Source organism: Gopherus flavomarginatus, chromosome 14 (genome assembly GCF_025201925.1).
Source record: "Gopherus flavomarginatus isolate rGopFla2 chromosome 14, rGopFla2.mat.asm, whole genome shotgun sequence".
Classification (NCBI taxonomy): Eukaryota; Metazoa; Chordata; order Testudines; family Testudinidae; genus Gopherus; species Gopherus flavomarginatus.
This window is the reverse complement of record NC_066630.1, coordinates 24,884,726-25,990,393: the sequence shown is the minus strand read 5'-3', so window position 1 is coordinate 25,990,393 and position 1,105,668 is coordinate 24,884,726. Positions and strand designations below refer to the sequence as shown.

Here is a 1,105,668-nt window from a genome sequence, read left to right as displayed (position 1 = left end):
GAGAATGGCCAGTGATAATAAGCTGTGACTTTTTGAAAATTTTCTCAAAGCTTAAATGGTTCTGTTGAAACATTGGCCTTTGGTTAGCTTTTACAATGAGAACTAAATGTTTATATTAACTGCTGATGCAAAATGTTACAAAGTATGTTTAATTGATATGGTTAAAAATCAGTGTCTATGCTTTTTAAGAAAGTTTTAAAGAAAGATATTGTTGATATCAGACTGCATATAGCTCCCTGCTAGTGTTGTGTAGATCTGCTGTGTGTCATCTGGGAGTAGCTTTTCTTCTTCTTGCTACTTAAGCAGTGCCAAAAGTGACTGATATTTCACAATATGCACTATGCACCAAACAAAACAGAATCCCATGCCATGAAGCCACTTCCATTCTAAAGGTATGTCTACACAGGGATAAAAACCTGTGGGTGGCTCAGGTCAGCCATTTCAGGATTGCAGACTCAAAAATTGATGTGTAGATGTTCGGGCTTGGGCTGCAGCCCAAGCTCTGGGACCCCATGAGGGTGAAGGGTCCCAGAGCTCAGGCTCCAGCCCAAGCATCTACACAGCAATTTTTAGCGCTGTGAGCCTTAATCAGCTGATCTGGGCCAGCCGCAGCTGTCCTGTGGGGCTTTTATTCTCATGGAGATGTACCCTAAGGGACTTATGAATAACATACATCACACAGGCGCTGACTTTCCAAAGTGCCAGGGGGTGCTTGATTCTCGGCTCAGACCCAGGCCCAGCCCCCACCCAACCCCGCCTCTTCTCACCCCCACTCCGCCTCTTCCCACCCTCTCCCCCAGTGCTCCACGTCCTCGCTCCTACTCCCTCTCCCCCAGCCTCCTGCATGCTGTGAAACAGCTGTTTGCAGCGCGCGGGGCGGGCAGCCCAGGAAGGGAGGGGGAGGCACTGATCCACAGGGCCCACCAGCAGGCAGGAGGTGCTAAGGAGGTGGAGGGGAGCTGATGATGGGGGGCTGCCCACCATTTTTCCCCCATGGATGCTCCAGCCCCAGAGCACCCATGAGTGGTGCCTACGATACACCAACAAAATAATATGGAGAAATATGGGGTCAGATTGTGATGCTGTAACTTATGATAAATAGAATCTTATACCACAAGTGGTCCCACTGAAGTAAACATGCATATTTGTGAAGTGAGGAATCATTCAGTATGAGTAAGGGCATTATAATCCACAATAAGATGAAATATTGAAGTAATAAAAATTGAAATAATGAAATAATAGTCCACAATAAAATGAAAATATTGGGGTAATCTAATGTTTTTATCCTTCATTTCCTGAAACGTTGATAATTCTAAAAAATAAAAATATCACTCAGATTAGCATCCAAATGCTAAGGTCCAGGCCAATCCTTGGTCCTATCAAGGTGGGGAACACAATATATGTCCTAACTCAGCAAGTCACTTAAGATCATGCCTAACTTTAAGTATGTTAATAGTTCCATCAACTTCAATGGGACTACATGAATGTTTAAAATTAGGCAGAAAGTCTTTGGGACACGGCCTGTATTTTTTGTTCTGTGTTTGTACAGCACCTGGCACAATGGGACCCCGGTCCATGACTAGGGCTGGTAGATGCTACCACTATACAAACAATAATAAGCTTACATACCTCACTGAATTGGGGTCTTACTTTTCTACCCTAGGAAGTGATGAATTCTACTGGGTTTCAGACTCTCCAAAAGATGTCACAGTTTAGCCCTTAATATTTCTTAAACTCCAGTTTAAATCATCCTAAATTGTTCCTACAAGTTCCTTCTTTAAAATTAATCCAGAATTGAAGAGCCATACAGCGCACACAGCTACCTTTTTATTTGTTGTTATAGAAGCATGTGTATGGTTAATGCCTTCTCTTTGTGATCTGCATTGGTTGTAACTAACCAGTGTTCTCAGTATCAGATTTTGGTTACGGTACATATAGCCCTTAATTATCTAGGCCTATGGTATTTTAATACTCGTCCCTTACCTCATACATATAGCCCTTAATTATCTAGGCCTATGGTATTTTAATACTCGTCCCTTACCTCGTTTGTCTTGAAGGAAAACAAGGGGAGGAACAATACCTGAAGTACCTGTAATGCAAATGAGTTTGGATGGCTTTGTCTTTGGAAAGAAGCCTCAGATGGAAATCAATCAGGCCAAGGGAGGGTCTTGTAGGTTTAGGGGTCTTGTCTACGACACTTCCTTTTCAGAGTTCCTCTGTGGCTGTCATCAAAATTAGCTGTAAGGCTTTTCTACTCAGGTCAGTGCATGTTTTGTACATGAATAAGAGCACTAAGAAAACGTGGGAGCAGTAGGGTAAACAGCAGAAGGAAATATTTTATTAAAGTAAGCAGCATGGAACATATGTCTGTATACAAATGTCTCTGGATCTCTGGGCCTGGTCTCCATGGATCCCAGGTACTATGAGTCAGGAGTCTACAACAACTTCACCACCTAACAGAAGATTAATCTGAAGTGCTGAGAAGTGAATCATGTAGAGTTTCCAGGGTCCTCTGTCCTCCCCCCCCCCCCCGATATCCAACAACAGGATATGGCAGCCCACAGAAAGCAAAAAATTAAAATAACCTTAGAATTTCAGCCTAGTAATGGACTGGTACCTAGGTTAATGGCATGTAGAGAGGTGTATGAAAAATAATTGTGAGATGCTGATGGGAGGGAAGCTGCACTGTTGGCTAGCACTGAAATACAGGAATATGGCAGTGATTTCAAAGGTTGGTGGAGACAAGCGACAATAAGGACAACAGAAGAAAAATATTAAAATGAAGGAGCTGACTATAAACACTATGTGTCTATTGCTTTTTAAAGTGTGTGGACACTTGACAGTGATGGTCCCTGAAGTAGATACTTTATGGTCCAAGTACAATGGTCCAAATCTCCAAGTCCTTGACCAGAATAAATGATAGGGCAGTTTATACACAAGCACATGCTAAACTTTTAGCTCTATTTTTCCCCTTCCCTGCTATGTGATAGCAACAATAATTGCAATATAGAAGGAGAGCAAATTCACAGCAAGTTCTGGCAAGGGCTTACCATTTTCAGAAATAATTAATTTAGTGTCCATACTCATGGAGACACATAATCTTGTCAGTAAAATCTTTGCAACAAAGCTGAATTATGGGGTTCTCTGGATGGGACTGTTCTAGCACAGCCATTATTAAAATTTATGACTCATCAGACATAGTACAGTACAAAAACATACAAGAAACGTGAGGACTTGCTTGTGACTTTATTGGAAGTAATTGCATACTGCAGCATGGGAAAAATCTGTGCTATGGTTTAAAAGGGCTTGATCCTACAAGTTAAGTAACCCTCACTTTGTTTGACAGGGTTAGGAAGTAAGACTATGGTAAATAATTCAACAACTGTCCATTACAAGGTTTCTTGTACTTTTTTCTGGAGCATCTGCTATTGGCCACTGTCAAATGCAGTATACTACACTAGATGGACCACTGATCTGATCTGGTGTGATGATTACTTTGTTCCATTTGAATCCAAGTCTTCAGAGATGAAACAGTGAATTAATCTGTTGCCCTAATCTAGATCCCTAACCAATGGATATCTGGTGTTGTTTTATTTTTTGACTTAGGGTAAAGCAAAATGTTTCCACATGCTACACGGATTCCAGAGATTCTGTTTTAGGCATTTTTCACCAATGCACGTACAAATTTGATGGCAATATTTTAGATTTTGTCTCTGAATTTCAAAAAGACCTCAAAGTTGGCCTCAACTTTGCACCGGCATTTTTCTGCCTGCTCTTCTCTGGACCCTCTCCAATTTCTCCACATCTTTCTTGAAATGCGGTGCCCAGAACTGGACACAATACTCCAGTTGAGGCCTAACCAATGCAGAGTAGAGTGGAAGAATGACTTCTCGTGTCTTGTTTACAACACATCTGTTGATGCATCCCAGAATCACGTTTGCTTTTTTTTGCAACAGTATCACACTCTTGACTCATATTTAGCTTGTGGTCCACTATGACCCCTAGATCTCTTTCTGCCATACTCCTTCCTAGACAGTCTCTTCTCATTCTGTATGTGTGAAACTGATTGTTCCTTCCTAAGTGGAGCACTTTGCATTTGTCTTTATTGAACTTCACCCGGTTTACCTCAGACCATTTCTCCAATTTGTCCAGATCATTTTGAATTTTGACCCTGTCCTCCAAAGCAGTTGCAATCCCTCCCAGTTTGGTATCATCTGCAAACTTAATAAGCGAACTTTCTATGCCAACATCTAAGTCGTTGATGAAGATATTGAACAGAGCCGGTCCCAAAACAGACCCCTGCGGAACCCCACTTGTTATACCTTATGTGCTGCTATAGAAGTCTACACCCAATATCAGAGATATTTTCTGAAAGAGAAGGGGTTTAATGTGCAAATGCTCACCCCAAAGAAAAATAAACTATATTAAATAAAATTCTTAAACAATTTTATAAGAGCTTCATGTTGATCATATAATGGCATGTTCTTATACAAAAGCTATTCACGCGGATGTAATGATACAGAAGCACCCAAAGACTACACTGACATTCTGCATCATAATCTTAGTTTGAATATCCCCTAAAGGCAGTATATTTTCACATCTTAATTACTCTGAGCAAAAAAGAAAACAATACCTCTCAGTGACTGCAAACAGTGTTTGCCTTTTGTATGAAAAGAAGAAAAATGAATTTGTTGTTCGGGAACCTATAGACTTAGCCCATATTAATCTTGCAAGGGAATCTGGGGGATATTAAAAGAAAGAAGGCATTAAAAAAAGATAAATCAAGGAAACTTGTCAGTAAAAATTATAAGAGAATCTAAGTCAGACAAAGTTCTCAGTCTGTTTGTTCTGTACTTTAAATTCACTAAATCTTGTCAAACCAGCCTTCTACATACTTCTACACAGCTTTATCTTTTCTGCTGTCTTCTCTAAAATATCACATTTTAAAATGACTTTTTGCCACTGATTCTAGATAAAAAATAAGAAATAGCCTAAATGAAATGGCAAGCTTTAAATAAAAATCAGAGGGACATTTTTACAAATTTGCAGTGTTCATGAAAAGAAGTCCTTTTTACTATCAATCAGCTGATTAACAGAAGTAGTTTATAAAATCTCCCACAAAGCTAAATGGTTATCCTGGATTTATTCTAATATATCTAGGTGTAGCTCTCATAAGAGCTAAATCTTCCCCAGACTCCAATATTTCAGTCAGCACTAAAGAGGTTTTAATTAATTCTGCTCAGTCCAAAAGAGAAACACTCGATTCCTGCAAAAGATTTTAAAAGGTAGGGAAGGCAGCAGCACATTGAGGGATTGACTAAATAGAGGAGGGAGCATATTATTGGATTTCATGGGCAGAGAGAGCTAGGAATCCCAATCGAGGGATTTTTTCTTGAAATGAAACTTTCACTAATCTTAAAATATCTGAAGCCCTCTTGTATTTATCTGTGATAGAAGGTTATTGTCCATACGGATACAGAACTACAAGATAATATTCCACAACAAGTTACATCAAGGAAAATATTTCCCCAAAAAGTAATATCACAGCAATGTCAGATCTCTCTGTTCCACTCTATCTAGGCTCTTATTCTGCACTCATTTCAGTAGTGTCCGAGTACCAACAAGACTTATGTTCCTTTGTGCCAGATCTTCCATCCACTCTTATTTAGGTTCCAAAATAATTTTGGGGTTGCAGCACTTGATGGCAAGAGACAGCTTAATACATGAATCATGCATTTCACCACACTGACATAATTTGTGTAATTCTACTGAAAGGTGCTGTCCACAACAACAAGGTCTGGGTCCAAATAGCAAAGAGTTCCTCTTAAGACTAACACACCTCCACTTCAAGCCCTAACCACAAATTTCTGGTACCACTAAGTACTTTCCCAGGCTGGGCACCCTTAGTAGGTAATACTTCTACACTCACCAGCACAGAGGCTATGTATAAAACAATGAAAGTAAGGCTGTCAATTAATTGCAGTTAATGCAAGAGATAAATGCAAAACAAATTAACTAGATTAAAAAAAAAGTTATGATTAATTGCACTTTTAATTGCACTGTTAAACAATAGAATACCAATTTAAATTCATTATAAATATTTTTTGATGTTTTTCTACATTTTCAAATATTGATTTCAGTTACAACACAAAATACAAAGTTTACAGTGCTCACTTTATATTATTATTGATTACACTGTAAAAAAGATAAAAGAAATAGTATTTTTCAATTCACATCATACAAGTCCACTCACTCCTATTTCTTGTTCAGCCAGCTGCTAAGACGAACACATTTATTTACACTTACGGGAGATAACGCCGCTTGCTTCTTATTTCCAATGTCAGCGGAAAGTCAGAATAGGCATTCGCGTGGCTGTTGTAGCCTGCATTGCAAGATATTTATGTGCCAGATATTCTACACATCCATATGCCCCTTCATCCTTCAACTTATAGGCTCTAAAGTTTTGCATTGTTTTGGTTTTGAGTTCAGTTATGTAAAAAAAAAAAAAAGCCTACATTTGTAAATTGCACTTCCACCATAAACAGATTGCACTACAGAATCTTCAGTGGAATGAAACCAGTAGCATAAAGGACCCTTGAGGAGAATTCTTACCACAGAGGATGCACTGCTTGCTGGGAGATCAGATCCTTGTTCTCATCTCAATTCAGTTCCACCTTCCAACCAATTCCGAGCTTGTGTACAGTTATGGAGGCACACAGTCTTACTGGAAGAGTACTAGGTAGAAAGCTTATGCAGATACTCTCTCTGTAGCCATATTTCCACTTGTTCACCAACAGATGAGAGCAGAGAGCTCGTTACCGAAGGACTTCAGGCTACAGCACTTACATCTAGAGTTTGCATATGTAGTGCCTACCTGCCTTTACCAAGTTGGGACTGGGACTGGACACACACAGTAAAAAACATAAATGACAGCAACTGCCCCAAAGAGCGACATTAATGCCACCTGCCACAAAAATCTGCCAATACCATGCATACTTTGTATAAATCTTTTTGATATTCTTGTAACTCATAATCCATTGTGTCCTAAAAGAGGTTAAAAAATATTTCCATTTGGTGTAAAGTATCACAGGGTTACTGTGTTAGGCTGTATCCACAAAAACAATGAGGAGTCCGGTGGCACCTTAAAGATTAACAGATTTATTTGGGCATAAGCTTTTGCAGGTAAAAAAAACCCAACCACTTCTTCAGATGCATGGAGTGAAAATTACAGACGCAGGCATTATTATACTGACACATGAAGAGAAGGAAGTTACCTCACAAGTGGAGAACCAGTGTTGACGGGGCCAATTCAACCAGGGTGGATGTAATTGATGAGGAGGTGTCAATTCCAGGAGAGGGAAAGTTGCTTTTGTAGTAGCCAGCCACTCCCAGTCCCTATTCAAGCCCAAATTAATGGTGTTAAATTTGCAAATGAATTTTGTAATGACTCCTTGTTATTTTCATTTGGTCATCTCAAATGTCTGAAGCTTCATCACAGATGCCAAATTAATGTTTATATATAATATATTTCACAGTTCATTCACACTGCTATCTTCTACTGAACTTTTGAAGTTTCACAGTGTTAATCTTAAACATACGCATAGTGTTTCCCTCTCAGCAGCATGAATCACGCAGGATCAGAATTATAGGTCAGAAGCTGTCTAAATAAAACAATTGCTTCATTAAACCATATTTCACACTGATTGTTTCAAATCCACTTGACACTTCTTAATAGTAACATTTGCATTGTTTCTTTATAGCAAAAGATACATACAGAAACATACCTTGCCAGCCAGTTCCCTACCAGCTCCACATCAGACAGTAATAATCAGGGTCAGAGTAGAGAGCAAGAAAGATCATAGGAGAGCCTATTTAACTAAAACTGTCTCTGGACTTTCTGATTTATTTACCGTGATTTTGTTCATCCAAACTTACACAAACCAGCAAAGCCTGGATGCAGTTTAATAGTCTGTAATCTCCACATAAACAGAGCAATTATTAGGACTCTTGTTCTGACTTCTTCTCACCCTGGTTTCATCCTCTCACAGCACTAGCCCAGACCCATTTTAAGGTTCTGGCCCAGATTCACAAAGGGACTTAGGTACCCAAAGAGGCAGTAGGTGCCCAACTCAAACATGTAGGTACCGATGGCATCCACAAAACCCCTGTTCAGCTGCTCCCTAAATTTCCACTGTTAAAGCCTCTGAGGTGTCTACATTTTGGTGGCTGGGCATGCAAATAGCCGCCTCTTTCTTGACACTCAGCAGCTCAGCAACACACTCACCCTCAAATCTTGGAGAGATTCTCAAAATAGGCATTACCCCAACTATCTTGTCTTGGGGGCATGTTCAGAGTGCACCTAAATCTACACCACAGATGCCAGAGGAGGTGGCACTGTCCCTCCGCCCCCCTTATAACTTTTAGCCCAGTTGTTGGAGTATTCATTGAAGATATGGGATACCCTTTTCATTGGCTCCTGCCATTGGGTAGCTGAGGCACCTGCCCACTGAGCTTGCTGGCTTTTGTGAAACCCATCCTTAGGCACCTAACTCCCCACAACAATACATTGTCTTGGGTTGTGAATTCCACTAAGGAGTAGGGCACCTGCAGCTGCTTGGTTCAGCTCAGAGAATTTAAAAGTCCTTGCGGCCTTTAATACTGCAGTTCTTCTACCACTGCCCCTGTGCTGCCTGACTTGGCATGGCTTCCTCTTATGGGTCAACTGGGGTTGGGGACAGTAGAACGCTACTCTATATAGCAGCAAGTGACCTGTACATTCTTTTATGCTAGCTATCTAAGATTTGAGATAATTTGAGTGTGTGAAACAGACTTCACTGAAGCAATTCTCAGATGTTAGAAAATGAATGTGGGGAAGGTTTCGCAAAGCGTCCCTTTTTGATAAATTACACTCTTTCTAGGTTCACTATTGGGAATACTATGAGGATGTGGAGGATGCAGATAAACACATCTGAAGGCAGGGCCGCCCGGGGGGGGCAAGTGGGGCAATTTGCCCCAGGCCCCCACGAGAGTTTTTCAGGGCCCCTGGAGCAGGGTTCTTCACTCGCTCCGTGGGCCCCGGAAAACTCTCGCGGGGCCCAGGCCCCCGGAGCTTCTTCTGCTCCCAGTCTTCGCCGGCAGGGGGTCCTTCTGCTCCAAAGCAGGACCTGTCACCGAAGCGCAGCAGGGTCTTCAGCGGTAATTCAGTGACGGGGGGCCCTTCCGTTATGGGACGCGCCCCCGAAGTGCCCCGAGGACCTGCGGCGGGGGCCCCTGGCTGCTGAATTACTGCCAAAGACCCGGCTGCACTTCGGTGGTGGGTCCCGCTTCGGCGGTATTTCGACAGCTGGAGGCCCCTGCCACGGGTCTTCGGAACAGCAGGGCCCTCCGCCCCGGCAGAATTACTGCCGAAGTGGGGCCCCCTGCCGCCAAAGACCCCAGGCCCCCGGAATCCTCTAGGTGGCCCTGTCTGAAGGTCTGGAAAATCCCAAAGGTCACCTTTTATAATCTCTTTACTTTGGCAATGTTGCAGTCCATTTCTTTGACTGTTAATCATTTTAATAAAATCCATTACTCACTTGTCGTAATTAATAAATTATCTCTTTCTAGCCAGAAATAATTCACTTTGCTGACCCATTAACAGCAATGGGTTCTGGGCTGGAAAATTCCAACTCCACAGCAAACAAGAGTTCTACACATTATAGGGCCAAATTATGTCAATACACCAGGTAGTTCAATAAAGGGTGCACACAAATTATGCAAATTTGTTATTGTGTGCACATAATATGGTTGGCCCACCCATGGCCCACTCCTTTGCGCAGATTAGTCCAGTTAAAAACAAAGTATCCGAGAGAGAGAGGCAGAGAGAGAGAGACTATTTGCCATTTATGGCTCTGGTGATGTATACACACATAGATCTGTTTACTAACTTGTAAAATGGTGATTATTAAACTGATTACTCTGCACTGGACAACTGGTAATTATACTTGCTAATGTTCTGCACCAGGCATCTACAATTTGACCAGCAGTACAGTTCTGATCAATTTTACTATTCATCCCTAAAATGCAGTGAAAGACAAGTAGTACAGCAGACTGGACTTCAGATGTGTATTTGGTCCCTTAGTCTCCTGATTCCCAGTGTCTGCAAGCAGGGCCGGCTCTAGCCATTTCGCTGCCCCAAGCACGGCGGCACGCCGCAGGGGGCACTCTGCTGTTTGCCGGTCCCGGGGCTCTGGTGGACCACCCGCAGGCACGCCTGCGAGAGGTCCACCGGAGCCACCTGCCACCCTCCCGGCAACCAGCAGAGCGCCTCCCGTGGTATGCCGCCCCAAGCGCTGGGGGCTGGAGCCGGCCCTGTCTGCAAGGATTATGAAGGAGCAAGCTGAACTTTGAGGAAGGGAGTATCTTGTCTTGCTCAGACACAGTTCCTTTCAGCTTGACCTAGAAGAGGTACAAAAATAACCTGAAGGCAGTTCCGTCTGACAGTCTTCCTCAGCTGGAGGGAGAGAGCAAACTGGATCCTGGCTTTTGAAGGATGATAAACAAAAGAACAAGAATGGAGTATCTCAGAAGACCACTCCTTAACCCTAACATCCCTAAAAGAGAAAATGAAGAATTACTCTTTTACCTCCATTCATTCAAAGGGTTTAGAACATTTGCTTATTATCTGACTCATGTTTTCCCCAAGCTTTTATAGTTGTAGCACTTTACTGCTGTTTAGCATCTTCTTATTTTTGTAATAAATATCTGGGGAAATACACTTTATGTTCTACAATGATGTAATGGGCTGCAAGATATGGGGCTTCTTTTTTCCACAGCAAATTCTTTCATCGTTTAAATACAGACTTTCATTGAGTAACCTCACTTGAGCAGACTAATTGGCATTAAAATTATACATCTCTGTGTTTAGCTCTATTTGAATAAACTTGAACATTTTCAGTGTCAATTAAGTGTGCATCGGGAGTTGCAGTTCCATTACACAAAATGTAAATTTCCCTCAAAAGGAATTCTAAACAACAGGTTACCACTTCACACTGTGCAGAAAGATAATTTGGTAAACCTTTGGAATCAAAAGGCCAGTGTCCTTAACAAATCAAAATTAGGCTGAAGAAGAAATTCACATGGGCACACTCAGTCTTCCCTCATTGTCAGTTTGTTCGACTATGTCTGATTAGCAAATTATTTTCTAATAGGAACCAAGAGCATTGTATGAGAGCTACAAAAAAGAAGCAGATCTGATTTTAATTATTCACTCAAAACAAACAAACAAACTCACTCAGGCCCTGATTTTCAAGTGCTCAGCACCCAAAATTGGAGCCAGATTTTCCAAAGAGCTCAACTTCCATTTAGGTACCTAAATAAAGTCCGGTTTTCAAAGTACTGGGCAGCTCCTATTGTGACAAAGACGGGTTTCAAAAGATGCACTATGTTGCACTGAGCTCTTTTGAAAATCTGGCCCTACATTTCCACCCTGTTGAAATGCTTGAATTTTCAAAAGGTAAACACAAATGGAAAATGTTACCTACAGCAATCCTGATCCTGCAGAGCCCTGACTTGTGTGAGTAACCTCACTGAGTCAGGGTGGCTATCTGCACGTAGAGACAACTCAAGGGAATGAAGCTTTACAGGACCAGGCTCAGTGAATACAAGAGGAACTTGGTAAGGGTGACACTCTGGTTCCTATTCTGCACTTGGATTCAAGAGCCCCAAACGCTACTGGAGTTGGTAGGAGATGCAAACTTGTACCTGAGTGCAGAACTACTCCCAAATAATTAGCATAAGATTTCCTCTTATTGCAAAGAAACAAAATCCCCATTTTAAACAGAAAAGGAATGAGATTCTCTCACCAATAAAATGTAACTGGAGAAGGAATTAATTCTACAACTAGAGCTAAATGTTGCTATGACAAAATGTGCACCCAACTGCCTTCATCAATGGTCCTGGGCAGCGGGTGGCCTTTAAATAATACTTAGTACTGTACTGAATCATTCTTCAGTTCTTTCAGGTTAACACTTTTACACAGAATGGACTAACTGCTGAGGGATATTGAACATCTGCAACTTCTATTGAAAGTGTTCAGCAGATGCTTAGCATCTCTCTGGCTTTGTCCCAATACAGGCTTTGAGTTGAGAGTTCTAAATGACTGCTCTAAGTGTTTGCAATCAAACACATTTCAGATACTTTATTTTCTCTTAAAGTATGTAAATGACCTTGACACTTCCCTCATCCATAGTAATCCTACTGTTAATGCTACTGAATTATTATATGCATGATCAGAAACTAACATACCACACCAAAGATCAAGGGCTCTGATTTCAGGGAGTTTTTAATTTTTCAGCCACTGGGTGCTGCTGTGGTTAGAGAAAAACTGAAAATTCAGAGCTATTAATAAATAAGTAAATAAATAAAATCAGTGATTATTTTATGACATGAATAATTGTGTAGTTCAGTGTTTTTTCCCTACTCCTCCCCCCACCTCCTTTTAACTATACAGTCTCTCTCTTTACAATTTATCCAGCTCTGGAATGGCAGGTGGTTTCCATCAGGCTCTGCTTAGTGCACAATGTGACAGATGTTGTTTGACAGGCTAAGGCTGATGTCACTGAAGCCAGTTCGGCTCTTTAGCTCTAATATTTGCTTGTTTATTCAACTTCCATCACACTGTAAAATGTGTTGAGTATCCTCATCTTTAAACTTATTTTCAGTTTACAAGATAATAGAAATTAGCATGCAATTGACGTTAACTGAGACTGAAAAACAAACAGCATTTTCAAAGACATTGATTTCTTAGTGGGACAAAGAATTAAAGTGAGTGACCTATTGTTATTGCTCATCTCCTGCTAGTTCCAATTTTCACATATATTAAATGAAAGTTCTGTAATATGGCTCCAGCCCTTTCTTTATGCAGTCACGGAATTCTGAATCCCTGATCTGAGAATCTGGTGCATATCTGTGGATACATGCTCTTGCTTAAACAAAGGGGGAATGGCATCTAACTAAAAAAGGGACAAAAATCTAAACATAGGAGAACCCTGCCAAAGAGAATAGGTTACCCATATGTTGCTCTCAAAGGTTAAAACAAATTGGGAAATATTAATATACAATTCTAAGGAGCCAGAGCAAATTCCTCTATGTTTTCCATATAAGTATTGACAAGTCTGAAGAAACACTCTCACTTGAAGCAGAATCTCACATGCTTACCCCTCACACAAACCTGTACAGCCAAACCAGACATCAGACAATTAGACACACATTTTTTCACTAGTGCATGTAAGTTTAAAAATCAAGCCCTAGAAGTTGGCACATGTGAGCAAAAGCACCTACTATTTCTATCAATCCAATTGCAAATGCAGATAAATCTCCATTAGTATAAATACTTTTAATAATAAACCTATGCAAGGAGAGTTTAGCACGGGAATTCAGCTGTGAAGAGCCAAGAAGGCCCAATGATGTTTTATTTGCAGGAAGTTGTCCATGTTCTCTGTTCCCTACCCACCGCATTTGGGAGACTCTTCCAGATGATTTTAGAGCAGCATGTTCTACCATTTTCCTTGTAATTAGAGATTGGCCAGAAGTTTACCCCCAAGTTTGGATCTGGTGTTTGAGAGTATGAAATCTGAACCTAGATATAAATTAGAATTTCACAGCATGTCACTATTTCACTATAATGGACTGCACAAAAACCCCAAATTCAAACACACATAAGATTTGGGGTGTGTGAAATCTGGATTCAGATCTGAACTTGGCAGCTCAGGCTCATCTTTAATCTGAAGTAGTTTTTGGAAATCTTTCTATTTATTACTATTTTGCATATTACAGTAGCACCTAGATCTTGACTGGGGTCCCATTGTGCTAAGGACCACACATATATGTAGTAAAGACAGTCCCTGCCCGCAAAGAGTTTACTGTCTAAACAGGTAAGACAGATAAAAAGTGGGAGAGGAAAGCAGCATGTAGGTGTAAGGTGATCAGTCCAAAGTCACATTGCAGGTCAGCAGCATAGCTAGAAATAGATAAATGCAGGTCTTCTGAGTCCCAGTCCCTATCCACTGGATTACACTGCCTCAACTTGTGTTCCATGTTGTCATCTTTCTCTAAAGACAGACAAGAGAGTAGTGTGACAGGTAAGATCTAAGTCCTCCGTGTCTTCTTGGCACAATCCCTCCTCGCTGCTCCAGATATCTTCCACACCAGGAGTTCTGATTCTTGACATGTGAAATTGTGTTTCATCCTCTTGGCTATAGAAGAGCTTGTGCATGTCACTAGTTTATTTTAGGATTTCATGGTAGGAACATCATCTGCAGACGTCAAAGTGATTGTAACCAGCCAACCACCAGGAAGAAGTAGAGGCAGCAGCAACAGCAGGAATATTAGATGAGAACACAGCTTAATTTTTCTCTGTAGGATCAGTAACCAGGAGCATTCAATCAGCTTTAGTTAATATGATTAATCATGTTTATTACAGTAGTAGGAATGAAGAGATCATGGCTACATGCCATTTTTTGTAGATCACACACCTGCAGCAGCAATTGGGAAAAGAGACCACACTGGACACTATGGAGGCTCCACACTACCTGACACTAGGGAAATTTTCCAATGGCCAACTAAACCATCATTAAAACAACTTTGTACCACATGAGCAACACAAGCCTGGCCTAACACAGGGCAGGATCTACACCACACACACTCCACACTTTTCCCCACCACGGTAATTTATCATTCCATATTTGTCTTTCAATTGTCGCATAAGCTTTATCTTTCCTGAACTCACATGTGAACTCTCCAATAAATTATGCAGCAGGACACATCAACTAATACACTTAATATTTGGTGTAGGACTTTATGCAATTGAGGTAGCAAATGACTTTTCGGATGCAATGTTATTATGTTGTGTTTTTTTTGCTTCAGGCTTCTAGAGCTACTTTATACACAGTAGCATCTGAACAGCAGTCTGATGTGCAGCAGAGATGTAACATGTCCCTCTAACTCAGGTTTGATTGATGTTACAGAGTTTGCAGGAGTAGGAGCCATACGGCTGTGGACAGCTCTATTACTTTATTTTTCCCATTCATTATGCTGAAGTGGCAAGTCCCTCAGCTGGGCTGCAGACTATTTGGGAAGGAAAGCTCTTGGAAAGGTGCTGTTTTTGGGGCTCCCTTGACTCTTCCTCTCCAAGTTTCTACACTTCACTATCCGAAATAGTGCTCAGAAGGGATGTGTTGTGTTCTCATCCCCATTTGACAGCAAGTAAAAAAAAAGGGGGGGGGGGGCATGAAAAGTGCTGCGAAACATCCTCATCGTCCTGGATGTCTCACTGAAAAACTGAAAAAAAGTGTGTTTTGAGTTTCAGCCTTTATAGCATCTCTCAGTCTCCCTTATGCTAGAACAAAAGATCTCTAAAGAATGCTCTTCACATTGTGTGCACTCTCTAGACCTAGTCTTGGGTATTTGGCTAAGTGTAGTTTTATGACATAATCCACCTTCGCCCCCTTTCCCTCCTGTGTCATATATATTTTTGTCACAATCTCTGACAGAACCATTCATCTCATCCCAGGCTCACCTTGCACAAACCAATAAAAAGCACGTTCACACAACAAAGAGATTTCATCCTGAGCAGAACCATCCATTTCAGCATCCTTGTTGCCCTCCCTGGCATGTCCCTGATCATCAAAAATATCTCCATTTTTCCATTAGCTCAATAGTGAGAGCCTCTATATTTATTTATTTTTGGCTTGGTACTCATGGTGAGCTTATGATGAAAAATGTGCTGAAAAAATGAGCCTCCTGAGTAATTCTGGGAAGAGCTTTCAAAAAGCTGATCCAACAAAATAAAAAAACAGTCTTGGGATCCCCAATACAAATTACCCACCATTGTCAGTTACAATCCAAGAGTCTCACCTTCCCGCCTAATTTTTTCCCAATTTTTGCTTTATTGTATATAACAGATACACAATAACTGCATGGAGTAGTGGGAACAGGAGACGGAGAAACAGATGACACCTGCTTTTTATTAACATCTCTGCCACTGATAAAATGACTTGGCTAAGGACACTCATTTGTAAAATGGGAGCAATCTTAATCACATAACTGTGTCAAATGCTTTGAAATCTTCAGATAAAAGGTGCTATGGAAACGCAAAGTCAAATTATTTGATAAAATAAAAAAAATCTTTGAACATTAAAGTTGTGGAATTTCTGAGTTATCCTCTTCATTCTCAACTCTTTTGATCTGATGCTTTCACTCTTAGGCTAGTTGTATAAATTAGACTGGAAAATCCTTGGGACCAGGGCCTTAATGTTAAATACACAAAATGTGATGCCCTTTCTCCCCACTTTCTTTGCCAGTGCTAGATAAATAATAATATAATCCCTGGAAACATGAAAAAGAGGTTTCCAATTAAATTTCCTGCAGGAAAAAAGGGATTGAAGATTAGACGAATGTGTTGTGGTCTATACCTTTATCTTGCAAAGTATGCAAGAGGTATATAAAAAGGACATGAACCATCTCTTATGTTTAAGGCCCTTAGGTGAAATCATATTTATATAAATTCAGATCGTCAACCACAGTTGTACTTTCATTGAGCAGATACAATCTCCACAAGTACTTAATCAATATTGTAGGGCATCAATCGGGAAGCTGTGAACCTTCCACATTAATACAAAATGAATTTATTATGAACAGTCTTATCACAGTGAAGCAAAGTGAATTCCAAATGAATTAATGATGTGATGGGACAACTCAAATAAAATGTACCTGCCAAGACCCTGATGCTGTTTATTTCTGACATGAAGGGCCAGTTCTTATGTACAGAGTATCTCAGATTTTGGTGTTACTTAAATCATAGGCTGCAAAGCAGATCTCATTTACATTTTTTTTTACCTTCTAAATTATATTGACCTCCATCAAGTCAGTGCACATCTCAGGGAGATGCCTAGCTGGAGGTAGTAGAGCCAGTGGATTCTTTGGAAGATCTACATAAAAAGACATGCAATTTACAGAAAGCTACTCCTCCTAATCTCCCTTTTTCTTTTTAAAAATGTAATAAGAAAGAGTCTGAGGATAATTTTAAAATGTGTCCCACACTGCTGTTGCCAAAGGAATTGATAGGAAGGTGTTTTTAATCACACCAAGCAAATTCAAATTCCTTCAGACTTTCCTCATCAAACAGAAATTTCATACTGCTCACTCACATTTTTGTGTGAAATTAAACAAATCCATCATCAGAAACAAAACTATTTATGTACATTTTATTTAAATTTTAAAGGTTCTAATCATATTTTGATGTTTGAATCTAACCTCAGAAAATTTTCTATTATGTACAGACAAGCTACAGTCCAGGGGTCGGCAACCTTTCAGAAGTGTGCCGAGTCTTCATTTATTCACTCTGTTTTAAGGTTTCACGTGCTGGTAATACATTCTAATGTTTTTTAGAAGGTCTCTCTCTATAAGTGTATATATTATATAACTAAACTATTGTTGTATTATAAAATAAACAAGGTTTTCAAAATGTTTAAGAAGCTTCATTTAAAATTAAATTAAAATGTTGATCTTACGCCTCTGGCCCCCTCAGCCCATTGCTGGTCTGGGGTTCTGTTCACCTAGGCCGGCAGCAGGCTGAGTGGGTCCTGCAGCCAGGACCCCGGCTGGCAAGGGTCCAGCAACCAGAACCCCAGACCGGCAGTGGGCTGTGCGAGGCCGGCGGCCAGGACCCTAGATTGGCATTGGGCTGAGCGGTTCAGCCCACTGACAGTCTGGGGTTCCATCTGCCGGCGCCTGCCAGTCAGGATCCCGGCTGCCAGACCCACTCAGCCCGCTGCCAGTCTGGGGTTCTGGCCCTGCCCACACACAGTGGGTACCTACCTTCTCCCTGGTTCTGGCCCATTCTCTTCCTCTCTCTGCATTGAGCTGAGAGTGGGAGTGCACTGAGCACATGGCTGGGGATGAAGGGTCTGGCCAGGAACTAGAATGAGGGAGGGGGCTCAGGGTTGGGGCAAGAGGTTTGGGTGTGCGGCACTTACCTGGGCAGCTCCCATTTGGTGTGAGGGGTGCATGTGGGAATGTGGGAGGTGTGTGCAGGAGCTCCCATTTGGTGCTCAGGATGGAGGTGGGTATGTGGGGGGGGGCTGGGTATGTGGGGGGTGCAAGAGTCAGGGAAGAGGGCTGGGGGGTGCAGGTGCCAGGGTGGGGGGGATTGGGTATGTGTCGGGGTGCCAGAGTCAAGGTTGCGTTCATGGGGGAGGGTGAAGAAGTCAAGCAGAGGGCTGGGTGTGTATGAGGGGGATACAGGGCTCAGGTCAGGGGACTGGGGGGGGTGGGGCACCGGGCTCAGGGCATGGGCCTGGGGGTGGGTGCGGGGCTGCAGGGCTCAGGGCATGGGCCTGGGGTTGGGTGCGGGGCTGCAGGGCTCAAGGCTGGGCTGTGTGTGGGGGGGGTCAGGGAAGGAGACTGGAGGGGATATGTCCCTATTCCACCCCCCCTTCCAAGGCCCCACCCCCGCTTCTTCTCTGCTTCCGTCGGGAGCAGTGAGCACGCTGACTCTGCTACTTCCCGACCACCTCTCTCACAAGGGCAATCAGCTGATCAGACGAGAGGGAGGGACAGAGGCAGAGGAGGGGCAGGAACCCAGCAAGCTACAGGAAGAGGCAGGGGACCTGGCAGGACCAAGATTCTGCCCCCTGCCCCTGGGGGGGTGTGCGCAGAGGGCAGAAAGGAGCAGGCCAGGGACTCCGGCAGGCAGCAGCGTGCCATTAAAAATCGGCTCACGTGCTGTCTTTGGCAAGCGTGCATAGGTTGCCGACCCCTGCTACAGTCCATTGCCCTCTTCATTCTGAGCCTGAGTCTGCCACCCTTACTCAGTTGAGTAATACCTTTCTATGTGAGTGGCTTCATTGCTGCCAGTGAGATTACCTGCATAGTAAGGATATGGGCGCCAGAATACAACTCTTAATAACTAGGCATTATTTAGCTTTTAATCTTTATAAACAATAGTCCTCACCGTATCCCTCTGAGTTAGGTAATTATTATTACAGATTTTACAGATAAGCAGAGCTATTGTCCAAGGCCACAGATGGAACCAGTCTCCAAACAGAGATTTAAATGCTCAGGAACTACTGGCTTCCAGTCCTGACCTTATATCCAGAAGTAAACACTTTTTTCCAGATAATATCTTTAGCAATGGAAAACTTATGAGTATAGAGATACACAAATGCTGTTCCAACTAGCAGAAGCTACAGAGAAGAGGGCTCTTGTAATAAAGGTGCAGAGACAGTAAGAATGACAGGGAGGATGCAAGCACTAGATGAAGAGAGGGAGTGTGGAAAGGCGTATAGAAAGAGACAGGGACAGAATCTGTCACTTAGGTAGACAAGTCCATGGAGAGTTCCAGACACAGGAAGAATTGCTTTGAATGCATCCCCAAATGAATGGGGAACCAGTAGCAATGTCTGAGGATGAGAGTAATATGGTGCAGGCAAGAAATTAGAAAGCACCCTGCATGTGGAGCGGTGAGGAGTCCGAATAACTGCAATTTGGGGATGCCATAATGGACAGTATTGCCATAGTCAAGGTTAGAAGAATGAAAGGCAAAGATAATTTTTAGCAGATGGATGTGTTTTCAAGACAGTGGTTTACAATGTGGGGAGGCGCTGATAGGAAGATATACAGATATAGAACATGGGAGGGACAAAGGAGAGTTCAGGATGAACAGTGACTCCAAGGTTGTGGACAAAGGGAGCAGGCTCAGTGGAGGAGAAACATCTCAAAACACATCCAAACTAGGCACTTTACTACCTTCCCATGTTTAGAATAATTTATACAATATGGTCCCCTATGATTTGGAAAAGTGACATGGCAACAGGACATTGCTAGTGGAAGGGACATGAGGGAGGAGAGTGGAGTGTGGGATCCTTTTAATGTCTGGGATCCTGTGTACCAATTCCTCTGTATATTATCTTGGCATTCACTCAAATGAATCCTCAAAATACCCCAAGGTAGCTAAACAATTGCAAATGAGGAAAGTGAGGAAGGGAGCAGTTAAGTGACTATTCCAAAGCTATAGTGAGTCCATGATACGTAACGTTTGCATCCCTGCCTTCAAGAATTTATTTTTTCCCCCTTAAACATGGTGAAGATAAAAAGAATTCCTCTGGCTATATTCTTAGTTCATTCTATCTAAAGTAATTCCTCACTTAATGTCATCCCAGTTAACATGGTTACATTGCTGATCAATTAGGGAACATGCTTGTTTAAAATTGTGCAATGCTCCCTTATAATGTTGTTTGGCAGCCGCCTGCTTTGCCCACTGCCTGCAGGAAGAGCAGCCCGTTGGAGCTAGCTGGTGGGGGCTTGGAACCAGGGTGGGCCAGCAGCACCCCCATCAGCTCCCCGCTCCCCTAAGTTCCCTGTGCGGCAGCCGCACAGCAGGCTATCAATTTCCGGCAGTTCAGCTGTCCCTTCCTCCACTGCCATGTGCTGCTCCTGCCCTCTGCCTTGGAGCTGCTCTGGGGAGCCTCCTGCTTGCTGTGCAAAACGGAAGAGAGAGAGGGGCTAATGTCAGGGTGTCTCTTGCCCCCTGGTTACCCCTTCTCCATATAGGGCAAAGTGGGGACACGACAGGGCTCAGGATGGAAACAGTTTGCTGGCCGCAGCTGCTGTTTCAACCTCCTGATCTTTTTAAAGGCAATGTACTCAAGAGTGGGGTCAGTGTACTTAAAGGGGCAATGCACATTTCTTTCTCTCTCTCTCTCTCTCCCCGACACACAGGGTGTGTGTCTCTGTCTGCCATGCTGTCTCCCTTCCCTCCATTCGTGCTGCCTTGTAGAGTGTGAAGCTACATTAACAACGTGTTAACCCTTGAGCAGGACTGGCTCTAGCAATTTCGCCCCCCCAAGCACGGTGGCACGCCGCGGGGGGCACTCTGCCGCTCGCCGGTACCACAGCTCCAGTGGACCTCCTGCAGGCTTCCCTGCGGGGGGTCCGGTGGTCCTGCAGCTCCAGTTGACCTCCCACACGCTTCCCTGCGGGGGGATCCGGTGGTCCCACGGCTCCAACGGACCTCTCGCAGGCGTGCCTGCGGATGCTCCACCAGAGCTGCAGGACCAGCGGACCCTTCGCAGGCACACCTGCAGAAGCTCCACCGGAGCAGCCTGCCGCCCTCCCAGCAACCAGCAGAGCGCCCCCCGCAGTGTGCCGCCCCAAGCAGGCGCTTGGCGCGCTGTGGCCTGGAGCCGGCCCTGCCCTTGAGGGCTCAGCCGAATGCTAGTTCATCATTTAGTAGTAAGGCATTCCCTGCGAAATATCCCACCCTCTTCCACCCTCTGACTTCACCACCTCAACCAAGCCTCACAATCATCATTGCTGTGTACAGTATTAAACTGTTTGTTTAAAACTTATAGTGTGTGTGTGTGTGTGTGTGTGTAAATATATAAATAATATAGTATTTTGTCTGGTGAAAAAAGTTTCCCTAAAACCTAACGCCCCCCATTTACATTAATTCTTATGGAGAAATTGGATTCACTTAACATCGTTTCGCTTAAAGTTGCATTTTTCAGGAACATAACTACAAGGTTACGTGAGGCATTACTGTATGTATAAGGCTATGATTTTGTCACACAGGTCATAGAAGTCACAGAATCCATGACTTTCAAAGACCTCTGTGACTTCAGCCCCGGCGGCTGGGAGCTGAAGGGTCCTGCTGCCTCCCGCAGCAGTAGGGAGCTGTGAGGTATGCCCACTGCCTGAGGCAGCAGGCCCCCAAGCTCCAAGCCACCAAGGGAAGTGGGGGATTCCTGCAGCTCTCAGCCACCCCGCAGCTGGCCAGCCTCTTCTCATTTTATCATGGATATTTTTAGTAACAGTCAGGGCCAGGTCAAGGGCTTCCATGAATTTTTCTTTATTGTCTATGACCTGTCCGTAATTTTTACTTAAAATAGCCATGATAAAATCTTAGCTTATCTATGTACAAATGTTGCCTGCCCACTTTCATGCCTGTGCATTTTCAGTGGCTGATATGCAGAATACCAACCAGCATTCCCACTTGTAAATCTTCCTAGGAAATTTGTGGGAGAAAAAACTATACCTATGCCTAAGTAGTACAACAAAATAGAATAGAACACTTACGGTTTAACATGCGGAAAGAATGAAGAAACAGTCTCCTCAAAAGCTAGAAATGATTGACTTTTGAAATGCTGTAAGCTTCTTCAGCTAGAACACATACTGTCAAATTCATTTTTCCACTCTGAAAATTCTGTCAAGTACCCTAAAGCTTTCTGCCTATAAAATACATTTTTCTCAACTGAATCTTCAGTACTGATTATTTTTTCCTCAGAAACATTAGCCTTTTGACCACCAAATATGGACATACATGGAGATTACACAAACATACTGCCACAAAAAAAACATAGACTAAGGTATGTAGAGAGAAAGGGTGAGAAAACCTGTGTGGTACAGGAAAGATTCTATGAGGAATTGTAGTTTATAGAAGGAAATGCCTCCTTTGAATTAAATTATTCACATTTAAATATTCACAGTTAATAGGTGGAAAACAAAGGCTCTCTTTAAATGAACTTCCTGAAAACCTGTGCAGGGTAAAGTGGAAGGCAAGTTTATTTATAAAGCAAATCTGGGATTGGATTGTGTGTCCAACTGCAATGAATTCTTGCTATGTCCCTGCATACTGCTTGAAATTAAATGGATTCTTCAGCTCAGTGTTTACACGAAGGGTAGATATATGCTGGAAACAGATATATTTCCCATGGGAGGAAAAAGAAGGGAGGAGGGGGAAATCACAATCCTGTCAGAAGAAGAAACAAGATCCTACAGTCTGACAATCTTAGGTCCAAATGCAATTCTTTCCTGTATTCTGAAATAGGAGAGCAAAGGAAACAATGGAATAATTTATAGATGTTTTTAAATATCCACTGCAAAGCAGGGACATGACGAAGGTCAATGAAAATGATAATAGAATTTACATTCAAGATGGAAATCTGGGAAATTGTACAACCTTTTTTTTTTTTTTAAATCTTAGCCATGAATAAGGTAATTGGAATAGTATTCTGAGCCATAATAGAGCAGTTCCCAGACAATTACTGTTTCATTAAGATTATGCATTAATTATAAGAGGTAATGGTACAAACAAATCTAAATAATTTTTCAAAGTAACAAAAAGAGGTTAAACAGCTCAGGAGAACATCATTAGGAAGAGACAACAGATCTCAAAACAGTTTACCAACATAACAAGCAGGTAGCGATACAAATCAAAGATCCAAATTATTAGATAGCCATTTTATTTACCGCTAAATTTTTGGAAAAGCCATTAGTAGTCAGACATGGTGGCTTCCTCGGTGTAACTTTTAAGTTTCTGGTTCCAAAACAGCCTGTTGGTGCCGATGACTGAGTGGTAATCAAATTCTGATTGTTCAGTGTCCTGAGGTATGTGAATTAAATTGGTGATTTCCTATTAGCTCTTAGTAGACAACATAACTCATAAGTGTCAGTATTTCAGTAATTACATTTAGCAGGGCTTTGGAGCAGAGCCCGGAGCTAGAGCACGGAGCAGCTCCGGAGCAGTGGAGCTGTAGGTTTTTGCCTGGAGCTGGAGCACAGTTCCAAAGCCCTGACATTTAGAGACTAAGGGACTGATTCCACATTCCACATCTACCCTAGACTCCCACTGACTTTACTGCAAAGCATATAGGCCTGACCCCTTGAACTGGATAAGCCAAAAGGCCATCCTTTGCTCTAACCAGGTTGGGGAACTGTATTGTGTCACCTGGGAAGGCATCACTCCCAAAGGCCATGCTGTGCATATTTTGTTGAGTTCCCACACTGTCACACATGGCATTTTTCAGAAGCTCTGCATTCATTTTAAAAAGTTAAATGTAAATTTAAACAACTGTTATAGAGAAGAAAGAGAGGAGAAACCTGTCTCTTGACACACACAACACCAGGATATCTGAGTGCAAATTGACCTAGGCTTTTAAAAGCTTTTGCTACAATGATTCTCCTAAATGTTGTCATTCTCCATCTGATCAGTCCAAATATGATCAAAAGTTGCTGTGTTGAAAAAAAAACAATAAAAAAATCTGAGTGGAGAAGGGAAATTAATATGCAAAATAATTTGTATTGCCATCTGCTAGATAGAAATAAAGAAAATGGTTTTATCCTGGGAAATCCAAAGAGAACAGACATACATTTGGTCAATTAAAATGGCCATTAAATGGGATTGCTTTTCCACTGAAACTTAAATGTGTATCCATTTCCCTACCTGTGAATGGGGGTAAGGTGGGTGTCTATTATTTTTTAAAAGACTGAAGTATACAAAAAACAGTGTAGACTCACCGTTGGTTTTATAAATACTCACTGTGGGATGCAATGAATGCTCAAAGCAAGCACCTGCATCCTAATCAAAGGCATCATTTGTGTCAGTGTGCCTTTGACCCACCAGTGTGAAATACACACCAATGTTCACGAAATGACTGACTCCCTTAAATACAATCTTGAAGTCTATGTAAAGGAATCCTTACATTTATAAATTAACAGTTTATTGGCTGATTATGGCACTGTTCATTTTCTGGAAGGATGCTGTTATTTTCACTTTACCAGCTGGGATATCAAAAACACTAGAATACAACTAGATCATCATACCGATATTGATTTATGGCTATAATAAATAATTAGATCTGTTTGACGAATGCACAACCTTATAGTTGTATTGTCAGATTTGCAGCTAAATTGTTGTCTTAACTGTTGCACTTATTTAACTTTCTGATAGTACTGTATTAGTAAAATCTATAGTATTTAATTGCAGAAATTGGCACTAACTGAAAATAAGATAAATATGGCTTTCAACTCAGGGAAAAGTCTAAACTACCTACTACAGTCATTTGTCTATCAAATTAAATTAGCTGCCCTGTCATAAACAGATAACTAAGGGTTAATGTCTCTTTCACCTGAAGCACCTGACCAGAGGACCAATCAGGAAACCGGATTTTTTCAACTCTGGGTGGAGGGAAGTTTGTGTCTGGGTCTTTGTTTTCTGTCTGCCTGCTTTCTCTGAGCTTTGGAGAAGTAGTTTCTACTTTCTAGTCTTCTGTTTCTAAGTGTAAGGACAAAGAGATCAGATAGTAAGTTATATGGTTTCTTTTCTTTGGTATTTGCATGAATATAAGTGCTGGAGTGCTTTGATTTGTATTCTTTTTGAATAAGGCTGTTTATTCAATATTCTTTTAAGCAATCGACCCTGTATTTTGTCACCTTAATACAGAGAGACCATTTGTATGTATTTTTCCTTTCTTTTTTATATAAAGCTTTCTTTTAAGACCGGTTGGAGTTTTCTTTTCTGGGAAATTTCAGGGAAATTGAGTCTGTACTCACCAGGGAATTGGTGGGAGGAAGAAATCAGGGGGAAATCTGTGTGTGTTGAATTTGCTAGCCTGATTTTGCATTCCCTCTGGGTGAAGAGGAAAGTGCTTTTTGTTTCCAGGACTGGGAACGGAGAGGGGGAGTCACTCTGTTTGGATTCACAGAGCTTGTGTCTGTGTATCTCTCCAGGAGCACCTGGAGGGGGGAAGGGAAAAAGGATTATTTCCCTTTGTTGTGAGACTCAAGGGATTTGGGTCTTGGGGTCCCCAGGGAAGGTTTTTCAGGGGGACCAGAGTGCCCCAAAACACTCTAATTTTTTGGGTGGTGGCAGCAAGTACCAGGTCCAAGCTGGTAACTAAGCTTGGAGGTTTTCATGCTAACCCCCATATTTTGGACGCTAAGGTCCAAATCTGGGACTAAGGTTATGATAAGCCCTCCTTAAATTAAGACAAATTTCTTCCATCAACTGATGCTGTTGCTGAAGCAAATGCTTGTAGAAAATACAGGACCTAAGCATTACTGACTGGCTGTAAAAGCAGTCATTCTACAAAACTGACATTTCTAATTTTCTCTTAGTAATTCTAGCTAGCAAGGTCAGAATTTGGGAACGTGTTACTTAATACAGAAATCTTCCACCTTACAGAACAGGCTTGATTTAAAATTTAGCCACTACTTTTACTGAGTTGTGTTTTCCTAAAACTTCTGACTGGACAAGAATGGAGAATTTGCCTGACATCCCCTATATTTATTTTATTGAAAAATTTGACATTCAACCTTCTATTGAATGATTTTTGTGAAATGCTAAGCTGCGATACTGCATGTAATGCTGCTCTTGCTCATCTTTCATCCTATTTTTTCTTTCCTTCTCTTGGATTTCTTCATGTTCTTCAGCGTCTATTATTTTCTCTTTCTTCACTCTCCCTTCATCTACCTCATTTTCTTTCCTCCTACTTTGTCTGCTTAGTGTTTTTCCTCCTTGCCCCATATCCTTTTGATCTCTCTACCGTCTCCTCTCAATCACTTTTAGTTTATCTTACATTTCCTCATCCGCAATCTCCTTTCCTTCCTGTCTTCTTCCCCATCCCTGGGGGCAGGACCTGACACATACACCCTCACTGACCCCACCTTTTAAATAGCATTCCACAGCCCCTAGTTTCCTCCTGAACTCACAAATCCCTTCCCACTCCTAAAACTCAGCTTAAGTTTAACCAAAACTTGCCCCAGGGACCTAGACTCATCAAAAGGTTAATAGAACTTGGTGAACGCTGTGGCAAACATGTTCCAAGTTCCAGGTTTGTAACTAAATCGAAGCCAAGAAAACTGTTACAAGAGTTCCTACAGCTGTGTTTACAACTGTTTCTAAAAGTTAGATTCTTCTTTAATTCTTGTAACCAACACTCATCTGACCAATAATAAAGACTCTATGGAGACAATCTTCCCAGTATTAGGGAGATAATCTTTTCATAGTCCATTCTCCATTGAATCAGAATTTCCTTCATCATTTGCCAAGGATCATGCACGTCTTCATGTTGCAACTATTTCCTTGAACCAAACACTTTTATGAATGTACAAAAAGAATTAGAATCCCAGTCTCCATTTCCAGCTGTGTTGCCTTCTGTGATAAAATACAATATGGATTATATCCAGGAACTGCTTCCTCACCTCTATCAATTTAGTTGAATTCACCTTGAAAACTCAATCACCATGAAGTAATAAGCTACAGTGAGTGAAACTCAGCACCAATAAATTCATCTTTTGGGAAACAAAATGGATTTTCCTTACTATGGCATGTGAAAATCCATCATATGTGCCTCTTGATCTATTGTGCAGAAGTGTCCAATGACACGAACAGTAGATGATGTGAAGGCAGAGACTTTTACGCCAGTAGAATTTAGCAGTGTGAGAATCATAACAAGTACAACATTTTCAGTGTAATGAAAAACTGCCTCATTCCTGTGCACTCCCTAGTAAAGGAGTCTATGAGATCAGTTCCATTCTCTCTTACACTAGCGTAACTCTTAAATAATTGAGAGTAGAGGACTTTGGTCCATATTTTTTTTTAAATTGATTACTACTTGAAATGAAGCTACTGTATGATATAAAACAAGACTCCAAAGCCAATGTTTGCAATTTGTGGCTATGTACTGAGGACTTAATTCTGCTCTTAGTTATATGCATGCACATCTGTTAATCACAGTGTTGCAAACAGGGCTTTGGAGCAGAGCCTGGAGCTGAAGCGCGGAGCAGCTCCAGAGCAGCAGAGCTACAGGTTTTTGCCTGGAGCTGGAGCAGAGCCGGAGCACAGCTCCAAAGCCCTTGTTGCAAAGATGTAACCAAGAGCAGAAGTTGGCCCTACAACAGATAAACCTTGGCAAAATACTTTTAAAAAAACCAACAAAACAAAAATAAGCAAACCAACCAAAACCCTAACCAGAATGTATCTGTCTCTGGCACGCATTACTGTAGCGCCTGATCACTTTACCAACATTAGACCAACATTATGCCTCAGGAGATAGGAAAGTGTTATTGTTCCCATTTTATAGATGGGGAAAATGGAGGCACTGAGTGGTGAAGGTATTTGCCCAAGGTCACACAAGAGGTCTGCAGGAAATCGGGGAATAGGATTTAGAGGCATTCTTTATTGCTCTGCATACTGTGAAGTCAGTGAAAAGTGTGTGTGAAATGCTATTGTGACTGGAAGGATTTTACATCCATTTTGCACTTCTCTGTATGATTATACAAAGTGCAGGGCAATGGAGAATCAGGCCCCAGATGTCCCGAGTCTCAGCTCAGTGTCTTAACAAAAGGCCATTCTTCAGGTTTATTTATTTTTGTTGCTTTAGGAGGGAAAACTGAAAATATCATGCATACATGTAAGTATAGCTAGTCAAAATAGAAATCTGTAGGGTTCTTCCTATTTGAAGGTAACAGACAATACTACGTGTTTAGGGATAAATCCTTCCCTCTCATGTTTGCACAACTCCAGTGAAATAAATGAAAGTTACATACATATCTGAAGACAGAGTGTGGTTTTTATTGGGCAATAAAATCCTTTTACTTTTGATTATTAATGGTGTGCAAAACTGCAGTTTTGAGAATTAGGCCATTATCTTTGAAAATGTTTTTGATCTCTTGGGGTTTTTCCATTTACAATCCTAGCTCATATCATCATTAATGGAAGTGACTCTCAGTGCATTTATGTGGAAGAAAATTTATTATAAATTCAAAAGCTCTTGGAACAAATGCTGTATTTTAGCTATAAATTATTTGTTTCCTTATTTCATTATCAATTTTATTCATGGTGCTTATACTAAACATCTGTATTTTTAATTCACTCAGATGGACACTGAAAAATGACATTAAATGAACTTTAACAAAAATTCTTAGCTTACTTTGCATATTTTGTGGGGCGGGGGGGGGGAAGAAATACACAAAGTAAGGCATTTGAGAGTGAAATTCTGTTATAGCTCCAGAAGACGGGTTCAAGCTGGACAGAGCATTTTACTGTATAACCAGTGAATGCATAAAACAGTGAAGACTCAAAAGCTGCACTTTCACATCTAAGAGTAGATGAGATTAAACAGAAGTCTGAACAGCACATAAACTCCTTTGACATAAAACATACTGTTCAAAGAGGAAAAACTGTACACTCCACAAATAACAAAAAAGATGGAAAATTCCAGTAAGTGCTTTATCAGCCACCTGCCATATTCTGAATGCACCCAATAATGAAAATTTATGCAACACCAAGAGTATTTGCATTTTATTTCATTCACTGGAAAATATCATCCTTCAGAATGGATTACTGGTAAATTTCAGGGGTAACATTTTGCACAATACTCTGTGAAGTTTAAAAACACATCGTTAAAGCCACCCTTCGAATAAAAGCCTGGTTCTAAAAGAAACACAAATTTCTGCTGATTTATCAATAACTGTGCTTTTTAAATGCAATGAATGGTGAACAAACCTATTTATGTTTGCTTTAGTATTCAGAGAGCATAGCGTGTTCTGTGTAAATGAAAGTGAAGTTAATGAAATACTAAACGAAGTGAAGGTGACAGCAAAGAAGAAAGTCTTATGTGGTGCATAAAAATGTGTTCTGACACTGCCTCCTCTATATTAGCAAGAAGTTTCAGACTCAAGGAACATTAACAGGAGAAAGATAAGCCCAAAATGAATATCAAAAGGCACATTGTGTAAATTCTGAAAGCAAAACTAATAGCTGTCTATAGCTTCGTAGAGGCTAGCAATTACATTTGGACACAGTTGGAAGAACGTGGCAGAACCCTGCTGCACAGCTCTCCAGTCCTGCACGCTGGTGAGAGCTGAGAAAGGGGAGAGAATAGGAGGCTGCATGTAGCATGGTCATCTGATCTCTGGCTGGTGCAGTGATCCCTATGGGATTGCTGCAGCCACAATAATTTAGGGTGGAGTTTTCAAAAATGCTCAACATTGGCCTAACTGTACTCATACTGAAGTCAATGATGAAACTCCCACTGATTTCAATGAGAGAACAGAGATAAGTCAATGCTAAGCACTACTGAAAACCCCACCTCTTGCTTGTCTATACAGAGTTATTCCTGACTAAATCCTTGTGTGAACACTCTTATTCCAGAAGAAACTAGGCACTCTTATGTTTAGTTTAACCCTGTAAGGGCATAATAGATCACAAATATTTCAAATGTGTAATTGGGAGTAATGGAATGAAGTGAAAAGGCAATTTAAAATGAATACCAGTAAAAGTTTACTAAGGATATCTTTTATACTGTAGCCTGGTCTACACCTAAAATTTAGGAAGAACTAGTTATATCACTCATGAGTGTGAAAATTCAAACTTCTGAGATATATAGTAAAGCCAACTTAAGCCCCATTATGCACACCACTACAACAACAGATGAATTCCTTCACCGACTTAGCTAACACCCACTTGAGGGGGTGGATTTACTACAGCAACAGAAACACCTCTTCTGTCTCTGTATCAAGTGTCAATGCTACAGGCTCTACAGTGGCATAGCTCCAGTGCTGTGGAGCTTCTAAAATAGACATACACGTCATCTAGTCTCTCAAGGATGTGGCAGAAGGCCTATCTGAGATGTTTAAAACTAGATTTGTTTAAATAAAAATAAAGTACATTGAAAAATGAAAATACAGGTTTACACTTGGCACATTTTAAAAGAATGGGGGTAGGGGGCAGAGAGAATGGCCCACCAGCAGGTTAAGATAACTGGGAACAAGCCATTCTTATTCCAGAATGAAAGTGTCTGCTCATGGAGTTAATCAAGAAGAGTTAAACAGCAATAACCCTACAAGTACACAAGGCCTGAGGCTGTTTCAGTCCTAATAATTTTTCACTAAATGTTTTGATTTAGATGAATTGGCAAATTCTGATAAAGTTTTCTTGGAATTTTTCAGACCAGCTCTACTGGAAAAGTACTTATTAGTGCTTCCTTATATAAATAAGGTAGGGTAAAACTTACCCAGGGCTTGTCTATGCAAAGACTTAGTGCTCAGCGAGCCAGGGTGCAAATGTACAGCACTTTAAGTCATCACATGGGCCTTGCTACTGTGCACTAGAAGTTCTGCAGTGCACTTGGACATACACAGCAGTACATCAATGCACACTACAGAACATTTAGTGTGCAGTAGGCAAGGTTCACACAGCCAGTTAGTGTGCAGTAAGCTAGCGCTCTGTAGCTTTACATCTTGGCTTGCTGCTCACAAGGTTTCCATGTTGACAAATCCATAGATAAGTAATAATCTGGTTAGCGCATCAGGACCCCAAACATTGAGACTTGTTATCGTGCACATGAATGGATGCACTTGCTAATTATTTCTACGAATATTCTTATCACTGAGTTGGTCAGATTTTAAGCATAATGCCTATTGGTAAATAGCCTCTGCCAATAACAAAGTTGTTGGAGACTATGTCTACCAATAAATTAATTGATGGGCAAACAGAACAATGTTCTAAAATTTAATCTGACTAGATTAACCATAGCAATTATTCTGTGGCAATTATTTATTCCATCAATTTTCCTGTGACCCTACATGAGGTTAGATACATTCTTTTTAAACTTATTTAAACTTGTATTTATTCTTGAACTTCTCAATTCCAACATTGCAGTTACCAGTCTCCAAAACTAAAAGGAATGGCAAATAGCTTTCTATGAAAATATAGTTAGAAATTCCTTTGTTTTCTTTAAACATTCTCTTTTGAATTCTGCATTTTTTCTTTGGAAACCATAAAAACTAAAGGCAACATTCATCATAATAGCTAACTTTATATTTTTTTCACCCCTACACTTTTGAATAGTTCTTGCAATTGCCCAGAACCTCTAAGGAGGTGCTCAGCACGTTGCATAACCCAGCTCATACTATGGAAAGTGCTTTGAGGATTATTATTACTATATGTATGGAAGTAGTGCTTAGAGGCCAAAACCAATACTGGCTCCCTATTTTGCTAGACATTGTACATATACACAATAAGAGGCAGTCCATGACTCAGTGAGCTTATATTCTAAATAGACAAGACAGACAAAGGTATTACCCCATTTTACAGACAAGTGACTGAACTACTGAGAGATTAAGTGGGGACTCAAGCTGACACAGGAAGCCTATGGGAGGACCCAGACTGTGCTAGTCCAGTGCCTTTATTACAGTATCATCTTCTGTCTCAAAGGGCCTCATCCAGCCCATTGACTTCCATGGGCTTTGAGTCAGGCCCCTAATCATGGTATAAACCCTAAGTATTCTTATTAGAGACACAAGGTGGGTGACATAATATCTTTTATTGGACCTACTTCATTAAAATAAAAAAAATACATAACTGATACAATAAAATATATTACTTCACTCACCACCTCTCTCTAATATCCTGGGACCAACATAGCTACAACACTGCATACAAGTATTCTTATTATAATTTAATAACCAATCTAGTAAAACTAATTTATACATAAAAATAAAGTATGTTTAGAAAACAGTTATACCTTTGAGCTGAATTCCCAAAATTCTTTAAATAAAGGACACAAAAAAATAAGCTGTAGAAAAACAACAATTCTGTTCCCTTTAGAGTTATCAACTACTTTGTGGAGCACTCTGACACAGGGCCCACAGAGAACACACTGCTTGTGGAAAAAGGTAAGAAAGAGAGCAAAGAGTTCTTTGAATCAACTAATTTGCCTACCCTCAGAGATTACGTAGGTCATGTACTTCTACTTCTCTCCCTGAGCCTTTAGACTTCTAGCTGATTTTTTGGTGGGTCCTACCCCAGTTAGGGCCCACAGTCTTGAAAGCAAATCCTCACTGACAGCGGTAAAAAAAGTTTCTGACAGAACAAAAATATTTGTTTTCAAGGAATTCTGAACATTACAAGTAATACCCATGATACTCTGACACCAACTTGTCAATAAACTTTGTCAAACAGGGAAGATTAGACCCAGCACTATAACTGATGAGCTAATGCAAACAGCAGAATTACAGGACAGATCTATTGTGGAGCTATGTCAATTTATACATGCTGAGACACTGGCTCTATTTTTTTACCCTCCTTTGTCACTTGTTTCATCCCTTTCTTTTTGAAGTTTCTTAAGTACAGCAAAACCTAGCTGCAGATTTGATTGACATGGAGATCAGCAGGGCAGAATCATGGACGTTCAGAATGAATAATATCACTTCACAACCACTCCTGCCATACACATAGTCCCAGACCACCTCCGCCCTGAATATCTTAAATGATATTTGCAAAGAACTGTTTCTATTTCTGATGAATACTCTCTACCGCTGCGAGTGCATACAGCACAGTTTCATTGTACCTCAATAAGAGAGTAAGCATTGAAGTCAGACGAAAATCATTCTGGTTGCGCTTCTTTGTGTTTCCTCCAACACTTTTTTTATATGGACTATAGATATGGTCAATATTCCAGATCTGGCCTCACTGGTCTTTGTTGGAGAAAGAATGTTGTCTACAAGAAAGGACTAAGAGTAAGGAATAGAAGATTATATTTCCACTCCATCATGGAATTACTGTGTTACTTTAAGATTCTGTGGCCTGCGTTGTGCAGGAGGTCAGACTAGATGATCATAATGGTCCCTTCTGAACTTGAAGTCTATGATTACAGAAGAAGGCTTAATCACTTTTGGTTAAATTCATCACTGCTGACAGGGCCTGTAAAAGACCTAAATATCGTTTACGTGTTATACAAGACTGTCATGGTATAATTCCCCACTCTGAACCTTAGTGTCCAAAAGATGGGGTACCAGCATGAATTCTTCTAAGCTCTATTACCATCTTAGAACTTGTAGTGCTGCCACCAACCAGGAATTCCAGTGCCTGGTACACTCTGGTCCCCCCCCCCTCCAAAACCTTGCCCAGAGACCCCCAAGACCCAGTCCCTCTGGATCTTAACACAAGGAAAGTAAACGCTTTCCCTCACGGTTGCTCTCCCAGGCTTCCCTTCCCTGGGTTGCCCTGGAAGATCACCGTGATTCAAACTCCTTGAATCTTAAAACAGAGAGGAAAATTCACCGTCCCCGCTCCTTCTCTCTCCCCCTCCCAGACTCTCCCTGAGAGAGAAAGTAATCCTAACACAGAGAAAAAATTAACCTCTCTCTCCCCCTTCCCCCCCACCAATTCCCTGGTGGATCCAGACCCAGTCCCCTGGGGTCTCACCAGAATAAAAAAAACAATCAGGTTCTTAAACAAGAAAAGCTTTTAATTAAAGAGAGAAAAAACAGTAAAAATTATCTTTGTAAATTTAAGATGGAATATGTTACAGGGTCTTTCAGCTGTAGACACTGGGAATACCCTCCCAGCCTAAGTATACAAGTACAAATTAAAATTCTTTCAGCAAAATACAAATTTGAACTCCTCCCAACCAAATACACATTTGCAAATAAAGAAAACAAACATAAGGCTAACTTGCCTTATCTACCTAGTACTCACTATTCTGAACTTATAAGAGCCTGTATTGGAGAGATTGGAGAGAAACTTGGTTGCACGTCTGGTCCCTCTCAGAACCCAGAGAGAACAATAATCAAAATCTAACAGCACACACAAAAATTTCCCTCCCTCAAGATTTGAAAGTATCCTGTCCCCTGTTTGGTCCTCTGGTCAGGTGACAGCCAGGCTCACTGATTTTGTTAACCCTTTCCAGGCAAAAGAGATATGAAGTACTTCTGTTCTATTAACTCTTACTTATCTGTTTATGACAAAGCCTTTTAATGGTGTTTAGATGGGACTTAAGTGATGCACAGACATCTATAAAACTGTACAGTACTTACCTACCTCATAGGAATTTATTAGGCTTAGTTAATTGATGTTTCTGTTGCATTTTAAAATGAGTTGTACAGAAAAGGCTCCCAGATATTATAGTGGCAGATATATTATAAATGCAGGCAATAAATATTAATAAGTGCAATATATAATTACTGTTCATATACTGCTAACGTAACATGCCCTGCCTTATGTAGAGTACCTCCAATTTATATATCCCAGAAGTATTTATATATTTTTAATCGACTCCATAAGATTTTGTCACTATAACCCCCACAGCCATTCTTTTTATGATTAGAGTTGCACTCTGTGAGAGTGCTGAGGAGCTCCTTTCAGGTTGTACCTATGTCCTACTATCATGGCTTCACATTTCTCTACAATGAATGACATGGAACATTTTCTTGCCAATGTGTGCTTTGCCTGGACATTCTTGAATCTGGTGACTTTCCTAACTGCTTTGCTGGATCAGGACTTAACATGGAGTTTTGCTATTATTTTAAAAATTAATTATTTGCATTACTGTAGCACCACGGAGCCCCAATCATGGACCAGGACCCTATTGTACACGGTGCTGTGCAAACACAGGACATTGATTTCAACAGAACTACTTGTGTGTAAAGTAAAGCACGTGCTTAATGCTTTGCTGATCAGGGCCGTAAGTCTGTAATGACTGCCTCTATCCTTGGTTTTGTGGCATTTATAGATTAGACTGCTTTAGCGGCATCTCCTTCACCGTGGCCAAAGGTCCCTGTACAGCAGAATCAGTGGGTTTCCAATGCATGAAGGCAGAAGAGCCACACACACCCCTTTGTGGCACAGAGAACTGGACCATGAAAGCTCCCTGCAAGGCAGCGGTATGTTGGGGGAGACAAGCAGGGATACGAGCCAGTTGGGAGCAAGGCTGTGGAGCTGCCATATGTAGAGTACCTCAGCTAAGGTGACCAGACAGCAAATGTGAAAAATCAGGACAGGGGGTGGGGAGTAATAGGAGCCTATGTAAGAAAAAGATCCAAAAAATCGGGACTGTCCCTAAAAAAATCGGAACATCTGGTCACCCTAACCTCAGCAGTTGGAATGAAATAAAAAAGAAAGAAGAATGTCGGTAGGGATACAGACCCTCCTACTTCAGAATATGAGCCCCAAACTAACTATTGAGAGTAAGAGGCATCTTTCTCTGGGGGTAGTTTAGCTCGTAACTGCCTACTGCAGCATTTTTTTTGTACCTTCCTCTGAAGTATTTGGTATCTGCCACCACTGGTGTCAGGATACTGGATTAGATGGACCACTGGTTTGATCCAGTCTGGCAATTCCTATACAGCCTTGAAGGAGTGGCTTCAGAACTGCCCTTTATCAGTGTATGTGCAGTGTGCTCAGCCATTTGATGGCGTTATCAGCCTGATGGAGAGCCAGCTGCCCACCGTCAAAGTAAGTCAGTGGGCACTCGTCACAAGTATGTGACAGTGTGAAGTTGACCACAGTTGCATTGCAAGTCGTTAGAAAAAACCCATTTAAAGAGATTGGTCGCACAGTTGCCCTGTCCTGTTCAAAACAGGCGTAGAGAGGACCACAGATGCTTTGGCAGATCAAAACCTGGAGGACAAATGGTTTCAGTGATGAGAGGGAGTGATTAACGACGGTTGTCACTGACCACTCATTGCGCCAAGCAGATTCCACTGTCCTGTCCAGTGGTGGCATAAATGACCATAAAGGGCATTTAGAAGACAAGTGATTCAAGAGGTCTGTGTACAATGGTAGCTCGCTATTCTCACGGATCTTGGCCAGCAGCACGACAGAGGCCTTCTCACCGTGGAATATAAGGCAGTGCTATATTACGAGTATTAGTAGCCATGGCAATAGAGTTGCCTGTAAAGTCCCAGTAACAATACATATAGCTTTGTTAAGCTCTACATTGACCAGCCTTGTGTGAGACAAGAGACATCAGACAGGAGCACAGTACTCTGCTGTAGAATAGCAGAGGGAAGGGGCCGATCTTCTAAGTGTTTGGGCACTCACATCCCAGATTGAACTATCCAATTTTCTGAGCAGGTTGTTCCAAGTGCTGACTTTGGTTGCTATCTTCCTCAAGTGATTGCAATATGTTTCATAGATTCATAGACTTTAGGACTGGAAGGAACCTCGAGAGGTCATCGAGTCCAGTCCCCTGCCCTCATGGCAGGACCAAATACTGTCTAGACCATCCCTGATAGACATTTATTTAACCTACTCTTAAATATCTCCAGAGATGGAGATTCCACAACCCCCCTAGGCAATTTATTCCAGTGTTTAACTACCCTGACAGTTAGGAACTTTCTCCTAATGTCCAACCTAAATCTCCCTTGCTGCAGTTTAAGCCCATTGCTTCTTGTTCTATCATTAGAGGCTAAGGTGAACAAGTTTTATCCCTCCTCCTGATGACACCCTTTTAGATACCTGAAAACTGCTATCATGTCCCCCGTCAGTCTTCTCTTTTCCAAACTAAATAAACCCAGTTCTTTCAGCCTTCCTTCATAGGTCATGTTCTCAAGACCTTCAATCATTCTTATTGCTCTTCTCTGGACCCTCTCCAATTTCTCCACATCTTTCTTGAAATGCGGTGCCCAGAACTGGACACAATACTCCAGTTGAGGCCTAACCAGCGCAGAGTAGAGCGGAAGAATGACTTCTCGTGTCTTGTTTACAACACACCTGTTAATGCATCCCAGAACCACGTTTGCTTTTTTTGCAACAGTATCACACTCTTGACTCATATTTAGCTTGTGGTCCACTATGACCCCTAGATCTCTTTCTGCCATACTCCTTCCTAGACAGTCTCTTCTCATTCTGTATGTGTGAAACTGATTGTTCCTTCCTAAGTGGAGCACTTTGCATTTGTCTTTATTGAACTTCATCCGGTTTACCTCAGACCATTTCTCCAATTTGTCCAGATCATTTTGAATTTTGACCCTGTCCTCCAAAGCAGTTATAATCCCTCCCAGTTTGGTATCATCTGCAAACTTAATAGGCGTACTTTCTATGCCAACATGTAAGTCGTTGATGAAGATATTCAACAGAACTGGTCCCAAAACAGACCCCTGCGGAGCCCCACTTGTTATACCTTTCCAGCAGGACTGGGAGCCATTAATAACTACTCTCTGAGTACGGTTATCCAGCCAGTTATGCACCCATGTTATTGACCTATCCAATGTCACATCAAAGTAAACTGAGTTTGGATCACACTGCAGGCGTTGGCCCCAATGTACCACCATCATTCAACTTTTAAGCCATCGGACTGGCGCTTCAAATTCTTCAGCTTAATGTTGAGGGCCTGTCAGCAGCTGAACACAGCATCATTACTGTCCCATGACCTAGAAGTAAGATTCTCCCTCTCTGTCTGTCACCATGCATCTCACCATTGACCAGCCAAGCTACTTGGTCCTTGTGTGGGATCCAGATTTTCTCCACCAAATCTTTTAATATAGACAGTGAACAAAGCTGCTCTTAAATACTTATTTAAGAGGCTCCCCACATTACCTCTTTCCCACTCACAAAGGCCTTAATTCTTAGTCTTCAACTGGCCCCTTCAGCACTCATGCAGCTGAACCTTTCTACCATACTGTTCATTGCATACAGTCATCTTTTGGATACTAAGGTAACAAACTTGCTCAAGGCACATATGAATAAATTCTATATTAGACATGATCTTCTTTCTGTGTATCCATGCTGACAGTGTTGGATAAAACTATATTAAAGGAATTCCTTCTATCCTTTTTTCACCCTATATACTTTATTAATCACTGAATAATACATGTCATACACTAATGCATTCCATAAACTATGAGACTGCAGATTAAATAATTTATGTACAAAGATGAAGAGAAGATTTAAGCACACTTGCGATGCAAGTGCAGAGATACTGAATACATGCTACAGGAATAGACAGAGAAAGGTACTTAATGAGAAGGGTTTATGGAGAACTGAAAGCTCAGAAGGTTGGTAATGAGCTTGGAGTAAAGGAGGACCTGAGGCATAGAGAAGTAATTGCTGAGAAAGAGCCAGGAGTGAACCTGGAGGGTTGTTGGATGTGGGTGGGAGAAGTATGGAACAGGGTTGTTGGTTTTTTTGGTGGTGGGGGGATTGTCAGGGAGTTGGGGACGCTCCCTAATGCATACCCTAGCTGACCCCTAGCCTCTCCCATTCAGTCAGGCATAGCTTCTCCTGTCCTCATGTGGCCCTGCACCCCCACTCCCATTCATCCCCCGCCCCAGTCTATCCTCTCACTAGCCCTTCTGAACTCCAGTCTATGTGACCCCCCAGCAGTCCCATGTGCCCTGCTCTGTCTGTGTCCCTCTTCATATCCTGTGCCATCTCACCTGGCTCCACGGGCAGGGTGCTGCGAGGAATGCAGCCTCTAACCCTTTCCTTTAAACTGCTATGTCTGGCTGCCCTCTATTCTGGAGCCACAGCAGCTCCAGTGGATAAAAGGAGTAACTGCAGCACCTGTCTGGCAGAATATATTTTCTGCAGAGAAAAAAAAATCTGTGGGGGACATGAATTCAGCATGTGTGCAGTGGCACAGCATTTCCTCAGGACTATAAAGATGGGAAAATAAATATTTTGTGCATTTTAATGTGAATTTAAACCGACTCAGTTCCACTGTGTTCTCACTCTTCTGCGTTTGCTATATATTCACATTTGATTGTGTGATTGTACTCACACAAGTAGTCACAGAATGCGAATTTTAAGCTCTCACACATGAACAGCTACAGAAAGCAATTTTGAAACTTGCATGTCAAAATATTCAAACAAGAACCAGGTTATAAAAGTTATGTTCATCCAATCAGGAAACAGAAACAATTAGATGCAATTTATGTAACATATCACAGCTAGTCATCACAGCTTTTATATGGAGTATCAAATACTCACACACAACTCTATTTGACCAATCTCATAGACCAAGAAAAAAATTGCAAGAAAATATGCCAAATAAATTTGATAAAAACACAACACAACCTACTTGCCATTCTTCAAACAGAGAAAAAGGCAACACTTGTCAAGGAAGTTATTCATACTGAACAGGTTGCTCAGTTCTAATCACAATTAGCACCTTATCAACACACAAAAGTTGTAGCACTTTGACTATGCTGGTATAGTTAAAATGGCAACCTACCCCCACGGTTATAACAATATTATTCCCATATAGGCAGAGGAACAAGCTATGCTGGTATAAGTCATTTTCATACCAGCATAACTGTCGCCATATTAACAACTGTAAATATATTGGTTACCAAAAAAAAAAAAAAATCAAATCACCACACCCCTTAAGTGAAATAGTTATACTGGTACAAGAACCGTGTGTAGACAAGGTTTAAGCAATGCCCCTAGAAAATTATTCCTGGAAGTGCTCCCTACAAGTGACTTTTGAAGCAAAATGCAGGGAAGTTTCTACTGTTCCATCCTTTATCTAAGACATGATCTATCTACACTTACAAGTTTTACCAGCACAGCTGTGTTGGTTAGGGATGTGACTTTTTTTTTTTTTTAAACTGACATAGCTATTCTGGGAAAATCCCTAGTGTAGATGCAGTTATACACAGTTAAAAATGCTTATGCTGGTTCCCTGAACTGGCATAAGCTATACTGGTATATGGAGCTAAAAGTGGTTATAATTGCAGCCATATTAGAAGTTTTTGCTGGCTAAACCACTCTGGTATAACTTTACCAGCAAAACCCTGCTAATGCAGATGAGGCCTTAGTAGGATCTCTAGCATCTGCTTTTTGCTGAAATGAGAATTACAGGATCAATTTCCTCACTTTTTACCAGGACCTTAAAGAAGATTATCAGCTTCTCCCCTCTCCTTTAGGTCACCCCATTTCTTAAGAGGTTTCAAATATCTGATAATAAAATCCCCTTAACACCAATTTCAGAATTCTGAGAGACCCTCTGTCTGACCCCAATGCATTAATCTCCACTAGGTCTGGTTTCTGAATCACATGTTCAGATGTGACTCCTAAGTTCCTTCACCAATTCTCTTTCCTATTGTGGAAATCTAATTCATTTTCTAGCATCAGTCCCTCACTCTCCCTGGTGAACACAGAGACAAAGAATTATTTTACATTTGCTGCCATGCCTGCCTTGTCACCAAGTTAGCCCTTCTAAAATTATCTCTTAGAAGCCCAACAGACTTGTTTAATTGTTTTAATTTTACTAATCTCTTATTCTTAATGTATTTCAACATTCTTATTACTTTTTGTGCAATCTTCTTTATATTATCTACTTTAAGCTTGCTTATCACTTTTTACACTGTCTTAGCTTGGTTCTGTACACTTCCCCATTTTTCTTTATGCCTGATGTTCTATACCTAACCTCTCATACGCCATTTTCTTATCTTTGATTACTTTTTCAGGTCCTTGTTCTTTCACACTGGCCTTTTCTGATCTTGCTGGATGTATTGCAGTCTGTTATTCATAACCCTTGGGAATATAATTTCTCACTGAGCAGTTTACATTTCGTTATCTGTTCCCCCTTCAACCCACATTGCTTTATCCCAATATATTTTATCCAGCATTCCTCTTTATATTCAAAAATCTGCTGTATCAAAACAACAGAAGTAGCAAAATAAAATGTAGTTGATATGGCTAAACAACATGTTTACCCTTAATCTCTCTGAATACCATCCAATTCTTCCACATCTGACTTTTGGCTTATCTCACTGGATTATAGCCAACGTTTCTTTAATATTTAAAAAAAATTAAAACAAAAAAATAATAATAGTTTTGCCTACTGAATATGACATTCAACATACGAGTGACTGCAGGGACACCATCTGTTTTTCTCTATATAAAAGCATTATTAGGACGGGTGCCAACAGCATCTGCTACATTTAAGGTTGCAAGACTCTTTTTGGTACAAACCCCTTGTTTTTCCACACATTTATAGGTCCCCAAATAATTTACTTTTATGAATGAAATTCTCCAAACTTGATCTTTTCCCAAAGGTTATTACTTTGGGGAACTGTGAGCAAAGTCCCTTCATCCATTTTTCAGCAATGGAAGAGTGGAGGAGAAGTATTTTTTTCCACTGCAGGAAAAGTTCTAAGTAACTCGTTTTGGATGGGGCTATAGTCCACCCTCCCTCAAAAAAAGCTGAAAAGCTATATGTGGCACGAGCATGAGTTTATGGTTTCTTAAGTAAAAAAAATAGTTTTGATTTAATAAAGTTATGGAAAATTGCATACTAGTAATTCTTTGTAAAAATTCTCATTAAAATATACACATGAATGTTTATGCTTATGAACTTCCCGCTTCCCCTTTTAAAAACATCTAGGAAATTAAATGCAAAATATGAAATAAGTACTTCATCTTAATGTATCATTTAAGTCAGTTACCCACGCAACAGTCACGAATGCCACAGCTAAAGGGCATTCTTCTGTGCTGGTTTAACGCCAGTGAAGACAATGGCATTCTGCAAATTAGGTGGTGAGGCAGAAGATCTCTGAGAAAATGAAAGTTTAAAAAACAGTTTGGAGAGTTATCTCTGCCCTTTCTGAAAATTTTACCTGCTAGGAGTACTCAGAAGTCAGATCTGTGTCAAGGGGCTCATCAGAGCCAACACTTTTTTTATATTCTAGTTCTTTCTTTGACAGAGGATAGTTCTGTTGTAACATTCACAGGAACAAGTGGTGTAACTTTGGATCAACCTTTTACTCCCTCTCACTGTTCAAACACAGTGGCTGTCAAGACGTGACCTCCTACTTCCATGCCAGAGGTCAGAGAAGCACACTGGCAGGGAGACTTGCTCCAATCTTCCTATTTTGATCTTTCTCAACCATTTCTACTGTCAAGGAGGATGAAAGTAGATAAAGAAAACCAAAGATATTACAACCAAGTTACTGTAGAATCATATGCTGGGTTCCTTCTAGTATTAATTTCCTTATTTTATTAGGGAGTAACATCAAGAAGGGGAGAAAATTTCTTCCAACTAGCAGGCCCCCCAAGAACCAATGCTCTTTTAATGGAGACCCCTTCTTTTTTTTTTGCTTTTCTACTTTGAATGAGCTTCATTATTTCTGTGACAAACCACAACTCTACTTGCTGACTCTTGCTCTCTCAATATATCCATTTATATCCTTCTTAAAGGCATCTCAAAACTCTCCTTTACATGTGTCCTGCTACTGTGTCCCATCTATATCTCTGATCACTCTACAAGCAAGCGATTTTAGTCTTCATCCCTGCAGAGGACATTTTTTAATTGCCACATTTTTTAAAAAGGTAGAGGTTCCCCAATGGCCCCCGCTCACCTATCACAGTGTCAGAGAAGCTGACTTATTCCCAAGACTGGGAAAGAAAGGAATTCCTACAAGGAGCCTTATCTGAGACCACTATTTTGCTCTCTCTCCTCCCTCTCCCTCACTCACTCAGTTTTCCAGTTTAGTGTCTGACAGCTGGATTATTTATATCAAAGTGTCATCCAAGGCTGGAGGTTTGTCAGGGGAATGTCAGAAGTAAAACCCTGTAAGTCTAAACTCAGAACGCTAAAGCAAACTCTGACTTGCAGCATCCCCTGATGGTCTATAGTTATGGGTGCCCACCTCTTAAAAAAGGAAAATTCAGCTCTTCCAATGCATCTCAGTCCTGCCTGACAGCAGCACCTGTTATTCACACACCCTCTCTGATTTCCCAGTGTACCATCCTTTCCCTCACAAGAGCCATTGCTTTCCCACGCCCCTATTCTCATCCCCGCAAATTAGCTCTGGCAACGTATCTCAGGAGAGTAGCTACGGAATGGGACTAGGAATCAGGAATCCTGGATTATTCCCATCTTGGTCCCTTACTTGCTGTGTGATATAATTACCTTCTCTCTGCTTTGGTTTCTCCTTCTGTAAAATGCAAATGATAACAGTGTTCTTCCTCACAGCGGTATTGTGTGAATTACTGTTTGTAAAGTGCTTTGAGGCGCTTGAATGAAAGGTGATAATGAAGTGAAGTGCATAACCTGCAACACCCTCACTATTATTCCATTACTCTGTCCCTATTGTACATTGCTTTACCTATGTACCTCAGCCCTGACCTGCAGGCCCAGCAGGGGCAAGGGCACATATACTCTAAAAAGCCCATTATGCACCATAGGATTGATTTTTAAAATATGCACATGCTAAAGTTCACCCCTAGTTTTCATGAACAATTAACAACTGGGCATGCAAAAAATTCTATAATTCTGCACATAAATGATCACTTATGCAGTTACTCACTGAGTGCATATAATTGTAGCAAAAGGAAAATGCAAATTAGGTGTGCAGTTACCCATGCACTTTTTTCATGAGCACTTGCGCACTCATAATTTTAAAAATCAGTCCCTAACTATACAACGCATGTAAAAGACAAAATCTTTTTTTGGAATTGATCAGAATCGCTATCATATTCCTCATAGTTCAATCAAATTTACTTAAACTTCCACCTAAAGGAGAGTCTAATGCTACTTGGAAAGGTCTCTCCAGGGAGTTTGAGCTCACGTAGGTTAGGTCACAGTAGCCTTTCTGTGTCCTCTTCCAGTTGTTGTTGACTTCATCAGTTTCTAGGGGCTGTCTCTATCACTGCTTATGCCACACTCTCCATTTACAGGTGAGAGAAAAGGGGCATGATCGCAGCCCTTTCTCTTACATTCAATCTCCAACCCCTTTATGACCAAATAATTTAAAAAGTTTTAACTGATTAGACACAAATTTACCTTGCTAATCCCACAGACTTAATATGGGCTCCCTGAGGTATCTCCCCACCTTTTATGTCATTCTACAATATAGTGATGTCATAATCTCTTACAATTTCTCAAAGTTACTCGTCTGACTCTCATCCATGAAAGATGCTGGATTCCCAAATCCTGTTAGGCTTCTACCCTCCCATGTCATTCCTTCCTTCCTTTTTATCTTTTTTGCAAGTGATATTTTACAGCAATGTGGTGTTTTGCTTACTGCAGGGGTTTGGGAGCAAGGACCTTTTGTTTCTATTCCCAACTCCGGCACTGATTTGCAGTGTGACATTCAGCAAGTCACCTCACTTTTCTGTGCCTCAATTAACCCACATATAAAGTGGGGCCCTCCCACAAAGAACTATTGTGAGGCTTAATTAATTTGTGAATAGGAGAGAATTTGTATTACCCTGGTGCTTTCTGTTTGCAGACCTCTCTGAAAAGTACGCATATAAAGTCAAAATATTCAGAAATAAATATATAGGGTCCCACAATTTCTATATTCTTAACTAGGCCATTTCTCACCCCATGACAAAGTTAACTTTAAGAATGCTTACTGGCACAGAATTATTTGCATCCCTCTTCCTTACTGGGGCAGATCATCACCTGCTCTAGGCAATATCACCAGGAGCATATGAACCATAAGACAAGACATACATCCAAAAATGCAAAGACACATTCCATGAGAATTAATATGGCCACATCGCTTTCAGAGAGTAACCTGTACAACCCCCTCCAAGATGCCATTACACGCTAATCACCTGCATATTATGGGAGTCAGCTGTTTCAATTACCGCCCTAAAATAGTGCTTCATCCCTGCTAATGAGACACCAGGTCTACATTGTATTCTGTATTCATGCAGAAAAATTAGCTGATACTCTAAGGCAGATTATCAGTAGACCTCCAAATAACACAGAAAGATTAAGGAGAAATGTAAAACCAGAATGAACAGTTGTCAAACACATGCAGAAAATAAGGCAAATCTCTCAAGTGGTCTAAAAATGAGACTCTAGTTCAGAGGAGAACACAGATGCATCAAGACACTAGCACCAGCATTAAACAACTAGAAGTCAGTAGCCAGAGCTTACACAATGAAATCTTTCAGAGTGGTAGACGGGTTAGTCTGTATCAGCAAAAAGAATGAGGAGTACTTGTGGCACCTTAGAGACAAAATTTATTTAAGCATAAGCTTTCGTGGGCCAAAACCCACTTCATTGGATGCATGCAGTGGAAAATACAGTAGGAAGATATATATATATATACATATATACACATATATACACACACACACACACACACAGAGAACATGAAAAAATGGGTGTTGGCATACTATCTATAACGAGAGTATTCAGTTAAGGTGGGCTATTGTCAGCAGGAGAAAAAAACTTTTGTAATGATAATCAGGATGGCCCATTTCCAACAATTGACAAGAAGGTGTGAGGAACAGTAGGGGGAATAGTTATACTTTGCGTAACAATCCATCCACTCCCAGTCTTTATTCAAGCCTAATTTAATGGTGTCTAGTTTTCAAATTAATTCTAATTCAGCAGTTTCTCATTGGAGTCTGTTTTTGAAGTTTTTTTGTTGAAGAATTTCCAGTTTTAGGTCTGTTATTGAATGACCAGAGAGACTGAAGTATTCTCCTACTGATTTCTGAATGTTACGATTCCTGATGTCAGATTTGTGTCCATTTATTCTTTTGTGTAGAGACTGTCCAGTTTGGCCAATGTACATGGCAGAGGGGCATTGCTGGCACATGATGGCATATATCAAATTAGTAGATGTGCAGGTGTACGAGCCTCTGATAAGTGTGGCTGATGTGATTAGGTCCTATAATGGTGTCCCCTGAATCAATATGTGGACAGAGTTAGCAACAGGCTTTGTTGCAAGGATAGGTTCCTGGGTTAGCGTTTTTGTTGTGTGGTTGCTGGCGAATATTTGCTTCAGGTTGGGGGGCTGTCTGTAAGCGAGGACTGGCCTGTCTCCCAAGATCTGTGAGATTGAGGGATCGTCCTTCAGGATAGGTTGTAGATCCTTGATGATGCGCTGGAGAGGTTTTAGTTGGGGGCTGAAGGTGACAGCTAGTGGTGTTCTGTTACGTTCTTTGTTGGGCCTGTCCTGTAGCAGGTGACTTCTGGTTACTCTTCTAGCTCTGTCAGTCTGTTTCTTCACTTCAGCAGGTGGGTATTGTAGTTGTAAGAATGCTTGATAGAGATCTTGTAGGTGTTAGTCTCTGTCTGAGGGGCTGGAGCAAATGCAGTTGTATATTAGAGCTTGGCTGTAGACAATGGATCATGTGGTGTGGTCTGGATGAAAGCTCGAGGTAAGTATAGCGATCAGTAGGTCTCTGGTAGAGGGTGGTGTTTATGTGACCATCGCTTATTAGCACTGTAGTGTCCAGGAAGTGGATCTCTTGTGTGGACTGGTCCAGGCTGAGGTTGATGGTGGGATGGAAATTGTTGAAATCATGGTGGAATTCCTCAAGGGCTTCTTTTCCATGGGTCCAGATGATGAAGATGTCATCAATGTAGTGCAAGTAGAAGAGAGGTGTTCGGGGATGAGAGCTGAGAAAGCATTGTTCTAAGTCAGCCATAAAAATGTTGGCATACCCTGGGGCCATGCGGGTACCCATAGCAGTGCCGCTGACTTGAAGGTATACATTGTCCCCAAATGTGAAGTAGTTGTGGGTGAGAACAAAGTCACAAAAGTTCAGCCACCAGGTTAGCTGTGACATTATCAGGGATGCTGTTCCTGACGGCTTGTAGTCCATCCTTGTGTGGAATGTTGGTGTAGAGGGCTTCTACATCCATAGTGGTCAGGATGGTGTTTTCTGGAAGATCACCGATGGATTGTAGTTTAATAAATTTAATAAATAAATCTGTTAGTCTCTAAGGTGCCACAATGAAATCTGAATTTCCAATTCATATGACGGAAATTACATTTAAAAAGACCCTAAAAAGATTCACTAAAACTGTGCTGATATTCAAAGCTCCATACAAACATTAACCTATTAATCCTCACCCAGCCACACCCCTTGCAAGTTATGTAAGAGCTATTTTCCCCATTTCACAAATAGGAGAGCTAAGACAGTGAGATTAAAGCCAACATTTTCAGCAATGTCCCTTAATTGTGAATATCCCATTGGAGACAGCTAGGACCTTGTTTTCAGAAGCTGTGACCTCTCTCAGCTCTAACCAAAACAGTTACTTAGGCTTTGCCAAAGCTAAACCATGTGTGCCTAGACCAACTTTCAGTACATGTTGGACATCATATTTATTTTTAAAATATTCTTCTTTTTAGCTATCCTTCCATCCAAAGCCTGAATATTTCCCATGGGCACAGCATTATTTAGCATTTCTTTAGAAGAACAATGCTCAACTTATTTAAAAACAGGCAAGCAGCATCACAGTTCATTTGCTCTGATGCAAATCCGAGAAAGTAGTTACAGTCTGTACGCTCAACCAGAGGGAACATTTTGCACAGAAAGACATGGCAGGACCTATGTTTTTAAAAAAAAGCAGGGAATGACAGTCTGGGAGAAAACTATTCATCTGAACTTCAAGAAGTAGATGAATGGCCAAATTCCCCTTTCCTTTCCAGCAGTGCAGCTCCCAGTGGAACTAAAAGGGAGATGTGGCACCGAGTCTGTGATTGTAGGAAGCTTTCCTACAGTCATGGTCAACCCAGTGTATTTCTGTCCTTGTCCAATAGGAGGAGTGCTGTCCTGTAGGAGGATACAGTGAAAAATCCCAGCTCTACAGAGGGAACACAAGCTTAAGACAGTTACCTTGATTTCCTTCGAAAGACACATCCCCTCTTTCTGGCAGTAACACATTTGGGGATGCAAAATTGTAGCTACTCATCAACATCATCATGGCAAATCTCAAAAGGGATGTAACCTCCTTGCAGACTGAGTACCATCCAGATCAATCTCTAACTAGGTTCTTAAGATTGCCAATGACAGACCATCTGTCTGGATGTTCACTGCCACTGAACCTTTTGGTGCCCATATGATCACAGATGACTTTGAGGCATTCCTTGGTGAACACACTGTGCAATTTATTGGTCCCAAAAATACATCTACACCAAGGAAGTCACCAAAACCAAACTAATACTGATGGAGGAGGTTGGTGGGTTTGGCTTCAAATAAGCTTATTGCTGATCTTATCCTGCTACTTACTATGGAGCATCTGACAAAGACAACAAGCATCAAAAATGTCAATCTGAGCTCTTCAGCCTTCCTCAGTGCACGTGTTTCACTGCTGTACAGGAGAGAGTAAGGGTATGGCTACACTTACAGCTGTACAGCGCTGGGAGTTACAGCTGTCTTCCTACAGCTGTGTACGGAAAGCGCTGCAGTGTGGCCACACTGACAGCTACCAGCGCAGCAGTGTGGCCACATTTGCAGCATTTGCAGCGCTGTTGGGAGTGGTGCATTGTGGGCAGCTATCCCAGCGTTCAAGTGGCTGCAAAGTGCTTTTCAAAAGAGGCGGGTGGGGTGGAGTGTGACAGGGAGCATGGGGGAGACAGAGAGAGTGGATTTTTGGAGCTGACACTGAGTCAGCTTCCTGCCTTGCAAGTTCTAAGGACTGGAAGATACACAGCACCTACCTTCAATCATTTTAAAAGTTTCGACCCCTTCCCCCACCCCTCTCTTATTCACTAAATGCAAATAGCCTTCAGACCAGATAAGCAGCTGCTCCAAAATGGACTCCCCTCTCTTCCCCCCGCTGTGTTGCTTCTCTCCTCAAGCAAACTGTGAACATTCCAAATGAATCCCCCTGCCTGCCTCTGCTCGAGCAAACGAGCTGTGTTTGTTCACAACAAAACAGCAGAGTGGCTGAACAGGCATTCTGGGATACCTCCGAATACCTCGGAGGCCAATTACAGCGCTTTTGGTGGCCACACTTGCAGCGCTGCAATCCTTATACCCCAGGCAGAGCAGGAGTACAGCCAGCGCTGCAGCCAGGGAGATGCAGCGCTGTATGTGTCTTGCAAGTGTGGACGGTGAGTAAGTTGCAGCGCTGTAAACCCACCACCAGCGCTGCAACTTTCCAGTGTAGCCAAGCCCTAAGTATAGCTGTAGACCCATAGAGCTGCAGCTTCATAGTAAGCTTGATGTCACAATGATTCCACAGAGGCTACTGAAGGGTCTGTCACATGGCAGTGGCTGCTGCTCTAGGAACATCCACATATTTCAAACATCCTCCAGCACTGTCTATGATGCTTCCTAAGTATTTGACAATAGATGGCTACTAAATATCCATCCAGACAGGTTGATACTAATCAGTTTGTAATCTAGAGTAGGGGCTTCTTGATAGTAATGACCAGGGACTCAGTTTTATTTGGATTAACAACCAGATGAATACATGCTGCTTCTTGTCTGACTAAATTGGCCATCTGCTGCAGCAACTGACCGGACTGAGACAATAAGGCAACAGTATCAGTGTGTTTGAGCTCTCAAAGCAAGATGGTGTTCAGCTTGATGCCACCAACAGCTGCCACTTCAAGCTTATCCGTCAACCAGTCAGTGCCTCTATTGAACAACAATTTTGACAATGCACAGCCTTGCCTAACTCCTGTGGAAACAGGAAACCATGCTGTGTATCTACCATTAGCTAGAAAATAGCATCATCAATAGAAGAGCTGCATAATAGAATGGACAGCTATCTGCTGAGTCACCTTACCAGATCCCACAAACTTGCTCAAAGCATTCTATAAAAGGCTTAACAAAAGTCTATAGAAATTGCTGTGCAGGGCTGATTAAATTCAGCCATCTTCTCCAAAAGCTGTCTCAAGATAAAAGATCTGGTTGACAGTGAAATGAGCAGGTCTAAAGCTGCACTTAGTATCCCAACAATTGTCATGAAGCACATCATTGATTTGAGACATTAACACAGAAGCAAAGACTCTCCCTGGGGCAGACAACAGCATAATACCTCAATAAAATTTGGCTTTATTGTCTTTTTAGAACAATGGCTGAACAACCACCTTCTTCCTAACATCAGGGATTATATTATTAGTGTGCCAGATGGCTTGGAAGAGCCTATGCAGCCATAGTACAACAATATTCTCATCTGTCTTCATCAACTTAGGGTCTTACAATCTCAAATTCAGATCTCTTCTTGGTTGAAGGAAGGTGGCCCTATTGGAACTTTCTGACCCACTTCAAGCGGAAGGGGGACAGTAGGTGGAGGACAATTGAGGAGCACATTGAAATAAATAACCTTACTATCAATATAAGTGATCTTGCAGACTCTGGATGCTACAGCCATATAGATTCTTTACTGGACAAGATGGTGCCACTTTCTACCCCAACACCACAAAGTTGCCCACAAGCTGTGGGGTTTGCTAACTAATATGATAAAACTGAAGCTTTAATGTTTTGATCTAACTCTGTAACTGCATGTTTAATGTTTCTCTGCATCCTTTTCACATCATTCTTTCTCACTGTTCTACCAATGCTGTGTAGAACTGACTTGATACACTATATAAACATACATAAATAAAAGCAGGTAAGACTCAAGAGGGGACCCTCAGACCATAGGCAGTATCTCTACTTCTTGCTCTACTTGATACAAGAGAAGAGCATCTCTATGGTGAGCCAATAGTTTTATTTATTTTTTTTTGCCAGTTCATCAAGTAATTGGGCGGGGGGGGGAGGGCGGGGAGGTAGGTGTTTTAAAATAAACTTCATATCTGATTCACTTCCAATCACTCTTGAATAAATATTTTAGTGATGTTCATGCACCTTCTATGTATACAGCATACAAGAAGGTTGCTTCACTGTTATGCTTTAGAAGTACTAACAACCATTTTGTTACCTGCAAACCTGAAAACTCCAGCCACCTTCTGTGTACAATGGAGTTCTTGCCTTACCACTTCATTGCTTACTTGGAAGGGTGATTCTGTTCCCTGTTGGTTTACAGAACTGTTTCCATTTTGCCAGTCCTGCCTTCAAATGAAACATCAGGGTAATCGACTGGTGTGTAGAAATGAGGGACAGATACTTGCATAGATGATAACACCTATTTTATTACCCACCCTTTTCTGCACTTGTCTCATAACAAATTTATGGGTTAACTTTTTTCCATTTTGGAATTTCTTAAGCCTTAATTTTTCCCTAGGGGTGAAAAGGACAACAAGCCAATCAGAAGTAATTCCTGATTTGTGTTACATTTTACAGGAGAGACAGAATTAGTAACATTATCTGGCATAACAAGCACTAAGGAAAAAAACAATCCTGGTAAAAAAGCGTTTTTATTTAAAGCAGTTACCAACTACTGTAAATGTACAAATAAATACATAAATAAATAAAATAAGAAGCCTGCATTACCCAGTGGGTAGCCCAATGATGCCATTAATTCCATTAATCATGTGGAATCATATTCATCTCAGCCAAGAATGTTAATTTACAGGCTTCTAAAGCATTTAGTTTGAGACTCATTAACACCTGACAATTGGGCGTTCATATTGGAAGGCTGCATCAACCTGACTGAGCAGTGACTCCTGTCACTGGGTAACAGATGTAGCCATATTATGATTTAGTGCTATGAATCACTGTGCAATCCCATTGACCATTCTGACTCTTTTTTTTCCCCTTTTCTTTTCGTGGAAAATTTTCCCCTAAGATTTGTGGACATGAGAAGGACTGTGTACCAGAGGCTGCAGCCTTGAACAATACAGAACTTCTTGTATTATAATTTCCAATCAGCAACAATATTCCATAGCTGTTTGTAATAATTCTCATTATATTTTCAACAAATGTTTTATGGCTAACATTTGAATATATCTATCTATCTATCTATAATGGCCCATAATATTGTTCTGACAGGCATCACCAGGTGACACTTAACAGTCTTCCATATTCTTTGTCTCAACATGCAAGCAGATGTTCAGTCCTGAAAAAACAAGCTATGCTGTTATTTTGGTTATGCAAGAGCGTCGGTGTAGAGGCCATAGTCCCAGAGAGAGGGGAGCTGTGAGGATAAGAGAAGAGTTTGATTGGTATCAATGAGGCTTTGGTTACTGGGCAGTGGTATTGGGCTGAGATTTCTTCAAGAAGAGATCGCTCTGCATGCTGTTTGACCACCATTGTCCCAGGACTGGCATGCATGTGTAAATAAAACAAGGTAAATTTAGAATATATCCAGATACCACGTCACTGATTTCTCCTCCACTCAGAAGTTGACCTTCAAGGCCGTAGACATCTGCTATCACTCAGCAAAGGGATGACACTGGTGCCAGAATGGGACACTGAAGTCAGAAGGAACAACATTATACTATGAATATTGGTAAGAGCAAATTTCACTTCATGTGGATAAAACCAGAATGCTCTAGCTCTATGCCTATAATCTGGAGAGTCTGGGGAGATGAGAGTCACTTTGCAAATCAGTGCCAGAGTGGAGGGCTGCCATTGCAGCTCTCAGTGCAGCTGTTGCCTCAGTCTGTGGGGCTTGGATAGTGACCGAACTCCATGCTGGTTGACTATAGTTCAGGGGCCAATGGACCTGCATAAATGCAGATCTTCATCTCTTCTTCTTGCTTTCCCCTGAACCCGCAGTGACCCATTCCCAAACTGACCTCCCACACCAAACCAACACAGACAGGTGCTGGACAAAGAAGAGCTATGTAGCTGCCTGTATAGGTCTTGAGTGTTGTAGAAAACCTTGCAAACCAGTGTGAATTTCACCCATCATATATAATTATTACACTAAAAACCTACATTAAAAGAACATTATTATGGTTACAAAGTCCGATACTCAAAAGTCAGGAAAAGCCAGATTTAAAGTTCCCTGTGCAACCTCAATTCTGCGCACTTGTTCATATGCAGTATGGTATTATCTTTAATCACATACCATTTTTCTACAGCACCCCTGCCTCATTCAGTGCACAGAATGAATTGTGCTTACTTAATATTTTGTTTCCTGCACATTTATGGCCCCACACTTTAGTCACTGCACACTAGCCAAATCCTGCTACAAAAGGATAGAATTATTAATTTCCTCCTGTGCTCTACTATGGTATTCTTCACTACAGTATTTAAGTTCTTCACAAACATTAATTAATTTTTGCAACACCCCTATGAAGTGAGGGGGGTGGCATTATCCTCACTTTACAGATGGGCAACTGAGGCACTGAGAGGCTAAGGTCAAAAGCATCCACCAGTTTTGAGTGCCCAAACTGAGATGTCTAGGATCTGATTTATCAGAGTACTTAGTATTATATAGACTTAATATAATCAAAGCACAGTTCCCATTGACTTGAGCTGCAGCTGTAAACACTCAGCACTTCTGCAAATCAGATGCCTGGGCCTCAGGGCACACGCCAAGAAAATGAGAAACACATATTGTGAAAAGTTTGGTTTAAGTGACATGCCCAGCATTACATAGGAACTCTGTGGCAGATGCAGGGATAGAATCCAGTTCTTCAGGGCAGTATCCAACTGCCTCATGAGACCCTCCTTCCTGTTCCTGCACTTCCCTGCTTAATTTACTGTACCCCAGGGGTTCTCAAACTGGGGGTCGGGACCCCTCAGGGGGTCACAAGGTTATTACAAGGGGGAGTCACGAGCTGTCAACCTCCACCCCAAAACCCCACTTTGCCTCCAGCATTTACAATGGTGTTAAATATATAAAAAGTGTTTTTAATTTATAAGGGGAGGATCACACTCAGAGGCTTGCTATGTGAAAGGGGTCACCAGTACAAAAGTTTGAGAGCCACTGCTGTACACCTTCCAACTTCTGCAACTAAATAAAAGAGGACATATGGCCTTAATCCACAAATACATTGTCTCTGAGCACAAAGTACAATCTATATGGAAAGATCATGAGATTTACACTATCGGTATGTTTGGAATCAGAAGAAAATAGTTTATAGGATCTTAAAGGGAGACTTTTTACAGGGGATATCTACAAGGGCCAGTCTTACAATACTATAGAGTGATGACTCACCCCGAGTTATCTATGAGCCAGAGCCTCCTTGACGTGGTGAGTCATCAATTACCTGCAGGGTTTAGCCAATCCACAGGCAAGGGTCCCACCCAGGTTATCCCCAGGCAAGTATAAAGGCTCCTAAGGGAAGCAGTTTCTCCAGTCTGTTCAATGTTGCAACCTGGCTAGAAACACTCCCCTTTCCCCTGCTCTCACAGGTGCCCTTTTCCACCCCAGCCAGCCCCTGTTCCATTCTACAGTCGTTCCTGCCTCAGCCAGCCACCCAGCCACTCTGACAAAGCCACATTCTGTAAATCACTGTGTCATGGTATAATTCCCCACTCTGAACCTTAGCTTCCAAAAGATGGGGTACCAGCATGAATTCCTCTAAGCTCAGTTACCAGCTTAGTACTTGTAGCGCTGCCACCAACCAGGAATTCCAGTGCCTGGTACACTCTGGTCGCCCCCCCCCCAAAACCTTGCCCGGGGACCCCCCAGACCCAGTCCCTCTGGATCTTAACACAAGGAAAGTAAGCCCTTTCCCTCACCGTTGCTCTCCCAGGCTTCCCCTCCCTGGCTTACCCTGGAAGATCACCGTGATTCAAACTCCTTGAATCTTAAAACAGAGAGGAAAATTCACCTTCCTCTCTCCTTCTCTCTCCCCCTCCCAGACTCTCCCTGAGAGAGAAAGTAATCCTAACACAGAGAGAAATTAACCTCTCTCTCCCCTTCCCTCCTTTCTCCCCACCAATTCCCTGGTGAATCCAGACCCTGTCCCCTGGGGTCTCACACCAGAATAAAAAAACCAATCAGGTTCTTAAACAATAAAAGCTTTTAATTAAAGAAAGAAAAACAGTAAAAATTATCTTTGTAAATTTAAGATGGAATATGTTACAGGGTCTTTCAGCTATAGACACTGGGAATACCCTCCCAGCCTAAGTATACAAGTACAAATTAAAATCCTTTCAGCAAAATACACATTTGAACTCCTTCCAGCCAAATACACATTTGCAAATGAAGAAAACAAGCATAAGCCTAACTTGCCTTATCTACCTAGTACTCACTATTCTGGACATATAAGAGCCTGTATCAGAGAGATTGGAGAGAAACCTAGTTGCACATCTGGTCGCTGTCAGAACCCAGAGAGAACAACCACCAAATTCTAACAGCACACACAAAAACTTCCCTCCCTCAAGATTTGAAAGTATCCTGTGCCCTGATTGGTCCTCTGGTCAAGTGACAGCCAGGCTCACTGATCTTGTTAACCCTTTACAGGCAAAAGAGACATGAATTACTTCTGTTCTATTAACTCTTAACTATCCGTTTATGACACACTGCTAAGCAAGTAAGGCTTGCAGGATCAGTCACAATCACTAGGGCCTATTCCTGAACACACCCTGAGCTGATTGTGCTCTAACCTTCCATTTTAGTTAAGGTTATGTACTTTGGTGCCACAAGTTAATTTTGGAAGGCCTCCTTCTGAATAGTTTTTCAAGTCTGGTGTTCCCAAACCTCTCCAAAAGTTTTCCCAAGATTTGTAAGATTTTACACCCCCCCTCCCCTCTGTGAGAAAGATTTAAATCCTGACTTTGAGTGGTACTTCCATCACAGCTTGACTAGGGCACAGAATTTTGCACACACCCTATACCTCCCTGCACATGAGCTTTGGGTGCATTAAAACCTGTGCACACTGATGAAAGTTTCCAATGCCAGCACAGCGAGGGGACAGAATTTGTATATACAAAGTTATTTTGTTCAAATAGATTTTGCACATGACAACTCTCTTCACCTGCATGTTAGTGTTGCAAAAATATACACACAGGTGTTTTTATGCTGGTGCGTGGAGAGGCTTGGGTCTGAAAATCAGGCCCTTTGTGTTCTGTGAACCAGCCTCATTTTGTACTCCTTTGCATTTGGTAATACATCAAAGCCCAGCCCTTGAATGTTTATCTTTCGGTGAAACAGCAAAAGCTGCCTTATAGCTGGATTCTAAACTTTTAGTGAAGATCAGGTTAAATTTTGATCATTGCTTTTCTGATCCTATAGAACTGCTTATGGAGTTAGGTCATTTTGAAAGGTGAAAACAACTACAGATTTGCTGGGCTTTTTTCTTCTGAAGAGAAAAAAAATGCTGATAACTAAGACTGTGTCTGAACTACTGTAACAAAGTGTCTCCCTAGAAATCTTAAAATCATGAAGATAGCTGGTTTCAAAGGAGTTGGTAGGACAGTTTTATTGTTTACATGCAGTTCTGGTTTATTGGTAAGAAAGCTAATATACCAAAAAAATGTTCACAGTCAAGAATCTGACATTAAAATTAAAGGCAAAATCCTGTTTCTCACCAATAGAGTCTGCAGTGAGGATTATCCTAGAACTCACCTGTCCGTCCCCCACCTCCCCCCGCCTGCCGAGCACCCATTTAGGGTATGTCAACACTGCAAAGTAAAGGTGTGATTGGGGCACTGGTAGGCATACCAACGTTACCTGTGCCAGCTAGATTAAAGCTAACAATACCAGTGTAGATGTGATATCCCAGGGGAAACCAGAGTACAAAGCCTCCAGGGACCCTGAGTATGTATTCTTGGGCTTCAGTACATGTTAGCAACCAAGCAACATGTTTACACTGCTATTTTACCCATGCTACAATCACACCTTCACCTTGCAATGTGGACATACCCAGAGTCACGTCACAGCTGCTACACTAACCCTTGGACTATTCACAGTGCTGCCTTTATCTTCCCCGAATATAATGGTTTTGGCCAGTACATCTTAATTCTGGTGGATGAACAGGCCAAGGCCATGCCCTTCATTTGGTATGGGTTAATCCAGGGCCTAAGCCCTCTTCACACACACTGGAGCAGAAGAGTTGATGCAGAGTAGTGCTCCTTGGCTCAAAGGCAGGGGTATAGGCACATGTAAACCCTCTCCACAACCTGGACCTATACATGGAGAAACAGTGCCACTTGTACTGCATTTAGTGCCTTTCATGCCTGCTGGGTGGGGAGGGGGTAGCACGTGACCCTGACACTTTTGGTTTGTTTATTATATCTCGTTCTCTTAGGAAATTCTTGTGTTAAGTATGTGTTTGGATGCAGAGAATGGGGAATATGGGCTTTTCTCTGTCATTTGCCAGTCAGTTTTTCACAAATTTTCACATATTCCAAAAACAAAGACTCACTTTCAGAAAGTGAATGTCTCCCCCCTGCCCCCCAAAAAGCTTTTGTTTTCAGTTAAGTGTTTCTTAAAACAGACACATCCGAATTCAATACAATGTTCCATATATAGGGTTAGATTTTCAAAAGAGCTCAGATTTCATCAGCTACACTCAAGACAGTGGGAGCTCTTAGGTGCCGAGATCTATATATTTCGGAGAGGTGCAAGCACATATAGTACTTTCCCAAGCCCTTCTTTTACCCTGCCAACCATTTCAGCTACCTCCTCAGCTTTAGCACCCAGGCAGCTAGTGGGGCATACTGGAACATGAAATATAAGAAGGGAAAAGAGAAGCAGTAGGAGGGAGTAGCAGGGTCTAGAGGTCACTTAGCAAGTAGCATGAGAGTAGAGAGATCTACACAATGCATAAATAATCTTGCAAACCCTACTATTTCGAAGTTCTACTTTAAAAGAAGTCCTGTTCATTACAATAAAAACTTAACAGATGCTCCCCCAAATTTCTCAGTGGCTTTATTTATTAAAAAAATCTGAATCTGCAGCCACTCCAAAAACCTCAGTGAAACCTGCTTTCAAGCTCATGAAAGATATTAACATACTGACTCAAGAGTTAGCTTTTTCAAACTGTTACAAAATATGATAGTTCTCTGACTCTGCAATGAGCATGGCGGTATCTGTCTAAAGGGGGAAATACGTGAAGACATACATGGGCATTGAAAACGGAAGGTAAAAATCCTGCACCAAGTAAAGTTTCAGACCCAGCAACCTTTATGGTGTCCCTCTAAAAGGGAACAAAACTGAATTTAAAGACATTGTGCATATAATTTTAAGAGCATACAGATGTTATAAGAGGATTGAAACAACAATCACATATAACAATGAAAAAGGTAAGGGATCCCAAGAGTCAAACATTACAACGCACAAGACAGTACCTGTGCCTATCATAGGAGCAAATGACTGTGAGCAATGACAACAGCTCTGAATTCATAATGCATTTAGCTCCAGGTGCATACATGGATGAGATATATGGAGGTATAGTTACCCATAGTTTAGAGATATTTAAGAGATAACTATCCAATCAAACACCATAAGAGAAGAAATATTAACAAGGCACTCTAAAATAGCAGGAGGAAGTCTTTCTGGTTCTTTCTTTCCCACTTACATAGTAGAATGAGCAGATTATCTTTTAGTCAGGTTGGGACAAGATTTATATTAAGAGATCCCAATATTCAGGTGCCATTCACATCCCCAGATCCACAGGATCCTCACCCAATTTCCTACTGGGCGCTATAAGTCCACAGAGGATAGGAATCTGTTCCAGCCCCAGCTAAACAGCCTGGACTCTACAGCTCAACCAGTAGAGATTGGTATATTTAATTCTGAAGGCCCCTCTTCAATCCCCAGTGTTTCAGTCAAGATGGTGGGCATCAGAATAGCTCTATTTACCCTCCTCTAGATAGGAGCAGCAACAGAGCTGGAAGCTTCACTATCCTTCCATACAAGGATGGATAACAGGCAGGTGGGTTCTCTCTCTCCCTGAAAGTTTAGGATGAAGGAGAGTTGGACACTGAGGTTGGTTGTCAGTTCTGGAGCTGAATGGTGCTTGCCCTCCTTTGCTAGATCCATTCAGCCAGATGTTTACTGACCAACTCTTAATCTGACGCTTTCTAGGTCAGCAGCATATCCCATCCTCAGACAAAGTTTCTCGTACTAAGTGTGGCCAGAAGTTTGATATCGTGGTAATACTGAGCTTGTTGAAGAGCACCAATGTTTGTGTATTCAGCAGACTTATTATTCAGTTCACTGATCCAGGGGCGGCTCTTTGTTTTTTGCCACCCTAAACACGGCAGGCAGGCGGCTTTTGGCAGCACACCTGAGGATTTGGTGGCTTGCCTGCGGGAGGTCAGCCAGAGCCGCGCTATTGGCGTCCCCGCCACCGAATTGCTGCCGAAGCCGCAGGACCAACGGACCTCCCGCAGGCACATTGCCCAAGGCTGCCTGCCTGCCGCCCTCACAGAGACTGGCAGGACGCCCCTCGCAGCTTGCCACCCCAGGCATGCGCTTGCTGCGCTGGTGCCTGGAGACACCCCTGCACTGATCCCTAATAGACACCCACTCTTTCTAACCAAGACCCTCCCCCCGCTTAAGAGCTCCAGATGAAGTCTTCCTCCCTGACTAGTGCCGCAGCAAGGCTAGCGAGACCCTCTGTAGAAACAGGGCTGAACAACCTGAAGGGTACTAGGCTCAGCCATACTAATAAAGAAATGTCTTTAAGTTACATTCATGAGCAGGCATGGAGCTATCAGCCCTCAGATGCAACACTTGTTTCAGAGTGGTGGGGCAGATGGCAGAAAGCCCTGTCATCCTACGTTCATTGCCAAGTAATTGTAATTTGAAATAATTGGGAAGCTGCAGACCACGTGGACTTAAAATGGGCCTCTCTTATAATTACATACACAATGTACTGACAGTCAAGGCTCAGGCTGTGATGAGACTGAGGTTCATAAAAGGATTTTAAAATCAATCCTTTGTTTTATAGGCAGCAGGCACAGAGATTGGAAAAATATGCCTCTGCTTTCTTGCATGAAATACTACCCTGGCAGTAGATTTTTGCACAAGCTGAATATTAATCATCAAGCTACTTGGTATACGAGTAAGCAGAGCTTTGCAGCAATTTAATCTAGAGGAGATAAAGACATGAATAAGCTTCTCCAAAAGATCTGAAATGAATATATACAACTGAAGAACAGCCACATCTTTCAAGATCTGAGGAAAGGGTTAATTTCCCTTAGAAAAGGTTCCTGCATCCCACTGAAATTCTCCCATACCTGAATATCCTCCCCAACTTTGACCCTGCCTCATGATCCCAATCCTAATGAGTTCCTTAATGCCATTCCTTAGCTGGCAGGAGATAACACTCCTGAGTTAAACAAGGTTTCCACAGCATTCTCCGACTGCAAGGCAGAAGAATCAGACTGGAAAAATCAAACCAGCTTCTCCTCTATGGCAATACAGAAAATGAACGCCATGCTGGCATGATGAGATGTTTTAGCCTCTTCATTGCTAATGTTAGTACTAACCCTGGGTAGCATATTCAGCATTTTCCTTTTAAGAATGGGCTCTCCACGTGGAAATTGCCACTTCAAAGGCAATGTGCCATTTATGGGAGATAGCCATGGAAATGCATTTTATTTCTGGCAACAGATATGTTAAGACTAAGTTCATTAACATTTGTAAAATGCTTTTAGATTCACAGTAATATAGAAGAGTTGATTGATAATTCTTCTACTAATAGCAAATTTGGTGTTATTTATTCATTTGTGTTGCGGTAGGGCCATGGACCAGCCCCATTGTGCTAGGTGCTGTAGAAACAGAACAAAAATACAGTCCCTACCCCAAAGAACTTACAATCCACCTATAACAGAAGAAACAACAGATGGCTGTAACAGATAGAGGAAAGCACATGGCAATGATGAAACAATAATGGTTAGCATAATTGGCTGTGGTTACAGTACACCAACTACATAATCACTGTTGAATGCGTCACAGCTGGTTCCAGTCCCACTCTCTTCATGGACACCAGTATGTTATGACTGGATCCCAACCACTGAATCTTACATATTTCTAAGTCCCCTGGATCTGGGTAGAGACTGGTCACTATTTCTAGCTCTGGGTCTCTCAAGGGAACTCCGAAGTGCTGACCCCATATCTGACATTCTTCCTGGGCAGTGGGACCCTGCAATCCAACTGCCTAGACTTTGGAACAGCCCTCCTGAGGTGTCACAGTTTCTTAGCCATCATTCCCCACATAGTCTACCTGACTTGGTGAAGTCTAGTTCCCTAGTTATACCCTTCATGAAAGCAAAGAACATAGACTTAGTAAAGGAATTTCTTAAACACATACACTTTACTCTTAAAAAGGATAAGACAGTTACAGATCTACAGAAAACAATGAACACCTGAATGCAATCCCCACTATGCCTTCACCAACCCTATGAGACCAGGACGTGGTCAGACTCCTTGAGGCCAGACAACTCATCTAGCCTTCTTAGCCCAACTGTCTGCCTTCTTTTTCCTTGCTTAGAGATCATTCCTCTGCCATCTTTTCTAGCCATGCACTTTCTCTGGGGAATTTCCAGGCTCCACCATCCCCCTTGCCTACATGTTGGCTTCTGGGGACAGAGTTGTTCAAAATCAATGAATCAGCTGGTAACAAACCCATTGTTTTGTTAGGGTAGAGCCATTTCAGCGTCAGTGGCCCTTGATTGCTCTGTCACAGCTTCCTAGATATAATCTCTCCATTGGGTGTCAAGTTCCTGCTACAAAATAAATGCTACAAGACTCATCAAAGGTTACTAATGAATGCTAAAGTCATACAAAATGGATGTTGAAGTATAAAATGGCATTCATAAGACCAAAATGGAATTCCCAAGTTGACACACACACATCCTCCTAATTGTCACAGAGTGCACTGTAGTTTGTCAAACTGAATCACTTGGTTACATGCCCAAAATCACACAGGTGGTCTATGTTATTGCTGGGAACATCAGCCAATCTGATTTCCAGGCCTACGTTTTAACCACAAGACCATATTTCACCCAATTCTAGAACAACATTTCAATTCCAGAACAAAGACCAGCGCTCCAGGCCGTTATTTTTTGGATACCATGTATATCGATCAAAACCCAAAACAAAGGCTCTTGCACTGACCAAGTTTCTGCTATCCCCATTTTTATTGTTTATAACCTATACTGGTGGTCATCCATACTTTGGTAGCAGCCAGCTGACCACTTATTATGGTAATCATAGCATGATTTTGTTTAGCTGACTTACAGACCAATGAATCTATTTCTCACCCATATCAGTGCACAACATTGCAACCAAACATTGCGCCTGTGAATAGCCTGTCTCATAGGCAGTGTAAACTGTAAATATTTAATAGTAATACATCCCGAATGGACTCCTGTGAAACATCCAGCATTAAGTAACCTCACAGAAGAACAAAAAGCTAGTTCTCAAAATAAATTGCTGCTTATCTGACAGATATGGTTTTGAACAATTTAAAGCTGCACCAGACAAGCATGAAGGAGCTCTCAAGTATTTTAAAAGAATATTGGGATTTGAGAGCAGCAGAAGTAATACTAAGTAAAGATGGAGGCAAGAGCAGAGTGTGCAGAAGTGAAAAGTCATTTAAAACCTTAATGAGTGAGATGTTTCCATAGCGGGATGTGACTAAGAACACCACTGAAGTTTACTTTACAATGAATACGGTGATATGACTTGGACTGTGTTTTTCAAATCATCGAACCAGAAACTTAGTCAAAAAAGGAAAGGCAACAATTGTATATGGGCCAAATACTATTATTCATTTGTATTATGGTAGCGCTTCTGGCCTTAACTGAGATTAGGGTCCCACAGTGCTAGATACCAGTGACACTGACAGATCAAGTGTCCGCTCATGCCAAGGTCCCCATGTCTCAAACATACACTGAGAAATACATAGGTGGAATCAGACTGGCTCACCTGTGTGTTAATATTGTTAAAGTAAAGTATAAGAATGTGCTTAGATATTACTGAATGCTTGTGAGCTGCTGCATGCATTAATCTCACTTATAATACCTGTATCCCATATTCTAAGATCATATATGAGTGGTTGTATTGTGAGCCTCTGTAACTGTGAGAATCACCAGACAGGAGAGAGACATTGAGTATGAAGGGCTAATCTTCAACAGTAAGTGTTACACCCTTCCCAAAGGGAAAGGTCCACCAATATCAGACAGACTATTGTGGGACGTTGCAACTGGAATTTCCCTTCATACCATCAACAAGAGGACAAAATACTTCTGTTGTTCTGGCCTCCTTCTTGTAAAGATGAGTCATGCAAGTGGACTCCTTCCATCAGCTGAGCTTGCAACTCAGAGTGCTTGGCAGTAGGGGGATAAAAAACCTAATAATAAGGAAGTCTATGCCCTCAACATAGTCCAAGCGGCAAAGTGATTCTAGGCATTAGCGAGAGATCCCCAGTTGCTTTGCCTGGATTAGCCCTACAGGACATAAAGTGTTTGCTGATTATAGTAACTTTTATTACCTTTTGAAATTTAAGATTGTTGTAACTCATTTGTGCATATATGTTTACCTGCTTTAACCTTGTAAATAATCCTCTAGTTTCCTATTTAATAATTCTTTATATTGTTTATTATAAGATTAGCTGCAAGTGCGGTCTTTGGTGTGTGAGATGTAAGGTGCAACTGATCTGGGATAAGAGAATGGTCCTTTTGGATTGGGAGTAACCTGAATGTTGCTGTGATTCTTGTTGTAAGGAACCATCTATCACAAAGATATGCTCATCTGGGCGGCGAGATAGATCAGCATACCCAAGGAGACTCTCTGTGACTCCATTTTAGGCTGCTACAGTGCCTGAGGAGTTTTCACTTCATAATTGGTTAGTGAAACGTAAGTATAGAACTCACAACCAATTTGGGGTTTGTGCGCTGGTTCGTCACATTTTGCCTTGAGGTTGATACTCATGCTCTAGAGTCACTGCAGGCAGCATTACAGTACCATACAAGCATAGAGTAAGACAGATTCCCTGCTCCAAAGTGCTCACAATCTAAGCAGAGAACAGACACAAGGTTGGAGGGAGAGGATATAATATAAGCAGAAGGAACAGTGTGATGATCTGCAACAGTCATGTTAGTGCCACCATTTTTTGTTTGAATGGCTTGCTGGTTGGTTTTATTTTTTGGGGAGTGGGGTGTTGCTTAGAGGAGGTAGTGAAACAGAAAGACAAAGGAATGGAGAAAAGATTTTGAGGAGGGGGAACCACTAACAGGGGAGCTGAGTATTGGTAGATGGGAAGCGTGGAGGTAGTTGAACAGTCTGCAAGGATGATGTGGGAGGCATCATAGACTGGGGGCAAATAGCCAATCAGCACAGGCATCAGCATCTGAAGGTCCCTACTGCAGCTGCTTGTGTCTGCTTCTGCTGTCTGGGTGTCAACTCCCAGGAGTTTCTTTCTTCCTCAAGCTCACATGGCTCTGGGAGAGGAAGGATGATCCATTGGTTAGGGAACTACTGGTTCCTCAGTCCAAGTCCTTGCTCTGCCACAGATTTCCTGTATGATCTTGTGCAAGTCACTTAGTCTCTCTGTGCTTCTGGTCCCCATCTGTAAAATGTGGATAATAGCAAATGTAGACAATAGCACTGCCCTACCTCATTGCGCATTGTACAGATAAATATTTAAAAGAATATAAGGAGCTTAGATACTATGCCACTGGTAATGGGGGCCACATAAAACTACTTAAGAAATAGAGAGGCCTCACTGAGCCTGAGGTTAGGGGCAGGGAGAAAACTTTCCCCACCAAAGTTCAATATGCAAATATTCTGGTATTGGATTTTGCTACACACACTGGAAAAACTTCAGCACAGGTTCACTGACAGTCTTATGAATCAAAGCTATATATTAGGTTTGTGCCAAAAAAGTCCGTCTATATAGACCAGGTCACATTTGAAGTTTTGGGAACTGTCTGAACACCAAACTCGAAGCAAAATTGAGAGAGTGACAACTCAGATAATCAAGACTACAGAAAGATTCTTATAAACCTTGACAACTGAAAAGAAGAGATGCAACTAGAGAAACAGAAAGCCAAGATCAGAGACTAACCCAGTAAGATTCATCCAACCATCAAAACTATAATCTTCCTTTAAAAAAAAACTGGGATTATTCACAACACAAAATGAAAACTAGGTTCTGATTAAAGCAGATAAAATCAAAATTTCCCAACAGAATCATGCAAAGGAACTTCAAAGTCTGTCTGGATATTCCCATGACAATGCACAGTGTCTCTGCAGAGATTGTAGTGTATTGTCTAATGTCATTCTCTAGAGGCTGGCCCATAAAAGAGGTGGGCTATGCTATGCTGATAACTAATGTAGTTTCTCTATTAACTAAGGTCATATCTTCACTGGCAACATTAAAGTGCTCTCCCAGCGCTCTTCCGCACCTCCATGAGGGGTGTAGGAGCCATGCTGGTAGCCAGTGCTGGTGAACTATCTATACTGGCACATTGCAGCACTGAAACTTGCAACACTCAGGAGATTATTTTTTCACACCACTGAGCAAGAAAGTTGCAGCACTGTAAAGCGCCAGGGTAGACAAGCCTTAACTCAAGTTTTCAGATTGTAAGTTATTTGGAGAGAAATGGACTCATTTTGTGTCCAATTGAGTTCCAAGTACATTATCTGTCCTTAAATAAAAACAAAACAAACAACAACAACAGAGGCCTGTACTATAAGGAGGTATCCCTTTAATGACTGCATGGTCCAGGCTAGGACTCAGGGAGCACAGCCGGCACTAGGCATAAGCAGACTAAGCAATTGCTTAGGGCCCTGAGCAGCTCCAAAGAGCCCCCATTTCCTTTTTATTGTAGGGGGGGAATATTCCTGCTTAGGGTCCCCAGTGGGCTGGCACTGCCTCTGCTAGGGATACACTGTGTGATACCAAGCACCACATGATGGTGTTTAGACAGATAGACAGGAAGAACTGGAGAGCCAAGAAAAGACGGTTAATGATCTTTGTAACTGTTGTTCTTCGAGATGTGTTGCTCATATCCATTCCAGTTAGGTGTGCGCGCCATGCGTGCACGCTCGTGGGAAGATTTTTACCCTAGCAACTCCGGTGGGTCGGCAGGTCGCACCCTGGAGTGGTGCTGCCATGGCGCTGGATATATACCCCTGCCGACCCGTCCGCTCCTCAGTTCCTTCTTGCCGGCTACTCCGACAGTGGGGAAGGAAGGCGGGTGTGGAATGGATATGAGCAACACATCTCGAAGAACAACAGTTACAAAGGTGAGTAACCGTTTTTTCTTCTTCGAGTGATTGCTCATATCCATTCCAGTTAGGTGATTCCCAAACCTTACCTAGGCGATGGGGTCGGAGTGAGATATCGCAGAGTGCAATACGGCAGAGCCGAAGGCTGTGTCATCCCTAGACTGCTGAACCAGGGCATAGTGGGAGGCGAAAGTGTGGACCGAGGACCAGGTCGCTGCATGGCAGATTTCATGAATGGGCACGTGAGCGAAGAAAGCAGCTGATGAAGCTTGCACCCTGGTGGAGTGCGCAGTCACGTGGCCCGATGGGACGTGAGCCAAGTCGTAACAGGCGCGGATGCACGACGTTACCCGGGAGGAAATTCGCTGTGAGGAGACAGGAAGCCCTTTGATCCGCTCAGCCACTGCGACAAAGAGTTAGGGGGTTCTGCGGAATGGCTTAGTTAATTCTATATAAAAAGCAAGCGCTCTATGAACGTCTAGGGCTCTATGAACGTCTCTCTGCGAGACAAATGCGGTTTTGGGAAGAAGATAGGGAGGAAGATCTCCTGTTTAACGTGGAAGGCCGATACCACTTTGGGGAGAAAGGACGGATGCGGTCGCAACTGCACCTTTTCTCTGTGGAACACCATATACGGGGGGTCCACGGTGAGGGCCCGGTTCCGAAACCTGTCTCGCGGATGTGATGGCCACCAGGAAAGCGGTTTTCCAGGAGAGGCAGAGAAGGGAGCAAGTTGCTAACGGTTCAAATGAAGGGGACATGAATCTGGCAAGAACCAGGTTAAGGTCTGATGTTGAGGCAGGGCGGCGTACCTGAGGGTAGAGACGCTCTAGGCCCTTAAGGAACCTTGACACCATCGGATGGGAAAACACCGAGCGGCCATCCTCTCCTGGGTGGAATGTAGAGATGGCCACCAAGTGGACCCTCAGAGATGATACCGCCAAGCCCTGTTGTTTGAGGGACCAGAGGTAATCCAAGATGTTAGATACGGATAGCTCGGCAGGAAGGAAGTTCCGCTCCAAGCACCAGCATGCGAAGCGCTTCCACTTGGCCAAATATGTAGCTCTAGTGGAAGGCTTCCTGCTACCCAGCAGTATCTGCTGCACCGGGCTGGAGCAACGCAGCTCAGAGTGAGTCAGCCACGCAGGAGCCACGCCGTGAGGTGGAGCGACTGAAGGTCCGGGTGACGGTGCTTGCCATGGTCCTGGGTGATCAGGTCCAGGTGAAGAGGCAGGGGAACAGGGTCGGCTATGGATAGGTCTAGCAGCATGGTGTACCAGTGCTGTCAAGGCCAAGCTGGAGCTATTATGATCAAGTGGGCTTTGTCCCTGCGTGCTTTCAGTAGGACCCTGTGGACAAGTGGAAACGGTGGAAAGGCGTAGAGCAGGTGCGTCGTCCACGGCACAAGGAAGGTGTCCGCCACTGAACCCAGTGAGAGGCCTTCAAAGGAGCAGAACATCTGGCATTTCCTGTTCCCGCGGGATGCAAAGAGGTCTATCCAGGGAAACCCCCACTTCCGAAGAGTGAAAGAGCAACGTCCGGGCAAAGCGACCATTCGTGGGAAAGGAAGGATCTGCTGAGGCGATCCACCAGCGTGTTCCGAACTCCTTGGAGAAAGGACGCGACGAGGTGTATAGAATGGGCTATGCAGAAGTCCCATAGTTGTAAAGTTTCCTGGCACAGGGGTGAAGATCTCATGCTGCCCTGTTTGTTTATATAGTGCATGGCTGTTGTGTTGTCGGTGAATACCGATACACAATGTCCCTGCAAGTGTTGTCGGAACATCTGACAAGCGAGGTGGACTGCTCTCAGCTCCCAGATTTTGATGTGGAGGTCCAGCTCGTGAGGTGACCAATGGCCTTGGGTGCTTAGGTGCCCGAGGTGAGCCCCCTAACCAAGGGACGATGCGTCTGTTGTCAGGGACGCCGAAGGCTGGGGCAGGTGGAATGGGAGCCCTGCACACACCATGGAGGAATCCAGCCACCACTGGAAGGAGTCTAGCACGATTGAGGGAATGGTGACGACCATGTCCATAGGATCCCTGGCTGGATGGTATTGCGAGTTGAGCCAGGATTGGAGGGGCAGTAGGCACAGTCTTGCGTAGTTCATTACGAACGTACAGGCCGCCATATGGCCCAAGAGAGCGAGGCAAGTGTGTACCAAAGTTAACGGCGCCGCTTGCAGCCTCCGCTCCATCAGAGCCTGGAACCATGGCAGGCAGGCTTTGGCAAGAGTCGAGTCCAAGGTGGCACCAATAAACTCTATCCTCTGAGTGGGGATTAGAGTCGATTTTTCCACATTAATCATTAGACCTAGATGTAGGAAAAGGTTCTTGACAATGCGGACGTGACTTTGAGGACTCGCGTCTCGGAGGTCCCGTGGATAAGCCAGTCGTCTAGATACGGAAAGACATGTATCTGACTGCGGCGAAGGTGGGCGGCGACTACAGCCATACATTTGGTGAATATCCTTGGGGCTGTAGAGAGGCCGAATGGGAGGACTGTGAACTGAGGGAACCTCCTGTGAGGTGGGAAGATGGCTATGTGAAAGTAGGCATCTTGCATGTCGAGGGCGGCATACCAGTCTCCATGGATGGGATAATGGTCCCCAGGGATACCATACGGAACTTCAACTTTACCATGTATCTGTTGAGTTCCCACAGATCGAGGATTGGTCTGAGACCTCCCTTCGCCTTGGGGATCAGGAAGTAACAGGAATAAAACCCCTTGCCCCGTTCGTGCTCGGTACCTCCTCTATGGCTCCTTTGGCGAGGAGCGCTTGCACCTCCTGTAGGAGGAGTTGCTCATGAGAGGGGTCCCTGAAGAGGGACGAGGGAGGAAGGTGGAAGGGGGGGGTTGAAATAAATTGCAGATGGTATCCAATTTCCAACGTGCGTAGGACCCAACGATCTGATGTTAGCTGGGACCACGCAGGGAGGAAAAAGGAAAGCCGGTTGGAAAAGGGTAGGCATGGATCCTTTAAAGAAACTGGTACAACGCCCTCGGGCGCACCTTCAAAAGGAAGGTTTTGGCCAGGAGGGAGGCTTGGAGGAGCTGTGGTTCTGGCTCCCTTGGTTGCCTGACTGTTTCAGGCGGCCGTTTCTGCCTCGCCGTCTGGCGAAGTCTTGTCTCTGCCGGGGTTGAGGGTAAGGGCAGTGCTGTTGGGGTCGGAAGGGCCTGTGCTGAGTTACAGGCGTGTGCGTCCCTAACGAACGCATAATGACCCTGTTGTCTTTTAGGCTCTGCAGCCTAGGGTCAGTTTTGTCCGAGAACAGCCCTTGACCCTCGAATGGAAGGTCCTGAATTGTGTGCTGGAGCTCCGGGGGGGAGGCCGGAGGCCTGCAGCCATGAGATACGGCGCATAGTCACGCCAGAGGCCAGAGTCCTGGTGGCTGAGTCCGTGGCGTCCAGGGAAGCCTGGAGGGAAGTTCTCGCGACCTTTTTCCCCTCGTCGAGGATCGCCGAGAACTCCTGCCGTGCGTCCTGCAGAAGCAGCTCCTTAAATTTGTCTGCCGCCACCCAGGTGTTGTAGTTATAGCAGCTAAAGGAGGGCTTGCTGGTTGGACACCCGGAGCTGGAGAGCTCCCGCAGAGTAAACTTTACACCCAAGCAAGTCCATGCGTCTTGCGTCCTTCGATTTAGGGGCTGGGGCCTGCAGCCCATGGTGCTCCCTCTCTTTAACCGACTGGACGACGAGGGAGCAAGGAGGAGGATGTACATATAGATATTCATAGCCCTTTGAGGACACCAAGTACTTGCGCTCTATTCCTCGCACAGCAGGCGGAACAGAGGCCGGAGATTGCCATATTGTAGTGGCATTGGCCTGTATGGTTTTGATAAATGGGAGAGCCACTCTAGTGGGGGCATCGGATGACAATATGTCCACCACTGGATCTTGGACCTCTGGGACCTCCTCAGCTTGTAAGTTCATGTTCTGTGCAACACGCCTGAGGAGGTCCTGGTGGGCCCTGAGGTCAATTGGAGGAGGGCTGGCTGACGAGGTTCCAGCTACCACCTCGTCAGGGGAGGACGAAGATGAGAGACCTGGAATGAGCGGGTCTGAAGAGGGCTCCGCCTGAAGCATCGTGTCTGTCTCCCTGGGGAGCTCGGAGTCCTGTGGCTGGGTCACCCTTTCCTCCATAGCAGGAGGGGGAGGGCCGGTAATCGTGGCCTCCGGTGCCCTGTGTTCCGAGGCTGTCGAATGCAGTGGGGTGGCCTTGGGCTTGATGGTACGTCCAGGGCATCCAGAATCCCCACTGCTGCGGACCATGATCCTGAGGCTGGGGCTCGCTGAACAAGGCAGCAGGCTCGTCGGTGTCCAGGACGTATACACTATCCACCTGAGAGGAAAGGGACGGCTGTCAGGACGGCCATGGAGGAGCCGAGCGAGGCTGGTATGAGTCCCTCGCTCCCGTCGTTGGAGACCTCCTTGGTGCTGGGGATCGGTACCGGGAATTGTATCGGTGCCAAGACCAAGACCGGGACCTGCAACCAGCGCTGTGCCGGGAGGTCGACCTGGATCTTGAACGTCTACAATGGGACCAGCTGCGAGAGTCTCGGTGCTGGGAGCGGTGCCTGGAGCCAGAGCGGTACCAAGAGTACCAACCAGGATGAGAGGTGGATCTGCGCCGCGAGTACGACCGGTGCCGCCTGGATGAGCGGTGCTGGGACTGCGAGCGGCGTCGAGATCGGGACTGACCGCAAGACCTGGAGTGCTGCTGAGACCTGGATCGGGATCGGTGCTGGCTCGTCGACTCCAGCGAAGGAGGCCTCATAGTGGCAGGTTTGCCTCTGGAATGGAAAGCCCGCACCGGCGGTGCTGGGGGTTGAGGCAGGGCCAATTAAGTCATCGCAATAAGGTTCCTGGCCAAGGAGAATGTCTCCGGCGTGGAGGGGACCATCAGCTTGACCACGGGTCTCACCGGGGAGCTCTCCTGGACCGGACTCGACGGCCCTCTCAGGACCGGAGTCGACGGTACCACAGTCGTCGGTGCTGCGGCAGGGGTAGGTGCCGGGCGATCCGGGCGAGTCTGCACTGAAGGTGTGGAGGCCTTCGGTCAGGTCCCTGCACTGGAGAAGGCCGGTGCCGAGGTGTCTTGGCGGGGCCGGCGCGGTCCGGTGCCGGAGAAGCACTGTCAGTGCTCAGTGCCGAGGACGGAGGGTTAAGGGCTGCCTCCATAAGGACAGCCTTTAACCAAAAGTCCCTCTCCTTTTTAGTCCGCGGCTTAAAAGCCTTGCAAATGCTGCACTTGTCGGAGATATGCGATTCCCCGAGGCACTTTAAGCAAGAGTCATGGGGATCGCTTGTGGGCATCAGCTTTTTACAGGCTGAGCACGGTTTAAACCCTGGTGAACTGGGCATGGGCCTGGGCACCGAGTGCGGGGAACGGCTAGAGCCCAAACCCCGCTAAACTATGTACAACAACTAACTAAAAACTATAAAATATAAAATTAATTATACTATGAACTAAGTCAACTATTCACAACAAGAGATCAGACGAATGGAGAAGCTAGGGAAGTGGAGGACAGCTAAGCCACGCTCCACTGTTCCAATGACCGACACGGGCGGTAAGAAGGAACTGAGGAGCAGACAGGTCGGCAGGGGTATATATCCAGCGCCATGGCGGCGCCACTCCAGGAGGCAACCTGCCGACCCACCGGAGTTGCTAGGGTAAAAATCTTCCGACGAGCCCGCATGCCTAATTGGAATGGATATGAGCAATCACTCGAAGAAGAACTGTACATGTTCAATAAAGTAATCCATTTGCATTCACTTCAGCCAAGCCCACCTCTCCTTATCCATAAGGCAAGCTACAAGCCTGATGTTTATTAAGCCAAACATCTGAGTTTCTCACCGAATGATATGAGCGTATGCTGGCAATTGTTAGTGCCTATGGGCTTGCTACAATTGTTCTGTGAAATTCTGAAAGGGTTTTAAATTTTTTTGGGGGGGAGGGAAGTCTTTATTGCATTCTGAGTAATTTTCTATCAGTTACCAGTCCTCTTCCAATGCAGCATATGGCTTATGGGATAGGTGGTAACTTGTAGATTAGCACTTCACTTAAAAATAGGGTTGACAGAGACCAAAAAAAAAAAATCTTTCCCAGCTGGCAGCTGTTCATTGGCTCACATTAAATGAGCTTGTGGTCTCACACCTGTCTCTGCTGGACAGGCATACGTATTACAAAACCTACTGTCACAAATGGCCCCATTTCTGGTGTCTCAGCAGAAAGGCCAGAGATTTAATTTGCATGGAACCAGATGCTAAACTATGTTTTCACCCCAGAAGAGTTAAGATGCACTGAACTGGATATTTATAGCAGATGTATTGCCACTGCCTGAACTGTACCTGTTCCAAGAACACATAGAGGAAGATAGGCTCTGGACCTGTCATTCCTGAACTCTTCACAAGCCATTGTAAGAAACACTTTCCTGAAATTTGCTAAACACCCAGAGGTATTTTTCCTTCCTGCAAAACTTCCTAAACATTTTACAAAACACCATAGCATTCCCACATGCCAGGCCCAGTCCTGAAGTCCTTATCTGGGCAAAAATCTCACTGACTGCCATGGGGATTTTGCCTAGCAGAGCCTGCAGGAACAGGCTGCAAGTGCTAGTGAGCCATCCCAATGGCTGACCCTGTGGGCACTTGCACAAAAAGAAAAGACAGATTAATGAGACAAAACTGAAGGTTACCAACAAAAAATTAGCTGCGACTCACTTGGCTTTGACAAACACTCATTTCCTAAAGGCAAAGAATAAAGTAATTTTTTTTCAGATTATTTAGCTGAACTTCTTTTTCCACCAGAAAGTGTTTCTTCTGTTTCAGTGTGGGCACGGTGATGTTATTTTTAGCTCTGTCCCATTGAGACTGAACTGACACAGATGGAGAAAGCCAAGCAATTATGCATTAAGGGAAGTGAACTTTCACTATATTGCTGCACTGCAGAAGGCCAAAATGACATTTCCTCCCTTCCCATCCACTCACATGTTCTGGAATTAAAATGACTAAATTGCTGCTTTTTACCAAATTCACTTACTTGTTTGTTAACTCATCTCTGGAGTCACACTGATTTTCACATAAATTTCAGAACCCAGTCTGCAGGACTAGAGATAGTGGAATAAATTAAGCTGTACAGTATCTTTTAACAAGAAATCTAATTTTGGTAACTGATGTAAAGAATCAGAGTGGCAGACGTGTTAGTCCATATCAGAAAAACAATGAGAAGTCCTTGTGGCACCTTAGAGACTAACAAATTTATTTGGGCATAAGCTTTCATGGGCTAGAACCCACTTTACCCTGAAGCAAATACTCACCAGCAACTACACACCACACAACAAAATCGCCAACCCAGGAACCAAACCCTGCTACAAACCCCAGTGCGAACTCTGTCCACATATCTATTCAAGGGACACCATCATAGGACCTAACCACAACAGCCACATCATCCAGAGCTGGTTCACCTGCACATCTACCAATGTGATATATGCCATCATGTGCCAGCAATGCCCCTTTGCCCTGTACATTGGCCAAACCGGACAGTCTCTACGCAAAAGAATAAATGGACACAAATCTGACATCAGGAAACAACCAAGTAGAACACCCCAATCTCTCTGGTCACTCAATAACAGACCTAAAAGTGGCAATTAGTCAGCAAAAAAACTTCAAAAACAGACTCTAACATGAAGCTGCAGAACTGGAATTAATTTGCAAACTGGATACCATCAGATTAGGCCTGAATAAAGACTGGGAGTGGCTAGGTCATTACAAAACCTAAACTTAATTTCCCCAATACTAATTTCTCCCTACTGTCACTCATATCTTCTTGTCAACTGTCTTTAATGGGCCACTCTCTTACCACTTCAAAAGTTATTTTTCCTTCCTTGGTATCCTGCTGTTAATTAATTCTCATTAGACTGACCTCACACTTAGTAAAGCAACTCCATCCTTTCATGTATTTTTCACTTCATGCATCTGATGAAGTGGGTTCTAGCCCACAAAAGCTTATGCTCAAATAAATGTGTTAGTCTCCAAGGTGCCACAAGGACTCCTCGTTGTTTTCGATGTAAAGAATGAATCTCTAGGTAACAGAATCTAGAGTAAAGCCATTCAGAGTGTAAGAAATCTTACAGATGGCACAAAAACAACTTTGACATGTAATCCAACACAGTATAAAACTAAATGAGATCTGTGGGACTTTGAAATTACAGTTCCATATGGCTGCTGTTACAGGGAATCACCAGAGACTACTATCAACTTTGTCAAACACTATTTATAATAAAAAATTATCTAAAAATGTAGGTTACAATAATCCTTTAGAAAGGCAGACAATCCACGAATGAATCTACCTAAAAATCACTGTAATATGTGATATGCTTTAGAGAATATTATCAACAGGTAATGGGGACTGGAGGGAATCTGATAAAAAGTTGACAGGAGAATACTGCAGACAAAATAAATGTTGCAGACAAACAGCAAAGAAATAAGTTTACCGGGTAAAAGATGGTAGAATTAGCACACTATGAAGTTTGTACTGTTGGGGCACAATGTATCTGTGGAGCACTGTGGTCATTTATTTTCAGATAAAATGAATCTATATGCATGTAGATTATTGTCTCACAATAAAGAAGTTTTTCATTACAAAATCTATCATGAAAGTGTTAACAGTTACATTTTCATTGTACTGCTGTTGTCTCCTCCTCCTCTGTGCCCCCAACGTTTCCCTGATAAGTAAATAGGCAACAAGCTTTAGAACAGCAGCAGCTACTAGAAGATCATGTCCCAGTCTCTGCGCTGTCTGTTTTCTTATAAATCTGATGGAGGAAGGAAGTGAGGTAGCAGACCTCTGTATATATTGTAGGGAAAGGGGATTGCAGGCAATCACTTCCCTCCAAAAGACGTAAGTAGGTCAAAGGATCCTAGGTTTGGGAATTGTGGGCTGGGGGAAATCACTATTTTCATTGAGTTTTAGAGAGTTTGTGTGAACTTGGACCACTAAGGGATCCTCAGGCTGTGTAAAGTTACTGCAAGATAAACCCACCCAATGTATTCTGGGGGTGGGGTTGGGGGAGAATTGAGTCTCTTTCCTCTGAAGCATCAGAGATAGCCACAGCTGGACATGGGAAATTGAACGGGCTGGGCCAGTGCTCTAAATGACACTGTGCATTCTCTCTCTCATGTGCTCAGCTGACTGGCTCTTGCATAGATACTCAGGATCTGATTGCCATATGTGGGACTGGCAAGGAATTTTTTCCCAGGTCAGACTGGCAGTGATCTTGGGGCTTTTTCCATCTTCCTCTGCAGCACAGAATGTGGGTCACTGGTCAGAATTATCTCGGTATATCTCACTTAATTACCAGCCATTTCAGAGGCTTCAGGCACTACCGCATGTTGGTTCTGCCTGCTCTCTGCTTGTGGCACATAATAGTTTAGTCTCTTGTGGGTGGTGATATTTTAGTTTAATTTTAGTTGTTGGGATGTGGGTTCTGGCCGGCCTTAAACTTTATGACTATATACTGTACTTGGGGGGATGTTTAATAGGAACACTTTACAGTAGGCTACTTCTGATGGAATTAGAGAAGTACAATTAGTGAGATTAGATACATCCTTAGTAAACATATAGGGATATTAGCTCACTTTTAATGTTATTTCCCTGGTTTAATTTTTTTCTCCTAAAAAGCAAGACAAAAAAAGTATTGAAAGACCAGCATTAAACTCAGCTGATATCAGAATTTAACTGTCAAAAACAGCACATAAAGTAATGCTGCTTCAGCTGTTTTAATGCTATGGTTGGCAGTTTAGAATGATTGCAATCTTGAGACCCAAACTTGACTGATTCAATTGCTCTTATTTGAATTTTAAAATCATTCCTGTCAAAATAATAAGTCTCTTTCAAAACATTAAATCAAATGAATCACAGATGGAGATCTCAAGTTAGACTGAATTTCTGCAGATTGTCTATCAAAGAAACCTAATAAAAAAGCCAAAGGAATAGGTGTTAACTGAAGTTCAAAATAATTCCCTATAAGGTCCTACACTAACATACATGCTTAGCAAACCGATGAGTTGATGGTTAAAGTTTCTCTTTGGTTTTCCCCTTTTGATTCAGATTCCTGATAATTTTTAAAAAAGGTTTTACACAAAACATACAGGGTGGAATTTTCAAAAAGCATTTGTTCAGCTGCTGCCACTGATATCAATGAGAACAGAGTTAGGTGAACGCTGAGTGCCCTTGAAAAAACTCCAACTCTATGTTGAAAAGTAATTACAAACAAGTTCCAGGTAATATCATTAATACATTTGCATCTCACTCATGTCATTGTCAGTGATGCTCATTGGCTTTTGCAAGCCACTTTCTTCCAAAGCGTTTCAGCCTCATCAATAGGCTGACCCTGCAATCCGATCCATGCGAATGAACCTCACATCCCCTACACAGAGTCTCACTGAAGCATATGGGGCTCTATATCTGAACAGGTGTCCACTCATGGCATCCACCCATGTGGATCCAGTTGCAGAATCAGGTTCTTAATAATAAAAAGTTCAAAAGACAGTTAATTAAGCTGTCTGGAGAAATACTTCAATTAGTATATATCGCTCTTAAAAAAAAAACCTCCATTTTTATTCTCCAGTACAATTTTTGCAATAAATCAAGTGCCTCACTATAGACTTGTTCGATCATAAGAAATCCTGGATTTAAAAAAAAAAAGATCAATTTCAGACTCCAATCTGCAATAATGTCAGTACTGGTTATATATTACAAGTACTGTAGATGTAAGCGACTGACAGTCTGTCCTTGGTAATGACTTAGGCTTTCAGTTTGCTACTTGTTACAGAAATATGCCTTGTACGTCTAGGAATTAACTGGTTTAAAAGATTATTTTGATGTTGCTTGCCTGAACATGGTTTTAAAATTAGAGAAGATGACATACTCCTGAACCTTAATGTGTAGAACACAAGGGTCTTTTTTTCCAGTGTTGATTAACTAAGTGAGCTGTTCTGTACTCTGAAGACACCAAGGGACAATGAAAGAGATTAGAAACAATATACAATAGAAGGTAAACCCTTCTAGAAAAATCCTACTGAATTTAATACCTATAGAATTGTATAACAGAGGTATAATTCTCTATAATTTTATACCCTGACATACATTTTATAAAAAGGATGCCATTTTATGGGTTTTAGAGTGATTTCTATAGATTCAAAATTAATTTCTGTAGAATCCCTTTAATTTAAATTCTGTAGGATTCTTCCATAAGGGAAATCACAACTCTGTTGGATGATTTATACTAGTGGCTCTCAACCTTTGCAGACTACCACACCCCTTTCAGGATTGTGATTTGTCTTGCATACCCCCCAAGTTTCACCTCACTTAAAAACTCCTTGCTTACAAAATCAGACATAAAAATACAAAAGTGTCACAGCACTCTATTACTGAAACATTGCTTACTTTCTCATTTTTACCATATAAATTATAAAATAAAGCAATTGGAATAAAATAATATACTTACATTACAGTGTATAGTATATAGAGTAGTATAAACAAGTAATCGTCTGCATGAAATTTTAATTTGTACTGATGTCGCTAGTGTATTTTACGTTACCTATTGTAAAACCACGAAAATATCTAGATGAATTGATTTACTCCCTGGAAGACTAATTTATAGAATGGAAATCATCATGACGGACTTTGAGGTAAAAAGAGCAATATTATTTAGTGAGCTACCATAATTAGAAGTGAAGTTAGTATCACAAATGATTGGTGGACCCTCAGGCTAGTAAAATTAACAGTAAACAGACATATTGGTTTAGGAATTCCCCACTGGCCTGATCCAGATACTTTCTGGTCTCATTGTGCTCTAGGAGTAGTGCAAATGGACCAGAGCAGGGATGAGAGTGGAGCCCTGTGGTTTTCTGGGGTTTTTTTTCCTGATAATTATATTCAAAAAAGGATTTTTCCAACCCAAAACATCTGTGAAAAGGAAGTGTAGTGGTTGGTACATGAGAACTCAATATTACATGGTGCTTTGAATTACTAGCATTAAAAAAAATTAGGTGAGCAATACCTTCCATAAGGTCAGTAAGTACTTTTCACGGCAATCCCACACATAATATATTTGTTTATATGACTTTTATAGAGTACCATGGCCAACAGCAGCATTTCAGTTTGCTTGCACACTCCTGCTTGATGCCCTTCTGAAGAAAGGTAGTCTGTAAAAATCACACTATTAAGATTACAAGTGACTTGTGTCACTTGGCTTTAAAACTTACATGGGTAAGGCGGAAAAAAACAGTTGTTGCTGCACTCGGCACAAACATTTCCAATGGATAAAGCCATTATTCTTTATAAATTGGGACTTGTAACTATAGGCAGCAAGGACTGAGGAGCGTATTTTAGAAACAACACTTGCATAACTGAAACAAGCCTAAAAACCCAATGAGATTTCAATAGAGATTTCAGCTGGTATATGTAAGCTTGGAACCTATCAGAGGATACAGTGAAACTTTGTTAAGGATAGGGACAGTTTTGACATTTGTGAAATATGAAATTTGGGATGCAAGTGTATCTTGGTGGGCATTCTACAGTTCATTGTATAGAAGAGAACACTCAACAGGGAGCCTAGAACAAGCAGCTCCATAAGGATCAGAAAAAGATATGTGAACCTTCTTCTCATTGTATTAAGGACCCATTATACCCTTTGGCTGTGTAAGGGGACTTAAAGTTGTCATAAGTTAGATCTGCACTCATTGTAAGACCCCTGTACATGGCTAGACCAGTATAAAGAAGCCTTAGTGTTAAGAAGAATCAGGCCAATGTATTTTTTGATGTCTGCAAGTAAACAAAACATGTTGTCAAAGGAAAAAATCACATTGATGAAGAATGGAGATAAGGAGAAATCATTGCAGATGCTCCCAGTAAGAGACAGAGTGAAATCCTGGCCCCACTGACCCTGTTACTTTAAAAAATGAATTGCATAAACTGCTTTAAACTCGAGGCGTCTTTCTCCAAAATTTTACAAAATTCATATGAATCACTGTGACAACTGCAACTTTTTCTAGGAATCTCTTACAATATTAAACAAGTGTCTTTTTTTAAACATTGCCATTTAATATGGTCTGTGCTTAGAAATCATACCCCTGGGCACGTTTAAGATATTTGGATTGGACAGGCAAACGTATTCCTGGGGGGAAGGGCTGAATTTAATTGCCCTACCATTTCAAATCATGGGAGTAGCATTTTGTGACTCATGTCTCATTCAATAGCTATGCTCTGATCTTGCTTTTACTAAAGACTGACATTGTGGCAATATGAATAGGGTAATTTGTACGTGCTCTAAAATATACAGTGGCTTTATATTTGATGACTCACTACGGCATTATCAGCATTATCATTACAACATTATCAGCTAATTCATCTTTGGCTGCTCTTGTATAAAAAATAACTTAAATTCATCTGCATGTAAGGACAGATCCTGGGTAATGGAAACAAACCTCAGTATAAGGACTTTGCTCAGAGTAAAAGTATCTCAGGCCTGAGAGATAAAATCCTTAGCTCCAGCTAGCCAGAAAGTCCATTCAGAAGGGCTGCAGTCACCATTAACTTGTAGTGGGGAAAATAATGGATGTAGCCCAGAAGATCTACAAAGTGAACATGCACATATCCAGTTCACACTCTACACCTCTACCTTGCATCAGGGAGAGCTCACCTGCAGCATCTAGGGACCTTCATAAGATCTCTGTTGCTTTTGCCCACTGAAGAGCCAACATATTGTTTGAGATACTTTTGGGCCTTACATGCCAACAGAACATCCTCTCAGGATTTGCTATTTAATGAATCAATGTCACTTGAGACTGGTGACATGGGAAAATATGTAGGCAAAGATAACACAAAAAGAAGTGTTCAGAGGCAATTCACAGCAGCAGGTAAATATTGTACTGTGTGTCATGCAAAATAAGAAGGGGATGCCTGACAGAATGACAGAAGGTTTTCATTTATAAGGCAATAAATCTGATTTAGTATTACAAATCTACAGATATGCCGATCTCTTCTATTTTCTGTTCTCCCAAACCAATACATATACAACCTAAAAGCAACACAATCCTGCAAAATGCATGTAAGTTATTCTTACTTCTCCAAATAGTGCCACTCAATGCTCTAAGTGTAGCCAAATTGTCCGACATGACTTGTTTTCAATGGTCCTGTAACATCGAATGAATATACTGGTGGCAAGCATCTATCTATTTTAGCAACAAATTTAACTGCTCTCCTAGTTCATTTCTCACTTTTTTTTCCCATTCAGTCTACATAATTGTACAGGACATAGACCCAATACAGCAGCATAGACAACACTGATAATGGAGAAGATAAAGTAGATGGTGTAAATGGAAGAAATCAATTCACAAACTCACCCAAATTTATCTTAATACAATTATATTACATATAATTTATTACATATACAGTAGATACCAAGATTGATTTGATATTAGAGGCAGCATATTACTCTTAATTCAGATAAAAGGGTTAAATGATAAACTGCTTGAGCTGAGAGGCAGTAATATATCAATATGCAGTATCTATCCACCCATAAATTCCACAGCGAAGAATGGGGGAATGAGTACACAATGCTCACTTTTTCATTCATCCTGGCTTTCTGCAAGGCTTTTCCCTCAGTGTTACATCATCTGCCATAAGCAGCTAAGGACTGGGGAGAGGGAACGTAAGGAATCCCCATCCATGCTTCTTATACCAATCTCAGAGGTGGGCAAGATAGGCATCTCTACAGTGAATTTTCACCACAAGAGTATCTCCCTGGAATAGTGTAACCATGTTGTGGCTCCTTAGACCAGCTGGAGAGCCTGATTCTGCTTGTGGCACTAATGTGGAGAGACACCACAAACACTTGAGAATCTGGTCTATTGTTTCTAACAATTAAGCATGTCAGAAGCATTTCAGTGAATTGAAAATTCAGCACCATGGAAAGCACTATGAAAAACAAACTAGCCATGTAACCATCTACAAACATGTACAACAATCCCTATTTATAGCAATAATTCCATTATCCTCACATTCAGCTAAATCCAGCAAGTGTATTTGAAACACCCTTCACAGAATCCCAAGCCCTATGGCCTCAATTTTGGCTGCTCTCCTCAAGGAGTGGCAGGACCTCAGGACATACATCTGGATGTTCTCCTCATGAAATCTCAGATAACCAGAACTCAAGCATAATACTCCCTTAAAGGCTTCCAGACTCTCTGGCCCCAAGTCAGGCTTCTCTCTTAAGTGAACCCTAGACCCACGTACCACAAGAAGCAATAGATTGTGAAATCTAGCTTTTTATAGCTTTACTGCCAGATTCCTTTGTAAACTGTAGTAAGGTACATTTTCCTATTCTTGTCTCAGTAGCTTCTGAAATAACATCAAACAAGCAGCCCTATAATCCACAGTACAAGGGAGAAACTAAAAGCATGAGTCTATGGGGTGACTCAATATGAGCGATTAACATACAACTTAAGCCACACTAGGGACTATTACAGCAACAGAGAGCATGACTGCAGTCAGAAAGCAGGGGACTGTTACCAGAGAAACAAAGAAAAGCAAGAACAGTGTTTCTATAGCAACTGGGAGACATCGACAGAGCCTTCCTAACAACTGTGGTGGTGACAATGAAGTGCAAAGAATGACCTCCTATACATGCCCCCTCTCTGGAGATGTGCAAGACCCTGGGTTTGATTATCTCACACTTAGAACATGACTAATTAGGATGATCTAGGATTTATCAGCAACATTGCATCTTAGATCCTCTGATTCCTAAGGCCCAGATGGTGCCTGGCCCCTGTAACAAAGCTGAAAGTGCACATTCTCCAGAATACAAAGACCGATCCCTCTTTCAGTGCCCCCTGGAGTGCAAGCCACCCCAAAGGGGGATAGGAGACTAACAGAAAAGATGGAAATATTGCCCATTGTGCAGTACTGTGCCTCTCAGGCACAATTTGGCCAGAGCTAATCAGCCAGCTGCACAATGAAAGTTAGTGCAGGATAAAATAAATTGGATTGTAACTCCTGCCAAATTAACCCTTATTTTTAAGCTGTTACATTTTCCAAGATTAATCGTATCTCCCTGGATCCCCATATAATACGGGCTAACATACTTTGAAGGCAGTTACTTTAGACATTTCTTGCTTAATGCCCCTCCTAACCTCCTCCAAACATACTGAGTATATGGAGACTTTTTTTTAAATGAAATTCTCCATGTGATAGGGGAAAACAGATTAAAAGATCAAATTTATCTACACTAGTACTGGGTAATACAAACACATGCAAACCAAAAAGAAAAAATAAACTAGGTTTGAAAGAACAAATAGATATATTTTCATAAGAACTAACTTGTAATCATGCACTAGAACTTTATGATGATGTTGGATTGTAAACAGTAACCTCGTCCCTAACTAAGCTCATAAACTGCGACTGTCTCTCTACCTTGAGGATGGAGATGTTATCCTTTTGCAGCCCCAAACAAACCAACCCACAGTCTCACTTGTTATTCATTCTAGGAGAGAGACTAACATTTTTAACATTTCTGCATTTTTAATCTATACAGAAACTTTTATGTGAAATTGTATAGATGTTAATGGATGAGAAATTCAGCATATTTTCCAAGGGTTCTCAACAATGCTGAGGGGAGTGATAGAGAAGGAGGAGGAGGAGGATCTGATATGTTTTGAGTGCTGATCTTTTGATCTGAAGGTCCTGGCTAGTCCAAGAGTAATTATCTGCAGCTAGAATCAAATTTCAGTCTTGATCCAAAGGTGACAGTACATGTGATGTGAATATCTAATGAGAAGTCCATCTGTTAAAATAACATGTAGCAAAAATCTCCTTGGCTAAGATATTCTGTGAGAAGACCATTTTGTCATTGCATGCATATTATAAATATCAAAGTGCAATCTTCCAAATACTAGTGTTAAGCCACAGAAACTGACAAAGTAATACATTTTTAAAATATATATAAACACACATGTATATTGTGTGTATATGTGTGTGTGTATATGTGTGCGTGTATATATACATACACACACACACAAAACCTCAAAGGCGAGACAATTCAGTTAAGACAAATTCTATCCCAAACTGTCTCCGCAGCATGCCCACATATTGGAAGACAGACACTAGATAATAGCACAAAATGTTCTTTAAAGAAAAGGAAGAAAAGAAAACAAGGGTGGGTGGGTCGGAGGAGCAGCTAACAGTATATGGATTCATTGTTTATGACAGAGTTTGAGAGAAGGAAAGCAGCAGAAGCCAAGGAGAAGGGAATAGCAGAGAGTTCAAAACTTCTGATTAAACACTGTCAGAATGTAACTGCAGCAAAGTCTTTATCAAAGATACATTTTAAGACAATAACACCATTTGCATTGTGTTTGTCAGGTCAACACCTTGGGTGAGATGAGGTGCATTTGTTAAGTTATATTTTCAGCATTTAGCCCGTAATCATCATGTGTTTGAATTGTTATCCTGTGATCTCCCCAGGGCGGACATAAAGGGGCAAATCCCCTGCTGGTGTAAGTGGTCATAGTTTCATTATGGAGCTATGAAAATTCACACCAGCTGAGGATCTGCCCAAACCCTCTCTGCATTTGTAAAGCACTGGCAATGCATAGGACATTTCATAAATGTTAAATTATAATTTTAAACAAGAAATCTGGTTGATGTTCTTTGCTGCTACGATGGCGACATGTCAGTGTCAGAAGATCAGGTCTGGCCTGCCCTGCCCACATCAGCAAGAGTGGATACATGTTGGTACTGGGCTCTAAGGCCTTGTCTACACTTCTAAAAAGGTGTATTTTTTACCTCAGAGTAATGAATGGACATGAGCTATCACAAGATAAAAACACAGTGAAAACTGAGCCGGGAAATAACTATGTCCACACAGGGGTTCTCACCAGTTTAATTAAATTGTTTTAAAAAACAATTTAAGTTAAATTGGTGCAACTCTCTTGTGTAGACAAGGACTTCAGAGTAGAGTCAGGTGACAGTTTTTTGGACAAATAGTTTATTTACTGAAAACTGCAGTTTCAGATCAATTGAAACTATTTGCATATTTGAGTTGAATTTGGCAAACTGTTTCACCTCAAAAAAATTAGAAAAAGTAAAGAAGTTATGGTGACTTTTTTTAAAACAAAAACACGGACATTTCATTTCAAATCTATGTTTCATTTATAAATTTAGCTAGGATTTATGTAAAACACACACCTCAAAAACAAAACAAAAAGGAAAGGAAAATAAAAATACATTTCAGGTTGAATTAAATGTTTTGTTCAACCTGAAACAAAATTTCTTCAGTTTCTTGTGTCAGCAACAAAAACTGACAAAATTTTGTTTTGAGTAAACTCAAAGCCATTTTTTTCATCGAACTTAAAAAAAATAAATTATTCGCTCTTTTCTACAGAAAAGGATATGGATGATAAGCAGAGAGCAGATGAAGTCTGGGCTAAAAACAGTCTTCACACTTCGTTCCCATTCCTACCAGCCCTTACTTGCATCTATTATTCTATGAAAGTCAAATAACCCAATCCTAGTCTTCAATGGGGATGCAGTTCACTCACCTGCACTGTATCTGGCCCAGTGGGTCTATTCATGAGAGTTGCAGGATTGGCACATAAAGTAACAGACTCTGCCAAACATTGCTCCCCAGGCTGTGACAGTTTCAGCTATAAAGAGAAATGAAAAAATTAAACCCCATGAATCAGATATTATAAAGTTTAATCTAATTAATTATTTTAATAGGTTTTTATTAATCCTGTTTTATGGGAGAAAGCTTTATAAAATGACAGAGTTCGTGGTATTCCTCTGAGTCACCCTGAACAGAAGCTTGGATGTGTGTGGGGCAGCGCTCAAGTTTTCTAGGTAAGTGAGGTTCCTTCATCCAGAGATACTAGAAGTACAGCTGTGCTGCTATCTCCTGCGTAAAAGGACTTTCTCACATCAACATATCCTTCATATGACAGTTGATAAACATTTACATAAATTTCCATGTACAGGGCATGGCTTTAACAATATATTTTGTCTTGGGGAAGATAGGGGTGAGAAATTATGATAATGTGGTTTTTCATTCTTGTTCAGCAATCAGCCTGTCATAAACAGATAGTAGGGGTTAACAGAACAGAAGTACTTCATATCTCTTTTGCCTGTAAAGGGTTAAGTTCAGTGAGCCTGGCTGTCACCTGACCAGAGGACCAATCAGGGGACAGGATACTTTCAAATCTCGAAGGAGGGAAGTTTTTGTGTGTGCTGTTAGATTTTGGTTGTTGTTCACTCTGGGGGCTCAGAGGGACCAGACGTGCAACCAGGTTTCTCTCCGATACAGGCTCTTATAAGTTCAGAATAGTGAGAACTAAGTAGATAAAGCGAGTTAGGCTTATGGTTGTTTTCTTTATTTGCAAATGTGTATTTGGTTGGAAGGAGTTCAAATGTGTATTTTGCTGAAAGGATTTTAATTTGTACTTGTATACTTAGGCTAGGAGGGTATTCCCAGTGTCTATAGCTGAAAGATCCTGTACCTATTCCATTTTAAATTTACAAAGATAATTTTTACTGTTTTTTCTTTCTTTAATTAAAAGCTTTTCTTGTTCAAGGACGTGATTGTTATTTTATTCTGGTGTGAGACCCCAGGGGACTGAGTCTGGATCCACCAGGGAATTGGTGGGGAGAAAGGAGGGAAGGGGGAGAGAAAGGTTAAATTCCTCTCTGTGTTAGGATTACTTTCTCTCTCAGGAAGAGTCTGGGAGGGGGAAAGAGAAGGAGGGGGGAAGGTGAATTTTCCTCTCTGTTTTAAGATTCAAGGAGTTTGAATCACAGTGATCTTCCAGGGTAACCCAGGGAGGAGAAGCCTGGGAGAGGCAACGGTGAGGGAAAGGGTTTACTTTCCTTGTGTTAAGATCCAGAGGGTCTGGGTCTTGGGGGTCCCCGGGCAAGGTTTTGGGGGGACCAGAGTGTACCAGACACTGGAATCCCTGGTTGGTGGCAGCGCTACAAGTACTAAGCTGGTAATTGAGCTTAGAGGAATTCATGCTGGTACCCCATCTTTTGGATGCTAAGGTTCAGAGTGGGGGTTTATACCATGACACAGCCCCATTAATAACAGAGTTGCAACTTCTGTAGTAGTATCCTGTTACTAAAGCACTCACAATAAGAACAATGCTTGCTCATACAGGAAACTACCCTAAAAATGCTGCTTTTCTCTAAAAGGGCTTTCATACACTGTGTCAAATACTGTTACAACAGTATCAGAGGGATAGTGGTGTTAGTCTGGATCTGTAAAAGCATCTGATGAAGTGGGTATTCACCCACGAAAGCTCATGTTCCAATATGTCTGTTAGTCTATAAGGTGCCACAGGACTCTCTGCTGCTGTTACAACAGTGTATATCTGGAGAAATTCCACTGGTTTTGTCCTGTCCACCACCTAAGAGATGATAGTAATTTACTAGTTAGTGAAAGGAAGACAACAGAATGATTGGAGAAGAGGGTTTTCTCCTAGAATCACAGAGCAGCTGAGACACAAAGAGAAGAGATATTGAAAGCAATTAAAATAATGAATAGGGCTCCTAAATACAAGGACTGTGCTTAGCATAAATTCTGCACTTTGGTTACAGTCATACAAAGCCAATGGAGTGACTCCATTTTTAAATAAAAGGTATGCCTACACTATAAAATTAGGTCGAATTTATAGAGATTGATTTTTAGAAAATCGATTTTATACAGTCGATTGTATATGTCCCCACTAAGTGCGTTAAGTTGGCGGAGTGTGTCCTCACTACCCACTACCGTGGCTAGCACTGACTCACAGAGTGGTGCACTGTGTGAAGCTATCCCACAGTTCCCACAGGCTCCACTGCCCATTGGAATTCTGGGTAAAGTTCCCAGTGCCTGATGGGGCAAAACATTGTCACAGGTAGTTTGGGGTATATGTCATCAGTCTTCCCCCCACTTTCTCCCTCCGTGAAAGCAACTGCAGACAATTATTTCACGCCTTTTTGCCTGGGTTACCCGTGCAGACACCACAGCACAGCAAGCATGGAGCCCGCTCAGCTTGCTGCTGCTGTTGTGAGCATTGTAAAACACCTTGCGCATTATACTGCAGTATGTGCAGAACCTGCCTAAGAGACAGCAGCACAAGGACGATTGTGAGGAGGACATGGACACAGATGTTCCTGAAAGCACGGGCTGTGGCAATTGGGACTTCATGGCGGCACCGGGGTTGGTTGATACAGTGGAACACCAATTCTAGGCCCCACAAAAAAGCACAGACTGATGGGACCACTCAGTGTTGCAGGTATGGGATGATTCCTAGCGGCTGCGAAATTTTCACATGCATAAGGCCACTTTCCTGGAACTCTGTGAGTTGCTTTCCCCCACCCTGAAGTGCATGAATACCAAGATGAGCACAGCCCTGACAGTTGAGAAGCGATACCCTGTGGAAGCTTGCAAGGCCTGAATGCTACCGGTCAGCTGGGAATCAATTTGGAGTGCAAAAATCTACTGTGGGGACTGCTGTGATTCAAGTAGCCAATGCAATTACTGATGTTCTGCTATCAAGGGTAGTGACTCTGGGAAATGCGCAGGTCATAGTGGATGGCTTTGCTGCAATGGGTTTCCCTAACTATGGTGGGGCAATAGACGGAACGCATATCCCTATGTTGGCACCGGCCCACCTTGCCAACCACTACATAAACTGAAAGGGGTACTTCTCAATAGTGCTGCAAACACTGGTGGATCACAAGGGATGTTTCACAGACATCAGCATGGGATGGCCTGGAAAGGTGCATGACGCTCGCATCTTTAGGAACTCCGGGCTGTTTGAGCAACTGCAAGAAGGGACTTACCTCCCAGACCAGAAAATTACTGTTGGGGATGTTGAAATGCCAATAGTTATCCTTGGAGACCCAGCTTACTCTTTGATCTCACGGCTCATGAAGCCATACGCAGGCAGCCTGGACAGTAGTAAGGAGCAGTTCAACTATAGGCTGATCAAGTGCAGAATGGTGGTAGAATGTGCCCTTGGATGTTTAAAAGCTCGTTGGCACTGTTTGCTGACTAGGTTAGACCTCAGTGCAACCAATATTCGCATTGTTATTACTGCTTGCTGTGTGCTCCATAATATCTGTGAGGGTAAGGAGGAGACGTTTATGGCAGGGTGGGAGGTTGAGGCAAGTCACCTGGCTGACATGCTTTGTGCTGCAATGATTCCAGACTACTTGCTACTGGCTTGGTGTGATAAAGCGTCCTACTGTGCAGGATGAAATAAGGCAGCCCTCCCCATAAACCTTCTGCAAAGGCTTTCAGAGTACCTCCAGGAGAGCTTCATGGAGATGTCCCTGGAGGATTCCCACTCCATCCTCAGACACATTAACAGACTTTTCCAGTAGTTGTATTGGCCTCGAATGCATCCCAAGTCTTCAGGGCAAATCAAACATTAAACACTATTGCTCTTAAACCCTGTACTATAGTTACAAATGTGCACTCACCAGAGGTGCCTTCTCCGTCTTCAGGGGTGGGGATCCCACCTTGGGAGGGTAGTGGCTCCAGGGTGATGAAAAAGTCCTGGGTGCCCAGGAGAACGGATTCAACGCTTGTCTGCTGTGCATTCTCCTCCTCCTCTTTCTCATCCATAAAATCCTCCTCCATGTTGCATAAGACTCCCCACCTTGTGGTGTCTACCAACAGTGGTGGGATAGTGGTAGGGTCACCCTGCCCCTAGAATGCCATGCAGTTGTTCATAGAAGCAGTATGTATGGGGCTCCGAAACAGAGTGACCATTTACCTCCTTTGTCTTTTGGTAGGCTTCCCTGAGCTCCTTGACTTTCATGTGGCACTGCTGTGTGTCCCTGTTATAGCCTCTATCCATCATGCCCTGTGCAATTTTGACATATATATTAGCATTTCTTCTTTTTGATTGGAGTTCTGCCTGCACAGATTCTTCTCCCCATACAGCTATCAGATCCAGTGTCTCCCGTTTGCTCCATTCTGGAGCCTGTTTGCAATTCAGGGGGGACTGCATGGTCACCTGTGCTGCTGAGCTCGCCACGCTGACCAAACAGGAAATGGAATTCAAAAGTTCCCAGGGCTTTTCCTGTGTACCTGGCTAGTGCATTGGATTTGAAAGTGCTGTCCAGAGTGGTAACATTGGAGCACTCTGGAATAGCTCCTAGAGGCCAATAACGTCAATTTGCATCCACACTACCCCAAATTCGACCCAGCAACATCAATTTTAGCACTAATCCCCTCACCAGGGAGGAGTACAGAAGTCGATTTTAAGAGCCCTTTAGGTTGATGGAATAGGGTTGCTTGTGTGGATGCATTCATTATAAAATCAACCTAACGCAGCTAAATTTGACTTAACCCTGTCGTGTAGACCAAGGCAAAGGGAATGATACAGAGACATAGATTCTCCACTTATTTAGACCTGTTTTACACAGGTGTAACTGAAAGCAGAATTTGGCCCATGAAATACAGTGCATGTGTTGCGGGACCTTTCATTATTTTAATTGGTCCACTGAAATTGAAAAAGTATTCTCTGGAAGCTTTTAAGAAAGACTTATTATAATATCTGTCCTGCAAGGTGACTTCTTTTGAAGAATACCACATTACTGTAAAATAAATTTCTGCCTTGACAGGTATACTAGTATTAAAAATTTATACTGTATTTTAAGTATAAAGTTGCTAGGAAGTTTAGACATTTGATCAGGCTAAAATTCAACTGCAGTTAATTTAAAAAATACCATCAGTTACTTATGAATAAATATTTTCAATTTTCAACGTGAATTTTATATATAGTAAATATATGATAGTAAAAACTATAAAAAGGTATGAAACAGTTGTTCTAACCTTGATGCTTTTCCAACCTAGATCAATCTTTCCAAACGGATATAAAATCCACAAAAAGCTTACATCCCCCCCTGTGACTTATATACAGGGAATGAAACACTCTACAGCAGGCCTGCACAACTCGCAAAGCGGCGAGGGCCATATTACTCCAAAGAAAACAGCTAAGGGCCGAAACACCCCATCCCCCGCCAAAAAACACCCCCCCAGACCCCAGCGCCACCCGGCCCCACAGAAACAACTCCCCTCCGCCACAGCACAGCCCACCCCATGGAAACAAACCCTCCTTCCACAGCACCGCCCCACCGAAACAGCAGTATTGAACCTTGGTAATATGTTATAGCAGGACCTTAAGGTAGCATAATTAAGTTTAAATGTCTTTTTGCCAGAAATAGAATATGTATGTTGTACAGGCCTGCTCTACAGTATAATATTAATTGCCTCCCTTTAAAAAGCTTTTCATTTGGCACAGATTTATGTAGATGCTTCTTAATGACAGAGTAGAGGACTTCTCGGCTTTCCTACAAGTTCCTACAAAAATATTTAAATTGCTTTATTGGAGCAGCTACTTTACAGTTTTGCATTTTACAGTTGTGCCCAGGAGGTAGAATGGAGTCAGGCTATTCAGAGAAGAATTTATTTTCCATTTTGTATGAAAACTCCAAGCTCACATACATTTTTAGATACTTTTCCAAGTGAAGCTATCACCTGACTCCTGACTTCAATAGATATTTTACTTATTGAACACTGGGAATGACACTTGGAGCCTTATTCTCCAGTAATTTATACCCATTATTCCACTGACACTGGAGTTAGTCCTAATTAACACATGTGTAAGTGAGAATGGAATCTGATTTTGTATATAAGTCTCCTAACAGCCGTTTTGACTAGCTAAGTAACACCTTTAGTGCGTGATCCCACAGACTTACTCACACACTTAACTTTACAGATTGTGAATAGCCCCACTGACTTCGGGGGAGGGGCTACTCATAGTGTGTAAAGTGAAGCACGTGCAAAGTGTTTACGGGATGCCTTATTGCAAAAGGCCTTTAGGATCAGAAACAACATGTTTAATTACCACTTGTTCATTGCCAGCTGATATAATTCATGCAATCCCCCTTTTTTTGGAGGAGGGGGTCAGTTTATTTCTTACCCATGTTTTGTATGAATAGGAAATAACCTGATTTGATTAATGTGAGAAAAGACCCCAAATATCTTAGCTCATTGTGTATAATGGATATGTTCTCTTTACACTAGGTCTTAAATTCTAAATATAAAAGCTGAAAACTGTTTACGTAAAGGATGGATATTTGGGGTCTGAGTATAAGAGAAGCATGCATAATTGCGCATGAAAAGTGCACTTGCAGTCTCAGTAACTGAATGCACAAGTTAGGTACATATTTGCAAATATATTATTGGTAACCCAATCATTTGAACTCAGTTTGCCTTATCTGATAGATAATGTATTTTTGTTGCTCTGGGAGAGGCAGACTTCTTTCATATCATTTCATACATTTTAATCGTACCTTCCCAACAAATATCAGGCTGGTTTAGTGGAAATTGGCTGTGTTATGTTCCTAACTGAATCCTATTTTCATACATAACCCGGAAATCCCTGTAACAGAAGCACATGCATACTCCATTCAGATAAAACTGTCCACTCTTGTTTTTCTTTTAATTCCTTACGTTTTTATGAGAAGGTACACATCAACTGAGATCTGATACGTAGGAAATACCATCAGACACAGCTGTCGGTGTTTTCTACTACATAATATACAGATATATTTAAAATTGACTGCTTATATATCTGAAAGTCTTATTTCAGTAGTAGCCTGGTGACTAGTCAGTTATAGTCAGATTCTAGGATTTTGGTGCTATTCTGGGAATCATTGAGGACAAGAACTAGGGAATAGCATCTACTCAGTGTGAGTAAGCGGGGCAGACTGAGCCTTTAATTAATAAGGACTAGATTCCATACACCATACTCATCTTGAGTAGCACCTATACTCTAGGCAGCAGAATCTAGTTCTTAATGTTCTCACAGTGCTTTGAAGATACAATGCTACATATTATTTCCTCCATGCTGTACAGAAAAATATTACTATGTATAGTGACAGAATTTAGGCTTGAGCCAAAGCCTTCTGAAGTCAAGGGAAATCTTTCTACTGATATCAGTTGGCTTTGGCTCAGGGCCTCAAAGCACTTCTGTAGGGTGGAAAAAGTAGATGACATCTTGTACAACCCTGAAAAGACGACCACGGCCATCTCCCATCTCTAAAACATCTGTACCTAATTATCACACTGCTAACTGGAATTATCCAGAGAGGCTGAATTTGCAAAGCCTGACTCTTGCACTAAACTTTGCTTTTTGGTTATCAAAAGAGAAAGGATATTAATGATGCAGTTTATATGAATTTGCTTCAGCCACTTCTCCAGCATCTGACATTAGCTTCTGAAGTGACATTTGCCTTCGTCCCTTGCTAAACTTGAATATTTAATGAAAAAGGAATATGATAAAAACAAGCACCCAGTGAACAGTAACATAATTTCTGACAATAATGTGAATTGCAATGAAGACACTCATGATTTCCTAGAAAAAAAATTTCTAGGAAAAAAAATAAAATTTGCAAAGGATAAATACTTCATGCATGATAAGGTTCATTCTATGAGGATTTTATTTAAAATAGTGCCCTTTTTGCTACTTGGAAAGCAATAAAACTTTCCACTTTTATGACAACAAGGAGGCCGGTGGCACCTTAAAGACAGATTTATTTGGGCATAAGCTTTGGTGGGTAAAAAACCACTTCTTCAGATGCATGGAGTGAAAGTTACAGATACAGGCATTATATACAGACACATGAAGAGAAAGGAGTTACCTCACAAGTGGAGAACCAGTGTTGATAGGGCCAATTCAATCAGAGTGGATATAGTCCGCTCCCAATAACTGATGAGGAGGTGTCAATTCCAGAAGAGGCAAAGCTATTTTTGTAATGAGCCAGCCACTCCCAGTCCTTATTCAAGCCCAAGATAATGGTGTTAAATTTTCAAATGAATTTTAGTTCTGCTGTTTCTCTTTGAAGTCTGTTTCTGAAGTTTTTTTGTTGAAATATAGCTTTAAAATCTATTATAGAATGTCCAGGAAGACTGAAGTGTTCTCCTACTGGCTTTTGTATGTTACCATTCCTGATGTCTGATTTGTGTCCATTTATCCTTTTACGTTGGAACTCTCCGGTTTGGCCAATGTACATGGCAGAAAAGCATTGCTGGCACATGATGGCATATATCACATTAGTCAATGTGCAAGTGAATGAGCCCCTGATGGTGTGGCTGAAGTGGTTGAATCCTCTGGGACACGTATATAATATAACTGCAGATTCTCAAGAAGTCAAAGTATATCTTTTATAATTTCTCAAAAATAGTTTCCTGATATATTCCATAATGTAATATGTATAGTATATACTAATTCCATACAAAAACGCCTACTTTAATAGAACTTTACAGTTGCATTCTTAAAACATGCAAAATCAGGAAATACCAATGTAAAGGTTGTTTCCACAAACTTAACTCTACCCCTTTCTGTGTATGTATGATAGTCAATCACCAAAACAAACACTATTTCTCAAATATGGTATATTTTTCTGCTACTTAATGTATGTGTAGCATTTTGTAATTTTTTTCTACTGTTGTATACCTTTATACATTTTGTTGACATGATGACCTAATATTTATTTAGATGGATAGAGATAGATAGATATTTGTTTCCCCTGCAACAACTTTACCTCTATGGCAGTAACAAGGGCTCACTATATGTCTCTTAGTCAGATTCCTTAGTAAAGAGATATTCCAGTACTTGAAGTAATTAAAAACAGTTGGTATAAGCAAGCATAATTCCATTGATGCCACTGCAGCAATGCTGATTTACACCAACTGAAAATCTGGCCCGTCATTTTAGATAATACAAAACAAGATTTCTATTTTATATAAATTTTGTCAGCACCCACATACTAAACATTTGAAATGATTTTTCTCTTCTGCAAACAGATACTGCAATAATAAATTACTGTTTAAAGGTGTATCTCAGAAGCTGTTTCTCGTAGAACTATATATACATACCGACTGAAGTTCATAGTTTTATGATTTCTTCTTTGATTATCTGTTATAGAGAAGTGTAATAGTCTGGTGACACAGCCCTACCATAGTTCCACTGATGCTATGGGAGCTCTGCTGATTTACACCGCCTGGGGGCTTGACTCTGTTTTTAATTCCTAGATGTACAGAAATACCTCCTTACTAACAAGCTCTACAGTAGACAATAGCTTGTGTCATTTTAATTTCAAGATTTTTTTAAAATAAGCACCTGCTATCTATTTTAAATGGCAAGTTGTTTCAAACTGAAAAATATCTCCAATACACATTTATGAGGAATTTCAATTTATTCACATTTCTATACTTTTAGGAATGTCATTCTCCAAGCTTAAAAACCAGGCTTCACTTTGATCATTCTCTTATTCATTTGGCGCAAACTTTGGCTGAATGAACAAAGATCTTGCTTGATTTCTCCATTATTGTCATATTCTGCATTTGTGTTCAGATGCCAAGGCTTTCTCTTTAAATTAAACCTTCATAATTCCCTTCTTCACTTTGAATACTGTATTGGTTTCCAAACACAGAAGCCACACAGCTTCCTTCTGCAAGCTGACTTCTTTTATTCAATGTAATGAAATAAGTCGTTTGAACAGAATAATGTTTAGACATGCCATAAAGGCTAAGACACAGATTCTAAGTGGATGGAAATAAACATAGCTCCACTACTTCCATGCAGAATACATCAATTTATATCTGTTGAGAATCTGCCTCTTAAAGTTTCTTCCCTTGAAAAGATCTAAGATTTGATCACTGCCACCAAGTAACCACCTTCAATAAAAGTGATTTTCTCTAACACTAGTATGCACTTAGAAACAGAGGTATAAGTTGCTATTTGAAAGCAGAGTATGTGACGCTAGTCCAAGCACAGAGGTGAGCACTAAGCAACAGTATTGAAGCACAGTAGCTGGGTTGAGGAATAGGGTTGCCAACTTTCTAATCACAGAAAACCAAACACTCCTGCCCTGCCCCTTCTCTGAGACCCCACCCCCACTCACTCCATCCATCTCCCTCCATTGCTCACTTTTCCCCACCCTCACTCACTTTCACTGGGCTGGGGCAGAGGGTTGGGGTGCGGGAGGAGGTATGGGCTTTGGGCTGGGGGTGCAGGTTCTAGGGTGGGGCCAAGGATGAGGAGTTTGGGGTACAGGAGGGGGTTCTGGGCTGGGGCAGGGTGTTGGGGTGTGGGGAGTGAGGGCTCCGGCTGGGGGTGTGGACTCTGAGGTGGGGCCGGGGATGAGGGGTTTGGGGTGAAGGAGGGGGCTTAGGGCTGGGTGTTGGTGGGGGTGCAGGCTCCTCCACCAACACCCAGGAGGGGAGGGAGTTTAGGTGCAGGAGGGGACTCCAAGCTCAGACAGGGGATTGGGATGCGGGAGGGGATATGGGGTCCCAGTGGCACTTACCACAGCTCCCAGGAAGCAGCCACAAGGTCCTTGCAGTGCAGCCCCTAGACACATGGGCCAGGGAGGCTCCATGTGCTGCCCTCGTGCCCACAGATGCCAGCCCAGCAGCTCCCTTTGGTTATAGTTCCCAGGCAATGGAAGCTGAAGAGCTGGCACTAAGGGCAGGGGCAGCGCACAGAGCCTCTCTGGCCACCCATGTGTCTAGGGGCTGCGTTGCAGGGACCTGGCGGCTGCTTCTGGGAGCCACATGGAGCTAGGGCAGGCAGAGAACCTGCCTTAGCCCTGGTCCCCTGCTGCGCTGCCAACTGGACTTTTAATGCCCTGGTTGGCAGTGCTGACCAGAGCGCCCAGTGTCCCTTTTCGACTGAGAGTTCTGGTTGAAAAACAGATGCCTGGCAACCTTGTTGAGGAATAAAGTGCTGTTCCCACAAATTCCCATTAGTAGCAGATACTGCTTAACACATAGTATCCAAGGGCTTCTCTAAAAGAGAAGTTCATCTAAGGAAAAAAAACAAGGTAGTAAGAAGATTAAAGGAAAGCGTGAGTTACATAATCTTTGTGATCAAATTTTTTTCTGAGATAAATTTGTCAATGTTAATTTTCTCCGAAGCCGTGTGAAAATACAATGGATTAAAACAAACAAAACCCAAAACCAAACCTCCAAAATCCCTCTTCTGTTTTTTAATCAAGTGATGTTTTCAAAACGTAACTTTTCGCAGCTGATGAAGATGGTTCAAGATTGAGTGTTTAAATTAGCCTACAAAAAGATATACTGATGGATTTACTGTGAAATGCTTAAAAGGTTTAACCTTCTGAATGGAGATAAATGAAACAGCTTGGAAAGATCTAAAATTAAGGCGTATGCACAATCCCATGATCTGAACAAATGGCTTGGATTACTTTAAATTTTGATGCACCAAAAAGGCAACGTGATGCCATGTCACTTGTCAAAAAACAACAACAAAAAACCAGGCACATCACATTATATTATGCCATGATTATGCCATGAGGCATGTTAGCTTTCAAATACATCCTTCTTGAAATGATGTGTGTCCCTATCAGTGTGTATAAATGACTGATTGAGAGCATTTTTAAAAGAACTGTTAGTCTAGTGGTTTTCAACCTGCGACCACAGACCTCTGGGGGCCCGCAGACTATGTCTAAGATTTCCAAATGGGTCCACACTTCCATTCAAAGTATTTTAGGGGTCCACAAATGAAAAAAGGTTGAAAACCAGTGTTAGTGAAACAAAAGCTGCTGTAAAGTGGACATTCTCACGCTGTTTATAAAGAGAAGTGTAAGAACATCCTCAATTTTCAGTCTTATACGCAATTATCATCCCATCTTTTCTATCATCATATAAATTTGGACACACAGCCTTTCAGTGTTATGTGAAATGCTTTTAGTCAGCGGTAAAAATGAAACCAGTCTCCAAAAATCCAAAGCTTTTTGCAAACCATCAGTGACAGCAATAGCACCTTTGTTTGTGTATGTGACACTTGGAAGATCTTTCTGTGTTTCAGCATAATCTATGCTTTTTACTAGTCCGTGCCTCTGCCACCTCTCTATAGTGCTCCTCCCTGGGGATGTGCTGGAGAACAATTTTTTCTTTGGTCTCATCCTATGGCAATTTTTATTGTTTCGCTCCCTTCTTCACTGATCTCTGGGGGAATGAAGCAAGGGACCATCCAGAAAGTATCAAATAAAGTCACAGGAGTGAATCCAGAAATTCATTTGAACAAAACCTTTTAAGCATTTTTGTGAAAACAGAATGCTGCTGAAATGTCCATTTTTGATTTGGGAAAAGGTGTCAACACACCTGAGAGAAACAGCGTGCATGTACATGTCTCTCCTAGAAGTTAGGGTACTGGCCTGGAATGTTAGATACCCAAGTTCAAGTCCCAGCTCTCACATACTCAAAGCAGTTTTTCATCCCAGATCACTCGAGCATGGCCCTTCCACAAGCTAGTAACTTAGCCATCAGGCTATTGCAGGTGAAAAAGTCTCTCTGGATCAGACATAATGCTTTTTGAATCCTTAGTCCCACGTTAACATCTTCAACAGGACTACTCCTGGAGGCAAACTCTATGCCCAACAGTTTTTGTGGGATCAGGCCCTTAGACTGTAAATTCTGAGGCAGGGACAGTGAATCAGATCCTCAACTAGTGTAAACCAGTGCAGTGATACTGAAGTCAATGGAATATGCCAATTTAAACTAGCTCAGACTCTGGCCCAATGGTCTTTTCTTTGTAAAGCCCCTCGCACACTGTATAAATAATAAAATCCCAAACCTGCTCCTTATCTAACTAGCATTTATTCAATGTTGTTAGACCTCTACGGTTATTTACCAGAGATCAGATTGCATGCTGTAAAACAAACTCAGACAACTGAATGAATAGGGAGGACTTGGATTACTGACTCCAAACACCTAAATTTAGCATTATATCTAAATATCTCTGGATTAAGAAGGAATGTAATTAAATCACTATTTGCAGCTGTGGCAACATCACCTGTCCTATGCAGCAGCTCTTTACCGGGACCTTACAAATCATATACTGCTGATTTAATAAAAGTGAAATTGAATAACCAGAGCATGTACAATGCAGGAGAAATGCCAATGAAAGCAACAGCTGATCCTGATGTGAGGGTCATTTTTATGAGCAAGAAGGTGATCAAAGAAGCTTCAGAAATATTCACTACTGTAAAAGGTGCTAAATCCTGCCACCTTCTCCATGACAACAAGGGCCCCAGATACAGCACAAGCAGAACAAGCATGATTCCCCTGAATAAGGGCAGATAAGATTTAGTGAGAGGTTCTGGTCCACTTGGGTGTACAGAGCCAAGCTCCAACAGGTCTCGCTGGTTTTTAGAAGGCTAAGACAAAAAGCAGTGAAGGTGGAGCCAGTAGATCATCTGCTCCATGAATCCAGAGGTTATTGGCATTTGTAGAGTGGAGGGGAACGAGTAAAGGAGACTACTGTAACCTTTGACTTTGATGGATTCCCTCCCATTGAGCCTCTTACATTACATCAACTTGTGTTACTTGGCTATATCAAGGGGATGATACGGATAGAGTTTAACTTTAAAAATAAATAAGGAAAAGACAAAACTATAAAATACATGCTTCATAGAAAAGGCTTAATTCTATCCTTAGATTGTAGCTTTTGTACAGCAACTACAGGCTTCAGTGGGAGCTCCAAGTATGCATCTGTATAGGCTCCCATCTGGCTAATCACCCTGTCATACCATTCTGGAAAGCACACCAGCAGGGATGAGAGCTACTGCTTTGCACAGTCAGATAAACCCAACTGCGCACACGTGATTCCTGGACACTGTAAGGCAAGCTAAGCAAAAATGCTAACACTGATGAATGAGGGTGGCCACAAAAAAAGACATTATTACTGTTGCCTAATGACGGCTCTGTGTGAATGGCTCTGTGTGAATAAGTCATTACAGATTTTTTTTTAAATCTATGATGCCAGTTGTCATGTTATGCAAATATTTTTATTGATATTGGAATGTTTCATTGGGGTGTCTGTGTTGACACTGGTCCTGCAGTCCTGAAGTCACTATCTCCCCTTCATAAGATCATAAATCATGCAGTGATGGGAAGTGGTATTTTTGGAAGAACAGACTCCATGCCCAGGAGACAGATGGCCTGAAAGCAGCAGTAATATGAATTTAAAAAACAAAAAAACAAAAAGAAAGAAAAAGAAAGAAAAAGAAAAAAGCAGAAGTGGAGAAAATGAGTGGAAAATGATTAGGAGGAGAAATTATGACAATATTGGTCTTTAGTTAGAAAGTATACTGAATTACCCATAGGGTCATATACTTTGTATAAGTCAACTGTTACCTCAAATATCCATCATAGGCTGATGGAATTGCTACAATGAATTATTATGGGATAAAAGGTGTGTGGCAGCTCCATCCTGGTCTCTGGGTGCATCTGATACATAGTTCACACCCAGACACAGCACAATTATATCTATCAAATGACACCAAACAGATATTAAATCATAAATAGGGCCCTACCAAATTCATGGTCCATTTCATGGTCATAGGATTTTAAAAATTGTGAATTTCATGATTTCAGTTATTTAAATCTGAAATTTCATGGTGGTGTGATTGTAGGGGTCCTGGCCTAAAAGGAGTTGTGCAGGGGGTCTGCAAGGTTATTGTGTGTGGTGGGGGTGGGGGGGGAGGTGCAGTACTACTGCCCTAACTCCTGCGCTGCTGCTGGCAGCAGCACTGCCATAAGACAAAGGCAGATGGATAGGGATGGCTGCAGGCCAGAAGCCCAGCTCTGAAGGCAGAGCCGTCTCCAGCAGCAGTGCAGAAGTAAGGATGGTATGGTATTGCCACCCTTACTGCTGTGCTGCTACCCACAGAGCTGGGCCCTTCTGTCAGCAGCTGCCACTATCTGGCCACCTAGCTCTGAAGACAGCAGCACAGAAGTAAGGGTGGCATGGTACCGTATTGTCACTCTTACTTCTGCACTGACTTCAGAGCTGGGTGGCTGGAGAGCAGTGGCTGTTGGCTGGGCACCCAGCTCTGAAGGCAGCGCCCTGCCAGCAGCAGCACAGAAGTAAGGTTGGAAATACTGCGACCATCCTAAAATAACTGTGTGACCCCCCCCGCAACTCCCTTTTGGGTCAAGATCCCCAGTTTGATAAATGCTGGTCTCCCTCACTAAATCTGTATAGTATAGGGTAAAATCACACAAAATACCAGATTTCACAGAGGGAGACCAGATTTCATGGTCTGTGATGCATTTTTCATGGCTGTGATTTTGGTAGGGCCCTAGTCATGAACATTCCTGAACACTCCGGGGACTCTATACCAGCAATCCTATAGCTGATAGTGAATTCTCACTCTCTAAGCCAGCGGTCCCCAACCTTTTTCGTCTGGCGGGCACCAGATGATGAGCCATGGAGGACTGTAGCGGCGGACGAGCATCTGCCGAAATGCCGCTGACAAGCAGCGTCATCCTGAGGCATCGCTGCCAAAATGTCGCCGACAAGCAGCGTCATCCAGAGGCATCGCTGCCAAAATGTCGCCGACAAGCAGCGTCATCCAGAGGCATCGCTGCCAAAATGTCGCCGACAAGCCGCGTCATCCAGAGGCATCGCCGCTGAAATGCCACTGAAAAACAGTGATATTTCAGCAGCGACGCCTCTGGATGACACTGCTTGTCGGCAGCATTTTGGCAGATGCTCGTCCACCGGCCAGTATGCAGGCACACTTAGACGCGCTGGGGACCAGTACTCTAAGCAGTCAGGCCCAGACTTTTTGGGGAAATGTCCTCTTGGCCTAGAATCCTGGCATAGCCCGATCCCACTGGGACCCATAGTCCTCCCAGATCAAACATTTTCATTTAAAGGTCTATTTCCCTAATGAGACACAGTTGTCAGCCCCTCCCTCGAGGAATGACAGCCCAGACTCTCTTTGGGCATGGCAGATGTTTTTCTTCCCATCCAGAAAAGTTCAAAAACACCTTTCCCCCAGGTGACAGGTAAGCTTGGTGAAAGTCATATTTCCTTATCCCCTCCTTTGATGCCACAACAAAATATAAAGCAAGGCCTCATTCCAGTCTTTAGCTCTTTATGACTGAATGATTGTAACTGAACTAAAATGTCTATGGAAGGAAATGTGAATTTCCCTGAGTCTCATTGAGATTATAGCAGGCAGATCCTGTCCCTAAGGAAGCAAGAGACAATCTTAGACTTCAGTGGGACTTAACAACACTGAATGCAGTGAAAGAAGAATTGGGCCTTCATTTTGGAACAAATAAATAGGGAATTTTACTCATTTGCAAAAATGAAGATTTTTCAGTAACAAATATGCTAAATGCAGCAGGGAAAACTCACGGATCTTAGTGCAGCTCTCTGTTTTTCTCTGCTATTCACACACACACACCTCTGTCAATGCTAAAAAATCCCCACACTAACATTGGGCAGAGGTGCTTTGGATTTTCACTATTAGTGGATAGTAAAGTTTGCCAGTAAAAACTAATTTTTCATTTCACATAAATTAAACTTGCAGGATACAGAAGAGTTGGGGGATGCAAGTCAAGTAATAAGTTTTATGAGCTGCAACATGGTTCTGGCAGCTGAACATTTCCCTGGTGAGCAGCAGTGTTCTCTCAGTAGACAGCAAAGAACCTGGAGAGGGAGGGATGCAGATCTGGGATTGCAAGAAACAGGCGGCACTGGTGTTCGAGTATTGGTACGTGCCTTCTCAATGAGTTTTTCACTGCTTTGGGAAAACCATATATAACTGGATAGATGAGCATTTACCAGTAAAGATCAGAAAGCTTATAATCCTTTAACCAAGTGATTGTCTGTGGCAGATGTTCTCAGGCTCAAATTATTTTATTGATGGATTCCCCATTACTTCTCCCCACCTGGATACAATACATGCCTCTGCTCTGAGAGCTGGATGTTCTACAGAAGTTCCATGTTTACTGTACAACACAAATCCTTACGCTACAGTGCTCTTAAGCTCATGGCTTTTAAAAGGCATTCAGTTTATTTCTACATATAAATTATGGTATCCATCCACAGTACGTCGAATGGCACTAAGATCCTGACACTGTACACGTCTATGTATGTGTTTAATTTAAGTAGCCCCACAGAAATCAGTGAAACTATTCACATATGTAAAGTTAAGCACATGCATAAGCATTTGCCAGACTGGGGTCTAAAGGCTTAATGCAACATACTACACCTGTAGCATGGACTCCAACACAAATCAGGACTTTTATTTCTAGATCAGTATTTCAGAATCAGCATACCACAGGTAGCTCAGGTAATCTCACTGCATTCTAGTTGGGTAACGAGAGGAAGAGTGGTTTATTAGTTAGGGCTTGGGAACTGGGAGACACACATTCTAGTCCTTACTGTACCATACTTCCTGCATGACCTTGTGCAAGTCACTTAGCCTTTCCGGGCCTCCCTTTCCATGCTGTAAAAATGCAACAACAGCACTTCTCTACCTCACAGGGGTATTGTCAGGATAAATACATTAAGGATTATGAAGCACTCCAATATTATGGTAATGCAAGCCAATATAAGTATCCTAGATAAACAGATAAGGATTCATAAGCAAGTATTATATAAGATTGCCTGAACACCCACATTTGTCATATTCTATTGTGTATTGTTATGTATTAAAAGCCAAATGGTTTATACCCCATGCATACAAATATAAGCACCTTTGTCTTCTATAAGACAAATGGTACAGAGTCACAGAAACATTCAACTATGAACTAAATTAGTGTTTTAAAGTAAAAAAGGACACAAGAGACTGAAATTTCAAGTAAGGCTGTCATTTTTCATTAGCATACTAGCAAAAAGGTAACAATCCATTGAACAGAACTCATCTTTGTTCCTTTGTATACATTTCCTCAAGCTTCTCAAACTCCCTTGCTGAATATAATGATATTATGGGCTCTTTATTAAAATCTGAAAGCAACTAAGCATAAAATGAAATCGAACTAGTTTTCAGGCAGTACCGCATAGTTCTTAATAGGAATAGTCAAAAATATAGGTTGCACCATTAGATTGGTGGGTCACATTTTTCTAGTTAACAAGAACGATCTAGGGGGAAAAAAGCATCAACCATAGTTGTATAAATCAAGAAAAAAGAAGAAAAGAAAAGAACTGTCTATAAGTTTTACTTCAGGAGAAGCAGCACATATTATTGAATGAGCCCATCTCTTATTCAATCCTAGAAGTGTAAATGTTTTATACCTGCTAAAAATTTTTTTTAAATAAGCTCTGAACTCCTCTTGGGGTAACTCTTCACCCACTTTCTCTCTCTCTCATTATTACACTGAAGTAATATCTTTCAGTGGACCAACTTCTATTGGTGAGAGACAGACAAAGGGTTCTTTTACGTAAGCTTGAAAGCTTGTCTCTCACCAACAGAAGTTGGTCCACTAAAAGATATTACCTTACCTGCCTTTTTAATATTCTGGGACCAACACAGCTGCAACAGCACTGTGTATTCAATGTAACGTTACACAGCTATACTGTATGATATTTTTATGTATCCACTCACACTCATTCCCCTTTCTGCATGTTACTGTTCTGGTACCTTATCCAACTCTTATGATCTAACAGTCCCCACATTGTAGGATTTGGACAGGAGAAAGGGAACACCTAGATGCCTTACCAACTTCCACATGAATCTTTTTCTTGTCCTCCCTCATACCCGCCCCTCCACATATGAAAAAAATGAGTTAAATTAGAGGAAAATAGGCCATGAAATCTTGCATTTATTACATTCTTACAGTTTGCAAGACATCTCTAAAGGTGCATAAACTTAAACCACTGAAATGCTGTCCAAGCTTACCTTTCCAGAGTAAACTCATCAATATGGAGTATAGCTGTGCCAGAAGAAGAGATCCCTTTAGTTTATTTTTATTTTATGTTTGAACAAAGTTGAACTTTTCTTTGTGTTCCATATTTTTCTATAACAGAGACTAGCAGAGCATGAAGGAGTCAATTAAGCTGTTGCTCAGCAGGAAAACAATACCCATTCCTTTATAATCCAGAAGGATTTAGAAATAAGCACCTATATCTGTCACTTTCTGATTTGTGTAGAAACACTTGTCACAGATTGTGCACTCTCTTTTACAGTGTGATAGTTGACTTTAGTGTCCAAAATAATTTAAAAGTACAATTTTTTGTTTAGAACATTTTTATTTTATTACATCTTTAGCTTCCCATCAATTCCTGATGCTTTACGAAACCACTCAGATTTATTTCACTATTAACTGAATTAGAATTGAATAATTTCAGGCAATCATAGCTTGCCATCTCTTCCTCTTCCCCCTAGCCACAAACATACCTTTTGAAATAATACAGTACTTTGGGCAAAACTTTGCCTTTGAATAAGAGACCCTGAGGGTGGAGTGTGGTTAAGAGGAGAGAGCATCAGTCTGCTTGCCCTACACATTACTCCAAGGAGCCTCCTGTTTTAATCATTTGTTGTCTCTCATGTTTAGCTGATTCTTGATCTGCACCCTCTCCCTTATTTGAGGGGTCAGGCATTTTGTTCTTGTGGGCTCTGCTCACCCTTCCAGGATTTCAAATAGGCTACTTCAAGGAGTCAACTTTTTGGGCCGAGTCAGAACATGTACAGGAGAGAAGGACTACATAGTCAACATGGTCTCTTTTGGAGTTTATAACAGGGTACTCTGGCTTTTTAAGGCAGGCTTACAGTCCAGCACTACCATGTTCCTGATAGGTACAAAAAACTTAAACATCCAGGATGATCCTGAGCCCATAAAACCACGGTGAATTTGATTTAAATCACTAGTCAGGAAGACTCGATCTAATCATGGATTTCTACATAAAAGTGCGTTTTTGTTGGTTGTTATAACCTTAATACATATTCTTCATAACTCAGAAATAGATGTAGGTTTCATTTTTAGAAGGTACACAGTATACGTTTTTAAGTGATTTATTTTGAAAACTTTTCAGATTAGTTTTACAGCTATATCAGAAAATGAATGATTGTTTGGTTATTTCATTTACCAAAGGTAATTGAAGCGGATATTTATGAAGTCATTAGGAGGTGAACCATCTCCAGTTCAACAGGTTAATCCTTAATATTTGGAGGATTTTCTTGCCATGCTGTATTAGGGGGAGAACACCACCAGTCAAACATTTAAATTCTTTTATTTAACTAAAACAACGTTAGGTATTCTGGATTTTTTTCTCCAACAGCAAACATATAATATTTTAACAAAACAAGCATTTGCATTTCTGAATTTAGTAAAACATCCAAGATTTTTAAAATCAAGTTTGTTTTTGTTAAAATTGTTTTTAACTAAAATAAAATATTTAAAAAACAAAACCAAAAATTAACTATGTCAGCAAGGTCAACAGGAGAAACTTAAAATATTGGCTTCTGCAGCTAACTCAGTCGTTTTCACCTTCATTTTCCCGTTTGTTCATAATCTGGAAAAGAAAAACAAGCTTTCCTGGTTTTTCAGGTCCCAAATGATTTCTCAATTTGGAATGAACTAGTCCAAAGGAAGAAAATATTCTTTCTACACCAGCAGAAGAAGCTACTGCTGTTAAAAGTGAGATTATCACTTCAACAGTTTCTGAATCCAAGTGCTTAAGTTCACTGGTGGGACTCTCTTTAAAACATCATCAGCAAACATATATTTCTTGAATGGTTCACCCTTATCTCTGCAGTTTATCATAGCTGGCATTATGGAGGGATTATACCTGGATGTCCATGTCATAGCCAGCTCCTCTTCTGCAGCAGTTAAGGTTTGACCCTGGTACCGAATATTGAGAATATCTGCAAGAAAATGAGCTGGAGATGGTGCTTGTCCCATTCATTTTTTTAACGCTTGTAATTTAATTCTGTCTTTGCATATTTTTCTCTTTTTAAGATCTCACTGAGTTCCTTCCAAATTTCAAGAGCATCAGCAATAAAACAGCTATTTCCCTGCATTTTGTTCAAAACTACAGAAATAGGCTTCAGGATACTCAGCATGTGTTCAACATTTCTCTTGAGCCCAACGTTGAGAACTTTAGCTAAGACAGTGCCATCTATTTTTTCACGATTTTGTTCACAAACTGTCATCAGATTAGGTCAGTTCTTGATATAGTGCTCAAAACAGTCCACTATTGAGTTCCACTGCACGTCTGGTGGGAGAGTTAGCTTGATTCCTCCCACTTTTTTCAGAGCAGCTGCTGCAAAGTGGTTGTCAAGCAAATATTCTGCAATTTCAACATTAGCCTTTATTTCTGGAACACTGAAGTCTTTGGCTAGGAAGTGCATCAAATGAGCACTGCAACCGTATGTTATTAGCTTGAGTCTCTCTTCACGCTCTTCTAAATTTCTTCTCATCTTGGATATATTTGCAGCATTGTCTGTGACCAAGCTGCACACTAGACATTTGAATTTTTTTTCACAGTTTGTTATAGCTTTTACTGCTACTTCTTGTAAGTATTCTGCTATGTGTGCACTTTCTGACGTATTAATTGTTTCTGTAACGAAGACGTTCCCTTCTTCTGTTGTCACACAAGCATTTTATACTGTAATGTATAGCACCAAAGGGCATAGGAGGGACCAGGCTAAGAAATAGCCAGATGCTGGGTAAAGTGCCCTAATGAGACATCTGTCACTAGACAGGGATACAGATATAGACAACTCCTGGTTCCCCAAGAGGAATCTAATGGTTTATAGCAGCACCAAAGGAAGTAGCCGAGGGGGCAGAATAGTGGGGAGAGTTCTCAGACCTCATGCCTACTTTGTTGTCTAGGGCTCAAGACTGAAATATTTGGAACAGGGAAAGCAGAAGTTCTCCTTCTGCTGGGACAGATGCTGCGGGTATTTGGGTGGCGGCGGGGGGGGTGGGGTTTGTCTCTGGTACACCGAGAGTGAGATATTTTGAAGGCCGATGCTGACTCCAGAAGAAAGGGCTGTGGACTTTCATTTAGACTTCTGTTAATCTAGAAAGGGTCAAGTTTCAGTTTAGCTGGAGATAGGAACCAATTAAAATACCAGGACAGGAAACTGACGCAATAGCGGCCTTAACACAGGGAGATGGTAAGGTCTCCATGACAACCCTCAAAGATTTGGATAAGCATCTGAATTCAACTCCAAACCTTTGAGAGATTCCCCCCACATACACAAACTGCAACTAAATGGCAGTCACTTAATGACATCACATAATTGCTCTTTGTCTAATGAAGCAGAATGGTTCTTTTCCTTGCGTATAACATCGACAATAAGCAGTAAGCACTTGAATTTCAGGTTTTTGAAAGAGCTTGTGTATTATCTTCCTGAGAGCTCTACTTAGTTTAGCCACTTTTTTTTTTCAAAGAAGATCAGGGTTGGAAGGGACCTCATCTAGTCCAACTCCCTGCTCAAAGCAGGATAAATCCCTAAACAGTTTTTTTAAACCCCCGTTCCCTAAATGGCCCCCTCAAGGATTGAACTCGCAACCCTGGGTTTAGCAGGCCCATGGTCAAACCACTGAGCTGTCCCGCTCCTCCCTTCATATATCAGTGGGGCTGTTTTGGATGAATCGTGACATAACAAACTCTAAATGACTTTTCATCGCCTGTTTACCACATTGCTCCCTGACACACTTGCAAGTGCACCATAGAGAAGCAGGACACAGAACTATGGGTACTGAGGAGACATGGGGTGATATCTTGGCCCCACTAATCAATGGCAGTACTCCTATTGACTTCAGTGAGTCAGGATTTCACCCCGATGTATAACCAAAGGTGTTTATGCATCCCACACATCTCCTGGTTGTGGTGTTCTGCCCCACCTAGTGGTTCAGACATGAGAGAGAGAGAGAAAGAGAGAATGAATATGAATCTGCTCCACAGCCTTAGCTAACAGTCATATGGCTTTTAGCTCATGCACTAAGCTCTAGAGGTCCCAGAGTTCGATGCCAATGAGTGGGTTCTGTCAGCGTTACAGTAACAGTAAAATACACATAGATATTTGGTCATTTAATTTAAATTAAATTGAATATTTAAAGTGTTCTTACCATGAAAGGGTAATCTGTGCATAATGCCTGAACATTTAATCACCAGAGAATTTAACTGGATATTTTGCAATCACTTAGTCATGCAAAGAATTCCAACATTTTTTTAAAACTAAATTTCTCTGCTACAACAGCAGCATCAATATTGCATTAATTTATGCTGTAATTAGGAAAACATAGTTTAACAGTAAGTCTTTTTCAGCCAAAACCACAAAAAAAGTTTCAAAACTACACCTCTACCCCAATATAACGCAACCCAATATAACACGAATTCGGATATAATGCGGTAAAGCAGCACTCCAGGAGGGCAGGGCTGCACACTCTGGCGGTTCAAAGCAAGTTTGATATAACATGGTTTCACCTACAATGCAGTAAGATTTTTTGGCTGCTGAGAACAGTGTTATATCGGGGTAGAGGTGTAGTTGTTTCCAGACCAAGTTTCTTAATATAACACGTATACCCTCCTGTATTCTAATTCAATGGTTCTCAAACAAGGGTAGCCATACCTCAGGGGGTACATCAACTCATCTAGATATTTGCCTAGTTTTACAAAAGGCTACATAAAAAGCACTAATGAAGTTAGTACAAACTAAAATTTCATACAGACAATAACTTGTTTATACTACTCTATATACTATGCACTGAAAGTTAAGTACAATATTAATATTCCAATTAATTTATTTTATAATTATATGGTAAAAATGAGAAAGTAAGCAATTTTTCAGTAATACTGTGCTGTGACAATTTTGTATTTTTATGTCTGATTTTGTAAGTAAGTAGCTTTTAAGTGAGGCAAAACTTGAGGGTGTGCAGAACAAATCAGACTCTTGAAAGGGTACAATAGTCTGGAAAGATTGAGAGCTACTGTTCTAATTCATGTGCTAGTCTGAGGTCAGGTCTAGCTTCTTCCTCCTTCCATATATTAACACCACATTCAGATAAATCTGATATGCTCCTCACTTCGCCAGCATTTTTTCCTAACTATGATCTCAAGAAACCTAGAGATGCACATGGTAGAAGAGAGAAATATGGAGTAGTTGCAAGTGACCAGATGGCCTCTAAGACATATTTGTCCATAAGTAAATAGGCCATTTGATCACACTTTTCCCCAGAAATGTTGCCACTATCACCATATTGATTTGGTTTCTTAAGTGCATGATATACCTCAATAAAGTGTTGCTAAGCCACTTGATAGTTAAGTTAAAGCCAAAAGAAGGACAGAACTGCAGGCTACAACAGGATTTAAAAAACCAAACAAACATACAATGCATCTCAGTGCCTAGGATCCCAGGCCACTTGCGCTTTCAGCCATTAAATTAGCAAGTAAAACAAAAGGAAACAATTAAAAACATGGCTGAGAAGGGGGTATTTATCTATTTGAGCCAGGGGCCTTTTGCGCTCTCAGATGGATTCTCCCTCTGACTCTCAGAAGGGACATGATGTTCCATTCCAAATGACTAATAGACAATATGGAGCCTCCTTTACTGATAAAATCAAACTTAGTATTGAATTCTAAATGGGAACAACAATTTAAGCTGTGTGAGCAAAATCATTTTTAGATTTTTTTCGGTCTGATGAAATAGCTCTTAATTTAAGGGGAATAATTCTGATATAAGAGATCTCATGCAAACCAGAGTTTTAATGGATGGCATCACTCAGCAATGGTAATCAGTTTAAAGACAATGCATTAGATCTCTCTGTAAAGAACTGAAGTTAGGGAGGCATTTCCTGCCAGAACAGCTCACAAAACTCTGCAAGATCTAATGCTGATATCCTATGCTAGTTTTTCATTAGGAAATTTTGTCTTCTGTCAAGTATCAGAGGGATAGCTGTGTTAGTCTGTATCCACAAAAACAATGAGGAGTCCGGTGGCACCTTAAAGACTAATAGATTTATTTGAGCATAAGCTTTCATGGGTAAAAAAACCCACTTCTTCAGATGCATGGAGTGAAAATTAAAGATAAATATACTGGCACATGAAGAGAAGGGAGTTACCTTACAAGTGGAGAACCAGAGTTGACAAGGCCAGTTTAGTCAGGGTGGATGTAGTCCACTCCCAATAACTGATGAGGAAGGTGTCAATATCAAGAGAAGGAAAATGGCTTTTGAGTGAGGCAACCACTCCCAGTACCTATTCAAGCCCAAATTAATGGTATTAAATTTGGAAATGAATTGTAACTCTGCCGTTTTTCTTTCAAGTCTGTTTTTGAAGGTTTTTTTTTGTTGAAGGATAACTACTTTTAAATCTGCTATCTAATGTCCAGGGAGACTGAAGTGTTCTCCTATGGGCTTTTGTATGTTACTATTCCTGATGTTGGATTTGTGTCCATGTATTCTTTTACATAGAGTTTGTCAGGTTTGGCCTATGTACATAGCAGAGGGGCATTGCTGGCACATATCACATCAGTAGATTGCAGGTGAATGAGCCCCTCATGGTGTGGCTGGGTCCTCTGATGGTGTCGCTAGAGTAGATATGGGGACAGAGTAGGCAACGGGGTCTTGTCTTCTGTATAACACACACACTAAATATATCTTGCAAACCAGGTTAATTTTGTATATAAAAATAATTTCAGTGATCAACTCTGGAGGCATAGCATTATTTAATTCCTTTAAAAAAAGCAATCTCATTAGCATCCATTCACCTGGCACATGGTTTAATTTAAATGAAAGAGAGAGAGAGGGAATTTATATGCCCATTACTCTGAATAGTGCCTTTAAAATGTATGTGACTTTTCCCCTTTTATTTAAAAAATGTAGGAGTTTTACATTTTTCAGGCTTAAGCTTCTGGTAAAAATACCAAGATGTAACTAATTAAAAATATTATAAATGTTGCAGGACTTTTGAGCACAGAGGTTATCAATTATTTCAAGAAAGGGTAGGTATTTGCAAACAGGTAGAGGCTTAAGTATCAAAAGCCAGGAGCTGTCATCTTTTCTGGATTGGATCTTAAAGTATTTCACTTCATTCACAGGGCAATATTCATGGAACACTGCTCCCACTGTAATAGGATTTGGCCACACCTATAAATCCTGAACTCCATGTTTATGTACTTACCCACATATAATAAGGTCACAGAAAATTTCTGTGTATATATTACCATGCAACTATTGTACCGAATAGTTTCCTGATTACCTGCTACCTCAGTATAAATTAAGTTACTTTAACATCCAATATCTTCCTCTTTTCATCCACCAACATAACTTCATAAATACCTACCTTTATTTCCACTGGTATGCATTACTTCATACAAAAGATAAACATTAATATCTGTAATGCTGCTTGCACGGTAAACAAACACGAGTTAATCCTGGGGACTGGGACATATCATGCAAGTGTCTTCTGTAAGTTCTCTCAAATTTTGTGAGTGCATATATGGATGCCCTATGGACATACGGCCCATGACACACAGCACTTTCCAGTTCAAAAGTGTTAGCTGGAGACCTATACAAGTAGTATATATTAGATTTAAGTATAGAAGTAAAGTATTTAGTATATAGACTACAGAAAGTCAAAACCTCATCGTTATCTAACAGACTCACTAATTCTTTCCATGAGTAAAACACAAGTATCATCCAATGATAATTCAATCAAAAAATGATGGAGAAAGTTTTATACCTTATATGGAGTTTGTCATAAACAGATAAGTAAGAGTTAATAAAACAAAAGTGTTTCATATCTCTTTTGCCTGGAAAGGGTTAACAGGAACAGTGAGCCTGGCTGTCACCTGACCAGAGGACCAATCAGAGGACAGGATACTTTCAAATCTTGAGGGAGGGAAGTTTTGTGTGTGCTGTTAGATTTTTGGTTGTTGTTCACTCTGGGGGCTCAGAGGAACCAGACATGCAACCAGGTTTCTCTCCAATCTCTCCCATACAGGCTCTTATAAGTTCAGAATAGTGACTACTTGGTAGATAAAGCGAGTTAGGCTTATGTTTGTTTTCTTTATTTGCAAATGTGTATTTGGTTGGAAGGAGTTCAAATTTGTATTTTGCTGAAAGGATTTTAATTTGTACTTGAATACTTAGGCTGGGAAGGTATTCCCAGTGTCTATAGCTGAAAGACCCTATACCTATTCCACTTTAAATTTACAAAGATATTTTTTACTGTTTTTTTCCCTCTTTAATTAAAAGCTTTTCTTGTTTAAGAACCTGATTGTGAGACCCCAGGGGACGGGGTCTGGAGCCACCAGGGAATTGGTGGGGAGAAAGGAGGGAAGGGGGAGAGAGAGGCTAATTTCTCTGTGTGTTAGGATTACTGTCTCTCTCAGGGAGAATCTGGGAGGGGAAGAGAGAAGGAGGGGGGAAGGTGCATTTTCCTCTCTGTTTTAAGATTCAAAGAGTTTGAATCACAGTGATCTTCCAGGGTAACCCAGGGCGGGGAAGCCTGGGAGAGGCAATGGTGAGGGAAAGGGTTTACTTTACGTGTGTTAAAATCCAGAGGGTCTGGGTCTTGGGGGTCCCCAGGCAAGGTTTTGGGGGGACTAGAGTGTACCAGGCACTGGAATTCCTGGTTGGTGGCAGCGCTACAGGTTCTAAGCTGGTAATTGAGCTTAGAGGAATTCATGCTGGTACTCCATCTTTTGGACGCTAAGGTTCAGAGTGGGGAATTATATCATGACAGAGTTACAATAAGCTATGGCCATTTATGCAAAGTCCATCCTGCTTATTTCTTATACTCCCTGAACTTAGGTAGAGGAAGCATTTGTGTAAACATTTCCCCCATGTTGAGTGGCATGCGCCTGCCTCTCTTCACCCCAAGGAATGTGCAGGAAAGGAAGAGAAAATGTTTCCACATTTCACTTACCACCCTGAGCTGTTAGCAGATCAACTTCTCATAAAAAAATCACTAGGGCAGTTTCCAGTCTCAGCTCTGCACGCTGATGTCATCCTATCAGCACAAAGCTCATCACTATGAAGTCAATGCACAGTACCAGAGAGGAAAATGAAGACTTCAGTGTCTCTGTGGGCCTAGTGAGTTAACAGGAGCAGAGCAGTTGGGTGCACAGCCTCAGAGTGAAAGTGAAGGAGAGAGAGAGAAAAACAGAACTATATATATATATTTTTGAGAAAGATGAGATTTAAGAAGCAATATTGGAAGCTAACAAGAGGAGTTCAGATGGAGCTTCTGAGAGTAGTAAATTCCCTTATCCTGAGTTGGGTGTCTAACTTGGGATGGTCAGTGAAGGGTGAAGATGGGTGGTGGTGTAAGCATGGAACAGGCTCAGGGAGATTCCCAGATCAGCATAACTAATGGGAAGCTTTTCCAATGTTGGCAGGAAATATGGAGACATTAATTCATTTTCCTTTCAAATACTGGCTTATTTCCTTTATTTACAAAATCAAATTTAATTAGAGAAATTCCCTTCTGGAGGAAGTTGGATTTATGCATTGATTTTTTTTTTAAGGGAAAGGAGAGCAGACTGGGAAAATGCTGAGAAGACAATATACAAATTAATTATAAAGAAAATACTACCCATCTACTCTGGTTCCAAGTGAGACAAGAACTCTTGAGGATCATGAAGATTTTGGCAGCAAGGAATTTCACCAGAAACAGTGGGAGTTCTAATATCTCTAGAAGTTTGGCTGGCAGAGGTTGGGGGAGAAGCTCTCCTCCCTATGCATGAAGAACTCCCATTGAAACTCTTAGAAATACTCTGTTTCAATGTTTACCTCACAAAGCTGGTAGGCAAAGCTCCAGGGGGAAGACTGATTCTGACACACTGAAATTACACAATGATTTCTTTGTTGGGTATCGGTAACAGAAGGAGGCTTCTTAACGACGCCAAATACAGTTTTGAAACTAAGCAGCAGAGTTCACTCTCTGGCACCTGTCCAATCTGTACCAACAGGTCAACTGTAAGGAAGAGAGCAGACAATGCATGTCCATCCCCTTATGCAGGATAGACAGCAGTGCCTATTCACTTACAGCAAGCAAATGGAGGTGCCATGCTGTGTACTATAAAGGATCTAGCTCTGATGTCCATGGCAAGTAGGAACGGTACCTCATCTTAAAGCACTGAGCAGAAAAGGAGTGAAAGCGAAGTGATGCAGAAAAACTGTGACAAAAAAAATCATTTAAATGGGAAATAGGTATGTAACCTCAAATGTTTGCCCAGGGGGCTTTGCCTAACAACTCTGTGAAGGATATAGTTCTCCCTCATTTGGCAGTAGTCTTCCACTGACAACTCCTGACACATATGTACAGTACCTCTCACTTCACTGACTCAGTTCAGCCAAGAGTCTAGAATTGCAGCACACAAGTTAACTAGAGAGGAATGGTGACTGGCCAAGTTACCTCTGATGTCATAATGAGACTATTTAAGATGGACCTAAGCTAGTGACTTAACAACTATACTCACAGTCAGGGCAAACTTTGCTTACTTATATCTTTGAATATAGCCTATGCTTGAGTTTTCAATACAATCTAACTACACGTAGAGTCTGAAGGGTCAGTAATATGCCATTTGTTAGGTAGACTGCTATTAAAAAGGCCATACTTCAATTTTAACTAAAATCAGTTAATAGATTATTACTTAAAAATCCTCACTCCCCCCCCTGCAAAAATCTATCTTTACTCTGACTATGAGCTGTAGAAATGGAGAACATATACACTATCCTTCATACAAAATAAAGGGAGTTGAATCTCCAATTTGAGTGAAAACTCGACACTACATTAACTATGGATGGCCAGTGCTTCAACAACAATGCTCTTCAAAAATGTCTTAGTACAGTTAAAAAATTAGAACACATCAGTTTCTATGTAATTGACATAAAAAAAAAAAAAGGATACGAAAGTCCTTGGGGAATGAATGGAAATCCAAATCTAAGAGAGGCAAGGTCTGAAGTTAATACAATACAATGGCAGGACACACAGCGCTTTTAACTAATGAGTTTAACTTCAACGATATCTTAGAATTTTGCCAGCTCTTTCATCCCCTTGCCACCCTCCCACCACGTGTCATGTTTAAATGAATTTTACAATAACTTCTGCAAAATTCTAAGACATATGCCTTGTTGAAAGATATAGTTTTTAAGGGGGTTATCCTAAGGAAAATGTATCAGCAATTTGTTCTTAAAACTCATAAAAAGCCATGTGATAGCTCACTTGTTTGATTTTACACGAGACAATACGAGGGGCAGATTAGTTCGCTTAGAGCAGAATTCTTGTACCTTCCTCTGAAACATCTAGTACTGGCTATTGTGAGACAGGATACTGGAAGACAGACCTCAGCTACATGGGTTTCCTATATTCTGTATAATTCTCAGCCAAGCCACACATTTCCTGAACTGCATATCAATAACTCCTAGACCTATTTAAATATTTCCACTGATCCTCATTTACAGAAGGGTCTCTATCCTTGGAGCCACCATACAAAGGACCCGATACACAAAGATATGCATCTACATGCCTAAGATCTGAATCAGGCCCTTTTCACTCCTAATAAATGAAGATGGATGTGCTAAGCACAAGGCTTTATAAACAGAAGGAAGTTCTTTGGGAAACAAAGTATCATCTCAAGGGTAAATAACTCTAGGATATAGTTATATTTTTGAGGCCTGGAGATATAACTTACTACTATACATCAAAACACTTTTCACAAAGCAATCACTCTATATCTGACCTTTCAGTCCTTGTCCTCAGACAAAACTGCCTAACTCCTTCTTAAGATGACACTGGGAACTTAAATTTATAACTTTGCTGGACACTAAAAACCATGAGCTTAACTGATTTGATAGCTCAGTAAAACTTGTAACACACCATGCTGCCTACTAAACTTTCATTATCCTATGACTGCTGAGATGTTAACTGCCCTCTTCATTTTAAGTGGTCTCCTACAACAGGTGTGTACCCCTTATGCTTAACCATCTGTTCTACCATGTACTAACTTGAACATGCTAGTTTCCTCCTCCACACAAATTCTCAGCTTTCCTTTAGGAGAACATGATGGCTCTGAGAGATGAAGCCACCTGTGAAATACAGCAACATGTTCTAAAGGAAACATCTCATGTGGTGCACAATTTACACCAGCAAAACCAAATGACTCAAATCCAAACCGTTACTCAGATCTTGTTTATATGGGAAAGTTTTACCTGTTATAGTGGTACAATTATGTTGGTACAGTTAAACCCATATAGCTATGCCAATTTAACACTCCATAAAGACACTCATTCTGTTATGTGCAGCTTTTCTCAGTTTAGCTTAAATCCCTTCCAAAGCAAGAAAATCTAAGCCAAAAAAACCCCCAAACACTCGAAAAAAGACTGTCCTCACAGAGGGTTATAATAGTATCACTATATCCTATTACACTCACAACTATTGGTATAATTTTTCTATGTAGACAAGTCCTAAGACTGAAAGATCCTTGTGGCAGTGTCCATTTCTTCCTGCATGCTTGGATGGTGCTCAAAAAACAATAATGCTTATAGGAGAAAAATGAATTTACCACAGGAAAAACAGATGGAAAAAATGCATAACACTGTTATATTTCAGGAAACTGCCTTCTCTGGAAGAAAAGAAATGTGATTTATTAAGCATATATTTCCATCTGCGTTTTCTAAAATAAATTCCATCTGCTTTTTCTAAAATAAATGAATCCTCCCCTCCTCCTCCAGCTCATAATCAGTCCGAATTATGTTTTGTATAATATGACTATTTGAACAACTCACCCTCTCCTATCATGGCAGTTATTCTAAATGTCACATAGTTATAGAGATGGACAGGCTCTTTCCCCCTCATTGCTTGACATCAACTCTCACCACCACACTACTCCTCACCCACATTTCCACCCGTTTTCCTGCTTTCCTTCACTGGTTAGCTCCCTTTTGCCTTCCTACCACTCCCCTCTTGTCCTAGGATTCCTTCTTTCCAGGTCTCCTTGGCTAACTCTCCTCTCAAATCAAGGAGCTCCTCTCACCATTCATAGTTCAGATTTGTCTAATACTAAAATTAAGTAATATTTGGCAAGTACCAAAACAGAACAGTCATTACAACTCTTATTTTTCCACGTTATATGTTTTTGCTCAAATTAAACTTTGCCCTAGGCTGAAATTGAGGCCAAATTCAGCTCTGGGGTAAGCAGGCACAGCTCCAGTGTTGTTAATGAACATCTGACAGTTTATGGCATGGCTGAATTCGGACCCTGTAAATTCTTCCACACATAGTGCCTGCTTTTGTCTCTAAGGTCATAGGCATAGCTGAGCAAGCCACGGAAAAAAGTGTTTTTGTGAACATGTTGACCAATTCCGATGTACAGTTCAATACAGCCATACTAACATCCTCTTGCTTTTCTGTGAATATTCATGCAATTTATTTTGTTCTTATTAACATTTGAGAAGGAGCTTTATCCATGTGAATACGGACATTTGCACACAAGTTAGTAGAGCCATGCATGAGCAAGTTTATTCACACATGATGGAGTATAACTAAGGCTGTGTCTATCTGTCACAGTGGCACGGATTTGTTGACTTTCCGTCACTTCCATGACTTCTACAGCAGCTGGTGCGGCTGGCTCAGGGGCTGCAGCAGTTTGGGTGTGTGGGAGGGGGCTATGGTCTGGGGCAGGGATTGGGGTGCAGAGCAGTGCTTACGTCAAGGAGGTCTCCCTGGCTCCCACCAGCATGTCCCTGTCACTCCTAGATGGAGGAGCCAGGAGGCTCTGTGTGTTGTTCGTGGCCACAGGTGCTGCCCCCACAGGTGCCGCCCCATAGCTCCCATTGGCTGTGGTTCCCAGCCAATGGGAGCTGTGGAGCTGGCGCTTGTGGCGGGAGCAGCGCACGGAGCCCCCTGGCTGCCCCTCCGCCTAGAAGCTCCAGGGACATGCTGGTCAGAACCGAGTAGGGAGCCTGCCAGTCCCGCCATCCTTCTCCATCCAGCACCAGCACCGGGGGGGGGGGGCCCGCATCCCAATCTCTCCCAGAGCACCCCCAGCCCAAGTTTTAGATAGGGTTGTATAGTAAAAGTCATGGACGGGTCACGGGCCAAGAATTTTTATTTACTGCCTGTGACCTGTCCATGACTTACTAAAAATACCAGTGACTAAAACGTAGCCTTAAGTATAATGGATTGTATCAGGAGTGCTTGCCCAGTCACTCACCATACAGACATAATTGTAGCACTTGGTGGGAATGTGACAAGAGAAAACTGAACACAGAGTCATCTGAACAGCTAACAAATATGGCTTCTTGCCACCACCCTCCAGCAAAGAATCCAACTATTTTTAATTCTGGTATTCATGTATGTACCCAAATGTTATGCCTTCAGTGCAGAAAAGTATAGGAAGAAATATGAAGTTTTCTAAAATTTCCAAGGCTCACTTATCGCCTCTGTCTCTCTCACTTTAAAATGATCTCCACACTCACCTCTAATGGCTTCTTTAGATATTGTTGCTACTTATAAAGTTTGGCCATCCATTTACGGAACAGAAAATATATAAAGGTGTCTTAGTCACACAGACCAACTATCAAATAGATCACACCATGTGTAGTTTGCCAAATACACAAAACAAATCTATAGGTCCAAATACGTTCATCAAAACTATTTCTCAAACAATTACAATGACAAATACATACAAGTAATGACTGGTTCACAGACAGTGAACTGAAAAGAGGGTCAAAGCCAATCAATCATTTAGCATTAATACTTCAACCAGCTCTAGTCACAGATGAAGTTTCTCCTGGACTGGAGTGGCAGATTCACAAATCTAGCAGGATTTTTGTATATGATATTTCCTTTTTATTCAAAGTTTGCAGTAGACTCTGATATTTTGTCTCTGATCCTGCGAAGAATGAGTTGCCACAAAGTTAGCTGTATGCTACCTTTGCATTCCCTGATCCCTGGAGCTACTGGGGGTCAAACTACCCTCAACACAACTCAGAGCAGTTTCAAGGCTCCTGTTACTTACACTGGCTGTACCAGTCCCCTGGTGCTGTTCCATCATATTTCATCACTGGCTGCATAAAAGACAATATTTAGTAAAAGATCTGGCTTATTGCCTTTTGGAGATATTTAGGGTTAAAATCCAAAATAATATTCTTCTCACTCCATTCACTTGCTTGTCTGTTTAACATAAAACTCTATTAAATAACATTATTGGACACCTACGTAGAGGTCTCAGATGCAAAGTTCCTTCCTGAAAGATAAAAGTAAGTGCAGCAAGTCCAAAACCACCATCATGCTAACTTGGTTTCCTTTGTATGGTGCTGAACTGCAAGCATTCCAAAAGAGTGACTACAGAAATAGAAGACATGCAAGAAAGAGTGAGTTCAATAGAATCCTGACAGTACAAAAGAAATGCCTCAATAACTTGGGCTAAAAATCCAATCTCAATCATGAAATGACATAGTAAACTAACAGTAGTTAATCTCCACATTCAGTTACCAACAAAAGCATTTCAGAAGTACATAGTTCATGTACTAATGCCTCCAACAGGTATATTATACTCAATTTTTCTGTCAAATAGTCTTATTGTGGAAAATTCCTTCCCAGTTGTTTTCCAATTTTATACCCCTTTGCTAGCAGCCAAACTGTGTTCCAGTTATTCTCCACAAGCTGTAATTTCTCACTGCTACCAGTCTCTCAGACCCTCAAGGTCAAGACTTTTTTCTTAACACGTACTATGTGATGCATCTATCAAAGCCCATCTCACTCCAGGCAGCGATAGCACATCCTGATATTCTGAAGCATGTGAGGACAGTCTGAGACCTAGGTCCCACTCCAACTCTGAATGCCTGCAACACCCATGACCCAGTTCTGATTCTATATTCTTTTCCCAAATGCTGCATTCTACTCCAATGCTAAAAGTATGCTAGCCTACTATTAATACAGACAGCATGACTGTTATTGTTCCAGTGTTCTCTTCATATGGTCTTATACCTGCATGGGTGGCCAGTTTGTAGAAATTTTGGTGGTGCCTAGAACCCGCCTCGCAACTCCGCCCCCACCTGCCTAAGGCTCTGGGAGGGGGCTTGGAGGGGGAGGTCTGGGGTGCAGATCCTGGGCTGGGGAATAGGGTGCAGGAGGGGTGCAGGCTTCGGGATGGAGTTTGGGTGCTAGGTGCCGGCTTCAGGCTGGGACGGGGTGGGTGTGCAGGAGGGGGTGAGGGATGCAGGCTTTGGGACGGAGTTTGGGTGCAGGCTCTGGGCTGGGGCATAGGAAAGGGTGAGAGATGCAGGCTCTGGGAGGGAGTTTGGGGGTGGGAAGGGGTGTGTGGGAAGGGGGAGGGGGTGCACCCTCTGGGAGGGAGTTGGGATAGGAGGGACTGCAGGGGCTGTGGGGCTGAGGATGAGGGGTTCATGATGCAGGCGGGGACTCAGGGCTGGGGCAGAGGGTTAGGGTATGGGCTGTGGGGCTGAGGATGAGGGGTTCATGATGCAGGCGGGGGCTCAGGGCTGGGGCAGAGGGTTAGGGTATGGGCTGTGGGGCTGAGGATGAGGGGTTCATGCTGCGGGGGCAGCTCAGGGCAGAGGACTAGGGTGCAGGGGTGAGGGCTGTGGGGCTGAGGATGAGGGGTTCATGCTGCAGGGGAGGCTCAGGGCTGAGGCTGAGGATTAGGGTGCAGGGGATGAGGGGGTTCATGCTGCAGGGGCAGCTCAGGGCTGAGGCTGAGGATTAGGGTGCAGGGGATGAGGGGGTTCATGCTGCAGGGGCGGCTCAGGGCTGAGGATTAGGGTGCAGGGGATGAGGGGGTTCATGATGCGGGAGCGCTCAGGGCTGCGGCTGAGGATTAGGGTACGGGGGGTGAGGGCTCTGGCTGGGGCTGAGGATTAGGGTGCGGGGGGGATGAGGACTCTGGCTGGGGATGAGGATTAGGGTGCGGGGGGATGAGGGCTCTGGCTGGGGATGAGAGTTTGAGGCATTGGAGAGGCTCAGGGCTAGGGCAGGGTACGGGCAGCCTGCCTTCCCATCTGTGGAGGGCAGGCACTAGGACCCTGGGGCAGCAGACAGCAGTTCTGCCAGGAGCACGAGCAGGCAGGGGAGAGGCGCGCGCGGCTTTTTGTCAGGCAGGCACGCGGCGCGGCGGGGGGGGGGGGGACAAGCAGGGGGAGGGGTGGCAGGCGGGGACTGGGACCTGCTCCAGGCAGGGACCCAGCAGGCGGGGGGGGGAGACCCGCGGGGGCCGGGGCCCGATCCAGGCAGGGACCCGGCGGGGGAGGCCTGCAGGGGCCGGGGCCCGATCCAGGCAGGGCAAAGGGAGAGACTGGCACTTAAACTTGTGCGTGGAGAGTTTTGTGAGATCCTGCAGCAAATCAAAGCAGGGGTTGATGATGGTGGCAGAATGTAAAGGAGTGTTGCAGTAGGAAGGAGACTGCAATAAATGGATCAGTCAGAGGGGATTTACATTAAATTAGGAGATTCTGGGGCTGGTGACAGCTGCTAAGGGGAGCAGACCTGAGGTCTGGGGTTCTGGAAGTTTGGACATTTCCATTTATTGCACAACATCAAAACCCAGACTTAGCAGGGTCGCAATTCTTTTTCTACTTCTGGCCATCTGTACTACTTTCAAAAACAATGCCATACACCCAAACCTATATCACCTTAGACCAGGGGTTCTCAAACTTCATTGCATTGTGACCCTCTTTTGAAAACAAAAGCTACTACATGACTCCAGGAGGGGAGATCAAAACCTCAGCCTGCCTGAGCACTGCCGCCCAGGGTGGGCAGGCCAAAACCCAAGCCCCACCACCCGGGGGGGGGGCAGGGGGGGAGGGGAGGGCAAAGCCGAAGCCCAAGGGGTTCAGCCCCAGGTGGAGGGCCTGCAACCTGAGCCCTACCACCCAGGGCAGAAGCTTGGGCTTTGGCCTCAGGCAGTGGGGCTCATGCTTCAGCAAGTGTAAAGCCAGCCCTGGTGACCCCGTTAAAATGGGACAGCTGAAGCGATTATGCCACTTGACAGGCAGTCTATTTTGCAGCTGGGTGGGAAGGTGATGCAAGCTGCACATCAGCTGTGTGCCAACAAAGAGCTCAGCTACTCTGAGGCAATCCTCAGCTTTCCAGATCTAACTGCTTTCTAGCAATGAAAAGTACATCACAAGAATCTAGTTTCCAGTATTTGGCCAGTTTTAGTCCTTAATTTTAGGCTGTGCTCTTAGCAATGTCTATAGCTAAGATTGAAAACCGGAATTTATCATTAGGCTGTTACATACAACTTTGCCAAACAAACCATTCAGGCTGAAGGTTTTTTTTCCATGCTGTCTGCCTCCGGCTGAACTTTTTTGGAAAGCTTCAGCTGAAGTGGTCCAGCCACATCTTTGCCCATGTTAAAAAAAACTCTTACAGCTGTTTCACTGCAAAGCTTTAGTGCCCCCATGCTTTGGAGCAGGAACTGAAATTTGACAGCAGTATATCCTGATGTCTGAGGCGTGCCTTCTGCAGAAAAAGTGATATGTGATTATGTAATTAAAGACTGTCATAAGTCATACGAACAAGGAAGGTAACCTTAACTTTTGAATTTTCTAATTTTTGAGTGCTTGACTTTGCAATATTAGTATTCTTTTAAAGAAAGATTTTTAAAATGTAATTAAAATAATGTGCCAAATTTAGGCCTGGTGTAATCAGCTTAAACTCCACTGAGGGCCAATGAAGTCTCACTCACATTTTCCAGGTCTGAGTTTTATTCATTATGTTGTCTATCGTATGTCAGGCTCACCAAAAAAACAACAACAAAACACGCACACACACACAACCCGCTCCCCTGCCGAAACTACACTTCTGAAAAACAGCAACTTAAAAAGCTAATCTATGAAAAATGCAAAAAGGTAGGGGGAAGACATTGCACAGCATTACGCTCATTTCTGGGGAAACAATAGTGTTGACTAGGGTAAGTCTCTCTGTTTTTTTGCCCCCGATATGCCACTGTGTGTAGTCATTTTGATATTGACTATCTTGTAGACAGTAGAATCCAATATGCAGATGCCACTATCATCTAAAACCAGAGTGGGCCTTGAAATGCCCACAAAGCCACATTGGCATTCTTAACTTCTGAGGAGATTAAAATAAAAATGGAAAATCCCAATTTTAAATATAAAAAAGGAACATTAGCCCTTTTCCTTGAAAGGATAGCGTGCCGGCTGCCCTATTTTCACTAATTAGGCTGTGTTTTGAAGACTTTTAAAAGCATTCCAATTTTTCTGCAATGTATTTCCTACTCTCTTTCCAAAAGACAAACAAAACACAACCACCAAGTCAGAATATGGGGGTCTCCCTTAAATTATCCACTGGAAACACAGATTATATTGTCACTAAACTCTACATTTATCCAGTTTCCCAAAGTTTGTTAAGGGGGGAGAAGGGAGATCAAACACTAATGTGCATTTCTGAGGATCAACTTCCCCTTTCAAGTATGAATTACATAAAGAATTGTCATTAGATAAACTCCAGAATTTGCAGCACTCCCTTGAGACATCAGTTTTAGGGCTTAAATGGGCTCCTCTGAACACAGACAGGCTCCAATATCCAATCTATTTTGTTCATATTCTGTCAGGACCTTTTAGAAAGTGTCACTGATTGCTTCATGTATCTCTCTAGCATACAACACTGATAACCATTTCAAAGGAGATTACAAATAAGGCAGACAGAGTTAGAGTTAGAGAGACATTTCTTAGAAGCAGCAACTGAGAAGAGGCAGAACAACATAAAAGGTAACTCCTGCCTCAAAATCATCCAAAACTCTGGAGAATTAGTATGTAGTTTCAAGTGTGACAGAGCCCCTGTGAACACTGACTCCTAATTCTCATTCAGTTACACCACTGTAGCTCTACTGGCTTCATTGGAATTACTCTTGATTTACACCAACCTAAGTGAAAGGAATATCGGTACTATAATACACAGTCCTTTCACCAAATTAACAATATTTAACATTTGAATTGGACCTTCATATTAATTTTCATGTATAGCTCCAGTCTTCATAAATTGCCAATACTTCTTCCCAGAAACTCATATTTATGTTACTTGGAGATTTTAGTGCCAACAAAAGAATTTCTAAACTAACCTAATCTCTTTATGTCTATCTAGAGTTAAAATATCGGGCTGAGTTTTAACAACTGTTTAAGGAAGAACAATAGCAACCTGTAAGTCTCCACAGAGAAATGGGACGGTCACACATAGGCAGCTTTCATTAGTAAGGCTTTGTCTACACTTGAAACTTAGGTTGACATAGCTACAGCACTTAGGGGTGCAAAATAAAAAAAATCTACACCTCCTGAGCACTATAGCTATGTCAACCAAAGCCCTGGTGTAGACACAACTAGGTTGACAGAAAAATGCTTCTGTTGACCTGGCTACTGCCGCTCCAGGAGGGGAAATCTATACAGCGATGGAAAAAAAAATCTTTCTGTCACTACAGTCTGGATCTGCACTACAGGGTTACAGCAGCATAGCTACAGCACTGTAGCTATGGTGCTGTGGCGCTGTATCACCCATAGTCTAGACATGGCCTGAGTCTCCGTGTTCCAAATAAAATGAGAAAACTCTGAAATTCAGAGTGCACCAGGCTGTGCTTCCCGGATAGGAAAGACAAACATCTTTCCCATCCCTAATGGAATTTTAGCTTAAAAACATCCTCATAATGCTTACTGATGATAATTAAGAAAATAATCAAAACCCAAATTCAATTGCTTTGCTTCTAGAGGTTGTAGCAACGATAATTGTCCAGTTAATCAATTTTTAATGTCAATCTGGTGACCAGAAAAGATGACTTCATACTGCATTGCAGAGCCCAGACTGTGAAAACAAAAGCACTATTTCTATTCTGCTCTTTAACAATCAGCCGCATTAGCCATTTGCATTACTTACACCACTAACAGCTCTTCTTTTGGGGCAGCATAATACTTGCTCATAAATATTAATAAAGTTACATACAGCAGATTAACTGTACATAGAGAGAAATAACTGAAAATATAGTCAAGGAATCTTTCCCTTGAATCATTCATACTAGTCAAACGCCAACAAAATATTAATTGTCCTTTATAGTGCCACAGATGCAACAGAAACACAGGCTCTCTTCATGCAGTCTTTCTGGTCCTTATTCAGGAGAATGTCTGACACAGCCAGTCCTGGATCGTACCCTGGACAAAGGGCTTTTTTCAGCCCTGTTCCACCCTCACCTTGAGTCAAAGAAAAGTAATCATTTCCTACTCCTTTCTTGGGTCCAACTTTCACAGTTTCTTAGGTAATATCTGCCTTCCTTTCTGGCTGGCTAGGTAGGGAGCTTGTCTCCTTACCAGTATGCTTCTTCCTGCAACCTCTACTTTGGAGAGGGGCTTCCCAAATATGGAGAGTTTCTAGCCAGATAGCTTACTTCTGCAATAGATCCTCTCGCAGTTATGGGAAATATCAACTGCTCTCTCCCCAAATAATTATTACTTCAGCAGCCAGTTATTCCGTTTATACCTAAAAACATCAGATGTTTGGTCATCCAGGAAGATTTTAACAGCATGAAAGGGGCAATGTGAAGATAATGGATCATACTGTAAACTCTGTTTCAGCTGTGTAAACTGCAGTAACCCCACGGAAGTAAATTTACATCACTTTAACTCAGATCTGAATGTAGCTTAGAAAGTCTTTCCACAGGAGCTGAGAGGATAAAATGAAAAATAAATGTAGCACAACTTCTGCTAAGAGCCATGAAAATTAAGTTTTCACCAACAATTTCTATTTGAGAGCCCAATAAACCAGCACTGTCCTTGCCTTCTTTATTAATGTGGCACTGGAGATTGAGAGCATCCAATTGTCAGGTCCACAGTATCTCACTCTCCATTGTGAACGTAAATTTATTTTAGTGAGTGTAACAAAATGTATTTATTGTTAGAACTAAAATCTCCTTCTGAATAAGAAAAGACTATGTATGGCCCAGGATTGCCTGGGCTATTCTACAGACAGCCCAGAGAGCAAAATAATTTTAAATGGCATAAAACCAACACTTGCTATAATATGAGGTTCTGACTGCAAGGACACAAAATACATTTTTTTTAAAACAATACCAAGAGATTTCAGGATTGTCATACCATGGGCCCTAAAAGTATCCTAGCAGATACTGAAAAAAAATACAGGAGTTATGCAACTAGCAAAAACAACTAAAAATGAAAAGGTTGAATTGATATTGAAAATATGTCTTGATATTGCAGCACTAATATGAAACCATCAATAATACAAAGGGGACAGTTATATGAAACCTTTTATATTATTTTGAAATGTTTCTTGTAGTGGTATACTAAAGCGTTGATTTTATAATTACTTCAAGGGGAAGTGAATTAGAAATACAAGGTTTCAATACTGTCTTCTAGATTCAAACATTTATTTATATTGTACCTATCACCATGTGGCTATATTTTACATAAAATTAAAACAAATGACTGTCATCAGCCTGAAATCTTATATGCTATGTTCATGGGTGAAAGTAAGCCAGTATGGGCCAGTACAATGTACCAGTAAAAAGTGGCCACCGGTACGGGCCCACATGCAGCCCACGTTAAAGCATCGCTGACGGGGGTGGGGGCTCAAAAGGGGAAGCAATGTTAAAGCGCTGCCACGGCAAAGGACCCAGCTTAAAGCACTGCCGCTTTAATACCCTTTTGCTCCCCCCCCCAAGGCCACCGATAAGGTGGGGGAAGAAGCAGATGCCCTGGGGCCAGCGATTTAAAAGGGCCCAGGGCTCCAGTTGCTGCTGCTGCTACTATCGCAGCAGCGGCTGGGGCCTCAGGCCCTTTAAATCACCGCTGGAGCCCCGGTCAGCGCGGATGGGCTGGCTGGGGGACGCTGACCCCCCCAGCCCTGCCCCTTCTGTCTGAGGCCCCGCTCCTTTCGTGGGCCAGAGTTGGCCCCCGTACCGCTAAGTGTTCAATGTTACTTTCACCCCTGGCTGTGTTTCACTGCATATTTATTTAGATGGTAAGTTCCTCAGGATAGGGATCTCATCTATTCTGTATATGGGCCAGGTCCTCCAGCCCTGTCTACACTTTCAAAGCTTTCTATAGTCTACCCCCACCCTAGTTTTAACTTCTCTCTCAGTTTCAAAATGTCAGTTCCCACCTCCAGTCAGGCCAATTTCCATTGACCACTTGTTAAATTTTCAAATAAGCACCTTTATGTGTTCTCCCATGCTTCCCAAAGGCTTGGGAGGAGCTCAATTATCCTCCTTCGAGTCCCTCCTTAAAAACTATCCTTTGCTGTGATGCTTATCCAAGAAAAAAAATTGACAATGGTTGGGCCACTGCTGCGCAGAGATGACACTGCGTATTATGCTGACCAAGACTCTTGTACTACCCCATCTGATTTTCCATATGTTTTAGTTACGGGTATTTTAAGTAAAAGTCATGGACAGGTCATGGATTCCGTGAATTTTTGTTTATGGCCTGTGACCTGTCCATGACTTTTACTTAAAATACCCACCATAACCAAAAACTTGGGGGGGGGAGATGGAGGTGCTCTTGGGGGGCAGTCTGGGGGCACCACGGGTGCTGGGGGAGGTGACCTGGGACCCCCGCTGTTACGGGGAGAGGGGCAGTTTGCGGGGCTGGCAGAGGCTTCCTACCCAGCTCCACGTCCCTGCAGTTCCTAGAGCTCCTCCGCTGCTCCTGCCACAAGCGCCGGCTGCCACAGCTCCCATTGGCCTGGAACCCCCCAGCCCAGGTAAGCACTCCCCACACCTTCCAAACCACTGCCCCAGCCCCCTCCCACACGTCCAAACTTGCTACAATATGGGGTGTGGGGAGTGGGCCCGGCAGCAATCACAGAAAGTCACAGAATCTGTGACCTCCATGACAGACTTGCAACCTTATTTATATGTAGACTGTATGCTTTTGGGGACAGGGACCACCTTTTTGTTCTGCTTGTACAGTACCTAATCCAATGGGGTCCCAGCCCATAACTAGGGCTCCCAGACACTCTGGTAATACAAATAAGAATCACTCTACGTTACCCAAGCATTGCAAAGCTGCCCTAGCAGGGTATCTGGAAATTCCTCTGGTGTAGGGAAATCCTTGGATAGTGTGAAGTGAGCATAACCATCTCTGTATCATCTGACCTTGGCCACCCTGAGTACTCTAGGCATGTTGAGGGTAAAGTAGGGATGTAACCAGAGGGCACTGCAATCTGGTGACTCCTAGCAGACAGGCAGGTGGTTTGTATTGGCCTTCAGGGTACTCTAAAATTACTCTGGGAGCTCAATCAGCCACTGAACAGCTCAAAGATTCAGGAAATGAAAAAGTGGCTTGGCATCATCATCTTTCCCTCCATCCCACCAGCCTCCTGCACCAAAGAGAGCTCAGCCAGACCCAGGAACCGAGACCTATATGGGCCAAGTATCATGGATACGATAGTGCTATATAAATATTAATGTTCTACAATCACATTACAACTAATCCTTAAAAATGGAGGGCTTGTCATGGAATTTCTGACATAGCATGCCACTGTTGTCAAGGTTATAATCCTTAAGGGACACTGCTTTCTGGTAACTAGGTTTGTGAGGCATCTTCTTTTTCTCCTTAATTGGTCTTTGTACCTCCTTCACAAGATTAACAATGCTGTAATTATAGTAAATTTGTAGGACAAAGATATACTTAAGGGAAAAGTGTATTAAGAAGAGTTTAATCGGCCAAGTTCCCACCTGGTGTAAGGCCACTGAAGTCAAGGGAGTCGTACCAAGACTGAATTTGGCTCAAATATGAGTAGACTAATGTATTGTTCATATAATTTGATTTTCTAATCTTATTTTTCCAGATTTCCACTCTCTTGTGCTATCTGACATTAATATAACCCACTGGCTATAGTGGAAAAGACTGAAGATTTTCATACAGAGAAACCCTGACAATGATGAGCCACTGACACATGCCATTGTTGGAACAATTGCTCTGAGAACTGACTTTTCAGGGACAAGCAAATTCTCTGTAAGTGGGAGAAGGGAACAACCAAATTGCTTATCAAACAGATACCAAAACTAAGAAAATGATCTTTAAATCATTCCATGCTGAGCCACTGGATTGACCATCATTGGTTTTAAACTGTACAGGTAAAAAATGTAAAAATAAAAAATAAAAAAATAAAAACACAACAACTTTCCTTAATCTAATGTCTCTACCTTCATCTAAAGCTTAGTGTAATATATTGGGCAAAACAAATTAAAAAGACATGAATACTTTTTCTGCAACAATTCTCATCAGCAGTACAGTAATACGACCTCTGGTGTGTAAAGAGAAATAATTTATGTAAAGGAAAAAGCTAACAATTCCAGACATTGCTTGTTTAGAGGTTAATCCATCAACCACAGAGCACAAACATTTTTCTGCTCATTAAATGCACAAAGAACCTCCTATCTGAAATAATAATAATCATCAGAATTAACAGACAATTCTATTAAATATTACCTTCATACTGAGTTTTATTTCCTGCCTTTTCCCTTGGAACAGCATGCAGGAAAACAAAATATCTTAGTGGCTTCTAATGCTTATGTACCATTTATGTATAATTTTACAAAGCAGGATACAAGTAAATTCTTTTGTATAAGACTCCTTTAAATGAGTAAGCATGTGTATTTTTTTTAACTGCGCATGTATTATTACAGAGCTCACTTTTTTGTCTAACCCTGTTTTGTATGCAGCATGTGAGAGAAAATACAGATTCTAATTTGCAGACACTTACTTCCAATTTCATTCAGAGGCATTCTTTTCCTCCATCAGCATTTCTGGATGCATTAGAATATCTAATGGAATGGAAAACAAAAGATGATGACTATTAAAACTACAAAAAGCCTACGTAACCTCTTTTAGGGAACTATGTATATGATATTTTGCAAATGAGCTTTACAAAATCATTTTTATGTTAAGACTTCATACTAATTTTATTAAAAAGTGTAAACTTCATTAATATGGAGTTATCAGCATATTTGTAGAAGAACCGTTTAATTCCCAACAAGCACACATACATGATTTGTGGTTAATAATTTAATTGTTACTGAGTAACTTTTGAATGAAGAGTATTTATTGGAAATTTTCATGGACCAGATCCTCAGGGCAAGCCCTTCTGTGCCCAGCACACCTCAGAAGGGTTGTTTGTCTAAAGAGGGCTTTATGCTTTATTTCTACCCTGCGCTAATTATGCCGCAACTGGAATACTGTGTCCAGTTCTGGGTGCCACGTTTCAGGAAAGATGTGAACAAATTGGAGAAAGTCCAGAGAAAAGCAATAAAAATTATTAAAGGTCTAGAAAACATGACCTATGAGGGAAGATTGAAATAACTGGATTTGTTTAGTCTGGAGAAGAGAAGATGACCAAGGAGGGATATGATAGTTTTCAAGTACATAAGATTGTTACAAGGAGCTGAGAGAAAAAATGCTCTCTCTAACCTCTGAGGATAAGACAAGAAGCAATGGGCTTAAATTGCAACCAGGGCAGTTTAGATCGGACATTAGGAAATACTTCTTGTCAGGATTGTTAAGCACTGGAATAAACTGCCTAGGGAGATTGTGGAATCTCCATCACTGGAAATGTTTAACAGCATGTTAGGCAAACACCTGTCAGGGATGGTCTAGATAATATTTAGTCCTGCCTTGAGTGGAGGGGACTCATCTAGATCTCTTCCAGTCCTGTAATTCTATGCTCTCCTTAGCCTGGGAACCAATCCTGAGACACAATATAGAGAAAACTCAGGGCTTCTTTGAGTTGTGCCAAATGCCCATAACCCCAAGGGGCTGTTTGAGCAGCCAAGGATTGCTGGAGAGTTCCTGTCCCCCACTACCCCATATTGTTGCCTATTAACTTACACGTTTCAAATTCTAAACTTGTCCATCTGTTTTATAACAGTACAATTTTATTGGCTCCAGACATACTCTATTCTTCCATATCACTGCTGCCATCTCATTGTTATAACATTTTCTAGTTTTCCTATTCCTCGTTGTTTTACATTTCTACTAAAGAAAGCATACAAGTAAAAACTCAAGGCAGAATGATTACCACTATAGGCTTGATTCTCTTTTCACACTGGTTTATACACCAGGGTAATTGCACTGATGTCAATGGAGTTATACCCGATTTTTTAACACCAGTGGGAAATCAGAACCAGACCTAAGGACCCAATCCTGGTCCCTTTTGTGACCCTTCCACCACCTATTTCCACTGTGCCAGGTGGGGTGAAAGTAACATAATGGAGTTACTGGTACGCAGGGCTGCCGGGGTCCTGGGCAAGATGGGGGAGCGGGGCAGGGCTCCAGCTGCTGGTGCGGTAGCTGTGAGCTCTGGGCCCTTTTAAATTGCCAGGCCTGGGGCAGCTGCCCCTTTTGCCCCTCCCTGCCCTCCCCAATCAGCAACCCTGCCAGTAGAGTCAGCTATGTACCAGCTTTCTTACCAGTACGCTGTACCGGACCAGACCAGCTTACTTTCACCTCCAGTGCCTGGACATCATCTCAGTTCTTCTGCTTTGAGGGCCTGCAATGCTCCTAAAATTTAGACATGGGGCCAGGATATCCTAGGTATGGAAATGCTGCCAGTATTTATAATTCCAAGCCCTATTTTTACCAAAGTAGTTGGAAACCCAATAACGTCTACGATATATATAGTTCTGTGCTACAAACCTTCAAACACAGACTGAATGTTTTCCAAAAGTGCAAGTGCATTAGCATCACTGAATTTTAGTGGCAGAAGTGTTAACACTGTAATCCTTTATCTGTAGCTTTGGGTGAGGTTGTATTTAATTGAGGATTTGTATTGCAGTCTTTCCTTGGGCTGCCGCTACCTTGACGTGGTGGAGAAACTTGTGTATACTTAAGACCCTAAGAGCGATGCCATCGCGAGTCCTGTACTCCTGGGTAGGGTCACTCCTGGCAGTAAGATGGAAGGCGAGGTACCAGACAAAGTGCAGCCAAACACAACCCAGTGTAAGACCTCAATGGCAGAACTGGCAGATGAAGCAGGATCACCTCTCAATGGCTGCAAAGGCGGACGAACACTACAATGAAGGAGAAACCCACAGTCATCTTCGACCTCCTTGCCATCGGTCACAAGTGCCTCTTCTGCCAAGATGGCTGCTGGTGCACAACAGCTCCCCCACATTATACTAGTCACACGCAGGCTTCTTTCACAGGAACTAACAAGCTTTATTTGCTGCTCCTCAAAATCTGGCACACCGAAGAAATCCCTGCTGACTTATGTAATGCTAACATCCTCACCATTTTCAAAAAGGGAGACAGAGACGACTGTGGCAACTATCGAGGCATTTCCCTCCTCTCCATCGCTGGGAAGATTGTTGCTAGAATCTTACTGAATCACCTGCTCCCTGTTGCAGAGGAAGTACTTCCAGAGTCCCAGTGTGGCTGCAGACCATCGCGAGGCACCACCACATGATTTTAACAGCCAGGCAGATCCAGGAAAAATGTCAAGAACAAGACCTGGAGCTGTATATGGCCTTTATCAATCTGACCAAAGCCTTCGACTCCGTCAACCGTGAGGCTCTGTGGACAATCATATCAATGTTTGACTGCCCAAGTAAATTTATCACCATTTTAAGACTCCTCCATGACCAGATGACTGCCTCCATCCTGTGCAGTGGCTCTACCTCTGAGCCCTTTGTCATCCGAACTGGTGTAAAACAAGGCTGTGTACTGGCATCCACCTTTTTCTCCATTTTCTTAGCATCTATGAAAACATTAACCCAAGGCCATCTACCACAGGGCATTGGCATCCAATATCAGACTGATAGCAACCTCTTCAACCTTTCTCATCTCCATGTCCGAACTAAAGTAATATCGGCAACAATTAATGAATTCCAGTATGCAGCTGATTGTGCTGTAGTCGCACTCTCAAAGGAAGATCTACAAACAGCCCTTAATTGCTTCTCTGAAGCTTACAAAAGCCTAGAGCTAACTCTGAACATCAGCAAAACAAAAGTTCTCCACCAGCCAGTCTCTGGTCAATTGTCGGACTCATCTAGGAAGATCTAAATTGACAAAGAAGAACTGGAAAATGTAGAAGACTTTGCCTATCTTGGCAGCCATCTCCCACAGAGAGCAGACATACATGTCAAGATTCAACACAGAATCTGCTGCGCCAGCCTTGCCTTTGGCAGACTGTCTCACCAGATGTTCAACAATCATAACATTAAAACACACAATAGACTTTTAGTTTATAAAGCGGTGGTAATCCCAACTCTCTGCAGCTGTGAGACTTGGGTGACCTACAGAAAACACCTGAAAAACCTGGAACACCAGCACTTTCTTCAGAAGATCCTCAACATAAAGTAAGAGAATCGTTGCAATAATGTCAGTATCCCCACAGAGGCCAACATCTTCAGTATTGATGCCCTGATTATCCAGCACCAGCTGAGATGGAGAAAACACAGTGTGCACATGCTTGATATATGCTTAGCAAAATAACTGCTGTACGCCCATCTCACCAGAGGAGAAAAGAAACTGGGAGGCCAAAAGAAACACTTTAAAGACACCCTCAAGATAAACATCAAGAGATGTGGCATTGACACCACACACTTCGGGAGAGCAGCCCAAGATAGGAATAACTGGCAAAGACTTGTCAGAGAGGGCATGTCCACTCTGGAGGAAAATCACCTTGCCCTGGTCACAGAAAAACACCAGAAAAGAAAGGGACAACAACTGTCATGCAGCAATCGTGGCCCAACCCTGTCTTCCAACACTACCCGCAATGTCTGCCAACAAGACTGCGGCTCAAGGATCGGACTTCTCAGTCACCAAAGAACCCATGAAAAATAAAACGTGTGAAAGAGATCATCCTCGACCTTGAGGAATCGCTGATGATGACTGCTGAGTTCTATTTCTTCAATGACTTTTGTACAATGCTCTTTGAATACTTGGTGTCTCTCTCTGCCATGACAATCAGAAATTTTATGTTCAGGGTGTACAACAAATTTTCAGGAATCACATTAGACTTCCCTGATACAAATGTGTGCTTCAGGCTATGGAATGTTCTTAAGGTCTAATCCCTTTAGGCTTCAGAATGCTCGTGTCCTTGCCTTCCTGTTACTACAGTCAAAGACTGGCCAGGTCTACACTTGGTATAAAATAACTATGCTGGCAAAACTTTCTAACAAAGCACTCTTAGAGTGGACGGAACTTATACTGGCAAAACTCTAGTTTTGTTGGTGTACCTTATATTCCTCTCTCCAAGTGAAATAAACTACCCAAGAAAAAAGGGGAAAAAAAACTCAGTTTTTTTCTGGTTTAACTGTGTCTACACTAGAGGCTTTTTCTGACCAAAAGCTACGTTGGTCACAAATCACACCTCAGCCTATCCTTGACTCACTTAGCTATGCTGGCAGGAGTTTGTAATGTAGACCTCGCCAAACCCTCCAGCTTAGTAACAATCATTTTGGCAGAACCCTGACTTTAGAGCCTCATCTATGATATAGCTCAGTCTTCAGACTCATTGCCATGCACTGAATATGTTCATCTCTTAGCATCCTATACAAATCCTCCAACATTAAATCATACATGGAAAGAAAATTGCAAAATAGTGATTAAAAGGGTCTTTACTTACATAAACTGTATTATAAGTATTTTATTCCCACAGGACAATGTGCTCCATATGGGAAAGTAATAAGAACGCCTTTCTTTGTAGATCAGAGAAATAGCTCAATATAATTGAAGTATACAGTTATTGACAAAAATAGCTCCTAGTGCATCATTTTCAGCTACAGGTTCCATATAATATATACTAACAACAAACTCAGTTAATTGTAATCAACATGCATGCTCCATCAATTCAGCACAGATGTATTCTTTGTCCATTCAGCTTTCTAGCTGTTTTGACAAATGTCTTCAAACAAAGAGCCTGAATGAGATAATTAGAAATTATGCTAAATGCTATTTTCCTCAATACTTATGCCTCTTTACATCTGTAATAACAATTGTACACACTAGCTAAAGTAACAATTGATCACGTTAGGCCACAAAAAATATGGGCACAAAGAGAAGAAAATTCAAAATTAAGACCGAAACTTTCAGTTCACTCCATCATGCCTAGACATGACAATACACGGAATGTGTCTAGTTACCCACTGTCTAGAAATCCAAGTTGCACCACAGTGTTCAGTAGGGACGGAAAGGGGTTTCAGTTTTGGAGCCATATTCTAACCTCAGTCTCTATGCTGTACTTGAGTTTATATCAATGGAAGCTGTGTGCAAGCTATTACCAGTCTCTCTCTCCATTAAGCTATTTTTCTGCAGAATGACATTCCATAAATATATCCATATGTAGTAACCGGAACTCTCATATAGATGTGACAGTTTGAACATCTGATATTATGAATTCACAGTTCAAGTTGTGCATTGAAAGCAAGGATTCAACCTCTGTTTTGTATGAACAGTAAAATTTATCTTACCAAGATTTGAAACACTTACTCTGAGTACCATATGAATTTTCTGGTTAAATATGTTAACCAGTTTGAGTTAAACGGTCCTTTAAGAAATTTGACTATTAGTCTTTTCTGTGTCCCAAATGACCTTAAATTTGGCACAGACACTTCATATTTTCCATATAGTTAAAAATAATTTAAATCCTGCATAGCCTATATTTGAAGACATTAGAGTCATTACACTAAGTTATTACTAATTATTGTATGTAATTGCTGTGTCCAAGCAAAGTGAGACCTAAGAATCAACTCAATGGCATTTCTGTTTAAAAGTTGTTTTACAAATAGATAAAGTTGCATTTGTACAATTCAAAAATTTCAGGGAATGTTCTAGGAATCAATAAGAAAACCCCTATTGATATGCTGACAATTAGAAAACTGGAAAAGCCTGATTTCCTCACAGTGCCCATTTGGTACTGCAGGCAGAGAACCATTGCAACATCGGTGGTAATTCATCCAGTCATCACTCATTCTTGTGTGATTCAATCCCATTGGTTGAAATGAGTCAGCAAATGAGTTGTGGATCAGGACTGAAGAAGCACTTTGACAGAGTTGGGGTTCAGGAATAGAATAATGAGCGCCATTTCAGATCAGGAGCTATATTGGCCGAGTAGGAGCAAGGCTAGGAATTTGCATCATGTGTCCTTCCTGGCTACTCCTCATTCAGGCAAGATCATTGCCCAGCAAAATCTGTTTTAGTTACTGTAAACAACACTAATTTGGAGCTGCAGCAGAGAGATCCCTCCACCTAGAGAACCAAACGGGTACTGTCAAGGGGAGAGATAACAGGAGCACAGAGTTACAGTTTAAAGTGAAGGTTAGTGTTACTGGGGGAGTGATGGATGATTGGTTGAGATACTTCATATGTCACAATGCTCCATCTCCTCTGTCTGCAGCACCAAACAGGCGCTGTCAAGGAGAAGTTAATATGAAATTGATAAAAAAACAAAGAGAAGAAGAGAAGTGGCATAGATGACATAAAATTTAATTTAGTAGCAATATCTTATACAACTGCTACAAATTCAGGGACTGAGACTGTGTTCCTGCCCCTCCTACTACCTGCCAGCGTCACTTTAGTGTCGACTGCAGACATGTTCAGGTCTACCTCCCAGGTAATTCACAACTGGGGTCATTGTTTAGTCCAAAGCTGATTGCTAGGAATTACCAAGGAATCTCACAAAACTGGCTGACGAAATTCAAAGTAATGCACATTGGAAAACACAATTACAACTATACATACTAAATGATGGGATCTAAATTAGCTGTTACCACACAACTAAGATCTTGAAGTCACTGTGGACAGTTCTCTGAAAACATCTGCTCAAATGTGCAGCAGCAATCAAAAAAGTTAACAACATTAGGAACCATTAGGAAAGGGATAGATAAGACAAATATCATAATGCCACTATATAAATCCATGGTACACTCACACCTTGAATACTGCATGCAGTTCTGGTCACGCCATCTCAAAAAAGATATATTTGAATTTGAAAAGGTACAGAGAAGGGCAACAAAAGTGATTAGGGGTATGGAACATCTTCCATATGTGGAGAGATTAAAAAGACTGGAACTTTACAGCTTGGAAAAGAGACGACTGGCTGGGGGGGGGAGGAAATATGATACAGGTATATAAAGTTGTGCATGGTGTGGAGAAAGTGAATAACAAAGTGTTACTTATTCCTTCACATAACACAGGAACCAAGGGTTACCGAATTAAATTAATAGGCAGCAGGTTTAAAACAAACATAAGGAAGTACTTCACACAACACACAGTCAACCTATGGAACTAATTGCCAGGGATGTTGTGAAGGCCAAAACTGTAACTGGGTTCAAAAATGAATTAGGTAAATTCATGGAAGAGAGGTTCATCAATGACTACTAGCCAAGATGTTAGGAGTGGACAACAGAGGATGAATCACTCAATGACTGCCCTGCTCTGTTCATTCCCTCTGACCAACATGGCACTGGTCACCATTGGAACAGGATACTGGACTAGATGGACTGTTGGTGTGATCCAGTATAGTCATTCTTATGACATCAGAAGCAGCCAATCTGCATGCAACAATTCTGTTGGTTGTAATGACTTAGTGATAAGGAGACTAGAAATGTGTGTCAAGTGTTTTCACTGGTAGATTATATGACCCTACCGTCAATATCCTTTACAGATTCTGTGGGTGCATACTAGCTGAGGCATCAGTCAGTGCTTGAAAGGCTCCATATGTCGCTTCTTCCTCAGCTCCACGGAGCACTGAGGCAGTACTGCTACAGGGAATCAGGCAGAAGTGCAGAGGGAGCCCTTAAAGCAGAGAGGCCTTGGGACTCATCATATTGATCCCATGAGGGAGGATAATATGAAAAAAAAATCCTAAAAATACCTTATAATGGTATGGTTATTGCTACGGGGCAGAATTAAGGTTGTTTGGCTGCCTTAAATTGTGCATTTCTCAACACGTTTGGATTTCTTTGAACTGTAATCTCAACTCTGAATTTCCTGGTTTACAGCATTTGAGTTTTGGATTAATTACAACATCCCTGTAAACTTTCTTGCCTTTAAATTATACATAATCTCAACCTGAATTCCATTTTAGTGTGGGATATTTTGGGGAGAAGCGGGGGGGGGAGGGTGGGAAATCAAACATCTGCTTGTCTGGTGGAAAGGCTGAAATTACTGGGATTTCCAATGATAAGCAGCAGTACCTATTTCCAGCCCTGATGTGTCACAAGATCATGGACATGTAGGGCTGGGAGGAACCTCCAGATGTCATCTAGTCCATCCCCTACCCCTCAGGCTGAGGCAGGACCAAGTATACCTAAGACCAGTTGTCTCCAACCTTTTTACGCAGAAGAGGACTTTTTGAATTTCAGATCAACCCAGGATCCACCCTGCCCCTTCCCCAAGGCCCTGCCTTGCTCACTCCATTCCCCACTCCCTCCGTTGCTCGCTCTCCCCCACCCTCACTCACTTTCATGGGGTGGGGCAGGGAGTTGGCGTGCAGGGGGGGGTGCAGGCTCTGGGCTGGGGCCGAGGAGTTCGGAGTGTGGGACAGGGCTCTGGGATGAGCCTGGGGCAGGGGGTTGGGGTGCGGGAGTGAGAGGTGCAAGCTCTGGGAGGGAGTTTGGGTGCAGGGATCGTATGGTCACACTGTACCTAATATCATAGAATTCACTGGACATTTCATTAATTTTACTTTTTATTAGTGTCATTTGTGGTTTACAGATCCAAAATCTTTCAGGGATTGTCACAAATCAATGTAACATTCTAAACTGTGGGGTGTGCGTTGGTTGAGCCTGGAACATGAGGTTGCAGTGCAGGAGTGAGGGTGCAAGCTCTGGGGGGAGAGTTTGGGTGCAGGAGAGGGCTGGGGTAGAAGGTTAGGGTGCAGGAGGGGGTGCGAGGTGCAAGCTCTGGCCAGAAAGCACTTACCACTGGCAGCTCCCCGCTAGCAGCACAGCGGGGCTCAGGCGGCCCCATGCCACTCACAGAAGTGGCTGACTGCTGGCTGGAGAAGGGGGCAGCGGGTCTCCGTGTGCTGCCCACACCACAAGCGCTGCCCCCGCAGCTCCCATTGTCCTGAGCCCTGCTGTGCCACTGGACTTTTAGCAGCCCGGAGATCGCGATCGACTGGCATAGGCTCCAGGATCAACCTGTTGATTGCGATCAGCGGGTTGGTGACCACTGCCCTAGACCATCCCTGATAAGTGTTTCTCTAACCTGTTCTTAGAAAGATTCCATATATGGGGATTCCACAATCTGCCTTGGAAGCAAATTGCAGTACTTACATGTACTTACAGCCAGAACATATCATCTAACCTAGATTTCACTTGCTGCAGATTAAGACAATTATTTCTTGTCCTACCTTTCGTGGATAGGGCAAACAACTGATCACCATCCTCATCCTTAACATATTTGAAGATTTACCAAGTCCCATCCACCCCTTGCTCTTTTCCCTCCAGCTTTCTTTTTCCAAGACTAAATATGCACACTATTAAAAAGAAACAACCACCTTTCCTCATAGGTCAATTTTGTCAACATTTTATAATTTTTTTGTTCTCCTCTGGACTCTCTCCAATTTGTCCACATCTTTCTTAAAGTGTGGCTCTGAGAACAGGACACAGCGCTCCAGGTGTGGCCACAACAGTGCTGAGTACAGTGGAACAGTTACTTCCCATGTCTTGCATACAACACATCTGTTAATGTACTCCGAAATATCAGCCTTTTTCACAACTGCATCACATTGTAGGCTCATATTCAATATTGTGACTCAATTTGGATTCATAACTCCCAATCCTTTTCTTGCAGTGCCATTGCATAGCCAGCTATTCTCCATTTTGAATTTGTGCATCTGATTTTCTTTCCTCAATGTTGTACTTTACACTTGATTTAATTTCATCTTGTTGATTTCAAACAATTCTCCAGTTTGTCAAGTGTGTTTTGTATTCTAATTTCATCCTCAAAAGTGCTGGCAATCCCCTCCCACATGGCATCATCAACATTTTATAAGCATATTCTCTAAGCCAGGGGTGGCCAACCTGTGGCTCTGGAGCCACATGTGGCTCTTCAGAAGTTAATATGCGGTTCCTTGTATAGGCACAGACGTCAACTGAAGCTGAAGCTACAGATATCAACTTTCCAATGTGCCGGGGGGTGATCACTGCTCAGCCCCTGGCTCTGCCACAGGCCCTGCCCCCATCCACCCATTCTCACCCCCTCCCCTGAGCCTGCCGTGCCCTCGCTCCTCCCCTACAGAGCCTCCTGCATGCCATTAAACAGCTGATCATGAGGTGTGGTGAGGGAGAGAGAGGTGCTGACTGGCAGGGCTGCCGGTGGGTGGGAGGTGCTGGGAGTGGGAGCTGATGGGGGGCTGCTGGCATATTACTGTGACTCTTTGGCAATGTACATTGGTAAATTCTGGCTCCTTCTCAGGCTCAGGTTGGCCACCCCTGACCTAGGCCATTATCCAAATCACTACTGAATATATTGAATAGTACCAGACCCAGGAAAAGTCCCTGCAGGCTCCCATCAGATATGAACTCCCAGTTGGACAGCAAGCCATTGACAACCTCCTCTCAGTATGTTTTTTCCAACCGGCTGTGCACCCACCATATAGTAATTTCATCCACACCACATTTCCTCAGTTTGCTTTTTGCTTATGAGAATGTCACAAGGCACTGTGTCAAAAGCCTCATTAAAATCAAGGTATATCACATCTACTGCTTTCCTCCAGCCCACTAGATTAGTAACCCTGTCAAAAAAAGAAAATGAGGTTGGTTTTGTCCGATTTGTTCTTAACAACTACATGTTGGCTATCGTATCACCTTATTCTTCTTCGAGTGATTGCTCACATCCATTCCAGTTAGGTGTGCGCGCCGCGCGTGCACGTTCGTCGGAAACTTTTTACCCTAGCAACTCCAGTGGGCCGGCAGGTCGCCCCCTGGAGTGGCGCCGCCATGGCGCTCAATATATATCCCTGCCGGCCCACCCGCTCCTCAGTTCCTTCTTACCGCCGTGTCGGTCGTTGGAACTGTGGAGCGCGGCATAGCTGTCCTCCACGTCCCTAGCTCTCCTTGTTATCTCTCGTTATCTCTCGTATTGTTATAGTTGTTAGTTAGATTGTTAAGTATAGATAGTAGTAATTAAGTGTAAATAGGTTGTAAATAGTTGTTCGCCGGGGGCTTTAGCCCTTCCCGGCACCCGGCACCGGGCTCATGCCTGGTTCGCCGGGCTTCAAGCAGTGTGCGGCCTGCAAGCAGCCTGTGCCTACCAGCGACCCCCACGACGCGTGCCTGAAGTGCCTGGGGGAATCGCACAGATCGGACAAGTGCCGCATCTGCAAGGCTTTTAAGCCAAGGACAAAAAAGGAGAGAGATCAAAGACTCCGGACTCTCCTTATGGAGGCGGCACTTGACCCGGCGGCTTCGCAGGCCGTGCTCTCGGCGCCGGCACCGGATCGCACCGGCACCGAAAAGACTCCCCGGCACCGACCTTCTCCGGCACCGGGGGCAGAACCAAGACCGTCAAAGTCTGCTACTCCGGCAAGGCAGACCCGACTGGAGCGCCCGGCCTCAACATCGGCCGCGGCGCCGCCAGCACCGTCGACTCCGGGCCCGGCGGGTCCATCGAGTCCGGTGCCGCCAAGCTCCCCCATGAGATCTGGGGTTGAGATATTGGTCCCATCCACGCCGGAGACCTTCGCCTCGGCACGGGACCTCATTGCCTTGACTGAGCCTACTCAGCTGCCACCCCCGGTACCTCCAGTGCGGGTCGCGTCTAGAGGCAAGCCCATGATGTCGGCACCGTTTCGGGACTCGCGCTCGCGGTCCAGGTCCCGACGTCACGGCAGGTCGAGGTCTCATCGCCGCTCGCAGTCCCAGCACCGCTCTCCTCGGCGGTACCGGTCGCACTCGCGGCACCGGTCGACCTCAAGGCGGTCGCGGTCGGACTCCAGCCGCCGATACCGGCACCGTGACTCAAGGAGCCAGTCTCGCCGTCACTCGCCGCACCGGTCGACCTCCCGGCACCGAGCTGGTGGCAGGTCCCGGTCCCGGTCGACCTCCCGGCACCGAGCTGGTGGCAGGTCCCGGTCCCGATCCCGGCACCGAAGCGGCGGCCGGTACCGGTCCAGATCCCGGCACCGAGACAGAACCCGGTCCCGGTCCCGATCCCGGCACCATTATGACTCTCGGCACCGATCCCCGGCACCGAGAAGATCTTCGGTGCCGACCCGCGCAGACCCGTACCAGCCAGGGTCGGCCCCGCCGTGGCCTTCTAGACAGCCGTCGGTATCCTCACAAATGGACAGTGGGTATGCGCTGGGCACCGACCGGCAGGCGGCGCTCTTTCACGACCTGCCACAACACGACCAAGGCCCGCAGCAGTGGGGGTTTTGGACACCCTGGGCATACCATCAAGCCCAGGGGCCCCAACAGCTTCCTGCTAGGCCTGCGACAGCGGAGCACAGGGTGCCGGAAGCCTCGTTGTCTTGCCCCCCTCCCTCCCCGGATGGGGAGGAAGGGTCCAAGCAGCAAGACTCCACTCTGGCTCCTGAGACAGAGGCGAGGGCCGAGGGAGACCCCCCATTAGACACTCTCTTGCCGGGGGTCTCCTCATCCTCCTCCCCTGATGAAGCGGTGGCTGGTACCTCCTCCACTAGCCTCCCCCCCGCTGGATCTCAGGGCGCACCAAGACCTCCTCAGGCGAGTAGCTCAGAATCTGAGCCTACAAGCCGAGGAGGTCTCGGAAATAGAGGATCCGATTGTTACCATCCTCTCATCGGATGCTCCCACCAGGGTCGCCCTACCCTTCATAAGGACCATCCAGGCCAACGCCAATACCATCTGGCAGTCACCGGCCTCCATCCCCCCTACAGCGAGGGGCGTCGAGAGGAAGTACATGGCCCCTTCTAAAGGCTATGAGTACCTCCATATACACCCGACACCGTGTTCCCTGGTGGTACAATCGGTGAATGACAGAGAGTGTCATGGGCAGGAAGCTCCAGCCCCCAAATCCAGGGAGGCCAGACGAATGGACCTCCTCGGACGTAAAGTATACTCGGCTGGGACGCTGCAGCTCAGGGTTTCGAACCAGCAAGCCCTGCTCAGCAGGTACGCTTTCAACTCCTGGGTGGCAGCAGACAAATTTAAAGAGCTGCTGCCGCAAGACGCCCGCCAGGAATTTGCAGCCATCTTAGATGAGGGCAAGAAGGTTGCACGCACATCTTTGCAGGCTTCTTTGGACGCCGCAGACTCGGCTGCCCGCACCCTCGCGTCGGGGGTAACGATGCGCCGCATCTCCTGGCTGCAGGTCTCTGGCCTTCCTCCGGAGCTCCAACATACCATCCAGGACCTCCCATTCGAAGGCCAGGGCCTGTTTTCCGAAAAGACAGACCCCAGACTTAAGAGTCTGAAGGACAATCGGGTCATTATGCGCTCCCTCGGGATGCACACACTGGGAACGCAATGCAGACCCTTCCAGCCACAGCAACAACAGCAGCGCAGGCCATATTCCCAGTTCCGCCAACGGCAGGACCTTAATAGGCGCCGTGGCAGGAATGGAAGGCGCAGGCATTCGGGGAACCAAGGGGGGCAGAACCAAGGCTCCTCTAAGCCCCCGCCTGGACCCAAGCCTTCATTTTGAAGGTGCGCCCGAGGGCGCAGTAACAGTTTCCCCCACGGATCCTTCCCCCCCGTTTTCCAACCGCCTTTCGTTTTTCCTCCCGGCGTGGACCCAAATAACATCGGACCGCTGGGTCTTACGCACGGTGCAGACGGGATACCGCCTGCAGTTTGTATCATTTCCTCCTTCCCGCCCCCCTTCCTCGTCCCTCTTCAGGGACCCCTCTCACGAGCTATTCCTTTGGCAGGAGGTACAGACGCTCCTCAGCAAAGGAGCTATAGAGGCGGTTCCGGAAAACGAGAAAGGCAAGGGGTTTTATTCCCGTTACTTTCTGATCCCCAAGGCCAAGGGAGGCCTCAGGCCTATCCTCGACTTGCGAGAGCTCAACAAGTACCTGGTGAAGTTGAAGTTCCGCATGGTATCCCTGGGGACCATTATCCCATCCCTGGATCCGGGAGACTGGTACGCCGCCCTCGACATGCAGGACGCGTATTTTCACATTACCATTTGGCCACACCACAGACGTTTCCTTCGTTTCGTGGTGGGCCCCCTTCATTACCAGTTTGCAGTCCTCCCATTTGGCCTTTCTACGGCCCCGAGGGTATTTACGAAATGCATGGCAGCTGTTGTGGCACATCTTCGACGCAGTCGTATCCACGTGTTCCCTTACCTAGACGATTGGTTAATTCGGGGCACGTCGGAACGGCAAGTTTGCAGCCATGTCCGCGTGATCACCGGCCTGTTTGCTACTCTGGGCCTCTTGATAAACATGGACAAGTCCACCCTGATCCCCACGCAGAGGGTGGAGTTCATCGGGGCCGTCCTGGACGCCACTGTGGCCAGGGCTCTGCTGCCGTTACAGAGGTTCCAGGCATTGTCGGCGATCGTTCAACGACTGCGGGCAGCCCCCTTGACATCAGTGCGGACATGTCTAGCCCTGTTAGGCCACATGGCGGCTTGCACCTTTGTGACCGGTTACGCTCGGCTCCGCATGAGGCCCCTCCAGTTGTGGCTCATCGATCATTACAGGCCGGCAAGACAGCCGCTAGACATGCTGGTCACGATCCCCCAAGGGGTGTTAGATTCCCTCGACTGGTGGCTAGACCAGTCCGTGCTATGTGCGGGGCTCCCTTTCCACCCACCTCAGCCCTCGGTGTCCCTGACAACGGATGCCTCAGATTTAGGCTAGGGGGCCCACCTGGGAACCCTGAGAACGCAGGGCCTGTGGTCCCCGAAGGAGGTGGGGTTGCACATCAACATGCGGGAGTTGAGAGCGGTCCGCCTTGCTTGTCAAACGTTCTGCCATCAGCTTCAAGGTCGTTGTGTCGCGGTGTTTACCGACAACACGACGACCATGTACTATATCAACAAGCAAGGCGGCACCAGATCCTCTCCCCTGTGTCACGAGGCGATGCGACTCTGGGACTTTTGTGTAGCCCACTCCATTCACCTCACGGCTTCCTTCCTCCCCGGAGTACGGAACACGCTGGCGGATCGCTTGAGCAGATCCTTCCTGTCGCACGAGTGGTCCCTTCGCCCGGACGTCGCCCTCTCCATCTTCCGGAGGTGGGGTTATCCCCGTGTGGACCTCTTCGCGTCCGGGGGGAACAAGAAGTGCCAGGCGTTCTGCTCCTTTCAGGGCAGGGAGCCCGGGTCAATAGCGGATGCCTTCCTTATTCCGTGGTCGACCCACTTGTACTACGCATTTCCCCCGTTCCCTCTGGTCCACAAGGTCCTTCTGAAGGTGCGCAGGGACAGGGCTCGCGTGATCATGGTAGCCCCGGCGTGGCCCAGGCAACATTGGTACCCCATGCTGCTGGACCTGGCCATAGCCGACCCAGTTCCCCTGCCCCTTCACCCGGACCTGATTACCCAGGAGCACGGGACCCTCTGTCACCCGGACCTGCAGTCGCTGCACCTAGCGGCGTGGTTCCTGCGTGGCTGACCGGCTCTGAGCTGCGCTGCTCCACACCGGTGAGGGAGGTACTTTTGGGCAGCAGGAAGCCTTCCACGAGAGCGACATATTCGGCCAAGTGGAAGCGTTTCTCCTGTTGGTGCGTGGAGAGAAATCTCCGCCCTATGGAAGTTTCGGTGGCCAATATCTTAGACTACGTTTGGTCCCTCAAACAACAGGGTCTGGCGATATCATCGCTGCGAGTCCACCTGGCAGCTATCTCCACCTTTCACCCGGGTGCGGATGGTCGCTCTGTTTTTTCTCACCCGACGGTGTCTAGATTCCTTAAGGGACTGGAACGTTTATACCCTAACGTCCGACTCCCTGCTCCAACCTGGGATCTTAACTTGGTGTTGTCTCGGCTCATGGGACCCCCCTTTGAGCCGTTAGCTACTTGCTCCCTGCTTTACCTCTCTTGGAAGACTGCCTTTTTAGTAGCTATCACCTCAGCTAGGCGGGTGTCGGAACTCCGGGCTCTTGTGGTAGACCCCCCGTATACAGTCTTCCACAAAGATAAGGTGCAGCTGAGGCCACACCCTGCCTTTCTCCCCAAGGTAGTCTCGTCCTTCCACATCAGCCAAGAGATATTCCTTCCGGTTTTTTTCCGGAAACCTCACTCCTCAGGCAGGGAGCAGCAGCTCCACTCGCTTGATGTCCGTAGGGCTCTCGCGTTCTACATGGAGAGGACCAAGCCCTTCCGCAAATCCCCCCAGCTTTTCGTGGCGGTAGCGGACCGCATGAAGGGGCTTCCTATCTCCTCCCAAAGGCTATCCTCTTGGGTAACGTCCTGTATCAGGACCTGCTATGACTTGGCCCACGTCCCTACGGGCCGTGTGACTGCGCATTCTACCAGGGCGCAGGCGTCGTCGCTGGCTTTCCTCGCCCGTGTGCCCATCCAGAAAATCTGTCGGGCAGCGACCTGGTCATCGGTCCACACCTTTGCTTCCCACTACGCCCTGGTCCAGCAGTCAAGAGAGGATGCGGCCTTCGGATCTGCAGTGCTCCATGCCGCGACTTCTCACTCCGGCCCCACCGCCTAGGTATGGCTTGGGATTCACCTAACTGGAATGGATGTGAGCAATCACTCGAAGAAGAAAAGACGGTTACTCACCTTTGTAACTGTTGTTCTTCGAGATGTGTTGCTCACATCCATTCCACACCCGCCCTCCTTCCCCACTGTCGGAGTAGCCGGCAAGAAGGAACTGAGGAGCGGGTGGGCCGGCAGGGATATATATTGAGCGCCATGGCGGCGCCACTCCAGGGGGCGACCTGCCGGCCCACTGGAGTTGCTAGGGTAAAAAGTTTCCGACGAACGTGCACGCGCGGCGCGCACACCTAACTGGAATGGATGTGAGCAACACATCTCGAAGAACAACAGTTACAAAGGTGAGTAACCGTCTTTTATCCTCTAGTTTCTTATGAGCATATTATGTAATAACTTGTTCCAGCATCTTTCCAGGTATTGAAGTTAGGCTGACTGGTCTGTAATTGCCTGGGTCCTCTTTGTTCTCCTTTTTAAAGTTATGTACTATGCGTGCCCTTCTCCAGTCCTCTGGGATATCAAACAGTAAAATTGCAGTACCCTGGTTCTCAGAATATTTAAATAAATAAAATAATGAGATTTTACAAATGTATAAGGAATTTTTTTTCCTTTCACTGTGATGATTTCACATGTGGCTCAGTCCGGGCAGTGTGTACACTTTCAACTCCCACTGACATCTAACATGAATTGCCAGCGCTTATCATCTTGCAGGAATTGAACCCACGGTAACAAAACCAGTGTGGTTTTACAGATGGAAGCATATAGGAAAAAAAAAGTGTTAAAATGATAAGCACCTTCTAAAAACATTTCTCCCCCATCCCAATATATGATGGTTTGTAGTGCTGGATAAGAAAGGTTTTTATTAGCAATTGTATTGGATAATCCGCATAACATTAAGAATCTCCAACTATTTCATGAGGAGTTGAGGACCACACAAGATCAGGGCCTAACTGAGTAATGTAGCCATCCCATGCTTGTGCCAATAAAACTGTTACAGATGCGCACCCCCCGCCCCGACTTACACAATCGTTCCATTCCAGAAAGACTTGCGTAACTTGAATTTTGCGTAAGTTGGAAATGTATACCCATACGTTATGCAAAAATTTCCGTAACTCAAAAATCCTATTTCTGGCTTATGGAACTTTTTCCGTAAATCCAAATTTGCATAAGTTGGGTCTTGCATAACCCGGGGAGCGTCTGTACATACCATCATCTCTCACTATTAAGAGAGATAATAGCAAGCTATATATTTTTATATAAGCAGACGTTCCTGTTATCCACATGTAATTGGATCCTTTGGGAACTATATCCATTAAAATGTATCTGAATTTGAAATAATTAACAGATATTCATGACAATGTATATCATAAAGGTTATGTACTGTGAATGGATCTACTCAATAATGCATTTAGGTCATGAATCCATGATGTAACACAGAATGCACTGCTTTCATTTAATGTGCACTCACATTGCATATAGAAGGAAGCAAAGAATGCAAGATAAAAATTACACCAACAATTTGCTATAGATGGAGCTCAGCTACATAGCAGGGGGAGTCAATTATTTTTTGTCAAGGTTCAAATTTCTTGGTGAAGGTATATTCAAGGTCCAGTCTCCAGAGAAGAAAATAATAAAAACAACAATGAATAAATAAAATGATTTGGGGGTCTGTTCAAAAGCATCTGGCAGTCTGGATTGGGCCTGTGTTCCCCCTATTGACTATCCCCACTATATAGGACAAGATGCAGTGTTACACAAAAGTTTACTGTCCTTTGGCATAACAAAATTGGACACTGATCAGTTTGCTTCTAAGGAATTTTCATAAAATAATTGACAAAGTAGTAATTTTTACGTCACTTTCAAAGAATTATAGAAAAATTAAGTCCCACAAGAATCCAAGCTGTGTAAGAGCTGCTCTCTTCTGGACATAAGTGATATAGGAGAGGGTGGAATCAAGGCCAATAGAATTACCTATTTCAGGATACGAAATTCAGATAGCACTTAATTAAATAAGTTATTCTTCGTCTCTAAAGAATTTGAAGTAAGACAGATTCATTTCCAAAACTTTGTCTCTTGGATAGCGGACTAGTGCAGGTTGTCTGCATCACAGGCTAGGATGCTTGCTACAAATATAAATCACAACAGAAATGTCTTCTTCACAGTTCAGATCCTCACTCTTTTGGACCTCTAACAAGCCTCCTCCCTAATACCAATTCCCCTAAAGGCATCTCTCCTTATCTAGGGAATGGCCTATATATTCGTCTGACTTGGAACAATCAAAAAGGTAAGTTAAAATTGTTCCCACTCAGGAGAAAATTCAGGCCATTTACAAGACAGGTCACTAGGCTTTCAGTATGCTAAGCACCTTGAGTCAGTTTACCCTAATAATGTCATTGCCTCTAGAGTACTTGAACTAAAACAACGAGATCCTCAGAGAAAACTCACAGGGCAGACATTTAAGACATGGAATAAGGGAAATTAATGAAATAGCCCTGACAACTAATCTAAGGTTAGTTCTATTCTGTGCAGTTTGGCTCCATGGCCTCAGGGATGGCATGCACTCCCTAACTTGACAGGTTTGCTAGTATAACTGCAATAGTGACCTTAGACACCTTGTAGTCTAGGCAAAAGCAAATCAGAACAGATGGTGAAAGTCAGATGGTGTAAGCTTGGAGGTGAGATGTTACATACATAGATTTATACCAAATTTAGATAGACCATGTATATAGATGAGAGCATACTGGGCAAGAATGTATCAGAGACAGCTACAAAAAATCTGGATCTGAGCTGAACTGTTTAATTAAAATCAGATTTTGTCCCTCATCTGTGGGATGAAGAAAAAGGCAAAACATTTACTGAAATGGTAATAAGAAAAAAAAAACAGAGGCAGGTCAAGCATCTGAGTTGTACTAAACAAAAGCCAACACCCCACATCTAAGGCCAGTTAGGAAAAATCCTAAATAAAGTCAAAAGGCCTGATATCAGATATGTTGCTGATGAAGACATGGGGGCGGGGATGTCGTTACATATGTACAAATGACAAATAAGATACTGACTGTACTGAATTAAATTATAAAAGATAGCCTGCTCAAGACAGTCTGAACATAGATGTTGAAATATTCTGTTCTTTGCAAGACCTTGTTTAGGAATATTGATGAAGCTTCTGTCAAGTAGATAGAGATGAGAGGATTAGGATGAACAACTTATTTATGTCCATGCAATGATTACTGGATAATTAGTCCAAATCTGCAACCACATTAAAAAGAACAACCTTCAATATACCAGTATAAGAAGAAACTTGCATTTCTCGCCTGTGCTCGGTGTCTTTGATTTGTTCTTCGGCCTCCATTTTTGTCTTGTTAGGCATGGTTCCTGTTTTCTTGTGTTGGGGTGCCCTCCGGTGTTTATTTTCTGAACTGCAGGCTCTGTTGCCTCCTGGGGTCTGCCTAGCAACAGTGCCTTTTTCCCTTTCTTCCTAGCTAATTTTTTCAATGTAAAGTAAACCAGAAAAACCACTTTATTTGCATGTATATAGTGCTGGTATTTGCCTCCTAATGGGAGTGCTATTGTGTGACAAAAGACCCTTAACAGTCTCTTAATGGTTGCTTGCTTAATATGCAAGCCACAACTGCCAGAGAGAGCAGAAAAAAAATTCTCTCTGGTTCCCTTTTAAAACCTAACTGTTTCTCTCTGCTAAAAAGCCCCTAGCAGAGAAAAGAAGAATATAATATTCCTACTGGCTTCTGGATTCTATCTTTCCCACAAACGCTGCCACCATGTCAATAACCTAGTCCCAGATTTGGACCTTAGCGTCCAAAATATGGGGGTTAGCATGAAAACCTCCAAGCTTAGTTACCAGCTTGGACCTGGTACTGCTGCCACCACCCAAAAAATTAGAGTGTTTTGGGGCACTCTGGTCCCCACAAAAACCTTCCCTGGGGACCCCAAGACCCAAATCCCTTGAGTCTCACAACAAAGGGAAATAAACCTTTCCCTTCCCCCCTCCAGGTGCTCCTGGAGAGATACACAGAAGCAACCTCCGTGAATCTAAGCAGAGGGAGTCCACCCTCTCTAATTCCAGTCCTGGAAACAAAAGCACTTCCCTCTTCACCCAGAGGGAATGCAAAGTCATGCTAGTAAATCTAACACACACAGATCTCCCCCTGACTTCTTCCTCCCACCAATTCCCTGGTGAGCTGCAGACTCAATTCCCTGGAGTTCCTCACTAAAGAAAAACTCCAACAGGTCTTAAAAGAAAGCTTTATATAAAAAAGAAAGAAAAATACATACAAATGGTCTCTCTGTATTAAGGTGACAAATACAGGGTCAATTGCTTAAAAGAAATATGAATAAACAGCCTTATTCAAAAAGAATACAATTTAAAGCACTCCAGCAACTATAGACATGTAAATACAAAAGAACATATAAATCCCTATCTGATCTTTGGTACTTACAACTGGGAAACAGAAGATTAGAAAGCAGGAAATAGAAATCCCCTCATAGCTGAGAGAGCATACAGGCAGACAGAAGACAAAGAACTCAGACACAAACTTCCCTCCACCCAGAGTTGAAAAAATCCTGTTTCCTGATTGGTCCTCTGGTCAGGTGCTTCAGGTTACCTTTTTTTTCAGGTGAAAGAGACATTAACCCTTAGCTATCTGTTTATGACAATGTCCATGCAATGATTGCTGGATAATTAGTCCAAATCTGCAATCACATTAAAAAGAACAACCTTCAATATACCAATATAAGAAGAAACTTGGTGTAAGAATTAAATATGAGAGACATATTTCCTCTGTGGCTTCTATTCATCACCATTTGTCTTAATTATACCTGACATGTCATGGATAGCAGAGAACAGACCTTTCTTTCTTAGAAACTTCTCATCTAATTTGTATCATCATGAAGAACACCACACCAGAACTGGAAAATTGATAGCTGAAGGGAATATTTAGGAAGCCAAGACATTCAGAATTAAGGTTGCTGTGACCTTAAGAACGCCTCAATGCCAACTGCAAGGGGTTCAGTGTTCTTTAATAGCAACTCCTATTGAGTTGGACAAACTCGCCCTACTTAACAAATTGCTGTCGTAATATTTATCTCTAAAGAATGTCCTATAAAGGTATCAAATTAAAGCTCTATTACTGATCATAAGCATTGCGTGATATACATAAGTTCGCGTGTAAGGAGTTATCTGCACCTACTGAAAGCCAGACAGAGTTGACTAACTGTGTGTTCCTTAGACAGGAGACCTCTCTCTGCCACATGTAAATTAAGCCAACACAGGAAAAACAGGTTGACGGGGGTGTGAACCAACATGGGGGAGCACAACAAAGAACAAGCAATGGGGCAGAAGAGTTATCTAGGGCTACATGTCAGAAGAGGCACTTGAAAAACTCATTGAGATTCAAGAGGAAGGAAATAGTACCCCTGAGAAGAACAAAGGACAGTGTTTTTTGCATTCATGAATGTTGGATCCTGGACATGAAGGATTAGTGATGCTGGAAGGTTGCTTTAGGTGAGAAACTGTTTTGGACAAGGATTTTAGCCTGCTAACATTAAGTTTAGATCTAAAGAATCATGTTATCCCTTTTGTTTTTCATGTAACCTGGTATTATCCTTACTCAGTATCTGTTAAATCTTAATCTTTGCAAATAAAGTTATATTTGTTTTCACTATAAGTAGATTCTAGTGCTATGTTGTAAGTGACCTGATCCTGAGTTATGCCAGTTAAGCTTCGCATACACTCTCTCTTCAGAGAGAGCTTACTTGGTTACTTCTGTAACAGTCCAGAGACAGGGGCTGGATACTACACAGGGGGATGCTGACAGAATGGCTCTTGAGTTAGTGTGTGTGTGTCACTAGCATGCATGAGAGAGGGCGAGGTCTATGGAGACCTGGAAGTCAGGGTTCATCACTAAGGGCAGGTGGTGGTGAGGTTTCTCAAAACCATGAGTATGCCTGGGAAGTGTCACAACTGCATTTTCACAAAAAGCTACGCACACCCTCAGATAACCACCAGAACATTAACTCTGCATCAGCAGAGACAACAAAAGCCAAAATTCACAGCTGTAGGGAGACACAGCATGCTATTACGAACAGTCATCAGCAAGTGCAAATAAAGTGGTTATAACCATATATTAGAAATTGGGTTCCCTGAAGAGTAACTATAATAAACATACTTTAAGATGTACTCCATAAACAATTCACTTTCTGTATACATCCAAATACCATGTTACATTCTGTCAAGGTGCACACAGGGAAAAACCACTTTAAAATGAAAAGCAGAAATGTGCTCTGGTCCTCTTTTTAAAAGTTTAAATGGAGAAACATTGCATGAATTCTTAATTAAAATTACATATTTTCTTAAATAGTATGAACTAATTTTAAAAACAAGGTTTCCATGAATAAATGCATGACTGAGTCATACAACAAAACAGAAATAATTTACAATACGATTTCTCCAATCTCCATGGGCTAGCAGTTACAGATGTCTAAAGTCATCGTCAGTGGGCCTTATTATACTGGTATTCACCCACAGAAAACAACTGCAATTAACCTTCCAGGCCAGATATTAATGAACAAGAATCAGACAACTGGTACATAAATATTTTCAACAGCACTTCTTTAATGGACTTCTCTTGCTTAAAGATACCCAGCTGAACACAAAATCTTCCTGAATATATTTAAATCTGAGAATACCACACTGTCTTAACTCTGCTAGGATAATTAAGGATATGGTAGTTATCCAAGTGCAGTTTTGTGGTTTGTTGTGAAAGGGTATGTGTCTGCAACCTTAACTTCACTGTAATGTAACTGTTTGTGTTAGAATACATGCCAAGGGTTATTACTGCTTTGATGTGACAGCAGACCTGCATACACCAGTGTAATTTGCCTAGACTGGTCACAACTTTATTATTATTATTTAGCACTCGTATAATGCTACACTTATATTAAATAAATATGAATGACACCAGAGGTTCATTAACTGAGTTAAAAATTAATTATTGGAAACAGGACCTGCTCTAAACTTTCCAACTAACCACGGTGGAAATATCCTGTGGCCCTGCCCTGGTATAGCATGCCAACTCTATGGAAGGCATTATATCTCCAAAGGAAGTCATGTGCCCTGCAGATGATGTGATGCTACTCCCAGAAGCGTATCTTTGGAGAGTTATTCTTCTGGGAATGACAACAAACAAGAGAGAGATGCCTTTAGTTCAAAGACAGGATGAAAAGGCAAAATACTTGATACTCTATACTAGCCTGTGGAACCTCTTCCATTCTGGAGCTGTTCCATCGGGCTCTGGAGGAAATCCTCTGCATTTGCAATCACATTTAAGAACGAACGAATATCATTCTAAAGAGGCCTTGTAACTTTTTACGTGTAATTTTCTCATTAATTCACATAAAAAGAATGGTGAGGTAAGTAGTCATTAATATTGAAATAACACCACAGCACCTGTTGTGCAATAGCATAAGCCAAGAAAACAAAACTAGTGAACAAAAGATTTTCATTTTTTCTGGGATGTGCTAAATCCATTACTTTCTCTTCCTAAAATAATAATTTTATATTTATTTTTGAACATCTGCACAGACTTCCCCAAATGTCTGCAACAATTCTCAGTAAATTAACATTTTCATATTTAGCAGTTTTTAGCAAAATATTTCATAAGACAATCAGCTTCAAAAATAAAAAATAATATTTTTAGCTCAGTATCCAGGATAGAGAAATATTGAAGAAGAAAAACAAAAACCCAAAAGTAAGATTCCCACTGGAAGACTAATGAGCTACTTTTCAGATATGAGTAAGGGAATACTGGTGTGCCATTTCAAACTCATAGTTTTCTACAATAGATGTCTATGGTCTTATTTACTATAGACGTAATAGTCACTGTAGTTTCCTACTTAATTATTGCAATGATATAGTCATAGCTGTTAATTTTAAATTAACAATAGTAAATTAGCTATTCTTTAAGGCTACAGAGAGTCTGCCTGCATTCGTTTTGCACAGAGTGATGGAATACTTATGAAAGCAGGGCTATCTTTATAGCAAGTTTTGGGTTTCTATATTTCATGTAAAATAATAAAACAGCTGATAGGCACTTGGTTTTTCGCTGTGGAGAGATTGTGTGAGTGTCCTTTCCACTAGCAACCTCTTTTTTTTTCTTTTTATCACTAATTTTTTTAATACAATCCACTCTGTTAAGCTGACAAGTTCTTTTTCCAGTGAATTGATGGGCAATCTTTTGTTTGCTCACACTGTTTTGTTTGTAAGAGAGAAAATACCTACTTTGCATCATGTTCTATGGTGCATGACTAATGAGAACATAACATTTGAGCTGTACCTTCTATTCTTAGAAGACTCAAATTAGTACCATTTTAATAATATTCTTATTTGCATAATTTGCTTTTGAACGATAACATGCTCAAGCAAGTTAAATTATAGGCTTGTATATGCTATTAAAACCATTAGGGAGATAGAGATAGGCTACTCTTGGTGCAAATGACACCATATTATAGTCACCTTTAATATGGTGTGAATGTTGTTGGTTTTTTCCTTTTGTTTGATTATGACCATGGATGATATTGACATATGTCCTCTCAGTTTGCTATCCTTGTTTGCTTTGCAGATTGTGATATCTAAATTACTCAGTTATATTTGCTACAGTAACGAATGTGTTATATATGGAATATTTGAGCTGAGATTAAAGAGAGCCATTTAGCAAGTCTAGATTTTGGCTCAGAAAAACTTGCTATAAGCATTTCATTAAAAAAAATTGACAGAATAATCCTAGTGACAAGTTGTACGAAATTCAACTTGTGATAATTGTCAAGCAAATGAGTCATTAAAGCTTCAGTTCTGCAAAGCACTAAAACCCATGTTTAACTTTAAGAAGATAAACAGGACTGTTTATTTCAATAAAATACTCAAGTGCTTAACTATAAACATATGCTTAAGTGCTTTGCTGGACTAGGGTCTGAAAAGGTATAGGCAGGGATTAATTTGCTGTGACAGCGGGGAAGGGAAGAGCAGGCAGCTATCTGTGAGACTATGGCAGCTCAGAAAACATCCATAATAATTCACTATTAGTGCAAACACTGCAAGTTGAAAAGTTAAAACAGCAGTAGATTCTAAAACAAGTTATAAATGTGTGAAAGATTCATTCATAATCAGTTGAGCCTGAATTCAAGGCTTGCTCTGTTTTGTGAACCTGGAAGAAAAAAATTCAAGTAACTGACAAACTGGCTAACCCTGTTTGAACCTTTAGCATTTTCAAACCCAACCAAACAGGCGCTTTCTTTAATCTCAACAACTGCCTGATCTCCAAAAACAAGACTTGCCATCTTTTGTATTTTTCACTTTTCTGTCCATTTTCACTAAATTCTAAAGATTCTTTTACTGAATAGTAACTTAGAGAAAATCAGGAGGTGGGTGGGGGACGATAGGATAGATGCCCAGGGCATGAAAAAAGTGTGCTCTTCACACAACTGACAAGGTATTTTTGTTGCTGTGCTTTAGGAAAGGACAAAGCCTGCAAAGGTCCACTCCAGAATAGTGGAAAGCGATTGGAAACAGGAGACTTTTTAGTTTTAAAGACAAAAGCATCAGGCTGTTTGGGGCAGGTAAGGGAGACATAATTTGTCCTTTGTCCTGACACGTGGCTGATTATTGACAGTAGGGGAGGGACCCCTTCTACATTCTCTTGGATGTGGGAGGAGGAGGCGCTATCTCCTGATAGAGCTGATATGGGATCAAGAGAGTCAGCTATGGACATGGTTCTGTAGGAAACACATAGCATCCTTTACCTAGCCTCAGTTAAACCTGCAAACCTATGTGATATCTATCTACCACAAAATGATATAACAACAAAAAAAACTTCTAGGACATTCACTAATGCAGAACTACAGCTGCCCAGTGGTGCCATATGCACTTCCAGAACAGTGAGTTCAGATGAACACAAACTTCTGAAAAGCAGAAAATATAGAGTGAAGGTACAGGCCACCCCCTCATGCCTACACACCAATAGCACACGTACTAGCACAGATGCTACAGAACACATAAGCACTGTAGCACAAAGTCTGAGGCCTGCCTACATTTAAAATTTAGCTTCACCTAGCTACCTTACTCAGGTGTGCAAAAATTTCAGAAAAATTCACAAGCTTGAGCAACTTAGTTAAACAGCCTAATCCCCCACTGTAGATGCAGGTGAACAATGGAAGAATTCTTCCGATCAGCCTAGTTACCACCTCTTGGAAAAGTGAATTAACTACTGTGATGATAAGTTCCTTCTAAGATATCAGCCGCACAGCAGGCTATCAAGGGCCATGCAGGCAGCGAGAGGCACCTCTCCCCCCGCCCTGGGTGGCTGCAGCAAGAGAGGGCTGGGGGTAGTCCTCTCCCCCTGCCGCAGCCCAGGGACAGCCTGCTTCCCAAACCCCTCAACCCAGCTCCTCCCATGAGCCTGCACCCCCAGCCAGAGCCTTCACCCCCTACATCCCAACCTTCTGTCCCAGCCCTGAGCCCCCTCCCACACCCTGAACCCCTCATCCCAGCCCCACCCCAGAGCCTGCACCCCAACCCTCTGCCCCAGGGCCGGTGCAACCATTTAGGCGGACTAGGCGGTTGCCTAGGGCACCAAGATTTGAGGGCGCCAAAAAGCGCCCCCCAATTTTTTTTAAATGGTTGAGCAGCCACTGCTGCTGGGACAGAGAGGGAGTCTGAGCTGCCGGTGGTAGCCGGCAGCCCAGGGTGTCCCCCGGGTCAGGGCGTCGCCGCGGCAGCCGGCAGCCCAGGGTGTCCCCCGGGTCAGGGCGCCGCCGCGGCAGCTGGCAGCCCAGGGGCAGGGGCAGGGGTCCTGACCCTGGGTCAGGGCGCCGCTGCGGCAGCCAGCAGTCCAGGGTGTCCGGAGGGCGCGGCAGGCAGCTCCCGTGGAGCTGCTGCAGTCGTGCCTGTGGATGGTCGGTTGCTCGCACGGCTCCAGTGGACCTCCCGCAGACACGACTGCGGCAGCTCCACCGGAGCCGCAGGACCAGCGCGCGGGGCGGCGAAATTGCCTTCCGCCTAGGGCGCTCAAAACTCTAGCGCCGGTCCTGCTCTGCCCTGGCCCTGAGCCCCATCCCACACCTCAAGCTCCTCATCCCCAGCTCCACTCCAAAACCCACACCCCCAGCCAGAGCCCTCATCCCCCTCCGTCCCAGACCTGAGCCCCCTCCCACACTCCAAACCCCTCAACCCCACCCCACACATCACCTCCATATTGGCGCACATAGCAAAATTCATTCCACATGTGGATATAAAAAATGAGAGGGAACATTGTAGCGATGGAAAAAACCCTTCTGTTGCTGTGGGAAGCACAGGCTACGGCACTACTTCAGCACAGATGCAGCCCCATAGCTGTAGTGTAGACATAGCTACAATCCTATTTACTATGGCAAATTTGGAGTTAGGTCAGGTGACAGGAATTGGCCGATACTCAAACACAGAACTCACTACACAGATTTTGAATGTCTGTACACCCCACTCACCCTTGCCCTGAGAATTCCTTCTGAGACATTGCGTTCATTTACCCTTCACTAAGCCCTGCAGACCACTACCATGTATACCACCAGACTACTGACAATCCCTATAGCAAAGAGCCACCATTGTGTGCATCTACTGAAAAAAGCATACAGAAATCAGCACTGAAATAAGAGAATATTTGACTTTATATGGTACAGATGACTCATCATTCTCAGTAACATCTCTGCCAACACGCTCCAACTAATCTATTATTCAATACAGCTGCACTCAACATAGTGAATAAGAGCAGAAGTGTATAAGGATAAATGCTGCAATACGTATCTGTGGAACACAAGCCAAATACCATACATTGTCCTACCAATTCTTTATGTCTACTTACAGTGGCACCCCTCCTTCCTGAACCATACCGAGTAGCTAGTGCTAAAGGAAGCCTTAAAGAAGTGGGGGGGGGTCTTGTCACTTTCTACAGAAATGAAAGCAATATAATACCTGTTCTGCCCCTCCACCTCCCTCAATTCAGCCCCCACATCAGTTCTGCCCCTCCCAATTCTATCCCATATTAGTTCTTCATTCTATCTCACCTTTGCTCCTTCTGCAGTTCCTGGGGCTCTTCACCCCCTACTCACTGGTCAGGGAGAGAGGGTGCTGGCCAGGGCCATTCTCAGGATTTATGGGGCTCTATCCAGTATTATTAAACTGCTGTCCCTATGTCTGACTTGGCACACAACCCCCACCCCCATCCACAGACCCCCAGAAAAATTCCCTCCCCCTTGCTGACACACATCAAGCTTCATTCACAGCCCGGGGGGAAGGAGGGGTAGGGATGAAGCAGCAAAGGATACTGAGCTGCCTGGCCCACCTCACTGCAGTGGAGAGTCACAGTTCCTCATAGAGATCTCCATACCCTCTCCCTCATGAAGCATGTACTGCACCAGCATGTTCAGCTTTGTGAATACATCCCCAGCCTAAGGAGACTGCAGCACATGCTGGGTGTGCGAGAGCCAATGCACTCTTACCTGCTGTTCCAGTGGTGCCCCAAATTTTCCGGTGCACTACACAGTTGCAGCTGCTTCGCATGCCTAAGGATGGCCCTAGTGCTGGGATAAAGAGAAGGGGAGAGACACAAAAACCGTCCTCTTCTCACAGTAGCAGAGGAAGGGGAAGAGCAAAGCAGCCCCAAGCCAATGAAACTCTTTCTACTCCTTCCTGACTTCTGTACAAATGGTGCCTCCTGTCCTGAGGGGCAGGGGTAAAGAATATTCTCTACACTCAGGAAAACACTGAGCCTGCAGTTTTTACTAATCTGTGGGCAGAGACATCAGACAGGGAAGTAAAGCTCTTTGCACTGTTCTCCACTCGTGCATACTCATGCAATAAACAGTAGCAATCAGTGCCCCTTCCTCTGCTCCTACAGCAGCCCTGATTGGTTGCTTTCTCTTGGCTGCCAATCAGAGGAGGTTTCCCCAAGACAGAGAGGAAACCTGCACTTCTCAGCCACTTAGGTGGAATTGTGGACATTTCATTTGTGGGATCTGTGACCACCTTTGACCAGGGGCACAGGAGGTGCACTGTAGCCATCTCTAGGGGGCAGAAATAACATTGTGTTGCCAGGGAGGGGGACATGTCCACTAACATATATTCTGCTTTTCAGAGATTTAGGCTTGTATCACCTTAACTCTTCATTTCCTAGTTTTGAGTTTGAGTTCAGATGAATTCTGTGTACTCAAAGGGCAGGTTGCACCACTGGGGAAACATAAACTGTGTCAATTAAGATTTGTTTGTCAATGAACAACATACCAATAAACACCTGCTGTTACCAACAGCCAGCTGCCATCCATTCTGTTCTCCAGAACCCAGCCTTCCAAAATGGAGGATATTGTTTTGTCTTTATAGCCCTGTACCACAACTTTACCTAACAATGGCTACTGCACACAGACCTTGGTAACTTTTTCTTCCTGTGGAGGGTGTTGTTGGTGGAAGGAAGTTATTTTATTACCTTAAAAGCATTGCATTACTTCTTTATGATGGTGATATCTTTCCCTTTTTTCTGTTGCTTCTAGCTGGAAGGAGTAGAGAACTGGAATCGCAGAACCTTCTATGCCTGTCTATAGAAGCTAGATTTTCCAGTTTGTTGGGTGGGCGTGGCACACCTTTTTCCTGGTGCTGTTGGTATTAGAAGGAAAAAATGAGTATTGAGTTTGCTAAGAAATTAATGAGCTGAGGATTCTGTAAACTGTGTATGTGTAAAAATGATACCCAGTGGTATGTCTAATTTGCCTGTGTAATTATCACAAGTGTATATGCCAAACAAGTAATTGTATGTGGAAAGGACAAATTATGCATCTAACAGGCAAATAGCTCATGCAAATAGCCAAAGTTGCAGGTGCAGATTAAGGCATTTGACTGTGCACACGCGCACACAGAACTTCAGACACTCGGGAGTTGAGACCCGATGTAGCAGACAAATGAATTTGAGTCTCTGGAAGCCATTTTGTCTGGGCTGCTAAACATCACTCATCTCACAGCCGGCCTGATGCTCTGCTGGGAGGTCTCCAGCATTGGGCTAAGCTGCAGGCGGGGCTGGGCTGAGTTGTGCGTTGGCCTTCTGGCCGCTTGAAGGCGCTGTGGCTCCTGCGGAGCAAGTAGCTGGGCGCCCGCCGCCTCCGCTACTGCCGCTCCCTGGGCGGAGGCCTGCAGCGGCCGGAGAATGGTGGTGTGGTGATAGCAGCTGCCTCAGGTAGGGGGCGTAGCGGTGCCAGGCTTCTCCACCTACCCACACTGCCCTGGCTTCTCCCAAGCCCGCCAACACAGGGCAGTCGCTCCCCTACCCACACTACGCTCCCTGCACGCTAACTGCCAGTGCCCCCCAACTGCAGTGCACCTACCCACGCAGCCCCGCTGTCCCTCAGCAGCCACCAGCCTCAGGCAATTGTCACCTAGTGACTCCCCCTGACAGCCCAATGCCCACCTCGGGCAGCCACCAGCTTGCCCCAGCCAGCCTGCCCATAACTCGCCATGCTTTGTGCAGTTCCATCATGCCCCCTTCTCCCCACCCCCAGGGCCGCGTGGGGTGTGTCTGTGGCAAGTGGGGCAGTTTGCCCCAGGCCCCGTGAGCCCTGGCTGAGAATCCCTTCCCTGGCTTGAGGCACCTTTTTAATATTTAGTCATCCAACAGCGGTCTGGGTCTTCGGGGGGCGGGCCCTTCACTCGCCCCGGGTCTTCAGCACTTCAGGGGCGGGCCCTTCACTCGCCCCGGGTCTTCGGCAGTGGGTCCTTCAGTACTGCCGAAGACACAGAGCGAGTGAAAGACCTGCTGACCGCTAAGACTTGAGCACCACCCAGTGAGTACAAGCACCGCAGTGGGTGGCGCCTTTTTTTATGTCCGTTCCTCCGCTTTGCCCCAGGCCCCCTGAATCCTCTGGGTGGCTCTGTTCCCCCCGCACCATGTTTGGGGCATGGTATGTTGACCATAAGCTGAATGATTGTAAGTGCAAGTTTATAAATTAGCTCAAGTCACTTACATGAAATGCTCTCCGAGCTGCCTCAGCCTGTCAACCAGCGTTTGGTCATGCTAAAGGGAACAGTATTCCTGCTGTGTAGTCACAGGCCAACCAAACTATTTAAAAACAAACAAGCGAAGAGGTTCACCTGCTTAGGAAATTCTGTTGTTGTCAGTCATTCTGTGAGCTAAATGTTTCTGATAATAAATGTGTCCGCAGTCAAGCCACAAGTTCTTGACTGACAAAGGCACAGATGGAAGCAAAAGCATGGCACTAAATTCTTTTTATATTCAACGTTATTAGTACATTATTTAAGATTAAAACAGTGAATGTTTTTCTGACTGTTGTGCAGAAAAGACTGAGTCACCTCAGGATGCTCTAGAAATACTAACCAATGGAACAAACTTGAAAAACGTCCTCTTTCCCTCCCCCATCCTCTACTCCCCCAGGCATTGAAAAATGAATATTTGTTTAAAAAAACAAACAGAACCCCTCTCTCATTTCCAAAATGGTTCCTTCCATATGGTCTTCATGCCCAGAGACCATAGATCAGTCTTTAAGAAATATATATATATGACTCTGTCAGGGTCGCTCTCACCATTTGGAATATGCCCCTCTCAGGATTATATAATGTCAGAGAGACTCTCTTGACTATTCAAGGCTTTAGGAGCTCTATGGCTGAATAACTTTTATGAGTTCATTATTCATTCTTTTACCTGTAACCATAGAATATCAGGGTTGGAAGGGACCTCAGGAGGTCATCTAGTCCAACTACCTGCTCAAAGCAGGACCAATCCTCAACTAAATCATCCCAGCCAGGGCTTTGTCAAGTCTGACCTCAAAAACCTCTAAGGAAGGAGATTCCAGCACCTCCCTAGGTAACCCATTCCAGTGCTTCACCACCCTCCTAGTGAAAGTTTTTCCTAATATCCAACCTAAATCTCCCCCACTGCAACTTGAGACCATTACTCCTTGTTCTGTCATCTGCTACCACACAGAACAGTCTAGATCCATCCTCTTTGGAGCCCCCTTTCAGGTAGTAAAAGCAGCTATCAAATCCCCCCTTCATTCTTCTCTTCTGCAGACTAAACAATCCCAGTTCCCTCAGCCTCTCCTCGTAGGTCATGTGCTCCAGCCCCCTCATCATTTTTGTTGCCCTCTGCTGGACTCCTTCCAATTTTTCCACATCCTTCTTGCAGTGTAGGGCCCAAAACTGGACACAGTACTCTAGATGAGGCCTCGCCAATGTCAAATAGAGGGGAATGATCACATCCCTCAATCTGCTGGCAGTGCCTCTACTCAGGGCCGGCGCTACCATTTAGGCGACCTAGGCAATGGCCTAGGGCGCCAGAATTTGGGGGGGGGCGCTATTTTGCTGAGGGGGCCACACACGGGTCCGGTGGCCCTACCGCAGACATGCCGGCGGATGGTCCGCTGCTGGAAAGGCTCCAGTGGAGCTGCCGCAGTCATTTTGGCAGACGGTGCGCTGGTTTAAAGGCTCTGGCGGACCTACCACAGTCATGCCTGCGGCAGGTCCACTGGAGCCTTTCCAGCAGCGGACCGTCAGCCGGCATGACTGCGGTAGGTCCACCGGACCCGTGTGGGGTGGTGAAATGGCCGTCCACCTAGGACGTCAGAAACCCTGGCGCCGCTCCTGTCCCTACTTATACAGTCCAAAATGCCATTAGCCTTCTTGAAAGCAAGGACACACTGTTGACTGATATCCATGCACAGTAGTTTATGAAGTAAAGGTATATTTGGTGTAGATTCATGTCCAGAGGAGAGTGTGACTGTTCACACACAACCTCTAAGCTGCTCCCAGCTACTTGAGTGAGCACTTTTGGCCAGCCGCTGCTTGGATTGTGCAACCGAATGACACTAGCCAATATCTCTGGTCCCAGAAGCAACCCTAGGAACCTTGGTCTTGCAGTGTCCAGTAATACCCGCTGGATGCTGCAAGCTTACATGAGTTTGTCAGTTTAACAAAGAAATTGATATGTACCAGGCTTGTTATCCAAGGGGAGTCTTTGAAACGCTTCAGACCAAACATACTACTTCAGGTAGAATAAACAAATACATTTATGGACTACAAAAGATAGATTTTAAGTGATTATAAGTCAAAGCACAACAAGTCAGATTTGGTCAAATGAAATAAAAGCAAAATGCATTCTAAGCTGACTTTAACACTTTCAGTGCCCTTACAGACTTAGATGCTTCTCACCACAGGGTGGCTGGTTGCCCTTCAGCCAGGCTCTCTCCTTTGATCAGCGCTTCAGTTGCTTGGTGGTGGTGTCTGTAGATGGAGAGAGAGAGAGAGAGAGCGAGCATGGCAAGCATCTCTTTCTTTTATCATGTCCTTTCTTCCCTCTTGGATTTGCCTCCTCTCTTCAGAGTCAGGTGAGCATTACCTCATCATAGTCCCAAACTGTCCAAGGGAAGGGGGGTGACTCACTCAAGAGTCCAACTGATCCTTTGTTGCTGCCTAGCCAGTGTCCTTTGTTCCTGCGAGTTGGGCTGGGTTTGTCCCATACATGCCCTGATGAGATGTGAACTGCCCCTCTGCTCCTGGAGAGTTTTGCCTGGGCTTGTTTTAAGCCATGAGGACACATTTTCAGCCACATAATTCTATGCATGAAATTACAACTTATAACATTACTGTAACAACAATGATCAGTGCATCATGAGCCTTCCGAAGACACCCAACATGACAAACTCTGCACTGGATACCACACAATCATAAGGATAAACATGGGGGTGTAGGGTGTTCTCCTGAGGTACAGAGCGTCACAGAGAGAGCTATTATTGTGTTAGTAGGGTTCTGCTTTGTAATTTTTTGGGAATATATGAGTGCTCCAAAAATTTTTGAACAATATTCGGATTAACTATTTTTTGTTTTTGAATGTGAATCAAACATTAGGAAAATTCAGCAAAAAACAATGCTGGGCTCAAATTGGCAGAGAAACCATGCTAGACAACCTAATTGTAGAGGAGCTCTGTGATGCTTTTTCAGCAGCATCAGCAAACTCACCTGTTTGATTTGCCAGACAAACAATTGCTTAAAGTTATAGCTCACAAAGGTTACCTTAAGCCCCACTACTGCAAACACTTATGTATGTCCTTAACTTTGAGTAAAGGTTAGAGATTACAGGATGGAGGCCTTAGTTCATAGTTCTTGGTTTGTGAGTTTTGACAGTACAGCAGCCATAGCCATGTGACTGCAGGCCTGGTGATTTAGAAATATGTTGAAATACAGATGCTGCTTAACAACATCTTCCCTGAAGAAAGGGGGAGGAAAACCACAAAATCTTAAAAACGCCTAGTTTTTAGTAAGATTATTTTCCATTTTGAGCATAATTCACCTTTAGGCATTCAAAAAACAATGTCCCCCAAATCTGAAATAAATAGCCTCTATGCACAGTCTGTAGCTATTACTACTTCTGAAAATACTTTTATCTTGTATTTAGGTGTGTAAAGATAAGTGGTAGCTGTGCATAAACATTTCAAACAACTCCTCCTCACAACTTTTGAATTCCTTGAGAATCAAGACTAAGAATCCTCTAGCTTAGAGTATTTGATATATTTAAGGACAATTATCTGGGGTTATGTGTGTGCCATTTCCTTTTTTCCTTACACAAAGTAAAGCTAGCAAGCTTTACCAGAAATGAAGGATAGGTTTGATTAATTTAAAAGCATATTCACAACTTTTTGCTGTGTTATATTTGATATCATTTCTATTTGTAAATAAAATGGAACGTTCACGCATTTTTTATTTAATACACTTCCACTCCGACATAACGCTGTCCTCAGGAGCCAAAAAATCTTACCGTGTTATAAGTGAAACCGCGTTATATCAAACTTGCTTTGATCCGCCGGAGTGCGCAGCCCCCCCCCCGAGCACTGCTTTACCACGTTATATCCGAATTCGTGTTATATCAGGTTGCGTTATATCGGGGTAGAGGTGTATTTATATTATGATAGTGTCTAGAGGCCCCAGTCATGATTGAGTCCAGTAGGAATAGGTACTGTAAAATACAAATGAGGATGTGATCATTTGAACTATCTAATCTGTTGATTTCCTCAAACAGTGTAGGGAAAGATTCTGGTACCCCTACTCATATGAGTAGCACTTACTCCATGAGTAGTCCTATTTGATTCAGTAGCAGTAATAGTGGTGCATGGTGCTATTGAATGTGAGAAAGGATATCAGAATCTGGCTTGTGGACATTGATTTAAATCAGTTTACACATAAGCAAATCAGCTTTGTTAATCACTGATAAAATGCAAACCTTCCAAAGTAAATAAATAGTTTTCCTGCTGCAGAGTTAACCTTTTGTTTCACTGTCCCTCATGAAAATTGCTAAATTTTCTCTCTGCCGCCTCCCCACTTGGTCTTAGCTTTTACCCACAGCTTGACTCATTCTTATCTAGTTTGCCATTCTTATCTCTCCTTATTTTCCACAGTACTTTTGTGTGACATCCTGGATTTTAAACAGACAGTGAAGCCTTTTCTTGATAATTCTTGAATGAACAATGTTACACAGAAACTAACTGTATGGTTTCCAAATAGTGAGCTGTACATTTTTGTGAGTGCTCTCAGGAATGGAAATTTCCACTGGCCTTTCAGGTTGGAAAGTGCCAAAATAGATGGGATGATAATGAAAAATGCTTATTCTGAATCAGCTTAACTCTGAATCTCCAATCCATGTTTAGGAGCCTTCATTACTTTTTTCCCAGGGAGATACAAGTCATCTTGTGATAGAGTATGCCAGCTGTGCCTTAAATTACTATAGAGGAAGTCTTCAATTGGAGATACAGGTTTTAATTTCAAGATCTTCCCACACATAGCCTGTGATGCATCTCTCAGTTTAAGATAATGAAACCTATGTATTCCAGTCAAATTAAATGTAAATAATTAGTTTAAGAGAGTTATTTCAGGCCATAGATTTCATAAATACTCATGTAAAATATTTGTGAACAATTTGTCCTTTGTCCAACTTGTCCTCGTCTAGTCCTCCACGAATGCAAGTCAACACCACACCATTTTGTTGAGAGCATATTAATTCAATTTCTGGCCAAAGAGTTTTGTCATGGGATGGGCCCAGTGTGTTTTCAGTCTGCCCAATGGTCGCTTGTTGTCTCTGCTCAGCTTCTGACCCAGGTAAATATATTTGTCAACCTCCTTGATTTTTTTTCCCATTTACAGTGATGATTCCTTCTGCACAATGCTCATTCCGCATCCACTTCATCTTTGATGTAAAATTGTTAACAATTAATTAAAGGCAAGAAACAAGTTACCACTATTTAAGTTACCATTCTGAAACCTATCACTATTTAAGAGTGATGGCAAAAGAGCCCAGGGAGAAATCCTTATTTTCCATCTTAATAAGCTTTTGACATGATTTATTGAAGAGATATAAAGTTTGAGATCCTTTAACAAAAGGAGAGCTGTTATACCTAGTGGTCAGCTGACAGTGCATGAATTTTTCACATGACTGTTTGCAACTGAATCTATCCTAAGGAGAAATGGGGGCATTCTCTTGAAAATAAAATGGGCATATGGGGCAATCATCTTGCTAAACAATACTTATGCAAAACAAGGATCAACAAACCTTCTGCAAGTCAACTAAAGAATGAGTTTATTTTGCTTACATCTAAGCAATTTATTTTTCCACTTGAACTACCTTAATAGAGTAACTGATTTAGCCTTAGGAAATTTTTTTTTATTACAAGTGGAACTCAGTGTGGAATGTAATGACATTCATTTCCATAATATGAATTCAACCATAAACAAATCACAGGAGATACTAAAGCCCTATAGGATTTCATTTAATATGGATGTTTGAGTAGCTCCCCCTACAGGAAGCATTGCATTTTTAGTAGCTTATGTTTTTTTAAAAATAAAACTGAACTGTTGACACAGTACAAGCTGTTTAAATAACCACATGAATAATAACAGTGGTGTCAGATACAAGATAAGGAAACAATACTGCAACACACAAAACATTTACCTCTGAAGTATCATATATATTTGTAGCCAAGCAAATCAATAGACAGATGGAACAATGGAAAAAATGCCATTCATATTTATCCTCCTCCTGAACTTCTCACCCATATCTGTTGAAGTATAAAGTCATTTGTGACAGTCAGAAACTGACTCTTTTTTTAATGCTCCTCGCACATTGGATTCTTCGTCCATGACCAAGACTGCTACAATAAAAATTATAATAATGTTGCAGGAGTTATAGTGGTGGAACAGACTTTACATCACCTTGGCAGGTATATGGTTTCGTGTCCACTCTTCTCAGGTGAATAGGAAGAGGCCCATGCTTGAACAGGTACCATAAAGTTCTGGGCCTCTGGCATCTTCTGTACTGTAGGACAAATGTAGTATTCCAAGCAAGCAAACAAACTTCCTAAGCTTCTGTGGCTTGTATAATATATTCTTTTATAAACAACCAGTTCCGTACATCTAAAAATACATTATTGCCTTTCCTGAGGATTTAAAAGATGTATCAGTTTAAAGAGGATAAACTGAGTTTATTTGGATTAAAGCTGTATGTCTTTTGAAATTCTCATTTTTATTTTTATTTTTTTAGACTAGCTCTTCTGATTAGGACAAATGCAGTTTTCAACATCAGTGGATCCGAACTGACAATTACATTAAAGCAAATAGAATTGAGTGAAACCAAGGATGAAAACTTATTTTATTTCTTTAATGTGAAAACAGAAAAACAAATCCAGTGTCCCCATCCTCAGAAATATTATACGTTTTCTCCCACAACTAACATTGGATTGATTAGCTGTGTCAGTCTTCAGCAGCCTACATGCTTAGTAGTCCATCTCCTAGTCATTTAAAAACTTTATATTCTCATTGAAGTTCTCAAGGTCAGTGAGTGTCACCAGGCCCCTAGGATAGCTTGTACTCTATAATAACTAGCTTACTGATTAGAACTGCAACACTCTTTTTTAACCACTCACTATGCCTAGGTGAATAATGTCTTGAAAGGTCACAGGATTGCTGATGTTTACATCTTCAACTTGAGACTGAAGAGACATTTAACAAAGACTAGGGGGAAAAAGGTTAATATTCCAGGCATAGATCCAGCTTTACCTTTACATTTTTGAAAGCATCAGAGCCAACAGTGCTACTGAAATGAAAGGTTATGTTCAGAGCAGGTTCACTTTATCGAGCTTTGTTTTCAGATGAGGAGTGGGAGGAAAGTCGTGCAACATAAAAGGAGCAGTGTCTTCATCAGAAAGGGTACTAGTAGTAGTACTGGTGGTGACAATTGCATTTGTCCTTATCAGTGGAGACAAGACGACATGTTTAGGATGCTTATTTAAAAAAAAACACATCTAGGACTCTTTGTCAGTGAAAAATTAACTACTTTTTAGAAGCCTAAGTTGGACAGGAATGTGGTGAAGAATTATAAGTAATACCAGTGAGAAATGGCCAGAGAGACAGAGAGACTAGAGCTGCTCCTGCCCTTTTATCATATGCATGTTGCCTTTGTCATGGGCCCCCAGATCATATGTGTCTGGTAATCATAGTCCCCCATCAGGTCATCTGTTACTTGGTTATCAGCCTTCCTGGCAAAAGGAGTTTTCTTGGCTTGACCATCTTCTTCAGCATAAGAATTGTATTATCCACATCATAGGGTCCACTCACTGCATAGTCTCACTCTCTGTGACCTTGCTGCTCCTTCTTCATGACTTGGCCCTATGACCAGGTCATTATGCGTGTTTCCCCTTCCTGGGAATCAAGGTCTTTCTTCAGATGTCTTCCCATTCACTGCCCTATGGTGCCACTTCCTCGGTGGCTGGCAGGGGAACCCGGGCACACCCTCTCCTCTGGGTTCCAGCCCAAGGACCCTCTAGTCAGCCACCAAGATCTATTCCCTCCTGAACCTTGCTGCCTTCCCCCGAGCGTCATCTGTAGCTTCTGGCTCTCCCTACTCCTCTGGGTTTGCCAAAACAAACTCCCTCCTCCCAGGGAGTAACTGTAGGCTACTGCCTCTGTAGCCCCAACCACACCTCTCTTCTTCCAGGAAGTGACTGCAACCTATTTCTCTGCAGCCTCAAACACACCTCCCTACTCACAGCAAGTGACCTGCATCCCCTTTCATTTGCCAGCTCCTTGGCTTTATAAACCTGGCCCAGCTCCTCCCCTAGCTGCACTTCATCAGCCAGTTAGGCCTTAGTGCTCCCTGTCTTTCCTCCAGGTACAGCCTGTAGGTTAACTGGCCTAATTTACCCCTTCTGGTCTTGTGTGAGGTGGACTCCCCATCACGCCCAGATAGACATATTTAGATGTCAGAGTCTTGATAATCCAGTCACCCTGCCCACACATGTCTAAAGCTACATGTGTGCTATAAGCTAGGGGTGTGATTCCCCTGCTTGCGTACACATAATTAAACTAGCTGTCATCAAGCTACCATGAGTATAAATAGCAGCATAGCTGCAGTAGCACTGGTAGTGGCAGTGGAGATACAGCTTAACTGTGCCGAATATGTACTCTCCTGAAACTGGTGAATATGTACTCAGCATGGGTAAGCTGTACCTCTGCTGTCATTACCCATGATTCTGTGGCTATGCTGCTATTTATGCTCATGCCAGCTTGATGGAAACTTGTGCAAGTATGTGTATGTGAGAAGAGGAATCACGCCCCGAGTTCGTAGCATAGACATAGCCTAAGTGACACACATACACCAGTTCATTAATTGCCGATTCCAAGGATGGCCAAACTTACTGACCCTCTGAGCTGCATACGACAATCTTCAGAAGTCTGAGAGCCAGGGCGCATCTGCTAGGGTTCAGGGCTTCAGCCCTGCAGGAGGCACCTGCCGAGGCTCTCAGGGCTTCAGCTCCACTCCTGCTGAAGCCCCAAGTCCTGGAAGTTGTGTCCTGCAGGGCTGAAGCTCTGAGACCCCCTCTTGCTTCAGTCTGGGCAGAAGCCCCTATCCCTCTATCCCGCTGTAAGGCAGAGGTCCAGAGCTCCCCCCCAGTCTGGTAGATGGAGAATGAGGGCAGGACATGGGAGGCTTCTCCGCGAACTGCACTTCAATGCTAAAAGAGCCACAGTTTGGTCATCACTGGCCTATTCCCTGCTCCCAAGGAGTGTCTCTGGAAAGAAATTAATCCCCTGACGTCAGATAGTAGCACAAGATTAAACAGATAAACTGAGAAACAGAATTTTTCATAAAAATAATGCAGAAATCTCCCATGTTCTCCACACTAGTCCATATCAGTACTGTTTGAAAGTGGTAATCCACTGCTTATATTATATTAGAGTTTCCCTGAGTGTGGCATGTGCCCCTCTAGGGAGGAAACAGTGGAATAGCTGGAAGTGGTTCACAGAAGATATATAAATGAAGATGGGAGGTCTTTAAGAATACATGGTAGAGTTAAAGATGGATGTGATTGGCTTCATTTTACCCAAGGGTGGGGACAGGGTTCAGTCAAGGTATGCAAAATAGTGGCCTATATGAAATGAATTTGGTGGTCTGTCCAGTTCTATGATGTGGAACTAGAAAGACCTTCCTCCATATCTGGCACTGGCAACCATGTTTGTACTCTCAGTAGAGATGCCACTGACTGATAGGGTAGTTAGTTCAACCACGTGTGTCTCTTACCCTTAGAGGAGGTGCCTCTAGATTACAAAAGGTTGCCCTCCTTCCATACTGATGTATCTACATTTTGGAGTTTTCCCTCATGCAAGAATACAAATACTTCTCTGCCTTATTATATTTTGCAATAATTACTTTTGAGAGTTCTGCTTAAGAAGTAATTTCTAAACTTGAAAGTTCCATGGCTATTTAGTACAAGTCCAGAACTGTGATGAGCTCAGAAGCAAACACTAATAATGAAATACCTTTAATACATATCACATGTAAAATTAATGGAACCCATTGTTTTGCCAAAGGCATTCGACCCCAAATATTCTACTTGATGTTTTCAAAACTTGCCTTGGGTTTCAAACCCTACATGCTCATATTTCATGCAACATCTTTTCTTGAGGGGTTGGTATAATAAAAATAGTAAGATGTGGAGCACTGATAATTATTAGAGTTTAAAGAATTAAGAAATATGCACTGTCTTCTTAGTAACAATGTTGTTTTCATAATACTTTATTTTGAAAGATTCAAACGTTTTTTAAGGGAACAAGCCTGTAAAAATCCTTTCAGAGATCCAAACTGTAGCCTATTAATATTAAAGATAGGTACCTTTCCCCTCAAATGCATTTTGAAGAGATTTGTATGCTAGCTCTGGGGGACTCTGCTGTTCACTTAATTCTTTTGAGGGTTAGAAATAAAATCCATAGCTTCTGTGTTGTGCAGAAAATGTCCAATTTTCCTTTGTACACATATGTACACAGAGAATTGCTCTAGGCTCAGAGAAAAAAAAATTCTTAACAGCAAGCTATTACGTGGTAATAAATATCCTGATTTAGGAACCTTGCAAAGTGAAGGATGAGAGTGATGCAGTAAAATAAATTTCAAATTAATCTTAAAAAATTATTTTCTTACAGACTAAAACGTTATTTTGATTGTGAGCTTTGGTATTTTCATTTATGTAGCAGAGTGCTGAAATGAGCAGCTCAGAAAACTGAGCTGCAAAAATGAGAGAAGAAATATAGCTGTAATATTTAAAAAAAAACAAGCTATGATGCAGTCAAATATTTAAAGTGAATCAAATTATAGTTAACACCTCCATTCAAGCTTCCATACACCCAGTGCATTCCCAATAAATAATGGGCCTGATGCAAAATCTACTGAAGTCAGTCTCTCCATTGACTTCAGTGGCTACTGGATGACGCCCAGTATGCATAAAGCATCTTTCAAAAGTCATACCAGTCAAATGCTGGTAAATTCTGATTGCTACCAATATAAAAATCATCGAGTGGCTGAAGTCTTCCAGTATTAGTATGATATTACTAAGTTATGTCCATGTTCTCAATATGCTTTTATTGCTTTGTTGTAAAAAATCCCTTATTACTATAGAAATCTATCCTTTTAAACCCAAATTTGCTTCTTTACGACACAAAACAGATATAGGGCCTGTGCTTTTAAATTATTTATATTAAGAATGAAAAAATATTTGAGTGAAAGTAAGGAATGATGAATCAGTCTAGAGAGAGTATTATTCATGCTTAAGGAATTAATCCCACATCATTTAAACATTTCTGCAGCATAGTGTTTCTTGTGACCCTTTTTTCTTTAAGTTTCTTTGCTCTCACATATATTTATAATCTGTCATCACAATATCATGATGCTATGTTGTCCCATATTAGATCTTCTCTGGGTGCACTATGTTAGAGAGGGACTGAGTACTAAGTAAACTGATAGGAGAAGACAGGATGAAAGGGAGAGAGCATTACCCAGAAAGAATGCTTTGAACAGTAGGTACTATTTTCTTCTTAAAGTCAAGACAGAGATAGAGGTGGGAATGGAGGAGACAGTGAGCCCGACAGCAGCACTTTTTGGCACAGGTAAGTGCTACTTATTTCAAATTTCAGCATTTGAATCAGAGGCTATCTTTGGATATTTTGCCTATTGCATCTACCCCTACACTAAGGGTACATCTACAGTACAAAATTAATTCAAACTTATTCTATTCGAATTTTCAGAAGTGATTTTATACGTTCAGTGTTGTGTGTCTCCACTAAAGTGTGTGAATTCGGCGGAGTGCATCCACAGTACCGAGGCTAGCATTGAATGTCGGAGCGGTGCACTGTAGGAAGCTATCCCACAGTTCCCGCAGTCCCTGCCACCCATTGGAATTGTGGGTTAAGCTCCCAGTGCATGATTTCTGGTGTGTGCCGTCACTCGCTGCTCCCTCTGCAAAAGCTACGGCAGATGCCATACTGCCAGCAGACAGTGCAGTACGGTGCACCGCCTGTCTCCTGGTACTATGAATCCACCTCGCATGTCCTCTCGTCTTTCTATCTACTCTTTTTTATCGAACCCGAGCAGCATAGCCTCCACCACAAACTCTGTTCTCCCGCTCTTGCATCGCTAGCTAATTTTTCCATGTTGTCTGTCCTGGGCTCCCGTGGAAGCTACAGAAGGCAACAATCCTCAGCCATTATTTGGCCACCGTAAACTGAGCCTCACAGCTTCCACCAATTTTTCCATGTTGTCGGTCCTGGGCTCCCGTGGAAACTACAGATAGCAATGATTCCCTGCCGTTTTTCGGCCATCGTGAACTGAGCCACACAGCCTCCGCCGCGAACTCTGCTCACGCTTCTGCCACAAACTCTGCTGTCCCACTCTTGCAGCTCTAGTGAGCTTCCTGACTCCATGAAAGCTACAGGAAACAACCATTTACCACCTTTTATCGGCCATCTTGAACCGAACAAGCCTCCTATATTTCGCACCCTTTTTCCAGGATTACCTGTGCAGGCACCATAGCGCCGCAATCATGGAGCCCGCTCAGATCTCCGCTGCAGTTTTGACCATTGTAAATACCTTGCACATTATCCAGCAGTGTGTGCAGTACCTGATTTTATTCAATGCAAACATTTGGATTGTGGTATATTTGTTAGCAACTGGAGGGAACACCTCATATTTCTTATTCTAATGTCCCATGGCTGCCATATGGTACAGAGATCACAGGAGTCATCAGTGAGTGAAACAGATAATTTCAGCATCAAAAGCCCTGTGACTGGGGCCACTCAGCTCTTGTGAATGCTTCCTGTCAGTCAGGTGTGTACCTGCACTCTACTCCTGGCACCCCCTGTCAGCTTTTAACCTTATCAGGTGGGTCTTCAGTGGCTTAGTTCTTCAGCTAAGTCATGCATAGCCTAACACATGAATGAACATGGACCAGGGTAAAAGGTCCAACGGGACCTATCCCTGTGCTCTTGTTGGTGTCTGCAGCCCTGTCTCTGGGCTCAATTCTTAGCCCCTTCTAGGCTCACTTTAAGTCTCTGCCATGGTATAGAGCGTTGCCCCCAGAGCTTTCTCCCTGTAGACTTAAGTCCTGCCCCTCACTTGCTCTCTAAACAAGCCGGATCCCTTTCTCAGGGTTTATGCCACTTCTCCAGTTTTGGGTGGCACCAGCACAGCAAACAGGTGCTTGGGGCGGCCAATGGAAAGGGGTGGCACCTCAGGCTGTTTAGCGGCAATTTGGCAGCGGGTCCCTCAGTTCCTCTCGGAGGGAAGGACCTGCCACCGAATTGCCGCCAAATAATGAAGCGGCAGTGGTAGAGCTGAAGTGCTGTCGAGCGTGACTTTTTTTTTTCCCCTCCCCGCCGCTTGGGGTGGCAAAAATGCTGGAGCCAGCCGTGGTTGCTGCTATTCCGTGTGCCACTTCCTACATAGCCCCTTACTTTTCACCCTTACCTCAGGGTTCTCCATCTGTCCCGTGCTTGATCAGGGTCTCTCCCAGGCCTCCTGACCTGGAGAGTCTAACAGCCTTCCAGTCCTTCCTTACTCTTCTGGTCCCAGCCAGCAACTGGTCTGCTCAGCCCCTACAGCTCCTTTTAACTGAGCCTGCTGCACTCTGATTGGCTGCTTCCCTGCAGACTCTGTAAGCAGACTTGGAGGACCCACCTTTACTGCTCCTTTTCTGGGGTGAGGTGTAGTAGAAATGCAAAGTCTCCAGCAGGAGGCCGCAAAGGGCCTGGTACAGCCTGTCACAAGCCCCCATCATATAAGTTAAAGGAATCACTGTTATCTACCACTAAATAATAGTTTTGTATCCTGACTGGAATCTGCCAATAGCAAGAAACATGCTCACGTGGACTGAGTCGATGTATTTAATTACATTCCCTACCTTGTCAATGGCTCTCTTCCATAGGTAGCAGAGCATTTGAAATTCATGGCAAAAATTAATCTTTGCCTTAGTTTGCCAGTCACATTAGTATTAGCTACCTCTTCTCAGGAGCCGTATCAGACCCTGCCAGGAATCCATTCCTCCCTTTGCTTCTCAGCAGTGAGAACCCCAGCTTAGTACACAAAGGCTATTTTAGCTTCCTTCTGTCTCAGTGAAGAAGGAAAATTTAATAGACTCTGGGTAAAACTTTCAGAAGCATGTATATTACTTAGAAGTTTATGTGTCATTGAAACTCATAAGAACTTTGATATGTTGGGGGATTACAAGGGGCAGCAACTAGGGAGCTTTCCACAGAGTAGAAAGGCTGCATCTGGGATGTCTGGTAATACTCTGTAATATCTGAGTGTGTTGCCTGAGCAAACCCAGGATGCCCTGGTGCACTTCCCACTTCACTTTTCAGTCCATTTCCCTCTCCTACAGCAATTGCTCTCTCCAAACTTGGTCCTCTGTGGTCACAGACGTGGCCCCTACAAGCCGTGTATTCTCAATCAGCAGCTAGAGAGGGCTGGTGGGTCTCACTGAACATATTCTTCCTGGTTCACTTCTTTCTCCACTTGATCAGGGTCAGATGTTTGGTAGGTGTGGTGGGGGCACCTCTCAAGGGCACTATGCCTGACACAACTGATTGAAACACACAGCTATACCATTAGATTTATAGTAACAATGGAAAGGGAAAGATAAGTCTCAAAATTCCCTTACGTTATTCATACAAATACCTTTAATAAGAAATGCTAATTTCACTTTAGCTTTGGAGCACATTGCTATAGTACCTCTCTGCAGCTCAAGCCAGCGGGTGGATGGGAAGTGGCAATTGGCAAGGTTTAGATGGTGGTCTCCCTGGGTAAAAGTATAAGGAATTTGCAGTGAATATTGCTAATATTTTCACAGGTAGTGGTGATTTTGGCTGATATATCACTCCTGACAGACTGCAGAGAACCAACTGCTAAAAGCATCCTGAAGTTGTCTGGGCCTGTGTGCTGCCAACCTGTCTATTGCACTGGCGCCAGTGGAACTCATCACAGAGTGGCATCGGAAAGTCTTCTCTTGCAGAGGAAGAAACAAGGCTCCCATCTCTATAAATGTTCAGCAGAGGATCTCCATGAAAGTTTTACAGAAATCTCTCAAGAGGATAGAAAGGACATCCCTATTCAGGTAAACAAAGTACTCCATGTGGTCCTCCATGTTTAGCTAAACAAGCTGAAGAATGGAAAAGTGGATGTGCCTCAAACTTTTTTTTTCCTACCTAGCATAGGACACTGATTTGACATGAAATGTCTAATTCATACTGCCATTCTAAATGTTTTTGAATTTATTTTCTAACATTTTAAATGAAAAGCAAGGAATCAAAAATTATTGCCTTTTCTCTAAATGCGCAGATGGGATGGGCTCTATTTTTAAATAGGAAAGAAGAGCAGAGGGAGGGAGGCAATGAAAATGTAAAAAATGAAGAAATAATGCTGTGACATTCTGCATGGGGGTACCCAGAATTGTGAGCCCCTGTGTTCTCTCTCTAGAACAGAGATTCAATGTGATACTAAGGAGTATGAATAGAAGACAAACAAAACAAAATACACTTTCTAGTCACTAAAACTTAATTTCAGCAAGTTACAATCTTTGTGTAAGCAGGTTTCTCAATTACATTAAGTCTCCAGCAACTCTTGCCTTCCAGGCCAAGAAGATTCAGCTTTTATAGGCTAAAAGGGCTCTGTATGCTTTCATCCCCTAAGTGAAGGATAACTGAAATGTCTCTTTGCCCCCCTTATATTACCCAAAGTCTATTGTCTCTATTTCAGAAATACAGATTCTATCCCCTAGTGTGATCATTAAGCAGTCTTCTCCCCTGCTTGATAGCTTGATGGCTTTGTTCACCTTATGTGTAAATGCATTTTCATTGTCCTCTGCTGGTGATCACGCTGGTCAGACAAGTAAATGCACATTCCTTTATGTAGGGCAATGGGGCTTATGTGCTTCCTCCCAAACACAGTTCAAGAACATATTTCCAGCACACTCCTATAACTCTTTGTACACATCTACACATCCATCATGCAATGATTTTTGGGACCAGTGTGTCACCAGTTTACATTTGATTCTTTACATCAGAGGTTCTTCTTCAAGCGGTGTCCCTGTGAGTGCTCCACTTTAGATGTCGTCGTGTCCCTGCGCTCGTAGCCAGAGATTTATGGTAGCAGTGCCCCAGTAGGGCAGCAGATGTGCAGTCCCCGTCTCAGCCACTTCAGGCCGTTAACTGGCGCTGTGCGACCAACCTGTCCTGCCCAGTTCTTTCTCTGCCACCATTGGCTCGGCTCGGAGCATTCAGCATCGCCTTGCAGCTAGAAATAATCTCTTTCCCTTTAGCCAGCAGTGCAAGCAGTCCAGTACATTCTGGTTCACCGTACCAACAAGCTATTTATAGCCGGTCCGGTGTACCGGAAAAACACAGCAGCAGCCCGGCTGGAGGAGAGGGCTGAGGGTTCGGCTCCTTTCCCCAGCTGGGAGGGGCAGCAGCAGGGAAAGGAGCAGAACACCTGCAGCTCCTCCGACAGCCTCGCCCCCACCAGCCCTGTCTCCGGTGCAACAGGAGGAGGACAGAGCCCAGCCCCGGCCTGAGGTAACATGCAACAGATGTGGGGAGGGGATTGGGAGAGTATGGGTGACTGGGCTGGGGGCGGGGTGGTGAGGAGTCACATGGAGGGTCACGGGCGGAGGTCACATGCCCCCCTTACCGATAAGACATGGATTTTACATGCACCACTGCCTTTAGCAGTAGTTAGTTAGAATACAACAGACTTACAAAGAACATTTCCCTTCCTACCTTATCCTCATCCTTTAAAAACAATTTTTTTTCCTTTATAGAACCATAAGTTTCTGTTCTCCCTGTTCGCAGCAGCACTATAGTCTTCTACCTCTCCACATCACTAAGAGAATATGCTCCCTCAGGAGCATGCCTGACTCCCCAGGCTTCAAACATTGCACTACCTGTCTGCTTTCAATACCCATCTCAGACGGACACTCTGTGTGTCAGTGAGGGACACATATCACAAAAGTGCAGGCACTGTCACAACTGGAAAGCCTGCATGAGAAAGGCCAGAGATTTACAGCTAAAGCTTTTCCTCATGGAGAAATCTCTTTTCCTGGCATCCGAGCCTGAGGTATGAACCCCTCCCTGCCAGAAATCACTGACTGCCGCCTCAGAAAAAGGCCCATCTTTCAGGGAAAAAGATCCTGAACAACCTGCCAAGAAGGCAGCAAAGAAACGGGGCACTACTTCCCCCATTCTGGAGTCGGCCAAGAAAAGGCGCTCCAATAGCAGCCAAACGCTTCCACTACCAACTGCCCCGGCCTAATGAACAGCCGACAGACCAGGTCCCTCCAATACCAAAGGTACTAAGAAACCCAGAGCTCCTAAGCGGTCAAACTGTGCCACAGGCATTAAGGGGAAAGTGAAACCCCATGCCACGGCACCAGCAACAGCAAGCAAGCCATCGATACCGAGTATCCCAGCACTAATGCTGCCACTCCAGCACATGGTACCAACCGCCACCATCCCACTGGTACTGAGACCAGTTATGTCACAGCAGTTCCTGTGTTACACAGAATTATCTCTCTCATTGATACTGCAGTCTCCCTCTCCTCGACAACGATGATACACATGGTACTTAGCCAACCCAGCTCTCCACAGATTTCAACGCAATTCTCTAACGGGGGGGACGATGGAGAGGACGACACAGGACACTCACCACAGCTTTCTTCTCCTGTGGCTACTCCTGCCACACAGGCCCCACTATGCATGGTCTTCCCTGCAGACTTTACAAACCAACCCTGGTGTGGCCAACCCTGGATGCTCACAATGCCCTTCCAACCATAATGGCCATTCTGGCAGCCATGGGCTCCATATCCACAACAACAGAATACCCACCACTCTGCCCACACCTGGTGCACCTCAACCACCCATATTGCCATCAAAAGCACCTTCTGCCAGTTCCAAACAAGAGGCTGAAGAACAGGAGCAATTCTCAGATCCAGACGAACCAGCTGACATTAATTTTTCATTTTCCTCACCGGATGACATAATTATGCCTCCACCTCCCACTACAGTAGATGATTTCAGGCAGTTTTGGGATCTCTACAAGAGAGTGGCCACTTCCCTAGACATCTCTCTGGAAGAGGTCCAGGAATCTCACCACATGCTAGTGGACATACTACACATGACCACTTCATCCAAAATTGCCTCCCATGAATGATGTGATTATGAATCCCATGAAGTTGCTTTGGAAAACCCCAGCAATGATTCCACCTACCTGTAAAAGGTCTGATAAGTATTACATGCCAGCCAAGGGCACTGAATTCCTTTTCTCACATCTAACGCTGAATTCACTGGTTGTCAATGCAGTGAACAAACGGGGTAAGCAATACTACTATAGAAATGCCCCATATGATAAAGACTGGAAATGGCTCGACATATTCGGCCGCATAGCATACTCAGCTGCGACCTTACAATTGAGAATTACCAACTAAGAGGCCCTACTGGAAAAGTATGATTATAATAATTACTCAAGTCTCTCGGAAATTTATAAACTATATTCCAGACGACAAAAAGGATGAGTACAAAGCACTCATCACAGAGGGCCAGCTTATCACCAGAACAGCACTACAAACTGCCCTTGACTCCACTGATTCCGCAGTGAGATCCATAGCAACAGCAATTGTTATCCAGTTTCCCAAAGCCAGTGCAGTCCACTGTAGAAGACTCACTGTTCAAAGGCGCCAAACTCTTCATAGGCAAAACGGATGAGTCATTGTATACCCTGAAGGACTCAAGGGCCACCTTGCAGTCTCTGGGCATCCACGCACCTATGAACAAGAGACGTCAGACCAATTACCCAACTCAACAGTTCCGTCCCTCTCAGAATACTCAACGAAATAGGTATTACGACCAACGGGGCGGAAACAGAAAACATTGAGGAGAAGGCAATCCACTTTCTCGACTACTACCTCTCTGCCATCAACCTCTAGACAACAGATCTGAAGCCTTGGTCAAGGGCTCAAGAATCCTCTCTATCTCAATGCTGGCACCATCTGCCACTGGCAAAATTTTTGGAGATTGCTTACTTCCATTCTACCCCATCTGGCAGTCCATCACCACGGACACATGGATATTAGAAATCATCAAAACTGGTTACTCCATCCCCCTACTCACCGCCCCTCCCCATCCCTTGTCAGGGACCCCTCTCACAAACATCTACTGTGGGAAGAGGTGAATCATCTCATATCTCTGGGAATAGTACAGCCCATACCAATTGAGTACAGAGGGAAGGCGTTCTATTCCCACTACTTTCTCACCAGAAAAAAACAGAGGCTGGAGACCTATTCTTGATCTACAGCAACTCGACAAGCTTGTAAAAACACAAAGATTCAAAATGGTCACGCTAGGCACCATAATCTCAGCATTAGAGAGGGGGGACTGGTTCTCAGCCCTCGACCTACAGGACACATATTTTCATATCTCTTCATTGTCCAACATGCAAGGCTACACATGTGGTGCTTTCAAGTCTGGATATGGACAAATTATGCTCCCCAGAGGCACAGCATAAATAAACTCCTCACCATGCCCAGTGCAGTCAAGGATTCCCTGCTTTGGTGGACCAATTCAGACAATGTCTGCAGGGGCATGCTATTTCTGCAGAATCCACCAGAGCTCACCAGCACCACGGACACATTCCTCCTAGGCTGGGGTGGAGGGCACATCTGCAGGCATATTTCATATAGGCCCACTGGTCTTCAGCGGAGTCCGAGCTTCATATCAATCTGCTGGAACTACGAGCTATTAGAAATGCCTGTTCTCATTTCCTACCACTAATCCAAAACAAAATGGTACAAATCCTCATGGACAATGTAGCCACTATGTTCTACATGTACAGGCAAAGGGGAGTGTGGTCACACTCCCTATGTGTGGAAGCCATGTGTCTTTGGCAATGGTGCATCAAACACAATATCCATGTTATAGCTTCATACCTACCAGGCTGCCAGAACAATACAGCAGATGCCCTGAGCAGGAAGTTTTATCAATGGGATAAATGGGAGATGAACACACGGGTCATCTGAGATATTTTCCAGATGTGGGGATTCCCAACGATAGTCCTCTTTGCAACCACAAAAAACCTCCAAATGCCCCCTGTTCTGCTCCAGAGCAGGATTCGGTCAACACTCTCTGGGCAATGCCTTCCTCCTCAAGTGGAGCTCCCTGTTCTGTAGGCCTTTCCCCCCCACCTCCCTTTTTTGCCCAGGTACTCCACAAGATAAAACAAGATGGATCCAGAGTGATCCTAATAGCCCCCACGTGGATGCAACAAACATATATATATATAAGATGACTGAAAGGGATATAGTAATCTGCAAAGGTTGAGAACAGCTGCCTTACATGACACTTTTCGGGTCAGTGAGTCTTTCAGTCCTCATGTGAGTTATAATATGGTGAGCCATCTGCCATTTGGAACTAAAGGGCTCCCAGGGTCACAAATATATGCCTGCACTTATACAAACCCACTCCCCCTTCATCAGTGGGTTTATCTGCGCTCACCTGGTAGGCCTGGCTAGACTTCGCCAGAGTTTCAGACAGCTCCTGGCTCACCAGATGGTTTGCATCCCTTTCCTATCACCCCTCCCCTCCCTCTTCCTCACTATGGGCTGTAGGGGTCTTCATGTCAGGCTGATGTGGACAGTTGTAGACAGAAGGCTCTTGGGATTCACACCAAGCAGTTTCTTGTAGAAGTAGCAGGTCTTTAGGGCGGTCCCAGATTTAGCCTCCCTCGCCCTCTTGTATGCCTGCCAAAGTTTCTTTGCTTTCACCTAGCACTGCTGCTCATCCCTGTCGTGTCCCAGTTTCAGCATCCTGTGTGCAGTCTGAATGTAAATGTTTACGTTTCTTTAGCTGTTCCTTAGCTGTGTTTGTGCAGTCTCTTTGAACAAGCTGAAGAGATCCATCACTTCTTTCGTGCTTCAGGCAGCAGCACATCTAGTAGCTCTCTCTGTGTAGAAGTAGCATGGTCAGATACTCAAAAATGTGCTTGTCAAGATTGACAATCAGGAAAAGACAATTCAGAAACACTCTGGGAGCCTTAAAGTGGGTCTCAGGCCTCTGGTTTGCGTGACCCTTGGTAGTGGAGTTCAGCATCATAACTGGAGTAATCATTGTTGTGAGGACGGGGATTCTGGGAAAACTGCTGAAGGACTGTTAAGGTCTTGGGAAGCAGGTGAACCATGGTCTTGGGAAGGCTAGCCCCTGTTCAGCCTGTCCCTTCTGCCCAGGGCCCCACCCCCCTCCCCTGCCAGAGCCCAGAGGCTTCTCCCCAGCCCCAGAGCACCAGACAGGCAGGCAGCTGAGTGTGGCCCCCAGTGCGGTGGGCAGGCAGGCAGTGTGACTCGACCCCGGAGTGATGGTGAGCAGGCAGCCCCAGAGCTCCGGGTGGGTTGGTGGCATGAGAACGGGCTCCAGCCACCCAGAGTTCCTGGTTGCAGTCAGGCTCCCACTAGCCCCAACCTGGGGCAAGGGCACTGGAACTCTCCCAAAAGTGTGGAGGGGGGGGCCCTCACCTGAGGTGGAGGCAAAGGCAGCCCCCTGCCCAGGGCAGGTGGAGGGACCCAGGCTCCCCACAGCTGCCCCCACAGGTCTCCCTGACCCAGCTCTGGGTTGGGGGAGGGGCTGGGGGAAAGATGAGAGGAAGGGGGCAGGGTCCATCCCACCAAAAAGTGGAAGGGTTATGGTCCCCTGGCCCACCCCCCGCTTCCAACGCCACTGGCCCAGGGCTCAGCCACATGGGAAAGAGGAGCTGTGGTGGGGAGAAGGAGGGGGCCTGGAGGTGGAGTGTGGGTGGGGCCACACAGGCAGTTAAGGGTAGGCTGAGCCCTTCCCCTGCCTTTGATACCGCCGTCCATGGTTAGGGTTGACACAGCTAATGCAGTATCTGCACTCGCGCTGCATTAACATGACCAGGTCAGTCATGCCTTTGTGTTATTTGGGGAGGTGGATTTATTGTGTCACTCTAATAAGGTCTTTAGGTCAACAGGAGACATACTTAGATGTAGATACATGCGCAACTAGGTTGAAACAAGTTGACTTATGTCATCCTAACTTTGTAGCATAGATCAGGCCCTAGAGAGTGTGCTGTGCTGATAGTTTTCAGTTGCTAAACAGCACACATGGAAGCTACAGGCCCAGAAGAGCCAAACCATGGGGAGAAAGAGCAAGATCAGGGGTTGGCAGCCTTTCAGAAGTGCTGTGCCAAGTCTTCACTTATTCACTCTAATTTAAGGTTTCGCGTGCCAGTAATACATTTTAACATTTTTAGAAGGTCTCTTTCTATAAGTCTGTAATCTATAATTAAACTATTGTTGTATGTAAAGTAAATAAGGTTTTTTAAATGTTTAAGAAGCTTCATTTAAAATTAAATGAAAAAGCAGAGTCCCTCGGACCAGTGGCCAGGACCCAGGCAGTGTGAGTGCCACTGAAAATCAGCTCATGCATGCCATAGATTGCCTACCCCTGAGCTAGATGCAGCTTACCTTCATGTAACTCACACCCTGCTAATGGATTTCTGGAGCACTGGATCTTCTGGGTTGATATCACAACAGTGCCTCTGTAAAATCCAAAATTGCAATGTTCAGGTTCATGTTTGGTTCAGCAGATTTGAATATTTATAGAACAGTTTGCCCAGACCTGCTAAGTAGAACTGTATCTGTGTGTTATACCAAAATGAGCCATTAAAAATTGGGCCCGTAATAAGTGTTCAAGCAGCTTTCAGAGAACATTGCCCCACAAAAAGTATGTTTATGTCAAGCATATCAGCATCAATGGAAGCTTGTGTGAATTAGACCAAAGATTATTTTTGACGCAATGATATTAAGAGTTAGACAGGTTTTTACTGTTCAAGTTAAGAATAAGAAAAACATGAAAGGACAGCTAATCTCTGTAGACTATTGTGAATGAAACACATTGAGACACATCAGTGAGCCATACTGCACAAGAGTGTCGACAACAGGATCAGAAAATTGTAATTATGTACATAAAGTTGAAAGTATTAAAAAATATTAACACTTTAAAGTACTTTCTCATTACAACTCCAAAAATGCACTAAATTTGCATGTCTTCTAATTGCCAATATTGTAAACTGCAATTTTGCATTCAAATACAATCCCAAAACCTTTTGGCTACTCTTTGAATAACACAGGTTTCCTTTTGTGTGGATAATATACTGCTGGAGAAGGATTAGCCCATACATGTCCTTATGGGTAGTTTGATCAGATTTGGAAGGGAATCTAAACATTGTAGGAAACAGCTATTTCTATAAATGATACAATAAAATCTCAAGTTGTAGAGATTTTTGAGGTGATATATCTGAGAGTGATGTAGAAAATGGCATGCCCACCAGAAAGTTTTTGTAAAAAACAAAACATGATCTTATTATTGTTTCATCCTAATAACTAGAGGCCACTATCTCTTACTTTAATTTTTTGTGTGTTATTGCTTATTTCCATTTTAACTCTTGCTGGTTTTCTGTGGATTTTTCCTCATCTATTTTTAACTCTTTGCTCTTAATTTTTGTTTGTTTTGTGCCCATGGGCACCTATGTTCTGAGTGGGATGAATTTCTTGTGTGACTATTACATATTCTAATTTACTTTCACATTATTACTTCCCCACCACCACAGGTACAGTCACACAGAAGCCTCATTGGATGTGTAAAGAATGAATCAGAAAACAAATATTTTAATCTCCCCATATTGTCAAAGAAACCTTTTTCATATTGAGTCACTTTGAGCATGTATATAGCAGTGGTTCTAAACCTATTTACCATTGTGGGTCACATCCAATACTACCTGTGTGACCCTAATGATGTCACATGGGCCGCAGCTGTGGCCTGATTGGGCTGCAAAGTGAGAACCACTGGTATATAGACTTACCTGCATGTGCAAATACATGCATACTACAATTTCATGTGAAATGAGTATTTCTATGTCTTCATACCAGTTCCAGGCCTATAATCCCCTAGAATTCCACATATTAATCTAGACGTGCAGGCCTTGGGTCTCCTACTCCTCCCCGCAAAAAATTTGGCCCTAGGGTCCTTATAGAGAATCCTTACACTTTGGTAAAATTGCTGAAGTTAATAGAGTTACAACAATGTAACACAAATGTAAATTAGCTCATAATCAAGCCTTAAATCTTTGATGAAAGTGGACACTATTGTCATTCTGCTGTATTCATACATATTTTGCCTTTAAATATGATTAAAAATACATGTAAAACAAAAATATGCCAACTAGTTTGAGAGGAAGGAATTATACAAGACTTCTGATATAGGAGTTGCTCTGTTTACATAACCGAGGTGTCAATTTGTTTGTTATGTATGTGATAGCTTTTCTTTGCTTTTCAAAACAGCCTCTTTTTTTCCCCCTTAAAAACAATGTTTCATGTCACTGCAGTTTTGAGAAAACCATTCTTTCAAATTTCACAGCTGACTGGTCATGTTGGATCATGTCAGTCCCATTACATTATATAATAGGATATGACTGATGCATTTGGACATGATGCGTCAACTGCAAAAAAAAATTTTAAGTTTCAACATTTTCTCAAACCGAGAAAAGAATGAACAGCAATTTTCACAGAACTGGCAAAATACTGGTTAAAAACCCAGTTACACCAGTGTAAAAATGCATTATACTGGCATGGCCCATTCCACTTCCTGAACTGGAATAAGCTATACCAGTATAACTTCATCCACAATACCCAGGCCCGAGGAAGAGCTCTGTACAGATCAGAAACTTGTCTCCTCACCAACAGAAGTTGGTCCAATAAAATATATCACCTCACCCCACTTGTCTCTCTGCATATATGCTAATCCTCCTCCCTCCCAACCCCTTTAAACTATACTGGTAAAGCAACAAAACTTTCTAGCATGGATAAGCCCTAAATCTTCCCCCTACTTCTCCATCCAGTCTCTTTCTGGTATTGGAGTCATTCTTATCTAAGATTCATAAAAGCATAAGGAATATTAGGTCAGCAAAAGGCAAAGCCCAGAGTGCTAGCCCATTTTTAGTGTATCTGCAGAAATCCTAGTTTACTGCTTTTTCACCTTTCCAGTGAAGAAATCTAGTTGTCTTTTGTATTCTTTTTAATCATCTTCCCTAGCAATTTATTCCATGTTTATTGTTCTGCCAGAAATTCCATTTAATACTAATATATCAATTTTTAGATTATGTTCTCTAGTTACTGTTCATTACGCTGTCTCCTAGTTTTGAAACATTGTGGGGAAACTGGTACTTCTATAAATGATGCTGCTGAGCTGAGTGGTCAAACTGACATAACGTATCTCCCAGTAGTACAGATATTGGGTGTAGTATATCTGAGAATAACATAGAAGATGGCTTGTCTACCAGCAAGTCACTTTTTCTAAACTTGATTTCATGCTGAACTTTCCCCTTTTTATTATTGCTTGATCCTTCAAGTCTCCTCTTTTTAGTGAGAATAAAAAACTCCAAAAACCTATCCTTAGAACTTAGATTCTCCAGTCCTGGTACTATTTTTATTTCTGTGAATGGCATCTTTGCTAAATCAGTAACACTATTTCTATGAGATTGTGACCAGCATAGCACACTGAATTCTAAACTCGGTCTAACAAGTATAGTCTGTACACTAGGTTGATAGTTTTAATGATTTTCTATTTCTGTAGTAACCCGCAAATACCTTTTGTGATCAGTGTGTTGGATGAGTGTCCCAAACAGCACATATTTTGTAGCTTGGTTCCTTCCTCCCATATTATTTCTTGTTTACATTTATCTTAAATGAGCTGCATTTGCAACTTACTGGCCACTTAGGTGCATCTGAATCTTTTTGAATCCTGTTGAATTATAACTCCTTTGGGGGAATCTACAATTTCATTATCTGTAAATGTAGATGCCTTGCTTTCAATCTGCTCTTCCGTCATCACTATACACCATATGTAGACAGCAGAGACACTGAAGTTTAAATTATTGGAGGTGCTACTGGGATCTATTATTTTATCTATTTGCCACATTTAATTGTTACCAGTTGTAGGTTATCTACTGTTATCTGAGATACTAAAATAACCCCTTGCCACCCTCGGGGCGGCTCCAGGCACCAACACAGCAAGCGCATGCCTGGAGCAGCAAGCCGCGGGGGGCGGGAGGGTGGCCTGCCTGTCGTTGTGAAGGTGGCAGGCAGGTGGCTTTCGGTGGCATGCCTGCGGGAGGTCCACCGGTCCAGCGGCTTCGGTGGCAATTTGGCGGTGATGGCGCGGCACCGGTGGACCTCCCGCAGGCATGCCACTGAATCTGTGTGACCAGCGGACCTCCCGCAGGTGCTGCCGAATCCACGTGACTGCTGTGCTTGGGGCAGCAAAAAACATAGAGCTGCCCCTGGCCACCCTGAGCAGTTTTTATCCATAGCCCTTAGTTATATCTTGCTCTTAGCCAGTTTTCTAACCTGCACACAGACCTCTCAGACTGCATTGTGCAGCACATCCTCCATTGGAGTGGTTCAGCCTCCCATCTTGCAGGACTGCATTCTCAGGAGGGTTCGACAGGACAGGGGCTACCAGGCTGCAGCTCTGCCCCCTGTTCCCTTCCCGCCCCTCCAAGCAGCAGAGAGACCTGGCGGGGGGAGCTGCCCAGGAGCCAACAAGAAATTTCAGAAGAGGAATGAAAAGGAAGAGAACTAAATGGAACAGATGCCTTTTTCATCATAGGGATTGGCAAAGGAATGAACAGAAAGATCCAGCTCTGCTCATTCCTCCCTTTCCCCCGCATTTTTTTTTAATCAGTCCCTTTCCTTCTTACCCCTCCCCTACCTGAAATCATCTGCTGGGTCCAGGACAGCTGTCCTTCCAGGCCTGACTCTGCACCTTGGAAGGAAGAGCAGGCTGGGGACCCAAAGCTGAAACATCCAGAACAAGTGGGAGTTTCTGGACCCCAGCACAGCTGCAGAGGTGCATCAGGGAAGGATTAACTGCATGAGGAAGGAGAAAGGTGATGTTTATGGTGGACATTGTATAATTGTAGGATATAGGCTTTGCATTAATTGTGGCAGGTGGACAGTGATGTATATGTGTTGAGCAGCTTTAACACAGTCCCCTCCATCCCTCCACTTAAGTGTCAAAATATTCTGGTTTTGGGGGGCCAGGTTTTGTTGTGGGTTGTACCACAATTTATATGTATTGTTATTTTTAAGTATAAACCCTGTGCAAATCAAAATAGCCTGATTTATAATCTGTACCAGGTTGATTGCTTGGAAAGGGATATAGCCTTTTAAAGATCGGATAATTGGCTGAGTTTTGCACAGTGAGAGAAAATCCTTAGAAACAGGTTTTATACTTAAAAACCACTATAATCTGACAATTGTGTTTCAACATGGAACAAAACAGGTGCTACAGATTTGAGCTATTTCTCATACATCAATGACTTGCATTACACATGGACATGTTTGGAGGCTAACAGGACCGCTTGGAAATAGTGACCATAATATAATATTTAACATTCCTGTGGTGGGAAGAACACATTGACAGCCCAACCCTGTGGCATTTAATTTCAGAAAGGGGAACTATGGAAAAATGAGGAGGTTAGTTAAACGGAAATTAAAAGGTACAGTGACTAGAGTGAAATCTCTGCAAGCTGCATGGACACTTTTCAAAGACACCATAATAGAGGCCTAACTTAAATGTATACCCTAAATTTAAAAAAACACAGTAAAAGAACAAGAAAAAAGCCACAGTGGCTTAACATCCATGTAAAAGAAGCAGCGAGAGATAAAAAGGCATCTTTTAAAAAGTGGAAGTCAAATCCTAATGAGGTAAATAGAAAGGAGCATAAGCACGGCCAAATTAAGTGTAAAAATATAATAAGAAAAGCCAAAAAGGAGTTTGAAGAACAGCTAGCCAAAACCCTCAAAAGGTAATTAAAAAAATGTTTTTTTAAGTACATCAGAAGCAGGAAGCCTGCTAAACAGCCAGTGGGGCCCTTGGACAATCAAGATACAAAAGGAGCACTTAAAGATGATAAAGTAATTACAGAGAAACTAAATGAATTCTTTGCTTCAGTCTTCACAGCTGAGGATGTTATGGAGATTCTCTAACCTGAGCCATCCTTTGTAGGTGACAAATCTGAGGAAGTGTCACTAGAGGAGGTTTTGGAATTAATTGATAAACTTAACAGTAACAAGTCACCGGAACCATATGGCATTCACCCAAGAGTTCTGAAAGAACTCAAATGTGAAATTGCGGAACTATTAACTATGGTTTGTAACCTGTCCTTTAAATTGGCTTCTGTACCCAATGACTGGAAGATAGCTAAATGTAACACCAATATTTGAAAAGGGCTTTAGAGGGGATCTGGCAATTACAGACCAGTAAGTCTAATGTCAGTACCAACAAAATTAGTTGAAACAATAGTAAAGAATAAAATTGTCAGACACATAGAAGAACATAAATTGTTGGGCAAAATTCAACATGGTTTCTGTAAAGGGAAATCATGTCTTACTAATCTATTAGAGTTCTTTGAAGGGGTCAACAAACATGTGAACAAGGGGGAATCCAGTGGACATAGTATACTTAGATTTCCAGAAAGCCTTTGACAAGGTCCATCACGAAAGGCTGTTATGTAAATTAAGTTGTCATGGGATAAGAGGGAAGATCCTTTCATGGATTGAGAACTGGTTAAAAAAGGCAGAGGACAAAGGGTAGGAATAAATGGTAAAATTTCAGAATGGAGAGGGGTAACTAGTGGTGTTCCCCAAGGGTCAGTCCTAGGACCAATCCTATTCAACTTATTCATAAATGATCTGGAGTAAGGGGTAAACAGTAAGGTGGCAAAGTTTGCAGACAATACTAAACTGCTCAAGATAGTTAAGACCAAAGCAGACTGTGAAGAACTTCAAAAAGATCTCTCAAAACTAACTGATTGGGCAACAAAATGGCAAATGAAATTTCATGTGGATAAATGTAAAGTAATGCACATTGGAAAAAATAACCCCAACTATACATAAATATGATGGGGACTAATTTAGGTACAACTAATCAGGCAAGAGATCTTGGCGTCATCATGGATAATTCTCTGAAGAAGTCCACGCAGTGTGCAGCGGAAGTCAAAAAAGCAAACAGGATGTTAGGAATCATTCAAAAAGCAATAGAGAATAAGACTGAGAATATCTTATTGCCCTTATATAAATCCATGGTACACCCACATCTTGAATACTGCATACAGATGTGGTCTCCTCATCTCAAAAAATATATACTGGCATTAGAAAAGGTTCTGAGAAGGGCAACTAAAATGATTAGGGGTTTGGAACGGGTCCCATAAGAGGAGAGATTAAAGAAGCTAGGATTTTCAGCTTGGAAAATAGGAGATTAAGTGGGGATGTGATAGAGGTATATAAAATCATGAGTGGTGAGGAGAAAATGAATAAGGAAAAGTTATTTACTTGTTCCCATAATATAAGAACTAGGGGCCACCAAATGAAATTAATGGGCAGCAGGTTTAAAACAAATAAAAGGATGTTCTTCACACAGCGCACAGTCAACCTGTGGAACTCCTTGCTTGAGGAGGTTATAAAGGCTAGGACTATAAAAAGGGTTTAAAAGATAATTAGATAAATTCATGGAGTTTGTCTATTAATGGCTATTAGCCAGGATGGGTAAGGAATGGTGTCCCTAGCCTCTGTTTGTCAGAGGGTGGAGATGGATGGCAGGAGAGAGATCACTTGATTATTACCTGTTACTTTCACTTCCTCTGGGACACCTGGCATTGGTCACTGTTGGAAGACAGGATACTGGGCTGGATGGACCTTTGGTCTGACCCAGTATGGCCTTTCTTATGGTATGTTCTTAGGTATGCTTCAGTGAATTGCAGCATGTTAATTAAGCATGACGTCCACTGTGGGTGAGAGACAAGCTTTCAAGCTTACACTGAGCTCTTCTTCACGTCTTAGAAATGTAAGCTTGAAAGCTTGTCTCTCTCAGCAACAGATGTTGGTCCAATAAAAGATATTACCTCACCCACCTTGCTTCTTTAATATCTGAGGGCCAACATGTCTATAACACTGCATAAAATAAAGTGAAGTAATTATTTCATAGCAAATAGTAGAGGAAAACAAAAAGGAAAAGAGCTAGGGGCCTATTAAAAGGTGATGGCTAGCTGAAAATGCTTTATTGCAGGCCTGCACAACATACGGCCCACGGATCCTCACTATGTAGCCCATGGGGGGATTCTAAATCCCCCGCACACGGCGCTCTGCGGGCAGCCCAGAGCCCTTTGAATCCTGGCCACGGCTGGGATTCAAAGGGCTCTGGGCTGCCCACAGCGGCGAGGAGCCCAGAGCCCTTTGAAAGCTCTGGGTTCCCCCAGCCACCAGAGCCTTGGGCCCTTTAATTTGCCCCTGAGGGCTCCCAGCTACCTCTTCAGCTGGGAGCCTCTGGCTGATTTAAAATCAAGTATCATCTCCCCACCCCCAACCTTCCTTTTTGGCCCACAGCTGTTTTGGTGGGGCGGCGCTGGGGAAGGAGAGTTTGTTTCTGCAGGGCTGGGTGGTGCTGGAGCGGGGTGTTTTCATGGGGCCAGGAGGTGGTGGAGGGGGTGTTTCCGCTGGGCTGGGGGGTTTTGGTCCTCAGCTGTTTTCTTTGGAGTAATGTGGCCCTCGCTGCTTTATGAGTTGTGCAGGCCTGCTTTATTGCATGCTTTGAGGAGAAAAGCATGACTATTAAAGAGAAGAGGATTTGGGGAGCCTGTTGGAAGATGATAGAGATACTCCTGAGGGAATTCTGCGCCACTGCATGTGTGCAGAATTTATATCCCCTGCAAATTTCTTTGCTTCCCTGCAGAAAAATGACTTTCTGATGGGGAAGCAAAAGGAAGCAAAAGCTGTCATGTGACCCTCCCCAGCAGTATGTTTTCAGTGCCCTGGGCAGCTGGCAGAGAGGTAAATCACTGTGGAGCAAGGGATGGTACTGTGGAAGACTCGGCTGGTGGCTCCTACTCAGCTCAGCTGCTAGTCCCGACTGGGCTGGTGAGGACGGGACTTCCTCTTCCCCTACAAGGCATCTGGAGCCCTGTCAGACCCACTCCCAGATTTCTCCCCTGGCTATAGAAGCTCTGCAAACTTCCCCTTATGCTTCTTGCACCCATTGCTCCTCAGCTGCAGCAGGAGGGATCACTGTCCAAGGAGCTGCTCCCCTATCTGCCCTACTCCAGTGCATCCAGACCCTCTCATACCCAGACCATCCCACCAAGCCTCACCCCTACACACACACCCAGAATCCCCCCTGCGCTTGGACTACCCCAACGAGCCACCCTTACCCAGATCCCCACCCTACCAAGCTCCAACCAGCTCCACCTGGATCCCCGCCCCACTGAGCCCCACCCTCACAGCATCTTGACCCCCCCGCTGAGTCCCCCACACCCAGACACCCTCTGCCTAGCTCTGTCCCCCCACACCCAGTCACCCCTGTGCTGAGCCCCAACCACCTTCACCTCCTGAGTCAGTGTCCTTGGGGGGATCTGCACGGTGATCTCCTACCTCTGTGCAGCCAGTGGCCTGTGCTCCCCAGTGCCATGCTGGAGCCTCCACATTTATTTGACAAATACAATTTGCAGAATTTTAAAATAGTGTGTGTGGAATTTTTAATTTTTTTTGTGCAGAATGCCCTCAGGAATATAGAGAATGTTGAGGATCTGAGTAGGACAATGTAAAGAGAAGAGTGCTGAGGCACTCTAGAATGTTATTCCCATATATCCTTCCTTCCCTGTATCTTGGAAAGCTGACTGAAGAAAAGGAGGAAATAAATTGTGGTTCAATAATTGAGTCAGGGAAATGAAAAGTTTCTGATGTAACTTTTTTCCCCCTGAAACTGAAAAATGGTTTGGTTGAGTGCATGAGTGCAGTTTTGGTTTGATTTCTTTTTTCTGATTTAGTTTGTCCCACCTTAGCAACAACTGGTGTATTACTGAGTTATCACTGTTTTCTTTTCTGAGTGAATAAGACTATTTCAAGTGTTCCGTGCCTCCAGATTTTGCAATAATGTCAACTTGATTTTCAATAATTGGGCAGCCCCCGATGCAAACTTGCAAATTTTAGATATCAGCTCTTTTAATTTCCTTAATATTTAAAATGCCTGGCACTTTCAAGAAAACAGGTAGATAAATCAACAGCTCAGCAAGCAACTTATTCAAGCAAACATAAGAATATCCACTGTGCACTGACTTTGCTTAGTAAATTAATTAATTAATTAATTAAATGGTTCCATATAGGGTCTTAGTCAATGGTAAAAATGAAAAAAGAAATGAGTCCATTCATATAAGTTACCTGGCAACATTCTGGATCCCTCTCATTAATCTTATTGGTGGAATCACTTAAAATCCAGAAAGATTATTTTGAAAATGTGTAGTCATTGCAAGTGTGAATTGGAACCCATTATTAACTTTATATGTCTCATCTAAGAACCACAGAGATTGTAGTGTAAACATTAATATGAAAACATTTGGTCATCTATAGGGTTGGCAGCCATCTCCACCTTTAAGCACACCTCATCACCTAGAAGAGAAGTAGAAAATCATTATTCATTGGAGTTTGTCTCTTTTACGTGTATCTTGAAACAGTCTCACTTTTCCTTCTTATCTGCTCTTAAACAGCTCAGAGCCATGTGGCAGCATGAAATCCCCAGGCTATGAAAGTCCATCAAGTATCTTTACTGCCACAATATTATTTTCTTTAACTGGACTATTCTTCTAAACAACTTTAATTGTAAAGAGCATTTATGTGTGTAACAGGACGGGGACTCACCCCTGCAGCACCTCCTGTCAGTCATCCTGGGAATTAGCTCTTCGACCCAGGAGCACCCTCTGCAGGCCGGGGTCCTCCTTTCTGCTGTGTCCCGAGTCCCTCTTGGACCGCAGTGCCGCTTTCAGACCAGAATGCTGCCCCCTGCAGTACCCCGCACCTGTGTTGTACGATTCTTAAGTGTATGTGATTATTCTTGGAGAGGATCCTGTGCCAACGTTTTAAAAGCTAGCTCAGGAGTGCAGTCTTTATCAGTTCACTTAGATTACAGCTCAAAGGCTATGTCTGTCAATTATCCACTACCATCTTAGGCTATGTCTATACTACCGTGGTAAGTCAACCTACGCTACACAATTCCATCTACGTGAATAACATAGCTGGAGTCTATGTACCTTAGGCTGAGTTACCACGGGGTCTACACCACGATGGGTCGACAGTAGAAAATCTCCCGTCGACTTTCCTTACTTTTCTCGTAGGGGATAGAGTTCAGGGGTCCACTGGAGAGCGATCTGCAGTTGAATTGGCGTGTCTTTACTAGACCCACTAAATTGACTGCCGGTGGATCAATCTCAGAGCGTCGATTCCTGTAGCTTCCTTAGCTCTCGTTCCCTAACGCCCCTACTCTACTTGCGCTACATTGATGACATCATCATCTGGACTCATGAAAAGAAGCCCTCGAGGAATTCCACCGTGATTTTAACAATTTCCATCCCACCATCAACCTCAGCCTAGATCAATCCACACAAGCGGTCCATTTCCTAGACACTACTGTGCTAATAAGCGATGGTCACATGAACACCACCCTATACCGGAAACCCACTGACCACTATACTTACCTACATGCCTCCAGCTTCCATCCAGGACACATCACACGATTCATTGTCTACAGCCAAGCTCTAAGATACAACCATATTTGCTCCAATCCCTCAGACAGAGATAAACACCTACAAGATCTCTATCAAGCATTCTTAAAACTACAATATCCACCTGCTGAAGTAAAAAAACAGATTGACAGAGCAAGAAGAGTACCCAGAAGCTACCTACTACAGGACAGGCCCAACAAAGAAAATAACAGAACGCCACTAGCCATCACCTACAGCCCCCAACTAAAACTCTCCAGCGCATCATCAGAGATCTACAACCTATCCTTAAAGATGATCCCTCACTCTCACAGATCCTGGGAGACAGGCCAGTCCTCGCTTATAGACAGCCTCCCAGCCTGAAACAAATACTCATCAGCAGCCGCACACCATACAACATAAACACTAACCCAGGAACCTATCCTTGCAACAAAGCCTGATGCCAGCTCTGTCCACATATCGATTCAAGTGACACCATCATAGGACCTAATCACATCAGCCACGCCATCAGGGGTTCGTTCACCTGCACGTCTACCAACATGATATATGCCATCATGTGCCAGCAGTGCCCCTCTGCCATGTACATTGGCCAAACCGGACAATCTCTTCCCAAAAGAATAAATGGACACAAATCTGACATCATGAATCCTAACATTCAAAAATCAGTGGGAGAACACTTCAACCTCTCTACCCACTCAGTGACAGACTTGAAGGTGGCAGTTTTGCAACAAAAAAACTTCAGAAACAGACTCCAAAGAGAGACTGCTGAACTCAAATTAATATGCAAATTAGACACAATTAACTCAGGCCTTAACAGAGACTGGGAATGGCTGGGTCATTACACTAATTGAATCTATTTACCTATGTTAAGTTCTCCTCACACCTTCTATGGGTCATCTTAATTATCACTTCAAAAGTTTTTTTCCCCTGTTGATGATAGCTCATCTCAATTGATTAGACTCTTCCTGTCGGTATGCATACTTCCATGTTTTCATGTTCTCTGTATGTATAAATATCTCCTGTCTGTGTATTCCATTCTGTGAATCTGAAGAAGTGAGCTGTAGCTCACGAAAGCTCATGCTGAAATAAATTTGTTAGCCTTTAAGGTGCCACAAGTACTCTTGTTCTTTTTGTGGATTCCTGTAGGGTAGATCTGCCCTAAGAGAGACTAAATGTATTTCAGTACAATAACAGTGACTGTCAAAAAAAATTTTTTTTAGCCACATTTAATATTAAATATAAGCTGTAAAACCAGAATAGTATTGTCTTATAACCATTCATATTTGCCATATACAATTTGATCCGGTAGCCACTTTGATAATTTTTATGTGGTTTAAAAGTACTTTTAATGTTGTTTTTGGCAAGTCAGTTTCAGTGCCTGATCCTACACAGTCCCTACCTGGAATTTAGGGAACTTCCTCTAAGACAATTTTGCCATTTCTTTCAATTCAGAGCTGATGAGGTCACCAGCTGTAGTCTCAAACTTTTTTTCTAATTGTGCATCCAAGTCATTCCTTGCCTATATATTCATAATTGTATTGGAAAAGGAATCCAAGTTATCTGCTCAATGGCCATCTGTTCATTTTCATCCTCATTACAGATTTGCCTTGAGAATATACAGAAAACTTATTTCCAATTGTTTTGACTGTGAAAACAGCCATTTTGCAGAAGTTTCACAAAGCAAAATTTGGATGGGTGGGAAATTCTGCTTCCATTACACAAAATAAACATTGTCACATAAAATTCCATTAAACACAAATTTTGAATTTCATATAACTGTATTTTGGTGACAGTACTGACTTCTATCATCTCTGATTCAGAATAAAATATCATAACATAACAGAATGTGACAATGGCAATTTTCACTGTAAGTACAAAAAGGGATCAACTGAATGGATTTGCAGAGAGCTTCAGTTTTGATTATACTTGCCCTGGTTGGAAGATAAATCCATTTTATGCATTATGTGTTTACTGGGCATTGAAATTATTTATTTAGGCAAGCAAGCAATAACCCGTGCACCCCATGATATCAGTTGTTTAATATTTTATTCTTCTAGGCCTGTGACTTTGCCAATCTGCCATCTAAATTGATTTGTACTTGTGGAGCATCTTAAGATAATGTTCTTGAATGTATAGTGTATTTGAAAATGATACTATATAAAAGTGATTTTTTTAGAACACCATTTTGACAAAAGGCCAAATCCAAAGCCCACTGAAGTTAATGGTCATGAAGCAGGCTGCAAGTTTGTTATTCTAAAGTGCTTGGACTTCCATACGTGACTTGGACCAGAAAAGTATAATAGTGAGGAACAGTATTCAAATAGCCTAACTCCCTGTCATGTGATGCAACCAAAAGACTAAGGGAGCTATAAATAGAAAAACACCATATGAACGAACAGTTCAGCACAAGTGGTATGTGATGTAAATTATAATCAAAAGGACTACATAGGTAATGGTCATCCAGCTTTTCAGAGAGTATTACAGCATATGGAGCACCACACAAAGTGATTAACTAAAGTCTCAGGCATAGGGTGCCTACAATATGCTTCAGAGATTTGCCAATGAAAATACCAACATTTAATGCTTTAGGCATATCCCTGTCTCTGCACATACTGAGATTATTTCCCAAAGTGTGGTTTGGTTTTGACACTTCTAGTTCCAACCAGAATCAGATGTTGTAGAAGCAATGTGAAAGTGTTCATATTTAAAGTTCAAGTTACATTTTTAAACTTCATCATCCATGATAATTCTTGGTCTCTGACATCAGAGTGGGTTGTTCTTGATAGCACATAAACACTTGACAGCATATACTGTAGCTTCACTCTTTTTTACACTGAACATAATACTGACTATACACACACACATTTTTACACTGGATATGATTTTATCTTCACACTGTATACTAAATTCAACAGGATTTTTTTTGTCTCATATAGTTTATAATTTTTATTGTGATCCAAAATAAGTAGCACTATATGTAGAATCAACACTGGAAATAATACTGTATTGAATAGGTCTTATACGATGTATTAAACTGATTCTTGCTCTTTGGGTATTACTATCCAGGTACTGTAACAGAGTAAATGCAATACATTCCATAAATTTCATTTTAGATGGTAGTGGAAACCCACCATGCTTGGCTTACATCAGGGGTGGGCAACCTTTCAGAAGTGGTGTGCCGAGTCTTCATTTATTCACTCTAATTCAAGGTTTCACATGCCAGTAATACATTTTAACGTTATTAGAAGGTCTTTTTCTAGAAGTCTAGAATACATAACTAAACTATTGTTGTATGTAAAATAAATAAGGTTTTTAAAATTTTAAAGAAGCTTCATTTAAAATTAAATTAAAATGCAGAGCCGCCTGGACAGGTGTCCAGGACCCGGGCATTGTGAGTGCCACTGAAAATCAGTAAAAGCAGCAAAGAATCCTGTGGCACCTTATAGACTAACAGACGTTTTGGAGCATGAGCTTTCGTGGGTGAATACCCACTTCCTCAGATGCTACCCCTCTGATACTTGACACTGAAAATCAGCTCGCATGCCGCCTTTGGCACGTGTGCTATAGGTTGCTTACCCCTGGCTTACATGTCACTGACAATCACTATTACTACATTAATAAGAAACACATTTTGTAGGAAGGTATCACCTCCTGATTGGCTTTTATTTTTCCTCTCATAGCTTTTTATATTATGCAACTCAAAAACTCCTGTATGGAGGATGGTGAATCCCTTAATCAATATAGCACTTGGTATTTACAAATCTAGGATTCAGTTTTAGATAAATGACTTTCATGTGCTTCTTGGTATCCCCTGGCTATCTGTAACAACAGTTCTATAATGCTGAGCAACTGGTAATGTATCACTGATTCCCTTCCACATTAATATCTTATTCCATTTTAAACTCTACCAACGCATTTTTAATCAGTTGACTTATATAATAGATCATAGAGAAGAAGAGAGACATGATATGTGTACTATAAAAATAACTCTGAGCTACAAGCAAGGCCTGGGAATTTAGGAGCTCTTTACTGGGCCAGTTTCTGTAGCACATCCTGTAGATTCTTCACTTTCCTATTTCTTTTACCCCTCCTCCTCTTTACTCATCTTTTCTTTTTATTTTCCTTTACATGCTCCTGGTTAAATTCAGCTGGTGTTAATTGTCATAAATACATAGACTACATTTGAGCTATGATAATTTATACCAGCTAAGCATCTGCTTCTATTTCTCTTGCCTTTCCCTCTCCATCTCCCATAGCTATTTATTACATCCTCTCTTTTCTCTGATTTCCTTTCCTTGTGAGGATGCTCACTAATTCGCTTTTACATGGGTTAACTGGCACTAGTGAAGGATAAGGCCCGCCAGTTTCAGGTGGTGTGGTAAAGACCCAGCCTGAGCAGTCCTTACCTCTAGAACTGAACCACGTCTGAAAGGTTTTATTTTCAGGTTTGGATCCAGTGAAAGAGTGATCCCACATTCTCTCCCCAGTTCCACTTCTGTTTCTTCTCGCTATTAACCTCCTACAAGACTACTGATTTGCCCTTGACTCCTTTCCTCCAACTTCTCACAGGCCACTATCTCTCTTTCCCTCCCATTGACAATTCAATATAATTAAGCAGAGTTATGCATATGTGTCAATGAGACATTATACCCTTAACAAATAATCTTCAAAAAAAATTGCTACTGTGTAGATAGTTATTTTGATGTTGTGTACTATGCACATGCCTTGTGATAAATTTGTATAGTTTGTTAGGTGATTTTAAACATTCATCAGACAACTGAAAGGGAAAGGAAACAAGAACAACAATGTACTTCTAAACAGATAGGAGGATATCTATCCTCTTGTGGGGAGAAAATATCTGGCAATATTCAGCTAAGTCTGTTTTTTCCAGTATTCTGTTCAAACACAGTGTGAAATCTTTACTAACAGAAAGTAGCTTTTCAGTAAAGAGATTTGTCGTGAGAAGTTCACAGAGTGAACCTTAGGCTTTGTACCCAAACTTTTATACATGAAAAACCAGGTTGTAAACCAGCTCCTACATAGTCAAACTCCATATAAGCCCTGGTGACAGGGAACCATCAAAGTTCATATTTGAATGCTTATCCAACTCTATGGAGGCTCCGCACAGCCCTCCCTTCACAACTAACTTGTTATTTTCTTGCAAAGGACCATTGATCTGTTGCCTTTCACTCCCACACATCTTTTGTGGATGGACCACTTGGTGTCTTCAGGGGACGACTGGGCAGGGGTATTGTTCTTTTGAAACCCTCAGTAGTCTTCATAGTGGGCAAAAAATAGCTCTCCCTACTGCAGCAGAAATTAACATATAATGCTACTCTGTGATGCTGCTATTCCCTCTGAGAAAATGAGTCAAAATTACTTCTGCTGAGCATTCTGGCCTTATGGGCCAGGCTTATCCAATCAGCAAACCAGATTCAATGTCATATGACTTATGACCACTGTCAGCTAAGCAACCACATTTGAAACACAGGCCTTGATCCTGCAAAGGGTCTTGTGAGTAACTTTACTTATGTAAGTAGAGTCATAGAAGTCAATTGGAAAACTTGCATGAGTAAAGTTAAGTGCATGCATAAATGTTGTCAGCATGGTCTGTGGCCTGGGCTATGTTTTCCAACACCCTATCCCTTTTAGGGTTGGAACTTTACTGAAGAGGTCAGAGGGACGCAGCTCTAGTGAGCAGCTGTCAGTCACTAGAGTTTGGTCTTTCTAGGAGTGGGGCTTATGTAAACTGTGTTTGGTCCTGACAAAAGTTTTAATGAAGCACTCCAGTTTAACACAGTACCTTAATCTTATAGTGTAACATCAGGAACATAAAAATAGTGAACATATTTTCAAAACATCTTTTTATGGTTGTCCTAATAGCTAAAAATCTTCTATGAATTTTTCACTGAAAAATATCTAATTAAAAAAAAATGAGTTCAAAAAAAAAATCAGTCCCAGAAACAATCATTTTTGCTAAAAATACTTTACCAACATTTTGTCTTCCCTCAAATGAGTTGTCATTAGCCTTAAGAAGAAAAATGTTTAATTCAGAATTAATGTATTGTAAAGTTTAGCATCTTTGTGTCTGTAGGTGCTGTTCCTGCAGCTACAGCTGAAATTTAAAAGAGTTCTAAAAATTCTGCTACTGGCCACCATTTCCATGAAAAAGGGCGATTTAAAATAATCACTGTTTTAAAACTTTCAATTACCTTTTTTTGGCTGAGCCAATGTCTGTTTCTATGGAAACTGGAGTGGTAATAGTACACAGCTGCAGAGCTGTTAGAATTCTCTCTTGTACATTTTATTTGTGGCTATCTGCAAAGAGCTTCAAGGACCATTTCCCAGACAACGTATCTACAGGTTTTAGTATATAATAATGTGTAAGGTTTATTTAGGAAAAAATGTAAATCTTTTAAATAATTTTTGTGAAGATTTACATCTAACGAGCATGTGTGTATACCAGATGCCCTGGAATGTATTGTGATACTCACTTTAGAGACGGGTACAGGAAAATGCAGAGAGAGTGAGTTACCCAAGGCCACACAGCAAGTCAGTTGCAGCCCCAGAAAACAAAGTTAAGCTAGCACCTATACATATACCCAAGCAGAAAATTACACCTCTAGTTGCAGTGTAGATATACCGAAGAATGGGATTTTCAGACGGGTTCAGCATTGGTCTAACTCTATTCCTGTTGAGGTCAATGGAAGTTTTACCATTGACTTCAATGGGAACTAGAGCAAGGCTAATGGTGAACACATTTAAAAATCCAGTACAAAGTTTTCTAGATCCCAGTGCTCTGTTGTAAGTAATGAACCAAAATTCATTATGTGCTACTATTAACATAACATGAATATATTGGTGGTAATTATGTACTTTTTACCTCAGCCATAAAGGGCTCGGTACCAAACACTGCTGTTACCAAGGGGGCAACTTCAATGGAATCCATGAACCCCTCAGTATTGATACCAGTGTCTTGGAAAACGGCATTGGAAACATCGTGGGTGCTTGGACCAGTTCTTTTGCGCTGCTGGTACCTCAGGAGTTCTCATATATCTATATAACACTTGGGATGACCAATGCATACCTCCCCCTTATGATCCTCCTTAGTGGCCTTATTGGGATCCATGAAAATGTACTGCCAGTTATTTTTAAAGACTACGATTGAGTCCCATAAGGAACAAAGGAGGCCTCATTCCCTGGTACCCTCCATCCCTCTCCTCTGATCTCAGTCAGCAGAGGAGACCTTTGAGGAGCAAGAGGCAATAATAGACAGGGAGGTTTCCCTTCTTACAAATATGTCTTGGTCATCACCTGGCGAGGCAATAATCCCACCACTACCATTAGCTGATAACTTTTGGCAATTCCAGGACCTGTTGAAGCAGGTTGCAAACACCTTGCAAATTCCCTTGGAAGAAATCCAGGATTCCCATTGCAAGCTCCTGGACATACTGCACACTTCTGCTTCATCACTGGTGGCACTGACAATTAATGAAGCCTTCCTTGAGCCAGCCAAGACCATCTGGTAAACTCCAGTAGTGGCTTCTCACACATGCAAGTGGACTGATAAAAAAATACTATGTCCCGTCCAGGGATTCTGAATTTTTGTTTTCTTGAGCAGCGTCAAATTCTCTGGTCATGGATGCAGTCAATGAAAGCGACAGGCAACATTCCTAAAAAGCCAACCTATATAATAAGGACTAGAAACATCTGGACCTTTTTGGTCATAAAAGCTATTCCTCAGCAACATTACAGTTTAGGATAGCTAATCACCAGGCACCGATGTCAAAATATGACAGCTTGAACTATGAGAAGTTTAATGCTTTTATTGACCATTTGCCACAGGAACACCTAAAACAATTTAATAATAAAGGAAGGAAAGCTCTTGGGAAAGACATTCCTGCAGGTGTCACTTTATGCAGCAGACACTTCAGCCAGGTCTATCTCCACCACAGTAGTAATGAGACAAGCTTCCTGGAGTCAGTTGTCTTGATATTTCCTCATTCAACCACAATTACATTCCTGAAAGACCTTATGAATCTTCTTCTGCTGATTAGAGCCCCTACACCACTTTGGGATCTCAACCTTGTTCTTAACCAGCTCATGAAACAGCCCTTTGAGCCACAAGCTATGAGCTCGTTGCTACATCTGTCTAGGAAGATGACCATTGCTTCTGCTCACAGGTTTGCGGAGAGGAGGGCTCTAATGGCAGGACCTCCATTTACTGGGTTCTCCAAGGAGAAGGTGTCATCATGAGCCCATTCAAAATTTTTACCTAAAGTTTCTTCTGAGCTTCATATTAACCAAACGATTTACCTTTCAGTTTTCTTTCATAAGCAGCATCTGTTTACACATGACTCTGCCTTCCGTATGCTTGATGTTAAGAGGGCATTAGCCTTTTACTTGGACAGAGCTAGGCCATTCAGGAAGATCCTTAGTCTCTTTGTTTTTATTGCAGGTAGGTCTAAGGGAGCCTCTGTCTTCACCTTTTTAAATGGATCTCTGGATATATTATTTCCTGTTATGGTTCCACTGAGGTTCCACCTTCCGCTATGAGTGACTGCATATTCTTCTACATCACTAAGGCCTGGTCTACACTGGAGGGAGGGGAATCTATCTAAATTATGCAACTTCAGCTACGTGAATAACGTAGCTGAAGTCGACGTATTTAGATCAACTCACCATGATGTCTTCACTACGGTGAGTCAACCGCTGCCCTTCGATGGCACATTACCAGAGTCTAAGTGACAATTTATTTCTCAACTTTATTGCCAGTTGATACTATAGCTAGTAGAGTTTCTGTTAGTTAAATTAATACTATCCCCTTTCCCTTTCTTTTTTTTCCTTAAAAAAAAATATGGAAGAGGCAGTGTTCAAAAACAGTTATCTCCTTGTCCTTAGTTGATTTTCATCATCTCTTTCCCTTTGGGAAGCAAAACCCAAAAAGGAGCATGCCTAGCTCCCCTGGATTTAAATGCCGTCTTTCCTGCAGAGAAGTTGTTCCAGTCAGCGACAGCCATCATGCTGCATTCACTGTCTCGGAGGGTCTCAGATACTAAAGAAGTGTACTTCCTGCCTGAAATTAAAATCAAGAGCAAGAAAAAACTGTGAGTTGAAGCTCAGACTCCTCATGAAGCTCAGTGGTTTGAGCATTGGCCTGCTAAACCCAGGGTTGTGAGTTCAATCCTTGAAGGGGCCATTTAGGGAACTGGGGTAAAAATCTGTCTGGGGATTGGTCCTTCTTTGAGCAAGGGGTTGGACTAGATGACCTCCTAAGGTCCCTTCCAACCCTGATATTCTATGATGGAAAGTTCACTTAGACCAGACTCCAACTTGGGACCCCTCTGGAACAACAGTCTGTGACACAACCATCAAAATCCTCGGGACATGACACTCAGGTGGCTTCAAAGAGGTGAAATCTCTCAGAAAAGAAGGCTACAAGTTCCCAGACTAAATAATTGACCAGGAAAAAGAGATCCCCAGCACAATTATTCAACTCGGTACTGAATGAACTGCAACTGGGTCCCCATTAAACTATAGGCCTCTCAGATACTGGTACCATCAGTAAGCCTAAAGACCTGAAGGGCACAGGTTCAGGGAGGTCGGTACTGTCAGAGGAAAGGAGCAGTAGAGAGTGCAGTAGCTCCTCTAAAATGGCACCGCCAGAGACAAGAAGAGTCTTGGTACTGAGCCTCTCCACTACACAAAAGACTAGAGCACCATCTTCTGGCCACTCATTGGACCACAGAAGACTACAGGTATCGTTGATTCCCTTGACACTTCAGATCTCCCTAGAAGAAATGAAGGAGTTGCAACACAAGCTGCTTGATATCCTACATATGTCCTCCTCAGCTCATATTGCATTCGCTGTCAATGAGGCCATACTAGACATAGCCAAAACCACCTGGCAAACACCAGCCACAATACTGTCCACGTGCAAAAGAGCAGATGAAAAATATTATGTGCCCTCTAAAGACGAGGACTTTCTATTTTCCCATCCATCCCCCAGTTCCTTTGTGGTAGACACTGTAAATTAAGATGGCAGACAGCACCACAATAAATCAATACCCTATGGCAAGGACTGGAGAAGACTGGACTTATTTGGTAGGAAATCATACTCATTAGCAACCCTGCACTTTAGGATTGTTAATTATCAGGCCCTTATGTTGAAGTACAATAACATCAATTATTTGAAACTCAGCGCCTTTATTGAACAGCTCCCAAATGACCAGAGAAAGCAGTATCAAGCCATCATTGCAGAGGGCCAGCTTCTGGTGAAGACATCATTACAGACCATGTTAGATACTGCTGATACAGTTGCATGCTCCATATCAACAGAGATGGTAATGCGGAAAGTTTCGTGGCTTTAGCTTTCTGCCTTCCCAAGAGAAGTCCAAATGACTGTGAAAAGAAGAGACTTTAAGAGACACAAGAGCCATGTTTTGTTTTCTGGGGATCTACTCGTCTGCACAGAAAAAGAATTACAGTAAATCTCAGACATCACAAAGATTCTGGCCTGCTCAGTTCCCTCCACCATAGAGAAACTATAAAATCCAGCAGAAGAGACCAGGGGTACAAAACCGAAGACTGATAATGCCCCAAACTTCAGAACCATAAATGTCGAAACATCAGTTTTGATGCATTGGTCAAGGCTCCAAGCTACCACTCCTGCCATTAATTGCTGCAAAACTTGAATCATCTACAGCCTTTCAGACATGGCCTTATTCTTTTTTGACAAAACTGGGAAAAGATAACATCAGACAGTCATCTCCAATGGTTATTCAATCCACTTTACCTCTCTTCCTCTGCATTCCTCTTCAGAAAGCCTTCTCACAAGCACCTAGTACATCAGGAAATAAACAGTCTCCTAAACTTTGGTGCTACAGAACCAGTTCCCAATCAGCACTGAGGGAAGAAGTTTTTACTCCAAATATTTCCTGATGCCAAAAAGAACAGAGTTCACTCAACAGATATGTAAAGGCACAAGGGTTCAAGATGGTTATATTAGCAGAAATAATTCCATCTTTGGACCAGGAAGACTGGTTCTCGGCCCTCAACCAACAAGATGCTTATTTTCATATCATGATCCAACTAGCCACAGGAGATTTATGAAATTCACCCTGAGTCAAGACCATTTTCAACAGAAGATACTTTCATTCAGCCTATCATCTGCACCCAGAGTGTTCTCAAAAATCCTATCTGTAGTATGAACACATCTTCACAAACTAGGAATTATGATACATCCGTATCTAGACAACTGCCAGCTCAAGGCACTATCCTTCAACAATGCCCTGTTTGCCACACAAAAGGTTATAGACGTATTCATGCAGCTGGGACTACAACTTGAAAACCAGTGACTTCAGCCTGTCACTGAGGTCTTAATTCAGTGCTCAGTTATGTTAGTGGAACAGACCCCAAAGCTGGCAGTATTGCCTTAGAGAGCCTATGTTATGAAGAAAGTGTAACTCATTTTGCAACAATAAGTTGTATTTTGAAAAAATGAAATGATTATAGTTTAGTGCCTTAGCCAACACTACCAAAATAACAATAAAGTCAACATGATAAAAGGGATCAATCTGGGCTAGTTGTGTCTGCGTAGCAGGAGAGTTTCAGAAATATGTTCAAAGAGGAATGAAAACTAAAATACTGTGAGATGTTTTTATTTTCCAATATCTCTTGTTAACAAGATACATTTACTAAATGTAACAGCACATATTTTAGTCTCTCCAAAAAATTTTTGCTAAAGGTCTCACAATAGCCATTTATTTCAACATTTTTAAAGAAAATAGCTCTCTACAAGCTGTGCAATTATGTAGTATATAATATCTAATTACCCTCAACAGTGACATGGTTATATGCGGCACGGAAGTGACCAAAATAATATGTTGTTCAGACAAACTAAGAGGGAGTGCTGCTCTGCTATATCATGCTTCTTAAACATGTCTCCTTGTCCATTTACATGAGTTTCTCTGCACTGCAATCCCAAAATGCAAGTGGATGTGGTGGGTTGAAGGGCTGCTCCATGTTTGCTGTAAGATATATGAGCTGGAAAAAGAGAGATAATCAGTTAAAGTTTAAAAATGAAAATGCATTCTTTAGTGATGGCTCTGATCCCCATCAGTCACTTCTTTTTGTAGATAGAAGAAACGTACTAACTAGGGCTGTCAAACGATTAAAGAAATTAATGGCGATTAATCACACTGTTAAACAATAATAGAATACCATTTATTTAAATGTTATGTAACAAGAAAAAATCTAAATTTGTAAGTTGCACTTTCATGATAAAGAGTACAGTACTTGAATTAGGTGAATTGTACTTTCACAATAAAGAGTACAGTACTTGTATGAGGTGAACTGGAATACTGTTTATTTTGTTTATCATTTTTACAGTGCAAATATTTGTAATAAAAAATATAAAGTGAGCACTGTACACTGTATTCTGTGTTGTAATTGAAATCAATATATTTGAAAATATAGATAAACATCCAAAATATTTAATAAATTTCAATTGGTATTCTGTTGTTTAACAGTGCGATTAAAACTGTGATTAATCGACAGCCCTAGTACTAACCATCTGTCCAGGTTTTCTCTAGGCTAAGATCCAAACTGTATAGAAGAAAAAGCTCACTGACTTACCCATAGAAAGGTTGCTTATTTTGCTATCATATATGTAATTTGCTGATATAATGCCATGTCCCTTGTTATGCTGTAATGTTATTCTTATAAGTGTTAGATCTAGGTGCAAGCATGGTTAAGTGTTGTCCGGGGTTTTTCAGAACCCAAAGTAATGGTAACTTACTGTTTCCCTCGAGATGGTGTCAGGGAACACAGTGCTTCTGTCTGATAAATGATTGATGCAAGTAAGCACACTATACTTACCTACAGTCCAAGATGGTTTCAAATGATCGCCAGTTGGGCTTCAAGGGATATTTTCCATCCAGCTGATGGGGAGTTTAGATGTCAGCTCCTTGTCCTAGGAAAAGCTCTTTCGGATTACTCCAAGGTATTTTCTAAAAAGAACAGGAGTACTTGTGGCACCTTAGAGACTAACAAATTTATTTGAGCATAAGCTTTCATGGGCTACAGCCCACTTCATCGGATGCAAGGTATTTACTGTTACCTAATCTTTTATAGCTAACTCAAAGGATATATCTACACTATGAAATTAGTTCTAATTTATAGAAGTCAATTTTTTAGGAAGCAATTTTATACAGTCGACTGTGTGTGTCCCCACTAAGCACATTAAGTCAGCGGAGTATGTCCACAGTATCTGGGCTAGCGTCGACTTTTGGAACATTGCAGTGTGAGTAGCTATCCCACAGTTCCCACAGTCTCTGCTGCCCATTGGAATTCTGGGTTGAGCTCCCAATGCCTGATGGGCTAAAAACATTGTCGCGGGTGGTTTTGGGTACATGTCATCAGTTGCCCCTCCCTCCGTGAAAGCAATGGCAGACAATTGTTTCATGCCTTTTTTCTGTGCAGGCGCCATACTGCTTTCAGCAGATGGTGCAGTAGGACTGCTAACTGTCGTCATCAAACCACCGCTTCTGCTGCCACTCTGCTCGCCTGCTCTGGCCATAGATGGTGCAATAGATCCACATAACCACAAACCACATAACCTATTGTGACTTGTAGTGGATCAGCATAACCACCTCTGCTGGGTCACCAATTCTCCTAATTTCAGCAAACTACCTATTATCTCAAATCATTTCCAGTATTTCTAGCCAAAACAACAATATATTAGGGGCACCTAAAACCCAGGTCGCTGTTCAGTCACTCTCTTACATAATTTTCTGTCCCATCCATCTATTCTGATTAACAAACTGCAAGTATGCAGCTGTCTGACCTTGTCTCACAAAGACCTAAGATTAAGTGATATTTGGCTTTTACCTGGCAAAGGCTGAACATACAAAATGGCTGACTGCAGTACTGTCAAGTTCTGGGGTACATGCAGGAATATCAAATTCCAAGGTAACATAAAGGCCTAAATGCAGTGATTTATTGACAGTACAGCCCTGGGTAAAATAAAATCAGGCATGTGTCATAAACAGATAGCTAAGGGTTAATGTCTCTTTCACCTGAAGCACCTGACCAGAGGACCAATCAAGAAACCGGATTTTTTTCAACTCTGGGTGGAGGGAAGTTTGTGTCTGGGTCTTTGTTGTCTGTCTGCCTGCTTTCTCTGAGCTTTGGAGAAGTAGTTTCTGCTTTCTAATCTTCTGTTTCTAAGTGTAAGGACAAAGAGATCAGATAGTAAGTTATATGGTTTCTTTTCTTTGGTATTTGCATGAATATAAGTGCTGGAGTGCTTTGATTTGTATTCTTTTTGAATAAGGCTGTTTATTCAATATTCTTTTAAGCAATTGACCCTGTATTTTGTCACCTTAATACAGAGAGACCATTTGTATGTATTTTTCTTTCTTTTTATATAAAGCTTTCTTTTAAGACCTGTTGGAGTTTTCTTTTCTGGGAAATTTCAGGGAAATTGAGTCTGTACTCACCAGGGAATTGGTGGGAGGAAGAAATCAGGGGGAGATCTGTGTGTGTTGGATTTGCTAGCCTGATTTTGTATTCCCTCTGAGTGAAGAGGAAAGTGCTTTTGTTTCCAGGACTGGGAACGGAGAGGGGGAGTCACTCTGTTTGGATTCACAGAGCTTGTGTCTGTGTATCTCTCTAGGAGCACCTGGAGGGGGGAAGGGAAAAAGGATTATTTCCCTTTGTTGTGAGACTCAAGGGATTTGGGTCTTGGGGTCCCCAGGGAAGGTTTTTCAGGGGGACCAGAGTGCCCCAAAACACTCTAATTTTTTGGGTGGTGACAGCAAGTACCAGGTCCAAGTTGGTAACTAAGCTTGGAGGTTTTCATGCTAACCCCCATATTTTGGACGCTAAGGGCCAAATCTGGGACTAGAGTTATGACAGCGTGGACATAGGGCCACACAGGACACTGTTTAATGGTAGAGCCATGGGCATCGGGTTACATACTGGGGGAGGCTCTGCCTTCCCAAACAGCCAGGCATGACCCCGCCCCCTACCATGACTGCTTCCTGCATGTGGCTCCAGTCCTCCAGCTCCAGCCCCCCAGTGCTCCGGCTGGGGTTGGAGCCATGCGCTGCCTGCCTTCCCAACACTCTAGGGGTTGGGGGCCAGGAGTTGGGGCCACGTACCTCCCATGCTCCGGTGCTGGGGCCACCCACTACCCGTCTACCCAGTGCTCTGGGGCTGGGCAGGCTGGGGCCACTTCCCGCCTTCCTGGCGCTCCTTTCAGACTGGGAGGCTAGCTGCGAGACTGGGACAGTGGCCACTATAGGGGGAGGCCTCTGGGCTCCAGCAGAGGGCGGGGGCAGGGCTCTGGGCTCCAGTGGGGGGATGTGTAGAAGGGGAGACTCTGGGCTCTGGCAGGGCCAAAGGGGTGGGGCTGGAGCTAGCTTCCCTCAGCTGGCGATTCACATGCTGCCCATGGGTAGAGCCCCAGCTATTGGCTTCATATGCAGGAAAAACTTACAAAATACTCACTGGTTCTATCAGATGTGCTAAGGCTCTCAGCCTATAGCCATTTGGTGGCATATTAGAGATACATCATTACCCTGATGAGAAAAATTTTTTTGAAATAAAACAGGCACATACTGTATGTAGATAACAGCACAGTTCTATATTTATGAAGTAGCAGCTTCCTATAATTATAGACAGGTATAATTATCACTACCACTATTCATTAACCTCAGGAATTAGACATTTGATGAGTGGGAATGCTATTTATTCATTAAAATTTTACAAAAAAATCAATTCCTCTGTTTGATGAGCCTGGCCTCAGCAATACAGGTGACAGCTGTAAGAAACTTCTCTAATAACAAATGCCTTCAAAGAGCCAGCAATCTGAGAGAGGAAAAGCTTATTCTAAAAATGAGCTATATTACAATAAAGATTTATTCCTACCCACCCCCAAAAAATGGATTGGGATTCTTTACCAGATATATTTGATATAGAGGTTTATGGGTAATTTAAAAGCAAGAGGTGGAAGAAACTTAAATTTCAAAGTGTAGAACTTAAACTAGATGCAAATGGGTCCACCTGTGCACCAGTGAGAGAATGTAGATGTTCAGAGACCATTCATAGCTGTCTACCTGCCAATGGCTTAGCAAGTCTGGTTTTGTGTACACTGTCTCATTTATGTGGATCACCCAGATGGAAGCCAAATGATCAGTATTTCTATCCAGTATAGACTTGAGTTTTTGTTCTCCTGTGTCTGCTTATATATGCTACTGTTGTATTCTCTGATTGTATTTGGACATGCTCTTTCTTTGGGCATTCCAGGATATCCTCAAGAGCCAGCTTTCAAATGGTGTGATGTTTCTTAGCCTCTCTCAGGGTTGGGAGTATATGAGAAAGCAATATGAAGGAGTCTACAGAAAACAACCATGCTGTGCTATCTCTAGTACCAAATCCCAGCAGTCAATTGACTACAAATACTTCAAAAGAGTCTACCACCAATGCCTATTTTTGGTCTTTGAAGACAGGAATGATGAGGATTTGGACTGGAAGGAGGGATTAGTCCTATTACAAGGTATGGGCTTCCCTATGTATAGAATCCAGGGTTGCCTTTGAGATAAGATGACTATCTCCTCTGGTACTTTTTGTTGCAGATAAGAATGGAAGGAGCATCTACATTTAAAAGAGGTACTGCTAGCAAGGATACTGAACATGCTGGCTCCTCTGTATTGTTAGCCACCATCTGATATAGGTTTTCTCCTGAACAAACTTCCTGTGAGAAGCTGAGGCATGGTGAACTTGGTTTAAATAATTAGCATCTCTCCAGGGTTTAAGCCAGTGTTGGTGCCTGACCATTGAGTTTGCTGAGATCGTTATAGGTCCCAATTGAATGGAATCCATGCACTCTTAATGGTAAATGCTGTTGCTGGGGGTTTTTGGACTTGATCTCCATTCATTGTGGTTTGGGGAAATTATGTTTTTTTAAGTAATTGCACCAGAATATAGTGGCTCCAGATAAGCATATGGTTGCCAGAGAAGCTCTGATGGCCAATGAAATTTTTTTTGAAGTTCCTTCCAAGGGTTGCTATTTTCCAGTCTTGGAACTTGGAAGGAAAAATCACCTTTAGGAGACATCACCATATCTTTGCCACTGATGGATACCATAACCTCAGTGACCTTCAGGAAGAAGTTAGGGAGTCCTTGGGCTCTGGGATTATATTGCATTTCAGGGCTAATTGTAAAGGCATTTATGTGTAATGCAGCCAACCCAAATATGTCACAGATAAGTCTCCACTCCGTAATGTACAATTACATTATTATATATTGTTTATTTTGTGGTAGCACTTAGAGATCAAACAGAGCATGGTCACATTGTCCTACGCACTGTACAAACATATAGAAAATGACAGTGCCTGCCCCAAAGAGCTCACTGTCTAAAAGACAACGTAAAGAAATAAGTAAGTGGGGGGGTGGAAGGAGGGCAAGCAAGAAAGGGCAACAAAAATGTCTAAGAATTGCACACATCCTATTAATCAGCCGCAGTGATCACAACTAGCCACCTGTTTGCCTGTTGTCAGGTTATAATTTATTGTTTGCTTTATGGAAGAGGTGAGTTCTGAGCAGGGCCGGCTCCAGAGACCAGCTAAAAAAGCAGGTGCTTGGGGCAGCCAATACCAAGGGGCGATACATCCGGGTCTTCAGCGACGGGTCCCTCAGTCCCTCTCGGAGTGAAGGACCTGCCGCCGAATTGCTGCTGAAGAGTGGAGCGGCGCGATCGCGCTGCCGTGGCTTTTTTTTTTTTTTTGGCCGCTTGGGGTGGCAGAAAACCTGGAGCCAGCCCTGGTTTTGAGGATAAGGTAGTAGCTTTATGTTTTTTTGACTAGGAGCTTTTTTCACTCATAAGGGGCAGCATAAAACAAAGCATAAAAGTACTTGCCAGAGAAACGGAGAATTGGTAAATCAAGACTCCCATCACTGGAAGAGCATTGCCCATGGTATAAGATAAAAGCTTGGCTAGGGAGGGTGAGACTAAATTGTGGAGGGCTTTGAAAGTAAGGACAAGAAGTTTGTGCTTGATGTGGTGGGAGGGGGAACCACTGGAGAGACTTACAGAAGGGAGTGACACAGTAAAAGCAAAGAGACAAGAAGTAAGTTTTAGCAACAGAATTTTGAATAGAATGGAATGGGATGGGGTTGCAGGCATCAAAGACAGAGAGGAGATTACTTTAGTCAAGGCACAAGATAATCAGGGCTTGGACAAGATTTTGGCAGCATGCACACCAGTGAAAGGTCAGATCTGGGAAATGTTGTCCAGGAAGAACCAGCAAGATTGTTAGGGTCAGCTTTGTCAGGAGAGAGGCATAGAATTTCTTACTAACGGCATGCAATGCATGTGAGTTCATCTCATTCTGACTTTGCTCAGGCTTCTGGAAATATGGTTTATATCGGGCATGCTCAGATTTTTAATACTGACATTAGCATAGTCACTCCTTACTGTTACTACATTGTGGTTTTCACATAGTTGCTCTCATGGAAGTTACTTGATGCCTATCCTTATAGTCTGATCATGCATTCTCTTTCGAAATAATCATTATCTACATATATAGTTGCATACTGTTTTAATCCATTTAGCAGGTGGCTTTTTGGTGATTCATTAATCTTTCTTGTTCAATTAGCTTATTTAATTTTTAAAAATAACTACAAATGCTCCAAGTTGTATATTCAGCTAACATGCATCTTTGTCTTCCCCCTTAGCCATCTGTCATATCTTGGTGGTTTTGAGGCCCCACTTCAGTAAAACATTCTTTTTCAGGAAAGATGCTTGAGCAGATGCATGTCCTTAAATCTCATTGAAGTCAGGAGGATTTAACCACATGTTTAAGTGCTTTTCAGAATCTAGATTCTAGTTTGTAACCTCTTTGGAGCAGGGACTGTCATCTTTTGTATGTTTGTAAAGCATCCAGCACAATTAGACTCAGATCCTGATTAGGGTTTCCTGTGGGCTATGATATATAATTACAATTTACACACAACTGAACAGTATTATTGTACTATGTATGGCAATGCTTTGCCATTAAGGTTGCAGCACTTTGTGACAGAGCATTCTTGTCAGTGACCTTAAAGCCTATTTCCAGCAAGCTTTTTGGCTATGGCATGCCTCATTCATCTAACCAGAATGAGATATGCCTTAGGCTCCATTCAAATGTGTGCCATACACCAAAATGATGCAGTCCCCACTCAGATCTCATAAGCAATTTCTGTTAAATTGGATCATCTCATATAAAGTCTCATATACGGGTGCCAGCCCCATGGCATTTTAGACATAGCTAGAGAGATCTGTGAGGAAGAACCCAATATGGGGAGAAACATAATTGAGCATGTGCTACAGATGTGAGACCAAATAGCCCAAGTCACCTCCATTGTACGGGAGCACTTGGAGACGGCACAGGAGGCCCAACAAACCCACTATAACCGCTAGGCAAAGGTTAGACGGTTCCAACCTGGAGACCAAGTGATGGTTTTAGTACCCATAGCAGGGAGAAAGCTCTTGGCCCAGTGGCAGGAGCACTACAAAGTAGTCGAACCCCTGGAGGAGATAAACTACAAGGTGCGGCAGCCAGGACGCTGGAAACAGGAGCAGGTCTACCACATCAACCTCCTAAAGCCTTGGCACACCCAAGAGGTATGCATAGTCACCCAAGAGGCCCTGCCTCAGGAAAGCAACCAGCACGAGCAGGTGAGATTATCTCCCAACTTGATGCTGGACCAAAAGATTGAGGTGTCCGAGATGATCAACCAGAACCAGGAGGTGTTCTTGACGAAACTGGGCCAGACGACTGAGGCATATCACCATACCCTCACAAACCACGGAACCAAGGTGATGTTAAGGTCCTACTGGGTCCCAGCAGCCAAAAGGGAGGAAATCAAAGTCAAAGTGAAGAGAGTGTTGGAGTTAGGAGTCATCGAGGAATCCCACAGTCAGTGGTCCAGCCCGATTGTACTGGTGCCTAAACTTGATGGCACTACAAGATTCTGCAATGACTTTCACTGGCTGAATGAGGTATCCCAATTCAATGCATATCCTATACCCCACATAGATGAATTAGTTGACCGACTGGGCAACCCCTGGTTTCTGACCACCCTGGGCTTGACAAAGGGGTATTGGCAGATTCCCCTAGCCAAAGAAGCAAAAGAAAAGACTGTGTTTTCCACACAAGAGGGACTATTTCAAGTACACTGTTCTCCCCTTCTGGCTACATGGGGCCCCAGCCACATTCCAGCGCCTCATGGACAAGCTGTTGTGCCCCCATGCCAGTTACGCAGCCACTTACCTGGACGATATGATCATCCGTACCCCAGACTGGGAGACCCACCTGGAGAAAGTGGAAGCGGAGCTGAAAACCCTAAGGCGGGCCAGTCTCACAGCCAATCCCTCCAAGTGTGCCATAAGGCTAGTGGAGGCTTGGGGACATTGTAGGGAGAGGCGTAGTGAAGCCCCAACTCAATAAGATAAAGGCAATCCAAAACTGGCCCCAGCCAAACCGGAAAAAACAGGTCCAAGTGTTCCTAGGCATAGTGGAGTACTATCAGCAATTTATCCCACACTTTGCCACCAGGGCAAGTCCCCTGATGGACCTGATAAAGGCTCAGGGTCCTGACATGGTGAGGTGGACTGACACAGCATAGAGAGCATTCACAGATTTACGGACAGCCCTCTGCAGTAACCCTGTGCTCATAGCCCCAGACTTTACCAGAGAATTCATTTTGCAGATGGACGCATCTGAAGTGGGGTTGAGTGTTCTGTTACAGATGGTTGGAGAGGACAAACACCCAATCCTTTATCTTAGCAGAAAACTTCTTCCAAAGGAACAGAAGTATGCAGTGGTGGAGAGGGAATGCCTTGCAGTCAAATGGGCCATGGAAACTCTGCATGATTACTTACTAGGCCAGCGATTTGTCCTCATGACCGACCCTGCACCCTTCCAGTGGATGCAGCGGAACAAAGAGAAGAACGCAAGCGTGACAAGACAGTTCTTGCCCTCCAACTGTTCCAATTTAGCATACAACACAGGGCTGGAAGTTGTCACAGCAGCGCAGATGGCCTGTCATGGGTACATTGCCTGATGACCCAAGTTGTCCAACTCCATGATGTTGAGCAAGGAGAAGGATATATGACAGGGTCAGGCGAGATGGCGATAGGAGAGTGGTAGAAGGCAGGTATATTAGTCCCAGGATAACCAGGCCCCTTTTCCCCAGGTAATTGAACAGGAGTTTCTCCAGGTTAATTAGGACACCTGAGGCCAATCAAGGGCCTGCCAGAACCTGTTAAAAGCCTCCCCTCCAGTCAGATAGGCGCACACACTAGGAGCTGTGAGGAGCAGGCATGCTACTGGAGAGCTGAACGGTGCAGATGTTGACAAACTCCAGTAGGGAGACCTCACAGGTACAGAGGTGAAGAGCAGGGGAAACCCTAAAGAACAGGGCGTACAGCCCTTCTGGGCCCCAGAGGGGATAGAACCTGCCAGAGGAGAGAGACTGAACTGGGTATCTGGCCTGCCGACACTATGCCTGGAGGAGCTACCAGAGCCTAAGAGGCTTCCCTCCCCTGCCAGAGAGGCCTGGAGGAACCCCTGCTCTGACAAGGTGGGGACAGTAAACCCAGGGGAATGGGGAAATTTCCAGGGAGAGAGGAATCCCCCCAGCCGCTAAGAGGAAGCGTGGAACCCACGGAGGCAGAGAAGGAGCTCTTCCACACTACATACAGTATAGAGTGTTGGACATTTGTAGCAATTATTCATGAACAATCATTCACTAAAGTTTGTGTCGGATTCTAAGGTCCTTAGTCTGTTTTTACTCATTCCTTATGCTGACTCCAAGTGAAGTCATGAGACTTCTGTCTAAGCAAAGATCGAGTTGCCTAGCAAATGACTGATTAAAATCTAAATTAAGATCTCAGGATTTGGCTATTTGTAGTTTAATTTTTAAATCCAGACTTGCTGATCATTTTATTTTAAACTAAAAGTATCAGTAATAATTATTTTCAGTTTTGTGCATTTATACATATTTCATATAATGAAAGGGTTACTGCTTATATGGCATGCTTTCATAAAATGGATTTTTAATACATCCTTTTATTCTAGTTATGGCTGCAGTTTTTAAGAACACTTCTTTTTTAAAATTAATTAACAAGGTACGTTGAAATTCACATCTGATTCTTAAGGGAATATGGCAAGGCAGCAGCAACATCACAGTGTAAATTGTTTACAACTGATGTTAATAGCTACTCATTTGATTTAATGTGTAGAGTGCTATTCAGTTTCTCCAGGGGGCTTTCTTCTAATAGTCAATCTTGTCCATAATTGCAATGGCTCTGCCTTTGTCTGCCTGCAGAATGTAGAATGAATGTATAAATGTAAAATGCCTATAAATTGTGAAACTGTTCAGCAGAAATCTTGCTGCAAAGTGAACACAGATACAAGAGAAAGTGTACGAACATCCAAAGTAGCTTCTGCAAAATAATGTTGACTGCTCTGTTGCTAGTGTTAACTACTGCCAACCAAAGACATAAAATCTTAACACACATGCACTCTGTAGAGTCTGCGTAAAAGATCATACAATTCTTCATAAAACTGTTATCAGAAGTGTTGCAGGAAATCATATACAGGATACATCAAGGAACCTGAGAGCTAGCAATGTTTTGCCATGTGGAGAACTACACATGCTATGTAATGCTTTCCTTCCCACTCTGCGGCATCACCAAGGGAGTAAAAATAATTACTCATTCACAATTAGTTTTTATTTTTTGTTAACACTCAATTCATAAGCTATTTGCTAAATTTTTAACAACTCTGAAACCATCATTTCACTATCTCTGATACAGAACTGCTGAGGACATGTACTGCGTTGGAGCCATAGAATACAAGGAGGAGTAAATAAATCACCTGTGTTGACACTGCCAGTTTAGGGAATATTAAAGATAGGATAAATCCAAACCAAATTTGATGCAGATCTAGTCTAGTGAATATTATCAAATCCAAAGAATTTCAAAACCAGAATGTATTAGACTGGCTGTACAATCCATAATAATAATACCTATCTGTATAATGTGTTTGGTGATCTACAGATTAACAATCACTATGTAAGCCACTACATCACAGAGGTGGTGAGTGACTTGGCCTGGGAGAAGTCTAGGCATGTGGATAGATATTATTCATGTCTTCCACATCCATACCAACTATAAGCAGTAATGTAACCCTTCTTCTACGTGTCAGTAACTAAGTCTGGATTCACTACTGCGTCTGGGGGCTGAGGGTGGAGATTCTTTCTAAAATAAATTAAATATATTGCTCGAGCCTCTACTGAAAATCTTATCCTTTGCCAAGTTTCAGGAATTTAAAAATCTGAATCGCTGGTCAGTTTCCAAGTGTTTCTTCCACACTTGCAAGCATACAGTAGTCCTGGGGAATACAAAACCATGAATATCTTATTTGGAAAAAACATAGTGACCATATATTTACATAGATATACCCTCTCAGACAGCTTCCCATATCTTTGTGAATTTGAACTACACATCCAACCTGTCAGCTCAGGGCGACCACTTTCTCCACACTATACCTTTCACAGTTTTGCTCCATTTTCATAAATATATTTACATGTATCATATAATTTCCAAAACCAGAACACAATCAAGCTCCAAACAATACAGGAAAACACTGTACAGAAATGCATTAAGGCAGAACTATATGTAAAGTCAGCCTGTCAGAGCTAGCTTCTTTTCCGTTCTCCTACAATAGTAGAAGAATGGTCCTTTACCTTTAATGCCTTCAACTCCAGGGCTTTCAGTAAGAAGAAATTGTAGCTGTAAATTTCAGGTCATTGGCAGATTGTGTATATAGATTTTCACCAGCTGCAGTGCTTGTATGCAGTTGATCAACATAGGGCACTGTATCCCAGAGAAACAAGGTTTCTACATCTGTTGGGCTAAGTGACAAGTGCTTTAATTAAACACATTTCTGTTTGAATTTTAAACAGTCATATAGTGATTGTCAGATTTGGTTAATTGTGCTAACATCCCAGTACTCAGATTCCTTCTGAGCTTTCAGTTCATGTGAACTCAGTCTCATGAAACTTGAGTGAATTTTGTATGTTTTACCAGATTGATTTTGAAAATAGAAAGTTTCTGTATAAAAGTAACAGATTCATTAGTTTTATTAGACCCTAGTGGTGAAAAATCACTGGTTTTGACAAATCCCCAGTGTTCTGTGTCTCTGAAATCCAAACATTGCAAATAGTTTCCATAATTAACAGATGTTTTTTTCCATTGGGCACATATACTAGATATCTGGTTTGAGGCTTTGTTACTAAAGTTTTATCAGGCCTGACAAAAAAATTAACACCTTTCTTAGTTGTGGACTTTGAAATTTGTTAGAACAAATTTTTGTGACTCTGGATCCTGCTCCCATTGACATCAACAGGAGCTGTGGTATTGACAGCAAAGGGAACAGGATTAAATGTTCTATCAAATAAAAATAAAAATCTCCTTAAGTTTGAAGAGAAGGGGAATGTCGAGACAGAAGACTATTGGGTCACAGACAAACTAGTCATTTGTCATACTGACAGTAAGATGAAGGACAAGTCTCTGTTATCTTTCAGACTCCAACACAAGAGCATTTATATTGTGTTTGAAATGTTGTTGTTACCCTTAATCCTTGTCTACACTAGACTTTTTTCAGAGATCACTCACTGATTTAATGTTTAGCACAGTGGGGTCCTGGTCTATGATTAAGGCTTCTAAGCACTATGTAATACAAATAAGGCTACAAGTCTACTCAGTCCTACTTCTTGTTCAGCCAATCGCTAGGACAAACAAGTTTGTTTACATTTACTGGACATAACTCTGCCTGCTTCTTATTTACAATATCACCTGAAAATGAGAACAGGCGTTTGTGTGGCACTTTTGTAGCCGGCATTGCAAGGTATTTACATGCCAGATATGCTAAACATTCATATGACCCTTTATGCTTTGGCCACCATTCCAGAGGACATGCTTCCATGCCGATGACACTCGTTAAAAAAATGCATTAATTAAATTTGTGACTGACATCCTTGGGGGAGAATTGTATGGCTCCTGCTCTGTTTTACCCTCATTCTGCCATATATTTCATGTTATAGCAGTCTCGGATGATGACTCAGCACATGTTGTTTGTTTTAAGAACACTTTCACTGCAGATTTGACAAAACGCAAAGAAGGTACCTGTAGCGAGGCAGTGGGATACCCACAGCCCCGCTGAGGGACAAACCTCCCCTAACACCAGTGTGGGCGGAGTCACTGGGTCCTGCGCCCACTCATAGACTCATAGACTCATAGGTCAGAAGGGACCAATCTGATCATCTAGTCTGACCTCCTGCACAAGGCAGGCCACAGAACCCCACCCATCCAATTTTATAACAACCCCTATCCCAGGACCGAGTTATTGAAATCCTCAAAAAAGGTTTGAAGACCTCAAGCTGCAGAGAAACCACCAGCAAGCGACCCTGCCCCACGCTGCAGGGGAAGGCGAAAAACCTCCAGGGCACCTGCCAATCCGCCCTGGAGGAAAATTCCTTCCCGACCCCAAATATGGCGATCAGCTAAACCCTGAGCATGTGGGCAAGAGTCACCAGCCAGAACCCAAGAAGGAATTCTCTGCAGCAACTCAGTACCCATCCCATCCAACATCTCCCTGCAGACCACTGAGCAGACCTGTCTGGTGGTAATTCAAGATCAATTGCCCAAATTAACGATCCTATCATAACATCCCCTCCATATACTTATCAAGCTTTGTCTTAAAGCCAGGAAAGTCTTTTGCCCCTACTACTTCCCTCGGAAGGCTGTTCCAGAACCTCACTCCCCTAATGGTCAGAAACCTTCGTCTAATTTCAAGTCTAAACTTCCTAATATCCAGTTTATACCCATTCGTCCTCGTGCCTACATTAGTACTAAACTGAAATAATTCCTCTCCCTCCCTAACGTTAACCCCCTTGATATATTTAAATAGAGCGAGCATATCCCCCCTCAGCCTTCTTTTGGCCAGGCTAAACAAGCCAAGCTCTTTGAGTCTCCTTTCATAAGGCAGTCTTTCCATTCCTCGGATCATCCTTGTAGCCCGTCTCTGAACCTGTTCCAGTTTGAATTCATCCTTCTTGAACATGGGACACCAGAACTGCACACAGTATTCCAGATGGGGTCTCACCAACGCCTTATATAACGGTACTAACACCTCCTTATCCTTGCAGGAAATACCCCGCCTGATGCATCCCAAAATCGCATTTGCTTTTTTAACAGCTGTATCACATTGGCGACTCATAGTCATCCTGCTATCAACCAGTACCCCAAGGTCCTTCTCCTCCTCCGTCGCTTCCAACTGATGGGCCCCCAACGTATATCCAAAATTCTTATTATTAATTCCTAAATGCATGACCTTGCACTTTTCACTATTGTATTTCATCCTATTTCTATTACTCCAGTTTACAAGGTGGTTCAGATCTTCCTGAATAGTATCCCTGTCCTTCTCCAGGCTAGCAATACCCCCCAGCTTCGTGTCATCCGCAAACTTTATTAGCACATTCCCGCTCTTTGTGCCAAGGTCAGTAATAAAAAGGTTAAATAAGATCGGTCCCAAAACCGATCCTTGAGGGACTCCACTAGTGACCTCCTTCCAGCCTGACAGTTCACCTTTCAATACGACCCTCTGGAGTCTCCCCTTTAACCAGTTCCTTATCCACCTTACAACTTTCATATTCATTCCCATCTTTTCCAATTTAACTAACAGCTCCCCGTGCGGAACCGTGTCGAACGCCTTACTGAAATCTAGGTAAATTATATCTACCGCATTTCCTTTATCTAAGTAATCCGTCACCTTCTCAAAGAAGGAGATCAGATTGGTTTGACACGATCTACCTTTAGTAAATCCGTGTTGCAATTCGTCCCAATTACCATTGACCTCTATGTCCTTAACTACTTTCTCCCTTAAAATTTTTTCCAAGACCTTACATACTACAGACGTCAAGCTAACAGGCCTATAATTACCCGGATCACTCTTATTCCCTTTCTTAAAAATAGGAACTACATTAGCAATCCTCCAGTCATACGGCACAACCCCCGAGTTCGTCGATTGCTTAAAAATTCTCGCTAACGGGCTCGCAATTTCACGCGCCAGTTCCTTTAATATCCTCGGATGGAGGTTGTCTGGGCCCTCCGACTTTGTCTCATCGAGCTGTTCAAGTACGGCCTCTACCTCAGTTGCGGTAATATCCACTTCCATATCCACATTCCCGTTTATCATCCCTCCATTATCGCAAGGTTCCTCACTAGTCTTATTAAAAACTGAGGCAAAGTACTTGTTTAGATGTTGGGCCATGCCTAGGTTATCCTTAACCTCCATTCCATCCTCAGTGTATAGCGGCCCCACTTCTTCTTTCTTTGTTTTCTTCTTATTTATGTGGCTGTAGAACCTTTTACTATTGGTTTTGATTCCCTTTGCAAGTTCCAGTTCAATGCGGCTCAGAGGTCATGGTGCAGACCCGGAAGTATAAAAGCTCACTGGTCGAGCTCAGTTGGGAACAAGCCGGAGAGGCCAGACATCTGCGACCAAGCTCCCTCTGGGGAGACAGCAGAAGGCCGCGGCCGGCCTGACATCAAACCTGGCCGGTCGAACCTACCCCTCGCTCGTTACCCCGGGGAGGACTAGCCGAGACTGCCCCTCTCCAGCTACCCCGAGGAGGAGCCGAGCCTGCTTCTTGCCCGCTACCCCGAGGAGCAGCTGAGCCTACCATCTGCTACTTACCCAGAGGAACCGATGGTGTTTGAGACCACTGGCAATGCTACGATGACTCAGGTACCCTATGAGGGGGAGTGTGGAAGTAGCCTGGGGGCAGCCAACCCCAGTCTGGCTGCAACACTGCCAGAGCCTATGTCAGTGTGTTGCGGCCAGGATCCTCACTGACAGCAGCGAGTTTCTGTCACTGCTAGGGCCCTGAGCTGGGACGCAGTGGAGTGGGAGGGCCTGTGTCCCCCCTGCCACCCACTCCTTGGGTGGCAGACTCCCCCTTTTCCCTGGTCTGGAGAGGCTAGGACCTCCTGATATTGGAACTATTGACTCAGTCCCTGTGTAAAGGCCTGAGTCCTTGACCATTTGCCTGCTGCCCCGCCCTGATCTAGGGCCTGGGCAGCCATCTGAACTATTGGCTCAGCCCCCCTGCTTAAAGGTCTGAGCCCCTGACTGTGTGCTGGCCGTCCCACACTACCACAGAGTACAGACTGCCGGCAGACTAGAGTGAGGCGGTGGGATACCCCACAGCCCTGCTGAGGGACGCACCACGGCAAAGCCACACCACAGTACCAATGTGAGATTTCTAAAGATAATTACATCACTTGGCCCAAGGTTTAAGACTCTGAAGTGCCTTCCAAAATCTGAGAGGGATGAGGTATGGAGCATGCTTTCAGAAGTCTTAAAAGAGCAACATTCTGATGTGGAAACTACAGAACCAAACCAACCCATCAAAAAGAAAATCAGTCTTTTGCTGGTGGCATCTGAATCAGATGATGAAAATGAATATGCATCAGCCCACACGGCCTTGGATCATAATCAAGTAGAACACATCATCAGCATGGAAGCATGTCCCTGATTGAAGCATGAAGGGACACATGAATCTTTAACACATCTGGCACAAAAATATATTATGATGCCAGCTACAACAGTGCCATGCAAACACTTGTTGTCACTTCCAGGTGACACTGTAAACAAGAAGTGGGCAGCATTATCTGCTGCAAATGTAAACAAACTTGTTTGTCTGAGTGATTGGCTGAACAAGAAGTAGGACTGAGTGGACTTTTAGTCTCTAAAGTTTTACGGTATTTTATTTTTGAATGCAGTTTTTTTGTACATAATTCTACATTTGTAAGTTGCACTTTCAGGATAAAGAGATTGCACTACTGTATTTGTATTAGGTGAATTGAAAAACTCTATTTCTTTTGTTTTTTACAGTGAAAATATTTGTAATAATAATATAAAATGAGCACTGTGAGCCTTTGTATTCTGTGCAGTAATTGAAATCAATATATTTGAAAATGTAGAAAACATCCAAAAATATTTAAATAAATTGTATTCTGTTATTCTTTAACAGTGCACTTAATCGCGATTAATTTTTTTAATCGCTTGACAGCCCTAATTAACATCTGTTTCAACACTACTAACAGACAGGTGAACCAAACTGGTTTCCAGCTATACATCTGTCAGTGTTCAGTAAGGCCTAGGGCCTTGGCCTGGGCTGGCCCCGAATTGCCAGCATCACAACACATTTCTTTGTTCAGGATACTTCTGCCTGGGAAGGGCTGTGTGGTTTTGAACATGTACACCTCTACACCAATATAACGCTGTCCTTGGGAGCCAAATCTTAGCACGTTATAGGTGAAACCACGTTATATCGAACTCACTTTGATCCATTGGAGTAAGCAGCACTGCCCCCCCCCGGAGCTCTGCTTTACCGCATTATATCCTAATTCGTGTTATATCGGGTTGTGTTATATGGGGTAGAGGTGTACTAAGAAAATAAGACAGGGATTTCATAACTTTACATATAACGTTATTACATATATTTTACCATAATATTATTGACCAGCTAGTTACTGGATTCCAAATGATGCATCACAAAGCATATTTTGTACAAAGATTATTACAGTAGTGCATAGGGCATGAATAGATGGTTGATTTTGGTCACAGAAAGGACTTAAACACACGCTTAAGTGCCTTGTTGAATTGGGCTCTTGATTAAAAAGGTGATGCAATTGCCGGTTCTTCTCCCATTTCTTCCCTGCCTCTGAATTGTAACAATGATTGATACCTCTTTGCTTGTACACGGTGGCCATAATATGTCCGACCAAAAGTTGCTTCTCTGTGATTGAAACTCCCACATTTTGCATTCCTTTTAAGGCTGTTTTTCAAGTATCTCCCTTTTGGAAATAAGTATTTTGGCATGAGATTCAATGAGACACTTAAAATTGCCCCAGTTAAAATCACCCCAGCTTAAAATCACCTTAAATGCCTGTTAAGGGGATATTTAAATATGTCATAATGAGATCAAACTCACTGATAATAAAAAGTGGTGAGAGGGAAAGAAAGAAAGAGATCCAACACACATCCAGTTATATCTGCTTGAATGCTTGTTCCGTTTGGTGTGGCTTAATTACAAAAAAAAAGAAAAAAAAAGAAGGAAAGTGAAAACACATTTTCTAGTTTATAACAGACAACCTGCTGTTACGTTACCTAACATCATTACATCTATTTGCAGGTACATTGAACATAGCAAAGAAAATCATTCCAACCTTTTAATGGCTCCTACTAGTTGGTAAAAGAATAGTCTAACCAGATGATTATTGTGGAATGGTGTCTATGGTGAGGCTGCAAAAACATTCCTATTAGGGTTGTGAAGTGATTTCAAAAAATTAATCACAATCATGCGATTAAAAAAATTATGCGATTAATCACACTGTTAAACAATAATAGAATACCATTTATTTAAATATTTTTGGCTGTTCTTTACATTTTCAAACATATCAATTTCAATTGCAGCACACAATACAAAGTGTACGGTGCTCACTTTATATTTATTTTTACTACAAATATTCAAACTGTAAAAACAAAGAAATAGTATTTTTCAGTTCACCTAATACAAGTACTGTAGTGCAATTTCTTTATCATGAAAATTGAATTTATAAATGTAGAATTATGTACAAAAAAAAACCCCTGCATTTAAAAATAAAACAATGTAAAACTTTAGAGCCTACAAGTCCACTCAGTTCTACTTTTTGTTTAGCCAATCGCTCAGACAAAGAAGTTTGGTTACTATTTGCAGGAGATAATGGTGCCTGCTTCTTGTTTACAATGTCACCTGAAAGTGAGAACAGGCATTGACATGGTTCTCTTGTAGCCAGTTTCGCAAGATATTTACGTGCCAGATGCACTAAAGATTCATATGTCCCTTCATGCTTCAACCACCATTCCAGAAGACATGCGTCCATGCTGATGACCAGTACCGGATTTATAGTGGTGCCATGGCATCGGGCCCATGCACAGCAGGGGCCCCCTCGGCTGGTGCTCCACTTCTGCTGCAGCCCAGCGGCTGAAGTGCTGGCTCTCCTCTCCAGCCCCTTCCCCTAGGACCCAGACCCTGGGTTTCTCCTCTCCCCTCCCCACCCTCTCTCCTCTTCTCAGCTGTCCAGCTGAGGGCTCCTTTCATCTCCACCCGCTACCCTCCGTAACTGGCAAACAGTCTGCGGGGCGGTGGTGGTGGTGAAGAGGAGCCCTCAGCCATTGCCTTGCTGCTCCTGCAGGCTGCTGGTGACAGATGATCTGCTGCTTCAGGCTCTCCTGAGGTCAGGAAGCCTGAAGCCGGGGATTATCAACCAGCCGCCCAGAGTGGAGTGGAGCGGAGGGGACTGAGTCCCTGTCTGCCACTTAGCTAGCTCAGCTGCTATGCAGTAGAGGAAGGCGGGGTGTAGGGGACTAGGATCAGGGAGAAGGTAGGTACCTGCTCTATGTGGGTAGGGGTGGGGAATCCTGTTTACCCCCTCCCTAGCCCTGCCATGCTTGCAGTTAACCCTTGACACCTCCCTCACCCCAGGGACCTTTCCTATGTCCCACCCTGCTGTGCTTTTGCCCCCGGCCCCTGTCTTGCTCCAGTCAGCAGGGACTAATCCTCCCTCCATGCTCCACTGTGGTGGTCTTGCTCTGGTCCCTGCCTTGCTCCAGCTGGGGTCCAGGCCTCCCCCCCCCGCCCTACTATGCTCTTGCCCCTGGCCCCTGCCTCGCTGCAGGTGGGAGCCAATCCTCCCCACCATACCCTGCTGTGCTCTTGCTCCTGGCCCCTTCATTCCCCAGGGGGGACCACAAAAAGTTAATCTGGCCCTGTCATAAACAGATAGTTAAGGGTTAATAGAACAGGAGTACTTCATGTCTCTTTTGACTGTAAAGGGTTAACAAGTTCAGTGAGCCTGGCTGTCACCTGACCAGAGGACCAATCAGGGGACAGGATACTTTCAAATCTTGAGGGAGGGAAGTTTTTGTGTGCTCTGTTAGTTTTTGGTTGTTGTTCGCTTTGGGGGCTCAGAGGGACCAGACGCGCAACCAGGTTTCTCTCCAATCTCTTTGATACAGTCTCTTATATGTCCAGAATAGTGAGTACTAGGTAGATAAGGCGAGTTAGGCTTATGTTTGTTTTCTTTATTTGCAAATGTGTATTTGGCTGGAAGGAGTTCAAATTTGTATTTTGCTGAAAGGATTTTAATTTGTACTTGTATACTTAGGCTGGGAGGGTGTTCCCAGTGTCTATAGCCGAAGGACCCTGTAACATATTCCATCTTAAATTTACAAAGATAATTTTTACTGTTTTTTTCTTTCTTTAATTAAAAGCTTTTCTTGTTTAAGAACCTGATTGTTTTTTTATTCTGGTGAGACCTCAGGGGACTGGGTCTGGATTCATCAGGGAATTGGGGGAGAGAAAGGTTAAATTTCTCTCTGTGTTAGGATTACTTTCTCTCACAGGAAGAGTCTGGGAGGGGGAGAGAGAAGGAGGGGGGAAGGTGAATTTTCCTCTCTGTTTTAAGATTCAAGGAGTTTGAATCACAGTAATCTTCCAGGGTAACCCAGGGAGGGGAAGCCTGGGAGAGGCAACAGTGAGGGAAAGGGTTTACTTTCTTTGTGTTAAGATCCAGAGGGACTGGGTCTTGGGGGTCCCTGGCAAGGTTTTGGGAGGACCAGAGTGTACCATGCACTGGAATTCCTGGTTGGTGGCAGCGCTACAAGTACTAAGCTGGTAACTGAGCTTAGAGGAATTCATGCTGGTACCCCATCTTTTGGACGCTAAGGTTCAGAGTGGGGAATTATACTATGACAGGCCCTGCTGATGACAGGTTCTGCTCAATAATGATCCAAAGCAGAGTGCACCGACGCGAGTTCATTTTCATCATCTGAGTCAAATGCCACCAGCAGAAGGTTGATTTTCTTTTTGGGGGTTCGGTTTCTGTTGTTTCCGCATCAAAGTGTTGCTCTTTTACAACCTCCACACCTCATCACTGTCAGATTGTGGAAGGCACTTCAGATTTCTTAAACCTTGGATTGAGTGCGGTAGCTATTTTTAGAAATCTCACATTGGTACCTTCTTTGTGTTTTGTCAAATCTGCTGTGAAAGTGTTCTTAAAACAAACATGTGCTGGGTCATCATCTGAGACTGCTATAACATGAAATGCACATAAAACAGAACAGGAGGCATATAGTTCTCCCACAAGGAGTTCAGTCACAAATTTAATTAACACATTATTTTTTTAATGAGCATAGAAATATGTCCTCTGGAATGGTGGCAGAAGTGCGAAGGGGCATACAAATGTTTAGCACGTAAATACCTTGGAACATCGGCTACAAAAGTGCCATGCGAATGCCTGTTCTCACTTTCAGGTTTCATTGTAAATAAGAAGCAGGCAGCACTATCTCTCATAAATGTAAACCAACTTGTTTGTCTTAGTGATTGGCTGAACAAGAAGTAGGACTGAGTGGACTTGTAGGCTCTCAAGTTTTACGTTGTTTTGTTTTTTAGTGCAGTTATGTAACAAAAAAAAATCTACGTCTGTAAATTACTCTTTTATGATAAAGAGATTGCACTACAGTGAACTGAAAAATACTATCTTTTTTATCGTTTTTATAGTGCAAATATTTGTAATTAAAAATAATATAAAGTGAGCACTGTACACTTTGTATTCTGTGTTTTAATTGAAATCAATATATTTTAAAATGTAGAAAAGCATCCAAAATATTTAATACATTTCAATTTGTATTCCATTGTTTAACAGTGCGATTAATTTTTTAATCATGATTATTTTTGACTTGAAGAATGTATACTTCCACACTGCCATCCAGCTGGTTCACAGGAGGAAGTACCACGATCATTGGCAATGTGTGTGGAGGAGAGGGGCACGTGGAGTCACATAGCCCCCCACAGATTTCTGCCTTGGTGGGAATTGGGCTGAAGTATGACTGAAGGGATGTGCCTAGGAAAGGCATCAGCAGTGAGCACTCCTGCTGAGCCCAACTAGGTGCTACCCAGAGCAGGGAAGCAAGAATGGCTGGCAGCACAGCTCTCTGCCAGAAGGGGTGTGGGGAAGCCTGCTGAGTCACATCCTTCCTTGCTGGCCAGCAGCCACAGTTATCTGCTCAAGTATGTATCTGTACTAGCCTGTGTGGAGCTCGGGAAGTTGGTGCAATGGGAGGGAGGCAGGAGGGCCCAGTGGAGCTGGGGTTGGGGTGGGGAGTCCAGGGAGGCAGCAGGGGTCAGGGGCAATGAGTGGGAGGGCCAATGCCAATTGGGGGATGGGTGAGGGACCAGGGGAAGCAGCAGGAGCCAGGGGCAATGTGGAGGGGACGAGGATTTGGGAGCCAAAATACAAGTTCGCCCTAAGAGCCATTTTCTCTAAGTCTGACTCTAGCCGAGCCAGCCTTTAGGGTAGATGACATGGGTGACAATCCATGATGCTATGGTCAGGGAGGCACTATGGTCCACAGGTTGTTTCTGGAGGGTGCCTGGTAGTACAATAGCATTGTGTAGAATCAGTTGATTTAACTGTGGTTGTTTTGGTTCAAACCTTCTGTTTTCTCTTTGGAGTGTCTGGACGCTGATTATCACAGTAAGTAACTGTTCTCTTTTGCGGCTGTTTGTATTGATAATCTAAATGTACTGCATAGACCAGTTATTTGTGTAACAGTCTTTCATAAACAGAGACAAAGGTGTCATCATAAATTTGAATATTTAAATTGTGTGTGTGCATTTGAAGACAGTCAGGTCAAGATCAGTGTTTCTCCATTAGAGCATATCAGCCTCACTGTTGTTGAGATTAATCTTCTGGACTGAAACTACTTCTGGGTAAGCCAAATGACTTCTCCATTATTTTCCCACATTGGGGAAGGCACATACAATTTTAGACCTATGTTACTAAAGAAATGTAAAGCAACATGACTTATTTTCCCATGACTATTAGCAGTGTACAAGTATTTTTTGTCATATGTTTGGACATGGGGTCTCTAGGTGCCTTTTCTCTCCATCACTTCAGTGTATATTCACTAATGGGAAAGATGAGTTACAAGCAATTTTGTCAAACTTTACAATTTTTCCCATGTTTGGGTCACTTCTTTTTCTCTGTCTGTCTGGCTCCATTGTTATCACTGAAAATGTTCACCAGTGGCCTGCATCATATGGCTGGCCAGGCTTCACACTGTCATACCTTGTCTGTTGTCTTTAGGAAACAGGTTCATGTGAGGTTGCTCCTTATTGGCTGGAGCTGGGAGGGAGTATACTGTGCTATATGTACCAAATACCTTCTCTTCAGCCTTAATGTATCTATATTTTGTGAACACCAACAATATTTTTATAACCCACTTTAAGTAATTCTTTCAGATTAAGACAAAATTATTCTATTTTGTTTAATGAGAAATGTTTGTAGACTGTGCAAAGAAAGAATCCCTGGTAAACCCTTTAGGAGCTCATTCTTACTTCATGGGGAAGACATTTCACCCACTACAAATGATTTTTTCCACATCTTGTATTTCTATATCTATTCTCCAATTATATTTAATATCCAAAAACAAGAAGAAGCGTGGCTGGAAATCCCCAGTTAGTGCTTTATTGCTTCTGCCATTCAAATCATGTTGCCTAGAAAGGTTAAAGGTATAGAAAAAGTGGGCTGGAACATGCAACAGCCCCTTTCAATTCCTTACTCTCAACCATCGGTTAAAGTAAAGGGGAGTGAATGGGAGGGCAACTCCTCCGCCTCTGCTAACAGCACAAGGGAACTCTCCTTCCTTTCCCTGGGTTAGATAATTGCACTCCTCCTTGGCTGATCCACAGGGAGCTCCATTTCCCATTGCAGCAACTAAGCAAGAAGAGATTATAGGGGAAAGTAGTTTACCCACACCAGGTTAAGGAGAAGGAGTTCCTCTGTGCTTTCAGCAACATCTTGGAACATCCCACTTTTCACAATCTGTGCTCTGCCACTGTGGTGCACCTTTCTGCTCCCTTCATTTTCTTTTCCCATGCTACTAGTTTTAGGTTCATCAAAGGAACTTAAGACCATCTCACTTTTAGGAAAAGTGAAATAAATTTAATGAGGAGTCTGCAGATCATGACTGTATAAAAACCCACTCAAAGCATCATTTTCTTGATTGATTTTGGATCATTTGCTCAGACATGACTGTATAAAATACTGAGGTGCATAATTTACTTAATTATGTTGCAGGTATCTGCTGCATCTCACCTACCCCTTTTTAAATACCATTTTTTCTATTGTAGACTATCAGTTAAAAACTCTTCCAGGTAAATGCTCTGAATGTATTGATTTATACGCTACTGGACTTATTAAAGTATTTTTCCTAATAATATACTAAAGTACTGTAATGTCTATGCCTATTTATCATTAAAGTACGACAGATGTGCTATAATTTTTCACCACATTTACTAATGGTAGGTTATTTAACTTTATTACTTTTATGTTATAACTTCTTAGCATATTCATTTATAATGGAAAATTATACCTGTAGGCTTCACTGGTTAAGATACATTTTATTCTTTTAGAATAATTTTGTAGATAAATGTTTCCAGTGAGGGTCTCTGAGCTCTTTAGAGGAAGAAAGGGAAAAAAATCACTCTTTTTAATTCTACTTTCCTTTCAGGTTATTTGACTTAACAATAGTTAGCTTTTCAGTTAAAAGGTGCACACATCAACGGCAGAATATATTATGTCAAAGGTCAGGTGTAAATTCATTTTGTAGATCTATAAAATACATCTTTACATTCATGCACAGTTTTGAATTAAAAATATAGTATAAACATATTGGCCCAGGTTCTCAGCTGGTATAAATTGGCATAGATCCATTAAAGTCAATGGAGCTGTGCCCATTTACACCGGCAGAGAATTTGGGCCATATACTTCAGCTCATCGATCTTATGCATCCATCAAAATCACACAGTACTGTATTCCCATCACAGACATGTTTTTCTGATTCCTGGTGGCAGGGATTGAGGTCTATATTATTTTTATGTTGTATTAGTGCTCGGAGGTTCCAGTCAGAATATGGGTCCCATTTTGTTAGCTGTAATATAAACACAAAGTGCGCTGTCTGGCCAGTCCCTCTCCAGGGATTCGCCACTGGATGTGTAGATAGTGCAGCCAGCAATGCAATGGCAAATGACAGGTGCCAGTTAGTTAATAAACTTGTCTCCCCTAGGGAAGTTCCAATGGCTTTGGGTGGAGGAGCACCTAAAGGTGGGGTAGTGGAACCCCTGGGTGAAAGAAATATCCCCAGAAAACCAGATGAGCCAGAATTTTGTTGGCCAATGGCACCCACATATTAGGACCATGCCCATCTAGAAAAAGTGCAGTTTCAGACGTGATAGGGTGCTTTCTTCAACTCAGAGTGGTATTTCAGTTAGAAGCAGCAGCATGCATATAACAATCGTCTTGACCTTTGTTTTGCTATTGGAGTTCTACAGTTTCTGGTGAGAGAGAAGGTGGAGGGCCCTTGGCAACCCTTTCCTTCTTTGTTTTGCCTAGGCATATGTGTTGAGCATCTGTGCTCGATGGTCACTTGTTCTGATGGGGAAGGACCCAGATATTCAGTAGTGGCTCAGATGTCCAAGCAGCCCTATTTAGTAGTGGCCTGCTTGCCCCAATCTGGGGAAGGCCCTAGAAAAGGTGGGCTAAAAAAGCTTCCTTCCACCTTCTTTCCTTGCTCTAAACTAATCATTGCCTGTTGGAACGATCACACTATGTTAACTGGACTTGAACTGGAAGACTATGAATTTCAGAAAAATACATAATTGATGGAGAACTACATCAATTGAGAATTGATATTGCAGCCCTCAGTGAGATGAGGTTTTTGGAAATTGGATCATTAGATGAAGTAAATTACCACTTCTACTGGTCTGGGAAACCTGACAATGAACCGAGGATAAATGGTGTTGGGATTTGCTGTCAAAAAGTCTGTTCTCAGTGCATGTACCCCTCCAGTACCTATCAATGAGAGGATCATGCTGCTGGATGTAAACATGAACTTGGAACCCTGACTCTTCTCTCCATCTATGGACCAATGCTTGATTATTTCAAAACAGCAAAAAGATTAGTTTTATTCTCAAGTGGAACAAATCATTAAGAATGTCCCAGCAAAAAACAGACTTACTGTTCTTGGTGATTTCAGTGCCTGTGTGAATAAGAATTGGGGACACATCATTAGTCAACACGGTACAGGTAGCCTCAGCGAAAATGGCAGTGTGTCCTGGAGCTTTGTGCCTCTTGTGTGCTGATAGACTTGAATGCCTGTTTTGCTGGCAACAACCACAGTAAGGTCATATGGAAGCATCCTTGCATGCCACTGCCATCAGCTTGAAACTCATCCATCACAGAAATGTTCATGATGTATTGAATGCTTGATCAATGTATAGTGCTGTTTGTGACACTGATCTTGCTCTTGTTAGGACTAAGCTCCAATTACATCTTCAAAAGATCTGTTATGCAAAGCCAAATCTCACCTCAACATCACTAACATGAAGGACTCTGACACGGGTGCAAAATTTCAGTGTGTGCTTGAGTGTGTTTTTGAAAATGATCAACCTGATTCCCTTGATTCTGACACCTTGTGGGAAAATTTTAGGAACAAGACACTGGTTACTGCCAAGGATGACTGGAACAACAAAGAAAAAACATCTTGACTGGTTCACAGCATCTGAACATCTGCTGCTCTCACTTATAGAAAAGAATAAGCAAGCTTGCCTAATTCTACTTCAACAACCAACAAAGCTCAGAACTCTCAAGTTTAAGGAGGCTAAGGTTGTGTTTCAGAATGCCACCAGAGAATGTGCTTAGAAATATTATCAAGACCTGTGCAAAAAGTTTCAGATCAGCTTTGAAAGAGGGGATATTTGTGGTACCTATAATGGAATTAAAGAGGCACTTGGTCTACCTTGTAAAAAGACTGCAAACCTGAAAATGAAAGCTGGTACCATATTGACTGAGTATTACAAACAATTCTATTCAAAGGATGCCATTTTCTGTGATACTGCCTTAGTGACCATTCCCAGCTTCCAACAATGCAGGAGCTGGACCAAACATCAACTTCTGAAGATGTAGAAAAAGTTATCAAAGAGATTGTGCCTGGGAAAGCAGCAGGCAACAATCAGATACCTCTGGAGCTCCTAAAGGTGTGTGTGTGTGGGGGGGGAAGCTTGTGAGTGACATCTATGCACTTCTCTGCACCTATTGACAAGAAAGCCACATATCTTTGAATCTTTCAGATCCTGGGGTAATTAATCTGTATAAAAATAAAGGGTTCACAGCTGGATACTCCAGTACTGACATGTCCTTCAAATTGCATTTGTTCCAAGTAAAAAGCTGTGAATAACAGGCACTCACTATCTAGCATTCATTCACCTACAAATGCCCTTCAACACGGTTAGCAGGAGTGGCATTTCTTCTTTGAGTGGCGTCCCTGTGGGTGCTCCACTCTAGGTGTCAGTGCATCCCTGTGCTGGAGATTTCTCACAGCAGTACTTGGTCGGGGAAAGGGTGCGCACATGAGTCATCTCGTGCAGCTGTTGGCACCTACTGTAGTGCGCGCTCCCACGACTGTCCCCTCAGTTCCTTCTCAACCGTCCTCGGCTGCAGACAGAGCTCCACGGCAGTGCTCTCTTTCATGCTTTGGAGGGGGAGGGGTTTACAAGTTACATAAGAACTTCCTTTTAGTCTATACTTAGTTTAATTGTTTAGTTAGTCTTAGTCTATACATAGTTACATAGTTTCGTTAGTTCCTCTTAGGGGTTTTCTTTAAAAAAAAAAAGCGGGGGGAGGGGGAGAAAGAAGACAACTTTTTCTCTCCTTAACTCCTCCCATTTGGGAACAGTTTCTACAGTTTACCATTACAATTAATTCCCACCCTTATCTCTCAAGAGGCGGGAGAGGCTTAACTGCAGTCATGCCAGGCAAGACACAACAGGAATCTCCACTTGAAAATGCTTCTGCAGGAGAAATCCCTCCAACCTCTGCAAGAGACGTCCTCTGGCAAGTCTCATAAACTGAGATTCCTGAGCTCTGATAAGGCTCTGACTTCCAAAACTGTCAGGAAGCGAGCCTCGGCCTCTCCAGCAAGGGTCTCTCAGAAAAAAAGAGCTTCCCCAGTGAGGTCTTTACCCTCAGTGCTCCGCTCATCCAAAACGCAGCACCGGAGTTGAGACATCAAGTCTCCTCCATGGCACCAACTACCTCAGTGCAGAGTGTGGCACAGGCAGCGGCACCGTGATCAATGCTGCCACCACTGGCACTGACCCAAGACTTGCTGCAGCCTAACAAGTCGAATCCAGCACTGGTCAGCACTTCAACAGTCAACCGCAACCCCAAGGCAGGACCAGCACAACTCTTGCATCCTGCTGACATTGCAGTTTCTTTGACACCACAGCCACCACTGGAGAAAGGAGATGTGCAGGACAACTGCTTCTCTCAATGTTCATCCCCATCACAGATGAGATCTACATGGAATGCTGTGAAGCCTAAGCCTCATCCCTCCAAGCATTCACAGCCCTGGTATGCACAGCACTGGCCTTACCCATTACCACCTTACCCCATGCAATGGCCACAATGGGGTCCTATTCTGGTCCCCCTTCCCCAGCCACAAGAGGTTCCAGAGTACACCCATCATTACCACATCATTACCACACAGAGAAACCTCTCAGCATACATCATTCTTATTGTCCCCACCTGGCCAAGACAGCCTTGGTTTCTATACCTCTCATGTCTAGCAGTCTGTGCCCCACAACCACTGCCTTTCTGGATGGACCTTCTGTTCCAGAACAAGGGCCTGACACTCTGTCCAGACCCAGTGAAATTCCATCTCAAAGCGTGGCTCCTCTCTGGTTCCAACATGGGGAATTGAACTGTTCAGCGAAAGTGAAACAGGTATTACTAAATAGCCGTCACCTCACCACGAGAAATACTTACTGCCACAAGTGGAGAAGATTCTGCCTTTGGTGTCAGTAAAAACAGCTGGACGTAACCAAGGCGCCTCTATCTATGATCCTAGACTACCTACTAGAACTGAAGGAAACAGGGTTAGCCATAAGCTCTATTAAAGTACACCTCGCTGCCATTATGGCCCTCCACAAACAGATAGAAGGGGCTTCAATATTCACTCATCCAATTACACTGCACTTTTTAGCAGGTATACAGAACATGTACCCAGAAGTACGCCAACCTGCACCATGCTAGGATCCCAATCCTGTGCACAAATGTCTCACAAGACCACCCTTCAAACCTCTAGAAACCTGCTCACTCCTTCATATGTCAATGAAGGTTGCATTCCTAGTGGCAATCACGTCTGCGAGCCGTGTCAGCAAAATAGGAGCATTAATGGCTGAACCACCATACACTGTATTTATCAAAGACAAAATCATGTTACGTCCTCTCTCAAAATTCTTGCCCAAAGTGGCTACAAATTTTCATATTAACCAAATCATATACTTACCTGCCTTCTATCCCAAGCCACATAATGACTCTCAAGAAGCAACGTTGCTCATGCTAGATGTCAAGTGGGCTGTAGCCTTCTACTTGGACAGAACTAAACCATTTCGTAAGTCACCAAGACTATTTGTCTCTACAACAGAGCGCTCCAAGAGCTCTAGAATATCGACCCAGAGACTCTCTAAATGGGTCTTTACCTGTATTCAAACTTGCTACCACCTGCATCACAAAGAACCCCCTATGGGCGTCAGATCCCACTCAACGCAAGCCATGGCAACAGCGATTGCATTCTTGAACAATGTCCCCTTAATAGATATTTGTAGAGCTGCAACCTGGACATTGGAGCACACTTTTGCAAAGCATTATGCTATCACTCAAGGCCTTGTATCAGACTCTATCATTGGCCTTACAGTGCTCTCATCACACACTTATACATAACTCCAAAACCCTACCACCCCTGGTGGGGTACTGCTCTACAAGCACCTAGATTGGAGCACCCACAGGATACCACTCAAAGAAGTAGTAGTAGTTACTCAGCTTGTTCAGTAACAATGGTTCTTCAAGATGTGGGTCCCTGTGGGTACTCCACTACCCACCCTCCTCCCCTCTACTTCAGAGTTCACACAGCTGAGCTCTGCGGTAGATAAGGAACGGAGGGGACGGTCAGGGGAGCGCTCGCTACAGGAGGTGCCAATGGCTGCACAAGACGGCTCCTGTGTGCACCCTTCCCCTGACTGAGTACTTCTGCGAAAAATCTCCAGTGCAGGAATGCACCAACACCTAGAGTGGAGCACCCACAGAGACACACATCTCAAAGAACCATGGTTACTGCACAAAGTGAGTAACTTCTTATAAGATCCTGTCGAAAATTGGTTGCCCATAAAAGGTGCTGTCTCTATTCAAGGAGTCTGATGAGGGAATAAAGGCAACAACCCTGTATAAAAATGAAACATCATCCAAGTTTAGTATTGATACTGGTAAGAAGCAAGACTGTGTTTTAGCATCCACTAGCTTTGGCATCTTCTCTGTTTTTCTTTGGAAGTGATCAATCTGGCATACTAATTTAATTGAGGATGGATGGCAGGTTGTTTAACATCAGGCAATTATAGAGCAGAAGGCATGCCACCCAGCTTACCAATCAGGATCTGCTTTTTGCAAATTTGTCTTGAATTCACCTGATGAATTGCTGATCATGATGAAGATGTTCTCTGAGGCATGCCCCAGGTTTGGTATGATGATCAGTATCAAGAAAACAGTTGTCATGTCACAAGGTACCAACATTCCATTTAAAATCTTTGTCAGTAATGAAGCTCTGAATAATGTCAATCACTTCTGCTATCTTGGCTCAATTCTTATCAGCTCATTTAACCTTGATAGGGGAGCTTGATGCTAGAATCAGCAAAGCTTCTGTTACATTTGGCAAACTTACCTCACGTGTTTGGAACAACAAGTTGCTAACCCTCAACACAAAGGTGTTTGGTTATCAGGCTTGTGTCCTTAGTACCCTCCTTTATGGTAGTGAAAGATGGGTTACCTACACCAAGCAGGAGCTGCGATTGAACGTTTTTCACCTCCGCTGTCTTAGAAAAATCCTTGGAGTTACTTGGGACCAATGGATCACCAATAATGAGTTCCTTGAGAGAACTGGCTTACAGTCTATGTGGACTATGGTGGAGATTTGCAGGCTTTGTTGTTTGGGATATGTGGAGCACATGCCTCAAGATTACCTGCTGAAGGCTGTGCTCTATGGCCAGCTTAAGAACCACCTGTGAGGCAGAGGAATGCCAAAGGTCTGATACAGTGACACGGTCAAGCAAGGTCTCAAGAAGTTCAGCATTCCCACTGACAACTGGGAGAATCCTGCCCAGTTTGGACAAGCCGGGCTAAGGCAGGTGCAGTCACCTCAGAGAATCATCAGAGAGCCCAGGCTGAGCTTGCAGGCTAGTTAGGAAGCAGAGTATACTTCGACCTCCATCTGGTGAGTGGATCTGTAGCCACTGTGGGAATGTTTGCCACTTGCACATCAGGCTCTTTTCCCATACCATTTCTAGGCACCACTTATGGACCAACTTTGTTGTGTCTCCTTTCATCCGTCAAGATGTTGAACGACCAGAGAAACACAAAGTAAAAGATAGTTCCTGACCCAAAGGGCTTAATTGTGTATAAGGGCTCAGTCCCCTGCCCATTGAAATTAATGGGCGTCTTTCCATTGTTTGCAGTGAGCTTTAGATTGTGCCCTCCCTGAGAAAATTTTTCACTCCCTCATGTTCAAAATCCCATAAGAGTAGCTACTGTGGGTAGCAAGACAAAAAGATCGCATACAACACTTAGGAGGTTTTAAGGCACAGACCTAGTTCAGCAAATTTACTGTGTGTATTACAATCTTAGCAGATGTTCCGAATACAGGGGGGACATAATTAAGGATTGCCTGCATAGCGTTATTCATGAGGCATTTATCAATTTAAAGACTCCAGCTATGGAACATAAACAACCACTGTCTCCCTTTCACAACCTGGTATCCATTAACAGCTGCAATACATTGTATTCATATGCATTGTTGCCAAGATTTAACAGAATAATCCTAAATAAAACATGATTCCATGCTGCCGAAACTCTTACAAGAGCAGCCTGCATGTACCAGTCTAGGGGAGGAGAATGAGATCTGCAATGACCTAATGTGTGTCCTTCAGTTTCACTGTTACCAGAGTTGTTTTCTTTCATTGATGAAGCAATAACACTACCTCAATTCTTTCTCAAGAAGTAGACCCCTCGCCACGAGAACACGTGAACACAATGCTGAAAACACTGTGTTCATTGATTGGAGTGATATGAAAAATTCAGAATGTTAGAAAACTACACAAAGATACCGTGATCTAAATCTTGCTGATTCTAGCAATGACAACTTTTAACATTAGTAATCGTGCCACAAAGGCCATCCTAGTGTCAGATTGTATAAGTCTGTTTGTATAAATAGTTGCTACCCTATGTCCACATTAAGACCCAGATCTTACAGTGTGAAAATTTTGATTTTTGTCAAAAAATTTTGATTGCTGCAACAGAAAATTGACATAAAACATTTGGTTTTCCTGACCAGGCTACATCTCCCCTGATGCACCATGCAGTTGCCCCTCTGAATGACCGGCATAGTGCATTGTGGAAGTCATGTAACTATAGTCATCATATAAGATGTAGTTTGGGCAGGGATCCCAGCTATAGGAGATAATGAGGCATGACGTATCCAGAATTACAACTTCCACGAGCCAGTGTGGCACAATATGGAATACACAATTTAATATGGAACTGGCTCAAAATGAAACATTTCAGTTCAGTCAACAAATTAAAATAAAATTTCATTTTGGGAATGTTGAAATGTTGTGCTGATTGAAAACGTCAGAACAAAACATTTCTGAATCAAAAGTTTTTGGAACTTTGTTTCTTGGAAAATTTTGATATTTGGAATGAAAAAAACTCAAAATATCAGAATTTCCGATGAGACAGAAATTCTGATTTTCAGTCTGCTTTACTGATGATGCAAAGTCAGGTCTGGATCCTTAAAACACTTATGAGTGTCCTTAAGTTTACTACCATGAGTCATTCCATTGAGATAAATGGAGTAAAGTTAAGCATATATGTAAGGAAGATTGGTTTTCTGCAGTTAAAAAGTTGGCAAACACCCTTGCAGCTCCCCTACTCTACCCCTTCACTGAGGCTCACCCCTTCTCCAAGGCCCTGCCCCCTGCTCATTCCATCCTTCCTCGCTCCATCACTTGTTCTCCCCCACCATCACACTCATTCATTTTCACTAGGCAGGGGATTGGGGGTGAGAGGGAGTGAGGACTCTGGCTGGGGGTGCAGGCTCTGAGGTGGGGCCAGGGATAAGGGGTTTGGAGTGAGGAAGGGGATCAAGTTGGAGTGTGGGAGGGGATGAGAGCTCCAGCTGAGGGTGCGGGTTCTGGTGTGGGGCTGGGAATGGGGGGTTTGGGGTGCAGGGGGGGCTCCTGGCTGGGGCCAAGGGGGTTGGATTGTCTGTAGGGGGGTGGGCTTTGGGAGGGAGTTTGAGTGCAGAAGGGGGCTTAGGGATGGGGCAGAGAGTCCATACATTGGCCCCAGACCAGAAACATTATAAGTTGCAGCCTATGAGTAATTTTTACCAGACTCACCAGAAGCAAGCCTTTGAGCGGAGGAGAAATAGGGGTTTCAGGAAAAGACAGGCACCTCACTTCTCTGCAGCCTCAACATCTGTGGCCACGAAACAACTGTCGGGCAATAAGCAAAACTTTTGAGGGTGTGCCCAAGGGTGTGCAGCAGCCAAGAACCTGGATCTTACCCCTATGTTTGTGGACTATTTGTCCTACTTTTACTGGCCGTGTGCCAACATCCGACCAACCGGTGCTCTGCACAGTAGAAGTGAGATACACCATGCAGTTTATTTCCTCCCCTCCTTCCCACCTTTCCCTGTCCCTCTTCAGGGACCCGTCTCATGAAAATCTGGCTCAGGAGATGCAGTCACTCCTAAGGGCAGGGGCAGTGGAGAAGGTTCCCATGGAGCTAAGAGGCAAGGGGTTTTACTCCCGCTACTTCTTGATCCCAAAGTCCAATGCGAATCTCAGGCCTATCCTAGACCTCAGAAACCTCAAGTTCTTAAAGATGTTGAAGTTTCATATGGTCTTCCTCGTCTCAATTATTCTTTCCCTAGATCCAGGAGATTGGTATGCCACCCTTGACCTAAAAGACACATACTTTCATCTAGCTATCTTCTAAGGCCACAGAAGATAACTTCGGTTTGTGGTAAACCAGAACCACTATCAGTTCAATGGTGGCCTTCCTCAGGAGGAGAGAGGTGCAAGTCTATCCTTACCAGCCAGTCGTCCAAGTAAGAGTTGGTCCAAGGTACCAGTGCAACAACACGTGGTCTTCATACTTTCACTTTCAAGAGCCTGGGACTCCTGATCAGTGAACAGAAGTCCACCTTCATGCCTGCCCAGAGGATAGAATTCATAGGAGTGGCTCTTGATGCGAATTGAGCAAGGGCCTCCCTACCAGAGAGCAACTTCAGGGGCATCTCAGCTCTTATACAAAGCCTGAAAGCACGCCCCACCACTACAACAAGGAACTGCCTAAAGCTCCTGGGGCATATGGCCTCTTGCCCTTACATTGTGCAGCATGCATGTCTCAGACTCCATGCTCTCAAACTGTGGTTGGCATTGGTATACATACCAGGTCATCACCCGCTGGACAGAGTGGTTACTCTTCCTCCAATGACTCTCAAAGCCCTTCAGTGGTGGCTGGATCAAGGCATAGTGTGTACCGGCGTTCCCTTTGCAAGACCCGCACCTTTTGTAGAACTTGTCACCAGATGCCTCAGATATGGGGTAGGAAGACCACCTGGGGCCTCTCAGGATGCAGGGTCTCTGGACACTTGAGGAGTTACACCTGTATATCAATGTCAGGGAACTGAGGGCAGTGTGCCTTGCCTGCCAAGCATTCCGCCTCAAGCTCTGAGGCAGATGTGTGTCAGTTCACACTGACAAGACCATGGCAATGTTCTATATAAACAAGCAAGGGGAGCCCAATCCTCTCCCATATGCCATGAAGCGTTGAAGTTCTAGGACTACTGCTTAGCCCACTCCATTCACCTGGAGGCCACTTATCTTCTGGGCTCACAGAGATTCAGGCCCTCATATCTAAACCACTCTACATGATCATCTTCTGGGACAAAGTTTGGCTTTGTCCACACGTCCTTCCTTCTGAAAGTGGTCTCCCATTTCCACAATAGTCATAATATCTCTCTCTCAGTCTTCTTTCCTAAGTCCCATGCAAAAAAAATGGAACAGAGGCTTCATACTCTAGTCTTTATACGTGCTCTGGCCTTTTATATAGAGAGGACCAAACCATTTTGAAAGTCCACCCAGCTAGCTGTTGCCATTGCAGAAAAGATAAAGGGCAGCCCGATCTTGGTGCATAAGATCTCTTCCTGGATAACGTCCTGCATCCGCATGTGCTATGACCTGGCGAAGGTGCCTCCCACATACTTAACAGCATGCTTCATGAGATTGCAGGCCTCATCAGCTGCATTCATGGCTTATGTTCTAGTTGTAGGTATCTGCAACACAGTGACCTGGTCTTCCATCCACAAGCATTACGCCCTTATTCAACAGGTGAGAAGTGATGCAGCCTTTGGTGCAGCGGTCCTTCAATCCATGTCTCACAGAAACTCCCATCTCACCACTTGACTGGTTGCCTGGAAATCACCTATATTGGAATGGGCATGAGCAAGCACTCGAAGAAGAAAAGATAGTTACTAACCTTTCTGTAACTGTTCTTTGAGATGTGTTGCTCATGTCCATTCCACAACCCGCCCACCTACCCCTCAGTTGGAGTTGCCGGCAAGAAGGAACTGAAGAGGCGGTGCGTCGCCAGGTGCCTATATACTGCCCTATGGATGTGCCACCCCAGGGGCACCAAAGTCAACCCGAGGGATACCACTAAGGGAAGAAGTCTTCCGGCAATGGTGCATGTGGCATGCACACACCTATATTGGAATGGATCTGAGTAACACATCTTGAAGAACAACAGTTACAGAAAGGTTAGTAACCGTCTTTTATTCAGTCTTCAGTGGCCCATATGGATATATTGTGAAATTGTATTGATTCTTCCATTTTAGGCAACTACATCCCCTCGTGATTTATCTTCTTCCTCCTCCCCATGAATCAGAATTTGTTCTATTCTGCAACCAGATCAGGCCCAATTATGTGAGGTGCTAAGCATCCTCAACTCCCCACAAAGACAATGGCATCAGAGGATACTCAGTACCAAAGGCCCCCTAAGCCATAAGGTTACTCAGCAATGCTTCTGCATGTAACAGATTGCCTGCTGCACAAGGGAATTGCTTTCTGGTTAAAATGGGCAGGAATGGGAGTATAGGGAAATGGAAAATGGCTTCCAAGGCTCCAACTTCCCCTGTCTCCAGGGCAAAAGTTAGGAAGGGGTTTGGGAATGGTGAGAAGAATAGTGGGTGGGATATAGAGGGAGAGAGATGATGAAATTGATGTACAGAATGAATGAGGTGGGAGAGTAAGTTTTTTCAGAGGGAATGAAAGAATAAAGGGGCAGAGGAAGGAGTGAGGGAAGGGCATGGAAGAAACTTATTTTAAACTTGGGTTCAGGCAATCATGTCTTCCATACACAAAAAAGAAAATGAGAAGTGACATAGCACAGTACCTGGCAGGAGGCACCTACCACTTCGCTGGACTGGGCACATAGACTGTAAAGCCGATTCCTAGGCCTGTTTTTCACATTTCTGCTTTCTGTCTATCCATGGGGTGAGACCAAGTGCCTCTTCTATACCCTACCTGGAGAACTTTTAAAAGAAAGAAGTAATGGAGTTTGCTAAAGAGGCAGGTTTCCATGAGCTTGTACAGATCTACTTTTGAGGTTCTCTTATCCAAACAAAATAATCTACCACTTGTAAAAAGTAGAGAGGCAGAGGGGTGAGGTAATATCTTTTATTGGACCAACTTTTGTTGGTGAGAGAAACAAGCTTTCGAGCTACACAGAGCCCTTCTTCAGATCTGGGAAACATACTAAAAGTGTCACAGCTAAATACAAGAACAAACAGATCGTTTAGCATAAGTAGCTGGCACATATTCTAAGGGATTATTCAAGGTGAAGTGACCTGTTAAAACCCCTGTAGGCATAGGACAAAAAGGGGGATTAGTGGGTTACAGATTGTTTTAATAAAACACAAATCCAGTGTTTTTATTAAGATATCGATTTTTAGTGTCTAACCAATTTATGCATTGAAGCTCCTAGCGCTCATCTTTTGCAGGATTCCTTTGAGGAGGAGGACTGATAGGTCATATATAAAATTGCTTTGTGAACAGTGCCCACCCACAGGTGATATGGTGTTTTTGTCTTGTATCATTTTCCTGTGAGAGTTCATTTGAGAGCATAGTCAGGGCTTAAATTCAGCTGGAGTTGTCTGGAGCAGAGCTCCTGTAAATATTTTCAAACCCGCAGGAGCACCGGAGCCTCTCAGGGGGCTGAATCCCTGAGGACTGGGAGCTGTGCCCCACAAGTCTAAAGCTCCAAGCCTCAGCACCCTTCCCTCATAGGCCTAAAGCGCCATGACCTCCACCCCGCAGCTGAAACCCAGAGTCCCAAATGAGGGGGCGTTTGGGGCTCCGTGAAATAATCTCTGCAAATTTAAGCTCTGAGTGTAGTGATTGTTTGATTTCACTTACATGCTTGTTATTGGGGCATTTAGTGCACTTGATGAAGTACACCATGTTGCGATAGGCATGTGTAGGACCATCAATCTTGGAAGGTGTGTTGTGGGGGGTGTTGATCATTGTAGCAGTGAAGATATATCTGCAGGTTTTCTCTCTGTTGTTCTGGCAGGGTTGTGTCCTGCTTTGTGTTCTGGTCTGTGGGGAGCTTGCTTCCGATGATGAGCTTGGGGGGTTGTTTGATGGCCAGAGGAGGGGTTCAGGGGAGATTTCTTTCAGGATAGGGTCTCCATCAAGTATGGGGTGTAGTTTGATGGTAACCCGGTATGGGTTCCAATGTGTGGTGGTAGATGATAACTAAGGGTGTGCAGTTGGAGGGAGGTTTTATTTCTGTATTGGAGCAGGTTCTCTCAGGGTATTTGGGTGGCCCATTCCATAATGTGATATACTTTTCTGGTGGCGTGTCCTTGGTTTGGTGAAGGTGGTTTTGTGTGTGTTATATATCCCTTAACAAGTCCACCACCCTAAAGGAATATATACTTAAGGAAAAAGAAATAGGGAGAGGAACATAAAAGTAGCCTTTCATATCTACTCAGCCTAATTCTGATGCTTCTACTACTTCTCAAATTCTAGCAATTGAAAGAAAGAGCTTTTAAATAACATAACATACACACACAGCCTAGAAGATTTTAAGCCAGTGAACGAGAGAAATATAGAGGCCTGGGATAGGAGACTCAAAAGTAGCAGAGAATGATGGGTTTAAACTAGAAGAAAAATAGAAACATTCCATTATTAATAAATGTCTATTCAAGCTTTGTCCCATCTCAAGAAAAACTGAAACTGATCTTACCTTGTGGTCTAGGGACTGGGTTTCAGGTTGTAATGAATTATAGCCTGGGCAAATTCCATGTAGGTTCCAAATGGTGGACAAGCTGCCCCGTGGGGCTTTTTTGATAATCTAAAAATGCCTGCAAGCAGGGCCAACCAGTGTGCTTTTGGGCCACTTAATTTCAGATTTTAAAGCCTCAGGGTTGTTTTTTAAATGTAAAGTGTTGGATTTGAAATGTATCACCCAAAAATCCCCAAGCAAATCTGTACTTTGATTTCTCTAAGCATTTGCTAAGAAAACCATCCAGGCCTGATTTCTGGTGAGGAGGGTTCTTAAAGTCGTTTTTTTACCTTAATGTGCCAGTTATGCTGTGATATTTACTGATCAGTGAACTTCAGCTTAAGAAAGAAAACAGACAATGCAATTGTAGAAAAGGCAGCTGAGTTCAATAGACACAATTTGGATTTAAAACAAACGAATGTGAATAAACTACTTACATGGATCTAAATAAGTAACAGGACAATCTCTCTGAGCTGCTAGCCACCAGGAAGCCCACTTAAAATAATGTATACATCACAGATACAAGCACTTTGAGGAGGCACATTTTGTTAGGTGTTTGTACTGTGCCTACCACAGGGGCTGATCGGGGTTCAAAATATATTTGAATTGTGCTTGGGAATAAGACTTGCAGATACAGTACTATTTCTCCCCTCCTTACTACTATATTGTCTTTTATGATCACATGAAACTACAGCAGAGTGTGAAAGATAGATTTTTGTATTTTAATAGTTTGCTCACCCCTTACTGTATATTCTGTACTGTATGACTCAGTTGTTTAATACATATTGCTATAGACCATCAATAACTACAGTGTGTTTGAATTGGCTGAGTTACTGTCATGTATACTATTCACTTTAGATTTCAATTAACCATGCTGGTGATATTTTCAGGAAAGAAGGCAGGTGAAGAAGTTGGTTCATTTGTTTGGCAGGTTGAGATGAGGGGAAGAATCGAGATGAGTTCATCTCTCTGGTGACATGCAAATTTAAAGACAAACTATTTTAAGAAATCCTTCTCTCCCCTCTTGTAACAAGAATTTAGAAACAGAACTCTTGTCTGGTAGGCTTTAAATAATTTATGTTTGGAGATTTCAAGGCTTATCTGATAGATATTGCATTCCAGTTCATTTCTTTGTGGAGAAAATAACATTTCTAAATGTGCTGTCTTTCCAAACATAATATTTTCAGGTCTGTGACTGTAAAATAAAATAAATCAAATGATGAGTCTGTTAAATGAAAAAAGTAAAACTAAACTGAGAGCAGGAAAGGCCAGTAAAATTTCTACTTGGAAAAATGAGGTAGCAGCTGTAACTCCAGGTCCAATAACCTATATGATAGCCACAAACCATTTAACATCTTTAACATACAAGACACACCTGGTTGCATTGGGAATAACAGAAGAGGAGACTGTCTAGCATCATAAGACTAAACTATGCAAGAGTTGGATCAGAAAGGCGTCAGATCTTGAAGTATAGGTAAAGAATGATAAATGAGGGATGGTGAGTTTGAGAGGGAATACTCCCTGTATAGGGCCTTGTCTTTCAACCATAAATAAACTCTGTCATGAAAATTTGCTGTAAGAGCCAGGACCATATTTAGACCAGAACAAGTAGCAGGGTGAATTGGACTGCAACAGCCACACTAGCTCCTCTTATCATAATTCTGATCTGGCCCAAACCAGCTTAACTTGTGAAATCTGACAGGATCATAGCATTATGTAGCATGGCTCTCTAGCAATGGATATTAAGTATGTACCTATATATCCAGATCTGCTTTAGAAAAAGGAGAAAAACACTTAATATGTTTCAACTTGTTTTATTTAGTGCAGAGGTTACCAAACATTTCTTCTTCACCCATCTTTGGAGATTCATGTCCCATGCATACCCTGTCTTCCCCCCTCCCCTCCAGCCCCTTGCTCTTACTCTCCTAGCCTGCTGTTCCCTCCTGCTGCACCAGCCAGCCCCTCTCTCCCAATGGCCAGGATGCGATCCCTGTCAGACTGCACCTGCTAACTCCACTCATTGGCTCCAGCTTCTTTCTCCAGCCTGTCACTGCCTGCCATAGGTGCTGGAACTAGGGGTGCTGCCATACCCCCTGGCTTGAAGTGGTTTCCATCATATATACAGGGTTTACAGTCAATGGCTCCCAAAACCCCCAATATACAGATTGTTCTAGCACCCCTGCTCCCACCTGCCCAGTATCCAGGGCACATGGCGGGGGGTAGTAACAGGCACTGTACGGACAGGCTTGTTCTCCAACCTCTCTTTCTGGGGACCTCCCCTTCTGCACCATCTGCTGCCACTGCTCCTGCCTATGGTGAAGTGCTGCTCCTGCTGCTGAGTAAATAACAAGAATGAAGGAATGTTTTACTTCACATCAGGTCCTCATCACAGTTGCCAACTTTCATGCTGTAAATAAGCACCCCAACTTTCACAATGAGCCAAAAATCAAGCTAATCCCGTTTCAACAAGCAAATCCCTAAGAATCCCAACACTCTATGTGACTAGATCCCCCTGGCATGCAGTCTGGGACTGTGGTGGGCCTGCTGTGCACCCTCTCTCCCCTGCTTGCCCGGCCCTTGCTGCTGCTTGCTGATCAAAAAAAAAAGCAGCAACAAACTACAAGCCAAATAAGGACCAATCTACAAGCCAAAAACTAGCCAACAAGCAACTCACAAACCAATTAAGCTAAAAACAAGCCCAATTTCTGTGCTTTTTTCATGGGTTTTGCATGTCTGGTCTTCATGCTCTCCTGGTAACCTCATCCACTACAGTTTGAAAACCTATGATTTAATGTATTATTTTCAAATAAAATAATTCCTATGATACAGATTAAATGATTTCATGGAAGCTAAATAATATGTGGATTCACCTGTTATTGAGTTCCATGTTAAATTGCACATTTCTAGTAAAAAGGCTGCTGAATATATATTAATTTTATATTTGTGTTTTAAATATCTATAAAAGCTGGATTTTAGTTTTCAATTTAAAAAACTTCATTTCATCTGAGACTTGGTCTAGAATTTGCATTTATTTACACTATCCATTCTCTGATCTGTCTAAAAATGTGTAGGTGAAACCATACCTGATATCTGAGCACCATCCACAACCAGTGATGTTACAAACGGACATCTTGTGTCCAAACTGTCTTGTAATTTGGTAGTTTAGATAAAATGGAACCCAGAGTTGAATGACCCTGTTCCTGATTCTGAAAAACCAAGACAGTTTCCTCGACCCTTCTGTTAGCCAGGCTGCTTCGTGAGTTCTGCAGAACCTTGCAACTGAAAACAGCAACAATAAAAATAAGCTGTTTAGCCAAGATGTTGGGCCCCCGAAGTTATACTTTATTTATTGTATGATCATAACTACTAGATCTTTCAAATTGCTGCTACAGCCTGACCTTGAAAAGATTCTTTGCTCAAGCTACCACCACTCCTATTGTTCACAAAATGACAGGAAGAAGAAATAAGCAATCATAAAAAAGATACAATAAAATCAGGTGTATGATCTCAGTTTGGAATCTAAAATGAAATGGTGTATCAATTAAGGACTGCATTTTTCTTTCCTAAAAGCACAAAGACAATTCTATTCAAATAACCTTAATAAAGATACATGTAGATGTCTCTCTTTAATGCTGAGGTGTCCAAGTAAAGAAGGAAAGGATGTAGTTTCTGGATTATTGGTCAAAGATAAAGCAGAGCATTTTGTTGGAATACCCGAGAAAGGGCAGAGTGTTTGCGGTCATGTTTCATGACCAGGCATAATATGAGCTTGCAGCAAGTGACTCCTACAATGTCAACAGAATGATCATGAAAGGCTGACCTGAAACATGTACTCATAGGCTGTATATTCAGTGCTTATTGCATTTCATGCATTTCAAAAAAGCAAGTTTTTTGTGATAAAAAGTTGTGATAAATCCATTCTTACAAGCATAGAGAAATGGCCCAGTGACTCTTAAATGTATTGGTTAGCACAATCAGCCACTTGCTAATTGTTTAAAAGTTTATTTTAGTGCTTGCAAAATGCTAGACTGTAAGCCATGAAGACTGAAGCTTCTATATCCACAGAACGAGCACAGCAAAGGGAGTGACGCTGCAAGTTTCTCCTCATTGCTGTGTCAATATTGCTCAGCCCAGTCTTGGAGTGACTTACTCTATTGGTAAGTGGGTATTCAGTCTCAATGCCTATTCATTGCTTTGGCTCTCTGTTGAGGCTGCTAATAAATGAGCAGACTATGTCGGTGTGCTCTGTAGCCACTTGGCCACTGGGAACTGGTTTTATTTCACGTAGGCCATTGAAAAGCCAAATAGTATCAATTTGTTATCATTGCTGACATGGTTTGGCTTCTAATGTACATCCTAAGGGCAAAACGTCCACATTTTGTTAGCCCTCTCCAATTAATCTAATCCGTAATTAGCTATTTTGATTGGATCAAAGAACGCTCATCTATATACTCATGTTCTGAGAGAGGCAAGAGGATGGTGATCTTTTTGAATAAAGACTATTAAAGAAGCTCCATGGAACTGAAGGGAAATAATAGACTTAAACTGTCAGACAGTCATGGTGCCAAATAAAAGTGAGGCAGTAGTGGTGAGAAATAGGCCATAAGTTTATCCCTGCTGCTGGTCCCACTGTCAGAAGATTGGGAGGAATCAGGGGTTCTGGCATAGTGGTTAGTTCCACTGCAGAAGAGGAAGATTAGGCCTGGTACACCCTATCAATCACCCTTTGGAGACAGGATGAAGGGGTGTTCTGGCCCCAAGGTTGAGTTTAAATGACTGCCTGTACTCTCAGGGATGTATGCTTCGATGTGTGGGGGTCGACAAGGTGTCCTGGCTATGCCGTGCTGGGCAGCTTAATAGCCAGAGTCAATGTGGCTGCCCTTCCAGCCAGGGCTATGTGGCCTAATGGCCAGTGTCCATATAGCTGCCCTCTCAGTCAGGGCAGTGTGGCTTAAGGGCCAAAATCAGTATAGCTGCCCTCTGTGTCAGGGTCATGTGGCATAAACCCCAGCATCCATATAGCTTCCCTCTTGGTCAGGGCTATGAGGCGTAATGGACAGCGTCAGGGCTGTGTGGCCTAAGGCCCAGCATACATAGAGCTGCCCTCTTGGTCAGGGCTGTGTGACCCGGAGTCAATATAGCTGCCCTCAGGGTAGTGTGGCCTAAGGGCCAGAGTCAATAGGGTTGTTCTCTTTGTCAGGGCTGTGTGGCCTAGCAGCCAGAGTAGTTGGAGGGGGGGAGGCACTGCCTCAGGGTGGGGGATTGCCAAGGTAGGGGGACCTGAGCCCTCCCTACTCCTCCAGTTCCCAACCCAGGATGGATGATCTGATTTCCTTGATTTCCCATGTCTAGCTGTGATGTGGATTTGAATGACAATGAATTGGCTGAGACTCACTCTGTCTATGAAGGGGGTGCAGGATAATTTGTCTGCATTGTTTCTGTTCTGTCTATGAGTATAGTTTGTTCTCTCTGTGCCAGGGAACTTTTTGTAAGTTCAGCATACTTATGGACCTCCCTCCCCCACAAATAGTAGAGGAGGCTTTTGCCATTTTTAAAAAAAATTGTCTTAGTGGAGTTTTCCATGCTGTTGCATACTTCAATTATATACCTCTCTCCACACCTGGATTCCTGAAATGGGCATTATGTGAGATTGCCCTTGAAGATTGTGGTGTGCCTGGCTTGCTCAATGAAATGGACTGATATGATTACAGTCATATACACACTAGCATTTGTGTAACATAGCTAAGATACTACGGGATATGGTAGTTGTTGGTAAATGGTGAGTTTTTAATGGCCTGCACACTGTGAACTTCTTACCATTTATGTCTAGGTACGATTCAAGTTATATGTAGCATAATAAGGGTCTGGAACTGGCTATTTTAGGAGTTACATCTTTCATTGTACACTTGATCCCATGACACAGTTAGGTTGACAGGCCCATATGGGTGCAGGAAATAGGACATTTTCAGTGGCAGTTAGAACAGAGCTTGAGTTCGACCTTCAGAAAACAATGTTATCTTGTCTTTTTGGTTAAACGTCCAGTTGAACCAAATGTTGGCTCTTAATGATGGTGGTGGGGTTCCTTATATTGCATTTGTTCCAGAAAGGGTATGAGCAGCATTTGTGCTGTACTTTGTAGGTAGTTTAATTATGCAATTAATGTATGTCATGCATCTAAATGTCACAGTGGTAGGTGCATTAAACAATACAAACCATTTAAACATAAGCATGTTATTCTGGTCTTAACTCAGTCTGCGTGGGGGGGTGGGAATGCACAGTAGAATGAGTTAAGAAGTGAAAGTCATTTTTTTTTTTTGCTTTTGCTTGGTTTCTGACACAATCTGTCATCAATAGTTTTTTGTATTGAATGGCTTTTCTTGCTTCAGTAATTTTCAAAGAGGGCTATTTGTTGTATGCTATGTACAGTTTAATGGAGAAGAATCTAAAATCAGGACAATAGAGTAGGAAAAGAATACTTGCTTTCACATGGAGGGACAGAATAAGCAGATCAAGGTCGAAAATATCTTGAAGAAAATGAAGACGTCAAGGCCCCAGTCCTGCCATGACTTATGTTCATGCTTAAGTTTACTCATTGTGAGTAGTCTCACTGGTCAATGGGATTATTCTCAGAGCATTAGGTTAAGCAAGTGCTAAAGTCATTGTAGGATCATGGTGAGATGGAAGGCGAGATCACTATAAAAATAGGAAGTGATGGAATAGGGTAGGCTTGCAGTGGAATGGAGGAGACTAATAATATATGGAGATATACCTATCTCATAGAACTGGAAGGGACCCCGAAAGGTTATTGAGTCCAGCCCCCAGCCTTCACTAGCAGGACCAAATACTGATTTTGCCCTAGATCCCTAAGTGGCCTCCTCAAGTGGATAATAAGGATTTATACAAAGAAAAAGGAGAGAGAAATTTACAAGTCTTTCCAGGGTCTGTGGATACTTAATAGCAACCCACTCTGGGAAAATAAAGCCAGGATGAAAATGGTACCTACAAAGCTTAGATATCTGCCCTGAAAGTGTGTGTGTGTAATATGAAAGTCTGAGTGCATTTTCCCACCTCACCTATCCTCCACATAATAAGGTGTCATACCAAACAAACTACTTACAGTATCTGGAAAGATATTAGCTCTATTAAAAAAACTCCACAGCAGACAGCCCTTCAAAAGAAAACATTGCAGCTTTTTATATTAGATTCATGGTAAGGATTATTTTATTTATGTATTAACAAACAGTAAATTATTTATTTGAAAATGAATGCAGCGGAGAACTCTACAGCTATTAATCTCCTCACTTGCAAAAACATGAGGTAGAGTTTTATTGTGAACACCTAGGCCTGTAAGTACTTGCACATGACTTACCTCTGTAGTTCTGCCCTTACCCCAGGCCATGATCCCTTTCTTTCTGTCAGCCTCAAAAACCCCAACCTCCTCTAAAAATAAAAATGAATAAACTTACTCCCATCTCTGATGACTGAGTAACTTTGTTAAATGTCTGAAACCCTTAACCTAAATCCTCTCTTCCCTCTCCACTCTTCTGGTCAGTTTCCTGTAGTTGTCCTCTGCTTCAGTGACTCAACCTTTCCAGCTTAATTTTAAGGTAGTCTCTCTCCCTTTCCAATCCATGTGCTGCAGAAAAGGTAGGCAGTTACATTCTGCATACTTCACACTGCATACACCTTCTCTTTCACACACACACAGATAATACATTACAATCTCTTTCCTTTTATGAGATTTTCTGTCCCCTTGTCCCATGTAGGCCCATTGGGAAAGATCCCTTCCTCTGTTAGAGGAGTGAATAAGAGAAAGGAAATTTCTAAAGTACTGAAGCCTTGGGAAAAAAAAAACTTTGTAAGGTCAGATACTGAAAATGTGACAAACCATCAAATGCTGTGGCTGGAAAACCTATTAGAGAATATGCTCGGAGACAATTACTACGGTATAAGAATAAAATATACAGAATGAGTGCTGTCTCCAGTATGCTGTTTGCTAGGAGAGTTGAGAGGTGGAATACTGTCTCTCAGGGTATGGCTACACTTACAGCTGTACAGCGCTGGGAGTTACAGCTGTCTTCGTACAGCTGTGCAGGGAAAGCGCTGCAGTGTGGCCACACTGACAACTACCAGCACTGCAGTGTGGCCACATTTGCAGCGGTGTTGGGAGTGGTGCATTGTGGGCAGCTATCCCAGCGTTCAAGTGGCTGCAACGTGCTTTTCAAAAGAGGGGGTGAGGGAGAACGTGGGAGAGAGAGAGTGGATTTTTGGATCTGTCAGCTCCCTGCCTTGCAAGTTCTAATGACTGGAACATACACATCACCAACCTGCAATCAATTTAAAAGTTTCGAGCCCTTCCCCCACCCCTCTCTTATTCACTAAATGCAAATTATGCACTCCTAAATAGCCTTCAGACCACATAAGCAGCTGCTCAACACGGACTCTCCCCTCCCCCTCTGCCATGTGACTTCTCTCTTCAAGCAAACAGCTGTGAACCTTCCAAAGCAATTCCCCTGCCTGCCTCTGTTCGCTCGCTCCAGCAAACAGGAGCTGTGTTTTTTTTTTTAGATAAGCAGCTCGGGGGAGCTTGGAGGTCAGCCATTCTTCCGGTTTGTTGTGAGCAGGCATTCTGGGATACCTCCTAATACCCTGGAGGCCAATAACAGCACTTTTGGTGGCCACACTTGATGAGCAGCACTGCATCACCAGCGCTGCAATCGTTACACCCCAAGCAGACCAGGTGTAGAGCCAGCGCTGCAGCCAGGGAGTTGCAGCGCTGGATGTGCCTTGCAGGTGTGGATAGTTACTAAGTTGCAGTGCTGTAAACCCACCACCTGCACTGCAACTCTCCAGTGTAGCCAAGCCCTTAGGCAAAAGTGCAACAAATGCCAACAAGCATGTTATTCTTTATCTGGCAAAAAAACTCTTCAGATCAGCTGCAAACTGTTCCACAGGGATACTGTTTATAACTTGCACAAACAAATCATGAGAGGTCTCAACTCGAAACTTCTTAAGGGACGGTTAACGCACTCTGTGCACAATAGTGAGGGTGATTAACCATTGAAATAAGCTACCAAGGGAAGTGGTGAATTCTCCATCTCTTGTTGTCTTCAAATCAAGACTGGATGCTTTCCGGAGGATACGCTTTACTCAAATACAAGTTACTAGGCTCAATACAGAGATAACTGGGTGAAATTTAGTGGTCTGTGACATACAAGTGGTCAGACTAGATGATCTGATTGTCCCTTCTGGCCTTAAACTCCATGACCAGAGTTGAGGAAAAAATCTGTAATGGATGTTGCTTAGAGACACAATCATTTTAGAAAATTTGCAGGGGAAAAAAAAAGCAGGTGCAGGATAATTTGTCATTTTTCACAGAGAATTTGTAGGAGATACACTCAATTGTTCCTAGTCATCCATTTTAAAAGAAGACCTGAAACACAATTCCTACCCTACTGATTGAAAGAAGTGATCAATAGACTATTTCAAAAGCTAAGAAGTAAACAAACTTGACTTAAACAGTTTTTTTCCTCACACTTGTTAGCTGAGGTTAAGCTAGGAAAATGAAAAGTTTTAAAGGGGTTAGGATAGTCAGCAGCCAAATCTTTCCCATTGCTGCATTCCTTGAAAATTATCAACTGGGAACAGAGGCTGATTTTTACAGCGTGTAGGATGCATGGTCAGACTGAATGGTGTAACCTTTATGTTAAAATGTTCCCCATTAATATTAAGTTGTTAAAGATAAGGGTGCAGTAAAACCCAACTTAGCTTTCAGGTTTGAGCCTCTAGGTTGTTACAGAACATTTTTTTAGTAGAGGACCACTAAGCAACAATTTAAATGATGCATCCAAATGTTATTAAAAGGAAAAATATGATTAGTTAAGCAAACAGACATGTAATTACTATTTACACAAATGTTAGTATTATACTCACGTTCAGAGGTGAAAGGATACATCAATGGGTGATCAGTGCACTGACAGTGAAGTACAGCTTTATAATCCTGAAATCTAACAGCACCCTTTTTAATATTAATTGGCGCTCTTCCACAGTTTAGCACCACTATTCCTTTTATACTCCATTATAATACTGATTAACATTAAACTGCCCTTTACCATAATTATATTTCCACCACCTTCTAATTGGCTCTTTACAATATACATTATTGGAATTAACGACTGCACCAGTGTCCTTCCCATACTATCAGAACAAATAGCATTTTAATAGAAAATTCACAATACTCTAAAAAAATATTTAGTTGGAGATTGGTCCTGCTTTGAGCAGGGGGTTGGACTAGATGACCTTCTGAGGTCCCTTCCAACCCTACTATTCTATGAAAAACACATTAAAAAGCAGTTACAATAAAAATATAATTGTAATATAATCAGGATCATGTCCTGAGAACTCTTGCTTTACCATAACAGTATCTCCAACTTATCTTTAACTTTTCTCACACTAGCAACTTCAGTTTCTTCAAGTGATTGCACATGTACATTCCACTCCAGAGGTGTGTGCACCCTGAGCATAGTTGCTGGAAATTTTCCCCTCAGTGATACCTGTCAAAGGACTCAAGCGCCCTTTTGCTCTGTGGGTTCATAGCACTGGTATAAAGGGCCCAGCTGACTCCATGCCCCCTCAGTTCCTTCTTACCACCCATGATGGTCGCTGGAACTGCTATCCTTGCTTTTCCCTGTACATATCTCTACATAGCTCGTTGTAAATAGTTTTAGTCAGTTTACTCCGTTGTAGTGAAAGTTTTAAATTACGAGAGTTCATCTGTTATCAGGTGCCAAGGCATGCCTCGGTTACTGCGCTTCAAGGCCTCTGCCTCCTGAAATCAGTCTCCGGTACGGTATCTCCGGTGGTACAGAAGTTGGTGGCATCAGTGCTGTTGGGCAGGATGGAGTCTGTTGCTTCAGACCATCATTCGGCATTAGGCCTTTTGGTACCATCGAAAGAAAAACTAGCTATGGTGGCCTCAGTGCAGGCATCTTTGCCATGGCACCGGTCTCCAGTACCAGTGGGAACAACATCTCTGTGGTCACCAGACAGAGCCTCAGCATCCTCTGAGTAAGAGAGAGAGAGTCTTTCTCCTCTTGTCTGAGGAGTCGTTCCTACCACTTCCCAAGGCACTCCTACTCTTGCATGGACCCAGGAATAGGGGTACCATCGAGTGTGAAGTCAGGTCACCACTGGGGATCTATGCCTATTCCATGGCCCTATTGGAACTTGGAAGGGTTTCCACCAGTTTCAGGAGCTTACTCTAGGCTCGCCTATTCGGTGGCCTCAGAACAAAGGGCACCAAGGCCCTATTGGGCTGCAGCCAATCCAAACTCGGTTCTATGCCCCATCTGTCCATCAGGATCTAAAAAGAAAAAGAAAAAGACGGTTACTCACCTTTGTAACTGTTGTTCTTCGAGATGTGTTGCTCACATCCATTCCAGTTAGGTGTGCGCGCCGCGCGTGCACGTTCGTCGGAAACTTTTTACCCTAGCAACTCCAGTGGGCCGGCAGGTCGCCCCCTGGAGTGGCGCCGCCATGGCACTCGATATATACCCCTGCCGGCCCACCCGCTCCTCAGTTCCTTCTTGCCGGCTACTCCGACAGTGGGGAAGGAGGGCGGGTGTGGAATGGATGTGAGCAACACATCTCGAAGAACAACAGTTACAAAGGTGAGTAACCGTCTTTTCTTCTTCGAGTGATTGCTCACATCCATTCCAGTTAGGTGAATCCCAAGCCATACCTAGGCGGTGGGGTCAGAGTGAGAAGTAGCGGCATGGAGCACTGCAGATCCGAAGGCCGCATCCTCTCTTGACTGCTGGACCAGGGCGTAGTGGGAAGCAAAGGTGTGGACCGATGACCAGGTCGCTGCCCGACAGATTTCCTGGATGGGCACACGGGCGAGGAAAGCCAGCGACGACGCCTGCGCCCTGGTAGAATGCGCAGTCACACGGCCTGTAGGGACGTGGGCCAAGTCATAGCAGGTCCTGATACAGGACGTTACCCACGAGGATAACCTCTGCGAAGAAATGGGAAGCCCCTTCATGCGGTCCGCTACTGCCACGAAAAGCTGGGGGGATTTGCGGAACGGTCTGGTCCTCTCCACATAGAACGCGAGAGCCCTACGGACATCAAGCGAGTGGAGCTGTTGCTCCCTGCCTGAAGAGTGAGGTTTCGGGAAAAAAACCGGGAGGAATATCTCTTGGTTGATGTGGAAGGCTGAGACCACCTTGGGGAGAAAGGCAGGGTGTGGCCTCAGCTGCACCTTATCTTTATGGAAGACTGTATACAGGGGGTCTACCACGAGAGCCCGGAGTTCCGACACCCGTCTAGCTGAGGTGATAGCTACTAGAAAGGCAGTCTTCCAAGAGAGATAGAGTAGGGAGCAAGTAGCTAACGGCTCAAAGGGGGGCCCCATGAGCCGAGACAACACCAGGTTAAGATCCCAGGTTGGAGCAGGGAGTCGGACGTTAGGGTACAAACGTTCCAGCCCCTTCAGGAATCTAGTCACCGTCGGGTGAGAAAAAACGGAGCGGCCATCCCCACCCGGGTGAAAGGTGGAGATAGCTGCCAGGTGGACCCGCAAGGACGATATCGCCAGGCCCTGTTGTTTGAGGGACCAAATATAGTCTAAAATATTGGCCACCGAAACTTCCATAGGGCGGAGACCTTTCTCCACGCACCAACAGGAGAAACGCTTCCACTTGGCCGAGTATGTCGCTCTAGTGGAAGGTTTCCTGCTGCCCAAGAGTACCTCCCGTACCGGGGTGGAGCAGCGCAGTTCAGAACTGGTCAGCCACGCAGGAACCACGCCGCTAGGTGCAGCGACTGCAGGTCCGGGTGACAGAGAGTCCCGTGTTCCTGGGTGATCAGGTCCGGGTGAAGGGGCAGGGGAACTGGGTCGGCTATGGCCAGGTCCAGCAACATGGGGTACCAATGTTGCCTGGGCCACGCCGGGGCTACCATGATCACGCGAGCCCTGTCCCTGCGCACCTTCAGAAGGACCCTGTGGACCAGCGGGAACGGGGGAAATGCGTAGTACAAGTGGGTCGTCCACGGAATAAGGAAGGCATCCGCTATAGACCCGGGTTCCCTGCCCTGAAAAGAGCAGAACGCCTGGCATTTCCTGTTCCCCCCGGACGCAAAGAGGTCCACACGGGGACAACCCCACCTCTGGAAGATCAAGAGGGCGACGTCCGGGCGAAGGGACCACTCGTGTGAGAGGAAGGATCTGCTCAGGCGGTCCGCCAGCGTGTTCCGTACTCCGGGGAGGAAGGAAGCCGTGAGGGGAATGGAGTGGGCTACACAAAAGTCCCAGAGTTGCATCGCCTCGTGACATAGGGGAGAGGATCTGGTGCCGCCCTGCTTGTTGATATAGTACATGTTCGTCATGTTGTCGGTAAACACCGCAACACAACGACCCCGAAGCTGGTGACAGAACGTTTGACAAGCAAGGCGGACCGCTCTCAACTCCCGCATGTTGATGTGCAGCTTCACCTCCTGCAGGGACCACAGGCCCTGTGTTCTCTGGGATCCCAGGTGGGCCCCCCAGCCGAGATCTGAGGCATCCGTCGTTAGGGACACCGAGGGCTGGGGTGGGTGGAATGGGAGCCCCGCACACACTACGTACTGGTCTAGCCACCAGCTGAGAGAATCCAACACCCCCTGGGGGATTGTGATCAGCATGTCTAGTGGTTGCCTTGCCGGCCGGTAATGTGCGATGAGCCACAACTGGAGGGGCCTCATGCGGAGCCGAGCGTAACCGGTCACAAATGTGCATGCTGCCATGTGGCCTAACGGGTTAGACATGTCCGTATTGATGTTAAGGGGGCTGCCCGCAATCGTTGAACGATCGCCGACAACGCCTGGAACCTTGGCAACGGCAGAAGGGCCCTGGCCACGGTGGAGTCCAGGACGGCCCCAATGAACTCCACCCTCTGCGCGGGGAGCAGGGTGGACTTGTCCACGTTGATCATGAGGCCCAAAGTAGCAAACAGGCCGGTGATCCTGCGGACGTGGCTGCAAACCTGTAGCTCCGACGTGCCCCGAATTAACCAATCGTCTAGGTAAGGGAACACGTGGATATGACTGCGCCGAAGATATGCCACAACGACGGCCGTGCATTTTGTGAATACCCTCGGAGCCGTAGAAAGGCCAAATGGGAGGACTGCAAATTGGTAGTGAAGGCGGCCCACCACGAATCGAAGGAAACGTCTGTGGTGTGGCCAAATGGCAATGTGAAAATAAGCGTCCTGCATGTCGAGGGCGGCGTACCAGTCTCCCGGATCCAGGGATGGGATAATGGTCCCCAGGGATACCATGCGGAACTTCAACTTCACTAGGTATTTGTTGAGCTCTCGCAGGTCGAGGATAGGCCTGAGGCCTCCCTTGGCCTTGGGGATCAGAAAGTAGCGGGAATAAAACCCCTTGCCTTTCTCATTTTCCGGAACCGCCTCTATAGCTCCTTTGTTGAGGAGCGTCTGTACCTCCTGCCGAAGGAATTGCTCGTGAGAGGGGTCCCTGAAGAGGGACGAGGAAGGGGGGCGGGAAGGAGGAAATGATATAAACTGCAGGCGGTATCCCGTCTGCACCGTGCGTAAGACCCAGCGGTCCGATGTTATTTGGGTCCACGCCAGGAGGAAAAACGAAAGGCGGTTGGAAAACGGGGGGAAAGGATCCGTGGGGAAAACTGTTACTGCGCCCTCGGGCGCACCTTCAAAACGAAGGCTTGGGCCCAGGCGGGGGCTTAGAGGAGCTTTGATTCTGCCCCCCTTGGTTCCCCGAATGTCTACGCCTTCCATTCCTGCCGCGGTGCCTATTAAGGTCCTGCCGTTGGCGGAACTGGGGGTATGGCCTACGCTGCTGTTGCTGCTGTGGCCGGAAGGGTCTGCACTGCGTTCCTGGCGTGTGCATCCCGAGGGAGCGCATAATGACTCGATTGTCTTTAAGACTTGAGTCTGGGGTCTGTCTTTTCTGAAAACAAGCCCTGGCCTTCGAATGGGAGGTCCTGGATGGTGTATTGGAGCTCCGGTGGAAGGCCAGAGACCTGAAGCCAGGAGATGCGGCGCATCGTTACCCCCGAGGCGAGGGTGCGGGCAGCCGAGTCTGCAGCGTCCAAAGAGGCCTGCAACGAGGTTCGTGCAACCTTCTTGCCCTCGTCCAGAATGGCCGCAAATTCTTGTCGGGCCTCCTGTGGCTGCAGCTCTTTGAATTTGTCCGCTGCCACCCATGAGTTAAAAGCATATCTGCTAAGAAGGGCTTGCTGATTTGAAACCCTGAGCTGAAGGGCCCCAGCCGAATAGACCTTGCGGCCGAGGAGGTCCATATGCCTGGCCTCCTTGGATTTGGGGGCTGGGGCTTCCTGTCTGTGGCGCTCCCTCTCGTTCACCGACTGCACCACCAGGGAACACGGTGTCGGGTGAACGTGGAGGTACTCGTAGCCCTTGGAGGGGGCCATGTACTTCCTCTCGACGTCCCTCGCCGTAGGGGGGATGGAGGCCGGTGACTGCCAGATTGTATTGGCGTTGGCCTGGATCGTCCTAATGAAGGGTAGGGCGACCCTGGTGGGAGCATCGGATGAGAGGATGGTGACGATGGGGTCCTCGATCTCAGAGACCTCCTCGGCTTGCAGGCTCAGATTCTGTGCTACTCGCCTAAGGAGGTCTTGGTGTGCCCTGAGATCTAGCGGAGGAGGGCTACTGGAGGAAGTGCCAGCCACCGCTTCGTCGGGGGAGGAGGATGAGGAGACCCCTGGCAAGAAAGTGTCCAGTGGGGGGTCCCCCTCAGCCCTCGCCTCTGTCTCAGGAGCAAGACCAGGGTCTTGCTGCTTCGATCCTTCCTCTCCATCAGGGGAGGGAGGGGGGCGAGACAACGAAGCCTCTGGTACCCTGTGCTCCGCCGTTGCAGGCCTAGCAGGAAGCTGTTGGGGGCCCTGGGCTTGATGGTACGCCCAGGGTGTCCAAAACCCCCACTGCTGCGGACCCTGGTCCTGTTGCGGAGGGTCCTGGAATAATGCCGCCTGTCTGTCGGTGCCCAGCGCATACACGCTGTCCGCTTGGGATGACACCGACGGCTGTCTAGAAGGCCATGGCGGGGCCGACCGCGGCTGATAAGAGTCTGCGCGGTTCGGCACCGAAGATCTTCTCGGTGCCGGGGATCGGTACCGGGAGTCATACCGGCGCCGGGATCGGGACCGGGCTCTGTCTCGGTGCTGGGATCTGGACCGGTACCGGCCGCTGCTTCGGTGCCGGGATCGGGACCGGGACCTGCCACCGACGTGGTGCCAGGAGGTCGACCGGGACCGGGACCTGCCACCAGCTCGGTGCCGGGAGGTCGACCGGCGCGGTGAATGATGGCGAGACTGGCTCCTAGAGTCACGGTGCCGGTATCGATGGCTGGAGTCAGACCGCGACCGTCTGGAGGTTGATCGGTGCCGCGAGTGCGACCGGTACCGCCGAGGGGAGCGGTGCCGGGACTGCGAGCGGCGGCGGGATCTCGAGTGACCGTGGCGTCGGGACCTCGATCGCGAGCGCGAGTCCCGAGACGGTGCCGTCATCATGGGCTTGCCCCTAGATGCTACCCGCACCGGAGGTACCGGGGGTGGTGGCTGAGTAGACTCAGTCAGGGCGATAAGGTCCCGTGCCGAGGCGAAGGTCTCCGGCGTGGATGGGACCAATAGCTCAACCCCAGATCTTATGGGGGAGCTTGGCGGTACCGGACTCGACGGACCCACCGGGCCCGGAGTCGACGGTGCCGGTAGCGCCGCGGCCGATGTCGATGCCGGGCGCTCCATTCGAGTCTGCCTGGCTGGAGTAGCAGACGTTGATGGTCTCGCTTCTGCACCCGGTGCCGGGGAAGGTCGGTGCCGGGGAGTCTTTCCGGTGCCGGTGCGATCCGGTGCCGGCGTCGAGATCACGGCCTGCGAAGCTGCTGGGTCAAGTGCCGCTTCCATTAGGAGAGTCCTGAGTCTCTGGTCTCTCTCCTTCTTTGTTCTGGGCTTAAAAGCCTTACAAATGCGGCACTTGTCCGACCTGTGCGATTCCCCCAGGCACTTTAGACACGCGTCGTGAGGGTCGCTGGTTGGCATAGGCTTTTTACAGGCCGCACACTGCTTAAAGCCCGGCGAACCAGGCATGAGCCCGGTGCCGGGTGCCGGGAAGGGCTACAGCCCAGACCGGCAAACAACTATATACAAATACTATTTACACTACAATTAATTAACTAACTATACTTAACGACTAACTAACAACTGTAGTAATAACGGTAGTAACAAGGAGAGCTAGGGACGTGGAGGACAGCAATGCCGCGCTCCACAGTTCCAACGACCGACACGGCGGTAAGAAGAAACTGAGGAGCGGGTGGGCCGGCAGGGGTATATATCGAGCGCCATGGCGGCGCCACTCCAGGGGGCGACCTGCCGGCCCACTGGAGTTGCTAGGGTAAAAAGTTTCCGACGAACGTGCACGCACGGCGCGCACACCTAACTGGAATGGATGTGAGCAATCACTCGAAGAAGAACAAAGGGTTTAGGCGCAGACCACCATCCCCTTACACTTCAGCATCAATGCTTGCCTCACTAAGACAGCCAGGGGGCTCCACGCAGACCTTTTGACAAGCCATTCAAAGACACCATACCAGTTCCCATGATGCCAGACCTTATTTCCACCTTGTTTTCAAACTACCTCTCCCACTTCCTCCATGCATGGTCCTGTATCACCATGGACTGTTGGGTGTTGAGCACGGTGGAAATGGGATATACCCTCTAGTTTATCTCTGTTCCTTCTTCCCACCCCCGCTTCCCTGACCCTCTTCAGGGACACCTCTCACAAAAAGTTTCTGGCCCAGGAGCTTCAATCTCTCCTGCAGGTGGGAGCTGTGGAAGACGTTCCACAGAATTTAAGAGGGAAGGGGTTCTAATCCCATTATTTCCTAATCCCAAAAGAAGGTCTCAGACTGATTCTAGACCTGCATCACCTCAAAAGCTATCTCAATAAAATAAAGTTCTGCATGGTCACCTTGGTATCCATTATCCTGTCCCTGGATCCTGGTATGCTGCCCTTGATTTAAGAGAGACACCTATTTCCACATATCAATATACCATCACAGAAAGTTCCTCAGATTTATGGTGAAGCATGCACACTACTATTTTGTGATACTCCCGTTCGGCCTGTCCGCAGCCCTGGGGGTGTATACAAAATATATAGTGGTAGTGACAGCTTTCCTGAGAAGACTAGTGGTGCAGGCCTACTTTTATTTAGATGACTGGCTACTCAAGGGACAGTCCAGGGCTCAGGTAACATCCAACATTCAGCTCTTCCAGTTGACATTCACAGTCCTACACCTTCTAATAAATGTACTCTCACTCCAATTCAGAGGATAGAGTTTATTGGAGTGGTGTTCAGCTCCACTCAAGCCAGAGCCTATCTCCCAGAGTTCGGTTTCAGACAGTCATGTCCCTAATAACACATCTCAAGGGCCATCCAATAACAACAGTCAGAACTTGTCTGAGGCTTTTAGGGCACATAGTCTTGTGCACATATTTAGTGAAGCATGCAAGGCTGTGCCACAGGCCTATTCAGACATGGCTGGCTTTAGTCTATTCACCAAATCGCCACCATCTGTACTCTGTACTCACAGTGCCTCCTCTGGTCCTTGTCTCCCTCATTTGGTGGGTGTACTCACTCAATACTTGTGCAGGGGTTCCTTCATATGGCCTCAACCATCAATGACTCTGGTCTCAGATGCATCATTGCTAGGTTGATGAGCTCACCTGGGCCGCTCAAAACTCAGAGGAACTTTCTCTCTACATCAGTGTCAGAAAACTCAGAGCAACTTGCCTGGTTTGTTAGGCTTTCCTGCTGCATGTTACAGGCAGACATTTAATTGTTCTTACAGATAACACTGTTGCCATGTTTTATCTCAACAGGCAGGGAGTAGCTCACTCTTCCTCCCTTTGTCAAGAAGAGATTCAACTGTGGGAATTTTGCATAGCCCGCTTGAGACCTTGTACCTTCCGGGAGTGCAAAATGAGCTGGCAGATCACCTCAGAAAGATCTTTCTCCAGTCACCATGAGTGGTCCCTCTGCCCAGCTGTGGCAAAGGATGTTTTCCAGCAGTGGGAGAACTTCCCAGATAAACCTATTTGCAACCTGACCCAACAGAATGTGTGCTCCCTACACAGCCATTGACTAGAGAAGTTATACCTGCAAGTAAGAGAGCCCATTCCTCCTTGGGACCTGAATTTGGTTTTGTCAAAGCTCATGGGACTGCCATTCGAACCACTGGCAACGTGCTCCTCATTTTACTTCTCCTAGAAAGTGGTTTTGTTAGTGACCATCGCTTCCCCCAGGAGGGTCTCAGAGCTCAGGCTCTCACATCAGCACCTCCTTACACAGTCTTCTTTAAAGACAAGGTGCAGTTATATCCTCACCCCAGTTTCCTACCAAAGGTGGTATCCAGTTTAATAACCATCAGGCAATCTACCTTCCTGTTTTTACCCAAAGCCACATGCAAATAGGGAGGAGCAATAAGTTCACTTATTGAACATTAGGTGAGCCCTAGCTTTCCACATACAATGAACTAAACCATTCCAAAAGTCCACACAACTGTTCCTTGTGATCGTGGACAGGATGAAGGCTCTCTTGGTCTTTTTGCAGACAATCTTATCCCGGAATAGATCATGCACTTGGTTTTGTTACAATCAAGTGGAGGTTCTGCCTCTGGCTGTCCTGATGGCTCATTCCACAAGGTCACAAGCATCCTCAGCAGCATTTGTATGACAGATCCCTATTCAAGACATTCGTAAAGCAGCAACCTGCTCATCGACGCACACATTCTCTTCTCATTACGTCATCACTCAACAGTTGAGATATGATACCAGATTTGTTCATACTGTCCTGCAGTCCATGAACTCCAATCTCTCCATCTATACAACTGCTTGGGAGTCTCCTGGTGTGGAATGCACATGTGCAATTACTCAAAGAAAAAAGTTACTAACCTTGCATAACTGTTCTTTGAGATGTGTTGCACATGTCCATTCCACGACCTGCCTTCCTACCCCTCTGCAATGGAGTCTTTCAGAAAGAAGGAAGTGAGGGGGCACGGGGTTGGCTGGGCCCTTTATACCGGCGCTGAGCATTAGAGGGCACTCGAGCCACCCCAAGAGGTACCTCTGAGGGAAAGATTTCCGGTGACTGTGCTCGGGGCATGCTCACATGTGGAGTGGAATGGACATGTGCAAAACATCTTGAAGAACAACAGTTACGGAAGGTTAGTTACCATTTTCCTCCATGCTCCTCTGCACTTAGGTTTTGTGCCTATGTGAGCCTAACATCTATTTATTTCTTAAGCCAAGCCATCCTATAGGGTACAGTGGGTAGGGACCAATGGCCACTCTGTAGTTGGTCACCAGATTAAATGGTCAGCAGTTTAAATAAAAACACCTTTCCTCCTCCAGAACCCTAGTTAGTGGTATGTAGCTGATTCAGATGCTTGGGCTGTAGATGAACCTTTGTAACTTTCTTTGATTGCTGCTGCCTTACTGAAAAGACAGATTCAACCTGAAAAATCTTTGGCAGCATAAGATGCTCTGAATCACAGAGATGCATTTTATTGTGATTTCTTACAAGATGAAACTATGCCCTGTAATTAGAGATGAGGGGCATAATCATGCCCTCAATCTGTGCCCACAACTTTCATTGATATTAATGGAAGTTGCATGCATGAAAAAAGGGCAAGAGACTGCTTTAAGATTTTACAGGACTTTTAAGAAGGAACTAGTTTCTCAAGAGTTGGAAAATGGATGTTGAGCCTTTCATCTCTAACTTATGGTTTCTAATCTGACCCAATGAGTTAGTGATCAAGAAATTTATTACTATGACTAGCAAAGCAATTTGGAAAAATAAGAACCAACTTGAACCTTCAGCTCAAGTTTGAAATGATCCAAACCTTTGAAGCTCTAAAAAAAACAAAACAAAAAAAAAACAACTTTGGTAAAGTTATTTTATATGTCTTTGTCTGGAAAGGGAAGTGGAAACACAAAAAGAACATGAGAAGAATCTGTTCTTGGGGTGTTTCCAACTCATCTGAAATTAGAAGAACTTGGAAATCTCACAAGAGAGCTGAATTTTCACACCAAAGTAGTTCAAGAAAGGATAGAGGGACTAATCTGTATTTTTGTAGGCTTGTCTAAATTGACCTAAACTACCAAACCTTTTGAGGTTAGCCTGTCATTAGTTATTAATTAACAGCTGTTCACTGGTCTGTATAAGGAGTAACAGATTCTCAAACTGGTTCCTGCTGGTTAGTGCCCACATCCCAAATTACACCATCACAACTGGCAGCCTTGTTGGTATTTTCAGCAGAGGTGGGGAGGACTGACAATGGTGATAGATCTAGTATCTCATCACTGGAGGTAGTCATCATGTCAAGGTTGAGATACATTGACACCATCATGTCAGAAACTTTGAACTAGCAGATCATTGCTTTATCTGGTTTGTGGGTAAATAGAGGATTTAAGTCTTTGGGGCTTTCAGTCCAGTTCATTTTATAAAGTACTAAAACATTTCTGTTGAAAAGATCTACTAGAGGAGAAGGTTTTTCACCATTTAGTTGCTTCTCCAGTTGCCTGTGGTGCAATTTCTAAAACCACAATTCAATTGCCACAGTACTTAGAAGTCTATCTATAGTACGGTGAAGCACTCCAAAACAAGAAGCCATTTATGGCAGACTGCTTTTCTGTTGCTATTTCAGAAGGATTACAGAAGATAAATGGCACTGTTCTTCCAGTATGTGAGAGAGCTTCTTAAATGAGTGCTGACTCTGCTGGTTTTTGGTATTTGCCTTTTATAGTCTAGTTACTTATACTTACTTTGTAGAAGATGAAAAATCACTGATTACAATTTCATAAAATGCGTGAACTGTGTTGGTTTGAAGGTTATGAGGGAAAACAGAACCCTTTTTTCACAGAATGCATCTAAAGAGTTTGCACGAGGAAAAACATTTTTTGCCATCTGCAAAAACATCACTTGAATTGAAAGATTCTGATTAAAATTGGCAAGCTTGAAACTCATCATAGCTGGCAATATTGTGTTGAAGGAGTGGATCATGAGTGAAGCAGTCAAAATGAGGGCCAATGGGTCAAACAAGCTGCAGAAATGGCATCTCTGCAGTGTAACAAGCAAAAGAAAAATGGCTATTTAAAGCTTAATATTTGATTTAAATTCTAAACTCAAACTGCAAACTGGAAATGGGTAAGTGATTCCTGACATTAGGCCTCCACACAAGTTGGCGTCACTAACTATGCCACTGTTCAGCAGTGTCCTGGTGGCTCAGAAACAACCTTTTAAATCAGAAACTGGCTTTCAGTAGGATTCACAGTTTGCACATAATAGAAGAAATCTTCTTCTTCTTCTTAGAGTTATGGTCCCAATTTGTATTCCACATGTGCACCATGCACCTGAGTTTGGAAGGCTTTCCAAGCAGTGTCCATTGACCCGCACATGCATAGTGCATCTCCTCGTGCTCTTGACCGAGGGTATAAGGGGCAATGCAGGTCAACACCACTCCAGTTGCCTCTTACCACTGTATGGCCTGATTCAGAAAGCCTGTTCCTTCTTTGCCCTTAGCTAGCTAAGAGTTGCTCTTCATGTTTGTAGATAGTTTGTAGTTTATCGTAGTTTACAGAGTTAGTTAACTTATCTTGAATAGCATAGATTAGTGTAGCATTCCCTGGTCGCGGGACTCAACCCCTCAGCACCTGGGGACTATTGTCCAGCATTCTGGGCTTCAAGATCTATGTCTCCTGTCCTTTTCCTTTCTCCATCAGCAATGAGCATTAACAGTGCCTCTATTCTCTGGGTGAGGCTCACATCTCGGGCAAAGTGCACTATTTAACTCCTTCCTGCCCAGAATCAGAGAGGTCTGTGAGCTTTGCCTACCCTGATGGAAGAGGTAATGAGGCCCCAAGTGCACTTGGATCCTGGCCAGGGGAACCCCCCTGTGCAGAAGCTGCTGCTCACCTTGAGTGCCCCTTCAAGCACCCCACATGGTGTGGAGCCACCACAACTGAGGACAAACCCCATCATGAGAGCAAGAGACACTCTCACAGACACAAGAGCAGTTCCCCACAGCACACTGCTCATAAGCACAGTGTTCCCTCCCTGAGCAGCGCCTGCTCAGGTGAGATGTTGCATGCACATCCTGTGGGACCAGCAACAAAGGGTAAAGGCTGGAGGGTAAAGCCAAAAAGAAGTGGGATCCATTGGTACCGCTGGTGATCCTGATACGGAGACAGTCAGATCGCCCAGCTGCGAGCATGACCCCAACTTCTCCAACGGTGCCATCTCACCACCAGGCAGATCGGCGAACTCCAACTACTTCACCGAGTCCCTCCAGAGTGACTATGGGTACTCCACAGACTGCTGGATGCACAGAGACCTTCCTTACAACAGAGGAGGTGATTCTGCCATACCTGCAATCTCCACTTCTCTCAGGCCTAACCCTGCTTCATGGCATTCCCATACCAGAGGATGAACCCCTGCTGCTGCTGCAGGAGATGCCCCTCTCTTCTATGCCACATTGCAGCCCTCTGGGTACCCACAGTACCACTTCCTCTAACGGAACTGCCATCCGACTCTGAGGAGTCTTTGGACACAGCACTGCCAGCATCACTGCCACCACTCAAGAGCCTGGACACATGGCCCAGGCACCCTTACCTTCCTGCCCTGAATCCACTCAGGGAAGTCTGGTACTGCTTCTCATGGGGCCCACCGACAGGTGGACCCCTCATTCTGGGACCCATAACAGAGCTATCTGGAGCTGTTACAAGAGTCACTGTGCTTCCTCCACACACCATTCTGCACCATCGATGTACGAAGAGGAAGACATCAGATTTGTACCTCCACCACTGACAATCCCAACCGGAGCTTCCTCATCATCAGAGAGGCAATCATCCCTCTCCCACTCTTTCCCCCAGATGATCACTGTCAGTGTCAGGAACTGCTATAGAAGGTGGCTGCAGATCTGAAGATTTCCTTGGAAGAAATCCAGAACCGACATCATCATCTCCAGGACATTCTCCAGTCACAAGGCCTTTCCAGGGTGGCTCTCACAATAAACAAGGCCATCCTGGAACTGGCCTGAACCATGTGGCACATGCTAGCCACATTACCTCCACTCCAAAGAGAGTCTGAGAGATGCTACTCCATGCTGGCTAAAGGGGCTGATTTTTTTATTCATGCACCAGGTCCCCAACTCACTGGTTGTCCAGGTGGCCACAGAATGGGCTTGGCAACAACCGATGTCCACCTCACCTGACAAGTCCTCGAAGTGATGGACCTTCTGGGCAGCAAAGCCTTTTCTTCAGCAGGCCAAGAGATCTGCATCATGGACTATCAGGATCTACTAGCCACATAAGATTTTAACATGTACAACAGACTCGCAGAGTTCAACGATGAGCTTCCTACAGATGACCATGCCCAGTTTCGGGCTTTCATAGATGAAGAGTGCTTAGTGGCAAAGGTGGCCCTCTAGGCTGCAGTGCACACAGCTGACATTGCTTGCTCTCGCAAGCCATTGGCCTCATGATGAATAGGGACTCATGGCTGAAACCCTCTGATTGCCCCAGGGAGGTCCAAAATACCATCAAGGATCTCCATTTCAATTAGTCCAACCTCTTCTGTAAGAGACTCCCTGTACTTTTTGAAAGACTTGTGGTCTACCCTGCGATCCCTGGGAATCCCAGCTTCCAGGTGCAAACCCGAGGTAGACCTTTTGGCCATGGCCGCACACGACCTACCCATCCTACTCCATCATCTATTAGAGATCCATGGAAGTGCCAGAGACCCCAATTCCCTGCCACTGCAAGCTCCTTGACCCTCTCCCAGCTGCAGGCCAAAGGTCTCTTTTGACATGCAATTTGAGACCTACGAACCACCTCCAGTGCCAACCACCTCACCCACTCATCATCTTCAGCTGCTGAATTGCCCGATTCACCCCACAATCAGGGCCAGATCACCCCGGAGGGTTGGGTACTGGAGATCATCCACCATGGATACTCCATGGAGTTTCTCTCCTTCCCGCCTCATTGTCCTCCCACCTGAATGCCTCTGGAGGATCCCTCCCATCAACTGATTCTTCCACTGGAGGCCGAAGCCCTGTACCTCCCGGGTGTAATAGAGGGCCTCCATCCCCAATACCAAGGGAAAGGCATCTACTCACCATACTTTCTCATCCTGAAAAAGGGCGATGGGTGGAGACCTATCTTAGTCCTTCATCTACTAATTACATTTATCAGGAATTTAAAGTTCAGAATGATAACATTGGCATCAATCATACCCTCCCTCCAACGGGAGCTTGGTTTGCAGCTCTTGACATGAAAGATACATACTTCAATGTAGACATCCACCCATCTCATAGAAAGTTCCTCCACTTCATGGTGGGATACCAACATTACTAGTTCCATGTCCTCCCATTCAGCATCGCAATGACACAAGCATTCACAAAGGTATTCATGGTGGTAGCGGCCTACATGAGACACCAAGGACACACAGTCATCCCATACCTGGCTGACTGGCTCCTGGTGACACAGTCGCAGCAAGAAGTTGTCTCTGCAATCCAATCTCTTAAAAACCTCCTGGCAGGATACTACTCAATGTGCTGAGAGTTCACTGTGATATTCAACTGACAGCATTTCATCATTTTTAAACACATTAGAAACTTGGTTTTTGAAAAAATTATGAGTCATTGTGAAATCATAAGCTTTAAATCAGATTTAAGTCTTGCAATGTTCTGATAAATGGGTTAATATTTTTACTTAACTTCTCTTGCAGGTGTTTATAAATATTTTGAAACTAAAGGGTCAATGGCACCTATTTTTAACTCTTACTATTAGCCTCAAAACAAGAAGTTTTCCAATTTGTTTTTAATTCTGTCGACCACTTAGAAAGAGATCCTTTCTCTACTTAGCAACCAATTGCCTCATTGTGTGGTTCCAGAAGTATTTAATTGTGATCACCAAGAAAAACTCTGTAGATTACTGTAGGCCCAGGACTATCATCAGAGAACACCAGCTCTAAATTCATTTCTGGGTAGGTACTTAAACTGCACCGATCTTCACTCCATCGTTTTCATATTATATTCACCATATATCTGTGGCTCAATTTCACTATGTATTTAATATAGATTTAAAAGAAATCAATTTATTGTAAAACATTCCTGTGGTGGACCACCATTTATTAGATTACCAACGCTATAAACAAATCTCAGTCAGTTGAATATATTTTATTCCGTCACAATGTCTGTTTTGATGATATATGCTCAAAAGGGCCTCATCCAATAGCCATAAGAGCCAATGAGAGTCCTTCCCATGAGATTAGGATCAGACTCAAAGGGGATCAACAGAAAAAGCAAGCTTTTATAAAGGAATGTGGAAACTACCTTCTTCAAAATAATTCAAGCTTTGTTATTTTAGGCTCTGTAGATTCTGTATTAATCTTCAAGCATAGGAGACAAATAATTGATCAATACAGGAAAGAACTTGTCAAATGCTTATATTTAATGAACGTCTCTCTTCAGTCATCTTCCCAACATTAATTTCAATTAAATACATTTTTAAAAATTTTCATCTCATATTAACTGTTTCCAGTTTTAATTTATAAATCTCATACAAACTTTTGAACATGTGGCTAGCTGCAATGACATTTATTTAAAATATAAAAAGCAATTCTACATATTTTATATTCATTTTCTGGCAGTCTGCAATCTGTGTAATCAGGTTATAACTAAGCCATTAAAACCCTAAACAATTCTCATACATTTATAACCAATTAAATTGAATTGTAAAGAAAATATTTTGTGCAGAATATTGTTTTTCTTTTACCTACACTTTGACTAAGGTGACCAAATAACGTGAAAGCTAGAGTGGTTTTGTAAGTGTCAATCTATTTTGTGTGCTAACCATTAGTTCAAATGCATTCTCTGTTTTTTAAAAATTCTGGCTGTATTTTACTCAGCATTTACAGTAAACATTTTGTAATAATTACAGTACAAATGGAAGAAAGAGGTAATAAATCTTGCATAAACTGTTAGTTCAAAATTACACAAATAACTAAGTGTATCATTTGTTTTTAAACAGTTGCACAAGCAAAAATACAGGCCCAGCCAACTTTATTGAAATATCATTGGGTTCATTTAATATGAACTGTATGTCATGTTTCATGCATAATTTTCAGTCAGCACACTATTTTGACATTTAGGTGAAGATTGCTGATTGCAGTTGAGATTTTTTTCTTGATTAAATACATTTATTTTTACTGCCAAATAATCAGTTGTGGCATTTACTACCCTAAGCAATTCTGCTTATCACAGTGAAGGATGGTACAGATTTATAGTACTGCCCATGACTACTCTTCAAAATAGGAATTAAACATCACATGCAAAACTACACTAAAACCTAAATAAGCAATGGTTCCTATATTTCTTTCTGAACTTTAGCTAATGGTACAGGGATCATCACTGCATGGCTTCACTTCCCCTTCCAACAATAAATTCATCACAGCTTTAGTCAAGTAGCTGCATGTTCCTCTTTTTCCCATTGGGGGAGTGTTGTAAAATGAAGTCATGTCATCCTATAAAAACAAAAACAAAAAAGTGTATTTTTCTATCAAAGTGTTGATTGATAAGAATCAAGATTAACCATTGGTACAGAGTAAATCAATTGAAACCATTTTATAGGTGAAAAGTGCAATTCTCATTATTGACATTGTCAGTCTTTTTGTATGACACTCACTGTTCAATGATCAGAGGGGTAGCCGGGTTAGTCTGGATCTGTAAAAGCAGCAAAGAGTCCTGTGGCACCTTACAGACTAACAGACGTATTGGAGCATGAGCTTTCGTGGGTCAATACATGCATCTGACAAAGTGGGTGTTCACCCATGAAAGCTTATGCTCCAATACGTCTGTTAGTCTATAAGGTGCCACAGGACCCATTGTTCAACGAGTTGTCAAACAGGAATTTTAAAATCTAAGATTTTTCTAAAGGTACTATATATGTGTTCAATTGCTTATAGACTTTCTTAGAAATCTTAGAGTGCGCCTACTGTATTTGGGCATAGTTTTGTGAAAGAACATATTACATATTCTGGTCAGATAATTTCCTCTTAATTTCCTAATGACAGGTCAGTTTTTTCACAATGTTTGCAAAACATATTAGTTAGGTAATCTCTCTTCAAACATTATGGTGGGGCTGGTTTCAACTCCATGACTAAAGTTGTGTTTAAAAATGCAGCTAAAGTATGGGACTTATTCCATTAACCTTATAAGAAAAAACAAATATTTTCTTCCTAGACTCATATCACATAAAAGAGTCCAGGTATTTTAAAAGCTCAGTTATGGATGAAATGAAAATTTGGACTTCTTACTTATACTTAAGACCATGTTTACACTACAGAGACTATAGCAGCATAGCTACAGTGCAGAAGCTACACCTGCATCGTCCTTTAGTGTAGACGCAGTCTTCAGTGGGTCTTTCCATCATTCTAGGAACACTAGCACCCCGAGTGATGGCAGCTAGGTTGACAGAAGCCTTCTTCTGGAGGCTAAATCAGTGTAATAGCACTCAAGGGTATGGATTTTTACCTCTGATCTTTCTTGCTACATCAACTTCAATTTTAAATGTAAGCCAGGCCTTATTTGTGAGGATATTGTCTAATATACATGAAAGACGAAGTGATTTTTAAAGGTCTTGATTTAGTAAGGTAGTTAGAAATATGATAATTACCTTGCTGAATCAGGGCCAGAGTTTGTGAAAAAACCTGAACTAAGGATTTCTTGTATTTTTAGTTTATGTTTGGGGAATGAATGCAAGTCACCTTAACTCCATGTGAAGCTTTCTGTGCTGGAATAATTATTAATAGGGAAGTATTAACAGGAAAGTACTAAGACGCAGAGCTGGTCAGGAATTTTTTGACAGAAGGATTTCTCATTGGGAAATGCTGATTCATCTACACTGGAACTTTTTTACTGAAACATATTTCTGGTCTGAGAGAGACACCTACCCAAGCCTAGCTAGCAGCCTCGTGGCTAGGGCCCTCACTCAGGCTGTGGGAGGTGCACAGACTTGAACCTGGATCTCCCACATCCTGGGTGAATGCCCTAGCTACTGGGCTATCAGCTAGGCTGGAGTGGGTGTCCCTGTTATGCTTTTTTCATGAAAGTTTTCAAAAGATCTTAGGTTGGTCCTGCTGTGGAACATGAACATTTTTGAAATGTTGAAAATTTTCATGGGTGAAGAAACCATCTGGGTCTAAGTAATGCATTCTGGCTTCAAACCACTATTTTATTTTATGTTACTGACAATTCTTACTCCTAAAACTAAGAAGCTAATTTAATACATTTTCTAAATCTAGGATCTCTCTTTGTAAACAATCATATAAAGTTCCATTCATGAGTATTTAAGGAAAATGTGTTACTTACTAATAACTACTGTTCTTTGAGAGTTGCCTGCGTGCATTCACAATTTAGGCATTTGGCTTCTCAAGTCTTGAGCTGTGGAACTGTATAACAAAGCATTTCCCACTGTGGTGTACATCATTGTCTTAATCTGTGTAAGGAGGAACCCACTCCTCACCCTGACCACCTCAGTTCCTTCTCCCTAGCCTGCAGATTCCTAAGGCAGAGGACAAGGTGGTAGGCAGCATGTGCAGAGGTAGCTCTTGAAGAACAACTGCTATTAGTAAGTAACCCTTATTACTTCCTTAAAGGTCTCTGTGCATTCCTCTGTATGGGAGATTAGCACAGTGCCCCCCTCTCACCATAGACAATGAAGGGCCAGGAGTTCTAGGAAAAATAAACCGTAGCACCAGGGCCACCCGGGGGGGGGGGGGAAGGTTGAGGGGGGAAATTGGGGCAATTTGCCCCAGGCCCCGCAGGGACCCCCATGAGAATATAGTACTCTATAGTATTGCAACTTTTTTTTTATGGACAGGGCCCCCAAAATTGCTTTGCCCCAGGCCCCCTAAATCCTCTGGGCTGCCCTGTTTAGCACCACCTTACCAAACAAAGCACTGGATCGCTGTGCCACATCCAATTAGTAGTGCTTAGTGAATGTATGAACAAAACTCCTTATTCTTGCTTTGCAAATCCCTACAATTGGGATCTGTCTCAGGCAAGCAACATAGGCAGCTACATAGTGCATCTTTGGCTGGAGAACTGGTACCTCTGGGTTTAATGTATAACAATGCTCAGTACACTTTTTAATTCAACAAGAAAGACTGTTTACTAATAGGCTTTTCCTTACACTTTTCCTAGTGGCAATACATAATGTTAGATTTTCTGAAGGGCTTTGTAAGTGTGAATGGGGGGCAATTTTTATGAACTTACTGAGATGCCAATTAGATTTTAAAGGTAGTGTCCCTAGCCCTCTGCTTGCCAGAAACTGGGAATAGGCAACAGGCAATGGATTACTTGATGATTACCTATTCTGTTCATTACCTCTGAAGCACCTGGCATTGGCCACTGTCAGAAGACAGGATACTGGGCTAGATGGACCTTTGGTCTGACCCAATATGGCTATTCCTATGTTGAAATCTAACCAACTTGGTTTGCCAATTGGATAACTGTTATAGCCAATATAGAATGGTATCTAATAAGATGATTCCTTTTTACTGAGTGAGGGGAGCATTAGTTTTTTGGTTTTAAAACTGCGTTCTTTTCAGGTCAACTTTTAAATTGAAGAGTATTTCCCAAATCAGGACATTTGCTTATTCTTAACCAACTAACAATTTATTAATTCGCCCAGAACCAAATTAGTATATAGTCAATGGTTCACCACTCAAGTGTAGACACAACCAGTGTTCTAGATCTGTTACACATCCAGTAGTCTTGCAAGCAGTTATTACATACTAGAATTGAGGCTCAGCGGTTATATCAAGGAACAACACAAATCACCAAGATTTCTTATTACATTTACTTACTATCATAAATTCTCAATTCCTAATATTTATCACACTTCCAATGATGCACTTGTCTTTAAAGCACTTTTAAGAGTATGATCACTACTCTTTGACTTGATTGATCCAAAAGGGACACGTTTAGAATAGTAAAAGCATTTACTTAAAGCAGGGGTAGGCAACCTATGGCACGCATGCCGAACGCAGCACGCAAGCTGATTTTCAGTGGCACTCACACTGCCCGGGTCCTGGCCACCGGTCCGGGGGGGCTCTGCATTTTAATTTAATTTTAAATGAAGCTTATTAAACATTTAAAAAAGCTTATTTTCATTACATATAACAATAGTTAGTTATGTATTATAGACTTATAGAAAGAGACCTTCTAAAAACATTAAAATGTATTACTGGCACATGAAACCTTAAATTAGAGTGAATAAATGAAGAGTCGGCACACCACTTCTGAAAGATTGCTGACCTCTGACTTAAAGTTATGATTTTCAGTCATATGCCAGTTTGTTTGGACTTCCAAAGGAGTTAAAATCTAAAATATGGTTACATGAGGTCTCACTAGAGAGTGCAGACTACAGTTATTTATGTTAAAGAATAAAAGGGTAAATATAAACTTTGAAATGAAATCTAAACACTTGTTATCCTTCTTAACCCTGAGATGGAGGAAGAGTCCTTTCCACACAGCTGGTCCAAGTGTCAGTTGGACTCAAGATTCTGCAGCTACTTGATGGGTTCAGTCAACTTTCTTGAGCACATAGTGACTTCAGCTTTATATACCTTAGTTTTAGGGCTTGATGGATGGGGCCATCCTCTGATTTCTATTGGACGTGTGCCTGGTAAATGCTCAGATTTCAGCTTTTCCAGTTTCTCTGTTGCTTCCATCGGTATCCAGTAAATAACAAGTTGATAGATTTCATTTCAAAGACTGTATTTCCCCTTTTATTCTTTAACATAAATAACTGTAGTTTGTATTCTCTAGTGAGACCTCAAGTAACCATATTTTAGATTTTAACTCCTTTGGAAGTCCAAGCAAACTGATAAGAGACATTCACGTATAGAAGGATATTGATCTGATTCATAAGGCAATCAAATGTGCAACTTTTAATCTGGAGTGAGAATACTCATGGTATATTTGGTTTACAAGGGAAACATACAGTTTAACATGTAGTTTGGATTTCTTGGGTTAACAGGCAGTTTGCCTAATTTTACCTTCATTCTTACAGCCAGTCATTTCTATTTCTCTTAACTTGCTGCTTCCCCACCCACCTCTTGATCCACTCCCAATGTGCAATAGTCACTTTGTATAAGAAAGCAGGGTATGACTCTTGCTTGATAACTTAGGGTATGTCTGTACAGCAACTAGACACCCACGACTGGCCCATGCCAGCTGACTCGGGCTTGTAGGGATCTGACTGTAAGGCTGTTTTATTGCTGTGTAGACTTCTGGGTTTGGGCTCCAGTCAGTCAGAATGTCCACACTGTAATTTTATAGCCTTGTGAGCCTGAGTCAGCTGACCCAGTCTCTGAGGCAAGCAGTCGCAACAACTAATTAACTGTACTATAAGGAACTAACCAAGAACTAACTATAAGAAGATAAGCTAATTAACTCATGTGCATGAGAGGTAGTTCAGTTTAGCTCTCTGCAGCGGTAGTGAAGGAATTGAGATGGTCAGAGGTACTCTTCCTTGTGTAGATGGAGCCAATCATGTCATCCTAGCATAAGCACGCTACTGCCCTTCTCCAGTAGATAGACCTTTGGTATACAATTGTGTAGTTCACCACTAGAGGCATCAAATTCTGTAAGTGGGAACATACGGAGGCCATTGCAGAAGGAAGACTTTTATATCATTTTGGAATATTTTCTTTAGAACTATTTAGTGACCGGTGGTTAATTAGAAACCAGTGCTGTTTCCTAAACTACTGAAGAAGAAACAGCTCAGTAGGTTATGGCCACCTCCTCTAGAATCAGTAATCAATGGGTAAACACTTTAGATGCAAAACTGAGTTTGTGTTACCACCAAAATGTTCTTGTTGAGGTCAGCTGAAGTTTCTGGGTACTCAGCACTTCTGAATATCTGGGCACTTATTTAGGTGCCTCAGAATGGATTTAGGATCCTAACTTCAGGCTGGTTTTAAATATCATATCCTGCATCTATTTAGATACCACCACCGCTTACCTTCTTGCTCCTCTATCAAAGAGGAAACATTTCATTTTAACACACTAACTTTTTCCTGAACAATCATTCTAACATTCAGTGAGGTAGGACACACTTTATTTCAAGCACCTTTGTGGGCTGGTTGTCTAGCCCTCAAGGACTTTGAGTTCAAAGAGATTTACGATGGCTGTCTCTGTTGCTATGAAGACACTTTTACAGGCACTACAAGATCCATCCATAAACCTGTCATATTACATAGTACTTAAATAGAATTAAATTTCATGGATTCCATTTGGGAGTTCTGTATGTCTGTTTTATTTTCAACCTCACACATTTACAATTTGTTACCCAATTTTGCCTTTGATTGAGAAGAACGGTAAATTTTACACGAAGTGAATATTTTACTCACTTGTTTTTCAACTCCCTTTAGCCTGGTCTCATCTTTCTGGAAATAATTAAATGCTTCTTTCACCAGTTTGTCCAAATCCACTTTATCCTGAAACTCTAACTCAGGGTTTCTTTCCAAAATAACAGATACAACCATTAACAACTAGAATAGGAAACAAACAAACAAAAAACCCTTGAATTTTAGGCCAGTTTAAGATCAGGTTATGTAAAAGATGACGTTGTAAACACAAGCTCATGCTTGATACAAGCCATATAGCGATTCCTGAAGAAATATCTTCATTAAGGCAATGTAAACAGGTAATATTTGAATTTGTATATATTGAAACAGCAGAATTTTATATAAAATATAAGTTTGAAATTGATGAAGTAGGTAGAACAGCCAAAAGATCATTACAGTAATCTGAGGAAATAACCAACACTAGGGAATAGACAAAGGCTTAGCTGTAGGCAAGGGCAAGCATTTGTAAATATGAGACACATTAAACAACTAAAATCTAGATGTACTACCAATGGAATCTATATAAGCAACAAACAACAAATTTAAGTCCAAGGATACTGAATTCCTTGCAGCTGGAACAGTTTTAAAATGGGAATAACTGACTTGCCTGACTGACCTGCAGGCCTTAAGAGTGTGACTAGCAATTGGTGGTGGATTGTATATTGATCACTTGTGTCCTTGGGGACTCTAGGCCAAGGTTTCTCAAACTGGGGGTCAGGACCCCTCAGGGGGTTGGCAAGGTCATTACATAGGGGGTCATGAGCTATCAACCTCCACCCCAAACCCTGCTTGCCTTCAGCATTTATAATGGTGTTAAATATATTAAACAGTATGTTTAACTTATTGGGGGGGGGGGAGGTCGCACTCAAAGGCTTGCGATGTGAAAGGGGTCACCAGTAAAAAAGTTTGAGACCCACTGCTCCAGGCCATATCTTTCAGCTGCAGGTTGAGATGTTGTATCAGTAGTTGTTGAGCATGATCAAAATAGTTTTGAACTCCTAAGTGCCAGGGAATATCCAAGGACAGATTCATAGTCGCAGGCAAGAAATACTAGGCAGCTACTGAAGGGAAAACTGCCCCCTGGTTTGTTCAGACAGCATGCCCAGGGCCTGGCTCTAGGGGGAAAGGTACCTAACAGGATGGCAGGACTCTATTGCCTCACTTTGTTAGCAGGTGTTGTAACACTGGAGGGAGCTACTGGTTAAATACTGTTGATTCATTGGGGCAAGTGTGGCTCTTTGGATTGCCCAAGAGAGAGGGGAGGGAGGAGTTGTCATCTGGCAGGTGGAACTGGTGTTTAGAACAGTTGAGCTTTGAAGAAAGGATCCCGTGGCTTAAGCTGGGGGAGGCATACAGTGCTATTTTGGAATTATCATTTTATTTGAAAGTCTGCTGCTCCCCTGGCCCAGTATTATTAACTCTATGGCTACTGTTTGCTTTGTTTGGTGCAGTGTGGGGACCCCAACATCCTGAAATGCGTTATCCAAATACATTAATGTGAACCTGCTTAATATAAAACACAAAAATCTATGGAGACAGCATCCTACAAACTGCCATAGTAGTTTGGATCTGTAAGTGCTTATCTGTGATTTTAAACCACTCTTGTTAATTCAATTCTCTATGGGGTTCAGTTACTCTCTCTCAAAATTGTTACCTAGTCATGTATATAAAACTTCTCTTAATCATATGGTACTGACCTCTACAATAATTTGTCTGTATTCAGGCTGGTCAATATTTTGCAACATGTCTTCAACCAGAAGGGAAAAATTCATCTCATACATAGTCATATCAGATAGTGTTGGCTGCTGAAAAAGACATAATACAAATAATAAAATGCTGCATGTATTTTAACCATTTGATTTCAATAAAAATTTCTAATAGAACTGGTCGGATTATTTGTTGTGGATTATTTATCCAACATTAACAATCTGGGTTCCGTTGGATCAAAGGAGAAGCAAATTTCTAGTCAATGATAACAGCATTCTGTTAGGAGTCTTGTCTGAGATTTTTTTCCTCTTCAGAATATTAAAATATTTTCACTGCAGTTACAAGCAAATAGTAAACTCAAAGCTTCTTCCAGCACCATATGTCCAATATGTTATTTTACACCTGGAATCCTTTGTTATCTGTAGCACATATTCCATGAAAAGAGAAGAAAAATACAATGGCAATGCATTCAGTAGTTTAAAAACCAATGTGTAACTCTCTGAAGATTTTCTTTTTACCTGTGGTAAATATTTTTCTGCTACTATTACACCATTGGGGGTTCTCTCCAAGATTTGCCACACCCTGTCATAGAAGCCATGGGGAGTTCGATTCAGAGAACCATCTATTTGACGTCTGTTAAGCCAACATCTGTGGACAAAACAAAATGACTGAAGGGCTTGAAAAACCAATCTGTTTCAGATTCAAAACAAAGCTTTCTTTGTGACTTAATTAAGCCATTAGGGTAAGCAATAACAGTAAATATCCATCAATGATGCACACACAGTATGTGTTGCATTTCCTGATAAATATTTCATATGGAAATAAAAATAGAACCTAAAAAGAACAAAAGCAAGATGATTTAGAAGCTGGTGTGTGTTATGCTTAAATGTGGGATGGTGTCTTATTATTATTATTATAAGTTATTATTAACTTATTAACTGGTCTAAAAAATTTAACACCTAAATTGATTTAACCTAGAACACAGGACAGGACAGGACATAGGCCAAATTAAACTCTGCTGTAACGACACCAAAGTCAATGGAGTTACCAGGTACTAGGGAAGAATTTGACAGAACATCTATAATACGTAAGAAAACATATATATGTTTAGGGAAAGCAAATTTGCCATTTAATTTACCTGAGATATAATTTGTCAGGCACATGTGTATGGCACCAAAATGTTTACACATTGCATAAAGAAGAAACCATGATCCATGCTAGAATTACTACAGTATACATATTTCCTTTATTATCCCCTCTACTGTATGTAATACAATTTACAGTGCTAGTACAGCTTTCATATTAAATCCTGCAATTCCAAATAAGAGTGCAAAAAATGTACTAAGTTGAAGACACATTTTTATACCAATAAAATAAAAAAAAAATTGAAGCTGGTAAACTGAAATTTTGTTGGTGCTTCATCCCAAATGTTCAGTGCTTTACAGCATTTGTAATTTTAAAGAAATTAAGAAACCTTCATTTATGAAGTTGATTCTACTGTTAATTTAATAAAAAGGGTTTAGTAGACTAATGTAGTACAGTATTGCCAACCACGAGCATTGAAAAATCATGAGTCAGATCCCCGAAAATTATAAGATCAGCTTAATGGTGAGATTTTAAAGGACAATAAATGTTGGATTTTGTTTATTTGTCATCCAGTTTTTGAGCGTTTAGTGGATCATATCTTCAAACTTTTCTTTGCAATTATAAAGGACTACAAACTTACATTTTTTAAAAAGAAAGGTGAGATTCTTACAAAGAAACATGACTCCCAGAGCTGGGGCTTTAAGAACGACAAATATTGCAAGACTAGAAACAAAACTGTGAGAACTGGTAATAATGGTAATGGTTGTAATGAGTAAATTCAGTCTACAAAACTACAGTCTATGGTAGCAATATTTCATAGTTAGTTTATAATACCTTTATTTAACTGAAAAAAAAATCTTTCCTAGCAGCTGTATAGTCCTCAGAGGTCTTCTCCTTGAAGGAGAAAATCTTTTCCCATGCAGCAGGAGTTTGTACAAGCTCTCTGTGCTGAACTGAAAAAACTTTCCTGAGAAACCAAACTAAGTTCTTAGGGTAAGGGCTGTTTTCCTCAGTTATTTTAATATTACTAAAAAAGAGTGCAGAAAAAAAAAAAGGAATTGTGGACCAGATGCCTCATTTCATACTTCATCTCTCAGCTCAAAGATACAGCTGTTTTATTAAAAATTAACAAGTCTTATTTAGGAGAGCACAACGTCTAACCTGTATGCATGTGCCAGACACTGGTGGCAGAGAAGTCAGAAAACTAAATATTATGAATTATTTACCATGCCAATTTGTGTAGGTAACCTACATTTTAATTAGTGCTGTGCTGAATAGTTTTATATAATTGAATGAGCTGGTCCCATTAGGCTGTTAGAAAATTTATTATGACCTTAAACTCCTCATTTAAGATACACTCCCACCTTATAACATTTTGAGTGTTTGAACAGAGTAACAGAATAACCACCAGTTTCGGTTACCTTTACTCTCTGTGAAGAATGAAAGAGATATCTCTATTATTATTATGAATATTACATATACTGTTTATTAGATTACTAATCTAATTACTAATCTGTTTATTAGATTACTATGATGCTGTTAGCTATCTGGGATCTAAGAGTTTATTTAATTCTTGGTAGTTATATGTATCTGCAGGAAGGCAGGCAATGGCTTTAGAGATAATCCTAGTCACGAGAATTTAAGGGAACAAGCCCTGTGAAGTCTTCCTCCAGCCATGCTGGAGCTTCAGGCGGAAGTTAGGAACAAAGGACTTTTTGAACTGTTAAAATGCCTCAGCTCTGAGTTAAGAGTGCCAGATGGTTAGGTCTGTCATACTCCCAAAAGGGAGATTCTGGCAGGTGCCAAATACAGATAGGCCTGCTAAGAAAATATGGTTAGTGTGACAAAATGGGAAATTTTCTGCAATATTTTTATGAATCCTGTGTGCTTCAGTTCCTCTCTATACTTTGAAGTACTCCCCAGTGGGGGAGGAGGGAGAAAGAGTTAAGTCTGCTGTTGGGGCAGCACAGGTGACATCAGGTGGGGTGTCGCCTTGCTGTCTGGGCTACAATGAATGAGTCACTAAGGAACTGGCTGAAACTGACCCAGATCAACAGAGGTTCTAGAAGCACAATGGAAGCTCCTGTGACTGAATGATCAATGGTTTGGGTAGGTGGGGTGGTGAACTCAGCACATCCCTGTCTGAAGACAAAAGACAGAGTGATGACTGTCAGGGGATAAAGAATGGGCTTCTGGCAGAGGCTGCCTGCTCTCACATGGGACTGTCAAAGGGGTCAGAAAGAGACAAACTGAGTCCATTACAGCTTGGCTGGTGGATTACTCTGGCTTGGCCAGTGGATTGCTCTGGCTTGGCCAGTTGGACTAGGTAGATGGATTATGTATTATTCGTTGTGATGATATTTGCCTCCTCTCCAGCCAACCTACAAAACTGGATTGGACCAGGGCAGGAAAAGGCCCATGAACAAAGAAGAACAAAGGGACTGTGAGTAGGATTAAAAGAGTCCTTCTTTCAAGGGAAGCATGGTAGCTGTTTGGGGGAACCAGAATAACACACAACACTTTGCTGGGATGTCTGAAGAAGTCAGGTCTGCCGAGGTTACCATCAGGGAATGGTATGACAGGTATGCATGCAGACTGTTTGTTGTTTTAAGTTCTTTTTAACTACTGCTAAAATAAATAATACTTTTGTTTTTGGAAGGCTGTCTGAATCACTGTACACAGTGACACAGACAACCTTCTCGATCATCGTATACACCACTCATCACAGACTCCCAAAGAGAGAACATGCAGGATAAGAATGGTAGATACACAGGATACTAGACCAGGCCCCGGGCTATAAGAGTGGCAGAACTGTGAAACTCTGGCAAGAGATCAGGCCTGGTACCTGAGGGGGTGCACTCAGGGGGGCACAGATATGGCTAATTCTGTGACATATTGGTGGCGGTGTGTGTGGGATCATGCCAATAGTGAATCTCCAGTAAGTAACAGCAGCACTAAGAACAAGTATTGTAGAGGAAAAACCAAGAGAAAAATTGTCCTATATTTTAGGGGGAAGTGGGGGGAGACGAGAAACAAAAAATGAATTGTGAATTGCTCAGGAAAGATGAGCTAGAAGAGTTGTGCAGCAAAAGAAAGCTAAATTCTAAAGAGCTGAAAAAGACACAGCTGGTTGGCCTGCTGTACACAGATGACCAGAAAAGGAATTGTGGCTCAGAACTGGATGAGGACTTGAGGAGAACACTCAGTTCACTGGCAGTCCAGCAGAGGCCAAGGGAGACAAAGGCCAGAATTGACCAGCAGGACTGGGATCCCAGAGGGAGGTATAGAGGATGATGTACATGGTGACTGAAGAAACAACCAGATGCCATCAAGAGTTCCCTGAATCAGCAGAGTCTAGAGAAGGAAAAACTGCATCTGGAAGAAAATAAACTGGAGCTGGTGCAGTGCCAGCATGAGTAGAAACAGAACCACTATGAGCAGGATGTGAGAGAGAAGATATGAATTGGACCTGGCACTACTGCACAGTCAGTATATATCAATTTGGTAAGTGAGGACAGACACTGAACACCAGCCTTAGGAGGCAGCATAGATTTAAAAGGGTTACCTTGCTACAGGTATGGAAATGACATGGATGTATTTTATATGCTTTGGAGGTGAGCTGTGAATTGAATGTATGGTATTTATCTCCTTTATTGACAGGGAAGACTGTCACCCATATAGCCCGGAAGGACTATAGAAATTATGAGCCATGTAAGCAAGTCTTACTGCAAAAAATTAAACTGTAAGCGGAAATTTCTGACCTCAGTCTCCCACATCAATTTGTGATCAGCATGGAGATAATGCCCTCAGCCTCTATCCTGCTCATTTGTGATGCACCCAGCGGCGGCTCCAGGCACCAGCGCTCCAAGTGCATGCCTGGGGCAGCAAGCCGTGGGGGGCACCCTGCCAGTCGCTGTAAGGATGGCAGTCAGGCTGCCTTTGGTGGCTTGCTTGCAGGAGGTCCACTGGTCCCGCAGATTTGGCAGTGATTCGGTGGCGGGTACGCCGAAGCCACGGGACCAGCGGACCTCCCACAGGAAAGCCGCCGAATCTGCAGGACTGGGGACCTCCTGCAGGCGCACCGCCAAAGGCAGCCTGCCTGCTGTGCTTGGGGCGGCAAAAAAGCTAGAGCCGCCCCTGGATGCACCAATTAAAAATGCTCTCTCTGGCTGCTAATAAAAACCAGGCTACAGCCTTGAAGGAGATCGTACATGTCAGACAATGTGGCTGGGCTTGAGGATGCTGAGGAGACGGGATTTAAACAAGGAATAATTACAGCTCAGAAGGAGGTGGTCAACGAGCAGCAGATAAACCCTGCTTTGACTGGTGAAAACTCCTTAAGTAACTAGTCTTGGGATGTTGTTTGGTTTTTAGTGTCAGGCTAGGTTAGGAAAATCCTACATATCAGATGTCTACAGTATTAAATATTACTTTATTGTAAAGTTTCAGACAAGGATTATGGGGCAGTAGAGCAGGTTTTTAGACATGTACAAGAAAATCAGAAAAATCACAGACAGCTTAAAGAACAAAACAAATCAATGTGTGTCTTCACTACCTCTATATGCATAATGAAGGCTATGTTTTAGTCACAGGTATTTTTAGTAAAAGACATGGATGTGTCCCTGACTTGTACGATATATCCCTGACTGAACCTTGGGAACAGATTTGTGCTGGGGGGGAGCAGCCCAGGACCCCTGCTGGTGTTGAGAGGGATGAGGGGGGGGATGGCGGGCAATGGTGTGTGGCCCTGGACCACTGCTGGTGCTTGGAAGGGCTGGCAGGCTCCCTACCCGGCTCCCTGGAAGCGGCAACATGTCCCTCCCTCAGCTCCTAGCTTCACGTGCTGCCCCCACCCCAAGTGCCAGCTCTGCAGCTCCCATTGGGTGGGAACCGCAACCAATGAGAGATGTGGAGCAGTGCCTTTGGGCAGAGGCAGTGCACAGAGCTAGGAGCTGATGGAGATATATGTTGCCGCTTCTGGGGAGCCCCCCAAGGTAAGTGCCTCCCAGAGCCCTCACCCCCTCCCAAACACATCCAAACTCCTGCTGCTGCTCCTGGAGAATGGGGGGTGGTGGTCCAAGACTGCCCCAGCAGCAGCTGGTGCGGCTGGCCCAGGAGCTGCCCGAGCTGCTCACGTGGCCCCTGGGCCAGCCGCACTGCCCGCTGCAGAAGTCACGGAGGTCCCAGAAAGTCATGGAATCCCTGAATTCCATGACCTCTGTGACAAACTCACAGCATTATACATAATGTATGACAAACATAATTAATTGCAGACACTTGTGATTTAAGATGCATACAAATTATTTCAGAAACACAAAGATTATGCAATTGATCTATTATGAATAGCAGCATGAGATACAAACTCAAATTTCATTACCTCCCTTGCTGCTGCGGCTGAAGAATATCCAACAGAAGCTGCTTCACTTCACTAGGTGACAGCTGGTATAAATCCCTGGGTGGCATATCCCCGGCACGGATTTTTAGTTCATACTTCATAGCATGGATAATCCATCTGAAATATAAGAAGGAAAATATTTATTTATAGGACATTACATATACACATACCCTTTAAAATGTATGAAACAGAACTTTTTAATAACATAGTTCTCCTCTATGTAGACAGCAGCTGGAGAAAAAAAATCATGTGGCTCCTTTTGAGTATTACTATATATGTTTATATACGGTTCTGGATTACAGAATGTATGCTTTTTACTAGAAGACAAGAAAAGTGCAATTTCCTAAAACAAAACGGTCTGATGCAATACCCCTACAGAACTCAGAAAGATCCTTTATATGTAACTTGGGCTGCCAGGAGATGCATCAATAACTTGATCAACAAGATGCTATTATACCAATTTTGTGATGGAGTTTGTTCATTTTCCCACAGTGCATTTTACAAGTCTGATGCAAACTGAAAGTAGTACTGTATAAACAGTTTTAGGAGATGGGTTGTAAAATAATATTGATGTATATGTGCCATTTACATGGAAGATATGTTTGCCCCTTGAATTTCCACTTATATCACTGACCTTCACCGAAAAAAATCATTATCTGTCCGCTGATATTAAAAAAGTCAATTATATTTAAAATTATTTGCTGTTGTGATTTAATTAAAATAATTATGGAATCAATAATATTTTTCTGTTCAACATTCAGTCTTAGGGACGCAGAACTTGCAAACCATTAGAAAGGAGATGGAAAATGGTTTCTTTTACATCTTAGAGAAGCAATTAAGTCCTACAGTCTTTAACTGAATAATGAATATGAAAAGAGACTGTATTGCTAGGTCAATTTGGGAAGCAGGATTACTCAGCTACCCTGTTTTCTTACAAAGTATAGCTCCTTCAGAACACAAGGGTATTTGCTGTCAGAAGTTAAAAGAAATTTGACTAGGTCTGGCCCTCTAGGGTGGGCATCCCATAACATTATACTCAATAAAAGTGGCTGTAGGGCTTAGAGTCTCTGTTCAGTTACCATAGTGAAGGAATGAAGAGAGGATGAAATTCACAAGTCTATTTATAGAAAGTATTTCTTAGAGATTCACTTTTCACCATTGTATTAAACTTTCATGCATATTACTTTGTTGAGAATACAACATATCCTCAAAACGGTACCCAATATATTTATATAAACACATTCACAAGTCTTAAAACTTCGTAATTTCACAGGTAAGAGTATCTAGTATTTCTGTGATGCCAGCAAGACTCCTACACCTGGACATATATTCTACATTGCTTTGCAGAGTAGAGCCTGATTAGGAATCAAGAAATGGTGCAGAACAGGGAGAATAAAAATAAATCAACAGGCAATGTAGGAATAACAGTGGTAAAGGAGAACAAATTCACAAGAGATTAAAAAGTTGTATCTGGAAACTCAGAACTAGCCCACTTTGTTCAGATATAACCAGATTATAATCTCCTGACTCTCACTGATCAGCAGTTAATCACACAGGTGGTCCCACTGGTTTCAACTATGATTACTCATATCTATTTATATAAAGGAAAAACAGGGTAGCACATGATATTTGGTACTGAACACACTATTTAAGGTGTGCCTGTTATCCCTATTATTTTGAATATTTTCCTCCTCCATAAAAAAAGGGAAGGTTGGTATTCATAGTCTCGAAAAAGGGAAAATGGAAGAGTTGGTGTTTAAAATGTACTGTATTTATGGGTATAGCTGAAAAAAGTGACAGTTTTACCACACAATCATTTCTATCAATATTAGCTGCCTTTTAGAAGAACTTGTATGCATTGTTGGTCTCAGCAGATTAGAGAGACAAGATGGTTGAGGTAATATCTTTTACTGGACCAACTTCTGCTGGTGAGACAGACAAGCTTACACTGAGCTCTTCCTCAGGTCTGGGCAAGACCTCTGCGTAAGCTCGAGAAAGCATGTCTCTCTCTCACTAGCAGAAGTTGATCCAGTAAAAGATGTTGCCTTGCCCAGCTTGTCTCTCTTTTAGAAGAACTGTCATAAAAAGCATAAAATGTTAAAAGCAAATTATATTTGGATTGTTTAATGGAATATTGAAACTACTTATAAAAACTGGCCTGTTTCCATTACAAGACAGCATCATTTAGAATGAAATTATCTGCTCACTGGAATGCATATGGACTGAGTCATCTGACTTCAGTTTTACAGACTGAACAAAAAATAAAAGCCTGTATTCAAGTATGTCACTAATTAGTAAAATGGCACTTTTACACCATCAGTAGAGCATCACGATGTATTTTGATACATCACTGTTTATTGTTAAAGCCTTTTTGAAATTAACTTATTTTTTAAAAAATCATTATATAATGTGGTACTCAGATTTTATTAAATTTGGATGACTAACACTTTTTCTTTCTCTATAGGAAACTTAATGTCAAGACTACATTGAAACTTTGAAGCTATGTTTGGGTCGGCACAAATGAAATGCCTGACATTCCTGTGTCATACATATGCCATTTTAATTTAAAAGTGTTTTTTATGAAAGGTTAAAAACTTGAGCAATGCCCTTCAGAATACAATATACAGGCCTTACAGATAAAGTAACAAAAGAGCAACCTCCTTCAAACCAGTTCTGATATCCATACCTACGTACATAAACAGGACAATATATAAAACAAGTATCCAAGATTTAGCACTTTAGTGGAATGTCTCTCAAAAAAATAAATACAAAAAAAAGGTTTTTTTTTCCTACTAGGTGCAAGATTTCATTACAGAGAAATTTAAGTTATAGGTACTAAAAACATAAAAGACAGATACAAGATTTATAACCTAACAATTAAGTCTGATTTTTCGTATTCTTATAAATTCAGTCAGGCTGAGATTATGTTGTTTATTTGAGCCAATAATCGAACGTGAAGCAACAAGACATACTTTTAATGGTAACCACCTTTTGATATGTAGCTCTGATGCTCCATTTGTGTATGTCTTTGTATTGTTTTATTTAGGAGGAATGCTAATAATAATTCAAAGAGAAATATTGTTTAGTTCTCTCAGAGTTTCCATATATTGTAGCAGGGAATTGGGAAGGAAACTGCTTATAATTTCCCAATTCTCTGGCTGGTTCTGTGCCAGCAATAAGCTGCTGTACACTCTACCATCTGACAGTTATTCCCAAGGGATCGCTTGCTAACTTGTGACTATAAATGGGCAGGGCATCCTGACCAGGCCCATTCCCCACACCAGTCATAAGCTTTGTGCTGGGCCTGAAAGACAGCTTTACACTCTTAGAATCATGCAAAAGCAGCAGAACAAGACTGAGAATCTGTACATAATGCCTACTCATACATTGGGCAAAGATGGATCATAGTACATGAGCCGTGTGTTACCACCTTCAACAAATGATTAGCAGATGGATATACTGGACTTTAAAAAAAGAGAAAACAAGGAAAAAAAACTTGCAGTCTCAAGCCAGCCCTCCCACCCCCCAAAGTAGTCAAAATTACAAGTTATTAATTCAAATAAACTCAAGACAAATAAACTCATGTTTGCCTGTTTTAACAGTGATTTCACAGTGCAAATTGAAAAGCTTTGTAGTCTCCATTTAAAACTCTAAATTATTCACACAGTTCCTGTGTATGCATGTAGACTGAATCACTGTTTATGAAACTTTTGAATGCTGAGACGCCACTTTAAGAAAATGAAACCATTACACGCCCCAACCCTGCAACTCCACCCCTTGCTGAAAGTCGAGACGTCCTAGTGTATACATCTTCCTTGCCCACTACCCACAAATAGTTCTTATTGCCCCTCATCCCCCTGCCCCACGTTTGGGAAATGCTGATGTAGATAGATCTTCAAAATAGGATACATCATCTTTTTTCTTACATGCTTTGATGAACCATGATATAGTTAATGTTGACATTTAAAATTTCATCACTGGCACCTAAGTTAAAGCCCATTCCAATGACAATACAAGCCTCAAAGCTATTGTTTCAGACTCTACAAACTCATGCAGATGTCACTGCATTGCATCAGTTCCATTCATTTCATGTTCAGAAAGTTCTCTCTGCAAACATAACTAGAGAGACTTTTTAAAACAATTGAGAGATATGTTCATGCCTCCACACCGAGGGTAGTCCTTTGGGCATGCCTCATCTTATGGGAAACGCTGACTTTAATAATACAAGTGCACTTTCAGATATTTTGTTCAGAATATAAAGTCATTCCTCCTTCACTTTCCTGCCAAGTCCTGAGTAGCACCCTGAAACCATAGATGTCAGTAAGACTTAAGTCAGAGCCAGGAACATTTTCCTGCTTCCCTTTTTTGCTAGTTATGTCATCAAGTGCGGTAAGGGACTCAAAGTCAGGACGTATGGCAGGATAAGTGATTTTCAACTATAAAAAATATATTGACTTTTAAATGACTAACAAATACATGTCTGTTCAACATCCTAAATCATCAACAAAGTTTTTGAATAAAGATTTGAAGCTTATCTTTAAAAATCACCATGCAACGAAGGGTTTGATATTTTGAGTTAATGAGAGAGATATGCCCAATTTCTCAGTGTGTGGTGAAAGACAGAAACAGGTGTCACCCACATGAAAGGGAGCAGTGTTCTACAAGAGATGTATTATCAATGAAAACATGGTAATTTGAAGGTTTGTGTACTGCACTTGGATAATAATGATTCAGACAGCCATATGATTTGACGATTAATGGATAGGTAAGGTAGATTTAGCCATGTAGATAGCGATCATTATCCCAACTCTCATATCAAAAGTCAGAAGCAAACCTGTAGAAATTACTTTTAGTGGATTATGGGTTCAGAGCATCAAATTACATTTATTTTCTTTGCCTGGACAAAGCAATGTCATTGTCCTGTTAGTAAAATACAGAATTACCTTTGGAATCGGTTAACTGATACAAAGATGCAGTTTAGGCATCAATAGGAGTTCATTCACTGACAAGGTATTTTCTGTTCATAATTGCTTATGTGAGGTGTTTTGACAGTATAAAACGTGGAGATGAAAAATGTTTTATCAAATAAACCTTTAGAAGTATCTCCTACTAAAACCTGAGTGACAGAGCTTGGGTAGAAAACAGGTGATTGGAGATCTTTACAGTAATGGGTCTTTCAGGAACTTCATCTTTTTCAACATGAAAGCCAGACTACAAATCAATAATGAGACACCAAATCAAATCATTATCAGACTGGAATACTATTTCTGTGAGAAATTTAATTTTACTTATTGAAGTGGGTGATAATAGAAAATAAAATTGAATCTAAACGATGAAACCTTGGAACAGGGAGGAACACTGACACACTGAGATTGGTTTAAAGATGATTCTGGGGAGAGTCATGTGAATAAGCAGACACTGCAGAAAGTATGTTTTACAATGGAAAAAAAAACCTGTTGCACTTATGAGCGACTCTACCAAATATGAATGGTTAATAAAACAAATATTTTAGTATGACTAAAGACAAGTTGACTTGAAAACACTGCTACTGCCCATGGGTACCTTGCAAATTACACGTATACTTGCAGTTACAGTCCTTCTGGCATGTCTGCTAAAGAACAGTTATCTACCCTACAATAAATGTGGTCTTCAAGATGTGTTGTTGGCATGTATTCCGCTTCTGGTATGCATGTGCTCCGTGCACACAAAATCATAACCTTTTCAGTAGCAGTGTCCATTAGGGCCGTACCTGTGCCCTGCACACCCTGTGGCTGAGGTTGTAGAGGGCAGGGTATCTGCAACTGTTCTCCAGTTCCTTTGCTAAAAGAGGATCTAGATTGCTAGGAACTCCATTGTAGTATGGAAGGAGGCTGGGTTGTAGAACACACATGGAAAAACATCTCAAAGAACCACAGTTATTGTACGGTAACCAACCATTCTTTCTTCTCTGAGTGACTGTCTACATATCTTCCACTTTGGGTGATTCACAAGCAATAACTCATCATGGAAGTGGGTACTCAGAGTCTACTGAAGCAGTGAGTGCAGGACAGCTGTACTAAAGTGGGCATCGTATCTAGAGCTTTATACCAAGCAATAATACTGAGTGAAGGTGTGAACTGAACTCCAGGTAGTTGCTTTGCAAATCCAAAATAAGGACACCTTGCAATGAGGTGGCCTGAGCTCTGGTGGATTAGGTCCTAAATGGTCCAGATAGGTCTAAGTGGGCCATAATGTAGCATGTCTTAATATAATCTAAGACCCATTTTGACAGTCTTTGTCAGGTCTGCATCTTGTCTGATCTTCCCAAGGATTCCTGGTATCAAAGGAATTGGTGGGTAGGAATACATGCATCCCAGTGATCATGGAATCAGAAAGATGTCTGACAGAAAACCAAGACTGGCTCCTGTTCTGGAGAAGAAACTTCATCATTTGTTTTTCTGGTCAGATGCAAACAGGTCTAAGCTTGAGTACTCCCATCTGCACAAAAATGGAGTTCCTGTGTGACCATTCATAGTTGTTTCAGTATTAATGACCGTGATGGTCCAATAGGGTATTCTGGGGAAGATGTAGAGCCACTGGCATGATGTGGTGTCTGAGGTACCATTCCCCTAAAGGTGGATTAGGTCATGGTACAGCAGCAACAAGTGAGCTCTTCCCTGCTTGTTGATATAGGGCATTCCTGTGGTGTTTGTGAGCACCTGTGCTGTGACAACTCAGAAGTGCTGGGAGGAAAGCTGTGCATGCCAGTTGAATAGCTCTCAACTCCAGGATGTATATAGGAAGGATCACCACGTGGAGGGACCAGAGGCCCTGGATTCAAAGGTGGCCCAGATGAGCTCCCCATTCTATTATGGATGTGTCTATCACCCTTGTCATACTGGAGAGAAAGGAGGAGGATGACACTCCACTGCAGGTGTGTGGTGAGTCCTTCCACCAGTCTAACTAGGAGAGGACTTCCTGTGAAATTTTGACCAATGTAGCATGTATATAGTGTCTGCTACGTAGATTCACTGATCTTTGCAACTTTTGCATAGAGCAAGGTGAAGTCTGTTAAAATGCATCACATAGGTACAGTTTCAGGCAGGCTTGGGCCAATATTCTTGGATGAGACTGAACCTGGTTGATGAGATTTAGAATGGTGAGAAATCTGACATGCAGCAGATACTGCCACTATGAACTCTATGCTCTGAGTAGGGGTAAGAATGGATTTTGCTCTGAGGCTCAGTGCAGTGAAGAGAATGAGGATTACTCAAATTGAGTCGTTCACTTGCTGAGATGACCAACCTCAGACCAGCCAGTTCACGTACGGGCAGATTTGAATTCCTTGCCTTTTCAGATGTGCAGCCACAATTGCTAGACAATTGGTGATGACCTTCTGGGCTGTGGATAGGCTAAAGGGAAGAACTCTGTACTGGTAATGAGATTCCCACAAGAAATCGGTGGTATTTCCTGTGGGCCAAGTTAATTACAATACGAAAGAATGCATCCTATCTTGAGGACCCAGAGTTGGAATTATGGACACCAACATCATCATCCTGAACTTTAATCGAGAAATGAATTTGCTGAGTTGTCGAAGATATAGCATGGAGCACCATCCCCCTTTCTTCTTTAGGGCCAGGAAGTAACGGGATTAAAACCACCAGCCCTGGAATTTCAATGGCACATATTCCACTGCTCCAAGTTGCAGGAGGAAGTCTACTTGTTTCCTGAATAATATCTTGAGGGGGTCCCCAACAGGGAAAGGAGAGGGGGTGAACTGTAGGAATGGATTTACACTGGAGTACCCCTTGTGCACAATCTCCAACACCTACTGGTTTGAGGCAGTCCCATTCCAAAACAAACAAAATTAAACAGTTCACAATGGGACTGGAGGGAAAATAGGATTTACTGGTTCTGCACGGCTGGAGACTACACTGTCAAACCTATGTTCATGAGGTAGATGGAAGATGGGTGTGCAATGGAGGCAGGGGCAGAGGGTCTCCTCCCCTGGGACCTCTGCCCCTCAAAGGCTCAGACAATCTCTGCTGGCTATTATGGTACACGGACAGTTGCTTTTACCCCAATAGGGGTTAGGCTTGTACTATCTCCTTCTGGGAGCTAGGGTTTATACACCAAGGAAGCATAAGGTTGCCCTTGAGTCTTCTCGTCACTGTTCTTATTAAAGCAGTGGCAGACTCAACACCCTCTTTTTAGGGCCCTTGAAAGAGACTTCGGGAGGGCAGGTGTTAAAATGGTAGACAGGGTAAACTAAAAGGAGTGAGCTTTACTATCATGGCTTCCAGTCCCACTATCTCCTGGGACCACATGATTTACCATGACACCCTTGAGAGCCTCCCTTGTCCTGATCCTGAGAGATGACCTGACCAGACTGAGCCAAACAAAGCAACCCAGATGACATAACCACTTCTCTTCTGGAGCCAGCAGTCCTGAACACCATCTGGAATATGAGACTTGGGTTCCTGATATCATCCCTTCCTTTATATGCCATTTTCCTTTCCCTACTTTATTTCTTCTCTTTCCTGTCACTTTGTCTTTTTGACTTCTCTAGAAAATACAATTGTATATTTTGCAACAGTGCTGTAGGGCCCTAACCAGCCCAATGCTAGTACAAGTTTGCCAAGTCTCAAAGTGGCACACAAGACAATGTATTGGGTCCATGTTTCTTCAGCACATAGGTTGCAAGTGAGAGTCAGCAGCAGAGACATAAGTAGCATTTTCTATATTTTGTATTTTTTTTTTGGAGTCCTTTTGTGTGTGTGTCTGTCTTGTTTTGTCTGAAAAGAAGCAGGAACAAATTTTAACAGCAGCAGCTCATTTCAACTTACATTTTCACACACACACACACACACACACACACACACACACACACACACACACACACACACACACACACACACACAAAAACTCTTTACAGCTAAAAGGAATACATGATGTTATCTTTACTAACCTTGGCAGAATTATAAAATATTTTTGCATAGAAAATTACTCTTGAACAGTGTCTCCAATATACAGGCATAAATATGACTTCGCTCAATATTATGAGTACATTTGTGCCATATAATATTGCTAAAAAATCTGTAATGGCACAAAGCATCTGAAATGTCCATAGTAGGTTACATTGCAACAGAGCAACCTATATTCTGACTCCTGTGTGTTTACTGAGGATATTACTGTGTTGATAAATACTGTGAAAAGTGTTACATCCTAAACGGGTTCAAAATACAGTAAAAGCTGTTTTATCCGGCACTTCACCAACCGGAAAGCTCTAAAACCCAGCATTTCTGATCTTCCTTGAAAGTCCGGTTTATAGTTCACACTGTCCCTGCTGGCCCTGCACCAACTGCAGAGCCACCTACTGCACCTCCGCCTAGGAGCAGCCAGGACAGGTCACTACTTGCAGGAAGCCACCTGAGGTGAGCACATCCCTAATCCAGCACCCCACACCTCCTCTCATGCCCCAAGCCTCCTCCCATACCCAAACTCCCTCCCAGAGTCAGCACCCCGCTCCCCATCCTGCACCCCAACTCCTATCCCCACATCCAAACTCCCTCCCTCTTAGTTAACTAGCATTTTTCAATAATCGGCACCCCCCATTCCTCCAACATGCCAGATAAAACACCTTTTACTGTAATTTTTTTATTGATTAAACGTATATCTGAAAAGCAGAGTGCATATTCCATCAAGATGCATTGAAAGCATGCAAAGAAAAAACACATAGTATAGGACGACGGGCATAAATGTTTACTCCTTGAGTGAAAAAATAATGCAACACAATTCTAAAATACATTTTAGAAAAAAGTTACTAACCTGTTCTGTAACTGTTCTTCGAGATGTAGATGTTCATTCCACACTTGGTGTCAGTTCGTCCAGTGCAGTGCCATTGGAAACCTTTTCCCTCAGCAGTACTTGTTGCACTGCTTGAGGTACCCCTGCTGCCATGAACCACTGCGTGATAGTATAAATGGCAGACCTGTCCCTAGCCCCCATCAGTTCCTTGTTGCTGTAATTCTGATGAAGAGGGGTAGGAAGATGGGTTATGGAATAGACATGTGCAACACATCTTGAAGAACAACAGTTACAGAACAGGTTAGTTTTGCTTCTTTGTATGATTGTATACCTGCATTCTACTCTGATTCATAAGCTGTAAGACAGGGGGCAGGATCAGAGTTTACTTCAATAAAGATTGGAGAATGACTCATCACACTCTAGCATCGTATCTGGAATCTTCATCTGCAGCATAGTGGGAGGCAAACATCTGGACTGAGGACCAGGTTGCTGCTCTACAAATGTCTGCAATTGGAACTTGTGCCAGAAAAGCCACTGAGACTGATTTTGACCTCGATGAACAAGCTGTGACTGTGTCAGGCAGAGTGACATTAGCCAAGTCATAGCACATGATTATGCAGAATGTAATCCAAAAAGATTATCTGGGTAGAGATTGATTGACCTCTTATTGTGCCTGTTGGAGGTTTTCTGAAAGTGACTGGTTCTCTCCAGGTAAAATGCCAAGAGTCTTCTGACGTCCAGGGTATGAAAAAAACCTCTTCCTCGTTGGTCGGATGTGACTGGTGATGTGTTGGTTGGAAAGAACCTTTCGGATGAAGTTCAGATGAGCATGCAAGTAAACCTTGTCCTTTAAAAACATTGTATATAGAGGACCCAACATTAATGTTCCCAACTCTCCTACTCTTCTGGCCAAAGTAATGGCCACCAACAATGTCACTTTCACTGACAGATGCAGCAGCAATCAGATAGCCAATGGTTCAAATGGGGACCCATAAGTCTTGACAGAATCTTGGCACTACATGGACATGTTATTGGAGAAAACAGAAAAAATGTCCACTTGAGGATGGACGCCGAAATAGCAGCCAGATGTACTTTGATGGAGTTAACTGCCAAACCTGTTTCAGATATAATAAGTAGTCCAGAATATGTTGAACTGAAGAACTGGTTGGTGATACCCCATAATATTGAGACCAGATGGAGACATTTCTCCATTTAGCAAAGTACGGAGCTGTTGCAGAAGGCTTTCTACTATTTAGCAGGACCTCTTGAATGTCTTTTGAGCAAGCCTGCTCTCTATTGTCTAGCCATGGACCATCCATGCAATTAAGCAAAGGGATTATAGGCTCAGGTGGAATAGACAACCACGATTCTGGGAGATTAGGGCCGAATCTAGTGGAAGTGAAATTGTAGGCTTTACTGAAAGCACCAGAAGAGTGGAGAACCAGTGCTGATGGACTCATGCTGCAGCTATAGTTATGACTCTGGCCTGGTCCTGTCTTATCTTTAGCAATACCCCCTGAATGAGTGGGACTGGCAGAAAAACATAAAGGAGCCTGTATGATCATGTCAGTAAAAAGAATCTGTTATGGAACTTGTGCTGTGACCCTGTAGGAAGCAGAATTGCTGACACATTCTGTTGGACTTTGTCAAATAGGTCCACTTGGAGAAACCTCCACAGCTGGAAGATGTACCTGGCTGTTTCTGAGTGAAGAGACCATTCATGATGACTTGTAAATGATCCACTCAGTTGATCTGCAAAGTTATTCTGTACACCCTGAAGGTAAGATACTTGTAGAGCCATTGAGTTGGCAATATAGATCTCCCAGAGTAGAGTTGCTTCTTGCCAGAGTGGAGAAGAGCAGCCCTGTTGAAGTAAAACATTGCTGCCATGTTGTCTGTAAGGACTAACAAGCTGCTTTCCCTGATCTGCAATAGAAATGCTTGACATGGCAGTCGGACAGCTTTCAGTTATGTGATACTCCTGTGTAAAGCGAAGTCCTCTGAGGACCATACATGCAGTGTTTGTAGAGAACCCAAATGGGCTTCCCAGCCCAGAGCCAAACCATCTGTCACTAGCATGAGAGTTGGCTGTGGGTGGGCAAAGGAAATATCTACACATACATTGGCTGGATCTGTCCACCAATCTAGGGAGATTAGGACAAGGGAGGGCACTGACTGCTGAGAGTAAATGATGGCAGCTTGGTGAATAGACTGATGACAGCCAGCTCGCAGAATTCTGAGTTGCAGTCTGGCATGTTGAACCCATAGGTACAAGACGCCATGTCACTCAGAAGCCTCAAATAGTTTTATGCAATAGTGACCAGCCGAGTCTAAATCCATAACAAATCCGTAACAATTGATTGAATTGCCTGGAACCCTTGAGTGTGGAAGAAAGGCCCTGGCTTGAGATGAGGCCATTACATCCCCTATAAACACTATCCTCTGTACCAGGGAGAAGAAAATTTTCTCTTTGTTGTTTAACAGTCTTAGAGCATTAAAATGTTGACTGAATCTAGGCAACACTGTTCTGCACTTCTCGTTTGGACTAGCCATTGTCAAGCCAGTTGTCTAAGTAGGGGGTAACGCTGCACTCCCAGTCTTCAGAGGAATGCAGCTAATACTACCATGACTTATGTAAAGACCCCGGGAGCTGCTGACAGACTGAAAGGTAGTAGAGTGAAATGGTAATGATTTCAACTTACCAGAAATTGGAGGTACTTCCTGTGAACTTGATTGATTGCCACATGAAAATAGGCATCCTTTAAGTCGAGGGCAGCATACCAGTCCTTGAGATCCAAGAAAGAGATAATAGAAGCTAGAGTGACCATATGGAACGTTATCCTTTTTAAGAACTTGTTGAGAAAATGCAGGTCTAAAATTGGTCTGAGACACCCCTTGCCCCTCCTTCACTCACACTGTGATTAGGAAATATTGGGAATAAAACTGTTTCCCTCTGAGACCACATGGAACCTCCTATATGGCTCCCAAGTGAAAGAGTGATTAATTTCCTGCATAAGGAGTTTCTTGTGAAAGTGGTCTCTGGAAGAGGGACGGAGAGGAAGGGGTAGAAGCAAACTGAAGAGTATATCCCACTTCCACAGAGCTCAAGACCCACTGGTCCAAAATAATTTGGGACCAAGCACAGTGGAAGTGGGATATGTGGTTTTGCAAAGGTAAGGGAGGTTCAGAGATGGAGACCTCACAGTCAAACTGCCTGCTCTGTGGGTGCCCTGAGGGGCCTGGAGCTGGAGCCAAAGTAGCTGGAGGGAGAGGCCTATGCTTATAACTCCTGAACCATTTTTTTTTGATAGGTCTTGCCACGGAAGAAGAGTGGAATATTGGTGTGTCTACTGTGGCCAATAGTGCTTCCTGACAGAGGCAGCTGTGTACAGACTAAGTCCATGGAGCTTGCTGTCCATCTTGTCCGAGAACAGAGAATGGCAAGTCCTGGATAGTACTCAGGACTTCATAGGAAAGATCAGAAGACTGCAGTCAGGATGCGCTACTCATGGCCTCTATGGGCCATGGTTCTAGCTGCTGAGTCTGCTGCATTCAGCCTTGCCTGAAGTGAAGTTCTTATGACCAGTCTTCCCTCATTGACCAGGAAAGAGAACTCCTCACTTGGATTCTCCAGGAGCAGCTCCTTGAACTTTTCCATGGAACCCCACAAACTAAAATTCTATCATCCCAACAGGGCCTGTTCATTAGCAACATGCAGCGGAAAATCTCCTGTCAAATAAGTCTAGCCTCTTAGCATCTTTTGATTGGGGGGTGGAAGCTTGTTGCCCATGTCATTTTCTCTTGTTAGCTGCTGCGATGACTAATGAGTCCAAATGTGGATGAGTATAAAGGCACTCAAACTTCGGAGGCAAAGAGCATGATGAAGTCTGCCATAAGGCCCTTATCAGCTCTAGTACGGCCTCATTAATTAGCAGAGCTACCTTGGAGGGACCCACCAATGATAAAGTGTCAACCAGGCAAAGTGAAGACTCCCTGAACTCTTCAACTAATATACCCAAGTCTGCAGCCACTCTCTATAACAACTCCTCCTGATAAACATTAAAGTCATCAGAAGGAAATGAAGTTGTTCTGGACGAAACTGCCTGGTCTGGAGAGGATGAAGAGGAAACAAAGAATGGAGGGGGTAGAACTTCTACTCCTGACTACTGCTCTGGTGCTGGAACCTCCTCTTGATCCTCAATACCGGGCTTGGTGCTGGACTCTGGGGACGGAGCTGCTGAGTGCATATACTCAGCCCTTCTAGATGAGAGAACAGAGTACATGTGATCTGGAAGCTGGTGGGAAACCTCAAGGGTTCCAAAATGGCCACTGATATGGATCAGGACCCCACTGTCCTGGCCACATTCCCATGGAAGTTCTCATTGAAGGGTCACAGTAATAGGCAGGAAAAGAGGATCTGTGCAGAGACTGGCAGGTCCTGCTTTGGGATTGTGATATGTAAGATCCCACCACCAAGTCTGACTATCAGAATTCCCCTTTTTCTGACCATGGTCGGGCTGATCCAGTTAGTGCTGGGAACTGGTGCCAAGAACTTGGTGACAGATGGAGTGACTCCATCATAGCCGGCTTTCCTTTGGACAGTACCAAGGGTCTGCCTGTGTGTGAAGCACACAGGCAACTGTGGTACCAGAGGTTGAATCACTGGCAGAAGTGGCAGCAATGCTGAGGGACTGGACTCCTATAGGGAAGGAGACACTTGAACCAAGAGGCAGAGCAAGTTTCCTGCCACTGCAAATAACTCCAGGGTAGTTGTCACTGAGATAGTCTCTTGTTGCGGTGCCGAAGAAGTTGACAGTACCACTTCTAGAACTTGGCTCAACTGTGCCCCTTGCAGAGCTGGAGCTGACTGTGGCACCAATTTGGAGGAAGAGTGCTTAGGTTTCAGATGCACTCTACTTGACTCCTTCTCGACCTCTTCCCAGACTTAGAGAGTGGAAACTTTTCCTTGACTGTTTCCTCTCTGGAAGATTTGTATTTCTTTCTTGGTACAGGCAAGGGAGAACAGTGCTGGGATTTGCAATATCTGCAGGTGTGTTTCTCACTTAAGCTGCAGCATATGACACTGAGTAAGACTAGGACGGCTCTGACAGTAGCCTGAGAGCTGCCTCCATTAGCAGGAGTTTCAGCTTAGCCTCCCTTTCCTTCTTCATGCTAGGCTTGAACTCCCTGCAAATCTAGCACCAGTCCTTCATGTGTGCTTTCTCCAAGCACTTCAGGGAGCTATTGTGCAGGTTGCTCACTGGCAGAGGCCTGGAGCAAGAAGCACATGACTTGAAACCTGGTGACTGACGTTTACCTCGATACCAGGAATAGGAAAAAAAAAAAAAAAAAGAACGTGAAAAACAAATCTTTTTTTTTAACACAACTATAACACACACACACACACACACACACACACACACACACACACACACACACACACACACACACACACACACACACACACACTCTCTCTCTGATATCTACATCTATATAACCTTTTTCCCAAAAGAGACCACATGGAACCTCCTATATGGCACCCAAGTGAAGCAGTGATTAATTTAAAACTGTTCTGGTATAAAAGAAAGTTCCAATGACCATTTCAGGTGGGAAGAAAGAACTGAGCAGGTTTAGGGGCGGCTCTGCCCTTAATACCTTCACGCAGTGGCATGTGGCAGCAGAATAAGCTCAAGTCGCACAACACGTACCACTGAGACAAACGGTTTCCAACAGTCATGTGCTGGATGCACCAACATTCAGAGTGGAATGTACATGTGCAATCACTTGAAGAACTAAGAAAGTTGAAGCTTTCCACTAAGATTTTTCTTCATGATGATGCTCCTCTACTGTACATAAGTATAATTTTACAGGATATTAGAATTAAATTTTTATCTTTACTGACATAGCATTTAAATAAAACAAGTAATATTTCTCATCCAAAGTATACGGTGAATATAGAACAGCAGAAATAAAATAGCAAGGGACCTATTTTTAGAATAAATTAAAAAAATAGTTCACATGAAATCTAAGAAGCTTCAGGACAAAATTAATAATTCACAAGATGAGGATGTTATCCAACAGAAATAAAATAAATTAAATCTGAAAAAGGTAAATTGGCAATCACGCAGAAACTACTTGAGAAAGAAAAGATAGCATCATGGAAACAGCCTGCACTTTAAAACTTCGTTTAGGTTTAAATGAAGTGACTCTACCATGTAACACTGCATAAAAGTAATACTCCTAATACTGCACACTGTATACAGCTTGGCAGAGTAACGTGAATCTTACTACAACTTGAGTGATAAAAATGTTTTAATAGAGCTACTACAGCAGAACTACATTCTGCTGAATGATCGGAAGTTTAGGTTGGAAAGACAAGAATATTCTCTGAATAAGAATGTGTATGTGATATTTACCTGAACTAGTCATTCTAATTTAGCTGGAAATATTACTATAGCAGAATACATGTTATGTTAAACTAAGTGCAAAATAAACTAAGACTTAGTGCAAAATATAATAAATAAATAAAAGCTTCAGTGTATTTGCTTAAATAAATCACTAACACACCAGGGCCCTGATTTTAGCTGGGGCATCTCATTACTACCATAATACAAATTAAAAAAAAAAAAATCAGAAACAAAAGACATGTTACTGACCCAACTCGTATTTTTAACATGCCACTAAATAGTTCAGGTGAGTTTGAGATGATCCAGCCAATATGAATGACAAGTTCTTGTTGAATTACAGCTTCCCTCTCATCTTGTAAATTACACTTGTTGTAGATGATGTTCTTAATCACTCCTGGAGATAAGGGATTAGAAATAACTTCTTCTTCGTGGCCAAAAGCTCCAAGAGTAACCTACGAACATATTAGCAACAATGTAGGGGAAAAAACAGGAACAACACATGACAATTACAAGTTAGACTTCACATTCTAACTTTTCCCTGGTAGTATTAAAACTGCATTTGGGGCAAAATATAGTTTGGTGTCAACTGATTGGTAAAAGTAACTGGCCCAACAGAAGGTGACCTTACTAGGCCATCACTTTTTTGGAACAGTTTGGATAACATGTATCTTTGACTGTTCGACTTTTCTAGATGGTATTTTCATTTCCCATGTCATAACTTTCTAGCAAGCCTTCCTTAAAATTAAGAATCAAGATTCTTGTTACTGTTTTCTTAATATATTTTTTTTAATTGTGTTCTAGGTTTAAAAATTATAATGCAATCAAGATATTGGACTAATTAGCCAAAAGAAAAACATGCTTAAAAATGTAACATTTTAAAATTTCTCATCTACTGTAAGTGAAACAGAGAAACACACACTCTTCCTGACATTTAAAAAAAATCTACATTAAAAATGTTTTGACCAGGACAGGTTAATCAAAAAAGGTGAAAGTAAGCAACTACAAACCACTCTACATGCACATTGAATTTCCTACCTAGCACCAGAAGCATGCTACCAGCCCTTCATGTTTGGAATGATTTGATGATGAAACTGCCCAATATGTATTTTTTTCTAATTGAAAGATATTTTTAATGATCATATTATAATTACTTTAAACTTTTTGGGCCAGAAGGGCAAACAATAGTGCAATTTAGGGTCTAGGGCTAGGGCAGAGGTGTAAAGATAGAAAAATGTGAACGGTGAAAGGTTCCCCACTGAAGGGCTACCCATAGTACAAGATTTATTAATATCCCTTTTAGCTTATTAGGTTCTATATATTAACTTTTTCTTTAAATAATGTTTTGCTACTTGTTTCAATGTCCTTTTATATACTAATTCCTCCTTAACATTTCTCACATACGTTCCCCCTTAACTTTAATCGCAGCATCTCTCTCTCCCCTTTCCCATCTAGTTCTGGTCTGCTCAACTATCTACTCTATGTTGCTCTCAACTTCACTAGATATGCAAATATTTCTTAGAACAAGTATGTGCAGAACATTAGATTTACTAATTTTTATTTTACTCAGTTCTTTTATTTAAAAAATGAGCTTTTTGAGTCTTGTACTTCTTAAAGTATCTGAGACCTACAAAATGAAAGCACCTATACAGATTTTCTTCTCTTGATTATCATTGCTGAATGCAATTCTGAAAAATGTAGACTTACCTGTTTGCCCTGAACTAAAACATTAGTAATAGATGGTGCAAGGCTGTCCACTAGTTTACCTAAAAGGCTTGCTGCGAAGCGCACAACAGACCTGAGGGCAGAAAACAGAGCAATCCCACTAGATATCAAATGCTAGTTTAATGAATTCAAATACGTGTTTGAATTCTGTCACCACATTTGATAAGTCCCAAAAGGCTAACCATGAAAATACATATAATATTTGTTTTTGAAATGTCACTTCACAGTTTTTCTTTTTGGGATAAATCCTGGATTTTTATTACTCACTAGAGCAAGTATAGAATAATGGCTGTGTTGGGAACAGTTAGAACTCATTAAACTATGGACTGCAAATACTAAGCTGGCTTTCTTTTCTCTCACATGTTAAGAAAACAGAATGTTATAATTATTTCTTCTGTCAAAGAATGTCTGTTTTTGTTTGCCACCAATGTTTTTGTTTGCCATCAATTTGCAATTAGTGAAAAATTTCTCTTCGGTAGATGTTTTGGTTTGTTTTGGAAAGATTTAGAAATTTTCAAGCAAACTATTATTCAATCTTTGCAAAGGAAATAAAGCATTTAACTTCTCAGAAAGTTATGCTGAAAGATTAGGCAAACATTTTTGTTGTAAGAGTAAGTACTGCACGTGCAATGCATATTTAAATGACATTTTTGACAATTTTTGCCTCCAGGCAATATTTTATATCTAAGCGATGAAAAGAAGGGAATCATGTAAAGTGCTAGGTTTAAAACTGGCTGCAAATTTCAAGAATAACTAGAGTTACACGGTATTATTACTATTAGAAAGTAATATTTAACTTTATAAATCATAATTTCATGACAAAATGGAAACTGAAGTTTAAGCTAAGTTTAAGCTTTTTTACATGGGGTTTGTAGCTGCAAAGAATCATTTATCAAGAGAGTTAATGAACAAGTTACAATATTCAATAAAGTTAGTACAAAATCCATCAACCAAACTGATACTGACTTCCGTGAAAAAATGTTGTGCACTCTTTGAAAATCAAGAGCAAAGCATTTCAAAACTGCACTAGCTGATCCATCAAAATGCAAGTAAGCCAACAAATCTCAAGCAGCACTATTTAAGACCTCTGTGCACTTTACCTGTTTCCCATGTACCAGCAAAGTAGTAATATGTGGGGCTATAGAGGAAGCAAATTTCTGTGTAAATGCAGCACTGTAGCGTACCATCAACCTAGGTATGCCATATGACAGTCATAAAAGAGAAATGAAAAATAAAACTTTACATATTTTAGTTTTACAACATGCTTCGGTTTTCTAAGTATTAAAAATACCAACGATGAAAACATTTGGTTTATAAGTGGATACAGGTCCATTTCATTCTATTAACAGACTAAAACTAAAACTGAGATAAATTCTTATATTTATATGGTTAATATCTTTTCAAAAAAATACCTTCTTGATTAACAGTATTTACAACGTGAGAGTGGGCTTCATCTTGGGCTCAAATCTTATTTTCTATACTAAATAATGAGATTTCTATTCAACTTTCAGTCCGAATAGAGCAATTACTCAAACTACATGTAAATACTATACTTTACTTCCCAACCCTTTAAACATTATTTCAGGAAAGCCATCATCAACTCAAATTCCTTCAGGAACAATAAGCAGTAAACTACATAAATGTATCTACTTTTGTTATTAATTTAATGTTTGTGACCATCAACCTTGCTACTGAAAGCCATTATTTTATACTGTTGTAACATTCTCCCCGAAAGACGACCATGTCAATTACCCTACTAATTCTAATTCTTTTTATTTGACTAGTACTGTATGTTTATCATGCAATTTGTTAAACGGACATATTTTAACACAATTCTGTAAAAAAGTAACACCAGTCACCCCGATTTCAGGGACAATGTCAACAATCACAGTTTATATTAATGGGTCCTCAGATGGCTACAGACCAATTTGTGAAGAATAACATTTACTGGTCTGATCACTGAGCCATTTGCTTTGTGATATACTTGTGACAGGAACAGCTACTCACATATAAATGTATTTCCATTTGTTTCTTTATTTAAGAGATATAGGCTAGATCTTCAGCTGGTGTAAACTGATGTTGCTGAACTGAAGTCAGCAGAACTGTGCTTCTTTACATTACCTAACGATCTGGCCTTATGTTTTGTAAACAGGCTGAAAAACAATATTTATCTATTAAACAAAAATGAACACACAAAGATATTATATACAAACCAGAGCTTTTTGCTGCCAGCTCGTCTATAGATTCTTTCAATGTGGTCAGAAATAGTACCTACACACATGAGGAAAAAAAAAAAAAAAAAAAAAAAAAAAAAGGCTGTAGTGGCTTTTTTTCAGCAACAAAATAAGTTTGATAGAGACGTTAGTTCATTTTGGACCAGATTCAGTAAAGCACTTAAATACATGTTTAACTTTAAAGTTTAAATTTAACCTGCTACCTAGTTATCACCAGTGTCCTGTGACACCGTTCAAGTAACTGACTAATTTTAGTCAAACCTGTTGGGAGACCATAAGAAAACTCAATAAATCAAATGTTCTACAACAGTTTATAATTTTCGCATAAGCAGCCAGTTAAAATAAACGTAACATAAGAAAATAAAGTTGGTTTCTTTTCTGTTGCCAGGTATATAATAACTTTTCCTAATTGTGAGTTATTGGCTTATTCTGCAACAATTTTCTTTTTGATGATTACCTTGAAAGATCTCTGAAGATTTAAATAGACCAAACATGAGCATTGGAAAGAATGTCCACAAAACGAAGTCTGACAGCTTCATTACAAATAGACTGGTAATGCAGCAGCAGTTATAATAGCTAAGTATGCATTACTATACAATATTGCACTGCTCAGAACTAGTTTTCTACATCACCGTCCCTCAACTCCACAGGCCCTGGTGCACTAAGTTATGGCAAAGGATTGAGAACCTAGAGTTGCACAGGGGACCACTGCGTGAGACAGAGTGGGTGCTGATAACCATTCAATTCCTTAGGCTTGAAATATCCATCAGATTAAAAATTCATAGGTGGGATGCACTTATTTGTATCCCCCAAGTGTAGCAGCAATCTCCCTTCAAAAGGCAATTAGGGTACATGGAAGAGTTGAACTGCAAGATCATAGCTTGTGGATACGTAGATCTGAAGACCCTGGGCATGTCAGCTGGAAGGACTTAGGTCCTTCAAACCATTATTGGTAGGAAGTGGAGAACAGGCAGGAAGAGAATATTTTATTTATTTATTGTGTACAACACATATTCAGTGTTTAATGTCAGTCTCACTGCTCGTGTGGGATAGCATAAGAAATTGGCTGGCAGCGACTCTAGTCAATGATTTGTATTGTTTAATGCAAGATCAGTAGTTAATAAGGTTATCACCATCCACTACTTCATCTTGGATGAGGCCTCTGATTGCACATATTAGTACTATCTGACCAGAAGGCAATGCAGGAATTTTATTAAGCCCAGAGGTCTCCAGATGGGTACTTGGTTCATTATGAGCTGAGGATGAGGGAGATGAGGTGATTGTATTGGTTGCAACTAATCTTGAATATGGGAGGTTTCCTATGAACATTTTCCATTAGAGCAAGAAACTATATATTCAAAGTAATGACCACAGAAAGCTATTGATGTGTCTAAGTCCACAACAAAGTACTTTCCAGACAATTTGGGGTGGTGGGAGGATGCACACCTCCCTGATGTTCAGAAGTAGACCATGTGTCTCGATACAGTGGCCTAAATTCACAAAATCTTAATATTACATTGAAAAACGTTTTTACAGTACAATGAATCAACCTTTCATACATCCTTTAAACCTGTCAAAAATGCACGTGTTCTGAAACACCCTATTCAGGGCACTCTCAAAAACTTTTAAGAGTTGCTATCTTTGCTGATCCAAGCTTGTGTATTTTAGGGGTTCTGAATGAGTTGGTATTACCAGTTAACATTAAGAAATTGACTGCAGTAACTATTTTAGTGACCAAAAGAGTTATTTTGAGAAAATGGAAATCTGCAATTCCTCCCTCATACACCGACTAGCTTAGTGAGCTCTCTACTACTCCATTAATGGACAAATGATTCTGTCTAATGGAAACACTTGGAAGAAATATGAGGGTGTCTTGTCACACATGAAACTACTGCATACTTTTGCAGTTTGGTATATATTAATCCCTGATGCTCAGAAGATATATTCTCACTTATTTATCTATTTAGTCACTTTAGTAATTGATGCCCTGCATGATCTCTATGGATTAAGGGTTTTTTGTTTGTTTGCTTGTTTTTTGTTTTGTTTTTCCAGGTTTTATAAATAAAGAACATTGAATTTTGTTATTCATATATCTCCATCTGGTGCATATAGTCATATATGTTTTGTTCTGTGTTTATATTGTATATAAAAACAATAAAAATAAAGTCAAAAAATAAAACACAATGAAGCATGTTGTATTTTTTAGTACTTTCCAGGATGTGTTTTATACAGCGATACTGCATGTAAAGTATATTTATACTAGAAGTGCCAAGTCTCCATCACGCGTACTAACATACAATTAGACCATCCTCAGGTAAAGCCCTGTGAAATGAAGTGGTGGGTAAACTATAATACCCTAAGATTATCCAAGGGAGAAAATGTGAAACAGAGTCCTAATTCCACCTCTGATTGCCTCTTTCTCTGGGATGTGTGTGTAGGCTGAGGGGTGGGGAACAGTTTACAGCAGCCCTTGAAAGGGTACAGCATAGCTCCACCCACTCACCAACCCTTATTTTCTCCTTCCCATCCACTTGCTTCCTGAGGGCAGTAGAGCTGGTCCAAATCTAGCATTATCTAGGTTAGCATTACTGGGTTATTATTAGCTTATGTTTTGTAATGTCTTATGTGTATTTAACTCCTGCATTTTAATACAAAACTCTGATATAAAGCTGAAGCAGAATAACCTCTATAGATAATATTCTGAAATAAAATCTGATTTCACAAAATAAGGAAAATAAAGCAAAACCATCAATATAAGATTGCTGATACATTTCAGACTAAGAGGCATAGGCATACACAACCTGTCTTCAGCTTCACTTTATTATACAAAATCAAACCTTTTCTGACAAAAATTGCTTGCTCAGACTTATGAATAGACAACAACATGCTGCATGCAAACAATTTAAAAGAGTTAATAGATTTAACAGCTCATTCCACTCTACAGTATATTGATGTGCATTTTCCATTAAAGCAAAAACTACTTTAATAGAGAAGAAAATAGCTACACAACTTTTTCTAACCATGTCTATTATTCATGTTCATTAGAACTACACAGAAAACTGCCTCCTCTAATATTTAGAATAGTCACATGAAAGGATATCTGACCTTCCTTGGTGATGAAATTCGGTCCTTCCCTTTTGAGCAAAATACTCAACAGCATTGCTTGACTTGCTAGGCAATTGCAGTCCTAAAAAAGAACAACTTTCAGATTTAAATGACTAGCAAAAGACATCACAGTTATTACAAATTCCACACGAACCAGAAGACAATTGTTTTAGCAGTACTATACAACACACATTTCAAGGAGAAACTCTCCGCTTCCCATAAATTCTTAATCTTCATTTGGTCCCCCCTATAATAGTAACCAAATAGCCAATTTTAGGTTTTCAGTGGGACTTGAGGGCTCTCGGCACCTTACCAGATCAGGACCTTATTGATATACCCCAGTTATATACTCATCTCTATCTTCATTTTCTATCTCCTCTGAAGGAACGAGTGGCACAGCAACACCGGTACAGTGTTTGGTAACTCTCTTCTCACTGCTGCTTTAGAACGGCTTTTTTTGGGACATATATTAAGGTTCAATAAAGTTGCACCGCTGGGCTCAAAAAGATCATTTGTGTCTTGGTGCCCTGGGCCTCTACCATTTGCAAAACAAATGCTTGTGATCAGATGACTAATTGACATGATAGTTTTCCAAGGTTTAAGAAGGATGAATTCAAACTGGAACAGGTTCAGAGACGGGCTACTAGGATGATCCGAGGAATGGAAAGCCTGTCATATGAAAGGAGACTCAAAGAGCTTGGCTTGTTTAGTCTAGCCAAAAGACGGCTGAGGGGGGATATGCTTGCTCTTTATAAATATATCAGAGGGATTAATATTAGGGAGGGAGAGGAATTATTTAAGCTTAGTACTAATGTAGATACAAGAACGAATGGGTATAAACTGGACACTAGGAAGTTTAGACTTGAAATTAGATGAAGGGTTTCTGACAATTAGAGGAGTGAAGTTCTGGAACAGCCTTCCAAGGGGAGTAGTGGGGGCAAAAGACATATCTGGCTTTAAGATTAAGCTTGATAAGTTTATGGAAGGGATGGTATGATGGGAGAGCCTAATTTTGGCAACTGATCTTTGCTTATCGCCAGATAAGTATGCCCAGTGGTTGGTGATGGGATATGGGATGGGATCTGAGTTACTGTAGAGAATTCTTTTTGAGTGCTGGCTGGTGAGTCTTGCCTACATGCTCAGGGTTTAGCTGATCGCCATATTTGGGGTCGGGAGGGAATTTTTCTCCAGGGCAGATTGGCAGAGGCCCTGGAGGTTTTTCGCCTTCCCCTGCAGCGTGGGGCATGGGTCACTTGCTGGTGGATTCTCTGCAGCTTGAGGTCTTCAAACCACAATTTGAAGACTTCAATAACTCAGGCATAGGTTAGGGGTTTGTTATAGAACTGGATGGGTAGAGTTCTGTGGCCTGCTTTGTGCAGGGGGTCAGACTAGATGATCACATTGGTCCCTTCTGACCCTAGAATCTATGAATCTGTGAATCTAAGTTCCGACTAAGACAGAATATTGAAATGTGAAATATTCATTGTTGGTTTCTAGGTACAGGAAAAATACCCAATTAAAACTTATAGTTGATCTTACAGTCAAAAGTCACTAAAAGGTCGTCAGTCTGTCTTAGTATCAGAGGGGTAGCTGTGTTAGTCTGGATCTGTAAAAGCAGCAGAGTTCTGTGGCACCTTATAGACTAACGAACATATTGAAACATGAGCAGCTCATGCTCCAATATGTTTGTTAGCCTATCAGGTGCCACAGAACTCTTTGCTGCTTTTACAGTCTGTCTTAGTGGATTTCAACCATTCAGGGGTTTTTTGTTTGTTTTTGGAGCTGCAGTCTAGGTATGAGGTATTTATTCATACAAGACACAACCATCTCTCTCCCTTTAGAACATTTCAGGTGTTACCAGAAAAAATTGATAAGGATTCTATTAAAAGGAGTATGGAAAACTGTTAATCGGAATGCGGCAGCTCAGAGGGTTCTGAGGCATCTGGGGAGAGAGCTACAATGAGGAAAGACTCTAGAAGCAAAAATCAGTACAGTAGAGTTCTATTTAAAAGCTTCAGAGAACAATTATATGAATTCAAAGAATTATTGATTGTTTCCAGATGCATTAGATAAAAAATGTTGATGGATGCTCAAAGAATGCCAGACCTCCACTCCACCTAAGCCCTTCTCTGTTTCCCTTCGCCTTAGTCCATTCCTTCCTCCTCTCCCTATTTATGTATGTCGTCTCCTGTTTTATTACCTCCACTTTTAACATGTTATCCCTACATAGTATTGTATGGTCTTGCAGCTTTGACAAGGGCTGTACGATTGCATTATTGTATAATTCTATTAAAGATCCTGTGAAGCATGTGGTATTTGGAAATATATACTAGCTAGAAGTCATTTATCTTTTTGTACTTTTCATTATCTGTTTCTTTATGAAAAAAATCAACAAATATTTAATAAAAAAGAGATCCTGGCCAAGAAAGCTGCTGGGAGTGGCTGCTGGAGTGACAATGTTAACCACGTTCATCTGAAGAACGTGCTGTTAACTACCAGAATTAAAACAAACAAAATATAGGGCTGGTCTACACTACGGGGGAAAATCGATCTCAGATACGCAACTTCAGCTACGTGAAGTCGAAGTATCTAACATCGAATTACTCACCGTCCTCACGGCGCGGGATCGATGTCCCCGGCTCCCCATGTCGACTCGGCAACTCCGTTGGGGTTGGTGGAGTTCCGGAATCGATATAAGCGCGTTCGGGGATCGATATATCGCGTCTAGATGAGACGCGATATATCGATCCCCGAGAAATCGATTGCTACCCGCCGATACGGCGGGTAGCGAAGACATAGCCACAGTCTGATGGAAACTAGAACTAAACTATAGAACAATTTCTCCAATTTTCTTACATGCAGTTTCTGAAGAATCTCATAAGTCGACCTGATTTTCCAGTCATTAATATTTACTTCTGGTTGTTGTTCAAGTTCAGAAACATTGGGAGTACTAGTTTGTCTCTTGACTTTTGAATGTTTTGGAAGTTCCAGCTCCTCAAAACTCTTAAATTCGGGAGGCCTGAAAAAATAATTATTTAATTGTCCACAGTTCGGAAGACATTTTAATTGTGAAAAACACTGTAATTAGATCTCCCTCATATCCTTACTCTTCTGTTTCACTGATTCGTAGAAAGTCAAGTTGTTCAACAACTGCTCCAGATATTAATGTCTGGGGAGGAAAAAAAGAAGCACTCATCAAGACAGTATCAGTATGTACACTGCACATACCAATTCTGAGATCAGCAACATAACAAATTCCCCCTTACTAAACAGGAACATTTGAGTTAGACTTATAAGAAACTGCTATATTTTAAAATACCAATTTCTCTTTAGTTTCATGCACCTTTTCCTGTTCATAAGTAGCAAGTATAGTATGTTATCACCACAAACCAAAATAGCTTAGGAAGGCCTTGTTTCTACAATTGCAGAAAAACTGGTTACAAACCCTACAGCAATTGTGGTTCTTTGAGATGTAGTCAGTGTGGCTCCCATTGTGGGTGTCCAGGTACCTCACGTTGCTCAGGAATCCAAAAAGCAGGGATAGAGAGCAGGTTATGGGAACATACTGACATTATCATCCTGAAGAACCAGTTATTGTAAAGTAGCCATTCTCTCCTCTTATAGTATGCGTTAGTGTGCAGAGGTGCACCAAGAGGGGACAGGGCAGGGGACCCAGGCCCACCTTTGGTCACACACAGCAGAGGCAGGACGTGGAGATGGTGACTCCTCAGCACATCTGAGCCCAGCAGCATGCAGGGAGTAGGCTTAGCTGTCGGTATGCATGGCAGAGTGTCCCCTGGGGTACCAAGCCCAGCTGCAGCCATTGTGTGGCCAGCCAGCCCACACCCAGACAGCCAGGGTCCAAGCCTCCCAGCTCCAGAAATCATAACTCTGGGGCTTCCTCTCCCCAGGAGCTCCACAGCTGCCTGGGGTTGGGGAGCAGGTCTTGTCCCCAGTCAACCTCCCGCAAGGAGGGGAATCCCTAGGGCCATTATTCCTGGCTCTGGGTTATTTAATTGCTTTTTACATTTATCTTGAATGAAGAGCACCTGTTATGCCCACAACCTTCAATAAGGTTTCACCCAACTCCCACCATAGCATATCTATTGGGATTCCTTATTCTTAGTCATTCTTTAGTCTAGAAGTACTTCTCTCTTGTCACCATACATATATACATATGTACACACACACACTTCTGAAGACAAATATTTGCGTGTTCTCTCTCTCCCGGTCTCTCTCTTTCATAACAATGTTAAGCTTCTGTCATTAATATTTTAGTATGCTTATTGATTACAATTAATTCATTTAATATTCATATGAATTTCATATGTTTGTACTTCTAAAGGAAATCTGTTCTAATAAAGCAGTTTTTAAAAGGACTTTCTTAAAAAACATTGTGTGTTGGATGCATGTCCTGTGAACTTTTAAACTCAGTTTCCATTCTGCAATTTACAGTAAAGTTGATTATGAAAATAAAAAGCTGCTTGTTTTTTTTGTTTTTGTTTTTTTGTATTGCTGATTTCCCCTGTCATCTTTCTGACATACATAATCCTTCAGAACACAGCTGATGATGGAAGCAGTTACAGACAATGAAAGTAAAAAATATTAAGAACAGTCCTGGAAACCATACAAATTATTTGTAGGCTTGGAAGGACTAGGTTTTTAATAAGTAATTGTCAATTTTACTAGACACATACAAACAGACAAAAAGTATTTCCATCGATAATTGAAATTTACAGTTAGGCAAAGAAAAATGCTGCTTGAGAACTATTAGAGTTTGATTTAAGAATATTTACTTTGTATATTTTGACATGTGGACAATTTAAGTTTTAATAGTTATAAAGTTTAAACTTTTTGAATCTCAATATTTACTGTCATTAAATAGATATTGTCTGTTAAAATTATAAAAAAAAATAAAAATTGAATTCTGCCAAGCCTAATTATATGCTGCCTGAAAGGATGAATACATTTTAACGTACGTCACAAGCAAAGATTGTACACCCCTTTTTGTGAATTAAGTTTTTAAAGCCTATCTGTATATGTTCAGACACGTGCATACAAATGTACACACACAATATAAATTATGAAAAAGCAGTATACAGTATATTGTTTAAATAGATAATGCGTTACCACCTTTTTGCAATCTCAGCCACTTTTTCAGGACTTTTTCCTCTTTAACGAAATGCACAGTTTCCAAAATATGACACTATATTCAGGAAATTAAATGACTGAGCTTTTGCACTTCATGTAGTGGAAATTCTTGCATTTTCTGCACATTTGGCATAATATATCAGCTGACCAAACTGCATGATAAGTTTGTAAGACAATTCTTAGACTAAAGGAACATATTCACTATTTTCTATCTAATAAATAATTCTCAGTTGATCAGCAGTGCCTACAAATTTTGGGTGAGAAGGGGGAAAGGGGATAACAAGACTTCCTAAAACTCTACAAAACCTCAAATAAATATTTAGAATTGAGAGGAATCAAAGATTCAAGATGATCCTTATTTCACCCAAATTGGTTTCCCCATCCTTAGTTTAAAAGTATAGTAAGAAGTAAACAGTCACTGTATCATAGTTAATATACTATAAACCTAACCTAGTCAGTATATATTATACTGAATCCTGGGGAAATGATTACTTACCCTCAGAGCTACTTTAACAATATATTCCTGGAAAAATCTCAGTAGGTTTTCAAAGAAATATATCATGAAGAGATACTCAGGGGTGTGGGACAGAGTATGTAACCTTATTTACTAGTGTTGCATTAGTCAACAATGCTCATCTCTAATTTTTGGTGCCCATGATTGGAATTGGATGGTGAAAACCCAGAGCACATAGAAAACCAAGACACACAGCACAACACAACCTTGATGAAAACCATCCTAGAACCAAGCCAGTTAAAAAGGTTACTGAAATGTTTTTGCACCCTTCATGAATAAGAAAGACAACATAAAACAGCAGTGATTGTCAAATAGATACAACAATTCTAAAAGGCTTATTAATTATGTAAAGAATCTTCAAGGAAGGGAATTGAATGTGGAGTGGAACAATGGTTTGCTGAGGACTTTGAAATAGTACACTGTGTAAAATAAGGTAAGAGCACACTGTGCAGATAATGTTTGAGAAATGTTTCTTGTGACAATATATCAGTTTAATAAAATACAAAGTAATAAAAAGGAGGCATTCCAGATAAACATCAAAAGCCCCCTAGAGCCTGCAGGCAGCACTCTGCATGGATTGCAATGACATTTACATCAGGAACTCTAACTTACCATAGCCAGAGATTTTATGAACTAGGTGTGATTGCTGTAATTCACAATTTTTCATTTAAATAGTCATTGAAAGCATTTGTTAGAGCTAGGAATGTTCTCTTTGTAACTTTAACATGTTAGCTGGCTGCAGTAAACCCTAGTCTCCCCCTTAAAATTTATCTTCAACAGCTAATGTATTAAAACTGACTAGAATTTTAATGTTAGTTAACATGTGAAACACACACTTTTCCCTGCTGTTGATATAACCCAGAATAGAGTCCTTAACCCTTGATATCAAGGACTTGCCCTTTTGTGATAAATTCCACAAGACAGATGGCTGGAAGTAAAAAAATAAAATAGATTCCCTGCCACATTAAAAGGACCTTTACAGAAAATATCAAAGCCCTGTGCTCCTGCTTAGAGAAAGCATGATTTATAGTATGCAGAAACTGAACAAAGGGCTTTAAAGAAAAAGCAGAACCCTTGACTTTAGCCCATCTTTAATTTCATAACACTCAGTGAGGTATTAAAAAGTCACAGGAGAAACCAAAGAATTTTGATGGAATAAAAATGTCTATAGAAATAATTCACAGTTCATGGACTAACACAGACTAACGCCAGAGTATGAATGGAACATTTAGAAGAAAAGTAGGAAAAAAAAGAAAACCAATACCTGCACTCTATCAGCATGAACCTTCACTCCTCCAACAATTCCCTTTTTAAAGGCTGCCAGCATATCTAATATTGGATTGAATCTGCTTCCCCTATAATTTTAAAAACAAACACATTAATATTAAAAATGTGAAAAAATCACATTACAAATAATGACCTTCACATGTATTCCATACCTTATGTTATCTTCACGGATAAGCACGAGGAACAGGGGACGACCATGCATTTTCCAATATTGCTTAATGAACTGTAATGCATTCTAGGTAAACATAAAAATGTATGTGATTCATGCCAGGAAACATACAGTACAATATATTATAACTTTAACAAACAACCTAAAATAAAGGGTACTGCTATAAACCCAACAGATTTCAAATCCCAAACAATCAATTTTTTCAGTTATTTATTTATTTTTTTCTGAAGAATGTAAGCCATTTGCAGAGACTACATAGCCACAGCTTTATAACAACACTGCTCCCACTATAGGTGAGACACAAACCAACCAAGTCACCAGGCTGAGCAGAATGAAATATTGGATTACATCTATTGATCTGTATAAATAGGATTCTGATGTGAATAGTTAATGAAAGCACAGGGGAGATAATTGGCAGCTTTTATACACCAGAAGTAGCTGCTGCAGTCCAGGTCATTTCACTGTGAGGATGGGGGAATAGGACAGGTGATGTTAGCACTAGAACCAGGTGACATTTTTTCAAATAGAATATTTGCCAAAAAATGCAGTTTCAGGTCAATTGAAACTATTCACCTATTTGACATGAATTCACTGGTTAGTTTCATCAAAAAAAAAAAAGTCAGGATAGATTCATAAGGGGCCTTAGGTGCCATTTTCGAAACTGAAGAGGGTCTGATACTTGACAGCCCCATGGTTAGAACACTTACCTGGGAAGTGGAAGACCCAGATTCACATCCCCACTCTGTCTGATTTGAACTTGCAGATGAATGCCCTGCCCCTAGGACTAATAGGTATTCTATGGTGGGTCTCTCTCAATTTCTCCTGTTGATGCTGTCCCACTTTGCATAAATAATTAAATATTCAACTGACCTGAGAGAGAGGAATGACCCTACAGCCTGGTAGCTAGGGAATTGATTTGGGATGGGGCACAGCCAGGTTCCAGTCCTTGCAGCAAACTGAACAACCAGTTATTCACATAGCTCTAATCTGCACCGCTGCCCTTAACTGTGTTTCACCCAAGGAAGGCAAGTTTTAATTTGTGGCCAGGACTCCAGAAAAGCCCCATCAGGTGAGGCTTTCAATCAAAGCATCCCTTAAGTGAACTGGTCATGGCCCTTGCCCCAGCCAAAAGTATCTGCCTTTGGGGCTTGTGCTTGCCAGTATCCCTGGAAAACAGGGGTTTGCGCATGTTGTGCCACTGCATTCTCACCCCCTACTGAAGTTAGCTTTCTGCCACCACAGAACATCCACTAGGGTCTGCACTAGTCTAACAGTATATTAATGCTAATATTTTCATTGTTCTTCTCACCATAACTTTGCTTGTCCACTTTACATAGTAAGGTATACAGACTATATATTTTCTCATCTTCCCTTTTCAATCCCACATTTCATCAAACCTTTAGAACTGCACAATTTGTTCTTAATATAGGACTTATTTCATCAGGTTGCATAAGATAAACAACAGATAAATACCTTAATGTCATCAATCAACAGCATAACATCCTGAGACATGTAGAAGTCACTTAGATCAAAAATGATTGGGTAGCAAACAACAGTCTTTCCTAGTATTCGATAAATCTGTAGGGAGAAAAAGCTAACATTACCCATTTCTTTAAAATATATGAAACTAACATTATTACAGTTTAAAAAGTGAAAACACAGATGTAGTCTTGCAGAACTGTCAGAGTAATAAGGATCTGTAAAAAGGATAACTGAAAAATCTAATCTGAAGAATCCTTGTTCTTACATAGTGTGCAAATCCACATTCTTTTTCTAATCACAGCAGTTCACCCCGTCATGATCAAGCTTGTCTTGGGTGAGTAAATATTGCTGTAATTAGGTGCTTAGATAAAGCGTGAAATAATTGAATTGTGAGATAGCTTATGCTTTGTCCTTAATGGGTTTACAAACTATATTAAAAACATTTTGTATTAAACAATAAGATTTACATGTAGAAAAGAAGATTACATTTAGTAAATTTAACAACTTAAATAGTATTCTGTCTTCACAGAATAATCCAGAATTTATCTGGAGTATATGCTAATTATCAAATGAATCACTTCTTGCAATGACCTTTGAAGTTCCAAGGCATCCAATAGGCCTGTCGGGTCTTCCAGATAATCCCAGTTTGTCATTAATCCCCAAATGAAAGTAAGCCTGAAAGAAATAATAATTGTGACACTGTAAGACCATCCAGTTACACAGACAAAATTCAGGTCCTTCTTGATTTTGACCCCAGCATTAACACCACCAGAAACATGAATTCAGCTCTTTTTAGAGGAAGGCATAAATATAAAACCATTACAATTCTTCTTCCTATTGGTTTTTTGAACATACATCTGTATCACAGTAAAAGAACTGAGAAAAACAGATAAAACTTGACTAAAAGTGAAGCCCAAGGACTGAATTTGGCCCAGTATTTTGATAAATAAGGAAGCAAAAAGTGAAGTACTTATTAAATTCATATAGGAAATATATTGATTACTTACATTTTAACTAATACTCTCTTCACTGACTAACCATGTTCAATATAATGAAAGCCACATCACCTCTGGTAGATTACCAGCACTGACCTTCATTAAACCTCTGCTGTGTACCTCTGGTCTATATCGTCCTCCAACCCTCCTTTTAAAATAACGTATTGCTTATAAAAGGAGAGGGATGGATAACAGTTGCTAATATCAGCATGGTGTGAAGTAGGAGCTATGTAAGCATCTCAAAGATGCTCTTTACTAGCATGAGAACATAAGAACGGCCATACTGGGTCAGACCAAAGGTCCATCTAGCCCAGTATCCTATCTTCCGACAGCGGCCAATTGCAGAAGCCCCAGAGGGAATGAACAGAACAAGTAATCGCCCATTCCCAGCTTCTGGAAAACCGATGCTAGGGACACCATCCCTGTCCATCCTGGTTAATAGCCACTGATGGACCTATCCTCCATGAATTTTAGTTCTTTTTTGAACCCTGTTATAGTCTTGGCCTTCACAACATCCTCTGGCAAAGAATTCCACAAGTTGACTGTGCACTGTGTGAAGAAATACTTCTTTTTCTTTGATTGAGAGCTAGCGAACAGGAGTAGCTAACAGGGGAGTTTCATGAGGGAATTCTCCAGGTGAAGGAGGAGCGATTACGTGACCCTTGGGGTAAGTTTGTTGTCTGCAGTGTGCGTGTATGTTATGTGCATGCTGCTTGACTGAAATATACTGTGTGGTCTGTTTGTTTGGGGGACCACGTGCTGGTCACGTGTGTACTGAGCCTAGCAGCCTGCTAAGCAAGGCTGAGAGCTGCTTAACGAGGCTTTGATCCCTAAGCCTTTCACCACTCATCAATCCTTAATGAGGGGGCGGGCCTACTCAGGGAGGACAGGGCTTTAAAAAGCCCACTCCTAAGCGACCAGATGAGCTAGCGAACAGGAGCAGCTAAACGTTGTATTGTTAGCAGCTCAATCATGACCCTGAACATCACAGCAATTATAGTCCTGGGTCTCTTCAGCAGAAGCTACCACACAGAACTGAATTAGGGTCTGATCCTTGAGCTTTGGGTGCACTCCAGGACCTGTGCACTGCACCACTGACTCCTGCCTACGTGCAGCAAGTTTCGGAATTGGGCCTTACGTTGTAATGGGAATTCATGTTCTATTGACTAGGTTGATTCATTCCAAATTCCTATTCAGAAATCTCAAAACTTCCCCAACTTAATCAAACTATCGACCCTAGACCAATCATTAAAGCAAATGTTGATGTTAGCTGACTTAGGCATTAATTTTTGGCTTAAACCGTTTTACCAACAGAATATTTTTAGCTTAAATATCTTGTTTTCCTGTGTGGCAATGTATTCATTAATATGTGAGGTTTACAACACTGTGCTGTATCAGATCAGTCAATATATAATAGAAATATGTCACAACTATTGAGCTGTGGGTAAACGAGAGTACACATACAAATTAAATCTTGGGAAAAAAATATCTGCAACTCCCATTCTGTTTGGGTGATTTTAGATGACAAGCTCACCATTATTAAAATGGAACTAAATTTCCTAGAATTTTATAAGTGACATCAGGAAGATTTCTCTGGCCACATTCTCTCTGAATGCAGGCAGAAAGATCTCTCAGGGATAAATGAAGATGAAGTTTTAGACAAAGATGACTACGTACTTATGATCTCTTAGGGTAGGTCTTCACCACAGAATTAGCCTGGGTTCTTACTTGGATGTTACTCTTAACCTTCCTCAAGTCCATACACAAAAACCTTACACTGGCATTATGTGGTGCTTTCAAACTGCATGTGGCTGGGGCTGTGGGCTAGAACCTGGATTCCCCTTTCACTTGGGCTGGTAAACCATCTACTTTGCATTGTGGACGCTGACAGTCCTCCTACATCTGTGACGTTGCACTCTATATGTTTATGGAAATATGCTTATGAGCATGAATATAATATAACTGGAATATGCTTTATGCAAAAGGTCTCTTGTAAGGCACCATTACAAAGCTACTACTGAGTGTGTTCATCCTATTTGTATGTATGTATCATTCTTGTATCTAAAATTAGGAATATGAAATATAACTGAGGTCCTATTGTAGTTATGCAAAATGTGGGCCATTAATGGCTCCCATTAACCAGGATAATTGGTTGTAAATGGCTCTGTTTACTTGTAAGCCTTCTTGTGTACCCCAGTGCCAGCAAGTAGGTAATGAAGTCTCACAGGACATGTGACCATGTCACATGATACTAGAATCCATCTTAAACCTGGAGCTTTTCCATTTAGAAGGAGGGGTGGGAACCCAGGGAGAGACAAAGGATTCCTGCCTTGTGCCAAAGCTATAAAAAGGGGGTAGAACAGAACAAAGGGGCTGCCAATCATGGAGAAATCCCTTAGTTCCCATCTGAGCTGGAACAAACAAGGATTGTACCAGGGGAGAGGATTGGGGCCAGACTAGGAAGGTGTCTAGTCTGTGAAAGAAGCTTATTGGAACACCTCTAAGGGTGAGATTTACTTGTATTCGGTTTCTTAACATATTAGGCTTAGACTTGCGTGTTTTGTTTTATTTTGCTTGGTAACTTACTTAGTTCGGTCAGTTATTACTTGAAACCACTTAAATCTTACTTTTTATATTTAATAAAATCACTTTTATTACTTAACCCAGAGTAAGTGATTAATACCTGGGGGAGCAAACAGCTGTGCATCTCTCTCTATCAGTGTTATAGAGAGCAGACAATTTATGAGTTTACCCTGTATAAGCTTTATACAGAGTAAAACGGATTTATTTGGGGTTTGGATCCCACTGGGAACTGGGTGTCTGGGTGCAGGAGTTGGGTGACTTGCTGAGCAGTTTTTGGTTAAAGTCTGCGGCTTTGGGGGCATGGTTCAGACCCTGGGTCTGTGTTGCAGCCAGCTGGCATGTCTGTCTCATGGTAATTCCAGCATGTCAGGTGACAGTACCAAGGGAATCTCTGTGACTGAACCCATCAGTGGCGTACTCGGACACAGGATAAATCATGCGACTGCTGACAGTCCTCCTATGACTTCCCACAATTTCCCCCCACCTCAGTGTCCCCAGAAAGACAAATATTTTCCCACAATTGGCTGGGAAAGAAAGAGAGTGGCTCATCTTATTGCAGCATAAAGATCCATGGGATATGCCCCCAGAAATCCTAAAGACATGTGGAGGAGTACAGCATATGTGAGAACACAGTAGCTTGGGTAGAGTTTTGCAGTGCGGCTGATCACATCTGGGCTAGGTTAACCCATGTGCCAATCACGCAGTGGTGAGAAGTGATAAGCCAACAGCAACTGTAAATTAATTGTAATAGCAGGAAATCTCACTATTTAGAATATTTGAAAACAACAAAGTCTCATTGAACACATCAACTCTAGCCAGCCCAAATCATCTGCTGTTTTTTTGAGCCTCATATACTGCAGAAAACTGTGGTTACTGGTTCTACAGCAGGATGATCTTCCAGAAGAAAAGTCAACTTGCTGCAAAAAGTAACAAAATAAAGTTGTATCCAATGAAGCACTATAGAACTACCAAGGGAGAAAGGAGAGTTAATGCAAAACAGAGAAAGAAAGTCATGGAATAGAACCTGTTTTGAGGGCTACTCTACCTCTAGTGAACTGAAGCTGATGGGAGAGCAGCTAACAGGCATGGGACTCTAGCTGTCTATCAAACTGAAGGCAGGGAGTTTTTCCTCCTTATTTTGGAAAAAAAAATCCCACTTCGCTGACCTATGTGTCCATGTTCTGCAGACTAGGTACAATGTAAATTGGCCTTGGAGTCAGCTTGCTTGGCTTTAGCATTTAAAAAAAATTGCATATGTAGCACAAAGGCTATTTTCATTCATTGCAAAGCTGTAAACAGAGATATAGAATTGTCAATCACACTGCTACAATGCAATGAACAAAATGTCCCCTATCACAATTATCCAATCTGAATAACTATATTCAAGTGGGAAAAGACTAGTGAGTCCATTCAATGTCAAAAATATTAATACATTTAATATGGTGTCTATACATAACATAAATTAAAAACTGCCATTCACGTTAAACTGATTATTCTTACATAGTACAGAGACCATATGAATGACAAGTAATAAGCACACTATAACGTAACACTAGATGGAGCTCTACTTCCCTAGAACAGTCTATAATATTTTACATATACAAGAATTATCTCTATTAATAAAAATGGAATTCTAATAATCCTATAATACCATATTTTTCTTTGGAAATTCTACTATGCTCTACAATCTACTCTGCATCTTCCAATAATAGATCTCCTCACCTATTACAGTTAAAAAAAAAAATCCACAAACTGCATCATTCAGATTCAGCCTCATTTCTTTATTTTTGGAAATGTGCCTTTAAGCTAACCAATGTTTTAGTTACCAACTACACCTCTAGTTCAAAATGCCAGAACACTAGTTCATCTCCAAAAATATCTCAAGTACTGTACAATTCACTAATGGAAGTTTTTCAAGTTAACCTTCTCTATCCAGTTGGTTCAATGCAGTGCAGCAAGCATTGAGGGCTGGAGGTTTCTATAAAAGTCTGGAGTGATAATGGGTATCCAGATTCTAGAGTCCTTTACAAAAAGTCAAGGGGACTCCTCTGCCATCTGTTTTTCTATTCTTTGATTTTGCTACCACTTAGTCTATTCTCCACTTCTACTGCTCTCTTGTACCATGTTTTCTTATTCTACTTACTTGAATTTCCCCATCCTCAGCATTCCTCCTGTCTACCTCATCTTCCTCTTCTTTGTTAACTGTTGGTTATCTTTCTGCCATTCCTTACACTCTTTTTTCTCTTCTTATATTTCTACTTTCATATCTCCTCTTCAGCTCTTCCTTTCATATATACTATTTCTTTGGACAGAGCCCCACATTTTAGAGTTTTAGTTTTAAAATGCTATCACTGGTGGCTAAGCTAGTTTGCAATTTTGTAATTGAGTATTTTGATCTGCAGTAACTGCTCACTTAAGTTGTAGTTATGTTCCTGAAAAATGCAACTTTAAGTGAAACAATGTTAAATAAATCCAAGGACATTTTTTGGGAGGCAGACAAAAGGCATTATATACTGCAGTGTACCGTGGTTGGGAAGTGCTCCTGGCTTACCCCACACAGACACAGCCCACTACAGACAAGGACGCTAGGAAGCACCTTTACAGCAACAGTGGCAGCTTCCCTGGAGAAGAACAGGCACCGACTGTGCTGGGGGATGCTCCCGGCCCACCTCTTTCCATCCCCACTCCACTTCCTCTCCAGACCATGCCACGTCCCACTGATCCCCAAAAAGTGTTTGGCAGCTTAGGACTTTTTTGGGTGGGGTAGGGCGGGAGAGGAGTGGAGACATGGCGCTTCCCTGCTCCTCCCCCTCTATCCCAGCGCTTTGCACTTAAGACTTTCTGAGAAGGAGGAGAAGGAGAGCAGAAGCGGCACTTCCCTGCTCTTCTTCCTCCCTCCCAGCGCTTCCCTGCCACCAAACAGCTGTTTGGTGGCACTTAGGACTTTCTGGGGGGAGGGGAGGAGTGGAGATGCAGCAGTGGGAGGGAGGGGGAGGAGAGGGAGAAGAGAAACTTGTGCAATGCTCCCTTGTAAAGTCACTGCGCTTCCACAGAATCTTACAAGCAGTGGACAGAGCAGCAGCCAAACGATGTTATAAGGGAGCATTGCACAACTTTAAAAGAGCATGTTCCCTAATTGAGCAGCGACGTAACTTTGAAACAACATAAAGTGGGAGGACGTTAAGTGAGGAGTTACTGTATATTAAACATCAAACTGACTTATCTGAAAAATAAAGACAGCTATAGTAGGATTAGGAAAATGACTTTAAATTACCATTTGTGATTGTTTTTAGCAGAATATGTTTAAAACAACAACAAAAAGTCCTTCATTATATAAAATGCATTAATTTAAAATACATTTGAAAGTGTTATATAATTTATACATTATAATATAAGTAAATACAGCAAATATGATGAAAGGAGGAAGAAGCAGGAAAAGGAAATGAAACAAGAAGGGAGAAAGATGAAAAAGCAAAATAGGAGAAGAGACACTACTAGAAAAGAAAAAGAGACAAAATCCTGCAGCTCTGATTGTTGCAGGGGGTGTGGGAAGGAAATACCCCCTCACATACCCCTGCATCAACAAGACGGGTTATTGACTGGACTGGTAAGTGCCTGGAAGGGAGGGAGGAAGCAAGAGCAAGGGCATATGCTTGATGAGGCAGAAATGTACCCCTCCTCCTGCTCAGATCCTTCCAGTGTCTGGGCCGATGGGCGCTTGTGCTGCTCCCCCAGTCCCCTCTCCTAATCTAGTTAAACTTTCTGGGCTTTTCAAAAGCCTTTTGCCCATGAGCTGCTGTCAGATAACTTCATCCAGTGTGGGCAGTGCTGAAGAATTCAGGTGGGAACCTAGCCTCCCTGCTCCTGGGAGAGACAGGGGACAAGAGGCAATGTGTGGATAACTAGCAATCAGAAGGGTAGGGATCATTTCAGTACTGCTGGACAGTCTGGAACTGCCCCACCTTTTCCCCACCCTATGGGGCTACCTTACCATGATCAGGAGTGCTGGCCCTCTGCTCACTCACAGGGGCTCAGCCACGGAAGTCTGTGACTCCTGCCTCCAGCACTCAAGGAGCGGGCCATGTTACTGCAGCTGATTCTGTGACTGCTTTGTCCCATGCTTGAGGGGGCCAGATAGCTGAGTCTCGGACTGCCCCCCAGGGGAGAAAAGGGAGCTAGGTGACAGCAGTAGTGGGCTACAGAAGCCATGCGGCCAGGGGTAGCATCAGCAGTTGGGTGCTGGGAGGGCACAGTGGCTGCAGCAACCACAGCAACAGGAATTAGAATGGTTCCTTCCACGTAAGTGGGCTACAGGGGGTCTGGGCAGCCAGGTGCAGCCAGTAACAGGGTCAGTACTGCCAAGCCGGGAGAACCCATCATTTCCTCCTGTGAGCTGTGGCTGAAGTCATTTCTTTGCTGAGCTTTGTGAAGCAATCACTGGCTTTAGACACCCCTCGACCCTAAGAAGGAACAGAATTTGTGTACCTACACGCTAGAGGAAGGGGGCAGTGACCCCTCCCCTGGAGTAAGGAGTGCTGGTTGTGCACAGGTGTGGGGAAACCTTCTGAGGCCTGGGAAGGATCAAGAAGTGGAAGCAAGAAACAACCATCACAGCCCGGGGAGAAGAGCTCTGCTGATGGACAGAGGCTGCCAGAACCAGGATTCTGGCAGCAGGTGGTGAGTCAGAGCCCCTCATTCAGCAGGTTTCAAAAGGGAGGAATTAATTCCTCCAGCCATTGTAGTGTGCAAGTGAATACTCCACTCTGAACCACAAAAAGAGTGGGAGGAGGGGCAGAACACAAGGTGCTTATACCAGGAAACAATGGGACTCAGGCATGGAGGCTGAGGTGGGGAAAAGTCGCAACCAAAGGGTAATTGGGTTACAGCCTCCCTGCAGGAGTATGCAAACAGACAGCTGGGACTCCTAAGCTACAGGGTTGGAAGTGCATGGGAGATGAACAGCAGCACTGCTTCTGGCTTCATGCCACAGGCAGCTGCAGATATACCCAGGTGTAGGGCAGCTGAGAAGCAGCCCTGTGAGGGGCTGGTAGTATTAGTGGACTCACTGGCTCCTCTCCTGCGTGAAAGGCAAGGTCTGTGAGCAAGAGATCACCGATATCAATGCCTATAGACCTGATGGAATGCTGCATTATGAAATCCATTGCCCGACACAGGAGTGCAGGGGTCAGAACGCAACCCTGCCTAACACCAGATACTGGTTTAAAAGGCGCTGACATCCGGTTCCCCAGACAAACACGGGCAGTGGTTCCATTATGCAGCTCCCTAATCAAGTCCAGCAGAGTGGTAGGGACACCTACGCCCTTTAAGACTTCCATAACGCGACACAGTCTACTGAATCAAATATAGCCTTAAGATCAACATACGCTACATGCAGGGGCTTCCTGAACTTGCGATGTATCTCTGACAACAAGCGAAGGGCCAAAATGGCATCTAATGTGGACCTGTTCCACGTAAAGCCTGACTGCTGGGGATGACACATCTGATGTAGCAAAGACTCCAAGTGTGCCAGCAAAACATGTGTAAACACGTTCCCTGGAATGGAGAGCAAGGTGATCAGCCTGTAGCTCTTACATTCATTGTGCCGTCTCTTGCCCTTACAGAGTGAGATCACAATACCGTCCTTCCAGGCAGTTAGCAAGGTTCCAGTTTGCCACACCAGATGAAAGATGGCCAGAAGTGATTCTGCTACAGGATTAATAGCATATTTTAGCAGCTCTGATGGGATGCCATCAGCACCGGTTGCACATTCGTTTTTCAGTGTAGAGATGGCACACTTCACTTCACCCAGTGGTGGTGCATCAGTACAAACGTCTGGATCCTGAACCGCAGTGACTGCCAGATCATCCAGCTCTGAACAGTGGAGGATGGTTCAGGAACTGTGATAATGTTCCACCCGGCGTGAGGGAATGGCATCCTCTGATTTACATGGATGGCCTTGGCTGTCATTTAGGATCGTTTGTAGTGACTACCTCTCAACCGCTGAGGTTGCGAATGGCACGGAAAGCTGGCTTTACGTTGCCCGTGGCTACGCCAAATTCAACATCATCTGCCACTTGGTTATAATGCACCTTGTGATTGTGGAGTGCCATGCTTCAATTTTTCACTTCAACTGATCACGAGTGCACTTATCATGCTGGCAGGCTGCAGCCTTCAATTTAATTATCTGGAAGGCCTCCTCCAATAGCCTTGGTCGGCATGCTAGATGCCTGTATCTGATTGTTTGCTCAGCAGATAGATTGAGGGCAGAAGTGAACAGGGACCAGGCAACCTCCATGTCATTTGGCAGATAAGCAAGAGCCGAGAATCTCTTGCTGACATCAACACAAAACCTGTTGGCTAAACCTTGCACATGGAGTGCGTCAATGTCAAACTTCTTCATCATCGCAGAGGGCTTACCTGCTCATTGGAGCATCAACACCATACGGGTGATCACTAGATGACAATCTGTGTTCGTCACGCATTCTGCACTATGATATACTCGACGGAAGGCGAAGAGATGCCTATCATGTGTAATGATGTGGTCCAGCTCCTTCTGAGTGAAGCCATCACGAGAGATCCATGACATGTGGTGTATGCGTCACCACTTGAACCATGACCCAAGAACAGAAAGATTCTGGGAGGCACAGAGTGTTAGTAAGCGGCGAGAGTTACCATTGGGTGTGCCTGAACCTTAATGACCAAGGACCTGTTCAAGCCCAGTTCACAGGGAGCCAGTAACTGCATTTTGGTCACCCAGGATCATGAGATTATCATGTGGAGGGACTGTGCATACTAGATGTTCCAATTGATCATAGAAATGATCTTTAACTGAGTTAGCAGATTCCTCTATCAGCGCATAGACTATGACAGTGAGGTAACCATGCTGATGCTTAAGACGGGCAGTAAGTAAACGAGGAGACATGGGCATCCAGGTTGACAGAGAGGACTTGGCCTCACCTTGCAGTAGTAGTGCTACCCCATATAGATGGTTGGGGCCACCAGAATACAGAAGAAAAGAATCCTCCACCTCGTGATGTCCGTGATCTATTAGCCTTTCTTCTGCTAGTCCTACAATCAATATACCAAGACGGTCCATGTACCTCTTTGTGGTGGAGGGGGTGTAACATCTGAAGTAGGGGATTGCTCGCTGGAGCTATGCCATCAGTGACGAAGGTTTGTCTGAAATATCACCTTGGGCATTATGCGAGGTGGAGAGCTCGAATGTGAACTCTGAAAATGATGGCTAACATGAAGATGCAGGGCAGAAGCTGCATCTAGCTACCTGAAGCGAAGGAAGTTGCTGAGAAAGACTCAATGGCTCGGGTCGCACAGCGTGAAGCCCATACTGGCAGACGAGGAAATGGGTCACATTACTGCACCTCCATCTCATCCGAATGGGACGAGGTATTTCCCAGGATAAGCGTTCACTCCTTTTTTTTTTTTTTTTTTTTAACCATGAATAACCTAGTACTCAGCACCATGGTTAAAGCCCCTGCCTTACTTTCAGCTTGTTGGTCAGATGTCTTGTTGGTGCCATTTCCCCTCAGTGCCTCTGGGGACGTGCGTCCTCTGATGTCGGCAGGCATGTCTGCAATACATTTTGACAATGCATCCAATTGTATCTGGGATCTCCAACAGTCCACCAAAATTGCAACTTGGAATATGGCAACTCTACGCAGACATGGTCATCAGGTCGCTGTCTCACACAAAATGGAACACCAAGGGTTAGGTCAGTGTAACTGTGTTGCTCAGGAGTGTGGATATTTCACACCCCAAGCGACGTAGTTATACAGATGTAAGTTTATAGTGTAGACCTGTCCTGAGTAAAGTTGAAAGACTGAATCAGTATATCACAAGGTGAAGAAAGACACTCTGTATCCATTCACTGAGAAGTCATCTTGTTGAGCAAGGGTATTTCACGGAAGTGCGCATCCTTGTTCCTGGGAAGCCAACCAGCTCAGCAACAGACTACACTTTGGGGGGGCGTGGGGAGCGGATAGGGTTAGGGAACCTACTTTAGTAGTTGTTACCTATCCTATCTAATAAGTGTATGCCCTAGTTTGTGTTTTATGATTTTGTTTTATATTGTAAGCAGGTTCGCTTCACTCTCTCTTGTTTCTAGTGGCATCTCTATTCTTTCTTAAATAAACTTTCTTTCGTTTTATTGAAAGAGCTCACAGGTGCTGTGCATTATACAGAAGCAGCGATTTAAGGTAAAACTGGTAAATTGCTGTACACTGCTCCTTTGGCAGCAAAGAAACTGGGATTTCTGTAAGTAGCCAGTGTCAAGCACTGAATATCACAAGGGAACTTTGGATCTGGGGTGCACCTCTTGTTAATCTGCAAGGCAAACACAGGACTAACATAGCCCAGAGAAGAGTCACTGAGTAGCTGAAAGGCTGGTGATGGTAGGGAGCTACCACAAGCAAGACTCCATCTCACTAGAGTCAGGGAGTAACAAGGTGACTCTCACTCCTGGATACATCGAGAACCACCGCAGAGGGTGCAAGATTATCCACCATTTATTGTACCCTCAATTATCAAATCAGCAGTCAGCAAAGTTCTCATGGAAAATGAGGCCTTAGAGGACATTTGCTTTGCACTGCCTGTTATTTAACATTCTTATCTGTGCAGTATATGTTCATGACATAGGTAAGAGCATTGCTGACATTCTTTTGATTTCAAGAGGACATTTTCCAGGAAATTGCCCAATTCACCAGCTAAGGCCCTCAGGTGATGCCTCATCAGTTGTCAAGACATGGCTCCTGACAGCTTTAGAACTGGCAAACAAACAGCATTGCTCCCTCTACCACCACTCTCCACCACCCTCTGCCCCGTCAGATTGCACAAGGCCAGTTTGGTGGAATCTGTATAATTCTGAGTTAGGGAAGGACTCCAGTGGATCTGCTCCATCCCTGAACATCAGGTGGTAAGAAATGTAGCTTCTTTAATGCACCGTGGATTGGCTTCATCCATAATACTGGGTCACCTTGCTGGCCTCAGGTTTTGCTGGAGGCTAGCAGGACTTACGGACTCAAGTAGGGGATTTTTATTAAGGAAGCTTTTGGAAGGATGTTCCAGAGAAGATGATTGCAGGGAGGAAGACAGGCTCCCCATAACCATACTGATTGGAATCTTTACCCAGAGTATGCAGTTGTAGGGTGGAAGCAGTTCTATTGAAAATAGCATTTGTCATTACCTTTTTTTGGTGCTTTTACTAAACTAGTGCCGCAGACAACGGGAGATAGCTTCAGGTGTGCATTAGAACTACTGGATGTGCAATTTATGCAGGAGCAATTTCACTGAAATTGAAGTATTCAAAAACTGATCAGGCAGGAAAGAGGGCCACAGTAGAGATCCAGGAATATGCAGATCAACAGGTAAACCCATGAATGCTATCAAAGTCTTTTAAAACATACAGGACTAGGAACCAGATGCTCTATTCATATCCGGGGATGGTAGCTATCCGAGCAGGTATCAGTTGGCTGTGGACACGAAGAAGGCATTAGCCTACTTATATCTCAGTCCTGCAAATTCTGGCATGAGTTCCCTTAGGTTTGGGGCAACAAAATCAACAGGATCAGAGGATTTCAACTTCCAGAAGGTCCAGGCAACCAAACCCTGGAAATCAGATTGTTATAGGATATATGTTCACCCTACCAATAGGCATATCCCAGGTCTGAACTAACTTTGTTGTTTGTGATTGCAAGAGACAGTGGGAGGAGGATTGATGTCTGGATCTGCAGCACTCAGTTGTGAATGGGGCCCACAAGCAGGCAATAAGGTCAGCAGGTGGATCACAACTGAGCTTCAAGGCTGAAACTGTCTGCCTTGAGTGATATAGCAGAACACCTATGTTGCGGAGTCAGCTGATGGCTCTGCTGCACTCACTGATGGCCGAGGTATTCAACTTGGTAAAAATGATCTTGAGGCTTGCACCAGACTAAATTTGAGAATTAGTTTTCAGAGGGATGTGGAACTGATTAAGTGGTAATGACCACGCACAAAATTGGTTTGGTCAGAGATGCTCGCTAAGCAAGTTTGGCAGGGAGGTGTCAAGCCAGCCTGTGTTGACAGAGCCCATCAGAATCCAAACCACAAGACTACCAGGATAATTTTGGGGGCAGGGGGCTCAATGATCACACATAAGTACATCCAATATATGAATGCTGGGCCTGCTCTGACCTGTGAACTTATATGTTGCTATGCAGAATAGCTGTGCAAGAAACCTCCGCTGATTCTTAGAACAGCGGTTGAAATACGCTATGGCTGAACAGGATGCGCTTAACCGCAAAACAAAATGTAATTTGCATAAGAAGCGCTGTTGACGTGTTTGCCTGTATTTCTAAATCGCATAAAAGACGCTCGGGGACACACAGTCAGGGCGAGCCACATTGGGGTACCTGATCCTCGGTGAAGGACGTGCCAATCGTGGTCTCTGCCCGGTCTACGGACCGTAAGGAAATCGCAGTCAACTGGTAGCCGTGAGAATCTCGAAATCCTTGGAGATGAGGCCTAAGCTCAGACAGACACATCCCCACCATGGGAGATCTGCCTTGAGTGGCGGCCAAGAGCCCAAGTGAGCGGGATTGGAAAGGGTCTCGAGACACATCCCCACCAAGGGAGATCTCGTATTGATCCCGGACCACCCTAGAGAGTATCCGGTTCCACCAGAGGCGTCAGACGATTGGGAATACAGGCAAAACAGGGGCAACAGTGGACTCAGCTTTGCTGTGTTTAAGCAATTCAAAGAGCAAAAGCCTGTTGCGATAATGGGACATATATAAGCGCTTATTCTAACAAGGTGAGGTTATTATTAAAATGCACGGCCTGATCAGCTGTAACAATAGATATTCTAAAGATAGATACAATTAATTGAATTAATGCTAGGAGATTGTTAAGTATTACAATACTAGTTATCAGTTAAATATTATTGGAAGAATAAATAATAAAAAATTGTTTTTATCATAATTACGCCTCTCGAAGTGTCAATCCTAAGAAAGAACTTGTGTGGAAGCAGCCAGCCGCTTAAGGGCTAACCCTCATTGGATATAAGAGGAGGCTCATGGCTGGGCCACAACTAAAAGTGGTGTCTCCACAGGAAAAATAGCGGTGCACAATACACTGGGCATAAGCTATAAGGATGATGGACACCATTAGACAGATGCAGGGGCTGGCAATGTCTTCATGACTTTAAGGGCTGGATACAGATGCCAGACAGTGTGGATGGCCATGACCATTCTAATTGCTAGTACCACCATTAGCCAGTTTCCAGTGCAGATAATGGCTAAAATGGCCAGTTCCCTGAGGTAAATGAGACCCAGGATTTCACTGTTGGACCCTGTGTCTATAGGAGAAGGGGAGACTTTAAGACTTTGCAGACTGAGCTCCTCCCTTAGCACCTTTTATCCTCCCACAAACATGGAGGGCAAAAGGATTCAGAAGTGAACTGTCCTAAGGCATTGGACAAGGAGTATCTTCCCTGAGATATTTGTTATATTCTGGGAGCCCTCTAACTCCACACTCCACCCAAGCAAATACCTGTTGTGTGACAGCGTGGGGTGGGAATACAGCACACCTATCCAGTGTTAAATTAATAAAGTCATGGTCTGTTGCTTAAAGCCATCTCTATATCTGTCTCTGATTCACTGTGTGTCTAGATCAACCTTGACTTAGTCCACTGATCCACTGTATTTTTTTTTAATTCTTTGAAAGGTGATTAGATACTACCTAGATCAAATAACAGATCATCACAAATTACATTTTGGGTTATGGTCAAAGATGTACTTTAAGTGCAAATGCAGAACACAGCCTTCAATTATTTGCTAAATGCTTCAAACAGGCATGCATTATAAACCAATAATGCCCACTTTGAAGTATCTTACAGTTTAATTAAAATGAAACAAAAAGCTAGATAATTCATTGCAACATAAGTAGCATGAGTCTGGTTGTCAGCAAATAAGGAAATGCATTTAAAAAAAAAAAGAACGAACCAACACCACATAGATAAGTTATTACTGCAAAATCTCTTACTTTGACAAGTTCCTGTTGAGCCCATATCTGAATAGGTTCCACCTGCTGAGGAGTCTGAGTCTGGATTCCATATGTGTTCAGAAAAACTTGCAGGCTATAAAACAAAATAAATGCAGGGATTTAATCATAGCATAACTACAGTCTGATTTTGTAATGGTCTTGGTAGCAATTACTGAAGAAGCAAAAACACGAATATCATGTCAATTTAAATCTGAGTTAATATTCCCATTTATGCTTCTTTGAAAACTTGTGCCAGACTGTAGATCTAGTCACATTAAATTCTTCCTTAAAATAGAAATTCTTAATAAAACTAGATGTCTTACCGTTGACTTTCTGCTATCAGGGCCACATGGACCACCAAATCATTTTCTAGAGGCCCCTAAAATCAATAAGAGCAAACAAATACTTTTATTAACATAGTTAACCAAGAACAGTTTGTTATCTCAACAAGAAACAAGGACAACATTAACAGTATTAAAACATGCATCCGACGAAGTGGGTATTCACCCATGAAAGCTTATGCTCCAATACATATGTTAGTCTATAAGGTGCCACAGGACTCTTTGCAGACTAACACGGCTGCCCCTCTAACACTTGAGTATTTAAACAGTTCATAGATATGATCGGCATCAACTCACTGCATTGCTGCTTCTCTCTGCTCTCAACTGCCTGCTAATCAGTTTGAATGTGTACACAGGGTAATGGAACACTATAGACCTAAAAGCCATAAATCTCACAACTTCGTGAGTGGCTGCACTGTCAATGGTATTTTGAATGATGCAAGTTGGGGAGATAGGGACCAATTCTTTTGCCATCATTTACATTTTTGTAATGGAAAAAATACAACCATATATGAGATTTATTTAAAAAAATTGTTACATATGGTAAAAATCCTTCAGTATGTATCCCAGAAAAATTGCAAGGTTATACTATTGATGTTTTTGGTATTTTCCCCTTATATGTACTGTATCATAGTATTATTTTGATATACTGCATAGACCTTGTAAAGAAGTAATCGTATAACCGACTGTATAACTGACAGTTTTCATAAAAAAAGAAATGCGCACAGACACGACATGCATGCTGATAGCTTTAATATATTTGTAATCTAAAATATTTTTGACTGGACAGTTGCTAACTGTATTGTTCTATGAAAGATATAATGTACATTTCTAAAGGGTGACAATATTTCTAATGTTATGATTAACTAGATTGTTAAGAACAAAATAAATGACAGTATTTTGGTAAGTGAAAAGACACGCAAACAGTATTGAATTTAACAGTTTGGGTACAATTCTGAACTCACAACATGCTTCACTGGCTAAGATGTAAGATGTCAGCATTACTCTCATTCATTTCCTTGACAGTATTCAATGTACTCTATATACATACTCTCTGTTTTTTGGGAGGAAGGGGAGAAGGAGGAGGGAAGGGGAAGTGCTATGGTGCATCTAACAGAAGCAAATACAGTGTTATTTCCAAGATGGTTCTCTCTTACAGCTCAGTTTTAGCTGTAAAAACTCCTCACTTGGAATTTTAAGTTTAACAATGTAAAGGAAAACTGCAGAATTTGCATAGCAAAAATTAAGTTAAAATTATATTCAATTTTTAAAAATTTCTACATCCAAAATGTACCATAATTTCTTTCCACTGTAAGTCTTTAAAGTAAAAAGACCAGTTCAGGCATTTAGGACTCCTCCAAATCAAGTCATATTTGCTGTAATCACAAAGGCAAATCTTGAGGTATTTGTCCTAAAAAATACACGAATAATTACTTATACTAAAGGTTGCAGAAGCACTATACCCTATGGTTTTTAAGCACACAAACCAGTTTTTTTCCCCCAATATAAGTATTACAATATACAATATGGGACCCAGGATAACCTGTTGGAAATTCAAGTGACGTAACACTTCGACAACAAAATAGAGTCAACAACAACAACGGGGAGTTCCTATTGACTAAACACTGTTTGTAAAGGTATTAAAAACAGATAAAATAACTTTCTGTCAAGATAGTGTAATAGACCACTGTAAACTTTACCTCAGAATTAGAATTAGGAAGTTTCTTTGCTGCTCTATTTCTATGAATATCACGTAAGAGATTGAGGTTGTTTGACTACTAGGATTGAAACTATTTGAAATGAAAGCCTGGAGAAAGATCTTTGGATAAACGTTCTATGCCAAGTTACTATGTTTAGATTTGTATACAGCAGACAGAAGGGAAAAAACAGGTTCTAACTAGAATTCCCTATTTCCAACTGACAGAGTATCTAAGTTGGTTGAGTAATTAGATTCTTGACACACAAAGAAACAGGTAAAATAATTTTTAGCTATAAAATTTTAATACAGAACTCTAGAAAATAATGTCTGGGTCAAAAAAGGGAGTTTATTAAAAAATAAACTGCAGATCCCTCATTTCTCATGTCAATCTATTTACTGGTATGCAGGATTTCATGGATTACTGCACCTGATGAAGTACTTTATCAAAAGGTAGATGCTGCAATCTTTTTCTAAGTGACTTGCTGCTTCAGACATTTTTATTTTAGAGGACCTGGCTTTGCGAAACTTAAAACTTTCAAAAAATACTGTGAGAAACTCAATATAGTGCATTTAACTAGCATACTGTGATATATTAAGCAGAAAGCAAATGTCTTTGCCTTTCAGTGTGTCAAGGTCTGGAAGAAAATACAAAGTTATAGATCTAGAATGTGCCACTTCATACTGTAAACACTGTCAGAATATTCAGTTAGAAGATTAATGAAATAAAGCCACTTACCAGTCTCTCAAAATTATAGTGTGCTCTTTCTCTATACAGCATTAACTACTCATATTCAATCAAAGCTGAATACAGTGGATTTCAGCGTGACCCTATATTCATACCATACAGACCATTGTAACAATTTTTGCAAAAAATATACCTTGTAAGGTATCGTTTGAAAACTAATAACTTGCTGGTCAGTAATATCATGGTGAAACATATGTAGCAACTATGTAAACTTATAAACATCTGCTGAAATTAGGTCAGAAATGTGTTTACCAGATCAGTAAACTAGTTTCTCAAAGACAAAGGACAAGCTGACGCCTCTAGACAGGTGTCATCAAAGTTGATGGACAATCGCCTATCATGAGGCCATTCTTTGGCAAGAAAGGGGGGCAGAATAAACAAATCTGCATCTTAGCAAACAAAAACATGGAACCTCTTTCACCACCATGCTCCTCGTCTCTGTCCTCACAGCAGGAATGAATTTTATCTAGGGATAACCCTCACGAAAAGGTGTCATTAGAGGAGGTTTTGGAACAAATTGATAAACTAAACAGTAATAAGTCACCAAGACCAGATGGTATTTACTCGAGTTCTGAAGGAATAAAAATGTAAAATTGCAGAACTACTAACTAGTCTGTAACCTATCATTTAAATCAGCTTCTGTACAAAATGACTGGAGGATAGCTCATGTGACACCAACTTTTAAAAAGGGATTCAGAGCTGATCCCGGCAAGCCTGACTTCAGTACTGGGAAAACTGTTTGAAACTATAATAAAGAACAAAATCGTCAGACATATAGAGAAACTTAATTTGTTGGGGAAGAGTCAACATGGTTTTTATAAAGGGAAATCATGCCTCACTAATCTACTAGAATTCTTTGAGGGGAGACAACAAGCATGTGGAAAAGGGGGAGCCAGTGGATACAGATTTTCAGAAAGCCTTTGACAGGGTTCATCACCGAAGGCTCTTAAGCAAAGTAAGCTGTCATGGAATAAGAGGGAAGGTCCTCTCATGAATTGGTAACTGATTAAAAGATAGGAAACAAAGGGCTGGAATAAATGGCCAGTTTTCAGAAATGGAGAGAGGTAAATAGTGGTGTCCCCTGGGGGTCCTATTCAACATATTCATATATAATCTGGAAAAAGGGATAAACAGTGAGGTGGCAAAATTTGCAGATGATACAAAACTATTCAAGATAGTTAAGTCCAAGGCAGACTGCGAAGCGCTCCAAAAGGATCTCTCAAAACTCAGTGACTGGGCAACAAAATGGGTAGATGAAATTCAATGTTGATAAATGAAAAGTAATGCATATTGCAAAAAATAATCCCAACTATACATATAAAATGATGGGGTCTAAATTCGCTGTTACCACTCAAGAAAGAGAACTTGGAGTCACTGGGGACAGTTCTCTGAAAACAATCCCTCAATGTGCAGCGGTAGTCAAAAAAGCTAAGAGAATGCTGGGAATCATTCAGGAAGAGATATATAAGACAGAAAATATCATATTGCCTCTATATAAATCCATGGTATGCCCACATCTTGAATACTGTGTGGCGATGTGGTCGCCCCACCTCAAAAAAGATATATTGGAATTGGAAAAGATTCAGAAAAGGGCAACAAAAATGACTATGGGTATGAAACGGCTTCTGCATGAGGAGAGAATAATAAGACTGGGATTTTTCAGTTTGGAAAAGAGACAAATAAGGGGGGATATGGTTGAGGTTTATAAAATCATGATTGAAAGGGCAAAACCACACCAAGTTATCTCTACCTAACCATCTGTCTCTCCTTCATCTAAGACGACAAAAGAAACAGCCCTTGGACTTTGGGAGCAGATTATGGCGTGAGAATGTTGTCAACAGTTACTGGAAACATGGTAAGGAATTTCACCCTGAACCAAGTATAGTTTGTTAAGTTTGACTACGAGGAAGAACAGAGAACATTAAATAATGACCAGATGTCACTACAAAGCAAAATATGGGGCATACATTAAAATAATAGCACAAACCAGAACGGCTTAGATTGTGGTGTCATTCTTGTTTCTACTTTGGAACATAAAGTAAAGTCCTCGTTTGTGTAGTGGACTAATTGTATATTGATGATTTCACATTACGTTATACAAACAGACATTTTGCTGCAACACAAAAAAACAAAATGTTTAGGGATTAATTAGGAGAGCAAACTACTACTGGTTTGCTATGTACACAAAATGAAGTATTTTATTATGTTTTTGTACTGAAGTACTTTTAACACAGTCTTTACCATATTGCTCATTACGCTCCACAAGCATTCTATAACATACAAGACTGTTGTTTTGTTTTTACAGGTTTTGTAGGATTTAAGATGAGTGATCTAGCTTTAGCTATAATGACAACTAATGCCTTCCATCTAGAACAGATAATATTCCATTTACAAAGCAATCCTTTATAAATCACTTAACCAGATCATATTTTTACATACTATGTAACATATTGTAGGTCTTAAACAACAAAGCATCTTCAGAGACTAAATTTTCATGCCACAACTTAAAAGTGATCCTAAAATAGAGTTTATCTGCAATACAGTGCTAATTCTTGGGACCTAAGGGAAAAGTGTGTTTTGAGGATTAAATAAAATTTTGCTTTCAGTTCCTCAAATAAGAGTAATTTGTGCTCATTAGGCTTCACTTGTACATCCTGCTAGCTAACGGATAGCCAACGTTTTTCGCTACATTAGTGCTCCTTTAAAAAGAGCGTCACATGTAATGTAAGCTACTATGCAGGTATTATGATGTAGTTTAAACAAATTTTAAAATTTTTCAGCAAAAGAAACCAGAAAAGAAGTCCATGAATTTTGACTCAAAATGTGAAACACATAGTATAGAGCACTGAACTACATACCAACTTTGTTACACTAGCAAACTGGAAGGAAGAGCTCCTTCAGTACACTAACCACACATTTCTTTATCATTATTCACCAAGCAAAGGCTAAATGTGGCTCAAACACATAGGTAGTAGATGTGGGCTAAATACAAATACCTCCAAAATATAAGGCATCTATTGAAGTGTAAGATGTGAAAAAAACTGAATATTTATGTCTTATTTATTTCTTTGTGATTTTAGTCATTTTATTACTGAAGGGAAAAAATAAACCAATAAATAAGTATTTTAAGACATGCTATAAGAAATGAATCTTAATTATCCAGTAAACTCTTCTGCTTTCACTGGGTTTTTTCTTTGAATTTCTTTATTTGGAGTTGGAGCAATAACAGACATATGTTTTTGTGCCATGATGGATTTTAATACTGATGGTGAGAAGTCCAGGATGTTAAGAGAGATCAGATGCTGGTAGATTATGGATGTTGTCACATTTCAAATGATTCTGCCTAAGGACAGAAGACTGGAAACATGATGGCAATTTTTAAGACAGTTGGCATCCAGTGTCTCTTTCCTGAGAACTAGCCAGACTGTCACAATATGGCAACGCTCCAACAAGTAAAAACTAATCTGATCACTTCAGAAAAGCTACGGAGTCCCAGTGATGGCAGGTATGCTGGATTTGGTGCAGTGAAGATCAAACCCTTTGTTTTTGAAAATGGAAACATTTACTTTTGCTAGAAGAATCATATTTGAGTATGAAGAGTGGTGGACAGATAAATTACCATGGTGAAATTAAGGAACATTAAATGGACACTGTTCCAGGGGATTATAACAGTTAACTAATCTCTTGAAGTGGGGATCTGTAGAGGCAATTATTGGAGAAAAGAAAATTAATCACCTGTAATTGTAGTTCTCACAGTATATTTCCCCTTTGCAGTTCCATGGTCATCCTAGCCTCCCTTCCCCAATTCTTCAGGGTCCTTCACTGGTATTTAAAATAAAAAAAAAAATTGGGTCTGCAGCCTGTCATATAGCCTTTCATTGAAAGTTTGTATCCATCAGAGGATATGAGCATGAACCACATGGTCACTGTTTTCTAGGCGGTTCCAGAGCTGCAGCATAGAGAGTCACCATTTTCAAGAGGGAGCCTCTGCAGAAGCATTATATAGTGATCATCACTGAAACATAAATATTTACCCACAAGTACCACAAAATTGTACCTGAGACAATTCACTAGTTCCCTGCATTTATATGGTTGCACTCCAACTGCACTTATAAAGTAGCCTCTCTCTTGATAGACGTGTTCCCAAGATACTATACACAAAGAAAGTTCATATAGATAGCAATTACACTTGTCTCTTCTATCTAAATGTTTGTGGAACAAGACTGAGGTCTGATTAAGTTGCTTTATTGCAAATGGAATAATAATAAAATTGCTCTATTTTTTAAACTGAATTTGGGTTGATTGACTTTGTTTCAGTAACTCTAAGTTGCCAAATGCTCTGAAATAACTTAAAAAAAAAAGAGAATGAAATAATTTAATGCATTTTCTTTAATTGTGGAGAAAAGGAACAAGGCAATATGAGGAAAGAAGCTGCTTTTGGTTTTTGAAGACATAATTAAGTTAAATGTGTTGTACTTTAGTTTCACATTCCATTTTTACTTGCATACTGATTTTGACATAAATTGAGCTAAATTAGACAAAAATGGCATAATCAAATATTAAGATTAACTGTTGGAGTGGATGTGAAATACAGAACAGAAAACCCAACAAGAAAAATATTGAGCAGAAAAAGAAAAAAGAAGGGGAACCAACAATCAAAGGTGACGCATGGGGGGGGGGAATGCAGAGTTAACTCCCCCCGCCCCACAATTTCTGAGTGCAGAGATTTGTCCTTCTCCTGCTGTGCCTGTCCCTCCTTGTCTCTCTCTGCCCCCAGCTCTTTCAGCTCTGCTGGGCCCAAGTGGGAAGCTGAAGGGACAGTACAGAGCTTCTAATGCTGGCTGACTCTGTTCAGGGATGCTGTCTGTAACAAACACAGCGCTGGGGAGGCGGTGGCAGCCCAAGACTGGCTGACAAGTTCAGGGGTTGAGAGCAAGCCAGAAATGTGCAGAGCGTTGAGGGGCTCTGGCTCACTTAGTCAGCCCCTGTCCCTAGCAGCTGGGACAAGGGGGAGCAGACTGCTGCTGCCTCCCCAGCTGGGCTCTCTCACAGACAGCTGCTGCTTTACACAGAGGCAGTTACTCTGAATGGCTACCCTCACCCAGCAAGAGAAGTGGCTCCATCCTGTCCCCTCCACTCCCTGTCTTGGCCAGGATGCTGGGGACAGGGGCCGAGCAAGCCTGAAACACGCTGGTGGGGAGGTGCCATGGGAGAAGGACTGACACCCCTGCCCCCCATAACTCTGGCGGGAAGAGTGTGTTAGCCCCAGGCCAGGAACAGGGTGGGGGTTGCTGGAGAAGGTGTCAGGAGCAGGGTCCCTCTGCTCAGTTGGAGGTAGAGGCACTGCCCACGCTGCTCCCCCTGCTGAAGTGTCCGCAACGGCACAGGAGCTCTAGGAAGACACTGGTGCTGCGAGTCTCCCCGGGGCTGTGGACAGCCCCGGTCTAGACCAGAGGCACATGCTCCCCACTCCTGTGGCCCCAGCCCCCCAGGAGCCAACAAGATTAGCTTCTCTGACCCAGGAATGTGAGACTGGAAGGTTCCTCCCAGAGGCAACACATGGGGCACTCGCATGGCCCCCCTTTACAATGTACACTCCACGCTATTAGCAGGGATGAGTCATCTCTGCCAACACTATATGGGAAAATATGAGTGGTATTAATTTGGAAGGTCAGAAACACAAAGATTATAGAACAAGCAAAAGGGACTATTACTTATACTAGATGGAAGAAATAAAATGGAAATGGCTAGAATGTATTGCAGCAGGAAACAATCAAATGGACCACAAAATGAAAATCTTGAGATAGAAAGTGAAACTGAGATAATCAGACAAAGCTATGAAGTGCATCCAGTAACAGTGAAAAGTAGTTAGTAAGAATTCTCATGAATTCAAAAGTGGAGAGCTATCACCTGAAATTTGTATAGTGGGACACTATCATCATGAAACTAAAACAGTGCCTATTTTGGGTGTGTGTGGATGAGACACAAGTCCATTCGTAATTCATATTTTATCACAATGGAAAATGACTTGGGCAATAATTAATACTTCATGGTAGGAGAAATTAATCAAGGATTTTTAAGAGGGTCCCACTGTGACCCTCTGCACCCCGGTATTAGCACCCCATGCACTGTTGTGATAATCTCTGTACAAAACATACCTTGAAAGGTCTCATTTGAAAACTAATAACTCATTGATCATTAATATTCTTTTTTGTCATGTATGTAGACAGTGCGTATTCAGAGTTATGGCTGTATACTAGAATTACTACTAAATCGCGTTTAAACAAAGAACGTCGGGCAAGTTGGCAAACAGGTCTGCCCTAGACAAAGGAATGTGTATTTGCTTCTCTTACCAGCCCAGTTACTCGGCAGAGACAGTGAAGGTCCATTTTTGCATAACAGTGAACAAAGGTATCAAGCAAACAAGTGCAGTAGGAGACAGCATGAAGAACGCACCCAACAGGAGAGAGAAGCCTTGTCTGGGTTTTACTTTTCCAAGAATGCATTGCAAAGGTTTACTGCTATATAAAGACAGGGGGTCTGAACCTCAAGGGGCAAGCAATTGAATCAACTGATTGTATACAATATTACTGCATTATAAAAGTGCATAGTGAGTTTTTTTCTGAAAACTGATGGCACGGTGGTGATTTATAGTGTGAAATGTATGTATTAACACTATATGAGGAAATATGGATACTTAATATTCTCTAAGCTGAGAATGCCTTTTCTAGATAAAAACCTTTATGTGCAAGTTTTACATTCAGAATCACACACAAAAAAATTACATCAAAACAACATTATTAAGCCTGCAAAGTCAAGCACTCAAAACGTATTCATTCTGACATTTCTTGCCTGTACGCAACCCATTTCTGCCCTGTTCACTCCAACCTGACTCCTGTTCGCAGTTCCATTCTCCTCAACCAGCCAGAACTTCTTGCGGCAAAGTTATACCGACCAAGTGTCAGTGTAGACACTGCGCTTGGTTATGTCACTGTAAATGGTCTCCAGGAGGTGTCCCACAATGCCAAATCTGACTGCTCTGGTCAGCAGTTTGAACTCTGCTGCCCTGCACTCAGGTACACAGGCATTCACCCCTCACCCTTTACAGGCCCAGGAACTCTTGAAATTCCACTTGCTGTTAGCTCAATGTGGACAGCTCACATCACATCTTCCCAGCTGACCATGACGGCTCCACACAGCAAATGCTTCCCACTTGGAGCCCACCTGAGTTGCTGGATCTGCTGACACTGTGGGGAGAGGAGGCTGTGCAGTCCCAACTCCACTCCAGCTGCAGGAACTTTGATACCTATGCTCAGATAAGGGCTATGAACAGGACACGCAGCAGTGCTGTGCAAAGATAAAGGAGCTGAGGGAGGCATACCAGAAGGCAAGATAGGCAAACTGTTGCTCTACTGCTGTGCCAAAGACCTGCCATTTCTATAAGGAGTTGGACACCATCCTCGATGGCGACCCTAACTCCACCACCAAGAGCCTCATGGATACTTCAGAAGGGCTGGAGACAGCGGACAGTAGACTCAACTCCAAGGACAAAGTCGTGGATGAGTCAGTTGAGTTGGAAGACGATGTGGAGCACACGGCAGGGTCATCCAGTGGTGTGGTGAGTCAGGACCTTTTTTCGACTCTGGAGGGGATCTAGCCAGACTCAGAGTCCGTCTCTGGCACGCATGATGCGGGAGAGGAGAGCTCTGGTAAGTGATCTTTTTGAGCTGATGCTGCTCGGTTATATGAGGTAGAACTGTCCTTTGCTTTGTATATTCTAGAACTGGGTGAAAGATAGAAATGTACCAGACGAGCTGTGTTTGTGTGTGCTTCATATTCCCCCGTGCAGCTAAGCAGTGCAGTGGAACAGTGTATTAACGTACACTGCGATTTCACAGGAATCTTCCAGAGAGATTTCTAGGAAACCTTCCTGGAGGTAATCCTCTGCCGAAGGTTCCTTGGCAGAGTTGCTTTGTTCCTTCCCTCGTTGTAGGAAACATTCCTGCTTCAATCGGCAATCACTTAGGGAGGAACCAAAGCAACACAGAGGTGAGCAGCATAGGGACTTGGTTTGATGCCGCACAGATACAAGAGATGCACCCTTGCATCCTCGGCTACCCTTGGGAGTGAGATATTGGTTTCAATGACCCCCACCTGTGGAAAATGGTGGCAGAATTTACAATATTGTCCCTAGTCGCCTGCAGTAATCCCCTTAAAAAACCACCAACATCCTTTGCCCCATCTTGAGCCCCCCTAACCACTCTCCCCAGCTGAACTCAGCATGTTTAGAGGGTTCCCTGAGCTGGACAGTGAGAAACTGATTCATATTTAAAAAGCAGTGTATTTTACTCTAATGATTCGATGTGATGCGTGAACTAACAATCATGTTTCTGTTGATTGTTTCTTGTGCTTCTGCAGCTGCGGCCTTCCGGGCCTACAGCTCCTATATACTGGCGGAGAGCCTCTATCAGATAAGGAAGCGACCAAGGAGGACATGTTTCAAGAGATGCTCCAGTCCTCAGAGGGTGAAAAGAAGAATGCAGGGAGTGAAGAGACACTTTAAAGGAAACATTTAAAATAGACAGGCAGGCCAAAAAGGAGAGCCAGGATTGAATTGTAATGGGGCACATGTGGATGAAAAACGTGATGGGAGGAGCACGCAGAGATGCTGAAGTCCCTAATCTCATTGCAGGCAAAACACACGAGTGCTTGACCCCCTGCAGCCAATATAGAACTGTTTCCTATGTTCTCCCCAAACTCTTCCCACACACCCCTTGCAACTTACCAGCCCATCTCGGTACCCCATTCACTCCACTCCTTTGGACAGCTTCCAAAATGATAGCTGAACTTACACACAGCTATGACAATCTACACTGCCCTTCACTGTTATCTCCCTTCCCACCAAGCCTTTTGCGTGTGTGTGTTGTTAATTGGTATTTAATAAAAATATACTCTCTGAAAAATAACCAATCTTTATTTTTCTCCAAAATGTGGTAGTTGCTGCTGGAATTAATATACAGTGGCAATTTCATCATTTGCTGACTACAAATCCTGGTCAGGAATCATTAAAATTTTCATGCAAGGCAGCAAGTTAACAAAGCAAGGCAGAATGCTGTATAGAAAGAGACATTACTGGAGCTCATTGTCAAAATGTTGCCTCAAAGCCTTCAGGATTCAAGTAGCCTCCGCTGTGCTCCTATAACGGCCCTTGTACCTGGCTGCTCAAAATCAGCTGCCCAGGCAATCCACTTCTGCACTCCATCCTAAGGGAAACTTCTCACCCTTAGCCTCACAAATATTATGGAGCGCACAGCAGGATGCTATGACCATGGGAATATTTTCCTCTTTTAGGTCTAACCTGCCATAAATGCAGTGTCAGTGAGTGTTTAATCCTCCAAAGGCACATTCTGCAGTTGTTCTGCACCTGCTCAGCCTATTGTTGAAGCACTCCTTGCTGCTGTTCAGGTTTCCTGTGTAAGGTTTCATGAGCCATTGGTGTAAGGCGTATGCTGGGTCTCCCAGGATCACGATGGGCATTTCAACATCCCCCAATGGAATCTTCGGGTCTGGAAAGGAAGTCTCTGTTTGCAGTTTTCTGTACAGGCCAGTGTTCCTGAACATGCATGCATCATGCACCTTCCTGGACCACCCGGTGTTAATGCCAGTGAAATGCCCACTGTGTTCCACAAGCCCTGCAATACCATAGAGAAGTACCCCTTTCTATTGATGTACTCCATCACAAGATGATCTAGGGTCAAAATTAGGATATGCGTGCCAACTATTGCCTTGCCACAGTTAGGGAATCCCAATGCCACAAAGTCTTCCACTATTTCATGCACACTGCTGAGAGTTACCATCCTTTGTAGCAGGATGTGATTAATGGCCCTACACAATGGCGTTAACACAGCCCCACTCCAAACAGATTTGCAACCAACTGGTAGCAGTCTGGAGTCACCTGCTTCCACACACCGATGGCCACGTGCTTCTCCAGAGAGGGCAGCTCTCATTTTGGTGTCCTTGAGCCACAGTGCTGGGGCGAGCTCTGCACACAGTTCTAGAGAGGTGGCTTTCCACATCTGAAAGTTCTGCAGCCAGTGCTCATCATCCTAGATCTGCATAACAATGTAATCCTACTACTCAATGCTTGTTTCCTGAGCCCAAAAGTGACAGTTCACGATATGCAGCTGCTCCATGAATGCTAAAAATAGTCTGGTGGTGTTTCGTTGCATGGCACACAGCAGGTCAGGCACATGTGATTCCTCTTCAAATTGGGAGTTCATGATATATTACATGATCAGCTGAGATACACTCATAACAGTGATCACAACAAAAGAGAGCAGTGCGTGATCCATCCTTTCAGATAGAAATGGTGGGTGCACAGTAAACAGGGATTTGTTGAAAAAATACTACGAAACGCAGTCGGAAGCCCATAGAATGATGCGACAGAAAAAGTGCATTGTGTGATGTTGAGCCCACACCCGATTTCCCAGAACTCCTAGCTGCAGAAGGTGGTGAGTAGCACAGTGGAATAGCTACCCACAGTGTGCTGTTCTCATTGTCGACGCTAGAGCACTAACTGTGGATGCGCGCTGCCGACAGAAGGAACATTGTGTGAACAAGTGATATAATTATACTGGTTTTTGATCGTTGGTGTAACTTGTGTCAACAAAACTGTGTAGTGTAGACAAGGTCCAAGAATACACCACTGCTCCTCAGATGATCTGTCTCTCTCCCACCCCCTCCCCCAACCCTAGTCCACATTCTCTATCTCCATTGGCTCCTATTTCCCATCTTCCTTCCCAAATTCATCCTTCAATGTCCGTGTCTGTCCCACCCCCAGCTCCTTGTCTCAGTCTCTGACAAGCTAGTGCCAGTTCTCCCCACACTCTGCCTCTGTCAGATGCATCTTCCCTCACCTCCTTCTGTCTGCCCCATGGGTTTTTTGTCCTAGTGTCCTTGTCCAGTCAGCCTCAGTTTCCCCCTGATCCTCATCTAGTCTCAGTCTCTCCCCCTACAACCTACCAATCTCAGTCTCCCCTCTTTCCCATCCTCTTCCCCGGCTCCCAGTCTCCTTGTCCAGCCAGTTGCTATCTGTCTCCTCCAGCTCCCAGGCCCAATCTCCCTCCCACCCCAACTCCCAGTCCAACTTTCCCTTACCTCTAGCCTCCAGTCACAGCTCAGGGAATTCAGCTAGTAAGAAGTGTCTACTGAGCATGTGAAAACTGCAAATTTCAAAGGCTTATAACTTGGTCAAATTTAAGCAGTTTATCACAGGGACAGCAAAAGGTACATCCGTGACACCAAGGCCACCCCATGCAAAATTTCATGTCTCTGCTCCAAAGAATAGAGGTGTTGGAATTATTCAAATAAAAGGTTATCTGAATTTTGAACACAGGCAAACTAATGCATTTTCCCTAGTCTTGTTCTCAGAAACAACTGAACTATTTTTGATGAGATTTTCTAAAAAAATTCATGCCATGGTAGACACCTGGAATGAAAAATTTCAGCCCAAATAGTTAAAGTTTGCCACAGTTATAAACAACTGCAAATAGTATTATTATGGGAAACATCAGGCAACCATAACAAACGGTGGTGCTACCAGCCTCCTGTAATAGGCACAATGTCATTTACAGTACTGCTAATATGAGTAAATCTTGAGGATTGAATGGGAACACAAGAATTACCATACTGGATCAGAACAATAGACCACCTAGTTTGGTATCTCATCTCTAACTGTGTACAATACCAGATGCTTCAGAGGAGGAATAAGAAACTCTGTAATGGAATAACTCGGCCAATGGGGAAGTTTCTTACTAACCCAGTCAGTGGTTGCATTTATGCCTTGATGCATAACAGTTTATATCCTCTGTTCTTTTTTATCATACCTAATGTAACTGTGGATGCTCTTATTATTTATACAATTACCTAATGTTTCAATATTACTGGCTCTTGAACTAAATCTCTCTTATGGTACTGAGTTCCACAAGCTAATTATAAAATTCCTGTTATCAGTTTTAAAATTCTGTTTTTCATTTTCATTGGTGTTTCCTTGTTCTCGTATTTCACCTCTCAAACTACAAGTGCCGAATTTATCTTCTCTGTATCATTCATTATGGTACATCCCATCATGAAATTAAAATCATACAGGATTTTAGCAGAGAAAAAGAAACACATACTATATAGCATCTCTGATAATAGAAGTCCTCAGGGCAGAATCTGCTTCTCCCTACACATCTGAAAATTTAACACAGATTTCCTGCTGAGTCATACAATATGTTCCACTGGTTTGTAGAACAAATCCTTTCTAGATTTTCAATATCATTGATCTATGATCACCAGAAGATATTGGTCTCAAGAACCAAGTTGTTTACAAGGAAGATGAAAAGAAGAAGTACTATAAAAGAGGGTACAAGGGAAGATCAAGGTAGTGGAGAATTTATGCAAATTGAGAATGGCTGTAAAGCAAGAGTCAATTCTTGTGCTAATTAACTGAACCCAACTTTAGTGCTGCACAACTGACTGTGCAATGTAACTTCTTCTGGTAGCACCCTTAGGTGCTGGGTAAAATGCACAAGCAAATTCCATACATACTGTCAGCAGTTCAGTTTTTGCAGCAGTAAGAACCCCATCAAGTATGAACAAACAGCTGAAGCTGGGAATAAATGAAGTCTTTGAGTTTCCATTATCTCACATTAACATAGCGTAAGTGCTGCAGTGTGAACAATGGAAGTCTCATTCACGGATAATCAGCTAGCACCCAGGCACTGGAATCGCCTAGGCAACAGGAAATACTAAGATACTGGGTGGTTGTAAGAAGTATTTGGATAAATCAAGAAAAAAGGAATGCTTTGGAAGCAGGATACTCATTCGTTTGCATAAGACACAGTAGCTTTTGTTCCCACAGAATAGTTTACGTCAATATCTGATAAACATTTCACAATTTCTTTTGCAACACTACACAGTAAGAAAACACGTTACTCTGGATGAAGGAAAAGTCTCTCTGCAAGAATGCAAAAGGTTTAGAATGTGCTTTTAATAACCTGCTTCACACTTTTTACATGCATGTGGCTCCTGCCTCCATTATAAAAGGCTCATCTACACACAAATTGCAGAGATAGAATTGGTCAGAAAAATTTGGAAAAAACCATTTTGCATTAGAATTTTCCAATTTATCAAAATTAATTTTTTTTGAAAAATCCGTTTACTTTTGACAAATTACTGCTGGAAACCTGCCTATCTTCCTGCCAGGTCATGCCAAAGGCCTTGCGACTTGACAGCCAGTACTCGGAGAGGTTCGAATCTCCCTGTCAGTCCACCAGGTTAGCTGCCATGGAGCTGCAGACTGAAATTGACATAATTCCTAATTCATAATTATTGTCAGTCTTCTGCCCGCTACTGAAGAGCAGTCATGAAACTAACATAAATTATGCCAATTTCAGACCACAGCTGCTACGGCTTCCAGGGTCTCTGGCTCAGTTACAGCCCAGCCAGTAGGCAGCTGAGGATTCTGGTGAGCATATTTTGTTTTGGAAACACATGTCAGTGTTTCAGAAAAAAAAGAAAAAAAGAAAAAAAAAGTGAGTTTTTAAGTCCTGTGAAAATTTTTGAGTTATTGTTTTTTCGTCCTGAATCTGTATGAAAAATGTTTCTGAAAACTTAAACAAATGCAGAACTAAAAAATGTGGTTTCTCAGCCATCTCTGTGTAACTTAAATTAATTTAAACAATGAAACTTTTCTTTATACAGTCTCATATCTGATTATATCAGTTTAGCATGTCCTTGTAGCAATATACTGTAGCAGACTTACATTACAACATTTCAATGATGACATTAATTCTTATATTCTATTATCCAGGCTCTATTTTTATATATTTTTAACTTAAACTAGTCTACAAAGACTTGCCTACATAATTGAAGTTGAGCAATAGTAATTTTTGTATACATTCGCAAATAAATATACACTATTTGTAGGGTTTGTCTAAATGAGAAAGTTGCACTGGCGTAACCTAAAATGTGAATTTAAACTGATATTGTTTAACCAGTACAATCCCCTGTGGGGAGCTCATTTTGATTTAAGAGTGCCTTTAACTTACACCTATTGCTATTCTACTTCAGCTATAAACAAACACATGAATCTTAAACCAAAATAAGGCACATTTACAGTAGAAACTTTTGCTGGCATTAGAATGTTGATTGGGGTGGGGGGTTGTGACGTTTCAAGGCTGGCAAAAGCCCTAGCGTAGAAATGACTATTTGGCACAAAAAATGCATATTTTATATAGCTTATTTTGCTTGCTGAACCAGTGTAAACTATACAATCAAAAACACATTTTTGCTGGAATAAGCGGTGTCTGAACATTAGGAGGATTTTGCTGGTATAGCTATACTTGTAAACTTTTAAGTGTAGATTAGTCTTAAAAGTATCCACACTGGCTATTTCTTCACTAGGAACAAAGGTGTGTTCTTAAATTGAGTTAACTAATTTAAGATTGTCATAAACAGATGGTTAAGGGTTAATGTCTCTTTTACCTATAAAGGGTTAAGAAGCTCAGTAAACCTGGCTGACACCTGACCAGAGGACCAATAGGGGGACAAGATACTTTAAAATGTTGGTGGAGGGAAGTCTTTGTTTGTGCTTTTTGTTTTGTTCGTTGTTCACTCTTGGGACTAAGAGGGACCAGACATACACCGAGGCTCTCCAAATCTTTCTGAATCAGTCTTTCATGTTTCAAACTTGTAAGTAATAGCCAGGCAAGGCGGATTAGTCTTATGTTTGTTTTCTCAACTTGTGAATGTTTCTTTTTGCTGGAAGGATTTTTACCTCTGTTTGCTGTAACTTTGAATCTAAGACTGGTGGGGGGGTCCTTCTGGTCTATATGAATCTGAGTACCCTGTAAAGCATTTTCCATCCTGATTTTACAGAGATAATTTTTACTTTTTCTTTCTTTAATTAAAAGCTTTCTTTTTAAGAATCTGATTGATTTTCCTTGTTTTAAGATCCAAGGGGATTGGGTCTGAACTCACCAGGGATTGGTGGGCGGAAAAGAGGAGGGATGGTTAATTCCTCCTTGTTTTAAGATCCAAGGTGTTTGGATCTGTGCTCTCCAGGGAAGGTTTTGGGGGAACAGAAAGTGTGCCAGACACTAAATTCTGGCTGGTGGCAGCGTACCAGATCTAAGCTAGTAATTAAGCTTAGAAGTGTTCATGCAGATCCCCACTTTTTGTACTCTAAAGTTCAAAGTGGGGAAAAAACCTTGACGAAGGTAAAATCCTAGAAGACGACAAGATAATCTGTAGTTTTCATATGAGCTAGCAACCTGCTAACTTGTGTGATAACTACAAACTGATTTGACATCACTAAGATTTTACCCTCAGTTAACAACTTAAGAACCTGCCTTTTCCCATAGTGATGACAAGGCCACAGGAGTGTGCACTGGTTTAAAACCCATTTAATTTAAACCAATAGAACTTCTGCATGCGGACAAATTCCTAATTTAAAAAATGCTGATGTTTTACAATCTGCATTTACATTACAAGAAATTAGAAAGGAAATTAATTTTGCTCTCCTAGGTTCTGTTCTACTTATACACAGTTGCAGCGATCTACAGCTAGAAGGATGGGATTAAACTGATCAACTCATATTTATATTGCTGTGAAATCAAGAAATATTTGCTTGTGTGCAAAGGTACAAATATTAAAGTTGTGTGCACTTGTTTTTGAGTAAAAATAGTAAATTTATATTCAAATTATATTCGACTTTCTGACTTCTGTCAAGCTGAAAGGATGAAATTTAGACTTGCAACACTTAGGCACCCCATTTTAAAAACCATAAACACATATATTTTATAGTATAGTACAGACATAAATTTTTCCTTGGACCAATTCAGATGGTACAGGTGTTTTGTTCCATTTATTTAGCATTTCATAACTATGACTAACTCAATCAAAAGAAAAAATATTTTAAAAAATGTTCACAGCATTCTGTCTAGAAAAACTAGTGCTCAAAAATACTAAGAAACTCATGTGAAAATTATAAACTGCCTTTGAGGAAAGAAACACATTTACACAAATCTCAATCCTACATTATTCATCAAATGTGACAAATATTGTCCAAACTAGCAAAAATAATATTTCAAGTTATTAAATAAGTCCGTTGCCTCAAAATTCTAATAAAGTATCTGTTGGATCGACATGTTATCGACATTCACAGATTTTAAGGTCAAAAGAGAACACTGTGATCATCCAGTCTAACCTTCTACATAGCACAGGCCATAGAACTTCCCTGAATTAATTCCTGCTTGAACTAGCTCCTTGTCTACATTACACAATTAAGTCAATCTATGTTAGCTTGACATATAACCCTCACAGTAATTACTGTGGTTTTTCGTGTCCATACTATGCTCCTTCTGTCAGTTGTGTGCGTCCTCACGGGGAGCATTTGCACCAACTTCAGAGGAGCACTGACAGGTGATGTAAGTAACACACTGTCTACAAAGACGCTGTGTCGCCCTAACTACACTGACCTAAGCGCTATGCCTCTCGTGGAGGTGAAGTTATTAGGTCGGTATAGTGGGGGATTTACATCGATGGGAGCAATGCTGTAGTGTAGACACTTATAGAGTTAGGTTGACGTAAGCTGCCTTACATCAAGCTAACTCTGTAGCGTAGACCTGGCCTAGAATGTATCTTTGACAGAGCTATCTTCCTTTTTTTAATCCGAGAACCAGGGAAAATTTTGTATCAACATAGTAAAAAGTAAACAATGTGTTTAATTAACCTAAAGTTGACATGAAACAAAAAAGAAGAAGAAAAACAAAGAGCAGTAAGACTACATTAAGCAGGAGCATTTTATACTTCTAGAATGAGTAATTTTTAAAGTATCTGGAAATGTGTGTGCGTGCATATATATTATAATTTGTTACACCTATTATTCTTACTTCTTTCTGAGAAACCATAACACCTACTCTCTATCATGAAAGGATATAAATGTTACAATTATCATAGCAGCTGAACAAGGATTAAATACTGAACCTTTGTTATTAGGTACTCTAATTTTTTTCATATCTGGACCAAACCTTTGGAAAACAAGTAAAGAAACCAAACCAAACCAAACAAAAAAAAGGCAAAACCAACAAAGCAAAAAATTAGCTGGCTCCTCCTTCCCTGTCAGATACCAAATGTTGAATATTTTACAGTTTGCCACACTGAGTGCTCCAGAAACTAGCAGCCTTGCTCCTAAGGTCCTCCAGAGTAAGATTACCTTTTGTAGTTCTAAAGAGGTCCATGTGCCTAGCAGAAGAATGGGTATATAGCAGATACAGGAGGATGCACGCATCAAAGAGAGCCCAACTCCTGCATGTCTTAGGAACTCATTGTAGAAAATCCTTTATACACTTACAACCACAATTCATCTGGAGGTAGAGAGAAGAGCAGGTCTCTCCCGGACTCCCTGTGCACCTCTTACAGTGTGCAAGACTATGGACATCTTTGATTGCCACATAATTTAGGTCTAATGTGATTCCTAAGTCATGGGCATCTTGCTTGTATCATAACCTGTATCCAAAAACAGCTACGGCATGTGACATAATCATAACAGTTCCTGTCCACATTACCAAAGTTGTTATACTACTATACGTAAGAGTTCATGTAGAATGTACTTCTCACCCAAAGTAAGATTTCCACAGGTTTACATTTTCATATTACTACATTGTATCAGTTTCTGTCAAATAGCACACATACAAATCTGAAAGAAAACCAATAATCCATCACTCAGAAGGATCCATTTATTCTTACTGGAAATTGATTTTAAAATAAATAAAAAAGCATAATACGTGCATTTAATTTTGAAAATATTTCTGAATTCTGACATAGTATTGATGCTGTTTTGAATTAAAATATTTTAAATTATTTTTTGTTCACACATCAGATAACAGATTAAATTAAGCATATACTTACCTGATTTGAGTATCTCATGCTAACATTCCGCTGATCTTGTGGTGGTATGTAACGCCCTACTGGGTCAATGTCTTTGGGATTTACTAATCCATCAACTGAAAGTAAACCACAATTGAAACATTATTAAAAAGTCAGGGCACTTTCAAGGTAACATGTATTCTATTACCAATATTATGTAACCCATTAGTATTACTTTCATTAATGCAGACACATAGCATAGAAATAATAGCTTCAGGTCCGATTTTGAAAGGACCACTACAATCTCTAAAGACAGGCAATCAACTCCCAAAGTCTTTCCTCATGCAAACTGATCAAATGTTGCCTTAAATCCCTTCTCAATAACAAAATCTCTTTCCATGTCTTAATTTCCCCAAAGCATCCTACAGCTGCATTTGTTCCTGGATCGGTGCTCAGATTTGAGATAAGGGACAAGACATAATGTGCCAATACTGTCAGGAGCTCCTAGTACAATTAAAGTTGTGACCAAAACAGCAAACATCCACCAAAGTGGGTATAAAAGCCCAACAGCCATACATAGCTTGTTCAGCCATCATAGCATACCCATTGTAACAAGGAAATTATCAGGTGCTAATGGATGCTGCAAGAGAAGGTGAATTTCCCCTATAAACACTCAACTCTGCCAGCTTGGCACTGAAAGAAAAATCCACTTCTGATCCCAAAACTGACTGTCACCCATAGCCCTCAGCATGATGGAAAGCCTGCAAAAACAACCCCACACAACCTCCCCCCGCCCGCCAACTGTGCTAACTAAATAACAATGTTTAGCAATATAGGTGTATACAACTGATACCAAACATCAACCTGAATGTCAATAAAAAGGAAAGGAGGGAGAGAGTGCAGGGTCATTTTATTAATGGTGAGTAGGGATTATGCTCTCTCTCTTTGGAGCTGAACCTTTTATTATGTCATGGGGAAGGGAGGAAATTAACAAGTCATTGGGATTCAAAACTATGAGTAGAATAGTTGAAGAAATGGAATAAGTTTTCAGGTAAGAGTATTTGTACAGAAAAATATTTGCATTCATACAATATCATGTTACTCATCTGACCAATCAAACAGTGATGATTCATACTGAACACTTGCATAATTGTTAGTGATCAACTGATGGAGTTAAAATAGTTTTGAAAACTATTGTGTCAAATCATATTTTAACAACATATACAATTGAGGAAATATCTCCACGGATATCCTGTGAACAGAATAAAGTTTAAATAATCAAATTACTACTTAAAATTGTTTGCTCAGCTATAGTTACTGTACCAGTCTCTGCCTGTTCCTAATGCCAACCCCAAACCAGTCTCTCTCACCTTTAATACACTCCGAGCCAATCAACCACATAGCACTGAATCTGAATGCTATTCATATCTACTCATGGCACCAGTTAAAGGAGAGATGCCTGATGAAATGGAGATCTGGATTCCTTAAGAACAAGAATGAACTCCTAGGCAAGCACTGCTGTCCTTCAATGACATGACTTGAACCTGCAATTAGTTCTGTTAGCATGGACCCTTGCACCTAAGCAGTTCCTCACTGAAGACAACTGGGCTCTATCAGGCACAGGTATCTGACCTAGTACATCCTATTCAGGGTAGAAGCAACAGTTCTCAGAAAGTTGAAGAAAAGTTTGATCTTCAGATCTGTGCCTCAAAACATAATCAGAACATTGTGATTTTATGACAATATTCTAGGGGATGTTTCCACAGGAGTTAATGTAAAGTAAATGATAAAATGGAGAAAGCTTTATAGAAGAAAACAGCAACTTTGATAGTGCCTCTCTCTCCCATCTCCAGCTCAGTGAAGGGGATGTTTGATTGAACAGGCAGAGGAAAGAGAGAAACTAACTGTGAAGAGCCACCATAAAAGAGGAAGAGTACAAGGACAGAAATTCAATGCAATACTAATAGTGATGGTCAGCCTTCAAAGGCTTTTATGTCTGCTTAAGCTTTGAGCTTACACAAATGTCTCAAGGTCTTCCTTTCCCACGCTCTCATCCCACCCCAGATCATTCTCCCTTTTGAGGAAAGCTTCAGCATATTTTAAAAATATGATATTCTAAGCATGCAGTTTTGGACTGGAAAATAATAAAACATTAATTTTCATTATAATTAAATATAAAATGCTGAAAATACAGTTTAACACTAAAATGAAAAAATGTAACATACATTGTCACTGATTTTATACTTTAAAGAATGGGACAACACGAACTAATTTGTGACAACTTTATATTTGGTTAAATTAAAATAAATAAAATACACAAACTGAGTAATCAGAACATGATCCACACTTCAGGTGGATTTTTTCTCAAGTAGGTAAGGGAAAATATGAACTAACTGAAAATATATACATAACTATAACAACAACTGAGGATACTTCCAACCAAAGGTGGGTAGAATGTCAAGTACTTTTGATCATATGAGCACACACACAAGGTAGGTAGAATGTCAAGTTCTTTTGATCACAGGAGCATCAATCTCAACAAGTAAATTCTCTGCCCAGTTAACTAAATGTCTATCACAACTTCCGAGGTTGCAAAACATGCTACTTTATTTATTTTTACTAGAAATAGGACATTTAAAAGCTATACATATTCTGAAATGCTGTGCCCTCCCAAATGAAGAAGAAAGAAAAATTATTTGCAATTTTGAATGCAATTCTGGGTTCTTTTCCTCATTTGCTCAATGTGATGTAAGGGGAATTGTGTTGATTGGCTATGTAAGTAGGTAAGTCTTGCATAGGTTTCAACACAATCAAGAGCTGAACCACTACATTTCCTTTTATCTTGTTTATTTTGATTATATACAACTTGGAAGAAATGCAAGAGAAGTGAATGGGAGAAATACTAAGAACAGATAACTTACAGGAAATAGTCTTGTCATCAGAAATAGTCATGAGAGCTTGTTTGCTTCTAGTATTGGTTTGGTTTTTATAGTAATATATTCCCAGAATCACCAGCTATTATAGTTATATATATGTTTTCAACTAGTTGTTCATATTTTTCTTTACCTACTTGAAAAGAAGTGACATGGAAATGTATTATATCACGCTACAGAAGTATGGATCATGTTATGATTACTCAATACCCATTAAAAAAACCAACCTCCCAAGATTGGTTGACTTGTGAGAATAGCAATGGGATAGTGAAATAATGTGTCTTTCATCTCTAGTTCATTGGTTTGAATCCAGCCTACACTGGTATTTGTTGCTATCTAGGAATTCTGCTACAGTCTTTGTGAACGTGTCAAACGTGCCCATTTCCTAGTAAATAATTATTTATTACAGATATCACTATAATCAGGACTCATACTGGCCATGTCACAAGGAGTAGTTAAAGACTGAATAAGCAGAGAGAAATGTGATGCTACTGACCAAAGAAATGTGATGCTACTATATCATGGTTATGACATACTGACAAATAGGTTTGAAAAGCTTACACTGTTTCACTTCTGTGGCTCAGCTAAAAGATTGTTGTCTTAGGGCTCTTGGATGGTACTTTCCTCCAGTCCTAATTTGCGCGCTCTCTCTCTCTAGTGCAGGTGTCGGTAACCTATGGCAAGCGTGCCAAAGATGGCACACGAGCCAATTTTTAATGGCATGCTGCTGCTTGCCAAGGTCCCGGCCGCCGGCCCCACTCAGCTCACTGCTGAACCCAGGCCAGCAGTGGGCTGAGCGGGGTCAGAGGCCGGGACCCTGGCAGGCAGCAGCATGCCATTAAAATACCTGCCCGGCCTGGCCCAATCGTCTCCACCCCTCCTGCCGGCATTTGCACATGCTTTCCTGACCTCCGTCCCTTCCGGTGGGAGGTTGTTTCCAGGTTAGCGTGTCCATACTGCCACCTGGTGTCAACGGAGTCTGAGTGGCTCCAGAAGCGGCCCCGCTAGTGGAGGCAGGAAGAGGGCCCCACCAGCGGGGCCAGGAAGAGGGACCCAGCCCCACAGGAGTTGCAGCGCCCGCAAAGCCTGTAAGGAGGGGAAGGGTCCTGGGTCCCACCTGCAATGTGTGCCCGCCCACCCTGAGCACAGTCGGCCCTGCTTCCTGGACTCAGGCAGGCTGCCCTGCGGTTGGATCCCCGGCGTTGGGATGAGCTTGGCTCTGTACTGGGGCAGGCCACGTCCCACAGCCTGAACCCGAGCCCGGAGGCTTAATCTCGCTGCCTGCTGGACCCTGGGAACAGCTGGGTTGCAGCTCTTTCCCCATCCCAGGTCACTGGACCCCGTTCCCCTCTGGCATTGAGGGTAGAACCCAGGAGTCCGGAGCCCTAGTCTCCATCTGCCCCCAGCCCCCTCGAACAACTAGAGCCCAGCTGGAAATCTAGGAATTCAGAGTCCTTGCCCCACGCACTCCTCCCCCGAGCGTCAGACACTAGACCCTTCCTGCAGCTCAGAAGTCTCAACTCTCACCCCGCTCCCTGCCCTACACCCCCACCCCCAAGCCCTGATCCCTGCACCCCTGCTCGCACACACCCAACCCTCTGCCCTGACCCCTGCACCCCCCACTCCAGCACCCCCACACATACCCAGCCCCCCAACACCCCATGCCCTGACTCCTGCACCCCCTCACATGCCCTCTGCCCTGACTCCTGCATTTCCCCACATACCTGCCCCAACCCTGAGACCCCTCCCTCATTCTAGCTCCTGGCTGACCCTACATCCCAACACTCAGCCTGCTCCTTCATCCCCAGCCCTTTGCTCAGTGCACTCCCACCCTCAGCTCAGTGCAGAGAGAGAGAGAGGAAGAGAATGGTCTTGAACCAGGGAGAAGGTAGGTACCCACTCTATATGGGCAGGGCCAGGACCCCAGACTGGCAGCGGGCTGAGCTGTTCAGCCCACTGCCCATCTGGGGTCTCAGCCACTGGCCCTGCTCAGCCCGCTGCTGGTCTGGGGTTCTTGCTGCCGGCCCCTTGCTAGTCAGGGTCCCAGCCGCTGGTCCCATTCAATCGGCTGCCAGCCTAGGTGAATGGAATCCCAAGCTGGCAGAAGACTGAGCTGGCCGGTGACATAAGATAAGCATTTTAATTTAACTTTAAATGAAGCTTCTTAAACATTTTGAAAACCTTGTTTACTTTACATTTGTCTATATTATGTAACTAAACTATTGTCAGAGAGAGACCTTTTAAAAAACGTTAAAATGTATTACTGGCATGCGAAACCTTAAATTAGAGTGAGTAAACGAAAACTCGGCACACCACTTCTGACAGGTTGCCAACCCCTGCTCTAGTGTGTGCACTTGTGTGTCTTTTTCTCAGTAACTTTTGTTTGTGGGAGATATCTGTTCTACTCCTCCTCACCAGCACTTCCAACAGCCAATTTGCTCTTTAGCTTTCCTTAGTAAAAGTGGAAGGAGCCAAATGTTCTGGTGGAGGAGAGCAGTACACAACTTTTTCTAAAGCAAGGATGAACAGAGCATGAACTCCCTTTCCATTTTCCCCCCGATCAGGGACCGATAACTTCTGCTATGCTCCCAAGCCTCTGCTCAACTGAGATACAAGGGGAAGAGTCTGTCCTAAACTTGGATTTTGGATTTGTTTAGCTGTTTCTAAGACTCATTAATCTAACTTCACAAACTATGCACTAACCAATTGATGTTATTACACTGCTGATCACTACTGAGTATGAAGTCATGAACAAAGATTTCAAAAGCTAAAAGTGAACAATAACCAGTTGAGCTTCTGGACAGTGCAGTGAATGGGAAATGGAAATTAGTGCTCACCTCATTAGCTGGGGTGTGTTTATGAGGGATCCGGGAGCAATGGACCACCAGGGAGATCTCACCCAGGAGCCACTGGGGCAGTACTATACATGCCCTCCCGCCATATCCTCTTCTCCCTTTCTGATGGTCACACTGCGTGCATCTGGGAGAGGGGGAGGGTCCTGCTTCTATCTCATTTCCACCTCCCCACCTTTTCCTGTGCTATAGGATGCCCTCTCATATGGCATCTGGGAGCCTGCCTCATCTGCTGCTGCTGCCATTGGACAGAGGGGATCATGATGAGCTGCCTGATCAGTTCTCATCTACGGGGGGGATGAAAGTTGCTGCTCCTGCTTGCTCTTGCTACTGCAAAAAGCCATTTCAAACTCTGCTCCCTTGTCTAGGGGGCCAGACCTCTTGTGATACCAGAAACAGGACTAGTGATCAAATTTTGTTTGGGTCTGGAAGGGATTCCCCTTGTGTGGCAAAACTGGTAAACTGCTATGTGGCTTTTTCCACCTTCCATCTGGCAGCCTGAAGGTCCAGTTTGGGGGGGTTTAAATTACACTTGAGACAACTTTGGTGAGTTCCACTGAGATTGTTAGGTTAAAGAAACCCATCTAAGGTCCTTATAGGCCAATGGGCTGCCTGGGCATGGGCTCTGAGTATGATATTGCATAGTACCACCACACATCATGCACTGCACGGCTCCCATCATCTCATCTCTCCTTCTTCCTGTGTTGGAGGAGAAGAAAGGGTTGGGATTCTGGTTTCTAGCCATGGTCGCTGGGCAGGCCTGAAGGTGTAGAGGGGACACAGCCCTCATACCTGCCCTCAAGTCTGTAGATCCTGGGGCCATTGGTGACCAACTGAAATCTGCACTGGAACAGCCTTACCCAGGTAGTTTGGGGAATGGTTGCCTGTTGGTTAATAAAGTTGCAGCCTCCCTATTTAACTATATTATGGTGTATGCGTCTCATTGTTGATATGTACGCAATAATGTGTTTAGTGAAACACTGATTCTCTTTGACCATTGTGAAAGGATTTGTGTGTGCGTGCAAGCGTGTGTGTTTGTTTTAACCAGTCACTTTGACTATATAACTGAGAATACTTGTCTCACATTAAATGATCTAGGAACTGAAAAGAAAATAATACTCAAAATGTAAAAATAAAAATGACCTTAATACCAGTCAGAACTAAGCATCAAATCCATCATATCTAATTAATACACAGTTGCATTTACAGTCACACTTAAATCAAATAAACCCATTTTTTCCAAGGAAGCTTGCAAAAAGAACATATTTAAGACACAGACACCAGTGAATGTAAAGCACACAGATAAATTATGGAATAGTTTTGAGCTCCTGTCTAGAGTTCTATCATTTAATACCACCATAGATTTAGTTTTAGCTTTGAAGCAGAGCAATGAGCAGCTATCAAAGTGATCCCGTGTCTGGGGTTCTAAAAGGACAAAATTATAACTAAATACTGTTAAACCTCCTTTGTGACATGGCAGCTCCAGAAGATGCCATTCACAATCATCATACCCTCTGCATATATTATTTTCCATTATAGAGTCTTTTTTATAGGAAGAAACATGCATTTATTCTACAGAAACAAAATGGAGTACTCTAATTAGTTAAAGTAGATAGTTAAGGATATTGTAGCACCTGTTCAGCTAAGCTGTAAGAAGCATTTATAATTTCATTTTAAATGTGAAGCTGTCTACACTATGAAATAAATCTTCTTTAGGTATATGCTATAGACGGGTCATACTGTACACTCAAGTTATTCATGAACGAGCCAATAATTTGTACAGGATCTTGAAAAGCACTATGCAGTTTGACTACCAGGAAATTAACTAGCGGTCAAAAAGAGCAAACAGATCTGCTGGCTACATCAGCTAACACCAAAAACTTCAGCAGAAGTTTAAGAAATAGAAAATGACACTGATTTTGAAATGAAAATGCTCCTGAATACAGAAATCTAAAATGGGTTAAGATATGTATAAACAATCCAAGTACTAATAAAACAAACTGATTTATTAATGCATAGGATAAGTGAATATGTGGGCTCCGCTACATGTACATTCATAACTGTAATGCTGAATACAGTCACTTACAGCCATGCTCAAGCCATAAACTAAACTATTCTTGAATCAATGACCTTTTTGCTTGATGTTTTTGGAAAGCAAGAACCATACTAAAAGTGTTGCTCTAGGATACTTTCAATTTAGCTTACATTTGTATTTAAACCAACCTGTGACTGAAAGCACTTTTTAGACCTACATAAAGCCAAAATCATTTCTACATGAAGTCACTTATACATGAATGCACAATTGATAGACTTGAGGTAGAAGGACTTATTCCAATATCCAATAATCATCATTAGATTTAAAACATCCACCTCAGTATACATTCACCACCACAAATGCATGTTTTGGGTCCACTGGGCTCCAAAGCAAAACCTCCTTTGCTGGTAACATTATTTCTATTAACAAAAGCGGATTTTCCAAGCCTTATTAAATCCATCTGGCTCTTTACTTCATAGGCTGAAGTTCTCAACCTGTGGCCTAAGGACCATTGGTGACCCACAAAGAAGGATACAAGCATCATGTGGAGAGGCACAGAACAGACGAGAGAGAGAGAATTGAAAAAAGAATAGACGATATTTTCCCAAAAAAGGACAACAGTTGTAGTACTAAAACCAGATAAATGCATTGTATCTACTATTCTAAGTTATCGATCACAATTGAAAGCAGGGCTTGAAAAATCTACTTACCTAATTGAGTAAACAATTTTTCCCAGCAAGTGACATCACCTTGTGCAAAATTTACATTCCCCCCACCCCCCAAGACCTTTTAGTTGGAAAGACAACCCTCCAAATGTGAGCCTAGCTTAAACACAAGATGAGTTCCTAAGGCTACAGAAAGACAGCTCCTGTGCCTCTACTGATCAAAGCTTCCTTAAGATGCAACAGAGCAAAATAAGAACAGAATTTTGTTAGTATTTACTGCTCTTTTTCAGATCTCTGTGGGCAGCAGTCAAACCTGCAAAATCCGGCAAGTTTCATTCTGCTGCAAAGATGTAGGACAAGGCTAAGAAAATATATTAGTAGCAGTAATAGTGAATACAACATGGGAAAAAGTTAAATAAGAAGATAAGAGGAAAGACACCAATGATAACTTAGGAAATGATTCAACATGATTAATTTTAGGACAGAAAAAGGAAAGTAACAACAGGAAGGGAAAGAAGGTAAAACAGAAGGAAGGGGATGTAGCAAGTAGAGCTGGTCAAACAGCACTTGGCAAATATTTCGTTTGATATATTTTACCAGTATTCATCAGCTACAGAGCCAATCAAATACTATTTAGCAAACCTATTAGATCAATACCATTAGAATTAATCAAATATATTCAATATCTACTTCTTCCAGCTATCTGACCAATCTTAGTAGGAAATGGCATCTAAAACATTAAGTACAAAATTGACTGCTAATATTACAATTAAATATTACTACACAATAAACAGTACACAACTCCTTTATTCACTTAATTTGCAGCAAACATGGCCTGGTGGGTAGAAAGGGGGTGTGTGTGATACAAGTATAGTCTCCCCCTGGCTAGCAGGCTTATTGCTTCACTAGGAGGAGTCACATACACTCTTCAGCTCTGGTCAGAAGGATGCTGCATACAGGATCATAACTGGCAAGTTATGAAGAAATGTGTCCACAAGACCAACCCTCTATGAAGAGGTCTACTTTGTGAAAAAGTGCCATCTCTACTAATGCACAGGCCAATATTGAAAAGTGTTTGAAAGTTGATAGAACTTAATTCTTATGAATATCCCCCACTCTTTTTTCTTTATTCCCAAACTTTATTCTCTCATGGGATCCTTGACTTTGTATTTCAGGTGATTTACCAGCAATGAACATTTTCTCAATGAAAATAACTAATTAGTTTAATCATTATGGAGTTCTAAGTGGTGACCTAACCTTCTCAGCAGTTTGGAGGTTAGGGCAGTCATTGGCACAATAAACCTTAAATCTGGCATTTCCTGTTTTGAGTGCTTAATTGTACAACCTTCAGGTTTTATTCATCATAAAATATCAAGGTTGGAAGGGACCTCAAGAGGTCATGTAGTCCAACCCCCTGCTCAAAGCAGGACCAATCCCCAGACAGATTTTTGCCCCAGATCCCTAAATGGCCCCCTTAAGAACTGAACTCACAACCCTGGGTTTAGCAGGCCAATGCTCAAACCACTAAGATACCCCTCCCCCCCACTGAGCTACTGGTACAGAATATAATTTTAATGTATTAGAGTGGAGTATGATATGTTATAACGCTGGCAGGGGTGTGAAAGCAAAGGTTATTGGCTGAAAGACAGAAAAGTGCATTTGGGGACGGGGGGGAATCAGAGGAAAGTTTGAAACTTTAAAAGCTGACAGGGTGTTTCACACATGAAGTAACATGGGAAAACACAGGCATTCACTGCCATTGTAGGCAGTCCCATCTTACCATACCCTCCATAAACTTATCAAGCTCAGTCTTGAAGCCAGTTAGATTTTTTGTCCCCACTACTGCCCTTGGAAGGTTGTTATAGAACTTAACTCCACATATTTATCAAAGCAGAGGTAGTGACTGATTTTTACATATATACATACACATATACACCCCCCCAGAAATAACTATCCCGAGTCCATTCAAAACTTAAATCTGGATATGTGTATTGGTTTAAAAAAATGTTGACAAGAAAAAATATTTTATTACTAGCAGTCAGATGTGTGATTAACATGGTTTGAATCTAGTTTTATCCATTTCATCTTACCCAAGAGTTTTGCAATGATGTACAGAGCCTGTCCCCACAAGAAAAACTTTCCATCGCGTCCACTGTTGCTTGGAAATCGTTTCTGACTACCAGGATTTTTCTTTTCTAATTCAACAAAGTCAGCTGGCACATAATAATACTTGGGTACAACAGGATAGCCTGTGGAATTTTAAAATAAATACATTAAGTAAATAAATAAATCTATTTCTGTTATAAAACTGAAGTGAATTTAAAATGGAAAAAAATATACACTGATTATCTGTTTGAACTGAAAGGTTGCCAGCAGTGTGTTATCCTTCCAAGGCACTGCAAACTGAGGGCTGTATTAAACAGTACTTTATTTATGCCTGAACATACTTTTTACATTATTTCTTTACTGGACAAATGTACTGTCTCTTAATATTCTATTCAGGGCAAAGTATAATGTCTATTTATTTATAGATAACAAAAAATGTATGCTGTCTAGAAATGAGCAAAATACTCACAGATAATAAAAATTACTTGAAAATGGAGTATTCTGACATTGGGAATATTAGTAACTAAACTTTCCAAATGTCATCATCGTAATCTTTGTAAATAATGAAACAGCCAAAAAAAAAAGAAAAAAAAGAAGAGAGGTTTCTGAGTAAACCTTGAATTTAAACATCAATTCTTTTCCCAGATAATGAACTCGTTTTCTGATTAGATGTGTTTTTACAGAAAAAATAAATTAGGTTTTATATTATAAATTATAAGAAAATTATAATACAGGTATTTTATATTATATATTATATTAAGTGCTGTGAAGCATTACTCTCATGACAATATATTCTCTCCACATTACTTGGATCTTCTGTTGCTACAGTATTTGCAATAAAATTTAGAAAAAAACTTAAGTATACTCTTTAAACATTCCGATAACTCAAAGGAACCTACAATTAATTGAAACTACTATCGCATAGTACCTTCAGATGAGTGTTGAAGCAAATGATCCAGAAGCTCCTGATATTCCTTTACTTGTTGTGGATTTCCTCTAAAAATTCCTACAAATAACCAAGTAAAATTTCAATTAAATAAAGGACTTTTTTTTCTAACATGTGAATTTAGCGATCATGAAAAGGTCTACACTAACACCCTTGATGATTGGACCCTAATGAGTTATCCACAGAATGGATATAGCACAGGCAGTGACAAAGCAAGTGTCCCCATGATCCTCTGCTAATATGTCTCAATCCTGACCTGGAGGGAACACTCTAAGGTCTTGTCTATGCAGGAAAGTTTTTTGGGGTATAACCTAAACTGTGAATTTAAACCAACATAGTATAACCCCCACATGCTGGCACCCATTTCAGTATGAGTGTCTTTTTTCAATTTAGTTTATACCAGCTGAGAAGAAGTTTAAGCTAAAATAAAGGCACTCTTATACCAGAATAACAATGTCTATATGGGGGACTGAGATGGAGGAAGACTTATATCAATGTAACAGTATCTGCTAAATCCCTCACGGTGGAGGGTTAAGGGCAAGATGGTAGTAAAGTCTCTATAGCCATATTCCTTGACCTTTGCTGAGACTGTCAAGAAGGAAGCTGGATGTACCAGTTGTGATTTTTTTTTAAATGATGCAATATGTGTCCTCTAAAAAGTGGAATGAGGCAATCAGACTCATTACACATAGGTTTCTTAACAGCCACCCAATAGTAAAGCTAGAGAACTAGTATTCTCAAAGTAAACTTTATATCCCAATGTACATGCTCTGAGCGATCCAGTCTTTCCTGGACAAGTTCTAGGTCTTTAGGATGCACTTTTCAGATACCTGAAAATTAGTTGCCAACTCCCATTAAATTTCAAAAGAATTCAAGTGCCTAAATCCTATAACATTCTTTGGAAATCCCTAAATACATTTTATGAAGGCACAGTATCTTTAATACCAAGAGCAAAGTTGGGAGGAATCAACTACCCTTGACCTGGAAGGGGTAAAATTGTGACTTGAAGGGGCTTGGGGATGGTTACCAGCCAGGAAAGATGGAGGGAATTTGGGATGTGCTAATCTCCTTTAATATACACCTGTCCTACTCTGGAGCTCTAAAGCTGATTCTTTTTTGACGAATAGTAACAGGCAATTTTCAAACTGTCATAACATATTACACATGCTCCTCCATTTTGGCATCAGGTTCCCCTCATACCCTTATCGTGAAGGATTTCTGTAGTTTCCAAAAATCACAGAGAACAACAGAAAACAGGCATGGTACTTCCCAATAATAAAACTGGCTGTCTAGTCCAATCCCCTTCTATACTCTATGATTCATCCACAAAAGATTAAAATTGCTAAATAATTTTATCCTGAGAAAGGCCTCACAAGGAAAGTACCCTGTACTGAGTCTTGAAAAAGTATATCTGTGTGTGACAGTGGGAGTCCTGAAAACATTGTCCACCAAAAAACAGGTGAACTGAAAAAAAAATCATAAGATGCTTAGAAAAAATTAAATAAATACATTTTTATTAAACATATAAAGTTTTTAATCTACATTTTCCTAAAAACTCTAAAATTTCTTCTCATAATCTGTTTTACGCACACCAGTGTGCAACAAATTGGCTACTCTAATTAGACCAGGGCTTTGAAATGAAGACAGAACTCAACCTTCGTAACAGAATGTTGATGAGAGGTTCTCTGAACACACCATTTAGAAGGTTTTTTCCTCTTCACCCAGTTTTGTAATACTAAAGGGCAAGAAAATATCTTAGCAAATATATTTCCAGATACTTTGAAATATTGCTAAGTATACAGCATATATAAGAAGAACTAAGGAGAAATAAATGCAACGGAAAACAAAACTGCGAATCTTGGAAGGTGAAGGTTTGTGCAAGGAAAAAGGGTATGTTAAAAAACATATTGAGACTATATAGCAGTGACCTCTCATCAACATACTTTTGAGCACTGAGTTGACATGACAAAGAAATGGAATACTTTGACAGCATTTATTTGCAAATTATTTCTATTACCAGATGTTAGTAAAAAAAAAAAAATCCTCACAAGCTGAAGTGAAAATCCAGTTGTCAATTATACTAAACAACATCTGGAAAAGGGTAAATAATAAGTGTGACGTATGGGAAATTAAAGAGACAGCTCCTATTAGTGTTAATAGAAAATGCAAAACTAATTCCAGAATACATAATTTTCAGAATCTCACCTACTCCTCCCAATTTCAAACATTAGAAAGCTGCGATTTGACAGACAACAGAAAAGCTGACATGTATAGCAATAAAATATTGGAAAAACTTACCTCACAGTATAACAGAACAAAATGCTTTAAGCAAAAAAATAATTATTGTAGATGTGTATATTTGCTGGGAAATGTGTCATTCTTATTTTAGAAGGGCAGAGAGGAATTTCACCACTGTGATGACGGTTTTATTTTTTTTAAATGATCAGTGACTGACTGCAAAAATCTCTGTTACCACTGAATATATTTTGTTATTCCACTCAAGCCACAAAGCCCAGAGTACCTTTGCTGAAATCATTTCCCCTGTAGATAAGTGGGGACAGGAGGTGTTATGTGATGACAACCCACATCCAACAGAGTGAGCATTCATGATAGGGGTAATTCACTCCTTCTTCTGAAATTTAATTTTCCCTTTCCAGTTTTATTAGTCTCTCTCTACATATTGCAAATTTTGTATTAACTTTAGGTGCAGGGATTTGGAGATTCAGAGATTTTTTTTCTCCCATACTGAGAAACGTATACTTTCTTTCATGGCGGTGGTTATTCTGATCAATGTTTTATCCCACTATGGCTTCTACCATTAAATCGGGATATAACGTAATAAGATTTGATTCAAAATCTGAAACACTTGTGTACTTCATGTCTTTCAGCTCATTGCCTCCTTTGATCATTGATTTTCTTCATTTGTTTATTTTACAACCAGTGGACAAGGAACAATATATATTTTCCTGGGTGGCAGTTGGATGAAGGTTTCTCTGGCCTGCCATGGATATTCTGTTTTCATTATTAACTCTCAGTTGTTTTCATCACTACATGAGTTTAATATTACAGACCAATGAGCAATTTGGAATAGCAATTTTTCCACATGCAAATAGAGAACTTATTTTTAGAGTGGCATTATGGTGAAGACACCAAGCAGTCCAACTGCATTTTGTAGCAGAGGTTTTTGAAGCCTAATCTTGATGACAAACATATCACAAAAAAGAAAGCAGCAGATATTAGTACTCTGAATGCACACATGCACAGAGGCAGCTGAATTCACATTTATTTTGTTTAAGGAGATGAAGATATCAGAATCATAGAATATTAGGGTTGGAAGAGACCTCAGGAGGTCATCTAGTCCAATCCCCTGCTCAAAGCAGGACTAACACCAACTAAATCATCCCAGCCAGGGGTTTGTCAAGCTCAGCCTTAAAAACCTCTAAGAATGGAGATTCCACCATCTCCTTAGGTAACCCATTTCAGTGCTTCATCACCCTCCTAGTGAAATGGTGTTTCTTAAAATCCAACCTAGACCTCCCCCACTGCAACTTGAGACCATTGCTCCTTGTTCTGTTATCTGCCACCACTGAGAACAGCTGAGTTCCATCCTCTTTGGAACCCCCCTTTAGGTAGTTGAAGTCTGCTATCAAATCCCCCCTCACTTTTCTCTTCTGTAGACTAAATAAGCCCAGTTCCTTCAGCCTCTTCTCATAAGTCATGTGCCCCAGCCCCCTAATCATTTTCGTTGCCTTCCACTAGACTCTCTCCAATTTGTCCACACCCCTTCTGTAATGGGGGGACCAAAACTGGACACAGTACTCCAGGTGAGGCCTCCCCAGTGCTGGATAGAGAGGAATAATCACTTCCCTTGATCTGCTGGCAATGATCCTACTAATACAGCCCAATATGCCGTTGGCCTTCTTGGCAACAAGGGCACACTGCTGACTCATATCCAGCTTCTTGTCCACTTAATCCCCAGGTCCTTTTCTGCAGAACTGCTGCTTAGCCAGTCGGTCCCCAGCCTGTAGCAGTGCATGGGATTCTTCCTTCCTAAGTGCAGGACTCTGCACTTGTCCTTGTTGAACCCCATCAGATTTCTTTTGGGAAAGGCTATAACTGTTTTTTAAAGCTATGAAATTCGTAGTTTTTCCTTCAGCTTACAGAAGTGACAGAGACAACATTCCCTTAACCATTCCCATTCATAGTTAGTAGAACAGTAAACATTTTCTGCTTTTCTAAAGCTCCATGTGAGGGGAACCTATCAGAGCCTTCTTTGCAGCATATCTGGCAGGCTTCCTTGTGAAAACTGCAAATGTCCTGTTCCTAAAGGAAATGTTCATTTGTGTACTGGCATCCTTGTCACTCCTCACACCGTAGTCTACCTAACCAAAATAGAAAATCTTATCTACTGCTCAGATAATAAAGGGCATTTCTCAGAAACAAGGCATTTTAGTCCAAGTCTAGAATGACAGAAAAGGCAGGAGCTGTATATGAATTGCACTCTTTCTTTTGCAAGCAGTGTAATTACAAACTTCAAAATATTCAAGACTAAGGATGGGAAAGTGGACATTGTGAAATCTTGCCAGAACTACATCCTTGTACCAAAACTGAACTAAAATACTTTAGAAGGTTCTGATCTACTCTATTGAAATCACCTCTACTCAACCCTCTTTTCCAAAACTTCCTTGGCTAACTCCATGAGAGCTTCTGCTTCCCTCCTTTACTTCATGTTTCTCCTTCACACCTTCAACAATTCCAATAACCTCTCTGACATGTCTCCTAAACTTACATGACTCTTATAAAGAAATTAAACTTTAGTATTCTCCTGCCACCAAGAGATCTCTGAGTTGCTTATTTCTCCTCTCCCGCATTGTTTCATTTACCATAGCACACCCATTCTTTAAAAGATTTGCTGCAAAATCCAGCTTGCCTGTATACTGCTCTTTAGAAGCCCCACTTTCACCTCTTTCACACACTGGAGTTTGGTGCACCTCAGGTCCACTGAGAGAGAAAATGGGAGGTACCAGTTCTAGTAAACACACATCCAGGCACTGCAGTGAATCAAAAGTGATGGTGGAGTCCCTGATAACCTAAGGAGATCAAGAATGATGGATGACAAGGGTAAGGAAGAAGATTAACGGTAGGCATCTTAGGGCCCATGGATTAAGGGAGGTGACTGTTGGGGAAGGAAAGGCTAAACAGCTCCCACAGGTTTAATTAAAGACTGAAGCAGGATCTGAACTTTTAGAATTGTGTACTGTGTCTCTGAATCATTATGCATCATTAACTCAAATGATTGCTATTTGTATCTGTGATTTTATAAAAAGAAACAGTTCACTCTAAATATCTGAAATAATTCATTGTATTTGACTCAAGAGGCAGACTTATCAATGAGACATTTGTATTACTGAATTACAGTTGACTCTTGCAGGGAAGGAAAATAATTTCATTTTTGTACTTTAAGAACCAGTCTCTAATGTTTTTACCAAACACTAGTATCAAGCCATACTTACCATCAATCATCATGAAAATAAAAAACAGAGGAAATTCACACTCAATCCCATCAAACAGCTAAAAAGAAAAGAAAAAAAAAGACATTTGACATTTTAGTTTAAAAGAAATGCATTCAAATATACTTTTTAAACCAGAGGATAAAAATGAATACAAATTATTCTTTTTAGTACATTAGCGCTTCATTTTAAAATACAGATCATTTTTCTTGTTTCATGGAGAGTTACTGTGCTTTTAACATGTTATAACATATTCAAGCAATAAACTTACATAATCTAAATTATATTCTCAGCAGAAGATTTATTTATTTAAGGTACATCTGAAAGTATTTGAAGGAAAAATGGAAACTTAATTCAGACAACCTTTATTGATAGACATTAATACTCAAAACACATAGTGAAATTATTTTTAATATACTCAGACTGTAGCCAACTGTGAAATTAAATTAAGTGATAAATAACTTGCCTATTTGTTATGTGAAACCAGCTGTTCATTGAATTTAAATGTAAGTACATTTATCATCAGACAAATCAATGATTAAACTGCTGACTTAACATTCTCTCAGAACAGCACATGAAAAGATACAACACATCTTCTATAAAATGGACTGCACAGTGCTGCCTAATCTAATAACTCAGACGTTTTCCATTTCCTGCTAAAGAAAAGTACTGAAACATTCTCAATCTTGGAAGCGCACATTTTCACTGCAATCATGTGAGAAGGATATGATCTAGAACAAATAATATAATGTTTTGACTCCACATCAAATAAATCTTAAGTGTAAAAGTTTAAGTAAAGCCAGCATTAGACCACAAAGGCAGAGCCACAGGCTCTCTCAGAGGTTCAGAGAGGCCCAGGCCACTTCCAGCTTTTGAGGCTCCTAGCCATAATAAAAATAAATAATGACACGTGGTCTAATCTTGTGCCATCAGAACCGATATATTTTTATTAATATTTATGAACATTTAAAACTCTTTAATATGACAAAATCTATATCAATTAACAAAAACACTATGTCTTTTACCAAATCACATCTTTTATTTGCTTAAATTTGAATCTCCAAGCTGAGAGAGTGTGTCACATTTTGGTCCGACAGGGATGCGCATAAAAACAAGTTGTGAACCTTATCAAATGCCAAAAAAACAACAAGAAGTGTCTCAATTTGAGGCCCCATTTAAGCTTGCAGTTCAGGCCAAATGGCCCTCCTGGCCCTCCCTCTGAGGTAGAGGCAGAGGTAATTCCAAGGTAAGACCCTCAGTGTCAGTACAAGCATTTCCACTCATTGTTTTGCTTCTGTTTTTCAAGACATCTTGAGTACTAACAGACCTTGTTTAAATGTGTCCTTTCCAGCTTCTTATAAAAAACAGCTGTATTTAAGCATTTTGATTATATTATTTCTAGAGAGATTATATAAATCTTTAACAGTCTTAAGTATAGCACAATTATGTTGCTTCCATATTATATAAAATGAGAGAATCCCTCCCCGCCCCCCTCTATTGGGGTAAGGGTTACAGGGCGAAAATAAAATTTTTCAATTTTTTGGCTTGGTAATATGGTCTCTCTAGACTCTTGCTGGAAGTCTAATTTTGTGTCCTATTACACAGGCCTGATTTTCGAGCACTAAGGGATATCACTGGAAAAAAACAGACATGATAAAGCTATTAACTCGCTGATAGTGGGAAGTTCCCTAGAAGAATCCATCATAGATGGAGAGCAACAAGCAGGCCAAATGTAGCTGTGTCAATAAGAATAGGTCTACTTTTGGAAGACCAGTCCGACCCATAAAAATAATTGCCAAACTAACATTTAAGAATCTGATTTAAAAAGAAAATACACCAAAATCAGATTAGGTATGACCAGTGTCAACCTGAAAGACACTCTTATAAAGCTAGATAAAATCCTTGAAAAGAGAAAACTATACAAGAAGAGCTGACATAAATATAACTATAATGAACACACTATTTTAATGCACATAATTAGAATGGACGCAGCTATTTTTCAATAAAAATTCTGCTGTTGACAAAACTCACAGGATACCTGGAGGAGTCAGCAGTGAGCAGAACTCTGCATTAACTGAAAATCATAACAAGCAGCAGCAAACATCAGCAAAAACATGTCAAATTCTGTTCTGAATATAAATACTTAAAACTCCAAATCTCTGTTCAGGTCAAAGAGCAGAATTTCTCCCTAAGCATGTTGCGTGTTCCATTAACATATTCCATTACCTTAATTTCTGCTGGTTTATAGTAACGCCGATTTCTGTCCTCCAGTGATGTTCTGTAACCATCTCTCAAAAATCGTTTGAACCCATATTTTCCTTTTAGTTTTCTAACAATTTTATCAAGTGTTTGACTGTACAAAGCATCATCATCCACAGCAAATGCAGGATAACTAATGCAGGGTAGAAGTGCTGCATCAGTGTTCTAGAGAAAAAACAAATAATTCCTCTTCATTTCTTATAAATTATTTCATGCATAATCAAAGAGAGCTTAACCCATTCAAAGAAATATGAAATCAGAATACAAGCAGAAAGACTATTGACAGGAAAAGCTGTTTTATCCAGCATCTGGGGAAATGGGGGTGCCAGTAAATGAAAAATGGTGGTTAACTAAGAGGGAGGGAGTTTGGGTGCAGGAGGAGGTACGGGGCTGGGGGTTTGGGTCACGGAAAGGAGCTTGGGGCAGTGGATTGGGGTGCAGGAGCAATGACCCGTCCTGGCTGCTCCTAGACGGAGGACAGCTCTGTGCACTGCTTCCACCCACAGGTGCCACCCCCACAGCTCCCATTAGCAGTGGTTTCCAGCCAATGGGAACTGCGGGGGTGGCGCCTGTGGGCGGGGAAGTGTGAGGAACCGCCTGTCATGCCTCTGCCTAGGAGTACCCGCGACAGGTTGCCGCTTGTGGGGAGCCGCCCAAGCTGAGTGTCCCTTGGATCCGGCACCTCGCACCTCCTCCCATACCCTGACTCTCTGTTCTGAGTCCCCTCCTGAACCCAAACTCTCTCCTAGAGCCTGTACTCTGCACCCCCTCCTAGCCCTGAGCCAACCGGATTATAAACCGGTGTTTCGATGAAGATCAGAAATGCTAGTTTATAGAGCTTTCTGGTTGGTGAAGTGCAGATAAAACAGCTTTTCTGTACTTAGATTATAGTATTGGAGTACTCATTTAACTACCCTGGAAAATAATACAAGAAGATTTAAAAATCCCAACAATAAAAAGGCATAAGGTTAGAGAAGAAATTGTGTATTTAGTTAATTAGCTAAAATATTTGTTGAGAAATAGGTGCTGAAAAGTAGGATATACAGATAACTTGTTTGGCCCAAAATGTGACCTACTTTTAAGCTGATAACCTGCACTGCGTATATACTGAATATATTCTAGATCTCTATTTTGGTGTTGGTGTTGGTGGTGGTGGTGGCGGTGGAATACCCTTTAAGCTACCCAGTGAACATACAGTAATTTGGGGATCCAATTTCAAGACCAACCATGAACCTTTATTACCTAGGCTGGCAAGATTAAGGAACAAATACGGTTAACCAGAATTTCCTAAAAGCTTTGTATGGAATCTGTCTTCTTCAGCTAGAATAAAAATGAACTTGCCTTAAAGTGGGAGGAAAGGAGGAAATAACTGCATGAGCTGCACCTGGAGGGGAGCGAGGGATCAATAACACTTTATTAAGGATGAAGCTCACCTGGGCATGAACAGGCAGGGCTTCTATAAAGCTAAAAAGCTGAGTACACAATGGGGGAGTAGCCTGGAGTCAACCCTTGACAGGAGAGAGGTGTGTTGGAGATAATAGGATTTGGCAAGAAGCAAAAGAAGCCACGGGGAGCAGAGGAAACTTAGACAAATGGTAAACCCAGAGATGCCAAAAAATAGAAGGAGGGAGTAGGACAGAACCCAAGGAAGTAACAAACAGGTCTGGGAGTGAGTAGACCATAGCTGAAGAGCACAGGGTCCCTGGGCTGGAACCTGAAGTAGACAGTGGGCTCAGGTTCCCCTTTCAGCCACTAGAGAAGCGGCACAGCCTTTGATGTAGAACAAAGCACTGCCCAGAACAGCAGAGAAACAATTTGTCCAGAGATTCTTTAACAGACCCTGGAAAAGTCACAGAGAGGGAGCAGCTGAGTCCTAAAGAAGAAGACAACCCAGAGTCCTGGGAGTTGACTTCAGAACTAGCTGGGAGCCCAGGTCTGAAGGCACAGCCACCGCCAGCAGCAGCAGCAAAGTAGTAAGGATGGCATGGTATGGTATTGCCACCCTTACTTCTGTGCTGCTGCCTGCAGAGCTGGGCCCTCAGTCAGCCGCCACCTCTCCAGACGCCCAGCTCTGAAGGCAGCAGTGCAGAACTAAGTGTGGCATGGTATGGGATTACCACCTTTACTTCTGCGCTGCTGTTGGCAGGGTACTGCCTTCAGAGCTGGGCACCTAGCCAACAGCTGCCACTCTCCAGCTGCCCAGTTCTGAAGGCAGCGCATAAGTAAGAGTGGCAATACTGTGATTCCCCCGCCCACAACTCCCTTTTGGGTCAGGCCCTCCAACTTGAGAAATGCTGGTCTCCCGCATGAAATCTGTATATTATAGGGTAAAAGCACACAAAAGACCAGATTTCAAGGGGGGAGACCAGATTTCACGGTTCGTGACGCATTTTTCATGGCCATGAATTAGGTAGGGCCCTACTCATATACCTTATTACAGACGAAATCCAAAATTAAAATAGTTAGAAGTTTAGTACCTTAGGCTTTGGGTTTATTATGAAACAAAAAAAAACCTTATAAAACTGCAGATACTTCAGCCACTATACAGTAAGCAAGGTGAATGAAAACAAGCACACCATCCCATAAAACATCAAAGCCCTTTAAACAACTCTTGGCCTCGTTTATTCATAGACCAATCGGTCTTTCTGTTTTAAATTATTTAAGCCACTGTTTTCACCTTGCCCTAATTATTCTTAAATTAAAGAGAGGTTGGCCGTGATAATTCTACTGCAGAGATGGCTCCTATTCTGCTGTAATATTTAAAACAGCAGAACCTAATTTCTTCCCAACCAACAAGTTCATATTCTTTATTAAATAAGATATTAAAATGGTAATAAAGCTAAGAACTATGCTTCTACCAATTTATTTTTTCTATATTCTGTTAACCTGAATTCCATCAAACTACTTACATGAGACCTTGATTCTCGGGGTAGCAATGAGGAAAGAGTTTGTCTGTTTCGATTATGGGCATCAAGATCCACGAATATGATGGACCAAGAGCAGCCCTATAAATAGAATATGAAAGTTAAGTTGAGGTGCAGGGGAAAGGTAACATATAAAAATTTCTGGAGCAGCAAATACTGGAAAAGCTATCAGCCCTCTTGTTTTACATAGGCAATTTAAGGTAACTAGGAATCAGAAGCCAATAATTTTCACCAGATCAGGAATAAAATTTAATTTTTTAAATAAATATAATGAACATATTATTAATAAAGGAATTAAATGCAGTTGGCAGAAATTAAACAGCGAGAACAGTATCTGATATTACAAAAACATTAGCTCTCCATTCCAAGTAACTACTGTTTGGACTATTCAATTAAGACAGCATAGATGTAACATTAATTACATTTCCCATAACTTCTTAAACCAAAGCAATTCGATAAAAGAGACCGGTGAAAGCAGAAGTTTTAACGGTTAAGTTGAAGAGACCATATGGTTCCCTTATGAGACAAGCAAACAGAGAAGATCTTTCCAACACATTACATCTCAATCAGAGTTATAAAAACAAAACAAATATTCTTGTCTTTCAGTTATCACACTGAACTTCATTTTATTAAGGCAGAGGCTCTCAAATAAAACTCAACACTTAGCAAAAATTAGGGAGAATAACCCACTTTGACATAACAGAATCTCTTTTACTTGAAATAAAGCCCTTAAAGCAAAACATTCCTTCAACTTGTCCCAATTATTCCAATACATGAATGTAATGGTCACATTTGGATCTTTTGAATTTTAAGTTGTAAAATACAATATTTACATTAGAAATGTAAGTTTACCAACTTTCAATTTTTGACAAACAAATGTATGAAAGCAGTTTATTGCCAAACAATGTGTGTCACTTAGGGCTGGGCTTGAGTACAAAGGTCCACCAGCCTGGATCTGACGGTAGGTCTGGGTCCTTAGGGTAAAATCCCTAGCCCCAGTGAAGTCAATGGCAGAACTCCCCTTGAATTCAATGAGGTCAGGATTCACTCTTCATGCTCATATTGTCACATTTCATTATCTGAGATGCTATAATTAAAACTCAAAAACCTCCATTCAAACAAATACTTCTTGAAGTGCTAAAAGGACCTGAGTCAAATGATGTTGTCCAAGATTTAAAAAAAAACAACAAACCATAAAAACACCAGTTTATCTACCACTTGGATGCACAGCTGGTTTAGGCCTTGGAAGACTTTTCTGCTATTTTCAGTAAATGAAGGGCTACAGGACTGCCTCACTTAGCACACATGCTGTCAATGCTAAAGATTCACATATTCTAAAATTCTGCAACTGTTAATTACAAATGTGTATTGCACAAACAAGATATTTCAGCAGATACTACCAACAGTCTAAGGAGAGATTTTTAGAAGCTACTTATCATCTGTTGTAAATTTTAAAACATTTTTGGGTTCCAGCACTGTTAGCAATTTCATGGTCATCCTTCTGCAGAGGGCTGCCAAAACAATGTTAGAATATGCAGCAGTTCTCTGCAAAAGAGGATGCTTTTGAATATGCAGTGTCCTCTTTTCTTTACATTGCTTTCTAGCCATGGTTCAAAAATATTCTTCCTTTCATAAGGGAAAGGAAAGACAATTGATTTATGTTGTTATACAAAACTATTCAACTAGTATAGTGTTACTACAACTATCATTGTACTAGCTAAGTATTCTGATACAAACTGACAGTTTAACCTTGTCAAATAACTTTTTCACATGGTCTGCTACATATTATCATCTCAGTGAAACACTGTTGTTGTCTATCTTGGATAAAGGAAGTAAAAGCCATAACATGCTTTACATGAATACCAGACACATAATCGCTAGGATCATTTTCATAAGGGAGATGAAAAAACTTCTTGGTACGAATATTTTGAGAATATTAAACAGAAAATATCCAGTTTTTAACCCTCATATTTACTTTCAAAATGTTTGTCTCCTCTCCTCTCCTTCCCCTCAAATCAAAAAACAAACAAGAAAAGCAATACCCCCCCCAACAATGTAGATAATTGGTTCGAGAAACACTCCTATCAGTGTTTGCATCTTAAACACCAATGGGATACAAACTTGTAAATGTGACTCACACAAGGGTGTCCCTGCTCCATGACTATCTAATGTGATCAATAACAAAGGATGGTTGATGGAAGGAGGCACCACTGTTGATCCTCTCCCCATGCAGGAGAAAAGGATGGGCTGTTAAGGTCAACCTTTTCTTGACAAAAGAAAATGCTGTTGCATCCTATTGGGGGAAATGGAAAGGGTGGGGGCGGGATCCTGTCACACTTCTTTTGGTGAAAACAGGCTTGCTGCAGGTTTATTCATGCTATCTTTTGATGACCAGTGGTCAGAAAGGTGCAACCTTAATAAACACTTGTGTAAACCATAATTAAAACAATACAGAACACATTTGCCTCATGGTCCAGATTCTAAACTGGTGTAAATCAGTGTAGCTCCATTGACTTCAATGGGTACACATGAATTTATATCCATGTAGATAGCCAGTTGGAGCTCTGGCCTATGATCTCAGAATACACACTGTAGCAGCTGATCTTCTCTATGAAATGGCATTTGGAATTGCAGCACAAGAGAACCATGATGGCAACAACTTTGCTATCTACCCGAAGAGCTCTGTTAGCAGGAAACTGAACATAAACTCAAATTGCAAAATTGGAAGAAAAATTCAATGTATTGATAACTAAGTCAAAAAAGAATCTAAAAATACAATTGTGATTTTTTTAACCTAACTGTCCCTTTAATAACTACATGCAGCCCAAGCTGAACAGAACTGAATCGAGAGCTGTATTCGCAAAACTAGTCATTTAGCTGAAAGAGAAATCAGTCTCAAGCATCCATTTTATTTTTAGAAACTAAAAGCTATGATGGACTATCTAAAATGGAGAAAATCCTTCATATACTTGCATAATAGACAAGATAATGCTCTTTAGAACACCAGTGTCTTGGTTTTATATTTCAGAGTAGCAGCCATGTTAGTCTGTATCCACAAAAAGAACACGAGTACTTGTGGCACCTTAGAGACTAACAAATTTATATATAATTTTTTAATCTGGGAAATAACCAACATCTTTGCAGATATTTCTTAAATCAAGTCAAGCACAAGAAGAGACAGCTTCTATATTTCATTTCCAACTGTGTTCTGAGTCACTTTGAGAAGGCCTGCTGAGCATCTTGAGAGGAACTATACTAACACCACCAGACTGAAGGATGCCTGGAAACATGAAGCCACACAGCCCTTCCAGAAAGATCCTGCACTTAAGCTGTGAATGGTGCGAAAGGCTTCAGGAAATAAAAATAAATATCATAATTAAAAAAAAATCAATGTGTGGGGAAATTTTCATGTACACGCACATGTGCATGGAGAGAAGATTTATATAAAAGGTATAGTTATCAATTATTGGGTATGACATTACATGATGAAGTTTAAAGATTAAAACAAATCTTGTGAGAGTATGAAAAGCCTCTGTAACAGAAAGATGTGTTTATCTATACAGTAAAAAACAAAAAGACACCCGCCCACTCTCCAAGTATTTCTAACACATCCATCACCATTGTGTCTAGGCACTAACCACAACAATTAAGAAATGGCATTATGTCTGATAAGAAATTCTTTGCTCTTTACTGCTTCTAGATTTAGCAGTAAGAAAGAGGACACTGCATATTCAAAAACACCCTCTTTTGCAGAGAACTGCTGTTTTTATTTGAAGGGTTTTTGTTTGAACATTCATTATTTGACCTTCACTATTCAAATGAGATTCAACTGTGTAAATGCACAAACTCATTCAAAACTAACACTGGAAAAAACCTCTGTTTTTAGCAAAGAAAAAAATAATTTGATTTCTTCTTCCCTTAGAAGACAATTATTCCATTTAAGCCCTACAACATTCTGTAGTGGACAAAGACCCACTCCTGCTTTTTAGGCTGACAATCTATAACTGATTTTAGCTATTTACACTTGTCAGGTGACTATTCATTGCATTTTGGCTTTTGGGGGATGAACAGAGGCTTGTGGGTGTGTCTCAAAGTCTCCTTGTGCAGGGCTACAGCTTAAGGGGACCCCATCTGCCTCCTCTTGTGAAGCCATAATAAGGGCCTATCAGCCTCTTCCCAAACCCACAATCCTTAGGAAATTACTTGGACTCCCAACCTATCTTCTCCATGCAAATATTAAGCTCATTCCCCATGAGCCTAAGGCCTCTGGGAGATGAGTTGGCATCCCTGACAAGCCTTCCAAGACTTGCATGATTTGTGTGCATGCCTACAACAAATGTGCTAAGAGACTCCTAAGGTTTACCTATGGGCGATGGGCATAAGCCCCCTAAGATTCATTGTACAGAAGGCTACGGGCATCAGTGAACCTCTGAAATCTTGCAGAGAATGAGGGAAACAGGCTTATTATAACGTTTTTTGGCTGTTAATGTACTTATACAGACAAAGCCATACTTCTGAAGATTGTAATTCCAAAATTCTGCCCGAAAGGAGTTCCCTTCCTGTAGATCTTAGAGGGATCTTAGGTACAAACCTCACATTCAGGAGTCATTTTAAAAACTAAGGAAATTGCAGACAAAAACTTCTTTGGAGCAAAATTAAGGTTGACAGTACGTACCAACAGCCTAAGAATGCTGTAGTTGGGGAAAATACAATCCTTAAAAGACCAGAAAATTCAGAGTTAAACTTACAAGAAACCCAAACATTTGAAAGGACAAACGTTTATTTATGATACTCAAACTACCTCAACTTTGCTCCTATATTCAGAGTAATTCAGTATGCAAATCAGAAAATGGAGGTTTCTTACCTTTAATTGGAGGTTTTTTTACATGTGTGGTCTCTATCTGTATTCTACATGTAAGCATGGATGCTCCTCAGGCACATGAGTTCAGAGATTTTTAGAAAGTAGTGTCCGTTAGTCCACATATGCATAGTTGTTCTCCTCCTGCTCTAAACCAAAGGTATAAGGGGCAGTGCAGACTAATAATGCCTTTCCAGCTCCTCTTCTTACTGCAAATCAGATAAGATCTGAAGCAGAGGGGAAGGAAGGCATCCAGGGGAAACAGATGAGGACCACACATCTCAAAGACCCTCCACTTACAGGTAACTAACCTTAATGTTATTCCATGCGTAGGTGATTAACAGGGGGTACAATGATGCAGTTGGTATAGATATTTGTAGTAACCTCTACCTGGATATAATGCTGTCCTCGGGAGCCAAAAAATCTTACAGGTGAAACCGCACGCATATTAGGTGAAACTGCACTATATGAAACTTGCTTTGATCCACTAGGGTGCACAGCCCTCCCAGTAGTGCTGCTTTACTGCATTATATCCAAATTCATGTTATATCAGGTAGCGTTATATTGAGGTAAAGGTGTACCGCAGTTCTAACAGTTGCATTTGCTAACAAAGCTTGGTAGTTGGCAATACACAACTGAAGACTTGTAGAAAAAAAATGTCTTCCCCTCCCCAAAAGATCAAGTTGTTTTGAGTCCTCATCTGCCAGTGTAGCCTTAGAATGTTGTAATCTAGAACTTTCAGTGGCTGCTTGTGCCACCAGGAAGTTGGTTCCTGTGTGCGTAAAGAGGAACTCAGCCCCTTTGGCTGGTACAAATGCCCTTTTGGAGCCGGGGTGCAGGAGATTGGAGCGCGATACACCATCTTAGCTGGTTCCATGATGGCATCATTTACAAGGAGGACTACCCTACTGGAGGGACCAAAAGATCGTAAAATGTCAAGGAGCTGATATAGGGTATCCTGGACCTCCTCTAGTGGAATCTGGAGGTCATTCACCATTCTCTGCAGAGGCTTCTGATATTGCCTGGGGTTGCCAGGTACAGATGGTGAAGATGGGACAACTGTCTACTCTTGGGAGGAAGACAAAACACATGTAGGTACATGTGGATCCAGATCAATCCCCTCTTCCTCATGCTCTGATGGAGCTGGTAGGTGTCGGACAGAAGAAGTACAGTGGATTAATCCGGGATGTCTACTGTATGGATTCCATGGAACCTAATAGGGCCAAGTAGGAAGGATCAATCAGTTGAGGGGGACCTCATTGTATTGAGTACCACTGTTTCCTTAGGTAGTCACATCTGGGTGAAGGATAGACCCCAGATCTTTGCGAGCCTCTGCCTGGACTTACCTCATTATGTGGGGGTGATAGATCACCTGGAGCCTCCAAACAGAATGTCAGTTCCTGCTCCACTGGTACAGCCATCAGTACCAATAACTGAAAGCTCCTGCCTAAGGGCTAAGGAGGGGATCATTTATGTCTCCTGGAAGTAATTTCCTTCCTCTGGTGTGCCACTGTCTCACAGGAAGGTCAGATTGGAAGGAAAAAAGAGACTGAGGCTAAGAAAGGGTGAAGCTATCCTCTGACAAGGTGTAAGTTTTGGTCTGTCCCAGAGTCTGGTGCGTTCCAGTAGTTGGGACCTATGGATCCAGTGCATCCACAGTCATCATGGATGGTAGTTCTTTACAGGGAAGGGCCAGTATTGTCAAAGAGTCTACAAGTGAACTCTTAGATGTTGTTGTCAAGTGCCAATCCTTCAGCTTAGAAATCAGACACAACAATAGTACTGGCGGATCCTCTTTCCTTTGCACCTTCCCCTCATGGCCAAAGGATTTAAGTGAGCCTAATTCCTTAGAATCCACCTGTGAGGATTCACTTGATTTGGAGAGAGCCAGGGAGTGATCTCTTCTGGAAGCAGATCTGGAAGGACATATGGCCTTATGTTTGTCATGAGAAGCCCTGGATGATGACTCCATGAGTTAGCAGCTCTGACTTTTGTTCCTGAGCATGTGCTTGGAGGGGTACTCATCAGCTGAAACTGACATACAAGGGGGTCAGGAAGGTCAGATCGGAAGGAAAAAAGAGACTGAGGCTAAGGAAGGCTGAAGATATCCTCTGACAAGGTGTAAGTTTTGGTCTGTCCCAGAGTCTGGGGCGTTCCAGTAGTTGGGACCGATGGATCCAGTGCATCCATATCAAAACTGAGGTCTCATAGCCTTCTCCATCATATGTTTTTCCAGCCAGTGCTCACGAGCTTCATGGGTCTGAGGGAGAAACAAGCACCAAATTCTGAGCTTAATTGAGATAAGTGCCTCTCCCAGAAAACAGAGGCAGCACTGGTGCTTGTTGCTCGTGGAGGAGGAGTGAAGGCAGGAAATGCAGTTCTTAAACTGTGGGACTCTGGGAGTAGTCTTTGTCTTGGAGAGAGACTCCCAGAGGCAGAGAGAAAACTAAGTTATACTAACTATGCTAAAATTATTTACAATACATTTACAGATTTGTTAAGAGAAAGGAAGCATGGAGAAATCTGTGGACACAGAGGATTATAACTCAGGCCATGCAGGAGTAAGAAGGATCTGCAATGCCCCTTACATCCTTGGTTTGGAGCATGAGGAGAACAACTGCATATTGCAGACAATGGATACTATTTTCTAGAAATCTCAGAACTCAGGTGCGTGGTGCACATGTGTACCCACATAAGGAATACACATAGAGATCAGCACTTGAAGAACAACATAAGATACCTTTGTTCACTCAAAAAGTTTTTCATATTATTAGTCAATAAAAAAACAGAAATATTTATTTAGTCACAAAGTGGTTGCGCCAACTCTGGCGTTCACACACTGCCGGGAATGTGTGTGTGTGGCGGGGGGTGGCAAGACTACTTTAGACAATCTTGTTTAGATAAAAGGCACACTTATAGCAATCATTCACTTTTCCTCACTAGGCTCCAATGATGCAAGTTGTTGAGATTGATAGGCTCCAATGAAGCAAGATTGGGCCCTACGATTGCACTTGCTAACCACTGATTGAAGTATGTATGTGATACAGAGCTAGCATATTTACAGGGGAGATATTATACCATTTACAAAGCAATATTCTGCAGTGAACATTTCTGCATCCCCCCTGCCACCACATCCTTGGGCTGCAGTACTCTCCCTCCTCAGGCCGGCAGTACTCCCCCTCCTTAGGCCAGGCGGCCTGTTCTCCTCGGGCACCCCTACCGGAGCCCCATAGACTGTGCTTGGTGCTCACCACTCCTGCTGGAATCCTGCTTAAAGGCGAGGTGACGAGACTGCTACTGCTCTTTCTGGTTGCAAGCCAGAGCCCAGATTGTTTATGGCCTCACCCTGCTTGAAGGCTAATTCTCTTCTTTTCTCTTTGCTTGGAAAAGACTCTAGCAGACCAAACTGGGAAGAGGTATGGTCTCCCTCAGAGGCAGAAGCGGAAGAATGGCAATGCTAGTGCCATACTAACATTAGATCTGTGCTATAACTCCAGCCAGTAGGAAGAGGAACAGCCAAAACAGAGACAGGCGGGTAGAAAGTGGGGCCCAACCGGGGCTACCCCTCCAGACTCAGAACTGTGCAGGCAAGACCCACACACACTCTGGGAACACTACAGAATGTTCTGCCTTTCTCTGCCCTGTGCCATTTGGCTATTTGCTCCAACTCTCCCCCTCCCTCCTCAGGCCCTTCAGCTCAGCTTTATTCCACACCTGCCACTCCTACCCTGCTCTGTCCTCTTCCCTTTTCTTTCCTCCTAACTAACCCCATCCCTCCAATAGCCCACAAAATTATGGAACTGCAGTAAAAGCTCTTTAATCTGGCATGTTGGGGGAATGGGAGGTGCCGATAATTGAAAAATTCTGGTTAACTAAGAGGGAGTAAGTTTGGGTGTGGTGGGGTTGGGTGTGCCGGACGGGGGGCACTCACCTCTGGTTGCTGTTTGCGGAGACCTGCCAGTCTTTGCAGCCCCTAGGGTGGCTCTGCGCATGCTGCTCCTGTCCACAGATGTCATCCCCATAGCTCCTATTGGCCACAGTTCCAGGCCAAAGGGACAGGGGGGGGGGCAGGGTGCGCAGAGCTGCATAGCTGCGCTTCTGCCTAGGGGCTGCAAGGACTGCTTGTGAGGGGCCGCCTGAGATGAGCGCCCCCTGGATCCAGCACCCCCCCACACCCCTCAACCTCCAGCCCCGCATACCCCCTACACCCAAACTCCTTCCCAGAGCAAGCGCCCTGCACCCCCAGTGCCCCAATCCTGCACAAAAACGCCCCCCCAGAGCAAGTGCCCTGTACCCCACTCCCTTGTCCCCCAACCCCGCACCCTCCTGGCACCCAGACTCCCTCTCAGAGCTCAAGGCCTGCACCCCCCATACCCCAATCCTGCCTCCAAACTCCCTTCCAGAGCCCAGGCCCTGCACTCCCCCGCATCGCAGACTCACACACATCCCCCCTCATCCCACACTCCAAATCCCTCAAGGCCGTTCCTCTACCTAGGAGCAGCGGAGACATGTAGGGAGCCTGCTGGCCCCGCACCAACTGGACTATAAACCAGACTTTATATGAAGATTAGAAATGCTGGTTTATAGAGCTTACTGGCTGGTACACAGCCAGATAACACAGCTTTTACTGTGATATGTTTGCTATCACATGGTTCACTTGGCTTCTGTGTTATATCCCTTCTCCCTGTCTGTCTTGTCTATGTAGACAATATTGTCATTGTTTTCATGTACTCCCATCTGTCTGTGTCCTCCTGTTCTCTCTTCTCTTATACTTAGATTGTAAATGGTTTGGGGTAGGCAATGTCTTTTTCTTCTGTGTACAGCACCTAGCAATGGGATCCTACTCTGTGACTTGGGCTCCCAGGCACTACAGTAATACTAATAAGAAAAAAGTAGTAATAATGAACAAATAGCCACTAGCTCACTTAGAAAGCACTATGTCAGTAAATTGACTCAGCATTGGGTTTGCCAGTCTAAATAAAGGTGACTTACAAAAAAAATGTTCAAGTCTCCCTCATCTCCAGTTAAGACAATATTAAGAAATAAAGACCAAAGCTTTTCTTTGGTAACTGTATAAATTTCCTCCCCAACCCCTACATTGGATTCACCATGAGAATCAAATTTTGCTGTATAAAGCAGGATTTTAAGCTCTGAAATAGGCAAGAATTGCCACTCTGCAAGTCAGCTGTGTCTCTGACTTTTGAGGTAACAGAAAAGTACCAGCAGAAACAACAAGGAATACTTGTGGTAGTTGTTTTTGCTGATACAGACTAACACGGCTACCACTCTGAGAAAAGTACCAGTACTTTAAAAAAAAAAAAAAAAAAAAAAAAAAGTGCCCACCCTTTTAAACCATCAAGAATAATGTTTTTGAATAAGATTCCAAGGGCTTAGTCAGTCCTTAAGTTTTTGATGTTTTCATTCAGTATACAGCTGGGACAATCCTCTCAGCATATTTGGATATATTTCCCCAGCCTTTGACTTTTAATTAGATCAGTGCTACTTCACGTACATATGGGTCACATTATAAAATAATTTAACCCTTCAAGGATCATAGACTTTCAATGCACTACTGTTTAACAGTAGCAGTTTTAATTTAGTGGCAGAAGGAGGAAAAAATTAATGGTTTCAAAATCAAGTTTCGGATGATTTTCAACACTAAAAGGGAATTTGCAAAACTAAAACATTACATCTATTAACATTCTCTTTTCAGACATGAAGGCATATGGGTATTCTAGAAAGACAAATACTGCCTGAGAATTGAAAGAATGAATACTTGGAAAAAAAAAATGCAACGCGGGAGCAAGTTTAAAACATTAAAACATTTTAAACTCACAGCTCTGCTGCTGCACTCACTTTTTTTGCCAGAAGTCACTTAAGGACAATCCTCTGCTACAGTGCTTTGCCCTTGTAATTTGGTTATCTCTGCATGTATGGCACCATCCACCTCTCCTTTATTTTTGTGAACCCACAACTCCCTTTTCCCCCATTGACTGACAATATTTAATGGCTCAGTGACAAATTTCCTCCATTACTCACCTTTTCAGGGTCATAAGTTTGGGAAGAATACTTTTTGAGTCTAGACCTTTGTGGGTATAATACAGTAAGAGACCTATATCCAATATTTTTGAGAATGTAAAAATGGGAATGTCTGGCAGAGGTAAACTATGATGAAAGGCTTATATTGAACTCCATTAAAAAACATATCTGGAAGGGGGGGGAGAAACCCAAACCAAATTAAAAAAAAACAACCCCCCCAAAATAAATAGACCATGTTCAAGGTTAATAACAGGGAAGATTCAAATGATGGTGCAAACTACTTGAGATTTAAAACACAAATGACAGTAGTTAGATCACAAACAAGATGAGTTGTTTAAAATCTTGATCAAAGGTGACAGGGAAGTAGAAAAGTTATAGACATTTCAATTTTAACCAGAGTTAAAAAAAATATTAAAAAACCATACACAACTGGAAAGAGAAATAAAATTTGCTATATATAAGGACAAATCTGATTTTATTCAGTTATCATTCTGTACCTGAAAAAGTAACAAATAAATTTACCGGTTTTGTTTTATATGAATTCTACACATCCCTTGATCAGGGGTGAAAACAATTTTTTAAAAAACAACCTGTTAATTTTTACAAATATAGACTGAACAAACAAATGTTTTTACTACCTGATTGCCAAAGAGGTTGAATCCATTAATTGCTTCTAGGGCTGCTTTTGCTAACCCAACAGAGCTGAGGGGGAGAAAAGAAAGACATTTGTTATGCTTACAAACCTGGAATTTAACAAATCAATACCTGATGTTTCTTTCAGAAGTAGGATCTCTTCTTGATTAGTATTTTGTGTTTAAACCCTAAACTAATTAACAATGGTGCAATAGGTTGTGTTTATTTTCCAGAATTTTTCTTTTTGGTTTTTAATTTGTCTTTAAAAGTCAGTGACCATCTGGAAAAAATGCATCTAGTTTCATTTTGCTGTTGGATATCTAGCATTCTCTGCTTCAAGGCTTTGCTAGTGGGAGAGAGGGGGGAGAAGCAGAGCTGCAGCGCACTCATGGGAGGAGGTGGAACGCAGGTGAGCTGGGGTGGGGCTGCCCTGGGAGGGCCACAGCAAGTAATGGGGGGCACAGAGGAACCGCTCCCTGCTCCAGCTCATCTCTGCCTTCTCCTCTGAGCATGCTGCTGCCGCTCTGCTTCTCCCCTATTCCCCCTTCCAGGCTTGCTGGGCCAAACAGCTGATTGGTGCACCAAGACTGGAAGGGAGGGAGACAGGGAGAAGCGGAGCAGCGGTGGTGCACTCAGGGCGGAGGCGGAGGCACAGTGCAGGTGAGCTGGGGCGGGGAGCGGTTCCTCTCCCTACCTGATATAATGCGGCCTCATCTAAAACACGGTGAGATTTTTTGGCTCCCGAGAACCGCATTATATCGGGGTAGAGGTGTACATAAAAGGTTGTTACAAGGAGGAGGGAGAAGAATTGTTCTTAACCTCTGAGGACAGAACAAGAAGCAAGGGGCTTAAATTGCAGCAAAGGACATTTAGGCTGGACATCAGGAAAAACTTCCTAACTGTCAGGGTGGTTTAAGCATTGGAATAAATTGCCTAGGGAGTTTGTGGAATCTCTATAACTGGAGATTTTTAAGAGCAGGTTAGACAAACACCTATCAGGAATGGTCTAGATAATTAGCCCTGCTACGAGTGCAGGGGACTGGACTAGACGACCTCTTGAGGTCCGTTCTAGTCCTATGATATGTATAGACTTTGTGTGAGTGTTTGTTTTTTTAACACACTAGTTTTCAAGGTTCACTTTTTTGATGTTTTCATGGCTATATATATAGATGATTGTTCACATATAACAATTAGTACAGAGCTTGTTGCCCAGGTTCCATCTTTGACTGTTTATGCTTCCCACTACGCAGTAAAAATAGTATCACAAAATGTTATGCGTTCTCTCTTGCCTCTGTGGAAATAGCATGCAGAACAGAAAATGGGAAACTAGGATTATTCCTTCTAGGAGTCAAACAGCCAGGTAATAGTTCACTACAACATTACTTTTCATTTACATTTTTTAGTAACTAGTTAAGGCCCACATATAAATATTGCAAATTGCTAATCAACTTGAGACATTTTTACAACATAGTATGTAAACAAATGTTTTATTTTTGAAGAAATAAAAAGGAACCATCTATTTACAAAATTCTACAATTTTCTAAATACAAATTGCAAACCAAATTAAAATTTATAAACCTTTCTAAATGAGCAAAACTTTGATTTTAAAGTATATAAAGCATTCACAAAGCATCCATTGTAAAGTCAAATGGTTTGTAGTTCGTGATTTCTTTCATTTTAATAATGTATAATCTTATACTTACAGGGGTCACCAACACTTTGTCAATATAGAAGCAGCAGCAATATTTTCTTCTAGCTAATACATTTTTTGGCCTTAGACATATTTTTTTAAAAAGAGTTTAAGGAGGGCTAATCTACAGACAGTTGACAGATTTATCTGAAAATAGATTATTAAAAAAAGCAAAATCACCATCATAAAGAGAAAAAGGACCTCTTTACTCTTAGGGTATCATGAACGTGATTTTTTTTTCAAAATTTACTGAGTAGGTTCATTTTCATTATCACACTTTCTACCTTAATACTCTCTAATAATTTACATTTATTATGGAAGTCTTAAAGCAAAAAACCAACAATCATCCACTACTACAAATGTGGTGAGTCAGAGATGTCATCTTAACCAGAGGAATGACAAAAAAGGCACCATCACTGAAATATTGTTTTAAATGATACACAACTAAACTACATATACCAGAACTTCAACTGTGTCAACTATATTGAAATAAAAATGAGCTAAAACAATAATATATATGAAAAATGATTTTGCATTAGTACAATGGGGGGAGGGATAGCTCAGTAGTTTGAGCATTGGTCTGCTAAACCCAGGGTTGTGAGTTCAATCCTTGAGGGGGCCATTTAGGGATCTGGGGCAAAAATCTGTCTGGGGAGTGGTCCTGCTTTGAGCAGGGGGTTGGACTAGATGACCTCCTGAGGTCCCTTCCAAACCTATGATTCTATGGAAAAAAAACCAAAGGTCAGTTTTCAAAACTCACAGAGCTTCTAAAAAGTAAAATATGAAGATAGCAGATTATAGTCTGTAATAAAACTGTCATTAAACAGACACTACAAAAACTAGGAAGATCTCTTTAGACAGACTGCTTACAAATCACATCTTATTTTCTTCAATGAGTGACTGCTTGTATGTTTAAAATGGTAATCAAAATGACAGTGTGATCCTTTCATCACTATCCTTGATCTTTAACTTGATCATAGTGTTATCTCTCACCTTTTCCCTTTATCTACTTCATAATCAATCTAACATGCTGCCAAGATCATTTGCTGACATAATCCTGCTGATATTCTAATCATATCCTCGCCTTGAATGTCTTCACTGGTTTCCTCTTGCCTTCTCTAGCATCTAATTCCCACCGCTTGTTTTCACTTTCAAGGCTCCACTCAACTCTACATCATAATCATTTATTTGTTTGTTTGTTTATGTATTTACACGTCATAAGCACGCATAGTGTTTCAGTGTTAATTACAAAAATGACAGTACCTTCTTTTTAAGCATATCATCTCATTAATATTAAAAAAACGGAAGATGAACAAGGAATAGGAGAGATGATATAAGGGATGAGAATTACAAGAGAGATTGTGATTACATATGCATCCTGTTGGTTTGTTTTAAAAAGTTGCTTAAATTGAAGAAATGGGAAGAGGAGGTCAGTGATGAGAAGCAAACTGAAATAAATGAGTTTTAAGGCGGGATTTGGTTGTGCACAGAAGTCAGGCAGGATGCACCAGATATAAAGGCTGGCATGTGTAAAGTTGCAAGCATGCCTGTGAGAAGCAAAACAAAAAAAAGGTTATCAAGGGAAGCGGAAAGTGATGAGATACAAGGCATAAATGGGGAGCAGGGTCCAAGAATGTTCCAGAATAGAAAGTCTCCAAGGAGGTGACACCAGGAGAGAGAAATAGTAAAAGCCTCACCATCCTATAAAACTGGTGGATCATAATTGGCTCACACTCTTCCCCATAGTTTCCTAAAGTTGCATCCAGGGAAAGGAGAGACAGAAAAATCTCTTAACACAGGAACTCATTGCTACTGCTGAGAATCTCAGCATCAACCCTCACCCAGACTAAAGTCTGCCCTCCATGTGAAGCTTCTGTCACCACCATTATGCAAGAGACATTGTTTGAAGACAGGAGCTCCTACTAAGGATAATGAGTTATACCAGTGCTCTCCAAACTTGGGATGCCACTTGCACAGGGAAAGCCCCTGGTGGGTCGGCTGCTTTGTTTACCTGCTGCTTCCACAGGTCCGGCTGATCGCGGCTCCCACTGGACCTGTGGATGCGTTAGGTAAACAAAGTGGCCCAGCCCACCAGAGGCTTTCCCTACATAAGCGGTGTCCCAAGTTTGGGAAACACTGAGTTATACTGTTAAGATTAAGATGGTGGGAAAATGCCTTAAGCGATGTAATATACTAATATTGGGAAAGTCTGAAGGATCTGGAAAGTATTAATTGGTGTAATATTGTAATTTCTTTATTGGTAGCAATACTTGTGTAAATACTGGTCAATTACTTCAAATTACTAAATTATTTAATTTTCTCTACAAAAATGCAACTTCATCTATATGGAAAGACTTTTTTGTCATATTCTGTTTGGGATATGGATTATGTAATTAAGGCAATATAAAGAAATTAGGATACTAGATTATATCAGATCCCCCTGCTCTCCACTCCCACCCCCAACAGAAATACCACGAGAGTGACCTTGACTCAAAGAAATTCATGACTTTGAGGAACAAATTTGTCTCTAGAGGTATTTTGGCATCAGTCCCTTCTGTAGAGAAACTGCAATTAATCACTGCTAGGAATTTATATTTTATAATTTTGACATTAGATTTTTTTATTAGAGCAATGTAAAAGGGACTATTTGGCTAAGGGGAAAAATACTAGTTCATATGAGTCAACGATAAGCCCAATTTTTTCTGACTTTGAACTGATGTTATTTAAAAATGGTTACATTACCTATAGCTAACAAATTATATGATTATGTGCAATTTTTCAAAAAAGATACAAGAATGGATAAGCTATATGTTGAACCTTGCTTGTACAGTGTCAAAAGCATTTTGTCAGAGAAGATTTGGCTGGGAATTTATACAGACAAGTTTTTCCTTGTAAATATACCACCACATATTTATGGATATTCAATATAAAAATGTTTTAAAATTAAAGTCAGACCCTAGTCAGGAGAGCATCTTATAACTATGCAGAAGATATTTTCAACAGAATGGAAGGGGAAACATATCTAGTTGCAGAATTGCATGTATTATATTTAGCACACATTATTTCTGTTTGTTTTCATTATCAGCAATGCTATAAAAAAAAGCTGATTTCAAGCTGTATCATTTTTTTTAAACCATCACCAATAGGTTTATAAAACCTCAGTTTTCCTTTCAGAAACACTGCCAGAAATAGTGCTTGTGGGAAAGGGAAAGCTGATTATGTTAGCTAAACAATTCTGCTTGGAGCAGCTGCCAGCAAAGACTGGTAAATTCCCTTGGTTTTTAAACCTTCGGATGATTAGAAAGTTATTGTTACCCAAATAATGCAATGAAGTAGTAAGATGAACTCACTGGTGTAATGGATACTAACCATTTCCTTAGTGTCAAGTCTCTCAAAATAAATTTTAACTTTATTCTAGTAGTTTTATCTAGTACAGTTATGAAAGAGCAACTGGTTTAACTGAAATCGGCATAGCAACTTAGGGTACGTCTTCACTACTGGCCGTATCGGTGGGTAGAAATCGATTTCTCAGGGATCAATATATCGATTTCTCGGGGATCGATATATCGCGTCTCATCAAGACGCGATATATCGATTCCCGAATGCGCTCCTGTCGACTCTGGAACTCCACCAACGCGAACAGCGGTAGCGGAGTCGACAGGGGGAGCTGCGGACTTCGATCACGTGCTGTGAGGACAGTAGGTAACTTGAACTAAGATACTTCGACTTCAGCTATGCTATTCACATAGCTGAAGTTGCGTATCTTAGATCGATCCCCTCCCCTAGTGTAGACCAGCCCTTAGTTAAATCATGTTTCTTGGGTGTTATAGCTATATTCTAAAAAAAATGGATACGCTCTATGAGCACAAGATAAATCCATTGCTTTGATAACTGGATTACACATTAATGGAGAAGTCCCTATTTCTTCTTCCAGAGGAACACCTTCAATACACATGAGCAGACATTTTTGGACAGTGAGGGCAAGAAGAACTGACTGGCAAGAACTAACAGAGGAAATAGTTGACTGCAAAGGAAAGAGCAACGACATTAAGGCAGAATAAGTTATCTTATTTGTCTAGGTAAGGGGCGGGGGCCCACAGAGAGTATAAAAAAAATACGGATTCCTCCATAGTGAACCACTTTAACTTGTATTACTTTTACCTGCTCACTCAATATTCCTAGGTAAACAATCAGTATTAATTGTAGCTCACCAGTATTCTTCTACCTTTGCTTATTCAATACTTTGGAGATTTCACTACTTGCAAATAAAAATACTAGTATTTTAAAATTAAAAGGCTGTTTTCATTTCCCCATCATATAATAAATATTCCTTCATGTTAATAGTCTATCAGACCCTTCCCCTATTGTATGCTAGTGACTGCTATAAGTGCTATATTTTGCAGATGACAAATACATAAGGAAGATCCTGCAATACTACAGTAAGGAGGAAAAGTGCTAATATATTTTAACAACTGAAATAGCAAATATGTCTTAAGATAATGAAAAGCTATTCAAAACAGTAAGCAGTATAAGATTATGCGCATTATGAATGCTATTAAATTTCAGACAGTTGACAATTTAATCATTAATTACTTCTTGTTGGTGGAGTCAAGAAAAAAAACAATAGAATTTCTGCTATTAGGCATGTTTTGTTCATTTCTCTTGGGTCATTTGTACATTACATACACTATGAATTAATATTGTAAGAAATATGTTCTTTTAAAATATACAGCTCTGGTCATAACTCCTAAAGAACTTTTCCTTCTTTTCCCCTTTAGGATGGACAACAGCACAATATGAACATGTTGTAGGAACCAAGTATATGCTATACTCTTTGTGAACAAAGTTCTAGCTCTAGATGGCCTCAAAACAAAACCTGATCCAACCATTCTTGAGATTTGGGGTAGTCATGACCTGCATCTATTTTTTTTTTTTTTTTTTAAATCCATGTCTTTATTAAATTTAACTAACATTTATACTCCCTAATGCTACTGGCATGACAAGGAAGTTAACTGAGTTACTAAAATGTCATTAATTACAGCTTTAAATTGCTACATCTGTCCCATAACCTTAATGAAAGACAGAAAGCAGGCACTAAAATTTGTACATTATTGCTAATTACTAATCAAAATCTTAGATAACAAAAAGTTCAAGGACCCTTGCTCGGATTGTTTCCCTCTAAACATAATAGCAAGAGACAATGTATTTTAGCATATATTTAGCCTAATGCACATTACTTATTTTGAAAGAAACAATACTTAAACAGTTGTTTCCCATTAAATTTAGTAACAGGTCCTCAATTAGCATTTGTCTGAATCCTTTGATAAACCCAAGAATATCAGGATTCTCATCTGGAATATGGAGATGCTGTGTTCTAGAAACATCCTATCAACAGTACATATGGTAGATGTCACAGAAACTTTTTTTTGTGGAGGTACTCAGCAGATGCTTGGAGAACATCTTGATAAAATGGCTGCAGGACATATTAATTTTTCAGAAGCTCAAAACACATGGGTAAGGAAACATACTATTCTAAAAGGTGTTACAACGCTTGCCTTTGAACCAGCGAAATACAGCAGACCTGAGTTTCCCCTATTGAGATATCCAAGAGTAAAAGAATAGAGATGATACAGATATTGCAAGCACATTGGGTATTTTTGAGGACCATACTGTATTAAGTTTATGAATGGTTTATGTATCATTCTGGAATTATACGCACCTCCATGGAGGAGAAGACTATCACAGCTTCTTCAGGAACTAAAAAGTGTGTGTGGTCGGGACAGTGAGTAAGGCAAGTTGCTGAGACCGTAAACAAACTCTGGAAAGGTACCACCCTCTGGGGTGATCTGCATAGATTGGTTTAAATCAAAACAGGTTTTCCAAAGACCAAGAGTCAAAGAACAAACTTGGAATATATCAAAGCTGAGTATAAACAGACTCAAGGGTCTTTCTTCTAATTCAGATATAGGAATAATTTTGGCCTACCAGAGCTCCACAGGACTGATGGGCAACTTCTGGTAAATTTAGTAAACATATAGGCACTTTTATTTTATTTTTAATGTTTTCTCTGTGATGTTTTTATCCTACGAATAAATGTACTTTGCTGAGAAAGATGTGTGGCGTAACCTGTAGCTCAGTGGTTCTCAGTCTTCTACCACTGTGGGCCACATATGCAGCTGTCTATGTGCTCTGTGGACCACATCCACACAATATATATATACTACCTGTATGGACCTGAGGATGTCACACAGGCCACAGCTCTGTGCTGATTGGGCCACAAATGGCCTGTGGGTTTAAAACCAATGTGGTAACTACTGGCATTGACCTTGGAGAGAAAGCAAAGCATAGGTGAGGGCCACTAGGCAGACTGCCTTGCTGGGCATATCATAGTACAGGGATCGGAGACCTATGGCACGCGGTCCACCAGGGTAAGCCCCTGGCGGGCCAGGCCAATTTGTTTACCTGCAGCTTCAGCCAATTGCAGCTCCCACTGGATGTGGTTTGCCGCTCCAGGCCACTGGGGGCGGTGGGAAGCAGCACAGGCCGAGGGATGTGCTAGCTGCTCTTCCTGCAGCCCCTATTGACCTGGGACAGCGAACCGTGGCCAGTGGGAGCTGCAATCGGCCGAACCTGCGGATGCAGCAGGTAAACAAACCGACTCGGCCTGCCACGGGCTTTCCCTGATGGGCTGCGTGCCAAAGGTTGCTGATCCCTGTCATAGTATATGGCATAGGGTTGTGCAGCCTTAAAATCTGTCGATGGAAGGAAGTAGGACATGGGTCCATGCTCAGATACAGGTGACAGCTGGAGACCTAACTGGTCATTCCTGAAGTGGAACACAGAGAGAGTACACAGGTGCAGTTATTCTGAAACTGTGCATGGAGGAACTCTATCTTTTCCAGGGTTACATAAAAGTATTTTATAAAGTTCTACATCTTTTTCATAATGATTTCTGACTTCTGTGCTAACTTCAAAACCTTTTAGTTAGAAATGGAGACTTCAGTCCCCAGCATGTGCAAATCAACACAGCATCAACAAAGCTGACTTCAGCGTAGCAGCATCTTTATAACTGTGAGGATCTGGTCCAAAGAGTTTTTCACCATTCAGTGGCAATTAGAAACTAATTATCACCAACTTGAAAGTAATCTAAAAGAGAACTCTACCCTTTCGTAAATATTTTAAAGATATTTGCATCTTCTGCATCACAGGCTGGGTTTTTTGGTTATCACTCAAATTACTTTATATCAGACAGCATCCTTTATGAAAGAGGCCTACATCCAGTAAAGATGACAAGAAATAACTTCCAATTCTGAAAGAAAGCATAAATTATGAGCAGGAATAATCACTCAGATATTAAGTGACAAGAATTCAATGTCAAAAGTGTACTGAGGCTTAAGAGCCTGCTTCATAGTCCATAGCCATTAGAGAGGCATGGACAAACAATTCATCTACAGCCTTGGGTAGCATTATATACATTTCCTGAATGATTTCTGATATTCTCCTATGCCACTCTACCAGAGCAGTGGTACACTGAGGCAGCGCATGGAGTATTCTGGAGTAGCCTAGTCTCTTTTTTTCATCCACACTGATCCCTCAGTGCACATTTCTCACCCACTTTTCCTGAAATTGGACCTCAGCTCTTTCCCATGAAGAATTAAAGGAAAAAAACCTCCAAGAAATATTAGAGAGAGTAAGGATATCTGTGCACAGGCAGCATCTTACACACTGTCTGCGATGGATTAACCAAAAGTCAAAGCTCTATTTCTCAGCTTAGAAAAACAAGCTACAAATGTCATCATCATTTTGGGAACAACAATGCACTCAGTCCCACATGGCACAACAAAGATGTTCTGGTCCTTGGCTCGAGGAGCCTGCAGCCTAACTACACAGAGAGCACAAAAGAGACACTGAAAACACTGGGAGAGACAAAGGAAGGATATAACTTGGAGCACTGATTTTTCAATGGAGGCTTTTTAAATTTATTTTTCATGACGGTGAATGACAGTGGGGTAAGCACTGGTGTGGACTGGCATTTTTAGACTTCATACACCACAAAAAAAAAAAAAGGAACTACTGCAACACTGTGTAATCTTGTAGATTTTTGTTTGCTTGTTTTTTGTATGTTTTGTAATTTATGTAAACAAGACTTCACCAAAGCATAGGAAGGACATACCTATATTTAGCAGTTTTTAATGCAATGAGATTCACAACACATGGAGTTCCACATCATGCAACTGAATTAAGTAAAATTAATGCACACTAAAATAAGTGCACTGATCCATGATGACAAATCCTACATACTATGGATGTCATTTGTTTCAGACTATCATTCGCAATTTTCTTTTAATCTACCTTTGCAAGCCCATTTTCTCTAGAAAATTATTACAATTGTCATCTAAAAAGCCACAACTCTATTGACTTTATAGCTAATAGAGCACAAATAGTGCTTGCATCTGATTTCAGAGTTTTCTTTCAAGAGGTCATGGATAACAAAAAGATCACAGCTAATAAGTATACGGACATTCTCATCATAAAGCAGTTAGACCAGGTCTACATTATCCAGTAGTCTATGATGTGCCCACACAAAACTTAAGATATCCCTGGCAGTATAATCCTTGAAATGCTCTCGGAATTAAAGAGCTCAACCTGACATTGAAGTACACATTTGAAGTGAGGTAGGTCAACAATCCACCATTTAACATATCACTACTCTAGAAACCAAAATGACTTCTGAAGCCTCAAATCAGTCTAGAGGTAGATGAGAAGTACCCAAAGTGTTTCTTTTTCGTTTCTAGACATGATGATCACGGTAAATGTAACAGGAGGGATGTGGAAAATTACTATTCTGAATTTATGGGCAGTGGAAACACAACGATTTCCTTTAGATTTTCATGATACCTTCAGCCTGTGCTTTAGGACATTATAGCCTATATTTTCTGATACATGATCTCAGAGAGGGCAGTGGATGGGTGAGAGTCCATATGTATAAATGCTGTGTGCATCCGAGCTGACAAATATTAAAAAAAAAAAAAAAAAAAAAAATCAAGACAACTTATAAAAATCAATACTGCAATGTTTTAAGAATTTAGGTAATAAATAAGAACAGAAGAAGCTTCAGATCTGAATTTACATAACTTATACAAGAAATAAAAGTTTTCATTTGTCTTTCAGCACAAACATTGTTTCTTCCACTAGAAGGCGTAGATAGCAGGAAGATGTGAGAACAGACCGTGCACTAGTGGTAGCTAAACTGAGAATAAAAACAACAAGTAAGAGATCTGAACAATAAAGATGCACATGTGCATATTTTTACTGGTAGTGGACACAGAACAACCAAGTGTCATACAAATGGACTTTCACACAGAAGTTAGAGGACCTTGACTTTGCGGATGACAACTTGCTATCCCTCACCATATAGATATATACGAGCCAAAACAAATGATCTTCAGGCCTATGTACAATTAGTAAGGTTGAAAATCAACACAAAAAAACCTAAAACCATGAGAATCAGCACTCCACAAGAAATACAAACCGGTTCTCGAACTGACATATAAGACCATCCAATATTTCACACATCTTGGCAGCACTGTAAGTATTACAGGTGGAACACACATAGACATCAAAATCAGAATAGCAAAAGCCAGACATGCCTTTGTAACTCTACAGGTAATCTGGAGAACCAGAAATCTTGCCGCCCAAACTAACCTTTGAATATTTAACACCATTGTAAAATTGATCTTCACAAATCTGCAAATTACAGCACCATACAGTAAGCCCTTAATATCAAAACTCAAAGTTTTAACAAACAGCTGCCTTAGAGAAATCCTCAATTTCAGATGGCCAGAAAAAAAAGTCGCAAATGAAGAACTCTGGAGGAGGAAAAAACAGAAAACTGTTCTAGTGCCAGTGGCCCCCCTCTTTTACATAGGATCTGGTGCTCCTGCAGTGGCCCCCAAATTGGCCTGTATTTAGTCTGCCATTGCAATGGGCACTAAACTACCTCTCAGTGAGCTGGTCTTCCATATATGGGTGGTATGGTAATGGGAAGTTTAGAGTGCTATAGCATGTGCTATAACTGCTCCATACAAGAGCAGGAGGCTTCAGGTAAATTTTAGTAAAAATGCATATACAGCTGCAATTACAGCAATTTAAGTGCACAGACAGCTACTTACATGTGTATCTGGTTATCTGCACATGGAATGTAGGTACAGAACTGTGCTCATATTTCTCATGAGGTACAGACTTCAGTCTCTAGAAGGCCACAGTCTGGCATATTTCATGAGGACTAATTTCACAAGCAGCGTCCCAACTTTGGGAAACACTGCTCTAGACAATACGTTTTCAGAAGAAGTTGGAATACTACTTTAAATATTTCTATTTTGAAACATTTCCTGAATTCTTTGCATTCACATTACATGCATTTATACAAGCCAAAAGAACTGAGAGTTTTGCCAGTTACCTTGAATGCAGTTCTGTGCTGCCATTGTTGTATTTACTTCCTCTTTCCCAGACACCAAAGTCAGGTACGCGGTATGCTCTTTCCACACAAAACACCAGGTTTTGAATGAAGGACACCTATGAGGAAAAGAAAAAAAAAAATCAAGGGAAACTGAAATATGCCAAAATTTCTTATTTGTATTTTTAAAAAGAAAATGGCATGGTTTTCAGACTGCACAATTGTATTTGTCACCCAATTATGTTTTATTTTCTTGTGGAGTATGGTGTTCCCAACTTAAAGGGACCTCTTTGTAAAACCAATTTTCATTAAATATGTTAAAAAAAACACTCCTGAAAACACTGGTAACTTAATTTACACAAAGCCCTAATGAAGCTAGGAATGCAAATAATTGGGTATTAAAGTAACGTGCTAGAACATGAGCGCCAAAACAAACAAACAAAATCTAACATCTTGACTTTTAAAAATAACTGTTAAGGAGCAGAAGAAATTAAGCCCTACAAGTAACACTTAAAATAAAATTTGGGGCATGGAAACTCTGGCATTGTTACTAACTGCTCATTTTAACACACCTCTGACATGTAAAACAAGTTCTGTCACGTTAGCTCAATATAAATGACACCATTTATTCACTTACAATCTGGTCTTAGATTATGAAAATCTACTAGAAAATAGGAAATTATTCATAGATATAGATGACAATATGTCATGATCATGAGTTGTCTTTATTTAGGTTTTAACTGTACCTGAACCACTGTGGTATCTGAGTACCCTATGAAATTAACTGAAGCTGAAAAGGTAAACAAACATTCTCTCTTCTCCATATCCAGAGAATAGGGTTTTTTGATCCTAGGAAAGCTAGGGTGAAGAGATGAGTCTTACATTTCATCCCAAAGATACTATAGTAAACATTGTGCTCATGCTTAACTCTTCCTGAACAGTTCCATGGTTTCAGACATGAAAATGGCCCTGCTATTCTCCACTATCTAACTTCCATCTCCAGCAATCTAACTTTGCAGTTGTAAGCTCCACTGGATAGGAAAAGGAAGAGCAGTTACCAGCTTTGTTGGCTTCTTGTCTCAGAAGTATATGGGAATGTATATATTTTCTGGTAGCTGACTTGTCCTTTTCCCTTCCTCCACCAGGAGATCAGCTGATAGGGAGCCTCTTTCATTGCTTCATGGTGTCAGAGAGGAAGAGGAGGAAGAATAGGATTGTAACATAGCACCCATATTCTTCACAGCGATATTATTATTATATGATGATAACAATCATAATGTATTTTATGCAAGATAAGTTATGTGAAGTGTCATTGGAAAGGTTATGATTTACTGAATATGATTATCCTATTTGTATGCTATTACTCTTTTGAGACTTTGGCTAGCTGTTCAAATTCTTTTTTGGCCTTCCTAATTATATTTTTTACACTTCATTTGCCAGAGTTTCTGATCATTTCTATTTTCCTCACTAGGATTTAACTTCTACATTTTAAAGGATGTCTTTTTGCCTCTCACTGCTTCTTTTACTTTGTTGCAGTGGCACTTTTTTGGTTCTCTGTTTTTTAATTTGGGGTATACATTCATGTTGAGTCTATATTATGGTGTCTTTAAAAAATTTCCATGCAGCTTGCAGGGATTTCACTTTTTGCGCTGTAACTTTTAGTTTCTGTTTAACTAACTTCCTTCATTTTTCTGTAATCCTCCTTTCTGAAATTAAATGCTACAGTGCTGGGCTGCTGTGGTTTTTCCCCACCACAGGGATGTTAAATTTAATTACATTATGGTCACTATTACCAAGTGGTCCAGCAATAGTAACCTCTTTGACTAGATTCTGTGCTCCATTTAGGACTAAATCAAGAATTGCCTCTCCTCTTGTGGGTTCCAGGACTAGCTGCTCCAAGAAGCAGTCATTTAAGGTGTCAAGAAACTTTATCTCTGCTTCCCGTTCTGAAGTGACATGTACGCAGTCAAGATGGAGACATTTGAAATCTCCCATTATTATTATTATTATTATTAAGTTTTTTATTTTGATAGCCTCTCTAATCTCCCTGAGCATTTCACAGTCACTATCACCATCCTGGTTAGGTGGTCGGCAATATATCCCTACTGCTATATTTTATTATTATTAGAACATGGAGTTACTATCCATAGAGATTTTATGGTGCAGTTTGGTTCATTTAAGATTTTTACTTAATTTGATTCTATGCTTTCTTCCACATATAGTTCCACTCCCCCACCAATATGATCTGTTTTGTCCTACCAACATATTTTGTACCCTGGTATTACTGTGTTCCATTGATTATCCTCCACCAAGTGTTGCCTATTATATCAATATCCTCATTTAACACGAGGCACTCTAGTTCACCCATCTTATTATTTAGACTTCTAGCATTGGTATACAATCACTTTAAAAATGTGTCAATTTTCAGCTGTCTGCCATTACATGATGTAATTGAATGGGACTTTTTTTCATTTGACTTGTTTCTCATCAGATCCTATCTGTATTCTATCATCTTCCATCTTTTCCTCCTTACTAGGGCACAGAGACTCTCCATTAATAGATCCTTCTCTAAGGGATGTCTCTGTCCGAACCATGTGCTTCTCTGTGCTTGTCGGCTTTCCCCCATCCCTTAGTTTAAAAACTACTCAACGACCTTTTTAATTTTAAGTGTCAGCAATGTAGTTCCATTTTGGTTTAGGTGGAGCCCATGCAGAAGTCAAACATTATCCAAAATGTATTTTGCAATCAAATTTTGGCAGTGTACATCTCTTTTGGCTTGATGTGTTAGCAAGCAAACAATATCAGACTTGAGCTGTTTGAAACTATCTAAAAGGGAGAACACACTTTTGTTAGGGACTGAATCACTAGGGGACTAGTCACATCTTTACACCTTTTGCACAATGTTAGTATACTCAGTTTATAAGGCAATATTGCAACAACACTTATGTTACCTGTTTGTCCTACAGTATTCTTACATAGCTATAATCTGCCTAATAAAGTATATTGTAACAGGGTGTCGTATTCTGAGATCGTGCATGGAAAAGCAAAGCTCTTCTGCTCACATACTGATATCAAGTACTAGCACTCTCTAGATCAGAGGTTGGCAACCTTTTAGAAGTGGTGTGCCGAGCCTTCTTTCAATCACTCTGATTTAAGGTTTCGCGTGCCGGTAATACATTTTAACGTTCTTAGAAGGTCTCTTTCTACAAGTCTATAATATATAGCTAAACTATTGTTGTATGTAAAGTAAATAAGGTTTTTAAAATGTTTAAGAAGCTTCATTTAAAATTAAAATAAAATGCAGAGCCCCCCCGGACCAGCGGCCAGGACCCAGGCACTGTGAGTGCCACTGAAAATCAGCTCGTTTGCCGCCTTTGGCACCCGTGCCATAGGTTGCCTACCCGTGCTCTAGATTAATGCAGTCACTACCCATAACAGCCTGAGATCAGATCAGATGGATCCTACTATACCAGGAGCATGAAACAATTTGTCTTCCTCCCACCCCCAGCTCAGAGGGAAACAGGAGCAGGGACAGGAGTTTGGCAGAAAATGAAACTCATCAGAACAGCCAAGCTCAGAAAAAAGTTTGGGATGAGGTTTATGTTGTATTATTTAACTTAGCAATAAAGATAACCCATGGAAAGGAGTTAAATTTAGCCCACTATCCAGTATATTGTGTTAGGAACACTTACCTACATATGTTTAAACATATATAGACATATTAAAGTTAATCAGACGTAAGTACAGCAAATGCATGGCTATAAAACCTCAAGACTCTTTCTTAAGTGCTGTACATGTTTAAATAAAATGTACTTTTAGAAGGTTTGACTAACATATATAACACAGTAGTTCCCTAGTTCTTTAGACAGACTAGAAAGTTTTGCAGGAAAATGTTAAGATCTTGGACTCCAAAATACTTTGGATTCACAGTAATTACAAATCAATATGTTTCACTTTGATAGTGGTTGTTACATTGTAATATAAAGACTAACTCTCTAAATGATACTAATGCTAGCTTTTAAAATTAAGACAAAATGTTTTATAAAAGAAAGAACATTAGTAACACTGGAATAATGCAATGAACAAAACTTGTCCAACAAAAAAAAAACCATAAGCATAATGGGCACCAAAGGGTAATTATTCTACAACACTGTTATACAATTGAGTGTAAAACACAGATTATTTCTCAAACTACAACACTTTATTCCTACATAAACTAGCCATTTTGCTCTTCTTTCCTGAAATACTTCTTTCCTGAACATGAAAAATCATTACGATGAGGCCTGAACCAAAGGCTGTGAATCAAAGTCAGGCCATGTATTAAAGTAAATGCTTAGAAGTTCACTGTTCTGGTACATGAACTTGGCAAAGTTGTTGCTAGGCATTAGCTATTTACATAAACACATTTTAGAAGGCTAGTGCAAATACACCCCAATCTAGAACAAGATCAAATGGTTTAAAAGAACAATGAATAGGAAAGTAACAAGAGGAGGTAAACAAATGTCATGAAACATGTAAATTGTTTAATCCCAGTTATTTGTTTAAGTCTATAAATGTCAGGGTGCCTTGCTGTAACCCTTTGGGTGGTCGAGGGGATAGCAAAGACTCCCACTGCTGAGTCGCTCCCTGCCACAGAGCACTCATATGGTAATGTACTTGTGCAACTTGTCCAAGTCAATAGGACTGTGCTTTGAAGGGAACAAACCTGGCCAAATGCCTTTGTCACCAAATCATGCCTGTGGTCTTTCTCTATGAGTAACATTGAAGTCTGCTAAATTAGCAGGCTGCACTCTCTGATAGTGCTGATAACACCAAAGCTCCAAAAACAAAAGCACTGAGAAGCTGTAACATCTCAGCAGCCTTGACAGCATTCCAACTTCCTACAATCTGAAGCACCGTAGTCTGGAATTCTAACTTCTTATTTTATATGAGAAGAGGGTCAAGATTATTTTCCTAAATCTGACACCCAAAATGAAAACCTGACATTCTGACCCTGTGAGTAAGTACTAATCAACAAATGTTATGCAATATTGTCAAGTGACAGAGCCAGGGGTCCCTCAAGTGCGGATTTTTTACACTGCTGAGAACTTAGCTATGTTGACATAAGTTCCCAGTGTAAACCAGCTCTGAGTCAGTTCACTGTTATGTATTAAATGCAGTTCCAGCTTCAGGGTTTTTGCTGCCCCAAGTGGCAAAAAAACAACAACAAACACCCAACAGGATTGGCGGCTGCTCCATCGCGCCATTTTCTTCTTCGGTGGCAATTCAGCAGCCGGTCCTTCCCTCTGAGTGGGACCCACCATCGAATTGCCGCCGAAAACCTGGACATGCCGCCCCTTCCTCTTGGCTGCCCCAAGCACCTGCTTGCTGGACTGGTGCCTGGAGCCAGCCCTGATTACTTGGCATGTCATATTTTCATACAAGCTCTGAATAATATTCACAAATTTCTGAGGCATTCGTAAGTGGCACAGCAGACTCCATAAGACTGTTCTATCCACTGTATCAAAGACTTTTTGGAAATCTATGAAACTCATGCAAAGCGGTGACAGCCATATAATTAACAGTTCTATGATGATGATTGCTATTCTATTGCTATGTGATCTATGCATGACTTCTCCTGTCAGAACCCTGCTTGTTCATATCGTAGCCTTAAATTTACTGTTTTCTTTAGTTTGTCTAGGGCAGCGGTTCTCAAACTATGGGTCGGGACCCCAGAGTGGGTTGCAACCCAATTTTAATGGGGTTGCCAGCCAGGTCTGAAGCCGAAGTCCAAGCCCCACCACCCAGGGCTGAAGCCCTCAAGCTTTGGCACCCCCCAGCACGGGGGGGGGGGGAGGGAGAGGGAGAGGGCTGCAGTACCCTTTTGGGGTCTTTTAGTATTTTTTGTTGTCAGAAGGGGGCCGCAATGCAATGAAGTTTGAGAAACACTGGTCTAGCGTAACGTGTAATTATTTCACTTGAGACAAACAGCGATTGAATGCCCCCTCCAGCTTTTGCACTGACTTACGTCTCTCTTTCTTTGGCAGTCTCAACATATGACCACTTTTCCACTTGTTTATACTTTTCCTTCTTCCCATATCACTGTAAGAGGCCTAACAAAATGTCTAAAGTGTTCGAGTTTGCATTAAGGACTTCCATTGGGATGTTGTCCAGACCCAGTGCCTTTCCACTTTTTAACCAATTGACTGCCCTCTCCACTTCCACTCTAGTGATAGGTCCTAATTCCATATCCAGATCTTCTCCTTCCGCTAAATTGGGGTGTTGATCACTGGTTCACCATCCAGTAGTTGACTAAAATGCTGCCTCCATATATTTAATTTATACAAAATTATTTCTCTCTTTTATGTTCCATACACTGTAACTGGGCTGATTTTCCTGCCTCTAGCTAGCACAGCAGTGGCAGAAAAATCAGTGAACCCTATTGCATTGAATATGAACATGATGGAGAGAAATAATTGTTTAAAAGCTTTTATATTACACTAATCATTATCATCTAAGCACTTACAAACAATGGATTTCTCTTCATAATAACATTGTGAATTCAGGACATACAGATAGGTAAGGCCTTTTTTTCGTAGTTCTGTTTGTTTTAATTTCCTTGGAATTTATCATTTTATAATAAAAAAAACTTTAATGGGAGAAAATTGGTAAGAATTAAAAACAAAAGGGAGGCAGACGGGGGGAATGTTGCCCACTATTCATAGGGGATGAGGAGAGAGGGGTGCCCAGAACTCATGGACCGGGGAGGAGGAGGTATTAAACAGGTGGTAGCTGAGAAAGCTTTCTGCTCCCTGCAACAGTTGGGCAGTCTCAGCTGCCAGGATCCAGCTTCCTGTCCATCTTGCTCCCCTCCCGCAGAGAGGAACCAGACATGCGCTAAAGGGTCAGGAGGGGTATAGAAGGCTGCGCCCCAGGAGTATTGGCACCTTCCCGACCGAAGCCCCCTGCTGACTTCCACATGGCCCTATCTGCTTCCCCTGCTGTGCTCTGGAAGGGGAAGTGGACAGGCCTCTGCGCTTTGGGGCTATGCTGAAGGGCCAGGATCAGAAGGGGGCTCTGTCTGGCAATGGGTCAAGACTGCTAGGGTGCAGAGACACTTCTGCTACTGCTTGCAAAAGTGCAAAGGAGGGTAACGGCTGGTTGGTGGTTACTGCAACCCAGGGCCCGCTTTAGGCCGGTTACCCCAAATCGGGTTCCGCGCCTAAGAGGGTCCAGCACCCTAAAGAAGAGCACCTAACTTTTTAATTTTTACTCACCTAGCGGCGGTCCAGGTCTTTGGTAGCGGGTCCTTCACTCGCTCCAGGTCATCGGTGGTAGGTCCTTCAGTGCCACGGAAGACCCGGAGTGAGTGAAGGACCCACTGCTGAAGTGCTGCCAAAGACCCGGACCGCCACCAGGTATTGAAATCGGGCCCCGCAGTTCCTAAAGCTGGCCCTGCTGCAACCATACAGTGGAGAGCAAGGCGGCCAGGGAGTCTGGTCCCACAACTGAAACTGGAGCTCTCGCCAGACTCTGGACCTTCAGCTCAGCCCTGTCTGCTCCCACATCGAAATGCTGGTTTTAACACAGTGTTCTCCTTTTGCGAGGAGCGCCACTCCCTGGAGTGGTCAGGCAGTCTTGGCTGCTGTGACCTGGCTCCCTGCCCATCTTGCTCCCCCACAGACAGGGCAGTACTGAAGGAACAGGGTCAGGAAGGGAGTAGAAAGCTGCACCCCATGAGTACAGGCCCACTTGCTGGAAAGAGCTCCTGCTAACCCCTCTGGTCCTTCAGCGTGGCCCCATCCACTGCTATGGTGAAAATTCCGGGGTCCCAAAAAAGTCAACATTCGGAGAAAACTGGTAAAAACACGAATACTGGCTTTTTTTAAAACATAGGAATTTTTTTGGGACAATTGGTAAACACCAATAAGAAAGGGCCTTATCGATGGGGAACTGAAATGTAGATTTGACCAAAGTCACTCAGTAAATCAGTCGTAGAGCCAGGAACAATCCTGCATCTTCCAATTCCTATTCTTAGCATTTAAAGCCTGAAGAGATCATATTATCTAGTCTGATCTCTTATATACTACAGGCAATTATATTTCACCCAGTTACCCTGTATTGAGCTAAATAACTTGTGTTTGCCTGACGCATATCTTTCAGAAAGACATCCAGCCTTGATATATGAGAAATGACCTCATCACCACTGATGTTTTCTTCATTTTTAGTACTGGGAGGAAATCAAATTAGTAGCAGGAATGAGGAGGGCTTGGATTGTTACAGCTAGAGCAGTAGGATAGTTTTGAGGAAAGAGTTGCAGCACCTTGAAAAGGAAGAAGGCAGAGATGGGTTACAGGAGAAACTGCAGAAGTTGGAGGGAGGAGAAACTGGAGAGCTGGGCGGTCTCAGAGTTTGTACAACTAAAGTGTTGCAGCAAAACTGGAGCACTCCACTTTATTGATAACACAGCTCTTGATAATTCAAGGTGAAAGGATTAGCGGTTTTTGCAGAGAATATTCATTTATATTAGACCTAGTTTCTAGCAGTGGTTTAATACCCTTCATGAGCATTAACTTATAGTAGCAGCTGTGGATGTATTTACAATGCAAAAATTAGATCTAAAGAACAGCTCTGCCACCACCATTCATCTCCAAGTGGACTATTGCAAAATACAAAGTTCACTATAATATGACTCATAGTAACCATTCCACATGCATGATCAGAGAGTAGTAGGCATCCTTCAGTTTTGAGAGACCATGGGTATGCACCCCTGAAAGGTAAAGAATTTACTCAGTTGGTTTTATGGCAGCCGCGAACATGGCTGAAGAGACCCAATCGAGAGAGACAATCTCTGCCGCATGTCACATTTAAAAGGTGATATTTTGATCTTTTGGGCTTTGCTTTCTGCAAGCTTTTTTCTCCTCTGCTGAATGGGACTGCTACATCTTTTAACTCCGGAGACCTTTGTTAAGCTTGTTTCCAAAGGCCGAGGTCTTGAGTGTGAGCTTCCCATTTGTCCACATCCATGTCCATTTCTTTGAGGTCTTGTTTGCACACATTCTTGAAACACAATTTTGGGCAACTTTTGCGTCTTTTTCCAGATGCCAATTTACCGTAAAGGGGGTCCTTTGAGTTGCGCCCATCATTCATTTGGCACACATGCCCAAGCCAGTGGAGGCGTCTCTGTTTGAGGCATGTTTGTATACTGGCTCGTTTGAGCACCTCGGTGCTGGTGACTCTGTCCCTCCAAAAAACTCCAAAAATTCAACGAAGGCAGCACATATAAAAGCTCTTGAGCCTCTTTTCCTGATGAGAGTATAAGGTCCATATCTCCCTCCCATACAAAAGTGTGCTGATAACACATTCAAGAACACACAAAATCTATGTGTATCAGTCAGTCTGTTGTTTTGCCATACCCTCTTGTTCAGTCTAGACATTGTTGTGGTGGCTTTTCCAATGCGGATGCCGAGTTCTGTTTCAAGTGAAAGGCTGACTGTGATAGTGGACTCCAGGTGTGTGAACTCATTCACTGCTTCTAGTTTATAGCTGTTCATCTTGATGGAGGGTGCTTTTTCAAACTCCTGGGAACATTATGTTAGCTCTTTTAGGCTTATTTTTTAGGACAGTTTTTCTGTCCAATAGGCTTTGAAGATGAGCTTCTTTCTGGGTTGTCAAAGCTGCATCATCAGCAAAGAGGCGGTGTTGGATAAGGGCCTCCTGAGTCTTGAAAGACTGAACAGCTTTCCATCAGCTCCTTCGTGCAAGTAGATTTCCTCAGTTAAGGAACCAAAAGCTTGTTTCAGTAGCAGGGAGAAGATGATCCCAAACACATCTGGGGCAAGAATACAACCTTGCTTAACTCTGCTACGAATCCGGAAAGCCTCAGACATTGAGCCGTTGTATTGGACTGTGCCATACAAGTTTTCCTGGAAGGATCGAATCACGCTTAAGAGCCTGGGGGGCATCCAGTCTTTTCTAGAAGCTCGAATAGTTCACTTCTATTGACAAAGTCAAAAGCCCTTCTGAGATCAATGAAGGCTATGTAGAGGGGCTTTTTTGTTCTCTGCATTTCTCTTGTAGTTGTCTCAGTGAGATGATCATGCTAGTAGTAGACCTTTCAGATCTGAAGCCACACTTTGATTAAGGATAGATTCTGTCTGCAAGCATCTGAGAAGGATTAGTGGTGCCATAAAAATATCAGAATAGTCCTGGCAGACTAATAATTTCAGCTTAATTTTAAAGTAAAATGCTCTTTTCATTTTAACAGTAACATGTAGATTACTCAGGCTGAAAGTCTTCCCTCCCCCAGCTATGGAAGTCTACAATGTGGTGACATAGATACACTCATTAGGAAGCATCTTCCATGAAACAGCACTGCACCTTGTCAGCACTGAATAACCATACAAGGTCATTAATCACACTTAATATGCCCCTGGCCATTATGGTTATGAAAGAAGGGTGAAAGTTGTAAATGTTACAAGAGTCTATGGAACATTTTGCATCCTTGTGTTTAGAATACTAAGGAAAAGCAAGCAGCCAAACAGAAAAAAAGTATTGCTGTCAATCCACATGTTCATGAAGCAATTACTCATCTCACAGATGTGTTGACCTAATGATGTTAGTGCCAAAAGGCTCATACAAAAATTAGGAACTGTTTGTGGTAACCTTACATGTTCAAAAGTCAATCAGGTATAGAACAAGCAATTGTAAAGGATATGCATGTAGCTGGGATGAGCGAAAAATAACACCACTGTTATTTCAACTTTTTATGTAGCTACTGTGATCAAGTTCATTCATTTGCATGAAAACTTGCTACCAAACAATTACATACTGCTTTCTTTGCTATGGATTTCAAGACAGAAGAACTAATAATTATTTTTGCAATTGGCATTGCTCAAACAGATGTAATCTGGGGATAACTCGGTGTCATTTTTAGCTGCTACTGACAATAAGCCATCTTCTGAACAATTATTTTCTCCTTGCAGAGAGACTTGTGTACAACAAACATCTCCTAAGATGATAGCTTGGTGAATATCAGGCATCTGTCAGCACCTTTAACCATAGCAGCCCTGTTTCAGTACCATCCTCCAAGAAATGAAAGATGACAGCAAAACCCGTAGCATGCAGTCCTCAGCAAGAACAAGCAGAGAGAACACTTTGGCCTCATTTTTCAGTTGTTTATCCAAATAATTCGTTTGATCAGAATATTGCAACATGAACCATTAGGTTTTTTAGATTTTTTTTGCTGGCTTGCTTTACATGCTTACTTGGAACTTCAAATATTTTGGAAGTTACTGTGTTCTACTATATGTTTTGTAATAAAAATGCAACAAATAGAAAATGATGACAACTTCTATTTTAAGTGAATTTGACTAAACTTATTATTAATCACAAGGAAACAAAACCCATTAAACTTATATCTAAAATTGTTAAACTTTTCAGCCCTTCCATCTACTAACAGATCTAATTCATTGATCTCTGAGGAGGAAAAAAAAGTAGTGATAAACTACTTCACTGCACTCAATGTACAGTACACATCCTACACTAATTAACTTTCTACATGAGAAATAAATGAAACATTAAAAAATGGCCTAAAAGAAGGCTTGACTTTCAGAAAAATGTGTCCTGTATTGTGACAAAGGCTCTCTTGGCTTTAGGTGAAAGAAAACTATAAGATATTTAATAGCAGAGTAATATTTAAACAAAAACTATTTTTTCTGTAGTTATTTTGGTTGAGCTATAAATATAAGAAGAAAACAATAACCTAACATTTCACAAGTGAATAAAGGATTAAGGTTTTTTCCCCCCTTTAAAAATTCAGTATCCTACAAAATACACGATCTAATAGGGGAAACTGTTAAGCTGCATTTAAGTTAATTAGGGAAAGGAATTTAAAACTGCATTTTATACACCTGCTTGTAAGGGAATAATTTTGTATGTTACCACTAAACTCATCTTCTCACAGCATAAAAATATCCACCAATCTGGAATAATTTCTGTCAGGTCATGTAGTAATGTTAGAGACAGCTCTTTTGCACTACCACCAGCAAGGTAGGAGATAAAAGTACAATCAAGAAAATGACCCCAGACTCTTAGGATATCAACTGCAATGTCATCATTGACCACTCACATTACTATTAAGAGTTGGATCCTCCACTCTGCAGGATTATGTATTCTATTTGAAAGTTAATTTACAGGTTAAAAAAAAAGATGCACTTTAATACATTACCCCATTCACCAATGCGAGCTATTGAGAATTAGTTAGTAGTAACAGTAGAAGACAAAGGAAAAATGAGAACAAAGAGAAAAAAAATGAAGAAGAAAGGAAAGGTAAACTACAAATGGCAGCATAGAGGTCTTCAACAATGCACTATTTGCGAATATATGCATATCAGTCATATAGAACTTGGTAATGGAATTAAGGGTCATGTCACAACTCTGCAGATTGTCTCCATCCATGACACTGCCCTGGATCCAATTAAGAGGATGGGATACAGAAAAGTCTCTCTCAGATATTAATAGCATTCTGTAATTGCCATCCAAATGCCCTTCTGAAATTCAAATAATAGTGCCAAACCACTGTAAAATAGCAAAAAGATGGAAATTAATCTGATTGAGGTGGAGGGATAACCATATGTTCAGGCTGAATTGTAGCAAAGTCCTGATAAGTACTTTATCATGGAAAAATGCAGCACTGTGACTGACAAAGCACCCAACTTCATCATCCTGGGTGTAGAGATTCACAAGCAGGAAGGCTACTTCAGTAGTGACAAGGAACCATTCCTCATTCCATGGTAGCTGCAGAGGGGGATAACGGTGTTTATAATATCATACAGACCCCAGCCAGATAAGCCAATCTTAGTCTGGCTATGGATGAGTCTCGTGAATCTAGAGATTCATGGCTAAAACGTCAGGCTCTGTTCCTACAACATATTCATAGGACACTGAATACTGCTGGAAGCCTCAAAGAGTTGAGACGTAGGTCTTTGAGTGAAACTGAAGACTCTGACATCTTGACATGAAAAAGATGTGTGAGGTTGCCACCAGTGCTGTGGGGAAGCTTGAAGAATTAGCCATTGTAGAAGATCAGTAGCACAGTGGACACACAGCAAGCCCAGGATGACACCATTTAGCAATCCCTGTCTAATGCTGCTGTCTTTTCCTTCCAATGTCAAGCAATATCTTGCTGAAGCAGCCATCTCAACTATCAGGCATGGCCAGGCTGCCTGCAGAACAGAGTGTGCTTAAACTGATTCTACTGAGCTGAAAGTTAGTGGAACACCAAAATGGCTTGTAGTGCTTGGTGTGGAGACAGGTTCAGCTGATAAAGCCTGACACAATCACAGATTCATAGAGAAAAAGGAAGAAGGAAAAAGCAGGGAGTTAGACAGAATGTTCTCTCTCAGTGGAGACCCTCCATTCTGCTAAACTTCAGGCTCTAAGACAGAGAAGATGACTTTGAGATGCCATCTTTCTCTATCCCCAATAGATTTTTTTTCCAGGAAGGGATTTCCATTTTTCAGCCAGCTCTAGACTCAATGCATAGTACAGTATAAGTATTGCTGTCTTAAAGAAACTGAGGGAAGTCAATTTTTTCTCTCCTATTATGCTGATGAGAGTTCTCTTTGCTCAATTTTCTGAAGTTTTATACAAAGCTACTAAGAAACCTGACCACTTTGGTTAGAGTTACAGTGACTAACAGTGGTAGCATAGCACTGGAAACTTATATGCATTATTTGGCTTCAGTGAATCCCTCTTAAGAAACCTTGACATAAATTTGCATACTAGAAGAAGCATGATCTCCATAAATCCTGCAAATATGGTTTGGTAAGGTGAGCCATCCAAAACAAACATGTTTGCAATTGTAATAGACACACTAACATAATTTCATCATTTGACATGGTTTCCCATTAACATTTTGGCTTCTTTTACATCTTTTAAAACTTGTCTCATTTCGGATTATCACATCACTTTTGGGTCATCAGTTGTTTTGTTTTTTTAATATGCCCTGATGAAGATAAGCACATGGATATAGTTTAAAAAAAAACCAAACCAGATATAGTCTCTCCCTCATCATTATTAATTAAATACCAACCGCCCCCTCAAAAAAAACCCCAAAACCAACAACAAACCCCACAAAACCACCCTATGTTAAAAGGAGGCTATTTAGGTTAAAAAGGAAAGCACTCAAAAGATAAGAGAATATTGGAATTTAGGGTGTCCAAGTAATCTTAATTTGAGCCACATATGCATAATGATATAGCCTTTAATCACATGATTATGCACTGTTTTTCCCCAGGACTGCTGACTCTCCTGCTCAGAGAAGGTGGGCGTTTTCAATATTTCTTTTCATCTTCATCATTCAATATATGGCCTCTACTTTATTTACTGAACATAATCCAAACCCTGCACTGAATATGGAATTATGTTCTCATGCCAGGAATTTCCTGAGGAACACAAGTGAGAGACGGGAAATTGCAGTTTAACAATTTACATTTCATCCAAACCGAAACAAATTTCATGGGCCAAGCAAAAAGCACATCTCTAGCCTCAAGGCTCTGACCTTGCAATTTTAAAGGTTTGCTGCAAACAGCAGAACAGTTAGTGCTTCTCAATAAAGGTCATAATAATCTTTTATAGTGGAAAGTATTAAGTAACATGAAGAATAAAGGTTTCTACCAGCTCTATCTAAATACATTGTACTTAAATAATAAGTGGACATTTACAAAAACATTTTCTTCTAGTGTATAACATGGTACTGCAGAGCTATTATGTACCAAAACATTTAGAAGTAAAATTTCCAAGTGAGTTATTTAACTATGAGATGGCCTCACGAGCATCCCATTATATTCCACCCTGTTACGTACCCAATTTGTTTTTAAATACTTCTACATTTATTGTTCTCTCTGTTGCCTTGGGGAGAGTTCAGTGTCCTTTGAAGACCCTTCATTTATTGAAGGTTCCTCCTCTTTATTGAAGAAAACTGGCATCATAAGAAAGAATAATGGTAACAGCAGAAATATATTCTACAATTTAAATATGGCGCCAACAAATATTTCTAACATGAAAGGAGCAGGGTAGCATCTAATAAAGGTGCATAACATCTGAGAACAGGATGAGTGAAGACTTTGTTTTCCCTGAACAAGGGAGAAAAACAAATTCCATGCTTAATGTGCCATCAAGCTCTTTATGTCTTAAGAGACGGGTTTGGCATCTAGATAACTAATTTCTGGTGTTTCAAATTCATTCACTGTCTAGTTATTTGTTTGTTTTCCAAACAGACGGAGAATTCCTTTGTATGAATGGTCTGTTTGAATGAATGATGAAAGTGTCATGGTATAAATCCCTCTCTGAACCTTAGCATCCAAAAGATGGGGTACCAGCATGAATCCCCCTAAGCTTAATTACCAGCTTAGATCTTGTAGTGCTGCTACCAACCAGGACTTGCAGTGCCTGGTACACTCTGGTCCCCCAAAACCTTCTCAGAGGACCTCAAGACCTAGACCCCCTGGATCTTACACAAGGAAAGTAAACCCTTTCCCCCACCGTTGCCTCTCCCAAGCTTTCCCTCCCTGAGTTACCCTGGAAGATCACTGTGATTCAAACTCCTTGAATCTTAAAACAGAGAGGAGTGCACCTTCTCCCCTCCTCTTTCCCCCTCCCCAAGAGGTAATACAGATTCAAGCTCCGTGAATCTAAAACAACGGGATTCCACCTTCCCCCCTCCCTTCTTTCTCCCTGTCTCCCACCAATTCCCTGGTGAGTACAGACTCAATTCCCTTGAGCCTCAACAAGGGGAAAAAATCAATTAGGTCTTAAAAAGAAAAACTTTTAATAAAAGAAAAAAAAGTAAAAGTTGTCTCTGTAATTTAGATGGTAAATATTACAGGGTCTTTCAGCTTATAGACACTAGAGAGGAGCCTTCCCCCCAGCACAAATACACATTAAAATCATTCCATTAAAATACACATTTGCAAATAAAGAAAACAATCAAAAAGACTAAACCGTCTTTGTACTTGTACTCACTATTTGAACAGAAAATTAGAGAGCCTGTAGGTACGTCTGGTTACTCTCAGAACCCAGAGAGAACAACAGACAAAGAAAACACACAAAGACTTCCCTGCACCGAGATTTTAAAGTATCTTGTCTCCTGATTGGTCCTCTGGTCAGGTGTTCCAGGTTCACTGTTTGTAACCCTTTACAGGTAAAAGAGACATTAACCCTTAACTATCTGTTTATGACACGCCCCCCAAATCGCAGACAATGGGGAACCTCACTGGCGGTGATTTCTTCCTAGAACTTTAGAATAAACAGATTAATACAACACATGCACCTTTACATATACTACTAAGAATGTAAACTACAAGACTTTTTATATTTTAAGGACAATTTTTAACCAGTGGATTCTGGGAAACTTTCACGAGAGAGTGCATCACCTTAACTATCTGTTTATGACAGAAGGCGAGGTTGTTAATTTTTTGTGTAGCAATTACATTTTTTCCTCTCTTTATTTTATTTTCTTTTGTTATTTTGCCCTTCTCCTAAGTAGCTAAAATGATTAACCAAACGACTGCTAAGATTTGTTTGTTTACAGGGCCTGAGAAGAAACACACCTGTGGTTTGTTTTAAGCTTGTCCCAAAATAAATGCTGAATAACCATCACCTGCCAGCTGTGAAAGATCAATGTAGTTTATTCAATGCAAGTGCACGTAAAAGGTTTTTTTACAAATTAAATGATGATGAGAAGAGAAACTCTAATAATGGAAAGTGGTTCAGAAGTTTAAGGAAACAAGAGGTTTTCAGAGAGAGCGAGTATATGGCTGCATTGCTATTACATCATAACAGACATTTCTGTAAGGCATACTGTTAAAGTCTGTAACCTTCTGTTCTTATCCTAAATGCAAAGATACATAGGCCGGGTCTACCCTGCAGACCTATACTGGTATAACTACATCGCTCAGGGGTGTGAAAAATACACACACTTGAGCAACATAGTTATACTGATCTAAGCCCTCATGCAGACGGTATGTCGATGGCAAAGCTTTTCCAGTCAACGTAACTATTGCCTCTCAGGGAGGTGAATTAACTGTGACAACGGGAGAAGGTTTCCTTTCAACATACCAGAGTCTTTGCTAAAGTGCTACAGTGGCACAGCTGAGCCGCTGTAGTTTTGTATATAAATACAACCTCATAAACATGAGTTTACTACTAATCTATCACATTAATGAAAAAAACTACTGTTTAGTTCAGCAGCGTGTGAAGGACACGTGGGACTAATCTGAATACATCCTTACATTGCTTGACTACTTGATTGGTAGTAACGTAACAGCCAACCTATTCTAATTATGGATGTCTAGACATAAATCTTACATAAATCAAATAAGATTGATTGCTTTCTAGTCCATTAGAACGTTCTATATCCGCTTTTCATATCAACAACAAATCCTATGATTTCACCTACCACTTGACAGTGCCAGAGAATAAGGAGAATATATCACCCTCAAGTGCTAGATAGTAATAAGTATTTTAAAAGTCTAAGTGTCTCAAACTCTAAACTGAGAGCACCAGCATAAATTACAGTGGAAAAAATGTACGGGCCACATCCCTGACTGGTGTAAATTAGCTTTTTGACATATGGGTAAAAAACAAGATATTAACATAACAATGCATGATAATGTATGCTACTTTAGTAATCAAGCAACTCAACTGCATATATGATTTTAGCATTTAAATGTAGTCTGCAGCACAAAGAACCTAATTTTTGTGCCAAGGAGACCTGATTTCCATAGTACACTTACGTTAAATCATGAAGCAAATTAGAAATTCGCAAAAAAGTGTTAACCAATTATAAAATGATACCAGAAGATATAAAAGTAAATCTAAAAATGCAACAAACAAATACTGTCAAACACTTGCTCGATGGAGGTATCATATACAGATGTTGTTCCAGATCGTTCTAATTTGGGTTGCAGAGAGGAAAAGCTACCCAGAACGTAAGTGCTGTGGAAAAACAAAAAAAACAATGAACCCATTTAACATGGACACCTTCCATTTCAGGTATCTGACCTACTCATTCCTGGAATATGAGATGACAGTGGCAGATTTTTAGCAGCCCATACACCAGCCATAAGCAAAGCAAAGTTTTTTTTAAAAAACCCACTGTTTACCATCATGGGAAAAAAGTACACAATTAACAAGTGGTAACCAGTAAAGAGAAGCAAACAATCTTGGAAAATATTTAGAAAAATACACTTTTTGTTTTTGTAAGGTTGAAGAAATGTAATATAAAGCAGCTGAAAAACACACATTTATAATCAGAAATTAAAGGGTGAAAAAGCCCTGTTTTGGGCACTACAAAATAGATAAGAAAATTAACGTTTTTCCCCCTCACTCCCTACTCTAAGGAGGAAAGAAAAAGGCCTTTCAACTGTATTTTCTCACAAAACAGACCAGGAGTGCTCAATTGATATTCACTAAGCAAATGCTGATTAATAGACTCAGACAACAGAGGACTCCACATTCCAACCTTAAGAATGGGAATGTCTCACATGCAGGGAACCAATCTCTTCTACACTATCACTTGTCCTTGAGATTGTATAAATAAAGGCAAACCTTTATCAGGTGATAACACAAGCAAAGCAATGTAATATGTCAGGCTAAGTAAATACACAGTTTCAGACAAAATTTTGTCTTCCCATGTAAACACATAAGCTGTTCAATAAATACTACTTATAACCATTTCACTAGTATCTGGTTAAATAGTGGTGAGCACAAAGAAGGAGAAGTGGGATTCCTAGATGATGGTGTACATACTCCCCCATGCCATTCCCCCCAAAATACCAAGGTTATCGGGGGTCAACTTTCTAATACACCAGAAGAAGTTTAACAGTAAAATATTTAGATTTTAAATTACACATCTTGATTGTGAAAGTTTGGCAAATAACTTCTAACTAAAAAACAACATCATGGCCAACAGGCCAAACAACGATTAACTGCCTGAAATTTTAAATACATGAAGATGGTTTACTGCTTCAAGTTTGTTTTAGGGTGATGTGTACAACTAGCAGTAAATTCTGGTTCATGTTAATAAGAGTACAACTCACTCAACACCTAAAGTTTTAAGTTGGGTCTTCTGTGTTTGATTAAATACATTATATAATTGTATGATGCACATACTAACACATCCATTTGAAGGAAGCCAGAAACACCTCTAAGCTGATTTATATCAGGAATTCTGGAAAGAACGTGCTGTAACTCAAGAGAAGTGACTGATTAAAGATTTAATTTGAGACCAGTGTGAAATAAGTGAGAGTGATGAAATAAAACCTGAGCTCTGAGGAAGATCACTTTGTGCTCAGATTAAAACTATTAACAGCTCATGATCTATTTGTGTCCCTTTCAAGATCAAAAATGAATATACTTGTCTGATGTAACTACGTTACTTTTATTTAAATAAAATGGCTTAAAACGTCTACTAAAAATACTGAATATAGTTCATTCACATGTATATTACCATTGACTCCAAATAAGTTCCATCTTCATGTATCAGAGTGAGTGATTCCCACTTTTTCCTACTCAACCTCTGTTAACAGTCAACTGAAATTCACTGGTGGGTGATGTCATCGCAGACTAGGGTTGCCAAGCCTCCATGATTGCCCTGGAGTCCCCGGAATGAAAGATTATGCCATGCAATGAAACCTCCAGGAATACGTCCAACTAAAATTGACAATCTTATCCCTGACATGTTCCTATCAAAGCTTATTGAACATTTTTACCTCTTCTTTACAGGCTCCACTCAGCCATTTCATACTGTGCAAAATCTCCCAATTTACAAGCAAGGAAGGCCATGTTGCCTTACTAAGATATCCTTTTTTCTTTAAACATACTACAAAACTTCTCTACATTTCCTGGTTTTTGAATTTTTTATTTTGATTTTTTTTTTTATTTTTGGTGCATTAGAGCTGCTGTTTCTAACATTCTTATTTAACTCATATCCAAAGTAGGAAAAATGTCACTATAATAACTGATGTTTCACTTGTGGTTCACAATAGTTTGATTTTTTTTATGCATGGAACTTGAAGATCTATTAGGGAATGGGGCAAAAAGTCATGGAAAAAAGAGAATGTGAATGTATTAACTTGTTTTCAAGCCACTGAAAAGAGAGACAGAACAGGATAAAGTAACTATCACAGAAGAAACTGGTAGATCTCTCATTCTCATGGTTCCCATACAGTTCTAAAAGTTGTAAAGTTTATGTCAGATCATGTTAAAATGCACTTGTTTAGCTGAGCCATTTTACCACCTATTTGTTATACATTCAGTTTATCTTTAATATGGCAATCATTAAAAAAATAAGTGGCTTTTTGATGCATCTCTAGATGACCAATTACCTAAATGCAGGAAGAAACTCATTCAGTTTTATAGTTAATAAACTAAGTGAAAGGCAAGAGAAATCTTCAACATGCACAACTGATTAATATCAGAATTCAATTAATACCTCATCTGTATTGTAGATAATCTGCAGTCCTGAGGATATCATCTCAACCAGGTAGAGGAGGAACAGTGATACAGCATTTATCTGAAGTGAAGAAAAGGATAAAACAAGTATATTTTACTTTTATGGGGTCATAGCAGACCGGTTGAGTTTCAAAACAAAAATGTGATAGTAGATAGAGAAAAGGGAGCTTTTGTGCTATGACGTGGTTATGTTCTTAAGAAATTTCATCCATTGTAGTATTACACACGTAATGTAAGTGTACAGATGTGGAACACTTGATCAAGAGAAATGCAGCAAGCAGTGTTGTAAACAACTGCTTTTACATTTGTTTTTAAAGCTTTCCTTGAAAATTATGATATTAAAACACTTGTGCTTGGGAATACTGTTTTGAGTCATAGGCAATTATTTCACAATCACCTGTGACAAGCCATCGCAAATGTATGAAAATGACAGTTATTGGAAAGTGAGGTACTAGAAGAAGCAAGTAGTAGCTTAAACCAGAGGTTCTCAAACTGGGGGTCAGGACCCCTCAGGGAATCACGAGGTTATTACATGGGGGGGGTCGCGAACTGTCAGCCTCCACCCTAAAGCCTGCTTTGCCTCCAGCATTTATAATGGTGTTACATATACAAAAAAGTGTTTTTAATTTATAAGGGGGGATTGCACTCAGAGGCTTGCTATGTGAAAAGGATCACCAGTACAAAAGTTTGAGAACCACAGGCTTAAACAGTAGTCCGCATATCTGAAAAACAGACCATTTAAGTCCTAACAAACAAAGCATTAATGAAACCACCTGGAGAGAAATATTAATTTTAATCAACTGTTCAGCATATGATTAAATTACATTGATGAAAAAATGAGTTGTTTTCTTCCGTTACCAATCCCTAATAGACCATTAGGTTATTAACTGCCTTAGCATTCACACGAGTACCATTACACTAGAATATCAGAAGAAACATCAATGAAGCAAAAACAATGATATTATAACATTCTTGTATAATATAGGATTCATATAATTATGGTGATTCAGATACTAAATTAGTGACATATAAAGTGTTCATATTAATCAGTAAGTTGCTTAAGAAATTAATACAAGTTTAACTTCAGTGTGTGGGATTTAAAGAAGTAGTCTGGACTCAAACTATGACCTTCCTTGAATTTTTTTTAAACATGCTGAAGAATACTCTCCAAATTCTAAACCTTCTATGATTCTTTTATTTTCAGGCCACTTACTAGGGTGACAGAACTAGATAACAGAACTAGAGTGTAACTATTTCAGAAAAAGACTGGCAGATCTCTCTCTCTTACACTTCCCAGATATTTCCAAAAGTTATGAAGATTTACATCAGATCATATTAACTACACTCTTTGTAGCTGTAATATTTTATCAATTTTATTTTAGGTATTACATTTTAAGATTCTATCAGAATCTATTGCTCCCATGTTGTAACATAACTTAAAGGGAACCAAACACAAACATAATGGACTGGGAAAGAAGATGAGGACCAAGAGGCCATAGTGATTTTGCAATATGCCCCTTCCCATCTTTCTACCCCTCAATCTTACAGATGCCCCTGCACTTCCACTCCATGATGCTGATGTGCCACACTGTGGAAGAGCCTTGCTGGCAGTAGGAGGGAGGGCTGCTCTCTTTCTAAGGCATTGTTCCTCTAGCAAATTCACAGGCGTTTTGTCACAAAACATTACACTGACCTTAGTCAGGATTATATCTCACATTTCCATTTTGTTGTGCATGTGGTTTTCATGGCAGTCACCAGCTACAGCAACTGCATTAGCTCAAGTCCAGAAGGAGTAGCATTGCTGTGAGGAAGAGATGCTTAAAATATCAGGCAATTTCCCCAGTCTTATTCAGATTTACCAAGAGCCTTGTAATTCCTCTCACAATCTACAGACATGTGCATGTTCAGCAGGTTTGATTCAGCAGCAGATTGGGTCATAACACTCCATCCATGAAATGATGTGCAGGAAACTGTCTTTAACAGAGCTTTCTGACTCCAAAATGGGTACATTTTATGAAGGGAAGATTTGGCTATATTGGCACCAAGAAATTAAATAATTCCCAGTATAACAACCACACTTGATTAACTACACAATATTTTGTGCTTTGGTTCTAGTTCTGCTGTTTTGGGAGCAACATCACTGTTCTCAGAGCTGTGCCAGCATGTTCTGTTATAAACAAGGATACTAATGAACACAAATGAAATTAATTTGGTGTCAGTTACATAAGAAACATCACGGTTACACAGTGGAGGGCAAATCAATATCTGGCAAATGGAAAAGGACAAAAAAAAGGATAGAATTTATATTTTCCAATCTTAGAAGAGAGCATCACAGACAATAGAGAATAACAAATTAAAAACAAACAAAACAGCAGTTTGCAGTGTCTTTTAAATCTTTTAAAAGTTAATTAAACCTTCTCCGCTTTCTGGAAAATGTGGCTGGGAACATTAATAAAAATATAGTATCCAATATAAGATTATTGCAATCCTTCAATTTACTGATAATACAGTATGTACAGAAACTATTTTTATGCTGGGTTATTTATTGAAAAAATTACTTTCTTTCTCAAAAGAAAACTAATTTTTTTTAAACACAGTTACACTGATATCTTCTGCACAAGATAAACAGTTTGATCCTTTCAATACAAGTTACAGCAGACATCTCAATTTATAAAATTCTGTAAAGCTTGTCAGACTATAAAGAAACATCCATCATGAAACAGTATTAGATTCAGTAGTAATATTATATAAAGGCACCCAATTCTGCAATCCCATTTAAGAGTTTTGTTTTGTTTTGTTTTTTACCTGAAGATGGCCATATTCATCATGGGAGAAGACTTCATCTCCACTATGTGCACTGAAAACAGAATGAAGGCATTTGGATGGTCTGGGGTCTTGCTTAAACTGCTGAACCTAAAGGCAAATTTTCATAAAATGAAATAAATGGATTATAAATACACCCCTCCCCAAACAAGTTCACCATCTATGATAGGTATTTTAAGGTGTCATGCAAGTGTCAATATATTAGTGAATTAACACTGAATAAAGTTTTATGTGAATTAGCACCAAATCACAAAGTAGTATTTGACTCCAGTTTATATTATTTTTTTTCTTCAAATGATAGAATTGTTCAGTTTAATAATGGCTTCTTTATACATATAATTTCATTCCATACTCGTTTCATAATCAAGGAGTTTTTCTACAGTGAACACAAGTAGATTGCTCCATAGAGATTCAGTAATTTCCATCTCCTTTCTAGTGCTACTTGCTAAGCATTCACACAATATTGACTATGAGGTCAACATTTCAGACCAGGCCTGGCAAACATGCAGCCCCTGCGTCGCATGGGCTCACTGTGCAGCCCGTGGGCAAGCGGTGGGGTGGGGCTGCTGGGTTCGCCCCCTGCCAGGGAGAAGGCACCTCACAGCCCCGTGCGCACACACCTCGCTCCAACTGCCCTAACGGCCAGAACTGCAGGTGGCTCGGTCTCTCGCTCCCCCGACCTGGCGTACAGCGGGTGTGTCACTTCCGGGGTCCACTGAGGCGGGAAGCGCTGGTAAGTGCCAAGCGAGGGGAGGGGCGCCCAGCCTGGGCTCGAACACAGCTCGGAGAGGTGGGGAGACTGGGCTGAGATCCCCCCCAAGCATCCCTCTTCAGTTGGGGGCAGGGCAGCTACTGTGATGGTTGGTCCCAGGGCAGCCTCCATAGGGATCGGGGTGCAGGTGGGGGATTGAACTGTCTGTGGGCAGCCAGGAAATCCCCCGGAGAGATGTGTGTGTCTCTGTGTGTGTGTTGCACCTGCCTTACCCCTACTGCTGCCTCCTTCCCTGGTCCAGGGACCTTCCCCCTTCCTGGCCCCTATCACACTGTCCCCCCGGGCTCCCTGCGGCCCCTGTGTTTGTGTGTTGGACAGTCATATCCAATCTCTTCACACTGTCCCCCTTTCTCCTCCCCTTAGTTCACAGCCCCAGAAAATCCCTTAAAACTACCCCCCCTTTCCCCTCCTCTTATTTCATGGGGGGATGATGAGCTGAGCGGGCAGTGGCAGCGAGGTTTTATACTTAGGGGGGTGAGGAGGTGAGCAACGAGTCGATGGCTGGAGGGCAACATCCATTTTAAGTATTTAAATTTTTGGTACTGCTGTGTGCAGTAATATAGTGAGCCCTGGGAGGTTGAAGAGGGGTGTGATGGTGGGGCTGGTCCTATTTTACTGCTGTGATCTGGTCACCCTATGTGCGCCGTTTCTTTCCCCCCCACCCCCAGCTTTTCTGCCCACAGTTGTTTTGGCAGGGCGGCGCTAGAGAAAGAGGGTTTGTTTATGTGGGGTGGGGGGTTGTGTCCACGGGGCCGTGTGGCGCTGGGGGCAGGGGCTGTGCAGCACTGGGGGTGGTGTTTCCACGGGGCCGGGGGGGGGGGAGGGGGTTGGCCATCAGCTCTTTTCTTTGGAGTAATATGGCCATCGCCTCTTTACAAGTTGTGCAGGCCTGCTTCAGACAATGGTTTCTGCTACATTCCATTTGTTCGGTTATACTGCAGACTGAAAAAGGTTTTCTTTACGCACATTTTCCCCTCTGGGTGAAAGATCTTATTCCATGCTTTCACTGCATGGTTTTATTGCATCCATATTACTTGTGTTTCATATTTTTTTTTTTAAACACAAGCTTGCCCTTCCTTGCAATATACCTAGGATTTTCTTAATTTATTTCTTTAAAAAGTTAATTACATAAAGATTTAATTAGTGATGTGGTTTTTTTGGCTGGGAGCATTACCTTCTGCATTTTTAACAGGAAGAATGAAAAAGAGTAATTATGTCACCTGAAAGAATCAGTCTTTACTAGCCAAGATACACTAGTGCATTACCACCAGAAGAGGCTTAAAATAGATAATTGAGAAAAAAAAACAACAACTTGCAAAAAGCAAGTCAGTGAAAAACATACAAGCACACAAATTCTTAGAGTTCTTTACTTGCACAGCAGCATGAAACTTACTGCTTTTTTTACACTTAAAGTCTTACACATACTTTTTTGGTTGCTTCAGACTAAGGTGCCTGGATTATATCAAAATGTATCTTCTTCATCCAACACTGATCAAAAGTGTGCAGATCTCACCTAGTTAGCTAAATAACAGCTTCAACTGATCTTTTGGTGCTGTGTCATTTGCATTTTTCTTCTGTACATACAGGAACACAACATGAGAATTTAAATATAATCACTATGCAAAGGGAATAGCAAGTACTAAATGATTCAAGATACTCAAAGGAAATTGCATAACTGTGTTTTGAGGCCTGAAACTTTAAAAAGACTAACTTCAGATGTAAGCAAAAAACAAGCTCTATAAACTTTAGAGATTAGTGGGGCATGGTGTCTGGGAACAAAATGCAACACCATGGAAATAGCAAAGAACAAGAGAAAACACCCAGCATTTCTTATCCTGATTGGGAATGACAAAAACGAAGATCTGTGTAATTACTTCTCTAGTCTAAATTACATACAGAATACTAAGCATCTGGTTTATCCTTACTTAGATTCTACTTGATATTTTTTAAAAAGTACATCATAACAGCTATTGGCTAAATAAACTGAAGGGCTAAAGAGCTCATTTTATTGCAATCAAATTGTAGTGAGCTATGGGAAAATATACTGCCGCTCATCACACTCATTCTGAATTCATGGGTTTGAAATGTACTTACAAAATCAAATTTCATTTCATGGCTCCTTTTTCTGCAACAGCACTGTGATAATCAGGGCTCAGATACCCAAAGAGGAGAACAGGGGGTCTGAATCCCGAAGAATAAGCAAATGAATCAACTGATGTTATACAATGCTATTGTGTATAAAAATAAGTCAAACAAGTTCTTTTATGGAAGCTTTTAAAGTGCTGAACTTGACAGTCATATATATATGACTGTATGTGTGTGTATATATTATACACACACACACACACACACACACACACACACACACACACAGATTATGATTATCAATGTATACATGTAGAAAACTATCAGAGGGGTAGCTGTTTGAATCTGGATCTGTAAAAGCAGCAAAGAGTCCTGTGGCACCTTGTAGGCTAACAGATGTATGTAAATGTAGCTATGCAATTACAGCATCACCTCACAACAGGGTGAGGAAGCAATCACACATGGAGGGTACCTCCCAAGGCAGTTGTTTACACAAACCCAGCTTCAAGTACCCATCCAATGACCAAACCAGGAAAAGACAATGAACCACCATTAAAGTTAATGGAAAGACACTGAGGCAACAGAGAATTCCCCCTCACTCTGTAAAATCGTGAGTCACCAAGCTTTTTATCCGGAAACTGAGGGGCAGCCTCCAAATGGAAGCTATCCATGAAACACTGGATCCCTCTTTATGACACTAGGTGCACTGCAAAACTGTTCAGAGGCAATAGGTAACTCATATTTAGAAAAGGGAATTAATCTAATACAGAAATGTGAAGCCCGAGGTTGGATCTTTATGTTTATTTTCTGTGTAGCCCGTATATGTTTGTTTCTCCTTACTATTTCCTCTTTAAAAGAGGCAAAAAGTTCTGTGGCACCTTATAGACTAACAAACGTATTGGAGCATGAGCTTTCGTGGGTGAATACCCACTTCGTCGGATGCATGAAACTTAATGGTTTTTTTACATCTAAGATCTTACACATATTTTTTTGGTTGCTTCAGACTAAGGTGCCTGGATTATATCTAAATGTATTTTCTTCATCCAACACTGATCAAAAGTGTGCAGATCTCACCTAGTTAACTAAATAACAGCTTCAACTGATCTTTTGGTGCTGTGTCATTTGCACTTTTCTTCAGTACATACAGGAACACAACATGAGAATCTAAATGCATCCGATGAAGTGGGTATTCACCCACAAAAGTTCATACTCCAATACGTTTGTTAGTCTACTAGGTGCCACACAACTCTTTGCTGCTTTTACAGATCCAGACTAACATGGCTACCCCTCTGATATTTCATCTTTGAATCTGTGATTTTTATATCAAATACAGTTTTTTGCTTATTTTTATCCCAACTAGAGCTCTGGTCTGCAAACTGTGTGGAGTATGTCCCCCAAAGTGAACTGATAACTGGGGGCTGTTTTCGCACCTTCGGGGTGATGAACTGGAGGGGAAAAGTTTGAGTATCTGGCAATTTAATACTCAATGTAGGTGGATTTGCAGAGACTCAGGACTAGAAGAACTGTTGGGATCACCCTGCAAAGAGTAACTAGGATGGTAGAAGGCAGGATGAGACCTTCAAGCTTATGGGCTGGCTCCTAGTGTCAGGATTCTGAGCCATAGAGTATAACATTAAGACACCCAAAGTTATAAGACAGGAGGTGACAGAACCCTTTATTGGTCTGGGTGATCTCCAAAACATAGAATCATAGGAAGGGACCTCAACAGGTCATCTAGTCCAGTCCCCTGCACTCATGGCAGAACTAAGTATTATCTAGACCAGTGGTCACAATAGATCACAATCAACTGGTCGATCCTGGGGACTCTCCTCATCTATCACGACCTCCAGCCGTGGCAGAGCCCGGAAGCGGCCAGCACGCCCCAATGGCTCTGTGTGTGCGTGCGCATTTCTCTTTGCAGTGCTCCTGCCTGCAAGCACCACCCCCACAGCTCTCATGGGCCAGGAAGGGGGAACAGAGGCCAAAGGGAAGTTGGGGGCAGTGCTTGCAGAGAGGGGCAGTACAGAGAGCCACATGCCCCCAGCTTCTCCCCAGGGGCCACAGGGGTGCGTTGGCTCCTTCCAGGAGCAGCATGGGGCCAGGGCACGAGCCTGCCTTAGCCTTGCTGCGCTGCCGACAGGGAGATGCCTGAGGTAAGTGCTGCCTGGCGAGAGGCTGCATCCAACCCCCAGCCCTGAGAGCACCCTCCAGGAGCCAGCACCACATACCCCCTCCTGCACCCCAAGCCCCTGCCCCAGCCTTGAGCTCCCTCCCAGAGCCAGTACCCCAGATCCCCTCCTGCACCCTGAATCCCCTCCTGCACCCCAACCCCTGCCCAAGCGCTACCCACCTCTCAGAGCCAGCACCACTCGCCCCCTCCTGCACCCCAACCCCATACCCCAGGCTCAGCCCAGAGCCCCTTCCCGAACTCTGAACCCCTCAGCCTCAACCCAGAGCCTGCACTCCTTCCCAAAACCCTGCCCCAGCCTGATGAAAGTGAGTGAGGGTGGGGGAGAGTGAGCAATGGAGGTGGGGGATGGAAGGAGCGGGGCCTCAGGGAAAGGGCAGGGTAGATCCTGGGTTGCCCTTAAATTCAAAAAGTGATCTTGGGTGTAAAAAAGGTTGGAGACTACTGATCTAGACCATTCCTGACAGGCGTTTGTCTAACCTTCTCTAAAAAAGCTCCAGTGATGGAGCATCACAAGCATCAATGCTTCTTATATATATATCTTTGGAAACAAATCAGAAAATGCCTTATCTTGTGCTCCCAATACCACTTACCTAGTTTATTTTCCCAACGTAAAGAAGCAAAATATTTTCAAGTAGTTATAATGTGGTTAAGATGACGTGGAGTGAATGGGATGTGCGTTTGTAAAAAGCTATAAGACTGGAGAAGAAAGAAAGGAACCAAAAGATAGAATGGAAAGTGAAAGAAAGAAGGGACTAAAGAGATGGCAAAAAAAGACAAGATTCCTTTCATTAGTGTTGTCAAACTAACACAGAAAAGATTTTAAAAAACATTACATGAGTGCATGGGTATAAACTTTGGGCCAGAAGCTTGGCTACTGTCATTTGGCTTCAGTGTAGCTATGTGTATCTTCATTAGAACCTGGGTACTACTCCTGATCTGATCTACATTAAGAATCAAGAGAAGAAACAGAACGAAAACCAGATGGAAGTAACGAGCAGAGCAGACAACAGGGCTTGAAAACAAAAGTCTAGATTGAAGCTGTGAAGGGAAAATGAGAATGACAGAAGGAGAAGAAATTTATATGATGGCTTTGAAAATCTCAGTTTAAGGGATTTAGGCACCCAAGTCCCATTAAAATTCGATGAGAGTTAGGCATCTAAGCCACTTAGGCGCTTTGGAAAATCCCAGCCAGAGAGAAAGATTTGTTAAGTGCAACAGGAGGACAGCAGACAAGTAAGAAAGAACCATGGTGGTGCCGCATAACTTCCTTTTGCTTCCCTTTTCATTGTGACATACACATTCCATTATTTCACAAAACTACAAATCTAATTTGGACTGTCAAGTAACTGCAAGGAAGACGGAGAATCCCAGGAAAATAAAAATAAAAAACAAACTCTCAGGGAAGGACAAGTGAGGAGCCTTCCCATGTCCAAAGCAGAATGTCCAATAGACGATCTCATTCCATAATTCTTCAAGCAGTACAGCAATACAGTACAATAAGTAGTTGGTGCCATAACCACAATTATTGCCTCTACAAGGTCTACCTTCCACAGCATCACAACGCTATTCTTACACTTCTTGTTCTATCAACAAGCCATATTTATCACAGTACATATTCCAGATGCAACACTGCCTGAATGAGGAATGGAATTCATATACTGGATGACAGCATAATACAGTTTACTTAATATTTATTTGTATGTGTGTAGACAACACTGAGTATATCAGTATATTACAGAGGTTCTTCAGGTTATAGTTTGTCTTCTACTGCGATCAGAAAGGCAATCAGCGTAATTAGTGTGCCACAAGCAATATTATATACTAATTTCAAGCGCAGTTATTTTTGGCATACATACTCATGCTTTTGCTAGTATAAATCTCTCCACCATAAAAGTACAGTTTATGTTATGTAGATAATTCCAATTGGAATTATGCGTCTAATGGCATCTCATATTGCTTCTGCTACTCCATTGCTTGAATAGAGCCCCCCCTACAGCAACCAAGGTAACAAATGACAGCCAGTATATACATAACATTAAATCAATGCTTATTTACTGTTTATTATTCATATCCCCCTCTGATTCTTTCTCCACAACAAACCCTTGTATGTTAAGAAGAGAAATACACAGCATTTAAAAACAAACATAAAGCAGCAGATTTAAAAGTAGGCACAGAAAAACCCATCACTATTCCATTTTTATCCCCACACCTTCTCCTATATGGCCAAACATAGCTCTTTAGAAATTAACACAAAATAGAAGTTACATGAAATAAAAGGGATACACAAATTCCTCATTTTTAAAAAAGACGCCATTCATAAAGTTCAAATCTCAATCTCTTGGGGATACCTGCTCATAAGTAATTCTAGATGAATTCTCTCTGTCTTACAACAGTTTCATATCACGTTGTGAAATCAACCCACACAGAAAGGATGGGTACTTTATTTTAACCTGACAATGTTAATAAGAATTTGACATTGAACAATTTAAAAATAAACTAAAATATTTCAGACAGAACATCTTTTAAATAGCATGCCTTACATTTATTTCTCAAAGTTACATTTTAAAAAATGCTTTATAAGGGTCTGTTCAAGTAAGAGACAGTGGACAGGTCCAAGCAGATCCTGATCAAACATGTTCATGATTACCACTGTCCCAATTTCCCCTTGGTCAGACTCCTGTTTATTACTTTACCTTCAAAAAAAAAAAAAAAAAAAAAAAAAGCATGGAAGCCTCCCAACTGCTTCACTCCTTTCTGGAACTTGTAAAGTATGTTGTGCCTTTCATTGCTCAATGGCCCCATATTGGGAAATGAAGGGCTCCCATCCCCCAGCCCTATCTATACAGAGAACTGAAAAGGTGGGGGGGGGGGAAAGGGTCTCCCTGTCCCCAGGTTTCATTTTCTACCTGGGGTCTCGGTAGAGGTCCAGGGAGTGAAAGTGTCTCATCACGGTCAGGCTCCTATTGCTCCCTCAGCATTGTACAGAGAGAGTCTAGAGAGCTACATCTCAGTTCCTGCTGCTTCCCACTCCATGCAGGGGCTAGGAAAAGAGATCATCCCTTTGACCCAGGACATAGAAAAAGCAACAACCCGGCTGTCGGATTACTGATGAATTCCTTCCTGCAGATCTCAGGAAACAGAGTGTATGTAAGGTCCCACAAAGCAGAACATGAGAATGATGTCATTATATGCTAGAGTACAAAACACTAAGCACAACAGGCAATCAAACAAAACAGTGAAATTGACTATGTACTAAGTAATGTCAAATGCCCAAAGTAAGCAAAATGGAAAAGAAAGTGATTTTTTTCTCTATTCTTTTTCAGTTATACTCTTTTTACAGGTTACTTGGAACAACAATATATACAAGTTTTCAGACAGAGTCCCTTTAACTCATCCACTGTCCTTGGCTACCTTACCCCCTACATCATACACATGCACACAGACACACACACAAACAAAATCCCACCACTAACAGTGTATTATGTGAGAGAACGTAATTACACAAAATTCTGAAATTTCAAGATATTCCCTAGGAACTTTAACTATGGATGGGGGAAAAAACCACAGTTATAATCCCAGAATATTCAGGGTCTGCTAACAGGGAGATCATGGGATGAGTATGTTGATAGTGCTCTGCTAGTACCTGCTTATTACAATGTAAAACTAAGCCACAAAGATAGAGAAGTGATGACCAGTATACTCAATGGCCTGGTCAGTTGACCAAGAAAGTTCCAGCATCACTTCAACAGCAGGGTACCTTGCTCTTAACATCTGAAATTCAGTGGCAAGGAAGTACCACCTAGTGTTGAAAGCTCCTTTTCTCTAGGTTTCTGAGGTCAGGAAAGGAAGGAGCTCCCGACAATCCCACATCCTTCCATAGAAAACCACTAAGTCAATGGCCTGATTTTGAAACGTTCTGAGCACTCTCATTTCCCACTGATTTCTATGGGAATTGCTGGTATTCAGCTGTTCTGAATATCAGGTTATAAATGCTGAAAACATTACTCATTGTTATGATTGATAGGACCACTATACTGATTATATCACAAACTATCAACATTTTAATTAGATGGCTGCCAGTCATAGGTTCAAATTTGAATAGTAATTTGAAAAATGTAATTTTGAAATATATTCCATCATTTATACACATGGTGAAGTTTTTCTTACCTTTCGCATTTTCACGTGGCTAGGCCCAGAAAATCAGAGCAGTCTTTTCTTAGCTGGACTGCACTGTAGTATTATGTTGCCTTTTTAATTGTATCTGTATTTGGAAGATGTTACTGCTTACAGTTAAATTAATCCTTGAGAATTAAGTGACCGCTTGTGTCCACACTGCAGTGTTTTTACCTTATCAGCCTGGCGCATACAGCAGTAGAGAATTCCTCGCATACATTTTATGGCAGAATGTTCCAGCTCATGTGTCCTTCCCTTGTCATCATCAATGCGCCTGAGTGAGAGAAATAACCCATGAAACAAACTGCAAATGCATTAGGAAAAAAGTTAAAGGTAGTAATGCTCTTGATAATTACGTATTTAATTACATAGTTAAACACTATATTATAGCAACACCCATTAACGTTAATACATTTAGAGTCCTGTCATTTTTTCCATGATACAATCCACATTTTTCAGTTTATGCTGTGCCTTAGCAAAAAGAATTGTGGACTACAAATTTGCCTGTATAACATAGTAAGTGGGCGAGTGAAGAGTGCTATTAAAGCTCTTAACTCAAGTTCCTGGATTATTTATTTTTACTCCAATTTTCTTTCTTATTTTTCCCAAAATGTTCTAAATAAATATAAGTCAACAACATTGTGAAGAACCAAGGACAGTAACATCAATGCAAGAACTGTGCCATCTTCCCCACACTGCAACTGAGTTCTGGCTTATAGCACCTATTTTGATTAAGTCCTGGGCCTCTTGAGAGCAAAGAATGCCCAATCACACTAAACTGGTCATGCAATTAAAGGACTGGAAGGAACTCTGTTCTCACAGAAGAAGCGTAATTGCACTACGGGAACACAATTTACCACTTGAAGGCCCTTGAAGAATTCCATCTGGATTTCAGCAATTTCCATCCCACCATCAACCTCAGCATGGACGAGTTCATACAAGAGACACACTTCCTGGACACTACAGTGCAATAAGTGATGGTCACATAAACACCACCTTATATCGGAAACCTACTAACCACTATACTTACCTACATGCCTCCAGCTTCCATCCAGGATACATCACACGATTCGTTGTCTACAGCCAAGCCTTAAGATACAACCTCATTTGCTCCAATCCCTCAGATAAACACCTACAAGATCTCTGTCAAGCATTCTTAAAACTACAATACCCACTTGGGGAAGTGAGGAAACAGACCGACAGAGCGAGATGGGTATCCAGAAATCACCTACTACAGGACAGGCCCAACAAGGAAAACAACAGAACATCACTGACCATCACATACAGCCCCCAGCTAAAACCTTTCCAGTGCACCATCAACGAGCTACGATCTATCCAGGAAAACGACCCCTAACTCTCACAAGCCTTGGGAGGCAGGCCAATCCTCACTTACAGACAGCCTGCGAAGCTGAAACAAATACTCACAGCAACTACACACCGCTCCACAGAAACACTAACCCAGGAACCAATCCCTATAACGAACCCCATTGCTGCCTCTGTCCCCATATCCACTCTAGCGACACCATCAAAGGACCCAACCACACCAGCAGAGGCTCATTCCCTTTCACATCTGCTATTGTGATATATGCCATCAGGTGCCACCAATGCCCTTCTTCTATGAACATTGGCCAAACTGGACAGTCTCTATGTAAAAGGATAAATGGACACAAATCCGACATCAAGAATGGTAACATACAAAAGCCAATAGGAGAACACTTCAGTCTCCCTGGACACACAATAAGAGATTTAAAAGTATCCATCCTTCAACAACAACAAAAAATTCAAAAACAGACTTCAAAGAGAAACTGCTGAGCTAAAATTCATTTGCAAACTTACCACCAACAATTTGGGCTTGAATAGGGACTGAGAGTAGCTACAAAAGCAATTTTCCCTCTCCTGGTATTGACACCTCCTCATCAATTATTGGGAGTGGACTACATCCACCCTGACTAAATTGGCCTTCAACATTGGTTCTCCACTTTTAAGGTAACTCCCTTCTCTTCAGATGCCAATATATATTTATGCTTGTATCTGTAATTTTCACTCCATGCATCTGAAGAAGGGTTTTTTTTTTACCCACGAACGCTTATGCCCAAATAAATCTGTTAGTCTTTAAGGTGCCACCGAACCCCTTGTTGTTTTTGTGGATACAGACTAATACGGCTACCCCTCTGATACATAATACAAAATAAATCCCATATATCATGCTGTATGTCTCCAGATATCAGGATGCAAAGACTTTACATCATGCCTGCAAGATCTGCATCACTCCTTTTCTCACCAGCCTTAGTTTGTCTGTCAGCTACTGTAAACATGAGGTATTCAGCACTCCCCTATCAATCCTTCCTTTCCAACATCTCTGTTTCTTCCATTCTTCCAAACAGTTCTGCTTCAACCACAAAGGGGAGGGATTAAATGAAAAGGAAGATGCAAGGAATTCCTTCAATACAAATGGATAATAGGGGCAACAACCATGCTTTTCAAATCATGGCTCCCTTTCAAAATTTTAATGCTCTCAATTACTACATTTATTGCTAGCCTTTCATAATATGTTTCAAGCATAAGAGTGAAATTAAACATAAAACATTTTAAGGGCAACCATTTCAGCTGCCAATTAAAATAAAATCCTAAGGTAATGCTACGCTGGTCAAGAAAATTTTATCTTCTTTTGCAGCCACCATGACTAATTGGGGATTAGTCATAAAAAAATAAGGCTGTGCAAATGTATGTCTGTAACATGAACTGTTATGAAAGCAAAAAAGAAGTTTTGAGTAGTCAAACAATTTTAAATCCATCTTTCAAGTAAAACCACAGAGATAGAGATATACAATTTTCACCAGTAAATAATATAGATTAAGGAAGGGTAAAATCTAACTCACATTTTTATCTATATAATAGATCATCTGCACTTGAACAAAAATTCTCGCTATTATAATGAATTATAATTAGCTCTTCAACTAAAAATATAATTGAATTGTGCTGACAAAAATGATTATCTTCTTACGGTGTGATGCTGGGCTGTCAGTAGGGACTAAATTTTTCATTATTCTCAACTCATTCTTCCCTTCTCATAAATATAGTGCAGTTGAACTAACACCATCTTGCTTAGCATTGTCTGTTCGAAAAAGAATGTGGAATACTAAACACGTAGAGGTAATGTTTTAAGAAAGAGTACCACATTAGCATGAACTGCAGGGAGTTTACCCATAAATAATGATGGGAGCAATATAGCTCCCAGTATTCTTCAAATCATACTATAAATTAACTCCAGTGAAAAGTGCAGCTCGCTTTCCTAGGCTACTGTTCAAACAAGTTGGGGCTGGGAAGGAAGGGTATAAGGAACAGAAGACCTAAGATTTGGGTAAAATTTGGAAAGGAGTTCATTCAGGCAATGATTATAGCTAGGGTCCTACCAATTTAACAGCTCTGAAAAATGCAAGGTGGACTGTGAAATAAGCCCTTCTGTGTGAAATCCAATGTCCCCTTGTTCGGAGAAGCGCTCCAGCAAAGGGTTACATAGCAAAAAATATAGTGAAAAAAAGTTACAGCAATCAATGTGTTGAGATGACCATTTATATAGGTTAGTGAAACAGGGAGCTCACAAGATACTCTTGATGTTCTTGGTAAGTGAAATTTTAAGAGCTGTTTACATAATATTATGGGAACGAAAAAAAGTGTTAAAATTTTTTATTATGATTGTCACAGGTTTTGGGGCTATACTCCAAACAGAAATTTAGAAAAGAAGCTATACTTATAAAAGTTAGGGAACTGGAATTTTATAAAGCTATTCAGCCCGAAACCTCATTTCAAAAAGTCAGGTAAAAGGAGTGACAATAAAAAGATACATCAAAAGTAGACTTTTTTATAGCTTATTTATTTTTGACTGAGTCTGCATGAACTGATAGGTTGAAACAGATCAAAATCCATCCACCAGGAGACTTGTTGAGACCTCCGGAACTCATATAATTTAGGTTTCATCAGCTACATCCAGTGCTGTTTCTAGCACCAGTCTGGCAATTAACTGAGAATGGTCTCTAAGGGTATGTCTACACTACGAGATTATTCCGATTTTACAGAAACCGATTTTTGGAAACATTGTATAAAGTCGAGTGCACAAGGCCACACTAAGCACATTAATTTGGCAGTGTGCGTCCATGAACCGAGGCTAGTGTCGATTTCCGGAGTTTTGCACTGTGGGTAGCTATCCCATAGCTATTCCACAGTTCCCACAGTCTCCCCCGCCCATTGGACTTCTGGGTTGAGATCCCAAAGCATGATGGGGCAAAAACAGTGTCGCAGATGATTCCGGGTAAATGTCGTCGGTCAATCCTCCCTCCGTGAAAGCAACAGAAGACAATCATTTTGCGCCCTTTTCCCTGGATTGCCCAGGCAGACACCGTAGCACGACAACCGTGGAGCCCATTCAGCTTTTTTTCACTGTCACCGTATGTCTACTGGATGCTGCTGACAGACGCAGTACTGCAGTGCTACACAGAAGCATCCCTTTGCCTTTTGCAAGTTAAGAAAGACGGTTACCAGCTCTACTGTTGTCATAACATATTTCCAGATTTGGACCTTAGCGTCCAGAATATGGGTGTTAGCATGAAAACCTCCAAGCTTAGTTACCAGCTTGGACCTGATAAAGCTGCCACTACCCAAAAAATTAGAGTGTTTTGGGGCACCCTGGTCCTCCCCAACAACCTTCCCTGGGGACCCCAAGACCCAAATTTCTTGAGTCTTACAACAAAAGGGAATAAACCATTCCCCCCCACCCTTCCAGGTGTTCCCTCCCTGGGTTCCTGGAGAGATACACAGAAGCAAGCTCCGTGAATCTAAACAGAGGGACTCCACCCTCCCCGTTTCCAGTCCTGGAAAACAGAAGTACCGAGAGCTAATCTCTCTTCCCCCCTCACCCAGAGGGAATGCAAAGTCAGGCTAGTACATCTAACACACAGAGATTTTCCCTGATTTCTTCCTCCCACCAATTCCCTGGTGAGCTACAGGCTCAATTCCCTGGAATTCCCACTAAAGAAAACTCCAACAGGTCTTAAAAAGAAAGCTTTATATAAAAAAGAAAGAAAAAATACATAAAAATGGTCTCTCTGTATTAAGGTGACAAATACAGGGTCAATTGCTTAAAAGAAATATGAATAAACAGCCTTATTCAAAAGAACACAATTCAAAACACTCCAGCAACTACACACATGTAAATACAAAAGAAAAAAAAAACAATAACCCCTATTGTTTTATGATCTTTGTACTCACAACTTGGAAACAGAAGATTAGAAAGCAGGAGACAGAAAAATCCTTCCCATTGCCGAGAGGGACAGACACAAGACAAGAACAAAGAACTCACACACAAACTTCCCTCCACCCAGATTTGAAAAAGTCTTGTTTCCTGATTGGTCCTCTGGTCAGGTGTTTCAGATTACTCCTTTTCAGGTAAAAGAACATTAACCCTTAGCTATCTGTTTATGACAACTGTACCATCTGTTGCTTTGCAAGTTGACAATGACGGTTACCAGTCATATTGTACCGTCTGCTGCTGTCATGGGTGCTCCTGGCCGGCCTCGGTGAGGTCGGTTGGGGGCGCCTGGACAAAAATGGGAATGACTCCCCAGGTCATTCTCTTCTTTAAGTTTTGTCTAATGGAGATTCAGTCCTGCCTAAAATATCAGGCAAGCCTACTAAAGAACCAGAGAGCCAAACGGCTGCTCTGGGTCAGAGCCCCAGGCATTCTGCAGAAATGATGAGCTGCATGCCATTCTAGGGGGTGCCCCTGCAAAAACCCCACCCGTTGCTTCCCTCCTCTCCCACCCCTCCTGGGCTACCGTGGCAGTTATCCCCCCATTTGTGTGATGAAGTAGTAAAAAAGGCATGAATAAGAAACAACACTAACTTTATTGCCACTGCAAGCAGTGATCAAAGGAGGGAGGGGAGGGCAGCCTCCAGCTGCCATGATATTCCAGGCAGGAGTGAGTCTCTATTAGACAAAGCTTAAAGAAGAGAATGACCTGGAGTCATTCCCATTTTTGCCCAGGCACCCCCAGCCGACCTCACCGAGGCCAGCCAGGAGCACTCACAGGACAACGATGACAGATACCAGTCCTACTGTACCGTCTGCCGTCCACAAGGCAAGCGAAGGGAAGAGAACGCTGCTGTGTAGTGCTGCAGCACCACGTCTGCCAGCAGCATCCAGTAGACATACGATGACATTGAAAAAAGGCGAGAAACGATTTTTTCCCCTTTGCTTTCACGGGGGAGGGGCTGACAACATATACCCTGAACCACCCGTGACAATGTTTTTGACCCTTCAGGCTTTGGGAGCCTAGCCAAGAATTCAAATGGTTTTCGGAGAGTGCAGGAACTGTGGGATCGCTACAGTTGTCAGTTGCCTCTCCCTCCGCGAGCGTCCATTTGATTCTTTGGCTTTCTGGTACGCTTGTCTCAGCTCCTTAAGTTTCACGCAGCACTGTGTCGAGTCCCTGTTGTGGTCTCTGTCCATCATGGCCTTGGAGATTTTTTCAAATGTTTTGGCATTTCGTCTTTTGGAACGGAGTTCTGATAGAACAGATTCATCTCCCCATACAGAGATCAGATTCAGTATCTCCTGTATGGTCCATGCTGGAATTCTTTTTTGATTCTGGGACTGCACAGTCACCTGTGCTGATCAGCACTCCATGCTGGGCAAACAGGAAATGAAATGCAAAAATTCATGGGGCTTTTCCTGTCTACTTGGCCAGTGCATCAGAGTTCAGACTGCTTTCCAGAGCAGTCACAATGGCGCACTGTGGGATAGCTCCCGGAGGCCAATACCATCAAATTGCAGCCACACTAACCTTAATTCAAAATGGCAATACCGATTTCAGCGCTACTCCCCTCGTCGGGGTGGAGTACAGATATCGATATTAAGAGCCCTTTATATCAAAATAAAGGGCTTCATTGTGTGGACGGGTGCAGGGTTAATTTGGTTTAATGCTGCTAAATTCGAGATAAACTTGTAGTGTAGACCAGGCCTAAGAATGATCTGAAACTGGTTTTTTTGTGTCTCCAGTAAATGTTCTAGAAATGCACTGAGTTTCCCATACTTAATAAAATTGTATTTGGCCATGACAGTTTGGTAATTTGTGACTCTGAATGGTAATGTCGACGACAAATATGCCATCCTGTCAAGCCCAACCGTATGGGGTTGACTTGGCATTATGCTGCTTGCTTCGTGCATTAACCACATTCACTATGACGGACTTGGGTTGCGGATGTTATTTTTGGCTCTGCTGCTGGTGGTGTGATGGAGGCTGGTGTCTGCCAGATTACTTTGGTAGGATCTAGAATTGCCTTATTAATTGGGAGGGCAATTCTGGATGAGGTGTGCAGAATATTCACCAACTTGTGATGTGTATCTGCCATTTCCTGTCGGGGAATCTGCAGCTCATATGCCATCCTCTTGGTAAGATCCAGAAAATTCTTAAAATCATCACCTTTTCTTTTTTTAAACTGAAAAAAACTTTAAGTCTACTAAACGCCTGGGGGGATGGCAGGGGGGTATGCCCCCAGATAGGACAGGAAACTAAAGTTCTTTTACCTTTTTATTTATTTTTTTATTTTTTTAACTCCTTTGGGATTAAAAAAGAAAGTAAGGAAACACTAACTATTAAGGAGAACAAATAAAAAAAACTACTACTACTTATGCGAATGACACAGATAAAGAAGGGATGACTGCTCACTCTGTTCCAGGCCAAAGACTGTTGAGAAGGAAGTGAGCAGGGTTCGCTAGCCCAGTTTTAAAATAGCCTTGAGGCAGACCATGAGGGAGAGAGCACATGTACAGGCTCAACGGACACTGCTACCAAAAATCTCCGATTAGAGGTGCAGGGGTGCACATACACCTACAGTGGAGACCCCACAGGGACACTACTTGAAGAACAAGGTTTTTATTCTCTCATTCATAATTAAAACTACGTTCCAATTATTGGGTCACATTCTGCCTCTAGTTACAAACATACAACAGGTACACAGTAGACGTGCACCGGTGTAACTGAAGGCAAAAATTTGGCCTGCAAAACGTATCAGTGTTTATGTCTGAGAAGGAAAGAACCCAGTTTATCTTCCAGGTAACCAGGTTGAATTAACAGGACTTATAGAAAAAAAAATCAAGTTAAATTGATAAAGTCTAATCTGGAGTCAAGACAAAAGTGGAGCCCTACTACCTAATTTCCTAAACTCACTTTTCAGATTAGAACTGCATTTTAATTTTATCTTCAAAAATAGTAGGGGAAAAGATTCATACTGCAAAAAAACTCATGTTTTGCTTCAATGCCGTTATCACTTTCAACATATCAACGTTTTCTCTTAAAGGTTCTCTCTGCCGTGTAACCTAATGCCTGTCTACATTTTAACAAGTTTTGAAATTTTAGCAGTACTGTTATAGTTCAGGTGGCAAAAACTCATTAATGTGACACATTTATACAGGTATATAAAAAGTACTTCTACTGGTAGAGCTCCTTCTGTTTTATGAACCAAAATAAGCTATGCCAGTAAAGGCAAATTTATATTGATATTACTGAGCCTATACTAGAGTTTCAGCAAAACTATGATGGCAAAAATCACACTACTTACTGACATAGTTATGCTAGTAAAAACTGTAGAATAGTCCTAGAAAATAATTTCTTAAACTATGAAAATAGGGCTGCAATAAAAAGACATCCTTTTTCACCTACGCAGATTTACCCTTTACGTAAGTGTACATTAGAGTTTCGTATCTCAGGATAATAGACTGCCAATTACACTAAACCTATAACCAATAACTTCTGTAACCCAAAACATATTCAGGGTGTGTCTAGTTTAGACCCTATAATGGTGCTGGCAATTACTTGAGTTAAGAAACTAGTATAAACACGCCCGAATTTGAGAGGTGGAAAACGAATTTACCCTTTAACAAAATTGGTGCTTTATGGCCAGATTACTAAAATACTCTTTGGCTTCTTTCCTATCAAGAATCATTCCTGTTATTTCTCAAATCTCAGTTTATCTTCTAGGACTCAATCTAATTGCTTCCAGCTGCCACCATTCTCAAGCCTCTTGCTATCTTTATTTATCATCACACGTTCCACTCACTCAGGAAGTAGTACTTCTTTGAATATTCTTCGCTACCATAAGAATTTTTGACAACATACCTTAATCATACTGCCTCAAAACACCAGTGACAGTGAAAATTTAGAAGAGGTGCTTACGTGAAGACAAAACATCTCAAAAGGTTATGCTCAATAAAATCAATCAGTTTTCCAACTTACGAAAGTCAAGTGACAGTTATAAAACTGGCAATATGCACATTTATACCATGCTTCTTATACCTTTTGCATTTCCATAGGTTTACAAAACTATTTCTGATAAAGGATGTCTCTCGGTTAAATGCTTCTATCGTATTCAACACCATAAAATCAAAACATGGGATAATTATTAACAGTCTTTACAATCAGAAGAAAAACAATTTACCTATATGCAAGTGCTAATGCCCAAGCACATGCAGCACAGTAAAGACTGTCTTGCACCTTTGCCTTCTGATTGTCACCAAACGTTTTTGTGGGAAAGAGACCAGTTGTTGGACTTTGATAAAGCAACACCGTTGACTTGACTGCAAAAGAAAAAAAAATCTTTAAGATTTCAATTTCCTCCAAGCCTAAATTAAGCTTAAGGGGGAAAAAAAAGTTAGGAATAAAGTGCTGAAAACCTTTAAGAGAACTACACAATGGAAATAAAAACAAGAGAAAAAACAACAAACCAACCAGAGATCCAAAAACAAGGTAATTTCCCATTCTCTCTCTTCCCCCCATATATGCCATGACTTTTATCTTTCTCTCCTACGCTAATATTTCTTCAAAATCAGTATTCAAAGCAAGTTCTGATTAAAAATAAGTTTATAGTTATATCACAGCCTATTTACATTAGAAGCATCTCAATGCAAGCCACTCCAATAGTCTGAATTTGCTTGCATGGGCACTGCATTTTTTAAAATGTAATTTAAATGAAAGTTTACAGTATTTTGATTTGTCCCCAAAAGTTTCAAGGACAGAGGTAAAAAAATCGTCTTTGCCCAATGGAAACAATTTTGAGTTATTCAGGCATTTTTCTTGTATACACACTGATCACTGTGCACTAACTCTATGTCTACACTTGCCATTTAAAGCGCAAAATGTCCCTTTTTTGCACTAAAACCGTGGGAGCGTCTACACTGGTTAATGACTTTTTGCGGTGAAACTCAGAAAACGACATTCATGAGAGGCATTCTACCTGTGTAAACACCTTTTGGCCTCTGGAGGATAACCCACAATTTCAAAAATGACCACTCTGGCCAGCATCTCCACAGCCCTGAGCCCATCCCACAGCCAAACTCCCTCCCAGAGCCTACACTCCGCATCCCCACACCCCAGTGCTGAGCTCCCTCCATCACCCAATCTCCCTCCTAGAGTTTGAACCCAGCACCCCCCTGCACCCTGCCCCAAGCTCAGCCCAGAGCCCTCTCCCACACTCCCAACCCCGCACTCACTCTCCGAACCGCAAACCTCTGCCCCAGCCCGGTGAAAGTGAGTGAAGGTGGGGGAAAGCAAGAGATGAAGGGGTAGGGAAGGGGGAGAGGCAAGGGTGTTTGTGTGATTAGATAGTTGGCAACCCAAACTACAGTTCTTGTATGAGGTGAATTGAAAAATACTATTTATCATTTTTACAGTACAAATATTTGTAATAAAAAATAATAAAGTGAGCACTGTATACTTTGTATTCCGTGTTGTAATGCAAATCAATATATTTGAAAAGGTATAAAAACATCCAAAAATTTAATAAATTTCAATTGGTATTCTATTGTTTAACAGTGCGATTAAAACTGCAATTAATCATGATTAATTTTTTTTAATTGCAATTACTTTTGTTTTTAGTTAATTGTGTGAGTTAATTGTTTCATTTATATCCATAAAATTAAAGAATGTCTGCAACTACTAAACTCATCCTAACATTTCTGAGTATTGCAGCACATACAAAGTATGTAATTGTTATTTTCAAGCTTCAACAAGGGATTTAGAAAAAAAAGGAAAAGTAATATTTAGTGTGTTTTAATGTTTAATCCCACTGAATTGTGAAGATTCAAAAATCTTGTGAATAATTAAAAGACTCATGATTTGGTTTAATTTCTTTGATCATGGCACTTATAAAATAACCTACTCCTTAACAAAAACACAACACAAAGGTACTTTTTTGAATGTGCCACCATGTTTCTCAATGTAGACCAACCTCTATACATTGCTATGTCAGAAATTAACCAAATTTTAGATTTATTTTAATTTTAGGTTTAAAAATTAGTATCACACTGTATAATATCCTTCAGTCACTGAGTATTATTTGACAAATCATTTTGCTAGTAGCTCATTCTAGAATTGATTAAATTCAATAATACATTTTCAGCTGAAACAGAAGACTGGCTGCAGTACAAGTAGAGCCTGAAGTAGATGAATGGTAAACAGCAGCACAGATTTGCCATTGCCAACTGTTGAAAGTAAATTGAACGGTCATCCACTCCACAGGGAAGACAAAAGCAATGAATCTACAAAACAACAACATATAGACTGATCACACATGAACCAGAAATTTTGTTTCAAGGTGTTACACATGCTTTAATAGAGTATCATCCCTCCTTTTCAAGCTGACGTATCTTTTTTGTTTACTGTGCACTACCAATGAATGATTAAATTTTAAATTTCAGCAGTGAATTGCACAATCATGACTTGATTTGAAAAAACAACAGGCATTTTTATAGCTATTTCCTGATAGCATACACCTTTAAATACACAGTGTGTCTATGATTACGGTTGATCACATATTTAATTAGAAGTGATAAATAATTAAATTTATAAGACAGTTCAGGATGGATACCTAAAAGTATTTGAATGTTTAAATAAAATCAATGTCACTTATGTTATGAAAATACACTAAGACCATTCATTCTAGGAACTATTGGCATCATTATATCCAGTAGTACAGCAAAACAACTAGAGTTACAGTTAGGGTGACCAGACAGCAAGTGTGAATAATTGGGACAGAGGGTGGGGAGATAATAGGAGCCTATATATGAAAAAGACCCCAAAATCAGGACTGTCCCTATAAAAACAGGGACATCTGATCACCCTAGTTATGGTATGGCTACATGTCGAGGTGGAAGTGTGATTCCTAAATCAAGGGGACATACTCTCAGTAGCTCTCAGTGAACTAGCTCCCTTAAACTGGAATACAGCCACGGCTCAGCGAGCAGCAAATTGGACTAGCCACCCTGAATATGTGGCTAGGGTCTCATACTTGTATTAAAATAGCAGATTTAAGAAAGTATTTTAAGTTCTTAGAACAGATTTGTATTCAAAAGTAACTCAACAATTAACAAAAAGCTATAACATTGCTGATTTCACAAGCACAAGTTCAGCACTATGATGTGTAGAGTGGATTGATTGATTTAAATCACCAGTTTAAATCCTGATTTAAATCAGCAACCAGGAAACCCTGATATAAGTAATCAATTTTAATCTTGTTTTGCATTTGTACTTCTGATTATTTTCCTAAAGAAAGGCTGATTTCTCACTGGTTGACAACCATTAAAACATGTTGATTTCTAACTTAACATCACCTTTATGTTTCATTTTGCTACTTGGGAGGATAAGCTATATCTATACACATTTATGCAACTATAAAGCTTAACTTATATTTATTCAGAATTTTAATTTTTACTTTTTTATTATGGTGAGTGAGTCATTTCTCATTTACTAGATGAGGATTAATATTTTTACTTGTGATTTGTGTCAAGCTCTATTTGGATGAAAATTCAAATTAAACTAAAAATGTACAAACTGATAAAAATATTAAATGCTTTTAAGTAAAACTACCTTAAGTGTGCTGGATACATAAATATCAAGAAGTTCATCAAAACATGTTGTACTTTTAAAACTGATTTACTGAACAAAGGAACTATTATCTGTAGTTAGTGAGTTGAAGTGATTGTTTTAGATGAACATGTCCTTCAAAATTTTACAATTAGTGTATCTCATTTTCATTCATAGATTGAAGAAGAAACCAAGCTTTCCTGTTTTTTGAACTCCAAACTGGTTTCTCAACTCTGAATAAACTAGTTGGTGAACAGAACTAGTTCAATAAACTGAAAGGAATACATTTTTCTCTGCATGAGCAGAAGTGGTTACTTTTGTCAAAAACTGGTTTAGCACTTCAACAACCTCTAGTTCCAGGTACTTAGTCACAGTTTCTTTAGTTCAGCCAAATAACTTTCTTTAAAACTTTGGCAGAACACATGTATTGTTTAATATTATTTTATTTTAATAGATTATAGTAAAATTAGGCCTCAACCTACATTATTAAATAGGAAATTGACAATCAGTTTAGTTTTAAAAATAAACTTGTATTTAAATAATTTAAATTAGAAAATTAATTAATTAGAAATTAATTTTTGCCCATTGTGGTGATATTGTGTACAATTCCTTTTGTATCCTACACCATGCTGCCCTGAGGAGAGGGCCCCAAAAAAACAGAGTAGTGTGAATGTAGGTTCAACCTCAGAAGGGGTTTCAGATTGGAATTTCAGAGTTTGTGGGAGTACCTCCCTGAGCTGAGGAAAAGCGTAGGAAGTACTAATAATTTTAGTGGCATCTTAGTGGCAGCTACCCTGTTTACATAGTTTGCTTTAGTGTTTTAGGTCTTGAGTTGCACTAAGGGAAATGGCTAGGGACTTTGGCCATTTTATTTTGGCCATAGAAAATCTATTAAAAAAACCCCTGAATCCTCAAGAGGGTTTCCTATGCATAACTTTAAACTCTTATTGAGTTTCTGTTAAGCTTTATGCAAGGTCCTTAAATGTTGCTTGACAGCTTTTTCTTTCTTTCAAATTTTTCCACCCCCTATTTAAAGACTATAACCTTTCATAATGGCCCATCATTTTCACCATCACTTACTACATAGTTTGAACTTTCATTCAGTCCAAAAGAACACTAATTACTACCAAATAAAATTAACAGAAGTGATATGATGCTATATTGAGAGGTGTCTCAAGTGTTCCTCTCTTATGGGCTGATTCAATTTAAAATAAAAATAATAAACATAGCTTTTAAAAATAAAGTAGCAAACACTTTAGAGGCAACTAATAAGAAGTAATGACCTATGCTAATCTAGATGGTTTAAAATTTTATATTGACCAGGACTATGGCTCTGACTTCTGCTAGTAAGTACTAATTTCACCCCCCAAAAATTAAGGAGTTATTTTTAATGAAATCTTAAGGTATTTGCAAGTTTTGCTGCCAATTTTTACACTGTTGGCTCAGAGCAAGAGAATAAAATGACACAAAAATATATAGTCAGAATGCATGAGTGATCTAGTTTTATTTATTGTTTATTTTAACATAACTTCAACACAAACTTTGAAACTCCTATAGTAGAAATATTTGTTCTTTTTATAGAATATTGGACAGCATTTGAGACATATGATGTGTTTTATGGTATTTACATATTTCTGTGACAGTCTGTATCCCAATATTCATCATTTTTAGAAGACTATGATAAATGTTGTGTAAAGTATGCCTTGTGAAGTATCATTTGAAAACTCAATTTGCTGATCATTATTGTCCTGGTAAAATATGTGTGTCAACATTGTACATAGCTATAAAATTCTACTGTAAGACATTGCTGAGACATGTTCCAAGTTTAGAAAAGCAGGCACAAATCAGTTCCTCAGAGACAAAAGACAGTGAGAAATCTACATTTTGGTAAAGAAACAACTGGAGGTTCCCATTCTCCACAGATGTGCTGTCTCCTGAACCTCAACTGGAGATGATTTTCAAAGACAAAAAGAGGACTATAAGGAAAGGGAACAAATGCCCCCAAAAGATCTCTCCCTTCATCTCTGTGCACGGCATCGCAAGGAGAAAGGAATCATCACTGGATTGGGGAGCAATCCTGGCAGAAAGGAATTCAGCCAATAAGACTGCTAAAATATGCGGCGAGAGATACTTTTGCTTTGAAATCACTTAGCTTGTTAAATTAGGGGTTAATTGCATTTCATCTTTTATTTCTTTGTAACCAATTCTGACTTTTATGACTCATTAATTGTAATCACTTAAAATCTTTCTGTAGTTAATAAATTTGTTTTATTTAAACCAGTGAGCTCAGACTGAAGTGTTTGGGAAACTTCAATTTTGAAATAACAGGATTTGTGCCTATCACTTTCTATTTATAAATAATGGACTTTATATGAGCTTGTATTGTCCAGGAGAGGGCTGGGCAATACCAGAATGCACATTTCTGGGGGAAAGTCTGGGACTGGGAATTCGATGGTGTTGCTTTGCAATGTAATTCAAGGGTGGCTGGCCAAAGCACTCATACAGTAAAGCTGGGAGTAATATACATGCTGAAGGCTGTGTGAGAGCAGGCCCTGAGGGTATGGCTACATTTGGAATTTCAAAGCGCTGCCCCGGCAGCAGTGCAGGAGCGCTGCCGCGGCAGTGCTTTGAAGTGCGAGTGTAGTCAGAGCGGCAGCGCTGGGAGAGAGCTCTCCCAGCACTGCATGTAAACCGCACCCTTTACGGGTGTAGCGTGCAGTGCTGGGAGCCCCACTCCCAGCGCTGCTGCCCTGATTACACTGACGCTTTACAGCGCTGTATCTTGCAGCGCTCAGGGGGGTGTTTTTTCACACCCCTGAGTGCGAAAGTTGCAGCGCTGTGAAGTGTGAGTGTAGCCATGGCCTGAGTGATTGCTCTCCTAGCAAAGTAGTATAAAAGGCACCCAGGTTGGAGAACTGAGAAGACAGCTGTTTAACAGTCCAGATTATACCCTAGGTAATGTCACAATTTTTATGTAGTGACTCATTACATAGGTAACAGGGTCTGCACTGACAGAAGTTACAGATATACATTGGCCCCTTTATTAGGCTAAAAGACTAACCTGTGAGCTATATCAACTCAGTGAGATGATTCTTAACTTAATATGTATAACAACAGAATCTAGCTGTCTCTCTCATAGTTGCAATGGTTCTGTAAGACTAATATGAGTAAATAAGAAACATTTATTTCTCCCTCTCCATGTTCAAATAGACACACCTATGAAGCCATTCTGCTGAATAAGAAGTTGCTCTATTTATGTAGTTATTTTTTAGAGTAGAGCCAATAAAAATCAGCATGACCTATTGAATATGGCAACTGATCAGCAGCAGGCTGCTTTGAAAACAGTTAGAGAAAGATCATGAGTTTTCAAATAGTATACAGGACATTCAAACTAATTCACTATACAATTTTTTTCAAGTGTCATTCAAACAGATGAGAATTTTTTGGCAGTTGAGGAATTTTAACAAGTTACAGTGCAAATATTTTTTGACTACTACAAAGAGTTCCCCTTACTTTACTTACCAATTCTGTAATAATGATCCAATTTATCCCACAGACTTTCTCCCTCTGGCCTTGGAAGGTTAATGCTTTTCAGTGGTTCATAAACAGAGCCTAAAGGAAGAAATCACAAAAACTTATTTAAAAATGCAGAAATCAACATCAAAATTATTTCCATAAATTATTATAGGAATTCTTTAAAAATACTCTTAAATATTTATGCAAGAGAAAGCATGTTAAGACACAAACATAACACTTTGTTCAGTTTCAATTCACTTACAAAATGTCATTTTACTTCTTCTGTAAACCAGTTGATTTTATATGATTGTTCAATACTAAAATCCCCTAGTGTCAGGCTCACAGGCTGTAACCACAGTCAAGCTCTCGCACCAGTTCTTAGCCAACAACAACCACTTTCTAAATGCCTCCAGGGTAAGAGCAACCATTCAATTACCAAAAATCTGAACTTGTTACTACATGAACTATACAGTTCCATTCAGAAAAAGCCCTGATTTCTATTTCTTTGGGTCCTACAGAATGTAAATCCAGGCATTTAGAAGCAGAGGAGAAAGGCCAAGAGTCCTATATATTATTACAGGTATTCTTCAGAACTAGTTTACTTATACATTTAAGACAAGCCTCAGCATTAAATGAAAACCATTTAAAAAAGAAATTGCACACCAATGTAACTTTACACATTTACATCACAATTAAACTACTTCAGGAGTGACCACTTCATAAGGTCAGTAAAAGCAGCAAAGAATCCTGTGGCACCTTATAGACTTAACAGACTTTTTGAAGCATGAACTTTCGTGGGTGAATATCCACTTCATCAGATGCATGCACCCACGAAAGCTCATGCTCCAAAACGTCTGTTAGTCTATAAGGTGCCACAGGATTCTTTGCTGCTTTTACAGATCCAGACTAACACGGCTACCCCTCTGATACTTGACTTCATAAGGTGAGAGGCACTGAGGTGCCTTCCTTCAAAAGAGAGAGCTAGAATTAATGCATTCTTGTTACAGTAAGGAACATTACATGCTTAAGAAACCAGAAGACCATGAACAGCCAAATGATTATTTAATCTCCTTAAGCTTCAGTTTATTTTTAAAGTTAAGATTTCTTCAGTGAAGCTTCTGTGTATCCATGACATTTTTAACCTCATAACCAGTAAGAACTATAAGTGGCATGTTTTGCATCTAGTAAAGAATTCAGGACTTATTAAGGTTAAAAACTATAAACTTATGAAACTGGGGACATGGATCAGCTTTGGAGAAAATGCAGTATCCTCTACTCAGACATCCAAAAAAGACACACTGATACCACCACCTGGAGGTGTTGTGTCAGAAAATAAATTCCCCTCATCCTGACTGGAGCCTCTAGGAACCACCATATTTTAATCTATATCCATTTGACAGGCATGAGGTTGACCTAATTTTGTATGCCATTAGGGAGTATTTCTTTTCCTTCCTCCTCAAAAAGCATTCAATTTTTCCTTCTTACAATCAGCATTCTAGGTTTCATTATCTTTCTCTTTAAAATTATGGGAAAGACTTGACAGTTGTTACTACAGAAATGTATGCTTTCCTTATCTCCCATCTCCAAAAGACAACAGGATCTGCATTTTGTAAAAGTAGTGTTCAATTTTCCTATGACAGGACTCTGAGACACTTTTCGGTACATGGATGTCTGACAGAGAATACACTACCACTGATGAGTGTTTAATCTGATAATATCTAGAGCTATTATGTTAAGTGATTGTATTGTTAAAGTTTTAATCAGAAGCACAGTATACTTCAGCGACAAATTTAGAAACAAAATGAGGACAAAGTAACAAACCTAATTTAGATTCTTCAGTCTTTACAGCCCACATAGATAAACTATGGCTATATTAGTCAAATAAAAGATTATTTTTAATATATAAACTAGTCAATTCTGTTTCTTAGTCAGGTTTTTAATCAATAATTTAGATAATTCTCTTTCTTAATTAGTCTCAGAACTTTAATCAGTAATTTGCAAAACAAACACAGTTGCAGGAAAAAAATAAGTATTTTGGTCCCTGAAATGAATAGGGCAAAAGAGGCATTTAGAAGTGCAGTCTTGCATATTATACAAGTCACTCAGTAGGAATCATAAGGAGGAGGGAGAAACCTTGTTCAACTTAGCCTCTAAGGAAAGAACAAGAAGCAACGAGCTTAAACTGCAACAAGGGAGGTTTAGGTTGGATATTAGGAAAAAGTTCCTAACTGTCAGGGTGGTTAAACACTGGAATAAACTGCCTAGGGAGGTTGTGGAATCTCCATCTCTGGAGACATTTAAGAGTAAGTTAGATAAATGTCTATCAGGGATGGTCTAGACATTATCTGGTCCTGCCATGAGGCTACTGCACTCGATGACCTAGCGAGGTCCCTTTCAGTCCTAGAATCTATCAATCTGTGATAGAGAAAGAAGAGTAGCCATAAAGACTGCCAAATTAATCATGTGGCTGGAACAAATGCACCTGCTGCTAGGATACAACTGAAAACAATTCTGTAATATTTTAAACAAATCTAAAAGAAAATGTGATATAAAAATGAATCATTCACAATAGCTGAACTCATTTTTCCATTGCTACAAGTCTTAGGGCATGTCTACACTGGCAAATTTTTGTCACCAAAAAACTGGCTTTTGGCGACACACAGCAATAGTGTACACACTGCAACGTGACTTGTTTAGGGGAAAAACGCCTAGTTTTGGTGACAAAAAACTTCCACCCCTGTGAGAGACCTTTGTCTTTCCCCCACTTTCAAAGAGAAATCCTTTTGCCAGAAGCACCACTCTCTTCTTTTTTGTGCATCATGCACATGCTTAAACAGTTCTATTGTAATGATGAATAGGAAAAAACCTGCTTTGTGAAACCAGGCAGCTATTTGTGACAAATTATGCAAATATCAGTCTTTTCTTCACTCTTTGTCCATGTAAGTCCTAGATCAGATGTCTGTGACAATCACATACTTCAGCAATGCTCTAATAAATTAGTCTGTAAAAGTAAAACCTTCTGTCTGTACTTCCACTGGAATATTTACCCAAGCAAATTAAAACTACTGGATTTCCACTGCTCTGTGTGGTTTCTTTGCTACAACAAATGTAGATATAGTTGATGTCCCCACAACACTTTCTTTATATTTATTAGGGCTGTAGATTAATCAGTTAAATCACGCGATTAACTAAAAAAGTTAATTGTGATTAAAAAAACTAATTGTGATTAATTGCAGTTTCAGTCACACTGTTAATACCAACTGAAATTTATTAAAATATTGTGGATATTTTCTATATTTTCAAATATATTGATTTCAATCACAATAAAGAATACAAAGTATACACTGCTCACTTTATATGATTTTTATTACAAATATTTGCACTGTAAAAATAAAACAAAACAAACAGTACTTTTCACTTCACCTTACATAAATACTGTAGTGCAATGTTTTTATTGTGAAAGTGCAACTTACAAATGTAGATATATTTTATTACATAACTGCACTCAAACACTAAACAATGTAAAACTTTAGAAACTACAAGTCCACTCAGTCCTACTTTTTTTTCTAGACAATTGCTAAGACAAACAAGTTTGTTTACATTTACAGGGGATAATGCTGCCTGCTTCTTATTTATAAAGTCACCTGTAAGTGAGGACAGGAGTTCACATGGCACTTTTGTAGCTGGCATTGCAAGGTATTTGTGTGTCAGGTATGGTAAACATTCATATGCTACTTCGTGCTTCGGCCACCATGCAAGAGGAGGTGCTTCCAGACTGATGGCATTTGTTTAAAAAAAAAAAAATGCGTTAACTAAATTTGTGACTGAACTCCTTGGAGGAGAACTGTATGTCTCCTGCTCTATTTTACCCACGCTCTGCCATATATTTCATGTTATAGAAGTCTCGGATGATGACCCAGCATATGTTCATTTTAAGAACACTTCCACTGCAGATTTCACAAATGCAAAGAAAGTACCAATGTGAGATTTCTAAAGAACTCTTGACCCAAGATTTAAGAATCTGAAGTGCCTTCAAACAACTGAGAGGGAGGAGGTGTGGAGCATGCATTCAGGAGTCTTCAAAGAGCAACACTCCAATGCAGAAACTACAGGACCCAAACCACCAAAAATCAACCTTCTGCTGGTGGCATCTGACTCAGATGAAAATGAATATGTTGATCTGCACTGCTTTGGATCGCTATTGAACAGAAGCCATCATCATCTGCATGGACACGTCCTCTGGAATGGTGGTTGAAGCATGAAAGGTTGTATGAATCTTCAGCGCATCTGGTATGTAAATATCTTGCAACACCGGCTACAAAAGTGCCATGTGAACGCCTGTTCTTACTTTCAGGTGACTTTATAAATAAGAAGCGGGCAGCATTATCTCCTGCACATATAAACAAACTTGATTGGCTGAACAAGAAGTAGAACTGAGTGGACTTGTAGGCTCTAAAGTTTTACATTGTTTTATTTTTGAATGCAGTTATTTTCTGTGCATAATTCTACATCAGTAAGTTCAACTTTCATGATAAAGAGACTGCATTACAGTACTTGTACTAAGTGAATTTAAAAATACTATTTCTTTTATTTTTTACAGTCCAAAAATGTATAATAAAAAATAAATATAAGCTGAGCACTGTAGACTTTGTATTCTGTGTTGAAACTGAAATCAATATATTTGAAAATGTGGAAAACATCCATAAAAATGTAAATAAATGGTATTATTGTTTAACAGTGTGATTAATCATGTGATTAATTTGATTTTTTGATTAATTTTTTAATTGCGTATTTAATCATAATTAATTGTTTTAATCACTTAACTGCCCTAATATTTATTCATTCACATTTCTTAAGTATGGCGCATACAAATTCTCTAGGTACATGTAGAAAAATTGAAAGCGATTAAGGAAATCAGTGTCCCAAAGCCAACAAAATATTTTTTTTCTCCAACAATCATATTAACATCTAAATTCTCAAGTTCATGCTCAACACACTTCCCTACTTAGCATTTCCCACCCACAAAAAATACACACAGAAAAAGGTGAGCCTCCTGAATGTCCTCAAGCTAAAAACCACATCAGGGTAATCTGATTCACTGTTACTATACTCACAGACTTTCAGGCTAAGAGGGGACCATCATAATCACCTAGTCTGACCTAGTGCACACAACAGACTACAGAACCTCACCTATACACTCTTGCTACAGGCCCATAACCACTGGCTGAGTTACTGAAGTCCTCAAATCTTCATGTAAAGACTTCAAGTTACAGAGAATCCACCATTTACTCTAGTTGAAAGCAGCAACTGACTCATATCCCATGCTGCAGAGGAAAGCAAAAAACTCCCAGTGTCTCTGCCAATAGGGCCTGGAAGAAAATTCCTTCTCATTACAAATATGGTGACAAGTTAGACCCTGAGCATCTGGGCGAGACCCACCAGTCAGACATCTGGGAAAGAATTATCTGTAGGGGAAAAAATTACATAAACCCCTTTCAAATTGCTCTTGATTTAGGGTGCTCTACTAATGTGAATGTGGGGGGCACCCAAAAACATGATCTAAGATTAGGTTAATTCTGGGAAATTTTATACTAGCCTCACTGCTATGATTTAAAATTAAATCTTATAAATCAATTATTTGTTTTGTCTATAACTATTGTAGCGTCATCCCATGTTTCTGATTCTATCACTCACAACTTCTTTGCAAAGCTAGAAATCATGAGACTTATCCTTCATCTTGACCTCCTCTCCTTCCTCTCTTTAAAACCTCTTGCATCAGAGTCTGTTTATCACCTGCTCAAGGACAGAACTGAATCATTTCTTTATTCTTGTCACTTCCATCATCATTTATTGCAATTCCCACTTTTAATTATTTAATTGTGTTCTTCAATCACCTCCCTACATGTGGATTGGAGGTGATCCAGAATGCTGCAAATCTAGTCTCTCACTTCAGGTAGAAGAGATGCACCACTCCCACCCGCCTATGTTGACTTACTTCCCATTTCAACCACTTCTTTGAACCTCACTTTTAAACCTCGCTTATTTTGATTTAGTAAAACATTTGCATAGACCCATAGAAATGTGGGGTTAAAAGGGAAGTCATCAAGTCCAGCCCCCTGTGCTGTGCAGGACTAAGCAAATCTAGGTCTTCCCTGACAGGTGTTTGGGCCAACCTGTTCTTTAAAACCTCCAGTGATGGGGATGCCACAATTTTCCTTGAAAGCCAGAGCTTAACTATCTTTACAGTTAGAAAGCTTTTCCTAATATCTTACGTACATCTCCCATGCTGCAGATTAAGCCCATTAATTCTTGACCTATCTTCAGTGGACATGGAGAACAACTGATCAACATCCTGTTTGTAACAGCTCTGAACATATTTGAAGATCATCAGGTCCCGCCCAGATTTCTTTTCTCATGACTAAACTGGCACAGGTTCCACCCCCCATCCCCCAACCTTTCCTCATAGCTCAGGTTTCTAAATCTTTTATCTTTTTTTGTTGCTCACCTCTGGACTCTCTTCAATTTGTCCACATTTTTCCTAAGTGTCATGCCCGCAACTGGACACAGCACTCCAGGTGAGGCCTCACCAGTGCAGAGCAGAGTGCGACAATTAGCTAATTAGCTCCCATGTTTTACATACAACACTCCTGTTAATACATCCCAAAATGATATTAACCTTTTTCAAAACTCCATCACATTGTACACTCATATTCAATTTGTGACCTGCTATAATCCCCAGCTCCTATTCAGCAATATTAACATCTAGCCAGTTATTCCCCATTTTAGTTATGCATTTGACTTTTCCGTCCTAAATGAAGTACTTAGCAGTTGTCTTAAGTGAATATCATCTTGCTGATTTCCGGCCAAATCTCCAATTTGTAGATTTGAATCCTGATCTTTCCTCCAAAGTGCTTGCAGTGTCTCCCAACTTGGTGTCATCTGCAAATTTTATAAGCATACTCTCCACTCCATTATCCAAGTCACTGATGAAAATATTGAGTAATACCAAACCCAGGGGTAATTATTAGGATAATATTTTGGATAAAAAAAAGTTTTAAGCACCTATTTGACCAGGTTACCTATGGCCTCAAATGCGTGCAATTTTAACACGACAATGAACGAAAAAGAGATGTCAAACGCAGAGCTGGTAATTGTTCTTCATAGCTTTGGATAACAATTACGGTAGCAAAACTCTTTAAAACTACCAGCCTAGACACCATATATAGTTGTAGCCCTTTGCCATGATGATCAATAATGAAAAACTACTGATATTTTCTTGCCCAACAAAAAGACAGAATAGAACTTTGCAACAGCATACCATGGAAACTAATTCTTAAGTGACTGGAAATCTTACAAACATATTCATAACTAACCAATAGAAGTCACAGTATAAGTTTTAAAAGAGTATTTTGGTGTGGAAGCAATCATATCCACTCAGCGAAAATTCCTATTCAAATACAAACATAATTTTGAGCTGGGTCTAAAACCTGAAGCTACTGTTGGTCTATCTAAAAGACTTATCAGTACAAACTTCATTTATTTCATTTGAGATGAACATACAGGGCTTGGTAACTTAGACAAACACACACACACACACACACACACACACACACACACACACACACACACACAAAACCAATTTTGAATCTCAGACCCAGTTACTAGAAGGCAAACATCAAAGAACACAAGGATGGAGGACACATTGAGGGGAACAATCCTGGAAAGGTCTACATGACCCAATAAGTCCTTATGTCTATGGAATGTTACAAGGCCCTAACTCAGCAAGGTTCTTACATATATGCTCATCTTTAAGCAAGAGAATACTCCCATTAAGTTCAATGGGCTACTTATGTGCTTAAAGTTGGGCACATGGCCAAATACCATGCTGAACTGGATTCCGGAGATTAACTACATTGTTATCCCAAGCCATATATCTCAGATCCAGTCTCCCACTGATTAAATAATTCACTACTTAAGTGCAAATACTCTGGTCTCATGCTGGCTACATTCTGACCTTTAATTAATGCTGCCCCTTCTCCCTCACCTTAAATCACTTAACACCCTTCAAGGAGTCAATGAATTCTATGTCATCCCAATAATAAGTTAAAAATGAGACACTCTCCACTGCTCAGCAAATTAATATATGCTGGTGTCATAAACAGATAGCTAAGGGTTAATGTCTCTTTCACCTGAAGCACCTGACCAGAGGACCAATCAGGAAACCGGATTTTTTCAACTTTGGGTGGAGGGAATTGTGTGTCTGAGTCTTTTGTCTGTCTGCCTGTTTTCTCTGAGCTTTGGAGAAGCAGTTTCTACTTTCTAGTCTTCTGTTTCTAAGTGTAAGGACAAAGAGATCAGATAGTAAGTTCTATGGTTTCTTTTCTTTGGTATTTGCATGAATACAAGTGCTGAAGTGCTTTGATTTGTATTCTTTTTGAATAAGGCTGTTTATTCAATATTCTTTTAAGCAATCGACCCTGTATTGTATCATCTTAATACAGAGAGCCCATTTGTATATATTTTTCTTTCTTTTTATATAAAGCTTTCTTTTAAGACCGGTTGAAGTTTTTCTTTACTTCAGGGAAATTGAGTCTGTACTCACCAGGGAATTGGTGGGAGGAAGAAATCGGGGAGATCTGTGTGTTGGATTTGCTAGCCTGATTTTGCATTCCCTCTGGGGGAATAGGAAAGCACTATTTGTTTCCAGGATTGGAAACAGAGAGGGGGAGTCCCTCTGTGTAGTTTCACAGAGCTTGTGTCTGTGTATCTCTCCAGGAGCACCTGGAGGGGGGAAGGGAAAAAGGATTATTTCCCTTTGTTGTGAGACTCAAGGGATTTGGGTCTTGGGGTCCCCAGGGAAGGTTTTTCAGGGGGACCAGAGTGCCCCAAAACACTCTAATTTTTTGGGTGGTGGCAGCAAGTACCAGGTCCAAGCTGGTAACTAAGCTTGGAGGTTTTCATGCTAACCCCCATATTTTGGACGCTAAGGTCCAAATCTGGGACTAAGGTTATGATAGCTGGCCTCATACATTCTTCTTGAATGGCAAGAAGGAGGGCTGTAGTTTTTTTCCTCCTCGTGGACTGAATCCTAATCTGCTGGCTGACTAGGCATACATGGGAGTCATCTGACGGGGCACAGAACAGTTCTAAATATGGCCAATGTGCTAACTTCAGAAATCTGTGAACATGTATTAACCATTACTAAACTGAACACTTCTAGTAAATTATTTTACGTGGTGAGAGGCCTATTATCTTTAATGCACCAACATAATCCTTGTTAAAGGACAGGAATAATAGACCCCATGTATAGCACAACTGTCATAAATTTTCCTGTATTCTGATCAAAGGTAAATGATCAAAAACCTAGTAATGTTTACTGGGTATTGATTTAAGGGGAAAGTGAAAACACACTAGTTTTTAAATTAGTGTCTTAAAATTCAAGTAAGGTATTGTCCTACCACTGGTCTTCAGGCTGGCTGGGGCCTCCCTGCATCCTCAAATTAATTTGTTTTCTGCAAGCTTCTTACCACTTGTAGTTTTTGTTGTGAAGAATCAATTATTATAAACCCTGCTTGCATATTATAGAGAAAACTCCCATGCAGGTCTAATTGCCTGTCTGGTATTAAACTGGTATTTTGTAGTAAGATAAGCTGTATGTTAGAATACCAATAAACATTAAAGGGAGGGGGGGGAACCAACACCACAATTCTCCCATCATCCTACTGCTTTTCCTCTCAGATGCACATGGACACTTTTTGTACACATGAAAATATTAAGGAAGCCAGAATCTTATAGAATTGTAAGATTATAGAAACTTAACTACAAACACAAAACCTGGCAAAAACAAAACAGTGTATGTTCTTCTCCATAAATATGGGACCTCGTCCCATTCACAACCCCACTGAATCCATTACTACCTTCATCCTGCGTATCAGGAAGTCTAGTGAGATTTAAAATTAAAAAACGTATTTGCATTGTTCGTAAAAATTTCTAAACTTTTTTAAAAAAACCTGTTATTTGGTTTTTTGCTCAGTTCTTCACTTTTTTCTTTCCTTCTAAGTCTCCTCCTTTTCCCTCTGTGAGTAACTTCCCTGTACTACTCTCCTTCCATGGGTTGTTGGCCAATCTTTTTAAAATCCTTCCTTCTGTTGGCTTTCTAGGCCTCTCCTTCACACCTCTGAGCAACGTTGTTATACCAAAATAACAAGTATGTGGTGTAGACCAAGCCTCAGATTGTGTAACAATCTTCTTCCATGGACAATTAAGTTACATTAGCCTTAAGCCACTTTACTCCTGAGTGAGAGCATCTACAAGTGCATTGACTTAATCTTAACTTTTCTGGGCGTCCCCATTTACACAAGCCCTCAGAGTGAGAGAATGATGGATTCCACCCTGAGACAGGCCCTGCACCTCAGGGCCCATTGCTTGAAAACATGGACTCAGAACAGAGGCACCAGAAGAGAGGAAGCCAAGGGGCCATGGCCCTCCCACTTTTTGAAAGTTGATACGCCTTGCCCATCCTTTTTTTGCCACAGGCCCGGCACTCTGCCCCTCCTGTTCCCACCGAGGGCCCCCCTCTGGCCAGGCCAGAAGCTGAAGCCTGGGCTGAGTAAGAGTGACCCGGGCAGCCGCAGACCCTCCACCTGCCCCAGGATGGGGGGGGGAAGTGAGGGGGAGAGAAGGCTGAGATCAGCCCCCAGCCCATGTCCCTGCCCCTAGCAAATGGAGGGTCTACGGCTGCCCACAGCTGCGCCGACAGCTCTTACCATGGCCCAGTTGCGGCTCTTTGGCCAGGCCTCGCCTCCAGGCCAGGCCTTAAGCCAGAGCCGGGTCAGGGTAAGAGCCACATGAGCAGCTGTGGAGAGCCATGGACCTTCCATCTGCCCTGGGTGGTGACATGGGCCAGGGATTACTCTCCGCTCTCTCCTCCCCCAGGCAGGTGGAGGGGCCTGGGCTCCCCGGCCCGGCTCCAGCTTGTTGCTTGGCTGGGGGTGGGACCATGGAGAGCAAGGTGCTTCATGCCGGCACATACTTTTAGGAAGAATCTATCGCCCTTGACTCAGAGAGAGATCAAAGGTGCAGCCAGGCCGAACCATAAAAATACCCAAACCAGACACCAACTATTTTTTAGAGTGAATGTTAGCTAATGTATAATGTCACAATAATTTGCATCTTCTGAACAATATACAGCACATGCTGGAAAATGGTTCCAGCCAAGATAGATTCCTGGATAAAACCTGTGGTTAGAATAGCCTGAAACAAAACAAATCCGTATTGATAGACCTGAACATCTTCATTTACATCATCTTTGCTTACTCCACACTAGATATCACAAAGAATAAATGGAAGTTTAATGGCTAAACACTGTTAATTATACCCACCCAACTAACAGATACATGCACATCAGTTTTTTTCTATACTACCAAATATATGTTATCCACACAGAAAATAATGAGCTGTTCAAACACTGTGGCTATTACATAGGATTACCACCTCTCTGGTATTTGACCAGCCTGATGGTTTTTTTCAAATGGATTTGCCAGTTGCCAGAAAAATACTTCATTCTGCCCTCCTTTTTTTTTTTTTAAACCTGGGTCTAAAGATTTGCATTATCATCACAATATACTGGGATATCCAATGTTAAAAATTTCTATGTTCAGCTAAAGATGCTGCAGTGTTCCCACTTCTGCAGTTTAAGAAATAACAGATGAAAACTGTTGAAAATACAGAAGCTGTCAGTCCACCAACACGCAAGCGTATTGCATGTGTGTGTGAGAGAGAGGGTTTGAGTCACGCGAGAGTGAGGGTACATCTAGACTACCCGCCGTATTGGCAGGTAGCGATCGATTTCTCGGGGACAGATATATCGCGTCTCATCTAGACGCGATATTTCGATCCCCGAACACGCTCCCGTCAACACCGGAACTCCAGCAGCATGAACAGCGGTAGCGGAGTTGACAGGGGGAGCCACGGACGCCGATCCTGCGCCGTGAGGACGAGAGGTAAACCGATCTAAGATACTTCGACTTCAGCTACGCTATTCACGTAGCTGAAGCTGCGTATCTTAGATCGATCCCTCTCAGTGTAGACCAGCCCTGAGAGGCATATTAAATAATGGAAGATCAGGGCGATGACACAAGTGATCCTCCTACACCCTGGAAAAAAAAGGGCTTGCATCAGAAATTACACATTCAATGACGAGTGGCTTAACAAAACAGACTAAAAAGACTGGCTGGCAAAATGTGCTGACGAAACAAAGACCCATTTGTTATCAATGATGTTATCAATCTTAACTATAAGTGTTCCCTATCTAGACACAACAAGTGGCTGCGCAAGGGGGAGTTTGTGGAGTTGCCTTGTGGTTAGGGTACCAACAGGCTTGCCTTGTTAGGGGGCGCGGGGACAGGTTTTTGCATTTCAAAGGTGATAACCTTACTATTGCATAGATATAAATTTTAAGATATAAATAAAACTCTTGTATTTCAATATCATAGAAACCATGAGTTTACCCATGTGTGCTATCATTACAGGCCAAATTTGGCTTCCACTGAAAAGGCAAAATTCCAATAACTTTAAATTAGAGTAGAATCAAGCCTTGGTTTTCTCCATCTTTTCTCCCCGCTGCCCGAGCTTTTCATCTGTCTTCCCATATCTCAGCTATCTCCTATTCCTGTTCACACACAAAATGGTCCCTGAAAGATCACCTGACATTAAATAAAGGCTAAAAAACTGGAGTGGTAGTTAGGTTGTCTATCAGGAACTAACATGTATTAATTTAATGAATTTGCAAGGACAGCTGTGCGCAACTCTTGCATGACTGTCAACTAAAACACAATTAAGGGCTGCAAATTGAAACAGCATGGTTTTGTTACAATGTGGAAATAAAACAGTATTATTTAATAATATTACTTATATAATACTACTACTAAATACAAAGTGGTGTGTGTACACATACACACACACGTTATTTGTATTTTTTTAAAGTTTGAAGTAAGATGATTAATCCAATGGTTTCTTTCAGATAGTATATTCAGTTCTGAAAGAAGACTCTCGCTATATATACACATACGAATGTGCAATGTAACTTAGCTGTTCATGTATCTTTTCACATGCTGACCATTGGAATATCCTATTATAAATCATATGTCAAATAATTTAATTGGTACAGGATTTATTTTAAAACCCATTTAAGAAGCTTTACCTAACACAGCATATATATTGCAGGGATTTTCAAATTCCAAAAGATCAGACTGCGTTCTAACAGTTATACTCACCGGACAATCTGTGACCCTCTGTGGCCGGCAAAGAAACAAAACAAAGTTACCGTCCACAAAGTAATTTATTTCATTTTTATTTTAAGAATGGAACATATACAAAGTTCATGCACAAAAAGGACTAAATGGAACAGAAAAGAATGAAAGTGTCAGAGTCCTACAGGCAATGAATAGTGTTAAATTTAAAGTGTTGGACATTTTAGCAACAGAATTTAATTAAAACTAGTCAACTTTTTGATAATACACAACAGAAATCTGCCACCTCTGTGCAGCCAGTAGCCTATGCTCCCCAATGACATGCTGGAGCCTCCACATTTATTTGACAAATTATAATTTGCAGAATTTTAAAACATTGTGCACAGAATTTTTATTTTTTGGCACAGAATGCCCTCAAGGGTAAAGTTTTATGCAGATTTTGCTCGCTGTTAAAGGTATCTGAATGTACTATATGTTTTGCCTGAACAGCTAGAGCTCTTTGCTGAGAAATCCTGAAGTAAAACTATGCTTAATCACTATCAATTCCCTAGCAACAAACTGATATAATAAAACATCAGATAATGACCTCACTGCAAAATCAAGCAAGAGGAGAAGCTAAGTTGTGAAAGATATACATAAATATTTTTATTATACACAAGGGAATACAGATGATAACAGCAAATAAGTGCTTTTTGCTTTAAAAACACTCCCTCTCTTTCCCACACCAGTTTTGCTAAGTAGTGAAAACCAATTTTTAAATACATTGCTAAATAAGGCTATTTCTAATTAGACAACATAAAATATGCCTTAAAAATCAAAATGCACAAAACAAGGCCCTGACAGAATGCTGCACATATTTTCTAGTTTAATAAAAAGAAAGCTAGCCAGAATGGATCACAGCATTTTAGAACCATCATGATTAGTTTTGTCATATTCTAGCAAGATCATTTACATTAGAGGCATTTAGTTATTGACAAGGAAAAAATATACACTTCACATTGTAACTACTATTGCATTATATAATGCTATTTTCAATGTTCAGCTTCTATGCAGCCAATAGCCTTTCTATAACGTAATAGTGCTCAGCTGTCATTAAGATACATAAGTGACAACTGAAGAAAAGTCCTAGAAGGGTATTGCATGTGTTCTGGATCTTCTTCAGCATAAGAATGATGAACTGACAAAAACCAACATCTAGTTAAACTGCAGAAAAAAGATGGCACTCAAACTCACTGCCAGTTTTGAAACTCCTAAGAAATATCTAGTTAATTAGTTAAAATATCCAAGAAAAGTATGTTAACATAGTGTTAGAATGAAGTATTGTAAAGCACTACAATCTGATAGTTCAAACTCTACTGTTTCATAAGATTTCTTTCTAGTCTTTGTACATGACATGGCCTCTGGCTCCCTAGATGAAATGTCTGGAACTGCCATCATGCAACAGAAAGTATGGTGTAATGCACAATATTGCCTTAAGAAACCATGATGCAAAGAGATTTATAATATAGCCTAGAAGTTCGGACAATGCAACATTATCCTATTAAAAAAAATAGAAAACGGTTGCTTGAAGTGTCACTGACGAAGATAAAGTATCAGACTGTAGTTTGGAATCTGGTTTCTTAACAAATGAACAAACCCGTTGGATATAAGCCAGTGTCAGTGCTGCACAGGCCTAGCTGAACTATTCCCAGCTAGTGCAAGACTGCAGTCCAGATCTGAAAAGGATTATGAAGTTGCGATTCTTTGGTTCAGAAGTCACAACCAGAGCTTGTTAAAGTTGCAGCTTTGGTGCAGTCAGTTCAAGTACCATACTACAAAACAACCACCACTCCTCTCTGCACCTCCCAAACTGAGTGGCCCCACATCCCCATGTGTCAGGTCACACCACCACTAACTCCAATTTGGCCAGCCACCCTTCTGCCATGAGGAAGTGACAGTTGGGCTAAATATTAGCGTGACAGGAAGGCTCAGCAGGTGGGGGATAAGCTTCTCCTAAGGCCTATTCTTTTCACTAATGGCCCATTACCGTGAATGGGCCCTTCACAACCAGCTATTTAGACTGTAAACATCTTGCATAATGGGTGTCACCTAGGTGTGACTACATGTGAAATACAGATACATCGTCAATACTCATAACTTCAGATACAAAAATGACACATGCATATAAACAGGATCATCATATTCAGCAAATCATAACTTTTCCACAGACACCTGACAAGACACATAATGTACAAAATGCATCATAATTATGCCATAAGCGTATCATAATATCATCACTATGAATATGGGGCTCAGTGTCACACTGAGTTAGTAGCCTTGTGACCCGGTGCATAGGGGTGCAAACCACTCAAATTTGCAGCAACTACATGGTGTGTATGTTGAAAGCTGTAGTTTCCGACACAAAATTTCATAACACTGCAGGGTGCTGAAATCGGGATAGAAGAAGGGACCTGATTCCTTAGAAACCATATGGTTTTCTACAGCGCATTTGTGCCAACTATTATTTTGGGGGACCCCCTCATACCTACTCCTAATTTGGCACATGAAACTGCACCCTGACATCAATGATGCTGGAAAGAAGGAATTCAATTACAAACTAAGTAGCTGTGGAATGGTCACTGAGTGCATGTCTGACAAACTGAAATCTCTTTGGCACTGCCTACGCATCCATCTGGATGCCAAAATGGCCAACATCATTCATATAATCGTCACAGGTTGCTCACTGAGTGCGATGAGGACAAGTCTGGTTTACAAACTCTGTACATTCAGCTAGATCCCACCCATATACACACTGGGCCTGGTTCTCAGTAGACAAGGGAAATCAGGGCTGCCACATGTGCACGCATCTTCAAACAGCCAGGATGTACAGGATGACATCTGCTTGTGCAGATGGATGCAGTCACACCCTGTGCAGCTGCTGGAAAAGCACATGACAGAACACATACTTGTGAGTTTACATAACTTTGTGATGGCTTTGTTTCCCTGTAGCCAAAGGTCGTTAGCTGTTTATTCCTGTGACAATTCACACATTAGGGCTTGTCTACATCACAAAGTTGCAGCGCTGGTGAGGGAGTTACAGTGCTGCAACTTAGGAGGTGTACACATCTGCAGGGCATCACCAGCGCTGCAACTCCCTGTTTGCAGCGCTGGCCGTACTCCCGTTTTGTCTCGGGTGTAGAGGATCCAGCGCTGGTGATCCAGCGCTGGTAATCAAGTGTAGACACTTACCAGCGCTTTTCTTGACCTCCGTGGAATAAGCAGGTATCCCAGCATACCTGAGGAAGCCTCTGGTAATCAAGCTGGTCTCCTTCCCCGGTTTGCTCTCGTGTTCCCCGAACCCCAAGCAAGCAGGTCTCCTTCCCTGCGGTTTGCAGGGTGGTTCCGGGAACGCGATAGCAAACCGCGGCGAAGCTGGTCTCCTTCCCCGGTTTGCTCTCGCGTTCCCCGAACAAGCAGGTCTCCTTCCCTGCGGTTTGCTGGGTGGTTCCGGGAACGCGATAGCAAACCGCGGCGAAGCTGGTCTCCTTCCCCGGTTTGCTCTCGCGTTCCCCGAATCCCCGAGCAAGCAGGTCTCCTTCCCTGCGGTTTGCAGGGTGGTTCGGGGAACGCGAGAGCAAACCGTGGCGAAGGTGGTCTCCTTCCCCGGTTTGCTCTCGCGTTCCCCGAACCCCCGTGCAAGCAGGTCTCCTTCCCTGCGGTTTGCAGGGGGGTTCGGGGAACGCGAGAGCAAACCGCGGCGAAGCTGGTCTCCTTCCCCGGTTTGCTCTCGCGTTCCCCGAACCCCCCTTGAAGCCGCCCAACAGCGCTGCAGTGTGGCCACATCTAACACCACTTGCAGCGCTGGTTCCTGTAAGTGTGGCCACTCTGCAGCGCTGGCCCTATACAGCTGTACTAATACAGCTGTAACAACCAGCGCTGCAAAATTGTAGATGTAGACATACCCTTTGATAATTATAACAGGGCATCTCCACGGGGTTACCACCTTAGAGTAGGGTTTGTGTTGTGAAGTGAAAAGTGGTCATTGGGCAATGCTTTTGTCTCAACTGTTCACACTTGTTTACAAACTTCTGTTATGGAGAGCACTCAATCTGCCTTATCAACATTTGCTTTGGAGAGTGTGTGCGCAACCATTCTTTTTTCAACCTTTTTCAACCATGCTATCAGCAGTGCTAACTCATGCACTTAGCAGCTATTATAGAGTGCTAATCATAAGGTTGAAGCAGGTCATGGTTGGAGTGTGTGGGAAGAAGGAAAGGCCGTTGAATCAGTGAGCAGTGGCAGATGCCTGTACTGCTACCTGAACTGTGTTTCGTTTTTCTGCACGTGAACCTACCCATAAAAATATTTATCTACCCATTTTCTGTATTGCAGGTTTTGCTGCTTTTAGAACTAGCAGTGGTTTCTAAATGCTCATAACACTAACTGCACTTTCCGCATCCCTCCCATGTATCCTTGTGACTTCAGGTATTTCTTAACCTGTGTGGGAAGAAGGTTTTAAGTATGGATGAGTCCAGGAGGCAGACTGTGACTCTGCTACTGCAGGAGGAAAAGTGAAGGGAGACATACTTTGTGTCAGCCGTACAACAGGTGCAAGGAACATCACCTGGTGGGTTGGCTCTGCCCTACACATTCTGGGGCAGAGCCACTTGCCTCTCTCTACACAAATATACCCTTTCTGCCTGTGCAGGAATGAATTCAGCTGCTTGGGGTGAGGCCACTTCCTTCTCATCTCTCACCTCCAAACCCAAAAAGGAGGTAGCAAACAAAGGAGAATAAGGAGATGCACTACACCACACCTTACTTTCCTGCATGGGCAGGCAAGACAGGCCATAATCTGCCCCTTAAAAACTGGAAAAGCTAGAAAAATTAGGAACCTTCACCACTATGTTTGTATAAATGGAATCCAAAGCAAAATAACTCATTCTTCCTATACAAGCCACAAGTGCTTCAAAAATGGTAACAAACAATAGTAGTAAACATTAGCAAGTGTATGATTACATATGAGTGACAAAAAAGTCAGTTAAGACTAAAATTTTACATTATAGACAGAAAGCTTGATTTACTTCTACAATAATTGGTAAACAAAGTAGAATACCAAATTACAGTAAAATACAAAAAGAAAAATTAAAGGACCATCCCACTATTTTCAATTTGCTGTTAATTAAGGGCTCAGTCCTGCACCCACTGTAGTTAATGGACATTTTGCTATCAATTTAAGCCCCAGCCGTGCAAAATCTTATGCATATATTTAACATTGAAATCAATAGGATTGCTCATAGCAGCGAAGTTAAACACATACATAAAGGTTTTCAAGATCCGGGCCTTACACAGGAACAGGATATAGCCCCCAAAGAAGTAAGTGATACAATGGTGATAAGAGAGGACAGCAAATATGCTAGGAAACTACTATAAAAGAACCAGTTAATAAACACTTTGTCAACCATTTACAGGGTCATAAGTGTTTATCACGGGTTTCATAATATTCTTTTGTTAAATGCTCCAGCTTCTGCAGACATGCTATCATGTATCAGAGGGGTAGCCGTGTTAGTCTGGATCTGTAAAAAGTGACAAAGAGTCCTGTGCCACCTTATAGACTAACAGACGTATTGGAGCATAAGCTTTCGCGGGTGCATCTCATGAAGTGGATATTCACCCACAGAAGCTTATGCTCCAATACGTCTGTTAGTCTATAACAGGGGTTGACAACCTTTTAGAATCGGTGTGCCTAGTCTTCATTTATTCACTCTAATTTACGGTTTCACGTGCCAGTCATACATTTTAACGTTTTTAGACTGTCTCTTTCTATAAGTCTATAATATATAACTATTGTTCTATGTAAAGTAAATAAGGTTTTTAAAATGTTTAAGAAGCTTCATTTAAAATTAAATTAAAATACAGAGCCCCTGGATCGGTGGCCAGGACCCAGGCAGTGTGAGTGCCACTGAAAGTCAGCTCGCATGCTGCCTTCGGCACATGTACCATAGGTTGCCTACCCCTGGTCTATAAGGTGCCACAGGACTCTTTGTCGTTATCATGTAATAATCTCCACTTTCATTTAAAAAAGAAAAAGGAAGTTTCCAGCCCTTGTGGTTGTGGAAGAAAGCTTGAAAATATGAACACTGAAAAACTAGAAAGTAAATAAAAGAGCCTACAAATTTAAAAAAGAAAAATCATTATTTTTAAGCCAATCACATGATTTTTGGGGGTCCTGACTCATTATTTACGAACACTTAGGATTGACAATAACCAACAGTGGGTGGCTAGTGAACTTTGGGGCAGGTGCGCTAGAGCAGAAAAAAACCTCACGTGTATACAAATTCGGCATCTGCAATCAGGCACTTATGCATTATTTACCTATTTGGAAAGTAACAGGGTCTCGCTCTCTGTCTCCAGGCTGGTACAGCAGCTGAGATAATACCAGAAGTGGCAGCTGCAGCAGCAAAAAGTGCCTACTGGACATTGCAGGAGAGTCAAGCCCCCATTTGGTCTGTGTTGTTGTTCAGTGATTTCCCGCAACTTCTCATCCAGCCTGCCTGCAGCACTGCAGATGGAAAGTCTCTGCAGGACTCAATTGCTGAAGCTTGCTCTTATTCCTGAGCTTGGTTCCTCTGCTCATGGGGCAAAACCAGGGGCAGCTCCAGCATGCCAAGCGCGTGCTTGGGGCGGCAAGCTGCGGGAGGCACTCTGCCGGCGCCACGAGGGCGGCAGGCAGGCTGCCCTAGGCGGCTTGCCTGCGGAGGGTCCGCTGGTCCCCCGGGACCAGCAGACCCTCCGCAGGCAAACCGCCAAAGGCGGCCTGCCTGCCATGTTTGGGGCAGCAAAAACCCTAGAGCCGCCCCTGGGCAAGACACAGGCTATGGTGACTGTAGGGCTCTCTAGTGCGTCAGCGGAGTTTTAAAATTCAAAGTGTACTGTGAAGCAAGATCAAAAATTGTTTTTGCCTTTTGTGTTTTGCTCCTTTTTAATGTAAAACATGACCTCAAACACCGCCCTTCTTCCTGTACGTATTTTATGTCTGAAATATCAAACATCAGGAACACACTCACCTCCTTCTTTACTAGGAGACTAAAGGAGGGGTCTCACATCTCTCCATCCCCTAAACTGGGGAGAAGAGGGAGTGTAGGGAAGGGAGGGAACATTTACTATTAGACAATCTAATGGTCCCCTCCAAACTGATTTAAGGGGAAGAGACATCTACCAAACTACAGCTTTGCATCATCAACAAGTTCTCTGAAGATTTCACCAAGGTTTCACAACAAAGTAAAACAAAACGAACACATGTGAAAAGACTTGAAAGCTCTCTCTATACATCAAAAAGTGCAAACATTTGGTTTGCATGTTTTGTAGTTCACACTTTGTAATTGTATACGCATTCGATACCTATTTTATGTTCACTACCCCTTGAAGACTGAACTTTAATGTAAAAGGATACTGAACAACAATGTACATTAGCATCCAACACAAAAACTGGAACTAGTACATGGATGCATTAATCTAAGTTCCCTTCCAAAAAAACTGTGAAGTAATATCTATAGAACTAAATTCTAACTTACATCAGAAATGGACTTCTGAAAGTCAGTAACTAGCAGGATTTCAAGTGGCTTAAAACAGGGCATAAAAACATAGCATGTTGTTATTTTGATCTTGGAAATCTCTCATGAGAAGACATTCTCAAGATCTTTATTCCAACTTCCATGAAATTCTCAATTATTTTGGATATTACAATATATACAACCATATTTTGAGTAAAATATTAAGAAACTGACCCCCTACACTTTCAGATAATGTCTCATCTATACTTAAAAGTTGCAGCATTTGAAATGCATTATTCCTGAAGTCCAAAGATCCCTAAAAATAGTGACAGTTTCCCACAGAAATTGGCAAGAGGTATAAAGCAGCACAGTACTGGTGAAATAGATATCGCTAACAATGGTAATTTATTAATATGGAAATACAGTAGCATTCAGAGTTGAGAAATTATGGCTGTTAGCTATGATACTTTGATAGAGTACAAACATTTAAAAAAATAAGATTAACATGCAGGTGAAATCCACACATTCAGCAACGACAGAGAATGTCAACATGTTCATTGTGCCTTATAAACAATTTTTGATACTGAGAGAAACCACAAAATGGGTATTAAAGCCCTTCTAAAGAGAAGTTAGAGAAATATAAATTTCTGTGTTTCTCGCCATTGCAGATTGAGAAAATTCATGTCATTCTGATACCACATTGCTTTCTCCTCAACTCATTTCAGTTCTAACATTATAGCAGACATTCTCTTCACAGCAAATAGAGATACAAGACATTTGAATACTGAGGCTACCAGCTTTTTGACAGCCTAAGGTCAAAATTTCCATAGCTAGCTTCTGAATCCATATTTTCAGAAGCAATAATCACCCACAAATTCCCCCTGAAGTTAACGGTAGTTGCAGGGGGTTTTTTTTGTTTTTTTTTAAAAAGACTATGAATTTTGGAGCCCAACTCTATGGATCCATATTTGAAAATGTTGGGAAAAATCATTAATCTCTCATTCTAGCTGTGATTAAAATAATATCAAACTGACATTGGGAGTAAAGGGAAGCAAAATGATCATCAGAATGATGTGATTTTAAGTTCACTATCTCACAAACTTATAAAAACAAATGCTATACACAACTGAAAAACTGAGAACTAGATTACTTTCTCGATTTGATGATTCATAGGATATCAGATCTTAAATCTGTCACAGTTCCTTACATCTAGCACTCCTCTCTGGAACTAATAAAAGATTTAATATAGAAAGCCCTGCACTTCAGACCAGTATAATTTTAATTTCCCAAAACTAGAACAAAGGCTAATGACTGTTCATGTTCTACAGTAACAATGTCTGTATTTCCTAGGTTATTTTTTCTAAAATCTTTTTTCATATTTTAGAAATGGTAACCACATCTCTAACAAGTTATTGTCACTGTCTAACCTCAACCCTGAGCTTTTCCATTATGAGAATGTCTGGCAATGCTTTAAGATTCATAATAAGTAATAAAAATTGAAAAGTTCTGTGTCCTAATTGACTTCTCATATTGCAGGAAGGATGGAGTAGAGACTAGGGAATGGGACTGGGACTTCAATTCTTGGCTCAGGCACAGACTTCTTATGTGATCTTAGGCAAATCACTTAAGCTACACTGTGCCTCAGTTCTCTGTACATAAAATACAGAATACCTAATTACATCAAACTAACGTTGTGATGATAAAAAGCCATGGGGACATTCAGCCACTATGGTGATGAGAGATATACAAGTACTTAGATCAAAGCATTTACAAACATGCCACTCAGTGGTTAATACATAAACTATGTTCTTATACAGAGGGCCAAATTTCAACTTCAAATTTCTCAAAAGTAAAGTTAAATGTTTGCAGCTTTTGTTTTTCTCAAGGGAGAGTAAGGTTTGACAACAGCAGGGTTGTTTTTTTTTTAAATTAAAACGCTTACAGTATTTCATTACCAGCATCTGAAACAGGCAATTGACTGAGTGAACATTACAAGGTCAATTGGCAGGAAAAAATTACACTTCTCAGATGCATACCTAATCTGGTTATAAATGTTTTATGTTTACTTTAGCAAACCAAATTTTCAAATCTAATATCTAGCACTCATGCACATAATGTAGATTAGCAACATGTCCTGTAAGACTGTAAATCCAGAATTCAGTTAATGAATTATACTAATTCATAAATGTGGTTCTTATCTGTGGAAGACACTCAGATACTACAAAGACGGGAGGCAGCATAAAGACCTAAAATAGACAGATATAACATCCTAGAATGCCTTACTTGCTGTGATAGCTAGCTGAAGCTTGAGAGCAAAGTTTAGGAAAAGCAGCCCACTTTTCGCAGCAATTTTAAATATATGTTTCATCTATAAAGGTAATACAGAGATAGTACTACAAAGAATTCTTGTTTGTAAAGCTATTTGAATTAGCTTTTCACCATTCTCAAAATAAATATTTCAGTAATGAGAAGCAGCAAATTATCATACAAAACTGCAAAAATACTTCATCTGCTAACCTAAGAGAATGTAAACTGCAATTACTAACTCATAATTATCTTTTACCAGGAAAAAAAAACTGAGTTATTTAAATTATTTTCACAGTTTAATTAGAGGAACCAATTAAAAAAAACAAACTACAAATTTTGTTTAAAAGGGACCAAACTTTTAAATGGCCTTTTGTAACAAAGAATTTTGTATGTATGTATGCATATGTCTTTGTAATTCCATGGCAAGGAGGAAAACATGGAATATATTTTACCAGTCTATTCCTTAAAGTATGCCATTAAAAACTAAACATCACCCAAGTAAAAATAAGAGAAGCAGAATTTCCCTTGGAAACAATTAAGGTTTGGGGAGTTTGCAAGACTTACAATATACAATATTGTATAAATATAAATTTCCATTGTACTATTTCAAGAAATTAAGCTAACTTCTGCCAGTGACCCCTTGTTTCATTGGTATAAAACCTTTTAGAATCTTTATTAATCCCCTTTACAAGACAGAGAAACCAACTCCAAACATATTTCTTTTGCTACATCTTATTAAGTCTCTTCATCTTCTGAAATAAAAGAAACAGTTTATGTAATCCACTGTACTTGGACTTTATGATCTAAATGATCTGGAGAAAGGGGTAAACAATGAGGTGGCAAAGTTTGCAGATGATACTAAACTGCTCAAAATAGTTAAGACCAAAGCAGACTGTGAAGAACTTCAAAAAGATCTCTCAAAACTAACTGATTGGGCAACAAAATGGCAAATGAAATTTCATGTGGATAAATGTAAAGTAATGCACATTGGAAAAAATAACCCCAACTATACATACAATATGATGGGGGCTAATTTAGGTACAACGAGTCAGGAAAAAGATCTTGGAGTCATCGTGGATACTTCTCTGAAGATGTCCACGCAGTGTGCAGAGGCGGTCAAAAAAGCAAACAGGATGTTAGGAATCGTTAAAAAGGGGATAGAGAATAAGACTGAGAAGATATTATTGCCCTTATATAAATCCATGGTACGCGCACATCTTGAATACTGCATATAGATGTGGTCTCCTCATCTCAAAAAAGATATACTGGCACTAGAAAAGGTTCAGAAAAGGGCAACTAAAATGATTAGGGGTCCCATATGAGGAAAGATTAAAGAGGCTAGAACACTTCAGCTTGGAAAAGAGGAGACTGGGGGCGGATATGACAGAGGTATACAAAATCATGAACGATGTGGAGAAAGTGGATAAGGAAAAGTTATTTACTTATTCCCATAATACAAGAACTAGGGGTCATCAAATAAAATTAATAGCGGCAGGTTTAAAACAAATAAAAGGAAGTTCTTCTTTACGCAGCGCACAGTCAACTTGTGGAACTCCTTACATGACGAGGTTGTGAAGGCTAGGACTATAAAAGCATTTAAAAGAGAACCGGATAAATTCATGGTGATTAAGTCCATAAATGGCTATTAGCCAGGATGGTTAAGGAATGGTGTCCCTAGCCTCTGTTTGTCAGTGGATGGAGATGGATGGCAGGAGAGAGATCACTTGATCATTGCCTGTTAGGTTCCCTCCCTCTGGGGCACCTGGCATTGGCCACTGTCAGTAGACAGGATACTGGGCAAGATGGACCTTTGGTCTGACCTGGTACGGCCGTTCTTATGTTCTTATGTTTATCACTGGATTTCAGAATTTGTTGTAACTAATGACATGTAACACAGTAGAAGCGCAGAACAGTAAAGTATAAATTCAGGAGTTTATTTTCAAAACCCATTAATATAAACATAGGCATTTGCCAAACAAACCTTGAAATTGCTACAAACCAAACAGGAAACTATCTTGGATATTCAAATGTCAGTATTTTGTGCTGCCTTTGCCCAACCTGAGACTTTAGGACAACATCAGCTTTTAACTGCTACAAATCTGTTTAGTTACCAGTAGGAAATGTTAACTAGCTACACAAATTAAAAAAGTAGAAAGACTCTGGGTTTGTCTTCACTATCGGGGTAAGTTGATCTAAGTTATGCTACTTCAGCTATGTGAATAATGTAGCTGGAGTCGACATAGCTAAGGTTGATTTACCCCATGTCTTCGAAGGGAGATGCTCTCTGTTCGACTCACCTTACTCTTCTCGGGGAGCTGGAGTACCGGAGTCGAATGGAGAGCACTCTGCTGTTGATTTAGCAGGTGTTCATTAGACCCGCTAAATCGACACCTGCATCGATCTCCCTGCTAATGAAGACAAGCCCAGATTCTCAGCACAGGCAAGAATTCAAGCAGCTCCTTTAACACAGAAGGGAGTGAGAAAGAAAAGTACAATAGAAACTTAAGTGGCTCCTCTGTTGGGATCCTTGCAGTGGACAGCTGAAAGCCTTTCAGATGCAATCTGACTGAGACACACCACTGAACATTTGTCTTACTAGTAGATTAAGCTAAACTGGAAAAAGGCACTCTTATTCTGGAATAAGAGTATCCACACATGGAGTTGCAAATGAATAGATACTGTGCTTTAAATTCACACTGTACCTTAATCCAAAATTTATTTTCGAGTGTAGACAAGCCTTAAGACTGTAACCAGCTACATGAGACATGCTTGGGGGGAAGAAGAGCTATTTGTGGTTTAATACTTAAAAAAAAAGAAGCTAAACAATGCTCTAACAGCACCTTTGACTTAACTGTCATTACAAAGGAAAGTTCATAACTAAGACTGTCACCGTAAAAGAACTGATAAATAATAAACAACAAAAGCACACATAAAAACCCCAACACAATTAAGGATTTTTTTTTCCTTCTGAAAAATAAGAGATTTCAAATTTAGAAGGCTTTCCACACAAGAAACTCAAACCCTGGGCCTAAATTTTGCTTTAAAAAATTATAAATAAAAGAACTGCATGTACAAATTAAATACTAAATATATATGCATTTTTATGTTAACATTGCAAGAAAGCAGCAAGAAGCAATCACACTTTTCAAAGTGGAAGATACAAAAACATAAAAAAGGAAAGACCATACACTTACCAAACCTTGAGAAAGTGTGTGCAGAGCTGGCTCTGTCATCGTCCGTATTGGCCATTTCAAACTGATGCAGCTAATCACAAACGTCTCAGGCTAAACTACAGCAATTTTCAAAACTGTCCAGTGAAGGTTAGAAGCAATCAGCATTAAATTAGTGAAAGCAGTGTTAGCAGAATTATTAACATGATGCACTGGACAATCAAGGGAATAATTAAGGTTATTTATGTTTTCCTTTTTATACCCTAAAAATTGGTTTTCTTGTGCCTTAATTCTAATAACAACATCTAACCAAGTACCAGGACCTAGATTTACATAATCTTCCCATATTGAATATTTATATAAAAGTAATATTACTTTATCTTGCAGTACAATTCCTGGTTACTTTATAACAATGCTTTGACTATTTACCCTTTATATGACCTGATCCTGCATCACCTAAGTCAATGGGAGTTTTGCCACTGATATCAACATGTGCAGAATAAAGCTCATAGATATTCTTCTCCAGGATTAAATAAATCCTTGATTCATGGGCAGAACTGAACTACCAGCTTGGGGAGGCTAGCCCCCTGCACATGCCTTCTGCCCAAAACCCCACCTGCCTGCCTCCCCGCCAGAGTCCCCCCACGGCCACCAGCCCCTGCACTCTCCCTCAGCACTGAGCAACATGAGCACTGGCTCCAGTTGCCTGGAGCCATGTGCCGTCCCCCCACATCTAGCCCCAGCCCCAGCTTGGGGCCTGGCCATAGAGGAAGAGCCACAGAGCACCATCAGGAAACAGGAAAGGGCCTGGGGCAGAGCATGGACAGTGCAACACAGGGCTGTTTGGGGAGGCTCAGCCTTCCTTGGCCTGTGATACACGCCACCCATGCCTTGATCCAAAAGAAAAGCATTTCTTCTTCCATTAATAGTAAAGATGCAATATTTGTGCTAAAATAAAGCAAGTAATACACTGTTAAACAGCTATTGCAACCCAGTAATCTTTAGGCTACAAATAAACTACAGGTTGGTTTCCTTCTGCAGTATTATACCATGATTAAATGCTGCGAATAGTAATTATTTGAATTGGTGTCTTTTATTTTGGTGAGTAAACACACAAAAACAAGCTATTGTTTTCATAACTGATGTTGAAAACTATGCCCTGATCCTGCACACAAATCTGTGCAGGCAACCCTCTTATACATGTATGATATCCTGTTGGGGTCAGTGAGGCTCTGTACAGGTTGGATTGGAGCACTGGCCTACTACTGTATTATTTGCAGTACACTCCTACTAATACAGCTGTAATCAGCTATTTAATTCATCAGTACATATAAGTTTTTGTTGGCAAAAATTCACTTTCATACTTTTAACATGTAATTGGAGTATGCACAGATGTCTGCAGGACTGGGGCCTAAATGATATTTTATTTTCTAGGGGATACTGTAAAATGTGAGTCTCACACTTGTGACTGTAAACTTGAGTCACACTAAGTTCTGCACTGAACATTCCATTTAAAAACGTAATTTGTGTAAACAATTTTTAATTTCCTTTTAAATAAGCAAAAGCAGTTACATTTATTTCACAGTCAAGTATATGGTTAAATATGCAATTTCCATTTAGATAGGAACATTGACTGTAAAATTATGCTAAGTTAAAAATTGTCTTGCACATTTTGTAAGTTTAATTAAGTAGTACTGTGTGGTCAGCATTAAAAGTTGAATTCTTCTAATAACTATTCAAATGATAATACAAATATAGAGCTACAAACAAGCTTTTACAAAACCTAACTCTGTGGGTCACAGTGCGGTGACAGCTTCCCTTTAAGTCCCTACAAACTATTTTGTGTTTATGGCAGTGGTTCATGTACCATTGTGGGCTGCATTCAATACTACCTGTACGGCTCTGAGGATGTTACATGGGCTGCAGCCCTGTGCTGACTGAGCTGCAAGTGGCCAGCAGACCACAGGTTGAGAACCACTGGTTTATGCCAATAAGATGTTAAGTAAACCAAGGATTTTCATCTCAGGGAAGTGGAATTCAAGTCTAATCTGTGGTTCTCAGCAAAATTAGACAAAAGATCATAATTTTGATGTAAGAATATATTAGTGGTTTCAGAATACATTACTGTTCAACAGCTTGTTAAACACAATGATGTGTGAAACAAAACAGTTTCGTTTACAACATGTGCTGAGCTGAACTTTATTGACATTTAAATGTCTCATTAAACTCATGAGTTTAAAGTGTCCCAGGAAAGTTATGCATCAGCAGAGTAGCAGATTTTTCAAATGACCTTAAAATTAATCCATAAGAATTTATTTCCAAACGAATGAGATCTGGTACAGTTTTTGTTTTTTACTGTGCAAAGAGGATGAAAAAACAAAAAGCTTAAGGCTTTAGAAAGAGATCTAAATTTGAGCCACAGGTAGGGGTCCTACGTCTGTCAGTTATTGCGAAAGCAAGGACAGATGTAGTTTAATGGGGAAGTGCACCACGGGGCGAGAGAATGCGAGTTACCATAGCCCTGAACAAACCTCCAATTTTCTCTCAGACTTTATCAGCGTCAGGTAAGAAGATGAGAAGAAAACCGTGCAACAGCAGCGGCACTTGTAACTTCAAGTCCACCTCGGAGCTGCCCTTTGAGTGACCTGCGAAGCTGCCGGAGGGCCAAGCAAGCCAGAAATAGTGACAGCCGCAGCTGAGATGCGAGGGGAGAGTGGGGCTCGTCTGAGAGGTTAAAAGAACATGGCGAGCCCCACTCTCGCAGCGTGGGCGCAAGCAAACAGATCCCCGCAGCCCCCTCCCCGTCCAGGCAAAGGGGTCAGACCTGAGCGCTTAGATCGGGCTCGCAGCTCCAACATCCTCCAGCTCACGTCTGCCAAATGCGACGCCATGGCGCGGAACAACCAGCACTACTACTCCCCTCCCCGCGCGCCTGTTCCACCGGGGAGAGACCGAGCCTCTGTCCGCTGCTGTTACCCTGGCCGGCCGTAAACACGCCCACGACACTGTCGCAAATGTGTCCGTTCAATCAGTCCGGAAGTGAAGGGGGGATTGTGACGGCCCCTCCCCCTCCGCTGCCGTAAGTGATGCTGGCGGCGGCCGCGGCAGGCTGCGGGTGGGTTGGAGGTGCGAGAGGATGGGGGGCTGCTCCTTGTTTGGTCTGTGCCTGCTCCTGGGGCTGCTCAGGGCTGGCCGGGGGCTGCAGAACGTCACCGCCCAACTCTTCGGGGCCGAGGCTTTCGGGACCCTGGCGGCCTTCGGGGACTTTAACTCGGATAAGCAGACGGACCTGTTCGTGCTGAGGGGCGGTAAGTGCGGGAGGGGCTGGGCCCCTGGGGGACTGGAGCGCGGGTGGGAGGACGTCCCCCACCACCCCAGACTCCAGGGCAGTGGGGTGGGGCTGCCCCCTTAGCAGCGGAGATGGGGCACAGTCCACTGGTTATTGAAACGGCTCGAATGCCATGGATCGTCTCTTCTCATACCGCACCTACCTCTGGTCTCTGAGCCCCTTAGCTGAGGAGGGGTGCATCCCATGGGCAGGCCCATCAATTCTGTTTATTTAACGTAATAAGGGAGTAAGTAGTGGGTGTAACTCTTAAATATTAATGGTCTTGATAGTTACACAAGTTAATTCCTAATTGTATCTTTGATCACATAATAGGGTGTGAGTGTTAACAAGTCCACTGGCCCAGGGCTTTTCATTTCTGTGAAACAATACTGACATTTTTGTCAGGGGGAGACTTTTGGACAATATTGTGTTATCAGTGGCTTATATTCTAAAGCAAATAATTTAATAGTCATAGCCTTACCCCCCAATCAGCATTATACTGAAGATGCATGTAACAAAAATTGAAGTAATGTTATGTCTTCTAGGGGAATTACCTCAAATGGTAGAGTGCTTGTTTAGCATGCGAGAGGCTGCAGGATCGATACCATTCTTCTGTGGGCAAATATAGTGCCCATCTATAAAAAGAGAAATAAGGGCAAAACAGGGAATTACAGATCAGTCAGTTTAACTTCAGTACCCAGAAAGATAATGGAGCAAATAATTAAGCAGTTTGCCAATATCTAGAAGATAGAAAGGTGATAAGTAACCGTCAGTATGGATTTGTCAAGAACAAATCATGTCAAGCCAATCTAATAGCTTTCTTTGACAGGGTAACAAGCCTTGTAGATGCGGGGAAGCGGTAGATGTGATATATCTTGACTTTAATAAGGCTTTTAATACTGTTTCGCATGACCTTCTCAGAAACAAACTAGGGTAATACAATCTAGATAGAGCTACAGGGGGTGCATAACTGGTTGCAAAACCATTCACAGAGAGTAGTTACCAGGGGTTCACAGTCAAGCTTGAAGGGAGTATTGAGTGGGGGTCCTGCAGGGATCAGTTCTGTTCAATATCTTCATCAAGGATTTAGATAATGGTATAGAGAGTATACTTATAAAGTTTGTGGCTGATAGCATGCTGTGTAGGGTTTCAAGTGCTTTGAAGGGTAGGATTAAAATTCAAAATGATCTGGACAAACTAGAGAAGTGGTCTGAAGTAACTGGGATGAAATTCAATAGGGACAGATGCAGAGTTCTCCACTTAGCATGGAACAATCAATTACACACATACAAAATGGGAAATGACTGCCTAAAAAGGAGTACTGCAGAAAGGGATCTGGGGGGTCATAGTGGATCGCAAGCTAAATATAAGTCAACAGTGTAACACTGTTGCAAAAAAAAGCAAATATTATTCTGGGATGTATTAGCAGGAGTGTTGCAAGCAAGACGCAAAAAGTAATTCTTCCGCTCTACTCTGCACTGATTAGCCCTCAACTGGAGTATTGTGTCCAGTTCTGGTGCCACGTTTCAGGAAAGATGTGGACGAATTGGAGAAAGTCCAGAGAAGAGCAACAAAAATGATGAAAGGTCTAGAAAACATGACCTGTGAAGGAAGATTGAAAAATAATTGTGTTTGTTTAGTCTGGAGAAGAGAAGGATGAGGGAGGACATAACAGTTTTCAAGTACATAAAAGGTCATTACAAGGAGTAGGGAGAAAAATTGTTCTCTTTAACCTCTAAGGGTAGGACAAGAAGCAATAGGCTTAAATTGCAGCAAGGGAGGTTTAGGTTGGACAGCAGGAAAAACTTCCTAACCGTTAGAGGGGGTTAAGCACTGGAATAAATTACCTAGAGAGGTTGTGGAATCTCCATCATTGGAGATTTTTTAAGCAGGGCTTTGAAGCGGAGCCTGGAGTGCGGGCCAGCTCTGGAGCAGTAGAGCTGCAGGTTTTTAGCTGGAGCGGAGCCGGAGCACAGCTTCAAAGCCCTGTTTTTAAGAGCAGGTTAGACAAACACCTGTCGATAGTGGTCTGTATCAGGGGACTGGACTAGATGACTTCTCAGGGTCCGTTTCAGTCCTACAATTCTGTGACTTTACTAAGGTGTAGGAGAAATATCAAGCTGTGGTCATTTTTGTCTTACTCCTCTGAGGCTTGAAACCAATTATAGTATCTTTCTTGAAAGAACTCTTTAAACACACATGCTTAAGAATTTTAAAATATTATTAAATATTGTAAGATCATTTTAATTTATTTTTAAATAAACTTACTGATTGTGAAATGAACTAAATATCTAACTGTGAAGACAGAAAATATGCAACATCGGTTGTGGCAGTGCAAGCTTACTTATTGGTCTTGCTAATATATCACCCTATTGTGGGAAGAAGCATCTGTGAGGATTGTAGGGTAAATCACTTTCCATTCAGATTTGGCCTTTTCAGACTTCCCTGGGATTCTAGTCTAAGCGAACTCTTGGTGTCAAATTGTATAATAACTTATGATAGGAAAGTTCATCTGCTGAGGTTAAATTTCATTTAGGCCACATAACAGCTGCCAAATTGTAACAATATCCAATCACTACTGCATATTTACATCAGAATCAAACCACTGAAGTTGAGATGAAAGACTTGTTTTCATGCTAAAAAAGGAAATTGGGAAATCATGGATACATAGAAGTGGCAAAATAAATAGTTTTCTAATCAAATTTCAGTGCTTTCTGCAGATGCCAAACTGCCATGTTAAAATGGAAGTTTTTGTCCTTCACAGCTATAAGATATTTACCCTGCAAATGACTGGAGTCGTGTTCTGCTCATTCAACTTTTCAGAAAATTGTTCCCAAATATACAATAGCAGCTGCAAAGGTGTGAATTAATTTCGAAGTTTAGTTGGAGTGTTTAAATGTTAGCAGTCCTAAACATGGCTGTATGGAAGTACTCAGCTGGAATATGCAGTGAACAAGTTTTATTTTAGAGTTAAAAGGAATACAGATAATTGTGTGATTATATTAGAAGATATTTGATGTTTGGCTCATTATTTTTCAGATATATGTATGTAGACATTAAGGTTTTACATAAGATGACTAACTTACAGTTGCTTTTGCAAAGCAGGATTGCATATACATGTTCCTCTTTTCTGGTTTGGCATTATCTGAAAAAGTCCATCTAAAATAAATAAGTATTGCTATTTCCAATTGGATTATTTAAAATATCTGAACTTCAGATTTCATTGACACAAAGGTTGCAAAATATTAAAATAACACAGCTCTTTTTGACTAATAGTTATCTGAAGACCAGTACAAAGAGGGGTTGGTGGCCAGGCTGCTACACATTGGAGGTACTGTAATATTAGAGCTCCAGGAGCAGTGCCAGCTCTAATAATTCTCAGGGTACTTTCGGCAGCCAAGTGTTGCTTCTAGAATACTGTCTTTGGATTGAGTGTCCATTTTCTAGATTAGTTTCAGACTAGAGTGACTACATGATACCTTGATTCCCACTCCCCAAGATATCTGGAAGGAGAAAGAACTTTCTCTTACATCAGAGCTAAACATAAAAGCTGGCGAAACATGTATCTTACTGGTGGGGGTGTTTTTTTGTTTTAACTCTGGCTTTCAAGTTCTATCATCAGAATAGAGAAGAAGTCTAGCTGCTCCTACTGCATCAAGAATATCTAGATTGCTAAGTAAACTGGTGCAACGCACTGCAAAAAACAAAATTAGCACTTCTATCTAGCCAATTTTCAGACCCAACATCTCTAATTCTATGCAGAAATAGAGTAGAAATCTAGCTGCTTCAGGTATGTCAAATACATCCAGACCCTGGTGGAGCAGTACCACAAAAACCCAGAACAGTCACCTGGATCCTTCTGAATCTAGGCAGTTTTTGCCCCTGTAGTTCCACTGACTAAATAGAAAACCCAGGATAGCTGCTCTGAGTCTGCTACAAAAACCTGGATCAAGCATCTGGATGTGACTGGAGCAAGAATGTGAGGATTTTCAGCGTTAAGTTCACTTCAATTTGAAATGCAGGTCACAGTGCCCTGGTGAAAAAAAAATTCCCCTACTACCTCTCTTTTGAAGCAGAAGGAAATTAGACTTGGTCACCTTTGAATATTTCTTCGTTAGCTGGGAAGAGCAATTATGTTTGGAGGTGCAAACAATCTCAATCATACCTTGTAAATTTTATGTTCGTTCTCATAAAATCAATGTCTAATAGGGTTTATTCATTAATTTAATGCTATATATATGTTCCTTTTCAGGCAATGAATTACTTATCTTTCTGGCAGACCAAAAGGAGCCGTATTTTAAACCCAAAGTCAAGTTGTCAGTGTAAGTATTGATACGTAATATCTTAATGATAATGTAATGGAAACATTCATTTTAGTTAAGACTGACTAAATTGGAAGCAAGATTCAGTGGGAGCATAATTAGGATTCTTTCTGGGTTGGTTTTTTGTCTGTTTAATTGCATGATTCAGTTTGTGCATAGAATTCAAGCTTAAACTTGAAAGATGAGCTTGCTGAATCATGTCATGAAAGGCCATTTGGTATTTTTTGTACTTGCCTCGATTTTATGCATCCTCTGAGAGAAAGTGGGGAAATAAGTACTTTGTAATCTATAGGATTTATGTTCTGTTAGATACATTTCCTTTTTTTGCTTTTCCTCCTAAAATGGATGAAACAGTCTCAGCTTCACTTACTTAATGCAGAATATGGGCCTAATTTTCAGTTCCTGTGCAAATGCCCACCTACTGTGCGCACAGAAAACTGAATATCCTTATTTACATCTTTCATACGTACATGTATGTGTGTAACTGTATATGAGTTTGAATGAACTGAGTACTCATGCACAGAATAGGCACACATTTGCACATGCCAGCACATGAGTACAGGTGCACCGACATTCAAATTTCTCACTTAGAAACAAAGCCCAGATACTCCATGAACAATGTGTGTGTGGACCAAAAGAACGACAGCAGAAAACAAAAGATAATATGGAAGAAGGAGTAAGACAGCAAAGGAGATAAGATGGGGCTTTCTGAAGCCCCAATCTACACTTCCGGCCCCTACAGCTCGGACATCATGTTTTATGACCTAGCTACTGGGATCAAACTAGGTTTCCTTGTGTCTAAAATAGAGCTTTTAAGGGCCTGCAGTGATAAGTTGCTATGGTATGGAATTAGTAAGGTTTTGTAAGTACGGGAGAGTGCAAGAAGACAGGGTTGGAGAATGTCTGCCAAGACTTAGGGCTAAAACTTTTGTCCTACAAAATTTCATGTAATATTGCCCATTACAAAAAGAAAATAAATTATTAGTCTATGGATGTTCAATATTTTAGGGGCCCACAGATTTTAATCACACACCCATTTGCACATTTAAATGTTTAATTTTATAATTGTAGAAATCAGGGTGTCATAACCAGTGTAGTTCCTGGAGATTATGATGGTGATTCACAAATGGACGTCCTTCTGACAACAAAACCACAAAATCATGTCACTGATGAACTATCGGTTATTATTTTCTGGGGACGCAATCAAACATTAGGTAAGTTGCTGTTACTGTTAAATAATAAAAAAATACTTAAGTTATAACTTACTGGACAACATAACTATTATTTGTGTTTATAAGAGAAATACTGATCAAGCATGTACAGCAGATCTTCAGTTTCACATCTGCATAAAACTTTGGAATAGAACTACAGTGGGTAGTAGGATAAAAACATCAGTCTCTTTTTATAATGGAGTAGCAATAACCAATTCACAGTTGAAGTTGGAACTATATATTTTTTTAATATAAACCAGATTTCCTCCCACAATCCCCCGCTGCCTCTACCCTCTCCCAACTTTCCCACATCCTTAACAATGATTATTTTTATCCTATTTTATCCTAGGCTAAAGTTTCTCTGGGGAAAATGCGTAAGAAATAGGATACAGTATTATGAAAATTTACGTCTCCTTCATTTGTCAACATTATCCTAGCATTTTTGGGCTCATGACATTTAATAAAATGGTTTGGTTGAGAAATTTGGAGTTTATTCAATTTTTGTTGACCTTGCTGAGAAGCAGCATTTAGGGGGAAGGTTTAGGGAGGGACAAGAAGGCTAAAGAGTCTTTGAGTGTCTTAAAAGCCATGTTTAAACAGTCAATATTTGTGAAGTATAAATCGAGCTACTATTGACTTCAGGTACTGTTGCTGCCGGGCTGAGTCAGAAGTAGGGGGAATGGATTGTGAAGTAGCAAACTAGGGAAGTGGTTTGGAGCATGTCCAGGAGAGGACATGAGATGATCAAAGGATTTGGGAGGAATATGAAGGGTTGATATGGAGTGAGGCACAAACAGGAAGATGCAGGCCTCCTTGCCAGTTGGCTGAGAGGGGATTCAGGGGACCTTGAGAACTTGGAGCATAGAGGCATAGAATGGTGTTAGTGGAAATGTTATATACCTACACGAGATAGGTGTAGAAGATGGAAGAGTGGGGTACTAGTGCATGACCCAGGAAGTGGGGGACAGAAGATGGGAGCAAATGGAAGTGCGGGGTGAAAGGGAACAATATAACTGACTGCTCTGAGCAGGGATGAACAGAGGTATGCCAGGGACAGCTGGCTGTGGGATTTGAGAGGTCTGTAGCGGGAGCAGTGCAGGACACCCAGCCAGTTTACACTTCCACATGGTCTTCTCATTGATAATTACTCCTTCCAATTTATGTTGTGCTACAGTCTTAAATAACACAGTGAATCAAGAATACTTTTCAGGTACTTTTTGTGCAAATGTTATATCTGGACACGCTTTTGTCCCAGCAGGTCCAGATTATCCTTATTAAAAGCATTTTCACCTGTTTCAATCTACATTTTAGTATTAATTTATAAGATTACTAATCTAGGTAGAAACTGACTTTTGTTGTAAGGGTTATTTTTTGTAATTTTGTTGAGCCACCACATAGCTATGGATAGGTAAGTTCCAGAGTTGGGTCTGTGAATTGCCTTTCTTCTTTGTGCTGGCAGTTAGAATTTACATGGAGATCAAAGCAGTCAGTTATATTGTTTGTGCTGAAGGCTGGCAGTGTTTTTGACAATGGCCAACAAACAAAATCACTGGCCAAAAAACAAAATTACTAAATGCCTTTGGAAGACCTAAAATTAATAAAGAATATATTAAAGATGGCTGGGTGTCTTAATGTCACAGAATGTGTGCAATTTAATCAAGTGAATGCTTTTTCTGTTTTCAGATTCTAATCGTAAGACTGTGTTAAATAAAACTTTTCATGATGAGCCTCTAATTATGGAGTAAGTATGTATGACATCTTACCTTGAACAAAACTTGCAGAAATAAATTGGAACATAAATGTTAAATATTTAATGTTTAAGTGTTTAGGTTGTTAAACAATGTCAAATTAAAACACCAAATATCTTACATCTGAAATGTGCCCGATACTAAAAACACAACACAAAATAATCCAGGCTGCAGGCTGTCGCATTTCCTTGAGGTGAAGTCTCATGACTCGCAGCCTCTAGACCAGGCATTTAGGCTGCAATTTTCTGTGATCACCTCAATAGAACTGTCTAATTCTGTATCTGCAGTCCTGGTCTCTCAGGGACAAGGACAGGGTTAACAAGTGACCAGCCAGTGTTCATAAAACCAAGTATTTATTCTGAACGAAAGCATTACAAAGAAAACAATAAACAGCTTACATGCATGCTTACGAGATAATACTTGTCTGCAACATAGGCTCCTAGTAGGTTCCATAGTACTCCAGGTCCTCTCATGAGGTTTCTATCTCTTGCCATAGTCTCATGTCAGTTCTTGGATGCAGTGAGAGTGATCTCTCTTCATGTAGTCAGATAGTCACTTTATACTGTTCTCAGCAGGGCCTGCTCCAGCTGTTTTGCCGCCCCAAGCAGCGGAAAAAACCCATAAAGCCGATCGGCCACACTTTGGCAGTAGCTCAACCACGCCGCTTCATCCTTCATTCCCAATCTTCCTCTTCAGTGGCACTTCAACGGCAACTCAGAGGAAGAGAGGGACTGAGGGATTTGCTACCGAAGACCTGGACGTGCCGCCCCTTTTCATTGGCCACCCCATGCACCTGCTTCCTTTGCTGGTCTCTGGAGCTGGCCCTGGTTCTCAGTTCTCTGTTTGACCAGGTGTCTTCAATCAGATCAGTTTATGCAGTTTTCCCCAGAATGGAGGTTTCTCTAGACTTTTTACAAGCCTCCTGATTTGCATTAATTATCCCTGTCCCTGCCAAGTGATCTTAGTTCCTGCAGGAAACTCCTGTACCTCCCCCAGTGGAGCTGGAATATAATCCCTAGACCAAACAGATACATATAACATTTATAAAGTAGATACTATTGTCTTTGAATATTCCATGCATCTATCATACTACCTACCCTATATACTCATTCATAAGCTGAATTTTTTTAGTAAAAAAGGGAAGCATAAGGTTGGCTTATGAACGGGTATAGAGGGGGAGAGGAGGGACACAGCCTCTCCCCCACCCCCAGCAAAGGGAGCAAGGAGAGGTAGCAGAGCCAAAAGAAAAGAGGCAGGGCCAGAGTCTCCGCTTCTGGACCCACTGCTGCCCCCCTGCAGCCCGCCAAACCTCCGACGCAGTTGCAGCTCCGGGGCTGGGAGACTGCGGCCGTGCCACCCAGCCTGCTGGAGCAGCTCTGGCCTGGCCAGAGACATCCTCACCTGGCCCACCCCAGCTAAGGTGGGAAGCAATGGGATAGGGAGAGTGGTCGAGCCCCAGGCTAGGGTGGGGTCATGTGGGGGGTGGTCACAGGGGTTACTCCCCTGAATCCCAGCTTCTCCCTCCCCCCTCCAAAAAAAAATGTCCCCACCAGTTGCTGTTCCGACCCATCAGGGTAAGCCGCTGGCAGGCTGGGACGCTTTGTTTACTTAGGTTTACCTCCGTACCTGCAGATGCTCAAGGTAAACAAACCGTCTCGGCCCGCCAGCAGCTTATCCTGATGGCCCGGGAGCCAAAGTTTGCCGACCTCTGAATTATAGGGTCGACTTATGAATGGGTCATAAAAAAATTTCCATTTTTACTTATCCATCGTGGGGGGGTTGGCTTATAAACAAACCGGCTTATGATCGAGTATGTATGGTATGTCATCTTTGCAACCTCAAATAAGCAGCCCTTCTGCACAGCCACAGTGATTACTGAACTCAAATTTCACGTTTGCTGAGGCTGTTTACTTCAGTATGTGTTGTAGGCAAGCTTAGAAGTCATCATTGACCTAGGAGAAGTAGGGTAGGTACCACAACTGATCGGACCTGTGTGGTGATGGTTAAGGTAGGAGGGTTGAGGAGAAAGGTGGAGAGATCTGCTAGAAGGATGGTGGCTGGGAGATAGTTAATAAATCATTTTAATAGGTCTGGTTAGGATAGGGATTGTGGGTGTATAGATTTAAAGTTTCCCTTTATTTTTTTAGTAATTTACATTTAACACAGTATTGCACATATTTGTTCCACCCTCCCTGCTTTTGCTGCCTAATTGCATACTTCTGGTTCCAAATGAGGTGTGTGGTTGACTGGTCAGTTTGTAACTGTTCATAACTCTGATGTTCTACTGTAGTGCAGAGTAGAACAGAATCTTCATAGAAGAATGCACAGAATGAAGTTCTTCAATTCTTAAGAGTCCCAAATACAAAGGGATGATTTATAATAGTCAGACTGAAAATTGTTAATAAAGGATAAGATGACACAGCTTGTTTTTACATTTTCAGCTTCAATGGTGATTTAATTCCTGATGTCTTTGGTGTTACAAACGAATCAGATAGGCCTCAGATACTGATAGGCAGGTAAGCTAAAATGTTTACTTACTTACTAGCATGTAACGTGAATTTTTATATCAATTGTTGGCACACCCGATTCTACTGTCAGTGTAAGTGCATAAAATCTCCATGTTGAGTGGGTGGTGTACAGACATGGAGCTCTTGTTTTGACCCTCTTTCTCTTGATATCTTAGGAGCAATGTTCTGTGTACTCCGTGGCACATAGGATCTAATTTCTGTGCACTTCTGTGTAATAAACTAGAAATTCAGTGGCGGTTTCAAGAACCTAAAACTTGAGTAATGGTGGCTGATATGAGAAAGTACATGGTGGTTTCTTGCAGTTGTTATGGTGTGCAATGGTAATGAATTCAATTTCATTTATTTTTATTGTGGTAGAACATAGATGCCAGCTTTTGATTGGAACTGTACAAATATGTAAAAAAAACCTGTCATCTATGTACACACTGAAGCCTATAACTTATATTTGGTCTGATACACCACAAGATTCCATTCATGTAAATGCAAAAGTATGTCAGCAGATACCAGTGGGCTGTTCACTATTGATTAGGGAACAGACGTGAAAAATATGTGCAATATTTTTCATGTGCTCAGGTTGAGGCATAAAGTGTGTATATTTTTGACCTATACTGAAGTACACTTGGCTGGTTCAGAGATTAATGGTAAAATATTGCCTAAAGATGAAATTTGTTCCCGATACTTTGTTGCCTGAAACCTTTGGAACAAATTTTAACTGAGTGAATGCTGTTGGTTTTTGTTTATAGCAATTACCGTTGGACTAAGTCTATAATTGTCTTGTTTTCTTTTCCCTCTCTTCCACTTACTTGTTGGTTCCTTGTGGGAGTAGTCTCCTGTATTAAAATAAGCTGGGGCTCTCTTCTGCACCTTCCGCCTACACTATAGCTAAAAAATCAAATGCATGACATGAAAATATTAAGTTCTTCCATTTTTTTTAATTTATTTTATTTGCTTTTAAGTATTCAGTACAAATTCCCATGCAGTAATACCTTGTAGAATTTTAGCTTTTGAAATTGCCTTATTTAAGCAAGAGGCAATTTACAAGAGAACATTTACTTCCAAATTTGTGGAGGGGGTTGTTTTGTTTTAAAAGCTTTATTTGACTCATTTTTAAATACTGTTTTATGTATGTGTCAGAATTAACAGTTCCATATTTATTCAGATACAGTTTATATCTTTCTTTTCCTAATCTTATATATTTGCAGGGAAAACAGCTTGACTTAATTATCCTAAGACTGTTCTCTAACTATTTTATTTTATTTTATTTTATTAGGGGTTTCTATAGCACCTATCATTATAGTATCTAATGCTCACCAAGTAAAATATATCTGTACAGAGAAACTATTATGTCTAAGAGGGTATATGTCTAGGGTCTTGAATGGTAGATATATGGGGTGAGTAGCCTCTTTCCCTCTCTCCTCCTCCCATGTTACCCAGGATACACTCTCTATATTTAGTGTGCTAGTTCTATAAGAGCTATTACAATTATGTCGTCTCAGCCTGGGAATGATACCCCCAAATACTTCAAGCTTCAAGAAAACTAATAGTAAAGAACTGAATTCTTTTTCTTTGGGAATTTAGATTAAAAAACCCAAGCTTCAAGTGCTAGATTTCTGTTCTTTTAGGACAGGCCTGCAAGGAAGAGAGATGCATTCTTCCTCAGAATTAGAGCAGCAGTGAAAAAATAAAAGCCCTTTCCTGTATCTGTATAACTGCAAACCTATAGTTGTGTGTGTCTTGTGTTTTAGCATTTCAGGAGCACTGGAACAGAATATGAATCTCTTCAATAAAAAGCTGGTTTCACTACAAGACTTGCTAGTGAATACCGGAATAAAAAATTGAACTTTATCTGGGATTTCTGGTTATACCCTGAGCAAAGGACTTTCTTTGGTGATTAGAATATGTTGTAGACATGGATAATTACAGTAAAAGCAGGATAAAAGAACATGCATCCCCATCAAATAGTAGAGACAGTTTAAAAAAAAAATATAATGCCTATAGGGAAAGTGAGAATGAGAAGTTAGCTAAGAAAACCAATAGTAAAGAAATGGTATTCTTTTTCTTTAAGAATTTAGATCAAAAACCTATTTGGCACAGTATGCTGTCAGATACTTAAAACATGGTCCTGGTTCTGAGCTTCAGAAATTGGAGGAGCAGCTCACAGACTGTTCACCCTCTAAAGAGCTAGTTTATGTATCCTACTTGGTGAAGAAAAGGATCACTTGAGCTAGTAATACCTACTGTGACTGGGACTTAACCAGGCACATAAATTGGAGTCTGAATTACTAGCATGACCCTTCCATGAACAACTGTTAAGTAGAGTATGTAGGGCCTACACTTCATATTCTTTACCAAATTATATGTGGAAGGTGTTCTGGTTTCTAGATAGAGGAACCTCATTGAAGATAAAAAGTATGAAGTCTGTATAGAATAGGGATCTCTATATTAGGCAATTAGGCTCAAACTCAGAATTTACACTTTTACCTTTTACAAGAGTATGGTACAAATTGGAAACATAGCAGGAATAGATTTTAAGGGGAGAATTGAAGGAGGAAAGAGAAGGTACATGGCCTATTTGATCAGGAAATTTATTCTGGGTTTAGGGGACCGCATGCATAGGGTCCAAGGTGATTATTGGAGGTGAGCATGAAGGAACTGTAAAGATTAAAAGCAGCTGCGTGTAGGTCATGACTAGGAAAACTGGGAGATGATCAAAGATATAGGTAGAGGCAAAATTGTATAAAGCTTAGAAGGTAGAATCAAGTTTTTGAATTTGAAGCAGAAAGAGAGAAGATAATGAAAGGAGGGGTTAGAGTTGGCTGAACCATGTGACTTTTGGTTGTGACTGGAGAAGTGCTAGGGAAGAGATGCAGCACAGAGAAGGCTTGAATAATGTAACTTGTTTCATATTTACATCAGATTCATTTTGCACATTACTTTACTCATTCATATTCAGATCAGATTCATTTTGTACTTATTCTGTTTTTAAAATCCATAATTACTTAGTTTATAACTTAGAACAAGGTATTAAACATGGAGTTCTCAAACTGGGGGTTGGGACCCCTCAGGAGGTTGCAAGGTTATTATGTGGGGGGTCACGAGCTGTCAGCCTCCACCCTAAACCCTGCTTTGCCTCCATCATTTATAATAGTGTTTAAATAGAGGCTTGCTATGTGAAAGGATTCATCCAGTACAAAAGTTTGAGAACCACTGGTATAAAACCAACAACTTTTGGGTAATTAACTTCACAAATTTAAAAATAATTAACGATAAATGCATTAAAATTCTCTAGACAGTCCTGCACTTAACTTCAATGAGTTGAGTTCATCAAAGTTTTATGCACACAAAAGTTGAAGTACTGAAGCATTAAACTGGTTGGTGATATAAGCTAATGTTCTTCTTGAATGGTCCATACTGCACCTTGTAACTTGCAAAACTCTTAACCAGAGTTCCAGGATTACCCAAATTAGCTCTGATTCTCACTTCTACTTCTCTTCTGCAGGATTCCCGAGCTCTGCAGAAGGTCGAGGAGTATCAAAAGTTATGCAGCAGAAAAGCAGCAGAGACAGCCCACTGTTGTGTGCAGCTCCGGATTTTCTCAGGAGAGGGCTATATATGCTGCTTTTCTTCTGTGAACTTTAGCCCATCACAGTTTTCTTTGTGAACTCTTTTGAGCTCAGCACATGAAGCTTTCTGTGTGAATTGCTAGTAGCCTGGTACATGAAAAAACCCCAACCCATTGTGTATTTTCGTTTTTCTCTGATTTTTTTTTTTGAAGTTGTGGGCTTTCTTAACTTACAGAGAATATTACAGTAACAAAACAGCCCTATGTGTTTAAAAATGTGGAAATGACCAGCTAAAGTAATTTGTATAAACATTCAAGTACATTTTCAATATGCAATATTTAGTTTGTACCCAACAATTTAAATTAAAGTTTTAATTTTCTAAAGAGAATTTGACTGACTGTGCAATTGATGCTGCATGATTATGTATAAAGTTTATTTAGTTTGGGTGTACTTACTTTAACTCAGTAAAATGGAATTTTAACACTTTGCCTGCACAAAGGTTGAGGGGAATACCTGTCGAACAAGTCTTAACCTGTTTAGAAAATCAAGCTGTGTTCTCTGCCTATTATATTGTTACCCTGCACAGATTACATATATTACCTAACTCATTACCAGTGGAAGAAAAGAAATAACTGCGAAACCAGATTCTAGAATCAGAACATAGATAGCAACTTGGTTCCTGAAAGTAGAAATGAACACATCTCACTCTTTCACACCCAAGCAAAAAAATTCTAACTTGGTTGCCTCCACTAATAGTAATGTGAGTACTTTTCTTTAGGCACCTGTGTACTAATATGTGCATCTTCAAGTCTGATCCTCTCAAGTGCTGAGTTCTTCCAATTCCTGTCAATTTCCTTAGGCGTTTAGGACACACAGGCTCTTAGATGAATTGTGCATTACTGTTAGATCATTTCACTAGTGCAGCCCCCTCTTCTGTTCACACCTCTGTTTTTTAGTAATGTCTGCTTCAATTAAATCATAAGTAATGAATAGCAGTTTTGAGTCTCAGAACGCGCTGTTTTTGCAACTTTTAGGTAATACTACAAAGTTCCAGTTAATATTTGGTTATCTATTTCGTAGTTTGTATTAATACGAAAACGTACAATGACATTTGCTGCATAGTAAATTAGAAATGTAGTTAGTCTCTGACAGCTGTTGGGGGAGGGGGGTTGTGTGTATAATCAACACTGATGCTCATCACTTTAATAGAAATGGTTTGTTGTGAAGTGTTTTGAATTTCCCTGGGGAATTTTTTAGCTGTTATGTCAAGAGAAGTCCATTAGAACTAGAAAAGTCAATCAGATTATACCTGTTTCCATAGAAACAGTACATCAGCTTTTCTAACTTTCATCTTCCTGGACCTTAAGCAGTGTATAATTAAATAATTTTTTAAATCTTGATATTAGTCTGATATGTTGTTGTCAAAGATAGACAGTGAGAGGTTTCAGAAAATCTGTAACTCATTTACTTAAAATGTAATCGTTGCTAGTAGCATCATTTTAATATCATTCTCAATAAGAGCATTTCCCTTTACTAGAGGGTTAGTTGAAGATTTATAGATCTTTTTCGATAAACAAAGAATTCCAATATAGGACTGGAAACAATATTTTGATTGTTTTTAAATCCTTCAAAGGTGTAATTGGAAGTTCTTATGCCCTTCTAAGAGAGATGTTTTTGACGATTAATCGCTGCTTGAATTTTATCAAGATGGCTTTTATTTAAATCTGATTTATGGAACAAGGCCTGCAAATTCCCCCCAAGGGTGTTCGTGACAGTAAATGTAACCTTGCACCGATTATATCGGAAGATTTTTATCAGCTTTCTAAGAGAACAGCACAGTTAATATTTTGTGAAGAAATATTTATAACACCGTGTTGGTACTAAGAAATATATTAATAGTTAAAAAGAAGGTTGAATGTTATAGGTCGGACTATAATCTATGTTTGGAGAGTGTAGCTTTATTTTTTTGCCTTACAAAACCAATGTTTAGTTTTTAATGGACAATGTTTAGGCTTGTAATGGAGATTTCAACAGTTCTCCATTTTCTTAATTGTTGTATAGTTCTCTAGAAATAAATGTTCTGGAATATAATTTAAATTTTTTTTAATTGAACAGGATGATTTTGTTTCAAAGTTTCTAGTTAAATCTTAAATCTGTGGAAGATAGACTTTGGATACTGATATTTGCTGATCTGAACCCTTACGATTACAAAACTATATTGGGTTTTGGGGAAAACTTAATTAGAGCAATGTTTGAAATAACTGAATCACTACTAACACCCATCATGTAGGATCTGATTAACATTGAGTTGGATTTTTACCAAACGTAATCGTTAAGACTTCTGTATATGAAAAATAACTTCTTATTCAAACACCATCCTTTCAAAGGCTTGCCATGCTGGAACCCGAAAGCTTGGAAATATTTCTGGATATTTGTTTGTTTGAAAAACATGAACCAGGATGGTGATGTGGACATTTTAATAAGTGCTTGGAAATAAGCCCACCTAATTAAACAAACTGCAGCATGAAAGAGTAGAAATGTAGCAAAAAGCAGCTATTCACGGTGAATTAAGGCAGCTGTTTTCTGTGATCACCTACAATGCAATCTTCAGACATTTCCATATTAAATACAATTTATATAATCACAGGTGTGTTTTTTTTCTAGTTCTGTTAAATAATTTCTTTGTAGTTTCCACTTGAAAGTATGATCCATGAGTAGAAAGTTTAGTTTTCAGAAGATTGACACGAACAATATGTTTTAATCAAAAACTTCTATATACAAGGCTTGGTTTTTCTCCCTTTTTGTTACACTGATCTGAGCTCAAAGGAGAGCAGGTCATCTTTGCTCTGAATTGTAACTGTTACCACCAGAATAACTTTACAAATATGAAGTCTTTCTAGATTGAAGAAGATAGGTGGATCTCTGAAATGATTTAGAAACCCACTTGAGTGAAACAGTGGTTCTGTGTCTCTCATTCAAAGATAGACTCGTTTAGATAACAAAAAATAGTCATGCCTGTGGAAAGTAACAATAAAGAAGGCATTGGAGGAAGAGCTTTAAAAGCTAAAACTGCCAATGTTGAGTATTCACTTCAAATATGGTCATTGCATTATCTGAGTTAGGTGTACACTGCTTCTTGCAACTCAGTTCTCATTGCTAGATTGTGTCCAGACTTATTTAGAAGTGTAATATTTATTCACTGAAGAGAAAAAAGAACAAGACATACGATGAATGTGACCTAACTAGGCTGCAACTTCACTAACTTAACATCTGGGAAATTATCAAGCAATGACTCTGGTGCATACCTTCCTCCTGTAATCTGCACCATCTGAGGGCTTTTCTACACAATTTACAGCGCTGCAACTTTCTCACTAAGGGATATGAAAAAACACAGTTTCAGTGCTGTAAAGCACCATTGTTAACTGCACTAGCATTGGGAGCCATGCCTCTCAGGAGGGTGGGTTTTTTAGAGTCCTGGGAGAGCTCTCTCCCAGCACTCTGCTATAATTACGCAAGCCACGTTAAAGCACTGCCGCGGCTGCACTTTAGCGTTGCCAGTGAGGACTAGCCCTTAGTCAGGACTACTACCATTCCTGTAGTCTCTAGACCTTTAACCTGGTTCAAGCAACACTGTTGTGATTCCACCACCCTCCTCAAACAAAGGTTGAGGATATGCTGTGGGTGGGAATGGCTGGCTCCTTGCTGTACCAACCATTAGGAGCCCTTATCTATTCTTCTGCCACCATCTTCAGAAAATGTCCTCCCCTAATCCTTATTTCAATTCCAGTTCATCCATGAAGTAAATCACATATGCACTGGACATATGTTGAGCTGCAAAAACATGACCACCTGACTACCTAAGCTACCTGCCGGATCTCTGGCTTGCTGACAGGAAGGTTAAAAAATCCACATCTCTCAGGCCAATCTGATAGTTCTTCTCAGCCCCAAAAATGTGGTCAGCAAGGTCCAGAAATATGCTTCTACTCTAATTTGAAGGGAAGAACTGGGAAGGCTGTTACTGCCAGACACAGGATTACATTCTGGGAAGTGGAAAGGGTTTATGCGCTCTCCCTTTAGATGTGCATGAACAAGTAGACTTCTGCAACACCCTTCTCTCCAGCCAATCAGCTGAGCAACCCCTATCAACACCTTCTGCCCTCCCACCCATTGTGATCAGCTGTTTTGTGGCGTTTGTAGGCTGTAGGAGGGAGGAGCGAGGATGTGGCACACTCAAGGGAGGGGGCGAAACAGGGTAGGAAGAGGCAGGATGGGGGTGGGAAAAGGTAGGTGGGGCTTTGAGGGAAAGGAGTGAAGTGGGGCTGGGGCGTAGAGCAGAGCTGGGGATTGAGAACCCCCCAGTACATTGGAAAGTCGGTGCCTGTGGTGCAGCTTACAGGCCCAATGTGGCATCATGCAGCAGTATCTTATACAAGTAACACTGACTATTCCCTGGATGTGGCTGCTATAGAAAACTATTAAATGACCTTTATATAGACAAACACATTTTTCTTAAAGTTTATTTTTGTTTAACACATTGTCAGTTGTCAAAATCTTAATTGTTTATAAAATATATAATACATTTCAAAATCAGTGTTTTGACTCAGTGAAATGTGTGTAGCTTTTTGAACTCCCTTATGATTAACTTTACCCAACATCTGGTAGAAATTAATAAAGTTTGAGGGCTGGAAAATACCAACAAAATACCCTCTTACTTTCACAGCTGGGGCACTGGTGAGGCTGCCAGGTGATGTTCCAGCGTATATGTGCAGAGTAGTCACTGGAAGTCAGATGGGCTCTTTGCCCAAATTTAGTCTTATGCTCAGGAACTCAACAAAGCTGTCTCAGGTCGCAGGCTTTCATCCTGAGGGTTGCCGTAAACTTTTGTGGTCACATTCCCAAAAGTATAGCAGCATGAGACAGAAGAGATTGGTTTTAATGAGTGCACCAACTTAGATGTTGAGTCCATGCAGCAAGCTCCTTGAGATGAGGGGACTCCATTCAGAGCACAGTTCTCCCTCCTCTGCACCAAGGAGACAAGTAGGAACCAAGTCATAAGGCAATACCTGGCTTGGTACTGTTGCTTGGTACTGTTACTTGGTACTGTGTTAGTTGCTGTGGTTTCTTTGGAAGATATCTCTGGTGTCTGGGGCAGGCTACATTGGATTCCTGTTCCCTGGTTTCATGTTTCTCTGTATTGGTGCTTGAGCATTAGTTCCCCTGACACTCAATGCTGTGGGATTTGGTATTGAGTGCTTCTTTTGTTGATATGGGCAAAACAATATAAAACTGTAAAATCAACCTGAAGACGTAACTATTCAAATATGCTGCTAATCTGAACCAACGGTATAGGACAAGAGCTAATCCAGTTGTTCTTGAGGAAGTCATCCCATGATGGATGAAAGGAATCAATGCTAATTTCATACTAAAAGTAAGGAATAGTAAACAAAGAGGTGGCCACAAAACAGGCAACATCAAGCCTGCCAAATACCTGATATTTGTATTGTGTCCTGAAAGTAGCCAATAAAGAACTCCAAATGGCTGTTCTAGGAAGGGCTGAATTTAGGGGCAGGGGCTGCCTGGGGTGCTGGGTTTAAGGTCTCTTTTTGTTGTACAGATCCTAGTGTGCAAATAATTTCACAACAGATGGACCTTACCAAAGAAAGCCATTATTGCCCACTTCTGACTGAACCTACGGAGTACAAGCAGACTCCTTCTGACTAATAGTAACTGTATTACAATCTGTTTGTAACTTGTAAGATTTCAAAGTTGTTGTGGTTCTTCCCCTTTGAGCTATTGTATCAAATGAAGGAGATATTTTTCCATTGTCTGAGAAATATTCTGATACTGTACCTTGTTTTGACTTGATATAATTTATGGTTCATACATTGGGTAATTTATGAACGCCTATCTGCACAGCTTGAATTTCAGACTGGACTGTTGTGACGGATTATTTTATGCATTCCCATTAATTCTCATTAATTTTAGTTTATGCGCTGTGTTGCAGCCTGAGTGTTTCTTTACTTACTTTCATAACACATTACTTAGGTAACTAGAGTAGCTCCTGCCCATTCATTTTTCTATAACTTAAAATACCGTGTTTCAGAATTCTGGAACAACTTAACAAGTAGTCCTTTATTCCAAGCAGATATATTGGGCCAAGGTCATCCCTGTGTTGTGTTGTTTTTTTTTTGTTTGGTTGGTTTTTTTTTGAATGTAGGATCTCAAATCATCCTCTTCAAAAGGATTGCAAGGGTAAACCTAGGCATCTGAGAGAGAAAGGGATGAAAATGGAACAAAGGAGGGGAATAATATTGCCTGAGTCTATTTGAATAATAGTTCTAAGTATTAAACTTAAAATGTGATTAAAATTAGTTGAAAGCCAGTCAAGTAAAGTAACGCTTGTTCCTGAAACCTCTTAATCCACTGTAACATAACCCTACAAAAATTCATTAAAAGAATGTTAAAGTTGCCAAGTCAGGCACTCAAAATTAGGAAGTAACAGAATTAAGCTTGTTCATTTATCTGTTGTTAACATTAACTCCATTATTTGGCAGCAGTAGTAGCATTATGTAACTTCACCAGTGGGTTAACTGTGCGGAGGTGGCCCCATTTTACAGACTGCATAACCAAGCATCTGGATGTGGCAGATTCTGTCTAGTATGGCTAGGTGAATGAGACTTGAGTTCCCCATTGGAGAACCAGGTTATCTTCACAGTTTCTGCAAGAAGTAACCTTGTGCAACTTATATTTCGCCTGTAAAATGGTGTAGAGTTAGGAGAGACCTAATACTTGCTTTCCTCAGAGGGCAGTGATATGGGGACTTGCTCAATAAGGAGTGTGTCTTGTGTAGTGTACAGAATTATTATAACCAGTTGGTGGAAGAGAAGACTTTCAACTCATGGTGCACCTTTCACTGAGGATCAGGGAAGGAGTATCAGTTTTGCTTGTGTACCATTGTGTGGCCACTGCAGAGCAAGGGCGGATGCACAGTGCAGTTGGAGGGTTCAATAAATGAAGTGTGCAAGCTACTAACAAGTGCTGCTGTGCAAGTAGTGGTTTTCTTCAACTTATACTACTTATTTTCCAGTAGCCTTGTTCTCAAACAGTTCTCTAAAATTTTGCTAAAATTTTAAAATTAAAAATCTGAGGCAGAGATTGAACATGGGAAAACTTCAGCCCAAACAGTTAAAGAATGTCAGTTATAAGCAATTATAAAACAATTCATAATGAATGGATATTATTCACTATTCTGTCTGACTGTCAATTAAACTACTATTAAATACAGCTTCTTAATTACATTACACTTTGGTTTTTTTGTCTAACTGTGGTAGACTAGGTGAGAGGCTTTCTATTTTATTGTAAAAAAAATAGATATTTTTTCAATGGCACATGGAATAGATTTCAAATAAGAGCACCATATTCTGGTAATGTTTTGAGGCATAATTAAACTTTCACAGCCCCATTTCACATGAGACTCTTAAGACAGTTGATAAAGTTAAGTTATTTAAACCTCTCAACACTGCTGGCAGGTAGCTAGTTAAGTATTATCCCTATTTTATAAATGAAACTGCAGAACACAGAGGTGACCTGACCAAGATCACCAAGGAAATCAGACCGATCTTGGACCAAAACACAGATCTCCTTATTTGCTGTATTTTCATCATTCATAGTTGTAAAATACTATTTTATGAAATGTTGCATTAGTGTGATTGTATGATGGTCATAATTCAATATGAGAATGTTTAAAATAAATGAATGTTGTAATTTTCAAATCTGCTTATTTTGAAATCAGTGACTCTTCAGTTATACTGAAAACTTCCTGGTAGTGATGCAGTGAACTCCATTCCATTTCTTGTTATGGATTCTCATGCAGGGTACTCTTACCAGCCTCAGAATATTTTTTATATTTCAGTACACAGATACTGTAGAACCTGCCTGGTGTATTGTTTATATTACTTATATTGTGGAAACTCAGTTCTTTAGCAAAACAAATTTGCTTAAACATAAAAGGCACAAACTGCTTTTGATAGGAGGTTTATTTCTGGTTTTGTTGATCTTTAGTAATGCCACCAAGGTAAAGACTTCACAAAATAATGTGATTAAAACAAGTTATGAAAGCAAAACAAGTTTTATTTTTTTTCTTAATTTTTTTTTTTTAAATATGGTAAGACTTCTGAAACTATGCTCCATTTCCTTTGGGTGTTTGTAATTTTGTTTAGTTTGAATCAAGTTAGTTTAAATAGCCAGGTATTACAAGAAACAAGGTTAAAAGTACCCAAGGGTAAGCCATTGTATTGACAGCATTTTATGTAAATATTGTCAAGAATTTCTCAGTATATTATGAAACCTATAGTAAAACTGAATAATAGTGAAATTTTACTACAAAAAGCTAGAACTGTGTGTTTCACAATGTTTTAAAGAGGAGTATCGAGATTGATAAGTCCTAAATTGTAAACACATAAGAAAAGCTTTGTTTTCTTTCTCTCAGGAATTTATCATGGCATCCTGCATTGGACACTAAGAGTAAAATGTACATACCGCACTCTCATGCATTTATAGATTTGAACAGAGACTTCACTGCAGGTGAGTCACAAATATTGTAATGTTTTATTTAATTGCTATAAAGATACTAACGTTGCTTTTAAGAAACAGGTCCATTGCATTCAATAATAATAAACAATAGATTTTTGAGCTGTCAGACAGGAAAGAAAAATTACATGATAAAAGGAATGTAATAGACTACAGTGTATTTAACTTAATGGATGGCTTATTAGTATTAGTTGATCTTTTTAAATTAATTCGTTACATGTAATTTACTTTTAATTTTATTTATAACTATTATATTATTGATAGCAAGTTTAAATACACTGCTGGGTTTGTTTGGTCTTTTTTAAAGACATTCCAGAAAGTGTTGTTCATTCAAAGAAGTGTTTTACAAAACTTGATAGGTTTTTGAATATAAGGCGCTGATTTCTGTAAATTAAATGGCTCTGTTTCTTTCAAAATGACTGCGAAATTGAATAAGGGTAGTAAAAGCTTCTAGAAAAGATGTCTCCCAGCCAGCATACCTTTCATCTTCTTTTTCGTTCTTTAGTCCATCCGTCCTCTTTAAAAAAATGTTGCAACTACAGCTAACTCTAGATAAATTTAGTGGCCACTGTTAAAACCACATTTCTTATTCTCCAGTGGTACTGTAGGTGCTGCTTGTGACAGTGAATACTTGGCTAAAGGTGCCCACTGTAATGGGAAGTTGAAGAGAAACAGTGTCTCTAGTTCAGGGGTAGGCAACCTATGGCACGGGTGCCAAAGGTTGCACGCGAGCTGATTTTCAGTGGCACTGTCACTGCCTGGGTCCTGGCCACTGGTTCAGGGGGCTCTGCATTTTAATTTCATTTTTAAATGAAGCTTCTTAAACATTTAAAAAACCTTATTTAATCTACATACAATAGTAATTTAGTTATATATTATAGATGTATAGAAAGAGACCTTCTAAAAACATTAAAAGGTATTACCAGCACGCAAAACCTTTAATTAGAGTGAATAAATAAAGACTTGGCACACCACTTCTGAAAGGTTGCTGACCCCTGCTCTAGTTTGTTTTCTGCAGATAGCTGAAATGTTCATTCTCCTTACTACCACCTTCATTGTCACCATCTTTGACAAAACTAATATTTTTTTTGCATTTTTAAAAAAGGGAAACTTTAATGTAATCACACTTCTCATGACATTAGAACCCCTTTACCCACATTAATTTTTAATATAGACTAATAAGATCTGTGATTTGTGAATATGATGGTACAAGTGTGTTGTAAAGTACTGTGTAAAATCTTGTGTAGTTAATTGCCTCTGTTGTGGGCTTTCCCTTATCTTGATACTTGAAACATTGCTGCTTTAATTATAAATGCTTATTTTCATTGCTTAGGGTACCGGATTTATATGTTACTTGGTGCACAAGGATTCCATTAACATCTCTATCCATTCCATTTTATAATCTCTATATTGGAGTGTGTTCTGCCACTGATGCATGGGAAATTACATGTGAAACTCTCATTTACATTATCTTCTGCATAATTCCTCCATTTCTGAATAGAGAATCTTATAATCAACTTAAATTTTAGTGTTTTATAAATGCACATATTATACATAACTTGTTTTAGCTTTACAGATTGTATACAGTGTGTTGTATGAGTTTAAACATATAATTTAGCTTTAGAGACCATAATGGGTACATTGTCTAGTACACTTATACCTGTTCAAACGTATTCCCTCATTCACAGTTAGTTTTGCCTTGGTTCCCTGCATATCAAATGAGTATTGTAATTGCTGGATCCTCTTTGTAGATACCTGTATTCTGTTCATAAAGTAACTTTCATAAACGCATGAAATACACTTTTGGGAAAAAAATAAGAAATGAAAGTGTGGTGGTCTATTTCAATTAATAATCTAAGTGTGAAGGGAAAGGAAAGAGAGTCCACAAGTCAATTTAAACAATTACATTCTGAGTCTTAGGCACTAAGTTTTGTGCTCTAGCTCACAGTCAAACCTTCGTTTGCAGTTTTGAGACACTGTTGGACCAGGTCTTTGTGTGAGACTGAAACTGGAAGAATTAAATACATTAAGTTAGTATGGTGAGTGTGCATTATATTGCAGCAATGACCATTTTTGTTAAACGTATTCTGTAAATCTTATGCAATGAATGTTTTATTAGTGGCAGCTAATTTGTAAGGTGATTATTTTTTAGGAAGGTATATTAAAATCTACATACAGTATATGGTTTAATTTTTTGGCTTCTCTCTGTTGTTTGTGCATATCAGTGCAGAGGCTAGCCTAGAATAGTTAAATGGCAGGATTAGTTCTTGGCAACACTCAAAATCATATACAGAGGGGAGGTAGCTAATGTGCTTGGTGGTGGTATATAGAAGATGTAAATTCCTCTACTAGCTGTAGTAGTTTAGGCAGTGTTAGAAACACTATCTATTATTAAGGTTGCCTGATGCTTCCATTCTATACTTCCTGTTTTCAGTTATTCATAACTTTTTTTTTTGAAAACTTCAGCCAGAATAGTTTTGCCTCATTCTCAGAAATAGCTAGAGGGATATGTTTTACCCATACTTCTAAAAAAAAAAAAAAAAAGAAAAAACAAAAAAAAGTGTCTACCTTTTCTCCGAAAAGCTTTGGTACCTCTTATGCTTTGGAGTAGGGACTTGAAATTTCAAGAGGGGATTGGACTCTGCTATTCCTATGAAAATCCACCAATAGCAGACCAAATTATACACTTGTGAAAAATAGCCTTTCACACATGTTCCGTAAGGAGTTAGATCAAGCCTTCACAACATGTGGCCTGCGGGGGCTCACTGTGCGGCCCATGAGCAAGCAATGGGTTGGGACTGCTGGGTTCGCCCCCATCCAACAGATGAGGGGCGCAGAAAGTGGCGGAGGAAAAAAAAAAAAAGCCGCTGGCACAGAGATATTTATAACCCAAGTGATCGCCTCCCCCAAGTGTCCCCCAGCCCCGACTTGATCCCCTCCCACCTTCCTGGCCCCAGAGAGTCCCTGTCTTTCCTCTGTAGCTCCATGTGCCCCCTATCTCGACTGCCAGAGCAGACTGACTCTGAGCCTGCCCTTCCCCCTCAGACCATTTCATTTTCCTATGGGACCCTCCACCAGCACAGGGGCCCCCCCTCGCCCACAGTCACCGCTCCTACCCCATGCTGGGCAATGAGGCAGCCCCATCCCTCACCCCCAGTGAGGCTACAGTCAGGGGCAACAGCAGGGGAGGAGGCACATCTGCTCCCACTGGCACCCATCATGGGGGAGGTGAGGGATATTCCTGGACCTGAGAGGAGCCCTAGGAGCGCATGCAGTGACAGTGGTGGGGGTGAATGTACTGCTGGGGATGGGGGCAGGAAAGAGGGGCTCCTCCCCCAGAGCTTGCTGCTGCTGGCAGAGAAGGGGCTGGGGAGAGTCCTCCTCTCTGGCCCCTGTCCCGGAGCAGCCTGCCTGTACCCCAAACTCATCCCCAGCCCTGCCTCACCCCAGAGCCCACACCCCCAGCCACACCTTTCACCCCCCCACCGCACCCTCTACCCTAGCCCTGAGCCTTTCCAACACCCCAAACACCTTATCTCCAGTACCAGCCAGAGTCCTCACCCTCCACACTCCTACTCTCGTCCTGAGCCCCTCCCACACCCCAAACCTTCCTTTTTGGCCCACTGCTGTTTCAGCAGGGCGGTGTTGGGGAAGGAGGGTTTGTTTCCGTGGGGTGGGCGGCACTAGGGGTGTGTGTTGTTTAGGGGGGATGTTTTGGCGGCACTAGGGGGGAGGGGTTCGGCCCTCAGCTGTTTTCTTTCGAGTAATATGGCCCTCGCTGCTTTACGAGTTGTGCTGGCCTGTCCTAGAATATTCAATACTTCCTTTCACAGCACAAGTAGCCAAAACAGTGAAGTCAGCTAAACTGTTTTTGACAGCTTTATTATTGTAAACAGCTTAACAGATTTAAAGTATGTTAAAGAGAGCCTCTCTAGGCTGGAAACCTTTGTGCCAAGTTTCTGCATAATCAGTTTTCAAACTACCAATATATTAAACCCTCAAACTAGGAATTTATGATGGAATACATCTACATTGGCTATACTGAAGCTGTTAAGTCATTATAATTTATTATATAAGTACATGGTCCTAAAGATGTGTTTTATCCCTAACAGCACTTCATAAAAGGCTAACTGTATAAGGATTTTATAAATCCAGAAAATATGAACATAACCCAGAACAAAGATTAGTGTTATCTTTCTCAGGGAGATAGTATCTGAAACAACCCTACTTATAATGCTGGTACATTTTAATAATTTCATCTAATGTAATCATCTCAGTATATCAGCATTACTCATTGCCTTTGAACTCTTTATTATCTGACTGAACAAGCTTGAATTCAGTAGAAATTTATTTTACATTTTAAAATTTGCATTTATGTTTAGAAATTCTCTAGGTGCTAAGTACGTATTGGGAATGAGTTTGAAGAAAATGCAAATTTTCAAAGAAATTACAACAATATACTTGTAAATAAATACCACTGCCCACATCTCTGCAATGCTTCATATCCTTAAGGGTGACTCAGGACCATTCCTAGGTGAAATTTTAAGTAATGTATTTGAAACAATGCAAAGACTAATCTTAACTTTTTGTGCTGATGATGAAAATTCTGGAGAAACACTGGGTACAAATATATCCTGAACAAATTGCGCTGTTATCCAGTATTTTAAGTAGTTCTGTGTACACGTTTACTTTTAGTGAGAGTATCTTGCATTGTAATAGTTAGTATATGTTAATTGATAATATTTTGCAGTGACAGTGGTTGCTGCACAAAGTCACCGTAAGGTAGAAGGTACTCCAGGGAGGCTGGGCCCTTCAAATCTGGGCTTGTTAGGTATCCTCAACACAAAGTGGACTGATGCTGGCTCTTTGCTTAACACTTTTGAGGAGGGGTTCTGCCTAGGTGTTGTGCTCCAAACACTGCAGACTCAGGAGACTCTTGAAGGGTTTTTCTTTGTTATGCAAATCAAGTTGGTGAATGAACAGGCATGATATTCTGCTTCTGAGGTTGTAAAAATGTTTTGTGAGTCTGAAAGTGTGTCATTTGTGATGACAGTGTATTAAGTGGCTTTGTGCCGGATCATGTTGAGAGTTGCTCTGTGAAGAAAGACCATGTTTCTGTTGATTGTTCATGAAGTTCATCTTCAGACAATGAGGAGCTCATTCTCAGCCCTGATATAAGACTGGAAGAAACATTCTTCCCCAGTAATCAGCTTGCTAAAGATCATCTCAATGAAAATTTAATCTGTTTTGGAACAGTCTGATCAAACAAGCCAGATATACCCGGTGAGATGCATCCACATTACAGCAGAGAGAAATTGTAAGCAGTGTTTGGGTTTTCTGGGCCATTCACCCTACTTTCCTATGTTCCAAAGAAGGCAAGTTGGTAATAATGTAACAATAACACATCATGACAAGGTTGTAGAAGGAGACAAAAAAAAACACCACAACTATAATGACACTAAAAGAGGTGTTGATATTATGGACCATCTAGAAAGAATGCAGGCACAAAATAAATGGGTGGCAATGGGTCTTTCATTGTTTGAGTCAGCAACAATCCTGCTTGGCACCATACTCGAACCAAGACAAAGATGGCACTTGTTCCCTGTCAATCTAGGAGAACAGCTCCTAGGTATATGTATAAAGAGAAAAATATTTGATACTCATCATCTCACCAAGTCCGTCAAAGCAGCACTCTCATCCCTAGGCTATCATCAAGCCACCGTGGGAGCACATAGCAAACTAGGCAGTAGATGCTACCACACTTGCCCAAGGCCAGCTGACCAGAAGAGCCGCACACAGTGTGGCACATACAGTTTATTTGTACACATTGACCATTCTGCATTAATACTGGTGTGTGAAATTTGATTATAGGCTTACGCTGAATGAAACTCCTGCTAATTTTCAGTTTGCTACTTAGTTTTTTCACCTAAAGTGTTAAATAATTGTTTTTAGTTTTTCAGTGCACTTGGAGGGACAAAAGTGCCCACAACACAGTTAATGTAACTTTTCTTATGACTCTGGATTTTAAATAATATTTTGTCCTAAAACATTAAATGTTTGTTGTTGGTTTCTGAATGTGTTTGGAAGACAAACTTCCCCCATAACTCTGTTATTGTTTTACTGATTTTTTTTCTCAACACTAGATGAGGATTAATAGCTATCTGCATTTATGTATCCAAGGAAATAATAGTATAAGAGTATAGAACAGGAACATCATTGCTGACCGCAAATGTCCAAAATGATTTTTTTGTAAAAATCAACATTGGTTTTCTCTGCATGTTTCTTTCAGGTTAACTTTTTTTTTTTCCTCCAAATTCTCTTCACAACCATGACAGCTGGAAACTTCTTTTTTAAAGTGAAAACTGAGTAATTTCATGATCTTATGAGCTGGGGCTTTAAGAACACCAGATATTATGAGACTCAAGACAAAATTGCAAGCATTGGCATCATTGTAGGGAACCACTGGTTTATTATACTTATTTTTGCTAACTTAGTTTGAGTCTCCTTTTCTCACATGATGATAATCCTGCGCACAGCTTCTCCTGTTTCTTCCTTGGGGAGACTTCCTATAATTGTGTTTTGCGTGACATCTTTAACTATAACTTTTCATCACTAATTTTTTTTATTCATAATATGCTTTAAACTTTAAGGAAGGGAAAGCCTCTGATTACTGAATAGTTTCGGTATACACACAATGCAGTTCTGTTTTACTGTTTGTTTAGTACAGTCTCTATACAGTTGAAAGTACCTATTGTGCATGCAGGTACTGCAGTATTCAAATATTTACTTAACAAGTAACTTGAACTATTTTTAAGAGCGCTGACTACCGAAACAAGAAGAGGAAAATATTATGGTACTTGGTTTACTAGGACACAAACTGGTGTTCAAGATTACTGAGGCTTGTTATGTAATCTGATTTGGTGTAATGCAATATGCCTCGTTATATTGAAAAGATTTTTATGTTCATTAAGGATTATTTCACATTTACTAGAAACAAAACCATAAATGCACCACTGAACATTAGACATAGTGAGGTATCTGTTTCTTTTGCAAGCTATATTTGAATTATTGCTGAGTTATGTGAAGTGATCCTTTAGAATTTTCATTCTTTTCTTTCATGCTGGGAAGTTAGAAGAGTGGAATATAATTTAGTTTGAAAAAGATACAGAACTCGTGCATCAGAATTTCAGCCTTGATGCTTACTTTTCAATAAAAGTTATAACACTGTGGTTAACAACTTTGCTCCTCTGGCATCATGGAACTTTGAAAATAAAAGTAACATTTGTTGTGTTAGACACACAACCTTTTCCAGGGTGGTTTGAGACTGTGGAATAAATTTCCACAGGAACTAAGTACCACTGCAAACCTCACCACCCTTCAGGGAGTTGTAAGCTGTCAGCCTGTACTCCAAACCCTGCTTTGCATCTAGCATTTATAATGGTGTTAAATATATAAAAGTGTTTTTAATTTGTAAGAGGGGTTGCACTCAGAGGCTTGCTATTTGAAAGGGGTCACCAGTACAAAAGTTTTAGAACCACTGCTCTAAGAGCAAGGCACATTTCTTTTACCTTTCCTTCTCTTTTATAAAGATGTAGCAACAGGTCTGTGTATTTAACAAATAAAAAAAGCTTACCAAAACAAGACACTCCACTGCACGTGCTTCTCCCAGTGGGTACAGGATGAAAGAACAAACCACTTAACAGATATATAGTCACTTTGCTTTATGAACTACTAGAAGGCAATCAGATATTAAGGTGATGAGTGCACCATAAAGATCCATATAGAGTAGACCCAGTCATTGCCTTCAGAGGAGCACTATGAGCCAAACTTCAGTTAAAATTTTAAAAAGTGCATTTATTCAGCTTCAGTGTGTGTATATAGTTGGAAGAACATAAACACAGGTTTGTTGTTTTATTTAAATGGGTGTATATGGAGCTCCACATCTTGGTTTAAAGGATTGGGATTTTGAACTAAATGGACATCCCTATGCATGAGCTGTATTTTCTTTAACTTTACTGTTCATGTAACTTCATTATTTCTAATCAAAATGTCTTTAAAAAATATTAAATGCTCTTACCTTTATTTAGGACTAAGCCCATTGCAAGGGTAATTTGAATTGTTTTCCAAGCCGGAAAAGTATTTGAACATCAAAAAGTCAAAAATTTTGACTTTTAGTTTAGTAGAAGAGCCATTGTTACATATACAAAGCTGCACAGTACAAAATTTTGGTTTTAATACATATTTCAGACTGTCTTTTAATACAATCTTCCAAAAAATTTAGGCTGTGATCCTGGATACATCCAGGATCGAGATTAACTTCATGCATGGCAAGTAGTTCCACGGAGATAGACTACTTTAAATTGTAAATTCTTCTTGAGATCCCCTTGCATTTTCTGTTTTGTCAAACATCTAATATGTTTTTGAGCAAGATAGAAATAATTAAGTAGTCCTTTTCTTATTTGGTTTTGGGGGGCTAAAGTGATATGAAATAATGCTTAATTCTGCTTCAGCACTAGCATATTAGGTGTAAATATTACCAGAACTGCTTACAAAACCCAACACAAATCTAGATTAAAACTCAGGAAAACTAAAATGAAGAAACGATTAGGAACAGTTTACTATAAACTGTTAACCACGCTTCTCCTGCTAAAGGATATCTGCTAGCTAATTTTTTTCACTCATATTTTGCATGAGGCATTTAGAAGACCTAGTATCCTGGAAAATACACTGTGCATGCATATATTTATTTTAGTTTACTATCCTAATTTTAACAGAGTACAGAAAAAAGATTATTACCCCTGTGCTAGAAAACTGACATCAGTCAGTTCTTCTCTGTAGCCTAAATGTGGAAGCTGAGGACTGGGTCTTGGTCTTGATCTTTTTGAAACCATGATTTGCATTCCTTGAAGACTTATTTTTACATCAGTGTAGGTAGTTTCAGAGCTTTTGTAGTACTGGCACTTGAAGGAACCTGATATCATCTTTCCACATATTTATGTTGTTTTTAAGGTTATGATACACGACAAATGTAGTGAAATCCTGTTAAAATTACTAGGTTCATTAACTTTTTACCAGCAGATGCTCCTGTATCCTTTGTTTGTTAATCACATCTGATCCTTTTTAAAAAGTCAGTTCAGTCTTTGTTCAACAGCCGAATTGTTCTCTCTCATTTTCCATGTTTCTTTTTAAACCTGGAGTAAGCTAGTCAAATCAAGTATTCAGTAGTGATATTAACTACCCTCATTCATTGTAGTAGACATTATTTTAAATTGCTTTTCTCCACAAAAGATCACATTTTTGTAAGTTTTCTGTTTCTGGACATAATTTTAATTGTCATCTGTTTACGGATCAGTTAACAGAGCTCATCTTTTATCACAAATAGAGAGGAAAGCAGTGCATTGTGGAAGATAGGCAGACTAGATTTGAAAAAATTCAATCTAGAGCTTATTTTCTATTTAATTTTGCTACTTACCATATTGCTCAGCTGTCTGAATGCAAATTATGTGTTGAAGATTATCTTCCCGTATCCAGGTTCTCCAAAGCCCAGTACCGATGGTCCACCATAGCAAGCTGATCCATGAATGCCAGAAGCAATCTTGAATTATTGGTTTCCATGGCAGAGAGCAGGGCAGGTATCACTGTTTTGCAGCTCATGAAATACTTCAGGACCAGCTGTGTTGTATTCAAATGCTCGTCACCAGAATGGTCAGCAGCTCAGGAACCAGGCTGTCAGGCAGCGATGGCAAGCATAGAGTTTAAAGGGCTGTTGGAAAAATGGCACAAAACAAAGTAGGTAGCCCAGAGAATGATGGGACAAAAAGAACTGCATCATGGGATGGCAAGCAGATCCCCATGATGCACAATGATCCATCCCCAGAGCTCCTAGTGGCTGAGTGTGACCGAGGTTGGAGAGTTGCACAGTGGGATAACTACCCACAATGCAATTCTTTCTCTTCCAATGCAAGAGCAACAACTGTGAACGCACTCAGCTGACACAAGGAGCATTTGCGTGGATGTTGTCCATCAGTGTTGTTAAAGCAACTTACAATAGTCGACAAAACTTAACTTGACTTAAGTCTGTCGTGTACACATGGAGTTACTAAACTTTCTAACTCAGACCTTGAGTTTGAGAATGAACTTGAGAAATTTCACTCCTATTACAGTGGAACCTCAGAGTTACAGTTACCTCAGGAATGGAGGTTGTCCATGACTCTGAAATGTTCGTAACTGAACATAGCACAGTTCGGGCTCCAGACTTGGAAACTGACACTACAGGCCAGGTTTCAGCAGCAGCTGAGCTCCCTACTCCTCACTGGCATGGGTTTGAGCTTGTCCCCCTCCTGGCTGTGTGTGTATGTTTGAGAGAGAAAAAACCGCGCTACCCCCCTCCTGCCCTGCTATGGGGGTAAAAAACAGCATCCTTCCCTCTCAGCTCTGTGTGTGTGTGTGTGTGTAAGTAAAAAAACAGCATGGCGCCCTCCTGGCGGGTGGAAGGGGTGAAAGTGGCACAGACCCCACTGCTGCTCCTGCTGTGCTGGCTCCACTGCTTTGAGCTGACCGTGGCTGCCACACACCAGGGGCGGGGGTGTATTGGGGACAGAGTGCCCAGATGTGCCTACCTGTAAGATGCAGTAGAGGCACAGTACAGTTTCCCCCGCCACCCCCCCCCCCCCGGCCTGCTGCCTGATTGGTTACTTCTGGTTTCACAAAGTCTGGTTGACGGATCAGTCTGTAATTCTGGTGTTCGTATATTTGAGGTTCCACTGCAGTACTTAATTTTGGAAGTTATAAGCACCTGCAAAAGTCTCCTATGAGTCCTCTTCTCAACCATACCAATAACTTCTGAACCCCTACTGCAGCATTTATAGAGTAATATAAATGTTATGTTGTTTATTTGTATTTAATGTATAGAGTGAATTTACTCATCCATAGTTGAGTTTTTGAGGCAGTTAACCCTAGACATTTGGGTTTCTTAGGACAGAAAGCACACTGACTGTTGAAATTTGTTTTTTTGGCTGAGCAAAGTTTACTTTAACTTCTGACTTCTGAGATGCCATACTGTCTTCACAGGCAAGTGTCTACAATCCATGTTCATACATATTTGGTAATTTAACATCTATTAATTTCCACATAGTTACTGGGATTCCAGTGCACAGGTACTAGTCTGAAGGTGCAACAGGTGCATATACAAACTTTGGGGGCTAGTTAGCCTTGTTTCTTTGAAAACCTGGCCCCATGTTTGGGAAAGTAAGATCGCTTTTGCTGAAACAAATATAGGCAATCAGTATAGGATTAGAGTAAAATGCTTGTATGAAGAAATACTATTTCAGCAGCAGCTGCATAGGTAAATACATTTTACTTTTTTTATAAAGCTACTTTACCATTAGAATTGCAAAAATTGATACGGTGATATACTGCTGCTGAAAATTCAAGAGGCTTTGGATGCTGTTGCCTATGAGATGTATTTTCATTCTGAGAGGTTTAAGAAAAGGAGACTGCAGTCTCTGTATGTCTCTACCCAATATTTGCATACATAACTAATTGTAATGTCTTATTTTATTGCTATCTTTACCATTTCAGTTACTCTCTCTAGCAATAAATTGACTAGCTAACCAATAGTTCACCTATATATTCTGTGATCTATTCAACACAAAACTTCTAAAAATCTTGAATTTGAATGTGTTATCTTAATAATCTTGCAGTCAGAGTCTAAACATAAAACAAAAAGCATTCTGGGTCAGATGATCATTTTCCCCAAAACAAGAGGATATATGCACTAGGAATGTTCAAAACTGCCATAATGATGCAAAATCAATGCTGAATGGAGTGAGACAAATAAGATCTTAAAACAGCTGCAGAAAGAACAAATCAAGATCCCTGCATCATTAGTAGTGATTGTCTGGTTGTAGAAAGCAATATGTTAGTTCAGTGAAGAAAAGGCTTGATGACAAAGTCTTTAACTCACTGCCATATCCTGATTACAAATAGAATTGATCTACAAAATTTCATTTTTGACAATATTCCAATATACCATTGTAGCTAATTCTTAATGGAGAAATAGCTTCTTCCATGAGCAACTTGAGTCATGCAAAGGAACACTGAATAGCTCTGATGCCAAATGGAGCAAGGAAATAAGTGTACTATGTGTCTCAGGATGAAAGGTCTTTAGGAGAGCATCACAATGTTTGTGGATAACGCTGGAGCACTTGAGGCAAAGGAAGTTAAGTCTAGCCAAAGTCTTCTGTCAAATAGTTGCACCCTTATGCACTTCCAGCCTTTTCAATGAATGGTCTGATATAGCATAATGGGTAAGAAATTAGACAATGTTGTGTGGTTTTATATAGCTGAACACTTGTTTTTGATCATGAATATAATCAACCTGATATCAAGGCATGAAAATACAGTGTATTAGGGGGACCCTAGATAATAATTGCTTTGTTATTCATAAAGCTTGGCAAGACTGATATGCATTTATGGCACATGTGTTAGGTGTTGTCATATAATTATCTTCAAATTCTGTTCATGGAGGGGCCCAAATCATTTCTTTCCCTTTATACAGTTGCCTGTGAAACTTGAAGCTCAGAGACTGTATAAATGCATACCAACTATAGCTCTGTAGCCATGCAGTGTGGGTTTCTGGAGGCACAACTGTTGGAAAACAAGACTTACTGTTTTGGTAGGAAATCTTTTTTTAATTATATAAATATGCCTTGATTCTGTAAGTTTGGACTCATAGGAGAACTCACGAAAAACAGTCACACTTGGTCTCTCTTTCAACCTGAATCTGAAATTCTTTGGCTCTTACATAATGTGTAAGAAGAATGTAGTTTATCTGGAAGCACCTAAAGATTGCTAAGGCTACATCTACATTGCACACCACTGGCAGAGGTGCATAGGGTATGATAGCTACATGTTCAGCCCAGGGAGGTAGGGGAAAGAACTGCTGCTGAAAGGGTTCCTGAAGGAAGTAGCTGGGGAAGCTGCCAGAGGAGCTGCTTTGAGCCTAGAAGTACAGGCCCCAAGAAGGAGAATTATGCCTCCCCCTGAACCTGGGGACAGAGACTGGAGGCCAGAGAAACTTTATTTGAAGCCTCTGTTCAAGAGACTTCATTTGGACTTAATAAAGTAGAGCCCCAGCATGGGAATTTCATCTTAAATGTTTGAATGGTGTGAAGTTATCAAGTGGGAAAGAGAGAAGGGTAAACTGACACAGTGTTGCAGATTCACTCTTGAACGACAGGCGGTGCTATGGGCAGGCCTGCCCTTTTTTTACACGTTTGTTAATTCTGGGCTGCATAATAATCATAGATTGCTGTTTTCTAGAGCATGTGTGGATCTGAGAAGGTGACAAACATGAATGTGTATGTATAGTTTTACATTATAGTTCCTGGTTTTGAATTGTTCTTTAGCAACTTTAGGTGGTTTTGACAAACTTGTTTGAATATAGAACCAGAAAAGCATAGTGGTCATTTAGTCCAGGCTGCAGAACACTCTTAGATTCCTTGTTTAGCATGGGTACTCTTTCAGATCAATGCTTTTGAGCAAATTAGAACTTGAGTCTTACTTACATAAAGTAAATGAATTTTTTTTTTATTAAAGACTGAAATCAAGGAACTTCATCTTATTAGACAGAGACTAACTACTTTTGTAAAAAAAAATTTTTTGTTTTTTCTTATGGGGGGATCAAGTATACGGTTAAATCTAATCTTCCCTTTCTCTGGTGCTCGGAGACATACATATGTTGTAGATTTAGCACATAGGGCAGCTTGGGAAAGGTAGAAAGGCAACCTTCAACTTTTATTTTAAGAGTTAATTTTCTCTCCTTGAAAAATTTGGGACTGACCTTACGGGGGTCTATATAAAGCCAGATTTTTGTTTGTACTGCTGATATAGAGTGGGTCTTCTTCCATTGCTCATTGCAATATTGCTAGCTTTAGTCCAAGAATCAGTGGAGTTTCCAGTGTGAGGATTGACGTGATTTTGTTAAAATCCCAGAGGATGAGTCCCCATTGTTTTACATAATCAGAAAGATAATATATCTGTAGAGAACTGATTTTAAAATGTAAATGTTTAGTTGATATTTGAGGGTTAATATGCATTTGTTTTGCTGCATTAATTCTTAAAAATGTAAAGGAATTAAATACTTGTTTTATAATTATTTGAGCCTTTACTTTAATACAGGGCAGTGATGCAACTCTCGAGCCTCAGTCTGAGTAAGTGGCTCTTTAATGTGTCTTCTGCAGTTCTTTGCAGCACATGATATTAAAACACTGTGATTTTATTATTAACCAATCAGGATGCTTTTACAATGTTACTAATCAATGGTAGTTGATAAAATAATACTTCATCAGTCATTTTGCTGTGAGATTTTTCTATATATAGATATATAGATACACTAAATGTTTCCCTTCATGCTGTTTAAATATGAATATTTAGTACTATAGTAAATGAAACTATGAATTCACACTACTGTGGCTCGTCTGGGTAATGTTGATTGCTAATTTGGCTGCTGAACCCCTGAGGTCTGAGTATCGTTGATATAGGCTTTACACTTGTGGTAATGTCATTGTTAAATTTTTAAGCCTTTGAAATGTTCGTGTATTCTGAAATCATCCTCTGAGGCTCTAGAGCTAGGTGAATACATCATATAAAAAAATCTGCAAATATTTATTGAAGAATTTTCTTGGCCCCTGTCTATCCCTTTTGCTTTCCAAGAATACTTGAGCAAATGAGTTTCTAGAAGAAACACTTGATCAAACATCTAATTTTAAATAAATATTGCAAAATATTAATCGAAAATAAATTGCAAATTTATAAGTGTATATGCCATTGAATCTGAATTATAAAAGTTATATTAATCTGTTTAGGCCATAAAAACATGCCAAGTGACCTGTTACTATCTGAATATCAAGTGCTTGCAACAAACGTCTCACAAAGGAGTTACAGGCCAAAAGTTACATTCCGAAATTATTCAGCACATTAGAGTGGATTAAAAATTAATTTTAAAAAATCAGATTCTTAATTTAAATTAAATATATTTTTAGAAGTCTATTTGAAGTGACATTTGAAATTATGACAAGGTATGCTAAGGCCTGAACTTTCTATAATACTGTCAAGGTTCCTTCGCCACTCTGAACTTCAGGGTACAATTGTGGGGACCTGCATGGACACTTCTAAGCTTAATTACTAGCTTAGATCTGGTAACTCTGCCACCATCCAGAAATTTCAGTGTCTGGATCACTTCTTGTCCCACCCTCAAAACCTTCCCCTTCCTGGGCAGCCTTGAGAGGCTTCACTAATTCCCTGGTGAACACAGATCCAACCCCCTTGGATCTTAAAACAAGGAGAAATTAACCATCCCCCCTCCTTTCCCTCCTCTAGTCCCTGGTGAGTCCAGATCCAATCCCCTTGGATCTTAAAACAAGGAAAAAATCAATCAGGTTCTTAAAGAAAGGTTTTAATTAAAGAAAGAAAAGTAAAAAAATCATCTCTGTTAAATCAGGATGGAAAATACTTTACAGGGTAATCAGATTCATAAAGCCCAGAGGAACCGCTTCTAGCCTTAGGTTCAAAGTTACAGCAAGCAGAGGTAAAATCCTCTCAGCAAAAAGAGACATTTACAAGTTGAGAAAACAAAAATAAAACTACTCCGCCTTGCCTGGCTGTTACTTACAATTTTGAAACATGAGAAACTGATTCAGAAAGATTTGGAGAGCCTGGATTGACGTCTGTTCCCTCTTAGTCTCAAGAGCAAACAACCCCCAAAACAAAGAGCACAAACAAAGACTTCCCTCCACCAAGATTTTGAAAGTATCTTTTCCCCTTATTGGTCCTCTGGTCAGGTATCAGCCAGGTTTACTGAGTTTCTTAACCCTTTACAGGTAGAAGAGGCATTAACCCTTAACTATCTGTTTATGACAAATATATTTATCATTTAAATTAAATAAAAATACTAATATTTAAGCAGTATACATTTGCTGCTGAAGTTTTAAGGAAAGTCAAACCCTTGTATTAGTGGAAGTCACTGGCTAAGCACCTGGAACCAGACTTTATTGAAAAGATAAACCAGCTTTTGACAACAATAACCTCGTCTGCATCTGCAGAGAATATTTCCTTCATTTCAGTTTATTCAATTAGTTAGTTCAGTAACTAGTTCTTTTAAAGTTCAGAAAATAATTGGGAGTTTAAAAAACAGAAAAGCTTGTTTTCCAATCTATGAATAAAAATGAGATGTGAGAGAATAAGATCTAATAGTTCTAAAGTCTTGAAGGAAATGTTGATGAAAAAATCCATTAAATTCACTTATTATAAGTAATACTTCCTTTGCTTAATGAATCAGTTTACTTTTTTCATATGTATCCAGTTTTTAAGATATTATTATTAGTTAACTAAAACTAATTTTAAAATGCTGCTCATGTACCTTTTAATTGAATTCCAATTTCAATCCAAATGTAGCTTGACATAAATAATGATTTTTAAAAAAGCTTTAACTATTTTCCAAACAATAAAATATTGTAAAAATTAAGAAGGTAAATTAATGTATTTTAAGCTATATGATTGAATAAATGTTTATAGGTGTAGAACATCAGCAAAATACCAAATTTAATGTAAAGGTTATATTGACTTGTAAATCAACATGTTTTAATGGTTGCCAATTAATGAGAATGAATCTTTCCGTAGAAAAATAACTAACAAGTGAAAAATGCAAAACAAGATTTAAATCAAGGTTACCTGCTTGCTGGTGTTAGATCATGATTTAACTTGATGATTTAAATCAATCCACCATACAGAATATAGGTCTGAATAGCAAATAAAAGAGAGCCAAAATTTTCCAGACAAATTTGTTCCAAAATATTCACCCCAGCTGCTGTTGTCACTATCCTACAATGCTGAAGAGTTACATAGCCAATTTTAATATTTTGCTAACTCAAATAATTGTTAATGTAAAATAAGGCTTGTGCAAAGAATGACTTCTGTGTCATGGTTCATGTTTTCGTGGAGCAGAAAGTGTGTTCCTAAATCTAACCACTCTCCTGGCTTCTCTAATATAGCCAACTTTAGTGGGAGTTTTAATCAGGAAATAATTTTGCTATCTAGTTTTCATACATTATAACATTTGTTATGAGTTTTACAGTTTGGGGGAGGCTATACAAGTGCACTTAATAGTTTCAAATGTATTGCTTGAGTGTTGGGTGCATGAATTATGTGCATATGTTTGTGTGTTCTTAATATGCATTCATAAACTTGGAGTACATAAACACATAGCCAGTTAGATGCCATGTATAATGAAATATGCACAGAATACCTGATTTTTGCACATAAATTAAGAAATTGTGTGTGTATTTTGGGCAAATGTATGTACTCAGTGGCATGAGCTTAATCTTGAAAGGGACACTGAGCAAGATGTTAATTCTGCTGTATTTTGGGACAGTCTTAGAGGAGTCAAACCTTCTAGCTTTTAAATCAGCAAAATCTCTTTAAGGATCTCTCAGACAATTTAAATTTAAAAACCTAACATTGAACAAATCATTGCTTATTTGGTACCCTGGACACAGTTTAAAAAAAAAAAAAAAGTAAAGGTCCTGAAATACTGAAGTTTTCAGTTCTCATATAAAGCCCTTTGACATTAAAGAGAAAGGTCAAGTCTATCATTAGTGAAATGAACACTCAGCTTAACCTATAAATAGCATTCTACTTTTATAACATGCAAAGAAGAATGACTGGAAAAAATAACAAGGATAATTAGAAGCTAACTGAAAGTAACAAGTAAATTTTGTCTTTTGTTTTTCCCTGCCTGTCTTTTCTGTTAGAAAATAATACTGTAGCTGGGACTGGTCACCGTGCCTATTACTGAGATTGCCTGACATTTCCCATTGTAAAGTCCTTTTTTCAGCTGTATATAGCTAAGGCTACGATTTAATCACTGGTATTTTTAGTAGAAGTCATGGAGAAGTCATGGGCAAGAAACAAAAAATCCTGGCCTGTGACCTGTCTATGACTTCTACCATAAATACTCCTGACTGAATCTGGGGGGTGAGGAGGCATTGCCGAAGGCGGGGGAACCCGCGGCACCAGCTGCAGTTCCCAGAAGGGGCACTTGCGAGAGGTAGGGGCCATGCCATTACACTGTCTAAGTAAACATCTGGCCAAATTAGATTCCTTTTAAAAATAGCAGGTTGCACATGCTTAGTAGAGACTTCGTAGATTTTTGCAGCTAAATTCCCAGAAAATTTCATCCACACTGAGCATGCTCCAGCAGGATTTCTCTGTAAGTGCAGCCCTGTACTGTTGTGAGCATGCTCTGTTTGGGCACCTGAACTGAGAGCAGGGAGACTCTTATCTTCTTTCCTCTCAAACCACCCCATCCACCTGTTGCTGGGCTCAGCAGTGATGCAGGAGGCAGCTGCCTGATTTGAATGTACAGAGGGCAAGAGCTCAGCAGGTGGGGGAAATAGATTGGGAAAAGAAGCAAGGGTTTGGGGGGGAATGGGACTGGAGGTTGCTGAGGGAAGAGAGGGAAATTGGAACTTTGAGGGGAGACTGAAATTGTCTGCACATGGAGTCAGTAGATGGAAGTTGGGGAGGGACTGACTGGATGTGAAGCCAGAGAGTGGGAGAGACCAAGCCTGAGAACCAGTGAGGTGGTCGTAAGGAGAGAAAGGTAAGATGAGGAGCTAAGGTATGGGGGAAGAGCTGGAACAGGCTGAGCAAAGAGATTATACAGGAGTGGATAATGACACTGTACAAGTTCATAGGTGAGGGAACTAGGGGTGTGGAAAGTGCTGCAGCATCCCCAGTTTTTGTGCAGGGTCTTGCCTTCTATGCCATGCTCAGGGTCCCGGCGTTCTGCTCCTGGCCCTGCATTTGGGCCCTGGCTTCAGGACCTGCCCCCGGGCTTTGTTCCTGCCCCGCACACAGGGTCCCAGCTGCTTCTGGACCCACAGTTGGACCCGCGCCCGGGAGCTCAGCTCCTGGCTGCCGCCGGCCCTGCACCAGGGGCTTTGCTCTGGCCCCGCACATGGGGTACCAGCCTTGGACCCTTATCCCTGCCCACATCTCTCCTCTTCCCTCGCCCGGCCATGGCCCTGCTTCTGGCCCCAACTCTGGGGGTTGGGGGGAGCATGGACAGGAGTAAGGGGGAGTGTGGTAAAAAATTTTGGGGTGGGGACCGCTGGCTTTCAGCACCTCTCCCACCCCCCCCGCCACTGTAAAAAATGTTCCAGCGCCACTGCTCAAGTAGTCTGGGGAGGGAGATTGGGACAGGAAGCCAGTGGGGAACAGGGAGAGTGGATCAAGAGGTGAACAACTTAAAGCCAGGAATAGGCAGAGAGAGAAATTGTATTAGGAGCCAGGAGGCGGAACTGGAAATGGCTAGGCATTGACACTGCTGGGAGAGGGGGTAGACTGAGATTGGGATAGGGTGTTCAGCTGTGAGAACAGGAGTTGCTGGGCAAGGAGACGGTTATCCCATTTTACAAATGTGAAGTAAGAGACAGAGATTAATGTCAGAAGTAACCACTAATTTTGGGTCCCCAATTTGAGACAGCAAGCACCTTCAACTTTATATAGTGCTGTATATGGTCACAGCATAGACTCTATTGTGCTTATCACTTTTGCAAATGGTACCGCAGTGCTTCAGATTGGACATGGAGAAAACAAGGAAAACAGTTTACATGAATTGCCTTGCCTAATGTAATAACTCTGTGGCAGAAACAGGGTTAAATCTAATTCTCTAGAGCAGCCTTAGTCTGCCTTAACCAGTCCTCTGCCTCATTCACTACACACCTTACAATTTGTGCAACAAATGAAACAAGAGTCCTACAGAAGTAGTCTCCATTACACAACCCTGATTCATCCCCAGGTCAGATTCATTCTGGACACTGAATGACTCCAATGTCCTATGAAAAAGTTAGTATGTGGTCATATAATTAAAGACTCTATCATAATACATTTGTCTCCTGGGGCTGAATTAAGGTTGCACAGACAGCCATTTGGCATTTCTGAACTTTTGAGTGCTAGACTTTGAAATCTTACTTAGTAACATTTTTAACATAGTACTGTGAATGCAATTCTAAGATAAGTATAATCAAAAGGGAAAATACCTGAATAAACAGGAATTTTGATGGTAGTTGACATTCTAGCTCCACTGTACCTGTTGGCTCTAGAACATTAAGTCATTGATACCCGCATCCATTTTGTCTGATCACAGGCTTCAGCCCTTATCAGTTTTATTCCTACAGACACATTTTTTGTAAAACTAAAACTATCCTTCAAATATCCTAAAACTATCCTGTGCAATGATGTCTACAAAACATTTGACAACAGGTAGGCAATTATTGTGCTGAGCCTACTGGTTATTACATTAATCATGATAGCTTCACAGTTACATTGTCTTCTTCCCCTCTCCACTTCACTATATTTGTTTTTTATCCACCTATTGTGTCTCATCAAACATTAAAGTTGGAAGTTTTTTGGGGCAGGGACTGTCTTTATTACTTGTGTGTAAAGTGCCAACCACAGTGGGCCGCAGATCCTAGATACAGGTGTTGATATACTTCCATAGCATGAATAGTAAATGATTAAATAGCCCATTGAAACCAACAAATTAACCTACTTATATATCTGTATTCAGGTAATGTCTAAATTAAATGAATCAAATTTGCACATTTACAAGCCATGCAGAAAGACCTCTGCAAAATACATGTATACATCATTCAGAAGAAAACAAATGTACTTGAAATAAATAATGCTCATTCTAAAACACATCTAATCAGTCCAAACCCTAATTTAAAAATCTATTTCAGGCTATGAAATTGCACTTTTTTTGCCATTTATAACAGTTTTGAGGATTGAAAGGCAAATAGTGTTCTAAACTAAGACGTATGCTGCAGATACAATGGAAGGAAGACATGTATGTACCCATTTAAGAGAAAAGTTCTCCCCTAGTTCCCTCACTCTATGCAGATAAAAGATTGCTATTTGAGGAATTGCACAGGGAAGCTGGAAAAGGATTTACTTCCTCTCTACAGAGCACTTAATTACTGGCCATGACAAATCCTGCTGCCTTTTACAGGTAGTGGGAATTGTCCAACGGGAAGCACCCTTCCAAGTGTCAGTGTACATTGTCTGAAAGTGACATTGGATCTTACATTAGTATGTTGTAAGTGAGACAGTTGAAAGGAGTAATAAGATCTGATGGGAAGCATGTGGGATTCTGAACAATCTTTAGTTGTGTTAAACTTTGCATAATTCTAGTATTCCAGCAGATGAAAGTATGTTAATTTATACTATATGTGTAGTAAATTCAAAAGATTATGCATGCATTGAATATGTGCATGTACATGCAAATTGAAATTTCCAGTAATATTACATTTGTTACTCTTAACTTGCTACAAGTATACTAGTAACATGTTCCCCTCTTGCTGTACTATAGATTGTATGTGATTAAAATTATGAACCCTTTCTGTCTTCATTTTCAGGGCATTTAACTACCTAGTCATTCATGTGTTGCTAACAACCAATTATTTGGGATTTATTCCTCTAGTGTAAGAGTTTCACACTTACAATCACAAGTAGATCTAATTTTTTGCTTATTAGAATGATGTATCAGTAAATGTGAACCAGACTGAGAATGTATGTGCCCGTAAATAAAAATCCAATTTAGGTCTTCACTTTTAATGAAGAAATATATTAAATTATTACCATATGACCCAGAAGTTTGAACTTTTGGTGATTTTAATTTACCTCTAATTATGGACCCTACACAACACTCAGACAAACAGTTGAAAAGAGCACCACAAGTACACAATTTAACAAAAACTCTGCGCAGGTCACTCTGAGAGACCCTCAGAGCCTTTACAAGAGAAACATATTTAATTTTTAAGATTTCTGCTGCCATGAAGTTAAAACCCACTCACAAACATGACAGAGCTGTGTTCTAGAGTCTGTTTCAATTTCGAACAATACAAAATAACCTTTCTAGCTCTTATCGCTGGGGCAAAACCTCCTAAATGTGAACTAAATATAATTCATTGCAATACTGTCTTCATCCACCTTCAGTTGGGCAGCTTGAAATGGTATTTTGGAGAAGTATGAACTGTTCCCGTTATTTCATTGAGGATGTTAACTCTGAAGCTTAATTATCATATTTAAATGTCAGCTGTTCCCGTTATCTCATTGAGGGTGTTAACTCTGAAGCTTAATTATCATATTTAAATGTCAACCTTTAACTCTTTCATGGCTGATCATTTTAGAAGACATTTCTAGCTAAAATATGCGTAGCCACTGTTTGAGGGAGTGGGAGCTGTTCTGGAAGAGGGTAGTTGGGCGTATCTGTGAATTGACTGCTGCTGTTAAAGACTGGCTGATTTTTAAATGAAGCTGCCACAAGAGTACAACAGAAAAAAGACATCTTGCCAGGGAATTTAGGTACAGCTTGACGCAGAAGGTTTGTCTATACTACTCTACAATGTGGACTATGGGGATGTGAATTTTAGAGTACATCCAAGTGTTCACTCTTAACTGCTCTGCGTGGGTGCTTCTGGTTCCAATTAAAAGGTACCAAGTTCACATTAACATAGTCCTCGTGAACTAGGTAACTTTTAGCTGATGCTAGCAGTGTCCACAGAGCAGTTAGAGCACAACACTTTGGTGTGCTCTGCAGTTCACACCCACATAGTCCGCCCTGCAGCTCAGTAGACATAGCCAGAGTATCAGGGGCCTTGACCATATTATAGGTTGTAAGTGGTAGCTTTCAAAGTAGTTTTAACATCTTGAAAGCCAGCAAATTCAAATATCTTTTAATGCTATTTATTGAAGTTTTATTCAGTTGATTATTGTGCTTTAATACAACATTTAATGTAAACCAGGCAGTTACTGTACTCAGGTGTTTTAATTTACTTAAGTAATTGACTTGTGAAGATTAGTGAAAATTGTGGTGATCTTTGTGCAACTTGTATCTATTAACTTGAAGCTAATATTAAAATGCTCAGCCATTTTTAACATTAAATTTAAGTGACTAGTTTATAAAAATTCCCATGCTGCTTCCTACAAGATTATGGATGTTAACTTCAGTGTTCTGGCAGAACTCGTTGGCTGCATTTAGACTGAAGATTTTTGGAAATTCTCACACCATTGTTACCAGTGGTGAGAGAGAAAATAATGGCAGCTAGCCTATTGGCTGGCTGCCAGTATTTTCACCACTGTGCCATCTAACCCTACTTAAATTGAAAAACCGGGCCTTCTTTTTGTAAAAGTGAGGCTGCTGAGTAAAAACACTCAAGACCACATTCTTCTGTTGGCAGTGACTACTACAACCTTATTCTGTAAAAATATGTTGATTGGTTTGTTTAAAATGCCAGTGTTCAATCCTATACTTGTTACCTTTTTGTTCACGTTTTGTTCCCAACCTTTTGAATTTAATTTAATTTTTTCCATCAGTTTTGTGGCTATCTATTGATTACTGCTTATTAAACCAATAATATAAAAGTAAAACATAGGCTTCACCATTTACCACCTCCTTTACATGTGTTTGAGTGGTAAGCCTCCTTTTCAGAGTGTAATGCTTTCCTTAATTCCAGCCATTAGATTAGGATGTGGAAAACATATATTACAGCAAATGCGCCTGCATCTGGCTTGAGATTTTTTTCAGAGTATCAAGGATTTCATTTCTATGTTGTATACTAGTTGAATGTCATTTCTGTACAATTCAGACAGTTAATATACATGAGCTTTCATTTGTTGATTATCCAATCTTAGACTATAAATATCCCCACCATGCCTACTGCCATCAAACCCATCAGCATTTGAGTAGAGTATCTTAACCAGTGCCAAATACTTAATTTTCTGTGCTTTTCAGAATAAAAGACACACATTCAAATGCTAGTGTTTTAGCAAAACTGCCAACATAAGATACAGTGAGGCACCCTTAAAAGCATGTCAGCTGATAGTGAATTAGTGTTTTGGATTTGTAGTATGGTAGGTATTTCAGAATAGGTGTGAAGTTTAGTTGACACTGCAAATAATTTTAAACATGACCTCTACAGTTTAAATCTAAGGATGCATGTACAAGTCTGAATAACATATACTAATATTAGTAGCTCTTCAAAATTCAAATATTAGCTGTTCATTGTGATGTGTCTGTCCACTCCTCTTTCCCTCCAGCAGGCATCATCAACACTATTAGAGAACTTAATGGTTCCTGAAAATTTTATTAAATCATACATGTCTTAGGCTTCCCCTTCAGTCATAAGTTTCTGTACCTAAAGAAGAACCAGAAGCATGCAAGATTTCAGTGCAATAATCAGAGTCCTGGAGGGAGAGAACCTTCTGGCCCTGCTACTACTTTTAAGGGCATGTCTACATGTACAGCTGCTGAAGCGCATTTGGTGAAGACACTCTCTGCCTACAGGAAAGAGCTCTCCTACCGGCATAATAAACTACCCTATAAGCGTCAGAAGCTGTCCTGCCGACATAGCGCTGTCCACACTGGCACTTATATGTATAACTTGTGTTGCTCAGGGGGGTGGTTTATTCAAACATCTGAGCGAAGCGAATTCTGCCGACCTAAACTCTGGTGTAGCCCAGGGCTGCCCAGAGGATTCTGGGGGCCTGAGTTCTTCCGCAGCGAGGGGCCCCCGCTTCAGCGGTAATTCTGCGATGAGGGGCCCTTCTGTTCTGGGACCTGCTGCCGAAGTGCCCCGAAGACCTGCGGCAGGGACTCCCGACGCCCAAGTACAGCTGGATCTTCAGCGGTAATTCGGTGGCGGGGGGGCCCCCCACCACAGGTCTTTGGCGGCGGGTCCCGGAACAGAAGGGCCCCCCGCTACTGAATTACCGCCGAAGACCCGGCTGCACTTCGACGGGTCCCGCTTCGGCGGTAATTCTCCGGCAGAGGGTCCTTCCACCCCGGAGCGGAAGGACCCCCCACAGGTGAAGACTGGGAGCGGAAGAAGCTCTGGGGGCCCGGGCCCTGCAAGAGTTTTCTGGGCCCCCCAGAGTGAGTGAAGGACCCCGCTCCAGGGGCGCGAAAAACTCTCTTGTGGGCCCCTGTGGGACCTGGGGCAAATTGCCCCTCTTGCCCCTCCCTCTGGGCAGCCTTGGTGTAGCCATGGCCTTAAAATACCGGGGTCAGAGAGAGAGGAAATGGATGAAAGCTGTGTAGCCAGTTGGGATTGTTGATGCTGTACTGAATGGAAAGCCTTTGTCAGCATCTCCCAGTCCAGGTCACATCTGGAGCATCCTCACTACAGGTGGTCTAAAGATGACTATTTGAACTGATGGCATCGTTTTGCTTAGCAGGCTCTTTTTGTTTTATCTGAAAACAGAGAAACAGCTGCAACTCTGAGCACATTAAAATTGGTTTATCTAAATTAGCATTCTAAGTGATCATCTTCTGTTGAATTCTCATGTTTCAGACAATGAAATTTCATTGTTGGGGTTTGCACGGACAGCGTAAGGGAGATTAATTGCTTTTCACTGCTGTAGTTCCTTTTCATTTGCTTTAGACCTTCAGGTTGTGTTTTAGTTCTTTGAGAGTGCACAAAAATCAGCAGAATTGCATTCCCTAGCGTTGTAAAACACTGGTCTGTGGACTGAATCCAACTCATTTGATGCATTTGTGTGGGGCTAAGGTGGTAAATTTGGGATTTTAAGAAAAATTGTAGCCATCATGTTTGCAGAGAGGACTTTCCACAAGTAAACTGTGTGTAAACCAATGCCATGTTTGCATACAGCCTAAAACAATGATTCAGGTTTGAAATTCTTGGTCTTGGATGTGCTGAGAAAACTTTGCTTTGAATTTAACGTAGTTTAAGTTAGGAACCAGTTGCATTTTATCTTTATTTTTCTTGTAACCATTTCTGACTTTTATGCATCATTTCTTGTACTCACTAAAAAAATCTCTTTTTGTAGTTAATAAATTTGTTGTATTATTTTATCTAATCCAGTGTGTTTAAACTGAAGTGTCGGGGAAACTCCATTTGGGGCAATAAGATGTACTCATTATTTCTGTTGATGAAATGGGGGGCTTTATTTAAACTTGTACTGTCTCGGAGAGGGATGGGCAGTAAAGGACATACATTTCTGGGGGAAAACCTAAAACTGGGAGTGACTTGGGCTCACACTGCAGTATAATGAAGGATGATAGGAGCCAAGGTGTGGCTGGTAGCAGCACAGACAGAGACATACCCCTCTACTCCGATTATAACGCTGTCCTTGGGAGCCAAAAAATCTTACCGTGTTATAGATGAAACCACATTCTGTCGAACTTGCTTTGATCTGCTGGAGTGCGCAGCCCTGCCCCCCTGGAACGCTGCTTTACCGCATTATATCCAAATTCATGTTATATCGGGCCGTGTTATATCGGGGTAGCAGTGTAGCTGGAGTGACTTGCATGCTGTACCCTGTTTTTGAGCAGTCCAGACTGGAGGCTACAGCAGCAAGCCATTTTAAAGAGCACCCTAGATTAGAGGGCTGGGTGACAGAGCTACCTCTTAGTCTGGGTTGTACCCTGGCATGTCACACACTTTCATTGCTCATTTTATCAGTAAAAGGGCTTGAGTGGGAAACTGAAAGTTACTATATGCAGGGAAATGCAGAGATAATGAAGTCTCAAAGACCAAGAAGAAGGAGAAAATAAGGAAAGGAGGGTGTGGCAGAAAAGGTAGAAGGAATGCTGGCCCTAAGGGCAAGGGTGTTTTTTTGTTTTTTTTGCTGAATGATACTGAATTGATTAGTAAGGTGCTGAATAAATCAAAGTTATTTAGGTACTACACAGGCCATATGCTATTCATGATCTCTGTGCAAACCATATAGGCATGCATGACTTGCATTTGTAATTTAGGCTGTCACCTTTGAAAACTTGGCCAAAAGTTTTTTGAAACTTCCAAAATGGAAGACCAGCCTTCCCAGTATACTGCAGTAGCTGAAAAAATACTTTATAATATACTCACCTCCACACTTTCATTTAACATACAATTCAGACATTTTAAACGATTATCTTTGCATTAGCTTTTTGTAGTTTGTCTCAAATTTAATCCCCAATTTATTTCTCCCACACACCAGATAGCTTAATAATAAAAACAAAACACACATTTCAGCTAACTGACATCCTAGCCATTGTATTCTCTTTCTATTTTTTTCAGTAGTTAATTCATTTTAGAGGTATTTTTTATGCTGGCCCTATCATCATGAATTTTATATGAAATACTTCTTTATTTTTAATTTGCCACCTAGTGTTACAGTAGTGCCCAGTAGCAGTAATATATATCTCTGTTCCCATTATGAAATTATAATTCAAGTAGTGTATAACATGACTAATTTAATCTGCATCAGGATGAAAGTTTTTTTAAGTCTTTATTGAATTTATATTAGAAAAAACCACTTCACATATTTCCACTCACTACAAGCAATTAGAAAATATTAAAGTACAAGACATGCACTCTAAATTACAAATATTAGAGAAAATAATACAAACTAACATGGGAGTAAACTGATGTTCAAACCCAATCTAATGCAAAATAATCGTAAAAACGAGGATGAGCCATGTGTGACGTTAGCTGGTGCATGTATTGTGAAACTCATACCAGTAGTGAGACAAGCTATAGTATTATATAGCAATTCTCAAGGCAGACAGAAAGGATTGATCCCATACTGAAGTAGGCAGGCCTTCCATTAGCTTCACTGGATGAGAGACTCCGCAGGATGAAAAGAACCATGCCTAAAAATATTGATTTAATTGGTTTAATGTATTTTCTAATGTAGAGGAAAAAAATAACTTGGTATATGGTGCAACTCCAAAACAAGAAGTTATTTTTAACAAAAGAGAATTACATTCAGTTAGTCCTTTAAGTATTATTTAATGGCTAGGGCTTTTAACTTTCTTATAGTAGATAATATGCCTACACTTCCTTTGCAGGTTTTACCGGCAGACTTGCATCATATATATTAATGTATAGCTTCAATCCTGTAAACCTCATTTCACCAAGACTACTATAGGCAAGAGTCATCCCTTTTTTGATGGATTACATTATAAAATATTTTAATTATTCCAGCAATCTGAAGACAAAGCTTTAGCCAGGACAATTCATTACATTTTAAATGATGGTATTTATGTGAAAAAGAGGGCTTACAGGTATTGACAGGGACCAAAATTAGTGGCAAGCAGCTGCATGGGGAAATTTGCTTCACCATTTTCTCCATATACCTCATGACTGGCATTTTGCTTTTCCAGACTTTATCCTCACCTTATCGAAAACCTAGTCATTCCAAATTGCATGTTATGCTTTTAATAAGATTAGCATGAGGCCTCCAAAATATTTTTTTGCAAATTTCCAGAAATAAAATCTAATGTATTGATGCACTCTGCCACTATAGGTGCTGGAACTAGTACAGTAGCACCTCCCACTTTGAAGTGGTTTCCATCATTTATAGGGTTTGCAGTTTGGTTCAAAGGCTCTCCACACCCCCACTGTACAAATTGTTCCAGCATCCCTGCCTGCCACCCATCTTTGTTTGGTTTGTCTTGGGTTAACGGCATGAAAATATAGAAATGGAGGGGAAGACTGTTTTTGTTCAAAAAATTATTTCTTAATAGGATGATTTGAGCTGGGTGGTGCGTAGTCCAATTTTAACCCCCATTCATGGGAGTTAACGAAGAATAGACTATATTATGGACTGTCTTTTAAAATAGCTGTCATCAGGATTGCAACAGTTATTAATTCATAACTTGAAAATATGTCCTGTTTATGAACTCATAACTGCATATAGTGGAATGGTTTATTTGAAAAAAGGACTGTTATTAAAAAAAGGCATACACAGATACTTATTCAAAAAGCTTCGAAGAGAAGAGATTAAATTAGCTATTTGCAGTATACGTTAATTCTTAGTAGCTTTAATTTCTTGGAATTTTGGTAAACACACTGCATCCATATTAACTTAGTCGACTTTAGGGAGAAAGAGAGAAACTATTTGGCTTATGCCGCTGTACAGCAGCATATTCTCATATTAGAGGGGAGGAATCCCAAGAAGTTAAATCATGAGGTTACCAAAGGCATCTGATTTTGATTTGTGCTTAAAAATTGCAAAACTATTTCATTTCCTATGTAAAAGAGCTCTATAATTATGTTAAAATTTTGTCAGTCTATTATGATAAAAACAAGCCTTAGTCCAAGAACTTCCAGAACTAAGAACTTCGTAACAGATTCAGAATAATTCACTATGCGTAGCCTTTGAATCTGGCTTTTCTACACTTAAAACACAACAGTGTTTTGTAAATGGATTGACACAATCACCTGACCCATTTACAGCAAAATGAAAGTTCAGCCTCATAACAGTCTGTGAGCCATGTGAGTGCATTGGCAGTTATCCCATTTTGGCTAAGTAGGGCATAGTTTATGGAAAACAGGCACATGCAATGCATCACCAGCAGTAATGGGATAACATTGTCAAAGATTCCCTGCTGCACTGAGAGCTGGTGGGAAGGAGGACTGGTTAATCAGTTACACTTAAGAAGTCTTGTATGCACTATGCAAAATCGTACCAAACAGGTTATGTGAAAACTGATATAGTGCCAGTGTGACTGGAGGCCAGCTGTGGTCACTCAGTTAGGGTGAACTGCAAAGAATGGGGCAGCCAAACCCCAAAAAGCTGACGGATATTCCAATACTTAGATTTACCAACCCAGCATAAAACAGCTTCTTTATTACTTTACTGGTTACTGAGAAGTCCAAACAACACAGTTCCCTTAAGGTGATCCAGCCTCAGGCCTACATCCAGGTACCCATGTCAAATATGATGAAAATTTCTGTCAATCAAGTTTCATCATATAAAGAAAAAGTTCTACCAATCCGAAAGGATTAGACACATTACCTCCCACATTATTGAATATTTCAGATCTTACCCAAATACACACTACAGCCAATTCTTTTTAACTAAACTAAAATTTATTAAAACAAAAGAGAGAATATGGTTAAAAGATCAATATACATACAGACATGAGTTCAGTCCATTGAGGTTCAGTTCATAGGTCATAATCCAATGTCCAAATATCATATTCAGGACATACCAGCATAACTGGGACCTCAGTCGTGTGACTCAAACTTCCCCTGATGAAGCCTAAGCAGATCTGAGATGACAGAAGCAGGACCGAAGGGTCTTTTTATACAGTGTCCTAGTATCCACTTGACCACACAGTTCTGGTTAAACAATAGGCTTTTGATACAACCTTTTGCTTTCTAACACCACCAATAATTAGTTACACAAATTAACATAGGGTAATTTATCCATTAGGCAGTCTATTACAAACTTCAAAGAGACATATAGATGACATTATTTTACCCAAGATTCATCCAAATGTTAATATTCCCTTTTGATCTCTGAATCAATAGTTACAGTGACAGACAGGAACTCTCTGTTAACTGGTAGCATCTAAGATACACACAATTAGTATTACTTCTAACAATATAGGTTTGCATTTCAAAGTACTAGCCTAATTAGGGCCATTCATGCTAAATATCATTCGCATACCTTTCTAACATGACTTTAAAGATGAGCTTTGGGTCATTCAGCCTGCAAGCTGTTTAACCCTTTCTAGCCATGCGTCACAGCCAGCCAAGGTCTCTGCTAAAGAAGAAACTGTTGTTAGCTGCCATTGTTACTCACCAGGTATTCTACATGTGGTATGGAGACACACAGAATGTTCAGAGCAAGGGTTCTCAAACTAGGGGTCGGGACCTCTCAGGGGGTCACGAGGGCATTACATGGGGGGTCATGAGCTGTCACCCTCCACCCCAAATCCCGCTTGCCTGCAGCATTTATAATGGTGTTAAATATATTAAACAGTGTGTTTAACTTATTGGGGGGGGGGTCGCACTCAGAGGCTTGTGATGTGAAAGGGGTCGCCAGTAAAAAAAAGTTTGAGCTCTACTGGTTTAGAGCCAACCATGACAACTACTGTTTGCAAATGTGCTTAAACATTTTATTGTGGAGAACGTTTTGTGTGTTTTGAATGTTAAAATTGCTCTTACTTTTGAGAATCCCTAAGTCTTTCATTGACTTTTCAGTGGGAGTTTGATTGGGCCCCATATGTATGGCCCTAACAAATTCACAGTCCATTTTGGTCAATTTAATGGTCACCAGTTTTTAAAAATTGTAAATTTCATTATTTCAGATCTTTAGATCTGAAATTTCACAGTGTTGTAATTGTAGGAGTCCTGACCCAAAAAAGAGTTGTGAAGGGATTGCAGTGTTATTGTAGCGGGGTTGCAATATAGCTATCCTTAACTTCTGCGCTGTTGCTGGTGACAGTGCTGCTGCCAGCAGAGCTGGGCAGCCAGAGAGCAGCAGCTGCGGAGCCCAGCTCTGAAGGTAGAGCCTCTGCCAGCAGCAGCACAGAAGTAAGGATGGCAATACCATGACCTCCCTAAAATAACCTTGTAAACCCCCCCCACACACACACCCTCTTTTGTGTTAGGACACCCAGTTTGTGAAATGCTGGTCTCCCCTGTGAAATCTGTGCAGCGTAGGGTGAAAGCACACAAATGACTAGATTTCATGAGGGAAGACCAAATTTCACGGTCCATGACTCATTTTTCATGGCCATGAATTTCATGGCCCTACCCATATGCAATGCAACTGCCAGGTTCAGCAGAAGTGAAGAAAAAATGTTTTTGTTTTTTGTTTTTGTTTTTTTTTAACTAATCACTAGATTATTCGCATGGCTATAATAAGTGATCATCCTTGCCTTTGTGGCTAGGTTTTTTATTTTTTAAGATATTTATCAAATCCTGTTCAGTGACTACATATAAATCCATGATTTTCCACAGACAAAAAGTTAAACGTTGCCAAGTTGAAATTCTGTTTTCCAAATTATAGTAAGTAAATTTAAAAAAAGAGAAAGAGTCCTTGTGACACATCATATTTTTATGCATCAGTCTTGATTATTTCAATTTAAAATGCATATGGATTAATACAGCTTTAAAATTCAAATAAGGCAAATTACCATTTTAAGGCCTTCCATTTATATGCACTGAGTAAAATTGTCGCCATGGTATCATTATACTAACTAACATAATAAATGAAGTCACTAGAATGGCTTAGGGGCTAGAGTGCATCTTGGTTTAACTGGGATGTTTAATTAGGTTGTCATCTTTGCTGGTATTTTTAAATATTTTTAAAGCTCTAATTGTAAAGAACCATTGATTATTAAAAGTTAACCATAGACTATCTTTTTGTGAGTCACATTTTCAGAAGGTCGTCCATTCATAAGTCTTAAATGCTTGATAGACATTTTTAAGGGTCTAGAAAGATAGAGTAAAATGTTGTAGTTTTCAGGGTTTTTTTTAAAAAAGGGATTCTTTAATAGAAAAGGACACTTATCCTTAATGTGGCTTTTAAATTTTCATATAACATATTCCATCTGCTTCTTCAGGATGATATCAGGGAAAGGCATTAATTTAACACTTTGAGGGTTCTTACTATTTACAAAGGAACAACTCTATTCTACCCTGAATAGTGACAACACTTGAGCACAGTCATGGAGCTCCTTTACATAAGTAGTGAAATAGTTTTGCCATTTTAAATTTAAAATAGTAAATGGAAGAAGGAAAAACTAACAAAATGGGCCCTCAGATTGCTGAAAGGTGATTGTGTTTAAAAAGGTTGTCGTCATTCTTTCCCCCACTTTCCTTCCCCCTTCCGTCCTCCCATTTTCTTTCTCTGGAAATCTTCCCAAAATTCTTCCAATCAAAAATATAGATTCTTCTGTAAGCAGTAATGTTCTGATGAAATTTTTTTTGACTAATCACTGGAGAGCTAAATTTGATGCCAGAGAAGCTAGAAAAACATTATGATGTTTAGCAAATCATAAAGATTCTGTGTGATGTTTTCTTCAGTTTTCAGACTTGTTTAGCTCTTTTCCCTAACTAATCTCTTGTAATAGCTAGCTCTCTTTAACTCGTCACTTATATGCACGTGGTTTTCTAGCGCTTATATGTGTACATCTTTTTTATTTTTATGTTTTTGTTTAGGTATGTGTATACATGCACAGGCATTAGTATACCAAAAGTATGTATTTTCACACAATTGTACTTGTACAAGTAGAGGCCCAGGGCTGAAAACAAGCTCTTTTTTTTTTTTCATAGTTTTGATCCGTTTGTTTATGCATTCGAAAACCACTGGACTACTAAATAAACTAATTTACATCTATTATATGTAGGGTTAAAAGCATGTGTATAATCAAATATTAAGTTTTCTAATTGTATTATGTTTGTCTTTTCAGATCTGTTCCTTACTACATTATCAAGTTCCCAAAAAATTCAGTTTGAAACATGGGTAAATAAGGTAAGGAATAAAATACAGCAAACATCTTATGCTAAAATGTATAGCTTTAAGAAATATAAAACAAGGAGGTAGCTGATACTGATTTCAAGAATAAACAGAGCTGACATTAAGAGATCATAGCTGCACTATTGTATTCCAAATGCTGAATATTGCTGGAGGAGATGATGATGCAACTCAGCATCAGTTCCTCTGCAGGATTTTAGCATGACTGCCAATTAAACCAATCAGTCTGCCCTAATGCACATCTTAACAGGGCTCCTGTGGTTATGTCAGCTGTCGTAAGAGGTTACTGTCATTTAATCTGTCAGCATGATGGTTTATGAAGAAAAAGATTTTCAAAGGAGTAATTTTTCCTTGTTGCCTCCAGTCTTAGATATTTTTAGTTTGATTTAAATGTGGCTAAAAAGATTTCAGGGCTTTTGTGCGTGAAATATTTAGATAACACACTTTTTCCTGTGGAACTTGTCTCTAATTATAGATAGGAAACTCCCAAGTAGATATCACAGCACAACTCTGAGTATTATGAAAAAAGGAAAAACAAACAAAAGACATTAATCTTTTTCAGCAGGAAGTCCATTTTTTGATTATCTGCTTTCAAGATGTTTCTATATAATTAAAAGCTATGATTCAATTCAAATTGGCTTGTAACAGTTAATAAAAAGCCATTAGGTAGTATGAGATAAAAATGAAAGGTTTGAATAGGCAGTCTTTAAGTAAAATATAATTGGATAATGTCATTACCATTGCTTTGTGCACAAAATGGCATGGAGATCTTGTGGAGATACTACTCACTTCAGGCGTTTTCCTGGGTGTGGAGGGAGTGGAACATTTAGAAAAAATCAGTTGAGAATCGATTTGGTAAAGACAGACACTTCTAGAATGATGTGACAATATCTAACATAGAAATATTGGAGTGTGAGGTTTTTGGGTGTGGACAGCAGGGTTAAGGATATGATGATGCTATAGTACAGCTTTGAGGCATGGAGGTGTCTTAAGTTGTTTTGGTAGCTTTAAATTTTATGCCTTTCATTCATGTTTAAATAATAAAATAGCTGCAGTACAGTGCCCTCCAGCCTTGACTCAGGCTCTGACCCTACAGTTAAGACTTGGAATAGTGCCACCATAGACCTCTTATGCCAGGAAGGCCCCTTGTACAGAGTACTCTTGGGGGCTGTTTCTAGCTCCTTTACTCTGTCAGAATATCATTAAAGGGTATTAGTATAAATGATGATCTAGATTCAGGATTATTATTGAGTTAAGACTAAAATCTTATCTTCCCATACAACAACATGTGCTGCAGCCATGCTATCAAATCAAGCAGAGATCACCTTTTATAGTTTATACTGTAAATTAAGGCTGTAATAGAAGCTGAGTAAGAAATCTATTAAAATCTTAAGTACAATATATATTACACTGAACTTCCTTACAATGCCTTTTTTATAGATGCCTTGCTTAACATGTGCATTAGTGTGGGTGGGGAGATTAATTCACTATCACTTAAATTTATTGTGTAGTAAATTTTTAGTGCAGCTTAGCATCAAAATTATGAGAATAAAGACACGCACCTTTTTCATCTAACCATAATTACCTTTACTTTATGTTGAAGAGCGGTAAAATGGAGAGACTTGCAATGGTCAATCAAGACTGTATATTTAACATTACTTAATAGTACTTGCAATTAGTTTTTCCTAAAATACCAGTAATATAAAGAAACAATATGTGCCCCTGTAAGTCTTTAATGAAAAGTATAAAAGTATCGTTTTATGCATTTCAAGCATATTTGAATGCAGCTTTTGGTATAGAATGCATGTATTCTGTGTACACTGTTAGCTGATGAGTGAACCTCCTTATCTGCAGAAAAGACACAGTTGACACATGAAAGGGCACACGGGATCACATGCCCCCTCAGGTTTATACATTCCATTTAGCAACAGCTTTGAGAGGTTTTTAAATTGTGGGGCCACCGTCTCAGGGGAGTACGGATGAACAGTTGGAGGTAGGAATGGTGATACCAGATGGCTCAGGGCAGCCCAGCAGGGCTTGGGAAGGAAACGCCACCTCCACTTCTGACTCACTTCAGCAAGCCACTCAGCCTGTCTGGGTTGGAGAAGGGGGTGCAATCAAAGATTGTAGCTCAAAGCAGGGGCTCAGCTCAAAAAGTTTGAAATTGGCCCCCCCCCCCCCCCCCCCCCCCCCCGAATGAACATTCCTCCATGCCCCACAATTTGAAAACATCTATACTAAATAAAATGTGTTGTCCGCCATTACAGGATTTTTCCTCGCGTACCCCCTGATAAGAGCTTGCATACCCCCAGTTTGAAAACCACTTTGATAAAATATTGATGCCAGAGCTGTATCAGGGATATTGTTTCCCACCCCCACTGCAAATTCCTATCACTATAGCATTAGGAAAATGTCCTGAAATTAAACACAGGTACTGTGACATTTTGGAGAAAACCCAGACTGGTAAAGAGTTCTGTTACTACTTGCCCTATAACTTTATGGTCTGTAGTGCTGTGCAGCTGTGATTGAAATCCCTGACACAGCCTAGTTCCTGTTTTCAAGGTGACACCAATAACCCTTCCAGTCCCGAGTCTCTCCAAATCAGTCTTCCTGAGTTCTCAAGCTATTCCTCTCTGGTGGGGCACCCCCCCCAAAGGTGTGAAACCAGTCCCACTGTTGTCAGTTTGCTTTGGCATACACACTCCACACAATTTACACATCAGATCTGCTAAAAAGTTTAATAGAAAAACCACAGATTTAAAGATGAAAGTGTAAGGGAAAGGAAACATATGCAAGTTACACAGAAAATAAGCATAGACACAATTTCAGGCTTTACACTTCCATGTATTAGAAAAGGGATTTTATCTTCTAAGTTATCTGTTTTCTGGCTGGACAATTGATGGGCGCTTGAAGTTGGTTTGGAAGGTGTCCCTCCTTGACTGACTGCTCCCCACCCTTCCTTGCTATGAACGTTGAGCACAGTTTCTGTATACATAAATTCATAACCATGATGTGTATACATCTCTCATAATGACTATCAAGTTCAGAACATTACAAGCTTTCAGAAAATATTTTACTAAATAGATTTGTGTAGTACAATGACATTGTGTACTATCAGTTGCTTTTAACTGTATATTTTGGGGGTTTAAGCCTTCTGTTCCCCTTCCAGGGTGTCTGGACTTCTTTGTGCCTTCAACCAGTAAATATTTGCCATTGTGGGTGGAAAAACAAATGTCAGCTATAGAAATCTGGCAGACAAGAATAAAAGAATTAAGAAAAATACAATGATTCACTGCATGTATTAAATTAGCTGCACTATTTCAGGAAAGATGGATGAAGTACAATTAATTAAGGCTTTGTCTACACTGCCACTTTACAGCGCTGAAGCTTTCTCACTCAAGGGTGTGAAAAAACACCGCTCTGAGCAATGCAAGTGTCAGTGCTGTAAAGTGGCAGTGTAAACAGTGTACCAATTCCGAGCGCTGGTAGCTACTCCTCTCATGGGGTGTGGCTTTTTACAGCGCTGGGAGAGCTTGCTGCCGCGACTGCATAGCCATGTTAAAGTGCTGCTGCGGCAGTGCTTTAATGTTGGTAGTGAAGACATACCCTAATTAAAAAAGTAAAATAAAAAAATCACTGTAACTTATAATACGTAGATTTACTGTAGCCTATAACTTGTGCAGACATATCTGCTTTATTCCTTTATTTTATGTCTGGTACCTGTTTTAATATTTTGATAGTGATTTTTTTCAACAAACCCGATCATCGTTAATAAAAATCTTAAATTCAAAGTATATCAAAACAAATAGGTTGGTGCAAATTGCTTTCCAAATTAGTGAGCTAAGCTGTATAACAATACTGTAAGGTAGGTATTAGCTCTGTTTTATAAGAGGGACAAATAGAAGCAGAGATCAGTTATAACTTGACCATGATATCAGAGTAGTGGGATAATGTGCTCTACAGGAGTGTGATTTTTAAAGCACAGTAATGTGTTGCACATTAATTGGTCTGTGTAGAGTCTGGTGGTGTGGTTTATTGTAGTGCTGCTTGAAACAGTACTATGTTAAAGTACACTAAGGAAGCTTTGTATGGACCAGCAGGCTCTACACTCGCCAATTAATGTGCAAAGATTATTGCACTTTAGAAATCACATCCCCAAAGAGTGAACTACCCCATTGTGTAGACAAGCCATTTTGAGAGCTATAATTCCATATCAGTGTTCTGGTGACGATACAAACCATTTGAGCTTTGCCCTCATGTTTTATAGTGTCACCAGACTTCTGAGGTGGCTTTATATACTCATAATTCAGTTTGCTAACTCTACATACAAAGCTATGTAACATAATTAATATTTTTATAAGCAAACTTCCATACTTTAATGGAATTGTCCAGTCCAGTAAAAGATTGGTTCTGACTTATTTGCATTGTGGACCAGTTCTGTTTTAGTTATGGATTTTAGAATGCTACAGACTACAAAGTTTTAGACAAGAAAAATGTTATTTACATGTTACCTACAGAAAAAGGAACCACCTTCCCCCCCCCCCGCCCCCCCCGGCACCTGAAAACCAGCATCCACTGTTGAATTGCTAGTGGAATAAAATCCATAATATCTTCTTTTAAATACTACAGTCTTTAGTTGGAATAAACAATTGCATGGCATTGATATGGTTCAAAAGTGAGAATATTTTACATGTAATTAAAACTCCAGTAAATAAATATTTGTAGTTAAATTATTATCACATATATTGATTGGCTTCTGTTCTAGATGTTGGGAAGAATTGGGGATAATGATTTATAATTATAAGAAAAATATAAATAATTTAAAATATGTTTTCATTAGTGCAGTCCATGCATATGTATGTAGACATTTCTTTCAAAACTTTACTGGATAAAATATAACTTTTGGCTTACTGAAAACCTAGATTCAATAACTGAAATCTGCATCTTTGAGCAGAATTAGAGTAATCGAGAAACATAAATTTTACTGTTTCAGAACTAAGTATTTTCTTCCTTTTAATCTGAAATACATTTCTGTCTCTGTCATCAAGGGATCAAAGGTGACATAAGAATTCAGTGTGTGGAAGCCCTTATTTCATGTTCTCAGTGCAAATGGCTGCAATCGAACTACCACATAAATAAAAACCACATGCAGCATTTACAGAGGTCTCAAATGTAAAATCTAAATTTACTCAAATCAGTCAAGAAGAATAATTTGGATATTAGATCCTTCAGAGACTTTAAGACATAATACATCTTTCTGAATAAAGATAACAATTGTTCAGAATCGAAACTTTCTCTTCTTTTGATCTACCACAAAATGCTTTAGAGGTATTGGCCTCTGTTCTTCTTTTCTGGTCACTTGACGTAGGGCTTAGTCCTCTTTACTGCAATGAGATAACTAGCATCTGTAGGGATTACAGAGTCAGCTCTGCTGTCAGATAATTCTACTGGAGCTGTTCATGGAAAACAATATGAGCTTAACAGTTCTGGGGAAATCACTCTGTTTTTGCATCCATATTGATTAATTTGTCCTCTGAGCCATTATCAGTTACAGATTATACTCCAAGAAAAAAATTAGCTATAATCAGATGTCAAGGGAAAACTATCCCAAAGAAACCTCATCTAGGGAGCTAAGTCTCTAAATCTAAACAGAGTATGAGTAAGAAAAATATGGACAATCTTCAAAATACAAATAATCGGAGAAGTAACGAGAGATCTGACTCAGTTTTAATCCCTCCTGTAAAACTAGTTCTATGGATATACCTTTCAAACAGATAACCTGTTATTAAAAGGGAGATCAGTCAGATAAATTGTCTGAGTGTAATAAAAATCAACCTGAAATGGTAAGTGGTAGGGCTTTTTATATGCTTCTTAAAATACCATAAAAATATTTTAAATCTCACAGAAGTCCACATGCCATCAATCAGGGACAGAGGAATTGATGCCTTGAGATAGATCGGTCAGTCAGCAGCAGCTTGTGTGTAGCGAATGGGTCCAGGAGGTACCAAGGACCTGACATCAGCTCCAGGGGAAAGAGTGGAAGTGTGTTCTTGGGTGACAACAGGAGATTTGAGGGGCTGATTGGACGAGGTTGGAGGGAGGAAGAAGAGGACAAAAAACTTTGGAGTGTGTCTTACGATAGCTCTCCAACAGATGTTTGGATGAAGTGCTTGAATTACAGGAGATGTATGAACATTACCATATTAATTTGATTCAGTGCCAGCCACCGCAATGGAGGGGTACACTAGTGAAGAAAATGTAGGATAGTGGCTAGTACCTATACCACTATAGTGTTATTTTTCAATATGAATTCATAAGATGCATCTATTTACATATTCTGAGGTCTCATTTCAGTTTTGTTAGTTTCCATCATAAATTTATGTAAATATTTTTAGAGTTTACAGTTTAACATAAATGAGTTCTGCAGTGAAACTGCATATATAGCACCAGGGCCAGCGCTACCATTTTTGCCGCCCCAAGCACAAAAAAAAAAGAAAAAGAAAGCCACTTGGAGTGCCGCCCAAACTGCTGAAGCGCAAAAAAAAAAAAAAAAGGCTGCTCAGACTGTGCTGCCCCAAGAATGGACGCAATGCCGCCCCTTAGCCTGTGCTGCCCCAGACACGTGCTTTCTCTGCTGATGTAGCAGGTGCTTTTGTTGTTATATAACACTGAAGAAATTGTAACATGAGAGTAATGTATAAAGTGTGGGTTAAGTATGAAACACTCCCTTGGGTTTTTTAGTAGTACCTTTTTTAAATTTATTTATTAATAGAACAAAAATACACAGGAGGATAAAACACAAAACTGGTCCAATTTGAACATAAATTACAACTGAGAAAACTCTGAATCAATAGGAGGAACTCTTAATTTTATTATTCCTAGATTTCCAAAATATATATGTCAGATTTGATCAAATGTTAAATATTTCATGATGTTTTTGCAGTTGTTTTCTGAGATGTCACACCTGTTACATTTTGACTCAAGATATTAATTAATATACTGCATTTTACAGGTTTCAGGTACTCAAGTGAGCATGACTCCCAGTAAAGTGATTGGAGCACTGGGCCTCAGATCTTTTTTTATTTAATTAAAAATGTACCATTTTTTGTTCAACAGCTGGGGCCTGACCCTGCACTACACCTAGTGTCCTCCACTCCTGTTATTTCAGCGGGACTGGAAAGAGGCTCTGCACTTGGCAGTATCAGGTTTTAATTCATAATATTGCATGTTGTTGAAACAAGCCCTGCTCAGCACTAGTATAATCAGAATAATCTGGAAGGTAATTTCTATATTAATAGAGTAATTTCATAAATTGTAAATCTTACTTTATTACATTGCTTTAAATATTTAGACATCTTTATCCTATGATTATGCCAATGAACTAACTAAATCTTTTCCTACAAACATATTCAAATGTGCATACTCTTACTCATTCATGGAGTCTTGTTGACTTCTGTGAGATTCTGTTCAGGACTAAGGGTCTGCACATCAGATTTGTTTGGCAGCTTAGGCTCCAGTATTCCAAACAGTGCAAGTTTTCCCAGTTAAAAGACAGTTTTTCACTTATTAATCCTTTTTTTAAAAGCTATTTTTAGTCTTTAGTTTACACTTCAAATTTTCGTTGGTTTGTTTGCAGTTCATTAGTGTAATTTTGTATGGTGTATGTTTATTGTATTTGATAGGATGGAAATTTCTCCAATGCCACAGATACAAAGCAAAAACCTGAAGACACGATGGTTGTTGGACAATCAGTGTTTGCAGATTTTGGTGAGATTCCTCTTTTTTTCCTCCTCTCTAAGCTATCTGACACTTGCATATTTATTTTTTTTATTAATTAGTTATATTTTTCTAGATTTTTTTTTTAATGTTTTTTAATGTTAAGTTTTTGTCCAGCAGATTTCAGTGGTTCCTCTACAGGCATCATAGTCATGTAAATACATACTACATCAGTGGTTCCAAAATTTTAATAACCTGTGACCCCTTTCACAAAATGTCATCAGTTTTTTATCAGTGATTCAGGTAATGCACATATTAAATAGGTTAAACACACAATTTATTCTCCGGAACTAGATGATTTCTTTAGATAGTCCTTTGTCCCACAGCAGTAACTAGTAGTTTTATGGGCCTGATTCTGCTAACATTACTGCACATTAGTGGATCTACTTGTGATGGTTAGCTTTACCCTCATTAATGAGTATTCGCAGGATTGAGCCCTTATTTAGATGTCATGACATGGTTCCTCTAATGTGTGGTACAGCAATTTTTGCCTTAAATATAGTGATGCTCTTGAGGGATTAAGAAGAGAGCCAGTATTAGAGGTAGACGATTCGTCTTGTTTTATGCTGATACTTAAAAAATGCTCAAGATTTTTAGCACAGTTTAGTTTGACCTTTAAAGATCACCTCTCCTGGGTGACTGAATTTTGCTGGTCTGTGGTATAGCTGCTGAATACAGGTTTCATGTGTAGTATAACAGAGTAAAGTAGAAGTTCAATGATATGTAGAGGTTATGCTAAGAAATTTTATTTAATGTATTGTGCAAAAGTCATTAAAAATTTAAGTTTTAATTAAAATTTAGGCCATCTACAAACATTTGCCTATTGTGTGCCGTTTGAAAGAGAGAACAGAACCTCAAAATATTCCAAAATGCTTTTTATCCATGTTTTCACGGTTTTGTATTGCCCTGATGGACATGGCTGTTAATCATTCCAAAAAGCAGATGGTTTTGACTGATGCTCTGTATATTAATATTCACAAAGTATATGTCAGCTTTCTTTTGAAAGATGTAAATCCTAAGGAGCAATCTGCAATAGGATTTCTTCTTACCATGTGTTGTAGCAAACAGAAGTATCTTAATATGGCCAAAGGATGTATCATAATTTTAGAAACTTTGTCGTATTTGATGGACATTTAAATTAACTTAGATCCCAGGATATCTGGGATCTTGAACATTCTTAAATTATTCTGATTTTGTGAGCATATTTTATAGGAAATATAATAAATATGTTTACCTAACTTGTTGAGTGAAGAATCAAAATTTAGATGTTAGATATTAAACCGCAGTGTAAATGCAGAATTTGGTTCTAATTACTATCAAAAAGCTTTGTAGATTTTCATATTCCTTTTGTTGTAGAGACAAACTGAAAAGTTACTTTTCACATACTGGAGTCCCAGAGAAGGCTCAGGGATAGCTTCAGCTTCTGATAATTTGAACATGATTATGAAACAACACAATATGTTGTATTGTTTTAGGCTCTTTTGATATAGCTAGATTGAGAGGATAAAAAGTGAGAAGTTTCTTGCTTGGTTTTATAAAAGAAATAAAATAGTTTCAATCCTTTTTGATCTGAGAGAGACAGCTAAAGGTTCCTTAGACATTTTTTTTTTTCTGAAAAGATTATACCAGTGAAGTTGCAGTGTAGAGCGTCTGAAAGCAAACTGACTTTCAGAAGTGTGTGTTCTGTTGCTTTTCCTCTGGAAACTAAAACAGAACTCTTAAAAGCATAATTATTTTTTCTTCTCTTTGATCTTTCTGTGGCTAATCTAAATCAATATCTTAGTAAATTAAAAGTTGAGTAGATAAAGTGACTGAAAGATAACAAAGTAGAAAAACCTGACCAGAAGGATCTGATTTACAACAGTCCTTTAACCACTTTAACCACTGGAGAGACATTCCAAGATATGTGAAAACGGAGCATCTCAAACTATTGATTCAAAGAGACAGTGGTTTTGCTATATGGTATTTAATCAAATACAGAAGTATGGCATTAAATAAACGTTGCTTGTAGATGAACTAACCAAAGTAAGGAAATATAAAGGCTAAAGTGAACAGAAAACTGTTTAATACAAAATAGTAGTTGATCAGGATATGCAGGTGAATGAGACACAAACTCGGGGATGGATATTAAAGCAGAGACCACAACTTATTAATTAATTTTAATTGGAATATCAATGGGAGTGAGTGCAGCCTCCTTGTCTCCCCTCCCATCAATACCAGACACCTTAATGGAGTCCAGCATGGGTTTAAATGGCCTTTTTCCATATAACCAATAAATCAGGGTTGACATCCTTCAACCTAACTCACTGGACTCAGACCACCTCTGAATTCTCTTGTCCCACAGTGGAGAATGAGGGTACATCAATCTGCAAAGACTTAAGGTCTACCCTTCTCCTTACCAGCCGTTAGGAACACCAGCCATATCCTATGTCTTCATTCATGTTTACTCCAGGAGTTGGCCTTTTCAGACTTATATCCTCATTGGACGTTGGCTGCAAGATGAGATGATTTAAGACATTCCCATTTTAATTCCCAACATTACATTTCTATTCTATTTCTTAAATCTAAACGTGGGCTACTAGGGTGTCAGAGAAAGCTCTCCTTCCTCCCCCGAAATGCATTCTAAGGCAGGAAGAGAAATTCAGTGAGGGAAAGGCTGCAGTGTGATTGAATATAAATACTCCCCACCATCCCCCCATCAGGGCCCCAAGTGAGGACCATTCTCCTACTGATCTGGTCAAACTTCCTCACGCCCCCATTGAGATGGTGGGCAGAGGGGCATTGTTCCCCCTCCATATGTTGGGAATTTTCTTTGCACTTTACATTGCTAGAATTCATGTATTCTCCAAAAAGCTGCATATACAGTACGCACAGAGCTTTCTGAACTCATATCTTTGCCAGCTGGAAACAAAAAATTCTTTTTTTTAAAAGTATGTATTAACCTGTAAGTTTAAGGCCTCTCAGTCAGTTAATGATTTTAGACATTTAAACACTTTTTTCTAAAATTTGTTTAGAAAAGCACTTGAGGCTAAAACTCCAACCTTAACCTTTATCTTTGTGCAAGAGATTTCCATATTCTAGCAAACTTTACACTGCCAATACGTTGGCACAGTCTTTGAAGGGAAGGCTATAACTATAAACTTAATTCTAAACTTCTCATGTTTTTGTTTGGGATTAAGTGCTTTCTTTGTCTAACATTTATTTTTGTTTCAATTTGTCTAAAACTATGTACAAAAATGTAAATAGCATGGGAAGCTGAAAAAGTTCAAGTCTAGTGTAACAGGTAAATAATTGTGAAATACATTCACCTGATTAAATGTAACAGAGCTTTTGGGGAATTAATATCTGTAGTGCAAGTACAAATTTAGATACTTTAATGTTATACATGTATCTTATCAGTATTACCTGCAATAGGGAGACTTATTGAAGCTGTGCAGTAAAAATCCTTATTAGAAATAGTTATTGTACATACACACTAGCTCTCTTTTAAAGTAAAATATCCTAAGTTTTCAGTTTTTTTCTGCTTAGAATTTCATGTTGCTTAATTGAAGAAATTCTGCAGATATTAATGTTCAAGACTGTCTTAAACCTCTAAGCTATTTGTTCGATGTGGATGGGATAAAGTTGCAAATAAAACCAAAATGGTGGTTTGAGGTGTTTAAAGGAGTGAGGGTTGAGTTATGTTTGTAAAACATATGCAATTTCTGTGCAACTATGGAAAAAGTAGAGCTTTAGCCTAGAGTACATTTTTTCCAAGCAACTGACATGTAAAAAAGATGAAGGGTATGTGTTTGCACATCAGGAAGAGGTCACACCATTGTAAAGCTCTGTTCTGGAGTGTACCATTGTTTTGCTTATTTAATACAGGGTTGAAATTTGAGAAGCGTTCCCTAGTGCACACTATCATTTGAATCTTTTAGAAGTATGGTGGAGTAGTATACGCTGTCCAGATCAAAACTGAGCACTAAAAGACAGTCTTTCTTCTGTCTTAATCATCAAATAGCAAAGATGGCAACTTGTTACCACTAACACTTATAATTTGTTTTGCTGAAATGGAAGTCTGTAACATGGATTACTTGATTTTGGGGTACAATACTATCTGTAAAACAGAATAAAGCTACACCTATCTGATTTGTGAAATACACTAGTTAGTGTAGTGGTACTGTTCACAAGAAAAAACTTATATAATCAGGCTTTATCCCCATAGTAAATTAAAACTAACTTCATCTTGAATATAAAAATGTCTGGGGGGATGACTTTCTGCATCCAAAGCTCAATTGTGTTTTTAAACAAATAAAAAAATAATGGGCATTAAAAAAGAAAACATAGAGCTTTTCTGCAGTCTAGAGTCAAACAAGGAAACAGTATAGGGAGCCCACTGCTTTGGCCTTCATAAAGCTCCTGACCTCCCTTCCTGCTTCTTTTAAATACCCCACTATTTGGAGAGTTAGACATTATTGCCAAGTAGACTTGTTAACATTCCTTCATGGTGCTCCTGCTGATTTACCAACCCTTTTAAATGGATTGTGGGGTTTTATGGCTCTTGAACATGGGGTTCAACTATCACTGCCATATACTAAGTTGGATCCACCCATACAAGTTTTCCTGAAATCATACATTAACAACTTAAGAATCATTGGTACACCTGAATGCATAGAATCTGGAGCATTGTTACTGTTCATGGCAAATGACATTTTTGTACTCCCCAAGTGAACCTGTATATTTATTTAGCAAGGTGACCCGCTTCCCAGAATGATTAACTCCCTAGATCTGTACTTGTAGTATGATGGAACTTGAGAATAAGTCATGGAATGTTGATTTCTGAGATTTAGAATTGAATAGCTATCATATTGGAATTTTGCTGGTGGTTGTACTTATTTGTTGTTAACTAACTTTTATGTACATTAATTCCAATTTTAATTTTTCTTTTCTGAGATCATAGTGCTGGGACTACACATAAGAACATAGATCATTAGTGTGCAGTCTTGAAATATTAAATAGGGAGTTGGTGGCTTATCAAGGGTCTTAAGTATCTTGGGCTTTTATTGTCCTCTTGTCTGATTCAGTAAAGTGGTTTACCTTGGTGATATCAGCTTTTTAGTTTTAACTAATGTTGCTCTTCTAGTGATTGCATTCTACTCTAGGTGTATGTTACTCAGGGAATTCTGAGTATCAGTGAATGCACAGAATTCCTCTGTCACGCAGAATTTTGTGTTTTCCCAGCATAAAATACATTTTGCCCAAGCGTTCTGGTGCCACAGCAGCCTCTTGTGGGCAAAAGATGGAACCACGGCACTTCTGGGACATGATGTATTTTCCATGGGGAAAGAAAATTCTGTGCCCACTGTTGCAGAATTCCACCAGGAGTAGAAGTTCATCACAGCACCCTGCCTACAGAGCCAGATTAGGACAGATTAGGGAGTTCTAGGCAGCTGTTTTGATGGGACACTCGAGGATGCCATACCAGTTTCTGTGATTCCTGTTTCTCCTTCATTTGCAAATTGTATGTCCTACTTCCTCAGTGCTTGGTCACATATGACCACAGCCCATTGGGTGTTGAGCACGGTGGAAGTGGGATATACCCTCCAGTTTATTTCTACCCCTCCTTCCCACTTTCCCTCCCCATCTCTTCTCAGGGACCCCCCTCATGAAGAGGTTCCACAGAATTTAAGAGGGAAGGGGTTCTACTCCCATTATTTCCAAATCTCAGAAGCCAAGGGAGGTCTCAAACTGATTTTAGACCTGCTTCAGCTCAACAATTATCTCAAGAAAATAAAGTTCCGCTTGGTCATTATCCCATTGCTGGATCCCGGAGATTGGTACACAGCCTCAGTTTGAGAGATGCCTATTTTCATGTATTGACATATCAAGGACACAAAAGGTGCCACAGATTATTAGTGAATCACTCACATTGCCAATTCACGGTCCTCCCATTTGGCCTTTCTGCAGAAAAGTGGGTGTTCACAAAATGTATGGTGGTAATGGTGGCTTTCCTGAGAAGGTTAGGGGTGCCAGTCTACCTTATCTAGAGGCCTGGTTAGTCAAGGGCTAGTCCAGGCTCATATAGTATCCAATGTTTGACTCATCCAGTCGATATTCAAGGCCCAAGGCTTTCTGATAAATGCAGAAAAGTCTACCCTCGCTCTGATGCAAGGATAGAGTTCATTGGCGCCAGGGCCTACCTCCAAGAGGTACAATTCCATTCAGTCAGTTCCCTGATAACACATCTCAAAGGTCATCCACTCACAACAGCCTGAAATTGTATGTGGCTCTTAGATCACATGGCTTCATGCACATATGTTGTACAATACACAAGGATGCATCTCAGCCCTCTTCAGATGTGGCTGGCCACATAGTATTCCCAAATTGCCACCATCTGGACATAGGTTCTTGCCTCTCTAAATTGGTTGTTGGATCCACTTACAGTTTATGCGGGCTTTCCCTTTATGCGCCCTCAACCGTCAATGACCCTGGTCTCAGATGTGCCAGTGCTATGGTGGGGAGCTGAAGTGGGGCCCCTCAGAACTCCAGGCCTTTGGTCTCTGGTGGAATATTCACTCCACATCAACATCAGAGAACCGAGTGGTTTGCCTTTCCTGTTAATCCTTTCTGCTCCACGTTATTGGCAGAAGCTTGTTTTTTCTCACAGATAACACTGCAGCCATGTTTTATCTCAATGAGCGAGGATGCCCTCACTCTTCCCTCCTTTTCAAAGAGCAGTGCAGCTGTGGGAGTTTTCCATAGCCCACTCAATCAACCTTGAGGCCTCTTACTTTCTGGGAGCGCAAAATGAACTGGAAGATCACCTCAGCGGGTCTTTCTCCAGTCACTGTGAGTGGTCCCTTTGCCTGGATATAATGAAAGACATTTTCCAGCAGTGGCGGACTCCCCGGATAGATCTATTAGCAAACCGGTACAACAGAAAGTGTCACCAGTTCCGCTCCCTACAATGCCGCATTCTGGGTTCTATTATGGATGCCTTTCTACTACCTTGGATGGAACATCTTTGCTATCCTTATCCTGCTTATACACAGAGAGCTGCTAAATATCAAGTGCGACCAGGGCTGGGTTATTCTGATAGCACCAGCATGACTTGGTCAACACTGGTTCTTCTTCGAGTGATTGCTCATATCCATTCCAGTTAGGTGTACGCGCCGCGCGTGCACATTCGTCGGAAAACTTTTACCCTAGCAACTCAGTGGGCCGGCAGGTCGCCCCCTAGAGTGGCGCCACCATGGCGCTCGATATATACCTCTGCCGGCCCACCCGCTCCTCAGTTCCTTCTTACCGCCCGTGTTGGTCGTTGGAACAGTGGAGCGCGGCTTAGCTGACCTCCACTTCCCTAGCTGCTCGTATTTCTCGTATATAGTTACGCAGTTATAACCCTTTTATTTATATATTTGTATAGTTATACGTTTTCCTTGCTAACATGGTTAGTTTAGTTAGCGGGGTTCGGGAAGTAGCCCCTTCCATGAACCCGGTCCCGGAGCCCATGCGGGGCTCACCGGTTTTTCGAATGGGCCGGCGTGCCAGAAGCCGCGGCCGAAGGGAGATCCACACGACTCCTGTTTCAAGTGCCTCAGGGAATCACACTTGACAGCTAAGTGCCCCATTTGCAAGGCTTTTAAGCCGAGAACAAAACGGTGTGGGATTTTCACTTACCCCTCCACCTGGGGCGCCGAGCGATGATCAAGCGGCGGGCAGTAGCGCCTCCTTGGCACCGGACCCCGCCGATACTACCAAGGCCTTTCGGCACCGGCCGTCGCCGGCACCGATATCGGCTCGGCACCGCTCCCTTCTTCCGAGGTCGAGAGAGCCTACGATTCCTGCTGGTGCCTGATGGCTCCCCGGCACGCGCCGTGGTTGAGACCCCCTGCTCCTGCTGCTTCCGTGCCATCTGCATCGCAGCCAGGGAGCTCGTCTAAGTTGGATTACCTGGCACCGACACCTGCAGAGGCACCGATGACGTCGACACCGTCGTTTCCAGTCCCCCAGGGCCACGGAATCCGGTGCCTGGCAGCTCCCCGGCACACGCCGTGGTAGAGCTTACTGCTCCTGCTGCTTCCGTGCCAACGGCACCGCAGCCAGAGAGCTCATCTAAGACGGATCACCCGGCACCGATGACGTCGGCACCGTCGATCCCGGTCCCACGAGGGCCGTGGAATCCGGTGCCTGACGGCTCCCCGGCATGCGCCGTGGTTGAGCTCCTGCTCCTGCTGCTTCCGTGCCAGCGGCACTGCAGCCAGTGAGCCCGTCTAGGTCGGATCGCCCGGCACCAACACCTGCTGAGGCATCGACGACGTCGGCACCGTCGATCCCGGTCCCGTAAGGGCCGTAGAATCCGGTGCCTGACGGCTCCCCGGCACGCGCCGTGGTTGAGCTACTGCTCCTGCTGCTTCCGTGCCAGCGGCACTGCAGCCAGTGAGCCCGTCTAGGTCGGATCGCCCGGCACCGACGCCTGCTGCGGCACCGATGACGTCGGCACCGCCGATTCCGGTCCTACGAGGGCCGTTAGGATCCGGTGCCTGACGGCTCCCCGGCACGCGCCGTGGTTGAGTTACTGCTCATGCTGCTTCCGTGCCAACGGCACCGCAGCCAGAGGGCTCCTCTGAGTCGGATCGCCCGGCACCGACGTCTGCTGCGGCACCGATGACGTCGGCACCGCCGATCCCGGTCCTACGAGGGCCGTTAGGATCCGGTGCCTGACGGCTCCCCGGCACGCGCCGTGGTTGAGTTACTGCTCATGCTGCTTCCGTGCAACCTGCATCGCAGCCAGAGGGCTAGTCTCGGTCGGATTGCCCAGCACCGACGCCTCTGAGGCACCGACAATGTCGGCACCGTCGATTCCGGTCCCACAAGGGCTATCGAATCCGGTGCCTGACGGCTCCCCGGCACGCGCCGTGGTTGAGCTTATTGCTCCTGCTGCTTCCGTGCCGACGGCACCGCAGCCAGCCAGCTTATCTAGCTCGGATCGCCCGGCACCGAACCTCGGTACCGTCAACCCCGGTCCCACAAGGGCCGTCGAATCCGATGCCTGACAGCTCCCCACTATGCGCTGTGGTTGAGCCTGCTGTTCCCTCCACGCCGGAGACGTTACCGACGGCGAGGAATTTCATTGCCATGACAGAGTCGATGCTGCCTGATACAGTCTCTTCAGGTGACCGTCCTCTGTCAGCACAGCAGAGCGGCACCGTTCATGATTACGGTCCCGCAGGCACTCCAGGTTCTGTCGACACGCCCGGCACCATCGGCAGTCCCGATGCTGTTTCCTCATCGGTACTGGTCACACTCGCTGCACCGCCCGGTATTCCGTTCGCCGACCCGCTGTCGGCACCGTTCCGACTCCCGGCGCCGCGGCGGATACCTTGACTCCTGTAGTCTCTCCCCGAGCCTCGAGATCTCGGTTGACCTCCCGGCACCGTTCTGGTTGCGGGTCTGGATCTCGTTCCAGGTACCGGTACGCCTCCCGGTGCCGGTCCCCGGTGCCGAGTTGGGCAAGGTCCGAGTAAGTCAGAGACTCTGCCTGTGCCTTCTTTAGTACCTCCGTGGCAGTCCGCACACGCATCTGTGTCATTCCATATGCGCAGGTTCTATGCTCAGGACCATGATCCTGACATGATGGCCAGCGGGCGCCCGCCCCAATGCCGAAAGAGGCTTGGCGCATGGGCTTGCTTGGCCGCCAGGGTACTCTGCAGAGGCCCTACAGTTCTAGGTAGCAAAGCAACAAGCCTTGCTTAGCTGCAATACTTATAGCACCGGGATGAAGGAGTTTTTCCTTCAGACCTCCCGCCAGGAGTCCGCTGCCGTCTCGGAGGACAGAGGAAAGGAGGTTCCCGGAGCGTCCCTCCAGGCCTCGTTGGACGCAGCAGACACCGCGGCCAGGACTCTGGCCTTGGGCGTTGCCATGAGGTGCATGGCTTCAGGTTTCAAACCTCCGACGGGAGCTGCAGTTTGCCATTCAGGATTTACCCTTTGTTGGTAAAGGCCTCGTCGTGGCAGGGACAGCCCCAGGCTGCGAAACCTGGTGGTCAATGGGCTCCTAATGCGCTCTCTAAGCATGCATACGCCGGCGATTAAACGCAGGCCTTTCTGGCCCCAGCCGCCATACTCTGTGCCTAGCCAGAGGCAGAACTTTGGCTAACGGCAAGGCCAAGGTGGTCGCGGACGAACGTCAGGCCCCCTAAAGAGCCAAGGTCAAGGTCCCTCGTAATTACCACTGGGACCGGAGACGAACCTTCCAAGGTGTACCTGGGGACAGTGTATCACCTTTAATTTGCTCCAGCCCTGTCCCCCTTCGGCGGGCGAAAGGGGCGAGGGGTTTTGCTCCCGTTATGCCCTAGTCCCCCACGCGGGCACAGGTCAGACCTTCCTGGTCCTGCACGGACTCAACCGGTTTAGAATGAGGTTGAAGTTCTGCATGGTATCCCTGGGAACCATTATTCCATCCTTACCTCCTGGGGGCTACTATGCCGCCCTGGATATGAGGGACGCGTACTTTCGTGACGCCATCTTCCCTCCGCACAGGAGGTACCTCCGCTTTATAGCCAACGGTCACTCTCCTGGCTTACGGCCATAGTCGCCGCCTACCATCGATTCGCTTATCCGAGGAGACTCTGAGACACAAACCGCTCAGTGCGTGGACATCGTCACGGTCTTATTCACAGGCCAAGGCCTGATGGTTCCTATAGAGCAATCCACTCTGGTTCCCACGCAGAGGTTGGGCTTCCAAGGGGCTATCCTGGTCTCCTACCCAGCTGGAGCCTGCTTATCACACCTGCGGTTTTAGGCGATGGCAACAATCATAGGAGGTCGAAGGGCTTTCCCAACGACCTCGACTTGTTCTTGTCTCAGTCTCCTGGGTCCATGGTTGCCCGCAAGTTTGTATCCAAACATGCCACGTTCCGCCTCCGTCCTCGCCAAGTCCGGCCCACCTCGGCGTACCGCCCGGACAGGGAGCCAATGGTCATGGTGGTCACCGTTCCCTCGAACACCATAGACTCCCTAGAGTGGTGGCTACCTCCCTCCCTAATGTAGGCAGGGATGCGGTTTCATCCGCCCCAGCCCTCACTGCCCGGACGACGGACGCGTCATCTCTCTGCTCGAGTGCTCATGGTCACCCCCGGGCTTAAGGCCTTTGGTCTTCTTGGGAGCTGGCATTCCACATCAATGCCCCAAAAATGAGAGTAGTCCGCCTGGCGTGCCAGGGGTTCCGGCGGCAGCTGCGAGGCCGTTGTATCTCGGTGTTTACGGCCAACACAACGGCCATGTGCTTCATGAGTATCCGGGGAGGGACATTGCCCCCCCCCCCTTTTTTGTCAGGAGGCCATCCATTTCCGGGTCTTTTGCATGGCCCATTCGATGGAGCTGGCGACATCCTTTCTCCCAGGCGTTCGGAACGTCTTAACGCTTTGCCTCAGCAAGTCTTTCTGCTCTTACGAGCGATCACTCTGCCCCATGTGAGGCGTTCGGCTTTCCGGAAGTTGAGATGTTTCCTCACACAGACCTGTTCGCTCACTGCGAGAGCAGGAAATGTCAGATGTTCTGCTCCTTCCGAGGTCTCTCCGCAGGATCGATCTTGGACGCATTCCTGATGCCGTGGAGAGGCCAATTGCATTATGCCTTCCCACTGTTCCCACTGGTCCGCTAGGTCCTGCTCAAACTCCGCAGGGGCAGAGCGTGCATCGTCATGATCACTCCAGAGTGGTCCAGGCAGCACTGATTTACCATGTTGCTCGGCCTGTCAGTAACAGACCTAATTACCCTTCCACCCCACCCAGACCTCATCACTCAGGGCGACAACGGGCTTTGTCGCTCGGTCCTGCAGCTGGTTTACCTCACGGTGTGGCTGCTGCGTACCTGAGTCGGGGTGACGGGCAGCCTTCCACCTGGTCAACGGTCAGGGCCAGGTGGAAGTGTTTCTTCTACGGCTGCAATACGCTCGATCTTGCTCCTGCTGAGGTCTCGATCCCCTCTATTTGGCCTGCCTCTGGCCTTCAGCGGCAGGGCCTGACGGTATCATTGCTGAGGATACACTTAGCAGCCTCTCTACCTCCCAGCAGGCTAAGGTGGCCGTTCCCTGTTCTCACGATCTATGGGTTCGAGGTCCCTCAAGGGCTTGGAGCGCTCGCACCCTCGGGTGCACCGCCCAGCCCCGACCTGGGAGCTCAGCCTCGTTTTAACCAGACTTATGTCTCCCTCAGTCGAGCCGTTCACGACTGGCCCTCTGCTATGCCTGTCCTGCACGACAACTTTCCTCGTAGCTGTTACGTCTCCTCCCTAAGGGGTTTCGGCCTTTCATGTTACCCACAGCTCAACGCAATGGGCATAACCATTGCACTCCTTGGGCATCTGTGGAGGGCTCGCATTTATATTGTGCTGACAGACCCATCTCCTAAGGTGCCCCGGCTCTGTCGCGGTAGCGGGCCAAAGGAAGGGCTTGCTTGTTTTCCTCTCAGAGGATCTCATCTTGGGTGATGGCGGACATCCCCACTTGTTATGATTTGGCTCATATTTCACCAAGCCACATCACCATACATTCTACCAGGGCTCAGGCTTCGTCTGCCGCCTTGCTGGCTCGTGTACCTACCCACGAGATCTGTCGCGAAGCTCCATTGGTCCTCGGTCCATACCTTTGCTTCGCAGTATGCCCTGGTTCAACAGTCAAGAGAGGCTGTGGCCTCTGACTCGGCAGTTTTCATTTTGCCGCATTTCACTCCGACCCCACCGCCTACGTAAGGCTTGGGATTCACCTAACTGGAATGGATATGAGCAATCACTCGAAGAAGAAAAGACGGTTACTCACCTTTGTAACTGTTGTTCTTCGAGATGTGTTGCTCATATCCATTCCACACCCGCCCTCCTTCCCCACTGTCGGAGTAGCCGGCAAGAAGGAACTGAGGAGCGGGTGGGCCGGCAGAGGTATATATCGAGCGCCATGGTGGCGCCACTCTAGGGGGCGACCTGCCGGCCCACTGAGTTGCTAGGGTAAAAGTTTTCCGACGAATGTGCACGCGCGGCGCGTACACCTAACTGGAATGGATATGAGCAACACATCTCGAAGAACAACAGTTACAAAGGTGAGTAACCGTCTTTTCTTCACTCTGCTAGACCTCTCAGTGGCTACTCCAATCCCACTTCTGTTGCATCCAGACCCGATATCCCAGGACCACATTTGGCTGCTCCAGCTGAACCTAAGCTCCCTTCATCTAATGGCCTGGAAGCTCCAGGGCTAAATCCCAGAGAGCAGGCTTGCCCAGGACAAGTTTGTCAGATCATATTAGGTAGTAGAAAGCGCTCCACCAGGGCTACCTACCTCTCAAAGTGGAAGTGGTTCTGTGTTTGGGAATCCCAGTGTAGAATCTCACCCATGCTTGAATGTTTGTCGCACCGGAAACAGCAAGGCTTATCAATCTTCTCTATCAAGGTTCACCTTGCAACAATATCAGATTTCCACCCTCCTGTAGATAGCCAGTCCATTTTTTCAAATAATTTATCTGTCTGATTCCTCAAAGGCCTAGAAAGGTTATACCCTTGAGTACGGGCTTGCCTACATTACCCGAAGGATCAACGGGTAGTGATTGATCCAGCAGGGGTAGATTTATTGCATATAGTATAGATGTGATAAATCGACCACGGAGCGCTCTCCCATTGATTCCAGTACTCCACTAGAGGCGAAGTCGATGGGGGAGTGTCAGCCGTTGACTTACCACAGTGAAGACATTGCAGTGAGTAGATTTAAGTACATCATATTCACGTAGCTGAAGTTGCGTAACTTAGATCGATTTCTCCCCCCACCCCACTCCTCTAGTGTAGACCAGCTTGAGAAATCTCTTTCCTACCTGGGACCTGAACTTAGAATTATAGAACTGGAAGGGACCTCGACAGGTCATCTAGTCCAGTCCCCTGCACTCAAGGCAGGACTAAGTATTATCTAGACCATCCATGACACAGGTTTGTCCAACTGCTCTTAAAAATCCCCAATGATGGAGATTCCACAACCTCCCCAGGCAATTTATTCCAGTGCTTAACCACTCTGACAGTTAGGAAATTTTTCCTAATGTGCAAGCTAAACCGCCCTTGCAGCCCATTGCTTCTTGTCCTATCCTCAGAGGTTAAGAGAAACAGTTTTTTCCCTCCTCCTTGCAACAACCTTTTATGTACTCGAAAACTGTTTTCATGTCCTCTCTGTCTTTTCTTCTCCAGATGAAACAAACCCAGTTTTTTCAATCTGCTCTTCTAGGTCATGTTTTCTAGACCTTTCATCATTTTTGTTGCTCTTCTCTGGACTTTCTCCAATTTGCCATGTCTTTCCTGAAATGTGGCGCCCACAACTGGACAAAATACTCCAGTTGAGGTCTAATCAGCACGGAGTAGAGCAGAAGAATTACTTCTTGTGTCTTGCTTACAATACTCCTGCTAATACATCCCAGAATAATGTTTGCTTTTTTTGCAACAGTGTTACACTGTTGACTCTCATTTAGCTTGTGATCCACTATGACCTCCAGATCCCTTTCTGCAGAACTCCTTCCTAGGCAGTCATTTCCCATTTTGTATGTGTGAAACTGATTGTTCCTTCCTAAGTGGAGTACTTTGCATTTGTCCTTATTGAATTTTGTTCTATTTACTTCAGACCATTTCTCCAGTTTGTCCAGGTCATTTTGAATTTTAATCCTATCCTCCAAAGCACTTGCAACCCCTCCCAGCTTGGCATCATCTGCAAACTTTATAAGTGTATTCTTTATGCCATTATCTAAGTCATTGATGAAGATATATGACAGAACTGGACCCAGAATTGATCCCTGGGGGACCCCACTCATTATGCCCTTCCAGCATGATTGTGAACCATTGATAACTACTCTCTGGGAACAATTTTCTAACCAGTTGTGCACCTACCTTATAGTAGCTTCATCCCTAGTATATCCCTAGTTTGTTTATGAGAAGGTCATGTGAGACAGCATCAAAAGCCTTACTGAAGTCAAGATACAACACATCTACCGCTTCCCCCCATCCACAAGGCTTGTTACCTTGTCAAAGAATGCTATCAAGTTGGTTTGACACGATTTGTTCTTGACAAATCCATGCTGACTGTTACTTATCACCTCATTATCTTCTAGGTGTTTGCAAATTGATTGCTTAATTTGCTCCATTACCTTTCTGGGTACAGAAGGTAAGCTAGCTGGTCTGTAATTCTCATGGTTGTCTTTATTTCCCTTTTAATAGTTGGGCACTATATTTGCCCTTTTCCAGTCTTCTAGAATGTCTCCCATCTTCCATGACTTTCCAAGATAATTGCTAATGGCTCAGATATCTCCTCAATCAGCTCCTTGAGTATTCTAGGATGTATTTCATCAGGCCCTGGTGACTTAAAGACATCTAAGTAGTCAAGGTAATTTTTGACTTGTTCTTCTCCTATTTTAGATTCTGAGCCTATCTCATTTTCACTGGCATTCACTGTGTTAGATGTCCAATTGCTACCAACCTTCTTGGTGAAAACTTAGTCTTAGCAAAGCTTGTGAGACCACCGTTTGAATCTTTGGCAGTGTGCTTATATCTGTCCAGGAAAGTGGTTTTCTTAGTGGCCATCATTTTAGCCAGAAGGGTCTTGAAATTGTGCCGTTACATCAGACCGTCCATACACAGTCTTCTTTAAAGATAAGGTATATTTACGTCCTCACCCCAGTTTCCCCTGAAACTGGTTTAGCAGTTTTATAACAATCAGGCTATCTGTCTTCTTCCCGAAACCTCATGCAAATAGGAATGAACAACATATTCACTCATTGGATGTTAGACGAGCCCTAGGTTTCTGCAGAGAACAAACCATTCTGAAGGTCTACCAAACTGTTTATAACTATAGCTGACAGGATGAAGGGTCTCCCAGTCTTTTCACAGACAATTTTGTCCTGGACTATTTCATGTATTTGCACTTGTTGTGATTAGGGAAGTGTTTTGCCACTATTTAACCTGACTGCTCATTCCACAAGATCTCATCCATCCTCTGCAGCATTCTTAGCACAGATCCCTATTCAGGACATTTGTATAACAGCAATTTGTTCATTGCTGCACATGTTTTCCTCCAACTATGCCATTATTCAGCATTCCAAAGATGATACAAAATTTGGTTGAAATGTTCTGCAGTCTGTATGTCCATGAACTCCAATCTCTTCACCTATTCTACTATTTAGGAGTCACCTAGAATGCCCATGTGCAATCACTCAGAGAAGAAAAAACTTAATAACCTTCTGTAACTGTTGTTTTTTTAAATGTGTTACACATGTCCATTCCACGACCTGCCCTCCTGCCCCTCAGATCGGAGTTTCCAGAAAGAAGGAACTGAAGGAGTATGGGGTCGGCTGGGCGCTTTATACAGGTGTTATAGGCATGGGCTGGCAGAGAGTACTTGATCTGCCATGACGGGTACTGTGGAAGGAAAAATTTCAGGCGACTGTGCTCTGGGCATGCACATATTGGAATGAACATGTGCAACACATCTCGAAGAACAACAGAAGGTTAGTAACCATTTTTTATTTCCTATCTCCAAATATGTATGGACATTCAGCATAATTTCTTTAAATGACCCCTGCCCATCACATAGATGTCCTTAACTATTGTAAAAAAGAAAAATCTTTAAAGGGGCTTTTGTTGGGTTATTACACAGGCAGTTTGTGTTGGATAAGTTCCCCATGCTTAAACTGAGCTATTGAGACAAAGGGTGCTAAGTAGAAATTATTTTAATGTAAGTGGGTATTGAGAACAGAGACACTCCTGTGTTTAATAAAAAACTTTGTACCATGCATCCATAATACGGTTCTGTCACAGATATTAACATATAATCTTAATAACAGAGTCCCTAGACTGTTCTATTAGTATTTCTGAGGTAAAATTCCTAAAATATCTCAATCAGATAATAAATATTATTGATATTCATGCAAAACAGACATGCAAATACATGCTCAGAAATGTACTAGACCTTGGGGCTTCAACTTGATGAAAACCAGACTCTCTAAAATATATTGCTCTTTGGTCTGGTACATGATGGTGATGGTTTATACTGGGGTAGGCAACCTATGGCACGTGTGCCAAAGACAGCACGCAAGCTGATTTTCAGTGGCACTCACACTGCCTGGGTCCTGGCCACCGGTCCGAGGGGCTCTGCATTTTAATTTAATTTTAAATGAAGCTTCTTATACATTTTAAAAACCTTATTTACTTTACGTACAACAATAGTTTAGTTATATATTATAGACTTATAAAAAAGAGACCTTCTAAAAATGTTAAAATATATTACTGGCACGTGAAGCCTTAAATCAGAGTGAATAAACGAAGACTTGGCACACCACTTCTGAAAGGTTGCTGACCCCTGGTTTATACGTTAACTTGACCAAAAGGACAGAGAAACAATTGATAAAATTGTATTGCCTTTCTAAAAAAATAAAAACCAGAAAAAGCTTTGAGACATAAATTTACTATAAATGTCGTCTGAAGTGATTAAGGTGAGAAGAGCTGTGCACTGGAGAATTCTACTCTTCTTTGGAGCACTTTGTCAGCCAAATAAGTAAGAGCTCTTCATTATTATTTTTTCTATTCTCCCCATGTCACTATGGTAATTGCAATGCAGTGGTTGCTATAGCAAAAATGATTAATTCTTCAGTTGTTGCTGTCTGTTATGTTAGCAGAGGCTTTCATGAGATACCCATATTCTCTTTATTATGAATCATAGATGTCAGATATGAATCTTTTATAATTTGTTGTTAAAAAGTGGTTTTGGGATTTCACATTTTGGGAGCATCTCTGAAAAATCAAGCAATTTCTATTTAAATGCCTCAGTGTAGATTTTGGAGCCCAACCGTAGGCAACCAGGTTTGGCAACTTTTGGCTCTTTTGTTTAATAGGACATATTTTTTTCATCTCTTTATACTATACAAATGTAGCAAAATTATGAGAAATGTACATAATTCACCAGAGTACAAAAGATAGAAGTTATTAGGTGATTGTTCAGGGATAAATTCAATTAAGTTGCAATATATGAGTATAAAGGTGATTCCTAAATAAAGGTGATTGACCGTTTGAAATGACCTCTGTGGATTTGATAATCTTCACAATTTACCATTAGGTTTTCTAGTTTGTATTGGGTCTGTCCTCTTCATATATGTAAACAAGGCAATTAGGTGCTTATATACCTGGGGGAAGTATAGCTCAATGGTTTGAGCATTGGCCTGTTAAATCCAGGGTTGTGAGTTCAGTCCTTGAGTGAGCCATTTAGAGAACTGGGGCAAAATCAGTACTTAAATGACTGCTTCATGGAGCAGCTTGTACGGGAACCCACAAAGGGAGGAGCAACTCTAGATTTAATCCTGAGTGGAGCACAGGAGCTGGTCCAAGAAGTAACTATAGCAGGTAACTATAACTATATACCGCTTGGAAATAGTGACCATAATACAATAGCATTCAACATACCTGTGGTGGGAAGAACATCTCAACAGCCCGACACTGTGGCATTAAATTTCAAAAGGGGGAACTATGCAAAAATGAGGGAGTTAGTTAAACAGAAGTTAAAAGGTACAGTGACCAAAGTGAAATCCCTGCAAGCTGCATGGGCGCTTATTAAAGACACCATAATAGAAACCTAACTTCAATGTATACCCCAAATTAAGAAACATATTAAAAGAATTAAAAAAGAGCCACTGTGGCTTAACAACCATGTAAAAGAAGCAGTGAGAGATAAAAAGACGTCCTTTAAAAAGTAGAAGTCAAATCCTAGTGAGACAAATAGAAAGGAGCACAAACACTGCCAAATTAAGTGCAAGAGTATAAGAAGAAAAGCCAAAGAGGAGTTTGAAGAACAGCTAGCCAAAAACTCCAAAGAAAATAACAAAATGTTTTTTAAGTACATCAGAAGCAGGAAGCCTGCTGAACAACGAGTGGGGCCCCTTAATGATCGAGATACAAAAGGAGCACTTAAAGATGATAAAGTGATTACAGAGAAACTAAATGGATTATTTGCTTCAGTCTTCACGGCTGAGGATGTTAGGAAGATTCCCAAAACTGAGCTGGCTTTTGTAGGTGACAGATCTGAGGAACTGTCATAGATTAAAGTGTCACTAGAGGAGGTTTTGGAATTAATTGATAAACTCACCATTAACAAGTCACCGAGACCAGATGGCATTCACCCAAGACTTCTGAAAGAACTCACATGTGAAGTTGCAGAACTATTAACTAAGATTTGTAACCCGTCCTTTAAATCAGCTTCAGTACCCAGTGACTGGAAGTTAGCTAATCTAATGCCAATATTTGAAAAGGGCTCTAGAGGTGATCTCGGAAATTACAGACCGGTAAGTCTAACATCAGTACCGGGCAAATTAGTTGAAACAATAGTTAAGAATAAAATTGTCAGACACGTAGAAAAACATAAACTGTTGAGCAATAGTCAACATGGTTTCTGTAAAGGGAAATCATGTTTTACTAATCTGTTAGAGTTCTTTGAAGGCATCAATAAACGTGGATAAGGGGGGTCCAGTGGACATAGTGTACTTAGATTTCCAGAAAGCCTTTGACATGGTCCCTCACCAAAGATGTTACATAAATTAAGCTGTCATGGGATAAAAGAGAAGGTCCTTTCATGGATTGAGAACTGGTTAAAAAAAGACAGGGAACAAAGGTTGGGAATTAATGGTAAATTTTCAGAATGGAGAGGGGTAACAAATGGTGTTTCCCAAGGGTCAGTCCTAGGACCAATCCTATTCAATTTATTCATAAATGATCTGGAGAAAGGGGTAAACAGTGAGGTGGCAAAGTTTGCAGATGATACTAAACTGCTCAAGATAGTTAAGACCAAAGCAGACTGTGAAGAACTTCAACAAGATCTCACAAAGCTAAGTGATTGGGCAACAAAATGACAAATGAAATTTCATGTGGATAAATGTAAAGTAATGCACACTGGAAAAAATAACCCCAACTATACATACAATATGATGGGGGCTAATTTAGCTACGAGTTAGGAAAAAGATCTTGGAGTCATCGTGGACAGTTCTCTGAAGATGTCCACGCAGTGTGCAGAGGCAGTCAAAAAAGCAAACAGGATGTTAGGAATCATTAAAAAGGGGATAGAGAATAAGACTGAGAAGATATTATTGCCCTTATATAAATCCATGATACGCCCACATCTCGAACACTGCGTACAGATGTGGTCTCCTCACCTCAAAAAAGATATACTGGCACTAGAAAAGGTTCAGAAAAGGGCAACTAAAATGATTAGTGGTTTGGAGAGGGTCCCATATGAGGAAAGATTAAAGAGGCTAGGACTCTTCAGCTTGGAAAAGAGGAGACTAAGGAGGGATATGATAGAGGTATATAAAATCATGAGTGATGTGAAAAAAATAATAAGGAAAAATTATTTACTTATTCCCATAATACAAGAACTAGGGGTCACCAAATGAAATTAATAGGCAGCAGGTTTAAAACAAATAAAAGGAAGTTCTTTTTCACACAGCACACAGTCAACTTGTGGAACTCCTTACCTGAGGAGGTTGTGAAGGCTAGGACTATAACAGCGTTTAAAAGAGAACTGGATAAATTCATGGTGATTAAGTCCATAAATGGCTATTAACCAGGATGGTTAAGGGAATGGTGTCCCTAGCCTCTGTTTGTCAGAGGATGGAGATGGATGGCAGGAGAGAAATCACTTGATCATTGCCTGTTAGGTTCACTCCCTCTGGGGCACCTGACATTGGCTGCTGCCAGTAGACAGATACTGGGCTAAATGGACCTTTGGTCTGACCCATTAGGGAGTAGTTGATTGAGTGGATAGGGCACAGAACTGGGAGTTAAGGCATTCTTTTCCCAGCTCTGCTACTGACTTACTGTATGTCTTTAGGCAAGTTGTTTCACATCACTGTGGCCTAGTTTCTGCATCTCTCAGATCAGGACAATGATGCTTACCTTGCTTTTGTAAAGTGCTTTACAGTTCTTTGGCTAAAAAGCATTGTATAATTGTGTGATGGTATTAGAAAGCTGGCTTTGGCTCCATTGTGGAAAAGTTTATGAAAATAATGGTCACGTAGACTCTGTATAATTGGGCTTTGTTGATGGTCAGTGAGTTTAGATTAACCAAGTGTGTCTGTGAAATGAAGTGACTGAAAACTGATTTGCATGGATTAATGAGTATTTTGCTATTCATTTAGATCTATTCACTTCAGTAGAGCTTTAAAAATTTGTTTCATCATGGACATTTGATTAATTAGTTTAAATGTTTGAGCTCACATAAATCAGTAATTCTGCTTTGTTTAGGCTGTAAGAGCTACTGTTTGTATTGCTGACTCAGTGTTAAGTAGTCCCCCAAATGAAAGTAGCTTGCGCTGTGTTATCATAGTCTGTTCTGTAGACAAACATGACAAGATTCTGATGATTTTCTGAGAGCAGCATATACCAACCTCCTCCGTGGTTCTTTCCATTCCTCCTCCATCATTATTTTCATTTGTTGTTTTCTTTGCTTCTGCCAGGGCTGCTTGGTATACTACTAACTGGTATAGGCTCATGTTCATGATAACTCTGAAAAGTTTTCCTCATTGACAAAACCCAAGCTGGGGACATTGTTGTATTCAAGTTGCTTAGGTGTACTTTTAAAGAAAAATGAGAGTGGTTAGATTCCTCTGATGCTAAAATCAGTTTTCCAGCAGCAATATTATGATTCTCAGGCAATCCCCCTCCTTTCCTGCCCCCACAATAATTAATGTGAAATGAAGGTTATGTAAGTTATTTAAAGAAAGAATCACCTAAGAGAATGTTTTTGGGGAAATTATAAAAACAAGAAACACTAGTGTGGATGTTCAAAGTTAATTATACTTAAATGTAAACAAATTATAAAGTATGGAAATGCACATTTGAGATTACCCAAATAACCTTAACTCTGCCCTTAACCCAACATACCTGTTGCACATTGCATGAAAGGTAAATGTAATTTGATTACGGATTTTTAAATAAAATGTGTTCTGATAAGCCTATAACTGTGAAAATCTGAAATCCACTATATTTGTTTAATCTGCCTAAAGCAGTGGTCCCCAAACTTTTTACTTCACATTCCCCCATCCTCGTCCGTGCCATCCCCCTCAGAGCTTGGGGTGGTGCTGCAGCTCCAGGAGTAGGGGACACAGACGAAGGGGCTGAGGCTGGGGCTACAGCTGGGGGTGGGGACCAGGGCCAGGAGCAGAGCTGGGTGGCACTCCTTCCCCACCCTTTTGTCTCACTTTCCTCTGGAGTGCCCACCTCCCAATCTCATGTTGCTCTCTCTCTTCTGCATGCCTTAAATTCTCTTAAAACTTTCATTTCCTTAAAACCATCCTTCCTCCTGCAAGAGCCACAGAAACCTCTCTCCTTTTGAAATAGCAGCCAACTCTTTCCAGTCCTAAAGCACCGGCAGGAGATGTATTACTATAGACAAACTCTTCAGCCACTTTCACTAGAAGCCAACGCTCCCTCATAGGGAGCAGCTCAGCACAAGGCAGGAATAACAACAGAACAATTCTGCCTGGATCACAATTAACTTGTTGGCTAATCTTCTGGAAGGGGAAGATGCCACATAAAGCAGCTTGCTGCTACCCACCTCTCCACATGTCCTGATCCCTGTGGAGGTGCTACTTTGATAGAAAGGGAAGGCAGCATCCATGGCAAAAACGGCAGCCATTTCCTTCCATCCTCCCTTTCACACCTCTCAGCAGGGATCCCTTATGTTTTTGTCCACTCCACCAGCATAGGCAGAGAAGAAAATAGGAGTCCTAATTTGTTTTTTCCTCAAACTCATTTGAAATAGTTTTTTAGTTGACTACAGAAAGGGTATGATTTTTGCCCATGTGTTTTGAGTTTTAGTTTCAGATCAGTGGCTGTTCCTGGAAAATTTTCTGTTTTCCCCTTCTTTGTCAATTTGGTGTAAGTTGCTGGCACGGTGCAAATATCTTCAAAAAAAAATTGGTATTACTTATTTTTTCCACAGTGCTAGGTATGTTGGCACAATTGTGAATTATTTTGCTTTCTTGCAAGCAGTAAACTCATGGTGACACAGTGCATGACCCTTGTCTGTTTTTCCTTGTTAAACAGTCTGATCTCATAACATTGAAAATACCATTGACAATATTACTTGCTTAACAATAACAAAACATCCCTTATCCAAAATTCAGTAGCACAGCAGTCAGCATTTTGCTTTTCCTCATGTTTTTATTACTAGCAAAGACAATAATGGTACACTTTGTCACAACAGTCAGCTCCCTGTAGAACATTGGATGGTTTTATGGTATGCAACCAGGCCTTGTTCCATCTGTTTCAACAGTGGTCAGGCTATCTGTTTCAGCATAAACTTTAGCATAAACTTTCAGCATAAACTTTAGCAGAAATTTGTGTCTGACATGGGTCTCTTTGTGCATGCTTCTCTTTTCTTTTTAAGTTCCAGTTAACTCTCTGTTCTTTTAAAATCTCACCATTTCAACTATGGCATGACCTTAGATGTTAGGCCCTGTCCTTACTGCCCGGAGAACTATTGTTTGCAGATCTCAGTTGAGCAATGGTTAAATGCTGTTCTTGTTATCAAGATGCTAGTACAGTTTCCTTGGAAAGGTGTAGTCAGGGACTTGAAAGGAGGAGAATTGATTTGCTTCTAAAAACAAGAAAGCTGTGGAGTTCTGTAATGCCTGGGGATCCTTGACTCAGCTATAAAAGCTCTTTACATCTGCTTGAGATGTTGTGATTCACATCTCGTATACTTCTTTAGGAGAAAGATTTAAGATAATCAACAGCTACTTTAAGTTAACCTTTATTTTGTCTGAATGTAAAAGTACTGTGGGTTGTCTTTCTGACTGCCCATAGGCCAATATTTTTGGTGTTTAGAGCGCTGTCGAACATGATTGTTATCTCCCTATTTTATTACTGTTCTTAGACTTTTAAAAGGCAGGATCAAGGTGAAGGAGGATGAAACTAGTGTACAAAGTGACAGGGATTAGAAAAACAAGAAAGAACCTTATACAGAGTAAAACAAATCTGAACTAATATATATATGAAAATTCATTAAAAATAACCTCTGTTAAATGGAAATAATAACTGGTCTATGCCTATGACTTTCAGAACCAAATGTCTCTTGCATAGTCTTTCTTTCACCCAGGACAAAAACAAGCAGCTTCCCTTCCAGTAGTTAAGAGAATTTTTCTTCTCTCACTTCTCTGTAAAGAACTTACAGAAAGGTATGTTAGAGTCCTTTGTTATTTGTGGTATGAGCGAGACAGCACACAGCAGAGGCTTTTTTAGCATCTATATCCACAAGGACAAAGAGAACAGAAGATGCTCGGGGCCAGACTGTTTTGCAGTATCTAAGATTCCAGCTACAGTTATGTTGCACTCAGATTAAAGCCTAGCTGCTTACACTTCTCTTAGTGTTTTAGCCTATGTTAATTTAGTGCATGGTTTTTGTTTTTTTTAATTTTTCACCATATGCCAAAACCGTTGCCTTCACCTAACATATTTGGAGTAGGTTGTGAGTAGTAATCACTGTCAGGTATTTCAGAAAGGAGTAAATTGAATTCTGACATCAAGGGAGGAAAAAGTAGAATTGAGGTGTAACTGGTCTGAGTAGCCAGTTAAAGTAAAAGTAATGTGATCACAACTCCAAAAGTTCCTATGGAAGACCTGACTATGCTTCTCTTAACCTCTACTCCTACCCATTGTGTCTTTGCTTTATGATATAGGCTTCAATTACATGATCATGTACTGATTTCGACAAGTCTCCAGCTTTATGCGGGTAAAGGTTGGAAAGCATGTAAGATACCTTTACAGAGAGGAAGGGTTTCTGTGGAACCATGCATCAGGTTGGACCAAATTCTCTTTTCATTTACCATTGTGTAAATCCATTGAAATCAAAGGGCTTACAAATCCTACACTATAAATTTAGAGTATCTTCAGTGCACAGCTTGGATAAGGTGCAGTGAATGATGTGGGAATCAACATCTTTATCAATGAAGATAAAAGTAAATATTACATAAATGTTTGATTCACTATGATCAGCCATCCTATGCACTGAAATTAGACAGGATCCTGCAGAAATTCTAGTGACTGTAATTAAGGATAGTATTAAATGCATGCACATAATAATTTCAAATCAGAGACATGTTAGTGGTATATCATTTTAACATTAGTTTTTATACTATAATCAGTAAAATACAGTCAGTGAGAATATGCTCTTTTGAAATGCCAACACATGCCAATGTTAAGTTTGGAATCGGTTAAGAATAAAAGACAGTAGATAGCTTTGTAGTTTTTTGAGTATTTTACACAGCCTGCTGCACAAACTCCTATCTAGATTATAAATAATTGTTTACATAAAATTGTATTATAACGTATACGGGGTAGATCATCATGTTCAGGAGGAATGGGAGCTGTTACCAGATGAAGCTGACAGGGTCCCAGTTTTTTGAGAAAGGGTTTATGTCAATGCTGGATGATTATCATTTGTTACAGCTTTGAGGGCGAAAGAAATTAACAAATCTGCTGCAGCAGTTTCTTTGCTGTTAGAGCTGAAACCACACAGATCCTAGTGTCACCATTATAATTCAGCTGACAGGACTATACCTAGATGAAGATGTGTAATTTACTGAGATGCTAAATGCCAGCAGAGCAGTGAACCTCATAAAGTGACTGGGAAGTCTCTTTGGAAAATCACTTGCTATGTGATTTTGTTTTAGAGTATGATATGTTTAGGCTACAGTAATATTGTATTTTGTTTTTTATAGTAGATTATAACTTTCCTTTAGTAACTGTAATGTTTATAATCTAACTTCAAACATGATTGTTTTCCCCTCAAGTCTAATTTGAGGGTAAATTGAAAAGATTTGAGCCATGTAAGTGGCAAGTGTTTATATTTATAATTAATTAGAAAACATCATCTGCAAGTAATTTTTTTCATTGAACTACTGTCATTAAGTGTTTAAAGCTGTGTTCCCAATAATTATTTTCTAGAGAGTGCACGCTTTGAGTCACAGTGCTTAGAGATCAGATTGATAAGATGATTTAATAAATGTGCCTGCTATTTGCAGAGTTGGGCAGGTTATTATAAAAGTCTCTTTCATTCATGAAGTTTGTTTTTGGGATGCATAAAAGCTAGTGATTATTTCTGAATTTTTCTCATATTATTCCTGGGTTTCATAAGGTCTGCCTAATATATTTTTATAAAAGTTGAGATAAGTATGCATTTACAACTCATGTGTGTGTTCCCACACTTTTCTGTAAAACTTGATCTGTATTGATGATTTGAATCTCAACACTAAGGGTCACAATTGTATCGTGGGTTGGGCGATGATACTGTGAAAGGCTAAGACTGGTCTTTCAGATGCGTGTTAAAATGTCAACCATGTTATAAGAGGACATGGGCCAGAGTGTAGTGCATTTCAAATCCAGAAAATGTTTAGGTTAAGGTTTGGACTCCAAACTGAATTAAGGCTCCAACTCTGATTAATATGAGGTTTCCTCAGTTTTGGATTGAAATCTCATTGGATGAAATTTTCACCATATGCAAACTGGAACCACTTTCAAAATTTAATCTTACACACAACCAAAATGTATCAGCGGATGGTTCCCAGTCCGCCAAAACATAAAAACTAAAAGGGATTAAGAACTGGGGTTCTAGTTTTGGCTAGTGTCTAGCAATAATTAAAAATTCATGTTCTGACAGTTAAAAACAAGCATTTTTTCTGGTTTCCTTTTATTCATTAGTTTATTTTAATTCAAAGAACATGTAGAACACAGTGTTGGTTCAATTTACACAGACATGAATCTATATGAAAGCAAACTGTGGTTTACATTGAGTGGCCTATAGATTATTGTACATATATTTAATCTTGTCCATGTGAGAACACCTTTTATTTGATTGGGGGGGAAGTGGGAGAGTTGGATTTATTTTGTTTTGGGATGGACTTTCTGTATGTGTACATTTTGTGTTTTAGTGAAGTATTAGGTTTTTGGGTTGTTACTTTTTGTGTTTTTTCCCCCCATACATAAGTGTCATTTGGAGAAAATTGATCCAAATTAACATTGTGGAATGTTTTTGTTCTGTTTTGCTTTCTCCTAGAATGGTATACTATGCAGAGCTTCATTTACTTATTTGAAAATATAAATGTAAACCTTTCGTGCATGATTAAAATGTGGCACTGGTAAGGTTTAAATGTAAATAAATCAACCCCAAACTGCCATTCTGTTATCAAATGTTTCCTTAATAAAATAAAGTAATTTTCCTGCTAAAAATCTTAATTGCATAATGGAAAGGCTACAGCATTGTCTACCATTTGTATCGATGCATCTTTAAGATGTAAAGGCAAACTAAAAGACATGTAGTTAAATTATTGGAATTGTTATTTTCATGCCTGTTAAATTAGATCTGCAGTAATACTGATTTATGGTCAGTGAAATAGCTAAATTCTGTTCTAAAGTTTTAGTATTGTGAGATTTATCAGGCTTCAGTTTGTAGATAATTTTTTAGTTATTTCAGAGGTATTTTACTATGTGCTTTAAGTTTTTATTTGGATAGGGCTAGGACATCTGGAAGTCAGTATAGACTCATAGGTCAGAAGGGACCAATATGATCATCTAGTCTGACCTCCTGCACAAGGCAGGCCACAGAACCCTACCCATCCACTTTTATAACAACCCCTAACCCAGGACTGAGTTATTGAAATCCTCAAAATTGGTTTGAAGACCTCAAGCTGCAGAGAATCCACCAGCAAGCGACCCATGCCCCACGCTGCAGGGGAAGGCGAAAAACCTCCAGGGCCCCTGCCAATCCGCCCTGGAGGAAAATTCCTTCCCGATCCCAAATATGGTGATCAGCTAAACCCTGAGCATGTGGGCAAGACTCACCAGCCAGCACCCAAGAAGGAATTCTCTGCAGTAACTCAGTTCCCATCCCATCCAACATCTCCCCGCAGACCATTGAGCAGACTTATCTGGTGATAATCCAAGATCAATTGCCCAAATTAAACTATCCTATCATAACATCCTCTCCATATACTTATCATCTTTTGAAGATCAGCAGAAAGCATTTGTCTACGTGAGTTAGGTTGTGCATTGAGATGTGTTCTGTTTGTTGGATATTCATGCTTTATGGTCTTACAGCTCATTCTGCCAGGTCTAAGGAAGGTTCAGTGGTATCCCTCTATAATGTTTCTATCTTGTAAGGATATGCCTACACTACGAAATTAAGTCAATTTTATAGAAGTCCATTTTGCACAGTCGATTATGTATATCCCCACTAAGCGCATTAAGTCGGCAAGGTCGATTTTAGCACTACCCCCATCGCCAGGGAGGAGTACAGAAGTCAATTTTAAGAGCCCTTCAGGTCAATGGAACGAGGTTGCTTGTGTCGACTCATTCATTATAAAATCGACCTAACGTGGCTAAATTCAACTTAACTCTGTAGTGTAGACCAGGGCTAAGTCTGCAAGATTGCTATCTGGAGGTCTGTACACACGTTTACATGCTCAGCTATTCACTCAATTTAGCCTAGGTCTCAGGGTAACTTTCATAAGGTTAAATATGTAAAATGGGGATGATTTTACTTTTGAGTGCTAGGAAATGTATGGAACAAATGTGCGAAAAGTGACATTCTTGAAGATTTGTGAACTATGTGAATTCAGACTTACCTTGTGCAAGAAGCCAAGAGCAGCTATCTGTTGTAACGATGTAACTTGAGCACTGTTTTATTTCTTTACCCGACATGTAGGTGTCTATATACACAAACTTTTGCATGTCTGTCTATCCAGTGCATCATTCACAGCAGAAATCACTTCAAAAATGAAATGCATTCTTTGTAAAGATGGACTGCTGTAAAAACTAGCCATTCTCAAAGGCAAACTATGAGGACAATGTCAATAACTCTCTTTTTTCATTCTGTTGAAATGTGTTTTTACATTTAAGATTTGAAACTGGAACTTTTCTGCATAATGGATCAAAATTAAATTTCTTTAACAAAGAGAAATGCAGTTGCAGGTTCAAACAAAAGTCAAACAAAAGACATGTTGACAAGATTAAGTATTTCAAAAATTCTAATTTTTCTTGACACTTGTCTAATTTTTATGTTTTATCAAGATTTATACAGGCTATTATATACGCACAGTTCATTTTATTTTCTGCTAGAAGAACATTTGATTTTGCAAATGTTAATGAGCTGATAAGTTGTTTTTTTCTCTTTTTTGGCAGATGGGGATGGGCAAACTGAGCATTTACTGCCAGCCTGTGCTGATGTAACTTGTCAAAAAAGTGTCATCTACTTATCTAAACCAGGACTGAATCAGGTATGCTGAGCTTCCATTTGCAGAGACAAAATTGAATACCATATTTAATGTAGGGAATAAGAAACACAACTCAGAAGAAATCCAAAACAAATTTCCTGCATTATTAGCTTGTAATGAAGGGAAGAAATTTTTTTCTGTAATAATTGGTTAGAAGTTGTGTTCTTGATAGAATACAATCTATAGATCTTTAAAGGGGGAAGGAAAGGAAAACTGTTTACCATGGACATCTTTTTTTCTTAGTGAAAAGAAAAAATACTTGAAAAAAATACAATTGATACCTTTGATAAAATGGCCTTCTGCATGTACTTCTCCATGGGTAGATGGAGCAATTAACAAAGCTTTTGTCTTATAATGGCCCACTTAATTTATGCTAATTCTCCTGGATGGGCTGTGGGGGGGAGACAATTCCTGTGCCTGGATTCACTACATCAGAAAAAACATTTTCAAAGTTATAAAGCAAAAGACATGTATTTCTGTATAGCATGGAATACAGACATTACAAGTGAGATTAATGCGTGCAGCAACTTACAAAATTTCAGTCTAAACGCTAAATACATTCTTATAAGACTAATGCCTATTTTGTACAAAACTAACATACAGGGGAGCTGGTTTGGTTTCCAGCTATAAGTCTGTCAGTTCTTAGCTAATGTCTACAGCCTTGGCCAGAGGTGACACTTGGTTACCAGTGTCATACCACCCAGTCAAAATGGTGCCTGAACTGAGCAATGTAGTAGCATTGGTGCTTTTTAAAGACCAGTTTTTGGTTGAAAAATTGGAAAATTCAGGCTGAATTAATCAAAAGAGTATTTAATCTCTTATGCCCATTAAATAAATGAGTTGTTTTAATGTAAAATATTCATTAGCATAGACTATACGGAAAAGAATGAAATATTTGAGGTATCCTGTTTAAATAATCAGTTTTTAAAGGATATGTCAGTTTTTACATTCATCACAAAGTAGCAAAATATTTGGGGCTAAATTTTTATGTTTTGCACCATTTACACATCTGAACAATGGCTTTTAATCATAGATGTGCATTTTTACACTGCACCCCCTGCAATTCTGCAATAACATTTTTGAGATGTGGTGACCAATTCTGTACCTAAGTCCCATTATCAAAAGAGATTTGGGCTCTTAGGAGCCAAAGCCTTATTGAAAATCAAGGAGATTTAGGATCCTGTGTCACTTTTGGAAATGGGATTTAGGTGCCAAAGTAGAGCTGTTGGAAAATGCACGTTTGTTGAACCTGAAATTTCTTACAAAAGCCAGTCAGGTTCAACAAACTTTCCTGGTTCCCTGGCAGCTCAACAGGGGAGTCTGGCCATGTGAACTGCCCTGGAGACATGGACCCAGGCATCCAGGGTCTGCAGTTCTGGGCTAGCCCCACCCCCCACCCCATGCTAGGGCTTCTGTTCAGGCCGGATCCTGATAATTCCAGAAACCCTAGGAAACCTGGCTCTCGGAACCTAGATGGCTGTCTCTATGGTGCCTGGAAGTAGGGTGTCTAGAAACCTGGGGGACACTCAAGAGCTTTCAGGATTATTACCATGGAGCTGAAAGCCTGGAGGTCCGGAGGTTCCAGGGCCAGAGACCCCAAAGCTTCAAGTCTCCTGGGCCAGCTGGCTCCCTGTGTTGTTTGCCTAGGTAACTAATAGCAGTGGTGAAACTGACAAGAATGTCAGTTTTGGTCAGCCGCTCCTAGCCCAGGCAGGGCCAGCTCCAGGCACCAGCACAGCAAGCAGGTGCTTGGGGCCAACTGAAAGGAGCGGCATGTCCAGCTCTTCGGCGGCAATTTGGCAGTGGGTCCCTCAGCCTCTCTCGGAGGGAAGGACCTGCTGCCGAATTGCCGCCGAAGAATGAAGCGGTGGGGTAGAACTGCCATCAAAGTGCCGCCAATCGCGGCTCTTTCTCCGCCCCCCCCTCCCCCCACCGCTTGAGGCAGCAAAAATGCTGGAGCCAGCCCTGAGCCCAGGAAACATATTTTGGTCCAGAAACAATGTGTTTCCAAAATGAATTTTTCAAGGGATTCCAGGTCATGAAAATTTTGAAATATTTTGTTGAGTTCCAGAACAGAACAACCAAACAAAAAACTCAGATTTCTCACAAAACTGAAATCCTGTGTTTCAGTAGCGCTTCTCTTAAGTTACAAAGTCACAGAGACACCTTTTGAAATTGTACCCTAGGTATTATTTTTTAATTATGTAAGGTGCTCATGAAAACAGGGATGACAAAAAAAATGTGGTTGGAATTTTTATTATTTTCAAATCTTTCTGTTTTGGCATCTAGCATAGATATTTTGCCATTAATAGTTGCTCATGAACAGGAAAACACAGAGCATTCCTTATAAGTAAATCCATTTTCCTTCTTAGAATAAACCACTGTCCTGTTAAGTATCAGGCGGTAGCTGTGTTAGTCTGTATCCACAAAAACAACAAGGAGTCCGTTGACACCTCAAAGACTAACAGATTTATTTGGGCATGAGCTTTTGTGGGTAAAAAAAACACTTCTTCAGATGCACAGAGTTTGAGAAATGGGTTTTTTACCCACAAACGCTTAAGCCCAAATAAATCTGCTAGTCTGTAAGGTGCCACCAGACTCCTCACTGTCCTGTTTACTCCTTTAAAATATATAATAGACACACTTAGAGTTTGAGAGTTAAATTTTATGAATTGCCTAGAATAAATTAAACTAAAGCATGTAAAATGTAAATACCTCGTATAAAATACAGGACTGAAAATGTTTGAATGTAAAATTGTTTTAGGACAGTATGGTGCCAGTGATGCCATATGGTGGAAATTAACAAAGGAATTGAAGAAATAAGTCTCTTTTATTATCTCATAATATTTTGCATTTTATTTTGTTTTTAAGGGATATGCATTCCTTTTTTGAGGCCTTCTATTATTTTCCTACATTGTAAACAGAAATCATAGAATCGGAAGATTTTCAGTAGCATTGTAATGTCCTCATTACATCAGTCAATCTGCACGTCAGTCTTACAGTAATAAAATAATCAACCAAAAACCCTTAGACCATTTTCTGCTAAAATGGTAAATAACAATAATAATCTGCTGTGTCTTTCGCCAATCTGAACCTTAGAGTCCAAAAGTTGGGGTACCAGCATGAATTCCTCTAAGCTTAATTACCTGCTTAGATCTGATAAGCTGCCACCAACCAGGAACTCCAGTGCCTGATACACTCTGGTCCCCCCAGAACCTTCCCTGGGGACCCCCAAGACCCAGACCCCCTGGATCTTAACACAAGGAAAGTAAACCCCTTCCCTCACCGTTGCATCTCCCAGACCTCCCCTCCCTGGGTTACCCTGGAAGATTACTGTGATTCAAACTCCTTGAATCTTAAAACAGGGAGCAATGTCCCTTCCCCCACTCCTTTCTCACTCACCCAGAGGCAATACAGATTCAAGCTCCGTGAATCTAAAACAAAGGGATTCCCCCTTCCCCCTCCCTTCCCCTTCCCTGTTAAGTACAGACTCAATTCCCTTGAGCCTCAACAAGGGGAAAAAATCAAACAAGTCTTAAAAACAAAACTTTTAATTAAAAAAAGAAAGAAAAAGGTAAAAGTTATCTCTGTAATTTAGATGGTAAAAGTTACAGGGTCTGTCAGCTTATAGAATCTGGGGAAAAACCTCCTCCAGCAGAAATACAATTTAAAATACTTTCAGCCAAATACACATTAAAACTCTACCAGCCAGATATACATTTGCAAATAAAGAAAACCAATTCAAAAGACTATAACCGCCTGTTCCTTAATACTCACTATTCTGAATATATAGGAGACTGTAGCAGAGAGATTGGCAAGAAACCTGGTTGCACGTCTAGTCCCTTCCAGGACCCAGAGAGAACAAAGCCAAACCCCAAAAACACAAACAGGCTTCCCTCTACCGAGATTTGAAAGTATCTTGTTTCCTGATTGGTCCTCTGATCAGGTGTCCGGTTCACTGTTTGTTAACCCTTTACAGGTAAAAGAGACATTAACCCTTAAGTATCTGTTTATGACAGAGGCCTTCTAATATTTTCCTACATTGTAAACAGAAATCATAGAATCGGAAGATTTTCAGTAGCATTGTAATGTCCTCATTACATCAGTCAATCTGCACATCAGTCTTACAGTAATAAAATAATCAACCAAAAACCCTTAGACCATTTTCTGCTAAAATGGTAAATGATGATAATAATAATCTGCTGTGTCATCACTGGCAGAAGAAAACAATAGGCTAATTTTATTGACTTGTATAAAAGTACTTTATGTTTTTGTGCTCTGTAATTTAGAATATATGCACCCACTGGAAACAGAGCCTGCAGTTTATAAGGCTACTGTTTATGAAGTAATATTCCTGTGGGGGTGAAAACAGAATAATAATTCATATTTCCTCCTAGCAGTTTCTTTTCAGTGAGGTGCTGTAATGAGTATAAATGGCTTAGTTTCTCTAAAATCGCATCAAGTATGAGAAAATGTATATGATAGGTCTTCTACAGCTATAGAAACTTGGTTTTTTGCCATAAAGGTTATATGAGTGAATGATGACATGTGACATAAAAATTGTATTATTCTTTATTGTTCTGACTTGAACAGTGGTTTTTTAAGATACTCTTTTGCACCATAGTACCTGGATATTTTATGTCTGACAAATTAATGTTAGGGAATCTGTTATTCCTTTGATGTACACATGTAATTCCCTTAAGAGAATTACACTTTCTATTAATGCCATCTATTTCTCATTTTCAGATACATTGTCCTAGACTTTTCAAAAGTCTAGCTATTTACAATAACTAAAAAAATAATTATCAGAACAAATTAGTATATGGATGCCAACAATTTTTAAAAAACACAACAGGAATCTACTTATTGATTTCCATTTTGGTGTGGTTTTTTTTTCCACCCTTTTATTTAGGCAATCATAAATAGTTTTGTATATCTTCATGATACCACCAGTTTGGTAAATAGCATGTGCAAACATTTTCTATTCAGACAATAACAAAACAACAAAACAGTATTTCAGACCATAGGTCTAATCCTTGGGTCTTCTTGAGTTGTGCTGGTGGCAAGACAAAAACATCTGTCCCTTTTATGCTTCCTCCCAGTCTTAGAACTCCGTTGGCTCCAGTGCAAATTTGAATAACTTTAGGATTGCTGAAATTTGTGTCTGTCTGATTTCAGCTCAAGGAATCATTCCAGCATCAAGGGATAACTGGCATGCAACAGAACTCCTATTACACTTCCTTCTCTCAGCCACACTTTGAACACAATCTCTCCAGCAGTGTTCACCAACCTGTCGATCCTGGAGCCTCTACCAGTTGATTGCAATCTCTGGGCTGCTAAAAGTCCAGTGGTGCAGCAGGACTCAGGCAGACTGCCTACCTGCCCCGGCCCCACACTGCTTCCCTTACTGCCCCAACACCATCCCCGTAGCTCCCATTGGACAGGAACCGGCCAATGGGAGCTGCAGGGGCGACGCTTGTGGATGTCGGCAGGGCACAGAGCCCCGTTGCCCCTCTTTCCCCCAGGAGCCGCAGAGACATGCCAGCAACCAGCCGCTTCCAGGATCAGCATGGGGTCAGGGCAGGCAGGCAAAGTCTGCACTTCGCAGCCCCTCCTACACCCCTGCCCCAGGCAGAACAGTCGTAGATGTGAAATGATGATCTGTTTAGTTGCGTCAGATACTTTTAGCAAATAAAACGTATACCTCTAACTCCAGTTATTTGTTACTTTTTCAGTGGATACCAGTGTTACAGGACTTCAGAAATAAGGACACGCTCTGGGGTTTTGTGCCATATAAAAACAATCAATCCTCAATTCCCATTACTCTTCACATTGGAGATTACAATATGGATGGCTACCCAGATGCTCTTGCCATACTAAGGAATACTTCTGGAAGGTATAGTATATATGACGTAAACAAGTAAAAACACTGTTGAAACATATATCGAAATATCAGTTCATGCAATTTTAAGAATTACACCATTTATTAGAATAATGTGTATGAAATTGGTTTAGTGTTAGATTATCTCTTCTTTATAAAATGAATAGTTAATTTTATATTTACTAAGCATTTGCCTTTTTAAAAGGTTTAAATTTTGCATGAAAATTGTAAAATCCATAACAGCATATGGCCAGATTGTGGCTCAACATGCAGAAGTGCACAGGGAAGTTAAGAGGGGAAAAAGGGACTTCTTGCTTCAGTGTTCTAGATCACCAGGAGATCTTTTACCTTTGGAGAAGCAATTGATTTAGAGGCATCTGTTATATTGACAATAGTCGTGTATGTTCCAAGCTTAATTAACGTTAATAGTGGGGTTCTCAAATGCAATACAATTATTTTTTATTTAACAGGAAAAATAATTCGGTGTAGGGGTAGACCTGGGGACTGGGAAACTCTGGGAGGGTGAAATTATTTAATTGTGAATATCTGCAAGTTTTTCTTGAACTTGTACCGCTTCAGTCTGATGAATTGCTCACATTGGAATCTCCTTCACCTGCCTGATCCTCAGTTCTCAGTGAGCACCTGAACAGTGATTTAAATAGGAGTTCACTCTCCATTATGACTTGTGGAAAGCTCAGCTCATTTTCCAGTCTCCAAAGTTCAGCAGTCTGGTTTCTTTCTTCCATTTGTTTCTGTCAGTGCTGAGGTTTGATGTCTTTGTCCTTGTTCTGAATATTGAATCCATCTCACAACCCAGTAATTTCCCTTTCTTTCATCTTTCTTTTTCTTTCCAAGACACTTACAGTTAGTGAAGATTCACCTTATCTAAATCTATCTTATTTTCCCCATCTTCCCTTTATTTTCATCTTTTCTTTTACTCCTTTCTCTGTTCCTCAACCACTTTGTCATTTTTCTCTTTGTTTTCTTTCTCCTTTCAATCTCTGCCCCATTTGTTCTTTATCCCAAATATGGTTTCTTTCCTCTTTCCTTTCCCCCCAACTCCGTTTATTCTTTCCCCAAGGAGTGCTGCAGGCACCATGATGAAGAAGTTAATTTTTCTGATGTCAGCACATAGCTCTTAGCCCCCATACTGGGGGAATAGAGGAGAGTGTCCCACACAAATTTCCTTTCCCTTTACCCAGCCCTACCTGTGTTGGCTGTAGGGAGTCTAGTGCTGTAACAAAATATCTTTCCACATTCTTAAGACTCCATTACTTGTATCAGCAAGTTGCTCATATTTATTTCTTCATTTGGATATTTCCTCCATATTCTGGTCAAGGGGAAACTATAGCACTATTCAATACTGTTAAATTTCAGTGCAGATCTATGAAAGCCTCTCTGAAGGCCTTTGAGCCAACTTCACTGATTGCTTCCTCAAACAACCAGCAGTTCCCTTTCATATGCTTGGAATTTTGGGAGATGAACTGACCTTTGGCTGGAAAATATTCCTTCTGGTTCTCCTTAGATTTGTATTTTGAGTCTTCTCTTTTTCTTTTTTGACATTGATAATAGCAAATTGACAAAGCCCTTCTCCATTCAGGTAGTCGGTGTACGCCTCGCCCGTAGCAGCTACTTCACACTCAAGCAGTTGTTGACCCATTTAATTTTAATGCAAAAAACTGTAAATACATTTTATTGTGGCTGTCACACGTTTCTCTGCTCAGTATCTCCAGTTCTTTGTCACAGTAATGCTGTCCCAATATGACCCACACAGCTATAGCAGCATGCAGAGTAATAGTATTTAGACTAGCCCATTTCTCTGGATTTTAATAGTCTGCACCAGCTGAAGAAACCAGAGCTGGCACACAGTACTCCAGAAGACATTATGCCCAGTCACTTACGTTCTAATGTAAATGTTGTACTTCATACATATGTACTTCTTGCATTTATGTGCTTTAGGATTTAATAATAAGTTGTAATTCATAAAACACATAATTTTACCTAATTACTGTGTGTTATCACACAACAAAAAGGCTAGAGAGAAACAGGAAGCAAGAATCAATTCCACATATTCAGTAGCTCTTTACAGCGTAAAGTAGGTATACAGCCAGAAAGAGACCCCCAAATGCTCCATTTACACAGACAACTGTGTTAGCTTCCGTTATCCTCCTACAGTCCATCTCTTCAAGACCTTCAAACAGGTGATACAAAAATCCTTCCTTCCCAAACTGCTTTCCCAATACATCTATTGTCATCACTTTCTAAAATGTGTCTGTAATATCACACACACTCTGTTGCTTAGTCCTCTGTGCTATCATAGTACCAGAAAAGAAAAAAGCATCTCAAGAGTCCCTGTAATACTTTCAAAAATCCCTACAATCCACATTTTAAAAGCTCCATAAACTCAGATTACTGAGATAGTCATGAAATCTAATCCACAGTAAAAGGAATTTTTAAAATGCATGTCATTAAAGGTGTATTTTGTAAAGCTATATTTAGTATCCTGTCAGTCTGCTGTAAGTACCACTAGGATACTAGTATTTGCAAGTTGTGCAAATTTTAAAAATCTTCTCATTTTATTGATAAGTGTATGGAGGGGATGGTATGATGAGACTTCCTACAATATGATCTGCAACTGCTAGCAGCAGATATCTCAAGTGCCTGGTGGTGGGACACCAGATGGGGAGCACTCAGAGATACTACAGAGAATTGTTTCCCAGGTCTCTGGCTAGTGGGTCTTGCTCACTTGCTCAGGGTCTAACTGATTGGTATATTTGGGGTTGGGAAGGAATTTCCCCCCCCAGGTCAGATTGAGGGAGACCCTATGGGGGTTTTGCCTTCTTCTGCAGCATGGGGCATGTGTCACTTGCAGGTTTAAACTAGAGTAAATGGTGGATTCTCTGTAGTCTTTAAATTATGAAGTCTTTAAATTATGATTTTGAGGATGTCAGTAACTCAGCTAGAGGTGAGGGGTCTATTACAGGAGTGGGTGGGTGAGGATTTGTGATCTGCAAAGTGCGGGAAGTCAGACTAGATGATCATGATGGTCCCTTCTGACCGTAAAGTCTATGAATATATTAACCTTTGGCCCTGAGACCTAGACCGTATTGGGCACTCAGCCCTGTAAGGGCTTGAAGAGTTGGTACACCTGCCCAGCAGTCATACTATAGACCAATGCCCACATGTAGTACCTCTGACCTCAGGGCAAGACCCACTCAGTAACCCTGTGTACAGTTTGCTGAACCTGCATTCCTCATACTAGAAAGGAGAGAAACTTCAGGCTCACCTGGCTTCTCAGTGCCAATAGCCTGATACTCCATGCTTGTCAGGAGTACTAAGACCAGCCTCTATGCCAAGAGCTTCTAACACAGGACTCAAGACACACAGCTCCGTGCTGTGTTTTAGCATGGGCCTTACACCAGCATCTGCTTAGCCCACTACTGGGAGCAAATCCCTCATTTAACAGAGCCTAACACAGTTATATTAAAAGCAGTCCTAAAGATCAAACCAGCACTGTCTATTAAAGCCGCCTCTGTAGCCTTTGTGATAACCTCAGGAAGCACCGCCTTGGTGCCTACTCCTCATTTGGCACTGTTGTCATTGCTGTACCAATACCTCTCTGGTTGTATCAATTTTAGGGGCAGATACCCTTCATATCTCCCAACAAGATAGACCCAAGCTGAAGAAGAGGAGAAAGTGCTGCCTCTCTCATCCTTCACTAAGTTCCTTGTGGTTTCTGCACTCCTCAGATGCCAAGGAATCTTTGTCTAGCCCTATCTTGTTGAGTGGCTCTTAAGCACCATCTCTCAGCAGGATCTCACCTCGGTGATCCAGTGCATGTGGAACCTCTTCTAGTATTTGGGACTGGTAATCAATTGGCAGAAACCCTCCCTTCATCCCACACAAAGAATCACCTTCACTGGAGCAGCCCTAGATTCAGGCCAGAGCTTTTTCATCCAAAAGAGAATTTTTGTTTTTTTTCCTCCCCCCAGAATAAGAAATTTTCCAATAACTTTCAGGAAACAATTGGTATAAACAACACAGTTTTTCTTAAGACTAGTAAACCTGGTGGCCTCATCAACCTATGTCACACCCTTTGCTCATCTGAACATGAGACCTTTGAAGCATGAGGTTACAGGTCACTCCCTACACACTGGATAGTCATACCCCTTTGCCAAAATTTCTAAGTACACAGCCTATAGAACACCTAGGAATCCAATCTCCATGTCAACATGCTTGGTCTAAAGGCAGTGTGGGGACTCACTGTCTTTCATCTATCTCTGCAGCATCGTTTAGTACAGGTGCTTACAGATGATACTATGACCATGAAATATATCATCAAGCAGGGAGAAGCTCTTATCTCGGGAGGCAAGAGAACTTTGCATGCGATGCATCCAAAATCAGATCCACCCATTAACTTTTCATCTTGCAAGGGAGGAAAACATGAAAGTAGAATTGCTCAGCTGTGGTCTCAGGAGCAACATAAATGGTCCCTGAAACCAGCGGTAGCCAGTGCACTATTTTACAGTTGGGGCCAACCTCTTAATATCAGAACAAAACACCAAATACCAAGTGTGCTGCACAAGAAGACCCAATGATCTTTCTTAGGTGCATTTCTGCTGGACCAGAGCTAATATCTTGTATATACCTTCCCATTCCCTCATACTCAGGGTCATAAGGAAGATGACGTTGGATGGAGCAAACACTTTACTAATAGCCCCAATATAGCGGTATCAGCACAGTATCCAGATCTCTAGTAGCTGATGAGTGAATCAGTGTGTTTGCTGCCTTTGTCTCCAGGCTTCATCTCAGTGGAAAGGAAGGATTCTGCGTCCCAACCCAAAGGCTCTCCACATTGCAGCATAAAGGATGATTTGCTCACTTATATAGACAATTTCTGCTCTGGAACGTTTAAGCCTTCCTCTTACAAATCAGGAAGAGGTCCTCCCTAATATATGTAAACAAAAATATTAACTATTTGTTATCTAAGCAAGTGGTAAAGGACCCACTCTGTCTTGAGTTGTGGTCTCTACAATCCTAGAGTACCTTGTACACCGTAAGTCTCAGGACTTAGCCTTTATAAAGGTTTGAATGTCAAAAATATTTGCTCATCACAATTATGTTAAGGGCAAACCTATCTTCTCTCGCGTTGATGATACATTAGGGCCAGAGAGCAGCAGGAGAGTGGTAGAAAGGAGGTATATAAACCCTAGGATTATCAAGGCCTTATTCTCTGTGGACTAGGGCAAGTTTACTACAGGGTAATTGGAACACCTGGAGCCAGTTAAGGCCCTAAGACCTAATAAAAAACTTTTTGCCTGGAAAAGACTCAAGCTCTTTAGAAAAAGTAATCAATCGTTTTTTAGTATATGAGGAGAGGTGCGAGAGAACACATTACCAGAAACTTTCATACTCTGCTAAAAGAATGTTTAGAACATTGCTACATCTTAGCTAAGAAACCAGTATCTCATGGCTTGAAGACCCACTCCACAAGAGCCATCACAGCATCAGTGGCATGCCTTATGCCGGTTCCCATATCAGAGAGAGATAAAGCAGCAACTTGGAGCTCAGTGAACACTTTTACCAGATATTACTCCTTGGATTTAGCATTGTGCTACAACACCTTGTTTGGGAGAGTGGTGTTGTGTACCTGGGGGAGCATTAACCTGTTTTTACACATATTAACTAATAAAATTAGTTTTCTGTAGTACACATTGTATGAGGGAGTGATGCACATTTTTTTTAGTAAAATGCCAGTTTCCCTTGAATAGTTGAGAGAGAAAGTCTTTCAGAGATCAAAAATAATCTTTACCACCATTCATTGTTCTATGAAAATCTTTACACCTGCCTAAATGTAAATGAGTAACTTTTAATCCATGTTTCTTCTTCGAGTGCTTGCTCATATCCATTCCAGTTAGGTGTGCGCGCGCTGCGTGCGCGTTCGTCGGAGATTTTTACCCTAGCAACACTCGGTGGGCCGGCAGGGTGCCCCCTGAAGTGGCACCACTATGGTGCCGGATATATACTCCTGCCAGCCCCTCCGCTCCTCAGTTCCTTCTTACCGCCTGTGTCGGTCGTTGGAACAGTGGAGTGCAGCTTAGCTGACCTCCACCTCCCTAGTGATTCGCTCGTTTCTATTGTATTGTGTATATATTTCGATTTCATACAAGTATAGTTAGTGTTTAGTTATTAGTTCTGTAGTAGTTATTGTATATAGTTAAGAGGGATCGGGGGTTAGCCCCTTCCCCTCACCTGGTACCGGGGCCCATGCCCGGTTCACCGGGCTTCAAACCGTACTCGGCCTGTCATAGGCCGATGCCCACAGGAGACCCTCACGACTCCTGTCTCAAGTGTTTGGGTGAATCCCATCTCACGGACAAGTGCCGCATCTGTAAGGCTTTCAAGCCCCGGACTAAAAAAGAGTGGGACATTCGCCTGAAGCAACTCTTGATGGAGGCAGTGCTGACTCCTCCGTCTTCGGCACCGCCTGCGGCACTGGGAACAAGTGCCTCTTCTGCACCAGAGCGCATGCCAACAATGAGAGCTCCTCGACATCAGCCATCACCGGCCCAAGCTCCTGCCCGGCACCGCGCTCTCTCACCAAGGAGCAAGAAGCACAAGCCTCCTGCGGCTACTGTATCTACGCCGCAGTCTGAGCGCTTAGCTAAGTCGGACCGCCCAGCATTGACAACTGCCGTGGCACCGACATCCTCCGCACCGTTGATTCCGGCCTCGCAAGAGCCGTCGAGTCCGGTGCCTACCAGCTCCCCGGCACGCGCCGTGGCTGAGCTTATCGTGCCCTCCACTCCAGAGACGTTCTCCACGGCACAGGACTTGATGGCCTTGACAGACCCTAAGCTGTCTCAATCCCCGCCACAGTCAATAGGCAAGCCGGCCCTCATGAGACCATCTTCGCCCAGTACCACTGAACGTCGCCGGTCCTGATCCAGGTCCCACAGGCACTCTCGGTCCCGTCATCGATGCCGGTCCCGGCGCCGCTCGCAGTCCCGGTACCGCTCCCCATCGAGGTACTGGTCGTACTCGCGGCACCATTCGAGGTCCTGGTCACCGACCAGATACTCTTGGCACCACTCTAGGTCCAGACACCACTCGCGGCACTGTACTCTCGCAGCCGATCTCGGCACGGCAATTCAAGGCACCGGTCGACCTCCCAGCACTGCGCCGGTCACAGGTCCCAGTCTCATTCCTGGCACCGATACAACTCCCGGTACCATTCTCCAGCACCGCGGGGGGACAGATGGAGTGGACACAGGGACCTGCATCAAACGGTCTCCGCCCCTCTGTGGCCTTCTCGTCATCCGTCTACCTCCTCCAATGCAGACAGTGCATCCTATGGGGATTCGGATACTCACAACACGTTCACCCAAGGAACCCTTGGCCCGGACCAGGGACCTCATCAGTGGTCCTTTTGGACACCTTGGGCTTATCACCAAGCCCAGGGTGAACCCCCTATACCATCGCGCTCCGGCCCTTCCGAACACCGAGCGCCAGAGGCCACCGTTAGCAGACCTCCCCTGGCTGGTACGGAGGAATCTCCTGCCCACGTACCAGACCCACAAGATCTACCGGCTCCAGACATTCCTCAGGATCAGGAGTCAGTCCAGGACCCGCTTGTCCCCGGGGTTTCATCCTCCTCCTCCCCGGATGAAGCGGTGGTGGGGACGTCAACATCGGGATCACCTCCAATCGACCTCAGGTCACATCAGGACCTTCTGTGGCGTGTCGCCCTTAAAATCAGCTTACCCGTAGAGGAAGTTCCTGAGGTGGAGGACCCGGTAATCAGTATACTGTCGGTGGAGGCGCCAGCTAGGGTGGCCCTCCCCTTCATTCGTTCGATCCAGGCTAGAGCGGATACCATCTGGCAATCCCCGGCATCCATACTGCCCACAGCCAGAGGGGTCGAACTGAAATACATGGTGCCTTCCAAAGGGTATGAGTACCTTTTATGTACACGCCCCTCCCTGTTCATTGGTTGTACGGTCCGTCAATGAACGGGAACGCCATGGCCAGCAAGCCCCTGCACCTAAATCAAGGGAGGCCAGGCGAATGGATCTATTAGGAAGAAAAATCTATTCCGCGGCAGGCCTCCAACTCAGGGTGGCAAACCAACAAGCCCTCCTGAGTAGGTACAGCTATAACACCCGGGAGGCGGTAGGGAAGTTTACGGAGTTGGTCCCACAGGACTCCCACCAGGAATTCACAGCACTCCTGGAGGAAGGGAAGAAAGTTGCGCGGACCTCCCTCCAGACCTCGCTGGATGCCGCCGATTCGGCAGCTAGAACGGTCGCCTCTGGAATCGCCATGCGACATATATCATGGCTGCAAGTTCAGGCCTGCCACCTAAACTTCAGCAGACTATACAAGACTTACATGTTGATGGCCAGGGCCTGTTCTCGCAGAAGACGGACCCTAGGCTACAGAGTCTAAAAGACAATCGCGTAATTATGCATTCGCTGGGAATGCATACGCCACAAACTCAAAGACGGTCTTTCCAGCCGCAACCTCAGCGCCCCTGCCTCGGCCAAGGCAAGACTTCACCAGAAGGCGAGGTCGTACCAATCGCAGATGTCAGTCTGAGCCTCAAGGGGGTAGCAGTTCCGGTCCCACCAAGCCACCAGCGGGACCGAAACCAAACTTTTGAGGGTGCGCCCGAGAGCAGTGTACCAATGGCCTCCCAGGATCCTTTTCAGTTCTACAACCGCCTTGCCCCATTTCTCCCTGCGTGGTCCCAACTAACCTCGGACCGTTGGGTCCTACGCACGGCGGAGTTTGGATACCGTCTTCAGTTTATTTCAAACTCTCCCCCCCCCCCAACTCCCCTCCTCGTCCCTCTTCAGGGACCCCTCTCACGAGCAACTCCTTTTGCAGGAGGTTTGGAGGCTCCTTGCAATGGGAGCTATAGGGGAGGTTCCGGAGGAGTTAAGAGGCAAGGAGTTCTATTCCAGATATTTCCTAATTCCCAGGGCAAAAGGGGGCCTCCGGCCTATCCTGGACCTGCGAGGACTAAACAAATTAATGAAAAAGTTCAAGTTCCGCATGGTATCCCTGGGAACCATCATCCCGTCCCAGGATCCCGGAGATTGGTACGCCGCTCTCGACATGAAGGACGCATATTTCCACATCGCTATTTACCCCCTGCACAGATGGTATCTACGCTTTCTGGTGGATCGTCAACATTTCCAGTTTACGGTCCTTCCCTTTGGCCTCTCCTCGGCCCCTCGGGTATTCATGAAGTGTATAGCAGTAGTCGCCGCCTCCCTCCACTGTCGTCGAATACATGTCTTTCCGTACCTCGACGACTGGCTTATTCGAGGGACCTCTGAGGCACAGGTCACCGCTCACGTGAGCGTCATCAAGGACCTATTCACCCGTCTAGGCCTGATAATCAATTTGGAAAAATCCACTTTGGTGCCTACGCAGAGAGTAGAATTCATAGCGGCCACGCTGGACTCCAATCTTGCAACGGCCAGCTTGCCTCCACTTCGGTTTCAGGCTATAGTCTCCCTTGTACAAAGACTACAAAGCTTCCCGACAACCTCTGCCCGCACTTGCCTTGGCCTCCTCGGTCACATGGCTGTGTGCACTTTTGTCACAAAGCACGCCAGACTGCACATGTGTCCTCTTCAGACTAGGCTCGCCTCAATGTATCGTCCACGCAGGAACGCCATAGACGTGATACTCATAGTTCCATCGAGCATTCTGGGCTCCCTCGACTGGTGGCTGACGGCATCCCTGGTGTGTACGGGTCGACCGTTCCATCCACCGCAGCCCTCCGCGTCCCTAACAACGGACACCTCATCTCTCGGCTGGGGTGCTCACCTAGGGCACCTTCGCACTCAAGGCCTTTGGTCCTCTCGGGAATTGGCGCTTCACATCAATGTCCGCGAACTGAGAGCAGTCCAACTGGTGTGCCAAACCTTCCAGCGTCATCTACAGGGCCGTTGTGTTGCAGTGTTCACAGACAACACAACGGCCATATATTACATAAACAAGCAGGGAGGGACGCGATCTTCCCCCCTTTGTCAAGAGGCGATGCAACTGTGGGACTTCTGCATAGCCCACTCAATAGACCTGGTAGCCTCCTTTCTCCCGGGAGACCAGAACTCTCTCGCGGATCACCTGAGCAGGTCCTTCCTGTCCCACGAGTGGTCCATCCATCTAGACATTGTCCATTCTGTATTCTGGAAGTGGGGCTTTCCCCAGATAGATCTCTTTGCCTCCCGAGAGAACAGGAAATGCCAGGTGTTCTGCTCCCTGCAGGGTCACTCCCCAGGCTCCCTCTCGGATGCGTTCCTAATTCCTTGGAAAGGTCACCTATTTTATCCCTTCCCACCTTTTCCCCTCGTCCACAGAGTTCTACTCAAACTCCGCAGGGACAGAGCCCAGCTAATACCAATCGCTCCGCATGGCCCAGACAGCACTGGTACACCCTGCTGCTCGACCTTCTCTGGCAGACCCGATACCTCTGCCACTCTGCCTGGACCTCATAACGCAGGACTTCGGCAGGCTTCACCACCCGGACATGCAGTCCCTCCATCTAACGGCATGGCTGCTGTCTGATTGAACCAATCTGAATTGCGTTGTTCCACCTCTGTGCAACAGGTGCTACTGGAAAGCAGAAAGCCTTCCACACGGGCAACATATCTCACCAAGTGGAAGCGCTTCTCCCACTGGTGCGCCCAGCATGACTTTATTCCTGAAGGTGTATCAGTCCCCATTATCTTGGACTACTTATAGTCCCTCAAGGAGCAGGGCCTGGCGATCTCTTCTATAAAGGTGCATCTTGCAGCTATTTCCACCTGCCATCCTGGGGAAACTGGCAGTTCGATCTTCCCTCAGCCCGTAGTTTCCAGATTCCTCAAGGGCTTTGAGCGACTCTAGCCTCAGGTCAAGCACCCATCCCCTACCTGGGATCTCAACCTCGTATTAGCTAGGCTCATGGGCCCCCCCTTTGAGCCTTTAGCCACATGCTCACTGCTGTACCTGTCCTGGAAGACAGCCTTCCTCGTTGCTATCACCTCGGCTAGACGAGTATTGGAACTTCGCGCTGTGATGGTGGATCTTCCATGTATAGTATTCCACAAGGACAAGGTACAGCTGCGTCCGCACCCGGTATTCCTCCCTAAGATGGTCTCTGCCTTCCACGTTAATCAAGACATCTTTCTACCAGTCTTTTTCCCAAAGCCGCACTCATTGTGCCGGGAACAACAGCTGCATACCCTGAATGTCCACCGGGCCCTTGCCATTTACATCCAGAGGACCAAACCTTTCAGACGTTCGCCTCAGCTATTTGTAGCTGTCACAGAGCGCATGAAGGGCATGCCAATCTCTTCCCAACGGATCTCATCTTGGGTGACGTCCTGTATCCGGACATGCTACGACTTGGCCCACATTCCGACTGGCTATCTCACTGCCCACTCTACTCGAGCTCAAGCCTCATCTGCCACTTTCCTGGCCCATGTTCCCATCCAGGAAATATGTCGTGCGGCTACCTGGTCTTACATCCACACCTTTGCATCACACTATGCATTGGTCCAGCAGTCCAGAGACGATGCCGTCTTTGGCTCAGCGGTCTTACATTCCGCAATGTCTCGCTCCGACCCCACCGCCTAGGTAAGGCTTGAGAATCACCTAACTGGAATGGATATGAGCAAGCACTCGAAGAAGAAAAGACGGTTACTCACCTTTGTAACTGTTGTTCTTCGAGATGTGTTGCTCATATCCATTCCAAACCTTCCCCACTGTCGGTGTAGCCGGCAAGAAGGAACTGAGGAGCGGAGGGGCCGGCAGGGGTATATATCCGGCACCAAAGCGGCACCACTCCAGGGGGCGCCCTGCCGGCCCACCGAGTGTTGCTAGGGTAAAAATCTCTGACGAACGTGCACGCGGTGCGCGCACACCTAACTGGAATGGATATGAGCAACACATCTCGAAGAACAACAGTTACAAAGGTGAGTAACCGTCTTTTTCTGTGTGAATCGGTGAAATCCTGCATATTTAACTTATTAGCATATAAAATGCTCCTTTAATGGACAGAGGCGCTTAGCAACCAAACCAATTTATATTTGCAATTTACTGAAGTCTGTTCAGTCTTTAATCAATCTCCTGAGGCAATTACTTTTTTCTTTGAAGTTGCTCCCGGAATGGAATTTTGCCATCCAGTTGTTTCCCCTGAAAAATGGTTATTGAATCAGTCTGTAATACACAATTTATAATTAAATATAATAAAATCATTATTGCCTACTAAGCATTTTACTTTTCAGCTCTAACATGAATTAAGAATAAATATATTAGTTATAAATGAACTGTTCCTTGAAAAATGGTTTGTAAGATACTAGGGTTTTATTGTTTTAAATATCTTACTTCATTATGTTATTGCTTGTATACACATAGTTCATCCTTCTTAGCTTTAAAGATGTATTTTGCATATAAAGAGAAATATTAATTAATCTAATGAGTTTCCTGCAGTGAGAGTCAGTAGTAAATCATTGTACAATGCCAACATTTCAGTATCACAGTGGCATACACAGGGGCCAAAACCTCTTTTAAAAGAGCAATCTTATATTCCCTATAGTAGCATTCTGACACTTCCTCTCCTTTTGAGCTCCAAGTAATATCCCATGCCATCTGTCAGAGGGGCCTCAGCCCACAACTGTGTGTGTAGTGAAGTGGACTACATGCTCTAATCAGGATTTAATATCAAGTTGCTGCTGTTTTTAAAGGCTCAGTTGTATAATATGGCAGAGTTGCTCACAGAATCGTCAAATGCTCCATTTTAATGTACAGCACTGACGAATCTCCCTTTGAAACGAATGGGAAACTCACAGGCTCCCACTCCCATCTTGCCAATCAGTGCTACTTTTCTGTTACCCACATTGTACCACACAAGAAGGAGGCCTTTTTCTTTCAAGTGTCATTTGGTGAATGAAACAAAATTGTAAAATATGGAAGAATTATTAAACGTAAAGTATTTTTTAATTTTTTATATTTATCCAGTCCTGCAGTAATGAAGAGAAATGTTTTACTTCCCATAGCTCAGAAAAGTTAGGATGTAAAGGAAGAACACCTATGAATTAGACCCCTACATACATGTAATAGAAAGAATTCCAATTAAATTATCTTTTGGTGTCGCAGTTACCTAATTTGTCATTGTCTTGTACTGCTTGTTTTTCATAGAGTACCTTTTAAAAAGTCAGTGGTTGTAATGGAAAATGCAACATTGATTCTTTTAAACATTTGTTTAATTTTTCTGAACATATTTCCAAAATGTCAGTGCCATGTTTTTGAAATTTCATTGCAGCTATTTTAAGATTTTGAGTCAATACAAAATCATCCTGTTTGGGAGTTCTATTCAAGTGTTGTATCTGCTACAGATTCATAAATCCAGTGTCTGAGCCTATATTATGCTTAGGCATCAACAGGTGGAGGCTGAAACATGGGTAATGGTGTGCCATGCCAGCAATAGACCTTGTAGCAGGCCGTCAAGAATAGACCTCCTCCCTAAGAGGAAATGGTGCTTTAAATTTAAAATCTTGCTTCCTCTTTCTCCCATAGTTCCCATTGTGTAACACTCAGGGTCTAGCTCTGCATTAGGTCTCAGTGATGCTGTACTGTCTCTTCTACTCTCTTCACATAGGCTTTCAATGTAGAAAGACAAGATATGAGTAAAGGGAAAACATTTCAATAAAAACATATTGTGTTCCAGGCAGACTTTTCTGCATATGAGCTTTTTGCCTTCCAAAGCTTAAATAAAATGTTAAGCAAATTACATTTTTTAAAACTTAATCTCACAAACTTTACCAATTTTGTGTAGTATAAATGTGGCTTAATTGTTATCCAACCATTCTAGAGATAAAGGGCCTGTAACTCCTGACGCTGCATCTGTATTGCTTCTAAACAAAAGACTGGTAGTTCAGAATACGTAGCACAACATGGATTGAGTTTACTCTTCTTAGCATATCACTTCATGGATTATATAGGTCTCAATAAGCCATAACAAATTCTGGATAGCCACTAGCACCTGAATGAGACTCCAAGTGCAAGTGGTGGGTCACTTGGGAACTCTGCTTACGTAGTTTACAACTTCTTCCCTCAGGATAGAGTAAAAATATTACAGTGTGTAAGTCTGGATGTTGGTCTTTTCAGACAAATAATTCATTCTGTTAAGTAACATTACTTAGGAACTGTTGTTACAACAATATATCTACTACCACTTTCAGTATAACTGAGGGGAGAGCAGCGTTAATCAAATATTTTTTATAAAATGATGCTTAAAAAGGTAGATATTTTGATAAATGTGTAGCATTTGATTATTTTAAAACATTAATTTGATTAAAATTTAGTCATCCCAGGAATTGCTGAAAATATTTTAATTTGCTTCTGATAGCCTAAAAATCCAAAGCATGTTTAAAGGGAAGGTTTGTTTGTTTGTTCCCTGCTTACCTGGGTCCATACACTTAGGTCACTGGTTGGTTATCTCACCTGTAATTTATTTCAACAGACTTTCTTTTTCTCAAGGGAGAGGGCAGCAGCACCACCTCCTGGGGACCAGCCACACCGGCCATAGCTTGGGCGGTCCCCAGGGCTAGCCGCACTGGACCAGCAGCTGGTGAGGCTGGCTGCAGGGCCGCCCAAGCAGCTGGCTGTGGAGCCGCTCCAGCAGCGGCTGCTGTGGCTGTCTCTGGGGCTACCGGAGCAGCTGACCCTGGGGTCAGCCACACTGGTTACTGCAGAGGTCATGGAGGTCGCAGAAAGTCACAGAATCTGACTTCCGTGACCTCCATGATGGACTCGGAGCCCTAGCTATAGGGTACATTAATAGGGAACTGATCAAGTTCCCAATCACTTCTATATTTATAATGTTATTAGAGAGTTCCTGTTAAATTAATCTGTCCCCACTGTGTAAAAATAAATTTACCAATAAAAATGTCTGTTGTTGTACATAGAATCATAGAATCATTAAGGTTGGAAGGGACCTCGTGTGCCTCCACAAAGCCAGAGGACTTGCAGTTAGAAATTAAGGAGTAAGAATGTAAATAATATAGCCTGTGAGGAAGAGAGATTATTCTGTACTCAAAATTCTTAATTTAAAGATGCAGATAAGATTGCTTTTTTAATCCTTCTGGCAACTTGGTGTCACATCTTGAGACAAAATTCATCCCTGATTAAAAAAAATTAACATCCATAGATATTGGTGGGAATTTACCCAGCAGTTCATCTTCTGGATTTGTAGATAAAGGGGAGGGGTAGAGTGGTTTCAGAGGAAGATGACAAAAATTACTAGGGATATGGGAAAACTTCTGTATCAAGAGAGAGTGGGGGAAAAAGATTGTTTTATGTTAAAATGGAGTTCAATAAGAGGAACATAATAAAAGTATTAAAAATGGAAGGATATTAAGAAAATAGATCACGAGCTTCTGATCTCCCTAACTCTCAACATAAGAAGAAGGGATCAGTCAATGAAATTGCTTGGTAGCAAAATCAAAACTGATAAAGGAAGCATTACTTTCAAATTGTATAATTCAGCTGTCAAAATCATTGGGATGTCATTGGGCCAAGAATTAGGCTGGATTCAAATTGGGATTGGACAATTATATGGATAACAAGACTATCCAGAGCCATTATAGTTAATGCTTATACATTTTTGGGGGGACGGATATAAAACCTCATGCTTCAGGACTTAAACCAATCTTGGACTTAGAATGAAACTTCCGTTGGCAGCTGATTACTCCACATCTGTGTACTGGAAGGGCTTCCTGTATCCTTCTCTGAAGCTTGGAGATGGGATGCTGGACTAGATTGACCAGTATGGCTATTCTTGTATTTCTGTGAATGAAAAAATAAGTGTACCAGCAAAAGAAACTTCCTTCTTCTGAGAGGCAGAAAGTGTCTTATGCTGTTACAAACAATTCAATACTGAAGCAGTCATTAAAGGTAGACTTTGCTGGATCTTTTAATAGAGATGTACTTCATATCAGAGAGAATGTAAGAACAAAGATACAGGGCAAGTATAAGTAGGATCAAAAATTAGTTTTGTAACATTTGAATTTCAGTGTAGAAGTAACCTTCTTGCCTAGTACTGAAAATCTTTAACAGTAACTCTGTCCCAGAATCCTCCCCTCCCTCAACCATCAGGTATCTGTTGCAGAGGGAGCGGAGTGGTTCTTATACATGTTACTTCCCTACATTTATTCCCCAAAACTTTCATGATCTGCAAGGGACGACAAGTAGCCCACTGCCTACACCACCATTTTACTATGTCTTTTTTAGAGTGCTTCCTCTTTCAGTTGCTCTTGCTCAAGCCCAAAATTGAGTCTAGTGTTTTAAGGAAAGAAGGTGTAATTTGTCTTAGTTTGCCTTTAAGAGTTTCACAAGATCCTGGAAATCTCAAGGAACTGGAATCTATGCAAATCAAACCCATTAAACAGAAGTCTTGTAGAGTTCTAGTCTGTAATTTATTTCACTGTTACGATTATGATGAAACAAATGGACAAAGGAAACAAAAATTACACTATTTTAAAGGAATGAAGAGTGCATAGTTAACGTCTTTAATTTAATTTAATTTTTCAGATAAAAATTTTAAAAAAGTGGTGCAGAGATCCCATCCTCTGCCTTCTGCTTCCCACCTGCTCTGCCCTCACCTAATTTACATTAGAATTATTTTTAGACAATGTGAAGTGGGCATAATTTGTGAAAAGTTATTTGTAGCAGAGCCTCTCTGCTTTTGTTTTTGTTGTGCTATTCTATTCAAGTAGTTAAATGAAAAGTGATTGATTGAAGAAAAGGAAGAACTAAAAGTTAGGAAGATGGAAGAGCAGTAAGGCCTTCTTAACACTAGGAAGATTTTCCTGGTATGTATAGTTACATTAGTATACCAGCAAAACCTCTAGTGTGAACACAGTTATATTAGTATGAATGTTCCCCACCCTCTCGTAAGTTTGTATCTGTACATCTACACAAATGCATCGACAGTAAGGTTTTTACCAGCATAGCAATGTCAATAAAAAATCACATCCCTACCTGACTTAGCTATGCTAGTAAAACTTTCAAGTGTAGACCCGGGCTAAGAAAATTAACCATATTGCTTTCGCATTTTTAAATTGCTCTTTGGCTGATGTGGCCCGAGCCTGAACGGTACTTCTAGGCTTCTTCTATATATACCTGCCCTGCCAATGAACCATAAGTCTCTACTGCAGTATCCCAGTTAGCAAGTCTTGTGCTTCTCCTGATTACAGATTACTTGTGGTGTCAAATGATGTTGATTCTGTGATACAGATAAAATGTTGTCTTGGAACTCTATTAGGTCACTAACCCTTTTTCATATGTACCCTAATTTAGGTTAAAAACATATCAATTAATGCACTATGTTCAGAACATAGCAAAGATAGGTTATGTGAGCAAATGAAGACTTTCTACATTAATTACCATACAGTGCATGATGTAGGATAGAACAGTGCCTAGCCCACCTCCCTCAGAATATTTTCTTTCTCTCGTGCCCCACTTTACACAAAACTAAATTTGTTCTTTTTTTATTACTATAAACTGCATGGTAAAATAATAAGTTCTTATATTTAGTAATTCATCTTAGTCAGACATAATACTGAATGTCGATATTAATAAGAAACAATATGAATGTTAGATGAGAGGAGATAAACAATCAGAAGTCAGCATGTAATGCAGTTTTGTTTGCTATTACAAGATGTCTAGACATGATTTTATGACGTGTTCGGGTTTTGTAACTAAGACAAATAAGTAGGCTTCCCTGCATTCTGCATTATTGCCTTTGCAAACCAGTTCTTCAGAATACTTAAGAAACTGGCTGAAGAGATCTGAGTCATTAGCATTTTTGAGAATTCGTGGATGACAGGAGAGAATCACAGAGGACTTGAAAAAGAGCTAATATAGTACTTATTTGCCTTTTTCTATAGATAAGGACAATCCAGGGAATTATAGACCAATCATCAATTTGTAAACATCCAAAGATAATAAAGTGATAAGTAACAGTCAACAGGGATTTGTCAAGAAAAAATCATGTTAAGCCAATCTAATACCCTTCTTTGACAATGTAATGAGCCTTCTGGATAGGGGAGAAGCAATAAATATATCTTGACTTTAGTAATGCTTTTGATACTGTCTCACGTGACTTTATCATAAGCAAACTAGAGAAATGTAGCCTAGGTGAACCTAGTGTAAGTTAGGTACACAACTGGTTGGAAAAGCATACTCCGCAGTTATCAATTGTTCAGTCAACCTGGAAGGGCACACTGAATGCAATCCTACTGGAATCTGTCCTGGGTCCAGTTCTGTTCAATATCTTCATAAATTATATGTATAATGGCATAGAGAGTACACTTATAAAGTTTGTGAATGATACCAAGCTGGGAGGGATTGCAAGCACTTTGGAAGACGGGATTAAGACTCAAAATTATCTTGACAAACTGAAAGAATGGTCTGAAATAAATAGGATAAATGAGGATAAATACAAAATACTGTACTTGGGAAGAAATAGTCCACTGCATGAATACAAAGTAGGAAATGACTGCCTAGGACCGAGCACTGCAGAAAAAGGATCTGAGGGTTATAGTGGATCACAAAATAAATATGAGTCATCAATATAATACTGTTGCAAAAAAGAAAGAGCATCATTCTGGGATGTATTACCCAGGAGTATTATAAACAAGACCCAAGAAGTAATTCTTCCACTCTACTCTTCTAAAGAAGGAATAATCAAAATTTGGTTTATGTGTATGATATAATGTATTTGCTCTCTGATGCATAACAAATATTGAAGACAATAGAAGCATTTTTTTAAAACGTTCTGCTAATTTTAGTACATACGTTCAGAATGTAGGAAGTTCAAAATTGCTGTTGTATCTTTAGAAGCGTGCCTTTCACTATTCTCATTGTTAGCTTATCATTTGTGATTTAGTTACCAATCTGAGATAACCCATTTTGTGTAGAATCAAATCTTTAGGGGATGTCAATTTTTCTTTCTAGTATACTCACTTTGTAAGATTCTAAATTATCATATGTGATACTAGGAGTAATAGATCAACACTAATCAACTCTAATTATCTGAATTAATTTCTGCAGAACCCTGACTTTTAAATTGCTAGGCTTGCTAGATTAAAAAGTGTGTTGCATTGTTTTCTCATACTATTTGAAGAAATATGATCTCATAATTAAAAAGTCCAAGACTGAGAGTCAAGAGATCTGTTCCTGTGTCTGTCATATTTTCATGAGATATTTGTTCCAGTTGTAGCCATTATTTTAAAATACAGTATTGAAAAAAATTAGGGAGATGAAAATCTGTGGACATGTTTTGAATAAATGCTCCCCTCAGTATTTTTAGTTCCAACTGTTTGGGGTTTTCAGATGCAGATGGATAGAACAATTGATGTTATGGGAATATCTGTCATTGTTTTCAGTGAAGCTGATGTGTATTTACTCTGTGGTTGTCATAAAGTACTGTGTAGCATTTTATGATGACTTACTAAATCATTTTGCCAGCAAGTTGTGATTGCAAAGATACTATTATGAATGTTTGGGGAGGAAATGGAATAGCCATGAACTGAGAATTTTCTTAAATTTTACTCTCCCAAAGACAGTCTGGACCTCAAATTGGGTTGGTCTATTTTTTTTATTAATGTAGGATGTTTGTGTGGGTGAGCTGTCACTTCCCCAAGGACAAACTGCTGATCTCATTTGTACTCAGATATACTGGTTGCATTCAGTAAATGGTGTCTTCAGCCAGTGGCCAAAAATGAAAACTTGACCTCTCACCTTATAAATAACAATTGTGGTTCGCAATTACTTTAGAGAGAATACATACATAATTAACTATGCTTATTTTTTCCAAAATGGCATAAATATATCACCAGTGCTAGTGAGGGAATTTAGCAAAGGAACTGGCTAAGTGACCAACTCACTTTCTTTTCCTATTCGGTAATGTTTACAAAGAAATTGAGGCAGAGTGCCAGTTTTCATTTGCATTTCCAGTTTGATACAATACTTGACTGATGCATCCAAATTTAGAAGTGCAAAACAATAAAATCAACAGTTGGCATTGTCTATATTCATGAATTTAATTTTACTTGTCTAGGCTGTAGTTTTGACTATTCCAGGTTGCTGGAGAATAGGGTTTTCTTAATGCGAATAGGATTGGTGAAAATGCTTGCTTGCCCTAGAAGCATCTTAAACCAGGATAACTTCCATGGCAAACAGTGACTGGGATGACAGAATTATATAGACTGGCAAATGTTATCAATTATGGAGATATTGTGGATAAGCCACAAGGCTGGGAGTTAAGAAAGCTGGATTCTGTTGCCAAATCTACCACAGACTGACTCTGAATTCAGTTCTCAATTTCCCCATTTGTCAGATGTATATGTATTACCTGCCTCCTAGGCTCAGATATGTGAGGCAAGTCAGTTTTACATAGTCTGATTGTCAGGATAAAGTTTTTTAAAGCTTTCTGATATCCTTATATAATAGGCACTGTACTGTAGAAGTACACACCTTGCTGGTTGCCTAACCACAGTATCAAGCACAGCAAGCTACATAAGAAATATACCTCAATAGAGCTCTTCTTTTGTCCTCTTTAAAGTGCATGCAAGAATGTGTGTGCACATGTGCACCCACACAGACGCACACGCAGTCTTCTACATAATACAGTTTTGGGGAAAAAAGATGCTTTTGATGTTGCTTGACATATTTATCTTTTACATCCAACCTGTTTTTATGAGCAACTGGTTGTTTCAAGAAATAAAAATTTGAAAACACTGTTTTGCTGCAGACAAAATCAAAGTTGATATTTATATATCAGGTTAAAATTCCTACACACTGCATCTTTGATCACCTGAGTCTTTGTAGGAGGAATGCATAAAATGTTTTTGTTTATTTTTTAAGAGTGTTATCATGTTGGGTGCAGTAACTGCTTCTGTAAATGTTGTAGTTCTGCAAATAAAAGAACACCTATAATACATACAAATGGAATCTTTTCTTGTTAATGTCCAGTGTGTCTCTTTACCCTATTATTTTAGTGCTGCAGTGTATATATAAACTATTAGTGTCTGTGTCAGCTCACAGTAAAATAATACACATAGTGTTGTTCGATGCCTTTCATCCATTTGTAGTGGAAGATTGTTTTACTGCAGTTTCTACGGAACCCGTCTAAGATCATACCTCTGTTGTTCCAGGTACTGTATGCAATCATAATAAAACAGCTCCATTCCCTGAGAATTTCTAATTTATACAGTAGGTTTGTCCCACTTTCTCGATTTATCCCATATCAATATGACCTGCCAGTTTGTCCCACTGCTTTGTTTTTAAGTTTCCTATCCTAGCAGGGTATTGCAAGTCTTTTGCTATGTGCAATCATGATCTGATGAAGCTACATCAGAACAACTGGTTCTGACCTTTTAAAATTGTTTATTTTTTTTTCCTATTTATAGTTTAGAAGTCCAAGTATTAGATTTGAAATACGTCCACTTCCTGGTCCTGATTCAGCAAAGTCTATCTTTATTAACCAAATAAGTGCTTGGCTAAATCAGGGCTTCTGGAACCACTCTCTGAAAGAATCAATTGAGCCCTTTTATCTGTCTGATGTAAATACATTAAATTCTATATAGTGCACATAGGTGGTTGGTTCTTCTTAAAAGGCTGGGTGCTGTCAGGCTTTACATGAATATTAGGGACACCACCGAACTATTTCCAACACTATCAGTTAGCTTTGGTAACCTCCCATCCTATCTCTGTTCTCTGAAGTGCTCTATGTTTTTGTTTCCAGCTTGGTATTGTTAGAGGTGGCTGTGTTTCAGTGGTGTTCTATAAAGCATTTAGGTCAGAAAGATACTAGATAAATATAAAGTACTATTTTATGTATCCACGCAACCGAAGTATATTCAGTTTGATAGGAAAAATAGTAAATCAAAGAGTCTAATAGATTTTTAAATGTTGGATTATAGTTTGCTTTTCAAGAAGTGAGTAAACACTGATACTGACAGGGAAAAGAAGTTCTGTAAATATGTTGGGTAAAATCCTGGCCTCATTAAAGTCAATGGCAAAAATCCCATTGACATATGTCGGGTCAAGAGTTTACCCTTGATGTTAAAGGAGATGAAGGAGTATATTAAGTTGTGTACACATCCCTTTAACATGAATTTGAGTTAACATGTAAATCACAAGGGCGGGAGGTAGCTCAGTGGTTTGATCATTGGCCTTCTAAACCAAGGGTTCTGAGTTCAATCCTTTAGCAGGCCATTTAGGGATCTGGGGCAAAAATCTGTCTGGGGACTGGTCCTGCTTTGAGCAGGGGGTTGTACTAGATGACCTCCTGAGGTCTCTTCCAACTCTAATATTCTGTGATTCTATAATATATTGTGTAGATCTTTTCCCAGGAATATTTTGATAGGAAAAGGCTCAATGAAATTTCCAACTACTATGATGGGTTTAATAGTGCTTTTTAAAAATTATTCGATGTATAAATTGTGGGGAATTTCTGTTGCTAAAGAAGGCTTCGATTAGTGGGTTTACCTCTTGGACACATTCATCCTGAATGTGTTGATCTATGCTCTTTGGTTCTTTGGATCTATGCTCTAAGTTCTTAATGTATAAGATGGCTCTGACAGCTATGGTTGCGGAGAGTATGCCCTGGTAGGTCCAACCATGCTACAAAAGTGTCGGACTATTCAATGCAGGCAGGGAGAGGAGGGGGATTGCTCTCTCAGAAAGAGCACATCTCCTTCTCCTTAAGGGTTGAAGGCTAGCTAAGCTTGAGGAGGTACACATGCCTGCCCACCTAGCCAGTGGGATGGCTTGAAGTTAGCGGCTAAAACAACATGAGTAAATGGGTCTTAGTTCCCTGCGTATCATCGAACCATTTTACGGTGGCGGAGCGGAAAATGGGCGACGAGAGGCTGCTAAAAATGTCAGGTGCTGGGCCAACATGGGAAAGGACAACCCTCACTGTGTGTACTTACAATTGTAGATTTCTGGCGAGGGAGGAAACGTTAACGCATCTGATAGAGGAGAAGAAAAGGATAAGATGCGAAACCTGGCGAAAGAAGCAGTTGGAAGTCAACTGGAAGGATGGAAGCGCTATGAGGCTCGGAAAGGGAGATGGTACTAGAAAAGTTGGAGGAGTCCAATTTATCATCAGTAAAATTGGTCTTTGGAAGTCACATTATGCCAGCTAATATCACATATTGGTGTGTTGCATCTTCAGATGGAGTCAAAACCTACCCTCAAGGTCATCCAGGCCTACACTCCCACAAGTGCAAGTGAGGATGAAGAAGTGGAAGAATTCTACTGAGAGCTCGAAAGAGCCCTTGCGCAAAAGTCCACTTACACTGTCATGATGGGAGATTTTAACGCCAAAGTCAGGCAAGGGAAAGCTGGTGAAAAGTTCATAGGGAGATACGGCAGTGGCGAAAGGAATGAAAGAGGAGAAAGGCTAGTAGCGATGGCAGAAATGAAAGAACTGTACGTGGCAAACACCTGGTACAAAAAGAAGACCACAAAAAGGTGGACGTGGATTATGCCAAACGTGAAGAGCAAGGATGAAATCAACTATATTTTAGTCAATAAAAGGCACATCATTCAAGACGTCTCTGTGGTCCAGCCTTTCAACACCAGCAGTGACTATCACCTGCTTAGAGCAAAGTTGGTTTCAATGAAGTGGTGGAAAAAGAAGGCATTACAGATGGCAAATAAGAAATAGCGGCCGAAGACATTGGATGAAGCAAAGCTGAAGAAATGATTCTGGATTTGACTAGAGCCAGATGGAAAAGTGTGATGAAAACTATAGCATCTTTGCTAACAAGCTGAGACGTTGCATAAAAGCAGCTGAAATTGAAAAGCTGAAGAAGACAAAGGGAAGAATCTCGAATGAAATGAAAAGCTTGTTGGAGAAGCGGAGAAATATGAAAAGGAGCTCGAATAACAACCTCGAGTACTCCATTTCGTGCAGGCTTATACTGCGAAAACTGAAGGATGACTTTGAGAACTTCCAGAAAGAAAAGTTCCTCAAAACAGCTGAATTATGCAAGAGCCTCAAGACATGCAAGCGGGAATTGACGCAGTATAAATTGAGCATAACAGCATTGAAGAACAAGGATGAAGAGACAGTAATCTATAGAGCAGGGCTGGAGGAGGTCTGCAAGGACTTCTATACAGACCTGTTCAAATCAAGAATCAACGTCCCTCTCCCAATGCTCCAAGAGTCAGAAGAACGCGTCCCCCCAGTAATAGTCAGTGAAGTTTGAAGCGCACTAGACCAGATGAAGGGAAAATCTCCAGGCAAAGATGGAATAACATCAGAAATGATCTCTGCAGGGGATGAAAAACTTTGGAAGGCCTCGCTTTAAGATTCAGTTGATATCTTGAAGAAGGAAAAATACCATCAAGCTGGAAGGAGTTGAACACCATCTTGTTGCACAAGAAGGGCAGTCAAGAAAATCTTAAGAACTACTGCCCTATATGCCTACTTTCACATCTGCAGGCTCTTTACAAAGGTGATAACTAACCGACTCTTGCAGAGTCTGGATGAACAACAGCTGAGAGAGCAGGCAGGATTTCGAAGAAATTTTAGCATGATCGACCATATATTTACCCTTAGCTGGCTTCTAGAAAGACCGAAGAAATGCAAACTCCCACTGTGTATTGCTTTCGTCAACTATGAAAAGGCCTTTGATAGCAATATTAACGGAGCAGAGTATTAACGCACAGCACATCAGTTTGTTGAAGGAAGTGAATACTGGATGTACAACAGACATGACTCTCCTCGAAACTCCCCTCCGCATCCCAATCGAGAAAGTCATAAAGCAAGGAGATATGATTTCACCAAAACTGTTCACGGCCTGCGTCAAAATGGTTATGAACAAGATGAATTGGAGGAGTGGTGACAACATAAATGGAGAACGATTATCTCATCTCAGATTCGCGGACGACATCCTACTAATTGCCGAAAGCAACAACCAACTGCAGAGCATGCTACAAAGACTTGACAAGAAAAGCAGTCAGGTCGGCCTGAAGATGAACCTCTGCAAAACAGAATGCATGTGATTAGACGTCTTATGAAAAGCCCGAATAATGATAACAGGAGAAGAAATCAAAGAAGTGGAACAGTACATATATTTGGGCCAAGAAGTTAATATGCACCAAGACCTAAATGGAGAACTCTTGTGAAGGATTCGGGCAGGAGGATGTGCATTTAATTCCATCAAGGACGTCCTCCAAGGAAAAATTGACAAGACCACACATACAAATATCTTGAATTCAGCCGTGCTGCCAGCCATGCTGTATGGCAGTGAAATGTGGGCACTGATGAAGGGAGAAGAGCAGCGGCTGTTGGTAGCTGAAAGGGCAATAGAATGAGCTATGTTGGGAATTTCCCTTCTGGATCACATCCCAAATGAAATGATCAGAGAATGCAGTGGTGTGAAAGATATTGTTGTGGAAAGCAGATATAACAAGATGTGATGGGCGGGCCACACAGCATGGCTCACAGATAATAGGTGGACCACAATGATTGCTGAGTGGTACCCGTGAGAACAGAAAAGACCACCAGGTCGGCCTCCAAGAAGATGGGAAGATTATATTGTTAAATGTTTCGGACGAACATGAGAAGAAAGGCAAGAGTACGAGAAGAATGGCAGGTGTGTTGTGATCGGCACAGTTTTAACGACAGCAGAAGACCAATCGAGGTGATAAGTATCATTATTATTTCAAATATAGTGTGTGCTTTTTGATGCTGTAATTGCCTCATCAGAACAGCTCTTAAGAAAACAAATGAAGGACAAGGTCATGAAACGCCATAATCAAAAAAGACCCTGAAATAAAGGAAAACATTAACTGCTGGAACCAAGAGAAACTACTAGTATTATTCTTATTTGTATGGGGTATTACGGTTGTGCTAAGACAGTTTTAGTCCTTTTGTCAATTCAGACCATATTTTCAGTGCTAACTGAACATTTTAAGAAAGTACGGTAAGTTACTTTTCAGGGAAACAAATTGTTCTGACTTTTAAGACATAATTGTACACAGCTGCTTAATTAAAGATAATTTCAGAGTTGTCAACCTATTTAAAATGCAGGAAGTGAAGAAAAAAGATTCAGGAAGGCAATAATAGCTAGAGTGCAGATGTGGTCTATGCTTCAAACAAAAATCAATTTAAAAAACAGGATGAAATAACCAAACCAGTAATTATTCTTTGAGTATTGCCTGTAAGCTCTAACTTCTATATATGCCTACTCATGCCACATCTTTACCAAAACTTTCTTGAAAGCTTAGATTATTTGAGCTGCACACGTGCCCTCTCATGATACCAAATGTTCAAACAGCAGGTATTCTAAGTCGTCATGGGCCTACCACTCAGTTCCTACAATTGGCTGTTATTTTTCTTGTATAAACTATTTTATTGTTTTGCCATAGTTAGATTAGTTATATGGACCTTTTGTGCCCCTCACAACCAAAAATATTGATAGTGAACCTTTAAAATCTGGTGACAAGGATTGGAAGACGGTACTTGGGAATATATAAACTTTAGAGTGAATATCCCTGTGTTTGGTAATTGGTGAACTGACTGTTTTGTATTTGCTTAGAAGTTGGATAACTCATTGCCAGGTCAGATGAACAAGTTTAATTAAAATAAAGTTTAACCATTTTTAAAAAGGTCAGCTTTCTAAAGAACTGTGACATACAAAATATTATGGTGAGAAATGTTCAAAGATGGAAGAAAAAGGATATAAAGAGGTCTCTGATGATAACGTCCTAAAATGTCCCATCACTTTTATAGATGTCTAAATATTTCACTGCCAAGCCACCGATTAACATTTTTCCTTTTTTGACCATTACTTTGGTGTACATGGCAATTAGTACAAAGGATAGTTGTTGTGTATACAACAATTCACTTGAAGTCCAAAGCTAGGGAATAACAGCAAATGGTTTTTGTGCCTTTTTTAAAAACAAAAAGAAGCATAACAAATAAATGTGAGTTGAATGCAGTGCAATAATTTGTTCTTTAATTGATCGGTTTATGTATCTGAATATAATCAAAATCTAACTTTAGCACGAGAGAGAAAAAACATCTCAGTGGGGCATTATCATTTACTAGTCTGTCATCCACAGAACAGCAAAATTTATTGCAGCAAATATGGTGTTAGCTTGTTTTTAATAACATTCCAGTCTATTTAAACAAGTGAATTTAACAAATAATTCATTACAGACAATTGTGGTTGCAAGTCTTTTACTTCTTGTAGACTGAATATCAAATGTGAGGATCAAACAAATGTAGTGAGGTTAACAATTACTATACTTAGTGAGATTAAATCTCATCTTCATTGTTGTTTCCCAACAGTCCAAACTGTTTTTCTTGTTCTTTTGTTTCCTCAGCATTATTTGTGGTCTCAAAAGTAGTCACTTTTCTTAATATGGGTGATTCTGAGCTTGGCAGCAAAACACCATTGAAGTCTCTGCTCCCTTATCTACAGAGGATACTTTTAATATTATTTTGTTCTTCCTAACTAAGATAGCCAGACTGGGAGAAAAACAAAAGTTTATTTCATTCAGAGATAGTGGCTGTAATTCTGTAGGTTGAGCTCAGCATTTTGTCACAGGCCCAGAGAGCCAGGATTTTTTCAAACTGTGACTCTGAACTGTTTCCATTGCTATTGTTTTTCTCTTTCAAGAAGCCAGTATACACATGCTACCCTGCCTAAAAAAGGGAATCCCCTGTTTAGAAACTAACATTTTTGCCATATGTTATTACATGGAAAGTTCCTTGCCTTTATGGAACATCCAGCACCCAAAGATTTCCACATGAAATTTGGATTTCCACATGCTTGTCCGATGTCAGCTATATGTTTAATTGGTATTAGAGCATCATCTACACAACAACCTTTCATTCCACAACTTTCACTATTGCTTCCAAATTTTTATTCAGCATCACATTGGCCAGATTTCTGATGCATAGTTAGTTTATATATTTAAGGACATTAGATTAGAAAGCAGTGTGTCCAGTAGACAGTAGTAAGCATTAATCCCAGAATTGAGTGAATTGGGCCATTATCTATGAATTATGGTAGCTGAGGTAATAGTCTTAAGTTGCTTGTAAAGATGGCAGGGTCTTTGTAGGTGATGCTCCTGATTTCAAGAAAGCAATTTGGCTTTTGCAGACTTCGTATTTCCTGAAGTATATGATATACTCCTTCTGATGCTTTGTATCAGCCTGCAAGGATCCTTTGTTTTCCCAACATACAGGAAAAAGGGTAGCATTGTACGCTTTTTGGTGAGCATCACCAAAAAGCATCCCTATAATGCTGCTAAGCCTTACCAGTGTTGGAGTCATAGACTTCTCTTTCTTCTTTAGCCTGTTTTATTGTCCTTTGCTTACTGCTTCTTTATAATGACTAGATTTTTGAACTGAGAAACCAAGATTGGTGCCCGTTGGCTTGCTGGGCTCAGAGAAAGTTTTATTTGATGGTGATAGTATGCACAACTGTTTGGGGGGAGGGGAGAAGGAAAAGGGCCCTCCCTTTCTTGTCACATTACTCTACTATGCAACGCCTTCTTCATTCCCTCTTCCTCTTATCAACCTCTCTCCACATTTCTGCTCTCAGCAATATGTTCACATCTGCTGCAGAGATGGGGAAGAAATGAGACCACTTGTACAGATCTGGACAGTAGCCACTTGCATGTGGTGGTGTTGTGGATGCATTGCCTGTAATGCCACAATTTCAGTCATTGCTTAGAGACTAAGTTTTCAACTTAATGGAAATGTGCTTTTACGTGCCAGGGTGGGCTGGCTCAAGTCTATCCGTTCCACACATCAGGAGGTTGGGGTAGGGCAACATAAGAGCTAGTCTTAGGACAGCATGGTCCCTGAAGTACATATGTACTTAGCTGGTGTACTCTCAATTTCATCTGCTTAGTGGACTGGTAGATTCTTCACGGGATGAGTCAGCAGAGACTTATGAAATCAGGGAAGTCAATTTTCAGGGACACACAGTAACCCTATGTTTGTAAAATCTTTTCTTTTTAGTTTTCTTATTCTTGTGCTTTCCCATCTCTTTTTTTCTTTTTCCAGGTTCTACTGTACTCTTGGGTAAAAGTGTGTGAGAACTCACTGTCCCCCACCTTTCTTTTCTTAATTTTTCTTTTACATAAAACTTCTGAAGAAAAGTAAATGAAAAATCAGTTCTAAGTTTATTTTCAATATATGTTTAAGATGACTCTTGTTTTGTACAATAATTCAAACGCAGTGGAACCGTGTTCCTTGAATGTAAAAATTTTTTTTCCTCAGACAGTGATGATAGATATTTTAGATTTCCCTTTGAAATTCTTAGGATGCTTCCTGAGCTTTGCAATAGCTATAGAATATACAATAATATCTACATGCTTTGGATGGTTTAAAAATATTTCAGAATAAAAGAATGGAAGTGACTTACATTTCATTGCATGAATTACTGGTGGAACACATTAATTTTAATTCCTATTTATCTCCTATATATTATTTTTACATCCAGCATCACAAATATCAGATATTAATATTGGTTTTATCATACAAAAGTTATTTGCAGGCTTGAATCCTTCAAAGCCATGTAGCGCACAGTCTGACCTAGGGAACTAAAATTGCAGATGGGGTGGGGGTGACATGCTGAGAGGAAAGATCAGAAGAACTCAGGGAGCTGGGGAGTTCTGTCAGACTTCTCAGGAAAAAATGAGAGGCTGGAAGAGCAAAGAGATTTAGCAGGGACAGCACAGATGTGAAATTAAGAGCTGAAAAATACAATACTAGAAAAAATGCAGCATATTTAACTGTATGCATAAGAATCACAGAAGCAGCTTACTAATATTTTCCAATAGAATAAGCCTTGATAAAATTACATTTTTATTTTATTTTGCAGGCCCAGTATCATTGTCACATTTTACTTTTAGCAGTGTTAATTCATAGTTTTAGACAGATTTAAACAAATGCATTATTGGCTCAAAGGTCTCGTGGAATTCACATAGACCATAAGAATTAAATTTTAAAACTCTACTTGAAATAAAACAAAAATGGAAACCTCAGCTAGTTTCTGAAGAACCGTCTATTTGGATCAAGCTATTTAATTATTTTTCCTACAACTTCAATACTACTACTACACATCTAATTTCAGTGATTGATTACTATGATTAAGTGATAAGAGCTTTTTTCTAAACCTTTGACTTGAATCTGTGGTAGAGTCCAGGAAGCCTAGTTTTTAATTGCTATGATATTGTAACTTAGTGGAATTAAAGGGGGCATTCAGCATTTTATTCATCTGAGACCATGCTGATCTACAACAATGGCTTTCTGACATGGAAGAATAAAGATAAAATTGATTCTATGCATTTAGCATCCTTCTGAAAAATTGATTCAAAGTGGGTTTTTGCAATTCTCTACAAAACATTGGAGTAGAGATAATATGTTTTGAGATGATCAGGGATGGCTTTGGTTCACTCTCCTTCCAAGTAAATAAGAAGAAAAATGATGGATAGCCTCAAGTGTTTTCATATCTGAAATAAGACCATGCTGTTTCATTTCCTGCCACATCCTATTGATTTTGAATAATAGCCTTGTAACATTGACAGCATGAATATATTTAAATAAATAAATTCATTTTTTTTTTGCTCCCAAATGTCCCTTTGAACCCCAAAAGTCCTTGTACTTGAAGAGGTTTAATGCAGAGTGGGCTGCTATATGTTTTTCTGCCTTTGAAGGATGATTTACTTAAATACTTGAATCAGAATCTGCAGATTAGAATTCCAATCTATGTGCATTTGTATTGCCTATATATAAATCTATAGGCAATACAAATGCATGCATCTTCTCTCTTTTGAATAGGATTGTATTTAAAATCTTGGAATTTCCAATATTCAAATTATAATAAATAAGTAAGAGGATTTAAATCCGGTAACTATACAACAGTTAATCTCTTCAGTGTTGTTCTAATATATTCATTTCTTTGTACTCTGTCTTTAGAGAGAGTAATAATATTCAAAACTTTTTTTTTAAATACTGCTATGCTTCTCTATATTATTTGCTACATTCAGCCTCCTAATTAGGAGTTCTCTAAGCTATAATAAAATTAATGGTAACCAGTTACTTTTAACACAGCTTTTCATTTAACATCCCAAAAGCATGGAACATGGGTATTAAACTATAAACATAAAACCTAACAAATTATTTTCCAAGGATACACTTTTTTTGTTCAAATGTAGTAACCTAGGCAGTTTTACTGGCTAATAGTATATTATCATGTTATTGTACATGAGATATATATATCATGAGTAGCAGTTTAAGAACAGTGAACCATATAGTTCATAACTAGGAAATTGAACACAACTACCCATATTTGAAGTAAACAACCACTAAGTAGATAAAATATAAAACTGCATATTTGTAAGCAGCTTCTCTTCATGGTATTCTCTTGGTAGAACAAAATAATACATTTTCAACACCCTGTATGATCCTTTGCATCAGCATTACTTGAAAACATATTTAATCAAATGTTTCTTAGTAGGTCATTATTGGCTACAGGCTGTCAGATACAGTGTAAAACAAGGGATATCCCTTAATATACAGGCTGGACAGGCAGCCTAGAACTGAGTAAATCTAAAAGTTAGAGGCCAATATATATGATCATGAATGTCTGGAGCTAGATATTAGTCATTCAGATTTCCTTTAGGTAACAGACAGTCATTGTAAAGTACGCAGAATAAAGTTCATAGAATGACCCAAAGTCAGGTGCGCATGAGAAACTGAGCAGTGGATATTTACTACTATTTCCCACAAAGTATGTTAAAATAACCGTAAGGTGGACACAAACAAAACCATGAAAGAAAGGTATTCTGATTTAAGCCATGCCACCCGTAACCTGACCCTAGTAAGTCTAGCTTTGCAACAATATACAGCCTTTTATTGGAAGGTCACACTAGACATTACATTCCCTTGACTATACTTCATAAATTGTTTGGAATAATGTTATGCAGGTGGTAAATAAATTAGTTATACCAATCTGTATACTCAGCACTGGCTGGAGAACTAAATATTTTGTTAATATTGTGTGTAGCATGCTACGGGTGATGTGGCAGTCCTAAATCAGAGTTCGTGGGCTTATATTGCTCTGCTGCATATGAGTACTTCAACTTAATTGCTATATTTTCTTTTTTCAACATTAGCATAACTTGCATTGACTTGACATTTTATCATTATATTATGGTCTGCTCATTTTCTACCCCCATTTCTCCCCATCCCTTTTTTTTTTGTTCTTGAATTATAGACTCTCAGGGATATTATTTTGCCATTTAAGGACTCTCTTCCTTTGTCAGACTCAAGAGGTTTGTTTTGAGATAGTAAAGCCACCAAGTGTCATTAAAATAATAGGAAATTGACCTTGTCACAAACTTGCTATAAGAATTTACATATGTTTAGATGGCCATAATAGACAGTGTTGTTCTTACTACATTTTTTTACCCCTTACTTAAATAACTGGGTGGAGATTTCTAATCACGGTAGAGGTTTTTTCACAATTGTTCGTATTTTGTTATACTACTTTCATTATTACTACTTTGGGGGCAGGGTTGTTGGTTTTTGCATATTCAGAATCAAGGGACTCTGTTCATCCTTTAATTTTGTGTACTATTTTTTTTTTTAAATCAGGATAAAAAAAAAACAACCTCTAAGTATTTACAGACAAAACCTAGATTTGTGCCTATAAACAACCACTGTTCCTGGTCTCTGCTCATCCCTGAGAGAGACTCAGCATCTCTGAATTTGTGGTTTTTGTCCTCTGTCTACTGGACATTTTTCTATTTGTGTGCTTCTCAGCTTTCAACATATATTTAAGTTTTTCCTTACATCATCTGCTTATTTGCTATGTTGGCTGCCTTCCAGTTTTTCTTGCCTTTCTCAATGCCATTTCATTATTAATATGTTTTCCTAGTGTTTCTTTTTTTGCAATGTAACTTCCATTATTGCTTGTCCATACTATGAGCTTCAGATATATTCTTTTGACATGGGACCATATTTCTTGACTACATGCTTCAACAGAAAAGCATTCAGACAACCAAGGAAGGAAAATGTAGGATACAGTAGTAAATAAGTTTCCTATGGTTTCCATCATATATGCCATGGGGTAAATAGTCAGTCTTGAACATATCATGCAATTCAAATCTGAAAAACCATCTGTCGTAAAAATTAGTATCTAATCATTTAGATTAAATGATAAAACAGAATATTGTGGTTGGAAACTAAACTGGGAGAAAGGCTCGTCGTAAAAGTTCTTGCAAAGTAACTAACATCCATTTACAAATGAATGTATCAAAAGACCATGAAAAAGGTAAATTGAAACAATATGTTATACTCGAGCTGTGTCACCATATCATATACTAGCCTTACCTGATAAGGTACTAATATAATACATAAAGAAATTACAATATGCTACCATTTTTATGATAATAAGCTGTGGTATTAGGTTTAGACAGTACAATGTCAGAAAAATTGCAGAGGTAATAAAATGGTGATGATTCATACTAGATACAAATGCAAAAATTTTCTTGACAATATTTTTAAAGAACGAAATTGTTAAAGGAGGCTCATAGTTTTATAAAAGTTTCTTTAAAATGTGGAGTGTAGTAATAAACAAAGGATTGAGTCATTTGTTTTGTATAGGAAGTATTAATACATCAGGGAAGAAGGGGATTCATATAACCAATAGCGCACCTCAAATTATCAGCTAAGAGAATGGTTATTTAAAAAAACAAACAAACAAACTATTTCTGGATTTCAGCCTCTCCCTCAATCTTAGACATTTTGTTGTATATTTCTTCCAGAAGATGCTTGGTGGTTTCAGACTAGTCCAGGAAGTTGTAGGTCTTAGCCACATCCCTTTGGCAGTTTTTTTGTTTGTTTGTTTTTTACCAGATTCTTTGCTGGTGGTGTTGCAAGCAGAGCAGCAATTCAGTAGTTCCATCTTATCCATTGCAATTGTAGCATTTAAATCTGTTTTGGGGGCAGCAACTAGCAAAATCTTTCCCCAAAAATCATTCTTCTTTCCCCCAAAAGGGATCAGAGTTTCACTGGCATTCCTCCCCAGGTGGGCTTCTTTGTATTTGCTCTCTCAACTTTCTTTTGGTGGAGCAGGTTAAGTGAGGCAAGCAGAAAGCCAAGAAGTGTTTGTTCATTAAGGAGACACTTGCAGGGAATCTTTGTGACTTGCCTTTTCTTCCCAGGAGGAAGATCTGGGCTCTCTCAGGGTTGTGTTATGCCCTCTTCCAATTGTTCTCTTTTCATCCTCCATAAAGGTGATGCAGCAGTGGCATCCATGGCAAAGGGCATGGTATTCCTACCGGGGAATTGATCCCAAAATACACTGTACACAGAAAGAGGAACTTTTACACTTCTTCAGCAGCCTTTAGAGCCCTCACTGGCAAGTGCATTCTTTTCTAGGCCATAATGTCCAGTTGCGGCAACCTAAAAAGCCTTCTCTCTCTCTCTCACATTCATACTCATATACACACAGAAGCACAACAAATTTAAGTCCATGAGAGAGAAAATATCCCTAGTTAATGCCTTGTGGTAGTCATCCGTGGATTCCATGATGCTGCCAGTGAGAGCCATAGCAATTGAGTGGCTAGGCTCCAAGTTTCGCTTGAAACCCTGGAAAATAGTGACTTTTTTCAAAGAAAATCCTCAGTCCACGCCCCAAAATACCGACTGTGGATGGTAGTCCTTGAGATTGGGGAAACACTCTTAGGTCACTGCAATACACTATGCTGTTTGTTGCTCTGTAAAATGGAGATACAAAACTTCTGTGAGGTAAATAGTAAGTATTAGCTAATGTTCATGAAGTGCATCACAGATTGTCAAGCACCTTATAGCATCCCAGCTGGCTAGTGTGGCTTTGCTGAGCCGTTAATTCAGGTTCTACTAAAAAAGTCCACACAGGCTATATATTCAAAACATTCCTTTTTGGTGTCCAGTCTATTAAGTCCTGCACAAAGTCTTTCCAAACAATCTTAAACTTACGAAGTCTTCATCTCTGTTTCAGCTTGGCCCAGCCCCTCCTCCCTGAGGGTCTGTCCTCTCTTTAAAAGTTATTTTCTTTCACCCCTGTCCCAAGCTGGGGACAGCTTCTCCTCCCCGGGGCGGGGGGGAGGGGGCAGGGGCGGGCGGGGTCCTGTCTTCCTGCTTTCTTAGCAGCACCTTTTGCCTGGAGTTTGGCCTTCTCCACGGGCTCTCTTTCCCTTGCTGGCTCTGGGCCCTGCAGGAACCTTCTTACTCCCTGAAATGTCTGTGGGCATTTAACAACAACCTGCAGCTGTCTCCTCTTTTATAAAGCCCAGGTGCCTTCTCCTGAGCCCTGTTGGGCAGCAGGTAATTAATCTATGTGCACACACACTCTTACAGGAGCCAGTCACCCTGTGAAAGACATGAATAATGCAATGTAAACACCAGTATTGTCATCTATCAATCTTTGACTAACAGCCCTGGCAAATAGTCCTCTCTATTAGTATAGTTGTCTACCCATTGTCTTTTTCCCTCCACCGCATATCATATCCAAATATAGCAAATAACCTGGTACACTGGCAAACTTGTAAGATCTTGTGAGCATGAAGTGAGCTGTGCCCCCACTCCCAATTCACAAATTTGTCTGGATATTGTTTTAACATTTTTTTAACTACAAACATCGGCCTTTTAGATTTTGTAGAAAGCTGCTGCTTTCTCCCAAATTTCAGGAGAAAACTTAGCGTAAACGGGCAGGGGAGAACTTTATAAGGCAGAGGTCTCTGCATTTGTTAAGTCTGTAGACTGATGATATTGATGAGTTTAGTACCCAGGTTTTGATCTCCTTGTCTTATCACAACCTCACTGTATCATGTGTCTTTTTGGAGGATAGCAAATGTCTAATTCAGTTTATTTCTATATCTTATTATTATTGTACCATTGGTTTATAGAAGTTATTGTTTTAGAACAGTAATGAAAAATGTAGTGATTAGGAAATTAGTGTAACCTTAAATTACACTGAAATTAACCTTAAATTTGAACAAAAAGTTCCTAAACCTTAAGAGAATCATTTGATTCATAAAGTTATTAATATATTGATGCAAGGGTGGAGATTGCTGCTTTTACATAAATGAAGAAAATTAAAGAGTCCCGTGGCACCTTATAGACTAACAGACGTATTGGAGCATGAGCTTTTGTGGGTGAATAGCCACTTCATCGGATGCATGCATCCAACAAAGTGGGTATTCACTCACGAAAGCTCATGTTCCAATACGTCTGTTAGTCTATAAGGTGCCACAGGACTCTTTGCTGCTTTTGCAAATCCAGACTAACATGACTACCCCTCTGATACTTCATTTATGTAGTATTTCAGTTACATTTTTTATTCAAGGAAATACTTCAAGTTGGGCTGGACATTATCGAGCGTTACAATATTTTTATTGATTGGCTTGGAAAATATCAACAATACTTTCTACTCCAGGACCAGGCTTCTTCACTCTCCCTTTAATCCTTAAATCACTTTAGTACAAATGACCTCTGCTCCAGGGATAAAGCGAAACAAGTTGTGTTTTCGGGAGGTGGTTAGTAGTAGGTAGATATAAAGTATCCACCAATTGTTAGCTTCTTTTTATTATAGTCATTTTTCAAGAGGTATGACGTTATAAATATTTAAGTAGGAGAGATTACAGATGAAATATGATATACAGACTTTCTTTATATGGGATAAACTGTTAATGGCTTTTTATTTTACAGCAATCAGCAGGCATTTTTATTAGAGAATGTCCCATGCAACAATGCAAGCTGCAGAAGCGTACATCGTATGTTTAAAGTCTACTGGGAACTCTCTGATCTAAATCAAATCAAAGATGCTGTGGTGGCAACCTTCTTTGACATTTATGAAGATGTGAGTTCAGAACCCTTCACTGTATTTCTGCTTTTAATAGCTATCTGCTCATTCCTATTTGAGCTTTCATTCTAAAGTACTACTACTTACTATTTGACTAGGAAATCTAAAAACCTAATGAAAGCTAATGAGTTAATTAAAACAAGTCCGTTAAAGCTGAAGGGTAAGCAATAGAATTTGTGAAAGAACTGCCTGATTGATACACTACGTGATACAAATACCTTGAATAGATTCATGTTTGTTAACTTTTTGGCGTAATTTTTTTACATTTATACTAAACGGGGGTTCAGCAGCCCTTTGATATTTTTATCACTAGAGTGAAAAAAAGCTGCTCATTCTATGACTAATTAACCAAAATACCCAAAGATTTACAACTTCGTTGATTGAAAAATAATTTATTGCTGCATTAAGAGAATTTGGCAATTAATATTAAATCTTAGACCAAGTAAACTCATTGCAGCATTGTACCCCAACTACAACCACCAGAATTACTCTGTCCAACCCCTAGTGACTGTTTGTTTTAATCCTTCTGTGTGCATTTCGAGAAGTATTCAGACCCCTATCTAGCAGGGACTCCTTTCCTCCCATTGACTATTACCTTTGACAAGCTCCAAATCCAGTCACCCGAACCATCATATTAAACTACTCCCTACATAAAACATATAGTGATATAAAACACATGATCCCCATCTCAATGCCAGGCCTTCCCTAAATTCTACTTCCTGTCAGACTTCTAAACCTTCAGTTATCTCCATGCCCTGATTAACTCTTGAGACCCAAAACTAACCACAGGCTATCTTTTGGTATATTCTCCATCTAGCCCGTAAATAACTGCCCATTCCATCTTTCCTAGACTACAGACTTTCTTGGAAGTAAGATAGGATTCCAAGGGCTATAGGTGATTGTCAGTTTTTGCTGTCCTCTAAGTTTTGGAAAATACTTTTATTTTACCTAGTAATTTAGATTGAAATAAGTACTTTAAAATATCTTTGAGTGTAAAGCTGGTAACTACTTAGCACAGCCATGTTTTATGTTAAGAATTAATAAAAGTGATATAATTCCCATTAAACATAACAAAGGATTCAATGGCATTGCATAGTACATGGCACTTGGTACATAATATTGTCTGCTGACTAAAGCAGTGCAAAATTAGATAAGAAAATCCAAAAGCTAACACAAATTTAAGTCAAACCTGAAACTTTAGCTCAGTTTGCAAACTTAGCAAGTATTGACCTGAGCTTAATTTCAGGTAATTAGGAGGCTTATTTGATTTTGATTGCAAAGCAATGAAAATCCAGCTGTTTCACATACAAATTTTGGTATTAAACTCCTAATGTTCAGTGTCACTTGTAATAAAAGATCTGATTTTTAAAAAGGTATGTCCCTAATTACTTGGGGAATGGCCTGTTAGGTGCATAACTGGCCATTAGTGCATGGAGTACATGATTTGCATATGCAGTCAAAGTACACATTTTTGTGCTTTGAGAGAACTCATTTTTGAAAATCTAGGTTTCTGATATAAACTTTACAATCTGCCCTAAACAAAGTAATTTGTAATTTACACTTATTTGGTGGACAGAGTAGTAAGAGGGAGTAAAACCCTTGTCCCTGTGTGGATCTATTAGGTCTCCTTACATCATGGCTCAGTCATAGGAGGAAAAGATGGGGCTCTATGTTTGATCTCCCCAGGGAGTAGGCAGAGTGTAGATCTCTCTCTCACCTCCATCCGCTTGTCAGCGGTGCAATAAGTTTCAGAGCTTTAGTAAGTTATTTCCCCCTTTCCCTGTCCCTGACCTCCCAAGGTAAAGCTTATGCACAGGGAACAGGGAAGTAACTGTAAAATTCCTTATCTGGTTTTCTCCTGGGGTGATGCGCTTTACATAGGGTTGAGCCTTAGACACAGTCAAGCCCTAGAAAACAAATCTGTTTCAATCAGAGACAGATGTGTGTAAATTGTTGTCTGTAATTGATTAAAAAATATTTTAAGTGACACTTCCATTGTTACTGTACCTAAAAATAGAGTACTTAAAAACTGACTTGTAAGTCTTGAATTCATGATTTCATAGGACACCATTTTTTAAATTAGATTTTTCTTAAAAAGCTATGTTCATAAATAACTCTTGACAAGTTCTGAATAAGTCCACATAATTGGAGGGCATTTTATCTCCTCAAGGCAGTTATGTCTGATTCCCAACTGTTACTCTTTGCTGTGTCCAGAACATAGATGAAAATGGTTTTTGTAACTTTATCTTCCTTTTCTTTTTAAGTAACTCGCTTGGGGATATTTAGTTACTGTAATATATACAAAAACAAAACAACAAATTATGCAAGAAAATCATGGAAGGAAACCAAAGCAGAGGGAGTCAACCTTGCTACCTTTGAAAGCCATTCTTTCAAAGCTATTTGGATATCTGGTAATTTGGCTCCACAGCAGTCACTGAGCCAATACACCTTTCAGACAAGATCTGCTGGGGTAAAACTATATGTTATGGTTTTGAGTCATTCTGATCTCCCATTTCACTCTTGAGAGAGCTTTGAGCTGAAGGCAGATATCACCATCCCTTGTTCAAGTCACGCGTCAGCTGCTGGTAATTTACCCAGCCAGCCTCTCAACTCAAAAGTAAAATTGTTCTCTGTAGAGTTGACATGGTGACATAGTGTTTGATGCTTATAGACAGAGCAGTTTCATGAGTATCTGACCAGCACTTGTGCTTTGAAAGTTGCATAGGTAGTAAACCAGTTAAATGAATTCCCCACACAAAATTGGGTGTTTTTATTTTTTCTTTAATTTTTTGATGTGTCCTTGCAAAGATTAGTTTAACAAAAACATTACTAGAATCAGGTATTCTTCAGGTAGATATGTTTTCAAGCTAAACTGGTTGTGTCAGCTGTAAAAAAATAAATACAATCTTTGATTACATGTTGGTTTATATATAGCAGATATTTAAAAACTCAACATTTGCCAACTGATACTATAGTTATTCCAAGTATTTCAGATATTTTTTAATAGTAACCACTTTATATGCAAATAGTTAAAACACCTCAACTTAAGTTAAGAACAGAGTGTGCTCAAACGCAAACAGAATTTGGAAGAAGGTCCCTTTGTTGTTCTACAACCATTGGGCTCCAGAGGGAGTCATTTTCAGCTGTCCAAGGTGCACATGGCTTTGAGGAATGGGTATGTCAAGGGGGAAAGTTGTTCAGAACTGGAAAAGAGGTTTTATGGTCTAATTTGCCCCTCTCCTCTGACTTGGGATTAGAGGTTGGAGAAGAAAACTGATTCTATTATGTTACATGTAATTATTTAATCTAGATGATTTAGAATCTTAATATGAAATAAAAGTTGTTTGGTGTCTTATAAATCTCACAAAGCACATAAATTGAGAAATAGTTTCTCTCTTCATGAGGATTTATGTTTACTGTATTTAGATGTTATTTAGCTTGCTAGTTTATTCTAATCTTTTGATCTTTTCCTCCCAGGGAATCTTGGATATCATTGTACTAAGCAAAGGCTATTTCAACAGTGAATTTGCCATCCACACATTAAAGAATAACTTTGAAGCAGATGCTTATTTTGTTAAAGTTATTGGTAAGTGATCACCATAAAATCATATAAAAATGGAAGTATTCATGAAAGCAGTATGAATACTTTAACTATTATACTAAGTGTGATAATGCAAGAAAAGAAAAGCATAGTTGTATTAGTATATCAAAAGTACTGTATATATTCGTTCATAAGCTGAATTTTTTTAGTAAAAAAGGTAAGTACCAAAGAAGGGGGGTCAGCTTATGAACGAGTATAGAGAGGGAGAGGTGGAACACAGCCCCTCCCCGCAACAGAGGGAGCAAGGAGAGGCTGCACAGCCAGCAGAGTCAGAAGGAAGAGGCAGGGCCAGAGTCTCTGTGCTTCTGGCCACGCTGCTGTCCCCAGAGCCTCTGAAGCAGCTGCAATTCCGGGGCTGGCGCCTCTCGTCCTGCTGGAACACGCTGCGGCCGTGCCACCTGGCCCAGCCTGCTGGAACATGCTGTTGCCTCACCGCCCAGTCTGACCCAGAGGAGCAGGCTGCGGCCGCACTGCCCAGCCTGGCGGAGCAGCTCCAGCCAGGCCAGAGACATTCTCCGCTGGCCTTCCCCAGATAAGGTGGGAAGGGATGGGATGTGGAGAGTGTGGGGGTCTCGGGCTAGGAGTGGGGTCACGTGGGGGGTGGTCACAGGGGTTACTCCCCTGACCCCCAGCTTCTCCCTCCCCCCCACCCGAAAAAAAATTTCCCCTGGCGTGCCGGGACACTCGAGGTAAACAAACCATCTCGGCCCACCAGCAGCTTATCCTGATGGCCCGGGAGCCAAAGTTTGCTGACCCCTGAATTATAGAGAGTCGGCTTATGAACGGGTCATACAAATGTTCTATTTTTACTTATCCATCTTGTGGGGGTCGGCTTATAAATGAACCGGCTTATGATCGAGTATATACGGTAAGTCTTAAAAATGGAGGGGGCTATTGCAGATGAAGAATTCTAAATATTATACAGAACTCTGACAGGTTATTTATCCTTTTTATCTTGTTTTTCTATTTTAATTAATTCTATTATCTGCATTTAAAAGGACACTATCAAGTATTTTAAACACAAATTTTGACCAACTGTATCTTAAAATAATATATGCAATACACTCCAAGTCAGACAGTCTTCACAGTAGGGCATGCCCCATGTCCATGGCATATCAAATCTTCACTCTGAGCCTGTGCTTAGGCTTGCCCCTTAGAAGGTACTCTCCCGAATTCTCTTGCTCCAAGTGGCACAAGCAGCAGAATCCATCTTTTCCTTTATAGCAGAATTTTCACAGAACTTTTAAGATTCTTAATTACGTTTTTCTGCTTCTTCATTAGCTTCAAAAGTTTTTTCAGAAATGCTAAACTCAAAAACTTTTGAATTTCTAAGGAGAATTTGAAGGACAGCATTGCTTGTTTCTTCCTTTTCCCCACTCAAAAATTGCAGACCGAGACAGCAGACTGCAGGAACTCAACTCCCAGCTGGCTTGTGGGCAAGGTCCATACCAGGACAATTGAGCAAGCTGATGTTAAACTTGACTCCCACCAGCACGTGAGCAAGGTCCGTGCAGAGACATTTGAGCAGGCTGCAGCAAAATTGGGCCCCCAGCTGGCCTGTGGGTATGGTCCACACTGAGACAGCTGAAGAGGCTGTAGAGAAACTGGTTCCCAATGATCATAAAGATGAAGTCCGTGCTGAGACAGTTGAGCAGGCACTTGGAAGCTTCCCTCACTGACACCAGGCCAAAATCAGTGACTTGTGAAACCCAAAACAGATTTGAAAATATTCTTCTCTTATATGCAAAAACATAAATTAGACTTATATGTTTCCCCTAGTGTAGTTAATTTCCTTAACATCTAAAACAGTGTAAAGAGTAGCAAAAACCCCTGCACTTGGATATTGGATGTGGAATAGTTCTACCTTTAACAGGTAATGATGGATTTCAGAGACTGTAGAGTAATCCAAAAATAATTTGATCAAGATGGCATACATTCTTGGTGTTGGTCCTAAGAAATCAATTTTCTTTTGTGTCAGTTTTTAAAACAAATTTGGAATGTTAGTCTGTAGTGTAGAGAGAGGCCTTGCTATTTTTTTTTTTTTTTTTTTTTTTTTTTTTTTTTGGTGAGGTAATCATTCATAGGCAACTGTGTAATATCTTACCCTATTCAGTATATTATGTGAGGTAGTAGGTGAGGCCAGTGCCATCAGTATACAGATGACATATAGGTTTATGGCTGTCATTCAGCTTAGATATGCAAAAGCAGCAAAGAATCCTGTGGCACCTTATAGACTAACAGACGTTTTGGAGCATGAGCTTTCGTGGGTCAATACCCACTTCTTCAGATGCATTTGGTGGAAATTTCCAGGGGCAGTATATATATGCTAGCAAGCAAGCTAGAGATAACGAGGTCAGTTCAATCAGGGAGGATGAGGCCCTGTTCTAGCAGTTGAGGTGTGAAAACCAAGAGAGGAGAAACTGGTTCTGTAGTTGGCAAGCCATTCACAGTCTTTGTTCAATCCTGAGCTGATGGTGTCAAATTTGCAGATGAACTGAAGCTCAGCAGTTTCTCTTTGAAGTCTGGTCCTGAAGTTTTTTTGCTGCAGGATGGCCACCTTAAGGTCTGCAATAGTGTGGCCAGGGAGGTTGAAGTGCTCCCCTACAGGTTTTTGTATATTGCCATTCCTAATGTCTGATTTGTGTCCATTTATCCTTTTCCGTAGAGGGGCATTGCTGGCATATGATGGCGTATATTACATTGGTGGATGTGCAGGTGAATGAACCAGTGATGGTGTGGCTGATCTGGTTAGGTCCTGTGATGGTGTCGCTGGTGTAGATATGTGGACAGAGTTGGCATCGAGGTTTGTTGCATGGATTGGTTCCTGAGCTAGAGTTATTATGGTGCGGTGTGCAGTTACTGGTGAGAATATGTTTCAGGTTGGCAGGTTGTCTGTGGGCAAGGACTGGCCTGCCACCCAAGGCCTGTGAAAGTGTGGGATCATTGTCCAGGATGGGTTGTAGATCCTTGATGATGCGTTGGAGGGGTTTTAGCTGGGGGCTGTATGTGATGGCCAGTGGAGTCCTGTTGGTTTCTTTCTTGGGTTTGTCTTGCAGTAGGAGGCTTCTGGGTACACGTCTGGCTCTGTTGATCTGTTTCCTTATTTCCTCGTGCGGGTATTGTAGTTTTGAGAATGCTTGGTGGAGATTTTGTAGGTGTTGGTCTCTGTCTGAGGGGTTAGAGCAGATGCGGTTGTACCTCAGTGCTTGGCTGTAGACAATGGATCGTGTGATGTGTCCGGGATGGAAGCTGGAGGCATGAAGGTAGGCATAGCGGTCGGTAGGTTTTCGATATAGGGTGGTGTTAATGTAACCATCACTTATTTGCACCGTGGTGTCAAGAAAGTGGACCTCCCGTGTAGATTGGTCCAGGCTGAGGTTGATGGTAGGGTGGAAGCTGTTGAAATCGTGGTGGAATTTTTCCAGAGTCTCCTTCCCATGGGTCCAGATGATGAAGATGTCATCAATGTAGAGTAGGTAGAGAAGGGGCGTGAGTGGACGAGAGCTGAGGAAGCGTTGTTCCAGGTCGGCCATAAAGATATTGGCATATTGTGGGGCCATGCGGGTGCCCATAGCAGTGCCACTGATCTGGAGATATATATTGTCATCAAATTTGAAATAGTTGTGTGTAAGTATAAAGGCACAGAGCTCAGCAGCCAGTTGTGCTGTGGCATCGTCAGGGATAGTGTTCCTGACAGCTTGTATTCCATCTGTGTGTGGGATGTTTATTTAGAGAGCCTCTACGTCCATGGTGGCTAGGATGGTGTTTTCTCGGAGGCGACCAATGCATTGTAGTTTCCTCAGGAAATCAGTGGTGTCACGGAGAGAGCTGGGAGTGCTGGTGGCATAGGGTCTGAGTAGAGAGTCCATATATCCAGACAGTCCTTCAGTGAGAGTGCCAATGCCCGAGATGATGGGGCGTCCAGGATTTCCGGGTTTGTGGAATCCTTTGGCACCTTATAGACTAACAGATGTTTTGCAGCGTGAGCTTTCGTGGGTGAATACCCACTTCGTCAGATGCATGTCTTGACAGCTTAGATATGTCTTTTTTAGTGCCTGGCAATGCCTAGGACTGGGAAGAAGGTTAGCTGGTTGATCACAGTTTAGAGAAGAATATGGTTATGTTTGTTGGCTGAGGAAAAGAACAAGAAGAAATGAGATATTAATTTGCACTCTGCTGATGAAAGTCTTGACTTTTTCATGGTCAGCAAGATATTTCCTCAATCATGTGTCTCCCCAAGCTGTTACTAAGAAAGATATAATATTGACTTCACAGCACTGTTTAAAGGGGCAACTTAAAAATTACACTTCTGTTCAAGTAATACTGAATGCTACTATAAATTAAAGAGATTAGGATGGCAATTTTTTTTATTAAGTTTATTTACTATGCATATCTTGATAGCACTTTGAATAGTCAGTTTCACTCTTTCGCCTGAGTGTTCAGTCAGTTCCTCATTTGTCTAGGTCTTTCACTCAGCAACAGGAAAGAGAGAAATATCTTGAAGGAAAACATTACTGTAAAACCACAAAAATTGGCAGGATGTCCAAAGTAGGTTTATTTTCAAACTCCTGTTCACTTTGGTTTTTTTAACGGAGTTCATTTCAAGTTGGCAAACTTAGAAAAAAGTTTCAAAGTTACTGAGAGTAATCTGACAACATTATCTGGCACTAATGTGAGGCAAAGACCTGTGATTTTGAACACCATATTTCAAAAACTAACAGTTTGTCTTAAAATGAGGTGGGGGAAAGGAAATGCAAAGTTAAGGCAGAAACTGTAGTCTGCAGTGTTGTGCTGAAAGATTGTAGTGCCCATGGTATGATGATTAATTTTGTTGAAATTTGGACAGTATTTAAAAGAAAGTGGAGGCGAGATACAAGACTAGCTTAGAGTATAAGGTCCAGGAGATAAATATATTCCACTGCTCTGAATATACATTCATAGTAGTAAATATTTTATATTAGGGATGCATAGTACTATAAAAATATAAAGGGAAGATAGTAGGAAAAAAATTTTTATTGAGCTCTGCATTAGCTAAGTTTAATGGAATGATAACTTTTTAAAACCCCACAGGTGCTCTGTGCTTTACCTCTGCATTAGTCTTTACACTGGGAGTTCCAGTTTGGGAAGGATTCTTCCAGCAGCACAAACTGAAGAAGACAGTCATAAGGCTGCATTCCAAGGACCCTTTCACAAGCACTGGTGAAGGGAGCATCCTGGTTGTGGGGCTGGGAACAGGAAAGGCAGTCAGGGACTAAGGGTATGTCTACACTACAAAATTAGGTCAATTTATAGAAGTCGGTTTTTTAGAAATCGTTTTTATACAGTCGATTGTGCGTGTCCCCACACAAAATGCTCTAAGTGCATTAAGTCGGTGGACTGCATCCACAGTACCGAGGCTAGCATCGACTTCCAGAATGTTGAACTGTGGGTAGCTATCTCACAGTTCCTGCAGTCTCTGCTGCCCATTGGAATCCTGGGTTGAGATCCCAATGCCTGATGGGGGCAAAAACAGTGTCGCCGGTGGTTCTGGGTACATGTCGTCAGGCCCCCCTCTCCCTCCCTCCCTTCATGAAAGCAATGGCAGACAATGGTTTCGTGCCTTTTTTCCTGGGTTACCTGAGCAGACACCATACCATGGCAAGCATGGAACCCGCTCAGTTCACTGTCACCGCACATCTCCTGGGTGCTGGCAGACATGGGACTGCATTGCTACACAGCAGCTGCTTATTCCCTTTTGGCAGCAGACAGTGCATTACAATTGGTAGCCATCATCATCATACTCCTGGGTTCTCTTTTAGCCGATCTTGGTGAAGTCGGTATGGGGCACCTGGGCAGACATGAGAGTGACTCAGCCAGGTCGTTCCCATTTTCTGCCGAGTACCCAGGAGATGACGATGGCTAGCAATCATACTGCACCGTCTTCTGACGAGCAGCCAGGAGATGATGATCGCTAGCAGTCAAAATGCAGCATCTTCTGCCAAGCACCCAGGAGATGACGATAGCTCGCAGTTGTACTTCACTGTCTGCTGCCAGCCTAAGATGTAAAAGATAGATGGAGTGGATCAAAACAAGAAATTGACCTGATTTGTTTTGTGAAATCAACGGCCTACTAAACCTGGGGTTTTGAGTTCAATCCTTGAGAGGGCCATTCTGTGTGACAGTTGTTTGTGTTTCCCCTTGATGCAAAGCCACCCCTTTTGTTGATTTTAATTCCCTGTAAGACATGTCATCAGTCGCCCCTCCCTCCGTCAGGGGCAACAGCAGGCAATTGTTTTGCACCTTTTTTCAGCGCAGAACCATAAGCTGCAAAAGCAAAACCAGGCTAGGAGGCAACGGCAGCGTGGTGACAGGAGTGATGAAGACATAGACATGGACCTAGACATCTCACAAAGTACAGACCGGGCAATGTGCACATCATGTTGATGAGCTCTGCATGAGCTCTACATGTTCACCTGTGCTGATCAGCTCGCCACACTGGCCAAACAGGAAATGAAATTCAAAAGTCTGCGAGCCTTTTCCTGTCTACCTGGCCAGTGCATCTGAGTTGAGAGCACTGTCCAGAGCGGTCGCAATGGAGCACTCTGGGATAACTCCTGGAGGCCAATACCGTCAAATTGCATCTGCACTACCCCAAATTCGACCGAGCAAGGTCAATTTCATTGCTAATCCCCTCGTTGGAGGTGGAGTAAAGAAATAGATTTTAAAGAGCCCTTTAAGTCTAACAAAAGGACTTCGTCATGTGGACAGGTCCAGGGTTAAATCAAGGTAACGCTGCTAATTTCGACCTAAAATCATAGTGTAGACCAGGCCTAAGCCTCACCATATGCAGCACTGCTGTAATGTAGGCCACCCAAGGACTGATTAAATTACTCTGTGGGCCAGAAGTAGTCCAGAATTGGGAGAGTAAAAAGGTGTTTAGGCCTGATCTGCATTGGAATGCATTTCTGATATAACCTATATTGTGAATTTAAACCAATATTTATACTCTCAAATCCTCCATATGGACACTTTCATTCTAGTATCAGAATGCCTTTTTTCAGGTTTACTGCATGTTGGTTGGGAAGCTTAACCAAATAACTCCACTCTTTTACTGGAAAAAAGTACCCACATGGACCTTGCATCTGTATAACTATATTAGTTTAACTGGTAAAACTTTAGAATATAGACAAGCTTTCAAAATGCAAACAGGCCCCAGCATTACTAATTGGTAATTGTTTAAGAAGAAGTTCAAGATAAATTACATGTTTTTATTGTGTTAACCCTATATAATAAAAATATGTTCATAATACACATTGACAATCCCATACTACTTTCTTAAGGTAGATTACAGTTGTATGTCCTATAGAAAATACTAACTGTAAATTTGAGATATTCTTGTATTATTCAGACACTGATTTTATATCCCAGTATATTTAGAGAACTAGGCTATGATATATTACATTGTTCAATAACATGAGCACAGCTAATTTACCCAAACCATTCTTTCAATGAGCTAGCCAGATGAACCTCCATAACAATAATTAATGTCGGAATTATAAGTTGATTACCAGTTAAACAAGAGCTTGTCATCGTATTAGGCTGATTGAAAGTTCAGAAAACAATGTTCTGTTGTCTCTGGTCTACAGCTGGACTAATTGATAGCTATGACTCAGGAAAAACTTAGATTTCTGTGTTGCATACATTTTGTAACAGTTTAGAACCCACCATAAAACAATCACTGAATTGAGTTTTTATAGATGGGACTGAGTATTGTGTAAGCAAATTTCTCTTAGTAAAGCAAATTAAGATTAGTGACTAAACATAAGCATTTTAGTGGTGTGATCCTGTTGCATATTTGAGCAAAGTTCAAATATTTTGACATCATGGATCAGATCAGTGCTCAAAATCAAGCATAAGTGAATTTGGAGGTTGTTACTGTTGGGGGTTTTTCAAATCTGTGTGCGGCTAAATGAAATGATCAGCAGTACTTCCTGCCATTCATTTAAAATTTTTTAGTTATTTCTAAGTCAATGCTTGCTGTTCCAAATTTCAGCTAAACACTGGCAGAGACTTTAAACAGCATCACCTAGGTTCAGTGGCATAGATGCTCTGATCTGTCAATTATCTGTAAGTTGTAAGTGGGTGTTCTCGTTGGAGGGTCCTCAGTTCTGGAACTTGCACTTCGTCTTTCCCCCCAATTCACAGACCTACCTTGGAATGGCAGAGCCCAAATCTGCAGCCTTTTGAAATCTGAGGGGTAGACTTTCACTTATGTTACAGGAAGCCACAAGGAAGTTACATTTTAATGCATTAGCAGGCACTTGAGTAAAAGCTGGATGTACTTTGTGCAGACTCTCAATATTGAAGAACCATTATATGACTAGATCAATTGGACAGATAACATCCCTTATTCAAAGAGCTAACCAGAAATGACAGGACAAAGGAGGAGGAGATATCTTGGTCTTCTCCAATCAGAACGATCCATTGTGTGCTTTTTTTTTTATTTGCACTAGGTGATGTGACAGAATACATCTGATTATGCATCAGACAGCTTTCATGTCCTCCCTTTAGTTAATTATAACTAAACATTTAAGTGACAAAAACTTACTTAATCTAGTAAGATTTAAACATAATCAGAACTGTCACATACATTATGCATTACGTGCAACTATATACATTTGTCAATAACAGTAATTTCTAACTGATGGGATAAATGATTGTTAGCAATTTGTTTGATATATTATAATTTTTCACAAATATAAACAGTTTTATTACTACCTTGAAGTTGACTGATTCCTTTTTTTAATCTGATTTTTAGAAAAGTAAGTAAATTGTAGGAGTAGTCATACACTTGAAATGAAGGATAATGAGCAAAACATACAATGCAACTATTTTTAGCATACATTTTAATTTGTTTGCATTTTTCTTAAGTGGCAAATCTATCTTCGGTTAGTGTAAGAAGTGTGATAGAGCAGTGATTAGCTCATTACCTTCTGCAAAGTGGCATAATTTAAATGGATCAATAGTCTTTTTAAATGTTAATGTAAGTTATACAACAGCAGTTTATTCTCTTCATTAACTATTTTTACAAGAGAGGCAAGCTAAGTATACCTATATAGAGGGGCCTGAATTGATGCTGTACACTAATATATTCAGAGAGAGGTAATGCTTACTGTAAAATTGTTTGACAATATAATAACTATAAACCCCACTTCTGTTTTTCCACAGTTCTTAGTGGCCTCTGTTCTAACGATTGTCCTAGTAAAATAACAGTAAGTATAATTATTTACATTGTTAATGAAATTAATATCTAGAGGGCCCAGTCTAAAGGTGGCCCCTTTGTCCTGATTGCAGTACAAACATACAAGAAACAGCCACAGCCTGGAAGAATTTACAGTCTAACTTAAGATATGGAGCAACAAGTGGATGTAACTGACTGAGGGAATGAGAGCGGAAGAGTAGGAGTAACATTAACAAGTACATCTGGTTCCCAAGACTGATTACATCCAAAATCTGCAGACTTTTTACAAAAGACAATATCCTATCAGTAATCGCTAATAGCCACCCACCTAGCTCTTATTAGTTGGCAGTTTTCCATATTCACAGTACAAGTGGGTCTGGAAGAGGAGCTTGAAGAAAGTAAAATTAAGGTTTTTTTAAAAAATAATTCAGGTTTATATAATGTATAAGAATTTCATTTTGACAAGACATTGATTATACTGGTGTATTTAGTAGTCAAGAAATTGCTTTATATGGAACCAACTTTCCACTCAGATCCATTTACTTATTTAGGAGACATTTTGTGATATGAAATAACAAACCATTCTCACAATATTAAAAAGTCAGCTGAAGGAATAAAAAAGGAGATCATATCAGAAATGAACATTAATAAACAGATGTTGGGGAAAGGTGATTACTCACTGCCACTGTTACAGGGACTGCTATACTCACAGCTCAGTGGTATCCTCCTTGTGGTTCATCCAGGGAATTAGCTCTTTCACCTGGTCGGCACCCCTTCCTGTGGTTATGCAGTCTGTCATTTCCCTCAGCTACTCCATGGCCTCTCATGTGCGAGGAGCGGCAGCACTGTCCTCTTCATAGCTTAGCCCTCTGGCTAAGTCACATTAAAGTTATTCCCCCTTCTGGGGGATCACAAATCCTTTGAACTAAACTGTCCCAGGCAGTCTGCTGTCCACTGGATGGTCTGTGCCACTCCTCCAGTGGCTGGTAGGGGAACCTGGCCCATCCTCTACACCAGATTCTAATTCAGGGACTTTCAGCCAAGCAGCTCTGGGCTTTTACTCTCCCAGACCTTACTGCTCCCTTCCTGGACTGTTTGCCACTCTGTTCTTGCAGCTTCATGCTCTTCCCCCATGTATCAGGGAGTGTCACTGCAGGTTTCTTCCCCCAGCCTGCCAACTTCCTCTCTTTTAGATCCTGCCCAGCTCCTCTACCCCCCCCCCCCCCCCCCCGCCCAGCTGGACTTCATCTGCAGTTAGGCCCTACCACTTCCTAGGTTTCTTCCAGCTGCAGCCTAAAGTTAATGGGCCTAATTTACCCCTACAGAGCTTGTGTGGGGTAGATGCCCCATTGCAGCCACTTAAATAACACTGAATGTAAATATAATTCCCCTACAAAAAAGTATTAGGAGCTGTTTGTTATAAGTAACCTTTTATGACAATATCAACATGAAACTTACCTTATACTTTCAGCTCTCATATCTGCGTCAAGGTTTTCCTTAATGTGTCTACTTCTCTTCACACTCATACTGTTCATAAGTGTTCCTCTGGTGTTGGTCACCTCCTTCTTCTTCTATGCCTTATTCTCATGACTTCAGCTACTGTCTCTGGGCTTGTCTACACTGCCGCTTATGTCGATGTAACTTATGTCCAAATTCACGGCCATGAAAAATGTGTCACAGACCATGAAATCTGGTCTCCCCCCATGAAGTCTGGTCTTTTTTTTTGTGCTTTTACCCTATACTATACAGATTTCACAGGGGAGACCAGTGTTTTTCAAATTGGGGTCCTGACCCAGAAGGGAGTTGTAGGGAGGTCACAAGGTTATTTTAGAGGCATCGAGGTATTACCATCCTTACTTCTGCTCTGCCTTCAGAGCTGGGTGACCGGAGAATGGCAGCTGTTGGCCAGGTGTCCACCTCTGAAGGCAGCACTACCAGCAGAAGTGTAGAAGTAAGGGTGGCAATACATATGTGGCAATACTTACATAACTTGCCACCCTTACTCCTGCACTGCTGCTTTCAGAGCTGGGCGGCTGGAGAGTGGCAGCTGCTGACTGCAGAGCTGGGCCCTCAGGCAGCAGCGCAGAAGTAAGAGTGGCAATACCATACGATGCCATCCTTACTTCTGTGCTGCTGCTGGTGGCAGCGACTCTGCCTTCAGAGCTGGGCTCCTGGCCAGCAGCTGCCACTCTCCAGCTGCCCAGTTCTGAAGGCAGCAGAGCCGCCAGCAGCAGTGCAGAAGTAAGAGTAGAAGTACCGCAACACCCCCTACAATAACTTTGTGAGCCCACTCCCCACAACTCCTTTTTGAGTCAGGACCTCTACAATTAAACAGTGTGAAATTTCAGATTTAAATAGCAGAAATCATGAAATTTTTAAGTTCCCATGGCCATGAAATTGACCAAAATGGACCATGAATTTGGTAAGGCCTTACTTATGTCGCTCAGGGGTCTGAAAAAACCACTCCCTGAGTGACATAAGTTGCATAGACTTAAAGCCATGTCTACACCACATTATGTCGGTGGGAGAGCTTCCACCTCTGACTGAGGAGTAATTAAGTCTATGGGAGAGCTCTCTCCCGTCAACATAGCACATCTTCATCAGATGCACTGCAGAGGTGCCACTGCATTGATGCAGTGGCGCCAATGTAGCGCAGTAGTAAAGACAAGCCGTAAGTATAGATCACTGCCAAATTTCCCTCTGTCTTCTCCCTTTCTGTTCAGTCATACATCTGCAGATTTCTTTCTGAGAGATCTCTTGCTGAATGTTAGTGCATCAGCTTAAACTCAACATAGTTACAACCAAACATCTGCCTTTCCTAAACACCATTTCTCCAATTCCTTTCCTGTGTACACAAAATGATGGATAATTCAACAGTTTTTCCCATTGCTCCTCCAAACTCACTTGTTAATATTCATCGCACAATGACCCACAAATCCCTTTCAGTTTTCTATAATTACTTCATCATTATTTAACACCTTCTTTTCTCCTTCAGAAGAGAACATTAAGCATCAAATTTTAAAATTTTACACATTGGCATTTGACAATAAACTTTATCAAGTAGCATTTTATTGAGTAAATAAAACAATAGTAATGAATAAATGCTCATGATTTTTAAGCTACTGTTTGCACGTACAGTTTCAGACAAAGCTTTGACATTAGAGAAATCTGAGAAAGCATTTGTCATAAACAGATAGCTAAGGGTTAATGTCTCTTTCACCTGAAGCACCTGACCAGAGGACCAATCAGGAAACCGGATTTTTTCAACTTTGGGTGGAGGGAATTGAGTGTTTTAGTCTTTGTTGCTGGCTGCCTGCCTTCTCTGAGCTTTGGAGAAGTAGCTCTACTTTCTAGTCTTCTGTTTCTAAGTGTAAGGACAAAGAGATCAGATAGTAAGTTCTATGGTTTTCTTTTCTTTGGTATTTGCATGAATATAAGTGCTGGAGTGCTTTGATTTGTATTCTTTTTGAATAAGGCTGTTTATTCAATATTCTTTTAAGAAATTGCCCTGTATTGTGTCATCTTAATACAGAGGGACTATTTGTATTTTTTCTTTCTTTTTTATATAAAGCTTTCTTTTAAGACCTGTTGGAGTTTTTCTTTACTGCAGGGAAATTGAGTCTGTACTCACCAGGGAATTGGTGGGAGGAAGAAATCAGGGGAGATCTGTGTGTGTTGAAGTGGCTAGCCTGATTTTGCATTCCCTCTGGGTGAAGAGGAAAGTACTTTTTGTTCCAGGATTGGGAACAGAGAGGGAGATTCACTCTGTTTGAATTCACAGAGCTTGTGTCTGTGTATCTCTCCAGGAGCACCTGGAGGGGGGAAGGGAAAAAGGATTATTTCCCTTTGTTGTGAGACTCAAGGGATTTGGGTCTTGGGGTCCCCAGGGAAGGTTTTTCAGAGGGACCAGAGTGCCCCAAAACACTCTAATTTTTTGGGTGGTGGCAGCAGGTACCAGGTCCAAGCTGGTAACTAAGCTTGGAGGTTTTCATGCTAACCCCCATATGTTGGACGCTAAGGTCCAAATCTGGGACTAAGGTTATTACAGCATTAAACACTGGCTGTGAATTTTCAGAAGGAAGTAATTTTCAACTCCTTTGAATTCCTAGTCTGTTACTTGATTGCACTTGTAATGTTTCAGGAAATTAATTATTCACCCTAAGAGAGTGTAATGTCTTTTTGGTTATTAACAACAATAATTTTCATGCTGTCAAAATGGGAGGTAAATCCCCTTTGTCTGAAAAACTGAACTAAACTGTGTATCTGCTACTAATGCTATCGTATTAATGCATGAAATAGTTACATAAATGTACCCACTGCAACCTTTATATAATTGGGTCTTTGTCCAGCTAGCTGGAAGAAAAGGGGCATTGCCCCTTTAAAGGCTCCCTTACAGCAGGTGGGGAGAAGGGGAAAGTTAACAGGGATGGACAAGGGCAGGAAGCAGTTGAGGTGACATTAGCACAAGATCTCTGCATTACCTTTCCTGCTGACTAGAAAATGGGGGTGGTATTTATACCCCTGGCAGCCTTGTAGTGGCGCTCTTTACCAGGATTGGGTTGACAGCACCCAGATACCTGTGTACATGAAAGAAGGCCTTGGTTCCCATTTTTACCTGCTGTGGCTATTACGCTTGTTGCCCCTCTTCCTTGGGGGACTGGGAAGGAATTTTGCATTTACTGCCAAATTGGTCCGGGTGGGGTGAGTTTTTTTTCCTTCCCCACAGCTAGTCTGGGACCCAGTGGAGTGGAATAAGGGGGTTAGGTTATAACATAGCAACTTACCGCACAAAACTTGTGGCAGATGTCCAGTGCAGGTACTCAGTATGGAAGGAATATGGTTATTAGATAAAATGGATTGGAAAAGAATTTGAAGGAAAGCATCTCTTAAGGGAGCTTGAGTAATGGAGGGGTTCAAGCCGTTGGGGGAGGGTTTGAGGCTCCTACATATTGTCAGCATGAAGCCAACCCACCTCCATTTCCTAATCCATTTTCAGGAGGCTGAGGAAGGGAGATTGGGGATCCTGCATCTTTGAACAGCAAGGCGTCAACTACCTCCTTCCTGCAGTGTACAATTTGTTGCTAGGTACTCCCAGATAGTATGTCGGGGTGGCCATCCTGTGGCTCCGGAGCCACATGCGGCTCTTCAGAAGTTAATAGGCGGCTCCTTGTATAGGCACCGATTCCGGGGCTAGAGCTACAGGCACCAACTTTCCAACGTGCTGGGGGGTGCTCACTGCTCAATCCCTGGCTCTGCCACAGTCCCTGCCCCCACTCCACCCTTTCCCACCCCCTCCCCTCAGCCTGCAGTGCCCTCACTCCTCCCCCTCCTCCCCGAGCTTCTGCATGCCACAAAACAGCTGATTGGGACGTGCAGGGACGGAGGGGGAAGTGCTGATTTGGTGGGGCTGCCGGTGGGCAAGAGGTGCTGGCGGGGGTGCAGGACCGGCGCTTGGATTTAGGCGGCCTAGGCAATGGCCTAGCGCGCCAGGATTATTGGTGGGCAGCGTTTTGCCGGAGGGGGCGGCAGGTGGCTCCAGTGGACCTACCGCAGTCGTGCCTGCGGAGGGTCCGTGGCTCTGTTGGAGCTGCCGCAGTGGTGCCTGCGGACAGTCGGCTGCTCACGCGGCACTGGTGGACCTCCCACAGCCACGACTGCGGCAGCTCCACCAGAGCCGCGGAGCAGGCGACCGTCCGCAGCCACGACTGCGGCAGCTCCACCAGAGCCACGGAGCAGGCAACCGTCCGCAGCCACGACTGCGGCTGCTCCACCGGAGCTGTGGAACCAGCGCACGGGGCGGCGAAATTTCCATGTGCCTACAGCGCTAAAACCCCTAGCGCCAGTCCTGCGGGGGTGGCTGACGAGCAGCTGCTGACACTTTGCTGTGGCTCTTAAGCAATGTACATTGGTAAATTCTGGCTCCTTCTCAGGCGCAGGCTGGCCACCCCTGGTGAATAAAGTTGTGGCCTCGTTAAACCACATCAATGGCCTCATGTCTTTCTTCCCATGTGGACAGACATTGAAGAAGACTCAGTTCAGCTGGGACAGTTTAAGGAAGAAGCAAAGAACCCTGTGGCACCTTATAGACTAACAGAGGTTTTGGAGCATGAGCTTTCGTAGGTGAATACCTACTTCGTCAGATGCATCTGACAAAGTAGGTATTCACCTACGAAAGCTCATGCTCCAAAACCTCTGTTAGTTTATAAGATGCCACAGGATTCTTTGCTGCTTTTACAGATCCAGACTTACACGGCTACCCCTCTGAGTTTAAGGAAGTTTACTGAACTCCCCCAGCCCATTTGCAAAAATAAGTTTTATTGTGGGGTACAGCTTCTAAATAAACCTGAACTTACTTTTTAAGAAATCAATTTGAAAATCATATCAGGTCCAGTTTATGAAACTGCTTTTAAATAATGTGCCTGACTGATCCTAAAGCTCTATTGCAGTTGAAACATTTGCCTCCAATTTATCCCTTTTTGACTTTCTTTGAGGTTCACGTGATTTGAATGGCTATTTGTATTCTTTACCTTCTCCTCCCGAAACTTAGGAGATAACACAACTACACTGACAGCTGAAAAAGATATAAAAAGTGTACTTTGCCATTACTTCTCCTTCTGACTTATAATAATTTTAAAAGTAAATGTAAGTCCCTAGAAATGTTTGTCATATTGATTTTTACTTCAGATTATTTTCCTTATAGTAGAAAGTGTCTGTGCCTTTGCCTAGTATCACAGATAGTTCCAAAAAACAATTTCAGTACCTATATGCATATATTTTAAGCAGCTGTTCTTCAAGTAAGATCATATGTATTTAATACTTTAGGAAAATTGACTTAATATTGTGGCGTTCTGAGCTAAAACATTTCTTTATAATTAATTCCTCTGTTTTTTTTATTTTTTTATTGTAAAAACAAACTTAATTTAAAAAAAAATGTTACAGTCCACTTTCAGATAAGGGGTAAGGGCTCCTGGCCCAGTACTTACTGCCACTGATGCGTTTGCCGTATTCCCAATGGCTTCCTTGGAACCTTTGGGATGATCCTTACTCTGCAAGGTCCTGCTCTATGTCCTAGACCAGAGCGAGATCACCAGTCCTGGTTGTAGTTTCTATTCCTGAGCCATCTCCATTGGAGGCACAGTCTGATGCCATCCCTCCTTAGCCAGTTCATCCTGATCTCCTTGCACAGGAAGAAGTGCCTCCACTGGCACTGCATCCTCTTCCTCAACAGACAACTCCACTGTACCGGACCCGTCTTCACCTGTGCCTGATGATTTCAAGTTGTACCAGGTCCTTCTCAGACATTCAGGTTGAGTTTGTGCAATAGAACACACATACATTGTTGGTCATCAGCTCAGGGAGGACGACCTTCCTAATAAATGAAGCTCTCTTAGAGTCTGCAATACCCCAGCTTCATTGCCTACTACAGCAAAGAGTTCTGAGAAAAGATATTATACAGGGCTTCGAGAGTTTTTATTCCCATCCAGCTTCAACTCCCTCTTGGTAACAATGGTGAATGACAGATCACAACAGGGAAGATATAAGTCTACCCCCAAGGACAAAGTCTAAGAGGCTGGACTTGATGTGGAGACATGTAAGGTTCTGTATGGTCACCCTATCACCCGTCCTTCCTATGTTAAATCAAAATGACAGGTTTGCTGCTCTGGATCTTCAGGATGCCAACTCTGTCCACATATCCATTCAAGTGACACCATCATAGGACCTAATCACATCAGCCACACCATCAGGGGCTCATTCACCTGCACATCTACCAATGTGATATATGCCATCATGTGCCAGCAGTGCCAAACCAGACAGTCTCTACGCAAAAGAAGAAATGGACACAAATCTGACATCAGGAATCATAACATTCAAAAACCAGTAGGAGAACACTTCAACCTCTCTGGCCATTCAGTAACAGATTTAAAGGTGGCAGTTTTGCAACAGAAAAGCTTCAAAAACAGACTCCAATGAGAAACTGCTGAACTTTAATTGAAATGCAAACTAGTTACTGTCAACTTAGGCTTAAATAGAGACTGGGAATGGCTGAGTCATTACACACATTGAATCTATTTCCCCCATGTTAAGTATCTTGTCAAACTGTCTTAAATGGGCTATCTTGATTATCACTACAAAAGTTCTTTTTCTCCTGCTGACAACAGTTCATCTTAATTAATTATCCTCTTAGAGTTGGTTGGGCAACTCCCACCTTTTCATGTTCTCTGTATGTATATATATCGCCTCACTATATGTTCCATTCTGTTCGTCCGATGAAGTGGACTGTAGCCCACGAAAGTGTATGCTCAAATAAATTTGTTAGTCTCTAAAGTGCCACAAGTACTCCTGTTCTATTTCCATGTGATGATTCTCCCAAACCACAGAAAGTTTCTGAGGTTTGTCATGGGAGGTCACTGCTATCAGTGCGCTTTACTTCCCTTTGGCCTTCTAACGTTTTACCAAATGCATGGTTGTGGTGACAGCTCACCTCAGAATGGAATTAATATCTTCCCATAGTTGGACAATTGGTTAGTGAGAGGCTAGTCCTGGGAGCAAATCCTCTCATGTCCAGTTCACATTACGTCTCTTTGATCGTCTGGGTCTCATCTTGAACAGAGGGAAGTTGACGTTAATACCAACTCAAAAAATGGAGTTCTTTGGGACCCTACTAGATGCCACAAGTTTGAGAGCATTTCTGCTGAATGAACAGTTTCTAACAATTCCTCAATTGCAGTCTCAACCCTCAACTACACTCTGTCTTCCTAAGTGTATTAGGCCATATGGTGGCTTGTAAAGACTGTGCCCTCATCCTCTTCAGGCTTGATTAAGGTTGTTTGTCACCTCACTTGTCAGTAATTAGACAGGTACAACAGAGTGCCTTAGTCAATCCTGCATTCTCTATAGTGGTGAACAGTTCAGGGCATTGTATGCCAAGGTGTTCCGTTTATTCGTCTTTCTCCAACCAGGACTACAGCTGTCTGTGCCTCCTTAATAGGTTGGGAAGTGTATTTGAGGACAATGAAGATTCAGGTTTTGTGATTGGAACTAGAAGTTTCCATCAATATCAACATGGCATGCTCTCTGCCAGCTGTGTCAAGAGGCAATGGATTTCTGGATGTTCTGTATCAAGGAGAGCATAATTCCTACAGCCGCTCATTTACCAGCGATCCAAAAACAATTGGCAGATTACCTCAACAGAGATTTCTCCTAGGATCACTGGTGGTCTCAGAAATCCATTGTGCCGAGTTCAATCTTTGCAGAGTGGGGCATTCTGATTATCAGCCTCTTTGCAATGAGAGACAAGAAGTGCCATCAATTTTGCTGTCAAGCAAGTCTCAGCCCAGGCTCCCTAACCAATGCCTTCCAACTCAGTTGAGGATAGACTCTGAGATATGCCTTCCTCTTGATTCCAGTCATCCCACAGGTCATTCTTAAGCTGAAGTTGGATCATGCCAAACTGATTCTAATTGCTCCAGTTTGGCCGAGGCATTGTTGGTTCTCTGACCTACTGTCTATTGATTCATCCTCTCAGATTTCTTCCTCTTCATCCCGACCTACTGACTCAGCACCACTGTTGAGTTTTGCATCAAGCACTGAACACTGTACAGTTCATGGTGTGGATGCTGCATGGCTATTTGGGGAGAAGGAACAATGTTTGGAAGCTGTTCAACAGTTGTGGTTTAGCAGCTGAAGCCATTTACTAGGATGACTTTTTTGTCCAAGTGGAAGCAGTTTTCAGTTCGGTCGCTTGCTCAGAGGATTCAGCTGATGCTGGTCTGCATTCAGAACATTTGGAGTACTTAGTACACCTTCAGTCATCCAGTCTCTCAATCAATTCATTGAGGGTTCACCTAGCAGTGATCTCAGCCTTTCATCTACCTATCCAAGGGAGGGCAGCTTTCTCAAATCCTGTGGTAATGAGATGTCTTATGAGAATCATCAGTCTCCATTTGCCTGAGAAAGAACTGGTTCCCTTGTGGGACCTTAATACTGTCCTGATAGCCCTTGTAAGACCTCAGTTCAAGCCCCTGGCAACCTGTTCTCTGTCACTCCTGTGCCAGAAGATGCCCTTTCTTGTGGCCATAATACATGCAAGGAGCATATGCAAGCTACAAGTCTTAATGCCAGAGTCCCTGTAGAGCCAGTTTTTCAAGGACAAAGTGACCCTACTGCTGTATCCAAAATTATTGTTAAAAAGTGGTTTCACAATTTCATCTTAACCAATTGATTTATTTACTTGTGTTCTTTCCTAAACCACACCACACTGCAGTGCAGATGAACATTGATTTCGCATGTTGGATTCAAGAAGATGTTTGGCATTTTACCTACACAGAACTAAGCCTTTTTGGGCATCACCTCTTCTGTTTGTCTCTTATGCAGGCTCATTCGATGAGAGCCCAACCTACATATATAGCATTCCTCAGTGATTTTTCAGTGGACAATTTCAGGGCTCCTACCTGGTTTTCTGCACATACTTTTATCAGACACTATGTGATTACCATTGCATTTAGATCAGATGTAAACTTTAGGAAAGCAGTCCTGCAAGCATTCTTTAAGTAGACTCTGAACTACACCTCCTGTGAGTGCTGTTTATGGATCACCAGAGTGGAATACACGTCTACAACCACTTGAAGAAGAAAAAATTGTTACGTACCTGTGTTGTAACTTATTCTTTGAGATGTGCATGCTAACGTGTATTCTATGACCTTCCATCCTCTCCACATCAGTCTCTATTCCTGACATTCAGAATGAAAGAATTCAGGAAGATCAGGGTGGCACTGCCCTTAAATAGTGTGGGGAGAGACTAGAGTCAAATGTGTGAGCACCACCTGTATGGGTACTGCTAGGCAAAGTCTTCTGGTTTCAGCGCACTAAGCATGCGCACACCTGAGTGGAATTACAGGTCTGCATCCAGATTTCGGAGAGCAATGGTTACAGTATAAGTAACTGTCTTTTTCCAGCAGTCATCAGACCTATTTTTAGCTTCTCTGAGCCAATGTGCCATTCTGATATTACCATTTAAAATCTTAGAGTTTAATCAAACTAATCGTGAGTCCTTTGCTCAGGAGTTCAACCAGAGATCTACAGTAAATTAAGTTTTATTCCTTTTTTTCCCTACAAAATGGCAGAAAAAATGGAATTTTTGAACTCTGGTAAATACGTCAGTTATTGGGATGCCATAATTCAGTAATACCTTCTTGAATTTACTTCCAACTTGGAAAAAAAAATTAAACCTCAACCCCAGATGTGGCCTATCAATTTTGAAGCCTGTATTCCTTTGGATCTTTAGGGGGTCAGGGTTACACAAAATCAGATTACAATAGAATTCAGTTGCAGCCTTACTTATGGATTGGCTATTACCGCTCCATAATATATCTCACCGAGAGGGTATTCAAATTATCAAATAATTTGAATAATTTATAAGATTTTGTTATATATATGTATGATTTTATTCCCGATGAGTTGTTGCTGTCAAGGCAACCATACTTAACACTGAAACTGTGAAAAGACCTTATACAGTGATTGCTAGCATGTTATTTTGGCTAATGACCAAATAGCTCAAAATTACGTCCTTCACAAGAAAAAGGTCAAATTGTTTGGTTTCATTTTGGGGAAAGAATTTAAGATAGATTCTAATAAGATTGTTTGTACAGTCTGTGACTTTAAACCCTAGATGATCAGCTCATTTAAGTTCTTCTGTCACTGGCTTCTACAGTTCCATCAAACTGTCAGGTTGCAGTCAATCCTTCCCTTTACATTTGCAGTAGTTGATGAAACAGCATCAGTACTGGCAACACAGTTTTCTGCATCATTGACTAGAAACATCTGAAAATGATGCAGAATGTTCCAAACTTGGCTTTAACATGAAACTGACTAGATTCATTGTTTAATTTGACTGCATTTAGTCAAATCAACCACAATCAAAGGTGCTGTGATGGAGTGAGCACTTGAGAGAGTGAACACTTTTATACATTATCATTTTTGATCGTGTATAATAAAAGTATTTTTACAATAAAACTTTTAGAAAAGTGTGTTTAGAAATTAACTGAAAGGAGTATCATTACCTATAGCAAAGTGTTTATCATATTTTAAAAATGAATTCTACTCTGATATAGTAAAAATAAGTAAAGAGTTGTCCACATCTAAGGTGTGATCTTAACAATGAAGCCACAGAAATTCGCCTTTAGTTTAATTTCATTTTAGCTGTGCTAATTCCTAAACTTGAAAAAAATTGAATCAAAGTTTGGATGTTGAATTTCATCTTTGTATTGCAGCCCTTCGGTGTGAATCAGCCTGGACCTTACATCATGTACACAACCGTAGATGCAAATGGGTATCTGAAAAATGGTTCAGGTAGGACCAGTATTTATTTCTTAATACATGTAATTATGATCTTTCTGCACATAATCATCAGCAACATATAAAGGGTTACAAAAAATCTACTAAAAAATTAAATGAGTCCGTTTGTTCCTGAACAGCTCTTCCAGTATACAAGGCAAAAATACAGTATGTTTTCCATTCAGTTTTCATCTTACATATTTATTGAGACCATTGTCATTACTTCCTTTCATTTGTCCTATGCAAACAGAGTTTGGATAGCTTCCACTTTCTGTCAGAGTCTGAGCATGGGACAGCATCATGAAAAGTTCATTAGGTGCAATTTCAGTCTTTCATGAACTGAAACTGTAAATGATCAGGTTTCCTACTCATTATGTTACAGTTACATTTATCAGGACGTAGCAGTGGGTTTGAAACTTTCAGTCAGAATCTTTATTTTTGTGAAATACCATGCACATGCTACTCACTAAATAAAATCATATTGATTAGCTTCTACATGTATGATAATTCATTTAACAAACACAGTGTAGATTTTTTTCTGGTATTGTTCAATGCATGTTGTAGTATCGTTGAGTTTTTTTAGTACTGGTGATTCACGTACTGTCTGCTAAGGTAAAATTTGCAAAATTGAATGCCTAAAGTTAACCATGTAAATCCATATCTAACCACCTAAATAAGGGCCTGATTTTTCTGAGGGGCCATGTACTTGTATCTCTCATTTAAGTCAATTTAAGTCACATTACCAGGTTCCAAATTAACAGTAACCAATCAGAAAAAGACATCAGTGTCATTATGGAAAAACTGCGTAGCAGCTGAAATTAAACAAAATATTGGGACATATAAAGAATGGTTATAATACAACAAGTATTATTATGCCATTATACAAATAAGTGGTATGCCCTCACCTGGAATACTGGGTTCCATTTTGTTTACCCTAATTCAGAAAAGATATAAGAGAAATAGAAAGGGTCCAGAGATGAGTGTCAAAAACATCTGCATGAAAAAAGATTGGTAAAATAGGGACTGTTTAGAGGAGAGGATGTGATATGAGTATAACCAAATGATGGGAAGTTATAAAGGAGGTAAATTTGGTACTTCTATTTACCCTTTAATTGAGTATAAGAGAACGGAGACATATAAAACTAAGATGACAAATTTAAAGCTGATAAAAATTAAATACTTCCTTACACTTATAAAGTTTGTGGACAATACCAAGCTGGGAGGGGTTCCAGGTGCTTTGGAAGATAGGATTAAAATTCAAAATGATCTGGACAAACTGGAGAGATGGTCTGAGGTAAATAGAATGAAATTCAATTCGGACAAATGAAAAGTACTCAATTTAGGAAGGAACAATTAGTTGCACACATACAAAATGGGAAATGGCTATCTAGGAAGAAGCACTGGAGAAAGGGACCTCGGAGTCATAGTGGACCGCAAGCTAAATATGAGTCAACAGTGCCACAGTGTTGCAAAAAAAGCAAACATCATTCTGGGAGGTATTAGCAGGAGTGTTGTAAGCAAGACACAAGAAGTAATTCTTCTGCTCTACTCTGTGCTGATTAGGCCTCAACTGGAGTATTGTGTCCAGTTTTGGGTGCCACACTTCAGGAAAGATGTGGACAAATTGGAGAAAATCCAGAGAAGAGCAACAAAAATGATGAAAGGTCTAGAAAATATGACCTAGAAGGGAAGATTGAAAAAATTGGGTTTGTTTAGTCTGGAAAAGAGAAGATAGAGGGACATGATAACAGTTTTCAAGTATATAAAAGATTGTTACAAGGAGCAGGGAGAAAAATTGTTGTTCTTAACCTCTAAGGATAGGACAAGAAGCAGTGTGAGGTTTAGGTTGGACATTAGGAAAAACTTCCTAACTGTCAGGGTGGTTAAGCACTGGAATAAATTGCCTAGGGAGGTTGTGGAATCTCCATCATTGGAGATTTTTAAGACCAGGTTAGACACCTCTCAGGAATGGTCTAGATCAGAGGTTCTCAAACTGTGGTCCGTGGATGTTTCCCTCTAAGGTGTGTGCCTGGGTGGCTGCACATGAGAGAATGAAAGGCCACCCAACTAATTAGCATAGCTGTGCAGGCGTGGCTCCACTAATTAGGTGCCTGGATCCTGGAGAAAACGCACATGTAAGGTGAGGTGGTGGCCTTGGGGAGAATAGTGGGCAGGTGGGAGGGGGCAGTGGAGTGAGAAGAAGGGGTAGGGGGAATTTGGGACGTGCAGAGCTGTGGTGGCCAAAGAGGTGACTTTCCCCAGCTCCAGGGCTGCAGCTGCCATAGAGAGATGGTCCTCCTTCCCAAGTTCAGCTCTGTGGCTGCTATGGCAAGGGAGAGACCCCCCCTCCTTTCCAGCCCCAGCTCGGGGGCTGCTGCGGCAGGGGTGGAAGGGCACATCCATCTCATTAGAAAGGTAAGACTACTGATATTAAAATATGAGTTGTGTGCTTTTATTTGTAGAACAAAAAAAGTTAATTATTATTAAGGGGTTTTTTTTATATAGCGCTTTTATCCAAAGCACTTTACAATAGTTAGCTAATGGTACAAACAACATTTGGAAAGCTCATTAAAGGGTCCGCTGAGACCCTCAGCAATTTTCAAGTGGTCCGTGGGGGGGGGCGGGGAGTTTGAGAACCACTGGTCTAGAAAATACTTACTCTTGCCATGAGTGCAGGGGACTGGACTAGATGACCTCTTGAGGTCCCTTCCAGTCCTATGATTCTATGATAATACATAATTAACCTGTGGAACTCATTGCCTCAAAAGGATAGCTCAGTGGTTTGAGCATTTGCCTGCTAAACCCAGGGTTGTGAGTTCAATCCTTGAGGGAGCCATTTAAGGATCTGGGGCAAAAATCTGCCTGGGGATTAGTCCTTCTTTGAGCAGGGGGTTGGACTAGATGTCCTCATGAGGTCCCTTCCAAACCTGATATTCTATGATTCTATTGTGATGAAGAGCTTAGTAAAATTTTTAAAAGGACATAGACACTAGTATGGTCACCTGCCGTGAGTGCAGAGGACTGGACTCGATGACCTCTCGAGATCCCTTCCAGTCCTACGTTTCTATGAGAATACATAATTAACCTGTGGAACTCATTGCCTCATTGTGACAAAGAGCTTAGTAAAATTTTAAAAAGGACATAGACACTAGTATGGTCAAGACAACATCCAGCGTTTCAATCGGTAAAATTTAAAAATAGTTTTTTATGATCTGTATAAATCTTCATGCTAAAAGGTACAAGTCAACCACTAATCTATAGAGGAGGAAACTTCTTCTATGGGCAGGATATTCCACAGTAGCCCACTGTGGGATTTCTTGCACCTTCCTCTGAAACACTGTCTTAGACAGGACCCTGGACTAGATAGACCGCTGGTCTGATACAGTATGGCAGTTTCTGTTTTCCTGTATGCTTAAATATTTATTTAGGTGCCTAACTTTAGACAAATTAAATTTGAAAATGTTAGTGTACATTTTTAATGAGATGAAGTAATATTTCATGCTAATTCAAAATTCCTTCCTAATACATAGTAGGAATTCATGTTAACTAGTAAATCATTCTGCCAGTGTTTTTCATTTCCCATCTTCATCACTGCAAAGCAAGCTTCATGACCTGAACTGAAAAAAGAGCTCTTATATTCTGCTATAAGCATTCAGAACTCCATGATGAGTTCAGACACCTTTTCATTTAATTTTACACTAACATACTGTATTAAAATTAGACCGTGCCCTAAGGGGATAATTTCTAATTGACTAGCAACTTACATCTCTAATTGTTGTCCTCTGTCAAGTTTCAAACTTGAGAGGCTTGTCAAAGCTCTCTGAGTTGTAGTCCACCTCATATCAGTCACACTTGAAAACATTGGTAAATCTTAAATATAGAGTTCCCTTACTCTTCTTTAAAGCCATTTTGGCTCAGCATAAGTGTTTTTTTTAAGGAGGTTGAATGCTGCATTGTCTGTTACTTTATTTCACACTGGAATGCCTTATTCTTCCCATCTTATCTAGTTGGTGTCTGGATGTCTTGTCTTTTGTGTTTGCATTACTCAGAAGCAAGTATTGGACTTGGAAGTTAGAGATATTAAGATATACATTGTTAAGAGATATTGTTAATGTTTGGAGTTTTCATTGTGTTTTGTTGCCAATGAACATTTTTGGTCTTGTGTGCTTAAAATCTGAGTGTTGTCTTTGGCAAAAAAAAAATCTATTTTTTCCATCTTTTCTAAAAACAGTTTGGAAGGTAATTACATCTGGCCATATGTTTTACTCATCTTTTTGTTGTGTGGGTATCTCTATGTGTTACACAGAAACATGGAAGTAAAAATGAAGGACTGGAGTCTACTGATAGGCACTTCCTCTAGTTGTTAATAGAATACTTTTTGTTGTCCAGTATATCTGTTGTGCTGTGTGAGACTAGCCTTCTAGTTTCCAGAAATGTGGACCTATTTATAACACTTCCTTTTGAGAATTAATTTCTAACTGAAGTCTTTGAAAATATTATCCTTAAATTACATCATTAAAGTTAGGCCATTGTATTGGTTAGGTCAGGACCCAAGTCGAAAAGAAACTAACAGTTATGCAGTGAAGTGTAGTATACTTGCTTCCTGATGTGCATTGAGGCAAATAGTCTTCATTGAGCTATGAATCAACTTCTTCATTAAGTGCCAGAGGACATGTGACCAAGGAATATATAACCATACTACTTGTATTTTCAGAGACCTAAGACTGCAGATAAGTAACTCTCCTTTCTTTAGCAAACAGTTGTGTATTTCGTGAGGGGGGAAAAAAGATTAGGAAAAACCACCAACCTGAGCAGCTTTATCTCCTTTGGGGGTGAGATGTGCTATAAATCAAATACACCACAACATAATATTTCTTTAGATTTAACTATACTCATTTGGGTCAATTGTTTATCCAGTCATGGCTCTTTCTCACTCTGTTGCTTGTGAATAATAATACAGTCAGCACAAACTCAGGTTAACAAATCTAACATTGCAAGTTAGTTAATACTATAAATGTATATATTACTGTGGAACAGCTGGCAGAGTATATATATTTAAACAGCATTATAATAAATGTCCCATTTTTAGGGTATAATATTTAACTATTTAAAATTGAAGCTGACTCAAACTTGTCGTCCAGATTGTCAGCCAGAATGTTTTTTTTTTTTACCTATGTTGGTTTAATAAATTAAAACTTTTTTCATTAAAGGATGGCAAAAACATTCCTAGTTCTTCTTCAAGTATTGTCCCTATGGGTGTTCCATTTCAGGCACCTTTAATCAGAGATTTTTGGTATTAGTGCCCATTCAGTCTGGCCATGTGCCCTGCTCTTCCTTGTGCCCTGCTCCAGGCTATATAAGGCTGCTCAGCTGAACTGCCCTCAGATTCTCCTTAGCCACTTCAGCCTGAAAAGGAGCATTAGTGTCCCTTACTTTTTGAAGTTACTTAGCCTAGTTACCCTTCTTTAGTTTGTTTTTTCTTTAGTTATTTTATTTACTTTTATTTAAGGGGACTTTCTCTCAATCTCTTTCCCCTTTCAGGAGGGGAACTTTATCCTGTTAGATTCTATTTCCCCTGGTATGCCAGGCTCTTCAGGCTCCAAATGGCGTGTCTCTTGCCAGGAGACCATCCCCAACAACAAAAGGCATTCCTGATGTATCCGCTGCTTGAGAGAGTCTCATATCCCACAAAAGTGCTACATCTGCTCTGCTATTAAGGGCAGGGCAAGAAAAAAATGGGTGCTAAAACTGTGACTCTTAATGATGCAGCATTCACTCTAAGTGGCCTCAGATTCAGGCCACAAGACACTTCCGGATGTTGATCGCTGAGTGAACACTGTGCCCTGTCAGCTTCAGCACTTTCTCCTAGGTTTACCCAAAAGAAATCCACATACAAAGCCCCTAGCAAAGGGAGTCATTCTCCACAGAAAGAGTCCACCTCAAAAAGACTGGTCCCCGTGGAACAAGACTGCAGCAGAAACCTCACATCCCACAGTGAGTATATCTGAGATTCCAGACACTCTCATTACCGATCCTGTGCCTGGGCTCCATGCTCAACATCATATAGTCCCACTCATAAATTTATCAAACTCAGTCTTAAAATGAATTAGGTTATTTCCCCCCACAGTTCCCATTGGGAAGCTATTCCAGAACCACTAGTCTGATGATTGGAAACCTAATTTCCAGCCCAATATCATGGTCAGTTTATGCCCATTTGTTCTTGTGCCAACATTCTTCTCTAGCTTAAGTAGCTCTTCACTCTCCCTGATATATTTGTAGAGGGTAATCATATCCCCTCTCAGCCTTAGTTTTGCTTGACTAAACAAGCTAAGTTGTTTTAGTCTCCTCATAAGATAAGCTCTCCATTCCCTTGATCAACCCAGTAGCTCTTCTCTGGACCTGTTTCAATTTGAATTAATCAGTCTTGAACATGGGTGACTAGAATTGTACACAGTCCAAATAAGGTCATACCAGTGCCTTATACAGTGACATCAGTACTTCCCTGTGTCTACTGATACTGCTGTATTGCAGAAGACACAAACCGTCACTAGATGGAGAAACTTTACCCAATCATGATAAATCCTCTTCTAGGTGGTAGCGTTAAGGAACAACAGAACTGAATTAAAAGTGCATGATGGCCGATATGGTGACCCCATATGGTAATTCAAAATATCGTTTTTGATAAGTTTCTGCAACTTTAATAGATTTTTGAGGCTATATAGTTCCTGTGTGTACATCCCACAGCCTTGTTTTCTGATGCTATTATGTATCCATAAAACTATAACTAAATTTTGTTCTAAAATATTTTCAGGAATTATCTGTCTGACTTGTACAATACAGCAGATGGTCCTCTGAACAGAGTTACTGATCTGCAGATTCTTATTGTCTTCGAAGACATAGTCAATTGGAATCTTAAAGCGAATCAAAAAGCAACTCAAGCAATAAAGTAGTATTTGTGAGCACTAGTTGATGATACTAAACTATCAAGTAGAATGATACGAAAGGATGGATATTGCTTTCAAGGAGCTGTGTGAAGAATTTTAAATTACCTATCCATTTAGCAAGTACATAGTCTATTAAATGGATTCAAAATACTAAAATATTTTGGATGAATCTTTGTTTTTAAAAATAGTGAAGAAAATGGAGACTATAAACAAACTGATAAACATTTCCTTCATGATAAGTTACTTATAGAATGGATTCTAGTGCAGTATCTATTTCATATTGTGATTTTTCATATCTGAGAAAAGAACAACCAGCTTGCAGAATACATTGTTGCTTTCTATCAGTATAGTCCTTGATAAAAGATACTTTATGATCCACAGAATAGCATACTTAAAAGCAGAAATTGTGACTAGTATATTCTGTAAAGAGAATTGGCTGAGATTGCATTTGTTGTGTAAAAGCCATGTCATATGAGGTTTGCCATTTTCTTTTGACACTGCTTTGCTCTCATTTTAGGATTAAGCTTACAAGAAGAGGATTTGTTTTAAGTGAATGTTTTTGCTTTAAAAAATTAAGAATTTTAGAATCCCATTTGAAACAAATTGGTTGGACAATAATAAAGTGAAAAGATATTTGTGCATGCTTAATAGGCGTTTGCTAAAAATCTTACTATTTGACCTCACAATGCACATTCTTTCTTTCAGGAATGACAGGCACAGGGACTGCTCCTTGGTTAATTTGGAAGCGAGTCTGTACATTAACATCATAAATAAAAATATATTAAGACATATAAGATGATCTGATATTCCCTTCTGGCCTTAAACTCTAGCATATTTAACAAGAAAAACAGGAATACAAATTCTAAACAAGTGCAATGTAGCTGAAGAGACGTTCTTGTAGGAATCTTAATGCTTGCATTTCCCAAGTTTTTTTTTTATTTTATTTTAATTGATTTGTTTTGTTTTTATTTTATGGCAAGAGTTTGGTTCCAAACTGTTGTTCACATTGGTGGATGTATGATGTGCTGCATGATGTATGAAGCACATTCTCCCAGAAACATTGTGTCCTAGACAAGCTTAGAAACTCTGAGAACACTTGGGGAGTATGGATCTGAGCAGTCGCAGTATACCCTTTAACATGGTGCAACAAAGATTCCTGCTGTGCTAGCCTAGTTCTGCTGTATTGAGTATGATGGGAGGGATGATTATCTTCTCCCTGCTTTGAGTCTGGTGCCACTGTATTTCTTAGACTCCCTCAGCTGTTGCTTAGCAGGGCACAAAGATCTAAATTTTGCATGGCCCACACTCATGCAAGTGAGGGAGTCTCCTTGTGTCTTCAAATATATATGCACCTGTGCAGAGGTAGGCACAATTTAATCCATAAAACTATTTGTAAGTCATGTGGGTTTAAAATACAATGCAAGAAGTATTTTTACTTTGTTTTTTTTAAGGTTCTATCTCCTTCTCTTAGCATGCAAAATTTTGACTATTTTCCTTAGCAACTACAATTTCAAAAAGGCCAGTAGGAATGCTGGGTAATACCTTGCTGTGTTTGTTACCATTCTTTATTCTGGAGTGAGCTGATAGGAGATGTGTCTATATAGACAAGAGGCAAGTTACTTTTCTCGTCAGAAATAACTGCCTAACTGCTTGGCTAGCAAAGGTCAAAATATATTATCTCTTGAGTCTGGCAGATTGTAGACACTTCCTGTTATATTGCACTTAGATGAAGAGAGTACATGCTCAGAAATGTTCTTTATTTTAAGCCTGTAGTCACAATCAGTCAGGGAGGACAGAGTAGGTGTAGTGGTATGAACCTGGCAAGAACACTTTCCAAGAAACAAATGCTTTCACTTTACAATGTGTGCATATATATATATTGGGCTCGAATTTTGGGGGGAAAGTTATTCTAAACTTAAATGATATATATTTTGGGTGTGGGGGGAGAACATAGTTGTATAAGCTTATCTTAAAAACTACTTAAATTATCCCCAGAAGAAATATACTGTTCATATGCTTGTACAATTTTTCAGTGTTATCCTTGCTTAATATAGTAGAGAAGGTCAAATGTAGAGCCATTCCTTAATTGGAAAAGAATCTGAAATACTTTTTATCAAACACAATGCAGTAACAAATTATATATTTCACTATCACCCACAATCAGTGGGTGAATAAATATCGTTTATTCATTAAAAGAGAGAAACTATGGTTTCAGTCAACAATGGGCTGATTATTATTTAAGTGTTTTGTGTCCTTTCTAGGTCAGGAATGGCTCTGTATGTGAACTTCTCAATTAAATGCATAGTAAATATTGTTGCTGAAAACATTTAAGCTGAAACTTTGATGTTCAATTGCTACTAACCTTTTTGATTAAAACTGAAACAAAAAAAGTCATTTAGCATGGAAATATATATATATACACACACACCTAAGAAAAGCTTGGCTACATTGGTAACTCCAAGTAGTACAATGTGTACAATGCTAATCAATTAATAATTCTAGTTTAGCATAGAATATCCAATTGAAAGTAACACCCAGTCTGAGAGTGGCACTGCACATTACGTGAATGTCAGTGTACACTACAGTGATTTGAATATCTGAAATAAATATTATGTTCCATGTATAGCAGCTCTTTGCAGATTATGAGTTATAGCAATGTGAAGTACAAAGACAACTGCAAATGTATGGCGGGATAAACAGGGCCCCCTAGTCTCAGTGGGCATAGGTCACACCAGCATGGGGGTGACCAACCTGCTGGGTCCTATAGGAAGGAAGAGCCCACATGCTTAGTCTCACTTCAACATTTCTTCTCTTCCTGACTCAGAATACACATAAGGAATTGCTGGTGGCAGATGAGAAAATTGGCTTTCCAACCACTCATCTCCAGTCTCCTTTGTATTTAAAGCCTTCGTGCATGTCCAGCAGCTATCTTAATGCTATTGTTACTATGCTCTTCCTGTCCTATATTTGAGGTATTGCCAGGGTCCAATTTCAGGACGCTATGGGTCTGAACAGATCACTTGTTTAAGGATCAGGAAGGAATTTTTGCTTCTAGGCCAAATGGACAGGATGTCTAGGGAAGGATTTTGCTTTCCTCACCACATCCTGGAGGCCCAATTTTTAGATTAAAAGAAATAGATAGAAATTTAATATTAGGGAGTAAAATCATAGAACTGTAGTACTGGAAGGGACCTTGAGAGGACTTCTAGTCCAGTCCCCTGCACTCATGGAAAGACTAAGTATTATCTAGGCCATGACAAGTGTTTGGTAACCTGTTCTTAAAAATCTCCAATGATGGAGATTCCACAACCTCCCTAGGCAATTTATTCCATCTTAATCACCCTGACAGGAAGTTTTTTCTCATGTCCAACCTAAACCGCCCTTGCTGCAATTTAAGCAAGTTGCTTCTTGTCCTATCCTCAGAGGTTAAGGAGAACAATTTTCCCTCTGCTCCTTGTAACAATATTTTATGTACTTGAAAACTGTTATCATGTCCCTCTGTCTTCTTTTCCAGACTAAACAAACACAATATTTTTCAGTCTTCCCTCATAGGTCATGTTTTCTAGACCTTTAATCATTTTTGTTGCTCTTCTCTGGGCTTCCTTCAATTTGTCTACATCTTTCCTGAAATATGGTGCCTAGAACTGCACACAATACTCCAGTTAAGACCTAATCAGCATGGAGTAGAATGGAAGAATTACTTCTGGTGTCTTGCTTACAATACTCCTGCTAATACATTACAGAATATTTACCTTTTTTGCAAAACTGTTACACTGTTGACTGTCATTTAGCTTGTGATCCACTATGACTCCCAGATCCCTTTCTGCAGTATTCCTTCCTATGCAGTCATTTGCCATTTTATATGTGTGCAACTGACTTTTACATCCTAAGTGGAGCACGTTGCATTTGTCCTTATTGAATTTGATCCTATTTACTTCAGACCATTTCTCCAGTTTGTCCAGATCATTTTGAATGTTAATCTTATTCTCCAAAGCACTTGAAATCCCTCCCAGCGTACTCTTATACTAAAGTCAAGATATACCACATCTACCACTTCTCCCCATCCACAAGACTTGTTGTTCTATCAAAGAAAGTTATTAGGTTGCTTTGACATGATTTGTTCTTGACAAATTATTGCTGACTGTTACTTATCACCTTGTTATCTTATTATCTTCTAGGTGTCTAAAAATTGATTGCTTAATTATTTGCTCCATTATCTTTCCAGGTACTGAAGTTAAGCTCACTGGTCTGTATTTCCCTGGATTATCCGTATTCCCCTTCTTATAGATTGGCACTATATTTGCCCTTTTCCAGTCCTCTGGAATCTCTCTTGTCTTCCATGACTTTTCAGAGATAATCACTAATGTCTCAGATATCTCCTCAGTCAGCTCTTTGAGTATTCTAGGATGTATTTCATCAGGCCCTGGTGACCTGAAGACATCTAACTTGTCTAAGTAATTTTTAACGTGTTCTTTCCTTATTTTAGCATCTGATCCTACCTCACATTCACTGACATTCATTAAGTTAGATGTCCAGTTGCTACTAAACTTTTAATGAAAACTGAAACAAAAAGTAATTTACCATGAAATGTTTAATTCATCTCGGCTTGTGGCCAGTGTGGATAGAAGTTTAAAAGGCCCAGCTCTCAGGGTAAACATGAATGGAGACCCGCAATATGGCAGGTGTTCATATTACCTTGTAGGGGGAAGGGGAGACCTTAGGTTTCACAGGTTGAGGTCCCTCATTCCCCATTGTGGGGGAAGGGGCAAAAAGATTCAGAAGTGGCTGAGTTTAAAGGGTTAGTCTGAAGGGTGCCAATCTGGATTAAAAGGCATGGGGCCATTTAATTCTGCATTGGACCCAATAAAATGCCTGTATTTTGAAGGGGGATATGGATAGCCTCCCTCACTCCCTTGTTAAAGTTAATGAAGTGGGGCCTGCTGTTTTAAATCCATCCCTGTTGCTCTTTGGGCTTCATCTCCTGATCAGTAATGACATGAAGCCACAAATCTGTTTAACCAAAATTGAAGTCCTGAGATATAAGTATTGATGAATTGGAAATACTAGTGTTAAAAGTATGATTAAAGGTCTGTTTGAAGGCAATACCATAGGGAGGCTGTGGGTGTCATAAGAATTAGTCTAATCATGTTTCTTTAATAAAAAAACAATTCCAGGAATTTATAAAATTAGCGTCATCTTGCTCTAGATGAAACTTTAAAGTGTTAAAGAAGAGCTGTATCACTGTTACTTGTTTTGTATAGTTAGATGGTGAGTAAATCTAGTAGCTCCTATCTAAAAATGATTCATTATCTAAGTAGACTCTAAAAAGACCTCATACAAGTCATCAGGAGCAAATAACTCCCTTGTTCGTTTTCCAATTGAAACATGGTAGGATTGGATAGGATTTTCTTGGATAGGATAACGAGTCTTGTGAATAAGAGAGAAGCGGTGGATGTGGTATACCTAGACTTTAGTAAGGCATTTGATTCAGTCTTGCGTGATATTCTTATCAATAAACTAGGCAAATACAATTTAGATGGAGCTACTATAAGGTGAGTGCATAACTGGCTGGGTAACCATACTCAGAGAGTAGTTATTAATGGGTCCCGATCCTGCTGGAAAGGTATAACAAGTGCGGTTCTGCAGGGGTCTGTTTTGGGACCGGCTCTGTTCAATATCTTCATCAAAGACTTAGATATTGGCATAGGAAGTACGCTTATTAAGTTTGCAGATGACAGCAAACTGGGAAGGATTGCAACTCCTTTGGAGGACAGGGTCATAATTCAAAATGATCTGGATAAATTGGAGAAATGGTCTTGAGGTAAACAGGATGAAGTTTAACAAAAACAAATGCAAAGTGCTCCCCTTAGGAAAGAACAATCAGTTTCACACATACAAAATGGGAAGAGACTGTCTAGGAAGGAGTATGGCAGAAAGGGATCTAGGGGTTATAGTGGACTACAAGCTAAATATGAGTCAACAGTGTGATGCTGTTGCAAAAAAAGCAAACATGATTCTGGGATGCATTAACAGGTGTGTTGTGAGCAAGACACGAGAAGTCATTCTTCTGCTCTACTCTGCGCTGGTTAGGCCTCAACTGGAGTATTGTGTCTAGATCTGGGCACCGCATTTCATGAAAGATGTGGAGAAATTGGAGAGGGTCCAGAGAAGAGCAACAAGAATGATTGAAGGTCTTGAGAACATGACCTATGAAGGAAGGCTGAAAGAATTAGGTTTGTTTAGTTTGGAAAAGAGAAGACTGAGACGGGACGTGGTATCAGTTTTCAGGTATCTAAAAGAGTGTCATCAGGAGGAGGGAGAAAACTTGTTCACCTTAGCCTCTAATGATAGAACAAGAAGCAATGGGCTTAAACTGCAGCAAGGGAGGTTTAGGTTGGACATTAGGAAAAAGTTCCTAACTGTCAGGGTGGTTAAACACTGGAATAAATTGCCTAGGGAGGTTGTGGAATCTCCATCTCTGGAGATATTTAAGAGTAGGTTAGATAAATGTCTATCAGGGATGGTCTAGACAGTATTTGGTCCTGCCAGGAGGGTTGGGGACTGGACTCGATGACCTCTCGAGGTCCCTTCCAGTCCTAGAATCTGTGAATCTATGACCTCCTCATACACACACACACAAAATGGCACCCTGAATGGTAGCCTTAGTAGAGAGGCTGAGGATTGAGTGGTTCATGGCAACTAAATTACCCTTTCATCCTATCGTGATCCCTCCAGCTCAGGGTTGAGGCAAATCATCACGGTGTTTGAAGAAACTGTCATTATTACAGCCTATGCTATGCCTCTTCTGGAGGTCTCCAGGAATGTTAATTTGGCACCTCTTATATAGGCTACATTCATAGAAAAAGAAAAATAATATAAATACCTCCCTTATTCTATACACACCCTATCTATTAAATAGCATAAGATGTTGAAATTCCATTCTAAACTTTTCTTAGATATGAGGTGTCAGACTACTGGAAACATATGTAACTAATTTTAGAGGGGTAGCTGTGATAGTCTGTATCAGCAAAAACAACGAGGAGTCCTTGTGGCACCTTAGAGACTAACACATTTATTTGGGCATAAGCTTTCGTGGGCTATAACCCACTTCATCAGATGCATGGAGTGCTAATGAGGCCAATTCAATCAGGGTGGATGTGGCCCATTCGCAACAGTTGACAAGAAGGTGTGAGTGTCAACAGAGGGAAAATTACTTTCTGTAGTGACCCAGCCACTCCCAGTCTTTATTCAGGCCTAATTGGATGGTGTCGAGTTTGCAAATTAATTCCAGTTCTGCAGTTTCTCGTTGAAGTCTGTTTTTGAAGTTTTTTGTTGAAGAATGGCCACTTATCAGTCTGTTATTGAGTGTCCAGGGAGATTGAAGTGCTCTCCTACTGGTTTTTGAATGTTACAATTCTTCATGTCTGATTTGTGTCCATTTATTCTTTTGCGTAGAGACTGTCCGATTTGGCCAATGTACATGGCAGAGGGGCATTGCTGACACATGATAGCATATATCACATTGGTAGATGTGAAGGTAAATGAACCCCTGATGGTGTGGCTGTTGTGGTTAGGTCCTATGATGGTGTTCCTTGAATAGATATGCAGACAGAGTTGGCAACGGGGTTTGTTGCAGGGATTGGTTCCTGGGTTAGTGTTTCTGTTGTGTGGTGTGTAGTTGCTGGTGAGTATTTGCTTCAGGTTGGGGGGCTGTCTGTAAGTGAGGACTGGCCTGTCTCCCAAGATGTGTGAGAGTGAGGGGTTGTCCTTCAGATAGATTGTAGATCCTTGATGCGCTGGAGAGGTTTTAGTTGTGGACTGTAGGTGATGACTAATGACGTTCTTTCTAAAACACATGGTACCCCTTTTTGACCTGAGCAGCAAGTCAAAGTTTGAGGCCCTGGGTACATTCCAGTTGGAAGCAGAAATTGATGAAGTCTTGTATTTATTTTTTATGCAGTCTTGTTTATTTACAAGGAATGTACAAAGTCAGTTTCTTAGTCTACAGCACCATTCCTCTTTAGCCAACACCAGACCCAAAGGTGTTCTCTCTAGTTTTTTCCAGTCACAGTGTGCTCTGTATACTGCTTGGCCATCTTACTTTTTACGCGCACACACACACACACACACACACACCCCGGTTCTTGTCTGTTTTCTCACACACCTACACATGGTCACAATACCCAGTGGAACTCCCAACCCACATGGTGCTTGTTTCTGGGTAGATTTTAATAGGCCTAGTTTTAGGTGTGGCCCTTTAGCCGTATTTTACAACTATATTAAATGAAGGGTGTGTTCTCACATCAATTTTAATGAGTTTTCAACTCCAACCCATAACAAGATTTCGCCCAGCTCATTTCAATACTATATTTTTTATGAATAATGTAAAAACTGAGAGTAATAATAACTAGCACTTGCATGGAATTTTCGTTTTTACACTCTTTACTAACATTATCATATTCTCATAATTCCCCTGTAACATTGGTAAATTGTAGTAGCCTCTGTTTAATTACAAATGGGGGGAAAGTGATTGGCCTAAGGCTACTGGGGGGGCTAGTAGTTGTCAGAGTGGCCATTAAAAATGATCTGGTTCTTAGTCTTGGTCCTGTGCCTAGACCATTGCAACCATATCTCTTCGAGAGAAATACAGTTGCAGCAAAACTGTTACAATTAGAGGCCACAGTTCTCCAGTGCTTTCACTCAGTTTTGTACCATTTCATCCTGGCAGAAAACAGATTTAAACACAGTGGATCTGAGGATTCACCTTGGTTGGCACAGAAAACGGCAGCACCAACTACTATAACACCTTCCCTCCTCACACCCCAGCAATTTGCTGTTGCCAGTGCAACCTCTGGCACAGCACAATTTACAGCATTCTTTAAGCTGCTCTAAGCTGCGCATATGGACCAGTCTGGGGCTCACTAGTTCCGTATTGGGGAAGCACAAAATGACTTAAAATTTTCGCTCCAGTCCTGAGATTTGCCTTGTGCCCAATATCTGCCCAGAATCCAGCTTAAATTTGAAAAAATGAGACTTCAGCCAGACATTTTGAACTATTTCCAGAAATGAATGAATTATCTTTTTTTAATATTTTAGACTGACTACATACAGTAGGTTAAGGATTAATGTTACCTTGGATTTCTAGCCTTAACTGTGAATTCCATGCTGTTATGGATTTATAACAAATGCTTAGCATTATTTTAACAGTGTTTTGCAGCTGAAGAATAGAATTCTAAGCAACAGTACAAGCCGTCAGTCAGTGTATTGTAGCTGAAGCTAAGCACAAAGTAAATTGAGACTGTCCTGAAAAAAAGAAGATGCATTCAGTAAAGCTAACCAGCTATAGAAAGATGAGGATTTTTTTAGTATTCGTTTTCTATAATGAGTGATTTTGCTTGCTGTAATGAGGATATTAGCTTCCAGTCTTCTACAGTCTAGCAGTAAAAAGCATGTAACGCTTTTGGATGTAGTCTAAAAGAACTCCTACATGCAATCATTTTATAGGTTAAACCTAAGCAACAGATTCAGATGTTCAGCACACACTCACATCTTTTCAGCAGTTAACATGTTAAGTATAAAAGATCAAAGAATTTTGTTTTATTTCTGCTTTACTCATAGATGGAATGTGGCATATGATAACATTGATTAGCCTTTTAAATTTAATGCATTCATTCAATAAATTGTCAGGCACTGAAATTAAAATTGCTGTAAATTCAGTAATAATCTCTCTTTTTATATCCCAAAGTTAATTAATTGAGTGGATTCAGAATTATTTGACACATTAACACTTTTAAACCCTATTCTTTAAAAATGCTATTATATAGTAAAAATCACATTTTAATTACATGGCAGGAAATTTAGTATGTTTTATTAGAGAATTACAAAGAAAACTAGTTTGATAATTGCCTGGATACAAGAATTTTTGAGGGGGTGTGGATGTAAGTGTTTTGGGTTTTTTTAAGCAGTTGGTTTTCTGTACAACAAGGTAAGTAATGGTTATTCTTTTCAGTCATTGGAGCCAGAGTGAATCATTTGGAGCAATAGCAGCATAATCATTCAGAACATTAAACTTCAAGGTGAAAAGCTCACCTCACTCAACAAATATCTTGTTTTCCCCACAGTAAGCAGTGTTTCTGAAATGTTCCTCCAAAAAAATGTGCTATCAATTTTTGGAGGGCTTGGGTTGGATCACAGATGCATGTTTCCACTGTTAGCCATATTAGAATTAATAGCAATAATAGGTTTCTAAAAATAAAAACCAAATGCTACACCATTAGTGACATTTGTCTTATTGATAATTGCCATAGTTCTAATGTGTAGGCATTCTTCTTTATACATTTGTTTTCACAGTGTTCTACAGAGTAATTCAAATAAGACTATTGCCCCAAGGAGCACACAGTCTGGTTCAGTTGATACATGACATGCAAAAACTAGTTAATATGACATACAACCTCTACTAACATTTTATTTCTGAGGGGGAAATGGAAGTTTCTTTTTTTAGTTTTTATATTGCTGGGGGGGCGGGGCAGGCACTCGTTTAAACTGTCAGGATTATTTAACAAGCTGCCCTCTAGCTGAGAAGTTTATTGTCAACTCTTTGGTGTTTCAGAAAATTTTTATTTTTATTTTTAAATACATGTTTGCTCAGTGATTTAATTAGACAAAGCAGATAAGGTGATAGAACCAGTACTGCTAAAAAATACTCCTGTACTCTAATACTTTTGCATATGTGTCATCAGCATATTTAACAGTTCTGCTGATTAAAATGTTGGCATGTCATTAATGCAAGCTGTAAAAAGCAGAAACCCCAATATTCATCCTTTTGGCCTTCTTTTCAGGGATATATGGTTCTTTAAAGCATTTGATTTCATAATCAGTGAGTTATTTAAAATTATTTTCTCCAAAACAGATGTTCATGTGTTTCTAAAACATCGTAAATAAAGTCAGGTCCTTTTTAAGTTAAGAATCAGCATTGCTTGAAGTATTTTCCCCCTCCCAAGCCTTTTGAAACATAACCTAAACTGGAATCCTGTAGTTCAGGATATTAGAATTAAAAAGCTCTGTTTAAGAGATTAGACCATTATTTGAGTAATAGAATTAGTCCAGTTAGGGTTGCCAACCCTCCAGGATTGTCCTGGGGTTTCCAGGAATTAAAGATGAATTTTTACTCAAAGATTCTCATGAGATGAAATGTCCAGGAATATGTCCAACCAAAATTGGCAACCCTAGCCCCAGTATTGCCCATGCTTGCTGTTTAATGGTGAGCATAATGATGTTTGCAAAGTTGTGTAGATCTTTACCCAACATGGCCACCATCTCCCAATATTGTCAATGGGACTGAAGCAACAGGCTGCCCTCAAAGAAAATGGTGCCCTTTTAGTTCTCATGTGAGAGCCAGACTGGGAACAGTGACCATGGAGGTGCTACAGGGAAAAGAGTGTGTTAGGAAACTAGACAGGATACTGAGGAATCAGAGGACTATGGGGAGCATGAGGCAGATTGAGATGGGTTTTGGGGGAACAGGAGAGAGACTGGGGGGGATGCTGGGAAATATGATATGGCAGAGCAGGAGAATGTGATGGGTATGAGACTGAGGAGAAAGAGGGGAACGAAAGAAGGTAGGTGAGGAACAGTACATTTGGGGTGGAGCAGGCTAGGTGCATATGAGTGAGGCACTTCAGTAGATAGAAGAGGTTAAGTGAAACAGAGTGAGCAGGGAGTCCTACTTTTTTGTCTCCATCTGACAAAGTGGTATTCACCCACGAAACCTTATGCTCCAATACGTCTGTTAGTCTGTAAGGTGCCACAGGACTCTTTGTTGCTTTTTACAGATCCAGCCTAACATGGCTACCTCTCTGATGCTATTTTTTTGTGTGTGCATTTACGGATTAATTAAGAACCAGAGATTATCACACACAAATTGAGGTTTGGCAGCTTCCCCCTCTAGGTAAAAAAAAATAAATAAAAAAGCAGATAAAAGTAAAAACAAAAAACTTAATCACAATCTCATGTCTTAAGGTGGTCTTTTGATTTTGGGGGGGCCTAACTCAAGATTGCTGAATGCTTGAGGTTGTTGATACTATTAGTTTAAAGAAGTAATTGGCCCCTCAAAACAGATAACAAGGGAGAAGATGATATATCAACAATACATGATGCTCACACTTAGTACTGGAGATGATTTACAAAATGTTTTTTACAAATGATATTGTATAACCATAACAGAAGATTTTTATTACTACTTGTATACTCTGCCCTCTTACTATTCTTTGCTTGTCTATGAACCTGTGTCACTTTTATTGGTGGCCTGTAACTTTAGAGTAATTTAATTGCACTAGTGGTTCTTCTTGCCCAAGGATCTGCAGACTGAGTAACCTTTTCAAGCTACTTTCTATAACATTGTAAAGTTAAAATGAGTATTTTGTATTATTTGTTTATTTTACTATCTGCAAGTAAGTTAGTGGTTTTTGTATCTGAAACTTCATCTTTAATCAAAAGAGGAAATTTTCACTATTTTGGAAATGTAATAAGTCAACTAGAAATTTCACCCTACTGCTTTCATAATCACAGTAGTTCTAATTTACATAATAAAGAATAGCCATCTTGGTATCTTTGGCAGAAGTGCTAGTGATCTAGGTAATGAAGCTGAACAAAAACTCAAAAGTATGTTGAAGTCACTGTAAGGTACTGGAGACAGGAGTGGCATTTTCTACATATTGCTTGCTTGTTCATAAAGCAGCAGTAGTGTCTATCTCAAAAGAAATGGCTAGCCCCAACGTCCTGCCTGAAGGATGAGTGGCATGTTCATAACCTTTTGGAATGGTGAATGGCCTAGGTTTAGGATAGGGCAAATGGAACTAGAGGAATGCATATAAAGATACTGTGGGAGTATTGCCATACTTAAAAAAAAAAAAACAAAAAAACACCTTTTAGATCTAATTCAAACCTTGCATATTTTAATTGGACAAGCAACACATACTAGGAATGACTCAGAACTGCAAAAAGCTATAACAGCTTACTAGAATAGTTCTTTCAATAATTTCCCTTTATTTATTTACTTTTTAATCTTTGATCCAAGTTCTTGCATCCATATCACTCAGCCACACATTTGTAATTTCAAACAGTTTGCAATTCTAAGCACAAAAAATGAGAATATGCAAATAAAATGTAACAAGTGACTACCAAATCCTTTATGACTCTAATATATACATCCAACAGAGGATTTAAATGCAACACATCAAATATTTGAAACCTGCAAACTTGTATAAGATACTTTTTATTTTAAGTAATTTTTTTAAATCAGGAGAGTTGTCAGCAACTTAAAAAGATAAGGACAAGCTAAGCTGTATCAGACCATTAATCCATTAAGTCCTGTATCCTAGTTCCAATATTGGCTAATGTCTGATGCTCTTAGAGGAAAGCAACTTAAATTGTAAGGCACCTACACACTTCCTCAATATTGTGCAGAGGAAAACATTCCTTCCTGATCTTTGCAAATGATCAGTTTACATCCTGAAGCAAAAAAATTGATTACTCTAATTTTGGCATGCATAAAGACAAATGTTGTTAGCCATAAAATTATCCAGCATTTTTAAAAACCCAGATATAGTATCTGATTCTCTAATCACCTTAACGCTGACTATACATTATGTGTAGTATTTCCTTTTATTAATTTTAACAGACATTAATTTCATTTTTGTATGATGGAACAGAGTAAAAAAGGAGGGCTTGCTCAGTTCCAGTTTCCTCATAATCCTAAATATCTCAATCAAATCCCTCTTTAACAGTTCTCCTTTAAATGCTAAATATCCTAGTATTACAGAAGTATCCCTTCTGAAAACTCCTGTAGAATTTTATACTGATGAAACTAAATAGGGTTTTAAAGAAAATACTGTGAAACCCTATAGAATGATTAGTTGTATCAATGAAAACCCTTTTATGGATTTACCTTTAATCAATTTAGCCTGCATTGGTTTTTGTTATTAATTAAGCTAAATTGATTTTAGGTACTTATATGGAACCAATTACCATTGTATCTGAGTGCCTTATCTTTAATGTATTCATCCTCCCTACATGCCTGTGAGTAGAGAATTAATCCTGTTCTAGATGGGAAACTGAAGCACAGAGAGACTAAGTAACTGCCCCAGATCAAACAGAATCCAGATTGTCATATCATAGAATATCAGGGTTGGAAGGGACCTCAGGAGGTCATCTAGTCCAACCCCCTGCTCAGAGCAGGACCAATCTCAGACAGATTTTGCCCCAGATCCCTGAATGCCCCACTCAAGGACTGAACTCACAAACCTGAGTTTAGCAGGCCAAAGCTCAAACCACTGAGACAGGAAACCTGTGGCAAAGAAGGGACTTGAACTGAGCTCTCCCCAGTGAGATAGTAGCACCCTAACCACTGGACCATCCTTCCTCCCTGAGGTGAAAGATGCTCAGTCTTCTCAGCTAACACCTCCTAGATCAGGGATTCTGAAACTGGGGGTCAGGACCACTCAGGGGGCTGTGAGGTTATTACATAGGGGGTCGTGAGCTGTCAACCTCCACCCGAAACCCCGCTTTGCCTCCAGCATTTATAATGGTGTTAAATATATAAAAAAGAGTTTTAATTTATAAAGGGAGGTCGCACTCAGAGGCTTGTTATGTGAAAGGTGTCACCGGTCCAAAAGTTTGAGAACCACTGTCTTAGCTATCGAGAAGATGACGCTGAACTGAGTGTTAGATTCCCCAAATCCTCAGAGTTCAAGAACGTAGGAATACATTTAACATAAATTAATATAGGGCCCTCTTATCTGAACTAATAGTATCAGCACAAGGGGTCTCCAATGATAACTAAATCATTGTGTACCAGTTTAACTAAATCTGTTTAGAAACTATGTGTAGACCAGTCCAGTGTATCTCACTGCACAGTGACTTAAATGTGTACTGAAAGCAGGTTGGGGCCACCCTGCATTTTCACAGCTATATTGCACTGTAGAAAATTCTATCTAGAGAGGTTGACAATTCCCATAACAGTTCGGGTTAGCTTTTAGAGAAGTGCATAGTGCAAGCCTGGCACCAACCCTCATTTAAATAAAAGAAAGGGGAGGAGAATTCTAGAGATTGAATAGGAGTATGAACCAAAAAAGAAAAAAAAAACAGGAGAGAAGAGTTCGAAGGGGGAGAGAGATTGTGTGTAAAACATGGAGATGGAACTGAGGAAAAGAGCGAGAGAATACATAGTGAGTAAAAGACAAGCAGAGGAGCAAGAAAATAAAGTAACAAGAACAGAAGGAAAGGGATGGAGCTGGAGAGCTGGAGAGTAAGAAAAAGGGCAGATAATTTTGAAAAGAAAGCAGCAAAAGACTGTGGTGTTATCCTTAGAACGCTTACTGTGAGCACAGATATTCTTATGCACCCATACGTACAGTCTTTGTGGAGGACCATCAATGTTTTTGCTTGTTCTATAGTTTCTTTAATTGAAAGCAATGGATTACAAGTATAAAAATACTGAGGGAAAACCAGTCTTTGAAAATATGGAGTTAGCCAGCCTTGTGTTTTGGAAAAATGTCCACTTCCCAGATTTGTGAACACAACTATGCTCTCAGTAAGAAAGATCTATGATTATTTTTGATTGGTTTGTCACTGCATTCCCTTATGTTCTCACATCCTTCGATCTGAGTCAGACATAGTTGAGATCAGAATGTAATGGCAAGTCTGACACTTGTATTGCATTTTATGCAGATTCCCTGACATTTTTTCATTACTGCTGCTATTATGTATTCCAGTAATAAAATCTTCACTGTGTAATGCACTTTTGTAATTCATTTGCTTCTTTATGCTGTGACTTTCCAGTTGGTTGATAAATACAATACTAACCAAATTACCTCAGTTTATATCATGGGATCTTTTATCCAAAGAGGAAGTTTTCTTTTTTAAAAGACTAATTGTCGGCCCACACCACACTTACTTGTGGGAAAGTCTGTAATTTTTCAGTCCTGTCTGACAAGCTAAGACTGAAAAGAAATTAAATCCTTTTACCAAAAATCTATTTATTTAAAATAATCATTTTTTTTCTCAGTCTGTGTATTCATTTGTCATATTAAAGATGTCATATGTGGTTACTTTATTTATTTAGGAAGAAAAACATTTTTAATATTGTTTCTATTTAGTGTTGTGGTATCCTTGATAAATATTATAATTCATTCATCCTTATTACAGTAGAATTAATTGCAATTTTTGCCTGACTGATATTTGGGATTCCCAACCAAGAATACAAAAATGCAGTTTAATTATAATAAGATAATTTTTAAACTCACCATTTGCACATTTAAACCATGTAATATGAAATGATAACCATGAACACACAGCTGCCTAAGAAAAGATCATAACACCCTAGCATCTTACATCTGTGGCAATCATCACCTGGCTTAATCAGTTCTACCTCCTTGTACAATGTAATATAAGCCTTACAAGCAGAAGAGCTCTAAGACAAGCTGGCAATTCAAGCCAATAGTCACTGGGCCTATGGTACTCTCCCTAGGGGGAAAAAAATTAAACTTCAAGTTAAAATATACATCATGCAAGGCACTGGATATATGGAGGTGTTTGGTTTTCAGCCTTGCAAAGGGAGCCAGGGATGTCCTGGCCAAAATAGTAGAAATTCCGTATCTGCAGGGAAACTGGGGGTCCATCCTGTGAGTCTCAGAACAACACACTTCTCTGACCCCTCTCCGTCATGCAGCAGAGGTCAGTTAGGTACCATGCTGTTGTTGAATTCTACCTTCCGTACGAAGATAGCTAGAAAACAGAAACTCAGAAGCGACTGTCAGAGTCATTGCTGCCGTAAGCAGCAGTAAATCCAGCAGATATGTCATCTTGGCGCTATGTGGAGCACAGTGTAAAGAGTGGCTGCTCCTCAGCTGAGTCACCCAAAAATCTGGTTTCCCCAAATGCAAAAAGTGTGGTGTGGGTATCTTAAATCGGCTTCCCACTTCTTTGGGCTCGTATACAAATTATGTTGTGTTTCAGCATCTTGATTTGGGCTGAACTTACCTTCAGCCTTTAAGTGGAGCAGTTCCAATGCTGCTGACAGCTCCTGTGAAATTTCCACACCTTGGATTGAAACCAAGCTCATTTAAATCAATCACATTCTGATCCAGTTCCCCCCTCCATCCCCACGAACTGAGCTGTACTTTGAGCTAAAATCTGAAACAAAACTAGTTGGTTATTTGAAAACATGCTTTTCAAAGGTAGTCTGGTTCCTTTCTAAGCCCTCATTTCCACAAAAATGTATCCATGTGTTTAAGCTTTAGAATTATGATTTTCTTCTGTATTAAAGTTGAGTTCAACAGTACAAGATCAGGGCTTAAGGCATTGCCCCATCAGAAGATAAGCAATGAAGGCTTTGTCCACTCTAGTAAAATTACATATTGCTGACAACTCATGTCAACAAGGAATGCAGCTAAACCAGTGCTAAACAGAGTGACAGGCCAATACAAACTGAAAATAAAATGAAAGTGCTCAATGGCTTTAAACACTCCAGGGTCATAAAGTCAATAGTGTTTCAGAATCCATAAAATTAAAATAGAAAACATGTCAGAATATCTTGATATCTTTGCTCTTGAGTTCTACCCTCCTGCCAATTATTACTTCCCTTGGTGGTGGAGTATATTATTTTTATCTAAGAAAGGACTGCAGGGATTGAATTATGTTATAATAATTCATGCCTAGTTGCATAGACGGAACTCAGCCTGCAGCCTCCTACTCTAACATACAAGATGTGAATTACTACACCCAAAATTCACATCCTGTCTTGTTTTATTGCTTAATTTGAGATTCTTGATTTAAAATATAACCTATTAGAGCATATCAAAGCAGTGCAAGAATTTGAAACTCAAATTCTTGTTTAAAAAAAACATTGTTAAACAACTACTACTCACCTTTTTGAAAACTTACCTCATGTTGTCACCAGCCAGTCTCCTCCTCCAGGTTGAAATTATTTCTGTTATCCTGGTGAAGGGCTGAAGTGGTTTTAATGTTTATCTTGTTCCTGTTATGACAACAAGAAACAAATCCTTTTATAAGGGGCTTTTTAGAAAACAAAGGATCCACACTGGATTCAAGTTAATATATTCTGTATAAGTGTTTGTAGAAGATAAAGATTGTAAGAGATTTTGCTAAAATGCAGTAAGTAATATATCTGGAGATCATATGTTGTTAATGTATCTGAAGCTAGTTAAGAAAAATGTGCATCCTTTTCCTGCTTTCACTTAATAGAAAACGTCTGTTTGTTTTCAGTTGTTTATAATTATCTGTTGTCAGTGGAGCCAATTTCTGCCCTTGCTTGCAATTAATATAACTCAGGTTTAAATCAGAGGAAAATTTGGTCTACAGTGTGCTTGTTACCTAGTTCTGAAATTGTTAGTGGAATAAATTCATTCTTCTTGTTGAATGTCCACAGATTATTTGGAAATGCAGGATCTGTCACTTAAGAACAGATAATTGTATTGTTTACTTATAATTTTAAAACATTATTATTGCTGCTGACAAAACATGTTTTTGTGATGTAAGTCTTAAGAAGTAGATTCACTGCAGCTTCTTTTTTAAATTAAATTCTAGCTGGACAACTTAGCCAGTCAGCTCATTTCGCTCTCCAGTTGCCTTACAATGTGCTAGGTTTGGGACGCAGTGCTAATTTCCTTGATCACTTATATGTTGGCATTCCTCGTCCTTTAGGAGAAAAGGTAAGTTGAGATTTACCATGGGTAAACTATTTTTTCAGGTATTTTCCTTGCCCAATGAAGCTTTGAGGGGTGTTGTTCTTAGGAGTGCTCTCTTTCAGAAGTCAGAATTATAAAGAAACATTTTTCGTGGGTGTTGAAAACGGTTTGCTGAAGACTACTGTGTGTTCATTTTCTCCATCATATAGTATCACTCATTAGCCTCCGAAGTAAACAATAAAACAAAAATATCACTCATGAGAAAAACAAAGAAGTATGCATTTGTGTGCTATTTGCATAGAAATACAGAGCTGGTTTATATTAATAACATTTCAGTTTGCTCTAAGAGTCCAGTTATTATGCCAGCAACCACACTCATTTATACTGTAATCCCATCAGATCTCCCCAGGTGGATGAGGCCCACCTGGCTCAGTACTTGGCTGGGAAACACCAAAGAATTCCAAAGTAGGGCAGGAAAACAATGTCTGTCACCTATTAAATCACCTACTTCCCTCTGAGTTGGTATTGTACTCCTACCAGCATGGTACAAGGGGAATGGTTCTGCTGGAGGAACCTTCCTTCAGAGGAAATGTAAAACCATGATCCTGACAATTTGTGGTGGTGATAGATCTCACAATGCTATTTTTAAAAATAGATTGTTTACTCCAGTGTCCTGACTACATTTGGATAATTAAATTCTGCCTATATAAAACTACCCTACTGAATCAGTTGGATATAGTATTCTTCACTTCCTGCTTTAAACTGCAGTACTAATGTGCACTTTTTAAACACTACCATGTTTTACCTCAGAGACTGTGGTATTTCAGTGGTGGATGAAGTTATCCTTATATATCATTTTTATTCAGTTTGTAAATTGCTTTGGGATCTTTCAGTATAAAAAAAATCTTTATATTAATGTTAGAGAATTATCACTATTCTTTCCTGTCTCCTGGAAAATTAATGCTTTGAGCTTTTTTTTTTTTTATTGTATAACATTAATCAGAAAAGTTCAGTATATTTAAAATTTGTATTAATTTGTAAGATGTGGACATACCTTCATTTCTTTTTTCAGTCCATAAGGAAACAGGAATGGACAGCTATCATCCCGAACTCCCAACTTATAGTCATTCCATATCCACACAACGTTCCTCGAAGGTAATATCATTGTTTGAAGTAGATTTTGCAAATGATACTATGGATGCAGAACTGTAATTCTGTGTCATGGAATATGAATGAATGATGTGGAATGATTATAGAATAATTAATTGATAAAAATGCTAACAGAAAAGGTCTTTTCTTTTCATGTGTAGCTAGTTACATTTGATTATCTGAAGAGCAGAGTAGCATATTCAGAACTTGGTGTGTCTGCTCAGGGCAATTGCAGCTGTGTTCCCCCTCTATTGTCCATCAAGGGCAGATACTTTAGTTTCCAGACACTCCAGTTGTCATCTGTCTTGGGTGGAGGCATGTTTCTCTCTCCCTTTTGACCATGGCATTTCCAGGCTGCACAATTCCATACCTTCACTGTGTCATTCCCAGCAGAGACAGGCTGCCCAGGTATGCCTGTCTGCTTTCTCTGCAGAGACTGATAGGTATAATTGTTACAGTTATAAGGCACCACACAACACTTCCTATGCAAGCCTACTTTATTCTTAAGGCAAAAAGCATTCCACACTGAAAACAGTAAAAGAACCTATATGTGTGCTAATAAGCTTACCAGAGTTCACCCCAATCCTAACATGGATTCTGGCAGGAACAGTCCTTCAGACCCCACATAAGGGGGATTCCTTGTGGTTACAAGTTAATCACAGCTTCAGCTTAGAATAAGCACTGTCTTAATGAGGCCTCAGGAGGCACTGTCCTTCCAACCCTCCTGAAAGGATTGAAGCCCTCCATGGACCAGGGATCCTGTCCATTTGCTGTATCAGGTAGAAGACCCTAAGCCAATTTAAAACCAGGCTATTTGTCCAAAAAACCTTACTTTGTCTGGTCCCTGGAGATTCCGGTTTGAACTAGTATGTGCAGATTTCTCCAGGTGAGTGGCTTCAAAGGGTTGGTAATGGAGGAAGTACATTAGCATCCTCCTTTCCCTACTAAAGAAGGTAAATACACTGCCCCAATAACACACACTTGCATTTTTTATACTGTGTACCCCAAAGTACTGACCCTAGTTCAGTCAGGTTTAACTTAATTCAATAAACTTTATCTTAATTCCGTAAAGTTTGTTCAGGGTTCAGTGTGTCATACTTCGTATATTATAGATGTGTTCATTTGTGACCATTGCTAAATTGTGGGGGAGGAAGCAGATGGAGAGAGAATATGTATATGTATACATGTTTATGTGGAATATATTTACATATTCCCTCATCTGTATGAGAGAATCTTGTAAATAAGCACGCAACTTTATTTCTTTCTGCAGCTCAAGACAGTCATATTTAAAATATATTGCGCATTTCACACTATGGTAATATTGGTATTTTCTCTTTAAATTATTGAACATACAGGTATTTGCATAAACATTTTATATATTTACAGTGAGCGTCTATTAAGTATATTCCTATAAATGAAAACATACCTGCCAACTTTCTTTTTGACCAAGTAGAAAGCATGGTCATGGGAAAAATAGACTTTTTTGGTTTCATCAGATGTATTTTCAGTGTGTCCAGTTAGATACAAAGGTTTCTATTCAGCCCTTCAACACATGGTGTGTGTTGCCATGGAAATATGTATTTTCCTGTAGCTAGGGGGTCAGAGGGTTCATACTGAAATCAATTGAGAATAAAAACATTTATACCAAAAATATGGACTTGGCCAGCACTTTCCTGTGCTACTTTTGCTGTTATTGAATATATCTGTCATAATTAAGTGTCTACTTAAATCGTGGAGAAATCACACATTTTTTCGCAGATTGGTCATGGCATAAATAGCACATTTCGCAGATGTGTAACCCATCCGCGAAATTTGCTATTTATACCGTGACCAACCTATGAAAAATGTCTGATTTCTCCACAGCGTTTCTCAGACTGGGGCCCTAACCCAAAAAGAGGTCACAAGCCTATTAGGGGGTTGCAATATTGGCATCCTTGCTTCTCCGCTGCTGCTGCTGACTGTGGCGCTGCCTGACGCTTAGCGGTGGGAAACCTGCTGCTGCTGCCCGAGCACCCAGCTCTGCAAGCAGCAATGCCGCCATTAGCAGCAGCAGTATTGAAGGGCGGAGAGCAGTAGCTGCTGGTGGCCATATCATGCCACCTTTACTTCTCCACTGCTGCTGGCCACAGCGCTGCCTTCAGAGCTGGGCACCAGGCCAGCAACAGCTGTTCTCCACTCTGCCTTCAGAGCTGGGCAGCCAGGGACCAGATTTTACGTTCTGTGATGTGATTTTCATAGCTGCGAATTTGGTAGACCCTTAGTCATAATAAAGACTTTATTAGTCACATTCTTGCTTTCTCTTCTGCTTGATCTTTCAGTGAAGTCAATTTTATATATAATGAAATTATTCTTATATCACAATTTCAGCATTACAACTTTACTGTAGAATCAAATATGAGAAGAGATGAGACGTGACATCACTTTTATAGAAACTATGTTGCATTAGTAATTAAGCACAAGAATAACATCAGCCTTAAGATTTAATGTTCTAGCCTTAAGTATTTTAGAAGTACCCCTATACAGAAATCTCTCTAAATCCTCTTGTTTTCAAATTATTGGGTTTAGTTTTCTCATAGAGGAAACACATGCAGATATGGACACTCTAGAATGACAGTAGGCGGAACCCAAAATTGAAGATTACGTGAAAACAGGAGAAATATACATATTGAAAACTTTTACTACACAAAGACATTTCCTAAGATTATGTCTAGATTGCATTTAAAGGGCATGATTGCAGCTCAGGTTGACATACCTGAGCTAGATTTAATCTAGCTATCTGACGTCCCAGAGCACTGAAGCTGCACCAGCATGTGCTTTAGTGCAGACTAGCCCTACGAGTAATTAACCAAGATTCTGTGTTGACTTAACTGCTCCGGGATCCGAGATAGCTAGAGTAAAGACAGCGTGGGAATGTCTTCTCGAGCTCCAGTCACACCCCATGACTGCAGGTTTTGATGATGAGAAAAATGAGTGAAATGATGTCATGTGTCAAGAGAGGAGAAGAGGCGATTAGTCAGGCTGTTTAAAACTTTCTTATATAACTTCAGTGACTGACATTTCAGAGAAAAGAAGTGTTTATTACAGATTTAAACATACAGATTCAAGCACATCCCTCTGTACTTTTGCTTTCAGTTAAGGTGGGAGTGCACACAATGCAGCTGCTCTGACACATCAAGGAATAAGGGAAGACTAGACTTTACACACCTGATATTCCTAAATGGGAAAGAAACCCCTTTTAAAAAAATCAATTCTTCTTTCTACATCCTAGAGAAGAATACGGGTGCAATCCCAATTTGTATTTAAGTCCTTTTCAGATTCCTTAAATCCTCAAGCAGGTACTTCCACATTTTCTCAAAAGGCCCAGTAAATCTTTGTTCTCTGTGAATAGCCTGTTCCAATGATAAACAGGCATTAAGGATATTAATCCATTCTTCTATTGACAGAATTGATTCTTTCCTCCAGTAACATAATAAAATAGGAAGAACTTGCCTAAGAAATGAATCCTCTATTCTCTTCAGATATACAAATTATCAGGACAAAATGGTCTGTTCTCTCAAGTCTGCAGCCAGTCAAACTGAACAGTACCACTTTAGAGAGAACTGCTTAATTCATCTCAATGGGGTTTTAACTTTGAATCCTAATGAAGATTTATGTGTTTAAACTTTACTATTTCACGGATGATCAATTTAGCTGAAACATCCAGCTATTCTGCAATTGTGAGTGGAGCTTAACATCCCCTTTTTCTGCCAAATTTGACCCATGTCATCAGACTCTTCTCCATAATCCTTCTCCATAATAAAAGCTCCCTTCCCTGTCTCTTAACGACAAAACATTTTTAAGGGCCAAGGGCCAAAATTTCAGAGCTAAGCATAATGAATTGAGAACAGACTGGTCAAATCCCGGAGGGAAAAGTTGCTACTCAGTCACCCTCACTTCCAGAGTAGTTGCATTAATCAGCAGTGAAATATAGAACAGTGCTGACCGATAGGTAATCATCCTCATAAGGCTTCAGAGTTAAATCTGTGCACTTGCAAAACCCCACGTGTGCACCACAAACAGGGCCACTGCAGGTGCAGGAACTGAGAGTCTAGCTACTCTATTACCACATTTGTTTGTTTACACCCACAGCTGTACTTTTTTTTTTTAAGCCACAGTGGGTGTGTGCATGTCTTGGGTAGGTCAACCAGTTGTACCCTCTTTTTGAAATTTGGCCTTACATGTGCTCCATTCCTAGCATTAAAAATATGTTGAAGTCCCCTCACCCCAAGAGTTCAAATCTGAGATAGGCATAAGCCATATGTTCAGCTCTGGATCTGAACCTCCCCTTAGTTCTGGGTGTTTGGATGGGATGAGTGGCATTAGGCCTATGTGTCCTTCAAGTATTAAAAGATCCATTTTTCTTTCTATCTATACTTCTATGCAATAGATTATCATCTGTAGGATACCAAATATTCATTGTATATTAGCAGATTTGACTGACTTAAATTTTTAATTGAGTGGTCGGAGAACCCAATCTATTTTAAAAAAAAATGTGTACGTGGACCATGGGGTTTCCTCAAGGATAATCCTATGACCTATTTGGCTCTCTCTTTAATTTTATAAACTGCTTTAGAAGCTATTTTAAAATTGGTTGATTCTTACTGGCTAGCCTACAAATGGTGCCAGAATAAGAAGTCAGGTAAATTACTTGCTTCTTGACTCAATTCAATGGGACCTAATAGATCACTGGACTGGGACTCAGAAGAGCTGAGTTTCATTACCAGCTCCGGCATTGTCCTGCTGGTGACTCTGGGCAACTCAATTAATCTCTCTATGTGGACTTACATAGGTGCTCATTTTAATACTCCAAATGGGAGAATATTGAGTAATTTATGCAAATAGACGTCAGTTCAGCAAGATACGTAAGCACTTGTCTAAGTTTAAGCATGTGAGAAGGTCTGGAAGGATTCATAGATTTTTAAAGCCAGAAGGGGCCATTACCGCCTGTATAACACAGGTGGTAGAACTTCCCCAGTGATTTCTGCATAAAGCCCCTAACTTCTCAGTGGGACAGACCATTACTCTTTAGAAAGACAGACTGCCTTACAGTACACTTAAATATTTTTCTAAAAGATTTAAAAGTTTATTAGAAAATGTTTAAAAATAGATGGTACAGAGAGTTTAAAACATCAGTTATTGGTCATCGGGGGTAACATACAGAGTATAGGGGGATGCTAGTATTTTGGTATTGGACAGCACATAACATATACAGTCTGCAATGTCCCCAATGCGGGGTACACTCTAGTGCAAACAGAAATTGATGCAGGAATTACTGGGTGAAATTCTTTGGACTATGTTACGCATGAAGTCAGATTAGAAGATGATGATGATCATGATATAATCTTTTCCCGCCTTAAAATGTTTTAATCTATTGACATGCTTAAAATTTGACACATTCTTAAGTACTTTGCTGAAATGGGGCTGTGGCCAGCACTTAGTCACCCATGCCAAAAATACAGCACGCATCTCCAAATACAAAAATTGTAAACATATTAGGAATCCTGTTTCAAAATAAAAATCTCATTGACAAAGTGTACTTTGCAAGTACTACAAGTGTACTGTTCTTCAAATTAGCAATAATTGATTTTCTGTGATTTTCATTGGTATTTTTATAGAGTCTATTGTACCACTTTCAGCTACAACCAACCTCTTAGGCACTTTTATTTCTCTCCTTGTGTTTCTGAAGGAATGCTTACTCCAAATTTATTTATAAATTGATTTCATTTTTCAGTCTATTTCAAGATTTATTGACTACAGAGATTGACCTCATTAGTCAATAAATTTTGATTTAATCTAAATGTAATTGCTGCTTGTTAGAAGAATCTTAACTTTAAACTTTTAAATGAAAACACAACAGTTCTCTAAACATGAGAGAGAGAAAGTTGCCTTTGATTCTTAATTTGTTACATAGAGACTGTATGTCTAGGTTAAAGCAGGGGATAAGGAGTCAAGACTCCTGGATTATAATCCCAGTTTTGGCACTGACTGACTATATGCCGTTGAGCAAGTCACTTAAAAAAATAAGATATGCTCAGAACTATTGCATGCAACAATCATGTAGTATTTGAAATAAACAAAAATGCTGTATTTTTAAACATATGTCATAAGAGGTAAGCAGTAATACGTACGTTACAAGATTTTGCCACTGAAGTTTGAAGCAGGGACTGGAAGGTGAGGCCTGAATGGCAGAGTTATTTGGTCACAAGGTTTGAGCTGAATGTTTAAAATGATGTGAGCTTTAAAGGTGAATTATTCCTATTTGAAAAGATGACAAACTTGTGATGGGCTTGAATTTATCTTTCTTCAAAATAAGTTAAATATTTTTAAAAGATCCAAGTATTAGCTAAAGTTACAAAAACTTAACAAATCTGTGCCTCAGTTTGTAGGTAAAAAAGGCATGAGGCTAAAGAAATGGCTGTAAAGTGCCTTGAGATTTTTGGATTCAAGGAGCTGTACTCGGAGGGGTTTGTGTCAATATTTGGACATGCAGGAAATGAACTACTTAAGCTAAGCATACTGCAGACATGGACTTTACATTGCAAGCCCAGATCACCCCTCTCATAGACACTGTCAGAAGAAGGCATCAGGGAGGCTGATAAATTGTCCCCTAAGGGGAAGGTGCTGGAGAGCTGCTGGATAGGAAGGGATGCAGTTCCTTGTGAATCCATCTGTTTTTACAGAAATTCTGTTGATTGTGCCTAATGTGTCAGTTCTCTAAAATGCTAACATTTTTATGTTTGCAGGTTGAAAACATTATATCTCATCAGCACAAATGAGGCAGTTGCAGCTAATTTTGCTGAAATACTTAAGTAAAATCAATATCAAACAATTCGTACTTCAAGGAAAGAATGAGGTGACATTTGATTGGCTATAGTTGTCTTACAGCCTTATGTGACTGTATTGACATCTTGTTTATTAACTCCCTATGATCAATAGGGCTGGTCTTCATAAAACACCATATCACACCAGCACATCTGATGTATATGAACCAAAAAAACTATATTTTCGAACATAGTCTTTAATGGCTCAGGAGTAAACTTTCTGGGTCCTAAACTCTTTTATTATCAATGGTAAAAATTATTCTGATATGAAAAATCTTTCCAGTTTCGTAGTCTGTAGTGTACTGTGCATAAGGTACCTACTACATGTTTTAAAATCAATTGTTATGAATACCCAAGCACAAAAAAGTGGAATAAAACAGATTAGAGAGACTAAGCCACTTTGTCTCTTAATACACTGTAATAGTATGGGATGTGCAAAGACGTTTGTCACAAATACTGAAATTGTTGCTATCTCTATATCTCATAGAAATGCCCTGTTATAACCTGATTTAACGCCACATTATTTCCTGATGGAGTAAAACCAAGACCACTTAAGAAACTCCACAGAGTTTGTCAGGCAGACTTCTTTATAAATTTTCCCTCCAAATGCAGGGGTTTTGTGGAGGAGACAGGAAGCAAGGCATCCGTACCCCATGGAATCCCCATTTCTCTATCTACAAGGAAATGAAGCACTACTCTACAGTGTGATGACCCTCCACGATGCTGCCTGGCCTCTCTTTTTCCCTGGAAGTACAGCTGTCATTGGCTGCCCTTGCCATGCCTGCACAGTGGGTTCTGAGGCTTATGCAGGCACAGACAGGAACCTAATGCAGCATTATTTCTGAACAGTGTAGATATGCAGATGACTGATGGAAATGTACAATGACTGGTCCCCATGTCCCCTGTAGTGCTGTGTTGCAGCAAAGGGGCTTTCTTGGCAAAAGAGGCAGCATGCCAGGTGGACTGTTTCTCTGCTCTTTTCCCTTCACCTAAGTCTCAGGCATGGTTTTTTGGAGGCTTATCCTGTGCATTTTATTTTGCTCCTTCCCACTGCAAAAGGAGTGCCACATTAAGGAGTGCCTTAATGAAAAAGTCGGTCCCTGAGGCTACCCAGGGCACTTTTGTGAGTAGTTCAATAGAAACTAAGCTTAGAGATGGCAGTACTTGGAAATGCTAATTATATTAAACCCTATATTTGTAGGTAAACATTATTAGGGTAGGTCTTTCAGTAAAGCCCTTGGCTTTTGAAGACCAAGTCATGGGTCACCTTACTACCTATATATTTTTGCAAACATAATCTCTATTGAATCTACTCTTTTTCCTAATCAAGAGTTACTGAGGTTTCCTTTGCTTTTCCTCTTCGCTGTAGCTGGAGTGCCAAGCTGTACCTGACCCCAAGTAACATTGTGCTGCTCACAGCTATAGCCCTAATTGGTGTCTGCGTTTTTATCTTAGCAATAATTGGCATATTGCACTGGCAAGAAAAGGTAAGCTTAATTAAGTGGAAATGATTTTACAGATGTATCTTTACAATACTTTAAACTTCCTAATATTTTAATATATGCACTATGCTGTGTTGTTTTGAATAGTGTGTTTCAGTTTAAAAGTTTTGAGGGGTTTTCACTAAATTAATCTGTAATAATCCTCTCATGCCTGAAAGGTATCAGACTATTATTAGCCACAAAATTAGGATAATTTAGGATTTGTTGAAACCTTAGAAACAAATATTTAGTATTTAGTTTTAATTCTGAGCCATAAAAATGGAAATTTGGCAATAACTGGTAAGTGGTCAGGGAAAACCATAATTCATAACTAAATGGAAAATGTTCAATTCATATTAGGGTGACCAGACAGCAAGTGTGAAAAATCCAGGATGAATATCTTGGACATCTTGCACTCTCAGCCTTTGATCAGAGTTTAAAAGAATAATATGAGTCTGGAAATCTAAATATAAACACCCAGCTTACCTTTCTTCAGTTCCGCTGGTAGTTCAAACAGAAGGAAAACATTCCTTGTCATTTTGTATCCTCACTGACTAACATTAACATTTAAGACTGTGTGTGATTTTATCATGGACATACTGGCTCTTTTGTTGAATATAGCTGAAAAACACTACAGTGTATAGAAATTCATTGATTTGAAGAAGCATTTTGAGAGGGTTCTTTCTTGTCACAAAAGAAAAGTGTTCCCATTTTCCTTAACCACTCTCAGTTCACAATAATATTCAACTGTCAGGAAGGCCAATAAGTGCTACTACCTAGCATACCATAATTACAGCTGTCAAATAAAATTACTGCATTTTTGACTTGATATGCCTGGCAGTGTTTGTGAACGAAAAGGCCAGTTAAACATTCAGATAGATGTCAGATGAGCAAGGATCCTGGAACTCCTGAGTTCTAATCCTCCTTTTGCCCTGCTGTGTGACTTTTGAGCAAATCACTCAGATGCTCTGATTTGGTTTCCCCATCTGTATAGTGATCATGATACCACATAGGAATAATGTGATGGTTAATCAGTTTACATGGACAGCACTTTAAAAGTTAACTATTAGTATTATTATTGTCAATTCAGAAATCGTCTTTAACACTTTCAGAATGCCTGAAAGCGAGTACACAACTGAATGGAAATTGTTTTTAAAGTTGGGGGCTTTAACTACACTGAGAACTGTAAGTCCATCACAGAAGACTAAAACAGCAAAATCCAGTAGAACACAACCCAACAGGGTGCCCCATTGTAAACTTGTGTGGTCTCTAACAAGGAAATCTTTGGAATGGAACCAAAGCAGGTGGTATCATGCTAAATACACAACCTAGCTTTCATTATAGAAATGTGGTAATTATCACATAGATACCTAGTAAAATTGTTGTGAAAGGTTACCAGCTCAGGCACATGCCTATGTCATGATGGTGACAAACAATAACAATATTTTACTCACTCTTTAAAAAAAAAAAAAAGTGTTAGCCACAAGTAGCGAGCAAGCAAGAATTGTGCAAGTCAGATAAATTGACAGAGCGATTCATTGCTTGCTCATATATATGTTAGAAATGCTGTTAGGACTCTGTAGCTGCAGACAAACAGTTTATTTCTCACATAAGGCTAATCTCAGTTCCCAATAAAGTTCATCCAACATTAGTAAACTCTGGACAGAAGTGCATAGGCAAGATATTCTGCACTGGAGAGAGGAAATAAAATAGATGGAAAATTACTACTTGTAACTAGAGACCATACAGATACAGGTACAAGCTGAATATTCTCCTTATTTATCCAAACACACATATGTCAGTAACACTGCTGTTTTTACAGTTCTGCATGTATAGCATCCAAATAAGGAAAGAAATGTATATATCTTCCCAGTTGTTCTCTGTTTATACACATGCATGTGCCCACAAAGTGGAGCCCCAATTTTTCATCTGCAGTTCTTACTGCTAGTATTGGTTGAATTGCTACAATCTTACTGTCCCTTTTGCCAAATTTTCCAATTTTGGTTCTGTTAACAGTAATTTTAAAAAAACCTAGTTCTTAAATTACAACAGAGCTGGGACCATGTATAGTTACTTCAGAGCCAATTCACCATTCATCATATTTATATTCTTTTACAATGCAGATGACATAAAAGCGTAGTAAGAAGCATTTTTCATTTAACTACTTAAGCAATAATCCTTGAAAAAAAATTAATTAAAATAACCCAAAGCATTAGGTGATTAATACTAAAACATCTTGTCATTAAGGGCAGCAGCCAATTTTGAGATTATTTCTATTATAAACTGACACCTCTAAGTGTTACACCTCTACCCCGATATAACGCCACCCGATATAACACAAATTCAAGACATAACGCAGTAAAGCAGTGCTCCGGGGGGGTGGGGGGGAGGCTGCACGCTGCAGCAGATCAAATCATGTTCAATATAATGCGGTTTCACCTATAAAGCGGTGAGACTTTTTGGCTCCCAAGGACAGCATTATATTGAGGGAGAGGTGTAATTGTTGAGGCACTTAGCTTTTTGTCTTCTGTGGAGTGACCGAGTTGAAAAAACAGCCGTTCTGTGGCATTTGATCACTAATTTTCTATTAGAATACAAGATATGTGCTATACTGTCTCTTGTATTCTGTAAAGTGTTATTGTTTATTTTTCAGAAAGCAGATGACAGAGAGAAACGACAAGAAGCCCATCGGTTCCATTTTGATGCTATGTAACATGCCTTAAGATCTATGAAGAAGCTGCTATTCATTTGCTTAATCAAAATACGAAATTCCAATTTGTAAAGGAGATCCGGGGAGGTGGGGTATTGATAGTGTGTTATTTGTAAATGTTGCATTCTTTGGTATTTATTTGAAAAGCACTAAAATCAGACCTGAATGTCTCAATATGAGCTTTCAGTAAACAGTTTGTATATACTGGCAGTTATTGGCCTTTATTTAACAACGCTGTCAATTTATTTTTCTTAGTAAGGGATCATACTGCATGTGTTTCAATGTTTACATACTGCCACTTCTTCTAGTACAACATTTGATGGGAAAGAAGTCACATGTAAATAAAGTTAGTATTTCAGTGAGAAGAATCCTTTAGTGCCAGTTGAATTGGTCTTGTCATTTATATATTTCTGCAATATAAATTATATTTCTGTAAATGAACCTAATGCAGATTATCAGATGAGACATTTTACATCAATTACTATAATTGTGCTCTCGGGGTGTTTGATCTAAAGTGTCTAGATCTTTTTTTTCTTTTTAGTCCTTACATGCAATAGTTAGATGAGAATTTATTTACTGAATGACTAAAATAAATCTACAAAGCTAATAGCCAAATAACCAATCATCGGACATCTGTACTGTTGATGTATATTAGTTCTAGGCATGAACCATTCAAGTTTAAAAAAAAATCTAAGTTTATACTGAAATTAATCATTATAATCCAAACTATGTAAAAAGTATGCCTTCCAAGAATGGATGGGATCAGAGGAATTTTGCCTGAGTATTGATGCATATCAATGTGACTATACTTAAATTTAACTATGAAAACAAATGGCCAGCAAAATTATGAATGGAATTTGATTTTCTTGGGGAGAAGCTTAAAGAAAAACCTGTAAGGGAGACTGGGGTTGAGTCCTACGTTTGACCTGCCTGTTTCCATCTCAAATGCCATTCATGATTAAGGGCTGAGGTATTCTATGGTTCATATAAAGTCCTTGATATAAACTTCTTACGTGAGAGCATGTTATGCTACTGACCCCACATTCTGTAGGAAGAGAGTGATGATCATGTCTGAAGAGAAGCTCAGTTCTGTATATTCAAAATGGTCAATAGTTTTCCATCATCCGGATTACACTGCAGCAATGGTAATACATAGTCCCTGAGAACCATCATGCTTTTGTTTTATGTAATACACTTTTCCTTTGTTCTTAAAATGATTTGCATTTACATGATTCACTGTGTATTTAAATCTCTTAATGTGCATTCATAATAAATGTTTATTAAATCAAGCATGTTTGTTGCTTAAGTGCAAACAAATATTATTGTTGGTGCTATCTTTATATTATAGCCTTGTTGGTCTGTTTCACTGTGCGAGAGATCACTGCCTCATAACCTGTTGTCACTCATTAATCTCTGATACTATAGTCACCTGTCAACATTGAGCTGTTACTAGAGGACCAGAAGAGGAAAACAGGGCTGGTAAGTTAAACTGATTATGTCCACCGTAAATCATAGTTAGAATAATTTAACTCTGTCACTGTCATAAGACTTAAAAATGAGCTCTAATATAAGAGGAGAAGAACCGTCCATGATACACTTCTACCAATCTGTGAAGCTTTCACTAGTACTAGCTACTTGTGTATGTGTAAATATAAAGTAATTGGACATCTCCCACATGTACTGGTCAGTTTCTTAGTGAACATCTCAATGAGTTGAATGACTCAGTTTTATGCCTCTCTTAACTTTTGTTTCAGGATATTTTGCACATTCAATAATCCAACATTGCATCAGTTTATACTCAGATTATGTTTTTAAAATTTTATTTATAAACAGACTAGAAGCTTTTCTAATAAAAGCTTTATTATGCAACAGATCCTAGTTGCAACACACAGCTTCCCTATAATTTTAATGAACAATACATTGTAAGTATTACATATCATAAGCATTAAATACTGCTTTATTGTTAAACATTAAGTTACAATAAGATGTTTATTACCTTACTTAGGCTTTCCATACTGCAGGTGTCAAAAACAAAAATTTTCAGCAAGATTGCCATCACTAACAGTAAGATCAAAGCTGCAACTGTAATTAGACCATGTATTTCCAAGTGCTCTTCACAGTAATTGAGTGGTGAGAACTTGTTCTAACTTGTTCTAAAGTTTATAAACTTTCAGAACACATCCACGGTACACAACCATGGTAAACAATACTAGTTGGAGGCTTCTTCAATGTAAAATCTCACCAATGCAGAAACAGTCAACTAGCCAGCTGACAAATGGTTGCTGAAATAAATATCAGTCTTCATTGCTCTCATCTCCCAGAATGCAACTGCACAGTTAATTTCTCTCCAACAACTAATTGTGCCTGCTGCCCCATTTTCCCTTTAGGTGGTGGTATTTTTGGATAAAGACTTCTTTTATAATGGTGTAAAGAGATCTACAGCTGCAAGACATCTTAAATTGGGAAAAGCCACTATATGGTTCACTGACTATACCACTGCCGTCCTCCTTTCTTCTCCACATCATGTTTTTCTCATTTTCTCAAATTTAGAGAAGATGCTGGACTAATACAATTTTCATGTATCACTTTAAAAATATTAGCCACAATTATTAGTTTTATACATGGATTTATAAATACCTGTAGATCTCTCTAAACCATTATTAAAAAAGTATGATGCCAAGTATACATGATGCCATACACTAACCTTTGTTTCTACACTATTGCCCAAATTTCATGAGCTGGGCGGAGGAGGAGCTGGGCTCATTCTGTGCCTAAGGCACATGTGTAATCAGTGACACATGAAATTCAACTGAGGAGAGGGGAATGATTGCCTTCAGACCAGGAAAAGTATGTATCTTTCTGTGGACGACATTTAACCATAAAGAAGGATGGACTCGGCTCAACCAATGTAAAATAGAAAGGGATTCTTGGTCACTAATGAGATCAACCTGTCCTGAAGTCTCAATGTTTTTGTTCTCAGGCACAGTTCTGGCTATGTGTATGCAAGCAAGGAGCAATGATCCTGTAAAGCTTTATGTGACAGAGTATGCATGTGCGGGCACTGCAGCTCAGCCAGCTGCCTGGCAAACTTTTTAAGGATTGCCGGAGTCCTCTGAGACACTTAGGAAGTTGGTTAAATTGTGATGTTCCTAACTCTGCACTGAATAACTTTTTCAACATGACATTAAATATGTTTACATTATGATAGCAGATTGGGGCCCTTGTGTTTTCCAACATCTCATATTTGGGGGCTGTATCTCACTAAGAACTTTCAAACAAGCCACTTATAGTCTAGTTCTGTATCACTAAACAAGTTCCCAACTCCTCTCCAACTCTCTGCTTAACACCTATTTTTGTATTTGCCTAGCATAAAAAACAGAATATCCTAAGCACTTCAAATGTGGTCAAAAATTGTTCACTGGCTATAGGATATTGGTGATTTATAACATAAACAGGCACCAGTCTGCTACTCAGCATGCCTCTGACATTGTTTCAAACACTAGGTTTGGCTACTTAAAGCCTGGGATTTTTGTTGTGTTTCTTCTCATCACTAGCTATTGCAGGACAGCTGACAAATAAATAGATGTTTTCCTAAGTGCAAACTCAAACTGAGATTAAGAATCAAGAGTGTTTCTTTACCTCTTGTGTATCATCACCAGTAATAAAGATGCTGCAAGCCAAATTTTGCTTTCAGTTATATCTGTGCAACCTAGGGTGACCAGATTGCAAGTGTAAAAAATTGGGACAGACTGTGGGGGCCAATAGGTCCCTATATAAGAAAAAGCCTCCAAAATTGGGACATCTGGTCACCCTAGTGCAACCCATTGCTGAAGTTACATCAGTACAATCCCAGAAAATTCTGGCTCACTTAAACCTGTTCAATGGGATAGTCAGATTTTAGACCTGTGGTTGTAAATTGCATAAAAATATTGTTAATACACAAACAGTAATAGAATCCATATTCTCTTGTAGCTGTGTGAATTCTGCAACGTTAACATGGTAGATACTTTTTGTCACTAAAGTCAGCAGACATGCAGAGAGCGCATCTGCTGAATAAGGGGCCAGTTTTACAGTGACTTTGCACGGTAGAACTTAGTCTCACGCTACTACTATAAAATATGAGCATAAGATGGATATGTAGGAATCAATTCACCCACTGCTGAAATGCAACAGCTATTAACTAATGAATAGAAAAAACTGCACACCAATTTTGACCAGTGGTGCCAGTTCAGATATTTGTTGCCCCTGCTTTAAATTGGTTGGGCTAACTATGGCCCCTTTGGCTCTGCTTTGAGCAAGTGTGAAAAATTTGCAGGGGGAGCATTCCCCCCCCAACCCATCCTATTGGTACCACTGTTTATCCTGTACTGCAATTAATGTATTGCTTTGAAATTGCAAGGAAATTTTGAGTAAGCAAAGTATCAGTATGTGATTTGAAATTTGGTCAGTGCACCAAATTTAACAACCCTATTCATGTAACATTGCTATGGAATCTTTAATGACCAGAAACGATCAGGGTTATAGTTTTAAGTTTCATCAGATGGCCTCTCCAGTAATATAGTGACCCTCACCTTTGTGCTGGACACAGGAGCAATACTGATCAGAGGGAAGAGTGCCATCTACTGCACTACCCACCACTTTGTAAGCATTTCTGTATTATTCCTGACTCTTCTACCACTCATTTACTGTTCCAGCTCTTCCTGTTTAACTAGCTATAACTGACAGTATCAGGTTTACTAAAACATATTGAAACATTTATCTGATAAGCTTAAAGGAAGGCTCTCATCTCTTATAAGGGGCTGCTGACCTTCTAATAAAATATTAAATCAACTGAAACATCAGGAAAAAAAACATTGTAAGATTTAAATCTATTATGTTTGTGTCTCTAGTGAATATGTACAAATATATGTAAAATACAATAATTGTAAGTATCCATCTAATTTACAAGCAGTTTGCTAGATTTATTAGCTCTGAAGTCAGTTCCAAATTGCTGCATAAAGTACTGGAACACTGACAGGTGAAATGCAGGAAGGGATCAATGATAGGGTACTATTGACTACTTTGAAGTTTAGAATTGCAACACTATACACTACTGCAGGGGCTGTTACTGGAAAAAAAGATGCAAATAAACAGTCTGTAGGAATTTAAAATGCTATTTTTGTTTTGGCCAAACGTCACCAGATGCTAATCTTAAACATGATAGACATACCACCTTTAGTCTGATATGGCACAAAATACAGCAGCAAATTTTCAGTGACAAGTAGCAATAGCGGGAAACCTCCGAGGTGAGACTCTAACAGTCATGCTGGTGGAACGGGAGGGTATGTTATGTTCATAAAAACAAAAGAAAAATTGCCGTAACTAGCAACTCTTCTGAGGCAAGGTTCTCCACATATCTGTGACCTGACAGAGTCCTGTTATTCCATTACTTGGGGAGCCTGACCAAATGGTTATCAAGCACACCAAACAGTGGGGTATTTTTGGAACGAAGACAAACGTCCACTATGAACTAGGCGGAGAAATCCCAATTCATTTCACTTGTGACATCTGAACAAGAAAAAAAAAAAGACTAAATGTATTTACATGTGCCGCCTAGCTGCTCACTTGAGAAAGCACTTGCGCGCGCATGAAGGGTCCTTACAGCCTGTTACTAATCTAACTCTTCACAGCTGTGCCCATCCTCCGAGCTGTGTGTGTGGCTGGAGTAGAAACGCTACGTGCCCTTTCATGTCTCCATTTGTTTAAAAGTGCTCCGCACTCCAAGCCTGAAATAGACAAACGCGTCCACTGCGATCACTAAACAAAGCGGAGTTTCTGGCCAGGATTTGGTTCTACGAGCCGCTCAGCTGAGAGCCATAATCACTTCCCTTCCTTTCCCTGCTTCGATACAAGTGCTTTCCTAGGCACTGCATCCCCTGTCGCCTGAGGAGATTCCTCCCCCTTTCCCTTCCCGAGCCCGCTGGGATGGATCACCCGGGAGCCCGGGCCAGGCAGCCCGCTAAGTGTGAAGTAAAAGCTCCATTGTAGCTGTCCCCCACCCCCGGCAGCAGCGTGCGCTGGGCTCCTCTCGGCCCCGACGCTGCAGGCAGCACAATGGAGCGGGGCGAGCAGCCGAGCCCGCCACACGCTGCCTCCCCTCACAGCTGACGCGGCTTTTCTACAGCCACCTGGCCTCGGGGAGCGGCTCCTGCTCCAGCCTGAACCGACACCGCACTTCGCTTCGCGGGGACCCAGCCAGCCGGCTCCCGCCTCACCCCGGGCTCCTGCCCCTGACCCAGCGGCACAGCACAGTCTCCCCTTCCCGTGTGTTTCGGGCACGGCCGCCGCCGGGCTCCCACGCCCTCCTCAGGGAAGGGGAAATCCCTGAGCCCGGGACGGGCCCACAGGGAGTCTCCTCTCGCTTGCCCTGTGTGGGGCGCCCCCTGCCCGGGCGGGCTCCGAAGGGAGCGGCCCCGCTGGCGAGGCTGCGGGGGGGTGGGCACATGCGTACAAGCGGCTTATTCCGGCAAACTCCCCCCCCGTACATCTTAAATGAGCTTCAGTGAGCGGCAGCGGCGTCAGCCGAGCTAGGAGCCGCCGAGCTGCTGCGGGTGGGCTGCCAGGCGGCCGGCCCCGGGGGAGCAGCGCGTTCCGGCCGGCGCCCTGTGCCACGGGCGCGGCACGCCCCCCGCTAGATGGGACTGAGCGCGGCGGCAGCAGCGAAGGCTCCAGGGGCGGAGGGGTTTGGCTGAGCTCGCTCCGGGCGGGGCGGCTCCCCTGAGCCCGGGGCACCGGGCATGGCCCGGGAGGAGACCTGAACCCGCCCAGCCGCACGAGCAGCTCCCCAACGGGCGCGGGGGGGCGGCGCTCGGGCGCCCCCGGCTCTGCGCGGACGTGGCTGTGGCTATGCCTCGCCTCTGACTCGCTGCCGCCCCGGCGCTCGGTCCTGGGCCGGGAGCCGCCGCGCCGCTCCGTTACCGCTCCGCGCGGGAGAGAAGATGGCCCTGGACAAACTCTGCTCGGTGCTGGAAGGTGAGAGCCCCGCGAAGGGAAGCGCGTGGGGACGGGCGGCGGCACCTGCGCCAACTCCCGGGGCTGCCGCGCCTTCTCCCCGGGCCCGGGGGCTGTGCACGCTCCAGCGCTCCTCGCCCCTTCGGGAGGAGGGTCGGGTCTGCCGGCTGGCGCCCTGGCGTTTGGTTTTCCCCTGTCCAGCTTCTGCTCGCCGAGTGGGGGAACTAGCTGGGCTGAGGCTTCGTCTTGAGCCCAGGTGGGCGGAGGGCTGAGCGCTCAGGGCGCACCCAGCCCGGTGGCTGTTGCTGCTGGTGGGTGCCTGGCCTGGGGCCAGAGGGCAGCACCAGAGCTTGACTTTTCAGGGTGCTGAGTGCCTGCAGTTCCGGCTGAAACGGGGGGCAGTTAAGGGTGCTTGGCAGCTCTGAAAGGAGTGACCACTTCTGAATATGTGGCTATATGGGAACAGGATGGGCAATGGGAGGCAAGGGACCATCTCTGGACACATCCAGAAGCCCTGCCAGATGTCTGCTGGCTGCCTGTGTTCTGGTGGGTGTGGGGGTGACCAGAGGGAGGGTTATGGTAACAGTGACTACTGAAATGCACAGTATGGCTCTGAGGAAAATCAAGAACTCCATATTCCTCCTTTTCTCACTAAACTACTCTTGCTGCTCTGCTAACACTCCAACACACTGCATGGCTCTGGTCAGGTATTTATCATTCTTAGGCAGAGCAAGATCTGGTTCTAGCAAAATAACACACAATCAATAGAGTGTCTCAAACTACCCAGTCCTGTCTGCCTCCTGATCCACCTTTGTTTTGGCTTTCTCTTCAGTTTTACTTCTCCATGTTCAGAGGTAAAGGTTTAGGATTAGGCTCCTTATCTGAGCATCTCATTGTCTGTGTGGTAGCATGACTTCTATACCTCAACAGTGGGGAGGAAGGTTTATTTTATATGAAGCCAGACCTGACAGTTAACTTTGTCTCTGAGATCATTTGCAGCATTCTGTATCTTTTGTAGCAGTAGCTGATTTAAACCATCAGGGAGCCTTTGATTCTTTGTTTAAATGATAGAACATTCTGTTAGGAAATACTGTTTAGGAATGTTTGCTTGCTTGAAACAGGATAAAACAGAAAGGCAGATACTGCTTTCCACCTGCAGTATCTCTTGTGTAGTGATGATCTATGATATGAAAGTTGCAAAGAAGTCTATTTAAAACCCAAAATGAGTCCATATCACATGCAGTCCATTTTCTTACACTACAGAGTTGCTTTGGCAAATTAAATTTAAATTATTTCTCACTTGCTTCCCTCTACATCTAGGTAAATATTTATTGCAAATATCATGTTTTGTCCTTTAATGTAATGTATTTTCTTTAATGATTACATTAACATTCTTCTGCTATTGCTAGACAGCAAAGGCAGGTAAGGTGTGTTCAGTCTAAAATCTTTGACTTTTTTTTTTAATTCTCTCTGAAAGACAGCTATGTTCATAAAATACAGTTGGCATAAACACTTATTGAATTATACTCCCCAAGTGCAATTAATCCTGCATGTGTACAGTAGGTGCGCTTACTCTGTATGTGTGGGTGTAAACTGTATCCGAAGAAATGTCTTTGTCTGCGATCTTCTTAACACAATCTACTGGAGACTCTGTAGTGTTTATAGATTTTCTTAAGACCTTTTTCAGGTTTTTTGGGGAGTTTTTATTTGGTGTCTGTGACTTGAATATGCTCAGTTAAAATATATAAACTGTATGAAGAGTTGAAATGTTAGTGAGCTCTTAATTCTAAATACACCATTCACCCCTGACTCTAGAAATAGCCTCTGATTACTTGACATCATGTGCTATCTTCTGTCCTATCCAGAAGAAATCTTTCTATAGCCAGATGATTATATCTAAAAATGAGATTTCTATAAACAGGCATATAGTTCACTTTTAAAATTAAAACTATTATGAGCACTTTTCAAATTAATCTTTAATATTTTAAGTTGCATGTTGTAAGGGATTTTAGAAGCTTGCAAGATATTTACTTGAATTGGTGAGAGTACTGGGCTATCCTGCCATCTTTTTTGTTTGTTTCAAGAGAACTTCCTGTTGAAACTGAGGGAGAGTCCTGCTTTGAACATATATTAATTACTAGTATCTTCCATCAGATCTTAGTGTATTGCTGTGGCAAATCATTCTCTCTAACATTTCAGAACATTTTTCTCTTCTGTTCTTGGCATTGTGAAATGCATAAGCGTTTTGCTGTCAGCCATCAGAAATGTATTTTGGGTTGCAAATGTGAGGGGAGAATCAGGGCCATCATTCAGTTTGTAGTTTTTATCTTCTTCTGATTGCTCAGAGCTACTGTATGGACTTCCTTCACTATCAGTAATGCAGACTGTGAGTTAAATCCACTCCCAAATCTGATTTTAATGCACAATACTTGCGCACAATACTGAGTAAAAGATTTGAAGATTATTCTTGTGTATATTGGGGTAGCTGGTTTTAATTTGCTCCCATCTTGCTCCACCAAGTGATAGCCAATATTTATTGAAAGAAATGGAGTAGGACATTATTAAGGTTTTGACCACTGCAGGCTTTGCTGAAGTGGAGCCCAGCCAATGCTGACCTGTTTTCTTAGTGATGCACATTACTTCTGTGTGAGCAACCAGACTCCAATTCCCAATGGGATTTTTATCTGAGAACCTATATACTTCACTAGCCTGAGAAAGTGACATGCTTTCCCCTTTCCATATCTCAATGAGATCTTCAAATGCGCTCCTCTATCCATTTTGATTGACATGCGGTACGTGGAACATAGCTGGTCAAGTGCAGGAAACTCTGAAATAGCATATTACAGCTCTTTTTGAATTTCTCAGGAGGGAGACATAGGCCTCTTTATAATTAAGGTCATGATTCCTTCATCTTCTAGAAGCTGTAACTAAATATATCTATCTTTAGTTCTAGTGCATCATCTTATTTTCCTTGAAATGTAGCAGATAAAGGGTGGTTTTGTTCCCTTGTCCAGCCCATGCATCTCTCCCCACCACACATACACACACTCCCTGCAAACAAAACCCTCAAATAAACCTCCCCCAAAACATAAATGCTGACATAAAATTATACTTGCTAAATTTAAATCCTGGATAGTGTGGAAAAAACAGTGCTAGCCAGAGGGATCAGTGGGATTTTTCTGGTCTGGTATTTCTCAAACAGCTGAACTAGAAGTAAACATCTGTGCCCCTTGAAAGTCAGCATTCCCAGTTTTCCAGAGATGCACAGTATTTAACTTCCATCTCTGGCAGGTTGCAGGAGTATGGACTTTGAAATAAGGTTGCCATTCTCCCCAACCCATCATTTGGATTATGGCATAATTTTAGTACCTAATTATTCATAACCAGAGATTAACACTTTATTCCACTTTAAGGCTGGTAATCCCACCTTGCTGTTTTCAGATTCAAAAGGTGCTACAATGAGCCAATAACGTTGAAGTTAAGTAGAGAAAATATTTTAAAAATAGAGAGGCTGTTATTTGTCCAGTTATAAACCAAAGTAAGAACTACAAGGGCTCAATGAAGTTAAATGAAGGAAATTTCAGAATGAGGGCAGTTAAGCAGCTACAAAAACTTTATTTTTAACTTAAAAAATGGGAACTACATATGATCTCAGCAGCAATGCTTAAAAATGCTGAGGACCAAGCAACTCCCTTTGAGTTCAGCAGGAGGTTTCACATGTGAATGAATTACAGGATTGGGCTACAAAAGCAGCTTTTTTTGTACCTTTATGTGCTTGGTGGTAATCGTTTTGCACTCTTGCTATTAATGAATTTACAAGCTTAAAAGCATATGAAGGGTACTGCTCGCTCTCAAAGTAGTTTAACTTAATCAAAGGTTTGTTTGATTTACTGATTTCCCTAAGACTGCACAGGCACTTTTTAAAAATCTTATAGCAAAACTGTTGAGAACATTTCTCGGTTCCACACTTGTAGTCTTCTTAGCATACGCACAACGTGCCTCAGGTGGCACGTGACCAGGATTCATAACTGAATTTGGTCCACTGTTGGGATTATTAGCTTCCAACCTGGCCCAGGTGGGAACTGACTGGGAGTGCGATGTGAACGCTGATCCATGCCCCCACAGTTGTAGTGAGAACAGAGAATGATCTAGTATTGATGCTAAGGGAGATTTGGAAATATGTAATCAAATTTATCATTTAACTAAAGAAAATCATGGCTTTTTCAATTTCTCTTTTCCCCAATTTATTTTATGGAGAGAGACTTTACAGAAGGATTTAAAAATGCAGCTTCTCATTCCATCTGTCTGATATTCACCTATCTCAATTGCATGGCTCAGTGCAGTGGAAGATAGCCCTTTTCAGGGAGTAGTTACTACTGAAAACTGTATAATTGTTCCTGAAATTGCAAAATCTTATTTACAGAATAATCTAATTTAAGGAAATAACAATACCCTGAATTGCATGTGTCATCTTAGGACAAAATATGCTCCTTTTTATGTATGGTGCCCTAAATACTATGGGGATAGGAGTCTTATAGCTAAGCTTCCTGCTGCTCTGCATAGAGGAGTGTAACTTCCCACCAATTTGCTCTTCTCTAAGCATCTGCAGAATTGGATAGAATATCATGTAAGTGGCCTGTCTCAATGTATTACCAGCAATTATTCATATCCTAAGATCTGAAGACTAATTGGAACTGGTAAATAAATAAAATTAAATGAAAATTTAAACAAAAAAGCAACTATATTTTTTGGTAAGGTTTTTCCCCATTTATTTGAGTTATATGCTCCACTCCATTTCCTGATTCTTACAGGACAGACCCTGTATTAAGTGTCCCTGCTCTGATATGTGGCAGAGAGGGGTTACCAATGTTTTAATAAGTGTCCATCACAAAAATTCCCTCCTTTGTCTATGATAAAACCAAGGAACCAGGACCAGTGTCTGCTCATGGAGAGCAGGAGTTAGGGACAGGGAAAAATAATTCGTTTTTCCATTTAGACACACTCGAGTTCTCAAACAAGATGTGGGGCAACAGCACTTGCCAAACAAATGTATTCATGTGGACTTAGCTGGAAGTGTGTTGGGAGTATTTCCCCTCCTGAAAAATATACTGACTAAATTGATAGTAAAGAAGAAGTCTGAGGATATAAATAGGAGGGAACAGAAAGATGTCTTCCTCCAAGTCACTGTTAGTTGTTAAATACCTGTCATTTGGTTCAATCTGCTCTATTCCTGCTTTATACTGTAAATCAAACACATGCTCTTCAGAAGTATTTTTAGGAATCCCAGGAATAAATCCTTTCTAGCAGTAGCCAGAGAGCAGGTAAACTCTGTCAACAGCAAGGAAACCACCCCAACATCCCTTTAATTTGATGACAGACTTTTAACAAGTAATTTTCTGGGGACGCCTTGCCAGCACATTATGTACATGCAGCCTTCCCAGCAGCCCACTGCCACAGGCAGCTTGAAGAAACAATGAACAAAAATGCATTCTCAAAGGAAAGCACATTTTGGAAGCTGAATGTTTTTCTCCTTCCAATGGAGGATATACTTGTAGATATAAACAGGACCTGGACTGACTGAAATAACAAGGCACCCTACAGTTGCTTGTGAATTTTTGGGGGAGGAGGGGGTAAGAAATTTTGCTGGCCCTCTTCAGGAAAACTGAAGGTGGCCATTAGAAATGTGGATTAGCCTATCCGTTCAGGCACAGCTTGATCTGCCACTGGTTTTGAGTAAAGGAGGTTGGGAGAACTGTATTACTACCTGAAACTAGTTAACTTGCTTTCAGTGAGCTCCCACTTGCCTCTATAGCAGTCTTCAGAGGAATTGTCCTGGAAACAGCTGGAGTGACATGTAACTGCAGCATGAGTGTACAAAACTCTGGGTGCATTCAAACATCTCACTGGCACACCTTATTTTTTCCAAGCTGATGAAGCTCACTTTTGATATACAGCTTTTGTAGTGCAAAATAACATTTAAAAAAAATTTTTTTGACAACTTGATTAGCATGCTCTAGGCCGGGGTGGGCAATAGCTTTCACGGGGGGGGCACTCCATGAATTTTGGTAAGTCGTCATGGGTCACATTGCTGCTATATTAATGGAGGGATGCGGCATCTGGAAGGGAGTTTGGTGCAGGAGGGGGCTCCAGGCAGGGGATTGGGGTGCAGAAAGGGGTGCGAGGTTCAAGCTCTGGCCTGGAGGCTCTTATCACAGGCGGTTCCTGGCCAGCAATACAACAGGGCTCAAGCAGGCTGCCTGCATGCTGTGGCCCCATGCCACTCCCGGAAGCGGCTGCTGCTGGCATGTCTCTGCATGCCCTTGGGGGCAGGGGAGAGGGGCAATGGGTCTCTCTGCACTTCCAGCCCCTGCAAGCACCACCCCTGCAGCTTCCATTGGCCAGTTTCCGGCCAATGGGAGCTGTGAGGAGGGTCCTGGGGGTGGGGGCAGTGTGCAGAGCCTCCCCCACCACCACCACCAGGGGCACACAGAGACATGCCAGCAGCAGCCAGCCACTTCTAGGAGCGGCGTGGAGCCACGCCAGGCAGGCAGCCTGCGTGAGCACCCTGCTGCGCCGTGGGACTTTTAGCGGCATGGAGATCGCAAGGGGGCAGCTGAAGAGCTTGGTGGGCCAGACAGAAATGTTCGATGGGCCGGATCCAGCCTGCGGGCCATACTTTGCCCACCCCTGCTCTAGGCAGAGGTGACTGACAAAACAGCAAAGACTTACCTTCCCCTGGTTCACACCTGCTCAATTACTACCATATTCTGTCATTCCTCTGCCACGTAGAGCTGTGCACCAAAGAGAACCAATATAAACCACTAGAGCTACTTACTCGTGGGGTAAACTCTAGCCACCAGCTCTTGATGCTTACTCATTCAACAGCTTGCAATACTCTGTGAGACCACAAGAAATCAGGGAAACTGCATTATGTAAACCACAAGAATCAATGTAATCATGAGGTGGTAGAACTGATAACTAGTAGATTTGAGAGCCTGATTAAACAACAGTGGTGGTTCAACATTCCTTTGATGCATTAATAAGTATTGCTGAATGCCAATAATAGACAGCAATGGAGTGGGAATTCTTACTGACCCAGATGTTACCACTTATCCATTTCATGAGCTAGACACAACCTGAGGCATGCCATTTGTGTGCAGACCAACTTTCTGAAAGGAAAAGAGATGACCCCCCTTTTTAGGATATCTGTTCATCAAACTCCACAGTGTGTCTGTTTGCCTTCCCCTGGACTCTTGTCTATTTAGACTTATGCTCTCCAGGGTAAGGACTGTTTTACTGGGTATCCGTGTAGTGCATAGCACCATGGGATGGATGGTGGTTAGGGCTTCTAGAAGCTACTATGAGAAGGAGAGAGAGAGTACAGAAAATGTCCCCACTACATTAATAGCTAAAATTAATGTTAGACGTAGATAGACAAATCAATGGATGTGTGCGCTATGGTAGCCCTCTTAGCAGTTACAGCATGCTAGGATTAATGTTAGTTTCACAGAACAAATTAGCTAGATTTATGTATATGCAAAAGAAATTGCTCCCAAAGGGGGAGAAGTGGTTTCCATTAGGATCAAGCATGTGCTATTTTTTTTATTTTTATTTTTTCTGTATCTGTCAGAGAGTAGCAGATCTCCTGGCAAGGCTCTCTGTAACATCTATGACCTGTGTGTCACCAGTTATTATGTCTGGGCTATATGAATATCTGGTACTTCCTGGCACAGAAGGTCTAGCATGGAGATAAAACAGTGAACCCTTAAGTAGGCAGTGTCTGCATCACTCTTCTCCCTAGGATCCTGACTACCATTATATATGTATAATGTTCTTTAAGTGACCAAGTGTTTCTTTTAAAAATAGAATTTTTCCATGCTGTTTCTCAGGTCTGCATGGCTGCTCTCAAGATTGATATTCAGATTTCTCTGCATGTGCAGCTCCCCTATTGACATCATTGATGTAAGATTCTGTTCTTGGAGCCACATGGCAGATTATCATCTCTGCTTTTTGCTAGCTCTGTATGTGCAGATCCCCAGAGCACACAGAAAGAGGAGAGGTGAGAGATGCCATGCAGCAGATGGGAGTGCGGAACTGTGCCTGTAGAATCAGGAGGATGTTTCTCGACAGATAGGTACAGGCATATGTCAAATCAAGTGCCCAATGCACTCGTATCTCTTTAAGCACAGTACTTGGGTACTCAGTTTGTTCTTGTAAGTAACTCAGTTTTGCTCTAAAATAGATTGCAAGCATCTGGCCTCTTTGTATAGTAAAAATAAAAATGTGACTTGAACTCTCTGTACTTCAATAAAGAAATGAGTATTTTATTTTTCATCTTATACATTCTCTAAAATGATTCAACAAAGAAACCATTTCCCCCTCACCCCCCAACAAAGCATTTGTTAAATTGTTTCAGATGAGTATTTTGATAATACAACACAGGCCTCTTTAAAAAAAAAATTGAGTAGTAATATTGAATAAAAATGTATATCAGAATGCCTTCTCTGCTGAAGAATCCCAAAGCTATGGTGGCTAAATTATTCTATGCAAAGTCAGGGCGGAGAGAAAAAAGAATAAGTAGTGATGCTAGGAAAACAGAACAAAAGCTCCAACTTTTTTGTGTGTGTGTGTGCAATCTGTTACTTTGGTAATGGTGTGACTCCCGCTGTAGAATGAGCGGGCAGTATGGCCTTTCACAACCAGGGAACTGAGATTTGCAGCAAATGCCAGATCCATGCACAATGGAAGTGTCATTGCAGTCATCTCTTCCCCACTGGAAGTGTGGCTGTCTCAGCAGCGATACTGCCATTGGTTCCCTAGTAGCCTCGTTTGGGTATTACACGTCATGGAACAGAACTGATGCTGTTTCAAAGTAGCATTAACTTTCCTGATTTTAACCCTACAAATCTTTAGTCAGTAATCAGGGGAGCATGCCCTAAAGCAGCTACCTCCCATCCCTCCATTTCTTCTAATAGGTCTCCCACAACCAGCCTTCACCCTCTTTTTTTAAAATCCTTGATCTGTACGATGTGGTCTTGAATTGGTGTAGTGCAAGACTAATCATATGCACTAGCCCCATACACCCAGTATTGGTAGACAGTTACTCCCTTGCACAGTGCGCATCAGTTTGGAATTATATGCTATAACAAATGCATTTTGCACTCCCACTTGTCAAAGTTAGAATCAGGACTCACAATTTGTCAGACCACTCTGTTTTATTAGCACAGCGCTCTGCCAATAGCATTCAGAATATGTGAGCACCATGCAAGGCACAAACTATCTTATTTATACAGATAAAAGAGCGGGAATTAGACAAAGGGACAAAGAAAGCAAAACTGTAAAATTCACCTGGGGCACAGCATGCATATCCTACTTCCTTACTAACTCTTATGGATTTGAGGCTAATACTTCACCAATTGCCCTTAAATGGTGCAATTGTTCTATGTGAATGTCTGTATTCCTGTCACCTGGATTGCAGCATTCCAACAGTTTTGCTTAAAGGTACAGACAGCATTTCTTTAATCCTTTCTATTTTCACAATATAATTCATTCTACTTTCACACACTGAAATGCAGCTCTTTCTGGTGCACAGCAATTCTACGTAATAGGTTAAAAAAGGACACAAAGAATAATACTATGTCGTATTATAAATGCAGGGCACTTTAGTCAGATACAGCATAATGACTTAATCCCATTATCTTTGATAAATTGGCATTTAACTCCCTTGTTTTTGGAAGATGTCATGGGACCTTTAATGCAAGTAGTCAGGACCTCTTTAGATCTTCTCCAAATGGTGGCTCGGTCTGAGCCTTAAATGCCATACTGGGAGACTAGTTCAGCACTGCCTACCTCACCAGTGCCCCTTCCAGCAGCATTTTGGATTGTCTCTAGTGGAACCCCCTCCACCCCCCCACCCCCATCCATGTACTGATTGGCACAGTCTTGATTAGCATTTGAGGTCTAACAAGACTGTCAGAAGGTGGTGAGGCTTTGGAACATATGATTTCTATGTTATCAGAAAAACACAACAGTACACAAAATATGGCTTCCTGGAGGTGACATTGCAAACCATGGAGGGTTGAAATAGGTCCTGGATGATTTTGTTCTTTCAAGTCTTGTGCACTCATTGACTCAGCCCACTTCTAGCCAGACAGCTACTCTTCATAGCTTCTCCACCTCTGTGGTAGCCCTACCATAAAACAGGTTCTCAATGTTTTTGGTTTTTGTTTTTTGAAGCCCCTCCAACATGCTATTAAAAACTCCAGGGCACAGTGAGGGGGGGGGGGACTTGGGGCTTCTGTCCTACAGGTTGGGGGGGTGGGCACGTGCTAGTGGCTTCTGCCATGGGCCCCAGCCAGTCTAACACTGACCCTGCTTCACAGACTCCCTGAAACCAGCTTGCGGATCCCCAGTTGAGAACTGGGTCTTCACAGCTGCTGATATGGTCCCATCTCTGAGGCTTTCTCTCCCTTATATTTATTACCAGAGGTAGGAGGAACAGCGAAAGGATGCCTTATAAATGTCTGCAGGGACTGAGAGTCCGATAGCAAGAGATGAAAGGAATAGGGGTAAAGAGGAGGAAAGGAAAGAAAAGAAAGGAAGAGAGAGGGAGGGATAAGGAATGAATGGAATGGTTTCAGGGAGAGGCACGGGACACAACCAAAAATTGTAACTCAGAGAGGGCTTGGCTCAAAAAGTTTGAAAACTGCTGGGCTAACCCACTTTTCTGCTGTAATTGCCTACTTATCTGCTACTTATTCATGCTGTTCTGCAGGATGTGTGCCCTGTTCTCTTACACACACATGCACACAGAGCTGTCACCTATTTATAGAATCAGCATGAGCTCTAGTGAAAACCAATCAGATTTTTTAAATCCTCCAGGAGGTTTGTTTCTGTAACAGCACCCTTTAAAGAAGGGAAATCACTGGATAGGGGTACTGAAATACAGAGCCTGGTTTTGTCTTCATTCAGAATGCAAGTGAGGCACTGAGCAAGTACCACTGAAATAAACATTGACACCCACTGATTCTTTTTTAAAGGCTGGGGGAAAGGCATATAATAAAAGTGACAGCCATAGTAGATATCTGTACCTAAAAAGAGGGAAACAGGCTGTCTGAAATACTGGATTAGATTATGAAAAGTCTATATTTTTCTGATTGTGATTCATTCTGTTTGAAAAAAACTGTCCAATTTTTGCATTGTAGGAAGCAGTACAAAGCTATAAAAACGGAGGCAAATTGATTTCTCTGAGATTGCTGAATCCTTACCCAGCAGAAGCACAGACATGCTGCATCTTTTAGAGAAGACCATAAATTCAGTAGTACAACATGGATACATTATTAACATGAAATTGTGGAACTACGCTTAATACAGAGATACAGGCCAAGTTCAGTTTAGCATTCCTGTCCCTAAAGATGATATAGGAGAGAACATATCAAAATCAAGATAATTTTATAGCAGCTATCAAGCTGCTTTGTGGAGAAAAATTGTAACAGATGAGAGTTCAGATATATGTCTGGAACAAACATCTGCATTATCATTAGTCTCTCTGTAGAGCATTTACATGTCCTTGAGTTTCACAATTTAAAAAGATACTATCAAAAAAAGACCCAAGCAATATGAAAATAGAATGGAGTTTGTCCTGTACAAGAGATAGTAAATATCATCATTAAATCGACAACTTAGACTCTGAAAACTAAGATGTCAAAAATATAGCTCTTTTTGTGTGAGAGTTTAATATTTTTTAAATAATTAACTACTGGAAAAACTTGGCTCTGGGGACCAGTAATGGGTTCTAGACTTTCTTCCCTATAATGCCTCTTCCAAGTCCAAGGCAGATGTGTTGTGATCAAGGGCTGTTACCATCTGTAACAGATGAGATACAGTCTGGGAAATTATGTTTGTTATAGATTAGTATTAATGAAAATATGGTATAACTGTACACATGGGGATTTGAAGGCTATGGACAAGTCTGTCCTATTGTCTGAACTAATCCAGGGGAGGCAGAGATGCCTCTAGGAATGTTACCCTCATTTGAAAGATTCATAAATCAATTGGGACACACAAGGCTACACAGTAATGATCTAGCCCAGCAGGGGAGAAAACTGTTGTCTGTGAGGAAAGGCAGATACCTGTATATGTAAGTTATTATGGGAAGTGAAAGGAGATGAAGAGCAGAGATGCATGTAACCCTGAATAAAGTCAGAACCTATAATCAGGCTTGGGGACAGATTACATGTCTAAGAGCTCAAAGCTTATTTGAGCATTTTCTACATGGCTGCCAATGTGGGGGGTATCGCAAAGGGGGAAAAGGCTGATTCAGTGGGAGCCACTGAGCTGCTGGTATGCTGATAGGAAGGGGGTGGGGAGAGCCTCATGAAAGCTGACAGACTTCAGAGTAAATGCAATTCACTGTTCTGAAATGGTGAGATTATGCCTTGGCTGGCTGAGCTACTACTCAGGGTTAGGACTGAGGCCTGCTCTGTGCTGCAAAGGTAGTTGGACGTAAGCTGCTTTGTGTTGACCTAGCTGTGCGTGTCTGTGCTTAAATTTGTCTCCCACTGATGTAAGTTCCCCATTACAGCGACACAGTAACACCACCTCTTCAGGTGGCATTGAGCCGTGGTTGATGTGTTGCATCAACCTCAGTATAAGAGTAGACTCTGCGTTGACCCTAACAGTCCTCCGGCAGCTGTCCGTCAGTGCTTGACTCTGACTGCTCTGGTCACAATTGTGAACTCTACTGCCGAGTGGTCACGGATACTGGAAGCCCTCCACTCCCCCTTTTAAAACCCTGCGAATTTTTGAAATGCTTTTTCTGGATTGCCAAGCTTGGAAAGCACATTTTAGAAGCCCTCCACTGTTGTGCAGAACTGCCTGGCTGACCATGCCAGTTACATGCCCCAGATGTGCTCTGGTCTGAAGTAATATTAGATCTCCTGGGCCTGTGGGGAAAAGAGGCTGTGCCAGCATAGCTACGGGCCAGCCACAGAAATGTGGACATCTACGAGCAAATTGCATAGGGGATACAAGGGAAGGATGTAACGCATGGAAGTGAAGGAACTGTGGCAGGCATATCAGAAGGCCAGGGACACCAAGTAGGTATGGTGCCAAGCTGCGAATTTGCCACTTTTTACAAAGATCTACATGCCACGTTCAGCGTGTGGATACCGCTGAGGAGCCTGAGTCACAAGCCTCTGCTGTGAACAGTGAGCACTGTGAACAGTGGGGGGTGTGAAACGGGGGTCCAAGTATGCTGCAAGCCAGGAGCTGTTTGAGAATCCACCGAAGTCCAGTCAGTCCCAGCAGTTGAGCTGTGGGTCAGCCTGATGCAGGTAAGTATGTAAATGTATTTCCCGTTACAATGATGCTGGACACAGCTATTGCCTTTTCATTAATTTACTCATACTAGAAGAGGTAGCAGCACAACAAAGAGAGAGAGGTTTTTATCTGCTTCTCAATCTCCTGTACTTCTCAATCCCCTGTACAGTTAGAGGGGAGAGCTGTGCAGAGCTGTTTATGTACACAGGGATGTCTCTTGAATCCTCCTGAGAGATCTCGATGAAACTTTCATGGAGGTACTCTGCAATCCTCTCCTGTAGGCTTCTAAGGATGGCTACCATATTCTCTCTCTGCAGTGGCATGCTTTCCCATACCATTTGGTGATAAGTTTGGCGGGCAACATTGCAGTAAACAGGCTAGCAAAGTATGGACCCAAGTGCCTTCTGGAAGCCAGTAGCAGCTGTGCTTTGTGCCTTTGTCACCCTCGAGTAAGATATAAGCTAAAATCTCTATTGCCTGTGGAAAATGGTGCCAATATTCAGTACCGTTGCCCTACAGTCGTAGAATTGTCAAGAAGCATGTCTTATTTAAAGCTTTAGGGAGCACAGGAATGAAGTTCTAAATCTTAACTTTTACTTTTTGTTGTGACTATACTGACTTCACATACCACAACCATGGCTCTCACAGATCTGTGTGTGCGTATCTAAAATGGACATGAATGTTCCCTCACCTTCTTTAGCTCTGTTCCATACATCTAAGTTTTTTAATGTATTTTCTTTTAACTTGCACAGAATATTTTTGCAGTGTTTTTGTTACTCAATAAAATTCTATTGTTTGGAAAATAATTTAATCTTTATTCATTCCCAACATATGCTGCAGAACGCCTAGCAGTACTGAAAGCACTCTCTGACTAATTATTGTAGAGTGTGACACAACTCGTACGATCAGTAACAAATACAATCATAAATGTACACCATAAAAATTAATAGGTTCCTTGATACTGCTATATTCATAGATACGCACCACGAATCACACAATTCCTAACAAGTCATCAAACCGCAGGGACAGGTAGAGCACAATACACCACAATGAATTATTGTAACTCACAGTTAAAGGGCTCTTTCAAAGCCTCCCCCAACCAAATATAGCTCTGCTAGTAGCCCTTGTATCTGGCTGCTCAAACTCAGCAGCCACCCAGTCCACCTCCACCCAGGTGGCACTTTTCCCCTTTGCTTCACAGATATTATGCAAGACACGGCAGGCAGCTAGAACCATTGGGATTTTTTTCACTGAGATTCAGTCGTAAACAACGCAAGCATTTCTTCAGTCCTCTGAAAGTGCATTCAACTGTCATTCTGCACTTGCTGAGCCAGTAGTTAAATCTGTACTTGGTGCTCTCAGGGTGGCTAGTGTACTGCTTCGTGAGCCAGGGCATGAAGGGATAGGCTGCCTCTCGCAGGTTTGCTATTAACATTTCAACATTGCCAATGGTAATCTACTGGTTGGGAAAGCGAGTCCCTGCTTGGTAGCTTTCTGAACAGTCCTGTGCTCTTAAACATGGGAGCATCCTGCACCATCCCATACCGACCAATATTGATGCTGGTGAAGCATCCCTGGTGATCCACCAACACTTCCATAACCACGGAAAAGTAGCCCTTCCTGTTGATGGTACTCTGTGGCAAGATGGTGTGGTGCCAAAATAAGGATATGAGTGCCATCTATTGCCCTATTGCAATTCAGGACCTCCACTGCTGCAAAGCCATCCACACTGTCCTGCACGTTGCTGAGAATCTCAATCCTGTGTATCAGGAGACAAATTCTGACCCTGCACACTTGCATGACACTGACCCCCATGTGGATTTTCCAACTCCAAAACGATTTCCCACTGACTGGCACCAGTCGGGTGTTGCGAGTTTCAACAGTGGGATTTTCAGTTGCTTCTCCACTGTCAGTACCGCTCTCATTCTGGTGTCCTTGCGCAGGAGAGCTGGAGTGAGCTTGGCACATGCATTCAGGAGTGTGGCTTTACACATCAGAAATTTCTGTAACCACTGCTCATTGTCCAAAGTCTGTATTATGATGCAATCCCACCAGTCAATGCTTGCTTCTTGGGCCCAGAAGCAGCACTCTACTACCTGCTGTTGCTCTGGAAACACCAACAACTTTGAATTGGTTCTCCCTATGTTCCACAGCCATCTGTCTTCCATGAAATTGTATGTCCCCCCCCCCCCAAATTCTGTTGTTCTTGCAGCTCTGCAAATACTACAGGATCATGCATCTTGTGCTTGCAGTGCTTGTGACATTAATGCAGAGCTGTGCAGGATCTACACTTCCATCATAGATGGGGGACAGCAAGAATGGTGTCCCAGGTGTTTGGGATTTTTAATAAAGGGGAAAAAATCATGGGATATAGATGACATTTTGGGATGGTGAAAGTTGCATGCTGGGAAACTGACCCCTTGCTCCCAGTCACCCACGTGACTCGTTTCTGCCCCACCAGGCATTGCCAAAACTTACCAAAAGATAGTGTGGTGAATGGTGCTGAATTGCATGCTTAGATACGTATCCATGCACTGCACTGTTCATTGACACAAGCACTCCTGGTGAGCGTGCACAGCGCTGACACAAGGAGTTTAGTATCTCTTGTACATTAAAACATATACTGTTCCCATTTTCAAAAAGAAGTTGGCAGAGCACTTCTCCAGAGGTGATTGCTGCTCCCATAAAGACCTGTTCAAGGACCTGTGCTATTAGTACCAGCAATGCAGGAGTACTGCAGTGACTAGAGAGAGAAATGTATGTGGGCATATTAAACAGGTTTATGTGTATCTCAGGCACTGCTGCGAGTTACAATAATTCCTTGTAAAAGTACAGTTCTGTAACGCAATCAGGATGTATGATTTGACAGGCTTTGTCCAATTCCTAAAGGACTCGTCAGTTCTGCCACTGTGATAACCTTAGTCCCAGATTTGGACCTTAGCGTCCAAAATATGGGGGTTAGCATGAAAACCTCCAAGCTTAGTTACCAGCTTGGACCTGGTACCTGCTGCCACCACCCAAAAAATTAGAGTGTTTTGGGGCACTCTGGTCCCCCTGAAAAAACCTTCCCTGGGACCCCAAGACCCAAATCCCTTGAGTCTCACAACAAAGGGAAATAATCCTTTTTCCCTTCCCCCCTCCAGGTGCTCCTGGAGAGGTACACAGACACAAGCTCTGTGAATCCAAACAGAGTGAATCTCCCTCTCTGTTCCCAATCCTGGAAACAAAAAGTACTTTCCTATTCCCCCAGAGGGAATGCAAAATCAGGCTAGCAATTCAACACACAGATCTCCCCTTGATTTCTTCCTCCCACCAATTCCCTGGTGAGTACAGACTCAATTTCCCTGAAGTAAAGAAAAACTCCAACAGGTCTTAAAAGAAAGCTTTATATAAAAAGAAAGAAAAATACATACAAATGTTCTCTCTGTATTAAGATGATACAACACAGGGTCAATTGCTTAAAAGAATATTGAATAAACAGCCTTATTCAAAAAGAATACAAATCAAAGCACTCCAGCACTTATATTCATGCAAATACCAAAGAAAAGAAACCATAGAACTTACTATCTGATCTCTTTGTCCTTACACTTAGAAACAGAAGACTAGAAAGTAGAAACTACTTCTCCAAAGCTCAGAGAAAGCAGGCAGGCAGACAAAAGACTCAGAGACTCAATTCCCTCCACCCAAAGTTGAAAAAATCCGGTTTCCTGATTGGTCCTCTGGTCAGGTGCTTCAGGTGAAAGAGACATTAACCCTTAGCTATCTGTTTATGACACGCCCCCCAAATTGCAGACAGTGGGGAAGCTCACTGGCGGCGATTTCCTTCTAGAACTTGAAAATAAACAGATTAATACAACACATACACCTTTACATATACTCCTAAGTATATAACTAACAGACTTCTACATTTTAAGAACACTTTTTAACTACTGAATTCTGGGAAACTCTCACGGGAGAGTGCATCAGCTACTTTGTTAGAAGCTCCTGTGATGTGTTGAATTTCAAAATCAAAATCTTGGAGAGCTAAACTCCAACGAAGAAGTTTCTTGTTGTTCCCCTTGGCAGTATGAAGCCACTTTAGTGCAGCATGGTCAGTTTGTAGTTGGAACCGCCGTCCCCAAACATATGGGCGTAGCTTTTCCAGGGCGTACACAATGGCATAGCATTCCTTTTCACTGACTGACCAGTGACTTTCCCTCTCAGACAGTTTCTTGCTGAGAAACACGACAGGATGGAAGTTGTGATCTGTTGCTTCCTGCATGAGCACCGCTCCTATACCACGCTCAGATGCATCTGTGGTTACTAGGAATGGCTTGTCAAAATCCGGGGCCCTGAGCACAGGGTCAGACATGAGCGTCGCCTTAAGCTGGGTAAAGGCCTTTTGACACTCATCAGTCCACTTAACGGCATTTGGCTGGGTCTTTTTGGTCAGGTCGGTCAGTGGGGCAGCGATTTGGCTGTAGTGTGGTACAAATCGCCTGTAGTATCCGGCCAAGCCTAAGAAGGATTGGACCTGCTTCTTTGACTTTGGGACAGGCCACTTTTGGATAGCATCCACCTTGGCCTGTAGGGGGTTTATGGTTCCTCGACCCACCTGGTGCCCCAGGTAAGTCACTCTGTTTTGGCCTATTTGACACTTTTTGGCCTTAACAGTTAGTCCTGCCTGCCTGATGCGCTCAAAGACCTTTTGCAGGTGTAGTAGGTGTTTGGGCCAGGAGTCTGAAAAAATGGCCACATCATCGAGGTAGGCAACTGCAAATTCTCCCAGTCCAGCTAGTAGACCATCTACCAGCCTCTGGAAGGTGGCGGGTGCATTTCGAAGGCCGAAAGGAAGGACATTGAATTCATACACCCCCGCATGGGTGACGAATGCTGACCTCTCCTTGGCAGGTTCATCTAGCGGTACTTGCCAGTACCCCTTGGTTACATCTATTGTAGAGATGAACTGGGCACGTCCCAACTTCTCCAATAGCTCATCAGTACGTGGCATTGGATAGTTGTTCGGACGAGTTACAGCATTTAGCTTACGGTAGTCCACGCAAAAGCGTATTTCCCCATCTGGTTTGGGTACCAGAACCACTGGAGATGCCCATGCACTGGTAGATGAGCGGATTATACCCATCTGTAGCATGTTCTGGATCTCCCGTTCTATAGCAGCTTGGGCATGAGGAGACACCCGGTAAGGTGGGGTTCTGATTGGGTGAGCATTACCTGTATCAATGGAGTGGTATGCCCGTTCAGTCCGTCCTGGGGTGGCTGAGAACAATGGGGCGAAGCTAGTGCACAGCTCCTTGATTTGTCGCCGCTGCAGACGTTCCAGGGTGGTTGAGAGGTTCACCTCTTCCACGCCACCGTCTTTTTTCCCGTCGTAGTAGACACCGTCAGGCCACTCAGCATCATCTCCCTGGACTGTAAACTGACAAACCTGTAAGTCTCTGGAATAGAAAGGCTTGAGAGAATTAACATGGTACACTTTAGGCTTTAGTGAGGAATTGGGAAATGCTATGAGGTAGTTTACAGCTCCCAGGCGCTCTTGGACCGTGAAGGGCCCTTCCCATGATGCTTCCATCTTATGGGCCTGTTGCGCCTTCAAGACCATAACCTGGTCTCCTACCTTGAAGGAACGTTCTCTGGCATGTCTGTCATACAAGACCTTTTGCTCTTCCTGAGCATCCTTTAGATTCTCTCTTGCAAGGGCTAAAGAGTGTCGGAGGGTGCTTTGTAGGTTGCTTACAAAGTCCAGAATGTTAGTTCCTGGAGAAGGCGTAAACCCCTCCCATTGCTGCTTCACCAACTGTAAGGGCCCCTTAACCTCGTGACCATACACAAGTTCAAATGGTGAAAACCCTAAACTGGGATGTGGTACAGCCCTGTAGGCAAACAGCAACTGCTGCAACACTAGGTCCCAATTATTGGAGAATTCGTTGATGAATTTTCGTATCATGGCCCCCAAAGTTCCATTGAACCTTTCCACCAGGCCATTGGTTTGATGGTGGTATGGGGTGGCAACCAAGTGATTCACCCCATGAGTTTCCCACAGTTTTTCCATGGTCCCTGCCAGGAAATTAGACCCTGAATCTGTAAGGATGTCAGAGGGCCAACCTACCCTGGCAAAGATGTCTGTTAGGGCCAGGCACACAGTGTTAGCCCTGGTGTTGCCTAGAGCTACTGCTTCTGGCCATCGGGTAGCAAAGTCCACTAAAGTCAGTACGTACTGCTTTCTTCTGGGCGTCTATTTTGGGAAAGGGCCCAGAATATCCACAGCTACTCGCTGAAATGGGACCTCAATTATGGGGAGTGGCTGGAGAGGGGCCTTGACCTGGTCTTGAGGCTTTCCCACTCTTTGGCATACCTCACAAGACCGGACATACTTGGCAACGTCCTTGCCTATCCCCTCCCAGTGGAAGGACTTCCCCAACCTGTCTCTGGTTCTGTTCACCCCAGCATGGCCACTGGGATGATCATGGGCTAAGCTTAAGAGCTTCCCCCGGTACTTAGTTGGAACCACCAACTGTTTTTGCGGCTGCCATTCTTCCCGGTGTCCACCAGAAAGAATTTCCTTGTATAAAAGTCCTTGGTCTATAATAAACCGGGATCGATTAGAAGAGCTGAGAGGCGGTGGGGTGCTCCGTGCCGCCGCCCAAGCTTTCTGAAGGCTGTCATCCGCTTCCTGCTCAGTCTGGCTCGCTGGCGCCCTCTGGCGTTGAGTTTGAAGATGTGGTTGCACTTGCTGGTGCTGGTTGCTGTTCCAGTTCCGGGCCTGGGACTGGAGGTGCTGTGGCTGTTTCAGTGGTTGGCATGGAATCCGGGTCCACTACCTCTGTCTGGGTCTCTGGTAACACAGACGGGGCCTCTGTGGACGGCTCAGGAACAGGAATGGGTCTGGAAGCTTGCCTGGTTTGGCTACGTGTAACCATTCCCACTCTCTTGGCCCGCCTCACCTGGTTGGCCAAGTCTTCCCCCAGTAGCATGGGGATAGGATAATTGTCATAGACTGCAAAAGTCCACATTCCTGACCAGCCTTTATACTGGACAGGCAGTTGAGCTGTAGGCAAGTCTACAGCTTGTGACATGAAGGGGTAAATTGTAACTTTGGCCTTTGGGTTGATGAATTTGGGGTCAACGAAGGATTGGTGGATAGCTGACACTTGTGCCCCCGTGTCTCTCCACGCAGTAACCTTCTTTCCGCCCACTCTCAAATTTTCCCTTCGCTCCAAGAGTATTTGAGAGGCATCCGGGCCTGGGGATCTTTGAGGTGATGGTGCTGTAATGAATTGCACTCGCATGGTGTTCTTGGGACAGTTGGCCTTGATATGTCCCAGTTCATTACACTTAAAGCATCTTCCATCTGATGGGTCACTGGGCCGAGGTGAGTTACTGGAGACTGGTGAGGTTGAAGGGTAGGGTATCTGTGGCTTTACTTGGGTGGTATGTGGGGTCTTTGGCTGTCCTCGGTTGTAGGGTTTATGGTCTGTGTGCCCCCTGAGGTAATTGTTCCCCTTGCCAGTAGCTTTCTTGCTTTCTGCCAGTTCCATCCATTTGGCTCCAATCTCCCCCGCCTCAGCGATATCTTTGGGATTTCCATCTTGTATGTACCGTGTGATGTTTTCAGGAACACCATCCAAGAACTGCTCCATTTGTATGAGGAGGTGCAGTTCTTCCAAGGTTTGAATGTTGTTTCCTGTTATCCAGGCCTCATAGTTTTTTGCAATGTAGTAGGCGTGTTTGGGAAATGACACCTCTGGTTTCCACTTTTGGGTTCTGAAGCGCCGACGGGCATGATCTGGGGTTATCCCCATTCTGTATCTGGCCTTGGTTTGAAAAAGTTTATAGTCATTCATTTGCTGCTTAGGCATTTCAGCTGCCACCTCTGCTAAAGGTCCACTGAGCTGTGACCTTAATTCTACCATGTACTGGTCTTCGGGAATGCTGTACCCAAGACAGGCTCTTTCAAAATTTTCCAAGGCCTCGGTGTCATCCCCTGCCTTGTAGGTGGGAAATTTCCTGTGCTGTGGAGCAATAATGGGCGCCGGGTTGTTAGGGTTGGCTGGCACATGCAGCCCAGCTTTGGCCAACTCCAGTTCATGTTTTCTCTGTTTTTCCTTCTCTTCATTCTCTTTTTGGTGTTTTTCCATTTCTTTTTGGTGTTTTTCCATGTCTCGGCGGTGGGCCGCCTCTTCTTCTGCTTGTTTCCTTCGGTAGGCCAACTCATCTTCTTCTAGTTTTCTTTTGTGTGCTGCCTCTTGGGCTGCCTGTTCTCTTTGGAAGGCTGCCAGTTTGATGCTTTCTTCCTTTTCTTTCATCTCCATCTGTCGCCTGTGTTCAGCTTCTTTGTATTGCTCTTGGGCCTCAATTTTTGCCTTAGAAGTCATGGTTCCTGTTTTCTTGTGTTGGGGTGCCCTCCGGTGTTTATCTTCTGAACTGCAGGTTCTCTGTTGCCTCCTGAAGTCTGCCTAGCAACAGTGCCTTTAGCTAATTTTCAATGTTAAGTAAACCTGAAAAACCACTTTATTTGCATTCATATAGTGCTGGTAATGACTCTCAATGGGAGTGCTATTGTGTGACAAAAGACCCTCAACAGTCTCTTAATGGCTTCTCGCTTAACATGCAAGCCACAAACTGCCAGAGAGAGCAGAAAAAAAAATTCTCTCTGGTTCCCTTTTAAAACCAACTGTTTCTCTCTGCTAAAAAGCCCTTAGCAGAGAAAAGAAAAATATAATATTCCTACTGGCTTCTGGATTCTGTCTATATCCCACCACTGCTACACCATATCATAACCTTAGTCCCAGATTTGGACCTTAGCGTCCAAAATATGGGGGTTAGCATGAAAACCTCCAAGCTTAGTTACCAGCTTGGACCTGGTACCTGCTGCCACCACCCAAAAAATTAGAGTGTTTTGGGGCACTCTGGTCCCCCTGAAAAACCTTCCCTGGGACCCCAAGACCCAAATCCCTTGAGTCTCACAACAAAGGGAAATAATCCTTTTTCCCTTCCCCCCTCCAGGTGCTCCTGGAGAGGTACACAGACACAAGCTCTGTGAATCCAAACAGAGTGAATCTCCCTCTCTGTTCCCAATCCTGGAAACAAAAAGTACTTTCCTATTCCCCCAGAGGGAATGCAAAATCAGGCTAGCAATTCAACACACAGATCTCCCCTTGATTTCTTCCTCCCACCAATTCCCTGGTGAGTACAGACTCAATTTCCCTGAAGTAAAGAAAAACTCCAACAGGTCTTAAAAGAAAGCTTTATATAAAAAGAAAGAAAGAAAAATACATACAGATGTTCTCTCTGTATTAAGATGATACAACACAGGGTCAATTGCTTAAAAGAATATTGAATAAACAGCCTTATTCAAAAAGAATACAAATCAAAGCACTCCAGCACTTATATTCATGCAAATACCAAAGAAAAGAAACCATAGAACTTACTATCTGATCTCTTTGTCCTTACACTTAGAAACAGAAGACTAGAAAGTAGAAACTACTTCTCCAAAGCTCAGAGAAAGCAGGCAGGCAGACAAAAGACTCAGAGACTCAATTCCCTCCACCCAAAGTTGAAAAAATCCGGTTTCCTGATTGGTCCTCTGGTCAGGTGCTTCAGGTGAAAGAGACATTAACCCTTAGCTATCTGTTTATGACAGCCACCACAACTGATACCCATATTGGAAGTCTCAGTAAGAAGTGAGGTTTGAATGAACATAGAACTAAGCTACCCTTTCGCTCCTAAAGGTGGCTCTCTAGCTTCGTAATGAGAGACATTGGCAAAGCCACATGGAGAAGCCTAAACTACTGTTATGAGCTGGGTAAAACCCTGTCAAACTGTGAATGAGCAAATGAGCACTTAATGTAAGATAATTTAAGACAGGTAGGGGGCCACACCTGAAAAAAGACCTGTTAGGCTATGTGTACATGTCGAAGAAAAACTGGGGCACTGAATCTTGGAGCCAGGGTCAATTGACTTGGTCTTATGAGCTGCAGGGCTAAAAATACAATGTAGACATTCCTATTTGGGCTGAAGCCTGGGCTCTGAAATTCACTGAGGGTCGGGGTGTCTGAGCGCAGGTGCCAACCTGAGTGGGAACATGTACATGGCTGTGGGGATAAAAACAACAAAGCCCAAGTCAATTGTGCTGGGCTCTGAGTGTTTGCTACAGGTTTTTCTTTACAATGTAGACATGCCCTTAGAGTCTGCCCAGAAACTCACCCATAGCCATGGGGCATTGTGAATAGCTGGGGTGTGGAAGGGGAGGATTTGAGAGAACACACGAACTGAGAACAGACCAGAACAGAGAGGCAGGAAGGCCAAGCAGCACAGTGATCCTGGGAAAGCTAGACATCACTTTGGATCTTAAGTTGGCAACAGAGACTTGGGGTTTGTGAGCTAAGAAACTGCTTCTTTTGTTCTTGATTCCTCCTGCATTTGGAGGAGCAGAATTTTTTTACATTCCTTGTAAATAAGATTTTGTCAAAGAAAATACCAGATGTTTCACTTTCTACTTCTATCTGGAACATACCTAGAGCCCTGAATGTTGAGTAGCTTCTTTGGGTCAAAAAGTAGATTAAAGTCCTCTATCTTCAGAACTGTAAATCCAGCACTTTTCACAAGCACAAAGTTTTTCCTAGGAATTACAATAACTGATTTGCTTTTAATATACTGGTATGTGTATTTTGACTGGTGATTTGGATTCCTTTGGGTGTTGCCTGAGTAAGGGCTGCAGAAAAAGCCTTCTGAGTTCTGTTTCCATTATTGACGTCTTACCTGTTCTGTTTTTCTCTCCAGTGTTGTTAATAACAATACTTGTAGTGGAAGGGATTGCTGTGGCACAGAAGACACAAGGTACAGTATTGACAAGATTTTCTTTACGAAAAAAACCCCTTAAATTTCTTTTAATTTTAAATAAAGTAAGCTGGGTAGATACAGGAAATCAGAAATGCTTTCTTGTTAAGATATTTCACTTGCACTAATAGTACTTTGTAAGATTTACTTCTGTTTTTATATTTTTTTCTTCATTGCATTTCGTTTTGCCAAATGAATACAATTCTTATTGCAAATAAAAAATAGTTAACTGCAAATAACCAACTATCTTTTTCATATCCAGATCAGTTCAGTCCTTTATAGGTAGAACAAAACAGTAGAGAGCCCTCCATTTTCTGTGTATGTCAGCAAGCCTTTCCAATTTTTTAATAGGTCTCCATTTCCCCCAGAATGTTAGGAGACAGTCCCCATTTGGGGATGGGGAAGAGGCAAATGGCTTTACAAGCCAGTTTCTCCCTTGAGTTGGAATAACCTGCATAGGAGAGAGAGAATTCCTTGAGTTGACACTTGCAGAATTTCTTTTGATTTCTTCTGCAGAAAAGACTGAGTCACAACCCTCAGGCTCCAGAATTCTCCCAAGATTCTTGTGTATTTTGGAGGGACCCACTAGAGCAGGGCTCGACAACCTTTCAGAAGTACTGTGCTGAGTCTTCATTTAGTCACTCTAATTTAAGGTTTTGCGTCCCAGTAATACATTTTAATGTTTTTAGAAGGTCTCTTTCTCTAAGTCTATAATATATAACTAAACTGTTGTATGTAAATAAGGTTTTTAAAATGTTTAAGAAGCTTCATTTAAAATTAAAATGCGGAGTCCCGTCCTCCACAACCGGTGACCAGGACCCGGGTAGTGTGAGTGCCACTGAAAATCAGCTTGCATGCTGCCTTTGGCACGTGTGCCATAGGTTGCCTACCCCTGCACTAGAGGCTGCTAGAAACTCCTTTCACCATGGAATCCTTCTCAAAAGCCCAGTTCTCCAGTGTATAAGGAAAAGTTGCATATGTACATTATGGTTGCTTCCCTTGTGAGAAAGGGAGAATCTAGCAGAAACCCAGTTGTCCTGCCCTACCCTTTCAAAGCCTGCAGATCTTAAACTCCACCAAGGAATATCCTAGTGGTAAGATGGTAGAAAGGTGGCAGGGAAATCTGTACCTGGAGGGCATAGCTCCAGGGAGGTATCTGGTATGGTATCTTAATTTATCAAACCAATTAACCTCAGGGCAGGGATCACAGTTTTCTGTGTCTGTACAGATCCCAGTTCCAGATTAGGGCCTCTCAAACTAGTGCAATATTTCTTGTTTAGTATTAACACTGCCATGTTTAGCAATAACTATTTTAAACATTGTAAGTATTGTAATGAACCACATGCTATAGATGAAGGTCTTTAATTCAAGAACATGTGATTGAGTGCATTCCTGAATCAGGCCAACAGCAGTAATGTGAACAGAGAAATCAAGTGTCCAGTCCTGCTAAGCCTTGCCCTTGAACTTCAGTGGGTCAGACTTGCATATGAATGGGGAAGAAAATGAGTGGTAATGTTGAGTGGTTTTTGTTTTTTTTTTCTGTACCAGTTTAGTGCATTGTAAAGGAGTACAGCAGTATTGCATGCCACAGTGACTTCACTGAAAAGAAGAATGTACTCAAGATTCTAACTCACATCACAGGTTCCCTGCCACTCCTCAGTAATAACTATGCAGATTTGAATTTCCAAAATAGTGGGTAGGATATGTCATGCTGCTAAACTATAATGTGCTTTTTACAGAAATAAAATCCCTTTGCTAAATAGGGACAGCTGGCTAGTATGATAAGAGGATCTGCAGGTAGCACCAGCTGTCTCTTCCCTCTGACAGTGCCGCACCCTAAGAGATACTGTTCCCAGTGGATTATTTTTGGTAAATTCTCTCGTCGTAGTATAGAAGTGTGACTTTTCTTTTTAAAGGTGGGCAGAATATTGCCGTGAACCACATACCATCTACCCAGTGTGACAGCTGGGTTCGGACAAGCAATGGAGGCCATTTTGCTTCACCAAACTATCCTAATTTGTACCCACCAAACCAGGAGTGTATCTACATTTTAGAAGGTACTAACATCCTCTTTCTCCTTTGGTGTATTGTATTCTTACTGTTGACAGTGTAGGAAGTGGAACTGTTCGGCTATTCTGTTCATATTAAGTAAAGTCACTTGGGCAATATTGGTAGTATATTGATTCGCTTCTGCAGATGTTAAGCTGAATAAGGAGGGGACACATTGGGGCTGCAAAACAGTAACTACAAATTCCTGGAATATTTAAACATTTATGAATTAATACAAAAAAAACCCTTATTTAGTGACAGGGATGTATCAGGTCCCACCCAAATCCTTGAAAGCATAGAAACAACAAGTTTAAGAAGTTTTCAGCTTTCCCCACCATTGTCACATCATCTACGGTACTAATGCACTCCAAAAGGGACACTCCGTCATCTCCACCACTTCAGAAAGATCTGTCCCCATCTTCGTCCAACTCCGTGTCATGCAGAACCTCAGAGCTTCATGCTCGCGTGTATCCAGGGCTGGCTCTAGCAATTTCACCGCCCCAAGCACGGTGGCATGCCGCGGGGGGCGCTCTGCCACTCGCCGGTCCGCGGCTCCAGTGGACCTACCGCAGGCATTTATGTGGAGGGTCCGATGGTCCTGCGGCTCCAGTGGAGCTGCCGCAGGCGTGTCTGTGGGAGGTCCACTGGAGCTGCGGGACCAGCGGACTGTCCACAGCCATGCCTGCGGCAGCTCCACTGGAACTGCCTGCCGCCCTTCTAGCAACTGGCAGAGCGCCCCCTGCAGCGTGCCGCCCCAAGCACGTGCTTGGCGCGCTGTGGCCCGGAGCCAGCCCTGCCTGTATCAGCAGGTAGACATGCATCTGACTGTCATGTAGCCTGTTCATTTGCAAATGTAGGGTGCTCCAGTGTGGCTGAGCTCACTCTTAAGGTTGTGTGAGATGGGGGGGGGGGAAATCCCATTAACTCAAAACAAAAATTACTGCAGTGAGAGCTTGCGGAGTAAGGACTACAGGACTTGAGCTACACTGAACAGATTCCTCTCATAGGGATTAACATAAAACCAGTTACGTCCATAGAAAGACCCCCACACTGACTTCAGTGGGATTGTCCTCAAGCCTCTAGTGATGAAACTAAGTATTCAGGTGTCACTGCAAGTCTCCTTTACAATATCCTGTAGTGAGTTTTCAGTTTCAGTGGTGTCTTATCCGTGTATGCTTGCTATATAGTGTTTGGGTTTTCTCTTGTATGCGTTTATGGTCCTTTGTGTCTTATTTATGACTGAATATACTTAGAGGCAGATATTCTGCCATGCTCTGATCCCTTTGCCCTGCGCAGGCCACGTGGAATGTGCTGAGATTGGCCACAGACTCCTACCTGGAAATTTCCCCGGCATGAGGGAGTTCCTAACAGGCAGAGAACTGGTTCCTCTGCCTCCCTCCCTACAACCCCCAGTGCAAGGATGTGGAAGGGGCATGGGCAAGTACAATGCCCTCCAGCAATTTCCAGATGGTATATAGTCCCTTAGGTGTCACTGCAAGCTAGTAGATGTTAGAGCAGCTCCATGCTTCTCTATTGCACAAATCAAAGTCGAAAAGATTAATTTGATACAGTATATACCTGGTGTGACTTGAGGTGCCCAGGGTAGCTCACAATTAAAATGCCCAGTGCAGGCTTCAAAAAGGAGAGCAGATTGTCCCAAAAGTGGTGGTTAACATTGTAGTTAGATTCACACACTGTGCTCCTCATCCATCACGCTGGTTATCAAGAAGCTTTTTTTTTTTAAAGGGAAATCACACAGCCCCTTTTAATGCATTGCAGTCTCTTGCACCCAACGAGCAAATAGGTCCAATAAAGTGAGAAGTTATTTAAAACTCTACTCACTATACAGAGTGTTCTTCAGATCTCCAAAGGGCCAGCCACATTGCCAGGTCACTACTAGTTGAGATCTAACCCAAAATACCACACTGCCAGCCAGTCCTTTATCATCTAAAACTAAAGGTTTATTATAAAAGAAAGGAAAGAGGAGAGTTGTTAAATGATGATGAAAGCAATCAGATACATATGATTTCAGAGTCCATATGTAAGGTTTTTAACAGCATTGGTGAGTTGGCTGGCTTGTGAATTCCCTCTGGAACGTGTCCAAAGCTTGGATGGGTCATTCAGTCCTTTATTCAAAGTTCCAGTTTGTAGAGAAGTTACTCCAGAGATGAGAAGCAGGATTGAAGTAAAAAAGGCAGCTGCATCTTCTCCATTTTTATATTCTTTGCCATGTGGCTTGTACATCCTTTGTCCCAAACACAAGCTCACAGCACATGGGTATGGAAAAGAACTGGGAGTCCCCTGTCCACAGGCATGTTCTTGCATGTCCTACTGACTCCTGGGGTAGCCCCGGCATAGGTGCCAACTTCTGGCATCAGTAGGTGCCCCGAACTCTGCCCCCTGCTCTGCACCGCCCACATTCCAACTCCTGCCCCTATTGGACGACTTCCCCAAATCCCCACCCCAGCCCCACCTCCTCTCCTGAGCATGCTGCATTCCTGCTGCCCCCCCGCCCCAGCTTATACTGCAAAACAGCTGTTTCCTAGCAGCAAGCACTGGGAGGAAAAGTGGGGATGCAGCGCACTCAGGGGAGGAGGCAGAGGTAGTTGGGGTGGGGTGGGGAGCTTGGCTGCCAGTCAGTGTAGAACACACACCAATTTTTTTCCCTGGGGGTGCTCCAGCCCCAGAGCACCCACGGCCCCTGGCTTCTTTCAATGGGCTTATTGCACAGTCGATTGCCCTCGATGAGCCATGAAGCAGGCTGGATACTGCCGATTCCAATCTAACTGGAGGTGTCACCCAGAAACACAGCACAAGTTTGAGATTCAAATATATCACATATTAAGTTATAACTTGTGATACAAAGATGATACATACATATAAACAAGATTATCATATTTAGCAAATAATAACTTTTCCACTGATACCTTACATGGCATAGTTAAGATTCATTGGAACTTTGTAATATTGGCATCAGTTTTATAAATGGTCACCCAATTCCATACAGCATTGTTGCTAGAACAAAGAATTTTCAAACTATACACAGAGTAGGTGGGTACCACAAAAAAGAACCATTGGGTATTTGCACTTCATGCCTGATGAAGGGCCTGATTGAAAGTCCACTGAAGTCAGAGACTCCCATTGACTCCAGTGGGGTTTAGATCAAGTTCCTGGGTGTCAAACTTTAGACACCCATGTTTGAATAATGAATGTGTATATGCATCCTGGTGTATATTGTAGGTGCTATTTAAACTCTCAGTTAAGATTGTTATGAAAAGCCTGTTCAGTTACCTTCTACTCATGTAGTTGAAGAGTTTGAAAAATAGTAACTTTGAAGAAATCTGGGCTTCATTTTTAGAAACATTTGACTATTGAACACCAAGAATTCAGCCATAAGTCAAGACCTCCTTTTCCCCTTTCCCTCCCTGCCTTCTCTGTGTTATCTCCCAATTAATTGTAAAGTACTGACTGACTTGATTTTTGTAGTTTAATATTAAGGCTGTTACATATGCAAAAACTTTTTGTTAGAGGTGGTAATTTTAAGCTTTTTTTGGGGGGTAGAGGTCTTTGTGATGTTTGTATTAAAATAAATGAATAAAAACCTTACAGCCTACTGAAAAATGCAAAGGTTACCTGATTATGCAGAAGGCATTTTAATTATACAGGGTGTCTGTTACTGCAGTAAGCTTACTAGACTTTTTGAGAACTGTCACATGCCTCTGATTTTTACACTTTTCGGGTTTTGTTGCTTCATTATTTCACTGCCTAGTGTCAGTGTTTTACACATCTATTAATTTGTACTGTGTTGAAACTTTTATTGTGTTTGTAGCTGCTCCACGCCAAAGAATTGAGTTGACCTTTGATGAACCTTATTACATAGAACCCTCATTCGAATGTCGATTTGATCACCTTGAAGTTCGAGATGGGCCTTTTGGTTTTTCCCCTCTCATTGATCGTTACTGTGGCCTGAAAAGTCCTGCACTAATTAGATCAACAGGGAGGTTTATGTGGATAAAGTTTACTTCGGATGAGGAGCTAGAAGGAGAGGGATTTCAAGCAAAATACTCATTTATACCAGGTAAAGATGCCTTATTAAATAGCTTCTTACATTGTCTAGTTGTTGTTTTGCTCATACAGAGTTTCAAACTAATATAAAGGTACAAATTCAAGATTTTAAATTTCATTTTGCAAACAGTTAGGGCTCAGTCCTGTGAGAGGCACAGTTCCCTCCACTCCCATGAACTCAGTAGCTGTGTCTATACTGGCAATTTGGAGCTGTATTTCATGATTGGTATAGCTGTGAGCAGGGTTAGATAACATGGTGGCTAAAAACATCTGAGCACTGTCAACTCTACACCTTCCTCTGTTGATAAAGCTGGGGAAGCTAAACTGGTTTTTATTCTCAGAATAAAGAGGTCAATGCTGAAGATTTTAGGGAATTCTCCCACAGTTGTTCTACAACCCGCACAGTGATATGGGTGCTGTAGTAGGAATGTTAGTGTAAACTAGCCACTCGCAATTTCCCCAACATATTCTCTGTTAGCGTGACATAATGTCAAAAACATTAGCAGCCAGTCTACACCACCATTCCAACCTTTGTAGCACTGGTGCTAGAATAGCACTGAAGAATCCTTAGCATAGCCAGTCTGGGGGGGGGGGGGGGGGGGGGGGGGCAGGGTGCTCAGCACCTCATAATAGTTGCACAGCACCTGACAGATTTAGTCCTTTAGGCTGTGGTGTGGACTACACCTGTCTTATGTCTTCTTTTTTAAAGAGATCCTAAGTTGACTGAACTACTAGTGTTTGAAAACTGGTTACTGAAAATATGTGGTAACTCATTAAACATTAAAATTGGCATCCATCAAATCACTTATTTGATTATTTCAGAGCTTCATAATAAGGACTGACACATTTTCATATTGACTTGAGTTCTTAATATTTGGTCAAAAATCCGCATTTATAAGGATGCCTAAGTCGGTCCATTTGTGGTCCTTTCCAGAGCCGCCTTAATCTGTGAAGAACAACATAGCTGTATAATAGTGTAAATATGTATTTTTTTTCCAAAGAGGGCAACATGCCTGAGGAAGGCATTAGTCTGCAGCCCTGTCTACACAAGCAATTGTAAACCATGGTAAGAACTGTGGAAACAGAGCATAATTGCTGATTCACAGCTTGTATAGGGCGCATACTAACAACTCTAAGAATGGTAAGAGTTTTATTTACCACACAATCACTTTCCATACTAGCACTAAGCTAACCCAGTCTTGAGAACAGCCTCACATAATTTAAGAAACTGAACACAATAAAGAAATTTAGGGTGGCTTAAAAGAGGATAGCAAGGCTTGCATTTAAACTGTGTTGCTTTCTCCAGTATGCATCGTACTAGTCAAAAGCTAGGGCCATGTTGTGGCTTCTAAGCCAACATTTACATGGGGCAGAAATAGCAGGGAGGATATAGCATGGAAGGGCTGCTTCAGCAGCTGTAATGAAGCAGACTGACTGTCTCTGAAGGTGCTAGAAGCATGTTCCTACTTGTTGCCTCCTTAAATGTAGAGCGCATATTCGCTCTGCAGGCCTCAGACCAGTAGCTCAGTCTGTGTGCATTGGGCCATAGTCCCCTCCCCTTCCCTACTTATGTAAAGTGATAGGATTAGTGCAGCTTACATTCAAGGAGCTCAAGAATATGGATTCTGCCGTCTCCTTGTGCCAATGCATCTTCCTTACACCCTCTTTGATCCTGAGCTGTGTGCCCCTGACTAGAGGCAAACAGAATCTGGTTCTAAATGTATCAACTAGGGTATAATCTCAAGCATGCAAAGCTGGAGGAAATGGCCTAGTGGGCTAAGCATCAGCTTTTGAAATACCTAGATTCTCTGGAACCATGGTTTCAGATCCTAAGAGTGTTGACTCAGCTCTTTGTTCTGCTGAGGCAGATTGAACAGTGAGCAGGTTATAGGGTGGGGGAGGAATATTTTTAAGGTCATTTTTAAAAACTAACTGAGGTTATGTCTGCTCTGTGTGGTTATTAAAGTTCCTATGGCACTCTTGGTGAGAGAGGATTTGATCCAATGTCCTTGTGCAGAATGCTCTGCTCCAGGTGGCTGTATTTTAGATAGTGTACATATACAGTTATAAGCACTTCAGGATTGTTTTGGGACAAAAAGTAATATATAAATGTCAGCTATTATTACAGATGTTGTATACACGGGTATAACTGCTTTATGTTCCCTCTTTCCCAGACATGCCCTTCATTTGCAGAATCATAGGAAAATATTCTACATTAGTACAAATGTTTTAACAGAACTGTTTTCACTCTGCTATGGATTTAGTTTCTCATGCTGTTCCGATTTTGCATGGGTCACTAACCCTTTGGGAACCATGTGGGATGTGTTAAAATGTTCCTACAGGGGTTGTATGGATGTGTGTGGCAACCTATGTTCCAAAGCAATTTAACCAATATGTCATTCTCAAAACCAAGTTAGTTTAGTGCTAGCAAGGTTTGGGCTTGTATTCTAAATCTGCCACACATTTATTTTTGTGGTGGACTGTAATGAATGTGAAAGAACCATTATATTTTTGTTCTCATTCTTTTACATTTTCACAAGATGTTTAAATATTTTAAGTACTGGTGACAATGAACAAAAATCAGAAAAAGAAATTAAGCCTCATAGAACACTTAAGTGACACTAAGTACTTGACTTAAATTCAGAAAGGAGGTTGAAACTCTGACTTACAGAGGTTTCCGTACAGTGAACATGTATGCCAGACTATATAGCTCAATGAGAGTGGGCTATATTTAACCATTTTAGTGAGGTACAATCGCTTATCATGGAATCAAGCATCCGGTAAGAAGAGGATCACCTCTCTCCTATTGATCCAGTATCTGTTCTAGCACTTTGTATTTTGTGGTGTGTTAGGAAATAGATTCTCTAGATTGTGTTAAACCCTGAAGTGACTCAACTGCCAGCCCCAATGATTTGTGATTTCTTCTGTTGCAGATCCAGACTTCACTTACCTAGGAGGTATTTTAAATCCCATCCCAGGTCTAGTATTACAATACCAATTTATTTGTATATGAAATTTTTAATCAATCTTATCTTGCATTTGACAGCAAGTTATATGTTCTTTCTAGACTGCCAATTTGAGCTTTCAGGCGCTGATGGAATAGTACGTTCCAGTCAAGTAGAACAAGAAGAGAAAACAAAACCTGGACAAGCAATTGACTGCATATGGACAGTTAAGGCTACTCCAAATGCTAAGGCAAGTCCATTTGTATCATTCAATATATAATGGGCTTCTTGCCCATTAGTAATAGGGAATGGTCATTAGTAATTATTTACAATGTCTCACTTGTATTTAAATTAGCTATTGGCAGTTGAAGAAATTAAGATAGATACTTGTTTCTAAAATAAATGTAACTGCAGGTCCTTGGTGATGTTATTTTTCCCTGATCTGAAATTTATAATGTTTAGGCACTTAAATACTTTTATGGGCCACATGTTTTTAAATGGCCTGCAACTTGGCCTCAAGTTTAATGAGTACAGTTAGCTGCAGACAAGGGGTAGTCTTAGGTTATGTCTGTTGTTACCTGATATGTGAGCAAAATATAGATTACTACATATGAGTGTGTCACTGAAGTTTTACCATCTTATGCATTGACCAGGTAACTGTGTTTCTGAGATTCTTCCTGGAGTATGTGTCAGTATAGATGTACTTGTGCCTAATGCACGCAAGACTGGATTCTTTCAATAGCCTTGGCAGTCAGGGTCGAGCACATCTCCAGTGCCTCCTTGCCCTCCCATAAGAGGGCATAAAGGGTGGAGTGGCTGTGACCCTCCCTCAGCTCTCGAAGTCAATGTGGCAGCAAGACAGAACCCAGTGAATGTCCAAGCTGCAGTTCTCTAGAGAAGAAATCTTACCTTCACGCTCTCAAAACATGGAAGGAGATTTATAAAAATAAAAATGCTAATCCTCCTGTGCAGTGGGACAAAGTGCATTGCACCATGATGGACTTCAAACCCTGGCTCCTACAACTGACTGATCTCAGTCAAGGTCGATGTCTCTCTTGCATACAAGTGATCCACCTTTCCTTCCATGGCTTATAAATGCAGGTATGCTTGGCTCAAGCTGCAGCTGCTAGATCAGTCCACGAGGGTCATTTTGCGCTTACAGAATGCTCCTTGCGTCACCTCACTCAGAAAACTGTCTTTCTCGTGGCTATTGCTTCAGCCAGCAGAATAAGTGAGCTTCAGGCACTTATGGCTAGACACCCGCAGAAATATTTCAGAGAGAGTGAGTGCTACTAATTCATTCAAACCAAATCAACCAGCCTACCTCTCTTCCCAAAACCACACTCCACACACTAGATGTATCCAGGACTTTGGTTTATTCCTGTCAATGTAATGAAGCAGTTGGACTGTTGTCCTATCTTTCTGGCTATAGCCAAGGTAATCTCATCAAAATGACTTGCATTGAATTAATTATTTTGAATCTCACTGTTACACAGTTAGTGTACCTCACCCACTGAACATCAAGGCTAATTCCTCCTGCTTCAGAAATGTATCTGTATCAGAAATATATCTGCAAAGCAGTGATGTGGCGTAAACCACTGACCTTTGTGAAATGTTAGAGCTGGGATTTAGCTGCGAGGTCAGATGCCAAGTTCAGGAGAGTAGTACACAATTTAATGTTCGGTGGATGCAACAGGAACCCCATCCTTAGGGGAATGGGGATACTGCTTACTCGTCACCTACAGTGCGGTCTAAGCTCTCATATACTCTAAGAAGAAAGAAGAGTTACTTGCCCTACAGTAACTGTAGTTCTTCGAGATAATGTAGGCATCGTCCATCCCATGACTCTCCCTCCATCCTTACTTTTAAAGAATCTCCTCTCAAGCACACCTAGAGTGGGATCCACACTGACTACATCTTGAAGAACTACAGTTCCCATAGAGTAAGTAGCTGTTTATGCTGCATGTCTACGTATGATAGGAATAAAAAATAGCGTGATGCAAGGAAAAAAGTAGGGAAAGGAAGTAAATATTCTTCAGTAGAGCTGATCAGAAAATGGGTAGTGTCCTCCCCCCCCCCCCCCCCATTGACTTGGTATTTCAACAAACTTTTTTTGGCTGAAACCTTTAGCAAAAACTCAATTTTCCACAGAAAGCAGACACTTGCGTTCGTTTAGACAGAAAACTTTCCAACTAAATTGATTTTTCAACAACTCTGGTTCTCCAGCTTCCCAAATAGTACCAAAAATAACTACCTAAACCATAAGAATAACAGGGAATAAAATAACTTTATTGCTTGTTTTGAGGAAGTGACTCATAACTTCCAAGAGCTCTATCCTAGAGTGAGTTACAGAAATTGTCCTTCCAGAAATGATTTTGCAAAAATCATTTCTGTGTTTTCTATTTGGAATACCCCATGCCTAAATTATTTTAATAAATATTATTGAATGTTGCTTAAAGCAAGTTTCTGTAGTTGAATGGCTCTTGAGATTAGATTATCTTCCTAAATGATTTGAACTTTACACTTACTTTTAAACTGTCATGCTAAAGTTGATCCTCCTGAGTTCTGGTTTTGACAGGACTACGACATTGAACAATTGTATGGAGCAGCCTCAGGTGTTTTGTCCTTTTATATGAGAGGAAAATTTTTAAATTTTCCAAACTTAATTTTTTTGTAATAAAAATAAATCTGAAAATTGACAGTTATTGAAGACTTAAAAAGCCTATGCATCATTGAAATTCTGAAAATAACCTTCAGGGATTCAGAAAAGTTCTATGACATATTAATCAATATTCTAATGAGGAAGCCTCTGATACTGTTACTGTCTCTGTGGACAGCAAAAATCCTAAATTCTTTTCAGTTAAGCACTAGTTATGAGAATTATATATTTTAAGCTAAATGCTGAGCACCTGCAGCTCTCTTCGACTTCAGGGGGATATGAAGTCAACAAAAGCTACCACTGCTGTAATAATGGGGGACAGTGAGGAGAGACACACACTCACCTAAATGGTACTTTACAATTTGCAATACTGAGCACAGACTGAAGCAGGTTATAGTGAAAAAGTTTCAGATATAAATTACTAGAGGAAGTATTTTTTCAGATGAAGGGGAAAAATAATATGGGACAGACTGGCTTTCTAACATGGTGCATAAGGGGCATAGTACCAGCATCTTGCCTGGGGAGAAAATTGGGAGGTGTAATGGCTTGGGGGTACTAAGGGGAATATGGACCACCCATTAAGTTGCCTGTGGGCCTTGCTACTGTGTAGACATTCCCTAGTGCACTGCAATAAGACATCTGCAGCTGGCCTGTGTCAGCTGACTCAGGTTGTAGGGCTATAAAATTGCATCGTAGACAGCAGAGACCAGGCTCCAGCCCAAGCCTGGACATCTGCATTGCAATTTTATAGCTCCAAACCAAGTCAGCAGACACAGGCCAGCGGCTGGTGGTCTATTGTAGTTTAGACATACTCTAAAAGTTTCGTAGTGCACTTTTGTTTGACACAGCAGTATGTCAAAGCATGCTACAGAACTATTAGTGCCCAGTGGCACACTCTACAACCATTTAGTGCATGGCAAGCTTGTGTCCTGTACATTCATACCCTGGTTTGCTGCGCACTAGGTCTCTGTGCAGATAAGTGCTTAGTATGGTATAAGGATGAAATTTTTAAAAGCTCTAAAAAATTAAGGAGCACAAATCCCACTGACTTTTTACTGGTCCCTTTAAGTTCCTTTGAAAATTTCCCCCCCCCCCCCCCGTATTGTAATTCTGATGTAGGCAGTTCTGGAATAGCTTGCCCATATGAGCAGCTTATTTCTAACCTTGCATCAAGTAGAAGTTAGCACCTGCCCAGAAATCTCCTTAGTTGTTCCCTTTATTCCTTGCAAGTACAGCAAATCTGAGTCTCACAGGTTTCAGCTGCAGATGCATCTGAAGGCAAATAGTTTAAATTTTGTCTATTTGCACTTCAAATTCCACTTAGTCTTCCTAAATTCCTTATTATGTATGGTCTGCTGTAATATATGGTCCTCACTCTTGTCTTTGTTTGGGCAGGATTTCCAGCCTCTGAGGGATACCAGTTTGACACTCATAACCTCTTGAATCTTACCCTTTAACTCTAATTGTTCAGTTTTTGCGTCTTCTGTGACTGGCTTATTTAATAGCCTCTATGCAGAGTTAAAGGACTTTTTGTTTCCTTATTTTTGACTTTAGTACTCAAATAGATTTTCTCTGGTTGTTTTTTTGAAATCCGTTTTTCTAAAGTTCGGAAACGCTCTACGGGGAAAAAGCTTTTCCCAAAATCCTGAAAAATAAATCCTTGCATTCTTCCTGTATATTCCTTACATCTGTTCTAGAAGGTGCTTGAGAGCAGCTCTCTTCAGCCTGCACCATTTTGTATTACGAGCTTTTCTTTTCTTGTAAGCTTATGCAGAGAAAACAAGTTCATCATCAATTTTCATTGGAAAGTTCTTGTCGTTTATTGATACTTAGGATAAAAGTAATTGCAAATAATAATCCATAATGTCATTTTTTGAGGGAATCACTAGTTATGAAACTGTAAGCATACAACACAAGAGTTTGTGAACAGAGTTCCGTGCCTATATAAGGACAGAATACTGTAATCAGGGTCCACTAGGAGGTGAAGAGAAAAACTCCGTCCTGTTTTATTAACGGCATTCTGTTTTACTTTTCTTAGAGGTTTTGGGGTTTTGTTTTAAACAGATTTATTTGAGATTCCTGGACTACCAAATGGAGCACTCAAATGAATGCAAGAGAAACTTTGTAGCTGTGTATGATGGAAGCAGTTCCATTGAAAACCTGAAGGCAAAGTTTTGCAGCACAGTAGCAAATGATGTGATGCTGCAGACTGGAACAGGAGTGGTACGGATGTGGGCAGATGAGGGTAGCAGACTCAGCAGATTCAGAATGCTGTTCACTTCATTTGTCGATCGTAAGTACATCCTCAATTACATTCTTAGTAGCCAAGCGCTGAATGTATTTAAGAAAAAGCATCAGCTTTGTGTTATATGAGCACCAGGCATAACAAAAAATGTTGATTATTGATTCACACACCCCTATTCAGAGGGAAACAAAGTACTCGCTTTATTATTGTTCATGGGCACTGTTCCTGGGGGAAGATTCTCTCATAAAGGGCTGCCTTACATTTGAACCAAGTAAATATGCTAAGCTTTTTCTTGCAAGGTGTTCCATAGCCAGGGTCCTGCTCTTCCCCAGCATCTGATAATTAAATCTAGATTCCCCCTGCTGTGTTGCCTGTGGAGCAAAGTTCTCTTGGATGAGGAGGCAGCTTTTGAGTGAGTTAGGTCCCAATCTGTTAAGGACACAATAGGTTAAGACCAGGACTGTGAATGCTGTTCTGACATTCTGTATGGATTGCATATAAAAGGTTTAATAATGATGCTCACAAAGCTTATGATTTAAAGTGTTCTAAAAAGATATTTTAGGTGGGACTACATTTAGAAGTAGGTTAATATACTACCCCTAATCTGGCTGAGTTTCATAGCCTCAGTCTGTTCCCATGTGCACGCACATCCTATCACACCAGATAATCTGAAACAGTTGGCAGGTTCACTACAAGAGAGGCCAGAACTTGGAAGTGGAGAGCAGGCATGAGGTATGTTGGAAGAGCAGTAGAGGAAATCTAGCACCGAGTTTGCTTATTGCATACCTGCTATCTGACTCTATTACAATCATTCTTGCACTTTTCTTAATGTTAAGTTTCCAATGAATGTGACCTGAATAATAGATACTGTACAGGTTTGGTTGTAAAAACTCATTGGCAGTTTCTTTGTCTTATCCTGGAAGTGATACTGCTCAACATCTCACAGGGTTGAACTTTTTTTTTAAAGTCCAAATTATCTGTTTGATAGTGTATTTTGTTGTTTCATAAAACATTAGAGTTCAAGATATACACTCAGATAAAAATGTACTTGCCATGAAATAATCCTTTTGTTGTGATGGTGATTTTTAAGAGGAATATGATATTGCTACTTTATGGATATGACATTAAGAAACAAGTGCAAATATTGCAGAAACTTGTCTAGGGTTTTAATACAGTTTTCACACTTCAACATTCCTTTTCTGTAACTACCATGTTTAGGTACTGGTTGCTAACCAAAATTACAAAAACTGTTGTGCTTGTTTCAGTTCACTTCTTCCTCAGCTACAATGATGAATAATAATGGTTGTTCTGGTGAGGCTAGGCTCTAGCTTCGAATTTAAAAGATGCGTTTTGACAGGTCAAACGATCAGTTCATATTATAAATATTGATTTAATATATATTTTTCCCATTCTTGTTTCTCCAACAAGCTGAAGTGATGAACAGGTATTCTTTAAACAAGCTGATAACTAATCAAACAATCATTGCCAAAAGCAAGTCTGTGAAGATATGTATAGTTTTTGCCTCTCTCTCAGCTTCAGGTTTGATACCTAAGGAAAAGGAGAAAGATAATGAACTGATTTTAAAAAAAAGGCCAATGAAACAGTATTTCATGTATATTAAAATATCCTTGTTATAAGCAAACTTCAGTGCTCAGAATAGTGAAATTATGTGCTTATTCTTTTTTCAGATCATTGAGCACTTTTTTCCCTTCTACCTTGCTACTGATTTGTAATTGTATGAATCCATCCCTGAAAACAATCCATATTTCTGAAGAGGTTTACATAAATGAACTAATTCTGCATGACATTCAGTTCATGCCTACTCAGTGCAGATGTGACTGAAATAGTGTAACTCAGCTAAAGGGGAAAAGATAAGATAAAATAGCATGTTTTTGGTTTTTCTGCTGATACAATATATGAACAACTACCTATATTAAAAGAACCTTATTAAGTTTGCAAAGTCAAAAATGCCAGAATTAAGGCTGCATGTAAAACCTTAATTTAGCCTTGTTGTGCATATAGGTTAAGTGATCACATGCTAATTTTTTTCCACAGGTGCCCTAACTTATTCAGTGCATTCAATGGATGGTGCTCACTTAATGATAGTATTTCAATATTGTGTTCTCCTCAATGTGTGGCCCTAAGCCTTATTACTGTTGTTTATTTCCTCATGGACTCTTCCATGGTGCTCACTACTCAGACACTAACCACCTCTGAAGTGAAGGTATAACATTGTCAAGGTTCCTTCCCCACTCTGAACTTTAGGGTACAAATGTGGGGACCTGCATGGACACTTCTAAGCTTAATTAGCAGCTTAGATCTGGTAATTCTGCCACCATTCAGAAATTTCAGTGTCTGGAGCACTTCTTGTCTCTCCCCCCTCTCCCCGCCCCCAAAACCTTCCCCTCCCTGTGCAGCCTTGAGAGGCTTCACCAATTCCCTGGTGAACACAGATCCAAACCCCTTGGATCTTAAAACAAGGAGAAATTAACCATCCCCCCTCCTTTTCCCCACCAGTCCCTGGTGAGTTCAGATCCAACCCCCTTGATCTTTAAAACAAGGAAAAATCAATCAGGTTCTTAAAAAGAGAGGTAAAAATCAGGATGGAAAAAATACTTTACAGGCTAATCAAATTTGTATAGCCCAGAGGAACTCTCTCTCTAGCCTTAGGTTCAGAGTTAAAGGTAAAATCCTCTTAGCAAAAAAAGGACATTTACAAGTTGAGAAAACAAAAATAAAAACTAATCCGCCTTGCCTGGCTGTTACTTAAAATTTTGAAACATGAGAGACTGGTTTAGAAAGATTTGGAGAGCCTGGATTGATGTCTGTTCCCTCTTAGTCCCAACAGCGAACAACCCCCAAAACAAAGAACACAAACAAAGACTTCCCTCCACCAAGATTTGAAAGCATCTTGTCCCCTTATTGGTCCTCTGGTCAGGTGTTAGCCAGGTTTACTGAGCTTCTTAACCCTTTACAGGTACAAGAGGCATTAACCCTTAACTATCTGTTTATGACAAACATGATTCACATTTTACAGATTGGGTGCTGAGGTACTAAGAAATTAAGGTCAAAAGTATCCACTAAGTCTGGGTGCCTAATGTGAAATGCCTAGGACCAGAGTACTAAGCACTTTGTGTTCAACCACAGCTCCCATTGACTTCAGCTGCAGTTGTAAATGAGCCCCACTTGTGTAAATCAGGCCCCAGGGTCCCAAGTGGGGCATCCAGAAAATGAGGAATTCTTAATCACCCCACACACGTGCACAGTTCTAGCTTACATGACATGCACAGCATCACACAGGAACTTTGTGACAGGGATCAAATCACAGTCCACCAGAGTGGCATTCAGTTGCCTTAACCATAACACCCTCCTTTTCCAGCAATTCCCTCTCATTCACTATGTACTCTCCAACTTCTTGAACAACTGAGAAAGAGGGTCCTACAGAAAAAAAGCTTTAACTCAGCCCCAGAGCAGGGGTCCTGTGGGAGAAAAAAAAAGAGTAGGTGATTGGAGATATCCTATCTCCTAGAACTTGAAGGGACCTTGAAAGGTTGTTGAGTCCAGATCCTTAAGTGGCCCCCTCAAGGATTGAGCTCACAACCCTGGGTTTAGCAGGCCAATGCTCAAACCACTGAGCTATCCCTCCCCCTAATGAAAGACTGTATTGTGTGCAGGAAACCTTAAATCTGGCATTTCCTACCTTTTTAGTGTTTGCTTTTTGCAACCTGAATAACATTCTTCACTGTAGTTTCATGTAGGAGTATTCTTATGGCTCTCTGCTCTCAGTTCCAGTGCCTGGATCAGTGATTACCAGAAAAGTCCAGTTTTACCCCTGTAGCCTTGGACTGAAGCATCTTCAGTCATTCTTGTGAGGATGGTGCGTATGCAGTCCAAATCAGCCACTAGGAACTGGGAGCATGCTCAATAGGGACAGAACAGTTAGAAACTTCAGCTGCTAACAATTTAAGTCTCTGAGCATGTAAGAACTGGGTTTGTTGTTTTTGTTTTTCAAAGACTTATCAGTTGGCCAGATTTGAGCAGATTTTAACAGGGATTGCAAAAGTCACATCCCTGATACAAGGCCACCACCAAAAAACTTCAGGACCCTGTTCCAAAGCATTTGACTGCTGGAGAATTTCAAAGAAAAAAAATTTTAACAAATTATATTTTTTACTTAGTTGTCGTCTTGGAAACAGCTGAACCATTTTGGCTGACATTTCAAAAAATTCAGCTTGAGGCAGACACCCAGCATGGAAAATTTCAGCTCAGATGGTTGGGTTTTGCACAGTTACATGCTGCTGAAAACAGAGCCCTATAATGGGAAATGCTGAGCAACCTGAATAGGTGGCACTAGCAGTATCCCATAATACTTGGCTATTAGAAGCACGAATATATTGATGGGGCCAGTTGGTCCTTGCCCCTTGTGCAGCAAAGAGAAGTTGCAAGGAGCCTTCTAATCCCTGCCCCCTTCCTTGCCATTCTTATCAAGTTTCCAAATATAAGTGATGGGGGTGGGAGGAGTACAGCCCATGTGTTCCATCCAGACAGATGTGAGATTAGACCTTCTCTGTTGCCTCTTCCATTCCAAAAGGAGAGGTCAAACCCTTGCTCCTTCTCCATACCAGTCCACAAAGCTGGGTGGGTGCAGAAAAACTCCCCTGAACATCAGGTAGCTAAGGGAGAGACTGTGCTTTCTGGGGCATAATTCTTTTAGTTCCCCAAGAAGTGGGATGGCTATATACCACCCCAGTCACTAAACAGCACCATCTGGGCGAAAGTTTGTGAAAGGAACAGAAGGCATTTTTCAGTAGAATATTCAGCACACAAGCAACTATACAGAGACACATCATCCTCTTTTAGTAAAGCACAGTTAAACTATCTGAAGATAGATGAACACTGAAGAGCATTTAGCTATGTGTTCGTTATCTACGATTGATTCTTGTGTCAGAATGTTGTCTATGTACCATTGGACCAAGTATTAACACTCCGTGTACATGGAGATGATACTAACCTCCTTCGTAAAGCCCTTTAAGATCTTCAGATAATAAATGCTCTGTAAAAGCCAGGTGTTCTGATGATGATGGTGTATTATAGCTAGACCATCGGTTCTCAAACTGAGTCATGACCCCTCAGGGGTTGTGAAGTTAGTAAGTGGGAGGTTGCTGAAACGGGGCTGTCAGACTTCACCCCAAGTCCAGCTTCACCTCCAGCATTTATAATGGTGGTAAATATTTAAATATGTTTTTAATTTATTGGGGGGCAGGGTTTGCAGTCAGTGGCTTGCTGTGTGAAAGGGGTCACCGATACACAAGTTTGAGAACCACTGAGCTAGACCTAGGGCTCCTAGTTGATTCATAGCTACTTGAAAACTGAACATGTCATGAAAAATCAAATTCACTTACAGGATGTCCAGGAGTTGGGGGATAAACCAGACTCTTAGTTGCCCAATATTATTAGCAGAGTCTCCAGAAATTTTGGCTAAGTATATTAGGGCCAATCGCTACTGTTGAGGAAAAATGCCAAGGTCTTCAATATCAACCTCAGTTTTTAAATTCTCATTCAAAAGACTCTTCCCCTTTCTCCATTTGCGGTAAACTGCATGGTACTCAACTGATCTTCCTTGGAAGAATAAAGAGATTAGTGTCTTTTGCCAGGACTCAAACTCTCAGTTCTAGGTATGTACATATTTCAAAACCAAAATGCTTTTAAAAAAATTAGGGACAGAAAAAGGAAAGAGAATGTATGTTTGTTTAAAATTCATCATCCAGGTATATTTTAGACCTTACAGTGAACCTCAAAATGACATGGCTGAGAGAAAGTATTACAGAAGTTCAGTTTTCATCAAAATCTGGTCTGATGCTATGTCCCATAGTTATTCTTCCCTCAAAAAGCATTCAGTTCTATCCAACAACTACTGTTTCTTTGGTGTTCCAGAAATTACATCTTGCAGGAGTACGCGATAAATTATATCTCTTCTAAATTTAAAACAAATCTAGTCAGTTCTTCCGTCCACATGTGCTCTGTCCAAGAAGCTTAATAGTGTTAGCTTTGATCTGGATCTCCAACATTTCCACTCTAATTGGCAGATTTTTTTCTCTTTATATATGCTACTTGAACTGCTGGATACCTACCCATTTTTTTTCACTCTGAATCACTTAAGGTCTTTTTCTGTTTGCGCTATTCAGTGCTTGGTGCTATCCAGTCTAACCTCCGTGTTTCCAACCAGAAAAGTAGCTGATCCAGTTTCAAATTCATAAGTACTATAGTTGCATGAGTTTTATTTTCTTTATCATTCCAGATGAAGGGCATGTAAGGTTGTGACTTGTACACCAGCATGAGAACAGGGTCTCTTTCCAATGAAGGAGCAACTAGTTAAGTACAGTAGAACCTCAGAGTTAAACACCTTGGGAATGTTCTTTCAAAAGTTTACATTGACTTAATACAGCTGAAAATTGACTTAAGACAGCTTTGAAACTTAAAAGCAGCATTTTTGTCCTGAAAAGTTGACTTAATTTAAATGAAACAAGCATGGAAACAGTTTCCTTACCTTGTCAAACTTTTTTTTTTTAATTTCCCTTTATTTTTTTAGTAGCTTACATTTAAACACTGTACTGGCTTTTCTGGGCGGGGAAAGGGGGTCTCTGCTGCTGCCTGATTGCATACTTCCAGTTCCATATGAGGTGTGTGATTGACTAGTCAGTTCGTAACTGGTTTTCATAAGTCTGAGGTTCTACTGTAGTTAAGCAGCCAGAGTTTGAGGAGGCAAAAACCTTGGGACCTTATTCTTCACTATTGGCACTTGAAAATCTGGCCCTTCATTTATTTTAAAAGAGCTCAGGATCCAGCATCTCCCACTGAGAACAAACTGGCCCTTATTTATGCACTTAAATGGGAGCAAGCTTTCTGGAAAATTCAGCCACTTATTTGGATGCTTAACTGTTGGGTGCTCAGCTCTTTTGCATATTAGCTCAAAATTGCTACACATTCAAACTTAATAGTAAGAAGAAATTAAATGGATAAGTGTAAGTTGCTTTGAAAAGGCAATGGCTCTAATATTCCCTTCCTCCTCTACTGCCTTAAGCCTCTCCTCCACAACTTCCTATGAATTAATAATACTACAAAGCATTGTTCTTCAAAGGATCTCAAAGAACTTTCCAAGTATATCAATTTTTGCAACACCCACTAAAGGTGTAAAACAACTGATATTTAGAAATTACTAAGGTAAAAATTGGGTAACATGCATCTTCTGAGAAGTTGCTAAATTATGTATGACAAAAGGTTTATGATTCAAAGAGTTGAGACTACAAACAGGATCCTCTGTGGATCTATTTCTTTCCAATATAGAGGAACCGATTGATAACATGAAAATAAAGCTCAAGCCCTGTGCATGAGCCTGTGGAATTCAGCACAGTAAGAAATGGGGTCGCATGAAGCAGCAGTACAAAGACAGTTTTAAGGAAGGCACATTTAGAGAGGTAAGAAATATAGGCTTAAAACCTCCATTAATTCTGCAGGCAAAACTCCAACTGAAGCAATTAGGGCCCAGGGGTTTAACTGAGGGGAAGACATGGTAGAACTCTTTTTTTCTACTTGCCATCCTCTCCATCACTCACCCCTTGGATTCACCTCTACATTTGTGAACCCCAGATGCTCAAGCATGAGTTATCATCTGGGAAATATGTAATAAATGGGCAAGACAGGCCACTACCTCCTGGACAGAATTAGAACTACTGAGCTGTATACCACTGTCCTTACATTAAAATCAATGGTGATATGTAACTGACTTCGAGCAATACAGAAATCTCTAGTGTGTAAATATTACATTATTGATGTAGAAAAATGGAACACACACACACTGTATATTGGGTAGAATATCAAAAGCAATGTCCTAAAGCAGAAAGAATGCTATATATACTGAAAATGGATGCTTTGACACTGTTCTAATGTCAAGGGCATGAAATATTTTAGAAATTTAAAATCCTCTTTAGAGACCATCTGTAGTTTTATTATTTCTTCAAATTTCTTATAAACACCTGCCAGCTAAAGGCTGGTCTCCCTTGGATCCTCTCTTATCTCTAATGGGCCTGCTCATGAGCAGGAGTTCATCTCTTTCATCGTGAAGGTCCAGATGACCACTATACAGTATAGCAATAACCATCAAGTCACAGGTGGCAGGTTTGTTAGCGTTTACACTATTAGTGCCTACCTGACAGGCAGTTCTAAATGTTTATAAAGCACTTTGAGATCAGAGGGAAGGCACTATAGAAGTGCTGAAAGCTAATATTTATTATTACCACCGGTGGATCTCTTTAGCTATATAATTTTTTTTTTTTGTACTAGCTTCCCAGTTGCTTTTGGATTCTATTCATTTAATCTACAAAGCCCTACAGGGCTTGAGGCCAAGCGACATCTCGCTTCATATGGACTGTCTCAATGGCTGGTAGCAGCAGGGATGTTCTGTTTGAAAATGCCAAAATTTGAATTCCTGAGGCAAGAGAATAGAGTTCTTAGGAAAGGGACCTCGAGTGGGGAACTCATTCCGTCCTAGTCTGCAGGAACTGGAATTTGACCTTCACGTAATAGCCTAGGTTCGGGAAGTGCTGGAAGAAGGGTAGGAACTTCAGCTGCCTCAGACCTACACAGCATCTCCCCTTGATTTTTCATGTTTCAGAGCAGGAATTTGTCATGTCTCATTCATCTGTAAAGCATGATGCACCTATGGTATTCTGTACAGGTAGGAAGTATAGTCTTCAGGGAATAGGGTGACCAGATGTCTGGATTTTATAGGGACAGTCCTGATTTTTGGGTCTCTTATGTAAGCTCCTATTACCCTCCACCCTGTCAGGATTTTTCACACTTGCTGTCTGGTTACCCTATCAGGGAAAAAACTGAGTTCTTGTGAGTTTGGAAAGCATATGGCCCATTTGGGGCACTACTGCAATCTAAATAAATCAACAAGCAATTCAGAGTGCAATATAATGCTATAAAGACAGGCATTTAGATGATAGACGCTTTTTCCATCATGTGCATTGAGTGGCCACCCAGTGTATGGCTCATTGCTAACCAGTTTGATCAGTGCTGTTTTGTTCATAGTCTGTGCATCCAGAAGCAACCCCAAATGGGCGTATACTAAGCTATTTAATAAGGGATATGTGGGGAAAACTCATTTAATGTGAAATCTTAGATCAGTCAGTGAAAGAATGAATATGCATACTGAGAAATAAGGTTTTTTCCCCAGACTTTGTGCACTTCGAGCTCTTTAACTTGTTTTTTCTTCTCTCCTGCAGCTCCATGTTCAGGCAGCACTTACTTTTGCCACAGCAACATGTGTATCAATAATTCTTTGGTCTGCAATGGCATTCAAAACTGTGCATACCCTTGGGATGAAAATCATTGCAAAGGTGAATATAGTGCAAAGCATAACCTTAGTGATCCAGGATTGTCAGTTAACCTTTCATTTAAGAAAGTCATAAAACATCTTCTCCTGCAAATGTGCTGAAGATGGCAGTTCTTCTAAACTCAGGGAGATGTTCCAAATTTTTAATTTAAAACCAAGAGGCCTATGAACAGGGTTGAAGAATGTACCTGCCCTATAACTAAACATCTCATGCCCTTCACGAAGTATATTTTAAACTTTACAGAGAACATTGGGCTTACTGAGTATATGCTCCTGTATTTGCCTGATTTATACCACTACCATCTATTCCTAAACCTTGATGCTTTTGTGGGGAAAAATCCTTGATTTTTGAAGGAGGCCCCTTTTATGTTAGTGTGAAAATAATATAAATGTAGTTACTAAGCTAAAATGTATCATGTCACAGCATCTTTGTTTTATTTATTACGGTTAACAAAACTGATCAGTGGCTCCCAAGTTTCTATAATAAAAATCAAGTTTGCTGCACCTGAAGCTCTGCCTGTGCAAGTATTATACACATGCCTAATTAGAAATGGTTTTCTGAGATGTTTGTCTTGACTACACGTGCTTTTCTGAAATATACATCTTTCCTAGAATGCTTAAAGCAATATTATCTTGCCCCGCATTTTTAATTACTGTGTGCTGTACTAAAATTACCCACAATATTTTAGCTTTAGCTGTGAACAGAATCCTTAATACGTAGCATCACAGAGGGGAAAAAAACAAGCCAGAAAGCAGTAAATATTTTTACGGTTTTCTAATGAATATTCTGTTGTATTCATACACGTTTCAGTCATCCAGGACAAATACTTTTTCCAGAGCAAAAAATTGCTAGAAATTTGTCTCCAAGAGTGGGAAACCTGCTGTAATCAAATACTGCCATCTTGTGTACTTTCATAGGAAGTGCTATCAAGTAACTTTTTTTTTTTTTAACTCATCTTATGATGTGGACTGTTAAATAACTTGCAACGCAATACGTAGGTACAGTTTAGTTCAGTCATGAAGCCATCCAGTGAAGTCAAGATAAATAGTACAGTTGGATTTTTTTATATTGTTTGTTTTTAAAGGACAAGAACATTTTGGGGACTGCTTTTCCTCCATTCAAATCAATAAGATTTGCCATGGGCACCAATGGGAGCAGGATTGGGCCCTTTGTGTATGAGCATTTGTAGCTCTGCAAGCTAAAGTAATTATATGCTGTTTAATCAAATTTTAGTTTTCAGAATATAAACTGGTTACCACAGGGGTCAGGAAGGAAACCACACCCCAGCTAAATAGGTTTGTTGGATTAGGGGAGGGTTCCACCAGCCTCTGAAGTATCAGGTGTTTGGACTGAATTTTATTCAGTGTGGCAAATCCCCCAAATCTATAAGTTCATTACATTTCTAAGGTAACTTCTTTCCCCAAAAACTATGGGCCATATTCTGCTCTTGAATATTTATTTGAACCTCAGGGAAAATAGCACCACTTACAAGAGCAGTGCATGCTCCTCAGCATAGAAAACTTGCCTGAAATTGCATGCTGTTCAGTGGGCTCAGTCCTGCAGTCCTTGCTCATCCAGTATGAGACAAAACTCCATTGTAACCAGTGAGTTTTGTCTGAGTCAGGACTAATGCTTAAAACATACAGAGCCAAATTCTGCTCTCGCTCACAGGAATGCAGTGCCCATTACTGGAGTCAGTGCTTAATTAATAGACATTTGTACCCACATGAATGACCTCAGCATATGACCTGCTCTGTCATTTTCACTTTTCATTTTCTTTATACAAAGATTTAAGTCCAACCTCAAATTTTACTGAATTATTTCTGATCAGAAATGTTAGACTCAAAAGCCAACCATTTCTCTTTTTTGTAGAGAAGAAAAAAACTGGACTGTTTGAACAAATCACCAAAACTCATGGAACCATCATTGGCATTACTTCAGGGATAGTTTTGGTTCTTCTCATAATTTCAATTCTGGTGCAAGTAAAGCAGCCTCGCAAAAAGGTTATGGCTTGCAAAACTGCTTTTAATAAAACCGGCTTCCAAGAAGTATTTGATCCGCCACATTATGAACTGTTCTCATTAAGGGATAAAGAGATTTCTACAGACTTGGCTGACTTATCAGAAGAACTTGAGAACTATCAGAAAATGAGACGCTCCTCTACTGCTTCGAGATGTATTCATGACCATCACTGTGGCTCTCAAGCTTCCAGTATAAAACAAAGCAGGACCAACCTCAGTTCCATGGAACTTCCTTTCCGCAATGATTTTGCGCAACCTCAGCCAATGAAAACATTTAATAGCACCTTCAAGAAAAGTAGTTACACATTTAAACAGGCCCATGACTGCCCTGAGCAGGTCATAGAAGACAGAGTGATGGAGGAGATTCCTTGTGAAATTTATGTGAGAGGACGAGAGGATGCTGCACAAGGCTCATTATCTATTGACTTTTAATCTCCTGCTAAAGGTGAAATTGGTATGTGTGGCTGTGTACCTGACATGCACACCCTATATATAAATATACTATTGTAGTGTGTATAGGTATACACACTTTTTAGCTTACTGTATCCAATTCTTTTTTTAAAAGAAAAGATCTTCGTAACCAATAATTGTTACAGTGGTGGACTTTGCCCTCATCCCCCCACAAGCTGCCACTTCGGTTGAGCAACAGAAGAAGGTTTTGCATGGGAACTATTAAGAATATTTTTAACTAAATCTGACAATTACTAGATTTTTTCTGTCCTCCCTTTGATATTATTTCTTTTCCTTGGTTAAATAGTTGGTTTTCAGGCCAACAGTTTTAACTAGCTTAAGTAAATAAGTGGTTAAAGGCACCACCTATTTTGACACGTCTTATCATAATTTATTGAATTGCAGCTAGAGTTACCGTGGTAAGTGCCCATTAAGACCAGTTATGTTACATCCACCTGTTGCATCTTGACTAGTTTTTATATTGCTGCCTTTAATTATTGGCTCCTTAGTCTCTGTGTTCTGTGAGAAATGTGAAATGGTCTGTTGCCTTTTAACAGTATTATCTTTGCGATATTCATTTTAGTATCTTTGGGAATATATGGTCTTTGCAGTTTGCGGATAAGATTTAACCCAATTGTCAAGTGTGTCTTTTTAGACACAGACTTTGCACAATGGCATCTTTCAGGAAGATGTAGATTTTCAAAAGCATAGGATGGGCCAATTTCTGCTATGTGTTACAGCCATGCAACTCTGGCTCTGTCTTTTTTCCTATTACATGCATAAAGAAACTCCATTGACTGTTCTATATATTTGTCTCCTGTAGTGATCCTAATGCTATATTCCTTATGCAGCGCGCACGCACATACCCCCACCTCCATTGAAATCTAGGCCTAATACTCAATTGGTGTCTTAATTGCACAAAAAGTACAGGATGAAGCCTGGTACATGTTACACTGAGATCTATGTGATAACTAAGGTGTATGAAATTGTTGAGGACAGAGAAATCTGGAAGTAGCTGAATGAACCTGTTAGCACTTAAGACTATCACATTTTTCTAGCACTTGTGTCCATGGCGCAAAAATGCACATTTCATACTTTTTTTTTAAATGGCAGGTTAGACCTTGTTTTTTTACAGCACAAGACAATTTGTAAAATAACAATTCTCATGGACTTTTTTAGACTTGATATAATTTGATACTAATACATACTGTTTATTAAATCAAGATTTAACACATGTACAGTAAGCCTCTTTCAGTGTCCCCATTAGCAAGTCAGTGCTTGGTGTGTACAGTGTAACCTGTAAAGAATACTTAATGACATACAATAGCCTTTCTACTCCCTGATTTGTTTGGATTTATTTTTTGTTTGTTTACACAGGAACTGTTACTTTTTCACTAAATGTGACCTTACAGTTCTCAGTTACTGGACATATGATGATTTTGTCTTAATACAGGATAAGTTTTTTGTTGTGCTGACTGCAATGAAATTTAATTCAGTTACTGGAGGTTTCTGCACTGCAAGGACATATCAATTGCTGGGAATGTGTGTAAAACAGACTTTCCTTTTTAAGATTAAAACAAATGAGACTTAATTGCTGGTTTCCTGACAAGGTATGATGTGATGGTGGCAAACAAAACTATTATTTCTGTTCCTTTTATAGCAATGGTGTTTAGTTAAAGTTAGGAACACTCATTCTCTGTTTTGCTTTATTACAAGCACGATGAAGTTGATACTGAATCCAAGAATCAGAACATCTGTTAGACTGCGCATACCATTTCTATCAAAGCAATGAAATCAGGCTTAGTTTGCCTAATAGAGATGGACAGTAAATGAAAGAGTGCAGACATTCATTGAAATGTTATCCATAAGATTTTCAGCTGTCTTAAGAAAATAACAGTAATTTATCTCAGCCTGAATTCCATTTCCCATGAAACAAAACACTGGCCCCAAAGAGAAATGCTAAGTGGGTATCCATCAGAATGCTGAGAACAGCGATTTGAAAAAAGAGAATCCAGTATCTTGGGTTAGGATTTTAGACCAGATAGGGTTAGTGATAAGTGAAGTCTTTTTTGGCTTTAATAAAAAAAAAACGCAGCCTTTCAGGTGCTTACAACTTAAAGGATCACACAGCCCTGTTCCCACCCTCTTTCCTGTCCACTCATTTCTGCAATATTTTGATTTGTTCTCAGTACATGTTTCATGTATGTAGGCAGCATCAGAATTTGGCCAGATATGATTTTCCCCAGATAGTGAGCAGTCATCACTAAAAAGCCAACATTTACTGAGCAGTAGTACCTGTCATACTGCCATCTATTCCATGGGTGGCCAAACTTACTGACCCCCCAAGCTGCACCCAACAATCTTCAGAAGTTCGAGAACCAGGGCACACCTGCCAGAGCTTGGGCCTTCTGCCCCACAGGAGGCACCTGCTGAAGCCCCAAAGCTGCCCTCCCTGCTGGGCAAAAGCCCCATCCTGCTGCAAGGCAGAGGTCCTAAATCTGGTAAGTGGAAAATGGAGCCCATGGGGAAGGGGGCTCTATGAGCCACACTAAAAGAGCTGTAGGTGGCTCATGAGCCACAATTTTGGGCACCCCAATCTATACCTTGTTACTGAGATAGCTTAAACATCACACTGCTACTGTCTGTTGCATGATTTACTGCTTGTTTACTGGCCCTACAATTTTTTACCCTTTAATACATATATAAGAGGAACAATCCAGGACTCTTGTCAGAGGTACAGGGCGGTATCTAGAGTTGTATATAGCTATGATTCATCATGATACTAAAGTGCCACAGGGTCAACTCAAATTTGACACAGAGACCAACTCTGAACTGTTGCAGCATTTCAAGGATCACAGGAATCTTTAATTTATACAAGAAAAATGACATTTTCTTGCTTCAGAAGAACATGGTCTTCATCCTGTGTACTAAGGACAAAGGAGCAGTATACATTCAACACCCAATTAAAGTGAGAGAAGAGCTATGATTTGCATAAAAAACTCTTTATAAGAACATCTGTGCTAAAATTCACATTTTTATGTACTGAAAAGCCTACCTTATCCATTTGTTAGTGACTTTCCTAACTGTGCAAAGACTTATGTATCAACAGTGATATAGGGAAAAGACACTTCTAGTCTTAATAAATCATACATCAGTGCATGGGTGGATTACTCAACTTTCCTATTTAGCTAAAGTGCTGCAAATATCTCATGCTCTACTGCCTATATGCTCCACCAACACTGTTCAAGTACTACTTGTCACTGGTGACTGAAAAGCCAAAATGAAGTTGAGACTAGAGGAGTGTGAAATTGAGAAACTTCAATACAGAAGGGCTCATGCAAATGTTTTATTCAACTGTGATCTTCCCTTATTTTCAACTCTGCTTTTCAGATGCAAATATACTCATGCCAAAATTCAGACAAAGCCACTTACTCTCACCTGCTTTCAACACAAATCCATGTATCACCTCAAAGCTTGCTGATTTCACCCAATGAAAGGTTCCAATCACTAACAAAGCCAAACGTACACAAGTTAAGACTGCTCTAACTGTAACCCACTGGAGCAGTTAAATGTATGTAGTATTAACAGATGTAAATTACTTATCTATAAAAAAATCTACTTAGTCATCTGTCTGTTCCTGCTTTGAATGTGATTTTGTTTTATCAGTTCATGAGCCAGCTGTGTGCTACAAACTGATATCAGCAAGGCTTTTGCTTTTGTGATGATCTTTTCTCTCCTCTTAACTGCCCCTGTAGAGGATAAATGCTGATAAAAATGGAGTCCAGTACACTATGTATTTTGTCTCCAATATGAGATTAGTGTAGCCATCAAAGTGAAAGGCTATTTTCATTGTTTCTTTTGCTACACTCCATTTTGCAGAATCGGCTTAACTAAATCTGTTTTCTATCTGCTTTATAGATCAGCACTAACAATCATTTTTGAATTCTCAACTTGTTCTCCTTTATCCAGCCATTGATGATAATCCAAAATACAGCAGATAAAACAACTTAATTTCTATATGCCTGGTTGATCCTATAAAATCAAGCCTGGAGACAAATAAAGTGAAGACCTCCTGTCTTTGCATGTCTTTTTATTATCAAGGTGTCATTTTTACTGGGGTGGGGGTTAATCAAAGAAATGCATGTTGTTTATGGATCAGATCTGACCAGGGAGAGAAAAGTGCTGTGATAAAACAAACAGGTACATAGCCCATACACATTGCAAGATAAATGTTAAAAGTCACTGGGTCTTGGCTGGCAGCTGCACCACACACAGTCACCTACTGCTCCTGGCTCCTCTTCCATAACTGTAAGGGTGGTTGTCTCTAGGAGTGGGTATAGTAGGTACATAAATGCATGCGGCCAAATTCTCTTTTCTGTTCCAACCTCTTTGCACAGCACTTCTGGTGCAAAGGGAGAAGGGGGTAGCAAGCGTTGCCCCCCATCCCCTAAGAACACCCACTCAGAGGGGCTGGAGACGTGCACCAATTTGAAGAGATTAGATTGTAGACACATGGAATTTCCCTCTACCACCTCTACTTTTACAGCCCAAGTTACTTGACCTCAGTTCCTCAAATCTCACAGTCTGGCCCAAAAGGTTTGTTTCTGAAAACTACTTCAACTGGGTCACATTGTAGAAGCAATCCTCTCTGATTTTACCAGAACTTTAGAATTGCTGTGTCCTAGCTGGGGCAGCTGTCACAAGAAAACAGCCTCACACTCTATCCCACAACAAGCCAGAAAGATGCAGAGGAGAACACAGGGGGCAAAGAGGAATGTCAGGGGTAGTATACTGGAAAAGGAGGAAAAACATGACCACTGAATACAGAGGATGGACTCGGGACAAGACACTGGGGGGGGGGACATAGAAGAAGAATTAAGTGTAGCAGAAGAGTAGGTGGGAAAGAGAGAGAGACATGACCATGACACAGGAGGAGGAAAGAGATAGAATGACAGCTTTTCCCCCCTCCAGGGCTAGGAGAGATTTAGTGTATTCCCCCATGTAGCAGTTACCAAAAAGGCCCCTATGCCCATCTCCATCTACTCATTAATCTAAGTTGGAAGGATGGGGTAGGGGTTGAAGACAGATCAAGATATACATGCTAAAAAGTCATGGACTGCACTCAGGGACCCTCAAGCTCATCCTGGTACACTCTTCCCACATAGGTATTTGGGGAGGGAGACTGGAGGTACAACAGTTGAACCATGTGATTGGCATCACAGTTTTTCAGATGTTTGTCAGTGTTTAAAAGCACTGTGCTAAAATTCTGGTTTCAGAACATAAAATCACCTTTCCACCCCACAGGGCCAGCTCTAGCCATTTCGCCGCCCCAATCACAGTGGCTCTGCCGCTCGGCGTCCCTGCGGAGGGTCCGCTGGTCCTGCGGCTCTGGTGGACCTCCCGCAGGCGTGCCTGAGCCACGGGACCAGCGGACCCTCTGCAGGCACGCCTGCGGAAGGTCCACCGGAGCCACCCCAAGGTGTCAGATAAAAGAGCAGGTGAGCCCCACAGATGTCAGAGCTCCCAGGGTTACTTCCTCTTAAAATGTTTTGCTATCTTAAAGAAAGGAAAGCTGAGACACAAGAGTGTCTCTCCCCTTAATCTAACATGAATATAGTAAGATTAGAATAAATGAATCAATTATTTGGCAGTTAATGTCTGGAATTGTATTATGGAGAAATTGTTTTATCACTAAATATGCAAGTGGTTTTTTATTTTAGGCACATACTATGTCCATGGTCTGCTACCAGGCTCATCTGAACAAGTCAAAAAGAAAGAGCAGACAATTTCACATAACCACTTGTATTCAATTTCTACAGCACTAACCTGTGGAAACTACAACAATCCAAAGCATGAACCTTCTTTCAGGTCTATTGGCAAAGCCAGTCACCAGTCTGAACCTCTAAGAAGGTTAAATCCAAATGAGATGTGAAACTAGATTATGCTTCATTCTAAATGCAAACTAGTTGACAAATCAACCACTGGATATTGTCCTTTCTGAGGTGATGGCCAATTCTCCCTTGAATCTAATGACACTACTTTGAAGGTGGTAAAGCATGCAATTCTATTTAATCAATGTTAGATTCCCTCACTTCATTAAACATCCTCAATACATCCCATAATGTTGAGGCTGCCAACAGTTTACTGGAGAGCAATCTCAGTTACCGCTGGATTACTACCTGAAAAGATGGTTCAAAGACTGATTTGTGGGGAGAAGAAAGATTCATGAAAACATTTAGCAGGGTAAAAGAGATTCTTAGAAATCAAATGAAAAATAGATGAAGGCCAGGTCTCTTAAACGTGGTAGTGAAACTTGTAGTTAGAGTGACGAGAGGGGACATATCCAATAGCACTTGCTGTTTGAGTCTGCTATATGTTTAATAAACCAATGGAGTAGGTCAGGGCCTGAGGGTGATGCCAGATCATTTTTATTTTGCCTGTTGTGACGGAAAATAAAATAATCTGGTAGAGCAAAAACATTGCTTGTTTTGCCCTTACCAGAGGGAGCAGAACCTGTGCAAGCTTTTTATTAATCTTCTCTAGTTCTTAACATTTACTGTTGATTGTGAATGGAACTCCACAAGCTACAATGACAATACAGGAGGTCTATGTAAAAATCAAATGCATCATAAATTAATTTAAAAAGCTGAAGCTTCAGTGTAGGTACAACTGCTGCTAATGAGAGGGATTCTTCCATCCACCTAAGTACTCCACCTCCTTGAGAGGCGGTAGCTAGCTAAAGGAAGAGTTCTTCCATTGACCTAGTGCTGTCCACATGGAGACTTAGGTCAGCTTAACTACCCCACTCAAGGGATTTTCCACACCCTTGACCAGTGTAGTTAAACCAACCAAATTTTCTTATGTAGACCAGGCCCATAGACTTGGAGCCAAGATTCCTCACAGACCCTTTGGGCCTCACACAATTAGAATTCCACACTCCCTGTGCCCCTTTGTGTGGCCAGCAAACCCATCTAGGATGGAAGAGTACATCAGAATGCCACACAAAACTGGTATTAGTTTTTCTTCCTTTCTTCTCCCTAATTTCCTTTTTTTTTCCAGCAGCGTGGTGTGTTAGGGCTGCTTTATGGGATGCATAATATGTTTATGCACCTTGGGATCTTTGAATGGAAAGACTTACACCAATGTCAGCTCTTACTTTGTTTTTATTTGATCAGAGAGGAGCTCAATCCTCAACATTTCTGAAGCAGAGCCACATTTCAAGTACTCACAAACCTGAAGGGTGGAAGGGGTATATAAATTTATTTATTATTATTTCCTCTTACTTATGATTTGTTAAAGTCTGACTATCTGCTGATCGTTTGAGAAGCATTTACCAAAATACTTAAGTGGATCCAGTTACTTAGAAGATTTTATAGGGATGTCTGACACCACAACACAACAGACACAGAAAGGCAATGCCTAATCCTGTGAGGTGTATGTTGTTTCCAGTGAGATACAGGTCAAGATCAAGCCCCTAGTCCAGGGGTGGCCAGCTTGAGCAGGAGCCAGAATTTGTCAAGGAGCCATAGTAATACGTCAGCAGCCCCCCAATCAGCTCCCCCATCCCGCTCCAGCACCTCCCACCCACTGGCAGCCCTGCCAATCAGCACCTCCCCTTCCCTCCCCACATCTCCCAATCAGCTGTTTCATGGCATGCAGGAGGCTCGGGGCGGGGAGGAGGAGGAGCGAGGGCACATCAGGGGAAGGGGTGGAGTGGGGGCAGGGCCTGTGGCAGAGCCAGGGGTTGAGCAGTGAGCATCCCCCCAGCACATTGGAAAGTTAGTGCCTGTAGCTCCAGCCCCGGAGTCGGTGCCTGTACAAGGAGCCGCATATTAACTTCTGAAGAGCCACATGTGGCTCCAGAGCCACAGGTTGGCCACCCCTGGTCTAGTCAAATGGTTCTCAACCTGTGGCCCAATTAGCACAGAGCAGAGGCCCATGTGACATCCTCAGGGCCATACAGGTAGTATTGGCTGCGGCCCACAATGGTAAATAGACTCAGAACCACTGCCCTAGTCTGTGAACTGAACAGGTTTTAAAAGAGCTGTCACTGGCAGAGGCAGCTCAGAAAAAAGAAGCATTTGGTGAAAAGTGTTAGCTGCTAACGTGCTCCTTTTAAACAATAAGTTGTGGCTCAAAACAGGACTTGGAAATAGTAGGACAACAGCCTTCACTAAACTGTGGCTATGGACACTTTTTACATTTAATATGAACCAACCATTTTTCTTTTTTTGGATGGTCTTGGGGGCTTAACTGAGCCAGAACACGATGGGTATGTCTTCACTACCAACGTTAAAGTGCTGCCACAGCAGTGCTTTAACATGGCTGTGTAATTGTGGCACCAGCGCTGGGAAAGAGCTCTCCCAGCACTATAACGAAAACCACTCCCACAAGGGGCGTGGCTCCCAGCACTGGCACACTGTCTACACTGCCACGTTACAGCACTGAAACTTGCATCGCTCAGGGAAGTATTTTTTAACACCCTGGAGCGAGAACGTTTCAGCACTATAAAGTGGCAGTGTAGACAAGGCCTACAATACCACAGGCATTGTTCCCAGCTATGTACTTTGACATCTTGTTAAATAAGTTGTTTTAATCACAACGATTTAGATAAAAAAAATACCAGACATTAAAAAATCGCATCTATCATATTACCATAACAATTACCCACCAGGATACAAATGTAAAAGGAAAAGCTTCATGTCATTAAAGGTGCAGTACTTAAGTATGGAACAAGATAATTAAAAGACACTCCCCAACAAGAGCTCTGTTCTGACTTTTGTCCTTTGCACCTGTACTATTTTGCCTCACGCCTCTTCTGCATAGCACGAATGGATGGTTTGTTGCAACATGCAGCAAAGGTATGTCCAACAGAGAACTGCACACTGCAAGCCAGACACAGCTACATTATTTCAGAAAGGAGTTCAGACCTGTGCTAAAGGAATCCCTCTTTCACCATAGACAAGAATAAACCTAACCTGAATGCCAGTCAAGGATGGAGAATTCATCAATAGTTTATATCAGCATGTCATTCACAAGAATGATGGACAGATTACAGCGGCTAGTTTGATCTTTTGAGGTCATGCATGAATAATCTGTCTTGGGCATGTAAATCCTGTTCAGTTATTACTCAGGCATTCACTTGGGTCAGCAGAATGAGGTGTACTTACTACCTAAGACCTTGTAACAGTTTACTTCAGGGAAGATTTTCCTACACAGTCTAAATGTGGCACAGTAGAAACACCTAGGACTAAATTCTGCACTCAGTTACATTCTCTGAAACCTTTCTAACACATTGTAAGTTTACCAGTAACCATTCCTGAAGGTCTTTGAGGAGGATTTGGCCCTTCCTTTCCCCATTACAACACGGGATGAGCTTAAGACGACTCTACTCAGACCGGTAACATTAATTTTATATTTTTGTCTCTGCAGATACAGTGTCCTTTGAACCATTTCAACTGACCTGGCAATACTTCTATCCAGAGGAGAGTAACTAATGCACAATTAAAAAACAAAATTATCTGATATTAACTTTCTTATACTTCCCAACTGCATCATACCACAGAGGGGAGAGAGGAGAGTCCTTAGCCATTGCTGCTTTCTATAATTTTGTTGGCACTGGATAATGAAGAGCTCATTAGAAAGGACAGATTAAATATGGCAGTTAAAATATTAAATATTAAGGAGACTTTCTTGCTGAAGGGACAGGAGTAAGTGCCACTGACGTCAGAGGGACCTGCTGGGTAGTGACACACTTTGAAAATCCATCCCTTGCTTCTGACTTAGAAGCCTAACTTTAGGCACCCATTTTGGAAAATCCTGGCCTAGAGCTTTAGAGCCAAAAATTATATGCGATTAGCAAGTATCAGGGAAAGGTGACCCAAGTTAGACCTCCTTAAAGCCGGGGATTGATTCAGACTATAATAAACCTGGATCTACCAAAAACCTGACTCTCTAGGCATCTTGGCTGACTCAGCACCTCCCTTTCTCTTGGTCATATCATGACACAATTGGAGAGAATGAAAAAGATGCCATGGCTCTAGTGTGTTCTGCCTCCTCTCCGGGACCTATGGTGGCAGCCAACAGTGTGGGACCTGTTGCTTCCTGCTGCTGACTCACTCTCCAGTCGGGTCCTGAGCACAAGAATACAATCATAATATTTGCCTGGCTGATAAAGAACTAACCTCAGGAAAGGAACTGTGGTTTTGTTCTGTGTTTGTATAGCACCTAGCACAATGAGTCCTGGTCCATGACTGAGGCTCCCATGTGCTACTACAAAACAATCATCATCAAGCAAGTCTTTTTTTTAAACTCAGTGCACAACAATTGGGACTCACAGGCAAATGGCACAATCATTTCGTTTCCAGGTCCGCACACCAATTGCAGAGTGGAGAAATATGACAAAGAACCATGAGGAAATACGGTGTGTATATGTGTGTGTGTGTGTATATATATAATTTTTAAACAGAGAAATATAACCCATTTCTTTTCAGAAGTGCAAGATATCACTTCACCACACACACCATGTGCTGCTGAAATATTTTAACACTTTTTTTTTTGTTTTTTGGGGTTTTTTTAAGTGGAACAGTTACTGCAACATACACAATTATGTTCACAGCATGTCTACCAAAATGACACTACATGCTTGCAGAAAATGAATTAAAAAAAATAGATAAAATTACTAAAAAAAAAAAAAATTAGCGAAGAGCCACAAACCATTTATTTTACAGCTACTGGGATAAATATAGTATGGACCAGGCCAGTCGACACTAATAAAAGCTCTCATCCCAAGATATTGGAAACTATTCAAATGTTTAAATGGCCATATAGTGCCATCAAATCTTCTCTGACAAATACGGTCACATGCAAAATCCTCCTGGTTGCTATTGTTAATCAAGACTATAATTCATTAGTATCAAACCAACAAATATGAAGTGCTGTTAAAAAATGCCAGCAATAGTCCAGACCTGAACTAAGACACTATTTACTGAAAAACCTCAGCTTCTTCTTCATTATGATTTCCCCTATTATCTGAACCAAGCTATCCACATTATTTGTGAGGGATTTTTCCTTTTTAATAACCAACAGTGTAACCTGATATATAATAAGACCAGTGCTTAGCATTTGCATGGTGTTTTTCATCCACAGCTCCCAGAATGCTTTAATAAAGAAGGGTAAGCATCATTACATTTATTTTACTGCTGGGAAAGCTGAAGCTCAGAGAGTTGAAGTGACTTACCCAAAGTCATACTGCATGCTAATAGCAAAGTTGGGATTAGAACTCCTGGGCCAGATTCTTTTTCCTGCTACGGCCCCTTTGCAATGTTCTGTCATCACAAAGGGACCATATAAAGCCTGCTTACCAAGCACCCAGAAGAGAGCCTAAAATGGCATCCATGGACATGTCACATCATTTCATAAAACAGAGAGGTTTGAATCACACATCAAGGTGATGTAACAGTTGGAAAAAACATCTTTGAAAGTCACAACCATGTAGTTTCCAAGAGGCATGAGGGCAAAGAGATCAGAGATAAGGACATGGTGAGGAAAATGTGTGTAGGAGGACAGGAAGAGAGACCCCAAAAAAACCAACAACAAACAATCCGAAAAATGTGTCCCTTTCCATTTCACTTAATTCAAAGTGGATTTCAAAATCTCTACACTATTTTATTACTGCCTATAAAGTAAAGTCACTTAGTTGGCATTTGCTTTTATTTTCAGTGGCCAAACCCTGAGGTCCTTAACTCAGTTTTCATTCAGTTCTTGTTCAGGATAACTCCCCCCAGACTCCCAAGGTTTGTCTCACTACAACTCAGCAGACACTTCTGAGGGAATCTTACTCTCCCCCAGATTCATGAGGGACATATATTCATCCCCAATTAAACATTGCTCTAGTTACTGAGGGACAATCACTTTATCACCATCTCCTTTGATTGTTTGTCAGCTTTAAGGTTCTCCAGTCTCTTCTTCACCCGCACCAATCCTTGCCCTAGAGCTTCACCTTATTAAAGAAACCAAACTCCACAAACACTTTCCTCAAAATCAATAAAGACAAAAAAACTATGGTTTTCTTGGCCAAGAGCAGCTTGTAGGCCATTTTTATTCCACCGATACATCAGTCATCTATTCTCTCGTTCCTTTTTCTCCTCTCCTCTAACAGTCTCTCTCTCTCTACCAATGAGAGAGAGGCAGGAAAGATCACAGGTCTGAGCGGTCAAACCCAAACTCTCCCACTGACACACTGTGCGGGCTTGGGCAGCTCTCTGTATCAATTTCCCCATCCTCAAAATGTGGATAACAACCCCTTACACCTGTTAAGGGTGGGGTGAGGCTTTATTAGTTAAAATGTCTGTACTATACTTTGAAGATATAAATTGCTATACATTCTAAGTATTTCTATATACATGTTAAACAGGTGTCCAGATCCTGCAGGGTTCGTCACAGGACTGTAACAAACAGCTTTTTCACTCCTCAGAAGGCTAATCTGTCAACAAAAAGAGTATGTCTACACTACAGTAACATAGCAATGGCACTGCAGCTGTGCCATGCAGCACTGTAGTGTAGATGGTTGCTATGCTGGCAGAAGAGATTTCTCCATCAATATAGTTAATCCACCTCTCCAAGAGGCGGTAGCTAAGTTGACAGAAGAATTTTATAGGTGGGGGTTTACAGTGGGGGATAAGTTCACCTAACTATGTCCCAAAGGGCATGACATTTTTCAGAGCCCTGAGTGCTGTAGCTTGGTTGATCTAATTCTTAGGTGCAGACCAAGCCAAAATGAAGTTTTAAAACATTCAGTACAGTAAACATCACAATTATCAGTTAAAGTTCTAGCAGTCTTTACAAATTCTCCCCCCAAAAAGTGTTACCTTTTTACCCCATGGGATAGAAAAAGAAAACCTCAAGAGATACTATTTTTACCATAAAAAAATAGTATTCCCTGAAAAGTAGGTGAATTTTCTTTAAAGCTAAACTTTTTGAAAATGTGAAGACAAGATGCTTTTAAAAGGCCAAATTTTATTCTCAGGTAGACTGGTGTAAAGGATTTAATTTTGGATTTACTGGTACATCTGAAAGCAGAAACTGACCCATTATTTTTATGCAGTTCCTATTTTATATAAAAAGTTTCAGAAATTTCTCTAAGGAATAATCTAGTGAATGTGAAATCCTAGATCAAAGTTCAGAAGGAAGGCAAAGAGGTGTAAATGGGTCCATACCGTGGGAGGAAGGATACCCTGATGTGCAGCTAACATAAGGCATGCCCAAAATGGCAGCCTTTGTGCTAAGGTTTCCATAAGGACTGCTACCAACTTGCTCCCCAGATGAGCAACTCACCAGAAATGGAGCAAGGAGCAGGTGGCATAGAACCCTGACTCAGTTTCCTTCCTTCCTTCCTCACAAGAATCCAGCTAGTGGAACTGGCCAGCCACACAGGGAGGAGTATTCTGTACTCTTTAAAAGCACTGTACCAAATCACTCTCCCCATAATGAAGCCGGGGAGCTCCAGGATGCATTTTCCCTCTATGAGGCAGATTGCTTCCCAGTGCTCCCTGTGGGAGGGTCTGCGCTGCTGTTTACAATGGCCCATGGTTGAAAGGCATGATCTTATCCTGTACGTCCTTTTCAAACATTCTTTCTCCCACACACAACGTAGCCTTCAAAAAGGTTACAATACCTTATTTCTAAATATTAAAAACGCAATACTCCTGTAAGCTGGGGAAGTATCATCACCATTTTACAGCTATGCAAAATGAAACAAACAAAAAGGTTGCCAGATGTGTCGAAGATCTCACAGTAAGTCAACAGCTAAGCCCAGAATAAAACCTCTGAAGGTCCTGATTTCTTGCCTCTTCTCCAATTGATCGAGAATGGTACTCTCTTGTATATTGTAAAATATATTATTTTACACTTACACAGTGCTTTCCAGAGGATCAAGTACATACCGAACAAAACAAAACAAACATCAGTCAAGCCCACCACTTCTGTAAGAGACTAGATGTTTTCCATCTGAAACAACTTTACATCTATTCAGGTGTAATGAAGTAAAAGAAGATCAAGAAGGCCTGGAAGGAAGGCTCTCTCCACTACAGAGAGATGGAAACCAAAACTTTTTAAAAGAAAAAGGAGCATTTACTAAGTAGAACTGTTCCTATATCACTGACAGAACACAGATATTTCCTACATTTTATTTGAGGACTGTAACAGCATAAGTTCCATATTTGGGGATGCCTTCTGCCTTCTTGAAATGGCTTATGTCTACACTATTCTGTGATCGTGAACTGAATGTTGTTCACACTTTTACATGAACAGATGGAGAATCAAGCAGATGATGTGCCCAGTAAATGGAGGGCCATGCAGAACAGAATAGTTGCAGTGTTAATTCATATTCAGTACATTCTTTTCATCATGGTAAAGTTACTTGGCTGATGCAAAAAGGACTGGGTGTCTGTAAGTGAGTCATACAATCTTTCAAATTTTGAAGCATCCTCCAATTAAGACAAATAGCTGGCAATTGGACCTGTACATGGCAGTTGGACAGGTTGGTTAATAATATATAAATAAATACAGTGGGAAAAGAGTAATGGAGGGGCAGAAAAAGGAAAGGTGGTACCAAGACAGGAATGAGGGGCAGAGACCTAATCATTTTGCATCATTTGCTTGAGTGATGCGAGTCTATGCCACAGTTACATAATTTATACAGATATTCTATTCTGTCCTTTAAATAATGGCATATACCCGGGAGACCTTGGCACACAGCAGACATACATCCAGAAACGCCCTCACTTGACTGCCAAAAATCTGTAAGTTCCAATATAAGTATCTGGGAGGAAGAGTGGTCTTGTGGTGAAGAACACAAGACCAGGAGTCAGGAGATTTGAAGTGTTAGTGCTCTCTGACACTTCTCGTATGCCCTTGTGCAAGTCACTTAACCACTATGGTAGGGATATTCTCATTGATTTTCAATGATACTTTGGTTCCTAACTCCCTTAGGCCCCATGAAAATCCCAGCCTCTGTATCTCTGTTTCTCCAGGTATAAAATAAAGGGGAAGGGAGCAGTACATCCCCAACCTTGGTGATCCCAGGCAACTGGAAAGACCCCCACGGGGGTGTGAGTAGCTAACATTTATTAGAGAAGCTCTGAGCCTGCTCTAACTTGTACCATGCCATGGACCAGCACAGACTGGTCTCAGGATTTAGAGGTCACAAAAGTGACTTAAGATTGTTTTAACCTCCTCCTAGAGCTTTCTGCATCTCAGTCAGACAAAAGGATCTGGCACTATATTTTGCAGGAAAAGGAGCAGAAATTAAATGTTAAAAAAAAAATATGAGATTGAAAGTAAGCTAAATAAGCTAAATAAAATGGCCCTTTTGTCATTCTTTCTAACAGCTATTGAAATTGAACTATTTGAATTGCAACGATTTGTTATTTTATTTTATGTATTCATAAATCAATGATTAAGGAAACAGCATTTTTTTTTACACTTCTTTAGATTTCAGTAACCAGAACACAGACTACTTTTGCTACGCAGCGTCCTAGAATGAACTCTGCATCATCGTAATTGCTGTCATTTAAGCAATATGGACACAACAGACTGTGTGCGTCATACTGGGATCATGCGATAATGCAAGTGAATTATATCACAAAAGGCAAAGCTAACTATCTTTGGTGGCTTAAGGAATGACACTTTCCCAGGACAGCAAATGCCCTGTTGAGCATAAGAGCTTTTAGAAGCTATCACTATCCCAGCTAATTTACATCATTGGCATTTCCAAGAGAATAAAGCCTATATGTGTGGCATTTTGGTAATAGCTTCAGGCAGCAACACTGTGGAAATTAAAAGCATTAGAACCCTGACTGACAAGCAAAGTGTGAGGAGATGGAAAGTAAGCAATACAGAGGATTTATACATTGTATACATCTGTACATTTTTAGCAAAGGAGGACAAATAAGTAGTAATAAAGAAGACAGACTTTCCATAAAGAATATTAATGATTGTGGCGGACTAGTAAGAAAAAGCAGATCCACAGAGAACTCTGTTTTTCTAGTGGAGGTAAAGATAATGAGCCTGACTTTGACCTCATTCACACCAATGTTAGTCTGAGCTAAGCCCAGATTTAAACCCGGAGAGAGAAGAAATTGGCTCTATTAGTCCAGTGCTGTTGTACACAACTGATGCTCTTTAGTGGATCCATGTAATTGACAGAGGAAGTTTTTGTGAATGGAGAGTGTTATTACAGAGAAGAGTGTACAATATGTTGCCTTTCAACTGGAAGGAAAGTACAAATCTGGCTTGATTTGGTAAACAAGATGCCATCAGTTTTTCAATGCATTTTGAGTGCCATTGTAATATTACAAAATGCTGATGGTAAAAGAACATTAGTGGGGAAGAGCTTGCCTGGAAGCTAAATGGGAGGGTGGTGCAAACATGAACAAGAAACTGCAAAAGAGTGTGACAGTTCTGAGTTTCAGTCATTTACCCCAAGATGCATTTGGGTATTTGTATGTGGGTATTTTTCCTCCCTACTATTTTTTTAGACATTTAAACAGATATATTCACAAAGGGGGCAAGTTTTAAAGAGGCTACTGTGTGACATAGCAAGGATAACAGCACAGTCACCACTACTGAAGGAAGCAAACAAACAGTGTACAAAATAATAAATGGCTGCACTAGGCATTTTCTAAAAGTTCAGGATGAACTGATCTCTGCATCTTTCATTCTGGCTTTGTCCTCTCTCTTTTCCTCTAATTCTAAAATGGTGGTTTTCTTTTTATGGTAATTTTATTTAGTATTCACGGTAGTATATATTACACCCATAACAACAGTACATGGTTCCTGTTCCTATTGAAATCACTGTCAGAACTCCTATTGACTTTAAGAGAAGAATTGGGCCCTTTGTGAGTACTAGGGTCAGAGAATAGCTACACAGAGCATAACAAAAAATACTCTCCAACAGGAATCCACACCCACGCTCAGAGATTTCCAGACAAGTTTGGCCATCTGCAGTGCTGTCTTGAACAGTAATATAATAGGTAAGTGACTGTATTGATTACCAAGCAGACCCGATTATTAAGGTTAGATGTGTTTATTGATTTCTTAAAGGAAGACCTTGTCCCAGTATTAATAGCTAACATCTAGCACTGCAGCATTCTTCACTGAAGGGCCATTTAGCAAACCAAATTAAACAAGGTTCTCTTTTTCCCAGCAGCCACAAGAAGGCTATATGAGAAAAAATGCCACTTTTAATCTTGTGGTTTATTTCTACTGTGTAGAACCCTTTCAGACTGAGCGTAGCTGGACAGGAATACAGAAGGTTAAATTACAAAATTATCAGATATACAATGACAGGGGTGAAAAATTCAATTGTAGTTCTAACCCAAGGCAATACTCATAAGTCTTACTAGCATCAATATAAAGATGAAAATTGGAAATAACAGGCTATAGCTATAGCTCAGATAACTTCAGTGTCATTGAAACACTGCAATGTTTTACAGCAATGTTTGCCACATTTGTTACCAGTAGAGTTTATCACCCATCTAATGATCTAATTTTCTTATACTGATGCCACTGAAAGGTTTTATTCTGTGACACCAAACTGGAGAATTGATATCACTTGGGATTCTGATGTTATTTAGAAGAGATGAAGGGATGACAGGCCAGGATCACTTTTATTTTGAAAAGTATTTTCCTTGCAGTCAGACAAGTCTGCTTCTTCTGTAGATATATTCTTTCCTTTGACTTTCTGTTGTTTAATAAAGATTTAAATAAATAAACAAGTCCCTGTGAACAGGAAGGACGCTGTCTCCAATAAAGTCTACACCTGATGTATACGATGAAACTTTTCTCTGCATGGAGTTTGACTTTACAGGTAACTAAAATAACAGAACAAATTTCAGATTCTATCCAAGCCTGGTTGCTCTTAGGGTCCTGCTGTCTCTGGGAGCACGTCTGATGTCTTTGCTACCTCTAACAGGATTTTCCTGTCTCTGCACCTTGTTTTATCTGACCAGAGGCTAACACACTCACTTGTCCTGTATTTGGTGTAAGTAACAAGCCCATATAGCTGGAGGGAAGGATCAGGCCATTACCTGCTTCCCACTCCAGTCCCATCCCCAGGGGAGGAGATAGGGCCATTTTGCAGATCCCACACAGCTGCTAGCTTTTCTTCTACTAAAGCCTGGTCCTGCCCACCAACAGAAGGGGGTAATTATTAGGATGAAACTTCATAACTTTGAGGGCTATGTTTTAAAGAAAAGCAAAAGACGGTTACTCACCTTTGTTATTGTGGTTCTTCGAGATGTGTAGCTCATATCCATTCCAGTTAGGTGTGCGCGTGCCACGTGTACGTTCGTCAGAAGACTTTTACCCTAGCAACACTCGGTGGGCCGGCAGGACGCCCCCTGGAATGGCACCGTTATGGCACTTGATATATACCCCTGCCGGCCCATCCGCCCCTCAGTTCCTTCTTGCCGGCTACTCCAACAGTGGGGAAGGAGGGCGGGTTTGGAATGGATATGAGCAACACATCTCGAAGAACAACAGTTACAAAGGTGAGTAACCGTCTTTTCTTCTTCGAGTGCTTGCTCATATCCATTCCAGTTAGGTGATTCCCAAGCCTTACCTAGGTGGAGGGGTCGGAGCGAGACGTTGCAGAATGTAAGACTGCTGAGCCGAAGGCGGCATCGTCTCTGGATTGCTGGACCAATGCGTAGTGTGATGCAAAGGTGTGGATGGAAGACCAGGTAGCCGCGCGACATATTTTCTGGATGGGAACATGTGCCAAGAACGCGGCAGATGAGGCTTGAGCCCAGGTAGAGTGGGCGGTGAGATGGCCGGTCGGAACGTGAGCCAAGTCATAGCATGCCCGAATACAGGATGTCGCCCAAGATGAAATTCGTTGGGAAGAGAATGACATGCCCTTCATGCACTCTGCCAGAGCTACAAATAGCTGAGGTGAACGTCGGAAGGGTTTGGTCCTCTCGATGTAAAAGGCGAGAGCCCTGTGGACATCCAGAGTATGCAGCTGTTGTTCACGGCACGATGAATGCTGCTTCGGAAAAAAGACTGGCAGAAAGATGTCCTGATTAACGTGGAAGGCAGAGACCACCTTAGGGAGGAATACTGGGTGCGGTCGCAGCTGTACCTTGTCCTTGTGGAACACCGTATAAGGGGGATCCACAGTCAATGCTCGAAGTTCCAAGACTCGCCTAGCAGACGTGATAGCGACGAGGAATGCTGTCTTCCAGGACAGGTACAGCAGCGAGCATGTGGCTAAAGGCTCAAAGGGGGGACCCATGAGCCTAGTTAATACGAGGTTTAGATTCCAGGTAGGGCTTGGGCATCTGACCTGAGGGTAGAGTTGCTCCAAGCCTTTGAGCAATCTGGAAACCATGGGGTGAGAAAAAATGGAACTGCCAGTTTCCCCAGGATAGAAGGTGGAAATAGCTGCAAGATGCACTTGTATAGAAGAGATCGCCAGGCCCTGCTCTTTGAGGGACCATAAATAGTCCAAGACAGTGGGGACCGATACAGTTTGTGGAGTAAGGTCATGCTGGGTGCACCAGTGAGAGAAGCGCTTCCATTTAGCGAGGTATGTTCTTCGCGTGGAAGGCTTTCTGCTTCCCAGCAGCACCTGCTGCATGGAGATGGAACAACGCAACTCCGATTGGCTCAGCCAGACAGCAGCCATGCTGTCAGATGAAGGGACTGCAGGTCCAGGTGGTGAAGCCTGCCGAAGTCCTGCGTGATGAGATCCAGACAGAGTGGCAGGGGAATCGGATCTGTCAGAGAAAGGTCGAGCAGCGGTGTGTACCAGTGCTGTCTCGGCCAAGCCAGAGCGATTAGAATTAGGCAGGCTTTGTCCCTGCGGAGCTTGAGTAAAACTCGGTGGACGAGAGGGAATGGTGGGAAGGCATAAAAAAGGTGACCTTTCCATGGAATTAGGAACATGTCCGAGAGGGAGCCTGGGGAGCGACCTTGTAGGGAGCAGAACAACTGGCATTTCCTGTTCACTTTGGAGGCAAAAAGGTCTACGTGGGGAAAGCCCCACCTCCGGAAAACCGAATGGAGAATGTCCGGACGGATGGACCACTTGTGTGACAGGAAGGATCTGCTCAGTTGATCTGCGAGAGTGTTCCGGACTCCTGGGAGAAAGGAGGCTACTAGATCTATGGACTGGGCTATGCAGAAGTCCCACAGTTGGATCGCCTCCTGACACAGGGGGGAGGACCGTGTCCCTCCCTGCTTGTTTATGTAATACATGGCCATTGCGTTGTCCGTGAAAACTGCAACACAATGGCCCTGCAGGTGGCGTTGGAACGCTCGGCACGCAGCTGGACCGCTCTCAGCTCTCGGACATTGATGTGTAACGTCAACTCCCGGGACGACCAAAGGCCTTGAGTGCGAAGGTCCCCTAGGTGAGCACCCCAGCCCAGGGATGACGCGTCCATTGTTAGGGATGTGGAGGGCTGGGGTGGATGGAACGGCAGACCTGCACACACCAGGGATGACGTTCGCCACCAGTTAAGGGAGCCCAGGACACTCAGCGGAACTGTGAGTATAATGTCTATGGCGTCTCTGCCCGGACGATAGGCTGAGGTGAGCCAGATTTGCAGAGGACGCATTCGCAGTCTGGCGTGCTTTGTGACGAATGTGCATGCAGCCATGTGACCGAGGAGGCCAAGGCAAGTGCGAGCAGAGGTTGTTGGGAAGCTCTGAAGTCTTTGTACAAGAGAGACTATAGCCTGAAAACGATGTGGGGGTAAACTGGCCGTCGCAAGGCTGGAGTCCAGCATGGCCCCGATAAACTCTATCCTCTGCGTAGGCACCAGAGTGGACTTTTCCAAATTGATTATCAGCCCTAGACGCATGAAGAGGTCCTTGATGATGGTCACATGGCTGATGACTTGTGCCTCGGAGGCCCCTAGAATAAGCCAGTCGTCGAGGTATGGGAAGACGTGTATTCGACGACGATGGAAGGAAGCTGCGACGACTGCCATACACTTCGTGAAGACCCGAGGGGCCAAGGAGAGGCCAAAGGGAAGGACCGTAAACTGATAGTGTTGATGATTCACCACAAAGCACAGATGCCATCTGTGCGGGGGGTAAACTGCAATGTGGAAATATGTGTCCTTCATGTCAAGAGCGGCGTACCAATCTCCGGGATTCAGGGAAGGGATGATGGTTCCCAAGGATACCATGCGGAACTTGAACTTTTTGATGAATTTGTTCGGTCCTCGCAAATCTAGGATAGGCCGGAGGCCCCCTTTTGCCTTGGGGATTAGGAAATATCGGGAATAAAACCCCTTGCCCCTTAATTCCTCTGGTACCTCCTCTATAGCTCCGATTGAAATGAGCCTCCGGACCTCCTGGAGAAGGAGTTGCCTGTGAGAGAGGTCCCTGAAGAGGGACGAGGAGGGGGGGGTGAGAGAGAGGGGGTGAAACAAACTGAAGATGGTATCCAAGCTCCACCGTGCGTAGGACCCAATGAGCTGAAGTTAATTAGGACCACGCAGGGAGGAACGGAGAAAGGCGGTTGTAGAACTGAAAGGGATCCTGGGAGGCAATTGGTACTCTGCTCTCGGATGCACCCTCAAAAGTTTGATTTGGGTCCCGCTGTTGGTTTGGTAGGATTGGAATTGTTACCCCCTTGAAGTCCAGACTGATGTCTGCGGTTGGTACAACCTCATCTTCTGGCAAAGTCTTGCCTTGGCCTAGGTGGGGGGTAAGGGCGCTGAGGTTGGAAGCAGAATGACCGTCTTTGAGTCTGAGGCGTATGCAGTCCCAGCGAACGCATAATTACGCGGTTGTCCTTGAGACTATGCAGTCTGGGGTCCGTCTTTTGTGAGAACAAGCCCTGTCCATCAAATGGCAAGTCTTGTAGGGTATGTTGAAGTTCAGGTGGCAAGCCGGACACTTGCAACCATGATATACATTGCATGGCTATTCCAGAGGCGACCATTCTAGCCACCGAGTCAGCAGCATCTAGCGAGGCCTGTAGGGAGGTCCGCACAACTCTCTTCCCCTCCTCCAGGAGTGCTGTAAATTCCTGGCGGGAGTCCTGCAGGACCAACTCTGTAAACTTCCCTACCTCCTCCCAGGTGTTGTAGTTGTACCTATTCAGGAGGGCTTGTTGGTTCGCAACCCTGAGTTGGAGGCCTCCCGCAGAATAGATTTTCCATCCCAACAAATCCATTCGTCTAGCTTCCCTAGATTTAGGCGCAGGAGCTTGTTGGCTGTGGCACTCCCGTTCATTGATGGACTGTACAACCCATGAACAGGGAGGGGGGTGCACATAGAGGTACTCATACCCCTTGGAGGGCACCATGTACTTCCGTTCGACCCCTCTGGCTCTGGGTGGAATGGATGCTGGGGATTGCCAGATAGTGTCTGCTCTAGCCTGGATCGAACGGATGAAGGGGAGAGTCACTCTGGTTGGTGTCTCCGCAGACAAAATGCTTATCACCAGGTCCTCCACCTCTGGAACTTCCTCTACCACTAAGTTAATATTCTGGGCAACACGCCGCAGAAGGTCCTGGTGTGACCTGAGGTCAATCGGAGGTGGGCCCGACGATGATGTCTCCGCTACTGACTCATCCGGAGAAGAGGAGGATGACAACCCAGGGACGAGTGGGTCCTGCACTGACTCCTGATCCTGGGGGACCTCCAGAGCCGTAAGATCGTGCGGTTCCGGTGTGTGGGTACTGGTTTCCTCTGTACCAGCCACAGGAGGTCTGCTTAAAGTGGCCTCTGGCACGCAGTGCTCTGAGTGACCAGAGCGTGATGGGCCAGCCGGTTCACCTTGGGCTTGATGATAAGCCCAAGGTGTCCAAAAGGACCACTGATGAGGTCTGTGGTCTGGGCCATGGGTATGCGTGTCCGAATCCCCATAAGAAGCACTGTCCGCATGGGATGAGGCGGATGGGTGACGAGAAGGCCACGGGGGAGCCGAGGCCGATTGGATCAGGTCTCTGCGTCCAGTCGATCCTTCTCTACGCAGTACCAGAGAACAGGACCGGGATTTGTATCGGTGCCGAGAGTGGGATCGGGACCTGCGACCAGCGTGGTGCCGGGAGGTCAACCGGTGCCTTGAATCTCCGTGCTGAGATCGGCTGCGAGAGGTACAGCGGTGCCGGGATCTGGACCAGTGCCGAGAGTACCAAGACGGCGACCGAGATCTCGAGCGGTGCCGCGAGTATGACTGGTACCGAGATGGAGAGCAGTACCGCAACTGCGAGCGGCATCGGGATCGATGGTGGGACCGATGGTGGGACCGAGAGTGCCTGCAGGACCTGGATTGTGACCGGCGACATTTGATGGTACCAGGTGAAGATGGCCTCATCATGGCAGGCTTGCCCAATGATTGAACAACCCGCACCAGCGGTGCCAGGGGGTGAGGCAGCTCTGGCTCCATCAAAGTAATCAGTTCTCGTGCTGTGGAGAAAGTCTCCGGCGTAGAGGGCATGACAAGCTCAACCACAGCATGTGCCAGGGAACTGATAGGCACCGGACTCGACGGCTCTTGTGAGACCTGAATCAACGGTACAGAGGTCTGCGGTGCCATGGCAGTTGGCGGTGCCGGGCGGTCCGACTTGGTAGTATACTCCGACTGCGGCGTAGATACAGGGGCCGCAGGATTCTTATGCCTCTTGCTCCTTGGGGAAGAGGGAGCGGTGCCGGGCAGAAGCTTGGGCCGGTGAAGGCTGGTGCCGAGGATCCTTTACTGTAGCCGTGCGTTCCAGTACGGAGGAGGCACTTGTCCCTGGTGCCGCAGACAGTGCAGAAGATGGAGGAGTTAGAGCTGCCTCCATCAAAAGTTGCTTCAGGCTAATGTCCCGTTCCCTTTTTGTCCGGGGCTTGTGTGGTGTGAGTGTGAAAGCCTTGCAAATTCGGCACTTGTCTGTGAGGTGGGATTCGCCCAAGCACTTTAAACAGGAGTCATGTGGGTCTCCTGTGGGCATCGGCCTATGACAGGCCGCTCAGGGTTTGAAGCCCGATGAACCGGGCATGGGCCCCGGTACTGGGTGAGGAGAAGGGGCTAAGCCCCGATCCTCTTTAACTATATACAAAAACTACTACAATAACTATTAAAACAAAGTTAACTAGAACTATAGAAAATCTAACTATATACACAATAACTATATAAACGAGCGAATAGCTAGGGAGGGGGAGATCAGCTAAGCCGCGCTCCACTGTTTCAATGACCGACACGGGCGGTAAGAAGGAACTGAGAGACAGATGGGCCAGCAGGGGTATATATCAAGCGCCATATCGGCGCCACTCCAGGGGGTGCCCTGCTGGCCCACCGAGTGTTGCTAGGATAAAAGTCTTCCGACGAACGTGCACGCGGCGTGCGCACACCTAACTGGAATGGATATGAGCAAGCACTCGAAGAAAAACTATGTGGTGCCTACAAAAAATGTGCATTATGACCTTTAATGGATGGAGGAAGAGAAAGATTCTCTCTTTAGCTAACTGGAAGGAAATGTAACCTGGAAGGACTCAAAAATAGCAGCAGATCATTGTTTCCATTTGTTCTTGCAAAGCGTGGAAGAATTGCAAGTTTAAAACTGACCAAGCCTACATTAAATTTTCAAAAGATGTTTTTTGAAATTCTGCATGCAAAACCTGGATTTGTGCAACAAATTAGGACACACAACCTGGTAAGAGTGTGCCCATAGACCTCTTGAGAAATTTGCACATGCAACTAAGGAGGGCTACTTTCAAAAATGTAGCCCTTTGGGTGTCTGTTCTATCATCTGATTTTTTTTGAAGACATTCCCACAGTATTTACAATCCTATTATGTGCTTTCAGAATTATTTAATTCCTATATACAGTATTAAAGCTTTTCACTCACCTTTAAATGTATTTTCTAACAGAAATGAAAGTAGGTTCCAAATCCCTGAAGTGCCTAAAATCCATGGTCACAAGCTATTGCTTGGGGAAGTCAGAAAAAGCATGTTTTCATAACAGTGAGAAATCTGCCAAAGGAGATACAGCTGTCCTCCTGAAGGAAGTGACAATGTTTTGCAAAACATTTATTGTCTATTGTCTGAATTAAAGACTTGCATATCTGGATATCCAGGAAATTAATAACCCAACAGGTCAGTTTGGATAACCCATCATTTCAAGCATATGGGGAAATGTCCAAATCTGATTAGGTTTACATTATGACTACACGTTCAGGTTTTAATGTTTCATTTGTAGTTAATTAATTTCAAAGGGTTAGGAATACTGATAAAAATAGTTATGTTTTACTAATTTTACACATCACACAAGTCAACTGACTTTAAAATTAATCTTTGGAAAGGAGTAGCCTTGTACAAATAGACATATATTGCATCTAACTATGCAAACCAGAAAAATTCTTTATGGTGGGGAAGTGGCATGTGCATAATGGGAGAGTGGACACAACAGACCCTTCCAAGCACTGACCTGTCCTAGATCCTTACATAAGTAAGAGATAAGGAAGGTCATGCCTCAAAATAAACATGTCCTTCCAGAACTGCAGACCTTTGGAGAGATGTGTGGCAAGTCTAATCAATTCCCACATCCTCTGATTTCTTATGACTTGGTGAGAGGTGCAAAGCAGAAAATAGTCATGGTCTTGGAGAAAGGCACATTGTGTTCACTCTCCAGCTATGCTATTTCCCACCTAAAAAGGTGAAAATTCTGTATATTTACTGCACATAATGTATTCCTGCTGCAAACTGGAGTGAGGCAGTACAGAGCAAGAGGGCCTTCTGTGCCTGGTTCTGACCTTACTTACAGAAGTTGTATGTTTATATACCTCCACTGACTTCACTAGACTTGTTCCTAATTTACACTGGTGTAAGTGAGCAAAATCAAATTCTCCTTTTCTACTCCCTAGTTGGCATGCTGGTGGAGATGGGAGGTGTATCAAGAATTCCCCGCTCAGCTCCTGAAAAGCCCTAATTGGCACTGTGACCCAGGAACCCTGCTGCCAACTGGTAGAAGGCACAGGGGATACAAAGAGTTTTACAGGGATCCCTGGATCAGACATATGCATAATAATTCATAAAAGGGGGCATGTGAGTTCTCTACCAAGAGGCAGTAGCCCACTAGTCAGCATAATCATTGCTACGTGTATGTACAGATAATATTTAAGGAGTTGTGTCCATACTAAAAATTATGTTCTTAAGGCAAATAACCAGGATGTGACATGTCTAAGACAGGTTCCTTTCACACAGAGGGTAGCAGATGCTTATCCCCCTGTCTAGTCATTGTGTCTTGTAAGCCTCACAACCTAAGCCTATTTACATTCTGAGCCAGAGGGTGATTCAGAGATTTGGGAATCTACAAGAAAAGAATAAACTGGAAAAAACACAATCTGCAAGGGGGCATCCTGTTTATGAATAGGACAATGGATTGTTCTGATATAATCTGAGAGAGCAGATAGACACCCAAACATTTAGGGGAGCAAGACGACACAGACTTGTCTCTTGAATGGAAAATCACAGCCAAACCTGGCTGTACGATGCTGGAAGGACTTTGGGTGAGCTTTGCTCTAGAAGACATGGAAGTATCTAGTTGAGTAAGTCTAAGTTCTAGAATGCATCTTATGATTTTATTTCATATGTAACTCTTTGTTTCTAAGACTTCTACTTGCTATCACTTGTATCTTTGAATACTGCGAGTGTTAAGGAGAACCAGGGGCTGGACACTCCTGGGAGATACTGGGAGGATTCAGGGACTGAAGTGTGCCCTACTGCTAACCGGTAGAGAGTGAGCACAGTTTGTGCAGGCCTGGAGGAGTGCTTGTGTTCCCCATGGCTGGTGGATTTGGGGAGCTGACCCACAGCAGACACCGACAAGGCTTCCTCACACTGTTGGCAGGTGGAACTACCCTGGGTTCCCCTGAGAAGCTTCACAGGCACCAGGAGAGGCAATAAAAGCAGGGGACAAACAGGGACTGATAACATTGTGCAGCATTGTGAAGCTCAGGGAATTTCTGGCACCTATCCACAGCACCAAGTAAGTGAATGGGCAGTGAGGATGACCCACCAGGGATTTTGTAACATCAATGAATTCCAGAAATCCACCTCTAGAGGCCCAACATGTGGGTGCATTTTTTAAACAGAGGGCTCAAAAGTTTCAAATTCAGCTCTGTGTGCACAACTGAATTGGTCTATAAAAGCTGTACTGCAAACAAGTCACAATATAGCTCTGATTGAACAGAGCTGGATAAAGGCAGCCAAGACCCACTAGATTAGGGCACCAGACCTGGTGTCCAGAGATCTGGGTTTTACTGCCCATTCTGCCACTGACTCATTTGTGACCTTGGGCTAGTAATAATAGTATTTACCGTTCATCTTTGTAAAAGCACTTTGCAATCTACTGGGCTAACTATTATCATTTTTCTAGATGAAACAGCAAATGATCTCATCTGTTTCTGTGCATTAGTTTCTTCATACTAATTAACTGCAATATAAATATCAGACACATTGCTCAGCTTAGATTTCATTGTTATTTTCATTTTGTGCATGTGTAACAACACACTTTATAAATAGCATCAGTAAACAACTCAGTGCCATGAAGCATTTGGTTGCAAAATTTTCATGCAAAGAGAATGTTTTAAAGCCATTTTCTTTACAGCTTTGGTTCATATTTAATACCTTAACTCAGAGTGCTAGATTTATTGTTGTGCTGACATTTAAAGCAGATGTTTAGTTCCATAAGAAAAGTCATAATTATGTTTTCAAGATGCAGCGTTAAAATGTTAACTGTCACTGTGTACATACCTTGTACTTTACAAATAGTCTGACAGTACTTAACATTTCCTGAGCAATGCAGTCGTACTTTCACACATTACATTAGACACTGAAAAGATTCTGCTTGTTCTCTCCAGTTTTCGTATGTCTCACGCTCCCGGAAAAGAGCATTCACATCGTTTAAAGAAAAGAAAAGAAAACTTTTGCCCATAAAATTCTCCTCTGAAACATACTGATCTTGACTAGCCAGCACTATTTCCGTAGCAAAGAAAAACATAAGGGGTGAAACAGTGAATTCAGGAGCACATTCAAAATAACTGTCCCTGCTTTAATGATACTAAAGGAAAAGTGGGACAAGAGTATGATTCCCCACGTACATAAGAACAGATCTTTTTCTAGTAACATACCCTCTTCCAACTGTTGAGCACTTGTTTTTGTCACTGGGACATGTGCTGTCGCTACCTCACTCCTTTCTACTATGTAGCGAAAGTGGGGGTGGTGAAAATGGAAAAGTGCCTTTACTACACACCATCTCTGCTGATACTGTGATGGGAGCCTGCAACATGCCTCTATCTTAGATGGCAAAGTTACAACTGAAGGACTCAAGCAAAGGGCAGAAAAATGTAGTATTCAACCAGAAGCTCTTCTATGCATTAGATTGAAGAGGTCCAGCGAAAGAACCAAATGGTCAGAAGGATGATGGGATTTCTTTACATCCAAGGCTGGAAAAGAAAATTATAGAGGGATCCTGAAAGGTCTTCTGCCCTATCTAAGCTGATCCTCCTTCATTCCCCACCTCCCATAATATGAAAAGTAAGGGGATATTTGATTAAATGGCCGTAAATTTAGTACCAATAATACAGGGAATGATACATGCACAGGCAAAAAGCCTGCCCAGGGGGAAGTTTCAGTGGCACTCAGTTCACAGCCCACAAAGTGCCCCATGGGTGGACAGCGCAGCCTCAAAGATTGGAGGTGCAAACACAGGCTTGTGTTCCGAATGGCCTGATGGAGGATGTGCTGATTCAGCATGTCCATCAGCAGCTTCTGCAAATGGGTCTCTTATGGAGTTCAAAGGATAAGTTTAAGTGCCCTTTTGTCAGAAAAAGAGCAATTGTGAACTCCTCACACTGATAGGTGTGACTGAGCATGCCCCTATTGAAAATACTGCTTGTGTGGTGACAGAAAATAGCAGATGAAATTGTCGCACACAGAAAGGAGGATGAGAGGGAAATGTGCCCTAGAATGGAGCAGTAGTTTATTAAAAGGTAAATGAATTTCCTTTGTTTTCTAAAGAGAAGGAAGCATAGGCACACAGGCTCCAGAGAGAGAAGGGCTGAGAGTTCTGCAGGAAGCAGGAATTGTTGAAAGATAAAGTAAAATAAAAGAGGAAGGCAAACAAGACACCTTTAAAGCATCAGCATGGCTTTGTATCAATTGTGAATTTTATCTAAGCTGATACAAACACAGAAATGGAAAAAAAAAAAAAAAAAGGCTGATACCAGTCAAGAGACTGAAGATGCTGGGGACTGATAGTAAATTCTGGTAAACCTGTACATTATTTTTATACAGTTATTTTGTGCTTCTTAGCTTGTTTTCAACTTAGAGTGAAATCTGCTTCTGCTGCATAGATCATTGGAATTTTAGGGCAATAACGGAAGTCTGATGACATGTGCAGCAATACTGAGGAAACGTGTGTGACCATAAACCTGCTTTAATATTTATCACGGATGGATCCAAGCTGGAAAGTTCTGATCTGGATCAGAATTTCCCCAGGACTGGGGATGTTTGAGTCTAAGATTTTGGTTCAGGACAATCTCTGTTTACTGTATATTAGGACAGTGGTTCAAACCTTTCCAGGCAACAGCCCTAGCTCATAAGGGTAAGACTTCAAGCATTAACAGCTGGTGCCCAACCTCCATTTAATTAGGCAAGCTTTATCCCATGATGGAGGTTGAGCTATTCTAACCTCAGTCTTGTGATCTCAAGTCTGATTGTGAAATTGGAATTTGGAGCAAGTTTTATAATGAAAAGAGGCAGTGCCCAGTTGAACGGAAGGTAGGGTCTCTAAAGAAAGCCCCAGATAAGGAAGTGGAGCTTAGAGCAACTGTCACAAAAGCATGAGGTGCCCATCACTGCTACAGGTACTGTACCAGTGACTGTGAATTATGTATTATGAACCTAAAATCTGTTGTCTGTATATGACCAGTGACTCATCTACAGGGTGGAAAGTGAAAAGAACATTGCCAGGGAGAAGGCAGTTTGCAAGCCCAGAGTTACTGAGCTATACAAGATAAATGCATGGTCCATTTCTTGATGAAAACAACATATGACATTTTCTTAGAAAAAACAGCACCAAAATAATGGCTTGTTTAAAGCCTTTAGGAGATGTCCGCTTTGATGAAAACTAGGCAGAAAATTAGAGAAAATGGAAACATTTATACCTAGTGGATACAGAAGCAGGTAAAAAGAGAGGAGATCAAAGGCGGCAAGCTCCATTTTTGATCATTCTGAGCCACGACAGAATGGAAAGCTCAAAAGGTTATACCTGCATTTTTACTTTAAATGTGAGAAAGAGAGAGACTATAAGTTCTAAAATATAACTTCTCTCCCAATCCTTTCAACAAGGGCTTAACAACAGACATATTTTAATAGGTATCAAGAGGACAGATGAACAGGTTAGTATAAAAATGATTTCTAACTGTCTCCCATACCATGTACATTTGAGGAACTAGGTAGTAAAAGAAGAAAGCAGTTCATATAGCATTATACCACATGTATTGCAAGATGATCCCTTAATAATTCTCCAACCCCTCTGCTGCATTCATTGCTAGTAATGGAAGAACTAAAAACAAAAGACAACTGCAATGTTGAAATGTAGGGTACATCGTCATAATAATACATACTTCTATAGCACCTTCCAGTTGAAGATCTCAACATGTTTCACAAATGTGACTCTTACACTATTGAGCAGTTACGCACATGAGTAGACCCCCATTGCTTTCAGTGAGACTGCACAAGTAACTGATTAAGCTTCACAATCCACCCTTAAGGTATGGCTAGTATTATCATCACCTCCATTTTACAGATGGGGAAACTGAGGCACTGACTTTTCAAAGGTCACACAGCAAGTCCATGTCCGTGCTGGAGTCAGAACTCAGATTTCATTGCCTTTCCATAATATCACACTGCTGCCCTAATACGTATAAAGAAAACAGCAACTGAAAAGGCTATGAGTTTCACCAATGTGCAACCAAGTCCCAGTGCAATCAATGGAAGGATGGTCCAGTGGACAGAACACTAGACTGGGATTTGAGAGACCCAGATTCAATTCCCTGCTCCACCACAGACTTCCTGTGTGACCTTGGGTCACTTACCCTCTCTGTGCGTTGGTGCGCCATGTAAAATGGGAACAATCCCCAACTTCATAGACATACATATAGGGAGAATAAATATGTTAAAGACTGTGATGCTCTCAGATGCTACAGGAATTGTAGAAACATCATGTAAGTCCCTTAGATAGATAGGTCCAAATTCTGCCTTCAGATATGTGTACAACTCCTAAGGGAGTTAGGCAAAAATGTCCTGCATATTTAATTAAATTCAACATCCACATTTCAGCTTTTTATTTTAGCAGCAAAAAACAAAATCCAATAAATTCTAGGTGATCTTTTGTATTGAATTTACCTAAAACATAAAATTCTCCAATTCCAAGAATTGCTCTCATAGCAAACCATGGGAAATGCAGCACGATAGCTCAAAAGATTGAGCTCTGAATTCATCTTACCATTCAGCTAAATTCAGAGATACAACAGGTCAAAGGAGAACGGTGTTGAAATAAAATAAAAACAAACAAACAAACAGAAACCAGTATGGATTAGCACTTCTTTTGGATTACAGTGACCAGATTCTGTCAACAGAATAAAAAACAAGGGTTGAGGATTAAATAAAGAACAAATTTGCAGTAAAGAAGAAACTTCCCTGAAAGTTAGTTATTAAGGTATTATTCTTCCTACTCAAGGGCTTGATCCCAGTAGGTGTTGAACACACTCAGCTTCCACTTAAGTCAATGGAAGCTGACATTGCTTACTGCCTCTTAAGTGGCACTCAACATCCTGCACAACACAGTCCTCTGTTTTTCCTAGGTTTGTGAAGGGGCTGTGATTCAGGGAAGCTTGTCCTTCCTATTCTCAATTATCCCAATAAAGGGATCACTTAGTTTAATATAGCTGCACCTGCACAAAGGAAAACAGCTCAAGCACTGTATGTACAAAAAATAAGCAATATGAACAAGATCACCCTGAAAAAAATGTCTGTAGATGGAGTTGCAGAAGGATGAATAGCTTTTCAGATGTGGTCTTCTGTCAGGAAAGTAAAAAGGGCTCAGTCATTACACCACAGAAATAACTGTCTGAACACTGTTTGAAATCCTTTCTGAAGATAATTCTGCTGTCTATGGTATCCAAACTCACAGATATAAACAAAGACCATATCAGGAACACAGTCAAGTTGTGTGTAAAACTCAATTATCTGATCACTAAGATAGCCTAAATTAGACCACAATAATGGACAACACATTTTCAGGAATCAAAGCATCTCTGCAAGTCTCCACAAAACAGCCACATGAAAGGGTGAATGGACTTCAAATCAATTAACAGCAGTGGAACAAAGACAGGAGTAATGCCTGAAGTATGCATATCATTGAGGGTGGACTGATTTTAAATCACCCTTTTTAATCATGATTCAAATTAGCAAATACATAACCTTTATTTTAATCATCAATTTTAATCTTATTTTGCATTTGTCCATTTTATATTCCTAGAGGAAAGCTCATTCCCATTGGTGTAACCATCAAAACATGTTGATTTGCAATTATCTGTCATCTTTACACTACATTTGGTACTTTGGCTAACCAGGAGGATGTCGTATATCTATACATACACTTATTTATGCAATTAGCTCAACATACATTTATTCAGATTCTTGATTTTTGCTTTTTTATTATTCGCCTACTTGGCCTGAAAGGGTAACCAATACCATGGGCCTTGTGTTGGGTTTCCATTAGAGGAGAAATTGATAATGTATTGATGTAATCCTGTGTGTACATTCTTTGTAATAAAAAGTCATGTTTCCCTGAACACAGTGGGACTCAAAACAACAGGAAGCACTTTGCTGGCTAGAAAGAGGCATAGAATTGTGTGCAAGAACTCTGCTCAGAAATCTCTCTTAAGGTCACACTACAGAAGCTTCTCTTGTTGTTTCCCTGGCTTTCTGCTTCCTGGTTGTTTCCAGTTCACACAGAAATAGACACACAGCTGCAATCAAATCAATACACAGCCTCCCTGCAGGCCCAAGTGCTAATTCGAACTCCTTGGACCACATGGCTCATCCACTTCTCAACTCTTGCACATAGTCTAGTCTGTGGGAGATCATTAAGTGATAGCTGAAGCCAGGGCCGGCTCCAGGCACCAGCCAACCAAGCACGTGCTTGGGTCGGCACCTTGGGCGGGGCGGCGCTCGGGTTTGGGTTTTTTTGGTTCATCAGGGCAGCGCTGGAGGGGTTTGTTTTTTTTGTTTCCGCGGTGCGGTGCTCGGAGGAGCGGGGCTTGGGGCGGCGTGGTGCTCAGGGGGCAGGGCTTGGGGCGGCATGGCGCAGTGCTTAGAGGGAGCAGGGCTTGGAGCAGCGCGGCGCTTGGGGGCTGGGTTTCGGCGGCGCTGCTCTTTTTTGCTTGGGGCGGCAAAAAAGTTAGAGCCGCCCCTGGCTGAAACTAAGGGGCATTTAATTTTTCCCTCATTCAGCCTGAACGGAAGGTGGCTCTCAAGTTCAACAACTTTAGTGAGATGGTGTGACTGCCCATAGATCAAAGACATGCTTGTGGAGAGCAACCCAACTCCCTCCCTTTTAAAAAACAGTCAGTGACACAGTTCTGATTTACCAATTATCTTTTTTCCTCCTCATTTTGTGTCAAGCTGCATTTGGATGGAAACTGGAATTAATTCAATTAAAAATGCATAAAAATAGAATTTTAAATGTTTTTTATTCTGTAAATAAAACTACCTTAAATATGCTGGATACATAAGAAAAAATAATCAAAACATGACATTTAAAAACTAATTTCTTAGACTAAGGTAGTATTAACTGTAGTTAGTGAAATGACATTGTTTTTGATCACTATGAGACAGATCTGCAAAGATATTTAGGTTCTTAAAGATACAAGTAGGTGCCTAATGGGATTTTCAGAAGTGCCTAAACAAGTTAGGTATCCAATTTCCTTTCAAGCTAACCTGCTTAGGCACTTGTGAAAATCTCACTAGATGCCTATCTGCATCTTCAGGTGCCTAAATAATTTTGGATATCTGACCCCATATCCTTCAAGTTTTTAGAATTAGTAGGTCTCACACTCTTCCAACTGACTTTTATTCATAGATTGGAGAGGGGGAAAAGCTTTTCTGATTTTACAACTACCAATCAGCGTATCAAATTTTGAATGAACTAGTCCAGATGAAGAAGATACTGTCTCTGCACATGCTAACTAAACTTTACCCAAAATAATTAAGGCAAAAACTTTTCTGCACAAAATAGATTGAAAGCACTTACATTTGGAAAAAATGTAAATACCAGTATTGGCTCTGTTGTAAAGAGTTAATGCAGTATATGACAGTGTGACATACTTATAAAGCTTGAGTTGACATCAAAAGATAAACGACAGTTCTTATACTTTAAGAAGCAGTAACCTTTAGCTCATTAAAATTTGGAGAACTCGATGCTAAAAAAATTTTATTTATTTAAATTATTTCAATAAAGCATAGTAAGTTTGGGCCTTAACTTGGGTTTTCAATTTCAAATTTAATTTAAAAAAATTATTTAATTTAAATATTTTTCAAAAATCAGATATTTTAAATCATGGATTTTTATCCATTCTGACATCATTTTATTCAACTGGACTAAATCTGCCTGTGCTTTTAATTATCTTACATCTAGTTCTTCAAAGATAGTTAAGAGTAAGAAATGCTGTATGTGCCCGAGTCAATTTGATAAAACTTAGTATGCTTCCCTATGTGTTGTTCTTCCTACAAGTCTTCTCAGTACTTGTCTTTTTTTTTTAAATACCAAATAGGCAGAAGAACTAGACAGGCTATTCGGCAATTTTATATAGCACAGAAAGAGACCGAGCATCAGCTTACTGAGGTTCCAGAAATAAAAACAAAAGGCTGTATTAGCCACTCCAGCCAGAAATTCTATAAATTGGGCAACTGCAATTTGTTATGTTTGGAAATGGCAACATTTTATAGACACTCAAAACCACAGTACCACAGGGGAAAGGTGAGAAGGAGCATACTGTATATATTGATCTCTTTTTATTCTTTCCTAACTCATTTGTTGTGAAGACACTTTGCTCCCTCAGGAGATCACATAATAGTCTATTAAAGGCCTACTCTGCAAATATGAAACAATGGGCAATTGAGAACATCGGCATAGTGCCAGAATACGCACTGACTACACAGACTAACAGATTTTCACATACTATTGGAAGATACTGGCTTTAAGAAAGAGGATGACAAACATCTGCTGATCTTTGGGGACTTTTTCCCAGTGCAAATATTTACTGATATTAAAGCAGCTCAGAATTAAATTGTAATCCACCATCTCTGGATTCCTATTTGTACCTACATATCAGACACTTCCTGGACACAGTCTCAAAAAAGAAACTAAACAACTAGGACAGGACCAATTAGTAGAAACTTGACAGTGGTCTAACCCAAGAAAGCTCCTATCTCTCTTGTACAACTTCTTTAAACACTCCCACATGTATACTTAAGGTTTTGACACTTTAGATCTATCTTAAAGATAATCAATGGCACAAAGCATTCAAATATCCTTCTGAAGCTTCTATTTGCAGCAATTACAGATGGAGTATTTGGTGCTACACAGACGGCACAATTTTCCTTTAATTTTGACCTAAATGAATCCAGATCTACACTGAAGATGCTCTAAATGTGATTATCAATCATCCTCCCTTGTACAATGTTTATGGAGCGGCCATTACAAACAGTGTTTCACCAGTTCATATGTTCCAAGCTGGCAACTGACTTAGTTTTTAATCCTATATTATATATTTGACCCACAGAACTAACTCTCTGGTACCGACCTAGGAGCACAGAAATCTATTGGGTAGATCCTCAGTTGTGGGACCATCGGTGGCTTTTGGCTACACCACCTAGTGCTTGGGTCAGCATGGCCTCTAGCACATCTAGCGATTGCTCCAGTAACCTAGGAGAGCATACTTCTATCTTGTCTCCTCTACCACCAAGCTTGCTCCCAGAAAACCACTTACATTTTGGAACGCTAGGAACACGTAGCATAGAGTTGAGAAGTAGTGAGATTTTGTACCCATGAAAGCTTATGCCCAAATAAATCTGTTAGTCTTTAAGGTGCCACCGGACTCCTTGTTGTTTTTGTGGATACAGACTAACACGGCTACCCTCTGATATTTGACAGAGTTAACTAGGCCATCTGGAAAATCCCCTATGCACGATGAATCCCTAGCTGCCCCCATTAGGGCAGCTTTCCAGCTGCTTTGCATTACCTATACAATGTAAAGCAGCAGGAGAGAGTGGGCTGAGTATCTCACCCAGTGACTATATTGGACAAAAAACAACAACTTATTCTTCTTAATCTACTGATTTTACTATCAATGCCCACATAGTTGGCATTGTGAAATCTAAACCTATCCTAACCTACACAACAACAAAGGGAATCAACACATCTAAAGGATGCTTCTATAAACTACAAGAAGCATATATAAATATCCTAGGACTTCAGTAAGTTATAAACTAATTGACTGCAACTCTAGAATCTAGATATACTTGACTCATGTCCATGGTAATCAGTCTAATGCCCAAAATGTTATTATTTGATCTTTACATTCTTAATGAAGATTAGACGGATGTGCAGTAAAATTTATTATTTAAATTTTAATTATGTTAAATGTTAAGTCATAAAAAAAAGACAACTAATATTTATCAGTACTGAGTATTAGATGAGGTAATACAGTTTTCCTATTTAGTGCTCGCAGATTCCTACAGAGCTGCTCCTCTTTTCCTTTATTTTGAGTGCAGTCAAAATAAAATTTGGGAGAGGAAAAAAAGTCAACTTAAGAAAAGCAAATGTGACTATGTTTCTGGCACCAGACCACACTCCCATTTCTACAGGGCTTTTCATGTGAAAAATTGGAAGCACTTTGGACAGAGTAAAACCAAATAATATTTTTAAGCATATATAACATCAATGAGGCTAAATCCAGAGGTCTTGATTCAATTTTCACTCAGCAAAACTCCCATTGGCTTTACTTGAAATTGCCTAAAAAATGAATAAAAACTGAGCAAGCACATCAACATTTGGCACATGGGCTTTCAGACTGGATGTAAAAATTAACAAGCCAGTCAAGTAGGATAAATTCTATCTTCACTTACACCTTTGTGACCACACTGACATTACTGGTATCACATGGGATATAAATCGGAGCAGAATTTGGCCCACTGATCTGAAGCTTCATAGGAAGCATACATCAAAAGGTGAGGTGCTAAAGAAGCAAATCATAATGGGTCGTGTACACCTCAGTGTAACTTCACTGGTTTCACTAGAGTTACAGAAGGGATGAATTTTACTAATTTCACCCTAAATACTACTCTCAGCTGAGAGGTCATTTGTGTCTTTAAGGCATTGGCCTACAGAGGAGACAGTGCAGAGCTGCACCACTAGGAGCTCCAGGAGGCATTAGGCCTCCCTGAAGCCTGGTCCACACAAATGAGGCTGCAGAGGCTTAAGCAAAGAAAGTTCCTGTGGACTTTCTCCCCTACCTTGTTCACTTCCCTAAGCACCATCCACAACCTTACCCTGAATAGACAGTGGAAAAGTCCTTCGAGTCAAGGACACACCCTGAAGAGTTTCAGAATGAGCCTGCTCAGCTTCTTGTGCTGTATGAACAACACAAGACAAGGAATACAAATCATGCTGCTGCAGCGGAAGACGCCTCTGGAGTTCTCTCAACATAGAGTAATGTGCTCACTGATCCTGGCTCCAGGAAGCATTCCAGCAGGGGACTTCTCCACAAACAGCAAATGCCTATGAAGAGGTATTACAGCAATCTGACTAGCATAGGGTGAAGGCACATAAAAAGGTCCGATTGTTCCAAATGGAAAACAAATAATAGGTTGTAAGCAGAAGTCCCTGAGAGGGAGAACCACAGCTTTACAACTCAGTAAATAAAACAGCTCAGAAACGATTGCAAAGAAGAATACTACCATAATCAAAGGAAACAGCCCAGAAATATACCGGTCCTCAGAGAGAAATGTTTCAGCCTTCAACTTAAGAAAAATAATAGAAAGACTGTGATGTTGACTAGGCAAGGAGTCATAGAAAACAAGGGGGGCTGTTACAGAGTTTGCAGGAACTAAGATTTACCTTGGCACCATCTGCATGTGGATAGCAGAGACAGCATATAAACGCAAATTAAAAAAAAGTTCCAGCAGAACCCGGATGTTGAGAAAAATAAGAATTAATTAATATAAATGCAGCTCCAAATAAACCTACACAGATTCTCAATTGCTGCCATAAAAATGTATGGCTGTCAGCGTTGCATGAAACATCCAAAAAACAATAATGAAGTAATACAAACCAGAGTAATGGAGCATATGTATGACACCATGAACTTGCGCAAAAGTAGCTTCCATTTTATGAGCCTAACAGCCACAAGCCTGGAATCTCTCAAGTAGATCATTACACAGAAGCAGCCCTCGAAACTATAGTATATCTCTTTGAAAATCTTAAAGAATCCCACTACATTGATTGGTAACTAGATTTTAAACAAACACCTTCGGGTGTGTTTTTTGAATTATTACCACCACCACCTCTTTCAATCACAATTAAAGAAGCCTGTCTTGAGAAAGGAAGGCATCACACTATGTGAATTGTAGGTGTTTGCAAAAGGTTTCACACAACATTATCCATCTCCACATTGGAATCAGAGATGGAAGAATTGTGACACATCAACACTAAAGGTAATTTACTAACCTAGCTCTTTAGGTATAATTCATACTATCTACAATAAAAACACTGCACTTAATAGCCCTGTCCATTGATGATCTTAAACAATGTACAGTATTAACATTAATACATAAAGCTTGTGACAGTCAGTGAAACAGGCACACATGCACAGATAGGGAAATGGAATACAGACAAGTTAAGTGACCTGTGTAAGATCACACAGCCAGTCAGTGGTAACGTTAGGATTAGATCCAGATATCCTGATTCTCAGTCCTCTTATTACAAAAGAGCCCTCACAAATACAGTATGTCAGCAGCCAGGAATATCCAGGGTATACCAACACCTCAGCCACACACTCTTCTCCCAACATGCCTCTTGCACCAACATGGTGTTATCAGATAACTACACTGATCCTGTGCCTGCCAGACACTCCCCATATTCAGGCCTTTCGGTAGCTTTACAGCCAATTTATGCCAGGACAGTCAGTGTAAAGTAGCTGCGGGACAAGGATGAATCAGGGCCATAGTGGCCGTCGCATTCCTGAAAAGTAGTTCTGTAGCAGAACCATATGTTTTTTGTGTTACTGTGATGGGCTGGACCTCTAGGAGTGTCACCTCGTGTGCTAGGATGCCACTGAGTCAGACTATTCTGCCAGCCTCAGCCCCCTTTTCGCTGGTCTTGCTGGGCTAGGCTCCCCAGCCTTTTCCAGTCAAGCACACAGGCAGGACCACACCCAGCTGCACAGAGAGACAGAGATCCATTCTGGAAAGGCTCAGGTTAAGGGGCTTGCCACAACACCCAGATGTCCACCTGCCCCTTGGAGCACAAGCCCAAAATTATATGAAATTTGCCTCTTCCCTCAATGTGGAGGAGGGTATGCACAACTTCTCGCTCTCCCCTCCTCTCCCTGTTAGAAATCACATAAACTGGGTTATATTATAAACCAGAAATAAATTTATTAACTGTAACAGGTGCATTTTAAGTAATTAAGGAGGTAGCAGACAGAACAAGGCAGATGACTAAGAAAATAAAACAGAGCACACAAACGAAGCTTAATACACTAAAAAAACTGGTTACATGCGAGTTCTCACCCTAAATGTGGTTCTAATAATCTTCTTCACAGGCCAAACGGCCTTCCAGCCTGGGCCCAGTTCTTTTCCCCACTTCAGTCTTAGTTGTTTCCACCAGTCATCTTGGGTAGGGTAGCAGGGGAGAGCAGACGACCAGGATTAGCTCACTCCCCACCCTTAAATATGATTTGCATAACGCAGTAGTCCTTAGCTTCCTAGTTTCCCTCCCCTCCCCCAGCTTCTCATGGAAAAGTACAGAATTTAAGATGGGTTCCAGTATTAGGTGACATGGTTACATGCCTCTGAAGGGCCCCTGCAGCCATTCTTCACAGGATGACCCACACCTTCATAGGAAGACTAAGCTCTTTTACAGTCCATTGTCTTTTGCCGATGGGTCATCAGCACTGACCAGCTTTTTCATTGCTGTATCTTAAGTGTTAGCAGGGGGCGTCACCCGAAGTAGCATAGTTGAAATACAGATATATAGTCAATATTCCCAACTTCAGATACAGAAATGATACAGGCATACAAGTAAATTATAACCTTTCCAATGATACCTTACAAGATCCATCCTGCATGAAGTACATCTCAATTATGTCATAGTCATATCATAAGCATATTTTCATAAAGAAGATGGAGTGAAGTGTTACAGTTACCATTTTTTTTTGTTTCTATTGTACATACATCTAAATAAAAAAATATCAGAACACCTAAGGCAAGAGCTTTAAAGATCTGCCTTATCCTCTTAAGAAGGGTACACTGGTGGATTTAAAAAACAACCATCAAGTTGAAGAAGGATGCGTTATAATCTTAGTGCTACAAGAAGCGAGAGAACAGAAAGAACAATAAACCACAGGAAGTGATCAGGGAAAAATGAGTTGTAGGCTTAAAATTTGCAGAACTAGAAGCAAAAAGAATAAAATATTGCAAAGATTAGGAAATTTAATTTAGAGAAGAGAAAAAAGAAGAAAAGTCAAGATAGAAACATACAAAATAATGAATGACAGACAATGGACTTCAGCTCTACTGGTTGCTCGCTCTAGTAATACAAAAACAAGGGGAACCTGAATGAAATTAAAAGGCAACAAATTTAAAATTGATACAAAAAAATTTAACACAACCTGTAGAAGTCATTGCCATATGAACGGTAAAATCTTGGTAGGATTTAAAAAAAGATATTTTATACAGATAATGAAAACATCCACAGCTACAATAGACATTACTGAACTTTGAACATCGACCATATTAACAAAAGAAAGAAGGCATCCAATAAAAATTATAAACTATTCAACCAGTTTTTCCTCTGGAAAAAAAAAATTGAAAAACCAGCTTCCTGGTGCAACTGAAAATATTGAAAGGGGACACTTTCTAGTTTTTTGAAATCCTAAAAATCCAGTCTCCCAAAGGATCCAGTTATTGAGATACAAAATCTTAACATAGACATATTAAACATATATGCTACTTTACCTCTGTAAACCACAATATGATTACAAAAACATTAATGAAAAGGAAAATAGCTCTGTGTAATTTAAAATAACTTTCTTGCAGAGAACTCATTTGGAAGCAGACAAGGCTGCTAAATTGAAGCTATGTTCATAGAAGGCTACAGTTTCAATTTGTATGCATAAATGTGAACAATCACAGTAGGAGACTACAGCCCATTTTTGTAATTAACAGAGGGATTTCTCATTAAGTAAGTATTAATTAAGAAAGAAAATTACACAGATTTTTCTAGCAGGATAAAGATTTAGACCACAGGAGTTGTGTCTAGGAAATGTTAATTTTCAAGTCATGGGACTCGTACATTAATTGCTAATAAATGCAAATATACACTGTGAAATGTAGAGATGGATTGCTCTATATATTGCAATCTTCGCTTCTGAGCGTCTTAAAAATAAAACACTTTAAAATAAAATTTTGTATTTCCTTTAGAAATATTTTAAATATATAACTAGCAAAAGTACGAGAGCTTCCAATTTGGCAGCAAATCCCGCTGTCTCTATTCAATGTTTACACAGTTCTGATTTCCTTGGGCTATCTTCCCTTTCAGTAATACAGCACAATCAAACTAAATGTTGGTTTTTGGAAGACCCTTTTGGAAGAAGAGAATGAGATTGCAGAGGCATGCGGCTGGAATTCTGCTTCAAGTCTTGATAAAAACTCCGTGTGGGAGTAGGATAAGGATATATTGGCAAAGTAGAAATGTGATCTTAAACTCCAATCTGCTAATCATTAATTTGCCCTTTTAACTCTGCCAATCATGTTATGATTTAAGATCAAAATATGTCCACTTCTTCCAATATTGATTAAAACTGTAGAGCTTCTTATCCACAGCTCAGCTATCAGACAAATTGCTCATGACAACAACAACTTTGAATGAGCCTTCAAGGATTTCCATCATTTCCTGCATTAATCTGAACTATTTTAAATATACAAAACCTTATTTTTATTATACAAATATATACAATATTTTACTTTGAGAAACCTTTGTTATTTAAAAAAATAACTACATATTTGGGATTGTCTTAAGGGTGAAGAAAAATAGTGGCACTGCACCAATAATAGTAATATGGAAATTTTGAGAATGAATATCTAGTGTAAAAAAGGCTTTAGCATCACCTGTGGTGGTGCATTTGTGATGTGGACGTGTGTCCACTAGGAGCCACAATGAATGAACCCCTGTGATGAAGTGGTAATTTTCTGTAATATTTTTATGAAGCCTGAGTGTGCCTCAGTTTCCCCTTTATGTTGAATTGTTACAAGTTGGACAGCTTGCTCTTAGGGCAGGCTAAGAGACACAGGTATGAATGTCACATAGCTATCTGAAGCTTGAATGGGCCATTTAAAAAAGGACTGGAGAGGCATGAGGTGGGCGATAAGACTTAGCTGTTGGAAGGAGTTGGGGCTCTCACCTGGAGTCTGGCCAAGGAGGTAAGACTGTGAGATTGATAGAGCTTGAACAATGGGATTCACTACAGCTTGGTTGGGCTCTGGGCTAACCAGAATGGTCTATGCTTTGATCTTCGGGTCTCTATCCGAACCTGAGAACTTTCTATGCTGTGTTCCACTTGACTACTAAACCCTACTGTTTTGACAATGCTGTGAGTGTCACTGCAAATGCTTGCTGAGGAGCATTAATCCCTGAAGAGGGTACAAATCTCTAGTAGGAGTCTACTTCAGTTGTACTCGCTGAACAGAGCTCACTACTTGAAGCAGGGGTACTGAAGACCCAGATGTCCACTCCAAGGAGGCAGTGAAGTCAGTTGGCTCATCTTGGAGGAAAAATGATACTCCATGGGGCCTGGCAACTGAAGGGTTTTCTCCTAGAAACTGTTCCACATCTGACGGCATAGCACTGATCCTATGGATCCATGGCAAACCCCAACTCATCTCGCATACATAAATGAACACTCATCAGATGGTAAAACTTCCACTGACTTGAGCTGGATTTGAATTGGCTACCTTAAAAGGTGGAAGGGTTACAAACAAAAGTTAAAGCATTACCAAAATCCACAATCTGGAGGAGCTCTTCAAAATGGAATAAAGAGATTTATTTAGCTGTTTTTGTTTGAAAGTATAGCATTGTTTGCCAGCAACCACAAGAGCCAAAAGAATGCTGGGGAAGAGCAATAAAGGAGGAAAGGAATATGGGGAACACCAGGGAGCTGTGTTAACTATGTTACTAGGACCCCTTGATGTGTATATTATCTTGTAATACTCTTGCCTTACAGAAGTACTCTCTATATATTTGCATATCAAACATTTCAGACCCACACAAAGCAAAAATATAGATTTCTTTCTGACTGCCAACGTGCCAGACCCCACATTAAATATCTCACCTGTGGAGTGAGACTACACTTGCAACTTATACAAGCTTCTTGAAATCTGACAGCAATATGCAACTTCCACATACTGAACAAGGTAAAAGAATATTACATGTTGTAGTACAAGCCTAATGCTCAAGGAGTGGACACTGGACAACAAACAGCCTTTTCATGCCATCCTGCAAACATACTGATGTTACCTTGTTTCCTTAGCTATAGTTGGGATTGCAGAAGTAAAAGAAACACGAAATATATTTCTTTTTCACATTTAGGTCCCACACAGTGTATAGGTATGATCAGCAGTGAGCCCATAATACAAATTTGGATCTGGGTTCAGGTCTGGATTTTGAATATGCCCTCACCAAATTCAGAAGTGTTTAAAATTGGGGATTGTGGTTCAGACCATCATACAACTTAGTCCTAATCATGACATTTGGATCTAGTGTTGACTCCGTAATTTGAACTACCTGAAGTTCCGATATGATCCCAAACTAAGGACCCCATCTCTGTGTGACAGAGTTTATGGACCAAATTATCTTCTCCATAGAAGTGAAGAAACTCAATTAACCCCAATGGAGTTGCAGCAGCATAGCAGTCCATTACTTTTGTTAGCTCCATTTTAGGATTTTATCCTATGCTTATATTCTTCAACTTTGGCAAGCAATTTTTACTTCCCAATCTAATTTTGTTTTTCTCCTTCAGCTTTGACTTACCACAATACATAAAAAACCTAAACATTTTTATGTATGTAGTATCAAGCCTGATATATATAATTATATTGCTTTACCCATCTCTTATACCTTCTTGGATTTCACATATTTATTGTCTGTATAACCTGAAAACCCAATAAAAGAGTCACTGTGGATGGAAATAAGACCCACTAAATTTAACAGTATTGTTTGTATTGTAGGGAGAAAGGCAAAGTGACAGGAGGTTCTTGTCTATATAATGATCATTATGTAGCTAGTGAGCTGTCCTTAAGTGCTTCTCAAGCCAAATTCACTAAAAGTGAGAGAGGAGTTCAGAGTAAATTGCAGTGTCATAGACCTTATTTTAATTAGGTAATTGGTAAATAGCTGAACTGAACTTCTATTGTTTCTTGGTAATCAAAGTCTTCATCAGCCATGTTATTTATAAACTTCCATAAGCTAATAGGCTACATTTGTGGGAATCTTGCCAAAAGAAGCTTATTTCCTAAGTAAACAGCTTCAAAAACATCTTAAAACAAACAAAAAAAACCCCAACCATCTCTCTCTATTCAGATAAGAGGGTTTTTTCCTCTGTTGAAAACTGGATAGATTCCAGCTCCTTCTCTAATTCAGTACTTATTTTTAAATTATTAGGTCAGAAATTCAGCTTGTTGTGCTTCTTGCAATCTGTTCTCTTCACAGACTGGCTTAATTGGCTTACCGATATTTCACTTGATGCACAGAACACAAAATTCAATCCCAGTATCATTTCACTGTTCATAATCAAAACCTTACTAGTATCTGTTAAGAAATCTGTCAATCAAATGGGGCAAATGCCTACATACCTTTTTAAGTAAGGAGAGCAGGAGTTATTTATGCAGAGAGACAGCATTTATCATACACAATAGTTGAATCTTCAATTACAATACTTGACAGAAAGCAAAGTCATGAATAGTTTTTGGACAGGAAACTTTTTTTTTTTCCAAAGTACTTACTTTTTCAAATATGCTACAGCAACGCATAAATGTACAGAAATCCCATCTTTGTAGGAAGCAAATTCATTTAATTAGCCAAATTCATCCCTGACGGAACCCCCAAGGCAAGCGGAAAAGAGGCCGTCCAAGAAACACCTGGCGATGTGACCTTCAAGCTGATAGCAAAAAAATGGGCTATACCTGGAACTAGTTAGAATGAATGGCCCAGGATAGAAGACTCTGGAGATCTGTTGTTGGCGGCCCATACCCCGATTGGGGTGACGGGCATGAGTGAGTGAGTGAGAGTGATAACCTCAGGGGAGTTACACTAAAGATCATGCACATATAAGCTACATTTCCATCACTGAAATAGAGAACTTCCATCTTACTGGGCATGAACAGCCATTTATTCTGTAATTTCAAGATCATCTGTGACAAATTCCTTTAGCAATTCCCAATTTTCTCCCAGGGAGCTACAGGCTACCAAGCATTCTTCTTGATCCCTGCATGATCTCACCATTTTCCCTTGCTTTATTTAGATATTCTTTCCCAAAGATCCTGCCCCACAGTAACCAAGAATCCAGCCATTAGGACTTACATGGAGTTCCCTTTCCCAGTGCTGCTTCTTAATTAGCCAAAAGTCAGTGCTAAATGAGGCAAAACAGGCTCTCCTGCATGCTCACACCCTGTCTCTGGGGCTAAGTGGACTGCCTCTGCAGTACTCCCAGATTCTGCTGTGCCAGCCCAGAGTTCAAAAGATCAGGACCAGTGGTTTCCCATTTTAATCACTGCAGAGAAGGAGGGAGCTATGTTTTATATAAATATCATGTGCTCCTGCGTGATATTAGCTGGCTTGACTGCCAGCAGTCAAATCAAAATAGGCTGTTAAGCTCGAAGCAAACAGGAAACAAAACAAGGAGCTTTATCTTTGCTGGTAAGGGAGCCATGACAGTTGGGGAAGTTATTAATTGGGGAACACCCCTCCTTGGCTTCCACCAGACTACAGGGTCGTCCTTAGCCATAGGCAGAACAGGCAGCCGCCTAGGGCACCACTAGGTCTGGGGGCATCACTCTGCCGGGAGCCCAGACAGATGGGAAGCAGTGGAGAATGTAAGAGCAGGGCTGCTGAGTCCTAGAGAGCGCCGAATGCAGCACAGTCTGAGGGAGGGGATTAGCTGCTGGGGTCTCTGGGAAGGGGTGGGAGAAGGAACTCACTGTGAGTGTGACTTTTTCCCCCGGCCTGAGGTGAGGCAGGCTTGGTGGCTCTGGCAGTATCCTTTCTTCTCCCCCCTGCCCCACGAAGCACCCCCCCATCCCTTCCCCCCACGGAGCACCCCTTTCTCCCCCCCTCTCCTCTGTCAGAGCTGGGTTGGGTGAGGTGCTGGGGGAGGAGGGGAGGCTGGCTGCCTGCTGAGGAATGAAAGTGAAAGTAACTCACTTCCTCCATAGGCAACAGGGGCGGCTCTAGGGATTTTGACGCCCCAAGCACAGCAGGCAGGTTGCCTTTGGCGGCGTGCCGGTGGAGGGTCCGCTGGTCCCGCGTCTTCGGCGGACCTCCCGCAGGTATACCTGCAGGAGGTCCACCGAAGCTGTGGGACCAGCAGACCCTCCACAGGCAAGCCACCGAAGGCAACCTCCCTGCCGCCCTCATGGCGACCGGCAAAGCACCCCACGCGGCTTGCCGCCCCAAGCACGCGCTTGGCGTGCTGGGGCCTGGAGCCGCTCCTGATAGGCAATCAGAATTGGAATGGTCACACAAGTCTGGGCTGGGGATAACCAGATAGCATGTGCGAAAAATCAGGACAGGGGGTTGGGGTAGGGTGAGCAGATGTCCTGCTTTTATAGGGACAGTCCCAATTTTGGGGTCTTTTTCTTATATAGGATCCTATTCCCCCTCACCTCCAGTCCTGATTTTTCACACTTGCTGTCTGGTCACCTTAGGTGGGGGTAATTGGTGCCTATATAAGACAAAGCCCCAAATATCGGGACTGGCCCTATAAAATCAGGACATCTGGATCTGGTCACTCTAGCTGGGGAACACGTCTCTCTCCCGGATGGAGCTGAACAGGGCAGGATGAGCTGCTGTGGCTCCATGGGTGCCCCGTTCCTGAGATCAGATGCTGTGCTAACTTCACCATGGTCCGCTGGGCTGGCGGCAGTGCCCATTGGCGTGTGATTGGACCTGAGGGTTTGCTGCTGCTGTTGCCGCTCTGCACCCCAAGAGGTGGATTTTGGGGTCCTGCAGCTTTCCACCTATCTCTTTCTCTACTGCAGCTGTTGGACCAACAGGCTGGGGGGTGAGCCAAGCATGAAAGCAGTACTGTGTTGCCATTTAGATTGTCATTTAACAAATTTGTTCGCCAAAAATGCTTGCTAACAATCCTGAATTCAATTTCAATATTTTTTTTAAAAATCAATATCTTAGCCAAAAACAGAAAATTAAGTTGTTGACGATTATTTGTCACAAGTTTGGTATGGGGAAGGGGGTTGGCCAGTTTTCATCAGAGAAACAAAAAATGTTGACTGACTTTCCTATAGCCCTGTTACTGCTAAATAGAGCCCTCCAACAACTGTAATATGCTCATCTTCTTACTAGTGTATAGAGCAGGGGTCGGCAACCTACGGCACATGTGCCAAAGGTGGCACGCAAGCTGATTTTTGATGGCACACAGCGGCGGGCTGAGCGGCTCAGCTCGCCGCTGCTCTGGGGTTCTGGCTGCTGCCCCATTGCCACCTGAGGTTCCAGCTGCCGGTCCCCCTCAGCACCCACTGCTGGCCTGTGGTCCCCCAAGGAACCCCAAGCTGGCAGTGGGCTGAGCAGGCCGGCAGTTGATACCCTGGCTGAGCCACTCAACCTGCTGTCAGCCTGGGGTTCCATTCACTCAGCTAGTAGCGGGCTGAGCGGGACTAAATTCAACGAAATAAGAAAACAAGAGCAACTAAAGACAAAGTGCAAGAACCTAGAGCAGTGATCCCCAACCTTTTTCGTCTGGTGGGCCAGTACGCAGGTGCACTGAGAGGCCCCTGTGGGTGCCATGGCACCCGCAGGCACCGTGTTGGGGACCCCTGACCTAGAGAGCCTCCTGAAGCACGGCGATAGTTTTGATTTAAATGGACTTGAACTGTACGAAGAATTGAGTACACTGTCATCAGTGTTGCCACATGCAAAATCAGTGATGGACATTGTACAGTTTACTCATACCAGCAAACTTGTTGACATATATCCTAATGTGTACGTTGCCACTCGTATTCTACTGACAATTCCTGTAACAGTAGCATCAGGAGAACGGAGTTTCTCAAAATTAAAGCTCATTAAAAACTATCTTCGCTCTACAAGGAGTCAGCAACACTTGACTGGTCTTGCTATTCTTGCAATCAAACAAGACATCACTTTGTCTTTGTCATACGATGACATTCTTACTGGCCAAAAAAGTCAAAGATTGCTTTTAATTAAAAACTAATCCTCGTTTCAATACCTCTTCATAGAAATTTCCAATACTATGTCGACAAATTAAAAAAATTATATTATTTGCATCATTCTGTCAAATCAGAATTTTTTCTATAGTGCTTACTCTTTAGTGCTAGTCCATCAGCATTACAGTGTGCTTAACTACGCTAAACTGGTTTTAATAAAATGCATGTGGCAAGTTTTCCAATAGTGTCAACTTATGTTTGTGTTGCTAAGAGCAAGACAGGCACAGGGGCACCAGTTTAATAATCCTGCCTAGGGCACCATAAATCCTAAGGACAGCCCTGCCAAACTAGCCTGGTTTACTGTTCCTAAGCCTAAGAGCCAAGGCACAAAGGGAATCCTAAACCTTAAAGATACTGGCCTCGGGAAGGAGGGGTTATGAGTGGGCAGACTGAGGCAGACACACAGGCTGACAGACACACAGTCAAAGAACAGGCTGTAAGTAGGACAGTGCACTTCCCCTCAGCCCAGCTAACTCTCATCTCTGGCTGTGAGAACTTACAAATGACTGTAAGGAAAGATTAAGATGTCGGTAGGGGAAAATGTGTACAGAACTCTGCTGTTTCACCTTCTGCTCTGTATCTTTGGGGGAAAGAATAAATAGTGCTTTATTTTGAATCACTTTGCTCCTCTGCTGTTTTTTGAGCCACATTACCAGTTGGGCCTGTCACATTCACACAGTTGGATAAGAGGGGTGCTGATACCCAGAAATCCTGTCCCAGAATGGTTCAACTGCAGGGTTCTGCCCGGAGAAGAGTCAAGATCGTGAGGCCTGTCCTCATAGGGGTGCACTCTAGAGTCTAGAGGAACCAGAAGTGTTCTGAAACACAATCGTATTAGTCACAAATATTGCAGGTAAGAAATAGTGGAGGAACTGCTGCATCCTGGATAGAGTAAGGGACTGGGAATCAGGAACCCTAGGTTCTACCCACAGTTGCAGACTTGGGAGTATGTCAAGGCTAAAATTAAAGTGTTGGTTTACAAAATAAATAAGTTAGCTAACGTGTTTTAAAAACTTGACACTGTTGATATGCAAGCTGTATTGTAGCACCTGTTAGCTGGTTGAGGCAATCAATCCGGTCTTCACCAGGTTTTAAAAAAAAAAAAATACTTTTTTTCCTAGACTAAACATACCCTAGTTCATGGCATAGCCTTGGACAAAGCTCTTAATTTACCCATCTGTAAAATGGGGATAATACTACCACCTCAAAAGACAAAGCTTAATTCAATTTTTGTAAAATTCGGCGCAAGGGGCTACAGAAGAAAAAGTGATTACTATAAAAATGGATATGCAAACATGAAGGAGGAGACTCCAGAATTCATCCAAGGATTCAGTTGATATCATATATCCCAAGAGCAGAGATTAAGGGTAAAAGCTTCAAAAGTGTCTAGATAATACAGGAGCCTAAGTCCCATTTTCAAAAGGTGACTGAGGCACTCAGGAGTCTAAATCTCATGAAAATGCGATCTGGGCATTTTTTTAAACTGTTGCCATTAAGCTCCTAAGTCACTTGAGCACTTTTGAACATTTTCCCCGGTGCTTTGTTGTTAGAAGCTCCAAGTGGAAATGTCCTCATATACATTCTTGCATGTATATAATACTAGAATAATTGGTATTTAACTGAAGCATTGTGTGTTCACAATCATTATTAATCTTCAGTCATTACATTCCTTTTGTCCAGTTCATAGTATCTCTTTGGGTCCTAGCCTGAGGTCCTTTGGCAGACAACACTCCCATTCACTCCAGTGCGAGCATGCACTACAGTGCCTTGTGCTTGGGCCCATCCTTATTGATATTATCCCCAAGACTCCTCTTTTTCCATAAGGAGATTGCGGGAAGGGTGGGGAGGGGTGGAATTCAGCAGAGAGCAGTGGCATACCTGGGAAAGAGGCTGTTCCACATCTCCACCTGCTCCTGTGTGTGGCATCAACTTCCCACTAGCCTACCCTGGAGAGTGTACACAGAGGGGCTTCAGCAGTCTCTGAAAACAGAGGGGAAAATAGTGTGGAACCACAGTTTCTTCTCCCAGCCATTTTAGGGCATTTTTGCCCCCCATTACTGTTTTGTTTTCTTCTGTGCCTCCCAGTGCAGGGGAGTGCCAATGTTCTCACTATTTGAATTGTGCCATGTTGAGACTTCACTGATATGACTATTTTGTTGGCTGCTCCTCCACGGGGGTTTATAGAACCCAGCAATTATAACAACGTGAGAACACTTGGGATAAATGTGACAAAATGGTAACTGCTAATGGCATTATCAACAACTGAGGATTCCGGGTAATCTTGTAATTACAATGTCTGCTTAATGGCTATCCAAGAAACCATTATAAAGCAACGAGAACAGCAGGTGGCAACTACCCACGGCAGGTGTCTGGATTGATTTTTTTTTTTTTAAAGGAGGAGCTTGTGAAGCAGAGAATTATCTTCTTAACTTTTTGGTTTTCCTTCAGGGTCAGAGTTCCTTCTGTTATCTTAGTATTTATTGTGCTACGACAGGGCTGTAATTTTATGTATTGTTATAAAACCAAAAGCTGAATTTAGAACAGAATTGCAATGTACGTTCCTGACAACCTGTGACTCAGGAACCTACTTAAGAATTACTGTCAATGGGCACTGCGCGCCAGGATACTAGAGTTGGACTCTATGCTTCTCAATACATTGTGGGCTTGAGCCTCAGCTCCAGACACGCTCCTCTAAGTCATTCAGCCGAGAGGAGAAAGCGGACTTCATGGCATCTTTATATCCTCTGATACTGGGGAGCAAGTTACGGCAGCCACTCATGTCAGCCATTATGTGAATTGAGGATTACTGGAATGCAGTAGTACAGCCCCAAAACATTTCCTATGTTTGAGACTGTGAGGGAGGTGGTAAGAGTCAGCACAGAAAGCTCTACATAGCCCCAGGATTCCCACACGCTGGATGGAGTTGATCCTCCACCAGTTGGTTAAGCCAGAGCCGCCCAGAGGATTCAGAGGGTCTGGGGTCTTCAGCGGTGGGGGGCCCCCACCACCAAATTGCTGCCAAAGACCCGGCACTTTGGCAGCGGGTCCTGGGGCGAAAGGTCCCCCCGCCACGGGTCTTTGGGGCACTTTGGTGGTAGGTCCCAGAGCAGAAGGACCCCCTGCTGCCGAATTGCTGCCAAAGACCCGGAGCGGAAGAAGCTCCAGGGGCCGGGGCCCCACGAGAGTTTTCTGGGGCCCCCAGAGCGAGTGAAGGACCCTGCTCCAGGGGCCCCGAAAAACTCTTGTGGGGGCCCCTGCAGGGCCCAGGGCAATTTGTCTCACTTGCCCCCCCGCCCGGGCAGCCTGGGTTAAGCAGCTCGACAAAGGGGCCATGGTGAGGCCCAGGATCTTGGCCTGTGTGTTCAGAATTGAAATCACAGGTTAAAGACAAATCCAGGAAGCCTGAATTTAACCAGCCCTTTAGCAGGAGGAGATCTCAGGGTCTCATCAACCCTGGCACCATTTCAAGGACTGTACTGCCAAAAAGAATTAACTGCTGATTTACACCATTTCCAAAATGTTTGATACAAATACCCACCCCCAACATCATGAGCTCTGACACATCGTTCACTTAGAATTCCATTGAACTCGATGAAGTTACCATGGCATAAAACCAGAATAAGTGAAAGGAAAATCAGGCTTCATGTGTCTTTTCTTTTCACATAGTTTCTCCCAGTCACTTACTAGGCTAGATTCTGATCTAGGTATGATGTAAATCCAATTCAATTACTCCAGAATACATTGGTGTAAATTAGAACAGAATCTGGTCCATTGTGGTCAATTTCAAGCCAACCTCAGTAACAGTATCCTACCACAGGAATGTAGTTAGTGTTATTTTGGAACAGACATGAAACAGCTAGTGGCATTTGATTCTCATTTCAAACAACAGATCCAGGTTTAGGAATTGGTGGAGGAGAATTATCCTTATCTTGGAATAGCACGCTTGCCACATCTTTCAAGACTGTGCATTGTGGCACCAGGTATCATAATCAGTAGTATAAGCAGCTTCACAGTTATTATTAACACAGCAGCAAAAGCATAATATGGTACATTGCAGACAAAAACAGACCTTGTCCCAAAAAGGCTGCTGTCTAAATAGATAATGAAGAGATAAGAGATGGGAAATGGAATGAACCCAAAGCATAAGGTGTGCAGCAAGCTGCTTATTAATGATGAGTTTTTGGTTTTCATATTTTTTTTCCATTTATTCTTTTTTTAAAAAGAGGCAGTGTCTAGAGTTTTATGCTTCCTTGTAAGACATTTGTTTTAAAGAGGGACTTGAAGGAAAAGGCAGGACATATGACAGACAGATTCAGGGAGAACAAGCCACTTATCACAATCCACATAGAAACAGAAAGATACAAAGATCATCCTCCTTTGGGAAACTCAGTTGGTCCAAATCAAAGTACAGAGTGAGAAGCGATGAAATAGTGAGGTAGACTCATAAAACAATGTTCTGCCTCATGTTTCTCAGGAAACCTAGCAGCTCCCGTGCATCCTCTACTGATCGCAGGAACCATGTAAAATGTGCATTGCATATTCTGGCCTGTGCTGTTTCTTTCTATAGACTGTATATTAAATATGCCTGAAGTAAACTACAGCAACGTACTCCCTCAGAGCCACTTCTGACTCGGTCTTGGTTTCCAGTACAATTCTGTTTGATCTTTATTTAAACAAAAGCCTCTCCCCATGCAATCACATTTTGCTGGTTTCCTAGAGTAGTCACTTCAAACAGAGTTAATAGTAACCCTATCCATAGTTCAGTGCATCACTATTTATATATTGTATATTGAATACTGTACTGTCAAATCACTGGTCCTGACACACAGAGTCTGGTGATGGGAAAACAAATCTAATACCGAATTTGTAAATCTGTATGTAAAGTGTTTGGATACTTTTTGTTTATATTCTGAAACTATACCTATACCCAGAGCATGATTTCTTACAAAGCTAGCTGCATTATCCTGCACTGAACTGCGGACTCAAAAAGACACAAAGCACAAATAAAACAAAGGTTACTCTGTATTTTTTTAAAAAACAGAGAAGATGAACTTCTCCTTTATCATCTTTTAACTCAATCTTTTTATTTTGTTTTATAATATTTGAGGGAGAACATAGTGCTGTTACTCATAAGCACTATCTAAAGAGACAAGGTGGGTGAAGTAATATATTTTACTGGACCAACTTCAGTTGGTGAAAGAGACAAGCTTCTTGAAGAACTCTGTGTAGCTCAAAAGCTTCTCTTTCACGCATGGAAATTGGTCCAATAAAAGATATTACCTCACCCATCTTGTCTCTTTAATATGCTGGGACCAACAACAATACTGTAAACACATTATCTAAAGCCAGGCAAAAGGCAGACAGGTGCTGAATAAGCTTCCCCTGCAAGCTGTGCTCATGCATCTCAATCTTAATCTGCAACATCCATGTTATTTCAGATCCTGGAGCTCTGACAAGCAGAGCTGCCAACTGTACAAGCAGAGCTGCCAACTGTACAAGACTGTTCCAAATAACCAAATGATTTTGTGATGTGAGCAAATATTTTTCTCCCCTAGGAACAAGGATTTATAAGACAGCTGAACACACTTCCTTTTGTGACATAAATTTGAACCCGTATTTCCAGAGCAAAAATCCAATGCACTGAGACACTGAACTATCATAAAAAATGTGTTTATGTGCAAGACAGAATGAAGCACTGTTGCCCTGGAAATTCCAAAGGGATAACACTGGAGGGTTGCTAAGGTAAACACAGTATGCAGATTTTGCATCTTTGAGCTGGTTTTCAAGTGACACTGAGCTGCATTGGGGTCCATGTGCCACCAATACAGTTGAGAGAGAGGGCAAAGGGAAGAAAGAGGCTTAGAAAACCAAAGGAATCCATTAAAAGGAGGAAGAGAGGCCTGTTAGCCATCAGTTCTTCGGGAGCCCTAAAGAAAGGGGCAGTCTCTTGGATCTGAGACAAGGGGTGAAGGTCAGACAGGAAGGTACTCAGACTACCCAGAGAAATATATGATGTGGGAAAAGATGACAAGTCAGTTACTTTTGCCTGCAGTTACTATTTTAGGCAATGTTAAGAACCAGCTGGTGCAGCCTTACATATAATATTACTTTAATAGAACCCTGCTTTTCAGTATGGCTTTGAGGATTTAATTTTCAAATAGTTATGCAAATTCACAAAAAACTGTGTATGCATTTGCTCAATCTTACCTGTATAATTACTGCCATTGTACAGTGTTTGGTCTCATAATGACCAGTTAGGGGCATTTGCGCATGTAAGCTAGGGTGACCAGATGTCCCAATTTTATAGAGACAGTGCCGATTTTTGGGTCTTTTTCTTAGATAGGCTCCTATTACCCCTGACCTCCGTCCTGATTTTTCATACTTGCTGTCTGGTCACCCTAATGTAAGCACACATGCAAATAAGGCGTGCAGACATATATGCATGCCTAAAGTTTTGAAAATCAGGGTTCTATTTTGTTTCCTTCCTGGATGTTATACACAATACTTTATATTTGTTCTACTTTTAAAAATATTTATTAGGCATGGCATAGACTAGTAGGCTCTCTCACCAGCCCTGGAGTAAATCACTGTCATGTCATTGCCTTAGGACACAATTTATTGGTTAAACAGAGCACTCATGAGTAACACCAAACCTAAGCAATTGCCCTGCCCTGCCTGGCTGCTGTCCACAAAGACTTTTCCCTGACCCGTGCCTGTCTTCACTGGTGGAAGGACAATACATTGTTCCCTTAAGTCCCCTGCTGCTGGGTCATGTAAGAGGTATGCAATTATTAATCCTTTCCTGGTTGTCTTAGATAGTCACACATGCTTGCACTTTTTAGAATATATTTATACTGCATATTTCCCTTGTATTCATCATGCCTTTTCGCAATAAAAGGTTGCCTTTAGTTTTAAGGGAACCTTTAAAGAAAATGATTCAGCTAATTGTGATTTCCACTCCATATCACAGAATCATAGAAGATTAGGGTTGGAAGAGGCCTCAGGAGGTCATCTAGTCCAACCCCCTGCTCAAAGCAGGACCAACACCAACTAAATCATCCCAGCCAGGGCTTTGTCAAGCTCAGCCTTAAAAGCCTCTAAGGATGGAGATTCCACCACCTTCCTAGGTAACCTGTTCCAGTGCTTCACCACCCTCCTAGTGAAATAGTGTTTCCTTATATCCAACCTAGACCTAACCCACTGCAACTTGAGACCATTGCTCCTTGTTCTGTCATCTGCCACCACTGAGAACAGCTGAGCTCCATCTTCTTTGGAACCCCCCTTCAGGTAGTTGAAGGCTGCTATCAAATCCTCACTCACTCTTCTCTTCTGCAGACTAAACAAGCCCAGTTCCCTCACCTGCTTGTAAGTCATGTTCCCAGTCCCCAGATTATTTTCGTTGCCCTCCGCTGGACTCTTTCCAATTTGTTCACATCCTTTCTGCAAGGCGGAGCCCAAACCTGGACACAATACTCTTGATGTAGCCTCACTGGTGCCGAATAGAGGGAAATAATCACATTCCTCGATCCTGCTGGCAATGCTCCTACTAATGCAACCCAATATGCCGTTAGCCTTCTTGGCAACAAGGGCATACTGCTGACTCATATCCAGCTTCTCATCCACTGTAATCCCCAGGTCCTTTTCTGCAGAACTGCTGCTTAGCCAGTCGGTTCCCAGCCTGCAGCGGTGCATGGGATTCTTCCATCCTAAGTACATGACTCTGCACTTGTCCTTGTTGAACCTCATCAGATTTCTTTTGGCCCAATCCTCCAATTTGTCTAGGACAGGTCACTCTGTACCCTATTCCTACCCTCCAGCATATCTACCTCTCCCCCTAGCTTAGTGTCATCCATGAATTTGCTGAGGGTGCAATCAGGGCCAGCGCCAGTGTTTTTGCCACTCTAAGCAGCGGAAAAAAAAAAAGCAAGCCGCGATTGGCGGCACTTCTGCAGCAGCTCTACTGCTGCCGCTTTATTCTTCTGCGGCAATTCGGTGGTGGGTCCCTCACCAAAGAGACGGATGTGTTGCCCCAAACACCTGCTTGGAGCGCTGGTGCCTGGAGCCGACCTGGGTGCAATCTATCCCATTGTCCAGATCATTAATAATAATTGTAAGAGTGATCTAAGAAAGATCAGGGAAATTTTCTTTACTGAATAACTAATATAACCTCAATGAGAGAGTGGTGGCAGGAAAATATTTTATTAATATTTCTCTTCAAAACTAGCTTTGTTACAGACAGCATCTGTTAGTGAGCAAATGTCTAGACAAAATGATAATGCAGACCAAAATTTCAAAACGTGAGTATTATTTGTTGGCACACAATTTTGTATACATATGCAATATTCTTTGCTCTCACCTGCATGCAAGTGATAGAAGCATAAACTTAATCTGCAGACAAAGGGAGCGGAATATGCAAATGATATTTGCTCATATAAATTATTCCGCTGTCACGCACAAAGTGACGGCATTTACAAAAACTGCATGCCATAAACAGAGATCGTATTTAAACTTTTGACCCTAAGATCTTTCAGGCATAGTTTGCTCTTTTATCTTATCTACGTGCTTTCTTATTTCCCTTTCAGTTTTCTCAAGTCTTTTTTGAAAATTGCAAATTAAGGAAGAATAATTGAGTGATAAATACATTCCTAACACCAGAGAAGATACAGGATTCTTCTTCAGTGAAGATTTATGGTCCCCACCTTGTTCCTCTGTCACTTCACACTCAGCTTGATGTCATTATAAACCAGAATAGAGGGATATATAAATTCATAAGCAATCCTCTTTATATACAGAGTGTTGGTGTCACTAGGCATAACCCTAGGTAACTCGGGTGGGTGGAAGGCGACGACTGTCGATGAAGCCCTCCTGTTCTAGGCCAAAGTGAACCAAAGCCCCTCCATGTTGAACTCTACTCGACCTAGAAAGCTATCCGTTGCTGCACAGTTCATACCAGTCTAAAGCAGTAGTGATAAGGCCTCCGTGTTGAAGGACAAGATAACTAGCAGAAGGAAAACTTACTAATGAGCTGCTGCGGCCAAGATTACTTAATGCACCTGCGCTTACGTAATTCCTACAGGGAAAGGAGGGGGGAAAGGAAAGAGAATTTAAAAAGGGAAAAGCTGCTTGTGTGTGTGTGTGTGTGTGTGCAGGATTTGAGATTGTATTCTCCCTTGCAACTTATTTGAGCTCAAATAAACTTGTGTTTTGCTTCTCCACCATGATGTGTTTATTCGAGCCGAGCGCACCGGGCCACGAACCACTGTTGCTTGGCCTCGGGCACTATCTGTGCCGGCAACAAGAGGATGACGTTTACCCTGTGCAGAGGACCTACACACCCCATGTATCCCTTAACATCTAGCTCTTCTTTCACACGTTTCATGCATACACCTCAAAGGAGATGGCTCTCCTATCTCAAGCATCCCCTCGTGGCAGGCCTTGTCACAACCATTATATCTGCCTCCATTTCCCCTTCATTTCCCCTTCATAAAAAGGAATACAGCCTCTTTTGGTGTTCATTCAAAGTCCCACTTTAGGCATAAATTATTCATGTACCTGTGATATAATCTGCAGAATCATGGTAATAAAACCACACTTCCCAAAATCCCGGGATACAACAGAATCACAGTAGTTTTCCACGCCTCTTACAGAGACATTTCCAGCATGGGAGGCAAGTTTGTAGAAATTTTGATGGTGCCCAGAACTGCCCCCCCAACTCTGCCCCCTCAAACTCCGCCTCCACCTGCCTAAGGCTCTGGGCAGGGTTTCAGGGGGGAGGTCTAGGGTGCAGGTCCTGGGCTGGGGATTAGGGTGCAGGAGGGGTGCAGGTTTTGGGAAGGAGTTTGGGTGCAGGTCCGGGCTGGGGCAGGGGGTGGGTGTGCAGGAGGGGGTGAGGGCTGCAGGCTTTGGGACGGAGTTTGGGTGCAGGCTCTGGGCTGGTGGTGGGGGTGTAGGAAGGGGTGAGGGGTGCAGGCTCTGGGAGGGAGTTTGGGTGCAGGCTCTGAGCTGGGGCAGAGGATGGGTGTGCAGGAGGGAGTGAGGGGTGCAGGCTCGGCTGGGGTTGGGGGTGTAAGAAGGGGGAGGTGGTGCACGCTGGGGCAGAGGATCAGGCTTCAGGGGAATGAGGGTTGGGGCTGAGGATGAGGGGTGCGTGCTGCGGGGGGGGGGGCTCAGGGCTGGGGCAGAGGATTAGGGTGCAGGGGGATGAGGGCTCTGGTTGGGGATGAGGATTAGGGTGCAGGGAGATGAGGGCTCTGGCTGGGGATGAGGGATTTGGGGCGTTGGAGAGGCTCAGAGCTAGGGCAGAAGGGCAGGGTAAGGCCAGCCTGCCTTGCCATTAGTGGATGGCAGGTGCTAGGACTCTGGGGCAGCAGACAGCAGTTCTGCCAGGAGCCGTTCTCTAACAGCACGAGCAGGCAGGGATGTGGCGGAGGGGGGACGCAAGGGGAGGGGTGGAAGGCGGAGGCTGGGACCCGCTCCAGGCAGAGACGCGGCGGGGCGGTGGGGGGAGACCCGCGGGGGCCGGGGCCCAATCCAGGCAGGGCCAGGGGAGAGACCCAGCTCCAAATATTGCTGGAGCAGGGCACCTGGCCCTGAATATTCCTGGAGCCCGAGCACCACAAACATATATAACCTGCCGCCTATGATTTCCAGTTCATCTTCCCAAGTTCTGTTTCCAGTCTGTTCCCAGTCTCTGTGCCCCTGTCCTATGACCCAACTCTCCAGGCCATCTACTTGAGAGTTCTCAGACTCACTTCTTTCCCATGATTCTTCCCCAGTTGACCCAACTCAGATGTCCTGTGAGAGGAGGGCTCCCCACAGCAATCCACTCCACAGACCTCCTTGTCCCTGGATCCTATCCCTGCTCAGAAAACCTCCCTACAAGACCAACCCCTTGCCCTGGGCTTGCCTTCCCGCAGCCTTTCAGAACTCAAAACACTGCCATGCTCCATTAAAAGTAAAAAATTTAAAACCAAGTTTTTTTTTCCTTTCTTTACATGTTTTAACATTTAAGAGACACTGTCAAGTAGATTTAAACTCAAAATTAGAGCTGGTTGAGTACTATTCAAATTATACATTGACAACAAATGGCAAAATTGACCAAACAACATATTTAGCAAATGTTTTCTGCTATTGGACCAATTCTACTCAAAATTCACTTGTTTGGTTGTTTTGCTTTTTAAATCATATTTACGAACCCTAATATGAATAAGGTGCAGCTTTTTGCAAATGTTTTCAGATTTTTTTTTAAAGAGATGTTAATGAAAAGAGACTATTTTTTCCCTGCAGTGTTGGAAAGTTAATGCCATAGTGCTAGTGCACTGGACACAGAAAATAAAGATGTCTATAAAACAAAAGTGAAATTGATCTTTCAACTGAAGCAGAACCGAAGTTAAGGAAGGATCACTCTGTCACTTGGAGACCTTGAAGTGAAAGAATCTGCAGTAGAGAAGAGCTTTAGCTAAGTTACTTAAGCAATAACACAGGCTGTTCCTGGCACAAATTTTGGCTGTGTGCACAGCAAAATAACCATTACAAAACAAAAACCAGAGCAAAAAAAAAAAAAAAAAAAAAACCTCGCTCAATTTCATCCCTGCACACACACACACACAAAAATCACAAATCTAGGTTCTCCAGAAAAAATTTAGCTCCTGCATATAGCCTCCTGTGCTCACAGCAAGAATAACGGATGCACATTAGCACAGCTTTTACACTATGCAGATGATCTGATTTGAGGGTGTCGTTATGCACTTGCCGCAATTTGGTCCAAATATTGTAAATCTGCCAGAAATTATGCAGAAAATACCTCCTGCTCTGGGTCAAATCCTGTATTCTTAGACCTGTGTGTGGAGGACCGCTGATCTTAACTCCTGCATGCGGAAGGGGACATAAACACTCAGCACCAAGGGAAATCGATAGCATCCCCCTCCAATCCCAAGGGAAGTTACAAAGACAAGTTAATACAGCAGTAGGCTGTATTAATATTTTTGGAAATCTCCCCTGACCTTCAGGGTATCCAAGGGAAACTACAACCAAAGCAGGTTCCTGGTATTGTGATTCCAGTGAAGCCATGCTGCCAAGGAAACAGTAGGACCACCTGGGACCAGTGCTGCTGCATTGGCACAGGACCTCCTGCAGATCCTAAGGGATGTGCCAGGTTTGGGGTGGCTTTTCAGTGGAGAGTCAAATCTTAGCACCCAACATGGCATACATCCTCATGGAGACTTCTTTTTAGAAAGTTCTCATCCTATGCCTTTTCCAATAGGAGGAGACGATCAAGCCATCTGCTATCAAAACCAATTTGGAAGTATAATCAATCAGAATTGGGTCAAGCCAATGTCCAGTCCTGTTTTCTTAACCCTTACATTTTAATTCCCTTGTTTTCTTATGCATCCAAAATTGCAGTGCACTCACCACACTGTCATCTTCCCCTAGCCAGCTCCGATGTTCCTCCCTATAACCAGTCTCTTCACTCCAAACCTCTCCATCTTTCTGCTATTCCACTAAACAGACATACAGCTGTAGCTCCTCTCCTATGCAAACTGGCATTGCTGCAATTACGTGACCTGTGCTGGGTGGCCAGCTGCTCTTTAGGTCATCCTGCGTCTCTGGTTCCTCTTGTCGCAGTCTACCCATCTCTCCTAAACAGCATGCTCAAAATAGCTACCCCCCTAGGACTAGGCTTTTGGGGCCTGTTCATTAATACAACCTTGAATTGGTTTAAAACAAACAACAACAACATCACATTCACATTCTCCCTGACCTCATCAGCAAGAAAGCACCAGCAGAGATAACTTGCTTTTACCAAGATCAAAGATGAGTATGTTGTTGTTTTCAGCCAGTCAAGCTTTGAAGAAGATTGCAACAGAAAATAATCTTCATCACCACACTGCAGAAGGTCAACAAATGGCAGACAAACCTTTGCATAAATGTAACTGCAAAAACATGACCAATTTTCCTTTGTTCTAGGTGGTGGGGATTTTTTGTTTGTTTGTTTTCATGGGTTTTTTGGGAGGGGTGGGAGGAATAATTGCTTGCTTTTCAGTAAAGCCAGTAAAAACCAGCAGTAAGCATATATGAATTATGTCAAAACTATAAAGTGTGTGGGTCAGAGCAAGACCTTCTTAAAGATATCCATAAATAAACAAACATATCAAAAAAATGAAGTGTTGCACTGAATCAAGAGGCAGGGATATAACCGAGAAAAAGCAAATGATTCATTTAAACTCTTGGGGCCAATCCTGGAGCCCTGATGCTTGTAAAATGCCCATAAGAGTTTTATTTGCATTAGGACTGGAGGATTGGGCCCTACATGGTTGTCTATTAATGTTCTTTCATTTATTAATTTTCAATACTGATAGATTCTACAACTTATTGTCATGGAATACTGTTGAGACCAATAATTTAGTGAGAATCAAAGAGGAACTGGACTACTATATGGATAACAAGAATACCCTAAGTTATATTAGTCAGTGTTAAAAAAAAAATAAGTGCAGAAGAACAGACATAACATCTCATGTTTCACATTGTACGCCAATTTCTAATGATTAGAGATTATAATGAGACTTTTCATTATAAGAATTATCTCACATCTGCCTGCTGTGGGGTTTCTTGCATCTACCTGCCTATCTCTATAGTATTTGGTGCTGTTCACTGTCAGAGATGAGAAACTGGGCTAGACAGACCATAGGTCTAATCTAGTATGGTAATTCCTATGTAAGTCTGTTTGTTAGCCTAGGACATAAGGAAGATTTTAGCCTCTTGGTCGGGCATAGACAGGATAAATTATTTTTAAAAAGTTCATTAGCTATAAAAAAAGTTTATGGATATCTGAGATAGAAAAATAGTTACAACTAATATCTGTGCATGATATCTACCTGGCTTGATATGGTCTGTTACTGTTTTATTTAAGTGTGGGTTACAAGCTGATTAGTGACTGGGCTATGAACATATTTGTGCAGGGGATAATTGACATATGTAGGTATCATTTGGTTGTATGCTGTATGTTACTAAAAATCTTAACACAGATTTAATAGGAAATAATCTAAAGCCTCATTCTGCCACCTTTATTCAGATAAAGTAGTATCTTACATCACAAGGAGCTCACGGACTTCAAATTAAGGTTGGCAGAATCAGGTCCTTAAGGTGAAATTCACCTCTTTGCAGTCTGCCAAATTAAGGCCCATGAAACATACAGGTCTTAAAACTGGATTTAAGTGGTGCATAAATTTTGGGGTGACTTTCTAAATTTCACACTTAGTAGAAGCACTCGTAAGAATGAATGATTATTCAGGGATGGAATCCCTAGCTTCTGAGTGCCAGAAGCTGGGAATGGGCGACAGGGGATGGAACACTTGATCATTACCTGTTCTGTTCATTCCCTCTGGGACACCTGGCAATGGCCACTGTTGGAAGACAGGATACTGGGCTGGCTGGACCTTTGGTCTGACCCGGTATGGCCGTTCTTATGTTCCATAATATTTGAAGACCAAATGTGGCATTCAGGGAAAACTGAATCTGATTATAGTCTCTTCATCTTCACTTTTTAAAATATTTTAAACTAATAATTAGTATTATGACTGGCTCTTCACATGCAAACATCAAATTTGCAGGTGCAATTGCAGAAATAATATATGTAAATTAGGCACACAGCTACACAAACATTTTTGAATATGCAATTGAACATTTTTAGGCCCTAAATATCTTGCTGCTGGAGGGGGACTGTTTCTTCTGTCCCCTCTGACAGAGCTAATCTTGATATATAAGGGTTTTTAAAAACAGAAAAGCAAAGCAGTTTACAATCATTCATAACACTGAATCAGCGTCGAAATTGTTCAGGTCTGGGAGAGTTCAATTCCCCTCTTAATTGTCCATTTTATACAGACAGAACAAAAAGTTTGATTCAATAATTATTCTATTTCCCTTAGTACATGAGCAGGAAGAACAGAATACACAATGTAGTGCAGGCCATGTGTCCCCTCCCCCACTCCCCTAAAGAACCTATTTTTATTGACAAAAGAAAAAAAAACCAAGCCCAATTGTCTTCTAAGATTCTCTTTTTATGAGAGGAGAGCAGAATCCGCAAATGCAAGTAGCAGCCAGAAGCTGCGTACAAACCTTTTCTGCTATTTACCTATAGGGTCAATATAACAGTGTATGTGAGAGACTCAATTTGCTAATGCCCCATTTTAAATAACATAAAATCTGATCTGTTAATGAATTTTCTCCATGGCTTTGCTATCTAGATGGTGATTAGATTCTAAGTTATTTCTGTGAACAGATGATAAAGCATCATGGCTTAGGTTTTTTGGTTTTCAGAGTGCCTTAATTTTTGCAGGTTAATACAACAATTATAAGTCACTAAGCCTCCTGAAATGTAGTTTGCTTTGTTTGGAAGATTTTACAGAAAGTGAGTATACCATAATATACTGAAATATGTAAAGATTTTTAGATGTCCAAAACTGTTTTGTACTTAAATAAAAGATGAATTACTTATGCACAAATCTGACAGTGTTTATTTATAAGTAAAAAAAGCAGCATGGTGAAAAACCATGTATGGGAAAAAACAGAGAAGTAGTTATATCACTTTTCACAATCTGGACCTATAATTAAGTCTGCCTTTTTTATTAGAGGAAAGCAGACTCTATAACTAAGACTATTAACAAGCCTTAAAGTGGTATATATTGTACATACAGACCCCTTTGCCATGAATACTGAATATATAGAATAATTAATTAGAGAAAAAAACAACTTATTGCTGTGGGGGGACATAGCATTTTAATTTTAGAGGTTCCTGTGGCAGTGTGGATGAAAAGCCTTCATTTATTTAATGTGAATTTACATTGCTTCACAATTTTAATTTTAGTTAATGTTCAGTATTATTAGAGTTCATGCATATTCCTGGCGTTTCCCATTAATGGGATTCTTGACTGGAGTCCCAGAGCAAGCTGAGGTGTAAAAGTATACATCCATGTAATATGAAAATGGCTAATGCAAGATGGCTGGTACATTTTAGAGCCATCTGTTATTGATTCGTTTTAATTCAAATTTTTTTTTTGGCTATTTTTATTTTGTTTTTGTGGAGTTTGTGTACTGAATTTTAACTGGTGATTTAAGCATGTATTTAAGCCACAGTAGCCATAAAAGGTGCTTTGGATACCTAAAAAAGGGAGCTTTTATGCCCAGAATGGATGCAGACTGTACATCAGACTGGTACTCTATTCACTGCTCTTCTTTAAAAGGAATAGCTCTGGACAAGCCAGAGGATTTAGGACTTAAGAGTTTATCCTTATTGTCATCTTACTGGTTTTTGGATTTAGTGTATGGGTGCTGAGTGATATTACTAGCCTGTGATATACAAAGGATTGCCAACTTTCTAATCACACAAAACTGAACACCCCTCCCTCCAGACCCCACCCCCACCCCCTCTCTGAGGCCCCGCTCCCACTCACTTCATCCCCTCCTCCCTCCATTGCTCACTCTCCCCCACCCTCACTCACTTTCACTAGACTGGGGCAGAGGGTTGCGGTGTGCACTTTGGGATGGGGCCAGAAATTAGGGGTTCAGAGTGTGGAAGGGGGCTCGGCCAGTGCAGGGAATTGGGGTGGGGGCTCTGGCAGGGGGTGTGGGCTCATGAGTGGGGCTGTGGCCAAGGGATTTGGCGTGCAGGCTGGGGTCGAGGGGTTTGGCATGTGGGAAGGGGTTCCAAGCTATGGCTGGGTGTGTGGGCTCTGGGGTGGGCCAGGGATGAGGTGTTTGGGGTGAAGGAGGGGGCTCAGGGCTGGGGAAGGGATGTGGAGTGCAGGCTCTGGGAGAGAGTTAGGGTACAGGAGGGGGTTCTGACCTGGGGCAGGGGGTTGTGGTGTGGGAGGGGGTTCAGTGTGTGGTCCAGGCAGTGCTTATCTCAGGTGGCTCCTGGTTAGCAGACAGCAGGGCTAAGGCAGGCTCCCTGCCTGCCCTAGCTCTGCATGGCTCCCAGAAGTGACCAGCATGTCCGACTCCTAGGCGCAGGGGCCAAGGGACTCTGCGCACTGCCTGTGCCCATAGGTGCCACCCTTGCAGCTCCCATTGGCCATGGTTCCTGACCAATGGGAGCTGCAGGGCTGGCACTGCGACAGTGTGCAGAGGTTACCTGATTGCCCCTCTGCCTAGGAGACGCAGGGACATGCCGGCCGCTTCTGGGAGCCATGCGAAGCCAGGGCAGGGAGCCTGCATTAGCCCCACTGCACACCAGACTTTTAACAGCCTGGTCAGAGCCGCCAGGGACCCCTATGACTATTACACTGACAGTAATTTCTCATCCCATTGCTCTAATCAGGGTAGAGATGGGATTTAAATTACTGGTTTTAATCATGATTTCAAACAGCAAGCTTTGATTTAAATCATGTTTTGCATTTGTACTTTATTTTCCTAAAGAAAAGTGGATTCTCATTGCTTGGTAACCGCTAAAATATGTTGATTTGCAGCTAAATACAGCCTTTACACTAAATTTGGTGCTTTTTTTTTTGCTCACTGGGAGGATACACAATGCTTAAATAAATGTGTATAGGTAACTGTATAACTTACATGTATTTAGAGTCTTGATTTTTACATTTTTATTATGTTACAAAATGATGAATGATACATTTCTTTTTATTAGATGACTTTTAAAAAATGTGATTTGCTTGAATGGAAATTCAAACTTAAAAATGCACAAAACCAACATTAAGTATTTTATCAAATTAAACATGCTTGATACATAAGAAAAAAGTTAATGAGTTTATTAAAAGCATGTTTTACATTAAAATTGATTAATAAAAAACAAACAAATTTAGAGTGGCCAATTTTTATTGGACGTATTCCTGGAGGTTTCATCACATGACAAATCTGTAATTCCTGGAGACTCCAGGAGAATCCTGGAGGACTGTCAGCCTTAAATGAATTAACTGTAGCTATTGAATTTAACTGATTGTTTCTAGTCATCATGTCCTTCAAAATTTTTAGAATTAGTAGATCTTATCCTCTTGCATCTAGTTTTCTCTCATTTTATTCTTGGAAGAGTAGAAACAAATTTCCTGCTTTTTCAACTCTCAATTGATTTCTTAACTTTGAATGAACTACGGTAGTCATTGAACTGAACTAGTTGAGTAAACTAAAATGAAGAAAATATTCTGTCTGCCAAGGTTACTTGCTGTCAAAAGCTGCTTTAGCACTTCAACAAACTTTGGTGCCAGGTGCTCAGTCAGTGATTTCCACCAGTCCAATGGTTTGACTTTCTTTGAAGCTTGGTAGCAAACATGTACTACTTGGTATTATTTTTTGTGTTTAATTTAAATGGTTTTAAATATATTATATACTAAATTTAGGGCTTAACACAGGTTGTAAAATTCCAATTTAAAAGAGGCACATTTAAAAAAACAAACAAACCTGTATTTAATTTGGATTTTAAAAATCATTTTATTTTTAAGAATTATCAATTTTTATTCATTTTAGCTCTAACAAGCACTGAGTTTAGAATCCTCCCTTGAAATTGCACAGATAGAACAGTCTCCCTATGCTCTTTCCTTTCTAGTACACCCAACGATCTGGTGGGTAGGTGTTTGTTCACACTTTAGAAAGCCTCAAGTCTTACTTCTAAATTACTTCAAAATTCAGTGTAATGAGTACTCTTGGAACAGTTAGCTAATGCATTAGTATATTAACTCTGAAGATGTAAGGTAACCTAGACTGGACCCCATAACTGAAATCCGGTCTCCATCTATTTGCCAGTGGATGCTTGTCCACATCTCCGAATCACCATAAGTTGGCTACATAGTTGCCCTTGCTTAGTAGAAGCACAGAACTAGGAAAGCAAAGGCATTGCAAGCGAGCAAAATAGTATTGGCAAGTATATGTGTGTGGAAGCTCGGAACAGCACCTCCTCCATTTTGCCAGGCTAGTACTACTAACCCTTCACTTATAATGAACATAGAAAGCGAGCAAATATTTACCAGAAAAATATCCTCTTTGATTTGTATGAAATCATTTTTATTTTAACCTGGTTTCTCTGAACTTACACATTTCCTTGCCAAAGCAATATTAAAACATTTCATCACCGACAGCTCCTCCTTCCACTCATCTCCCCTAGTCACATCACACTTCTTTTGGTCACAGACTCTGCCAGCAAGGGATGAAATTATTTGATTTTGCTCACTTTGATGCTGCATCACAGCTAGGCGCTTTGCCCTCTCTGTCAGCTTGACACTAGCAATGGAACTCCCCTGAGGGTTATGGCAGTGGCTGTCTATAACCCTTCTGTGTCACACATTAATAGTTTAGATGCTTCCTTTCAGGAGCATTTAGCTAATACTGTCCATAGGTTTCCACAGTTGACAAAGAAACTCAGGGCTGAAGGTAGAGCATTTGCAGGCTTCAGCAGTGCTGGAGGGCATCTGGGCTCATTACTCATTTCACCATCTGGAAGCAGCATATTTATTGTTATGAGGCTTTACCTCTGCCAGGGCATCTTATTTGAGAGATTATCAATACAGTCATTGTAGGCCAGCTGCTCTGTTAATTGACTATGTGCCAAATCCATGTACTGTAATTGCATTGACTGAGCAAAATCAGCTTGTTGATTAAACGTGATTGTTTTTGGTTTTAACTAATAGAACTGAATGAATTAGAGGCCATTGGCATTCTGTTTTTCCTGTTGCGTTAGCAGCCAATCTCTATTAAAGTTTAATAAGGTAATAAATTAATAGCAATACACATAAAAAGTAATCATCTACAGGCTAAACAGGGTTCTTCCTCACAGTTCTGTAAGCACAGCTAAGCTGTGATCTGTAACCTGTCTGCTACACCACTTGCAGACTTTTCCTGCATAGAGTTTAAAACATCTGACAAAGTTGTGTGGTTCGGGATATTAAAAAGGGCCATCAAACACTAAAAAGTTTTATCACAAAATTCACTTTAGTAGTTTGTCAGCTAAAACCTGCCTGAAGATGAAAGACTCGTCCTTGAGGACCCTCATCTTGTAGCAGTCCCAGAGAGAATTATAAAATGCCGAGAGCTTTTTCAGGTTGTTGGCTCAACTAAGATAACTGTCTCCTTAACTGACTGAACACAACACGTGAATCCCTTGCAATTATTATGCACATAGTGTGACCATGCTAACCTGTTTATGTGCGAACCAGAATTGGCTCACAAAATTTGTCATCCTGTAAGGACACTCCAAAATGCAAATTCTAGAGGGCAAATTCACCACTGACCTAAGTGGTCACAACTATAATGATTTAAATGGAGTTACCTGGAGTAAACTTGGCTTTAGAAATATGCAAACAACTAATGTATCCCCCATATCTTGGCTTAATTCCCTCCAGATATCCAACATGTACCATTTTATTAAGGGAGATAAAGTATTTAGTGCATGTACTGACACTGGAATAAAGTCCACAGAAAGATACAGGTTCACTGTCAAGAGAACATACGGTGACAGAATCCCTCAAGAAGTTGGACTCTTTTGGAAGGTCCAATCTTACGCAAAATAAAATATCCAGGGCTCCTCTCCTCTCCATCCAGGACTTCCCAACTCCCTGGACTGTCTACTAACTGCCTAAGCTACGGCTCTTCCAGCCTTACTTTGGGAGTCTTCTCAAATTCTGACAACCTCCTCTCTCCAGGGACCAATAACAGAGCACAAGAGCAGCTTCCTAAACAGGAAGGGAATTTAGGATACCCAATTCTGCAACTGATGGTGGGATCAGATGAATTAAAGGACTGGTTTACTATGTGGGTTTGTGTATAGGCATGGTGGGTTTGTGTATAGGCATGGTGGGTTTGTGTATAGCAGAACCCAATATGGTCCTTTACGTAGAAAAAGGCCTAAAGCCCTCCTCTAAGAGGCCTTCCTTGTCCCCTAGATGTTAGTCTTCTCCACTCCTGTGTCAGTGACTGAAGTCTTCCTCCCGCTCCCTAAGTGACTGAATTGGAATTGAAGGGGAATCAAATTTGGGTGTATAACATTAGGGTCTAACTAAGGTATCTGGGGATGGGATGTTACATGCCCTGGCTACACTCACGAGCTATGAAACATCATTCCTGCTTTCATTTTACACTAAACAAAACAAAAACAAAAAACTAAAAATCAGCAGCAATAGCTTGCCCAGCTAATGATACCCAAAGCGTGGGCAACCGTGTACTGTATGCTACTGCACTTGTACATTTCTAAATTTATGTTTTATTGCAAAATATATGCCCAAAGATCAGTCAGTTGATCTCAGATCCACAATTCCAATCTTTTGATGTTCATCAAGGAAATTTTCTCCTTCCACATCTCACCCATAGGGCTCTAGCTTGTATTCTTTAGATTTCTTTGAAGTTCTGATCTTATTCTTCTTGCTACTATTTTCCATGCCAGCTCAAAAGTGAGAGTGATGGATTGCATCCAAACACAGATTTTCTGCACAGTACAATGTCGTGTACTGCCAGAGCTACTTGGCCAGCTAGCATGGGCCAGATTTTGATCTCACTTTAATAAATGAAGAGAAAATCACACCAATTTCAGTGGAACTACTCCAGAGTTAATTTGATGTAGCAGAGATTTTGTTCTTAGGTGTATGTGGGATGGGAGGGGGTTTAAAATTGCTGCAGAGACAATTTATCAGCTACGACAAAAATACCAGAATGCTGAATTTCAACAGATGGATAATTGCTGAGCTTTCCTTCTTTTTTGACATGAAAGAGTGTGTGTGTATATATATATATATATATATATATATATATATATATGCGCACATGTAAAATTATTTAGCAAACAAAAGCTCCATCTGGTGGCAAGATCAACGGAAGGTTGACAACGACTATTTAAATGAAAAATCAAAGAGCAAGAGTACACAATATTTTCTGATTCAATTTCCACCCCCCAAGTCAGTTTCAAGACTACAGACAGACAAAATGTCACCCCTTTAGTGACAAGAGAAGAGGAAAGATAGGGAGAAAAGAGAAACATGATAGCAAAGGAAAGATAAGAGCCCATCACCATGAGGCAACAGAATTCAAATAGTTTTAATGAAGTCAGTATGAGGAAGTCTTCCAAATCACTATCTCACAGATATGGCTTACATTAATCAATCACTTTAAACAGGGTCACATCACCCGTTGAAGAAATCCAAGGAAAAAAAGACCATCCTCACCCCCTTTGTGGAGCATTTTCTAATTAGAGTGACAGTGGGCAGCTTTTCCTCAAGCTGAGTCCTCTGGCTCAGACTCAGAAAAGCGAGGGATACACCGCCCACTGTTTAGGAGGGATAATATTTTGGCCCTTATTTTACCTTGTCTTTTGGGATCTCTTTTCTTGTCCTGATGGAACTAATGGCTGGGAGCTTAGGGGGTTGTCTGTGGATATCCCAGGGGATGAATTACAGCTTTTCCTTAGGATGCCTGCCCCACAACACTCTTTTCTGTTGGCTTGAGAACCTAAACAGGGGAATCCAGAGGATGTTCTAACCAAAAGCAGGTAGTAGCTCTGCTGAACATGGTCTACCAAGTTTAGAGGGTGCAAGCAGGGCCAGGAGGTTGGTGGGAGTGGTCATGTCTGAAGGTTCTCTGGTCTGAATGATTATCCCTTGACCTGGGAGGCAAATGTCAGAGGCAAGGTCTGTAATTAGGAACACTGGCTTCCAAAATGGCCGTGGGCAGCTTTCAGCCTTGTGAAGCCAGGGGAAAAGGAAGCTTCTTTGCATGTCCAAGGGAGACTTATCTGAAACAATCCCAGACTAGCTTGAGACCCTATTAATGTGCCTGGCTGCAGGCTGACTATGAGGCAGAAATCTTCTTTGATGCTTGCTAGCAAGAGGAGGAAACCTTTGCCCTCCTCTTCTTTTGGGGCTCATCTGCTATTCCTACATACCTTGTGGTGTGGCACAGGCTGCAGCCACTACAATACTGTAATGAAAAGGAGCATAATTTTTAGTGTTTTAAATTAACAATTCCAGCGTCCAGCAAAAGGCAGTGATTGGGGAAAATTCTCTGGAGAACCACCTGCCATCTAGAAATGTCACAGACCACAGACCATAACAACCTTAGAAAAGGAGTCTTCTAAATTCGTAGCTGGTAGCATTCATGTCTGTGAATGAAACCAGCCTTCTGTAGATAGAGAGCAAATCATCTTCTGAATCCCTGACCTTCTGAAAGAACCATCTCATTGCATCCTCTCAGTCATCCTTTGCCATCCATTGAAATGAAGAATGCAACCAACTGTGGAGCTGAAAACCAAGCTGTGCTACTATCTGAAAAGAGAGCTGCCTGACCTTATTAAAGTTGATAGTGTTTTGTGCTGATGGGAAAAAGGATTTTATTTTATGTCTGCTGCAGGCCTTTTTCCCTCTGGAACTGCAGAGAAGGTCATTAAGGTAGAAAACAGACTTTATGTGTTGGCTTTTTTATACACTATAGGTCAAAAATGACTTTCATTAGTCAAGGAAACGTGTGAGGATATATACACGAGTTAACACCGTTATTTGTAATGTTTTCTCAGAAAACACAAAGGGAAGAGATGTGTGAACTAGTAGTCCATTTTTTAAAATGATAAAGAATATCTGCAGACTTATTTTGTTTTACTTGGAGGGTTAATAGTAAAGATTTTTAAAATAAGTTATGTATTGCTCACAAAGGCTATGAGGTTTGGTGGCAGTTAAGAGCAAGGGGGTAAATCTAATGCTTTAGATACATGGCCCATACTAGAAAATAAACTGCAGATAAAATTTATTCTCATTCTAATATTAGTTATTAAAAAGTATTTCAGAAATTCTGCAAACCCAGGAGAGACATGTTAAAGTGCCAGCTCCTGCTCCTGTTGAGATTAGTACCAGAATTGTCATGGGATATATTCTTGCTCCTGCTGAAGTCCAAGTCACAGTGTAACCTTTAGAGCTAAAACAAATAATACTAATGGGGCGTGGTTTAATACGCTCATAAAGAATTCATATATGAGCCTCAACTTGCCCTTTAGGGTACAGCTATGAAACACCACTTCTTAACTGGTTAGAGAAATGCTGCCCCTGGCTTAGAGTTTTCCAGAGTGGAACCATCTTACAGCATGACTATACACTATATTAAGGTATCAGTACATGGAGCTCTGTATCCAACACAGGACTTTTATTGGATCATCTTACCAGAAAATTAAACTCTAGAAGTCAAAATTGTTGCTTTGTGACTGAAGGAAGACAGCAAAAAGGCTCTCTGCTCATTTTTGTAAACCAGTAAAGTAATATTTTCTGACAATAGTCTGGAACTGACAGAATTCACTCACTGAATTAAATAATTTTAAGTAAACTGTTTTGGCCCTAGATAAATTATTGCTAGACGATGCCTAAGTCTCTAGTGGTTTTGACAGACAGTACTCCTCAGAGAGCTTTCATGACAAAAGATTTGAATGCTTCATAGTTGCTAACTGACGTCCTTCAACTTCTAATAAACTGGTTACTAATTTCTCATACCCTATCAGTAAAATTATGAGAATTGTTCTAGCGGCAGAATTGTGCAGGTGAAAGTGAGAAGTCAGGGTTTCTCAAAATCATGAAATATTGTATTTGCCGGGAATTTTACAGGAAACTGGAACGCTTTCCCCTCTTCCCTCCAGCAATGAGAAATTCCTTTCTGATTGGATAAAAGCAATGCAAACTGAGCCTAGGAAGCCTTGTAGACCTAGTACAAAAGAAATATTTTAAAGAGCACCTCTGATGTGTTTAATCACAATACTCCATTATCACCAAGGGGCATCTACCCAGTTCCCTGCTTATTGTTTTAGTCTACCAGCCTGAACCCATTGGGGCACTAAGGGGTAACTTAGTTTTTAGTTAACTAGAAAATTTCATTGCTACTGCATTAGATACAGCACGAGGGTGGATGGAGATGCTGTAAGTGGTGCAGTTTTTCGATATCACGTAATGTTTAAACATTATTAGGCATACAATCAAAAAAAATCATTAAAAAAAAATCACAAAAAGGACTATAATTCATAGAAACACGCCCTGCCCCCCAATTATAAAACATATATTTTTGATGTATCTGCTTGGCTGGAGAATAAGTCTAAAGCACGCATAGTTCAACTGTAATTATCATCTTACTATTACTTATATAACAGTAATGACTCTTGGAAAAACAGGGTTGTAGAATGTCATTTGACCATGCTGTATGAATAAAATATAACTGTGAACTCTTCTGTAACCCCCACATAAAACTATGAACTACTGATTGTCTAACACAACACCCCTTCAAGCTATATTTACTCACAGAAATAGTCACAGTAATTCACAGATAGTTGAAACATTTTTACTTCCCCTCAGAATGTGCATGTGTTGTGTTTAGTTGCTACACTCATCACTGTCCCAACTGCATGCATCGGCGCTTACCAAATCTTCCCTGCGGCATTGGCGTCTACTTGTTGCATGGGTTCTTTCAGAGCCACACTGCACAAAAGGTGAGGATGGCTTCTGGAGCAAATGGCAGCACTATCATGTTAGGAACAAGATGTTCCATGCTTTCTATCTTTGAGGATGAGGACAGAGGTCAAACATGGAGTGATCATTTTGTAAAAAGTACTCACACGGGGCGATATGGTGTATTTGTCTTTTATCATCTTTCTGGGTGAATTCATCTGAGACTGTAGTAATTGTCTCTTTTTTTTTTTTACCTACATAGAGGTTGCTGAGACATTTAGTGCACTGGATAAGGTACAACATATGTTGTTATAGACATGTGTAGGACCATGCAGGTTTCCAGCCTGCACAACATTTTCAAAAGATGAACCTAGGAACTTAAATTCATAACTCTGCTAGATACCAAAAAAATCATGGATTGAATAAAGATACTGGATTTATGACTCATTACAACAATCTGTAACATATGAACCCTCTTTTATCCTACAACTGTAAAGGAGTTAACTGCCAACTTCACCTTGAATAGTTTCTTGCAGCATGTACTATCCCTTTATCTGTTCTACCCTTGTACTTAGTTGTGACACTTTGGGCTTGTCTAATCTTGAAACTCTACAGTGGCACAGCTGCAGCACTTAGTCAGTATAGCTAATCCACCTTTCCAAGGGGTGGATTAGCTACACTGACTAAGTGTTGCAGCTGTGCCACTGTAGAGTTTCAAGATTAGACAAGCCCAAAGTGTCACAACTAAGTACAAGAGTAGCAAGATCAATGGAAAAATTCTTCTGGCAACATAGCACTGTCTACACAGGGGTTAGGGCAGCTTAACTAAATTGCTCAGGGGTATGAATTTTTCACATTCATGAGCAATACAGCTGGGACAACCTAACTTTTTAGGTTAGACCAGGCCTATGAGTACCTTTCCCAGACCTGAAAAAGAGCTGTGTGTAAGCTTGAAAGTGTCTCTCTTTCAAACAATTTTTGATCTAATAAAAGCTATTACCTCACCCACCTTGTTTCTCTAATATACTGGGATCAACACAGCTACAACACTGCACACCTTAATGTATGTACAGTTTACAGAGCATTATATAGTTATGAAATAATTTGCGAAGAATGGGGCTAGATCAGTGGTTCTTAAGATGTGGGTCGGGATCCCAAAGTGGGTCGCAACCCCATTTTAATGGGGTAGCCAGGGCTGGCTTAGACTTGCTAGGGTTGAGGGCCAAACAAGCCCAAGTCCCACCAAGCAGGGCAGAAGCCCAAGACTCCGGACTTTAGCCCTGGGCAGCGGGACTCAGGTTATAGGCCCCTGCCTGGGGCTGAAGCCCTTGGTCTTCAGCTTTGGCACCCCCAGGACAACAAAGTTCGAGTCGGCTCAGGCTTCTGTCCCCCCTCTTGGGGTCATGTAGTAATTTTTGTTGCCAAAAGTGGTCAGGGTGCAATGAAGTTTGAGAACCCCTGGGCTAGATACATTTGAAAATTTATTATTGCTGATACTCCCTTGTATCACTGGAAAATATCCTTTCTATGCTTCTCTGGAACACAGGAAATTGTTTGTTCAGAATACACATTCAGCTAGATTAAATAATAGACTAAATAAACCTCAGAAGAAATAAACAATAGGAATATTTCCCTTCATAGTTTAACCAGTTTGTATGGTCTGCAGAATACAGTATCTAATGAGACAGATTTTCAAAAAAGTGTACATTAAAAAGAAAAACTAACAAACAAAAAAACAAACCGCATTTGTATGTATCCCTGACTTCTGAGCATACAAATTCTAATGTTTGTGCAATCTCTGACATTTGCACACATGAAAATGAGGAGGTGTATACGTGCACTGAATTTCTACTTTTACACACACACACACACTTCAATACTGAGCACCTTATCACAATCTGAAATTATTCTTCTAGGAATGCAAACAGTGGTACCCCTAATTAGAATTAAAAGGAAAGAATTGTAACAGCATCTGTGGGACATTAGGTTAAAATAAGGTGTTCCAAGGGTGCAGACAAGTGTAATCACAAAATTTTGAAAAATATTAAAAGACTGGGTACTTACAGTTCAAATGTTTATGTAGTGTGGGAATGCTAGAGGATTTCCTTAACAAAAGAAACACTGTTGCTGCAAACTCTGAAAAGAGAAGAGAATAAAGTTTATACAGAAAACTGAATAGAACAACCAACTTAAACTGCTAAAGGTGATAATTACAAAAAATTACAAAATTTGGCAATACTGCTTCACACCAGTAGCATGGATAATTTCGAGCCCTGTGTCAGATCTATTATTAGCATTTTCAACTGTTTCATACTGTAAATCTTAATAAACTAAAATGTTACTTATTTCCCACTATAACCTTATTTAAGACTTGTTTTCTAGTATAATCCCCACTGGTAATGCAAGCTATGTGAAGGAAATCTTGGTCCATAGGCATGAGAGCCTCACAATAAGTCATACTGTTATTTTTCCTCTACTTGAGATTATCTAGTCCTTAAAAATCAGAGTTCCCTTTCTAAGTGCAAGGTACGCACAAGTATTCATAATTGTTTGAGGAATCTAATCTGTGAATAATAGAAAGAGCTTTCACAAAATGGGCAGGAGAGCCTTTCCAGGACAAGCATTCACTGAATATTTATTCAAAATAATATTCACACCACCTTGTTTTCTGTAATTATTTGTATTATGTGGCAAGAACTTCAACCAGGGATCAGGACCCTTTTGTGCTAGGCACTGTACAAACATGTAATAATATGTTTTTTAAAGCTGCTGCCTTCAAAAGCATAAAATTTTAGCGTGATAAGATACCCCATCCCCGTGCGGAAATTTGCATAGACTTGTTTAAACTGGGTTTCCAGAGACTAGGAAAGCAAAGAACGAGCTTTTATCTTAAAAAGGCTGCATTGAAACTGACTTGGGTCCTTTTTTCTAATCCAGCCAATGGATTTGTGAAAAGGTTGGAAAGACTTTGGCCTACTTGGGCCACATATGATGGATAGGTTTTATTGTTTAAGTTTTCTCTGTAATGTTTTTACCTTAAGAATAAATGTGCTGGCTTAGAAAGGGCTGTGTGTTAACTTGTAACTGCCAGCAATACACCGTTGATAGCCCTGGGAGAAAAAGGCATTGGCACAAGCTCATGCAGGGAGATGCACAACCTTAAAACCCTGGTCAGGAGGGAGAGAAATGCAGGGCTCCGCCAAGTGGGGTTACAGCTCTGAAACTGACACTTAGTACATGAGGAGAGACAACAGGTGGAGAGAACAAACAAACAAACAGGAATGAAAAGGACAAAATAACAGGGAAAAGAGGGAGGCTATTTGCAAGAATATCTGCAAATACTTTTTTGCTCTGTTCAGCAAGCTCTCAATACAAGATACTGAATGTTCACTGTAGACCTTCTACCTTCTTCCCCCCCATGAGAATAACCCATATATGGGCCTGGAAATACTATGAGAATTGAGTATCATCCTAAGTCTTCTGGCACGTGAGAGAAAACCAAAGATTTCCCCCTCACCCCCCCTTCTCTCCATGTTGCCATCTCTTGAACGTACAGCTCATGTAATGTGCTCTCCTGGCCACTGCTGATCCCACAGTTCCCACCTCATCCACCGCCCCCACATCTGAGGAGGCTGAACAAGTTAAAAGTAAACTCCACCTACAGTAACTTGAAAGACTTTGGTGTGCCTTTGCAGAGAAAATATGGCCAAGCTTCACAGGCCCTCACAGCCCTAGATCATTCCTCTTCCCAAGGTGGAACTCTACAAAACCTCTCTCATAGCTGAGGGCATGTCTCCATGGAGACCCTAGACTAGATCTATACTACAGCAGCCTAGTCACAGCCCTGCAGCTGTGGCACTATAGCATAGACACTTCCTGCATTGACAGAAGGAGTTTTTCAGCCTATCTGGGTCTACAGTGGGGGTTTAGTGAACCTAACCAAGTCACACAGGGCGTGACATTTTTCACAGTCATAAATGACTCAACTAGATTGATCTAATATTTAGGTGTAGACCAGGCCTATATGCATGGGAAACAGGGACATAAAATCTCCAGCACATTAGCTTGTCACACACTAGCTGATCATGTGGACTCTGCTATAGTGTACTAAACATTGTGTAGTGCACCTAACATGCTGCTTTTTTCTTTACCTCAGAGTATACTACAGAACTTTTAGTGCACAGTAGCAGGGTCCACATGACAACTTAATGCACAGCAAGCTCCTGCACTGTACCTTTATACCCCAGCTTTATGCCCACTAAAGACAAGTCCTGAGTGAGAAGGAGGAAGCCCCTGGACTCTCTTTCCCTCTTTAGCCCATCCAAGAAATACAGCCAGAATCTCCTTACTTTTCACTATTTGCTGATGTTCCCTTATCTTCTTTTTCTAATGAATAAAATACATAATTACCTTTAGGTGTGTTGTGATGCTTAAAAGGAGTTAGAATTATTATTCTGATAGACTTTTGAACAATTCTTTGGGTTTTGCTATCCTGTTAATTGCTTCCTGAATATTATAAAGAATTCAAAAAGTAACTTGTCTTTTATCTATGTATTCAGTTTCTTTTGCCCATTAATCTATCAGTTATTTTGGTTCGTGGACATCTGCCTCTCAAAATTAGACCTGATCTACACTTATAAATTAGCACTGCATTGCTATGGCACTCAGGGGTGTGAAAAATTCATACTCTGAGCACTGTAACTATGTCGACCAATAGCTGGTGTAGCTGTGGCTAGGTTGATGGGAAAATACTTCCATTGACTTAGCTACCACCACTTGGGAAGGTGAATTCTTACAGAGATGGAAAAACCTCATTCGTTATTGTAGGAAGCATTTATACTATGGTGCTATAGTTACAGCACCCACAGAGTAGACATGGCCTTAGTATTTGTAATATCATTGCAGGAATGAAGAGAAACTTATTTCTTCCATTGCGCGGTTTATTGATAGGTATAAGATTTAGAACCAAATGCACCTTGTGCCATTATTTACACCAATGCAAAGTAATTACGAAGTGGCCGTAAAATGCTAACATTCTAATTTGGCAGTATTTTACAGCCACTTTGCACTGGTATAATGTTTACACTAGAGGCAGGGCAAAGGCCAATCTGGGCCTTAGGGTACTGCATCAGCTCTCATTTTTGAGGGAGAGAAAGGAAGGAAGGAGCACTATTATGTGTTAGTAGTAGCATTGTAGACTCTTAACATTAAAAGATTTTTTAAATATTTTGACAATTTTTGCAGTCTATTTTATGAACTTTGCATTTTTTTGCCAGTGAAACAAGACTGATCAGTTTCACTTTCTGATTCTCTAACACAATACTGTCATGTCTGGGTTTCCAGTACCAAAGTGGAATGCTTAAAAAGGAAATAAATCTTGCTCTCATACAAACATTTCTTAAAAATTCATAAAACTATTCTTAGTCCTAGTAGATTTTTTGCTAAATCACTTGACATTTTTTTTTAGAAGGTATGAAACCTCAAGTCTTTTCAAACTAAATGCTCTCAAGTCAAATGGGAGCTTGGTGTTTACAAAGAATGCAAATAGACTCACCTCTTCTATAATCTTGCCTGTACTGTTACTTCCCATGAGAATTCTAGCTACATTTTCTTTGACTGAAATTGGGGATTATAGTCCCCACTTGCAAACGCTTGAAATCAGTTGCTTAAAGTTAAGTGTGTAATTACTCACATGCTTAAAAGATCAGCACACACAAGTATTTGAAGGAACAAGATCTATACTTGAAACTTTAAATATTTTAAAAAATTGTCTTTCACCTTTATTTGTTAGGCCCTTATCATGCTGCCACTTAGGGATCTTTCAAGATACAATACTGGGTGCCTCCTGCAAAAGTGCTATCTGTTGTGAACCCTGGCTACAGCGAGCTTCTTAAACCATGGCACCGAGACTGAGCAGTGCAATATATAATTGCAGATGTTAATTCTTATTGATCATCAAGTCTACAGCGCTCGAGCCTTCACATCATACTCTCTAAACCAGGGGTAGGCAAACTTTGGCACACGTACCAAAGGCAGCACGCAAGCTGATTTTCAGTGGCACTCACACTGCCCGGTCCTGGCGGCCACCGGTCCAGGGGGGCTCTGCATTTTAATATAATTTTAAATGAAGCTTCTTAAACATTTTAAAAACCTTATTTACTTTACATACACCAATAGTTTAGTTATATATTATAGACTTATAGAAAGAGACCTTCTAAAAACAATAAAATGTATTACTGGCACACGAAACCTTAAATTAGAGTGAAAAAATGAAGACTCGCCACAGGTCTGAAAGGTTGCTGACCTCTGCTCTAAACTCACAAAGTTCTGTCCTAGCTTGTAATGGGCTCAGTGTAAAATCTGGACAGGATCATCTGGGTACAGACCAGGGTCAGATTAAGTCATAAGCAGCTTCTGGAGTCACATGATGAAATTGGAAACTCAGCTTTAATTAAAAAAAATGTTTCTACCTAAGTCTGCAGACAGCCTGAAACAACAGCTTGAAGAGATATGAATTCTACCATTCACTTTAACTGAGTCCTGTTGTACACAACCTATTTGGTAGTGGTAAAGACTGTATCATTTCTATACTAAGAAAATTCCTCAGCTATTTGATGTAGCAGCTACTTGATGTAGCAGCTACTATGTTTTTAATGCATTTCTCTTTCAGTGCATTATTATATTTGTTTACTATCAATTTGTTGGGGGGGGGGTGAAGGAGAAGATGGAAGGGATGACAGAAAGAATGGGTAGACAGAACCAAAACAAAGGTAACAATACCTGGAGTATATTTTCATTTAGCACGTCTTATATTTCACTTAGATACTTGATGCACATATGCTGGCAATGATACCAGCAGAAGGAAATCCTTCTTTGCTATTCCTTAATATTCGGCCTTTGCTTATTTTATTTCAGTTTGGTAAAACTGTACTCATCTCGCCTGTTATTCTTTACTCCATTTCAAAGTAGGCTCAAAACACTTACATAGAGTAAGAAAATAACTTTGAGAGATGAATTTGCTGTTGGATTATGTGATAGTTTGACATTTACTTATGCACAGGAGGGAGACAACAAGGGCCTCCCAGGAAAGGCAACACATGCCTCAAATAGTCTACAGTGTGGTGGGCTGGCATCAGGTGGGGAAGGGGAAATATCTCTAGGGAGAGGCATATCTCTTTCAAATGTGCAGAGACATGCCTCTCTGTACTTGCTGTCCTGTCCCCCCCAGCTACCATTTACCCCACTTGCAAAGGTGCTGGCTCATGTAAAAAGCACCATATTAAACAATTTATGACAGCATTTAGGCCTACAAGCAGGATCCATTACCGAAGAGCCAGAAATTCCCTCCCCCTCCTTCTAAGTTAGGGGGAGGCAGCATGAAGCTTCTTCCACCACATCCCTATCAGGTCATTGTGTGGAGGTGGAACAGGACAGACAGTTGCATCAATTCAAATCCACTTCCCTCACAGGAGCCACACACCAGCACAAGAAATCAAGTCAAAGTACCTCTATGGTCTTCTCTTCAAGGCCATGTTGCACAGAACATCCTGCTTTTCAGCTCTCCACCTCCTGTATACCCTTCTGGAGGCTCAGCCTTTTCACATTTCCTTCCTAGGAGTAGGGGAGGTACCAATAGGAACATCTTCACTTCAGGCTTCGCACACTGGGGGAACTCAACATTTGAACCAACTCCATCCCCCCAAAACTTGAGCAAGAGGAGGTCTACTAGATAATTCTTCATCCCTCTTTACAAGGCTATACTCTGCACATATGCAGGCAGACAGCGGCCTCAAGTGCCTTCCTTTCCTGGAGCTACTAGCCCCTACACTGCATTCCAGGGCACTCTAATGAGGCAAATACATCTGAAGAGATTCACCTGGGTAGATGGTTGAGCAGCTGGTCTTCATGCAAGATTTAAAGGGAGAAGTCACTCATTAAATGCAGTCAGGATTCCTTCCCTTCCTTTTTTGGGGTAGGGTACACTTCTCTGGCTGAAGCTTCATGGGAGCTTACTCTGTGCTCCTGTGGGCCAGTGCAACACCATCATAACAGCTAATGTTTGCACAAGATGCCAAAATAATTTTATTATCACTACTAAAATATTAGGAAGATGTTTCTGAAGCAGTAAGTACAAGCCTAGAGCCAAAAAATGAAATATACTGGAATAAATAATAATCCAGTATAATCACCTATAATATGTATCTAGTGATGCATATGAACTGCTTGTATTTTGAAGAATTTGGACTACATCTAGACTCAAACTTTGCAGCACGGACTGATTCATCTTTGTAAAATGCATGTGTAGCAACATCCTATCCAAACTCTCTTTACCCTGGCAAACCTCAGATAGTTTTCAAATCTCATGGTTAAACCCTATTCTAAATTATGCTTTATGTGCCAGAATAAGATAACCCAGAAACTTCCCTAAAATAGAAAGCCTTGTTTACCACTTATTCACACCTATCACAGGAACTATAGCTTTCAACTTACAACCCTAACATGTGACCCCTTCCTTTTAAATGCATGACAAAGACACAAAATGTGGGAACACAACCTAAATAATATGGAAGATAAAAAAAATGCAGAAGTGATATTGGATTCATTTTTAACATTGCCTCAAGTTTTCTAGAACCTCTGTTCCATGACTGAGCGTTTTTCCTGTTTATTTACTGGGAGATAACAGCCAGCCTATGTGGGGTAGAGGTAAATCTAAACAAATCTCAGGGGAAACTCCAATAACGCTTGTGAAATGTGGAAGGAAGCAACCACGGAACATTTCACACTGAAAAGGAAAAGCCTGAGAAACGCATTTATAACTCAAACCGCCCGTTTGTAATGGACGCTGCTGAGTGTAACTCTGGGCGTAGCATGGCAGTTTCTTACAGGTGTGGTGAGTAAGAGCACAGTCCTCTCCAGGTTTTGCTCTCAGCCTAGGGCTGCCTGAAGGCTGGGGCAGGCAGTCTGCTTCGCCTGGAGAAGGCCCCATGGCGCTGCCTGTCCCACCCCCGATGCCCCTGCCTTGCTCTGGCGCACAGAATTGACCCACAAGCCAAGCCGGGGGAGGGGGCGTAGCCTTGAGGTGCAGGCGCTGCTCTCCGGTAGGGGGCGTGTGCGCGAGGGACAGGCAGGGGCGGGGCTCTATAGCAGGGGGAGGATAGTGGCGTTACGCGGCGTGGTGACGTCGTGGCGTGCGTGGGTGACGTCGTGGCGGCCTCTCTCATTCTGGTCCCGGTCTCGTCCTCGCTGCCGGCCCTGCTGCCTCTCGGCCTGTCCTGCCTGCGCCGCCCACCCGCCCCGTCCCCGCGCGATGGCGAACGTGGCCGACACCAAGCTCTATGACATCCTGGGGGTGCCGCCCGGGGCCTCCGACAACGAGCTTAAGAAGGTACCGGGCCGGGCGGGGGAGGCTCCGGGCCGGGAAGGCCCCATTTGGGCAGCCGGGAGGTCACGATGAAGCGGGGAGGCACCGGGCCGGGCAGCCGCGGGGCTCGGCCGGAATCAGAGCGGGCGGAAGGCCAGCCAGGGTCCAGGCCTCTAGGCTAGGCCGCGCCGTGAAGCCGGTTGGGGCCTGACCGCCCGGCCGGCGCAGGGGGAGTGACTAGGCCGCAGGGAGGCCAAGGCATCCTGCCGGAGGGAGCTGGGGCGCAGGTGGCCGGTGTACCTGCGGGGATCGCCAGGGTTCCCTGCCCTAGAGCAGCCTGCTCTTGTCTCCTTACTTGGTGCCCACTGTGGGGAGATGACCAGACTGGTAACTGAGCACCAGGTGGAGACACCCCCCCCCCCCAGTCTCCTATTCCTCTGTAAGGCAGGATCTCTGTGGTGCTTTGTTGACCGATGCCATCACAATTAAAGGTTTCAGCTGTAAAACCCGCTGAAGTGCAGTACGTTCCAGCCAGTACCATTGTCTGACCTACTTCAGCAACAGCACAGGCTCCGTTAGGGTCTTCCTGTCCCATCCCTATAGAGCTGATCTTTCCCAGGCTGAAAGCACCTAGGGAAAATAAACAGAGAAGTTGAGCAAGAGAGCCTAGAACATTGTAATCTTCATTACCCTGTACTCAGCGCTGACATCTAAACATTTATTGGTTACATTTAATATTGTTGTATACAAGCCACTCCTCCCGCCCCTCTCTTCTCCCCTCCCCCCAAACGGCACCACCCGTCACTTAAAAACTACACCAGAGCCTTAGTGAGAGAGCTACTATTCACAGCCTGTGATGGCTTGCAATGATGGGTGGTACTGCTACTGTGAACTATGCATCTCCATGTGATAGACAAATTTGTTTGGAGTGGGTATTGATCATTATGAAACAACAAAGTGGAGGTGTCTTGATGAAAGGAAGCTATGAGCTGATCACAGCCAAATATGATCAGACAGTCTACAGAAAGAAATCTGTTTAGGGTATCCTGTTCATTACGTGAATGGAAAACCTAGGAATACAACTGTTTAATACATATAAAAAGCACTTGTTATGTAGCCCAAAGTATAGATTCAACACTGCTTAAAATGTACTTTAGCAGTTAATGGTAAGGTTGCCAACTGTCTCTACCAGTGTCAAGCGTATCATCTCTCATTAATTAGTTTAGATTTAACTGAGTGTCCAAATACTGTAAAAGCAGCAAAGAGTCCTGCGGCACCTTGTAGACTAACGGATGTTTTGGAGCATGAGCTTTCATGGGTGAAAACCCACTTCGTCGGATGCATGTCCAAATACTGAGAACATACTAGCTACCCTAATACAACTGAGACAATGTATGTAGGTACTCTTTTAATCTGGTGTCAAGCCCTTATGCCAAAGCAGAAAAGAAAAGTGAAAGCAAAGCAATATAGCTTTATCATTATGCTGATGAGATGGCAAAATTATCTTCAGTGCTGATTAATTTGTACTAAGTACTATCTTTTATCTTCTAGGGCTGCAGTAGAATGCTAGGGTAGGCCTAGATCCTGAAAATACTTCTCTGATTAATTATGCACTTGAGTAATTCCTTTCAGCTGAATGGCTCAAACTAGCATGCTAAAAATAGCACTGTGGCTGTGATGGCTCCAGCAGAGACTCAGACTAGCCACCTGAGCTCAGACCCAGAAGCTTGGGTGTGCTCAAGAGCCCAAGTAGCTATGTCCACACTAGGTTAGGAGGCTTGCTCCTAGCTGCAGTGTAGACATACCCATAGTGATCTACTAAAGGTTTGTCTAAACAGGGATGTTATACGAGTATGAGCTAAGGTATGATTTTATTTTTAAAGAGAATTCTTTCCTGGGTGCTGGCTGGTGAGTCTTGCCCACATGCTCAGGGTTTAGGTGATCACCGTATTTGGGGTTGGGAAGGAATTTTCCTCCCGGGGCAGACTGGCAGAAGCTCTGGGTGTGTTTTGCCTTCTTCTGCAGCATGGGGCACAGGACACTTGCTGGAAGATTCTCTGCACCTTGAAGTCTTATAAACCATGATTGAGGACTTCAGTGGCTCAAACACAGGCTTGATGCAGGAGTGGGTGGGTGAGATTCTGTGGCCTGCATTGTGCAGGAGGTCAGACTAGATGATCATAATGGTCCCTTCTGACCTTAAAGTCTATGATTCTATAACCCCTTACGTGGACGTTCTTCTGTGCCAGTATAAAAGTGACTTTTTGGTTTTGCTTATGTGACATATACCAGAATAAAAGTGTCCACACTGTGAGTTATACTGGCATACTCCATGTTGACAAGGCCTGGGGATTTTGCCGTTGACTTTTTCAGTGTATTCTAGAATATTTTGGTTATAATCAAGGCTCTGTTTTGTTACACTGGCTAAGTTTTACAGTAAGCATTCATATCCCCTCTTTACATTCATGAATGCAGAATATTTCATAATTACCCAGTGAAAAGATGGGTCTATAGTTATAAAGCAGTATCTACTCCTGGGGGATTCTGTGTGACTGCACACTGGTGCAACCATGGGTGCAGTTGAGGGGATTGTCCCCCCTACAAACAGAGATGAGGCGTGGGAGGGGGGACATGAAGTTACATGCCACTGTGCCTCCCCTTCCCCCCCTCCCCCCCCGATTTCTGCAAGCACGTTGCTGCCCAGCCGAAGGAGGCTATGTATGGGCTCCGCTGACTCTGCAGCTGAACTCTGGGTCCTACTGCTCAGCTAAATGTCACCTCTTAGATCCTAGTGCCAGTTTGTGCTCCCCTTCTGTGTGCTGGGATCCTTCCTGGTTTTTGTACAACAGTGAGTGCTGGTATTACAGCTGGATAAAGGGGGGTGGGAGAAAGAGGCAATGGGGAATGAAGGGGGGGGGTTGAATAGGGCAGAGGGAGGGGAATGTGGGAGTGGGGTGGTGAAGAAAAGGGATAGGAGAATTGTAGGGGGAAGCAAGAGCCCAGCATGCGGCATCCCATTGGCAGTAGCTGGGGCTCCTCCATTAAGCAGGCCCATTGAACCCTCACCCTGACAAACCCTCCACCTGGATCCCTCCAAGCCCCACAGATCCCCATTCCCCCAGCACCTGGACCCCCCTACAACTCACTCCCCCCCCAAGCCTCATCTCTCCACACGCAGACCCCCTGCTGAGCCTCAGCCGTCTTCACCTGGATCCCCTGCAGAGTCCCATTGTCTCTGCATCTGGAAACCCTCCTCCTCCCCTAAATGAGCCCCTATGCATCCAGGTCTCCCACTGAACCACCCATACCCAGATTGCCCCATGCAGAAACCTGTCACCCCATACTTGGATCCTGCTGGTCTGAGCCTATCCACCCACAGCTGGTGCACCTGGCACAGTGGGGCAGGGCCTCAGAGTGTTTCTATGTCAGACCCAGCCCTTGCACTGCGTCAGGATCAGGTGCAGCCTCACTGCCGAGTTCTTGTACCGGGGGAGGTTGGATCTTCAAGGTGATCTTCCACCTCATTGCAGCCAGTGGCCTGTGCTCTCCACTGCCAGGCTGGGGCCATATTTATTTATTGACAAATAAAATTTGCAGAATTTTAAAATATTGTGCACATAATTTGTAGGTGCAGAATTTTAAATTTTTTGACACAGAATTCCCTCAGAAATATCATTCTGGTCATCCTTGCACAAAAGAGGAAGATGTGTTCTCTACCCCAAGAGCTTTTAGTTTAAATTAAAATAATACGAATATAGTTCAAATGCAGCATTCTCAATAAATAGGTCAGTGAAAATGATGTGGAGATTTTATGTAATACTATACTATAGAAAGGAAAAACCATGTGTAAACCCTTCTCAGCACCCTGCTTTTTCTTGTTCTTGAGAAGTTTAGGTCTCTACTCTCTGAGCAGTTACCTTTTTTAAAACTTCTATTTTTAAAAATAGAACCCCGTTGCCAGCTCTGTCCGCATATCTATTCAAGGGACGCCATGATAGGACCTTAACACATCAGCCACACCATCAGAGGCTCATTCACCTGCACATCTACCAATGTGATATATGCCATCATGTGCCAGCAATGCCCCGTGCCATGTACATTGGCCAAACTGGACAGTCTCTACGCACCATACATCTGATAAAGTGGGTTTTAGCCCACGAAAGCTTATGCCCATATAAATGTGTTAGTCTCTAAGGTGCCACAAGTACTTCTCATTGTTTATATTAGTAAAGTTTCTTTCCTCTAAATCACAAGTAACTGTTATGACTCATTTGAGACAGTGTAGTGAAAACTTCCCCAACTAAATTCAGCTCCATAACTCTGAAGTGGTAGCAGGAAAATAGGTTATGCTAAGCTGTGTACAAAACATTGTTACTCAGGTACAGCCTTCTTAGAGAACCTACTTTACTTCCTTGTGCTACTGTTTCAGAACAATAGAGTTAAAATATTAGAGTCCACATACTTTTGTCCATGTACTTAATTCAAAGTGGTGCTAAATCTTCCTTGAGAAGTATGTAGGGAAGAGAATGAAGAAACTATCAATGTGGATTGATTGGTTGGGTTGGGTGAGAACCTGAGGCAGCCATTTTGTTGATGGACTCCTGAGGGGTATGACAAATCAGGACAGGATTTACATCCAACATGATGGTTTAATAACTGTGGTATGGAAATCCATACCCTCTAGCTAATGGTAATCCTCACCTCTTGTTCAAATTTAGAAATTACATTTTTATATCAGTAATGAATGCTGTATAAAGAATTGGTTGAGTTGAGTTTCAGTGTAACTCCTAAACCAGAATACAGAAAATCAACAGTTAAATGCTAGTTTTTGTAGTATTTCAGTTACTCTATGCACTGCATTAATGTGCCAAATCCATAAATGGGTAATTAATACTGAATCTGTAAAATAAAATACCAGGTACTTTCTGTTTTATTGTAGAGGACTCAACTCATTTGTTTGTTCTAATGGGCATTTGCTTTATGGCCAGATTCTGACCTTGTAATATTTTTACCCGATTATTGACTTAAGTAGGTGCTGGTTGCACACTTACAGGAGACATTTGTATCTTTCTCTGAAGAGTACAGGTTCAGTTAATCAACTTGATTTATTCTGAAACCTGAAATCCATCACAGACTTAATGATTTGTGTTATTTTTTTGTCAATTAGGCATACAGAAAGCTGGCCAAGGAATACCACCCTGATAAGAATCCAAATGCAGGAGACAAAGTAAGATTTTTTTTTTTAATATTGAAATGTATTTATTTGTATTGCCATTGTATTTAGGGGCATCAAACAAGAGATTCAGGGCCCTGCTATGTTAGGACTTATTCATATATACAGTAACAAAAAGACAGTGACACAAAGAAATAATAATTTAGGTTGTGGCCAAGGACAAAGTAACATAAAAATGAGTTGTTGTATAGTAAGCAAAAGCCTCAATTCACCACCTGCCTAGCTGGGGTCAGCTGGCAGTGCTTTGAGGCATTGTTGGATAGGTGAATGTTTAGGAGGTATCTGAAGAGTAAGGCAGCAGTTTTGCAGAGCTTTCTTGGAAGTGTTTTCCACTCATAAGAGATGGAAGTGGAGGTGTTTGAAAGAGATGCAAACAATGAATTCAGGGTCACCTTCAAGGTAAAATAGATTAGATGTGCAGGGCTCAGTTAAGTAACCTGTCTTGAGAGATGAAAAAAAGATGTTTCAGTGATGTCTCAAATGAGTTGGGTTAACATGACAGAAAAGTCGTCTTAACACTTAAGAAGACTAACACATCTGGAGCTATGTTAATTGACTGTGTAGACTACAACAGGTTATTGTTGTTTTAACAACTCTTGAGGGTACTTCAGTTGTTAAGCTAACATGATTAAAATACCCATTTTGTACATCAAGACAGGACCTTAGACCTTGTCTAGATGACAACTTTAAGAGTAACATTAATACTGTTAGCTAATGTGGTAATCACACATACTTAAATCTCAGTCTTGACAAGGCCTTGGGGGTAAAGTTAAGAAGCTTGTACTTGAGCATTGAAGGAGAAATCAGTAGAGATGTCAAGAGGATGATGCATTTATCCTTCATGGTAAAACGGAAGAAAAGAGTTTGGATTCATACAAGCACAGCCAAATCTACCTGTTGTAAAGGTCAAAATTTAGACTGCAATGGAACTTCTGATGTGGAAGAGTATTTAAGGTTTTACACTCCCTCATGCATAAAAGCATAAAGTGGGACTATAAATCAGATGCTAGCATTTCCTTTGTGACAATCTTCCAAGTAAATCTGTTTTTATGAACGTAAAAGTAACTCTCAGGCTTTTTTTCCTGACTTATTTTTCAGTTCAAAGAAATAAGCTTTGCCTATGAAGTTCTGTCAAATCCTGAGAAACGCGAGTTATATGATCGATACGGAGAACAGGGCCTTCGAGAAGGTAGTGGTGGAAGTGGTGGAATGGACGATATTTTCTCGCACATTTTTGGTGGTGGATTGTTCAGTTTCATGGGTAATCAGAGTAGAAGTCGCAATGGTAGAAGAAGAGGAGAAGATATGATGCATCCACTTAAGTGAGTATCTTGATACTGTGATTCTTCTAACTTAAGTTTCCAAAAAGAAATGGTGAAGGTGAACCTGGTTTGATGATCATTGATGCTCTAGTGGGCATCAGTTCATTCAAAAGGTCTCTACTGTTTCCAACTCAAATTAATTGAAAGCGTTACTTCTAGATTTCAGCAAAAAAGAAACTGATCTTCCGGCATTACAAGTTTGCCTTTGGTAAGAGTGTTTTAAAAGAATAATATATGTGGCTGGAATTTCAAGTCTTACGGTCCATATCTTATTAGTCAGTGTATAAACTCTGCTTCTTTTTATAAACATTTAAATCTTGCCTGTTCTTGACTGATTTGCACAAATGACTGTCTAAATTATTTGATCCTAAAGTTGTTTAGTGGGACATGTTAGCCTTCCAGCTTCCTAGTAACGTGGTGATATGTGTTCACTATCTAACCCAGGGGTCTCAAACGGCCCATGGAGTTATTTGCTGAGGGCTGCCAAGCTCCCCGTGCCCCTCTCTCCCCCGCATCCGCCCTCCCAGAGTTATTTCCTGCAGCTGCCAAGCTTCCCCCCCACCGGCCCCCCCACACTGCATCCCCACTCCTTTGCCTACTTCCAGGTGCTTTCCAGGAGGGAGGGGGGAGGAATGAGGAGCTGCGTGCTCAGGGGAGGAAGCAGGGCAGGGGCGTGGATTTTTAATATCCCCGCTCATCTTCATAAGCCTACACCTTATTTTCACTGCTGTTTTCTGCAGGCTGAGCAGCTTCTTTCTGACCCCCACCGATGCTGTACTGTGGGCTAAGCCACTCCTCACATTAAGTGCTTAGTGTAATATCTGTTTTGCATGCCAGCTACTTCGTCTAGCAACTAGTACAGTACAAACAAACTATAAATTAGCTTTTGTATTCTCATAACTCTTTTTTAGTTGTTTCTTTCTAAACATTGACACCAGAAGCAGTATTTTGCAGTTTATTACTGAATGATTTCTGAAGTCTCTGGAAATACGCAAAATTCTGAACTAAATGTTAGACAACTACTTTTAAGTGGCTTGACTGTACTGATAAGAGAATCAAATGGTTTTAATTTTTTTTCTAGTGCTTTAGATACCTTGTAATCCAACATTAGCAAATCTGACTGCTAAAGTGGTCATGGGAACAAACCAACAATATATCAACACAAACACTTTTTTCCAATGGAAATGAATAAGACAAAATTGAACTCCTAGTGTGAATTCTTAAGGAAAATATTAAACTATAACTAACTATTATCCAGAACTGCTAGGAATTGTCTTGCTTGTGTTAACCCATCTGAGACTTGTTTTAGATCTCCTCCTTTAAATCCTTCTTAATTCTTCAGGCGACTAGGCTAATTTGTTTCCTGTTGGCCTCTACTAGAGAGCTAACCTCAGCTCTGACTTCTGACTATTCTAAAGCTTTTCCTTGCAGTATGTACATTTACAGTGGCATAGTTTCTAATGGGATTTCACCAGATGTGAAACTGTTCTGCAAAGTCTGGCTTAAAATCCTAAAAGATAGGGGTCTGTGTTTTTAATGACTGCTTATCTTAATGTAGTCTTTGTTACAGTGTCAGTGTACAGAGTTTTACTTGCTCAAAAACTTACTGTTTAATGTCTCCTCTACATATGGCTGGGTTTTTGGCTTTTTTTTCAGAAGTATTTCTAGACAAGGCTGAAGGTCGCTGTGATCTTAGTTTTACCATAAATTGTCTTAGACAGTAGCTTGTACCTAAGCTTGACTATTAAAATGACTTTTTCCCGAAGTGATTAGAATGCTAATACTGGACAACTTTATTTTCTAGAGTGTCTTTAGAAGATCTATATAATGGAAAGACAACCAAACTACAGCTTAGCAAGAATGTCCTTTGTAGTTCATGTAATGGGTAAGTTTTATATTTTTCATTAACAGTGCTAGAACCTCTTGGCTGATTTTACTCTTAAATGTGTTAAACTGTTAATTCAAATTGGTATATAGCATGAAGTATAGTAGTTCTTCATGTGTAAGCTAGGAACAGGTTCAAGTATTGAAGCATGGAGATACCAAAATCTAACCTATAATGCAATTAATAGTTCTCTTTGTAAAATCTTGAAAAGACATCCTCTGTATCTTAGTGATAGATTAGCCTAATTGCAACTGACATTGCTGCATCAGTGCAATTGGCGGTGTAAAACTTAAGTTTGGTATTTATTTTCCATATATTCTCAGTTATAATCTAACTAACACTTTCCAATTTAGTCAGGGTGGGAAGTCTGGAGCTGTTCAGAAGTGTAGTGCTTGCCGAGGTAGAGGTGTACGTATTATGATCAGACAGCTGGCTCCTGGGATGGTTCAGCAGATGCAGTCTGTGTGCTCTGATTGCAATGGAGAAGGTAGGCCAACTGTTTCCTGTGCTTTTAAAAATGTTTAATGTGGTTAGATTCTAGATTCAATTGTAAATTGTCATATCTCATCTGGAGAATTGCTGATTTACATGCATTACATGCATCTGACGAAGTGGGTATTCACCCACGAAAGCTCATGCTCCAATATGTCTGTTAGTCTATAAGGTGCCACAGGACTCTTTGCTGCTTTTACTGAATTAGATTGTAATTAGTGAAGTTTGATTTTTAGTCTGTAAAAGATATTTCTTCATGTATTGGAACAGGAACACAATTTGGCAAAGTTTGTAGTCTGTTTAGGGGAGGATTGGAACCTGAATAGCAGGTGCTACTCCTTGGAAATATTTGGACATGCTTGCCCCAGTATCTTGCTGTCTGGTGCTAGCACTATAAAAACCATTTGCTCTTATGGGATAAATTTAACTTAGCATCAGGATAGATTGAATTAAATCAAAATATTTTAGAGCAATGTTTTGCATTTGTTCATTTGAGTTATTTTCCTAAAGAAAGGGTGATTGTCATTTATTTGTAACCATTGAAATACGTTGATTAGCAACTTATATATATCCTTCCCACTAAATTGGGTGCTGCTTCTTGTTAACCAGGGGATGCGCTATATCTATACACTGAAGCAATTAGGAAGCTTAACTTGAATTCAAATTTCTAATTTTTATGTTAGAAAATGGTGAATGATTCATTTCTTATTTACTAGACTAGTTTTTTCTTTACATTTTCAGTCACTCTCTGGATGGAAATTTGAATTCAATTAAATGCACTAAATGGCGTTATTAAATAAAACTACCTTCAGTGTGCTGGAAATATAACAAATAAGTTAATGGAAGCAGTTTTGCATTTACATTTACTAAACAAAGGAAGTATTATTATCTGTAGTTAATAATTGAATTGATTATTTCCGGGGTCATGTCCTTCAATATTTTAGAGCTAGTAGACCTCATCCTCTTTCACCTAGTTTTATTCAAAGTCTGAAAGAGAGGGGAAAAGAAAGCTTTCCTTCAAACTAGGCACCAAACATGCTGCTTGATATTTTTTATTTTAAATTATAATGATTTTAGTAAATTTCATCTCAAATTTAGTTTTAAATAGATTGTTAAAAAATAAACCCGTATTTAATTTAAAGTTCTGTAAATATCATTGATTTTTTTGTATCCACTCTTCTCAGTGTTCCAAAATATTATCAATTTATTTCTCCTTCAGAAACAAATGTTAAAATTGACATACAACTTAGTGTTCTTAACTTTCTGAAAGATGGAAATAATAGTGTTACATTCTATATTACTTTTGCTGATTTGGGCACGTATGTGGTAGTGAATTAAACATCCTCTTCCAGGCATATATTTCCTGGATCTTTCTTAATTTACGCAACACCACTAATTTGTCTGAAATCATGTGCTTGTACTACTTATGATGTAATAGCTGAAAATGCTGAGCTGAAATAAAAATTTAGTTTTTAGTCTATTTTTATTCTATAACCAATCAAACTTTTTACTAAATAATTGAAAGACTCTGTGATTTCCTGTTTTTAGCTATTTTGTTACTTTGCCTGATTTAATGTAAATGCATAGTTCCAGTAGGACTGGACACATCTGGTGCATAGTAATGTTCTGTACACTTGTTTCACATAGGAGTATGGCTTTAATTTTCTGATTAGCTAAATATCTGAACATAACAATTGCTTCTGCTTGCAGTACTTAAATAGAAGAAGCAATAAGCACTGTACCAGCAACTGAAGTGATGATGGGATTGTACAGGATATTTTTCTTAGAATGTTCTGGTTATTGTGGTCTACTATAATAAGGCAGTTCCATATTAAAAATCTGCCCTTTAAAAGTATATCCAAATAGGCTACAAAACAAAAAAGCTCGTAAGAAGTATTGGATATTTTTTGGATAACCACCGTGCAGTCTTCTAGAAGGCAATTCTCCTGCTAAAGGTGAAAGGCAAAGCACAACTGTTTGTTCTTTACTGATGGTCAAGATGTAAAAAATGCTTTAAAAGTGAACATATACACTAAGAATGTCAGGTCCTCTTTGCAGGAGAACCTGAATGGTGGTGTCACACTAAGCTATAGCCTGACCTGCTGCTTTTTGTCTCTCCTCTCCCTCGTGTCCCCGTCTGCCCCCACTCCCCCTGGTTACGTCTACACCTACAGTGATGTCTCACCACCTGTACAGGTATAAATAGCAGTGCAGATGGTGAGAGACAGCTTAGGTGAGTGGAGTGCCCTACGTACCTGAGCTGCCAGAGGTCAATACCCTACACTGCTCTCTACACACTCAAGCAGTGCCTCCCACTTTTACACTGCTATTTTTAGCTGTGGAGTTTCCTCCCGCCACAGTCTGAAACTCAGCCTCCACACCCCAGAAAGGAGAACTGCACCTTAGTTTCAGTTTTGTCCCATTACCATTAGGTTTCTTAAAGATTTTTCATAGGTTCCCCAAGCAAAATGAGGAAAGGAGGAACCTGACTCCTTATAACTTACTTTTTGTTTAGAGGTGGAGGGGTCCGTTTTTATACATGAAGAGCAATAAAAGCCACAGACAAAGCTTATTTTGCCTTGCAGTTTTCCCTTAAATGCTCATGCTGTTTGGAATTGGAAGTCATGGTTCTTGTTCCATCAGGCTTACAATCTGAGTTCTAACTCCTCTTCCATCCCACAAAATGATTTTGAAGATCCCATGCCTCTTAGTGCCTTTTGGGTCTCTTGCTTCTCATTAGGAAAGCATTAGATTAGTTTTCCCCTTGTGGGGCACACTAACACTGAAAGAAAAATTTTTCCAAGGTGATTTGAGATTGGGGAATGTGCCCAAGAGAACCAATGTACGGTAAAATAAGCGGTACTGTATCCTCAAATAAGGAAGAAAAATATTCTTAGATTTTTTCAATCCTTCTTTCTCTAGGTGAAGTTATTAATGAAAAAGACCGTTGTAAAAAATGCGAAGGGAAGAAGGTGATCAAAGAAGTAAAGATTCTTGAAGTCCATGTAGATAAAGGCATGAAACATGGGCAGAGGATTACATTTACTGGAGAAGCAGATCAGGCCCCAGGAGTGGAACCAGGAGATATTGTCCTCCTGCTCCAAGAAAAGGAGAATGAGGTAACTTGTGACTTAATAGGTGAAGTAAAGTTGGTGGGTTTTTTATATTCCTTAGCAATATTTAACTGTAGGATTGAGTACAGACACTTACAGTTACCTAGATTATGTTAAACAAACAATTGAGGGAGAGAAACTGAACGTACACATACATGGCTCATTCCTAGTGGTAACTGCTATAATTCTGAGCTAGAAGGTTCTGTCTATAGATATGCAGAGGAGCATACCAAGCATCCGGTTCTCTCAATATGGTCATAAAAAGTTACTTTCCTAACTGAAGCAGGGTTTCCCTTGGAAGACGTACCACTATGAATGTCCTGTCCTTGTTGTTGTGCACCTGCTTCAACCCTGGCATGCAGTAAGTAAAGCTGAGTATAAAGCCAGCTGTTTGTTTTTTTTTTTCAAAGGCTGTCAGATGAAAATGGGGAATCTCCCTCAATCTTCACTTGCTGTAAACTGCTCTCTGCTTCTGTTAACCTAGGAAGTGTGACAAAATTTGGAAATATTAACTCAGATCAGTAGCATGGTCATGCTGATATTGCAGTCATCATAGGACCCCACCTCTTTTCTACCCAAACTATAGACCTGCATTTGGCTAATTGCATTTTTATTCTGTCTTGGCACATCTATATTTCTACACAGTATATACTTTGGAGAATATTTTCATACATTTGAACTAAGTACTGTAAAACTTATTCTGACACAGTACACTATGCTAAATTACTGGAATATGTTATTTAAGGAAAGTTGCAGTATACAGTAAAGTCCAGAAGAATGTTTCCATGCTTTAATATGGTAACTATTTTTGGCAAAGTTCAGCGCATTAGGTAAAGTAACATAAATGATGGTTCAGTATTATGAAAACAGCATATAAAACTATTGTGTGAAATTGTGGGGTGCAGGCTGTTCATTTTCCAGTGTTCCATAAACAAAATAAATAATTGTGAATTAAAGTTCATACATATTGCATTGATCAAATTCTAGTCATTGTCCGTCAGGAAAGCTTTGAATTAAAAACTGAAGTAATACAAGTATCTGAAAAATCTTTAAAATGATTCATGCTTGAGTAGCACTCCAACACCAAAGCACTTGACCCAGCCTCTCCTACAGCTGTCTGTCTGGTTTCCCCTTGTGCTTAGTTGCAACTTTGTGCTCCTCCCTACCTCTTGGCTGTGATTGGGTGAAGGGAAAGGAAAGCTACTAGGATAAGCAATGTGACTTCAAGTGTCAGGTACTAGTAGCACTAATGACAGGTCAGATATTCCAGGATTTGAAGCAGAGGCCTTCTGAGTCTTGGTCTTCTGATCCAGCTATGTCTGCTGCTGTACTGTCTTGTACACTAAAACATATTGTGGCTTTCTCCTTTTTGCGATGACCATGTTTACTAGTAATGCTTAGGTCAGTCCTCAGTTGCTTTTTAATAAGCATGTTGCAGTTCATGAATATGTGGACAAAAGATTGCTAGCATGGTGGTGAAATGGTGATATTGTAAGGTGTTTGTTTATATGAGCTTGAGAGGAACCTAAAGCAGCAGTTCTCAAACTTTTTAACAACCCAAGGACCTCCATTTTGATTTTAAAATTTTTCGCACACCTGCAGATACCCTGGTCAGCCCAAGGCCCCACTCCTGCCTTACCTCCACCCCATCCCTGTTTCTTCCCCTTCCTCCCAGCGCCTGCTGCATGCCGCTGAACAGCTGTTCCCCAGCATGTAGGAGTCACTAGGAGAGAGAAGGAGTTGATCAGTGGGGCCAGTGGCCCTGGACATGATTCTGCCCCTTCCCCTGAGTGTGCTCTGTCCTCACTCACTCCCAGTGCCTCCTGCACACTGGGGAACAGGTGTGCTGGGGGTGGGTGGGGGAGGAGTTGATCAGTAGGACTGTTGGCCCTGGACATGATTCAACCCCCTCCCCCGAGTGAACCCTGTCCCCGGTTCTCCCCCTCCTTCCCAGAACCTCCTGCATGTCAGGAGAAGTTGATCAGTGGAGCCCACAGCCCTAGACTTGATTCCGCCTGCTCCTCCCCCTCTCTCCTAGTGCCTCCTGCAGGCTTCTGAACAGCTGTTCCCGGGCATGCAGGAGGAGCTGGGAGGAAATGAGGGACTGAGATGGGGGAATTGATCAGCAGAGCCCATGGACGGCCTGGAGTACCCTCGCAGACCCCAGTTTGAGAAATGCTGACTAAAGTATTAAATCATTTTGGTACCATAGTTTCAGTGTACTGAAAAGCTTCAGCAAAGGTGAATCTTGAGGCCTGAATAGCTCAACTGTGTGGTATTGAAAAATGCTTCTCAGTCACTTGGGTGACTTCTTCCAAGATGGGAGAAACTAAGACATTGGCAGGTTCTTAAATTTGGGTTTAAAAGCTGAGAAAATGACTTTTACCTGAATGTGTTTGAGTTTGTAGGTAACATGAAATTACTAAAATTGTCATGGTTGATATGCCAGCTGAGACTAATATATCTCCTGGTTCCAAAAACTACTTGCTCTGGGGAGAAACTCTGCTGTCTTTTCACAGACATCAGCATAAAACTGTTGCAGTATTTTATTTTCAAGGACAGATATTAATGCTGAAGAAAAACTTTCCAGCAAGTCTTTTCTTGCTGTGCAAGAAAGGATAACTTTGAGGATGAAGTCATGAACCAAGTTTTATATACTGTTACACTAAATATCTGTATGTTGTGAGCAAGCAAGTAGTGAACAACTTCAGGTATCTCTAATAGAGTTGTGAAGGGGAAAAGGAGCAACCTTTCTGGATTCATGCCAATGGGCTAACAATCCTTCATTCACTTCACACCTCTGTAAATGCCTCATTACAGATCAGTTAAAGCAGCTGTGATCTTGATTGACTACATAGATGACCATTAAAACAACTATACACAACTGGTTTGGGCTTAGTCCTGAGGACTTGGAACTACACTCCTATTTCATGTATACCACATGACTAAGACACTTCCAGTTTGTCTGTTGCACTGAAGATACTTCTGAAAGACTTCATGCTAAAGTTAACTGAATGCTTATAAGGGCTGCAGCACTTTAGCAGTGAGTCTGAAGTACTACTCTAGTAAAATAGCTTAAAGCCTTTAATTGTATGTGGACTGTCTTTGTGCTCCTCCCCCCTTTTTTTTAAATCTGAAAATAATGGCATGATCAATAGCTAGCTTTTTTATGAACATTCTGAGGCTAAGTGAAATAGTCTTTAAATATATAATTTTGTTACCTAGTCTCCATTGTGTTGTGATTTTTGTCTTTAGATAGGAAGATCTTTGGGTCAGGGAAAGACTCAGTCTGTTGTATAGTCACTCAGCATTTTACAACTCTAATTTGTTTCTAATGAATATGGAACCAGAGTCACAGAAATATATACTATTGCATATTGCACAACATGCAACTCTTAGGACCTGCTTAATTGTGGAAAGCTATAACTGGTGTAGATCTGGAGTTTGATCCTTAAGTGAGTGCTAACTTTCGAAGGCAGCAATTTTATAATGTATGGATTTTATTACTGCAGGATTATATTAAGAGACACTTCATTGTTCCCAAGGACTTCTGTAAGTAGAACTAAATAAAGAGTATCTTTGCCTTTTGGAGGATATAACGAGTGAATTGTTGGGGAAACCAGGGTGTGTGGACTGGTGGAGATCTGGCAGTAATAAGTATTAGAATGCAGATGATGATGATTAATGTCTCATTCTTAGGTGTTCCAGAGAGAAGGAAATGACTTGCATATGACACACAAGATCGGACTTGTTGAAGCATTGTGTGGATTTCAGTTCACATTCAAACACCTGGATGGACGTCAGATTGTGGTGAAATATCCTCCTGGAAAAGTAATTGAACCAGGTAAACCTTGATTTGATATAAGAATTTATCTAGATACACATGTGGTTGTACTATTTGAAATGTTGTATCAAATTATTCTCATGCTCTTGCAACTTGTAGCCGTTGTCATAGAAATGCAGAGACGTTACTTCTGTCAGACAGAAAGCTGGTACAGTTTCCTTTAAACTGATTAATCTTTTTCTGCCTTTAATTATAGGTTGTGTTCGTGTAGTTCGAGGTGAAGGAATGCCACAATATCGCAATCCCTTTGAAAAAGGAGATCTTTACATAAAGTTTGATGTGCAGTTTCCTGAAAATAACTGGATTAGCCCAGAAAAGCTCTCAGTAAGTATTCTGTCAGTTTGATCAAAAATGTGTTTTTTGAGATGTGGTGTCTTAAGGGCTCATTGTATGGTGCCCCATGCACTTTCTGTCCAGTAGTTATATTTGGATTTGAGTACAGCCAAATTGTTCTTTCAATGTAGTTTATAATGCACAGGTGATTAAAAAACCTTCCATTGAAGTTGGTTAGTTTACATGAAAAACCACAGGAGGATTGGTGTTCTGGGGTGCGAGTGTAATATAAAAGCATTTGAAAACTCAATATAGTAGCTGTTACTAGACCAGAGGACAAATGAAAGAAGGTGGCTGCTGTTTTGATTTGACTCATCAGTTTTTGATGACTATGGCTTTGTGTACATGAGACAGTTGTAACAGTTAAAAGGACTGATTTTAACCAATGCAAATTGGTTCAAACACCTGCTGAATTTTAAGATTGCTAATCCATGTATGATAGGTTAAGTATGTCTTACATAATTAACATGAAGGTCCCCACAGGGGCTTGCACTTGTTTTTTTTTTTTAAAAGCCTTTTAGTTAAACTGGTGCAACTTAATCATGTAGAGATGGCCTAAGAATGAAGGGGAGATGTGTGCCAAATATTGACACCTCTGCTTTCTAATACACCAGTAACTATACTCCTTTTATTGGCAGGAACTTGAAGATCTTCTGCCATCTAGACCAGAAGTTCCCACTGTAATTGGTGATACAGAAGAGGTAGATCTCCAGGAATTTGATAACACTCGTGGATCAGGTGGTGGTCAGAGACGTGAAGCCTACAATGATAGTTCTGATGAAGAAAGCGCTCATCATGGACCTGGGGTACAGTGTGCCCATCAGTAAACATTTGTCTAAAATGTTGCACAAGGATTTTCTTTCAAGTTTTGCCTGACTTGTTTTCAGCAATCCAGTTGGATTGTATAAACAATCCAGATGAACTGATGGACATCTATTGCTGTATGTGTAACCTTTAAATTTAAATTGGTCTATAGTATCTACAGAGTGTATAATTTAAACTAACCACAAAGCTTACATCTTCATTTTGACTGTTCTGTAGCAGAATAAAGCACTTGAAAGGAAGACGAGACTCCTTTTCACATGGGTTTTAAGTTTGTCCTCGTATCTGTGCTTGATTTTTACCAGTTGTGTAGATTTTAAGTTTCATATTTTAAATTCAAATTCTACATTGTAAAGTTTGTGTACAACTTGTCCTGAGGCTGGGGATTTGGCTGCACCTGCGTAAGCTGCTACAAATAGAATAATGAATTTCATAGCCTGTATCTATCATTTTAGATGCATGGTACATAAATGGGCTTTACACATAATGGGTTTAGAGCTGACTGGGAACAAGGAAGACTAAATTAGAAGTGGCTGTAAAAGTTTTTACCATCTTGTGAGGTTTCTGAAAGTAAATAAAAGCAGTTGGTGTATAATATACTCCCTTCCCCTTGTCACACTTTTATTTATCTACAAGGATACACTAAACTTGATTCTAATTGGTTAGTTCCTTTGTATTTGTTTTACTATACTGCCTCGGAGTCCTAGTACAATGGCATCCTTGTACTTGACTGTGTCCTGTACAACCTTCGTCCCTGCTCCACAGAATTCACAATGAAGTGAAAAACCATTTCAGTGTTGAAGTACCTCTACCTGCATGCAGATTTCCTTATTAATCCAAGTATTTTTAATTTATTAACATAAGAACTGGTTGGCCTGCACAGATAGTTTCAATCTTTCACTAGAATTCCTTGTCTTCTAAATTTTTTAAACATGCATGAAAAGATGTCACCTCTCAATATGGAACTAGAAAAATAGCTCTGACATCCAAAAACAAATGCTGTGTCTTCTCAAAGTTTTAGAATTTTGTTCCTTGTTTAACAGCTCTTGGCTTTTAGTGCCCCTTTGCTATTAGGTAAGTCTTGGGCTATTTATTTGATACTGTCCTTAGATTAGCAACAAGGCTTTTTTGACATCCTTCCAGAATTGAAGATGGGTAACTTCAAGAATTTCAGACTTCAAGACACAGACTGTATATGGTCACCTAGCCTAACTCTTGGCATAAACAGACCCTTGCGGTATGTCTACGCTATGAAATTAGGTCGATTTATAAAGTCAAATTTTAGAAATCAGTTTTATACAGTCGATTGTGTATGTCCCCATTAAGTTGGTGAGTGTGTCCTCACTACTGTGGCTAGCATCGACTCAAGGGAGCGGTGCACTGTGAGAAGCTATCCTGCAGTCTCTGCTGCCCATTGGAATTCTGGGTTAAGCTCCCAATCCTTGATGGGGCAAAAACATTGTTGTGGGTGGTTTTGGGTACATGTCAGTCTCCCCTCCCTCCTTCTGTGAAAGCAACCGCAGACAATTATTTTGTGCCTTTTTTTCCTGGTTACCTGTGCAGATGCCATAGCATGCAAGCTTGGAGCCTGCTCAGCTCACCGCTGCTGTTGTGAGCATTGTAAACATCTTGCACATTATACTGCAGTATGTGCGTACCTGGTTAAGAGACTGCAGCACAAGGACGATTGGGAGGAGGACATGGACACAGATGTTCCTGAAAGCATGGGATGAGACAATTGGTACATCATGGTGGCAGTGGGGCTGGTTGAAACAGTGGAATGCTGATTCTGGGCCTGGCAAACAAGCAGAGACTGATGGGACTGCATAATGTTGCAGGTATAGGATGATTCCCAATGGCTGCGAAACTTTCGCATGCATACGGCCACTTTTCTGGAACACTGTGAGTTGCTTTCCTCTGCCCTGCAGTTGAGAAGCAAGTGCTGATAGCCCTGTGGAAGCTTGCAATGCCTGACTGCTCCTGGTCAGTCAAGAAGCAATTTGGAGTGGGCAAATCTACTGTGGTGACTGCTGTGATTCCAGTAGCCAATGCAATCACTGATGTTCTGCTATGAAGGGTAGGGACTCTGGGAAATGTGCAGTTCATAGGGAAACCCATTGCAGCAAAGCCATCCACTAACTGGTGGGGCGATAGAACGCATATCCCTATTTTGGCACTGGCCCACCTCGCCAACCACTACATAAACTGCAAGGGGTACTTCTCAACAGTGCTGCAAACACTGTTGGATCATAAGGGATGTTTCACTGACATCGATGTGCATGGGAAAAGTGCATGATGATTGCATCTTTAGGAACTCCAGGCTGTTTGAGCAGCTGCAAGAAGGGACTTACTTCCCGGACCAAAAAATTACTGTTGGGGATGTTGAAATGCTATCCTTGGAGACCCAGCCTACCCCTTGCTCCCATGGCTCATGAAGCCATACACAGGCAGCCTGCACACTCATAAGGAACAGTTCAACTATAGGCTGAGCAAGTGCAGAACGGTGGTGGAATGTGCCTTTAGACATTAAAAAGCTTGTTGGTGCTGTTTGCTGACTAAGTCAGACCTCAGTGCAACCAATATTCCCATTGTTATTAAATAAATAATAATAGGAGATATACCCATCTCCTAAAACTGGAAGGGACCTTGAAAGGTCATTGAGTCCAGCCCCCTGCCTTCACTAGCAGGACCAAGTACTGATTTTTGCCCCAGATCCCTAAGTGGGCCCCGTCAAGGATTGAACTCACAACCCTGGGTTTAGCAGGCCAATGCTCAAACCACTGAGCTATTCCTCCATTGCTGCTTGCTCTATAATATCTGTGAGAGTCAGGGGCAGATGTTGATGGTGGGGTGGGAGGTTGAGGCAAAGGGAGAAGAGAAGGGATAAATAGCAGCAGCAAGGTGTAGAAATGCCTCCCCCAAGACCATTAGAGGAAGGATGAAGAGGAACCCTCAAAGTACATACTGAAGGAGTGATTAGAGAACTAGGACAGGACAAACTGAATTCTTGTATATCCATCAAGATATTTATAATGAGTTGTAATACTCATCTCCCTGATTCTAAAAATGTAGATCAGTGGTTCTCACTGTCGGTCATGACCCTATTTTAATAGGGTCACCAGAGCCAGCATTAGACTTGCTAGGACCCAGGGCTGAAGCTGCAGCCCAAGCTTCACCCTGACCTGGGGCAATGGGGCTTAGGTTGCAACCTCACCCAGGGGGGCAGGACTTGGCCTGTGGCCCCTTCTCCTTCCACCCAGGACAGCGGGACTCTAGATGGGGTCCCTCTTCTCTCCCACCCAGGGCTCAAGCTCCACGAAGGGGGGTTGGGGTGCAATGAAGTTTGAGGACCCCGATGTAGATGCTTTTGCTGCTTGATTCAAGATAGTGATGTTATGCTTACTCAGCAGAACCATGATAATGCAGCATATTTACAAGTACTCAGCATAGGGAAATAAACACAATTGTTATTTAAGAGCCTAGATTCCCACCCATGCACTGAAAATGGTATTGATCAGCTCTGGTTGCTGAGGTAGGCAGAAATAATAGTACTTATATTTAAATGAGCAGTCTATTTTTTTTAGAGTGAACTGACCTGCACATGACTCTCTCCCTGTACAGAGTCTCTCAGATCAATGTTTAAGCTCAAAATACTTGCTTAGGCTTGTTTGAGTACATCAAGTTTAAACATGTAAACATATACTTCCCTAGCAACAGCTGTACAGCATTTTGGTTATAGGGTTTTAGGTAATGACTTGCAAAAGAAACAGGTTGAAAACAAGCACTAAGTGTTGTAGGATAAATTATCCTAACAAGCTTGATAATGTCACTTCACAACAATTTAGTTCTTCTGAATTACTTATTTGGGTCCACTACAATTAAACAGCATAGACTGTGTGTTAACTTTGAGTGCCTACTCACCCTTCATGCCAAGTTATTCATCTTTATCTTCCCACAAACACCCTCAGGAAGCCTAGACGACAAGTGTATGTCTACACTTAAAAATGCTGCAGCTGCACTTTAATGTCTACACTGAAGGGCTATCAACCCAAGGGCTTCTCCCATAAAGATAGGTAATCCACCTCCCCACAAGACAGTATTTATGCCAACAGAAGAATTCTGCTGCCCTAGTGTCTGCATTAGGAAGTTAACAGCAGTATAGTGTGTGTCTCAGTCCTGTGACTTTTTCACTCTCCTGAGAGAAAACTGTACTGATGTAAGTTCCTAGTGCAGACTAGGGTTTAGTGTGTTGCTACCACCTACAGAGGGATTAAAAGCTTCTTTCAACCCTAAAAAAAACCTTTTCAGGAATATTGTGGGAAAGGTGGTCTAGTTATTTTACTTTACTCATGTACACTGTATGTTACTGCAGGTATTTGAGCATCTAGGAGGTTACTAAGGCTGATCAAAATTGAGCTGTTTAGCTCCTCTCTGTAACTCCTTTCCCATCCCTCTGTGAGCATAAGGATTTTTTCTAATCCATCTTCCTCTTCCCCCTACCACGACCACATAATATAGCTGCAATTGCTGGAATAGATAACTTAAGAAAAAGGAGGTCTTGTATTTCTGAAAGTAATGGCAAGATGTGGGGTAATATCTTCAGAACTTCCACAGCTGTACAACAGCTACAGAGAAAGCTGCAACCCAATTTCATACAATCATCTCTGGACAGTTATGCGCTTCTTGTTGAGGTGGTGGAGATGGCATTATTGACATGGCTTGGATTATCCTGTGGAGGGTCTTGCAAACCAGGAAATGGACAGTTGGTTTGTACTAGTATTGAATGGGGCAGGCAATAGCTGTAGGATTGTTTTGACAGATCACAAGTACCAAATTCTGACTTCCCCCACTTTTACCTTGGGTCTTGTCTGCACCTGGACTTGTTCCTCATTTATTCCCAGACTAACAGAGTGTCCATCTACAGGGTTAATCAGGAAAATCTCCCTATGTAGAAAAGCCCTCAGAGTGGAAATACAAAAGGTGTGAGAAAACTACCCCTTAAAGGGTGAAATAATAAACACAGTCTGTCAACACTAACTCTAGGAACTATATGGCCAAGGTTGAAGCTCTTGCAAATTTTACTGAGACTCAGTAGGAGAACATAAACCCTGATAATAAATTAACCAATTCTTCCTCCTAATGCCATGGTAATCACACCCAACCTAACAGAGAGAACACAAATTTTTATATTCATTAACTTCCTCACCTAACATTCTCTTTTGTTAATGTTTGAGAGGCTGCATTGCTATTTTCTGCAGTGTAAGATTATCTAGTTTTGTTAACTAGAACACATAACTAGAAGGGAAAGCTGTTATGTACATAGTTTTATGACTAGGGTAACTAGATGTCCCATTTTTATAGAGACAGTTCTGATTTTTAGGTCTTATAGAGGCTCCTATTACCCCCCACCTGCTGTCCCAATTTTTCACATTTGCTGTCTGGTCACCCTATTTATGACAGACAAGGAAGATGCCTCTTAAAGATTCTAGTGGGAAAGGGTCACTAGTGATGCAGAAGTGTCAAAAGCTGCAGTAAGAGGTAAGGTGACAAAATGTCCTATGCTCTTAACAGAGATAAAGGATCATAAGAAGGGGTACTGAAGTTACAGAGAAGTTAGCTCAGCCTTTCCACTCCTAATCCTCTACTACTAAAGGACAGAGATTGCCATGAGCAGCACTAGATCTGTACAGAGGCAAAGTACTAGGAAAGTCCCCTAGTTTTAAAAAGTTACTCCAGCAGCACAGCTTTGCCTTTCACCATACTAAAACCTATGCCTATTTCCAGTGAAGGAATTATTCTAGGAAACATACAGAATAATAAATGTACATTTAAGGGAAACCAGAGTCAAATGCCCTTATAGGACCCTTGCTAAAAGCAAAGGGAAGTGTAAGTGAGCTACTAGACTTCTCATTAGACTGTAAAGGCTGCAGTTCCTCTGTTATTACAACACAGGGGTTTGTGTTGAGACCCAGTTCATCTTTGCACCCAAGCTCAGCTGAGCAGCTTAGGTTGTTGTGAGAAGCAATACAAAAGTTTAGCTAGTAGAACATGCTTCTGTGAGTTATGCTCTAAACGTGAATGGGAGGGACCATCTACTATGCAAAAAAAATTTGGCTGAAAGTCAACTGAAGTGGAAGGTTTTAACAAATATAAATTGTCAAAGTAACTGTTCAGAAGATTAGCAGTTCAAGAGTAAAAAAAATAGTAAACTATCCAGTGCTAGTTTTACACTATCGCCCTCCTCGTTATCCAATAGCTTGATGTCAGAAAAATCATTAAGAAACAACCCTGTGAACCTGAAGAGCTTCCTCCAACATGGAGGCTTCTTGTAATCAAGATGGCTAGGGACAACTATTCTTTGGATAAAGAGGGAAACCTGAAGTGGTTGATGACATCTTGTTGATTGTAATCTAATTCTTGATTCATTCACCCCATAACTGTTACAAGATAAAGTACTGGCAGCTTGTGTCAACATAGTACACAGCTGCAAAAATTAATTTAGGGATGCCTAGTGAGAAACTGATCTGATACATTTGAGCCTGAATGCCTTTCATTTAACTTACGGTTTTACTCTGAGTGTAGCCTGGTCTTAGTCATGTGAGTATGGGCTAGACTAGAGAAATACCAAGACAGCCTAACAAGAGAGTTTGGAGTGACTTCTACCCTTCTTTAATTTACATTACATCCTCCACATCCATCCCAGTATACAAGTTACAAATGAGACTTTCACATAGATTGGTCTAAGCAGCTCTAAAAGAATGAGTTTATATCACCTTGCATCATCCTGAATTGGTGCTTAGCACTAATGCTGCACAACTTCAGAAGGATGGGAAATACATCTGTTACATCAGAAGCTATTTTACTGTGTATTCCAATGTATAATTTACTAAGCACACGTGATCAAAAATAGAGATGAGCAATCTGGAAAGGATACAGAGTTGTCCCTTCATTAAACTAACATGAATAGGAAGCAGTCTTATCTTTCAGTTAAGGAAGCAACTGGTAACGTGGCTTTGAGCTTGTAAAGACACATACATTTTACAGCAATATGATCATTAAGTCTTTCTATACATAGAAAGTTAAATATGCAGTATAAAACTTTATTTAAAAAGATATTAAGTTCTATGTAAACATTTAAAACAGACAAGTAGTAATTGCACAGAATATTTATATAATACACAACTGAGAAAACACAACATATGCACGTAGACTCCATTAACTTGGTTTAACTGTTGCTTTTCCACATAAAACAGTCAACTGGCTCTAGGGGGGAAAGAAAGCCATTTTAGACCAACTTTATTGGCATTAAAACTAGAGTTGTTTAAACTCTGCAAGACAGCTAAATTGAGGAGCAAGTCTTCAGCAGTAGAGTAGTAGGATAACGTACAGATTAGCAGAGAGGGCAGAACAATCTAGCTGCTGCCCGCTATTTAGCTTTAGAGACACCTCCCCACCCTGTGCTTGCAATAGAGACAGAGGAATGCCATACTGTAGCTGTCAAATCTTCAGTCTGTTATAATTCATATACCTTAAAGTCCCACCACCTATAAGGGTGGATCACTTTTCCACACGATACTCATTACCCACTTATAACTATGGATATTTCAACTGTATTTCTAATATTACATATTAGCAAGGTCTTAACAGTCCCCATTACAATAACCTCTTGAAGGAGGGCCACTAGCTGGCATAAAATTAGTAGTGATGTTTAGCAGCAGAGTACAATCTCTCTCCTGGAGACAGGTATATAAGCACACCTTTATAATGTAGGGGGAGGAGTTATTGCCCAAGCTTACTACAAATTTGATGGGACCCCTATAGTTCTTATTCAGAGAGTGAGGTACAATCCCCTCCATCAATATACATTATGTGAAACTTCACTGTCTGTTTTGATTTGCAGATTGAGACACTGATATTAGTGAGAAAAGCAGTGTTTCCTCACATGGCTGGCAGACAGGAGGAGAAGGAAGACTTCTACCCTTTCTTTAGAAGCAATACCAGTGACAGGACTCAATAAAATAGACCTATACAAAGGCTGTCTCTTCCTAGTAAAGGAAAAATGTTGCTTCAAGTAAGTCAAAGTTGAAGCAACATTTCTTCCTTACTAGAAATAGTTTGCTCCTTGCATAGATGACTTGAAGATTAAGTGCCAGGACTTCTGTGCAATCTCAAGACTATTTACAAATTACTGGTTCTGTAAACTTACCACTAGATTATGAATATGCTGAACTGTGTCATCATTAAGCAACTCGACATTGATGTTATGGAGGTCTTCACCAGCAGAACAGAGAGTCTGAGCATAATCACAAAGTGATTAATTGAGATATTCAGCATGTTTCATGTGACTCACCATATCAGTTTTTCTTACAACCATGCACTGAAGTTGAGTTGAGGCATATGTTTAACAGCTTTATTGGCTCACAAAACATTCTGCCCAAAAAGTGCTAGTCTGCACAGGTCTCCTTCTAATTTATCACTGGCTCTAGTTATGACTGACATTCTGAACACAAGATAATGGCCCATTAAACTAGGGTTGCTGCTGATCAAGGAGCCAAATCTAAGTGGAAATAATTCAAGAAATAAGAGTTCTCGGCACACCCAGGGCACGGTGAGGTGTGAGTCTTGTTAGCTAACCAAGATCCAGCAACTTTCACAGCCAGAATCCCATCTTTCAAAGCCAGCAGTAGTGCAGACTGAAACAAGTTATTCACAGACTTTCTTTAGCCCAAGTGTTCTGTTATTTTAGACTGTACGGCCTAGTGAGAGCATAGGAGAAATACAGTAACTCCTCACTTAAAGTCATCCCGGTTAACACTGTTTCGTTGTTATGTTGCTGATCAATTAGGGAACGTGCTTGTTTAAAGTTGTGCAATGCTCCCTCCTAACATCATTTGGCTGCCACCTGCTTTGTCCACTGCTTGCAGAAAGAGCAGCCCATTGCAGCGAGCTGGTGGGGGCTTGAAACCAGGGTGGACAGGCAGCACCCCCCCCCCCATCAGCTCCTCGCTCCCCATAGTTCCCTGTGCAGCAGCTCCCAGCAGGCTAGCAATTGCAGCTATCCCTCCCCACACTGCCATGTGCTGCTCCTGCCCTCTGCCTTGGAGCTGCTCCTCAAGACTCCTGCTTGCTTGCTGTGCCGGGGAGAGGAGGAGGGGGGGGTAATGTCAGTGTGTCCTCCTCTCCCCTGCTCCTGCATCCCACTTACCCCATCTTCCATAGAGCAGGGGGAACACATGACAGGACTCAGGACAGAGGGAGCTTGCTGGCAGCAGCAGCTGCAGTCTCAGCAAGCTGATCTAATTAACAAGGCAGTGTACTTAAAGGGGAAATGCACATCCCTTTCCCCCGCCCCACACAGAGGGTGTGTCTGTCTGCAATGCTCTCTCCTCTCCCTCCATTCTTGCTGCCTTGTAGCCTGTGAGAGTTAACCCTTGAAGGCTAAGCAAATTGCTAGTTCATCATTTAGCAGGAAGGTGTTCCCTGGAAAATATCCCACCCTCTGACTCCTCCACCTCAACCAAGCTGCACAATCATCATCATCACTGTGTACCACTAATAAATTGTTTAAAACGTGTGTGTGTGTAAAAATTCCCTGAAACCTAACCCCTTCATTTAAATTAATTCTTATGGGGAAACTGGATTCACTTAAGATTGTTTTGCTTTAAGTCGCATTTTTCAGGAACATAACTATAACGTTAAGTGAGGAGTTACTGTACATCAAATTCTTATTTCACCTCACTAGGCCTGGTCAGTATAGTCATTGGTATGATACCTAGAAACCTTCATCATATGTCCAAGTGTTCGGACAAGATTTTAAGTCATTTACTAAACTGATACTAATACAATATTTAGCTGTTACCACTCAAGAAAGATATTAGAGTCATTGTGGATAATTCTCTGAAAACATACACTCAATGTGCAGCAGCAGTCAAAAAAGCAAACACAATTTGGGGAATCATTAAGAAACATATCTAATAAGACAGAAAATATATTGCCTTTCTATAAATCCATGCAACGCCTATATCTTGAATACTGCATGCGGATGTGGTCATCTCATCTCAAAAAAGATGAATTGGAAAATGTTCAGAGAAGGGCAACAAAAATGATTAGGGGTATGGAACTGCTGCCATATGAGGAGTGATTAATAAGATTGGGACTTTTCAGCTTGGATTAAAAAAAAGATGTCTAAGGGGGAGTATGATAGAGGTCTAGAGGTCTATAAAATCATGACTGGTATGGAGAAAGTAAATAAGGAGGTGCTATTTACGCCTTCTCCTAATACAAGAACTAGGGGTCACCAAATTAAATTAATAGCAGCAGGTTTAAAAACAAAACAAAAGGAAATATTTCTTCACACAGTGCACAGTCAACCTATGGAACTCTTTGCCAGAGGATGTTGTGAAGGCCAAGACTATAACGGAGTTAAAAAAAAGAACTAGATAAATTCATGGAGGATAGGTCCATCAACGTCTATTAGCCAGGATGGGAAGGGGTGGTGTCCCTAACCTATGTTTGCCAGAAGCTGGGAACAGGCGACAGTGGATGGATCACTTGATGATTACCTATTCCATTCTTTCCCTCTGGGGCACCTGGCATTGGCCACTGGCAGAAGACAGGATATTGGGCTAGATGGACCTTTGGTCAGAACCAGTATGGCCATTTTTATGTTGTTATAATATGGAAAGTTAATAGAAATGTTCACTTCAGAAAGTGGCCATTTTGTTTACAAGCTGCTCACTTAACTGTAGCAACTGCTACTGCTGGCAAAGACAGGAAAAAACCATTTTCCAGATACCCCTTTTTCATATATTTGCCAGGACAGATTCATATAAAGCAAGTGAAACTGAAAAGTTAACGTTTACTACCTTTCCATCAGCCAGAGGTATATTAACAAATGGAACAGCTTTTTCCCGAGGCACCGAGTTACTTCTTAGTGACATGGCTTGGACTTTCTCTCTCATAGGTACAGTTCTTGAGACAGCCATTTGTGGTAGTCTAGAAGTGGAACAGAAGAACAGAGTTTCACTTCTAATAAATTGCATTTTCATGTCCTACAGAGAGCCATTAGAGCCAATGTGATTCAGTAACAGCCAGCTTCGTAATGGGTGCACTTAATGGGTCCTCATTTTCTACTTAGTTCTAAATGGCTTGTAGAACAAACACTAAAGAAAACCCAAACATCTTAAAGGTAGTAGTGTTTATTGGCACCACCAGGTAATATTTTGCCAGTCTGGCAGGGTGCAATACAACTGAGAAATTCTAAGCCAATGATCAATCTTCAGTTGGGATTGGACATTTACATGGAGAAGAACCGTCTCCAGTTATCACAGTGAACACTAACACTCACCCTAAAGCATCAGTTTTTAAGCAAGTCTAATTATTAGGGAGTAGGAAAAGACTCATTAGCAACAGATTATCCAGGACTGGAGTACTGCAGGGTTTCTTGCACCTTCCTCTGAAGCATCTGATGTTGGCTACCTTCAGAGGCAGGAAACTGGAGAAGGTGGATGACAGGCCTGACATGGAATTCCTATATTTCCCTTGTATTTAACATTATTTTGTATTGTAGTCAAAGGCAGGCTCCAATATTTGAGAGCAAGTATAATGTTTAACCTGAAAGAGACAGACGCTTGACACAATGGCATAATAGCAGGCCAGGGTAATGCTGTGAACCACTTTGTGGCATTAGGGCTGATTTTGGCTGTTTTACTGTAAAGCATTTCACTTCATTCAGCACGTTGTTTCTGCCAGAAGTAAGTTCAGAATTACCAGTTTTAAGAACCTTTCCAGCTACAATGTATAGTTTAACTGATTAGAAGTATTTGTATGAATTTATACTAAATGTTGCAAGTACTTTCAACCAAGAGTGAATTATTTCAGCTAAATTAGAGGTGCTGAAAACTTGTTTCTGAACTGTTATGTTTCTGTAAACTGTAGTCAACATGTGAGAAAGCTAGTAGTTTGTGCCCCATTAAGCCAGCTTCAGAAGGTAACTTTAATGATGAAAACATAGCCAGTACCTCCAGAATTTCAGCACAAGTACAAATTGTATTCACTTCAGTCTCTTCCCCCACCCTCGTCCACAAATAGGAACTCTTTTAGAGGTAGAAGCCACCTTCCTTTCCTAAAATCCTACAGTGGCAGACACTGTATTTACAAAGATCTTCACCTTGTCTTGTTCAAAGGAGCATTCCTTATTTGGTAGGCAGATATGTATGGTAGTAAGAATTTAAAAAGAAATGAGATCAGTTGTGCTATGACCTGAAAGGCCTACCTTCTAGAAACACGTGGAGCAGATTTATAGTTTGCAGCTGTGCGATCAGATGTAAGAGCCTTAAAATGCCTCACATTTGGAGTAGAGCATGCAGATCTGCCAGAAAAACAGAATTTGCTTTTACACAGTACAGTACTTTTAGTCTAGAGAATTCCAGTTATGAAGCAGATATTTTAAATTCCCTAAGCAGAAGACTGGTAAGTTAGACAATGTTACAGTACTCTGTAGTTATCTAGTTAGTGTTGCTTTAAAAAAAAGAGGTGGGTTGGGGAGGCACAGCAAAGGTGAAGTCCTTTACACAGCAAGATATCACCCATCAGAATCTAGTCTATGCAAGTAGAGGGGGCTGAAGCAATATAGGATTATTTGTATTAGAAACTGGCTGAGAGAGCACAGTGATCTGGACACAGTTAAGCAAAGGTTCCTATTCAGTCTCCTGGCAGTTTTAATCAAAAGTGGAGGGAGTTTTCCTAGGATCAGTTCTCACAAGAATTCTTGAGAGGCCACATCTGAACCAGAGCCAGAGAACAGCCACTTCCAGTTTTGGATCCTAACAGGCCCATAAAGATTGTTTTAGATGTAGGGATTGAAGCCCTCTCCACACACAGAATTGAGAGAGAGTTAGCTTCAGGACCTGGTGTGAGCAAAATGCTACTCAACATTAGGGAAATGCCATGCACCAGAGACTGATCAACAGCTTTTGCCTACTCGAGGAGCTGACTGTTTTGTGGATTTGAAGATGATCTGTAATCCTACGTTAGGAGTCTGAATAACTAAACCTACTTAAGCAGCAAAGAATCCTGTGGCACCTTATAGACTAACAGACGTTTTGGAGCATGAGCTTTCGTGGGTGAATACAGGGGCAGGGGCAGGTATATATATGCTAGCAAGCAAGCTAGAGATAATGTTATATATATATATACCTGCCCCTGGAAATTTCCACTACATGCATCTGAGGAAGTGGGTATTCACCCACGAAAGCTCATGCTCCAAAACGTCTGTTAGTCTATAAGGTGCCACAGGATTCTTTGCTGCTTTTACAGATCCAGACTAACACAGCTACCTCTCTGATACTTTAAACCTACTTAAGGCTTTCTAGTTTTCTTCTCATGTACAGTATGAGTTGATTCAACATTTAGAGTACACTTTAAAAAGAGGATAGAAGTTTTATGTTGAACTAGTAGATATGTTCAGATTCTTAAAAAGTGAACAGGTGCAATACATAATTGCACAGATTTATATGCCTATTTGACTGGAGACATCAGATCCTCTGACTCGCAAAACAAAGAAGAGTAGACTTCGGATCATCTTTGCTATAAGTAACTCAAATAGATATTCCACTACGGATATTCATGCAAATCCCTTTCAGATGTTAAAATTAGCAGAAGTATTACAATATAGTTTGTTATTCTTGTTAACGGAAGCATGTTAGGTTACCTAAAGGCTACTTTCCTCCATTAAACATTGTCTGCAATTAAAGATTAACTAGATTTTTATATTACACACACAATTGGATGGACAAGGGTATACATTCAAATATATACATTCAAATGGATTGCACTATATCCCTTTAGCAGCCACCCCAGGAGGGGCGGGGTGACAAAAGTCATCTGATTAAAATTAACTTCAGTACAGTAAATCACATAAAATATGATCCAGCTTCTGTAATGTTAATTAAATGCTTTCTTCGTAGCAGAATTAAAAATCAAGGCAATTTCTTTGAAAAGCCACTCAGTCCAAATAAATTACAAAAATTACTCTAGATCATGGTCTTACCTCGAAAGAGAATGGTTTTCTTTGAGATGTGTGCCAGAAGCTAAAGAAACCAGTGATTTTGTTTTAGACACCTTAAAATAAAATAAATAAATAAAATAAAGCATTGTTAGAATAAATGACATTAAATGTAATAGGACTGAGACTTTCAGATGAAGACTTAAATCTCCTAAAACCCTTGTTGAATAGGGAAATATACCCACTTTACAGATGAGTAAACTGAGGCATGTGACATTCCTATGCTATGGCTTCATCATATAGAACTGTTCACGGTCTTACTTGTTCTGACAGGTCAGTACTCTACATAACACTTTTTTTGAAAGAGCCATTTTGGCACATCTACACACATGCTTGTACCACTAGATCAAGTCTTTTTGCTGGATGTGGGGGAGAAGACCCATGTCATAATGCCCAGTTGAAACTTGCAAGTCATTGAGTAAAGTCAAGTCACTGAGTTGTAAGACAGAGTTAAGACTGGATAAGTTGATGCAGATGCAATGCTTTTTATCACTGTTGGTCTCTGAAAACAACCCATACAAATATGGGGAGCTATCTACTGAACACAAGATGGGATTCAAAACAAACAGAAAAATCAAGTTAGGGACTTTAAAGTCCCACCCTATCCTCTAATGATTCAGCAGGATGGACCCTTACCACAGAGTTACTCAATTTCAGGAGGAGACTTAAAAATAGTGCTGAATTTACAGCAAATGATTGTTGTACATTTAATTCATTCATTATCTGTTGACTACAAAACTAATTCACAATAGGATTTTATATTAAAATTAATTCACTAAAATAAGCATATTGGAGCACAGCTAATTCTGAATTAAGAATAGTTCATACTTTTTTTTAAAATAAATAGTTTAGTTTACGATAACAAGCAGGTAACTGACCAGGGACCAACTGAGGTAGCCTCAGGTTTCAGGACAGATCTAGTCCTGGTTATTTTCCTTGAACACATACCTTTTGAGATGCTTTCCTGGCAGGCACAGTCTCGTCGTCTTTATATTCAACAATTGTAGTTACTTTAACTACAAAAAAATAAAAAAAATTCAAAGTGGATTAGAAATACATGGAATATTAAAAGCTCCAGTGACGGGCACAACAATGAGTCCATTTACTTCTACATTGACTGTTAGTAGACAAATAGCAATTGATTCCACCATTTGATGGCCATTTGGCACTCAGTTCAATGCTTAGGTGGATTGCAAGTGTGCCAACATCAAAACTACTATATATGGATCTCCACCCTCACTGACATATCTGGGATGCCAAGGATACCAAGCCACTCTCTCACCCTTAGAAGTGACCCCCTCCAGAGTAGGTTCAGACCACTGTGACAGAGGTGCACTGTTTCCACTGCACCTGTTCTGAGATTAAAGAAATGAGGTGGACCAACTTCGGTTGGTGAGACAAGGTTTCAAGCTACACAGAGCTCAGGTCTGAGAAAGGTACTAAGAGTGCGTCACAGCTAAATACAAAGTCAGACAGACAGACAGTTTAGCATAAGTAGTTAGTACATATTCTAAGGGACCATTCAAAGTGAAGTGGTGCATTAACACCCTTACAGTCAGAGGACAAAAGGGGGTTATTGGGATATAGATTGTTGTAATAAGCCATAAATCCAGTGTCTTTGCTAGACACTAAAAATCATGGTCTTAATAAGGTTATGAATGTAAACTCTCAAACTCATCTTTTAAGTGTGTAGGTTTCCTTTGAGGATGAGGACTGATAGGTTAGATACAGAGTGATCACTTATTCTTTTACAGACAGAGTGGTCCATCCATAGGCACCGGCTTCTGCTGGCACTGGTGGGTGCTCGACCCGGCCCTGCCCAGACTCCGTCCCTGCCCCACCCCCGTTCCAACCCCTTCCCCAAAGTCCCCACCTCAACTCCACCCACTCCCTAAATCCCAGCCCCACCTCTTCCTGAACACATTGTGTTCCCGCTCCTTCCCCCTCCCTCCCAGAGCTTCTTACACCACAAAACAGCAAGTGCTGGGAGGAGAAGCGGGGAAGCGGTGCGCTCAGGGTAGGAGGCGGCAGCAATGTGAATGGGGGCGGGAAGCTTGGCTGCCAGTGGGTGCAAAGCACCCACCAATTTTTCCCCCATGGGTGCTCCAGGGCTGGAGCACCCACGTAGTCAGCACCTATGGATCCATTAGATAGGTGACTGGAATGGGACTCCCCAGGAGACTTGCATTCTGCTCTCAGCTCTGCTACTGACTTTTGGGACCTTGGGAAACTCACTTCACCTCTGTGTTCCCTTCCACCCTTCATTCAGATATATAGAGTGCCCAACACAATACTGCACCACTCTGCCTCCTGCTTCCTGCACTCCCAAATATCTGTTGGGACTTTTAATAAGACTGGAACTTTTCAGCCTGGAAAAGAGATGACTAAGGGAGAGAGGGGGAAAAATATGATAGAGGTCTATAAAATCATGACTGGTGTGGAAAAAGTAAATAAGGGAGGGTTATTTACTCCTCAAACACAAGAACTAGGGGTCATCAAATGAAATTAATGGGCAGCAGGTTTAAAAACAAACAGAAGTATTTCCTCACACAACGCACAACCTGTGGAACTCTTTGCCAGAGGATGTTGTTAAAGCCAAGGCTAACAGGGTTCAAAAAAGAACTAGATAAATTCATGGAGGATAGGTCCATCAATGACTATTAGCCAGGATGGGCACGGATGGTGTCCTCAGCCTCTGTATGCCAAAAGCTGGGAATGGGCAACAGGGGGTGTATCACTTCATGACTACCTGTTCTGTTCATTCCCTCTGAAGCCCCTGGCTTTGGTCATTGTCGAAAGAAAGGATACTGGGCTAGATGGACTTTTGGTCTGACCTAGTATGGCTGTTATTATGTAGGCTTTACTGTAATAAATTATATACTCAGAGTACCAAAGGGAGTCTTAACAACAACACTTATTTTACAGTCACTAAATTCATACCATTAATAATAATAGTAATAGATCAGATACTGGAAGTCCATGCCATGAAATCATTCACCTCTTTTGCTGCAATTCCTCACCAGCCTGGTATTTGGAATGTCCTCTACAGAGCAGTCATTCTACAAGATATATTTAAAGAACCAAGTGAGATCTGTACAATCAGTAATTTTCTCCAAGACACATTTATGTTAGCCTAAGGGAGAGGGTGACTAAGTTCATAAGGTAAAGTGATACAAGGTGTTTTCAGAGACAGTTTCCAGCATGAAGTAAAGATGATGATTAGCAAATCCATTTTCAGTCACATGCACAAGACAGGATGGGAGTGAATAACTAAACTTGAAGTTGTGGCAACAATATCTGTAAGTTACCCTAAGAGGGTCAGAGACAATGTGCAGTAGTTTCACATTATTATAGGCGATTGTCTCCTGCCACATATTTTTGTTTGGCATTTTTTTTCTTAAGTTAAGCTAATAGTAAAAAATGTTCTTTTTAAAGTTCCTTTATGCTGTCAGATTTTCCATATTTAAAGTTCTGCTACAATTTACAAAGACTTACTGCTACAACAGCGGCAGCTACAACAGCAGCTTCCTCTCCTCCTTGCAGGTCTGTTACACAAGAGAGAAAAAAAACAAACACATATCCTGTTTACAGTCTCTACTATTTGCTTAACTGTGGTCCATGTGCTTCTAGATCAGAGATGGGCAAACTTTTTGGCCTGAGGGCCACATCTGGATATGGAAGTTGTATGGCAACCCATGAATGCTCACAAAATTGGGGGTTGGGGGTGCAGGCTCTGGTGTGGGGCCAAAAATGAGGAGTTCAGTGTGAGAAGGGGCTCTGGGATGGGGCAGGAGGTTGTGGTGGGGGAGGGGAAGGAGGGCTCCAGCTGGGGTGCGGGCTCTGGGATGGAGCTGAAGGGTTGGGGTGCAGGAGGTTGCTCCAGCCTGGGACAGAGGGGTTTGGAGAATCGGAGGGGGGATCAGGGCTGGGGGAGGCAGTTGGGGCACGAGATGGGGTTAGGGGTGCAGGCTCTTGTCAGCACATACCTCAGGCAGCTCCCAGTGCCCCCTCCGCTTCCTACACAGAGGCGTGGGCCAGGTGACTCTGCACGCTGCCCTGTCCACAGGCATTGCCCCCGCAGCTCCCATTGGCTGCAGTCCCTGGCCAATGGGAGCTGTGGGACCAGCGCTTGGGGCAGGGGCACATGTGGAGACCTCTGGCTGTCCCTGTGTGTAGGAGTCAGAGGGGGGACATGCTGTTGCTTCCGGGAGCTGCACTGAGTGGGGCAAGCGCCCGTCCGCACTCCCCGGCTGGAGTGCCAGAGTGGGGCAAGCCCTGGATCCCGCTGGCCAGTGGGAGCTCAAGGGCCGGATTTAATCCTCTGGAGGGCCGGATGCGGCCCCCGGGTTGTAGTTTGCCCACCCTTGTTCTAGATGAAGGAGAGAGCCTGGAAGAGAACAAGTTATGCAGCTGGGAAGAAAGTTGTGGTGCACAGCTGATACAAGAAATTGACCTTGACTGGAGTGGTATGTAACTTGTACAATTTCAAGCCCTATAAGAGAGTTTTACAGCTTGAAAACCACACACTTACTAAGCAAGTCTTTTCTTTTCATTTTTCTGACAGCAACTGGCATCTTCAGTAACTCCACTCTAAATGTTTTCTCAGCTGTTTGCAAAAGTGAATCAATTTCTTTCTTCATTTCTTGAAGATTCTCTTTGGCTTCAAATAAAACAAAACCAAACTGTTGCTAAGTGTACAATACATTTCCAAGTTCATTAATAGTTTGCCTGTTGGATAGTGCCTTTGTTCCAGTCAAATAATTAAGATCATGTATTTACAGGGGTCAATCAGTTTGACTAGAAGTTCAGCTTAATTCAAAGTAGATTTTAAGTTATCGAATGCCACATGTTCCTAGAATCTGGCTGTTTTCAACTGGTAAACAAGTCAACATTTTAAAACGAGCATTATCCTTATTTAGGTACTTATGTGCCCTCATCACCTTAATAGTCAAGCATCTCATCATTATTAATTAAGCGTCAGGACACCCCTGGAAAATACAGAAATACCATCCCATTTTACAGATAGATGAGATTATCCAGCTTGTCCATGGTTACAAAGACAAACTGAAGCCAGATCTTCTAAATCCCAGTCCAGTGCTTTACACACACACACTCCCAGAGAGAAAAATTAGCCATTAAGTGGAAGGAAGGAAAGAGACTGCATAAAGTTAAGTTTAACAGGTAAATAAAGTGTATTTCTTTATTTAAAGAGGGATGATAAAGCTATCATTGCCTGCATATGAGTTAGCAAACCAACTTGTAGTGTCATACCTAGGAGAAGAAGTCCAAGGGTTGATTTTTCAAAGGTGCTGAACAAATCTATGGGCTGTTCAGCAACTTAAACTAATGGTTTGGCCTCTTTTGAAGACTAATGGTGGTTAGTCCTTTGGTGCCTTGACAGTTTACAATATCAGAAATTAACGTTTAGTAAGTTGTGCATTTGCCAAAGCTGTATTTCTTTATTGTTGTATTGCAAGCTGCTTGAATTGCCAGACTGATCTGATCAAATGTACACTTCAGTAGCCATTTCCCATTGGTTTCAGTGCAGATGGTCAGTAAATATTACAAGGCCTCTGTTGATTTTTAATGTAATAGTTCCAAGAAGTCTAGCTCAACTAATTTCATTAGAAATCCTTAGACGATAATAAGTCAGCTTGTTGCCTCTGACAATGTCAATAGGAAGCTTACATATCAGGACTGATGTCACATGCAGTTTTTTTTTTTTAAAAAGACATGATTATGTAGTTAGAAATCAAATGTAAATACATGTATTTATTAGTTCTGCAGACAATAATCATCCCAACAGGAGTTGTACAGGGTAGTTCTGTGCCCCAATGCTTAAGTTGAAAGTGCAGATGGAAAGTTTCCACATTCCTAAGAACATGAACTGACCCATGAATTCTGTGAAGATGCTAACCCCATTATCTACAACCAGACTTTATCTACTAGTGCCACATTTGTTCATTTCCATTTGTCACTTAGTCTCTCTTTCAAGTGTTTCTCCATTTCCCCTTCTAAGGCACCACCCTTAATGAACTACATCTAGGAAGGGATTGTAAAGAAAACCCAGCCAAACATTTAAGAAGTATTTTCTCACTGGAAGTTGTGCTGTTTTTTTTCCAGCTACAGCAGCTCCCTTTTCAGTTGAGGACAGGAAGTGGGCCACTCTGTGCTAACACCACAGGGAGCATCCCAGCCCAAGGGCAAGGATGCACTTGGTACGTGTGATAAATATCCCTCTTCCTCCTTCACGCTACCAATCAACTGGCATCAGCCTCAGTAACCGTGATTGTGCCTCACAGCGCCCACCTCGCTATGCGGAGCGGGCCATCCTGGCGCCCCCGCGAGTAACTCTGCTGAGGGGAGGCCACTTGCTCCGGTTTGGCCCTGCGGCGGGGGGGGGCGGGGAACACCAGATTTGACCAAATACCCAGGAAGCCGAATAACCTGGTGAGCTGCTTTAGTCCCAGACCCTGGGCCAGACCGTCGGTGGCGGGAGAGCAGCCGCCCCGGAGCCCCTCGGGGGGGAGCCCCCTCCGCACGGAGACTCACCTGCCGGCCGACCGCCCCCGGCTGAGCCCCCCCAGGGCACCGGGAGATGCGCGGGCCTGGGACGGAGAAGGCCCAGCGGCCATTGCCCCCCCCCGCAGCTGGCCAGCCTCGCCCCCCCCATTGCCTCGCTGGGGGGGGGACAGCCCCCCAAGCTGCCCGTTCGCTGCTCAGCCCCGAGCCGCGGGGCGGGGCCGGGCCGGCGCCTCACCCTGCTGGTTGAAGCCCCTGAGGAAGAGGCTGATCCGCTGGTCCTTCTGCTCCTGGGTCAGCGCGCCCCGCTCTGTCTCCACACCGGAGTCGGCGCTGCGCTTCTTGCCCGCGGGAAGGTACTTCTTCGGCGGCATGGCTGCAGGAGTGAGAGCCGCCCCTGCGCGCCCGCCCGCCCCGCAAGGCTTATAGCCGCGGGACACACCCACGCAGGGACCACAGGGCTCCACACTGCGCTCGTCCCCTGCCTGGGCCTAAAGGAGGGGTCAGCAGGGGTCACCCTGGGAATCAACCCACCTCCCCAGGGCTAGGAGGGATAAATTCTCACCTTTATTTTTTAATCTGTAATAATGTAAAGAAGAGTGTGTGACTGGACACTTGATCATTTAATATTATGAGTTTGGGGTACAGGCAATGGTCCCATTAATACATTTGTTTACCTAGTTCTTTTGCTAGACTTTTTCCTCCTACTCTCTTTGACTTAATATCAGCTTACAAACGTAGACTTCAAAACGCAGAAATAAAGGCAGCTTCCTCTTTACTCAGCAAAGAATAATAATAAAGGAAGATAAGTAATTGTTTTATTTTAGCAGGCTGGAGTATACCATGTTATTAACAGCTTGATTCTAAGCTCTTTGGAGCAGGGATTTAGAAAGGAATCCATATAAAGGGCCCAGATGGATTTCCTTCTCATGCACAGGGTCTATTATTTATACTGCATGATCAAGGCAGAGAACTTTTTCTGTCTTTTACAGCATTAACACTTAACTACATATAGTTAATTTGTAAGTGGTACTAGGATGCCCTATCTCTTTAATTGATGTGGTTTACATTGCTTATTCAGTAAATCATTCATTAGGAGCAGGATGGTATTATGCTAACCCCACTACAAACAGATGATAAGCATAATTCCTGCTCCAAAAGCCGTTGCCACATTTCCCTGAAGAACTTCTATAGAGGATGATAGGCAAGGATTTTATAGCTTGCTGGCTTACATGTAGGTATTTAGGGGAAAAAGGGCTGGCTTTTTGCTTAAGAAAGACTCCTCTACTGACTTGCAAGGATCTAGCCTGTTTTTCTTCTCTGGCTCCAAGAACAGCTCTGGAGATGACTTACTGCTCTCACTTGCATATGTAGTACAATGCAGTCTAGGTCTTGTATTTCAAAAACGTATTTAAGGTTTTTTTTTAATTTATTATTGTATAGATTTTTCTATCAATGGGCCTAATTTTGCATGCTGCCAATTGACTTCAGTACCATTTTCTGACATCAGCTCCCTTCAATTTTGAATTAATTCTTAATTAACACCATCTACAGGAGTGCAATTCTGCTCTATGTGCATGAGAAAGAGGGAACTCTGCTAACTGAAGTTTATGACAAGTGCACTGAATGATGTATCTGAGGAAGTATGAAATCAACCATACATGATGTTGATGAAATGATTTATTATAGTGAGAGACCATGGAGTTAATAAATATTTCACCATACAAACTGGACATTTGGTGTCAAATGACCCAGTAGATTAAATACTACCACATCTCTGACATCTATTTTATTGTTCTGAAGTCTTGGATACATCTAAGTTAATCTAAATACAGTATTAAGAAGCACCTATAGGTAAACAAAACCTAGAAACATGCATTAAAAAGTAGAGACTGTCTATTAAACATTGAAGACAATGAAAATGTAAGCCTTTGTTTCTTAGATTTTCAGTTTTGTCCCACAAAAATGTACCTGTATACTGTAGCTTGCCACAGTACATACTAATATTGTGGATGAACAGTAGAAACCCCCCACCCTTCTCTAGGAGATGCATCAGAAAAAAACATATGTTCTCCCTTACAATGTCAGAAACATAAAAGGCACCATCATAGAATGTTTAGAAAACTAAAATTAGGTCACTATCCTATCCTTGATTTAAAAGTTACCTATAAGGACTGCTGCTCTGACGGGGGGAAAAAAGCAGCTTTCAACACCCATATAGAATGTCTCTAGTATGTTGTAAACCTTGGATTGTTTTCAGGAATATCAGGTGTAAACACAAGGTAAATATAAAATCTATTGGTTTGTTAGACTACAAACACTACCCCAGGAAAAAAGCTGCTGTTACAAAAGTGTAAAAAAATATACTAACTTCCATTATTAGATTGTAGAATTTTCAGACATGTTGGTTATGGCAGCCACTTCCAAGCAGTGAGCCCCACACTAGATTTGACTTCGGGGCTAATTTCAACAGCAAGAAAAAATTAATTTCTTGGATAATTTTTATTTTTTCTTTAAATATGAATGTTTTGACCTCTTATTACATGTTTTTACTTTTACATTTCTGTATAGTGTTATATTAGTGCTTATGAAAGATGCCAGAGAGCTAGCAAATGAAGCTTTCTTTTGATCCATGAGTAGCAGCAACACAAGCTTTCCCAGCCTTCCCAGAGATACAACTGATGTGATGAGACCCATGTCTCCAAAGTTAAAAGTTTAGTTCAGTCTCCATGCCTCTGTAACACTGCTCCGCAGTGTACCATTTTCAATTGAAGTTACATTTTGGATATCTGTCCACTAGGAGTTGAAAGGATGCCACTGATTCATTCCATATAGGGCATGCTTCTGATATTTTCATCGTTTCTAAGTGCAGTCTGTTCCAGTACTATTCCATAGGCCAGCTGATGCTATTGTAAGAGATATGGCCAATAATCATCTTTATCCTTAACACACTAGACTGATGCATCCTTTTATCCAATGTGTTAATTCACTTGTCCCTGTACTTGATTCAACTCCCAAGATTTTAACTTCTTTATTAGCACCACATGCTGAGCCAGGTATTACTAACAAAATGATGTTAGTAAACAAGATTTCTAATTTACTCCTAAAGAATAAGATCTAAATTAATGATGTGAATAAATGAGATGCTGTCTCTAAACAGTGATCTGCACAAACTACTTAGACAAAACTTGATGAAGTTACTTAGTACCTCTGTGTTTGTACTGGCAAAAGATGCCAAACTAACATTTTTTTTTTTTTTTGTTCCTTCACAAAATAAGAATGACACAGGTGGTACAAGCATGTACATAATGTTGTGCCACCATATCTCATCCTGCTCTGAAAGAACACTCTTGAGTTCAGAGTGCCCAACCCTCCATGTCCATTCAGTCTTTACCCTCCCTGCTGAGGATGCCATACATAGTAGCTTGTGTGACCCAGACACTTTGACTAGGAACAAGACTGAAATCACCAATTAATTTCCTTTAAGCTACATACAAACATTTGTCTGTCAGAAGCATCTTTCAGTCTTTACAGAGTTGGGCTAGATTCAACCAGTAACCAAAAAGCAAAGGACTCTTTCTCCCATAATTAATCTCCTAATCATCGAGTTCCAAAGAATCATTCTCAGAGGATCAAGAGGTGCTGCAGTTTTAACAGTTTTTGTGTTGGACCTTATTATTAAGGCTTAACAGTGTTCACATTTGCTTTGAAGTTGGTTGCTTGTAATAGTCAATATACACAAATGGCATGTGTGAACAAGAGACTCCTCAGCTTTTTTATTTTTTTAACAAAGTGGTTATGATATGAAAAGCTCAATGCTATTGTACTCATACTTGTCTACTCCATCTTGAGCTGTGTGTGGATAAACTAGTTTATGGTCATAATTCATTGAATTTCAATTTCTTAAACTAAGACTCAAAACACAGTATATCATATGCACTATCTCCGCCCTCAGAACTGCCTGTGGTCCACTCAGATTTTATTTAGAAATAATGTAAAGTTCAGATGCAATAGAACTTAGTCACACAAAATGATCTACCAAAGATTTTTATGAATATTCTAACAACTGCCGGTTTGATCAGATGTGGGTAACACTTTATACTCAAAAACAATAACAACCCAACCACACCTAGAATGTAGATTTTAGGATTTTTTGGGGTAAAATCTCAAACAGGAAATGGATGTTTCTGAGCAAATATGTTGGACTTCTGCTTTGTAGAAGGCAATATCATCAATAGTTTTCATAAGTGACTTTCCTCCACAACCAACTGGCCAGAAGTGTAAGTCAAGAATATAACTTCCAGTCAAGGCACAAAATAGTCTGCTAGACTCTCTCTTCACCTTCCCTCTTCATGTTCCTCCTCCCACCCACCTCTATAGCAGTATCTCCCACACCAGACATTAGGTTTAATTGTTCAGGAAGAAGTGTAACTTTTGCCCACATATGGGCTCTATCTATTGTAAATGCAGTTAACAAGATGAACAGCCCATTCTCAGCACATATTGTTCATTTTCTGCATTTGCTTGGAGGGCGGGGAGAGGAAGAGTCTGCATCTCTTTCATGCATATTCTTCAAGAAACTGTATGTGGAAGTCTTTCATTTTCTCCAGCACAATCTTCAGCTTCTCTACTGGAGGGAGAATGGTCATTCTGGAAAAGAGAAGAAACATTGTATTGCAAAACATTTGATAAGATACATTGTAATAAACATTAAAGAAATGGAAACCTGAAAGACACCCCACCCAACGCCCCCAGAGATATATTTCCCAAACAGCGCAGAGAAAGTAGAACTTTTAACTTCCTGCAATCTGCTTTTTAAAAGATTCCCTTATTTTCTGAATTTATGTTATAGCTACAGTTACTGTACATAGAGCACCTGGTTTTGACTGACCTGTGTACTAAAATTCCAGGGCTTGTCATCTTGGTTTTTTAAATAGAGCAAAACCTCATTAAGTGCCCCCTGTAATAGACAGTCTACTGTGGGCTACTATGTTTATTATTTTAATGTTTCTGTATCAAGCTTGTTCAGTTTACATGTAAAATGTGTTTTTTCTAACAGCCAGCCCTGCAAACTTAGCTATCTGCAAGTGGAGTTCATTCCTTCCAGCTCTTGTACTTTCACCAGTAAAAAAATTCTACACAACAAATTGTGCTCTCAGTTACACAGGTACAACTGTGTCACTTGCCAGGTTTGTGAGGCACCCCTGACACCTGCCCTTAGAATGAGGAAACTTTGTCTGTACCTCCCAGGGCTGACTGTCTGAGCCATAGGCAATGCAAGTACTCCCCGCTCAGTCCACCTGGGTTCTGTCCCTCATCCAGGCTAGGAATAGCCAAACTCTATCTAACCCCTGACTCCACAGAACGTCCCTGCATAGTGTCCCGCCCCTTATCTGCTGAACACGCATAGAATGAACAGATCCTCTGTTGCCACAGAAACAGTACATCACAGCTTACTAGTTACATCTCAGATCACAGCTCCGCTTAACTAACAACACTTCGATTTGTTTATAGAGAATGCAAGTTAATGTATTTAACACAGAGATTCATAGGAAAGTAAAACAAAAATATTAGAAACAAAGTTACATATAAAGTAAATCATAACACAAATTCTAAAGCTTAAACTCAACTAATAAGCTGTCCTCCTGTCTAATAAGGTACTGCTTACCCCACCTCCTTCTCACAGTGTTTTTCAACCAGCATAGCTCTCCATTCATGAAATCAAGCCTGCTGGCAACTTGTCTCCCCCAGCATATCTTTCTGCACCCCTATATATACTAGCCCAGTCCTTTGTTCTTCACCTCTAAAACAGGGTCCCCTCATCCCCCACTGTTTACCTCTTCCTGTTAATTTGCCTTCTGAAGTCCCAACAATCTTTTCATTAGCATTTGACTCCGTATGCAAATAGACTTCTATTGTAAGTCACACAATACACAATGATCAGCTAAGGAGATAAGTATAGTTATCTTTTGGGGACTACTTCGGGAATATGGTGCTGCTGAATGCAAGTGTTGTAGAATCCAGACCTTTGTTAGCATTGCACAATCAATATAACGGGGAAAATGAGCTGGCTTGTATTTTGACTTGTCTGGCTCCAACAAAACTGTTCACTGAATTCCAGTTGCAGGGCCAAATTTTGCCCTTCATTATACCTGTGGAAGTGCATGAAAACAATAGGGTTGCCATGACCCAAAGATCTCTTGATGTCAAATACAGGGCACAGGAGTGCATAAGGATTACAGGGATCCCCTAGGTCTGGTATTTACATTCTAGTTTGCCAAAGAGTGTCATGTAAGATTTCTACTGAAAGCCTGTGTCACGCTGGTGCTCAAAATCTTAGTGAAATGTATGTGTGGCTATATTTTGGAAACTATATTTGTAAAGCCTTTTAGGCTTGGCTACACTTGCAAGTTAGAGTGCATTAAAGCAGCCCCAGGTACCCTAACTCATGACCCTTCCACACTGGCAAGGCACTTGGAGCGCCTGGACTCTGTAGCTGGAGCACTCCTGGTAATCCACCTCCATGAGAAGCATAACGCTTGCCACGCCTCGGCTGAAACGCCCCAGCGTCTGTGTGAACGAGGTGTTCCATTACTGTGCTTTGATCAGCCTCTGGAAATGTCCCATAATCCCCTTAAGTCAAGTGACCACTCTTGTCATTGTTTTGAACTCGGCTGTAGGAATACAGATATGCCCTTTCAAAGTTCAATTTCTGCCAGCCGGCTGCTTAGCTGCTCCGGGACAAAGAAAGCCATTAATGTGGAATGCTGCTGTTGAGTGGGGGGGGGGGGAGAGAAGAAGGGGGAGTCTGCTGTTGTCTGACATGCTGACATGCTCTCAGCCCCCCAAAAACCCACTGTCTCTCCCGCCACATACACACAACACACTTCCTGTCACACTCCACCACCACCCCATTTGAAAAGCACATTGCAGCCATCTGCATGCTGGGATAGCTACCACAATACTCTGCTCTTTGTGGCATTGCAAGAGCAGCTAATGTGTCTGTGCCAGTGTTCTTGAATCAGACAGTGTGAACACACTGCAGCGCTTTCCCTATTGTGCGCTCCGAGGGCTGGTTTAACTCACAGCGCTCTACATCTGCAAGTGTAGCCATGCCCTTAGTTAAAGGCAGGTCACCCAGAGGTGTAGCATGTTTTGAGACAGATTCCACCAAACAGGAGGTGGGAGACAGTTCTTGCAGAGTAAAGTACTGCTTAGTGCAAGTAAGGGCGGCAGTCAGGCCCAAAAAGAGCTAAAAAAACCCCCACATCTTATTTAGTAAAGTGAGCAAACATTACTCAAGGTACACAGGAACTGCAACTGTTGAGTGAGGTGGTGCAATTTTCACAATCACTTTTCAGTATAGAGCCATACCGTAAAATAATCATTTTAAAAGTAGACCACAGTTTCAGCAGAATTAAAGATCACTTCTTCTAAGAACCAGTATCTTCTGATCCCTTGAGTGTTCACTTAGATACTTCACTGTGATCTGTTCTGTATATTTGGAACTGATGTCAGCAAATTGGGGAAATACTGTATGAAGCCGAATGACACAGCAAAAACTAGTCCTACTGCTCTAGATATAATTATTAGCTATACAGAGTATGGCCCAAGGGAAAAAAAAGGCTGGTATCACAAACAATGTGAATTAGTCCAAGTCTGTTTTTCATACAGGACATGCTGTAAGAACCTTAACAGTTTTATTTATTTAGTAAAGAAAGATTGTAACAACTGGATTCTTACAATACACTGTAATTTGCTATTAAACAGATACTGCACCTGAAGTGGTAACTTCCTTCTCTTTGGCCAAATCCACTGCCAGGTACAACACATATTCCAGTTTCTTCCAAAAGTTTCATACAGTAGAATAAATCAGGGGCCATTTCATGAGCCTGAGAAAAAAAGAGACTGAATTTTATGAGTAATTTTTCATCTCCAGATCATAACATGAAACCATAATGCACAAAATACAGGTTTATGGTCATTTTTCTTTTCAAACATTTCTCTTGCACTTTCATTTTCTTCACTACAGGGATGGACAGTAACTCCCGTTGGTGGTGAAATGGATCCACTCCACACTGCAGGCTCTCAATCAGTCCAGCTCAACAGAACAGAATTAGCCACTCACGCTGTCTTTATGTAACTACTCCCCTCTTTGATTGACTGAGACCTAGAAACTTCTAGCAATGGAGTTCTTTGGTGTTCTAAATCTAATTTCACTGAAGTGTCTAACAGATTAAAGGTATTAAAAATATTTGATGAATTAACTCCTACATGCCTATCCTTACAATATTGCCTAGAGCACAAATAATTAGACATTCCCATTGGATTTTTCCAAAACATCTGCTGAGTAGTAAATCACCTGAATAATAATTCAGAGGAAGTTCTTACATTTTAAGTTAGTCAAATCAACACGCCCAGGCTATATACGTGATTCAGAGGCATTATTTCAGCTCAGAAAGTTCACAAAGGACCCCACTTTTGGTCTCAGTAACACAGATATAACTGAGCCCCAATCAAAAAGAATTAGAAAATGAAAGGCCTGCCTGCCCACTTGTTTATTTGTGATATAATCTCCTAGCAATAGCCAGTCTTTGTAGCTGGAAAGCACTTGTTCTACTCCGGGGCTTAAAATTCCCTCGTGGATAACAACCAGTAACAATGTGGCAAGGTTAGACGGACAATGGCTAACTGACCTTTGCTGTCTCAATGGCTTTGGAAGGGATAAATATCCTTGGGAAGGCATACATAGCTCCTTGAAGTGGATTGCAGTGAATTCCTGGCACTTTATTAAACATGTCTTCTGTTAGCTTGGCTTTTTGGGCAAGATTGTTCAAAACAGACTCCTTTTCCTGTTTAAAAGAAAAGGAGGGGAGGGAGAATAGAAAAAAAGAGTTGAATTGCTCCTTAGATGATGAATTGTAGGTTGGTTCAATAGTTTTGCAGTTGGTAAAACAAAATGTTTCCTTAAACTCACTCCTTACTAGGTAAGAGGTAAGTAAAATATATAAAAGATTAGCAATAACAAACACCCAAGACAAATTGCAATGGACCAAAAGTGACGTCAATCATAATTCAGCGGTCACACACTAGTCAAGTCTAATGTCTTCCATCTTAAATACCTGCTGCTGGAAGATGACAAAAAGTATACATTTCCTATAACTCTGGTGCAACCCTGGATGCAAACCCAAAGGTTTAACATTGTTCTGGTCTGGGCAAGTTTTGTGACTTGCAATTTTTTTCCCTACTGAATACAATCATTGTAATTTCAGTGCCTTTTCGGCAGATATGTGCTATACAATCAAACTGTCCCAAACTCCTGGAACGGAGCTTCTGGGGTTCTGTGGCCAAGAGGGAGTTCTGCATGCGTAGCAAAGCAGATGCCAAGTCACCTCTGCAGACACTACCCTTGAAAGACCCAGAATTCAAGTGGGAGCCCTAGTCCACAGGCTGTGTGTAGAGGGGAGATGGTATCCTTTTTAAGGAAGTACGTTTCTGAATTTAGCATTTGTGAAAGGTTCTGGAACAATGGTTCTGGAACAACATTCCTGGAGTTCTCTATTTATCCACAGAATAGGTACAGCAGGTCAGCCTTCTCAAATTGTATTTTCAATATGCCTCAAGATTGACCTGGCAGGACCAATTTCCAGGGATGAGAGAGCAGTTCAGTCTTCATACTAATTCAGTTTGTAGCATTTCTGACGACACTATCTACAAGGTTACAAATTGGTGCTTTTGTGAGGGGAACACTTGTCCATTTGGAAGAGTACTGAGAAATTCCTTTCAAAAGGTCACTGACTAGCATTCTTCAGATGATGACGACTTTCGGTCACCATCAATCTGAGCTGGTGATACTAACGCAAATCAGTGATGTCTAATTAACAATATCTCACAGGCTCTAGTTACGAGATAAAAAGAGCTGTCTTTAAAAAGAAAGACACACACATACCAAAACACACAACTAAAAGCAGTTCTGTTTGACAGTTCTGTTTGACAGATCTCTGCTACATCGCCTACAATAGGATTGATCTTCTATGGAATGTGAAAACTCTTCTTTTTAAAATAATGGGCCACATTTATCCATTTTTAACTCCATTTATACACTAGAGCTGAATTTGGTAGAGCATCTGTACAAATGAGAAGCTACTATTCTTTGTTCAAGTAAGCATTCAATATATAAGAGTACAATATAGTTTCACTTACAAAGTCACCCTCATTTAGTAGCTTCATTTTTCCTGTGCAGTTTTTCATAGGAGCCAGCTTTGTTGAGTAGCTGCCCTCATTTACCATGGAAGCCACGAGGGAAAGAAATTATATTTAAAAGCAAATGAACTCAATGAAAAGCCACAAACATGTGATGGAAGTGTTATGACTCCACCAAGATGCTGAAGCTACTAGTACAAAGAGAATTTGAAATTACTCCGTAGTCCTGTTGGCCAGTGTTATTACAGGGCTCTACCATAAGGAAGGCTGAGATGGGATCTTTCTGTATAATTTTCATCACACCCTGGTGATATATGGGATAAGGTTAAGAAATAAACAAACAATATTAGAGCTGACCTTAATAAACTGTGCATAAGATTCTTCCCCAGGTACTGGAGGATTCACTACGATATCCATAGCTGCCTGTCCAGAGACTGGAGGACAGAGGCGAACAGAGAGAAGTTTAACAAGCTGTCCTTTTATGTCTGGATGCAAGTTAATGACCTCCATATAACCCCCTCGGTAACCGCACCTGAGAATGTGGGGGTGGGGAAGAGAGAGACAGAGAAAAAATGAATATAATCTGGAATTTTAATTACTGAAAACAACCCCAAGAGAGGAAAAAGAGAAAGCATCCAGCTGAACTTTATATTAATCATGAGCATCTTGCTTTTAGCACCGATACATGTAACCTACATTTTTAGGCATCTTCTTTCGTATTGGGTAAGGTATAATGGTAGCTAATTACCATCAAAGAAAGTATTGGGTGTGACATTTAGACATTAACATATACAGCTTCAATATGAGCTTAGTCTAGCTATTAACATGGATGTTTATTCCTCAGAGTAGAAGTGTACAGCAGAAGCAGAATCCATTTGATCAGGAAGTTGGCATTTCCCTCCCCTGATCCCCCAGAAAAGAAACACACACACATCCACCCCTCTATAAAATCAGGCTGATCCAGGGACTCTTGAATTAGTCAATAGTCCAGAGGTCCATTGTGCCATCCCCGGAAGGCTGCACTCACAACTATTTTAGGAACCTAGTAATGTAGGACTGGGGTGTTGGGATGGGAGGCAGGTCTGTGATAGGTGCTCTTTTTTTTAAAAAACTACTCTATTAAATAAAAAGTTTGCAAAACCACTGGGCTACCCCATAAGTTATACAATGTTCCATATATAAACTCAAGCATTTTCCTTGTTTACTAGTTGTTAGGTAACAGTAACAGAAGATACAAGATGACACTCAGCTCACTATGTGAAAAAATCATCCTGCTTGACAAGAGGTAAGAGGAAGCTATTCTACTAAATACTGTGCAAGAGGTTATACAATAAAGAAATGAAGATGGACATACTCGCCCATGTATCCCTTGGAGGTGGAATGGAAGGATGCTAGCTCCACATTGCTGTAGTACTCTGGTCCCATCTCATACAGAACCTTTTTGAAGGAATGAAACTGACATTCTTCTGAGTAAATGTTATCTTGATAAACCTACACAATCAGAGGAAACATTATGTACTCTGCCCAAATGTGAATAAATGATGGCATATTACACAGAATGTAAGTTGCTGAAGAAAGTTTGGGATGTACTAATGCTTGAAAGCATTTACAAGAGAGAAGTTACAGTTTCTTCAAGCATAACAAATGTACAGCTTATGCTATACTTAATTGAGTAGCCCTTGCAAGAAGAGTATTGAACTTTGATTTTGTATATTATTTCTGAACTTTTATGGTTTTTCCATCTGTGTACTCAATTCCCAATCCCTACCCCGCCCCAGCTCCAGTTTCCTTCCCTTTAATTATCTAAACCAATGGCTAATGTCACCCCATTTTTTGCCGGTCAAAACTAAGATGTTGTTCCAGTTTCTTTCTAGAATTACATCCTTACTGGAGCCACTACCCTTTTCACCTAAATCAAGTCCAGCACACTCATTTTTCAAATTAACTCTTCAGGACTGAGAAGCTGGCTTTTTTGTTCACAACTTTTAGCATGCTCAATGTTAGAAATCAACAATCACACTTGTTGAGCACAAAGGAAGAGAACCGAGCACCTAGTGCTTCTCCTGCACTGCAGGTGTGTTCACCACAGAAAGGTATGTAGTCTTAATGCTCTACTACCTCATCAGCCAGAAGAAAGAGTTGCTCCTCCCAAGCAAAATGTATAACATCTTCAATGCACTTTCTACTTTGAACCTGACCTATAATTTAAAGTGAGAGAAGAAAAGTTGCAATTCAGGTTAATTAGTAGAGAACATATATACAGTCTTTTAGTCTAGAACCAGGAAGCCTGCTACCTCTTCAATAAGTTGTCCCTCTTAGCTCTTATTTATTTATTTATTTATTTCATTTTTTTAAGATATGGAAGCTGGGACATAAAACTCATTACAATCACTTATACGCTATATATACTCTATACAATATGTTTGGGATGGTGGGTGGGGAGTCTCCAATCACAACTGCTTGAGATATATTGTCTAAATTATAGGAGACAGCGAATTTGTGAGACATTCATTTTTAGACCCCTGTCAACAAGTCAGCTGAGGATAAGACTAATCTTCTTTGGATATGTTCTTCATTGCAGTTTACACATGCTCTTACATGGGTAAGCCCAAAACTCTTCAGCATGCACACACAAAATACTTAAACTTGGGTTTATATGTTCTTGCACTCAGGCTTGATTGCTTAGCTGGTAAATTATCTCAGTAAATTAAAACATGCTTAACTAAGTTTCAGGGTGACAAATTGGTTATATGGTAGGAATCTCTGATTTTATCATTAGAGTCCAGCTATACATGTGCAATGATAAGTCACAAGCAGTTCTAAGCATGTATAGCAAAAAGAAAAAAAAGGGGTGAACAAAATAAATTTTGAAACACTTAAATGAAAACCAGTACAAACCAGTGGGATTTCCTGGGTTGATGATGCACAGAACCTTTGGATTACAGTATGCTTTGGCTTCATTCAAGGAACGACGAAGTTCATTCACATCTAGTGCCCAGCAATTCTCTTCATCAAGGTAATAGTTCACCTGGATGGCATCTAGTTCAGATATGGCTGCTGAATACAGGGGGTATTGTGGGATTGGGATCATCACTCCAGTTCGGGATTTCCCTCCTCCTGAGACCAGGATCTTTAGAACAGTCTGGAAAAATGTAGGAATTTAAAGAAGAAAAAAAAACAAACCAGATGACAGATGACAGCACAATTCACAGTATATTCTGGAACAACTTGCTGTGTGACTTTCTCCCGCTCTATGGGACTCAAAGCCTTAGACAAATTTCAGTTACAGAGGCACAAAGTCACCAGCCTTCATGACAGTGACACTGCTAGTTCTGAATACTGAAGGACATTTATCTTTTAAGTCAAGTAACATTTCACACCAACCGTTAGATAGAGAAGGCAAGGTGTTTTATAACAAAAATTAGGTAGCATATAACAATGGCCGAACACATCACATAGACTCCTTTAAAAACAACCAACAGCTGCCCTCTTGCTGTAACTGCCAGCTGAAGTTGAAGGCTTATCACTGGAAAATTCAAACAAGCAACAAGGGTAGTAGCGGTATAATCAAATATGGTTATATGCATTTATAGCTGATAAAGTTTTATGGAAAAACATGTAATGCTCACACTCCTGTCACACTGCCAAATTGCACAGTCTGGGAAATGGATTACGCTGGATGAATCAATGAAGCTGCTGTAAATCAGAGTACTGTAATACCAAACTGTGCCACAAAATGTCATTTAAAAAAAGTTTTGCAAACTAGCTAAAAAAATAGAAATATGCACTACAGCAAAGCAAATCCACAGAAATCTATCTTCAGCAACCATGCAAAGGATCAACATATACTAGTTACCTAGTAGAGATGGTCTTCATCTAAAGAACAAAAACTGCCATGGAAACTTTGGGAATACTTTAAAGTGAATTGCTTAATGTAGGAAGGCTGGCTATTGAAGGTGGCCCTTAGTGTGGGTTCCACTGAATCTACGCAACACATGGTTTCCTTAAAGCTCTCCAAGAATTCTCAGTCTGTGGGCTCTGGTTTCTCCAGTGAATAACATCCTCTTCTAAGCTTTAGCGTCTACACATTTTAGGCCTAGTCTACAATGGAAAATTAAACTGGCTTAACTACATTGCTCAGGAGTGTGAAAAATCCATACCCCTGAGTGGCACAGCTAAGCTAACCTAGCACCCAGTGTATACAGCTACTAGCTACTGTCTCTCATGGAGGTGAGTTATGTACACTGACGGGAAACCCCTCCCTTCAGCAGGAGTAGTGTTTTCACTGAAGCACTACAGCAACACATTTCAAGTACAGCCAAGCCCTTAGTCGTGTGCAGCAAAATCTTCTAGCCAAGATGGCTAATGCTAGTCTCCTAAATCAATATTTAGTCACGTAAAATGCTTTAGACGGCCATATAAAGATTTAAGTATCCATGGGCCTGTTTCAGAACTCCAGTCTTTTGCTCACACATAATTGACTTAAATGTAAATCACATCAGAATCAATGGCATGGTGTATGTGAGAGATCAGACATACAATTGTGCAAAGAAGATGAGAATCACGCTCTACAGTCTATATTTCTTAAGGGATATGTCTAATGTACCGCACAGTTTGTATATATTCTGTGCATAAACATGTACACACAAACTTTTAACACCTACAGCAATTCCATCACTAGCCCCTGTGGTAAGGTATATATTATCTGGATCTGCAGGAACTCCTCCATCTCGTCTTTCAATGTACGCTGCAACATCTTCACGGATGCAATTTACACCTTGACTGGCACTGTAAGACCCTGTGAGAAATGGAGAATATGAGCAGATATTCAAATGTACACAATCTCCAAACCTTAAATGCCCATCTTTGGGCCGTAACATTCCAAAGTTAAGAATCATAGAATATCAGGGTTGGAATGGACCTCATGAGGTCATCCAGTCCAACCCCCTGCTCAAAGCAGGACCAATCCCCAAACAGATTTTTGCCCCAAATCCCTAAATGGCACCCTCAAGGATTGAACTCAGAACCCGGAGTTTAGCAGACCAGTGCTCAAACCACTGAGCTATCCCTCCCCAAAGTTAGTAGTATATGAGGTAGTTTGGCTGTACAAGAGCTTTATTATTTCCCCAGTACAGCAGTTTTCTATAGTAGAAAATGAGGTGATACATTCACAGTGCTGCAAGAGGAACACAGTCATGGCTGTAAACCTGAAATAAGCATCTCTGAAAGACAAAATAAATATGAAGATATTGGATTGCCATAGAAATTATCTAACGTTTGCCTTGCCATATGGACAGAAACCCAATTCTTCCCTCTGACAATCGCCCAGCCATTTTATTGAAAGTCACCTAAAAGGTCAACCAACTTAATTTTTAAAATGGCCTGCTGTTCAAACAACAAGAGGAAGGAATAGAGGGAACCTGTGTGAATGGAATAATAAAATATATATATTTTTAAAAACATGCTGAAACTTCAAAGACTTTTAATTTCAGATTACCATGAGACACCACAGAACCATTCTGCCTTCCCATCTAAATTGCTTTTCAGTTATCTGCAGGGGAAGCAGCTAGGTTAACCAAAAGTACAGTGTAAGGTTATGGTACACAAGCTTCTGATGAAGTTTGTAATCACAGCTGTAACTCTCTTAAATAAAGGCAGTTTATTGGGTCCTAAATACACCACGGCTAAGTATGTGCAAAAAATAAACCTGCAGCAGACTGAAAGATGAATTCAAAGTATAAGGCCCAGGGCTGATGGAGGCTGAAGTGGTAAGTGCACAGCTAATTTAGCACAATGACATGAAGCTGCAAGACCTTCTTTGCTTTAAGCAGATTGCTGGATGGAGTGGGGTAATTGGACTCGGCTCACCTGAAGGCGTGGTGCAGGTTTCCTTTGAGGATGAGGACTGAAAGGTCACATATGGAATGATCATTTTGTGAAAAGCTTCCCCCAGGAGTAATATGGTGGTTTGGGGTTTGTTTTTTTATAATTTTTCTGTGAGAGTTCATTCAAGAGTATAATGATTATCTGGTTTTACCCACAACACTGCAAACAACATTTTTAACTACCATGTCATTTACACCTGCTCTGAGCAGGGTAAGTCAACAACTGTTAAAATACCAGCTGCCCTAAAGTTTCCCCTCAATGGTGGCAACTGTGGAAAGTGTTAGTTAGAATGGTTGGCCCAGAGAAAGCTGATTTTGAAATACAGTTTGGCCACTTCCATGTTGGACTGCCAAACCTGTTCAAGCAGCCAGTTTTATTGTAGCTGTAATTTGAGCACAGTTCCTCAGACCATAAAGGTATGTGTGAAAGGGCCATGTTTACAAAAAATAACAGGAAGAAGCAGCAAAAAAGGAAAACATTGAACCCTCAGCACTATGGCAGGGGCAGCTCCCAGTCAGAAAAATTAAAAAACCTCATTTTAGACAAGCATTTACGTGGGCTAATCAGCTAAGTGAGATTGGTGACTGACGCACTATTCTGAAAACCTACAAATGAATATCAGACTTTGTCTATCTGTGCTGCAGGTTTTTAAATATTTATTGCTATAGTTAATCAGATGGGCAGTTGCTCTTCAACGCACATGATACTATAGAATCACCTTCCAGTCACGAACATACAGAATGTCTGTTTATCCATTGACATTTGTGTAAGTTTTGCAAGCTTAGTCATTTATATAATTTTAAAATGTTAATGTTCTAAATGATCATTTTGTCTGAAGATTAAGATTGCTGAAAGCAAGAAAGCAATCAGAACACTGCTTACACTGACCAACTGCAAGTACTTTGAAAATACACTTATTCTGGGAAAAGATTCCGACACAGAGTCTATAAATTTTTCAAAGATCATCCATACTCTGTGAAACAAAAAGAATTTCACATTCAGGTTGCACAGGCTAATAGACCTAACATGGGACTGACATCAGGAGACAAATAAATTCTAATCCTGGTACTACCACTGATGTGATTTTGGCCAAGATTTTGTCATGGATATTTTTGGTAAAAGTCACGGGCAGGTCACAGGCAATAAAGAAAAATTCATGGAAACTGTGACCTGTCCGTGACTTTTACTAAAAATATCTGTGACCTAATGGAGATCTGCAGGTCTCCACGCCGCCTGCAGCAGGGCAGCTACGCAGAGTCTGGGAGCTCTGGGGGCTCTCACTATGGGTTGGGTGTCGGAGCCCCAAAGTCCTCACTGCCCACAACTGGGAGCTGCGGGGGCCCCACCACCTACAGCAGCTGGGAGCCGTGGGATACCCCTGCTGCTTGCAGCTCCCAGGGTCCCTCCTGCTGCCTGCAGTGGCCAGGAGCTGTGGGGTACCCCCACCGCCTGCAGCAGCCGGGAGCTGCGGGGTACCCCCACCGCCTGCAGCTCTGGGTGCCCACAGTGGCCCAGAACTTGGGACTTTCCCTGCAGCCCATGGTGGCCGGGAGCTGCTGGGTTCCCCCGCCACTCGTGGCAGCTGGGAATTTGTGGGGTGCCCCTGCCACCGCCTCCCTGCTCCCACGGGCAGTGGGGTACCCTGCAGCTCCTGACCACGGCAGACTGAAGTCACGGAGGTCTCTAGAAATCACGGATTCTGTGACTTCCACTGACCTCCATGACTAAACATCTATGAGCCACAGAACAAAACATTTCCCCAGCTTGTAGTTTAGGCATAGGCATGTTGTACAAAAAGTTCAGTTTAATCCACGGACAGAATCATATTATTTTTCATAGCATGGCTCACTATTTAACAGAGATCACAAGAGACCCCTAATAGGAAAGAACTCAAGTATTTTTATTTTTTAATGCAATGTAGCAGCTGGAAGTGAAGAGAGCCGGCACCATGTGTCCAAACTCTTCTCCATGAACCACCAGGAACTGCTCAACAGACCAGGGTGGGAGTCCCTGGTTTAGTAAATGGGATTATAACAAATTCCATAAAACATAAAAACAGTAAGCAAAAAAATCTGCTAAATTGAACTAGGAGAGGAGTTCAGAAGACCACATAAAAACCAACACAAAAAAAGATGAAAGTATGAACTACAGGTAAACAAGAAGACAAAAATGAAAGCTGAATTGACACTGGATGAACAGTTTGACATTCTTTGAATGTGCCTGACTGCTAACCAAACCACTAATTATATTCTATTTTATTATTTTATAGCACCTACTACAATAGCAATGAGGCACTGCAATCACAAATATTAAGAGACAGATCAGTTATTCTAATATGTACTTTGAAATGACACCCTTAGTCTCTTTTCAGGTCTGTCAGATTCTTCAGATTCTGTGCAACACCCCCTGGCTAGAGCACTATATTTAGAATAGTAACTCAAAAATGACTTCCCAGATACAAGCAGCGGGCTGAGCTGCTGGATGGCCAAAAATGAACTGGCCCACTGAGTAGGTAAAGGTTGGTTTTAGGGCTGTCAAGCGATTAAAAAATTAATTGTGATTAATTGTGCAATTAATCACACTGTTAAACAATAATAGAATACCATTTATTTAAATATTTTGGGTGTTTTCTACATTTTCAAATATATTGATATAAATTACAAACACAGAATACAAAGTGTACAGGGCTCACTTCATTTTTTATTACAAATATTTGCATTGTAAAAAAAAGAAATAGTATTTTTCAATTCACCTAATACCAGTACTGTAGTGCAATCTCTTTACCATGAAAGTTGAACTGTACAAATGTAGAATTATGTACAGAAAAAAAACTGCATTCAAAAATAATGCAGTGTAAAACTTTAGAGCCTACCAATCCACTCAGTTCTACTTCAGCTAGTTGCTCAGACAAACAAGTTCGGTTACAATTTGCAAGAGATAATGCTTTCTGCTTCTTGTTTACAGTATCACCTGAAAGTAAGAATAGGCATTCGCATGGCATGGTGGTAGCTGGCATTGCAAGATATTTACGTGCCAGATGTGCTAAACATTGATATGTCCCTTCATGCTTCAACCACCATTCCAGAGGACATGCGTCCATGCCGATGATGGGTTCTTCTTGACAACAATCCAAACCAGAGAAGACCAATGCATGTTCATTTTTATCACCTGAGTCAGATGCCACCAGCAGAAGGTTGATTTTCTTTTTTGGTGATTTGGGTTCTGTAGTTTCCGCACTGGAGTCTTGCTCTTTTCAGATTTCTGAAACCATGCTCCACATGTCATCTCTCTGAGATTTTGGATGGCACTTCAGATTCTTAAGCCTTGGGTCAAGTGCTGTAGCTATTTTTAAAAATCCCACATCGGTACCTTTGCATTTTGTCAAATCTACTGTGAAAGTGTTCTTAAAATGAACAACGTGCTGGGTCATCATCTGAGACTGCTATAACATGAAACGTATGGCAGAATGCAGGTAAAACAGAACAGGAGACATACTCATAGACTCAGACTCTAGGACTGGAAGGGACCTCGAGAGGTCATCGAGTCCAGTCCCCTGCCTTCATGGCAGGACCAAATACTGTCTAGACCATCTCTGATAGACATTTATCTAACCTACTCTTATATATCTCCAGAGATGGAGATTCCACAACTTCCCTAGGCAATCTATTCCAGAGTTTAACTACCCTGACAGTTAGGAACTTTTTCCTAATGTCCAACCTAAATCTCCCTTGCTGCAGTTTAAGCCCATTGCTTCTTGTTCTATCATTGGAGGCTAAGGTGAACAAGTTTTCTCCCTCCTCCTGATGACACACTTTTAGATACCTGAAAACTGCTATCATGTCCCCTCTCAGTCTTCTCTTTTCCAAACTAAACAAACCCAATTCCTTCAGCCTTCCTTCATAGGTCATGTTCTCAAGACCTTTAATCATTCTTGTTGCTCTTCTCAGGACCCTCTCCAATTTCTCCACATCTTTCTTGAAATGCGGTGCCTAGAACTGGACACAATACTCCAGTTGAGGCCTAACCAGCGCAGAGTAAAACGGAAGAATGACTTCTCGTGTCTTGTTTACAACACACCTGTTAATGCATCCCAGAATCACGTTTGCTTTTTTTGCAACAGGATCACATTGTTGACTCATATTAAGCTTGTGGTCCACTATGACCCCTAGATTTCTTTCTGCCATACTCCTTCCTAGACAGTCTCTTCCCATTCTGTATGTGTGAAACTGATTGTTCCTTCCTAAGTGGAGCACTTTGCATTTATCTTTAGTGAACTTCATTCTGTTTACCTCAGACCATTTCTCCAATTTATCCAGATCATTTTGAATTTTGACCCTGTCCTCCAAAAGCAGTTTCAATCCCTCCCAGTTTGGTATCGTCCGCAAACTTAATAAGCGTACTTTCTATGCCAACATCTAAATCGCTGATGAAGATATTGAACAGAGCCAGTCCCAAAACAGACCCCTGCGGAACCCCACTTGTTATACCTTTCCAGCAGGATTGGGAGCTATTAATAACTACTCTCTGAGTACGGTTATCCAGCCAGTTATGCACCCACCTTATAGTAGCCCCATCTAAATTGTACTTTCCTAGTTTATCTATAAGAATATCATGCGAGACCGTATCAAATGCCTTACTAAAGTCTAGGTATATCACATCCACCACTTCTCCCTTATCCACAAGGCTCGTTATCCTATCAAAGAATGCTATCAGATTAGTTTGACACGATTTGTTCTTTACAAATCCATGCTGGCTATTCCCTATCACCTTACCACCTTCCATACAATTCTCCCCCAAGGAGTTCAGTCACAAATTTAATTAACACTTTCTTTTTTTTAAACGAGCATCATCAGCATGGAAGCATGTCCTCTGGAATGTTGGCCAAACCATGAAAGGGCATACGAACCTTTAGCATATTTGGCATGTAAATACTTTGCAACGCTGGCTACAAAAGTGCCATGCAAACAACTATTCTCACTTTCAGGTGACATTGTAAATAAGCAGGCAGCAGTATCTCCTGTAAATGTAAAGAAACTTGTTTGTCTCAGCGATTGGCTGAAGTAGGACTTAGTGGACTTGTAGGGGCTAAAGTTTTACATTGTTTTGTTTTTGAGTGAAGTTATGTAAACAAAAAATTCTACATTTGTAAGTTACACTTTCATGACAGATTGCACTATAGTACTTGTATGAGGTGAATTGAAAAATACTATTTCTTTTATCATTTTTACAGTGCAAATATTTGTAATAAAAAATATTAAGTGAGCACTATACACTTTGTATTCTGTGTTGTAACAGAAATCAATATACTTGAAAAATGTAGAAAAACATCCAAAAGTTATTTAATAAATTTCAATTGGTATTCTATCGTTTAACAGTGCGATTAATTTTTTTGAGATAATCGTGGGAGTTAACTGTGATTAATCGACAGCCCAAGTTGTTTTTATTTATTTCTATATTGTATATATGCACATGAGCCTTTGGGAGGGACACGAGGCTCAAGATAACTGTTTTGGAGCCTCAACATGTTCTTTTAGGGCACTTTGTCTTGTAAACATGGTAGATTTCAGCTGTCACAAGAATGACTATAAGGACAATGGTAGAATACATTTTACAACCAGGTGTATGTGCAATTTATATACCTTAGACCAAGGGCTCTCAAACTTTTTTCCAACAGGCATTGTGCCACACTATTAACAGCTCTTAAGGAAAATTATTAATTTTAATTATTACATATAAACTATCACACAGTAAATAAATAACGTACGTTTTCTTTTCATTTTAATATAAACAATCATAATTCTAGAAATCCCTAGCAATATGCACTCAAAGAAATGCTTCAAGATCTTTGAAACCAAACAATTTGGCTGGAGAATGCAGTTGCACTGGTGGCCCACCTTGGGCCACAGCCCACAGTTTGGGAACCTCTGCCTTAGACAAATGAACAGAATATGGGTCATTTTTCTGAGTGCCCATATACAATGATAATGGGCTATCCAGAAATGTGTATATAATAGCCATCTTGCAGAGAAGTTTGCTTACTGCTTGTCCTCTCAACAGCATGCACCAGTGGTTGCCTACCATCTTCTGCGTCAACCCCATCTTGTTAGTAGAGAATCTTGTAAACACTCCGTGTTCACAATTCCATGGACCACTTCCCTCCCCACCCAAGTACATCTAATGACATCCTTTCTAAAAGGCCCATCACTACACAAGTTTAAGATATTAAAACAGAAAATATCAGACCTATAATTAAAAACAATTGATGCTAGATAAAAATCTTACCTAAGCTATTTCCTCCACACCCCTGCAAGATCCGTCTGGCTCTCTTCTTAGAGTCTTCTGGGAAGCTTGGGCTGTCCAACAGGTTTGGGTATGTACAAAGTGCAACCACCTACAGTACCAAGAAAAACTTCGTAAACTGACTATTGCTATCAGTTGCTCCATGCCACTGATTGGTTATTTTTAAGTTGTTAATATGAAAGTTAGCTCCTTTGAGATGGAGGATATCAATAGATCAGGTCTCAAACTATTTAAAAAAAAATATTCCCCCCTCCCTCCCAAAAAACATAAAAAGCGTAAATATTTGTCATCAGAGTTTGGAACCTAATTACTAATGCTGAGAGCAGCAAATGCCTTTTTCTTATTTGTATTACAGTTGATTGAGATTGGGGCCCCACTGGGCTAAGCACTGTACAACCATATAGCAAGAGATCATTCCTGCCCTGAATAACGTACATTCTCAACAGAAAAAGGGCTAAATAATTTGTTATTTCTAGCACCATTTTACAGATGAGGATAAGACGACTTGCCCAAGGTCACTCAGGAAATCTGTGGAAAAAATGGGAAATGAACCCCGATCTCCCGAGTCCCAGCCCTAGTCATACTTCTCTGAAATAACCTTTGCAGTTTTTATTTTACTAATTTGAATTGCTAAAAGGTATTTAAATAAGAAATGAAGGGAGAGCAGAGGGTAGAAGTGGAACTATGCTCTAAAGGAAATAAACTATGATGAAGATATTTAAGCCACAGTGAGGGAAATCAAGAGGTCCCTACTGAGAGCAGCTTTAATTTGTCTTAATTTCTATCCTCGTTTTCCATGCATTCACCAGGATGACATGGATGGGCCATAGTAGCCTTCCTGGTCAGCGATGGTAGCAGAATTAATGCATGTATGTATATCACAGGGAGAAGAGATCCCTGAATTCAGAGCTAAGTTATTTGATGTTTTAGTTGATCAGAGTAAATTTGTTATAATGAGTTGTGGTCCTTTATTATCTTTATGAAAGATAATGGAGTTTGCTAAATGACTTAAAAAATATATACATTTAGAAAATGGTGAGCTGCACTGTATTTATCATTTGTGTTTGTACAAAGTGTAGTACAATGTGGCCCCAATCCTGATTGGGACCTTTGAGTGATGCCATAATATTAATAAATAAAATGCAATTTGAGGATTTTACACATGTAAGTGCATAAAATGTTAATTGAGAACGTACTTGTAGCTACAAGTCTTTAATTGTTCTTGCTTTGGTATAGTTTCTACAATAGAAATCATGCCTGGATGCTAAACACATTCTTCAAAACTAACCTAGAGCTGTTACGATATTAAGGTCCTTAAAAGATGCATGCAACCCAATTTACGCATGCAAATACCCTTGTGCACACTTAGATTAACTATTTGTGAACAGAGGTCTGCTATGCATTTAACTCCCCACGTGCATATACAAATACTTGAGCCGCAGGCTCAGAAGTGGTATTTGAACACACAAATCAGGCACATGCAATTGAGTGTGTACAACTGTTTGTACACACCTTTGAAAAGTCAGGCCCTAAAAGGACACTGTTGGATTAAAAACAGTCTATTTTCTCCTTACCCATATTATCAATAACTAGTTTTCTGGCAGAGGATGTGAGCAAAGGGCCAGGAGAGGGCATGCCAGGAGGTGAACATTTCAGGGGTGTAAAAGAGGGAGAATACTGTAGGCAAACTATTGGAGTTTTGATGGTAGAGGCACTACTGGAAAAGCTGAACTGGCAGCTCCATGTATCACATCCCATGTATGAATGGAAGCAACTTCCATTCACACAAGCAAACAAGTAACTAAGCATGAAACATGCATAGGCTATAAAGCACAACGGGTAACATAGTGAAAAAACAATTGAATAGTTTTGTTTTAGTCATATTGGGGAATCAAGTGTTTAGCTACAACAAATTTCTCTAGCAAACCATGTCTGAAATTTTGTGATATTCTATAGAGGAAACAAAATTAGAAACAATATTATTTTATAAAATTATTACCTGACGAAGGAAAGTGATGGGCTGCTGTCCCATTGCATGTGCATCACCAATGTTGGCCTTAATGACCTCAGTAAAAGGCTTTTTGATTCCCTGAAGTGAGACAATGCACTGTTAGTTCTAAAGTACACCAAGTTTTTCTATATACCATTTATTTTACCCTTAACTGTATCTATTTAAAAACAGCTATAATTAAAGCAGTACAACCCCAGAGTGTTGACACAGTTATACTGGTGTAAAGGTGATTATATTGGTATAGCTTATGTATATCTTATTTATTATAATGCAATAACAATAATTAGTAATATATAACTTTTCCACTGCATTTTTCATCAACAGATCTCACAGCACTTTACAAAAGAAATACACGACACATTTTCAAAGCATGGCCTCTGGTTTTATCCACCACACATTTGCAATACAAAAGATGGATTTGAATGTATGTGTGTGTGTAGTTCTGGGCACAGACTCAAAGAAAAAAAGATGGACTTTGAGGTCCTTGGAAAAATGTTCCCGCTTTCCCCGCTAATAATAAAGTATTATTATTATTATTAATATTATTATTATTTATTATTATTTAGCTAGAACAGAGGTTGTGCTTAAAGAAAGATGTCCCTAACCTGCTTTGACCCTAGGAGTCCTTCAATACCAGCTGGCAGAGGGTACACCACACCATAACTCCCATTAGGCTGGACACATGCATTGAACCAACACCTTATTGTCATAAAAGGTGTTATGTAAGGTATCATATGAAAACCAGGAACATGCAGGTCATTAGTATTATTGCATAATGTATGTACAGGTGATGTATAAAGAATTATAAACGTGTGCTGAAAATTTGTTAAAAGAGACTCTGCAAACAATGCATAAACCCAGCCTGTCCTAGACAAAGGAATGTTATTTTGCCTCTTTTCCTGTGGCTACAATGTAAATTGAGCCAGGAAATATCTCAGAGGATAATGAAAGATACATCTGCATAGAAGGAAAACAAAGTCAGAGATAAATGAGCAGGAAAAACCATTTTAATAATCACGATGGAAGATGGAGCCTGCACCCCTAGGAAAACTTCCTGGCTCTTGAAATGGAGCCAGTAGACTTTGGGAAATATAAACAAACGCAAAGAGCCATGTTAGCATCTATCGTCTATGGCAGTGTTTCCCAAACTTTAACAAACTGTGAACCCCTTTCACTAAAATGTCAATCTCGCGATCCCCCTCCTAAAAATGAATATTTCCAAAGACCTTCTCCTTTATCTGAGTATAAATTATAAAACCAATGATCTTGGAAATATACAATTTGTTTTTATGCATGCTTATTACATACTATTTATTATTATTTATCATTACAGTATTTTTATTATATTATGAAAATGGCAACACTCTTCCAAGGTCTCACTTTCATAGCTTGTATCACTTTGAATAAGCCTGTTATAAGACAAGGCTCCTATGTTTCATCAAGGAGTATCAGATGTGAAACAGCATGAAGGTATTTAAGAAGGCAACTCAAAGAGTTCCTCCTACGCAAGCATTCAGTTCTTGAGCAGTCCAGGCAAACGACGCACATTACAACAAAGCTTAAACTTGTTCATAATAATTTTAAAAACAATACTAGCTGCCTATTTAATTTTAAAAATAGCAAAAAATATCCACCTCCCTTTCTATGTCTTATAAGGAGTCTTGAAGTTTAAATCTCCTCAGTGTGATAGATATGCTTGCTTTGATCTGCTTAGCTCTTGGAAGTCCAGGGGCTCCAGGCTGCTGGCCCCGTGCTGCCCAGGGTTCCTAGAGACAGCTCTGTCTGCCATTAGGGAATTCCCCCCCTCCCCAAGAACCCCCATAACATTTTGTGAACCTCCTGGGGTTCCTGAACACCAGTTTGGGAACCACTGGTCTAGGGGACAAAGAGGAAGTGGTGCCCATTGAGCTAATGAAAAGTGGATCCTCTTGGCCTGAAAACCAAGAGTAGCTGGAACAGAGAAACCTGTTTAGACAAAGATTGCAACGTGCTGAAGTTAAGTTTTAGTCACTAAAAAGCATGTTTTGTTTTGTTTTACTTTAAACCATATCCGTGTCTTTTAGTCTTACTTACCACCAGGGGTACTAGAAATCCGTTTGCGACAGAAAAACAAGGAATGTGTGTTTTTATAGAGAATCTTTAGTTTTTATATGTTGTGAAAAAATAAAAACATATATTAACTATTAACTAAATTTTACTAAAAGTTCCAGTGTTACTTATACAATGTCTGTAATCTCTCCCTCTTGTGGCTGATTTTTGATTGCGCTTTAATTTAGATAGCTAGACATACTCCAATAAACTGCTTCTGGCATACAGAGGTTATTTAATGGCGTACAGGGATTCATGTTTTCATGCAACTCATTTTTCACTTCAGCCTCCAGACGTGGGTAATTAAAGTTATGAAAAGATGCTGAAAATGTTTTTAAAAAATGACCCCATAAGACAATGTCACTGAGTTTGGCAAGGACATATTTCATATTGATGGTAGGCTTCTAACCTGCTTAAAAATTTTAAATATATCAATCAAACATTTTATTCTACTGATCTCTCTATATATTGTGACTAGGGAAACTAAAGTTCAGCTTTTTATTTCAACTGCAGAAAAACAGATTTTTATGTTTTTTTATTCGAGAATTTTGGAGTTTTTTTATCACAGAAAACTAGGATCCCTGCTTACCATATAAATATCTGTTTTTTGTTAATAAACATATTCTTGTTTTATTACAAAACTATCTCAGTTCTGTGTATCAAACTGAAGGGCAAAGTCCTCAGCTAAATTAACAGAATATGTGATCTGTCTCTGTGGAGGCAATAAACTTAACTTCTCCTGAGGGTCCAGTAAGAGAGACTGGACATTGCAGAGGAGATAGTTTTGGGGAGACTCAGGACTGGAAAGGCTGTTGGTCTCAACCTAAGGAATAACCAGGCTGGTGGAAGCCAGGATGAGGCCACTGTACTCTGAGCATGGTATCAGGGCTCTGAGCCAATATGGCAAGTACACAAGCACCTGGGGTCACATGGCAGAAGGTGACACAACCTCTTACTGCTTTGGGTGACCCCCCCCATAGTGTTACACTTGCATAAAGAGTAACAAACTCTAGAAAAAAAATGTTTCAGCACATATTTGAAGTCATTACATACCAGTTTAGGAAGAGTTTAGAAACATTTTACAAGTAATTTTAGGCCTGGTCTACACAGGTGTTGACCCGAGTTTAAAGAAGCATGCTGCCAACAATGCCTAGAAATTAAAGAGAACCTTTCCTGCCCTATGAAACAGAATTTAGCAATAGTTGCTAGATTCTATTATGGCCCAACCGAGTTTTAGATAAAGTTTGATCTAGCTTCTGTTGACAGGGCTAAACCATGGTGAAATCAAGTTTAAATGGTGGCCTTGGTAGACACCAAGGCTACAATACACTTTTAAAATGGATTTCATGTCCATCTGGCCCCTGTCCACACTAGCCAGCTCAGTCATGAGCCCATCACACACTTCTTACTCGAAAAGTTTTGTCTGAGTAAGCAGTGAAGCATAAGGTCATAATCAGAACCCCTTTCAGCCACAGCCAGCTTTAAACAGGTCTCATAAAGCAGTGTTGTAACTCAGCTGAAAGCCCCACTGTAGACTGAGCCTTTGGGTTCAGAGAGTTTTCATTCTATGACAGCTTTGTTTGCAGTGGCATACTGCAAATGGCCAGAGACAAGCGGTCCAGTACACCAGAACACAGTTCTGTGGTAAGGTAATGAAAATCTTAAATTGCACATAATCACATGCATTATTCACCCTGCCCCAAAGCAACAAAAGTCTTACACCCCTGCCCCATAATATTATCTCAGGTAAAAGAATAGTTATAGATCCTGCTGGCGGGCCATGGGGAAAGAGAAGCCAGTCAGGAAACGTCAGCAGATGATGCAATAAAGACCATAATGCCCCTATCTACCTAGAGATCCTCCATAACAAGGCCCTTATACATTTCTGGCCATTCTGTAACTTATTTCCCACCCCCTCTTCCTCTCCAGACTGGACCTGAAACTCCATCTGTGAGGTGGGCAGTATGAAAGGAGAGTATTTGGGGTCAGCAGTTGTGGAGCAGATTGGTTGGGGTAACTGAACAGGAGAGAGGGAAGGGAGGGGAAGCAGGATGACAAGCAAAATAAAAAACAGGAAATAAATGTAAACAAGTTTAGTTCTTTTGATTGTTTGTTTGTTTATGCACTGTCTGCCTAATTAATGTTTGTGTCTTGTCTAGTTAGACTGCAAGCTCTATGGCTAGAAAATGTGTCATACATTACGTGTTTGCACAGATAGTAGGACAGTGCGGCCATGTCGGGATTTTAGATGTTAACTAGTGTAAATGTTAATAGTAAAAACACTAGCATTTAAAATGTTTGATCTGTGAAATCTAAACAACTGGCTGTTTTTTGTAGCCATACTTCTCCTATGACAGTGGTTCTCAAACTTGTGTACTGGTGACCCCTTTCACATAGCAAGCCTTTAAGTGCAACCCCCCTTATAAATTAAAAACACTTTTTTATATATTTAACACCATTATAAATGCTGGAGGCAAAGTAGGGTTTAGGGTGGAGACTGACAGCTTGCAACCCTCCCATGTAATAACCTTGTGACCCCTGTGGGGATCCCAACCCCAGTTTGAGAACCCCATCCTATGAGGAATTCAATCTATTATGAGAATAGAGGGAAAGCACTTGAACCTTAACTTGTAAATCAGAGTTAGAGCTCTCTTTAAAAGGAAAAAAAAGAATAGAGGAAAAAAAGCTTTACGTGCACTGGTTTGTAGGACCAGGCAATGCAACTGTCTTCTTTTGTCTGCATCAAGTGTTATGAACAGGACTTACGTTACTGTTACATTTCTTTATCAAGAAGTCAGTGGGCATTAACAGAGACTGGATGTGGTGAAGGTAACAAGGGTCACCATGGGACTAAGATCTTAGTAAATTTCTGTTACTGCAGTTAATGCCATTCAGAGACAGGCAAATGATAACATTCAAGCTTCCTTTGAAATGGAGCAGGTAGAGAAGCAAGAGGCAGCTGAAGGTCTTACCTTACCCTGACTCGATAGACTCAAAGGCCATGTCTACACTTACAGTTTTGCAGCGCTGGTAGTTACAGCTGTGTTCGTACAGCTGTGTAGGGCCAGCGCTGCAGTGTGACCACACTGACAGCTACCAGAGCTGCAGTGTGGCCACATTTGCAGCACTTGCAGTGCTGTTGGGAGTGGTGCATTGTGGGCAGCTATCCCAGCATTCAAGTGGCTGCAACGTGCTTTTCAAAAGAGGAGGGTGGGGTGGAATGTGACAGGGAGCGTGGAGGAGACAGACAGAATGGATTTTTGGAGTTGACACTGTTCTCAGCTCCCTGCCTTGCAAGTTCTAAGGACTGGAAGACACACAGTGCCTACCTTCAATCATTTTAAAAGTTCTAACTCCCTTCCCCCACTCCTCTCTCATTCACTAAATGCAAATTATGTACTTATAAATACCCATCAGACCAGATAAGCAACTGCTCAACACGGACTTCCCCCTCCCCCTCTGCCGTGTGAGAGTGCTGTTTCTCTCTTCAAGCAAACAGCTGTGAACATTCCAAAGTAATTCCCCTGCCTGCCTCCGCTCGCTCAGCAAACAGGAGCTGTGTTTGTTTTTTAAATAAGCAGTTTGGCTGAACTCCGAGCTCTCCCTTTCTTCCGGTTTGCTGTGGACAGGAATTCTGGGATACTTCCTTATACCCCGGAGGTCAATAAAAGCGCTGGTGGGCGTCCACACTTGCTGACCAGCGCTGGATCACCAGCGCTGGAATCCCTACACCCGAGGCTCGACCGGGTGTACAGCCAGCGCTGCAACCAGGGAGTTGCAGCGCTGGCCGTGCTTTGCAAGTATGGCCACATCCTAAGTTGCAGCGCTGTAACCCCCTCACCAGCGCTGTGACTCTCTAGTGTAGCCATGGCCAAAGAATGTGTACTTCAAAATTTTAAGCCAACACAGTTTAAAAGACACACCCCTTTTGCTTGTCAAGACGGAGCCTTCTGGATTTACACAAGAGAAGTGATTGGAATGAATTACAGATCCTTCATAATTCAAAATCTGATTTTTAGGGTTCAATAATTTTACTGGACCTGAATTACATCCTTTCCTGCTCCCCAGCATCAAGTATCATTTCTGACTAATAAAATAATGGATTGGGAATATGTTGCTTTCTTCAAATAAGCTGGAGAGCCACAGAGAACAAAGGCCATTTTCATTTGATTTTAAGTTTAAAATTACAAACATAAAGGCACAAAGAAGTGGCCAAAATCAGCTCTGGAGAATGTAGCCAAAACTCCTATTGACAGTAACGGCAGTTGCTCTTGCTTACAACAAGGCTGGATTTGGTTCACCGTGTAAGAGTTGGAATTTTGCCTTAGAGTAAGACACTATATTATGCTTGTTTTGAGATGTAAAACACAGTTCAAAGGGACCACATAACAGTTCCCCAGCCATATATTAACAAAACTGGAACAGAAACATCTTGACAAACAAGACAAATGACCAACACAAACAAGTCATGCAGCTTGTCACTTTTCATCCATAAATGCTACAGCATTCTTTGGTTTAAAAAAAAAAAAAAAAAAAAAAAAAGGAGGTATACAGAAGCCACTTCTTCATTCTTCAGTGAAATGCAAGAGACAAGCCTTTCTGCACGTAAAGCAGGGCTCCCAGGTTAGACTGTAAAGGGAGGGAGGAAGGGAGGGATTAGTTTAATGGGGTCTAGCCAACCTCATAGCATTTAAGAGCCTGAATTGCAGAAAAGTAAATCTATTACCTGCTTCTTAAATCTAGGCTATGACTTCCCTGCCAAAAAGTGTATGGGGGAGTTGGTTTGGGTTTTTTTAAAAGCACAAAAATTATCTCACTGTAAAATCCCAGTAGAGACAAGGTACCTGTAGTTTTTACCGTGCAGTAGCTAGACAAGGTCAACACTATACCCTCCCCTGCTCATGACTGACCTCGCCCAACTTACTTCATGGTAAAACTACAATGCCTTGTCTCCACTGGGATTTTACAGCTGGATGGCTAATGCACATTAGTCATCCCACAGTAGAAACCTACCTTTCTTTAGCAGTAAAGATAGAGCCCTAGTTAGTTAACCAACAAGAGGCATCAATTCCTTGGAACCCTGTCTGCCACATATGCCCTCACCTTTCCTCACTCTGGAGTTAACATAGCTGTGGAAACCTGTCAGAGGAATGTAGGAAAGAGGAATAAATTTATGCATAACACAACTGCAATCTTTTCCATTTCTCCTTCAAGGTGTCCTCCCCCCAACTTTTTTTTTTTTTTTAATGAAGAAAGTGCCAGAAGTTGTGCAAGTCTAGGTCTGGAAATAGATGTTGCATTGACAGCTCTGTATACTGAAAAAGTGTTTTGTGGGAGGGGGAAAAGAGGCGGGTGCAAGGGGAGATTAAGAACCAGTGAACACAATAAGCTGTTGTGCAAGTCTCCAAGTGCATCACCTCAAATCTGGGGATGAAAGACTCGCTTTTTAACCCGTCTGCTGAGATTGTCAACAAGAGGGATAATTGCAGGGATGGTGGGTTTTGACTGGAACTGGACTGAAGTTATGATAGGTAATAACTTTCAGCTGCTACCTTCCTGGGCTGGGTTTCAACTGGCAAACTAGAAAGAAAAGGTTCCATCATCCCAATTAACACTCTCTTTCCCCAGTCTGCATGTCATCTCCTTTGGAATAAGTTCAGTTTGCCTCTTCTACCCCTGCAGCTCTCCTCCTTTCATTGAAATCCCCACTATCCCTTTAAGAAACCAGATCAGCAAATGCTTCTTATTTTCAGTCTTTGCCCATTATCGTCTGTCTCTTCTTTTTTCACCTTCATCACTATCTCTTTCTCTCTCCTCTCACAGGTCTCAGCTCTCTAGCTGTGCCCACATTAGAGAACCATTTCCTTTTTTAATTCCTTACATAAACCAGGCCTGTCTGTGTTGTGGATTGTACAAATAAGAGGTTACATAATTAATGGGAAGAGAAGACAAAAACATTTAACCACAATTGAACTGTGTACCCTAGAGGCCAAGTACTTTAAAAAAAGTGACCTAAAAAGCACCACCCTTGGGCACCTAACTAATAGGAACTTCAAGGCCTGAATTAGCATTCTAATCTTCTGTTATTAAACCAGCTCTCAGGAGCAAAAAAACCTGACCTGCTTACCACAGAGCATGGCTTTGAGTTTGTGTTATGCATGTATAATTCAAGCTGACATGAACTGTAATTGATGGGGAAGCAAAATGAGGAGTCTGGATTCGGACTTGAAATAGCAGTGATGAACCTTAATGTCCCCTGGACTAGGAGAGGTAACTGGTGGTACTAAGAGTGGCTAGACTACAAGCAACAGGAGTATGTTGCAAAAGATGATTATTTTTATTTAAATGTATCAGCAAGATTCCAGTCAGAGGAATGTCCATGAAAATAAAATTTAAAAAATGTAAGATTTAATTTTAACATTTTTAAATAAAGGAATTATATAATATTCAGTACATGTGATTAGGCCTCCCAGTAAAGAAACTCCTAAATTATAGTGGAATAACTTGGAAAAGATTTGCCATTATATTTAATGAGAAGACTGAATTATTGTGTCTTGTGGATTGCATTCTGCTGAACATATATGGCAGTCAAGTATCAGAGGGGTAGGTGTGTTAGTCTGGATCTGTAAAAAGCAACCAAGAGTCCTATATGGCAGTGTTTATCAGGGCACGTTGCAATTACCCTTGAAAAATAAATTAGAAGTTTTGGAGATTTTAAAAAAAAGTTGCATCTGCTTCTGAAGAATGTTTTTCCACTTAACTATCAAAGCAGAGGAAATAAGTTCTCTGTGCAAATTTTAAAACTAACTACACACCACATAACATTCTCTTTACTCGTGATTTTACGCAGAAAAACATCAAAAAAGTAATGTTTGCCAAAATCATAAAACAATTCAATTTTCTCATCCTAATCTGCATCAGTTTTCACCAGATTACAGAAAGCAAGATTTCACTACTCCAGTGGTCACCAACCCATCCATCTTGATCGACTGGTCAATCCTGGGGACTCTCCCAATCAGTCGCAATCTCCGGCCACCAAAGAACAGTGGGGCTGCCTGCCGCTAAGGCAGGCTCCCTGCCTGCCACAGCTCCACAACACTCTCAGAAGTGGATAGCACGCCCCTGCACACACATACCCCGGGGGCGGGGCTGTGGCAGCAAGAGTCTCCACGCACTGCTTCTGCCTGCAAGCATCACCCCCACAGGCCGGGAATGAGGAACTGTGGCCAATGGAAGCTTTCGGGGTGGTGCCTGCAGAGAGGGGCAGCGCGCAGAGCCATGTTCTCCCTGCCCCATCCAGGGGCTGGAGGGATGTTGGTTCCTTCTGGGAGTGGCATGGGGCCAGGGCACGCAGGGAGCCTGCCTTAGCCTCGCTGCACCTCCAACCAAGGTAACTGCTTCCCAGTGGGAGGCTGCATCCCATTGCCCAGCCCTGAGCCCTCTCCCAGAGTCAGTACTCCATACGCCCTCCTGCACCCGACCCCCTCTCAGAGCCAGGACCTCATATCTGCTCATGCACCCTAACCCCTTGCCCCCAGCCCTGACCTCCCTCCTAGAGCCAGCACCCTACACCCCGTCCTGCCTCCCAACGCTTTGCCCCAGCCTAGAGCCCCTTCCTGCACCCAAACACCCTCCCAGTGCTTGCACTCCTCACCCCCGTCCTCTACCCCAAGCTCCTGCCCCAACCCTGAGCCCCCTCCTAGAGGCAGCACCCCAAACCCCCTCTTGCACCCTAATCCGCTGCCCCAGCCTGGTGAAAGTGACAGTGGGGGAGAGCGAGCAACAGAGAGAGGGAGGGGTGGAGTGAGCGAAGTAGATCCTTGGTTGCCCTTAAATTCAAAAAATGATCTTGGGTGTAAAAAGGCTGGAGACCACTGCACTACTGTGTTTTCCTATTACATAACATGAGCAGGCAAATGAGGAAGAACAGTTCTGACTGTCTTAATGAGGTCAACAGCTATCTCCTGGGAGATGTTTTTCTACCACTTTCTCCCCCTGCTCAGGACATATTAGGCTAAACATCAATTTTCATATTAAATTAGCCATCCTGTGTTTGAGTGTGATCAATAAATCATGTCATTGTTGGTTTTTCCTGAATGTCAAATCATATTTCTACATGTCAGCGTCTAAACTGTTTGGTTTTGTACTTTTCCCTAGCTCCAGGACACTGTCAACTCACATTTAGCCTTAAATTAAGCTAGTAAGTCAGAAGAGATGTTTCCATGCAATTTTAAAACCTCAAAAAGGAAAAAAGAAAAAAAAAAAAAAGAATTACCAGTCACACCAGTATTTTTAACCCAAACATTACAGCACATGAAACCTGAAATTAGGACTGTTAAAGTGAAAATTATTTCATTACTGCCATTGTCCAAACAGAGATAAGTGCAGAAACTAAACCAATGGCTTAAATAGTGAAGAGTAAAATGAACATAAAATTTTCCACTTGAACCAAAATAAGTTGTTACTGACAACATGAAAAAAGAAAATCATTTGTATACAACCTGTGACTTAATTTGACAGTTTCACTTTAGAAGATACTATTGTCAGATTGTATTTTTCAATTCTGACCTGCAGATCCCTCAAACATATTTCAATCTCCAGGCCCATTCAGTTCTTTGCCTACCATAGGGGTGGGGAACTCATCTTCTATCAGGGGCCATTGACCCACAGAAAAAAAACCAGTTGGGAGCCACACAGCCTCGTGGGGGGGTGGGGAGAGGGCAGAGGCTTGGTGCTTCCTCCCCGCAGCTGGGCAAGCAGGTGCTTCCAGCTCCAGCCCCACGGGGAGGGCGGGGGGGAAGGAGGCGTGGAGGTTCATGGATTCCCTTAGGCTCTGGGACAGGGCAATGGGAGCTGCGGAGCCGGCGGTGGGGGCAGCACGCAGAGTTTCCCTGATCACCCCTCCACCTAGGGACTGCAGAGACACACTGGCAAGCCGGCGCTCCAGCCTGGCGGGGTGACGGGGGGGGGGGGCGAGGCTTGGGGCTTTCAGTCCATGGCGCAGAGACTTGCCGCGGGCCGGACAAAATGAAGCTGCAGGGCAGATGCAGACTGCGGGCCAGAGTTTCTCCACCCCTGGCCTACAGTCACTGCCAACCCAAACCAGCAGCCCACAGGTGAAAAGCTTTAGGACCCATTACCAATCTCTTGAGCCATGTGGTCCCCATCCCAAACTTTGTTGTTAATCAAGCACGATTTGGGAACAGGAGCAGGGAAGAAGAAAGGTTGCAAGTGATGCCTATTCAGTCATTAAAAAGAGGATATTTTTTTCTTCAGCCCCTTTGATACATTACCATTAAGGTACAATACAGATGAAACCTGGAGTTTTTTCATGATCGCTCTTCAAAATTATAAATCAAAGGGAACATATTCTGTGGACTCTTAAGAGATTATGACATAAAATGTTTTTAATTCATCAGACACTAAAACAAGAATCGACAACCTTTGGCATGAGGCTCGCCAGGGTAAGCACCCTGGTGGGCTGGGCTGGTTTGTTTACTTGCTGCGTCTGCAGGTTCGGCCGATTGCGGCTCCCACTGGCCACAGTTCGCCGCTCCAGGCCAATAGTGGCAGCGGGAAGCGGCACGGGGAGAGGGATGTACCGGTTGCCACTTCTCGCCGCCCCCATTGGCCTGGATCAGCGAACCATGGCCAGTGGGAGCCGCGATCGGCCAAACCTGTGGACACAGCAGGTAAACAAACCGGCCCAGCCCACCAGGATGCTTACCTTGATGGACCGCGTGCCAAATTTTGCCGATCCCTGCACTAAAATGTTACTGCTTTTGCACAATTCACAGAATAGCAGTGATGTTGGGTTAATGGTAGAAATCCCATTCTGAAAACCAATGTATATAGGCTTAGGTACGATAACTTACTTTTCAGTAGCTAGAATAAGAGAGAAGTTGGGGTTTAAACAAATAACAAGATGGTGAGTTCATGAGAAAGAATCAATGGATGACATAAGCAGAGGAGGGAAATTGGTACTTAATTCCTGAACTGAATAATATTTTTAATGACTATTCAAAGTTTACAAAGGGGCACTGAAACGTTGTCTAAACTAGGGGGAATGTATTTGAGGCTGGGGGACGCACACTGGCAATTGCTGGGAGGTGACAATAAAACAGCATTAAAATAGAGTTCACTGCATTGGGTGCTTCAAATAAGATGGGACACTGCTGTCTCCTTAAAGGTGAGTGACTGCAGACCCTACTGTGGAGTTCAATGGGATAAACTTTAGTCACCCTGGTCTGAAAATGCTTCCTACATATATTGCAAATAAGAGTTCTGGGGTGGTGGCAGTGATGAAACTATCTCAGCACTGGGAGTATTTTGAGCGCAATCCCTCAGAATACAATGGTGATTTGTATTAAATTAACTTTTGTAACAATAGAGCAAAGAAAATTCCATTCCAAGAATGTGTTGATCTGAAAAGTAGGAGAGGTCAACAATGAGCATGCATTTCTACAGCAAATATTTTGCTCTTCAATATATTGTTTAATTTAAAAATATGATCCTCATCCATCTTATTTAAAAAAATTAATTTCCAAACCAGCACTAAAAAGGGTCAACAAAAAAGAATCCCCCTACCCTGCCTCTTCCAATCACTATACCACCACCATGTGCTGCTTAGTCTTCTCTTTGGCAAAAGCCAAAGTGAACTCTGTACCATGCCTCAAAAGTCAGCAATTTCTAGAAGCTGGGAGACGCAAATTGTAGATGTTGAAGGCCCTTCCCCTGAAAGCACACTACCTCCAGCTGTTCTGAAATTCAAACCTACCACATCAACTACTACCACAAGGAGCACAGTTACTCTCAGCTAGGGAAAAAAGGGTCTACATTGTAGCCAAGACCCAAAGCATGGAAATTTTATCTTCCAGTTGGTCAGAAAGTTAAGTTTTTCCCTGAGGAAAATTTTGGTCAAAATCTGAAAAATTTCTATTTGAAAATGCCACTGCAATGTCTCATGAGAGCTACATTTCATGTGCCTCATGGCCCACTTCTTTTCTATGGACGAGTCCTCCTGTCTGGACCACATTTCCCATGATGCAACACAGTCTTCTCCAGCTTGCTAAGCCACCATGGTGCATCACAGGGAGACACAGCCCAGCTGGGGAGCCCAGACCATAGAAAACTGAGGCATAAGTCACCCAGACTACAACACCCACGAGACACTGTGATGGCATCTCTAAATAAAAATTCAGATTTTAGGCAAAGTTTTTGGGGTGTTTGGTTTTTAAACAAAAGTAAAAATCTTTTGTAGAAAGCTGACACTTCTTGCAACAAGAAAATTCATTTAGTCAGAAAACAAATTAACATTTCAGCCAGACCATTTTCTATAGATTAAAAACTTGATTTTTTTACATTGGCGTAAGCTGGAATCCAGGGAAATGCATGGAGTTCACATAGAATGTGCTCCACCTGCACAACTAAGCAAGCAATCTTATTCTTTTCTAGCTGGAGTTTCAAAGTGGTCTGCCGGATTAGACCCACATCATTACATTGCAAGAGAAACTTAAAAAAATAAGACCACTCCAATGTCTAAAATAGGAGTTCAAGAAAAATCATTTCCTTAAATTATCAAAAATAATAAAAACCTCTTCAGTCAAGAAGTGAGGAAGAAAAACGGTGTGTAACCCTGAAATGAAAGAATGATACTGCAAAATGGCTACCATGTCAGAAAAATACAATAAAATGACAAAGACACCAGGATAAATCTCCCAAACCACAGTGGACACCTATCCCGGACACACTGCCTGTGGGAGAGGCTTTTTATTTTAAATTTGGTAAAGTGTTCAGCTTGACATGCCAATTTGAAATGTAATTGTACTGAAAAAAATTAATGAGACTATTGGTCACTTCTTAATAACTATGGCACAGTTTATATTAGACAGAGAGAGTTTCAACCTCTTATGCAAAAGAAGATGGGGGAAAAAGGCAACTCTGAACACATCCACTTCCTAAGAATGAGGAGCACTCATGAATATGGAGGTGCCTGTGGGTTATGAACCTCATGGACAAGGGGTTGGCATCCCTTCTCAACAGAGAGAGAAGGGGAAGACACTTCATCTGCCACATCTCCAAGCTTCTTCTCCCCACCCATCAGCATCACTTCTGTCTGCTGTGGGAATCAGCCACGCTCTTTCTCAGCCATGTCTCTAAACCTGCAAAAGGCCAGAGCACGCACTGTGGTTTTTGTGGAAAGGAAACAGAACTGAGAGTGACCCAATCACATACTGATGACAAAGCAGCCAAATACAGACTTAGAATAGGCATCTGATGACATAAGATATTTCAACTATAAATTATGTTACTCGGATTTTATCATTCTGCTCACAAAAAGCCACCCACTGCTTGTATAGAACAGCATTCTACTAGCTGGGGTTTTGTTTAAGGAACAGATGTTCAAAATGCATAATTGTGCCTGTCAGAATGCTGTTAAGGATTCAAGGCAAGAAGGAGTGAACAACTTGAGCACAACAGCAATAGAGGAAAGTGTTGACTGCAGCTGCTTTTGCATATTTAGGTGGATCACAAAGTTCTTTGCAGATACACTTACTCAGCTTTCTCACAGCTCCTCCTCCTCCCCCTTCCTATTAGGCACTAGTTGTCTCAGTAAACTATGTTTGCTTTATCTGTCTTCAGCCTGTGCACAGTCATGTGGACTTAAATATAGATGGCCATTGATAATATTTCATTGTGCTGTTTTGAGAAAGAAAAACTTGTTTTTCACATGGAAAAATCTGCCACATAAGCAGAAGCCAAACAGCTGAAAATTGCATTTAGCAGTGACTTTTTCTTATGTTAACAAGGGGCTCTTGAAAGGTTACCCCTTTAGCCAGTGAGGTAGCTTGTGCATCATGCATGCATATGTTTACAGAGAGAAGGATGGGAAGAACTGGGAAAATATATTCATTTGTTTTCCAGGTTACATAAAAAGGCTTTTTCCAACCATAATCAAGGTAGGGGATGACATTAGTTAGCAAAACAAACATATAGTCACTGAATATGCTGGAACTGTTTATATTTTATTCCTAAAACCATAGATAGCACAGAGTTCCATTGTATGACAGAGTGACGGTGACAATCCTGCAAGTGAGTTTTAGAGGCCAATCCCCAAGAAATGTTTTGAAATGTAATGCATGAGAGAGATAGCACAGAGGGAGCAAACTCCATAAGAGGCAGAGAAATCATCCCTTAAATTTAGGTGTGAAATTAAAAAAACAAACAAATAAATAAATAAAACCATAGTTTTAGGACCTCCCCTAGAGCTCTCTCCAGGACATGACTGAAAGACGGAGTTTACATTTAAAGGGGCTTTTTAAAAGTTTCTTTTTAGCATTACTGAATTACACTCAAAAAATAATTTATGCAAAGCTCAACCTCTCTGAATCCAAATCATCCATCATCTGAATAACGACACAAGAGAAACAAATAACGTGGAAAGGCAAAACCTGTGGTCATTTGTTGCATTTAGCCCACCTATAGTGTTCTTCTATACACATTTGCCAGTCAGTCTTCACATGGCCCCTCACTAAGATCCTCCACAAACCAAAACCAGAGGTAATATCTTTTATTAGACCAACTTCTACTCAAGGAAAGGACAAGCTTTTGAGCTACTCATAACTTTTCCTCAGGTTTGGAATTATATACGTTATAGATTATAAAAGTCTGTCCACGTTAATCAGAAAAGTTGTGGTGTGAACACTGATAGTAACAATGCCTAAATCATTAAAATGTTTTTTTAACATTAGTAAGGACTCTACAGATGAGGAATCTGAGGCCAAGGTGTTAAGGCCAAAATTTTCAAAAGCAATGACTGATTTTAGTACCTAACTTGGAACACTCTGGGCCCAGTCTTCAGACATGCTAAAGATCCACAACTCCCAAATGTAGGTGCTCAATATTGCAAAAAACAGGCCCAAGGTCTCATGTTGGACACATTTAAAATAAATGAATAAATAAAATACATAAATATGGAGTCACACAACCTCAGTGACCATTTTAGAAAATGTGAGTCTAAGGCTATGACTACACTAGAGAGCTTACCTTGGTGAAGCTGCGCCGCTGTAAGCTCTCTAATGTCGTCGCTCTAAGCCCACGGGAGAGAGCTCCCCGGTTGGCTTAACTACTTAAACTCCTGTGAGCAGCGGTAGGTGAAGCTCTCCCACCGACACAGCACTGTCCACACTAGCACTTATGTCAGTGTAACTTATGTTGCTCACAGGGTTGGTTTACTCCGGGGTCAGCAACCTTTGAGAAGTGATGTGCCAAGTCTTCACTAAATTTAAGGTTTCAGGGACCCCCAGACTGGCACCGCAGGTAGCAGACGGAACCCCAGACCCACAGACTGAGCCACTCAGACTGAGCCGCTCAGCCCGCTGACAGTCTGGGGTTCCATCCGCCTGCTCCTGCCAGCCGGGGTACTGGCCGCCAGCCCTGCTCAGTCCACTGCTGGCAGGGTCAGCGGCTGGGAGCCCGGCTGGCAGGGGCCAGCGGACGGAGCCCCAGACCAGCAGTGTGGGTGGCAGACAGAACCCCAGACCGGCAGCAGGCTGAGCCGCTCAGCCCGCTGCTAGTCTGGGGTCCCAGCTGCCGGCCCCGCTCAATCTGGTGCCAGCCTGGGGTTCCATTCATCCAGGCAGGCAGTGGGCTGAGCAGGCCAGCGGTCTGGACCCCAGCTGGCAGCAGAGTCCCACTAAAAATCAGCTTTGTGATGCCTTTGGCACGCATGCCACAGATTGCAGACCCCTGGTTTACTCAGACCTCTGAGCGACAAATTAGTCTGACATAAACTGTAGCGTAGACACAGTCTTAATGCCTTCAGCTTGAAAAAAAATAAGGGAGTAACACGGACCTGAAGTATTCAAAACCATGATAGGTATAGTGGATATGGTTAAGACCTTTTCAGTTCTAGAGATAATACATGTTTCAGAAATAGTCCCGATATTTAAAATTGGGAACACCACTTAAACACATAGAAGCTTTCATGGGCTATGCTCAAATAAATTTGTTAGTCTCTAAGGTACAAGTACTCTTGTTCTTTTTGCAGATACAGACTAATATGGCTGCTACTCTGAAACTTAAAACATATAGTAGCTCTAAATCAGAGTGAATATTTTAAATGCACTCACTGTATAGGGAAAACTGATCACTCCCCTTTTTAGCCCACAAAAGCTTCTGCCCTAATAAGTTTGTTAGTCTCTAAGGTGCTACAATTACTCCTCATTTTTTTTCACCTTTTTGCATAAACACAAAGAGGCACTGGATTACACCGAAGAGTGTTAGAGGGCCAAGGCAGAAAAAGAAAAGTAAATACTGCTTTCGCAGTGTATATTTCAGTTGACCTGTGCAATGAGGCAGGAGACAGTAACATGGTATTGGAGAGAGCATTTATTTATTGTCTTTTTCCTCTTCCACCTCCAAAGAGGCCTGACTAGCTTTATAACTATTAACAACATTTCTTGTACACACAGTGCTATACTACATCAGATCAAGATTTTAAAAGGACAAGGACAGTTAACTGAGTTGGGGGGGAGGGGAGTATTGATATCATTTATTTCTACTGTGCTAGCATCCCTGTCAGCAGTCAGGATGAGGTCTATATTACTCTAGATATGTGAAGTTGCATAAAATGACAAGACATTTCCCACAAAATCCATTAACAAAAACGGGTGATGACAATACATGGTTTCATTCAGCACCCTGACTCAACTGCAAAAATAATAATGATAAAAAAAGTGGTAAGGGGAGAAAACTAGTTGAGTTTTATTGTAAGAGTCTAACAAAGGTAATAAAATTGTTTTAAGTGTTAATTTTTAACCTGTCCATTTAAATAGAACTTCACAGCACCCCAATTTCACCATGTCAAAGCCTTATCTAGAAGTGGTTACATTTCCTGAAACTTTAGGGGAAATAAACGTCGGGGAAGTGAGGGGCTTGAGAAAGCGCAGGCTGTGTCTGATATTACCATGTTTTCTTTTGCTAATTCTGCCACTGATCATCAACGTGCAGGAGGGGACAGGCAGGAACGTGCCTTCCCTCCTGGGTTTCCTCAGCCCCAATCAGGAGCCGCTGCAGCGGAGGAGTGGCCAGGGGCTGGTCCAGCATGGCCCCGGCAGACAGAGAGCAACAGCTGACCAAGTGGCTGGAAGAACAAAAGGGGTCGCCCATCTCCCTCTGGCCGGCACCCAGGACTGTAGGGAAGTGGTCTGGGAATCAGCCCGAGCGCTCACCCTCGCCTCACCTTCCGCAGCTCCTTCTCGATCTCGCCAGCTTTCAGGACAATGGGGCCCCTGACGGCGTATTCCACCGCTTTCACCTGCGGGTTCATGGACTCCAGCGTCAGGATTTTCTCCCTGCTCGTCTTCTCGTTGATTTTCACTGCAGAGGCCTCAGCAGCGCTGTTCCAACGCACGAGTCCTTCTCTCCGCGGGCGAGTACGCTGGGAAAAGCGCTGCTGGTGCTGTTTCCCCTCCACCAGCGAGGCAATGCATCGCAAAGCCACGTCTCTCCTTCCATTCCTGCAGGACCCTGGCCCTTTACAGCCCGGGCTTGCCGCAGTTTGCTTGGCAAGCACTGCAAACCGATGCATGTTCCTGGCGGATAGCCGCTTTCAAATAATAATAAATTATTTTTACAAATTGGAAATATTAAAAATCTACACAAATAAAAGGTGCAACCAGAAGCGATTCCGGTGGACAGGCACACTTACAAGTGCATGCTCAGTTCTCTGCCGTCTCCCCCACATCCAGATTCTTGAAACTTAACTGCAATAAACACACAACTGATCTTGCAATGCCACCACGGTATCATTAAATCCCACCATTGCAATAGCTTAGCGTTGGGGGAAAAATTAAAAGCAAAAGGGATCTCTGCATTAATACATTGTCCCAGGAAAAGCCATTTAGCTCAGACCTGCAAACCAACACACGCTCAACCCTCTGCTACTAGTAGCCCGCTTTCCAAGCATGCAAAAGTAACAGAGCTTGCACCAGCCAGACCACTAGTCGCGCTGCTTGGTGGGATTTGTAGTTCTTACATACTCTCCACAGCGCCTGCCCACAGCATCAGGTGATGAGGCAACAAACTACCAAACCCAGAGTCTCCTCAAAGCACTGCGGGGTACGTCATGTAGCCTCGTTGTGCCGGCTGAAAAGGAGTCGGGGGGTGGAGGGAACCAATGCACGTTAAAGATGCCGTAGGGTATTAAATAAAGGTGGCGACTGCCGAATAAATAATAGAGCGATTTCCCTCCTCCTACCTCTCGTTAGAGGGGAAAAAAACAGCATAGATATCTGGTATCCTTTATGAGAGCTGGCACTAGCAGCAGGTTTGGAGGCTGGTGTGAGCCTTTGCTGCATCATCCTGGAACTAGGACCGAGTAAGGCAGCAGTTTAAAAGGACCCTTACATTTTAGAAACTCTGTTACTTTGCATTTGTCATCTGAAAGTCTCTAAGCCTCTTACAGATGTTCGTTAAACTACACAGACATTTGGGGTAAGTAATAGTGTTATTCCAGTTCACGGATATGGAAACTGAGATACAGAGGGAAGTTAAAATGCTTTCCCTAGGATTACAAAGCAAGTCTGGCTCCCAAAACCCCACTTAAAGTATTAGATTATACTCCCTTTTGTTTCAGGTTTTTTTTTGTGTGGGGGTATTCTGATTTAGCCTATTAGCAACATTTCGATATATTTTCTCTGCTGATTTGTGTCCCTGTCCGTTTGGCAAAAACATATCTTCTCTCCTGCCTTTGCTTCCTGTCTCCTTGGCATTTCAATTTTAACTTGACTTTCTAGTTTATTTCTTGTTTCATCTATATATCACCCCATCTGTCGGGTTCTGATGATGATTAGCCAGTTCATAGGTTGAACGGACGTTAAATTACAATAGGTGCTCAAGGAAACAGTAGCAATTTCTGGCACTCATTTTACCATTCCAGCATATTCTCCTAGACTAGCAGCTCCCCCTCTCTCAGAAAATGAAAGAGTCTCTCTCTTTCTCCTTATTCTTATTAGCTGATGGGAAGGGGAAGGCCCTTTTCTTCTCTTGGGGAGGTCCATTCCTATTTTCATTAAAATCGGCTGGATCTTGGCCACTTACTTCCGGGGGACTAGGAGCAGGAGCAAGAAAGAGAGCTTTGAAGAGAGAGGTGGACAGGTGCATGTGGTCTCTTTGGTCCCTCTCCAGGCTATGATAGGGGAGGAGGCCCTTTCTCATTTGTCCTGGCTCAGAGGTAGGGATTGCTTTCTCCTTTCCAAGCTGATGCATAGAAGGAAAACTGCTGGGGAAGAGAGGGCAGTTTCTGTTTTAGCTGCACTTGCTCTCCCTGTCCCATAGGATAAAGATGCTTGTTGGTTCATTCTTTCTTTGTCCACATCACCAAGGCTATTAGTCTTCTGTGCAGTATAATATTGTAAGCTCTAAATTTCTTTTGGTTCCTTCTTTATGTGCTGCAAAGACTCTCCTGGTATTTTTACTCTCTTCCTTGAGATGCTTATTACATCCCTACAATAAACTCACTCCTCCAACCTTCTTTAGCAGTGTTCTTTTGTAAATGTGTTATCTTTGGTTGTTGTTGTATACTTTCTGTGTTGTTAGGGTTAACAAGCATAGTCCTCCCTCCCCCCCACAAAAACCAAAATCAACAACAAGAGACCCAGGGGAGCACCACGTGTTAGGAATTCAGGTTCCTGGGAAGAAGGATTTGTTTGGTTGCAGTTCAAACAAACATTCATTTTTTAAGATATTTGCAGCCTGTCTTGTATAGGCTGATGACCTCTTCCATACTGGAGAATGGATTTTAAGACTATGATAATGCTACTTTTTTATTGTTTGAAAGGGGAGAGATCACATTTGGGGCCTGTCAACTTTGACAACATTCCTTTAAAGCAATGACTCACTAACATATCCAAAAATGAACATTTACTGAAGCCTGCTTTTGACTACTAATGAAAAAGATCAAAGTATTAATAGTTTGCTGCTGGATCAATATAACAGTCTAAAATAAAAGGTTTCAAATTGAATTAGAGGGACACAAAGGTCAAATTTGCTGCACAAAAATAAAAGTGATTTAAAATAAGCTTTTCTCAAACAAATAGAAATGTTTCAATTGTTTAAAATTCCAGTAGATGCTTTTAAGAATAAATACTATCCTCTGTGTTTATAACACATGCACTATAGCATTGTAATAGGGCTTGTTAACATGAAATTGAAAATGAATTGAAAATGAATTGTAATTAAAAGCATATGACATGAAAATGAATAGCTTCATTTTATTCTCAAAGCTGAGAAATGCAAAAAGTAAATGATAAAAAATGAAAGGAATAATGAAAGGATATTAAAATTCTTTTAGGTGTAATTATATATATTTTTATAGTACAGGTAAAAAAGTGCTGGTTTTATAATTATTATTATAAATATACTTTAGTGTACCTTTGGGTGACCAGACAGCAAGTATGAAAAATCAGGATGGGGTTGGGGGTTATAGGAGCCTATATAAGAAAAAGACCCAAAAATCGGGACTGTCCCTATAAAATCAGGACATCTGGTCACCCTAGTCTACCTATAGTACATCCCTCTTAATGTACTTTTAACTATAAATCTTTTATCTGAGGGAAGGTGGTGGTGTCTATCAGATAATATGGTGGAGTTGGAGTCCTGGGTTGAAATCCTGGCCCTGCTGATGTTAATGACAAAACTCCATTGACATTAGTTGAGTCAGGTGTTCACCCCAAAAGTAAACACTGACTTGCTTTGTGATCTTGGGCAAGTCACTCAGACTCAGTGTATGCATCTGTAAGATGAGGCTAATGATCATCTCCCCAACAAAGATTATTGTGATGTTCAGTTAATAAATATTTGTAAAATGTTTTGTGATCCCCTACAGCAGGGCAAAATATCTTTATGTAGCTGGTCCTCCATAAAAAGCTCTTTGTCATACAGAACTGAACTACCCATGGCGTACATTCATTACAAGCTCATTATGTATAGATGTCAATTGTGACTGCTTTTTGCAAACTGCTCAACATGTGATCAGATGGCATGACCAACCAGTGGTCTGTGTACTCTGTGCAAATCATATGAACACAAATTTCCATGATAGAGCACATAGGTGAGGAAGTGGTGTTTAGCAAAGGGAAGTTCTACATTGATTCCCTTATTCCATGTCCTCACTATAGTAGTAAGAGAGAGAATTTGGTTTTCTTGCAGTTACAAGAAGCTAAAGAATAACAGCTTTTAAACTGGTGCTGAGATGGAAAGATCAAACAGCAGCAACACATAAATGACTGTATGAGACTGGACAGTGAATTCCAAAGAAAAGCCTTGATGTGCAGAATGGCCAGTTACATCTAGCACATACTCTGAAATGATTGACCTCCACCAAATTATTATGAATAGCTGTATAGTTCAAATCACATGCTTATAATAATGGTATATGGATAGTTTAGCATTTATGTATGTCATGGGGGCAGAGAAGAGCTGGTGGGGCCTGAAGCCTCAAGTGGAGTGGGCCAGGTGCCATGGTGCCATTGTAAATGCACTATTGTACAGAAAGATAGACTTTAAGAGATTAGAAGTAATGGGGCATAAATGTCAGAACTGGTTACAAAGAAACAAAAGGTAAAACACAAACCAATATCTATTTTAAGAAGCTAAGTGAATTTAAAGCAAAAGGTTTCTCTCACCATATGCTTAGAGCAGTCTGGCTGAATTCTTTCAGCCAGGACTACTCCCTCAGTTCAATGAGCATTCCTTAGTCTTTCAAATGTTTGTTGATGTCCTGAGCAGAAATGAGGGGAGAGGAAATTTAGGGCCTCCTTTCTTCATTTTTATATCTTTTCCTCCTTGTTGAGAATCATCTCCAGCTGGGGTTCAGGTGACAGCAAATCTGTCTGAGAAGATGTAAATTTCTTACTCACACCTTTCTTTCTGCCAAAGAATAGCCGCTTAACTAGGTGATAGTCCATTTGATTTTGTTGACACCTAGCTGTTTGCCTTTTGTCCCTCTCCCCCCTACCCCCAGTATTTATAAACACACATCATGCACCACAGAATTCAGTTTCAGGAAAACACCCAGCCATATTTATAAACTTACAGCAAGGTCCACACAATTCATAGCAGCAAACAAAGCCCCAGGCCCAGCAGTATTTATCATTTGCAGCAGGCACAACACAACAGACACCAGCAAGCAAAAAACCCCAAAATACATTATTTAAATTATCCAAGACAGACACTAACTCAAGCCAGCAAGAGAGAATGTTACTGTGGCAGACAATGCAAATTAACCTTTAAAGCCTACCTCAAATACATAGCTCCATGTTGGGCTCTTCTACCAGCCCAGGTGTCTGACTGCTCATATTTAGCAAACAGCCATTTCACCGTGTACCTCCATCCTGACAGCAGCTTTTCACCCTTTATATCACATATATTATGCAGTACACAACATCCAGCTCTAACCATTGGGATGTTTTTCTCACTGAGATTTAAGCTAGTGAGTAAATACCACCAGTGTCCCTTCAATCTACCAGAAGCACAATCCACAGTCATTCTGCTCCTACTGAGCTGGAAGTTGAATCTTTCCTTGGCACTGTTCAGATGGCCACTATATGGCTTCATAAGCCAGGGGAGCAAGAGGTAGGCTGTGAATCACTATTGGCATTTCCTTATCATCATTGGTAATCTACTGTTTGGGAATTAATGTCCCTGCATGCAGCTTTCTGAATGGCCCGAGTGTTCTTAAAGGCGCAATCATTATGCATTTTTGGAGTATCCCCAATGATACACTAGCATATGCTTAATCATGGGAAAATATCTTTTTTTTGTTGATGTAGCAATTTTGGGCTGGTGCCAAAATAGGGATATGTGTTTTGTTTATTGCCCCATCACAACTTGGGAACCCCACTGGTGCAAATCCATTGGTATTTCTTGCACACTACTGAAACTCAGTCTTGCTTGCAGGAGACCATTAATAGTTCTGCACAGTTTAATAACAAGGGCCTGTCACAGGGTTTACTACTCAACTCTGTGGCCACATCTGGGGATTAGCTCTGGACCAGTCTATGCCTTCTCCTTTGGTTGCTCACCCTGTCTCTCTCTGAATTCAATCGCTCTCTCTTTGTGGCTTGGCCCTATGGTCAGGCCACTGTAGTCTTCCCCTTCTGGGGTATCAAAGTCCCACTGGACGATCTGTCTCAGGCTGTCTTCCGTTCCACTGCCCAGACTATTCCACTTCTCCAGTGGCTTGGTAGGGGAATCCAGGACCACCCTCTATGCCAGGTTCTAGACTTGGGAACAGGCTGTGACTAGAAGCCACAGTCTATGCAATCCCAGACTCCATTGTTTCCGTGGGCTGCTTTCTCTTTTTCTTCTCTAGCTCCAGTCCCCCTCTGGGTTACCATCAGAGCTCTCTCTGCTCCCTGTGGCTGGTTCACTCTCTTCAGACTCTTGGCAGAATGTATAGTCCAACTGTCCAACACGGGATCCCAGGGCTTACTTTCCCCCTAACAGGGGTGTGCATGGAATAAAAATGTGACTACTTTTGGAGGGGCACATTCTGTGCCCACCACTGCAGTCCCAGGGCTGAAGGAGCTTGCTCTCCCCACTCCGGAGGAGCTCTCTGCCCCCCACCAATTATTGGTAGAGCCCATGCCCCTGCCCCCTAGACTTCTTCCTCTTCCTTCTCCTCTCTAGGGGATGACTGCAGAGTTGCTTCTTGTCCTCTAATTCCTAGTCTTATACTAGCTCAACTTGTCCCTGCCCAGCTGGGTTCATCGTCAGTTAGAACTTATCAACCCTGACTCTTCTCCCAGTGCAGCCTGTCATAGGGTTATTTGCTCCTTTTACCTATGCAAGCCTTGTGTAGGATGGACACTCCATCAGAGGCCCGACACTGTGGATTTTCCAACTGCAAAATGATTTCCCACTATCCGATAACAATCTGGTACTGGAAGCATACAGAGCATGACCACCACTTGCTTCTCCTCTGTCAATTCTGGTGTTGCTGTGATGGAGGGCTGGGGCAAACTTGGGGCAGATCCATGAATGTGACCTTTTACATCCAAAAGTTCTGCAGCCACTGCTCGTCATCCCAAACCTGGATTATGTGATCTTACCAGTCAGTGCTTGATTCTTGGGCTCAGAAGCACTGCTCCACCTACTGCAGCTGCTCTGTGAATATCACCAATCTGGAGGGTTTTTTTCCACTACATCCATCAACAAACTGTCCTACAAAAATCCTCTTGTTCCTTATTGTGATCCTAGTTGTTGCCTGAAGATCTGCAAATGTAGAATTATGCATCCTGTATTTGCAGTGTTTATTAGAATAATAGTGAGCTCTGTGGGCTCTTTGAGGTTTTTTTTAAATGATAGCTAAAATTATGGGATGCGGAAGGTTTTATTGGATGGAAAAAATTGAATGCTGGGAACTTGAGCTTTAGCTCCCAGAAATCCGTGGGCAAATCCCTATCCCACAAAACACTGCAAAAATGTTCCAAAAGGCATTGTGCCAGATGGCAGTGCATAGCACACAAGGATACCTACCCATAGTGCATAGGACTGTATAGCAAGTCAAGCACTCCTGGTGAGTATGCACATTGTCAACACAAGCAGCTGAGTGATATATAAACTTCAGCGGCTGTACACCAACCTAATTCGTGTTGACCAAAGTTTGTAGTGTAGATGTGACCTAAAACTCTTTCATCTCAGGGGTCCACAGGCCCCTCTCTGGACTAAAGAACAGAATTATTTTAGATTGACTAAAGCTGCCGAGAGGAAGTGAAACTGAACTTATTGTATACATGTGTTATGAAAGTTACCTTGGAAATGTAAGGCCTCCATCATTTCCCCCAGGCAGGGAAAACACACAGAGAGAGGGAGAAACTGCCAGTTTCCAGTTGGAGTGTCTTGCACATAATGAATAATTCTTTCATCTGGAGGGATGAAGTTGAGGTGGGATGGGAAGGGAAAAGGGGCATTTTTTATTTAAACATATACTGTGGTTCTTTTTCCTAATCTGTGGATTAGATAATTTAATTTCTAATTATTAGATGTGTTGTTCTTAGTACTTTTACACTTGGAGATTCTGTAGTGTAACAGAGGCTTCTTTTAGTAAATTTCTATATAAAAGCATTCCAATAAATCAAAGGAAGGAAAAACTCTTAGTTCCAAAACACTTCACTGTTCAGATTATATGACATAATAAAAGAGAGACACAAAGAAGAACAGGCAAGGACAAGAAAAGACTTTTCATTTGACATTTGAAATGAGATGGAAATGGTGTCATCACTTTTTCGCTTTCTGTTTCAAGTTATTGTGATGCACATTTCATATGGGTCTCAGTTCATCAAGGTGCTTAGCATTTCCACTGATATGCTGAGTGCCATTAATTCCTATTGAAGACTAAGAGTTCAGAGTACCTCCAAGGACGTGCTTAGTGTCTTTCTAGATGCTGGACTGGGCCCAGGGCTGCTGTCTGAAATAGTGCTAGTATTTGACTTTCAGAGTTTAGAGTTGTCTTCTCCATAGACAGAATCTGCTAGATCATGTATTAAACATATGTACCTCCCTTTGAATGTGAAACAGTTGAATATATTAAGGGACACACTCATAAAGACGGAAGAAAGCCAGAAAGTAATGAAAATATTTGAAAACTACATGCATTATTCAGAAGGTCTCAGTAATGAATAATAGCTTAAAAAATGAATACCAGCAGCTTTACGTGGAGTAAGGGAAAAATTTTTTGTTTTGTTTGTAACAGTATAGTTGAATTGAACTGAACATTATCAGCATCCTGTATATAATTCATCAATGCTTTGTTCTAATAGAAATTGTATTTTCATAGATTTATATTGATTTATTACTTTTATTTTCCACTAGATAATGTTTCATGCAAGGCAAGACACTACTGTTTTTGTTAAAGACTCTGAAATCTTGTATGACAAAACAGTTTCTGCTATGTATGAGCGCTATTCATATAAATAAATAAATAAATAGTCTCTCTTGTAACAGAAGCAGCATAAGACTCCTGGCTCATTGAACCTAATCTTGATTCAGACACAAAACTCTGAAATTTCTTGTCTGCATAGCATGGATTTGTCTCTGACTACAATCCCAGTTTACAGAAAACATAAACATGCTTTTTCCTTTTATGCAAGTATGGAGAAAGGCCTATGCTAGTAATGACATGTGCAGGCTGTGAATGCATTGTGAGAATGGTTAATCTCAGAGACCTGGGCCCAGATGCACAAAGATATTTAGGCACCTAATTTCTAGGTGCCTGAATACCTTTGAGAATCTGTGCTTCAATGTACATTCAAGGACAGGAATAATAAGGAATGGGTAGGCAATTCAGTGACTTTATATCAGTACATGAAGCACAGCAGACAGATGCTAGCAAACATGGAAGAGTATGATCTAATAGAGCTGAAACCTGGGAATAATCAAAACCAAGACTTGATAGTTAATATGGATGGGTAAATGTATTCAGCAATACAGAAAAGGGAAGAGGTGGTGAAGCCATGGCATCTGTCCAAAACAACTTATAGGCAAGGATAAGAAATGGGTAGGGCACGAGGAGGAAAGACTGAGTAAAATTAGAAGCAATAGGAAAGAATAGAAAATCTCTGATAGGGGTCTCTGTTACACTAGCAACCCTGGACAAAGTAGGAGGTGAAATCAGTGTTACTAATCCCTAAAGGAATGGCAGCAACAATGGGGAGATTTCAATTGACCTGACACCCTGCCTGAATCTGAACTGGATATTTTGGGTATAATGTAAGAGCTTATCACCTAGATTTTCAGCATCAGCATAAAAATTCTGTCTATTCTGTTTTTATATGTAGAATCAAAACTTATTCAGTGTGACCTAGAATAGCTATGGCACATCCTAATCTCTGTTTTTCTGAGAGCATGTTTTAATCCTAGAGATCAGTCAATTCTGGTCTTGGGTATGTTAACATTTAGAATTTTATAATTTTCTTATGTGATTTTACCTTAAACCATACATCTTTCAAAATATGAATAGATTCATCAGTTTGTCACTGTCATGTCACGTATCATACCACTCACATAACCAGCTTGACATTGACTTCATGACTTTAGACTGCTTGCAGATTATGATAGACCCCTTTTAAGCACTGAAGATACATGAAAAGAGATTACCGGCTGCATGGAACTCTCTCCCTTCCCCTGTGTGGGAGAGGGGCTCAGTTGCCTCCATGGCACCATGTGCCTCTCTTCTCTAGATAATATAAAAGGTTCTCCATGGTTTAGGGACTGTATTGAGGGAAGGGCTGGAGAGCGAAGGAGTGGGATGAGGTGAGGTGCTGGGCAGGCTAGTAACAAGTCCAGAGTCATAGAAGTCATCCCCCTGTCTCCAGCCCCATATGGCCACCCTGAGGCTATATTATCTTTTCTTAAGAGCCCTCAGACAGAGCATTTGTGCTCAGTCCCTGGCAGTGTGGCTCCACGGGAGTCATGCATTCGAGAAGCAGGGACTGGCATGCTGGGTCAAAAGTGGACATGGAAGCACTCTGTTTGGGGGCAGGACAGCAGCTTTCCCTCCCCAAGGGTGGGCAATTTCTTCCCCCAACAGTATATGTGTGAGTGGGAGGAGAGATAATCTCTCCAAGGGGATCTCCACAGATATTTTCCAGACTCCTCCTGTGGACTTTGTTACAGGAGGCAGCTATTTGGGCCTGTGTTTCAAATAATTGCTAAGGGTGGGGATAGCCCTCTATTTCCTGAGCCATAGTTTGTATTTCATCTATGTCTTCTTCGTACTAACGAATCAGTATGTGGACTCCCTCAGAATAAACAGGAGAAGGTTACCCAGTAATAAACTGCTTATGAGAGTGAGTATTATATGCCTTGTATTCTGTGTAGCTTTTCATAGGACATATAGTAAGTTTTCGCACTCTGCCTTAAAAAGTAAGCACAACCATCTTAACTCTGTCACTTAGCAGAAATGAAGAATGAACAGTGTCTTTTCAATCTAGTCAGTGGAAAAAACAACCTGTGTTGTCCTGGTAAATGATTAAATACCTCACTCCCTGTATTGATTCCTTTCCACCAGGAACTAAAGGACTGCATCAAGCCAGCTCATCAGCGTATTACTTTAACTGAGCAATAAACTAGCATTAACAATAAGAGATCAGCTTTTAAAAAGTGTATCCTCCAATGTGCCCCTATGTTTCTATGCCTGAAGGAAAAGCACAGATAAGATTCTTAGTAAGATCACCTTTATCCTAAGACTTTTTTCAATATCTAGACAACGCAAAGTGAATTAAAGCCAAAATAGGGATGTAACTCCAAATGTCCTGTGTTGCATTGTGTGCCGAGCCAGCCTGACAGTACATGGATTGCCACCCATGTGGAAGCATTGCAGTCCCAGTACAGTTCTATAATACTGTTGGCAATTCTACCTCAGTCTATCTTAAACAATAATCTTCAAAGTGAATTTTCCATAGAGACTTTCCCTCCTCTTTTCTTCATTACACCCTTTACAATATATAGAGAAGTCATCCAAGGCTTTAGTTAAGGTTGTCAGTATTGTCACTGTCGCCCTCTTTTTTTCTCTCCAGAGGTTGAGCTCCTCTATAAACATTGTTTTTAGGGGAAAAAATGCCCTTTACAATTCAAGTTTCAGATTAAGAGCTATTTCTTGGCCTAGTTTTCAAACATGAAATCAAACATTTAAACTATGTTGTCAAATTGTTTTAGAAAGCTTATTCAAAAAGAAATTTAGTCAGCAATACATTTACATTATGGTATATAAACACTTATTCCCTATATTTCCCCCCTCAATAATACTAATATAATAAAAACAATCTACCAATCATAGTAAAAAAACAACAACACAAATTTACTGATTTTTTTTGCTACAGATACCAGGCACAATATTTAGAAACAATTCTGAAATGGATTCAAAGAAACTATTTTGAATTTGCAAGTGTATAATAGCATGTATGTGCATGACTGAGGTTGAAGCACTAGGCACCCAAAAATAAACAAACATCGAAGTAAAACAGAACAGAGTAAAATAAAAACTCACTTCTCACCTCGAGTTTTCTTGCTCTGGATTTCTTGATGCAAAGGACTTGTATAGTCTGTTTTAAAATCTTAAAAAATGTTTTGGTTGTATACAAAAGATAATTTAATTCAGGAAGATGTGTACAGTATGTAATTCCACTCCTGTTTTATTACCCAGTTCTTGTTATTCATACTTAGCCCATACTTTAAAATACTGGAAATAAGAGTAAGCTTGTCTTTTAATTTCCCTCATTTTATGATTGCTACTAAATAGTTATGGGATAGTCAACTGGGAAAGAAAGATGCCTAAAGTGACCATCCTTGAATAACATGTTACTTGTAAGATCGAGATGGAAGGATCAGGGGGAGATAACCCTTAGCGCCGAGAGCTTTATAAAACGAACAGCGCAGTGATTTTCAAAATGTTTTTCTAGTTTCAACCACTTCAGAAAACAACTTTCTTGGAGACCCACTTTTCCTACTCCCACTTCCACACCTTCCCTGAAGCAACTACGGGAGCTGGCCGGGCTACATAAAAAAGGAATTTCACAACAGTACTAGTGAGATAAGATTAAACGCGCTGTTGTAAGTACGCGCGCTCTTTGTTCTCCCTGGTTACAGGCGCAGCTATTTGTCAGCCCTGAATTTCTCCTCTTTGCCCACAACCCCCAGCCCCAGCGCTCTGTCCTCTCCCGCTGGCTTTGTGCTGAGCATGTAGCAGCCCAGTGACTTTGGGGCCACCGGCCAGCAGCGCCATGAGGCGTCTGTCTAGGTTCTGTTCCCTGTGTGGCTTACACCCCACGGCCTCCCAAACCCCCCCGGGGTCCTCTAGCTGGGCGGCAGTTAGCCGGGGGCAGCGGCTGAGAGAACTGGACGGACGGCTAAGCGTCTGTCCTTCTCCCCTGCACGGGAGCGGCGACCAGGCTCCAGCACCCTGCCCACTGGGGCCTGGGCTGGACTGCACGCGCTGCCCCAGGCAGGGTCCGTACCCCCTCCCCCCAGCTTAGCTTTCCCTCAGAGTGAGTCGCGCGCCGCTGTGCCCTCTCCCAATGAGCTCTCTTGCCTGAGACAGTCGGCCGGGCCTGGGCCAATCCCTTGTCTCGTTAAATCCCGCCCTGCAGCGGCGGTCGTACGGGGTGGGGCTTGCTGACGGCTGGGAGAAGAGTGACGCGGGAGCGTTTGGGGCCGAGAGTTCGCGGCAGTGGGCGCGGGAGCGAGCCGGGCCCTAAGGTCGCGCGGGCGAGAGTGTACTTGCCTGGGCGGCCGCGTGAGGTGTGTGGCGCGCGCCGCGCCGGCCAGCCCCGCGTTCCATCGGGGGCGGGGCGGCCGCTCTCCCCCTAGCAGCAGCCAGGAGCATGTCCTCGAGTAGGGCCAAGAAAGTGAAGATGGCCACCAAGTCCTGCCCGGAGTGCGACCAGCAGGTGAGACCTCCGCTGGGCAAGGGGCACCGAGCCTGCCCCGTTCAGCCCCACTGTAAGGGAGAAGCCCGCGCAGAGCTGCTTTCCTTACCTCAAAGCTCCGTAGTATTCTGCACATATCCCTCAGGCAGGGGGTTGGCAGGGGAAAGGAGTTTCACCTTTGCGATCCATGCTTGCCTCCATTATTTAATAAAACGTCCTCCAGAACCGATGCGTTTATGACTGCAGAACTTAAGGGTTTGCAAGGTTGTTTTGGAAAGGGGCATGCCATTACTTTGCTATTTATCTGGAGCGTTGTTCTCAGGGAGCTGAGGAAAGTGGCTCTGAGGAGAGCTGGGGGACACAAAGTGAGGTTGGAGAAGAAGGATTATTAAAATAACCCACAACTCTTTTTGCACTTTGCATCCACTTACAAACTGGGATTCTGCTAGTAACACAGTGAAGCTTAGATGGTGGGAAAAGGGATTCTGATACCACAAGAACCTGGTTCACCTTTCTTAACAAAAGTCTTATTTATTCAGTAATTGCTTCTAATCTCATAATTCATCATTATTCATTAATCCCACTGAAAGTCTGCTTTGCCCTCTCCTTGCATGGCAGAGGCATGTTCAATGTACTTATCTTGACTGACCTCTGACCTAGTTGGACTGGGTTCAGAAGGTCACAGCCTTTTTCCACATGCTGCTTCCACTCGACTGGTCGCCTTGTGTTCCATGACAAGGACTTCCTTATTGAACATAATGTTTTTAATGCTCTCTCTTGCTTCTGTGCACTCTCCAGTTCTTGATAGCTAGAGTAGTCATCTCTTGAATTTCTGAATTACAGCGTTGACTAGATGTTGAACCTTCTCAAGGTTAATTCAGGAAGTTTCTCTGTGGCCTAGATGCATTCAGTTGTGAAAAAAATGAGCTAGCTTCCTGAGTTTAAAGTAAAGTCATTTTTAAACAGTGCTTAATTCTGAGCCAGTGTTTAAGTGCAATGTGGCCGTTGCCTTTCTAGTCTTTATCTGGAATCCTATCTGAATGTCTTGAAATATTTATTAGCATTATAGAGTTGTATTATGCAGAAGCTTTTTGTGAAGAATATAGAATTATTTACACTTTGGATATTAGTAACTTTTAAACAATTTATTAATTGTACAAATACCACTTTGCCCTTGGATGATTAATACTGTATTTTCAAATGTGTGATACTTATCCAGTAGCTTTCTCCCCTTTTGCTGCAGTTTTCCAGCTTGAGACCTTAATCAAAAGGATTTCTAGTATAGTGTAACTCAAATCTGTAGGGAGTTTTGTGAGCTATTGCTCCACAGGTTGATCAACTGTTACTGGTGTATTGCCTCGTGGATGAGCTGTATTGCAACAGCATTAAAAATTACATAGCAAAAACAATATTGGATTATTACCATTTTATGTCTAACTAACTTGTCCTCATTTATGCTTTTTACCATTTACATAGCACTAATTTTGAACAATGAAAATGACTAGTCAGTTTCATTCTTTCCTAATCCACTGGGACAATGGTACAGCTCTACAAGAGAATGTTTAAATTAAAATAATCTATTCTGTCTATGAGTCTAATAATTTTCTATTTCATATTAGATCCTATAAAACTCTAACAAATTTATTTTTAGGCCTGTATTATCAGACAGTGTCCTATTTTTATTTATGAAAATAAAGAAAAATTTTACATTGTTTGACAGTTAACTTGATATGCTTATTCTTGCCTGGCTTCTACTTTCAATAGACTTATATTAGCTTTAAGGCATTTCTGTTCATCCTCAAGACTTGTTTGGAAGGCTAGGCTTTCTGGGATATGCTTTCATATTTATATCTTGACTTTAATAAAGCTTTTGATACTGTCTAGCGTGACCGTCTCATAAACAAACTAGGGAAATGCAACCTAGATGGAGCTACTATAAGGTGGGTGCAAAACTGGCTGGAAAATGGTTCCCAGAGAGTAGTTACCAGTGGGTCACAGTCATGCTGGAAGGGCATAACAGATGGGGTCCCACAGAGGTCAGTTCTGGGTCTGGTTCTGTTCAAGATCTTCATCAGTGATTTAGATAATGGCATAGAGAGCATAGTTACAAAGTTTGCGGATGATACCAAGATGGAAGGGGCTGTAAGTGCTTTGGAGGATAGAATTAAAATTTGAAATGATCTGGACAAACTGGAAAAATGGTCTGAAGTAAACAGGATGAAATTCAATAAGGACAAATGCAAAGTACTCCATTTAGGAAGGAACAATCAGTTGCACACATACAAAATGGGAAATGACTGCCTAGGAAGGGGTGCTGTGGAAAGGGATCTGGGGGCCATAGTGGACCATGAGCCAAATATGAGTCAACAGTGTAACACTGTTGCAAAAAAAAAGCGAACATCATTCTGGGATGTATTTAACAGAAGTTTTATAAGCAAGACATGACAAGTAATTCTTTCACTCTACTCCAGCTGATTAGGCCTCAACTAAAGTATTGTGTCCAGTTCTGGGTGTCACATTTTAGGAAGGATGTGGACAAATTGGAGAAAGTCCAGAGAAGAGCAACAGAAATGATTAAAGGTTTAGGAAACATGATCTATGAAGGAAGATTGAAAAAATTGGGTTTGTTTCGTCTGGAGAAGAGAAGACTGAGATAATGGTAACAGTTTTCAGGTCCCTTCCAGTCCTATGATTCTATGAGTCGTGAGAGGCGATATCGGAAAGTAACTGAAATACTACTCTGATGGATTATATCTACTAAAGGACAATTTATGCTAAATGCTCAATTTCTGAGGGACAATCTACGCTGATTTCTATATTTGCTTTCTACAACCAACTCTATATAACTTTTCATGAGTGATATACCTGAATATTTAGAGTCTAATATCTGAACTCTGTCGTTAAATGTATTGACCTAAAATTGGGTTACTGCAGATTATATACTATATTTTTTTCTGATTTTTAAACCAGATTTTGTACTAATCTAAGCATTGCACCCAGATGTACAGACACTGTTTCCTTAACCTGTTGTGATAGAACCAGGCCAGTTGGGAAAAGCAGAGTTGTAGAAGGGAGATCTACTGGCCACTGAAGAAGCAGTTTTCTGTTCCCTGAGTGACCAGAGCAGGGGCTGCTCCAGGCTGATGAAAACACCTGACTCCAATTAACCTTCTAAGAGTCAGATGAGGCTGTTAAGCACCTGACTCTAATTAGGTTCCTCTGATGCTATAAAAGGACTCACTCCAGTCAGGCCAGGGGGAGCCAGGGAAACCAGAAGAGAGGAAGTGCGTGTGAGGAGCTGGGAGCAAGAAGCTGAGAGTGAGAGGGTGTGCTGCTGGAGGAGTGAGTAATACAAGCGTGATCAGACAGACACCAGGAGGAAGGTCCTGTGGTGAGGATAAAGAAAGTGTTTGGAGGAGGCCATGGGGAAGTAGCCCAGGGAGTTGTTGCTGTCATGCAGCTGTTACAGAAGGCACTATAGACAGCTGCAATCCACAGGGCCCTGGGCTATAACCCGGAGTAGAGGGCGGGCCCGGGTTCCCCCCAAACCTCCCAACTCCTGATCCGACATAGGAGACGTTGACCCGTACTATGGGTTCCACCAGAGGGGAAGATCTCTGAGGCAAGCAAATCCGCCAATAAGCGCCGGGACCCACCAAGGTAGAGGAGGAACTTTGTCACACCGTGTATTATGTAATTTTAACATTAGCTTTAATAAAAAAATAATAATATGAGCATTGCTTGCAAATGCTGACATGTTCAACTTGTCATTAAATTTTGTTTCTGGAAGAAGCGAGTAACATGCTCAGTTCTCATCCTGGGTGATAAAAGAAGAAATTAAAATGAATAAAGGTATTTCAGTGTAAGACTTGTTGCAATCTAATATTGTTGGGGGCTTATGATGCTGTAAGAGCAAGTAAGTAATTTTTTTTTTTTTAAAGATGCTACTAATCTAATTTCATTCTGCTCTTTCAGCCTAAAGTAAAGTATGCATGTGTCTGAATAGAGTTTCTGTGGTAGGCTCTTCCTGCTGCTAGCATGGAATTACATGCATATGTGCTGTTCCAGCCCAAAGGCTGCTAAAGTGGTCTGATTGTTTCTCAGTGCTCCGGAACCCTTGTTCCAAATACTGGCACACAGTAGAAGAAACTAAATTCTTGCCTTAGCACCTGTGGAACGCACAGCTTTATATGTAAGTGGCTAGGTTATATATTCCCCAGAATAGTCACCCACAGCTATCCGTCAGTCCTTCCATAGAGGAAGTTCTCATGTTGGGGTGTTGGTGGGCAGTCAGGCTGTGCTACTAGTTCTCAACTACTCTCAGAACAGGGGTGTTGAGGAATATTCCCAGAATTCTGCACTATCAGTAATGTGTGTGAGGAACTTCCATGGATTTAGTTAAATTCAAACTCTTGAGACGATTTAGTATATTGACTGGATACACTTTAAGGCCTGGTCTATACTACGCATTTAAACTGAATTCAGCAGCGTTAAACCGATTTAACCCTGCACCCATCCACACAATGAAGCCCTTTATATTGATATTAAGGGCTCTTTTAACAGGTTTCTGTACTCCTCCCTGACGAGAGGAGTAGCACTGAAATTGGTTTTGCCATGTCGGATTAGGGTTAGTGTGGCCGCAAATCGACGGTATTGGCCTCCAGGCGGTATCCCACAGTGCACCATTGTGACCGTTCTGGAAAGCAATCTGAACTCGGATGCACTGGCCAGGTAGACAGGAAAAGCCCTGCGAACTTTTGAATTTCATTTCCTGTTTGCCCAGCGTGGAGCTCTGATCAGCACAGGTGGCGATGCAGTCCCAAATCCAAAAAGAGCTCCAGCATGGACCGTATGGGAGATACTGGATCTGATCACTGTATGGGGGGACAAATCTGTTCTATCAGAGCTCCATTACAGAAGACGAAATGCCAAGCACTTGAAAAAATCTTCAGGCTATGATAGAAAGAGGCCACAGCAGGGACTCGGCACAGTGCTGTGTGACAAGCATAATGGAAAGCCGAAGAATCAAATGGACGCTCATGGAGGGAGGGAGGGGGACTGAGGACTCCAGCTATCCCACAGTCCCCGCAGTCTCCGAAAAGCATTTGCATTCTTGGCTGAGCTCCCAATGCCTGAAGGGTCAAAAACATTGTCCGGGGTGGTGCCGGGTATATGTCGTCAATTTACTCCCCCTCCTCCCCGTGAAAGAAAAAGGAAAAAAAATCATTTCTTGCCATTTTTCAGTGTCACAGTATGTTTACTACATGCTACTGGTAAATGCGGTGCTGTAGTGCTGAACAGCAGCATCCCCTCCCCTTCCTTTCCTGATGGCAGACGGTACAAAATGGTGGAAAACCATCATCATCCCGTGAATGCTCCTGACTGGCCTCGGTGAAGTCGGCTGGGGGCGCCTGGGTAAAAATGGGGATGACTCCCAGTCATCCCCAGCAGATGGTGCGGAACGGCCGGTAACCGTCTTCATCATAGCAACTGGAGGCTGAGCTCTATCAGCCCCCCCCTTTCATGTCTAAATAAAAGATTCTGTACTGCCTGGACTTTGATAGCAGCGGGAGGCTGCCTCCCCCTCATTTTATCTCGCTTAAAAAGTCAGTGTTTCTTATTCCTGCGTTCTTTATTACTTCATCACACAAATCTGGGGACACTGCCACGGTAGCCCGGGGGGGTGTGGGAGGAGGGAAGCAACGGGTGGGTTTGTTGCAGGGATACCCCCTAGAATGGCATGCAGCTCATCATTTCTGCAGGATCTCTGGGGCTCTGACCCGGAGCAGCTGTGCTCTCTGGCTCCCTAGTAGACTTGCCCCATATTCTAGGCAGGACTGACTCCGTTTTTAGACAAAACGTAAAGAAGGGAATGACGCAGGGAGTCATTCTCATTTTTGTCCATGCGCCCCTGGCCGACCTCAGCGAGGCCAGCCAGGAGCACCCATGGTAGCAGCAGATGGTACAGAACGTCTGATAACCGTCCTCTCATCACCAATTTACAATGTCAGATGGTGCAATAGAGATGGTAACCATCTCTGCTACCTTGCAAAGGCAAACGAATGCTGCTGTGTAGCACTGCAGTACCGCCTCTGTCAGCAGCATCCAGTACATGTATGGTGACAATGACAAAAAGCAAAACAGGCTCCATGGTTGCCATGCTATGGCGTCTACCAGGGCAATCTAGGGAAAAAGGGCGCGAAATGATTGTCTGCCATTGCTTTCACGAGGAGGAAGGAATGAGTGACGACATTTATCCAGAATCACCTGCGACACTGTTTATGCACAATCATGCATTGGGGTCTCAACCCAGAATTCCAATGGGCGGGAGAAACTGCGGGAACTATGGGATAGCTATGGGATAGCTACCCACAGTGCAATACTCCAGAAATCGATGCTAGCCTCGTTACACGGACGCACACCACTGAATTAATGTGCTTAGTGTGGCCGCGTGCACTCGACTTTATACAATCTGTTTTACAAAACCGGTTTCTGTAAAATCAGAATAATCCCATAGTGTAGACATACCCTAAATGTAAGAGCTCGCTTAGAACCACTCACCATATGTGGTGTTAAAACAAAGTAAAACCCACATAATTGAGTAAATCAGGGAGCCCAAGGCAAATGGTGTTAATAGAATGAAACAAAGAACAGATAAATTTTTAATAGTTGTTGTGCAAATGAATTAAATAAAAATTTGGCATACAATAATAAGTAGGGTATGGTCTGCAAAATCTGACTGTTATTGTGGGATAGATTCACTACGTACTATAAATAAGTATTCACAGCATTTTAACCCATATTTCGCACTTTTCTTTCAAAGATGTATGAGTCCAGCATTTCTCTGAAAAGTGACTATGTAAAAATTCAACCTGTACTTACATTCAAAATTGTCTAGTATCATTTTCCCTTTAAGCTCTCCTCCCCTTCACCCAAAAAAAAAGTCTTTTAGGCAGAGACTAAGTCTGAAAAGGTGAATATCAGAGAGATTGGAGTGATCAAAAGCAGAGTAGAATGGAAATTGTGTGCTGCCTTAACTATAACTGCAGATATCAATCATTCAGCTATATCTAAAAAGAAATATATTATTTTGGTTCTTTGACAGTTGTGCTGCAATACAATCAGCTTATTAGATGCAAACACAGTCTCTGGAAGGTTAGTCAAATTTTGGGGTGGGCCACACCTTGTGTACAAAAAGTCTTACCATTAAAGTTAAATCATCAATCTAAAAATCACACTTACTCTGAATTTTTTTGCCTGTTTCTCTTAATTATGACACTTAAGATTACTACAATTGAACAATTATCAAAACTATTTTTTAAATTTTATGCATTTGGCAGCATTTTCAGTATGGTCAGTATATCGCTTGTGGAATCAGTTTCCTTTTGTTTGTGTGGGTCTTCTATGCAATAATTTGGGAGAGACATTTTTGTAAAAATGATTGTGTCAAAGTTAGAATCAGGACTCACAATTTGTCAGACCACTCTGTTTATTAGCGCAGCGCTCCGCCAATAACATTCAGAATATGTGAGTGGCCATGCAAGGCCCAAACAGTCTTATATATACAGATAAAAGAGCGGGAATTTAGACAAAGGGACAAAGAAATCAAAACAGTAAAATTCACCTGGGGCGCAGCATGCATATCCTATTTCCTTACTAACTGTTATCGATCTAAGGCTAATGCTTCACCAATTGCCCTTAAACGGTGCAATTGTTCTATGTTAATGTCTGTATTCCTGACACCTGGTTGCAACATTCCAACAACTGTGCTTAAAGGTACAGACAACATTTCTTTAATCCTTTCTATTCTTACTATATAATTCATTCTACTTTCACAATCCCTCCTTTTGGTCAGGCGTACGCCATGACCAACAATTACTGGGTTCCACAAATTAACCGTTCCTTATCTCTTTGTTCATCAGTGATATTCAAAATCATCATATTAGCACTCTGTTTTGGGGCAGTCATCTGGGTGACACAATTCTGGATACAACAGGAGATTAACTGAAAGCATACAAAAATCATTAAGATTCCAAACAGGATAGTTAGGGCTCCCTGAAACAACCAGTTTCCTATGCCAGAGAAATTGAACAGGTTACTTAGCCACTTCCATAAAGAACTCAGCTCTTCATGGGAAGATATGCGATTTGTTCTAAGTGGCTATAGCGATCTGTTACCTCATTGGTATTGTATAAACACACAACATTGTTTTCCAGTGAGAGCACAGGTCCCTCCTTTGACCATCAGCACTATGTCCAATGCCTGATGGTTCTGGAGGGCCACCTGTCCGATCGCCCCTGTTTCTTTGCTCAGGGCTCTTAAACTTTCTCTGGTTTTATTTGCCATTATTTAACTACTTAGGAGCCTTTTTTTTTGCCTGGTGTATTGCTCCCCCAAGTGGGATAAAGGAACTGCCAATAGCCTCTTCCCAGGTGTCATGACTGTTCCATATTGTGTTAAACGGACAAGGTCCTCCAGTGAGGTCTGGGGAATTGAGTGGGATAGCCAGGACAGGAACACCAGTTTGAGAGTGGGCTGGGATGTGGCTGCAGACCCAGCATTTAGAAATAATAAGGGTCTGAGCTATCCACACTTGCTGCTGGATAAAAGAATTGTCATTGTGGATTCCCCAGACCTTAAGATACCAGCAGCCGAAGAACAGGCACCACCAGAGGCGCATGTTGGAGGCAGGGCCCTTCTGGTTCTGACAACCTCAACTGAGGGAACTGCAGTTACAGTTTTATGTCCACCAGGCAGCAGGCGCTAAGCTCACTGCTGCTTCTTCTTGGGCCTTGCTTTATGTAGTCATCTGCTTCTGGCAACCCTTACGAGAGCGTAGATTGTAAGTTATTGCAGGCTGTTCCTCTACGTCTTCTTCTGGAGTAAAAAAAAATTGACTCTGCGTGGTCCTGAGGTGGTGGTGGTTGGTTCACTGGGGGTGGTGCATTCTTACACCGCGAAGCATGTATCCACTCTGAGATGCCAGAAAGTTTAACAGCTGTCCCTTGACTCTGGCTGTAACAATGGCCTTCACACCTTGTTTTTTCCTGATGCATACATTCCTCATTCACACAAATAGACTGAGAATACAAACAGTAGTATTTTATATAGAACAAAAAAAGGCATTGCAAATTAAACCTTGCTAAGTTTTACAATTGATAACTAAGACAATTTACATTGAGACCCAGGCCTTCAATGTTTCTCTAATTTACTTAACACAGACACAATAGAGAATCCTGTCTCTTACTATTTTAAATACTATTTTAAATTTTAAAACAAAGAGTTAGAGGGGGCCCAATTTGTAATGCATATGGGAAAACAGAATCTTGTAGTCCCAGGGGGTCAGTTCTTTCTGCTATTTAAAAAAAAAGTGGCTAGCAGGATGAAATCAATTATACTTTAGTTCTTATGGGACATTATAAAATCCTGCTCCTACATATCCCCCTTTTGACACTAAGATTATTAATCGCCAGTGTCACTTCTTATTTAGTCCATGTAATAGAAAATACTGGGAGGTGATTTGGGCCTGTGGCTTTAGCTTTACATACATTTGTTTTATCCACCAGCACATTTTAAACATTTCAATTAAACACATACAATGTAAAACCAAAAACAATTAGGGGTAGTAACATTAGTATGCCAGTAGTTGTGGGAGACCATCCAGAAAATGTTATACCAATGGTAAGCTGTTATGCTTTTCTGTAGTAGCAATTCTTAACATGTCCCCATTGGCGTGTATAATATGAATAGCCCAGTTTTCCACATTGTTTTATTTATTTATTTATTTAGGACCCATGTCACCTTTTTACCTTTTAACAGATGATTGGTAATTGTTTGCCATTCAATGCCAAGATTGATAGAGAACTCAGGTAAATCAGTGCTTACAGTAAGCTGAGACTCTTTTGTTGTTGTTGTTGTGGCAAATAGTAAATGTGATTATTGGTAAACACAGTACTTACATTACATTTACATTTCTCTTCTGGTGGGTTGCTAACACTTTTTAAACACTTTTCCCCAAGAATTAACACATACACATAGTCCATTATACAGTACTTTGGATTATCTGAAAGACAAAAAAAACGTTTTTCTACCCCTTTTGGGGTGGCATTGATTATTGCTTAAAGATTCCATTCTTTTACAAATACCCTTCCTGACTGCAGGCAAAACAGAGGAATTACCCCATATTTTCCTGTGTGTGTGTGTTTTTTTTTTCTTTTTTTCTGACACTATGCCCTTAGGGCTTCCAACCTGTTTTTCAGTTTCTTTATCTGTTGCTTGCCTGCTTGTCTGGGCCCGATCCTGCTTTTTTTTTTCATTGAACCATTTGTGAGTGATATTGTGGTCATTTCACAATTTTGAAAGAAATGTTCAAGGAAAGGGACCAGGAAGGGTGGGGGCTAGTTGAGGAGCTCCCCCCGCCCCCAGCCTTGCTGAATTGGTAGTGGGACACTATAAAGAATCAGTTTCTGAGGCAGATAACAAAGGGGAACAGAACAAGGGACTTTTTGTCCTTTTTACAATGAGATGGGAGTATTAAGGGGTTTGGATCGATCTGGGGTTTGGAGAACGGGGTAAAGGGGAGCGCTAGGTCTAGTGGTGGGAGAGGAGGCTTTTAATAAAGCTTTTAACTTATTATTTGAATAAGTGAGAGAGGCCAGTTTTCATTTTGTCCACCTATGATTTGCCTCTTGCCACCACTGCATGAAACAATTAACCTCTCCTTTAGCAAATTTAGTTTTAGGTTGGCCGAGTTTGTCCTTTAAGACGTCCACTCAGTCTTTGTTCCAAGATTTTAACAGTGGCCACTGAGTTTTGGGATCCCCCTGAGTTAGCCTAGACCATTTTCCCAGAAATTTACAGGAGTCTGGACCCCTTTTACAGGAGTCTGGACCCATCCTAAATACATAAAATGAGCCGGCGTTCATTTAGGGAACTGTCCCGACTTAGACGTCTGTTTACCAATACAGGAGGACTTCACACACCAATCACACAAGAAGGAAATTCAGGTTCGTCAGAGCGATGCCTGCTGCAACACACAAAAGGAGCCCACAGGCTACTGCCTCAATTGCCCTTGCTTTCACACCAGGGGTTTTACCCAAAGTGCGGTGCGGCTGCAATTGTGCAGATTCCACTCACTCAGACCGCGGGGGCAGGAACCCCTTGGTCAGCCGATCCCCAGACAGAGACGGCACCCAGACTCAAACACTCCACAAGAGGACAGATAGACACAGAGACAGGACAGTCCTCAGTCCGGACAAAATACAGAAATAATTACCTGACCAGATTCCTGATGTCAGATCCCGGGATCCCTACCAGAACAGAGTGGGAACCAACAGGTTCGATGGCGTAGACCTCACTGTGGCTGTGCGCCTTTCCGCTCTAGTGGGGGACCGCTTGGGCCAAACGCCCAGGTGCCGGCTGCCACGGTCATCCCACAAAAACAGTCAGGAATCACACAGCCCCAGTGAAGACGGTTGCCATCTCGGTGGGACCTCCAAATTGTCAAAGTTAGAATCAGGACTCACAATTTGTCAGACCACTCTGTTTATTAGCGCAGCGCTCCGCCAATAACATTCAGAATATGTGAGTGGCCATGCAAGGCCCAAACAGTCTTATATATACAGATAAAAGAGCGGGAATTTAGACAAAGGGACAAAGAAATCAAAACAGTAAAATTCACCTGGGGCGCAGCATGCATATCCTATTTCCTTACTAACTGTTATCGATCTAAGGCTAATGCTTCACCAATTGCCCTTAAACGGTGCAATTGTTCTATGTTAATGTCTGTATTCCTGACACCTGGTTGCAACATTCCAACAACTGTGCTTAAAGGTACAGACAACATTTCTTTAATCGTTTCTATTCTTACTATATAATTCATTCTACTTTCACAATTGGAAAATTGCAAAAATTGACAGAGGTACTGGTGGTAGAAGCAGCAACTGAAACTACAGTGGAGTTGCATCTTACACGGGGGTTAGGTTAGAAAGTCGGCGCGTAAGGTGAAAATCGCGTATAGTCAAAATTACCCTTGAAAATCCCTTAAATCACCCATAAAGTACAGTATACTATACATGGTTTTGTGTATACAACCCTGTACAGTAATATGCATAATGTATACAGTAATGTACAGTATATAATAGAGTACATATGCAAAATATAATTTTATAATATTTTTAATTACAGGGGGTCATCAGAGCTTGATGTCAATCCAAGAAACAGAGGTGACAGAGACAGAAACAGAGAGCTTGGGTGATGGAGAGCAAGTCGTAGACTAAGTGGTTGGCTCCGGCTCAGCTCGAGAAGTTGATTGCGTAGGCTCATCTGCTGCTGGCTGTTTTTCCTTGAAAAACATGGTGATCAGCAACTGTCGCTGTTGTCTCGTGAGCTGCTCAAACATTTCTTGGTACGGTCTCAAATCGTCCATAATACTATGTGTGATCTTGAGGCTTCGTTCCATAGAGGGATCGTATTCAGAAATTAAATCATTCAAGTGTTTCACTGCTTGGAACACTTCAGCATATTTATGAACTTGCTGGCTCTTCCTGTTCATCGTCGTCATCTTAGTCTTCTGTAGACGATTTTTATCAGTTCCTCTAACTCTTTGTTAGTCAATCTTTCTCTATGGCTCTCAGTTAATTATTTAATTTCTTCCTCAAGGGTGTTGACAAAGCCATGGCCACCCACTTGCCTGGCCACCTGAACAATGCGTTTCACTTCTTTGTCAATGGTCGGGAAACCCTTAAAATCATTTACACATTCTTTCCATAGGTTTCGCCACCATGCGTTGACTGTTTCAGGTTTGATTGCATCCATTGCCTGTTTAATATAAGTGATGCAATCAGCAGTGTTGAAGGACTTCCAACACTCCATCACATTAAGATTGGGATCAACATCCATAGTGCTAAGTATTCGTGAGAACGTAAGCCTCGTATACATGGCCTTGAAACAGCAAATCACGCCTTGGTCAAGAGGATGGAGGTGGTATTGAGGAGGAGAAAGACGACTTCAACATCGTTATGTGCAAACTGGAGTGCCGCAGGGTGGCCAGGAGCATTGTCTACAATCAGCAACACTTTAAAGTTAAGTCCTTTCTCTTCGAGTTACCGCTTGACCTCCGGAATGAAACACTTGCGGAATCAATCCAGAAATAATGCTGCCGTCACCCTAGCCTTTTTATTTGATTGCCAAAACACAGGCAGGAGATTTTTTTCTTGCCTTTTAGGGCACGGGGATTTGCAGCCTTGTAGAGCAAGCCCAGCTTTATTAAATGCCCAGCCACATTGTCACAAAACAACACAGTCACACGCTCTTTAGCTGCTTTGAAGTCAGGGGCTTGTCTTTCTGATTTTGAAATGTAAGTGCGGTTGGGCATTTTTTTTTTTCCAGAAGAGCCCAATCTCGTCAGCATTTAAAAACTTGTTCCGGAAGATAGCCCTTTTCTTCTATAATTTTCTTTAATTGTTCGGGGTAGGCTTTTGCTGCCTCTTCATTGGCAAATGCAGCTTCATCGATAGTCTGCACATTTTTGAGGTTGAAGCGGTTTCTAAAACTGTTAAGCCAACCTTGGCTGGCTTTGAATTCCTTCTCATCAGAAGACTGTCCCTCTTCGGCAAGAGGTTTGAACAGCGCGTAGAGGCTAAGAGCCTTTTCTCGCAATGTGTTGCCATTGATAGGCACACGTTAATGATTCATGTCTTCCAGCCATAAATTTAATGCCCTTTCTGTCTTCAGTAAAGTCTTATCACGCACCTGGCTCGTCACCTTAGCAGTTATTGGAGCACTTGATGCAACGGCTTGACAAATTTCTCTCTCTCGAATCTTCATGGCACGGATGCTAGATTCGTTGCAGCCATATTTACACACCACATTGGAGACCAACATACCGTCTCTTAATAAGTCCAACACAGCCAGTTTTTCCTCCAGCGTTGGAATAGATTGCTGTTTCTTCGGTTGAGCACCAGATGAAGTAGTTGGCTTGCGTTTAGGGGCCATGTTGTATGAAAAATATGTATCTTTAAACACTAGAATCACACTCAGCGCGGCGAGATGCTCACACTATGGGAGATACATGGGAATTGAGACCGACTGAGGGAACAGCAGATTCACATCTCCCGTCTCACGCTCACTCCGGGGCATTCTCTCATTGGGTGGAATCGCCCGCACTATTTACAGATACACCTTTACCTCGATATAACGCTGTCCTTGGGAGCCAGTGGAAAAGGATTAAAATATGTATGAAAACTTATCTGTAAACTTCTGGGACAGTTTTAGAGAGAATGCAGCTTTCTAAAACAGTATGTGTGGGGGAGGGTTAAATTTAAAAAGGACGAAAAGTAAAGTTCCTGCTAGGATTGTGTTCCTTTCAAAGAATAAAACTTAAATAATCGCCAGGTTTACTCAGAAAAAGATGTGAGTTAACCGTAAAAATAATGCAAGCCATGCATCCTGAGGGATTCCTCAGTTCCACACTTTTAATATAAAAACATAACCAACTGCATTTTGAATGAGCTGCATTGCTTATTAGTTAAGTGAACTGTTTGTGAATTGCACCTAAAAAACGCTTTTCTTAAATATGACGTCTTTATAAACTTGTGAAGCAAAGCACAGAAAATGTAACAGTGCTACAGAAAGCAGTAACAGTTTGTGTGGTCTGTATAGCGGGAGAATTGGCAATTGTTCTTCTGTTAGAAGCACACTTAAATTGGTTTCCTGTGTATCTGGTAAAGTGTAAACAGTAACCTGGTGTTACACTTTCATTATTGCATGGTCTTAGTAAGCAGCAGCAAACCTGAAGAGATTTGTCTCAATGTTTTTGACATGGTCAGGACTTCTTTTTTTCCTTCTGTGCAGTATTCTGCGTTAACACTATTTTGTTTGAATGTTAATGTCCTCGAAATCGTTTTAGTTTCCTCTGTGTTTAGTCCTTTACCTAACTTTGTCTTGATACAGACATAATCAAAGCAGCACAATGCATTTCTGATTGACTTCTAAAGCCATAATTTGCAAAATGTTTAATGTAGATGATGAGCTCTGGTAACTTTTTCTGTTCTTTTTTAATTGTTGAAGGAAATAATTTTTGGCAACTTTTTTTTTTAATAAGGAAGGAATACACTTCTGTCCTTGTAACTGTAAGCATTCTAGAACTTCCCCATATCATTCCAAATTCTTCCATATTTGCATATGGTTACCATACATCCGGATTATCCTGGACATGTCTGGATTTTTGGGTTTTAAATAGCTGTCCGGGAGGACTATGTAAAAAGGTCCGGGATTTCCCTCCCAATGCAGAGCACGATATGGCTGACAGAATGACTGGGTCGGATTGAGCTGCTTGCGTTAGGGCCTCCAGCAGCCAGAGCCCCTCCCCTGCTCCCCCACAGCCTCAGCACACTGCACTGGCAGTGCTCTGGGGACGGGGAGGGGGGAAGGGCTGTGCACGCTGCAGAGGACCGCAGCAGCATGTCGGGCTCCATGTGAAGCCCGACATGCTGTTCTGAGTGGCATGATAAGAGGGCTGGGGGGTCGGAGAAGCGGCAGGAGGTCCCAGGGGGCAATCAAGGGACAGGGAGCAGGGGGAGTGGATGGGTTGGGAGTTCTGGGGGGGGGATGTCAGGGGGCAGGGGTGTGGATAGGAGGGGCAGTCAGGGGACAGGTAGAGGGTGTGGTCCTGGGGAGGCAGTTGTGGGTGTGTGTCTCAGGAGGGGCAGTCAGGGACAAGGAGAAGGGAGGCTTAGATAGGGGGTGGGGTCCCGGAGCACGGTTAGGGGCAGAGGCCCCAGAGGGGGCGATCAGGGGACAAGGAGCAGGTGGGCTTGGATGGATTGGGGGTTCTGTAGGGGGCAGTCGGGGGTAGGAAGTGGAAGGGAATGGATGGGGGCAGGGCTACCCCCCTATGGAGTGTCCTCTTTTTTGAAAGTTCAAATAAGGTAACCCTAATATTGCAAGTATTCGGCCAGATGGAGTGGTGCTGGATTTCCTCTAGAATTTACCAACCTGCTTTTGGTTGGCATCACTCAACAATATTCCCTTCTCTCTAAGGGTTTGGCTACACTTGCAGCTGTACAGCGCTGGTAGTTAAAGCTGTCCTCGTACAGCTGTGTAGGGAAAGCACTGCAGTGTGTCCACACTGACAGCTACCAGCGCAGCAGTGTGGCCACATTTGCAGCAGTGTTGGGAGTAGTGCATTATGGGCAGTTATCCCAGCGTTCAAGTGGCTGCAACGTGCTTTTCAAAAGAGGGAGGTGAGGTGGAGTGTGACAGGGAGCGTGGGGGAGAGAGTGAGTGGATTTTTGGAGCCGACACTGTGTCAGCTCCCTGCCTTGCAAATTCCGACCACTTCCCCCACCCCCCTCTCATTCACTCTTAAATGCAAATAGCCTTCAGACCAGATAAGCAGCTGCTCCAACGGACTCCCTCCCCTCTGCCCGCATCCTGTTTCTCTCCTCAAGCAAACACTAGCTGTGGACATTCCCTGCCTGCCTCTGCTCGAGCAAACAATTGCTTTGTTTGTTTTTTAGATAACCAGCTGCTGGAGCCCCGAGTTCACAACAAAACAAAGAGAGACATCATAACAAAACAAAGAGAATTCTTTAGTTAAAAGCGTTATGGGAAAATTCCGGAGGTCAGTTACAGTGTAGTAAGATAAATCACTGTTTACACTGGCACTCCAGCACTGCAGCCCCAGCGCTGTTCTCTTTATTCCTCTCATCCACGTGGAGTACAACCAGCGCTGTACGCTTTTGAATGTGGTTGTGGTGTTTTCCCAAACTAATGCCGGATTCCCTTTCCCTTTAAATAAAAGTTCTCTTCGGTATACACAGACTCAGTGCTCACAGGTGGGGAAGTATTGTCTCTTAGAGACACCAAGGGGTGACGTTAAGTTTTCCCAGATTACTGGGTGGGAGCTCTGCATTATTAAGGCCAGGAAGCCAGGGAGATACAGCGCTGTATGTGCCTTGCCAGTGTGGACAGGGAGTAAATTGCAGCACTGTAAAGCCACCACCAGCGCTGCAACTCTCCAGTGTAGCGAAGGCCTCAGGGTCTGGAGGGACTGAATTTGGATACAGAGCACTAATACAAAACAGCTGTGACAGCCTGAAGTGTGCTTCCATAATGTACCCTGCACCTTTCACATTTTTAAACTTATTGCTAGTAAATACCTGGGCTGAGGGATGAATTGGATGAGGATTCTTGGAGCTTAGTTCCACTGCAATCATATTTATAACTCCTAAACTACTTATGAAACAGAGGTGGATAAAAATCAATGATTTTTTTTATTTAAATTGGATTTTTTTGATAAAATGCTTTTTGGGGGGAAAAACCTATCTAAAATAGTTTTAATTAAGATACATTATAGCGCAAAGATATCTCATCATGAAATAGGGGTTATTAATTTTATAGACAATATATTCATGTAATGTTTAAGAAAAGTTTTGTAAATGAGTTCATAGATTAGGGACCCAATTTTATGGTGCTCTAGGGGCTTTTGTATAGATTATTTAGGTTACTCTTTCTGTCTACTCAGTGGGACTTAGTGTTCGGTCTAGAAGATACCAAGAGAGATGATTAATTTTGCAGTTCTCAAACTATGGATTTGTGTCTCCAAAGATAACATGCTTGTTAACAGAAAAAATGTTTTGAAATAAATAATATATGGAGGTGAGAAATAACAGACCTCAACCCTATTCTCTCTGTAAATTTGTGTACAGAGTCAATCCCTTACCTCTCTCTAAAAGTGAAAAGTTTCAAAAAGTTCAATTAATAGAAGATTGTTGGGGGCAGAATAGATCTGGGCAAGGAGAAGTCTGGAGATAAATGTGAGAAGGGAGGGACAGGCAGTAGAAACAAAAGTGAAACTGTTTGAGCAGCATATTCCACAAGACTTCAGGTCTTCCTGAGTGTAGCCTTCATATGATTTGACATCTCCCATACCATTCTCTCACTAGAAGGGAAAACCTATAATGGCAGCAGGCCATAAAAGAGATCCAGTTTGGGAATAAGAACCATTCAAGAAACACATGTTTGTTGATGATGTTTTAAAGAAAGTCATACCAGTGAACGGGTGGAAGTCACTTTAGCACTTGGATTCAGAGACTGTTGAAGTGATAATCTCACTTTAAACAGCAGTAGCTTCTTCTGCTGGTGTAGAAAGAATATTTTCTTCCTTTATACTAATTCATTCCAAGTTGAGAAATTGTTTGGGACCGGAAAAAGCAGGAAAACTTGTTTTTCTTTTCCAGATTATGAACAAACAGGAAAATGAAGATTTCCGAGGTCTGAGTTAGCTGCAAAAGCCAATATTTTAAAGTTTCTCACGTTGACCTGGCTGACATAGTCAATTTTTTTTTAAAATTTCATTAACTGTTTTAGTTAAAAACAATTTTAACACAAATGAACCTGATTTAAAAAGAACTTGTGTTTAATGAAATTCAAAAATTCATGTGCTTGCTTTGTTTAAAATATTATGTTTGCTGTTGAAGAAAAAATCCAGAATATATAACAATTTAAAAGTCTATCTGGTATTTTCTTCTCCTAATACAGCATTGCAAGAAAATCCTTCAAATATTAATGATTGACCTGTTGAATTGGAGATAGTTCACAAATATCTGCTTAAATTACCTTTGGTAAATGAAATAACCGAATAATCATTCATTTTCTGATATTACCGTAAAATTAATCTGAAAAGTTTTCAAAGTAAATCACTTTAAAAATATATAATGTGTACATTTTAAAAATAAACCCTACATCTATCTCTGAGTTGTGAAGAACATGTATTAAGGTTATAACAACCAACAAGAATGCACTTTTATGTAGAAATCCATGATTAAATGGAATCTTCCGGACAGTGATTTAAATCAAATCCACCCTGTTACAAAACTTTATGAATTGCACAGTAATATGGAATACTGTTTGGGGTATAAACAAAATGTGAAGAATATCTTGGAGGTCACATGTGCCTTGTATTTGGGATTTTTTTTTTCTTAACAGAACAACTCTTGTGATATTTCAAAATCTTAATTTTTCCCGCTTTCTTTCAGGTTCCTGTTGCATGCAAATCGTGCCCTTGTGGCTACATATTTATTAGTCGAAAGCTCTTGCATGCCAGACGTGCTGAGAAATCACCACCCACTGCAGGTAAATCTTACTGAGGGGCTTTCCCTTTCATATTTCTGCTTTGGAAGAAAAAAATGAAGAGCATGTGAGGCCTCCTGTGTTATAAACATGGACTTTTGTCAGTTCTTCTTTCCTTTACACTGGGGCAAGGCAGATTTTAAATGCAAGTTAATTTTTCACAAACTGTGAAAGACAAAATGTGGTGTGTTTGCAGCCTTTCTTGGGTTGTAGTGACATTTTATTCATTGTTTATCTTTTAGCTGCTTGCTTATTCACCATGCAAATATAATTCCCTACAGAAAGCTTTCTGTTAATCCTACTTAGAAGATAAATGTCTAGAGAAGCCAGATTTCATAGCACTTGATGACTGAAACTTGTTTTGTTCAAAAGTAAATTCCTATTTTTCTTTTCCTTTTTATTTATGAGCTGCATTGAATTTATTAACTCAGTCCTGAAACAGCAGAATGTCATTTAATGCTTTGTATAACACAGTATTTTGGAAGAACTTAAACTAAAAGCTACTTAAGATGTTCTTTTTAAAGTATGCAGTAAAATTTAAAAAATGTATTTTCTCAAATACAAGGCTTTCTGCTGATGTATATGCAAAGGAATCAGTTGGATGCTTTCTAGCATGATTCATGTTCTCCCTTATGTTCTTTATTAATGGTTTGCCTACCACTAATAGGACATTAGTCAGAACAAATCCCCTTCAGGGAAGATCCCAAAAGAATCTGATTTAGAATTGTAGAAGTTCTTCACTTACAAGATTTACAGGATCAGAATACATTGTATAGTTAATTTAATCTGAAGAGAAAATGTTCCAGTTGTCAGCTTTAGGAAAATATAAAGTGATGATGTCAGACACGTTGATTGTTGCAAGCTAGAAGCAGTGGGCTTTTGTTGGAAGGTGTGATTGGTATTTTTTCCATTCTTTAGCTAATGGTTGATAAATGAAACTAGTTACCAACCGGTTAGATGCATTAAAGGCTTTATTATGATTATGCAAGACTCTTGTGTAATTCCAGTGTGAAAGTGAATTGATATATCTGGCTCTCCTGTCAAATATATTCACAAGCTATATCCTGCTATCTAGCTGTGGCATATGTCCAGTCTGCAGTAAATTGGGAGGTGGGACAAAAGGAAAGTAGTAGAATGAGGTCCAACTGATAAATACCAAAAGCTCTCGGGTGCAAAATTTGGAAGCTTTTTCCCAAAACTAGCGTGTGAATGCAGCTTGACTAAGGCTGTGTACAGACTACAGCTTAAGTTAGTACAAGTTCTGTCACTAAGAGGTGTGAATAAGCCACCCCCCTGAGTGACATAAGTTACACTGACCTAAGCACTGGTGTGGACGGTGCTATGTCGGTGGGAGAGCTTCTCCCGCCAGTATAGTTACCACCACAACAGGGGCTGAAGTAATTAAATTGACAGGCGAGCTCTCTTCCGTCCACTTAGAGCATCTGCACTAGCAGCACCGCTGTAAGCTCTGAAGTGTAACCACAGCCTGTCTCTTTACAGCCCCTAACAGAATGAGACCTGATGGTAGTTGGAGCCTCTAGGTGCTGCTGTAGTAAAAACTGAGTGTACAGTTGAATTGGTGTCTTCTGCTGAATTGTATAATATGCGAATGGTTTCAGGAGTGAGGGCAAAACAAAACAAAAAATAAAGATTTAGTGTTTGACTCTTTATCCATTTCTTAATAGTATTTGGGAACACCTAGAATGAGAGCAGTGACTTTCAGCACATCAGAAGTGATGCATCAGGAACGTTTGAAAACTGTCCTGAGCAGTTAGTTTCACTGACTTAAGAACTAAGCATTTCCTATGCACTGTGTTGCTAATAGATGCTCCTTATTAGTTGCAAAATGCTACATAAATGTCATCATAATTAAGACTTGATCTTTGTGATCAAAAAATGGGGTATGTCTGTGCCTTTGCCTGAAACAACTTGCTCAACTCTCAGCTCAGAGGATGTGCAGATGCAGTCGAATGTCGTGAACTGCTTCAGAGGTGTCTACTGTGCAGGAACTAATCATTCTTGTTAAGAGATCTAAGGAAAGAGGTGGAGTGGGGAAAGAGCTGAGACTGAGTAACTACAAAGACTTGAAAGCAACCCTAAAATGTTCTCTTTATTAATTTATACAGAAAACAAGAGTGAGGCCAAAAGGAGACGAACAGAGAGAGTTAAGCGAGAGAAGATAAATTCTGCAGTAAATAAAGACTTAGAAAACAGAAAAAGGTCCAGATCTAACAGCCATTCAGATCATAGCAGACGGGGACGAGGAAGACCTAAGAGTGCCTCAGCCAAAAAGCATGAGGAAGAAAGAGGTATGAGAATTAGAAAACCTATTTGGGGAAAGTAATTTTTGGTTTTGAGGATTTTTTTTGAGTGGTGTGCTGTCATTAACCCAACTGGTGACATGTTTTAGGCTCTGTCTACACTGTGCTTCCATTGTTAAAACTTTTGTTGCTCAGAGGTATGAAAAAAGCAAGCCCTGAACGACAGAAGTTTTAACAACTAATAGCTCTGGTGTGGACAGTGCTTCGGCAGTGAGAGACACTCTCCGGGTGACGAAGGTACTGCCCTCATCTCTTGGAGTGGTTTTATTTTGTCTCCTGAAGAGTTTTTTCCCGCCAACAGATAGCGGCTACGCTGCCCACCTTACGATGGCGTGGCTGCAGCAGCATAGCTGTGCCATTGTAAAATGTGCAGTGTAGACACGGCCTTAGTTCAATAGCGGGTTTTCTGTAACTTGAAGTCTTTAAATCATGATTTGAGGACTTGAGTAACTCAGTTGAGGCTGGGGATCTATTACAGGAGTGGGCTGGTGAGGTTCTGTGGCCTGCTGCAATGTGCAGGAGATCAAACTAGAAGATGATTGTGATGGTCTCTTGTGACCTTAAAGTCTATGAGAAGGAAGAAAAAATGCTGTAGTGACTGTTAATTTTTCTCTCCAGACCAACACTTGGGTAATGTTATGTATGGGAAGGCTAACTCATTTCCTTCAAAGAAGCAAGAACTATTGCAAACATCTGCTTCTGATAAGATCCAATGGTCCTTCATAGGCTTCTAGGCATAAGCAGATTGTCTGCAGGGATCAGAGAGGATTTCCTTCTTCCTGCTGTCTCCATGATGAACGTTTACACTGGCTGCTTCAGAGAAAAATCAATCAATATGGTCAGCTGTATAAGTCACTGCTAGAAGTAGGATACTAGGCTATGTCAGAGATTCACACTCTCCTTAATACTGAGAGTGTGGTGAACATCTCACAGCTAATTCTCTTCAGATGCTCTTGGTTCACATGGTACTTCAGACAAGATAAAGGTGCTCCAAATGAGGGTGCCAAAGGAATTGGTATTACAATTTTATAGTATTTCTTGCATTTGAGGGAGAACACATACCAACTCCTTATACGCTGCAGCGACAAATTAGGCTGCTTTGCTTAATTGTCAAAGAAAATAATTAATATAGTAAGGATTGCTAAGGAGCAATTGGATAAAATTGGACAGAAATAGCAAGACCTTCTTGACAAACTATTATGACCTGTCATATATCATACTTCTGTTAGGAGTAATAATAGAGGGTGGGGGTTTTCAAAAGCGGTCACTTGGGAGCACAAGTCCTGTTGTCTTTTAACTTTTAAAAACCCACTCTCAATTTATCCTGTGTTGGATCTGTCCTGGTCTCGATGCTTAACAACACTGTAAGACATCAAATATGCACATCTCTAAGTAGTTCCCAGCTCTTTACTGTGCGCTTGTGTCGCTGTGCCTCTTGGAACTGCTGTTACCAAGAGCCTGTTGGCATTTCATCTACCTTTTATTTTTAGAGGAATTCAATTGGGCCATAAAAACTTCATCCTGAAGCTTGGCATACAAATATGAGGATTTGGAGAAGAAATATGTAAGGGAAAATTGCTCTTTTAGAAGAACATCCAGAACTTTCATTTAAAATTACTTGTGTAAAAAGCACTTTTGGAAGCTCACCATATTGGACTGTTTTTCTGTGCTGTTGTAACTTCAAAACCTGATCTCTGAGTTTGGGGGGTGGGGCGGGGTGGACATTAGTCCATATTATGCAATAGGCCCTTTTAGGTCTTTTCAAACTTAAATATTTTGTCTTCACTGTAAAAACAAAAGAACTGCTTTTTCATAGTGGTTTCACTGGTGGTTTCATTTATTTATTTATTTATTTATTTAAATTCCTTATCCAAAACTCACTGGAATTTTGGTTCTAGAAATAGCAGGCAATTTCTTGTGTTTGAAGAGAACACATTGTTAGACCCTGCAAAGGGAGTGTGTTGCTGTTTCATTGATATAGTTGAAATCCTGGTGGAATTCCTCAAGGGCTTCTTTTCCATGGGTCATTACACAAACTAAAAACTATTTCCCCATGCTAATTTATCCCCCTACTGTTACTCTCAACTTCTTGTCAACTGTTTGAAATGGGCCATCCTGCTTACCACTACAAAAGTTATCTTCCCTCCTGCTGATAATAGCCCATTTTAATTGATTTGTCTTGTTAGAGTTGGTAAGGCAACCCTCATCTTTTCATGTTCTCTGTGGGTGTGTAATATACAATCTTCCTACTGTATTTTCCACTCCATGCATCTGATGAAGTGGGTTTTAGCCCACGAAAGCTTATGCCCAAATAAATTTGTTTGTTTCTAAGATGCCCCAAGTACTTCTCGTTCACTTTATTTTGTATATTTTTAATACGTTAAATCTCCTGCCATGTTTAGCAAAAAGGAGTTTGAAGAAACCCAGAAACGCTTCTTTGAAGATGTTGACAATTTTGGATGTCTGAGCTTGTTTGGGTTAGAGTAGTGTGAAACAGGAAAAAAAATGGCTGCAAGCCAGAAATCTGAGAAGTATTTAATACAGAATAATTAGCACTTACAATGCTTTCTTTTGGAACAGTGTGCAGAAATGCTTCTAGTGTCCCTGTGATCTGTTTTTATAAATGGCGGGAGCGAGGAACGAAGGCAGGGAGAGATAAAGTGGCTCCCCCAAAGGCACACGGGGGGAAGAGCTGTTGGTATAGCTCTGGTTCTTAGCTCCTGACTTCAAGCTGAATGCAGCAGATGGTATTGCCTCTCACCTCACCAGGGATCCAGCTGAAGTGACTTGTATTCCCAAGATTGAATGTGTTTCAAATTCTAGTACAGAACTAAAACAGCCTTCTCATAGCTTTGCATTAGAACATCTGTGATGACTTTTGATATTCCAAGTACCTCATGAAGCAAGCTCCTGTGTAGTGAAACGTGGGAAGCATAGTTGTGTAGGTGCTTTGAGGTTGCTAAATAGCTTTCAACAGACTTCAATGTTCAGCCATTGAGTGGGGAGAAAAGACGAGAAAGGCGAAGGCTTTAATCCTGGTGGTTAAGGATTTTCCCACTCTTCTCATTTAAGTTCATGGTGAAATGACAAATGGTTCCAGACTGAAATCTAAATACTGATTGTGTCTGGACACCATTATATACTTACAGGGACACTGGTAGGTTAAAATAAGCCAAACTTTAAACCTCTGCAGGGGTGATCCCCCTTAGCTGTGAACTCCATTCCCAGTCCTCTAGAAATACCCACGTGAGGGAGCTCTAAGTGGGTGACGTTAGGGGATCTCTGTGGATTCCCTCATGGAGTTCTAGACTACCTATGTATGCTCTCCTTCCTGCAGTTCATGTTACCCCTGCTCAGCCTCACTTAGCCCTTTCTGGCTACTTGACAAAAAGAAGCTGATGAAAGAGCTTCTGTAATGCTGGGCGATTATCAGGGAGGAGCTCGAGGGATAGACTGTGTGGGTGGCATGCTGAATTAAAAGGGGTGGCTGTGACAGAGCTCTCATTTTATGGACCTTATGTGTGCCACAGGAGAGCCCGGCAGGGTTGGAGCGCTGCAGCAGGTGAGATCCCTGAGGGCTCAATCTTGCACTTAAGTGACCCACCTGCAGCCCCCTCCACTCTCAGTTGGCTTGTCTGGGTGAAGCAGGCTCCCTGGGGTATTAACGTGTCCCATGTCAGGAAAAGGCTAGTGTTCCTGAAGTGCTGGAAGTCTGAAACTCCTAATGGGGCTTTGAGTCTTAAGTCCTGGGTTCTTCTCTTGGCTCTGTCACTAATTTGCTCGGTGATCTTGGACAATTTACTTAACCTTTCAGTATCTCACTCTCCTACCTATACTACAGGGAAAGAACTATCCTGCTTCTTACTGGTGTTGAAACCTTCATTTTGTAATACATCGTTTGTCCTTTCATGAAAGGTGCTATTTAAATGTAACATGTAGAGAGTTGTCTTTCCTTTGGAGGAAGAAGCATTAGGCAGCATTAACTACTCCTCTCATTTGTGTGTTAGGAGTCGTTCATATGATGTTAGGCTGAGTCATCTTTTCTTGTCACTGAAGACTATGCTGTTCTTTTCCCTGATGGGAGCTGCTTGTCTTTAATACCACTTTTCAATACTAATATGTTTTCCCATGTTATTATAATTTAATATCTCTGTAACTTGTATACGAACTTCTGATGCAGGAGCTGGAGAAAAGCTTTTGTTTCATAGTGACTTTTCTTCTTCTACAGAGAAACAAGAAAAAGAAGTTGACATGTATGCTAACCTTTCAGATGAAAAGGCTTTCGTGTTTTCAGTGGCCTTGGCGGAAATAAACAGAAAAATTATCAATCAAAGACTTATTCTCTAACTCATCAGCACAATCTGACTTAATTGTATGCAGTATGGCTAGCATATTTCCAAGGTGTCATGGACTCCCGGGAGGCATATTGCTTTCATCAACCAGGACCAGAGCTTTTCCTTGTTAAAACTGCTGCTGTTTTGGAGCTCACAGACTTGCGTGTCTGCACATCAGCAAGAAGCAACGTTGTCAACATTTTAGTTGTTTATGCCTTGGAGACTAATGCTTGATGAATGCACAGAGAAAATGCACCATTTCCAGAGCACTTCGTTAGATTTACTGCCCAGAAATGCAATATTTTAAATACTTTCCGAAATACTTTTCTTTTTAAAATGAAATATATTTCAGATTTTTCAACTATATTACATTTTACATATGTATAGTTCATCTAACCTTTGAATAAATTGATATTCTGATATTTTATTAAATTGGAAATTAAGTACATTTGTAACAGGACTTATTTAAGATGTCTTGATCTTATTTTCCTTTTAATTTAAGAACCGTTACTCATTTTGAAGATGGTTCTGGACAGTTATTTTGATCAATAGTTCTGGTTGTTCATTTTATAGATTTAATGGGGTTAAGCATGGAAGCAAAGCAGTTCCTTTCTCAGGATCACCTTGCGTGGTGACTCATGTTCCATATGAACTTTCCTTAGCACAGAGTTTGCTTTATATAGTATTTTCTTTTTAACCCAGATATACCTTTCTGAGCCTGATTCCTTTAATTTAGCAGAGTCGAGCAGCTGAAGTCCTAGAGTAATGATTTTGCACCTGGTAGCTGCCAGCTGCATCTCTTTTACTTGGTAATGATCCAAGGGCATCAGAGAATTCCCAAAAATGAGGGGACAAGGGTCCAGGTGCTCTGGAAGCCCCACCCCTGCCCCTTTTCTTCCCCTGGATGCCACAGTGGGACCGGGAAACCCAGGGTCGGGTGGGGCCAAAGTAGCCCACTGCTCGTGTCCCAGCAACCCGAGACTCCCACCCCGGGGCAGATGGAGGGACCCAGGCACCTCACAGATGCCTGCGTGGTTCTCCCTGACCTGGCTCTAGCTTCACCACAGGGCCTCGGAGCTGCACGAGCAGCTGTGGGGAGCCAGTGCGGAGTCATGGACCCTCCATCTACACCTGCCTTGGGCTAGGCGGGGAGCCAGGACAGGGACATGGGCCAGGGTTTGCTCTCAGCCCCCTCATACCGCAAGCAGGTGGTGGGTCTGTGGCTCCCACAACTGCCTAGTCTTCCCAGCCCGGCTCCACCACCTGCTGGCCTGATCAGGGGTGGAGGCTTCCGGGGGGAAGAGGGAGGGAAGTAGGCAGGGTCTGCCATGGGGGAAAGGCGGCCAGACCTGTCCACTTTCAAAAAGTGGGAGGGCTATGGCCCCTTCTTCCCCCTCTGGTTCTGCTGTACTGTAAGGATCTCTCCCACCCTTTCCGTTCTCCTTGTTATTGCTAAGGAGAGAACATAGGTATTCTATGGTGCAGGCAAACCACTAGATTCTCTTTAGTTTGTATTTCTAGAAAGAACAGAGACAAGGTAGGTGAGATTATCTTCTATTGAACCAACAAAAGATATTACCTCACCCACCTTGTGTGTCTAATCTCCTGGGACCAACAAGGCTACAACAACACTGTGTACTAGAATGAGCAGAGTCACTCATTATCTTAAGCTGGTACTAGTTACCCGAGTTAAAATTACATTTTCGTAGTCAGTCATTTGAGTGTTCAGTTTCTAGCAGTATATTCACATCTGAATGTTGATCAATATGAATCTGTAGAAACTTGTCAAGTTAAGTGCCAGCGTTGACACCAGAACAAATAGATATAAACTAGCTATCAATAAGTTTAGACTTCAAGTTAGACAAAAGTTTCAAACTGTCAGAGGAGTGAAGTTCTGGAATAGCCTTCCAAGGGAAGTAATGGGGGCAAAAACCTAACCGGCTTCAAGACTGCACTTGATAAGTTTATGGGAGGAGACGGTATGAGGAGACTGCTGGCAGTGCGGGTAGCCAATCTGCAACTGCTAGCAGCAGGTATCTCCAATGGCTGGTGATGGACACTAGATGGGGCGGGCTCTTAGTTACTACAGATAATTCTTTCCAGGTGTCTGGCTGCTGGGTCTTCCGTGCATGCTCAGGATCTAACAGATCACCATATTTGGGGTTAGGAAGTAATTTGGCCCCAAATCAGATTGAGGGAGAGCCTTGTTTTTTGTTTTTTTTTGCCTTCCTCTGCAGCATGTGGTCTGGGTCACTTTCAGATTTAAACCAATGTAAATGGTGGATTCTCTGTAATTTGAAGTCTTTGAGGACTTAGTAACTCAGCGAAAGGTTAGGGGTCTGTTACAGAAGTGGGTGGCTGAGGTTGCAGGAGGTTAAATTAGATGATTAATGGATCTGTTCTGGCCGTAAAGTCCATGAACTTATGAGTCAAAAATAGATTTTGGAAAAACATCCTAATTATATTGATACTTATTTGTTAAACAGAGTACAGAGTGTTTCACTAAATACTACAGTGCAACTTGAGTAGTTGCAGCTCATTTTACACATAGTATTACTCCTGGGGGAATTCTGTGCCATTGCGTGTGCATAATGAATGAGCTGTGCATATTTCTAACTTTTTTTTTTTTTTTAAGAAAAAAGCTTCTGCTGGAAAGTTGCTGTAGTTTCACCTTTTGCCTACCAAAGGGCGCTGCAGAGATAAAACAGCAGCAACTCCCAGCCAGCTAGGGAAGAGAGAGAGCCTACTTTCTTCACAGTGCCTGTCGGGCCAGGTAGGGAGACAGTATGGGGCTACTTGGGGCAGACATGGGATCATAAGGGCTAGTGGGGGAGGATAGACTGGAGCAGGGGCTGAATGGGAGTGGAGCACAGGACCACCGGGCAGGAGGGAGGTGCAGGGCCACATGGTGATAGGGGAGGGATGCACGGCCACATAGCAAAGGGAGAGGGTGGCTGAATTGGGGCACAAAGACACATGGGGGGGGCAGGGCCACATGGGGATGGGGGAGTAGATGTCTGAGTGAGGGTGGAGGGACACGTAGACAGGAGGTGCAAGGACACATGGGGGTGCAGGGACACGGGGATGGGGAGCTGTGCCTGTCTGAATGGGAGAGGTTAGGGGTCAGCCAAGGTCTGCATGGGGGAAGCTCCCCTCCAATCCCCCTTTGCTCTACCCCCAAAAACTGTTCCATACTGTTCCCACCCATATCCAACAACTCTCCAAGTTCAAACCCAGGCTCCTTCCTAGCAATTACTTCCCTCTTCCTCCTCTCCTCCATTACCCCTGACTCCCCCGGGCCTTTGCACTGCTTCTGAGAGGTGCGGGAGATACAGCTCTGTATTGTAGTTTAAATGAATTATTACTCAGTTCTGTATAAATATGCCCAGTCAGGAATCTTTGTCAAAAAACATTTCCTGAATCTCTTTTGTTGTCTGTATTGTTACAGACATACTTGCTGACATTTATTTTGAAATAAATGACCAAAAGTAATTGAATCTGGTGTGATTATATTGTGTTAGCAAATAAAATATGCAGAATTTTGCAGAATTTGAAAATATTGTGCACAGAATTTTAATTTTTTGATGCAAAATTCCCCCAGGAGTAACGTAACTTCTAAACTGACTCTCTCCTAGCTGTGATAAAGTCTTTGTGAAACATTAAATGACACTTCAAATTTTTTTACGCCTTTCACTCAGTGTTAGTCAAAATGAGGCTATTTCAAGGAATACAGTCAAGTATCTTAGATCTCTGGTTAGACCTCCCTTAATATTGTTAGTCTCGGAGAAAGGCTTATCAAAATGCTTTTTAAAATTCCATTATTCTTTTATGGTGAAGAATAGCTAATGAGGCCTTGCTGCAGAACTAGCCGATAGAGTGGAGTAAAGATTTACTAACAAAAAAGATTCCTAAACCCTGCTGATACTTTCAATACTGGTACACAATGAAAAAGGAAAAAGGTATGTTAATATCCGTTTCATTGAACCACAAGGAGGAGAGGAAATGGAAATTTGTCCATTGGAAAAGTAAAACATAGGGAAAATTACCTCAATTTTAAACTGTTTATTATAAAATGATGGTGTCCTTTTAAAGAAAGGTGTGGATAAAAGCATTTAACCTGATGATCTATGCAGGAATCACAAACAAGACAATTTTCTTCACTTTAACATATATGTTTTCTGCTTTCCAAATCTATGTATGGTCACAGATGGCAAGTTAAGGAGAGAAAAGACTAGCTGAGTGGAATTCCATGTGATATGACTGCTAAGGTTGGTAGCTGAAGCAAATCATTGTAAATGAATACACTTTGAAGTGCATTGAAATCTAAATAAATGCAGTGCAGCAATCCATGTACTAATCATCAAAACAGTAACCTAAAGCTAATGACTGCTAAATGATGAGGGGGGGTAAAAAAGGTGGGGGAGGGAATTGAATGCAATGTAGCTGTGCCTGTTTAAAATAACTGACTTCAATGGAAAACATGTACTTCTGAGAAGCAAGATTACAGTGTGTAAGATTTTCAGATGCAACTCTGTCTTTTGTACACGTCTTATTTCAATTCTAGGCCCTCCCTCTGAATCGCCTGAAAATATTTTGTAGTCAGATTTGTATTCCTTGCATTCTTCAGTTCTGGATATTTTAGCTCCCATCTTCATATAAAAAAATCAGATTCCTAGATGAAAGTAAATGGAAGCGTTAGGTCACAATTGTCTTCTAAAATAATTAGAGAGACAGTAAGGTTCTGGAGGCAGAATTCTCAGGATTAATCTAAGAGTCTAAAATTTTCCTCAGAGCTTTGTTTTGTCGTTTACAGTTTATAAATAGCAGCATGTAAATGAGAAAGTGAATTATCCTTTCAGTTGATTCAGAGCAATTAAGATAAAAGTATTCACTCATTTAGTACTTACTGTCTGATATATTGCTACATTACTTTGCTGAGTAAAAAAGAAATCTCGAGGACTGAATCATTCATCTGGCATTTGTTGCCTTAGCACCATCTTGAGAATGGGTGACTGAACTGTCTCTGACATAGGCTGTTCTTTTCAGATGATATATGAAAGGGAGGTCTTGATTACTTGTCATCAGTAATAATCCTCTGTTTTCTGAAATGTTGGGGGTGCAAATGCCTGGGTTCTAAAGCTAACTATGGCAACTGCACAGAATCTCCAACTTGGCATAGGACCTTATCTAGCTCCCATTGAAGTCTTTTGGGATCTTTCCATTGATTTGAACGGGAGTGCAATCTATCCCCTAGATACTAACAAAACAACTGTGCAGCTGTAGGGTAGCTGGAATCTTTGGAAAGATACTAGTATTTTAAATGGAATCAAGCCCATTAGTAGGTAAAATATGCCTCCCTTCCACCCCCGCACATTAAGTTGCATAACAAAGTGTGTAATCTACAAGATTAATCTTGCCTTCCGACTTCCATATCCGATATAGCAGGACCCTAGGTTGTGATTCACATGTGCTGGAATTCCAGTGAGCCTCTTGGACCTTTTTAAAACTGGGACCTACAGTTGCAGGTCACATACCCTTTCCTAGTCACATATGCAGTGTGGTCGTAGCTGTATTAGTCCCAGAATAGTTGAGACACAAGGTGAGTGAGGTAATATCTTCTATCGGACCAACTTCTGTTGGTGAGATAGATGAGTTTTTTTTGTTTACACAGAGTTCTTCACATCTTCAGAAGAGCTTTGTTTAGCTCGAAGGCTTGTGTCTCTCACCAACAGAAGTTGGTCCAATAAAAAATAATACCTCACCCACCTTTTCCTAGCCATGTGCCTTACAGATAAACACACAAAGCTTCCTGCCTCTTATGAGAGACTCAGGGTGAAAAAAGGACAAGATTAATGGGGGCTCTACACCTGCCAGTAGAAGGTCTGAGAGGAGGACACTTTGAAGAAGCAGGAGCTGGCTAGGAGGAGCTGGAAGTCTCCACTTGGGATGGCTTGGAAGTCCTGGTTGGAAAACGAAAAGAACTGCAAAGCCCTGGAGGCAAGCCCTATCACAGTACCCTAAAAGGCAGCGAGACTGTTGTTAGTTTCTTGGTTTTATTTTTTAAATCTGTTTCTAAATTAATAAAGCCCTGAGCAAAGGCTTTGGAGCATTGTTTCACGTACCTGGCTGGTGGGTTGGCCCACCAATTTACAGTTAATCATGGAAGTTAGACTTGTGTCAGTCTGTCCAGTACCTAGCAATTTTCCTTGCTCATTTCCATCCCTAGAGCATAATTCAAGGGAGGTCATATTTATTTTCCAAAGCATACCAAGTTAATATTAATGAGTGTTGTAGACTTATGAAATCAGTTAAAATTAAACAGCTGCCATTCTGCATTCATTTAAAATCTTCCTACATTTGGTAGAACATGGACAGACTTGTAATTATCTGTGCAATCTGACAGACATGCACTGTTATGTCTCACCTTACTGTGGCCAGTGAATGAACACCACAAATTCTGGTAGGTAAGATTTTGTAGTCTCTTGGAATGAGAAGGAGCAATGCATGCATTCTTGCAGTTCTTATTGGATTACTCACTACTCTGTTAGATGCCAAAGATGCATGAATGATGGACAAAATTATGCCTCCATCAGGTTTGAGTGTAAAGTGCACATACTTTCACTTGTATTTGCAGCTGGGGATGATACTTATACTAACTAATCTTATTGAGGATTCTTGAGAATTTAATAGGCCAAAGCTGAAACTTTTAAGGCTTTGATTTGTGGCATATGTCAGTTTTTCAATTTTTTATTTTATAAAATGAGAAGCTAAGTTTAGGACATGCTTTAAGGGTTTCTAACACATACAGACAACAGAAAATAGCTGTAACCAAAGATAGAATACTAGATTGTGTTTATGCATATAAGCCTAGTTAACATGTGCTGAACTATATCATAGAGTTTGGTCCGAATTGGTTATCGTCAATATCAAGTTTCAGTTGGAACACTTTTAGAGCCAAGTCTTAATCCAGCCTACAAATGTCCTTGAAAACCAAAACGAAAATTTTCCAAATCTTAAAGTAATAGGAATAATTCATACAAATAGCTCAAGAGGCTATATTAAAAGAGCATATGTGCACAAGAGAAAATATTAAAGAGCTTAACAAGAGTCTGTCTATTACTGTTCCTTCAACACATACTCATGGAAAATAGTTAATTATATTTATTTATTTATTTGTGAGTGAGCATGCCATCAATGGTGTTATACTCATCTAATCGGAAAGTCATAGCAATGCCATGTAATTTACCTAACCAGACAGACTAATGGACAGTACATGTAGTGTATATAAGATGCTTACAAAACTATTCATAATTAAGAAATTAAAAAGAAAACCGTTTAATTACAAAATAGAGGAAGTTAGTCTGTTAAATTATGCATTGTGAATTTGCTCATAAAATCTCACCACATCTAGGACAGCTAAATCGATAATCTGTTTGAATAGCTTGGCATAAAAGCTTATTTAGAGTTGTATTTCATGTGCAATATTTTTTCATTCTGGAAAATCATTTGAATGTCTAAGAACTCCAGAATTGTTTACTGATGCTGTCATTCTGTGATTACTTCTGATGTGTTTTTGTTACATTGTAATGAATAAAATTATTAAGAAACAGATGAAGTGGGCCCTTTGGGTACATTATTAAAGCAGAAGTTCACACCCTTGATCCCAATTTTTATCTGTTCATGTGGTTATATCGTTGGACTGAGGGCAAGTCATTTGGCTGATGACTGAGCCTCTCACGCCTGCAAGACATTTGTTTCTTTGTTTTCACGTGTTTTTTCCCGATCATTTAATGAGTTGGTTTGACTCTTTTAAAGGGTGTGACTGATTTTTCTACTGCTACTTCAAAAGATTCTTAGAATACAACTGTAGTTAGGGGCAGAAAGCAGGAAATACTCTGTTTGCTTTGCCTATACTTTAACCTACCTCTTCCTTAGATTTAAATTATTTTGATACAAAGGCATATCTCTGAGTGAGATTGTATGAGGCCTTTTAATCACTGTTGTTATTTCACATAGGTTAGTTTCAGACACTTGCTAATGTTTGGGTTATAGTAGTGCTATCCATTCTTATCTTGATCTCAATGGTATTGATCGTATCAGTAAGCCAAGTAAATTAAGAACCATCTTTCCAGACTTCTAAATGTTCTGTTTGAAATCTAAGACATTTTGCCTTTTTGGAGAGTTTTGTTTCTTATCTATATACAATTACTAAGTAAATGTTCAATCTTCACTTCACCAACAATGGAGAGTATTATTGGGCAAACAATCAGCAGTGATCTGGAATTTAGATCATAGCTTTCAAAATAAGGACATGTTAATAGTGACAGCACTAATTTAAGAACTTTCCTATTTTCACTGTGCATCTTTCAGAGACTTTTTTTTTTAAGCCAACAGCTTATTTATCCTTGCATTTGTATTTATTTCACAGTAAGGATGAAAATAATACTTTTCATAGGCAAAACACTTTACAGAATGCAAATTAATCCTTAGGGCACCCCTCTGAAGTAGATAGTACAACTTTACAAATGGGGAAACAGGCACAGAGATTAAGTGATTTGCTCAAGGCCACACAGCATTTCATTGTCAAGACTTTAGATTAAGATCTTGTCTTCCAGTCCTATGTTCAAAGCACTAGATCACACCTTTATCATGTTTTGATACAGTCATCTTAAATAATATATTGCTAAGTTACTAATCACACTGTAAGTTATTAAATCTGGAATTTTGTATATTCAATTTGTTTTCTACTACTTTCAGTTTTTTTGGTCTTAGTTTGGACAACTCATCTCGGTGAAGTCAGTTTCACTTTTGATAACTGCATTTCATTTTCAGATTCTATGCTTACATTGCAATTCCTACAGAAGAGTCTTAACATAAAAATACGTTTGAATTAAAAAATGGAAGCATTTCTGTTGGACTTGTTTATTTTTAGAATACCCACATTTTGGGCCCAGTTTGAGTTAGTTCTCCTTTTATGGTACCATGGCCTTAATTCCCACTGAGAGTAAAACAAATATTTTTTTCTTGTAATGTGCTAACATAATTCAGTTAAGTTTTTGTTTTTTTCCCTTTAAAATGGATAGTTCTTTTTAACCTTCATAGAATTCTTTTTGTGACTTCAATGCTGTTATATTTACATAAGATAATAAATGCATATTGTAACAAAGTAGGTGTACAAACAACTATAACAATATTGTTGTAATATCAACCATTGCTATTAGTATAGTATTACATCAGTAAGTATTCCTGTGGTAAGAGGTATGTATTAACAGGAATGGAAATCTTTTTAAAAACTATTCCACCTGTCAAACTCCAAAAGTATTCTAGTATGCTATCCTATTATGCAGTTAATAATACTGGTTTAACGTGTTTTTATTGATTATCTCCCTTTTGCTGTGACATTAAACTGAGCCAATTTGAGTAGCTATAGTCTCTGGCACACTTGTAATGGAAAACATTGCTTTAACACAGGGGTGGCAAACTACAAGCTGTTTTAAGCTGGCCCGCAAGCCGCACCACCTGGCTCGGCCCTGAATCGGTGCTCCAGCCGGGGCTCTGGGTCGGGGCTGCGCCAGATGGCTCTGCCCTGCTCCAGCCGGGGCTCTGGGTCGGGGGCCGCACCAGGTGGCAAGGCCCTGCTCTGGCCGGGACTTTGGGTCGGGGGCTGCACCAGGCGGCAAGGCCCCGCTCTGCTGGGGTGCTGGGTCCTGGAAGCTGTGGCATGGCCCCGCTCTGGCTCCTGTGCACTCCAATGGGAGCTGCAGGGGCGGAGCCTGCGGATGGGGCAGTGTGTAGAACCGCCTGGCCGCGCCTCCGTGTAGGAGCCGGAGAATGGACATGCCACTGCTTCTGGGAGCCACTTGAGGTAAGCGTTGCTCGTAGTCTGCACCCCTTGAGCCTCTACCCATGCCCCTGCTCCTGCCCCAGCTCTGATCCACCTCCTGCTCTCCAAATCCCTCTATCCCAGCCTGGAGCATTCTCCTGCACCCCAAACCTCTCATCCCCAGCCCCACCCCAGAGCCTTCACCCCTAGCCGGAACCTGCACCCCTGCCCTAGCCTTGATCCCCCTCCTGTCCTCCAAACCCCTCGGTCCCAGCCCAGAGCACTCTCCTACACCCCAAACTCCTCATCCCCAGCTCCACCCCAGAGCCCACACCCCCTCCCGCACCCCAACCCCCATTTTGTGAGCATTCATGGCCTGCCGTACAATTTCTATTCCCTAATGTGACCCTCAGGCCAAAAAGTTTGCCCACCCCTGTTTTAACATCTGCTTTAATTCCTTCACTTACCTTTACTTAGTTATTGATCTCTTTCTGTCCCAAACTATTGCGGTGTAATTGAAAATGTATGCCAAACCCTGAAATCCAAAACCATCATTATACTTTTATATGCTTTAAAATAAGACATTTTGATTTATAAAGGTACTGAGTGAGGCATTGCACTGCTCTGCCCTATTTTCAGATGTGGCTCAGACACTTAAGTCAGTTAGGCATTGCAATATTGAGTGGAAGAATGCCTAAATACCTTTTAAAAATCTGGTCTTTGTGCCTTATATTGCAAGAGGTATTACAATATTACTGGGTCATAATATCAAATAGAATGGATCCACAACTCAAATTCTTGTTCTTTGCATATGCCCTATTCTGTTGCTAGATGGCAGCATAATTCTAGAGAAGTATTGCAAATCCATGGATACTTGCTACTGGAACTAGAAATAATCATTTTAGCTTGCTTGCTTTTTCAGTGCAAGAGCACCAAAGATGTTCATGTTTTTTTAAAACAGCACTTGCTTATCTTAGTTGTAAGTTTAGAGCTGTAAATGCTGTTAATGGGAGTTATTAGTGGCTTTCCAAACTGAAAATGAGTGACTGTCATCAACTGTTTCTGTGATGTTATGTCATAGAGGGTCTGTCTACACTGCAATAAAACACTTGCAGCTGGCCTGTGTCAGCTGACTCAGGCTCACGGGGCTTTGGCTGCAAAGCTATAAAATTGCAGAGTAGCTGTTTGGATTCAGGCTGGAGCCTGGGCTCAGGGACCCTGCTTTGGGACCCCCCAGCCCCCAGACAGCTGTCCTTCAATTTTATAGTCCTCCAGCCTGAGTCAGCTGACACGGGCCAGCCACTGGTGTTTTATTGCAGCGCAGAAATGCCTGAATAGACGATCACTGCTCATTTCTACTGTCTGTTGTCCATCAGTGTCCCAGATAAAAGGAGAGCAATTCTAACCGTCAAAAATGGCTTTTAAAAGTGCAAATGCTTAAGAATTATTTTGTTTTATTCTCACAAACATCTACTCATTTTTTTGTGTTATAATAGGAAAGGAGTTGAAAATAGGACAGATCCTGAAAACAAGAAAGGAAAATGTGTTTGACATGCTAAGATGGTCCCGTGGGGAGGGGACAAGATCTAGAATCAAGGGACCTAGATTCTGTGATGTTTCCACAAACTCGGTGTAGGTCCCAAAGGAAACTATATAACCAGTTTATGCCTCACATTCTTCATTTGTAAAATGGTGATTGTCACTGTAACAGGGCGACAACTGCACCTGTGTCCCCTCTCTGTCTATTTTGACTGCACCCCCTCCAGCTGACTGGCCTTGTGCCTTTAACATCTCTGGGGTGGAATCATACTCTTACACAAGATACTGTAGCCCATGATCCGGTCTGTCAACTGTGCTTATCCAGCAGGTCTGACGGGGTACCTGTGGTGGTTCTCTGCAGCAGTCTGTGACCAGGGGTGTGACTATAGTGCTCAGACAGCCTGCTTAAACCAAAGTAGTGTTTAATCACAACGGTAGGAATAAAGCATAAGAAAATTAGACCTTTTGTTGTTTTAAAATCCACACGTCTATCTTACCTAGATTCTTGCCATCCTTTGACAGAGACCCTAAGCAGCCTCAGTTTCTTCAGTCACCCCAACTTCTGGCATCTGGATGTTAATCTGTTTCCCTTAACTGTCTCCCAAGCTGCTGCTGCTTCCCTAGGGAGTTTATCACTTTCAAGTCAGCCAGCAGTCCTTAGTCAGTTTCTTGGGTCCTTTTGTACTGCTCCCCAAAACCACTTTGTGAGCTCCCCAGGGGCTCAGAGGTAGAGCCTCAAGTATCTTGCATTGCCCCTCAATAGTTTGCTGGGGTGCTGTCTTATCTAGAATCGTTGTTTGTTTCCCAAGAGCCCTGTTGATTTAACAACCCAATAACTAGGTCGACTTATAATATTAATAAGTTACTCCAGAGCAGTTGCACTGCATCCACAGTGATAATATATATCTGCCTCAGGGAGGTATTGACGCTACAGTAGTCTGGATGATGCTGAAGGAGGTGGAGCAGGAAGTCGACATAAGAACTCTTCAGCCTTTGTTTTAAAGAGAATTCTTTTCCATATAGCAAGCCCACTCACAGTTCCGAATGTGATTAGATTAAATTCCATAGGGGAGGGGCATGTTATTGTATGATTTAGGGATTGTCATACCAGGAGTCCATCTAATTGACAATCCACCCCTTGGTAGTGGCCAGTACCACGTTTCAGAAAAAGGAGCAAGAAATCCTGTAGTGGACAGCTGTTAAGTAATTTTTCCTAATCCCATCAGTTGATGGTTGGTTTCTGCCCTGAAAGATGAGGGTTTATGTCCCTTTAATATAAGAACTAATCATTATTATTTATCAATCTTTTAACATAGAATGTAACCGTGGTATTTTCTACTGCCGTAAGACAGGATACTGGCTAGATGGATCATTGGTTTGACCGATATGGCCATTCTTATGTAGGTGTTCTGATTATCTCTACAACTGTCAAATCCCTTGTTGAATCCTAAACTCTTGGCCTCCTTACCATATGACAATGATTTTCACAGGCAAATTATGTGTAGTATAAAAATAAATACATTTTTCTCTCATACATTTAAAAAAATTACTTTCTCTGAAAGTTACCTTATTCTTGTACTGTGCATAAATAGAATTACACTTTTATTTTTCTCTTTTAAATGAAGTAGTCCCACTTCTTTCAGTTTCTCCTTATTCGGAAATATTTCTAGGGCTGTAACCTTTGTTGCTTCTCTCTTCATTGGTTCCATTTCTGCTATATCGTTGTCAATAGAGTGCGCAGAAATGAACACAGCATTCTAGATGAGGGCGTACCATTGAGCTATGTAATGGCTGTCACACTTCAGGACAACTGCACCTATATTCTCTCCGTATGGTCCCACAAGGGCACCAATTCTAGGCTTCTGGCTTCTCAGCCATCACTTCTTTTGGGTGGAGACTCTTGTCTCCTCCTCCTCCTGACTGGCTTTTCCAGGCTGCAAGTTCCCTGCCTACATTGTGATATCCTCAGCAAGCCAGACTGCCTAAGCAGTTCAGTCTGTGCTTTTTCTTTCTCTTCAATGTTATGAACAATGTAATTGCCAGCAGTTATAAATTACTGCACAACCCTTGACGCATGCACATCTAGTCGTATGGTAAAAGCATTATAGAGAAAACATATATAAAAATAAGTTTTCTATGCATGCTAAAAGCTTACTAGAGGTCACCCACCAGTCTTATGGGACTTCAGTAGGTCCAAGTCCTTCTGACCCTTCCTAGGAAGGATTGGGACACCCCTTGGACAGAAGGTCCTGTTCATTTGTTGGATCAGAAAGAAGGCCCTGAGTCTGTTTAAACTCAGGCTGTTTATCCAAAAGTTCGTTCTTTGTCTGTTGATCTCTTGAATCCAGTTTGAACAAGTATAGGTGAACCCCTTGGGGTGATGGTAGTACTTCTCTGGAGGTGTTATAACCAGGGTGAATTTGCCTAATCACTTCTCCACTGTTCTTCGTTCCTGGTCATGCACCTCATGGAATTACATATAGTCCCTGACCCACAATGATACATAAACTTAATACAGTAAATCTCCCAAAAATATTGCAGGAAATTGTCATATTTGTCACAATGGCATTTTTTTATCTCATTGTTTACACCAAATGTTATGACCATTACTATGCATTGAACAGAAACTTTTTAATTAACTGTCCACTCAGGAAAAGGACATCGGCATCATTGTAGTTTCAAATAATTTAAAATCCAGGAATCTGTAAGTAGTTCAAACTATTCCGGCCAAGATGTAATACCTTTGCTTTTATCAGTGCTGAATTTCATCTGTCGTGCTGTCCATTCTTCTAGTTTTACTAGGTGCCTCTGAAGTCCCTCATAGTCCTTTCTAGTCTAAATCTTGTATCACTCTACCATTTAACAATGCTGCTTTTTCTTGCCTTCCTGCTTTGTTTGCTTTCTGTAGCTCAGCTGTGGTTATTATGTTTTCTGTACACTGAGTCTGAGGGTTTTAACTTCCTCACTTCTAACTTCAGGGTTTTTAGATTAATGTCCTCTTTTAAAAAACAAAACAAACAGGAAAAAAAAAATCTCCCCTTTCCCATGTCAGCACAACACTATTAGTTTTTCCTACAATCCCTCCACTGAGACTGATGGAACTTATATGGCTGGTCACTTCATATTCTCCTACTTCAGTGAATTATGCCGTTCATCACAGTGAGAGGGATTCCTTTCACTAAACTAGTATACAGAATATTTAAAGCAAATTGTTTCACTCTCTCTCCATGTGAAACTGTTCTTCCACTAAGAATTCTCTAAGGGCTTGGCTACACTAGAGAGTTGCAGCGCTGGTGAGGGGGTTACAGCGCTGCAATTTAGGATGTGGCCACACTTACAAAGCACGGCCAGCGCTGCAACTCCCTGGTTGCAGCGCTGGCTGTACACCCGGTCAAGCCTCAGGTGTAGGGATTCCAGCGCTGGTGATCCAGTGCTGGTCAGCAAGTGTGGACGCCCACCAGCGCTTTTATTGACCTCCGGGGTATAAGGAGGTATCCCAGCATACCTTAGAAGCCTCTCTGGTAATCATGCACACTCCACTGCCCTGGGCTCAGCTGACCCCTCCTTTAAATGCCCCAGGAATTTTAAAAATCCCCTTCCTGTTTGCTCAGCCAGGTGTGGAGTGCAATCAATCATTCAATCAATCAGCGACCATGCCTCCACGCCCCAAACGAGCCCCAGCATGGAACAATTCCGAGCTACAGGACCTCATCAGTGTTTGGGGTGAGGAAGCTGTGCAAGCACAGCTGCGCTCCAGAAGGAGAAATTATGATACCTATGGGCAGATATCGCAGTCCTTGCTGAGAAGGGCCATGAACGGGACGCGTTGCAGTGCAGGGTCAAAATAAAAGAGCTGAGGAGTGCTTACTGCAAAGCCCGTGAGGGAAATCGCCGCTCAGGAGCTGCCCCCACAACCTGCTGTTTTTACAAGGAGCTGGATGCCATACTTGGGTGTGACCCCACTGCCACTCCGAGGACCACGATGGAGAGTTCAGAGCAGGGAGAAGTGGAGGAGGGTGTAGAGGAAGCCGACAGTGAGGCTACTGGCGTGGAGGGAGACACCCCGGAGTCCCAGGAGGCATGCAGCCAGGAGCTCTTCTCAAGCCAGGAGGAGGCTAGCCAGTCACAGCAGCTGGAAGTTGCTGGTGAGGAAGAAACTGAGGAGTGTGCTCGGGGTAAGCAGATTTTTATGTTTTGGGAGAGGAGGGTTTGGGTTATGGCTGCCTGCATGCATGCCTGAACGTGGAATAGCCCATTGATTTGCTCTATCACGTCTCTGTAATCTGCCTCGGTAATCTCTTGAAAAGTTGCAGCCAGAGCGTGTGCAATGTGCTTTCTCAAGTTTATCGGGAGACCACCGTGGTCCTTGTCCCGGTCAGGCTAACTCCTCCGATCCACTGTGCAGCGAGGGGTGGGGGGACCATGGCTGCACACAGGCAAGCTGCATAGGGGCCAGGGCGGAATCCACATTGCTGTAGAAGACCCTCCCTCTCTTCCCAGGTAACACGCAGCGGTGATATATCTGGCAGTAGGAAACCCTGTTGAGAATTTAGGGATACTTGAGTGCAGGGTGCCAGGTTCGCGTTCCCCCCCCCAGCCCCGCGGTGCGTTCCAGTCTCCACACCCCCTTCCCAGCAGGCAGCCAGCCCCGCGGTGCGCTCCGGTCTCCCCACCCCCTTCCCAGCAGGCATCCAGCCCCGCAGTGCGCTCCGGTCTCCCCACCTGCTTCCCAGCAGGCAGCCAGCCCCGCGGTGCGCCCCGGTCTTCCCCCCCCCTCCCAGCAGGCAGCCAGCCCCGCGGTGCGCTCCGGTCTCCCCACCACCTTCCCAGCAGGCAGCCAGCCCCGTGGTGCGCTCCGGTCTTTCCCCCCTCCCTCCCAGCAAGCAGCCAGCCCCGTGGTGCCCTCCGGTCTTCCCCCACCCTTCCCAGCAGACAGCCAGCCCCGCGGTGCCCTCCGGTTTTTCCCCACCCTTCCCAGCAGGCAGCCAGCACAGCTGTGCGTTTCCCCCCCACTCACCAGCAGGCCCGCAGTTACCACCCCCCCCCGCCAACAGCTCGCCACCTTCCTGTTCACTACTGTCCCCTGTGCAGGACACCAGCTACCTCCTGTACCCAGTGCAGATAAACCCCAGTGACCCATCGGTCAATTCCCCCTCCCAGGTGCACTCGGGGCAGAAACACTCACCCCATTGCTCACCATGCCTTAGCTTCTCTGGCCTCTCTGTGTTATGTGAGGTATGTGGAAAGGATGCTACAAAAAGTCTAAAAACTCCTTCACTGTGTGATAATAAACAATGTAGCCTCTGTGTATTACATGTTTCTATCTATGTTTTTTTTAGTGACCTTGACTAATGCAGCCGGATCACCGGCCTCACGTCGGTTGCAGAACTTGAGAAAAAATCCCCGAAAATCAAAAGAAGAATCGATCAAAGCAGTTATGATTCACTACAACAGAGAAAGTAGGAAGACGCAGGAATGGAGAGAGAAAATGTATGAATGGAGAGAGAAAATGTATGACTGGAGACAAACAGAAAGCAGGAGAAAGGAATTGGCTATCAAAAAAACCTCAAAGCAGATGATAAGCCTCCTGGCTCGCCAAACTGAGTCTTTCGAGTCTCTCGTAGCCATGCAGGCAGATCTGTACCGTGGTAACCCACAGCCCTCCCAAAGCTCTCTTTCTTGTTCCCCAGTATTTGCACAAAACACCTTTTTCCAGCAGCCAGTTTCTTATTACCCCCAGCTGCCCCCAGCACCTGTACGATCACCTACCAGCCCTGATAACTATAATTCTTACCCTGTGCACTCCACCCCCATTACCCTGCAGCATAGTAATCCTGAAGTGCAGCAGACATTGAACAGTAATCCACACAGGACATATTCAAACCTCTGAATGTACAGTCCACCACCCTAACCCCCCTGGCCTTTTATGTACTGTACTTTGAATAAAGGATTTTATGGCTTTTACAATACGTTTTATTATTGCAGGAAGTGGTAAATATTGTACCCCAAGGTAGAACAAAGCACAGCAAAGGCACCAAACATTACTGTTGGCTCTCAGTATCAAATTGCTCCCTTAAAGCATCCCTAATCCTTGAAGCCCTTTCCTGGGCCTCCCTAGTAGCCCTGCTCTCTGGCTGTGCAAATTCATCCTCTAGGCTTCGAACCTCGGAGGTCCATTCCTCACTGAATCTTTCTCCCTTCCCTTCACAAATATTATGGAGGGTACAGCACGCGGATATAACAGCGGCGATGCTGCTTTCCCCCAAATCTAGCTTCCCATAAAGACACCTCCAGCGGGCTTTCAAACGGCCAAAAGCACACTCCACAGTCATTCTGCACCGGCTCAGCCTGTAGTTGAACCAGTCCTTGCTCCTGTCAAGCTTCCCTGTATATGGTTTCATGAGCCAAGGCATTAAGCGGTAAGCGGGGTCTCCAAGGATCACAGTGGGCATTTCGACATCACCTACTGTGATCTTGCGGTCTGGGAAAAAAGTCCCGGCCCTCAGCCTCCTGAACAGGGAACTGTTCCGAAAGATGCGTGCATCGTGCACCTTTCCAGGCCAGCCTGAGTAAATGTCAGTGAAACGCCCACGGTGATCCACAAGCGCTTGCAGAACCACGGAGAAATACCCCTTGCGATTAACGTACTCTGATGCCAAGTGGGGTGGTGACAGAATAGGAATATGCATCCCATCTATTACCCCTCCACTGTTAGGGAAACCCATTTCTGCAAAGCCATCCACAATGTCCTGCACGTTCCCCAGAGTCACAGTTCTTCTTAACAGGGTGCGATTAATGGTTGTGCAAACTTGCATCAGCACCATTCCAACGGTGGACTTTCCCACTCCAAACTAGTTCGCCACCGATCGGTAGCTGTCTGGAGTTGCCAGCTTCCAGATTGCAATAGCCACCCACTTCTCCACTGGCAAGGCAGCTCTCAATCTCGTGTCCCTGCGCCGCAGGGTAGGGGCGAGCTCAGCACACAGTCCCATGAAAGTGGCTTTTCTCATCCGAAAGTTCTGCAGCCACTGCTCGTCATCCCAGGCTTGCAGGACGATGTGATCCCACCACTGAGTGCTGGTTTCCCGAGCCCAAAGGTGCCATTCCATGGTGCTGAGCACGTCTGTTACTGCCACAAGCAATTGAGTGTCTTGAGCATCAGGCGTTTCAATATCATCGTCTGACTCCTCACTGTCACTTTGCAGCTGAAGGAATAGCTCCACTGCCATGCGTGATGTGCTGGCAACATTCATCAGCAAGGTCCTCAGCAGCTCAGGCTCCATTTGTAACAGAAATCTCAGAAATCGCGCTGCAGACTCACAATGCTGCCAAACTGCTCGGAATGTGTAGCAAAGCACCACGGGGCGTTGGAACAGGAAGCGGAAAGACCCGCACACTTCCTTCCCCTTCCCACAAGCCACAGCGCCAAAATGGGACGAGGTGCTCTGTGGGATAGCTGCCCACAATGCATCACTCCCAACAGCGCTGCAAGTGCTGTAAATGTGGCCACACTGCAGCGCTGGCCCTACACAGCTGTACGAACACAGCTGTAACTACCAGCGCTGCAAAACTGTAAGTGTAGCCATACCCTCTGTACTTTTAATTTAGACTGTATAGGTTCCATCTTTTTTTTCTCAAGTTTTCAATCTATTTTAGGGCAAATTCTCCCTGCATATCCATGCAACTGAATTTGACTTCAGTATTCTGCTCTCTGCCTCTTCAGAACTCACATTAAACATCCAGGGATGATTCAAGCATATAGAGAGGGCAGAACATCAAAGATGAGATCCAAGGGGAGGATTTTGTTTCTGCCTTACTTTGACTTGTCTACTTTGAAAATGGCTTCTGACTAATCCAATGACTGGTCCTTTTCTTCCATCATTTTGAAGCGGAACACAGTGACTTGACTAATGTACTCCAATAATGCTTAGACACCTCAGGGATACGCACCATGTTTGGTGTCTAGCTTTGTAAAATACAAATGGAGCTGACTACAATCAGTAAATAAAATAATTACTGTTAGAAAAAGTCAGATTTTTTTCCTGCTGCTACAAAGTGTTGCTTGTAGCTGCTAATTGTTGAAACTAGATGTGGAACCTAAATGAACGGTAAGCAATGTCGCTCAGACAGAAGGCATGACACAGATGTGTGTGCATTCCTTACCCCTTCCCACCCCACAAAGATTGAAATGGTTGGAAAAATGAGAGATCTTATTTGAGCAAACATATTGGTCTGCAGATTTGAACTTGAAATTGTACTATCACCACTTCCTTTTCAATCTCCTTCAGCTTCTCCTGGGCTGGGAGTGTTTCACCAGGTAAATTTTCTTCTCTGCCATCTATTTGGTTTATCCACCAGCGTGGAGAGGGCAGAATCTTCTGAGCCAGGTCTTGTGCTACTGCAGCTGATCATTAGGATGCAGAGGTGAGTGCTGTCTTCCTTGCAGATGCCCCTTTGCTGCTGTTAATGTCCTACTCTTCTGCAATTATTATTTCTGTGTCTCAATTCTCCTTACCCTTCAATACCTTATTGTTAAATATTTTAAATTTATTTTTTGGTGTGGCTTGGCATTCTCCTATTGGGCCTGATCCTGTAAAGTGCTGAACACCCACAGCTTCTATAGAGAACGACCGTTCCATGTGCTCAGCGCTAGAGCTGACTGGTGGGTGATGATCCTATTTCATGGCAATTTTTGAGGTTTTGAAAAGAGTTATCGTTCTGCAGTGGAACAAAAACAAAATTTGAATATTTTTGCAAAAATGGAATTGTCGGTGGTTCTTTTTGGCTCAAAACCTGAGCTGTTCAATTCAGGGAGCTGAGGGTGTTCATATATATGTGAGTGTGTAGCTGTAGCATGGGGTTAGGGCACTAGCCTGGGATGTGGGAGACCCAGGTTTAACTCTCTGCTCTGCTGCCTGATTTTGAGAAGAGTTTTTCATCCCAGGTCATTGAATCAAGCAAAGCAGGGATTTGAACCTACGTCTCCCACCTCCTAGGTGTGCATGCTTGCTCTCAACCTGCCCAGTGAAATCTTTATCAAAACCGCTGTGTCTCTGTGAAAAGCTTTGATGAAACAGCATATTTTGGCAAAAATTCATTTTGTTGAAAATGTTCCAACTGGGAGAAAAAATTATCTGAACACGTGGGTTATAGTGCTTGTGAAAGGTGCCGGTTGACAGCACTAGCACAGTTTTATTTTATCTACAGAGCAAGTGCAGCATGGGTGGAGAATGATAGTGTAAGCGCTCTCTGTGCTTCTCCAACCCAAAGAATGAGAAGGGGGAGGGAGTGGTTTGAGCATTGGCCTGCTAAACCCAGGGTTGTGAGTTCAATCCTTGAGGGGATCACTTAGGGATCTTAGGCAAAAATCAGTACTTGGTCCTGCTAGTGAAGGCAGGGGGCTGGACTCAATGACCTTTCAAGGTTCCTTTCAGTTCTAGGAGATTGGTGTATCTCCTATTATTTTATTTATTATTATTATATTAAATTATTCCCAATGCCATATATTTCTTTGATAGACACAAGGTAGATGAGATCTTTTATTGGACCAACTTAAAAGAAATTACCTCACCTACCTTGTCTCTCTTATGCTCTGGGACCAAACTTTTATTTCCTTGGGCTGTCCTGTACCATCACTCCTTAAGATGAATGGTACTGTGCTATTGTTAGGTCCATTGCTATTTCTTATGGCCCTAAGTTGCTAAATTGGAAGCTAACTTTTTTGCTAAAGTAGTTTGGTTTTCTTAAAAAATTAAAATTAAAATGTGCTAAAATATATTTCTATTAACAATTAGGCTTTCTAAAGGGATAAGTTAGTTTTATTCTCGCTCATGGCATTGTTCATGAATTACAGCCATAGCTTTCTCACAAAAGATACACCGGGTACAGGAGAATATTATCTGTGTTGAGTAGCTGCACTATGTGTCATATTCATAATATCAATAGTTTCCGTTTCTTTAACACACAAGGGGCGACTTAAATTATAACACATGAACATAAGAAACTGTTGAAAGAAAGAACAGCTGTCTATTGTATATAGTTCAGCGGCAGCTGGAGCTATCATTAAAATAACTTAGGGTCTAGTCTACAGTTAAACTTCCTAAAGGAATGAAGTTTGAAACACTAAGCTGCTTTTTTAAAACCCGCTAAGCAACTTGGGCAGACTGAAAGTCAACAACTTAGAAATAAGTGAAATTAAACTGAGGGTATTTTAGGATCTTTTTAATGGAGTAAAATGAAGATCTTGCATATATGAGTACTCTGTCTTCCCAGGAAACCATGCCTGATCCTTACAGGGAGACACACACACTGCTGTATGTCAAACAGAAATGAATAAAAAAGTAGAACATATATTCAAACAGAGATTAACTTTTGCTAATGCTTGATGTGTGATCGCTATGCGATGGTTGTGTCAATTGACTAGTTGCTGGAGAGAAGGCAGCTTTATTTTTTTTCCCCGAAGCTGTTTGTCTGCATTTCTTCCCTAGCAATCCCAGTTTAGGCTTGCAAATTATGGAGTGATGTTGTTATTGCTTTTACCTCAGTGATTTCTGTGCTTTGGACAACAGCAGAAAAAATGCAGACATTACAATTATGGGTGAGACAAGGAAGTTGAATTCAGATGTGAATTCAGATTAGGTTTTAGCAATGGTTCATCTTTCAATTCCAGACAAATTAGGGTTTAGGTTTAGATTAGATGGTACCAAGATCTTCTGAATTAGTTTTAAGAGTTTTTAGTCTAATGAAATCAGCTCACCTTCTGGTATGTGGCTGTATTCCAAACTGGTTTCCTGAGGTAGGACCAAAAGATTAGCATGTGGGCTCAGGGATTTGAATCCAGTTACATGTCTCTGAAATTTCAAGGGGCACAGATTTAAGAGTCTGGTAGCAGCCCACCTGCAATTTGAAAGGTTCCTAACATCTGTTGCTATCACCTGATGAGGGAAGGCCTGTAGGGGTACACTGTCTCACTGGAGGGTCTTGTTCCCAGAGGTGAAGTCTCATACATTGTATTGCATGCCATTGGGGCCTGAGCTAACTCTTGCTGAAGTCACTTCAGACACTTAAAGCATTCGAGGCTTGGTGGGTGCCGTGTTTGGCGCTCTGAAAAGGATGGCAGTTTCTGTTAGTGCTAATCCAAACTGTAAGTAAACTAATCTGGTTCTTAGCAATGAGGTTATTTAAAGAAAATGGCCTTCCTTTTAGGCATCCCTCTTGCATTTCCTGCGTAGTGAGGAGTGATGGGGAAAGATGTGTCTGTAGAAGTCCCACTAGAACTCTTTCACTGCCTTAGATACCTTTGGTAGGTGCTAGAATAGATTTTGGAAATACCAGGAATGCATTGGCAGGGTATGTCACACACATAACTGGGCATTAGACTTCTATTTTTTGTTACAATGAGATTGATTAGATGCTTCCTGGTTGAGGGAACTTGCTACACATGCACCACATTGAGTTTTTGGACCTTGTCACTTCACAGTTATGGGGAAAAAAAGTCACAAAACTGAAGTTATGGAAACCCAGGATCACTCAGCATTAAAGATGGGGTGAATGATAAAGAAGTAATAGCTAATATACAGGCTTTCTTCAAATGTCTATTGGTTTTCAAGTGAAGAAAGTCTATTAGATTCTTAGCAGAATTCCTGCTGTGCCAAAACTGTCAGATCAGTAAACTTCTCAGAAAGTGATGAAGTTCTGTTATTGTCTCCTTTACTTCTGGTGACAGAGAGCTTTCCTTATTAAAGAAGACAATGTGAGCCTTTACCTCAGTGGTCCCCAAATCCCCTGAGCCAGGGTCGTGAGCAGGGGTAAGGAGACCAAGGCTGGGGCCGCAGCTGGGGATGGGTCTGGGCCTGGGAGCTGGGCGCGGCCAGGGGCTAGGGTCAGGAGTGGAACCGCAGCTGGGTTGTGGTGGGGGCTGGCAGCCAGGCCCTTCATCAGGTGCAGCTCCACTCCAGCCTTGCCCCAAGCCTTTGCCCTGGGCTGGGAGTGGAGCCTCACTGAGGCTGGGGCCGAGGCCAGGAATCAGGGATGCGGCTGGGGGTGGGACCAGAGCAGAGGTGGGAGTGGGGAGGGGCTGAGTAGTGCTCCCTCCCTGGGCCATGCTGCAGCCCCCCCCGGATGTTCCTCCATGACCCCCCTAAGGGGGCATGCCCCACACTTTGTGCCCTCTAATTTACCTAGAGAAGCAAGTGTCCACTGTCTGGATGAGGCATTTTAGACATGAGAAGATAGGTTAGACTTGTTTACATCTGAATTCTTCCGTGCTGGTGCCCCAAGGAGCGGTTGTTTATCCAGAAAAACTGCTTGTGATTTTTTGGATGGGACTAACCTTAGTTTCTTTAACTTTGATCAAGCCAGTTTATTGATTCCAAATTAGTCGCCACTGAGCCCAGGGGTAGATTTTTGGTTGCGTCTACTAACTGCATCTTCCCTTCTTAAAGCTGTCATTAAGTCCCTTTTTGGCTGACTTTGTGCAACGGATTTAATCTGTGCCAGGACTGTTCGAGAGTCTGATCCTGTAGTTTTACTCAAGGTGAATGCTAATCTGTTGAAAACTAGCTTAAAAAAAATTGACCAAAATTGTCAGGGAAATATATTTTCTAGTTTGTCTGGGGGACTTACACATTGATGGATTAACTTTTTAATTTTTTTAAAAGTACATTGACACTTGATCCCATAGCTATTTTTTTAGTGATATGATCCTACAATTCAAATTGACAGAAGTATCTAAAATTGGTAGTTAGGAAGCTATGATGGTGAGTTTAGTTGGAAGGTGAAAATTAGGAGAAATGTAGTAAGCATAACTTAAAATAAGTATTCAGGTATATATCAATCCACAGAAATGCTCAGTAGCAGTCCTGATATGGAAGAAGTGTCCCCAGGAAGGTGCAGGATTATCCAGAAATTTGGTCACTAGCCAATGTATTTGTTTGTCATGTTGCTCCCATTTGTTTTACAAAGGTCTGAAAGGTGCCCTATCCAAAATGTTTAGCTTATGTGTCTTGGTGTTGGCCAAATTATGAAGCTGGCAGCTTGTGTTGTATTGCTTACAACATTCACTGTGCTGTCTACCACCTAGAGAAAGACTCTTGTTACTTAGTAACAGGGATGTTCGCATTCACACACAGCTGATATGTGTGCAGATAAATGTAGTTCAGTGAAGGTTGAAGGAAGTACAAGTTATACCCAGACTTCAGAACAGGAAACACATATTTTAATATCTGTATTGGTTATAATGTTCAGTAGTCATGATTTCAAAACACTGGAGAATGTGGCGTGTGAAGTTGTTAGTTTCTAGTAAATTTATTGGATGTTTGTAATTTGATACAAGAGAACTTTGCAGAAAAAAATCCAGTTTTAAAAATATCAAAAGTAAAAATACACAGTAAATAGAAAGGATGAGGGGAAAATATTTCATTTTGAACATCTGAGATTAATTAAACACATTGGTTACCAAATGACCTTGAAAATTTAGAATTCGGGAAAAATCACAAAAATGGGGCACCGGTCATATATCTGGAGTGATTAATGGAAGCGTGAGGTATAATACAAATTTGTTTTTCCTGAGCTGAAGTTATTACTTTATGCTATTTGTCGTGTTCCTACCACCTTTCTCTCCATGCATGCTTTCTTCCTACTTCTAGTTGTTCATTTTCTTTGTTGTTGTTCAATGATTAGTTTCAAGGTTTCTTTGCATGAGTTTATGCTATTTTTAAGGGGATGTTAGTGGTTTGTTCTCATTTCTGTTTTTATGACTACAGCAACTCTTAAGGCAAACACTTTGACTTAAAGGGCCATGGAGAGATTAAAACTGTGTAACATCTTATTGAGATATCTTTGTATCTAAGTGAAATGAGTAATTTTTAGGGTTTAATTGGGTGAGTTCTCATTGTTAGCCAGCATAACTTGCTGTGGAATTTCCTTATGTAGCAAAGACATCAAGGGGACTGGGGTTAGAGGGAGAGGGCACAAGGGGAGAACTGTGTGTGGAAGAGAGTGGGGGATGAGTGAGAGCTGGGGAGGGAAGAGGGAACCAGACAGTAGTCTCTAATATGCTGCCACAAGCACTCTTCATTGTTTTAGACAGTAGTTAGAAACTTGGGGAGGTAGAGGCAAGGTGAGATCAAGGACGTATTGATATGGAGAGCTGATGGAGTCAGTCTAGGGGTTATAAGAGATGATCTGGGGAAGGTAGATACCAGAGCTAGGGTGAACTGGCAGTGGGGAGGCAGAGGATGGGAGAACAGGAGAATTTAAGGGGGAAGAGATTGGAAGAAGACTGGGACAAGTGGGGATTTTGGGTAGGGTAGAGGGGGGCCATCTTGTGTACATTTCAGAGATCTCTGTGGTAGAAGTATGTTTGAAGAAGGGATGTGTGTCAGAGGGAACTTGGAAGGACAAACAGAAGGGTTTTTTTGGGGAGAGGAAAGCTCGAGGGATTGGGGAAGAGATAATTAGGCTTCATTCAGGGAAGGGCAAGACAGAATGCGTTGGAAGGAGGGGCAGGATTCTCCCCTATAGAATGAGCAGCAGTTCCTTCCCCAAACCTTGTGTCATCTGAGTGAGACACAGGCCATCTTGATGGAAATACTGTATCTTTCTGGTGTGTCTGGGGTTCCCTCATTTGCTGGCTCCCAGGCAGTGAACTACCTAGGCTTTCCCTGGGTACTGTTATCTTTTGGGCATCCTCTGCCCCAAAAGAAGATTTCCCCTGTATGGAGGTGTCTACAGAGAAGTTAATGCACCTTCAGCCTCTCACAGGTTGTCAGGATGACTATGCACCCACCGGTAGGGGCAGGGCTGGCTCCAGACCCCAGCACGCCAAGCGTGCGCTTGGGGCAGCATGCCGCAAGGGGCGCTCTGCCGCTTGTGGGAGGGCGGCAGGCGGCTCCGGTGGACCTCCCGCAGGCGTGCCTGTGGAGGGTCCGCTGGTCCCGTGGCTCCGGTGGAGCAGCCGCAGGCACGCCTGCGGGAGGTTCACCGGAGCCGCGGGACCAGCGGACCTTTCGCAGCCACGTCTGCGGGAGATCCACCAGAGCCGCACAGCCGGCAGAGCGCCCCCCCGCAGTGTGCCGCCGTGCTTGGGGGGGCGAACTGGCTAGAGCCGGCCCTGGGTAGGGGGGCTCAGAAGTGCTCATCTTAATTAAAATAGATCCTCAAATACTTCTCACATTTTATTCACAAGGGCTAGACTGAGTGAAGTTAATGATGTTCTCCTTTGAATAGATATACAGCAGCCCAAAATCAATTACACACTACCCCCAGCCATAACACTGGGTATCATGCCTTCTCCTATATTCCACCTAGCAAATGAAATGCGTTTACACCTCCCACGGTGGATGCAGAGCTGGGAAAATTAGATGTCACCTCTTCTACTGTCTTGATCCATTCTGAGATGTAATTTCTCATTTCAGCAGTCCAGCCCTAGAATAAGCCAGACAGCAATTGCGTGGGTGCTGGATTGGTGAGGAGGCTGAAACATGACAGGAAAGACAGCCAGCTTTCCTTATTAGTGTCTTCTGCACTCTCCCAACAGCACATCTTCTTACTAATTTAAATACTTTGTAACTGATAGTCAAGGATGTGAGTGTGTGTGCGCTACTGCACACCTAGAATGTATGCCTCCAAATTCCAGCTCCAAATGTAAAGATATTAATGAAGATAATTCCACCCATACGTACAGCATTCCACAAGCTTTGACATTTCACATGTACTTCTGTGCCTCTCATTCACAGAAACCACATGTTCTGTGGTCAATCGACCATTCGAGTTAACTCATTAACAAGTGTACTGCTGTGGCTGCTGTTGTTGTTCTGGCCAGCGTCATAGCAGAAGATTGTGTCAATGAAATGAATACCTAATAAGGAACACGGTAGTTTAAGTGAGAGCCTGATAAAATCTATTATACAACATCAATGACAGCCCATTCATTTCCCTTTCTTCTTCACCATCACTGGAAAAACCTGTTACAAGACCAAGAAGAGCTGCTGTAGTATAAGAGGTAAAATATCACAGCATATGAAAAGGTCGGTCTGCACTCTTTCGCTGTGGGGCATTTTGTTTTATTTTTGGAGTATCACAGATTTTGTTTAGTTTACAGGGAGAAGTGAAGTTTCCACAGCTTGTGATGTTCCCCATTCAAAAATAACCAGCTATTGAATAACTTGTCTAGGTTATAAGGAGTACAGGAAATAACATACTTTACCACATTGACACTAGGGACTGTGCATGTCCAGGAATGTGATTGTACCATAACCTCCCTATTGTCCATACTTAAACCCCAGAAGCCTGTGTCTGAAGGCAAGTAAAGGGTGAGTAAGTTAGGTAAGCACATGCCTTAGGCTGTGGCACGGCCCCATACCCCTGCCAGTTTGAAGTGTGAATGGGGGTAAGGGGCGTGTGCCAGGTCTCAGGTTTCAATACTCCTCTACCCCTATTCCCACAATGCACTGAACCCTTACCTAATCTATAAAGGTCCTGCCCCTGTTTTCACTGGTAGTAGTGTGCTGAGCTGATCACATCACAACAGCTTTCCACTGCACTCTTTACAACTCAATACAGGTGACAATGGATCCAGCCCTGAAAGTAGCTGCCTGGCATGCCTATTGTACCTGGGTGCTGATCAATGTGTGGTCAGAGTACACTGTCCTCCATGATTTCTCCTGCAGCGGCAGGAACATTCATGTCTGCTAGGAAATTTCATGGCGGCTGGAGCAGGTGGATGCTCAGAAAACTCCTGCCAACAGCTGGGAATACATAAAGCATTTGAGGCTCCCGTACAGGAGCTTAAAAGACTCCAACAGTCTCTCGAGGAAGATGTGTTGTAGATTGCCTTCGTGTGCAGCTTGACTGGGTGAACTCAAGGGCTTCCAGTTCAGAGCCTGAAGTGGCTCATGATACCCTCAACCCTTGCAGCCTTGTTGTCCAAAGGGATGCTGAGGAGGACCAGAGTGAGGAGAATGCTGTCCTGGGATCATGGAGGATGCTCTGAAAGACCAGAGGTTCAGGACCATGTGATTCTGCATCTCTAACCAGAGGAGATGGTTCAAGAATCCCTCCCCTGACGAGCCTGAGGCGGACTCCAAGCCTCAACAGGAATCAGAACCTGAGGCTGGTAAGAAACAATGGATTCCAGGTTCTGCAGTACAGATCCCCTTTGCTTTGTGCTTAGAATCAGGCCTCTCCCATGTTGGAAGCATATTTAAAAGCAAAACAAATTATTTCCTATTGTGTTTCATTGATAAATGTAATGCAGCTCGTTGGACCCATGTGCATTCTGGGATCTCTACATTATTAGGTGGCCTGCTGCTTGTATTCTGATGTCAAGGCACAGCATTTATTGTATGTGTTCTTGTACATAGCGCTATTCAGAGTTTACACTTGTTGATCTAATGAAATCATTTCACTACAATGGAGGAACAGCACTCGTGTAAAGGGGAAACTTTTTTTAAAATAAAATTTTTCAGCTGCCACAAGTCATGGCCTGATTTAAAAAACAAACCAAGAAAAACCCTCCACCCCCTAAAATATATCTACTTGATTATATTTGTGTTTCTGCCATAGAGTGGAGAACTAGAGACTCGAGTGGCATAATATCTGGTCTTATCCTCCACAGTCACATCTGCTTCTACTTCCCTAGCCTGCCCTAATCTCACTTGCCTGTAGTCCTCTGCCTGCTGCTGTGAGGATTGCTCCCATGGAGTAGGGCTGTGTGCCATTTGGCGGTACAGAACTGCCGCATGGTTTCTCAAATTCTGCCCTCCATCCTTGCTCAGTGAAATTGCACCAGGTCTGCTTCCAGAAGTCTCTCCCTGGCCATGTGGGCTGGAATTGCTTTGTAAAGTCTGCTTTGCATGTAAATTAGCTGCACGTGTGTGACTGGAGCAAGGTAGGCACCGAGATGTGAAAATATGGCCTTTATGATGCTTTTAATCTGCTTTTATAGCTTGCATGCTTGCAGTTAGTTTTTTTTAAGTGTTAGCTGGGTGGGCTTTCCCTAGTTTACTCATAATGCAGACATAATGCCCACCCATTTTGGCATACAGAGCACTGGCAGAGTAGTTCAAGAATGAGAAAACTGCCAACAATTATAACTATTAGTAGTCTACAGGGCAAATTCATCCTTGGTATAAAGTTGCATGAGCTAATAGTTACATCAGGGAGGAATCTGTCTCAGTATCAGTTACTTAAATAGAAGCAGCCTCACTGAAGGTGTCATTGCTAATATGTTTCCTTTGTGAAGCAAATAGTGAGAGCAGGATCCTGAAGGTTTAAAAATGGAATAAAACGTGAGTGTCTTCTGGCCTGGGGGAAAATTTCCTTATGTAAGTGGATCCACAGTGTAAAATAAATACTAATTAGCTGGGGAGGCTTTAATACCTGACCTTTAACATTAATCCTTCTGAGTGAAGCAGCTATAGAAATATGCTCATGGTGAGACTCTGACATCCAGGAATCACTTGCTCTTAGAGGATGTCTTATCTGCAAAAACTTTTCAAAACCCCCTGAATACTTGCTCTGATCAGCTACCAATACTCTTTTTCTCATACACAGTGCTTTTTTGGATCCGTCTGAGTTTTCTTCTGACTGTCCTGGGAACACTGCTATATGCTGGTATCCAGTTCTAGTCTGCATGGATGGAAGCAGAATGAAAGGGTAAGTTTTGGTAGAATTTGGAAGCTGAGTTTGAGTTTGATATGGGCTTCAGAGAATTTATCAGAGCTTGAGTTTTTGGGCAGGGAGTGCTAACCTGCCTGTGGTCTGTATCTTGAATTGTGAGAGAGAACATGGGCAAAAGAACTGAAGCTACTACTTGTGTATTTCTTTGCAAGCAAGTAAGTCTGCTCTGAACTACATGTAGTTGAAACCTGCTGTAGATAAAGAATGATAATAGATGATAAATTCCTTGAGGCAGGGACCATAGCTCCCGCTCAGTCTGTAGAGCGTTGAGCACATTGTCAGCACTTGGTAAGGGCCTGATCCTGGGAGGTGAGGAAAGTCACCTACAAGTACTGAATTCTCCCTCATTTTCCATTGTCTTTAGTGGGAGTTGCTTGCTAAGTGCCTCTCAGCGTCTGGTTCTAAAACAAACAAACCTCTTAATCTACTTTTTTGGTCCTGTATTAATCTTCACTCTGCATATCCCGTTGACCAGTGTCTGCACACTTCAGTGACTAATGGAAATATCTGATACCGTGTATGAAAGAAAGAAGCTTCAGAATTTATGGATAGCAGACTCTATGTGCATCTCTGAAAGGTGAAGGCCATATTTTTTTAGAGCAGTAACTTGATTTTTCTTTGTCACTTTTGTTGTCATATTTCACACGGTAGTATGCAACATATCAAGGTTTAAGTCCCCTATCATGATTTTTATAATAGTTTTGCATTTATTCTAGACATACTGTCTGGCTGCACATTGAATAATACATTTAAAATGGGGCTTTTTGTAATTAGCTCTTAGACTATCTACATATGAATGCTGAGGACTAAATTCTGCTCTCATTTACATTGGTGTAAATCCAGGCAAGTTACTCCGGATTTATATCGGTGTATCTGAGAGGAAAATTTGGCCTTGTATCTGTTATCCTGTTTGCTGATCTAATACAACATGTTAAAAGGAAAATGTTGTTATTTGGCAAAACTGGATTATTTGATTTTCTTCTGTCGCAAACTGAATGTCACTGTTATATCACTGCTTTTGTTAGTTGCTTTTAGCATCTTTGTGTAAAGTATCCAACAGTCTGAACCACAGGAGCCAAATGGAAGGTACAAAGTAAGCTTCATGTTCAGTGTTTACAAATGTTAAAAAGAAGAGAGTGGAAAAGCTGGTGGATATGACTATCATAATTATATTCTTAATTATTAATAAAAATACTGCAGTAAAGTATCATTTTACGCTATCCTTCTGTATTTAGATCTGATGATGGAAGGTTGCAGGCTGAACGTTGCTTGTTCCAGTCTCTCTGCCAAATTTCCTAACGGATTCTCTTTGTCGTGCAGGCTTGCCCAGTTGGCTTGATGCTTACATGCTTCACATGCTTTTGGTGCCACATTAAGTAATATAATCTCTGTAAAATACAGAATAACAGTGCAATTGTTTGTACCCTCTCAAAATTAACTGCATTTTAATTTTCATTGTGTATCACTTGTGACGCTATAAAACACACCTTGCCTTGTATGAATAAAAACCTTGTCCTATTGTGTGTGGATGCAGGGAGCTTTTTCTCTTTCCTCAGTGCTGCAGCCAGGCAGGAATAAAACATGATGCATTTGTCCTGAACGTGCGGGAAGAAACACAAGATTCAAGGGATGTGGTTTAAACTAGGATGCAACTTGATTAACTTAAATCCTTGGGAACTACTCACCATAACTCATATAGTGCAGATTATCATTCCTTCCATAGTCATTTCTATTTGGTAGAGGTCTGCTATCAGCCCCCACCCCTCACCTCTCCACAGCTTGTTCCCAGCCCAATTCTGGGATCCAACTGCCCTCTCCTAATATGAGGGCGAGGGGGCTTGAAAAGGGGGTGTCTCCTCACTGAACCAGACATTAGGAGCCTCAACCCTGTCCCCCAACTTCTTTATGGGATGCCTTCTCCTAAATCTACTTCCAGTTCTGATTTAACAGGGAACTGGGCCCCTATCAAATGAGAACCTGCTCTGGGCACCTTTAAGGTTGTGAGGTTGCAATCCATGACTTCCCTAAAAGCTAGGATAGGGGCCGTGTTCAGCCTCTTGGCTCCTGAGTGCCTGGTGTTGTCTGGCAGCAGACGTTGCGGGTAGGGAAGCATACATTGATCCTCATTTGAGCAGATGTAAGGAATGTTGCTCAGTGTGCTGTCATAGGGCCCCCTGAACTATCTTGTCCTGTCCAGGCAGAATATCTTAGGAGCCCTCCTCTTGATGGCTAATTCTCCTGTCCAGAGGGCTGGATTTTGCCTAGATTGCAAAATATGCACCTGGATACCAATTTGGGTTTTGGAGTTTCTGAAATTTAGTGGTGGTTCGTTCGGAGATTTTATTCTAGTGCTATCTTCAATAATAGTAATAAGAATAATATATAATAATAATAATAGATACTAAATCCTGGGATCTCCAAAAGCTTTGTAAACTTTGTAAAGCTTTGTGAGATAGGAAGGTATTCATAACCCAGTATTACAGATGAGAAAAACAAAGCAAAGTCACATAGGAAGTCTATGACCAGATCCAGAGGCAGAGAGCCCATCTTTCCTGACTCTTAGGGTGTGTGATTTAGTTAGGAGTAAGCTGTATGGATCACAAGTCAAGATGCTATGCTGTAAATATTGCACAGTACATATGCTCCCACCCTAGGAGCTTATATTGCACCATCCAAAGCCCTAAGCAGATTTCTCCATTTGCGGGTCTCCTCAGTCCCTTTCACCTGAACATCAAAATGGCCTGTATTCTGATGTAGCTGAGCACGTTGAAAAACATGCCTAGCAAGGTCAAAATACAGACCATCTGCAAGACTGGCAGTGATTTTTGCACCCTATCAAGCATCCTGGACCAGTCCATCCCTTGGTTTTAACCACACGACTGTTGTTCCTCCCCCTGTTAGTTCTTTGGCTTTGTCTGCACTGACACAAAGGTGACTTTATACAGTGAGATAACTAATGGCGATAGTTACCTCACTGGAAAATCCTAAGCAAAGACAAGTCACTTGTAGATTTTACTACAAGATAGATAGGTGACACCTCCCACCCACTGTGGTTAACCTCACCAGCTTTTCCTCATGATAAAAGTACAGTGCCTTTTCTCCACTATGTTTTTACAGCAGGATGGCTAATGCTCGTTAGTTATCCCACAGTAAAACACACCTTTTTCATCAGTGAAGACATAGCCTGTGCTAATTCCAAAAGCTGCCTTCAGTGACACTCATGCATCTCCACTGCAGTTACTGGCCCTAAGTAAAGGAGTGTCACTTTGTATATCAGGATCCTACTTTCCTCTTTCCCAATATAATCTAAGGCAGTGCTTTTCAAAGTTCAGGTTGCAACCCAGTACTGGGTCACCTTGCTCAGCACCCCGGGACCCTAGCGACTCTGATCAGCACCGCAGACTGGGATGTTAAAAGTCCTGTCGGCGGTGCTGCCCAGCTAAGGTTGGCTAGTGCCAACCTGTTCCAACACCATGTTGTGTCCTGGAAGCAGCCAGCAGTGGGTCTGGCTTCTAGGCAGTGGGGCCATGGGGCTCCACGTTCTGCCCGAACCCTGAGCACTGGCTTCACATTCCCATTGGCTGGGAATGTGCAGAGGGGAGGGAGCGTGCCTGCAGGCAAGAGCCATGGGGAGCTGCTTGTGCAACTCTGTCTAGGAGCCGGACCTGCTGCTTCCCGCTTCCAGGGCGCAGCATGGTCCGTGGTGCCAGGACAGGCAGGAAGCCTGCCTCTGAACCCCAGCTATGCCACTGATCAGGAGCCACCAGAGGTAAGTCCATGCCCCAATTCTCTGCCCCAGCTCTGAGCCCTCCCCCCAACCTGGATCCCCTCATGCACCCCATCCCCTCATCCCCAATCCCCCTGAGCCTGCACCCCCAGCCCAGAGCCCTGACCCCTTCCTGCACCCCAAACCCCTGCCCCAGCCCAGAGCCCCCTCCCACATCCATAATCCCTCATTCCCAGCCCCACCCTGCAGGTCTCTCCTCTGCACCCCAATCATCTGTCCCAGCCCTGAGCCCCTCCCACTCTCCCTTATCTCCAGCTCCATTGGGTCATGAGCATCATCAATTTTTTTCAACTGGGTCCCCAGGAAAAAAGTTTGAAAACCACTGCTCTAAGGTAAGTAGTTTCTTACAACGCACTCATCCAAGCAAGGATAATTGCTTCTTGTAACTGTGGCTCAGTTGGTCACAACGAGGATGCCAAATTCAGGACCAACTGCTGAGAAATAGGGCAAACACAACCCAAAACTGGTGGTTATTCTTTCATAAGCTATACCAAACCAGTCACAAAAGTAAACTCCTGTTTCGCCACATGTGCTAACAAGACGTCATAAAAGCAGTTTCCTTGGGCTTTCCAGTTCTTATATCCTCACCAAAACCACTGGATTCAGAGATGAGTGGTTCTTTACAACCAGTCTCATCAAATGAAAGGGTCGTCTGATCCCAAAGGACCAGTTCTTCTTCGAGTGATTGCTCACATCCATTCCAGTTAGGTGTACGCGCCGCGCGTCGGAAACTTTTTACCCTAGCAACTCCAGTGGGCTGGCAGGTTGCCCCCTAGAGTGGCGCCGCCATGGCGCTCGATATATACCCCTGCCAGCCCACCCGCTCCTCAGTTCCTTCTTACCGCCGTGTCGGTCATTGGAACTGTGGAGCGCGGCATTGCTGTCCTCCACGTCCCTAGCTCTCCTTGTTACTACCGTTGTTAGTTAGTGGTTAAGTATAGTTAGTTAATTAGTTTGTAGTGTAAATAATTTTGTACATAGTTGTTAGCCGGTCTGGGCTGTAGCCCTTCCCGGCACCCGGCACCGGGCTCATGCCTGGTTCGCCGGGCTTTAAGCAATGTGTGGCCTGTAAAAAGCCTATGCCAACCAGCGACCCTCACGACGCGTGTCTAAAGTGCCTGGGGGAATCGCACAGGTCGGACAAGTGCCGCATTTGCAAGGCTTTTAAGCCCAGAACAAAGAAGGAGAGAGACCAGAGACTCAGGACTCTCCTAATGGAAGCGGCACTTGACCCAGCAGCTTCGCAGGCCGTGATCTCTACGCCGGCACCGGATCGCACCGGCACTGGAAAGACTCCCCGGTACCGACCTTCCCCGGCACCGGGTGCAGAAACAAGACCATCAAAGTCTGCAACTCCAGCCAGGCAGACTCGAATGGAGCGCCCGGCATCGACATCTGCTGCGGCGCTACCGGCACCGTCGACTCCGGGCCCGGTGGGTCCGTCGAGTCCGGTACCGCCGAGCTCCCCCATAAGATCTGGGGTTGAGCTATTGGTCCCATCCACTCCAGAGACCTTCGCCTCGGCACGGGACCTCATTGCCCTGACTGAGTCAACTCAGCCGTCACCCCCGGTACCTCCGGTGCGGGTAGCATCTAGGGGCAAACCTATGATGACGGCGCCGTCTCGGGACTCATGCTCACGATCGAGGTCCTGACGCCACGGTCGCTCGAGATCCCGCTGCTGCTCGCAGTCCCGGCACCGCTCCCCTCGGCGGTACCGGTCGCACTCGCGGCACCGATCGACCTCCAGACGGTCACGGTCTGACTCCAGCCGCCGATACCGGCACCGTGACTCTAGGAGCCAGTCTCGCCGTCATTCACCGCACTGGTCGACCTCCCGGCACCGAGCTGGTGGCAGGTCCCGGTCCCGGTCGACCTCCTGGCACCGCGTCGGTGGCAGGTCCCGGTCCCGATCCCGGCACCGAAGCAGCGGCCGGTACCGGTCCAGATCCCGGCACCGAGACAGAACTCGGTCCCGATCCCGGCGCCGGTATGACTCCCGGTACCGATCCCCAGCACCGAGAACATCTTCGGTGCCGGACCGCGGAGACTCTTATCAGCCGCGGTCGGCCCCGCCATGGCCTTCCAGACAGCCATCGGTGTCATCACAAGCGGACAGCGTATATGCGCTGGGCACCGACAGACAAGCGGCTCTATTCCAGGACCCTCCGCAACAGGACCAGGGTCCGCAGCAGTGGGGGTTTTGGACACCCTGGGCATACCATCAAGCCCAAGGCCCCCAACAGCTTCCTGCTAGGCCTGCAACGGCGGAGCACAGGGTGCCAGAGGCGTCGTTGTCTCGCCCCCCTCCCTCCCCTGATGGAGAGGAAGGATCGAAGCAGCAAGACCCTGGTCTTGCTCCTGAGCCAGAGGCGAGGGCTGAGGCGGACCCCCCACTGGACACTTTCTTGCCAGGGGTCTCCTCATCCTCCTCTCCCGACGAAGCGGTGGCTGGCACTTCCTCCAATAGCCCTCCTCCGCTAGATCTCAGGGCACACCAGGACCTCCTTAGGCGAGTAGCACAGAATCTGAGCCTGCAAGCCGAGGAGGTCTCTGAGATCGAGGACCCCGTCGTCAGCATCCTCTCCTCCGATGCTCCCACCAGGGTCGCCCTACCCTTCATTAGGACGATCCAGGCCAACGCCAATACAATCTGGCAGTCACCGGCCTCCATCCCCCCTACGGCGAGGGGCGTCGAAAGGAAGTACATGGCCCCCTCCAAGGGCTATGAGTACCTCCACGTACACCCGACACCGTGTTCCCTGGTGGTGCAGTCGGTGAACGAGAGGGAGCGCCACGGACAGGAAGCCCCAGCCCCCAAATCCAAGGAGGCCAGGCGTATGGACCTCCTCGGCCGCAAGGTTTATTCGGCTGGGGCCCTGCAGCTCAGGGTTTCAAATCAGCAAGCCCTTCTTAGCCGCTACGCTTTTAACTCATGGGTGGCAGCGGACAAGTTCAAAGAGCTGCTGCCACAAGAGGCTCGTCAAGAATTCGCGGCGATTCTTGACGAGGGCAAGAAGGTTGCTCGAACCTCGTTACAGGCCTCTTTGGACGCTGCAGACTCAGCTGCCCGTACCCTCGCCTCGGGGGTAACAATGCGCCGCATCTCCTGGCTTCAGGTTTCTGGCCTTCCACTGGAGCTCCAATACACCATCCAGGACCTCCCGTTCGAAGGCCAGGGCCTGTTCTCAGAAAAGACAGACTCCAGACTGAAAAGTCTTAAAGACAATCGGGTCATTATGCGCTCCCTCGGGATGCACACGCCGGGAACACAGCGCAGACCCTTCCGGCCGCAGCAGCGTAGGCCATACCCCCAGTTCCGCCAGCGACAGGACCTTAATAGGCGCTGCGGCAGGAATGGAAGGCGTAGACAGTCGGAGAACCAAGGGGGGCAGAATCAAAGCTCCTCCAAGCCCCCGCCTGGGCCCAAGCCTTCGTTTTGAAGGTGCGCCCGAGGGCGCAATAACAGTTTCCCCCACGGATCCTTCCCCCTCGTTTTCCAACCGCCTTTCGTTTTTCCTCCCGGCGTGGACCCAAATAACATCGGACCGCTGGGTCTTACGCACGGTGCAGACGGGATACCGCCTGCAGTTTGTATCATTTCCTCCCTCCCGCCCCCCTTCCTCGTCCCTCTTCAGGGACCCCTCTCACGAGCAATTCCTTCGACAGGAGGTACAGACGCTCCTCAACAAAGGAGCTATAGAGGCGGTTCCGGAAAACGAGAAAGGCAAGGGGTTTTATTCCCGCTACTTTCTGATCCCCAAGGCCAAGGGAGGCCTCAGGCCTATCCTCGACCTGCGAGAGCTCAACAAGTACCTAGTGAAGTTGAAGTTCTGCATGGTATCCCTGGGGACCATTATCCCATCCCTGGATCCGGGAGACTGGTATGCCGCCCTCGACATGCAGGACGCTTATTTTCACATTGCCATATGGCCACACCACAGACGTTTCCTTTGATTCGTGGTGGGCCGCCTTCACTACCAATTTGCAGTCCTCCCATTTGGCCTTTCTACGGCTCCAAGGGTGTTCACAAAATGCATGGCCGTCGTTGTGGCACATCTTCGGCGCAGTCGTATCCACGTGTTCCCTTACCTAGACGATTGGTTAATTCGGGGCACGTCGGAGCTACAGGTCTGCAGCCACGTCCACAGGATCACCGGCCTGTTTGCTACCTTGGGCCTCTTGATCAACGTGGACAAGTCCACCCTGCTCCCCACGCAGAGGGTGGAGTTCATTGGGGCCGTCCTGGACTCCACCGTGGCCAGGGCCCTTCTGCCGTTGCCAAGGTTCCAGGCGTTGTCGGCGATCGTTCAGCGATTGCGAGCAGCCCCCTTAACATCAATACGGACATGTCTAACCCTGTTAGGCCACATGGCAGCATGCACATTTGTGACCGGTTACGCTCGGCTCCGCATGAGGCCCCTCCAGTCGTGGCTCATCGCACATTACCGGCCGGCAAGGCAACCACTAGACATGCTGATCACAATCCCCCAGGGGGTGTTGGATTCTCTCAGCTGGTGGCTAGACCAGTCCGTAGTGTGTGCGGGGCTCCCATTCCACCCACCCCAGCCCTCGGTGTCCCTAATGACGGATGCCTTGGATCTCGGCTGGGGGGCCCACCTGGGATCCCTGAGAACACAGGGCCTGTGGTCCCCGCAGGAGGTGAAGCTGCACATCAACATGCGGGAGTTGAGAGCGGTCCGCCTTGCTTGTCAAACGTTCTGTCACCAGCTTCGGGGTCGTTGTGTCGCGGTGTTTACCGACAACACGACGACCATGTACTATATCAACAAGCAGGGCGGCACCAGATCCTCTCCCCTATGTCACGAGGCGATGCGACTCTGGGACTTTTGTGTAGCCCACTCCATTCACCTCATGGCTTCCTTCCTCCCCGGAGTACGGAACACGCTGGCGGACTGCCTGAGCAGATCCTTCCTCTCACACGAGTGGTTCCTTCTCCCGGACGTCGCCCTCTCGATCTTCCAGAGGTGGGGTTGTCCCCGTGTGGACCTCTTCGCGTCCGGGGGGGAACAGGAAATGCCAGGCGTTCTGCTCTTTTCAGGGCAGGGAACCCGGGTCTATAGCGGATGCCTTCCTTATTCCGTGGACGACCCACTTGTTCTACGCGTTCCCCCCGTTCCCGCTGGTCCACAGGGTCCTTCTGAAGGTGCGCAGGGACAGGGCCCGCGTGATCATGGTAGCCCTGGCGTGGCCCAGACAGCATTGGTATCCCATGTTGCTGGACCTGGCCATAGCCGACCCAGTTCCCCTGCCCCTTCACCCGGACCTGATCACCCAGGAACACGGAACTCTCTGTCACCCGGACCTCCAGTCGTTGCACCTAGCAGCGTGGCTCCTGCGTGGCTGACCAGTTCTGAGTTGCGCTGCTCCACCCCGGTACGGGAGGTACTCTTGGGCAGCAGGAAGCCTTCCACTAGAGCGACATACTCGGCCAAGTGGAAGCGTTTCTCCTGTTGGTGCGTGGAGAAAGATCTCCGCCCGATGGAAGTTTCGGTGGCCAATATTTTAGACTATATTTGGTCCCTCAAACAACAGGGCCTGGCAATATCGTCCCTGCGGGTCCACCTGGCGGCTATCTCCACCTTTCACCCGGGTGGGGATGGCCGCTCCGTTTTTTCTCACCCGACGGTGACTAGATTCCTGAAGGGGCTGGGACGTCTGTACCCTAACGTCCGACTCCCTGCCCCGACCTGGGATCTTAACCTGGTGTTGTCTCGGCTCATGGGGCCCCCCTTTGAGCCGTTAGCTACTTGCTCCCTACTCTATCTCTCTTGGAAGACTGCCTTTCTAGTAGCTATCACCTCAGCTAGACGGGTGTCGGAACTCCGGGCTCTCACGGTAGACCCCCCGTATACAGTCTTCCATAAAGATAAGGTGCAGCTGAGGCCACACCCTGCCTTTCTCCCCAAGGTGGTCTCAGCCTTCCACGTCAACCAAGAGATATTCCTCCCGGTTTTTTTCCCGAAACCTCACTCTTCAGGCAGGGAGCAACAGCTCCACTCGCTTGATGTCCGTAGGGCTCTCGCGTTCTATGTGGAGAGGACCAAACCGTTCCGCAAATCCCCCCAGCTTTTCGTGGCAGTAGCGGACCGCATGAAGGGGCTTCCCATTTCTTCGCAGAGGTTATCCTCATGGGTAACTTCCTGTATCAGGACCTGCTATGAGCTGGCCCATGTTCCTACGGGCCGTGTGACTGCGCATTCTACCAGGGCGCAGGCGTCGTCGCTGGCCTTCCTCGCCCGTGTGCCCATCCAGGAAATCTGTCGGGCAGCGACCTGGTCATCGGTCCACACCTTTGCTTCCCACTACGCCCTGGTCCAGCAGTCAAGAGAGGACGTGGCCTTCGGATCTGCAGTGCTCCATGCCGCGACTTCTCACTCCGACCCCACCGCCTAGGTATGGCTTGGGATTCACCTAACTGGAATGGATGTGAGCAATCACTCGAAGAAGAAAAGACGGTTACTCACCTTTGTAACTGTTGTTCTTCGAGATGTGTTGCTCACATCCATTCCACACCCGCCCTCCTTCCCCACTGTCGGAGTAGCCGGCAAGAAGGAACTGAGGAGCGGGTGGGCCGGCAGGGGTATATATCGATTGCCATGGCGGCGCCACTCTAGGGGGCGACCTGCCGGCCAACTGGAGTTGCTAGGGTAAAAAGTTTCCGACGAGCGTGCACGCGCGGCGCGTACACCTAACTGGAATGGATGTGAGCAACACATCTCGAAGAACAACAGTTACAAAGGTGAGTAACCGTCTTTTACACACCCAGGTCACTATATAACTTAGATTTTACCCCAAAATAACGCTGTTGCCAGTCCTTTAGTATCTAAAATCTAAAGGTCTATTCGTAAAAAGAAAAAGAAAGGTGAAAGTTAAAATTGGTTAAAGGAATCAAATACATACAGTAATTGCAAAGTTCTTGGTTCAGACTTCTAACAGTGATGGAATAAACTGCTGGCTTAATAAGTGTCTAGTTGCTTCCAAATCATTGGAAGGTCCTCAGTCAATTGGTTAGAATGCTCCCATTAGTATAAGTCCATGTTCCAGAGACTGGACCAGGATAGAGGCAAAATGGAGGGGTTTCCAGGGCCTTTTATATCTTCTGCTATGTGGAGGGAATCCCATTGTTCTTACTGTGGAAAATTACAGCAACAAGATAGTTTGGAGTCACATGGGCAAGTCACATGTCCAGGCATTTCACCTAGTCACACCAGGAAATGCCATTAAGTCTAGATAGGCATCTTCCATGGTCCATTGACAGTTAAATGTTCTTTTGATGGGCCACTCAATTTGAATCCAACAAAGTGGATATTCACCCACGAAAGCTCATGCTCCAACACCTCTGTTAGTCTATAAGGTGCCACAGGACTTTTTGCTGCTTTCAATTTGAATAGTCCCTTCAAGATGTGCTGGCTAGCTACCATGTGGGTGTTACCCCAGGAGCAAACCTTTGAAATCCAGGTATAGGGCCAATATTCATAACTTCAAATACAAAAATGGTGCTTACAAATATGCATACAAATAGCATAATCATAACCTTTTCATAGACATCTTACATGCCACATTTTGTCAAGATTTGTTGCAAACATATAACAGTGGTTGCAACAGTGATCTATATGGTCAATAACGTCACACTTGCAAAGAGATAAAACTATTAGCTACTATAATTTATTGCATTAACAGGGAAAATGAAGCCACAGCACAGAACTGCAAGTAGATTTCAGTCATTACTTCTTTGGAACTTTCTTCTCGGGTCTTCCAGTGTCTTTTTTTTAATTTGTGAAAATGTGCTGGTGGTCTTATTTTAACATATATATGACAGTCATGTCCATAGGCCCCATCAGGATCATTGTACTGGGTAGTGTCCAAAACCATGGAAGAACATGGTCCCCGCTTCAAAGAATTTACCATCTAAAAACTTATTAAATTCTTAGTAAGACAAAATAAAGGTGCAGTCATTTACTGGAGTCTCAGTTTGTTTGCATATGGGCATAAATGTACTTTTCACTTCAGTTTTGGGGAAAATGTTTAAATGAGCCTTTATGGGCTGCAAGCTGTGTGTTCACAAAATTGCTTAACACACACATGGCCATGCCTTATGGGTGCAATGCACTTGAAATGGTTCATCCCCCGCATGTACTTAAATGTAAATTTACACCTGTTAAACCCCTTGACCATGAGCGATTTTGCAGGTGCAAATCAATACTTGTCTGAGCACAGATGTTAAATTATCGAAACCATGTGTGCAGGTGAATGTACCTGTGTGAGGAATTCTTTTGAGTGCATATATGGAGGCTGACAATTTACCCTTGTCTCCTCAATTCCTATGACTTTGTTGCCCTCTAAAGTCTGAGAGCAAATTGTTCTCATGTACTGATACAATCACATTGATGTGAATACTGCATTAGTGTCTGCACTGAACAATGCTAGTGAATGACAGCTGGAACCAAAGTTGCATTTTTTACATATAAGAACAAAAAGTTAAATTGGGCAAAAACAAGAAAGCCAAATAACACTGACAGAAGTGTATAGAGAGGACTCTTGATTGACTTCAAGTAATTTGGCCATCGTCTTCTGCTGAGTTTGTTTCCTCTCTTATCGGTGATTCAGGAAATGAGCTGCAAGGATACAGACAGAACCTAGTACTACAGATAAGGAAGTGAAATGATTGAAATGCCTAGTGTAGTGTCAGATAAGATGAAATGCTTAGTTTATCTCACACACAGAATTCTAGTAAGATCCAACAAGGCTTTGCTGAATTCAGTAAAAGGCTTCAGGCTACCTGGGTTACTGCCATACAGGCTAAAAAAAAATGGGAACTTTGTATCAGGAATCTTCACTGCACAGATCCCTTTGTTTGAGCATGGGAGGATTTTGTGTGTCTGATTACATAAAAAGATTTACGGTAAGGGACTTTTAAAAAACTTTAAATTTAGTTTTGAAATAACGTTAGTCACCACAAGGACTGTCATTTTCTTAAGTACTGCATAGGTTTGATACTATCTTCCAAATACTGCAGTCCTTTCTTATGCAAAACTGTCACTGAAGTCAATGGGAGTAGTGCCTGACGTGGGGAAATAAACATTGTCTATTTTGCAAGGTTTAAGTAACAAACATATTGACTAGTACTGAGCAGCCTTAAAATTACATAGGTGTGAATTGTTTGCATTATTGCAGCTATTTGCTTTAGAATGGATGTTATAACTGTTTGAGATTTTAGAATAAAGTGGCGGCTCATAAAAACTAAACACTTCTGCAAAAAATTACACGAGCCTGATATAATCACTGTGAGGGAAAAGAGAAATTAATCACAGACTTGGTAGGCATCACGACAGAGCATTTTTTTCTAAGTATTAGCTAAATACTCATAAATCGAGACAATCTTGTCAGTAATAGTAAATGGACCTGCCCCCTTACTTCAGCTGAAATCAACGAAGAGTTTTACCATGGACTTAAATAAGAGCACAATCACGCTCTTATTGGGAAAAGAACAGGAGTACTTGTGGCACCTTAGAGACTAACAAATTTATTTGAGCATAAGCTTTCATGAGCTCATATACATTTGTTAGTTTCTAAGGTGCCACAACTACTCCTGTTCTTTTTGTGGATACAGACTAACATGGCTGCTACTCTGAAACCTGCTCTTATTGGGGTAATTTTACGAACAGCCAAATTGTGTCTGCTTATTTGGCATGCTGCTAAAGGGACACAGTTAACTTGAACATTGCATACTGAATGTCTGCCAAATGTGTACCTCATATTGTCACTTATACTGTGATAACACCTAGATGCCTTTACTGAGATCAGAGTCTCATTGTGTTAGGTACTGTACAAACACTATGGCAAGAAACATGTCCTGCCCCAAATAGCTTACAATCTATAGAGACAGGGGAGACCCAGGTAAGAGGAGAAGTGGGCACAGAGCAGTGAAATGACTTGCCAAGGTCACGCTGCAGGTTGGTGGTAGAACTGGAAGTAGACTCAGGTTTCCTGACTCCCAATCCAGTAACTTCTCCATTGGACTATGCTGCTTCTCAATCCTAGCTCGACAGTTACAAATAACACCTAGATTGTTATAGTGGAAGGAAATTAATGGGGAAACAATATTTTACTCTGTGGTTTTTGTTTTTTTTACTTGACACATTTGACAGCACTTTCAATACAGTCAGTTTCACTGGTTTCAGAATAGCAGCCGTATTAGTCTATATCCGCAAAAAGAACAGGAGTCCTTGTGGCACCTTGGAGACTAACATTTATTTAAGCATAAGCTTTCACTGTCTCCCTCCATAGTCAGTCAGTTTCTCCTTTGATGAAAATATTGGATGGAAATAGAAAACTCATCTGCAGGGGCGGCTGTAGCCATTTCGCCACCCCAAGCACGGGGGGCGCTCTGCTGGTCGCTGGTCCCGCAGCTCCGGTGGACCTCCAGCAGGCATCCCTGTGGAGAGTCTGCTGCTCCACCGGAGCCGCGAGACCAACGGACCCTCCGCAGGGACGCCTGCAGGAGGTCCACCGAAGCTGCCTGCTGCCCTCCCGGCAACCGGCAGAGTGCCCCACGTGGCATGCCGCCCCAAACATGCCCTTGCAGTACTGGGGTCTGGAGCTGCCCCTGCTCATCTGTATATAGATTATAGATTTTTAAGGAACTTTTTAAAAAGTTAGAGGACATATTGTTTCCATGGGAGTCTAACAGAACCTAAATTGTTTCTGGACATTGTTTCAGACTGTTTGGAAGAAGTAATCCATTTATTTTGCCTGAATAGCTTCTTACAGAAGGCATTTTTAAAAATTTGCATTTATCTCATTTAACTATTTAAGCAGGTGCAGTGACATTTGAGATAATACCCTAATCTAAGTACAGAAAATATTACACATAGCATAAATATGTTTAATACTAAAGGTCAAATCCTGACCCTATTGAAGTCAAAGGCAAAACTTCCATTAACTGTAATGGAGCCAAGATTTCATCTGAAGATTTTAAGGAAACCCACTGTGTGTAATGAATAGTGTAATGGTTTTAATGTAGCCAAAGCTATTGTGAAACATTTTTTATCATTGGATCACTTTATAATCAAAGAATGATCAAGGAGACTGATTGTTCTTGATTGCTGTGGAACTCCTTGCCAGAGGATGTTGTGAAGGCCAAGACTATAACAGAGTTAAAAAAAAGAACTAGATAAATTCATGGAGGATAGGTCCATCCATGACTATTAGCCAGGATGGGCAGGGATGGTGTCCTAGTTTCCTTGTCACTTGATGATTACCTGTTCTGTTCATTCCCTCTGGGGCACCTGGCATTGGCCACTGTCAGAAGCCAGGATACTGGGCTGGTTGGACCTTTGGTCTGACCCACTATGGCCATTCTTATGCTAAAGAGCCAGCAGAGTTACACCAGTGTAACTGAAAGCAGAATTTGGACCTTTATTTTAATGACATATACCACCCAAGTGCTTTTTCACGAGGAATTTCTAATGCTGTCTTTAAGTTGCCTATGGTAAAATTTGAGATAATTTTCTGTTAATAGATGTGTTTTAATTTCTCTTTCAGTAAAATACATGTTGAACAATGATATTACATTAAACATGAAATGTAGCATGTGGTGTTTTTAAAATGACTTATGTCAAAAAGCAATGCAATTAAATTAAGCCAGATTTCTGAGGAATTAATTTGTATGTTTCTGAAGTTAATACATAATCAAAATATGTTAGTGAGGGCTGGTATAATCTAGGTTTTTATGCATTGAAGGAAATTGCACTTAGGGTTGTACTGGAGTAAAAATTCAATTTCAAAGCTGCAGATATGTGCTCTCCTGGGGATTTTGTGGCTTGGATTTTTGTTGCTTAGAGGTAGTGTGCTGTAATGGCTAGAGAACTGGATTGGGACTTAGGAGACCTGCTTTCTACCCCCAGCTGTGACACTGGCCTGCTGGATCATCTTGAGCAAGTCACTTCACCCCTTCTGTGCCTTAGTTCTCCCATCTGTAGACCTGGGATAATGATACTGACCTCTGTGGTAAAATTCTTTTGCATTCTGCAGATGAAAAAAGCTATAGAAGAGCTAGATATTGTTCTTATTGGCTTTCATGAATCCTAAACTGAACCAAGAATCAAAATAACTTGATTTTCTTGTCCATGGAAGCCTTTGGCTACATCACTCAGGACCACTGGTAACCTAAAGTCATACGTCCCCTACATTCATCCATTTAAAATTTTTCACATCTGAATTCATGAGATACTAGAGGAATCTCTGCATATGGGGGAAAGTTAACACAGCAAACCTAAAGAGGGTAATGCCAACCTCTGCCCTTGGATTTACGCACACAGGTCTTATTAAAGTGAATGAGATCTAATCTGAATGTAGAATTTGACCCATAGGCTGGATATTAATGCTAACCAGATCTTGGCTAATATGATACATGGTAGACTATAACTTTGGGTCTAATCCTGCACACATTCAAGCCAGTGAGGGTTTTGCAATTAACTTCAGTGGTTGCAGGATCACGCTTACTGTTTGTGTCTACTTGTCAAGAGACGGTCTCTTTCTGGCTTAGTATGTTGTGATCTGCTGGGTTGCTGCTGCTTAAATACATGGACAGCTCAGATGACTGTTGGGCACCAGAAACTCCACATGTGGTTGGAATGTGTTTACAAAGCACCTGCAAATTGATGTTATTGCACATAGATATACAGTGAAAGGTGTTTTTATGTACTGCCTGCAAGGTAATAACATGAGAGAGGGTATGTCTACACTACGGGATTATTCTGATTTTACATAAACCGGTTTTGTAAAACAGATTGTATAAAGTCGAGTGCACGCGGCCACACTCAGCACATTAATTCAGCAGTGTGCGTCTATGTACCGAGGCTAGCGTCGATTTCCGGAGCATTGCACTGTGGGTAGCTATCCCGTAGCTATCCCATAGTTCCCACAGTCTCCTCCGCCCATTGGAGTTCTGGATTGAGATCCCAATGCATAAACAGTGTCGTGAGTGATTCTGGGTAAATGTCGTCACTCAATCCTTCCTCCGTGAAAACAATGGCAGACAATCATTTTGCGCCCTTTTTCCCTGGATTGCCCTGGCAGACATCATAGCATGGCAACCATGGAGCTCGTTTTGCCTTTTGTCACTGTCACCGTATGTGTACTGAACGCTGCTGACAAACGCGGTACTGCAGTGCTACACAGCAGCATTCATTTGCCTTTATAAGGTAGCAGACGGTTACCATCCCTATTGCACCATCTGCCATGCCATTGTAAATTGGCGATGAAATGACGGTTATCAGTTGTTCTGTACCATCTGCTGCTGTCATGGGTGCTCCTGGCTGGCCTCGCTGAGGTTGGCTGGGGCCTCATGGACAAAAATGGGAATGACTCCCCGGGTCATTCCCTTCTTTATGTTTTGTCTGAAAATAGAGTCAGTCCTGCCTAGAATATGGGGCAAGTGTACTACCAGAGAGCACAGCCGCTCCGTGTCAGAGCCCCAGAGATCCCGCAGAAATGATGAGCTGCATGCCATTCTAGGGGTTATCCCTGCAACAACCCCACCCCGTTGCTTCCCTCCTCCCCCAACCTTCCTGGGCTACCGTGGCAGTGTCCCCTCATTTGTGTGATGAAGTAATAAAGAATGCAGGAATAAGAAACACTGACTTTTTAGTGAGATAAAATGAGGAGGAGGCAGCTTCCAGCTGCTATGATAGTCCAGGCAGTACAGAATCTTTTCTTTAGACATGAAAGGCGGGGGCTGGTAGAGCTCAGCCTCCAGTTGCTATGATGAGGACAGTTACCAGCCATTCTGTACCATCTGCCGGGATGACCGGGAGTCATTCCCATTTTTACCCAGGCACCCCCGGCCGACCTCACCGAGGCCAGACAGGAGCACTCACAGGCTGATGATGACAATCGCAGACGGTACAATATGACTGCTATCCACCAGGAAGGGGATGCTGGTATTCAGCATTGCAGCACCCCGTCTACCAGAAGCATGCAGTAGACATAGGATGATATTGAAAAAAGGTGAGAAACTTTTTTTTTCCCTTTTTCTTTCGGTGGGGAGAGGGTGTAAATTGATGACACATACCCTGAAACAGCCGGGAAAATGTTTTTGACCCTTCAGGCATTGGGAGCTCAGCCAAGAATGCAAGTGCTTTTTGGAGACTGCGGGGGCTGTGGGATAGCTGGAGTCCTCAGTCCCCCCTCCCTCCCTCCATGAGCATCCCTTTGATTCTTTGGCTTTCCGTTACGCTTGTCACACAGCACTGTGCTGTGGCCTCCGTCTATCATAGCCTGGAGATTTTTTCAAATGCTTTGGCATTTAGTCTTCTGTAACGGAGCTCTGATAGAACAGATTTGTCTCTCCATACAGCGATCAGATCCAGTATCTCCTGTACGGTCCATGCTGGAGTTCTTTTTGGATTTGGGACTGCATCGCCACCCATGCTGATCAGCACTCCACGCTGGGCAAACAGGAAATGCAGTTCAAAAGTTTGCGGGGCTTTTCCTGTCTACCTGGCCAGTGCATCCGAGTTCAGATTGCTTTCCAGAGTGGTCACAATGGTGCACTGTGGGATACCGCCCGGAGGCCAATACCGTCGATTTGCGGCCACACTAACCCTAATCCGACATGGCAATACCGATTTCAGCGCTACTCCTCTCGTCGGGGAGGAGTACAGAAATCGGTTTAAAGAGCCCTTTATATCGATATAAAGGGCCTCATTGTATGGACGGGTGCAGGGTTAAATCGGTTTAACGCTGCTCAATTCGGTTTAAACGCGTAGTGTAGACCAGGCCAGAACTCCAGGTTTCTAAACCACTAAACCAGCCACTAAACTGTCTCTTTATTAAGAGAGCCTTTACAGAGATGCTGCCTTTGCAGCTAGTGTTTGTGCCATGAGCACACTGACCGGCTTCCTCGTGCCTGCTCCAAACCCATCCCTCCCGCAACTTGTGCTGCTCCCTCCAAGTTCCATAATAGGTTGCTGCAATGTCCCATTGAACAATTTTTGTTCTTGTCTCTTGTGCCAGTGTTTGCTGACTTGCTGAGGCCAGAGGTTACGAGTACATAGCCAGCCCCTGGGTGTGGCCATTACCGCCAACCTTCTAGTGGTCTATTAGGCCTCATAGGCTTGAAGACCAGCATACTTGAAGGACTATCTCCCACTTCTGTGTCATCACTGTTGGTGGGGGACTTGCTTCCACGATGTTGCTGTCTTTCTTCTGTTGGATGGTGTCATGCTGGGCCTCTCAGGGCTGGCCTTAGGGAAAATGGTGCCTTGGGAAAACTTGTATTTTGGCACCCCAGGCCCCCACTGCCTCCCTGAGCTTCCCACCCACACATCCATTGCCCCAGGCCCCTGCTGCCTCTCCAGGCTCTCCCCCATTGCCTCTAGCCCCCACTGACTCCCTGAGCTTTCCCTCCACCATTTCTCCAGGCCCCTGCTGCCTCCCCGGGCTCCCCACCCTTCCCCCCATCGAACCCAGGTCCTGCTGCCTTCCTGGGCTGTCCCCTAATGCCCCTGGATTCCGCTGCCTCCCGGGGCTCCCTACCTGTCCCCCCATTGCCCTTGGTGCCTGCTGCCTCCCCAGGATTTCCACCCCTTATCGCCCCTGGGCCCCACTGCCTCTCTCCCTCCCGACCCCCATTGCCCAATACTCTCTTCTGTGGCCTAGTACCCCAGACCTGCCCTGCTCCTTGCCTCTTGACCACAGCCCCTTCCTTACCACAGTGCCCTGAGTGATCACCCGCCCATGGGCAGGTACGGGGGCCTCTGCTTCAAACAAAATCCCATCTTGCACTCACAGCTCACCCCTCACCCAGTGAGGAGGGATGACCTCCTGTGGCATTTGTAAACAGGCTAGCTCAGGAGCATGAACTGTTGTATAGCCAGTAACACCTCATCCTAATTGTTGGGTTGCCTGAAGCCTCCCATTAGAGCTGAAAAGGTACTGTAGCATTCTGACAGGCTCTATCTCCTATTGCATACAGCAGCCCGTGTGGTATTCTGGACGGTATGCACTGCTCATTGTATCTCCCCTGCCCCAGTGCCTTATCCTCACATCATAACCTTGGAGTGTCAGGAACATGCATGGGAATCACTGGGGTGCACTCAGCCGTGGCTTGTTCATGATGCTTTCTCATGGCTTGTGAACTGACTGCATCTCCACCTTGTGCTCACAAGTGAACTGATGGAATCGTTCCATGCTAAATAGCACATTCAGTTGCAACTTTTTCTATCTGAGCATATACTCTTTCTGAGTCGGTCAGGGCTCTAGATGCAGAGGCAATGGGCTGCTGGCTTTGCATCAGTATTGCTCCTAAGTCGCCTCCTGAGGCATCATGTTGCAGCTCTAGATGCTCTATGGGGCTGTAGCGTGTTAGGATTGAGGGATAGCTCAGTGGTTTGGGCATTGGCTTGCTAAACCCAGGGTTATGAGTTCAATCCTTGAGGGGGCCATTTAGGGATATGGGGCAAAAATCTGTTGGCTGATTTAATTGGGGAGTGGTCCTGCTTTGAGCAGGGGGTTAGATTAGATAATTTCTTGAGGTCCCTTCCAAGCCTGATATTCTATGCTTGGTGTCTCATTTATGATTTTCCTTGCTCTTTCAAATGCATGTTCTTGGGTCTCTGACCATTCCTGTGCTACATTGTTGTGTTAACAGTCTCAAGGGTTTAGAGGCTTCTGATAGGAGTGTGCAGAACCTGGAAAGATAGTTCTAGTTTCAGTGGATGCCTTCTCTTCGCAGTCTTGCCAGGTTCTTCTTCAGTGGATCCACCAGAGCTAATAGAATTCTGCTTTGGCAGTCTCACAGGCTACGCATGGGGGTCTATTTCCAACTTTGCCTTGACCTCTAAATGTCCATCTCCTTAAAATATCTCCTTACATTCTGTTAGAACTCTGCACAGGGCCCCTGTTGCCTGTTCTCCTTCCTTTCCCACACTGAGGGTATTCTGGTGTTGTACTGTGATCAAATCCATGGCTTGTACTGCCCTGCTGCCCAGCAGTAGGTGTTACTTCTGTGTGTTAACTGCTATAAACTCCAAGTGATCATAGCTCTTGTTTCATGGGTTTCTTAACAATAGTCTGCATTTGTCAGTTGGCCTCAGAATGGTTTTATTGTCCATCACCAGCACTTTGTACATTTCTCTAATGTGTTTATCAGTGTTTCTAGGATTATATTGTGGCTGGCCCCACAACTCAGCTGGAATTGAATTGGTTATTGATCCAATAGCATAGTTGCAAATATGGCACTTGAATGGCTGGCAGCCGCCTTCTGCAGCGTGTTTATGTTTAAAGTCTTTGAATCTGCTAGAGTCACACTGCAGATATCCTTCTTTTCACTGAAAGTATCTACATCCTTCATTAGTGCATGTATTGTGGCTTTTTTTCTTTCTGAGATACCTGCAACACTTTAAAGTGATTCTGTTTTCCCACCCCTTATACCATTGCTGGCATTTTTCTTTCATGTTGCTTTCTACAATACATGCATTCTCAGTCAGTCTCTCTGTCCTACTCCCTGAGTTCCCTGAACTTGATCCCATTCTTGTTCTGCACTAGTGGCCGTTACTGTTTTCATACTTTCCCTGGACAGTTCAGCTGCCCTTGCTATTTGGAGGCATTTCTCTAAGGTTAGATCTGTGTGTCTCAATAATCTCTCCTGTAAACTGTGATCATATGTCTCACAAATAACCCTATCTTTAATAGGGAATCTTTAACATCTCCTAAATTATATGTGGACACCGAAGTTCTCAGCTCTGTAATGTAAATACGCTTCTGCTTCTTGGTTTCAAGATAAAAAAATTCAGTATCTCTCTGCAGTTTCACTCTGCCTCGGGTCACAGTACTCATCCATCTCCTTTGTCAGCTGTTCCAGTCTTTCAGCTATTATTCCTGGAAATAGTGTCTCATTCACTTCTTATCCTCCCCTTATGATCCCACTGAAATAGTAAAAAAAGATTTTGCTTTCATGTTCTCCTTTTTATCCCCCGTGGTCAGCTCTGAATGCAGATTCAGTTCTTGCTTCCACTGCTTTCTTGCATTTGCAAATATGTTATTTGGAAATCCAGCATTCCTGGTGGTCCTAGTCTCTCCATGCTGCCTGCTGGCTCTGTTTCTAGTTGCTGATATGTTTGCCTGTTAATTGTACGCTCTCCTGTGGTTCTTGCTAGACTGACCTCTGCCACCTTGTTTCATTTACTGAGTTCTAGGTAATAACTCCATGTTTCTAAAACTAAACTGGCTCTAGAGAACTATTTACATAGATGCTGCAACTGCAGTTAGCATTCAAGCCATGTGAATATAGATGGATTTTGTGTACCTCCTCCAAACTCTTCCCTTCTGCAGCCTGTGCTCCTCCCTACAACTTCTGTGCAGGTAGCAGAAGGGACACAGAAAGGAGTAATGTCAACTCCACCCACACTAAGCGCTAGCATGTGCTTGCAATGGAGCATGATTGCGAAAGAAGACACTATGATTTTGGGTTATATATAGATAGACATCATATTAGTTCCTCTCCCATGACACTAATGAGACTGCACTTGTTTAACTCACATAAAAATAGACTAGCCCAAGTATCCAGGGGTCTATTAGAAGTTGGGTTATGACAGCACGGTCTAGTGGGTTGAGTAATGGTTAGGAACCAGGAATTCATGCATGCTGATCGCAGCTCTGAGAATGACTTTGAATATCCCTTCTGTGCCTACTCCTCCATCTGTAAAAAGAGGGATGTTAATGCTATCCAGTGTCAGAGGGAAGTTGTGAGGAGTGATTAGTGTGTACTCAGTGTTTTTAAAATGTAAAAGTCTGCACAAGCACTAAGAACTATTGTTGCTTAGGGTTTTCTGTTTTAACTGATAATATTTATTGTTTAACCACCACGGGGTATTAACTTCAAATGGGAATGAGAAAAAGGATTGTGATGCTCTGACACACATCACTGGAGCTCTAATTCAAACCAAATTCACAGCCAAAGGTTTTTAGTGCATCTGCTTTAATAAGCAACACCATAGCATTGCCTTCCTGCTGTTGCTATAGCAAGGCTTGGAGGCTGGTATGTGTTTGTTTTCCCTAAACTACTCCAAAGATGACATGCTTTATTTTCTATGATTTTTTCTTTTTGTTTTTACTTGCCTAAAAGTTTGTGAAATTAGCTCCAGCACTTTTCCCGGTTTCCAGTAATGGATACACCATTTTGTATTTCAAAGATACAGTGCCAGGTTTTTTAACCTTCACTGGTAGTGGTGGCCACTGGCCTGAGGTTTTTTTCTCTTTGCTGGGGAGAAGCTTGCAGAATCCACCAGTCTTAGACTCTTACTCTCAATCCTCTTTACAGAACTGCTTGTTACTCATCATGCACTATTGAGACTAACCCCCAACTGAACTGATCAAGTATTCCTGTACTTGTGAATGACATCTGATCAAAATGCCACAGAGATCTAAATCAGCAAATGAATATGCCACAGAACACAAAGATTTCATTATAGAAAAGATGGCAAGTAAGAGACACTTCCTCTGCAATGTCAGTAGTATAGATATTCCGGTTATTAGCGAGAAGAGTAAAACTCATGCACGTCCTTATCAAAAACTCATCTTAAAATAAAAAAGCTGTTAACACAAAATGATAGTGCTATGTGTCGGACGGAAATGTGAGGAAGAGACAATCTGATACAAGTTCATTCAAGTTATGGTGCAGCTTGGAATTAATCTCTATATTTCAGTGAGTCTACTGGTAAATTTTTCCAGAACCACGCACTGGCACTCCCAAGTCTAGTCCAATTATGAGAAATAATTATCTGTTGAATATGTCCACCATTTTGTGAGTGATATTGAACACATTATTAACATAATGTGGTGTGGAGTCTGGCCTTGGAGTGGTCTGGTATTGGAGTTCATACCATGAATTTAAGAGTTACATTTTCAAAATTGGGCACTAACTTTGGAAGCTTTCATTTTTGGTGCCCAACTTGAAACATGCATTAAGCCTGATTTGAACGTCAGTTGGTGTGATCAGTGTTCATTACCTCTGAAAATCAGACCCCCCGTATGTCTCAAGTTAAGTACCCAGAATTCATGGACTCTTCTGAAAATTAAACTTGCATCAAATTGTCCACCAAGCTGGTCATAAAGATTTCTCCGTAACTATTGGTGGAAGAGGATCTGATAGTGCTGTAGCAATTCCGTCTACCTTTATTGAAAAAACAAATGGGTGAGCAAGAAGAACCATCATGGAGGTAATATATTCCCACAGTAATGTGTTAACAGCCGTCTTGGCACAGATAAAGGCAGATGAGTTTGCTAAACATTGGAAAGTTATAACATTGCTACATGTTTTTTTCAGTTATTTTGCAAACTGTATCAAGACACTGTTGAGGGTTGTAAAAAATTCGTTGGTTCAAAGCATTGTGATTAAATGATCAATGTAATCTCCATTATTGGAAATGACTAGAAGTCGGCAAATGCTAGACAAGAGAATTTATTAAAAGAAAGATTTGATTTGCAGGTCACATTTTCAGGAGTTCAATGAGTGGTACATGTTTTTGGGCACTGAGAGGGAAAGTTAATAGCAGAACATGAGGCAGGAAAAAGATGATCTTGGATGGATGATGTAGTGGATCCTGGGATGATCAAAAGAACTATTCAGCCACAAACAGATTAACAGAAGATTGTTTAGAATAGGGTACTGTTGTTGCATACATCCTGTAATGGAGATGCCACATAAAAAGAAGATCCATGTCATTTGCTAGAAAACTTGCTTATTGCAGCATTAAATTCAAGCACTTTAAAATAGCTTGATTTTAAAATTTCTGAATTCAAATGCTCATATAAGATGAAATGCAAATACCTTGTTGTTTTCTCCAGATAAGAAGATAGATAAACCATGATACCAAATGCAACACAAAGCTGGTTGTTTCCAGCCATTCAAATAGTGAACATGTTGCTGGCAATTTGAAGACCTTTCTCGGGGATCTGATCCAAAGCATGTTGGAGTTTGTGAGAGTCTTTGCATTAACTTCCATGGGTTCTGGAGCAAGACCCAGATATTTAAGTGCTATTTTACTCTGAAATGTGACCATCTAGAAATGACCACCTTCTTATCTTACTCAACAAACCTTCTCTCTGTGAGTATGCCAGGCCTTCAGTGACCAGCATTAGCTTTCATTGCTTTTTACTCCTGTTGGCCTTACTGCAGAGCCTACGCAGAGTGAGTAGTATCATATTTCTTCTTGTGCATCATCATCTGCAGTGTTTAATGGCTTCCAATCAGTTACAGCTGTGCAAACCCACAAAGACATAACAGGTCTTTGTAGCTCGCAGAATTCCAGTTAGTAGTGAGAAAGAAGAGAACCCAGATCCCCTCCCAAATCCCAGATTAACTGCCAGCCATGTAAATTTAGATTAAGCAGTTTTTTTTATATAAACTGTAAACTGACCACATCTGATATGGAGTCACTGGAAAATAATAAATGCTGGAACCCAGCAGTGCCATTTTTACGTTCACTTTTCAGAGGAGATCCACTTGAATGAAGATGTAACTGGAATGTGAAAACACAGAGGAACATAATGTGCCCAACTGAAGAAGAACATTACATACCATCTTGAATTTTTTCAGTGAATATTAGTGCAGCTGTCTGGAAAAAAAAAATGAAAAGGCTGAAAATGAAAGATACATTAATCCTCTGGCTTGCTGTTGATATCGGACTCCTGCATGAGAATAAGTCTAGGGAAAAGTCAGTGAATATGAACCATCAACAGGTGTTCCATTGCTCGGTCTGCCTTCTGAGAGGCAGAATAACCTAGAGGAAAGCATTAGAATATCTTTTTCAGTCACGCATGAAAAAGACTAAACAGTGTTATCTAGAAATATCTGATCACCTCCGGTGGGTTTTCATGTAATCGAGACATCGTAATTCATCAGTTAAAGTAATCTGAACTTTCAGGAGCTTCTTTTAAAATATTGTTAATGATTCTGAGATCATATGTGTACTGTGATGAAGTTCCTCCTCTGCCTTGGTGGGTCCGGCGCTTTCCGGTGGATTTGCTTGCCTCCGAGGTTCTCGGCAGCCCTCAGTTTGGCCACTTTTGCTACTGGCTCAAACCTTCCATTCACTCAGCTAACCACATGACTGGCCAGCATGACGGAAAAGGAAGGAGAATAATCCCCGGAGTCTCTGTTGTCCCACCTAGTGGGTCGGAGACATGCCTGAGACCTTCCCCTCTGATACGACTCACAGTCCAGGTTAACTCCTCTTCTGTCAAATAGGGAGCTGGGGGAATGGGGGGAACCTGGGCCCACCCTCTACTCTGGGTTCCAGCCCAGGGCCCTGTGGATCACAGCTGTCTACAATGTCTCCGGTAACAGCCGTGTGACAGCTACAACTCCGTGGGCCACCTCCCCACAGCATCTTCTTTGTCCTCACTGCAAGACCTATTTCCTATTTTCCTCAGTCCTCCAGCAGCACGTCCTCTCACTTCCAGCTCCTTACGTGCCTCTTCCTAATTGAAGGGAAGTCTTCCTTTTAACTAGGTGCCCTGATTATCCTACCTGCCTTAATTGGTTCTAGTAGCTTCCTGATTGGCTCCAGGTGTCCTAATTAGCTGCTTCCCTTAATTGGTTCTAGCAGGTTCCTGATTGTTCTGGAATAGTCCCTGTTATCTTACCCATGGGAAAGGGACCTGCTTACTCTGGGGCTAATGTATCTACCTATCACCACTCTCCTGTAGCTATCTGTCATGACCAAGTCACAGTACCTAACTGAGCAAACGCCTAATAGCATTACATTTCAGGTTCATCTGTTTGCAAAGGCATAACAATGGCCAGAGCTGACAAGAGGTTGTTTTGTAAATTACTATATCAACTACAGAGTTTGCAAGATGGTTTTCAGAGGTTTAAAAAAAAAAGTTAACGTAAGAAAAAACATATTAAGAATGTCTAAGGAGTCTTAAGATTTTCTAATTTATTACAATTAAATAGATCTGTGAAATATGTTGAAGTATACTTTACCTAATAACAAAAGGCAAATATGCCTTTGCAACACCGGAGGAACAGAAACCTTGACCACAAAACCAAACTTCAAATATTTAACACCACTGTAAAGTCTGTCTTACTATAAGGCACTGACACTTAAAAACTTCTATCAAGATCTTATTAGCTAAACTCCAAGTTTTTAAAACAGCTGCCTTAGACAAATTCTCAACATCAGATTTGAAAAAAAATTCACAAATGAAGAAGTTTGGAGGCGGAAACAAACTATTAGGACAGGAAATGATGGTACAAAAATAGAGATGGCTAGAACACATGGAGGAAAGACCCTAACTATCCAAGCTCTGGACTGGAATCCCAAGGGCAAGAGGAGATGAGGTAGACCAAGGACAACATGGAAATGCACAACAGAAACAGAACTGAAAGCTATTAAAATGAAATAGGAAGAAACCAAGACACCGAAGATGGGAGCAAGTGGTGAAGGTCTTGTGTACCATGCAGATTAAAGAGACATAAGTAGCATAAGTCATACTTCACCTTACGTATAAGCGCATTACAAAATACTTAAGTGTATCATACCAAGATGGCTCTGACAATTGGTAGTGTCATAAAAACCCTTTTACTGCTAGGCTGTTGATTGAAATCCAGCCCATGACAGTAATGAGTTAAAGTTAAAATCATCTGATGGCTGCTCATTGGTCTCTGTTGGGGCTGAATTTTTCCCTTGTCTCCATATGACCTCTTTCATTCCTTATTGGGAGGCTTGCTTAGTGTATGGCCAAAGCCAAAATCTGATTTCCCCCCTAGAGAACAGGAATATCTTTGGTATCCTCAGACTTCAAGGTTTCTTTTGATTCTGGTTCTCCAGCATTGCGGTTGTTCTACCTGTCTGCCACTTCCAAGAAACTTCTTTTGGCGTGGAAATCTTCAGGAAGTACTTTAATGGTCTTTTCAGTCCCTCCAGCTTCTAATGGAGGGAGGGCAGTAGGCTACTCTGCAAAATCCTGGTGCTCATTGGAAGGGGAGGAGGTTGTCATCATATAATGGTAATTTGTAAGTGAAAAGTATTATTTCTGCTCGTGATAGATCCTGCCAATGCCAAAGTGAATTTTTAATAAATTATAACTCAGCCTTTGATGGTAATTAAACTTTTTTTATGTTATCCAAAAATTGTCATATAATGCTTTACAATCTGAAGTCCAGTGATTTAATTATATTTTACAAAAAGTGTTGAAGGGTTTTTGAATGTCTACGCTAGCGAGCTTACAGTGGTACAGCTGTACCAATACAGCTGCGCCGCTGTAAGATTGCTTGCGTAGTTGCTCTGTGCTAGTGGGAGTAAGCTCTCCCGTTGACATAGCAAAACCACCTCCACAAATGGCAGTAGCTATGTCAGCGGGAGAAGCTCTCCCCCGACACTGCACTGTGCACCTGGCACTTATGTCGGTGTAACTTATGTTGCTCGGGGTGGGGTGGGGGTGTTTTCACACCCCTGAGTCATGGTAATTATGTGTATTTGTGCACAAAGGTAGGTATTTGACAGTACCTGCCTGTTTGCACCTAGACCTCCATTTTCAAGTATTTGTTGCTAACTGATTTAAATATGCCAAAGCAAAGGCATATTTAAATCAGTGACATAGTTACACCAACAAAAGTGGTAGTGTAGACATGGCCTTATTGGAAGTGAGTGCCTTCCTGGCTCAACTCAAGGAAAATGCAAAATTTAGTACTTAACCAAATTCCTGAATAAAAAATATATGCTATTGTCATTCCAACTGAAATGAATGAAGGATTCCTACCAGTATCTGAACATGTTATCTTTCCGAAGACAAAATAACCAGCCAAATCCATTGGTCCAATTAATTTTCATTTTTCATCAATTTTTAATTCAGTTTGTGCATATTATTATTTTAAAAATCCCAGAACTGGATGCGTTGTTACCTACTGGATCTACTGCACATATATAGCACTTACATTGATTGACCCAGTTTAATTTAATAGTGCTGATGTGGCAGTCATTTGAAACTTCTCACTATAGGCTAGAAATTCGGGGACAAATTATGCTATCCCTCCATGTCCTCCAACCCCCCAATCAGGAGAAGACGATAATTTGGCTGGCTGCACATGGGCATACAAGGGATTGGAGCTAAGTAGCATTATTGTTAGCTAAAAGGGCATATTTGGATGGGGTAAGACTGTGGCCATGTTTCACCCTTCTGTGCATGAGACAGCATTGGCAGGGAGTGCATGATGGAGCTAGACACCCTCTGTACTGTGCTGCTTTCTAGCACCCCAGATAGGATTAAGCTTTCTGGTAAATATAATGGGGCAGATTCTGTGCTGTCCCACCTGAAGGCACAGCCCAGACGGAGAGGGGCAAGTGTCACTTTTTGCCATGGTTGAGCTGCCTGGATTCTGTCTCTGCTGGCCAGGGGCGGCTCTGCATATTTTGCCGCACTAAGCACGGCAGGCATGCTGCCTTCGGTGGCTTGCCTGCAGGAGGTCCCCGGTCCCGCGGATTCAGCGGCACGCCTGCGGAAGGTCCGCCAAAGCCGAGGGACCAGTGGACCCTCCGCAGGCATGCCGCCGAAGGCAACCTGCCTGCCACCCTTGTGGCAACCGGCAGAGCGCCCCCCCAGCTTGTCGCCCCAAGCATGCACTTGGCGTGCTGGTGCCTGGAGCCGCCCCTGCTGCTGTCGGCCACTCTGGCCCACTCACCCTCTCTCCTGCCCCGTTGTAAGTTACGTAGCCCCCAAGAGTTCATCTAATTTACCAGCCTATCCTAGGCTGCCTGTGTTCTGCAGCCCAGAATCCCTTGTAGTGCTGAGTGTAATGGGCATGCACCTCCCTCCCCAGCCTGACAGGAGGGCACCATAGGGCCACCTCCATTGGCCTTATACAAAGCAGAATTGGAATAGGCTCCACAGCCTGCTATTGCTATTGCTAGAGACCTAGAGATTCTGTCCCCACTCCAGAGGCTCACAGGATAATACTACTTTCACCTCGTGCTTTTAAAATTTCCTGATATATATTTCCCTGATTAGTGATCTTAAATTGTAATTGAAAACTGCCTTCCACTTACTCCCTGTAAGCAGCAGTTTTCTGGTAAACACAACAATAATCATTCATAAATAATGATGGGACATTACTAATATAGGTGTTTAGTTTGCCATGCCAAACCAAAGGAATTTTGTTTGTGAAACATTCAAGTTAAGTTTAATAAGGGCCCCATCTTCCATTGGGTAGAACTGCACCTCCACACAGAAATGCATGCAATTGTGCACCTATGTTTGTACTGACATATTATCACAACTGCATGCACAATAACTGTGATAATGCAGTCATGGTAATTATGTGTATTTGTGCACAAAGGTAGGTATTCGACAGTACCTGCCTGTTTGCACCTAGACCTCCATTTTCAAGTATTTGTGGCTAACTGATTTAAATATGCCAAAGCAAAGGCATTCTGAACACTTTAGTGCCTTTTTGTTTTCTTTTTCCATAACGGTGCAAAGTTATGTGTTGTTGGTAAAAAAAAAATTCCTAATAAAAACTACTGTTTGTACACTTATTGAATTTAATCTGGAAATATATTTTGCTGGAATGTTGGTGCTGCATGAATGTATTGAATTCAAGGCATCTAAAATATTTAACACATGAGCAGAGTTCCTGAGCTGAATGAGAGTCTTTATGTTCAAAATCTCATATGTGTTTAACTAAAATTGGGACTACCTGTCTTACTGAATTAATAAATGATTAGATTACTGAAAAAACATTTTATATTAGTTCCCAGTCATTTTAATTATTCAGTCAATGTTTTGGAACCTGCGTAACTTTCTGAGCCACAATATGTATTTACTTCAGACTGGAGCTAAATCATACTATCCAATGCATTGTTAACTTTGTCACCTCAGTTAAGGGTACTATAGCAACCTCTTATTTAGACAAATAAGGAAGCTTATTCCCTTCTGTATGCTTTATCTAGTTACGGTGAAAATGTATCTGCTTGGAGTATGGTGTTGGACTTAATTGCTTTACTCTTGGATCTGTGAACAAAACATCTTAGTTCATTAATCATTATGCTCTGTTTCTGGTCTTTGGTTCATTTTCAAAAAAAGCAAAGACATGAAAATCAATATGACAGGATTTGTGTGTGGTGATTAATTTATGATTTGTGCTTTGATTTTCAGAGGCTCTGCTTCTTGAACAGCATCATTACACTAACAAATAGAATTGCAATTATTTTGTTACGTAACTTCAGTTAATGGCATTGAGAGTTAATGGAGTGTATACCTATAAATCCTATTTCTGATTTTTTTCCCTATAGAATAAAATTTTCTTGTAATATCACTAAATAATCATATAATGAGAATTTTTAGGTGCTTTATTGGGTATATTTTAAACAGCCATTTTTATTACTCTTGGAAACTGACCTGACCCATTTTGGGAGAAGAAACTGTCACCTCATAAATATCTAAAATGAATTCCAAGTGTGACCTGGATTGGAAAGTAGGCGGCTCCAGAATCTAGCTCATTAGTCATAGAAAAATGTAACATTCACTAGACTTCCAGCTTCCTCTGCAGTATTTCACTCCAATTGTTACCTTTATTTTAAATTGTAGGTGTCTTCTTGCAAGTGAGGCCTTGATGTCTCTAACTGGAGTCAGACGTGGTATAGTAAAGCATTGTGCTGTTGAAGTTTGTGTGCAGCTGAGCTAGACTTCAGTGCTTTTCTGATTCGGAGTGCCTCATGGTGTCAGAGATTGGGACGTTTGTCAAACTGGGAGGAGTTCATGCGATTCAAGGGAAATCTCCATTACATACTGAACTTGCGTTATTTCATATAAATCCTAGACCACAGTGAAAAAACAATGGGGGAGTGGTTTGATCAGGAGTGGAAACCAAGGGTAAAATCCTGGCTCTGCTGAAGTCAATAGTAAAACTCCCATAGACTTCAAAGGGGCAGGATTTCACACGAAGTCCTATTGCAGTGTTCAATCCAGCCCACGCTAGCTGGCAGAAAATCATTATGAAACAAGTTAGTGATCTCTGTGACTAGGACCTAGTGGACATCATGAATCCACCACATCAAATGGAATGACTTGTAGCCTTAGCAAACAGGCCAAAGAATAATGGGCATAGAGACAAGTGTACTTTCTCACTTGGAGAGGTCGACCCCTCCAGCGCAAAGGTTGTGGCATGTTGTTAAGATGGTTGGGGTGAGGATGCTTCTGCTGTTATTGCCCCTACGGTATCTTTCCTGTAGGTAAATAGAGGACTTTGCTTTCCAGAACTGACTCTCATGAAAAATTAAATTCACCTAAAATATTACATCCTCCACACCCTGAAAAGTCAGATCAGATGTGATGCTAAGCACTTCAAACCCCATTGATTTCAATGGGAATTATGATGCGCTGTCGTTTTTGGGGTCAGGCCCAAACACTAACTGGTGTGAAAGACCAGAACTTCTCTAACTTACTGTGTATGGAGACAGGAAAGGTCACTCTGAGACACTGAAGTGAGATTGAGGGGATCTGGATTTGGTTCATGCTTTTTCCACAGACTTCCTCTGTAACCTTAGACAAGTTGCTTATGCTCTCTGTGCCTCAGATCCTCATCTGTGACACTGGAATAACTGTAGTTCCATTTCTCACAGGGCTGCTGTGAGAATAAACTCATTATTTGCGAAGTGCTCAGCACTGCCATGGTGGGGGCTAGTTATGAACCTTACCTGAGGTTTCTCTTCTCTCCAAAGAACAATTGTTGTCTTTGCGGTGTCAGCACTCATGCACTTCAGCAACAAAAGTGTATCAATAGCAAATGCTTTATAAAGGACTCCAGACTAATTATTTTGCTGCAGACAATTATGAAAGCAATTGTGACATGCCTCACTGTAGATTTTTTTTTACACTGTGCACTTTCATGGTACTATAGAAAGAATTTAATTTTAGACATTTCAGTTGACAGAGACATGCTGGTGCCAGATACGTATTTCAGATCATTGCCATTATTGTGCTCTATTTTTAAGTTCAAGTGCCAGCCAACCTAAAGAGCACAGCATGTGTCTGTGCTGGGTGTTATGCATGCGTACTACCAGGCTGAAATCCTCCCAGCCTTAGCACGACACTGCTAAATTCACTTTTATACTTCTCTGCTGTGGCAAAAGAAACATTTTAAAGGATATTTTTCAAAATCAGAAAACAAGGCTTGGCATGAAATCTTTGCTCTTCCCCACACCCGGAGATATCTGCTATGGGCGTCGTCAATTGTTAAGATGCTTGCCTATCAACAGCCTCTCAAGAAAGAATTTTAAATGGTTTTGTGACGTCAAAGGGGCCCAAGAAAAAACAGTCCATTGCCAAGTTAACTTCCTCATTGAAATCACACAGTAAGGAACAGATAACGCAAAAATGAAACCTTTTCACACAATGGCTGATCAATGACACGCTCCTAGCATCTCTAATAAGCCAAAGAATTTATCCTTGTATGTATGTAGGGTAAGGAAGTGACAAAGGAAGATGGGCTTTCAAAGAATCACCCTCTAATTTACACACTTAATGAGGAATCACCCAAATTGCACTGCTATTGACTCCTTGTCTGGGCAGAATGTCTGAGGGTAACATGGAGCATGGAAAGGTGCCTGGAAATGTAGTGGCTAGGTTGCAGCCTGCAAGAGGGAACAACTTAAGCATGATGGACAAAAAATTGAATCTTTTGAATGAAAAGGTAGATAAATTATTGAGTTTCCAAGAAGACTTGAATGGCAAGTTACAAAAGGTGAACCGAGGCATTGATGACATAGGAAAGAACATTGATAAGTTAACAGCATCCCAAGCATCCACTGCTCAGACTGATACAACAAAAAGAGGCCTAAAACCTGGAGACAGTATTCACCCGTCTGAGACCGAAAATGCGTGCTCAGAAATGTTGAAGCTGATGAGAGCTACACAGCAAGATGCCTTGAAGCACAAGGAGAGTCTGGAAAAGATAGAAAAAATGGTTGATACTGTGGATAAAGTCATTACATTTGTGGGAGAGACATTCAAAAATTCTAAAGTAGTGGATTTCATTCTGAGAGGCATTGTACCCTGGAAGAAAGGGAATCTGGTTGAAATCCTAATGGAGGTTGGTTTTATTTTACTGTTCACAATCCTTTTCTTGTTAAAGAGAAGGGCTCCAGGCTCTCCTGTTAATTTCTTACATAATGCATGTGTGTGTTCAGGCTTTCCTTTCTCAGTATTAGGCATAAGAATAAATGATATAGTGCAGAAAACATGCGAGGAAGGTTTCAAACAGGTGTAAAGACTAGGTCTCTGCACTCAGGAGTTGACAGTTTAAGGGCCAAAATCTGTCCTCAGTTACACCCTGGCCAATGACATTCAAGTTAGTTGCAGAATCCAGCCCTAGATGAAGAATAATAAATAGTTAATGTACTGTGAAATGGCAGAATGGGATTCTGTTTTCTGACTGATGACAATTTAGTCATCAAGGGCCAAAATCTGCCCTCATTTATGTTCAGACAATTTGAGTGACTTCAGTGGAACATGGACCTAATTCTTCCCAATTACATCTGTGCAACTCTATTGATTTCATCCAACCATCGGACCAATAGGGCTGTGAGTGGAGGATGCTAGCTCATAACCATTTCTTAATTATGAAGTATAATGAGCGGGAAATGGTTTGTAGTGTCAGCAGATATTTTGGAATTGATTGGTTTTCTTTTTTAAAAAAATGAACTGGCACCTATAATGAATATCTGCTGTTTCAATGTTGAGTCTTGTTTGTCATCAGTCATTACTATTTGTGTCCCATCATGAGAAACAAAGAATAAACTGCACAATGAGGTGTATGTGGGACATGGTCTCATTCCAGTGGATCTCATAACATGGGGATGATAAAAATGTTATTGCATTAGGAACGACTTAACTTACAATGGAATTATTTGAGTACTCCGTGAATGCTCCTGGCTTTCTAAATATTTGTGCACAAATCAAAATAACTTGAAAAAAACAACAATTAAAATATATAGGTGGAATGTGAATTTGAGCTTTTACAAAAATGAGACTGTAATAGACCTCAGTATAGATCAGGAGAGTGTTGTGCAGATTTTCAGATACAGTCCTAACAGTCCATCTCTCTACAGATATACAGAACCACTACTCTTTCAGAGGCTAACAAGTGAACCAGATTGTGAGGTTTTTTTGGGTTTTTTGGTTAAATTTCTAGTGGAAACTGGGTTGATATGACTAAAAAAAAATCCCTTCAGACAGTTACGCGGTGCCAGTACTTGCAGTGTGTTCCAACTGAAGTGTGCTACAATAGTAGAAGACATGAAAGAAGTGATCTAAAAATTGATAATGTGCTTTAGGTTTAAAGATATGCTTATTACAAGCACCTGCAATGTGCTTGGCACTATGTATTACCTGGAGACAGCTAGGATCCTGCTTCATAGGGCTAAATCTCCAAATTGGACAGACAAATACATAGTACACTAGATGACCGGGTAAAGAACAACTTCAAAATGGTAAACTAGTTTTTAAATTTATTTCTTTGCTAGATTCACTGAAAGACTTATTGGAAGAAAGATGTTTTTAGGCAGGATTATAAAGGAAGGGTGGCCATGTAATGCACGAGAGACGACTAATACGTGGTTATAGTATATTATAGGAAAGTGAATATGTATTGGACAGGTGGGCAACATTAATTAACCAGCAACCTCCCTTTATTTAGTTGTTTGCTGTATACATTGTAAGACTGGAGCATAAAGAAGCATTTAAAACCCAAAGGGTTCCAGAAGGCTTTTTTACACTACAGTTGCAAATAAAAAGAACCTGTTACTTGCTTGTTTCTGCTTCCTAGCCATCTTTTTATAATAGCATACCATATACCAGAGCCGTGGCTTTATCCAGCATTACTACGTCTTCAGGACAGATGTTGAAAACTTGGAGAGGGTTCAGAGAAGAGCCACAAGAATGTTTAAAGAATTAGAAAACTTGGCTTATAATGATAAATTCAATGAGCTCAACCTATTTAGCTTAACAAAGAGACGGTTAAGGGGTGACTTGATTACAATGTATTAGTATCTACATGAGGAACAAACATTTGATAACTGACGCTGCAATGTAGCAGAGAAAGGTATACCATGATTCAATGGCTGGAATTTGAAGCTAGACAAATTCAGACTGGAAATAAAGTGTACATTTTTAACAGTGAGAGTAATTAACCATTAGAACAATTTACCAGGCGGCATGGCGGATTATCCATCATTGACACTTTTTAAAATCAAGATTGGAAGTTTTTCTAAAAGATCTGCTCTAGGAATTATTTTGGGGAAATTGTATGGCCTGTGTTGTGCAGGAGATCAGACTAGATGATCACAATTGTCCTTCCTTTCTTTGAATTTTATGAATCTATGAAAGGGCAGGGTATTTTATGTTTTTATTTTTGTAGGTAGCTGCTTGCTGAAACAACAATGCGATTCAGTGGCTTCTGTAGGACTGTTTATGTGTGAGATTTTGCAGGGTTGGCCTCAAATTCATAACATAAGTAAATGTCTGAATTGAAAGCTTCATACCACCTAAAACTTCTGACTCTTGACTTACAAAAAGCAGTGCTGGAGTGCATGGTCCACTCCAGTCTGACTTGCAGAAGGGGATTCAAGACAAATAAAGATCCCCGCAGTGTCGTCATTGTCATGGGCATACTGAGTGTTTTTTAATTAAAAGTGGCAATGACATTTGAAAACCTTTTTAGTGAGGGTGGAGGGGAGAGGAGAAAAAGCTTATTATACTATAAGTCAGTACTGGAGAATACAGGGTCAACACATAACACCTCAACCCCTTATACTAATTGTAAGCCGGTCGTGTTGGGGCTCGTCCCTCTCAGGCACGGCGGGGAGCCAGGGCGCCTCCTTACGCACTGCAGTCCGGGTAGGCTTAGCCCCTCGGCAGGTGTGGAGCGGGGTACAAGGTCTGTAAACAAGGTAGAGCCCCGGCCCTCTAGCCGGGGTTGGGGCTCTCAAAGTAGATAAGCCACAGCCCTTGGACAAGGCGGGCAGTAATAGTCCAGGCTCAGGCCCCTAGCAGGGGCTGAGCAAACACAGTATCAGCCCTGGCCCTTGGCAGGGCGGGGCAGTAGAAGTTCAAGCGCAGACCTCTAGCAGGGGCTGAGCAAACACAGTATCAGCCCAGGCCCTTGGACAGGGCAGGGCACCAAACATAAGTCTAGTTCGCTCTGGCCCTCTGGGTCAGGGCAGAGCAGTGGCAAAGTCAGAGGGGCCCAGCCCTTGGTCCGGGTGGGGCACCAAACACAAGTCTAATTAGCTCTGGCCCTTTGGGTCAGGGCAGAGCAGTGGCAAAGTCAAAGGGGCCCAGCCCTTGGTTCAGGCGGGGCACCAAACACAAGTCTAATTAGCTCTGGCCCTTTGGGTCAGGGCAGAGCAGTGGCAATAGGCGGGAAGAGGGGGAGTCTGCCACCCGGTTACGGGTGGCAGGGGGAACGTAGGCCATCCCACTCCACTGCATTCCAGCCCGGGGCCCTAGCAGCGGTCAAGACCCTCTGCGGTCAGTGGGGATCCTAGCCGCAACACACTGACATGGGTTCGGGCTCTTCAGGAGCCAAACCAGTGTCGGCTACCCCCGGGCTACTTCCAACCTCCCCCTCTCTGGGTACCTGGTCCTTGCCAGCGTCGTCTGGTGGGTCCCAGACCATGGGTTCCTCCGGGTACCGGTCGTGGGGAAGCTCAGGCCACTCCTCGGGGTATCGGGCATATCATAACCTTAGTCCCAGATTTGGACCTTAGCGTCCAAAATATGGGGGTTAGCATGAAAACCTCCAAGCTTAGTTACCAGCTTGGACCTGGTACTTGCTGCCACCACCCAAAAAATTAGAGTGTTTTGGGGCACTCTGGTCCCCCTGAAAAACCTTCCCTGGGGACCCCAAGACCCAAATCCCTTGAGTCTCACAACAAAGGGAAATAAACCTTTTCCCTTCCCCCCTCCAGGTGCTCCTGGAGAGATACACAGACACAAGCTCTGTGAATCCAAACAGAGTGACTCCCCCTCTCCGTTCCCAGTCCTGGAAACAAAAGCACTTTCCTCTTCACCCAGAGGGAATGCAAAATCAGGCTAGCAAATCCAACACACACAGATCTCCCCCTGATCTCTTCCTCCCACCAATTCCCTGGTGAGTACAGACTTAATTTCCCTGAAATTTCCCAGTAAAGAAAACTTTAACAGGTCTCAAAAAGAAAGCTTTATATAAAAAGAAAGAAAAAATACATACAAATGGTCTCTCTGTATTAAAGTGACAAAATACAGGGTCAATTGCTTAAAAGAATATTGAATAAACAGCCTTATTCAAAAAGAATACAAATCAAAGCACTCCAGCACTTATATTCATGCAAATACCAAAGAAAAGAAACCATATAACTTACTGTCTGATCTCTTTGTCCTTACACTTAGAAACAGAAGATTAGAAAGCAGAAACTACTTCTCCAAAGCTCAGAGAAAGCAGGCAGACAGAAAACAAAGACTCAGGGCTTGTCTACATCACAAAGTTGCAGCGCTGGTGAGGGGGTTACAGCGCTGCAACTTAGGAGGTGTACACATCTGCAGGGCATCACCAGCACTGCAACTCCCTGTTTGCAGCGCTGGCCGTACTCCCGTTTTGTCTCGGGTGTAGAGGATCCAGTGCTGGTGATCCAGCGCTGGTAATCAAGTGTAGACACTTACCAGCGCTTTTCTTGACCTCCGTGGAATAAGCAGGTATCCCAGCATACCTGAGGAAGCCTCTGGTAATCAAGCAGGTCTCCTTCCCTGCGGTTTGCAGGGGGGTTCGGGGAACGCGAGAGCAAACCGCGGCGAAGCTGGTCTCCTTCCCCGGTTTGCTCTCGCGTTCCCCGAACCCCCGTGCAAGCAGGTCTCCTTCCCTGCGGTTTGCTCTCGCGTTCCCCGAACCCCCCTTGAAGCCGCCCAACAGCGCTGCAGTGTGGCCACATCTAACACCACTTGCAGCGCTGGTTGCTGTAAGTGTGGCCACTCTGCAGCGCTGGCCCTATACAGCTGTACTAATACAGCTGTAACAACCAGTGCTGCAAAATTGTAGATGTAGACATACCCTCAGACACAAACTTCCCTCCACCCAGAGTTGAAAAAATCCAGTTTCCTGATTGGTCCTCTGGTCAGGTGCTTCAGGTGAAAGAGACATTAACCCTTAGCTATCTGTTTATGACAGGGCACACGGCAGGTCAGGCCGACGTTCCTCCGGGTACCGGGTCTGAGGCAAGTCCAGCCAGCGCTCCTCTGGGTAGTGGGCGCAGGGCAGGTCCGGCCAGCATTCCTCTGGGTAGTGGGCGCGAGGCAGGTCCGGGCAGCGCTTCTCCGGGTAATGGGCGCGGGGCAGGTCAGGCCAGGCCAGCGCTCCTCTGGGTAGTGTGCGCGGGGCAGGTCCGGCCCGGCGGGAGCCTGGGCACCAGCATCTGTTCTCTCCGGCAGCCTGCGCCCAACTGAGCGCTGGGGCCGGGCTTTTATACTTCCTGTCCCGCCCCTTGACTTCCGGGGGGCGGGGACAGGCCGTGCTGACTCCGCCCACTGAGGCACCTGCTCTGGCTCGTCCCTCTCAGGCGCGGCGGGGAGCCAGAGCGCCTCCTTACACTAATATTAATGGGACCTGATTTTCAAAGGCATGTAACTGGATTTGTTTGTTAAAATATACAAGAGATTCAGAAGCTCTTGCTTGTTGCGACACTCAGTAGTTGAGTAGGGTAGGAGACCAGGTCAGTTCTCCACTCTAAATTATCTTTTCTCTGGTTCAAATATTTAATATTTTCCCAGCCAATACATGTATTTTCACTACTTTTTGCCGTTTTTCTGCATTATCTTTTGCTAAATGTTAGAGCTAGGATGAATAGTCGACGTGGTTTCAATGAGTCTTTTGTTAAAGAAAAGATTGGGTATCACTCAGAAAGCATTCAACAAACATTCGCCACCTGAGATTGGTGTCTCTTTAACCAGAGAAAGAGATGAACTCAGGCCAAAATATATTTGGATCCAGATTTTTCAGTACCCCAGAATTCAGGTCACTGGGATGGAGCATGTGGGCGAGTGTTTGCAGTATTGGTGCCCATTGGGTTAGCCACCTGTCTATCTGACTTCACTGTGGCTCAATGAATGGAAGGTCCTTTTGGGGTTGCAGGGTAAAATAACATTAAATATGTAAAGCGGTGCTGTTTGTCTCTCCATGAGAGCCAGGAGGGATGAAACCAACATTTCCTTTAGCTGGTGCCTGCCCTGTCTTAGATTAAAAACTGTGATAGAATTATATATGGGAGAAAAATCAACCCAGGCGTAGTCTCTGGAAGTATCTTTTTTTTTTTTTTTTTTTTTTTTGAGACCTATGAGCTAATTTATTATTCCACAAGATTTTGCTTTAGAACAAAGATTTTAAAAAATTGGTGGGTGTGATCCAGGAAGACCTTGATGCCAACTTGCAGAGGGCACAGGGGGTGCACAGGGTTTTACAGGGCTCCCCTGGGTCAGATCTATGCATAATAGTTCATGGAATCGTGGCATGTGGAGTCTCTACCGAAAGCAAGTGGCCCACAGCTTGCCGTAATCATAGCTAATGTATGTATAGATAATACTAATGAATTATGTCTCTACTAAAATTTATGCTCTGAAGTCTTGGAGTTTTGGCGGGTCTTCAGGAGGTGACATACTTTGGAAATGTTCCTTTCAGGCAGGAGGTAAGGGACACCTATCTCCCTGTCTGGCTGTTTGTGTATTGCATACTGAATGCATCATAGTAAATGCCTATTTATATACTGAGCCACAGGCAAAATAAGAGATTGTGAAATCTGCAAGACGAAACCAACAGCAGGGGGGTAGCCTGTTTATGAAAAAAGAGAGAGAGGATTGTTCTGTTATACCTTGGAGTGCCAGGAAACACACTGAATCCTTCACCAAGAAGGCAAGCTCACAGCACATCTTTCTCCTGAAAGGAGGGTCACAGCCAACACGGCTGTAAAGTGCTGCAAGGATTTGGGGTGAGCATGACTCCACAAGACATGAGCATCTAGTTAATTAAATCTAGCCTATAGAATGCATGTTATGATTTATGTCACATGTAACTATTTGTTTCCAATACTGCTATTTGCTGCAACTTAAATCTCTATGCTTTGTTAGATACACTTACACTTGACTTCACTATAAACATATCTAGGTCCTCTGTGTCAAGCGGAGTGGTGATCTGAGGTGAACTTGGTAAGATGGGGTGCACTGTTTCTTTGGAAGCAGCAAATCTGAATACTAAGTGGTGGACTGGGGCTGTGGACACTCAAAGGAGACACTCAGAGGGCTTAAGGGTTGGCGGGCAGGGGCGGTCAATTGCTAACTTGTAGGGTGACAGTGGGGCCTGCAAGATCTAGAGAGGAGTGCTGGTGCAGTTGGAGAGCTGACCCAAGGTGAGCACAAACAAGACTTCCTCACGCCAACGGCAGGTGGTAGAGAGGTGCTTCACATCCCTGGAGCCCCCAGGAAGCCTCACAGTGGGGGAAATAAAGAAGCAACAGCAAACTGAGAATGCAACGAAGCTGAGTTGTTACCACCAATTTCAAAGTGTCTAACTGCCTCCACTGGTAGAGAATTAGAGGAACCCAGTGGGAAATGGACATCTTTAACATGGTTAATTAATTGTGTATTCAATTGTATTTTTTAGACTAAAGATAAACCTGAAGAGAAGGGTGCTAAACCAAAGCATGTACCTAGCAACAGAGGAGTCCAGGCTGAAAGCAAGGAGTCTTTGGAAGGTATAGGTAAGCCTGTATGTATGATAAACATATCTGCTATGGAATTTATATAGGGTGGGAAGAAAAGATCCAATATTCTCCTATATTGTATTGTAGGTACTACTGAATTAGCCCTTTGTAACTAAGTAAGCCCTTTGTAACTAACTGGACTTATCAAGTATCCAGAAAAGTGTGTGTTGGATGTCTGATACCAGCACAAAAAAAGCAACAAACAAAAATACAACTCCCCTCCCCAAAACCCCCCAAATCAAATCCAATAGCAACACTTCATTAAAATGAATAGCAGCCTTTACCTTTTTTGGTTAATGCTGTATTTCTTTGCTTTTGCAGTTCTAGTTAGCTTAATTAAAAGAGAGTAATGTCTGTTTGGAAGACAGCAAGGATACAATTGCAAGAACACATAGAAAACCTGTAAAGTCGTAGAGGAAAAAGACGCGTGAAGAAGCAGAAATACAGATTTGTTTTTGAACTGAGAATGTCTCACGTGGCTAGCGAAGATATTATCAACAAGTCACAGGGGATGGGGTTAGAAAAGGGATTCGGACCTCAGACCTTTCTGTCATCCATTGTCATCAGTGGAGTTACACCGGGGTGAATGTGATTGTGAATAGTGCCCAGTTACAGTCACCTCCCCACATGTCACCAGAAGTTCCTTTCAAGCTTGGCCAAAAATTGTCTTGGTTTCTTGGCTTAGAAAATAATAAACTTAAATAATTGCTGGTCAGAATTCTGACTCAAAAGCCCCCAGTAATTTTGGGCTGAGGTGTTAAATAGACTAAAAATGAAACAAAAATCACATTGATTCCCAGGGCCAGTGCAAGTAGAAGCCTGTGGGAAATGGAAGTCATCTCCCTTCTAGACTGCCCTTCCTTTATATGAACCATCATTAATAATTAAGAGCAGTTGAAATTATTGGAATAGCTCCAGTAAGACTAAGAAACTCTAGGGGAAAGAGGCATTGTTCTGAGTCTTAGTGTGTCTCGGAATCCTCCTATCTCATTTTGCAATGTCAGTGTACTCCCTATAGTACGGACACTGGAAAGGGTGTGCTTTTTGGGATTTCAGAGTCCGAACCATGTATCATGTTGACCCATAGAGTACTTTCAGTCATGAATGTCCTTGAAGTGACTCTTATCAATTATCTGTTTGCAGTGTTGTTGTAGCCCTGTTGGTCCCAGGGTCTGAGATAGACAGAGTGGGTGGAATAATGTCTTTTATTGGACCAGCTTATGTTGGTGGAAGGGGCAAGCTTCTGATCTTCACAGAGCTCTTCCTCACGTCCAGTCAGGTCTGCCTTCTTACCTTCTCTTGTCCTAGGACTGCAGAGATGGTAATTGCCTACTTCATTTTAAATGGTCTCCTATAACATGTGTATGCTTAGCAACCTGTCTTATTTAGCATGGACACTCTGGTTACCTTCCCCAGAGCTGAGGAAGGGCTCTGTGAAGCTCCAAAGCTCATTCCTTCCACCAACAGAAGTTGGTCCCATAAAATATATCACCTCACCTACCTTGTCTCTCTCTTATCAATTTGTTTTTTAGTTAGTCAGAAATCCAGTTTCTCTTTTTACTTTTACTGTTGCTGAAAAGCTAACGATACAAGTAAGTAATTTATTAACCTGCATGTGTCAGTGTCAGAAATGTCAAACATGCTTCTAATAAGCGTAAGTCTTTTTTGTGTGTCTTTTAGCCCTTTCACATGAGCATCATTGCCTAGTTCACTACGATGGCAGGTTTTTAATAGAGTCCAACATCCCTGGCTACCTCCATATTTTTTACAATCTATGCCACTATGTAATATTTTTTCTTGTGTCAGAGGAAGGCTGTAACATTTTGAATAATACCATTTCTTATTTAGAGCCCAAAGGAGAAGAAAAGTTGGATGAAAATAATGGAGCATGTGAAAAAGTAAATTCTTTCAATGCTGTAGTCTCCAAAGTTGACTCTAGTCCACAAGTTAAAGAAAGGACAACACAGCTGCAAACAATAGCAGATTCTGGCAAAACAAATAGCTCTAAGAATTGTCAACCACAAAAAGACACTGTAATTACAACTTTGATTCCAAACCATGGTCTTCCCTTCATAAATCATGGCCCCGTGGGGAACAAGAATGTTATTGCTGAAGGAATTGATAAGGACAGAGCACCAGGACTGGAAGAACACCACGGAAAGCCTATTAATCAGAAATCAAAAGAAAGTGAAAACAAAGCCTCTACACTCAGTGCTATGACCATGGAAGCCGTGCCATCCACATCGAAGTCTGTATCCAGAGCAGGGTGTGAAGTGATACGTACAAGGTAACAATCTAGTCTGTAATTCTTTGTGAGCTGAAACATTTCATGTGTTAAAAATAGGCAAATTATTAAAAGGCCGATTCAGTCTTGCTCATATGTGATACCGTAGGAAAAAAAGCCTTGTTAGAAAAGGAGCACAGGGAACCATGTAAACAGTCAATCTGAAGAAGAATTAGAGCAAGTTTTATGGCTTACAAATTTATACAAAGATAATGTTTGTAGATAGAAAGTGCTAGGTAAGCGCTAATTACTATTATTGCACATCTGTTCTGCATCAGGGAGATTTGAAATGGGTTTGCTCTACTTGTCTCATTTTACTGAACCTTGTAAATGGCTAACTCCTTTCTAACATGGAGGTTTCTATAAATATCCCATATGGGGCTTAATAGGTCTGCAAGAGGAGTCTGCCATTGATAGAGGACTGAATTTTTTTAGTGTGTGATAAAATTTCAGGGCCTGGACACGTTCAATCCCATGTACAATAGTCCTTTGCCCACCTCAGAGCATTCAGTATTTTTGGTTAGGTCTGTGACCACATGACCCAGCCTATTTTAAGCATTGGCCATACCAAGATGTGAGCAAACATTTCTTTTTCTAACTTCGCTTTTTTTTCTCTTTAACATATGATCTATTTGGTACCAGATAGCCTTTTTTTTTTGTCCTTCTTTTTGTGGTTAGGACTTTAGAAAAGTTCTGTGATTTAACCTGCAATTGCATTATGGAAAAAAAATGAAAATGGAAGTCTCATTTTTAAAACATGTCTGTGCATGACCATGCATGTTCAGTTTAGTCTCCTGTGCATTATCCCAATGTGCAGGTATACAAGTCAGCATTTGAACACAGACCAGAAAGTGACTGCTTTTTTGTCAGGCATATTTGAAAATGTTCCTTTTAACTTAAAGGATTTGAATGCATTCTGGTGCCTTAATTACAAGACCGGCACTTTTCTCTAGGTAGTCTTTAGTTGTTTGTGCAATTTACAGATATTTTCAGTTGCTGGAGTATTCCCAGATGAATGTAATACAAGCATATTAAGGATTTGTCTACATTACAGGGGGAGATTGATCTAAATTACGCAACTTCAGCTATGTGAATCATGTGGCTGAAGTCAACGTACTAAGATCTACTTACTGCGGGGTCCACACTACGCGATGTCGACTGGAAACACTCTCCCGTCGACTCCCCCTACGCTTTTAATTCAGGTGGAGTACAGGAGTCGATTGGAGAGCGATCTGTGATCGATTTAGTGGGTCTTCACTAGACCCACTAAATCGACCGCCGATGCATTATTTGCTGCGTGTTGAACCCCCGGTAAGTGTAGAGAAGGCCGGAGACTGAAGAAGCAAACTAATAAACTGAATAGAAGTGGTCTTGGTCTACTTCTCAGTTCACATAGATCCACATGAGAAAAACCATCATTGCAAATGGCAGTAATTGACACCCTAGTCTTAGAAGAAAGGCTGAGCTGTGGCAGGGCTTGGAGACTATATTTCCCTTTACCTCTAGAAGAGGTCCAGTGTAAGGATGTGGCAGGGCAGAATGGGGGAAGCTTACATTGCCATAACCCGTTGTGTGGCTAAGTAAAAAGATACCAATGATATTATTCCAGAACATTTCCCAAGCACTAAATTGACATGATTGGAGTGTGGGAACCCCCCTAAACACAAGGGCTGTAAAGTGCAAAGGAAGTATATGTATTTGATGTCTAGATCAACTTCACACAAAATTTCATTTTAATCAGACTTAAAATTTACTCTGCATTTTTATTTTTAAATAACAATGTGAAAAGAACATGAATCTTCCTGCACTTTATTTATGGAGGAGTTCATAGAGTGCCTACATAGATATTTTTTGTATGTGAAGTCTGAATGAGTGGGCAAAATTCTGCGCTTGGTTACATGGGTGCAGCTCGCATTGAAGTCAATAGGCCTGTACAGAAACATAAAAAGAACAGCGTTCCAGTGCTTGGAATTGTTAAAGAAATGCCCAGGTTTCCCTGCCAAGTTTAGACTTGTCTAGATAGTCATAGCAGTGTTTTCTCTAAGCTGGCATCGGCTGACTTCTTAGCTACAGATTCTTAGTACATTTGTCAAGGCTGATATCCCACTCTGGCACTTCAAGTGCAGAAGGCGGGGGCCCACAAGCATTCTAAAATTTAATACTGGCCAATCCAGGCTTATATTAAACTCCCAAGGTTACACTTTTTTTCTGACCTTGGATGGGTAGATGCTGCCACCACCCAAGTGCAAAAACCCCTTTGAGAACCCAGGAAGGTGCACTTGAGAATTCCTTATTGTGGGGCACCCTCAAGCCCTTTCACCACCCCGCCCCCACCCCTGGGGAAGAGCTGAGAAAGAAAACAAAGGAAATCAGCTGTTGCCACCAGCTAATTAAACAACATATACACAAACCTCTTAGGACACAAAAATCCGATCCTGTTCTTAAAAAAACGTAAATTTTATTAAAAACAAAAAGAAAGAACAGACATTTGGAAAGTAGGCTTTTTGCCAGATTAAGAAAAAAAGACAATTACAAGGATTAAGCATCAAGATAGCTCTCTTGAGGTCCAGCTTAAAGGTTACAAGCAAAACAAAAGCACCTGGGATTAGCACAGAGTCCAAAAGTCATAAAAAAAAATGAGATAAACCTAATCACATCTTCCTAATCATTTCCTGACCTACTTACATATCTGGGGTTTCAAATTAGTTTCTAGGTATGATCTGGTGATTTTTCATACCTGGGCCAAAGCTTTTTACAGCACAGTTCCAGCTGTGTCTCTGCTCTCCGGGAGAGCAACACAGACAGACAAAGGGGAAGTTTTTTCCCCAGTTTAAAAAAGTTCTAACCTTCCCATTGGCTCTTTTGATCAGGTGCCCACTCCCTTTCTTTTACCTATGCAGGGAGACTTTTAACCCTTTACATGTAAAGCAAGTAGAGAACAACTACCAAGCGGGATTTATAGCTGGCTGGGTGTCCATAAAACGGAGGTACCTCCTCTCCTTTCATTTATCACAACATTATAAAGGGATCATGCTTATAATGACAGTGAGATGGTAAAAATGAGAACAAAACTACAGACTTGTTATGCAAAAGATAGAAAAGGTTTCTTTTCAAGATCTTTGTTACTGAAGGTACAATACTTTTGGGGAAACTAGATGATGGGTGTTTCCTTTTCTAGGCACCAGAGACGTTCTCTGCCTGCAGTTTTATAGTCCTAGGGCTCAACTTTACAGCCCTTACTGATGTCCAGTCACCCAACTGAAGTCAGCTGCAGTACTCAGAAAGGGCTGGAAGGGACCATGAGAGGTCATCTAAACCACCCCTCTGTGCTGATGAAGGACCAAGTATTCCTAGCCCATAACTGAGAGGTGTTTGTCCAATCTATTCTTAAAAACCTCCAGTTATGGGGATTCCACAGTCTCCCTTGCAGAGCCCGATCCTGCTGCTGTTTTTAAGTTTATTAGTTCTATGAATATCTCTGACAGTACTTCAGACTAGCAGGTTTTTTATAATCCCATTATTTCCAGTCAACATAAGCTCAATGAAAATGTTTAAAAGTTCCTAGTGGCAGGAATGCTCAAGGAACTAATAGTAACAAAACAGAGGAGCCAAAAGAACCGAGGTGTACAACCTAACATTTTCAACAGCAGACTGTGGAAAGAGTAATATTCTATACCACCCCAGGAACGCAGACTCTCACACCTCAGCTCTCAGCTAATTACCAGGGGACTAGCACACACCCACCCAAGTTTTTAAGAGCTAGAACGTAGTTCTAATAATCCAGATCACAATTTTTAGCACTAAGTGCAAAGACTCCCCACCAAAGAGGCACAGGTAAATGTTGGAGTAGGTATGATTTAAGGCTAAGATTATGTCACAGTTGTCAAGGAAGTCATGGAATCCATGACTTCCAGAGAGCTCTGTGACATTTTCTGCCTCGGGGCTGGAGCTGTCAGCAGGCAGCCCCGCAGCTCTCAGGTGCTGCTGGCAGCAGGCCTCCAGCAGCTCCTAGCCGCTGGGCAGCAGGGGGACCCCAGAGCTCCCAGCTACTGTGGGTGCTGGACCCTTCAGCTGCCCCATTTTGTCAGGGCTATTTTTAGTAAAAATCATGGGCAGGTCATGGGCTTCCGTGAATTTTTTTTTTTTTTTGCCCATGACCTGCCCTAAAAAAATATCCATAACAAAATCTGAGCCTTAGGTATGATGTAATTTATGTCCAGAAGAGGGCAGACTTCTATACAAGCTAGCATGTTAAAATAACTATTAAAATAAGATTTTGTGCAGACCGAGTCTCTTCAAAACTTTGTAAATTTATCCTGGAAGTATTGCTGAAGTATTGCATTTCCTTATTATCCTTAGCAATTTCAGTATCTGTTATTTTTAGTAGGGAAATTATTGCATAACTGGGATTTAAGCAAAGTGTAAACAAATATTTTCTACTAATCTAGAGAGGCTATATATCTGCATAAAAAGGAAAATGTTTGCTCTGCAGGATTTCCATCAATGTGCAGATGACTGACACCCAAGAAAAGTTTCCAGTGGCCAAGGAAGGAAGCATTGGTGGTCACGGAGGTACAAGTTCCAAAGTAAAATCCCCTTTCTCCTCACCACTGGAAGTTGAAGGTGTTAAACATCTGACTGACAAATTTAAACAGAATCCATGTCCTCCAAACACCAGAACTGACCCAATTCAAGAAGTAAAAGGTGTGAAGCTTGCTAATAAACACAATGAACAAGAACTCAAATTAGGGAAGCCACAGATGCTATTGAACAAAGTCTCAACTGATAAAAAGCCCCTAGAGAAATCAGAGCTAAAATGCAACTCCATATCCTCTCAAAGCACAACTGAAAACTGTACTAAAAAAGATCTTGGGGCCAAAATGAAAAGCCATAAAGAAACAAGAAAGACAAAGAAAGAATCCACAAAGGATGCTAGAGCTGAATTAGAATTAAAATGTGTGGAATTAGAAAGCACATACGCAGGACAAAAAGAAGTCAATGCAAATCAATGTACAGGAGAGGCCCCAGAAAACACTACATCAGTAGGAGCCAGCAAAGCATTTGGCAAGCAGAATGAAGGAATCATTGGTAAGTAGCTGACCATCATACCTGGAGACTTTTACTCTGAGAATTCTGGGGTTCCTGCATATATTATACACTATAATATCTGAAACCATGCTCATTAGTGCTATTATCATAGTTTGAGAGCATTTATTCAGGCACCAAGCATACCCTTGGCTGCATCAGATGATAACTATATTTACATTCATGGGACTTACTTTTTATTCTAATGTTCCTGTTCAGTTGCAGTCTCAGAATAAATATTCTTTTGGATTTTGGATTCAATTTAAAGGCTGTTTTGGAATAAAAATCCTTTTAAAATAAAATGAGATGAAATGTTATGTATTTGAAAAAGGAGAGATACTTTTAAAGCTTTATTTCTTTGAACAAAAGCCTTTATTATTATGTAAGATAAGGAGTGTACAAACATGTATTAATATTAGCAGGTGAAGAGAGTAAAATATTGTAGGAAAGTTCTCATTTTGTCCCTAATTATACCCCTGGCCATAAATCTTTTTCTGGGCAGCACATGTTAGTGATCACACTCTAGTTGCTGAATGAACAGGAGTACCCTCTGCCAGCAGTGGATGGAACATGCCCCAAGAGGTGTGCTGATCAAGATCTAGGTTCTACAGTCGTGACTAATAGGTGCAAATATGTATGTGCAAATGGAATTTTAAGTGCAGCCATTTTACAATGAGCATGTATTAAATTAGTCAGTGACATCTATGGCCCAATCTCTCCCTGGCTTTGCACAAAGAACTCCCAGTGATGCCAAAGGTAGTTGTACATATAGATTGACCTTGGGATTTGGCCTTTATTTGGGTCATGCTAAATTGGATGAGCTACTTTATTGGAACATCTATCCGGGGAACTGATTTCATCTACTGATAATGGCAGTAATCGCTGCTACTGGGAAAGGCATTCTCCTGACACTGAATGAGTAAGTAATTGTGAGTCATTAGGGGTTAAGTAGGTGCCTCACTCATGACATTTTACTCCTGCCACCCAATGGAGACAATGGGGTGACTCATATGCTTAAGTGCTTTGCTGGATGGGGGACCTAGTAAAATGAAAAGGTAGAAGAAAGATGGGAGCCTTGTTAAATTCCTGGGTTTTTGTTTTGAATATTGATAAAAGCACATTGTTAACAATTGCCTGCCTGGATCTAAGATATCCTGAGTGCTCATGTTGCGCTCTGGTATTCCCCCATACAGGCTGCTCACCCACAGCTGTGCTGAACAGTGCTATGATGAGGGAGAACCATGTTTGTGTTTGCATCTGCTCCAGAAAGCAATATGGTACTGTGGTGATGATGCTGTTTGCAGTGGTCAGAGTGGTTTTGGGGGGACTCTCTGAGGGACAGGTATATTCGAGGTGGTGGGAGTATGATGAAGGTTACCTTCGTCAAGGTGTAGAGTGAGTGAGGCGCCAAAAGGCGTACACTCACTACCAAGGTGGTACGGGCCCGTTTGTAGTTAGCTAACCTATCAGGTTGCCCTTGGTTGACATCTTGATACAGCTGTATCCTGGGAAGTGAAAATACTGTGGGGGATGATGATAGTAATGTGCAAAGATTTGTGTAAGCCAAATCAATGAATGAACTGTCTCCTGTGTAGATGACAGCCCTCCTCCTCCTGCTCCCTTTGAACATCGGGTAGTGAGTGTCAAACAAACAGAGATAACAACATGCTACTCAGTGTGCCGGCATGAAGTATTAGGAGGGTAAGTCTGTGGTTCTGTAATGCTGTGCTGTTAGCAACATTGCTGCAGTAGCTGAAATATACAGAAAAAGAGCTATTAGGATGATTACAATTACCCATTGCCCACAGAGGATCTACAAAGATATAGTTTTTATTGGATGCTCTTGGTGACACATATAGGTCTGCAGCTCTTAAATGACCATGTAAATGCATAGATTCATAAAGTTTAAGGCCAGAAGGGACTATGAGATTATCTACTCTGACCTCCTGTATATCACAGGGCATTAAATTTCACCCAGTTACCCCTATATTGAGTCCAGTAACTTGTGTTTGACTAAAGCATATCTTCCAGAGACACATCCAGTCTTGATCTAAAGATATCAGGATATGGAGAAGCCATCACTTTGCTTGGGATTTTGATTCAATGATTAATCACCCTCACTGCTAAAAATGTGTGCCTTTTTTCTAATTGAAATTTGTCAGTTCTAGCTTCCAACCATTATTTTTTGGTATGCCATTCTCCGCTAGACCAACCTGCCTTTTAATGCCTGGTGTTCTTCCTGTGAAGGTAGCTGTGCACTGTAATCAAATCACCACTCAATCTTCTGTTTGATAAGCTAAATGGATTGAACTCTTAAGTCTTACTCTCCAATTTTTTGATGTCTTTTTAAAAATGTGGACACCAGAACTGTATGTAGTATTTCAGTATCTGTCTCACCAATGCTGTATATAGAGGTAAAATCACCTCCCTACTCACTGCTTGCTTGTTTATACACCCGAAGATCACAGTAGCCCTTTTTGACATTGAGTCGCACTGGGAGCTCATGTTGAATTGCTTGTTCACTATGATCCCTAAATTCTTTTCAGTTACTGCTTTCCAGTTTACAGTCCCAATTCTGTGGGTATGGCCTACCTTCCTTGCTCCTAGATGTATCACTTTGCATTTGGTTGTATTAAAATACATTTGTTAGAATGGATACAAGTGATCCAGACTGTATGTCTGTATGAGTGCCTTGTCATCCTCATTATTTACCACTCTGCCAATCTTTGTCACCCACAAATTTTATGAGTAGTGATTTTATATTTACTTCTGAATTATTGATGAAAATATTGAATAGTGTCGGCTTAGTACTGAACTCCACTAGAAACACTCAGGGGAGTTAGCTAGGTCTTAATCCATTAAAGTGTGCACTAGTGATATTGGATAGTGCTAATTTTTTAATCAGAATGTCATGCAGTACTAAGTCAGCTGCTTTACAAAAGTCTGTCTATATTACATCTATGCAGTTACCTTTATCCACCAAATTTATAATCTCAAAGAATGAAATAAGGTTTGTTGGGCAAGACCTGTTTTCCAAAAAACATGTTTACCGGCATTAATTATATTCTTATCCATTAATTTGCTTTTCCATTATTTTGCCAAGGACTGGTCAAGGTTAACCTGCCTGTAATTACCTGAGTCATCCTGCTTGGGGTTTTTTTTTGTTTTTTTTTTGTTTTGAATAATGGCACAGCTATTAGCACCCTTCCAGTCTTCAGGAATTTCCCTGATATTGCAAGATTTATTAAACATTAACACCAGTGGGCTGGAGATCTTGTGTGCCAACTATTTTAGGACTTTTGGGTGCAAAGTATCCAGACCTGCTGATTTAAAAATGTCTATTTCTGGTCACGGTTGTCCAACATTCTCCTTAGTTATTAATGGACTGGAAGATACTTTCACATCCTCATGTGAAATGAGTACATTTTCTTGCTTCTTTCCAAACACAACAGAAATATTTATTGAACACTTTTGCCTTTTCTGCCTCATTATTAAGAATTTTACCATCTCCATCTAGTAATAGGTCAATACTATTGCTAGGATTTCTTTTGTTCCTAAGAAAACTCCTTCTTCTTGTCCTTAGCCCTGCCAGCCATGGATCTTTCCCTGATGTCTGTGGCTTCCTTTATTAATTTTTGATATTTCATAACTTATCATTTATGTTGAGTGCTATCTATTTGTCCTTTTTTTACATTTGTTTTATATTCCTTTTTTATTTATAACTGTGGCCCTCACTTCACCACTGAACCTGGAGCCAAAGTTGTCCTCTTTCTTAATGTGGAATCATAGATTTTTGGCCATCTAATAAACTCTTCTTAAAGAACTTCCAGTTTTCATTCCCATTTTTCTGTCTAAACTTTTCCTCCTGATCAATTTAACTCATCATTTTCTCAGATTTGGGAAATTATCTCTTTTGAAGCACCAGACTGTCATTTGTTTTCCCCTAATGATATAATGAGGTCATGATCACTGGTCCCTAGTCAGCCATCAACTTCGAATGCAGTGATTGATTCTTCTTTGTCTGTCATCATGATGTCCAACATAGAATTATCTTGTGTAGGGTGCAATATTGTTTGTGTTAGAAAGTAATCATCTACACATTTTAGAAACTCTGATGATGATCTTTTACTTCTAGGTACACGAGACATCCAGCATATGTCTCCCAAATTGAAGTCCCCCATAACGCAGAAAAACGCAGTTTTTCTTTCTACACATTATAGACAGTTTGGTTTGTTGGTCTGCAACAGACCTCTACCAGTGCCTCTTCCTGGGCTTTGTTAATTAGCACATTGATCCATATGCATTCAAGACCCTGTGCTTCTGCATTATCAATAACTCTAGAATAGATAATGCTATCTTCAATGTAGAATGCCAGCCCCCCACCTTCTTTTACCCACTCTGGCCTTCCTATACAGGTTATAGCCAGTGATTTTAACATTCCAGCCATGTGAATTATCTCACCAGATTTCAGTAATGCCAATTATATCACATTTCTTCCTATCACTGAGAATTTCCGATCCTTGCTTATTATACAGACTCCTAGCAGTGGTATCTAAGCACTTGAAAATTTCTTCTCTTTACATTCCTTGTTACATTGGTTCAATTGTTCACGACTCTGAGTTTAAATTTGTAATGTATTTGCTGTCGTAACACCCTCCCATTGCGTTGTTCATTTAACATCTTCCTTGCTGCTCCAGCTAGTCTCCATCTACAAAGATTAGCCCTCTCTCTGGGAGATGCAAGACACTCCATACATATATCTCCCCGCACCCCTCTCTAGAAAGCGGCCCAATGTCCAACAAAAGCAAAACTGTCAGCTTCAGACCAGTCATACAAACAACAGTTCACCTCCAGTATTTCTGGCTTCTCTCGCTCATGGAACCAGAAGGTTTTCAGAGAAAATCACTTGGACTCTTCTCTTCTTCAGCTCCCTTTCATGATCTCTGAAGTTTTCTATAATCTGTGTAGTTCTACTTGATGCCATGTCACTGGTTCTAATGTGTGTTGTCAGCTACTGCAGACTTGCCGGATGACTTCATAATCCTGTCCAGTGTTGCAGTTTGACTAATGGAGAAAACTTCCATGGGAAGTTTGAGAATCACTGGCTGGCTAGTTTCAAAATACTGTTTTTAAAATCACTGAATAAAACCTTCCTGTGGCATTATGAACTTCAACAGTTAACAACAACAGTTCATTTAGCTTGTAAAGCGCAGTTATGGTGAGAAAAGTGACTATAATAAAGTCACTGCACCTTCTTACTTGGTGGATTTGCATAGCTGCTCACTGTATTGATTAAATAAATGTTTACTTCTCTCTCTTCCTGTTAGCCCTGCAGAACACTGCAGCTCTGAGCAAATGAGATGGATTCTTTTCTGGCTTGTGCATCCTCGGCAGAATTGTCAGCCATGTTCTTCTAGTTGCAAAGTCTTTATTGCTGGTGATGTGTGAGCCAGGCAGAAGATGACTTGACTTTCAGATTCCACTCTGATATTGCACAGCTGGAGGTTAGGAGAATCATCTATTGGTTGGTACAACGATTAGATTTGACATTGAAGTCACTGAGCTGCTGAATGTGGAACACCATTATACTGTTTCTCGAATCATTTTTCAGAGCCGAACAGCATCTTAAAGGGTGTTTAATGGCTGAGTTTTCAAACTGACATTATTTTGACATGGCATCTAGGCTTCACTCATGAGGTGAGCACTTCCCTTCAGTCCTTTCAGTTTTCTGCACTTAGTTGTTATCTGGGACAGTATGATTTCCTGGTGGAGTTAAGTGCAAATATGGCCTAACAGGTCCAAGCATGATGGTGATGCAATGGCAGAAAAGATGGTTATTAAAAATCATGTGCGTGGGTGAGGTAGGAGCATGCAATAAATGTGTGCCCTGTAGTTATTGGCTTTAATGTAATTTTAAAAGTTACGCAATCAGACCAGAAATATCCTTGTTAATATACCCCACTATGCATCACTGAAGGACAGCAGGAGTGTAAAATTACAGAACCAAAAAAGAATATCAGCAGGTTACTGTGTCATTGTGTAACGTAGTAATACAAATGGAGCATAATATTTTAATGTAAGAATTGAACAACTGGCTGGAAAGATAAAACTAATCTGGCATAAGCTGAGAGAAAGAGGAGATTCATGGTACTGACCACCTGATTCTGTTCACTTTGTACCAGGCTATTTTTAAGCAATGATAAGAATAGTTGTTTGAAAGGCTTCTGCAGCAAGTTACTTTAAAGTCATTTTACTGTGTATTTCTCTGTATCAACAGGGGGCGTTTTGGTCAAGTTCACAAGTGCACAGAGGTGTCAACTGGTCTTAATCTGGCAGCCAAAATAATAAAAGTGAAAGGAGCAAAGGAGAGGGTAAGTATGGTTTTGTGAACCTCCACGGACAGACATTATAAATCTGGCTTATTACAAGCACCTGTGCATCATTTTCCTTATTAAAGTTTTTTCCCACTCAACATTGTATCAAGTATGACAAAACCAGCTTTAGTAAATATTTGCTTGAAACCTATATGACTGTTTGATCTAACCATGTTTTATGTCCTGTTATTTTGGTGTTCACTAATGTATCCCTTCTGCCAGGTGAAACCAGCAGCAACAAGAGCTGGGTTCAGTATCTGTGGGTTCCTTTTCAACAATACAACACAAAACCTGCTCGAGCCCCCACCCAGTGACCTGGGACAATTACACACCACACTCTGGACGCCTCTAAGAGGCAATACAGAGTCTGAATATAGCAACAACTTTTAATAAAAGGAGGGAATTAACTCAGTATTAATTTGGGAAAACACCGCAACTAGGGCTCATAAACACAAACCCTGACCCACCACCTAAGTAAGTTGGGCAGTGTCCTTTTCCCCTCAGGGTCTTAAGTCCAGAAACCCCAAAGTCCCTTAATGTGCCCGTCCTTTCTGTGTACCCCATTCACAGTTGCTGTCCTTGGCCAGTGCAGAGTTCACCTCCCACCCTGTGTGGAAGACGGGGCTGAGGAGGAGGTAAGGAGGCACCTTACATGCTGGACAGCTTGGGCACTTGCTCGTCACCCCAACAGCCGATCATCACGCCGCTGTGGGGCTCTGCTCTGGCCCTCTCTACCAGCTTCTCTGCTGGCCACCTGCCACACCTCTCCACCAGCTGCCCTGCTAGTCACACCTCTCTGCCTGCCTCCCCGCCAGCCACCCTGCTGGTTGCGCCTCTCTGCCAGCTGTCCACTCACCAAGATGTCTTCAGGGCCCTCTCCCTCACCCCCTGTCCACACACACTTAACACAGCTCTCAGTGATTTCAGCTGTTAGTGAGGGAGTCTCACTGCTAGGACACACTGGGAAGTCTCTTGCAATAGACACTCTCTCCCAAAGTAGGTCTAATACTTAGATGTAGGTATCAATGATTTCAGCTCTGCAGTGTGTAACAAGACTGTCAATTGAGTCTAAATTAGGTCTTTTATTATACCATGGAGAGAGGAAGGATCAATTGGTGTTTAGGATCCTAAAACAAGGCCCACACCAGCAGGTACAAGTACCTGTCCCCACCCTCTCTCAACTCATTGGGCTTTGGAACCCATGTCCCCTGCCTAGCAAGTGGTGTTCACTTGAGGGTAAGTCCCCTCCATTGGAGTATGCCAGGTACAGTTCTGTTGCCCTCGGTTCACACAACAAGGATAGCATCCCTTTACTACTCCTGCCCCAATAACAAGGAGACTGGGGAGCCAACACTGGCCACAAGTGATCATTTGGGCAAGCAGTCCCATCATGCTGAGCACCTAGGCAGGATGGGTGTGTCCATGCAAATGAGATCAGCTTCTGAAGTCTTTTTCCACAGCTCACCATTAGATGTCGGGGGAGAGCTCATCCACAGTCTGCTTACACCAGGGGTTCTCAAACTGGGGATTGTGGCCTCTCAGAGGGTCACGAGGTTATTACGTGGTGGGGTCACGAGCTGTCAGCCTCCATCCCAAATCCCACCTTGCCCCCAGCATTTATAGTGGTCTTAAATATATTTAAAAGTGTTTTTAATGAATTTGGTGGGAGGGTTGCACTCAGAGGCTTGCTGTGTGAAAGGGGCCACCAGTACAAAACTTTGAGAACCACTGTCTTACACTAACATTGGGGTGTGTAGGGAATCAGTTGCAGGGCCATCTCCAGGCACCAGTGAAGGAAACAGGTGTTTGGGGCAGCCAATGGAAAGGGTCTTTGGTGGCAATTTGGCAGCAGGTCCCTCAGTCCCTCTCTTCCTCTTTGAGCTGCCGCTGAATTGCCACAGAAGAATTAAGTGGCATGATAGAGCTGCTGCAGAAGTGCCGCCAGTCGGCTCTTATTTTATTTTTTTTCGCTTCGCTGCTTGGGGCAGCAAAAATGCTGGAGCCAGCCCTGATCAGTTGGCATGAATGTTTGAGGAATGGCTAATTTTTGTGTGAATGTTTGTATTTGAATGCGCACAAGAGTGTTTGTGGTCATGCTCCAATAGGAGCATCTGCTGGTTGCTAGTCACTATTCGTTATCTTCCTGTTTTTAATGTTTCAGGAGGAAGTGAAAAATGAAATAAACATCATGAACCAGTTAAATCATGTGAATCTGATCCAGCTTTATGATGCTTTTGAATGCAAGAACAACCTCACCTTGGTCATGGAATAGTAAGTTAAAATGATATTAAGAATTGTCAGCTCTTTTGAACTCGGTGGTTGATCAAGCCGATAGTAGGTTCATCACTGCTGTTCAAACAGGCAGGAACTGCCTTTGTACCACTAGCAGTGAGAATGTTTGGAGATGCCTTGAGGAGGCTAGAACTGAATGAACAGAGAGAGACCGAAGAAGAGTAGCAGGACAGAGACACAGGTTCAGATTTTTAAAGGGACTTAAGCACCTGAAGGTGAAGATGGGGCCTAGTGGGATTTTCCAGAGTGCCTACATTGGGGTGGGGGGGATGGGGATGGGGAGGGGGGATACTAAGAGTGTTTCCCAGCCGGGGTGAAGGCTTCTTTCATTTTTAGAAGCAAACTCTTTAAGAGACAATCACATATTTGACAATATCAGAACTTAAACAAATGGTAAGAATACCAGCTGTATCACAGAGTGTATCAAGGGATTTCATACAGGTCTGTTGTTTAGAGAAGAACATTAGTATGTTTTATTTTTCATTAGTGGGGGTCTGGCCCATAGATAAAACACAACTGCATTTTTTGTATGAACTGTATCTAGCAAGTCATATAAGAGTACGAGAGTTAAATTAAAAAAATAGCAGAGGGAGAGGGAACTGAAGAGAGACAAAGAAGAGAGAAAACAATTTGTTTTTTGGAGAAGTTAGAAACAAAAAGGAGGAAAGATTTTGATGGAGAGGTTCATCACTGCTGTTCAAACAGGCAGGAACTGCCTTTGTACCACTAGCAGTGAGAATGTTTGGAGATGCCTTGAGGAGGCTAGAACTGAATGAACAGAGAGAGACCGAAGAAGAGTAGCAGGACAGAGACACAGGTTCAGATTTTTAAAGGGACTTAAGCACCTGAAGGTGAAGATGGGGCCTAGTGGGATTTTCCAGAGTGCCTAGGCATCTAACGCCCAATCTAATGAGCAATATGTGTATTTTTTTTACATTTCTCTTTGTCAATATTTTAGTGTTGATGGTGGTGAATTATTCGACCGAATCACAGATGAAAACTACCATCTAACTGAGTTGGATTCAATCCTTTTTACCAAACAAATATGTGAAGGAGTCCACTACATACATCAGCAGTATATTCTCCATTTAGACCTGAAGGTCAGTAGTTGCAGATCTCAGGTCTTTGGCTAAACTGTGCGTTGTGCTGTATGGAGAATCTGTATGTATGGGAGCTGCAAATAGAGGGTATTTTCTCTTCCTCTTACTTTACCTTGTAATGAAATAAACTAATTTAGTTCAGTAGCCACCATGAATTAACCGTAGAAGATTAATTTTTTCTTTAATGTTTAATCTTTTCTTAAATATGATAGCTTATTTTAAAGATGATTAAAGAAACAGCAGGTTCCTCTGCTTTTACAGTTTTCAGATCAGAAACTTTTCATAGCTGTGTAGAATTGCAAAATAGAGGGTTTAGAAGCCCCTCTGTTTGTGTTATAAGACCTGTCCTCTCTTTTGCTTCTTCTCATGTTTGTCCTTGTCTGTATTTGCACTGACAGCCTGGAACTGAGCCACTGTAAACTAACATGCTCTAGTGACAATTCTCCACTAGTTTTTTGTGCATAGGGACTATCATTTTCTACATGTTTATATAGTGTCTAACACAATGGTAGTCCTATGTGGTTGATGTGCAGTTGCTACTGTAATTACAGCTGGTCGGAAAGTGTGTTGTGAGTGTTGTGGTTTGTGGAAAAAAAAGTTTTTTGTTGAAAACCCCCAAACTTGAAAATCATTGAAATTGTTTTTGATTTTTCAATGAAAAGCTGGAATTATTTGCAGAAAGGAGCCACTTCCTATTTAGAACTTCCTTTAGTTGAAAATCCAATTTTCTGTACAAAAGATGTTTCAATGGACATTTTTGCAACTGCAATATCCATGTGAAATTATTATAATATTTATAATAAATATAATAGTTAGATTGAGGACCTGGGCTTTTGAGGTGCTGAGCCTTGCATAGCTAGGTGGCTTCCCAGTAACTCTCCATAAACCTCCTGACAAGTGAGACTGCAAATGTCACAAAAAAGAACACACAAATTTAATTTTGGTGGAAAAGCAAACACTATTTAGCTGTAATTGGCTCATTCCTTGTTTGCATTCCGGTCTCTCAAGATACTGCACTTTCTTGAATAAATCCAGTGTTATAGCGTCTGCCACCTGACTTGCTAAACCATTCCACACAAAGGTGTCCATTCAGTCTTCCCCTAAAAAGAACCCATTTCAATTACGTTATGTGATACCTTTGCTATGGCCAAATCCGGGAAAATAGTTACACTCCATGGCAGCAGTAAGGAATAAAATCCCTGAAGGCAAGATCTAAGCCCACACATTTTACTGAGCCAGTTAGGAGGATGATGGGGCCCCAAAATCACCCTCCCATGGTAATAACAGACTGAGGGGAAAAGCTGATCTCAATAAACCTCTGAATATTTTCCCCTGCTTCTTTTGCCACATCATTGATTCTCTCCCCTTTAAGAGGAAAAATTAAGGAAGCATTTCAACTAGTGATCTGTGGGTAACATTCCCAGCTAGACTTAGAGTAATTTTTCCTATACCAGCCCTCCAGGCACCCCTTAAGCAGCCCATGAACCATACTATCCTTCACCACAATTGGGCTCAAATATATATTTATATCAGTATAATGGAATACTACACATAGTGCCAGGATAGAACAGAGCCTTAGGAAATGAATGGAAAAAATACAACCACTTTTGTATTAAAGCACATAAAGGTGAGATTGACATATGTGACTGATAGTTCACTGCGGTGAACCAACAAAGAAGTGAACTAGCATTGTTTTAAAAATCTTTGTCTGAAATTGTTCTGTATCTTTGCATTTCAGGTCATGTTTCTGGCTACTCTTCTTGTTAGTGTGTCTCATGTGCAATTTCACTTTCATTTATTTAACTAAAAATATACTTTTTTCTTTTTCTAGCCTGAAAACATATTGTGTATAAATCGCACAGGAAACCAGATTAAAATTATTGACTTTGGTTTAGCAAGGAGGTAAGACAGTTCAATTATGAGCCACTCAAAATCCACTGACATTGTCTTTTCTTTCATTTTTGTGATATGTTTGTTCACACATTTCAGTGACTTTAAAGTGATTTTGAAATATGAAGGAGCAAAGCAATATGCTCCTGCAGGCATGAATTTGCAGCTTAGCGCACTAACTGTCATGTTGTCTTTTCCATTTTTGCAGGCTAATGTTGTATTAGTATTCTAGTTTACACACAGGTAGTAATGTTTCAACTAGAGTTTTTACTCCAGCGACTCTAGGAAGTCCATTAGGGACTTCATCTTTGCTGTTGATTTTATATGGAAGGGGCTCAGATTCTGCAGTGCTGGGCCTCAGTCTGAAACCCCCAAGACAGATGGTTGTCTGCAAAGTAAAATGCATGACAAAACTATCCCATCTGAAACAGGCATACAATGGATCAGCTCTCATCCCACGTCTCTATCCTTCATCTGTCACAATGTCTGCTTCTCATGGATGAGGGTAAGGGATGAGAGTGTATAGGAGATTAGCTATGAGTTTGCAATCTGAAATGGCTGCAATATGGAGAATGCAGTTTTGGCCTTTAAGCACAAAGATATCACAGAGCAGGGCAGTAGTGATCCCTCTTTTGGCACTGGTGTGACTGCACCTGGAATATTGTTTTCACTTCTGGGAACCACATTACCAGAAAGATATTGTTTAATTGGTGGAAGCTGAGAGTGGAGCAATAAAAACGATCAGGGAGCTAGACTTAAGAAGAAAGGCAAAAAAGCTTAATATGGATAGCTTGGCTAAAGAACAGCTAAGGTGAGGCATAACCACCTATAAATAGTTACCAGGTAAATAGCAAGGAGAGAGAGGAATTAGCTGGTCCAGTAAATAGTGGTGAAAGATGGAGTAAGGGAATGCAATTAAGGGAAGGAAAATACATGCTCAGTCTAACAGTGAGGGATACTAAATTGTAGCAAGGCCATCCATGGAAAACATAGAAGCCCCATTTCTTGGGGCATTTAAAATTAGAATGGACAAAACACTAGAGAATGTTCTAGAACACTTCTGCAACTACAGGAAGAGGGACTAATAGGAGGCTTGACAAGTGTTTTTTTTGTCAAGCTCATATGAATGTGTCAAGCAAGAAATGTACCAGTGCTCACTTTCTGTTGCTCTGGTTTAACATAGTTGAGTATTTAAAGGCTGTGAGACATCATATGTGAGTTGGGGTCCAGTTTTTACATTGGTCATTTACATCGGCCAAATGGTACAGAATTGAACACCTCTCCCGTGTACATGGTTAGAAGGAGGCCTGGTTGTTTCTGTGCCTGCCCCAGGTTTTTTTACTTAACATGTGGGGGAATACTCCCGGGTCACCATTCCACGTACTCTCCCTAAGATTAGGAGTAGAGAACAGAGCTGTTACTTATCATTTGTTAAGGGCCAATGATATCCTTGGTTCAGGAGTGGGTTCCTTACCATAGGGAAGGTTTCTGCAAAACAGCCATGGAGACAGTGGAAAAAATCCCTTGGTCTATGTCTGGGCAGGTGGCAGCTATGATCTGCTAGATCTGGTCCTTCTCTCCAGTTAATATGAAACTACATCTAAAAGGAGCACAGCTCTTTTGAGAGTCTGGTATAACAGAGTGGAGCAAGTGACCACGAGTTTGTAATAACAGAATAATAATTGAATCCTGAGGAGATGTTAACTTAATTCTGTAGGGAGAGATTATTTGATTAGGTAAAAACAGGTCATGGTTTACATCAATTCTATGATGACCCAGTTCTCTTGCAAGGCCGCTCGTATTCTGACCACTCTAACTTAAATAAAACCCCAGACCCATCCTTCTTTCCTGGTCCTCAGGGACTTGACAGGCCTTGCTATTACCATTGCATCTATGTTTTGCCTTTACTTGCACTGAACTAGAGGAAAGCCAGTGGGTAAAATCTTGGATCCATTGCAATTAATGGCAAAATTCCCATTTACTTCAGTGGAATCTGGATTTCACTAAACAGTTATAAAATACATTTTTGACCCTTTATGTTTCACGTTATGAAATATTACCAGCATTAGTCCTGCTTTGACCAGATGATACATAGCTGTTGTGCCAAAGGAAATTTTATGTAAACATAATATCTTAATCCATAAGCTGTTTCATTTTTCAAGCATTTTGGTTTCTTTTTGTACCCCCAAAGAGTTGTCCAGAAGTGGTTCAGTGAGAGTGGACAGATGATCTTTTTATCCTAGTTAGTTTGCCCTCATCATTATGACTTTGCCTATTATTACATATATGCAGTGACCAGAAAAGAGGGTCCTGTTTTATATTCAGAAAAAAAAAAAGAATATGGAGGGAAAACCATAAGCAGCTATGAAGCATAATCTTCTTTCCTAATGGAAAAAGCAAAAGGCGAGGGATATTTGAGTGAAAACAGGAGATACTGACGTGTGGGCATGAGTTAGTCCCTCCCAAGAAGAAAGCAACAACTTCTTATGGTAGTATAATAATATTTACTTAAAAAAATATTTTCTAAACACTGTGGGGTCCTCATTATACAAACCCATGTACTTCAGCTCAAAGAGCTTTTCTTCTTTAAAAGGATTTTATAAAAATAGAAAAAATGTACACAAACAAAATTAAAGCTTTAGGAAAAGGGGTGCCCAATAGAAAAGTTTCATTAAAGGCAGTTTGGAAACATGCAAGTAGTGTTTTAAAAAACAACCGCCATTTATGGCCTGATCTTACTTGTTACATAGGCAAAATTTCCATTAACTTTAATTGGAGTTATTACTGAGTGATGACTGCAAGACTGTGCCCTTCCTTATATTAACTAGCAAATTATCAACATCTTTCATTGCCTGCAACACTATCCTGCCAGTTACTAAAATCAAATAATGGTCCCTTCTCAGGGTTCCATCTGAGCACTTATACTATGCTCATAACTGTGTGATCTGAGCACTTTTACTTAGTGAATTATGGTTTGAGGTCCTGCTGAGCAAAACATCTCCAAACTTGCCTGAAAATGGAATTTGATTCAGTGCATCTTCTGGACAAATTTTTTGCTCATGAGTCTCCTCTGGAGCCCAGCAAAAGTTTAAAGCTGCCCTCTGTGAAGGTAAAAAATCCATTACAATTTATATCTCTCTCTTTGTGGAAAGCTTGTCGCCACATGGGGGCGTGTAGGTTACACTACCATGTACCTGCAACGTGAATTAAGCCCTGTGTCTGCCAATTTGAGGATTGAGGATGGAGCTTGTCTCTCTCTCCAACCGAAATTGGTCCAATCAAAGATAGTACCTCACCCACCTTGTCTCTCTAGTTTGAGGATGATTTCTTTAGAACTTGTGCCAGAGATTTCTCACTCAAACATAATATCTATAAAAGTGACAGAACTTGGGTTACATGTGCCTGAATGTTAGCTATTCCAATTTGATTTTTTTTTCTGCAATAACATAGAAAACCAATTGTAGTGCCCTCAGCCTATTTCATCTACCTCTGTTCCTGTGACTTGGATTGATCTTATTAGCTAAGTCATCACAATGGGGCATACAGAAACTTCCAGAAGACATGGCAGTGATTCTAATGTAATCACACAACTTTTAATTGCAACCATATTTTTATTGTCCTGAGTCTTTCTCTGGCTTCTTCTCCTGCCATACTACCATCTGTCTAAATTAGGAAAATTAAATGATGGATAATGAGCTGTTTATAACTGTGACTTTCTGAATTGAGGCAGAGTGCCAAAGTTGGAATATGCACCAAGAGAGTGATTCACTAGAGACAAAATGTTAATACAAATGATTTAGTTTATTTGATTTTGTTCAGATTTAAATGGTTGATTCATTTAAACATTTGATCAAACTAATTGGAAGTGACTGTGAATTATAAAAAAACTCTCTGTGCACAGGCTGAAATTCTGCATCTTTGAAGACTTGGATATAGAATGTACCTGTCCGGCTTTGCTACAGTATGAAAAAATGACAGTTTTTTGCAAGTGTGCAGTGCATGTACTTAATTTGTTGTTAGTGCTGATGCCCCTTCTTGTTTCTGATGAAGGTACAAACCTCGTGAGAAGCTGAAAGTTAATTTTGGCACTCCTGAATTCCTGGCTCCCGAAGTGGTGAACTATGACTTTGTTTCGTTCCCAACTGACATGTGGAGTGTAGGCGTCATCACGTACATGCTGTGAGTAAGCCTCTGTGTGGGTCATGGCCATGGCATCATATGCTCTGTAAGAAAGGCCAATGGAAGGTATTTGCAGAGCTGGAATGCAGCCGATTCAGAGATTCCCATCTAGGGAGTGTGTCTTCCTTGTTGCACTCACTTTCATTACCCAAAAGAGAGAGCCAATGAAAGTGAACATCACTGCTACACAGCTTGAAATTCCTGAAAAACAATCAATCTTCATACTAAATACTTAAACCTTCTGTTTTCTCTTTGCCTTCTTGGTGTCTAGTTAATAAAAACAAAACAAGTCAAGTTTCATTTACTCAGACAAGGTGTAATCAGTTGCCTGAAACATAACAGAAACTCAGACTTATCTTTTCATTTAAATCAGGCACTTGGGAACCTGATCCAAAAGGACTTTTGCACCCAACATGCACACAACAGGGCCGGATTAACCTTTTATGGGCCCAGCACCAAACATCTTTGTGGGCCCCCATGGAGGCAATGGAGCATGGCACAGGGAGGTCAGTCCCCGGAGCGAGGGGCCAGCCAGAGGCAATGGGGCATGGCATGGTAGGGGTGGCCTTCCTCCGCCCAATGCGAGGGCACTATTTACAAACCGGCAGTTGCCAGACACACAGTGGCCTGCCTGGCCCTGTGCTGCCAGCATGTCCCTTCCCCTTGGGGGTGAGCCTATGGGCCACACAGCCCCACACCCCGTCCAACACCCACCGACTCCTTATGGCCAGAGCCCCCCCCAGACCCACTCACATATGCACAGCATCCTGCACACCACCCCTCCCCACAACCCCACCACAACTGCCCAGCACCCCCAACAGAACCCCCACTGCCTAGTGCCCCAACATACAGAGAACTTCCCTTCCCCTTCACAGCCCAGCACCCTCCCCAGACTCCCCACAGACCCACTCCTCCAAGCCTTGCCTCCCAGCCACACTCACCAGCCCTGCTGGGAGGTGATGGTGTCTGCTGGGCTGAGCCAGCAGCACAGCCAGGGCTGGGCCCAGGGCTGGGAATTGCTCCAGCCCCTCAGGAGTGGCGTGATCAGCCAGGGCAGGTTCTGACCGTCAATATGTACTTGCCTGGAGGGGCCCAGCCAAGCCCTCCACACTGTTCCTGCTCCCCACCCCCACCTACACCTGGCTGAGACTAGCCAGGCTTCTTTACCAGTACCAGGCGATCCAGTCCCAGGGAGACAGGTGGGGCTGCACAGGCCTGGAGCCAGAGGTGCACTGGGGTCTGACCAGGAGGCAGAGAGGAGCAGGGGTTGGGGCCAGGGGACAGAGAGGAGCCCTCGACAAGAAGGCAGGCAGGCTGAGAGGAGGGAGTGGTGGGCAGGGGGAGGAGCAGGGTCTCGGGGTACAGTGCAAGCGGAGCAGGCCGGGGCCCTTCTGAGCATGGTCCCAACTCAATGGAGCCACTGTAAACCCCGCACACAAGAGTTATTCCTGCCCTGTGGGGAGTTACTTCCTGGGCCTGAAAAATTCACTTCACAGCCACACATGGGATTAAAATTCTTCCCTGGAGTTTAGGGGGTGTGTGTGTGTGTGTGTGTGTGTGTGTGATCGCTACAGCTTCTCTACCTACACAGCATCACAACATTTTTTGTAGCTGTTTTCAGTGGCCTGAGTTATTTTTTATTTAAGTTTATGTAGAAGCCAAAAAAAAAATTGTATGTGAATCCAGTCATAAATTATTTAAGAAACAAATCTCGGTTTAGAGACTAATTGAAGAAAATATTTTTCAAACAGTATTTTAATCTAAAGTAAATATGGATTTAGGCCTCAATGCAGCACTTGTGTGCATGCTTAGCTTTAGGCAGGTGAGCAGTCCTATTCCTGTCTGACAAAGCTCACATCTCATTGAATTCAGTTCCTTGGACGTCCATTAACTCTAACCCTGGAGTTGGCAGAGTGAGCTGCAAATGGGCAATGTGAAGCATTCCTTCACTCCTGACTGAGCTTTCTTGTGCTACTGACCTGAGTAGCTAGGGACTGAGCCAAGTACCCAAGCCCCACCATAGCAGATGTTGCACTGGCCTTTGGGATGGTATCTAGCTGGAACCCTCTTTTCTATGTGACTGGTGTGATTCTAAAGCAGCAGTGAGCACAGTGAGGATACATAGGAGAAGTACACATTTCCCATTATTAGCTGCCCATTTCTCTCTCTCTCTCTTTTTTAAAGGCTCAGTGGCTTATCGCCATTCCTAGGAGAAACAGACGCAGAGACAATGAATTACATAGTGAACTGCAGCTGGGATTTTGATGCAGAGGCATTTGAACAACTCTCAGAAGAGGCAAAAGACTTTATTTCCAAACTCCTTGTGAAGGAGAAAAGGTATCTTCTAATATGTTTGCCACGGCAGTCCTACCATTTAGAATAAGTTCTTCCTAGCTAAATATATGTATGGAACCAATCACTGAATGTTAGTACCATGACTTTTCTTTTGCCATGTTTGTGTCTACCAGGCAGTTCAGTAGTGACACAAACCTTATTTTTTAAAAGAACAATGTCAATGTATTTCAATCAAGGTAAAGGCTCTCCCAGTAACTGTGCCTGGTGCAGGAGAGGTTAAATGGAGGAAATGTGGAATCATTTGTTTTGTTTTAAGAAGAACCTTTCACATATGTCCAGAAGCTAGTTCTATCATCACTTTGGCTTCTTTATAAGCATTGATACAAACTGCAAAAATGTCTCTCAAAATACAAAAGGTGATTTGTAGCAGCTGCAGTTATGAAAGCGACATTATTCCCAATCTAAGTGCCTTCTATACACTGGATAGGTACAAAGAACCATCTGGGGCCTAATTCTGCTCTAGGAGTTGTATGCTCAGCTCCCATTGAAGTCAAAGGGAGCTGTATACATTGTATTGTAAGACAGAATGTGGCCCAGCTTGTCAAATACTGATGCTGAATGAAGTTACATAGGCCTCATCTTCCTTTAATGAACATGTGTCTAGTGTATCCTTCTACTAATAATGGGAATGTTTCTCATTCTAGGAGAAAATCGTTAACAGGAACACTTAAAACCCTGGCTTTTTCCAGACTGTCAGCTGGTGGTGCTGGAACTCTTTTAATAGTAAGAGTGCTGAAGCCAGCACCCTTACCACTGTCTGCATCCCCCCGCCCCACCCAGCTGGGGCCAAGAGCAGTACCATGTCTCCAGGAGGGGGGGAACCAGACAGGGGTCAGCAAAGGCTGGGGGGGACACGGGGCCTGCAGCCGGGACCTCTCATGTGGGGCCAATAACAGAGCCCCAGCTGCCAGGATCCAGGAGCTGGGGGCCAGTGCCCCAAAAACAGAGCCCCAGGCACAGGGCCCGGGCATAGGGCCAGCGGCTGGGAAGAGAGGCTGGCAGCTGGGCTCCGGGCCAGTGGCTGGGGAGCAGGGCATGGGGCCAGTGGCTGGGACCTGAGCCCCGGACACAGGGCTAGGGAGCAGAGTCTGGGGCATAGGGCCCCGGGCCGGGAGCAGGGCCCTGGCACAGAGACCCAGGCATGGAGCCAGCGGCCGAGTAGCAGGGCCTGCAGCTGGGACCCAAGCCCTCGGCTGGGGAGAGGAGGCCTGGGCCCAGGGTCAGTGGTCCTGTGTAAAATGTGGGGGTGCTGCAGCACCCTCCCACCTATAGTTCCCACGCCTAAGCTGTCAGCTAACCTATGCAAATGAGATTTAATAATAAAGTTCTTAATACTAACTTGTGAATGAAAGTTAAGACGGGCATTAAACTGGAAGGGTAATTGTCATCTAGCGGATGTGAGCAGAGGGATAGGAGTCGGAAGACAAGGCGTCTGGTCCTGACGGCCACTGACTTGCTGTGGGATCTTAACTTCAGAGAGTCCCATCTGTAAAAAGGAATTAGTAATGCTTTAAGGTTGTGCAGAGCACTTAGAGATCTGGGGATGAAAAATGCTATTTAAGGGCAGATGATTATTAATTATTATTATAAGCAAGCAGCATTGTTGGATCTGCCAGCTGCTCACTAGGCATAATGGCAGGCTGTGGCTCACTCTCTTCGAGAAAGGGGAGTGACCAGTCCACAGCAAATCCTGCCCTCCTGAGACAGCAGGGGATGACCTGGTGCAACAGCCTTGTCCTAGCTTGTAGCACAGGGGCAGGCAACCTATGGCATGTGAGCTAATTTTTAGTGGCACTCTCACTGCCCAGGTCCTAGCCACCGGTCTGGGGGGCTCTGCATTTTAATTTAATTTTAAATGAAGCTTCTTTAACATTTTAAAAACCTTATTTACTTTACATACAACAATAGTTTAGTTATATATTATAGACTTATAGAAAGAGACCTTCTAAAAATGTTAAAATGTATTACTGGCATGGGAAACCTTAAATTAGAGTGAATAAATGAGGACTGAGCACATCACTTCTGAAAGGTTGCTGACCCCTGTCCTAGCACATTCTTGTTCACCAGGAGGGATTCTGGCTGGCTGCTCACATTATGCACAAGGCTGCTAACCATCAGTTCTGTTGACGCCTTTTTCCTTGAGTGGCAGCTGAGCCAAAGGCAGGACTTAGCCCTATCTTTTCACATTGAAGTTCAAAGGCAAGTTCAAATTTTTAAAAAAAATTACACAAAGCATCCCCAAAAAGAAAAGATCCAGGATTTTCTTGTTCTCCATGTATTTTCAAAGGCTCATGGAAATGATCTCCTTTTGAGCACCTTGTTGACCGTCTACATACTGTAGTTATTATTACAATTAAATTATGTTTCAGTTATAAATCAGCCTTTTGGCTGTCACATCTCCAAAGTACTGAACACAAACAAGCTGTGTGCGGCTAGTTGAAGCAGAAACAGAACCTGTAAGTTTCCAGCCAGCTGCAGGAGGAATACTTGAAAGCCATACCCGTTGTTTACACATGGATGATCTCATTAGTGTTAATTGACTTTTGTGGGCATCTGTGAGCCTCCTTAAATATCCAGAAGGGAATGCTCTTGCATTGTCAGGGGAGATGGACTACATAATACCGCAAGTTAGTATCCCTGTGTTCTTTGATGCTTTTGGCACGGCCCTACATAAATGCCATGTGTTCTACCATTCACATTCCAAAATCACATCCAAATAATAGAGCAACAAGGTTACGAAATACTCAGGCATAAACCCAAGTGCAGAAGAACCTAAAACACCTCTAAGCGCCACTTAGTCCCAACAGGAGGGTAGGAGTGAGAATTGGTCTTCATGCAGGCTCTCTACGTATAAAGGGCCTTACCCCCATCTTTTTTTGTATGTTTACTCTTATTTTCATTGAGAAAAAACAGCCTTTCACATGTGGTACCAGTGAAGAGCAGCTGAACCATTCCACTGTAGCAGACAGGGAGATTCTGTGTCAATCACAATAGTGGTAGCAACATTTACAGCAAAGCCCTTCACCAATTTTATTTTCTAGTTGCAGGATGAGCGCAGCACAGTGTCTGAAACACGAGTGGCTAAATGATCTGCCTGGCAAAGCCAAGAAATCCAAGCTTTGCCTGAAGTCCCAGTTGCTGCTACGAAGTTACATGGCTCATAGAAAATGGAAGGTAAATAGACAAAGTCTGTCATCATTTCCAAAGAAGAGTGATTGTACTAGTTCACTGCAGGCAGGGCCCTTATTCCTTCTTTGTCATAGTCCTCTTCTAAACATGGAGATCTTCCTTGCAATATGAATTTGGGAATTGTATTTGCAGTTATAGATTTGAGAGTTCACTTGCTCTTTTAAGTCACGGCATCTCTGAGTTTAGATACTTTGTTTCTAATTTTTTACTCTTATTTCTTATTGGTGTTTCAAAAAACATTAGGTGTAAAGTTTCAGGGATTCAAAGGCTTCAGACACTATTTATTTGATGTTAAACATGTAACCTTCCAAGCAAAAGCAGCTACTTTTCACTTGATATAGTTGTATTAGCCTGTCTTCAACGTATAGGAAATATTGGAACAATACAACAGAAGGTTATTTTGTGTCGTATTCATCGCAAAGGTCTAGGACTAAGCAAAATCTGAGTTCAAATCCATTCTGAGAACCCTTGTTCACTGTACAACCTTGGGAAATTTACCTGACTTTCTTGTGTCACAATCCAGCCAGATGGAAAATTACATACTTTCAGGACCACTGATAATCTCTTGCTAATTCTTGAACCATTCTCAGTAAATATGTAGAAATTTCCATAAAAGGTGATCAGTAATCATACTCTGAAAAGGAGGGACACAACAACCCTGGAACATTTAACCTATAGGAAGAGGACAAACTCCAACCCAGTTTTTACTCACTAGTGAGAGTAGCACAACCTCGCTAATGAGTTAGACCCTGAAGACCAAACTTTGTTTACTTGCCCAGACTCCAGAATTAATGCTACTTGTTGCATTTAAAAAAAGTCTTCATCCCAAGCTATTTTATGACACATTTGCTAACAGATGCATACAGCCTTTTGTTCATTGTATAAACACTCTTTTACAGCCACAAAGGGATTCTCTAGTACAAAGCATTCCATGATTCCCAATGGAGAGGATTCAAGTGTCACTCTTCTAGCATTGTTAACATTACGCTAATCAGAGATAGCTGCTTTTCCTTTGATCATGTTGACACCTTGGGTCCCTAAAGTGTTATAATTAATGTCTGTTGCCTGTGGTTTGGTAACACTCTGGCTATTATCCAGAGACAGGAGATTAACCTATTTAATCCATTATAGCTGTTCCTATGATAGGACTCTCCTGTGAGGAAGGGGACTGTGTTATTGTAAGTGTAACCCTGATTTAATAAGGAGCTGCAGAAGAAAGGAGGTGTACTTAGAGCTAACTGGCTTCCCCAAGACTGACAGGTACAACAGAAGATGTGAGAACTAGTGCTAATTAGTTCCCCCAATTTCACTAAGGCTACAAATGTGTCTTGAAAACTTCATGAACCTTCCACTCCCACTACTTTTCAGTTGCATCACCTTGTCTTCAATGTGCACTCAATATTGGAGTGACAAAACAGAAGGCTGTTCTGTGTAGTATTCAGTGCAGCGGTATGGGAGCTAGAAAAAAATCTGCATTTACTATCCGGAGTCCCTTATTGAAAAAAAATCAATTGTTGATTGCAAACTGCGTTGGCTCAGTGATGCTCACATTTAGGTTTTTCTGTTTCGTTCACAGAAACATTTCTATGTGGTTGCTGCTGCCAATCGGCTGAGAAGGTTTCCGAGCATGTCTGTCAACCTTGCATAAGCTGCTGTGGAAGAGCTGTAGGCCTTAGAGCTAGAGATGAAGCAGAGAGAAAAGGACTGGATGTTTCTCTCTCTTCCCCCACCACTTCTGCCATCCTCATGTTATGTATCATGTGTGTGCTTAGGTACCAGAACTGCCTCCGAGCACAACAACATAGAATGAATTTTACTAATCTTTATTAAACAGGAGTTTCCATAGTTCTGTTTTACAAGCTCTCAGCTACTGGACATAGTGATACATAAATATTCGAGATACAACTCCACTCCTAGCTATGATGATATGCTCATAATTAGCAGCTAAGTTCCCTGAGTGGTACCCATTTCGTTTGGAAGTCTTTGATTATTTATCTGGCTCCCAAGGGTGGAGTATAGCAGCAAGCACCTGCTCAGCAGCAGTGGCATACCTTAAGACTTTCTGTGTTAATGAGGTGCTATACTATCACTTTTAGGGCATTGCAACAGTGGTGATAGATTTGGAGGGATAACAGTGCTATAGTTTCCCCAAAGAAAATTTTTATTTAAAGCTAAATACCCAGGGACAAAACTGAGGTTCAGAAATGCGGTTTTTCTACATTTCTTCTAACGGGGTTGATTTTTTTTCTGTCTCTTCCCCCCACCCACTGCCTTTTTTTTTTTTTTTTTTTGCACAGAAGCATCACAATAATGCATGGCAAACTAGTCAGAGTAGAAAGAAAAAGTGTCTTCCACATTATCCTTTAAAACAAAATCCACTGCTTTCAGAGAGATTTAAAACCTGGCACAAGTTAAGACAGATTGTCCCCTACTGCTCTATTTTTATAATGGGTCAAACAGATTAAATAGCTCTTCTAGGTTGGTATGAATCTAGGTTCAACTGCCACAAATGAAAAAGAATTGGGATGACAATCTGGTGGATACAGTACTGTGCAGTTAGGTGTCACCTCCTCCCCAGGAACAGAGGTTTTCTAAGTTTATAGTTGAGTTCAACACTTCTGCCAAATACCATGAAGTGTAACAGATGAACTGGTTTTTGTTTCTGTTCAGCTGCTGGGGAGGGGAGGGACAGAGGAGGAAGGATCAGTGAATTGCCAGCCTTTGACTCTCTTCCAGTCACATGGGAACTATTGCCCTTTTTCTGATTGTTTAAAAACAAATATTAATTGGTATTGTGAAGAAAAAGGTTAATTTACAAAATCAAAAAAAAAAAATTTCTGATACTTAAAGCTGGAGGCACCCTGTCTAACATAAGCCCAGTATCAGTTGTGTTTCCTTAGTGTTTATCAGGCACTTTTGTAGAGGTGGCTGGCATGCTGTTTCCTTTGTGGCTAACCTAGAGGCTGCACCACTCTGTGAGCTGATTAAAATAATTTATCACTAACAGTAGCAGCTTAAGACTGCACATTAATCATAATCAAATCACAATTTTACTCCCATTAACTCATAGCCCTTCAATTAGGTAATAAGGTAATAATAGGAGATATACCAATCTCCTAGAACTGGAAGGGACCTCGAAAGGTCATTGAGTCCAGCCCTCTGCCTTCACTAGCAGGACCAATTTTTGCCCCAGATCCCTAAGTGGCCCCCTCAAGGATTGAACTCACAACACTGTGTTTAGCAGGCCAATGCTCAAACCACTGAGCTATCCCTCCCTCTCCAAGGTGGTTGTTGCTACCAGCCCTCATCAAAACCTTAAAAATTGCTTACCCTAGTTTAATGTTAAGCTTGTCTAGCTTTTCAGTTCTAGAACGTCTCCCTTCACGTCCAGATGGACTGGACTTGTACAGCACTTTCGGCATAATGTCAGAGGGCAACAAAAGTTACATGAAAAAATCCTGAGACGGGATCACCTTCTATGAAGGCCCAAGCTTGTTCACAATCCCCCTCCCCAGTGACACTGCATGGTAAATAGTTATTGTTAGTATGCCTAGTTATGAAATTAACACTAATAAATCTCAGTAAAAATGTAACTGGCCTTTTTCTCTCGAGTCTGAAATACAGTAATCAATCTAATGTAAAGGCAGAATTGGTGAGCCCTTTACAACTGACTTTCTCCCAGAGCGTGGACCCTCCTTCAATATTATGAAATCTGATTTAGAAAAAAATTCTGGAATCTCATTTTAAAGCTATTCTGAGTGAGTTGAGACTGCTCAGTGTTTGCCCTGCTCTTCAGCATTTGTCTGGCCTCTTCCTGAATCAACTTATTAAAATTTTGGCTTGAACCAACCCCAAAACAAATTAAGTTGACAGGGAGGAATGCTTCCGCTTTCCTTCTTAAATTTTTTAAAACAGGGTGGAGCAGAGTGGGTGAAGAGAAGCGAGAGATGAGAATTAAAACTGACCAGCTTCTTAAGAGATAAGTTTGCTCAACTTGCCATGGCAGCATCTCTTCTTCATTACCTTGTTTTTGTAAATGGATAATGGATGGATGCCCTTACTTATTCATGCTTAAGGCTGCAAGTCTGTCACAGAAGTCACAGCATCTGTGACTGCCCACGACCTCCATGACTACTGCAGTGGCTGGTGCTGGCCCTGGGCCAGCAGCAGCAGTTTGAGTGTGTGGGAGGGAGCTCAGGGCTAGCAGCAGGGGATTGGGGGATGCTTACCTCAGGGTGCGGGGGGTGTGTGTCCCTGGCTCCCACTGGCATGGCGCTGCGGCTCCTAGGCAGAGGGGCCAAGGGGTTTTGTGCGCTGTCCGCGCTCGCAGGCCCTGCCCCCTGTTGCTCCCATTGGCCAGGAACTGTGCAGCCAGTGCTTGTGGTGAAAGCAACGTGTGGAGCCCCCTGGCCCCTCCACCGCCTAGTTGCTGCAGGACACGTGGAGCTGGGTAGGGAGCCCCTGCCAGCCTCCCCAGGCCCCTTTCCCTTCCCAGCACCATCAGGGTCCCAAGCCACCTCCCTCAGTACCCATGGTTCCCCCAGATTGCCCCCCACCCAAGTACCTGCAGCCCCCAGCCCAAGTTTTAGTTAGGGGTATATAGTAAAAGTCACGGACAGGTCACAGGCAGTGAATTTTTGTTTACTGCCTGTGACCTGTCTATGACTTAGACTAAAAATACCCATGACTAAAACATAGCCTTATTCATGATATACTTTTTACGCTGACTACAGGCTGCACCCTCTTCCTTGATGATTAATTTTTTCAATTGCCTACTTTAGGCTCAGATCTTAAGTCTTAACATGAAAGTCCCTTCAAAATATCCATCCCGCACATGGTAGCAGGCCAGTCTTTCACAACTCATAGACTCATAGACTTTAAGGTCAGAAGGGACCAATATGATCACCTAGTCTGACCTCCTGCACAATGCAGGCCACAGAATCTCACCCATCCACTTCTATAACAACCCCCTAACCTATGTCTGAGCTACTGAAGTTCTCAAATTGTGGTTTGAAGATCTCAAGCTGCAGAGAATCCTCCAGCAAGTGACCCGTGCCCCATGCTGCAGAGGAAGGCAAAAAACCTCCAGGGCCTCTGCCAATCTGCCCTGGAGGAAAATTCCTTCCCAACCCCAAATATGGAGATCAGTTAAACCCTGAGCATGTGGGCAAGACTCACCAGCCAGCACCCAGGAAAGAATTCCCTGTAGTAACTCAGATCCAACCCATCTAACATCCTATCACAGACCACTGGGTATACTTACCTGCTGATAATCAAAGATCAATTGCCAAAATTAGGCTATCCCATCATACCATCCCCTCCATAAACTTATCCCCTACCCCCCGCCAACCTCCTGGGGTTAACCTCTCTGCAGAACTCTTTCAATTTATTTAAAAAAAAACCCAGCAGTTTCTATAGAACCCTTTTGGTTTCATCCTTATTACACCAGAGAGGACTTTTGTACCACAGCCCCGTACAAATGAATCAGTGATTAAAAGATTTAGGGTGATAGTCTGGCCCCTTTCCATAGCCATGGCCCTAAAAGCCTCAATTCCCAACTTTGGGAGGACTCCCCTGGTGCAGGCCAAAAGCTCCCCCAGGAACCTGCTTCACAAGTGTCAATGAACTGGCAGGGTGGGGCTGAAGCTCTCTGCCCTACTGCCATTCCTGGCAGGCAGTGGGAGCGTGGGTGCCATATCTCACGGTACACAAAGGCTCTTTTATTTATGCTGGGGGCTCAGAGCAACCTTGTAGTGGGATGACCCAAAGGGGGCTTAACGCAGGATTACCCACCCTGCCTCTGTAAATTCCATGCTTTGGCTCTGGAGGGTGAGATTCTGTGCCAGGTCTCTACTCGCTAACCTTGGAGATGGGCCTCTCACTTTAATTTCATACATGCATTATATTGTAACAGGCTACTCGTGTCTTTTATACGTGGGGTGAGGAGAGGAGACTGAAACATAGGAGTTCACTTTATTGTACTCATTCCCACAACTCTGTTACAATGGCTACTTCAACCTGAGTGCAGAACCACACCTATCAGTCAGTGACAGCAGAGGAATGCCCAACCTGCTGAGGTGTATTAGCATCCAAGCACTATAGTCTTTGCAGCATGTTCATGAAATGAAGTTTTATACAAACCCTGACATTCTGCACTTCCTGAGGGCAACTACAGTGATTCCAGACCCACAAGTGTAGAGAGCGCAGCCTTGGAACCTGTTCCTGTTGGTGCAGCACTCCCATAGTAGGTGTCATCATGACGTCCACACGAATGGACAGATGAGTTTATTCAGTTAGCTTTCTCAGATGAGACCCAGGTTTGTACTTCTACTGCAGACAAGTAGTCTTCACAGCTTTTCCATAAAGCTCATTTTCAATGTAAATAGACAATGATCTTGTTTCCAACACAGTTGTGAAAATCCCACTGTATTTTAGCCCAATGAATAGGAAATGTTCTGGCTTACCTGAAAGAATCCTTTCTTTGAGAAACAGAGTCCAGTCAGATCTGGCCCATCCTGGAGACAAATAGATCACCCAGAGCAGAGCTGGAAAGTGACATCTGAAGATTTGGGTTTATTCTGTCAGAAGTTAACCCCATGGTCTGCCATAGGATAAACTTGTGCTTTCTCGTCCAAGTATAATTAATCTAACGTAGGTGGAAAAAAATTGAATTATACTGGCTGTGGAAATAGTCTCAAGTGGAGGCAACGTCAGAGGATTCTCCTACTGCCACTGACTGGCAGGTTTGATTCTGTTCCCAAGCTGCAAGCAGACTGAAGTACCTCTTATCACAGATCTGTAGATCTTATTACTGGACGTAAAGAAACATTTTAAGTAAGTACAGAAGATTTCTTTAAACCCATTTAGATTTTGATCCTGACGGTATTTATACAATAAAAGTGATAAGAGGTCACTGAAGCAACCCTAAGACCATATGCAAATTCTTAAACCAAAGATCCAGATATAGGAAAAAGAATCTTTATTGCTCTCTAAAAACATTTAGGTCCCACATACATAGCAGAAAGTGTATTTAATCAGATATTATGGCTATAAAAAAGTTTTAACAGTCTGAATTCCTCAGTTTTGTTTTGCCGATGAGACAACTGGTTTCCTCATGGAGGAACCCTTTCTATATATCTTAGTAACCATGACTTAAGCTTCAGTCTGGAATACAAGAGTGTGCAACCTTTTCAGAAGTTACTTAATACCACATCATTATTTGGCCCGTTTGTTGCTTAGAAGTAGCAGGGCTACTCCATGTCCTAGAGCTGAGGTCTGCACTGTCCGAGGGGAAGGCCTCACAGGGTCAACTTTCAAACTTGGGCCAACTGTGTAGTAATAGCAAGTCACCATAATGCTGGTCCCACTTAGTAAAATGACAGGCTTTAACAATTTAAAATCTTGCCAATCAAATAAATATGTGGCTGGTTACCATCCATAAATTCTCATGCTACCAAGTCGCACTAGTGTGAAGGGGGATTTAAAATTACAAACCAGAGGCAGTGACATTTCTTGGTGGCACTCCAGAGACTGAAGTCAGACACTGGCCCCTTTTGCCTTAGCAGCGTTTTCCAGGATTCTCTTTTTCCATTCTTCATAGTCTTGTTTTGCTTCGGTTTCACTTTTCTGCCGCTTGCGAGGGGTCTCAACTTCATCTTCATGTTCTACGGGGGAGGGAAAACAAAAACAAAACATTTATGAAACTCTATCATTTATAATATTTTGCCTAAAGAGTGCCTAATACTGAGTCCCAGACCCCTGGAATGTACCCGTACCAGTCTATTTCATGCACACAAAGACTACCATCAATCATTTAAAAAAAAATCAACCTGTTTAACACTATGATCGTCGTTTTATTTATCTTTCTGTTTGAACGGAAAAGGCTACCCTACTTCCACTAGATTTGCTCCACAAAAACATAATGATGCTTCCACTAAGCCAGCGACACCTAAACTTTTTCTCTTGTGTTCCCCCTCTCCCTGCCAGTAATGGAATCTGTCTGCGCCATAGGTGCTGACTCCATGGGTACTCCAGGATTGGAGCACCCCCAGAAAAAAAATTAATAGGTGCTTAGCACCACCAGCAGCCAGCTTCCCCCCTCCACCCCAAGTGCCTCCCATCAGCTGACAACCCCGTGGATTGACACCCCCCCCCCGGCGATGTTGTAGATGGACACCGCCCCGCCAAGCACCTCCTGCCTGCCGCAATCAGCTGTTCCATGGCGTGCTGGAGGAGTGGGGAAGTAGTAGAACTGGGCAGGAAGAGGTGGCAGGGGACTTGGAAGAAGGGGTGAGGTGGGGGCAGGCCTGGAGTGGAATGCGGATGGGAAGAGGTGGGGTGGGTTTGGGGGAAGGGGGTGGGTGGAGGTGGGGCCTGGGGTGGAGCAGATTGTTGAGCACCTCGGGGGCCTGGAGAAAGCTGGTGCCTATGGTCTGTGTCCCCCACCTCCATTGCTGCACAACCAAGGCTTCCAGAGCAGAGGAGCTTGGGCTTAAAGTAGAGAGGGGGAAGGAGGTGGGGAATAGAGGCGGAGCTGGGCTGGGGGTAGAGGGGATGAGGGCGGAGCTGGGCTGGGGAGGGGCAGAGCAGAACTGTGACTGGGGGCAAAGCCAGGCTGAGGGTGGAGTGGAGATGCAACTGGGCTGGGGGGCAGGGGAGGGGGTGGTGTGGTGCTGCTGCTAGGAGCACTGGGCTGGGGGGCGGAGGTGTGGTGAGGGTCAAAGTGGGACTGGGTTGTCCTCCCCCCAACCCCGCAATCTAGCCCAGGCCCTGTCACATGGCACCCTGAGTGGGTCATGCCCCACTGCACTAGACTCTCTTAGCATTTCCAACATCTGGCCATATGGGGAAGGGAGTGGGTTAAGAACAGAGCCTCAAGACATACTGAGCTATAACAAAATAATCTAACTAAAGCATTATTAGGCAACAGCAGAAGAACAAAGCTTAATTTCACAATTAAGAGACAACTCACCCTCCTCCTTTTCAGTGCATTCAAGCAAGGTCTTCTGGCTTTGGGTTGGCTGAGGAGTCAGTGAAGCACAGTCTCCTTTTAAAGAAGAGAAAGCTGCCTTTATTTATTTAATTTTGGACAGTCATTGGGGTACTAGGCCACCTAATGATTCATATTCATGCCTTACTTATGTGCGCCCCCCCTTGCTGATATCTCTGGCAGGACTCTTCTCTTGCTTCTCATTTCTCCAGCACCTCAATTAATCTATTTCTACTACAGTAGCACCTGCAATGTGCTGGGTGCCAGCCACACATACAAGAACAGTGTCTTCCCTGGGAAACTTCCCAGCTGAAGATGGCAGCAACAATCCCTGTTTCAGCAATGGGCTAATTTCTTATAGGAGCAGCAACAGATGTGGGCTTTGAAGGAGAGGCAATGGCTTTATGGATAAGTTCAGGTGGGACATTCTCTGCATGATGAGCATTATGGTAGGAGGTGCAATGACAGGGGATGGGGGCTGAGGGTGCCAATGGTGGAGTATGAGGAAAAAGTGCACAAATCGTGATGGGGCAGAGTTGTACAAGGAAGGTGAGGACATTGACTTGATGACTGGAGAAGGATGAGACAGAGGGATTCTAACAGGGGCTCTGTGACACGTACGGATGATTATCTTGGCAGCTGCACTGTACGAAATGGAGTGGGACTACAGGAGAGTCAGTCAGAGGTGGCAGCTGCACTACTAAAGGCAGAAGAAGGGCAGGACCTAGAAGAGGGTTTTAGCTGTGTGGTAGTAAAGAAAAGGCCAGAACTTGATATATTGCAGAGGAAGAGGCAGAGATTTTGTATTGCTCTGATGTGTGGGGCAAGCATAAGGGAGGAGTCAGAGATGGTTCCTGTGTTATGTGAGTTAGATGACAGACTGACATGACATCCCTGAGAAATGAGACAGGCAGTGATCAGAAAGTGGATTGAAGGAGACAAGTTAGGAGTGGACAGACAGGCTGGCACAAAAAGAGTAGTTGAAATTATAGGAGCAGATGAGATCACCCCCAGAAAGGGTGCAGAGAGAGAAGGACGTTGCTCTGTGGGACCAAGAGCATGGCTACATCACCTGCGTTCCAGAGCATGAGACTGCAAGTGCTGAACACTTACTGCTGATCTGCTGGCCAATTGTCTCCAGCTGGCTGCAGAGCCGATCGAATATAGCCTTCTTCACCCCAGAGGTATCCACCATTTTCTTCTTATCCACTTTTAGTTTCAAGCACCTAAAATAGGAAGTCAGTTTATTTTCTGAAGGAAGCAACATTCAAACATACGAAACTCAGGTTGATCAATGCATTTATAGGCAGTGCTTCTTAGGAGAATAAGCTGAAGGGTGGGGCCTGGAATTCCAGAATTCAGATCCAACTCGGCTACTGATTCACTTTGTGACCTTGCTCAAGAGAGTTCATCCCTGCCTCAGTTTCTCCATCTGTAAAAAAGATGGGTATGGCTCATCTCCTACCTTACAGGGAAGCTGTGATGATCAATTAATCCTGACAGCAGGTAACAATTTGGAACAGAAAGTGAAAAATTTCACACCTTGTTGAAATCACAAGGGGAAATTTAAATAGGAAGAAAGTAGTTCTACAAATTGTAATTTGGCCAGGACGCTGGGTAAACAATTCTTCTCCTGCAATGAACCAAATGGGACTTTCACCCCAGTAGACAGGTGCTCATTTTTAAAGCTCATCTGATGAAGTGTACTGCACCCCTAAAGCCAGACTGGTTCATAAGATTTCTAACATGTATAAATCTTAGCTTGGGGGAAGATTCATGTACAGTAAAAGTCCACGTGGGTTTTCCTGAGTTATTCTCTGCTGGGCACTAACTTGCAGGCGGCTGCAGCTCTCTCTTTAGAGGGCTCCATGTCTCAAAGGCAAAACCGCCTGTCTGGGTGGGAGAGGCAGAGAAACAGATGATTATTTGGAGCTTGTCAGTCTTTAGCCTTTCTGCAATGGCTCCCAATTTGAATGCAAGTCATCATCTCATTACCACTGCACGTTCCACCGGCATCTTTGTCTGCTATATGACCAACTCAAATACACTGTAGTACAGTGCTTCTCAAAGTCGGGCCGCTGCTTGTTGAGGGAAAGCCCCTGGCGGTCTGGGCCAGTTTGTTTACCTGCCGCATCCACAGGTTTGGCCGATCGCAGCTCCCACTGGCTGCGGTTTGCCACTCCAGGCCAATGGGAGCTACAGGAAGTGGCGTGGGCTGAGGTATGTGCTGGGCTCCCTTCCCGCAGCCCCCATTGGCCTGGTGCGGTGAACCGTGGCCAGTGGGAGCTGCGGCCGGCCGAACCTGCAGATGCGGCAGGTAAACAAACCAGCCCGGACCGCCAGAGGCTTTCCCTGAACAAGCTGTGGACCGGCTTTGAGAAGCACTGCTCTAGTACATCTTGGCAAACAGAAACGACTTTCCCACCATATGCAAGATATTAACTAATGTCATTCTTATGTTGGTTTGATGGAAAGTCAAACACACCCAACAGATGATCTTCAGATGACTGTCACATTATAGAATCATCCATCCATAATACTTTAAGTACCAGTGGCAATATTTATTATAAAATCATGTGATTTGCCTTTGGGCTACTAGACTAAATGTTTGATTTAATGTTTTCTTTCTCCAAGGCAAAACACAGTCTAGGCTGAATACTTCATTACAAGTAAGACATTAGCCTCAGCAGGCTGTCAAGACCATCTGAGGTTCCGAGAGTAGTGCTACAAGATACATTTAACCACCTAACGGTGCTTTAGGATATTAAGGAATTCTGGAGCCTTGAGCAGCTGTTTGCACTGTAACAGCCATTTCACACTTGTGAAATCTTTCATTATCATGTACAGCATGCCTGAGTTGGGGGGAAATCTAAGAATGTGATTTTATGCTCTCGCCGTTGGAATAATGGGGAATCTCACCCAGCATGTAATGTATGAAGAGCATACCTGCAGGCTGTGAACAATGCAGCTGTTGTGAACAAGGGTTTTGATAAATCAAGATCCATCTGCTGCATTTCAGAGAGACTGGATTCATACCTAAAAGAGAGCAGCACTGTTTACTACATAGCCAGTTTGCGTCTAAACAAAGCTTATGAAGTTGATTACTTCGGAGCTGAACAAAGACCTGGTACAAGATTGCTTGGTTCTCTGTCTCAGCCAGGCACAAACATTTTCAACTCCTGGCTGAGAACAGAAGAAAGAGGCAAAGACAGGATAGGGATGGCAGCACATTCTGAGATGTAGGGTGGGTGGGTGAGAGGTGTGATATTTATTTTAGATCAAGAAATCAGGCAGAGGGGACAAGGTGGAGTCAGCACAGTCTCTATTCTACCTACTCACCACACTCAATGGAACCTAGTACTTAACATCTATAAATTATCTCTAAAAAATGTGATAAGCCACTTTGAATTCAATTCATCCCTATGCAGAGGGCTGGCTCATAGCTCTTTTAACCATTTAATCCTCACTAACCCCTTAATATAGGGCTTAAGCATGTGAGAAGGCTTTGTGGGCTCTCAGGACCAGAGGTGAATTTCATTCTCTGAGTATTATGAAACAGCCAACATACCATTTATTTCAATCTATAGTTGTCAGACTGACAAGTGTATTGTTTATACAAGGAAATATGTATAGGTAAGTTTCAGGAGTCTTAATCTTTAAACACGATGCAGCCATGAAGAGTGTCAGCTACACAAGTGAAGACTGTTCTTTGCAGCCCACGATTCACAGACCAAAGGACCAAAGGGATCATCTAGTCTGATCTCCTGTTACGCAGCCCATAAAACTTCCCCAAAATAATTCCTAGAGCAGATCTTTTAGGAAAACATCCCATCTGATTTAAAAGTTGCCATGATCCTTGGTAAATTGTGTAGACTGTTAAGTATCTCAGTTAAAAAATTATGCCTTATTTCCAGACTAAATTTGTTCAGCTTCAACTTCCAGCCACTGGACTGTGCTATGTCAGTGGTTCTCAAACTTTTGACCACTTTCATGTACCAAGCCTCTGAGTGTGACCCCCCTTATAAATTAAAAAAAACTTTTTAATATATTTAACACCATTATAAATGCTAGATGCAAAGTGGGGCTTGAGGTGAAGGCTGACAGCTCGCAACCCCCCATGTAAAAACTCTCTCCAAGTTTTCAACATCCTTCTTGAATTGTGGGCACTAGAACTGGACAGTAGCAACTACATCACTGCCAAATACAGAGTTAAAATACCCTCTCTATTTGTACTTAACACTCCCAGTTAAGCACCAAGGATTGAATTAGCCCTTTTGGCCACAGTGTCACACTGGGAGCTCAGATTCAGCTGATTATCCACCATGACCCCTCTGTCTTTTTCAGCATCACTGCTTCCCAGGATACTGTCCCCATCATGTATGTATAGCCTACTTTGTTCCTAGATGTCTACATTTACATTTAGCCTTATTAAAATGCGTAATGTGCTTGCACCCTGTTTACCAAGTGATCCAGATTGCTCTGTATTACTGACCTGTCCACTTCCTTATTTAACATTCCCTCAATTTGTGTCATCTCATCTGCATACTTTATCAGTGATGATTTTGGTTTCTTCTAGGCCATTAATAAAAATGTTAAATAGCATAGACTGAAGAACCGATCTCTGTGGGACCCACTAAAAACACTCCTACTCGATGATGTTTCCCTGTTTACAATTACAATTACAATTTTGAAACTTATCAGTTAGCCAGCTATTAATCCATTTAAAGTATGACATGTTAATTGTTCTCATTATTTTAAAACAAAGTGGTGCGTGGTCCAATCAGCGGACCAAATTTGGTGGTGAATCCTGATCACATGCCACCTTCGGTGGCCACAAATTTGGTCTGCTGGTTGAATCGTTAGCTTCCCTGGCCCAGGCTGGACACTGATGTGGAGTGTGACATGAACACTTATCCATGCCCCCTTTGTATTACCATACGATAAAACTTTCTATTCCACTAGTATCTCAGGAAGATGTTAAACGTTGGCATGTTGTGCATACGGTAAGAAGAAGATATGACTACATCATCTGTTTCCCCTTCAAATACAGACCAAATATTTACTGAACACTTCTGCCTTTTCTGCATTATTATTGATAATTCTACTAGTTCCATTTAGCAATGAACCAATCCCACTGTCCGGATTCTTTTTGTTCCTACTTGGAAAAACTCCCCTTCTTATGGCCTTTAAGTCTGCTGGCCACAGATGTCTCCTTATGTCCCTTTGCTTCCTTGACCAATTTTCTACAGTTCTATCTTCTGACTGATAGCCATTATTACCAGCTTCCCCTTTCTTCCATTTGTTGTTGCTGTTGTTTTTTATAATTTCCTGTTAAACAATTGCTTTTGTTAAAGCAGATATTACACAGAGGAGAGAGTTTTAGATGAAAGGACTCTCAACTTTGTGAAGTTTTCTTATTCAACAGTTTTTACCAAGAAAATGTAGGATTCATGTTGGAATGGATACATTTCTCTAGACATGTGGTTTCTTTCATATTTGTATACATCTCCTGGAACTGCAAGGTTGACTGAGAAAAGGCTACAGGGAGGGTTAAAGGACAGGAAGTGTGGGGCTGTGGATAGGAAATTGGACTGGGAGTCAGGAGTCCAGCAGTCTATTTCCAAATGGTCTAAATTTTTCAAACATGGTTTCCTAAACAAGTGGTCTAATTTTCAGAGGTGCTGACCACTGAACATTCACTGAAGTCAATGGGAGCTGCAGAGGGCTCAGTACCTCTGAAAATCAGCCTTTTCATACTTAAGAGCAGTCTTATTTAAAAACAAAGAAAGCATTTCCATTTCTTAATAGAAATGGATGATAAAATGATGGTCATAAAAGGTTACGTGCCCTACCTTTGTAATATCTGTGAAGCGGTGTTCACTGCCTCTGTGCAGCAGAACTGTACAGCCAAATCTCGGATTCCCATATTGGAGTTCAAACCTAGCAAACACTCAAAAGACTTCATACAGCTCTGGTAAGTCCTCTTGTTCAAACCGGAGAGTTTAACTAAGTAGCTCTTTGAAAAACAAAACAAAATCACATGTGTGAGCAGAATTTCTCTTCTGGAACATAACCCGTCTAAATAGAATAGGTTAATCAATCCATCTTCTACTTTTGTTTTGAATAGTTTTGTTGTTGTTTGCTCATTGTTTGGTTCGATCTGTTACACAGGTGAGGCTGCTCTATGAAGAGGAAAAAATACACAATGGCAAAGGAACAGCACAAGTTTCAATGCAGAGTTACCTTCAGATAGTTACACTGGTGCTGCAGTTTGGAAAATGATTCGTCCCTTTTAACTGCCTTCCAGAGAGCTAAGACACTGGGATCATCAAGCATTTGTATGAAGGGTCAGTGCTACTCATGGGAATCTAGGCAATGGAAACCTATCCCATGTATGGAGGAGAAATCTACAAAAGATTATATGGACAATCAGCTATGTCATCTTTTTTATTTTGGGGGGGGAGGAGGGTGATGATGGGGACAATTTTCTTGCCTGGCAGTCCTGCAAAAGGCCATCCGCAGGCTTCCGGGGGCAGAGAGACATACATGAAGCCACTGCTTCCTTTTGGTAGCTTTAAGAGCCCCCTTGCATCACTTCTCACAATAAAGGGGAACTACCACCCTTCAGGAACCCTCAGTCAGGGGAAGTAGAAGTCAATTCACACTAGAATCTAATGGAGACTCTAGTCTCCAATTCTCCATTGTTAGCCTCTGATGAAAATGGAATACCACTGGATTGTTGGAAGGACCCAGTTGTAGACTGGTCCGTAATGTGAGGAAATGGGATTTTACTAGTCTTCCTTGCTGCCTCCTCATATACACTAAACACGATACAAATTTTATTGGAGTTGATAAGCATTAGGAAGAACAAAGAACCATGTCACGTATTGTATCCTACTTTGTCCACTGGGTGTTGCATATAGCCAGCTGCTAGGTCCAGGCACATCACTGCATTGCTCGTTGCCGTCATCTGAGCCAACAATCCCGTGCACTTCACCTGGGACAGTCGCAGATATTCTTCTGCTTTTCTGTAAAATATCCCCACGGGAACGCGCACACAAAATGCCATTCGTTAATACCACTGAGGTTACAGATTGGTGGCGTTTACATCTGCAAGAATTCAAACGCACATACCCAGGACTGGCTGCTTTAATCAAGATAAAAAAAGATTAAGATAAATGGGACGTCACTGAAATATGTCTGGAAGCACCGGCAGGCTGGTTTGCATAACTGCGTATTCACTGTAGTGCATTGTAGCCTACAGAAATGTCAGTCAAATATTAGTTAAAAGGAATTCAAAGTAACTTTGAGTAGTGTTAAAAGTAATTTACCCCTTTCCCTGGATTAGGCACTGGAGAGAAGTTAAGAGACTGGATTTAGTTATAGGTCTTAGTGATGTTCAAATGTTACAGGGGAATGCACATATATATTTATTTGGATTTAACTATAATAACCATTACACACATGCAGAATGCTGAGCACCCTCACATTAATTAAGCTTATTCTAACTCTACCAGCTGGCGTAATCTAAGGAAGACAACCTTTCGTTTCAGGCAGGAGTGGAGGGCGGAACAGACTATTCACTAACTGGAACTGAAGTAACTAAATCTGTTATAATTCACACCTCTAGTTATTTCAGGGCCAGTCCATGCATGAACTACCTCATTTCAAATTAAATTTAATTTAAGGTGGGAATTAAAACCAATTTAATTATTTCAGTTCAAGTCTGTGAGTAGGCCAGTGATAAGAGACTAGTGCATCCCTATAAGACATTTTAAAAAGGCAGCAGAATTAAAGTGGATAATGGGAAGACTCATTTAAGCCAAGGGCCTTCTCTATACAAGATTCTGCTTTTTTGCATCAAGGTGTGCCATCGTTGTTATAGGTGAGACTTAGCAATGGCAGGAATCCTAATATAGATTTGTTTGCAAGTGCTTTAACTGATGTGGTCCCAATACTTCAACAGGGCTTGCCACGAGCATACTCCTTCCTGCCCTCACACAGAGCCCTGCCACAATGGATTGATTTAAATCACAAATTTTTAAATCATATTTGTATTTATACTTTAGTTATTTTCCTAAAGAAAGTTGATTCTCTTTGGTTGGTAACCATTAAAACATGTTGATTTGCAACTAAATACAGCCTTTACCTTAAATTTGGTACTTCTTTTTGCTAACCAGGAGGATTCATTATATCTATACACATTTATTTAAGCAATTATATAGCTTAACTTTTATTTAATTTACATTTATTCAGGTTCATAATTTTTACATTTATGTTAGAAAATGGTGAATGATGCATTTCTTATTTACTAGGTGATACATTTTTACTTGTGATTGTGTCAAGTTCTATTTGGATGGAAATACAAAACAATTAAATATGCACAAAACCAGCATTTTAAATGTTTTTATTAAATAAAACTACCTTAAATGTTTGGGACACCAGATTTTTTTTTAATCAAAACTGTTTTGCACTGAAAACTTTTTTATTAAACAAAGGAAGAATTATCTGTAGTTAATGAATTAAACTGATTGTTTCTGGTCACTACGTCCTTCAAGATTTTAGAACTAGAAGATCTGATCCTCCAATCTTGTTTTTATTCAAAGACTGGAAAAAAACCCAAGCTTTTCTGCTTTTTCAATTCCCAATTGGTTTCTTAACTTTCAATGAACTCATCATTGAACTGAACTAGTTCAATAAACTGAAATGAAGAAAACAGAGACTACAGCTGTCAAAAGTTGGTTTAGCACGTCAATAAACTCCCATTCCACGTGCTTAGACAGTGACTGCCATCAATATGACTTTCTTTAAAACTTGGTAGCAAACATTCTTACACAGGTATCTAGCTGGGTCCTGCCCACATGCCCAGGGTCTAACTGATCACCATATTTGAGGTCAGGAAGGAATTTTCCCCTGGGGTCAGATCGGCAGAGACCTGGGTTTTTTTTGGCCTTTCTTTGCAGCATGGGGCATGGGTCATGGGTCATTTGCAGGTTTAAACTACTGTAAATGGGGGATTCTCTGTAACATGATTTGAGGACTTAAGTAACTCAGCCAGAGGCTAGTGGTCTCTTATATGAGCAGGTGGATTAGGTTTTGTGGCCTGCTTAAGTGTAGACATAACCTAAGTTGTGTTTATCATCACAGTAGCCAGGACCATCCCTAAGGGAGTGCGGGGCTCAGGATAAATCAGCATAGGCCACGGGAACTAGGGGTGTGGAGGATGTGTGGGTGCTGCAGCACCCCCAGGATTCCGGCTGCCGGCTCCATGCGCTGGGGGCTCAGCTGAGGGAGGGGGGCAGGTAGACACCCCCACTATTAAAACTGTTCCAGGGCCACCGCATATCAGCCCCCCTTCCAGGCTTGGGGGCCCCACTCTGCATTGGCGGCTGGGCTGGCGGGATAGATCCAGCCTGGTGCCGGGCCGCCTGCTGCTGCTGGCAGTTGCCAGTGCCTACCGCCGAGCTATTGTTGGCCATATTACTATGGTGGTTCAGGGCTCCAGCTGGGGATGCAGGACTCGCTGCACCGGGTCTTCTAGGACCCACTGTGCCAGCCAATTGCACCAGCCTGCAGGGCCCCCCGAAGTGTGTGGCCTGGAATGGTAGCCCCGATTCGTCCTACCCAAGGTATGGCTCTGACAGTAGCATACTTCCTCCTCATTCTTACATGTTCTGAACAGTGAGATATTTTAAATTTCAACATTAATTAGTTGTTAGTATCTGAGTTACCACCCACTGAAGTAAATGGGGCAGTTGACATATCAGAGCTATAAATGTCAGGCTCCCTACAAACTCAGTCAGACATTATTATTTATGATTATGTATGTTATATCCAGGTTATGTGTTTTTTGCAATCATAACAGCAAAGAACTAGGACTTCTCCACATGAGGAAATTGACCAGAATAGCTTCCTATGTGGATACATTACTCCAGAATAGTTGGTGTACTTTGAGAACACTAATTAATCTGGAATAAAGTGGCGTATCCAGGAATAGCGTCTCTGCACAAGGAGCTTTCTGGAAATGGCCTAGAGGATAGGGCCCTGGACTGGGACTCAGGATACCTGGATTCTATTCCAGCTTAGTGTGTGCGCATGCGTAAATTACTCTGCTTTAGTTCCTCCATCTGTAAAATGGAGATCTTGATCTTTATAAAGTGCTTTGAGATCTACTAATAAAAAGTGCTATTTAAAAGCTAGGTGTTAAAATTGGGCTTGGAAAGATTACATTTTTATTGGTAAACATTGATTTCACTCAGGGTGGATAAAAATCAATGTTTTTCTTTTTTCTAAGTAAAAATCCACTCTCATTTCACTGTACACATACAAACTGACACAACAAATTTCCGTCAACAATCAAAATTTACAGATGGCATATGAAAAATGCTGCTTAAAAACATAAGTTTGATATAATGACATTTACTGTGTACCTTTTGACACGTGATGCTAACAATTTGTGTTTCAATGGTTACCAAACTTTAACTTTTTGAAACAACTTCTACTGCCATTAGGTAATTATCTGACCCCAACATAATTTCCTGCAACTGTGATAATGTAAATAATCTAAAACAAGATAAAAACCCCATAAACTTGTGCAACTGAGACAATCTAAATTGACAAAAACAAACAAAAATATGCGTATAAATAAGACTGCGATTGCTGAAGCGATAACTTACAAACCGAATTCTGCCAAGCCTAATTACAATGTAAACGCGCCGGGCGATCATCCCCGCTATTATTTAACGCAAAGAGATGCTGGCACGGCTCCCGTCGATCCCAAGGTGCGTCCCGTCCCACAGGGCTCCTGCCACCCATCATCCCCACACCGCCACCTCCGGGGCGCAGCGCTAACCCACCCCTCGCACTCAGGGCAGGAGACGGCTGTGGGCGGCGGGATCCGGGCCCCCACTCCCGCCCAGGACACCCAGGCGGCTCCCGGGGGCGGGTCCCATCCGAGGCGCTGGGGCTCCCCCGTGTCCGGCGCCCGCTACCTGAGCACTCCGGGCGCAGCGATGCCCAGCTTGGGCGCCAGCCGCTGGATCACGCCGGGTTCCTCCATGGGCCGCATCCCCGCGCGCCGCTGGGCACAGCTGGCCCCGCCCCTTCCGCCCGCTCGCTCCCTCTCCTCACTGCGTGACGCGCGCTACTGGCAAGGGAGGCGAGCCGCCACCTTGGCCGGGAGTCTTCCTGAAACTCATTGGCTACCCTGAGCGTCAATCATGGCTCACTGGAACCAATCAGCCTTGACACCTTGACTTCCTTGGAGTCGGCCAATGAAGAGGAGGGGCTGTGGCGGGGAGGCGGGGCTTTGAGGAGGTTGTGGAGTCACATGACAGAGAGACGCTGTCTGGGCTGGTGCTGGTGCTGGTGCTGGCCGCGGGCTTCGAGCGATCATGGTGAGCGGCGCTGGCCTTGGGCTAGCGGCTGCGGGGCGGCGGCTTGTGGCTCGGGCGGGCCGGGGGCTGCCCTGGGCTGCGGCTGGAGGCGGGCGGGGGCTGCAGCCCTGCCTGGGGGCGGGGGAGGCGGTTGGCCTTGCTGCGCTGGGGTGAGGGGCAGGCGTCGAATAGCCCAAGGCCCCGGCTCCCAGGTGCGGGGGGAGGCAGCCTCGCTCGCGTTCCCCCTCTTGCCCTAGAGGGGTCTGCACCGGAGGAATGGGGTAGGGGCGGTCTCTGTGCACGGGCGGTCTCTGCTAGCGTGCCCTGGGCATGAGCAAGTGCAGCTCAGCGTTATCCTCGTTCAGGCCACCAGTGCTTGGCAAACCCAGCAAGGTCTGGCTTTAAAACCAGCCCACCTCTGCCATCGTGTCACTGTTGTGTGAAGTTGTTCCTTCCCTTCTCCAGTGCGCTACACAGTCTGTAACTGATGACTGAATTCACTTCTGTGGAGGCTGAGATCTTGTTTATACTTTGAGGTGGAAAAATCCCCAGGGTTGTTTTTTTGGGAGGGTTAAGGCTGAAATTCCTTTAGCTTGGTGCTGCTGGGTCCAGTCCAGTTCAACCCTCGGATAAGTTGTTGTGGATCTGCAGTGACTCGTCTGAAAATAGAGTGGCTGGCTTTCATGCTGATATTGTGAGGAGAAAATCTAGCCCATGACTTTTTTGTCTGCCTATCTGTGAAATGGGCAGAAAAATGTTTGCCTTCCTCCCTGGGGCTTACTTTATGCTTATAAACATCTCAGAGATTCTTGACTAAAATGTGAGTTGTTAGTGCAAATTATAACTATTAATCCACTAGTCGAGAAATACCTAGGTATCATTGAATTTCACAACAAAATATTTGAGTAGACATGGGATGTATATATTTTATCATAGTGGTGCCTTAATGCTTTTGTGGTTAAAGTTTGAGTGCGATTTGCCAATAGCAGGAGCGGCACAGTAGAAATATTAGTAATATCAAAGTTACAGTTAGGCTAGAATTAGTGTCCCCATTCCAATGTGCTGGCTACAGCCACTCATAACATTCCATAGTTTTCATCTTTCAGGCTGATCACTTCCAATCTGAGTCTCTGTGACTAAAATTGAATTTTCTTTTGAGTAGTTTGAACAAAAACAGTTCACTAAATGGAGCGCATGGACATTGAAATATTTTGATGGGGTTGTTCTTGTTTTTGAACAGCCCTACTGTTGAAATGGCTGGGGAGACAAACCTGAAATTTGGCATGGAGATAGCACTCACTGGGTAGTGTCTTATTTTGAGTGGAATACTTAGAAGTTTTGACTTGAAAGTTGTAATGTGCTTAAAATTGTGTATGCTCAGTATCTTTTGCATTGTGTATTATTGCTAAGCTTGTAATGCGTATAGTTAGGAAGGCAGCACTGAACATTCAGATGTTGACTAACTTAGCTATGGAATGAAAAAACTAGTGATAGTGTGCGGTGAATGAGACAAAGATCTTGTCTTATTTGCTGCACATCTTGTAAAGTAAAAACTGCATAGCTCTGAAACTTTGCAGGAGAAAAAGGACTCCCAAAGACTTCCCAAGATGTGCAGGGCAGGGACTCCCAATTGCAAATCTATCAAGGTATGTGGGGACATTTCATTTGAAACATGCTAAGGTTGTGTGGCTATGCATTCAAGTCAGGCAATGACAACATAAAAGTTCAGTGTGTAGCCTTATCTCTGTCCTTCTACAAATACATTTGTGGTAGTCATTAACTAAATGATCACATAACTTTTTACAATCTTTGCTATATATGTGGTACCTAAGAAATGTCATGCTATGTCAGATCTGATGTTCATCCTGTCAAGTATCCTATCTTTAATAGTGGCCACACAACACCAGAGGCTTCAGAGAAGGGTGTAAGAACTCTACAGTGAGCAGATAGAGATAATCTTCTCTCCTTTAAGGTCCCTAATAGAGATTGGCTTAAACCAGTGGTTCTCAACCTGTGGCCCAGTCAGCACAGAGCTGTGACCCATGTCACATCCCTAGGGCCATACAGGTAGTATTGGATGCGGCCCACAGTGATAAATAAGTTGAGAACCACTGGCTTAAGCCTTGATGTATAAGGTTTAATATCTCTTCAGTAAATTTATATTAACTCTGGATATTCTTGATATTCAAACAAATGGCGAATCCCTTTTGAATCTTGTTAACTTCTTGGCGTCAATGACTTCCTGTGACAGCGAACACCACAATTTAATTACATGTGTGAAAAAAGTATTTCTTTATACTGGTTTTGATTTCCCTCATTGAATTGTTGCTCTTATGTTATGAGAGAAAGCTGAAGTCCCTGATCTACCTTCTCTGGACTATTCAGTAATTCATTATACTTTCTACTAGTCCACTTATGCCAAACAGTCTGCTAAAGTTCGAGTACACTGCAAATTGTTCTTAAACGTCATCTAAGGTCCCTCACCAAAGGCCCTTAAGCAAAGTAAGCTCTCATGGGATAAGAGGGAAGGTCCTCTCATGGCTTGGTAACTGGTTAAAAGATAGGAAACAATGGGTAGGAATAAATGGTCAGTTTTTAGAATGGAGAGAGATAAATAGTGGTGTCCCCCAGAAGTCTGTACTGGGACCAGTCCTATTCAACACATTCATAAATGAGGTGGAAAAAAGGGGTTAACAGTGAGGTGGCAAAATTTGCAGATGATACAAAACTACTCAAGATAGTTAAGTCCCAGGCAGACTGCGAAGAGCTAAAAAAGGATCTCTCAAAACTTGGTGACTGGGCAACACAATGGCAGATGAAATTCAGCGTTGATGATAAATGCACAGTAATGCACGTTGGAAAACACAATCCCAACTATACATATAAAGTGATGAGGTCTAAATTAGCTGTTACCACTCAAGAAAGAGATCTTGGAGTCATTGTGGATAGTTCTCTGAAAACATCTAATCAATGTGCAGCAGCAGTCAAAAAAGCAAACAATGTTGGGCATTATTGTGAAAGGGATGGATAATAAAATAGAAAATACCATATTGCCTCTATATAAATGTATGGTATGCCCACATCTTGAATACTGCATGCAGATGTGGTCATCCCATCTCAAGAAAGATATACTGGAATTGGTAAAGGTTCAGAAAAGGGCAGCAAAAATGATTAGGTGTATGGAACGGCTTCTGTATGAGGAGAGATTATTAAGGCTGGTGCTTTTCAGCTTGGAAAAGAGATGACTAAGGGTGGATATGATAGAGGTCTATAAAATCATGACTGATGTGGAAAAAGTAAATGAAGTGATATTTACTCCCTTTTCATAACACAATAACTAGGGGTCACCAAATGAAATTAATAGGCAGTGGGTTTAAAACAACCAAAAGGTAGTATTTTTTCACCCAATTCCCAGTCAACCTATGGAACTCTTTGCCAGAGGATGTTGTGAAGGCCAGGACTATACCAGGGTTCAAAAAAAGGACTACAGTAACTCCTCACTTAATGTTATACTTATGTTCCTGAAAAATGCAACTTTAAGTGAAACAATGTTAAGTGAATCCAATTTTCCTATGAGAATGAATGTAAATGGGGAGGAGGTTGGGTTCCAGGGATTTTTTTTTTGCCGTACAGTACAGTACTATAGTTGGGAGGTGCCCCGGCCTTACCCCACACAGGCACAGCCCACTGGCACTGGAGACAGTGAGGCAGGCAGGCAGAGGCTGAAGGTCCTGTAAGCTAGGAGGAGCATGTTGCGCAGCAGTAGAGGGTTGAGTGTAGGGGCTGAGGGCTCTGGCTGGGAGTGCAGGTTCTGGGATGGGGTGGGGATGAGGGGCTTGGGGTGCAGGAGGGTGCTCCGGGGCTACAGCAGAAAGAGAGGACTCCCCCCAGCACACTTTCCCTGCAGCAGCACCTGGGTTGAGGGGGAGAGGCATCTCTCCCTGCTGCAGCAGCTCTGGGGCTGGGGCTGCCGGATAAGTGCCCCTCCTTGGGCAGGTCCGGTCCAGGGCTGGGTTCAGACTGAGGAAGTGGCGCCTCGCCTGTGGCTGGGTTCAGGCTGAGGTAGGCACAAACTGGCTGGTCGAGGCACCCCGGCCGGGGCAGAGTTGTGGTGGGGGGGCAGGCTAGGTTGGGGATAGGGGAAGGACACCTCACCCCCTGCTGTGACAGTTTCCCAGGCGGGTTCCCTGAGCACTTGCGCGGCACTAAGAAGGCTGCTGCGTGGCTTCACAGCTTTCAGGGAACGTAGCTATCTAGTCAGGCTGTAGAAAAATGTGTTTTGTACTTGATCATCTGGAGACTAGCTGAAAATGCCTAATTAGGATTTGTCTACATCACAGGTACTGCAGCTGCATCTATGCTGCTGTAGTGTAGACACTTACTACAGTGACAGAAGGGGTTGATCATTGCTCTTAGTAAATCACCTCCCTCTCCCAGAGAGGCAGAAGCTGCGTCGATGGAAGAACCATTGACCTAGCTGCGTCTGCTCTGGGGGTTAGGTGGACCTAACTGTGTCTCGCAGGGCATGAAGTTTTCCAGATGCCCAAGTGGTGTAGGTTGACCTAAGTTTTTAGATGTAGACCAGGCCTTCAAAAGGAGCAAAGTTGGAGTTACACATGCAACCCTACTTTACCATTTCCTGACTTGCGTGCCCAGCCAGGTAATGCTAAGTTAATAAGATTTACAAAGATTGGTGTTACAAATCCATTTTTATGGGGACATGTGACCTCACCCTTTTATTTTGTGTAGTGCTGAAAGCTGCTACACAGATGCATATTTTTCTTTAAAATAAAGCAACTTACTACATTTTTTTAACTTATGCACTTTATAAAGGTCTGTGAACTTTACAGTCTGTTCAGAAGAGAAATTTTCATCTTACAAACTTTAAAATATTAAGTTTATGGAAAGTGCAGAGCAGTAGCTTTTTGTGTGTGTGTGTGTTTCATTTTAAAATCTGTATCTATGCTATGGCTGTTGTGATTCTTCCCCTCGCCCCCCATTTGAAAAAATACCTCTTCTGGGGATGAGGGTGTGGGGGAGAATGGGAATAGATGGTGATGGGGATGACCATGTTCTTCCTGTTAAATTAAACATTGGACGTGTACTAAATCAGTCACATTTTAACAATCCATTCCTCACGCAAGATACATATTGTCCAAATTGAAAAGGTTGTAGTTCTGTAAATAAAACAATTTTTTACTCCTGAGGGGATTCTGTGCCAAACATGTAAAATGCTGTGGACAATATTTTAAAATTCTGCAAGTTTTATTTGTCAATAAATAAATGCAAAGGTTCCAGCATGGCAGTGGAGAGCACAGGCTACTGGCTTGCTGAAGGTGGGAGATGACCTTGCAAACTCCCCCACCCCCGGCACCCAGACTCCACGGTGAGGCTGCACGCCACCCTGACATAGGACAAGGTATGGACTTGCCCCAGAAACACTCTGGGCCCTGCTCCTCTGTACCAGACACACCAGCTGTGGGGCAGGCAGCCTCAACCAGGCAGGATCCAAGTGTGGGAGGGGCTCAGTGTGGTGAGGAAGGAGAAATCCAAGTGTGGGGTGAGAGGATTCTGTGTGGGGCAATCTGAGTGCAGGCAGCTCAGTGGAGGGGTCTAGGTGTGGAGGGATCTGGATGTACAGAGGCTCGTGGGGAGGGGGGCAGTTACCAGGTGCTGAGGCAATGAGACTCTGCAGGGACTTGCAGGTGAAAGTGGTTGGGACTCAGTGGAGGGGTCTGGGTGAGGGGGGGCTCAGCAGGGGGTGTCTGGGTGCTGGTGTAGTGAGACTTGGTAGAGTGGGAGTCTGGATGTGGGGCTCAGGGTGGTGCAGGGAGTGGGGCTTTGGAGTGGGAGTGTAGGGAGTTCAGTGGAGGATGGTCTGGGTGTAGGGTTGGGGGTCTGGAGGCAGGGTTTGAGGTTTAGTGGGGTGAGGTTTGGGTATTGAGGGCTAGGGGGTTCTGGATGTACCGGGTGAGGCTTGGCAGGGGTGTTGGGATATGGAAGGTCCAGCTGCATGGGGCTTGGGTGGAAGGGGGAGCAGCCCCCTTCTCCCACAGTTGAGGAGTCATGGGGTCAGGAAGCAGAGGAGGATGCTGAACTTCCTGCATCTGGGGGAGGTTTCTGGGGATGGGTCTGACACAGCCCCAGACACTCCTTGCAAGGAAAGAGGAAGTCCTGCCCAGCCTAGTCTAGCCCAGCCCAGTGGTGATTTCTCTCTTCCGGGTGCATGACACGATGTATCTGCTCTGCTAGGGAGTGGTGCATGACTGCTCTTGCAGCTTCCCTGTCAGTCATTTTTCTGCAAGAAAGCAAAGAAATCTGTAGTAGACATGAATTCTGCACATGTGCTGTGGTGCAGAATTTCCCCAGGAGTAAATAATTAGCATCCCAGTCTACCAACTAATCAGGCCTACCATTCTTTTGTATCTGCCTGTAGAGGGTGATATCCTTCAGCCAATTTACTTAATTTTATCACTCAACCAGTTACTTTCCTTCCTCCAACTTATTCAAATGTAAGACTTCTTAGAAACTGGTAATTCTGAATTCAGCTGCTCTGTATAGAGACTTCTATAATTTTCCAGCATTTTGATGCAACAAAATATGACACATCCCCCTTTGCAATGTTAAACTGTGAAAGAGAAGGAAGAAACTCAGAATTATGTATGTTCTGTTAGACGTGTATCTTCCTCTTCTTCCTTGTCTGGGGACAACCTATGGCAGGAGTCCCCAACGTGGTGCCTGTGGGTCTAAGTGCGCTTGCGTACTGGCTGGCAGATGAGCCTCCAGCGGCATTTTGGCAGCAATGCCTCTGGATGCTGCTGCTTGCCACCAACAAACAGTGTGATCCAGAGGCGTTGCCGCTGAATTTTGGCGGGTGCCAGACGAAAAAGATTGGGGACCACTGACATGGCTTTTGTGTTTGGGATCAATCATATACACTAATGGAAAGATTCCATATTTTCTCTGAACTGTGTCCTTATGTGATCCAAAACTTTGTTAATTTATGAAGTCATATGTTCAGTCACACTTGACAGTGGTGTGTTCATCTTGTAATCTGTCAAGTCCATCTGAAGCCACCTTCAATTGCTTTTGTGAAATGACTGCTGTGTTGTGATCAGTCTTGGTGCTTAGTGCAAATTTCAGTGTAGATTTCAACACAAGATAGACAGATATAAATGTAAATAAACACTCTTTTAGGGGCTTCCACAAAATATTGTGGAACCTGAGGCATAAATCTTATTTCATTGAGCTAATCAGCTTCCTGATGATTCTAGAAACTCAAAAATCCTTCTCTAGTGTGATGAGGTTTAAGTAATGTGGTGAATATTCATATGCCAAAAGTTCTGGGTAGTTGTGTCAGAGAATTTATAATCTTTTGTTTATTGTCTGAACAAACAGCGAAGACCTCCTTTACATTCTATTCTGTGCTCCATCTTCAACACCTTGGACATAATATTCTGCAGTTTTATTTTAATATGCACCCTATGAACTGCTGCGATCGGCCAAACCTGTGGATGCGGCAGGTAAACAAACTGGCCCAGACCGCCAGGGGCTTTCCCTCAACAAGCAGCTTCTGGTGTTCAATTAACCATTTTACATCAATGTCAAATTATTTGAGGGGTTGGGTTTATTCCTTCAATTTTTCTCTCTGTTTCATCACTTAGAGCATTAAGTAATGGACCTGCACAGCTGCAAATTCAAATCTGTCTGCAAGAGTGTATTCAGGGCAAAGTGCTTCCTTCCATCTTTTCATTACACTGCCGGTATTATGCTGCACGGAAGGTGGTGATGTTAGTTGCAACCTTATTTTATACTGTCATGGCAAGTCCAAGTCTTTGCCTTTCTATTTTTTTAGGGCATTATTGTGTGTGAGAGACACACTGAGTTATGTTTTTTTTGTTTTTTGTTTCTCCAATATAGTCCATGTTGAAGAGATTCTGTTGCTTGGCATTGTGGCACAGTGACTTACTGGAGCTGGACTTTGATGTCATTGGAAAATGTCTTGCTTCCAGGAACATCAAATTCTTATCAGTGTTCTGGTCTTCATCTTCATTTAGTAGCTTATTTTTGATGTTGAAGAATCTGAAAGGATCCAGTTTTCTGTTTGAGATGAACATGAATCCTTTCTCATTTTTTTAATGCTTTACAATGTTTATATTTTGCTGTGGAAGAATGATTTATTTTCAGTGCTTAAATCCATTTAGTTGCTTGTTTCTTACTACTTCCTTAAACTTTCAGGATATTGAGTCAAATTCTCATACACCGATACCCAGTAATATACTATATTGCCCATTTGCAGGCTTCATCGGCAACTTTCATACATACTACAACTTGAATGAGAACTAGGTGAGCTTCCTTAGTGAATGCAGGTTGTGAAGGCTGAAAAATAGATAAAGCTGGAGAACGCTTTATACAACACATCAGATGCCCTGGCCCACCTTCCAGAAGTTTTTAAGCTTCTTCCAAGCAAAGTCCCGTACTAGTTGACAACTCTGCCTACTGCTTGTTGAATAATAGACAATTCTGCTAAGTAGTCACACACTTTCTAATTGTCAGTGACTCCAGTTGCTCACTATTCCATTTAGGCTTCTAGATGTAACAAGAACCTTGGTATCTTCACCACTTAGTTTTTAGAACAGTTAAACTTTTCATTCCCAGGCCAAAATTAGTATTAAAAATTAAAAAAAGAAAACAAAAAAACCTTGTTCAGATAGACCACATGAATATAAATACTTAAGTGATACAGAAGTTAAAAAGAAAAGGGAAAAAAATAAACCTGCAGCAAGGGACTCTTCCAGCTGTGATAGCAAGGAAACAGAAAATATTTATCTTCAGTGGGCTTATATACTAACTTTCTGGTCTTGAAGAGCTACAGTGGAAGTTATATGCAATACTGAAACTGTGACTGTTTAAAAATTGTATTGTATGCAGTGTTGTATCTGTGTTGGTGTCAGGGTATTAGGGACACAAGGGGCGTGATGTATTATCTTTTATTGGACAACTTCTGTGAAGAGAGACAAGCTTTCGAGCTTGAACAGAGCTCTTTTTTTCAAACCTGAAAAACAGAAAATTTTTGTTTCAACTGTGAAGATGATTAGCAGTAGAGCAGTTCATGTTGTGGTGTCACCAGGTTCCATAGTTTGTACTCAAATGAGGCAGACATCATACTGTTGGTTGGTTATGCCTGGTTCATATTTGGAAGGCTCTCTTTGCAGCCCTGAGGACTAAACAACTTTTTAAGAAAATAGCAGAGCGTGTGTGCAAGAGCTTAAGTTCTTCACAATCTGGATATCATCTGAGCAACATAAATAGATCATGCAGGTAGTACCCAGCTCATTGGCTGTATATTTGGCATCCCTGTATAGAACATCAAATTACGCTATTATTTTTACAGCAATTGAGTTAGATAAGAGTAAACTGGCACTTGCAGTGCTTATTTTTTTTCTCTTTCAGATAGATGTAGTGTTAATATTAAATACATTGACTCAGATGCAGCCATTCTTGTTGTCTGTTACATCTTTGGCTTACAGTTATAGCCAACATTACAATTTTGCACTGAAAGTAAGAACCTGATTTTATTTGTAGAAGTCTTAGGCTTGCCTAATTTGTAAGTGCAATTCTGTGGTTGTGTATGCAAAGGAAGACTTCTTCATGTGTGCATGAAAACACTTGATTTACATATGCAAATCAGAGTGCTCTTGTACACCTGAAATTTTGGCTCTAAAAGTACTTAAATGATGCTCTTATTACTTTAATATTCTGGAGAGAGGGTGCCATGAAGTCCACCAGCAGATCAAATTCTAGAACGAACTTTCCTGACCCTGGCATTACTCTCTGAGAAAGTGTGCTAAATCTGTTAGCAGTAGCTGTTGTACTAGTAATTAGCCCTTTTGCAAAAATGGTCTTGTGGTTAAGGTACTGGACAGGGGACAGGTGTAGATTTGATTCCCACCTCTCACAGATTTTTTTTGTTTGTATGTGTGTAGGCATGTGACAATTTGTGTTGGTGCCTTATCTGTAAAATGTGGCTAATACTTTCTAAGGTACAAGGATACTGTGAAAAAAATTCATATTTGCCAGGTGGTCAGTTACTGTGACAGTGAGCACCACATAAATTAGAGCTTTTGAAATGTGTAGCTCTATGCAGGTCTCATGGTAGAACAGTGCTTGAAGAAATCCCCCTGCCTTGTATGAGTAGGAACTCTATAGATTGTAGGGACCTTGAGAGGTCATTGAGTCCAGTCCCCTGCCCTCATGGCAGGACCAAATACTGTCTAGACCATCCCTGATAGACATTTATCTAATCTACTCTTAAATGTCTCCAGAGATGGAGATTCCACAACCTCCCTAGGCAGTTTATTCCAGTGTTTAACCACCCTGACAGTTAGGAACTTTTTCCTAATGTCCAACCTAAACCTCCCTTGCTGCAGTTTAAGCCCATTGCTTCTTGTTCTATCCTTAGAGGCTAAGATGAACAAGCTGTCTACCTCCTCCTGATGACGCCCTTTTAGATACTTGAAAACTGCTATCATGTCCCCTCTCAGTCTTTTCTTTTCCAAACTAAACAAACCCCAGTTCTTTCAGCCTTCTTTCATGGGTCATGTTCTCAAGACCTTTAATCATTCTTGTTGCTCTTCTCTGGACCCTCTTCAATTTCTCCACATCTTTCTTGAAATGCGGTGCCCAGAACTGGACACAATATTCCAGTTGAGGCCTAACCAGCGCAGAGTAGAGCGGAAGAATGACTTCTTGTGTCTTGCTCACAACACACCTATTAATGCATCCCAGAATCATGTTTGCTTTTTTTGCAACAGTATCACACTGACTCATATTTAGCTTGTGGTCCACTATAACGTTAGAACTTGACCAGGTGCACATCATTACCTTCTGCAGAACTTTTGCTGTTGATTTAAGAAAATGGATTCTAGCTAGCCTTTACTATTGCAAAGACAGATTTCAATATAGTGTTGTCTTCCTGAGTCTATAGAGAGAGTTCCCAGGCTCTGGATGTTGCTTATAGCTTTACTAAGCAGTAGCTGAGTGAAAATAATGCTGTCTTATGTTGCGGGCAAGAACATTGTGGGACTCAGTGATGCTATAAAGAATCCTGGGAATCTCCATTGTCTACTGCTGTTTGTGGAAAGCTAGTGACTGTCAGAGGTAGGCTGTGGGGTTACTGGGAGGCAAACCCCCCAAAGGGAGATGGGTAGTGGAGGAGGAGTAGAACAGAGGAGACTGTCTTTTTCTTTTATTTGCTGTAGAAGCCAGGATCCTCTGGAGGCTGGAGAAACGACGGAAAGCTCTCGTTCCTTCTAGTATATGAAGGGAATGAGAATGGAGCCTCATGTGTATCTAGCATCCTAGCTGGGAACTGTTGTAGTATAGACAAGGGTGTGTGGTTGAATACTCTGCTAGGAATCTTCCTCCTTCCCAGCTTTTGAGGATGGCCAGTAGGGCTGGGCTTGTTGTCAGGATGTTGTTCCTGGATTCCTTTGATAGAGGTTCTTACCTTGTATTTTATACTTTTGCCTGGTAAGTAGTCTCTCACTACTATCATATGTCATGTACTTCAAGTCCTGTCCCTCTGAGGTAGTATTATCGTCATTTTAAAAATGGGAACTCGCCTTTCCCAGGACCACACCAAGTTCCTGACCAGGCTGGAATTACATCTTGGAAATCAATGACTTCTCCAGGTCCCTTCCAGCCCTATATTTCTGTGATCTCCTAGCACTGACCTCCTGCTGCACTATACCATTGTACTGTCCCATATTTAAACATAGTGATAGCTATTGCAATTCTTCTCCCAGCATGGACAAGGCTTATGTGTTAATCATACTAATGAAGTGTCTGTCTTTAGTGCACTTTTTATTACTACTTTATTATCTTTAATACTGGAGACTGCACTATGCCCTGGGGAATGATCTCTGTCCTTCAGAGAGATAATTGGGAATGGGCATAAAATGTGATGGGGATATCTGACTCTAAGTTAATTTTGATGACATTATAGGTTGAATAGTGGTAGTGACTTGACTGTGCTGGGGAGTAATTTGCACCACATCCATTTTTTAAAATAAACATTAACTCGGATGTACTCATACGGAATGAAGAATCAATAGAATTATAATGTTAGTATTAAATTGCAATGGCATCAAATATTTACTTTTAAATCTGATTATTTGAGTTTACTGCGGTTATTCTTCTGTGTTTGGATAGGTGACCATCTCCCTGTTCTACTAGATCAGAAGTGAAGGTGCAGTTGATACTAATATTTATAGCTACTAATATAAGATCAGTGTTAATGTACAAAGCCTCAAAACGTAGAAGACTAAAAATCTTTTTCTACTTAGTATATGGGCAGAAAATGTGATACAATAAATGAGATGTTAACCTGGCAAATAACGAAGGAGATTGTATTTGGCGTAGGGTTAGGGAGTACTTGTATCTCTATCTCCTTCGTCTGGATATGCTCATTATATTGTACCTAATATTTAAGTCTGTCATCCAAGCTGCATGCTACTGATACAGCGACTTGTAGCATCTCCATGGATGTGTCATGATCCCATTAGTCTTGGTATCAGTAAAAAGATTTTGTTCTCTGTTGAAACAGTGATGGGCTCTGAAAGCTATCTGACATCTAAATCAATGAGAAGGAACCAAATTTGTTCTGAGCTGAAGCTTACTGGATTCATCAAGGTGAAAAGCTGTGAAGCAGGGGAGCAGAAGTCATAGAACACAAGAGAGACATATTTTTACGGTCACTTACTGAGGACATGTTCACTGTCTGCAAATGTGTACTGCACTTGTGATCTGTTAGTGTTATGCTTCTCTAATATTTGCCCCAGTTAGAGCCATCAGGTACTTGGATAGCAAAGTTTACCAGTAACTTGTAATTCTGCACAAAGATAAATGTTACGGTTTTGAATGGGACTTTGTTCTTAATGCTCTGGGGAGGGAAGCAGCTGTACTCTGTTGCCTGTGAATGTTCTCTGCCTGGCAGTGGTGGTGCAGCCAATAGCCTCTCCACACTTTATTCTGGCCAAATGTTTCATGCAGGTCCCTGCTGAGCCTGGGTGGGCGTTAGACTTGTTTCCATCATATCCAGTGGCTTTGCTGTAGAGAAGCAAAGTGGGTGGATGTTCTCACTACGGCTGCCCATAGTGCTCCTTTCTACTGTATTGCTTCCAAAAATGGCCTTACATGATCTAAAGCTCTTCCCCTGTAAAAGTGAGTCCAGTTTGGAACGAGGTGAATAAGGGTATGTTCCTGTAGCTGTAAGATTATGCTGAACACCTGTTTTAATGTGGCAACAAACATCTTGGGATCCCTTCTTTCCTTTCTGGAAATAAGACTAACTTGTACCTTGAATGAGGCGTATGGGAGAGGCTGCAGCTACGTCTGTCTATGAGTGGCTTCACTTCTTCTGAAGGAAGCGCCTCCATAGAAACTTGTATTCTACTCATCATCCTTGATGCAAAATCCCTCTCCTGCAGTGGAGGGAGGAGAGATGCAGAGCTGGAGTTCACTTGAAGTTGTTCTCTAGGCAAGTTGTATTGTAAAGTGTTTTGGAAAAGTGATCATTACAGAACAGGATAGGACTGCCTGTAGGTTCCTAGTTGCATAGGCAATATCATGTCGTGGAGAAAACTTGAATTCCTGACAGGGAAAAAAGAACTGTTCATTCGTGTATTATATGTAATGACATAATCCTTAAGTGTCTTCTGGTGGGGCATAGTTAAAAATCTTTTGTACCACTTGAGCTGTCCAGTTTTCTTTTAAAAGCAAACAAACTCATGTGAGGTTATTTCCCATCTCTCACAAGTAGATCACCTGTCTGCTACCTGCAAAAAAAGCCTATGGCTGGAAAAGAATGGATGTCACAATTTAGAGTGTGCCAAATGCAGCCAAAACCACACATTCCTTTTTGGAGGGTGACTTGGAGGTGAGGTGGTGTCACTCAGCCATAGAGCTCTCTATTACTATCTCATCTCTGTAATGACTGCTTCTCAAATATGTGGACATGTGAAGAAGGTAAAACTTCCAGGGTTTCATTCAGAGGCCTGTAAGTTACACTGTATTGGCATTGTTATATCTGCTGAAAAAACCATGCCACTGACGAATATAGTTATGCTTCCATCAACACAGCTAGCTTTGCTCGGGAAGGTAGTGTCCCTACATAAAAAGAAAAACCCCTTTTGTCGGAGTAGGCTGCTATCTATGCTTATAGATTTTAAGGTCACAAGGAACCATTATGATCATTTAGTTTGCCCAGCACATTGCAGGCCACAGAATCTTAACATTCTCTCCCTCTCCCCCCTTGTAATAAACCCCCAGCCTCTGGCTTAGTTACTGAAGTCCTCAAATCATGATTTAAAGATTTCAAGTTACAGAGAATCCACCATTTACACTAGTTTAAACCTGCAAGTTCAGTGTTTCCCATGCTGTGGGAATGGTGAACTGCCTCAGGGTGTTTGCCAGTCTGACCTGAGGAAAATTCCTTCCTCACCCAAATATGGCAGTCAGTTAGACCCTGAGCATGTGGGCAAGACCCTCCAGCCAGACACCTGGGAAAGAATTCTCCATAGGAACTCAGAGCCCTCCCCATCTTGTCTCATCACCAGCCGTTGGAAATACTTGCTGCTAGCAGTTGCAGATTGGCTACGTGCCATTGTAGGCAGTCTCATCCTATCATCCCCTCCATAAAATTACCAAGCTCAGTCTTGAAGCCGTTAGGTTTTTTGCCCGCACTACTCCCTTTGGAAGGCTGTTCAAGAACTTCACTCCACTGGTAGTTAGAAACCTTTGTCTAATATGAAGTCTAAACTGGTTCATGGCCAGTTTATGTTAGTTAATTCTTGGTTCCACATAGGCGCTTTCCTTAACTCCTCTCCCTCCCTGGTATTTATCCCTCTGATGTGTTTATAGAGCACAATCATATCTCCCCTCAGACTTCTTTTGGTTAAGTTTAACAAGCCACACTCTTTGGGTCTACTCTCACAGGGTAGGTTTTCCATTCCTAGTAGCCCTTCTCTGCACCTGTTCCAGATCGAGCTCATTAAGCTATACCGACATCTGTGCCTGCGTAATCTCATAAGCATACACATACCCTTGGTGAAGGACAATGATAAATAACTCTGAAATGTGGAACTGGGATTAGGCTGGTAGAAACCCAGCGGGCATCTCATGGCCAGAGTGGTAGGAATCCAACTTTGAGAAGAACAAACCATAAATAGTTACACTTGAGTCAATTTTTTTTCCTTGTCTCTTTCTTTCCTTAGCCAACAACACAGCAGTCTCCTCAAGATGAGCAGGAAAAGCTCCTGGATGAAGCCATTCAGGCTGTAAAGGTCCAGTCTTTCCAGATGAAGCGATGCTTGGTAAGAAAAACGTTTTTGTTTTTTTAGTAGTGGAATGTAATTTCTTGAAGCTGGAGGGAACTCTTTTCCCGCCCCCCGCCACCCCATGAACTGCAGTTCGATTTATTGGATTTAGTTGGAAGCATGGTGAACTTTGCAGTCTATTTTGAATACACAAGTATTGACTGACTATCTCGTTGGGGGAACCTAGCACACTATGAAGGTTGTCAGCAAAGCTCTCATACCCAATAGAAATGACACTTCCAGCAAAGGGTGAAACTGGAGCACTACTTTTAGTGCCACTGCTTGCTGAAATGGAAGGCATATTTTTCTTATTTCATAGGCCAGAAGTTTTACTGACTCAGGTTTCCGTCAGCAAGATGTAAAAGTGTCTGAGTACCTGGTATTCTATGCAGCAAGTGAGGGAATAAGTCTTCTCAAGTGGAAATCTGCAAGTGCCTACAAGCCTGAAAGCTCTTTAGATTAAATCTTCACAAAGGTTTTAGTGTAACCCTTCCCTTTTATGTAAAACTAAGTAATCCATAGCATGGTAAGAACACATCCTACTTGTCCCTTACTTTCAGTATGTTAAGTGCCTTCTTCTCCACAGTGCTTTTCCACGTCACTTCCCTCCAGTCAAGCTGCAGAATTTTGCTGAATGTATTTTCAGCAGGGCAGTCCTCTGCATGCTGCTCTGCAGGAGTACTATTCCTATAGCATACACTGGGGACCTTGCAAGGGCTGCAGTTGTGGTGTGTGTAGGCTATGTCTACACTACTCTGGTAAGTCAACCTAAGCTATGCAACTCCAGCTATGTGAATAATGTAGCTGGAGTCGACATAGCTTAGGTCGACTTACCGCAGGGTCCACACTAAACTGAGTCAATGGGAGACATTCTCCTGTTGACTTACCTTACTCTTCTTGTTCAGGGTAGAGTACTGGGTTCAACTGGAGAGTGGTCTGCGGTTGGTTTGGTGCATCTTCACTAGACCTGCTAAATTAATCCTAGTTCATCGATCCCCGGAGCGTCAATCCAGGGAGGGGATAGTGTCGACATAGCCTTAGATGGATTGTCAGTGCAATGCATCACAGTACATCTCCCTTCATCTCTTTACCTCTGCTGGCTGAAATGTGAAGTGAGAATTGGAGGGAAGATGAAGAGCATAAACAGTAGGAAGCCTAGTATGTGTGAGGAATTTGGGTTTATCTCCAAAAGAATGAATAAAACTTAAAGCTGAATTTAAAATGAGTTTGAGAAGCTTTGAGTCTATGGAAGGTTATAGTGGTCCTTGGCCAATTAAAGGCATGTACTTGCAACCAGCGAGGATGAAACAGCACCAACAGAATTTCCTCTGTTCATATCTTGATGATGTGTTGGCATGTCCAAAACAACACAGAGAAATCACAACTATACTTTCCATCCCTGTTACTGAAAGGAGAACTTGTCCCACTATTTAAAGACATTTTGAAGTCCCATGCTTATAAACTCAATCCTCACCCACCCAGTAGCCTGTTTTATATTGATACAAAGAAGTGTGCAGGTTCATGGTCCAGATAATTATATGGAACTCTCTCTAAATATGCCTCTAGTTCTTGACAGTCTAATAAAACACCACTTCCCCGCACATAAAAAATAGCAGTGTTTTATGGAGTGGGACAGGGAAATCTTATCCAAATTCTGCAGAGTTTTCCATTAATAGTGTGAGTTACCCTGTATCTTTATCTGTTAGGGCATAGTGCTGTGCTTCATCACTAGACTGAGCTGGAAAGCAGATTTGGGTCTAGAACTTTAAAGAGTTGTAAAGATGTCTTGCTTTGGTCTACAGGGTAGGATTATGTTTGTTGGGGAGAAGAGAGGCGCTGGTTGCCCCACTAGTGTAAATAACAAGCTGTTTCTCCAGTGTTTCATATACTAGCCCACAGGTATACACTAAAAATAAAACTTAAATCATTTTCTTGTTAAATGCTCACTAGTTCTCTGTCTAGATGGTGACCAAGTTACTTAAAATAATTGGATTTGAGGTAGATTGTTTCTCAGTTTTGTTTTTTTGGGGTTGGGTTTTTTGTGTGCATTTTTATCCGTTTAGTTTTCCATGCTGTTTTTAACATGTTAGAAAACTAACTCGCTACACAAATCAAACTGCAGTTGTCTAGGCTGGGGTATGTTAAGTGAACACTGCTAATGTTTGTTCTTACACTCACTGTTTAGGACAAAAACAAGCTTATGGATGCTCTGAAACATGCCTCCAACATGCTTGGTGAGCTGCGGACTTCTATGTTATCTCCAAAGAGCTATTATGAACTCTGTATCTTTTGAATGGTTGATGGGAAAATATTTGAGGTACTGTGCACTGCAGTCTGTGTAGTTGTGTGCCTATTAGTAACATGATATCCCTTTGGTCTCCTCTGTTGTTAAATCAATTTTTTTCTTAACGTTGCTTTATTCAGTTTTCTTTGTCTGCTAGAACTGTTCTTTATCCAGATAAGCTGAAGAAGGGAACACACTAGCTTACTGTGAAAGAGATTGTTCATTCTTGTTGTATAGTATAAAGTAGTCCATAATCACTTCAGAACTCTGTGGGCCTGACCTCTTAGAAGATTCTGTATGGCATTATTAAAAACTACAATGTGCGCTGAGCAAAGAGTTAAAACTATGGAGCACCTAGATTTTGCTGAGGAAAACTAGGGAGTCTCTTTAGTGTCAGTACAACTCTTGCCTACCCCAAAAGAACATGCTGCAGGTGTTAGCTGCCTTTTTTGGCCCGCTGTGTGCATTAGCTTTTTCTTTCTAAAAGCTGGGAGACTAGTACATTTACTTCTCTTGGATGTGATAGATGAATTGAGGGAACATCTAATAACTTTTCATGTAGCAAATATGTTGTTGACATGCAGAGAAATGAGGGGGTTTACTTTCCCGCTCTAAAAACTTAAGGCAGTAAGAGTGTGTGTGTATATATATTGCTAAGGATGGGGATATCCTTCTGTGAAAGCCATGACCTTCCCCACCACTCTTCATTTTGCCTAGTCCAATGTGCCTTGGCTTCCACCTTCTACTGCAGTATCCTTGCCCCCAATACTGTCTCACTCCTCTGCATGCCGAACACCTTTCTCCTTCAAATATTTCAACTTGTAAATTCAATCTTTCAGCAGTGATGCCCTGTGAGAAACTGTTTCAGTTCCTTGTGCCTGACTTACTGTTTGTCTGTTTGGTTCAGATTGTAAACTCCTTGGGCGGTATCTTCCTCTTGGTACTGTTGAGAAATGGGTATGCATATCTGTTGTGGTAATAATGTTTAATCCTTAACCATAAGAGAAAAGATATGGCTATTTCTGATGAGCTACACTATTTGGAGGTATATCTGACAGATGAATTTGCCAAGGGAAGGAAAGTGGCGGATCTTTATGAACTAGTACAGTACGCTGGAAATATTATCCCAAGACTGTAAGTAAATGAGCAGTGAAGAAACTTTCTTAACAAATGAATACTGTTTTTTTCTAAAACGTCTTGCTCGGGGGAAATTCTTGCCTTGGATTTTGTGTTCTTGTCTCCTGCTTCAGAGCACGATTTCAAAGTATTCTGAAGAAGATCTCTTTATCTGGTAGCGCAGGAGCCTCTTGATTAGTGTTTTGAGATATTTAGGCCCCAAATGCAGCTTTTGTAAGTAATAGTTGGATTCTCCCAGTCAAGTACTTCCTTTTTATTAGCAATTTAGTGAAATAAAGTGTAAAGTTTCACTGACTATTAATATAAATCAGCTGTTAGAAACTTACATTTTTATTTAACTGCTTCTCCAGGTATCTTGTACGACAAGCCTAATTGTAGCAAGCCTAATTGTCATAAATGCCAAATCTTAGCTGGTGTAAATTGATTGCACACAGCTGAGGATCTAGCCCTATATGTGTGAAGATAAGTGGGAGGTCTCTTTTTTCCAATTGCTTATGTTCAGTTGCTGGCTTGGGGAATAGAAAAAACACTTAAGTATATATTAAATATTTCTGTAGTTTATATGTTCTTTTTAAAAAACAGAACTGTGGCATGTCTCTACATATTTTTAATAAAAGCTCTTAAATCAGTTCACAGGAAACTTAGTCATTTTTTAAAATTAGCTTTTCAATACTATCACATGGGAATGGAGGGGCTTCAGTTTAAGAATTAATTCCTCTTCCCTTTTTTGATCCTTAGAAAAGGAAGTGACTTCTGATTCTTAGTCATGTGCTTCTCTTAAAGTTCACTAAAGAAGATGAAACAAAAATTAAACTTATACAACAGTACAATAACTGAACTCAGATGCAGTACACTTGAGGCTACTGCAAAGTCTTAACTTTTATTAATTGCCCTAAATACATAGCATTCTTTCTCCTCTTGTTGATTTAGCTTCTGATCCTGCAAGCAGCTCTGTGTGAGTGTGCCCCTGTGCCCATGTAGAGTCTTCAGGGATACTCTGCAAATACGGAAGTTTGTCTAAGAGGAGATGCTTGTAGGCTTGCAGTGTCAGTTCCCTTCTAAGACCATGGACCCATAATTATTTAAGTTTTTATGATTGTAAATCCTCACATCGTCTTCTGGGTGTTAAATAGAACATTGAAGGGCAGCGATGCTTGGAGGAATGAGTACAGGGCTGGGGAGTCACAAGAACCTGAAGTCCAGTTCTGCTATGCAACTGGCTCACTCTGTGGCCTTGGGCAATTCACATCATCTCTTAGGGCTGGTCTACACTACCACGGTACATTGATCTAATTTACGCAACTGAGTTGACGTAGTTAGATCCATTTACTGCGGTGGCTACACTGTGCTGTGTCGATGGGAGAGCATCTCCCGTCAACTTCCCTTACACTTCTCAGGGAGGTGGAGTACATAAATCGATGGGAGGAGTGCTCTCCCATCGATTTAGTGTGTCTTCACCAGACTCGCTAAATCGACACTCGCTGCATTGATTGCAGCATTGCTGATCTACCGGTAAGTGTAGACATGCCCTAAGTTTCTCCTTCTGTAAATGGAAATAATTCCTGCCCACCAGCCAAAAGTGGTGTGCATTGGGGGCCACTGATTTGTTAATGTCTGTACAATGCTTTGGATATATAAAATGCTGTAGTAGGGCCAAGTATTTGTTATTACCCAAACTTAGATTAAAAAAAGCTTCCTTCTTTACCCACCCACTCCAAAATCTGTGCCCCACACATCACTTCATTTAATTCTTTCTCATCCTTTCTAAGTATCTTGTGAGAAGAGAGGGGTAGACCTGCCTCTGACCAGGTTATTGTATTGTATACATGTATCAAGACAAGTTTTTTCCAATAATACTTAATCCACCATTTTAATCAGAATTTCTTCAACTCTTGTTTTCTTTTCTAGCTATCTGCTGATAACAGTAGGTGTTGTCTATGTCAAATCCTTTCCTCAGTCCAGAAAAGATATCCTGAAAGATTTGGTAGAAATGTGCCGCGGTGTCCAGCATCCTCTAAGAGGCTTGTTTCTTCGAAACTACCTTCTTCAGTGTACCAGGAATATCTTACCAGACGAAGGCGAACAGACAGAGTAAGAGAAATGTGATGCAAGCACAGAGTGGCTTCATCCTTAAATGAGGAATACATGAATAGTGTTTATTCTCTATGATCTTATAAGGCTTGAAATAGGTGCATATTTTAAATAGAATTTGTTTTTTGTAATTGTTCTTTGGCTAGACAATGCAAGTCCAGTCTCTAGTGAAGACTTAATGGTTTAATTCCTGGCAGGTGACCTTAAGAGATGCTTTGTATGCTTGGGCAAAAAACCAAATTTAAATATAGCTTTAAAATGGCCTCACTGGTCAAAATAACATATCCTCATTTTCCTCCTTCCCCCATGCACCCAAAAATATTTGTAGAATTTGGTCAGTAACAACTCATGTATTGACTTTTAAGTTTGGTATGTAAGCTTTTTCTGTTTTCTCTTACTGTGGAAAGTAGGATTTAAGATAAAATGAGCTCTGGTATTCAAGACGTATTCTCTACAGTAGAGAATATTTAATGTTTTAAATACATCTCTGGTATGCAAAATGTTTTCTGGCCATTGTGGATGTGGACAAAGTGCGCTATAGATTTATTTTTTTATGCTATCTGCTACTGACTCTGTCCAGCGCAGTTTTTTCCAACATGGTTCAAATGCTAATGTAGATTGGGGCTATTGTATCTGTATTTGATTGATTATAGATTTCTTTTGTCACATTCTCCTAAAACTAAAATTCCTCTTGATCTAACTTTAAAGTTCATGGTGGAAAGTTCTTTCCCCTTTCAAGGGGACGGTGGAACATGCGTCTTTTGTTTTAAAAAACAAAATGCGTGTACACACACACACACCCCTCTTCTATGATAGAAGCCGTACCCTTCTTATTTTTAACCACTGACCTGATTTCAGTGAAGAAACCACTGGTGACATCAGTGATTCCATGGATTTTGTGCTGCTGAACTTTGCTGAGATGAACAAACTCTGGGTGCGAATGCAACACCAAGGACACAGTCGAGATAGAGAAAAGAGGGAGCGGGAAAGGCAGGAACTGAGAATCCTAGTGGGCACAAACTTGGTTCGCCTTAGTCAGTTGGAAGGTGTTAATGTGGAGAGATATAAACAGGTGAGATTTCTTTCATCTAATACTTAACTGTATCCATATTTACCAGATAAACAAAACATGAATAGAGAGTTCCATTGTCTATGAAAGTTATTAGTTTCACAAAAATCAATATAATATTTGGTGCTTTTGTAGCACTGTTTTGTTTATTTGACGCTCTCAGAACATTAATGAAATCTCAAGTGCTCCAGGAGATAAGTAAATTCACCTACAGATAGGTTAATAAGAGGTCAACAAGACAAAGTGATATGCACAAGATTACACAGTTGGTGACAGAAATGGCCATTCAACTTTGAGGTCCTGCCTCCCAGTCCCCCAATCTGTGTACTAGGAAATAATAGTTCCCTTTATATGCATACATGCAAGGCATGTGTACAGGGAAAGGAGCCAAAAAGATGGATGAAATGATACCTTTCAAAGCATTCAAGAAATTGACTACATTCTTGTTCAAAATAATAGACCCCCCGCAAAAAAGTGTCAATACTAGTGAATCCAGATGATCCAAAAAGCTGGAATGTCCCCTGAGCTATCTGAACAGTCTGAAGTAATAAGAAATGCTTTTGTAAGCCATTGTAATTGTCTTCAGTGGCATTTGCCTTTAAGTAAAGTGGGAGAGATTTATATAAATGGACATACCCATCCGTAATCTGCCCAGTAAGTAAGGTGGGTGAGAGAGCGTGCGTGTGCATGTGCCTCTGAGAACTCATTTTTATATTTTCAGTAAGAATGGACATTAGATTCTTCTCATTACTATTTTAGTGTCAGTGTACAGCCGTGATTTTATATGTTGATACCTAATGAGAGAGAATCAGACTGTTGCTGTAAAACACCAAAGTTTGTACATGCGTAGGCAGAATGAAAATTTATAACACTTGAAAAATCTGATTCAGGATTTGTATAGATTGAGGAAGTCAATGGGGGAAAAATATTGCAGCATCTTCCTTCCTTTTACAGATTGTTTTGCCTGGAATATTGGAGCAAGTAGTAAACTGCAGGGATGCCCTAGCTCAGGAGTATCTCATGGAATGTATTATTCAGGTAAGCTGCAGAAGGAGCAAAAGTAGCTTCATTTGATGGTTGGGGTGGCAATGTTTAAAATAAATGACTTATAAAGTGTGTGGCTGTATTTATTTTATTTATTTATTTTGTGGGAGGTGGAGGGCTGGGGGCTAAGCAGTTGATCTCTGTGTCTGTGTGTTTTTAAATAGTAAACTAAAATTTTTGTTTATTGGCCCATATAATTGACTCTGGGAATAAGTACTTTTTTTATATACTTTTTGTAATAGCTGTAAAAATATTTGTCTTGGCCCACTGGGTAAATCTGCATGTTGCTTCTTGAACGTTAGGCCACTTAATTTTCCTCAGCCCAGTCCCTTATTATTCTTAATAGAACCATAGCTGCTGTCACTCCTTTCTCATAGGTGATAGAACAGTTTTTGTTTGGGCTTCTGGGAGTATCATGAACTGCCTTGAGCCCAGTTCCCATATGCTGCCCTCTGTCTCCTGGTACTAGCACAATGGTTTGACAGACTCTGCAGCTTGTGAGGAAAGCTGGAGGTGTGACTCTCAAAGCTGCAGCTAGTTTATCCCATTTCCCTTCCCCTGCATTTTCCGTTATGGAGGTTTGTAAGTTCTTCAAGGCAGGCGTTTCTGCATTACAAATAATTGATGGTAACAGCTTTGCTTGTGTGCTGTGAGATTATGCAGTCCTCATCTGCATCATGTCATGCCCAATCCACTTCTGATTTGTATTTTGCCTGTTGCCCTGAAGTGACACCAAGACTTCTTTGCATAGTGTGAAGTGCAGTTATCCTGCAGCTATTTTCTTTAAATTTAGTAGCAATTTTATCACGTTACTTCTCCAGAGAGATGAGTAACTAAAGGTGTATATTGTTGTGAAACTTGGTAATTCTTGATGTGAATTTTAGGTTTTCCCAGACGAATTTCATCTCCAGACCCTTAACCCTTTTCTCCGAGCCTGTGCGGAATTACACCAAAATGTGAATGTGAAAAACATTATCATCGCTTTAATTGACAGGTGAGTATGAGGAAGGATTTAGCTGGAATAAATATTGACTAAATAGAATTTACAGTACTTAATAGCTTGAGCACAAATAGCTGAGGATCTACTAGTTTTTTATTTCTCCTGTTTGATTTAACTTTGTTTCTGTATGTTCTAAATTTCAGTTTTAATTAAAATCCATGAAATGCTGGTCTTGAATGATTTCATATTAGTAGATAAGCACGTACTTCCCTTACGTTGCTTTCATATTAATTTCCTTTGTCATAGATATAGTACTTAAAGAAGTAATTGTGTCTGCTCTTTTTTGAACTTTGCATTTTCTGTCCAGGAGAATTGATGACTTGTAAATTCTGGTTGATGGATTTTTCTGGCTATCTCCAGGAAATGAGTGAATGAACTTAGTCACAATAATTAAGAGCTCTGATTTGGAGTCATGAAACAAAGCAGCAGCCACATCAGAGGTGGCTGCATGTTAGAAACTATTATGCAATCTCTTGTTTGAGCGTCTGTGAGATCCAAGCATTTATTTGTATTTACAAAAATATGCAGCATTTTGCATGTCTTGAATGTTGTGAGGAGGAATTAGTTTGAGGAGCTAAAAGTATTTTGTTCTTAATTTCATAGTTTACCAGCGGAGCTTTACTCCTGTTCCCAAAAGAGCTTTTTTTACCTCTTGGTATCTTTTTAAATTGCAACAGTTGATTTTATTTGAACTATAAATACCTGAATAAACTAAAGAAAATGTTTTGGCCTGTATTTCTGCCCTTATGGCAGTGCTCTCCAAACTTTTTACATAGTGACCTCCCCCATCTCTTGTCTGCCCTCCCTCTCCCAGCCAGGAGTGGGGCTGCAGCTCCAGGAGGGGTGACGCAGACAGGAGTAAGGAGGCCAAGGCTGGGGCCACAGTTGGAAATGGGACTGGGCCAGGAGTGGATCTGGATGGTGCTCCCTCCATCCCAGTCGCACCCCCCGAATGTCCCTCTGTGCCCTCTAGGGGGGCATATCCCACAGTTTGGGAACCTGTGCCATATGGGGTGCAAATTGGTACTTCGTGTGTGTGTGTGTGTGTGTGTGTGTGTGTGTGTGTGTGTGTATAATATAGTGACAGTGAGAATGGGAAGCGCAGTTGGAGAGTCAAATCACTATCTCTGTGCAGTCACATCAAAACAAAGATCTTACTCTTACTTGTTTTTTCCAATATAAACATATGTACACGTTCTACCATACTACATTATTAGAAGAGAAACACGTAAGTACTGAAAGGGCTAAGCTTCCAAAGTGAACAGCAGAGATGGCTGCTGACCATGGCTTCATTTGTGTTGAGTAAAAAAACGATATTTAGGTTATGCATCTTGGATTCCAGCCGAACAAAAGAATTTTATAACCACCCAACATATTCATGAAATATTACATCCTCAGTCTAGTATGGAGACCATAGTAACACCTATGGTATGTAGCCTCATGTCCAAATCAAATATGGTTTAGTTATGTGCGGGAATAGGCATGCAGCTTGGTTTCATAGGTGGATGTTGTACTCATGGTTGAGCTGTTACCTTTTATTAAAAGAAGCTTAATAGGAGGTAGCCGAATTTGGCTGCTAGAACTCTTGTATTTGCTGTGTAACCTTCCAGCTCTTACAAAGAGACCTTTTGTGTAGCAAAAGCTGGAGGTCAGAAGATCACCTGGATCCATTACCAAGTGAGAGTGTCAGTTCCAACATTTCAGAAGACCCATCTCCCACTATAAATTGCATAACAATCTGACCAGAACTAAAACAAAATCTCTGGATCCTATGAAACTCATCAGCTGCTGACTGGTATCTAACCTTTGTGATGGTGATAGAATCTAGCAAGGAGCTACTTCTGATGTTCTGGACACCTCCTTGCCAGGATGCAGGCCAGGAATGGAAAGGAAGTGGTGCTCTTTGTGCTGGTGGATGACCTCTGCTTGACTGAAGGCAAAAGTAGGATGCTCATTCTCTTACTACTGGATCTGTCTTTGGCAGCGTATGCTTTTGATTATAATGTAATTGCAGCACAAATGCAGGGGTTAATGGAAAAGCCTAGAGATTGCACCCATGGTTCTTGTCAAGTCAGACTGTGAGCAGGATTGGTTCCTTCGCCACAGACCACTCACTTGGAGTTGTCCCCCCTCTTCCTCCTTCATAACATCTGCAGGAAGCCATTGGGGCAGATGGGAGGCAGCATGGTCAGAGATGGCAGCGTTATGCAGGCAGGACCCTGCTTTACAACACATTTTGATATTAATAGTAGCATTGTTCAGATATCAGAGTATCTGGATGATCTCAAGATGTAGAGAGGCAACTGACTGAAGCTGAACCCAGATGAGACGGAGGGATGCTTGTGGGGAGGAAAACTTCTTGAAGATCTAACCCACCACACTTATCAGAACCCTCTGTTCAGGGAGTCTTCCCAGAAATGGTCAAGTTGGTTTGTAGCTTTGGAGTCCTTGACTTATGACTATTTCTGTCCACAGTGTGCAGAAATTCTGCCTTCTGTTTTGCTGCTGGCCAGGATACTGTTTCTCTACTCTGATTCTGCAGCACTTGACATATGTTCTACTGTCATGGCCAGCTGCCTTGGGGCCACTGCAGAAGCAGGAAAGGAAGGTGTTTTGGCTTTCAGGGAGCTGCCTGCTCCTCTGCAAACATGCACCTGCAGCTGTGCAAAGTGTGAGGATGGGTTGATCCTGGCTCATGGAGCCTTGTGGCCTCTAAACTAAATCATTGAGGCCCTTCTCTCTCCCTTGGTTGGGAAACAGAGCATGGCAGACTGACCTTTCTCACTTGCCTCTTCTGTAATAATAAGTCTGAGCAAACTTTGATTGAAATCCTGTTCCAGATGTCACAGGTATTGCAGATGAGGAACTGGTTTTAAAGCTGATTCCATGCATACTCAATGAGGGTATTCCCCCCTCTTACCCCCAGACTCCTTTTAGTGAGGCAGTGGAAGAAAACCTATGGCACAGTGGTAAGAAAGTAATTAAGTGGCATTGCTTGGAGTTTGGCAAAGTCTCTGTATTGTTGTCACGCAGCAAAGCAAACGTTACTGGCTTCCTGATCTTTTGAAATGTTTCCTCTCCCCCCAACACATCCTGTTTCCCTTGTAACTTTAAATATTGAAACAGTGCTGTGAGCATGAATGATTTCTCTTACGGTTGTAACTACTGGGCATAATTCTAGCTAATTACATGATATACATAACAGATAAATATCCCCTCTTGGCATGCTTCCATTCTCAGCAGATGTGGATTCTCTCCATAACATGGAAAGAAATTGACCATCAATGCTTCCAACCATAATCTTGCTTCATGTTTTGCCCTGCACAAGCAGTGAAAGTCCTGGACTTGCTGATCTGATTTTTTTCATGTGTAAATATTGACAGCTCTCAATATTTATCTCCAATGCACCTTTCTCTTGTGACCAGTACAGAGATTTAGTAAATAATGTTTTGTCAGCAAATAACATGAAATAGTTGTGGGTGCATCAGAATATGACCATTGTCTGACTGTCCTCTGCTGCAGAGGTGCAGGATGTATGCCTCATGTTTAGGAGCATGAATTCAAAAACATACTGAGGCCTCCTGTTCTCCTTTATTTTATTCTTTCCTTGCTCCCTGTTGTTTGTCACCATTCATTCTCAATCTCTTTTCTTGGGGCTAGTATTTCCCAGGCTGTGCTAGTTGTTTACTTTCATGAAGATGGCTATGCCTGGTGACCTCTCCCATGAAGAACTTCCTACTCCATGTTTAGTAGGTGTTAATACATTGAGTCTATGTACATGACTTTATTCCTCTTTGTGTGTGTGTGTAACACTGTATCTCCCTAAAGTAAGAAGAATCTAACCTGAATGAGCTTCTTTCCTTTCTCTGTTCACAGGTTAGCTTTATTTGCTCACCGTGAAGATGGACCAGGGATCCCAGCAGATATTAAGCTTTTTGACATCTTTTCACAGCAGGTGGCCACTGTTATACAGGTGTGTTCTGAATACAAAATGCAAATCTGGTCTTTGACAAACTAGACATTTCTCTCAAATTTAACTTATGCTACTTCAAATTTCAGTCTAGACAAGATATGCCTTCAGAGGACGTGGTGTCATTGCAAGTATCGCTTATTAACCTAGCTATGAAATGCTATCCAGATCGTGTTGACTATGTTGATAAAGTATTGGAGACAACTGTGGAAATCTTTAATAAACTTAATCTGGAGCAGTAAGTGAACACTAATTTTCTTGTGACATATGAAACTTTTCTGTACTTTCTCTGGGAGCAACTGTATTTAGTTTGGCTTTTTTTAAAAAACACCCTCCAAACCCCTACCATCAGCCAAAAAAAGAGGAGATTGACATGTTATCTTAAGTATTCATTTGTTTGCTAGACTGTAAAATGCAGTTTTCAAAGGGTTAGTGATGACATCTGTCTTCAAAGGTGCTAATGATTTGGTCTGTAAGGGTATGTCTGCACTGTGGTTAGACTATGGTGGCTGGCCTGTGCCAGCTGACTTCTGCTCGTGGGGCTTAGACTGAGGGGGTGTTGAATTGCAGTGTAGGTGTTAGGGCTTGGGCTGGAACCTGGGCTCTGGGATCCTCCTACCGTGTGGGGTTTCAGAGCCTGAGTTTCAGCCTGAGCCAGAATGATTACACTGCAATTCGACAGCCCCTTAGCCCTAGTCAGCTGGTGCAGGTCAGCTGTGGGTGTTTAAATGCAGCATAGACGTATCCTGAAATTACTGATGAAGACCCAATAGTGAAGAGACCCTGAATAAATTAGGTTGTTGATTGGTGCTAACCTTTGTCCTAGGTACACAGATCTTTTATAAGACACCCCTTGGGGGTGGACAGCATTCAAGTTATATTGTAGGAATATGAGATTATTCCTGAAAGAGCTATGATATGATCTTCAAGGTTTCCTTTTGATTTCTGAAGAAAAATCAACAAATGCAACTCTAGGAAGAGTTGAGGAAACACTTCACATTGTATAGTGTTAAAGTAATGTCATCATATTTCTTAATCTCTAAAAATTACTCAGACTTGCATTCTTGCATTCCCTTTTACCTATGATTCATACTAAATTGAACAGGATGCTTCTACTAGGTTAGCTCAGTTCGTGGTGTTCAGATATCTATTAAATACTACTTCGGAGGTCCCTTCTCTCTCCCGCCAGTAAATAGGCAATTTATGGGCAAACCCTGCTCCCGATGTTCAGGCACAGAGGACCTTGCTACAGTGGAATTGATTCCACTCTGTGAGGTGGGGGCAGGATTTGGAGAGTCTCTACGCAGGTTCACATGACCTGCACGCAGCTGAGCTCACTACCTTGCGGCCTCCCTTTGCACAATTTCACAGTGATCTAATTATGTGTACTGGCCATTCCTCCTCATAAAGGGTAAGGAGAGGTGGGAGGGCATAGGCATGGCTATTCTGGTCCTCCAGTTGGAATGGTAGTTGTAATCCAGTTCTGCTACTACTCTGGTCTGGGAGGCCAACTCCTAGTGTGTAGCCCTGCTACTTGGGATGCATGCTGGAGGCAGGATTTGTGCCTTAACTTCCACCTTAATTGCCATCAAAGATGGCCTGTGTAGAGGGCTTTTTCTATCCTACTACAAGCAAGTGGTTGAACACACATGTTGAACAATGAAACTATATTGTTGTGAAACTCTTATTTCCGCCTTTAGCTTTCATTACTTTTTTTTTAAATATCAGTGAACATATATGATTTCTAATTTTCTTTTACTGTCTACTTATATTCTAGTATTGCAACAAGCAGTGCTGTTTCAAAAGAGCTAACACGGCTTCTAAAGATCCCGGTTGATACCTACAACAATATCCTGACAGTTCTGAAACTAAAGCACTTCCATCCGCTCTTTGAGTACTTTGACTATGAGTCCAGAAAGAGTATGAGTTGTTACGTGCTTAGCAATGTACTGGATTATAACACAGTAATTGTCTCCCAAGAACAGGTATGAAAGGATACAGCTAAATATTAACTATCGCAAACTTTAGTGTTTTTCTGTCTGCATGAAGTCTTGGAAACCAACACTAATTGACTTCATGTGGGGGGTGTGTGTGTCTCAAAACCATAGTCTAACCACAGCATAATTTTGCACGTGATTTTCTTTACCATACGTAGTAGAGTTACACTCCCCCTCCAAAATTATCTAGGTCGTCTTCACTCATTTCCCTGGTCCACTGTGCCTAAACCTCCAAGATGTTATCAGAGGAAACTGGCTAATTGATGAGTGGAAGTCAAGTGTGGCTGGGGCTATGTAAAGTCTCTCGCTAAAAGCAAATTTACCATTGATTTTTTTGTTTTGTTTTGATCTAAGGTATTTAAACAAGTTTTTAAAAAAAGTACCTTACACACATTTGAAGAGATTAGATCTACTGTTCATGCAGAGTGGGTGCTGTTGTATTATGAGGGTCACCCTTCAGAACAGGATGAACTATATAAACTAAGGAATCTTTTAAATTATAATGAAGTCTCTTTTCCCAGTGTGCTTTGGGTGCTGTGAATTGCTTTTTAAAATAGTAATGTAAAGAGTTTGTGTTCCTGATCAGTAACTCTTGTTTGTGCTGGTAGGATCTAATGTATGGGCTTGGCTCAGGTTTGTGTTTATTACATGTTTGATACCACTCTAAGCCTCATTGGATATGTGGTGGTGTCCTCCTTACAGGTCGATGCAATTATGAACCTGGTATCAACACTGATCCAGGACCAACCAGATCAGCCTGCCGAAGACCCTGACCCTGAGGACTTTGCTGATGAGCAGAGCCTTGTGGGAAGATTTATTCATCTTCTACATTCAGATGACCCTGATCAACAGTATCTGGTATGGTTTTAACACTTCCACATGCATTCCACTCTCTTCAGCATGCCACCTGTGTAATAGCTTAGACTATCATTTGTTTATAAGGTACATTTTAATGCAGCTGTAAGCAAAGGAACTGATTTTTAGATCTTAGTTGGTTAATAATACTGATCAGGGTGCAGAATGCTTAGACTTCCCTATACACAGGTTGACTCTTGTGTAAAACTTGATGCTGTAGAAGTCCAAGAGTGATTACAGCTGTTAATATTTCTGTCATATGGGCCAAGTTGTCTGAAGTGGCCTTCCGTCTTCAATTTCAAACAAGTAACATCTGTGCACTGTCTTGCATGTACCAGTGTATTCTGGGTATATGTGAACATAGAGGCAGTCAGAGAATGTATCCCCTTGTGCTATCTAATCGTAGACAACGTGCAGTATTGCCAAATCTATATGGGATAGGTGTCTACTATAAATAGAGACATAATCGTGTCCTTAAATATTAAAACAGAATGGAACAAGTAGTCCACTAGAGCATGCTCCTAGAGTGTGGACTACAACCCATGTTTTCTGAGTCTCACCATTCCTCTGCTGTCAGTCAGTATTTGTGAAACCCACTAGCAAAGTGTGCATCTCCTCTCTCAGTACACATAAAGGCTAAACCCTGCTGATGAGCCATATGGTTGTCAATCAAGTTGCCCAGGCAACCTTAATTCTTACGTTTCCAAACATCTGAGTGCTCAACTTTGCAACCTTAATGTTCTTTGATTTTTTTGTGTGTGAAATACTATCAGTATAGCAAAGGCAGGTAAAAAAGGGACAGAAGCATCTCTTGGGATTTGTTTTTTATTTGTACAATCACCTGTGAATTGCTATGAGTGATACAAGTAGTGTGATGTGGCTTTTTTAACTGTGCATTTTCCTGTTACTCCAAATGTGTGTGTTGGGTATTAGTAGCGTTTGTATTCAAGAATTCATTTACTAAAGCCATGCAGTCAGTAAGCAGCAAACTGATCTGGAGTACACTATCTACTTGAGTTCTCGTTCTTAGTATACATCATGTGATCATTGTAAACCCAAATACACACTGGATACAACCAGGTATTTTTAAACTAAGTTTAGAGAGCTGAATTTTAAATCCAAACTAAATTCACAATGAAGATGGTATACTAAAAATGCCAAGGTGGAGAGGAGGGTTATGTATGCTATTAAATTGAACAGAAAAAACTTGCATTTTTTAAGTCCTCTTTAATGCCCATCAGTAATGCATTTGATTTGGTCACTACAACCTTAACTCTGACTACTATAGACTTATTTTTGTGTAGATGAGGGCTGTTTGACTTATTTTTTTGTATTAATGTAATAAGTGTTGTTCACTTTAGACCCTCTGGTTAAGCCTAACACTCCTTTAATGTAGATGGTCTCTTCGGGAATGATTTACTAGATGATGGTGATCCCATTAAGGGTTTTCTTAATGAAGAAAGGATCAAATTACAAGTTGTGATGAATGAAGCGGCTACCCAAGTGTAGCAATTTCATTGTTACATGGTGAGCCATTGATGAGTATACTCATCCATTTCTCTGCCTGCCTGTGCTGTGCCCCCACCCCTCCCCAACAATTAAAAAAGAAAACATCTATGCAATATGTGCATGCAGCAATGCTATTCCTGAGTTCTGGATTAAGATCAAAATATTTTTGTGCTGTCAGCTTTACACTGACTTTGGTGAGAGGTGAGAGTGCTTAGCGTGCTCAGCCAGAATTCTACATCTTGTGGAGTCAGGCTTCTGTGTGGCACAAATTGTTGGGTAATGGCCCTCTATAGAAAGGAGCATGTATTTAAAATATCAATGCCTATATGTAAGTCTGACAAGCTGATATGCCTGTAGGGAGCTGTTGCAGCCCTTACTGACTGGACTTTTGTATTAGTAATTTGAGAACCCTTTTAAGTGTACTTCAGAAGGCCTCCACCCTTATGGTGTCAAGACACCATAGCTACTAAAGTGTGAGGCTGATGTCTGAACTGCCCGCGGGGGGGAAGAGTTCTCCTCATGGTATGGGAAAATGTTTCTACCTGCATCTTGCAGTAAAATCTCCCTTTCTCTTCACTAATTCATTGTCTTAATGTTAGTTTGTGCAGGGGTTAGTTTGTTAAATGCATATGTTAAGCAATGACACGAGCCCTCTTTTTGAGTACTGTCCCCTCTGTTGTAACTGGAAGAAGAGTAGCTGCAGGAAGTAGAAGTGTGATGAATAATCGGGTAAAGACCAGTCTTCAGGGGGCTGAGGTCAAAAATGCTGGTTTCTAGGTGTTGTTGATAGATGGTCTTAAGTGACCTTGGTTCTGAGCCTCTGAGGAGAACTTTTGTTTTTATGCTATAAGAGGAGCTGTTAACTGGAAACAAGTATATTTTTAATAGAAATGATTTTTAGCGTACAACTACACTGATTGCCCTGAACTTTTCATTAGTTGAATGACTTGGATTAAACAAGATGCTCCAAAACGTCTGTTAGTCTATAAGGTGCCACAGGATTCTTTGCTGCTTTTACAGATCCAGACTAACACGGCTACCCCTCTGATACTTGAATTAAACACTTCTCAGTCCACTTCAACTGAAGCTATAGTCTTCTTAAAAATGGTTTACCTGTGTTTCTTCCTCTAAAAATGTGACATTATCAGTCACACTGACCAGTAAAGTAGTCCTGGAAGCACATCTTTTAAATGGCTTTTTTGAGGGGTAGAATTCTATAAATTGCTTTTTTCTGAAGCTGTTAGAAAGAATACAGGAAATTAAGAGGGAGACAGGTTGATGGCTTATTGATGAACATCAAGGAATCTTATATCAGGATTTTCTTAAGTGATTTTTTTCCTGTAATTTAATTCCTCACAAGGTGTTGTAGGATGCTGACAGTTGTTTGCATGTAATATCTAAGATTTCAAATATCTCCTGTACAGAATGCAGTGCATAAATCAAATGCAAATTGGATCAACATGTGGGATGCATTAAGAGCTTAAGCAGGGAATAATGAAGGAGATGAATAAATGGTCTGCTACTTACTCTGATCTGTATTTTACATATTCAATGTAGTTGTAGCAGTTGTTCCAGTATATTAGAGAGACATGGTGGATGAGAAAATATCTTTTATTGGACCAACTTCTGTTGGTGAGAGACATGAGTTTTTGAACCACAAAACTCTGATAGACCCTAAAAATCATAGACTGAACAGAGACTGGATTTATGGCTTATTGCGACAATCTGTAACCCCCCTCTCTTTGCTGCAGAGGTGTTTAATGGGCCACTTCCTTGAATGTATGTGCCTGCTACTTATGCAAAGCAATCTATTCCACCTTGCGTTTAGCAGGGATACTCGGAGTATCTTTCTGAGACCCAGAGAAGAGCTCTGTATGGCCCTAAAGCTTTTTTGTCTCACCAACAGAAGTTGATACAATAAACCAGTGGTTCTCAACCAGTGGTCCACTGCCTCCATGGGGTCTGCAAGCCCTTTCAGGGGTCTGCAGGGCCCCATGGCTGAAACCTGATGCCCTGAGCCATGGCACCTTCCCATAGGGCTGAAGCTGGGAGTGATGCGGGGCTGAGCCTGGGAGCCATCCCCCCGTTAAAGCTGAGAGCAACAGGGCTAGGACCCTCTCCTCTTCCCACAGGGCTGAAGCCAGGAGCAGTGTGTGGCTTCAGCCCCGAGCCCCGGCGCTCCCCGTGGACAGAAGCCCTGAGCCCGTGGACAGAGTTGGGGGAAGCACAAGGGTGTTGCCTCCAAAACTGCAGTGCCTTACCCAGAGTGTGGCAGAACCCTGGCAAAAAATGATATTACCTCACCCACCTTGTCTCTGCATTTACATGTAGACTTTATGTATGGAAAAATGAAGGAGGAGAATTATTTGTATATGCAGAGTCAGATTCTTCAGCTTTTTATATTATTCGTCGAACTCTTCAAAATCATGTTAGGAATATGGTATAGTAAGAAAGCTCAGTGGCTATAGTAACTTGACATTTTAATTCTGAGACCTGGATAGGGATTATCAATTTATTTTAAAAAAATGCATTGTTACAAATGTCACTCAGATTTCCAATTTAGAATAGCATCTTTTTAGGAACTTCAACAATCATTCTAATGTGGTTCTTAGTGGGCGGGGTACATTTTCTTCACGCTATAAGTCTGAAAGGGGTCTAGAGTGTTACTTACCTATAATTATGATTGGCATTCTTAGAACAAAGATTTGTGCTTCTAATTTCCATAACACAGTGATTTGGTCTGATTAACTTTTATTTATTGTGATGTATTCACTATTATCTCCATTCTTGGAAAAATGCCTTGATTCTGACAACCTTGTATGTAGGGATCTCTGACTTTATTTGCAATAGGAAAAAATGAAACTTTTTTTTAAATAGGAAGAAAAAGCTGAGGTATAAACAGTTCACAGCACTAGGCAGAATGCCTTCTTGATGAACGGGCTTTAGAACTAGCATGTGGTGGAACTACAAAAAGAATAATGCATGGACAGAGCCAGCCAACTTTTGGGGAGGGTTGTACATGGAAGAGAAAACGAGAAGTTTGACCTAACTTAAATGTTTGGAAAACTCGTGAGTAAAACTCTCTATGAAGAGCAGGGAAGTGGTGCAAACATATCATGGGTGTAAGAATAAATATGGAGATAATGGGTACTTAACTCGTATTGTGTTGACCACCAAGACTTACTGAAAAGGTACTTTGTGTGATAGTAATTTTTGCTTTCATTGATATGTGAAGTTTCTGCATGTTCTGGGCTCCACTCTACATGTGTGCAAGTTAAGAATGTAGTTTGCACCCATTAATGTAGCTGGCCATGAAATTCAGGCATTTGCATGTGAAGACAACTAGCTAGCATTTGTGCATACAATTACCTAATGCATTTCCAGTTGTGGTAATTACACTGACACACATACAGACAGTAGGCATGGAGCTATAAATAGTGCACTTAAAAACAAAAAAATGAGACCCTGAATTTCTTGCTTCAAAAGTTCTAGAAATATGAAAAGTGAAAATCGCTCCCCCCTTTTTAAAATAAAATGCAGATCTGAGGAATACACTTCAGCCAGACAAGCTAAGTTTTTGCCTATTCCATCTGGCTTATCAGGGTGACTAGTCTTAACCAAACTCACCTGTAACCTATCAGGTTGTATTTAAATTTTCTATCTAATGGCTAACTTTGCTCCATACTTCCAATATTCTCCCCGACAAGGTAAAATCAAACGTATTGACTTGACATCAGACAATATTGAGCCAGAACAGTTTTTTCTTATGACAGTGTTTGTTCTGCTGGTCACAGTGTGAGGAGGGTCACACTGCTGAGTCACACAAAGATTATTAGTATGTCTGCACAGCAGTTAGACACCTGCAGCTGGCCTGGGCCAGCTGATTCGGACTTGAGCTAAGGAGCTGTTTAACTGTGGTGTAGACATTTGGGTTTGGGCTGGAGCCCAGCCTTCTCACAGGGAGGATCCCTTTGAAGCTCACCTTCTGAAACATTTCTCTTCACTTTAAGAAGCATTCAGTGGATCAGTGCCATGAGTGTATCAGAAATATAACACAAACAAAAAGGGTAATAGAAGGAATAAGCTAATTTTTGTAGTTGTTAAAAGACAATATTTTATTTATAGATTCTAGGACTGGAAGGGAACTCGAGAGGTCATCAAGTCTATTCCCCTGCCCTCATGGCAGGACCAGATACTGTCTAGACCATTCCGGATAGACGTTTATCTAACCTACTCTTAAATATCTCCGGAGATGGAGATTCCACAACCTCCCTAGGCAGTTTATTCCAGTGTTTAACCACTCTGACAGGTAGGAACTTTTTCCCAATGTCCAACGTAAACCTCCCTTGCTGCAGTTTTAGCCCGTTGCTTCTTCTATCTTTAGAGGTTAAGGTGAACAAGTTTTCTCCCTCTTCCTTATGACACTCTTTTAGATACCTGAAAACTGCTATCATGTCCTCTTTTAGCCTTCCTTCATATGTCACGTTCTCAAAACCTTTAGTCATTCTTGTTGCTCTTTTCTGGAACCTCTCCAGTTTCTCCACATCTTTCTTGGAATGCGGTGCCCAGAACTAGACAAAATACTTCAGTTGAGGCCTAACCAGCGCAGAGTAGAGCGGAAGAATGACTTCTCGTGTCTTGCTCACAACACACCTGTTAATGCATCCCAGAATGTTTCCTTTTTTTGCAACAGCATCACACTGACTCATATTTAGCTTGTGATCCGCTGTAACCCCTAGATCCCTTTCTGCCATACTCTTTCCTAGATAGTCTCTTCCCATTCTCTATGTGTGAAACTGATTGATTGTTCCTTCCTAAGTGGAGCACTTTGCATTTGTCTTTGTTAAACTTCATCCTGTTTACCTCAGACCACTTCTCCAATTTGTCCAGATCATTTTGAGTTATGACCCTATCCTCCAAAGCAGTTGCAATCCCTCCCAGTTTGGTATCATCTGCAAACTTAAGTGTACTTTCTATGCCAATATCTAAGTCGTTGATGAAGATATTGAACAGAGCTGGTCCCAAAACAGACCCCTGCAGAACCCCCCTTGTTATACTTAACAAGTTATACTTATATTTAAGAATAGTCCTCCTGTCTTTCTGAAAGACTAATACCAAGTTTGTGTTTGTCTTCACTACAGTGTTAGCTCAAGGTATAACTCAAGTGTTGTCATTTACCCGGCTCCTGTCACCACACTCTCTCACGCAACTCAAGCTAGAGTTTAGTGCTGCTTTAACCTTAACTAGCTGGCCAGTTTGTGTGTGGATTAAAGCTCAAGTGCTGCTAATGCTTGAATTAGTAATGCAGTCAGGATACAGCTACAGGACATAGCTCATTAGCTGCTTATCCAATTGCTCTGTGTGCTGAGGGTCTTGCAGGGTGGCCTCTCTGTTAGCTTGAGTTACTAGTCTTTGTTGCTGTGAAGACAAGCCCACAGAATGATCCTGCACAACTGAATACCCATTTCTGAGTCACCTTCTGGGACTGAAAATGACACCTATGTTTAGTGGTGTGGCTGTGGGAATATTTAAATATTAAGCAATTATCAGCACTTGCAGAAATGGAAAGTAATCTACAGATGTTTAGGATTGGAGTTCTATACAAAAACTACAAACAAGAAGTAACTTGAAGATGAATCTCAATATGCATTGAAAAACTGCTTTCTCTATAACTATGCAAGCTGTTTCACCCTGTGCATATGTTGTGCTTAAAACATGCTCTCAACCTTGGGTTCTCAACTCTTAATACTCCTTCCAGTCAACAGTCTTGTCAAAAGGGGCTATGCACACAGTGCACTTGTGCAAGCACCTTCATGTTTTTTTTAATGTTTTAAATTGCTCTCCGGAATCTTTTTCAATGGACCGTTGTGGTATTAATTAGTAGATTTGATCTGAGAGGTCTAAAGCTAGCTTTGTATTCATTCACTGAAAATAATTCCCTAATTTCTAAAGGCATAAGCCACTATATGGTCCAAAAAGCAAATGTGAAAATATCTCTAGGCTTATGAAAATAATTTTACTCCTTTCATTTTAGATTTTAAACACTGCCCGGAAACACTTTGGTGCAGGTGGAAACCAACGTATTCGTTTCACACTGGCACCCTTGGTTTTTGCTGCATACCAGCTTGCCTTTCGCTACAAGGAGAATTCCAAAGTGGTGAGTTACGCACATTTTGTGTATTTGCTTCTAGGCCTGTCCTCCTAAAAAACAATCTTTTGTTTGTCTAAAATTTACTGTGTAGTTCAAAATTTTATACAGGGTTTTAAAATCTGATTTCTTCATCTTCTGAAAGCAGATATTAAATAAGAACGCAAATCAATTTCTCAAGCAGCCAAGAGAGTTGTTTTTTTGTTAATCCACTCAGGTTCGTAGCTAAAAAATTTTATGAAACAAAAATTGGATGTAAACTTGGATAGTTCTAGATCAAAGATGGGCAAACTATGGCTCACGGGCCTGTCCTGGCCGGCCCCTGAGCTCTCATCCAGGGAGGCTAGCCCCTGGCCCCTCCCCTAGAGCCACAGCATGCTATGCCACCAGTGCTCTGACCCGCTGCTCCTGCTGGGCAGCATGTCTGCGAGCTCCTGCTGCTCTGAGCAGTATGGTAAGGGGAGGATGGAGGGGTTTGGATAAGGGGCAGTCAGGGAACGGGGCAGTTGGATGAAGTGGAGGTTCTAGGGGGAGGTGGTTGGGCAGTCAGAGGGCGGGGGTCCTGGGAGGGGCCAGTCAGAGGACAAGGAGCATGGGGGTTGGATGGGTCGGGGGTTCTGAGGGGGGCAGTCAGGGGGCAGGATGTGGGAGGGGGCAGATGGGGGTGGGGATCAGGCTGTTTTGGGGAGGCACAGCCTTCCCTACCTGACCCTCTGAACAGTTTTGCAATGCTGATGTGGCCCTTGGGCCAAAAAGTTTGCACACCCCTGTTCTAGATTATGTTCTGAGACTGGAAGTGGCTGACTTTAACGACCTGATATCATGCAGCGAATGATTAAGGGAGCATACTTCAGGTGACTGCAGTGAAATTGCTACTTAAAATCAGGCTAGATACCTGCAGCTCTAAAAGTACATAAAGTTAAAATAAACTATCTTTAAAAACGTTAGCCCTTTTGAAAGCAAATAATTCCGTCTCTCAGTTTAATTATAATGCGGTAACTACTAAATTGTACATACTTGAAAAAAATTCTGCAGAGTTTACTTCACTCTGGCCCCTTGAAAACTAGCAATCTCACTTCATCCAAAGACCTTTTTGTTGCAGTAAAACGTTTGTTCCACACTTTGTATGATGTTGTTGATTGGTATTGGAGATGTTAGACCATTCCTCATCCAAATATTTTCAGGGTGAGCATCAAAATCTGTTATGTAATTTAAGATTATATTTTATAATGACTTCTGTTCACAACTCTCTTCTTTACATCACGTGTACATTCACTGTTTTGTGGTTGGGCTGACTTGCTTGTGAGCATTAAATATAATCATGGTAACTGTGCCCCAAAAGTGGGTATACATTTCTGTGGTGGGGAAGGTGATATTTAGTGCTACTTTTGAACTGTCATAAATGGAAGGTTTTCTGTGAAAGACGACTGAGAATTCTACACCAAGTTACAGTAGTGCAAACAGATTTTGTGTGATTAAACATTCTGCTTTCTTAATTAGTGTGCAAAGCTGAATGATATCAGTTGAGAGAGAGAATAAGAGTAATGAACATATTTTGATTACTTTCCTCTCCTGAATCTTACCCTTCTTGCTGTTGTGATGGCTTAGTCCAAGCTTTGACTTAACCGTATTTCTTTAGGATGACAAATGGGAAAAGAAATGCCAGAAGATCTTCTCTTTTGCACATCAGACCATCAGTGCTTTAATCAAAGCAGAACTGGCAGAGCTGCCTCTGCGGCTTTTTCTCCAAGGAGCACTGGCTGCTGGAGAAATTGGTTTTGAAAACCATGAAACAGTGGCCTATGAATTCATGTCCCAGGTAACAATGATGTTGCTGAATATTTTTTTTCACCTGCATTGCTTTAAAAACTTAGTGTGGCTAGTTTGTCTTTGTTATGGGTTGGCTATAGAAATTAAATCTGTCATTTAACTACAAAGATCGCTGAAGGTGTGATTCTAGCAACTGATCCTCTTCAGGAAGAGACCCCTGAATCTTCCCTTTTACTCCTGCAGCCCCATGTTATGTCTAGCTTCTCCCTGCCTGAACAAGTGCTTTAATTTAACAACTTCTGGAGCACAGCAGTGCCACCTGCTGCTCCAGCAGTCCTTTCATTGGAGAATGTGGCTTCTTCTGACCTCAAATGCTGCTTCAGCAAGTTTTCTAGTCTTATTCCAAAGCTCCAGCTACCTGTCTGATGTGGCAAAACCCGAAGACATTTACAATAAGCTTCAGAAGTTGCTGTGTTGAGTTTTCATACTGGGTCCTGCTGCTAAAATCCACAAAACTTATTTCAGATAGTCCTTTTTATCTGAAAATGAACCACATTTATTTCATAGATCCTTGTTGAATAACTCCTTGAGCTAACTTCGCTCAACGTTGACCAGATTACTGGAAAACAATGAATGTTTGAGGCCAACCTCTTCTTTGCTCTTAACACATCAACTATGAAGACTGAGAGAGAACTGTTTGAAAGTTGTCCCCCGCCCCTCACCCCACCAGAGTATTGCCCTGTGTCTGCAATGCCAGGTGTGGATAGTTGAGACATGCAGTGTGTGCTGTGCTTCACTGTCTAATTGTGGGTGGTGTGGGACTTTTAAAAGTTGTGTATAGAATCTTGTTTTATGAAAGTGAGACTGATATTGTCAGGTGTGTGTGTATGTGCCCAGTCTTTTTAAATAAGAGGGTCTTTTCCTCATGAGACACTTGCATTGCCTCTTTACGAATAGTTTTTATGCTGGACATTCATATCAGTGGGATTTACTACCCAGGGTCACTAATTTACCCCTTACTGGCTTTACCATCCCCTGTACAATTTTACGTATTCTGGATATAGAGTGGAGCCTGCACCAAGGGTTGTCTGTAATAGGAAGCTCCTTGTCTTAAGCAGCCATTTTAACTAAAGGTTAAGCAAAGCTTTAGTAAAGTTTTTGAGAGTATTTTAAAGATGATTTGTAATAGCCACAAGGTTTTTTGTTTTGTTTGTTTTGCGTGTGTCTTTGGTGGCTGCTTCAGACAAGCTTGCTTGTTTGTTTTTTTTTGTTTCTGGCTTTCTAGCTTGGTTCTTTGCATGCAGGAATTAATCTGTGTCCTGTTTACTAAGTATTCAACCTAAAAGTGTGTATGGAATTCCACCCACAAAGCTCCAAAGAGCTTTTAGAACACGCACTTACTTACATTCCCTTTGCTGATAATGCTGTAAGGAACAGTAATTGTAACTTTGTTTCATCTCCTCTTCTCTTGGTTGTATTAGGCATTCTCTCTGTATGAAGATGAAATCAGTGATTCAAAAGCACAGCTGGCTGCAATCACCTTGATAATTGGAACATTTGAAAGGATGAAATGCTTCAGTGAGGAGAACCATGAGCCTTTGAGAACTCAGTGTGCACTTGCAGCTTCAAAGCTGCTTAAGAAGCCAGACCAGTGCCGGGCTGTAAGCACTTGTGCCCACCTGTTTTGGTCTGGCCGAAACACTGACAAAAATGGAGAGGAGGTAGGAGGGCATATTCACAAAAATTTTAGGTATTTTCCCACCATTTGGGTGTCTGACTCTTTTTCCAAAGAGTTTTGGTTTCATGTCTATGAAGACCTTAGATAAGCTATGATGTAAAGTCTGTTTTATGTTATCTATTACAAAACAACTAAATTTGACTTTCCTAAAACTTGGCTTGATGAGAACTACAAAGTAAGTAAAATAAGCTCTGTAACTAAAAAGTTATGAACATCTGAATAGTGCAAATTTTGAAAGGCATGCAGTTAAGGACAGATCCCATATTGCCTAAAATCAGTAGAAAAAACTATTGACTTACGTGGGAGTAGAAATGAGTACTAAATTAGCCGCAGTGCCATATTGAAGTGTTCATTTATAGACTTATTTTATTGTGTGTTCTGTGCAGGTAACTTTCAAAATGACCAAGTGGGTTCCAAAATCTTTTTTTTTTTTCTTTTTCAAACTCAAAGCAGCAATCCTTGTTGAGGACTTGACCAAGTTTCATACTTATCTGACTTTACTGTAGTCCTACTTCATGTGTAGAAACGATTGCAATTTTTTTTTTAAAAGGGGAAAATTTAACACTTCAATTACATGGAGATTAAAGGGATTTTTCTCAAATTAAATTTTAAAGGCCCCCTTCCTGCAAAGATCAAGCAACAAATTCAGCCCAGTTGATGACTCTTTCAGAAAGTTTTAGTATGATAAAAACTTATACAGGGTTTATAATGAAAGCTTTTGCCACCTTAGCTAGAGCGGATGCCATTAGGCAAGTATGTACACTGATAAAATGTTCTGAGACAGTAAATATAAAGCTTTTTAAGAAAAATGTTGGTGCATTCGTAGTCGTGTCTCAAGGAGTGCTTGTATGCTCTTAATAGATGGGTGAATTTATGTACGTTTTTGCTTGTTCTTGTGCTTAGGCTATGCAAGATCCCTGGTACACAGGTGTTCTTGACTGTTGGCCACTCAGGTGTTGGTTAGAATGGTGTTGAAAGCTTACATTTGTCCCTATATATAAACATTTTGTTTTCTCTGTCTTTAGCTTCACGGAACGAAGAGAGTAATGGAATGCTTGAAAAAGGCTCTAAAGATAGCAAATCAGTGCATGGATCCTTCACTCCAAGTTCAGCTCTTTATAGAAATTCTGAACAGATACATCTATTTTTACGAAAAAGAAAATGATGCGGTAAGTGAAGATGATGTAATATAGAACCATAGGATTTTTCTTACTTGAATCCTATTTGAAGTTTTTCTTACACTACAGTTTATACCCAACTCTCCTAATTACGTGAGTTAAATGCATCCCATAGCACCGCTTACTTAGTGTTGCCTTTGCTTGACAAAGTAGTGGATCAGTTCTATGTCTGGGGAAAAAAGGGGATTTTTTTCAAAGTTATTGCAATTGCCATTTGTCTCCTAGTTTCTTGGAGGAAAGAGCTGTGCTGCTGTAGTGTTGATGCTTCTTACATTGACAGAAGGGGATTGTTGGTTGATGTAGGTGATCCACCTCCCCAAGAGGCAATAGCTAGGTCAGTGCAAGTATTCCACAGTGGACATTAGGTCAACCTAACTACATCTCACAGGATCTGAAAATTTCACAGCCTTGAGTGATTGTAGCTAGGTCAGCCTAATTTTTAGGTGTAGAGCAGGTTATAATATAAAATGTAGATGTTCAGTAGAAGTTCTTGTATTACCCACTAGCCACTGTAAGTGAAGATGAATATAAGGGTGAGGAGCTTAGGGTGAATAATAAAGTGATTTATTGGGACTCAGCTCCTAAAGTTTAATTTTAGTTGTAGATACCATGTTTAATTTTGTACATCTTGCTTGTATGTATGTGAAAGGGGAAAGACAACTGTTAGAGGAAAATGTTTAGATATTGTGCCCGGGAAGAGAACTGGTTCTAATTTGCTTCAGATGCAAACATTTATCAATAGGGCTTCTGGTATTGTACTGACTTAAAATGGACTTCAGATACAATATGGTATCTGATTGTGAAAATGAGTATAGGGTAACTTTTGAGTTTTGTATGCTTTGTGATACTGCTACTGTGAAATAAAGTTGCGTGGTTTGGTGCCTAATTAGGTTTCAGTGCTTAACATACCTCAGAGGCTGCCTTGTACTTAATTAACATACCCTTCCAAGATGCAAAACTTAGTTTCAGAGGACCTATCTTTTCTGTGATTTATTTGAAGCATTTTTCTGTGGCTTGCACAAACTGCATTGATACTCTCAGTAGATTCTACTGTGAAAATCAATTCTCTTATCACTGTAGTCAGATGTATGCTAAATCCAATAGATTTCTGTTCTGTAGTACTGTCTTGTTAAATAGTTACTGTGCTTCACCTCAGAGGCAGCTGCACTTAACAGTAGATGAAATGATTCCCTGTGTATGCCTTGTACTTTACGTAAAGTTTAGGGTGGGTTTTTGGATGAGCCTAAGGATGCTCAATTCCCATTGAATTCCAGTGAGTTGGATGCCAGACTCCTTTAAGCGCCATTGAAAATCCCAGACTTCGGGAACTGCTTTGTGTACAATAGAAGCTGCTCTAATTCTAAGGTTATTAGAAAAGTGAATAGAAATGAATAAACTTGGCACTATAATTCTTTACAAGGGATTTTGAAGTGTTTTCATGTTGCTGAATAAGCCTTTGCAGACTCTTGTGAGGTAAGAAGCATTGTACCTATTTTAAAGATGAGTAAATAGAGGTACAAAATCATTGTCAAACAAGCCTATGGTAGAGCTGCAAGACTCTCTCTCTCTTGTGCCTTAACTGCACTTACTTGGAGGCAAGGTCTGTGGGTGAAAAGATCTCTCTTAAATGTGCTCAGCTGTCATTTACTAGTAGGATTTAGCTATTTATATATTTATTATAGGTGACAATTCAGGTTTTGAATCAGCTCATACAAAAGATACGAGAAGACCTTCCAAACCTTGAATCTACTGAAGAAACGGAACAAATTAACAAACATTTTCATAACACACTGGAGCATCTGCGTTTGAGGAGGGAATCACCAGAATCCGAAGGGCCAATTTACGATGGTCTTGTCCTTTAAAGAAGACACACTTGCACAAACATGCACACACTGTACTTATTTCTGTCTTTCCATCTACACACAGTATGTCTTTTTATTATGATAGATTTAATAGACTGTGCCTTTCAGAAATGCCAAGTTAGGTTACAATTCATTTAAATGTGATGTGTTCAGTTCAGCACTTCCAAACACTTGTGTTCAATATGTTAACAAATTTAAAGGGTGTTCAGATTGGACCAGCAACTATAGATTTGATCATGTTAGCATGACTGGACACGTTTCTTTAAAATTCATGTGACATGGGGGCTCTTTTATTCCACATTCTGACCTATCTTTTCTGTCTCTGTTCACTGTTGCTTCTGTAGCACTATGGAACTCTAACCTGGCAGTGGCTATCCATCTCAAAGTGATCTGATTTTTTTTTCTTTAATAGTGCATTTGATTTTGAGGGCTATTGTTTGTTGGATTCTGCTTGAGCTTTTCTTTTAGTGCAAGTTAAGTCTAAGTGTAATATCTTCCCTAAAAACTAGAATATATTAATGCATGTTTGGAGAGTTTTAAAACACCATGCTCAGAAACAAAAGTTATATTTTGCATATTAGGGCTCTGTGACATTCAGTGAGGGCCAGTACTGTGCACAGGGCGTATTTATCAAGATAATTTTGTTCCAAATAGTATAAAAAAATAGAGAAATTGTGATCTATATAGTGTATATGTATAACCATTGTAAATTTAGGGAAAAATGCATTACACAAGTTTATTCAGTATCATGATTTTGCACCATTGAAACAATAAAGTTGCTATTAACTCTGGTTTTATGTCTGATGTCTGCTGCATTTAATGTTTGTTACAGTAAAAGCAAAAGTAAATTTCTTGTATCACGGGTGGGGTCATAAAATCCAAGTGCATTTAACTCAAACTAATAGGGAGTGTACACTGGTGTTCGAATGAATGCAGATGACTGGATTATAAAATGGCTACCTAACATCAGAATTCAGCCAAGAAACACTGCCACACATTTATTATCAGCATATGGCTGAAATTGTATATATTTTTTAGTTTATAGAATGCCTATTGTGAGATCTGTCATACAGTAAAATACCCCACTAGAATCTAAAGGAAGTACACCGCCAGATAGCCTTCAGCCAGAACACCCCATATATTAAGGGGTGAGGAAAATAAAAGTAGATGGAGGAGGCTTACAAAACTGGTTACGGGGCCAGCTGCTAAAGTCAGTCTGTGTAAGAAACTGGTTGTCTCATTCTGCAAGGGAATTCCACTAAAAGATGTGTCCTCTACCTGGTCCTAACTCAACTTAAGGACTAACAGTCAACCCCAACACCTACCAAAAACTGTTTTATTAGCCTTGTACAAATAGCAGCAGTAGACCCATTTGGGCAAAGAGTATAGAAGTCTGTGCTGACATGCTGATGCTGGTGGGAGAACACCTAGAAATCTCTGGTGATCCAGGCAACTGGTTCGATACTGCAGATTCTATGCTATGGTGATGAGTGCT

The 1,105,668-nt window shown here is 41.7% G+C and overlaps 10 protein-coding genes and 2 long non-coding RNA genes across 29 annotated transcripts; 7 read left to right on the top strand and 5 right to left on the bottom strand.

Annotated features, from left to right (window-relative positions):
* Positions 1-272,484: 272,484 nt before the first annotated feature.
* On the bottom strand, positions 272,485-479,955 carry PHKB (phosphorylase kinase regulatory subunit beta). 6 transcript variants are annotated; one of them, XM_050923041.1, is made up of 33 exons: positions 479,784-479,947; positions 476,984-477,096; positions 463,975-463,992; positions 450,707-450,796; positions 443,763-443,901; positions 434,445-434,544; positions 425,032-425,139; positions 422,207-422,287; positions 401,734-401,849; positions 389,590-389,653; positions 378,040-378,135; positions 375,098-375,295; positions 372,875-372,932; positions 367,344-367,421; positions 366,400-366,558; positions 355,867-355,961; positions 335,450-335,505; positions 335,127-335,220; positions 320,107-320,190; positions 319,507-319,611; positions 318,017-318,099; positions 317,842-317,932; positions 314,020-314,081; positions 313,769-313,931; positions 310,913-310,994; positions 307,787-307,844; positions 305,556-305,646; positions 304,101-304,303; positions 287,641-287,775; positions 281,696-281,825; positions 281,168-281,272; positions 279,474-279,614; positions 272,485-273,578 (listed from the first exon to the last, which is right to left on the bottom strand). In XM_050923041.1, exons 2-33 carry the CDS (start codon positions 477,036-477,038, stop codon positions 273,441-273,443), a joined length of 3,276 nt encoding a protein of 1,091 aa, XP_050778998.1. In that variant the 5' UTR covers positions 477,039-477,096; positions 479,784-479,947; the 3' UTR covers positions 272,485-273,440. The 6 variants fall into 6 exon arrangements, with proteins under 6 accessions (XP_050778998.1, XP_050778996.1, XP_050778997.1 ...); XM_050923039.1 differs by having other exon boundaries at positions 281,168-281,275; positions 479,784-479,945; XM_050923040.1 differs by having other exon boundaries at positions 281,168-281,275; positions 476,984-477,053; positions 479,784-479,945.
* A 58-nt stretch (positions 479,956-480,013) lies between these two features.
* ITFG1 (integrin alpha FG-GAP repeat containing 1) lies at positions 480,014-679,800 on the top strand. Its single transcript, XM_050923080.1, has 18 exons — positions 480,014-480,267; positions 484,540-484,609; positions 485,681-485,823; positions 487,504-487,561; positions 490,010-490,084; positions 502,148-502,242; positions 535,526-535,587; positions 543,273-543,357; positions 572,584-572,678; positions 578,411-578,571; positions 615,356-615,506; positions 618,987-619,095; positions 628,318-628,361; positions 640,600-640,678; positions 666,211-666,335; positions 667,384-667,466; positions 675,690-675,807; positions 678,455-679,800. The coding sequence occupies exons 1-18, from the start codon at positions 480,096-480,098 to the stop codon at positions 678,512-678,514; spliced, it is 1,785 nt and encodes a 594-aa protein (XP_050779037.1). The 5' UTR covers positions 480,014-480,095; the 3' UTR covers positions 678,515-679,800.
* LOC127034347 (borealin-2-like) lies at positions 667,473-857,137 on the bottom strand. Of its 3 annotated transcripts, XR_007769357.1 has the most exons (13): positions 856,924-857,137; positions 854,695-854,823; positions 853,659-853,708; positions 853,162-853,222; positions 851,112-851,179; positions 850,149-850,219; positions 848,373-848,468; positions 846,964-847,093; positions 844,305-844,391; positions 831,407-831,579; positions 819,608-819,684; positions 811,758-811,829; positions 667,473-669,073 (listed from the first exon to the last, which is right to left on the bottom strand). XR_007769357.1 is itself a non-coding variant. In XM_050923106.1 (10 exons), the coding sequence occupies exons 1-10, from the start codon at positions 857,057-857,059 to the stop codon at positions 831,538-831,540; spliced, it is 870 nt and encodes a 289-aa protein (XP_050779063.1). In that variant the 5' UTR covers positions 857,060-857,137; the 3' UTR covers positions 831,112-831,537. The 3 variants fall into 3 exon arrangements, 2 of the variants coding, with proteins under 2 accessions (XP_050779063.1, XP_050779062.1); XM_050923106.1 differs by lacking the exons at positions 667,473-669,073; positions 811,758-811,829; positions 819,608-819,684 and having other exon boundaries at positions 831,112-831,579; XM_050923105.1 differs by lacking the exons at positions 667,473-669,073; positions 811,758-811,829; positions 819,608-819,684; positions 831,407-831,579 and adding an exon at positions 842,954-843,361.
* NETO2 (neuropilin and tolloid like 2) lies at positions 684,394-737,080 on the top strand. 5 transcript variants are annotated; one of them, XM_050923082.1, is made up of 10 exons: positions 685,359-685,522; positions 709,601-709,657; positions 711,574-711,714; positions 715,536-715,784; positions 718,705-718,749; positions 718,839-718,966; positions 723,440-723,668; positions 732,908-733,021; positions 734,891-735,493; positions 735,605-737,080. In XM_050923082.1, exons 1-9 carry the CDS (start codon positions 685,489-685,491, stop codon positions 735,469-735,471), a joined length of 1,578 nt encoding a protein of 525 aa, XP_050779039.1. In that variant the 5' UTR covers positions 685,359-685,488; the 3' UTR covers positions 735,472-735,493; positions 735,605-737,080. The 5 variants fall into 5 exon arrangements, with proteins under 5 accessions (XP_050779042.1, XP_050779043.1, XP_050779040.1 ...); XM_050923085.1 differs by lacking the exon at positions 685,359-685,522 and adding an exon at positions 684,394-684,513 and having other exon boundaries at positions 734,891-737,080; XM_050923083.1 differs by having other exon boundaries at positions 685,356-685,522; positions 718,705-718,728; positions 718,818-718,966; positions 734,891-737,080.
* On the top strand, positions 818,886-836,695 carry DNAJA2 (DnaJ heat shock protein family (Hsp40) member A2). The gene is made up of 9 exons (XM_050923091.1): positions 818,886-819,078; positions 824,222-824,281; positions 825,386-825,609; positions 827,414-827,494; positions 827,848-827,981; positions 830,909-831,105; positions 834,799-834,943; positions 835,140-835,267; positions 835,915-836,695. The coding sequence occupies exons 1-9, from the start codon at positions 819,001-819,003 to the stop codon at positions 836,101-836,103; spliced, it is 1,236 nt and encodes a 411-aa protein (XP_050779048.1). The 5' UTR covers positions 818,886-819,000; the 3' UTR covers positions 836,104-836,695.
* Positions 856,147-864,952, top strand: LOC127034371 (uncharacterized). The gene is made up of 2 exons (XR_007769365.1): positions 856,147-856,381; positions 864,718-864,952. It is a non-coding gene; the product is annotated as an uncharacterized LOC127034371 (long non-coding RNA).
* Positions 859,901-900,178, bottom strand: GPT2 (glutamic--pyruvic transaminase 2). The gene is made up of 12 exons (XM_050923081.1): positions 899,885-900,178; positions 899,417-899,782; positions 881,074-881,163; positions 879,057-879,165; positions 871,553-871,686; positions 869,787-870,030; positions 869,007-869,086; positions 868,243-868,379; positions 867,246-867,420; positions 865,382-865,537; positions 864,465-864,577; positions 859,901-861,335 (listed from the first exon to the last, which is right to left on the bottom strand). The coding sequence occupies exons 1-12, from the start codon at positions 899,918-899,920 to the stop codon at positions 861,245-861,247; spliced, it is 1,731 nt and encodes a 576-aa protein (XP_050779038.1). The 5' UTR covers positions 899,921-900,178; the 3' UTR covers positions 859,901-861,244.
* Positions 900,179-912,381: 12,203 nt separating this feature from the next.
* C14H16orf87 (chromosome 14 C16orf87 homolog) lies at positions 912,382-965,962 on the top strand. 4 transcript variants are annotated; one of them, XM_050923134.1, is made up of 5 exons: positions 912,382-912,623; positions 931,643-931,739; positions 933,863-934,045; positions 958,042-958,177; positions 965,856-965,962. In XM_050923134.1, the coding sequence occupies exons 1-5, from the start codon at positions 912,558-912,560 to the stop codon at positions 965,863-965,865; spliced, it is 492 nt and encodes a 163-aa protein (XP_050779091.1). In that variant the 5' UTR covers positions 912,382-912,557; the 3' UTR covers positions 965,866-965,962. The 4 variants fall into 4 exon arrangements, with proteins under 4 accessions (XP_050779091.1, XP_050779089.1, XP_050779092.1 ...); XM_050923132.1 differs by lacking the exon at positions 965,856-965,962 and adding an exon at positions 965,491-965,667; XM_050923133.1 differs by lacking the exons at positions 912,382-912,623; positions 965,856-965,962 and adding exons at positions 930,398-930,878; positions 965,491-965,667.
* A 2,004-nt stretch (positions 965,963-967,966) lies between these two features.
* On the top strand, positions 967,967-1,040,708 carry MYLK3 (myosin light chain kinase 3). 4 transcript variants are annotated; one of them, XM_050923064.1, is made up of 15 exons: positions 967,967-968,043; positions 968,309-968,410; positions 1,009,933-1,010,029; positions 1,011,881-1,012,319; positions 1,016,809-1,017,404; positions 1,018,595-1,018,678; positions 1,018,997-1,019,102; positions 1,023,679-1,023,772; positions 1,025,937-1,026,046; positions 1,027,026-1,027,167; positions 1,028,999-1,029,069; positions 1,033,108-1,033,236; positions 1,035,421-1,035,573; positions 1,038,633-1,038,765; positions 1,040,357-1,040,708. In XM_050923064.1, exons 2-15 carry the CDS (start codon positions 968,363-968,365, stop codon positions 1,040,426-1,040,428), a joined length of 2,274 nt encoding a protein of 757 aa, XP_050779021.1. In that variant the 5' UTR covers positions 967,967-968,043; positions 968,309-968,362; the 3' UTR covers positions 1,040,429-1,040,708. The 4 variants fall into 4 exon arrangements, with proteins under 4 accessions (XP_050779021.1, XP_050779022.1, XP_050779019.1 ...); XM_050923065.1 differs by having other exon boundaries at positions 968,002-968,079; XM_050923062.1 differs by lacking the exons at positions 967,967-968,043; positions 968,309-968,410 and adding an exon at positions 1,001,824-1,002,342.
* Positions 1,032,840-1,038,434, bottom strand: LOC127034377 (uncharacterized). Its single transcript, XR_007769376.1, has 2 exons — positions 1,036,931-1,038,434; positions 1,032,840-1,033,503 (listed from the first exon to the last, which is right to left on the bottom strand). It is a non-coding gene; the product is annotated as an uncharacterized LOC127034377 (long non-coding RNA).
* Positions 1,040,709-1,045,742: 5,034 nt separating the features above from the next.
* ORC6 (origin recognition complex subunit 6) lies at positions 1,045,743-1,058,865 on the bottom strand. The gene is made up of 7 exons (XM_050923121.1): positions 1,058,761-1,058,865; positions 1,054,668-1,054,797; positions 1,053,622-1,053,785; positions 1,050,716-1,050,805; positions 1,048,883-1,048,995; positions 1,047,752-1,047,826; positions 1,045,743-1,046,444 (listed from the first exon to the last, which is right to left on the bottom strand). Exons 1-7 carry the CDS (start codon positions 1,058,835-1,058,837, stop codon positions 1,046,317-1,046,319), a joined length of 777 nt encoding a protein of 258 aa, XP_050779078.1. The 5' UTR covers positions 1,058,838-1,058,865; the 3' UTR covers positions 1,045,743-1,046,316.
* A 205-nt stretch (positions 1,058,866-1,059,070) lies between these two features.
* On the top strand, positions 1,059,071-1,104,964 carry VPS35 (VPS35 retromer complex component). The gene is made up of 17 exons (XM_050923072.1): positions 1,059,071-1,059,165; positions 1,074,420-1,074,518; positions 1,076,707-1,076,803; positions 1,077,816-1,077,939; positions 1,079,851-1,080,033; positions 1,080,892-1,081,105; positions 1,082,057-1,082,140; positions 1,083,031-1,083,140; positions 1,087,023-1,087,119; positions 1,087,206-1,087,354; positions 1,088,894-1,089,101; positions 1,089,816-1,089,971; positions 1,097,512-1,097,634; positions 1,099,265-1,099,444; positions 1,100,877-1,101,116; positions 1,102,159-1,102,302; positions 1,103,994-1,104,964. The coding sequence occupies exons 1-17, from the start codon at positions 1,059,163-1,059,165 to the stop codon at positions 1,104,171-1,104,173; spliced, it is 2,391 nt and encodes a 796-aa protein (XP_050779029.1). The 5' UTR covers positions 1,059,071-1,059,162; the 3' UTR covers positions 1,104,174-1,104,964.
* Positions 1,104,965-1,105,668: the final 704 nt, after the last annotated feature.

What these genes read in the sequence shown, in the direction of transcription:
- MYLK3 (XM_050923062.1), top strand. Translation starts at nt 1,001,824, where the DNA reads ATGTCTGAGGGTAACATGGAGCATGGAAAGGTGCCTGGAAATGTAGTG. An exon ending in CGGCATGAAGTATTAGGAGG is followed by an intron (nt 1,019,103 to 1,023,678) that starts GTAAGTCTGTGG and finishes CTGTATCAACAG; the next exon opens with GGGGCGTTTTGGTCAAGTTC. An exon ending in CTCACCTTGGTCATGGAATA is followed by an intron (nt 1,026,047 to 1,027,025) that starts GTAAGTTAAAAT and finishes TCAATATTTTAG; the next exon opens with TGTTGATGGTGGTGAATTAT.
- ITFG1 (XM_050923080.1), top strand. Translation starts at nt 480,096, where the DNA reads ATGGGGGGCTGCTCCTTGTTTGGTCTGTGCCTGCTCCTGGGGCTGCTC. An exon ending in GAACAGAGACTTCACTGCAG is followed by an intron (nt 502,243 to 535,525) that starts GTGAGTCACAAA and finishes TTGTCTTTTCAG; the next exon opens with ATCTGTTCCTTACTACATTA. An exon ending in ATTGTCCTAGTAAAATAACA is followed by an intron (nt 628,362 to 640,599) that starts GTAAGTATAATT and finishes TTTGTATTGCAG; the next exon opens with CCCTTCGGTGTGAATCAGCC.
- DNAJA2 (XM_050923091.1), top strand. Translation starts at nt 819,001, where the DNA reads ATGGCGAACGTGGCCGACACCAAGCTCTATGACATCCTGGGGGTGCCG. An exon ending in CTCTGATTGCAATGGAGAAG is followed by an intron (nt 827,982 to 830,908) that starts GTAGGCCAACTG and finishes TTCTTTCTCTAG; the next exon opens with GTGAAGTTATTAATGAAAAA. An exon ending in TGGAAAAGTAATTGAACCAG is followed by an intron (nt 834,944 to 835,139) that starts GTAAACCTTGAT and finishes CTTTAATTATAG; the next exon opens with GTTGTGTTCGTGTAGTTCGA.
- ORC6 (XM_050923121.1), bottom strand. Translation starts at nt 1,058,837, where the DNA reads ATGCGGCCCATGGAGGAACCCGGCGTGATCCAGCGGCTGGCGCCCAAG. An exon ending in TGCAACACCCAGTGGACAAA is followed by an intron (nt 1,053,786 to 1,054,667) that starts GTAGGATACAAT and finishes TGTTTTTCAAAG; the next exon opens with AGCTACTTAGTTAAACTCTC. An exon ending in ATGCACTGAAAAGGAGGAGG is followed by an intron (nt 1,046,445 to 1,047,751) that starts GTGAGTTGTCTC and finishes CCTCCCCCGTAG; the next exon opens with AACATGAAGATGAAGTTGAG.
- NETO2 (XM_050923083.1), top strand. Translation starts at nt 685,489, where the DNA reads ATGGCCCTGGACAAACTCTGCTCGGTGCTGGAAG. An exon ending in TGTGGCACAGAAGACACAAG is followed by an intron (nt 709,658 to 711,573) that starts GTACAGTATTGA and finishes TTCTTTTTAAAG; the next exon opens with GTGGGCAGAATATTGCCGTG. An exon ending in GTGTATCTACATTTTAGAAG is followed by an intron (nt 711,715 to 715,535) that starts GTACTAACATCC and finishes TTGTGTTTGTAG; the next exon opens with CTGCTCCACGCCAAAGAATT.
- LOC127034347 (XM_050923105.1), bottom strand. Translation starts at nt 857,059, where the DNA reads ATGCCGCCGAAGAAGTACCTTCCCGCGGGCAAGAAGCGCAGCGCCGAC. An exon ending in GAGGAATTGCAGCAAAAGAG is followed by an intron (nt 851,180 to 853,161) that starts GTGAATGATTTC and finishes ATTTTTTTGTAG; the next exon opens with TTAAAGTAACTACAATTGTT. An exon ending in GCTCCACGTGTTTCTAGAAG is followed by an intron (nt 847,094 to 848,372) that starts GTAGGCCTTTCA and finishes TTCCACTTCTAG; the next exon opens with ACTACCACAAATGGCTGTCT.
- GPT2 (XM_050923081.1), bottom strand. Translation starts at nt 899,920, where the DNA reads ATGTGGGGGAGACGGCAGAGAACTGAGCATGCACTT. An exon ending in AGAGAACTGAGCATGCACTT is followed by an intron (nt 899,783 to 899,884) that starts GTAAGTGTGCCT and finishes ATTATTTGAAAG; the next exon opens with CGGCTATCCGCCAGGAACAT. An exon ending in CCATCACTTTCCTTCGTCAG is followed by an intron (nt 879,166 to 881,073) that starts GTAATAATTTTA and finishes TTGGTACTGTAG; the next exon opens with GTGGTTGCACTTTGTACATA.
- PHKB (XM_050923039.1), bottom strand. Translation starts at nt 477,038, where the DNA reads ATGGCCAATACGGACGATGACAGAGCCAGCTCTGCACACACTTTCTCA. An exon ending in TATTTTCATGATGATTGATG is followed by an intron (nt 367,422 to 372,874) that starts GTAAGTATGGCT and finishes GGTTATTTGTAG; the next exon opens with GAATTTTTAGAGGAAATCCA. An exon ending in CATCATTGCAAAACTCTTGG is followed by an intron (nt 355,962 to 366,399) that starts GTAAGATGAAAT and finishes GTTTACTTTCAG; the next exon opens with TTGATGGATTAGTAAATCCC.
- VPS35 (XM_050923072.1), top strand. An exon ending in GACGAAGGCGAACAGACAGA is followed by an intron (nt 1,080,034 to 1,080,891) that starts GTAAGAGAAATG and finishes ACCTGATTTCAG; the next exon opens with TGAAGAAACCACTGGTGACA. An exon ending in ACGAAAAAGAAAATGATGCG is followed by an intron (nt 1,102,303 to 1,103,993) that starts GTAAGTGAAGAT and finishes TATTTATTATAG; the next exon opens with GTGACAATTCAGGTTTTGAA.
- C14H16orf87 (XM_050923132.1), top strand. Translation starts at nt 912,558, where the DNA reads ATGTCCTCGAGTAGGGCCAAGAAAGTGAAGATGGCCACCAAGTCCTGC. An exon ending in GAAATCACCACCCACTGCAG is followed by an intron (nt 931,740 to 933,862) that starts GTAAATCTTACT and finishes TAATTTATACAG; the next exon opens with AAAACAAGAGTGAGGCCAAA. An exon ending in CTGATCATTAGGATGCAGAG is followed by an intron (nt 958,178 to 965,490) that starts GTGAGTGCTGTC and finishes TCTCATTCACAG; the next exon opens with AAACCACATGTTCTGTGGTC.